Below are 1,121,916 nucleotides of genomic sequence, written 5' to 3'. Positions count from 1 at the left end.
CATGTAAAGTGTTTTAAAAATGTAAATAATAATAATAATAGTTATTATTATTATTATTATTATTATTATTATTATTATTATTATTATTATTATTGTTGGTATCATCACGTATCTTGTGGACTCTGATAATTATGAATGAGCATTAAGAGCTACATTTGCATGCGTATTCTACATACGAGACCCATTTATCAAAGCTGATTTAGGCTTTTACTGCTGAAAGACATTTACTGCAAAGGGATTCTTTCCTGTCGCACTCTTAATACAGTAATGTGTCACTCTCTCCTGTACCCTGAAACTCTGTGCCTTCAGCCTCTCAGCATTTTCCTGCAGGATCTCTTGACAGATGAATTGGAAGTTTGTGGTCTGAGCCTTCTGTTTCCGTAAAGTCTGCAGCAAGTAGTTTTCTTTCAAATTACTGTCTATTAGTTTTCTTGTTGATCTCTGTCCTATCTCTCTTTTTATCCACTAGAAACCAGATGTACTTTCCCAGTGTGCTCTCCCTCCCAATGTTTGGCAGTGATTGAACGATCAACGGTCTCCACTGAAATGTTGATCGCTCAACACATTGCTAAGTGAGTGTGACTGATAACGCAAATTTTGGCTATTTGTGGATAAAAGACAGCCAAAAACAAAACAAATTGAGCAGTATTGTAGATACTGCAAGCAACATTAGTACTTTTTTTTTTTTTTTTTTGGGCTGTGGGGGGGGGTGGGGGGGGGGGGGGGGGTTCCCTGACACAACAGAAGAATTTAATTGAATTGCATATTGAAATCCCTATTGGGTAGATATGCAATCTCTACTCAGATAAATATCAAATAAAGAGAAAAAACAGAAGGCTTTTAAGCAACAATCACTTTCGTTCAAATCTGTTTAGTTTTATTTACAGTTAAAATGTACACATTTTTAACACCATATGAATGATTGCAGTTACAAAAAGGTTTGTCATTTTATTGTTTCTAATATCACCACAGCTAATTGGTATTTTATTGTCTTGCTTTTCCATTCCATTGGCCATGTGTACATTGAGCTACTCTTTCCACTTTAAAAGTGAATTTATTCTTAAATCGAAATCTTCTCTTTGAGCTCTCAGTACCTTTTTTTTTCGATAGAAATCAAAGATGTCACTGTTGATAAAATCCATCCAGACCAGGCCCGCGGTGTAATGTAACCACGTCTGTGGGTAGTACGTGACTCCGTGGCGACAGTGTTCAAAAGCTTCTTGAGTGCTATTTGATTTCCACACTTCACTTATATACATATTGCTGGCTGCTTCTGGATCACAGTTAAGATAAACTTTAATGGTCTTTTGAGGGAGAGTAATGCGTCTTTTTCTGGATTTTCCACCGTAAGCAATTTCAGGTCCAGTTTCAGTTGAGTTTCCTTGTTTGACTGCATTTTCTTTAATTTCCTCATGCCCTCCGGTGTTTACAGCCTTTTCATCAAGATTGGGGGTGTTGGTGATACGTACAAGATGATTTTTTACATGTTCGAGAATGAGTTGCACAACTGCCACATTGACTCCTGTGACATCTTCAGAGTTATGTGTCTTGAAAGCTTCTTTCTTCTCTTTGTCATTCTTGATCAGCTTGAAGTACCTGAGGAAGATTAAATGACATACTAAAGAAAAAGGCATAGACCAATGTATAACTGACAATAATACACTCATGAGTAATTTTCACCCACTTCAAGAGAGTCTAAGTCTGTATGAATTTAATTTGAGTTTTGCATTCAAGGTAGCGTTTGCGATGATGTGCACATATTTATAAGTGCAGAGTTAGAGTATAAAGTGTTCATGTCATTCCTTTACATTGTATTTTTTACAATAAATTCTCTGCATTTTATCAAATGTAGGACACAAGAGGCTTTTAACAATTTTTGATGGGAAATCTGCAACAGAACACCTCTAAGATTTTTAAAGTAGAATTCATGGAGTCAGCACCTACCTCTCTGTCTCTGCTCTCATTCTTTCAGGGTTATTAGCAATGTAGGGCACCAGCCTCAGGTAGTTACTGGCTGTGAAGACATTCGGTGGGTAGTACCCTCCCGGGTTTTTGAGAAACAAATTCGGAATAGGTCCCGACTCTGGCACAAATTCTCCCTTGACCTGTTTAGCGAGAGTATCAAGCAGAATAGCCAGCGACAGGGCCACGACCCCGACACCACCAAGAGTGACCCTGCCCTCCCTGCCGAAGGTGGTTCTCAGGCTCTGACTGAATTCCTCCAGCTGCTTCGGTGTCAAGGAGCTCTGCACTGCTGCGTAGTGGTTCCTCAGGTGATGTGACGAGTTGATGGACAGCATGTTGATGAAATGAGGGCTGGGGTTGTAGTTTGGAAACGGACAGATGTCTCGAGCAACAGAAGCCAGAAGCGCTGCGTCCTCAGCTGGACATTGCATATTTCCCATTCTGATCTGTTAGAGGAGATCTCTCAATGAAAGGCTGGAAATTCAAATCCACTGATTTTTTTCTGTTTCTGACAGGATATCCGTAGACTTTGCAGATGAACTTATTTACTGGAACTGTGATCAAAAATTTCAGTCTGGTTACTTATTCACCAGTCGTTTGGAAAGGGGTCATCGTCTCAGCAACCATGGTCAGAGGTTTGTTCTATCAACAGGATATTAAAATGTGCACTTTTCATTTTTTTTTTTTTTTTTTTTTACAAAAATGTTTGATTTGGCCTCTTAAATGTGTACCTGTGTCGTTATGTTGTGTTCATGTTTGACATCTTCATCTTGCCCATTTCTATTGACATAGCACACTGAGGGACTGAGTGAAAGCTCTATGAGCTAGAATGTTGCTTGGATGCAGCTGTTTTCTTTTCCTTTCTCCTGGATATACCACCACACATTGGACCCGTGTCCTGAACACCATCAGTCACCAACACTGACCTTAATTGTTCTTTCTGCAAAAAAGTATTTTTTCTTCAGAATTTTATCATCTCATGTGCACAATTCTTTATTTTATTGCCACTGATTTTCTTTTATTGCTGCATTATATTTTTCTCCACTTTTGTTGACATTTATCATCAGTCTTTGTTCTCAGTCTGTTGCATGGTCGTATTTCTGTTTGGAACTGTCTAATATTGTTTTAAACTTTCTCTTAGTGACAAAATCCAAATAGAACATAAACTTCTCATTTAACTTTCATGTTCACTTTTCAAAATCAGATACTCCATCAGCATTGTGGGCATGCTACCAACACAGAAAACTATGGACTGTAAATATCTTCATCTATGAGTGAAACCCTGGAATCCCATTTAATACACTTTACAAGCTGCAGTTTGTTCCCTGAGGATGTTTAGTGGTGAACTGGACTATTTGTGTGTGTGATCATGAGATTTCTTTAATCATCATTTTTAACTCACCTATTTTGTTGACTCCAGTTGGTATCATTTTTATTGATTCCATCATTTTACAATCAGGTTTTCCTCCTTGAGCTGATTGCGGAATAACCTCACTGTCAATACATGAACAGGTTCAGTATTTTGGCAGGGCCTTAATCATTGACAATCTCCACTGAAATGCTGAGCTTTCAATACATTGCCAGCTGACTGTGATCGATAACACAAACCTTGGACCATGGCACCTTGGCTATTTGTTTGGAAAGAAAGAGAGACAAAAGTGTACCAAACTGAGCGGTACACATTGCAGATGATATTATTAACTTGGTTTGATTTTTGTTTTGTTATTTTGTTCCCTGACACAGCTGAGGAATTTGGTTGAATTGCATATTGACTAGCATTTTAAAATTGCTTTTGGGTGCAATCTCTAAGAGTCAGCAATGAAAAAGCAAAACAAAAAACCTCACGAACAAGCAGTTTCAGTCAAATCTGTTAAGTTTTTATTTATAGTCAAAATTACAATACATATTGGAAATGTGTTTACTTTGAAAACATGAATGATCACAGCAACAACAAGGTTGTCTTTTTTATTGTTTCTAACACCACCACAGCTAATTACTGTTGTTATTTTTTATTTTCTTTCTTTTTTTATTTCATTAGCCGTGTGTACAATGAGCTACTCTCTCCACTTTACAAGTGAAATGGCCCTCAGGTGGAAGTCTTCTCTTTGAGCTCTCAGTGCGTCTTCCTCTCGTTTAAAATCAAAGGCTTCACTGTTGATAAAATCCATCCAGACCAGACCTGCAGTGTCATGTAACCACGACCGTGAGTACGAAGATCGACTCCGATATTTTTCATAAGCTTCTTGAGTCTCATTTGACTTCAACACTTCAGTCAAAGATGTTTTGCTGGCTGCTTCTGGATCACAGTTCAGAGTGAAAGTGGTATGTCTATCACGGGGAGGAATACGTCTTTTTCTGGATTTAGAACCATGAGCAGTTTCAGTTGAGTTTCCTTGCTCTCCAGTATTTACAGCCATTTCATCAAGGTAGGTGGAGTTGCTGATACGTACAAGATGATTTTTCACATGTTCTAGTATGAGATGCCCAACTGCCACATTGACTCCTGTGACGTCTTCAGAGTTATGTGTCTTCAGTGCCTCCTTATTCTCTCTGTCATTCTTGATCAGCTTAAAGTACCTGAGGAAGATTAAAAGACAGTTAAAAAAAAAACGTGAAGACAATTGACAATTTTAATCTTTTCTGGAACCGCCCAGCTTTTTATCACCAGGACGGACTTCACCTGAGCATGCTGGGCAGCTCCATTTTAGCAGGTAACATTCAGCACGCAGTAAACAAATCCCCCAATGACTGACTACCTGGAAGCCCCCCCATCCACCACACGCCGCACACACCCCTCACACACCTTCACTGCCCCCGGACACACCACACACTATCCACAGCATCCCTGTCATCACCTCCTCCAGACATCACATCCCTCAGACTGTTTTTAAACAAAAGACTCTTTTATCAGTGAAACTTCACAGAGAGAGCACATTCAGTCGCCCACCACCATCAATATGGCGCTGCTGAATGTGAGCTCTCTCTTAAACAAATCTTTCATTATTAATGATTTTATTTTAGACAGTAACTTAGACAGTCTGCTTTTAACTGAGACATGGCTTGGCACTGATGCACCTGTTATCCTCACTGAGGCTTCCCCACCCAGTTTTAACTTTTTATTTTCAACTAGACAGGGTAAGAGGGGTGGAGGGACACCTTCCATTTTAAAAAACTCAATGAATGCGTGTGCAGTAGCTTTTAATACTTTTACCTCCTTTGAACACCACGCCTTTGTTTTCAGCAGTCCCCCGATCCTCTGTTTAACAGTGTACAGACCCCCTCATTACTCTAGTCTTTTTATTAGTGAATTTTCAGAACTTTTAACAATAATTCATTCTAAATATAGTAGAATTTTACTAACTGGTGATTTTAACTTACATGTTGATGACATCTTGGACTCTATGTCCAGAGACTTTTTAAACCTTTTCAACTGTTTAGCGTGTCACACAGCCAACTCACAACAGAGGACACAACCTGGACCTGGTTATAACCCACGGTCCTTCCATCAGTGTGTCCTCTGTTGTTGACCTGGCTGTGTCTGACCACTACTGTGTGTTTTTTAACATCACCAGTTTCAACCAGCTGGAAGCCCCGGTGAGAACAGTGAGGAGACGCCACCTTACTCCTGAAGTGGCTGCAAATTTTAAAGAGATTTTACAGAGCACTCCTGCTGTGATTTTACCTGCACCCTGTGATTTTGTTGTTGATGATTTTAATAGGGGGCTGGGGTTAGTCGGTGAGTGGCAGGGGCCTGATCGGGGCCTGATCTGGACCAGGAAGTAACTGGTTCCTGAAAAGCCCCGACTTTAGGGAGCCGGGGCCGGGGCCACGGTTGGTGCAAACAGAAGAACCGGTTCAATATTGGGTGCCGGCCCCGATTTGGCCCGGGAACCGGTTTGATGGAAAAGAGGCCAAACAGGCCCTCAATACAAATTTGGAACTAAATCCCCTGACCGCTCTTTTTGGCGTCCCTATGCCAAAAAATCTTCCAGTCCCCACACAGTGCGTTGTGACTTTATCTTGTGTTGATATTGGACATCTTCTTCTTGCCAGTTTTTTTTTTTATTGACATAACAAACTGAGGCACTGTGTGAAAGCTCAATGAACTATGGAGTCTTCATACAGCTATTTCCTGTCCCTTTCTCCTGGCTGCACCACCACACACGAATTAATGGGCCACATGTCCTTCACACCACTGAGATTTCTTATATCTAATGCGGGGTATATACACATCAGGTTTTTTTTTTTCAATCTCTTACAGACCTTGCGTATTGTGTGTGGTATGCTCTGATAATCTCAATGCAACACACCACACCCATAACAATTTTGTCACTGTCGACCGAGAATCTTGTCCTCGTCTTTTTTTTATTATTCAAGTTTTTTTATTTCATTTTTACAACTTTTAACACAAACAGGCAACCATATATACATTACACTATAAGGCCTATATGGCACATGCCTATTTATGCAGTTTGAGAAACAAAAACACGTACATTTCTTTAATTTAACATACACATGAGTGATTAACGTGTGTAACAATCTGTGTGTAACATGTGTGTAACAATCTGCCTCCAGGAGTCATAAAAATGATCCATGTCATTATCTATTCTGACCAGTAACTTTTCATATGTTACAATTCTCAACATATTTTCTTTCCACCTATTAAACTCTGGAGGAGAAGGGTTCTTCCACATGTTCAGAATTACCCATGCAGTTGTTTTAATTACCCCTATATTTGCATTTTTTTATTCCTGGCATTACTGTCTTATCCCCCAGGAGTCGTAACTTGGGTAACTTTGGTACCCAGATAGCAAAATTCTTATGGCCCATATCTGGCCCATACCTGACATGTTCATATGGCCCACATACCGCGTGGAATGATGGCACTTGGGAGGTCCGCTCCTGTTTGCCAAAAGTGGGCCACAACCAAGCCTTCACAATGCCAGATGTCAACCATAAACAGGCCAAATCTACCAGAACTCAACCGAATGTGGGCCACTAGCAAAAAAATTTTGTGCACAGTGGCCTAAATTTGGGTGAGTGCTGATTTATTTGGTCTCCTCTTGGCTGACACTTGGCACTGTGCTGGTTTGGTTGTGGCCCACTTTTGGCAAACAACTGTGGACCACCTTTGTGCCATCATTCCATATCGTATATGGGCCAGAATAAAAGCATACAGTGGCCCACATTCGGTTGAGTGCAAGTTTATTTGGCCTGTTTTTGGTTGACATCTGGCATTGTGAAGGCTTGGTTGTGGCCCACTTTTGGCACAAGGGGAACGGACCTCCCAAGTGCCATCAGTCCATGCAGTATGTGGGCCGTATGAACATGTCAGGTATGGGCCAGATATGGGCCAAAAGAATTTTGCTAGTGGCCCAAATTTGGGTGAGTGCTGGTTTATTTGGCCGGTTTATGGTTGACATCTGGCAGTGTGAAGACTTGATTGTGGCCCACTTTTGGCAAACAGGAGCGGACCTCCCAAGTGCCATCCTTCCATGTGGTACGTGGGCCGTATGAACATGTCAGGTATGGGCCAGATATAGGCTGAAAAATTTTTGCTATCTGGGCAGATCTTGTCGAGCCTACACCATGACAAAGTTCTAGGTCAAACATGAACACATCATATAAATGAAGCAGAACTGGTGTCGTGTGAATTTGTGGCTACATATTATTTTGGTGCCTCCAGATATTGTGTTAAATGGTGGCATGCAGTGGTCCAGTCTTGGGACTCATCAGGGTCAAAGATGAAGATACCTTCTGAAGAAATGAAGAAATAACCAGACACGAGAAACAACTTGTGAAAAGTAGAGAATTAATGATCCTTTATTTTTTTAACCTGTGCCCCAAAATAGGCAAAACAAAATAAAAAAAAAAAAACAAAATTCTGACTCAGTAGAACACTTGTTGACCTCCAACGCTCACTGCAAAACAATCATGGCCCCAGCATCATCTCATCTTCATCTGGCCCTTTAAGAAATGCACAAAAGAACATATTTTGTTGACTCAGTAAAGCAGCTCTGTGGTTACTGGACATGGTTGCAGTGAAGTGCTAACTACAAAAACCTTATCATGAAACCAAACAAAAAAAAGGTTTTTTAAATAAAATGAATCTGAAGGCATCTGATCACTGACCCAATATCTGCTCGCTCAGACAACAATGAAAGATGGCACTGATACATACCAAGTGAACTTGAGTAAAGCAGTTTGATCAAACACTCTGACAAACTTCACATTTAACCTGAAGTTACAGTAATAAAACATAGAGTTCAATTCATTCAGAATTGGGGAGATTTGTTCTGTACTTCACCCTCTTTTTCTTTTTTTTACATATGGTGACAGCTTCATCTTGATTTCTGCTGTAGAACAGCATCACACGTATACTGCAAAATAGGTATTGTAGCTAACTTACATGTGAGCTGTGTGGCACGCCTTTTCAGCACTGGTCACTTTATCCTTACAGAAAAGTGAATGTTAACTACCTAACATTTTTGCAGCACTGGCAACCTGACAAAACAATGTAAAATTCCAACAATAAGAGCTAAATGTTTCCAACAGACAGATTAATTAATTCTTTTATTTTTTGTTCAGGGACTTACCTCACCATGACTTCTCTTCTGTTCTGGATAGAATTCACAGCTGCAGGTTTGCAGCAATTGCTTCCTTGCGCCCATTCGTCAATTCAAATATGATGCATTTAAAGGACTCGGTAATTTGGAAAACTCCGACTTGAAGCAGGAAAAACCATAACGGAAAGTAGAGTTTGAATAAAGATATGATCCTTCACGGCATACAGACTTAGTAGTTGACTTCATTAACAAAAAAACAAACAAATAAAACAAAACAAAAAAAAACCTCTCACTGTGGGTGACATGTTCAGGTACATCATGGAACATTCCACTGAAAAAGGAATATAAAGTCATCTTATCTTATCTTATCTTATCTTATCTTATCTTATGTTTATAGTTTAGTTAATAACGGATGATGTGGACAAAAGAAAAGCAGTAGCAGTTTGCATAGCTATGCATGGTGGCGTAGTAGTTAATGGTCTCGTCTCACAGTAAGAGGGTCCTGGGTTCAAGTACTGGCCAGGGCTTGGGGCTTTTCTGTGTGGAGTTTGCATGGGGTACCTATTCTGGCTTCCTCCCACAGTCCAAAAACATGCATGTTAGATTAATTGGTCATCCTAAATTGTCCCTAGTTTTAAATGTGAGTGTAATGGTTGTATGTTATATCTGTTGTACGTTGCTTTGGACAAAAGTGTCTGCTAATTGAAATTGTAGATACAACTAGGAGCAAGTAATAGTGGACAGCTGTTCAATGAGAGAAGCAAACGAACATAGCTTTTCTTGTCTTTTCTTGCCCTGCAACATTTGTACTTCACAAAGGACCCCACCATGTTACATGCGGGCCACTTTAGGCTCACATCCAGATTAGTCGATGCTGACTGCCGTCTTTCGGCCAAAACTGGCCCAAATGAGTTTCAGCAAAGGTGGGCCACGTGTGTCGAACCATATGTGGCCCAGCCTTGGTTCACCTACAGAATAATTATTCCCTACTCTGCCACGTATTTGCCAAACATGGGCCATATTTGTTTTATGAGGTATGGGCCAAATGTAGTATTTACCACATGGGCCAGTTTAGGCTTACATCTGTTTTTTGCGGCCCAGAAGAATGCCTACAGTGCCAGATTGTTGCCTGAAGTGGCCCACATCCGTATGCTATCTGGGTGCATTGTGAGGCCGGGTGTGTGACGTCAGCTCTATATCTTTGAATGATCTCATCAAAGGACATAAACACCACATCCTAAAGAGTTCACTTGTTTTACGTATTTCTTTATCAATTTGTTCCTTCTAAAAAAAAATGCTCTTTTGCCAGTCCGCACTGCTGTGTTATGCCACAACGAAGTATTTCTCAAATGTGATGTTCCAAACCATTTATGCAATTCTGTCCATTCATGTTTTGAGCAGTGAAGAAGAGGGTCGTCCTGGAGAACCGGTTTGTTTGTATTTGACTCCTGGAATAAAAAGTTCAACGCTTACATGTAGAGCTGCAGGTCACCCTGGAAAACTTTCTGTTCGGCTGATTGGGGTTTAAAGGAATACTCCGAAGATTTTGGACCCACGCCCTATCCCGATCATTTACAAAGTGAGATCAGTTCAAAAATACCTTTCTTGTGTCTCTGCTTCCAGTGGCTGGATCCCAGCTGTTAGCATCATTAGTACTCTTTTAAACTGCAAGGAGACCTTTACTGACCTTAGCATCCCTCTTGTCTCACTCTTAATACAGCCATTTATCACTCTCTTCTGTAATCTGTGGTCTCTCTTCTTTCTCTCACTGTTTTTCTGCAGGATCTTTTGACAGTCCAACTGGAAGTTTGTGGTCTGAGCCTTCAGTTTCCATGATGCCTGCAGCAAGTAGTTTGCTTTCTAATGATGTTTTGTTTTCTTGTTGATCTCTCTCCAATCCTGTTCTCTCTGTTTTATCCACTGGAAGCCAGATGTGCTTTTCCTGTGTTCTCCTTCTCAGTGATATTTGGCAGTGACTTAATCTTTCACAATCTCCACTGAAATGCTGAGCTTTCAACATCTTGCCGACTGACTGTGATCGATAACACAAACCTTGGACCATGGCACCTTGGCTATTTGTTTGCAATGAAAGGAAGACAAATACAAACCAAATTGAACAGTGTGGGTTTCTTCTATCACCACAAGACATGTTTAACTTTTGCAGTCAAGAAAAAGTTGGTTGCTGCCACCTTCCTTTCTGTCTTGGATTATGGTGATCTTCTTCATATGTATGCTCCTGCAATATATCTGCAATCACTGGACTCTGTGTATCATGGAGCTCTGAGATTTGTAACAACCTCTGAATTGATCCTTGTAACCACTCCTTCTGTACCCGCTGCCTGGAGTTTGCTACAGAAAACTTTGAACTTGGAGAAATTCTCTCTTGAAACATTCAAAAATGTTATTGGGAACCTGGAATCTCAATCATATTTTTGTTGCTCCTACTTTACATGATAGCTCCATTATTTAGCTTTATTACTCTGATTGGTATTTGTGTTTATCTCGTCTGATTGCATTTTATGTGACCTCTGCACTGTCTGTTCTAATACTCCAAACTATGTTTTAAGCTGCTGTCTTGACCAGACTTTCCTTAAAAAAGAGATCATTGTGTCTCAGTGGGACTGACCTGGTGAAATAAAGGCGAAAAAAATAAAATATTTAAAGAATTGTGCAATTTCCATTACTCAGTGTTAAAAAAAGAAAAACAGAAGACCTCATAAACGAACACTTTCTTTCAAATCTGTTTAGTTTTATTCACAATCAAAATTACAATCCAAATTGGAAATGTGTTTACTTTCAAACCATATGAATGATCACAGTAACATAAAGGTTGTCTTTTTTATTGTTTCCAACACCACCACTAATGGATGATTATGTATTTCTTTGTCTTTCTTTTTTTTTTTTTCATTAGCCATGTGTCGAGTGAGCTACTCTTTCCACTTTAAAAGTGAATTGGCCCTCAGGTCGAAGTCTTCTCTCTGAGCTCTCAGTGCATCTTCTCCTCGTGTCAAAGCAAAGACTTCACCAAAGATCAAATCCGTAAAGACCAGTCCTGCAATGTAATGTAACCACGTCTGTGAGGACCCGAAGTCACGCTCACATTTTTCATAAGCTTCTTGAGTGTCATTTGACTTCAACACTTCAGTCAAAAATATTTTGCTGGCTGCTTCTGGATCACAGTTCAGATTAAAAGTAGTATCACTAACAATGCGTCTTTTTCTGGATTTAGCACCATGAGCAGTTTCAGTTGAGTTTCCTTGAGTGACTGCGTTAGGTTTAATTTCCTTATGCGCTCCAGTCTCCTCAGCCATTTTATCAAGATCCCAGTCGGTCAAGTTGGTGATACGTACAAGATGATGTTTCACGTGTTGGAAAATGACGCGCTCAACTGCCACATTGACTCCTGTGATGTCTTCAGTCTTCATTACCTCCTCACTCTCTCTGTCATTCTTGAACAGCTTGAAGTACCTGAGGAAGATGAAAAGAAAATTAAAGAAAATGTGAGGACATAAATGTAGAACAACGTATAAACTGTCAAAATAGCAATATTTTGATGATGTGATATCAGCTCATTTTCAGACAAAAAAGTCTGTATGAATTTCGAGTTTAGCATTCAAGCTAGCATTTGGGATGACAGAAACAGATTTATAAATGCAGACTTGGAATTTAAAGTGTTTATGTCATTATTTTACATTGTAATTTTTCACACTAAATTCTCTGAATTTTCTTCAAATGTAGGACACTAGAGGCTCCTCTTTAACAATTTTTGATGGGAAACCTGCAACAGAACACTTCCAAGATTTTTAAAGTAGAATTCATGGAGTCAGCACCTACCTCTCTGTCTCTGCTCTCATTCTTTCAGGGTTATTAGCAATGTAGGGCACCAGCCTCAGGTAGTTACTGACTGTGAAGACATTCGGTGGGTAGTACCCTCCCGGGTTTTTGAGAAACAAATTGGGAATAGGTCCCGAATCTGGCACAAATTCTCCCTTCACCTGTTTAGCGAGAGTATCAAGCAGAATAGCCAGCGACAGGGCCACGACCCCGACACCACCAAGAGTGACCCTGCCCTCCCTGCCGAAGGTGGTTCTCAGGCTCTGACTGAATTCCTCCAGCTGCTTCGGTGTCAAGGAGCTCTGCACTGCTGCGTAGTGGTTCCTCAGGTGATGTGACGAGTTGATGGACAGCATGTTGATGAAATGAGGGCTGGGGTTGTAGTTTTGAAACGTACAGATGTCTCGAGCAACAGAAGCCAGAAGCGCTATGTCCTCAGTTGGACATATCATGTTTCCCATCCTGATGTCTGTCTGTTAGAGGAGATCTGTCGATGAAAGGCTGAAACACTGCTTCCTTTGCCCGTTTCTGGTAGGCAATGCCTAGGCTTTGCGGATGAAGTGATTTATAGGACATGTGATCAAAAAGTGCCGCCTGGTTACTTATTAACTTGTTTTGAAAGAGGTCATCGTCTCAGCGACCACGGTCAGGAGTTTATCTCCTCAGCAGGACATCAAAATGTGGAACTCTTTGTTTTTTCCTGACAAGAATATTGAATTGTTTTGATTGATTGATTAATTTTATTTGTTTCATTCTTTTTTAAAGAAAGAAATGAAAAGGAACAGAAAGAAGTGAGACTTATGATGTCTGCCCCTATCAACATAAAATAAATGACAATTTGTCAAGATTTGTTAAAATATCACAAAAAAAAAATGCAAAATTCAATACAACCATTTCACTAAATCAAAATACAAATACGACCATTTCACAAATAATTACAGTTCAAATACAACCATTTCCCAAAATGTAAATACAAAAAAAAAAAACCTGAATGAAATATTTTCAAAAGAAACAATCAATTCTAAGTTTGACCATTCTTTAAAACAGAGTCGTACCCTCCCAATAACTGTGCTTTTAAACATTTCTTGAAGATGTGAATGGACTGAGACTTCTTAATTTCACTGTCAAGTTTATTCCATAAATTGATTCCTTTTGTTGTGATGCATCTTTCTTTCAATTTGGTTCTTGATTCCGGTCGTTTGAAAACTTCAATGCCTCTTAATCTATATTGACTGTCTCACTTTGCAAATCTATTCTGTAAATTAAATGGTAATTTTTTCCGGTGAGCTTTATACATTGTTTTAAGAAGGTTGAGTTCTACCAATTCTTTAATTTTTAAGGATTTCAATTTTATAAATATTGGGTTAGTGTGGTCTCTGTAACCACTTCCATTCACCACACAAATCGCTCGTTTCTGTAAAAGGAAGAGTGGTTCAATGTCGGTCTTACAAGCATTTCCCCAGACTTCAACGCAGTAGGTCAGATATGGTATAATCAATGAATTGTACAACAGAAACAAAGAATTATTGTGAAGTGACTCTTTCAATTTGTACAGAACAGCAATGGTTTGAGAAATCTTAGTTTTAACGTACTCTATATGGGATTTCCATGTAAGTTGCTCATCCAGCAGTACACCTAAGAACTTAATTTCATTTGTTCTTTCGATCTCTATACCTTCCACTGTCAGTGTTGTGTCAACGTCTTTCCTTCTGTAACTGAAAATCATATATTTGGTCTTACTGATGTTCAAAGATAGTTTGTTAGCGTTGAACCATTTTATAACATTCTGAAGCTCTTTTTCTACAATTTCTAATACTTCATTTATATTGTCTCCAGCATAATCCAAAGTAGTATCATCTGCAAACAAGATGCATTTCAATAAGCTGGAAGCAGTGTCAATGTCATTGATATAAAGAAGAAAGAGTACTGGTACTGGTCTAATTGTTTCATCGACTGTGTGGAAATTCTTTTAATGCAAACAAAAAATTCATGTAATTACAGATTTGATTTGATTGTCTTTGTCTTTCTCTAATGTGTAGCTGTGACTTTATCTTGTGTTAGTATTTGACATCATCATCTTGCCAGTTTTTTTTTTTTTTTTTTTTTTTTTTGTAATTTACACAAAACACTTGGGCACTGTGTGAAAGCTCAGCGAACTAGAAGAAGCCTTCATAAAGCTACTTTCTTTCCCTTTATCCTGGCTGCACCACCACAGCACACAGATTATTGGGCCACATGTCCAGAACACCTCGGATTTCTCATATTTTACACCTGTTCTGTTTTCTGTTTTTAAAAAATGTTCCTGTGCGTGTTTAATGTATTGTTTGGCAAAGTGCAGTATCTTGTCTAAATGATGTGGAGGAGTTTAAGTATCTTGGGGTCTTATTCACGAGTGGGGGACGGATGGAGCGTGAGATTGACAGGCGGATCGGTGCAGCGGCTGCAGTGATGCAGTCGTATCGGTCCGTCGTGGTGAAGAAGGAGTTGAGCTGAAAGGCGAAGCTCTCGATTTACCGGTCAATCTACGTTCCCACCCTCACCTATGGTCATGAGCTTTGGGTCATGACCGAAAGGACAAGATCCCGGATACAAGCGGCCGAAATGAGTTTCCTTCGTAGGGTGGCTGGGCGCTCCCTTAGAGATAGGGTGAGGAGCTCAGTCACCAGGGAGGAGCTCGGAGTAGAGCCGCTACTCCTCCACATCGAGAGTAACCAGCTGAGGTGGCTCGGATATCTGTTAAGGATGCCTCCTGGACGCCTTCCTGGGGAGGTGTTCTGGGCATGTCCCACTGGGAGGAGACCCCGGGGAAGACCCAGGACACGCTGGAGAGACTATGTCTCTCGGCTGGCCTGGGAACGCCTTGGGATCCTCCCAGAGGAGCTGGAGGAAGTGTCTGGGGACAGGGAAGTCTGGGCATCCCTGCTGAGACTGCTGCCCCCGCGACCCGGCCCCGGATAAGCGGTAGAAAATGGATGGATAGATGGATGGATGGATGGATCTTGTCTAAATAGCAAGAAATCAGCAGCTTTTTCACTTCATTTAATCCTATTAATTCTGTCAGACAAAGATTAATCATAGACACTTTAACCATCGTCAAAGGTTTCAAAATTATGAAACGATGAGGAATGTTGCTGGAAGCATAGATTTATATGGAACACTGGATGCCTTGTCACCGCTGCTGTCCAATGAAGTCGGACGTCCGCAGAGGTTGGCCATCTTACTACGGGAATCTCGCTCGCTCATAACATTGTGTTGATGAGACATGAACTGTTTAACAAGCTTCAACTTGCTCAAATTTCAACAGATTTTCAAATGGTTTGGTTTGTAATAATCATGAAATCTCTGTTAATGACATGACACATGTTTGAATGAGCATCGACTTTTGGCCGTCAGATGTGCTAAAGGTAAGCCTCATGCATATCTGTGAAAACTCTGAGATCCCAGAGTGACACTGACGTCTGTCATGCACTGTTTATAGTAACAGAGTGCCGCCCCCCTCTGCGATTTTTCCGAAATGGCGACATTGACTGGAAAGCTAGAGCAGCGCGCAAACATGAAATTTTGCTTTTTGCTTGGAAAAAGACTGCTACAGTCACTGTGGTGGTGAGCGACAGAATAGTCAGCTGTCTGGGGTTGTCCTTTTAATTGGAGGTGAACAAAGTCCCTCGTAGCACTGTGTGCTTTTGAATTTAACAGGAATTCTCCTAAAAAAGACATGTATGTTTTGAGGCTTTTATTTCCTAATCCTCTGATTCATACTTTTATCTCATTTTTAATTTAATTTGTCATCATCATATGTCTCCTCATATGTAGCTTCATGAGACTTTTCTAACATGTAAAGTGTTTTACAAATGTAAATAATAATAATGAACTGCCACCTTAACGTGGTGGGGGAGTTTGAGAGCCCGCATGATCCCAGGAGCTATGTTGCCGGGGGGCTTTATGCCCCCTAGTAGGGTCTCCCATGGCAAACAGGTCCTGGGTGACGGGCCAGACTGAGAGCAGTTCAAAACCCCCTATGAGAAGAAAAAGAACAAAGGTCGTTACGTCGCCCGGTATGGCGCAGCCGGGGCCCCACCCTGGAGCCAGGCCTGGGGTTGGGGCTCGTAAGCGAGCGCCTGGTGGCCGGGTCTTTGCCCACGGGGCCCGGCCGGGCTCAGCCCGAAAGGACGACGTGGGCCTGACCTCCGGTGGGCTCACCACCCACCGAGGGAACCGTAGGGGCCGGGTGCAGTGTGGATTGGGTGGCAGCCGACGGCAGGGTGCCCGGCGACCCGATCCCCGGACACAGAGACTGGCTCTAGGGACATGGAATGTCACCTCGTTGGCGGGGAAGGAGCCCGAGCTTGTGAGGGAGGTTGAGAGGTACCGGCTAGATATAGTCGGGCTCACCTCCACACATAGCCTGGGCTCTGGAACCCAACCTCTCGAGAAGGGCTGGACTCTCCACTTCTCTGGCGTTGCCCGCAGTGAGAGGCGGCGGGCTGGTGTGGGTTTGCTTGTAGCCCCACAGCTCAGCCGCCATGTGTTGGAGTTCACCCCAGTGAACGAGAGGGTTGCATCCCTGCGCCTTCGGGTCGGGGATAGGTGCCTCACTGTTGTCTCGGCTTACGGGCCGAACAGCAGTGCAGAGTACCCGGCCTTCTTGGAGTCCCTGGGAGGGGTGCTGGACAGTGCTCCGACTGGGGACTCCATTGTTCTACTGGGGGACTTCAACGCCCACGTGGGCAGCGACAGTGAGACCTGGAAGGGGGTGATTGGATCGCACGGCCTCCCCGATCTGAACCCGAGTGGTGTTCTGTTATTGGACTTCTGTGCTAGTCACAGTTTGTCCATAACGAACACCATGTTCGAGCACAGGGGTGTCCATAAGTGCACTTGGCACCAGGCCACCCTAGGTCGGAGGTCGATGATCGACTTTGTTGTCGTGTCATCTGACCTCCGGCCGCGTGTTTTGGACACTCGGGTGAAGAGAGGGGCAGAGCTGTCGACCGATCACCACCTGGTGGTGAGTTGGATTCGCTGGCGGAGGAGGAAACCGGACAGACTTGGCAGACCCAAACGTGTTGTGAGGGTCTGCTGGGAACGTCTGGCGGAACCCTCTGTCAGCATGGCTTTCAACTCCCACCTCCGGGAGAGCTTCTCTCATGTCCCGAGGGAGGCTGGGGACATTGAGTCCGAGTGGACCATGTTCTCCACCTCCATTGTCGAAGCAGCTGCTCGGAGCTGTGGTCGTAAGGTCTCCGGTGCCTGTCGTGGCGGCAACCCCCGAACCCGGTGGTGGACACCGGAAGTAAGGGCTGCCGTCAAGCTGAAGAAGGAGTCCTATCGAGCCTTGCTGGCTCATGGGACTCCCGAAGCAGCTGACGGGTACCGGCAGGCCAAGCGAACTGCAGCCCGAGCAGTTGTGGAGGCAAAAACTCGGGTCTGGGAGGAGTTCGGGGAGGCCATGGAGGAGGACTATCGGTCGGCCTCGAAGAAATTCTGGCAAACCGTCCGGCGCCTCAGGAGGGGAAAGCAGGTCTCCGCCAACACTGTTTACAGTGGAGGTGGGGAGCTGCTGACCTCAACTGGGGATATTGTTGGACGGTGGAAGGAATACTTCGAGGACCTCCTCAATCCCGTCGCCACGTCTTCCGTGGAGGAAGCAGAGGCTGAGGTCTCAGAGGTGGACTCGTCCATCACCCAAGCTGAAGTCACTGAGGTGGTTGGCAAGCTCCTCGGTGGCAAGGCACCGGGGGTGGACGAGATTCGGCCTGAGTACCTTAAGTCTCTGGATGTGCAGGGACTGTCTTGGTTGACACGTCTCTGCAACATCGCGTGGCTGTCGGGGACGGTGCCTCTGGATTGGCAGACCGGGGTGGTGGTCCCCCTGTTTAAAAAGGGGGACCGGAGGGTGTGCTCCAACTATAGGGGGATTACACTCCTCAGCCTCCCCGGGAAAGTCTATTCCAGGGTACTGGAGAGGAGGATCCGACCGATAGTCGAACCTCGGATCCAGGAGGAACAATGCGGTTTTCGTCCTGGCCGTGGAACAGTGGACCAGCTCTATACCCTCCATAGGGTGCTCGAGGGTTCGTGGGAGTTTGCCCAACCAGTCCACATGTGTTTTGTGGATTTGGAGAAGGCATTCGACCGTGTCCCTCGTGGTGTCTTGTGGGGGGTGCTCCGGGAATACGGAGTCCGGGGCCCCTTGTTAAGGGCCGTCCGGTCTTTGTATGACCGGAGTAGGAGTCTGGTCCGCATTGCCGGCAGTAAGTCGGACCTGTTCCCGGTGCATGTTGGACTCCGGCAGGGCTGCCCTTTGTCACCGGTTCTGTTCATAATCTTCATGGACAGAATTTCTAGGTGCAGCCAGGGGCCGGAGGGGTTCCGGTTCGGGAACCACAGGATTTCATCTCTGCTTTTTGCAGATGATGTTGTCCTGTTGGCTTCATCGAACCCGGACCTACAGCATGCACTGGGGCGGTTCGCAGCCGAGTGTGAAGCGGCAGGGATGAGGATTAGCACCTCCAAATCCGAGGCCATGGTCCTCGACCGGAGGAAGGTGGCTTGCCCCCTCCAGGTTGGTGGAGAGACCCTAGCCCAAGTGGAGGAGTTCAAGTATCTTGGGGTCTTGTTCACGAGTGGGGGACGGATGGAGCGTGAGATTGACAGGCGGATCGGTGCAGCGGCTGCAGTGATGCGGTCGTTGTATCGGTCCGTCGTGGTGAAGAAGGAGCTGAGCCGAAAGGCGAAGCTCTCGATTTACCGGTCAATCTACGTTCCCACCCTCACCTATGGTCATGAGCTTTGGGTCATGACCGAAAGGACAAGATCCCGGATACAAGCGGCCGAAATGAGCTTCCTCCGTAGGGTGGCTGGGCGCTCCCTTAGAGATAGGGTGAGGAGCTCAGTCACCAGGGAGGAGCTCGGAGTAGAGCCGCTACTCCTCCACATCGAGAGGAACCAGCTGAGGTGGCTCGGACATCTGTTTAGGATGCCTCCTGGACGCCTCCCTAGGGAGGTGTTCCGGGCATGTCCCACTGGGAGGAGACCCCGGGGAAGACCCAGGACACGCTGGAGAGACTATGTCTCTCGGCTGGCCTGGGAACGCCTCGGGATCCTCCCAGAGGAGCTGGGGGAAGTGTCTGGGGACGGGGAAGTCTGGGCATCCCTGCTGAGACTGCTGCCCCCGCGACCCGGCCCCGGATAAGCGGTAGAAAATGGATGGATGGATGGATGGAATAATAATAATAATAATTATTATTATTATTATTATTATTATTATTATTATTAGGGACCGAGCCCGGAGCCCGGAGGGCAAGGTCTCTATTGTTCTTCGTTCGTTTGTCGTTGTCGTTGTCGTTCTCGTTCTTCTATATTATTATATTATATATTATATTATACTTTTGCCCAAATAAACGTGAATTTGACCCCCTAAACATGCACGAAAACTCACCAAATTTGGCACGCACATCGTGACCGGCAAAAAATTTTATAAAATACAAAAATGAAAACCATCAGCTCTCTAGCGCCACCTATATCCCAAAAAAAGTCTAATTATTATTATTATTATTATTATTATTATTATTATTATTATTATGATTGGTGGTGGTATTGTTGGTACATCTTCTTTACACTGATATGAATGGGCATCAAGAGCTACATTTACATGCGTATTCTACATACGAGACCCATTTATCAAAGCTGATTTAGGCTTTTACTGCTGAAAGACATTTACTGCAAAGGGACTCTTTCCTGTCTCACTCTTAATACAGTAATGTGTCACTCTCTCCTGTACCCTGAAACTCTGTGCCTTCAGCCTCTCAGCATTTTCCTGCAGGATCTCTTGACAGGTGAATTGGAAGTTTGTGGTCTGAGCCTTCTGTTTCCACAAAGCCTGTGGGAGCTCGAAAGTTATGTTGAAGACAGTGCAAGTCCACCTACATTACCAAGGACGGATGTTGGACACCTATGCTGTTTTGGATGATGGTTCGGAGAAAACCCTGCTCCTCCATTCCGCAGCTCTTCAGTTGGGTGTCCGGGGACCAAGAGAAGTGCTAACCATCCGCACGATTCGTCGAGACGTCAAAGAGATCAGCGGTGAGCAGGTCGCCCTCACCATCTCACCAGCTGGTCAACCAGACAGACAGTACACCATCAGTAACGTATTCACCAGTCAGCAGATTGCACTCTCTCAGTATGACTACTCCATCTCACAGCTCAAAGAGAAGCACCAGCACCTTCGCAACCTGCCCATACCACCGATCAGTGGAGCAACACCAACGATCCTGATTGGCTCAGACCACATCGACCTCATCACCCCAGTAGACACCGTCTACCTGGGACCCAGAGGATGTCCTGCCGCCATCAAAACCAGACTGGGATGGACCCTACAAGGTCCATTTCACATCTCCAACCAGAGACCTGCCCCGACCCAGTGCCTCTACAGTAAAGCAACTTCAGCAGACGCAGCCCTCCTCAGTCACGTGGAACGGCTCTGGCAGTTAGACATCCTGCCATTCAAGAACGAGAAGGAGATGGTGCGATCGAAGGAGGATAAGTACACTGTGGCTCTCCTTGAGAAGAAGACTGCCAGAGTAAACATCGAGGGAGTGCAGAGGTACGCCACCCCACTCCTGAGAAGAGAGGACATGCCCACCTTGCACGTCCCAAAGGAGGTGGTCAATAACTACCTCAAGAGCACAGAGAGAAGGCTGGCCAGAGATCCTCACCAAGCTGAGATCTACAGAGAGGAGATGAACAAGTTGGTGGTTGCTGGTTATGTCAAGAAACTCGACAGCAGGGCTGAAATCACAAAGGAGGCCTGGTACCTGCCGCACCACAAAGTTAGCCAGCCGGTTGTGACGGAGGTGCAAGATGAACCAGAGTTGAAGCAAACCCCTTTCTGTGGGCTAAGTCAGGCCCCGGTCTCTGAGGGTCCCGACTTGGAGGACTGCCCCTCATTGGAGGACCTGGAGAGGAAGACATTTTTCTGGCATCATAAAGACCTCCCCAACACTACAAATCTCAGTGCTGCTGACTATGCCGAAGCAGAGCTGCTCGTGTTGCAGAGAGCGCAGTTGGACTCTTTCCCCGAGGATCTTGAGTGTCTGCAGAAAGGGAAGCCTGTCCCGTCCGACAGCAGACTTCTGACGCTCGCTCCAGAACTTGATTCTCAGGGCCTGATTAGAGTGGGGGGTAGATTGCGTCGTGCAACTGATCTGCCTGATGATGTGAAGCACCCCATCATCCTAGGAGCCAAACACAGAGTCACTGAGCTGATAATCCAGAAGTACGACAGAGCAGTGTTCCATGCAGGATCAGAGAGGGTTTTCGCAGAGATACGGCGAAGATATTGGATTCTTCAGGGAAGAGAGGCGGTCCGTCGATTTCAGAGAACCTGCGCTGACTGCCAGAAATGGAGAGCCCAACCTACGATACCGCAGATGGCAGATCTACCACCCTGTCGCCTCAAAGTAGGAGAGAGGGCATTTCACTCCACAGGAGTAGACTGCTTCGGGCCATTCTCGGTCAAGAGAGGAAGAGGCACCGAGAAAAGATGGGGAATAGTCTACAAATGTATGACAACCAGGGCGGTGCACCTTGAGGTGTTGCACAGCATGACCACCGACTCATTTCTGATGTCGTTTCGGCGTTTCCAGTCAAGAAGAGGGACGCCACACACCCTCCTGTCAGACCAAGGGACGAATTTTCGGGGAGGAGAGGCAGAGCTGAGAGAGAGTTTCAGAGCCATGGCAGAAGAACTGAAGCGCCAACTGGCCTCCAGTCAAGTCCACTTTCAGTTTACCCGCCAAACGCCCCACACTTCGGAGGGACATGGGAGAGGGAAGTGAGGTCCGTCAAGACGGCGCTGTACACCATCCTGGGTGCACAGACTGTAAGCGACGAGGTCTTCGCCACAGTACTTACCGAGGTCGAGGGAGTACTCAACTCAAAGCCCCTGGGCTATGTGTCCACTGATGTCGCCGACGTTGACCCTGTGACGCCAAATTACCTCCTCATGGGGCGGCTTGACCCCACCCTCCCTCAGACTGTCTACCACCCTTCAGAGGTTCAGGGCCGGAGGATGTGGAGATACAGCCAGGTGTTGGCAGATCAATTCTGGTCCCACTTCCTACTATACTACTTGCCCTCCTTGCAGGCAAGACAGAAGTGGACTAAGGACAGAGAAGGCCTAGTCACAGGAACAGTGGTGATGATAGTCGACCAGTCACTGCCAAGAGCAATGTGGCCCATGGGCCGTGTGGAAAAGACCATCCCAGGAGCAGACGGAAGAGTGAGGGCAGCTGAGGTCTCCGTCAGGGGGAAAACCTACACCAGGCCAGTGGCTAGGCTGATTGAGCTGCCAGCCTTTCCTGACTCACCTCCAGACGAATAAGACTCCTGACTCGATCCCTGATGAACACATTCGCCTTCATTTAGTTTGCTAATTCCCACAGAGAATTAGGGGGCGGCTGTAGTGAAGGCTCATGTTAGTGATGATGTTTGAAATAATTTTAGTTAATAGTTTCTATGTGAGTCTTCTCTGCCCTTCATGGTGAAATGGTATCACGTGTTTCTGTTTATTTGTTATTGTTAACTTATGTTCCTTGAATGTGAAATACCTGAAAGTTCATATGTCCTACTTTTTTGTATTGTAATTGAATGCTTCCCGTGTATCTTTTTTATGTGCGTTCCGAGGCATTGTGGGGAAGTTTCTCGTCCTACATGTGCGGATGTAACTCAGAGCACGGGAGCGGGTACTACTTTTTTCGTTTTGTTGGCTGTTGGTGTGGACTTTAATGAAGCTGGAGCTGTAACTGTATTGTGTGGACTTTCCAAGGAGAGATCTCGTGGCAGCGTCAGCGCGCTTGGTGTGCGTATATGAGGAGGGATGCTACCGGCTAATTAGCTTTAGCTCACATCGTCGGCTGATCATCCATAAATACCAAGGTGGCGAGTATCAATCGGAGTTCGTTTGGACCTTGTCACTGCCAGTGGATTATTATCGTTCGGGACATCAGCACTTCGCCCCTCTGCTTCGTTTCGGCCCGCTGACGGGCTGTCTGCAGTGCTGCAACTATCGTCATCGTCATCATCGTCAGCTTCCAGGACCTTCATCCAAGTAACGAGCTCCACCCGGCCGCAACGGTATCATTTAATTAGAAAGAGAATTTGATTTGTTTAGTTAGTTAGGAATAAGACATTGTATTGCATTGTGTGTTTGATTCTGATCATTTTTATATAAATATGTAACCAGGTTAACCCATGGTTAAAAGTGTCTAAAGTTTTTTTCTTTTTTAAAAAGGAGCTCATTACTGGAAAATGTTTGAAAAATTAAAAAGAAGAAAAGAGAATGTAGTTCATGTCTTGTGAATATGAGAATTTCATTATTTGATTTGATTGTTTAAAGTGTTCTAAGTATTATGAGTGCCTTATTGCCATTTAAAACTGTTTTTGAATGTGTATTTTATTTTGAAGGGTCACTGGGTGAATCGGAAGTACTGTGTGTGTTTGAGACAAATGGGGAAAGCTGATTGGTTGTTGAGGGGCGGAGGAACGAGTTGGGCTAAGGAGCAGCAATGAACAGGGATGGAAAAAACGGGTGGAAAGAAAACGGACGAAATAGATGCATGTGTGGGATTATCTGTGGATTTTCTACTCGAAAGTCGGCTGAAGAGATTCCGAATACATGTACTTTTGGGTGTAAACGGACTGAGGACTTCCAGCACGGAGTTTTTGTATCGTTTATCCTGCCGTGGACTCAGAGGCGCCGTGTTTTCACTGGAGAAGTGGATCAATTAAGGCCGCCACTGACACGCGGTGTTTGCTGCTGACCAAGGAGCGGACTTTCAGCCAAGTTAGTTACTGGAACAGTGAGCACTGCCTTTTTTTCTCCTGATTGAGGGTGCCCAACATGGACAACAGCGTCCTGTTAAATCGTTCTGGCTGGGGATCACCCTGTGGATGGTAAGGCGTCGTACGAGATTTTCGTATCCCGAGTAGGTTGAGCATCTCTTTTATCAGTTTTGATTCAAAATCTCGGCCTTGATCCGAGTGAATCCGGGTGGGCAAACCATAATGGACAAAATATTTTTCCACTAAGACTTTAGCTACAGTGAGGGCCTTCTGGTTCTTAGTAGGAAAAGCCTGCGCATATCTGGTGAAATGGTCAGTGACAACCAAAACATTACTGACACCTTTGGAGTCGGGCTCCATCGAAAGAAAATCAATACACACAAGATCCATCGGCCCTGTGCTTTGAATCTGGTGCAATGGAGCAGCTTTTTGAGATGGGTGTTTTCTCAGTACACACTCACCACAGTTCTGAACATATTGCTCAATGTCAGTAGCCATTTTGGGCCAGAAAAATCTGCTCCTGATCATGTCAGTTGTTCTTTCAATTCCCAAATGGCCAAGGTCATCATGCATGGACTTAAATACCATCGCCCTGAACTCAGCAGGCAGTACGAGCTGGTAAACTTTCTCTCCAGTGTTGTTTGTACTCACTCTGTGGAGTAAACCATTTTTAATGAGTAATTTTCCTTTCTCTCTTTTCATAGCAAGCATGCACGGATCAGACTTCACATCATCGGGCCATTTGCCTGTCTTCACAGCCTGGACTGTGGGTCCTATTAAAGAATCCTGTGCCTGAGCAGCCAGCAATTCCTCTCTCGACATTTGCCCGAGTGAATTGAGTTGCATTCTCGTAGGGAAAGCATACACATCAGGAATGCTATCAGGAGGAGCACCAAGTTGTTCCACATACCTCGGGGAGTCGGCAGAGGATCCTAAGACTCCAACCCGCTGGCATATAGATTTCACACCTGACTGAGAAATGCCCTGCCATTTCGATGCTTCTTCTCCCTCCTCCAATCTCGATAACAGATCAGCATCAATGTTGTTTCTGCCTGGTCTGTAAATAATGTCAAAATCATAGACCGAAAGATCTGACAACCAACGATGTCCTGTGGCATTAAGTTTCGCTGTCGTAAGGACATATGTTAGGGGATTATTGTCCGTACGTACGGTGAAACGAACCCCATACAGGTAATCGTGGAACTTTTCCACCACAGCCCACTTCAGGGACAGAAACTCCAGCTGGTGAATGGGATAGTTTCTTTCCGAGGGACTTAACTTTCGACTTGCAAAAGCTACTGGACGCAGCCCCTCTGGATGTTCTTGGTACAGCACGGCACCAAGTCCAGCCAGACTCGCATCCACATGCAGGACATAGGGTTTACCAGGGTCTGCGAAGGCAAGTACCGGAGCATGTGTCAGACAATGCTTGATCTCCTCAAAAGCTTTTGTGCATGAATCATCCCACCTACTCCCGAAAGGTTCTCTTTCATCGAAATACACAGTACTTTGTGCTTTCTGGGGTTTCCTCCCTTTCTGAGTAGGAGCATATCCCCTTGTAAGATCAGTCAATGGGCGAACAATGGCAGAGTAGTTTTGGATAAACCGCCGGTAGTATCCACAAAATCCGAGAAAAGATCTCAAAGTCTTTAGATTATTGGGCTTGGGCCAGATGGCAACAGCTTCGATCTTTGCAGGATCGGCAGCCACTCCCTCAGCTGAGACAATATGACCGACATATTTTACCCTGGGCTGGCAAAATTGGCACTTATCAAGGGAGATCTTGAGCCCCACCTCTCTGAGTCTGTCTAGAACTTTGAGGAGTCTCTCCTCATGTTGTTCCAAGGTCCCTCCAAAAACAATCAAATCATCAAGATAGACAAGCACCTGAAGCAGGTTCATGTCACCAACTGCTTTTTCCATCAGTCGTTGAAAAGTCGCAGGTGCACCAGTAATGCCCTGTGGCATTCTCTCAAACTGGTAGAATCCCAGTGGACAAATGAATGCTGTCTTTTCTTTGTCTTCATCACTCATGGCTATTTGATAGTAGCCGCTTCTTAAATCGATGACAGAAAACCACTTACTCCCCGAGAGGCAGTCCAAAGCCTCATCAATGCGTGGGGTGGTGTACTGATCAGGAATAGTACGACTGTTCAGCGTCCTATAATCAATACACATCCTTACATCACCATTCTTCTTCCGAACAATGACTATCGGGGAAGCGTAAGGGCTTCGAGACTCTTTGATGATGCCTGCAGCTAACAGCTTCTGAATGTGGCGACGCACGTCATCAATGTCAGCTGGAGCAATACGCCTGGAACGTTCTCGAAATGGTCTGTGATCTGCCAAACGAATGGTGTGCTCAACTCCTTGGGCTAAGCCAACATCCAGTTCTTCAAATGAGAAAACATCTACTCTCTCCGACAACTTCTCCTTAAGCCTCTGCTTCCACTCTTCTGAAACTGGTGAATCCCCAAAATCAATCAAATTGGGATCAAACTTCTTCTGCACTGACTCCCGTGTTGATGTTGTGGTTACAACATCAGCAACACAAAGGTGGCCAAGGAAAGTGTCGACCTCTATATTAACATCCTTGAGTGACTCATTCTGGAGTACTACTGTGAAGCAGTTGGTATCCACAGCATTGCTTGTAATGACCACAGGCTGCAGTAGCACACCTGTTGGTAGGGGTCTTAGGGCAGAGGCTTCAACCATCAGTATCTCTTTGGGCAGTGGCTGCTCCACTACAACTTTGCTATCAACCTTACGACTGCCACCCGCAGGTAACACCAAGGAACCGGGGCCCTCCCACTTCACCCATCCCACCACATCATCAACATCATCTCTTTTTTCCAAGCCGGATGGGTTTACCCCTAAGGTTTGGGCTGTGACCGCTTCTGTTTTTGGTTGGCATAACTGAGCTAGTCGCTGATGCAAGCTAGCTTTGGCGTTAGTACCGACAATCACCGGTGTCTGATCTGGGCCTGGTGGGTCAGGACAAACCAGAGCGAGGACTGACATGGCAGTCGGGGCTCCAGCGACTTTTTTAGGAAACTCCATATCTACAACCACGTAGCCTAAGTAGGGGTAACTGGAGTCACTTAAACCCCAAATGTCAAGCCTACTCACAGAATGGATTGGAGTACCTGCCAAGTATTTCCGGTACCAAGACTCAAAGATTATGCTCACTCTTGAACCGCTGTCCAGAAGCGCATCACACAGGTGTCCATTCACTTTAAGTGGCTCTAATGATGGTGGGCCTATTAAACCCTCTGGCAGCCCAAAAGGATCCAATGTGTGAACTTCACTTTTACGCACAGTGCAGGACGGCTCAGTCGGTGTTGCATCAGTGCTTGGCTGCTGTTTAGTAACTTTGGATTTCTTCAGAGCTTGGATAAGCCTCTGAATGACTTTGCTTTGGTTCTCTGGGTTTCTGCAATTACCAGCAACATGTCCATTTTCCCCACAGCGATAGCAAAAGTAGGGTTCTGGATTTGTAGGCGGACTGTTCAGTGTGTTAACAGCATTAACAGTCGCCATGACTTCTGTTTGTTTGGGTGATTTTGAGTTCACCTGTTGCTGTAATTTTCGCACTTGTTTTTTCAAAGCCACCACTTCAGAATCAAAGCCTGTTTCTGGGGCTGACTTCACATTAACAGGTGGGCTTGCACATTTGCCCTCTGTGTTTTTAGGTGGATGGGTGGTAAGCACTGCAAACATTGATCTCAGTTCTTTAATTTCCTCTCTCAGTTTTTGAATCTCCGATTGCTTCTCCTCACTTTCAGGTTTAGCATGCACTGTGCGCACCGACTGAGTGAGTCTTGCCCGTGAAGCTTCATATTCCTCCTCTCTACGAATCTCACAGAGCAGTTCAAGGAAGCTTGGGGGTGTATCCCTCCTTTCTCTTAAGCGCAGTTGAAGTAACATGAGATCAGCGCCTACAGCACCTTTCAGCAACTGATCGACTCTGGCTCGGTTCATACTGCTAGCTGGGAGACCACCCCTTTGCACAACTTTTGCTAAGCAACGCTCCAGCCTTCTCAAAAACTCTGAAAGTTTCTCTCCGCGGTTTTGCTGCATCAGTCTGAACGCAAAAAACAAATCCTCTCCAGATTCAGCTAGTCCAAATGCACTGTCAATAGCCTCCAGGCATTTTTCAGGGCTGACATCAGGATCAGACAGACGCACTGCTTTTATGATTTCTAGTGCGGGTCCCTTCAAGCTCTCTATGATCCTTCTCCTTTTTTCTTTCAGAGAACAATCACTCTCTTCGACCATTAGGTGAGCCTGCTCTAACCAGTGGTCAACTTGTTCCTCTCCAGCCGGAGTGGGAACAACACCTGAGAAAGTTCTAAGACGGCGGTAACCTCCCCCTTCAGATGGCTTGGTTGTTTTTTCTAACAGGTTACCAACCACACGAAGAAGAGATTCAGTTTCAGAAGTAGCTGGCTGCGGTTCAGCGAACAGAGCTTGCACATCATCCAGGTAACACCAAGGAACCGGGGCCCTCCCACTTCACCCATCCCACCACATCATCAACATCATCTCTTTTTTCCAAGCCGGATGGGTTTACCCCTAAGGTTTGGGCTGTGACCGCTTCTGTTTTTGGTTGGCATAACTGAGCTAGTCGCTGATGCAAGCTAGCTTTGGCGTTAGTACCGACAATCACCGGTGTCTGATCTGGGCCTGGTGGGTCAGGACAAACCAGAGCGAGGACTGACATGGCAGTCGGGGCTCCAGCGACTTTTTTAGGAAACTCCATATCTACAACCACGTAGCCTAAGTAGGGGTAACTGGAGTCACTTAAACCCCAAATGTCAAGCCTACTCACAGAATGGATTGGAGTACCTGCCAAGTATTTCCGGTACCAAGACTCAAAGATTATGCTCACTCTTGAACCGCTGTCCAGAAGCGCATCACACAGGTGTCCATTCACTTTAAGTGGCTCTAATGATGGTGGGCCTATTAAACCCTCTGGCAGCCCAAAAGGATCCAATGTGTGAACTTCACTTTTACGCACAGTGCAGGACGGCTCAGTCGGTGTTGCATCAGTGCTTGGCTGCTGTTTAGTAACTTTGGATTTCTTCAGAGCTTGGATAAGCCTCTGAATGACTTTGCTTTGGTTCTCTGGGTTTCTGCAATTACCAGCAACATGTCCATTTTCCCCACAGCGATAGCAAAAGTAGGGTTCTGGATTTGTAGGCGGACTGTTCAGTGTGTTAACAGCATTAACAGTCGCCATGACTTCTGTTTGTTTGGGTGATTTTGAGTTCACCTGTTGCTGTAATTTTCGCACTTGTTTTTTCAAAGCCACCACTTCAGAATCAAAGCCTGTTTCTGGGGCTGACTTCACATTAACAGGTGGGCTTGCACATTTGCCCTCTGTGTTTTTAGGTGGATGGGTGGTAAGCACTGCAAACATTGATCTCAGTTCTTTAATTTCCTCTCTCAGTTTTTGAATCTCCGATTGCTTCTCCTCACTTTCAGGTTTAGCATGCACTGTGCGCACCGACTGAGTGAGTCTTGCCCGTGAAGCTTCATATTCCTCCTCTCTACGAATCTCACAGAGCAGTTCAAGGAAGCTTGGGGGTGTATCCCTCCTTTCTCTTAAGCGCAGTTGAAGTAACATGAGATCAGCGCCTACAGCACCTTTCAGCAACTGATCGACTCTGGCTCGGTTCATACTGCTAGCTGGGAGACCACCCCTTTGCACAACTTTTGCTAAGCAACGCTCCAGCCTTCTCAAAAACTCTGAAAGTTTCTCTCCGCGGTTTTGCTGCATCAGTCTGAACGCAAAAAACAAATCCTCTCCAGATTCAGCTAGTCCAAATGCACTGTCAATAGCCTCCAGGCATTTTTCAGGGCTGACATCAGGATCAGACAGACGCACTGCTTTTATGATTTCTAGTGCGGGTCCCTTCAAGCTCTCTATGATCCTTCTCCTTTTTTCTTTCAGAGAACAATCACTCTCTTCGACCATTAGGTGAGCCTGCTCTAACCAGTGGTCAACTTGTTCCTCTCCAGCCGGAGTGGGAACAACACCTGAGAAAGTTCTAAGACGGCGGTAACCTCCCCCTTCAGATGGCTTGGTTGTTTTTTCTAACAGGTTACCAACCACACGAAGAAGAGATTCAGTTTCAGAAGTAGCTGGCTGCGGTTCAGCGAACAGAGCTTGCACATCATCCAGAGACTTTCCCTCAGCATGTAACAGGGCATTGAGCTTACTGGAAAAGTCATCCTCAGCATCAACACTTTCACCCACAGTAAAGATTGGCCAGGCCGACAATCCTTCAGGGGCTAGTACTTCAAGAGGAACATTCGCACCAGTCACAACTTCTCTACATTCACACAGTACGAGAAGATCAGTAGCTGTCTCATTCAACATCCTGCCTCTGACACGCACGCGACCAAGGCACTTTATGTTCTGCAAAGTGTTCTCTATTTTATCAATCTCTGTGTTTGCTGGAACAATGGTAAGTAAGGCATGAGTCTCATCCAATGTCTCTCCTTGACACCAGTTCTTCAGCTTGCTTACAAACACACTGCGTGTCTCCATTTTACTTTTGCACTGCAGTAACTTTAATGTGACGGTTATGCTGGTCAAAATTTTTCCAAATTGTGAATTTTAACAACTCAAGACACCACAAAAAGATCCCAGCGGTGCCTCCATTTATGTAGCCCCTCTATTCCGCATATACTTATGGGGAGGGCCCTGAGTTCTTTTATACTAATTTATTTTGTTTTAAAAGTGCTTGAGTTGTAATTTTTTTTTTACTGAGCTGAAACAAATAGAAAGACCAATGAAATTTAATGACCAGCCGTCACTCTCTCAAGTTTCAAACCACCAAACTGTATTAAACCTTTTGCCACAAATAACAATGCACAATAAACAATGAATAGAATCTCCCCTCTCCCACAGTCAACCAATCAATTAAGTCCATCAAATGCAAATGAAAACAAAAAAAACTCAGTGGGCCCACTCTCACACTGCACACACACACAGACCTCAAATTAAAAGTTCCGTTGCAGGCCTGAAGCGAGGCTCGTGTGCGGTGTGGCCTAAAACTGAATGGCCGCTTCACTCTGAAGAGCACTGAAAAGAAAAGTTGGTACCGTTTGGGCAGAGAACTCCCTGATGAACACCAGTCCTTGGTCCCGAGTGCAGGATGCAGGTCTTAGCCGGATGCAGGCCTCTGCAGACTGCAGGCCTCAGCACGTGCGCAGGCCCAGGCTCCCTCACCTCCCAGTCACCAGCCAGCAGCAGCAGCCCAGCGACGGTCAGGAGCAGCCATGGAAACTCCTCCACCTCCTCGGGAAAAACTCCACTCTGCAGCCCAGGGTACTCACTGTTCCAGTAACTAACTTGGCTGAAAGTCCGCTCCTTGGTCAGCAGCAAACACCGCGTGTCAGTGGCGGCCTTAATTGATCCACTTCTCCAGTGAAAACACGGCGCCTCTGAGTCCACGGCAGGATAAACGATACAAAAACTCCGTGCTGGAAGTCCTCAGTCCGTTTACACCCAAAAGTACATGTATTCGGAATCTCTTCAGCCGACTTTCGAGTAGAAAATCCACAGATAATCCCACACATGCATCTATTTCGTCCGTATTCTTTCCACCCGTTTTTTCCATCCCTGTTCATTGCTGCTCCTTAGCCCAACTCGTTCCTCCGCCCCTCAACAACCAATCAGCTTTCCCCATTTGTCTCAAACACACACAGTACTTCCGATTCACCCAGTGACCCTTCAAAATAAAATACACATTCAAAAACAGTTTTAAATGGCAATAAGGCACTCATAATACTTAGAACACTTTAAACAATCAAATCAAATAATGAAATTCTCATATTCACAAGACATGAACTACATTCTCTTTTCTTCTTTTTAATTTTTCAAACATTTTCCAGTAATGAGCTCCTTTTTAAAAAAGAAAAAAACTTTAGACACTTTTAACCATGGGTTAACCTGGTTACAAATATCTGTCTTCATAATTTTCATCCTGTCTCCCTCCCCAAGTTATTTAGTGGAGTGTCCTCTTTAAATTTCAAGTACATAGCGGTACGCCGGTGGCTGTACACAGCGCCATATTTTGGGTTTAGTTAAAATAGAGTCCTTGATTTGATTTTAATAACCACCAGTACAATATTGAATTGTTTCATCGACTGTGTGGAAATTCTTTTAATGCAAACAAAAAAATTCATGTAACTACAGATTTGATTTGATTTTCTTTGTCTTTCTCTAATGTGTAGCTGTGACTTTATCTTGTGTTAGTATTTGACATCTTCATCTTGTCTTGCCAGTTTTTTTTTTTTTTTTTTAAATTTACACAACACACTTGGGCACTGTGTGAAAGCTCAACGAACTAGAAGAAGCCTTCATAAAGCTACTTTCTTTCCCTTTATCCTGGCTGCACCACCACGGCACACTGATTATTGGGCCACATGTCCAGAACACCTCGGATTTCTTATATCTTACACCTGTTCTGTTTTCTGTTTTTAAAAAATGTTCCTGTGCGTGTTTAATGTATTGTTTGGCAAAGTGCAGTATCTTGTCTAAATGGCAAGAAATCAGCAGCTTTTTCACTTCATTTAATCCTATTAATTCTGTCAGACAAAGATTAATCATAGACATTTTACCCATCGTCAAAGGTTTCAAAATTTTAAAATATGAGGAATGTTGCTGGAAGCATAGATTTATATAGAACACTCGATGCCTCGTCACCGCTGCTGGCCAATGAAGTCGGACGTCCGCAGAGGTCGGCCATCTTACTACGGGAATCTCGCTCGCTCATAACATTGTGTTGATGAGACATGAACTGTTTAACAAGCTACAACTTGCTCAAATTTCAACAGATTTTCAAATGGTTTGGTTTGTAATAATCATCAAATCTCTGTTAATGACATGACACATGTTTGAATGAGCATGACATGTGCTAAATACGAGGGTGGACCCAAATGAAACCGGAATTTGGTCATAAAATACTAATCATAATGAGTTTCGACTTTTGGCTGTCAGATGTGCTAAAGGTAAGCCTCATGCATATCTGTGAAAACTCTGAGATCCCAGAGTGACACTGACCTCTGTCATGCACTGTTTATAGTAACAGAGTGCCGCCCCCCTCTGCGATTTTTCCGAAATGGCGACATTGACTGGAAAGCTAGAGCAGTGCGCGGACATGAAATTTTGCTTTTTGCTTGGAAAAAGACTGCTACAGTCACTGTGGTGGTGAGTGACAGAAGAGTCAGCTGTGTGGTGTTGTCCTTTTAATTGGAGGTGAACAAAGTCCCTTGTGGCACTGTGTGCTTTTGAATTTAACAGGAATTCTCCTCAAAAAGACACACGTATGTTTTGAGGTTTTTATTTCCTAATCCTCACAAAATACTCTGATTCGTACTTTTATCTAATTTTTAATTTAATTTGTCATCATCATATGTCTCCTCATATGTAGCTTTATGAGACTTTTCCAACATGTAAAGTGTTTTACAATAATTATTATTATTATTATTATTATTATTCATTCATTCATTTTCTGCCGCTGGTCCCTTTCGGGGTCGCTGGTGGCTGGAGCCGATCCCAGCTGCTATGGGCAAAGGCGGGGTATGCCCTGGACAGGTCGCCAGTCTGTCGCAGGGCTGACATATAAATACATACAACCATTCACTCACACATTCATACCTAGGGGCAATTTTTAGAGTGACCAGTTAACCTGACGTGCATGTTTTTGGACCGCGGGAGGAAGCCGGAGTACCCGGAGGGAACCCACGCACACACGGAGAGAACATGCAAACTCCACACAGAAAGGCCCTGAGCCCCGGCCGGTATTTGAACCCCGGACCTACTTGATGTGAGGCACAAGCGCTAACCACTGCACCACCATGTGGCCCATAAATTATTATTATTATTATTATTATTATTATTATTATTATTATTATTATCGTTGTTGTTGTTGTTGTTGTTGTTGGTGGTGGTGGTGGTGGTGGTGGTGGTGTTATAACACATCTTGTTTACACTGATATGAATGGGCATTAAAGGAATACTCCGAAGATTTTGGACCCATGCCCTATCCCGATCATTTACAAAGTGAGATAAGCTCATAAATACCTTTATTGTGTCCGTTTGTTCAACCGCGGGCTCCCAGCTGTTAGCATCGTAGTTAGCTTTGCTCAACTGCGGGAGGTGAAGAGGAAACAGAGCCGGACTGACGAAGGTGGACAAAATACTCCTTCCAGTGGTCCAGGGGACAGCGTATTAGCACATGAAGCAAATCCGAATGGTTATAAAATATTTTAAAAGACAGTTTTTCCTTTTCAATCTGTTAAAATAACGTTTTGATACACACAGACCTGCGCATGCGCAGTGCTCCGCGGAAGGATATACCGGAGCACTATCCTTCCGTGGAACACTATGCTTTTAAACTGCAAGGAGACCTTTACTGACCGTAGCATCTCTCTTGTCTCACTCTTAATACAGCCATTTATCACTCTCTTCTGTAATCTGTGCTCTCTCTTCTTTCTCTCACTGTTTTCCTGCAGGATCTTTTGACAGTCTAACTGGAAGTTTGTGGTCTGAGCCTTCAGTTTCCATGATACCTGCAGCAAGTAGTTTGCTTTCTAATGGTGTTTTGTTTTCTTGTTGATCTCTGTCCGATCCTGTTCTCTCTGTTTTATCTACTGGAAGCCAGATGTGCTTTCCCTGTGTCCTCCTTCTCAGTGATATTTGGCGGTGAATTAGTCTTTCACAATCTCCACTGAAATGCTGAGCTTTCAACATCTTGCCTACTGATTGTGATCGATAACACAAACCTTGGACCATGGTACCTTGGCTATTTGTTTGCAATGAAAGGAAGACAAATACAAACCAAATTGAACAGTGTGGGTTTCTTTTATCACCACAGGACATGTTTAACTTTTGCAGTCAAGAAAAAGTTGGTTGCTGCCACCTTCCTTTCTGTCTTGGATTATGGTGATCTTCTTCATATGTATGCTCCTGCAAAATATCTGCAATCACTGGACTCTGTGTATTATGGAGATCTGAGATTTGGAACAACCTCTGCATTGATCCTTATAACCACTTCTTCTGTACCCGCTGCCTGGAGTTTGCTACAGAAAACTTTAAACTTGAAGAAATTCTCTGTTAAACATTCAAAAATGTTATTGGGAAACTGGAATCTCAATCATATTGTTGTTGCTCCTGCTTTACATGATAGCCTCATTATTTAGCTTTATTACTCTGATTGGTATTTGTGTTTATCTCGTCTGATTGCATTTTATGTGACCTCTGCACTGTCTCCAAACTACGTTTTAAGCTGCTGTCTTGACCAGACTTTCCTTAAAAAAGAGATCATTGTGTCTCAGTGGGACTGACCCGGTGAAATAAAAGCTAAAAAAAAAAAAAAAAAAAAATCAAAATGAATGAATTGTGCAATTTCTATTACTCAGCATGAAAAAAAATACAGGAGACCTCACCAACACTTTCATTCAGATCTGTTTAATTGTATTTACAGTCAAAAGTACAGTACAAATTGGAAATTTGTTTACTTTAAGACCGTATGAATGATCACAGTATTGTCAAGGTTGTCTTTTTTTTGTTTCCAACACCACCACTAACTGATGGTTATTTTGGTGTCTTTTTTTTTTGTTTTTTGTTTTTTTGTTTTTTTTTTGTAAATTTCATTAGCCATGTGTAGAGTGAGCTACTCTTTCCACTTTAAAAGTGAATTGGCCCTCAGGTCGAAGTCTTCTCTCTGAGCTCTCAGTGCATCTGCTTTTCGTCCAAAACCAGAGGCTTCCCTTAAGAAAAAATCCGTCAAGAGCTCTCCTGCAATGTAATGTAACCACGTCCGTGAGGTTCCCAAGCGATCCTGACAGTTTTCATAAGCTTCTTGAGTGTCATTTGACTTCAACACTTCAGTCAAAAATATTTTGCTGGCTGCTTCTGGATCACAGTTCAGAGTAAAGGTAGGATCATCAGGAGAAGCAATGCGTCTTTTTCTGGATTTACCACCATGAGCAGTTTCAGTTGAGTTTCCCTGAGTGGCTGCATTTTCTTTCATTTCCTTATGCCCTCCACTCTCCATTTCATCAAGCTGTTTGGACTTGATGATACGTAGAAGATGATTTTTCACATGTTCGAAAATGAGATACCCAACTACCTCATTGACTTTTGTGATGTCTTTATGTGTCTCGAATCCCTCCTCACTCTCTCTGTCATCATCGATTGGCTCGAAGTACCTGAGGAAGATGAAAAGAAAATTAAAGAAAATGTGAGGACATAAATGTAGAACAACATATAAACTGTCAAAATAGCAATATTTTGATGATGTGATATCAGCTCATTTTCAGATGAAAACGTCTATGAATTTAGAGTTTAGCATTCAAGCGAGCATTTGGGATGACAGACACAGATTTATAAGTGCAGAGTTGGAATTTAAGGTGTTTATGTCATTATTTTACATTTTAATTTTTCACACTAAATTCTCTGAATTTTCTTCAAATGTAGGACACTCGAGGCTCCTCTTTAACAATTTTTGAAGGGAAACCTGCAACAGAACACTTCCAAGATTTTTAAAGTAGAATTCATGGAGTCAGCACCTACCTCTCTGTCTCTGCTCTCATTCTTTCAGGGTTATTGGCAATGTAGGGCACCAGCCTCAGGTAGTTACTGGCTCTGAAGACATTCGGTGGGTAGTACCCTCCCGGGTTTTTGAGAAACAAATTGGGAATAGGTCCCGAATCTGGCACAAATTCTCCCTTGACCTGTTTAGCGAGAGTATCAAACAGAATAGCCAGCGACAGGGCCACGACCCCGACACCACCAAGAGTGACCCTGCCCTCCCTGCCGAAGGTGGTTCTCAGGCTCTGACTGAATTCCTCCAGCTGCGTCGGTGTCAAGGAGCTCTGCACTGCTGCGTAGTGGTTCCTCAGGTGATGTGACGAGTTGATGGACAGCATGTTGATGAAATGAGGGCTGGGGTTGTAGTTTGGAAACGGACAGATGTCTCGAGCAACAGAAGCCATAAGTGCTACGTCCTCAGCTGTACATACCGTGTTTCCCATCCTGATGTCTGTTCGAGGAGATCTCTCAATGAAAGGCTGGAATTTCAGAAACACAGATTTCTTTGGCTGTTTCTGACAGGCAATGCCTGGGCTTTGCAGATGAAGTTATTTATGGGAAATGTGATGAAAAAGTGCAGCCTGGTTACTTATTAACTTGTTTGGAAAGAGGTCACCGTCTCATCGATCATGGTCAGAGGTTTGTTCCATCAACAGGAGATCAAAATGTGGAACTCTTCATTTGTTTCTGACAAGAATGTTTGATTTGACTTGTTCAATGTGTGCTGTGACTTTATCTTGTGTTGATATTGGACATCTTCTTGCCAGTGTTTATTTTTTATTGACATAACAAACTGAGACACTGTGTGAAAGCTCAATGAACCATGGAGTGTTGATGCAGCTATTTTCTGGTATCAGGTTTATTTTTTTCAATCTCTTGCGGACCTTACATATTGTGTGTGGTATGCTCTGATAATCTCAATAAAACACACCACACACAAAAATTCAGTGTCACTGATTATCCAAAATCTTTTCCTCCTCCTTTTTTTTTTAATTATTCAGTAGCTGCCTTATGTGCTCCATGTGGCAATTCACACAAGTCCACTCTTAAGTGTCTGTCCTGTATGATGCAGTCCATAAATTGCAAATTCCTTCCTTCCTTTCCACGCTATATCTTTGAATTATCTCATCAAAGGACATAAATGTTACACAGTTGGAAATAAGGGGCCAACTTATCCTCCGTCAAACATATTTATTTTGCAAACAGCCTGCAAAACAGGAAAAGATTCATCAGGAGTGTACTCGGTTCTTGATCTCATGGACTGCAGCATCAGACTGACTTTTTCTACTCAAGCAAAAAAAAAAAAAAAAAAAAAAAAAAAAATCAGAATGCAGTATGTACCGTCAAACAACAGATAACAGTAATCATGAAAACATTTATCCTGATCAATAACATTCTAATCACATTTTACCACATATATCACACTCTTGAACTGTCAAAATCACAATATACATTTCCATCAATAACAAAACTCTTAATCAACTCAAATTACAGTTCTACAGTGCTTTTAACCCTTATTCCTATTTAACATTTTATTCTCTTACCTCTATCATTTCTATGAACTCTGTTTCTGTTCTAAATCTATTTCAGATCAATTTTCCTAACTAACCCTGTTTTTACTGTAGATGAAATAAACACAGATCATGTTAAAACTCTCTTATCACTCATGAAATACAGGTACTTCTTCAGTTCACATATATATGTGAGAATTCAGAGCTTTCATCACAGTTTAAACATTGAATCACAGAGATACTTTCAACAGTTTTCCCACTGCAAAAACTCATTCTACATAATCTTCACATGAAATGGCACACTTATTCCACCCTGCACCAGTTCTGATCATAAAATCATGCCCAAACCACAGTTATGTGCATCTTTCATAAACTAATCTTTTTCAAACGACCTTGAAACATACATTAACAGTTCTATGGCTCATTACAACACTTTGCAAGGACTACACGCCCGCCTTCTTTAAGAAAAAAACGTGGTGAGTTGCCTTTGCCAACTAAAATGTGTTAAATCCAGCTTCCAACTCAACATCTACAACATTCCAGGGCACCTAAGTGCACTGGGCTTTTGATCTCACGGGCTGTGTTCGAAACCGTATACTTACCTACTACTCATACTAACTTATTGAGTATGCAGTGCGTTTACACTGGCAGTATGCGATTTTGAGTATGCGAGAAGTTCCCGGATGCATACTGCATTCTCCAGAAATGTTGAGTATACATCGTGCGTTCACTACTCATACTGAAATTACTTAAGATGCAACGCGATGGACAGCGGTTGTGCCAGACAGAGCTTGCGCCGCCTGGCGGCCGGCGGGTGTGGTGGGGGGAGCAGCTAGGGTAGGGGGGCGGGCCTTGGCCCTGCGATCTGGGTCCGAGTCGCCGACAGTGGAGCAAGCGAGCGATGCCGAGTGAAGCCGAGCAGTGCGCTTGCCACACGGGCCGTCACAGCGGCGCACTGTGGGCTGCACGCCGTGGGCAGCACGCCGTGGGCTGCGTGCCGCAGGTGCCCCCTATGGCTCGGCGCCCTGGGCAAGTGCCCTGGATGCCCAGCCTAATCGCTGGCCCTGCCTGGACCACTTTCTGTTCGGCTGATTGGGATTTACGGTGCAAGGAGACCTTTACTGACCTTAGCATCTCTCTTGTCTCACTCTTATCACAGTCATTTATCACTGTCTTCTGTAATCTTTGCCCACTCTTCTTTCTCTCACTGTTTTCCTGCAGGATCTTTTGACAGTGGAACTGGAAGTTTGTGGTCTGAGCCTTCGGTTTCCATGATACCTGCAGCAAGTAGCTTGCTTTCTAATGGCGTTTTGTTTTCTTGTTGATCTCTGTCCGATCCTGTTCTCCAAGTTTATCCACCGGAAGCCAGATGTGCTTTCCCTGTGTTCTCCTTCTCAGTGAAATTTGGTGGTGAATTAATCTTTCACAATCTCCACTGAAATGTTGAACTGTCAACATCTTGCCGACTGACTGTGATTGATAACACAAACCTTGGACCATGGCACCGTGGCTATTTCTGTGCAATGAAAGGGAGACAAATACAAACCAGTGGTTGCTGCCACCTTCCTTTCTGTCTTGGATTCTGGTGATCTTTTTCATATGTATGCCCCTGCAAAATATCTGCAATCACTGGACTCTGTGTACCATGGAGATCTGAGATTTGGAACATCCTCTGCATTGATCCTTATAACCACTTCTTCTGTACCCGCTGCCTGGAGTTTGCTACAGAAAACTTTGAACTTGAAGAAATTGTCTCTTGAACATTCAAAAACGTTATTGGAAAACTGGAATCTCAATCATAATTTTGTTGCTCCTGCTTTACATGATAGCCTCATTATTTCGCTTTATTACTCTGATTGGTATTTGTGTTTATCTCGTCTGATTGCATTTTATGTGACCTCTGCACTGTCTGTTCTAATACACCAAACTATGTTTAAAGCTGCCGTCTTGACCAGAGTTCCCTTAAAAAAGAGATCATTGTGTCTCAGTGGGACTGACCTGGTGAAATAAAGGCTAATAAAAAAAGAAAAAAAAAATTAATTGTGCAATTTCTATTACTCAGCATGAAAAAAAATACAGGAGACCTCACAAACACTTTCATTCAGATCTGTTTAATTGTATTTATAGTCAAAAGTACAGTACAAATTGGAAATTTGTTTACTTTAAGACCGTATGAATGATCACAGTACTGTCAAGGTTGTCTTTATTTTGTTTCCAACACCAGCACTAATTGATGGTTATTTTGTTGTCTTTCCTTTTTTTTTTTATTTAATTTCATTAGCCATGTGTCGAGTGAGCTACTCTTTCCACTTTAAAAAAGTGAATTGGCCCTCAGGTCGAAGTCTTCTCTCTGAGCTCTCAGTGCATCTTCTTCTCGTGTAAAATCAAATACTACACTGATTAAAAAATCCGTCAAGACCAGTTCTGCAGCGTAATGTAACCACGTCCGTGAGGACCCAAAGCGACCCCGACATTTTTCATAAGCTTCTTGAGTGTCATTTGACTTCAACACTTCAGTCAAAAATATTTCGCTGGCTGCTTCTGGATCACAGTTCAGAGTAAAGGTAGTAGTGCATCTGCTTTTCGTCCAAAACCAGAGGCTTCCCTGAACAAAAAATCCATCAAGAGCTCTCACACACACACACACAGACAGGGAGAGAGGGCGACAGACAGAGGCACACACACACACCCCCCCCCCCCCCCCCCCCCCCCCCCCCCCACCCATCACAATGTTGTGTGTTTATGTATGGTGTTCTTATGGTTGTTGGTGACTGATTTGAGCTGTGGCGGAGGTCTGCGCTCTCTGAGTGCCAAATTCTAGTTCACACTAAATTCTCTGAATTTTTTTCAAATGTAGGACACTCGAGGCTCCTCTTTAACAATTTTTGAAGGGAAACCTGCAACAGAACATCTCCAAGATTTTTCAAGTGGAATTCATCAATCAAAAACAATCAGTCACACAAACACACACAAACACACCCACAAACACACACACACACCACTCTGTCACATTCATTTTCATATTAGTTCATTATTTATCTTAAATTGTTACTCACCAATGCTCACCAATGGAACACACACACACACACACTTTATCACAGGTTTTAGCATTTGTGTGCAATTGCTAAAACCTGTGATAAAGCGGTCAATACGGTGTTTCAAATGAACTGGTTTCCTTGTTAACTGGTGACTGACTTCCTTTAGCACTTCCGGCTGCTGCTGCTAGTAGCAGCAGATGTTGAAATCAGACTCATTAAAGGTCGGACACGGCTTTTTGTCTGGTTTTTAACATCTATCAGCAACAAGGAACGTGAAAGAAACCCAGTCGCCAGTTAATAGGGAAACCAGTTCTTCCAAAACACCGGCTCCTCTCCGGTTTCTGGACACTTCTTCTCCGCTAGTTAGTTGCTGTGTTGCAGGTGACTGGAGCGAGCTGCGGAAAACTGAAGCTCATTCATTCATATGAAGGCAGCGGTGACAGCTGGACTCATCAGGCACTCAGGAGACACGTGAAGGAAACGAGGACAATTTGCACCAAGGAACGGCTCTCAGACAGCTGTGAACCGGCTCTCATCATCAGAGTTGGGTATGTAACGACAAGTAACGAACGTTACAAGTAGTGAAATTACTTTTGATGGGAACGAGTAGTGTAACGGCACTACTCCTTCTAGATTGGTAGTTAAACTAGCATTACAAATGAAATGCTACGATCGTTACTTTTACAATGACTGCAAATAGAGCAACCAAAATATTATTTAAGCGGAGTTCTTTTTATTACCACCAGTAGATGGAACGGTGACCATACGAGCAACTACTCGCTATCTCTTCCGGGTCAGGGCTGATGGAACCGTGAAAGTAAAATTGGTTGCCTTATATAAATTTGTGCCCCACTGACAACACTGCACTCCCTCCTACTGTAAATGCCGCTTTTAAAGGAACACTCTGAAGATTAGGGACCCACGCCCTTTCCCTAACCCATTGACAAAGTTAGACAAGCTCATACCTTGTGTCTCTGGTCCGGCTGGTTCCCAGCTGTTAGCATCGTAGTTAGCTTAGCTCGAAGCTTAGCTGGAAGTCAATCAGAGCCAGACTACGAAAGTGGACAAAATACTCCTTACAGTGGTCCAGGGGGTTGGCGTATTAGCACGTGAAGTAAATTCGAATGGCTATAAAACATTTTAAAAGACGTGTTTTCTTTTCAATAAGTAAAATAACGTTTTGATACACACAGACCTGCGCATGCGCAGTGCTCCGCGAAAGGATATACCGGAGCACAGCTCCGTGGAGCACTATGCAGTAACGAGTAGTGTAACTTCTTTACTATTTCCATGGAGTAATTAAGTGGTGTAAGGCACTACTTTTTTCAAAAGTAACGAGTAACGGTAACTCTTTACTTTTTTAAGTAGCGGACCCCAACTCTGCTCATCATTCACTTAAAAGAAACATTCAAACGAACGACTCGTTCATTGAATGTCACAGCGCTTCAAGCGAGACCATTTCTCTTTTTTTCGCAGTAAATGTGAGATTATTGCGGGAATTATGCACCCTTTTGGAAAATATTTGGCCCCTGCATAATCAGCGGCAAAAGGGTGATTTATGCGTGAATTCATGCGATCGCATAATCGCGTTTTTCTGGAGGGTCTGATTTAATCATTTTTAACTCACCTTATTTTGTCGACTGGAGTTGGTATAATTTTATTGATTCCTGTATTCTACAATCAGAAGGTTTTCCTCCTTGAGCTCATCACAGGATAATTTCACTGTCAATACATTAACAGGTTTAATATTTTGTCAGGGCCTTAATCACTGACAATCTCCACTGAAATGCTGAGCTTTCAACACATTGCCAACTGACTGTGATCGATAACACAAACCTTGGACCATGGCACCTTGGCTATCTGTGTGGAATTAAAGAGAGACAAAAGTGAACCAAACTGAGCAGTATGGTACACATTGCAGATTATATTATTAAATTGTTTTGTTATTTTGTTCCCTGACACAACTGAGGAATTTTGTTGAATTGCAAATTGACTAACATATTGAAATTCCTATTGGTGTACACATGCAATCTCTAAGAGTCAGCAATAAAAAAGTAAAACAAAAAAAACCTCACGAACAAGCAATTTAATTCAAATCTGTTTAGTTTTATTTATAGTCAAAATTACAATACATATGGGAAATGTGTTTACTATGAAAACATTTGAAATATCACAGCAACATCAAGGTTGTCTTTTTTATTGTCTCTGACACCACCACAGATAATTGATGTTTTTTTTTTAAATTTCTTTCATTTTTATTTCATTAGCCATGTGTACAATGAGCTACTCTTTCCACTTTAAAAGTGAATTGGCCCTCAGGTCGAAGTCTTCTCTTTGAGCTCTCAGTGCGCCTTCCTCTCGTTTAAAATCAAAGGCTTCACTGTTGACAAAATCCATCCAGACCAGACTTGCAATGTAATGTAACCACGTCCGTGAGGACCTGGAGCTATGCCGACATTTTTCATAAGCTTCTTGAGTGTCATTTGACTTCAACACTTCAGTCAAAAATATTTTGCTGGCTGCTTCTGGATCACAGTTCAGAGTAAAAGCAATATGTCTATCCGGGGGAGGAATACGTCTTTTTCTGGATTTTCCACCATGAGCAGTTTCAGTTGAGTTTCCTTGAGTGACTGTGTTTTCTTTAATTTCCTCATGCCCTCCAGTCTCCATTTCATCAAGGTAAGTGGAGTTGGTGATACGTACAAGATGATTTTTCACATGTTGTAGTATGAGATGCCCAACTGCCACATTGACTCCTGTGACGTCTTCAGAGTTATGTGTCTTCAATGCCTCCTTATTCTCTCTGTCATTCTTGATCAGTTTGAAGTACCTGAGGACGATAAAAAGAAAATTAAAGAAATTGTGAGGACATAAACATAAACCAATGTATAAACTGTTAGAACAGCAACATTTTAATGAAGTGATATTTACCCATTTTCAGATAAAAAAAAAAAGTGTGTATGAATTTAGAGTTCAGCATTCAAGCTAGCATTTGGGATGAGAGACAGATTTATAAGGTCAGAGTTGGAATATAAAGTGTTAACATCATTCTTTTACAGTGTATTTTTTTACAGTAAATTCTCTGAATTTTCTTCAAATGTAGGACACTAGAGGCTAGTCTTGAACAATTTTTGATTGGAAACCTGCAACAGAAAACTTCCAGAATTTAAAGTAGAATTCATGGAGTCAGCACCTACCTCTCTGTCTCTGCTTTCATTCTTTCAGGGTTATTAGCAATGTAGGGCACCAGCCTCAGGTAGTTACTGGCTCTGAAGACATTCGATGGGTAGTACCCTCCTGGGTTTTTGAGAAACAAATTGGGAATAGGTCCCGAATCTGGCACAAATTCTCCCTTCACCTGTTTAGCGAGAGTATCAAACAGAATAGCCAGCGACAGGGCCACGACCCCGACACCACCAAGAGTGACCCTGCCCTCCCTGCCGAAGGTGGTTCTCAGGCTCTGGCTGAATTCCTCCAGCTGCTTCGGTGTCAAGGAGCTCTGCACTGCTGCGTAGTGGTTCCTCAGGTGATGTGACGAGTTGATGGACAGCATGTTGATGAAATGAGGGCTGGGGTTGTAGTTTGGAAACGGACAGATGTCTCGAGCAACAGAAGCCAGAAGCGCTGCGTCCTCAGCTGGACATACCATGTTTCCCATCCTGATGTCTGTCTGTTAGAGGAGATCTGTCGATGAACGGCTGAAACAATACTTCCTTTGCCCGTTTCTGACAGGCAATGCCTAGGCTTTGCAGATGAAGTGATTTATAGGAAATGTGATCAAAAAGTGCCGCCTGGCTACTTATTAACTTGTTTGGAAAGAGGTCATCGTCTCATCGATCGTGGTCAGAGGTTTGTTCCATCAACAGGAGATCAAAATGTACCACTTTTCACTTGTTATGACAAAAATGTGTGATTTGACTTGATAAATGTGTAGCTGTGACTTTATCTTGTGTTAATATTTGACATCTTCATCTTGCCAGTGTTTTTCTTTTTTTTTTTTTTATTGACATAACTGAGGCACTGTGTGAAAGCTCAATGAACTATGGAGTCTTGATATAGCTATTTCCTGTCCCTTTCTCCTGGCTGCACCATCACACACTAATTAATGGGCCACATGTCCTTCACACCACTGAGATTTCTTATATTTAAAGCGGGGTATATAGGCTTTACATCAAGATTTATTTCTAAAATATTGTGGCAATCACGACAGGCGGCGGAGACAGCGAAGGAGACTGAGGCTGCTCTTTAATTTCACAAGCACGAGATTTATTGTTACAACAACTGAACCCAAGTGCACACCAGCACCCTCCCAACACCGCGCGCAGGCAGGTCCCTCCCCCACAGGTCCCCCTGAGCCACGGTGCTCAAACAAATGAACATAAAACAACACAAACAGGTGGCAAACAGCACTCAACAATAAACCAAAACACACCCATAATAAATGAACACAAATAAACACATAAAACACACATAACTCGGCCCGAAATGGCCCAAATAGTCCCATTACCCATAAGGCCTAGCGGCCCAGCACACAGTCAGCAAGAAGGCAGCGGCTCCCGGGGCCCCTTGTTAAGGGCCGTCCGGCCTCTGTATGACCGAAGCAGGAGCCGAGTCCACATTGCTGGCAGTAAGTCGGATCTGTTCCTGGTGCATGTTGGACTCCGGCAGGGCTGCCCTTTGTCACCGGTTCTGTTCATCATTTTTATGGACAGAATTTCTAGGTGCAGCCAAGGGCCAGAGGGGCTCCGGTTCAGGAACCACAGGATTTCATCTCTGTTTTTTGCAGATGATGTTGTCCTGTTGGCTTCATCAAACCCGGACCTACAGCATGCACTGGGGCGGTTCGCAGCCGAGTGTGAAGCGACAGTGATGAGGATCAGCACCTCCAAATCCCAGGCCATGGTCCTCGACCAGAGGAAGGTGGCTTGCCTTCTCCAGGTCGATGGAGAGACTCTGGCTCAAGTGGAGGAGTTTAAGTATCTTGGGGTCTTGTTCACGAGTGAGGGACGGATGGAGCGTGAGATTGACAGGTGGATCGGTGCAGCGGCTGCAGTAATGCGGTCGTTGTATCGGTCTGTTGTGGTGAAGAAGGAGCTGAGCCAAAAGGCGAAGCTCTCCATTTACTGGTCAGTCTACGTTCCCACCCTCATCTATGGTCATGAGCTTTGGGTCATGACCGAAAGGACAAGATCCGGGATACAAGCGGCTGAAATGAGTTTCCTTCATAGGGTGGCTGGGCGCTCCCTTAGAGATATGGTGAGGAGCTCAAGTCACCAGGGAGGAGCTCGGAGTAGAGCCACTTCTCCTCTGCATTGAGAGGAGCCAGCTGAGGTGGCTCGGGCACCTCTTCAGGATGCCTCCTGGACGCCTCCCTAGGGAGGTGTTCCGGGCATGTCCCACTGGGAGGAGACCCTGGGGAAGACCCAGGACACGCTGGAGAGACTATGTCTCGCGGCTGGCCTGGGAATGCCTTGGGATCCTCCCAGAGGAGCTGGAGGAAGTGTCTGGACACAGGGAAGTCTGGGCATCCCTGCTGAGATTGCTGCCCCCGCGACCCGGTCCCGGATAAGCGGTAGAAAATGGATGGATGAATGGATGGATGGATGGATAAAAAGTTCAACGCTTGCTGCAGGTCACCATGGAAAACTTTTTGTTTGGCTGATTGGAGTTTATGCTGCAAGGACACCTTTACTGGCCTTAGCATCTCTCTTGTCTCACTCTTAACACAGTCATTTATCACTCTCTCCTGTAATCTGTGCTCTCTCTTCTTTCTCTCACTGTTTTGCGGCAGGATCTTTTGACAGTCGAACTGGAAGTTTGTGGTCTGAGCCTTCAGTTTCCATGATACCTGCAGCAAGTAGTTTGCTTTCCAATGGCGTTTTGTTTCCTTGTTGATCTCTGTCCGATCCTGTTCTCTCTGTTTTATCCACTGGAAGCCAGATGTGCTTTCCCTGTGTTCTCCTTCTCAGTGATATCTGGCGGTGACTTAATCTTTCACAATCTCCACTGAAATGCTGAGCTTTCAACACCTTGCCTACTGACTGTGATCGATAACACAAACCTTGGACCATGGCACCTTGGCTATTTGTGTGCAATGAAAGGAAGACAAATACAAACCGAATTGAACAGTGTGGGTTTCTTTTATCGCCACAGGACATGTTTAACTTTTGCAGTCAAGAAAAAGGTGGTTGCTGCCACCTTCCTTTCTGTCTTGGATTATGGTGATCTTCTCCATATGAATGCCCCTGCAAAATATCTGCAATCTCTGGACTCTGTGTATCATGGAGATCTGAGATTTGTAACAACATCTGCATTGATCCTTATATAGCACAGCTGGGTGCCCTTTACTGATTGCACGTTGTCTTTCACAGTGGCACACTTTTATATCCAAAGCCATCTTAGGCCTGCTTCCCCAATCTTTATGCAACTATATTACAAGAATGGCGAGCACTTACTCCTCTCTAACAACCAACCAACAACCCTGAAGTTTTCATTGAATTCGGCAACCACTCCTTTATGTAATCTGTGCCCACTGCCTGGAATTCACTACAGAAAACTTTGAACCTGAAGGAATTACGGTGTGTTTCCACCGGACGCGACGCAAATTTTTCTTGCGATGAGATTACATACAAAGTCAATGTAATGACGCGATTGTCTCTCAATCTTGAGCGGCAGGCGGCGGACGGCGAGCGATGACGTGGCTGGCGGCCGGCGGCGAGCGTTTCCAGCGAAAAATCCGTGCGCCCTTCGACTTGCACTGCCAGTCGGCCCCGCCCACCGCTCGCCGCTCACCGCCCGAAGCCCGCCGCTTCATCACTCAGACAGCCGGATGCACACAGGACTGTGGAACAAACAGAAGAATCCTGCTCACTGCTGCTGTGCAGGAGACAGTGATGAGGAGGGCTGTGATGTTTCTGCAGGATGTTTTGTGTTGCATATCTGTACCAGCGTGATGCATCGCGCGAATGAATTCACACACCCCCGATAAAACTCAAGCGTCTAGCGTGACACGGTGTCATTCGTCGCGCGAATATAGTCGCGTTAAACGCGTCCGGTGGAAACACACTGTAAGTCTCTCTTGAACATTCAAAAATGTTCTTGGGTAAACTGGAATCTCAATCATATTGTATTGACCGTGGGGGCCGCTAGAGGTCGCTGCTAGAGGCAGCCTGTTCCAGGGAGCCGCGGGGCATGCTGGGAGCTCCCCTGTTCAGGACTTTTGGGATTGTTTTGAGGAGTTATTGTGTGCCCTCGGAGTTTCTTTTATTTATGGTTATGTTTGCATTTGTGTTCCTGTGTACTGTTGCCACTTTTGTGCTGTTCTATGTTCATTTCCTGTCGCACCGTGGCTCAGGGGGTTTGCTTGGGGAGTGACTCGGCCTGTGCACCAACAGCGGATGAGTATCTGTCTGTTAGGGTGTGAAGTTCCTGGTGCTTAGTTGTAGAAACAACAAAACCCAGTTGAGTAATAGAGCAGCAAATGCCTTGTCACTGCTCACTGTGATAATATTGTTGTTGCTCCTGCTTTACATGATAGCCCCATTATTTTTGCTTTATTACTCTTACTGGTATTTGTGTTTATTTCATCTGATTGCATTTTATGTGACCTCTGCAATGTCTCCAAACTATGTTATCAGCTGCCGTCTTGACCAGACTTCCCATAAAAAAGAGATCATTGTGTCTCAGTGGGACTGACCTGGTGAAATAAAGACTAACAAAAAAAAAAAAAAATTAAATGAATTGTGCAATTTCTATTACTCAGCATTAAAAAAAATACAGGAGACCTCACAAACACTTTCATTCAGATCTGTTTAATTGTATTTACAGTCAGAAGTACAGTACAAATTGGAAATTTGTTTACTTTAAGACCGTATGAATAGTCACAGTAATGTCAAGGTTTTCTTTATTTTTAGTTTCCAACACCACCACTAATTGATGGTTATTTCATTTTCTTTGTTGTTTTGTTTTGGTTTTTTTTTTTCATTAGCCATGTGTAGAGTGAGCTACTCTTTCCACTTCAAAAGTGAATTGGCCCTCAGGTCGAAGTCTTCTCTCTGAGCTCTCAGTGCATCTTCTTCTCGTGTAAAATCAAATATTACACTGATTAAAAAATCCGTCAAGACCAGTTCTGCAGTGTAATGTAACCACGTCCGTGAGGACCCAAAGCGACCCCGACATTTTTCATAAGCTTCTTGAGTGTCATTTGACTTCAACACTTCAGTCAAAAATATTTCGCTGGCTGCTTCTGGATCACAGTTCAGAGTAAAGGTAGTACGAGAAACATTGCGTCTTTTTCTGGATTTACCAGCATGAGCAGTTTCAGTTGAGTTTCCCTGAGTGACTGCATTTTCTTTCATTTCCTTATGCCCTCCAGTCTCCATTTCATCGAGGTAGGTGGAGTTGGTGATACGTGCAAGATGATTTTTCACATGTTCGAAAATGAGATACCCAACTGCCACATTGACTCCTGTGAAGTCTTCATAGTTCTGTGTCTTCATTGCCTCCTCACTCTCTCTGTCATTCTTGAACAGCTTGAAGTACCTGAGGAAGATGAAAAGAAAATTAAAGAAAACGTGAGGACATAAATGTAGAACAACGTATAAACTGTCAAAATAGCAATATTTTGATGATGTGATATCAGCTCATTTTCAGACAAAAAAGTCTGTATGACTTTCGAGTTTAGCATTCAAGCTAGCATTTGGGATGACAGAAACAGATTTATAAATGCAGAGTTGGAATTTAAAGTGTTTATGTCATTCTTTTACATTGTAATTTTTCACACTAAATTCTCTGAATTTTCTTCAAATGTAGGACACTAGAGGCTCCTCTTTAACAATTTTTGATGGGAAACCTGCAACAGAACACTTCCAAGATTTTTAAAGCAGAACTCATGGAGTCAGCACCTACCTCTCTGTCTCTGCTCTCATTCTTTCAGGGTTATTAGCAATGTAGGGCAGCAGCCTCAGGTAGTTACTGGCTCTGAAGACATTCGGTGGGTAGTACCCTCCCGGGTTTTTGAGAAACAAATTGGGAATAGGTCCCGAATCTGGCACAAATTCTCCCTTGACCTGTTTAGCGAGAGAATCAAACAGAATAGCCAGCGACAGGGCCACGACCCCGACACCACCAAGAGTGACCCTGCCCTCCCTGCCGAAGGTGGTTCTCAGGCTCTGGCTGAATTCCTCCAGCTGCTTCGGTGTCAAGGAGCTCTGCACTGCTGCGTAGTGGTTCCTCAGGTGATGTGACGAGTTGATGGACAGCATGTTGTTTAAATGAGGGCTGGGGTTGTAGTTTGGAAACGGACAGATGTCTCGAGCAACAGAAGCCAGAAGTGCTACGTCCTCAGCTGGACATATTATATTTCCCATCCTGATGTCTGTCTGTTAGAGGAGATCTGTCGATGAAAGGCTGAAACACTGCTTCCTTTGCCCGTTTCTGGTAGGCAATGCCGAGGCTTTGCGGATGAAGTGATTTATAGGAAATGTGATCAACAAGTGCCGCCTGGTTACTTATTAACTTGTTTTGAAAGAGGTCATCGTCTCAGCGACCACGGTCAGGAGTTTATCTCCTCAGCTCGACATCAAAATGTGGAACTCTTCATTTGTTTCTGACAAGAATATTTAATTGTTCCATCGACTGTGTGGAAATTATTTCAATGTGAACGCTGAATTCATAAAATAAATTCATGTAATTACAGATTTGATTTGATTTTCTTTGTCTTTCTAAAATGTGTGGCTGTGACTTTATCTTGTGTTAATATTTTACATCTTCATCTTGCCAGTTTTTTTTTTTTAATTTATATAACACACTGAGGGACTGTGTTCAACGAACAAATTTAAGCCTTTATTAAGCTACTTTCTTTCCCTTTGTCCTGGCTGCACCACCACAGCACACTGATTATTGGGCCACATGTCCAGAGCACCTCAAATTTCTTATATCTTACACATATTTTCTGTTTTCCTGAACAATAATTAAAAAAAAAAATCTTTCTGTATGTGTTTAATGTATTGTTTGGCAAAAGTGCATCATGTTGTCTATTAAATAGCAAGAAGTCAGCAGGTTTGTCACTTATTTAAACACATCTCTTATTAATTCTGTCAGACTAAAATTAATCATGGACTCTTCAACCATCGTCAAAGGTTTCAAAATTATGAAACGAGGAGGAATGTTGCTGGAAGTCTCTGTAGTCGCCATGAGAGGGCAGCAGATACAAGTTTTAAACGCAACGTACCATCAACGCTGATGATGAAAATGCATTTCCCAAATTACACAATATTTTAAAGCCATGGGAAATGGCCTTAATATAAAGCTGCCTTCCTTATCATTGAGTCGCTGACAAGAGTACAGTAGATGTTGCACTGAAGGCCATTCGAGACATGGTGATGGTGTCAAACCAAGTCACCAATTCACAAACACAATTCAATGCTCAGTGTGAATTTCGGAATGTTGGGATCCTAAAGTAATATTTCGAGGAGCTTCCAGCTGTATGAAGAATGCGAAGAGCATCAATGTCACCATCTTTACCTCAGTCTACTGAATCTAGCAGAATTACTGAATTGATCATCAGCAGCCTGCGATTTATCTAATTTTCGCAAGCAATATGGGGTACTTACACAGAACATTCAGGAGAATGAAAGAGAACCCCAATTATTTAAACAGAAAAAGTAAAGCCGAACTGTTTATTTCGGCTGTGGATGTATGTTTGCATGTTTACTATTTTTGTTTGTAATGCCAAGAAAGACAGTAAAGCCGAGAAGTTCTTCATCTTGTCCTGATGTGCAGACAGAACGGAGCATGTCCGAGCAGAGGACTCAAAGCCAGAGAGCATAAATACACATATCCATGCAGACAGACCGCAAACTCCCACAAATGTCCGTGTGTGTGTGTGTGTGTGTTGCAGGAGATGAATCAGTGCTTTGTGGTTGTGTCACAGGAAGACTCCGGGCCACCCTGCTGGCTGTTGCAACTCCTGCTGCCATTCTCCGAATCTGCAAGGCAAAAATAAAACCTGATGCAAGGCCCAGAGTGAAGGAAATAAAAAGAATTGGTGAACAATACTGAAGAAAAAAAAGCTGGAAACAGCAGAGTGGGCTGCTCTCATAACATCGGTTTGTCTTCATGTCACTGCCAGGGAGATCAGGTGGGCTCTGCCGTGTGTGTGTGCGTCAAGCTGCAGCACGCAGGGGCCGTGCGTGCGTGCGTGCGTGCATGGTAAGAACCTGAGAGTGGGTTGTAGGGGGGCGTGGTCCGTTTCGGTTGTACGTTGCTAAGCGCAAACTTGGCATATAAGCGCAAAATGAGGCGCAGTCCCGCGCTGCCTGCAGCGGGCTGAGGAATTCAGCAGGTACCTATATATTCATCAGTGCGCGCGCTGCGCTCAGTGGATGTGGAGCCTGGCGGAGGTCCTGCGCGCTTTCCGTGTGATGGATGGATGGATGTAAAGCCTCCCTGGTTCGGATTCTGCAGTAACTCGCTTTATCATCGGGACGATCACACCTGAGAGGAACTTTGGAGGTAACCTCGAGTCTGTCGTTCTCACAGTATCGTTTAATCTATTTTTCCTGTAGTGTCTTAAGATATTCTCAATGCCGTTTTTCAAATTTGGCTTCAAAAACTATTAAGTTAAAATATTCCATCACTTTTGCGGTGCGTTCTCTTCTTTTCTTACCTGATAAATTGCAGGAGTAGGAGGAGAGCATGTGGGTTTAAGCCGTGCAGGAACTCGGGCATGCGCACTGAATCCTCTGCTCTCGAACATAAAGTGTGAAAAGTCAGTTTACACTGGTCCCACTGTGTGTGTGGATGCAGTGACCCGCAGATGCACTCAGACCGCCGAATGCTGCATTAGATTTACTGTTTGATGTGAAGAGTCCCTATAATTAAAGCATTATTAGACTAAGACAGAGGGGGGATTCAGCCTACCTGTGGGCTCCTCTTTTTTTTTATAAATTCTCCAGTGTATGCATGAAGGGGGCAGAGTTCAACTGACACATTGATTTAAATGTTAACATTTAATCTGCATTTGCAGATTTGTTTTATAGTAGAGTGGAAATCTTTGCATGCGAGCCTTGTCCTCACATGTAGGCTGAGGAAGGCTTATAACCCACCCAAGAATTCATTCACCTTTCTGCCTCTGTGTTGTGCTCTGTAGGTTGAACGGAGAAAGACTCGTCCTCACTGCATCATTAGTCTTTCATCACCATGAAGAGCCTTCTGTCCTTTTCCTGCTGGATTAGAGCTGCAAGCTTGATCTTGTGCTTTACTCACACCGTGTTGGCCATGGTGCTCACCAACTCCACACGCCTGGAGTCCATCCTGGACAAGTACCGGAACAAGGATGAGGAGTGGTGGAGGGGGAGGTCAAGGGGCAAGCGAGCCATCAGCGAAGGAGACATGCACCTGATTCTGGATCTGCATAATAAGCTGCGTGGTCAGGTTCATCCTCCCGCTTCAAATATGGAGTACATGGTGAGTGCTGAGGACAACGCTGTGGTATTTCAGGTCAAATCATCAGATTTCACTTGTTTGCCTCCAACTAACATTGTTCAAATATACTGTGCTTCAGGCAATGTCAGTGTTGAGAACTGTAAATGTAGAAAATGTTTGATGGGTAAAGACCATCAGAAAAATACATCCACCAAGGGTAGGTTTTCATTTATAATTCACAAAATACGTTAGAATAACCTAGGCCCACCTTTTGGTTTGTGAGAGTAGCAGACATTGGAGCTAGCTCTCTTATTACTAGAATTTGCAAGAATTGGAATAAAGTTTTCAATCTCAGATTTGAAATTTTAAAGTTTTTGCAGAATAAATTCCAATTTTGCAACAGGCGCTCATGAAAAGTATTTGTAATTACTCATTTGGGCATTTCCAGGCTTCTTCAAAAACTGTGTAAATAATTTTGACTTCTTTGGACCTAAAAAAAGAGGCAACACTTGAGGCTGTGGTTATTTAAACATTAATATAGTGTCATTTTACTGGTCGAGCCTATACGTGAGAAAATATTGGGAGGTGTGAGGCCACTGAACTAAAGTGAGTGTGACAACCCTTGATCCAAAGAATATACACATTCCTCAGAGTATTGTCATTACATAAGTAAATTAGCCAAATGAATATATGTATTTTGTACAATGTAAATGATCAGGATGTGAATTGCTACTGGGAATCTATCCCCTCTTTGTTCAAGACAATCTTCTGCTGAATCGTTTCTATTGGAAGCATCATTTTGCTCTCCTCATAATTTTTTCCTCATTACATGTCACATTTGAATAGCTTTTAGTTTTGAAAAGTACATGTGAGTGCTAATTCCCTATTACAAGGTTTTAGATGGTGCAGTGTTATTTATTTATTTATTTATTTATTTATTTATTTATTTATTTACAAATTGCACCATTAACTAGCAGCATCTCCTCAGGCTCCTATATTAATGTTGGTCCCCAATATGATTGAACAGTTGTATTTCAAGTAAAATCGTAAGTGATACTTGAATAGAGTTGATGCCAGCAGGCCTCATTATAGCTGGAAAATTCAATACTCACAGGCCAAAATCAGAAGTCCATTCATTGTACTACCATGCACATCAGTCACATCTATTGAAAGCTGGATTTGCATAAATAGTAATGTAATGTTCATGCGTGAACCTCTTGTTTCAATGACACCATATGTAATAATATTGGTGAGTGAGTGTGTGCGTTGATGTCCATGTAGGACACTTCATAGAGGGTCACCTGCTCCTCATGCAGAATCGCAATGGGTGGATTGACCTGAAAGGCTCTGTCAGGTGAAGATGCTTTTTTGTTCCTGCCTTTCAGCTCTGTCAGCTAAAGTCATCAGATTAGAGGGCAAAAAAAAAAAGGGAGAGAGAAAAGTACATCTGTAAGCCAAAGCCACTGCTGGCAACCTCCAGCCACGAACTCCTGCTCGCCCGCCCTCGCTGACCCTGGCTCAGATCCAGCTTTCACCCCCGCAGTGTTGTCCTGCCCTCTGCCTCAACCGTCCTGCCCCTCCTTCCTCTCGTCCGTGCTCTGCCTTCCCCTCCTCTATCGCTCCATTCTCTCTTCTCTTTTTCTTGTTGCCTCACTCATTTGTTCACTTGATCTTCAGTCTTTGCAGTAGGGTTTTTTTTTTGTTCACTCTCTACTTTGCCTCCTCTCTCCATCCATCTCACCTCATTCAAACCTCAGCCGAGGCCAATGTTATCTTTTATTTGATCCTCCACGCGTCTCATTTTGGGTGCCACAGCAGCAAATCTATTTCAAACATCTCGGCCTCGCCGTTTGAAGTGCGGGTCACGGTTGTGCGAATGTATGTTATGTACACTAATCCAGTGTTTCTTTAGCAAGGGATACTATTACTGATGATAATGATGTGGCCAAGTATTTGGTTTTCAGATTGCAGGATTTGGAGGCCGAAAAAGCTGCACCTCCATCGCAGCTTTGACTCTCTAATTTCATCCCAAAACTATTCAGCAAATGCTTTAAAACTCTGCTTGTGTCTGTTAATCAAAAGCATGTCGCTTCTTGCTCAGCATATCTTAAGAAATACAGACACCTATAAAGAATCCCATAATCATCACCACTTTCCACACTGAGGCCGAATTGCAAGCGTTGACGTCCACGGTTTTTGCTCGCTTTGAAAACTGAGAACCTGGGGACGGCGTCTTGTTTTCTCCTACAGTCGTTTTCATTACAGCGCTGTGCTCCCTGTGCTCATTCTGAATCTGCTGCTGTAAGGAATGCAGAACTTGCACTTAACTCCGTAGCCGAGGTGGTCTTGGCAGATGGGTGGAAGACGGGTCTGTATTTTGGAAACTTAATGCTCCCTGGAATGCAAAAAGGAGATTGGTAGTTGTTACAGTGACCTCTCTCCAAAGGCGGGCGGGCAGGCAGTCCATCTTCCCGTCTGCTGGATAATTCAAGGGGAAGAATAACAAGAACATAGAGAGAATAATAAGCTGGAGGAGACCATTAGATTCTTCTGTAGATTGTTTGTAGTAAAAGCTTCGTGCTGAACTCAAATTTCATTATACATAAAGATATAGTGACACATGGGTGTGTGGGTTGGATGTGAGGCTCTGTGAGCTATAGATGAACGAGGATTTGTGAGGCGTTGTCCGTGCACTTTTAAAGACAAAAGTGTTTAAATTATTCTGAAGGCAAATATTTTCTTTTAACACACTGTTACAAGCAGCGTGTAGAGATGTAGTAATCATTTTGAGAAGGAAATTAGTTTGTAAGACCTTCTCTTGGTTGTTTTTTAAATTAAAAGTTGTGAAAAGTGACTTTTAAACTGTGACGGCTTTCAAGATCTAAAAACAAGTCTGAGTCAGATTGCCACAATATCCAGAACATTATATTCCTCATTTTACAGGTTTTGCTGTAAAACTTAAACTCATTAATCCCTTTGTCAGATGTCATCACACTTAGTAATGATTCCTAAACACTCAGCAGAACTTCCCTTTACCCTCATGTGATGTAAGTTCACCCCAGCTGAACCCTTCAAGGAACTGACAGCTGATGAGCTCTTGTTTTTTTTCTCCTGGTGACTGATACATTTCCTGCATTCTTCACTTAAATTTGAAGAAAAATTCAATAAAAATGCAATGCATGCTGAGAATTCTGTTCCAACATCGGCGACCCAGTGTAACGGCCGTGGAAAAATACAGTATCACATAGCAAACATGAAGGAGTTCTCTGCTTTGGTATCTTGACCACAGTTGAATTGTGGCCAATGGACTAAGAAGTGAAAATATCACCATTCCAATCAGCCCTGAACAGTAAGCAGCACCACTGTGAATGGGCAACAGTGTGCACACTGTGCTTGACTGACGCTGGGCATATGGAACGCATTATGGTGGTCAAGCAGAGCAGTTACAACCCTACACTTAAGCATTATCCTATTAGTTTTTGGCGTGATAGCTGTAATGCAACTAAACATTATGACAACAGCGCAGCACAGTGCATCTATTCATTCTTCCTCTCCAACAAAGTCAACAGTAAGTTAGCTGTACTGCAACATTTGAGTTACCGGGCCCCGTACACACCGCACGATTTCCTGCGAAGAGGTGGGTGAATAGTTTTCAGGTATTTTGACATCAGTTTTGCTGATTTTAAAGTAAAGATGGCATCAAACCCTAAAACAGAGACTTTCTTTGTTGCTTTCTCTTCTTTTTAAAATGATTATTTCAATTCCCTTTTGTTTGCTTTTCTAACCTCAGGTTGCTTTATTACACCAGAACTTACTGGAAACAAGATATGAAACAACATTATGGAATAGTAGCAGAAAGCTGCAAGTTGATGTGGCTAGCTCTCATGTATGTGACTGTGTGTAAGCGAGTGCAAGTGTGTGTTTAATATGAGAGGCCTAGTTTTGACTATACTGTGTAAAATTTGCGAGTGCCGTGCGTAGAACCGCAGCACTTTCAAGTCCAGAGCAGGTTCATCCTGCTGGTTTGTCCTTATGGTTACTTTCAGGTTGATTGTCATGGACTTTATGGTACTTTGATTGAAGTGAAGAAAATCTGGTAACTGCACAAGAGGTAATGGGATGCAGCTAAAGCCACAGCTATGGTAAGTGGGCACTTAGCATGCTTAAATCAGGAGGGTTATCCAGAGTGGGGTTTCAGGTTTGTAAGCATCTGATCTGGACTCAGAATGTCCCGGATTAACCCACTGCCCAAGCAAAAAACCAGGTACAACAATCAAACATCACCTGTTTATCTTTGAAAGGAACGCTCACCGAACACACACGATCAAAGACAAACAGCTTCTCACACGGCAGCGTCGCCCGGTTGTGTGTTCGTGTGAATGTTCACGCGTATGTACGCTCTCAGGTGTGGGACTATGAGCTGGAGCGGAGCGCCGAGCACTGGGCACACACCTGCCGGTGGGAGCACGGACCGAGCCACATGTTGACGCAGATTGGTCAAAACCTGGGAGCACACTGGGGAAGGTGGGTATGGCTCACATTTTCTTGCACTTGTGCACATTTCTTTCTTCTGTTCTTTCAGTTGGGGTCACCACAGTGGATCACTTGAGCTGCATGTTTGATTTGGCACGGACATGCCAGGCTTTATTATTTAAAACATCTTTAGCAGAAGGAGTTTGATGTTACTCTCTTGAAGATTTAATATAGAGAAATGTGATTAATTTCCTTTTGCAGCTTCATGAAAAGGGTATGATTTGTCTTTGTTTTTCTCTTAAGGGACCGGCCTCCAACGTACCATGTCCAGGCTTGGTATGATGAAGTGAGGTACTACTCCTATCCCTACTCCCAAGAATGTAACCCACACTGTCCATTCAGATGTTCAGGACCTGTGTGCACTCATTACACTCAGGTAACAGCTTTGATTCCCTTTTGTTTGCGAGTAGATATTGAAATTTTCCAAAATGGGTGTAGATGTGTTCAATCACTTTTTTCTTAGTTCAAATAATTCCAGTAAAGTCTCAGTATATTACAGATGTCTTGCAATTGAGATATTTCTCAAGATGTCATCATTTTATTTTATTTTATTATTATTATTTTTTGTGTTGCTCTGTTTAGTTGGTGTGGGCGACCAGTAATCGTATTGGCTGTGCCATCAATGTGTGTTACAACATGAACGTGTGGGGAATGATCTGGGCCAAAGCTGTCTATCTGGTCTGCAACTACTCTCCACCGTAAGTTTTATTCAGTAACAACAAATGTTTAACTCGAGCTGTAATTTTGAAAAGCAAGGATTTCTTTTTGGGTGATACTTGAGGTCTGTCAACATAAGAGTTCATTCAGGAGGAATAGAATTGTCCAGTTGTTTCATTGAGGACTTGTGGTTTCATGATGCTGTATACTCCGATCTGTAGTACATTCAAATGCTAAAATCAAAGAAATAGGAAAGACAATTGAAAACTGCCGCCATCATTTTTAATTGTGATAAAATTATTGCTGGTGTGTGTTTTGTGGTTTTAGGGGTAACTGGTGGGGTCATGCTCCTTATAAATATGGGAGCCCCTGCTCTGCCTGTCCTGCGAGCTATGCGGGAGGCTGCAGGGACAACCTTTGCTATAAAGGTGAGTTTAAGATAAAGTTAAGATTTCCTGGATGATACTGAATTTTACTAGCACATTGTGCGTGCTGCTGCTATTTTCTCAATTAGCAAATTAGTGAAAGGCATCATCTCCTGTGTTTGCAGAGGGAGGTGTTGAGAGGCGTCCAGCTCCCGAGACCGAGGAGAGCAACTACATCGAACCTGAACCTGAGCCGGTGAGGGACCGAGAGCCCGAACCGAGGGCCCAGTCGCCAAACCCCGCACCCAGGGACAATGCTGACAGAAACCAGGTTGTCAGCACAGAGCAGATGTGTAAGGATGCTCCCTCAAAATCACTCACTTACCTATCTGAATTACATTCTTGACATTATAATGAGCTTGTGTTCGTTGTCATTGAAGCCCAACAGGTTGAATGTGACACGAAGTTAAGGGATCAGTGCAAAGGAACAACCTGCAACAGGTAGATCCTGACTGAACTCATAACCAGGCTTTCAAATCAAGTCAAATCGTATGCAGTCGTTGCACTGCTGTCTCTCATTGCAGTGCTTGTGTGTTTTTCCACTGTTCTTTGTTTAAATCCACAGATACGAGTGTCCACCTGGTTGCCTTGATAGGCCTGGAAAAGTAGTTGGCACTGCATATTATGACATGGTAAATGGCTACAAAAGGCAGTCACCAGTTCTGGAGAACTTAATGCATGTTTCATGTAATAAAATAATTTTTTTCTACTGATATTTCAGCAATCTAGTGTGTGTGGAGCTGCGCTACACTCTGGTGTTATTGACAGTGATGGAGGATGGCTGGATGTGACCAGACTGGGCAGAAAACAGCATTTCACAAAGTCATACAAGAATGGTATTCAATCCATTGGGTAGGAATCTGTCTTTGTATGTAATATGGTAATCAAATGGTAATTCTCAGATATTAATCTTGCGATGCATTAATCTTTACCCAGAGAAGATAACTCATTACAGCTTTGTTTCACCTCACAGAAAAAACAGGAGTGCAAATTCCTTTAAAGTAGAGTCAGTTCCAGGTAATAAATACATTTCAACAACCACATTTGGCCATCTACGTGCAGAATCACTGTATGGTTATTTTTTACGCTAATATTTTCTCTGCGTTTGCTCCCAGTCAAGGCAGTGAGATGTGACACCACAGTGGCGCTTTTCTGCCCTTTCAAGAAACCCGTGCGACACTGTCCAAGGTAACGAGGCAGCTTTTCTCTGGTCGGTTCAACTATAAGAGATTCAATGTTTAAACCATGCTGCAGCAGCTACACCATATAGCCACAGAATAATAAAATACATCCATCCAACTCTTACACACACCTTATTCAACTTTTCCTCGTGAGGAACTGGAGCAGATCCCAGATGATAAAATTCAAAAGACACACAAGGAACACGTATTGTTTATTTATCACCAGTTCATGACAGAGTTAATAGAGATTTAGAGAATCATGCTTGCATATGGACGTTCTGTTGGAAATTTAGGGTCACCAATTCACCAAACATAACTGTCTGTGCACTGTGGCAGAAAGCTGGAGCATGCACACATGGAGAACAGGTGAACTTCACAAAAAATGCTCACAAATGGAATTCAGCTGGGGCCTTCTTTCTCTGAGGCTCAATGGCCATGTCTGTTTTTCCCAATATTCTCATAAAAAATAGCAATTACCCTCCTACTTAGCTCTGGTTTTCTTTCTTTCTCCTCTAGGTTATATTGCCCCAGGAACTGTTTGCATGACAGTCAATTCCGAGTCATCGGGACAAAATACTACTCAGATGTAAGTACTTGTATCATTGTTCTTATTTATCCTTCATTTCAGGATTTTACACCGATGCCCTTTCAGATTGTCCAGACATTTGAAAACACTCTGACTGATGGATCTTGTCTTCTCCAGAAATCCAGTATCTGCAGAGCGGCCATCCACGCTGGAGTGATCCAGAATGAGTCCGGAGGTTATCTGGACGTGATGCCAGTGGACAGAAGGAGGCAGTACAGTGGCAGCTATCAGAACGGCATCACATCAGAGAGGTATCGCTGCATGCATTCAAGAAGGAAACGATTCAGTTTGAAATATTCAGTTGATATGCGCAGAACTACACAAATACAGAATTTGAATGTGTATGTTTGATGATCAAAAAAAGCACCTCATGTCAGCAGTCCATTCGTTGCATACAAGACATTTTTACTGACAAACTTGTCATTGCCCCTCTCCCCTACCTTCTTGTTTCAGCCTAATGAACCCCACAGGAGGAAAAGCCTTCAGAGTGTTTGCAGTCATCTGAGAAAAAAAAAAAAAAAGCTCTCAAAGGACAAAGTACCATCCGATGTTCCCACCTCATAAACTCACAAACCCACCCATTATGAACTTCCAGCCTATAATTCACTAAATCAGCGTTGCTGCACTTGGTGCTAAAAGTGGAGCATACCTTGACTCAAGGCTTAGCTTCTATCTTTGGTCTCGGCTGAATCACTGCTTACAAATAGGTCCCCGGCTTTATTTCTCTGCTTAAATCTCTGGAGCTGACCTCAACAAAATGCCGCCGTGTCACCCTTCAGCGGGCATGATGTCCTATCATCATGGTTTCAAAACCACCAGATCTTTCATCATTCCAGTGAAATTGTGTAAAAACCTGGTTTTAGTCATTCAGGGTGTGCTGTATGTTAAGGTTCTGAGACAAACAGTGTGTGTGCAAACTGTCTGTTTTCTGGCTGTTATGGATCAAAAGTCTCCCATCAATCTCCCAAAGCTCAATGATGCATAGTTGAAGGACGAGGCTTGTTTTATTTCCTAAAGAGAAGAATAAGTGATCAGTGATGAATGAAACTTGAAATAAGTATGAATCTTAAACTGTTTTGCGTACCGGTAGGGTCGTCATAATCAGAAAACACTTCATTTTTTTATATCACCGGGTTTTACTACCATGAAGTTATTACAACCTATGAAAATTATTAAGGGACTTCAGCTGTTTTGGTGGAACTCAACATGGCAAATAGCATTTTCACTGCTTCAATTTGTCCTATACTGAATCTGGTTTGGGCCTCTCTATGTTGTATATTTGATCATGATGGTAATATTTAGTACAGTTTAGCAACAGTGCAGGCAGTTAAGATACACTTGTATATTTTTGTATATATTATATTTTGTACATAGTTATTGAAGTGCTTGCTAAATGTTGATTTACACTTTATCCAGCCCGACACATCAGACAAATAAAATATGGCCAAACAGTCTCTGCATGCAACGCGTGTTTCTCACACAGGCTTTCATTTGATTTAAAGGCTAATTTCACCGTGACGTTAGAGTGTTCATGTTTTGTACATATTGTGCGTGTAATATATATTTTTTAACTTTATGCTGCATTTTCCAGCTTTACTTTATACATTTACTGTATGTAACGGAACCCTGGCTGGCCAGGTATGTGCATGGCAGAATTATGATTAAAATACTTATGACTTTTCACAGAGGGGTTTTTTTTTTCTGTGTCATTTGTTCCCACCTTAGATTTTTAGCCTGTTCTTTTAGCTCAGGATAAAAGTCTGGGAAAATATGTAAGTATAGTGATTTAGCAAAGACTGTCAGCGGTTAAATCCCACTAACCTCAAGTTAAAGGCTTGAATCTGCTCTTTAGTTTACATTGTATTACATTACACTTGTTTTTCAAGTTTTTGTGGACATATGGTGGTAGGCATATGGTTGAGTGGCCACACTATTTTAATATCAGTCCCTGCAGCTTCCAGATAGCCTCGGGATCCTGGGCATTAACATTTCATCACAGTGTCAAATTCAGCTGCGGATCAAACCTTCAAGAGAAATGTCTTTCTAGAAATCCACGGGTGTTTCCAGGAACCGAGGGAGCGCAGAGGAAGAGAAAGTTGCTTGTTTCAGGTCTATGGAGGAGGAGATGTTATCTACTTGTGTGCTTTGCATGTTTCATGCAGGGAGAAAGAAAATCACACCTTTATGGTTCACTGGCTAAAGCATACATCGTCCTCTTTCAGCATTTTCCCATCAGGGATTGCCACAGCTCATATATGCATAATGTAGAAAACAGGATCTAAAAGTGCTTAGCTCTTTCCTCTTGGTTTCAGGATTGAAGTCTTTGCATTAAAAAATTGCATTTTAGTAACAGAAATGCAACCCGCACTCGTAAAATGTTTTATCTTCCACTTAGGTCCTGCACTGTTTATCAGGAGTGGGTTTTTTTTATTTCAGCTTTTCAACTAGTGTCAAAGAATTCTAGCCTTCAGGCTGTGCCAGCATCCACACAAAGCCTGGCTTTGTGTTTTGCCGATCTCAATCAGTCAACTTCCCAGGATGCATTTCCTCTTCTTCCTGTGGACTGGCACAGATGTGCTTTGGCTCCGGTTGCTGTTCGTCACCTTTTTAACACACACCAATACTCACACGCATGGGGTTAACACATGCATGCACATGAAACTGCACATTCAAAAAAGAAAATATAAAAGCACGGCCACGTAAACTCACTGGTTGCTGCTCTCAGCTCTGAAGGTATGCAGCCGAATAGTGTTTCTGATCATCATAAAAAAAAAAAGCAAATGCTCATGATAACAATCACATCAGCCTGCTAAAGATGGACCTGAACTCTGGCTGGGTGTATATCACACAAAGAAAGCATGAACCAATATTTTAATATGCTTACTGGGTTTGGTCCAGGTTTCCTGGAAGAAGAAGGCAAGCCTCGGAGCACTGTTAAAATTCACGTTACCTTGTTGCAGAGGCGGCCATTGGCACAGGACCCCTGTGAGCTGCTTTTGTTAGTTACCAAACCTGCCAGTCAAAAAAAAAAAAAAAAAAAAACAGCCATCCAGTAAGGAGTCAAATAAAGCCTTATATAAGCTTTAAGGTTCGTCATTCATTACTCCATCAGTCAAGCAGGCAGCAAGTCTGGTCAGACAAATAACCACCCACTTAGCCAAGTCGTCCATTACAGCAGAGAGGCAGTGTTTTCAGTCCATCTGCCAGGCTGTCACTCAGGGTGTACAACTCTTGGATTCTGGTTCCTCAAATAAAGAAATTTCTTCACTCTTGGGAAAAAAAAGAAGTGTTAACTGTAGTTACTTGCTTGACATGCAACAAATGAACCTGGAGTATAGTATTCTGTAGCAGTCTGCCTCATCTGTGGCAAACGCAGAAAGAAGCAACAGCTCAATGTACCTAAAAGTGACACAGACCATGTGTTTTTGTGAAGTGCTTGTTCTCATTTTAACTTTCATTGGCTAGATTGATGCGTTTTGAACTTTCACTCCACCATTTACCAAAGCAAACATAACTGTGTGCGATCATAAGAATTTTCCCCACTGTTTAGTAACAATTGTTGCACCAATGTTCAGCCGTCTGTAATCTACCGTATGTCCTTATACTTTGTGAAACACAGCGGAGGATCCTGTCTTTGAAGAGACTCTCAGACCGTTGATCTTGCTGACCTTGGCACAGTGCAATCTTGACCCTGTGAGAGGGGTGTTTTCCCCACTTCATGTGCCACATTTTTTAACAATCCCCTGCATACACTGAACGCTGCAGTAAATCTTCATCGGAGCCAATAATGTTCAGTCTCGAGCCAAATTTAACGGAGTCCCCCTACTTTGCTTCTAAACTTCGCTCTTGTGCTCATTCCTGTCATCTCACAAGTCTTTAAATAATGCTAGTTACAGGCCTGGGACACTTAATCCTGAACTGTGAGGGGAAATGTAAGTCTTTTCATAGTGAATGAATAAATAGTCCTGGCTGGTATTTGTGTAAGTCTAACATACCCTCGTGTTGCCAGTTTTAGCGATAAAACCTTTTTGATTGTGTGTGTTGGTCAGTAAAATACAGAAATGTCAAGTGGACGTAGTAATTATGAGGGTTTCCGAGATGTGTTTGAAATTTGGATACAGCTGGTCATGCCTGAAACACACCGGTGTGCCCGTGTAAATTGTGTGTGTGTATTTATGTATGCATACAACTCTGTGGACAGATGTGTAGCTGTGCATGTGCAGAAGTGAGGTACTTTCTAAATATGACTTGTACAATCATTCTCATGCTTAAGGGCTGTCTTCTTCGGTGGTTAACTCCTGGGTGGACACACACCATGCATGTGGGCTAACAATCACTGCGGGACAGGGTAAGAAGCATAGTGTGTGTGTGTGTTGGTGTGTAAGCGTGTGGTTGGACTTCCTCCTCTCAGTCTTCCACCACTCATAGATATAGACGTTGTTATTATTTTAACATAGTTAGCAGCTGTGTTTTGGTGCTGAAACATGGTAATCATCTCCCTGCTGTGGGATTTTCTGTCGGTCGGGGCGTATTTATAACTGTGGACTTTTTCACTGTACTTTCTCATGACACAACGCAGACCTCGGAGATTCTTCTTTCTGGTTAATTGTAGTATTTGTTCATTTACAGTAACGGAATCATTCTCATGTGACGAAGCTGCTAAATGGTGAGGCGTTTTGGAGGGGAAAGGCTGACATGTGTCGATGACAGAGTGAGCATCACATACTGAATATAAAATATGACCATCATGTTTGAGCACTTTGGCATTACATGGGATAGTCACACTTTTTACTCCAACCAGCTTTAATGTACTGTACATGTTGTCGTTCTTTGTACCTTATCTCAGTGTTAATCATTCACAGTTATGTCTGATTTTCCCATTTCAGTTAAGTTTGTTATGTTAGTTTTGTCTTTTTCATCCACTCCCATACTATACTGCCAATGTCATATACTCACTTCCAACACAGTTAGGTTATACTCACCTATATATCAGTGGAATTAAAAAGAAAAGGCAATTAATTCATCTGATAGCAATCAGACTCAATTACAAATTGAGTTTTTATCCTGCATAGCATTTATGGGCAAAAAGTCTCGCCCCATAATAACAATACGAATGGTTTGAATTCGGCCTACAGGAAGCTTTCTGTGTGAAATTTGAATAGTTTTTCTGTTTGTGTGTATGGATTCCTCAGGTTGTTATCACAGTTTACGAAAATGTGACAGAGGTTAAGAAGCCACTCTGAGTTGTTATCGGAAATGTGTGGATGGGCTTTGTATGTTTTCCGTTAGATTTTAGTTGCTGCTTGTTGCAAAAGAAGTCTTGAAACTATGTTTTTCTTTTTTTTCTTTTTGGTATATTATGGAATCTAAATTGACAACGAGTGTGAATATATACCGATGCATCCAAAAAAAATTGGAAGAGTTATTTCTGTTTTTATGAGATGAACTCTGCTTCAGTACTGTGTGGGGTGGAAACCTTTCCTGATTAGGTTGTCTCCAGCTGCCTGCAGCTCGATTTGGGACAAAACGCAGGATTGATGGACGTTTGGGTGGTCAGGATGGGACTGTTGGGTCATCGGGTTCAAATGTTTCTGTGGTCTTGAGATTCCTTGGGTTGCGTTCATGAGAAAGTCCCTCAACCACACTGGCTCACTGGGAGGCAAGTGGTGTTGTGCTGGATGTTGTCTCAGACGTGCATCTCTTGGGAGAAAAGGGTCTCATAAAAGCAGCAGTAAACCCAATCCAGGCATCATTAATGTCTGTTTAGGAATCAGAACGAGACATAGACAAACAGAAAAACCTTAATGCCTTACTAAAACAGTAACACAGGAATATACATGCGAACACACTCACTGACATGGAGAGTTACATTAAGGCAGAGTGATTAACCTTTGACTAGGAGCTAGTAGCAAACTTTAACATCAATATTACCGCAAATGCTAAACATTGTCAATTGATGAAGCATCACTGCATCAGTACATGCCTCCATCTATCCATCTACCCAAAACAGTATCAAGCTTTGCATTAATACGGCATTTATTTTACAGGTTATCGATTAATTCTCCTAGTCAAAACTGAATAATCCCCAACAATCCATCAAGTTTTTCTCAAAGGATTTTGAATGTTCTTATAAAATCTCTCTCAATTCCATGCAGTGGCAAAGCATTATTAGACATCACACATTTAATAAATATACATTTTTGGACACCTATTTACTCTAGCTAAATCAGTAGATGAGTGTTTTCAAGTTACATTTACAGAGAAAAAGGAGTCCCTGCCAAAGCTCTGCCCACTCTGCCAGAAAGTGAGTGGGTGACGACAGGTGACAGAAATACAGATGAGGATTACACATCATTCATTCAGCCCGTTCTAGTCTTCCTCTAAAAACGCGTACACTGGGCTGCTTCAGGTAACAGTTCTGACTTCAAAGCAGATCATTGGTCTAAAATCTTGCCTCATGTCTGGCACCATCTCCCGTTTTGTTTGTGTTACTTTAAATACAGCATGGTTGAAGCCTGGAAACTTCCCACCGGACAAAAGTCTCTTCAATCATTCGTACTAGAAACCATACTTACAGTGTCATATTTAAAACCCAAACATATTTGTACTTCATTTCATTTCATTTGTACGGTCCGGCACATTTCTTGCATGCTGAGGATGAGAAACTCCGATTTGGCTGGAGCTCCTCACCTCCTGCCCACCAAACACACTCACACAGACGTACTGATCCCAAACTCAAACCATGTTTCCTCCTGCCTGTGTTTTGCTGGTAACCCTCATGCAGACCTGCAGTGCCAGCTGAGTGTGGCGGAGGGTCACTGTTGCCACAGTCCCACAAGCGTCACAGACTCTTTCTTCTTACCCTCCGGATTCTTTACTGTTGATTTCTCCTCTTCCAAAGCAAAATTTTCCATTTGCAACCAAAAATAGTTGTCTTGACTGCTGGCCATGCTTGTCTGGTGCCCTTCTGTCGCTCATGGTGGGCTAAACACACACGTGGAGCCCCATTAGTCGTGAAATTCAGTAATTTGTTGTTGTTTCATTCTCTGTGACTACAGACCATTCAGTTTCAAAATGAAAGCCCTGTGAGAGAGTAGAAAAGGTAAAAAGATTAAAATAATACTGATGGTATAGTCAATGCAGCATATAGGCTACAATGAGTGGGCTAAAAAAAAAATTCTTAACAAAAAAGGTTTCTACGTTTATTTTCAAGTTGTTTTGTTTTTGAAGTAAATCGCTCAGCTGAATTGCAGTTGAAGTCTTTTCACACGGACAGACATGAATATCCGGTGAGGAAAATGTGAGGACTGGCTGCAATTTTTCTACAATAAGCCAGCAGATTTTACCAATTGGACCTTCAAAGTATTCCTTTTGTGAACATTTCAATTTCTAAACAGTAACAAAATGCAGCAGCATCAAAAACAAACTAAAAACAAATCTGCCGAGCAACACAAAATCAGCAGTTTGAAAAAAATATTCAAAACTAACAGCCGTCTTTCTTATATAAGATCATTCCTGACTTGTCCATTTCATCCTGAGCACTTTGTGTATGATATTGTGGTCTGACCGCGCAGCGTAGGCAGTTGAAATTTGTCTTCCATGTGATGACACAAGAATTCGTCCAAACCCTCCAGTATGTTTGTGCAGGTATACCTGGTTTTGGATTTGGGACGTCAGTAAACAGGTATAAACGCTACAAATAGAATCTATAGCCACTTAAGAATATAGTCTTGGAGGAGGGCGGCCTGTTCCCCAGCCTGCGTCAGCACTGACCTTTTTACTGTTTGCTGAAGGGATTTAATTTCACCTCTACCTCTCTGGCTTTTACTCTTTTTTTCAACATTCACACTTAAGCCATCTGAGGAGGATAAAATGGCAGTTTTGTCCAGGAAGGCGACGCTTTGGTAGTTCAGTCATGGGCCAAGTGATATCTCAGGTAGAAGGAAATGTCTGCTGTCTGTTTGGTTACAGGAAAAGCTGGCATACATTAAAATCTCATGCATGCATTTCAACATTTCATCTGGGACTTTGGAGGTCAGGGACGGCACAAACTGTGAACCCACTGAAACAAAGTGTCACAGTTGAATTCCTTGTTGCAGTGAGGCTTTACTCTGCCGTCTGCCTTCTCCTGACGTGAACCATTGCTAAAACATATTTGCACTCATGCTCCCCCCCTGGTTGTTGACAAACTATAAATAACATTTGCTGAGGTTGGACATTACATCTTCTCAAGTTCTACTATTCATTGTCAGTGAAATATTTGAACCCAGGTGAGGCAACACTGCCCTCTGCTGGTGAGACGGACCAGATGAAACTCTCACTTTCAGGGTTATAATGTGATCCATTCATGCACAATGTGGAGTGTTGAAGCGGAGATCAGGAGGTCAACATGTGTGAAACTCTCAGCGCTGTATTGTTTGAGCAGTTGGGAGACAGCGAAGAGGAAATGTGCTGATTGAGCGTGACGCTGCTTTTACAGCAAAGCTAAACAAACAGCAGCTTTCTTTTGTAACCAGGCGAACTATCTGAGACCATTCAAGCTATGAAACACCAGGTTCATGTTTCTCTTTAGTTTTGTTCAATCAAATCTCCATTTTATGGCACACTGAAGGAAAATATACTCTGGAAAGAAAATCTGATTCACTCAATGACGGAATATGTTGCTGATTAAAAGTCTCTCAACAATATTCAAAAGCAGCAATAAAAACAAAACTAGTCCCCGTTAAAAGTTGAGGTGAAGAGGGGAGAAGTCCAGACCTAACACAGAGGCTAAAAGTCATTCCTGCGAGAGGCGATCATCAATCACAGAAGGTATGCAGGAATGTGACGTGGCGACGCGAGGCCAAAGCTCTACGACTCCGACCCCTTGGTGGAATTGTGTATGAAAATGCTTATTTTGCTATAGTTATCCTGCTTCCATATGGTAACTTGTGATCCTGTTTGCTCCTTTTTAAAAAGTTTCTGTTCCACAGAATTACAATGTTTAATTTCTCTTTAAAATTAGCAACAGACCTAATGTCACATAGGAGTGTTATTTTGAAAATTTGCCATTAAAGTAAGTTGAAACAACACAGAAAGGGTTTGCAACACTATTGAATTTAAAAATGAAATTAGTTTTAAAAAATAGTCTTTCATTATATATGCACACTTTAACTTTATAATATTTGTTTCCAACTTGATTACTGACGGTACAAATTAAGAGAAACAGGTTCCACATAAAATGGGGATAAAGCAAGTTGTGAAAGTTCCAGAGAAGTGGTCGTTCCCACTGACTGGAAACATGTTTACTTCTGTCCATTGTTATTCGGAGCTCGGTGCATTTTCCTCTTCAATTCCCCGTCGTCATCTCCGCTGGCACTCAGCACGCAGCTTCAAGGTTTCACAACAGGTTTCCTCTGCTGCCACAATGAGCACGTGCACGACGGCTTGACTGAACATCAGCCCCTCAGCATTACCCACAATGCACTGTGGGAAAGGTAACACCCTCTTTTCTTCACCTGGGAGAAACCAGGAAGACGGTGGCAGAGGAAGGAGGAAGCAAAGCTGGAGCCCAGAGATCAGAGCAGGACTGACTTTTTTTAAACTCTGACCCAGTGTTTCTTGTCTGTGGACTCTTATGGACAACTTCAGGACTTTTTGTGGATACTTTGTTTCCCTCCACCTTTTAGGAGTGAGAAGGTCTGAGGAGTGAGGCTGTCAGAGGAAAGGGAGGAGCGACAGGATCCTCCATGTAAGGACTGCAGCTCCCTTCATATGGTAAATACAGGGTCACATGGGACAATAGTCTGGAAGCAGAGGAGGGGGGAGGAAAGGGAGGGAAAGGAACAAGGAGAGACACTGGAAGACTTTGGCCTGCCCCATGTGCAGGAGGCGGCACTTTTATAGCCTGAGCTTAGAGGAGAAGTGGATCCAAATCCATGTTGTGGTCAAACCAGAGTTTTTCAATTACTTCAGCAGAACCTTGAAAGGAATCTAACCCTCCTGACTTTCTTTCTTGTGGGGGTGAAAGTCCAGAAACAAGTGCAATCTTTATGAGCAGATTCCTCTTCTTTCAGTTTTGTTTTTCAGCTGATTGGAAAAACAAACAAACAAAAGGAAGATGCCCACCAACTTCACTGTGGTGCCAGTGGAGGATGTAGGCGACGAAGAAGCTGAGGCTGAAGGAAGCAAACCTGTGAGTCTTGAAAAGATCTTCAGGGAGGAAAATGATGCAGACACTTCTCAAGGACCTGACTCAGGTAACTGCAGACTCAGATACACATAATCTGATCTGACTTGCACACGTCCACAATGGTTTCTGGGTGAAGCATAGGTGTGCATCGTCGTCCGACTGAGCGTGCACAAACAGAAGCCTGCTGCCACAAACACTCATGTTAAGGCAAGTGTGTGCTTCACATACACAAATGCAAAATGGCAGTTTTCAAGGGTTCAACCAGCTGGAACTTGCCAGGAGGATGAGTGCAGCACAAGGCAGAGCCCTCAGCTGTTTTTGCTATGATTGTTGGTTGGGTCTCTCTGCTTCATCCTGACATGCGGGACGATAGAACAGCAAAGCAGAGCTCAGGGAAGAAAGAAGCAGAAGCTGTAAAGAGTGGGTTAAAATGTTCAAATGTTAAAGGCCCCATGTTTTACCTTTACCTTCATGGAAAGAAGAAGAAAATTTAGCTTTAACCAACAAAACTTCCTTACTATACACTACATTTTCAATTCCATCTTGTTTTCATGACAGATTACTAACATTTCTGTTACCCAGAGTCGTCATGATCATGTTTGTAATCCAAGAAATTGATTTAAAATTAATTGTATCAAGAATATTAGTTTGATATGTAGGACAGTTGGCTGACAGGTTGGTAGATCTGGTTCAGATCTGGACCAGTGCTAATCTGTGTGGAGTTTGCACCTTCTGGGTTTTTTACAGTTATGCTGTCTTCCTCCCACAATCCAAAGAGTTGTTTGTCGTGTAGTGACTTTGAATAATCTGTTGATATGAATGAGTGAGTCTGTGCACGCCTTTCTGTCTGAGCCACTTCAGAGATCAGCTGTGTTTGATTAAAGATGGTCAAGAGGATGAATCATGAAAGACATACTTCTGAAGCTGTTGAGGTTTTTTTTAAGAGATTCTAGACACAGAAAACACCAGAGTGATTGTTAAATATTTTAAAGTAACACATTGAAATTTGGCTGGCTCACTGCTGCGACAACCTCATTTTCAGTCAGTGGTGGAAAATCAACCTAGAAAATGACACATCCTTTACAGAACATTCATTTAAGTAAAGTAATTTCCAAACACATGCTTAATCCGAGGGGAAATAATTATCTTTTTGGGAGTGTGAGTTCGTAGTAGCATCACACATAACCCTTTAATATGTCAGTTGTGCTAAAAAAAAAAAAATACTGTACAGTAATAAAGTTTTACTAATTCCAGAACTGGACCCTGTGGCACAAGAAGCTTAAATCAAGGTTTTGTATTAACCAGCAGGTAATGAGTCTGCTGTGTGTTCATGCGTTTTCAGTGTAAGTTATTAACCTCAGTGGCTGCTGAAGCTTTTTGCATGCATAGTCACATATGGGTTCATTCAGTGGGTCAAAACTTCCTTGATTTTGCACATTCTGTGTAGAATTGTATAATTCAGGATGATGTTTCATCAGCCATGTGCACTACAGAGTCTAAAACGCGTATTTAGCAACCATGCCATCTTTGTTGTTGTTTTATCCTCGATGATAAATGTAAAGGGTAGGAAAGAGTTTGTTAAAATACTGTGTGACTGGTCTGGTAGATGTACTCACAAAGTGAATACCAGTGTTGACTCTGATGGAACGTAATGTTTGATACTGTTCCAGACTTTATCATCTTATTAATGTGTTGATGACTGTTTGACTTTTTGTAACAGAATTGTAATTTAATGTGCACATTCTTGAAAACAAAGATAATGAGTCCAGTGTTCCTACAACAAATAGTACACTGTTTTGAAAGAAAAGCACCAGAGCAAAACAAACACTGGACAATAAAGAAAGTGTTAGAAAAGACAGTTTTCGTAGTACTGGACTCGACTGCCTGATTTTGTAAAATTGGATTCAAATTGAAGGATTAAAATGTGTGTTATAGTTCTTATCCAGTTTTTTTTTATAAACATAATCATGGTTAGATATAAAGTACTGTAGACAATATTTACCATCATGCAATTGCAATTATAACTCAATAAACCCTTGATTTGAACCATTTCCAAAGACAACTGGAGTAGTGAGTACTTTTACTGCATGTTCTTTGTAATCCAGGCAGAACTCAGGTGGACGCACATCGTCTGTACAAAGTGCTGATTCGACGAGATACAATCTGCAGAAATGATGTTTTTTCCGACACCGTATCCTGTGACCAACTTTCTGCATGTAATACAGTTCAAAATAGACAGCAGCACATAACGTATACAACACTGTTTCCAAAGCGATTCCCAGAATCCCCATTATCCAAACTTAAACATAATACAGTATATAAAATACTTTGAGAAACGTAAATTTCACGATTGGCAGAAATACTGGTTCAGATAAAAAGAGACGATACACATTGCTCACGTGTTATCTTGTCATTTTGCAGATGTTGACAGTAACTATCAGTGATGATCATTAAAACTAGATGCCACTTTATGGATGTGTTTTAGCTAACGTATAAAAACAGAAAGGGTTTGGCGTCTTCTCAGCTGGATGAGTCATGTTACGATAACATGCTGTGTATATATTCTTTTCAATTATTCACGTGATCTTCCCTTAACAAACACACGCACACACTCACCTGCAATACACTATACCTTTGACATGGCACTCACTCCTCTCATTTTCTGAGTTACAAATGTATCAGTGTAGCCAAAAATGAAATCTGACTGGGTATGGATATTTAGATCGATCCACTCTTGAAATCCAGCACTGAGAAGATGTTTAATCGCCCAGTGCAGCACTGTTTTTGTTGTGTTGGTCTTGTGTGGTTGGCTTGCTGCCAAGACAAGTTAAGTTGCCTTCCTGTCCCTGTGCAGTGATTGTGAGGAAAATGTATTTTTAGTTTCGGCCCCTGTGACTTTTTTCCTCGTTTAACTGTCACACGCTGAATTGTTTGCCGGTTTAAAGGAGTTGGCTTTGAGTTTTATTTACTCCAACCAAACCCACCCAGTGCCTCGATCATGTTTGCTCAAATATTCATCCAACTGCACTAGAAATCATTTGAATGACCTCAGTAGGTCGACCATTTTCACAGTGGTTTTATTTGGAGATGACTTTTTTTTTTTTTTTGGTTAGGGAGGATTTACAGGAACCACTGAAGACAATAACAGCAAATAAATTCAATGATTAGCAATGGCTTTAAATCAATGAAGGGAGACAATTTCTGGACCACAGTTCACTGTCTATGAAGGAAGTGTTACTGTTGTAAACATAGAAACGTAGACATCTGCTGGGTAACTTCGGTACTACATAAAAGATTGTTGCCAGATTAAAATGAATCTGGGGGTGTTTACCGGTTAAGCTCAGCTGTAGGGAGTAAGTGATCAATAGGTCCAGATCATGTACAGTCCAGTCCCACAGCAAAAAACTCCTGAGCTGTGCATGCACCTTTTTTCTGCACGCAGTTTTCCAATAACACAAAGTTTGCACGGAAAACACAATTTTAATAGAAAAGGAATGTCAGAACGTCCTGGACGTGGTATTCAACCCTTTACTAAATTCAAAATATCAGTCTGTTGGCCCTTTTTAGAACCGCTAACCTTTCGTGTTCTGTTATAAAAGGGCTGCGTCTCATTTATACTCTGATCTGAAGTATCTGCTGTCAACCCTTCATGCAGTACTCAGCTTGTTCACGTGTGCATGTGCTTCATCTGCCATAAAGTGTGTGTGTGTGTGTGTGACCTTCAGTCAATGAGTGCGAGGCTCAGCAGTGCTTAACCATCAATTAAAGGAACGTTTGCATGTAATTACTATGTTATTATTGTTTTCATCACACGTCTTTCATACCGGTGGTTTTAGTATCACTGAGGTGAACATCAGAAAGTTTTCCATTCTGTAAATGCACAAGTGACAAGAATATATTCACTCACTCAAGATGATCTGTTATATTCCCATCAAACAATTGACCAGGGATGTCATTTCACTTTTTTAACAGCAGCCTTGTCTGCAATAATATCTCCACCCCTGCAATTTTTTTAATTTCAGTTAATTATAAAGCTCCAGGATATCTCTCATACTTTCCAACATAGTTTTACCAGGTGTGTTCATTAACTACGTGATTTTAACACACTTATTCTTACAGGCTCCACTTTTTTCAATGTTTCCACTATCATGTGTTTTTCAACCGATTTTCAACCAATCTTTCGTTCTTGAGAGAAGAACCAACAAGAGTGTTCCCCTGTGAGACAATACACCACATCTAATGCGCTGAGACCACTGAATAGCAACCAGGGGCAAAACCAGCCGAAATGAAAGGCGGTGTGTCAGAGGCGAGTTCCTGTTCGTCTGTGCTGCTTCTTTGTCTTTAACAGAAGCAGATTTTAGCTCAAAGCTCAACTGTGGCCAGTTTGTCTTGTCGTAAGTGGAAACCACTGACCTCCTTTGCTCTTGAAAGTTGCTAAAACATAGATCTAAAAATAAACTTTGAAAAGTATAAGTAACTTGCTATGCATGATGGGAAATGCAGATATTTAAATAAAATGTTATTATTGTATTTTATGCTCATCCGGTGGTCTTAAGTGCAGCCTTTAAAACAAATTATATAAGCAACATGTTTGTTAGAAAGGTTTGTTTATGGTAAAACCAGACTTTAATTGCTTTAATTCCTCAGTCATCACTGAGAAGAACCAGAGGCACGCCGCAGGTTCCTCGGTCTAATACCTCTTTTGCAGCGTACATGTCTGCAGCAATACATTCCTTTTTAATGTCACTCATCATTATGCTGTCAACACCTGGGCATTTTTTTACAGTTGAAAAATATTTATATATTATTATATATATTTTATAACATCTGATCATTTTTTTCTATATTCCTATATTTTTCCTACATTCAAGAATTCATCATATTTTGAAACACTGAAGATTTTTATTGAAACTTTTTCGTTTATATAAGTGTCGAAATACCTGAAAACTGTGTCTATGACGTTCTGATTATTTACACAATTTAAGTGTGACAGTTACATTTAGCCTTTTATGAATAAATTCTCGTGGGGACAAAATATGGCCCACCGTGGTTTGTTGGCAGTGATTTGCATGTGTATTGCAAAAAGAGCATTTTGATGACAATTAGTCAGAATGTTGTTGGTGTTTTGACAAGAAAAAAACATCTGAACAATCAAACCTCTGTTCATTTATTCATTTCATGCACAAGAGATGCATTTTAGGCCTTGGAAAAAAAAGTTTCAGGCCAGGCAAAATGGACACCCAAATAAATGTGCATGTCTTAAACATCTTGTCCCGCCTGTGGTACAGTTCTTCTCTCACAGTAATGCTAGAGTTACTGGAGCTGTCAGCAATAAACACAATCACTCGGGATTCTTCTGCACCGTGTTTCAGAAGCTGCTGTGTCACTGTGTTGTAACAATTTCATTTTGTATCCCAACAGGAGATGAAACTCACAGGGAGTCGAGTCCATTCATCATCTCAGACGGAAACACAGAGACCTATTATGATGGGAAAAACATGGCTCTGTTCGAGGTAAGGCCAAAAAAAAAAGCAATTCGTCAGTGTTTTAGGAACCTTCCAAGCTCACAATTAGTATCGCAAAATAATTCAGTTTTCTGCAGTAAAAGTTAATGCCAATTCTTGCAGGCTGTGAATCGATTCCATAGAGATGAAAAAGAAGGGCGTCACATGTATTTTGCCGTTTAATAAGAACTAAAACCAAATGTGCTCAATTCATCCTACTTTGTATGAGATGTAAAACAAAACAAAAAAACGTCACTTTATGATTTTCCATTTGGAGCAAATAATTACACTAAACATTTTTACACCGAGATTTTTTTTCTCACAAAATATCCTTTCTTCCCTGTATGTGTTTTCACATAGAGCCATGAATCACTTTGTTCAGTTAGAAAGTTAACCGCCTCTTTCATAACAGTGAAACTTCTCCACTTTTTTGACAGCTGTGTGACAATTTCTTAAATCCTTTCCTGTAGATTTTGTTGATAATATTAACGGTGGATGCAACAGTGAGTGTTAAAGTGTGATTGTTCAAGAGCTGCTGCCTTTCATAACATATCAGGTGAGACTAAAACATTGTAGAATAAAACCAAACATCAGGCTAATTTACATAGAAGCTCAGTCTAAAATCTGAAGACTATGCAGCAGTTCCATAAATAATAAATTCACAATTAAGGAGACTACTGTGGCGGTAATGTGGTCACATTTCTTAAATCTACCGCAATCTTTAAATCTTGGTTTGGTTTTTCTATCGTTTCCCTGCAGGAGGAAATGGACAGCACCCCCATGGTGTCATCGTTCCTCAACAAGCTGTCAAACTACACCAACCTGTTCCCGGGGGCGTGTGAGCACGAAGAGGGAGAGGATGACTACAGGAGGTTCACATCCACGGTACCAGCCGTCTCTTTTTTTTTTTTTTTATCTCTGCATTTGCAACGACACGCTGCAGCAGCGCACTTTCCCCGAAAATCAACTAAAAATGTTTGCAAAATGCATCAAGATTCTATTTTCAAAAATGTCTGAATAAGGAATAATCTTACTCCTCTGATTTTGGGTGAAAAAACGCTGCAATACAGCAAAATAAATGGGTCTTTTCAGTCCGCCGAACTTTAATACACACTGAAATAATGCAGACTTTGATCTCTGGACTGTCACGAGGCAATAAAGAAAGGACTGCGGTGGAAAAAATGAGATGTACTGTTACTTAAGGTCTTTCATCTTAAGACTTTTTGAATGAACCGATTTCAGAGTTTACCAAAAGCACAAAAGTCATGTTGTATATTTCAGCCTATTGCAAAGGATCAGAAGACTTGAGAGTAGCTCATATCTTTGGTTCAGGTTTGAGGATTCGAGTGTTGCAGAGTCCACATTGAAATGAGAGCTGCCACAGTTCACTGAAAGCAACAATAAAAGCACTATTTTCCATGTAGGATAGTCAACTTTATGAAACATTCATGCATATTTATGAATAACACTAACATCAGGATAATTTTAATTTTGTGACAATTAGTTTTGTTCCGAGCAATGAAGTTTTTCAAGATTCGATAGATAACATATTATTGTCAGCTGCCACAGAATCATGCAAGAAGAAATGTACATTTATACATATTGATTACAACAGAGACAACAGCCTTAATATATGCTGCATTAGTGTATTGGTATACAGCTGCACCAATTATTACACAACAGTTCTGAGTTCTTATGAAATGATGAGGCTGAGTTTTTACATAAATCCCCATTTGAGGATCCCGCTGTCGACGTTCACCCCGCTTAGTGACGATGAATCAAAGCCGTATGTGGGTAAATACAAGATGGATAGAAATTAAAGTAAAGCAGAGTGAAAGTGTCCCAGATGATGAGCTACAAAGTAAGGATAAAAGTGTTTTGAGAGAGAATTTTCAATGTTTGTTTCACTTGATCATCGTAGTTGTTGTTTTAACCTTTTGTCTGCATTTCATTATGCATTGTAAATACTTTGCCTATTGTGGGAAAAATTCTGCTTTTCCACAGCTGGTCTGAAAAAAAAAAAAGGTCTTTTAATCTGGAGAGGAGATCCACGTCTCCAACAATGTAGGAGGCTGTGACTGAGTGCCAGCCAGAGGCACGGAGTGTCGGTGGCTCTCTGGCTCTCTGACCTTTAGTCAAGCTGACTGGATCAGATCATGTTCGAGACAGACACAAGGAAGAACTCATATACACACCGGAGGGTTATAAAATAACTCGGCTGTCCTTCATCCACCCGGCAAAAGGCAGGACACACCCAGGACAGGCCGTCGGTTCATCCAGGGCTCGCGTCACACGATCAGCCTCACACTCATTCACACTTAAAATCAAGTTACAGTCACTAAAAAAGTGAATTTTCTTATGTGAAATCTTTAACTGTTTTTTTTCAAGACCCCTGTGTCTTCTCGCAGCAAAAAGCACGATCTGCAGTGATGATACCGTGTCGTAGGCGCTACAAACAGCTGCATTCAACATTAATAAAACAGACGAAACCCAAAAGAAAGTCTATAGTCTATAAACGCTCTGGAATCAGCATGGAAAATCAACAAAACCTCATTGGTTTATAGTTGTCCACATCCCTCGTGGCAAAATTTATACTTGCTGCAGTCAGCAGCCATTTAAATAGGTCAATAAAGTCATTGAGAATTTGCTCCAATAACAGCGGTGCTCGCTTCTTGAGCGGTGCTGCTGACACGAACCATCGGGAGCCTTTGGGTGAAAGACGGTGGGACCTTGGACTGTAGCTCTTTGTCGAAGCATTGATGATGTTTTCCCCCTAAACCCGCCCACTTAATGATAGCTCATAGTCATGATCATCTGAAGCTGGAGTCTAAAATGAAAAGGACAGACGATGCAGAGACAGTGAGCGGGAGAACATGGAGACGGTGAAGAGAGATAAAGTAACAGAGGAGACAAGATGTGGGAGATGTGGAAATCCGCAGCAGGCCCTCTGCAGCATTTAGACAGACAGCTGAGTGCAATGGAGAAGGCACAGGACAAGGTGCTTATAGGTCGGAAAATGGTATGTACTCTTTTGTTTTTGCGAAGAAGTAGGAGATATACATTATGCACATGTAAAGTGTTGTAGATTCTGCAAAGATACACTTCTTTAACCGTGCTGAGTAGTTTTCTAGCCCGAGGACAATTACTAAGCCTGCATTATGTGAATTCAGTGACACTTTTGATTGACTCCAAATACCGGTCTAAATATAAGAACAAGAAATCAGTTTGAAAGAGAAATATTAGCTGATAATCGGGGTCTAAGAAAAGATATATCTACTTTTCTTAATTCTTTCTTTTAAATCTCAGTAAACATAATCTGATACAGTTTGTATTCCATGAAGAAGTCACAGGTATCTCTGATGTCCTAAAATTAATCAAATAGTTACTGGAGTGTGCATGTCTTCTTCTCTGTGCAGACAAACCTTTTCACTGCTCCTTTCACATCCGTGTTGTATTGTTACTCTGGTCAGTTCATCCTTGTTATTTCTATATTAGCTGTTATTGCTGTCAACTTTAAGTGTGTTCCCCGCCACTATAAATTGAAAATTCCCGTTCACGGCTATGCAGCGGCTCAAAGCGAGCAGCCGCTGTAACGGCAATTCTCATGAATTGTCGTGTGTGTACCTAAAAGGGAGCAGACCGTGTTCCGCGCTGTCAGCGCAGAGTGGACAGTTCTGCCCTGGAGGAAACTGGTTGCACAAGTTAAAAAACAAATAAAGCACTTTAAAGTGTGCCATTATGAAGTCACTGTGTCAAGCATCGGAGCTAATATTTATAGGTGGATGTGGGTGAGTGAACTGTCACCGTATCGTGTTGGGGGAGTCTGGGGGACCACTTGATCTGTCATTGTCTGGGACTCTTTGGCCCTGGTAGGGTCTCCCATGATAATCAGGTCCACAAGGGCGCTTTCACAGCAGCCCTGTTTGACCTGGACCCGAGGTCACTTCAGGGACTTTCTGAGAAAGTCTGTTTCATTTGTGCATGTGTCAAAACTCCCCTGAACTCAAATCCAGAACTAACTGTCTTAACACTGGTCCCCTTGAAACCACAAGTTTCGGCACTCTCTTCAAAGCGGACCTTCCAGCGGCTGTAGCGAGAGGCCGTGATTTGAGTAGCAAAACCAACGAAGCCACCAACACGAGTCAGAAAAAAACAGAAAGAGAGGCACAAAGAAAGAGTTGGAAAATGTCTCCTTGGCAGACGTGAAGGGGTGAGAGAGCGCAGGTGTTCATTGATAGGCAGTCAGTCTATATATCGTGGTTGGTTGTGCCTCAGGTGAAGAGAGGAGCAGAGCTGTCGACCTCAAGTGTTGATATCATCAGGCGGTGGAAAGAATATTGCAGGGATCACCTTAGGATCCTCTCAGAAGAGATGGAGAAAGTGTCTCTAGACTGGGAAGTTTGGGCATTAATTCTTAAACTGTTGTCCCTTCAACATGGCTCTGGATAAGCGGTGGATGATGGATGGATGTGGGCGACCGTGTGGAACTAGTCTGATTTCATTGTTGAATTTCATGGATGTTGGTTGCAGGGCGATGATCCTCGAAGTAGTTTACAGACAGAAGAGGAGAATGAATGACTTCTGACTGACAAAGTTAAAGACAGAATGAAAGTCTCCAAGGAGCTAAAGCCAGTCTGGTCTCACTTAGAAGATTTGGGGGGTGTAAGATCTCAGCCATATACTCTATTTTACAAGAATAAAATGTCTTTTCTTTCTTTGCTTTTCTTTTTTTCCAAATGCCTTGTAAATTGGGTAAATTGGGGACTCTTGTGTTTGGACTATGTTAATACAAAAATATTAATTATTCTGCACAAAAAATCTGAACTGTCCCATGGATACAAAAGTGGAAAAATGAAAAGGTGAGCCCAGTAAATCCCACAAATTTCCAATAGTTTGTCTGGTGTTTGTGAATTTTCAGCTATTTATCCATCACTTACATTTCTGTATTATAGAAATGTTTTTAGATTAATTGCAAAGAAAAAGAAAAAAATACGACAGCAAGCAAAACTCTGCAAACAAGAAAACAAGACAAGGGAGGCATTATGAAGCCATACTAATGAAGAGTGCAATATAAATAATTTATTATGCTAACTGGGGAAAATAAATGAATGAATTCAGGCATAACCAGTCACAAGTAGTGGGTTCGTGGTAGCATGGAAAAATTGCTGTCAGATGTTAACTTTCATAGGCATATACAATACAGGGAAAACTCTTTCTCGTTTTATTTTTAAAAGACGAAGTACTCTACTGCCAGTCACCATTTTCCTCGCTGTTATAACTCAGCCAAAACATTGTCCTTCTTTCCATGCGTCTCACCTTTCTGCATGTGTTCATTCCTTTTCAGGTACCTCAGATGGGCACATTCATCGGGGTTTACCTGCCCTGCATGCAGAATATTCTGGGCGTGATTCTCTTTCTGCGTCTCACCTGGATCGTTGGTACAGCCGGGATCTTAGGATCTTTCGCCATCGTCTTCATGTGCTGCATCTGTGTGAGTAGCCGACAGCCTCAACTGCAAAACATCTGATGCCAAAAAAAATATGACTAATCGTCCAATTCGATCTCAAAATGTGGCTATTAATGCTACTGTGTGTGATGAAAAGAAAGCTAGAGAAAGCCCCTCCTCGCCATCATTTTAAATTAAGCGAATGATAATGTATCTGCAGCTGGCTGTGAAGTTTACAATGTGGTAAATAAACTGGAGTTCCATCGATATGCTCTCCTTTTTAGATTTATGGCGGCTTGGGTGTTAATCTTTGTACCCTTGTTCCAAGGAGCAAGTCCCCAAAATAAGCAGAAAATTTGAGTCTCATTCACGACCACAGTTCATACGTCAGTAGATCCAGATGGCGAGACAGAGAGCCGACTGTTTGAGGAGCATGAACTTAAATGCTCAGCGCTCATGTGACACGAAGAGAAGAGACCGCTCACAACACAATGTATAACCGCCCTGCCTTCACACCAGCGACATAAAGAAACATGAGTGCGTGATATGCTCACTGGTGCTCTTCGGCTGCGTCCTCTGAGTTAGTATTTTGGAGTTCAAGTAGTAGATTTCATTGGCACCAATTGATGATCAAAAATAATTAAGAAAATTAAAGTAAAACTGAATTAAAGGCTGTAACATGTAAGGCATTTCACATGTCAAATATCAGCATATTGAACATACTTCTTACAGTTTTAGGGGAGAAGGGGATGTTTTCTCGTACAAAAATAAACAAATGAGCATCTTGCTTGTTTTTCTTATGCAGACTTTGCTCACAGCCATTTCGATGAGTGCGATCGCAACCAACGGCGTTGTCCCAGGTATGCTTTAATTACTGTCTTTAATACTGGTTTTTTCCTCTGCAGTAGACACACCAGAGGAATTTCAACCACTTCCTAAATTTTATTAATGTGTTTCACCACATTGTTGACAGTTTTTGACCTGGATTTTTCTCTCTCCGCACAGCCGGAGGCTCGTACTACATGATCTCCAGATCTTTGGGTCCAGAGTTCGGAGGAGCGGTGGGTCTCTGTTTCTACCTGGGAACCACCTTCGCCGGGTCGCTGTACATCCTGGGAACCATAGAGATCCTGCTGGTATGTCACACTGTGCCTCAGACACATCAGGGGTTGCCTGCGGTGTGTGTTAACGTCTCGTTTCACTTTGGGTTTGGCCGTCCGCCTGCCTCCAGATCTACATCGTCCCGACAGCCACGGTGTTTAAGGGCAGCGACGGGGACGCATGGTCCAACAACATGCGCGTGTATGGGACGTGCTGCCTCCTCCTGATGGCCCTGGTTGTGTTTGTAGGGGTTAAGTGAGTGTTCACGGACTCACGCACTCCCTCACTTCCACTCATATAAACACACACGCACAGTGCCAGCATGGAGGCTGAAAGTTGTTCCTTTTCTTTTCTGCAGGTATGTGAACAAGCTGGCTCTTGTGTTTTTGTCTTGCGTGATTCTTTCCATCATGGCCACTTATGCAGGAGTCATCAAGACCCTCATTGAGCCGCCAGAGTTTAGGTGAGTGGCGTCTATTTATTGTGCTAATCAGCTGTCTCTCCAGACAGATACTGTCTGTAGGCTTTTGTTTCCTGGTGGATGCATAATTGCTTAAAATGTACTACGTTTATCAATAAGAAGATATTAGCTTTTTATGAACTGGACCACTTATTTGTCTACACGGAAATAACGAGCAGCATGTGCATTCAGTGCATGAAAATGTCCTGATCCAATAACCTTTATGATGATTTATTAGACACTCCCTTCAAAGCAGCAGACGCCCCTCTCCCTCTGCCCTGTCTCGTCCGCAGCGTTTGCCTGTTGGGGAATCGCTCCCTGAAGAATGAGAACTTTGAAATATGCGCAAAAACGGAGGACGTCCAAAACGTGACAGTCACCACTCAGCTCTGGAGCCACTTCTGCGACAGCCAGTATCCCAACGCAACATGTGACGAGTACTTCAACTTGAACAACTTAACGGAAATACGAGCCATACCTGGACTCCTCAGTGGCGTTATCAAAGGTGAGAACGGCTAACGTCCAGTGAAATTCCTCTCTTGAACTCCAAACATGCCAACAGTGTTACATTCTTTTCTGAAGAGACGATGCTGATGTTGTTTTCCTCTTTTTCCTTCAGACAACTTGTGGGGTGATTACGGTCCAGCAGGCATGGTGATAGAGAAGAAGAGCCAGCCTTCAGTCTCACCCGAGGAGCCGGCTCAAGAAACCGATGACATTTATGTCCTCAATGACATTGCCACCTACTTTACGCTGCTGGTGGGGATCTACTTCCCCTCTGTCACAGGTAGATTATTCAGTGAGACAGGAGCATTTTTATTTTCAAAGGTTTCTTTTTAAAAATGACTCTTCAACACAAAAGCACGATCAAAGTAAATAAAACCATACAAAGACTGATAGATATGTATTTGATTCTAGATATTGATGTTGGATGTTTCCGTCTTTGAAAACGACTGAAACATACATTTATTACATCGTGAGTAAAATGTATATCTGTGTGTGTTTCCTATCAGGAATAATGGCTGGATCCAACAGATCTGGGGATCTCAGGGACGCACAGAGGTCCATCCCAGTCGGAACCATCCTGGCAATCCTCACCACCTCTTTCATCTGTATCCTCCAGCACAAACATCACAAGTCGTTAAAACACCTTTTGACAACACTGATCGCTTTTCTCAATTCATTTTTTTTTTTTAATTTTGCATTTTACATTGTTGATATTTTCTACCTAAGCCTGACGGTCAGACATCTCCTGTGTCGTCTTGTTTGGAGCCTGTATTGAAGGAGTGGTGCTGAGAGACAAGTAGGAGAAAATACTGTCCCTTCAGCGTAACTTAAAGACAAACAAGTGTCTATTTTACTGAATTCTCCCAGGAGTTTTTCTGACGAAATGTGTTTGTGAAAGTATAGAGCTCAAACTATTACTTGGTTTTCTTAATTTCTGTGTACGTTTGGGAATATTTCAGATTTGGCTTCTCGGTAAAGAAGAATCCAGTCCTCGGTATTCTGGCCTGGCCGTCTCCGTGGGTGATCGTGATCGGCTCGTTTTTCTCCTGCTGTGGGGCCGGACTCCAGAGCCTCACCGGCGCCCCCCGGCTGCTGCAGGCCATCGCTCGGGACGGCATCGTCCCCTTCTTACAGGTTAGCCTTTCATCTTTATCTTTGAGTTTCATTCACTTTTGTATTCACGCATCATGAGAGACAAGTAATGACCAGAGTGCAATAAAATACAAGAAAAGAGTAAAGAAAGGAAAATACATTAATTATTCCAGAGTGGCTGGATAAATCTCAATTTCATGGTTGGTGGAATATTGTCTGTAAAAATACTGGAAAGTCCCAGAGCCGCTTTAATGCCTGACTGACGGTGTCAGTGGTTCACTACGCTGCTTTCTAGCAGGTTTTTTTTTTTTTTTTTTTTCAATTTACCAGATATTAAAATGGTCTTCGAGTCATGAAGGTGAGAAGGAAGCAAGCTAAATTCTGTCAGTGGCAAGATGGAAGCTTTAAAAAAAAAACTATACTAACAATGTTTATTGAATTCAGTGTAATGAAGCTTAAAATATATTTAACAATATAAATACGACATAAATGAATAAAATGCTGAAAACCCTCATTTTAATCAAGAATAAAAAATACAAATATAAAATAAGCACATAAATAATTTGCCAAATTATAAGAATATTAATATTAACAATACCAATTATTCATTAATGGCTAATAATGTCATACTGCCATGTCTAGCTGCAACACTTTTGATTGATTTCTTTATTTTTTACTTTATATTACAACAGAATAAAAGCCAGGATGCAACATATTGATCCTTTTGTTTGCATCAATCCAGCCTTGTTGTTGTTATTGGAATATGACAATTTTTTTGTCCTTTCCGGTTGCGTCTCTCAGGTCTTTGGTCACGGGAAGGCGAACGGTGAACCCACCTGGGCTCTTCTGCTGACAGTGGGGATCTGCGAGATCGGAATCCTGATTGCGTCTCTGGACGATGTGGCCCCCATCCTCTCCATGTGTGTGCTCTGTTGCAGGATTCATGAATTATCTCTCGGCATGCCGTTTCTCGTACTGAATTCGTTCTTCTTCACTGGATTGCTTGTCCGCTCAGGTTTTTCCTCATGTGCTACCTGTTCGTCAACCTGGCCTGTGCTGTCCAGACTCTGCTGCGCGCTCCAAACTGGAGGCCTCGCTTCAAGTTTTATCACTGGTGAGAATGTGCTTTCTAAAAAAATAAAATAAAATAAGTTCTCCATCTCATATTAACTGTGGTTGGTACATCAGTCAGTGTTTTGTGCTTTAGGACGCTGTCCTTCTTGGGGATGAGTCTGTGTCTCTCCCTCATGTTCATCTGCTCCTGGTACTACGCCCTGGTCGCCATTGTGATTGCTGGTTGTATCTATAAGTACATTGAATATAGAGGGTGAGTCTTGCAGTTTACTGCTGAAGCAGTCCATTGGTAATGCTGTCTGAGCTTTAAAGAATTAATATTACGTGGATATAAGGTGAGCGGTTCCTACCTTTCATTTCAGGGCAGTGAAGGAATGGGGAGATGGGATCAGAGGTCTGTCCCTGAATGCAGCGCGTTATGCTCTCATCCATCTGGAGGAAACTCCGCTGCACACCAAAAACTGGAGGTCAGTACAGCGGCGACCGCATGACCTCAGAACCGATTGTTTATTTACATAAATGTTCGTGAAGTTGTGGGTTTGCGCTAATCATGCACCTTGAAAACAAAGTAAAAGTGAATGTTTCTGTTGATTATTTCAAACTATTCAAACGTCTACAGGATGATTATTCATAAACACACCATGTTTATACTGGAAATTAAACATTATCTGCAGCCTTTTTGAAAGCACCAGTCACTAGTTCCAACTTTTCATTTGGTCCAACAAAAAACAGAACAAAAAAAAATTGGTTTGCTGTATAAATGAATAAATCAGAATATATGTAATCACAATAAATAATATGCATTTTTCTTTGGCGTTAACATTTTAGTCTGCTGTGTCTCTGGATCCTCAGGCCTCAGCTGTTGGTGTTGTGTAAACTGGACCCGGAGCTCAACGTGAAACACCCCCGTCTCTTGTCCTTCACCTCGCAGCTCAAAGCGGGGAAGGGGCTGACCATCGTCTGCTCGGTCCTGGAAGGGACCTTCATGACCCGCGAGGAGGACGCCAAAACCGCAGAGCAGGTTTGTCAGTCCCCTCTGTTGCTCCCTCTCCGTGCTCGTTCACCAGAGAAAAAGATCACTGATCTTCTAAACTTGCACTGTGATTTTATCTTGGTGTCTTGTGCTTCCATTCAAATGAACAAGAAAAAAGCTATTTTGCTCTGTTCTTTCTGCACAAATTTTCTGTGCAGTTCATGTTTTTTTTTTTTTCTTCCCTTCTTCTTTTCAATTTGCCTATTCACTGTTTTCTGCCTGCAGAATCTGAAAGCCGCCATGGTAGCAGAGCGGACCAAAGGTTTTTCCCACGTTGTGGTGTCGTCTAATTTACGAGACGGCTTCTCCATATTAATCCAGTCAGCGGGACTGGGAGGAATGAAACACAACACTGTCCTGATGGCTTGGCCAGCCGGCTGGAAACAGGCCCGGGACTCCACCGCGAGGAGGAACTTTATAGGTAAAGTACACCAGCGAGAAGAGGGTGGCGAGATGAAGTCAAGCCAGTAAAAAAAAACATTTTCACTTTGAGGGATGCAACTATTCAGCGTAGATATTTTATCGGTATGCAATTCTGACGTGTGCTGAACAAGAAGCTCTCTGAAGCTCATTTCATGGAGAACACATGTTCCTGTTTAGTGCTGCTGGCAGTGTTTCCCCCCACGATTATTATTATGTTTAATGGAATGCCTCAAATGTGCTTGATGTTCGTTCCAGTTCTTATAACTTTTTATAACCAAGACTGTTTTTATCAGTTGAAAAATTTATTGGCTATTACTTCTTGAAATTTTAGTCAAATTGTTGCTGTTGGACCAGCTTGTTTATATTCCCCATGTTAAATCATCTCAAGCATTTTTACTGATATGATCTGATATTTTCAGAAACGCTGATGGCTTTAAACAGCTTGTTGTGTCGTTTGCAGCTGTGCAACAGCCCACATCTTTGTGGATGAAGAAGTGAAAAAAAGTGAAGAATAACTACGCCGACTGCGCTCCGTCGCGCTGCGTTTGTTGTGTGTCTCTCCAGAGACGGTGAGAGAGACGACGGCTGCTCATCAGGCTCTTCTGGTCGCCAAGAACATCGATCATTTCCCCGGTAACCAGGAGCGGCTGAAGGACGGGACTATTGACGTGTGGTGGATCGTGCACGACGGCGGCCTCCTCATGTTGTTGCCTTTTTTAATCAGCCTGCACAAGGTGTGTTTGTGTGTGTAGAGTTTTGTTTTTGTTTTTTACAAAAGTATATGTTGTTGAAAATCTGAATGAACTGATTCTGATTTTCCTGCATGAAAGAAATGTCTCTGTTACACAGTTGGACTCAGTTCATCCCTGAATTTTGAAACTCGGTCAACATGAACTAGATAGTTTTTCCACAGTAGCAGCCTCAGCTTGTGTGTTTGTCCTCTTCTCCTCGTGAATGAACTCACATCTTTGTTTCAGTTTTCTTAATTTACTGCCTCTTCAAGCCAGTGTAATAGTTGAGTCTGTTTTTTTTTTTTTAACACGTGATTATCAAACTGTTCATATCTTTAAAGTTTTGGACTACTTTCACACAAAGAACTGTTCTCTTGCAATTTTCCTGTAAAACAAGAAATTTCAGCCATAAAATGAAAAGTCAGGGGATATTCAGCTTGCAGTATCTAATTCATTTGGGTGCAGATCTTTACTTCCTTATCAATGATATTTACTGATCATCATGTTCATTGACACAAACTGGGAGTTTTACATTGACAGCTGACACTGATGGGAGTTTTCCTCCAGGTGTGGAAGAAGTGCACGATGCGAATCTTCACAGTGGCCCAGATGGACGACAACTCCATCCAGATGAAGAAAGACTTGCAGATGTTTATCTACAATCTGCGACTGGATGCAGTGGTGGAGGTGGTGGAGATGGTGAGTCACTGGTTTTGAGACTGTCTGGTTCGTAGTTTGCTGTGTGTGTGTGTGTGTCTTCTTAGTGTGAAACTGTTGTCGCTTTTGTAGCACGACAGCGACATCTCAGCCTTCACCTATGAGAAAACTCTGATGATGGAGCAGAGAACGGAAATGCTGAAGCAGATGCAGCTGTCACGCACTGAGAGGGAGAGAGAGGTATGATCACACGCCTCGCTTGTCATGTCTGGTTTTGTCTCTTTGCAGTGCTCTATGGAGTATTAGGTGTGCGGTGCTGTGTGTATATATTTTGTGCAATCGAATTCAGTGATGCATTAATCACTAATGTCCAAACAAACATCCCAACAGTTTTTTTTTACCTTTGCTTTGTTATCAGTATTAAATATGATAAACCGCAGACATCTCTTTCAGACCGTTAAGGTCCAGCAACTCAACAAAAAATTGGCAATAAATAATCTAAAGTCGGGGCGCTTGTAGAAAGGATTTCTATGAAACCTCAAAAAAAGAGATTTAAAATATTTGCCAAGTAAATAAAGGATAAAAATAACAATAATAATCATAAAAGCCAAGACTTCACAGATTGTAAGAATCATTACAGCCCAAAGACTTCAGTGTCTGTTCTGCTCTTGCTGACCTTTGAACTTTTCCCCCGGTCTCTGTGCTGCGATCGGCGCCGCTCAGATTCAGAGCATCACAGATGTGTCACGTGGCTCCATTAAGAGGAAGAAGTGTTCAGGCGTCGACGCCCCGCCCCTCAACACTCAGTCCATTCCCGAGGACGAGGTAGTCGCCGGTCGGCCGTGGCGCCGTGACGCCGCCTGTTCATCGTATCATCCGTCCGCCCACCCCGCCCGCAGCGCTTCACTGGGCTCTGTCAGCAGAAGCTGGGCGGACTCGTCCGGTCCGGTCAGCTCCTGCTGACAGTGTCCTCCCCGTTCCATTTTAACTCCACTTGCTCGGTTTGCTGTCCTCCCTTCATACCATCTCCCGGCCATGTCCTCCAGAAAGTCTCAGAGACCGGCGGCCGCCACAAGGGGGAAACAAACGCTCTCAGCGAGTGGCTTTGAAATGTGACCCGGTGGTGCAGCAGAGGTCTGCCTGAGACTCAGCGTGGTTTCTCTTCTCATTCATTTCAAATCCAGTACTAACCATGTGTTCCTAAACTCACCACCATGGCGTCTTTCACGCGTTCAGTTTTGACATTAAGTTGTCACACGACGTCTCAGCTTAATGTCATGAACTCATTCAAGACTGAGCAGGGTCTTTTTTCAACAAAGTGGAAGGTTTTTGCTCCTAACACTCTTTTTTTTTTTTCCACAAAGTGAGGAATTATTGTTTTAAACCTGCTTCCCTCACTTCACTGTTCCTGTGATGTTTGTTGCCTTTTACTTTAATTTTTGCTGTGATCTAGTCATGCACAGCATCCAAACCGTGCATTTTAATGATAAAACTGTGAAACTGATGTCAATGCTTGCTTCAGGCCCAGCTGATCCACGACCGGAACACGGCGTCTCACGCTTTGGTGAGCGACAAAGCGACTGGAGCGCCACCAGACCGGGTCCACATGACCTGGACCAAAGAAAAACTGTTCCAGGAGAAGAACAAACAGAGAGAAAGCATCGGAAACGTCAAGGACATGTTTAATATGAAACCGTGAGTACATACAGCTTTGCTTTGAATTTAAAAAGGCTGTTTATTAATGCAGGAAGAGGGGATGTTACACAATGTGAAACATGCTGTTTATTTAAATCTCTCCAGTGAAATGCGCAACTAAAGCTCCAATTTTGAATATTTATCTTTATCTCTCTCTTTTTTTTTCTCCCCTCTCCAGAGAATATGAAACCCTGTGAGTTATTTGTCTTTCATTACTTGTTTGCATGAACTCTTCAAGCATGTGAAATGTACCTCTGATGGTTTGTCGGTATGAAACTAACCCTAATTTGCACAACTTAACTCTTTACAGTTCATTTCCTCAAATCGAATACTAACCATAAAATGCTGCTTAAGAATCCAGCTACCCAATAAAACCTCTTATAAAGTGGAGTGAAATCGACAAATCACAAATGTTTTACAATTTCTAGTTGGAAAAAAAATCTCAAAATAGGCTTGACACCCCTGTTAGGTGTACATTGTCCTACAAGACTGTGTGTTATTAACGACTAATAGCCTGCATGCAAATCAATTTTCACTCTTTCTTTCATTGCTGGAAGTGTCTGCTTTGTGGTGTCGTAGTTTCATTGAGAGTGTTGGTTGTTAATGCAGCAACCAGTCCAACGTACGGCGGATGCACACAGCAGTGAAGCTGAACGAGGTGCTGGTCAAGAAGTCCCACAATGCACAGCTGGTTTTGCTCAACATGCCAGGCCCACCAAAGAACAAGAAAGGCGATGAGAACTGTATCCTTCTCAAGCGCAATGCGAAGTTTCAACTAATCCCATCATGCATCTTGTGCCAAACACTATTTCCAGTAGTAACCTTGACTCGGTGCTTTCTCTCAGATATGGAGTTCCTGGAGGTTTTAATGGAAGGTCTTGACCGTGTCCTGTTGGTTCGTGGCGGAGGTCGGGAGGTCATCACTATCTACTCCTAACACCAACAGGGTTCAGGTTATTTGGTAGGGGCGCCCGGTGGATGTACGGTTCGACCGCGGGAACCAGGAGGGCGAGGCTGGGGGGAAGTCTTCGTCTGGTGCGAGAGCCTTGTTCCACAATGTGGCGAGGAAAGACACTGGAGCGCCACTTGACGTTTTGGACAACCGCGGTTTCTATGAAGAAGAGAGGCTTGTTCCTACGGGGTGGCCGGAGCACAATGCACTGCGTGGCGAGTGCAGAGCGCTCACACCCCGCCCCGCTGCGGTTCCTCCGCTCTGCCGCATGTCGACATGGCCGCGCTGCAGAAATGCTTCTTCGTCACTGTTTTTGGACACCTGCTGGAGGAGAGTCCTCACTAATGGCTCGTTTCTGCCGAGATGATCACCAGTTTCACTGGAAAATGAAAATCTATTTTTTATGCCAGTGTTGGTAATGTAAATTTCATCAAAACTGATCAAAATTCTGACTTTAAAATGAGTGTGGAAGATGTATGTGCTTTTAAATTTAGACATTTTTCTGAGTAACAGTGAGTTAAAACTAACGTATTGATTACTATCAACCAATTCCCTATAATCAGTAGCTTAGCTGCTTGTCTAATTTGCGTATAACTGAAAATATTGAAGTGCCAAATGTGATCTGGACAGGATAGAGTGAAAATGCACCAAATTATCGGTGACTGTTGTAGTTTTTCAGTGTCGTTTTGAATTATAACTGTGTTTGACTGAGTCGTTGTCCGGAGTTCAGATCATTCCTCCATGTAGCGTTTGTTTTAGTATATCAGGGTGAAGTATATTTCCAGAAGTCATTGTTGTAGATTGTGCAGCACCTGTAGATTTATCTATAATATGTACTGTTTTATTTTCTGTAAGAAGATTGCAAATTAAAATGTTTCGTACTTTGTTTAACTTGGAAACTTTCATTTGTTGTTGTGTGAAGAAAGTTGATACATATGAATGACTGCAGACCTTGGTTTATAAAGTGTCCAAATCAAATCTTTACTAATATTGACTTATTAGGGTTTTCTTACCGACGAGCTGTTTAAGTGCCCTTGAAAGAGTGTAAACTGTTTCAGCACCCCTGAATCTGCTCAGTGTGGGATCATCCAGCTCTGCAGAAAGCCACTCGGCAACATCTGCACTACGCAGGACAGTGACCCTCCTGTAAGCAGAATTTAACACCATTATTTTAAACTGAGCTTTAATTTAAGGGGATTAAATCACTGATATTAAAAACAAAGTATTTTACAGCCCATTTCATCTTTAGAGATGTGGATGTTGTTTCTAAAGAGGACGGCCTGCGTAATGAGCTCATCCACAGTGACGAATGTTTGCGCGGACTTTGAAGAAACCTCCCATAACGTGACACGAAACGTGGATCTACAGACACGCACATACAAAAGCCAGGAAATGTCAACGCGGGGAGTTGGTATGCAGAGGAAATGAAGCTGAATGGGTGGTTGTGATCTCTCTGATTAATTTCTACTTGTCATCGTTTGTTTTTTCCACTGCTGGCCTATTTTGACAGTGGAGCCGAGGTGACGCCTACAGATTTATTTATTGTTTTATTTTTATCCACTGAATCTGGATTTCAACCTATTTTATTGTCTGACCTAGATGAGTGTCTAACTGGTTTGCTGTCATCTCTTGCATAACAGCCTGAGCTCAGTGTCCAAAAATCAATTTAATCCTAAAATCAGCATTGTCTCTCCACTCACAAAGGAACAAAGGCCAATCTTGGAGCAGCGGTAAGAAAGCTGCATGAAAACTTGGCCCTGGATAAATGGCTTCCTGTTTGTCCGAGAGAGTGGTTAGCTGGGTCAGCATGCACGAAACAACAACAACCTACCCAGTCCGGTGCTCCGATCGCCTCTTGTTTTCAACTTCTGCTCTTTGCTGGGGTTTAAAGTGCAGTCGGTGCTTCAGATGCAGGGGATTGTGTGAAATGTGACTCTTTATTGTTTGCCCAGTGAGAGTCTTGTCTGCTGGTCAGGATCCACATAAAAATAAACGACGACCGCAAGTGTCGCTGCGCATAAAACAGAGGGGAGAAATTGGTGGGTGCACAGACGCTTCAGTCTTTCAAATGTGGGATGTTTTATCATCCAGAAGCCTTTCACTTGTTGCTCTTGTTTTTGTATTTTTTTTAGGGTGCAAATGAGAGGAGTCTGTAGTGATCCTGCACGAGGAACAAATGTAAAGAAATCATGTATCCTGGTTCAAAAACATTGCAAATGGTTAAAATACTCGTATGCAGCTCAACTGTGACACCTACAATGGTTTGTCATCAGGTAGTCTGTCTGGAAATTGTATCTTTAAATGCAATGAGTCTGTGGAGGCTGTGTTACTTTTAATTGTCTCTCCCACGTAGGATATATCGGTAATTGCTGTGTTCTCAAGTTACAAGTAGAAATAGTCCCACTTTTACTGGGAAGCGGGGAAAGTCCCAATAATGTAGTTCTTGAACTCTGCTAAGCTACCAGCATGTTCCCACAGCTTCTCCTGACCTTCCAGCATGAACCAAACGCTCTGGGTGAACTCGTTTTTAACCAATATTGGCCAACTGAGAGCTAAATCCAGCAGAGGAGCTAAAGACGAGTGTAGTGAGGAGGCTGCAGTTTGGAAAGGAGAGTAGGTGGGGGAGACTTTCTTTCTTTCTTTCTCCCAGGGCCATTAGCATTCCAGCATCTACTAATAGATGGGTGTTAACATCACAAGATGGATTATTTTCACAATGCACTCTGGAAGTTTTGTTTATGTTCAGCTTGAGATATTTATCGAAATGCTGTTTGTTTCTTTAAACTTCTACACGCATTTATGATCATCTATGCAGTGTTTTATAATCGCGTCTCTTCTGTTCTCGGAGGGATAAACTCTCAGAGAATCTTTCTGACATGATGCTGAGCCTGAGGCATATGTCCACTAATCTGATGACTGGTAGTTTCCCGCAATCACCTCAACATCGGCTCATGCTTGAGCTTCCAAACGCCCTGCAGCTCTCCCTATAAGAACAACTACAAAAATACTGGCAAACAGCAGATACCCACTTAAACTCGCTAAATCAGTTTTTACTAGCAGAGGGGTTTATTAAAAATAAGAGCTGTTTGGTTAAAAAAAAAAAAAAGTCAGACAACTTGGCAATTGAGGCAAGTTCTCTGATCTTCACTTAGAGGGACGTAAAGACGGAGAACATGGAGGTGGCTGGTGTAACATTAAAGGAGGCAGGATTGGACTGAGATGGTGAGAAATGATCCTGTGTTGCAACAACTGAAGGAAACAGTCAAAAGATGAAAAAGAGAATAAACTATAATGATTTAAAAATACTTTTTTATTTACATTTCCATTCTCTAAAAGGAGTATAGGATATCCTTTTTTTTAAATTTAAAAATGCATTCATGTCACCTCACGTCTAGAATATATCTTGCAGCATGTGGTTCAAAACTGATACTGGAAAGTGTTGTGTGCTGGGTGCTTGAAGAAATATCTTCACAATGGTCAACGCCAAAGAAGCTGACAAGAAGGTAAGTTATGCTAAAGATGCTGTATATGTAGAGGAAAAACATTTTTCAGAGCGACTGCAGAAAAACGGTCAGCTGTGGAGGAGTGAGCCTTAAACTGACTTCAGTTCTGCTTATAATAGATAGAGTTTGTCAGTTAATACACTGCGTTTAGTTTTATGGTTATTATAAGAGTTCCTGTGCTGCATCCAAACTTAATTTGTCAGTGTGTTTGGAACACACAAGGCTTGACTTTTGACCTCATTCAGAAGTCCACATTTCTTTTAAGAACTCTTCATTTTGCTGTGAAACAGCAAAACTGCTCCTGAATGTTTTCACTACCAAAAAAAAAAAAGAAAAAAAAGCTATTATGCTTGATTTGATTATTTCTCATTGACCTCCTGCAGACCCGTCTGGGACAACCAAAGGTCCACATGTGGCCCTCCGGCCACACAATGCTCAGATCTGCTCTAATTTTATTGCAACAGACAGCTGAACACATTTAGTTATGCTGTCAGAGGGACTGAGTTTATTCACAAATAATTGGGACAAGATTCCTCCAGAAAAAAAATATAAAAGGGAATTATAGTTGGCTCATAAAGCAGATATTCTCACATTTATCAAATAATAAATCAAACTGAACTGATATGCAAATCAGCAGAGATGCAATCATTTTATCTCACTGGTGGATCTTGTGGATAAAATGCCATGAAGTTGCCTTCTGTTGTTGACACTGTGGGTTAATGAGGCTTTCAGTGATTACAGGGTGGGAGCGTCATATGCAAACTGAGAGGGATACGGGATGGTCAGCAAATCTTTGCCTGGGGGGGCGCCTGACAAATCAGTCCAACGGTTGAATTTGCATCTGTTATTATTTCATTCAGTGGAAGCTTTTTTAGAATTCTCTCCAAACTTAAAATGTATTTAACATTTCATATCAAATATTGGTAGAACAATATCAAACTAAATCAGTAAGGCATCGTGATATAGAAGATACAGCCACAGATTACTGCAACTTTAATGAAAATCTTCAATAAACTGTGGATGATAAAAAGTAAATATAGGAAATGGTCTGAAGAAGCAGGTTAGAGGAGATGGTCTGCTGAGTGAGGGTTTTTTTCTTCTTCATGGAGTCAAATTTCCGAACTGTGTGGGTCCTGAGAGTCACTGAGCTCCAGACTGAGAGAGTCTTTGTGCAGAGAGAGAGGGAGAGAGAGAGAGAGAGAGAGAGAGAGAGAGAGAGAGGGAGAGAGGGAGAGAGAGAGAGGCAGTTGGTTGCTGCAGTCAGGCAGAGGGACCTGAGAGTTTGCTGGAGTTTCATCTCACACATTTACTTGCAGTTCACTTCCAAAGCTGGATTTTTATTCACTTTCTCGGAGAAAAAAAATGTCTGAAGGGTAAGAAACATCAGCATTTCCTGCATACGCAGACTTTTTTTTTTTTTTTTTTTTTTTTTTTTACCGATCAATTCATTTATTCATAGGCACTGGAGCAACTCCTCAGAGCAAACTTTAATTTCATTCTGTAATTTATTGTTGCAAAAAATATTTTAATATCCCCCATCTGCAATTTAGCCCATGATGATGTATCTTAAGATTCCTGTGGTATTGTTTTGTATTTTCATGGCTATCTAGAGCCTTGACAACTTTCAATGTGTCCTGATGTGTCTCCTCAGGTGGTCTCTCGCCCTGCATCTCTGCTGGTTTTGCTGGATGGCTTCTGCCCTGCAGGTTATAGAAGGTAAGATTCATGCTGCTGCTGCTGCTGCTGCTGCACTGTGTCAACATTGTTTCTGCAAACAAACATCCTGCTGATCAATCTTTGAGTGGAGATTTGTAGGGCAAAGCAATTTGCTCCAAGTGTGAATTTTACATTAACTATTGTGGACAAAGCTACCTTTTGTCACGCTGCCCCTACATCTAACAAGAATATCTCTTAACTTCCACATCCATGTGATGTAGCCAACCGATTGCTTGTGCAAAAAACAAACCGGGACAATCAAATTCATTGTAGATGCTGTTAATTCAATGATCTACAGTGCTTGTTTGTTTTACAGATGAAGTCATGATTACCAACATGTTTCACTGTAGGTGCTACTAAGAGGGAAAATATATTTTTTGAAAGAAAATGTGTTTGAAACTACTCAATCAACAAGAGAAAGTTGTTATTAATGTTGTTTGTATGTAGAGGTATTGACAAATGTAAAGCTAAACAGTATGGTAAATGTATATTAGAATCTACTGCTGCTCTGACATCATGCTGCAAGGTAAATCCACAAATTGTTAAAACAGAAAGCGGCTCACAGAAGTCATGTCTTTCTTTTCATTTCTGACATCTCATTTTGTAATAAATGCAACTTTTTACAAGAGTCGCATGTTTGGACACATGAGCTGACTAAAATGCACCTGTTTTGTCAGGCGTGACGGATGGAGAGATGATGGTCGTTTAATTATGTCGCATTGAAGTTTTTATTGTCTTTCACAGTGATCAAAAATCTCAACTTTTAAACAAAATCCTCTCTCTTGTTGCTGTTTTTGTCTCTCAGGAGCAGTTATCAGTTGATGCTCTTTATTCTGGGGTGATGACAAGCAAAAGTTTTGACTTGAGAGCTTTTCTCACACTCTTCCCATTCACATCCTCACACCTCTGCTGTTGAGGTGGTGAGGGTCTTCTTATCCAGCTCTGCTGGAGGGCGATTGTTTGTTTGCCGACAGGCTCGGCTTCCTCTGCCCTCTTTATACTGTGTGTGTTTGTTGACGACAACTCAAACGCTGCCCCAGGGTGAGAGGTGAGCGGTGTGTGTGTGTGTGTGTGTGTGTGTGTGTGTGTGTGTGTGTGGTGATGGTGCGAGGGCTTTCCTGTGCCCTGCGATGGCTGTTCGAGTGACTGACATGTTTGGGTGGAAGGGGGGGGGGTTTCGCTGAACTTTGAAGTGAGATGTCGAGCATGTGTAGAAGATTTTTTTGGTAATTGTCAACAAAGGTCTTGTTCCATGTTGAGCAATCACAAAAAGTCTGAACCAGGAATCAAGTCCATTTTATATTTTCCTCACATTACACACAGTAATTGTTGGTATAATGAACTGCCGAAGGCTCGGCGGTTTGAAAAACAATCTTGTGACTAAATCATATGTTAAACCCAGTGAAAGAGCTACATAGTGGAGACGTTATTGCCAGGGCGCCACTGAGCAAATCATTTCAGGAACAAACCATTAAGGCTCTAACATCTGGCATCGAATAAATTAAAATGTTGTGTTAGGCAACTTTCCTGTGGAAAACAGATTTTCCAGAAAATGAGGATTTGGTTCAAATGCAAATATGTAGAACCTGGGCGTTATGCAATGCATTGACATTGCATAATTATTCATATTAGCTCTAAAAAAATAAAAAGTAAATGACAAATAGAGTACACCTCTGTTGAACTCTGTTGACTTATTGGCAAAACCCTGTTACCAGATCCATACAGACATTAACTTTGTAGTGTTGGTGCAAACATTATGAAGCACATGAACATCTGAGCATTCTAAAAAGTGCCTTTGAGCAAATTTCAACTCATCTACCCTTCATGTTTGTCAATATTTTATACTGATTTATAAGACTTCTCTCCATAATTGAATCAAAAACGGATGCACACTCCACATGTTACTTTCTTTACACATGCTGTAAGCTCACAACAGAATTTGGTGTTTGTGTGTTCCGGGTTTCCAACTTCATCATGCCAGCCAGCTTAAAAAAAAAAAAAAGAAGGAAAAAAGGGAAAACACTCATTTCTGGCTCAAGGAACCTTCACTTTCCATTTAGCGTTGGTTGAATTGCTCTGAAAGGATTCCATGTTTAGCCAATATAAATGATTGCGAGGTGAGCCCAGTGGGAGACTGTTTCTGACGAGTTTCCTCTGTACTGTAAAACCCAGGGACATTATTTCACTCACGACAGTTTCAGCCTTGTTAGCGCTGACGTCCTCAGTTGTGACCATGTGTCATCTGTAATTTTTTCTGATGTCAAAAAAACATAGTTGTTCACATTCATTTGACCCCCTCCCACCATGAACTATGACCCGCTTCCACTCCTGACCTTATTTGATTTCCGGTGTTTCTGCACTGAGAACTTCCTTCGGAGTCTGAAACCTGACGATGAGCCGTATTAAAGCTCCTCTACCTAAATGTCTTGGGTGTATTAAGAGGATCGAGCGCCGTCTGGAATGCGCTCACTCACACAGAGTGAGTTTGATTTGAACACAGTTAGCCACAATGGAGCAACTGTACAAGGTGTCACTGCTGTTTGTGTGTAACCGTCAGTTCTGTGAAGGAACTTAACCGGAAAAATGAAAACCTCCCACTGGAAACTTGAAAAGAAGAATGAGCATTTCTTCTTGGGTCTTTGGACTTTCCGTTGAGAATGGTCCCTCTTACATATTTTCCATGATGCGATGCTTGCAGAGATGATGTATTCCTTATACTTCGGTTCTCATGGCATTTAGAGGAAATCTCTGTGAGCTGTGGTTGAAAATGAGGGAAGGAAAGAAAAAGTTGCATGGTTGCAGAGGAAATGAACCAAACGTTGTTTTCTGACGGACCTCGTCGTTGTAAGGAAAAAAAAACTGATTTACAGTCTTCACTGGTTGTGACGTATAGACATTAAAATATGTCTTGTCTCATGTTGTTGTTTGATCGCTCGGTTTCCATGGGATCGGTTTGAAAAGCTGAACATGACTCACTGTCATTGTGTGTTTGCTGGAAGTTGTCTGAGCTTTGAGGCATGAATTGTACAAAGAAAGTCTTTTACCTACTGAGGAAACGAGAAGACGGCCTAAATGTTGTGTTTATTTTCACGGGGCATTGGGTCTTTTTCAGATATTAATATGCACCGTCATTGCCAGATTGCTGCATTTAGGCCAAAGTGCAGAATCAGAACTGAATCATCCACATCAACACTGGCACCACAGTACCACCGCATCTCCTTTGAATTCTTAATTTGATTTCAGTCTCCATATATTTTCCTTATGATTTACAGAAAAAGAGCATGCTCTAATCTGTTAGAGTGCAATAAGATTTTTGACTGATGTATGAGTTTATATCGCCTTCACTATATTTTAAAATGCTGTTGGAGCACGATGGCAGCAGGGCTTGCTCATTCATTAGCATTATAGCCAAATCCTAATTGCGCATTGGCCTCCAGGGGGCAACAAAAGTTATATTAAAGCTGGATATTACTAATGCAGAAAAAAAAATAGAAACAGGCTCATGTATTCAAATAGATAATGGCTTGCTTGCTCTGCTTCTGCTGCCCAATGTTTTCAAAATGAGATTACAGATTGAATAGGGATTGGAAAAATGCAAACCATGTTTTTTTTATTTTGTTATTGCAGTTATATTATTGTAAATGTAGCTTATGTATAGTTATTCTTTTGTAAGCATTTATAAATAATCGATGGAGGGTGGGTGCCATATCGAATCTTGCTTAGGATGTCCCCTTGGGTAGGACTGACTCTGGACGACAGGCACATGTGGTCTGACTGTACTTGCTCGTGATTAAAAGATACGTAGTTGTTAAAATCAGGCACATAAAAGGAGTAAGGAAAAAAAATGGCATTTCCATTTCCGGAAAAACTGCTTTCTGAAGTTCAAAGTAGACTCCATAGACAACAGTATGTTGTGTGTGTTTCAATGCTGCATTTCTTCCTGCATGCTGTGGTACATTATGCTCTAATTTTTAAGTTTGATCACCGTCTGGCCCATTTTCACTTAACATGAACTTCCATCATTCTACCAGTGTGAGCTGGTGGAAATGGATAACAGTGAGTTGGACAATCACTTACATTTACAGGTTATTGTTAACATACGAAAGCTGCTTCCTTTATGAGTGGAAATTGGTACGTGCATTTCAAATGTTGTCATGCACCACTGCCTTCATAGTCCTCTGAAATGCATGTCGACTCGGTTATAAACCAACACATCCAGTAGAGAGCGGTGCGTGTCAGTGGTTTCATGTGGGACATTTCGAATCCAAACATTGATGAAGCAACTGTGAAAAGGAAGTGGCCGTGTCCCAAGTAGCATTTAAAATATGATCTGGAGTAATAATTGTTTTTCTTATATTTTTCACTTTTCTAGTGAAAATGTTTATAAATTGATCACACAATTCATCTGAAGCTTCTTTGTGTTGGTGTCATTCGAGGGAATGTAGATTTTCGAGTATCTACACACACTTATAAATTTACCAAATTCCATACCTAATGAACACAGAAGACGGACAAAATTCTCTGCTCATATTTATCCGCATATTCAACATTGAGCACATTTGGCCTTAAAGACATATTCGAGGATTCTCCGCCTATTTCGTGCAACAGGGCCGATTTGCCATTTTTTGGAGCACTGCGCATGCGCGGCTCCCTCCGCATGAGGACTGTGGGGAGCGCGCACGTCAGCCGCATGTCAGTTTGTTTACATCTTCGCGCAGCTGGAGCATCGTCTTTCCGCATAGAATTAAAACACATTTGTAATCATGTCGCTTCTGAATGATGTGCTTTGGTCGCTCCCGCTGCATGTCACTTCCTAAACAATGCTCTGCGCATCCGCAGCTCGAAACCAGAGCGCGCACAGAGGCAGCAACTCGATATGTCTCATCACGCAAACACGTTCCCACATTGATTGTCATTATGACTGCCCAATCACGATTCGGAACCAAACAACGCTGATTGGTTCTAAGGATCCTCCAGTATGTCTTTAACTCCCAGGCCTGTAAGTAAACCATTTTTTTTTCTTACTGCACAAAAAGATGCCACACAGCAGTACTGCTTTATCGTGTACCTTAAAACATGAAGAGTTTCGTCATGTTTCAGCTCATGTAAGACTCTACTCCATTCACTGTGATGGAAACACTCACATCGGTGTGCAAAGCCCATCTTCCTATCCCAGACCTGCTCAGCGCTCAATCTGAAACAATGTCTAGACTCGGCCCACTGTATTTAAATGCCTGCTGAAAGCCGGTGTGGAAAGATGAAAGTGAGTTTGGAGAGCCACTGAGATGGCATCAGTCAGTAATGACTTGGCAGAGGGACAGTAATTACCTGACCTGTGTGAGGAACACACAGGAATGCATACAGAGCTGCTTTCAGAGCCTTTTCTTTTCTTTTCTTTTCTTTTTTCCTTTTCACTGTCTGTTGTTCTTGTTTTGTTTGATGATCAATACATTTAATTCATTAATTCAAGGGTCTTATACTTTAAGCAAACCAGTTCAATATGACAGATAGTAACAAATGAACTTTAAAGCCAGAAAATGACATAAATAAAATCTGAAAGTTCCCTAAAACTTTAAAGAAGACACTGTAAGATCACGGGAATAGCATATATAGTTTAAATATATTTAGGTGTGTTTTCATTATTATGACTGTATACAAGGTGGATACATTTAGTCTGTGATGATGTTGTGATTTCAAATGTTAGATCAATTTTAATTTTTAGTGAAAGTGATTTTTAAAACAGCTGGATTTCAATGATTCGCCTTGTCCATTAAACTTCTCACTCCAGACAGTAAACAATGAATTTCATGGATCTGCATTTCTAAGTATGTCTCCAATGCCTTCATTTTCTTTTATTTGTCACCGTGTTAGGGATAAACGTTATGGATGAACAGCATCACATTCACCAGTTTGTTTGTGAGCTGGTTTGCACTGCAAATGCATGTGCTGAGACGAACTGTGACGTTTTTATTTTTTAAATAAAGAACATTTTATGCCAAACAAAGCAAACCTGAACTTCAAGAGACTGTAACATGCATTTGTCATCTACATTTAGATCACACGTGACAGATCAGATCCCGTCCTTCACCCAGCCTCCCTGGTTGTGTTGCAGTGCAGCTCGGTGCCGCCAAGTTGGTCTCTGTTGTGATTTTCGTTCTTGTGGTTGTGGTTCCTTCCTTGTGATGAGTAAGTGAGTGAGCCATAAAATGTGGACGCGAAGAAAAGACAGAAAAAAAAATCCATGTGAACTCTTTGTGAGTTTTTTTTACACACACCATCATTTTTTTTTTCACTTCTGGAAGTCGCAGGGGTGTACAGTTCAACAGCTTGATCAAAAGACCTGCTGTAAAATTATTAATTTATCATTAAAAATAAACTTCTTAAGACTTTTTTTTTTTTTTTTTTGGAGAGAGATCAGCTAAGCAGCACACTGTCCAACATTCGGCATCTGCTCTTCTGAACAATGAGCATTTCTGTGGCGGATTCTCAGTGGGTGGATGTCAATAGATGGTACTCTGCCAGAGGAAAAATGGAGCAAATATGAGATAATATTTTCCTGTCACATTTTCTTTCTGAAGGTTGTCTGTCCTTTCCAGAAGTTCACATGAAGGATGTGTCACATTGCAACAAAAAAATGCAAGCAAGAACAGCAGAACGACCATTAAGGAACACGTGGATATACCAGTGTATCTCAGAAGCTGAAATATTTAAAGACATTTCTGTCATATTCTCAATAAGTTTAGCTTATAATATACATTATTACAAATATGTGTCTGTTTTAGGAGAAGAAATGAAATGTTTCCTTTAATTTTAAAATTTAAATCAAAATCACAATTAAATGTGTGAGAAAAAATGTTTATAGTCCAGTTAAGATGTAAGATTAAGAGTCCACAAAAACACAAGCAAAACAACTTCTAAATTATACTGAATTCATTTATTTAGAACAACCTTTGCATGAACATTCTCCCATCAGCTGCTTTAAGTCACATTTATCCAGCAAAACAGCCAAACCTTTAAGATTCAGCTTGTTTGTTTGTTAGAGAAGCTTAGACTTCTCCAAAGTTTTCATTTCTTTGGACACTGAGTTGAAACTGCAAGACGGTAAAATGAAGGGTGATGTGATGTTTGCGTGGTGGGGGGTGGGGGGAAGGGGGTATTTGAGACACGTCTCAATGAAGGGATCGACCTCCTACATCACAACTGCAATAATCCCGTGTTTTCCTCAATTTGCACATTTACTGTGCCTCCTTTGTGTTTCATTAACACTCGAATTGGACCAGAGGAGCCAATTCAAGAAGCTCTGCGAGCAACAGATGCAGCTGAGCAAACATCCCAATACACACACACACACACACACACACACACACACACACACACACACACACACACACACACACACACACACACAATGCAGATGTGAGTAGATCAGACATAATTCGATCAAAGTATCAGATCAGGTTTGCAGTGTCATTTATTTGTTTAAGTGCAAAATGTTTTTGTGTGTTTTATCATAGGTGTGTGTGCTCATGTCCACTGTTTGTCTCCACATGACTGTGGTATGTCTGAGGTGAAGTCAGTGTTGGTGAAGATGGAAGAGGGGGTGCGGGGCCGGGGGGGGGGGGGGGGGGGGGGGGGGGGGGGGGGGGGGTAATGGTCATGGATGCTTGCTGTAATGGAAACTGTCCCCCTGCAGATGTCCACATCTGACCCCCTCACACTCCCAACAATGCGCGCTTTGAATGGAAATGTGCTGCGGGCCTTTCAGTGTGTCACTGAGCAGTCGTGTGTGTGTGTGTGTGTGTGTGTGTTTGAAGTCAAAAGTTCATCTGTAGCATTGGTGGGGTTCAAACCCGTTTGCTTCGTTCATACAGTCGCATGGATAATGTAATGTCAGAGCGCTGGATTTTTTTGAAAGGATAGATAGATCGCGGAAGAGCATGGAAGACCAAAAATAGATGTAAAATAAAAATAAAAGTAAAAAATAGAAAGATATAAGGTATATTTAATGTATTTTTATTCACATTTCACACAACATTAAAAACCCTCCTGGGAAAGCGGTATTCTATGACTGAGTGGTATTAAAACATGTTGGAAATAGAATAAAATTGTTTTCAGTAGAATTTGTTATTGTATTTGTTTAAGTAACAAGACAGTGTTGTGCAAAAATATGCAAAAAAATATGTATAATAAAGAATTTCCCTCTTGGATTAATGACCTTTTTCTATTCTATACAGTATATAAACAAATAGGTAAACTGAGAGGTAAGGGATTTGGGGATAGCGGCACCATCAGTCTGTATCTCCTTCAGTACAAATACTCTGTGTATTTTGCAGGTGCATGTGTTTGCAACATGCACGCATGCTAGACTTAAAACTACCCTCACTCAGAGGTCAAATGTCACATAGGATTACATCTGTAGCTTCCAGGGATGTTTTTCTGAAAGCATCAACACATGTTTAGTTTCCAGCCCTTGAGATGTCTGATTGAAGCACACAGTGACCTTCTGTGAGATTTAGATCACCGAAACATGGGGGGAAAAACCTTTTAAGAAAATGATGGTTAAATAAACTCCACCGCATTCCTGATGTGTCTGATCAGCTGCATCTCAGACTGGGGCTGTGTTATGTTGGCCCCATGACTCCTGAAGTGTAACTGGCTGGAAGCCTGTCCTGTTAGCTCGTGTTGCAGGTTTTTAATCACACGCAGGATTAAAAGTCTGTGAAAAGATGAAACATACTGGGGAGTGTCAGTGCCACCTTATTCTCACATAGACTCCTGTTATGCTTTGAAATGAAGAGCTGAGGTAAAATAAAATGCTTTATTTCATTGTCAGACAACACAGAGTTTGGTTTTCTGTCCAGGTTTTGATGCGTCTTGTTCATAGTATCAAGGCAGCACTTAGTATTTGTTGCTCGTCACTCGCAGCTCTGGACTTGGGCTTCAGATGCAAGACCGTCTGTCATGTTTGCCTCGTCAGCAGCGAGAAAACATGTGAGCAGGCAAAATCAAACCTTTATTCTATGTTTTCCATGCCTTCACTGACTCTCTGGTATGTGTCTGAGTGGGCAGGTCAAGTGTTTGGGCTAATCCTGCCCAAAGGTCAAACTCTCCATCTGATAAGGCTTCTGCCTCCCAATATTCTCCTCTTTGTGTGTCATTCTCTTTCCATTGTTACACACTCTTTTCCATGCCTAAAATACACTTCAGATATTCATAGTCAATAATTAAATCGTTTTACCAACATATTCACTGCAGTTCAACTGAATTTATCAGCAGAATTGGTTCAATGTTTCAAAAGTTTCATGTGGAATTTTAAATTTTTTTTTTTTAAATTAAAATCCAGTTTTGGACCAGTCTATTTACATAAATCCATCTTTCAAGCCAAATTTTTGGGGAAAAGCTGCCTTGCAAGTTTATATACTGGTAAATGTCACACAGCCACCAAATCCAGTCATTTGTTAGCATTTCTTTTCTACGCTGAGAAATCCTGCTTCATCGCTGCAGCGACTCTAGTTTACTGTGGAGTGCCTCAAGGCTCAGTCCCGGTCACTATTCTCTTCCAGATTCAATATCTCAGTTTCTAATTGACTACAGATGTCAGCTAAAACCAGCTATCCAAACATTAATGAATTATTCATCACTAAATTGATCAATTTTGATTTATTTTGTGCTGTTTTTTGCTATTTCTTTTTTTTTTTTTTTTTTTCGAACTGACTGTTCTCAGCCTGAATCTAAGTTATAGATCTTTTGCTGTCAGTCTTTTTTATTTTTCAAATGTTGAGTAATTAAGAAGATGAATGCTGGTCCTGCTGGTGTTTTGGCCGCCGCCGCCCTTGTCCGCTCTGTTGTGGCTGGAGCCACTGTGTCGTCTGAACTTATTTTGGAAGACAGCTAATAGAGACTGATGGATTTAACCCATTCCCAGGCCACACTGGCCCTTTAGCCTGCAGGTAGTCTCCCTTTGTCTTGTCTGAGGTGGGGGCTGAAGCCTGAAGAGGTTCAAAGAGTTTCAGCATGTATGTGTGTGCATGTGTGTGTCCGTGCACGTCCATCATCTTCCCTGGCATTCCTGACATTCCTGGTCTCCCACCTGCCGACCGGGACACAAAGGAGACCCGATGAGACACACTGCAGGCTCAGGCTGTCCCGCTCTCAGACAGCCACCAGTGAGCCTGCAGTGTGTGAGTGTGTGAGTGTGAGTGTGTGTTGCGAAGTGTTGCTGCCCCTTAGTGATGCAGCTGCAAATTACAGGCAAGTCAAGCCTCCATAATGCAGTTCCTGCTACTCTGACACCAAATACGCCTATAGGTTTAAATGCTTGAATATTTTACATTCAATACTTTTTTTTTAACCATGCATTCATTTTTTCCCTGTCACATCTACGTTTGCACGACTGTCTTTAAACAGCATGTTGACTCACCGACTTTCGTGATTATAATCAATAATCTAGTGAGTCAAAACTCAATAGCTACTGTTGGTTTTGAGACCTTTTTGCAACCTTTCTTGTCCACTTTACCCAATAAGAGATTTATAAAAGTGTCCTGATGTTTCCAGACTGATGTTCCAGAAATATGAAATGAAAACACATTGTAGGAGGAGCGGAAGAGGGAGGAGGTAGGAAAGGGAGGTGCATGAGAGAGAGGAGAGGGAGAAAAAAAAACTGCAACACAGGTTTCATTGACTGCCGGAGCGTCTGAAAACGTGTATGTGTGGTAGATCATTACTGACGAACAGACGCTCTCTGTTGACCTCTGCTGCTCGCCCACTCAGGTGTTTACTGTAGAGCCGGTTAAGAGGACGCTTCAGGAACTACCTTCTGCACAAAGAAATTTAACACACAGTAACGAATAAAGAAGTGTTTTAACAAGACAGTGAATGCCTCAAAGTGGCTTTAGTGAGTTTTCTTCCAAACAAAAAGCAGGTCTCAGAGAAAATAGAAAAGAGTCTGTGTTTTACAGAAGAAAACAACTTGATCTCTGTTAAAAGCATTTCCACTTGAATCAGTCGTCTGTATTGTCTGTACAAGCACATGGGACACAAACGGGACATGAAATGTGAAACTCTGTGTGTGGCCCTGGTTTAACCCCTTTGCAGGTTACTCAAAAAAAAATTACATCTTTTCAAAGCTTAAAAATCTGGAGGTGAGTTCCAGATGTTCCAGCTGTGAACCAGAGTGATTTTCTAACATGTTTTCATGAAAGTGTATTTACTTGTAATCCATTATATGAAGCTGTAGTTTCACTAATCTATATATTTTCAGTAAATTTGCCTGTTGTGCATTTTGCTGCATTTTCACAAATATGCACCTTTAAAAACATTACAATATTGTAACAGTATTTATTTGTCATCATGCTGTACCTGTTTGGACCACTTGACATCTGTGATTTAGAGATTAGAAAACCATTTGACCAGCAGGTGGTAGCAGAGTTTTTTAATTTAACTAGGATGCATTTTGAGTTTTAATATCTCTCTCTATTCTTTTATTGTCCTTTTACAATATATTTGTGGTGTATGACACAGATTTGAGATGACTTGATTAAATATGACCATGTTTATAATCTTAAATGATACTTTTAGAACAAAAAAAAACACCTTTACAATAATTTCACAGTTTATTGTTTTTTGTTTTTTTTGTCATCCTACAGGCCTCTTAAGTACGTGACACATGGGTTTCCTTTGAGAAATGTATCACATCCCTGTGTGATCGGCAGTGACAGTAAACCAATTAGGATTAATTGTTCGGGTTGCTAGGTAGGGCAGGAAGTGAGACAGAGGTGAAGGGTGATGGGGTTACCCTTCCCTGGAATCCAGGGGCCCTGAATAGGAGTCAGCATGCAGACTGTAGGAATAAAAAATAAGATCTGGAAATGTTAAACGTTAAAGTCCATAAAGGTTGCTCTTTTCTTTCTGCTACTAATTGGCACCATCAACCTTAATTGAAATTACGTCACCAGATTGAATTATTGTGTTGCCACTTTGTGTGGACGTCATTTTTTTTTAATGAATAACAAACAAAACTCAAGCTAAAACAAGAACTGCTCAGTTTGTCAGGCTGAAAGAGCTATTGTTTTTAAACTTAGAAAGTATATTACCATATTTACAAAAGGACTTGTGTGATAAGGTTAATTTTAATCCCAATTTTCAGCATTTTTAAACATATTTTTTCTAGAGAAATCTTTTCTGTTGCCTGAATGTGTAACACCAAATGAAAATCTTAAACACAGTAAAGCAGTCATTTGTAAAATGTCATATACTGAGTCAAATCTAAATGAAAACGCGAGTGAACCTTACTTGTAGCTCATATTCTCAGAGTAATAATGTCTGACTGATGTGAGAACATGAGACGTTAAAACAACACGTTCACAACAGCTTTAATGACTGAATGTTGAGACAAATTATTGTCATAAATGACCTGTTGAGCTGCAGACCAGCGGTCAGCAAACCTCAGCTTAATGAGGCTGCAGAGGGATGAGCGGTTTGCTGGGGGGCTAACAGGTTGTAATTATGCAGTACATACCAGTGACGCTGCGTATGTCTGCCTCTGTGTTGGTCGTACATTGCAGGTGTCACAGCGATGAAGCGTCAGCGTGGCCCCTGTGACTCCCTGCTCGAATCCCTCCCAGCCGCGCTCTTCCCATCCCACGCTTTATCCCCTCATCCCTGACTAATCGGAGGGGTTACCTCCTTCACCCCTTCTTTGAGTCTTAAACCCATCATCTGCTCCAATAGATACTGCCCTGTGACTTTTCTCCCACAACAATTAAGGCATCACCGTGTTCCGAGTCGCAGGGTTCTCAGGGTTTGATCGTAACCGAGAGTCATCAGGAACGTAAAGCGTTAGACGTGCAGTGTGAATTACAGAGTTTTCTTTCCAAAGTTGATTTGCGATATTCACACTCCGAACAGCACAGCCGACAAATCCTAATAATCCTCCGTGGAGCTGAAAAACCAGCACAACAAAGACAATGTGGCTTTTATGTGAGAAATGTGGGCCATGCCTGAACTTTCTTTGCTGCCAGCGGCCAATCAGATTTGACCCACTCACTTCCACTCTGAACGGCTTCCACTGTGTCAGATTTAGTTTAACTGTTGAAATGATATTTTTGTATGCAGTTTTTGTTCAGTTTGATCCTTTTTTTAACCCTTAATCGATGAGTGGAGCCCCCGACTTCTCATGCCAGCAAGACCTTTGTAAAATAAGCCAGCTGCAGATGAACGAAGTCAAGCGCCTGACTTCACTTTTCATTTTGCATTATTTTGATCTGACTGTCTGAAAGTTTCTCTCATCAGACTGTAGTGAGTAATTTTGTTCGACAGAAACAGAATGGATTTCATCTTTCACAGTCTTTCATCAGTTTATCAGGTCATTTATGTTTTAGTACATTTACACAGTCTGTTTTGAAAAAAAAAATCTGATTTCCCTAACATCTCATTAAAAAAACATCTGGCCTTTATTTTTTTTGAAAAATTTGATTTTTCTGTCCACCTTCTCATCAGATTAGTTACGGAAGATGAAACCTTGAATCGCGTTCAAACGATCCAATGATCAATGACTCAAGCCTTCATCTGCTTCTAGCTCCAGGTGTTGTGTTACTGTATGAAATATCAAATGTTTAGTTTATCAGCCTAAACACACGCCTTCCCCGGTGCCCCATCTTCAGTGGCAGTCCGGCCCTCGTCCTGCACCTCACCAAACATTTATAGACGCACAGTAGAACAGAACAGGCATCCCTTTGTGATCAGCAACATGGGGCCCCAGTTCTGGATCCATGATCAGCGAGCTGCAGCGAGGAGAGAGTGTGCACTTCATAAATGCCTCCATTCAACTTTTCTCAATCGAAACATTCTTGATTGTAATCAGGTGGTTAACAAATGTCGTCTGTTACACATCAGCATCATCTTTTATGTATTTACTGTATCTGCCTTCAAATGTTAATTCTAGTATTTGTAAGATTGGGGAAATGTCGTTTTGAAGAGATGTTTATTTACTGATATGAAAGTTAGAAAACTTCACAAAACAAGGCCTGATACTGCATATTTATGTAATTTAACCTTTCCTTCCTCATGCAAGAACCAAATATTTCAAAAGAGTATATTATATAGTGTGTTATAATAATTCAATTTCACTTGCATGGGCTATTAATAGTTTTAATTACTGACTGCAAAAACATTACGCAGCAGCCAATGAGAAAAATATCTTCAAAAGTGAAGACTGTTTCAGTAGGACTGTATCACCTTGCTTTATTTTTTTGCCGTTTGTTAAAATTAAAATATAGCATATTGCCATAAGAGGTGGAGAAGGAACGCTTTGCCTCTATGCCCTTAAAAAGAGACAGTCCTCCCAGTACCATGGGTCAATAGTGTTGCCTGAGCTCATTCATTCTAGTTATATGTCTTGAAAACTCAAGCAGGTCTTCGCAGTGAGGGGATCCTCCCCAACTGCGGCATAGGGACGGTTCTCATGAGCTTCTCTGTGTGATTTAGAAAAAAATAAAATAAAAAGTTAGCATTACGAAATAACATTATTTTTTAGCCAAATAAATATTTTAAGAGCATTTTGCTCTTTAACAATAACTTAGCCTCCCCTTCAGAAAGCTGCTGGTGGTTCAGTCCGCCTCTTAACCTCCGACCGGGCAAAAATAGCTCTGAAGTGGAGACTGATGGTGAAGACACAAGATAAACCTCTCTGTTATTCTAATGAGAACAACATCAGTTATTCCAAAGGGACAGGCTAAGAAGAAGTAAAAAGCACACAAAAGTTCTCAGAAGGATTGGCTATATTACGAAAATAAATAAAATAGATGGATGAAGCAGTGTTGCTTTCGTATCTGCTGCTTCAGCCAATCTTCTGATGTTACTCTTCATTTTGAGGAATCAGCAGTCTCAGCAGTATTAAACAGGCCGGCATTTAGTTATAGATATTCATATTTATGTACATAAATTGTGTTTGGGATACTTATAACTTGTGTTTTATTGAGTGTGTCTTCTATCTCATACCATACTGACCCACAATTAACAAAACTCGATCGGCATTACTTCTTTCATCATAATTTGCAAATGAGTATGCCTACAATTTAAATTGATATTGAAATATGTTGCTTTCTAATTGATAAGTTTATCTTTTCTTCATATGCATTGAACACTGAGGATATCCATAGTTTCAGTTCTAGAGGGTCTTTGCTTGTGGGGTTTGCATGTTCTTCCTGTTTATGTTTGTGTTCTATGGTTTTCTTCCATAGTCCAAAAAAAAAAAAAAAAGCATCAGTTTTATGTGTCTGTCTCTCTTTGCGAATCTGTCTTTAACATTAATCATCTGGAATCAGCTCCAGTGGCTCTAAAGTGGATAAAGAGGTGTGGAGATTATTAACAGCTGAGTGTTTATGGTCTAATGTAGACAGGGGTGGTCGTCTCAGACAGAGATACACTGCAGGATAAAGTTTCAAATAAGTGTTCTTGTGCAAATCTCACTCATGCCAGTGTCAGTCAAGAACTTCACTAAGCTCAGATCCAAATATTGGTGCAAGGCTAAACCCATCTGAATAGATGCAAAGATGAGATCCGAAGAATAAACACAGAGAGAAATAGGAGGAGAGACTGGGGAAAGATGGGGAAGGAGGAGGAAGAAGCAGCAGCAGTATAACTCGCTCTTTAATCTTCCTGTCTGAGGGAAAAGGGGGAAAGAAAATGAAGTCAGCTGCATTGTGGAGGGCTCCCTCCAGAGGAGGGGGAGTCAATAATTGCTCTGCGAGAGAGGAGGGTGGAAACGTCAGGGAGCAACAAACAGAGCAAGAGGCAGAGATTGCTGTTGAAAACGAGGCCATAGCGAAGTGGGAAGAAGGGAAGAAGGGAGAGGGATGCAGTGAGAGGTCAACAGGTTCCTCCCGCACAACGTCTGCTTCCTCCAGACCTCCTGGACTATTTTTACACCTTTATGGACTCTACATGTGCCAGTAGCTTCTCATAGGTGGAAACCGAGCACCTGTCTTGTACTTTGGAGCTGCAGAACAGAGGATGGGCGCCATCGGCCTCTCTCTCACACTCTTACTCCTCTCCTCCGCTCCTGTGCGAGCCCAGTGGTGGAGCTTTATCTGGGCAAACCCCAAGCCCAGCACCACCACCTCTCCTCCGTCCGTTCCTGCTGTTACCTCTCCATCCATCACCTCCCCGGGCCCTTCTGGCACAGCGGAGTGGGTGGGCAGAGGCGACACGGTGAGGGCCGAGGACGCTCAGGCGTTGGAGCCGGTCTCTGTGCCAGCCAGCGCGGGGGGGCCGGTCTCTGTGTTCCCTGCTGAGCGGAGTGCAGCTGGAAACAGCAAAGCCAGATCGCAGTACAAACCTCTGAGACACTGGAAAGGTGGTGAGTGTTAGTGCTTTTCTGCGTGAAGTTTGCATGTTCTATCCATGCATAGTTTTGATTTTTTTTTTTTTAAATTTATCTATTTCTGGGTGTTTCAGCTTACTCCTACAGTCTAAAAACGTGCATGCAAGGCGCGTCAGTGTGATGGTGTTCAGACTGGCGTCCTGTCCAGGGTGTACCCTGCCTTAGCTGAGTTAGCTGTGATCGCCTCCAGGGATCGGAGATGGATAAATGTAAAATAAAATTTTTTTGCATTTCATTGACTGGAGAAAAGCAATGTTTCATGTGAAGGAATTTGTCTTGTCACATAAAAAAAAAAAAAAAAATCTTGTTTTAGTTTAATATATGTGCATTCAACATTTAGAGTCCTCCTCATGTTGATATTTGGTGCTTCTGTGATCTACACTGCCTTCATGTGGCATCCTGTCTTCAGATCTGTGTGTTGGTTTTCTGCTGATTTTGGAGAAGGCTGGAGAGAGGAGACCGCAGCAGTGGAGAGCTTTTGTCTGGCATGCAAGTGCTGAGGTTTCAGGATTGTACGTGGCAACACTGAGGGAGCTGTTAATATTGGTTTTATAAGTCACAAGCTGATCCAGCGTTCGTGTGGCCAACATGGTGAGGATTACATTCAGGAGCGGATGACGAAGGGAAAATGGGATGCAGTTGACTGCAGACTCCCTGAGTTAAAAAAGATAACACAGAATGACACCAAGAACCCGTGCAGTTAATGAATTAATGGATTCATTCTGATTGACGTGAAGTGTAACTCCGGCTGCAGAGAGACTCGTCAATCACACTGGTTAATGGTTTTGGGAATTATTAAATGACAAATGAAAAAAAAAACGTTGCTGATTAATGTTTTGGATCTGTTATTTTAGAAATCCCATGTGGTGTCAGTATGAATATAGTGCTGAATGTGTTATTTAATCCCTGTCACATGACGCCATCAGAATAGGATTTCTCCCCGGGCCCTTTGAAGGTGTTGTTCCACATTTCTGTGCTCGTGTTTCCAAGTGATGGTGAACAATGACTGCGCCCATCTACAAAAACTTCAAATGATTTTGCAGATTCAGACACATAAAACATTTTTAAGTTTTATCCAGAACATTTAACACTCCCTGGGAACTTCTCACAGCAGTAAATCCATTAAAAAGGTCGCACTACATGTTGAAATGGCTGCAATCCAAGTTATGACTGGTAATCACCACCGAGTGTGTGTGTGTGCTGCCAAGTCGGTCTCGGACCAGATTCCAGCAGCACGGACCGGCCATTAGGTTCAAATGTGTCTCACGGGGGGAGGAGTGAAGGTTAACCTCTGAAGTGGCCACTGGTCAGCATGCTGGTTGTAAATTTAGTAATTTAGTCCTCTTTGAGCCGAGTTACTCTGTTACTTTCAGTCATTACAGAGAAGTAATGAGTGCACATCTGGACTGGAGGTGTGTGTGTATGTGTGTGTGTGCGTGTGTGTGTGTGCTGCCCCACCTTCCCACCTGCATTTGTGACAATAAACGTGTAAAATGTCCAGACGTCCATTTTGCACATAAACATAAACACACACGCACGCACACACACACACACATACAGACACAAACGCGCACACACACAGAAAGCCTCTAATCAGGTATGTTTCCAGTTGGTTGAGTTGACGGATTAGAGACCCCGACATGCTGGCCTGTCTGGTCTGGTTTGAGGGTTTGTGTGTGTGTGTGTGTGTGTATGTGTATGTGTGTGTGTGTGTTCACGTGGGTGAGACGTCCACCCGACGCGCGTTTAAGTCGTATGCAAATGTGTGTGTGCAAGCATGCATCAGAGATGTAGGTAGCAGGGGTGAGAGTCGCTACAGGAGACGGGCTCCACAGCCGGGGGGGATCAAGGGAATGTGAAGCCATCTCTTCACAGACACACTAAATACTCTAATTGCCACTGCGAGCGCGTTTTCTGTTTGGGGGGATTATGTCCATATGAGGCAGAGCAGTGAGGCGTGGGCAGCGTCAGGATCAAATCAAGTCAAATTAAAGCCGTGTCAGAATGATTTGAGTGGCTTACCTCCTCAGACTAAAGCGGTGAATGACAGAGCAGCTCACAGGCAGGCAGCCGGCAGACAAACGCGATGTTTACAGCACATCGAATGATGACGTGTTTGTAAAGTGAACCTAATTTAACTGCACATACTTCGAGATATTTTAAGTTCTTCTACATCAGAAATGAGCTTGCTCATTTTTTGTGACTTGTTGTCTTTTTCACAGTTGATGAGAGGATCTGGCTGAAATTTCTAAACACGTATATTGTTGTATTTAGTGGAGTCCCTGCCTTTATTTACTGCAGATTTAAGTAGTTGATAATTCATTTTTTGAATGTCAGAGTTGTTTTGGGAGCATGTCAAATGTGTGATTTTAATCTTGTAGCTGATGTGTAGCATCTCTCCGTCTTCACAGGATTAGTTTTAGACTTGTGTGTGACACAGATGAATCTGAATTTAAAGGTTTAATGAACATGATTTAAAGACATATAGTTCTTTATGTTAAATTAGTCATCAGAGTACATGTACATCCAGATTGGAGATGTATCCGGTCACAGTTTGACCTCTGAAAGTTTTTGAGGTTCCCCATCCCTTACCTGGATCGGCTAAAAATGTCACTAACCCTCATAATCAGTGTCACTGTTCCTGCCGTGATAAACAGATCCCCTCTCTGCCTCTCTCCGTTCTCTGTTTCAATCAGAGCGCGGCTCAGGGAGACATCTGGACCTGACGGAGTTAATCGGCGTCCCCCTCCCCCCCGCGGTGTCCTTCACTCCTGGCTATGAGGGCTTTCCAGCCTACAACTTTGGGCCTGAAGCCAACATCGGCCGGCACACCAAAACATTCGTGCCTGGATCTTTCTACCGGGACTTTGCCATCATCGTCACGGTAAAACTGAAGAGCTGAACCCTGTGCCGTTTAACACTTCTACTACTACATTCTTCTACTGAAGTGATGAGTGATGAGTGCAGTACGTAAGATTGTACGACTACACTTCCCAACTTACGTATTGTTCCATTGCTCCAGGTGCGTCCCACCAGTCAGAGGGGGGGCACGCTCTTCGCCATCGCAGACGCCCATCAGAAGGTGGTGGAGCTGGGCTTGGTCCTCACGCCGGTCCGAGGCGGCCTCCAGAGCATCTTGCTGTATTACACCGACAGAGAACAGGCTTCCCACAGCCACAAAGCCGCCGCCTTCACTGTCCCAGACATGACCGACCAATGGACGCGGTTCACAGTGAGCGCCACTCATTTTCCGTTGATCATTCTGTAGAGTTGAAAAAAAAAAACAAAAACCTCTCAATCATCTAATTTTTTTCCACGGGTGTTTTCCTGCTGCCTGTCAGGTGGTGGTGGAGCACGACGAGGTGCGTCTCTACATGGACTGTGGAGAGGCAGAGAGGGTGACCTTCCATCGGAGGCCAGAGAAACTCACCTTCTCACTCAACTCGGGCATCTTCGTGGCCAATGCAGGAAGCACGGGGCTTGATAATTTTGTGGTGAGTAAATTCATGAGGATGAATAAATAATCTGTGTAATCTGTGGAATAAATCCAATCCAACACTGTGTTGTGTTCAGGTGAAAAGCAGCATTCAAGACACTAACATCTCTCACCCTGAACTTCATTAAAATAATAAAGCCAAAAAAAAAAAAAAAACAGGAGGCAAGAGGAAATGTTTAAACATCCGACAGCTGGTCATGACAATGACGGTGACATTAAGTCAACATCAAAGCAGGATTTTGTTGGAAAGATCAGAGAGAGAGAGAGGGGGGGGGGGGAAGGGTGAGGGAGGTTGTGAGGCTGATGAGATGCGGATGGGAGGAAAGGATGAGGGAGTAAATCAGTAGCAGATGAGGAAGTCGGAGATGTCAACATGACTCAGTTGTGGTCAGATCAAGGGCGAAGCGCAGACTCAGGAATGTGCTGCCATGTCAAGTGCGATGGTGCAGTTTGCTAAAAATTGATGCTGTCGCCAAACAAATGTACATCCACATGATGGCGTTTGCTCAACGTGAATGGAGGCTGGTGTACAGCTACTAACAACTGTCCTGTTTTCACACTGCTCTGCTCCGTTTTTCAGCTCCGAAAGCAGGAGTTGGTCAGTTACTGTTGCCATGGAGACACAACGTGGTCTTCCTCATTTGATTTTTGCTTTGTTCGGTGTGTCTCTGAACGGGTTTTCTGAAGCATGACCATAGAATACTTGCATGCTCGGCACCAGTCATGTTCGCTGTATCTGGGTCAGCATGGGTGCGCTCGCATGCAGGCATGTTGTTAGTTGGAGGTTCTGAGCAGCCATGGCATGAAGAAAAAAAACGTTTGTGTCAACAGTCAGTAGGTTAATTAGTTTTGATTATCATCTAAAAGAATGGAAAGAACTTTTTCCCATTTTTCAATCAAAATAAACATAATTAAGCAAGTATGTGTTCAATCTTATATTTTCAGAAGTCTGATTTTTTTTTATTAGATTTACTTCATCATGGATGCGATGAAGAAAGTGAAAGGAAGTGAGATTTAGGAACTTAGAAATTCCTAATGAAATCTTTCGATACTGTAGGAAGTCTGTACTCTTGAAAATATGTTGGGGTAGAATACAGTTTCAAATCACCTGAGTGTTATTTATGAGGCATCAAAGATGCGACATTTCAGGGCAAGAAAAGACTAAATGAGTTAATAACTCTCCGCATGATGTCCTTCTAATTTTACTTGCAACACTAATATTGAAATATTTGCACTTCTTTCTTCTTACATGATTAAAACTGTTAGTTTCGTCCTCTGTCAGGAGGGTTCAGTCAAAGTATTTGGCAGGAACAATTCTGAAGCTGCAGAAGTTCGCAAAGTAAACAGTGATGATGTTACATTAATGTGCCAAGACTTCCTGTGTTTGAAAAAAAAAAAGTTTTGAATGTGTTTCACAGTATTGTATCTATGTCGGTCATCTTCTTACCTATTTTTGTATTTTATTTATGTTATTATTAAATCTATAATACAAGCTCTATACGTCATTGCCGGCGATTAAGCCAATGTGTTCACACTGAAAAGCACTGTAACAGTAATTATGAATATGTGCATGTACATCTACATGCATATGATCCCAACGCTGCCAGAATAAACAAAGGCGCTGCATATCTTTAAAGTCATCTTTTTCACACAAGGATCTGTACTTTCAGGAGTGATTTATTAGCGTCTGAGAGAAGTAGAGAAAAAAATGATGAGCAGCAAGCTCGGCTGAGGGAAAGTGAGAAATAATCATTTTTTTGGGATTTTATGATTGTAGTGAAGTAAGTGAGCAGGGCTGTGCCTCTGTCGGTTATCTAACCCAGTACAAGGCTTCTTTTTCCATATTTTGAATTCACGCAATTCCTTTGCTGCCTTTTGCACCATTCCATCAGTAATGTGAACTTACTAATGACTGTGCAGAGTACAGGAAGTCTTCGATGACGTTACATCTTGTCTTCCTTCCTTCCTCCAGGGCTCCATTCAGCAGCTCGTCATCAGAGACGATCCCAGAGCAGCCAAGGAGCAGTGTGAAGACGACGATCCTTATGTGTGTATACTTACACAACGTGTAGTTTCCAAGCAGAATTTGGGCACACAGGGTCAAAGAGATGACTTGATGCAAACTTTGAGCAAAGAACATGGATCAACAGCTTCCTCTTGTGGTGAAATCACCTCATTGAACAAATGTACAGAGTTCCATTTAATTTATGCTCTACTGAGGGGTGAAAGTATGAAATTAACAAATGTGATATTCAAAGTGATATTTTAGGGTATGTTTACTTTCGTGAGTATTACTCGTAGATAAGTTGTGTTTACACTTTGTGATCTCCTTTGCTTCCTTTAAAATAATAAGTCACTAATGAATGTTCTCAAAATTGGGAATACTTTAAATCTTCACCACCCTGTTATCTATAAAAACATTGTAAATGTGCTTTGAATGTAGATATTATACACGCACATTAAATCGAATGCCTGATGATACCATCTGCACTGACAGCATAATTTAAATTTGGAAAGTTTTCTAGAAAAGCACTTTATTGGAGGAGTTGTTCAGCACTTTTTCCATCCTTGGTAATAATCTAAGAAGTGCACACTATTTAATAAGGTATGCAATATGTCATGATATTAGATTTTAGAAAGCTCATTTTATGAGATTTTCTACTGATTCAATAAGTAATATTTGTGACAATGCATTATAAATTGATTTAATTTCTCAACAGTACATATTTTTATGTTTTGTTTTCCAGGCCTCTGGTTTTGCCAGTGGAGATGATGCTCTAGACGACAGAGAGACAGAGGATGACACTATGAAGCACACCCATGGCACAGCACTGGTGGGCTGAATGAAGTTCTCTCTGTAGACGTAAAGACCGTTCAGTCAGTTTAAGCTATAGATCTCAGGCTGACTTTCAGGAAATGATGAACGGCTGCCATCTGAGTGTCTCCTTTGAGGTTTCTGTGTTTCCACTTGTTGTGTTTGTTGCACACTGACCTTCTAGAAGCAGCGTTCCTTGTGTGGATGTATGTCTGCCTTTCTTTTCCCTTTTCATCCTTGTGTTTTGAACTCCCACAACCTGGAAGTCAGTCTGACTCCAAACATCCCAGGAATCAACCCAGACTCTTCAAAGGAAGCTGTCGACCAGAAGTTAAACAAAAACCATGGAGCAAAATTCAACAGAATGTTAATTTCACATTTTATATTTCTTTCAGGGGGAGGACAGCGTTCCTGTTAGAGCTCCACCCACTGAGGCTCCAGAGGTGGAGTTCGATGAATATTCTGGTCACATGACTCCAACAGTGGCCAATGAAGAACTGCTCAGAGGTCCGGACACATACTGCTATGACTACATTTCACAATATACCTACTTCCTGTCTTCTTTTTGTGGTGCGTGGTCACTTTAGTCAATGTAGCGTTGTGTATTTGGTTGTGTATTTTGTACAGGGCCACAGAGGACAGAGGAGCCTGGAGAGCGAGCTGGAGATGTGAGTTCAAACATGGACTGTCAAATCATGATTTTTGATATTTTTGGTTTAAAACATAAATTACAAAAACATTCTCAAGCAGACAAATGTGATTTTCCAGGGTCACATGAGGCCTGGGTTTAAAGGAGAGCGTGGTGATCCTGGACCACCCGGCCCTCCAGGTCCCCCGGGCCGCCCCACAGTACAAGGGAAAACTAAACCAGGATCATTTGGGCCGCAAGGACCACCAGGGACCCCTGGATCCCCTGGGATCCCAGGGAGAGATGGACAGAAGGTAAGTCATTAGTGAAAGAATGAAACAAGACTTTCCTAAATCCTTATGTAGTCTTCTTGAGCCTCTCTTATGCATCCTGCGTCTGTTTAACTTTGCAGGGACGTAAAGGTGACAAAGGAGATCCAGTAAGTTCAGTCAGCAGCGTCTCGGTTTCTGGTAGCTCTCATGTGAAAGTCTAGACGGAAACCCACACGTGACAGGGAAAACATGCAAACTGCACAGTAAGGGAGACTGAGGTCGGTGCGCGTTAACGTATTTGCGTTTATTTGCTCTCAGGGTCAGAGGGGAACTCAAGGACTTCCAGGTTTGACGGGAGAAGCTGGAGCTAAAGGAGAAAAGGTACAACTGAAGCAGCCCTGCTGATATCGGTCACTGAGCTGCGCGATTCTTTATTCAGCTTGAATGTTTCTATCGTTGTATCAAGTCTGCGGCCCTCTTTAAGTTTTTTTCCTTCACAGGGAGACCAAGGGGTTGGTTTACCAGGCCCTCCTGGCCTCCCTGGACCTCCTGGACCCCCCAGATCACGCAGCGTACCTGTAAGTCATATAATTCCTTTCTTTTTTTTGTTTTTTTTGTTGCACTTTGATTCTGTGATGAAAGCAGAATGAAACGGCTGTGATAACGCTGGAATACATGCATTCCAGTATGGACCAGATGCTCTTGGTTCTGGGTTTGAAGACCTCGACAGCGACACTGAACTCATCAGGGTGAGAGAAAGACCCGGGCGGATTCTATCACAGCTCAGTTTATTGAACAGACACACAAACCATCTGCTCTGATCAGGGTCCCCCCGGCCCACCCGGCCCTCCGGGGCCTCCCGGTCCCTCTGGAACTCATCTGCCGTCAGCCGCCTCAGAGGGACTGTCCTCGGCTCAGGGACCGCCCGGTGTCCCCGGCAGAGACGGACTCCCAGGAAAACCCGGAATACCAGTGAGTTCACTCGAAATAAATCAGATTTCACAAATGATCTGCAGATTCATGAATTTACTGTAGCTCTGTTGGCATGTTGTGTAAATACTGAGCATCTTGAAACAACAGCAATGTATAATCACAAAAGAAAGATTTAGTGTGTGTAAAATGCTTTCATGATTTTTTTTAGCTCAAATATTTTGTTTTTCTTCTTAAGATTTATTCTCAATATTCTTCTAGATTATTTGCTCTGCTTTTCCATTTTCCTATAAATTATCGTCTATTTGTTAGACTGTAGTTCAAATGTAACTCTAGTTTTCCCTCCTCAATGTGATTGTAGTGATTTTTATTTGTTTTTAATAAATAACCTTTATGTTTTCTTTCCTGTCTGTTTTTCCTCACTCTTTCTTTCTCTGTCATCTTCAATTTTCTCCTCTCTTTTTTCTTCTTCTACAATATTTATTTGGTCTCACTCCTGTGTTGTTTTGTTTTGTTTTGTTTTTTTGTTTTGTTTTTTCATTTCTGCCCTTTGCTGATTTCCTTCCATCTGCTCTGTTTCAGATGTTTGAGGATTGGTTTAGTGGTTCTGGGCCTGACGGTTCAGGCCTGAGCTCAGAGATGGCCTCCGTCCTGGGCTCAGACCTCGGCTCTGGTTTCAGTTCTGGTTTCACCCTTGACTCCAGTTTTGGTTCTGGTTCTGGTTCTGGCCTTGACTTTGAGTCTGGCTGGGGTTCAGGCGAGGTACACTTCCTGGATTTCCCTTTGAAAACCAGCAAGCCATCCAAAAGAGATTTGCAGTCAGAAACCAGCTTATTGGGGGAGTGTCACTCGCCTGTTACTGTAAATTTAACCTTAAACAATGACATCAGTCTGGCCAACCTTCCCCGATACTCTGGATTTACTGACTGCAGATAATCTCCAGCTGTGCTGTTTTAACTACTACCTGAAAGCTGCTTAAAATGACAGTTTCTACTGAGCCATCTGAAGAGCTCCGGCGCTGTGTGTCCATGCATGCGTGTGTGTATTATTGCATTTTGCATTGTAATAATCACTGTGGCATCAGTAGGTGTTTTGCTTGAAACTTTGACAGTTCCTGTCACTTTACTTTCAATTCAAAAACGTTCACCACTCAAAGTCCCATTCACATGACGGCAAGTGGCTGAATTGAAAGTAATTGAACATTAACTTGCAATTTCAGCTCATATTCATCTTTCACCAAACACATGAAAAATAACTCTGCTATTTGCATTTATCCATTTGAATTTTACTTTTTATTCTTTAAGTCAATGCACCAAGAGATGCTACTTTGCTTAGATATCGTGCAAAAAGTCTCATGAGTGATACATTAGCGGTGAGTATTTGAGGGTGCATTGGAATAAAGCCTCATGCTGTCATTCAGAGCCAAATGAATGGTACGGAAGCAACTGCTTTGTTCAAGGAATACATTGAATTTTACCACTTCAGCTTTCATGTTAAGTGACGATAGAAATTATTCTACTAAATATCAAAAACAGACTGTATAATTGGCATATAATCATATAGAAATGGTAATAATTGACTTTGTGGCTTATGGCACCTCTGATGACAGTAATCTGTTAAAGCTGGTGTCTGGAGTTTCCGTTCGTTTCCAATGTATGTATAATTTTTTAACAGAGCTTAAATGTGTCAATCTGGTTCGATACTATAATATAATATTAGCATAAAGCAATATAAAAATGTATTTATGAGCTCCGCCTTCGTCTCATAGACCCCCATGTTATCCGAAAAAGCGCCGGTCAGCGTCAGTCAATAGAGTTCGAGCTTCCGCCTTGTCGTGCCGTCAATCAAAGTGTGCACGCAGCCAGAGAGCACGCGCACTCGCCAGGCAGAGGTGAGTTAGCTACGCAGCAGCCGCCACGCTTACCTCGGATATATCCATTGTCTGCTGAACATCCACCGTAAACGGCGAAACAGGTTGGATGCTTGCGGCATCCAACCTGCACTCATTTTCAGCCCACGGGTAATGAGCGTGCACAATTAAAGGGGCGTGGCTTGGTCGCTCGCGAAAGCAGAGGGAGGGCGGAACCTCGAGATGTCGGATTAAAAAAACCTCTCATTCTTTCAAAACTCCGGACACGAGCTTTAATAGGTCAGTGACCCACAAAAAATATTTATTTACTGCAGTAATATCAGTGTTACTTGGTATAATCAGGTTACAGTGATGCTGCCAGTGATGATATTATCACTTAATGAAGCTGATGGATGAGAGACTTTCTCAAAAATTCAATTACTCCTTTGAGATGACCGACTCACACCTTCGCAGCTTCCTTTGATCCCTGCTGGATGGCTAAAGGGTCAACAGAGAGCTGAATTTCTACACTATGATACGTCTTGAGACTCACCACGGCTCCCCCCCCCCATGCTCTACTTGTGTTTGTCCGCATTTGTCTCCCCAGGGTCCAGCGGGGAAAGATGGGTCTCCGGGTCGACCTGGAGCAGCTGGAGAGAAGGTACGATCGTCACATACTGTAGATGATCGTCAGTAAAGAGAAGAAGTTTGGAATTTGAAAGTGGTTTCTAGAAACGCACCACTTTACTGTCCAGATGGTCAGATGGTTTTCCTCATTTCTGTTTGCTCTGATCCCATCCTCAGGGTGACCACGGGCTCCCCGGATCACCTGGACCTAAGGTAATGCAGCAGGACGTCCTGATCAATGACCAGTCATGGACAAATAATCAATGAGATCCAGACATTTTTGCTAATAGGACTCATGGGTTTGCCTCTTCAGGGTGAATGTGGGACTGTGGGCACAGCAGGAGCTCCAGGACCCCAAGGGGCCGCTGGTCCACCAGGACGGAGAGGCCCAGCTGGTCCCCCTGGGCCGCCGGGCCCACCTGGACCATTAGGAAACAAAGTCTTTGTGGAGGTAATCAAAAAAAATATCCCAAAAAAATTGTCAAATCTTCTCCTCCTCTTGTGTCTACTTTGGTTCACTACACCATCAAACTGCACTTGTTAATTTTCAGGACATGGAAGGATCTGGAAAGAGTGACATGCTCATCGGTGCTGGGGTCAGAGGTCCACAGGTTCGTTTAACAGCGAGCATGAATGAGTGTTCACTGCATGCATTGCTTTATGTTTTGTTTTTTGTCCTTTCCAGGGTCCACCTGGTCAACAAGGACCAAAGGTAATCTACCTCTGTCTTGGTGAAAGTCTGTGTCGTGGTAGTTCAATGGCTGCCCTAAAAGAGGGTAACTCTATGTAATGGTGGTTTCTTTTGACTCTTGTATCTATGCTTAATACTTCTTCTCTGTTTTGGTGATTGACGTTGTTCTGTCTTGTCTCTCTCAGGGTGAGGATGGAGCCCCCGGAGCTCCGGGCCTTTCCATCAAAGTAAGACAGATTTGAAGCATCTCTGTTAAGTTTAAAGTGTCATACAGTAAAAGTTCTAATCTATTGCAACTACTGTGTTTTTGACTCCTAACAAATGGCACACCGAGAGACAATAAAATGACACATCTTACTCCAGTTTGTGAAACCTCTGTGAATTCTCACAGGGTGAACCAGGAGACCCGGGATCACCGGGGCTTCAGGGTCCTGCGGGACTTCCGGGTGTGAGGGTGAGAGCAACATGTTGAAGATGTGGAAATGTCTTAAACTGATTATTTATTTAGCACTTTACAGCCTGTATCAAACACATAGAGACTAGGTTCCTGCATTTCATGCTGGATCAGGATTATGCTTCAATAACAGATTCCCAGATCCTCTTTGTCTTTGATATATGAAAATCTAATTTTGAAAACCTCCGAGCAGTCAGTGTGACCTTTGGTACTCCATTGAGCCTACAGATGAGTACTTACTGCGCTAAAAGTAAAGTTTACAGCAACTCCTGGAAGCTATTTTCTGTCAAGCTTCACTCCATTAGCCTCCAGATGTAGTATGAACCAAAAGAAAGAATGTAAAACCGCTTTATATTTTTTTGAGTTGCCTTTAAATGATAGCTCCTGATTTTCTGAGACATCTGAAGGTACTGAAAGTTAATTGTTTTCTAGCAAGTCAACACTAAGAACACTAAGAACCAAAGTAGCCTGTGATATATAAAAATGTAAAACTATGAATGTTGCTCACATCTGAGTCGCATTCACTGAACTGCGTTCATGTCACTGTTACTGTGCTCATCTGAGTACCAACACATTCATATAAATCTGCACATAACCGGGGTTTTTGATATTGTTTCTGTTTCTCGTCAGGGGGCCAAAGGAGACAAGGGAAGCCAAGGACTCAAGGTATGATTTTCAGATAAAATATTTTCTTGGTATTGATTAGCGTCTGTGTCCAGGGATCGGGTCGCTGGGAACCCTGCCGTCTGCTGCGACCCAATCCACACTGCACCCGGACCCTCGTTGGGTGGTGAGCCCACCGAAGGTCAGGCCCATGTTGCCCCTTCGGGTTGAGCCCGGCCGGGCCCCGTGGGCAAAGGCCCGGCCACCAGGCGCTCACACATGAGCACCAACCCCAGGTCTGGCTCCAGGGTGGGGCCCTGGCTGCACCATACCGGGCGAATTATCGACCTTAGCTCTATACCCTCCATAGGGTGCTCGAGGGCTCGTGGCAGTTTGTCCAACCAGTCCACATGTGTTTTGTGCATTTGGAGAAGGCGTTAGACTTCGTCCCTCGGGGTGCCTTGTGGGCTGTGCTTTGGGAGTACGGAATCTGGGGCCCCTCTTTTAAGGGCCGTCTGGTCTCAGTATGACCAAAGCAGGAGCCTGGTCCGCATTGCCGGCGTTAAATCGGACCTGTTCCAGGTGCATGTTGGACACCGGCAGGACTGCCCTTTGTCCCTGGTTCTGTTCATAATTTTTATGGAGAGAATTTCTAGGCGTAGCCAGGGGCCAGTCAATCTACGTCCCCACCCTCACCTACAGTCAAGAGCTTTGGATCATGACCGAAAGGACAAGATCCCGGATACAAGCGGCTGAAATGAGCTTCCTCCGTAGGGTGGCTGGGCGCTCCCTTAGAGATAGGGTGAGGAGCTCAGTCACCAGGGAGGAATTCAGAGTAGAGCCGCTACTCCTCCACACTGAGAGGAGCCAGCTGAGGTGGCTCGGGCTTCTGTTTGGGATGGTTCCAGGACGCCTCCCTGAGGAGGTGTTCTGGGCATGTCCCACTGGGAGGAGGCCCCGGGGAAGACCCAGGACACACTGGGGAGACTGTGTCTCTCGACTGGCCTTTGAATGCGTCGGGATCCTCCAGGAAGAGCTGGAGGATGTCTCTGGGGACAGGGAAGTCTGAGCATCACTACTTCGACTGCTCCCCCCGCGACCCGGTCTTGGATGGATGGATGGATGAATAGCGAAGATCAGTGTACATGGTTTAAATCCCATGTGATGCAAGATGATGAACCCTTGGTGTTAACACACATTTCATATGCCGGCATGCTGCTGTGTTCTTTAACGTCCTAAATAAAATGTCATTTTTGACATGAGAGTCATTATTGTGTTTTTCAGGGTGACCAAGGCTCTGACGGACTCAGCATCCCTGGACCACCTGGACCTCCTGGTCCTCCTGGACCTCCAGTCAATCTGCATGAGGTACATATTTACACAAATGATGCACAATTACATTTATAGGATTGTATTTTAAACCTCTTACTTCATCCTGTTTCGAACCGAGTTGGTTCATAATCATCACAAACCTCTGAAACTTCTGATTATGGATTTAACCTTTATTGATGATAGACAACTAAATGATAATCTGTATTAAATTACTGTGTAATTAATTGTGAATGTGTCTGGTTGGTTTGTATTGGATTAATTTATGGTTTTCCAGTCTCATTATTTCAATCTTGCTTGTTAGATTTTATTAATGATACATTTACAGAGTATGGAGCTCCTGCTTATTTCTTGTGTTTTCTTCCCACAGCTGCTCCTCAACGTGACAGATGGTATATTAAACTTCACAGAGATCAGAGGACCACCAGGTCCAGCGGTGCGTAACGTTCAGATAATAACACTCATTTGATTTTCACCACCCCTTTATTTATTTTATATAGAAATACAACACTTGCTGCACATGTTATTAAAGAAGGTAATGAATTGACTGGAGTGGCCTAAACACACACACACACACACACACACACACACACACACACACACACACACACACACACACAAACACACACTAAACAAAATGTACATTATTTCATCACATTATCTTTTCATGTTTTCTTTTTTTTTTTAAAGCCGTGCTTGCTGCTGTGTGTGTTTATGTCTCCGCATCTCATTCATAGACAGAGAATATCTTGATATCTTAACCCTGATGCTTGTGCTTTGATATGCGCCGATGTCTCTGGATGCATGTACGCGTATATGAATTTATATGTATGCATGTGTGCGTGCATGTTGCAGGGCCCTGAAGGCTTGCCTGGCAGAGCTGGATTTCCCGTAAGACCATTTTGCAATATATATCCCCTGATACTAACATTTTTCTGAATCCTGATATACAGGCGTAAATATGGTTATACTTGAAATAGATAATTATCTAACTGGTTTGTTTGGGAACAACATTTTTTTTATGTCTTTGCTTGTGTGTTTTTTGCTTCTTTGGACTAAACAGGGTAGGTATCTGAAGCGTTTCCGGACGGCGATGCTTCCTTTTAGTTTCCAGGTTGTTTCATGTTCAGCTTTTCTAAATCTGCCACTGTGAATTGACTGTGGGCTTGTCTGCAGGGCCCCAGGGGGCCAAAGGGAGACATAGGACCTCCAGGTGTTCAGGGAACTGCAGGGTTAAAGGTGAGCAAGCTGAATAATTAACATTTATTGGAAATTACGTTTGTTTTCGTCAGTTTGTTAAATCTCCATTCTGGTTGCTCTTTCAGGGGGAAAAGGGAGAACCGGGAGTGACTATTGCTGCTGATGGATCTCTCCTGTCTGCTCCAAGAGGCCCTATGGGGTCCAAAGGCATGAAGGTAAAGGACAAGTTCAGTTTTCTTTGACTCTCCCTACAGACTAATGATGCTTCTGACCATCTAAATATACTTTTGTCCTTTTATTGTGTCACATATTACATGTTTGTGAAGCAGAAGTCTGCTTACATTCTTCTGACTCCTCTTTCCTGTTGATGAGATTAACTCTAAATGGAAAATAACTCCTCTTTATATGAATATGTTCGTTCCGGCTTATTGTAGAACTGTAACTTCACTGAATGTTCACAGGGTGACCGTGGTTTACCAGGACCTTCTGGACTCACAGTGAGTCACCGTCACTGCAGTGCTGCACAACACGATCGCCATCTCTTTATATGAACTATACATTCATTTGACGGTGTGTTGTCAGGATGTGAATATGTGTGATTTTAATTTTAGGGCCCAATCGGACCAACAGGACAGAAAGGAGAATATGGCTTCCCTGGACGCCCGGTGCGTATTTGATCTTTGTTCTGCATGTAGTGTCAATGATTACACACATTATGTCTTTCAAATATTCAGTACACAAGAGTAAATAGGAAAATGCACATATATATTCAGTCTGGATGTTTGTCTATGATAACAAAAAAGAGCTGTATTTTCTAATTTAACAATGATCTCATTCAAAAGAATCTTTAAACCTATAATCCTGCATTATAAAGATTTTACTGTCTAACTATGAATTTCCTCCTTTTTTTGCAGGGACGACCTGGGATGCCTGGAAGAAAAGGCGACAAAGGAGATTCGACTGGCCTTTCGGTAAGAGAAAATAAGCAATGAGAATATTCAGAGAAGAAATATGATTACATTGAAATCAATTCTTAGCTGTATTGTCACGATAGGCTAATATCCTGTAACTGTTTTATCGTAATAAAACACATCGTTAAAACAGACACTCAGGTTTACTGTTGTCCATGGAGTCATGGTGTATTGTACTGAGAGAGGAATGCCACAGCGGAGGTTTTCCCTTTCTCTGGTTTGAGGAAAGAAATGTTTTCTCTCTAGAATAAACTGTTTGTCTGTTGCTTTTTGGTTACTGCCTTTTTATGGATTATTCAAGGAGAACATGTCTGCGAAAATATCATGTTACACTACACACAGATTCAACATTTTACCTGGATAATGGCTCCTCTCCTCTCTATTTCCCGCTGTCTCAGGGACCTCCAGGCCCTCCTGGACCTCCTGGACCTCCTGGAAGAGTTTTGGGACTAAATGGAGTAAGTTTGAATCTGGGATGTAGCATTTCTCAATGGCTTGTGTTTTGTTGTTAAAGTAAAAAAAAAAAAAAAAAAAATCCTAGGTCTGCGAGCGTGTGTGTGTGTGGAGCCACATCACATAAAACTTGAGATTTATTAAATATATATTAAAGAAATATGTTCTATAATGTTAAAAAGAGGTCAGTAATAATTGATGAATCAAGCTGAGAAATGTCTCCCGTTAAAATAAAGCACTTAATCTCTTACTTAATTCGACAGTTAAGGTACTGTAGGGGTGGTCTCAGTGTATTTTACTAGATTATTATCATTTTATGACTTCAAGGCAGCATATTTTCGAACATTTTTCATGATTGTCACTCAGAAACAACATCGAAATGTCCTCATCTGCAAATCTCTTCCATAACGAGTGATTATTCAGTCTGATCTCGCTGCTCTCCTCTGAATCTTAAAGACCGTGTTTCCGGTGCGCCCCAGACCGCACTGCAAAAGGGGACCAGTAAGTCTGAGCCGGACCATCCGATTGGTCCGTTTCAGCTGAAAATCGGACCATCCGATGGTTTTTGTTGGTGTGTGGGTTTTCCCAGCATGGCAGCTGTCTGGTGTGGGCTACAAACAATAACCCGAACCCTCCCCTGGTTCCTTCCCCTCATTTCTTCCCTCTTTGCTCTCCTCATGATTGTTTTAAAAAGCTAAGCGTCTGTGGATCCTCATTTCATATGAAACAAAAAGAGCGTTCAGATTATCAGTTTCTTTGTTTTCAAGTCAGTTTCATTAGTCGAAGCTCTGATCTTTGTGGTGCTGGGTGTTTGGGTGCTGCTGTTCAACGTTTCTCCCGTGGTGACATGGTGTTGTGTGGAATGGATTTAGTGTAATGCTACGAGGGGGTACCCAAAAAAAACCGGAATTTGGTCAGAAAACAATAATAATAATGAGTTCCGACTTCTGGCCATCAGATGTGCTGCAGGTAAGCCTCATGCACATCTGTGAGAAATTTGAGCTCCGAGAGTTACACTGACGCCTGTCAGGAGCTATTTATAGCAACAGAGTGCAGAGGCGGTCTGCGATTTTTTCCAAAATGGCGACATTGCCTGGGAAGCCAGAGCAGCGCGTAAACATTAAATTCTGCTTTTTGCTGGGAAAAAACAGCAGCAGAAACACTCACCTTGTTGCAGCAAGCCTACAAGGATGATGCTCTGGCGAAGATTCAGGTCCATGAGTGGTTCGGGTGGTTTAAAAAGGGCCAGATGTCCGCGAGTCGGGTGCGCTCAGCCGTGAAAACAATGCTGAGCTGCTTTTCCACTGTCCAGGGTATCGTCCACAGCAAGTTTGTCCCTCCAGGTCAGACTGTAAACCAGGACTACTACATGGAAGTCCTCAGACGGCTCCGTGAGGATGTGAGGAGGAAGCGGCCCGCGGAGTGGCGGAGTGGAGCCCGGTTGATCCACCACGACAGTGCGCCAGCGGGCACGGCGCTGCGCGTCACGCAGTTTCTGGTGAAGAATAAGAAGAATCTCCTCTCCCATCCGCCTTATTCGCCAGATGTAGCCTCGAGTGACTTTTTCTTGTTCCCCAAGTTGAAGAAAGAGCTGAAGGGACAGCGGTTTGCAGATGTGGAGGAGGTGACAGAAAAATCGCAGCCGGCAAAAAATGGCACTTTTACGCGCGGGTCTGACGACGCATTGGTGAAGTGGGAGACACGGCTGGAGCGCTGCATGAATGCAGATGGGGATTATTTTGAAGGCGACGGTGGTGTTTTATTTTGAAATGTCAGAAATAAAAAGTTATAATCAAATTCCGGTTTTTTTTGGGTACACCCTCGTATACCTCTCAAACTGAGAGGTGTCAGGACAGAGGATCTGACTGGAACTTTCCATTCACTGCGTCCAAATAACAACAAACCTTCTTTCATCGATCTCATATATTGTGACATATTCCTGCCTTAACCTTGTCCTCTGTGTTTCAACCATAATAATGAAAGCTGTATGTCCGGGTGTGACGCATGCAGTTTATGCTTTTAACATTTAAAAAAAAAAAAAAAATCTTGACCAAAAATGCCTCTAACTTTTTATTGTTCTCCAATTTTGCCATTTTAACACAGTTTTAAATGTGACTTTCCAAAATCGTTAATGTGTGTAGGAGGCATTTACCAGGGGAGATTCATTTGGAGCAAAAGGAGAAAAAGGCGATGAGGGATTACCTGGAGAACCAGGGACGTCTGGTAAGACCTACTGAAGTGTTTCATGCACTGCTAGATAGATATTTTATTTATTGCAAATAATCTCAGTCTTTAACTCACATTATGTCATTTCTTATCTCAGCCCCCAGATTTGCAGATGGATTGGTGGTAAGTGATCTGTTATTACTCAGTACTTATTCACTCACCGTTATAAACATCCAGGATGAAAAACGACTTGAAAAGCAAAATATTGACTCCAGCCTTTGAATCTCTATGTTTTTAAAATCTTTTAAACTTATCTATCTCAGTTAAAGAGAAACTATTTGACCACCCAGTCTCGTTGACATGCTTCAACACAGTGAAGACAAAACCTTTGAAATAGTCAGAGTGATTGATGATCGATCGTCTCACATCTTTTCCTAAATCGTTCAGGGTGCAAGAGGCGATCAGGGATATCAGGGTCTGAAGGGAGAAAAGGGTGAGCCGGGGGTGACAGGTCCTCAGGGACAGCCTGGGAGGTCCGGACTGGTGGTGAGTGGCGTGACCCCGTCCTGGTGCGGAAGCATCTCTTTCCTGTGGAATAACAACAGATTTTATGTTTCATACATCTAGGGTCCAAAAGGAGACTCCGTCATCGGTCCCCCGGGTCCTGTGGGCTCTCCAGGTCAGCCCGGTGCGCCTGGATTTGGTCGCCCTGGACCCAGAGGTCCCCCTGGTCCTGCTGGGCCCCCAGGACCTCCTCCTCCATTCGGATCAAGTATGTTTACAGAATAAAAACCACTATAATCTTCACAGTTCGCGCTGATTCTGTATGTGTGTGTTATCATCAGCTGTCAGTATCCCCGGCCCCCCTGGTCCTCCCGGACCACCAGGGTCTCAAGGATACGCCAGCCCGGTAAGAAGAAGCAATCTTAACAAACGATGAACGAATGGACTCGTCCGTCTCAGAGCTGATGCTGCGATGGCGTGTGTCCAGGTCATCACCTATAAGACGATCAACGCTCTCACCAGAGAGTCTCAGCGCGTCGCCGAGGGGAGTTTGGCGTTCGTGTCTGAGCGGGGAGGCGAGCTGTACGTCAGAACGCGCAACGGCTGGCGAAAGATCCAGGTGGGAGACCGTCGAGGCGCGTGTGTTTGATGTAGACTGGAGAAACATGGGCAGAAACTGTTCAACTGAAACCAAAACAGTGAAAACTGTCAGTTCCCCATCAGTCTTTGGTGGTGTTGTATAATTTTCTGTGCGTCTTTCAGCTTGGAGAGTTGATTCCGTCTGGGCCGTCCTCATCAGAAGCCTCCCAGGCCCTCAGCAGACCTGGAGACTGGAGTCGCCCACACAGGAGCCACAGCCAGGTCAGCCTGAGCCCAGCGGCTGGGCAGATCCTCTGCATTTAATCAAAACATGAACAGCTGAACACGCTGAACTTCTGAGCTGTTTTTGTCGATCAGGAGCTGCAGGAGGGGATCCGGGGATATCAGCCCAGCTACAGCCTCTTACCACAGAACTTCAACCCCGTTCCGGGAGTGAGTCCGGCTCTGCGCTCAGGTACGAACTAACCCAGGCCATTCTGTAGTCTCACCGTTCATCTCTCCCTTTCAGCTCCACCTGGTGGCGCTGAATGCCCCCCTGAAGGGGGACATGCGAGGCATCCGGGGAGCAGACTTCCAGTGCTACCAGCAGGCGCGCTCCATGGGGCTGACGGCCACCTTCAGGGCCTTCCTGTCCTCGCACCTCCAGGATCTGGCGACCATCGTGAGGAAGGCGGACCGCAACGACATGCCGGTGGTTAATCTGAGGGTGAGGGCGCATTTACAAATCATTCAAACCAGATTCAGATGGTTTCTCATGTCATTTTCAATATTCCTGTTTTTTTTTTCTCTTTATTTTGCAATATGTAAAGTCTCTAGATCACTCTTGACGGGTGTTAAATTCACTGCTGTCCTCTCAGGGGGAGGTGCTGTTCAGTAGCTGGATGTCCATCTTCTCTGGGAACGGAGGCACGTTTGACCCGTCCACGCCCATCTACTCCTTCGATGGGCGCAACGTGATGACCGACTCGGCGTGGTGAGTGAGAGAAGACGTGCCGAACAAAAACTCTTTGCTGCTTTTCATTAAATCAAACCCCCCCCCCCCACACACACAGGCCCGAGAAGCTGGTGTGGCACGGCTCCAGCACCGTGGGCATCCGGCTGACCACCAACTACTGCGAGGCGTGGCGGACGGCCGACATGGCGGTGACGGGGCAGGCCGCCCTGCTGCAGACGGGCCGCCTGCTGGGGCAGCACGCCCGCTCCTGCTCCAGCCACTACATCGTGTTGTGCATAGAGAACACGTACGTGGGGAGCCAGCGGAGGAACTGAGGGGACGGCGCCGGGGCGCGAGACGGGCACATATGCACTGAGGGGGGGAGGCGGGGGGGAGGAGGGGGGGGGGGCACTTCTGTTCACACACACAAAAAGAAAATTCTCATCCGGTGCAAACATCCGTCCGTGTCGAGATGTCAGTTATTTTTTTGGAGTCACTGTAAACAATGTAAAAGCGCAGCGTGCCGTCCAGACGTCTGCGGCCTTTGTTGAACCGTAGTAGTGTTTTTGCACCGTGCGCTTTATGCTTTGGTCACAGTTGTAGGTTTTGTAGTGTTTTTTGTCGTTTCACACAGGTGGTTGTACAAAAAAAAAATTTGAAATTAAAATACCAGCCGACTCTCCAGAAAAGTTTTGGAATATTTTGGAATATGTTCATAGACTTCTGGATGTTTTAATTTGTGCTTTTGATTTTTCAATGCTTCACTCCTCCACATGAGGAAGTGCTGCTGTGTTTATACAGACTGAACTGAAGAAGACCAGCTTTTCTCATATTATCTGCAATTAGTTTGATTACAGTACAGTAAATTAAAAAAAAAAAAAAAGAAAACCCATTTTTTCTCATGTTAATGTACAAAAATGATGTCAGACTTGCTTTTGAAATTCCCAGAATGTAGTTTTGCTTTTGACAGTATTCTGATATGATTGTTCTTATTCTGAAGTTCGGAAATGACCAGTTACCATGTTGAGTTAACTTTCCAGAATCCCCGTCGAGGTTCATGAAGGGTTATTATTTGTCTTTCTTCTAACAGTATTTTTCTTTTTCTTTTAGTGAAATCGTGTCATTTTTTTTTTTAAACCATTGATCAAAAAGGATAAACTGCTAACTTATGTTATTGAGGACGATGAGCTGATAAAACCCTGTTTTGTTTTTGTTTTTTAAGATTGAAGTGGTCATTTAAAGAAAACACTTCTTCGGTGCTTACTTTACTGATTTTTTAAATTTTTTTTTACACAGAGCTTGTTGACATATATGAAAATGGAGAAGATTTAGTGAGTGCCGTGTGTATCATGGACTAATCTCACATCTCACATGTCATTTTGTCCCATGTAAATACACTGTATGTAAATGACTTGCAGTCATCACAGTATTTCTATTCTCTTGATCACTGAAGAAAAGAAAACATGTTAAAGTTAATATTTTTTAACTAATTGCATATAAAACCAACATCTGAAAGAATCAATTCCTGCCGTTTACCATGATGTTCAGACTATAAATAGACATTAACTCCATTTTCTTATCACACTGTATTAAAAAAAAAAGACAAACAACAATGTCCGATCCAAGGATTTTTCAGGAAATTATGTCAAATTTATCCTGTTTTCTGCTGATCTTTATACTAATCAGACCGATTTCCGTGATTAACACGTCTGTCTTTTAATGCTCTAGTGTTAGAGTCGAAATCAACTTGTGATTTTCATTAATTTATACAGTAGGAAGAATAGAATGAAAGCATAACAGGTTCACATGAAGTCAGAACATGCACCGTATATTTGTATAAGCATGATTGAGAGTGTGTGTGTGTGTGTGTGTGTGTTTGTGTGTGAGTGAATGTTTGTATTGTTATTGCTTTTTTTTTTTTTTACCTTGTAGATGTAGGTTTTGTATGATTCACATTAAAATCACGCTTTGATTGACAATTAGCTCACGTGCTTTGCCCGTAAAGATAATCGTTAGTGTTTCCAGGATGTCTCTTTATGTTTCTCTCTAAAAACAAAACTTGAGCTTATGAGGAAAAAAAGTTTGTACTGTGTGACAAAATAAAATGTCTCATTTTGTGTGTTTTTTTAAAAAATTATCTGTCTCTTATTGTCTCACACTTTATGCTGAAAGCAAACGGATAGCAGGAAAAGGAGCAGCAGTGGCATAACAAAAGATTTCTTTTATTAAATGGATATGTACAGCACATTCCTGAATCAAAAAGGTCATTAACATTCTCTCATACTGAGAGTGTTCTGCTTAGTTTCAGTCTTCAAAAAAAAAAAAAAACAACAACTAACAAATACAACAGGTGTGCTTCAATATCCAAAATTTTAAAACCTCTCCCTTTTATTGCACCAGAGCCTGTCGGGCTTCGGTCCCAGGGTGTCCAACCTTAAAATAAAAAAAAAAACTAATAATGCAGGCCTGACTCGCTCATTGCTTTCATCATGATCATTGTGATTTCCACACAGTGTATCCATAAAAACAATGTCCTCCATAAAATCCATCATTAGAAAAATAATAAAGAAAAACAGGAATTTCGGTTTGAGAAATGGAAATTGAGTGAGTGAAATGATCCTAAAAGCTTCTTCAGAAGATCACGAATTGCATTGTAGCACAGACGTCATGAACATTACACTGCTGTGTTCGTTCACGTAAACAAAACACAGTTACAGAGCCTCGACTTTCATACTGAAACACGTGCATCAGCGACCTCGGGGTCACACCGGCGACTTCTCATATTTATATCGTCACAAATCCTGCCCCAAAAATTCATAAAACATCTGAAAGAAGCTGCATCTGTCCTGTTTTAAAAATAATAAAATGCACCCTTGTTTTAGGTATTTTACAAAAAAAAAAAGCTTTTCACAACATCTCAATGGAACTTTTAATCTGTGACTCGCTTTGAAAGTCGAACCAAAACTTCACTTCACTTCACTTCGACTCCGGTTCGCATTCATTTCTTCAACCATTAAAACATTTTCAATCGAAACCAAAAGGAAAAGTGTCAGACCAAGTAAGTAATTTAGACAAAATTGTACTGATTAATAAAATCATTATTGGTGGCACTAACATGGAAATCTATTTTTTCATATGTTGTCCACATAATGTTAATTTAAAGCCTTCCCACAAAAATCTGCACACTGGTCGTATCTTTTCAAAGAGACGTAAGGCAGCAATAAGCATTCCAGATGCTAATTTACTGGTGAGCTACTCCTGCTTCGAATCAGGTTCGAGATGATGTAAAGTACGACACACAATCCGATAACTCTCTGTGAAAAATGTCACAATGGAATTCAGAAACCAAGTTTTCACGAAATCGAAATGACAGTGCAATAAAATTCTCACGAGCTTTAGCTGGCAAAAAGAAAAAAAAAACTGAAGTTTGAAATCAAAATGTTGCATCCAAAAAGAGAAAAGACGTCAGTTTCTTGGTTGGTTTTGTTCTTCAGGCGACTGGATCACCGCCGAGACGATGATCAGGCAGTGGATTTGTTCATTTAGGTTCAGCCGGAGAGAATCAGACAAAAGTAAAAGGTTCATTTGCTGCAGGTTGGGTCTGCCTCAGGCTGTTTGCTGGTGTTTGACAGCTCTGCAGTGGCAACATCTGTGTGTGTGTGTGTGTGTGTGCGTGTGTGTAACAAGATGGTTGTATCCCAATAACACATCAATTGAAAAATAATTCTGTGTGCAGGCAGTGCATAAAAAGCTTTGGACGACTAATATCAAAACCAAAGGGGAACAAATAACACGGCTCTTTAAAACCACACCTGGCAGAACAAGGAAATGTCGTTTTCCAGCATAATAATAATTATTATGCTATTATGTTACTGTAGTGCAAATCTGAGGCCAGTGTGTTAAGGGGGGGGGGGGGGGGGGGGGGTTTGAAGCTAAGACTGAAGATAAGTCTGATCTGTTCAGGCTTTAATGCTGCAAAACTTCAAGAATCAGAAAATAACTTTATGTGGCATCAATGAAGCTTCTGCCAATAATGAATTATGTAAAAAAAAAAAAAAAAAAATGCATTGTTGGCTTAAATATAGTCGCTTCTGTTTAAGTTGCAGTTGCAATGCATTGATGGGGGGGGGGGAATTTTTTTTTTTTATCAGTATTAACCAGGAGGAGAATATTTTTCCAAATCTGCTAATCGTCTGTTTATTTCCATGTGAGCGATATTCTTAGATTTTGTCAGAGAAACGAAAACGACGCACAACACAGTCGAGGCTGAGATCTTCGAGGGAATCAAACCTCTAAAAAAAAAGCAGCGGCAGCTTCAAGCGGCAGAAACTCTTGACTGCAATAAAAACACTCAAACGACCAGTTGGATGGAAGCCGAGCTGAACTTAAACTGTTCCGTCAATGTTTAAAATAATATGGCAGCAATTTCTTTTTTCCTTTAATTTTCATCTTTTTGTTCAAAATACACAGAGTCTCTTTGGGTTCTCATTAATACAAACCCCGCAAAACATGTGGGCTCTAAAAATTCTAATACATTTTTGTCAATTTGAGACGTACACGTTAATGAGTAAACACATCCTCTTAAATATGTCTGAGTAACTCTTGACAACTACCGTGATCTGTTTTCTGTGATCTCAGCAATGACTCAGAGTGCAAAGTGGATGGAAACCGACGGCGTGAAAAGGCAGGATTACAAAGATAAAACGCTTGTTAATGTGAATCTGAGGTATCCTCATAGTTGAGCTGAAGAGTACAAATTATCTTAATTCAAGCTAAAAAACACCGATTCCAAAAAAAATAAGATATGCTCCCACAATGCACTTGGTTCCGTCAGCGACATAGAGATGTCTGAGAAAGGCCTCTCAGGGGGATCAGGTTCGGTGGATGTTTGAGTAAAAATGGGACTTAAAAACTTTTAGTTTGCAAACTAAACCTGCTCTCCGCTCGGAAATGTAGAATGAACGAAAGGCGTCACATTAACAAAGGTGGACTTTTTTTTTTTGCCAGACGACGACACACACACACACACAAATCCCTCCTCTCACACCGCACACACACCACCAGCTCGTCACTCTGACACTTTGGCGGCGCCAAAGTTGACAGCTAACTTCCTGTGCTTCCTCTTGGAGGCGGAGCCGGGGGTGTGGCCTGCTGCCGCTGGCGGGTTTTGTTGCCGCGGCGGCGTGTGCGGCGCCGCCGTCGCCGTGGAGTCCGAAGACGGCTCGCTGTTGGCGGCGTGGTGGCGCGGCTGGTCGGCTCTCCGAGAGTCAGTGTGAGCTGGGGGTTGGGCGGCGGCGGCGGCGGCGGCGGCGGGCTGCTGGGCTCTCTGGGCTTGGTTTTTGGAGACGGCCTGGGCGGCGCTGTAAAACTCGCGCGTTTCCTGGTTCTTTTTGTTGGCCGACACTCGCTTCTTCGTCACCTGTCAAAGAACAACAGCAATGAAACCCGCGGACTGACAGAACCTGTGATGGTTGGAGTTGAATGGTTTCCGAGCGCGCTCACCTGCAGCGGGATGAACTGGTTGTGTGAGCCGATGGGCAGCGCTGCGGCCGGCTGTGGCCGGGCGCCGGCGCCGGGGAACGTCCCCGCCGCTCCGAAGAAAGGCTGGCTGGGGTGGTGGTGAGGAGGCAGCGTCATGCCCCACAGAGGGCCGGGGGGGTAACCCTGAGGGGGCAACAGCAGGCCACCTGGCCAGCGGCAGACCATCCGTTAGATTAAAGACTTCGAAAGACTCCAAGTCATTTACCGAAGTTTGTTCTTCATCTGATACGGATCAGAAACACGTGACACACCCGTCAGCAGGACAGACTGACCTTGTTGGCTGAAGACCGGGGTCATGGGTCCGATGGCTGAAGGCCGTATCTGACCCATTCCTTGGTACAGAGGAGGTGGGAGGGGGAAACCCGACCCCACTGAGTTCTGTGGTGCAGAGACAGCAGGGAAATTCTTTACAACACTTTCAGATCAGGATGATACAAAGCGTCAGAATCAATCAGAATCCATGCCTGCCTACCAGTCTCTGGAGAGCAAAGAAGGCAGCCTTCTCCTTGGCGTCGTTCTCTGATTGGCTCTGAGGGCCGTGAACCATCAGCCCATTGGAGAGCTTCACCTGGCAGACGACCAGACCCTGAAGGGACGGAGCGCAGGAGAGTGAAGGAGGAGCGACGGGAAGTCGTGCGGATGTTTGTTTCTACGGTTGTACCTGTCTGTTGCCGATGTAGCTGAACTCGGGCGGCGCCATGCCTAACCGGGCGCAGACACAGGCCAGCTCCGACACCTTACTGTTCATCACGGCGTTGGGGGAAGCAGCTGCGGCCGGCGACGGCGAGACCGCTGCGTCGCTGAGGGGGGCGCTCATATTCGCAGCTGCAGGGAGAAAAGTAATCGGTGAAAAGAAGAGAAGGAGCGGCATCCTGGTTTGCTGCTGGTTGAATTTGGTGGAGGAAACGGCTCGGTACCAAGTTTCTTGGAGGATCGTCTCCGGTTCTGCTGCTGGCCAGCCGGGTAGCCGCCGTTCGCCGACTCTTGCGTCGGTGGAGCTCCCGTTCCGGCGCCGTCGATCTTCAGCATCTCCTTCAGGACCAGGGTTCCCTTCTAGACAACACACACAAAACACCTGAAGCGGCGGCACCAGGCCGCTCCGGGGACGGACTCGAGTGTCACCCATGCTCACCATGGCGAACGACTGGGGCGACAGCGGGCCCTCCGCCGGGTTCACGGGTGGCTGCGGAGCAGCGGGAGTGGGCGGGGCTTGCTGGCTGCTGATCTTCAGACTGGCAATGAGGTCCTCAAATTCAGTAGAAGCCTGCGAGAGTTTCAGTGACGTAACGTTATCGACTCTTCAACTCATGATTGTCAGCCGGCGGGAAAAGCTGTGAGAATGGGAGGGAGTGTGTGTGTGTATGTGTGTGTGTGTGTGTGTGTGTGTGTGTGTGCGTGTGTGTTCCTGCACCTTCTTCGCAGTGTTCTGCATGGGGAAAAGGGAGCTGACGTCTTCATTTTTCTTCAGCAGTCTGATGGCTCCGGCCGGAGTCTGAAAAGTGTCAAAACACACATGAACACACACACACACACACACACACACACACTGAGGAAGCAATACACACCAATCAGCCGTAACAATGTGACTGACTGGTGAGGTAAATCACCGCAGCTCTCTTTAGAGATATGGACAAATGGACTTAAAGGCAATTTAATTCACAAGAGTTTAGTTGTGGTTTTACAGAGTAAACTCTGAGAGCATGTGGTGTGTGTGTGTGTGTGCGTGTGGTGTGTAAGTGAACTCACAGCTTTGTTGGCAGGTTGGGTTTTGTCCTGCTGGTAATGTCCTTCCTAAAACAACAAACGCATTAACACAATTACACTTAGACAGCAAATCCACACACAAACACAAAAGGAAGCAGCGATGTGATGTTCGCTCCGACGATGAGAACGTTCTGAGTTCAGCATTCTGTGCAGATGAATCGAGGGAAAACAGGAACTGAACTGAATTTACTGAATTAGATCTTCATTCATTTCAAGCGAGTGTTGGATGCTATAAATTCCAAACACTCTGGCTGTTTGGTGTTTCCGTTGTGTTGTGAAGCTGTTTGGTCACAGCTTCCATGAAAAGGCAGAGGGAGACTTACATTATTGTGCCAGTGAGCGGGAGGATTGTTGGGAGGGCCGGCGTTCAGCAGACACTGCCAAACGTTATTGTACTCTTCTTTACTCTGAAAAGCGAAGCAAACAAAAGAAGTTGTTAGGCTTCATTTGCTCTCACTAGTCTCACTTTTGATTCTACACGTCCGCAAAGCGTTTATTCTGTGAGCCGATCAACGATTCGATGAAGTACCTTGGCCTGCTGTCTCTGGATGGGACCTTTAGAGGGCGAGTTTCTGTTTCCCTGCGACGACGCCTTCACCGCGCCGCCTTTGCTGTTATGCTTGGGGCAGAGAGTGCGGCACGGGGACTGAGCGACGAATTTAAAACACTGACGATACTGAACTTTTCGTCTCATCTCTCCTCTTACCTGTGTGGGCACGAAGGGCGAGCGCGGGGAGTGGTTGAGGCCCGCCAGATGGCGCTGGGAGTTGAAGTTGGCGCCGGTGGCGGGCTGAGGCTTGACGATGGCGGTGAGTTTGTGATTCACTCGACCTCCGTGGGAAATGTTGATCAGAGCACAAGGAGGGAGGCGATACCCTCGAGAAGAAGAACACCTGAGAGAAGAGAGCGAAAAAAAACAGAGACTAAGGAACAACGTTGACTTAAGACACACACACGACAGAATTTAATTTTATTTCATTTATTCTAAGAGAGCTGGAAAAAACAAACAAAAAAAAAAAGCACATCTGCAACTAAATCTGTAAAAGAAAAAGAGAAAAATCTCTGGTTTGTCTGACTGGCTCCAGAGTTACATAGAAAATAAAGTCAGAGTTTACCAACAACCGTCAGTGTAAAGAATACAAACGGTCCTGGAAGTGACTGCATGGTCTCCACAGAGGACCGGTCTGATAAAATATAATATAATAAAAGATCTGCGATCCTCCAAGATGTTTGAAGGAAAAAAAAATAAACAAGATCCTTCAAAAATGGAGTGTGCTGAGACGAACTGATGCTGCTTTGAATGTTTTAATGATGCAAAAATGAACTATTTTCACATTCTGTATTTTCTAACAGCCTAAAACCTTTCCAAAGTATTGTATGTTTATCATATTTGAGAAAGACACACTGACAACATCATGTACAACGACTGTGTTCCATTAAAGATCAAACTGTGTTTTTGAATACCATTAAAAAACGTTCTCTTATTTTAAGGATGTTTAATATATTTCATTTATCAAAGAATATATTTAAGAAAAAACAGTCATCATCTGAAAAAAGTGATCCACAACTTTATCCATTTGCTGATTCCTCCAAATAGGAATTCTAACCTGTGTAGTAATTATAAGAGAGAAGCTGCAGTTTGGAGAAACAGACTGATTCCCACCACTAATGACGCAGGGAGACGTGATGTGGAGCAGATTACCTGATGTTCAGGCCTCCAGCAAACTCTTCATCAAACAGAACTTCATAGAGAACCTCCGCCTCACGGTCCGCTGGAGAAACACATGCAAAGGTCATGGTATGCTCACAATGAAAAATAAAACCTTTTTGGTACAGGAGGTTTTTTTTTTTTTTTTTTTTTTTGGTTAATTCAGCAGATATATCTTTACCTCCTTTAATGCCGATGACAGTCCCTCGAAGTCCCAGCGGGACGGTGAAACTCTCCCGGATGTTGACAACTCTGTCGAACAGGCGATAGTCTGCCTCCGGGTCTGGAACCACTCCCTGCTGCTGCTCCAAGGGCTGGAGGCAAGACAGTCACATTCAACACATTACACCCATAGACTGTTATCGTTACTAATTAACCTGTAATGTTTCTTCTTGATTGACCATTTACCTGATTTATGGCACTAAAAGCAGGGCGATAGGTAATCTGCATTCTTTCTCATATAATCTGGCACCATTCCACAGTTTCTTAGAACCACAGCACTAAATCACTGGGTGGTAACGTGATACACTAATTCACTGACACAAATGAAGAACTGAAAAGTGTCATAAAAACGACTTACTCTGAACAGGAGATGAGGCTTGACCGTCACACGCACTTTTTTGCTGCTCTTCTTCACCTGAGTGAAAGATGGAGCGGTAAAAAAAAAAAAAAATGGGAAAAGGGAAAATTGGAACGTGAGTGCACTGAATTTTGAAACTAAGTCGGTGTTTTTACGTGTGTGTCAGTCACCTTGGCCTTCTCCACCAACTCCTCAATCCTTTCCACGATGACGGCGTCCAGCACCTGGAGGTCACATGACGTTCTGCTAATGGAGCTGACCGGGTGGCCTTTCAACCACGAGGTGATCTCAGCCACTTTCTCTGCCCTGTGAAGTTTACAACAATATAAAAGCCTCATTTACTATTCAAGCATAGGTTATTTGCACCTCAAAATCTTAAAAAAGTTGAAACAACAAAAATCAAGCAGTATTAATGCCTCTCTGGACTCATTTTCAGCATAACGTCAACTGAAATCAACATCATCTATGTGTGTGTAAAAGAGTGTGTCCGTGTAAATTACCCGTTCTGGTCCTCTCCAGGCCAGATGTCATCTTCATAGAAAACATCGTCATGGCTGTTTCTGGATACGGTGTCAAACACCTCCGAGAATCTACGACAGCAATTTGACATGTTAAGACTTCAGTTTTATGCATTTTGAAAGAAAAGAAAAAAAAAAAGAGAGGTTGATGACAAGTTTGAAGAAAAGAGGGGCTTAATTTTTGGGGTTTTACCTGTCCAGGTATTCGGCCAGCAGCTCCTCCACGGCCGCCGAGTAGAGCCACTCTTTCTCGGTTCTCTTTGTGTATCCAGGAACTTCCTCGTTTTTCTTGTTGAACTTCAGGTTGAGGCCAACATTGGCCTTCTGCTCGCCGCAGGGGCTGGACGCAGTGAGGAGGAGGAAAAGGAAAAACGTCAGAAAACCTCAGTGCTATGCAGTAAATTTCTTCATGGGAGTCCAAACGTGAGGCTCACTTCTTCTTAGATCCTCGGCCAATGAAGATGCTTCCTGAGAAGCGGGAGACCAGATAGCTGGTGATGCCCAACCGGGAAGCCAGGATGTAGCCGGGGTTGTATTTCACACAGTATTTCTACACAAAACACAAAGCAAACACGTTGGAATTGAAGCGACGTCCCAACAGATTAGCTTCACAATCGTGCGTCTTACATGTTGATTCTGGATTAAGGACTCCAGCTGGGGCTCGTGTGGCACGTTGAAGACCACCCTGACTCTGCCGTCTTTCAGGACATCCTGGGAGTCTTGCACCTGTGAAGAAAATGCCCAAATCAGGATGGCATTGTAATCAGAAAACGCAAATTTTCAGTTCAATTCTCTGCCACACTATAAATTCTTTTCAACGTTTACCTCTCCCATGGCACCGTAGTACGGGTTTCCCACCATGAAGACGGAGGTGGTTGGAGGAAAGAGCTCGTCTAAGCTCTTAAAGCAGGTCAGAGATGAGTAAAAGGCCTTGATGTCCTGGGAAGATGAGGAGAAAGATGCAGAATTTAACCCACTGCGTACTTCTAAAACATGAGCTCTGTGATCCTGCTGGAGGCCGACACAGCTTAGCATAGCAGCGACATTCTCTCTCTGCCTTTTCCTCGACATCCTGAACTACAGCGAGCTGTGTTTTTGTCTGTGTGCCAGTACCTTGACCACGGTCTGGTAGGCGAAAGGCAGGACCTGTTTGGCCCACTGTTTCTCCAGCTCCACTACTCCGTTGGCTTTGGGGACATATTTCCTTCCCGTCAGCAGCTGGCCGTACAAAACCACCGCAGTCTCGTTGATCACGATGCCTTTCCTCTTCAGGTAGCTGAAAGGAAGAAAAAAAAAAAATAAACATGACAGTGAAAATGTAAAAGGCAACTGTGATTTCTCTCTTAAGACTTTTTTTTGTGTGCAGCTTACTGTTCAGTTATCCCCTGGACATCTTTCACCCATTCTTTCTCCTCCTTGTCAGACAGACAGGTGATCTTGGTGGGGGGAGGAGAGGACGGCCTGTTGTACAGTTGCTGGACACCTGGGGGTTCCTCCAGAGAAAACCTGGAAAATACAGCAAAATTTAGACACAAAGACAATTTTTGCGTAAAAATATTATTAAAGAAAACACTGGTGGAAGAGATGGAGGTTTTACATGTAGCAGACATATTAAACACAACTAAATACGACGGTGCTGAAGGCCCAGGGGAAATGACTTACTTGGTGTCTCCATCCGACACGGCAACAATGCGAGCTTCCTCTAGATGGGGCCAATTCACAAAAACAGACTTGCCCAGTACATCTGCAGCAACATTGTCACACAGCTGCAAGAGAAAAACAACACAAGCAGAGAAAAAGAATAAAAGCGCTAACAGAGGACAAGATCAGTGTCAAACCAAAGTGCTCACAGTTCAAGTCACCGATTTCAATGTGTTAAATTTTAATTAGACAACATGTACAATTCTCCAATAGAATTAACCCAGTATCACTCAAAAGTAGCAAAAAAAAAAAAAAAAAAAAAAAAAACATTCATCAATCTTGAGGATGTAATTTGAAAAGGAATTCTACAAACAACCTGTACACTTAAAAATCATTTGACTTCATGAAACCAGGTTGATAAACAAACGCACCTTTTCCCCGTCCTGGTCGGAAAGAATATCCAGCATCATGTTCTCGCCTCTGCTGCTCTGCTGGAACACGACTACCCCACTCTTCTTCTTATAAAACTAAAGGAGTGAAATGTAGTGAAAGAAGAAAAGAGAAGCACAAAAAACTAAATTACAAACACGATAAAGAGTTTGCTGTTCATCATAAATGTGGGTGAAATTTCATACCTATGAGAATAATAACCATTAGAACATCTAATGTTCTAATGTCCCCACAGTTCTCACAGTCCAAAAACATGCATGTTTTTGGACTGTGGGAGTCAAGACCTTCTTCTTTTTGTTTGTAGGATAATTCATGGTGAATCAAGAGAATTTGTCCCGGGATTTATTATCTCATCTGGCACCCAACACAAATATGTCCTGTACCTTATGCTTGATGTGATGCAGGGTTGGGAATCCACAGAAATACAGAACGGAGCGGTCAACACGTTTGCTCTTGTGGTCCAAAGCCACTTTCCAGGCATCAATGGGAATGTATGCTTTCCTGCAGCCATCAAACACGACACAAGACTGTTATCATGAAGCTTAAACCATCGTTTATCGTTTATCAGACCTGAAAGTGACCGATCCTGCATGTACGTGTGCAGCTACCTGACGTGGCAGTGCACGATGTCCGGGAACAGCTTCGGCAGGGCGGAGCTGTACGTGAAGTCCGTTTCGGGGTCGTAGGAGTAGACGGCACACTCGGTGTGACGATTCCGGGACTTCTCTTCTTTTGTCAGCTTGTTATTGCAGGGTTCCATGGCGGCGAGCAAGCATCTCTGCCCAGGGAATACACAAAGCAAGAGCATGAGTTTAATTCAAAAGAAAAAAGAAAAAAAAAAGAAGATGTGATTACTTTTCACCAGTGGAATGTCTGTGTACCTCGTCTATAAACGGAATTAGCACAACAGCTTCCCATTCCTGCTGCTTGCCATTGAGGTCAGTTTTGAAGTCAAGGGGGTAGTACTCAATGATGGGCGACCTTTCACTCGTCATCAAGTGCTGAAACATCAAAACAACACAAGAGCTTATAAAATGTACAAACTCATTTCTTCTGCCTTCCAGGCCAACTTGTGGTGAACGCCGCCACTCTATCGCCTTAATTTACATATTGATAATAAAAAGAGACATTAAAATGCTGCAATAGACTTGATATTATAACGGAGCGGAATGCGTTACCCGGTAGCATTCGGGCAGCAGCGCCATGCTGGCAGCCGGCAGGACGGCCAACAGCTGCTGGAAAGGCATGAAGGGCTTCCCAAGGTCAAAGGTCAACGTCAGCCCCGATATATTCCTGATGTCAGACAAGAAGGGGGCGTAGTGGTGGGGGTAGTACCTGCAAGGATAAATTAACAACATTTAAATACATGGGACCCAAAGGGGGAAAAAAAGCTTTAATGTTCAAAAGAATAACTTTCATAACTAAAAGTTGGAAAACCTTCTATCTGGAGGTGCGCTGTAAAAAACAAGCGACCGGTGAATTATTTACACCTGACAGACAAGTATGCACTTGGAGGAGGATGTGCTCACCAGCTCCAGGACTGAACTCCGTGGTAATAGTAATGCAGGATCCACTGGATTCCCTCCACGTAACACTTTGCTTGACTTGCGAGAAATTCGCTGCGAACATAAAATAAATCCCAATTAAAGTCACTTTCAAAGTGCGGCATTTTAAAACTCCCTACAGTTATGGAGATAAACCAGTCCTTCAACATTCACCACATATTGTCTTATAACAACCACATGAATGTGCTAATGTTTTTCTAGCAAAGCGAAAAACACTGAGACACATCTTTAACAAACAGTGCCTCATTTTGTAATTATTATCGTCTTAATGCACCACATTCATGACTCATTCTCTTCTCATTGGAGTTAAAATAAACAAAAGTAAGCTTTCTCATTGCAACGGGCATTACTTGGCCACGGAGCAGAAATGGAAGCATGGCTTTTGGAACTTGAAATCTCCTTTGCCCTTCAGGGTGTGTGCAGCATTATATTACCAGGCAGCAGAACAAACACGACATCATAAAAATGGTGCATTTAAACAAGGCAGCGCAAACCAAGTGGTTACGACTACTTCTCACATTAAACGCAGTCTCCATACCAACTATTTCAGAGAAATTCCTAATTTGTTGCCAACGACATGATTGCATGATTATATCCAGACCAGACGGTTGTTGCAAAATGTTTTCGTGAGTTTCACAGTCGACACCGGCTCCAGCTGTGTATCTGCGGTCAGGTGTGCTCCTGTTTGGACACTTACTCAGACACCACATCCACACCCATCTTGGTCATATAGTACGTGCGCTTGTACTGTCTGAACTCCGTCTCAAAGATGTCGTCCTCCTCTTCCTCGTCGTCGGCCACGGCTGGTTTTCCTTCTCCAGTCGTCTTTTCTGCGGCGGTCGGGGCCGCGAGGCAGAGGGCGGGATCCTACACAAATAATGCGAGGGATTAGCGTCATAGAGAGCCACACCGGTAACGGTCAAAGAAAGGTTGTTTTCATTGAGTCGCTTCTTCGCTACCTCATCGTTGCTGCTGTCTGCAGCAGCGGCAGCGGCGGCGGCGGCTTCTTTCTCGGCGGCCAGCCCTGCCGCCTCGTTGAGATATTTGTTACCAACTTTACTCTCGAACCACTTCAAGTCCACAAACACCTCGCTGAAATGTTCCCGGTCAAACTGAAGGAATGCGGGGAAAGGAGAAGGACAAGGAACGTGATATTTCATCATGGAATTTGTTGTAGAAAGCGGTCATTTTAAAACATGTTCCAAAATACGTTAATAAACACAAATTTACATACTATTTGTGGTGAGAATGCTCAAATGATTTTCAAAGCCACTGGTGATCAGCAATTAATAATTAAACACTTAATATGATTTTGGAAAACAGCTACAGTTGATACACAAAAAAAAAATGTAAAAGTAATTGGAAAAAAAAGCTGATCGTAAAATATACATTTGATAACAACGGCAGTATTTATGCTACATTTCTCAAAACTCTGAAACTAAATATGACTCAAAAAACTTGTCTCACCTCAGAAAGCTTCTCCAAGTACTTTTCAAAGTTTCTAAGGTTCAGGTGACCATTTTCATTCAGATAACCTAGAACATAAAAATGAATTTATTTCTCTTTCTTGAATCTACAAACTTATCTCACATCTAATTTTGTGTGTGTGTGTGTTTCTCACCTCCCAGGCTGGGCAGTACACTGATATAGGTCTTGTACAACAACGGTAAGGCATCGTGATTGATGTGAAGGTGAGGGAGGTGAGGGATGAAGTCGTTTCCTACCAGGAAGCCCATCAGAATCCAGTCGTCTATTATTCGCTCCAGGTCATAATCAGAACCAATCTGATTCTGAGAACCAAGCAGAAATGTATTCAAACCGGTTGCGTATCGAATATTTCTGTCAAACATATTTAAAAACAATATCTATTACGAAGACCTCCCATGACATCTGTGTGTGTCCTACCTTGAGCTCAGCGAACTCATAGTCGATGTATTCTCTCATCAGAGACAAGTGGAGCAAATGAAAAGTAGTTTCCTCTGGAGCCGTTATCCTGAGGGAGAAGAAAAGGTCAAGGTTCACAAAAGAAAATCATCACGATTTAACTGAATGTGACAGAACAGACTGGATTGTTGATTTTTTTTTTTCTCCTTCCAATCAGACAAAATCAAAAGCGAGGGAACCTTTTCTGGGATTTCTTTCCCCCGAAGCGAACTTCCTCCCTGAGCAGAGAGAAATTTGGCTCGTGGCTTGTCAGACCCAACATAACCTACAACATAAAGAAAAAAAAAAAAAAAAACCCAGGGTGAATCTCAGAGGAGACTGAGTTGATGTGCACCACTATCTGGATATAAGTCGTACCAGGTCAGCGTCCAGGCCGTACAGGCAGTGTCGAGTGTTCGGATCGTGATCTGGCTTCGCATTCTCAGACCGAATGAACTCCATGATCTTATGCTCTCCTTCCCCGGGTGTCTATGTGCACAAGAAACAAGTAAATCAGCCAATCCAGGCAACGGATAAACCGTTGTAATCACACACGGACACAGACCTCGTGGCCAGACAGGTAGATTCGGACATTCTGCCACAGCTTGTCAGTGGAGAGCTTGTTGTGGACAAAGTATTTGAGCTGTTCTTGGAGTCTCGCCATGAAATCTGTACCTGTAAGCAGAATACGATATGATAAATGGCGCTGCAAAATAATTAGAAATATATAAGTTATGTCACCAATTACTATAACACTGAAACGCACAATGTAACTTTGCAGACAATTAAAATTAGAATAGTTACAAAAACTCAGCTCCAAAAATGACTGAAAAACACACTGAAATCTAACTACAGTGTGCTTGCATGGTTTGTTCAGTATTAAATAATTGAAGCAATTTAGATGTGTGAATGATGTTCAACAGTGAATTTCACAGTTTACCAACATTAATGTGTTATGTGTAAAAACATTGGATCGTTCCTACCAGGAGTGATACAGTTGGAGTCGAAACGAGCTTCCGTGGGAAGCACCTCTCCTTTATCCAGAGCTTTTTTGATCTTATCCTCTGCTTCTTTGGCAGACCTGGACACGCAGATATCAAAGAAGGCATAATAAATCTATCACCTCAAAGCTTTTCTTCTTTTGACAAGTTCTCAAATCCACCTTAATTAACAACTGATGGTAAGGGGTTACCACTTTAACCTTACAAATATCATAAATGTCCTGTGCTTCGAGTAATTCTGTTTGCAAACTGCAGCTTACATGTTCATCAGAAAAACTCTAGGAAAATGTTCCAGCATGAAATGACAGTATGGTCTATAAAGACATGTTTTATTTTGGCTTTTTCAAGAACAAATAAAATCAACATGTTTAATTTTAAAATTATGCACTGTCCATGAAGTAGCTTTTAGGAATGATGTGGTTATGGATGTAATACTACAAGTACTGCAACTACTAATAATGACAATAATGTTGATCTCTACCTGAATCTCCTGCCTCTTTGCTGGTTCATCTTTGCTCTTGGTGCCACACCATCCACAGCCATGAAAAAGACCTTACGTGGCTTGATGATCCTGAAGAGAACCTCCAGGTAATGAAAGATGTCAGCAAAAATCTTTTCTTCTGAGATTCGAAAGTGGACATCTTCGTCATTTGGGTGAGAACACTGGTGGATGATGCCATTCATGTCCAGATACAAGTTGTCAAACTCTGGAATCTGAGGTGAAAATGTAAAAACAGCATAAAAAAAACAGTTGAATAACAGTGTAATGTGCTGAAAAAAAAACAGCCTGTGGTATTACCTGTAAAGTGAACAACTATTAAAAAACTGCTTTATTGTGTTTTCTCTGTAAAATTGCCAGTTATGTATTGTTAAGGTTTTGACAAAAGCCTTCTAGTGACCTCCTCCAGGCCTTTGACACAAAGACACTAAAATCTCATAAAAAGATTTTTGACTAGCGACCGTCGAATCTGGCTCTTGTTTCAATCTGTTTGTTGTACAATACGGACGTTTTGGCACGGAACCTTTTTTGTGGCTTCGGCAGAAGTGTCTTATGCAATGAGAGTGACACTGAGCAACCTTCAGCTGATGAAACTACTGCTCATACGCTGAAATACTACACGGGGAAAGTTTAATATTTAAAACGAAGCTAGAATCTCGAAGTGTAATTAATATTTTCAATATCTACAACAGACTGACCACAAAGATAAAAAAAAAAAATCAAATAATTCCGAAAACATTTAAGTGCTATCAGTACAACAGCTGGCAACAGTAACTTAATCACACTTTCTCATTGGCGTAGGCTTGGTTAGCTAACCAGTTATGTAAGATTAAAGGTAGTACATAATCTTCTTGTTATAAAGCAAAACTACACTGTAATAACGCAATACTTTTAAATATTTTGACCTGTTTCTCCTAAACCGGTGTTCTCTTTGAAAACACTAGCAAGCCAGTCACTGTAGGAATTTCTTCAATTAAGGTTAACGTTCTCATTGAAATTAGTAAAAAAAAAAGAGGGGGTAAAATGCGTATATAAATTTGACAATAGCAAAAACATGGGGAATATCCCAGAAAGACTTCCTGAAATAAAAGTTTGAGGGCTTTGCTATATTTAGCCCGTTGATAGCAGACAGCTAGCTCTGCTAGCACCGCGGCTATCGCCTGCAGTCATCACGGGTTTCTAACCTGGTGTTCCTTCACAACTTCGCTGAGACAAGGGTAGCGCTCCGAGATCCATCGGTAAAATTTTGGAACTCCCATTTTCACGGCAAAGGTTAAAACAAAAACACTGAACAGTTCCCAACAGCGGAATACCAGCTAGTTGTCCCCAGTCCGTTTCCCAAAACACTCCGCCGGTCCCTGTACGGGAAACAATAGTTCCGGTGTTGTTGTTCCCGCCAGAAAAAAAGAAAAAAAAGAACAAACAGAAAATGTGAAAGTGTATTAATGCACATGTATGTACAATAATAAACCGGACTTAAACAATGTGTCAGTGAATCTTCATCTGAGCCTATAATTTCACTAATTTATTACATTTCTAATTCATGTTGCATTCATGAAAAAACCCAATTGGCAGTATTTTTTTAGTAGTTAATGGGAACAAAGGAAAACGGAGAACCATGGATGCTGAATGAAGTGCTTGATCATGGATGACGTATAATCATCAAAAGAACAGTGGATCATTTCAGGAAACATTTTAACATATTATGCTCAAAAAGGAACAGATAGAAGTCAATATGTGTATGTCCTTCGTTTGTGGTCTTTTTTTAAATAAACACAAAGCCTACTCCTAAACTTTCACGAGCTTCATAAATGACAAAACAAAGCAAAGGAAGCAACCAGCAAGTAAAAAATCAGGCAAATATTTCAAATTTTGAAACAATACAAAAAAATCAAGTGCAGCCCTGTTTCAATTTGATTTAAAACGCATGCAGCCTTAATATTTGAAGAAAAACACAAAATGTTTTTGTGGTTTGAATGTTTTGAATTAAACGTCAAAGGCCTTTCAACCACACTTTAAAAAAAAATTGTAATTTTTATTTAGTAAATATATTAACAAAAATGGTAATAGATCTCACACCATGAGAAAACCTAAAATTTTTAATTGATTTGCATTTGTTAAATGAGCAGTGCAGCTGAGTTATATGGGATGTACTCATGAAAATTCAGCAAACTGCTGACTCTTGCTTGGTGGATTGGATACATTCAACAAATTAAGACGGATTTACAATTTAACAATTCATGTAACAAACAGGAGCATGTGGAAAAGCACAACAAGCAAAACTAGCACCTCGTCTTCTTGCCGGTCACCAGCATGCTCGCACACACCGTTGTGGGATGTCATCCAGTTTTAATCCAGCATTTGTCACAAGTCGTTGAGTGGGTTGCCGTGGAATGAATGACACAACCAAGCCAATCCCATTATGAGGTTTGGGTCAGGACTGATGGCAAGATGTTTCATTGTCTCCTTTCTCAAGTGTCTGGAGTCTCGTCATCTTGAAGGATAGATTTTGGTGTAAGACTTTGGCTATGAGATCACCACTGGCAGCAGACTCCCAGCTTAACATCTCCCTGATATCTGACTGTCAACACATTGGACTGCTGAACCTGGAAAGAAAAATCAAATGGAATAGTGCAGAGAAGATCTGGCAATGGGTAACACTTGCAGGGGACTCCATTGGGAACAGCTCAAAGACGTATTGACAGGGAATCAAACCTGCCACATTCCAATTGAGGGAGGACCCACTCTACCCAACGTACCAGAGTCACACTCACCCAGCATCTAATCAACAGCATAACTACACTCATTTATGTAATCTTATGAAAAGAAAGATCACACGATCAGAACATTATCTTTAGTCCTTGCTATGAGGTACCGCAGCAAAAAAAAACAAAAAACAATGAAACACTACAGAATAGTTTCGAAATAATTTATTCAGTTATACAAATACAAAACCTCTCTCTCACTCAGTTATCATAAAATAGGCAGGTCTTGGCGACATTTCCCAAATTCACTCATGGGTCAGCATGTTTAACCACAGAAACTGACAGCAGTTCGCCCCAAGTTACAATGTAGCTCAGTACAGATGATACGTTTCAAACCTAAAGCATGTGAGGAGTGATTCCATTGCTACTTTAATAGAACTAAAGCTGATTCTGTGAGGTTGTAATTTTTCAACAAGTAACAAATAACTCACATACATAAAAGTCCAGTTCCAGGAGGCACCGCAGCTCAACACCTCAAGTTAAATGAGTTGTTGCGATAACTGATACGCCGTCTAATTTTGTTCTGATAGTAACAAATACCAGCACAAATAAAAGCATTCTTGAAATGTCCTTAATTCATTGGTCTTCCTTGACTTGTAAAAGTTACCCTGCATTTTGCACTCTGAAGCCAGACGAGGAACCGACAATGCATATGAAAGAATGAGATTCAAGTCAGACCTATTAAAACGGGTTCTCCCAATCAGAAACAAACACAGCTACACATAAGAGGTGAAAACGAGAGGCAGACGGTCAAAGAAAGGAAATTAAAAGCTCAATCAGATGACACTCCTCTAGAGTGTGATCTGCCTTGTGTCGTTTCGTCTTGTGCTTTGGCCTTTAAGAGAGAATGCATCCTGCAGATAGCATTTGGCTGAATGTACCTTTGAGAGTGGCAGATGAATTAAAAAAAAGAAAAAGGTACAAGTTTTGATTTGACTTAAAAGGCTAAAAAAAAACCCAAAACAAAACAAAAAAACTATTCCATCAGCTGAACATTACTGAAAAGAAATAAAGTCTCTTGTTCCGTTTCATGCATCAGCTGGAGGATTATCTAATGCTGTAACACAGCAGCACATGCTCTCCTGCCATGCTGATGGACTGGTCCACAGTCTCTGCTGCTGTTCCAAAGCTGGTAGCTCATTTAAAAAAAGAGAGGTGATATTTCCTTCAGCTGTCTTGCTGCTCATTGGGCAGACTGGAATCTCCCTGCGTGAATTACTCCTCTCGCCAAAAAAAAGAAAAGGCTGATGGCAGCTTCAAACACCACTGCATACAACAAGGTTCTTCAGACGAGCTCAAGCACCTGTGTGGGCAGAGAAGACACACCCAGGAGGTTAGAAACTCACTTCCTGCCTGGAGGAAACTTTCACAAAACTCTGACTGGGGTTAACTTATTGACTATATGAACACGTATTCACAAATTAAAAAAAAAACACACCTTGATTGTTCCTTGACTGTTGGCAGCAATCAGTACATTAGACTCCTGGAAAAGAAAATGTCACTATTGAAAACACAAATTACTGCATGGATGCGTGTTCACTAGTTAAACAATATGACGATTTAGTGTGATGGGCAAACAAATATCCCTCGTCTTGAACTGGGTGTCTCTTCACTTTCTGTAGCTTACATTGCTTTTAAGAAATATGAAGATATTGAAAAATGACTAGTAGGAGTAGGCTTAGAGTATTGGTGAAGTCAGACTCACTCCATCAGGCAAGGCCCTCCAGCAGACGGCACTAACAAACTCATTGGTGTCGTCTTCCTTCTTGTCCTTGTCTAGAACGCTCTTCACTGTGTCAAACTTAAACGTTAACAGCGTCTTGGAAAGTCCTTTGTAGTATAGATACAGGGAGTTGTTCTCACTGCCTGTAGACACACACACACAAAGATGTGGCAATCATCGCTCATCCTGTTATTTCTTCACGTGTGAGAAATGTTTACAACATTCTGTGATTCTTACCACAGGCCACGTAGTCTCCATTGGATGCCAGGCCGACGAAGTTCTTCTCGTTGATGTGACCCTTGAAGGAGCGCAGGCAGTGAGGCTTGTTGACATTCCACAGCTTCAGCTGACTGTCCGTTGACCTGCAAGAGAGAAAATGTGCTTGAATACATGTGAGTCAATAACTGCTTCTCTTTTCTGTTAATGAGTCATCTCCACTTCTGGAGGTCTTATTTCTAGGTTCCATTTTAACAGAAATGTCACAGTCCCTTTTTCTCGTCATTCTCAACAACATGTTAATGTAAGGGGGATTTCATACATGCATATAGAACCTCTAAGTTCCAAAAACATTAGAAACTTTTTCGACTATTGTATGAGAGAGAAATGTCGATGTGCTACCGCTGAAAACAAAACAAGACACACTTACGCAGAGACAATCTCCTCTCCATTGACAAACTTGGCGTAAGACACGGCTTTCCTGTGGCCTTTAAACACCATGATTGGCTGCTTAGTGTTGCGTAGATCGTAGTAGTGGACACAGTGGTCTGGAACATGACATAAAAATGTAAAAAAGTAAATAAAACATGCCCAGGAACAGTAAGGAACACTCAATAAAAAGGGACTGAAAACAACTTGGGGTGTCAGTTTGGTCCAGTAACCACAAGTAACACAGTCCTGTTAGGAAAATGGTGCAATGTTGGCATATGCTCAATAGGATTTTTAAACAGGAAACGTCTCCACCATCCTTGGTGTTTTGTAATATATGGTGCAACATGCCTGCTTGTTTCTGGTTCACTATTGTACCTGTGCCCCAGCAAATCAGCAACTCAAAGACTCAGCGCAGGTTTGCTTTTCCCCGGCTTAGTGGACTTGAAGCTCAGAGACGCAGGGGAACGGGGTGAATAATCCAGAGCGATTTACCACCACATAACAAAGTTTCTCTTATTATCCAGCTTTAGTTACATGACTGTGTCAGTGGACAACAAAGAATTTCTAATAATTCCTATTTCTCCTTGGGGAAATAATAAAGGAGGTTTTCGTAAGTGTGTCTGGAAGAGAGACCACCAGGGTCTGTTTGACCGCAGGAGGAAATGAGTGGTCTACAAGGAGAAGCTACAGTGGTGTGAAATGAGCAATAATTCATCACAACAGGCTAAAAAAGAAAATAAAGAAAAAAAGCATGTTTGTCTTTGTTATGTGATTCAGTACGGACATCTGAAAATAACTGAACTCACTACAAACAAAATCTAGATCTTATTTCAGTAAAATCTGCTAAAACACAAGGCTGTTAGGGGGTTTGATTAGATCAGTTAGACAACGAAGACAAACTGAAAAACATCTATCAGGCAAAACATAAAAGCAACTGAAGCCTTACCTGCACAACCAAAAGCCAGATGATATCTGGAAGTTGGGCTGAACTTAACGCAGCAAACGTTGGCCTTTGCCTCGATGCTGGCCACCGAGTTGTCAAGGTTGGTTGACCACAACTTAACTGAAGAGGAAGGGAAAAACACACACACGCACGCACACACACACACACAACGGCAAAAGAGACCGTTTAAACTCAGGGTGGAGAAGAGGTTTCAAAGATGAACGGTATGTCTGCAATGCTACAGTTACCTTTAGCGTCATCGGAGCCAGAGGCTAACAGTTTGGGGTCCATCAGATTGAAGTCAACACTCCAACACCTTTTTTCATGTTCCTGGAAAGACGACACAGACAATTAAAAACCCATCATGCAAATAAATGTGTCCCAGCAACTGAGCTCAGTCAGGAAAGGCTTGCACACCTGGTAGACTTTGGACCTCTGGCCAGTGAAACCATCCCACAGAATAACGGTTCCCTCATAGTCACTGCTGGCCAGAAGGTTCTTGTGATAACTGCTCCAGCTGATACAGCTACAAAAAGAGAGAACGTTTTCACAATGAGACTCAAGCCCAAAACCGTAGTTAGTTTCTTTTGGCTCTGCTTTTTCAATAAGAATTTCTTAGACGTTGTAAGAGAATTTGGTGATCTGAGTTCCCTGTCTTTCCCCTATGAGTTCAAGGAGTTGAGCGCTTCGGTGATGAATGATCAACGTTGCTTCCTCACCTGATTTTGGAATTGCAGGTCATTTCATTGACGGGGTAGTGGATGTCCACTGCATCCTGGATGACAGTGCCATATTCAAACACCTTGATCTTCTTGGTCACGCCAGCGATGGCAAAGTAATCACAGTCACGGTCAAACTCAATACTGAAACACAAGTGTGAAGGTAGTCAGTGGCCTGATTACAGCTGCTTCTATAGAGGATATATGTAAGTATCTTAAAACCACATAATGATACACTTCACTCAATTTACAAAGAAATGTTTGCTCAAGTGAATCATGTGACACAACTGTACGAAAAAAATACACATTGTCTTTGTCTTATAAATAAACATCTCAAAAACATGCTATCTAACCATAAATCTAATTTACAAAATTATTGCAAATGATTTTTTTTCTTACCTAGAGACAATACTGGAGCCGTTATAAAGGTCACTGGCATAAGAGAGGGTGGCCAGCGGCCGCACAGAGTTGTAGCGAGTGAACTTGGACAAACACTCCATGAAATCATCCAGCTGGTTCAGGTTCCTGCCCTCATCTGCAAGCAACGTACACACAGTGTCAGTACAAACACAACTGCGAATGAGATATATAAAAAAAACAAAAAAAGAAAAAGAAAAACAACATTTAGAAAAATTTATGTAAATGTTGAAAAAAGTTAGAATAACTTATAGAGTATACGCTTGGACCAGCATAACAGTATCTTGTCACTTGTGTTCTTCCTCTATGAAAATGTGCTTCACATTATCCAGAAAGCAACATAAAGTCAGTGTATTTACTGAGCTCGGGTGTTTGTGCTGCCAACAATAGCGATCCGTGAGGAGTACCTGTGATGCGAGACATTTTGTTGGAGAAATAGCACTGCTCCAAATCCTCAAAATGAGCCGTAAGCCTCTTTCTTCTTGATGCCAGCGTGCTGTTGTACCAAGTCTGTCTTTTACCCTGGAAAAGCAATCCGGAGTATTCAGTTAAGTGCGAGCTAAACTTGTACTGACAAGTGTCCTCTTTCAAAATGTACCCAATTACATTTGTACTAATGATGTAACGTGGGGGCTAAAGAACATATTATTGCAATGCATCTGACAAGAATAAGAAATTTTGAAAAACACTGATGTGAAGAACAACAATGCCATCCTCAGTGTGCATGTGTCAGGTCTCTTCCTAACATACCTGGGTTGTTCCGCCAAACCCAGGAGGCTGGTTGTAGTCAGGAGGTTCAATAATACTACTGCAGCTACAAAAAAAACAAAAAACAAAAACAGAAACAAATTTTGTCAAAAACACGACACAGTTAGAAAACGCACATATAATTTGCTAAAGTTTAGCAGTACCTTGGTGCAGGAGATGGAGCCTCGACATTAGGAACCGTACACTCTGCCTCCATCATTGGGGAGTATAGCCCGCTCATCTCCTGAAAACACAATCACTTGTTTTAACCTGTTAAAGACACCAGTTCTTCATAATATACTGCCTCCTGATGGCAGGCATTGCTGCACTGTGACTGTACATGGGGAGAAAATGGGAGCTATTGATTATTTCAGGTTTTAAAGGGCGCAGTTTAATTACCTCAACACGTTTTATGTCGTCTTCGAGAAAGTTGAGCTCTTTCTGTAGTTGCTCGAGTTGCTGTTGACAAATAAAGGGATAAAATATGACTCTATGTCTTATATGTAACTTTTCCTGACACAGCGAGTAGCTACGTTCGATTTTTATTCTCATCAAATAGCTACAAAAGCAGGAGCACCTCTCTCTTGTTTCTTCTGGCTTCTTTAAGGAACTCCATGAGGATCTGTCTCTGAGCTGCTTGGGATTCCTATTGGAGAAACAGACACCAAACATGATTAAATAAAAACACAACTGAAGCCAAACCTGCGCTGGTATGATGAAAATATGTTCGGATCAAATTTTCTCTTTATTAGTTTGTTGTCTCTTAGAAAAGTGAAATTCTGAAACCATATCTGGGGACCACAGTGGTTACTTGAATTGAAAACTCATGGTGACACTACCACACATCATCTTCTTCAGAAAGTAAAAACAAAGAACTGGACAGTAAGCACATTTCTCAAAACAAGTCATTGCATTGAATGATTTTTCGTTTTGGAGAAAAACACACCCACCATGACACCTGATAAAGACACCAGAACAGAACAGCCTCAGAGTGCTCGACAACAACTGACTGACGACTGCGGCCAGTAGTGTCTCATGCTTTGCATGCCTGTCGCAACAAAATAAACCAGGGGCAGAAAGTCACTGAAGCTCACACTTGACAAGATCTGCGAGGCCGGGAAAGATTTGCTTAATACCACAACGTCTGATGGGCGACCAAAGCCTGATCCCCACGGTGAAAATGTTTGCACTAGCACAAATATTTTCACCAAGCATTGTTTAAGGGTTACTTGTCCATGTTTTGGTTGACATTAAAGCATTGATTGGATCAGTTGTAAATACAATACATGACAGGAAAAACAATTGCTACATTTGATTATAGCTGTAGTAGCAGGAAATTCAACATTCGGAAAAGTCTTTACATTCATCGATTCAGAAATTCACAGCTGATTAAGCAAAATGAATTACTGACTAAACAAATTCAAGTCCAATCAGGTAACACTGAAATTAAACATGTCCAGAGGCAAATCTTCAGAGAAAAGTAAGAACACACACTAGTAACGAATCAGAAATGTGTCCTATATGTGGATTACAGGCAGCTGTTCAGCCAAAACAGAGGATGAAACCAGGAGAGGAAACTAATATCCGCAAGATGAGGTACTAGCAATTTAGTAGGCAGTATTGTTTATTTGAAATGTGACGTGTTTTTATGATTTTTTTTTTTTTGTGGCAATAATACAAAAATGACAAGCGTACAAGATAGAAAACTAATTTACTACTGGAAGGAGCTAGGAGAAGGCAGATCAAGAATCTACTGGCACTTTAAAATAGAAGAAAAGTGATCTCTCTCTACTCAAAGGCTGTTTGACAGCACTATATTTCAAGTTCTAATGGCAGAAAAATAACTTTCTGATCCAAATGAGTTCCCAAGTACCTTAATTCACCTTTGACAGAATCAGACACAATCTGCAGACATCCAAAATACCACACAAAAGCATAGATGTTTATCTAACTTTACACTGAAAACTTAAAACCTCAACAAACACGAAGAGAATTTAAGCTACTGCGGATTCACCAGACATTAAGCAACAGTCCTTAAGCAGTGTCTTATTTTAGATGCTTCTCATTCAATAGCACAGGTGTGAGTGCCGATCCTACATAGCACAGCAAATCCAAGCAGAAGACATTTATAGGTTTCCCTTTGATGCACGATGTCGTTGCAAACAGCTAGAAAGTAGCCTAAACACATGTAATTATCACTGTGTCACATGATGCATCTGGCATGGGAGAATAATACGACAATGGCAGCATAAATGTGGCAAAGTCACTTAAATTTGTACAGGACTGACGAAGAAAAAAAAAACATATTGGATTTACTTGAAACAAGTGGATTATCACAGATGGCATATGTATGTTGTTTGGAATTCCCTCACCACCACAGGCCTGCTGAGGCCGACAATAACGGTGTTGTACGTAGGCAAAAATGCTGTGACTCACCGAAGTTGCAATGAGTAACCCAGCAGCATGAAGATGCATGTGATGCAACTTATTTCAAAAACTGATGAACAATAACAACTGTGTTCACTATCTCTGTGAGAGTGGTGATGTGGCACAACACAGATGAGCAGTATAAATTGTAGCCCTCACTTCTCTATTAATGTCACACAGACTGACCAAAACAGGATGTGTCAGATTCTTCAGAGAATGTACTGTTTTGTACACTGTATAGTACTGTGTAGCGCCTTCACTGAGTGTCAGTCGAACCATTTGTCCAAAGCAGTTTCAAAAGTGATTATTAGCTTTAATATTACTCAACTCTCTAATCCTGACTCCACAACCTAAAGTTGGAACACACACCCTACCAAGTGCTACTCTACAAGATAAAGCTTGACTGCCTAAATGTAGAGTCTTATTTCTGGTCCTGGGGCTGCCACTGAGCAATGTGATTTAAAGTGATACTTTGCCATCTTACTGTTTATGTGATAAAAAAATGTTTATCCTGAAACAAGTTCGAACAGGTTGTGTCATCTGTGTCTCATATTACCGTTGTTTGAGTTTAACAAGCTAAAAAACCAAAAAACAGACACAAAGAAAAGGAATGCTCTTGAAAAGAGGAAAGTATAATCAGAACTTCTGTAAGATGTTTGCTTACCGCCTCCAGCTGTTTCTTCTTCTGAACCAGAAGCTCCAGCATGAGGTTGACATTTGCAAGGTCCAAGTTTTCCTGATCAGGACTCAAAACATCCTGAAAGACCTGCCACCTAGACCCATTCTGAGAGACGGAGACAATGATCAATGAACAGATTTTCCTGTCAATTTCAGTGTAAGCACCGTGCGTAGAATGTAAGAAAAATAAATGCTTGAGTTTGTATGTGTTGGACTTACAGGATGATCTAATTTTAGTCTCTTTTCCTCTGACCGTTGTTTCTGTTTGAGGATCAGTTCATTAACTGGAAAACAGATCGAGCAGGACAAAGATATTTAGGAATCTGACAGAAAAAGAAGCAAAGTGACATATACAGAAAAGCAATGTTGCACGAGTAGACGGTGAGTCTTTGTGAATGGCTGAAATATGACTAAATTAATTTTTTTTCCCAGATTCAAGAACAACAAAACACTGGAATGTGCTGATTACGTTTCTGTTTATCCAATCAAAGTCAAGAGTAGAAAAACTTACTAACCCTGTTACAAGTAAAATTCAAACATTTGTATTATATAAGAGAAAAAACTATTTGAAGAAATTTCAAGGTTGTTTCTCCTGTTACAGAAAACCACAAAGAGCAAACTTCAAGATTCTCACCAACAATACTTACCAAGAAAGTTTGGGTAAAGCTGATCCACATTATCAACAGTATAATTACATTTAGGACATCTGTTACTATCCTCCAAGCTCTGGCGAATGCACTTGAAACTGCAAGAAATGTTCAGATGATATCACTCACACAACATAGACGCACAGCTGACAGGCTGACTGGATTATATGGAAAGATAGACTTAAATTATGTGCACACAATGTAACATATCCAAATTATACAGTAACTTGCAAGGATATCAGAAATAGTCAATAATGCCAATGTCATTACTTTGAACAGATGCTGAATTTGTATGGATTCGTAGTGAATCATAGTTTGTGTCTGTAGGTTGCGCAGCTGTTTACTGATCAGGTATGCTATTTAAACATTTCAACAAGTAACAAAACCAACCAAGTAAATCGACTACTCACCAAAAACTGTGTCCACACTTCGTCATGTGTGCCTCCTCTATCATTTCAAAGCAAATGGGACTGAAAAAGAGAGAGTAGTGTCAAGCATGGTTTGTTGAACTTTTACAATAAATTTCTGGCTGAAATACAAGGCGGCGATTCACTGTCTCCGTCCTCAGAAAACTAACCAAACAAAGTCGTTGCTTTTATCCTCATATGAATTCAAGAGGCCGTTGTATAGGGGAGCTTGATGGAGGGATTTCTTTCTGCTGCCGGATGAGCCAGAGGGTCTGCTCAGGGAGGCAAAGCCGCCCCGGGACAGCGGCACGGCGGCCAGAGCTGGCACCGACGAGCTGCCCTCGCCGGCGGTTGTCACGGACCGGGAGGGCACAACATTTCCAGAATTGTTGCCATTGCTTGTGACGGCGTTGCCCCCGCCGCCACCGTTAGAGTTCCCGGTGCCCGCGGAGCTGCCGCCGCTGCTGCTGCTACTCGTGCTCGGTACTGAACTCGCCCCACCGGCGCTTTGCTGAGGCCGGTTGCTTGACATGATGCAAGGCCGACGAGAAACTCCCCGAAATCCGCCGCCGCGTCGCGGATCAAAGCATCCGGACAGCGCCGCTGCTCGGCTCCGTTAGCGGGTTGTTGCTCGCTAGCCGTGCCGCCGCAGCGTTAGCATCATTGGTGAAAGTGACACGGGCTAAACGTCCAGCGCGTACAAACTTGTCCTCTGGCGTCCGCCTCGAGTTGGTTGCTGGCGGCGTATCACAAAACAATGAGGGGTATGGCGCAAAACACAAACTCTGAGACGGCCGACTAAATAATCTGCGTTGTCTTGGAGATTAGCCGGCTAGCTTCTGTTGGCTACAGACAGAAATCTCTTGAGTTTCCTCAATTACTCCGGTAGACATTGCCCTTCAGAAGTGGAGCTATCGCCCCCTAGTGGCGGGGAGGTGGAAAAACCATTATTTATATTTTGGTGTTTTTTTTCCTGTTTTTTTTTTCCTCAGCAAGTTTTATTGACACGTTTCAATAATACAATAAGCAATTTTGACATATATACATAAAATAACGCGTTTTCTTAAGAAGAAAACACTTTGATAAATAAATGAAATAACAAAAATAAATAAGGAAGAAAGAAAAATAAATAAATAATGAATAAACAACACACAGATGTCTGATATACATTAACGGTTAACTAATTTGATTGTTTTGTTGATTAATCATTCTTCTTTTTCAAATTTTCAATGCTGTTCCAACATGTTCTGTAATTTTGAAGTTGTAAAAGAAGGGTTGTTTGGTGTCTTCAGGAATAGAATAGAAAAGAAAAAAAAAAACTTTATTTGATGACCCCGAGAGAAACCTTTGAACCAATGGACATGGCTGCTACATGTAAAGTGCTCTATCTGAACACTGGGATCAGTGTTTTGCTCAACAACACGTCACCAGAGACAGAGGAGATTGGGAATATGACCTTCTGATCAAATGAACTACTGTACCAACCAAACCACAGTTGCCCCCAAAATTAATATTCTCCTTTTATTTTAATAAAACATTGAAATTACTTGTAATTACATTGATATTAAGACTGCTCCTTTATATTATGGAAAATAACTGTCTTTATAGACATGTAATATGATTTTATAACGTTACATGAACTATTCCTGAATCAGATTTTACACTAGATTTCACAAAACACTGCTTTTATCCTGCAAAACAGAAAAAGACACTAAAATAACTTGTTTCCTAAACCTCTTTCTAAAGTTGTTAAAAGAACTTAGAAAGGTTTTCAAAATAGTCCTGCCACAAAAAATATACTGTTATACAAACATCAAAATTTGTAGTGAAACTCATCGTTATGTTCAGAAAATGACATTGCCCATTTAAAAGAACAAAGCCAGGCCCACTAACAGTTATAAGATATTTTATGCAGGATTTCCCTTAATTCCCTGATTCCAAATACCTTTTTGAGGTTTCATTATATAATTACTTGTGAATGTGAACAAAAGAAAAAAGAAAAATGCTTTACTGAGTGGGTAACAGTGACACATTTGTATTAATGAAAGAAGTGCTTGCTGTTGTTGCACTGTGATTACAGCCTTGTCACACATGCCTGTGGTGGTAGAGAGCTATTTTCTCAGCCCTCTCTTTGTCTTATGCTACAAATCACCTTTGATAGTTTCGTCTCCCAGCTGAAAAGATATCGAAGGCACTCCTTTCAAATGCTGCTTGCACGCTCGTCAAACACTTGTTCTGGGTTTATCGTTCTTTTCATCAAATAAACAGACAACAAGGGTAAAGTCTGTCCCTCGTTGGAATGTCTGTGAGTTTTCAGTGTACCATGCATAGCAGCTGAATGCCAACAGCAGCAGCTGACCAGTTGACAGGTCTGTCTTTGAGCCACCAAATCTCAGCAGTGACTATATTCAACCCTGGCCCTTGCCTCAAGCAGGGCATCATCACCATCTTCATCATGGAAGGTCCCAATACACGTGTCCTTCTGATCGAGCGTGTTCTCCTGTGAGATTCTGACTGCCTTAATCAAGATTTTTGGACCTATTTGGTGTCATTGAAAACAGGGAGCACATCCCTTTTCTGCTTGTGAACAGTTCTTCGCTTTGCCTGATGGAGTTTACACCAGGAGCTTCTGTGTCAAACTGTTTGTGTTGGTCACTGGTCATTCACAGTTTTCCATATGAGTTCTCTTTCTTGGAGAATTTCCTCTGATGAAGTGTGTGAGAGCAGTGTGATTATCAGAGTCACATGTAAAACATGACTATTAGTCTTTTTCTTCCTCACCTGCTCCAGTTTGTTGTTCATAAAAAGTACACAACAGCCCTGGTGGTTGTTTTCCATGTTCCTCCTCATCATCCTCATTTATTCTATCGAGATCAAGCTCAATCTGAAACTAAAAGATGAGTTGAAAGAGCTGATTTATTTTTTCAAAATCACTGGAAAGACACCATTTGGTCCATCCATGACAAGCTCCTACGATAAAACCCATTTCTGTGGACAGAATAGTGATCTCTCTCACTGTAGCCCTATTTTGGATAAGGTGGGTGAAGAAGATGCTCAGATGATCTTATTTGGTTTTAATGAGTCTATTCAGCAGCCACCTCGATTTGCAAGTGACCAATGCACTTTTTCAAACAGGAGCATGGATGAATATTTAGGCAAATTTTGAATGTGTTGTATTTCAATTTGAGAGACTAATGTGAACTTAAGGAATTGTTTGCTACAGCAATATGAAATAGTCAGATCACTTGGAAAAGCAATGAGTTTAGTAACAAACACAGTGAAAAAACAAACTTGATATCAATATATTAATTAAAAAAAATACACTTCAGGGTAATTTTTTGAAGCATTTAGAGGCCAATCATATTGGCAGGTTACCATTTAGAAAATGTATTTCCTGCTACTTTGGCAATTTTGTTTGTCATAAGTCTGCAAGCGACAGATACAGGAAACAATTTAGAAATTTTTGATACCACATAAAAAAAAACCCAACATGTAACATAAAGTTCACTTACTAAACTAAAATGAACAGAAATCATGGGATACATGCAAGCTGTCATTGCTCTGTGCAAGCCACCTTGTGGCCAAACAAGAATTTAATGTGACAGCACAACACACAATCACAATTTATGACTAGATATTGCCTGCTGTCACACCAGCAGCACCTTTAAAGAAAGTTGAACACACAAACACATTCTTCTTGTTACCTCGGTGCATCAGGGATGACACAAAAGCTTTGCTCTCTGTATGTTTCTGTTATATTAGTTTGGTGTACAGAGGTACTTATTCAGATTTTTTTTTTTAAAAATTACCAATCATTGTCAAGTTTTTGAACTATGGGAGGAATTTAGAAAATGTAGAAAAAGCAGGACAGGGAAAACATGCAAACCCCACCCAGAAACATCTACTGTTCCAACATGAGCTCCCAACATTGTCACTTGAATGCAATGTTTTGATGCTGAATTGATATTCCTTCAGAAAATAATCATTTGCATGACAAAATAGGCTTGAGTGGAATTTAATCAAATCACATGCAAATGTAATCTTTAGTTTTAGGTCATCGTTCAATCTGTTGTAGGAATATCGACGTATGTGAAGTGTCAGACGTGCCTCACTGCACTGCAAGAACACTGGTTCCTTCTTTTTGGCGATGAAAAAAAAATCTATATCCAAAGGATTTTAGTCCACCATAGAAATAGAGTGTCTCCACATGTATGTCATTTTTTCCAGATGATATTGCCTTTACATCAATAACAAGCAGGCAGGTCACATTCGCAAAGGGCAGCCAACGGCTAATCCAAGAAAAACAGTGTCATGTAATTCAGGCATCCACCTGCAGCTTTGCAAATAAAACCTAAGGAGTGCTAATGTATTCACGCTCACAGTTTATCCAGTTTGCTACTTGCTTTTCCATTTTTACCTCCACATGGGCAAATAAGGGGTCCTCCACGTCGGCACGCACAACATGGATTTTCCCATGTTTTTGTTTGCGGAAGAAGTTTATATGTATCATTATGGAGCTCGGTTCAGATTTGAAATGGGGTTTTCACTGAGAGGAAAGTTACTGAAAACACTGAAGAGTAAAATAATTTCACCGAAATGGACCACCGTGTAAAATGTCTTCCCCTGTTTGGCCTAGGTTATCATGCTTGGCTCAAAAAAATGGTAAAAAAACTGTCTGAATAATAAAGAAACACCTAAATTACATCATGAATTTCACTTGGGAGGCATATTTTAACATGTTGACGCTGCTTTTCAAATCTTCCATCGTGATAAGTTTCTCAGTGCAGAACAAAACACCTGCAGTACTGTATATACATTGTGTTGTATTTGTCCCCCGAGCGACCCCCCCCCCCCTCCTCTATTTTATACCAATGGTACTGAAAAGCTTGCCTTTTTTTCCCCTTATTCTCCTTTTCTTCTTTCTTTCCCCTGCTCATTTGTCCTGCACATCAGCCTGGATTTGCTCCCATTGGGTCCCCCTCTTTTGCATGAAGATCCAGGTTCTGTGTGTGTGTGTGAGTGAGTGTGTGTGTGTGTGTGTGTGTGTGTGTGTGTGTGTGTGTGTGGTGACGGGGTGGAGCTCGGGGGGTCAGCGGTGTTGCCGCGTTAGATGTTTAGTGAGCAGCAGAGAGGTAACAGAGAAAGAGTGAGTGACAGAGAGGAAATAATGAGGGTGTGTGGAGAAACTAATGAGTGGCCGAGTGAGTGAGGAAAAGCATGTGTGTGTGTGTGTGTGTGTGTGTGTGTGTGTGTGTGTGCGTGTGTGTGTATGTGTGTGTGTGTATGTGTGTGTGTGTGTGAGGCGAACGAGAGAGAAGAAGGGAAGGCAGAGAGTGGGCCTCAGGGTCAGTGGGGTCAAGACGGACAAACTCGGATGAAGGATAATCTGTGGAGGTCCCTTGCAGTGGGGGGTGAGGCCCCGGTGGAGCACGCCCATTCAGACGCTCTCTCTCATACACACTCTACCAGACACAACCTTCTTTCACTCTCTTCCTCTCTGTCTCTTCTCCTTCATCCTCCCTTTCACGTCCCTCCTTTTTTGTTGCGTTTTCTAAACTCCCCCCTCCTATTTCTCTTGTGCCCCCCCCCCCCCCCCCCCCCCAAACACAGTTGCAGCTGGATTTCAAAGGGCACTTGGCCAGCAGAAAAAGCTGAATGTTTAGCAGGCAGATCCCTCAGTCAGGCAGGCTGGGATTGTGGAATTCCTGCCTCCCACTCTTTAGGAACCGTTTTTTGCCCCTTCGGGGGCCCCTGCCATAACTGCCAGTGGCCTCCTCCTCCATCTCCATCTCCAGGCTCTGGCCAGGGCCCTGTTTGCAAATTGAGCCTGACAAAAAACAGTAGGGTCTGTGGGGGGGGGGGGGGGGGGGGGGGGGGGGGAATAAGAGGTGTGGAAAAACAGTGGTCTTTAGCGGTTTGTTTTGTGTTTTATAATTACTACGTGGAAGATGAAGTTTGAGGAAACACTGGAACATGTCTGCGTCACACACCCAACAAAAACAACTGTGAAAAACGGCACCGAAAGCATCAGCGCTGTGAAATCATCCAGTGGTGAAGCACGCATGTATGAAGATATATGGTAGTAATAAAATTTCATGTAATTTCCATTGTCATCATAGATTTGCTTCACAGTGTCTGGAAACAGCAGTACACCTGTCTTTTGAGTTAGAGAGACTACAAACATAGCCAAAAGCTATTTTCCCCTTTGCAAGGTATTTTTCACAAGTTAAAATATTCATCCATGGACGATAACCTGCAAAAACACAGACATGTCTGAAAGAGGTGAAAGATTCGGATATGAAGAGCTTCTGTAGAACACATGAATTTCACCACATCAAATTCAAAACTGTTGAAAATTCAGTGTGAGATATTCACAGTAGACTCACTACTGAGGTGAGTTGTCAAGCTGCCTCTTCTAGTCCTTCAACATGTAATGAATAAAAATGATGATGACTTTTCATTTTTTGAGAGTCTGACATTAACTTACCATTATCAACATTTGATGTCAGTCACAATAACTACTTTTCTCATATGACAGAGTTTGTGATTGAGCAAATTCCACAATGAGTTTCAACATTAGCTACACTCTAATAAACTCAAACTTAACAATACAACTTGAAATAAAAACAATTCTACAAATTTAGAAAACAGTATCAGTCGTATTTGATAGTTTGTGTCTGTGTGTACATTTTTGTGTATATACAGAAGATAAAACCTTTACTCTCTCATGCCTCAGGCAACTGCTATTTACCTCAATTATTAACCAAGAACTACAAATGCAAGTGATGAATTTGCATTTTCATTTATGAGATCGCAACACAGTAATGACTCACATCTTTTTTCTCTCAATCGTACCCCTCCCCACTTTCGCCCCATCGCTTCCTCTCCCCTGTTCAGCCCTTTTTCAGCAGTGTCTTGGCTCACACCAACACAGGGATTCGGAACAAAGCAGGTAGCATATTTGGATGATAAAACACTTGGAGAAACCCTTTTCATGTGTAAGACAGATGTTGTGCCTGTCTGTGTTATACCATCACCGAGAGCCAGAGCGTGAGCAAGTGAGTTAGATAGATCAAGAGAACGGGGAAGGAGAGAAGGAGGGAGGCAGAGCACAGAGAAAAAAGACCAAGTGAAAAGAGAAGGGTTATTCAGATCTCACCTTTTTCCTTAGATGGCAGAGAGAGAGAGCGAGAGAGAGAGAGAGAGAGAGAGAGAGAGAGAGGCAGAGATCAAACACTTATGTCACTGTTGCAGAAGAAAACACCCCTCCACCTCAAACCCAGCAACCTCCGCCATCATTCATCCTTTGCCAGGTTGACAGTAGAACCTCCCATTTAAAACACATTGAAGATGATGAAAGAAAAGTCTGTATACTTACAGAAGTTTATTTCGAACTACGGTACTCTTTGTATGTAAATATTGTCCTTTTCTTAAATGTCATCAAGGAATGGATAAATTGCCCCCCCCTTTTTTTTAAAAAAAAGAATTGATAAATTGATGATGTAATAAGGATACCACATTCCCAGGCCTCAACATTAACACCTTCCAACAATCTAAAAAACAGGATGGAAAGCAGACTTAACATGTAACTCATTCGATCTCAACAGTCACTACGGCAGATGGAAAAAAATTCCTTCAATCTGCTCTCTTTTTACAGTCTTTTACATGTTCAGCACCCTGCATAACTTTATCACAATGCAACAGAGAGGATCTCTGAATCCAGTGAACACTTCCTGCATATGTGATTGCTTATTCATTTTTTCACTGGTTAATTTTGAGCCCACTTACTGACAGCTGCAGCAGTGTGGACAGATGGGAATTTTGGATTTGCATTTTATCAAGTAAAACTCAAACTAGTATCACTGCCATTGATACTCTGAGCAAAGGGTTGCATGTATTTAAAGTCCGTGGACATACTAGCCCTTCAAAACACATGATCTATGTACTTTTAGACCTTGCCATGTTATGTTGGACAGGACGTGTTTTGAAGTTGCAGGATTATAAAATGCCAGATGCTCTGTAAATAGTTTAAAATTATATAAAACTGTGTGAGACATGACCTGTATTTTCAAAGAAATTAAGAATAAATAGCGGTAACACTTTCTGATTGCTAACTTCTCATAATAATCTATAAGCATGATCAATTAACTCAAGCTCAAGGGTCAGTGGTCTATGCTGTGGCAAAAGTACAGTGACGACACTAAGGTTAAACTAGCAAACAATTAATAATTCTTTCAACCGAGGGAATAAATAGAATATTTAGTTCTGGTAATATAAACTGCCCTCATTAACATTTCAGATTAATCTTTCAGAATCCCCCCCCCCCCAGAAAAAAAAAATCTTGCAGTGAGTGAAAATGTTTGATGGCCAATTTGGGATTCTATTGTCACAGTGGCTATAGAGCAGTGTTGAGTCAGGACGTATTTATCAAACAGGCCCTTCAAACTAATCAAACACGAGTACAAAACTCGATATGCGTGTATAATCATCCAAATTTTGCAGATGAACTTGTTCTGATCTGGTAAGTGACACAGCACTATAAATGTGCATTGCTAATTGCTAAAATATAAATCCTTCTGAACTGCTGCAGCTGGAGAATGTTGTGTGGATCATATTGTCTACCTGTATGTTTAATCAGATAATATTATGTAGAGAAGGTATCAACCAACGAATACATCGCTGCAAAATATTTTCCCTATGTTGCTCTTTAAAACACTGTAGAGTAAAAGCAAAAGCCTTCTCTCACACCAAAGAATGGGCACCTTTAATTCAATTGTGAATGATTGTAATACTTCTTCCACCCCTGGAGATTGAGGTATGAATGCATAAAGTCGGAAAAAAAGAAGAATAAACACATAAATAAATTTTACAGCCTCTTTCCTGTGGGCCTTGGGGATGCACAGCACGGGAGTGGACAGGGAAAGTGGAGAGAAGAGGATTTCCCTTGTAAAACTTGAGTGTGTGAGGCAAGGTGGGACGCCTCCCCCTCTTCCCTCCACCTCTCCCTCCTCCACCACCGCTTCCCCTGCCGGTGATGCGGGCAGGGGCTCCCAGATAAAAACCTTTGGACTCCGAAGAATGAGAGAGAGAGAGAGAGAGAGAGAGAGAGAGAGAGAGAGAGAGAGAGAGAGAGAGAGAGAGAGAGAGAGAGAGAGAGAGAGAGAGAGAAGAGAGAGAGAGAGAGAGAGAGAGAGAGAGGAGTGAATGAAGGAGGATAGTACTACTACTGCATGGGCCGGTGCAGAAGAGCAGCAGCAAGTCGCTCTCTGAAGCGCACAGAGACGCACAACAATACCCAAAAGAGGAGCTGACGCACAGTTGCCGAACTGTGATTTATTGGACTATTTTTTTTTTGTTTTGTTTTGTCCTCTCAGAAATTACAGGACAGCTTCTGCACGCACTTTGCACTGCGCTTTATTTTGCTTTTGGAGTTGACTTTGTTACACTGATTCACCTTGCAGTCATATTTTGGAGCAGGACGCACTAAATGATGTCGCAATGTTCAGGTAAAGAGGAATAGAGGGTCTCGTGTAAAGCCAGCGTGGAATTAAAATTGGCTTTTAAAAATAACATTTTTAAAAAAAAAATACAACCTGCAAACACAACAAAATCTCAGAAATAGAATACTTATTACTGTGATGCAAATATAAATCAACCTGGTGTCGCATAAAAAGTGTATCGTTACCTCGTGTGCACACTTAGGTGTTTTTGTTTGCAGCGTCAAAGGTCCTGGATGCTTTGCAGAGGGTAAACATGAATGGGAAGGAGGCAAAGTGAAGCCTCTATTAATATCCGCGCATATGCAGTGTAGACATCCAATGCATGGATTTCGGATAACTTTGGTGATGATCTGATTGTTTACTATAACTCTCCGTACATGTGTGTGTTCATTAGAAAAAAAATCGCCTGCCTAAAACCCTCAATATTCAATGAGTCCATGTGCGAAACGAATGTAATATCGTTGTTAATAATTTGACCTCTTCGGAATGCACTGATAGCTTGTATTTGATTACTCTCATAATAAGCGCAGTAAAACAGGTTGATTTTAGACTCGTGCAAGGCAAACCAAACAGCAGTGTCTTTATCTGAGGGACTGTGCGCAAATAAACCTAATAATCATCGAACCACAATCTGTTGTGAGACCTTTTGCTGCTGACCCGAGAAAAAGGACTGAACATAAACTCTTCTTTGAAGTCATTTTATTATCTCCAAACCTTCAAGATATCTCCTTTGCCCTGAGAAAATGTTGTTTATCAGACTACTGGCTATCTTCCTCGTCTTCATCACTAACACGTGGCTGCTCAGCCCGGTTCGCTCTGACGCGCTCAGCCGGTACAAACGCGCCTTGGCTCGGCGGGCAGACCGCGAGCTCTCCAGGCTGGCAGGTGAACCGTGCACCGTCCCAGGCGTCTGGAGGTCCCGCCGACAGCCCCGCTCCCTCTCCCTGTCACAACACCGCCCTCCAGCGGCCCGTCCGAGGACGCACACGAGCCGGAGAGAGCCGTACTCAGTCGGGAGCGCTCCTGCGGTTTGCGCAGGAGGCTGCAGGTTTGACACCGGGGCGCAGCGGGTCGCTCCCGCGGGGGAGGAGAGGGGAGGCTGGGGTGACCCGGAGGACGTGGCCGTGGGAGCGAGGGATGGAGGTGACACGGCTACCAGATCCTTAATTGAGGGAGACTCTAGAAATGACAAGAGAGACGCCGCTCCGCAGCCCGGGAAGCCTCTCGTTGGAGACGCCGGGCGGAGCGCCCCTTCCTCCGGACGCACGTTGTCCCCACACGACCCCCGCTCCAGGTCTGTCCGCAGCCTCCACGCATCGTTCCGTTACGAAGAAGAAGGCAACTCCAGCTGGGAGAAAGTTTCCGCCGACAACTTGACAGACCACCAGGGCGTCCGGGTCCTGCACAGCCTGCAGCAGGGAGACGGAGACCACCGGCCCTCCGCGAAGACCCCGGAGGTGGGGACGGACGACTACTCCGGGGAGGTGGACGATGCCGATCTGCCTGCCAGTTTGCCCATGGGCGGCTGGGGCGGCCCCGTGCCGAGGGTGCCCCCCTCCTGGATGAGCGCCCTGTACTTCAGCGGGCGCCGGGAGCAGCTGAAGGTGAAGCTGTCTGCGGGGCTGGAGCTGCCGAGGGCCGCGTTCAGCCTGGAGCTGTGGGTGAAGCCAGAGGGCGGTCAGAGCAATCCTGCGGTCATAGCAGGTGGGTGTAAACTGCTCATTACTGCATCATAAACACTCATAGGTTATAAAATATACATTTTTGGCTGTTTCCTACAGAAAGCTCTAACCACAGTCTCCTGGCCACAAGTTGGACAGGTCTCTTGCGTTTGACAACATAATTATTTTCTGCTTTAACCACACTGGCTTGGTCTTGATGTGAAATGTTACTTTTGCTCTTAACTCTCTGTTTGAGTATTCATACTCTGTTACAAGATTAGAGCTGCAAAGTTGATTAGAGTTTAGAACTCTCACCTCAGTCAGGATGTCTAAGTTCAAGTCTGTTTTGGGTTTGGGGTCTTTTCTGTGTTGGGGTTGCATGTTCTTTGTGTGCACCAGAGCACTCCGGTTTCCTGCCACATACCAAAAGTATGCATTTGAGGCTATTTAGTGACTCTAAATTGTCAGTGGGTGTGAATGTGAGAGTATCTGTCTGTCTGTCTGTCTCTTGGTGTGTGCCCTGCGGTCAGCTCTGGCCCCCGAGTTGGACGGAGCAGTGCAGAAGATGGATGAATGAATGTTAGAAGATATCTCTGTTAACATATCAGTCTGATCCATCAATCCGCAAGTGCATGCACATTCACAACCATGGGCAAGTCAAATTGACCAATGACCTCAAAAGCATGTTTTTAATCCTGTTGCAGAAAACTTGATTACTCAGAGAAAACTTTGGCACTCAAAGGGAAAACATGCAGCACAGAAAGGCCTGGCCCAGGCTTGAACTCACATAGTTCTTGCTATAGAGCGAGTGTACTAATAATTGAACTACCACCACCCTGTCAGTGTTGCCTGCATCTTTTTCTATTTTTTCTGAATTGATCTTCAATTGGTCCAGTCCAGCTGCAGCAGTAATAACTATTTACTTGTTTTCCCTCTGTGCTTGTTCCTGATATACACAAACAGAGAACAGACTCTGCTGCCAGAAGGGCATGTTGATGAAATTATGACCACTCTAATGCTAATAGCAGTAATATTCACTGAGTGGACTGAATTACCAATATATTGGATAATCAGTTAATCATGTGATTGAATGAAAAAGCAATACTGCGTAATATTCTGTATTCATCTATTATAAATATGAGGTTGACCAGAAAACTGTCACTGTTGGCAAGTTGGTACATGTCATTCTAGTCAGCACAGATGAATGAATGAATGAATGAATGATTTGATAAACACCAACGCCAATAAAGTACTCTCTCATTCTCTCCCAAGGCTCACATCTAGGTTTGACAGCAAGAGCAACAACAAGAGAGTTGTTTGGTGGAGAAAATATGTTAAATTTTTCACGAGAGAAAACTCGTATACTCAACTCTGCTGCCGCCCATCCAACAAAGACATGTTCCTTATATATATTGACCATTTCATGTGGAACTTATTGTGCAATATTATAAATAATATCTATTACCCCGAACACAAAATTCCTTACATTTCATGGCTAATTTAGTTGTAAATGATAACTAATGACAAGATAATGGTTAATCATTGTTGTCAAAATAGTGATACTAGCAGGTTAGATGAAGACGTTTACTTGTAATGATGATGGTGCTGTTCTTTACACAACAAAGGACAGCTAAATCTTGAGGTAGGGCTTATCTTAATGTTGAGGAAAAAGCACCATCTGCTGATCATAACAGTTTTTTGTTTTATTTTTTTAGTCACAGTAAAAGGAAATATATTTTCATCAAAGAAAGGGAATCTACATCTACAAGTATGTGGTCAAAAACCAAAAAATTCCCAGGGTGTGTTTCATTCAGCCTCACTCGCCTGTGGGTTTCCATTGATTCTGAGCAGTGGCTCCAGACACATTGATCCAATGAAACCTTCATTTCTGCAGGCTCTTCACATAAAGATGAACATTCCTGTTTCTCCAACTTCAACAATGTTGCATTCTGAAAAGCTGCACACTTGACAGAACAACACATACATCAAACAAATTGAAGAGGATAAAAGCACTACGGTGCAGCGCTACAGCTGTCCAGATATTGAGGGAGACCACAAACTGTTACGTCCACTCACATTTACCCTGATCAAAGATCCAACTCCATTACTCAACTTTTTCCTCTCATTGTTTCCTTATGTGATCGCGGCATTTTGTGGCATGGAATTTTCACTTTGTAGTGTCCTGAAGGAATTTGACAAATAGCGTACCGTCTATTGTTTCTGTTAGACATAAACTGACATCAGTGTGACTTCAAACCTTTGGCTGTTATCTTCCCAACAGCAGCTCCTGTCTTGTCTGATGACAGGTGTTATTACATGCCCAAACAATTTTGACCAGTTTCTTCATCAGTGTGTTCAAGTTGAAAATCAGTATTTGCAGCTGTCAAACCAAACTAGAAGATTTCAGTATTTTTAGAGCTGCACTCATCAATGTTCTCACCAGTAATTAACAACCAACACTGTCAGTTTTAAAGAACATTTATCAAGTTTTATCTAATTGTTTGCCAATCATTTAGTATAAGAAAAAAATAGGATTTCCCTTTAAAGAAACACATTGGTATGTCAGTGCTACTGCTGCCAAGTGTTTACAAAATGTGCAAGTCCACAATCATTCAAATGTTAGCATACAGTAGTTATCTCAGACGAAACACTACATTATCCCTGAACATCATTGCCATCGTTGTTGCAATTAAAATGCCTTCATTGTTGATTGCATGGGTAACTAAAAACTACTTTGATCATCAATCCATCTGATTTTGTTTACACATAATGCAGCTGATTTTCATGTAGCACCTTTAGGATTTAGTTCATCACACAGACATAGGCTGTTGTGGATACTGTTGTTTTCTTACTGGACATTTTGTCCAACAGTAGCCTGCATGCAGTGTAACCTAACTCTTGGCCAAAATAAACTCTAGCACCCACTGTTACTTTCATGGACAAAATGCTAAACCATAAAAATAGCTCATTTGTATCGATGGGAATACTTTGTTGCAGTTGCCCACTTCACACACAAGCACTCATGCATGTACACACACACACACACACACACACACATAAGCTTATAAACATGCATGCTTACTTACAGCACTGAGGAGGGTGAAGGGGTTCCCTGACCCTTTCCTGTCCCAGTGTTTGACATCTGGGGAGCAGATGTGGGTCTGAGTGTGTGTGTCTGTTGCAACAGCAGATGGAAACATCAGGTCCTTGTCTTGGCTTAGTGAAATACCTCCATCCTCCTTCCTCTCTGTTCTCTCCTGCCGTCTCTGGCTCTGCGCCGTCTCTCAGCCTTACTCGATCTGTGCATCAGCCTCTGTACACTGCACTCACTGCTGCAGTTACAGGAGGATAGTTTACATGTTTTGGTGGTTATCAATTCATTTCTTTTTTGATAGCAGTCAAGCTTTGTAGGCCTACTTTTCTACAATCCTGCCATTCTATGATGAATTACAGCAGTGTTCTTTCTTTGTACGATAGGTGTGTTTGACAACTGCTCCCACTCATTGAGTGAGAAGGGCTGGTCAGTAGGAATTCGCACCGTGGATCCTGCAGGCACCAAAGATGCACGGTTCTACTTCATGCTCCGAACAGACCGGGCTCCAAAGTCCACCACTGTGTATAGCCACCAGAGGTACCAAGCCAACGTCTGGACTCACCTGATGGCTGCTTACAATGGCCACAACATGACCCTATATGTTGATGGAGCCAAGGTGTGTGTGGCTTTGGTGCAAGCTTGAACTTCATCGAGTCAATATTCTATTGTAACCCAATATTTCACTAGTGACGATTACTTATAAGATAATGCTGAATTCTCTTTGTTTTTTTCACAGGTAGGGGAAAGTAGTCTCCAGTCTGGGAATCTCTACAGCCCCTTCATGAAGACCTGCAGGACGCTCTTTCTTGGCAGCAACCAATCTGATCATGAACACAACTTCAGGGGTCTCGTAGGCGGTGTGGTTTTGTGGTCTTATGCCCGCTCCCATGAGGACCTGCTGAAACGGCCTCTTCAGATTGACAAGAGCGTTCCCATTGTGGCTATGTGGGCTGATTTCACAGATGTAACTGACAGTAATTGATGTCATAATCTTTATATATCATAATTTCCTGCTGTGTATCAGAATTTGAACATAATATTTCTTGTTTTTACTTGCTTTGATCTTTAGGTAGAGCAGCTCTGGACTCCATACAAAGCAGGCCTTCATCCTACTATTATCACAGCTCCCATCCCTGAACAGGAGCATGTCTCTCCTTTCCTGCCACCCCCATGCGGTCTGACACCTTGCGACAATACAGACATCATCTTAGGCTACAACAACAACTGGCAGCTTCGTTCCCCCAAGCGAGTTCGCTACCGTATTGTCAACCTCGCCAATGATGACGGTGGAAATCCAACAGTGACTCAGGCTCAGATCCACCTTCAGGACCTGGCTCTGACTGAAGCCTTCCGGCCGTATAACATCACCTTGGATCTCAGTGTCCACACTGTCAAGAACTCCAGCCTCCGGGAGAGGTTTATTCTCAGCAACTGTCGAATCGGCAAAATTGGGAACCGCCAATGTGACCCCGAGTGCGACCACCCACGGACGGGCCACGATGGAGGGGACTGCCTCAGGCTGGGCCCCTGCTACAACTGGAAGAGACAGGATGGGGTTTGTAATATGGAGTGTAACAGTATCCACTATGACTACGATGATGGAGACTGCTGTGACCCAGAAATCACCGACGTGCTCAAGACCTGCTTTGATCCTGAATCTCCTGACAGGTGAGGCTACGGGTGAAGTGTGTGTCATTTCAGTGCTCTTAGTTTCGTTTCTTTTTTAGCAGAAATATTATTCTTGCCATGGCCTCTTGCTTTCCAGCAGTTATTTTGGGATTGCTGAAGGGTGCTGTGCTGTTTTAACCACTGGAAAATTGTTTCTGCAAACAACATTTACAAGACGTCTTGAGTTCATTGCGTTCACTTGAGACCCATGATAAGGCAGTTCAAGTCATAGTGGAGTCTTTCAGAAGCAGAATAAATCTGAATGTAAAACTTTATTGATTGAGTTTTAATTTTTTTCTTGAAGCAAATGCAGATTTGTAGCAAGCCAGATTTAAGGAGTGGCACTGTTGTGCGTCTGTAAATTCGCTATTAAGGGAACAAAGGAAGAAGAATCTGGGGTATTTGCTTTGAGCGTTTCGTAAATATTTTTTTTTCCAGATACATTCATTTTCTGGACGTCAACAGTCTTTTCCCAGCAATACATTGCCAAGACTTGTACAATGAACAGCTCAACACGCTACATGTACAAATTGGTACCCTTACTTTCCCCGGTGATTTTGTATGGAGCTCTGTGAAGTGGAGATGGCCGGTGAAGAGGCCAAAGTACACACTTATTTTTCCCAAACAACTCCAGCGGCAGCCCCGCTGCCTTCCATTTGGCCTGACAGACGGGCTCATGCAGAGTTCCAAATAGCTGGCATGAAGTCTCGCCATGAGGTCGCCGGTCCGTGTTCTTAAAGACCCAATGCTTAATCCAAATTGTAACCATAAGCTTCACGCTGTGCCACTGGGTGACAGAAGACGGGAGCTGAAGCAGCTTTTTAAAATGATAGATTTAGCACTTGGTTTGTGGAGTTGACAGAGTGTGACAGCTCAACACAAGAATGAATTATGCTTCTTAATACTGTGAAATAACCATCTTTTCCATTTGCGCTTCGGTCAGTGGACCTATTCTGTGCTATATATAAAGTTTTTGTATCTAAAGTACAGATGCACTTTAAAAATCAATATCTTAGAATAAAACATATGCTCTGGACCTCAATAACATTATGTGGAATATCACTGAGATACATTAATGGACTAAACACATATTGGGCGCAGGTCACGGTAGGTACCTTTCGAATTGCTGAGAGGTTTTCTGAGGAGTTGCTTCGAAATCATTTACACAAAAAAAAATACTATTGTTCCCTAACTACACGAGTTGAATGTTATGATTCTTCATTCATGTTCATTCAGAACTGTCGGGACATCACATTTACTTTTCGGTCCTCACCCCTTGAGCCACACTGTGCGCTATTCTACTGGTCAGCAGGCTGACCTCACATTGAGAACTGGCCCCTGGTTCTCTGTGGAATTCACATTTTCTCCCTGTGCGCTTGGGCTTTCTCCAGGTACTCCGCTGTAGTCCAAAACTATGTGTTTGAGTTAAAGTGATGACTCTTAAAATTGCCTGTAGGTGTAAATGCGTCTGGTTATGAGTCTCTCTGTGTTTGCACTGTGATGGACTGGAAACCTGTCCAGAAGGTACACTGCCTTCTCCCAGAGTCAACTGGAATTGATTTTAGCGTCACGTGCCAATTTTTTTTTCCATTTTACTCTAAGTTTTGTTTTTTTGTTCCTGCTGGTGACATTGTGGGCAACAACAGTGATAGATTTAACTTCATATTTTATCAGCATTCCTTCTCAAACTGATGTAACTTTGTTTAAGTCAGGTTTTTTTTTTTCTCCCCACTATGTGGTGCAACGTGCAACAACATTGCAATTTGTAAGTGCAAAAGGCACTGCAGTCATCTGTATTTTACTCCTGGGGATAAAGACTGTGGCTGGCATTCTTTATTTGGTGTTGACTTTCCTGACCTGAAACACAGTGCGCTCTTGAGCAAGGTATCTACGTTTTCAGTAGCTAACAGAAACCCACTTTAAATGGACAGCTCCCAATGGCCAACAGATGGAGACTTTGGCTGTACTGTGCTGCGCCAAGGTGTGAATTTGTGCAGCTGTATGAATGTGAAACAGTCTCCTGCACGGAAAAAAAAAAAAAAAAAAAAAAAATCCCCCAAAACAAGCATAGTACTGAGTTTGCCCCTCTTGGAAGTTACAGGTAAAAATGAGATAGAATTGAAAAAAAGAAACTGAAGGAAAAAAAAAAATCCTTGGCCGGCGTGTGTGTGGTCTCATTGCTTGACCGTATGTAGGAAGTCTTTCAGGTGCGTCATAAGTGGATGTTAATTTATGTTTCCTTGTCATGAACTTGGTGAAATAGATACTGGCAGACAGGCAGGAAAAATGTGGTTGGTCGTTGTTGTGGTCAGAGGTTCTCTGTCTCAGCCTGAGCTCCGCGCCCTGCAGAGACGAGATGAGCACTAATGAAAAAAGCTGGACAGCAGTCAGCTTTCTGCTCTGTTGTTTTTCTCAAGAACAGTGTTATTCAGGGGTCTGGTGGTCAGTGGCCTCAGTCATAAAAATCACTCTTTAATTTGCTGTTTATTGTCATGTTGAGGGTATTATAAGGAGTTTTACAAAGAAAAGGATGAAATCATCGTGCTTAGATAAGGGCGGTGATTGGAAGCTGCTTTACTGCTTTTTGTTTTTGCATGAGAGGCATTCATAAATATGTTTTCTATACGTTACAGTATGTGTGCACTTGAGTGTATTCAGTGAATCTTGCCACAGTTCCTGTCTATAAGCTCCCAGCCCTCCACTGAATACTACATGAAAAGCTCACACCCAGGAGACCAGAGTGTCGTAAAAACTGGGCCCAGCAGACTAACAGTAGCGTAGGTCTTCTGGAAAGGTTCTGACCCCAGTTTGTTGCAAACGTTTTCTGTCCGTGAGTGTTTCAACATGCCGGCATGCATATCTGTGTACCTGGATCTCAACTCAAACTTTTTCAGGTGGAGAGAGAATTAATGTGAGGATGACATTTCACTGGCATTTGTGGAGCACTGGAGCATTTTTATGTTTGGGATCTGGGTTTTTGATATTTCCCCCCCCCCTCCCCTCCTTGCTTCTCTCTGAGCTCTTGGCCAGGTATTCAGACTGCGTGACCCTATATGTGTGCAGCTGCTGTGGGCCAATGCAGCGCCAGAGGTTTTTGAAGCCAGCTGCTGTCACAACACAAATTTGTTGTCGAAAGCCAGTTGCGGTGCGATGGCTAGGTACGCTGCAGATCCTGGCATCACATGAAAGAAAAGAAATCGGGAAGTGGAAAGATGGAGAGGCAAAGAAAAAGGCAAGGGTGGAGATGGAGTAATGGGGTGGTACGGGACATCATGTCCATTTAAGCTCAGACACATGTCCAGGATTTACGAACATTTTTTGGTTGGTTAATCCTTGACAGTGCACTTGAGCGCAGAAAGCTTCAGGAAATCCCAGTGAAAGAAGTCCGTTCCAGCCTTCGCTTGATGCTTAAAGCACACACAAATCTCATCTGTCATGTTATTAATTTAACTCCAATTTTATCCAGGTCAAGTTTTATTGTGCTCATGTTGAACTAACTGATACAAGCATGGCTCGATTTTTTTTCTCCCACACAACAATGAATGCACCTTTACATCTGAAGGAGAATTAATTGTTTCTGCCGGTTTATCCCATGATGTAATCGTCCTTCGGTTGCATTAATGCCAACTCATGCAAGGCAGCGCATTACGGCAGGATTATGTGAAATTCTTGGGTGTGTCACAACAAATGCTAATGGCATGGAAACATTTCTCGACGCTCGATTCTAAAAAAGCATCACCCATTTGTGGCACTCAATTTGGCAGCCATTGATTTTTCAGCTCCATTAACAACAAAATGTCACAATGATATAGTCAACTGGGGACTGTATCTGTCAGTTTGCGAGTCAGACAGTTCTTCAGCTTTTAGCCGAAGTTCATTCTCTTATTGGCGTCTACAATTTCACATAGTAACCATGCAAGAGCTGACTGTTGATCCACACAGCGTTTGATTTATCCACAAATTTAGATAACTCATAACCAATCTTTCATTTCAATCATGCTGAACTATTTATTTTTTGTCAGGTTGGCTGTAATCTTCCATTGAGGCATCCTCTGAGTCTCAGAAGTTGAAGAGTCAACTCTTTAGTGGTCAACTTTCTGTCACTTATAATTGCTCAGCCTGGGGTGATGGATACTGCGCGCAGCCTCGACTGAACTCGGCTTCAGTCATGTAAGGAGTGCAGGGTTTTCCTGAAGCATCTTAAATCTTAAACCTTATTTAGTCAGGCAAAGTGCCCAAGAAAACACGTCCTTATTTACTGTACAAGTCATGCGCTGATGGACGGACTGCATTAGGGGGAGGATTACCCACATGCAGGACTCTTGGCTGCCGAGCAACACCTTTGGACCAATTTAGATGTGAAGTGCCTCACTTAACGCTCCTTCGATGGTGGTGTACTGGTGCATGGTGACCATTGCTTTCTCGTTCACTGAGTTAGATTTTAAAGCTGACGTCTTACAGTGAGAAGCTCTCCTGTCTAAACTGTGCACTGTTGGAACAAATAAAACCATGTTGAGGCTTTTCATACATCAGTAACGCTTCAAAAAGTGCACAATAAAACAATTTATTCATTCTTTAATAATAAAGAAACACCTAAATTGACAAGTCTGCACAAATAAAACCTTTTTGCAGGATCCATGCATTTACTTGAATTAATTTTTTTAATACAAAGTCATTTTACCAAATGCTGTGCTGACACACTACTAGAAGAATCCAGGTACACAGAGATTCACACAATCCACTGCAGACATATTTTTTTTCATCAAGCAGTTAAGATGCTCCAGAAAACCATAGGAGACTTGGCCAAGAGCTTAAAGCGTCTGGCACGCAGGGGTTGGGCAGCGAGCGAGACCGTGCCCCATGGCTCTCAGACCCAGTCGGGTCTAATGATGAGAGGTGCAAAAGCTTTCCAGCTATGAAAGCAAAGGAGAAAAATGACATGTGACATCACCGCAGCCGCGGAAAAACAAACTTGGCTTCACACATCAAAGGGTAATTTATCACAGACAGAGAGAAAGATGTGGGAGCGGTGTGCTGCTTGGGGGGAGTGGCTCTTCGCGGTCGGACCAATTTAAATAGTTAGGATTTGAGTTGGATGGTGAAGGATTGGCACAAATTGTTGTCCGTGACAGAGGTGCTCTACTCTGCACTTCTCTCATCAGATTCATTTATATCTCTAAAAGCACATGTTTCAAGGGATTTGAAAACAATTTGAGAAACAACAACAACAACAACAACAACAACAATATTGTCTTCATAAAACCTGCTGACATTGAAGTGAACACTATTCAGAGAGCTCGTGTTTGTCGTTGGGACAATTAGATCAGCTTTTTCCCAAAATGACCGATATTCTGGAGGGTTAACGATTACCAAAAACGTTCTAATAAAAAAGAGAACGTACGAGCTGACGATGGGGTGGTCCAAGTTTTATTAGCTTGATTTACAAAGATTTAACAATACATTTAACTAATTAGCATGTGTGTTCCCACTGTGTTGACACAAGTTTTTTACATGATACACTTGTTTTTTTTTTGCACCGGGAGAGGAGCAGTTCTCCAATTCCGTTGTACGCTGTTTAATGATGATAAAGGATACTCTATTCTGAAACCAATTATTTTTATACAATTTATATAAAGAATTATTTTTTTTTGTATTACATACAAGCCTAGCATGTAAATGTTGCAAAGCAGCAACAAACCAGTCTCATTATTCAGTACTATAGTTTGATGAAATTCCAGCAGAAATGTTCTAATATGTATCATCATGAGGACATTTCGAAACAAACGCTTTGAATACACTTCCAACAAAACCCTTTTCAAACAACTGTGTGCAGGTGAATCATATTTGGCAAGTAACCAAGTCTGCTATGTAGAATGTGCACCAATTAAGCATTATAAATGGAAATATCAGTGTGATGGTTTTAAATTGACACTTGTTTACACAACTTGTAATGAGAAAATTAGACATTACGTTTAATTTAAATGTTCAAACAAGTGCTAAATTTGTAAATACATGCAGGGCCGTGCTGTGATAGTGACAGATCAGAGATAAACATCGTTTTATATTCCTTTAATGTTTATTTTGGTTGATCATTTGCACCATGCGGTCAGATTCAGTGTTGTATTCAGTCTTGATTGGTGTTTATATACTACACAAAACAAATTGTGATCCACTATTTCCATTTATGTTTAATTTTTTTCTCTTCTACAGGGCATATATGAGTGTGAAAGAGCTAAAGGAGGTACTGCAGCTGAGTGGCACAGACACACTCAATGTTTTCTTTGCCAGCAACTCTGTGCGTGAAGAGCTGGCGGGAGCTGCAACCTGGCCGTGGGCAAAGGAGGCTCTTACTCACCAAGGTATCTGATTGCTTTCATGCTAGACTATAACTATAGCAGTTATTTTCCCTTCTTTTTTTTGTTTGTTTCCCAGTTCAGCTTATTCAGTTTTCTCCCTCATTTGCGCTTTCTCATCTTCCATTTCTTGCAAAGTTGCTGTTATTTTCCCCCCTCTGGCTCTTCTCACGCTTGCTCTTTATTGAGCCATCGTTTCATCTTTTGCCTCAACTCTCCATCATTTGTCGTCTGCTTTGGCCAAGTTAGATGAGGAGGGCGTTTTGAGGCTGGCAAATATTTTCCTCTTCTAATCATTAGACCCGTATTCACTGGAAAAGGCTAATCAACCCAACAACAACCAAACAAGCAGCAGTGTTTGCTTTGTACCACTGTGGCCACCCATGTACACATACCAGTTGTTTCTTTCATCCCTTTATGTTTTCATGTAGAACTGTAGTAGGTTTCTCACCCTGGCTGGAGTACTATTTGGCCACTGGGACCTTTCACAAGTACTTTTGGTTGTTTACTGAATTCACAAGTTGAACACTATTGTCATTCATTCCTGGTTACACAGAACTGTGCAGCTGCTGGCAGCAACCCCCTGCTCGAGTCACGGTTAGAAAGTCTCACATCACTGTAAAAATCCCCCCAGTTCAAGTCTGGGCTCGGGGGCCTTTCCTGGCTGTGTTTGGGGCTAAATTTGAAACTCCCCAAAACAACTCGGCATTTTACATTTCCCTGTGACGAACCAAGTGTGTTTGCAATTTTGATGAGAATGCAATGCTGATTAATAGAAAACTAAATATATAGTCATATCTTAAATCAAATAGTCTTATTTTCAATAAACAACACTTCATACTGACGTGACACAAAGATTTGAGTTTTTGCATATGGATAGCATAAAATGCATAATTTTATCACTTGTCTAAACATATGCTTTAAAAAGTCACATGTCAACAACAGAAAGCCCCCCAAAATACCACCATGCTGTAATGTATTGTAGAAAACCTGAATTTCAAACAGTGCCTCTTGTCCTCAGGTGGGATGGTCTTGAACCCCATGTACTTCGGCACCTCGGGCCACCATAACACAATGATCCATGAGATGGGGCACATATTTGGGCTGTACCATGTGTTCAAGGGGGTGAGCGAGCGGGACTCCTGTGATGACCCGTGTCAGGTACAGCTATTTTTGGATAGAATATTTCCCATGGAGCAGAAGGCACTGTTGAATGTGGACTTAAATATAATACATCCTCCGAAATAATACCTAATACCTAAAGGATCTGTGTATAATGGAATGGGTTAGTTTAGATATTTATCTCTGACACACTTTCGCAGGAGACCACCCCATCCATGGAGACTGGAGATTTGTGTGCCGACACTGCTCCGACGCCCAAATCCAAAGCCTGCCAAGATCCCGGAGCTGTGAAAGACAGCTGTGGAGTCACAACCTACCAGGACACGCCTTACAGTAACTACATGAGTTACACAGGTACAGTTGTTATATTATCTTTCCTCTCTCTTTTTTTATATTGCTCACAAAAAATCTATTTGTAGTTGGTATACTGTAATAAATATTCACATATCAGCAGAGTAATGAGGGAAAAAAAATACTCAGTAATCAGCTGCTATAAAAGAAAATCAAATAGGTACTATTGACAGATTTCAATTTAATGTTTTTTTTTAAAGGTAAATGTGTGTTTAACTCAATTCAACCAAATATTAACCTGGATATTGCTCAATAAACTTATTACTCTTATCTTTGCATATGTCTTCACAGCACCAATCTGGAATTCTTGTTAATAAATATTAATTAGTAAATAACTATTTCCTATAGCTAACTAATCTTTGAGATTAATTAGACTTTCACTGTTTTGCTTCGCACCAGATGACAATTGTACCGATCATTTCACTCCGAACCAAGTGGCTCGCATGCACTGTTATCTGGACTTGGTGTACCAGAAGTGGCTGACGGAACAGAAACCGGTCCCCGTCCCTCTGGCTCCTATTGTGACGGACCAGAGTCCAGATTCTGTCACCATCTATTGGCTCCCACCTTTAAGAGGACCCCTTTATCAAAGGTACGACTGCATAACAGTAATAAAATTGGTCACATTTAGTCTTGTCTGTAATCTTCATCTAGCTTCTAACAGAATATTCATCCATGCAGTTGTAACTTACCGGAAATTTGAGCTGAAAATATGTAACTATTTATTAGTATGAGCATTTTAGCTTGTTCCATGGAAGCCTTTGTGAATTTATACAATCATGAATAATGTCTTGCAGCTTTAACTGATTAAAAACTGTACAGTTGGGCCAATTAGGCTAGCTTCTGCATGACAGCTTTACCAGTTCCTCAAAGGAAACATTTCACCAGGACTACAGTATATCAGACAGAAACCTTCTTTTTTTATCATCCACATGATTTTTAGTGGATAGTTTGAACACATTATTGATGATTGGTATTTATAATGATTGATTATGCTGCCTAATGAATAAAACATCTCTAGCTTTTAGTACAGCTGATTGTTGGTTTTATGCAGCAGTGGTTGTTAAACTGACTGCATTATTTATATTTCCCAGTGCGTTGCCTGAATATAAAAACTGGGTAAACTGAGTGACGGGATTATGATCAAACAAAGGCTCCCCGTGGAAGTATGTTGCACAAACAGCTGGCCATTGTGCAGTGGATTATGGAATTCTCAACATATAAAACTCGTTGCACCTCCAAATTTGGACAAAACCAGCCCGAGTTTGGCCATCAGCTGAAACTCATCCCTTTCTACTGCCCACCTTCTCCTTCAGGATTTTGTCCATATCTAGTAAAAATACTTTCAGCTCTGTGCCGCAATAAATACTGTATATTTTTATTTTTGAAGTAATTAGCCGCTCTGCATCCTCTCGCCCCAGCTCTTCGTTCCACGTGTCTGGTGTCGACTGCGGAGACTGTGAGAGAGACGGCGTCTTCCATCAGTATGCCCATGAGGCCGCCTCACCTCGCATATGCGACACCTCAGGCTACTGGTCACCCGAAGAGGCAATCGGTTGGTTACAAGTCTGTGTGACTGTCAAGTATTTACTACTTTTTGAGGGAAATTAAAACGTGAACCCACTGATTTAATGTTGACATAGAATTCTGGTGGGAAAATGAACTAATGTTATTATAGCTATAGTTGCAACACAGTAAGTGTAAGAGAGTGTGTGTGTGTGTGTGTTTGTGCACTTGACAAAACATTTGTGAACTTCATGAAACTTTCACAAAACCTTCAAACTCACTTTTAGTTGTCCCATACATAATGTTTTTTCTCCACTTAGAGCTACAGTTAAAATGGCTGCTCAATAACAAAAACTTTGCTTTTTTTTCTCTCTCCAGTCGTTTCAAAATCAATAGATCATTGAGCTTATTGACTGACGTGAATATGGTTGTCGGAAAGACAGATGATATTGTTTTTGGTCATATTAGCTCCACAAATCTCCAGTACTTAATTGAGCACTTTTTCTAATACTTTCTCTCTCAGTGTGGCATTGACATGGTGGACTCTCGTATTTTAAGGATTTAGATTTATGTCTGTGTCTTGTTTCAACAGGAGCAAAAAATACCCCCCCCCCCCCCCCCCCCCACACACACACACACACACACACACACACACACACACACACACACCTACACACACACACACACACACACACAAACGCACGTCTCTCTCTTGTAAAATTCAGGTGCGTGCAAGGCTAATAGCTCCTGGAAGAGGAAAAAGCAGAAAATCATTAAATGATAATTGCCCTCCGCTACAGACCGCTCTCTGTGTCTGTCTTGTTTTAGGCAAAGCGAGAAGGATTATTAGGGCATGCGTCTACTCTGGGTAATGTTTGGGTGCTGTTCAAACATTGAACCTCAGTCATAAACTAAGAAGTGTATCCTGTGGCACTGTACGTGAAACGTTACACTTCATGTAAGCACATGGTCCTTGTTATTCCAATCACAATTTCTGGAGACGCACGGTTTCCTTTGACATGACATATAGGGTGAGGGGAAAGAAATTGAAAAAAAAAAAAAGGAACACAGGAAAGCAAACAAAAAAGCAAAGGAACAGAAAGAGAAAAAAAAAAGAAACATGGGGGCGATATAGAGGAAAAAAAAATGAACGCACCCAACACAGCAACACTTTCCTCTCTGGAAACTCTACCCAAATATGTGGAAATCCTCTGCTGGTATTTATGCTTTGAAAACAAGCTGCAAAGAGGAACAGGGGGGGATTATGGGTCCCTCTTTTGCTGCGGGATCATAACGATGATAAAGAGTCAATTACAGAGTTACTCTAAACAGTGGTATGCACATAGCTGAGGAGACAGCCTGTCTGCTGGCTGCCAGGCTCGCTTTTCACTTTTTCCCCACTTCTGAGGACGGAGATGCGTTGGTCACTTCGTCAGCCGGCGGAGATGGGCGGCCGTCCTCCGTAGGCTTAAAACGGACAGGAAATCGAATTCATTCAATGTGGATATCATAGCTGGAGACCCAGTATAGGATTTAATTGAAAAACATTGCCAGCGAGAAAAAATTGGCCAAATTTACATCTCAAAATGTTGACTCTGCCGATGTCGACTGGCTTTTTTCACTCGCAAGGGAAAAAGCTGTTCCGAATAGTTTCGAATACTGCCCCCCTGTTGCGAAGCATTAAATTGGTTTATGTGCTGCATAAAAGTTTAAAAAGGATAACTATTTCAAAATGAACAGGTTTAAAGCGAGCGCTTAAACGTGGCCCATGCAGTTAAAATTGGATCAAAGGCTCAACAGACCGTGCAGGTCTGTAAAATGTAATATATTATATGCTTATTAGATGAAGATAGATGTATGACATGAGTTTAAAAGAATATGTATAATTTATATAATCAGACACTTTAATTTTTTATTTTTTATTATTATTATTTGTAATGCAAGCACTTAGAGAAGATAAAACTTAAACTCAAGCGGTTCTAAACAGGGAAAACTCCCTCTATGAGGCAGCGACACTAACCACTTCACCACAGTTTCACTAACACGTGTTAAACAATACATGACATATATTTGATCTGAAATTGAATATGAATAAAAAAAAGAAGAATGGACGCATTCAAAATCCAGGACAAATAAAATAAACGAAAGTGCAAGAAAATCAACGACAGTCATCAGTCATAAAATTATGTGGTTTTCCAAAGGTTGACGGTACACTAACTCTCATGGAAATTATTCATGTTTTCAGTTAATTTATACTGCTTGGTGCATTGGGATAGCAGGGCCATCCATCATCTCCTTTATACAGGTCATGGCAAATGTCCTCTTCCAGTATTAAAGGCATTTAGATCGTTTACAGTGAATTATTACTATATTAATAGTGAAACTGAGGTTTGGCTTTTAAAAAACATTAAATGTTTCAATAGTACTAATATATCCAGAGTCTTCAGTAGCCCCGAAAATGTGGCAAGTCAAAAAAAAAAAAAAAGAAAGAATTTACAGTTCACAGTTCTTCTTCACTTACACGCCTACTTAAAGTGCAATCTTAACGTCTCTTACCTGGCGTCCTTTGTCTTTTTGACAGTTTGACGGTCAATTATGCTTCCACACATGGCTGATCGAAGTGGGTGTGAAATATGTAACACCTCATTACGGCTTTATTTGGCTTTCACCCGGGACACGGCTGTCAATAACTACACTGCAATGCAATTCCACAGTGGTAATCACTACCGCTGCAACAATTAACAACTAATTTAGCCTGGTGTAATGATGTTACTACTGGGTTTTTGAATGAGGGCCACATTTAGGTAAGGGAGGAATGACTCGTAACTTTCACAACCGGAAAGTTCAGCTCTTTTCGTACTGATATGACTGAGTTTCCTGGTAGTTGTTAAAAGTAATACTGGGAAATGTATTTTCAGTCACTATAAAATAAGGGCAGAAACTATGTCTGAATGCTATCATGGCAGTGGCATTTCCCCGCTGACGGATTCACGCTCGTCATCTTATTCAAGTAATACTAGATGGTGTCAGTGGTTTGTTTTTCCTGCTTCAAACTAAAAATAAATGCATGTAAAAAAAAAACAAAAACTACTTTACCAGTTAAACTGACTAATTAGATATCTTAAAACAACTTTGATAGTCATTATACCTGATGCACAGTTAAACAGTTTTTGTTAATTTTAGCTGCCATGTTTGGTTTACCCTCCTGAGATTCACACATTCTGGGAAAACATGCACACAAAAGTACAAATCAGTTTTTCAGACTGGGTCAGAAAGCTCCCTCTGTCTTGTCTGGGTCAGTCTGAAGACCGCTTCACCTGTTAGGTTCAGCTGAAGTCACATCAGTGAATTAGAGGAAGATGCTCTGTAAGCCTGGCTGTCATTGCTTCTGGAAATTTCCAACACCACATCTGAGGAATACTATTAATATGCAGACAGAGCAGCAGAAGGGAAGCAAACTTTTATACTTTTAGCAAAAGTACTTTTACTGACCTCAGGGCCGCCGGACGTGGAGCAGCACTGTGATCCGAGTCTCCAGGCGTGGAGTCCTGAGCTCAGCCTTTACGACACCAACGTGACGTCTCCCTGCCCCGACACCGAGGGCTGCACTCTCACGCTGAAGTTCCTCTACCCGGTCGTTCCACACGCGCTGACTCTCTGGGTCACGTACATCTCCTCAAGTGAGCAAATTGTGTCCATGAACGTCTTCGTTATCACTGTTGAGCACAGACTTCTTGATGAGCGTCCATTCTTCTTTGTCCTCTTTCAGATAACCCAGCCATAGCCAACATTGAGCTGATCACAGATGCAGGAAAAAGCATCGACCTCGGTCCGCAGCACGTTTTCTGTGACATGCCCCTCACCGTGCGCCTCGACACCCACAACGCTGCCATCGCCGCCATTAAGCTCTGCACCTTTGATGAGAAAATGGAGATTGATGCAGCCATGCTGTCTTCAGGCCCCGGCAGTCCGCTCTGCTCCGGCTGTCAGCCTCTGCTCTACCGCATCCAGCGGCGGCCGCCTTTCGCCAGCAACCCGCATCCACCTCAGACCAAGCAGACCTTCACAGACAGGTAAAGGTTTCATTCACTTCACTTCATCCTTCAATAAAGGGGCTGTAAGAAAAAGTATTTATCACGTATGCAGTCACCACAGTGCCAAATGGGATTTCGCAGGTGTGTTGCATTTTTCAGCCTGAACCTCCCAAAAACAAAATCCTCTCTGGACCTTTGTTGACTTTTGAGGTCGCCCCACACACAGCATCTCCAGAGATCAGAAATAAAAGTAAGATGGGGGAAAAAAAAAAAAAAAAAAAAGTTATTTAAGGCCAGTACGGAGAACATTCCTCAGCATACCTCTGTGTCCATGCATGTGTGTGTGTGTGTGTGTGTGTCCTCAGATCTGCTAATCCAAAGATATCCGTCTCTTAAAACTGTCTGGATCTGGTAGTGTTTGAAAAGCTCCAAACACAAATGTTTCCAGCATGGGGATGTCGAGTGTGTCCACTGATCCAAATCTGTTTCAACAACCATATACTTAATCAAAGGCTTGCTGAACTTTGGGGTTTAGGTTGAATCGCTCTGTATCCCCGTCTCGTACTGTGGGGTGTCCAAACGATTACTGGAATCCAAATGTAAAGCCACACGCCAGTTCTCTTCTATCCACGCAACGAGCAGTCCTTCATAAAATCCTCTCAGTGTCTCAGTGTGTACACAGACATCCGATAAGCACCTGCCAGAATATGACATCCGTGTCACATGATTCCAGATCATTTGAAATTTAGTGGCTCCTCTGTTTTCCTGAGAGGTTGTTGCTGTTTTACAGAGCAGGGCGGATGTTAGGTGGACACAGCTTCAAAAACAGTTTATTTTTCAGGGAACACGTCTCCTATGTTACACAAGCTGTGTCTAAGTGCAAAAAGATGTAAGAACCGATGGGAATTGAGTTATGTGGGACTGAGGAGGGCAGCGAGGGGTTGATGTGAGGAGAGGGGAGTGTGTTTGAGAGCAATGAGTTTGGAAAAGAAAAGGAGAAGGGGAGCAGAGGAGGGTGGGATAGAAGAGATGAAAAAGAAGAGAGAAAAGGGAGGAAAGGCAACAGTTCCTGACAGAGATGCAGAAAGACCCACACAGAGGTGTTGACAGAAGAGCGTTTTGAGAAAGACGAAAAGCTGGGGGGGGGGGGAAGCTGCTGTTGCTGAAGGAATAAGAAAATGCAAGGAGTAGCAAGAAGACATGACCGAAGGCGACAACAGCATAGCCGAGGCGAGGAAAAGTAAGAGAAGGCAGAGGGTTTTTTTTATTTTTTTGGACGTGAAGCAAATGTGAGCAACAGAGGCCATAAACACCAGTGGCTGCTTGGATCATGTCTTCAGTCGTTTCCTCCAGTGTAAGTTCACTGAAAACAATGCAGACAAAAAGGGAGAAAAAGGACTCTTCTGTCAGTCACACACATTAAAAATCTCAGTATTCAATGTGATGCTAAAAACGTCAAGAAAGCGCTGTTCCTTTAGAATTTGTTAGTCAATCAAATCTACAACATAAGGTTTGTACAACCATTTTTCTTGACTACAACTGGACTAAATAGATTTCTTTTTTGGAACTCTTCTACCTATACAGCACATTTTTGATGCGTCAGAGGTCTCAAAGCACTTTGCATATTAGTTTGTCAGATTTCTCCATTCATGCACAAGTTCACACACCGACAGCGACCGCTGCCATGCAAAATGCTCTCTGCAGCTGAAAATAGACGAGAAGAGAGGGACTCCATCTCATATTCTTCTGATTCATAATTAATAAGGGAAATTTATGAAGTATTGGGAAATTGGACACAGCACAGATACTGTCTTTGTGTGCTTCTCCTGGTTAACTCGCATACCAGGTGGAGGGAAAACAGGGAGACAGCTTCTTTTTATAGACGCACCAAAACAGATCAATAGTCCTGACACTGGAGCCACGGTAATGTTACACACACTTCCTCCTGTGGGGGCTTTAAGGTCACTGGATACAGCAAGGTTATGGTTAGACACCACTGAATAAGTTCCACTTTGCTTTGTGTTTTTATTACAGCAATCCCAAACCCTCGGTTTGCAGAATCAATCAGGGTTAATGGAGAATTCATGTGTTGGTGGGGGGCAGTGAATTTACCAATAAGCATTCACAAAGATCTCTTTTTTTTTTTTTTTCCTAAGCTCTGTCATACAGGGAGTCAAGTATGAATATTCGGTCCAGGTGGAATCGGATGGTCTCCTCAGCGATCACTCTCCGTCTTTACTCTACACACACGGGCAGCCGTACTGTGGGGATGGTCGCATTGACAGGTACAGACAAGTTTAGCTTAAAAATGTGTTTGTCTTCTGTCCCAGCCTTTGGTTATTTGAAAATAACATTCACAATAACACGGACAAGTATTATTGCATTGTTTTAGTTAACTGTTTTGGACATCTCCTATTTCTTTTATTATTCTTTATGAATGTGTTTAGATATACAGTAAATGTGCGTCTGTGCATGTGTGTTTTTATGAAGAGGAGCACACATACATACTGTATATACATGTGTCTTTTTGTGCATCACTTGTAAAGCTGCTCCATTTTACTTCCTGTAAGGTGCTTTGAATAAAACGGTTGATTTACAGATTTAATTGAAAACGGTGGTAGATTGCACAGTGGTGTAGTGGTTCGTACGCTGGCCTCACAGTGATGGAACCACTTCCATTCTGCAACAAGTGCTTTCTTTCTGAGAACTTTGCATGTTCTTCCTGTGCTGTTGTGGTTTTCTCTCCTCTCGGTTGTGTGAGTGCATGTGGGTGATTGTCCAACACTGGGTGCATTAACTTGTGATTTGTCCAAGATTTATCGAGTTTGGCTTCAGCTGTCCACAGCACTGAGAAAAAAAGTAGAAATTGAATGGATGCATAACAATAGAAGTTATATACAAGTTATAAGAAGTTATATAATACTGCTATTGACCAATGTAAAGGAAATGAAGCTGATGTTGGTTTTCTCTCTGTAGGTCCGAACAGTGTGATGATAGTAATCTGCTTGACGGTGACGGCTGTTCTAAGAAATGTCTTAAAGAAATGGGCTTCAAATGTAATGGTAAGTCTCATTCACTGTGGTCTACATGCAGTTTAAATCTTAGTTCCTATCAAACTGTGGTTCCGCTTCAAAAACAAACGCAACAGTTTTATTATCATACATCAAAACTGCCAAGTCTGCCCTTTGTCTTACATGTGAAACATGCTTACCAACTTTCAACCAACTTTCAGTCACTGAATAGACAGAAACCTTTCATTTGAGCACGCAGCAGCATTAAGAAAAACAATCAAGCCGATCAAATTTAATTTAGAAGTCGCAAAAGCTTCTGGCTTGAATGGATTCCACAAACCATTAATGTAACTCAGAGCATAACATAAGAGCAAACAGATGAAATGAAGGGCAGAAAAAAAAAGTATGTTTTTGGTTTGCTGAATCACAAATGTTTTTTTTAGAAAAGCACTTTGACATTAGGCTGGCAAACAAAAAAAAAATCAAAACAAAACAAAAAACACATGATTCAATCTCAAAACATATGCCAAGTTGTTTTCATTTTTTTTTTCTATTTTTATTAAGGTTTACCGATGTGATATCAGCTAAGAAATATTGATTATTTATATTGATGTTGACATTTATTTGATGTTACTTATGTATTTTCTACTGATCATGTTTTGGTTTTGGACATTGGTGCCATTTTATTTGTAATAGAATTTATAAAATCAGAAATAAATTTTCTCTTTCCGCTATCATCAGCTCACATCTGGATCTCAAAGTTGGACAGCTCTCCTCAGTCCAAGATCCCAAAGCTTCTGATATTTCTCATACAGTGACCTCCATCGTTGAGTCACTGAAGGCCATCTCATAGTTGAGAGTCAAAACATACAAAGTAGTTTCGTCATTTCTTGTTCTTTATTGACACTGTTTTCCTTCTGTATCCAGCAAGGAAATGGAAATAGCAAAGAGCAACTGTGATCAGGGTTTGATGTAAGTTAAACTTTGGTGTGGATTACACAAGTTTGCACAATTTGTTCTTTGAATAAACAACCGGAGATTTAGAGTAACATGAGAAGCATGAAGAAACAGTTAATTTGTGGCTCAGTGAGTCATATGGCTGCCAGAAACTCAAATAATGTGTGTTGAAGATGGAGTTAATAAAGATGATTCACCTGTTTAGGCTCATTTGTTTATAATTTTGGCTCTATGACTCTCACTCTTGAAATGAGGCAGAAATGTTGCTCAGTTGACCCTGGGACTGGTGGTAAGAAAGCCGTAAAAAAAACCCCACCAAAAACATGCAGCATAACATGAAAAAAGACAAACAGAGAAGCCACAGACGGTGCCCCCGTAGTTTGTGATTCCACCACAGGACAACAATACTTTGTCTCTGCACCCTCGCCCAGTCTGAAGCATGCAGACAAGCCACAACAGAAGCCGCACGGCACATCGGGGAAGGGAGTTCACCCAAACCACTTCATTGTAAGCAGAAGGCCTTTTGTCAACATGTGTTTCTTGACCTTGATAGTAGGTAAACACACTGAAAAAAATTCAACATGAATAAGCAAAGCTGGTCACGGGACAAAGAGAACATGAAGCTCGCGCGTGATTTCATTATATTTTGTAGTTGAAATGCACTCACTGACACACAACACTCACATTTTGGTTGCTGTTCGAATACACGCATGAACACTGCAGGCTTATCGAGCCTCAACCATCCCCATGTCTTCATGTCTCCATGTCTTCTACTTGATCCAGATAAGAGCAGAACTTAGCCTCAATAACAGAAGCAATCAGTCTCTGTCTCGGTTTCTATTTGAAGTACTGGAAATTAGCGTGATTGATAAAATAAATCAGTTGTGATTCTTAACTTGACTTCAAACTACCTCTCACCCCCAACTCGAGAGAAAAACTCAAAGCTTTGTGGTTTATGAATGTTCCATAACATTAATAAAAACGTGTCACTGATCACTTGAGATGAGGTAATGATAATAGCAATTTATTCGACCAATGCAGTGTTTTGTTGTCGCAAGTCTAAAATAACTGTGTCTCTGTTTCACCGTCAGGAAATTGAGCCACATAACAGCAGAAATTACTCTCAGTGAGTTTGAAATAAATGCGTCTATTACATGGTGTTCCTATTTAAATGTATCCCACATTTTCTGTAGTACCAAACTTGTCAGTGGTTTCACACATTTTCATAACATCAGTAAAGTGTGAATCTTCTCTTGAAATAACGCAGAGGTTGATCTTCCTCATCGAAAGACTTGAGCCAGATAAAAGCCAAAGTTTGCCTTTATGTCAAGAAAAATCATTTCAGCTATTACATGATGTTCCCCAACATTCTTAAAATTGAGGCACCCTATTAGAGGATTTTTAACCAAATATTTGTTGGTCACCCAAAACAGTAAGCTGTTATAATTTTTCCTGTGCAACAGAAGTATCCCACACTGCGAAGAAGGCGTGACTGTTCCCCAGAGATCAGACAGAATTATCCATGCATCTTACTCTATATAAGCCTAACATTCATGAAAATTAGTGAGATGAGACATCTTTCTAAATTACCCTTGAACCTCCAAGTGTTTCTCATTGAAAGACTTGGAGGCAGACAAGTGTAGACATCAGCTCTATTGTGGTTTTCGGTGTTGCTTTTTAAAGACCTGAAACACAGCCGTTGCAAAACACAAAGATCTCCAAATACTGGAGCTGCTAAGTTGAATCAGTTAAATAATGTTATCCTTTGTGGTTGCTCATAAATATTTCTTAATATCACTGAAAAGGTGCGAATGGTCAATTGAGACGAGACAGCTTGATAGGCTGATTTTTTTTTTTTTTTTTCTTCTTTCTCATGCCGTGGACTGTTTCCACTGGCAGCCGTATGGTCGTTATTCATGTGTGGTGTAAGGGTTTGTGTTATGAGAGCTTGTTACAGGCTAAAATTTCCATCATCCAGTCAATTTATTTGTCAGACAGACCAGTCCTCCCCTTGTCTCCCACAACGGCCTGCCATGCCGTGACTGACGCTATTACATCTCTTATTTTACAATAAGAGACATCATGACTAGGAAGGAAAACAATTTGGCAAAAACAAGATTTTTTTTTTTTTTTTTTTTTTACAAATTGCAACACTTTAAACCCATTATTCAGTTGTACTTCTTAGTCATAGATGGAATATTTGTTTGGGTTTTCCTTCTACATTTACTCGACCCAAATAACTCCGAGCGTGCCAGCTCTCCTCGCCTTTCCAGCCCTGCAGTTTTACCACACCAACTGCTTTTATGGCCTTCTCACACAAACGGCAGACAAGACATTTGTGATCATTACGGTGCTGCTCGGGTCAGTTTTTAATAATAAATCCTGCTGATTTATAACTTTAATCAAGGTATAAATTAGACGATGTGCATGCCTCGAATAAAAAAACAGACGGTCTTAATAGTTTAAAGGAGGTGATAAATTAGTTGTTTTGTTGTAAATGCAAGCTTTGGAATTAAAATGATTGAATCATTTTCACAGGTGCTGTCAAAGCAGAGGCGGAGTGTTTGCTGAGTTAACTTAGTGCCAAATGAACTCAAAAAGAAAATATGGCGTTGAATTGTTTTGGTCTTATTTGCTTTTGTTTTTTTGTTTTTTTTATCAGAAACATGTTTCCGTTGACTAATCGAAGCCAGTTGTGCGGCGCAGGTTGTCTGTCTAACTTCTGCAGCTGTCCAGATGTTAACGAGGCCAAACGTCTGAAGTGTCTGATGTTTGCCGCCTTTTCACAAATAACTGCCGCATTAGAAACTGTTGTCCGGCTCATGGTTCCCACTCTTTTTTATGATACACCGCCGAAGCGCATTACATCAACACCCTTCCTCTATTGCACATGTGTTTATTTTGTCATCGTCAGCTATGCTACAGGAAGCATAATAGCCTACATTCAATTAAATATGTAGTAACGTCTGAAACCCAAGCACACTTTTTCTCCAAAATACTTCAGTATCGCTGGCCAAGGGGCAATTTCCTTCTGCTTTTAGGCAAATGCAGCATGATCACAGTCACATTTCAGTGTAGTTTTGTTTTTTAACAAAATCCACTTTACAGTCTAACCTGATCGCACTACTGCAGAATTCTGGTGTAAGAAAAGTAAAGTTGAGGAGTGGCGTTTATGTGATAGTGTTTGTTTTTTTTTAGATTATAGCTTCTTGAGTGTTTCCCATGCGCTGCCCCTCATGTACAGTCTGTGAGGAGAGACCAAAAACAGTAGAAACTGATTCTGATACGAAGCAGTCCTGCTGAATATGACAAGTATAAGTAACTAAAACATGTAAAATAACCAGATAGTCATATTACAAACTCTGATTAATTCCATCAAAACTGAAGATCATGGCAGAATTCATAGCAAAGCCGTCAGAATGATATTTTATTGTGCTGGTATCATCAGTGATGAAGGCAAGAAAACAATCTGCTTTCAGTGAACTTAAAGACACCTTATGAATGTTGGAAAAAAGTTTTGGCATGGCGTTTTATACTTAATATATTATTTCTTAACTCTTTGAGTTCATAAAAAAAGGCCATGGGATATATTTGTTCATTGTTCAAGAGTAAAAGATTAAAGTATGTGTAAAGCCGAAATTAATATCGGTTTTGACTTTTTCACACCACAGATTTATGTTTAAGTAACCACACTGTCAAGTTTGAATGATTAGAAAAAAAAGGCGAGATGTGCTTTAAACTGATGAGAATGTGAGCCACCCCCTCAGCTCTCACACTGTGGGGGCGTGTCTGAGCTAAAACTCTGCAGAGTAAACTTTACAGAAGACCAGAATTTTCTTCACCGGGACTTTAACTGCCTGCTCGAGATTCTGCTTCCTTGAACCTCCATGAGGAGTTTATTTTGCTGGTGGTTATTAATTTAGAGTTGATAAAAATTAATTTAAAATGTATGAAATGTCAATAATGAATAAGGAGCTGTTTTCTACTGGACTTTAAACAAGTTATCCTCACTGGTTTTCACAACCCTTTGTAGCACATGACATTACTGCTGTGATTTGGTGATACAAAGATAAACAAAGACCACCTTTTTACCACAGGGATCAAACTCACTGGCCAGTTCACATATTTATTATTGATATCACATTATTATTATTAAAATCCAGTAATCAAAGTTAAAGTTCCTCTTTCTTTGCATAGCTCAGAGTCAGTTGATAGCACAAGGGGTCAGATATAGTCGAGCTGACGTGGCTGACATTAAAAGTGGCCAATGAAAATACAGAATGGATTTGCTCTGAATTGGTTCACTGACAAACAGATTTGGATGAGAGTCTAACAGTGGGGGATGAGCGTTTGCCCTGCCAGATTAAGAAACCAGGCTTTATATTCTTTCATAAATCCTCCTCTCTCATTCTTTTCCCTCCATCTCCCAAGGCGAACCCAGTCAGTGTTATGTTTTTGACGGAGACGGCGTGTGTGAGGAGTTCGAGCGAGGCTCCAGCGTTCAGGACTGCGGTTACTTCACACCTCTGGGCTACACAGACCAGTGGGCATCCGCCGCCACGGCTTCCCACCAGGACCCCAACCGCTGCCCCGCCCGCGCCGTCACCGGGGAGCCTTCGCTCACCAAGGTATGACGCGTGAACCACGGGGCACATAAAGGGCTTCCAGATGACAATAAACGCGCCGAGGAGGCCACAGTGTAAATCCTCCGCTCAGCTGGCTGCCTTTCTAAACACATTTCATCACCGCGCTATTTTCGTCAACATAAATTCTCTGTATAAATACTCAATAAAAACAATATCCAGAACCTGACAGGAGGCCCATAAAAGTGTCTGCACTTTTAATTTTTCAACCATCGCGAATGTTGACAACCGGAGACATCAGACATCAACCGGCCTTCTGGCCATCAGTTTCTGGAAACTTTGGACTATTTTGGACAAATTATCAAAAACTATGGTAGAACTGCTGCAGCAAATTTGCTTAAAAGTGAATACGACACGTGTCATATTAAATGAAGCAAAAAGATCCTTGACTGCAGAGATGCCAGACAGTTTGGTTTCAGCGCTGCAGGAAGAACAATCGTAACATTTGTGGAATGAGCTTTCTGTGCGGCGTTTGCATGTTCTCACTCCAGCTGCCTCCCACAAGCCAGAGATAGACTTGTTTGCATAACAGCCCTGAGTTGTGATTGGCTGTCTTCTTGTGTTAGGTCTGTGATGAACTGGCGTGAATGAAAGTTTCCAGTAAATTGTTTTCTTATCGTCGAAGTATGACAATATTTTTGAAGCCTGAGTAACCCCAGACAGAGCAGAAATGCTAATTAGTAGTGAGTCATTTTGTGTTTGGTTGAGTTGAATAACCAAAAGAAGAGCTATAGCAACTAGGGGAATAAAAAAATAAGAGAAGGAGCCTTTCTGCATGTCTGTGCTGGATATTTTGGCAGAACTTTCTATGACCGAACTGCATCTTTGAACACACCTCTGCTCCTTCTCTTCAATCACTTTCCAACTCTGACACCTTTCATTCCAGGCCCATCATTACCGAAAAGCCAAATTATGTCTCCAGTTTATGAGCGCGCACACATCGATACAGCTTCTCAGATGCTTTACTTTGTCATTTTCAGCTCCTCCCAATTGAACAAGAAGTACAAATAAAATTTTCATTCAATAAAAAGCTTAGAACAGAGAGCTAAACACGCATTGTCCTTAAATACTTTAAACTTTAAAACAGAGGAAATAGTAACTGACAGATTAAGGTATAACTTACATACAAAGTTATAATTACTGACATTTCTGCGAGCCCGCCACTTTTTACTTACGCTGTACATTAAAACATTTGAATAGCTATGTTTTTTCACTGTCATCACTTCATAAGTAACTCACTGACCGTGTGGAGAAGAGTCGCGAGTCCTTTTAAGGTGATAAGAAAACTCAGAATTACTTAATATATTATCAGTTCTAGGCATATATTTAAAGAGCTCTAAAGGGGACACACCTGTCCCGTGTGTTCCTACTTTAATAAAAATAAAATATATGTAAAACAACAAAAAACATTCACCTTCACATCATGGTTTCAACCTTTATACTAAGCCAGCAGAATGAAATTGTTTAACTTAAATTACTTGGCTGCAGGCCTGTTCACTTCAGGATAGTAAAAGAAACAAACAAAAAAACTTCACTTGATCTCCAAGGAGTTGCAGTAGTCTAGGCAGTTTGTTTTAAAGGGTGTGGTGCAGTGGAGTACTCATCCAAGCTGATGGGTGGAGAGGAGGATGCAGGTGGAGGCTGAAGTCCTACAGGTGGATCCAGTTATCCAGCATCGTCAGAGGACCTCTGAGCTTCCTGGGAGGCCTGTTCTCCCCTCACACACACACATCACACACCACACACAGACACACGCACACACACACACCCCAGTCAGGTGCAAAAATCAGAGCTCCAGTCACACCTGCAGCAATCAGCCTGGAGCTGCACACACAACTCTGCAGGAAAAAAATTAAAAAATAACATTCCTTTGACAAAATAAATACATTTAAACAGTAACCATTCTCTTGTATGTTCAAACACATTGTAAATAAACTGAAAATACACAGTGACATCATTGTTTTAATCTTGTCTTTCTCCTATTTATTTATTTATATTATATTATATTATATTATATTATATTATATTATATTATATTATATTATATTATATTTGGATATTTATTAATATTTTACACTGGGCTACGCATAAATTGTGTTGTATTTAAGAATCAATAACATTCAAATAATAATAATAAGACTGGCCATCACAGTGCTGATAGCCCACTTTAAAAAATGATAATTATAATCAACAGCAATTCATAAATTTAAAAAAAAAAAGTCTTGAGTGTATTTTTGGGTAATGCAACAAATGAAAGTCACTTTTCCAAATAACTGGTTACAGTTTAATTCCAGTGACTCATTAAATTGACGAGTAACTGTTTGAAAATGCTAATTATATTTCAGTACTGGAAAAAAAATTCAAAGCAAAACTTGATTATTCTATCTATATTAATGGCACCAAAGGAAATGTATCTGTGCTTTATATCTGAACCATTCCTACCATGCAGGGATATGTAATAACTTTCTATCATCAGTTACACTTGCCTTCTCCTGTGTGAAGCTCTGCAGCTATCAGCACCTGGAGGCGAGCGAGACGTTGCCCACTGACGCCTGGTTTCCGTGCACGGCCCAACCTGACGCAAACAATGACCTGGAACATTCATTTTGGCTCAAGGTATGTGTGCATGTGTTTGTGTGTAAGCACACCCCCCCCCTTTCTTTTTCCTTTGCTGAATGACTGTGGGTGGCTACTCGGTCTTTAACAGCTTCCAGCTCTCTCCAATACTTCTTTAAATGGAGCTGAAGGGTCTCTCAAACAGACGGCTGGCTCAAAACTCCACACGCACACATTCCTGACTTTCTAGCAAATGCATGATTCACACAATGCATTGGTATCTATAATTACTTATTTTCCAGGTCACTTCTGAACTTGGACTTCTAATGATCTGTGGATGATTACAAAATGATGTCTGCTCCCCTCCCTTCTCACTCTTTATTTACATTTTATTCTTTCAACGTAAGGGATACTAATCAATGAACTCACTCAATAATGACCTTTGCCAGGGTATTTATAGCAGAGGATCAAGTGTTAAATAATTACCCCTCATTTGCATACTTAAGGGTTCACAAGTTGTGAAAACACTGACATCTGAAGGGATATTTGTTTCTCAAACCAAAATAGAAATTGTTATGCAGAGCAACAATTAGTGTTCCTGATTTTTCAAAGATGACTCACAAAGATTACATATCATTGAAAAGACCCATTTGAAAGTGATATTTGCTCATTAATGCACGAATAATATCGAGAGAGCTCCTGATACATCTTAAGTTTAAAATGGTTCATTTCCGCTGTTTATCTTCACCGCTCCAGTGTTCTCTTACCAACAGTGCTTCACATAAATAACCTCATTTGTGCAGAGAACTGTATTTGGACCTGGTTTTCTCCTTCAGACCTGTGTCTGCTTCTCATATTTTGTATTTTTTTTGATTGTTTAATCTTTCCACAGCATGGCTCCCACAATCAACTCCAGACTGAGCGTAGGCTAGCTGTTGATTTGACTGATAGCTTCATAGCCTTGTCTGTCACTCGTTGGATTATACAGTCCTTTGCATTCATGAGTTTGCCTCTTTCCTGTCTTACACGTGCTCTTTTTTTTCTTTTTCTTTCGGTCTCATCATTTCCACTTGGTTTTTGAATGACTCATCTTTCCATCCCCTGCTTCTTTAATGGACAGTCTCTTTATCAGACGCATCTCTGCAACCTCTCTGGAAGGCCGCTTCCTCTCTAAAGAGTCTTTCAGTGTCTTAAAAGCCTTCATTATGACGCCTATATCTTCTAGCTTCTCTATGTGACCTGCCTTTTTCCTTGAAGTGTTCTTTCTGCTGCTGAAAGGCCTCTCTCTTCTTAAATATGCAGTCTGGGTCTTTCTGAAAAGCATTCCTCAGCCATCCTATCATATCCATCTCTACCAGTGTCTTCATTTTTAAGCTTTTCTCATGTCTACAAGGCTTTCAGCATTTCTTTAAAGTGATACTCTGAAAGTTTGTCCTTTGAGGACGACATACCCGCAGTCTGCTGTGAAACTACACAATAAACTGACTGAAAGTGGAGACCCAAATGAGCCAGCATGAAACAGGAACAAGAAATCTGCAACTAAATTCCATTTTCAGGCAGAAAGGAGCTCATTGCTGGTGCAGGATTGGTGCCAGGACTAGTTCTTCTTTGGTTCAACAGAAGTGGTGGTTTTCTATAATTTTGAAAGACACAAAGCCATGTCAATCGGTCACTTTTCATCTCAAAGTATTCTTCACAAGGAGCTGTGATGTCTTTTCACCAGTGAAGGACGGAGTAAACAAGTAATGAGGTGGAAGGGAAACGATACATTGCTTTCAATTTATTTATTTTTTTACAAAAAAAAAAAAAAAAAACCCAAAAAATTATAGCATGCAAAAGTATTCATACTCCTCAAAACCTTGTGGAGCCACCTTTAGCTGGAATCACAGGGTCTGTCTCTACCAGCTTTGCACATCTAAAGGCAGTGATTGCAGCTTGTGGCAAACTGCAAACAGAATTGGCTTTCATGATCTCCTTGCCCGGCAGTTTAGTTGGACTTCCAGACTTTCTCCCAGACCTGTCCGGTGTGTTCCTCAGGCTTCTTGAGCCTGCTTGTTCACAGATGTGATGAACGTCTGAGGCCTGCACAGAACAGCTGGATTCAGACTGAGATTAGACTGCAAGTCAACTCTATTGCTAATTATTAGATGATTGTTTTAGGGCACTTGGTCACGCTGGACTTTATTTAGAGACAGCAAAACAAAGGAGAATGAAAAGTTTTGCATGCCATACTTTTGTTTCCTTTATTTGTTGAAAATCTTGAAATCCATGTGTCATTTTCATTTGTGGCTGGAATGTGACAAAATGTGAAGCAGATCAAGGAGCATGAAGCCACGGTATCTGTGGCTGACTCTGCACAGCTGACAGTAAATGCTGTATGTTTCAATAACTAGTGTCATTACCTGCAACACATCTTCTATGTCTTTTTTAAACCGTTACCTTTGAAACAGTTGGGATTTGTTCATTCTGGAGTTGCCGCCTCTGTGATGGTGTATTTGGCCTCAGATGGATCGTACTCTGCGGAGCAGTGTCGAAGGACCGTCACCATCTTCCTCTCTGACACTGCTGGCAAGAACCACTCTCTAGGTGCTGATCAATATCTCACTCAGTCCAACGAAAGCATAAAAGAAAAGAAAAAAAAAAACTTGAGTACGTATATCTGAAAACCCTACTTCCCCAGGCACACATGACCTCTCATGCCATCGAAACCCACTGGTGGTGAATGTGACCCATGACCTCTCTCAGCCCTTCTTCCTGACGTCCTCGGTCATCCTCCTCTTCTCGTCGCCCTCCGTGGCAGTGAGCGGGGTGGCCCTGAGGACCTCCTGCCACTTCAGCACCTTCGCCCTGACTGGGTGCGCATCAGAGGGTGGGCTCTCCCACAACTACCTACCTAACACACACACACACACACACACACACACACCAAAAAAACATTGCTTTTTATATCTTCTCCTGAAAGTGTTTTAATGCTTTTTTCCTCTTTCAATGATTTAGCGTTTCACATAACCTTCTTAGATCAACACAGACAGTTTAATGACTCAAATCAAAGCTGCCAAACCATCTTCTGTCTCTTTTGTAAAAATATTGCATCCATATTACCCACAATAACAACAACGAGCCAAAAGAGTAGGGAGCCTACAATCAGGGAGTCCAAAAAAAAAAGGTCCAGCATTACTTATTCTGTCTCGAAAGTAAATGCAGAAGTCAAAAACCGGGTCATGATTCATCGAGTTTATCGAATTCAAAGTCATCAAGCCATGAAGAATCGAGTCTCACTCTGTCTCTCATCCCTGCTCTTCTCCGTCTTTCCTCCCCTCCGCTGCGGCTGTAGCTGTTTACGGCAGCCGTGCCAGATGGACGGCTGCAGCCCTCCTCAGTTAGAGCACGCCTCCGTCAGGTAGGACCTTCCAGCTCAACTCCTGAACAATGGATGAGGTGACACGACGTGTAGAAGGAGCATGGGTATATCAGCGTGTCTCTGTAGGTGCACGGGAGGAGGGGAGGCGTCTCGCTGCTCCGTCCACTGCCACCGCGGTTTTAGTGTCTCTGTCCTCAACGGCAGGCCGACTCAACCTCACCAGGTGAATCAGATCTTATTCCTTCAGTTCTTAATTTCTCTTTGACAAGTGAAAATAACTGATTATTTTTATTGCTCCTGTCCTTTTTCCCCCTCAATCTTTTGTCATGATAGAGAAAGGCAGAGTTGGAGTGTTTCCACGGTTCGTGGGATCGAGCAGTCAGCTGTCAGCCAGTAGACTGCGGCCCTCCTGACCAGTCGCACGTCTTCCATGCTATATTCAGCTGCCCTTGGGGAACCACCTTTGGCAAACAGTGTTCCTTCACCTGTGGATCACCGGCAATATTGCAAGGTATTTTGTCTTATTTGTTTCCTCAAAAGTAAGAAAAGAAAAAAGAAACCAACTTGAAGTTCTTTTGATCGTTCATGTTACTGACAGGCAGACGTCACGAGTCAGAACAAATTAGATCCTTTAAGTCATTAGAAACTTTAGATTGAATTTGGCACCTTTTCTGGGCTTGATCACTTTTTTCATAATTCCAAATGGAATAATATTTTTTTTTTCTTCATAAGTTGTTTGTAAAGTTAATTCCCTTCAGATTCTTCTCTAGAACAAGTTGTACAACCAGCATCAGTCTGCCTTTCAACAGGCTCAATAGACTGAGACTGCGCTTTCCCCAGGATCTGGCTTCATCTTCTGAACAGTCCTCCGCTCTGCTGATTCTCAATACGTTTGCCGAGTTTCTAACACGTAACCAATGAATACTTTTAAATTTTAGATTCCCATAGAGCTTGCTCTCTCAGGATCAGCCCACCGGCTCTATCTTTTAGAATCTATTTGAAGAAGCATCAAAGTAATTAAATGGGTTCAATTTTTGATTCCAGAGTTGATCTTCTTCCTGCTGTTCTGACGATGTCCATTTGCTTGTGCCAGACCCAACAAAGCCTCGACACAGCTCAATCAAGCCTGAATGACAGTCCTGCCTGGATTAATGAAAAGCTTTCAGTTTCCCGAGGAATAAACTCAAAGCAGACTTGTAGAGTCGGCACGAAATTTGAGGGCAGGAGGATAAACTCAAGAGTTCTTGTGGGTTCATGTGACCGCTTGTGCCGATTGAGAATAAAGCCCACCGGTTCAAGCACGCACAGCTTCTGCTGTCTTTTCCGAGACAGCAGTACTGAATACCGAGCCTTATAGCGCACGTTTGATAATTCCCTCTTAATCTTTACAATGACACAAAACATCTAACTTTTAGCAGTTGATTTACATGCAGAATAGAAAAATAAAATAAAACAAACAAAAACCCAGTATTATTTATATTACATCCCCCATTGTCTGTTGAAACCACCACTGTTGGCGAGAGGTGTGTCTCCATGTCCCTTTGACAGGAAACATCTGACTAAATAAAGGCATTTTTTGGCAGCATTTAACTGTATTTTTTAAAATGTTAAAATAAGACTGTCACATCTCCTGCTCCAATTCTGTAATATCAGTAAAAAAAATAAAATAAAGCATTGTAAATGCTATTTAATATCTATTGCAGCATGGTGTTTACACCAAATAAATGACAAGTATATTCACATAATCATATTTTTGCTTTTTGCCATTAACGGTGTTTATTAAAAGCAAAGTAGTCTGAAAAAAAGAGAAAAGACAGTGACAACTAATTTTCTTATTTTGATTTGATCCAGATTGAAAAAAAAAATCCAAAATATTAATTCTTGACCTTTGAACCCCATTACAAACATGTATATCTTGTAGTTTTGTCAATTTAATATTCATACAAATGCAGAGAGTTCAATTATATAGTTTTTTTTTGAAGAGATTATTTACCTTATATACATTTAGAAGCAATAGTGCCTTTTGCAGGCACAATCACTCACATTAAAAATAAGCTGCACCATGGGATCTAAGCTCCTTGAAGTGATTAAAGGGAATGATTTTGATGCCCACACGTTTGTGTTTTTTCCTCTGAGAGCCTCATTCAGATGTTGTGATCCAGCGAGTTGACCCATGTCTTCCAGATCTAAGTACAGATAATTCCATAACAATTCTTTTTGTGGTTTTTGTTTCTGTGAAATATTGTTTGAAAGCCACCAGCAATGAAAACACACACTCTTGTAGTTCACTGGGATATGTTTAGGGCACACCAGTGCAGCTGCAATAGATTTCGATAATCACAGCACCAGCACAATGTTTAAATACCTTATAAAAATGTGATGCTATGTTAAAGATTCATTACATTTTATAGAGCCAATAAAATTGTGAAAGGTTGGGGGTGTTATAGTGGTGCACACTAAACAACACTCATGGTGCATGTGAGGCCATATAGACATAAAAAAATATTGGCTTTGGGCAATTTTAATGCCTGATTCACCTCGTAAGTGTACCAGAACGTGTCATGAAATAAACCAGGATGTTTGGTGGGACACAAATACACCCAGAACTAATCGTTCGTGTTTAAGTGTGCGATTTAGAATAGGTACTTACAGAGTGTGCTTCCTGCATTTGCCAGCCAATCTGAGAGGGAGAGCGTGTATTTCAGCTGTTTCTTTCCAGGATTTCCCCTGCAGATCTTGTTCGATCCAAACCTTTTTTTTTTTTTTTCCTGCTTATTGACTTGAACACATTTAGATGAATATCATAGGTGCATTCTTTCTCTTTCTCTCTCTCTCTCTCAGGTGACAGTGACAGGCTGGTTTGTCTGGAGGACGGACTGTGGTCTTTCCCGGAGGCCTACTGCAAGATCGAGTGTCCAGAGGTTCCGAGCATATGCAACGCCAAGCTGCTCACGGCAGATTGTCTGGCTTCCGGGCACGATGTCGGCTCTGTCTGCCGTTACAAATGCAACCCGGGCTTCTATGTGTTAGGAAGCCTCAAGAAGAAAACACCCAGGTACGTGTTGTGGGACCACTTTCAGATTAATGGGACATTCACTAATAGTGTGTTATTAGTATACATATTATATTGTGAGTAAATATATATTATTTTAAGTCAATTTCTTTTTATGCACACAAGAGTTGTGCAATGTCTTTGAATCCTGGCCTGCATTGAGTAATTGCCCTGTTTAATTACGCATACCTCCGTGCGTAATGGAGGAAATTCCTTCTTTTCCTTTATTTTACAAGGGTCCCATTACGCACTGCTCAATAGCATTAGGATCTTTGATTTAAGATATTTTCATGCTGCTGTATAACAATGCGTCACATCAATGCCCAAACCCCAGAAGGCACAGGATGATATAAAAAGCTGATACAGTTTCTGGAGGCATTTTTCTGCCCATCATCAACATCACAGTTTTCGGGCTTTATAACGGAATCGCATGAGGGTCTAATAAAATATGTACTGCTGCTAATTGGGTCTTGCTCTTAGTTTGCCAGTTGTACTGACTGCGTAGCTGCTCATTACTGCAAACAGTTCCCATGTTTGTAATGAGGAGAGGGTCTCCTTAAAGGAGAGACGGACTGAGTTTATATTTTCCTTCTTTAGGCGGTCTCAGATGTGTTGCTTCATATTTCAGTTGCAGTTAAGCTTTTCAGGTTTCTTCACTTTACTGTCTGGTGCTAGCGAATCGCAAACTTCATGTAACAGGCAGACATTTTTCATCACATGGGCAGTTAAAGCAAATATATACATTTGATAGATTTGCCTTACATTAAATTTCTATCCAATCAGGTGAAAAAGTATTCATTTAATGATTGATTTACAGCTGGATGTCTTTATGAGTTACACTTTCTCAAACATTTGTGTAAACAATTTAATAACCCCCAATTCTTTATTAGTCCAACATGTGAAAGTAAACAGCAGCAGCAGCTATTAAAGAGCTTTAAACACGCTTTTTATTCTTACCTTTGACACATGTACCCACATAAATATATATTGTAACACATACTGTTGCATTTACACACTACATGCCCCACACAGGAGATCTTTTTTACTGAAGAATGGGCATTCCTCTGTGCCCCGTATGCCTCCTGTTACTGAAACCGTAAAAATAAAACAAGGTTAACAATCGAGAAGGTGAGCAAGGGTATGGATTTGTCTTAAGTTTTGTAATTTTCATTAAAAAATTCTGAAGATTAATCTTAGATTTTTTGATGAATGAATGAATGTCAATTCAGCCATCTTGCTGTTTTTAAATCAACACACAAACAGGTTTTGATGCACAAAAAAATGTGACCTGAACATTGGAAAATCTCAGGTGGATTCAAAACACCTAGACATGCACGTATTTCCCTTTTTCTCATTAGGAAGTACTTCAAGTTGGAGTGCCTGGAGGAAGGCCAGTGGGAGGAAAGTGGATGTGAGCCGATATCCTGTCCAGCCCTCCCTGATGTATTTCAGGGCATGTACACCTGCACCAACGGCCTGTATTATGACACCCTGTGCACCCTGCAGTGCCCAGACCCTGCAGAAAATGTAAGATCTAAACATCTGCAAAAAGCAGTGAAAACCGATCTTTAACCTCTTCAGTTAAGGGGAAACATGCAGCCGCTTGTGAACTCGGTTGTGTCACATCAGAAAAATGACAAGACAAAAACCTTTTACTAAAAAAAGTTGATATTTAATGGACTTTTTGTGGCTGCTCCATATATTTGACACTCCGGCAACACCAAACATTATGCGAGATGCTGCTAATAAAATCAGTTAAAACATGTTGCTCCAGTCATGCATCAATACTCCAGACTTTAAGACCACTTTTTTTTTTTTTTTTTTTTTTTTTTTTTTAATGAAACCCCAGTACCCCTCCTGCAGGGTAGACGAAGCATGACAGGACTTAACAATGGCCATCATTGTCCATGTATAAGAAAGCCGACTTCCAGATTCCACAGTGTGGATAAGATCCTGGTCAAAAACTGCTCAACAATATAGAATTATTTACAAAAATCCCTTGACAGTAATGCTTCAAATTCTTTTGTGTCTTTTTTTTTTTTTAATTGGGGCCATATTTCACATGCATGCTAAAAACGAGACGACACAACATTTTTAGGCAGAAAGATAACATTTAAATCATCAAACTAGCTAAATAATGCACTGCACGATCGACTCAGGTGGGATCAAGGGGGCTTAAATTCATTATTGTGTTACAGCTCAAGCATATAAACAAGATGTTTATGTGATTCTTTCTAGAAGCAAATTCGCTGCACTAAAGACGGTGCATGGACAGCAGATTTCACCATGTGCTCCAGCCTGCAGGGCTCCTGCTCGACTCCTCCAAATCTCAACTCGGTGGAGTACAGCTGTGACCAAGGCGTCGACGTTGGTGAGTGTTAAGCTCCCGCCAGGCATGGAGTCTTGATACATCATAGAAACGGTCTTATGTTTTTGCACATTTTGTCCATTTTCTACTGGTAATCCCTGTCGCTGTATAAAGTGTTTTTCCCTCCCAATGAAATTTGACAGTCAATATTACCGATTCATTATAAATGATTAGTTATTTGATTACATTTTACAAATTTACATAGGCTTAATTTTCAAGGAAAGATGAATTATAAAAACTGTTTTGTTTGACATAAACAAGCTAAAACTGTCAAACTGTGACTCAAGAGTCTGCAGGTTTGTGTGTAAACACCCTGTGCATGATGGGGGGCCTTGTTTTGAAAGATACAACCTCATAATTTGACGGTGAAAACATCTGTAACACTCCGTCCTCACAGACAGTAGAACGCTATCACACACTGGTGGTTGTGGAGTGTTGGAACCAGACCACAGCTGACGCTAATGTGGTCTGTTTTCTTCCCACCGTGTTCACATGAATAAATTCAACAGATGCTAATTAGCTTTGGAGGTAAGCACATTGATTTAATTTGTGTTTGCCCCCCCCTCTCTCCCCTCCGTTCTCCTGCAGGTGCTGTGTGCTTCCCAGCCTGCATTGTGGCCCTGGACATGGATCTCCACGACCCGGTGGTTCTGCCCAATGGCACCACAGCCGACTCTTTGAAGCACTGGATGCTGCCCACCAAAGTCCAGGTGAGTCGCCTCAGGAGACGAGTCATATTTCAGAAGTTTGAATTTTCTCCAATGTTTCTATTAGAGTTCATTTAAGGTCACATCTGTTTATTTCCCAAATAAGTCAAAAAACACCATGTTTTTCTTTTTTTTTTTCCGCCCCCGAATGATACACATGATTGAGATACTCATGTTTTACGTACGCGTGTTGAAACTTACCCGAAATGTATTTAGCGAACCCTTCAGTTGACTTTGATACATAAACAGAACTCAGCAGTAAGAACACATTTCAACTCCACAAATTGAAAAGTCAAACAGAAGCCAACCAAGTTTCTGTTTTCTATTACAAGTTACACAAGTTGTCTTGCCACACATACACAAACATGGGAAGGAGAAAATCCTGAGCGGCTCCTTTTCTCTTCTACAAAGGGAAAACTTCTGCTGACCAAGACGGTTTGGTTTGCTTACAAGCTGCTTGTGTTAAAAGTTAAATCAAAACAGTTTTATGTACTTTTTGCGTTGTGTTTCACCATTTTCAGAGCCGTGACGTATTTTCCAACTCCATTTCTTTGACTTTTTACTGATGGGTATCTGTATCTGCGTAAACCACTGCGCACGTCAAGACGCGTGCTTCTTGTTGTGTTTGCTGCTGTTTCATTTGCTGTTTTTGTTTTCTTTAAACTTCCAACTTTAAATGATTTTCTGACTTTCGTTTTATTCCTTGCCGGTGCGTTTGTGGGTTACTATCTGCTCTATTCATCCAACATGCTGTTTTTATTGGGCTTCAATAACTTGGAACACTTTTTTTTTTGTAGAGTAATGCTGTTAGGAATTTCCCCCCTGGGATTAATAAAGTCTGTTCTATTCTATTCTATTCTATTCTATTCTATTCTATTCTATTCTATTCTATTCTATGTGATCACTTTACTGTCAATCTGATTAACGTTTTTGTGATCGAGAGATGGCTGGGTGCCATTCACCTGGAAGATTTTAGTTATGCCTGAAGAAGTTATGCAGAGTAGGAACACCAAAATGAAATAAATGAATAATCTGAATTCTTCACTTTTAAAATTGACCATTATTTTACTTCTGTGCACATACATTTTGAACTTTAGTTTAGCAAAACTCTCTTTAGATGTTGAATAACTATATCAGCTTTAGTGCATAAACAATGTGATTCATGACTTTGATTTCCAGTTTGAGAGCATTAGAGTGAATTCATTTTTTGTCATGAGTTTGGCATTTTGCTTTTTGCATTTTGACTTACTGGAAGTGATACATTACAGCTTCCTTTAGAGATCACTTCAAATTACAAGTATGACCTAATGGATGCAGTTTGGGAAATAGTATGAAACAAGGCCAAAAGAAATACACATGCTGTCTGACTGCATAGTAACTGCAGAAGTTCACAGACATTGGGTTGTGCTACGTTTTTTTTTTTTTTCTACACTGTAAATCTGTAAGTGTCCGCTTTAATGCCGTCGTGCGTTTAAATGTTAAGAGGCTGTTCCCATTTGTGGTTGTCTTAAAAAGTTACTGTCGAAAGTTCAGTTGTGGTCTTAAAACACTGAGTTTCTCTGTATAAAGAATGAAATATTTCCATGTGTGTTTGATCCCAAGTGTTTTTGAATTCAGACTTTGTTGCAGGGGAAACATTATTAGATTTTAAAACAAGTTTTAACTGTCTAATATCCATTACATGTGAACGAGTGAGGTGTAGAAGTAGATAAAGCGACTGGCATTTAGGATTGTTCAAGGGATTTGTGGTTTTACTGTAATTTGTGTTATGAAACAGTTGTTTTTCTCACTTGCTGCCGTGCGACATTAGAACATGCTATGAAAGCTGATCCTTTGACAAACAGGGCTCTTGACTTTTTTCTTTTTCTTTTTTTTTTTTCTCACAAAAACAACCACCAGGATAAATAATGCATTCAAGCATCTGGTGTTCTGAAAAGTCGTCTACAGAGCCCCAGACTGACCCATCAGCCAGCAAAAAGCTAGGTGGGCTCAGTTTACTGCCGGGAAAATTAATATTTTGGAATAATGGATGTGCTAATTTATCTCGGTTTTTCCTGCCATGAATATTTGCAAATGTCAGCAAAAATGTCACTGTGTTCGCTACTTTGTCTACTGCAGGATTTATCATCAACTCTTTCACCTGGGATATGTTCTTCATCATCGTCATCTATCTTTTGTGATTTGATTGCCATTTCACGCTAAGTTGTTTCATGGACAAATGATGCACCATTGGAACTGACCATAAAAAGACGCTTTTGTTCAACTGCCTTGTTTAATGTTAAAGCATTTTTTTTGTACTGCATGATCTCTGTCTGCCGGGAGGCATACACAGGAGTGCAAAAAATAGAATATTGATCATGATAGTAAAGTAATTTGTATTCTCTGCTACTATTATTCTAATACTTGTCCCGTTTACAAGACATATCTAATGTTTGGAATTTCACATTTAGAGCTACAGTGAGGATTTTTAAAGATATTAATATGATTTGCCTGCTTATTTAAGTATCTACAACACAAAGCATTGATTTTGTAATGTTTCAGACATGTTTGCAAAAAAAAAAAAAAAGGCATTAAATATCAAAACAGGGATCAACATAATTTCAAGTCAAATGTGTAATGTCTTCAGAGAGTGAATTGTACAAATAGCAGATAGAGAGGAGTTTTCCTTGATGAGGGTTCATTGAGAGTTTACAGAAGAGATCTGTTCTTCCGTCTTGATCGTTCACAGATCCACGGTGAGTGTTTAAGAAAAACACCTTTCAAGCTATAATTCTACAACTCAAGACCAACACACCGTCAGGAATTGTAAAATAACAGATTGTTTGAATTCAAACTATAATCCTGCGGGAGAAGCGATTCAAGGTGGCCACGCTCTCTGCGTAACTGAGAATACCCATGAACAAATCCTCAGGCAAACTCCAGCGCTTTTTTTTTTCTTCCTTTTGCATTCGTCATCCTACGTCCAAATGTGTTTCTTATCAGGTCTGACTGTGTCATTGGCACAAAAGATATCTTTCAACATTTTTTATTCTCAGCATAATCACACAACAAAATTCACTTCATGTGTATATCAGCGCCTGTTTGTTATCTTTAAAGTGTTTCTAGCGTTACTGGAACTCATAGGTAGATAGCGAGGAGAGAGCTCTCAGTTGACGTCAAGCCTTTCAGGAATTACACACATCTCTCACACACGCAGTGTATACATGTCACGATGAAAAAAACCTGTTGGACGCTCAGATCTGAGTTACAGCGCTGTTGTTTTGCTTCAAAGGTGGGTCATGTTACCCAATATCATATCTGAGGAATCGCTTCTACGTTAATGCTGTTGCAAGTGCGGCTCCAGTTTCGTCTTACTTTTTGGGTGGTCAGTCAGCCAGCCAGGCAGTTAATCCGCCCTTGCCAAGGTCGAATAGTTGGACGGAGGTCTGGTTACTTGCGCCATATCTCTGACACTGCCTTGTGATTTTGAGGCATTGTGTTATCTCAAATACTTCAGAATCAGGTCTCCGTTGCCTGGTCAGGCTGCACGGGAACTCACAGGGGGAGCTCCACTTTCTGTGTCAATATTTGTTAGTCAATCAGCTGTCTACTAGCCTCCTTTGTAAATTCCTGGGGTCAAATAAATGACAGAAGACCACCACGGCCTCGCCCAGATCTCAGCATAAAATTTAGACTTTTGTGGCTAGTTAAGTTTGTAAAAGTTCTTTTTTAATAGGACACATGCATCAAAAAACAGAATGTAGCAGTGAAGACAAAAGAATATCTTTAGATATCACTGAGAATCAATACAACACGTAATTTTACTCATTTCTGTGAGAACTGAATAATGCATCACAGTAATTTGTTTTACAGTATTGAGCTCCTGTGGCTGATAAACAAAAAGTGCATGTGGAATCATAAGCCACCAGCTGCACAGCACACCAGTAATAGTACCAAGAACACAACAACAACAACACAAAAACATCATGGTTTCATGTGACAAAGACCACTTTAAATACTTGAGGAGTTGTAATTATACAGACCTGATCTCATTTTAATAACACAGAAGCACGTTTGCTAATAAAGAGGGAGGGATGTCGAGTGGGTCGTACCGAACGTTCAGCTCGGGAGTCGATGAATCAGTTGAGGGTGGGTGGGCTGGGCGACATGCTGCCCTGGCTCGGTGGCAGCTCAGCTCGGCACATACCAGACTTTGCTCGAGTCTTCTGTGTTTGAAAAGGACTCTATTGGAGTGAAGAAGAGCAGCGATGAAGACCTGGATAAGAGTCTGAGGGGAGGATGGCCTCGGAGTCGCAGCTGTTTTGAGATAATTATCTCAGTTCCATAGTTTATTATTGGATCCTCACAGGATCAAGGATGATACCCAGTTTGCTAAAGAGTCAGTTCTGCAAAGGTCTTGCCATGATTCCTCACTGCTAGTTATACTGATCAGCCAAAACAAAATGACCACTGACAGCTGATTCGAATTACACCCATTATCCTCTTCATCATAGTGGGTGAGACAAATTAGGCAGCAAGTTTTTTCTTCCTTGCAGTTTCAGGGTTAGAAGTAGAAAAAAATGGGCAAGCGCAATGAGAACCACAGAAAGTGGTAAACCAGCTAATTTATGCACGTTGTCTCGAAAAAAAAAAAAAAAAAAGCCTACAGAATCAGCAGCCATCAGACATTTTGCTGCCAGAAGCCACAGTACATGTAGAAGGTGGTAAAATTTAAATCTTCCAAACTAATATATTTACCACATCACCATCAGGCCCTAAATCAGGACCAGGATCATGCATTTCAGGAGACTCTTAGCTCCTGCCATAGTTTTTACAACTTAACTTCAGAGTATTTCTTCAGCCTTGTCTATCTGAAATCGCTGACTTCACTCACTGCATTTCTAAAGCCCGCTGACACTTATTCATTTCAGCATTGCAGACTCCAAAATCCCAAAAAAAACTACACTGAAAAGGTTTTTGTGACTGACTATTATGTTGTTTTCTATGGCAAACGCAGAGGTTATCCATTTCCTGCGCCTTCTTTGCTTAACCAGAGTCCTCCTGTGCTTTTGTTTTTCAGAGCATCGTCTGCTCCGGGATGATGAAGTGGTACCCTGACCCTCAGCACATCCACTGCATCCCGTCATGTGAGGTAAGACTGAAAACAGCCAAGTAGCCCTGCATCAAACACACACGTTTGGAGTTTTTTTTTTTTTTTTTTCCTATCCTCCAGTGTGTTGATCTGCTCAAGACGGCCAACACAGGAGGGAAATACAGTTTTTCCCAGATATCGGTCTCACCCAGGCCTTTTAAAACTGTGAATTGAGTGATTTATTTTAGTCAGAACTGATACTGTATTTGGCCAAAGATTTTTCACAGCAGGGGAGGGGGCCAGATTTTTGTTACATTTTATGGTTTTAGTGCAATGTGAACTGAAAAAAAACATAAATTCTAAGAAGTGCATGCCTTTGGTCAACATAACTGAATTTGCCCTTCATGAAGGGGCTTCCGTAGAGTCTGCAAGCACACTTTGATGTGGGTATTTGTGCAAATCTGTTCTTGCATAACAGGTCTGATAAGGGCTTGTTCGTGCTATGAAAGTGTCAAAGTGTGAGAGATCATAGTTCTGCTTTCATGTTTTATTAACACTGAGGCAGGAAATACTTAACCCCTAAAACAATTACAGCATTTCTGGGCATAACCACATTAAATCTACTCTCAGCCGGACTTCTGCAGGAACACAAAGCATGAACCAAAGCGTGCTGGATCCCCGTTGTCATCACTACCCGAGATACCAGAGCATGTGTGCAATGTGCTTCAGATTTCAGGCTGACAAATCACAGGCAGAAACTGATATTCTCACACTTGACAAGAATCCTTTTCAAATCTTTCCAAATACTTTTTTTTTTTTTTCCCCCCAGACGTCCTGGCATCGCCAATTGATGTTTTGTTTTCAAAGCCAAATGGATTATCTGATAAAAGAGAATAAATTAATCACTGGTTTATGTTAGATTAAGATTAATTGTTGAGGTGGACACGAGGGTCATAAATCTTTCTGCTCGATTTGAAAGCAGCCTACCTTCTCGTGGCTGGGAGCGCTCTCCGGTTCACGGAGGGAGTGGGATAGCTCCGTGTTAAGTGACAAGTCAGCGGAGTCAATTTTCAGGTGAATTTATATATATTCGCAAAGAAATAAATTCCGCTTTCACAGGCAAAAAAAAAACAAAACAGCTGGACATGTTTAATAACTGACAGTACATTTTGTACTGAGACAGGTCGTACAGAATTTAATACCATACAAAAATACAGATGCGGCTAATAAACGACCATTTCCGCATGAGGCTTTTGTTCAAGGTACAGTACAAAGAAACGGAACAAGGACAGAATATAAATCGACCTACCTACCTGAAGGACTCTCCTTGGTCCAAAATCTTCGCTACAACTTTGTTTTACGACTGTATTTTGAAGGCCAAATCCAGATATGTACCTCATGCTGCGTGACCAATGTGCAGTATGGAGCAACACGAGGGATCGTCTGCACAGGAACTGGGTTTTCATGTAAACTCTGCTCACATTCGTGCTTCGGGCAACTTTATTTTTCAGGTTTCTTCACTTTCCGTTTTGACTGTGAGAGCTACTGTGCAAACTCTTGAAGTGCTTTTACTCTCCGTTGTTGACCTACAGACAGATTTTCTCCCCCCAGTGGGTTTCATGTTGTCTTTAGTCACTAACTATTCATCAGTCTATCCATCTTCTGCTCCTTCCAGGTGAACTCTAAGGACAGACAGTGACATTCACTTACAGGCAATTTGGCATTGTTAGTGAGACTGATAAGAGGAAAATGGAGCTGAATCGGGGTTTTCTTGCTGGGCGGTACAAGTGCAAACAACTTCCTAAAGAAACTGCTTCACAATATAAAGGTTTTGTGGACCTTAAAAGTGTTTGGAAGAGTAAAGCCGCTCAAATGTTTATGAGGTTCATTACAAAAACAGTATCTGGTGTTATGAATGTAATGTGCTGAATGTTTGTCGTTTCAACAGAGAACCAACTTCCATATTCTACCTTTGTGTGTTTTGGTTCTCTGGTTGGTCATTTTTTTTTTTTTTTTTTACACAATACAGAACTTATACTTAAGCTACCGGTATCAAAAGACATTGCGCCGACACGCCCAACAGTGCCTCAAGTGGCCACTGTAAGCGCAACAGTTGTGTGCGTCAATATGTCATGCGTCCTGTCGTTTGCATCTTATGAAGAAATTTAGTTTAATTTGCAAATTAGTATCCACTCCAGCTCAGTAATATTTTAGCAGTGACAGTAAATCATCCAAAATTATAAACCCAGATAGTTTTTATTTGGCTTCATCCGCAGGGTTCAGAAAAGGCTGGAACTACCGATGGAACACATAAACTGTTGATGTCTCACGGTATTAAAATATTCCCCCCACCTGCCAGGGCTACATTTTCCCTTTCCACCTTCCCGTGAATGTTGCTAGGCAAAACAGTTGCTTATAACCCACTCCTCCATGACAACACTGTAAATTATAGCGGACCACATGTGCTGCATACGCTTTATGCCAGATCTCATCCAGATGCCAATTCTCTCTCTCACTCTCTCTTTCCCAAGGTGTGCCTTCGTTTCTATTCTTTCTTAAAACCTTCTCAGGCTTCTCCATCTCCTCAGCCAACGTCCAGCTGCCACACCGGGACCGTGTAAAATCTCTCGCCTGAGAAAAGGGTTGCATCATTGACAAAGTGCCTGCTGTCTTTATAGGCGTGCGTTCATTGCCTGGTTAAATTGTTTGCTGCGGCAGTAAGAACAAAGAATGCAATAAGGAAGTACAACAGCAAGCCATTAAATGCACTGACTTATGCATCACTTCATATGAGACATTTAGGCAGCGGAGGATATTGAAACCATTTGTCCGATGCAAAATCTCCGTCATCACGTCGCAAAACGCTGCATTTCGTCTTCCCGATCTGAAACGAATCACAATTAAAGTATTAAAATAATACGCAGTAAAGCTTGAGGTTAGGGATAGTTGTGTTTATACGACGGTAGCTCTGCGTGAAGCTGGATGTAAACAAACAGAACACCTGCTGTGAAATGAGTTGCAAAAACCTCAAGTTTGCAGCTACACGTTTTCCCTTGTTAGATAAACAGTTCAGTCTAATTTATTCTGAAACACGTTCGCCAATTGATTATTCAAAGACAAACACAAGGAATACAAAAGGTTGTTAGTTCAGAAAACAGTGTGACAAGAGTATACATGTCGTCTGTTTAAACTTTTCTTAAGATTAAGGTTTGTCCGTGCAATATCTACAATGGTTCAATACGTAAAAGTATACAAAAGTACATAAAAAGAGCAATGTACCGTTCATTCGCATGTATTTGCTTCCTGTTTGTAATAAATCGTCCATTTTTTCACATTCCTACACAAACCGAAGAAAGTTCCTTTTAGTATTACCTTACCAATGCAGCAGATTGTATAGTATATAATTTTTTTCCTGTGTAAATCCTGTATTTATTTATTTATTTATTTTTCCTGAGGCTGCTGTAACAACAGAATTTCCCAGTTTGGGATCAATAAAGTAATGCTCTATGCTCTACTCTATTCAGATCCATCAGACAGCAACCCCCCAGCTTGGCTAAGAACAGGAGCGGACTAATGGATGTGATGCATGAATCGGGGCGGGATGAAAACTTTTAATTTAATGACAAAAGCTTGGCTATGTGCCAAATATGTAACAAAGAATTTACATTTCACTTGAGCAATTCAGTTTTTTGATATCACTTCATTTCAGTCATGTATGTCTTTCATTTTGAGATTGTTGCGCACCATTTCTAATTTTACTTCACGGATCAAAGCGGATGTGCATGTTTGCGTCACTTATCACACATTACTGTCCAGATATGATGTAACATCTTTGTTTCGTTTGGCTCAGAGGAGAACTCGTGAAGCCAGGCACCGCTGTACGTAGGTGGAACGGGAGCTCATTTTTATTCCAACACAAAAACTCAAAAATCCAACTGATCAAAAATAACAAAAGGCCTCAAAATCACAGCAGATAACAAAGAGACGCTTTAAAGTCCAAACACACAGAGCGCAGACTGAGACGCTGGAGAGGTGGAAACACAGAACAACCAGAACGCACACAAGACGAATGACATATACACCCAGAACAGCAGGTGAAGACAATCACACACTCAGGCACAGGTGAAAGACATCAGGGTGGGGAACAACAATCAGACACGAGGAGGGGAAATCAAGGAGCCTGAAACCAGAGAGGGAGTCAGAACCTCCAAATAACACAAACGCAAAAGAAGAAAAAAATATATCATGACAATTTTAAGAGGAAAAAAAAAAAAGCATGGATTTGCCTATATTGAATCTCTTGGTCCTGGAGCTTCACAGTTGCTAAAAAATGTTCCCTGCATCTCCGTAATGTGAATCTCCTCGTCCACTGCATCCCACAGGTGCTCATTTTGACTGAAATCTGGTGACTACGTGGGTTGTTTTGAGTTTGGTGAACTCGTTGACATTTTGAAAAAAAAAAAAAGATGTTTGAGTTTGGTGACATGTTTTGTTATCCTGCCGCAAGAATCCATCAGAAGTAAAAATAGTCCGTAATATTGCTAAATCACTACATGGACATACTTTCCTTCAAGTTGCCTGAACGGTTCATCACATTTCTCAGAGGGCGAAAAAAAAGAAGAAGTCATTTTGAAGTGAAAAAAGTCCAAAACTCTATCTTCACACTGAGATGTTGGACCCAGGGGTTAAGTTAATAACATGTCTAATATCGCAAGAATGATGCAGATGTGTGGTAGTAAGTAAAATAAATATATTGCTTCTTGACAGAAGAGTTTTCTCTAAAATTCATATCTGTATTGTTTATTGTTCTGGCAGGTGCTGATGACAGTGCATGTTCCTCCTGAAATACCCAAACGCTAAGAGATGGAATATTTTTGTAAGCGAGGCCTGCAGTTGGCTGCCGCTTCCGTGCGCGTTTCATATGAAGGGAGTTGCTGTGTGAAGATAATACACAAACCAGCTGACCTTTTAATTACCCATGAGGGACGAGGGCGTTCAGCCAACTCTTGCTGCTTTAATACTCTTCATGGATGTGTGCGTTTCTTTAAAGAGTAAGGTGCATGCTGCCTGGAGGGGAAGGTTAAACCTAATTAACCTCAACATGAGTTCTGGCCTCAGAGCTAACTTCATATGGGCAGGATTTTCGGTAAAGGTAAGTTATCATAATGCAGATTGAAGCTCGAATAAAGGTCAGATTTGAGAGACTTCAAGCTAAACAAGCCCGTATTCTGCCCGACTACCTTGGGAGATTAAGACAAATCAAAGATTTACATACAAGCAGTGATATGAATGAAGCATCTGGTGCAATTGCTGGTAAAGTATTTACTCAGAAACAGAACGATTAAATAGATTTATTTATGCCATGGCCATTTAGTTGGGAAAAGCAAGGGGATTCGTCAAGAAGGGAGTTTCTTTGAAGTGAAGAGAAAACTGCAGAAATCTCCTCAGCAGCTGCTCTCTCCCCCTGTGCCGCTTAGGTAAAAATCTCAGTCTTTGAAAAGTCTCCATCAGCTCGCCGGAGAAAGCCAAAAGTATCTTTGGCACTCAGCACTTATTTTCATATTGCTGGCATTTCGGGGAAGCCCTCAAGGTTTAGTGGAAAGATTAAAAAGGCTTTCATCATGACGCCTTTCAGTTTCTGTGTAACTTAAATTCCACAAATTTGCGTGCCACTCCAGAGTTTCTCCGGGAGGACTCCCACGCTGGCCAAGGCATTACAAAAACAGTTTGAGGAATTGTCATAAACAAGTCTCCTAAGTAAAGTGGAGCACACAAAAAAAGTCATCAATTGACATTTGCCTGTCTATTCACCCTTTTTTTTTTTTTTTTTTTTAACAAAAGGTTCGACTCAAGTACCAAAAGCAGAAATTAGACAGATCTCAGATCAGTGAGATGTAATTTTGTTGAATTACATCCACATGTAATTTGGTTGTTCTAAAAGACGAGAGAGGCATATTTGCCACTATTAAGAGTTTGTTCTAGTGTATTGATTGAGTGCAGTGAACGCATACCGTACATGAGATATGAATTTTATCATATCTAGGTCAGTGGAGCACCGTGTGTTTTGTGCAACCGTGTTGTGAGAAAGATGAAACCATTAAAAACAGCGGTGCCCTCAAATTTTCAATGAAAGGACATGATGCCTTCATGCTAATTAACCAATCCAGCTTTGGTGAAAGTTTTTCCTGAGAAAACCATGAAAAAACTCCAAAGTTCTGGCCATCTGGTGGACATGCACAGGTCAGGTCGTGGATACATTACAGACGCAGGAATCTTTTATTCATTAATCATGTGAAGAAAGAAAACGTAACCCTGGCAGTATATGAGAAGTGCTGTAATAACAATGTTTACAGACGTAAAAGTCTCCGCTGTTTGCTGTGCTAGTCTCCTTGGAAATCTGCGTAAAGAGATCAGAGCTTGATCTTTGCGTCACTGATAAGATTAGATAACTGACAAGAAGTCAAGTGTCCTCCTTGCTAATGCCATAAAAAAAAAAAATAAAAAAAGAAGAAGTAACTACATGAAAGTTTGCAACACAGATTGTGCTTTGTGAACATTTTTGTGCATCTGTTTTAAAGTCCCTGGTCCACATTTCTGAACTAAATAAAACCCTTTAACATTTTGGCATCGGTCTCTGCTTGTTTTATGAAGGTTGCCACAAGTAAATGGATATATACCGTACATTTGTCTGAACTAAACTGAACGGAGCACATAAACATGCAAACTCTTTAACTGCCGTCCAACAAGTCGAGGGAGCAGCTGAAAGACGAGCGAGGCTGAGCTAATGACGTCTCATGTATCACGTAATTCACAGGAAGCAGCAAGACGCTCGCCATGTTGAAACATATGTCAGAGGGTTTTACATCAGCAGCGGTGTTGAACTACAGACCGGCTCGTTCGGCGGCCAGAAGCCGTCTTCGCCCCCCCCACCCCCCCGTTTCTGTAAACTGTGTCAGCCTTGCCACACAAAAGCTTCATTGGTATTACCGAACATAGGAGTTGGCCTGGACGTGGTTTATTTTGCATGAATATTTATTTTGATTTGTTTCATGGACATTTCGTCCAAACAACCTAATCGTGTGACAACGTGCGCCACTTACTGAAAATCTCTCTTCTGGGAAGACGTTGAGTCATTTTATTTCCCGACCTTTCAAGCTGCGTGAGGTAAAGTCATCATCTGGGGGGGGAAAAGGATTATTTCTTTACCAATAACACTGTTTGTTGTTTGTGACCCGTGTTTAGCCTTTTGGAGGGGACGGCTGGTGTGACACCATCAATAACCGAGCCTACTGCCAGTATGACGGAGGAGACTGCTGCCCGTCCACGCTCTCCACCAGAAAGGTACACACACTCTTAACGACGTGTGCACATAACAAAGACCTGTTTTATACAACCTCGTTTGTTTTCTTCATGCTTCCTTAATAAATATAAGTTACACATCTTAGGGAGTGTTGTTATGCTCGGACTCGGTTCTTTGTTTACCGCAGTAGTTCTCTGTCTGCTTTGGCACGCTGCAGACTTCTATTAAGCAAACAAACACAGATCCCCGCTCGTCTCCCCCTCTCTCCTGTCAACGGCTGCACCTATTTAGTCGCCCTCAAACGCACTTAAAACAACAGCGGAGACTCTGGCCTTCTAACCTTTTCCACTCCAATTGTAAATAAGCAGATTTTCATCACCCTGCGTGGTTACTTCCTCACGGACTTTGCGGCACAGCAGACGATTCAGGATTCAAGACAACGGAAACGGCTCCGATACCCGACAGCTGATGTGAATTTTGTTGGTGTTCCTAGATACACTTATGAGTCATATTTGTGTTGTCCTGGCCTTCATTTTACATAGATTTAAAAAACTAAACGCCGCCTAAGCAGTCAAGAGGAATAAGTTGGATTTCTTCGTGTTTATCCATCCCGACATACTTTCCCTGGCGACAGCTTGTTCGTGCTTGCTACAAGATGCAAATGTATCACATTACGCTAATTGCGCTAAATGATTGCTGTATATATTGGGTGGCTAAGAGGAATGGTATGAATAATAATGAGTAAATCCCAGATCAGCCAGTAGTGGAAACCAGGCCACTGATTCCCTCAACTGCTTCTATATAAACACGTCTTTTTTATTTCCCCCTTGTTTTTCTACGCTTTCATGAGAACCTCTCTTCCATGTGGGCGTTCGGGGGGTTGCACACCCCGGTCTCACAGTATACCCTTTTTGGCTACTGTACAGCCACATATTCATGACACTCATTCAGGGGGCCCTGCCTATTAATTCCTATGGCCTGGAGCTGGCGGAGGCCGCGCTGTCTCCTCCGTGTCCGCGGCACGCCATGACTCACTGGCAGCTCCTTCCCAAAACGGCGAAGGAGTTCAGCGAGTGTGTAGCTGCCGTCATAATAAATGAGCTGCCAGACTGCCACTAACTGCTCTTTTACGGGGGGTGGCGGTGGTGGGGGGGGGGCGCGGTATAAGTGAGGTGTCTGACGGTCTGCGGTCTGCTCGGCCACTGTAAAACGGCAGCCCGGCGAGCGGAGGTCGTTTGGTGGAAGTGAACTAAACCGCCGTGAGAGTCGGCATCCTGACGACTGCCGCGGCTCCAGCGGGGCGGGGGCGGGGGGAAGGGGGGGGGGGGGAGGGGTTAACGGATGATTAGTGGGGCTGCTTACGGAACCCTTGGTCTCTTTACGTGCCTCGGCTTATGCAGGTGTAGGAAATTGCAGCTTTTTAACACAGCGTGACCAACATCACATAGTTTCCTTGCTGCCATGCGAGGAAAAGAAACTGGGATATTTCATGCCAATTTGCCACCGTTTTAGTGCCTATAAATCATAAAAATAGAACACGATGAGGAGTGCTGAATGTTTTGTTGTCATATTTATTAAAATTTTTCTTACCTTATTTTGCAAACTACACAGACAAAACTAGTGCCTTCTACAAGAGAAGTCACCTGAGTCTGAACTACATCAGATATTGGAATCAATATTCGAATCTATCACTGTCTGAATCAGTCAAACGGGACCAGATGTCTCTTTTTTATGGAGTTCAGGCAGTATATTGGCTTTATTTACAGGGGTAGCTGCTGCGATGACAAGGGAGGAGGGTTACATGAGGAATGATTCAGGTGGGATTTAGTCACTGGCCAACGGAGAGAAGCTTCAGAAGAAGAGAACTCAGCTGCCACTCCATCTATGGAAACACACAATATTCTTTGATTTGTTAACTCTGTGTTTCAGGCTGACAAAGAGCCAAAAGTAGTAAAAGTGGAACAAAAAAAAAAAAAAAAATCCCCCAAAAACAGTACAGATGGAGAACAAGAAGTAATGATTTTTGATCGCATGCAATGTTGAATTTATCGCTTTGAGAATTTTTGTCACATGAATTTGATCCATGTTGCAGCGAGCAGTGGGATGTTCAAAAGTGTAAGAACGGCCAAACGTTTTTAGCTTTTGCTTCTGTTAAAGAAGTAAAAACAAGTCGTTTCAGTTCTTCCAAAGTCTGTTCAAAGGCATCAAAAATGGAGTATTGGTTGGCTTCCTCAGAGGCTCCATCAATGAATCAAGATAAAACTGTTAAGGAAACATTTAATGGACGCGCCAGTTCCTTAAATGGGCCCGCTGGCGTTTTTCAGCAGAGCTGGGCCTTCTGCAGCTTGTAGAGTTCCCTCAGTGAAAACTCGCCTCCTGCCTCCAGCTCCCAGGGGGGGATTATCTTGCTGCCTGATGTCAACCTCAATGCTTGTTTTTTTTTTTTTTTTTTTTGCTCTCTTGATAATAATTTTGAGGGATAGCTACCTCTAAAATCACAGCCGTGGAGACAGTCGGGATCAATCCCGCCTTCATCCCAGGTGTTTTAATGTGACTAACAATGCAAAGTGCTCTGTAAGTTAACTCTCCCGCCAGACGCAGTGAAGGCCGCCGAGCCGCTGCCTCCCTCCCTCCCCTCCCTCCCTCCCACAAAATAAAATAAGACACTGAGCATTACATATTCATTTTCATCAGCTGCTGTTTCTTTTAACACCTCTTTAGATGTTTACCTGTGAGCTTGCGTCTTAGTGCGTTTTTGTAATTTATATTTTTATTGTTGGAGCCTGTCAAAGAAGAATTTCTGTCACCACTTGGGACAGACAATAAAGTCTATCTATCTATCTATCTATCTATCTCTCTCTGTCTATCTCTGTCCCGCTCGCCGTCGTACCTGTTTTCTTTCCCTGCCTCTCCATTCTCCCTCTCGCTTTCTTTCTTTCTCTCCGATCTCCCCCTCGCTCCTTCTCTCCAGGAGCGAATGTTTACATTTCTTGCAACAGACTTCTTCACGGGGCACCAGAGTTTATTTTGCAACCTGTGGTGATGGCTCGCTTCCTAGACAAGAGCTGGCAGCCTCTTGTTGTTGATTCTTAACATGTGTTCATCCGTTCACCTCCACGGCGGTGCGGCCTTACAGCTCCCCCCCCCCCGGCTCAAAACGCTACCCCCAACCCTCAAAGCCCTCATGGTTTTCTCGGCCACGTTGAACTAGTTGACATGCGCTTTATGGGCCTCCGGGGGGCCGTTACAGGGCGCTCGCCCTTCAGCACAAATACAATGCTGCTGGGTCAGTTCAACCAAATTTGGTTTTTTATTGTCTGTTTTTGCCATTCAAAATTGCACCGTTCGCTACAGCTGAAACATAACAGCCCCTCTGGGAAGCGTTCTCAGCGACTCTGCCTCTTCTGAAAGTACTGATGTAATATTTCCTTTTTACTCACCGATTTCCATGCTTATTTTCTCTGCTTTTATTTCATTAATGCTGGAAAAAAAAAGAAAAAAAAAAGAAAAAAGGAAGAGCCAATGAGAGAATCACATTTCACCAACAATCAGCCTTAAACAAGAAACGTAAACTAATGCTCTAGATATGTTTCGACTGGCGCCACAGACTGAAACGCTGATTAGCAGGGGGAGCTGAAAGTGTGTGTTGTGTGTATTCACCGACAGGTCATTCAGTTTGGGGCGGACTGCGATCAGGACGAATGCACTTGCCGTGATCCGGATGCTGAGGAGAACAAGAGCAAAGCCAAGGGAAACGGAGGAGGAGGAGGAGGAGGAGGAGGAATGCAATAAGATGGAAGGATGAAAGAAGTTGAACTTGTATCAAACAGAGTCAAACCACAGATTATACACCACCACAAACAAGAAGTATCCATCTGATTTTTAACCTTTTTTTTAAATGCAAAGAATGCGATTGAAGTCAGACTTCATGCAAGAAATGATCCTTTTTATTTAATCACAAGTCATTTTGCTGTTAAATATGAGTCATGTTGGTTTATAACTTTAATTCCTGTGTTTAATGCAGTCAAATAACATCCGCACATGGATATAATGTGTTTTTTTTCCTCTTCTCTCAGACTTACAGGTTATCTTTACTGTTGGGTTTTGTGTAATAAGAGGAACGTAAAAAACAACTTGTGTTTAAACTGGGTTAAACAGTTTATCCTTGCCTCTAAAAATCAAATGATCAGAATTGGAATGAATTAGTATTGTAACTGGACTCAAGTACTTTTCTGGACTTGATTAGCGTCGGGATAAAGCAACCAAAAGAACTGGCTGTGCCGGAGAGCTGTCCAGTGCATACGCTGAGGGAAAATATCAGCCTCGCCGCGTCCATATCTGAACGCGCCGAGGCCAAAACCGCTTCTGGTTGAGGTCTGCCTCTCTCACAGCGAATCTCAAATCGCTCGATAAGGTAGAGGTGAAGATGAGTCTTAACTGGATCTTCTTTAGTCTTCACAGCAGACCGAACGAAGCCCTCAACAGTTGCTGAACTCCTCTGGAGCACGTGGCTCATGCTGCTACGAGTCGCTGTAGGGAACGCAAGAGGATACATATCTGTAAAGACTAACATGTATAGATAATATATTTGGATAATCTAACATATCTACTAGATCACATACTAGTCACACCGGGCAGTATTTATATTCCAAACTGAGTAGTACAAACATGTATCTGTACTATACATCACCTGCAGCGGGTTTCCTCAAAGAGCTTCACATGCCGAGTCCTATTTAAATGAAAGCATTTAACAGAGATTCAGCCAAATAATATGAATTTAAATCTGAACTGAATGTTAGAAACACCAAATATTGAACTCAAGCTGCGCTCTGACTGCTGCAGTGAAACAGATCTTCACATTTACGTCTGTGCGAAGCAGATTCGGAACTTTTTGTTTCTGAATACATTATTTGTGTTTGAAAATCCAGCCAGCCCAGAGTGTACTCTGCGACCATCCAACATTAGCTGGGATGAGCTCCAGCTGCAGTCGGGATGGAGATGATTCGGAAGATCGATGGATTTGATCTGGGGCCGGGCAACGAGCAAAAAGCTTGAGACACTTGGAGATGGACTGATTGAAATCTCGCTCTTGGTGGATTTCTAGCCAACACCATCCACTCCCGCTATATTTCTGCCCATTCACATCTGTATCATCTGCGCTATAGCCATTAAGGAAACACTGACTCAAAGTAAGTTTAAGTTATTTCTTTTCCATGATGTGCAGAAACGCTTTCTCCCTGAAACATGTTTACTTTGATTATTGTGGCTTTAAATGGGACAGACCTCATTTCTTAGATTATATCATATTTATCATGACAACCAAACATCCTGCACTGTGAATTTTTATCACTAAAGAGATTCTTTCCATATGTTGTATTTCTCTTTGAGTTGGTTAAAATAAAGTGTAGCTCCAGCCTTTTTTTTTTTCTTGAACCCAGGGCTTGTTTTCTGGTCCCCCACACCGATTTGGTTGGAGGCAGTGAAGAGACTCATCGAGGCCTCTGCAGTGATCACTTTACTCTTCTGACACAGTGGATAAGGATCCATGAATGATGTGTTTAGAAGCACCTATCTGACATTAAGATGACGAGCCCTGCTTACAGAGCTTTAACTCCGGCTCTCATAATCATTTTGTCTCAAACCAAATAGCAAATTTTGTTTGGATGCTGGACTTCCTAAAGCCTTTCATGTACTTAGATTTATATTTGTTAAGAAGTAATGAGATCCAAAGGCAAACAAAACTCTTCTCATGGTGTGTATTACACTTTAACGATAAACCCTATTTTCTCACTTCTCACACTTTTAACAGGAGTTTAAACCCTCACTTCGGATTTCTTCTGTGAGATTAACAAGCTCTCTGGGGGCCTCGCCCCACACTTTGACAACCACTGCATTAAAGCAACATCTGGCACAACTGTCCACAGTCCATTACCACAAACAACACAACTCTGCGTGCATATCAAGCAATTCTAGGTTTGTTTTTTTATCTGATATTTGAGCCACCGATTGTTTACTTTCGATTTTGATTTTAGCGTCTTTAGCAGACTTTAGCAGACGCAAACAAAGGGTTTTTATTTCATACACTATTTGTTAAGTCAATCAAACGAGACAGAATTGGATAATACAATTCTGTTTGGTGTGAAATTGACAAAACACTAACGTTCTCCAGCTTTACACAGACTTTAAATGAAATGTTTCGGTAAATAAACCCTGGAACAAGAAAATTAAAGAGTATGCTTTTAGGAAACCCAGCATCTGCTTCACTCCACATGGACCTCTGCTTGCTTGCATGTGTCTATGTGAGAAAGTTCCTGGAGTCCATCAACCAGAAATGTTGAAATACTCCATGAAAATATTGTATCTATTAAAGTGTAATCATGTTCTTTGTGATATTTTACAGTACTTTATACTCTATGAAATAAAATAGCAAACTTTATATCGACCTCAGTCTTGTATTCATTGCTTTGAATGATGTTCATTTGCAGATGACATGTCTTCTGTGGGATTCTGTGCATGAAGAGATAAAACGTGAAATAAATCAGCTGGTTGGACAAGACACGCATCACTTCAAAAGAAACACGACATTAACTCATAGCAGCTTCCCCGAGATTTATTCTGATATAAGAACACCAATTACTTGCCCATATGGAAAAGATAATGTATATTTTTCATTTGAAACTAGCGAGAAACACTAAATAATTCAAACTAAACTCAAGGTCCTCATGAAAGTTGTACGTTGAAGTTTGTATTAATATGAAAATTTTTGTAAAAAGATAATCGCATTAGAAAAATGGTTTTTCTCGACAGTTAAAAAAAGGAAAAAAATAACAATTAGTTTCCACATTATCCAAAGAAGAAGAGAACCGACACTTCTAAAGCTTTTTGACCTCTGACTTCACCCAGGACTCTAGGAAAACTAACAACGGGAATAATTTCCCTGTTATATAAATTGTCTTAAAAATGGCAGAAATTTAAACATTCAAGAAAATAAAAAGAAATGACCGAATAATTCACAATTAGAGAAAAAATGTGATTGATTAAAACATTTGTCATCTATTGTCTAATACTGTCACTATCAACCGCTTTCATTCCACTCACATCACATCTGATCAGTCTGTATATGGGAGCTATTTACTGGTGTCAGTCTGGGTTCAACCAGTGCCACAAAAACCACTTCAGTCGGCAAAAAAAGTCAGCGCAGCCACGTCTCATAATATATTCTTTATTATTCTTGGAAGTAGCAAAGATCGAAGTGAAAAAGTCGAGTTTATGATGCCACATATAGACGACACGTCATGCAGATACTGTAGTGGGCCGTTGGTTCACATATTTCTCAAAGATCAAATGCTTCTCAAACTTGTTTTAATTTCACTCTAAATTTCACTTCCCTTAGCAGCTAACAGTGTGTTGCATCTTTAGCTCAAGATCAGATCAACGAAAGTCAAACCGTCTGTTCTTTACGTCAAAACTGGATTTAGCCGGAAAAAAAAAAAAAAAAAAAATAAAAACTACGCTACACATCAGGTATTACAGTACGATACTGTAACTACTAAAGCACATGTAAATGTTTTAAAATATCACATGTTGTACATTTATTTACAGAGTTTAAACACTGTACTGTGCTATAACGTGAGGCATGTATGAAATACTCTGCTGCCTATACAAAAAAATCTACAAGCATTCCTCCTAGTATTCACACAGATGAGAGTTGTTAAAAATGAAAAGATAATATACATTTCTTTGACATCAATCTCCGACATGGCCACTGCACATAAACAGGATAACACAACTAATAAAGAAAAACAGGGCATATAAACAATGAATCGATGGACATCTAAAAACCATGTTACAGGAAGTAAAAAAAAAAAAAAAAAAATTGACAAATTGCAGTTTCAATATAAAACTACAATTAAAAGCATTCATAGGTTAGACTTTTACTTTTACTTTTCTTTAAAGATGAAGGAATTAAAAAATACTGTCAGATACTTTTGGCAGTTTTTGACTGAACGTGTCGCGATGGAACCGGAGTCTCTGTGATGCCCGTTATCGAGTACAGCTCGCTCACGACAGCTTGAGTTTCTAAACGCACACTACATTCAGCAGCTTGTAGCACTAAAACCGGATGATAATGCTATGTACATGGTTTCTTTTAAATGTCTATTCTGCTAAAAATATTTCAAATCGGAGCATTATCACTTCTACACCGCGTCTCCCTTTAATCTCATGCTAACTCACCTTTTCAACAGAGAGACACACTACTTCCTTCATATTGCGTTATCAGCCAGGTCTGAACAACAACGGGTCAAACTTCTCCTCTGTAATTACCATACTCACTCATGAGGCTGATTTGATATGAATTCTGGAAAAATAAGAGATGCCTGGTGTATATTGTTAGAAAAAAAGAGAATTAAAGCAGCCAGGATCAGAGCTGTCACTATGAGGAGATGGTAGACGATGCTGGAATGTTCGCGTGCAGAAATCCATTCTCAATATAAACTTTACAAGAAAGATACTTTAAAATGGAAATCTGATTTCAGAATCCAGCTTGGTTCATTAGATTTGTGATTTTTCTGCAGACTTTGAAGACGATATGATGCAGCATGAACTGAAACAGGCACAAAGGAGCGGATGTGGGACGTTTCCCCCGAATCTGTTTAATATCTGACTGAAAATGTGAAAACTAAATAAAGCTCAAGAAGAGCTTCAGATCACATTTATGTGACAGAATCTGAGAAAAAAAGTGCTTTCTTTTCTGTATCAAAGGGTTTAAAATGTAAATGATCAAATCCAACAAAAAAAAAAACAAAAACAAAAGGGGAATAAAATGCAAGTTCTCACAGTTGCGTCAAACTTCGGTCACGACCGGAGAGATTAGATAAATATAATTTGCTCTGCAATTTTATGCATTCATCAGTATCATTACATGCAATTCTGCTGCTACTTTACATTTGTAATTATAAAGTCAGGGTAGAATTGAGAAGACCTTGGTCTTCACGAAACAACAATCCTGATTTTTTTTAACCAGTTTGGATTTCTATACTGATTCCATAGGCCGTCCTTTCTCGCCAAAGAAAATTTAGTACTTTACGCTCCACAAATATATTTAAATTTAGATACATTCTTGTTGAAAATCGCGGAGATCAGCCATGTGGCTGCAAAAAGTCAAATTATTTTTAAATCTGCTTAAGTTAATAAAATGTTAGTGAATTAAAGAAAACTTTTACCGTCATTGTGCAGAGTTATGCACCGTTTGTTAGATTCTGACTGAAAAAGTAGTTGAAACATCTGGTGAATGTAATAACTGCTTAGCAGAGCAATCGTCTCTCAAAATAAAGAGAAATATGGACTGAAGAAGTATTCCTCACAGCAATACTTATGGAACCTGCATTTTATTTGTCTTTTGTTGGTTTTAACTAATCTGTGTTCACGTCTGAACTGAACGCTCCGCCCTTAGAGCTCCTTGGGCTCGCCGTAGTCGTTGTACATGACGGTGAGCGTCTGCTCGTCGCACGCCTTGTGCACATCCTGGCCCATGTCGGACCAGTTCAGGCCGAAGGCCTTGGTGTCGGTGTACCGGCAGGACAGGAACTTGAGGGACATCCTGCGGAGGCCGATCTTGGGCTCCTGAAGGAGACCTTTGCACCACGGGGAGAGCTCGTCTAACTGGGAGAGGATCAGGCCGGCTTTCCTGCGGGAACAAACGACACGGGAAAACGTGACGATGCAGATAAACCTGCTGGGGAGACCAGAACCCAACACACGGCAGGCCGTCCTCCGCTGGTCGTCTTCTTCATAGGAGAGGAAATACTTGAAGAGGAGGACTAGACTGTGGAGCGTGTTTTGTTACAAGATGTAACAAAGATCTGAGCGGCCTCATAACAATCTGCTGCAGATCAGCACATACTAAAACAGCAGCAAACTTGACAAAACGTGCACAGAGACAGACTCGGAAACTCATCTATTAACGGGAAGCGCGTCTAATTTGACAGATGTCGAATTAACAGACAATTTTCATTTTAATCTGTTTGCTTTCGTGATTATGAAAAATCAGACATGCAGATGACAGAAAATTAAAAAAAAAATGTTAAAAAAAATCCAAGTGCAACACAAAATAAAATGTGTGAAAATTATTGTGTGGTTTATGACGCATCTTTTTTTAATGCATTTAAATGTAGCTCAGCTTTAAGCAGATTTCCCACTGTTACTGTGGTGGCAGGCGTTTCCCCGAGCAGCTCCCAGAGATGTCAATTTGTGGTTCAACTTTTAAGATATTTCCTGTTGTTCCTCTCATTGGGTCTTGCCTTCTGTTTCAATGTTGCTCTGCTTCTTCCCACAGCTCTGACCCTGTGATAGATCATCTCCCAGAGTCTGTTTCTTTCTCTTCAATTCAAATTCACGTTTATCTGTTGTAACATTGTGGTGACATGTCCAACTCCATACCGTCACCCACCATCCAGTCACTCCAGCTAGCAATTTGGTTTTGAACTCAAAGTTGAACGTTAAAACCATAACAATGGATGCACTAAATGAACCATGGGAAACACAGCTGCAGGAATACAGTATTGTCAGAGGTAAGGATGGGATTCAGTCACCTGTCTGCAGCCCATGAATCACACCACGGCTCTGTTGTTTCTGAGTGACAGCACAATATGACAGAAACTAAAACCTAACTTCCTGTCCGACGCGGCCTGAGAGGCAAGGTGCTGTGTTACTGACACATTCCAGCGCCGGACCAAAGCACACAGCCTCTGCTGAAACTGTGGGCAGGAACGATGACAGTGAAGCAGGAGAAAACCGAATGAATGAATGAAGAAATGAATGGCTGTGGCAGGTGAGGAGGTAGTCCAGGGGAGGAATCGCAGAATAATAGACAGCTCTGATACTGCAGAGAGACAGAAAAGGAGACTATGAAATGCGTGAAGCTGCCGCTGGGCCAAACCAGACCAGCTGAAAAATCATCTCCACCGGTAACATGATGCACAGAGTTCACATAAATACATCTCATAGGGACACCGAGTGCAATAAATAATCATTAAGCCTGATGTAGCCGGCTTGGCCTTTTCACTGAGACCTTGTTAAATGTTTATCTAAAGTCAGAAAATGGCAGGACGGGAAGATTTCATTCATTCCACACACAGCTTGTCCCCTTGCTGAAGCCAAACCAGCACTTCTGCTGCACAGCGTTGCCCATTCCGCCAAACCACGAGTCTGCTGGATGCAGCCGCCACCGGAGCCACGCCACACCGTGACGCATGTGAGCATCCAGAGAACTCTGTCAACACGCGTTAGTCAGGCGGTAAATAATCCACACATTGATGGAGCTGTTCACTGCTCACAGTTCAAACTGTTCAGACGGCACAGTGGGAGTTTAATTTCAGTGAGATGTGTTCATCATTGTTCTGCAATCAACGGGTTAATGATCAATCAAGTCTGCTGAAATTACAGTAAAGAGGTAATACAGATGAAATGGCTCAAAGCAAAATGAAAACCAGTCACAATGAGTCACAAAAAGCAAGAATGAGCCAAAAGGAAAGTCTGAGAAATAGTTTGAAAGACCCACAACATGATATGTGCAATGACAAATAAATAAACAGGATATGTTTGCTTCAGACTAAACTCAGAAACATAAAACTGACTTTTACCTTCTGTAGATTCTGGCTCTGGAAAGAGTTCAGGCTTTAGTTCTCGAAGTTTTTGTGATTTCTGAGCTGGCTGATTCTCGAATTGACAAAACAGTTAAGTCTAGAGTTCACTGAGGAAAAACTATATTCTGCGTCCAATAGAAATGCGTGTGCAGCTCTCCGCTGCACCGTCTTCGATAATGTCTTGAACACAGATGCAATGACTATGACAGCGTGTTTGGTTACAGAACAGAGAATCTCCAACTTTGACCATTTTCCCACAACAGCACTCAGTGACACTCAGCAGCAAATCCAACAGCACAACGAAATTAAAGAAAGTCACATAGTTGGTAGAAAGAGAATGAAGATATCACCTCTCCTGAGTGCATTAAAACCTCACTTCTTTCCTCTATTTGTGAAAAATGTTGTGCTAAAAAATGAGTGACAACATGTGAATGTCGCTGTGGGTGAAACGGGATGAACACAGAGCCTGATGAAAGGCGGCTGGGATGAGCTGGATTGATTTACTTCTTTAAAGAAAATACCTTTTTTTTTCTTTTGGTAATTCAAAATATGAAGCCTCCTCCAGTGTTGGTAAAGCAACGCCGGTCTGAGATAAAACAGATCATTAGAAAGTCTGCGGAGGCTTTTATTTGTAACTTGTGTGTTCCCGTCTCTGCGGCAAACTAATATCCGCTTGTCAAACGATAACCCACAAGCCTGTTTTTCACTTTTTGATTTTTGCTGATAAATTGCAATTCTTTGCAGTTTTGAACCGACGAACAGACTGTAATAACACCGACGCTGCGGCCTGTGGACTGTGCTGCATTTCATCTCCTGTCCCACACCGACACCGCATTCGCTGCGGCTCTGTAAACATATAGCACATCACCATATTCCCGAGTATGCGTCGGTGTTATTTCTGGAAAACGAGCGCACTCTTTAGGCCACGCTTCCCTTCAAATGGGCAAAACACCTTCAGTCAAACACATTTCGGCGTTATTGTTGGCATTCCTGCCTAATTTGCAAATCATTTCACATGTAGGAATACGCGGGAAGCAACTTCCTCCTTGCATTACCTCGGATAATAGACATGATATTGAATTGTTGTTGGAATCCAACTGCACTTTTAATGTTACTCCACCATATGGACACTCAGCGGGGCGACATCCTTTTCGCAAATGCATATCAACAGAGTCATAACAACAAGCCGGCGGTGTTTTCTGCCCTGGAAACTGCAGAGAAAAACAGTCGCTTTAATGATGTCAGTTGTGTGGGGCAGACCAAGGTTCATATTCTGCTGCCATTCTGTCATTCATATCATTTTTCTGAAACCTTTTTTATGTTCCCAATATTTTTGCCACAGGCTTCAGTGGTCTGAGGAAATCGGGATATTTATTTGCCTAAAATAGAGAAAAAAAAAAACCTGTGGTTTGTTATGCTTTCATTTTTCAGGAAAGCCGAGGAACGTTCTGCAGGTTCCAAATAGCAACGGTTGTCACCATAAATCCTCGTGCATGTATAGGAGTGGAAAAAAAAAAAAAAAAAAAGGTCTCCGAGATACAACGTGAGCACCCTGAAAATGGGACACAAACCTCAAATGTTAGTGCAGTCTCAGCTCTGCACATGCAAACCGACATGCAGACATACGTGCAAAGTCCTAAAGTAATCATCTCTACGTCTTTGATCACTGCTTGTTCACATAACACAGACAAACACGGTTACACCATAAAACGTACATTTAACAATTTTTTATTTGATTTAACAGCCTGAAAGAAGCATTCAAGTGTGAGTATTTAAGTTGTTAGACTAGGAGACAGATGTAAAAGTGATGAGGTGTAAAAGGTCGAGGAGTTGAAGTGCCTGGGGTCAAAGAGAGCAATGGATGTTGGACAGACGAGAAGACGAGAACAGGAAGGATGGAGTGGGTGGAGACGAGTGTCAGGGCTGATGTGTGACAGAAGGACGGAGAACTAGACGACAAACTGCTGTGAAGTCTGGTTTGAAGTCTAAAAGACGGGAGGCTGAGGAAGGTGGTCGAGACGGAGATACTGTGATTTTTATTGGGAGTGATCTGCATGGACAATATTAAAAAAAAAAAACAACAACAACACACAGCTTTTAAATGTGGAACAACTTTTTGGCTTTTCTTTTAATAAATCATTTGAAATGAGGAAATCACTGTTTCGTACTCCTACTTTAATTCTCTACTTCATGATATATCACCGCATCAGGAATTTCTTACGTTTTCCAGAAATTTCACTGGAAAGCAAAACATCCCAATTTTTTTGTGAGACGTCCGTCTGCGTGTGCGAGATGGACGAAGAGGCTAGAAGGCACCTCTGCTGAAACTGTGTGTATTTTTGTCGCTCTCTCAGCTATAAAAAGTCCGAGAGCAAAGTAAACAGTCTGCTGTGATTGTGATGATGATTCTCCATGAGAAATTCCAACCATAACAACACTTATTATCACAAGCAGTCCTCTGATTAGAGAGACTGTCAAGCAATAACAGAAAGAAAAAAAATATATATATTTAAAAAAAGTGGGAGAATGAAACAGTTCATCAAAGGGCATGGAGTCCAACCAAGGACACGGTCAGGACTAAAGCAGCCAGGATGGAGGGTTTTCTTTCTGCCGAGCCAAAACATCTTGTGTTTCTAAGTCAACAGCCAAGCGGCGTGCCTTAAATGATGGGTACTCCCCAGGCGATGACAAGGCCTGGCCCTCAGGGAGGAGAAGTGTCAGCTCTTTTAGAGTCGGCGTTTCGGTGAGTTCATGGTTCGACTCGAAACGTCACGCGATGTTGTATAAAGAGAGGAAATAAAAACGTAGACGGCAGATCAGAATATCCGGTCCGGTGCCACAAGAATGAGAAAGCCACATGAGCTCATTCATATTTTCCAGATATTGCTTGTACGGCTGATGAGTTTAAATCGAGTCAGTGTTCTCGCTCTCCATGTTTGGATAAACTCATTAAAATTCCCAGTCGGTCCTGATTGTTTGTGGCGGGGATACTGGGGAATTCAATCACAATAGCTGAGCAGCGGATAAAGGAGGATGAAACTGCTCGTATTGGTTTGTAGATCGCAACAGATCTGATGTATTTCAGCATAAACAAGTCAGTCACAACATCAGCTTATTATCGCTTTAGCATTTAACGTGTTAGAGGGAGGGACTCATACCAAAGAAACTGGAGATTTAGTCCTTAAAGTTAATGCTTTAGAAGCAGAAAATGTAGTAAACAGAATTGCAGCTCTTGTGAGGCGTATTAACTGACGTGATCCATGGAGACCCCCACTTTGCTCCCTTTTAGGACCCGCTTCCTACAGCCAGGTGTCAGATAGAGCCCAGGCTTCTGCCAATGTCGGCTTTTTCAGAAGCAAAAAGGAAAAGACTTGAACAATATAAGGCAGGCTGTCGCAGCCCTCTGGCTGATCAGAGCAGATAACACCAGAGGAAAAATGTGTGTGACTGCTGGAATCAGTGTTATTCTCCTTCTGGGTATTTTTGACTGAGCTGGACTTAAAAAAGAAAAAAGAAAAAAGAAACAGGAAAGAAAAAAAACAAAATGCTACTGAAAAGGTAAATATCTATTGCTGGTTATTTTTCAAAAGTAGGAATTGTGTAAATTATTATCATATTATATCTAATCTGGACGTTTTCCCTATGGCACAGTTTAGATGTTAAATGTATAAATCAGTTTTCAGTTTATGAAAATATATTTTTCTCCTGATGGCTGACATGACAAATAAAAAACAGTCTCCTTGTAAATCCGTGTTTACTGTCTCGACTGTTGCAGGAAAACAATTCTGACTCACCTTCAACAGAAATGCAATATTTATTATTCTTTGGGGTCTTTAACCCCTCTGCTTGCTTTAAAACGCCAAACTGGATGCATATCAATAGCTGATGTTCACTGAACAACAGATACTTCCTTCCTCTTCTGCCAGGTCTCACCTCGAATGCACTTTGCCGCTGCTTTTCCAGCTCCGAGCTGCTTTTATGAACATTAATCACGCCTCCCTTTGACTAAATTGTGGGACTGTTAATCTAAGTGTATTTTAATGGAACACTTCAGAAGCAACTCCCTCAATTACATCAACTCTTTCCAGCATGGTCCCTATTAAAAACAACCTTTCATTTCGGGTGGGGGCTCCCACAGACACGGGGAGAAAGGCAGAGAATTAAGGGAGCCTTGGCTAATCAGTTTCACCTGCCAAAGTGAAAGCATGCGCCACAGACTGCCGTTTATAAGCATATTTTATATCCCACACATGGCTCTGTTTATGAAACATTAGGCTACAGTTTCACATTGCGGGCGCTTATCCGTAGTTTGGGGGGAAATTCGGGGCCCTCCCTGGTTGTGAGTTTCTCGAACAGGCGAGGCGATATCGCGGAGGTTAAACTCGCTCGGCTTTCCAGTCGGATTGAACGAGTTTCTCCTGTAAGTCACACACACAGCCACCTACAATCGACAACAGCTTCGAGGGGAACATCTGCTCACCTGTGAGTGTGAAGGAAATGCTTCAGATCGACAGGATTGCCTCAGTTTGGGTAACATTTATTGATTACTGCCGGTGAGCCGACGTGCGCCGTTTTATGTACAGGGCTGGTGTTTCACGCCGCTGGCTGCAGCGCATTCAAAGCAGTAGTAGAGAGAATAAACAGGGCCTGACTCGGCTTTGCAACGTGCCGCTTTCAGCGGGTCTCCGCCGTCGCTGAGCCAAACAAAGGGTTAGTGAAGTTAGCGCTGTCTGGACACCATAACGTCATTGTAGTTCAGTCCCAGTAAACAACAACATCCAGGCATGAACACACCGGCAGACCACGGCGCAGATGTTTTTGTGATTCGCTCGGGGGGACGTGGTGGAAAACTATAGCCAGACTCCGCTTCTCTGGCCAGATGATCCGGTGCTTTTTTTTTTTTCCCCCCGCAGAAGCTCACGGCGGCGGATGATGCCGCTGTATCATTACAAGCGGTTCTAAAAGATGAGGCGGCCACGGCTGTATATTTTTGTTGTGTGGCATTCAGAAAAGATTTAGAAATTCCCAGAAAAGATTTGACTTGACGAAAACTGAGTAGTGATGAACTCTGGCTCCCACAATGACTCTATCCCTGGTTTGATTCTAGGATTGGAGTTTGCATGTTCTCCCTGTGCATGCTTTTAACCCTAGCTTCCTAACCCTGTCTCTCCATGTGTATTGTGTTCAATAAAGCAGTATAAATATTACACAGCAGCTATATGGAAGAGAGAAACTACCAAGTTGAGGAGCTCGTTGTTTTCCAGATTAGAGATGAGCAAATCAATAATCGAGCGTTGCAGAGTTAGAGCAGCTCACAAACGACTGTCGTCACAGCGTTTAAAAACAAAGTTAGCAGGAGATAATCCACCCGCGGCGTCTCTAAAGACCGCAGTCCGACTACATCCCCCGGTATGACTGCTGCCGCACCATATGGTCACCTACCAACTAATAAAAAAGTAGCAGAAAATGACGCGATGGAGGGGAAAAGCAAACACGGCTTGTTGGGTTAGCAAATATTGAGGAGGTCTGACTGGACCGCACCAGTGGCAGCTATGGATGATGTTTTTCTTGCTAACTGGCAAACGCTTCAGCAGCCATCAGTTGCACTTTCATTAATGTTGAACAGTGAAACTTGTCAAGACTCAGGATTATGCGATCCATGTTGCAATTCGCAGATATTAGTGTAAAAGAGAGTAAAGCAAAGCCTTTAGCAGGCATACAGTATGACTAATCTGCTCTTTATTCATGGGATTTGTTGACAGTGAGAGAAATACAAAGTGCTGTAATAATAAAAATGTGATTAAATCAACAATAAATAACAGTTGGGAAAGTCGCTGAGCTGTGGGGAATATCGGCGCGGTTTTTTTCAGTCCGAAAGACTTTCACATGAACAGTTGGGGGGTAAAGTAATAACTAATGAAGCAAATCTGTAATTATAACCCACACCGAATCTTCCATCTGCTTAATGTGTGATGAGCAGCAAAACGCCGAACTCGGCGCTTGGGTTTCACAGCAGTTGCAGAATTTGTGGGGAACTGTTTCACTTCTGACAGGATTATTTGCTAAAAACTGCACTTTAAAGTGGTGTTCACACCAAAGTGATCCAAGCCAGACTCTTGTGGAGTTGCCACTTTTCGTGAGTCCCGCAGCCAGGCTGCGCTGTTATTGTTTGAAGATGTCAGCGTCAATTGCACAAGTTCAGTATGACAGATTGCACTTTGTTGGTGGGAGGGCAACTCATAAATGGAGCACGCACACCCACACACACACACACACACACACACACACACACACACACACACACACACACACACACACACACACACACACACACACACACACACACACACACACACACACACACACACACACACACACACACACACACACACACACACACACACACACACATATCTGCAGTTTGAGAGACTGATTGCTGTGAACACAGTCTACATTATTGAAAGCTCTCGGTATTCTGGTAAAGTCTGACTCAGGACAGACCCACAGGGCTTTGTATACTCTTGGGTTCTCCTGATAAATTGGTGATCGAGCGAAAGTTGATGATCAATTTGCTGGAAGGAATGCATATTTCTGAGATATGGGCATTTCTAGAAAACAAAAACCCATTAGTAGTTCTTATAATTCTTCGGATTTCGTTCATTTTCCTTTCTTATCTACATCTATATCAAAACAAGTTCTGCCTCCCAGAAGACCATTAATATTAAAACTTATCTTCAGTTGTTTGTTATTAATTGCTTGTTATTAAAGCTTTATTTAAAGCACTAACCTGATCTGATAAAAGGAGGTAAATGATGACTTTACCTGGGCCCCAGTTCATCTTCACATCTCCAGGTGAACTCTCCGAAGCTCTCGTAGCGCTGGTTGTAGTGGTAAAGGACGCGGTGCAGCGTGGGAGCGCCCAGGTCCATCAGGGTGTTGTAGGCCGTCTGCTGCTCCTTCCCGCTGGTGTAGCCGTTGAACAGATTGTAGATCTTGTCGGCGATTTCTGATGGACACAAACAATCGGAGGTGAGAACAACAAAAAAAAAAGGTCTGACAGGCTTCGTGGCAACGGCGCACGAGAAACTCAAGCTCACCACTCATCAGATGCTGGTGATGGCTGCTACCTACAGTCCAATAACTCTCCCAGTTAACTTTGTGAGTCAGGTTTCTTTGAACTGAGTGCAACCTGCTGTTTTTCATATATTGTTTGATACCCAGATTTGGGAGGAGAGCTTTCCGCCCAGTGCACACCAAAAATGTTCTTTTCTGAAGATGAACAGAGCAAGTATGAGAGAAAAAATACCTCCTTTTGAAATTTTGGGACTAGTCATTTCACTTCTTCATTTTTCTTTTTAGAAATATTAAGAAAACCACTGGTGAGATTCAGTTAAAACGATTAATTAATTTGGAGCTATGCAATTAACTCCATCCTAGTACTTGTTAAGAGAAGTAACCATTTTTAATTCAAACTGATTTTGGTAAATAAATGATTTGATTGCGGAATCATACATAATTCCACCTGGAGGAGGAGGAGTCCTTAAAGCTGAATTTTTCTATTCTCCAGATCATGAAACGTCTCATTTCTTTGCATCACATCTGTGACGTGTCACATGTGTTTGTTACTGGATAAAACCACTTGCCATGCGGGGGATTAGATGGACGGCAAAGTTGAAAACATAAGGCAACAAATGATCTCCAGAGATTAAATGTGACCATGTCTAGCATGCCTGCTAACCAATACACCTCTGTGAAGCTCCTTCCAGTCCTCCAGTTTGCCAAACTGCAACAAAGGTGGAGCGTTGGATGGATCTGAACAGGTCTACACCATATGCTGCTGGGGTTGCAGGAGTTTTAGCACCTCTGCTCCTCAGAAGAGTCGGAGGTGTTGTGCTGGACTATAAAATCCCCCCAAGACTGCAAACACCGTAAGTGCCCGATGCATCAATCAGCAGTGACTCTCTAATACTCACAGCTTGTCACATTTCGCAGTCTGCGTTCTTTTTTTCCCCAGAGGCATCAGACCAGGAAAAAAAAAAAAAAAAAGACTGTGGAGCTTTTCATTAGCTGAGACGAGAAGCCGTTTCCTTTTTTTTTTTTTTAACCACAGTTGCAGTTTAAAATTAATAGGACAGATGTCATTTTACAAGCATATCTTGGTGTCAACATTTCTTTCAAATTAATAAATCATCAACAAGGTGGTTGGATACTTTAGTTTCAGCTGGAAAATATGAAGTAACTTTAAAGGGTTGTCACACTGGGAACTTATCCTCCCTTCCTTTGAATGACAACGTCAACAAAGTCTTCTCAGAAGAGCGCCAGTACATTGGAAGTATTGCATTTCACACCGTTCGTGTGCTTCCAGGCATTAAAATTAACGATATAAGCCCAGCAGCGGCAGCGTCACACCTCACCAGAGCAGCTGGGTTCACGAAAACATCGCCGCCATGAAGCTTCCATATGTGACAAAAGGCCTCGGCGTGAAATAACACATTTTCACTGTCAGTGTCCTCACAGGGTCGTCGTATGCAGCGTTCATAAACAGTCCCACTCCACAGAGGAAAAATATCTCCCTGTGACTTCATGACTCGCTCTCTGAGCCCCTCTAACATCTGTTTTGTGACGTCTCGAAAGATAATTGTTAGCAGGCGACGTCAACGTCTGTCCTGTAAATTAGCTCCACTGACAACATAAGAGAAATCAAACCCGCAAAATTTCATCTTTCCCGTTCCAAAAGAGCTCTGACTGATGATGTACAGCGCAGGTTCAGATGTAATTAAATGCGGCCCACTCTGGAGGGTCATCTCAGGTGTGCACACACACACACACACACACTTGAAAAAGCAGCTTGGTTCTGTGAGCCACCTGTGATCTGACCTGACTTCACACTCATTTCATTGGAGATGCCACATATTCCCCTGTTTGATCTGGAGTTGGCAGGGCGAGTGAAAAGGTAGCCAAACAATTCAAAAATAAATAAATGAATAAATAAAAGAACAAATGTGATGGAAGATGTTTCATGCTTACGCCGATGCTGTTGCATCACTGTTCTCGCCGTGGTTTTCAGCGTTGCATTATGTCTACTACTGTTAGTAAAGCAGTGTGATCATCACTGAATGAATTAGGAATAACAGCTAGTCATACTGAAATAATAATATCAATCCTGCTTCTGTAGTTTCACTATTTGCAAGGTTATCCGGCGGGCCGACCTGGACCCTGGAGCGGGCCGGTTCTGTTTGACGCTCCTGCTCTCAGACTGCGACTGTCTCCTTCCTCACCTTGTGCTTTGACGTCATCCACAGTTGGACACGGCGTTTTGATGGTGACCTCACTTGGAGAGGATCGGCGTCCCGTGTTGTCTACCGCCCACAGCCGGAACCTGCACGCACGCACGGACACATAAAGACAAAGTCACACAGAAATGTGCAAACAAATTTGCTCCTTCATTCAGTGAAAATGTTAACGGCCCACGCCTGGACACACATGGATCACACGAGAGACTGTCTGAGAGCTGACGCATCTGCTCTGATTCAATCAGATTCTCTGCATACTTTAATCATCTATTATAAAACTTTCTCTGGTGTTAATGCAACAATTTGCACTTTGCTGTAGACATAGTAACTGTGATTTCACTGAATGAATATCTCCACCTAGTGGTCAAAGACTAACTTGCAAACACCTGCAGTCTGTCAATAGTGATAAAAGTATGATTAGATAAGTAAAAACAAATGTATATAAGTATCAGCATGCATCTATACATAAATATTTTATTCTGACCAAAGGAAAAAAAAAAGAATAGTTAATGCCAAGTATACCTGGATCAGTTGGAATTTTTTTTCTTTTAACCGTCACAAACACTGAACTTTGCATTTCCAATACAGCTGCAGCCGTTTCCGTAGCAGCACGGACATACCTCCCCCATCACAATATATTTTCCTCCTTACAAGGCGCCAAACTCAATCTTCATATGGGCTCAGTCTGTATAGAAAATATAATGCAGTGAGCAGCGTCCTGGAGGGAGCGAGCAGGCCTCAGCTCGGAGAGATGAATGAGCTGTCAGACAGGATGCAGAGAGCAGGAGTCTTGCTGATGCGGGGATTAAAAGGGCATGTGCAGCTGCTCGCTCAGACCGTGCACGTCAGGACTGTTTGAAGGGCCTCCGTCAGACGGCCCCGCGCCCTTCACTTCTTCTTGTTTTGTGGTTAGTCCCCTTTTTCACTTGCACATAACATTTCTTCTTTTTTTACCTCAAAACCTAAATCCTGATGTCACTTTGCTGGCTGTCTTTTCTCTCCTAATTCTCCGTTTTTCCCATCTCCACCTTGCTTCTCTTCTCCTGGAAGAGCGTCAGCATGTGTGCGAATGCACATGAGAGCTGTGAATCTGTGTGTGTGTTTGAAGAAACAACCACAACTTAATAACGGCATGTCACAGTCAAACTGCAGGCACGCACAATGTGTAATTCTTTTTAACTGAAGCATTCAGCAAATTTAGAGAAAAATTTCCTGTGACCTGAAAAATTACTTCACTTTCAGTTTGATCTGTGTGTATAAAACGGCTGCGAATGTCACAGGAAATAGCATTGTGTACCGTTTGTTTTCAACATAGCCACAGCACTGTTATCAAGTTCCACAAAATAATGTATTCTGGACTTTATTTACATGAGTGAGATGGAGGACATGACCAGAAAGATCGGAAGACGACCTGGTGTAACTGAGCCATGATTCAGTGTTTAAAGTCTGAATGTGAACATGTCAAACCCAGTCAGTCCCACACGAGAGTCTCGTGCATACAAAGACTACAATACTAATCTTAGGTGCAGCTATAACACATGAAATCCACTTGCTGTTTTTTAAAACCTCCGGGAAACGGTGGGATTTGTGGAACGGAAGACATCAATCACACCGTGAAATGACACCACTCCGTAAACTTCACAAGCAGAAAACTAAATGCTTTTCCTAAGATGATTCTTTGTTTGTTTTCTATGAGCTCTCTGCAGCCGTCTCGCCACATTTACAATTACTATAATCTGTTCCAGCTGTGAGGAGCTCCTCTGTGTCCTTTTTTGCAATGCATTGTGGGACGATGATGTCCATCAATTGCACAATTATCCCGCTGAAATTTCTCAGTATGCAAACGTTCTACATCTTAATTTTCAAACTATTCCACAGTCAATACATTAGACATTCCTGTTTAGAATCAGCATCAGACACACACTGATTCATTGAACGGTCCATCGATGTATAGTAATTTGCAAAAAGTTCATTTCCTTAACATTTTCAAGGAGAGAGCTCACTTACATGTACGTGGTGTCGGGCTCCAGGCAGCGAATGATCATGCTGATGGAGGAGGACAGAAGGTCGGGGATGTCCCCTAACATCACACACGGAGATCTGGCCCCAGATAAGATGTCATCAACGAAGCTCAAAAGAGTTTCTGCAGCAGAGAGGAAGACAGCAAGACATTCCTCTGAGTTACGTTGGATATTTTGAGATAATCCTACTTAAAATGTGTTGAAAAAAACAATAACTTGACATTGTAAATACATCCACTTGCAGCCTCACACACACATAAAGGCTTATATAGCTGCTGCACAGACTCATATGTCAGCTCAGGTCTGAGTATTAGGTCCCACTTAAATGCTGCAATTCAAAGAAAATAAAATAGAAAATAGTTTTGTACTTCATAATCACATCATAAGCACATTTTTTTCCCAATGGGTCATGTATTTGAAACCCACGGTCTACAGTTTAGACAGAAAAACTGTGGTTGATATATTAGACTATTTTTATGACATATCACATTTTGTGAAACCAGTTCACTAAATACAACCAATATCAGAATGTCCTTATTCTGTATTGAATATAAACCGAGGGAAAGGTTTGGACTTGTCATTACCGTCATTACGTGTTATATTATTACCTGACTGGTTCAGCCTACTTGCGATCCAACTGGTCTGCCTAAACTACAGGCATCTGACATGTTTCTTCATTTAAACGATACAACGAAATATATATGATTCAGTGAATTCAAATGGGAGAGTTCAAGGTAAGATAAGGACACGATTCACTTTGCCAGGGTTGAATTAAACATACGCCGCACGGGAATCCGCCTGTTATGTCTGTTTTTATAGGGCAGATAATACAACCTGACACCAGCTCAGTGCCGCATGGTAAACACACATCTTCACCAAACATAAAACAGATGAGCGTCGCTTTATTGTACCGCAACGCATACTTAAAGTACATTATGTACCTGTAGGGCTTGTTCATGTGAGATCGGGTGCTGTTTTACAGCGTTGCGGTGCGGAGGAGGAAAATTGAACCGACTTTTATGCCTTTTTGAAGGGCAGAATGTTACAGAGGGGAGCATTAGAAGTCATAACAAAAAAAAAAAAAGAAAGAAAAAAAAAATCCCCGAAAAATAGCAAACATGTGTGACAATGAGATTTTACTGACTGCATGATGAGATGCAGACATGGTCGAATACATCTGAGAGCGGCAATCAGAATTTGGATCACACCTGCTTCGAAAAAAGGCAGAAAGAACACGACGTTCTGTATCAAATTCATACAGCGCTACGCATGCAGTTCACTCACAGCGCTCAACCTCACTCCTACAGACCGATGTCCAAGGGCACCTTGACAGTGGATGGATGCTGAGGAAGAGAGTGTTATTCATTCACTGTCCACCCACTTTCCCCTGCAGGCTGAGCGCACAGGCTTTTCCAACAGTTTCCTCTGACCTCTAGGTCTACCTCCCCCAATTTTTGTAAATCCTCATCCAACCTGTCTTAAAGCTTTAAAAATGTCTCCATCTCCTTGACAAGATTAGAAATGTAACGCACACGATCGTGCACATCCGCCAAGTGTCTGAACAGTTTTTCAGGCACCGACCAGACAAGTGATGATAAGCAAAAGCAAAATATTGACCCTTCAAACAGACAAGGACAAAAGCTACAGTATTTTTTTTTTCTTCGTATATTAGTGGTGAATTTATGTGAAGTAGTAAAGTTTACATTTGGGATTATGGTTGAAAAACGACTAGGGCATCAGGGAAAAGAAAACAAAAACCTTCATGAGTGTGTTAAGCTACTTAAATGAAGCTCATAAAAGTTTGAAAAGCTTAAGTTTGGTTTATTATGGTGAGCATAAGTAAGAAATACGGTTTCTTGTTAAATACACAAATGCTGTGACGTCGGATTGGTTTCTCACTTCTCTCAGACTTTCTCAATGGGAACTTGAAGCAAGCAGGTGTATTCCCCCCCCCCCATCTCTGGGCAGTGGTGGTGTACTACTTAGAAAACAGAACTTGTGGTTTAAATCTGTCGACTGACAAGAAATTTAAGAAGGGGGAATAAAAGCTGCTGATCCTGCTGCGCCGCCACTGTGGTCCCTGAACTGCAGACTGCTCCCTGGGTGCTGCTCTGTGGCAGGTCCCAGTATGTCAAGTCAAAGTTTATTGAAGAGGAACATTTAGAAACAACTCTTGTACAGTGCAGGCTCTTCGCAATGCAATACAATAGAAATGAATACGAAAATTCATATTTTAAATTTCATACTTAAAAATGTACAATGCAATGATGATAAAACTGATAAAAACAGGACCATATTTTTCCATATTCCAAGAGATATTTTACAGCATTCTCTTGAGCTGCTCTTTGGTTTGGTCCGCTTGTTCTTGGGAGGGGGAGAATACTCCACAGTTCAAGGGCAGCAGCTGAAAACGCTTGATCCCCACATGTTTTCTTTAACGTGGATCATGGGATGCGTAAAAAACTTTGTCGGCTGACCTAAGTACTCGGGATGGCGAGAAAACTGCTCAGATAAGCAGAATGGATATCTTGAACTGTGTCATAAATCTTAACTGGCTATAAGACGGGTCAATTGCAGAGGAATAGTTTTCCTAAGACAATCAATAGAACAGGTAAATTCACAGTGTATCTGTGGGAAAATATGGCCGACAGCCATGACAGTCAAGAGCGGAGGGACAGCGGAGGAGAGATGGCTCAGATGTGAACAATATATGAATAAACTGAGGGCGACCGGAGAGGTATGACTTGAATGAGTGCAGGGGTGTGTTGAACACTCCCCTGGATGCCAATACGTCGAGGAGGATGGAGTGGGAGACGGTGTCAAAACATGCACTCGGATCGAGGAGGAGCAGGAGGAGGATGGATAAACGACCAGAGATGGCTGCAATCAGAAGGCCGCTGGTGACTCTGACGGCGGCTATTTCTGTGCTGCGATGAAGACGAAAACCAGACTCCGACCGTTCAGGGGTTGTTGTTGTTGTTGGAGAAGTTGGAACTTCAGATACTACAGTTATTTTTTTTCAAGAATCTTCGACAGAAATGGAAGAATCTAAAAGGTTACCGAAGTTGTTGGGGTCAGAGTCGGGTCTGTAAACAGTGTAGAGCAGCAGATCTGAGAGATGATGGAACAAATTCAAGAAAGGAGACGCACAATTTGACGAAAACTGTATTATAATATGGGGTGGTATTGCAGTTCCAATATTTACTGATTATTACATTTCTGACAGTTAGGCGATTTCAATCGAAAACCACACGCAGAATGCAAAACATGAGCACAGGTTAAGTTCACTCGTGTCTTATTTACTGTGGAAAATGGTGTTCACTGCAGAGAGCACGCCACACACAGAGTGTGGGGATCCGGTCGAACGCCACAGCTCTGAGGAACTTGTCATTCAGCTGGAGTTGTTTACCCTCAGCATTCTTAAACTATGATTGGTAGGAAAAATCAAGGATTGCCAGGAGACTGATGTGAGTTATGGGATGTCTCACCTTTTGAAGTCCTGCCTGCTGTCATCAGTTCAGTTGTGCAGGCCTGGACACTTTAGTGTGTGTGTGTGTGTGTGTGTGTGTGTGTGTGTGTGTGTGTGTGTACGCTTCCAGCTAATCCACTGCTGTTTTTCTCTGCTTCTTAATGGAAAGGACAGGTGTTTCAAAGACGATAATGTTTTTACTGCCGAATCTCAGCGTCCATTAGACATCAGATACTTCCACGTGAAAACAGGTCACAAATAGCTATGACTTTTCATATATTATTTGATCCGTGACTGTGCTATTGTAGCGTTGGGCATCTTTCAAAGCCGGCATGGAGGCAGTATTCGTGCCAAAATAAATACCCTCCCAATGATTTTGACCTGCAAGCGACTGCTAATTCAAAAGACACATGCGGGCGAACAACATTGAGTTCCTGTGATACATTATGATGACTTTTTGAAAAAGTTCAAGAAAATTAAAAGAAAAATCTCTGACTTCTTGCGATTTTCTCTTTTTCTGAGAACATGAGGAAAACAGCAAGGCTAATCTATTCAGAAGAATTGGAAGTATTTAAGGGAAGTCAGTGTTAAGGGATTTTTTTTTTCTCAGTTTTTCCACACTAACTAGCTTGGGATAGCATGTTTACCTGTACAATGAGTCAGTGCACAGTCTGTGTACACACAGTTTCACTTGGACATGGCACAATAGTATCAAACCACCCAAATGTACTGTAATAACAAGATTAGACTTCTGATTTTTTTCAGTGGGCTGACTGCAGATATTGGGATACAGTCTGTTTTTATTTTACTTGTATATTTGCCGTATTGCTTGTTCTTTATGAAACTAATATTTGCTTGAACAAAGTGCATAGTTTCCTTGTATCTGAGGCAGGAAGTTTCATTCACATGTCAAAACAGGCTGTGTAATTTTAAACGGCATGTGAGTTTAGAGGCACGGAAGCAATTTTCATCACCCCAAACTACATTCAAAACACTGCAGAGAAAAAAAAAATACACACGTGGGGCTAACAATTTGTTGATACACCAAGCTAATAAGGAAATACAGTCCTGACAACTGAGTTGTATACATCACCCAGGAATGAATGCAAAATACAGCTTCAGGTTTGATGGTTTAACTTGTTCCCAGGCAGCGACGGCACCGTGTTTTACAGTGGGAGCAGCCGTGCACTAAAACAGAAGTGAAGCTGAGAGAGTCTCATATCCTGAACCTGATGAACTGTGAGAGGGGCGGGAGGGAAACTGGAGGAAGGCAGCGAAGGGGGAGCGCACCAATGTACACACAGACACACACACACGCATGCATGCACGCACACACACACACACACAGATTCAGCCTATAAAGGTAAACACTTGAGCTTAAATGGTCTCTTTTCTCTGGGTTTCACTACGGGCTGCCTGGGAATTCATCCACTTCTGTTCAAGCAGACGGCTTCCTTGTAACTAGCTGTAATTGGCAGTTACACACGCACACGCAAGTGCACACACAAACACATGCACGCACGCACGCACAAAACTGGCAGCGAACGGCTTAACAAATAACATCTGGAGTTGTTCGTCTACCTTTCCGCCGGATAAAAGGAAAAGAGACCAGAAACACAACAACATCAGATCCCTGACAAACCCTTCAAGTGCTGCTCGATCGCAATGATTGGCCACTCGCTCATCGCTTCTGCAGAGCAACAACCCACCTAAGACGAAGACGGGACTGTTGAACTGAGGGCACAGAAGGAGTTAGAGGGCAAAGGTGTCATTTCACAGCAGCAGTTTCCCTCGGCTTGTTTGCCGCACAGCTGCATTTGCATCAAAGCGCTGCAATTTGCGTCTTCAAGGGAGCGATAAATTGTTCCGTAATTTGATAGAAGCGTGTCTGACCAATTTGATAGCGGTTACCGCGGGAGAGCTCGCACGTCAAGCGTGAAATTTGCCAAATACGTCATCGACAAAAAAAAACCATGAAACACCTTGGTAAATAAAGGTGGACGTAACAAGCAATAACACAGTTTTTGAGCGAGGACTGCGTGCCTATCAAGCCTTGTAAAGAACAACACTGTTACAAAACACGAATGTTACAATATCAATATTTATATGTGGTTTATATGGAGATTTCTGGCTTGTTCAAACTCTCCTACTCTCTTTCATCTCTCACCACCAAATATTCCCTTCCCAATTTGTGTCAAATAAACTCCCCCCCTCCTGACAGCCTTTCTAAGTGCTTCTGGAGCGATTAGGCTGTCAGTCAGGTGTTTGTCTCACGCTACAGAAATGCTTATATGTCTGGAAGTGCGTCCGATCGCACCGACCTGCTCCAAGAGTTTTACTTCCTCGCGTGCTAAGTGAAGCTCAGTCCTGATAGCATGTCTTTCAAATCACGCACGTTTCGCACTTTCTTTGAACCTGTGAACTGCAAGTGCGTGAAGATCCACCGAGCTCAAAAAGGCCTCTTTTCTGTTGGTGGAAAAAGGAGTTCGGCTTCTTTTCCTATGATGTTGTTTTAAAAAAAATAATAATAAAGCACGCTCAAAGCTTGTTTGATGAGTATCTTTTCAACACCAAGGAGCCGGGTGCATAAACAGTTTTGATTTTATTTTGTGACTAAAAACTTTCCGTCTGTGAAGTCTAGTAAGGAAATGAGAAAAAGAACATATATGACGCACATTCGTTTTTTCATTTTGCAAAAGAACACAGTCCAATGTTTTCTTTTTTCAACTAAATGCTTAAGATTCATCACATATCATTAACGCACACCAGGCATGGGAATTCCCACTGACATGCATTTGATACGATCAATGCTACTGAACAGATTTAGCTTTATTTGCATGGAGACAGATAATGAGGATGAAAGCCTGATCAGGATGAAGATTGTAAACACAGTTTACGTAGATCTTTATTCCAGAGTTGTTGGGGTGAAATTCTCCAAACTGTGCACGTCTGTTACATGTGTTGTTTCACGTACACTGACTGTAGCAAAGCACGACGGATCGATTCATAACATAACACTATTAAGCATATAATCACATCATCTTGACATCTTGATCAGACTTTGTTCAAGGAAAAGTTCTCAATGAGAAACACAAAAAGATCCATTAAGTGCTTCTCGTCACAAACAGTTAATATCTCTTGGCAGAGCATTATGGAATTTAACAGTAAGTCATTCCACAACAAAAGATAAGTCAGTGTTGACAGTTTCAGTCATTTAGATGAGAGAGGATTGGGATTCATTGACTATCTGCTGTTACTGCTGAATGGTACAATGGTGACTAACTGAGAATGCAGATTCATGTTTTTATTATGAAGACTGAATTAAGTCAAGGGTTACTGGAATAGCTTCCATTTAAACTCCCTCAGTTTTGACACTCAAACAGCTTCAGTCGGGATTAGAGCGGACTGCTGAAGTCAACCTGTCTGTGTGGCCATGAGGAGACTAAGGGAGGCGCTGAAAAGTCAGGGATCAACACAGATACATCCAGAGGAAGGCATCAGTTCCGAGAGCGCACGAACACAGCGCACCCTGCTGTTCATTCACACGAACTGTAGCAGGCGTGTGGACCAAACAGCTGAGAGGGCTGTCTGGGATATTTACAAGGAGAAAAACAAATGCATATGGAGAATGATATGAGCACAACTGGAGGTCGACCAGACGATACTTGGACACTCTTGACAAACAGCTTTTCATCAGTTCTATGACCGCATGCCAGATTGGCTGATTTACCAGGGGAGGTCAACCCCTGACATAGGAAATCATCTTTTTTATAAACGTGTCCAAAGAGGCTCATCAACTTCTGAGTCTTAGGAAAGGTAGTGTTTTGTAAGAAGTGAATCTAATCTAACGTATCCCAGCAGATTGCTGTAATATGTAATGGAAATGTGTACATGCACTTTGTTGTTCCTCTTAGCAATTTGGTATATATGGTGATGTATACCGCCACGAGAATACTGCAATTTTAAATTACAAGAGGAAAAAAAAAACATAATTGATTATCAACTCTATTAGTATATGAACAGTAAAAAAAAAAAAAAAAGTTCTGTTGACTGATTCCAAACTATGCATGAAGTCAAAACGCTCTATTTTTGACAGAACATATAGATATAAATGAGCACCAGTAACATTAAGTATTGCTTATTTTAAAACGCACTATGGGGTGATCTCCGGCTATGCCTGCGTCAGAATTAAATACTTTGACATCCATCTGTTTATGTTTTGCAAATGAGTTCAGAAAAGCTTCTTTGGAGTCCTCGGGTGGGATTCAAGTTGGAGCACACCCATCAAACCCTGGGTGGGTTCCTTATGAGAGGTCATTGATGCTGGTAAAGATGAAAAACCTACAAGGCAATCCAAAAATCATGGGATGTTTCGCAAACCATGAATACAAAGTGCATGGGACTGATGAGGAACATTTTAGGTAATATCGACCATGAAGTTTTGATCTTGCATCGTGAACGCAGACGGAAGAACGCAAAGTTGTTAACTGATGTCTGTCTGTGTCAACAGATTGGAAGGAACGGTTTGACCTAATGAGTGCAGTGGGGGCAGGACGGGCCTCTTCTCTGGTGATTTTTAAGTCTTACATCTGCTGAAAGGTCTCTGAGGCAGCTTGGCTGGGTGGAGTCAGTATCTGAGGCCAAGATGCTTTGAAATGGGGAAACAGCACCTTTAGTTTGACCTGCTGACCTACTGAGAATGGTGTAATATGTAGAGTCCTGCAGATGCTTGCTCAAGTTGTTCTCGAAAGAACTTTTACTTTCTTTATAACAGCAACAACTGAGTCGTGGCTGCTTAAACAGCAATGCAAAAAGAAAAAAAAAAAATATATATCTTGATGATGAAGTCACAGTAATTTCCAGCAACACAAGCTTTTCTCTAATTGGTTTAGATAAAAAGACTTCTGATTAGAACACCTCCATGAGTGTTCAGAGTATTCCCAACAAAATAGCAAATACTTCTAAAGGTTAAAAGTTAAATTAATATGTGCCTGGGAAATAGGTGCTGCTGCTTCCTACACAACCTTGACCTGTAAACCAAGACTGACCGGTGTGGAAACTACTCTCAACATGTTCACTCGATGTGCAAGCACTTTAGAAAGCCAAAGCTTCTTATGCAGTCCCTGGGTGGGGTTCAAACTGGAACCCTCCCCTCAACCTCCTGAGAGGATTCACTATCTTGATGTTCAAAAAAGATGCAAAAAAAAAATGCTACTTTGAGCCACAGTGTGCGCTCCACTGGTGCGCCTCCTTTCTGCGGAGAACTGCTGGGTGTGGAGGAAATCTCCTTGGGCATGTTACTTCTTGAGTCGGCCGTTACGTTCAGGTTACGTAGAAAGGAAATCGCTTTAGATCGCTGCAAGTGACAGAGCTGCACACAGTTCAGGCAGAAAGCAAAAAAAAAAAAAAAAAGGGAAAGCAGTCTGAGTAAGGCACACATGTTCCACTTACGCCACTTGTCTGTGTGCATGGGTGTGATGCAAATAAGTGAGTAATGTGCTTATTGATTGGATTCAGAGTTTCACTGACCCTCGAGCAGACCTTGCCCTCACTGGTTGATCAAAGCCGTTAAATCACGGGATTGCTCACAGCTTAGAGGATGTTTGTTTTCACAGTGAGACTGGTCCGGCCCGAGCGGTGCCCTGACTTAAAGCAGACTTCCTATTCTGGAAGCGTGCACACATCTGCCGGGGACCGTGCATATGTGTATGTGCGCTCCTACACGATGATCTCACCTTGTGTGCCTGAAGCTTGTTAAGGGGGAGATTACTGCACAAACAAGCTGTTGTCAGATCCAGATTTCACAGAGTCCTTGGAGGCTGTAATCCTCAGCTGTACAGTATGTATATAAATTTCTCAAACATTACATAACAAGAAATAAGAAATAAAAAAAACAAATGCAACCGTTTCTCTGTAATAATCACACAACTTCATGAATACTTTGGAGCAAACATCTGCTTCTTATGAAGCTTGAGAAAAAGCAAAGGCAAGATATGTTTTTTTTTTTTTTTTTTGGATTATTTCATTTTTTTTTTTGTTTTGTTTCAGATGATCAGTAGTGTCTGCTCAGATCTTTTCCCGTAAATGGATGCTCTGTTTTCACCGTCCTTCTGGAATGTATCATGCAAACCGCTTGGGAATTAACTTCAGGGAAGAAATTATGTTTTAGATACTGAAGTAGCATGAGAGTAGAGACATCAAGCGGAAAATGAGTGATGCTCAAGGATTGATGCATCCTGCTCGGTCACTGTTCCCTTCACACTGAACAGTTAATCCATTACAGGTAACAATATTGCCACAAGCTTCCCATCCTTCACATTTTTTTGCAATTGCACATTTGCCGTTGATTTTTTTTTTGACATCGTGCTCTTTCGACAGTCTGGGGTTCACAGGAAAAAATAGATAATGAAGCTTAAAAACAGGGGAGTGAGAAAAGTAAAATACTGAAGACAGTTAAATTAAACCATTGAAACACGGCCGATTCATTTGTCTTAGCAATGTTAATCGTGTGAGAAAAACTTGAACAGTAAGGGGATCATGAGCCTCATTATATTCACTACAATCATGACTTGGCAAATACTTATCAAAATATCCTAAACTGATATATGTTTGCAGTGCAATAACATGTTTATTTTATTAGCTGATTGATTTCTCTTGTCACTAATCCAGACTGGGGATTCTGCTTGATCTATATTATCACACAGTGTAGTTACATCAACGCCTGGTAATGGGTCATTAAATGTGGTGCAAAAATACAGCAATTCATCCATCATAACTCCCACTTCATGGTGTCGTAAAACTTAATGTCATAAATATTGCCACCCAGTAGAGCTGCGGGTCTCGCCATAGTTGTGCTGGAAATCAATATTATTGGCCTTAGAGATCCAACCAGGCACAATATATAGTGTTGTTCTAAGTAGATAAGGTGGCATAAAAACATTTTGATGGCAGTCTGGTCGTATATTTTGTATATCTCTTTAAGCCAACAAGTGCTGCTTGACCTGTGTTTTACCTTGTCTTGGTGTCTTTTGAAGGAAAAAAAGAAAAATAAGGAGACAGCGATGATAAAAAGAAAATGAAAACAAGAAAAATGAAGGGAAGGAAAATACATGTGGTACAAAAACGAAAAAGAGAAGAGGCCAGAGAAGGGGGGGAACTAGAAGAAAAGAGTAAAGGGGAAAGAGTCATGGGTAAGACGAAAAGAGGTGGTGGAAAAAGAAGATTAAAAGACAAGAGACAAGAATTTTAAGGGGGGAAAGCAAAGAAAGGAGTAATGGGAGATGAGAGGAAAGATGAGAGAGTGATGCAGAAAAAGCAAAGAGCGGAGCTGAGAGGCAGCCATGGGAAGATCAGTGGAGAACCGAACATCAGCTCATGTGAGACCGGTTCCCTGGGATGACAGAAGAATGACAGCTGAAATGGAAACCACACCGCACGCTCCGCTTTCCAGATCTCTCCATCTCTGTCGACTCCGCTCCTGTCTCTCAGTTTCCTCCTCTTCCCCCCCTCTCCTTCCCTCTCCTTGGTGGTCTCCCCTCTCGTGAGTCCACACGGCATCTGTACCCAGCAGCTTTCGCCGGTCGGTGTGTTCACGACGTCAGTGCACTCTCTCCCGAGCCATCAATTATCCACTGAAGATCAATTGCAAAACGCTTTTTTTTTAAAATGTATATTTTCCTAACGCAATTTAACTACACTAACCATAGCTGGATAGCTTTCAGTCAGTGTAATTAGAGCTGCGCTGGGCAATTTCACACATCGGAAGGTTTGAATGGGAGTTAGAGGGAGCTGTTAAAAGTTTTGACTATTTAAACACCCAGAAGTTGTGGAATACTGTCCGAGTGAACTGCGTAAAGCAGAGACCCGTGGAGTTTCTTCCTCGTTTTTAGTCAGTTTAATGTGTCTAACATTATGTGGTGGACCACTCAGTTGTTTTTGCTGTGTTTATTTCTTTAGGTCGTTCTGCCCAAATGAGCTGTTCGGATGCAATCACTGATGTGCAAATTCCTAAAAGGAAGATAACTGATTGTCAGCAGAACCAAGAATATAGCAGCTCGCTAAGAAATTAACTCCTGAATTATTCTAAAGCGGTACTTTCAATTAAGCCTGTTTTTCTTTTTTTTTGTTTAACATAGCTGTAATATTACCATAGAGTTGCTTTGACACATTAACTCAACTGTCTGTACTGTTGAGGAAGCTCTGAAAAATGTTTCGCTCAAATTCAATTGGCGTTCCAATCATTTAGCTTGTGAAGCCGTAATCTGAATATTATGAATTAATTACCAACATGCAGCAGCCAGCTGAAGCCAGGAAGACTGTGTAATTGTTACTGTGCTACTAATCTCATTAGTTTCTTGCCAGTTGGAAGATGACACTTTGCAGTGTGTCATTCTCAACCGCACGATGTTTATGAAGCGTACGTGAACGCTCGCAAATTAAAGAGGAAATAACTGACAAACAGCAGCAAAATACTGTATTTATCAAATCAGTCATGAAATGCTCGCCTGTGCAGAGTGTCTTGTTGTGTGCTGCACAGCTTTCACTGCCGCAGCCTCTGAGCATGTGCACTGAATTGATCTGTTCTCTATAAATCACGAAACCTGAAACTGCGTAAACATAACGGCATCTCAAGAATATCTGGCAAAGTACTCAGCATTTATTGTCGATAAATAGCGATTTGATTTCTGCTGTGAACAAAAACACCCGCGTAAAAATCCCCTGGATGTACTTCGTTGGGCGGATTCTTCAAAGTGGACACCTTTAGTATTGATCAAAGCTTCTCTTGGCACGCTTTCAAAAACTTTATGAGGTCGTTACCTGGAGCTTTTCCAACGGTCTTGAAGGAGTTCCCACATATGTCGAGCACTTGTTGGCTACATTTACTTCACTCTGTGGTCCAGCTCGTCCCAAACCACGCCGGCTGGGTTGAGGCTGGGTGACTGACTGATGCTGCACTCATTGCCATTTACAGAACCAGATAAAAATAAAAAGGCCAGCAGTGCCACCAGCTAATCTACATCCTCTACAAACACCACGGCCCTGTTACACACCCACATCCAGAATTTTCATGATCTGATGATGGGATGTTGGCGTTCAGGCATTTGGCTTGTCCTCGGTGATCTCCCTCCATCATGATTTCTGTGCAGTTGTCCCACTGTCAAAAGCCTGATTTTTACTGAGATATGTCTGACTTGAATTCTGGGATATGTAAATATTGGGAAGACTCTCAATCATCCCGGCTGTGGTATTTCGCGATGCATCATGATTCAAACAAAAAAACTCCAGAAGAAGGACGCACAGGAGGGTAGAACCCTTCGAGACGGACTACCGTAAGCTCTAATTCCAGTGTTGAATTATTTTTTGCAGGACATACCGTACAGAAGTGATTGTCTGGACTCTTAGGACTGCATATTTCTTTTGTACTTGGATAAAATGGAAAACATATTTTTAGCCACTGCTACAGCCAAGCAGCTGTGTACTTCAAAAAATTAAAGAAAAAAAGATTAAAATCATTGTTTAAAATTTTTTAAATCACTCTTATATTATTAAGATATGAAGCTACCCTTTCAAATATAAGTAGCATTAATAATTCGGACTTTATCATCTTTTAGGATCTTGGTGAAAGAAAATATGCAATGCAAAGCAACAAATGTCTCTGTACAAAGTTAAAACAACAATCCTGAACTTCAAACAATTCATAACTACTGTCAGGGCCCCATTTGCTGTTCAGTCTGCATTGCCTGTGTTCATTTGCTTGTGATGCTAATCTGTCACGTAAAACAGATCCAATTGTATTCCAGCGGTCACCACAAAAAAACTATATCCAACAAAGTTTGAGAAGAAACAAACAAGTCTGAATGAGGTTTGTTCTGATGGTTTTTGGAACAATACTTAGTGTGACTCCACATACAAAACAAGAAGTTAAAGACTGTGTGCCCATTTTGAACTATATTCAACTATATGCTTGAACTTTTGAGGCCATGGAAAGAAAATACTGTGGTTATTATTGCATACCTGAAAGTAAGACGCTTTCCCATAACTGCTGACCAAAAAAATAAGTTATACAGGATGAAAATTAGGAAAAAAACATCCTAGGGCAGATATTAAAGTGCATAGTACATATAAAAGGTACTCGAAAAGACTGCAAAGTAGCATAACTACAGCAGCTGTGAACTCAGCAATTTCAAGTGTGCAGCGTCATGAATTTCTCGAGGCAGAAACTGAACAAAATTGGGCTTTAGGCAACAAATAAAGTCTGATAGATTTGTTTCCTGCTTCAATATTGCAGTGATGGATTATTGCTCCTGGGCAAATGGTGTGCTTGTGAGTTTGTTTTAAAGCACTTAACGGAGAGATGGGAGTCTGTTATTCCAATGAGGACAACGCGCCGCATCTATGGCATCCTTTAAGGGTCGGGGAAGGAGCTCGTGATTAGCTGTGTGGAGCTCAACAGATAGCAGAGACTCCTTGAGTGAGTAAGTTATCTCTGTCAGCTTCATGACGATGGCTGACGGAAACATGTACTGTCCTGTTAAGACGTGGCCGAAACAGTAATTTGGAAAAGCTTCGTTTGATTGTAACCGTTCAGGCATCAGTGGAATATCCCTTTGCCACGGGAAAACATTACCATAGGTTCAATGTTAGCTGCAGCGCCTTGGTAAGTACAAGACCATTTGGCTGCTGAACTACTCATCTGATTGGAATATCGATATTTCCTCTGCTGTATATCTCTGTATCTGCCACACATTAGCACGTTATCTCAGCAGCAGTGACTTCATCTCCACTTGAAACTGAAATCGTAGCTGTTGCGTCACAAAAAAAAACGATGTCCTCAGATTGGTCTGATCAAGATTAACTCTTTCCAGCAGCTTCAAACTTTGATGTTGTCATGAAGTGCTCTTCTCGTGCCCAACAGAATGACTTTGCTGCCCAAGTAGAAAGCTCGTTTGAACTTCAGGTAGAAGTAAACAATACGTCAAGGCACTGCGGAATGTTCTTTTCACCACAGAAAAGCCACACGGGATTCTCCAGCGTCCTCCGCTTTCATCTTCTGTGTTTACGGTGCTGACAGCACAGATTATGGAAATGGACAAACATTTGTTTTTGTACAGAACACAGTGGTAATGGCGGGCTGACACGGGCAACGTGCTCGGAGGGTGCAGAGAGAAATTATGTTCCAAATTTCAAAAACTGAACTGAAAGGTTGTGTTTACCATGAAAGGGAACATATCCGCTAGTCGAGACGCTCCCGTGCATTCGAGTTTCAGAGGCGCTCATGTTGCTATATAAAATCTGTAAAGATATTCTTTGAAATATGATGCTGTGTATTATTAAATCACCACAAAAGTGACATTTAATGTGGACTAGCAACTGAAAAACAACTTTTGTTAACCAGGCTGTAAACTTTCTTTAATTACCTTTCATGAAAAATGTAGTATATCTCAATCAAATTAGAGGCCAAGAGGCACATCGGTACAATTTATACGAATAGAAAGAAGCAAAAACTGAAATACAATGAAAAACACCACACAACCATTCACATCCTGTTCAAGAGTAGCAATTATAGTCTTCTATTAAAGAGCTTTGAGATCGCTTCCGGAGACAAAAATGTTGAAAGCTGCAGTTGATTTTTGCAGATTGTTACAGCGCAGGAAAAAAAGCTCTCCGACCAAGTTGTGAGAAGATTCCTGGGAATCTGAGGAGGATCAGTTATGATGAGAGACAGCTGGAAACATGAGGTGGCACAGATACGGGGGTGGTTTATTCAATATATCCTTTCAAAATAAAGTCGACTGTAACGTAAGTCTGAAGTGAGTCTGCTGTGGTTGCAACGCGCATGCGGTGCTTCCAGTAAAGCAGCATGAGGCGCTCCTGCAGACACTCTGCTTGGCACGGGGAAACACACACTCCGGTGCCACACGTCAAACTGCACACTGCACAGCTGGAATAAGATACTTTGCCTCATTGCAAAGGTTTGTCGTAAATTTTTGTGAATGCGAACGTTCGCGCCCAAAGGTCAGGTAGTGAAGAAAAACACCAAATGGAAGGGAAGATATTTTCAGACACAAAGACACATGCAGGGAAAGTGAATTCCCCGTGGCCATAAAATCGACCAACAGCCATTACTTCAACACTACGCAGGTTTCAGTCATGGCACTCTGTAATTATCCTCATTAATATCGGCGTTATTTTCCAAGCAATGGACACTTTTTTTCATCTCAGTCCAGAAGTGTTTTCTGTACATTTGGTTTGTGCATTTGGCACAGAAAACCACTGTGGCATTTTCACTTCACTGACTTCAAGCTCATGCACGTCAGAGGGTTAAAAGCAGACGTATACGGCCAGCTCAGACTCAGGCTCTGTTTCCAAACGGCATTAAAACACGATTCGGGTGATCCAAGCACATGTGGCGAGGCACTGCATGCCGTGCTAGCCGTTTCACTACGCTCACCGCTCTGCTGTACGCCAGACTGATGACGCCTGGTGCTGCCCCCCCGCGACTCAAACAGGAAAAAATAATTAATAAACTCTAGTATTAATGTGTTCATATGGTGATCACTTGAAATTGGGATTTATCCATTTTGGTTTTGATGGTCAAACAACGGAGTAGTATTTGTTTAGCTTTTGAAAAAAAGTGCTCTTTTGACAGAGGGAACTCAATGAGCTCTGATCAAGACCAAACTAAACCAGACATCATATTTTGTTGCAGCTAATGCTGCAACACGTCGCAAACATCCAAGATATCACCTCAAAGTTTTTGCTCACTAGAGCAACTTTTGTTGACCTGTATCATAGAACAGACCAGGGGTCAATGGGACTTTGCTGACACGGCAATGTAAAGCCAGGTCGGTCAAACACTGTGTCGAAAAATTACAATTACCAGAACTAAATTTTAGTAAAACACTGCTAATTTATTGAGAAATACAGTGGTGTGAAAAAGTGTTTGTGTTGAGTTGTGTTGTTTTTGTCTTGTATTTAACTTTGTTTGATGATCTGGAACAATTAGGTGTGACAAAAGTACAAAAAAAATAAAAATAAATAAATATAAAAAAATCAGAAAGCGAGCAAACAGAGTTCAACCTATTGCTTTTCCAAACACAACAGACCAAATTTTTCATGTGCTCCCAACAACTGAGGCATTAATGACAGAATCTTAACTCAAAGATTTTTTTAAAGCCACAGCCTGGCTCCATGTCACAACACTATAGAAAACACTGAACATTCTCTAACTTCAACAGAAAACGTGCTAAAAAATGAAAGAGAGAAAGGAGTCAGACTTGCAAATTCTTTTGTTTGTCTTCTGCATAGAGCTAAAAAGTTCCCCATGAATAAATGCAGACTCACACCGTAACTTTTTTTTTCTAAAGTAAATGCAATCACTTACACCTAGGAAGGGCCATTAAGTGCTGATTGTAGAGCTTGCATTTACCATAATACCGCTAATAAAGAAAATGCTTCCCTGCTTTGGTCTCCCTTCTGAACCTACTGTATTGATTAATGATCCTCACTGCTCTGACAAATACAGTTTATTCTCTCATTAAGCTGCAACAAACTTTGGTGCTCACAGGGAGCTGCAGCACTCTCCATTATAGATCGGGTCATTACTGCTAAAATAAACGGCCCCTGTTTTGCCAGTTCGTATGGAGGAAGCAAAATAAGCTGTGCTCTCTATTATGGGTGACAGATCTACACGCACTCCCACTGCTCCTTTGGCTGCTTATGATTTCCTCGGAGCCAAAACATGAGGGACAACATACATAACAGCTCAAACACTGACTGTATGGAACAAACACAGCCAAAAACACTTTAAAGATATGGGCTTGGTCACAAAGTAAACATCTTATTTTATTAAACTACAACATATTTATTTACAACTTGAAAATCACGTATTTTAACAGATTTAGCACAATATTTACTTGTTAATGCATTATGGTTAACTCATTTTGCAACTAAATGAAAGCAAACACACATGTAAAATACTAACAAAAGCTTTTTTCTAAAAAGTGTTTATAGCAGACTCCTGGTGACCAAATTACACCGAGTTCACTGTTATTTTTTATTATTATTACTGATGTATGCCATCTTGTGGTGGCCTGAAAGATTGCAGCTGCAAGTGGACAACAGGAGGCTAAAACTGGAAAAAGCATGAGAAACTGTATCTGACTTTTGGAGATTTTTTTCCCTCACATAATATTAAATATTCAAACAGTTCTCCTTGAAAATTCATAGTCTTAAGTTTTAAATGTTCTTTTCATTTTTTTCTGGTTTAAAAGCATTGTTGCCTTTCACTGTAAACTGCTCACCTGTAATTTATGCAGATCCAAAATTTTGTTCCTGGAGTTGAACTACTTCAAGCAAAATAAGCTTACATGATGTATTGGCAGGTTTTTGGTTTGAACATGCAACAGTATGAAATATTGGTTTTAATTTTGGCCAACAGCTGCATAAAAAAGGCATATCCAGCTCATTACCTATCTCACATTGGCCCAGATCCATTAGAAAAACTGAAAGTAAACTAAATAAACAAGGTGAATAACTCAAATCTGACTGCAAAGGGTCAGCAGGTAGATGGTAAAAGGGTTTATCTGAACGATATGATTATATTACGTGATTTTCTTGGTAAAATTATCCTCTTCAGTCAGTGAAAACTCTTTGTTTGGACTTGGATGTGAAACAACGAGTGCTGCATTTAATTAAGCCCAGAAGCGGCAGGTGCAGAACACACTTCACCACACGTTATACCACGTATAATTGTGTTTGTGACTAATAACGGTCTTGACTGCTTTGATACACCCGGCTCACAGTGTGACGACGCGGTTCTCAAACAGTGCTGACCTGAAGCTGGCGCCAGGCTGGAGACATTAGTACAGTTCCATCAAATCTCCATCTAATTAAGGATTGCTTGTAATTAAAAGAAAAACTCGGCAGGAAAAACTTCGGGACTAACATACCTGTTTCCACTTTGGAGTGGTCGGTCCTCTCCGTCACCTTCTCCTGGCTGATTAGGTAATCAACGATCCGCACGCCGATTGGGGGCTCGGTGTGGTTCCACTCCATGATGACCAATGAGCTGCTGGGCTCGTAGGTGAAAGACAACTTCAGCCTGGCAACAGACGGTCAGAGATGTAAAACAGCCTGATGGAGAGATGTTGTCAGCAAACCGGCCTTGTCACTGTAATTGGCAGCGGCTATTATTATATCTGTGTTTTGCAGAATTGAAATCCAATGAAAACATGTTGTGCAAGGTCGGACACACTATCGTTAACAAAAAGAAAAGCTATCTCCTGAGGTGAGTACGACTGTGGCATGATCATCTGCTGCAGAGCTGTAGAATGGTTTTCAAAGGTTTTCGTGTCAACTCATCGATATACAGCCGCTCACTTAATTGATCAGCACACCCATGCTGGACAGGAGAAAATAAACTCTGGACTGCCGTAATGTGGGAATAAAATACATGGAGCAGGAGAGCACTGCAGCAAGAGAAGGATTTGTGCCAGTGGAGTGATGGATGGTATTTACCCCAGCCCATCTGAGAGGCCGGACTGAGAGGAGCTAATGTTATTCTACTAACATCGGTTGAGGAAGTGGGGCACAGGTGGGCAGTCCGTCTGTGCCAAACGCGCTGGAATCACACCGACACCAGTCATCGATTACATCGCCTTTGCCCGAACACCACAGCATGCTCATCATGGCCTCCTGAAGGGCCTGGAGGAAAAAAACAGGGAGACGGATAGTCAAAGATTTTTTTAGTTTAAAACAGCTAGAACAAAACAAAACAAAAAAATACTACTGAATAACATAAGTGGTAAAAATGTCAACCAATAAACTTCAGTTTCTGTTTATAACCTAAAGCAAAGTTCTGATACAACAAGACGTGGCTACACACACTTTGGATCTCAGCAATCAGTAGGAATTGAAGGTATTTACCCAGCTACTGCTTCCTGAGAGCCACATCTGTGATAATAAACCATCTTCTCAGTTTTGTTAGAGGAACTTTGACTAGCATTATATTGAGGGACTTCAGCGTCAATGTGTCCTTTAACTGGCTTTCTTTTGGTTGAGAATTGCACCTCAGATAAAGCTGAATTATTGCGAGTAATTTGATGCTCATGAAGCATTTCCTACATAACAGGAAAAATTACAAAATCTGAAGCTGCAGTTATCTGGATTCTGCATGGATTCAAATGGATTTAATTTACAATTTAGTGACCTGCTGAAGTTTTACAGCTCCACAGTCTGGAAATAGCCACAGCATTGTTGGTGGTGCTGGCGATTGCAAACAAAATGTCTAGTGCAACTGCTGAACATTATATCTACATAAGTAAACTGCGCAGTCAAACTCTGGCAACCTCCAAAAATCTCCCGTCAATGAGAGCAGCTGTATCTGTCTGACTAAGCTCCACGATGAAAGGCCGACACCACAGGAGGGTGGACAGCCCCGTATTGACCCCTTCTTCCTGCCGGAGGAAGAGAAGCAGTATCGACGTACAATATTGATGGAGTCAAATAAGTCACAGCGCAGTACGGCAGTTTATGGCGCAGCATGCCTCCAGCAGAGGGAGGCGTGATCCGCCGAGGGGAAAAGACTTTCCTGTGAAGCTCTCTCTGTTCCTGCAAACCTGCTTCCTAATGAGGCTACGAGGTTTTCAGGTCTGATGGATCGTCCACACAACACACCGTGGGCTCCGTGGCAGGAAACCGGCTAATAGACAGACTGTGGTTTAATGATCACACGCCCATGCTCGGAGCCTGTTTGCATTATTATCTGCTGCGCTCACAGATTAGTTTAACTTATATGGATAGAATGGCTGAAAAGTCTCTTTTCCTGAGTAAACTTTTGTGTTAACTGAGGAACATTCGGTAATAATCACAAAAATTAAAGAACGAATAACTACAAAAAAAGGTATAAATGCATGTATAAAACATTTAATAAAGTTGAAAAGCAGCCGTGCGCACCTGGTAGGTCTCGTTGTTGGACACCAGCTCATAGATGGGCGACGCTTTAGTGATCTGCAGCAGGACGGGCTCGGACTGCTGGCGTCCCTGCGCCGCCCGGGGACTCATGTGGCAGAGGTGGCAGGAGCGAGGGCACTGACCCTGGCTGGTGCAGTCCATCCGCACGCCAGCCGCCATGCGCTTCGCGCCTGTGTCCAGCAGGCTGGCGATGTACGCGGGGTAGGTGAGCGTCCTTGGCTCCTTGTCGCGCTCCTCCGACTCTTCTGAGGGCGAATTACCTGAATAGAAACAAGGAATTGGATGATTTATTAGCTTAAATCCACAACATTAACACATAAAAACCTGGATAGATGGAAAGGCTGTGTGTTTTTATGACGAGATCCAAGTAGTAATGGAAAAAAGCTGAATATTGACTTTTTTTCTTATTTTCAACAGCATGGAAAAACCACCAAGTGTAATCGCGTTACCAAGTTCCCACCCTCCCTTCTGCAGTTTTTAGCTTTTTAGTATCTCACAGAGAATACATGAGCAGAAGTGCAAATATTTGAACCAGAACTATCAGAGCTCTGTGTTCCGTCTTCCAAAGAATACCAACAGTCAGGCCAAGTAAATCTGTATCTGTACTGGAGAATCAATAAAACAGTGAAGTCATATTAATATGGTTCTTGCCGTTCTTAGCTGCGCAATAAAATGTTTCCTTCGCTCAGGTTATAAAGTTTGAAGCAACCCTGAAAAACTGCAGTATCAGAGGAGAGAATCAGTAGAAACCAGGTAGATGAGCAATTCATGCCGCTTTTCTTACAATACCCGAAGGTGCAAAACTAATTTTGTTTGAACTGTATTAGATTTAGATTGGAAAAATTGGACTCAACAACAACAAATGTGTTGAGTTAAAATACAATCATGGAAAATTCTGCACATTATCAGCAGAGAAAACATTCTGTTTGAGAGATCAGTTCACACTCAGTCAAGCAGAGCTCCTGCTTTAAAAGAATACTGCCAATTTTAAACAAATTACAAGAAAAATACCTCAGTGAAATAAAGAAATGATTGCCGATATGAATTCTATACTTTACACAGTCAATGGATGCGAGACCATCAAACTGGAAAAAATTATTTAACTGACTTTACTGTTACTGATTTTTAACTCAATAGTAAAATACATAGAAACCCAATGAGTTAGCAATGCTGAATCAATTGTTTTAGCAATGCGTGTTTGGTTTTAAATGATAAAAAAAAAACAAAAAAACAAATGGTATCAACATGATGATGTCTCAACGTTGTCTTTACTGCTGCTGCCCATTACATTATTTTGATGAATCTATAAACTTTTATTTTTTTACATAGGAATCCAAAATCAAAAACCATAACAATCAGATTTTTAAAAATTACCACAATAGCACCTTTTCAACAGTTTCACAGTATACAAACCAATACAGATCCATCCTTTTATAAACTCAATATAAGATACAAGTATATTGCTGTGCTTCCAATATAATTGGTGTGGTGGGACAAATAACTTAAAAAATGTATTGTTTAAATAGTTGAAACTACTGCGATGTCATCTCGGAACGGTCTGACTTCTACTTGATAAAGAACCAATGAAGCAGAACACAAGGGAACTACACTTGATATAAAACTTTACCGCTATTTCATTTTTTTTTTTAATATTTTACACATTCAGAACTTGGTAGAACAGCTTTTAATATGAGCAAACGCAGGTAATTTAAAAGCTCAAGCACCAATTAGGGAATAGGCTTGTTGAAGGAGCCACCTTTGATGAAATACAGCTCATTTTATGAGCCATGCGATGACGGAACGAGAGCGCAGACGCTCCGTTACGGAAGAAAGCAGGTGAAGAAAGGAGCATCTTCTGAGTGTAAATCATTCATGAATTCTTATGCATCCCTGTTTACGTTTTCCCAGAAGCCTTCTAAAGGAGCTTTTGCACAGATAATAGGCCTCTCTGTGACCTAATTGAAGACATATTAGCATTTACATGCAAAAGCCATGTATAAACAGCCTCCATGTATGTGTAATTTGTGCATACGGAGTGTACGAGATTTGTCATTAGAAAAAGACTTGAGCCATAAGTACCACAATGATTACGTATTCAGTGTTTGCTTTTGCGTGAGTGTGTTGACAATTATCCCTTTGTGGATTGTGCCTTATCTATCACACATCTCTGGAATATATACACTCTTCAATTTGTCTGAAGCCATTTCAGTCATTAAGTTTCACAGGTTTAACTGACAGGTTACCAATATTTTATTTTAGCTGAATAAAATAAAACAGACTTCAGCAACCAAAACTAAATGGCCATAAACACGATGCTTCATAAATGTGCTGAGAAGAATAGAAAAGAAAAAGAAATAGTCTATGAATCCCAGAAGGAAATAATTGAAATACACCTTCACATAAGGTGACAATCACACAGGGCCAGATAACGGTGACGACAAAGCACGACAAAATATCTACAATGTCACAAAGCAGCAGAGTAAGCAGCAGCACAGTAACTGAATAACAACCCACAAATATCTGCCAACGCCAGACGAATGACATCCAACTTGGGGGATTTAACAATGATGTGCACTGAATAAGACTCCTTTGATTTTTATCACTGCCTCCAGATCACAGCACTGTATGTTGAATAATACAGCTATTTGTGATTCTCTCACAAGTGCAAATCTGTGTGTATCAGTGTCCTTAACAATGCTAGTGTGCGGTTCAGCCTGGGCCACTGATTCCAGATCAGCAGATAAGCCCTCACTGGCCGGAGAAATGTCAAGGTAAATGAGGTCTGAGTGAGGAACAGCTCCCATCGGTAGAAAAATCAAACTTTGCTCACATATTTTGACCTCTGCTCATCTTCAAGCCAAGAGTTGAGCTGGCCAGTCACATCCGGGAGAATTGTAGCTGACTGTGTGTGGAAGTGGGTGGATGGCAGCAAACCGATGTGAAATAGAGAGATAAAGAAAAAGGATTCCGCTCCGGGAGCGTGTTGACTAAACATCTGCATTCACAGTCCAGTGTATCTGAATGTTGCCAAGGATGTCAATGTCCTTGCACTCCCAATCAGGCAAAGTTCAATCCGTTTCCTGTCGAACTGGCCCACTTCCCGCTAATCAGCTTGCATCATTCTATCCTCACTTGCCACCTCCCGGCAGATGGAAATTAAACGTGGCAGTTATATTAGGAGAGGAGGGCACCTTTTAGGGCAGAAGAGATTGGCAATGATTAGTTTGGTTTAGTTTTGGTTGAGTTCAGCAGCGTTCACTGTCAGCTGAGACCGCAGGGTGTGTGTGTGTGTGTGTGTGTGTGTGTGTGTGTGTGTGTGTGTGTGTGTGTGTGTGTGTGTGTGTGTGTGGGGGGGGGGGGTATTAAAATGGATGAGCTGCCTCGCCTGAAGACACCTGATGGCCAAACATACACAGTACCGTATCACACCAAATCCTATCTGCTGCATTCAAAATGGAGGTAGTACAGTAACATACATACAGAAATGGGCTAACTCAACATTACACACCATAGGGCATTTTTTTCTTTTCTTCAATTTAAACCGTGCCACCTAAATGCACATTTGAGTAATGATGCTGCACACAGAAACTCCTGCTCTAAATTATAAAAAAAAAACAAAAAACTTCCACACCACAAACAATACAATGTTATTGCACCATTTTTCATCAGTGAAGCTCCTCCTTAAGTTTCTATTTTTAACCGTTGTTGTGTTGCACATAAAAAGCTGTTGTCCTCTTCTTCACAGGAACAAAATGACACTCCAGAGCAGTTTGTGAAAAGCCTCTACTTTGCGAGCCATCACATCACACATCAAGGGTCACTTTAGACTCACCCGAGCAGCTCCGCTGCGGGAGGACTGCCGCAAACAACTTCAGGAGGTAAATGCATAATGAGTACTTATTTTGCTGGCAGGTTGCTTTGAAGTTCCTTGTTTTTTTCCGATCGAGGCGATAAACCGGCCTTCTGTCAGCCGTCGTATAGCTGCGTTATCGGGTGAAAAGGTTGTCATGTGTTAAATTCACTCGCGCTGCTGCATGTGAAGCTAATTAATAGGAGAAAATAAAGAACGCGTGACTTCTGTGCGCATGTTTAGTGGCGACATCTGCATGAATCTTCTTGTACGCGCTCGTCTGCCACAGGTGTTTCGGTGTCTCATCCCAAGGTGAGCCACTGGTTGTAGCTGTGAGGAATAAATCTGATATTCATGCTGTGTTTTTTTGTCACACAAGAAGAAAAACAAGGCAGCATAGCGATTCTGTTTGAACTTTGCTAAATGTCTTTTTCTTTTTGTTGTTCTCAACCTTGTTTTGTCTCTAAGAAAATAAAAAAATGCTGTTTCGTGATTCTCTTTTCCTTTATGTGACAAAATGCAACACAAACAATTTCCTAATGCTGCAACACAAAAACATGTGTGGCGAGTGTGAGGACAGAACTGTAAGTATTGTTTCCCTTCTCTCACACTTTCTAGCATGTTCTCCTTCTTTACAGCCACACCACTCGTTTACAGTTTTTTTTTTCTTCATTCTGTCAATCCCTCTGATGGCATTTAGCTTCCTTGAAGACTAAAAAACTGTTTTCACACACTTATCCGAGCATCTAAACTGCTGTCAGCTTCAGCCCACGCACGTGAACGTGCACATGTCTGAAGGTTCTGAAGGTTCTGACAGGCAATACGCACACTTCCACACATACAGACACAAACAGTTCATTACAATAAGTAATGGCGGTGTGACTGAGTCTGATGCAAGTATGAAATACAGATTAAAAAGTCAAATTAAACCCAGTCTGTCTCCTTCGTCCTCCAAAATGAAATTTTTAACCAGGCTTTATAGGAGACTACCAAATTCAGTCAATCAAGATAATCTATGTGAACCTGTGAGTTACTTTTATGCTCGTGTAAGCATATTTCATCTGGAGAACTGCTGAAGCCATTCAGGGCATTTTCTGCTCCTTCAAAGGGTTTCACTCGCGGTGAGGCGTCTAGTTTCGCATCGTAGCTAGGACTGAGAGCTCACACGCCATCCATCAATATGTTTATTGAAAGGATGACATGTACAATCCGTAGAGCAACAACAGTTTAAAATATTTGTCCCCGAATAACATGAAACCGCGTCGTCGACACAAACAGATTTTGAGACCTTCACTAAACTGTCGACACGGGGCAAATGCGCGACGGCAAACTGGAAGCACAAGCCGGTATGACTATTTGCTTCTCCGCGGCTTTGAATGTTTGTGTTGTGAGTGTGTGGGTATGAAGCCGGGGATTTGGGGCTGCTTTGACCCGTGCTGTACCAGGCGGAGTGACTCATCTTCTCTATAGTACACAACAGATGGAGCTCAGAGCTATTCAGATTCATATAATACCTTTCCATCCAGCCCTTCCTCCCACACTATCCGGTAAAGATATAACTGCTGTTCATCTTTTCAAGTCACTTCCTCTGTTTACAAAAATATACTTTCAATCTGTCCATGCAAGTTTGTGACTATCAGGGAAAGAGAAGAAGACAAAAAAAAAAAAAAAAAAAAAACCAGATAAAAATGATATTTAAGCATGTAATCTTTATATGTTGTTTGTGCCGAAATTAAAAAAATTTTGAAGTGAAAGCCTTGATTCCCGGTCTTTTGAGACCCCTTCAAAAATTTCCATTACACTTACTTTCATCTCATCTCTTTGTGCAATAATGACTCATTAAATCAGCATCCGTCTCCGTGATCAAAGAGCTGTGATTTTAGCCCCTGACAGTATCTGTCTCATTTTAAACAGTGGCTTTTAAACTAAACGCGTGACTTGTCACCTCCGTGGCTCCCAGCAGCCTGAGCTCATCTCGTCTCTCCACGCTGCTGTGGAAAAACACCCTTTACCCCGTCTGCAGCACTTACTGCTTCGGCCACTAGATGACGCTAGTGGATCGTTCACACGGCAAACTGGGGAAACAGGAGATGCCAAAGAACATGCTCTATTGTTCAGCAGACAAAAAGAGGGCAAATCATATCTAACCTTTGAAATGTGCTTGGCCGAGATGAACATTACATGGTTATGGAACGTAATCATGAGCTCTCGCTGATCTGAGAATGTCTGAAATTAAAGCAGGCAGTAGCTTAGTAAATGGGAAAGCAGTGAGATGGAAAGCTGCATTAAAAAGGGCGAGTTTTGCAGGGATCACAGCTATTGTACGTGCGGAAGAGAAATGATAAACAGAATTAGAGGCTGCAAAAAGGAAACCGAAAGAGACACAGATAAACAATACAGTGGGTATGCTGTGTGTCAGTCTGTGTGATGCACTGAAACTCTAAACCTGCGAAATGGAGAAATGGAATACATCAGAGCGCTTAAACAAATCTGTGTGACAGGCAAATCTTCTCAGATGTGCACTGCTTGTGTTTGTTTCTCTATGTGCATGCACATACAGGTCCATCCCTGGCTTCCAGGTGCGCCGTGTACCTGATAAATTCATGGCAGCGGTGCGACGCTCCAGCTAAAGTCAATTCTAAATGAAAAGCATGAGACTTTTCCACAGCTACAGGGTCATGCTGAGATCCTACGTGATTATTACCGAGGAGAGGGAAAAAAAAGGGAAGGTGAAGGGAAGGCGTTTGTTTGCAAATCTGTTTGCATAAAGGGACGGGAGAGGTGTGAGCGGCGTGATTTAGGAATGTGACAGGTTGAAATGACTGACAGAGAGGGTTGTGCTAGAGTGTGATGTGGGTGGATATGCATTATCATGTGTGTGCAACTGCAACTGAACACCTTCTGCAGATGCATGGCAGCCATATAATCAAGCACTTCAACACCACAGTCAGCCATATGTGCTTTCCATCGAAACTTCAGTCCTGCATATTAATTTATTGAAGCAATGCAATCTGATATGACCAAGCTCTGTCAAAACTAACTGCAGGATTTGGAAATTAGACAAATCATCATTAACCACGGGGTCTACATCTGAACTATGTGACCACAACTGCTGAACTATCTCACAGCAAGGCACCAAACTCCTGCTGCTTACTGGCTGACCTGCACCTCAGCCAGAGGGCAAAACACATTTCCTTGTCGTATCAATTTACAAATCGCTAATTTACTGTGGTAACAGCTCATTAACCTGGGATTTATCAGTAACCTCACATTAGGGCTCAGTAATGGGGAAAGAATGAAGCTGAGAAAACAGATTATAGTAATTTGCTTGATCATTTACTGGTAATTACAAATCTGTTTACTGGTGAAGAATGGATGCTGTGCATCAAAGAGCCGTCATAATAATTCGGCAGTCTGTGCATCTTAACTTGTTTATTATTCTTAAATAATGCATTCAGCGTGCATGCAAGGCAGATTTTTTTTTTTAAATCATTTACAGTTTGCGGTGTTAAAATCAACAACATCTATCAGAGGAGAATAAAACAGACGTTCGTCTCAAAATTCACAGCATTCACCCCGAAATCAAAGAGTCCATGTTGTCCCACAGAGGCTTTGCTGCCGTTTCCTTTTTCATGAGTTGTTTAAAAAGGATACAGAGGAATGTTTTATGTGTGAGTGGTGTCTATTGAAGCGTTGTGCGCCATAAGGAGGTGCAGCATGTTAGCTGCAGGCCAGGTATTCCGAGTGATCTTCTGAGCTTAGCGCTGCGTCTCCTCTTCATGTGGCGTAACATTGAAAGCGACAAACGATGCCGTTCGGTATTTCGGATTTGTACTGCACACATGAACAAATAATACCAACCATTAAAAATGTGACTGAGATATTTAACAGATCCAGAATGCATAAATGTTTTATCATCTTCAGATGGTTCCACTTAGAAATGTATTGCAAACATCTGATTTTGTTTCTTGTCAATCAAACATTTAAATATGAGGGGTCTGTCACCTCAATATATCAGCCTTCTGGTTAATTTGGACGAATTCTGCCGCTGCATGTATTCAGGAAACCATGAGGAGACCAGATGATTCAGGAAAGATCAGACTGCAGCAGCAGGCCCTCGGTTCACCTCCACATTGCACCTCTCAGCCTCGCAAATGGATACATTTACATTTTCTTATCGAGAGCGAGTCGGAGGAGGTATTTGTGAAGTTGTTTTTGTTTTTTTTCCCCCCACACAGGCATATATTCAAAATCCCCCACACATCTTAGTCATTTAAGGTAAGCAAAACGCCAAGTGATTACTGAATTCAGTTTGAGGTAATGCTGATTTTTGGTTGAATAAGAATAAATTAGTCTGTAAAATGTACTGCCTGCCCACCTTGATGAATTTTAATCACTTGACAGCAAAACACATGATCAGAAATGTAGAAATGGTCACAAAATCAGGGAAGTTTTGAGACCTCTGACCTTTTGAAAAGATGAAATCTTCAAAGGTGAGAAAACAAAATAAAGTGGAGATCTTCTAAAGGTAATTATATTTTTAATGTTCCAGCTCATCTGTAACACTACGTAGCCTCTGCAGCCTTCTTTCCCGTTGCAGGGCTTTCATTGAGAAGCCTAGCGGGGGCAATCCCTCCACTCCGCCACTTCTTGCTCATTCAGGCTGCGCACATAACGAGGCACGCAAACACACTGCTGAAGCTATCCACGGCGGTATCTGACGAGGCTCGCCCGGCCCTGATGGACGCTTTATGTTAAAAGCGGTCCGCGGCACACGGAGTGTTAGCAGGCGCTGTTTGTCTAAGAGCTGATTAGGGCTGATGACCGCGGCCTGACAGGCCCATTAGTGCCATCGCCTTCATAGATGCTGAAGGGCCCCGTAATGTTGTCAGTGTGTTTTCCTGCATGTTCTCTGTACGTGTTCATCGGCTTCACTTTCATGGCCTCTCACTTATGCTCGCCACTCCTTCACACATTAATGTCACGAGGGATTTTTTCTTTTTTCTTTTCTCCTGGCGTGGACTGCTGTGCATGAATGTACTCTTCAGCAGTTCAGTCCCGTGCACTTTGATTATGCAGGGAAAGTATTCTTTAATTGATTAATCAGGCTTCATCAGGAGATGAGGCAAATGATAAGGGAGGCTTCAATATTCATCAAATATGTTAATGTAGGTATTTGCTGCCTGTGCAAGCTAAATTTTAAATAACAGAAAATTAAGCTGATTGAGATATTTCTTCTGATATTGTCATTAGTATTCCAGATAGCACTGCAGTGATTCAATTTTTTTGGGCAAATGTTCAAGAAACTTGTGAGAGTTTTAAAGAGCAGCAGCTGGACTAATTAAGTCAACTTCGTGAGAAAATATGCTCACTCCAAATTAAAGTGAGCAGGTATGTTTTCAATAAGGCTAGGATGAGATTCAGTGTCTTCCAGGGCTGAAATGGAAAGTTGAACCACCAACATTTTGACTGGAAGCCAATCTGCTCCCTGAACTGCTCCCACAGCTATTCTAACAAATACCACATTTTGATGTGTAGGAAAGAAAGAGTAAAAACACAACACACCTGGGCGCTACCCGAAACTCCCACTGCCTCACAAACCTCACAAGAAAAACCACAAACCTTTGATTCTCAACAAACTCCAGGGAAAGTTGTGCTGCGACGTAATTTGCAGTTATAAACGTGTCTGAATGCGGCGCGCAGCAAGTCTCCACCACACTGTTTCTAACACTCCTTCCGAACCCACACACCTCATTGTCATGTAAAGTGTATTTTTCATTTTTATCTCTTTCGCCACTCTTCAACCACTCCATTTGCTTTTCAGCCCACAGCATCGCGGTTATGTTGAGAAATGTCGAGAGCCACGAGCGATTAATACTTCTACCTCCTGCACGCTTCGGCGTCAAACATCCCACCACTGGCTCTTTCTTCTTATAGTTCTGTGAATTGTTGGGGGACATGATGTGCTTCTGAGCAGTGTGAGCTCTCCTGCTACTGAAGAACAGAGTAATGTAGTGTAGCGAAATGTTCCACAGCTGATGGTGGTCTCACGGCTGCTTCTGTTGCATCTTTATCCGAATAAAACCCCGAGGAGTCCTTAATGAACCCAAGATGGAGAGGAATAAAAATGGAATAACATGTAATGATAGGAAAGGAAAAAAAAAAAAAAAAGCTGCTAGTGGTTGAGAAATAGCATGAAGCGGGAACAGAAAAGGCCAGTTTTGCATGAGAGGCAGTGCAGCATGAAACCTGCTATTTCTGAATATCCGTCACTGGCTACAGGAGAACTCCTCTTTGACTGATGACCTTTTCTGTGCACTCACATTTACACAAAGGATGAGTCTTCCCTTTAAGTTTCATTCAAAAGATTTGAATTTCAAATTCCCTTTTATTGTCTTTCAATAAAATTCATATGTACACCCACATGGCGTGGCTTCATATCTCAGCATGGGTTGAAAAATAAAGGCTAAAAGAAAAAAAAAAAAAAATGGGTTCGTGACTCTATTAGCATTCGCTACCAAACAAGCATTTGATAAATCAGAATAAGACTCATCCACCATGTGCTCGTGGAACACATGCTTTTATAAACTCGGATCACACAGTTTTTAATTTGATTAAATTTTTCATGTTATTGTGCAGATTTTAAATGAATACTAATGAAGAAAGTAAAGGATCTCTTTTCTTCTTCTTCTTCTGCCACTTTCTTAAATAAATAATGCATAACATTCCTGGAAACACGTTTTAACCACGAGTCAAAATGAACTGCATATGAAAATGCATTACATATAATGTCCAGCATATGTGCATGAAAATAGAAATGGATGTAAAGTGTACTTGCATGAAAACACATGACAGCGAGAAAAGAACTATAGGTAATAAAAGCAGTAGATGGAATTAAAGAGAGAAAAAAACAGTCCACCAACTTAGTGTTACTTAAAACAATTTAGTATGCAAACAATTATAGCCATTAGGTTTGACACATCTGTGCCACAAGAGAGAAAAGATATAATTGAAAGCCCTTCTGAGAGCACCTAATGAGCGTAATAGGCATTACTTTAGTAGCTATCTTTAATTAGAAGAAAGGTCATATATCTGTTGTGAAAGTATCTGTTGAGCTGTCTTTGAGGCAGGATGCAAAAATAAATATACATATGAGGGTGTTTTTACAGCATTGAGAGAGGGTAATGCAAGTCTCCCTAGGAACGCCGTAGTTAGCTGTGACGTGATCTATTCGAATATTTTCTCGAAAGTTTGGATATCAGAATCCATTTCCAGTGCACTTTATCATGTTCGACAAGAAAACATGTTGAAAAGAAAAAAAAGAAAGAAAGAAAATACAAGTCATCTGCATTGGGATGCCAGCTTCAAGCCCTGTTGTCAGCAGGCCTGCATTTCCATTTAAATTACCCCGGGAAGTCTCCAGTCTACCTTCGTTAGTACCGTGGCCACTTTCCTATCAAACAACCAAAATGCTGCATTCTCACTTTATGCGAACGCACTGATCTAACGCAGCAGAGTTTTTCCAGAGTGATATATGGTGCCTTCTGCGAGAAGATTTTGCAGAAAAACAGAACAAACGGGAGAAGGCACATTCGGCTGGTCCTCGGTCTAATGAAGCGGAGAACCCTCCAAAAGAACAGGACTTAAAAACCACAATTACCAAAAACAACTTTATATTGGTCGTTTAAGACAGGTGACCTGAGAAGACGATAAAAAACGAGCAGTAGCAGCTCCTCTGAAAACCAGCGATGATTAGCAGGTATTAAAATCCAACATCGAGTATGAATAAACCATAAATATACACACAGGGCAGCTTGTAACCATACAAAATAGAATTTTATAGCATATTCAGAGGAGGACAGGCCAGTCTGAGTCATTCACGGCTGAATGATTTCCAGGTTTCAAAAAGCTTCAAGGTAACATGTTTTAACTTTGATTTGAAGCTCCACTCTTCAGTATCTCCTGTATTTACAAATAATTCCGCACACATACAGACTGGCAAATATTACACCGAGATATTTAAGATTTACTTGAATGGGTCTTTTGAATTTCACCTTGTGGAAAAAAAAAAAAAAAAAGAAAAAAAAAAACATTTCTGTGAAATGAAATCAGAAGAAGCAACAGTATGAATGCTCGGTTGTTTTTCCCCGACACTGCTCTGCTTTTAATGGAAACTGCAGATGACGTTCACGGCGCTTGTTCAGGTGATCTGTCAACCCGAAAAAAAAAAGAAAAAAGTGAAAGAAACGTCTCATTCACTCATCACAAATCCACGGGAATAATGCGACTGTCAACAGAGGTGCTGTTCTCTTTCTCTAAGTGACAAAAAGCCCGAGGCAGTGACAACTTATTTATGCTAATGAATGTTTTTTAAGAGGCAGATTAGCCTGATGCTGCAGCGGGTGATGCTGCGTGCTCGATGTTGGGGAAAGGAAGAGAGAGAGAGAGAGAGAATGAGAGAAAAAAAAAAAAAAATCTCATTCCCTCATGGCTTGCGAGCCATCATCTTGGACATGTCGGCTCCAGTGACCGCTCCGAATCATTCCTCTCTGTAAGGCCTGTTGGTGTGTCTGAGAGTTTCCACTTGCGCGGGACTCGCAAACACACCCATACAAAACACTCACAGGTGGAAAAAAAAATCCGCCAATGAAAGGTGAGGACCATAAAGGTCGACGGTGCCGTGGGGGATTTCTTTTTTTCACGACGATAAAGATCAATTTGACCGTCTGAGACTGTTGGTAATAAGATATAAGATGGTTGTGGGGGGACTTGTCTGCCAGAAATCTATAGCAGAGGCCATCCATTTTACCCTGCCAACTGGGAGTTGTAGTGAAGACTCGACAGCACACGCGTGCGCACACACACACACACACACACACACACACACACACACACACACACGCGCGCGCGCGCGCGCATCAACGATATAAAAAACGGTTTACACCTGTTTCTGCTTTCCCTGGGATCTGCCAGTGTGGAGCTATGGGCTGAAATACATTTATTTTAACCCCCCTCCCCGCCTTCTTCTTCTATTTTTTTTTTATTTCTATCGTCTACATATTTATTCTCCCACTGTTATTCTGCTGTGGGTGGCCAGGCAGGTGCATTCGGGGCTCGGCCCTTATCTCTCCAAATGAGACTGGCAGCTGGCATTTTCCTTCACACAGAGATTACGGAGGGGTGCGAGGGAGGAAAGTTTGCTTCGCACTACTTTTATCGCTGACCTTCACGTCAGGGTCTCACACCGCTCCAACAACTAAACTCTCGGCTCATCCAAACGAGTTAAGAGAGGAATTGATAAATGTGAATAAAAGTCAGGGGAAAGACATCTAAAACTTCTGCTGCACCTCGGTGCCATCATGGACATCGGCCGGTGCTATTCTGAAACAGACTCTCAAAAGAAACAAAGCACTGGATTTCTAAAGAGAATCTTAATCTTTTTTTTTTTTTTTCATATTAAAAATAATCCAGTTTGACTTGCTCTGTGGATCTGATAGAAGCTGCTGCACCAGTCAGGGTTCAACATACCAGAGGTAAAGGTCACCTGCTTTGTCTTTATTAGAAACTTCATCTTATCTGGGCGTCTGTTTGGCTGAAGATACACGGGTCAGGAGGATTTAACGCCTCTTTCAAGCTGCGGCGTTTCAAGGCTAATCCATTTCATTTCAAGCTTTAGTGTAAGTGTCCCTTCTCCATTTGTTATTTGGATCTCGTTTCATCCTGAGGCTCATGAGTTCATCCTTTCAACACTGATATCTAGAACGCTTCAAATGATTTACATCTGTCTCCGAGGTATAACAGAGATATGAGCTGATGAAAGGACAAAATGATGAGAACGACTCATGCAAAATAATAAGTGTTTCGATACCGACTGAGAGCTGGTACTGATCCACCACGGTGCTTTAAACAGGATGAAGTTACATGGTCCTCATTGAAGTGAACATTAGAGCTGTGGAGATTCCTCCTCTGGGAACCAACAAGGTCCAAACTACATGTAGATCTTGTTAATAGACAAGGATTAAAAGTCTTCAATTTAACAAAGAGAGAGCCTATTGATAGATAGAGGAAGCGTGTCAGTATAACGACGCCACAATTAAAACGGCATTTTACAAAAACAAATAAGCCTGTGAGGTACTGAGGTCAGACACAACTGGATTCATCAGTTCATCCTATCATGAAACACAGGAAATAAAGGTGCTGTCTGAACTTCAGGAAGTAATGGAGCTGTGCATATAGCCCATTGGGTTTTCTTTCCTGTGAATCAAATCTCAGGTAGAACATGCAAACCTAAAACACACAGAGGCCAAAGTCCAGACTCAAAAGTGTAAATTCCTACTATCAGTGATAACATTGCACTTCCACGCTGTTGATCTGAAATGTTTTCATTCAACTCTGATCGGTCGACTTCGCAGAGTAGGCGGCATTAGCCGAGTGCGAAAAGACAAAACAGAGGGAAAGGTTGAAGGGAATCGGACGGTCGAGCGAGTCATCTGCTGGCTTACATACGGGCGGGAAAAACTTGTGCAAAGCTCACAGCAGTGAGTGAGCAGAGTGGCTTTTATCTGGGGCGTGTTTCAATCACTTCTCATTACAGAGGCTCAGAAGCAGAGGCTCGCTGAAGGCTGTTGACAAGCTATAGGGTTTAACATAAAATCTCTCGCTGTGTAGGCAAAATCAAAGCTGTGAGAAAACGCGGCTCCCCGGGGAGCCCACTTCTCCGGCAATTATCCTCCAGGAGCTCTTGCCACCTCGCATATCGGAGAAATGGAAAACAATGGATTCATTGTCCGTCACTATTAATTTGCGCGATTCCAGGGTGGAGGGGATCTGATCAATTACGGAAGTTTAATGTCGGGTGAAATTTACAGGTTTGAGTGTATGCACCAGGACTGGGTTTCTGTTTGAGCAGTTTTAGTCTGTGTGGTGACATTTATGTGAAAATCTCTATTCGGACCTTCCTCGCTCGTCATAATCATTGCTTTCAGCTTATCCGTACAGCGTGCGAATCAATATGAAGAAGCCGTGGTCAAGTGTGCGATTATGCTTGGAAAAGCAATTGATCGCACAGCTTTAACTGTTAATGCAACACATTAAAAGTAGAACAGTGTGATTTTTCTGCCTCTCGGGTGGAAAAGACTTCAATATGAAGTTTAATAGATGTTGTAGTATGATGGTGAACTGCTTCCTAAAATCCTTTGGCTTTGTGATTACGACTTTAATAAAAATTGTGCTAAGTCTTTGTTCAGCATCAATATATCTCTGTTGTGAGATTTCTCAAAAATACAAAAAAAAAAAAGTGATTTCAGTCATGTAAAACTAAAGGAAAAGATTATAACGCAGCACACAAAATACCCAAAACTAAATTATGGTAATTTGTTAGAATAAAGGGAAATAAATTGCTGCAAAAATTAGCAATTGGTGTAATGGTTTAGTTTGGAAGGATTCAGCAGCTATCTGTAAACCTCTGTCTTGGATTATGGCTGCCAGGCTATCACTTTCTTCAGTTTTTTTAAAAAAAGGTTTGGCATTATGTTCACCCATGGTTCTTGCATGGGTTGGAAATTGTGGGAGACACAGATTAAACCTGATTTTCCACGGCGACTGAAAATGATGGCAGCGGGGCAAAAATGTCCTTCACGATGCACTGTAAAAAAAAAAAAAAAAAAAAAAAAAAAAAATCCCTCTACAAATGAAAACATAGCTGGAACACACTGTTAGGACAAACACTGCCACTGATTATGGATCAGATAGCGGGAGCAGCAAAAGAAAAGGAGAATACGGTAAACAGGTATTGATCAGCTTGTGACAAAACATCCATTTCTCTCTTTCAATCACACGCGAGCCCTGACCTCTCCTCTGACACTGTGCCGTGCAATCATTCTCTCCTCTCTGCTTCTTTTTTTTTCTGGCTCCCCTTTCAACTAATTCCCTTCCTCTCCCACTCTACCTAAAAGTCTCCCGACCGCTTCCCTGTGCTTATAAATAACCCGCGGAAGACATTTCACAGAGTGCAGCCTTGCTGCAGGAGCTGTCCCAGCAAATGGAATATAATAACCCCCCCGTCCCCCCCTCCCCTCCCCTCCGCTCCGCTCCGCTCCCCCGCCTCTCCACCTTCCCGGTGTGCTGCAGGTCCGATCGGTGCGGCAGGAAATATCAGTAATTAGACGGAGAGCACAGTCTCCCTGCAATTACTGCCTCCTATCTGAGACATTCGTTAAGCTTGTTAGCGGGGACTGGTAGCTTCATTAGCAGAGCAGCGAGTGGCAGCGGCGGCAATAAACCTGATTTATATCCATATTGCTGGTGACCTTTGTCGCACATCATCCCCCCTTCCTTTTGTTCCCTTACATGCAGTTTTCAGTCATCAGATGGGATTAGAATATAGTATACTCCTACAAAAACAGTCCCCAGAGCTGTTCTCTCAGTGATGATTGATAGAGAATACCAAGGTGTGGAAGGTGGCCACTGTGTAGTCCGTCACGTCTGTGGGCTTCAAATATCTCCGTTTTTATGTATTTAAAGGGTTGTTTAGGTTTTGTGGGAAATATTTTATGTAAACCATAAACCAGATGCCAGTTAGAGGATTTTATGGTGGAGTAAGTACAACAAGAGCTTGTTTTGGAAATTTGGATAAAAACAAACCCACAATTATTACTCCGAGTAGAAAGGACTGGCAAAGAGCAAACAGACACCGTGAATATCCTCGAATGACATTTTAACTGATTTTAACTGAACTGTGGCAGCTGGTTGCAGAAACAGTAATGAAGAACCAGGCTGAAGCCACTGATGGGAACAATTTTATGTCTTTACGGTGAGTTGTCAAAGGTGAGCCACCACTCTCTGAGATTTTGCAATTACACAAACTGGAACTTTAACCGTTGGTCATCCTTGAGTTTATGTGATCTCGGACCGGCTCTGCGATGGCGAGGGAGTTGTAACAATTTTGATGTAAGTTCTGGAAAGACTTTGATTAAAAAAAAAGTATCTGGTTGAGATTGAGCTGTGGGATGTTTTCATAGTCTGGTCTTCCTGCTGGGAGGCAGACAGTCCGTACTTCCCGCCCAAATGGGCTAAAACACACACTTTTGACTTTACACACAACACACAGCAAATGCGACAGTCATCAGATGCTTTCTGGTTATCAGGATATAATGTTATTTATTTAACACATGCGAAAACTGCAAAACACCTCAGTTAGAACTGTGGATACTGAACCAAATAATAAACTTATAATTGTGGGAGAAGAAAAAAAAAAACAGACCAAATTTCAGGGTGTCTACAAAAGTTCTTGAGAAGTTTTGGTTAGAGGAAATTTGCCTTTGTTCCAAACTTTCTACAGCCATCAAACTGAAAACTATATTTACTCCAGTGTTGACAAACCATCAGAGTGCCTCCTAATGGGCTGAGGAACTTAACTGTGGCTGCCATATAATGACAACTACAGTCAATTCTGCTGTGGAGTTCAGAAAATCAATTGGTGAGCCGAGGACAATGTGCATTCCAGGAAAGGAATGTCATTATTCATAGCGAACTGGCAGTAAATGTTCAAAATAAAGAGCTTTTTCAGTGCCCACTATTTAGAGGCATTGGATATGGCTTTTAAAGCACTTCGAAACAAATGCAGGCTACATGAATGATAAGTAGTTTAGGCGCATTGAAAAGAAAATCCAACAAAAGTTTTCAGAAACTGAGTTGGTGACTTTTTTTTTTTTTTTTAAGCAGCTCAAACCTTCAATATATGCACAGCCTTGATTTTGCTCCTTTTGTTTATTATCAGTATTATTTGTTTAAAAAAAAAGTCCTTGTGTAAAAAATAACCCTATTGGATCAAAGACGGCTCGGAAATCAATAGTGTGAAAAGCAAGAAACTGCAATTATTTTTTCTTCTATTGAGCTAATTATCTGCACACTAAGCCTGCAGTGGGGATGACAACCTGGAAAATTTAAAAAAAAAAAACGAGAACTCATACGACTCTCTCCAAAATCAAGAAGAAAATCATTTTCTCCATTTTTCACTGACGGCTTCAGGTTCATTTTTCTTCTCTTGGTTTAAAGGAAATCATAAGAACTTAAGATTAATCGCAGTAGCTTTTTGTTGTGGAGTGAAACAGCCTGTGCGTATTAACAGCTCTCAGCAGGACTGCTGGCTTCTCCTTTGTAAACAGCAATGTAGTAGTCAAGATCCAGACGTCTAAAAATATAAAATGCATTTGATCTCACAAGAAACTGAATCAGTTCCAAAACTTCACACAAACACACCTTTTTTTTTCCTTCTTATTTTTGCTAATTATGACAAACTCTCGGCATGTTCATGTGCGCATGGAGTTCCTGTTTGTGTAAAATCCTGTTGAATCCCTGTTTATGTGTAACTGGTGTCTGTGCAAGGATTCAAACGGATCTGTTTATTTCTCATATGGAGTCGCAAGAACAGACGTGAATTCATGGTGTTTGTTTCTTGCTCTCGCGGCTCTCGCGGTGGTTTTTAACTCTTGGTCACCATGAACAGTCTGCCGATTCCTCCGTGTTCCTTCATTTTGTCTAACAGTACGTACAGTGTTTGCAACAACAAGCAAACACAGTTTCCAAACATCGGATGACACCTCTCAAATGTTTTGCGAGTAAACATTGCCGCAGCGCTCCGCATATCAACGTGCAAACGAAATACACGCATGCACAACCCGCACAAATTTCTGCTCATTCGATGTTCATTCTCCTGCGATAATGTACAGAATAATGACGTGCTCGGGCTGTCGACCGCGCGTCCAGCTACACGCATCCAGAGAAAGCTATTTGCAAACACAAGTGCACCTGGCTGAAATGCGCTCGGTGTCACAGAGTGACTCTCAGTGGAAATCTGGATGCATAGTTGTAGAGTAAGTGTCTCAGACAGTGAGCGCGGCGCCTAAGCATATTTTTGAAATGCACAATAAGGAAATCTCATGTCTTCCTGGCTTCATTACTTATGTGCTCTTCAGTATCTGTGCCCAGTGAACCCGTCTTTCACCCTGAGTTGGCTGTGATGGGTTTTTCTTTTAAGTTCTGGCAAGATATCAACATCCTCGCTCCAGTAATTTGGATATGTCCTCGGTATTACTCTTAAATTATGTTTGTTTCACTGGTTGTCAGCTGCTCTTGCAATACGCAGGAGATGATGACATTTTGATTCTTTTTTTTATTTTTGTTAAGGGGGGGGGGGTTGAAGGTTATGGGGTTATGCAAACAGGACAACGCTGAGATTAAGTTGTAGAAAGAAGCGTGACAGTGAGATCGACTCAACCGTCAACAGAAATGTGCGACAGCGGCACTTTATTTTCCTTTGGAATAATAAGTTTCCTCATTAATTTAATTCATCTACAAGTTCATACCATTGTAAGTCTAGTCTGCAAAAAGTTTTAATGGCTGAAGTTGACTTTTTACAAAAGCTAAAAGAGCTTTCTCGTCACACAGAAGAGGATTTGCCACAAATTCAGAAAAAATAAAACCAATAAATATGAACTTGTGAGAGTGAGGAAGGGAATTATGTGGGAGAAATATTTTTGTCACAGATCGTGAGGTCTGAGATCAAAATTAAAAATAAAACTCCCAGCCTGGAAAATAATGGAAATTGAAATGTGTGTGTGTGTGTGTGTGTGTGTGTGTGTGTGTGTGTGTGTGTGTGTGTGTGTGTGTGTGTGTGTGTGTGCACGCGCGCGGTGTGTCTATCTTAAGTAATGTTCCTGCCTGAAAAGTAAAAGTTGGAAGGCTGTGATGCAAACATTCAGAGAGAAGGTGGAAAGTGTAAAAAAACAAACAAAAAAACAACAACAACAACAAAAATCACACTTTGGTCCAACCAGGGATTTTTTTTTCTCTTTGTTCTCCTAATTTAACATTCTCCATTCTTCTATATCCAGCCTTTTTTTTTTTTTTTTTTGTCATTAGCAGCTTTCTTGCTGAGGAGGTGTGTTATATATAAACATGTGCAGTCGGTGCTGTTAAATAATTACATAAAAAGATCTTTAATCACACCTTTGTTCAGATTCGTGTGCTTTAAGTCTGCCAGAAAAAAAAAAAAAAACCCTTCATCTTGCAGATTGAAAGAAAACCAAAAAACTTCCCCCAAAACAACCTCTTCTTGCCAACCGTATAATTACATGCAAATATCAAAATGTGTTTTTTTAGGAATGCTTATCCCAAGATTGCTTCATTTGACAAGACTTCTCACAGATGAACTATGTATTTCATTGGTTAAGATTTAATAGCAGGATTCTTCCAATGCATCTACTACACATCACATTTTACCCCCATGCCATGAAGCAAAACTTATTTGTTCCTTTTAAATCAGTGGCATATTGACTTGATTTTGGGAAATACAATTTAAGCCTAAGGTTCACAGAAACATGATTTCATAAATGGACTCCTAACACATATTTTTCATTTGTGTGGCTCGGACACATTTCATTACTGTGGTAGAAACTCAGGGAGTGAAATTTCTTTTAATACCAACATGTATTTGAGAAAAGCCACAGTGAGGATGCAAGTTTCCATGTTCTCCACGTGAATGCATTGGTCCTCCCAAAGTCCTAAAGCACGCATTTGAGGTCAACTGTTGACTAAAACACTGGTAATGTGAGTGTGTGTGACAGTGTGTGTGATTCTGTGGAGGATCCGCTCCTCCAGCACCCTGACATGGATAAACCAGCACAGCAGATGGGTGAATGGATCCGGGTCTTTACAGCATTTTAACACAGTTATACGATTGTGCCGCCGCTCATTCATGTAAAAAAGACATAACTGAGTCATAATATCTACAATATTTCTTAATTCCATGTTAAGCTCTTACTTCTATCCTATTACATGCTCTGTTTGACATGCTTAATGATATTTCACTGAGAGCAGAGGACTCGGCGATAATAAGCCTGATTCTGGTCAACAGCTCCATTCCAGTGCTTCTCACATTACCAGTACGTCGCTGCAGTGTGTGCAACCGGCAGTAATAAGCTCAGTGGCTCGGTTATCATTCCACAATCTCCCGCTCCAAGCCACAAAACTGACTCAATACTGTCAAGTAATCTGAATTATGCATGGCACAACATTCAGCAATTGTTTTTCAGTTTGTACTTTTCAAAATAATTTTTCAACCTTAAGACACAAGCAGCAAAAAGGGGCAGAAAGTCTGACAGAGACCGAAAGGAACTGGATGGCTCGGTCGCAGTTTTAAAAACACATCCACGTAGGTGACACAACCCGAAGCAGAAACCGAAAAAAAATGATGAAAAAAAAAAAGAAGTCCGGACAATACACTGAATGTGCTTTTGTTCAAGAACATACACATGGACAGTAAAGGTGGCCATTGATAACAGCAAAGTGACTGCACTTACAGATATTACCAGAAAATTAACATTTAAATCACTTGCCAACCTCTCCTATGTAATATCAATTTAAATGGCTTTCAGTGAATCATGTTGGTTGTCACCAGAACTGAAACAAGAAAGATGGCTTCATCTGTGTGAGATAATTAGGAGGGCAGCGTCATACAGGCTGCTGGTGTATGATTTTGCGCATAACTCAAATATAAATTGTACACACAGGAAATGACAGGCCCCTGTGGGTCTGCTCTGGCCCGATGAAAGACGTTCAAATTAATAAAATGAATTACGCCAATATTATGCCCAGCAGAGTGGACACAGTTGTTCAAGCTCATAGAAGAAAATCAATGAAGGTTATAAACTTTTGCTAAGAAAAGCTGCTCCTGTTCCCATGCATCAGTGGCAATGCAGATAACAGGATGAATTCTTTTTTTCCACTGTGAGATGTAAAGCCACAGACAATTCTTTATATCTTGGGCCTCTTCCAGTTTTATTTAAAGTTTCAGTTGTACTTGCATAAATGAAAAACCTAACTTATTCCGAATAGGTGAGTCTTCAGATTTTGACTTTTGAATATTTTCTTTATTTTGATTAAACTTATATAGTATAAGCTTTAAAATTAGTTTTTCCATTATACCATGACTAAAAGGATGTGCAACACAAGGTCACGCTTGTATACCGTCCTTGACTATATGCTTGAGTAAAGGTATTTGCAATCTCCACATCTATCACATTTTTCCTTTGCGTTTGAACCTCGAAGAAATCCCATAATGTAAAACATTTGGTACACAATTATGTTTTAAAAACCAAGAACCAAGAATATTAACCCAATATATAAAAAAACCCAAAACCAGGTTAACATATTCAGAGCTCTGTCATGCAGAGTTTTGATATGAGTCAGGAGTCACAGCGGCAAAAAAAAAAAAAAAAAAGTGGAGCAAAGAACTATGACGTGCACTCACTAATCAATCTCAAACAAACGCCAGTTCCTTAGGATTAGAGACAACTCGATAGTTCCAAGTCAGCTAACTGCTCTACTCTGTTAGTAATCCAGATCAGAACCCAGGAGAAAACCTGTGGGAAAGACCAGTACAGTCTGCAGAGCACAAACCACATGTCAATACCAAGAAGGTATGCCAGCCTTTGTTCTTATAAAACGTTCACTGGGAATATTTTGGTGGGAATAAAACAAAACAAAACAAAACAAAACAAAAAAAAGTCTTTTCTGCCCTTCGCTATAGTTGTTAGCTATCAAAATCAGCCAGTAGAGCAGCTCGGAGGCCATCAGTGGAATAGCAGGGTAGTAATTTGCAGCTGCCGAGCACGCCTTGGGATCTGGCAGGGGTTTACTGAGCATGCATGCTCTGCAACGCCTGATTTGATAATCACCCGTGTACTCCAGAAGTACCTGCATCCATCATGCCACTTGTAAACACAGCTGGACAGCTGGGTATTCATGGCATAAATTAGGGCCTCCTGAGAAAATCAGAGGAAACATCGGTTCGGTTGGCTCCTGAAACTTGTTTGGACCACTTTCCATATGACTGGGGTTTCCCATGACTGGTTTCATGATCATTTCACTCAAAGCAGCTTTTTATCTGTGGGGGTCTGCACTCGCCTGACGCAAATCCAGCTAACCATCAGTGAGATGAGATGGAAAAGAGAGGCACCGGGAAGAAAAAAAAAAACGGAGTAAAAAACACGCTTGCTTGAAAAGATAACACCTTAATAGACATTCCTAAAGGAAGTCCATACTCTGAGTCACTCGGCTGCTCTGCCACCGAAAGGGTGAATCCTAGCATTGAGCAGGTTGTCTGGAGAATACATACCATCATATTTCATCACACACTGTAATCTGGATTTATTTTTGACTGGGCCTTTTGCTCGATGTCAAACTTTTATCAAATTCCATATGTTTTCCTCTCTGCAGTATATCTATTTTTCAAGGTGTCCACTTTTTGTGATGCGTGAAATTTCCTAGCTGTCACTATCAGCTGGAAACCACAGTCGGTTGGGACAGGAGCAAGAGCCTCTGGGGTTATCTGGAGCACACACGCGCACGTTTACACACACATGGTTGGCAGCCAAACCGGGAGTGAGTGACTATAGCTGTTATCTCAGACATATCTCCAGACAGCGGTTATCCAAATCTGTGCACTCGGCTTGGCACAGCACACCACCGCGAGCCTTTTAGACACACTAGTCTGGACAGATGGATGGCGGGGAGGGAGGCCGGCAGAGGGAGAGTCAGTTTCGATGCATTACCGAAGAGAGATGGATGGAAAGGAGGCGGAGGACGAGGAATTGTAAAGGAGAGGGGGTGAGAGGCAGCGTGAGAGTGAGACTCAAACCATTCAGATGTGGCATGATGGAGAGAAAGAGAGAGCCAGGACAAATGAAAGGAAATAGAGTGATGTGGGTGATAGAGGAGCAGATAGAGAGCATGAGGAGAGGACTAGAGAGATGATGACCTGTCTGTATTAAGCTGCTCCATGACAGGAAATTGGCCACTGACCTGATGCTCGCTGACAAGCCATGAAACTGCCTGTCACAACAAGCACCTAACAAGTCATTTAGTCCCCTGCCAAGTTTTCAACTGCACGTTTAAGTAAGAAAAGCAAAAGAGAACGCCATTCGAATTAAACTGGCTCACCGAATTTTAGAAATTTGGAAAACTATATTAAGGTACAGCGGATTTTTCACATCAAACAGCAGGTTCACAGATCAAAGATCATTTTAAACACATTTTCGGATCACGTATATTAAAAGTCAGCGTAGATGTTCATATCAGACTAGTTAGTACTAGTTGAGGTTTATTGTTCTTTGCACATATACATACATGGCTTCATTACATAAACAACAGCGGCCACTAGTGGCCTGGCATGTCATCGTCTCTTGCTGTTTCTGTGCAAATGGACATCCTTTTCAAAACGTTACAGTGTAAACACTAAACTTTTCCGAAACTAAATGCAACAATGACACATTTGCTCTTGAAGTGTTATTGTGTAAATGAGGTCATCTTAAATCTTTTTCTTATTTTTTGGGATAAATCACATCTCAAACTAGGAAATAGCAAAGAATACTAGAATCAAAGAAAGCGATGGAAGAATAACAGAAATATTTTCATAGTTTTAGCAGATTATTCGAAAGTCAAACTTCAGAAATGTTTTTCAAAAAATGCATTTCAGCCAGTGCCACATTTAACATTATAAGACAACCCAATCGTAAAAAAAAATAACTACAAAATATTATTATTCACGAGTTTAAAAGGCTGCATTTTACTGATGCCAAGCAAATATTCATTGTTTCGGATCAACAAAGGTGAAACCAACATTACAAATGAAAATGAGAGGAAGGCTTGTAGCAATTATGACAGACGATACGTATGGAGGATGTAAAAAACATGAGGCGGCAGCTGTGAAATGCTGTAGCGATGAAACGGCTTCCTGCAAGCAGCTGTCAAATTTAACATGTTCCATGACACTTCACAGTTAATAGTAGCTCACAAGTTAGCAGAGACAATGCAGGTGACATAGAACAAGGAATACATCTAAAAGCCTACACAAAAATGTGCAATGCCGTTCAGAGACACATCGACAGAGGTGTGTGCACGGAATGTGCTGAACGGAGCGTGTAAATTTAAGACTCGCTTTCTGAGTGCAGAATTCATGTGAGTCGTCATAAATCAATTAGCTTCCAGCTTAAGCTCAGGAAAACATCTGCTGTGGGGAAAAGAGACAGGAGAACATGGCCGAGATGCAGTTCTGCTGCCGATCAGGACATCTTCAGTGTGTATTTTATGGGTTATTAGTAAAACCTCTTAGCACTTATTTGATGAACACATTAACATATGATCATTACGTCAAAGAAAAAAGAAGGAATTTGTTTGCGGAGTGATATTGATTTGCGTGTCTCAAAGAGTACGTAAACTCTGTAATTAACTACAAATTGCTTTCTAACACCACTATAATTTCGGATGACAAGCATGCACACTCTGAACTATTAATTAAATAGTTACTACTCAGTGTTTTGTTGCCAAGTACCATATTGCGTTCATATCGGATTAGCTTTGTGGAAAATGTGCCTCCCCTTTCTTTTTTTTCCTTAGGTGAACAGAATTGATTTGATTTCTTGCCAATAAGCTTAAGAAAAAGTAATAAATTATGCAACACAACTGCTCAGCAGTCCTCAGACTAAATGTCATCTTCCCTGCCGGGTGTTGAAGTGAGGTTGCTCATCTGGTGTCAGTGAACCAGTGAATCCCACTACTCCTGTCCAAAGCCAGTGGTCTGATGTGTCAGGTGTTGATGGAGCCATCTGACCATTTCTGCGATTTTCTAAGAAGCCAAAAACCCTTACTGTCCTTTCAATAGTCTATCGAGTGAGGTATCGGTCCGGCCTCTCAGAAATACTGTTCTCTTTGTCTGAATGCTTTCTATCCATTCACAAGTGTACTCCAGCCACCCTGCTCTTTTTCTCACATTTTACCAAACCACAGTCTCTTTGGTCCCTGCTATCATTTGACTTTCATTCTGACTCTCTTCTTCACTTTACTCCTATACCAGTCCATTTTTCCTGCTGCTTTATAATCTCTCTTTTCCATCTCACGTTCACTACGCGGCTTCTCGGCCTTCCTTCTCTCACACTTCTTTTCCTCCCCAATCAACAAGCAATTGTCGCTCTGTCTCTTACACACTCACGCACACACACACACACCTATGCAATCACGGTGGATTTAAAGACAGATCTATAACATATCTGAAGAAGTTGGTCAGAAACTTTCCACTTTGTCAAGGCTGAGGCAGATGGACACTGCCTGGCATGATAATGGCTGTACATGTGTGCATCTGGCCACATGTACACATGTGAGTAAATGCCATGCGTGCGCACGCACGCACGCACGCACGCACGCAAGCACGCACGCACGCAGACCCCTCCTATAGTGGTAATGATGCAGCTGCCACTGCAGTTCACTGTGAAAGAAGACGAGCGATGCTGGCTGACAGGCACTCTTCACTCTGCTGGAAATGGCTGGCCTCTTTGTCATCTGCAGGAACGGTGTGTGTGTGTGTGTGTGTGTGTGTGTGTGTGTGTGTGTGTGTGTGTGTGTGTGTGTGTGTGTGCGTGTGCGTGTGTGTGTGTGCGTGTGTGAGAAAGTAAAGTGTTTGGCAAGGCGCAAGGAACGGGAACAGTGAAAATGCGTGGAAGAAAACATCTGCGTTCCTGAGCGAACTGTATGCACAACTGTGAGTTCAGAATATGTGTGTGTGTTGCGCTACACACACACACACACACACCACAGTGTATGCATGCGTTGATGCTGACTGACACGCTATACAAGGCTTTGTTACACTCTAGTGTCTTATCTTGCCAGCAGTTCTACCGCAATTGTCAAAGAATTCAGACAATGCAGATGTGATCTGCATGAGCGTGTGTGTGCGCACACGCACACGCACACGCGCACCAGAATAAAAGACGGTGGTGTACATTCCTGGACTTCTGAAATCCATTTTCAGTTCTCATCGTCTTCTCCTTCCCATCATCTATCTATCCTGTCTATCCTGTCACCATCATTCACTGAAAATCCACTCACTGATTTACTCCACAGTCCCAGGGGAGCCGAGCATATGTGTGTGCTTATGTGCATCTGAAGATAAGAAATGGATTTCTGTGCATGTGTGGAGGTGAATGTGTATGAGAAAAAAAAAAGAAAAAAGAAAAAACAACAACAACAACAAAAGTATTTTTTTTTAAGTGCAAATAAGTTTGCATGGTATCAGTCTGCATGTTTTCACTGAGCGATGATTAATATGATTACATTTCTTTGCATCAGGATGCGTTTGTCTCTTCGGGATGTCAGATGAAAGGTGAATATCAGCAACTAGAGATGCATGTGACAAGGTGCTGACATGCCGTGATTTCTCTGGCTGTCAGACACGTTGGGTGTGAAGTGATGAAATGAATTCTGGGCTGTTTATCGGATGCTCTCCTCCTTTTCACGCAGCCAAGCAAGAGATGGCTCGAAAGGGGCCGAGCAAACACACCACACACAAAAATGTAAAGAAAGAGAACTTTCAACTGGATGCACAAAGCCTCGAACATAAAGGCTACTTCTGACCCCAAGTCCGAACAACAAGAGCCTCATCAGGAAAGGGAGTTCAATTCCTTTTCTTTTTTGTTTCATTTCAAAAAATGCCTTGGTTTGAGCAACATAGAAGGTTAAGTGCATCTCGAAAAAACAGCATCCAATCATAGATGAACGTACAGACAGCAGCTCTTTATGCTTTTATATAAATCAGTGAGGAATAAATCTCCAGCTGACGTGAAACACAAAGTATTACAACTTCCATTTGCCTCCATCTCTGCATCCTGTGCACTTTGTTTTTCTCTGCAGTGTGTGCTTAGGTAAATTAAGGACAATCCTGGGGGCTTTCTTGTCAACAATCATGTTTACAGTTGTTACTTCAAAATGCATTAACCTCGAGACGTGTGGAGGACATTCCCCACCCCAACAAATATCTGCAGATATTTGTTGCTCAAAGAATTCATTTGCTTTGCACTGTTTTCAAAAACCAATGAAAAATGGAGGAAAAAAAAAACCACTCATTGTATTCAATGGTGAGGGCCATCTATAATTAACAACAGGCAAACATATTAAAAAAAGTGATTTCATGTTTTCTTTTTCTCTTTTGTGAATAATGAAAGCATATCAAAATAGGAGCATCTCAATTTGAGCTTATTTCAGTTGATCTGCTGACTGTTTTTTTTTTTGTGCCTGTTTGAGAAATCCAGTGCCTTTTAACTCGACTTGGGACAGTAAACCCACATTTTGACCGGCTTTGGCTTGCTCTTAGTTTCAGCTTTGGTTCCTGTGCCACAGTTGCTGCTCACAAAAGTGTCTGCCTCCAAAACATTTCACTCAGCTCAGCCAAATCAGGGTCAAATATGCAGAGGAGAAAAACACAAGCGGCACGACAGCCACTAAACTGGCACTGATGTATTGGGAATTAGATTAATTTGTCCAGCTTGTAGCCTGAAAGCTGCCTGACTTAAAGTTGTTGAGGCTTTTTAAGAAAGAGAGAGAGAGAGAGAGAGAAAACAGCCTCTATAAGGAAAATCAAGGATCATCCGTTCCTTACTTCTCGTTTAAACCAGTTAAAATGTGGAATAAGCAAAAAAAAAACTTCATTAAGAAGAAACACATTGCATATGCACTTACTCAATATGTGCCCAACTATCATATTTTAAAACGGGAATGGTAATAAATAAACCTGCGGCGAGGTGTCGATATATGTCTACTTCAAACTTTAGCCTTTGTGTGATTAGGCTATGTATATGTGGTGTAGTCTGTGCCCACAGTGACGGCATCTCAGCGGCAGTCGGCAAAGACTGCACCTCTGGGACTTAGAGATAAGCTCCGGGTGTTCGAGAGATCATCAGCCTCAAAGGTTAACCGGGGGGGCGGTAAAAGCTTTGTTATTTGGGTCATGCGGAGAGGATACTGCACACCACGGCGCAGTCAGCCAGAGAGCTGCAGCAGGTTCGAGGACGACAACGACTTTTATGGGATTGCTGTTGACAGGGAGGAACGATGGATGGATAACCGCTCTCAAAATCCTCAACATGAAAAATTGGATTTTATTGTTTTATGAAGTCTTTAGAATAACTGTCAATCGAATTGCATATTTCAAAGAAGCAGGACTTGATCAGGACTCAGAGCCGTATGGGTCTGTAAGGTTGCACTAATTTAAACTTGGAGAATCTGTCCATATTTTCTTGTGAGGTTGATCACAACAAGCTAAATGAGGAAATAATTACTTGTCATTGAACATGCTGGCCTGGGACTTTGAGTAGCTTGACACGCCCTATTTATTGGTTAGAATTAAGTTCAATTAGCAAAGTGATTAAACTGTCGAGATCTGGAGGGGCATTTGCATTCTCGCGGAGACAAACTGAAACAAGGAACATGACTGCAGATGTTCATACTGGTGCCGGGCAACGATTAAATTTCTTAATTGCGATTAATTGCATAATTTTTCTGCGATTAATTGCGATTAATCACATTATGTGCAACATACAATAATGAATTCAAAAGTACTCTGTAATGATCATCCTGCCCCCAACCGGGTACAGGGAATTTTTTTTCGCAAGAATTTTGCAAGAAGCATAATTTTACATTAATAATTTTACAATTCATCAAATATGACTTATAATAACTTAAAATACCAAGTCTTTACCAAGATTGCCACCCCCGACCCACCGACCCCCCTCCCAACACACACACACACACACACACACACACACACACACACACACACACACACACACACACACACACACACACACACACACACACACACACCACCACCACCACCACCACCACCACCACCACCACCACCACCACCACCACCAAGAGCAGAGCAGATGAAAAACAACGTTTGCTCTGAGCGCACACTTCCTCAAACTTCATTCTCTCTCTGACTCTCAGACAGAGAAGACAGGATAAATTCAGTCACGCCGAATTGTGAATCATTATTTTGTTTTCACCGCCTGAAGACTGCCCAGCGGGTCAAAACGTTGCGCCGGCAAAAGACGCGATGTAAGTTTCACTTTCATTTTTGTCATATTTGCGCTCCTTATTTCAGTTTGTGCCTTATACCAGCCTTTTCCACGTGATTTTTCTGATAATTCGGCCGAGTTCAATATGGCAAATAATGAGGAATGGACCGTGTTTTACCGCAGAAAGCGCCGCTGCTGTGTGCTTTTTTGAGCTCAGCTGGAGAGACAATCAGCTGGGGGGGGGGGGTGTTAACGCCTGATGAAAATATTTGTCAGCGTTAAGAAAGCAATGCGTTAAAGCGATAAAGCGATAACGCGTTAATGTGCCCAGCCCTAGTTCATACCATCACATCCAGGCGAAACCAAAAACTTTGGTTACATTGCCCATTCAGAAGTGTTCCAGTGCAGTTATGATGGAAACACTTTTCATAAAGTAGGTATAACTATTTATTTAGATATTTAGATCTGCTATGGAGAAAGAATCAGTGTAATATTTTACTTTACAATGTTTGCATTTGTTACTTTTTCCTCTTTGAATTTAATGTGTCATAACCTTTCTTAAAAGTATACTCATCAGGTGCCAGCCTTCCAAAGCTTTTCATTTCTTAGTGACGCATAAGCGATTTTAAATTATTTAAATTATTTAATTATTTTAATTTCTTAATTATTCAATTCGGCTTTACTTCTAAAGTACTTTCAGATTACTACAGAGGCCGAAGCACTGTCAATCTAAAGAAGATAAAAACATCAAGTAAATATAAAATCAAAAAACATAGCTCACAAATAAAATCCGGATGCAGGACTCACTGCAAAGGTTTTGAAAAAAAAAAAAAAAAAGAACAAAAACAAGTGACTATTGAAGTGTGCGTGAACGCTTCCCGATCCACAGTAGTTGTACATACAAACATTCTCCCTCTGTAACCAGTAAAGGTCAGTGTCATCTAACTAAACAACACTTACGCTCACTCAAAGGTCAGATAGTTGCTATGTACATAACTGCATAATTAAAACGCACCTGATTTGAGCACATTAGAATTTGCTTTGGGATAGAGGAGCACGTTGAAGGTTATCACCACGACAACCCTGTCATTTAGCATATATGCCCGCTTTTTAAATGCCAGAACTCAAAGTTCTGACAACTTATTCTGGGACATCGTCGGTAACCAATCGTTCTTCTGCCTCACAGCAGATTTTTATTTTTTTTTTAAAGTGTGAAAACTGACAGACACCTAACGGTGTCAAAAAGCATCCCCGCTCGGCCCACTCACAGTTCAACTGCTTTCTAGAGAACATGATATTCTTCTGATTCAGTCTTTCAGCTACCCGGGGAAGTTTGCCTGAGCTCCCTTTGCGTTTTTTGAGCAGCGCCTCTGTTCACACTCATTCACAGGTGGGAACTTAAAATTATAGGCACCCATTTTTCCACCACTGGACAGAGCCATTGTGGGGTAATTGCCTGGGAGTCAAAGGTGCAGCGGCTGTATTTCTAAGGAGAAGGTCGGTTTAGCGGGGTCGACAATTTTCAATTCACGCCCCCAGTCTCAAACCTCCAGGAAGATTAGTGGATTTAAAAGATTCCATGTCAAAACCTCAAGGAAACCCTTTGAGAGGGCTTCTCCCCACGCCAACACTCGAAATGATGTTGAATTTATATTGTATGTGAACAATAACTGAATAATGGAACTGAAGGTTGAAAGTGATTCTTTTGTTTTCTAATTGATTCTCTTCCTCGATAACGGAGAAGAACCGGTTCCTGTTTCTCCAGCTATCTTTTACAGAGTGCTTCTGAATTGCCGTGTCTTTTCTCTCCGCCTATTATGCGCCTCCCATCTGCACGACTGTCTTTCCCTGCCTGATTACTTTCACCTGCTCCTCCTCGTCTCTGCAGCCCGACAGCGATCATTCTTGTGCGTTCCGTTCAGAAATTCTCAACTTGTAGCTGCGATTTTCCGGCGCTCGTTCACATGTAAATGTCTTTGTTTCATCTCCGTGCCAACTCGATCCAGCCGGTGTTGGGACATTTTGGATTTGGGCCTTTTTGGCTCACTTTCTATCTCTCTCATAAATGAACTTCAACAATAAGTTTTAGAATAAGATTTGAAAGGAAATCCAGAAACTCTGCTCTCGCACAGCGATCTTACATTGTGAGGTAGTTTTGGCAGCCACTTGGTGAATCATGCCAGATTGGCGTTTTTCTACGAGGCAATTCAAGTCACTTGAAATATAGTGCACTTCCATTCAGAAAATGTAGACTTTAAAAGGTGAGAGCACCTATCTTTCCTCTATTCACCAGCAATTAGCTTGCTCACTCCTTTCACTTCACTGAGCTCCTGTTTCTTTCTCCCCTTTACCCCTAAGTGCCATTTTGTTCGGCTTTTTTCTTTAAAAATACATTTCAGAATACCTGTCAAGCTACTGAGTGCAGAGCAGATAGTCGTCTTCTGCTCAACATCACTGAGCAGCAAAATATAGAATTAGCAGAGAACAATTAACTGATAAGTAAACCCCATGTACACTGTTCCTTGTACTTTGACCATGCATGGTTGATATGTTCATATATTGGTCTCAGGCCACCAGCCACAGACAGCTGCAGCTGCTACCATCCCTCCAAAATGAGGACAAAATCAATGCCCTGGATTATTTATCTTTTCTTCCTGTCTTGGGTATTAATTAATCTCAAATTTACTTCAGCCCCTAACTCAGCCCATTCAAGTCCAATAATCCAATATGAAGTATGATCAGGTCTTCACCCAGATGTGTGATTACACCGGACCCAATCAGTCCTCTCATTCCCAAATAATGAAGACGGAGGGTCATTTCAGGAGATGCGGTATGAGAATGATCTGTGGTTGGACTGTTCGTATCAGTCACAGTGAGCCCTTTCATAGGCTTTACATCTCACTATGGGCCCGTACAAGAGTGAGGCGATATCTCCTCCATGCTGCTTGAAATTTCTGCAGTTCCTTGTTATAAGTTGATGCTGCAGTGTTATTCTGGGCAGATCATTCACCTCCACAGCACACGCTACAAGTGTAACAAACTCAATCTAGCCCAACATGAACATCTCCATTTTTTTTCTATGTTGCACTGAGATTGTGACTTCCCTGTTGGAGGAAGATGTATCCTGTATATTTGCATTTCTTTATGTGCAGCTGCGATCGCTTGTGGAGTCATCTTCCTCAAACTTGTCACACTCAATGAGCCACTTCTTCACAGCAAAAAACACTGAATCAGAAAATAGATAAATAAATAGGTATATAGTTAAATAGGTAATACCTCACCATATGTGTATTAAATATGCCAGTTTTTCAAAATTTTAATAAAAATATTCCATAGTAATTCCATCCTGTATGGATCACAACATGAAATTGTACGTTGAACTACTGGAGCTGTTTGAATCGCAGATTCTTTCCAATAAACTGCCTAAATTCCAAAGCATTCTAACATCAGGGCTGAGATTCCCACTTTGAACACACACGAACCATTTTACAGGTCTCTGCATGGCCCTGCTGCATGGTATATGTCATTTATTTCCATTAATTCAATTTAATTTCATCTGCTCTGTTGACTAAGCAGTAATAATCATTTGCAGGGTGGATGGATTTTATCCCCTTGCCGATGGAAATAATTTGCCAGATGGGGAGATACTAAAACAAAAGTGGGTGAAGTCCACTTTTTGGCAAATGATAGCATGTCAATGATTCACAAATCAGGAGTTTTCAAGACTGTAACAGCAGGTAAAAGGCAAGAAAACTGAGCCTCCACCTTTTTATGTTATCTTATATGTCATTGGCTTGAATCACAAATCAAGAAATATCAAATTCTCGAAATCACACATGCTGGACTGCAGAGGTCTGGTCCAAAGACACGTGTGCAGCTTGAAACTAATTACTGCTTCACATGTCCGCGTTCCACACCATCAAAAGAGCTGCAAAGTGTTTTAGTAGAAACATCAAAGCGAGATCAGAAAACTGCTCTTCATGTTTCAGACTTCCATTTTTTTCTCCGTCTGGGCAACAAGGTGCATAATTCACCGCAGGGCAGGAAAAGAAATGAAGCCTGCCATCCCGCGGCATTTCATTCCCTTCCTGATGGCTGCCTTGCGTGCCTAAAGATACGTTATCTATCAAGTGGTATAAATCAGAGATGTGAGGATACGGCTGCGCTTTAATGTACACTTTGCTGTCAAGGTGGGATGAGAACTATGATAGAGAAGACGGCTGGAATAACAAAGTAGGGAAGAAAGTGGAAGACGACGCCAAGAGAGAGTGGGACAAAGTAGGAGGTGAAAAAAAATATCACAGCATAAACGAGAAAAGGGAGTCTTTGAAAGAAAGGAAGGTTAAAAGGAAAAGTGTGAAACAGACATGAGAAACACGTGAGGATAGGTGAAAATAGAAAACGGGTGTGAAGGTTAAAATGGGAATCACAGCCAGGTTTCCAAAGTGGGATAAAAAAAAAAAAAAAAAAAAAAAAATGAGGAAGCCTAAAGTTAATAGGAAGAGGAAGGAGAAGGGAGAAGAAAAGGAAGAAGAAAAACAAAACAGGGAGGGCTTGTGAGTGTCTCCCAAAAGCAGGCCAGTGTGTAAGTGTGGCAGACTTAGTTATCCCCGGGCTTCCTTTACTCTCATGCCTCCCCAGAGAAGCAATTAACAAAGAAATTATGGCAGAACAATTCACCCAAAGGCTCTGGGTGTCTCTCATGCCGTTTAAGTGCGCTAATCACTTTTTCCATTACAGTAGAGAGAGAGAGAGAGAGAGAGAGCGAAAGAAATAAAGGCAGAAAGAAAGAGAACGCGAGAGACGCGAGGAGGGAAAAATGGGAGGAGTGTGTGACAGAGGCGAACAAAACTAAAGATAAAGATCACAATGGAGCAAGATGGATAACGTGTGCAGATTGTGTCGAGCCCCGCGGCGCACGGAGCATGATGACATACAAAGCTAATGCATTAGCACTTCATTTAATATGATTTCCGCTATCAGGCTAAATAGATGAGCAGATACTCCTCTTCTACAAGATAATGGAGAGCTCCTCTAGCCAGCCCCAGCCTTCATCAACCGACTGGGATCTTCTGTAGCACTCTCCAGGTCTAGAGTAGGGATGTTCCTGATGACTCATTTCTACGAAACAAAAATTGTAAGGATGAGTCGACTAGCCTAGAAAACTGGGAAACATCCCTTCCTGAAAAAACAAAGTACTTGCAATTACGTTGTATTCAGAGCCATATGAAGCCTTGTATCCCATCAACCATAATAGATTTTAAAATGCTGTAACTCGGCACTCGACACAATGCATAAACTGAAACCTTTTCTGAATAGTGCTGTTTTCGCTGTCAAACCCTCCCCTGAAGTTTCAAGAGCCAATCCGATGCTCATATATTTTGCTGCGAAAAGCGTCGCTCGCCATCAGTTACCTGCGGCTCGATGGAACGTACAACTGAATCCGATACACTGACCCGATCAGCGGCGGCCTGATTGATGGATTACAGGATACTCACACTTATCTTAGACAGCCACCACTTTCTTCTCAATTGTGCTTATCTTTGACTTCCAGCATTGTCTGCTGCCAGGGTGGATTTTTAGTTTTTTTTAATGGAATCTTTAAACGAATTTCTTTCATACCTTGGAAATGTCCGACACCGACCGATAAAAGACCCACTTTTTGTGACTAAAATGGAATCTGCCTCACAACAACAGTTTTGTGGGAAGGAATTACAGCGGCACACAGCATAGCAGCATCAATACTTCCCAGCTCCTGGCCCAGATTACATCTTGACTTTACAACCCGGCGACGCAGCACTCGTCCCTCCAACCCCTTTATCCGTCCTCCTCCACAGCAACCGGCTGCATTCTAATTAAACCCCGTCAAACCAGGCACATCCCACATTTACACTAAATAGAGCTCTATAAATAAAATTGATCTCTTCTAATTTAGTCGCTCAGCCATAAAAGGCTTTGCGGCAGCTCCTGAACTCTTTTCCACCCTGCTGAAGGAAACAAACAAATTAGCCAACTTATATTAAAGCACGCCTGCTGTGCACGACAGGTAGCTATTTTCAGGTTGGATTTTTATCTAAGATCTGAAGGCAGGGATGGCATCCATCAGAAGGAACGTGCAGGTTTATCTGGCTGTTTTCGCTCACATAACACTTTCTAGAAGCAAATTTTCAGTCAAAATACAAGACGAGTTTGTCACAATGTGCATTATTGTACATAGCATGCTTTTCTTTTCTGTGCTTCGGATTGGCAATAGTTTTTTTTTTTTCTTTTTTTTAGTTTACCAACACAAAAGAACAACATGACAATTACCTTACGGTGGCGTTGTGTTTGCACAACAGAATCACATGTTGTCACAGCATTTATGATCAAATCTCAGGTGTGTGTGTGTGTGTGTGGCTTCTTCCCGCCCTGAGGGACTTGTGGAGTGTGAAATGGCTGAACGCAGCTTGGCAGCCACAACTCCTGAGACGCATATGAACATGAAGACACAACGAAGTCTTCACGTGCAGCCGCAAAAACACAATCAGGGGTTTGTTGAAGAGTTACAGAGAAGAAGAAAAACTCGCTTAGCGACCTCATGCATTCAATTAAGTTCACTTAAGTCGCTACTTATTTTGTGCTATTTGTCATAATGCAGCCCAATAGAGTAACTTCTGCTAGTAAAATGTGTTATATTTTTGTGTATCCTTTTCATGCTTATCATAATAGACAAATATTATAAACCCATCTAAACACGAGAATAACAAGCAATTTCAGCCACACTAGAACTGAAAAACACCTCTCTAAAAGCACAAAACTGAAGGTGATTATCCTAATGAAGGTCTGTAGTGTTACTGGTGTGACTCTCACTGTAAGTTTGTGGGCTTTTATTCAAAGGTACATTCATTCTTTGTCCGAAGTTGCTTCATTGTAATTAAGGATACAATTCAGCCCACAGTACTTTCTATAATGTGTTTTCACCCTATTTCATGCACATTCACAAATTGAGTCACAATGAACTCACAATCCAAGTTTGGAGACGCGTGAATCTTCACCACTGAGTCCTGACCCGAACCTGAACCTCTCGCGCTTCTGGTATGAGATAAAACAAGGCCTGTGATCCAGGTCCAATGGCTTAGAGTTATCGTTGACCTCAGGGCTGCTTCAGCATCAACACTGAATGAAATTCACCAACACCAGACACGAAACTGATGCTGCATAACTAACTGCAAGTAAGTGCACATGTGTAAATAATCAAACACATGCACCCCTCCCTCTCTGAGTCTACATCAGTGCCAAAAAGCCAGACATGCTCGCATTGCTGCACCTACCTACCTTTCGTCAAATAAGCTGCTGATTGTGTTGCATAATGAATATCAAAACATGTATTTGTGTAAAGTTTATACATAATGCAGCTGTATGAGTGCTTTAATGCTGAATGGAGTTTAGCAGTCAACAATTTCAGCTAATTGAACTGACAATGACAAACTACGCATGTAGAATGAACAAAGTGTAACTACCTCCAATCATATTATTTTCAATTTAAATGAATGCAAGGTTGCTTCTTTGTGACGTTTGTGTTATCAGTCTGTTTTCTTCTTAATGGACATTTAGGAATAAAGCTCTCTAAGAGACCTGACACTTTATCTTACTTTGTCTCTAAAACAAGGCATTGCATTTGATTCATTTTGTATTTTACAACCCCAGAATTGGAAAACCACTTGACTCCCTCAAGGGCACGGCACCCGGGAAACCTTTGAACGCAGCTCCGTTGTAAATGTACAACACTTTTCAAGCCCTAATTCTCACCGCGGCGAGGGACCGAACAGTTAAATCACAGGTCTCTAAAACACGCCGTCTCCTTATTGAAGCGGGTGGTTTCCAAATGAGAGTGGAGACCAGTTTTCCCTCCATCCATCTTGTCCATCCATCCTTGTTATAAAAATCCTCCTCGCCTCGGCGGCGTCCCACGCCTCGAGATTACTCCACTCTTGAAACCGGCTGGTATTAAGACTGACTCTTCAATCCCGGACGATCGATGCCGTCACTTACCGGCCGAGTCACACCGCTGATTACAGTGTCCCTCAATTTACAGTGCTGTTGGTGGAGGCGGAGGTGGAGGTGGAGGGGACGAGTGAACTGCCAGATGAGGTGGACTCCCTGCTGGTGCTGGTGTGGCCATAATAAAACCCCGGGGCCTCCAGGTGTCCATTTTGCAGGGAAATAACTTTGTTGCTTACAGTAGATGTTAGAATTTTTTCTTTCATTTTTTTTCGAAATCATTTTATCCTTAGATGACTTGGAAAAGAAGAGCGCCAGGAGGGCCTTTTATAGTCCGTTTCTTGTGAAACCCTCTGACACTGTGTGGGTGTGTGTTTTAATGTCACAAAGTGTGTTGGTCAATGTCCTGCTGGCTGGTAATTACAAACACGCATGTGAATCCATGCTTGTGCACTCATAAATCCATCCCGGCTAAAAAAAAAAAAAAAATCGCACTCTGTGTGACTTTTTCGTGCGCACGTGCACATCACAGGAGAGCAAAATCAGCCGGCTCTCTTGAGACACAGTTTCTTCTGATTGCACATTAAAAAGGAGAAAGCGGGAAGTTTAGAGACAAAAGGCAGTCATTTCCTGACAGTTCTCATGTTGGATTACAGAGCAAGCGCCGCAACTTCCACTGCGCTGCAAACAATGCGTCTCATTCTGTGCACTGTCTGACACGACTCTGGGAAAAACATGAAAAACACGAGCGTGAAGCGAAGACACAAAAATAAGCATTTTTATTCCTCTCACATCTCAGTCGTACACATCGCAGGGTGATGTTGGATATGGGTAAAACACAGTAGGATGAGTTCAATCAAAAAAAAAAAAGACTAATGAAATTATTCCTAATATGATTCTGTCAGCCTGCCTGTGTTAAGATCCTTCCATCCTCAATCTCTTATTGTGTTGGCCCATCTTCATCAGCCCCCCTAATGAGTTCCGTTGGAGCTCATTTGAGGCTGTGATTAGATTCCTGCTAATAAATTATGTGTGTTCTCAGCGGGTTGCGATCCCGGTGTCCGCCGCCGCTCAGAGTGTGTCTTTTGTGTGCTAATATCCGTGTCTAAAACGCCTCGAAGAAAGCAGAGTTAAAGTTTGCGTAAATGTAATTTTTACAACAAATACTGTTTCATGTATGTGATGTCAATATGGCGCCAGATGACAGACACATCTGGTATCTTCTTGACGTAGAAACAGATGATTATCGTTAATGATTAAAAGTCAGAATCTAAAGTCTAAAATGCAGAGAACCGATTGGTTTCTCTTCAAAAACTGCAAACAACTTTTATTGCGTCCCAAAAATAACCAAAACTGTTACGGCCAGATTATTTCTTCTTTTTAAACCACAGTCACAACTTCCATTTCAACCATATTCTTGCTTACAGTTCCAAATACTGCAGAGAAGATTGTTATGAAGTGGTAAAAAAACCCCCCCAAAAAAACAGTCAAACTATTCTGGGACTACGTATCTTGCTTGTTTGGTGATGGGGTCAGCATTATTCTATTATTTGGAATGCTTCTGCATTCCAAATGGAGCAACCAGTAGTTCTTTGTTCGAGTTTTACACACTGGCATGCAATCTGCAGAGCCAAGATCCTCACAAGCAAATGTATTATCAGCAGCTATATTTTTTATTCTTGCGAGGACATGTTTCCAGTTCAATAGGATTTTTTTATCAGAGTGGCCGCACCTTCAACACTGACTCACCAATGGTACATACTGTGCCTCCTATAATTCAATCATATATAAGATAGTGGAAGTGCATGAACGGAAGGAAGAATGAACCGCCGGACATCAAATGCGGTAATACAAGCAATGTTATGCATAAGTAGTGTGACAGCTTCAGATTATTGACTGAGCGTATGGATATAAATAAAACCCAGTGATTTTAGCCGTGGGAGAATCTAAATCACCTGAAACCATAGAAACTAGTCATTTGCCTTTCAGCTTTGCATAAAAGCATAAAAAAAATATTAAGTTCTTCGGAAAGAAAAGTTGGAGACGGCATATAGAGAAGACAGTAGGGTGCCAAAAATGAATCAATTAAGGTGTATTAGGTCCTAATTTTTCCCTCACTTACCTGCACTGGACATAAGGAGAGGAAATACTGTCGATGAACAAGATGTTGGAGCAGTAATAAAGAAAGAAGCTGAAGGAAATAGGCTATTCAAAGACAAAAAAACAATAACATGGATTGCAATTAAACAACAGGTATCTGCCAAATGGTCCATATGCTGCTGATTGTCTTGCCATCAAACAACCATGAAAGCATTTACAAACAAGCAAACCTTCTTTTTTCAAACTGGTTCTAAGACGGTATTTGTCTTCACAGCCTGGAAAAGCAGCTCTGGGACCTGCAGGCTCAAGACTGGGACCCGTTTTTATTCAAACATCAATGAAACATTAAAGAAAGAGAACACAACCAACGCACACGCGCGCGCGCGCACACACGCATCTTACGGCGTTGCTGAATTCTATCATACCTGAGTCAACTTGAGAACAGCTCCTTAGCATACAGTAGCCTAAAAATCAAAGACGTGACAGTCCTGCGTGGTCTGCACTTCTGCCCGTTTGAAGTACTTACAAAGGAGAGATTTAAAATGTCCACTACATAATGGTCACCGATCAAAGAAAGTGAAAGGACAGGTACGGACGGACTACACAGCGTCTGCATAACCCCGGATGCCACTGGGAAAAAAAAGGTGTCGTATCGCAGGGATGCCGTTTCTCGCTGTATAAAGGCTTTATTATACAAGCTATTTCTCGGTAGTCTGCACTCTTGAGTCGAGGTCCAGCTAGCGCAGTGCTGCAACGTATCCAGTCTGCCACTGATGCTTGCACATACAGGATTTGAATGATGCTGCGCTGCAGTAATGATAAGGGGGCTGTTCAGCTCGACAGTTTGATAGTTTTTAAACTTACAGCATATTGACTGAATCAGAAACTTCCACTGAGCTGACTGTGTACTGCAGGTGACTGTTATATCGATCGGAGTGAACGCAGGGTTTAATGACCTCTGATTTGGTCAGTTTTTTTATGGTTTCATGGTTTGAGTTTCTGGTTCTTGCGTGTTTCAGAACTTCCACGTTTCCTGTAGCTAAAGGCTGTGTTGCGGTGCGCCTGCACTGCCGAGGGAGAGCGCCACGGATCTGGAAACTTCAAGTAACCAACACAATTAGCTTTAAATGGTTTTTAAAGTTTTCATTAAATACATGACGCACAACTGCATGAACTTTTCTGCCTGACACTGATAACACATTTTAACTTAATAAGTCTTTAAATTGAGGTTTAGCACACTGGCAGGTATATGACACTGGTAGTAGTGAAAAAGCACTGTGCAGTGTCCATTATTGAAAAAAACAATATTGGACTGTAACCGCTGGGTTATTGCTGTGTAGCGGGGTTATTTTGAAAGAAAATGAATTAATAATCAAGACGAACTCACACTGTTTTTTCACCCAGATTCATATCTCCCGCTTCCAAAAATCTTCAAGCATCCCTGGTGGTGATAAGCATACTGTATTCATGTGCACATCACCATTATCAATATTTAATACCTAAGGAGACCGCCGCACAGCTGGTGAGGAAGGCTGTAATATGGCTCTGCAGGGTTCGAGACAGCATGGGTGTATGTTCGGCGGAGTTTTACATTTATTTATTTCAATAAGGCCAGAATTTTTATTTTGTTTGGATCAGTTCGCATTACTTTGTTCCGAGCAAGTGACACAACAAATGAAAGATAGTGCTGCATGCAATATGAATCGGGAGCCATGTTCCTATCAGCGGTGTCAGACTGCACAATGAGCTGTATTCTCTGGAGTCGCCCAGAAGCTCCACATAGAATTTCCCCTCAACAATAGCAATCCTGACAGGGGCCACAGTACACGGTAGACAGTGCATCAATAAAACATTTTCTGCTTTATAATTATATATTCTTCACCGTGCCTGTATTGTAATAAATACATGCTTTTGTGTGTGTGTTTTTTACCCCTTAGCTTATTTTACCACAATAGTGACACATCACATTGAAAGCCTGCTATGAAGTGATTTTGCATTTAAATGATTTTTTTGCCGTTTTGTTTTGGCGAACACAAATGAAAATGGGATCTTAACAAGCCCACCTTGGAGTAATTCTGGTGTGAAGGGCCTCTTTGCAAACACACTGGTTTAAGTAGGAGCGCTCTAGTCAAGTGTTTTGTTCGGAAGCAGCGGCATATCAGAGCATTTTTATCATCAGCAAAGTTGAAACGTTAAATCTGATAAAAACAGAAACCGCTGATACACTCGTGACTGTCAGGGAAGTGGAAAAGCTTCATCTGAAGATATTACAACATCAGATATAGTGAGATTTTATTCTGAATACAAATTTGATATCATCCATAATAATGGAATTTCAGCATCTACATTATAAATATTTGTTAGAGACATATTTTTTGCAAACGCCTGGGCTTATCACTAAATAACACAGATTTATTGTCTTCAGTATGGTGCAAGCTATCAAAAACAGTATTCCATTATGTGTGGAAGTGAAATTCAAAGATAGTATTGACTTTCCGAACAACATTTTATCCATCTTCTAGCTTATGTCAGTAATAACAACATGACTTGGTTTATTATTTGAACGCGTTCAACTCAAAAGTGAGAATTTCCCAACTTGTAACTTGACAAATCTCCTAAAGCTTGATGACTGCACTGTAATTACCTATTAAATATGAAACTCAAGTGAAATGAAAGTAATACAGCTACCTCACTTCGATCATGCAGCTTCACCCATCTGCTGCAGGAGCTTTCCAAACAACGACGCGTCTAAACTTTTGAAGGTGATGGGATGTGATTTGCCAAAGCGAAGAGGTGTCAGTCCATTGCAGATGCACAGGCCATTCTTTTGTAGAGTGCTGTTTCAGAGCAGAAGCACTTTCGGCACAGAATAGCTTCGGCTGAGTCCTCACAGAGGTTTTGAAGAGATCACACAAAACTGACAATAGAAAGGTTTAATTTTGTCCCGTCATCAAGTCTTAGGAGGTATTGCCATTAAATAGTGACAGCACTTCAGCTACTTTGTCAGTTTAATGCTGCTTTTTGCTGATCGGAACGAGCTTGCTTTCCTGCTGTCACACTGATGATTGTTAACATTTACAAACTGTCTCGGACACTGAAATTTATCAGCATATGTTCAGAAACACGCCAGAAGAACTCATGAAAATCCAAAGATTTCTTTGATAACTTTTAAAATAAAGTCCCACTGCCTGACTCAGATGTAAAAACCCTTGTCCTTGAAGGAGAGCCATTCTTTTAAAAGCTGTCTGGCTGCAGTTCAAGTGTGCAACACCAGCATGGTGTTTGATTGAAGCCTAACCCAGTACTTGAAATGTTGCGTTGAAGAAACTTCACTATGCCGCATAAACCACTGCACAGTTCATGATGAGATTTCTTGCTGGGAGATACAGTGTTTGCCTCCTTTCACAGCTTGGGCTGTTCCCATAACCAACGACACCTGTTACTGTTAATTGTTAAAACATGTTTTCCACTGTCAGAAGGCTGCATGCTCTGGTTCACCACACAGCTGGACTCTTGTCTTAATATCGGGGATAAGCAAATATTGTCGTTACTGTTGCTTCATACCTAAAGGCACACAGCAAAGCTTTCGAGAGTCACACAGAGATGCAACAGCAAGTATTTTACAAACTCAGAAGATTTTAATTCCATAGACACAACGGAAACTCTTGTTGATGGTGAAGCTGAAGCCTTATTGCTTCACATGTAGCATCTGTTCACCTCAAAAATTCGGGCCATCCATTAATGAGGTCCTCAGGCTTTGCTTACATGTTACCCCTGTATTTATTTCACATTCATTCTTTTTCTTTTCTTTTCAGAAGAACATGAATCCAGTTATCCTGATTTGACACGTTACAATAAAGAAAGTTGGCCATGTCATTCTGAACTTCTCTGAGAATTGAAACCATTTTCTAAACTTTAGAAAGTGCCAAAAAAACCCGCAACATGCAGCTCTTGTTGAAAGCTATCACCTTTTGTGCACCTCGTGGCAGCTCTCCATTTATTTTAAGGTAAGAAAACTGCAATTTGCTCAAAAGAAAGAAGCTGTGAAACAAGGTAAAAAGTTCTGCTGTGAGCTGTTTGCCGGTGGTGCTGTGACTCCCAGTTTGCAAGTCTTCATCTTATTTGTGTTTCATTGCAGATTATGTCAGTTATGAAAGTAGATGTTTGACATTTATCAATACACGTAACTATCAGTATTATGTGGATGTATATTAAATGCATCAGCACCAGGATCATTCTTATATCAGAAGTTTTGTTCACCCACCTCTTTTGGTGAAAGACTTGATTGAGTTGAGTTGATCAGTCACAAAAATGTAAACCTGAGTCTTGTCTCACAGATGTGAGCAGCAGCAAACAACCAATCAATGTATGTATGAGCTCTGCACATCAGCACAGGCAGAGTGACAGCTTCGACATGACTTTCAAAATTAGCTGTCAAAATCATTAATCACGATGTGCTAATCAGGTCTGTTTGTGTTTGTTTGAGTCTCCCTCTGAGAATCATGCTGTTTCTAACAAATTAATCCTCCCAACGGGAAGCTCGCGTGTCAAAATAAACCAAATAGCCTGTGTTTCGCAAGGTGTTCCTCTGCATGCTTTCTCCAGTCTCTTTTGAAATGTGAAAATACGCCAGTATTTTGTTAATGACTATTAATAGAGAGACAAACAAACAAAGCTCTTTCCATTGCTGCCTATTATTTGTTTAAAAATGTCATCTTACACATTGTTCTCTGTGGTAGTGATTAAGAAGAGGAGAGATATTGATGCTCATTCAAATTTCCTTCTTTGGTGAGAAGCATCTGTTGTCCCTTCAGCGTTCCAACAAACACTAATCCTGGATCACTGGAGTACATTTCGTTTGATTGAAAATCACCACTTTTATGTAAACCATTAGAAATGTATGATAATTGGGGAAAAGAAAGACGATATTTTATCAGACAAGCAACATGACGTGAAGCTGAAAGCACTTTGAAGTCTAATAGCAAAGAAGACCACAAGGTGATGGCTTCCAAAAAGCCAAATTTGTGATTTTTCAATTAACGAGTAAGTCCATATGGCATCAATCGTGACGAATGAGATTCTTTATTATCCTGCTGGTGGTCGTTTGGAAACGACGGCATCACTAATAAACCAGGTTTTGCAGTGTTGGTGTTGATAGACTTATAGAAATGACAGTTCGCTGCTCTCGCAAACTCTTGAATTTACACGGTTTTGGACTTTCTAGAGCTCCTGATGGAAGTATGAAGTTTGTTTTTTTCTCCTTCCTTTTCCCCTAATACAGCCTGAAAACATACCAATACTTCTCTGCTATTCACAGCTTGCAGTCAGCAATGGTGCATGCTGGTATTTGCATCTACATCAACAGCAGATTTGACCAACACAGCGAGAACAGGAGTTGCCGCTTACTGAACAGGTTGCAAAATGCCACGGCGAAAAGCAATAACAGTAACCTCTGTTTACAATCACCGATAGCATCAGGAGGCAAGGCTAAAAAGGTTCCAGTTTATGAGTAAAATCACAATTTAACAAGGCAATGGGTTGAACTTGGTGAAAGAGCAGATGGCACAAATTGCAAACAGCTTGAGTCAACATTTGTATGTTCCATACAGTGTAATCTGAAGCACATAGATGAAGTTGATCGGGAGTCTTCCAGCAACGCCTGCTGTCAGGAGTCAGCTCACGCGCAAAAACATTGAAGGAGAAAATGTGGACTTTGTACACTTCAGACCACACGTTCACATCAAACACAGATATACACACACACACACACACACACACTTGTTCCACGCAAAAACATAGCAGAGCTGGTCTCTGATTCACTGATTTTCAAGCTGAAGCTCAAGTGAGCAAAGGGTGACAAAAGGCCTTGGTGCCCATGAAAGGAACGTCCTCCTCTCACTGAGTTCATCTCTCCGAGGTGAAAATCTCATTCAGACGTGGTTTTTTTAATGAAGAATGTCTCTGAGGTTAAAGCTATACCATGTTAGCAGTAATGATGCTCGGCGGAACTTAATCAAGGAAAAAAATGAACAAGAAACTTTTCTGTGAATCAGAAGAACATCTATTCTGTCGCATGTGAGACAAACTGTTATTTCAGTATCGGTAATAAAATTAACTTTTTTGTGTTGCTGAAACTCATACGCCCACTTATACTATTGAGACATTTCTGTGCAAGCTGTATAGAAACTACAAACTGTCACATAACGCCAGTCTCAGGGTTCACAGAATGCATATAATCAAGCTCTATTACCTACTATCGTATTACTTATCAGTAGAATCGTCTTGTTGCTCGTCTACAATATGTATCTTAAATGGCACAAAAATTGATCTATTATATTTTCCGAAGGACACCAAGAAAACAGAGCCGCCATGTGCTTCTTTCCTCTGGGTTTCATTGCTCTATCTGATAGAGGCATATTAATAATTTTTGTTTTTATCCTGTGCAAACATCGAAAACAATGTCATGAAGAGGTCCCAGTGAGTGTCTAACAACGGTTAATATAAAAGACCTTTCTCTTGTTCTTTTGACTGAGGACATGACAGCAATAAATGACCAATGGACAGCACTGAGCTTCTTCTCAGCTGCACTCATCATGTGTCATCCATTCCTTCATTACACCCACAGGCCGGCGTCAGGAGCCACCCGGGACTCTGTGTCTGGCCAAAGACCTCTTCCAATTCTGTGAATACCAAACAACTTGATATAAAACCAAAGCCACGGCGAAAAGAAATAAAAGGACAAGACCTCTGAAAGAACAACGGAGTTGAATGCTGATTCGGACGGTGGCAATAAATGAATATAACTGTCAACCCTCCTCGGTAGAGCACAGGTTTATGTGAGGAATATCGTGTCGTTATTTGGAGTATATTTGAAAACAAAGTTGTAGAACAAGTTATGAACACAACTGTCATCATAACCATGTGGTTGACACGGCGGCGCGTTTCAGTTTCTCCATTCTGGGGTCGCCACAGCTGCATACTCAGATGGCACAAGTTGGCATGGTAAATATTACAAATGTCAAACTGACACTGACTTCGTGGAGTGTAAATCAGTTATGCTGGACAGGGATTTAGCTTTAAGCTTCACTTGTTTATCCATGTTATTGGATAGCAAATGAAGCATTCAGGGTCAGGAGAAAAAAAAAAAAAGAAGAAAAGAAACAAAAGCATCTGTTCTTATATGTGGGGAGTTTCAGAGGTTATGGAGCAAACCCGGATTTTAACAGTTCAATTGGGAGCCTGCCCTTATGAGACACAATGTTGAGAACTGAGCTATAATTAGGGAAGATTGACAGTGTCTTTAAGGTAATTAAGCAGAAAAGGCTGATGAAAATCCCTCAGGTAGGCAGAGAGGAGGAAGTGGCAGGAAGGAAGTGCTTTCCAGCCTGGAATTAAAAATGATTATTGGGGCCTGATGTGTGAGAGCAGGGTGAGCGCGAGGTGACGCAGACAGGCAGAGACAGAGCGTGACACGAGGCCTGTAGGTGCCTCGCTGTCTTATTTGTCATGCCTATTTGCTCCCATGTTAGTGCTGCTTATGCAACCTCGGAGCTGCGCCACCCTCCTCAGCTCAGATACTTTATGATGCTATAACAGTTAGCCATGACAATATGCATCCAATTAACGGGCTTTATGCGATTAGTCAACCTATCCATTCATCTAATGTGATTCGCATCATTACCGGATGACTTCATAAGGGAGATGATCTGACTGCAGACACACACGCCGACGGAGACAAGAGGGAGGGGCGTGTGAAGGAGAAGATGAAAGCTCATTTAATCAGAGAGCCAATTCCATATGATGGGAGCACCAGTATTTCCTCCTCTCAATGATAATGATTAGAAAGGACAAAATCATCGAGACTGATGATACCGGGTGTAAAAAGCCTACTTTATTGTATAAAATATATGGTATTGTCAGTCTGTGTCAGGATGAGCTGTAAAGCCTGACACTGAGGAGAGTCCCCAAGCTGTAAAAGCCTGGATGCGATGGTTTACTTCAGCTTTTGAGTAGCTTTTAGGAAGTAAGCCAGCAGCAGCCTAAGGATTAGAGAATTGGGATTTTGATTGGAAGAATGAACTCTGAAACCCATGGGTGAAAAAAGTGTCACAAGGTCTGTGATATCCTGTCTACAGTTTCAGTGAGATGACTGTGAACAGCACATGATGTAGAAAAGAGTGTGTGTGTGTGATCTGTCAGTGCTCCCTGGGTGGAAGAGAAAAATAGCGATTCCTTCACACTTAACAGCATCTGCATGATACGCACGCTTATCTGAAACGTCAGAGTTACCAAAATTCCCAAGTTTTTTTTCTATATTTCAAGAATTTTCCAAAAGAAACTAAATGGTTGATTAAAGTCCTCCACTGCTTTGAAAAACAGTTTGTTTTTTTTGCGTTTTTTTTTCCAGGTGTACTGTGTCGATGGAAATCCTTCAAGACCCGATTTTCTTCTCTTTTAAACAAATCTACAAATGAAAACGTCAGTGAACTATCAGCTGCATGATTGCTTCATCCATCATTCCATCATTAAAGGCATCGAAGGGAATGTTTTGTACAGACATGCAATTTCAGGTTCGCACAAGACGTGACCTTTTGACTTCACTGACCCCCTGACCTTCATATAATAGAGCCATCAGCAAGGTGGTGGACTTGGATCACAGTGAACTTTTCCTTCAACAATGAATTTTAATGTGATTCTATGGTGTTTCAACTTTTCATATTCCACCACAATGACCTTAAAATGACAAATTTGAGTTCAACAAATTTCCACAGTAGTTGTAAAATCTTTCTGCTGAGTTAATGGGAAATATATCCACTGTGTGTCTGTACCTAGCAGCTCATAACGGAGTTTTGAAGGAATACATAATACAAGACGGTGAAAGAGAGAGACATTGGACTTTGGCACGAACGATCATCCTCATGGACTCACACATATCCACTGCCAAGGAGAGGCACAATGTGCTGAAAGGAGCGACCAGCAGATGGTAACCTTGGCGTCTTAAAGCTCAGCATCACACCGGACAAAACAATAAAGCTGAGTCAGTGGGGTTAGGAAAAGGTTAAAGTAAGGCACGGAGGATTTTAAAATTTAACTCCAACACACAAAACACTTGACGCTTTTACAAGCAGAGCACATAATGTTAAAGAAAAAGCCCAGCAGGCTCCTGCTTTGTGTCGGTTTTAGCCAAGACGAAACCTTTAACAACTACTGAACCTATTCTTTAACCTTTGACAACAATTGTTGCAATAACACACCAGAAATAAGATTTGCTTTTTGAGATGTCTGAGTTCACGTTACTTCAGCTCTGAACAAAGGAAAAACTCTGTACTAGCAAAACATTAGTGAAGGGGAGCTTTATATAGTTCCATATCTTGTGCAAAAAGAACAAAAGTATCATTTATTTTTTATGAATACGGTTTTGAGAAAGAAAAAAAAAAGAAAAAAAGGAAAAACATAATTGGAAACTTGTACAAAGTTTTGTTGTTGGCAGGTACTTTGAGCTCAGACGCTTTTGGGGTTTCCAGAACTGTAGGACACCTTGGGCTTGTTGACATCGACTTTGGCTGGAAGCACCATGAAGGATGAATGTGGGGCCAGTCAGACACCGCCCTGACGGCACTGCATAATGGATAAGACTCGGAAGATCTAAAGCCCTTAAAACTTTTATCAAGCGTTTGTATTGAATGAACTACGATTATGTAGTAGTGTCCCAGCGTTGCCCCTGGTCAGTTTCTAATGCCTCCTACTTCGTCACTAATGTAAGACAACTAATGGTTGCATTTTAGTATTTGCTGGAACAAATGCATTTAAAATAATGTACTGCTCTGACAGCTTAGGTTGTTTTAGGTTTAAGGGAATTATGTTCTGTATGTGCATTATGTTCTGCTTTGATGTGAATATTATTCTTCTTTTTAGCCCTTTTAAAGTAGCACTTTATGTGCAGCTTTGACACAGCACAGAGTAGCATACAGTATATACCACATTCATAATATAAAAAAGCTCCTATACTTGTTCAGTATCTCAGTGAATCAACATTTTTTTATTGTTTAGTAATTAAAAATGTCTTGTGGGTTGTTAAAATTCAATACATTCTGCCAAGGCAAACTGATTTCTTAGTCACTGTTTAATGTAACTTATTCAAATATTTAATAAACATATTTATTCAATCAGATGTGTGGGGTGATTGTTGTGAAATATAATACAAGTTCAAAAGTGAGCTATAACCGTTTGGCAAAAGATGTTGAGGTGCTGGTTACTGGGAAATCCAGGGACATTGGGGAAGAGGGTTGCACGTCACTGTAAAGAATCAAGAGATAAACTAACGTTATTGCAATACAATAAAGAATAGCTGAGGAAACAAGACGAACACCACTTCATGTCACTTTCACCAGTTATCTGCCTCTGGTAAGATAAATAGCTCACGTTGAACATAAATGTTTATCTGAAAAAATAGAAAAAATATATATATGTAAAGTTATTATTTCAAATACACAACACATAAGAGAATACATGACACCGAGAATCTGGCGGCTGGAGACGGAGGAGTGGTTTGCGTGCCGTGGTTGCTGCCATCCAGGCATGAGCAGCTGAAGTCTGTTAATTAATGCAAGGACACACCCCAGGGATACCGCTGAGGAAAAAGATACAACAAAACATCCATCGGCAAGGTGAAAGTAATAAACACGCGCACATGCGTGCGCACGCACACACACACACCAGCAGTGCTATGGGATGTTTTGCTAGTTCCCGCCTGTATCTGTTCGCCCAGTGGTGTGAGAGCGGCAGCCTGTAGATGTGTGAACGAAGCTCAGCCCTTCACTCTGTGTCAGTCACCCTCTCCCCGGCTGTCTCCAACACTCGTCTCTTCCGTGCGACATCTCCGGACCGTTTATGCTTCCGGAACTCCGTCCCATTGTTTTTTTGTCTCCGCAGCTTTCCATCTGTACGTCTCCGTCTCGCTCTTTGTCTCTCGCTCCGTCTCTCTCACTCTCTCTCTCTCTCATTGGAAGACGTTTTCTGATAAATATTCATTCACCCTCCACATCCACACACACCAACCACCACAGCCACCCCCACCCCCACCCCCTGCAGCCCACTGTGTCAGTTTGAATGCTAATCAATTTCTCTGAAATTTCCACTGGCCTACTTATGGTTTCAGAGCCGCTGCTCCCTCCTCTAAACTCCTCCACTGGCCCTTTCCCTGTCTCCTCTTCCCTTTCTGTCCCCTGAATTCCTTTTCCGGACCACGTTTCTTATTTTTCTTTCCTATTCTCCCATTTCTTATCTTTCCTCATCCATCAAACTGTTTTCCTTTCCTCACTTTATCATCTTTCATTTCTTTATCTGCTCTCTGCGTAACCTCCCCTTTCCTCCTTGCTATGTTTTTTTTTGCATTCTCTTCTTTGTTTATATTTTCTGCTTTCTCTGTGCTACAGACACTATCTTCATCCCATTTAAAACTTGTCTCTTTATTTCTTGTTTAGCACATCATGTACATCTCTCTTCTCTACGCTAAAAAATATTGTGAAAGCTTCCTCTTTTTTTTTTTGTCCCATCTGTTTTGCGTGTACATACGTGTGATGGATGACGTGATCTTCTGCCTCGCTCGCGCCTGTGGCATATAGATGTAAACACTCAGTGGACAATAGCAAGTGGGAGTACGGCGAGTGTGTGGAGGCTGGCGCAACACTGAACGCTTCAGTGGGAGTTTGGGTGAAAGGATGAACGCCAGGGAGAGGAGAGGACATGGGAGCGATGTGGCGGTCGTGTCTTGTTCTTCCCAGTGTGAGCAAGAGCTGATAGGAGGCTGCCGTCACTGCTTCCAGCAACTGAAAGCTTCAAGATATATTAATTGGGGGAAACGCAGCGAAAGACTGATTTGAGACCAAGGAGGCAACACAGACAGCATGGTAAAATAAAAGTTAAAAACTCCAGGGAGAAGAGGGGAGGGAAACCGAATCAGTTACAGCATTAAAGACCCCATTGAAGCATAGTGAGGGGGGAAAAAAAATAACAGTGGACACACAGTTTCAGGGAAACACAGTGATCAAATGAACCAACACACCTGGGATATGCAAATATGGGCACAGGAGGAAGAGAGGTGGGAAGGGAATGAATGAAAGGAGGAAGGATGCACATTGGAGGAAAGAGGGGAATGAGAGATTAAAGCCTTGGAGGAAATCAACCGAGCCGAGTTGTGTGTTGAAAGAAAAGAGCTGTGTGGGGGGCTCCAGAGTCGAAACAGATTTTTATGGCTTTATATAGGGTCAATATGAGGAGGATATGCAAATGGAAGCGGGTAAAAAGGTTGGAGGGAAGGATTGATGGGTTGCAGGGGGGAAAAAAAAAAAATAGCAAGGGAAGGAGTTTGAGGAAGCGAGCAGCATGGGATTAATGAGGGACTTTAATGGTGTAACCTGTGGGAACATTCTAATAAGCTCGCAGAGAGGCTGTGCCAACTGGTTTCTGAATGTGACACCAATGAAGGCAACCAGCCTCCTGACAGTGGAGAAGAACTTCAGCTCAAAAAATGTGATAAGAAAGGAAAAGTTACAAAGTTAAAAAAAAAAAAAAAAAGGAAAAAAAACTTCGGCATGTCAATTCCTTTTCCTTGAGGTCTCGGGGTGTTCTCAGATGGCATCTGTTTGCCAGGGTGAGCCCAAGAGCGAGACATAAATCCTGACTTGTTCACTTGTGACAAAAAGTGCTGTGAAAAGCTGCGTAATAAATGGCTTCAGACTACGACACGATGGGAGTCACATGTATAATAAGTCCCGTATTAGCACAGAAAAATAGAACAAAGCAAGAGAATATGACACACAAATTGAGCAACTTTGTAAAATGTCAAGTTTTTAGAGTGGTAATTGAGATAGCATGGCTTATAAAGCTATTTTATCTCAATTACCACTCTAAAAACTTCCCATGATACAGTTGCTCACTATCCAGTATTAGAATATTAGCATCAGTATTAAACAGTCTTACCAATTTCAAACCTAATGTGAAAAAGAATGTAAAAGATATGAGAAAAAAATACTGAATTTCATAAATTAGGACAAAGATCTGAAGGATGATGGTCTGAAATGGGATCCATGATGATGTCCTCATTAGGGAATAGCTGACAGACGCTGCACAGTTATTTAATGGTGAGAATTTTCCACTCACAATGACAATATTTCGGGTTCAGTCCTGGCTTAGAAGCCTGGAAAGATAAATCCTCCCAAGCATTCTGTCACACAGGAAACCTTCAAATATTAGCAATGAGCACCTGTATTGTTGGCATACTGTACACTCGGCAGATGTTGATTCCTTCTTGATAAGTGAGCTCATGCATGCAGGAGATGTGGCTTGTTTGCTGTAGACACTGGGAGGCGTTAGTGGGTTTTCTTTTGCATGGACAACTTCAATTCTGGCCGTCTGCCGTCTTCAGAAGAGGCAACGCCTCGCAAACCACCTGTGATCTTTGCTCCAGAGGTTAGGAACCACTGTGGCAAGGCATCACAAATAAAGGACTCAGACTGACAAAGAACGCACTATCAAAAACAGACTGTCCCTTTATGATCCAACAGTCTTTATCATTGTGAGGAAAAAGCTCAAGAAGTGCAACGCAATCCATGCATCGATGACAATCAGCTTACCAGTGTATACAGTGATCGACATTTCTGTTTTCCAGTTTTGATTTGAAACATCATTGCAGCTTCCAAACATGCATGGTAGCATGAAAGTCCTTCAGCCATTCAGAACGGGCATACTGGATACAACCCGTGTTAACCAGGACCATGACATGATCAGCTGTGGTGACCAGGGAAGCAAGGAAAATGCACACACGCACACACACATACACAAAAGCAAACAGAAACCAAGCTCCACCATCGCTCCCAAATGGGAAACAAATTGCAAAAGAACTTGTAAACTTCATTTTCTGGAAACGCAGCACAAGTGGATGAAGACAAGAATGTATTACCTCTAAACACAGCGTAATGACTTACAGTCAGTGGGGGAATGAAAACATTATGGGAAATAGCTAAAATTGAAAAGAATTGCAGCCAGCTATAGCTGTTATCACGCGCTCATCACATCTGACTGGATGGTACGGGTAATAGAAGATTGTTTATGGAGATTTGGAGTATAATATAGACAGATTGTCAATATATCATCTTAACAAGCACAGATAGTCAGTTTCCGAAAAGGAAACACAAACTAAACTAGGCTACAATGAAACTTTTTTTAACTTATATTTTTTTTAGTTTGTATACACACAGGTAAATAAAAAGTAAATACACTTATTTTCATCAAGGCAGAGGAGGATTGTAATAATGTATAACGTACCAAGTGTTGCATTTATCAGATTGTTAAACACTGTATTCACACTTATTTTTTTCTATCATGTATCTAAAAACAGACATTTCTACGCGTGGCTGTACCATAAAGGAAATGGTAAAGTAGCACAATAGGACCAAATGATCAGTGAATTAACAGCATGATGGTGCACCGATTGCCAATTTAAAGGATAGCATGTCTCTAAAATCAAGTTTGTGCATCTGTTTTGTTAACATAATAGAAGGACATTAGTTGCCAAAACATTTTTAATCAATTCGTCAAAGCCCTGATGAAGCAAATACTGTCCAATGAAAATCATGGACTTTTATCCTATATTTACTGAGCATGATTCTTAATCAGCAACATGAAATGCCAGAGAGAAACACATTATATTTGATGTTTTAGGTGGACTCACTAAACAACTCAGAGAAACAATATTTCAATAAACAGTGAAAACACAGAAACATTAGAAGAAATTCTAAAGGAAACTTCCTCTGGAGGCTTTCTTACCTGGCTAAACGTAGTACATTTTTTTATACACTAAAAAAGGATAAAATACACCTTTGTATTCAAATATTCAGAGACAAAATGGATAAAAAGACTATTTGTATCTACTGACCTTGTGAAGATCTATGACTTAACTTGATGCATCATAAGATGATATATTAAACATTAATCTCCGCCTATTTACATACCTGATAATCTATCTCAATTATTCAACATCCAGTGCCCTCTGACTTCCTCTCACTACAAAGTATGTTGCCGACAGCTTTTTCACAGGCCATCAAACACGAGCCCTTCCTCTGTTTATTCATGCAAATCATATCTAGATTCACACAGTTTAATATCACACTGTGCAGGGTGAGAACAAAGGCAGGAATGAAGGTTAATATCGGAGCTCCTGCTCGAAACTAAACATAGAAATCCGGTCCTGTGGGTTTTAATAAAATGAAACCGGGGGGAAAAAAAAGTTACCGTGGAACTCAAGAGGCTACCGAGATAATATTCAGAAGGAGCACAAGAGATTGTCATGAATTAAATTGTGTGTATAGGAAAAGTGGGAACAAAGCAGGACGATTCTCACGAATTTCGGAAGAAAAGCAATGCAGCTCAGGCACTGAATTAAACAAGGTCTCTCTGCACAGAACAATATCCATTCACACACGCGTCGGCGAAACCATAGCTGACTGTTGCTCAGGTGATGCTGTCTTTATTTCTACAATTCCTCATCTCATTTCCCCTCGCCCTCATCAGTAGGTAGGCAGCGTGGCCGGCTGCCGCTCCGCTCATTAACATTCCCGGCAACGCTCTTTCCAGCGTTGGTCCAATCTGTGGCCCTGTAGCTGTGATCTGATTCAGAAGCTGGCACATTAGTGTGAGAAGGCAATTAATCACACCACTTAACAGGCACGATGTGGTAGATGAGCACAAGGTGTAGGTCTCCATGTTACAGCGATGGACGGAGAGATAATTCACAAGTTTGACGTCCTGCCGCTTGTTGGGGTTGAGACTGTTCGAGGCGGAGGCCGTGTCACGCGTTGCTCTAACAACGGCGATCGGTCTACAGGGCAGGCGGGTTTCATGAAGCTCCACCGACAATTTTTTGTGTCGCATAATTTCGCGGACTTGTTTTAATGATGGGGAGGCAGCTTCATCAGCTCAGCTGTGTTTCGCCTCGAAGCAGGTGTTTCTCTGGAAAGTTTACTTTGGGAGTAATAAACAGTGACAACGTGTAGCCTTAGCAATGTGCGCGCCGCTGAGTTCTTTGGACAGTTTCTTTCGCTAAAAAAAAAAAAAAAAGGGAACGCGGTGCCTCTCGGAGACCAATTCTGGGTAAAGGAGTTGACAGCAACCACAGCTTCAAAGTGTAATGTACGCCTACTCAAGATTCATGAGGGTTTTGTCGAACACACGTCGCCCTCTATGCTATTGGAAACGAGATCTCTGAATGCTGCCCAGTTCTATGTGAAAGATGTTTCTTTTTCTTTTTCTTTTTTTTTTTTTAAAAACACATAAATAAAGAACCTTTCACTCTTTGTGGTGGAGATGGTTTTGACCTCTGCCCTGTGTATTGTCAAAAATCACACACAATCACGGTCGAACGGCGTAACCTTTCACCTCCAGTTTCACGGAAGCATACAGTACAGCACATAAGATGACCCATGACTTCAAAGTCTTTCTGAATCCTCGGTAGAGTTCAAAAAGACAGAGGTGATGTACATTAGCTTGGTTTCAGTATAACATAAAACAACTTCTCATATAAATCTACAGCAGGTGGTGAAAAGCCCACAGACCACAACATACAGTGTTGGCCTCACCTATTTCTCAGCTTTCACTGTGAAATGTTAGTGAAAGTGCAGAGGGCACGGAGCCAGACACACTATGAAACTTGACAGTGATAATAAATAAATAACATCATGAATAAAAAATAAAGGGGAAGGGAATATCTAACCTCCCGACACGGTACAGCATACACAGTGTTCAACTCATCAGGGCCTCCTGCCGAGCTGTCACCGTCCACGGACGGAAGGAGGAGGCAGGAGGGCAGAGGTCACCGCAAACTACACGGCTGGATTAAAAGAGTGTGGAAAGACTTCAGATCATTCATGCACCGTCATGAGGAGGAAGCCAAGACAGAGGATGTTTGGGAGGTATTATACCTCTTTGAGCAATTCTACAGCACAAACTGTCATTGAGAGACGCACATATATCAAACAAGAACACCAGATCGAGATAAACAATCCCACAGAAAACCGGTCTGAATTGACAGCTAAAGCTCTGATGATCAGGCAACAACTACCAGTCCATCCACTGATCATCTTTTCTCATTGACAAGGAAATGTATATTGTACTTCCTTGTGTGTAGAACCTGACACACGCTAACTCAATCATTATGCACAAATCTGGATCCAGACCAAGTCCGCTTGCTGTTGTATGACCAACGGGTGGAAAAAACAAAGTTATTACTGGACTAATTAGACTGTTTTGCTGACTAGCATCTCCGGCTATGCAAGACTGGGGCTGAGGCAATTCTCCTCCTCCTGCTGTTTCTGGGGATCTGTGCTTGTTCACCATCTGGAAGCAATTCTGTGAAACTACTTCATTTCTGACAAACCATTCGGAAAATATATACCGAACAGATGAAAAACACAATTATTGTGGAAATCACATATTCCCACAAGTTTTAGTTTTTTTTTTTAATTCAGTATATGTGTAGTATTATTCACCTATAGCACCAAGAGACAGTGATACACAATAAAATAAGACCAGGTAGATAGGTGTATACACAGAGCATAAAACCAATCTAAGAAACATATTCTCTTCAACTTAAACAACTAAATCTTACTTAAACCAATAAATCCAAACAAGCAAGTTCACTTTGTAACTGTGATTTTATGCTGTGTGTGCATCTCCAACCAGACTTCGAAGACTGCAGATGCAGCAACACAAAATGCAAACGCTGACTGACATTTAATAAAAATCAAAGGTGAGGTGATTGAAGTAGCAACTCTGAGGAAGTTATCTAGCTTCTCTCAGGGCTATGAAATGGTTAACCGCTGGTCTGCATTATGACAACAGCTCAACAACTTTATTTCTTTTTTCCTTCTTGAAACATTTATCCTTGTTTTCTTGTTATTTTTCTATATTCTTTATTATTTGGCATTTGTTTGCTTATGTAAAGCATTTTCAGTGGCCTTGTTTGCAGAAATGTGGTTTAGAAATAAGTTTACCTTGCCATAAGTAGCAAGATGCTTTTTTGAAAACGAAATTTATCAAACACTTCCCGTAACAACAATGAAGCTGGAAACATAAATGGAGTCCGGTGTCTGTAGTGTTAGGCAGGATCTTTGACGCCAGTTTACTGTTGTTCACAGAAGCTCTCAACATTGCTAATCACTGATAGAAGTGTAAATCCATGCAAAAAAAAATGTGGCATACTCACTTGAGGTGAATCTAATTAGTGTACAACACTTATATGAAGAAGTTTAGAAGTTTTTTCACATGATAGATGTCTACAGTTTGGATCCAACTAAATGGTTTATTGGATGAAAATTAATGCACAATTACACACAGTAACATCAATCATGAGAACAAAGTCATTATTTTTTCATGGACATAACAAATGAATAAAATAAACTTTGTGTGCAGTCTGTACTAATTCTAAACTATGGAACAGATGCAAAAACGGAAAAAAAAGAAGTTCAAAGTCTTTGATGGATTTCTCCTCCACAATAAATCTTTAATTGTGAGATGCGCAACTTAAACACGTACAGTAAAACCAAAGCTAGCAATTATAATAACGCAGTGATCGCTACAGACCGAGGTTTAGTTGGTAATCTAAATAATGAATCCACTGCTTCCTTATTTCCAAAACGCTAAAAAGACTTAACACTATGATTTTGTCTCTCTGACTTTGAACTCACTTTCCATTAGTCAGTATAGACACAAAGTTCCTTCAGTGCAATCACTTCCCATTCTTTCACTGTTAATGAATAAAGGCTGGGAAATGATTACTCCACAGCATCACTCCCCGACTCCGCCGCAGCAGTTTGCTGGCGGTTTTTGAGTAAGCAGAAGGATCTGGTGAGGGCAGGTCATGTTGCTTTGCATGAACCCTTTATTCAAGCGAGGCCTGCGTGTCCGCGAGTGCACAGACACGGAGAGGTTTGATCTTTAAAGTGTAAATGAACCCGGTGGACCTCCAGAGCTCATCGCAATTCTGATGGTGTGAAGGAAACACATGAAATATGGATGCCTCACTTGTTGATGTTGCACAGAAACCCTCTGAAATATCAACCCATCAGGGCCTTACTGTCAAACAAATCAGAGCGAATGCACCTACCTATCTGGAGGCAAGGACATGCTGCTATTGTGTACTGCGACAAACAAGTAATTTCACCTGGATCTATACACGTGTACAGCCTCCACTTAAACATTATTTTCTATGTCTTGCATTTGTTCTGCTTGCGAGCCTGAATTATTTCATTGACACTGAACACACTTCTATATTGATCAGTTCAGCATTTCGTAGAATCAAATTGTGCTCTGATCACTTTTATGTTGTAAATATACCTCACGTTTTTCATTCACAGTGTGGCTACTAACTAAAATGTATGTGTGGGATATGGATATATTCTATACACAACAGGCCAGAAGGGAAAAAAAATTCCCCAAAAATTACCAAATATATGAAGAATTTAAAACAGAAATTAAGTTTTAAAATTCACAGCCAACGGAATGCAGCCATGCATGACACTTACATTACAACATATTACAAAAATTCTACCTTATTTCACATAAAATTACAAGAGTCTTAAGCAAAGTTTTGAAATTCTTGATCTACTCCTGAGGCAACTGCTTTGCACCAAAATCGGAACGCTGATTTTTACAAGTAAAAAAAAAAAGTCAAGACGTGATTGGATAAAACAGAAATGTTGGAACAGACAAGAAGCTTGGGAGAAAAAAGAAACCAAACGTAACATTGGTTGAACAATGTGTCTTTGTTGACCAGAAGATTTTATATTTATCTGATTTTACTGAAGACGACTGACTTCCTTAGCAACAAATGGTACATAAATAACAAAAGATGATGATTCACTACAACTAGTCAGAATGAAATATCCTTCCATACTTTTTGTCTGGTTGCATTAAATTGTACTCGTTTCAGAGTTGAGAAATTATTTTGTTGGAGTGTGGCCCTCATCTGAAATTCCAAATTCAATTTCTCTCTTGGCCAGCTGAGAGCCGAGACGTCTCGCCTTTCTTTTGTTTATGCCGATCGACGCCACAGAATCGAGGTGGATGTTCCAAACCCATAAGTCTGAGCTGATGACAAACTAACTTCAACCTAATCGAAGCACAACGCGCGCGCACACACACAACTGCTCCGCGCACGCACAAACACAAACACAAAGATACATCTCTCAGCTGCCATGTCTGCACTTGTAGTTTGAGTATTCTGTTCAAGGCCAGGCAGCTTGTTGGAATTCAGGAGGGAAACTCTTATCGAGAAGAGATTGAAAAGCATGCTGATAGACACCTCGGACGGGTAGAAAAACATTTTAGATTGTCATAAGCCATGCGGCCAGACATACACATTGTGCCATATAAACTGCTTTTTTTTTTTTTTTTTTCATAGCCGCAACCATAAACAAACAAATGTTTTTATCTTTGGAAAGACTTGAGAAAATTATATTTTCATCCCTTTTTTTTTCTAGACATACCGCCTGAGCATTTTCAAGGCTGTGTAAATTATGGTTCCCTGGATTATGTAGCCCAAACAGCCTCAAGATGTTGCTGCACCTCTGTGAAATTACGTATCTCTATCCTATATATAGCAATAATTACCATTACCAATAGCTTCTCATTCTTCAGTTTTATTTACATTAGGCATGCATTAATGAATGGAAATGAGAAACTCCAGGATATAAAAAGGCCTTCAGACATTGTGGAGTATATATTCTCTGTTTCAAACCACATTGCGAAAAGAAATAACAGTGTTTGTCATGGGCTCGCTATGACACAAACATTCCTTTTCTGTCATGTTCAAAGTGGATTCCAGTGGAAAAAAAAACAAAAAACAACTATATTTGAGAGTGTGTTTCATACCTATCTATTTGTATTTCGCTGTGAGGAAACAATTGCATCAGATTCTGTTTTGGAGCGGCTGCTTTTTGTGGCACAGCATGTGGCGGAGAAGCATTTCCCGTCCGTCAGCTGCAGCTTCATGAAGTGGTGAATCGCAACGATATCCTCAGATTGCTTTGCCTCCTCGTTACCACGCTGTGTTCAGAATAACGGGGAGGTTACTTAGTTTAGATGGACACCCGGAACACCAGAGAGGGCAGTGTGCAGTGTCAGCGATCGCATGCTTTCCATTTCAAACAGCGTTCTACTGTTAAGGTGATATAAATATCTCCTCCTGTCAGAGGGGATACTCATTAAAAAGTGAGGGTATCATGAACTATACAGCACTTCTCATGTAGCCTACATCGTATGATGCCTGTAAACATATTTGAAGGCACATAAATAACTTGGAACATGAAGAAGGAAAGGAAGTTCCTTCATGTCTGGATCTACCGCAAGTTAATTACGGTTATTTAATCTCAACGAAAAGTTCTGTAAAGAAAAAAGAAATGTGCCAGCACCAGGTCAGGGCAAAGGTAGAGAACAACCAGGGAGAACAAATAGTACCGGCCGACTGAATCGAAGCCTTGCTGGGACCATTTTGTTCCTTCTAGAAAAGCATGTCATTCTGGCTGTTTAAGATATGATTTCATTCATCCCGTGTGAGGAGAGTCAGTCATTACAGCTCCACATTGCACAAGGAAAAGATAACAAGAATATTTAAAAAATAATAAATATGAAAATATTATGAATGTTTAAAAATAAATCTACTCTTAGAATTTGCAATAAGACTCACACCAGTATTAACATAATAAAAAACAAAAACATATCACTTGTGATGTTTACTATATTACCCTTGGTGCCTCTTTTAGAAAAGATGACTGAGAAATGGCTCACAAATATAGAGCCACCCTAATAATTAACTAACTTTCTATGGACAAATAATTCATAATCGGTTTCTTTTTAATGAGTGCAATATGATTTTTAGTCATTGTTTTAACCTCATGGCTGTATTCCACTGTCTTGATGTTTTTCTGTATGAGTGAGTTACTGGCGATCCGGTTTCACACCGACATTGCAGCCAAGGCTGAAGTCTGCCGGAATCACTGCTGCAGGTCACGCCTGCTGCGGAGGATGCCGCTTTAAAATAGAACAAGAAGAGGCAGTTTTATCAGTCGCATTAGTGTACTAGTCTCTAACTCCCAATGATAATGTATGATAATGGATTCCAACTAATTCCACTGGGGTGCACTACCTCCAGCCAGGAAATACCTGAGTAATACAAGCGTTCCCTCTGCACACTACACACCACTGTACTTTACACCCCGCTCTGTGGTTAGCAACCTGCGGTGTATACAGCGGAGGTTCCGCTGCGTAAGTCAGGGGAAAGCCGGAATATAATGAAACACATAATATAGACTCCCATCCTTAATTAAATAATGTATAATTAGAGCAGTGAAAGCACTAAAATAAAGACTTAAACTGATTCATTAGAACACTGACTCAGACTAATTTTGATTTATTGCACAATTTATGATGTTTTTATTAACATTTGCCTACCAAACAGTGGCCTGCAAAAGTATTTAGATTGCTTGAACTTCTCCACATTTTGTCAGATTACAACCGTAAGTAGATTTTAATGGGATTTCAGGTGATATGCCAACAAAACATGTAGCATAATTGTGAAATGGTATTCAAATCATATATGACTATTTTCTTTTCTTTTAAATATAAAGAAAAATGGAAAATATAGCATAAAGGAGCATTCCTACTCCCTGAGTGAATACTTTATGGAGCCACCTTTAGCTCCAGTCACAGCAGCAGGTCTTCTGGGGTGTTTCTAGCAGCTTTGCACATCCACAGACTCAAGTTTTTTTTTCCCCCTGTTCTTTGTAAAATAGCTCAAGCTCAGTCAGACTGAATGGAGCGCGTCTCTGAATAACAATTTTCAAGCTATGCCAAGTATTTTGAGCATGATTAGGGTCTGACCTTTGACCTGTACATTCTAACACAATAATGTCTTGTGATCTAAACCGTTTCATTGCAGCTCCGGCTGTATGATTTCTGCCCCAGTGTCATGTCTTCTGCAGACTCAGACCAGTTTTCCTTCAAGACTGCATGAATGATGGCTGTCCTGCAGACAGATTGTCCCCCCTGAGCTCTGGTTCTCCGCTGCTCCTCCAGAGTTACCATGAGCCTCCAGGCTTCTTCTCTGATCATTTATCTCTGTGCCCAGCTTGTCAGTTCAGGACGGCCATGTCTGAGTAGGTTTGCAGTTGAGCCATACTCTTTCCATTTTGGTAAGATGGATTGTATGACGCTGGTGAGATGTTCTTTTTTCTTTTGTAACTTAAAATTGCTTTAAACATCTCCGCAACTTCATGTTGGTCTGGTGTTTTCCTCGGTCTTCATGATGCTGCTTGCTAACAAAATGTTCTGAAAAGAACATCTGATGCCTTCAAAGAGCAGCTGGATTTATACTAAGATTAAAATATCAGAATACACACCAGTCGACTCTATTTACTGTTATCAGAGAGAAGTGGAACGAAGACTCATTTTTGTTGCACGTCACAACATAAAATCCCAATAAAACACATTTACATTTGTGGTTTTTGTGTGACACAATGTAGAAAACTCCAAGTGGTGTGAATACTTTTCTTACTAACAAGCCATTGTAAATGCACACAAACAGAAAAAGAAGAAAAAAAAAAAAGTAGAGCTATTTAATTTTGAAATTCCACATCCTTGAAATCCACCTGCATCATTTTGGACATTTGAGGTTAGCGCAGGTCACTGACGATATTCAAAGATATTCATTTCAGAAAAAAATTGATCATTCACAAAACAAACACAAAAATAAAAACAAGCAGTCTGCACTTAGTTCATACCGAGAACGTGTGGTGCATGGAAAACTAAAGAGCCCTGCAAAGTCAAAAGCCCTATTCTTTAGATGAGTGCCTCCAAATACCTCCTTCCTCATCTTCAGACGTCATTAAACAAAAGAACAGAATGGAGAGTCTTCCATTATTGCATTCTGCAGGGATAATTAGACATGAGAATAAACTAGGAGGAAAGACACAGCTCAGTTAGCAAATAAAAGGAGGGAGGGAGGATTCGGTTGGGTCTCGGGCTGCTTTAGTATTTAATATTCATAATTCCATTGAAACGGTTTTGGCTGCACCCCACCCTCCGAACCCCCGGGCTGTGTTACAATGCACTCCCTCCAACTGCAGTGACTTCACCCTCTTTTACAGAAGATGCTGTGGTTGTTGTGGCCTGTAGGGGGCAATTTAGTAGCATGACACCACTTGTACTGAAGCGATATTGTGTGTGTGTGTGTGTGTGTGTGTGTGTGTGTGTGTGTGTGTGTGTGTGTGTGTGTGTTTGTGTGTGTGTTTGGCACGGTGCTGTGGGTGTGTGAGTTTCTGGGAGCTTTAGTGTTCAATTCAAAATCAATTCAGTTTAACTTGATTTCCTGTAAAATCCAGATGCTGAACGATGTTTGGAGAGAGGAGACTGATACAGGCAAGCGAAAAAGAAAGAAAAAAAATGAAAGGTTTTTCATCAACAAATTAATTGCTACCTCCATTTATGTTTGGGAAAAAAAAAAAGAACATTAATTGAGTACTGTGTGGCTGCATGCATGTCTTTTTCTTCTCTTCAATGCCGCCACATGATGAGATTTACTCATGACGGTTTTATTTAGTATTTAAATTGAAAAGGCCCGTGAAAACCTAAGATGCTCTGTATCCTAATCACACGTACTTAACCCCATGAAATGGAATCCGAGGCTCAGTTAGGGATGAGTTTTGCTTTGATGAAAAAGAAATAAGGGTGGGAGTTACAGTAAGGGAGTTCAGGATCTCAATGGCGGCGCTGGCGCAGCTGCAGAAACAAAGAGGCAATGAGGAAATGCAACTAGTCAAACAGATTTTATCATCATTCCCGCTGTATCGTGCTGGGAAAGCTTGGGGGATTTTTTTTTTTTTCTTCTTCTCCCCCTCGCATGTCGATGGGTGGCAGAGACGAACTAACAGAATTATGTATACACTTTATGGAGAAAACAAATCCTCAGCACAGGACTTTGACTTTGCTGCGATATGATAATCAAGATGCTTTGCTTCCACGTACCGGTTGATTTAGCCTCCCTCCACACTGTGATAAGTGAAAGTGGAGAGAAATGATTTTGTGCCGGTTTGAGCAGTTATCTCCTCCTCCATCGTTATCTTTTGCCTGCATCAGATTTTTTTTTTCTTTCTTCACAATTATTTAAAGCACTCAGGTAATTTCTCACCATGGTTCTGCTGCGATTTCCATCTTCTTACAAGTTGTTAGGAGTGGCACACTGTGCTGCTTCTACAGAGATAAATTATTTGTCACGACTTAACAAAAGCAACAATGAAATGCAGACGCAAGACAACACACAACAAGGGAGTCATGGATCTGTAGTTCAATGAAAAGCATTCAGCAAACCTTTGATAGTTGAGCTTTGGTCTCGACGGAGAGATGCACAACCAACACCTGCACATTTCTTATCACTTATCAAAAGCACAAAACAAAGTCAATTCGCACAGAGCACTGATATGGTTTCTGTAGAGCCGGACTGATGACTTCTGTGTTTCACTTCTTGGCATGTCAAGGTGAACGATAGCTCCACTTCACGGTGGACTGTCATCAATTGAAAAGGTAGCAGCTGATGTTTCGAAATATGAAGCCCATCGATCTTATGGACTCTGCACACCGCCCAGGAACCCAAATGAATAAATACTCAATCAACAATTAAGATGAGATCATGTTTCAGCCTTTCTGTGTCGTGCATGCATGTTCTTCCTGTTTGGGTGGGTTTTCAGCAAAACCCCCTTTTTTTTTTTTGCACAGTCTAAAAGTACGTATTTTGGCACTTAAGTGTGGCTTGATATCTTCCTGCATTTGTGAAGCAGCAATGTCAACAGTTAACCAAAATCTTCTGAGTCTACATAGTGGCACTCAGTCGATGATTATAATGGAAAATGTTTCAAAACGAACCAGTGTTTTGAGTCTCATTCAGTCATGACAGAAGTTAATCGAGCAACTCCCACCGATATCCAATTTAAGGGACATTCATATTCTTGTTCAAAGAGAGAAGCTGAACACTGCATTCAATCAAAAACTAAAAATGCTAATCCGGCCAATATGTTGACTCTTCAAAGTGGTACACAACAAGGCGGGGCCGTCCTCGGACAGGCAGCCCTCATTAAGGACAGAAAATGTTCACAGCTCTGTCAGGAACTGGACAACTTCCTGAAATAACTCCAGACTTCCCAAGGAACAAATAATTTGACTGTCACAGAGGAGAACGAAACGAGAATCCACCCACATGTCAACAACTGACTTCTGGGACTGTTTTCTTCAAAACAATCATAAAAATGTAATCAGCTCTTCATAACTTACTTTCTCGAGCTTAACTTGCGAGTGAGTGGCAGCTGGAGCTGCACCTGGAATGGGACAGCTCGCGCTGAAAACCTCACTTTGTTATTCAAGCAGCTCAGTGGAAAAGGCTCCTATTATTTTCAGAGTGTTGTTGCATTACTAGTCAGTCTACAACACATAACCAGCTTTGGATTTAGACGTCACAGGAGCACAGCTATGAGTAAGATATGAGTCATCTGAGGTGGGTTTTCACTTTTTTTTTGGTGGCTCCAATATTTTATTTTACCTTTTTTTTTTGATTCCTCTAAAGGTACGATGATGAAAATACCAAAACAGATTCCCTGTTGATTATACACAGCAGGCTCATGTAGGCAGGTTTACATTTTGCATATATTTGAATATATTGCCTGAATGTGTGAGTAAAACATGAAAGGTAACCTTCTCCGCTCCATCTGGAGCATAAGCACACACCTGACGCTCTCATCCTAAGCTTATCTAACGGCGCAGCATGGGACGGGATCTACTGTGTGTGTGTGTGTGTGTGAGTGTGCACATGTGCGCGCTGCTGGGAAACATGTAAAATCTTCCAGTTGTCATAGCCGTGCAACCACATGTGCAGACGTGCACACTTCCAGGCGCAATCCTAACGCGGCGAGCTTGTCGGTTCGGAGCCGGGAGATTTTCTTCCTGTGACACGCACATAAACACAATCGCACAATCCCCGGGGCAGAGAGCTAATTCTTCCACTTTATTTAATAATGCAAGAGGAGGAGAGAGATTTTGTCCCAATTTTGTGGAAGCAGGAAAGTATCAACTTGCTGCAGCGGCAGAAAGGAACAAACCAATTTTACTCAGGGCACGTTGGCAAGTATTTTTTTTTCCTTTTTTTTTTTTTTAAATGCAATAAGGAATAACAATATCTCTCCTCAAGCTTGAACAAAGAAAGACCTATATGAGACGAGCAACGCTCATAAATGATAAAGTGCATGAATGAGAGAGGTGGGAAGGGCTTGAAACAGACACACACACACACACACACACACACACACACACACACACACGAAACCTCCCGAGCGGTTCTGTCATCGCTCTTCATTTCCTCTGCTGGGCCACCAGAACCAGCCTGGTGCTCCACCACATGTAGACACACAGAAAAACCAACAAGGGTGCAAACACACACACACACACACACACACACACATCATCATAATCTACTATCTCATCATATTAGCATGTGACTCATCCTTTATACTGCTTTCCATAAGTTCAGGAATTGTTCATCTGAGACCGTCTCAATCTTCTGCGACAAAAACACTGCTGGAGCGTGAAGCAGTAATTAAAACACTTAGAAAGGCCACGAAGTTAGTTCAAAAGTAGGCAAAAAAAAAAGGGAAACTAACCCTGAGCTAAATGAGAAACCCTTCTCAAAAAAGGCTGAGATGTTCAAATACGTTTTGAAATAGTCAAGAGTCTGAAAATGCCAAAAGAAAACAACTTTTGATTGAACTACGAAAAGATGAGAAGTTACAAAGATTTCTAATTAGGCATTCAGCAAACATCAAGCTCAGGTTTGAGCAAAACTGCAGATCTGCTTTTCGTTCTGAACCTGCAGCGACTCACGGAACGTACAGCACACCACCAACGCATAAGTTATGTTTCTAAAGAAAACCATCTCATCAGATTTCCCCCCCCCCTTGATTCCAGCCTCACTTTTCGATTTATACACGTACTGTACGTGCGCTTGGTTCTGAAGCCGACTGACCCTCAGAAATCTCATCAACCTCGCAATTAACCTCTCTCTTTACATGGCTGTCTTGTTATGCACACGGTTTGTGGAGCGTTCCGATATGGAAGATGCACGCATCGGTGTGAAAAAACGTTAGCACAGCCGGCGACCTCGTCTGAAATACAAAGCTGTGCTTCAAAAATGTTATCAGTCATTCTCACGTACAGCGAGGCTGGTAAATACGAATGTTCTCAGCTTCCATAGCGGCCTCGCATTTCATTCGGAATTTAAAAAAGCATCCGAAATGATTGACTGTGAGGTATGAGTCACACACTTTTAGGGTGCCACTGGCTGACACTATTTTTTGACGGCGTTCAAATAAGACGACAGATTGGAGTTTAAGCACATTGCCAGACTTAGCTGTGCTTGGGTGGCAAGAATGCGTTTACAGAGCCCTGACTTGGCAATATCTTTGACTGGGAAACACACCGAGAGTGTGCTGCTTTTGAAAGGGGCTGCAAAAAAAAAAAAAAAATCTAATTATATTATGCAAAATAGACCGAAAATGGCTGTAAAATGATGTAATACATTTTAAAGTGTGACGGTAGATGAATGAGTCAAAAGAATGTACATTTACACAATTAAGAGAGAAATGTTTGTCCAGTTCCCTTATATATTTGGTGATTTTTCCACTAAGCAGTTTCCCAGAGCTACTCTTTCACCAACACTTACACATGGTATCTCACCTACACACACACACACACACACACACACCTGTGTTAAACCAGAGGACTGCTGCGGATCTAACTGCGGCGAAGCAACACCTCCTGTCCAGCCTCGCAATCCAGTTAATCCCACTTGCCAATTTGTCTGCATTTCAGCACACATGTGTTGCGTTTCTGTCTAATCGCTGCCTGATTTAAAGCAAAGCGTCGAACGGCGGGTCAAGTTCCTCACACGCGCCGCGTGCCGAGAGAACAAAGAACGCCGCGCGCTCGATCTGGAACACGGATCCGTGCAAGTTTGCTGGGGTTTCTCAAATAAGCTCCTTCAGCGGTTTAGCAGAAATGTTTATTCAACAGTCACCAGGAGCTGTCAACAACACCGACTGAAAATCAGTATCTTTATTATTAGGTGTTCTAAAAGGAATGACTCAAACTGTGCAGCTTGTTGCTGTTAAGATATTTAAACCTTTATAGTGTAAATACTTGAAAAGTTATTCGCTGAATCCTATTGAATAATAAATAAGGTGTTTTTTTTCATCTCAACTCATATGTTTCTAAATTCAGCGAAATGTTAAATTCAAAGAATGCGGAACAGCATTAATTTGCTAAGTTTGTTGCAGGTAACATCTTATTTTCTAAATCTTAAAGTGAAAACATCGCTTGACAGGTGACCTTGGAGGATTCAAACTTTTGAAACCATGTTTTCCCCAAGTTTTTTTCCCCCTTCTTTTTGGTTGGTAATACAATCATGAAAATTTTATAGCATTTCAGACAGGTGAGAAAATAAATGTTTGGAGTTTTTTTTAAAAAAAAAAGCACTGCACAAGCAAACATCACTGCTTCATCACTGTTTGACACAGCCGGTCTGCTGGCTTTTGAATTGCTTAGAATGCACTTTCTCTCTTGCTCGAAGTCAAAACGAAACTGAACTTCTGTGAGTCCTCACTGGTGATCTGTTTACTTACTTCGTGCACCTCGTTTTTCGAGACCTGATCAACTGGTGCACTGTGTATACTCTGAACTTCTCAAATCAGTTCCTCACGTATAAATAAGAAATGGAAATTTTTTTGCTGAAAGGGGCAAAGTGACAATTAAGTGACAGCTGCAAAAGCTAAAACAAGGTTTAGCTGCAGCAATTAGTGGAAAAGTCATTAAGTCAGCAAACAATTACACAGAAAACCCTGAGTCTGCCGGCATCAGCCACCATGAGCCCAGAAGACCACATTAACTAAAAGTGACCTTTCCATGCAAACCACAAAACTTTATATACATATATATATATATATATATATATATATATATATATATATATATATATATATATATATATATATATATATATATATATATATATATATACATACATGTATCATGATTCGCTGCGCGCAGCAGCAGCCTTCTAGAGCATTTGGTATTTGTCGACTTTTAATGTGGGATTGTCAAAACAATGTCAACTTAAAGAAACAACATCACTTTGTAGGTGCACACTCGTCCATAAATCCCAAGCAGAAAGATGGATTTAGCAGCATCCAAACACACACTGCTCAGTAACGTGTCTTGATTGAAGAAATAAAATGGATTCCAGTCAGGCGGCAGATTACAACACTGGCGAAAGCTGCTGCTTTTAGACATTTGCAAAGACACTTGGGGATGGTCATGGATTTACCACTAAGACATCCCAGCTGACTTAACAGATATTTCCCCAACTGTCCCTGCTACCTTTCTCGCTTCCTACCTCACTCATTTCTTCTGGTGCTCCGTCTCTCCACGGAAAAGATATTTCTGTCGCACGTCCTCATTAAATCATAAATGAGCTAGACTTTGTAAGCAGGGAAAATGCCTTCAAAGCTTACATTCACACACGCTATTGTACATATACGAGAACGCTGCCCAGCACAGTACACAGTCAGGGTTTTGTTTAAGCCCCAGTTAATGAAAAGAAAAGGACTGGGTCTAACAAACTCTTGCAGTTTTCCAGTACTTTGATGTTTTTTAACGTTTCGATATCCTGAGAGCACATACACATTTTTACATAAAGAGAAATTAAAAATGAAAGTGAACTGAAGAGAGTTTTAGTTTCTGCAAATGTGAAGTATGCTCAATGTAAACGACTGGGATACAAACTGTTTTTAATCGTTAAAAAGTTAAGCTAAAAAAAGTAAACAAAACAAAACAAACTTGTTTTTCTCTGCTCATTACAAAAAACTGGGTTTAACACTGTAAATATATACTGGGGAACAAAAAGATGGGAGATTCATAAATGCAAGGGGTAAAAAAAAAATAATCCATAAATACTGTAGTTTAAGCTCAGTGAAGCAGAGGGATTGTGTTATCCAGGAAAAAAGCTCCGTGTGCTCATCAGTATCGACCAATTTAGACGTTTTTAGAATGGGTGCGGCACTGCAGACAACAGAGGAAAAAAGTTAACTTCACATTCAAAATCCATACAATTGTCAAGCATTGAAACACTAATATTAATCTTGTGTGTAATTGTGCCACGATGCGAGTACTGTTGTTCTTCAGTTACTTCATGTCAGCCCAGAACTAAAAAAAAAAAAAAAAAAGCATCAACTGTGCAATTAAGCCTCACTTCCATGATGAACCCGTCACAAAGCTCCTCTGTGAATTAATGCAATCTAATCATGTTTATCTACCATCAGTTCAGCGGCCTCATATTTCAAACCAGCTCTTATAAACTGAAGCAACTGAAAATAATCGATGTAAAGGACTTTAGTTTGCAAAGCTGCATGTTTTTCTGTTTCTTCCCCCATGGCCTCAGTGTCATTTATGCAACCGTTCTTGTGGGCAGCCCTGAATACCACGTTTGTCAATATATTCAATGCCTACACGGTACACACTGTTGCAGACCGATCTAAAACACTAAACCTTGTCTGTCATCACATCTTTGGTTGGTCCAGCCAGATTTACACATTCACCAAAAAATCATTTTCCAAACAATTTGATAAATGACAGATGAGTCACAGGAAGCTCGGTGCGCCAAGCCGAAAAAAAAAAAAAACCCACGTAGCAACACGCCTCAGGTCTGCCAAACGCATTTGGAGTGTATCTTCTGTCTAATGTGTCACAGGCAATGAAAAGAGAAAAAAAAAGCAGGTACAGGCACAAAAAGATGATCGAAAAATGCAGGAGTGTGAAGAATACATGGAGAACATTAGCAGAGAATTCCCTGCAGGCACAGGCATAAAAAGATGAGGAACTAATATATATATATATATATAACAAAAAAAAAAAAAAAAAAAAATCAACAAAGGCTTTGCTTTTTGGAAAAGAAAAGCAAAGTAAACAGGTCATTTCTTTTTTTCTGGCAAGAGTGAAAGTAGGAATAATGAGGGAGTGAGAGTGTGCGAGGGAGATGACTGTGCTGGGCTCACCCATCTCCTCCTCCACGTGTTCCCAACAACAAGAAGAAAATGTTTAAATTTCATCTTTGGGACGACCTTGACTGGCTGAGAGTGGAATTAAATTTGTGTGGGGAAGGGTGGATGTTCGAGGGGCAAGGCTGAAACAGATCATGTACGACATGATTAGAAAATACTGAATAACAGCGTGGCGGCCACAATGCAGAATGAATCAGAGCCGGCGAGCTGCATGTTCTTCAGAGGATGAAGGTGAAGTAAACTCAGGCCGTTTCTCAATGGATAACTTGCTGAAATCAAAACTGACAAAAGAAATAGAATATCTACTATTTAAAAATAATATTTTTGTGATTTAGGCAATTTAAAAAAAAAGCACATGGAGTGAACTAACATAATGTAATAACTATGTTTTCCAGACAATAACTCACTGTCTTTATTTCAGTTGTTTGGCTCTATTAAGATGCAATCTTTAAAAAAAAAAAAAAAAAAAAAACACACACACAAACACACACACACACACATATATATATATATATATATATATATATATATATATATATATATATATATAATATATATATATATATATATATATATATATATATATATGTGTGTGTGTGTGTGTGTATATATATATATATATATGTATATATATTATATGTATGTATGAAGTGAAAACTTTGAATTCTATATAGCAGAAAGTAGGAACAGAATTCATTCTTCTTTCAATTTGCATGTTACAGAAAACCTAATAAGACATTTTTTGATCATCAAGTGCAGACAAAGGAATTTTCCAGTGCTTTCATTTGGAAGGTTCTCCCTTTTGTATGTTTGTAATATTAGGCCTGTCTTTCAGTGATTTAATCGCAATGTTTCCGCTCATCAGGAGATGGAAATTGGATCCACAGCAGGCGTGTTCCACGATGGCCCACGATGTTTGGTATTTTCATCCTGCCAAACAAAAAAAATACGGCTTTTCCTCCAGGTAGGTTGATTTTATAAATTTTGCACACTTTTAATTCCCTGTGTGGAATGAGCGGTAGAACACAGGGCCTCAACCAGACCATGTACTTTTTTTTTCCGTTCCTCTTTTGGCCTTTTCAGCACAAATGTCAGTGCATTTAAACAGAGCAAACTGATGGCTTCCATCCATGTTTGTTCTGCCACAAGGACACGCAAGGCTTTGCATCCCACCGGATTTGCTGGGGTTGTCTTCCACCAGAACTGCAGCCATTACTGACCACTTGTTCTGTAAGCTGCTCAGTGTGTGTGTGCGTGTGTGTGTGTGCATGCTCATGAGGGTCATGCTGCTGCCTGACTTTCAAGGACTCAAGATATTCTGTGCTGCACTAGAAACTGCACTTTATTGTACAAATACACAAATGCACTAAGGCAAATATTTTCCAATACTATTTGCGTCAAAGTCCTGGTACAATATGCTGAATATTCTATAGAATACAGAATAATAAGACATGGAATCATGAAATTTTGAAGTTAATGTTTCAAGATTTTGTATCCATTGCTGAGCTGCTCATAATCTTGAGATTTTGATCCGACACCACTGTACTGTACTGTGCCAGCAAGAAACCTTTCAACCATTCTGTTCTTTCTCTGGAAACTTAGAGCACCCCAAGTCATCAAACACAAAGCTGACTCAGACAGACTATTCATTCCCTGTGATATCTCTCAGCCTCACACTTCTGATGAAGCAAACCTGTCTAAAACTCTAAAACGGCTGTTTTGCTGAACAAGGGAAACGACTTACAGCTGTCTCAGACGGCAGAGTCAGTCCTGCCTGCTCTTTTTCGCTGTGTGCGAGTGTGTGTCATCCAAGTCTATCAGCGAGCACATGGATGCTTTTGCTTGTGAACACACCGATTTCACAACCTCAATGAAACACTTGATTTGAATCTGAAGAGAAAAGATTGCCTTTGAGGCTGACTCAAGATATTAATTTGATGGTTGGTTTACTCTTCAAATAATAATGCACAGCCTTCAGGCTATGCTGAAATAGTGAGAGATAAAAAAAACAGAATTGTATGTGGCTTTTTTATCTAAACCAATAGAAATTCAGACAAAGGGTTGCTGTGAGGATTTTGTCAATAGTTCTCATTATTCATTACAGCAACTCATTACTGGAATCGACATGTGTCTTAATAACAACTTTTCTCTGCCAGAAAGCATCTTTAAGTTGTTCACACTGGAGGTGTTAGACTTAATCACAGAGGATTTATTTCTTTCCTTCTTGTTGCTTGTTTTGCACCTCGTGTGCCCGTCAGTGATGTTATCAATTTTAATGTTCCTCCGATCGAGAAAGCTTTTGCATTTCAGACATATTTTTGGATATTACATTAAATGAATGACTGCTTTCATTTAATGATTGCCAGGTTAGTATTGGGGAGGATTTGTCCAATTGCAAACAAATATGACAAATAGAAAGCCTGGTACTAACACAATTAAAATGGAAATGCAACTGAGTTGTAAATTCTGAACATACTGACCTACAAACAATGCATATGTCAAAACATCTATACTGATCAATCACTTCTAAGAGACACCCAGCTCCTAAAAATCCCTTTTTGCTGACGACACACCATCAGCCAGCACAGCGCAGAATAGCACACAGATCGTTGAGTTTCAACCCACAATGCATCAGGGTTTGCATTGAGTGGCTTACATACGTGTATATTAGTGCTCAATCTATATTTACACAGCAAAATAAACATGCAGACAGTTTAGACAGAACCATATGTGGGATTTGATGAATCACGTCAAACAAGGCAATTTTTATCTCACCTGTGGCTCATCACTGACAAATTCTAAATGACAACAAATTGTTGGGTTAGTTAATGATCGACACTAACAACCACACAAACAGTTGAGTGCAAACAGGGATTTTCTTGTATTACCCTCCTTTCTTTGGAAATAAACAGCTTCGCCAAATAACAAAAAGATAAAATTGACAATATATTCTGTGGAAGTAACTGCAATCTGATTAGTGACCTCTCTGCAGACAGAAGCATATTTCTGTCCGTGTCTTAATGTCCTGATAATCCTGTCGTAATGCAATTTGAATGATCCCGTTGCACGTAAGCCGATACGCCCCTGGTGCTGCCTTCTCCGGTGAGGGGAGTCATCTACAAATCTGCTGACCAAGCTCAACATCAACTAGTTTTGTGGCAGAGCAGTCGGACAATCTGTTTCTCATCTTCCACCGTTGGACTGGTTCCAACTGACAACTTAGATGAGATTTTGTTCTAAGCTTTGGCTACAAAGTTTGTTTTTTTTTTTTTTTTTTGCCCCGATCTACTATACATATAAGACCACACACACACGCAATCGTGAGTTACATCAATATAAGTTGAAGTAGAAAAATTTTAAGTCTTGCAAAAAGTTGCACTAAAACTTTTACTTGCGTGAAAGCGTTTCCGTTCGCAGACATCTGTTCCACATCTGTCTGTAATAGTTTGGTGAGCGAGCAAGCGGGAAACATTTATCACCCCGCCTCATCCTCAGAGAGGAAGATGACATCTCCTTCAACACCTCCACCCACACCTCCTTGGATCTTCTCCGACTGCCTCCGTATCACAGCTGCCGCAGCGTTCACCTCCTCTCCGCAGCGTCTCCTCTGTCTGTCCTCCTTCTTGTCATTCCTCGTCTGGAGCTCTTTGTAATCTGTTCATTCACCTCTTTCTTCACCCATCTTTTCTTTATTTCTATGTCTTCTTATGGGTTTCGCCAACCTCCTACCTTTTTTGTCTGGGAAACCAGATTAGCTTCATCTGTCTCTGCTGTCCGTTTTACATTCAGACCAACATTTCAACCTTTTCTTCTTCATTTACTTATTTTTTTTTTTTTTTTGGTGATGTTGGCACTCACTGAAATTTCTTCCAATTTTACTGCGATCTGGTTTTGCGGTCAAGGATGGATTTTGCTTCTAAAAACATTACATTTTGCAAAACTAATAAGAAAGTAAAAGTAACACTATTGGTTATGTTAAGATTTGGGTCCAGACTTTTTGCCACCTCAACCCTAGAATTTTTCTGTCTGCACACGAGGTGAAGCGGGTACTCATCCAAGATGGAAGCGGCGCTGAATGCAGCTCATTCATCAATGAGAAGTTCACCTATTAACTTTAATGTTTGTTTGTGTGATATGTTAAGATTCATTTTTTGTGGACATAAAGTCGAGTATCCTCACTAAATCATTCTTTATCTTCTATAAGTTATTTCTAACTTTAGCCAGGATTTCTCCCTAGTGAAATTCACCAGGTCTGTAGAAAATTAAAACTCAGGTGTGTGTGTGTGTGTGTGTGTGTGTGTGGTGTGTGTGTGTGTGTGTGGTGTGTGTGTGTGTGTGTGTGTGCCTCACTCCTCTGCCTGCCATTTCTAAAAAATCCATTTATCCCAACTATTTGTGGGGACCTCTGTGCAGCTGCCAGCAAGAACACATTATTTCCCCTACCCAGTTATCTAAAATAACATGCATTAATTGTTTTACCACCATCAAATTTGATCTTGTTTTTCATTCGGTATTTGCCAAACCTAATAATCTCCAGGTCCGATCGAGACTGTCCGTTATTAAACAATTCATGAGCCAATCAGTATAGCCTGCCTGTCGAGTTCAGGAGGAAAAATATGTACTGTGGTGACAGTGATGTAATGTCATAGCGTTACTAAAGTGGGTGTAGCTCCAGCATGGTTCAACAAGATCCCGCAAAGTGCAGTGAGAAAACTTCACAGTGTCACATTGTGGGACGTTGTGGAGACCGCCACATCCAGTCACTTTCCGTGTGTGACCATGCACCGCAGTGAATGTGGTGGCCATGTGGCATTACAAACACTCTAAAATAAACTATCCAATTAGGGCAATACAAGCCGACACTCGAACCTGTCACCGTTCCTTCAGGTTCTCTGTGAACCATGCAGCAGCACGCATAAGGTCACAGAGAACGCGCTAATGCGTTGACTTTATGTCATTTTCCATTTTAACAAGTTATTAAAAAGGGTACCCTTCCTTCGCTAATGTTTGAAAGGCTTCAGGGTGCCATGCGGAGGAAAATATCGGTATGAGTAGTCAATGTTCTTTTTTAAAAAAATAATTTTTCTCTGGTTCTTGAGTAAACAGCAGAACCTTATAGCCTCGGTAGGAAAGCAGAAGACTCTAAGCAACTATTGGAGACCTAAACCGAGAGCTAAATGTGTAGAATATTTATGCTACAGCTTACAGCCCACGGCTAGAGACTCGCAAGATGACATTTCTTGAAATAAAATTCCAAATTTGTTCAGTGTTTCTTTTCTGTCTCGCGTGGGACGAGTACCTAAAGAGCAGTGAGCCACAGAGCCTGCTGATAATGCATCAGGTTACTGTAACCGTCTGAAAACCCAGCAAAGCCATCGTCCACACAACTGGGCATCACTGCATTCACAGCAGGAGGTCACAGACACCTGGTTAGACGGTGTCCTTTTTTAAAATTTGATCCAGAACTTAACGTTGCTGCATTGATAACATGCTGTCTGGCCGCGGCGGCTGGGCTGAAGCCACAGCAGCCTCGCATCATTCTTTAATCCCGTGGGTGGCAGTTTGATCCCCATCTCTGCCTGTCAATGTGCCAAAGTGTCCTTGGACAGGACTCTGAAGCCCCTACTCACTCCCAGCAGGGGGGAAAAAAGTGGTGGCACAGCATCTGCTGGTACGTGAGTGAGTGTGTGTGAATAGGTGAATGTGACTGTGCTTTAAGAAACGAAAGCTGTGAAAACCATCCTGTTTATCTGAATTTGATATTAATGTCCAAGTTTCCTTCATCTCTTTTTTAAAAATCCTCTTAACTTTCAGATTTTTTTTGTGTCACTATTACACATTTGTAAATTTTTGCCCACACTAATTTATTAACTCAATAATTGCTTCACACAAATTGGAAAACCAGTTCAAACCAAAGCTTTGTGAGTTGAGGATGAATAAAGACGTCAAAGCCAAAAAAATATTAAAAGAATAAACAGGATAGAGGCAAAAAGAAGGAAACTGCTGGGTTAAAAAAAAAAAAAAAAATCTAATTATTGAGTCAATGGTTTATTATTGTTGCTGTTTGTAGAAAACACCAATTACACAAATATTGCCGACTGGTTATGGACAAATACATTTAGTTGTGAGGCCCAGGAATCATGTGACCGAGTGCACTGATGCCAGGCATCTCTCCCCTTCCCTATCGCCTGCAAAAAGGCCATTCTAAATTATATATTGTGACCTCGCACCCCACATATGTGACACTTCCACCATATTTGTAAAGTTACAGTACATTCAACTTTGGTTTGAAGGGAATTTCTTTTTATTCAGGTTTCAGAGTGACTCATCACAGTTTTTCTTTGAAAACTTTGTCCATGCACGACGTGCTCTAAAAACGAGAAAGAGAAAAAAAAAAATAATCTGCCAACACTCAAATAACAATATGCTAATCCGATGTGACAAAGAGAGAAACAGCCAAGTATATATATAGTAAAGGTTTTTGTCAGGAATCAGCAGTGAGTGTTGCATAATTCCCAGCTGGTAAGCAGGCGGGTCAGGTGGCGCTGAGGTGTGTGCGTGTGGCGTGCTGGTGTAGACGGGGTCACACAGGTCAGGGCCACTCCTGAATAATTTCTCCCGTGTCTTTCCAGCTCTTCCTCAGCAACTCCCCCCCCCCCCCCTCCCCCTCCCCCCGCTCTCATCTCTCGCCCCCGGAGCCAGACTTTCTCGGCTGCTGCTTTGTTAAAACGACAGGCCCTAATAGAATAAATAAGGCATCTATTTTTACCTGGCTCCTGGCAGGATGATCATAGTAACATGCATTCCGACACGCAAAGCTGCTGCAGTGCAGGCTGGGTGAAAAAGCTTCCGCCCGGCTCTGTGGGGGACGGCGCTGAGGTTGAAGAAGGAGGTCATGGTGATTTAATTGAGAGAGAAAGTAAAGAGAAGAGATGGAGAACAAGAGTCGGAGAGGGGGGGGGGGAAGTAGATAATAAGCCAGGGGAAGAGATTTCTTAGTAAAAACAATGTGAAGGGCTTTAATTCTCAGTGGCACTGTTTACTGCAGACACACCTTGGCTTAAATCTGGAATTTCCATCAGGATTTGGTATTTTCAGTTTGATCTGACATTTAACAATTCGCCAAGCTCTATAATGTCACCTTTAGGCGTTTCTGAAGTACATTCAATTTTTAATTGCTGCTAGAGTGTACTTTTGACAGAACTCCAAAGCGTCTAATTATTTTGAAGTTGTTTTCAAGCGAACCGCTCCTCACAAAAGTTCCCTGGGACAGGTCACTCGGCAAATGACGGACGAGGCAAACTAAATAAGGCTAATCATATTCATATCCACTCCGCATTTAGATTTCTGTGTACTGTCCTCATTTTGGCAGTGTATTTACTAAAGCTGTTTGGATGTATCTTAAAAAGCCCCACACGATATGTGAGAAGAAATCTGAAAGTGGTCGAGACAGCTTCATTACCAGCAAGGTGAGGATGCTAAGATCAAAAGACCATCTTTGGGATGCATTATGCCAAATAACTAAAAATATCATGTTGCCTTTTCAGAACTACAAACAAGAATTTGAGCACTTCTCGAATATTTACCCTTAGTCGTCTTAATACGTACGTATACCATGCAGTTAAATATACTCCCAACTTTAAATACTTGTCTGAAACATGGAGCTGGATTTCCATGAGGAGAATTTCTTCATTACTCTCCCCTTAAAAAAAAAAGGTGCAGCTACACTAAATCAATTGAGTTTTCACCGAGGAACTGTTTTTAATGGTCCTTTTAGGTCCTCAGCGATCCAATCAAATGCATCTTTTCGTTGTAACAAATGTTTGCAACATGAGCAGAGCAGAGGTGGTTTTCATGCCGTTCATGTCTGATCTCCGGCTTGGTAATTGAGGTCATGCGTCTGACAATAGGAAACTCGCACCGCAACCGAGAGCGGGGAGGAAAGTTCTATTAATCAGTGTGTCGCGGCGTCACGGCCAAACCCCACACCCTGACTGACCGCGGTTAATGAGCGATGGCGGCGGCTCCAGAAACATGACTGATACAGCCAAGATATTCCTGCTATGTGTATCTGCACATATATATGTCTCCGTGCTCTGTGTGTGTGTGTGTGTGTGTGTGTGTGTGTGTGTGTGTGTGTGTGTGTGTGTGTGAGTGTGTGTTGTTTTCAGGTTCCCGGGTCATTAGGAAACAACTGTTGTAAGTCTTCAATTAACTTTAGAGATCGTGGTGCGCTGTGTGGCTCTTTCCCCCGCTGGGCTTCGGTCTGTTGAGTTTTAATCCACAGTTGATGCACAATATCACAGTTCTGGGGATTTTTATTTATTTATGTTTTATTGAATTTGATTAAAGTAGCAGATGGGCTGTTTTGTGAAACACTGTTTTTGTATTTATGAGATTTACCCCCCCCCAAAAATGTTTCCCTTTGTTCTTGCAAACCATCGCCACAGTGTCTGATTGTGTGAGACAAATGAGATTTCCTATAAATACAAAACCATATAAGACACACATCTGCAGCTTGTGCACATTAAGAGCTCAGAGCTGATACAAGATGAGAGGAGAGCACAACATGGCGTTTTCTGGAACAGGTACGATTAAGTGGTGCAATGCAAATGGTGTGCTAAAACATCTGAAGCGCTGACAAAAATATTGATTTCATCTTCAATGTGTATTTGATGTAATTACTAAGCGCGGTGTTTATTACAGCTGCGAGCAGCTGTGACCCCGGGAGCTAAGATGCAGAAAACGATCAGCCTGGCTCCTCGCTGAATACGGAGGGCGGCTGCGGTCGGGCACAGCTTGTATTTGGAGCAAAGGGTGAGGACATGGATCATCAAATTCTCCTGTGAGCTCATTACTCCCTCCAAAAGGCCAGCGTGTTTCCAAGAAGCCCGGAAGAGATTAAGAACGATGGCTCTGATTTCAAGTTTTTGCCAATGGAATCAATTTCTTTTCCTAGAAAACGGATGGTCCGTGCCCCGCTGAAACAGTTACCACTTAGATTGAATCATTTCAAGTCTTCAAAGCGCGATGTAATCACTCCGCTCCCACCTGACAGGAAAAGTAGATTCTGGATTGATTTTGCACAAGTTCAGACGATTACATTTTCACTCCCACGAGACCGGCGTCTTTTCATAGCTGTTTTCACATGTGGACTGATCACTACAGGAACCATTCTGGTTTTAGCTTCAACTCAAATGAATTATGAAGACACGGTGTTCATCTCTAGACAGTCAGGAATGAGTAGAAGCAACACGCAGAGGAATTATTAGAGTATGAAAGGTTGTGTTATTATTTATATGAACATATTCAAGAAAATGCAGCACAGAATATGAGTCTGTGCCGGTATTTTTCATTCAAAAGTTTTATGAACTTTTTACTTAAATATTCACCTGAGCATGCATGGACTAACAATTCTGAAGAGATTTCACGGTTAAATAATGCATTCGAAGAAATAAAACCATTAGTTTCCTTTACAAAACCATAAATAAGTCCAAATTGGAAGGTATTCTGCATAGCTATTAATGAAATCTGCATATGGAGTCGATGTGAATATGATTTAAATATATACTGCAACAGATGTTGAGAAGACTAACGTGTGTTCAAAAGTTGAGTATCGCTGACATCAAGCCAAGGAAAGTTGCCTCGATCTGGCATAAATTTGGGGAAACAAATCTGAGGCAGGTTTTGAAGAGAAAGCAGTATAGGATTTTTTGATTGTGTTGAATCATTTAGCAGCGTCTGCAACCTGTGTGTCAGTGGCGATTGAAAATGAAGAGTAATGCACTTTTCACCGGGGTGTGTGGGGGGGGAAAACTCAGCGATCTGAAGCCATCTATCGGTGCAGAGGTAACCCGGAGTGAAGGGTGAGGTGCAGCAGGGGTGTCCTTGGACAAAGTAAGGGATGAGAAGACAAGTGGCCAGGGCAAACAAAGGAAACGACAGCGGACAGTTCGAAGCCACTGAGGTGAAACGGCAGGGGGGAGACGGGCTATTATTTATCACCGCTGTGACTCACTGAGAAAACAAGTGCAGGTAACAAAGAGATGGATCGGTGACAAAGTACGCTGGCTTCAGAGCAATAAAACAAAAGGCAAAGAGATTGCTTCTTTGATTGTTTTTGCTGAGAAGTAGCAGTGCTTCAAGCGCCGAGCGGTTTAACATAACTGCTCGAGATAGAACAGCGCTGATTATCAAGCGAAGACGCACTGATCTACAGCGCAGGATCCATCAACGTGGGGACTCAAAACAGATGGTGAACGCGCCGTGACTTTACAGAGTGCATGTAGTGTAGGGAAATAAAGGAAACGACTGCAGGAAGCTTGCAGCTGTCAACTGCTCGAATGAATGGCATTGAGACGGTCCGAAGACCCCAACTCGGGAAAAGCAGCTCGAACAGTTTCAGAAGTAAACTCAGCAGGTCAACTTCAAGGTGTGAACGGTATAAGAGACACTTCCTGCAAAAACGAGTTGAATATCATTTCTGAAATTAAGCGGCACAAACTCATAACACAGTAAAACTCAGGCCGTTTCAAACAGCCATATAATATAAATGTAGTTGTTTAGAAAGCCAAGTTGTGTATTTTCAGCCTTGTATATTCTGTTTACTGCAACACATTTGCTTGACTGTTTTTGCAGCCTTGAACAAACTTTTCTCATGCCCTGCTAGAGTTTTATTTTCCCTCTTTGGAAACTTGAGTAATGCTTTCACGTCTATTTTTTGTTTTTTGACCCTGATAGAAATCTGATTGAGGAAAAAGACGATACAAAGCCAGAAAATAGTGATGTTCGACACTAACCTCGAAAGGTATTAAGTTTGTGATACTTGTTTGGTTTATAGCTCCAGCAAAACAACTGAGTGCCTATCAAGGCTGCGGAAAAGCCATCAACAACAGGCGTCACCATCGAAGGCTGCATGGACTTAAAAAAAAAAAAAACAAAACAAAAAAAAGCTACCCGATCGGATCCAACTAAAAAGGAGGGCAGGGTTTTGTTCATAGAGGTCCCCGGTGAGGTTGAATTGTTTCTCTTGGCAAACACTTCATGTGCAGCCGAGGTGTGTTCAAGAGTCCTGCCAGCTCTAATTTTGTAACATCATAATTCAGACACCCCAAAAGCCCAGCATGAAAACTAAAAAAAATGTGCATAAATGACAAAACAGCGTAACATCAACACATCTTCACCTCACCTCGGGTCATTAGCATGCATTCTGCAATTCCAAACTACTTTTGCTGGGTAATAAATAATGCTCACAGTGTGTAATGATAGGTCTCCTACCTTTGCTGATGTCCTGGTACTCCAGCCACAGCTGTCTCTGGACCTGTTTGTTGGGGTACCAGATGGTGCAGGACTCCTGAAAGCCGTACATCGCCTCCTGCACATAGTGGTTCCCGAACTCCCGGAGGATGGAGACGAAGTCGCTCCGCTGAGTCGCTCCGTCCAGGGAATGGATGGCTGAGCTGAAAGCTGAAAAGGTAAAGGAAACAAACAGGAAACACATGGATGAATGCTTCCCGTTGAAACTAAACTGAGAGGGATTTTGAGGTTTTAGTTAAAATGTACCAGATACTAAGGCTGCACAATATTAACATGTTGGCATTGTTGCGTACTGCAATAACTGTATGATTTGTCATCAAATCACTTGAGCAGATGTTAATGTCTTAAAAACAATGTCAGCCCCTTCTTCATTCCTCGCTAAACTTATGAAGTTACCTGAGAATTCAAGAGGGCTTCACATGATTTACATTTTGTAAAAACCCTGAACAAATATATTGGAAAGTAATGTTATCAAAAAAATGAAATGAATGCCTGAGACTTGTGCCATATGAATCCCGTCAGGATTAATAAAGTATTTCTATTCTATTATACTCTATTCTATCTTTCAAAAGCAATAAATGTCACTTGTTGATGGGTGAAAGTTGGTCTGGTATCTTACTGAATCTTTAATATATTTTTTCCACAAAAACTCAAAGTCTGCAAGCTTTTTCTTTTAATAAAATGTATTATATTAGCTTCATGCTACTTAGAGCTGGTTTATTGGTTGTTCTTTCCTTTCATGACACCCATCATCCTCAAAATGATCCTCAGCTCTGGCTTTCATCACAAAACACACCCTGCTCATCTCCCAGTAGATACCAGGGCATCCTTTGCCATCTTCAGTGAGTAAGTGACCTGAGAAAAACCTGACGATATTAAAGGTTTTCTCCATTTCTGAAACACGGAATCTGGCCGTATGGCAGTACGCGAGGAAGCGCATGAACCGACATGATAGATTTTCAATCACTATGATTAATTGTGACATGAAGACGTCTTCAAGAAAGAAAACAGTTTATTTTCTGTAAGCGAGCTCCTGATGTTATTTTAATATAAGTGAATTGAGAGTGCGTGGAGACGACGGTAATAAATGCAGGAGGAGGCAGTGTTGATGTGATACATTGACTACTCTCGAACAAAATGACCATGCGCTCACTGGGATTCTCTCTCAGCTAATATTGGAAAGCAAAACTGCAATAGCAGTTTGTCATTATGATTTCCAGGAGAAGCAGTATTAATATCTCAGCACTCACGCTCCGCTCGCTCTTACTTTCTCCTCTAAAATTAAATTAGGAGGTCGCTGAAGTGAGAGACAGAGAGCGCAGTGAGTGTGAGCGATGGGGGCTTTGCTATCAGATGTAAAAATCAGTAGCCCTCGCCCCTCCGGTGGCTGTTGAAATATGATGAGCTAAAGTGGGAAATGGGAGTAAAAAAAAAAGAAGACAAAAAAAGACGGCGGCTTGTTGAGTCGCTTTCTGAGTGAGGAGAAAATAGAAAGTGTATCCTCAGCAGAAGTGGCAGCCACTTTCAAACCACAGCAGCGCCATTGGAAATGCATTAGAGGTGTCATGGCCGTATTTACAGTGGGGTGGCTGCACTTATCAGAATGGAAACTATTTATGAAGGATTTATGAATAATGCATGCACTTAAAACATCGCAAAATCGGAAATTATTAAATGAGGCTGCTTCGGGACAGGAAGAATGATTGATGCAATGTTTCAACAGATTTTATTTAACCCCTTAACACCGCCAACACACCGTCTCCAGTGATGCAGTGAGGTGCATGAAAAGGTGAAATGTTAGTTTTTTTCCTTCCCCTCATTGAATTACACATTTAGTAGTGAGAGACCTGTCAGGAAATATTCAGTCGAATCCTTTATGTGTGAGATCGTATGAGCAGCCTTCAGAGGAAGTATTGCTGGGCTAAATATCCATCCACAGTTATCTTATTCTGTGAAGTTTCCGTGGCAGGTGGCTGCCAGCTTGCTTTGGTCTTACTATAGATGCGGGGCTTTGTGATGTATGACAGGCGATCACACAGCCAGAAGAAGGACCAAGGCGGGAACATGAATTACATGCTGATGCCTGTTGACCTCATTCCTCGCCGTCTCTCTTCCAGCATGATCAGAACTTCACGCAACATCCACTTCTGACGCCGTCTAATAATATTCAACCGAAATTAATCTCTGCGTTCAGGAGAGCTTTGATATTACAGACAGTTGTGATCGTTAGTGAGAAAATGACACAAACGGAAACGAAGACTTCATCCATCAAAGCTGTTCCTGGAATGCACACCGCACATCTGTTTACAATAGTATCAGTGGCACGGACGTCCAAAGCCATCATCTATAATAAATGAACTACTGCAACTGGCTCTGCTCAGGGACAAGCAAAAAAAAAAGAAGGTTGCAAATACACATGTACACACCACGTCTTGTGCACGGTCATGAACTAAATGAGGAGTGTGTCCTTAAAACTGTGGTCTTGAATATATAAAAGAAAAAAAAAACATCACTTTGGGTTCAATGAGGAATGAATGCAAATAAATGTGCAAATAAAAATGTGAAAGTCCTTTAATCTGCGTTTTTTTATGCTTTCTCATTGCTTTTGAAGGCACAATCAAGACACAAGCACGTGGGAAACTCCATAATAAAGCCAAGGAAACAGAAGAATATCATTATATGGGGAGATAAGATGCAATGCTGGAGGCATGAGTTTACCCCTGAGAGTAAATAGTGAAATTAGGCTCGGAAACAGCCGAAGTCAAGAATCATACATTTATTTGTGCATTAAAATCTAAAATTTAGTTTGAAAGCTTGTTCACACAGAGAATGCATTTGGTTTGAGTCCGCACCCATTGTGTGGAGTTTGCATGTTATTCTAGTCTGCATGTGGGTTTACTGAGAACTCTGGTTTGAATATGAATAGACGTGAATGTGAATGATTCTACCTGTTTGTTAACTCTTTATTAACCTCCAGCAGTTGTTTAACATGCCAAAAAGACGACTTATTTTATTTGGGTTTCCAGGCGGATTACACATCATAAAGTAGATTTTATTTCCTCAACAGGGTCGGTGGATCAGTCTCCATCTCAGGGCTGTGACACTGAACCCCGGCCTGCTCTGTACGGAATGGTTTAACAGTAAACTCTGGTGTTAAATGTCTGTGTTAATGGGTGAACGTGGCACATTGTACACACTGTAAAAGCAGGGCTAGGTCAATAATACCCACTTAGCAGCAAACACATGGCACAGTGCTGGGGGAAGAAAAAAAAAAAAAACTAATGCAATGACAAATGTACACTAAAACAAATCTACACTAAAACATATCACGGGTGACATGAATCACCTCACATCTTGCTCATTCCCACATTCTCTCCGATTACAACCACGTATAAAACGCTTTAAAGCCTCTGCCTCTTCAGGCCCTCCCTGTGATGCGTTTCCCTCCGCTCTGGCGGCGAGGCAATAACCTGAGTTTAAACTTAGCACCCATTAAGCCTCAGGTTTGCCCTGTGGAAAGGCCACCTTTTCATGAAAACCGTTGCTATTCAGAGCATCTTTCCTCTTGCTTCAGAGAGAAAAAACCTGTTTATGCAGTTATATGTTTATTTTGTTTGGCTACAGCTGTCTCCGGAATGTAGATACCAGCCGATATTAAACTTGCCATGCTTTATTCAACAGCTAACCCAACAGCTGACACTGTCATCACACTCAGTGTTGCATCTCACATCTTCATGTCCTTCTGGCTTTTAGCTTTTCCTTAAAGACCCTGCAGTTGAGCAGAACCAGCACATTCAGTCTGTACGTACTCATTTCGACAAACATTTAATGCCACGCGAACGGCGCAACGTGCAACTTTTGCAGAGTGGAGAGTGAAAACAAAAACACCGCCACGCAGGTCGTGCAACCCACAAAACACAAACAAAATGCGCTACCTTCAGTGTTATACATCAAGGTGTTCGTAGGTCATTATATGAGTTTATTTAGTATAAAACTTTTTTATGAACGTGCTCCCGTCAAACAAGGTCAACCTGAACAAGCTAATAACTACATATCAACTACTCGGTTCCTGAAGTGCCTCAGTGAGTAGAAATATTCAAAACACAATTGAAAAGATGGCAGTCTAATCACATAGTGGATCAAAAAACAAAAAAAGGAATAATACCAATAGTGCAATGATGAGCCGCTAACCTTGATGTGTCACGCTAATTACTATGTGATGAATAATTGATAGCTCAAGGTGCTGTTTCTCTAAGCAAAGAGGACTGGAGCAAGGTTTTCTCCAGCATGAATAAACAATCAGTAATACCACATTATGCATAGATAATTAATAAGCACAACGTCATTTACCCTGAGAAAGAACCCCTGATTGAGTTTGACGTGGTAGAGCACAGAGCGGAGACTCCAGTGCTGACGAGAGGGTATCCGGACACCTCACTGTAGTTCACCATACCTGCAAAGACACAAATGCACACATATTAATACGGGATACATTTGCTGAAGTTTATGATTATGTGGTTAAGGGTGAGGTAGCCATCACACCTGTGCAATTCTTATAGGAGGACTAAATTATTAATGTATCATTTACTCCTCCATCATGGAGGAGATTGCAGTCTTGAGTGCCAGATCCAAAGGCGGCCTTATATTTCATTCTTGTTTGCATTATACCTCAGGAATCAGGAAGTAAATTTAATAAATATTAATACTACATTAGATGACAGGTGAGGGAGAGATGCAAGGAAAATGACTGGTACAATCAAAGAGGAGGGAGACGTGCAGCTCGCCCTTCACCGATCAGAAGGAAGCGCCAATGCAAGAAATACTGACAGAGTACCAGACAGAAACTGCAAAACAATATTTACTTGAGTATGCAGCACATCTATGTTAACCACAGGCATTTTCTCTACCTGTCACACACTAGAAACATCATTTTCCTCTTAAAGTCTGAAATTTGAACATCTTTTTTTCAGTTCTTGCAATATGTAAATTCTCTAAGTTTTGCAACAAGCTTGACTAAATTGTTGGGATGCACTGACGATGCTATTGAGCCCGGTATTGTATGTAGTCAGGAAAAGGTCCCCATTCTCTAAAATAACGAGGCTGACAGAAGTAAGGCAGACTGTTTAATGTGTTCTGCCGAAATACCAAAAATAAGGGCAAAAAGCTGGTTTACCCAACATCAGCAACTTAATCACCAGCGACAGTCGGACCAGTAAATTCAGCCCGACGCGGCTCATTAGTTTAACTGCTTAGTGAATCCAGTTGCGCCGAGCCGTGCTACATGCTAAAGAGTTTCGAGGCTCACACGCCAGCAATGCTGCGTGCTAAACATGATGAAAGTATAACTGATTTGCAGCGAGCTGTAGCATATGGCAGCACACAGGAAACTCGGTCCTGGATCTCAAGGCTACTGCTGCATCTACATAGCACACAGTGTATAGATCGACGCTGTGCTCTGCGCTTTGCATCCTGTAGACTGCAAGAGCGTTGAAGGTGCACATCGCGTCAACACGAAATGTGTGTGGAAGTGGTTCAAGGCAACGCACAGCCTTGCTTTGTTTGCACATGGAATATAAATTAAACTTGATGTTATTTCATGAGTACTTGTACTGATACTTAGCATCGCAAGTAGCTAAAGGTTAGTATTCGTACATCCACTCGTTTCAGTAAAAAGTAAAAAAAAAAACAAAAAAACAAAAACAACAACATTGCAATTGTTTTCATGAAAAGTCACTATTCTGAGCGTTGAATGAACTAAAATGGCATGACCACATATTAAAAAACAATTTTCATTAATATAACATTTGTCTTTCATGACTGTAAAATAATTTCGACTGAGCAGGTTGTGATCACTTTTTTGCATTTAATTAGAATTTCTGTTTGGTCAATTGATCAAGCGCCAACAACAAACACTCTAAGCCCCATGCAGTAATTAGCAATTTATTTCTCTTTCTGCCAGATTATTCACACTTATTGAAATTTGTTTTTAACTGTATTAATTTGCAGATTAATCGTCTGCAGCAGAAACGTGTGGAAGACCATCACGCCGTCAAATTCCTCAGTCTTTTTCATGATAGCAACATAAAGGTGAAGACCGGCAGCACAGATTGATAATGACATGCAGGTAGCTGTGGCAAAAAAATAACTTTAATATTGCCGCCAATGCTCTACCTTAACTGTGCAAGTATGTGCATCTCTACCCACTAAATTGTGATTATATATTTGAGCTGATATTTAAACTTGCATCTACAAATTCACGGATCTCACGTACTTATTATGAGAGTCAGCATCAATTTCCCTGCTTTCCTTTTATATCACAACAGACATGCTGTTTATGAACTGCTGTGGATTCAGCAACTAAAAGAAGAGGCGGTTCTCTCAGCGGGAGCAGGGCAGGAGATGGTGGAAAACAGGATCGAGATAGGACATTCACCAGAAGACAAACAAACAAATCAACTGGTTATGTCTCTGCCTCCCTGGTTACTGCACCCTTTAACAGATAAAATACTTTTAATAGTGAATACTTCTACCTTGTTTGCTTTATTTCAACTGTTACTACAATATTTTTAATCTCAATTTTCAACACTGAAAATTCCACAAAAAATACCAAAACATTTGAAGCCCCATAAATGAATATTTCTATGAGGGAGATCCTAAATCACTGCGGATCTACTGCGTACATATCAATCACTTAGGTTCTTCTGTGCAGCAGCATTACAAACGTGTCTCCATATTTTGATCTTGCTTGAACACAGTGTTCCTTTACTGCCTAGTATATTATCCTTATTGATTTTATCTCATTTAGCAATGCTTCCCTTGCTGGAATCAATAATGCCCATCTCAGCCTCACCAAGTCGCCCGTGTGTGAATGTTTTTCATTTTGATGCACCGCGCGGGCCTTCAAACGTTGCGCGCGCCTCGTACTTCCCTGACCGACGGCCTGCCCCCTTATCTCCTGCGGCAAATAGGCAGATAAAGCTCAACATATAGACATGTAAATAAGCCTGGAATGGTACACGGGAGAAAGGGGAAACATTCATCACTCACCTCGCTGCTGTTAGACAACTAACTGTTAAAGGACCAATCAGTCTCTTTTTTAAGCGATCAATTATAGATAAAGCGTGAAGTGACGGCACACAGATTCTTAGCTGCGAAGACGTGACGTGAATAAGTAATCTCGGCATATTCTCCTTCGAGGACTGAAGTAAATAAGAAAAGGATTATTTTTGAAGGCGCTGTATGATTTATTCAATAGTAACAGAGGCGACTGGCAGGAAATGAGGGGGAAAATGCTGGGGAATGACGTGCAGTCAGGGTTGCTAGGTATCAAACCAAGGACTTGCTGAACAGACTTCCCGGGTCTGTCTGATAAGCGCCATGACCACTTGCTGTAGGCTTGTCCTATTTATTTAATGATCCAATTACTGCTAAAATACTTTTTAACCCCTGTAAGTAGCGTGCCCATCCAAGCAGTGACGTGACCCTGTTATTTCTGCATAAAGTGCAGGATCGGGCCTTTAGGCATCACTTATATGAGACCATAAACAGGAGACGGAGAGTATAAATCATGTGGTCTCCCATGGCAACTGACAGCCGTGTCAGGCTGCAGCGGTGGGATTACAACCATACATCACTATCACTGCCCCGTCCGTGTTCACAAGCACATCCACGAGGAATCAGGATAGTGTTGGGGACGGAAACCGTATTCTGGAACCTGTGTGTGTGTGTGTGTGTGTGTGTGTGTGTGTGTGTGTGTGTGTGTGTGTGCGTGCGCACACTCATAGGAGAGATTGGGTGCATAAGGCAGAGATGAATGAAGATGGTGGAAACAAAAGGCGAGAGCTGCAAAGGTGCATCCTCAGTGTGAAAAGGTGAGAGGCGAATGACAGACGGAGAATGAAGTAAAAAATATGTCCGTCATCTCCGCTGAAGGCTGGCGCAGCAGAAATGAAGATGTATCGGTAACCACCGTGAAGAATTTGCGATGCAGAGTTTTTGAATGGAGATTGGTCGTAACACTGTCACAGTCTGCCGCCTTTCTGACGAGGAACTTCATTTCCTTTCAAGGGAGACTACACAGGGACGGTATTTCACATCACCATTCCAACGGAACTGCAACGAGAACGATATTTAGGAATTAGTCTGTAAACCGTAACACTCCTCTTATTAACTGACAAAAAGTTTGATAATGGAAATAGCTCCTGAGTTATAGAAATAAAAAATACCTAAGCAGTACACAAGACTATAAACAGGGGCTTCAGTAAGTGGCTTTAATATGGGGTGATTCAAAACTATTAAGTGTACTTGAATTGGGCTGATTCACACAGTTGAACTGAACTGTCGAGCCCATTTCCAGTCCCAGTGCTGGGCTTTGTTTTCTGTTGTTGGAGTCATACAATTTAGTCTCAACACATTCTGAATGACCTTTGTTTTCATGGGCGTGCACTGACTTCAATTTGTGGGAAGGAGGGTAGTAATTAGACGAGGGACGCCACAGCGAGCAACCGGGACGCAGAAGTGAATTTCTCAGATATTGAAAATATTATCTCCATCATCAAAAGTAAGAAACAAGCATGGGAAAAAAAAAAAAAAAAAAAGTCTGAAGAGTCTAAAAAGTTTGCTTTTCTTGAGAGACAGAAAAGAGCCGTATTCGACAGATTGAGACTGAAGTCGTTCTCAGTCCAGGGGTAGCTCGTCACTTTCTAGAGAGAGAATCAATGTGGAATCCAGTGCTCACATCACATGGCAGGAACTCAATGCATTTAGTCATATAGACATGGTCAAGATGACCTTGAACGCAGCATGGTTGTTGATTCCAGACATGCTGGTTTGAATATTTCAACAGCTGTTAATCTGCTGAGACGCTCAACCGTCTTCTGTGTTTCCACAGAATGGTCTGAAAAAAAAAAAAAAAAGAGAAAACATCCGGCTAGTTCTCTGGGCCTTAATGCCTTGTTGATGGATAATGTCAGGCAAATAAGTCAAGACAGCAACTAAAACAAGCCCCTCATTACATCCGGGGTTTGCTGAGGAGCATCTCTGACTCCCAAACATGTGGGTCCTTGAAGTGCCACTCCTGTCAAAACAGGAAACTGAAGCTTCAGTTGATGCAGGCTGATCAGAATTAGACAAAAGAGGGATGGAAAAAAAGGTTGCATGGTCTGATGAGTCCTGTTTTACGCTGCTACATTCCAATAGTAGGGCAACACTTAGAGTAAACAACAAAGTGTGGATCTGTCCCAATTTATAAATGCTTTATTTTACTGCTTTGTGGTGCAACAACATTTTTCCAGTTTAAAAAGAGGCAAACAGTAAAATGCTAATAAATATTCATCATTATTATCATTAGTATTCAAAAACCTTCAAGCTGTTTAAAATAGCTGCTTTTTTTCAATAATTTTGGACTATTTTCCAACATTTTCTCAGCACATTGTGCATAACCCGTGTATTTAGGATAATCTTTGCATTTTAAGGTTAACATATGCAACGTCAAATTACCATTTAAGTAAACAAAATTCAATTAAAAGTGAAATAATTAATGACACATGCACACATGTATTTAGCAACAATATGCAGGGCTGTTTCTGTTCTTTCTTATCTGATTGTGTGCTTGAAAAAAGCAAAACTCAATCAATATACCCATTGTTCAACATATTTTCTGACCATGGGATAATTAAAAACACAATATCAGGATCCATTGGTCTTAACTCCTACCTGGAGGGGGAGTTTTCTTGAGCGCAATATCAAGCAGAAGGACTCATCTGTCAGTCAGCAAGGCTTTTGTTCTATTTTTGGTTTGCACTTTATCTCAGTTCTGCACTGATAGTGTTTGCAATTATACTACTCAGATCCACAATTATGTTTAGAAGGTATGTTTTGTCACAGTTCTCTCTTAAACGGAAGTCAGATCAGACTTCTTGGATCAAAAAAAAAAATAATCAAAGTTGGATAAAATTAAGAACGCAGGTCTCAACTAAAACTGGTTAACATTAATTACGATGCATACAAACAATTAAAAAAAGAAAAAAAGATCTCCACAGACTGAGGAAGAAATAAGAGATCTTTTGCTTTGGTCCCCTCCCTCCCCATGGGTGCTCTTTCTTGTTATGGCTTTGTGGCATTTAAACGTAGATGCCCCTTACATAAATGCTTCTCACTGGAGTTGTTTGGAAGTGACTGGATCATTATGTACAACCCTTCAATGCAGCCGGGGACCAATTTCACCCAGGCAATTTACAAAGACTACTTGAACGCACATCACATATGGGGCTGACATCCTGTTTCACAAATGGCTGCACTCCTTCGTACGTTGCTGATGTATTTGTGAGCCTTACAGACCTGTCTCCAGCGTATGGCCACGTCACAAATATCCATCAAAAAAAGTGGAGCCAAGATCAAAGCAAGAGAAGATCGTCTTCTAAAGATACAAGCTTTTATGTTTGAGATTCAAGAACAGCAAACCTGATTATTCGACTAGCGCTTTTCACTGAAGTCAGTTAAGTTAATATGTGAACATCAAAACAAGTAAAATAAAAGACAGATTGATTGGATGTTAAAGATGACATTGAGATACCCCTGATAGTGTTAATAAAAACCATCTGAGTCACAGTATCAAAGCAGAGGAGCTGGTGCAACCATGATTGTGTGTTTGAAGCGTTAACAGGACACAAATTAGATATGAAGTATGATCAGTGTTGGGGATGCGTGCAAGGCCACTAACGCTTCCCTTACAAGGCTGCTGTGAAAATGCTACATTTGGCAGCGCCGTGACACCACCTATGAACTTGATGAATAAGCCTCTAAATGTGATGTTCCTGCATTGTCCTCACCTTCAGCTACATCCATTTATCCCCTCTTATGGGAAATGGCTCCCCGGAACGATAGATATATTCCCCGGCAACGGGAGAGCGTGAGCACACAGCTACATAACCTCCCCTTCCCCAATCCCCCCGCCTCCTTTAGTGAAAATGAATAACAAGCCCAAAACATATAGAGTAGCGCAGCGTATTCTTCTTCTCGCTGAAAGGCCTTGTCTCCCTTTTAGCCCTGGGGTGCTCTGCTCTCATTGTCTGACAGAATGATTAATTTGACTGAACTTCACTTTGCAAACATCCCAAGTTCACAGTCCCTGTACATGCAGCCCGTGCCAGAGCGCCTTCAGAGAAGCAGCGCCGTACAGCAAGGATGATTCCCTTTGTGAAAATGCAATGTGTAGAAATGTCACCACAAACAAAAAAAAAAAAAAAAGGGGCAAATAAATAAACATTACTTGTAAAGCAGCTGAGCGGATGGCGGGGAGAATGTGTCTGTCAGAGAATTGTCTGTGTTGCTGTGCGGCTGTGGTCAAAGTGCCTCAGCCGAAGATGCAGTGGGATCAAACGAGGAAGCTAAAATCTGTCTCTCTGGAACTGAAATGTTTTCTATTATGGAAACCATGTTACATTTTTGTGCCACCAGCGGTGTGAAGTCAACAGACGATGCATCTTCTACATCTACAGGAAGACGGACAGCAAGAAGAATAAACTGAAGACGCAAACAAGACGTTTTTTTCCTAATGTTGCAGCTCTTTCTTTACACATTATCTAGGCAAAACTTAATTTGTATGTGTGGTATCCAACAACTTTAAAGTGAATGTGCCACCTATATATATATATATTTTTTTTTTCTTTAATTGTTTGAATATTTTATGTGGCTAGTATTGTATCGGCTCTCTAGTCTTGTGGAGTGTGTGTCCATCTCCACGTTCTCAGGCTTTTATAACACTGACACTTTTTTTTTTTTTTTTTTTTGAAAAAGGAAATGTAGGAGAACTAAATTATGGAATGTGAAATAATAAAAATGTAGAAAAATGTCTGTGATTTAGTGGCGCTGAAAGAAACAATTGAATCAACAGCAAAAAATAAAATTCTGTTTCAATTCTGTCAACCATACAGGTGCAGCTCGAGGAGAAAAGATAAATCATATGGCACATGTAGATAATTGACCCCTTTTGACTGCTGACGTTGAGTACAGTGAGAGCCAGGCGCAGGACAGACATCAACACCACATTAATTTCCCGGAACGGTAACTAAAATGAGTTTCCTTTTTGTGAAACGGTGCATTTAATTTGTTTACATAATGTTCAATAAATGCACAACGGAGTCAAAGGGGAAAATTAAACATGACACTGGATCGATATATCGCCTGCTCCACTGATTGTGTGCAAACCACTCTCACTAATTTGAATGCAGTAAGATTTGATCACATGCGCGGAATCACATGCAGTTAAGAAATTAAATTCTGTTTACGTAAAAGAATGATCGTAGCATAGTAGCCTGACTAATTCATGCACCTGCAAACACTACTGGTTTCCTGTCGTAACACTGATCACAAATGCAGATTTGGTCCTTGTGCAGACCTTCTGTGCAAATGGAAAAGGGAGCTGTCAATTTCTGAGTGCAAAAGTATCAAGTTTAATGGATTCTGTGTTTTGATTGCTGGTGCTAGTCCAAATTTTTAATTAGAGCCTTAATGTGCATTATACCTATAACCCTTATAAAACACATCATTTCTAAAGCTGAACACATTTTAGTGAAACTTTGAGTTTATTAAGGTCTCTTTGCTATTTTGTTACTTTTCTATCAATTTCCGAACTATTATTTTCATCACATCAAGTTTTTCAGTTGTATCTTTTTTGTTCCTCGTCAAGTTTTTGTCAACATGTGACATTTTAACCTCCGCAGTCTTTTCAGTGAAGCATTATCACCACTTTACACGGCATGCGCTGTTCAACCGCTTTTACCAGCTGAGAGGAAAATGGCCAAACTTGTCTACGTGCATGTGCAGATATATTGTTGTTTTAAATAACTTTGCTTCTTGGCTTTAAGACTTGAAAACTAAGGAGCAACACTGGTACTAATGCGATGAAAGGCACAGTGGTGAAGCTAGTGGGGGGCGTCATTATGGCTAACTGTGACTAATGGCAATCTTAAACTTAAATGTCATGAAGGACACAGAGCGGCATCTAAAACATAAGGAGGGGGGAAATTATTCTAATCATATATATATATATATATATATATATATATATATATATATATATATATATATATATATATATATATATATATATTATATTAGGGTGTAACGGTACACAAAAGCCACGGTACGGTACGTACCTCGGTGTAGGGTCACGGTTCGGTACGTTTTTCGGTACAGTGGGGAAAAAGTAAAAAAAGCTCACAAATGTACCAGAACATTTTTCCCAAGCTTTCCCATGCTACACATTATTGGCCCAGTTTACATGGTGTTTTTTTCAATCCGATTGTAAACAATAGTATTAAACGCGAGTGTATTCATGTACAGCATACAAAGCATCCACGTTTACAAGGACCCTGTGACATGCGCACAAAGTCTCACGAGGAACTTGCAGGTCTTCCTCTCTGCAGCAGCAGTCCTCAGCGCCAAGCAGAGAGTTTTATCTGCTGATATCTGCTCAAATAATGTCCCAAAATCTCCATGATATGCTGCTGAAGGAGCGGCTGCTCCCCTGATCGCAGCACCGCCGTGCGGAGCAGCACGTCTCGGTGTGAGCTCTGCGCCGCATGCCGATGTTTCGAATTAACTGGTGCCCGTGTTAACTTGTGACCAATAATGACTGAAACATCAAGTCGTTCTGGCGAACGTCGGTTATCGACAGTTACAGTGAGTGTATACGTTTAAAGTCTTTTGTGAGTCTTACTTTAACAACTGCTGTAATCAGCATGTGTTTACACAGACCTCCGCTGTCATTCGTTAACACGGGAACCAGTTAATCCATAACACCAGCCGGCGATCGCTCGTATTCTGCTATGGGGATGGCTAGTAGCTACGTCATCGGAGCTGAATACGTCACTTCCGTGTCCAAAGCGTATGGTGCAGTGCTGTGTCCCGTGTTGTAACAACAGAAACGATGTCAACAAAACCATTTCCTACTACTGCTTTCCTCCGATATTACATCATTATATTATTTTTACTGATATTACAAATAATGAGGCGAACTCACGTTATATAGATCAGATTTTTATTGTTTCATTTAATTATGTCACAGAGCCAGACAGCAGCGGCACCGTAGCCAGGTCTCCTCCCCACAGCGGGGACGGTCCCACCGAGACACACACACCCAGCACCGGACCCGGTCCTGAGCAGGACCCCGGACCGAGCAGGACCCGGGACTCAGTCCACCAGGGCGGCGCGTGCCCCCCCCCCCCACCCCCCACCCCGCCCGTGTCTGCTGAAATTAAAGACAATTTATAGAAGTCTAAATAAAATGTTTGGCTAAACGTCCTCTGTCTGTATTTAATCTCCCTTTAGCTAATATTATTTTCTAGGCTGCTGGCATCACATCACTGATTAAATAAATCATTTGCTAAACTTTAGAGTTTATTTACGTGTCAGTCGCGGTTCTTCAGGTCCTGCTGGTTCCCACATCAGCTCCTCTCGTGGCGCCGGCGCATCAAAAGTAACTCTATCGGCCAGTACAATATGGTGTAAAACAGCACAGGACAAAATAAAGTCCCACATCTTTTCAGGGCTGAACAGCAGCGTTTCCCCCGCTGGATCTGAAGCTGCTCTGCAGCAGCTGTGCGTCTTTGCACACTGCTAAAACTGCCTCCTCTCTGTGGCAGGACGGACCAGCGGAGTTATCCAAAGTTAATAATCCTTTATTAATAACACAAGGCGGGATATTATTAGATGCTCTGTAAGGGCTTTATTATTATTATTATTATTATTTATTTATTTTTTTTTTTTTACTTTTTAACCTGTACTGAATGTGTGCTGCTTCTGCTTTATGGCGTGTTTGAGGTTTGGTTTAAAATTATTTCCCTGGATGACACTTAATAAACTGTAAGTTGTCCACAAACCGCAGACAGACAGTACCCGATTCTAACAAAGCTAATTAATTAATAGTTAAGTTTCACAGCTTGATGCGACGACTGACACCCTCGTGTTAATGCTAGCTAGCTACTTAATCACTCACCTCAACCTCGTAAATGTTTCATTGAAGCCTGTACTTTCCATTTCAGACTTCCACCTGTCACCACAGAAACAATTACAACTCGGTTTGAGTTGTAAGGGTTTAAACCCCTCTTCACTGACTTTGGAAAGTCAGCAAAATTCACTGTTACCGTGAAAAAAGTGACCTGTTCTTTGGCAACAGCCATTGTGTTTACATTGCGCGCTGGAAGCCTTGGACCCGGAAGTGACTTGTGACGTCACACTAGCCATTCCCATAGAGCTCTTTATACAACTCGCTGTTGCGCGATTTGGTTCCATCTCGCCTCTCCAATGTTTTTTATGTCGGGGTTTTGTATTAAAAAAATGTTTTTCCACCACCGTGGCGTTCTCTGCTGGTTTTTTTGACTGCGCTGCTTCCCGTTTGCTGGCACGTCACACGTCACTCCGTATGAGGGAACGCACGCGGAACAAATACTCTCCCGTTTAATCCGCTCCGCCACACGCTGCAGCTCTCATTCCGCTTGTACTTTCTTCTTTGTTTGTTCATGTTTGGACCTGCTTGTTCTACTTCTTCTTCTTCTGTGATAATGGTGGTTGCCGGCAGCTTTTAGGCTCATTACCGCCATCTAAGGTTGGAATTTTTTTTTTTTTTTACTCACTGGTGTATTCGTCGTGTGATTGTGTGTGCCGAACCGTGACCCCCGTACCGTGATGGTACGGGACGAATACAAATACCGTTACACTCCTAATATATATATATATATATATATATATATCTATATATATATATATATATATATATATATATATATATATATATATATATATGTATATTCTTTTTTGTTTTGTTTATTTTTGTTTGTTTCTGGTGTATTGACTCATGGATGGAGCAGTCACACAAAAAAGAAAAACACCATAAAGTCATAGAGTCAAAGGGTGGAATCTACTTATAGAAGCCATTTATCACACGATCAACTACCAATCAGTGAAATCAGGCATTGTACCAGTCGAGGTGACTTATTGTGCAAATTATAGTTACACAAGAACAATAAAAAAAAAACCCAACACCTTTCTCTGTTAGCAGACACCTCGCACAAAAAAAAAAAAAAAAAAAAAAATCAATAGATATTACTTTCCTTAGAGATTTATCAGTTGATAAAATTAAGTTATTACTACAGGCTTTAAGGGAGGTTTGATAAAGCAAAATGATTGTACCTACAAATTTTACCTCTAAACTCATCTAAGTGGGGCAGCGTTGGCCTCTGAGTGTATAGCAGTTACATAAATCAAGATAAAATCGATCAGTATTCCAGCTCTGGGAGAGGCTGTGTATAGCAGTCCAGCGGGAACCGAACCCCACAACCGAGGCCAGAGTTCAATTCCCAACTATTGGAGTTTTTTTGCCCTGTGATCCATCTTTCTTTGCCTGTCAGGCATTTTTTTTTTTAAATATTATCTTTAGAAAAAGACAGAGATGAAACATCTGAGATGAAGACAATCTGTAAAATCTAGAGCAGACCTGGGAAACTGCCTATTGTGCTTATTTGGAGGGGGTTCTGCAGCCTTTATTGGAGCCAACGCAAGCAGGCTCCAAGTGAAAAAGGGTTATAAATCACGGCTTGAAATGAGTTTATCAAAAGGTGGGGGCAAGGCGTGTCATTTATACCTCCAATTTTTTTTTTCCTCTGTGCTTTGTTTCCCCTTCAGATTTCATAAGTGACATAATTCAGAGAATTTGCTTCATTTGCAAAACTTATTTCAAATTTGTTTAAAATGGCTGTTAGGTCTGTGGGCAATGAAAGGACTGGGATTAATGTTCCATATAGAAAACACTAAAGCTACAAACAAACAAACAAACAAAACATCTATTTTCCTTTCCAATGACCATTTGCCATTCTAAACACTCACTTAAATCCAATTCAATCAACACGTAAGTGGTGCAGCAGCTTACAATGCTGAACCAGAATGATACGGACCTCATATGGAGTGTAAAAACCAGCACCACCTTCAAACGTTTGTGTTGTGTAATTGTGATACAGCACTGAAATAGCAGACTTTCATCCACGCCTCATTAGACAAATCACAGAAGCAGTCCCAGGAAATGAGAGTTACAAAGGCCAAACACAACGAACAGTTTGAACAGCAAAGGTGCTGGCTGTTAACCCACTGGGAGAGAAATATGTCAGCAAAAAAAGTCAATATCACTTCTGATTTCCACTGAGAAGAAAGAAAGAGCTGGAAGAGGGGGAAAAAATAAGGTCTTACATCTTTTCTTTCCGGGTCCAATTAAGCATCTTGAGGAATGTAAATTGACTTCTCTTGTTAACATTTGTGACTCTGACCCATCGGGAAGCAGGACAAAGAATATCAGACGAGCGCGACCTGCTGATGCTTGACACTGCGAGACTGGGAACTGATGGAAACCACAGCCTACCGACTAAACAGCCCCTCGGTAACTTTGGCTTACGGTGGCAAGAGGTTTGTTATTTTAGTCGCTTCTCTAAGGAAGATTCATAGGAATGAGCTCAGGTAGGAAAGTAATCTTATGGCTCATAGAACCCCATTAACTAGGCTGGCCTGTGCTCTATTTCACTCTCGGATAAGTCAGGGAATGAATGATTTAGTCAGGAAGAGGAGGGGGACTTGGAAAAAAAAACTGGGGGACAAACAGCAGGATTTATCCAGCAGATCCATTCTGTAATCTAATACGAAACGTAATGTAGTACACCACAGCCTTGATTCGTCTTTCTCTTGACCATACAGGTCCAAAAAATAAAAACAAAACGCCGTCCATTGGGACCAAGAGGGGACACTGCTGGAGGTGTGAGGTTAGATCCTGGGCCAGAAGTTTTCCACACTTCATTTGGGAAAGAAAAAAAATCTATATCAGTACCTCTATCTATATGTATATCGCAATGAAAGGAATTATGACAATACCTTGTCCTCATGTTCCTTGTCTTTCAGGTAGGTAGTCTCTACAAAATGCTGAGAACTAACCTCAACACTACTGTTCGTATGGACGGGGCTCAAGCAGAAAAAATGTCTTTAGCGGCCTCTGAAGTAACACTGAGACCAAGTCCAAAACTCTGATTACTCACAAAAGACGGAAATCCTGCACTGATTTTGCGAACACAGTACTAGAGCATTTAGATTTATTTACACCACACATCTGTAGGCTACAGTTCATGTCAGTGATCTAGCTAAACAAGGGGAAAGTCTTTAGCTCCGAATCCAAAGTCAATTGAAGATTTAGTAGCACGCCATTTTTCTGACAAATGCACCTAACCTCTAACAAAGCACGCTGCCAAACAAATTATCAATAAGCCCCTAAAATGTGGTAATTAGGCTGGCAGATGCGGCTTGTGACATCTCAAGGTGACACGCGTTTCATTTCCGCTGCTCTGAAGGAAGGCTGAGGGGACTCGCCGTTGCCAGCGATTCAAAATAAGATGGCAGAAAAGTTCAGCAGATACCTCTGTGCTCGCGTGGTCACAAGGCCATATGCTTCGACTTTAATTATGAGGGACTTGGGGAAAGAGGGACTCTGGGTTGAACTATGAATCACTGCCACTCTGCCCGCCTCAGAAGCGCGGCCCTCTTAGGTCTCCCCTTTTCTATAAATAAACCCCATGTGTTAAAAAGACAGCTGACAACACAGTTTGTTTTAATCTGAAACTCCTTTCTTAGCCGAATTAAAATCTCAATATATGGACTGGTTTGACGTTATGAGTAAATAAAACTGTTCTGAATGTTAAACGTTCACACATAAAACTGCATCGAACAAAACTGACTCCATCAGACCGTGTGAGACAATAAATGAGTCCAGTCATTAGAAAGCACACTCCCTCCTTGCCATGAGGGGGGGGAAAAAAAAAAAGTCACGATAAGTGAACTTGCTTTTTTTTTTTTTTTTTTTTTTTAATTTCAGTAAATGCGCATATTTCTTCAGGTTTACTTGAAGAAATAACACTTGCTTTGGACATGCGCCTGATTCTGTCCAACAGAGGATTGTCTCCTGAAGGGATAAATTATTATTAATATGTGCAACCAATGAAATATCTCATGCATATAATCCAAAAGAATCTGAATCTGGTGTCTAAGAATATGTTCTGAGAACATAACGGAGCAGAAAACATGCGCGCACGCACACGCACACACACACTGTTTTACATACTGACATGAAAGAAAAAAAATAAAAAAAACAGCACAGTGAGACCTGGACTCACGATCCTCCAAAGGGAATTAAAGAAAAAGAATAAAATGCATACGATGCATGACCCACGGGACTTTTGCCTCTCTCGGTCAGCTTCAGACCGAAGACCAAGGCGTTAGTTATCTGTGCGTGCAGACACTGGTGGAGGCCGGCATGGTGGAGAATAAAGGCCAAACCAGAATAAGCGATGGGTTCTCGATGCCCTTCACCTACCTCTAAAATAAACAAGTCAGACTCCGAAGACTTTGACAGAGAAGCATGCTCCACTGCAAATCAGACGGGTCATTATTTATCCACCCAACGTTCCTCTCTTGTAGCACACGAGTGGTCACTGCAGTCTACTTTTTTCGCAACGCTAAAAAACGAAGCCTGAAGACGGACATTTGGTGTCACACCTCAAAGTCTCATTAGGTCTTTAGTGCACGCGTCTTCTGTTCTCACCGACTGCAGGTGGCTACGAGGCATTCTGGTCGGTGTCGCACCCCGCCGAGCTCCCCCCACTCCTGCCGTAACGCGCTGTGACCCCCAGCTGTATTAATTATCCCATCCAATGCTGTCGGCTAATTAACTGGCGTTTAACACAGGAAGTGGCTGAAGCATTTTGCATTCAATTAATCAGTGTTGTGGAATAAATTAAGACCTTTTTAAAACGTGATTACCATTGAGAGTCTGCATCCAAAATTGAGTTCAACTTGAGTTTCCAATGTTTCGAAGTGACTTATGGCTGAAAACAGAGGTGGCAAACGAGAACGGCTCATGTATTTACAATGCAAGTCATTTCTATTCGAATTCTTGCAAATGAAAAGGCCTCCTGGCCAGAAGATAAGAGACTAAATTTGGAGCAGCTGTAGTAACCAATAAAAAAATGCAATTAAGTTATAAAGGGCAAATACTGAGAAGGGCATCATGTGCATGTACAAAGAACACGCACCACAGAAATGGTGAAGTAAACATTTAGTATTAAGAACTGTTGAAGGATTAATAGAACAATAAATCCAACTGGAATTAAAAGGCAACAAACCTAATTAATACTTAATGGATTATGTGTGCTTTAGGTCGGAGGACAGTAACAGCTCATGTACGAACATCTGGTGAAAAAAAAAAAAGATTCTCAGTTCCAGCAAACAGAAAAAATCCTGGTTTTCAGATTGAGGGCCCTTGATAAAAAAAAATAAATAAAAAAATACCACTTTATGTTGGACTAACCAACTGTTGCAACTTCAACAGATTTCTGATCTCTGAATTTACTCATCACTTTCATTCAACTATTAGAGAAGATTTCCTAATTTTCACTTTTCATAAAATGCAGAGGGAAGATAAGGTTTATTAGAATATTAACAACACTGTCACTTATAGCTACACCTACACCCAACAGTACTAAAGAGCTGCATTCATTACATTTTGGGAGCATGCTGTGGGCTCCCATCCACCTAAGTGTTCGCTGTGTGTTAAGGATTTGACCACAGGTTGCCGTGACCATGCCAGAATGCCACTGGCTGAAGGAGGAAGCCTTGGTGGAGACCAAAAAATGTGTTTCTTGTTAGGCATTCACAGCTCAAACAACGGTTTTATAGCAATTTTCCTAAGATCAGACTATTAAAGAGAACTAAATATCTAAATATCAATAATTCTGAAGAGGTGTCGATAATTTATAATTTAAAAAAAAAGTAATTTTGGTGTGACAATGCCAAAGTCAACACAACTTCTTTAATGTATTTGTGTGATTAAACGTTCTTAAGCCACATGCATCTGTGAAGCTAAAAGCATCATGATGAACTTTGCATCAGTGATAAAGTCAGACTTTATCAGGGCTGACAGAGAGAAACAGAGGACAGAGCAGCACTTAGGCAAAGAGACCCATGGAGATTGACAAAGCAGAAAAGTAGCGCAGTGCAGGGAGTGAAGTGACAGGAAGTGCTGCACGGTTGCAACCCCCTCAGCGGGCAAAGTGCGGCTGGAGTGCAGCAGCATCACCGGGTCAAAGCGCACGCTGTCAAGGTGGGGCTCGCCTGAGCTCGTCGTGAATTTCCATCAGCGCTTGTGTGTGAAATGTAAATAAAGTATGAACTTGTGTTTGCACAACACTGCGTGACCGATTGCGCTCGCCGAAGTCGAGGGAAAAGTCATCGAAGCCACCGTGTCAGCATTAACTGTTTATATTTTCTCCTCAGCTGAGGGAGGGAGAGAGGGGGGGGCGATGACAGAGCTGGTGAAATGATGGGCTGTGAATGCCCTTCACCAACCTCTGAAGATGAACAGCTCACACCAGTAGCTGCTGATAAAGAGACTCACTCTGCACTGGATGGTAGCAGTCTTTCATCATTTTTTTTCTTTTGCCTCTGCTCGCCCTAAATTAGGTGTACTTGTGTCACTGAAACGCCGTGGTCAGCCGCATCAACTTTCAACATAAACTTAAATGTACTGGCACAGCTGTATATGCGGCAAGCAATAAAACACTGAGTGCATTACATGAGCAGACATGTCAGTGAATCATCCTGGGAGTTATTCCACGAGTACAGATTCAAATACCGATTTAAACTTTCTTGTACTCTGCAGAGTATTTCAAAAACCAGCAATATTTATGTGCGTCTGACAGCTTGACTTACTTGGGAGATTTAAAATGTAAACACAAAATGTAGTCAATATTTTATGGAACATGATTATAAAATCAAGCTACCCAGCGAAAAAAAGGTTGATTAAGTCAACTCTCATGTAGCTTCAACATGCATAAGTTATTTAGAGAGTGATATATTTATATTGGAATTAATAATATTAATATCCCCACCTTATTTTGTGTGTGTGTGTAAGTATGTGTGCAAGCATGTGAACGCAAGAAATAAAAATGTAATACAAAAAGTTAAAAAAAGACACCATTTTAATCAAAAAGCTAAATATGTTGGTCTTGCAATGAGAGAAAAGATTTGACAGTTTTTTCTTGGGGAAAACCACCATACAGAGCTTTATCTATCTTAAGTATCTTAAGTAGCACCTTTTAAAAAGATAATTAACTGCCATGAAATATTTCAACAAAGGTTGCGAAGACAGAAAATCCATATACTGCACATATTTCCTGATACTGATCATTTTACAGACTCAAAAAATTCTGAAGTATCATTAACATATTGTTTCTGCCCATGTACATGTGTATAAGAAAATACTATACATAGATGTGGACATAAATCAAATATCATCTTGTTTTTAATTGATTGTATATAACATTTTATTTAACTATGAAATAGTATTTCAGATGGGAGGATAACTTTCTGCATTCCCCTAACCACAAGCAAACAAATTTATCCCCAAAATCTGATTCATTTAAAAGTGCACAAGGATAATAACAATACCAATTTTTTATTTATTATTATTATTTTTTTTTACATTATGTTAATTAAAAAAAAACCTTTACATTAAACGGAACAATATATTGAGAAAAAACATGTCTCCATAATCAACACCATTATATTTCTTGAATTGTTTCACTTTTTGACTTCATATGAAGTTACGAAAAAAAGTTACTTTTCGTTGATCTTTCATTTTTCTTGCATTTTTATTCCAATGCACACTTACTGCATTAGTGATTGTGAAGAAGAAGCTCCCCAAACAGAGAAAATGCTGCTTTTTGCTTGTGGTTTGGCTGCAGGACGGCGATGCTGAGTGACTGACGGCAGCTCGCGGGGCTCAGCTCATGGAGAACAAGAGGCGAAGTAAACAAACTTGCTGTAGCCTACTTGTCATGAGCCGACGGTGCTTAGAGCCTGTGTACCGACGACTGAGGACCACACAGCACTCAACACGACCCAGGGGAGTTTTCCAGGTAGGTTTCCGTGCTGCACAATGTGCTACAGCTGAGCTGCTAATTAATGGTTGTTAATTAATAATCTAACCCGCAAACTAATGCAGTGAGAGTGGCGCTGCTTCCCGGGTGAATGTTTGCTCGGTGCCTCGCTACAGACGATGAAAATCTAAATAGAGCCGAGCCTGTTTAGCGCAGGCATCCAGATACTCCGCCACCATCTGATTAAACTGTGTCAGTCATCGAAGATTGTTTCATAGATTGTATCAGCGCGAGACTTTCATTACATATAATTCTCGGTATTGTATTGTTTGACGACGTCTTTGTGCTTGCTCCCTCAGCTGTTACCCAGCTGGGATATATATTAAAAAAAAGAAAGATAACTGAAGCTGAAACTTTGTTGGAAGAGTCATTGTCAGTGTGCATTTCATCTTGTCCTTTTCACATCGCAATGGTAAAATTGAGCGATCAGGATGAGTCATTGTTCCAACTTAATGTTCATATAAATGAGCATATAAATGACTCATTGATTGCGCAATCCTTCTCATAAAGTTAGAACAAAAAAAAACAAAAAAAAAAATTAAAATCAGTTGATTGAAATTTGATATTACAATAAAGACAATAAGAAACAGTTTCCACTCAGTAACTTGCCTGTAGTAAGCTAAAACGATTAATTCCTCTCTGTGTAGGATGTTGCAATCTTGCAATCCCCTTTAGGCTACCCTACTATTGTATCTTAAGATCCATGTCAATAAATCTCATTAAAGCCGCTTTGAAACCAAGGATGGTAGGAGACAGATGTTAAAGCTGTGGTTTCCAATTCAACGAGAAAGAAGCCGATGAATGAAGCGGGTGAGAAAGCTGAATTGCAGCAATGAGCAGATCTTGTATATGTCATCCAAAAAGTCAGACGGAACAGATGTAGCTCCGCCGCTTAGCAATTACGACTTGGGAGCTCAATTAGTAAACTAACATTCACGAGAGAAGCGTCTTCATTTGAATTCCTCCTATGTTTGAAAAGGACATAAAAAAAAAAACCTACTACTTTTAAGAACTTTCACTTCATAAACTGAAAGTACAGCAGATATTTTTATGTCTGACACCAACTATCAGTCCTGTGAGCCATGACTGCGTTTCTCGCCTAGGAGTTTGCTCCAAAGTGTGCCTCTCTGCTGAATAAATTATATCCCACGCATGTTTTTCAAAGTAAATAAAAGCTGAATAATTGCTGTGCTCCATCACTTTCTGCATCTTGACGGTATTCCCCGGTCTGCCTGCCTCGCCGTGTCCGATCCGCGGTCTTGACTAGAGGGGGCAGTTGTTTGCAGGAGAGACGAGGTCCCCTGAAGGCATGACCTTCCCTCGCTGCCACCAATTATATCAAGGCCTTATAAAATATAGATTATGTGCCATCTCTGTGCTGACATATCTAAAGGCTGGTAGCGCGGGGAGAGGCCGTGGGCAGAACCCGAGGGGAGCCTGGGTTTAACATGACAAGATGAGGGGAATACTGCAGCACAAAGAATGACCTTGATGAACAAAACTCTGCCTGCCCGGGCTACGGAAAACAAAAATAAGGAAATACAGAGGGCGACTTCCAGAGGATTATGTAATCAATCCCAATCTCATCAAGGTTCTAAATATTAAAATACGCTGATTGCAATGATATTCATTAGCCTAAACTGCAACCCGGACCAATAACCATGTATTATTAATGGATTGGAGCCGAGTTTGGAACAATTGGCATTTAACTTTGTGTCTTAACCTTTCAGTATAAATGTCAAGTGAAATTCTAATAGAAAAGAAGTTTGAAGTTCACCCAACAGTGATTTCATACATTTCAGCTTAAGTGTCTTCTTGAGCACATATGCATCCGATCGCTCACATTCATCCATCTTCAATATCCACCGTTTCCAAGTTATCGTCGTGGGGAGTGGGAGCTGGTCCCAGCAGACAAAAAGAGAAAGAGACAAGTCGCCAGTTCTTCAAATGCTGAGAGACGAGCAATGACAGACACATGCACACACTCACATTCATGGGAAATCAAGAGATGCAGATGTACAGGAACCCCCACCTCCGTGCTCGGAATTCATAAAAATCCTAATGAGCAAAAAGTGTGAAATTCCTAAAAAAAAAAATGAGTGTCATAAAATGAGATCAAGTTCTGATAAAGCTTGAATGAGTCACTTTTCTTTTCAATTTCTCCCCTAAAAACATACCAGGTGTTGTAAATTTAAAGCGAGGAGACTTAACAGCATTGCAGTGATGTGTATTTGTGAAGCGCACTCCCATAAGTTCAGAACGGCACGGTGCCCAGAAAACAGGGTCAATGTTCTGACAATCGCCACGCAGGCCACATTCAGGCCATCCTGAATGTCACGCAGTTCAAAAAGCAATAACAATAGATGAGATTCATCAACCACAGCGGTAATCACTGAGGTCACATTTCATAGCAATACAGACATAAAGGCAGTGTACGTCTTCAAGTCCTGTCTTTATTCCCCTCACTTTTACATACACAGGTTCATATAAAGTACCGTGAATCACAAAAATGTGGAATGCACATAGAGGTATTGTATCGCATTCAGCAGGATTGAAAAGTGTTCCCAATAAATACAGCTTTATATGAAGGAAGTGGTGCTTGACTTGCAAATTTAATCAAATGCAAGGTTGTCAAAAAAAACAATCCTCAATAAAATTCTCGGTTGAATGGGCTTGGTTGGAGTGCGAGTGTTTTTCTTTGGCATATGACATTTTACCTTCATCAACAAAACTAAACTGAACACCGTTAAAGTTGTGAGGCTTTTAAAAATAAGATGGTGTTAAAGAGAGTGTAAAAATCACACTTAATTACTGAGAAGTTTATGACTGCAGACAGGTGCCCTAATAATCCAGCTCAATCTGTTCTTTCACTACAATCCTGAAATGTGACTGTTATACATTTTCTTTTCTTTGACGTCAATGGATGCAAGATATCCAAAAGATGATCTGGTCTCATTTTCACTGTGTCATAATTTTTACTCTATGGCCTGTTACATAAAAATGCCCTCCAGAAAAGTTCTTAAAAATATATATTTATTTATACATGTAACCTCAGTGACACCCCCAATCCTCTCTCTTTCTTAGAACCTCTCCTTCTGAGCACCTAAAGTCTCGTGTCAGCCATTTCTCCAGACCTATCAGCATAAATCCCCAGCTTTGATGCCAAACGACAGGGGGATCGGCTGCAAAGCTGCGTCGACTGGCACAGGCGACAACTTCACCTTTGGCGTTCTCTGCTGCCTTACATCTTTCTTGGTGTGCACGTCGACGCAAACACACCATTCAAAGAAACAGATGGAGAGTCTGAGCTGTGGACAGACCAGATAGAGTCATTATATATGGCTGTTGGAGGATGAGTTCTGGTCAGGTCGCCTCTGCTGCCCTTTTGACCTCCACCAATGTGCTCTTTTGTTATTGGTCTGTGACCGCAGAGACAAATGTGTCATTCAGGCACTTGTTGGGTCCTGCTTCAGGTCTTTGTCCTGTGCTTTCTTTTCCTTCAAAATCTCCACATCCTTCCCTTCTATCTTTCTCTCTATTATCTCTTTCCCCCCTCAATTTTCTCTCTCTGTCGTCTGTCTCTTCTGCTCCGTTATCTCTCAAGCTCCATCTTGGGGGAAATCTGCTTAGCAGCCTTGAGCATACTTGCTTTCCAATTAAATCAAGATGTATTTGCCTTTCAAAAGCCTCTCTTTCCTCACTCTTTCTCCCATCGGAATAATTGATGGAGGTCTCTGGCCTCGTGATGAATGGTTTCCAAGCGCGGAGATGAATAGGAAGATGAATGATTTCACCCCTGTGAGGGCTGGAACAAGGAGTGCTGACATTGTGACAAATACACTGACCATAGCAACCAAAACCTGGCCGAATCAGCAAGGGATGGAGGGGTGGTGCGCGCTCGTCGCGGCTCAACAGACGTTCCTCTTGCCGACGCCACCCCTGCACGTCTGTCTACCCCATGGACAATTACCTAAGCTTTGCAATTAACTGCAGGCGCAGTGATCATGCCGACGGTCTGCCAGGAGACGAGCGGCAGTGGCGGCGAGCCAGCGGGCTCGGGCTGTGGAGCACTGTGCTGGACGCTTGTGTTTGTGCACAAGCTGGAAACGCGCGGGCCAAGAGAACAGGTGCAGTAAGGTGAGAAGATGCCCCAAGTGACTTCCTGTGGCTGGTGCCACCGCTTTCCCAGCCAACATTTCTAAGCTGAAACAAGTTTTTCCCCTCTGCCTTTCACACAACTTGCTGCCGCACGGCCGAAAAGCGGCAAATGTTCGAGAAAAAAAAAAAAAAAATTCGATGAGCGTATGACGGGCCATCTGTTTAAGGGCCAGTAAGTAAAATTGTTACTGCCCCGTAGAACATAATAACCATAATAGATCCACACAGGGAGTGATGAGACTGTTGATCAGTACCATTGACTCGATGATTATGTTGGCAGCAGATCAGTTGTTGGCTTCAAAAAAATTTTCTGCTCAGAACAGTTTTTGGATGAAAATGTGCTTCATCCAGCATCCGATGCCAATTCTAATATTGCAATCCTCTGCAGGAGCGGGGGCATACCTGCGGAAACTTGGACACCGGTATATCATGCATGTGCTTTTTTTAATCAGTTCAGACACCTGAAAATTTGTTGTGCCACATAGAATGAGTTTCCAAAAAATCATGATAGTGTTTTTTTTACTGTTCTGGATGGCATTTATTTAATCTTGTCTATCTGAAAGAATTGGCGGTTTCTAGCTGTTTGATACACAAGGCCAAAAAGAATAACTATGAGAATCTACAGATTTACATTTAAAGTACATTTTACCTGTTCTACTCCAATTCAATCAAAAATAAGCATTGTTGACCGGGTTAGTCCACTTGATCTGACTTATAATCCTGCAAGCAAAACAACATTTGAATTTGGTGTCCATACGCCATGGGGTATGCCACCCACCTCACAACACATGACTGAACCAACTGTTATGTCTGGTGAAACCGTGTCCAAATAACAGCAGTTACTGCAAATGTGCTGCTGCTGACAGTATCTTTCGTCGACTGCGATTATCGGGGGTGATGTCGAATCTTGATGCACGGGTTCGGTTTCTCTCTACTTCAACACACCTGATTGCAATGAGTGTTTCAGGTTTTCACACAAAAATATGAGATAACAGTGTGCTTAAGCTGGAAAGTATACGTGGGATGCAGACTAGTGGTCTTTTGTCATCGAGATCTGACAGCACTGATCTGTAATATTGATAACTGGTATTACAATTTAAATGTACAAGGGTGTGCAAGTAAGAAAATAATAGTGGTATTATGAAGCGAAATTTAAATTCATAGCAAGGAGAAGCGGCAGAGGCATGACTCTGGTTAAAAATCATTTAAAAAATATTCTTTTGAAATAAACAAAGACTCAAAACATAGTGAAATGTAAATTATTAACCTCAGTCACAGAATATCAATATTTATCGAAATTGACCTTCTCAGGTCGATTTGTGCCACTTGTGCATGAAAAATGGCTCCATACAGGACTATTCTATTAGGCAGGAGCAGATATGAGTGTCTCACCCATGCTGGCTGCTCAGACCCGCTAACGCTGGCACCAGAATGAAAAGCAATCGGTTTCACACATGCTGCTCAGTTAGGCGAGAGGCCCCATTTGAAATAGGACATGTGCGGAGAGATACAGTCAATAAGCATGCCGCCAGTGTTTCTCTTGTGTCTTTTTGGATCAAACTGATGGTTTATAGGGAAACTGTGAGCACTGCATGTTTTACTTCACACACTGTGTGACATGGATATCACAAATTTGGGTGTGATCTTTGCACAATGTCAACCTCCACTGAATTCGGAGGTCACATCCATTGACATGTTGGTGTCATGCTTTGATTAGAAGGACGATGGCATTGCATTGTCAGACTTCTGTGGATCTGATAGAAGCTCTAACTCCACACGACTGCCCTCTTTTGTAATGTCACACACTTTTCCATGTTGTGTTCGATCCCAATAAAACCTGTCACTGCACTGATGACTGGATTATATTACTTTATTTTTGATTGATTGGTGAATAGATATAGAAGGTAGGTGGTGGTGGTGAGTGGCTGAGTGAGAAGTGAGTACTCCATCGTGGAATTTCTGACACTGTTAGACAACTAATGCAGGCTGTCTGTATTGATGGTCGCACCACACTGGCGATCCACAAACCTCTTTCACTGTACTGCACACATTTTAAGCCTCAGTGACAGATATCGTCACGATCGCCCATCCACCGTCTGAGCTGAGTGAAACTGCAGAGTGGATAGCCTCCATCACACTCGCAACTTCGCAGCAAACAGTTTCTTATGCAATATTGATATCCATGAAATATGCAGGCTCCAACGTGCTCAACAACTCATATTCCACAATGACATACAACGGCCCTCTCTTAAAGTCAGATCAGTAATTTAACAAAAAAATATAAACACATCTGAAGTCAAAAGCACTAATTACACACACTTATGACAACAAGGGAGTATGACCTTACATATGCATAATCCCTTGTTATAGTCTTGATGAAGCCCTTAAATATTGAGGAAAAAAAGTAATCAAACAACAAACACTGAAAACATGAATGCATTACCAAAAAACTTGAACCCTGCATGTCTAATTTATCAAGACAGGCAATCACATCACAGCAAAACAATAATTCCAGCCTTGGTAATGTCAATTCAGAAATGACAATAGTACGATGAACATAATTAACAAGGCATAATCCAATATATGGAAGTGTTAAACAAGTAAAGCATATATAATTAATAAAAACAGCCAAAAATAGTCAGATATTGTAGCTCTTCACCTTGAGAGAGAGAGCAAAAAAATAATTTTTCAATCTGCCACAAGGAGGTTGGTTCCACTCCAAACATGATGGTTATTAAATACTTTGAGGAGAAAGCTTGAAAAACCTTCTTGTGAAAACTGTAATTCAGTGGCTTTAAGAGAACACAAGAAAACAGAAAAGTCACACCGGGCTGACAACAAATCATCAGGTATAAAGGAATCTCTGATGAATATAATTAAATACACAAGGCAGAGTAAGAGAAGGATGGGGTCGATCTGAATGAGTAACTGGCAAATGGAGAAAAATGTATCCAACAAAAATCTTGGCAAACACCCAGACAATGTAGTCACCACAAAATTATTTACCATGACTCAAAAATGACTGGAGCCCACACACAAACACCAAACGCACAGCAATGCGTATTCCAGGGCTCTGAACTGCACATTATTACAGAGTGTTTCCCTTAATTTGTTTACTCTTTGTGTAGAACTAAGTATACGGCCCAAATGTGAACTCTTCTATGTAACACATTGGTTCTGCCTGAAGCACCGCACGGTGCATTTTTAGACTGAGTGATTGCTTGTCAGCTTTCGTGAGGCATTTATATGATACTTGCATCATTTCTGACAGGGCAATGGAACAGTGTGTCAGTTTATTGAGAAACATCTTAAATATGAAAGAGCTCCAGGGTGGTGCCTTCTTTCCTCATGCCGTCCAACGCAGCCGACGCAGAGCAGTGTTGTGAAGCGGCTGTCAGACACTGAGCTCTTCACCTACTGACTAAAGCTGTGAGACACTCTGCATTCATTCATTACCCACTTGCGATGCTGGAGAGGGTGTAAACGCTGAATTGTTTGTGAAAATAACATTTATTTACAGCGCTGTGCACATTGTGAAACTTATATTTTCTAACAAATTATTTTAAAATGTTTGTAAAGCTGGGTACTTGTAGGAATCTAGCTGGATATATGTCAGTACAGGTTTTTTTGTAATTTTATATATATATATATATATATATATTTTTTTTTTTTTTTTATCCAGCTTAACTTTATTTAGATTAGAAAAACACTATCAATGGCCTTCTCTCAATTCAACATCTCCAACATGTCGAAGTGTCCTTAAGCATAACACTGAAACTCAAACTGCTCCAAACAGAAGTATAGAGCGCCTTGCATGGCAGTCGCCTCCATTCATATGCGAGTGTGTGTGACTGGGTGAATGTGATTAGCATTGTAAAGCACATTGGTTCTGCTCAAGCAGTGGGGAAGACATTTCTTTACCATCCCTTTTTTGGCAACTATGTCCTATGTATTTATATATGTTATTACTTTTAAAGGGATACTTCAACATTTTGGCAAATTGCCCCATTTAGCGCAGTCTTTTCGAACAGCATACTCACTTTTTTTGTGAGGGCGAGCTATTGTTTATTCAGAGGTGAGTCGGGGAAGGTTTTCGGGACGGACACAATGGAAGTGGATGGTATTTTTGGTTCCCCTCGTCAAACTCATCAAATACACAATCCAACAACCCCAAAACACTTTGGTCGACACGTTATAATCCGCACATTCACTACGCTGTGAAACACCAACAAATAATAGTGTAGCGTTACGACACTGAAGCAAATACCGGGAACTACTTTTTCTTTTGAAATCACTACGCCCAGACGCCATATTTAGTAAGTAGTTCCGTCTTAGCAATATTCACATAAACAACTCAATCTGGTAATTTTGCATTAATATTTCACAGCGTAGTGAATGTGCGGATTATAACGTGTCCACCAAAGTGTTTTGGGGTTGTTGGATTTTGTATTTGATTAGTTTGACGAGGGGAACCAAAAATACCATTCACTTCCATTGTGTCCATCCCGAAAACCTTCCCTGACTCCCCTCTGGATAAACAATAGCTCGCCATCACAAAAAAAGTAAGTATGCTGTTCGAAATGACTAATTAATTGAGCTAAATGGGCCAATTTGCCAAAATGTTGAAGTATCGCTTTAATACTGCAGTTTAATCATGCTTTAGAATGTTCCCCTTCCACTGAAATGTGAAATACACAGGAAGATGATCGGCCATGACGTCAGGGCCTAAGCTCTCTGGATGAGGGATTCAGACTCCCCTACATCCTTTCCTTTGGACCACCATGTTGTACTTTCCACAGTCCCTCTAGCATCAGGCATCAGTTCCCTTCTCTAATCTGTGGGGAAAAAGAGTGGAAAGCACTGTGCTCCGGAATACACTGTGAGCTTCTATGGCACCCTGCTGAATCCTTTGAAATGATATCTCCATTCATGATATTACTCTTCAATAAAGCCCGTGGCTGCCAGGACCCGACGCCGAGGCACCAGAGGAAAAATGCGGCTGTGGTGGGCTCGGCTCTGGACCGAGTGCACTGTGAACCCCGGGGCGATGCAGGGATAAAAAGATTTGAGCTGTGCGGGCAGGAGTACAGAGAGAGGATCGTAAGCAGGGGTGGGGAGGGGCCAGGGGGCTCGGGGACATGACAGAAGAAGATCCATTTAGATTAGACGGTTTTAATATCCTCTGAAGTTTCACATAAATGACACTTGGAATCACTGTTGCATTTGATTGTCGATCACCTCGCACGTAACCCCGGACGCCGCCGTTTTGATTTGGCGCCCCGACTGGCCTTGTATCTCTGCTGTTATATCAACAACGAGTGATAAACCCACCCTGCAATCTGCCGCCTGCGACACTGCGAGGCTATTTAAAGGAAGTTACAGAGGTGCCAGGGGTGAGCTTAGCTAGCAGGCTGCCTGAGAGAAGCATTCCTATGAAATATGCTGAAACGTCATTAATTTCACACCCCCTTTTGGAGTAAAACACGAGAAAAAGGGTTATTACCTATGCAGGCAGGGGATGATATCCCTACATTTCAAATAATGGCTCTTCAAAAAGTTCCATCATGTTCTGCAAGTTGAATTCCAGCACTTATAAAATATAAAGTGTATTTTTTGTGCTTCTGTCAGAATGGAGTGATTCTTTAAAGACAAACTTTCCTGTCTTCCATTGCAAATTAAACACTTGTGTCTATGATTGCTGTGCATGATTTCAAACATTTAGAGCTTTAAAATGTCACACAAAATAAAAAAAAAAAGAGAAGAGGTCGAACTTTGCGGATAATGAGGTGTCCAGATGGACGGTACACATTTTCGGCCTTCTGAAATTACTGGATATACAACGAGTTTTTTTTTTTTTTTTTTTTTTTTTCTTTTCTTCTTTCTCTGAGTTAACGGCAGCTGTCTCACACTGGCCGGTTGTGTGCTGTTCAAACACCGCTGCCATGTGCCGCGCTGGTAATGAAGAGAACAGGGAGATGGCTTCTCATACCACGGACTAATGAGTACCGACAGCAGCAGCACAACCCAGCTGCCCCCGTTCCCTCACTCACTTCCCACATGAAAAATCATTTCGCTAATGTCCTTCCTATTTTCCCTTCACGTTCATTACTGAGCTGGATTGAGAGCTGACGATTCTGTGTGGCTTGTGAGGAAAGCTTTGGAGAATGACAATGTACACTGGTGATATAATTGTCTGGATTTTGCGTGTTCGCTGTCATTTTCCACTGTGGCAGAAAGCCATCATTGTTTATCGGAGGGAATACATATGCAATACTTGTAAATGATTCTGGAGGAGCTGTTCAATAAGGAGCTTAAAGCTCAACAAGCTGACTTGATTTTTTTTTTTTCAAAGTATTCCCTATAGCCAATGCTAAATACCATGCTAACAAAACACAATGAAACACAGTCCAGCATGTTCTGCCTCAGTAAATCTGCAGGGTGGGTCAATATCCCAAAGCACCATGTTAAAGATCTGAATTCACTCCAAATCAGGAGCATGAAAATGTTCACCTCAAATATCACAGTCGATAACAAAGGACTGAAAATAACAAAACAAGCAAAGCTCATGTGAGTTTCTACTAATCAGAAAACCCTCACACAACCTGACATTAAAAAAGGACCTTTGTATGAAAGAACCCGCTGAAGTCAACAAAACATGAGTCAACAACTGAGCCAAATTAGATATTTGTCAAAGATGATTTTAAAATGAAGTCCCTTCAGACTAGATATGTAAAAGAAGCTTTGTGCCACTGTGTTGATTGGAGTGTCAGACAGGATCTCAATACACTTCTTTTGTGTTTGTTTAGAGACACCTGAGTATTAAAAACTTCATAGAATAAATGTCATACCTAAAGGAACAGAACCTTAGGTTACTTTTATCTTAAACTTTTACTGGAATAACATCGCCAATGATCTGTGATGCAGTAAAGCATGGCCTATGGAATATATATAAAATTAAGACGTGAAAAATGAACTGAATGAAATGTAACAGCAAGCAGCTGGATGCCACAAAAATCCAGACTATCAAGATGAGGAAAAAGAAAGAAAAAAAAAAAAAATATATATATATATATATATATACATACATACATACAGATACACCAGTGATAAAATGCCGCATGAAACGAACACAGTGATTTATGAAAATTGGTTTCATACCCGTGAGGTATTCCGGGTCAGGCACGGGGTCGGACAGCTCCTCGTGGCACTGCACCTCGGTTGGCACCGATGCCACCACCATGCCATCTGGGAGCTGCTGCTCGATGCCGCGGGCAAAGTTCTTCTGCCTGGTGTGAAGAGAGAAATGACAGAAAGGGGCAGTTTGTTTGGATATGCGAGCATTTGGTCGGGTAACAGAGAGGAGGAAGACCTGAGAAAGGGAGCGATAAACTCAGGAGAGATTCAAGGAAATAAAATCATCTGGAATGATGATGTAATGGGATAAAGATATACTGCTCGAGGTAGGGCTGCACGATTATGGCCAAAATGATAATCACGATTATTTTTGTCAATATTGTAATCACGATAATTCATCACGATTATTCATTATGTTATGTAAAACATACCTTTTTATTGCACTTTTTTTTTAAACAAACAAGTGTCAAATTGAAGATGTGCGTCTTCAGCACTTCAGCGAAGTCTGGTGTGCATGCGCACATAATTGAAGATGTTTTAATTAGAATCCAAACAACTATTTAGAACCATGCCAATGTTGTGAACGATCGCTTTCCCTTAGAAACGAACATATAGACGCGCCGACTTTGAGTTTTTACAAACGTTTGACCAGACCTCTGTTCTGAAAAGAGCCGGATTATGACTTTGGAACCTGAACGCCTCACAGCTGAGCGACCGTCACTTGCTGCATTCTAACCCCTGAGAGCAACACGATGATCACTGAACAACAAGATGAAGATAAAACAGCAAGAGAACAGTAAACAGCCACGCTAAACCCAGAAATGAAACCTACCAAAACAATGATTCCCTCTTTCTCTCCAAGCCGCTGCTACGCCGCTCACATCCTGAACTGTCCGTCAATAACAGCTTTTCCCGTTCTGTCCGAGACGCTCAGCGTTTACATCTTCTTTCCACCGGTACAGAAGTTGAGATGCGTTCCATCGACTGATGTTTGAGCATGAAGGAATCGTTCAAAGCCAGCTAGTTCATCGGTGGCTAACAGCTAAGCTAACAGCTGACTGAGACACTGCAGTGGCGTCCATCAGCAGCTACTTTTACAGAGTGTCCCTGAAGGCAGCAGGAGCTACACGGCTCAGGTCGCCCCCTGGTGGTTGGCTGATTGTTGGATTAAAAAAGTGCTTGATTTGACACGCAACAGAGCCCGTTTTTTCAATTTAAAAATCGCGACGATCATCTAAATTTAATCGCAGCAGCCAAAATCGTGATCATGATCAAAATTCGATTAATTGTGCAGCCCTAGCTCGAGGACACAAAGGCTAAAACTTGCCACACATGGACCATTTCTCTTAGTATTGCTTTTTTTATGATAATTTATTATAATAAAGCAGCAAATGAACCAATGGAAGACAATGTGACTGTGACCTCAGATATTTAGCTCAGGTTTATGCTTTATTAACAATGTGTGGAACAAAACGTCTTTCTGTATAAGGACGTGCACAGTACTTATACTTCAAAACCTTAACCTGCTACATAATAAAGACAAATCTATTACTTAAAATGTAAATGTCATTTCTGTGTTCCAACCTGAGGCCAGATTAAAAAAAAAACAACAAATAAAAAACCATACATTTGGAGTAGATATATGCAGTGGCAATGGGATTGCCTCAGCCATACTTCAAAAGCAAGTTGACAGACAAAATCTAAATAATGAAATATTTGTTCAGGTCATCAGTCATTTTTCACCGCCTGTTTATGCTGACTGTGAGCATGGGATACGATGTTTTGAAGTTTTTACAGTAATTTATAAGAAGTCAGTCAAAGGCGCGGCAGACAATGAATTTCAATCACTTTAATGTGCTCGGTGTTGATCTTGCATCAACTTGGAGGTGCGGTTCTGTTTCATCGTGCTCGTGTTTCCGTGCTCACAATCACCATTTTCCCAGCTCGCCGTTGAAACGGCGGCTGCTAAGATTTTATCCTTACATTGTTAATTATCCGTCTGAAGTTTGATGATGATGATGATGAAGGTATCATTGCCGGAGGGTTTTGCAGTTGCGTGTGATGAATAATTGACACTAGAGATGCCATAAATAGCCACGTTGTGCCACGGCTGCGAGTGTGAAGAGGACCGCTGTGGTCGTGCAGAACAACCTCTGTGATGACTAATGATATTTATTGTCTTCTTTTTGATAGAATTGACAGAAATGGTGATAAAGGCTGGTGCATTAACGTGCACACAGCTGATGAGTGTCTTGACGACCAAATATGTTGGATTAGAAAACATACTTGAAAAATAAACTGTGCTCTTCAAATATGAAGTAAATGTTGCAAAAAGTCATAATTGTGCATCGAGCTCAAAACATCCTCAGTTCACCGTAACAAGCACATCCAACAAGCAACAAGCTCCACATCCTGCTTTTCTTTAAAACACATCCAACTTTGTTTTGCCAGTAAAACATGAAGCGAAGTTTAAAAGCAAGAAGATGCTGAAGCAAAGACGTTCCAATGCTGGAAAGACAGACTGTAGACAGATAAATAAAAAAAGCAGACTGTAACACGTGCAATAACTCCAAACAAATCATTCAGGGCAAATCGATACATACAAACAATTATGCAGGAATGTGCTCCGTACTGAGAAGACAAAGTGTCACATTAAGCACGTCATTTTTCATTATGTTGATTGTTCTGCCGCAAAGTGACTCATATTCACTCTGAGAGCTGCTGTTCTCATTTGTCTGATGCTGCGAGTGACTCTTGCTTGAACTCGCTCATTTGGTCCACTCCATCATCACTTGTCTCCATGCCAGCGAGGTTCGAAACAAGCCTCCACAACAGAATGGCTTCAATAAATCAGCGGAAGTCATTCAGAAGTCTCAGGAGCAAAGCAGATGAAAATATATCTTTATTTTACTCTTATAAGAATCCATAGTCCTTATTATGTCGACGCCAGACTCATAATTTATAAACGAACAAGGATACCGTGTACATTGACGGATGTATTTGGCAGCAAGAGGCAATTAATATATCAAATATAGTCACTTAAAGCTGTATTAATTAGCTTTTTGCTTTTGGCTACTTTTATGTAGCCGAAAGTATTGATATATCATCTGAGAAGACATCTGAGATAGGACTTTCAGAAATTCCAGTGACTACAAAGTTAGAAGCATCAAGATAAAAAAAAAAACAAAAAAACAAAAAAAAAAAAAACTAAAGTTCTTTAGTTCATAGTTCTTTACCTTAATGAAAGGCGCATGCTGCTCTGGTTTAAAGATTATAACTGACAAATTGCATGTGGTCAGATCTACATAGGTCATAACTATCATTTATTTTGACTCTAAAAAAAAAAAAAAATCTGAATTTTGGGAGCGACCTTTAAATAATACCTGATAACAGGTGTTTTTTTTGTTTTTTTTGTTTTTTTTAAATAAAACACTTGATTGGATCCATGATATAAGATGAACAAATACACATTTCTTAATGAAATATGTGATTCACTGACATACTTGGAAACAAAACCATTTGGATCGGCCAACAAGGGTTCGTGGTTCTTTACATGCTTAATCAAAGACAAAGATCAATTCGGTCATTCCCAGTTTAGAAGAGCTTACGAGTTTGGACGAGCTTTAAAAGAGGGTATTGAGACAGAAAACAGAGTGGTAATGCTGAAATGAACAGCAACAGAATCATGTGTGTCGTATGCCATAAACAGAAAGATGGCGGATCATGAGCATTATCATGTTCCTGCCACTAAAAGGGTCTCGGACCCCAGACTGGGTTTGGTAAATCTAAATGTAGATTTACTGCAGATGTACTGTATAACACAAAGACCAGCTACCCAAGAGTCTGGCCTGATGGAAAAAAGAAAATCCCTAAGGACCAGAGCATCCATCTATTTACTCCGGGAGCCTAAACACGCCTGACTGAGTATCTAATTTCAAATTACCACTTCCTGTACTCAGAGTATTTCCCGCTAGTAACTGGCAATAGTTATTGAATGGATCCTGGGAGTATCGCAATCGGATTAAATTGATGCTCTTCTCGTTTGCAGCCTCTTTCACGACGAGGGTTTATTCATTTAAAACAAGTGATAATAGCCGAGTGTGTTTAACATATGTAAGGCAAGCGACCATTAAAAACACATGAAAGGTCCTAATGGTTCACACTTCAGTCATCAGTTTCCCTGCTAATATGCACCATGCATAATGCACCATCTGATCCATGCAGTGTTCTGAGGCTGAGCTGTGGACATAAAAAAAAACGAATACACAAATATTTACAGATCGCAAACCGGCGCCTTTGGGAAAGACACAGCTTGAGAACAACAGAAGCCAGTGGCATGACGCGTGTTGAGTGATCAGCCATCAAATGATATTTTATGTCAGTGGTCATAGTATGGCCATGGGCGCCGTGGCAATTAGCAGCAAATCAGGCTCATAAATGCATTGTAAAGTGGTGAAGCACAAGAGTGGGCGAGCACAGATCAAGCCTGTTGAGTAGATTAACGGTGTAGAGTTATGCAAGGAAACTGTCACTACCCTGGAACGGCAGAGTGACGGGCTTCCATGACTTTCCCCTGCGCAGACTTAAGCAAATGACGAAATATTGTGATGTCAACCAGTCAACAGATGGGTTGGTAGGTCACACACAGAAAACATAATCTTTGAATTTGACTATTTTTGCTAATAAACAGCTTCATTATTACCTTGCTGCATTTGTAAACTTTGTCTTAGAATTTCAAAAAAAGTAATTCTGCTTAAAGTAACTTCACTTAAGCTGTGCAGAAACTTAAAAAAACAACACTGAATCAACCCCCCCCCCCCCCCCCCCCCCCCCAGAAGATGTGTTATTAACTGTTATTTTTCTTCTCTCTCTGCATACTAAGCAGATTATGTGTGTCCTATCACTGCATTGATGTCTGACAATTTTCGCAGTTAATTTTGTTTGGAGGATGACATGTAACATTTAACAGCCATCTGGCAGTGTAAGGATGTCATGATTCATTTTCTCCCTTAAAGTTTGTTCAACTGACAAAACTTGCTGAAGACTGGTTTTTTTTTTCTTCTTCTTTTTTATGGAGTAGGAGCAGCAGTGAAGTAGCCACCTGTTTGATGAATTATTGAAATGTGAAATGTAACCAAACACCAGGGTGCTTTTGATTTACGACAACAATCCTTTCACTGTTTTTTTTCCTCACTATGTGCTTCAATAAGCATCAATAACACATCCGGGGGCTTAAAAGCGCCCCATTCCCAGCCCACCGTCTCCATTAGTCTACAACAAACACTGTTCATATTTTAATTAACTGAGTCAATGAAAGCATTCCTCCTGAGGGCATCATGCTAAAGGTGTGGTACGGAAAGATGATAGTTGAAAAGTAAAAGATTAAAAAAAAAAAAGCACATAGTTGGTGGGGTTGTTAGGAGGGAGCATGGTCTTAATCATTGATCCCGAGCAGCCAGCTGAATGAGAACAAAGGGCACTAAAATATTCATTAAAACCTGCTCTGAGCTTGTCGTGTGTGAGAGGAATGGAGGGGAGGGGGGGAGAGGAGAGGGAGGACAGTGTTGGGAGTAATGAGAGGAGGTTAGCTTTTTAACATCTCATTACTGGAGTCCACCGGCTCCCACAGAGGCAGGAAGATAGAGACCCTGTCACCGAGCGCCGTAATTTGAACCCAGATCATATCGTGCTCCGGTGCTCCCGAGACGTCGCTGTGATCGGACCTCCTTCCTGGGCGGGGGCCCATTTCTCGCGCTGCTTCGTCACTGGAATCATCCTGCGGCTCGGCGGCCCGCTGCCAGCGACGGTGAATCAGCCAGAATTTTGAAGAAAAACAAAAAACAAAAAACCTTGTGTCTTTTTGAAATTATAATAACAACCTGCATGAGGAGGGTGAGGGAGTGTGGGGTATTTCCCTTTTCAAAAAAAAAAAAAAAAACATGAAAAGACTTTCAGGGATGGTGAGCTTCAAAAACAGACCACAAGGGAGCCACACTGGGCAGACTGAATCAAACCAGCTCTGTGAGTCTGTGTGTGTCTGAGTGTGTTGATGCTCTTGTGGGACAGAGCTGAAAGGACTTATGGCGAGGTGTGTATGGGTGAGTGTGAGAGCGGACATTCATACCTGAGCACCCAGGACAATTTTGTGTGCCACTGAGTGTGTGTGTGTGTGTGTGTGTGTGTTATGTTGGTGGCCACCTGCTAAAACCACTTGCTGCTTTGCTTTTATTCCCTCTCTGTCTACTGCAGCTCGAAAACAGTCAAGGGAAGAAGAAGGAAAAAAAAAAAACTTGCATGAGTCATAGAGAAACATTTTCACAGGGGCCTTTTTCTCCAAATAAATAAAACATTAAGTGCTAAAACACTGAGTTGGGTGATTCTGTATACATCTCTTCCCAACTTTCTGCGGATGAGAGAGGAAGTTTTTGTGAGGTTGTTGTCAGAAGAATAAAAGAAAGGGTAAGGAAGTTTACCCTTGGCTGGGGGGAAGAAAGACGGGAGGATATATGTTCAATTCAACAGCAGATGGACGAAACAAAAGGCAAGGATGGCGGTATGTTTGAAGTCAGGAATAAAGCAGAAATAATAAACTTCCTTTGATGGTTAAACAATATTAAATTTTGAATTCTTCTTTTGACTGAACGGTGGTGACAGATGCTTTGTGTCACCCTCGAGCAGTGGGGTAGGGCTTTTTGAAGACGTGCCAGTGAACATCACATAAAGGCTTGCTTGCTCTCCCTCCCTCTGTCCCTGCATCTCCCTGCTTGTTTTCTTTTTTTTCCCCTCTCTCTCTCTCTTTTTTTTTTTCTCAAGGGCAACAGTACGTCTAAAAAGGATATGCGAGGATACGGGTCACTGCGTCGTTTATTTAGCAATGACTAAGTCAATGACTCTTGAAGGCTGTACATTGCAACTTTGCACTTTTGTATCTCTAATTGGCTGTTAGGAGGAAGTAAATCTTCCAGTCTGAACAGTTTCTTTGCATCTGGTTGTGCCGCACACTTTGATCCTGACTGCCTCTGTCTGGCTAGCATGGAGGCTGAGGTTGATAAAGAGATTCAGCTCGAGTGAAGAGCTGTTTACAGAATCAGAGAGAGAGAGCGAGAAAAAAAAAAAAAAACATGGAATTACAGCAAGAGGCAAGAAATCTGCAGCGGTACAGGTCAGGGTTTGCCAGAGAAATGACACTCTTCCTCAGTGCTGTACCAATTTAAAGTAACCCCACAATTAATACTGTGGTTCTTGCATATGTGAAATCCTTTTTAACAAGTCAGTCTGGTAGAAAAAAAGCTAAATTTAAAAATATATTATATTACCATGATTAATGTTGAGACATGACACTAACCTTATCTATACATACTCTACACCCTTTTTACTTTCATTTCAGTAACTGTCTTATCAATCTGTTTTAATGAAGCATAATGTAAAAAGCACTGACATGTGCCTGAATTAAAATCACACTCCGATAATCAGCATGTCATTTTTAAATTAGTACTATTGATCAATTAATCTAATTCCTGCAAGTCAGTATCTGTCAGAGATGTTTAAAAAGCAACACACATTGATTAACCCTGAAGGTGACTTCAGGTTTGTAGTCACACAAGACAAAAATTCCAGTGTACAGATCTGAAGGCTCTCAGCATACACAAGCGTCACATTACTTTGCTTCCCAGTAAACTAAAAGATAACCACAAGCTGTGCAACATTTGAGAGCAGATGTGAAAAGGTGATAGGTACCCGTCATGTTATATCGACGGTGAGGCGTCTGACTGGCTACAAATTTGCTCTAGAGCTGAAAAAAAGATTGAAAAAAAAAAAAAACCCAACACTTAGCACTCAGCCAACGTTATTACCAACCATTCTGTGTAAAGAGGAAGCAGTTCAGGAAGTGGTGGTATTACCCACAGGGCCGAGATATCATGGAGCCCGTTTGAGATTACACGAAGAGACAGAAGGATTGAAGCAAACATGCATCCTCATGAGATGGTCTCAACTCCTGCTGTTTTCCTTCAAAACATGTGAGCAAGTGCACTGAGAGGAGGTGGTGCTGTTCGGAAGGTGAGGGAGAATCACACTGAATACTGATTCATCCTCTCTTCAATCACTTTCCATTTTGAAACTCTGTGTATTTGATTCATATTATTGCTGTTCAAGTTTGTTTCTGCAAACCATTCAGTCACTTTCAAATAATACAGCGAGCATCTTCATCTTTTATTTATCTTATTCCCAATCCAAGTCTATTATACAGTGCTAGAAATCAAATCAACTATCTCAAAAGATCTTAATGTGAAATCTTGCAAGAACTTATGTCAGACCAACAGTCCACTTTATTTACACGGAGAGAACTAATTTCATATGCTATGAAACTGCAGTCAGAGAGGAAAACATGAAAAACAGCATGCTGAAAGATCCTGACGGCCAGCATTGTTGCACCAGGTACATTTTTGCAGTGACAGTAGTAACTAACCACATTTAAGATACAACACCGATCAAAGCGTAAACTAAGTGATGGACAGTTGAGAATGAAAGAACTGCACAAATCAATGTGCTTCATACAAGAGTAAATCGACTTCTGGCCGTCTCCACATGTTAAATCTCTGTCTGTGGGCCCTGGAGCCCCAACTTCATAAAACAGTCATGTTTACTTAGTCGACTTATTTGAGCTTACTCATATCTCCCACGGCACTGCTGCACTTTTAATGACGTTGACTAAGTTAACACAGCCTGAGCAGAGCGCTAGACTGATAAATTGTCAATTACAAACAGTGGACTAGCCCGTTAACTCAGTTATGTTCAAAACACACCTTGTTTTGTGAGTTATTTATTTATTCTCCATTGGTCTTTATAAAGTAGAGGCTATTCTTCCTGGGGTCCATAATCAAAATAACAGTACATTCATGCCTATCATTCAGATTCAAGCCCACTGTTGTAAGACTCAGTGATAGAGTTGAGGTGTAAGGTTTGGAGGAGAATCACACAACATGTACAACATAACAGATTAGGTAAATTAATGTTGTATTTCTATTCATTTAGTATATTTTCATTATTGATTACTGCATTCTGCAGTGACAGACATTTATTAAACGTTTTAAATGCATGCATTTTAGAACATCCGTTGAGCATTCACCGTATTTGTCAAGCTGTTGCATGAGCACTGCAATGATTAAAAAAAAAAAAAAAAAAAAAAAACATCAGGCATCCTTGTATCCCAACATTAAGCTTGACATTTAGTTTCTTTGGGGATAGACTTACCAGCTTGCACCAGGCGTGCACCGCCAGCGGCTAACATTCACACATAACAAGCATTTTCTCTATTTTCACTTGTGTTACTGGATTTGAAGTAGCTCCTGGTTTAGACTGAGTTCACCTCTAAATTCCAACACCAAACTCCTCCTTGGTGTAGAATCACACTGCTCTCTTCCATCAACTTTTGTTCAGTTTACGTTCAAACATTCACTCTCTAATATAAGCACGCGGGCTCCTGGTCAGCTTTAATTCAGTTTATAAGTCTGTTATAATTAGACCTCGCATTAGCCATGGCTCCCAACAGAGACTTCCTTCTTCTTTCAGTACCTCATCTGCACAGGAAGCATTCGGTGTTCTTCAAAGCAAGCTCTCCACTCACGAGCACGCTCAAATGAGATCAGAGCATTTGAGATTTAGATTCTTGATGATATTAACTTTCCTGCCTCACTCATCTCTTCCTCTCCACGACTCCAGCGGCAGATCCCTAAGTGACTGAGTTGCCTCCGGGCAGAAGATTCCTTGCACGGCCCAAATTTAATTCCTGTGCTCCAGATGAGTCAGCTGACCTCCTGGCTTCCGGAGGTCAGGGGAAATCATTTCAGGATGCAGACAATGATAATTAAACACCTTCCATGTACTCTGCTATTCACATCAAACTATGTGCAACTCATGAAAGACAGGCAGTGGTGTCGCTTTGTACCTGTTATATAATCCTTCAAAAACAGACGATTGTTTTTCTTTCAGTTATTTTCCCCTGAGCATTTGTCTGATATTTCGAAAAAAAAAAGTACTGTGTGCTTTATGATAATCCCTGAAGTACTGACATTAACCAAACACAAACATTTACAGTTCAGTGTTTACTATCTAATGATATACAGTATGAGTGACTTCTGTTTCCCCTCCAGACACAGATGTACTGCAGGTGGTTTGAAAATCACATTGCACAAATACAACTTTCAGTGAAAATGAACATAGTGGAAAACAGTAAGACAGATTTTCCTTTGGAGGATAGACTAAATACCTCATTGCTTGGGATTTAAATTATATTCAGCACCTTATGTCTTCCTATTTGCGGTCATTAGGTCTCATATCAAATAGGAGAATATGTCAACAAGTTTCACTGACAGACACTGATGATTGCTCATATATACGAACCTGAAGAACAATGACGTTATTGAAATCCTCTCTGCAAAGTAATACACAATTTAAGAATTCTGAATCTTATACCAGGTTGTTCAACTGTTTTCCCATCCATGTTGTTTGTTACTACATTAATAATAACCATATACTAACATTTCTGCATCAAAGTTAAAAAAGAATTTAGGAAAAAAAAATCTGATGCAGAACCATCATGGTTTGTGTGTATCTGTGTGCACGTTTGCACTGCGTTTTCATTAACAGACACAAACACAGCAGGTCATGCTAGCGTTGCTGTGTGAATATACTGTTCAACTGACTGCATAACGGACATACATTAAGCCTGTGTTTGTACTTGTCATACTGAAAAGCGTTTCTAAAAATGTAGAAACAAGGCAGCGATACGTTGGACAACAAGCTGGTGAAGCAAGTTTTTAAGCATATTGAACCATTTTTGTCAATCAACTACTGGGTGCAAAGTTTTGGTAAATTAAACGTAATGTGTCTCACAGGTATGAAATAAAGACGCAATCTCTTTGACGTAAACAAATCAAAGGACAGGAAATAGAGTTTTGTGCTCATCGTCAAGTTGCTCCACAAACCTCATTTGTATGAACTCTGAATCACAGACAAAAGTAACTCGTATGTTCATATTTGCAACAACAGCCTCTGATTACAGCATCAAACTCCTCGATTTTCAAGGTTTAAGCTGTCCTAAAACAAGGTGCAGAATCACTGTGCATTGTTTAACAATTCTATAGTCGTATATTGAGATTGAAGGAGTAGTAAAAAGGTTAACTGCAAAATAATATTTATGTTAATCAACTAGTTAACAGTGCAAGTATGTAAATCTGATGCTACAGTTTTGGCAGAAAGACTTCCATCAAGCTGAGAGATGCTCGTTTTGCTTGTATCGACGGACCGTTTGTCCTTGGAGCCCTACACCAATATTTTACATTTCACTTGTGTGGAGCACAGCAAACATCTGCCTCTTCAGGCTGCTTCCTCCACAACCCTTCGAAATGCTGACTGAAACAGTTTTCTCTTGGACGGCATCAGCACCGTGGGAGCCAGCCGGCCCGAAGCCCCCCCTTCTCCTTTTTCCCTGCTGACATACAAATGGCAGAAAAACGTCCCACATGCTCCACTTCACCGGCGGCCCGGGTGTTTACCTGAACGTGGCCTTGAGGATCTGTCCGGAGGTGCTCTCTTTAGTGTGGTTGTTGTAGCCGTAGAAAAGGTCTCCAAACACAGTCTGGTTGGCGGGGATGTCGGCCGCCTCGCCGCAGTCTATCCCCTCGGTGCAGGCCTCAGACAGCGGCAGGCACGACCTGCCATCTGGACCACGCTTGTAGTCCTCGATGCACCTGGAGTGAGAGGGGATTATTGTCGTTTCACCGAGTCAGGGATTTGAGACTTCTCGCCTACGATTCTACCTTCATGTAGAACTGAAACAAAAAGCCCCAGATTTGTCACCCAAATGTTTTATTTTTATTTGATTTTTGTTTTGCTATATCAATCCATCAATCAATTCCAGATCAGACATTACTGACATCAAAATAAAAATTATGGAAGGACCAAATTAAAAGCAAATTAAAGTGCTGCTTTCTTTGCTGTTTAATCAGCATTTAAATAGTGAACCACATGATGGGATGTTTCTCTCTCTTTGGGAGTTTTAAATGATTATGGAGGATCACACAGCAGATCAAAGGATCACTGAGATGGCTTTTCTGATCTGCATGTCCAATTGCTGTTTTATCTATTTTCCATTTCACCAACAATGTTCAGACCCTGAGATGGGTTTTGGCCTGTTGAGCTCCAACACTGATTTGGAAGAAATAAAATTGATAATTGTTACATCTGTATATCATGTCATGCTATGGCAGTCCTCTTTCTCAAGAAATTAAAAAAAAAAACACACACAATGAATTAAACTGCTGTTTTTAGCATGTTTTTGGAACAGAAGTTATACAAATAGAGCAAACAGGCGCAACTTTGCAAACTTCTCCAATGTGTCATTGCTGGATACAGTTAGATCATGTCAAACAGGCACCGGCAGATCCTTCCGGAGCTCATCACCCTCGCTGCCATGCAGCATTTTGCATCCTTTGAATAACTTGTTGACGGCAACAAACCAACACACGAGGCCAGTTTGTCAGTCTGACATTAGACTGCTCAATCATGTGTCCAGGGATGTTTCCTCTTTTGTCTGAGGCCCTCATGCTGTTGATATGCAGAACTCTGTGCAACACAGCGAGCTGTAGTTTAAAAACCAAGCATTAGACAACCCCACTTTTTGTGATCCATTTCCGTGAAAAACAGCCCATCTTAAATTCAGACCAACATGGCAAATGACTTAACAGTTATCAGCAAATGCATCTTTGCTAGGTTCCAAATATTCCGACCTTGCAGCTCACAATAAGACCAGCTGAATCAATTCCACTTAACTGACATAAAATCCCCCATTTCAGAGAAAAACAGAGTCAGAATCCGAACAGTGAGACTCCTCTCAAGGTTCTTTCATATTGATGATGTTTTGACATCTCAGCGTATAATATACTCTGGGAAAGGAATCAAAGGTAGACAAAGTGAAGGGAGAGGAACGGGGGATGTCATGTGGGGGTGAAGAGCGAAAGATAATCTGTCAGGGATTTACACGAGGAGAAGCTCTCTCCTGGATGCCAAATGTCGCAAAGCTAATGCCAGTCTCTGATGGGAACGGCGGCGGATTAGCCACATCTGCACTATGGAAAGGGACAACAAAAGGCTGTTGTTGAGAATTAAATGAAGCAGCAGTTTTTATCAGCCGCTTATGTAAATCGGACATGAAATACTTCGCCTGCAACATCATGTTCAATGTTGAGATGACAACAGCTTGTTGTGTTCAATTAGAAAACTGATGTTTGTGGACAATTATGATGTTTCACACGGGTGATGATCAAGAAGCTTTTTTTTTTTTCTTTTTAGCAAGACTTCTTATGACACATCGCACTAAAGTTGACCATAGTATCTTAACAGGAGAAGCAAGAGTGCAATTTTCCAGAGAGGTGTAGTTATATCCTGCCCTCCTTGACCTCTTATCTGAATTATTCTAATCACAGGAGAGGCCAAAATCCATCTCCTCCTCATCATGTTCAAAATAATTTCGCCAACAGACTGGACACGCCACATTTGAAATGGATGTATGAAATCTGAGGAAAGATGTTCTGCCAATTTCATATCTACAAAGAAACAACACCCTGTCCTAGAACTCAACCTGAAACGAAATATGAATTAACAGGTCCAAAACTCAATAACTTTCGCTCACTGGCAGCCTCGATGGGTCGATGTTTAATAAGTAATCTCACTCCGACAGCGTCCTCCATCAGTATCTCTTTCGCCTCCGCATCCTGTTAATCTGAAGGAGGAGTTCCACTTTGTTGCCTCCGCGGCAGAAAGACTGATTCACTGACAGTTCCCAAGCATGAAGGAATCGACGGACACAAAGACGTACAGCCAGCGTTCAGCAGCTCCAACTTTCGTCCAACATGTCGTACCTGTCAGCTAAACCACCAATGAAATTCTCTCTGTAAACTGTCCGGGAAGTTTTGGGTGGAAAAATAAGTTTGGCTCGTGAAGGCCAACATGATGCAGACTCAAACTGGACAAGTCTATTTGATTTGAATCTGTCTTTACTGGACTGAGAGTGAGTTCATTGCAAGCAGCATGGGGTTTTCATGTCTTTCTTTATTTATGAGGAGAATATCCACAATAATCTGAAATAATAATCTACATCAGTAACAAATATTTCTCAAAGAAAATGTCACCAATAAACAAAAAAACTCGACATTTCCGTAACATTGTATTAATGATCGTATTCCTGACAAAAGCAGCTATATTCCTGAATGTGAGCTGAAGATGTTAAACAGCATTGTGCAGCATTACACAGGAGTCCTCATCATAGCAGTGATTCAAGACAAGCAAACACGTTCGAAAAATAGCAGACTGTTTCTCCACAGGAGATAGGATTCAATCAGCTACTGAGGAGGAGAGACTAGAGAGAGCAGTTCATCTCCATTTTCTATCAGGAGAACAGATCTAAATTGCCTTATTAATCTTAAAGACTTACTCTTACCTAACACCCACGGCAAAATGAGAGGCCTGCAATGACCAAAAATCACAGCATTTGACTGTGATGAGTATTCCTATTAGGGCGCACCTGTGAATGTCTCCCAAGTAATAGAATCTGTGTGAATTTAAAAAAGAATGAATCTGCAATGTGACTGAATGACAGTGTTTCTGCAAAAACAAACAAGAAAAAGAAGATGTGTGGATGAATCATGATTAAAATGTTGGAAACAGGTAGAAATGACTCAAGTGTGGTGTTGTGAAGTGTAAAAGACACTCATAAAATCGTACAAAAAGCATTGCAACACTATTTCACTCTTGGCACCTATGGTAATATAACGTGTGTACTGTGCAAGGCAACATACATGCACATAGCTACACACAAACATATGGGCAAAAAGAAACTATGTGAAGTGTGAGATGAATCAAAAAAAAACATTTAAATAAATTGGCACACAGGGCAAAGACTGTCAAACGATCAAACAAGTCAAATAATAAATGGCAGTGCAACAAGGTGCACTGTTTACATAAATGAAAGAAAAATATAGTGGATGTGAAAAATGTGAAAATAAACTAGATCACAATAACTGATGAAAAAAATATGCAAGAATAATTTAGATCAACTGTGCTGACAAAGACTGAAGATGCTCCAAAAATGATGATATTGAGCCATATTTATTTTACTGAATGCTATGGTTGAGGCCCTTACAACTGTTTTTTTTTTGTAGAGGAAATGCACAATATATTATTTTTTGTCTTTTAGAATTTATCCTCCATCAAGTATAACAAATCCAACTGAAATTAACGATAGTTGTTATTTTCACTTACAATTCACTTTCACAGTAATAGTTGTAGTTATGGGAATATTTAACTGTGACTTCAAAACACATTACCTTAATGTCTTGCTTAACTGTTTTTCAGTCACTTAATAGTAAAGAATCAGTGGTTTGTCCCTCAACACAGGTGAAACGATGCGTTCTGTAATGACAGCTGTTATGGCATCTTGTGTGACTGCACGCCACACAAGCAGTGAAAACTCCAAAAGTGAGATTCGCAGGAAAACAAAATGACAAAATGTGTCCGCTCTCACCCGCAGAACATCTGGATGTTGTAAAGTGTCGGGTCGTCCTCCAGAGGGGCCAGCTGCTGGAGACACAGCTGCTCACATCCTCCGTTGAAGCCGTCGGAGCAGTCGATGCCGATGTGGTGGTCGTAGCACCCGGTCCCATCCTTCATCGGACTCAGCCCTGGAGGGCACTGTGGGAGGGGGCCAGAAGCTTTAAATGACTGATGTTAGCAATTACATTTTTTTTTTTTTTCCCTTTTTAACTCCATTTAGGGGCACTTTCTTGGAGCTGCATAAACTGCGAGAAGCTGCCACATTAGCGCAGATCCCAGATGGGACAGGTAAACAGACCCCATAACATCTGTGCCACAGAATGCAAACAGTCAAATTTCTGCTCCCATTAGTGCAGCCTGTGTGAGCACTGGACCCAGTGTGTAAAGCAGCGCAAGGCAAGATTTCTCACCAGGAAATGATCCCTTTATCAGGCTACAGAATGAGGCAGAAATAGCAGTCAGAGTACTGGTAAGAGTGAAGCAAAACAAAATCTCCAAAAGGGAAAAGGTCATTTCTAATTTGTTGAACATGAACCAGAAATACAGAAAAAACTTAGAATAAACTATCACTTTACACATACTTGTATGTGATTTACCACAGCCTTTTAATTAATCCAGTCTAATTGAGTACAAGGATGGTGAGATTATGTAGATCATGCATTTTCTAAAGATAATTTCCTCAATTTATTGTTAGACACTGATATCATTTGAAATTAAATTAAAGCAACAATAACATGCCTTTAATTAATGAAAAACTGTCTACTATTGTGCAGTCGAACGAAAAATAGCTGGAAAATCTAACAAGAAACAGTATGCACAGCATGATCCTTATAAAAGGACAAACATAGAAACAGTTTAAATCAAAGTATGAGACTCGACTGTATCAGCCACTGATGAAGTGAGTTGAAGTAATTAAGCACAACAGGTATGAAAAAGCAACCTCAATAGTTTCAGGGAATGCCACTCTGGCTACATGCATTAGAGATTCTTGGGTAACTCTACAATGGTTGTAGTTATGAATTTAAAGGTGCTGTAGGCAGGATTCGGCGTCTCCGCCATCTTGCTTAGGGTTACCTAAGCAAGATGGCGATTTGACCTATCTAAGATGGTGATTTGAAACCCAGCACAGCTAATCCTGTCCTGTTTTCTCTGACATCACACCCTTACGCAAGTTAAGCCCCTCCCACAAGAACGTGGGACGAACGCCCCTCGACCAATCACGGTTAGAGCCTCAGGGGCTCTTCTGATTGGTCAAACACACCTGGAGCTGTCGAGATTCCTTTTCAGCTCAGAACAGAGACAGATGGAAACGCTGCACCCTCGCGGTGGTGCAATTATGCTACACTCCTAAAGGATTAACAATGGATACTCTAACATTTAATCCAAAGAAAACACAGAAAAATTAGCATTGACTAGCAAAATCCTGCCTACAGCACCTTTAAATGTCTCTTTGTTTGGACTGTGACGGAACAGCGATTTGTTCAGATGTAAGCAGCCTTCACACACATTCTACTGGAATTAGATCTAGAGCCCAGTGACCCACCAATAAACATTTAATTCCTAAACTGTCAACTCAAACATTTATTTTTGTTTATCCACCGTTAACTCAAAAATGTATTTTCCTTCATGTCCAGATGGTTGCTTTACATTACACTTTTCTGACATATACTTGATGTGTTGCAGCTCACATATCTTTTTTTTCCTCTCTCTTTCTTCCACATCAAGGCAACAAGCGACTTGCAAAGTTTGCTACCGTCCTCACTGCAGCACTGCTTTGAAATAGATATGGACTTGTTTATAATCACAGTGCATAAATACTTGCTGACAGATACAATGGCAGATAGCATTCTGATTCAAATATTCTACATTCTCCGGATAAGAATAAAAGAAAAAAAAATGGTTCCGTTTGTGATTGCAACCGAGTTTGTATGTTGATTCAATTATATTACATAATACATCTCAGCAGAAGAAATGACTGGCGTGTGGGATGATAGTGTGAAACATGGATTCACATCTTTCAGCTGTTGAATCAACTGAAAACTGATGAGGTTAAGTGTCAACAGGTCAGTGATGTGACTGAGCACAAAAAGAGCCTCCCAAAGAGGCTGTTCCTCTCAGAAGTAAAGAAAAAAAAACTGTAACTTGCAGTGGTTGTTGAAGATCATACTTTTTATAATCCATCCATCACCTATAGCATTTTATCCAGCTGAGGGGGGCTGAAGCTAATCCAAGCCCACCGAATGGGAGAAGACAGTAAACCAGCAAGACTAGTTCCAGAGGAACCGATCCCATACAGGCAAAACAAACAAACAAAAAAAAAGTTTAGCTGAAACCGAGTTGAAATGCATTTAAGAAAGGCTCTGTTTTTAAGGACTTCTCAACATGTGATTGTGAAAGGAAAAAAAAAAACAACTGAAGTGCTATTTCCCCTCCGAAGGGGAGAAACTCCAGAGTCAAAGAGGCTTGAGGGTTTTCCTTGGTCGACCATTCAGTTGTTTTACTTGCTGATTAAGCTAAACAAACTAAAACTTGTGAAACTATAAAAGCCTAAAAGTATAAAAACCAGTGTAGCTACACATAAAAAAAAAAAGACACAATATATTCATCAGTTTTACTCATTGGATAGACTGAGGTTAGATGGTCTGAAGACTCGAAATGACTTCACTGTGGAAATCCAGGATGTTTTGTCCGTCTTAGCTTAAGAGGAGCGCGGCCATCTGTTTGTTATCACTGCTCATTATAAAAGCCAGTGAACGTATGATTGTGCATTCCTGACATAAGAAAACACACTGTGCATGTATTGAAATTACAGAACTCACCAGGATAAGTGGAGAGGGTGCACAGTTAGTTGGATTTGAACTTTTTTTTTTTTTTTTACCACAGGTTTTTTCCTACCACAGTTTAACAAACATGTATTTGTGAGAAAGTGGTGAGTCCAAAATATCCCCTGGGTCTGAAAGTCGTGCCCTGGTCCGCGTCCTTCTTCCTGCTCCCTCTGCAGGTTGCACACCTGAGTGCAATTAGTGCTCAGGTCGAGAGGTGGGGGAGGTTTTAGGAAGGCATTCAGGAGAGTGACAGAACACACATGAACCCTGTCAAATCGCATGTGCTTGTTTCACTGCTCTTTATTAAGCAGAGATTTTTTTACTACAGGGATTATTCTAATGAGAACTTTATTATTAGAGCCTGGGATGTAGGTAGTAAAACTAACTTTTAGACTTTGAGCACTGAAGAACTACAGTTTTTTTTCAGGAAGGAATGGTGGATGGGTCTTCGTCAGAAATCCTCAGCCATTCTGATGAGCATTTACAACGGGAGTATTAAAGTTTTAGATTGTATATATTACCAAAACGGCCTGCGCAGAGTTTTCTCACTATATTATTCACTGTGGCATTGAGAATAACAAGAGCAGTGATGAAATTTCAGACAAGCGGCTTCATTTGTAATGAAATTCTTGTTAGAATGATTTGTGTTCGTGTGAGGCAATAGTCCAAGTTTAAATTCCAATTCCTTTACAGTCAAGACAGGGCTGTCTGCATATTTGGATTGTGTAATGAAATCTCTCAGTTTAATAGATGAAGTACAAGAAATGGATTTAAAAAATAAATAACAGCCCAAAATATGAAGCTTTAATAGACACACAGACAACTTCTTAATGCTCTCTGCACTGGAGCGAATTCACAAAAGAACTCAGACCTCATTTTACCCCAGTTTCCTCCATCTACAGCCTCATTCACATTTTCCCATGCATCTTTTTTTTTTTTCCTCCACAGACCTGTCAAGTTGAATTCACATTATGTTTTCTGCCAGCTATTACTTCAAAGCAAACTTTGATGGAGAACATTTTAACAAGGCACCCCGGCCCTCACAACAGTGACGAGGCAGTTGGTTTCCTCGGAGCACAGAAAGATCAGCAGCAGCTTATTTCATAATGTAGGCCTGCTGTACTCGGCGCAGAGCGCAGGTGGCTCATTTGGCTAATGAAGCTCTTATGTCTGCTGTGGACCCCTGCCTGCTTTATCTTTTTGTAAAGGTATGCTTTTTGTTTTGTTTTATATTTTAACATGGAGTGCACATGTAGTGGATGCACATTTTGACATCTCCTGCCAGGAGGATTATTGTGATTCACAGGCAATGAAAAACTGAGCTACTTTCAAAACACTGAGCTCAATCTGCACCCCAAATGACTGTGTAAATAAATGTGTGGCTCAGTTGGTTGAGCAGGTTGTTCTTCAACCACAAGGTTGTGGGTTTCAACCCCCCCCCCCCCCCCCCCCGGCTCCCCATGTTGTCCTTCAGCATGACGATAAACTCCAAATTGCTCCCAATGGATGGACTGAGCATCTTGCATGGATGCCGTCACCACTAGTGTGTGTCTTTGAGAGCTACTGAAGCGGTGGAATCCATTTCACATGTACAAATCTAAAAAAAATGGTAAATGGACTTATATATACTTATATAGCACTTTGACAGAGCCCAAAACGCTTTACACTGCATTATCACATTCACCCATTCACAGACACATTCACACACCAGTGGAGGCGGCTGCCATGCAAGGCGCTCAATCCATCCACTGGGGGCAATTTGGGGTTCAGTGTCTTGCGCAAGGACACTTCGGCATGCAGAGACAGGAATCGAACTAACAACCACCCGATTAGCAAGACGACTGCTCTCCCCACTGAACCACAGCCGCCCCCAATGCATAGTACGTATTTTGAGGAGATTTCTGAGACTTACTGCTTAAAAGAATCGTCTTCTGCTTTGTGGTCTGTGTCTGCATGTGCAATCTGAGACAATTAATGACATTTTAATAATAAAAGAACTATAAATAATTGCCCAGATTAATCAATTAGTGCATTGAGGCAATAACAACTTACTACTTTATTGACCATGTCTGTGGTGCTGGGAATTTTTAAGAAATGACATGAAAAGTCATTCATTATGTAGTTGAGCTACATTGTGACTTTATTTTTTTATATCTATATTAAAGTGTTTTTTTCTTTTCTTTTAATTTGTTCTTTAATAACTTGTAGCACACAATAGATTCTTCGCCATTTGCTGGATGAGTAGCTGTTGGGATCAGAAGTCCATCTCTTGACATCCACAGTGGTGTGTTTACGGTTCCTTTTAAAGCGAATGAAAGTTTTTGAACACAAAAATAAAATAGTTTCTCAGAGTGACCCAACTATGACTCATCTGAGAAGTTGCCAAACAGGAAAAACAAACTTTAATGCTTAAAGTCTGTGTGTGTTCGGAAGCTTCAATAAATATGAAGAAATTGAGGAAGTGGTGGGTTTCTCTCAGGTGAATGGAAAAGGGGGAGGGGAGGGGAGGGGAGGGGAGGGGAGGGGAGGGGGGGGTGGCATCTATGTGACAGAGAAAATGGGGATTTAAAAGAGATGAGATGAGGCAGGTGCCATCAAGGCGTTGTTATCTGATAACAGGATCGCAGCTTGAACAAAACCTTTTCTATGATACGGCTAATAAGGTTGTATCATTATGGGTAGTCTGAAGGAATGGGAATACAAAACAACCCATCGATTGAAAGCTTTGGCAGCTTCCAGCTTACTTGACTGTGACAAACTGTATGCACACGGTGGCAAATTGCTCCTTTGGAGAGGGAGCAGTAAGGCTTTTCATGCTAATAAACGCCAGCTCAGTGGGTTGTGAATTCTCATTTTGTTGCAGTTAGTAGAACGACTCAAACCAATTTATTCAAGTATTTCCTCATTACAAGGAAAAAAAAAATGCAGAACCCGAACGCCCGGGCTCCGTTTCTCAGCCCCAAACGATTTGAACTTACTAAATTATTTCACCCATGTTCACATTTTCGGTCTGACAGGTGACAGACGTATTTATTGTCGTGGCACTTGTACAGAATGAGGCCGCATGCTGAACGAGTGATCCCCGGTCTTGGTCCCTGAATAAACCAATATTGATTTTGTCACCCTGCAAGGGGCCGTTCTGACACATGATTTATTACTCGCGATGCAAAGAGCACACGAGACATTGGATCTCTGCGCACATCTGTGCGGCAGAGTCTTTAAATCACTGGCAGCCACTGCAGTCGATGGATGTGTGACTGAGGGGAATCGGTATCGATGGGTCACTGCACCGGCGCTCGCCGGCCACAGATAGCTCTGGTTATCGACTGCCATAATGGGCTTCCGACACTCTGGAATAGTGATAACTCCAGATTATTGTCCAGATATCTGTAGGATAATATAATCATTAAGAATATACACCCATCAGATATTTCCTCTTTGGGTTCTTATCACTTGAGTAATTGATAATCCTCTGGAATTAAAAGAATATCTCCAAATGATAACAGTCACTTAAGCATTTCAAATTCTGCTCAGAATGCTTCTGCTTTTGGCCTCAGATGTAATTTATTTACCCCCCTTAAAAATGTGTTTACGCTGCAATTTTGTCCTGCAGCTCCCGTCTAAAACGATATGACATTTATGAGTAAGGGATAATTAGGCCTCACATGGAATTTGTCCTCCAACAACATTTTACGACATTTAAAAAGGTTGAAGAACCGTCCCGCAGACCTCGCTATGATTAAGTCCCTCGAGGTTAATAAAAGGGATGAACTTGTAATTCTGGCTTCCAATTCACATGATCCAACATTATTTTGAGTTTCCAGAGCTCAGCGATCTTAAAAAAAAAGAAATTGATGTAATTTAAAATGGTGCATTATAACCAGAGTTGCGCAAAGTGTCTGCCAGTGAGGGTTCAATGGCGGGACCCACCGGGGTCTCGTCAAACAGGAGAGATTCTGTATTCTTGCTCGCAGCAGATCAAGTGTTAAGAACCATGTTTCGAAAGGCTTTCAAGGATTTTCTGCAGAAGAAGTGCTTTCACAGCGCAGCAGTCTTGAACATTAGCGAGGGCTTTGAGAGGGCTCGGCTGTAGAATTTCAACCTCAACATCTGAGGTCAGACATTCGTGTCGTCAGCCTCTGAACAACTGGCATTAATTTCACATGTCACAGGGAAAATGTGCAGCTTCTCACTAGGTGAATCAAATATATCTATATTTGAATGTGTTTAAGCTCTTTCGGGGGACAAGAAGTTGAAACATCAATAAAGTTTAGAGGGCTAAGAAAGTTATCACCGGGAAGACGCAAATAAATCCACCAAGTAAAGAGAACGAGCATGTACCACTTAGCCTTTCTGAAATATGCATATGAAAGAATCGCTACTAAAACGGCGTCAGCTATTGCGCGTGGCATTTACAGTATGCATCTCCTCTGAGCTGGAAAGGGCACATATCTTCAGCAAATGATGTCCAGGTCACCAGTTAATGACCGTCCACTGACACTAACAAAAGAGTCTTTGAAGGCAAAGTAATCACCATTTATCTCAGATCATTTAATAACCAGACAGTGAGTGAGTGCGCTGTCTGCTCCAGTGTAGAAGAAGCGAGCAGCACAAAGCCTCCTCTGGAAAACCCCTTGAACCACCATGCCTTTTAATCCTGTTTCTTAATGGAGATAAATTCCTGCAGTGCTTTTCGGGGCTTAAGGGAATCAGCACTGTGCTACTGCCAAACACCAACAAATCCCTGCAAGAGGAGTTGGACAAACTTTTTGTCTGATGGATGAAATTGGTGAAGTAGAATGCTGGAGGACTGAAACAGTGAGATATGACATTCACCGATTAGTTTTTGAGGATGACCTTCCCCACGTACAACGTCGGTGGATTAGAGCTGTCGCACCGCAAAAGGGAAAAAATCCAGATTTACCAATGAAAGAGATCGAAAAATTCAGTGTTATCTGGTTTCAAAGTGTCTCACAAATCACTATCAAAAGAAAAATAAAAGCTTTTTTTTATTTATGAAACACTATCATGATGTATGGCTGACATATGTGAATCTTACATTCCACGACTGCATGTCATCATTCATTCAGTTGTAATTTGTGTTCTAGTTAACCTTTTAAGAAGAAATATATTGCATTACAAATCTTCGTTGTGGATCTGCAGTGCAATCATTTTCTGCTACCTCAAGAATCTGAACATGCATACATGATTGAATACATAGCATTGCTTAGTTTTACCATTTAACGTCACTCATCATTCCTCCAGTGACCATATGTTGTCATATTTGTGAACCAAATATATTTTGTTGGATATATAAAATATACAAGCGATGAAAAGGTCATATGAAAAGTAGCCTTAGGAGTTTTAACTGTAGCAGTAGCAGTGGTGCTATGTTCCCAAGTCTGAGCCTGCAAGGCTTTAGTTGTTTGCGCTGCTGCTTTATTTAATTTTAAGACTGAAAAAAAGAAAATAAAAAAAAAAGACAGAATAGGTTGTTTGTTTGAATGCCTAGAGCGACTTGTGTTGGCGCTGACCTGACAAAGACCTCTTGCAGATGTGTGAATAATGACTGTTGTCTATCACGAGCGAAGCAGGAGCGGCGCAGCGGTGCTCAGCTTATATTTGCCTCAAATGATCTCAGTTTGAGCTCATCATCTGACAACATCTAAAGGCAGAAAATATGCATACTGAATGACCACACATGAAGCAGTTTGAAAACACTGCCAGCTCTCCGTGTCCCCGTTGCTTCTCTAATCTACATCCAACAATTCTGCACACTCCATGTGTTTTAGTAGTTTGAACATGCTGGACTGAATCAAAGCTAAAAAACCAGTGTGCGTTTTCTCTTAGGCTGTTGTTTGTCGGCATCCATGGGGCCTGAAAAAGTAATATTTTAAAAGCTCGCTGAGGCCTTTGAACTGTCATCAAGCCTCTTTGGTGAAGAGGTTGACCAAAAAACGCTTTCATGTATTGTCAGAAAAAGAAAGAAATTGGTGTTTCTGAAGAGACACTCTTGAGGAGTCAGGTGATGCTCGAGAAGTAAACACATACATACAGTTAAAGCATAGAACCTTCTGGGCTGGGAGATTAACTCTTAACTTGTCTGACAACTGGCTTCGTGAAATCGCATGAAATGTCGTATGTGTTCTATTACTTCAATATTTCAATCCAGGGTGAGCTCTAACACACTCATCAAATGCCATTTGTTATTCATGGATGCCAACAGTCAACAAAATTAGATATTTTTGTCAAAAATTAAAAAAGAGAAAAAATAATTTGGCCAAAAGGCACTATGAAGCTTTAAGATTGTGACTAATGAGATGACTGTTGACAGCTGGTAACTCCGTATAACGCAGACTTGTAAAGTAAAAATTCCAGCAGAAGGGTGGAATACACACACCAGAGGGGGAGGAGGGGCACTCATCAATTGCGCAGCTGTCAACTGTTTCATCAACACTGAAACGAAACTGTTTCTCATACAGAAGACCGAGACTTTCAGCTTAATAGTCCCAAAACAAAAACAAAACTTCTGAACTAGAAGGCTTTGGTCGAGCTTTTTTTGTTTGTTACTTTCTTTTCACATTTGTCATAATAAAAATATGAGTGATATGTTTTCCCCCCATGTTTCTCCCGAGACAGACTTGTATAACCATGTGTATTGATGCCATGCAGAACTTTAATGGCCTAATAAAACAGCCTTGTTATAAATCTGCGTATTAGAATTAAAAATCGAGTGAAGCATCAAGTAGAGAATTGGGATAATCCGCTTGCCAAAAACTCACAAGGTTCCTTCAGCGTTGCGAAAAAAAAAGAAAAAAAAACCTCACAGGAGGGTTCACCGAAACTACAAGGCAGAAAGAAATCACATTCTGCAGCCGAAAACATTATTCAAATACTTTAACTTTCCTTTCATGTTTCTTATTAGAGAAAGTTGCCTGGAGAGAGTTTCTCATCGTGTGTGATAAGATAAGCAGCTTGTGTCAAAGGTCAGCTTATCCCAGGGCTCCTGGATCCTCACTCGAGTCTCCCGTGGATGTTACGGCGAGCATGTTTAGAGCGGAGCAGTTCGGACATTTACTAACCCCGCTCACCTCCTCCACAGCGATGTGCGTACAGAAATATACGGAGGGGCGGGTCTGGGTCAAATGAGCACGCTGCGTCTGAGAACCTTTAGGGATAAAGCTCATGCTGTCTGACCCCAAGTGTTTTCATTTACAGGAGTGCAAGCGCTCCGTTCATCTGAAATATCAACGATTAAACAGTCACTGTTGAGCGGCTGCTGGTGATGCGTGCGAGCTGTTTACAAAACTCTATGCACTTAGGAGATGCGGCATTTCCCGTTCAATTAAAAGAGCTCTCAGACATGGTAAATTAGTGGAACAAACTTACTTTTGCCGGCTTTAAAAGGACCTTGTTACTGTGAGCGGGATTTTCTGACAAAAGGAAGCAACACGCATTACTTTCCACACGGCATAAATAATGCTTGTCTATTTAAAAGTGCCTGCTGAAGTCTGACTTTAAGTTGAAGTTTCTTGAACTAATGAGGTGGTGTTGCTTCTCTCTGCAGTTTTCAGACTCCGGTTCTACCAGGAGCCAGACTTTCCGACAGGATTATATGAGGTTATGAAGTCAAAGTCAGACACGGGTCACGGACGGCTGCGTTGGACACTTTAGCAGAGCCGGCTCGCTCTCGAAATCAAGCAGAGAAATTCCAACAGCTGCGAACTGCATAAACATGACAATTTTTTGATAATTTTAATGATTTATTTGCGCTACTCTTGTGCGCCCTGTCAGTTCTACAATTTTACAGTTGGGTAAATGATTGATCAAAGAGCAGAATCAATCCAATTCAGAAGGGGAAGCTTCAACCTTGTTAAATTTCACATTAAGGACAGCATGTTTAATTGAACAGACTGGATCCACTGCTGAATTATGCCCACTCTTTGTCATTCTTCCTCCTTGAAAAATGTGGAAATTCCACTTTCACACACTGTGGGGAGTATTGTCCACGAAGGCACAAAAGCATGGGTGCAACGGCCGTGTGAATCTCCCTATTCTAAAGCACCTCTCCAAAGAAGTTAACAAAAAAATCTTTCACTTTTAAAAAAAATGTTTCTGGAAAGTGAGAGGAATACGCTTCCCGAAACCAGGTGAAAAGCTATGTTTTTCACAGTGTTTAGGCAGCTATGTGCAACAACAAAATATTCTGTAATTAGCTCTGCTTTTCTCCTGCCAAATAAACATTTATGCCACAACTTTCACACTTCAGTTGGCATAAACTCATTTCCTGCATTTCTATGAAATCTGGGCTGTGCCCTTTTTTTATTTTCATTTTTTACCTTTTGAACTATTTTTTTTCTAGCTAATCAGTCTGCACACGCTCACAAGATTTTTGTACACAGATGACACGTCAAGTAGTGCTGGAAAGCGTCTGCACTACACAAACACTTAATTATAGTAGTTTCAAAATGAAAAATCCTCCATTATCAATTAGCACCTTGGAATATTTTTTTTTTCACACAACGATGATCAGAATATACAAGATAAAAAATAATTTCTACGCACGATTGTCTTTAGATGCACAACTCCTCCTTTAAAATGTACATTTTTTTTAACTACTTCTTATTTGTTCCTATCAAGATTTATTTTTCGGTTTATCTGTTTGAGTCTATGTCGCTAACAACTGTATAATACGTTTGACAAAGGTTCTTACAGAGCACTAGCAGGTTTGTGCTGATTGTAGGAGAAGTGTGCAAAAAGAAATAAGAAATAGAAAATTACTACACGCAACAAAAACTGCAATAACAAATGCTATTCAGGTGAAAGTTTTTGCAGATCCTTTCATAAAGTAGCAGTGTCTAAACGTGTGTGTATGCACATACACATACACACACTCACACACACACAGCCAATGACCTGAGGAGAGAAAACATCAGTAGTGACAATCTAATGTGCTCCTATTCTTCTTTAGGGCTGAGGTCTAGCTATATCTCTGCCAGGTATTGACTCCACTCAACACTGCTTAGTGTCCCAAACTGCGATCCCAGTCGAGATTGGCTTTTGCTGCCTAAGGGGAACTGCGCCAATACAAAGTGGAGAGAAGAAGGAGCGTTTTAGCCAGCAGCACACAGCATGGTGCCGTTCAGCACTGTTATTAAAAAGCACCTGGTCAGAGAGGCATTAGGTGTAACTACACACAGTGTATTTATTGTGCTGCAATGACGCAGTGTTGTGCGGACGCATGTACTTAGGAAACTCAAATTGTTTGATTTTGCTGTCCAATATTTCTGGGTTGATGTCTGAATGGATGATGATTTTCATTAAAATCATTTTGAAGCTGAGAAAAAAATAAAATCCTGAACTGAACCACAGCCAAAACATCAGGAAAAGTTAAATTAGCATCTTGGAGAGTGCATGAAAATCTCAGGTTGGGAGAAAATCCAAAAGAATAAATGACAGTAGACTTTGCAACAACTCTCAGTGGTCCGTAGTGAGGGTATCTATCCTTCATTCAACAGAGATTTCAGCAGCAGAAGTACAGGATTTATAAAAAGTGGCCACCACTTGCAGCAGGACGAGGGGAAACTTGAATAAAAGCATAGAGAAGAGTCGTGGCGATGGAACAGATGTGCTAATGACTCAAAACTTTGTGGAGGCTGTGGCGAGTCGTGGGCTGGAGCAGGTGCTTCAGCAGGATCTGTGACGTCTACTGCTGATGCAAACTGTTGTTCGTGGTTTCTCTGCCAAGAAGCGGCGCATGACCATGTAGAAAGACAAGCGTTGAAAATGAAAATGTCTGGGAGTGGGCCCGGCCTTCGGCAACCCAGCACAGCAGCTTTTCACATTATGAGGGGCAAACTGTGAGGAGCCCACTGAAAAACATCTGACAATGAATGATTCCCAAGAATCCTGAACAAGAATGACAAAAGAAGAATCCAACAATCTGGGGAGTGGAAGACTTGGTACAAGAAAGAGACATGCAACCACATAACGAATGTTAATGTGTCACTTCGTTTGATTTTTAAGTCTATATTGCATTTCCATATATTTCCCTAGGTTTTGTGTAGTAAGTGACAGAACTAAAAATATCTATAATGGTCTCATTTTCATTGTTCGATGTGATACTTTCACATCAAACTCATGTGGAGCTGACACAATTCATGATTGTATACTGCGGGTTGTAATTTATGGAATATATAACTGCACAGTTAGTCGCACAGGCAGGTTTTTCTGAAAGACATTAACTGAGACATGCTCAGCTGGACATAAAAATCACATGTCTTTGTCGTATTGCAGTACCTCATGTGGATTTATGACTGTAGCACTAAGGTAAGAACATTATCTGTGGTAAAGGCTCAAGAAAAAAAAAAATAAATTACAGGTGTCTGTGAAAGTTTTTAGAGTGAGAAAGGAAATCATGTTCTCACAGTGAACAAACAAAACTAAAAGTAACCAAATAGGTAAAGTACTCTTATTTTTTTTACAATTTCTTTTATTTTGTACTGTTTATAACCTACTATATAGACTAAATGCCAGCTTATTAAAGTCATTTCAAGATAATATTTATTTCAACATTACCTCTGCGCAGTTCACATTCATCTAACGTGTTATAAATGCATTCTTTGTGGAGTCAACATGTTCTGATTCTATCTGCATGGTTTTATGTTCATTATTCTGAATTAGCTTTGAAATCTACATGATCTGTGTTTTTTGTACAACGATCTATATATATTATCCTTTAAAGTTCAAAAAGCTTAAATGTCTCAATCCTTTGGAAACATGTTTCACTCAGTATTCATAATGATGAGCTTCTTTTATTGTGATTTCAAGGTTTTTTGTATTCTTTATCGCCTTTGTGTTTAATTTTCCTGACATTTCATAAACCTTCAGTTATCCGTTGTTATATATACAGTATATATGTTAAATTGTTTAACTCATATTGCTAACGAACTCTTCTCCAGTCACTCTGTGCAACATTATTCCCCCACTTGTCTATATCTTGCATGTCAGTGTGCCTTTCTCCGGGAGCCGCCTGGCCGTGTCCCAGCTATTCTCGTCATTCCATCTTGGCGGCAATCTGTTCTGTCAACAACATCCTTGTTTTCTACAATTTTGCAAAGGAGACAAGTGACAAGACGAAGCTAATTAATCTCACGATCATCGTGTGATTATTACGCTCTCCGCTTCCAGTGGCGTCGCCCGCTGCCTCCCCCCCCCCCCAGGACGGCAATACATCAGCCAAGATTGAGCGGGTCGGTCAGTGTGAACCGCCGGCATCAGCCGACTCTCACACAAGGAGAGATATTAAACGCAGACAGGACAGCTACTGGCAGCGCGGACTCAGACAAGGTGTTAATTGATTAGGGTAGAATCGGAGCGCTGGGGCCCAGCCAGCTTACCTCCCTGATTAGACGGATGAGGGGCTCATTTATAAGCCCGACAGTCACAAGATAATTACTAAAACACACAGTAATATAAGCAACGGCGGCCGAGAGCTCTGCTGCGCTGACGGACAGGAGAGAGACGTCTTTGTGTGGGGGAAGATCAGTGGCTTCACTCGCTCGCGATGATGTTAATCGGCGCACGTTACAATGGGGTTTTAACGACGTCTCGTTTGAAAACAATATTGGTCAATTTGAGAACTGCCATAAGTGCAAGGGATTTAAACCAGCACTCTCTCAACAAATTAGGACTTTTTTCCTAAAGATTACGCTTGAAATGTAATTTATAAAGTCTTTTCCTCACTCACCTGCATCCTCTTATCTCCTTCATGATTGATAATTGTGTACGTTCTGGGCCAGATTTACATAAATAAAAGAGCAGGGCAAATTTTCGCTGCCTCTTTCATTCAATTTGCACTCACAAGCTGTGTGTAATTAGCATCTGATTTAGTGAGACAGTCGCTGCAGTGCATGAGACAGACTTCCACGCATATTCAAGCACCTAAGATATGGGATGAGATCACAGAGGGAAGAAATAGACTGAAGCGCATGTAACATGGAAACACTCAGAAAGCGATACATTACCGAGGCCACAGTTCAGCTCCGAGTGCCGAAGCACTATTTCCTGCAGATTACATTCCAATAAAAATGTTGTACTCATTTAATTTTAATGGAGTAAGTGTCAATAACGGCACAAGGAAATAAAAAAAGTAAATATATTTCATGGAGATAAAGAGCTGCAAGGTGGAGCAGGTAAAACGGCTTTATTCATAGCTTATAAATTCAGTCTAATAAAGATGCATTTAGTCTCGCTGAAAGGAAAATTTGCAGAAACAAAACCTCTTCTTTCTCCAAAAAAATCTGCAAGATGATCTCTGACACAATGATCTCATCGTGCACTCTAACCTCTGTTTGGTTAATGTAGGAAGATGATAAAAGCTATACTGCAAAGCTATTTGCCATAATGAAAGGGATTCACTTGATGCGGTTCCCATTGCAGTCTATTCTTTCTTTTTCGTTTGTCCCCAAAGAACCATTAACCAGAAGTTTTGCAACCCGCGGCTTCGCAGCTGCATGTGGGACTTCGTTCTATTTTTCGCAGCCATTCAAAACTGTTCTGCTGTTGCTGCATAGGAATGTCAAGTTTCTGAGGCAACAAAGGAAACTGTCAAAAATAGAAAAGAATCATTTTTAGTCTATAGATGGCTATCTCCAGTTATCCATGTTTCACTGCAAGTAAATGATCTTTGGTGGGAATTTCAAATAACTCATTTCTCCCTCCTTCGTCCATTGTGTTCAGTTTTCAATAATGTGCTCATATTTTAATGTGAATTTTTTCTCCTGCATGTTCTCAATTTCATTTTTAATGTAAATCTTTGAATTTCTTTTTTTTTTTTTTTTCAAAATTACAAATGAAAAATGCTCGCCTTGCCTTTCTGGTTGTAAAGGTTTCAGCCTGAAGTTCACAACAAATAAATACTGCAGTCAAAATGAGCAGATATTAAAACGCAGTCTCTGACATTTAATTGAAGCAAATTCAGTGCGGCGTCTGAATATTTTAATGTCTCTATAAACATTATTGGGACCTGCCAAATGCATCAATTATCAAGTTTTTGCTTTTTTGTGCCGGCGGAATTAAAAAAAAAACCAGGTGGCATTACCTCTCCAAGTGCACTTCACATAATAGAAACCTGGCAGACTGGTGTGAATGTACTGTAATTAAAACGTACAAATCCAAATAGAGGACATGTCACAAACAGGGTGTAAATTGCATATTTAAATAGCCTGTAGGGTTGTCACTTTTTTATGGGATAGATGACATTTGGAAAAAAAAAAAAAGAAAAAGGCGAGAGAGAGAAATTGCTACCTAGTTTCAGTCGTGATGTTCCACTTGTTAGTGATGCATTTGCTGCCTCGCAGTCTCTCAAAGCATTTGCATACTTCTGTTATGGCAACAGGGGCACATACAGATCAGAAGAACAGCGCAATTTACAAGCAACCGCTACGTGAGTACAAAGCTCTGTCTGCCGCGCATATTCACAATGTAGGAGATCCAAATCAAACAGATTGTTAGAGACACTGCGTTTCCCTTTAATTTGAGAGTGATTCAGATTCAAGTTGAGCTAACTTGGACAGGAGATGAAACACTCTGTTGATTAAGTTTCGTGTTTGAAAGTAATGAATTTGAGAGGGGAAAAAAAATGCCCATCTTGTAAACAGCTTCTTGTTCCAAAGAAAGCATCAGAGCTACCCTGCTATGGTTTTAATCCACAGTTACTTTTAAAATCACCATTTTTTCCCCCCCCCGTCTCATCTCAAATACTGTCCAAACTCCTCTCTGCGGGGCTCAACAGCCCATTCCTGGGATGAATTTATGTTGTATTTGTGGTTGAAATACACTAATTACACACTGCGAGGCAAAAGAAACCTCCAGGAAAACTACAGAAACTGTTTCTCATATGCTCTGAAAAAGTGCTCCAGTACGGTATACTCACAGGGAGGAAAATAAAACAGGACTGTAAATAATTAATAGAATACAAAAGGAGCATCACGCGACACCTTGAAGCGTTGGACAGAAGTCGTTTTTCACAGTTTCTCTGTGGAGCAACGGAAGACTGATTTCAGGGAGGATTTACAGCAGACAGCATCAAATGGAAAAAAAACAAAAAACAAAAAAACACCCGTTCTAAGTGCTGACAGAATGTAAGTTGTTGTTTAAAATCATACCGTGAATACGTACAAATAAAGAGTGTGACAAGAGCATATCTGGACTGACCCTGTTCGTTTCCACATGGGTGCAGAGAAGGAAGAAAAGGACCGCTTTAACTGGGTAAAACATCATCAAATACCCCTGAGATTTCCAAAGCCCAGGCTAAAGCTATCGCTCTGTCATCCCTTGGTATACGGGATGGAAATTGGATGAATATTTCACTCTTGACTTTTCAGTGAAATGTTGTTTCAACCTGCAAGGTTCCTTACACGGAACAGATTTAAAAAGCATATGTTACAAAGCGGAGCCCGGGTCCTGCTGGCTAATTTCCACTGAAAAGCTATGTATGACAAATTCTCATAAATGAATGGCTCAGGCCTGAATGTGAAGGGAACACACAGTATCGGGGCAGCACTGAGACGTTCAGGGGGGAATTTAATTGCTCTGCCAGAAGATTTACTCTGCCTGCGCAGACAGTTTGTGACATTTACAAGCACACAAATAGTAAACAAGGTGATTTCCAGAGCATTTGTTTTTTGCAGGAACAGCATATGTAAGTGTTAAAGGGGCTCAGAGGCTTTATTGCATTAGCGGGGCATTGCGGGATGATATGAGAGATGCTCCATTTCTTCGTACCACAGCTGTTGAAGTTGCACTGGATGGCAAAAAGCCAAAAGGGTCTTGGAATTTATAAGAAGAGACACTCTGGTGGAAGCTGAAAATCACAGTTAGGGACCATGTAACACTGTGAAATAGATGCCCAAGGTGTGGAAAGGCAGAGCTGATTGGACTGTCTGTTGCCACTGCATGAAATACAGTAAAATGTGAAACTACTAAAACATGACATTGCCGTGAAGTGCGATGTGGCTTTATTATGACCAGAGGGATGGCGGTCCCATCGCATCCAGCTGTGTCCTGTGTTTACTGCTTATTAGAAAATGCTAGCAAAACATAATGTTAGAGTGGTTTTCCCGCTCTATTTTGTTCATATTTGTTATTTTCTATCGGTTTAAAAATGAATGAAGGGACACATGGATGGATTCTTGGCAATGCTGAATATGAAAACCAGTTGACTGATCAAGTGAATGAAGAAGCCATCCTAAAATAGGCTATAGATTCCAGTCAACATGACTTTAAGAAGAAGAACTCCCCCCCCCCCCCCCCTGTTGCACTGCTTCAGGGGCTTAAAATTCTTCCATCACAACGGGGGGTGGGCTTTATAATACAATGTGCATAATAAGTAACAGCAATGACCTGTCAGTCACCAAACCTACACTGATTAACAGATCAAAACAAGAGATATGTGGTTGATGAGTTCAGAATAAAAACATTTCAGTAAATGTATAAATGTAGAATTGTATCTAAGCAGCATGCGCACACACACACACACACACACACACACACACACACACACACACACACACACACACACACACACACACACACACACACACACACACACACACACACACACACACACACACACACACACACACACACACACACGCAGTTTATTTGTCCATATTTCTGTTTTACTTCATTTTGCACAGATAGCCTTGAGCTACTAAACATTTTCTTGTTTCAGAAACATCAATATTAGATTGTATCCAATGTTATATGACCATCATACTCAATAAAAAGAATTACTGCCTTTGCTTTTATGACCTCTGACTCTTGAGTGCAGGATGCTAATGCTGCACTGAATGTAAGGAATCGATGCTCGAGTAAAATCGTTGGACACAGTTTGTGTGAGGTGGCTTCCTGAGCTGTTGACATCTAATCATCAATGATCGGGTGAAGGTGTGAGGACTTCTTTATAAAGAGAAAAAAAATGTGGTCAGTGGGGACGTGCCCATAACTATAGCCTGGCAAATCAATGCAGAGGGTGATGATGGTCATGTTGAATGGTTCTCAGGGCTTCACTCTTATTGATTTTTACCCAGACGAGTGTCATACACTAACCACTGAAACCACGTACGATACGAGTAGGATGCCGAAAGGTCATAAGTGAGTAGAAAGCACATAAAGACATTTGGTTAGATTCCCGTTCACTTCATGCTGTTTCCCCTTCTAAATCCAAAATACATTTTTTTTTCAGAGTTAGTGAAAAGGGAAATATCAATAGGAAGGAGTGTCCTGAATTCATATTTTGTCGAAAAAGAATCAACACATAAACCACATCAGCCTCAACTGATGGATTTCATTCACAGCTGAATATGCCGATGAAGCAAGAAGGATGCAGTCAGTAAATATTTTCTACGGTGCTCCTTTTTGTGAATATGTTTACCATACCACCAACATATACTGTATAATTGAGTGGAATTGCATGCATGCACCCTCATTTAAGAATCAAAGTGATTTTTTTTTTTTTCCATTAAAAGCATCTCACAAAACTGTTCCTCTCTTCTTGAGATGCACAGGCGATAAGCACACTGGATTGCATAAATAGCATCTTCTGAGCCCACCTGAAAGGCTTTACTGAAGTGCATCAAAGTACTTGAAAAGAAATTAAATTGTTGGGGGTGATGGTGCCTGACAGCTTATCGATAGAGGGTGGTGGGATTTAGAAGAAGCAAAACACTAGCAGACGGCTCTAAGAATCTGCAAACAACAAGCGCGGTAATGCTGGAGTCTCCAACAGATGGAGAAGAAAACAAACCTGGCTGCTACATTTCCTGGTTGCTAAGCACCACCTGGAGGTAATGAATGTGTTGTTGGCTTAGGCTGCACACAATACAAGAGGCAAAGTCGAACTGTGGACTCCGAAACAACAGAGATTGTGGGTGTTTATGCAGTGCAGATTGGCTTATGCATATTAATAGAGGGGGACGGGCTTAAATACTGATGACCGCAACTGGATAGTCTGAAAACACAAAACCAATAATAGAATAAGAATATGTATGTGGGGGGGGAAAAAAAGACCAGAAGGAGCGGTCCCATGCTGTATGAATCATAAGCGGTGTATGAACACTGTACGGAGAACAGAGTCTATATCTGGTAGATAAATGTCAGCTTCCAGGTGGGAGCTTTAAGAAACCAAAATGACTCACCACACATCCGGTAGAGTCGAGCTTCCGATCAGAGATGCAGCGGAAGTTGCGGCTGCAGCCCCCGTTGTCTTTGGTGCAGTCTCTGACCGGTCCGAAGGAGTCCAGCAGAACCTCCAGAGAGTCGAAGGACGAGCTGATCATCAGCTCCTCTCTGCAGAAAGACGGCAGTGAGTGACAGCGGAGAGCATTTTGTGTTGAGTCTTGTGCATCTGTGTTTGTGTGATGTGACGTGCTGAGGCCTAATTTGAGTTTGGTGCATACAGCACAGCATTTACTTAGGCTTGCTGAGTAAATGAGGGACTGCCTGCTGCGCATAGCTTCAAACCTGCCGGGTGGAAATTTTACTTCTAGCTTCCAGTCAGAGCAGGTGTTTATGTCATTAGCCTCACTGTTGCTAAACAAGACGCCATGATTGAGGCTGTGAAAAGGCAAATTGTTTTGCACGTCACAAACCTGAAACAAACAGTGTAAAAAGATGCTGGAGTCAGTTCAGAATGTTTCTCTGGTACAGAGGTTCTCAAAGTGGATGATTTTGTTTTTATTTTCTTCTCAAACACTGAAAGGAAGAAACACTCTTCTGATCCGCAGATCCCTCCCGCCGTTTCCTGAACCATACTTTGAGAACCGCTGCGCTAACAGACCCATAACTACACTTACAAATTGATATTTTTTAGTGGCATCAGTCTATTTTGGAGACTGAAATTCAATGGAAATAATTTTCAGTTCCACACTCAACCTATTCAAGCCCCTTTATGAATTCAACTGAATATATAAGACATAATACATAAAACATTTAAGAAAAACATGATGCAAGATATATGTAAGATATGCAGAATATATACAGGAAACAAACAAAATGACATAGACATGCAATTTTTGCCCCTTAAGTGATATACTCAATCTAATTTCAAATGTTAACCAAGCAATCTGGGTTGATAACAGACCAAAAACAGCAACTTCTCTAAAATTAAAGATATAGCAGATGGTTTTAAGTAAATGTCCTTTATGCCACTCAGTCAATCTGTGTGCAGTTTTGAAAGCTTTCCATTTTAAATGAAGACTTTCCGCTAATATCAGTAAACATCAATACGGTTTTGAAGACAGATTCAAGAAATGTATCACTTTGCAAGCCATCTAATGATTCCAAATCAAATCCACCGTTCAATTAGCAATGCCTTGCTGTCAGCAATCTGCACTTTAGTGTCATTAAAATTGATTGGGACATTACAAATCTTCAGATCATGTTTCAATGTCTCTGGAGGTAAAAAGAAAATGTGCTGCAAAAATTCACTATTGCAAGACAGTCCAAGATGCCCCGATCTCTGCTCAAGTTAATGAAGAGACAGCTATTTTCATGAATTACAAATACCTGCATGTTTAATGCATCGACCGCAGTCACACTGAGAAAAGCTATAAGTTTGAACAGCACAATTGCTATGCAAAGAGGTGGAATCTATGAGATAAAGCGCACATTGAATGCATTGGTCTAACCTTGCTCTGAGCAGTCGCTTTGAGTTACTGTGATTTCCCTGTTCCCCGTAAACCTTTTGCAAGGTCAATAAGCAGATCACCCAACAGAACAGGATAAGTGCCTGAGATTGGTGGCGATGAAGAACGGAGTGGAGTGGACCTCGGTGTTTCCTCGCAGATTCTAAATCACGCAGCTATTTCTGCAAGGGAACAGTGCGGCTGATGATGAACAGGAGCTGGGGTAATAATACTGCCATGAACCTTTGCCTGGGTAAAGAAAATGATGACCTCCATGGCACTAAAACAACAACATTTTGTTACCAAGTCCCCATGCGGCCCCTCTACTTTCCCTGAGAGAAAAGTCAGTAAGCTTCCTTCCCTTTCACACTCAACCTGATGTTATCTTACAAACCAATTTTTCTATTATAATTGCCCAATGCTTTGTTGTCATTTATTCACGGGGGACCTATTGAACAGAGACTGAGTCGATGATGAAACTCCGAGCAACTCTGAATGCTAAATTATTTTGCAACTAATTACAGTCTGGACACATCCGCACGCTGTGTGCCACACAATTTATTTGTTAAACATTCCTTCACCTTTGATGAAAACAAGATTGTTCTACTTCGTTCGGGACTCTGTGGGGCCACTGGAACATTTATTACATCTCAAGATATCAAAAGTGCGCCAAAGGCTGATCGTCGCAGTGGTCACTTTGCAGTTCTTAGAGCTTCACAGCATTATTTTACATTTTCCCTAGGATGGCGCTGAAGAAAACACCATGGGGGACGAGGGGAAAATTGAAATGCCTTTGTTCCCCTGGGGAGCCAAAGTGTGCCAGGGATATAACATGGCAGTCTTCCAAACCTGTGTACTAAACTGACATTTGTGCTGACGGCAGCACATGAGAAAAAAGTGCAAGCTCCTAAAAAATGAAAGGGTCGTCCGTCCCGATAACAGCTAATTATTGTGCGAAATTGCAAACGCTGTCCTCATTTATTGGTTAATTAAGGTATATAGGGGACACTAGCTAGCTCTTGAGAAAGATCTTCATATTGTTTTTATGTTCTGCATTTAGATCAGCTGGTGTCAAACCTCATGGATTATACGTTTGATATTTGATTGCACTTGTATTTGGAACGACACACTGAAAACAGGTAGGAAGAAAGGACCACTTTTTCAGCAGTGGAACTGGAATCCGTGCTATAGGAGGGGAATTGTTTTCCTGGATTTGCTAGAAAGACTGGGTGGGAGTCGATGAGGAAGCCTTCCAGCTTGAGGGAAAGATTCTGTCATGGGAATGAAGCCAGACTGTAAAAAGAAAAATCTGCATTTACCCTGGCTGGAACCGAGACAAGCAAGGCAGGCAGGCCAGCTCCAGATGTGATGTGGCCAATCAGACGGCACTCAGTTTGAAACATTCCCGAAGTACAAAAGAAATTAGTTTCATTTTAAACCTAAATTGTGTCTTTGAGTAACTAAAAAAAAAAAAAAAAAAAAAAAAACTGTTTTGCGACTGTAGAAATAGGCAGCAACTCATATAATTTATGATGAATACACAATGTTCTCAGTTCTATTTCTTTACCGACACCTACTTCTACTCTGTCTCAAAACTCTGCACAAAAAAATGCCTCAAAACTCAGTTTCAAACCAGAGAATTCACCAGAAGTGAGAATATGCACATACACTCCCATTCAAATCCCTGCATTCTTGAGCTTCATAGATTTACCTCCGACTACGTCTGAAACCCCCCCCCCCCCCCCCCGGGTTTTAGCTTTTCAGATGCTTTATGATAAGCATTTATAAGAGTTTGACATTGGAATAGTTAATCGCATGATGGAAGAATAGAAGAATTTGCTCATGGGTGATCAACATCAAGCACAGTACAGTCTGCAGAACTCTCAGTGGGACAAAGTGTAATGTTCCACGTTTGTCTTTTGTTTGCATTTGATTGTATTTACCTTCTCTGTCTCTCTCATTTCAGATCCTGACTTCATTCCTTTGTGTGAATTTCACTGTTCTCCACTCACTCATGTATAAATAGTCCTTGTCTCCGTTTGTATTGGTGCCAGTTTGTCTGATTCTATCCAAGACTGAACTAACTGAGCTATTGAAAGACTTTTAGTCAAACATTACAGGTTGATGAGTTGTGCGTTTGAGTCAACCGGTTCTGTGTCTGAGTTGTTAAAATCCCAACCTGTCCCATGCAATTGATTTGCATTTGAATGTTTTTCAGATCAAATGTCATCAAAAATAAAATCAATAAAGTGAATATAATTTCGGGCATTTCTGAAAACAAATAATTGGCGTGTTGCAGCTACATGAGTTTCTTTTCCTTTGAAACACAATCACATTGAATAATATCAAGACAAAAATAACTCAAGTTTACATTAAATGTTTTCAGAACACCTCAAAATATGTTCACGGTATGTCTAATAAGAAAGGAAAACTAAGAAAATGCCTGATCAGATAATTAATGAATTCATTCATTTGCCATAAAGCCAGTTAATCTCCAAAAGAAGATCAGGACTCGCCACTATTTATCAGTCTGCCAAGGAGCAGGACGGAGTGACAAACGATTATCAAACATCGGGCAACGCTGCTTAAAAATCCAGGGACGTCAGTCGCTTCAAGAAGGTGTTAACAGTGTTTCCTTGTGGCCCCTGGGAAAAGCCGAGGAGAGCACTCATCAGATCATAGATCAGAGGGAAATGAGTTATTTACACAACATCTTGAGGAGAGCTGCCAAATGAAAATTAAATTTTGAAAAAAGGAGAGGGAATTGAAGTGTGTAAACAGTGTATGTGTGTGTTCTCTCCTGATGGCAAAATGAATGCCTATGGGATTCAAAAGGACCTGCTCTTGTCCTCTATGTTTCCCTTTTTAAAGACATTGATTTAGCGTATATGTGGCAATCCTGAATGAAAACACAGCCAAGATGAAGCATGCGACGATGCTTTCAATCCTCCTCTTGATATATTAGCAGAACATGATTTCCAGTCCGTCTTAGTTTCTTTATGTTCGTACTAAATAATGTCCAAACCGTGAAAATCGCTCGTGCTCTCCTGCATATGAGTGACTCGGTGGGTTATAATGGGGATCTGTAACGACTACAAGTATCGCACCTGATACCTGAGTACCGGTTCATCCCGAGCCAACACTGTCTGTGACCATAAATGTAGTTAAATGGGACTCCTTGAAAAAAACCACAAAAGTCATAAATGGATGTTGATGTCTATGTCTATTGATAAATGAGTACTAAACGGTTTAAAATGTTATTGCTCTACCTAAATGTGTCACTGCCTGGGAACTTAATGAAATGCTAAATGATTGACTTTATCCTGACAGCCCTCTCACATAACATTCATTGGCAGGCCCATTTTCACAGCCAATTTTGTCATTTAACCGCCTTAAGTACTACAAAGCTGCTGGTACCTTAAACTCTCCAAATGTTCATTTTTGGGGAGGGAATTTAAAAAAGAGACAAAAAAATTAAAGGTGCAATAAGTAATATTACGTCACATAACGCACTACCCCCCCCCCCCCCTTCTTATGTGGCATTTATGTTCTACTTTTAACCTTCCAATCAAAAGTGCTTCATTGCAAACCACCACAGGGTATTTCTGATTGACATACAGGTGACTGTTGAATGCAGCTCAGTGGTGGAATATAAATTGCAATCGCCTGAAAGTCATTCTGACCTCTAAATCTGTAATTTCCTCCTAACTACATAAAGAGTCGACTGATTTCAGCATAGGATTGACACTTTGCACCTGGAAAAAAAAAAACCCTGTAAAGTGCAAAATGAGTCCAATATGAACTCCATTGTTCAAGTTAGTATACGCGGTATAAAGTACAGTTCTGCTTCTATTCACTGTGACATTCATGAAACGTCCTTACTTTAACGAGCAGTCATTGAAATACCGCGGAGACGTTTTATCTCAGCATGTTACCTTTGCCTTCTGTCCTTCACGGGCTAATAGCATTAATTCCATCCTCTTCCTTCCATTCTCAAAGCTAAAGAGGTGGTGGAGTTTCCTAATGGCCAAGGGGGAAGGCAGGTACAACCCGATCCCTTATATACTTTAAAGCAAACCGTGAAAAAAGCAATATGTGGAATGAATTTAAAATTTTCGGATGGAACAATGACATTTATACACCTGAAAAATATAGATCATTAATGTGTCTTGGACAGGTGATGGGGATTGACAGTGTTTGTTGGATAACCGCAATGAGTCTCTCAGACTCTCTCCAAGACCCACTCCAGCATAATGAGACGGAGTCAAAAGGCTCTAACGCTATTTAAAAAGAAATCATTGTGTCTGAAAATTAATCAACCTCACCGAGTGCCAAATTAATCACAAGAATTTATGCCCTTTCCCTTGAGGTATTCAAACTATTCAGCTACAGTCTCATTTCGTGATCCAGCCCAGCGTCGGTTCGCAGTTTTCCACTTTTATTTTCTGATCGGTCTTTTACTTCCACTTGACAACCCAGAGAACACACTCGCACAAATAGAAGCAAAACATATCAGTCAACTGTGTGAGTATTCACGGTGTCAATCGAGGAAGGTTCAGACCTTGATCTCGAGCCATCCAATTCAATAAAACATTGCGCTTCGAGACCTACAGTCTGAGTGTAGGAAGGAATCTCACGGGCGGTGCAACATTTACACAAATCTACATATTGCTCTTCACTCAGAGCAACGACTCCCATGTGAGCATCAAAATGAAAAGAAAAAAAAAAAAAATCTAACAATCAGCAAACAAATGTTAGAAAAGTAGAAGTAATCACTCAAAAGTCGTAATACTTTGAAGTGCAGCTATTTGTGTTCCGTAGCCAAACAAATGCCAGAAAATACTCATAAAAAGTGCCAAATAACTGTATTTAAGGACACAGAGGCTTAATGAACACGCAAAGGTTGAAAAACACTTAACAGTTCTTCCACAAAAGGCAAGGAAAGAAAAAGGCTTTTATAATCAAACACTTTTCTCAAATGAAAACCCAGTTATTTTCCCAACGGACACACAGAGTGAGACGTGTATTATAATTCAATGTCCCACTGGCTGGAAAAGCAAAAATCTACATCTGAACTCCTCTTAAACACAGTGAGTGTAGATCTTTTGGTATTATCCGCCTTTCCTCCCCCAACAACCCCGGTGAGGAATAGTGGCAACAAAGCTTTAAATGATACTTAACACATCTAATTCCAAAGGTCAGTACATTATGGTGAGGGGAATGACAAAGGAGATGCAATTTCTTCAAAGGGCACCACAAACTAAACCAGAGGTAAGCAAGAGGAAGGGTGTAAATTCATTCTTAAAAGGAAAGAAATACATTCTTCAGAAAACATGTTTCATAATCCATGGTAACGGGATTCATTATTTTCCTGTTTTCTGTTTCCTGCTTCACACGCATTCAAACACACAGCAAACTGACAAGCTCATAAACTGACAAATTGCATAGTAATTTATATCTATTAGAATTCACAGCTTTATAAATAATTATAACTACAGTAATGGTGTCAGTTCCTGCCTGTCTAACTGTCAGTCAAGGTTGAGCACCGCAGAGAGGAGACTCTCTCGGTCAACTGACGTCCACAGACTGATTCTTCTGGTGACACTGAAAGATTGGCTTCTTTTAAAACATGTTTAATGTCTGTCCAACTAATAGTGGCGGCAGATGCTGCACATAGTCTCGGGTCAGCAGGTGCACAACCGCTGTCATGGATGTTTCATTAATTTAAGCCAATTATTGCAGACAACTCCATCACCAGAGGGGTAACCCATAATTCATGTGGTCCCAGGTGCATCTCATACACATTCATTTTACTTTTATTTATAGGCCGGAACACTCTTTTTTTTTTTCTTCTTCTTCTTTTTTTGAATCCAACCCACTTTATGTAGACATGAGACCTGCCACATAGGTGGTTCTTATTCAGAATTAGCAGCAGTAAATTTCATATAGTTTGTTAAATTTTAATGCAACAAAATGGAATTCCACAAGGTCATGTTTGGGTACAACCACACTTTTTTTTAATGGTATTTCTTGCACTGGTTATTTACTCACCATAACATTTCTGTGATGGCCTGGGAACATTCTGATGTAAAACTTAGAGGCTTGACAGCAAACCATCTAGGATTTGCCTCACACGGGCATGCTTTAGGCAAGATGAGTCAGAAAGGTTGGAGGGAAACTTTGACGCTGGCTTTCGAAGAACTGCAAACTCATGAGGGAACAGGAGCTGGGATGAGACCAGTGTCAAATATCAGTTTGACTCAAATTATGTGTTTGAAATAGTTTAGTGCTGTCAGTTAACCAATTAAAATCCATAGTTTGTTGGGTATTTTTTAAGGAACTATCAGAAAATCAAAGTTTGATTAAATAAATTTCAGATCTGTGTGGGGGCATAAGTCTGTTTGCATGATTTAACGTAACTAAATGAATATAAATTACAAAACCAATACCATTAAGAACCATGCCATTCAGATTAAATAAATTCATGATTCACCAAAACATGTAATTTTTGTCCTTAACTCCTAAAATAGAACTGATATTTGTTGTCAACAGAAAACAATAAATAAGTAATAGTCCCTGAATCAGGAAATAAACAAATAAATAAATAAATAATATTCTGCTACATTTGTTATGATGAACCCTTGCAATATATAGTCTCAACTTTAGAGGAGGCGTTGTTTGAGGAATCAGTTTATCTTCGCATTATGTAAAAATCATGTGTTTCTCACCAGAAAGTCTAAAAATACCACAAGTAGAGGAAAAAAAAAAAAAAAAGAACCTTCTTGACTTCTTCATCTTAATGAGAAGAAATGAGGAGGGTTCGTTTGAGCAGGACTAATTTCACCTGACATAATTTTCACAAGGCAAATAACCACTGGCAAATGAGGACAGGATCTGACACGGCCGCGCACGCTAACTTGTTGACGGGGCACGTTCCAGCATACACTGAAAGACCACCCCTGCTTCTAATTACATGGCCGTATCTCTTCTTTGCAAACTAATCCTGCTCACACAGGCTTTATAATGCTGTCAAAACAAGTGAAGTCACGTTACTCTCCCGGTGATTCATAATGCTGACGACTAATGAGCAGAGCCGGTTATGCAAATGAACCAGCGGAAGCCGTCTGTCCTTCAAATGATAGGAGGCCAGAGGTTTACTGACATGACAGCTGCACCGAAAAGACGATATGCAAACGGGTTTGGAGTTTGATGATTACAGTAGGGACTGACTAAATAGTCAAAAAAAGGTTTCACGTAAATATACCAATATAGACTCTGACTTCGCAGGAATCTGTCAAATTGTTTATAGTTTATCGTGTGAAAATACCTATGAGTCACAGTAGTGACAGCTATTCTTCCTGGGTGTGAAAAAATTGTGATTGTGCCCAAAGCAGTGGCCGTCATGTTCGTATTAATGAGATATAAAGGAGACGAATAAAAAACAAGCGTGGTAGTTTTGTCAGTATATTCACAAGCATGAACCTTGTTTTTTTTTTTTTTTTTCTGTCCAATAATTTATTACAAAATCAGCTTCACCCCTGAGCCTTTTAAAAATATACATTATCATCAAACAGTCATGTCAGTATTTGTGTTTAAAGTTTAATGAGAAACTAGTTTTTCATGGGAGCTGATGAGGCTGTAAAAATAGCATAAATAAAGTAAAGTTTTGGGTCTCTGCTGTCAGCTGGGTCCAGTTTAAATCAGCAGCATTGTATTGGCTCTGTGACGGCTCTCTCTGCAGCCCAAACACGAACTCTGTCATCTCACACACACAGCCAATAGTGTCTGAACTTATGAACCATTTAACATTCCCAAAAACTCCTGATCTGAATCAGGCAATCTCAGTAAGTCTTCTTTTTAATTCTTTTTGCTTGCTTTTTTTTTTTTTTTTACCCCGGCTCTGGATTGATTTTGTGCTGGAGCTTGGAATTTTACTATCTTCTGAATCATAATGACTGAGACCTCTGCATCAATCTCCCGAGGCTCATTAAAACTCACTGCAACAATAGTAAATAAAGTGCTGATTAAGTGAGAATTCAAAGCAGTGGGAGTGTGTCAGCATCAGCAGTAACAATCTGGAGGAAGATGGTTGATGATTATGACAAATCTTCTTTAAAAAAGCATCAATCTGAGTTTTTTTTTAATCCTTTTTTTTTTTTTTTTTTAAAAGCGTGCAGTGAAAAGCACTTCAAAGCTGCTGTGAAAAAGTTCCTCAGATACTGTTCCTGGCGGTGCAGCGGTCAGCCACATCCAACTTTTCTTTGCTGCCTTGTAAAATGTTTCACTTCTTCAGCTGGAGTTTTTCCATTGTCACATCAATGGAAAAGGAGGACAAAAAGGTTCCGGTAAAAGTCTCTCACCTCACATCCACAGCGTCCTCCATGACGGTCATGTCTGTCTTGCATTTGGCTGAAGGGTTGATAGCGAGCTCGGCGGGTGGGATGACAAAGCTTTTACTCAGCGGCAGCCACATTCCCTCGCCTAAAGTGTATGTGAACCTGCAGGAGGACACAAAAGGTCACATGACACCAGTAAGGCAGATATTTTAGGCTTTTCAACTCGACATGAACAGCGGAAAGAAAGATGAATGCGGGTGGAAATGACAGGCAGCCAAGTTTATTGATGTAGCTCCGCTCGGCCACGAGGAAATCCAAGGTGCTTTACAAGAACTTAACAAAATAAAATCACACCAGTGGACATTTCAATTTATTTGGGGATTATTAAAAACAAATAAATGGTGAAAAAAAAAACCGTCAAAAAACCAGAAAAAGTCAATACAATAAAACAATTATATAAGGACATTTTATAGAGGGGAAAAAATAATCCTTTTGAAATATATAATGCCAACTCAATTTGCACTTATTTGTTGGCTTAAAATTCCATTTTTATAAGTTTAGCTTAATTGGTTGTGCTTCTTGAGTTTAGCATGTGTGTATTTCAAGTGTGTAGAGCAGCTTTTTCTGAATTTTCTCTTCATGTGTAACAGTGAAACCGCTGTGAAGTGCTGAGAAATTGCGTTCAGCTAAATTCACATTTCTCTATCAGGATAGACAGAAACGTAATGGCAAAGTCAAATCACGAGCGCATTTTTTTGTTCTTCTGAATGGTTCCGTAAGTGATTGTCTTCAGTGTTTTTAGTATGATGTTTGGATATTCTTGTTTTTACTACATATCAGTTTCGAGTTGTACGAAACACCTTTTGTTTGTTGTCTTAAATTAAAAGATAGTTTAACGTGAAACATGAAAGTTTTGCAAAGCCAAGGCCAAAGTCAAAAGGGTGAAAGAAATTATTGTGAATTATTGGGATGTCAATTACAGGGGGAACAGATTTTTTTCCCCCTTTTAAACCATTACAACCAATGATTTAAGTGTGACTATAATTCCAAATCACCCCAAGATGACACAATTTTGACACAAACCACAACTTTTAAAAACAACGTTTCATTTTTTTTCTCTTTAGATATGCAAACAAGCCTTAAGTGAGCAATTTCAAATGAAACTACGAGCCACTGATTCCTAAAAAGATTTAAACTTGGATTTGTATCTCCATTTCATCACTATATTCCTCTAAATGCATGTATTTGTATTTGCACGATTCCTTGTTAAAGCCATTGGGGCTTCTTTAGTCGGGCTTATGGTTTTTACAATAAACCGATAAAGTTGGTGACTTTAATTTTGTCTTTTTCTTCTCAGGCGAAAGTTGCAGCTTTATCCAATAGATTTTAAAAAGAAAATTTCCTCAATTGCATGACTTCTGAAAAGACTGAGGTTAAATGGATGCCAATAGAGTTCATTTGAATATTAATGAATTACAGTCAACTGAGGGACTTGCACAGACAAATTTTCAAATTTGAATTAAGACATACAAAGGTCGCTTAGCTTAAAGTTAATCTGTGAAACATAATGGCTTTTAAATCTTGTATCCAAAGTTCCCATCATGTAATATGAAAGCATCTTTCATTGGACCATCCTAACGATAGAGCCTTCTAACTGCCCCGAACCAAGTTTATAAAGGATTCTTTCTTGCAGTTTGAATTCCCCAAGTAAAACAACAAGATCCTTTATAACATCATCAAGGCTGTTTTCTCAAATTATAAAACGGCTGCCAGTGACTGAGCTTCCTTCAGTCCAAAAAGCAACCACCACGTTGCATTGAAATGGCTACTTTTCGAAGATGAATGTTTTCCCCGCATCGCCGATTCTGAATAATGGCATCAAATTGGTTCGAGGTTAGTCGTTTTACCTTTCAGCAAAGATATCCTTTTTTGCATTTACTCTTTCTTGAGCAGAAGGACACACAGTTATAATGAATGCAATGCATACTGAATGAGGAACCCTGGCAAAAAGAAAAAAAAGGGGGGGCCAATAAGAGTTTCCCCTGAGATAAACCACGGCTATAAATCTGTAAACAACAGATGTCTGGGACGAGGGCTTTAAAGCAATCCTTTATTTGTGAGTCAATGAATATCATCAATCTTTAAACACTCTGCAGATGAAATGTAATACTTCTAACTTTAAGTTAAACAGTGCACGCTGATTAACATCACATGCATTATTAGTGCCGATGAATAATGCATGCGCACTTGTAATACAAAAGAAAAGGACCTGTTGATTAAATAGTTAACAACCTTTTTTTTATGCATACTAAACATATTTCCTCCTTCACAATTGTTCAATTTGCATTTAATAAAATGCTAACTTAGCATAAGGAAAGGGCAGTGAACTGTGAGCGTGCATGCATTACCCGTCACTTTGAGAGCGGAATGATTAAAACACCGGAGATATTGAACACTTAATTATATCCACCCGGTTATTCCCTGTGTTTCCGAGTCAAACATTCGAATGTCTCAAAGTGCCGCTGTCCTCCGTTTACGCTAAAATACTGAGCAATAGGAAGTTGGTGGGAGCTCATTAAAATGGTAATCTAGTTCCCAGGAAGCCGTTGCCACCTCCCGCTTCCCCGGCTCTTGTGGGACTGCGTGCATCGGGCACGCTGAAGCTCCCTGTGATGCCGCGTGACGTATGTGGGTGACCGCAGGACAAATTAGCGGCCGCTTAACGAGCTCTGCTTCGTAATGGACAACTGGGGAGTTGTGTGCTGCTATATGACTTATATGGTTCGCCCTAAGAGAAACTGGAGGTGGAAAACACTAAGAGCCCCCAGGAGGGAAGAGTTGCGGAGAAGAAAACATGTTTGTGGTCCTTGGAGGAGCCGCTGGTGTTTAGCGTTGTACGAATGGCCGACATTTCATTTCACTGTTGACTCTCGGTCTTCATCTGCTTCGACAAAGGTGAACTTCCTCCGCCTTATTGAGCCTGCAGTTTCCTTTAATTCTCTATAACGCAGCAGTTTTAATAGCCTCGTTTACTCACATGTTTGTCTGCCTAAACAAACAAGATGACGGCCACAGAGCTCTCTAAGTGCACACTGAATTTCAACATCTTTTTTTTTTTTTTTTTTTCCCTACTGTCTGGAGTGAAGTTAAAACTAAAACTAAAAACAGAGAGGGATGGACGGTCGAGTGGGGAACTGTGCAGGAGGAAAGGGGTTTACCACAGAAGACACGCTAGCAGGGAAGGCCGCGTATCAAAGCGGTTCCTGGAGAAATTAGTATGACGCAAGCCTTCTCGGTCTGCTTCCAACACACGGCCACAAGAGGATACGAGCTTTATAGGTTTTCTCTGTGTTGGAAGCAGAAACACAGGCGAGGTTTTGTTGTTTTTGCCATTATACTGTCATGGAAGGAGTCAGAGACTTGAAATGAAGACAGAGGGGGCAGAGACTCTGCGAGCTTTTCACTTTCCAAGTTTGGGAAACTTGAAGAAGTGTTTTGAACATTGCTGGAAGGCAAGTGTGTCTGTATATGAAAGCAAACACAGACATGTGCTGCTTAACGCAAACTTTCAAGGAGATGGGATATATTTTCAATGAAAAAATGTCACACTAATTGTTCCTGAGCACAATGAATAATTAAAATAAATATTAAAAATGCATGAATAGATAAACTTGAGCCCTTAAGCAGTTTGTGAAGAACTTTTTTTTTTTTCATTCTGTTAGTTGTTAACTTGATACTCTGAGTCTCAAATGAACTGTAAAATGGTTTATATTTACTTTTAAATATTTGATTATGCAAAAGATGGAATATACTGTTCTAAGTGAAACTTCTGCTGATGCGTTTTGGCTGCAGGTTTTGGTTTAAGGCCTGAGAAACAGGCAGAATAATCCATTCTCCCTGCCATCAACCTACCTTCCAGCACCAAATTAGGCCTTTTACTCTGAGATTGACTGGATTTTATTTTTATGTCCACAGAATTGTCAAAAATCTGCAATGAGTCAGTGTCTTCAGACTCTTATTTTAGAATTTCAACTTCCAAAATCCAGCAGTTCTTCAATAATACTGTATTTTTTTGACAGTACTGAGAAGCTGATGATACAATGTGACAGTTTGGTGAATTTCATCAGTTCCTGGACATTCGTACTGAGGAACACTGTAGCGACTGGCTTATGGACCCAAAGTTTCTCAACTTTCTAGATTTCATAAATAGAGTTTGAGAATTACCCTGTAAAAATGGTTCTCAATAGCTTTGAAATTTCCCAAAACACATTGGTCAAAGGCTGACGATGAACCACAGTTTGACCAATAAGTAGGAAATGGAAAGTGCAAAGTTGCTTTTTGTTTTTTTTGGTTTTTTTCTAAGAAAAAAATATGGTTTTGTTTGTTGTTAGAGTCGTACAAAAACATGTCTCTGATGTTGGATTGAATCTGAAACAAAAACATATTTTAATGGTTCGATTGTTACAACATATGGAGGCTGTAGTGTATTTACATCGTTTGCATGAGTTTCTTAAATAAAATCAAGAGTAGATATTACTGCTAACACACTAAGTGATTCTGACAGTGGCTCTAATAAGGAATAATAAATCTGTCCTCTAATTCTGTCACCACAAGGTATTAAGCAGTTAATCCAACTTTGTGTTCAAACGTAAAATACACTCCAACTGCCAAATATCATCGGTTACAGAACAAATATGATTAATCTTATAACCACTTTTCTCCCTGTCAATTGTTCGACATTCACTTTTTCCCTTTGTTTATGGTGTGTAAAAATATCCACTATTATGTCAATATCAGTTACCAGTGCTCAAATGTTTTATGACATAAATTATATTGAATTGATTAGGATGGTGAAGTTGGTATTAAAGATTTTGATCGTCATGTGACGAGACTGTGGATAAAATTGTAAAAAAAAAAAAAAAAAATGATAATAATAATTAATGTTGAAAAAGTAGTTCAGTTTTTCCAAGATGAAGATGTACCTTCTGACTATTTTGTATTCGACAATCAAATCTCACAATCCGCCAATAATCTTGAGGGAGAGAGACAATCAAAGCGATTGTACCCGAATCTGAACACAGTATTTGACTGCAGCGCCATGAAAAACGTTGGGGGATGAAACAAAGTTTTGCAAAGTTCTCCTCACCTGAAAATGCGATCAGAGGGTTGTTCTCCCATCACAAGATCAAACCCGCGCTGGAAGATGGTGTAAGGCCAGGGACTGCCATGAAAAAAGAACAGATCAGAGAAACAGACACACACACACACACACACACACACAAAAAAAGAGGGGAGAGAGAATAACACTGTTAAAATCAAAGTCGGAGATGTGTTAAATTTTTCAGTGTTCCCGTCCTCCTAATTTAAACCTCCGAAAAATCAGGAGTCCTGTTTTGGTGTCTAACATGCAGCCACCCCCGCCTTCCAGAACACCCCAAAAAAAAAAATCACAAGCGGCATTACAATGTGTCCTGTGTGCAAACACACTCATTGAAAAATGTGTTGGGAGGCAGGCTGACACGTAATGTGACTTTGGCTCATATCTATTTACCATGAGAGGGGATAAGAGAGGATGACAGGATAAGACCGAGCTGCAGAAAGAGACGCAGAGTGGGAGGGAGGGAGACCCACACGATGATGGAGGGAAGACAGAGAGGGAAAGAGAGAGGGAGGCACACTGAGCGGACAAGACTGATGCCAAGAGGCAGAAGTGAGAGTGGGGGGGAATGATGGAGATTAATGGGGAGTGGCAGCTCAGGGACTAAACAGTCGGCGAAGTGAGAGCGTATGGAGGGGAAGTGACAGCGGCCCGATGTCATTCTGAGCAAACTCCTACATGACTGTAAGCAAAAAGAACATTGAGGAAGAGGCCGTGGTCATTAAACATTTAATTCACTCCGGGGTGCCCACTCCGCTACGCAGCGACAGGAAACGGGGGAGAGCGTCGGGAAGATGAGACTCGGAGGTGCAGGGCTGGGCGGCTGAGCAGAAAACTTTATGTGTGGCTTAAACTGTGTTCTAAAAATGGAGAAAACGCCCACATTTCAGACGAGCACGGGTGAAGAATTAATCTGTTCCCTTTTAGTTGTTCTTCCTTTTATCACGTTCACCCTCACTTTGTGGATAAAAGATTATATATAGCAGCAGATCTCTGTGCCAGTCCACAACGCATAAAAAACTCGGAGTGGAGTGAGAGGGAGGGTTTATTTCATCTGAAATTCCTTAAAAAGCTGCACCGTGGAGTTTTCAGCCACAAATAATGTCATGAAGTGATGTTTTTTTTAAGTGTGGCCCCTCTTTGTAGCACTTCACACATCCCCAAGGTCTTTGAAGGTTTTTTAGAAGAAAGGAAATGCACTGAACAGTTTTGCCAAACCTCATGGACATAGGCGAGATGCTTTGGAAGAAAAACACACACACACACACACACAACCACACTCAACCTTAAGTTGTTTGTTTACTAAGAAAAACTCCACAGGGCACCATCATCCAAGTATGAGTCCAGTAAGCTGTTTGCTGAAAGTACAAAGTATTATCAAGTGATATCGGGGTGGTTAGAAAGACCTCATTCATTGATGTACCCTCTTTAGACTAGATTGACCAGGGTTAATGTGATTTGATGGTAGAATTGCAAGGACTGAGTGAGTGTGCCCCCTTTTCACTGCACTTTTTTCTCACAAAATAAGTTCAACTTTTCATATCTGACAGAAGCTCGTGTTACAAAAGTTTGCATGGAGAAAAATGATTGGTGCTGCATGTGTGAGCAAAGGTTAAGTGTGTTTTATGAGGGGGCGAAAGGGACATTATTCAGGATAGCCATTCACACACATATGAAAATTAAACACTATTAAAAAAACGAATAATGCTGTATAGAACAATTATTATGAAATGATATAAATGAAGCTAGTAAATAGTCTTTTAACTTCAAATGATAGTGTAATTATCCAGCTCTTAAACCTTTCCAGGGCAACAGTTGTCTTTTTCTGTCAATCATAAGGCGTTTGCTTATTTCTTGAATAACAGTTGTTACACGGGAAATATGAAAGTTGTTTGATCACGTAGCTGTAGAGTCAAGATGACTCAGGTCAATCAAAGCCTGTAAAAGTCTCATTATTCTTGTGGCGCTCTGCAAGCTGCCTGTAATTAAGGTGTTGAAAAAAAGGGGGGGAAAAAAGCTTAATGAGCTGCAAAGTATCAGACAACCAGAAGACAAGTGGAATCATTGTTTCTAAATAAATATTCAGATGTAAGTGTACAAGTGGACAAGTTAATGAACAATAAACTACTGCATCAACATGAAAAGTGTACACAAGAATACAATCTTGGACTTTGAAAAGCAATTTGGTTTCATGATGAAGCATACATGTGAACGGTTATCAATTAGTGACCATCTTGCCATTTCCTTCATTACTGCAGTGTTTCTTCCCACCTTCTTGTATACTTTTTTCCCTTTTTATGTAATCTGCTTGTGACGGAGTCACTCTGACGGTGGCCGCGGCGCAGCGCTGGAGCTCATTAAAACACACATTACACTCACCTGTGTCTTTTCTCCGTTTGTCGGCTCCGTTCCCCGCATAGTTGGACATTGTTATTCACCGCAGTAGTCGTGGGTGCACACTCGACCGCTGCCAAATCATCCTCCTGCCATAATCTATCACCCTGCAAACTTTTTCACCAGTATTCATGTCCCATTCACGTCCTCCCACAGCCAAACCGAGCGCCGAGTTCACTTCCTGTTTATAGCCGTCAGATGGGGAAACCCGGAAGTGACGTCATGATGACGTCACTGAAAGGTGCAAAGTTCGGCATGAAAATAATTTATTTTTGTTTCGGACCTATTTTGAGATGCAGTGGTTCGACTGTTTGTTTCTGTATATTTCTGAACAAATTACCATGAATTTATTATGGAGATTTATTATGTTTTGTGGAAGAAAACTGTGATTCCCTTGTTAATTACCTGAGGGGAGGGGCCTGTGGTGTTAAAAGGAGGCCCACCTCCACCTGTGAAGAGAGTGAGAGTCAGACTTCCCTCTGACTGAGAGAGAGTGGGAGCCTGCCAGTGTTGGTTTTGCGTTGTTACAGTGGAGGTGACAGAAAGCCAGTGAACTTTGTAAGAATTTTCTTTTTCCTTCCTATTCTTTTCTGTAAATAGTTTTTGGAGCTCCTTGTTTTTTCTGCACTTTGGGATTACGTTTGGTGAAATAAATCAACTCAACATCATCATCACCTTTGGCTGTGCCATCATTTCAACAACAGACAAGGATCCGCATCACATATGGTGGCAGTGGTGGGATGGCAAGCCGAAAGAAACGTCGATCCCAACAGAGGAAACATGAGGAGGAAGAGATGGCTGTCTGCGATGACAGTGAGAAGCCTGGAGCTGCTGCAGGAGCACAGGAACCAATGGGGGAGCTCCTTGGCCTAATGAGAACTTTCCTGACAGAGCAGCAGAGGAGAGAGGAGGGTCTCCAGGAGGAGATTCGCAACCTCCGCATCTCGCTCCAGCCAGGCAGTCCTGTTGGCAGCGATGCACTCGGGGAGGAGCTCTTTGATTCAGCCAGCCCGCGAATGACGCTGCCCATGAAGCAACCTGCAGGAGAGACCGCCACTGTGGACCAGCTGCAGCATGGTGGAGACTCGAGTGTACTTCAGTTGCAGCCACCTCCGGATCAAAGACTATACACCATGGAGCCGAAGATCCCACCGTATCAGATGGGGGAGGACATTGAAAATTATCTGCTGCGCTTCGAACGCATCGCCAGGACATGGAGATGGCCGGAGACTGAGTGGGCATGCCGCCTTGTGCCACTGCTGTCTGGGAAGGCACTCGAAGCATATGCAGCGATGGACGAGGATGAGGCGCACTGCTACTGGGAGCTAAAAGCAGCTCTGTTGGCCAAATTTGACATTTCCCCGGAAACGTACCGGCAGCGGTTCCGGTCCACCATCGTACCATCGGGAGAGACGCCCACAGAGACGTACCACCGGCTGAGAGGACTGTACAGACGATGGATCCGACCAGACCAGCTCACCAAGGAGCAAATCGGGGAGCTCGTTATCTTGGAGCAGCTTCTCCGGGTCCTGCCTGCTGATGTCCGCACCTGGGTCCGGGAGCATGAACCTGAGGATGGCCTGACTGCAGCAAAGCTGGCGCTTCAGTACCAGAATGCTCGTCGAGCAGCACCGCCGCGCTACACCAGTTCGGCGCCGCGACCTCCTCAACATTCTGCACCAGCTCGGCACAGCAGAGAGACTGGCCCTGATGCACGAGGTAACCTCAGCTCACCTACGAACCAGCCAGCATTAGGTAAGCCTCTTGTTTGCTATTATTGCCAGCAACCGGGACATAAAGCCTCTGTGTGTCCAGTACGGAGGGGCAAGCTCACTGGTGCCTGCTATGCACCTCGTTCGGAGAGTGAACTCTGCTCTAACAACGGTCTGAAGGAGCAGACACTGCGAACTGTGACTCTGAATGGCCAGCAGGTGACAGCACTGCTGGACAGTGGTAGCTTTGCCTCACTGGTGAGGAGGAGTTTGGTTCCTGTGAACTGTGTGGATTATCATCTGAAAACTGACATTGTCTGTGTCCATGGTGATACACACGCGTACCCGACAGCTGAAGTTACTCTGATAATTGATGAACAATCTTATCTGCTGACTGTTGCTGTGGTGGAGAACTTGCCTGTTGACCTTGTGCTTGGTACCGACTTCCCTGTACTTCTGAATCTTTTAAAGAAAACAGAATGTGATATGGGTGAGGTGAATGTGATTGATGTGGCTGATAAGGTTACATGCCCTGTGGTTACTCGGTCACAAGCTAAGATGGGTCTTGAACCCCTGCCAGACTTGGACGACAGTGTGTTTGAAGGGGGCACCAAAGGTTTTCGAAAATCAAGGCGTCAAAGGCAATTTGAGAAACAACTGGGGTTGAGCAAACAGGATGCCGAGAGTCTAAATGTGGGTGACTTGTGGAAGGTACCTGAAAATATTGCAGAGTTACAGAGGCAGGATGTAACTTTAAAACCCTGTTTTCAAAAGATCGGTACTAAAGAAAATGCAAATGCCAATGTCACGGGTAAAGAGCAGTTCCTTATGGTGGGTGACGTGTTGCATGTCTGTACCAATGATCAGAAACGAATGGTTGTCCCTGCATCTTGCCGACAGTTGGTCATGCACCTCGCACACACACTCCCATGGGCGGGGCATTTTGGGCGCCATAAGACTTATTTGCGTGTGAGTTCTCGTTTTTACTGGCCCGGCATGTATAACGACATTCACACATACTGCGCTACATGCCCTACATGTCAAAAGACTGCACCAACACGCAAATCGGACAGGGCTTTCCTTCATCCACTCCCAGTCATTACCACTCCATTCCGCAGGATAGCAATGGACATTGTTGGGCCGTTGGTCAAGAGCGGGCGAGGCCATCAGTACATCCTCGTAGTCTGTGACTACGCCACTCGGTACCCTGAGGCCTTCCCATTGCACACCATCACTGCTCCTGCTGTTCTCCGTGCCTTGGTTCAGTTCTTCTCCAGAGTCGGGATCCCAGACGAAATCCTCACGGATCAGGGAACTAATTTCACTTCTCGGCTGTTGCAGATGTTCCACAAGCAGCTGGGGATCACGGCCTTGCGAACGACACCGTATCATCCACAAACTGATGGTCTGGTAGAACGGTTCAACCAGACACTGAAAAGGATGCTGCAGAAGTTCGTGAGTGACACTGGAAGAGACTGGGACAGATGGCTGCCCTTTCTCCTCTTCGCGTATCGAGAAGTGCCACAGGCTTCGACTGGATTTTCACCCTTCGAGCTCCTGTACGGTTGGGATGTGCAAGGACCATTGGACTTGTTGAACAAAGCATGGACTGCAGAAGAACTGAGGTCCAGCGAGCGGGGGATTGTCCAGTACGTGCTGCAGATGAGGGACCGCTTGTCCAGATACCGAGATGAAGCCAAGGAGAACCTGAAGGAAGCCCAGAAAAAGCAGAAGACCTGGTATGATCAGCAGGCTAGACAGAGAGAGTTCCAACCTGGTCAGAAAGTTCTGCTGCTCCTTCCGTCCTCCAGCAGCAAGTTGTTGGCCAAGTGGCAGGGCCCGTACACCATCACCAGACGGATGGGGCCGGTTACTTATGAGGTGCAACAACCGGACAAGAAAAAGTCTAAGCAGATTTACCATGTGAACCTCTTGAAGGAGTGGAAGGAGGTTCCACGGGATACGCTGGATGCGGCATTGCTGGTGAGGAAGGTGGAAGAGGAAGAGGAGGACCCCGGTGTTCCTGTAGTGACCGAAGCCTCAGAACCTCTTGTGACCCATCTTCCAGCCGACCAGACTGCTGACCTTTTGAAGGTGTTCCAGGAGATGCCTGCACTCTTCAAAACAGAACCTGGCAGAACCACCCTCACCGAGCATGTGATCAGGCTGAAGGACCGCACTCCCATTCGCCAATGTCCGTACCGTGTCCCTCAACAGCTTGTGGCGCAGCTCAGGAAGGAGGTGGAATCGATGCTGGCACTTGGAGTCATTGAGCCATCAACTTCAGAGTGGTGTAGCCCAGTGGTCATCGTCTACAAGAAGGATGGGTCCCTGCGCATCTGTATTGACTTCCGCAAGCTCAATGCCATCTCGGAGTTTGATGCATACCCAATGCCCAGGGTGGATGACCTCCTGGACCGGATTGGCTCAGCTTCATTCATCACCACTCTGGATCTGTGCAAAGGTTATTGGCAGGTACCACTGGAGGCTTCCAGTCGGCCCTACACAGCCTTTCGCACACCTGCAGGACTGTTCCAGTTTACGGTGATGCCATTTGGACTGCATGGAGCTCCAGCAACCTTCCAGCGCCTGATGGACAAAGTGCTTCAGGGCTGCGAAGCTTTCAGTGCAGCTTACATCGACGATGTGGTGATTTTCAGTGGCACATGGGAGGAGCACATTCAACACCTAAGACATGTCCTGAAGAAGATACAAGCGGCTGGGCTGACCCTGAATGTGGCCAAATGTGCGTGGGCCCGCCATGAGACTCGGTACCTTGGCTATCAGCTGGGAAAAGGAGAGGTACGACCTCAAGTGGATAAGGTGGAAGCTATCCAGAAGTGTCCTCGTCCTCGAACCAAGAAGGAGGTGCGATCCTTCCTGGGCCTGGCTGGATGGTATCGACGGTTTGTCCCACAATTCGCCACAATTGCAGCACCGCTCACTGCACTCACCACGAAGGATCAGAAGAATCCTGTGACCTGGACCGAGGAGTGTGAAATGGCTTTCAGCACTCTGAAAACGCTCCTCTGTTCCTCTCCAGTGTTGCGCAGCCCAGACTTCAACCGCCGGTTCCTGGTGCAAGTGGATGCCTCGGAAGTGGGCCTTGGGGCTGTCCTTGCCCAGGGGGAGCAAGGAGCTGAGCAGCCTGTCCTGTACCTGAGCCGCAAGTTACTTCCCCGAGAGTCCAGATACTCGGTTGTGGAGAAGGAAGGACTTGCAATAAAGTGGGCCCTGGAGAGCCTGAGGTACTACCTACTTGGCAGGGAGTTTGATCTGGAGACGGATCACCGGGCCCTCACCTGGATCAACTCGATGAAGGACCACAATAGTCGACTGACACGTTGGTACCTTTCACTGCAGCCATTCAAGTTTGTGATACGGCACCGATCGGGAAGGAGTAACCTGGTCGCAGATTATCTGTCCAGGTTGCCAAAACTTTGTCAACCTCCGGGAGGAAGGGGATGATGTGACGGAGTCACTCTGACGGTGGCCGCGGCGCAGCGCTGGAGCTCATTAAAACACACATTACACTCACCTGTGTCTTTTCTCCGTTTGTCGGCTCCGTTCCCCGCATAGTTGGACATTGTTATTCACCGCAGTAGTCGTGGGTGCACACTCGACCGCTGCCAAATCATCCTCCTGCCATAATCTATCACCCTGCAAACTTTTTCACCAGTATTCATGTCCCATTCACGTCCTCCCACAGCCAAACCGAGCGCCGAGTTCACTTCCTGTTTATAGCCGTCAGATGGGGAAACCCGGAAGTGACGTCATGATGACGTCACTGAAAGGTGCAAAGTTCGGCATGAAAATAATTTATTTTTGTTTCGGACCTATTTTGAGATGCAGTGGTTCGACTGTTTGTTTCTGTATATTTCTGAACAAATTACCATGAATTTATTATGGAGATTTATTATGTTTTGTGGAAGAAAACTGTGATTCCCTTGTTAATTACCTGAGGGGAGGGGCCTGTGGTGTTAAAAGGAGGCCCACCTCCACCTGTGAAGAGAGTGAGAGTCAGACTTCCCTCTGACTGAGAGAGAGTGGGAGCCTGCCAGTGTTGGTTTTGCGTTGTTACAGTGGAGGTGACAGAAAGCCAGTGAACTTTGTAAGAATTTTCTTTTTCCTTCCTATTCTTTTCTGTAAATAGTTTTTGGAGCTCCTTGTTTTTTCTGCACTTTGGGATTACGTTTGGTGAAATAAATCAACTCAACATCATCATCACCTTTGGCTGTGCCATCATTTCAACAACAGACAAGGATCCGCATCACACTGCTATATACAAAAATTAATTGCAGATTAAAAAAACAATGCTGCTTGTCATTTTAAGACGATACGACTGAAGTTGGATATATCAGTTTGAGCTACCTGCGTTATGGTGGTCATTTAATCCCTCAAGGTAAAGTTAATGTAAAAAACGACAGTAGAAACTGCAAAGCCAGCTGGGATCAACTACCGTATTTTTCAGATTTTAAGTTGTACTTCAAAGAAAACATACTGTGAAATACACATAACTTGCCCCAGTGTACAGGACTCATTCATTTCTTTAATGCAAAGCCAAAACGGCACCGTTCATAAACCGCGACCAAAAGCTGCTGTTGAGGGACCCATCTGGGAATTCGCTGAACCATCTTGCTGCTGCTCGGTTTTCATTTCCCGTGGTTTCCATGTTTAAAATGTTTGTGTAAAGACTGCCTTTTCTGTTTGGCAACAGTTTGCTTGCGCTTTCAGTCAAACACAGCAGTGAAGGAGATTGTTCGGTGATATTGTAGCAACACGTGTTGTCTCACACTCCCCGATGGGTTTGGTTTATAAGTCGCAAAACCCCGAGCAACCCCCCACCGAAATATGGTAATTTGTATTAAATGGCATAATGGATGAACGGATGGATCTTTCTCTGTCTGTGTCATAAACTGAGGACCTGCCGGTCATGCACCCTTTCGCCGTGTGTCAGCTGGATTCTGCTCCAGCTCCCTGCGACCCCAATTTGGATAAAGCTGTTATGAAAGACGGATGGATGGCAACAAAATACTCTGACAGAATTTTTTCGACCCCACCTGTCAAAGTGATGGACAACAAACAAAGTTGAGCTCACGCCCCGCTGCGGGGTCAGAGAGGGGCCTGTCCAGCGGGTCAACACCTTTCTCCCTGGCCTGACTCGTGTTTTCAGCGAGAATGGCATCTCCACATTACGTTCTGAACGGTCACACAGCGGCTGGCGCTGTGGCAGCGGCGTTAGCCAAATGTCAAGGTCCTTTAAAACAAGCAGATGTGAACCCAATTAAGCATTTATACGTCTTCCTGGGAAGGGATCTGAAACAGCAATTCTAAAGCCAAAAGATATCAAATCATGACTCGGAATCATGACTGGAACAAGTGACCTTGTGTCCAAAGAGATGAGTGGATGAAAACGGCACGGTGACGCCCTCATACATTTATTAATTCATTAAAAAGTGATTTATTGACAGTGCAGAAAGTCTGTCTTTGTCGCTGCAGAGTGGTTTTCGGGAGAGCCACTGACTTGACACAAAGGTCAAACTATTATAGACGGGTTGTATTAATAACACAGACTGTGCATCTGCTGAATATTTTCCTCGTGTACAAGCCGAACCCCACCAAACATCTTTGAACTGTGAGAGAATGTTAGATGTCTCAAAAAGAACACGCGAGCATGGAATACCATTAACATGGTCGATGCACACACAAAAATCCCACTACACCACCATGCAGCCCCAAATGCACGGAGGATTGGCGATTTATAGATCTCCATCGATCCGGTAATGCCGTCTCTAACTGTGCTTGTGTAGGAGTGCGTGTCATTGTTTCTCTCTGCTGCTGTGTGCCTTATTTACTTGTGCAGGAGCTGAAATTGTGCCGCCCAGTTCTGCAGATGGAAGCTGCTGGAAAGAGACCTGACGGATGCTTTCCTGAGCATGTAGGCGATTGTCGAAACCAGACAGGAAGCGCTGCGCTACCTGTAATAGAAATGTTGGATTTTTCTCCCCGAACACTGGAAGGTTCTGATTTGGCTCTACACCACTACATTCAAGGGAATTGAATCAACTTCAACCTGGGGAGAAAAAAAAAAAAAAAAAAAAAAAAAAACCTGAACAATCTTCATTCAGGCTTCACGGCGTGCCAAAATCTGCCGAGGATCAGAAGACTGGAGGAACTGAATTATACCGGGCACATGATGTAAATGACGAGAAATAAAAAAAAAATAACCCAAATAAACAAACTCAGCTCCCCTTCATGCTGATATCTGAAGAACTGTGGATATGTTCTGCATAAATATGTTGACATGTGAATGTGTGCGCCTATCGATGTATTTGTATTCATCGCTGTGCGAGTACACATCCTAGTCGCTTACTGAGGGGTTTGTCTAGATGTGCAAACAAAAGGATTCCTGTGTACTCAGCGTATGAAGGACAATGTAAATGACTGGTATTTTTAAATGTATACATGCTGACAATTATTCTGAACAGCACGGTTTAATGAGATTGGACAGTCTGATTTATGTAATAGATTCTTTTAATGATGCTTCAGACAAAAAAATGTAACTTTTACAGGCTTTGTTGCTATCTCAAACCACCTGAAGAACACTGAATTTGTGTGTAGGAAGCGTCTTTTGTCGCGCCACTGTTTCATCTCCAGCATGGTAATGAGCAGTCAAACCATCAGGAGGTGCTTATCATAACTTACCCCTGATTGGGCCCCCACTCGCTGCGGATGCAGAGGTGCTTGTGGACCGGGTCCCTCATGTAGCCGTCGAGGCAAAGGCACTCTCCTGTAAACACAAAGGCTGAGATTCAATCATGTGTTCATTAAGCTCAAGCCCCCTGTTTTTTTTTTTTTTTTTATTCACTAGAAAATTCCCTCTGCTCCCGTCCGGTTTTTGGTCTGTGAGAGCGGTGATGATGAGAGCAGTGGTCCTCTTGAGGCAGTTAGAGCACTCTTAATCATCTCTTATTTTTAATGATGTAGTCACACTTAAAAAAAAGAAGCAATTTGAGGCCTGCTTTTGCTCAAATTTCAGCGAAAAACCTCACAATTTTTCCATCAGGAGCATATTTAATCTGTCCTCTCAGTAAAATGTGGCCGCTCTGAAATTGGCCAATAATAGACAATGGAGACCGACTACGGAGCTGGCACTCCCTGCTGCGCTCGCACAAGTGGATGGCTTTTGACACGCTGGTAATGACTGCGACACTGCCACAGTGACACACACTGGGTTATTGTTTCAATTAAAAAAAAAAAAAAAAAAAAAGGGACAGTCCTGATTTTCTATTATGTTTTCATAATACAATATGAGCCTCAAACAAGCTATTTGCTCATGGATGGTTGGAAATTTAAACCTATACACGTCATCTCAAGTCTCGTAACACAGCGAGATCACAGTTCCTCTCAATCTACACGACAGGCTTCACGAGCTAATTGGTAGGTTGGTTAGCCTGATGATTGTTGGAAGTGAGCATTTCTGACAGCTCACTTAGTAAAAGAACTAACGGAGAAGCTATTTATCAGCAAATCTGCCAAGTTGGTCAACTGTAGGGATTCAACAGCACATGTTTGGAAAACCACGGTCATGGCAGCATTCTTAAATGTTTCAAAATTGGGAAAAATGTAAAGAAAAATCACTAAAAAAATATAAAAAACTTCATTAAGTTAGTGCCATTAGTGCCAATTCTGCAGTTTTAGGTTTATTTTATGACAAACACTTTTGGTCTTATATACAAAAAGACAAAAGTACAATTACTTTTGTTTACATACAAGTAACCTTTCTCAAGAACATTTTCTGGTTCAAAACAACTTTGACAAGCAAACTAAGTGTGAAGAAAAAAGCTATTGTGCTGCTAACCATCTGTGGTCGACATTGTGGGAATGAGCCAAACATTTCAGTTCTCCAATACTGTGAAAATGTTTAGAAGACTGAAGAAAAAAAGCTACATTGTCTGTTGTCACATATAAAAATCATGATTTTGAAAGTTGCTTACATGCTTTGGGGAAAGAAAAGGGATTTTTAGTTAATAAGCAAGCTCTGATGTCTCATTTTGTAACAACTTCCAATAAAAAAAAAGCTAACTTTTGATGCCAGTAGCTTAGTTCTATAATGAGCTTGTAAGTTTCAGGGGTTTGCAAGTTAAAACTGAACAATAATATTAAAACAAGAAGGAATCAAGAAAACTAAAAAGAGGAAGACCAACATTTTGAAGATTAGAAAAAGATACATTAAGGTATCTGTAAAATGTAGCATTATTACTTCACAAGTCACTGCAAAACACGAACAAGGAAACTAACTTGAGTATTCCTTTTTTTTTTTCCTCTCAATGATTAGGAAGGTGTTTGGAATTTGCACAGTCATGACGTGACGCTAATGGGGGTTAAATGCTGTATAAACTAGACAGTTCTCGAAATACACAGATTTTAAGGCCAGCAACAAAAGATGCAGCAGAAGCAGCAGAGAGCTTTGGAACAGGTGAACTGAGATTTATCTCAGATCACATCACCATGGTTACATCATTTTCAACTTCTTGAACTGCACAGTTTTGTGTAATCTGGTGGAGTAAAAATAAGAAGGAACACAAATTCTGTGTTTTTAATTTACTCTGTCCGTACTTCTCTCAAATAATTAGTATTTTCTCGTTTGCAGGTCCTTTCCTCCCAGTGGAAAAGACTGCCAGACACCCCAGAGGTAAATACTGAAGTTAACTTTGATCCATTACTCCACATGTCAGGACTTAATAGACTCAGTTTATATTAGTGTTTTTCACACTTATCTGCCTTGTCCCAGAGCCTGAATAACATTCCCTGCCTAAATGAGAAGTGATTAGATCAGTGATTAGTCTAATGAATAGACACTTGGCACTGCCATTATTTACTAAAGCAAAGCTTGTCTGAGGTCGTGATTTCCTGAAATCCACTCAGGCCTCAGGCTGTGTTTCAAGGCAACCGTTTATAGGATCACATGCAGTACGCTGCTCATTTTTGCTGCCTTGCCGTCGAAACACTGATCATCTGAAAGCGCTTCTCAACCGGGGGTTTGAGACCCCATGTGGAACTGAGTGTTATGCAGACAAGGTCACTCAATAATTCTACAGACGACTGATGTTTTCTCCCCCCAAAAAAATAAATCCTAATATAAGGAGAAAGACAGTGTTGCATGTGCAATATCTCAGCGGGATGAGAGTAATGTGCATCCTCTGTGCTGGCGCTGCTCTGATAAGTGAAGCCTGTTAACGAAGAACAGCGAAGCATCAGCTTTTTTGTTCTGCCGTCAGCTCCTGGGAGAAATGCCGGCCTTGACTTGGCCGTCTGTGATTGATGGGGGCCTCACCTCTGCTTTAGAGGGTTACTCAGGGGTAACATGTACAACATGCCCTCCTCGTGCTCAATAGGAGGCATGTGAAGAGCACAGGCCCTGGGCTTTTATACACCACTGTTAATGGAAAAGGTCAACTGTCAGTACCTGCCAGGCTAAAGGAAATCATATTCACTCAATTTTCTTGCTCACGGTAGTTGAATAGAAAGGAAATGACTCAGCCAGTTGGTGTGCTTTGGTTTGTCGGTATTTAATAGCATACTCTGCTGAAGCCAGCCTTAATGTATTCCTCAATCAAGCCTATTCAAAGATCAGGTCCAGCAGTACGAGGATCCAACAGTTTTTCTGAGCCAGGCGCTACATAAAAATAGATTTTTTTTTCTTTCTTAGGACAAATACAAGACGGCAAAATAATTTCAGCGTTCTTCAGAAGAAAACTTCTTCCTAAGATCTACACTTACGAAGGCTGTGTAAACATAAAGGCCATACGTGACAGCGTGGTACCGTCTACAGATCAGAAGCACATCATTCTGTGATTTAACATCAGGTTCTCAAACTTCATCCGTGATGGGAGGGACAACCATCATAAATTTTCAAATCAAACATTTTTTTTTCTTTTTTTTAAATAAAAACTAACGACCATAATGCAAATTTGTGAGACTCGTCAGGTCAGTGTCACTGATCACCTGATCCCTTACATAAAATCAGTGTTTTGTTTGTTTTTTTCATATAGGATTTTTTTCTCTCTCTGGATCGCGACTTGTCAAGCCGCCCCCTCTCCGGAGGGCCTTTGCACCGCCCAGTGGGACTCCCCTGCACACTGCGGCCATGATGAACCTAACTCCCACACATACTCCCTTCTACTGCAGCAGCACAAGAAAATGCTGCCTTAAAGGTCACACATTATGTAAAGTTTATATTCAAATGTTTTCCACCAGTGAAATGTGTCCCCATAAGCTGTGTTTGAGGCCCCACAGGGGCACAGAGACTCAAACACAAGGGATTCAAACCTGTTCGAGTGAGCAGTGAGTTCAATTTTCCTCCACGTTTTAGCTTTTGTCCAATCAACCTCTCTCACTCAGGCCTGCATATCATTAATCACTCTTGTGTAGAGTTTTGATTTAAGGTGTTCAATCATGTAAATGTGTGGGTTTTTTTTTTTTTTTAAATCTTCTTTATAAGTAAATGTTTCAAAATGCAAAAAGCTGGCTTCTTTAGTGTTGTGTTTTTTTTTTTCTTTTTTAACAGTTTGTTTTTTTTAAATGTCTTAATAGGTTTAATGGATTTTTTTAGTCGTTAAAAACACCCATTATGTCACATGGTGGCTTTGCCACAGTGTTTAAGTGGGTGAGCTGCTCTTACATTTCATAATCACTCATGTAACATGTTTTTTTTTCCCCCTCTGAGAAAACACCTGAATGCTAAAAGCCTTTTCAAGCCCACTATTACACGGCTGATACATTGTTACACTAACAAAGCTCCCAACATGTAGATGCTGCAGCTTTGAACCTCCTGCTTTGTTCAAACATACATTGAAAAAGCGCAGAGCAGATTGACACAGGAGGGTTATTTGGAATGGACTGGAAGTTCATGGTATGCTCAAATATAACTGCAAAAATAATGAAGCGGGAGACGGAAAAAAAAAAGAATCCTGTGTAGCTGCAAAACAATGCTAAATGGCTCATCTTGCTTTAATTGCTGTTTCATCGCACTTTCAGGTCATGTTCTTCGACTCGAACTTGTTTTCCACTTGCGAGGTGTTACATTCCCAAACTGCTCAATACACAGGCACCGAGCCAGGCTCTCGGTATCACATTTTTATTTTTGCTGCTTTTCACCCACTTATGTTGTCACCTTTTAAAAGCCTGGCCATAAAATCTTACTGTATTTAGGTTGGCCGGCCTGAATGGAATGTACAAATCAGCCTCAAATAGCCCAGAGCTCTCCATGTGTCATGCGGGCAGCAGCGACTGCGCTGAAAGTCTGGCTTTGTTCGCGCAGTGTCATGTCTCTTCTGCTCAGGTTATGCATCTCGTCAGGCAGATATCCACACATTGATCTATTATGCAGTCACATTAATCAAGCCGGTATGTTATGAAGTGGGAACATGGGTCTCCAGAGGCGCTGCGTGTCCCTTTGCATTTTATAAATGTCCCACACATGCAGCCTGTAAAGCAGAAAAAAAGAAGGTGGTGGAAAAACACCCTGCAAACATCGGCAGGCCAGACACCCAGGTTGGGAGCTCTGCGGGAAGAGGGAAGCCCCGCATGAAGGATCCACTGCCTGCACATCTCACAGGAGCAGCACACATATTGTCACAGCCCATCTCAGTTTTCATCAGTATCTCTTTCAGTGGAAAAGAGGATTGGATTTAAGCTATCTATAGCACCTCTGCAATCTGCAGCCTTGCAGCCCACACACACTTTCACTCACTCCAGTGTACGCTGTCCCAGTGACAAACCCACACATAATCACACGTATGCACAATGGCTCAATTGCAAATGAATCACAAGAAAAAAATATAATGCAATCGCTGAAGCTGGTCCACGGATCATTTTAGGGAGTGGGCAGAGCGGAGGTTCCAGTGTGGGGGTGAGGCTCGAAAATTATTCCGAGAGGAGCAGGCATGAGATGCACAAGCCCAGCTTTTTGATTCATTTAGAAGGTCTCAGAACTTACTCTGTGTTGCCCAGGGGAGAATCAGGCTGCTGAATAATGGATGCAAAACAAGGGAGACACTTCTCCCGCTTCAAATGTGAGAGTTCCTCCTGCACTCATAATCAATCATGACACTCTGGCAAACGACTTTCCTAGAAAACAGGTAAAATTAAAAAAAATGTTTCATTCCGCCTGTTTTCTTCCTCATCCCCAAAAGGGGCATAAACAAAGACAAATACATTTTTTAGATATGAACAGATGCACGCCGAACAAACACCATCTGAATGTCTGTGGTAATGTTGTCCCTTTCCACATGTCACCACTTCCCAGAGCCAAAACTCCAGTCAGACGCACTGACATGAAGCACATTCACCGAAACCACACACGAAGGCAGCACCTTCAATCCACATCAGGGTTTAGCATCGGCAAAATCTTTGAAGTCACAGGATGAGGACTAAAGTTATTTTCAAACCGTGATCAGCTTTTCTTTCTGAAGTGTCAAATATTCCAGCTGACATTGATTCTGCAATCCTGAACTTCTAAAGTCAATGTCAACAGAATTGAATCAAAAATGAAGTCCTTTTTTTTTGGTGAAACATTCACATTTGGAGCGAGTTTCATTTGGTTGAAATTTTCTTAGATTTACACTAATTTGACTTCTGCTCAAATTAACTCATGATCTAATATCACCAAACTTGACAGGAAGCAAATCAAAATTCAAGTAATTTTCACTGTTTGGAGTAACATTTAAAAACAAAAAAAAATTATATATATATATATATATATATATATATATATATATATATATATATATATATATATATATATATATTTTTTTTTTTTTAGCACAGATGTTCAAATTAATTAGGCTTATATATATTTTTTAATTGTTCAAGTACAATATTCTATAAATTCTTCAGCAGTTTAACATGTGCAAAAATGGATGGAGGTATACAAATATTAAAGAAGACTATGCAATAGAAATGAAACGTCTGATTTATTATTTCTAATTTAATTTTTTTTTTTTGTGTGTGTTCCAAGCGTTCCGTCACGCTGAGTCTTCATTTCCTCAGACAACAACCAACATAAAGAAACATTTATGCACGGTGCATAAAAACAAGTTTAGAAAGAGCTTCAAAACGTAATTGTGTGTGCTCGCTAAAGGCTTATTTGAAAAGTTGAAACATTTCTCCTGAAGAAACGCACTGAGGGCTGTTTCTTTTGTTATGCCGTGCATGGTTGTAATTCCCGACTCCGAGAGGGGACTATTTATGTATGTGATAATGACGTTTTTTTGTTGCCAAGGCAGAAGCCTGTCATCAACACCTCTGCGGGTAACAGCTTGTCGAATTTAGTGCCTTCGTTTGAAAATGCTTTGCTGATCAAAGCAGTAAAGAGAGAACTGCTAAAAGACTCACGCATGGCATCAAGAAGTTGACTTAACTCCAACGCAATAATGAAAAACACTACTGAGAACAATGGCGCCATCGTGGCTCCTTTCAATAATGTATGCTTACAAGTATTTCAGGGCATCTCTGGAGTCAGATTTACTTGAAGAACCAGGGAGGTTTTCTTTTCTTTTCTTTTTCCCAAGCTAAATTGTTTCTAACTTGTTAAAATAACAAAATGTATTTCATTATTCTGCTTTAGAGGCTCCTACTTTCTTCAGAGTGAATTTGGAGGCTGGAAAGATCAAAATGCATTCACATGCGAGCAAAGTGATAAAGAGCTTGTTAAACAACAAAATGTTCTCCTATTCTGTTTTATCAGCACAATGTTCTCATCATTTGGAATGTGAATGTGGTCTATGGCTTGAATAAAACATTACGTACAGTGGCTGCACACAGCCCTCATTTCGAGTGTGACAAAGGGAAACTGCGGATGATAGCTCCCCTTGAACTCCACTGCATCAAGAGCTAAATTGCAAATGGTTTTTCGAGATACTCAATGTTTTGATTGAAATTAAGTTGTGTGTTTTGCTTCAGTTTGTTATGAACGATTAAAATCAGGTACATTAGTGCAAAGTCGGTCTTGAGTTCTTACAATTCACTTCCATTTAATTTATTTTTTTTTTCCCCCAGTGTCTCATTGATTTTTACTTATTGACATACAGTTTGTGCTCTCAGTGACTGAAATAATAATAACACTGTATCTCCAACATCAGGTCTACGTTTATCAGTTCAGCCGATAATATAGATGTATCATCAGAGTGTCAGATAATTGCATCAATCAATGAAACGTCTTTTCTTTGACATAAATTCAACATCCCGATGAGACATCCATGACTACGTTTACATGCAGCTAAAATTCGGGTTCAGCTCAATATCTGGGTTTCTGAAACAATTAGGAAAACCCCGTTTACATGCTTTACAGACAGAGAGTTACCCCGTTTACAAGTCAGCGCATTTAATAGGGATATCCCTTTCCAAACCACGGCGCACGTCATGCTGTTCTCAAAACAAAACAGCTCTGACCGGAGCGGCTTTGTGTTGCCAGATTGGGTGGGGTTTCCGCCAAAGCAAGCTTCTTTTTTGAACACGTTGGATGGGTTGATTAAATGATTATGTGTTTATGACGTGTTTTTTTTATCATACAAATACGATTTTAACGTGCATTTTCAACCGAGATGGAGGTTTGGGCTGCTTTCTACGAGTTTCAGATTTTTTTTACGAGTTCGATAGACAGATCTGGCAACCTCCTCCACTGGTCTGCAGAGGCAGACGCTGCTGCGGTGTCTCCGTTCTGTGGACGGAACGCAGACAGAACGGTTGTTCTGTTGTACATGATTTTTCTGCAGGCCATACAAATCGCCGACTTTCAGAAGGAAGCATGTGCGACGTGCGCGCTAAGAATAACAGTTCGTATCGTGCGTTACGGGAGCCTCACACGGACAAAAGTGTGGTGAGTTTCGCGCCTACTCGTTGCTGGACTCAAAAGACCATGATTCATTGCGGATGGGAGCATGCGCAGAACCAAAAACAATGTCCCTTAACTCGATATCTGTTTACACGGCGGCACTTTCGAGTTTGAAAAGGAGTAACCCAGCGGTCTTTATCGGGTTTTACAAATCTCGAAAATTAGCTTTTCTGGGTTTTGGCGGGTGTTTACATTGCCAAACGCTATTGGGTTATTGCCACCATTCGAGTTTGAAAAGGGTTTGAAAAGGGTTATTGGCTGCATGTAAACGTACTGTCTATCTCCAAAAAAGACGTATAAAAAAAACCTTTCATTTTGGCTCCCCTGAGGACGTCTTCTGGATGTGCAACGAAAACACCATTTAGACGTGTTCTGGACCACTTTTTGCTCAGCAGGTAGTGCCTTGTTTTCAGAATAAAATCAAATAGCTGAAGAAATGCAGTATAAATGTATGACGCATTTTAATTTGCATTACAAATCTTGCCAGATAACCTATCATAAAAATGAAAAATTAGTGTAAGATATCAAAGGAACAGATAAAGGATCTTGGATGTTTTTAGTCGATAAATAATCCACAAGCGCAGAAATTTTTAATTTAAAGTTACCTTTTTTATATAATGATCTTTAATTCTGCTTTTTCTGTTCATTTGGGTCTCTTAATCAGGCAGTATCATTATTATCATCGGTATTCGAGAGCTCAATGCTTCTCTACTCACAACACAAACTTCTCCCTAGCATCCAAAGTAGATTTACATCAAATCCCATTCAGCACCCTGGTGTCACTATTAATTAATTAGACTAAAAAGCAGCAAGAAGTGGCTCAAGCGGATTTAACGTCGCATTCATCATGTCGAGTAGGCCGTCCTCTGACCAAAACGTGCTTTCTCAGCTGATTAGGAGCTCGAACAAGAGGGGCTGTGTCGGATGTGCGAAAGATTAAGACTGTGGAGAATATACTTGAGGGATGAGAGCGCTGGCTTTTCAAGGCTGACATATTGTATACCTAAAAGCAGCACCGAGGAATGAAAACTGAATATTAATGCTTCTTTTGTTGATATACTTAAGTGAGGGGAGGAAAAAAAAAAAGAAAGTACATCAGAATAACAAGAGGTTGACATGATGTACTATCATGCTGATGACTTGGATGTTGACAAGCCTTACCTGTGGTTATTGTGTTGCACAGCAGCGTATAACATAACTCGCAACTCCCATAAAGATTTTGCAGCCAGCAAGTCAATTTTCAAAAAGTTTTAAATTACTGGTTTCACAGGAATTGATCATTTTATCAACATTTAAAGGGAGCAAATTTATTGGGAGCAACAAACTGCAGAGTAAGATTTCACAACAGATATGTTTTATTTAAGTCAAATTTTAATTACATTTTCTATTTATGAAAAAGCTGCTGGAACCTCCGTTTATATTTTATCGTGTATAATCTTTTTTATTTAGTTTTGTCCATGACTTTGACCACACAGTTTTTCCAGAGACTGTTGTGGATTCAAGAACTTGATGCCTTGGTTTTGAATCTATATTTATTCAAACAAGACAATTACAGCAGGTGACAACATGATGGAGCTCTGACAAGCAACTTCACATTTCAGCAAATTGCTCCTCGACAAATCTTCAAGCTAGATTTATTTTTATCCTTCAGTTGTTTGAAACAAATACACTGCGTATACTGTTCTTCATTTCCTTTATCTTCTGTTACTTATTTAAATATTTTTGTTTGTTTGTTTTTTTTTGTTTTTTTTTTAAAGTTTCACTCATAAATCCAGTCCACTCCAGGTGTTACATAACAGTATGTCCAGACGCATTTTCTATTAGCAGAGCACAAATGAGTCTGACAGTGGAGTCATGCAAACCAATTGATCAGCACCCCCATGGAGGAAATCAGGTCAGGCACTCCGGGTAGTCTATTTACTATTTTTGGTCCCTTCAGCGTCATGGAGCGTAGTCATGGTCACACCTGCAAACAGTTCAAAGGCTGCTGGTGAGAGATGCTGGCTGTGGGTCATTTAAACACAAATCAGTGGAGCCCTGAGGGAGTTGATAAATGCTGAAAGTTCTGGAGGCACGTTGCATGCTCAAAGCCCCAAATTGGCTCATGCTGCACCCGGAGTGACCTTTATTCTTGTGCAGCCTCGGAATGTTATCATAAAGTCAGTCTCCAAAGTCAAAAAAAGGCTGGCTCCAGTGGTTAAAATGTGTTGTAATAAAGCTGAATGCGTTGAAATTTGTGGTCTGCCCTTCGTCCATAATTAGCCGAAAGTGGCTAAAGCATTCTGAAGACAGCTGTTAAGAAGATGGATGAACGTATAAATATCTGGCGTATGTATACAGTGAATAGTGGACTGTGTATGCATGATCAGAGCTGGATCTTGGCCACGGCGAAAAACTTCTGTGATACACAAATTCATTTGAGAGGAATGAGATGTGATCCTTCATATTTTGATATGAAATGCTCTTATTCTTAATCCATATTCCACCAATAAAATGTGTTTTCAAAGCCATTATAGTGAGAATGTTTGCCTTTAGTAGGTCATATCTCAGGCCATTTTGATGGCAGTTTGGTATTTTTAGAAAAATGACACAATCCTGGGACAATTTAGTGCGGACCAGGTGTTGACTGAAGCACATTCGTCTCACTTTCTCCAACTTAGGTTTGGAGAAAAAGCAGGACGGCGCCTTTCTGTCTACCTCAGGCACTTCATAATGCTTAACACACACCTAAAGCCATACTTTGTGTGCACCTGGTGCAAGGTCATATTTGGACACTTGATATGGTGGATCGATCCATCCCAATCCTCCGTGCCGCTCGATCGGGGTTATTGTCGTTAAGAGTTGGTCCCAGCTGACAGAGGGTGGAGGCAGGGCGCAGCACAGAGAGGTTGCAAATGAATCACAGGACAAACACAAACAATCACACACACTTGCAACATCTCTACACTCTGGAGGGAAGTGCACAAGGAGACCATGCAAACTCTCCAAAGAAAGGGAATCTAGCTTGGTGAGGGTATTAACCATTACTTCACTGTGCGTCGCAATTAGCTAAACCGGATCAACAATCAAATGCATTTGCACTGATCTGTGAAATTTCATCATTTCAACTTCTGCAACCATTATTTGCCGCCTGTGAACATGCTACTTTGAGTGTAGACATTACAATTATTGTTCCAAGCTCAGTTTGATCATCTGTTTAAATCTGTAACTGACATTTGCATTTTAACTCATTTCCAATGTCAGTCTTTAGGTGACGCACGCCAACAGTGTGAGAACAAAGAAGTAAGTATTAAATGCTACTGAATTAAGCTCTATTGTTAAATGCGGGTTGATTTGTTTCAAACATTCAAACTTAGTTGGGCAGAGATGTAACAATTCAGACGACAGATTTGTTCCATAAACCTAATAAATGACTCAGTCATTAAACTCACCCACACATTGACGAAAGCTCATAAAATCTGTCACAGCCACCCTCGAAATAATATCACTCTGTTTTGAAACGAAGGATTTTCTAAAAGTAATGGATTTATTTATTTCAAAATAACCAGATACTTTTTCATTACTGTAACTCATGAAATAACAAAAAGCCGAATACTATGCACAACCTTACTTTCAGCAATGATGTCTGAGTTGTGGTTGGGCTTGTAGAGAGTTCTATGTGGACTATGCATACTATTTAATTAATTCCTACAAACACAGGCTCCACAACATATGCTCGTACTCTCTCTCTCTCTCTCTCTCTCTCTCTCTCTCTCTCTCTCTCTCTCTGAATGTGACATTAGTAATGAGTTCAAGACTTAAAGCTGAGAGTCATTTTTTTAAAATACATTTATGAACATATTTCCAATGAATTGTGAATGAAGGTCATGTGAACAGAAGCAAGGACCTTGATCATTTTATAACTAACAAGGTTTCTATGGCAACACTCTCTGTAATGTAACATCCTTACGGCCTAACGGCACTCGTCATGTGTCCTCCAGGGTTTGGACATGGAGACAGTGAGTGGACTCTTAATCTTTTCTCCCCATTTGAACTATTTGTGTAAAACAGAGCTGCTGTGATGGTCGGATTTCCCCACGTGGGATAAATAAGGTCTGTTTTTATCTTACCTGTCTCAGGGTCACACTGGTGTTCGCATGGATCCAGGAGGCGTCGTCCACACAGCTCGCTGACCCAGGGCCCGCTGGCGTTCTGCTGGTAGTACAACAAGATCTGAGCCGGGTTGAGCCAGTCTGAGGCGTCCAGCTGGCTCCCCTGCAGCAAAATGAACCTTGATCCTGAGGAGTAGGAGGCAGGGAGGGGGGAACACACGAGGTGAGGGAGAATGGACGAGATGGACACAAGATGGAAAAGAAAGACGGAGAAGGTTGAAGAGCTTGATTAGGTATCAGTAAAACGGTAAGACAAATGATTGCGGCATACAGATTTTTCCCACCGGCGATTTTAACATTTCAAAATATTTAGCAGTCATTCAAAGAAGAAAAATACAAGGACGCTGCACATCAACTAAAACACCTTCAAGCCTACATCCTGACACCATACATCGAAGTGAATCAGCTCAAGGCTTAATAGATAGCAATGCAAATTGATGAAAAGAAAGAAAACTTTAGGAAACCTTCAGACTGAAATACTGCACTAACAACACACAAAAAGTGAATTTAATTAAAAAAAATGCCAGCACCAGCTTGACCCTTGAAAGATATAAATCTTTTTGCAGCTTCATTTAGGATCATTGACGTCCTAGCTGGAGTCCTGCCAAGGTGACAAACTTCACCGGCTGCAAAACTAAAAAGAAAACAAGTGTAAACTCCTAACATTTAAATGAAGTGATGTTCATAATAACAGGACAAGCATTTATGAGGTTTATTATTATCGGTAACCACAGGCATTCAGCTGAGGCAGCCGCTCTGCCCTGCAGCCAAACAGATGTACCAGGAGTGGAGGAAACAGACGCTCCAATTTTCAACACATTTTCCACGGTGAGCGGATAAATAAGAGTTGAGGGTTAAAAGAATGAAAAGTCAGGCATGCTGTTTGTTTACATTATATTTTAATGTAGTTTGGGCTGATGGATTTGTATTGACGCAGGTCTGCGTTGTCAGTCAAATCAGTGCGGAAAGAAATTGTAGTTTCATGCATTTCTTGCTCGGCTAATGCAGACAGCATTTTAATTCAATCGGCATTAGAAAGATGCAGCACACACCGCCTGGAAGCAGATAGCAACTTCGAAAATGTAATATTCCCACTCAGGCTGTTTACGTTGCAATAACACTGTCAGAATAATTCAGTGCCTTTATTATTAAATGTTGTTTCAGTAGTTTAAAATAAGCATTTCTTACGTCGATCTATGTTCTCCCCGAACCTGACACACAAACAGCTTCGCGCAACCTTGAGCCCTTTGTACCATACTATCAACATTTGTGACATAAATTAAGCAGCGTGATTAATTTCTACATCAAATCAACACTTTGTCAGTGCTAATGAATGTTGGGGAACTTCGCAGCAGGCACTAACAGCCGACACGTGTTTCAGAAGAGAGGTAAACAACTGTAAATGATGTTGACAATTAAAATGCACCACCACAGTGTTGTTTGTTTTCATGTAATTTCAAAGTTTGGGAATCTGATCAGAGGAGGAAAACTGCTGAGCATCAGAGTAGCATTTTGTAGCTGTAATGGAGGATAATGAGGCAGGGACTGCACGAGTTAGTGTTTTGGTTTAATTTCAAACCCATCTACTTATGCTTTAATTGCCTTGTTGTTGAAAGGTGTAGCGGAGAACTTTTCTTTAAAAAGGGGTAATCAATTTCCTACGTGGAATAGGTTTAAAGACGGAGGTCTCTCAGGGTTAGGAGCTCAAATGTGGGTAAACAAAGAAAATCTGTCAAAATGAGGTGTATTTGTGAAACGCTTCCTACTCGGATTGCAGCTGCCTGGAGTAATTAAAGAAAGATTCAAGTATGCATATATTGATAGCTCTAAGTCCTCCAGTACTTGGACACCTGACACAGCAGGTGTCACTATAGCACTTGATAGAGACAACAATCTGCTGTATGATCTCTAAATCATCCAGAAATACTGTTTGACCAACATCTTGTCCATTTTTGGGAAGAAAAAAAAAAAAAGTGGGATGCAGTGGGCATTAGCTAACCCGAGCATATTTAATGGCTTCCTGGCAGGCTCCGGGTGTCCTAGTTAGTCCCATTCCCTTTGATGATTCCTTTAAAACTGGAGCACACACCGAAGCCGACTGGACACATCTTGTTGGCTTTAATTGTGAAAATTCGAGAAATTGCACGGGAAAACTTCCACACTGAGTATACCAGCAGAGCTTCACTTTTTGACATACTGTAGACGTTGCAGTTGACGTGTCTCGCAACCAGAGCAATGCAATATTTATGTTTCTGCATCACCAAATGGATTCAAATATTAAATATAATGTTTTATACATAGTTCGGTAAAAAACAAGTAACACACTCAGTTCAGACTAGAAAATATGTTTTGAGAGAGGAAACAGAGGTCAATTCAAGTCACATATTCATCATCATCACGTCGAGTGTGACTCTTAACAGGGGGTCATGTACGCTTGAATGGACTTTCAGAGCAGGATCAGAAGAGTGAGCACCAGGTTTGAAGCAACACAGTGCAGCACTTGTATGGAGGTCTAAACAGGGAGGTTCGGCTGCAATCGAGCAACAACACATTAGAGCCGTTTCCTAAGTTAACTATGGGATGTAAAGAAAGAAAGAAAAAACAGTCTGAAGTACTCAAGCAACTGTTGAATTGATGCATCTCAAAAAGTGGAATATTACTGACATATTTCTTTGTTGATCCATTATTTGAACACTATTATCATACAAGATGAAACATTTAAGCATCCTTTCAAATTAAAATATGTCAGTCACAATATTCCTCCAGGCAATGAATCATCTAATCTCATAAAATATTAAAATGTAATATGATGGATTTTTTTTTTTAATGAAATATTGTTTTTCCCTTTTGGAAGCACCTACACTTATTGTTTTTGTGTTGTGTTGCTTTCACACACACACACACACACACACACACACACACACACACACACACACACACACACATATATATATATATATATATATATATATATATATATATATATAGTATATATATATAGTATATATATATATATATATATATATATATATATATATATATATGTATATATATGTATATATATATATATATATATATATATATATATATATATATACACTATATACTAATTTGTGACATTGCAAGGAGCAAAATGTTAAAACTGCAGACAATGCTTCATTTTTCATTTTATATGGTTAAAAAGACCTTTTTTTTTTTTATTTTGACACAATTGGTAAAATCTGGTAATAATCAAGACAAAGGTATTTCAATATTGCACTAGTTATCAATGCTCATCACAATGTTTCACCATTGTTTTCAGCTGATTAACAACATTATGGTCCAGTGTCTCACTATCTGTTTATACAGTGACTAATACATTTGGCTATAACAAATATTTTGCATGCCTTAAATTTTCAGAGTAAATTCTAATTCCCTCTGTGACAAAAAAAAAAAAAAAAAAAAAAAAAAAACCCGGAAAAAGAAAATGCAACAAAGAAGTGGCATATCGCCTAAATATTCAAAAAGACATTTTTTTGACTGCATTTTCATAAGGATGCATTCTGGACAACTCAAAACTCAAAAACACTCTGCAGTCGTCTTCATGACTTTTTTAGACTGACAGACTATTGGTCGATAAGTCTAAAGTATCATGCAATAATATAATTTGCACAGACAACGGCAGAGTCACGCTATAGAAAGTCTCCTGAACATTTGCTTTGTGCTGAGCTCAAATTTACAAGCGCCAACAGGCGAGAATAGGATGATAAACCCAGTGAACCAGTACATATTGTACACTGCAGGGCCACAGTGACACTGTCAGAGGTAGTTTGAGATGTAATTTGAACACGTCTCTGACAAGACACAATAGAAAAGAAAACCTATTAAACCAAGGTACAATCTGAGTTGATAAACCTCAGACGCGCTGCTGCTTCAGCCCGCAAGTTAGTCATGAAGAAAAGTTTATCCCATCCTTTGTTATGAATGCGCAATAACACTGGATACTGTGAGCACACAAACATCTCCGGATGATTACTTTTCCCGACGTGAAAGGCGAGAAGAAAGGTGTGACTACGATTCTGTGCTTTTCTACACGGGGTTTGAAGGTGGACACATGCACAGCTGCTGGCATTAATAGCTTCTTTCCCCCCAGTGGTCGAGTCCAGATTTTCATCTGATTCACCATGACATCAAATCAAGTCTGATGAGATTGTGGAGACATTTATGGAAACATTCTAAATCGATCCCGGTTTTGTAATTCAACAGGCGAATTCACCATCTTTCATCTCTCCTTTCAAAGTTCCCTCCCTGGACGCCTCCCTGGAATTTTAATATCTCCCTGGCAGGCCGGCGTATAACACCGGAAAGCAGCGGCGCTCCGAATCAAATCAGACCACCAGATGATAGATGAGTGAGCCTAGTCACAGTCTATAATATATCTGGACTGCCAGCTCAGTCCTGTGACAGCTGAGAAATGCCAATGAGCCAGTAGGAGCCAATGTTTGGCCCCTCCGGTGTTTCTTTCTTTCTTTTTTTTTTTTTTATAAAGGTGCTACATTGAAATTCATTAGCGAGGTGGTTCAACACAGTACAAGGGGAAGAGTGATGTATGGCTTGCTACGGGTGGTCAGTGTGACCTCTCCTCAGTGTGTTGTGATGCTTTGAGGGCACATCTGTGGTGTGTTATGACATGGTGAACCCACGGAGGGGGTGGGCGACCTGGCATTTACCTTTGTCTTTTAGAGAGCAAAGCAAATCAGCAGCTCGCCCGCAAAGCGCCGGCGACTCGCTTTGAGAGATATAGCGGGCTCAACTCCCCGAAGAGAGGCGGAAAAATGCCAGCTCAGCCCCCCCGAGGCTTTCCGTGTCCACAGGAGTGCGCTGGGAAAAGCTGCATCTATAATCGCGGGGCCGGTGTAATGCCTTACCGTCAGCGATGAGGTGCTCCGGCACATGGAGGATTACCCGCACGGAGAGGCTGCAGGAGAGGTGAGAGGAGTAAACCAGGCCGATCACGCAGCTGATGACACTGATCAGAGTCAGGGTGGTCTTATTGATGGGGCTCCGCGGGGAACCTGCTGCTGGGGACAAATGCACGGGGGAGGGGGGCGGGGGAGGGAAGCAACAAACAGCAGAGATATGTGAAACAGTGGCAAAGCTTCAGTCCCCCCTCCACCCCCCCACACACACACATCCCTTCAACAGCATACACCTACATGCACACACACACACACACACATACACGCGCTGCGTACATGGGGAGTCATTTTACAAACAGGCCAAAAAACAGGCTTAGCGCCCATGAAAAGGACCTTTGGATCAAAAAAACTCGAGCCTTTGGGAGGTTTAGACTCGGCATGGCTCGGTGGCACAGGACTAAGGTTTACCTTGGAAGGGTATTAAAGTCACCCTGGATGTGTGTTGATGTTGGGGTGGGAGGTGGGAAGGGGGGCACAGGGCCTAAATAACAACAGTTCAGAGGTTGTTTCAAAATCTTCCCTTTTTTTCCTCCACTCCCCTCCGCCAGAGAGCGAGACGGAGCACCGGCCTTATCTGTTACACTCCAGAGTGCAACACAAAGTGTTAAACATAAGCTCATACCCACAGGTGCACACACACGCACACACACACACAAGAACACCACATTCTGACCTTGACCACAGCCACTCGCGCTTCGTTTAAAGTGGCCTTTTTCTTTTTCTTTTTTCCACTGGCAGAATAACTCTAGATTACATTGTCACTTTTAAATTACTCTGGCAGAACTTTCTCATTCAAAAAGCTGCCCAAGGCAACACTTTAAACAAAAGCCAGAGTAGAAAACCTGACCTATCGTATTATGTATAAACCTAGTTTATTCAATCTAGTAAGCTACCCAGAGAATGGATGTGGGCAAAAATTTCACCTTTCTGACTCCATTTTCAAAGTGCGGATTTTGAAATTTGTCACAATGTTGCCAAAGTGGACTTGGACAGAAGTGTCACAAGAAAAAGTTGAACATTTTGATGATTTCAATCTCCACGACAGGATGTTTTTGTCGTGCTTCATAATGCATGCTCTCCTCTGGAGGTGAACAGCATCGTTGGAGCCGCGTCGCAATCACTTTATTCTATTCTTACACCTCACTCTAATTAAAGGTGTTGGCTCCACTTCTGGGGGCTTCGCCATGTTTCTGACACCTGTGCACATGAAGGGGGAATAATTGGCTTGGAGGCATCTTAAAGGCTTGTAACGCCTTCTGACAGCAGCTATTATTTTGAGGGCATTGTCTTTTTATTTTTTTCATTCATCCCCCCCCCATCTCTCCTCCACATCCCATTACTGTACATCAAAACCGCAAGGACATGGCATGCTGACAGAAAAAAGCGTGCTGCACCACTTCACTTTGACAGCATTTGCACAAGATCCTCCTCAGAAATAATATTTCGGCGTGATATTATTTCCCCCCCCAAAAAAAACAAAAAAAAAAAACAATATCCTTGTGCGTTGCGAAGATGCAATTGACATCAAATTATCCTGCAGTGGAAACCTCTGATCTCATCATCTTGTTTGATTTCAATCAACAAGATGGCACGCCGTCGCACAGAGATCACTGTCGCATGCGTTACAACCACTCTGCACAGACCTATGGATATTCACAACATGTGCATACGTGTGTTTGGGAGGAGTCACATCCATGAGCATCCACGACACTGGGGAGTACGTATCTGCTATATGCACTGCTGAGGTTGCTTGTCATGCGTTGTGGCGATGGCAGTACCATCAGACGGCGGGATCAACTGTCTGTAGGTGTGCGAGTCCTCCTTACCCCCTGAGCCCCACGCGCTGTTGGCGTTACCATTTCTCATACCTCGACTCCGGCGGCGACTGCGGTTAGGGTCGGTGTAAAACGCCAGCTGAGGCTCGCTGTCTGCCTCCGTCCCAGAGTCCCCGTCTGGGTTCAAGAATGTTGAACCCGCTGTTGGATTCACACAAAAATACACCTCTAATGAAAAAAAAAAAAAAAAAGCCTCTTTCTGAGTCATTTGGTGGGGAATTTCTCCTCAAATTATCCTCAAAGTAATGGCGGGCAAAAGGCAGCAAGGAACTGGAGATGACCTCAGTGATGGATTCATTTTGGAAACATATCAGAACATCAAAGTTGTCTTCATTTATTAATCATCATGTGGGCTCGCGGGGAGTTTCAGCATAAGCGTTGCATATTCAGCATAATACAATTTCAAGCACAAATGTATTTTTCTTTAACGTGATGCAAATCGACACGTACGGATTTCGCTTGATTATAATTAATCTGAACATTAAAAAGTTGGCTTTCTAATAAGAAAAGCACCAAAAGGCCACCCACTGTCAAATATCTGTGACAAAGTGTATAAAAAAGACTTTCAGTTCTGCTTTCCAGCTACATTGTCTTTTTATGAAGTCCTCATGGGAGCACAGGATCACAGAGTCGTACCCAACCTTGAGCTGTTTTCGAAATCTCACCAGGTTTGCTTTGTAGAGAAAAGAAAATCTCCACTGTGAATATTCTAAATACACATTAACATTTTTATGTTTTCTCAGCAGGAAAGGCAAAAAAAATCAAAGAGGTTCAGTTTAGGTGATGGTTTCCCACAGAAACTTTTCTTATGTTACCCGTCTTTAGTATTAACATTTTTCTGATATGAGTCACAATTATTTTGTGCATTAGAAATTATATATGTTTACTAATTTGGCTATTTTTGAAAAGTGTAAAAATATATATTCAATTTTTATCTGATGCTAACGACAATGTATTATCATGCTAAAATTACTTTCATTACTTTCAGGCTTCGCATTGAATGCTGGGTACTGAGAGTTATTCTCCTTGAGAAATCTTTCATTTTCCATTTCTGGTGCTGCTATATAGAAGTTGGCTGGATTTAATTTATTATTGCTACTTTCTTGTCTTTTCTTATCATTGGCTTTATTAAAAATAAACAGCACCCCCAACTTATATTCTACAATACATAAAGTAAGCAGTGAATGTTGGACAGTCTTCCCATGTTATTGATTCTTCATTTTTTATTGAAAAAATATTTCAACAGTTGTAGAATATCTTAATAAATGTGAGGAAATTTATATTGGCTGCAGGGAAGAAAGCCCAATGCCTTTATTGAAGCTGCATTTTCTTCCGATGAATTGTTTTTCAAAATTAATAAATGTTTATTATCAATTTCAAAAGCAAAGATTTCAGAGCCTAATCACAAATACTTAAAGTAAATATATGTTTCTAATTTACATCTGGATTCCCACTTGTGCTTTGTTTGTGTTGTTTACTAAACAGTTTCAGCTTTGCATGGATATTTTCAGATATCCTGTTTCTGAAATATTGTATTTTTTTAAATGAATGACTCTTATGAAGAGGAAAAACCTGAGCAGTCATTACTTTTTTTTTTATTTTAAGTAAATTGTGTGATCACTGCCGATGGGCTATAATGGTGGAGCAATCATTTTAATCTTTGCTTTTATCTTTTAAGCTTGTTAAATAAATGTTGATTTACGTTTTATAATCATCTAAGTTTACACACTGTATGTTTTAATGATGCCTTTTGATCATGACAAGATATTCAAAATTATCTGTGGAAAAAAAAAAAAAAACAAAGAAAAACAACCTTCCCATGAGGACTGCAGGAGTGTTGTTGAATCTGTTTCTGCTTTATGTCAGATTCATCCTTATTTTGTTTGAAATGGCCAACATCTCTGATGTATGATTCCTCATTCAGACCATAAAACCTCCGAGAGGCTGAGATGAGGAATACAAATTGCTTATTTTATCTCAAAACAGTAAAACCGATAAATATCACATTTGTGATATAAAAAAAGAAAGACTCTGAAAGCCCTCAACTTTGAAAGGTTTGAACCACATAACATTTGGTGCTTTTATGATGGATGACAATGCGATTTTCGCAGAAAAAAAAAAAAAAAAAATCACACCCTCACAAAATTTCTGGACAGAAATTTGCTTTATCGATCATGGAAGGCTTGTCGCAGGTTCATTTGGAAGCAGGACACAGGCAACAGACACCCTGTCTGATTTTGCTGTTTGGTGATATCAGGATGTAAATGAGGTGGTGAGTGAGACAGTGAGATGGAAAAACATGAAAACTGATTGAACAAATATCCACAAAAAAAACACAATGTGATCGCTGGCACGGTGACAAACACGACTCCTGTTTTTTTTTTTCTTCTGAGCTACACCCTAGAAAAGGAAGGTATTGGACCAAATACTGAAGAAAAAGAAAGAAAAAAAGGGTTGCTGCACATTTTTAGGGTGGTGGAATAATGTCATTCATTGCCTTAAGGTAATAAAAATCAGCCACCAGTGAAGTCTTAATGCAGCATCATTTAAAACTACTTCCTCATCTCATGGATCACTGATGTACAGTTGGTGAAAACAACAGCATTATGAGTATATTATATACTAAGAACAGCTTGTTTTACTTTTTTTTTCCAGCATGTTTTAAATAAGTCATTAGCTATATTTAGAGGGCACGAATTGAAGCTTGTCTTACAAGTGAGAGCGGATTGCGAATTACAAAGTGAGGGGTAGGAAATCCATCAAAGCAGCTCAGATTTGCCGCCTCAGCGGGATGTATGTGAATCGAAATAAAATTTGTGCTAACGCTGCTCTGTGACGAGAGCTTTAAAAATCCCCAATCAAGAAGGCAGTGTTTGATTAAACTGAAGACGATCCCTCGGAAACAATGGAGGAATGAAAACACCGTTGGCAGCGGTGTCGTTGTGGCAAACTCAGAAGGACTTTCTCATGACGGCAGCTTCGTCAGCCTTTCCTATTGTTTCCTTTAGAACAATATGCACCGCAGATATGGATGCACAGCGTAAATATTTTTGGCAGCCATGACTATCTGACGGCACAGATGTTGGCACTGCTGTACTTCACAAGTGGGAAACCTTTCTTTCCCTCCTCTTTTTTTTTTTGGCGGCACCATTGTTTCCGCAGTATCTCACACGACTGATTTAATAATAAGCCAATATTCAACGCACACTTCTCCCCTCAGATATGTTTGCTGGCAGGGAACTAAGTCATCTGAACATTATTCAGTGCTATTAAAGCTCTGTGGGGAAGACAAATAAAATCTGCATGAACTGAAGTTCAGAGGAAGAAGTACTGTAGAAGCCTGTAGAAAAAGCTAGAAATCCGACATTAAGTCACTTTCAATATACATGAGGGCAGAAATGAATGTTTCACAATCGCAAACTTACAGATTAAAATCAACAAAGCAAAAGTAGATCCAGTTAAAAGGCTTTAAATTCATTTTGCATTGTTTATTTTATGGTTATGTGCAACACAAGCCTCTCAGACCTGTAGATCTTCATAAAACTCTTCTACCAACACTAATAGCAATAATGTTTGCTATAAAGCCGAATGGGGTTGAAATGAACAAGACAAGAAGCTAAAAAGAAGAATAAAATTGAAAACACTACAATTATATTGACCGTTATAGTTTTATTGTTGAGTATTTAAACAGTATATAAAATTGTCATAGCAGAAGCACTCAGGGTTCCTCACAGGCCTAATCAAACAACTTAGGCTGGATCTGATGAACCTATTGGTCTTTTGAGAACATTTCTGGCAGTGGCAGTTTCAGACGGATTAAATACTGTAACATTTCAAACTTTAACAAGTTTCGTTAACATGGCTCATATGAGGATATTCTACCACTGGTGTGCAAAAACCTGAACACATAAAAGTGCCTTATTTCAAGGCAACGTCTATTTCCAAGAGTCACAGAAAAGCAGCAGTCTTCCACAGGCTAAAAAGGTTTTGAGCGCTTTGTGGTGAGACATCACAACAACTGTATTGGTCAGTAATACCCTAAAACTTTTTATCTTTTAGATAACAGTTCACATCAGCACGCCGGAGAGAATCCCTGTTTAAGAGCAGCGCGACCATGAGCGTGAAAGACGTTGCCATTTAAATAGGATGATGATTATTGGAAAATTGCTCCGAAAGTGCACAGTTTCCCGTTTCCCTGCTTTTGGGCACCGCTTTGTGCCAGGCGCGACGCAGGGCCGATGCCTAATGTGTGATTTCTTTGTTGGATATTCAGACGAGACATCTACTTATTAAGGGACCAATTACAGACTGAAAACATGAGTTCTGACTTATTCGAGTTCACCGTGCAAGGAAGATTATTATTCATTACAAATCACCTACTTCATGAAGATGATCATGGCAAAATCTGCTGATAATTAAAGTCATTAAAGATAGCACTCTAGTCGCCTAATTTTTTTTTTTTTTTTCTAAAATTGGTGAAATAACTTTGATGACTGTACTAATGGATAAACAAGTTCTTGATCTCAGTTGTGCAATTAACCTGACAATAAAAACAAAATGCAGATATTCTTCCGTTGGCAGTTACTAATGCTAAATTGCTATTTAGATAAACCACCCAAATTTGGAAATAAACTAAATATTCACATTGCTGCATGAGATGTGATGCTATAGTGACGGCAGTGCAAACTCAGAGGGAAAAACCTTCTAAATAAAGCATATATTATGATGACTTTCTTTTTTTATAACAACTCAAGTGCCAATCCACTAGAAGAACTGACAAAGCGTGTGCAGGTGAAGACATGTCATCCTCCGCTTTTTAAAGCCATCTTTCTGATTGTGACTGCTTTTCGATGGGAGCTAAGACTTCTCAAAAATGAGCTGCACTTGAAGAACTGAATGCACGACTTTGTTCAAGTGTGGTGAGCTTGTTAGTCTTTTTGAGTCGGAATGAAAACATTTACAAAGCCTTGTAATTGTTGCTTTGACATATGAAAACACTACAATATATTTGTTATATGCAAGAGCCATCTCACTTCAAAGAAACCCAACAACCTATAAAAGGATGCAGCCAAGGACAAACAGTTTGTTATGCTGCTGCAAGAGACACTTCACTATTAAAATGAAAGAATAAGAATGCTGGGTCCTCATCAGCTGGAAATTGGGAAAGGTTTCAAGTTCAACACTTTAAATTTAACCCAAAAAAAAAAAAAAAGAGCAACTGAATAGGTATGACAATATGTTCCAACAAAAACAAAGCCAGATTTAATCTTTTTCAAATTCTATTGGGGAAAAAAGGGTGCTTATTGGGCAACGTGTTGCAATTTCCAGAAAGACTTCATCTTCTTCAGACAACCTTCGGGTGATATTTTCGCACAGGCGAGGCAGATCGACTATGCTAAAGTCTCGGAAGGCTGTGGACCCTTCTTAAGTCTAGTTTGCCAAAACATACCCAATGTGGCAAGAGCCTTTAAAATGAAATCAGCGTGCAGATTCTGATCTCTGTTTCAGATTTTACATCACGATTGGGCACTTCTGTTCCTGTAAGGCCAGAGTCCTGCATGACCTCGCTTTCATGAACCTAAATCCAATAATTGTGTCATCATGAAGCCCTGCAACAACCTAATGTCCAGTGACTGGTGAGAATCAACAGTTAAAGAAGTCATTTCAGAAACAAGCAGGACTGTGGCCCTCACAGACCGTGCAGAGCCCCTTTTTATGGCGTACAAATCTAATTCTGAGAACCACTTTCAGCCCTCAGTCCCCGTTTGCTCAGCAAGTAGCTTCTGGACCTGAAATGGGAACCACTGCCTTCAACAGGTTGGTCTCAGTGAGAGTGAAGACAAATCGCCGAGCACAAGGATTCAACCAATTCGAGAAAAGCTCGGGCAAAAATGTCAGGGCAACAAACGCGGATATTAAAAATCACCTGGTATTGAGAAACTGTCACATCCAGGCAGAATCAATGGCAGGAGGTGAGAAATGTCATTTGTTTTGTGAGAGTATTTATATTGTCCTTTCATCCGTAAAGTTGGTTAAAAAAAAAAAAAAAGAAAGAAACCTGAGCGGCATAGCAGTCCGTCAGATCTGGAATCACGTTTTTCAGGACATGTATGCCGAAACCGGTGGATATCAAAAATGCAATGTTAATGACTGAATGAATTCAGTATGTTTTCCATTGCTAATTGATAAAATTGTTTAATTACAAAAACATCAAAAGACGGAAAATTTAGTCCTCAACTTTAGATAGCTCATTTTGCACAAACAATAATTAAAATTGAAAAGGTATTCAACCTGTAAATGAAGAGAAAGAAGATAAGAACAGGACACTGGAGTGAGCAAATAGCTATTTGCTTAACAATGCCTGTTGAGTCACTGCAAGGAGGAAAGTCTGGAAGTTTAACTCATTATTTCATACAGAAACCATTTGAAGTTCATCACTACATTTTTCCCGTCGAGTCTTGATCCTGATGGAAGTTGTTCATTTTGAGCAATAATGTTCTGTGTTCCAAATTAATCAAAGTTCATGGAACCAACAATAGCGACTTGTAATTAAGTCCGCAGAAGGTAAAACATGTCTGTAGACAGCATGTTAGCTGTCCGCTACCAGAAAATTAAAAAAAAAAAAAAAAAAAAAAGGATCTGAGAAAATGAGCGTTCATGGTCAGTTCACCTCAGGACTCACAACAGACTGCCTCATTCTGACTCATGCATTCTCATTTTGTGCTGCATCTATTTGCAATTTTTCATTCACTTGGTATACAGACTTGTCAAAAAAAAAAAAAAAGGCAGCTTTCGAGGAAATAAATGAGTTATTGAAAGAAGGCTACCGTTAATATATTTTCTCTCTTCTTTACAACCAAGGAATGACAACCTAAATAGAGTTAAGAATCGCAGTTCTCACTCTCGTGTCTTTTTTTTTTTCCCATCTTCTGCAAAATGAGCATGTTATTTTCACCTTAATCATTTCAGGGTTGATATTCAAAAAAATGATTACCTTTTTGTTTGTGCTTTTCGCAGTGAGCTGAACATAAACCTCAATCTTAAACATGTATTTTTCCTGATGAGATCACCTCAAACGCATCACCAGCACTTCAAAGATTTTCTAAGCAAAGTTTCAGGTTCACAGCCTGATGAAATGAAGCCCCTGAGTGACTCTCCAAATATAATGCAAAAGCATTTTTTTATTATTATGTGAGTTTTTCATCACTGTGCAAAGCTATATCAAAAAAAAAATAAAAAATCCTTGTGTGTCAATACACAGAGAAAATTAAAAGAATCGTGATCTCTGAGTGAAGCGGAGCTGTCAAGGACGGCTTTTAGTTGCAAAGCGAAGCGAACATAAAAGAAGTGTTGGTTACAATGTAATACATCCACACTAGAATTACTTAGAGCGGTTCAAAGGGCAACAGCATGATTCACTGTGATGTATCAGAGGAATATTCGTGTCTTTAGAGGCAGTTAAGGTGAAACAGCTTTTAGCAGTAATGTATGATCACCTATCATTGGTATGAGGCTGATATTCACTGAAATAACACCCACAGCACATGATCAAAGTCAAAACTCGATTTGAAAAATTATTATATATCAGGATTGAAGGCTTCACAAAGCCAAGCAAATTTGCCGATTAGTCTTCTTTCAAATGCAACCGAGGGATCGAGGGTCCAAATACCTCATGTCACAGGTTCTCCCATGACTGCAGAGTCGCTTCGCACACGGAAAGGATAAAAAAGTGTCTCCAGAGAAATTCAGTCTTTGCTGAAAGGAACCGAAAGTGCTACAGTAAACACTGATCAGGCTACTCCAAATGTGCACATCCAACCCAGCATGCACTATCTCTTCATGAAACGAAGGAACGCGGTTATGTCGAGTGCTCTGTAAATATGGAGGGGGGCTGGAGATGATGGCAACAGCACCACAACGACAAGCTACCACGGCAGAAGAAGTGGACACACAAACAAGTCAAGAAGGTAGGAATGTCACAGCAACAGAAACGACAAGAGCACTGAACCTGAGCACAGCTGCTACGGAAACAACATTTCATGAAAGAAAAGCCCAGATAATGGTTTTGTCAATGTTAATGATCGCTGAATAAAACATCAACCGATCAGTATTCCAACGCAACTTGAGTGAAAGAACATTCAAATGCCATTTTATACACCTTTCTTTGAAACAGAAAATGAAACTTACATTTTACTGATTGCTACGGAAATTGTAAGGTTTCACATTGTTGCAATAAAAACAAATGAAGGCGTGTTGTCAGCAAAGGAAACTGCAGAAAAATTGTGAATTAGATGAACGAATAAAGACTAAAGAGCAATATGGATTTCACAGTACAATACGTTGGGTGTTGTTTGAAAATGGTTCTACATTAGTCTAGAATAGGACAACATCCTGCCGTTGTCTACACAACTTGATCCAACTCAGGATTACCAGGTGTTGGAGTGGAACTCATCTGATTATGTATGAAGGTATACTCAGCTTTGAGCCACACATTTGCCACAAAATCAAGTGGGAGAAAACGCGAGAAAACCTGAGAAATCCCACACACACACACACACACACACACACACAGAGAACATGCAAACTCCACGCAGAAAGGAATCCCAAACCCAGCCGGGACTCAGTTCAGTGAAAGGGCAATCGTAAAGAAATCTGACTGATGTTAAGACGGTGTGCTTCCTTTTTCCTGATTAATGAAAGAAACATGAGTTTATCACAACTTGGTTTTTGTTACAAAGTAATTAACTGCTATTTCTATCATAGGATCATGATCTTATTTAAATGTTGATTCCAACATTTTTGAGATTTCAGTTGCAATATGTAAAACTCATAAATGGATGAGAAAAGTAAAAATGTGCATCACGAATTATGCACAGTGAAAGAAATATATGGAATATGTTTCTGAATAACGCATAAATATGTTAATCCTGCATTTCTACTAGGCCAAAAACAAATTACTGAACTATTTTGAGTGAGTTATTTAAACTTTTAGCAGATGTCAATGAAAACAACACGGTTTGACAGGTAGGCATGCATAATTCATTGTACACCCATGTGTTTCTGTTCAAGATAAAAAAAAAACCACACTGCATGAAATCCAAGAGACTACATTTAGTTTTGATGAAGCAGTGTTCAATGCCCAGTAGCATTGTGACTGAAGAGGAGAAAAAAAAATCTTTATCACGAGGGGGACAAATGCACTAGATCTGAAAACATGTGATATTAATATGAAGGAATGAATTCAGTATTTGAGGGCTCTGCAGTACCAAGAGACAGTTGCTAGCCTGCAGCTAACACTTTTTTGTTGTGGCAACTTGCAGCTTATAAGTTTTGGCTGTGCAGTAACTTGAAATTAAAAGAAAAAGTGCACAATAAGCAAAAAAAAAAAAGGAACAAATGTGTTTATAATAGATTTAGAACCAAACACTCAGGGTAGATGATTCCATCTAACAGTACAAACTACTCCATAAAATGAAGTTGTGTTTGTATTGTGAAGGTACTGCTCCACCTGTGTATTAATAACCTGCCTGCAGTCCACTGTGCAAACATGCAAGGCGTTAAAGAAAGCAGCATCAATATTGTTCAGCAAAACTCAATCATCCAAAGTCCTTATAAGCAGATATTAAGTCAGTGATTGTCTTTTTGTCTCATCAGAGGGACTAATGTGTTTATGGTGAGGCTACCGCCTTGTTAGATTTTAAAATCGTATGTTTTCACTGTGAAGACACCGTTTGAACATTCAGGCAGTGAGTGCCAAAAACCCAACCCTCTCAAAACCCTCCTCATCAGATTCTGAGTCTGTGAAGAGCTTAGAATAATAATCTGGCAGCGTCTTCCGCTCTTTATTTTAATTAAATTCTGGGGACTGGAGAAGACTCTGTAGAACAAGAAGTGACAAGCCACGTTTTATACCTGGGGACCAAAGTGCTACGCAGAGGGGAGATCCAGGCAAAGACAACTTTTAAATCACTGACATTAGGATGCTGCTTACGGTTCTATTTCCAGAATTTTCATTCACACCTATGAAGTGCAATCATCCAAATACGGCAAATGCATGATAAACTATTCCTAACAAGGAGCTTCAATGGCAAAAAAATTCACGACAGGTGTTTGATCCATGAATACAAGTCGTCCTTGTTTGATTAGAATTGTTATTAAGTACATTCAGGTTCAAGTTGAGGGCCTGAGTGGAAGTTTACAATGTTGACTCATTCTAGGTCCCAATTTTCTTCTGCAGTTCAAAGATATCAAGATACTTAAGATATTTATTAGTGACCGAACATCAAGCTTGTATCTGCTCCATTTTCCTGCGACCTTCGTATAATTAATATGGGTCCAGGAAAAGTTGATGCAAAAACATTGAGTTGGGATAAAAACACTGACTCAGAGTTTAAATCCTGGTCAGGATGTTCACTTTTTCTGCCTTTGTAGCTTTTAGGTTCAAAGACATGCTAAAGCAAAATGCCCCTACTCTTTGACTCTTAACTGGCTGAAAGTATAAGTGTGTCCACCGGCGATTATGAGAGCCTGTACTCTGTCTTTTGTTCAATGTCAAGTGGAATGGCCTCCACAACTCTAAAATGGACAGAGAAAATAACAGAATATGGATGGATACTGCTATCACTGCATCTTAGCTGGGTTTACAAACAAAATATCTGCTGTTGTGTCTGCTTCTACGAACATCAACTGGATTAGTGGATCATGTGAAAGACGTCAGGTGTGCTACCGACACCAGACTGGAACAGTTCTTAATATTAGTCCCACCTGCATTCACCGCTAAGTCCGAAATGGCCTGTATAGAGTGAGCCAATTTATTTTCAACCTATTACAGGAAAATGTGGAGACACACCAGCGCTCCCGCCACGTTATTGCACATAACACTTGTTAAAGTATGCAGAAGTTTAATCACTCTAATGCAGCATTAACCTTATCCACCAATTCAGACAACATTGACTTAATTATATTATAGGTCCCACAACCAATCAGGAAATAAATTATGCACCCACTCAGCAATAACAACCATGAAATACTGATGGGATCCCGCAGGTTCGGGCCCACTCCTTTCACTCATTCTGACACCGCTTTCTCCCATTTGGCAACTTAGGTACTTCTACTTGCTTTAGAAGTCACTCTGGAGTCCATTAAATGCGCTGACATATGGAGAGAGGCATCTTCAGCGCAAAAAGGAAGGAGTCATTACCTTACCTGCTTCTGCCTCACACATGCACATGGAAGTTGTCTACTGAGGACAACAAAAGCTCTGTCTGTGCATATTTTATGACAAAGATGAAAATAGTTGACTGGAATCACCAACAACAGTGACTCCAAACTGCATGAAGCAGATCTAATTGCCTGCTTAGACAGCCTCATTTCTATGCAGCTGGCTTCAGAGAATACTAATCTGTACCTGGAAGCACAGAAATTTTAAGAGGCGTGTGTGTGTGTGTGTGTGTGTGTGTGTGCGCGCTAGGAACCAAATGTCTTCTTTTATACACCAAGCTGATGCTCGTGACAGAACAGTTGTAATGAATGCACAAATAATTTTTCTTTCGATGCTGCCCACGTGTGTATTCCTGAAGTCTAAGTAAATAAATTGCCAGCAAAATAATTAGGAGGAGGCTGTTCCTCTCTTGGTCTGAGCGTGGAGCCGCGGTGTCAGGAGACCGACCGGCACAAAGTGAGAACGCAGCAGAACGGGGGCTTGTCCGAGCTCACAGCTGCTGTCATAAAAAGGAAGAAACAAAGACACAGAGACCAGAGTGGAGAGACTACTTGAGGACAATAAGCACTCAAGGCCTCCAGACTACTCTGCAAACAAAGATATGCTTTTCAAAGTGGTAGCTTGACTACAAGGGACTCTGCCTTCGCCAACAAATATCACCAGGATATGAGACAGAAATTTCTAACATATTTTTCTTCCAAAAAAAAAAAATACTTGTACCAGTTGGGCATGCAATGTACTCCACTCTAAACATTGAGGCCTTACATTTGGGTAATTTCTGATACTGACATGAGTACTCAGTAATGCAATTACAGCACAATTAGGATTAAATTAATTTTGTTTAATTTTTTGGCTGCTGTTTGTTTCCTGACCTATATGGATACGTACAGATTAGAGATTAACTATGGTCCACTGCGCAGCTCCTCACCACCATTAGCCAGTCCAGTTTCAATAATGAATCAGTAAGAAACAAGGCTGAGCAGCTGCCAAGGCTGCACGACACATTTCATAATGCAACAGGATTTTGAAAGTAAAACACAAAACAGATCCTCAAATATTCCCTCTGAACTTTGAAAAAAAAAAAAATGGATTTCATTTTGGAGCTTGAACTTATCACTATTTTCTTGTCTGCTGAAAGGATGAGACAAAATTTTTCAGTCTCTCCCCAAGCAGATGTAAAGGCTTCATCACTCCTGCCAGGAACACCGAGTGCTGGTACATATTTGCCCATCATAATCTCCATCTTCTCCTCATTCGTGTCCTCTCCAAAGTTCTTGATGTGAACATAATTAACTTTAATATATCTCATTTTGTTTTAACATACAGGATTTACTGGAAACTTAATTGAAGACGGCTGATTCCTTTTTAAAATGTGAATTTATCCATCCATCCACCCATCTCATCCAACCAACCCTGCTTCCAACCATCCTTATTCCTGCTTTGTCCATATGAAGACATGGTGGCATTACAGAGACATCTGTTCCCCTCAACTTTCTCAAGCTCTTCTTCAGGGACGCCAAGTCACTCCAAAATCACAGTAGAGCTTTAATCTCTCGGGCAAGTCCTGGGCTGACCTCGGGGCCTCCAACCAGTTAAACGTGCCTTGTGAACCTCTAAGGGAGGCGACCAGAGGGAAACCTCAGTTTTCACGGCCCATCTTCCCATCACTCATGAATAAGACCCGAGGTGCTTCAACTCCTCCACCTGGGGAAGGTGTCCCGCCCCCCCTAACAGGACAAAGCATACCATCCTCTTTTTATGAGAAATAAGCTGAATACTGGAGGCCCTCACGCTACGCTGCCAAGAGGACAACACCTGCAAAGAGCAGAGATGAGACCCTACAGGCCCTCAAATGATGCATCCCTGGTCGTGGTTGCACCTCGACACCCTGTCCATGAAAATCACCTACAGAAGTGGTGACAAGGTGCAACCGTGTCAGAGTTTAGCACCTGCCTTGAACAAGTCCGACCTAATGCACAGACAGCTCTCACACTGAAGGAACAAAGATTGGAGTGTGTGCCAATTGTCAGTGTGTCACACTTATCTGCCTCCCTCAGAAATTCTATACAAGGGTCAGGAAGACTTCATCCGATAGACCTTTTCGCTCTTTAATCACTGTAGTAAAAAGCTTGACAGAAAGCTCAGAAAGTAAGCATCTCTCTGCAGTTTGTAGTTCTGGGCAGTGGTGTTTATATATTCCAGCAGTAGCGACTGGAGCTGCTGGTGGGGCCCACAGCCACCTCCTGTGTTAGATGCATTGCAGCATTCGCTCTCTGTTCTCGCCCTCCACTATTGATAAGGGGATTTCTTGAATATTGTTTTCCGGGACTTTGCAGAAAAGCTACAAGCTATGGTATTAAAAAAAAAAAAAAAAGCAGGCAGAAAGAAACAAATGTGCTTCTTTAGAGACAAGGCACCGAAAATTCCCAAGAGCCATGTTGGGTTTCCAATAATCATGAATGAAATATAATTAAAATGATCGTCTGGCAGAACGGATGCAGATGTGGTGCAGCTTTATGATCACAATCCGTCCAGATTGTCTGGCAAAGTCTATGAGAAATGACGTCCTATTTTTTCTTTCTTGTACCGGAAAATTCATTGGTTGCAGAGTTTCTCTGCAGCGAGTTGCACCACCAAAATGTTTTTAACTGGGCTGAGAATAAAGCATCCATGCAGCCAACTGTGGAGGAAAGTGAATTATGGTCTGAGGTCAACTGAAAATTTCCAAAATGACATTTTGAAAATGTCGCAGCCTGCTTTTTTGCTTGTTTATCATAATGTGATAATGTCTCTCTATTTCATCAACTGCAACCTCTCTCCCTCTCTTCATTTCCTGTGTTTCTCACTCTCTCGTCACAGAGTGCGGCTCCATCAATATCAAAGCTAGAGCAAGGCAGAGGTGAACATGGGAAGATACGGGAGATTGTGATGATGATAACATTTAGGTGGAGATGAATCAAGCATCAAAGGCATGTCTAGATTGATATCAGTGAGAATGTGGAGGACAACACTGCAACATTTGTGTTCGTGAAACGACAACAGCGATGAAAGAAAAAATGGGTTTGAGGCTTCACTTTCACACCACATTCACGCCCCGGACTGTTTCTTATTTATTGCTCAAAGAGCGCCCATCTCTGAGGATAATGAGAATATATATCACCTTGTTTATCTTCGCTGTCCTGCAAAGGCTTCACGTATCCTGATCTAACTTTTATAACTTTGTATTGTATCCAATCCTGTATTATTGATAACTTTTGTCCAACAACTTGAAAATGTCTCAGGGTCCTTGGGAGTTTTCCAAAGGGCATTCATGATGTTGTCAATGATTAAATCCGCGGTGGCATTCACTGACTCACCGCGACTTCGTGTTGGCAACAGAACAGTGGGAGATGAACAGCCAGAGATAAAAGATCTGCGTGGCCGTGCATTGATCACAATCCAGCAGCCGGCTAAACAACATAATACCTTCACTTCGGGCCTCGTTTTTATTGAAAAATATCATTTTCACTCCATCAACAATTCATGTGTCAGCGGGCTATGACCTTTTTGTAAACTCCGCACAGATCTGTACAAAGTTTGAGATCAATCTTATACTTCGCGTATTTCTGTGGTCACAACAACAAGCGACTGAAAGCCAAACTGAAATTGAAATTCATGTTTTCCAGTGAAACTATTTTCCAACCTTTCATTTTTGATCTTAACCACAAATGAAACACTCCAACTAAAAACGGAATTAAAATTTGAAGGACTTGGCAAGTTAAGCTGTCATTTTAAATGAATTGGAGATCAAATGTTAAATGAGGCTTTGCCTTTTCTGTGATTCTCTCCTCAGATTACTGAACATCATCATCACGGCTCATTCAACACAAGTGACACAGCTATTTGAGTTTTAAAATCTGACCTTTACGGAGGATTCCAAACATCTTTTTGAGGGACGATAGATGGATAGATAGATAAACTAACAACATCTGATAAGTAAGAATGCTGTAATGGAAAAGATGTGTGCAGAAGATTTGTAGACTCGACTCAGCTGAGGAACAGAGCTGGGATGTGTGCCAATTTAGAGAATGTGCAAACAGAAAATACAGAGGTAAAAGATCACTAGGTAGACAGATAATCTTTCATAATTGGGCGGTTTGTGAGGGGTAAAGTTATCCAATGTGGCTGATAAGATAAGAAAATGCGTGCCACGTCTAGGAAAAACACATAGTTGCATTGCATTTTATCTGATTTACTTCCACATATTTTGTAATGCTTTTTTTAAAGTCTTCTGATTATTTCATTGACATGAAACATGTCAACAATTCGGCACCAGAGGAGGAAAGATTGCAACTGAATAGTGGATGAAACTAAACACTGACACACACACTTCCTGTACGGAGACTGCTACTATGGCAACAGAAAACATCTTTGTCAAATTTGAGGTAATTTCTTTCAATTTTCTTCACTTTATCATTCGATCATAATCTTGCAGAATGCGCACAACCTCAGACATCAAATCTTTTGTATACAAACTGGGAAGATAAATTAATCTAGAGCATATCTTACTCATCCAATCAATTAAAAAAAAAAAAAAAAGCATCAATCCCATACCTCACCTTTCACACTTGAGCACCAGAAATACACAGTGTGCAGTGTGACAGCCCCTCACTGAGTGCTGTAATAGCTTCTGTCTCCTAGGTTACAAAGAGAGGTTATCTGCGAGACGAGGAGCACCTGGGCTCAAAGCTCTGCAGGACATGTAAGGATCTGCTCCAGTTCTCTCTCTCTCTCTCGCTCTCCCTCTCTCACACTACATCAGCATCCACCTTTGACATAACTGATCCCTCAAGCGGAAACGCGGCTTTTATTTGAATATATGGCTGATGGAGTTACAATAAAGACAGTGTTTAATTAGCAACTAGTGTCGTTTCCATTTCTGTAAAAACAATACGCTCCAACTTCAAACTTGGAAATTACTTCTTTTTTTTCATTTGAACACAGCATTTTTAAATATGAACTGTCTGCTAAAGAAATAGCTTGTTATGTTTTTGAAAAGACTTCGCTAATTTACCAGCAATTTAACAGTTGCTCAAACATGAAGACACAGTGTTCACATTTCAGCTGACCAAGAACCAAAAAAGATCTAATCACAAGTTTGAAGTCAATGTAGACAGAACTGTGGTATGAAAGAAAAAGACACCAGAGGTGAATTACAGATGTTATTGATGATAACAAAATGCGTTTGTTTGTTCCTTCCTTTTTTAAGATAGAAAAAAAAATACACTATGCATCATTACTTTACACAAAACATGAGAAAAAAATTTAACTTCAGTTTAACTTTAACTTTGAAGAGTTTAATGTCAATCAAGTCACATTGAGGAAAGGAGTGAAAATTCAAGAATGCATCTACAAAAAAAGAGAAAAGACTGTTGCTGCCGGCAATGTGAAGGTCTTGTGGAATTGTGTTAAATGAAATCTACCTTGTCACATCTCCGGGCGTGACTCACCACGGGTGTTGCTGGAGAGGCGCTTGCGTTGGCTGGTGGAGGTGTTGTGTGGAAGCAGGGTGTTCTGCTGGTGGTTGCTGTCGATGGGACTCGTGGCGATGATGTTGTCCTTGTACTTGTTCATTAGCGCCAACTTGGTGTTGTCGCTCACTGCAAACGCGGAAGCCAAAATTACAAACGCGGGCAAGCGGGAGGTCGGAGACACAAAAACAGGAAGTTTTCTCTTAGAAATGAGAACGCACCCACTTGGAAAAAAAAAAAACAAAAAAAAAAAAACATGTTGGTTCTGGCTGGATGAGAGGGGGCTTTAAAACCACAATGTAGAAAACATAAAATACAGTAATGCCGAAGACTTATCCGACGTGCTGTTTACACACAGCCAAAATTATGAGTCAGTAAAGCTGGCATGAAATTAAAACTCATTAAGGGAATAGAGAGAACACATTTGAGTCCCAGAGGATGAAATTACCTATTTCTGTAAATACCGGGAGATGAAGATACAAGAAAACACTCCAATATATATTAAGTTTACAGCGTTGTTTCAGTAATGGCTTCTCAAAGGACTAATTCAGCCTTGTGAGCATGATGGCCGGGCCACTGTGCAGCACATTTCACCAGTTGGGTCTAGACACAAAAATATGTAGCATCTTCTAAATTGATCAGTTGGGCTTTATCACGGCCTTTCTTTGTTTTGGTTTTGCTTTTTTCTTTTCCCAAAACTATGAGCATTAGGCGACACCTGGTGATAAAGATTACTATCATATTATTCAAACATTAAAGAAAAGAAGAAACACTAAAAGGTATATTATTTTGGGACAAATTAAAATACTGTCATCTTAGTGACCTCTCCAGTATTTCCCCTGCTCAATATTTCAAGCGCGGCCCGAGAAATTCATCTTCTTCTCGTCTCTTCGTCCGTCATTTTTCCCAGTTTCAGTTTGTAATGAGTGGGATTGCTCTGCTTCCTCCTGCTTGTGGGTGGGGCTGTTCTTCAGGAATACTGTGAGAATGTGCAGTCAGCTCATCTCTCCATGAATCTGGGCTGTGAATTTGCTGCTAATTGAAATTGAGAACGTATACCTGAATCAAAACGACTCCATTTCAAACGCTAATCCTCATGGGAGCGGAGCTCAGCAGCATCCACTGATTAGTAAAAACGAATCCTCAAGTTCTTGGCTGTTGTAGGACTTTATCTTTTTCAAGAGCGAGGAGCAGAAAGTATCTGTACGAATATGTGTAGTTTTATTTTCAGTCGATGTGTCACTTACATCCGTCGTTCAAGCAGGACCGTTTGTGTTTTCTGTCCTATATTAAACACCAGCACGCCATTTCTGTCCTCCATGTTGGCAAAGTTCTCCTTTTTGTCCAATTCTTATTCATTCATTTTCAAACATACAACACTGGTCAAGTTAAACTTGATTTAATTATAGAAATCAAATTAGTTTTATTCAGTTTCACAAAGCAATTATTGCATCTGTCTCATTATAATTACATTGTCTGAAGCAATCAGTGAACATGTTAAATTACTTTCCTTTAAAAAAAAAAAAAGTATGGGTGGTTAAGGTGGGCGGTTTGTATCATCAACGTGAAGAGTGAAACAGTCAGTCATATAATTTGGCTATCGTAGGCAATCACACCCAGGATTCATCAGCACAGGAAACATTTCAGACATTCCCACACACAAGCTGGCAAAAATACAAAACATGAAACAGTTTGGAAGATAAACGATATATTAATGATCATTAATCATTTAATTGCGACATCGTGAACAGTAAATATTGTCTGTACCTCGATGCGAAAAGAGCAAAAAGCATAAAGAAAAGTTACACAGCTTTGGAAAACTGTTCAAATCCTTTTATCATGACGATAAGTGAGCCCTCTCCTATTAGAACTTGACTCTTTGATTTATTTGTTTAAAGCATTAAAGCGGATTTAGGGCCTTATTTTCTTCCTACATGTTCATTTCCCGCCCTGCCGTTTCTGGCCTGGCTGGTCGCACATCAGTCAACTTACCAGGTGTGAGGTCCATATTATTCTTGTCATTACAGCCCTGGAGGGAGTCCAGGGTACGGGTGACTTGGCTGGCAAATTCCTCGCCGCCATTCATGCACTCCCGCTGCAGATGGTGACGCAGGTCGGTAATGTCATACTCATACCTGGGGATGGGGTTGAAATCAATTAGCGTCGCTTTTATCTTGACTTATCTAAATTAAAATAAGTGTCGGAGGCAGATAATGTGCTTGATGGAGCACTTAAGATTTCAGAGTGTGACAGAAAGTACTGATAAGATGGGGTGTTTCAGAGGCTTAACGCTCAAAACTTAGCACGGACCGACGCAAGAAAGCTACGCGTGTTGGAGGGAAGACGGTATTTGAGAAAACTTTAACCAACAAAACACAGGACAGCTATCAACAATACACACTATGGACATGCCAATAACAGCTAGTGGCCACTTGATTTGATAACATCCACTCATCATTCCCCTTTCATTCAGCTAAACCCTACTTGTACCCATCCAAAATCGGCGTCTCCCGGATGCTGAGGGTGCCACTGGAGTTCGGCCCCTGACCCCGAGAGTTCCTTAAGCTCTCCCGGGCTTGACCTCCCATCAGCACTGACGGGATGTAGTGGATCTCATTAGCCGCCTCGGCGCTGGCGCTCTTCTGGGGCTGGGGGATGCGGCGGCGTTTACACCAGCGCCTGCGAGTGTAGAGGATCAGGACCAGGCAGAGGATGGACAGCAGAAGGGCGATCATCCCACCCTGAGGGGAGGAGAGTGGCATTTGGAGCGCAGGCAGATGAAAAGAGAAAGAGAGGAGACACAGACAGGGAGAAAGAGTCAAAGGCGGGAACAGAGTCGGAAAATCTTGCCAGGCAGAATAAGGATCAAAGTCAAAGTCGCGATGCCGACAGCACAATTGGAGAGAGGACACAGCTATAATTTTCCTGAATGATGCCCACAGTGTTTTTAAATACAGTCCAAATACAGGAATGTTAAAGACATAGCTTGGCTAGTACAAAATCATGTGATTTTTGTTGACAATAGCATCCCAAATGTATAAAACACAGTGACGGCTACCTGATTTTTTGTTTTTAGTGAAACAACATAAAAAAAAATAATGTACTCAGTTTGCTGCAGACAGATCACATGATCAACATATCAACATGTGTTTCAATGTCGAAAATGTCAGGAGCCAGTTTACTCCACTTGACTGATTTAGTGGAAATCTCAAGAAATAATAAAAAAAAACGTTCCATCTTATTTGTTGCCATGGTTGAAACATTATGAGGTGTGGGAATGAGGCTTTATTTTTGCTTTTGTTTGTTTGAGAAAATATTTCCTGGCAGTAAGTTCTTCAGTAATATAAGACGACTGACAAGAATACTGCCACATTGGTGGGCTTGTGGTGTGTCCGCCTTATTGCGACATTTCCACATCATGTCCAGAACATCTAAACATGAAAACAATGATTTAATCTGCATAGACATTAAAGATCCTTCATTATTGACAGCATCAGTTGGCTTAGTGTTGTTTAAATGTAGTTTTAATTTGCCAACTCACTTTCAAATTCACAAATGCAAAAGAAAAGGTACACTCACTGAATTAAAATGTATATCTATAATGAGTAAAGGTTAATATTATAAAGATAAAGTCATGCAGAGCCACGACAACATCCAAATTGTCAAAAGCAATGTGATGCTAATTGCAATATGAGGTATAAATTCAAAATTGATGAGCAGTTTGGTAATGTTGCATCGTGCATTATTATTTTCCCTTCTGTGAAAGGTGAGGATTAATAAGATTCTGGATTTCTAATGTTGCCATGGATACCGCCAGTTTCAATGTGAGCTCTTTTTATTTGGCTGATTAACATACATGGGGTGAACTGAGGGCAAAGTGACTCCAATGAGAGTCAATTAAATGCATATGTCCTCTGATACCTCCTGTTTTTATCTCTCCAGTCCCACACACACACACTCTGATCTAGATCAACCTTTTTTTTTTCTTCCCACTGTTGTTTAGAGAAAAGCATTGGTCAGTTTGGCAGGACACTAAAGGATTCAGCCGAGCCCATCAGGTGGCATTGTGGATTGCATAACGCATTATTTTGCAAAAACTCGAGGTCAACTTGTTCCTTTTCTATGCTTTCTTCACCATACCAGAGAGGGTTACATTTGAGGGTCTAATTTAGCAATTTTTGTGGTTACATTTTCGCTGTTTTTATTGTGTTTTCTTTTTAAGTTTTGTTCAAGCAAAAAGGAACAGCACAATCACTGACACATAAATTCAGAGCCCTCGACACCCTTAATGCACAAACTAAAATTAGAAGTTATTTAGATGTTGGAAGGATGTTGGCATAGAAATAACATGCAAACTCCATGTAGAAAGCCCTTTAAGTCCAGCATCAACCAGGGTCTTCCCAATGTGAGGCAGACGGGCTGACCACAATTTATTACAAATGCCAATAATTTTTGTGCATCCAAGCATCAGTCGCCACAGAAAATGAAGCTGCAGTCAAGTCTGCCGTCAACATGGGTCCATTTTGTATTCCGAAAACCAGACAAAAGTCTGCTGACAGCCCAGAGGTCCAATGTGACTTTGACGATCAACTCATGCATGTTTCACAGGAAGGGCTGATACCAGACGACTGGGTCAGGTCACATGACCACTTTCATTTCTGTTTTTTTTTTTTTTCTTTCCCCTCTGATTTTAATGACTCTTGAGACAGTGAATAGGGTGAAGGCATCTACACCCACAGAGCTCTGATAGAAGGTGCACGATAGACAGATGAAGGGCGATGAGCTTGCCCGGAGGACAGGTTAGCAGGGTAGACAGAGACAGAATCAGACAGAAAGAGGAGAGGAAGAGAGCCAGCGAGAGGGAGAGTGTCAAAGGGGGAGAGAAGAGGCGAGAGGAGAGTCAAAGAATCCTGCCAAGAAGCAGCATATGGATCAAAGTCAATGCAAGTCAAAAGCACACAGCCTGCGGAAACACAGGAGAATGGTAGCCAGTTTGAATATAAACCCATATCTTCTCTGAATAAAAGCTATTGAAGTTTTGATGGAGTTCCATTGTATAGATTCTTTATCTGAAGCCAGGTTTTTACATCTTATAGGATTTGAGATTTTTTTTCTGGGAAAGAATGACAAGTTAGATAAAACATACTTTCAGGACTGTCATTTGGGATTGAATTCACAACATCATATGTACAATATGTTACCACTATCTCCCGCCTAATCAGATGCGAGCCAAGCAACTGAATCAAATGAATCAGAATCAGATACACTGTGCAATTTGGAAAATGTCAAAAAGAGTTATGAAAATGTCAAGGTGACAGCAGAGAGAGGCAGGAGCAATTTACAAATGGAAATAGATTCTTTTTCCAACTTTTTTCACTTTTACAAACAAAAGACTGAATCTTTTGCCGTCTCACATGTTTAAAATTAGAAAAAAAACTAATTGCATAGACATTTACTCTCATTCTGTGTGCTAAACAGCATGAAGTCATATGCACCGCAGTTCTCTTGACGTTGATGAAAAATCTCTGCTTTCACATGAGGATGTGAATTGTGTTGAATAGATAAGGGCAAATGTTAAACTTAACATGTGAAGAAAACATGGAAGGAAAAAAAAAAGTGTGTCAACTCAGTGAAACAATTATGGGTAGATACGCAAAAATGTCAAAAAAAAAAAATGTTTTTAATCAGCAATTTACATAAAACATCTCTTTTCAACCATATTACAGCTTCTAAGGCTGCTCCAGTGGCTCAAATTAATTTAAAATGGCAAAAGTATTTGCATAAGTTGTTTGCTTAATCTGCATGGTCAAGGACATCAACAAATGACACCATGATATGAGGCTCTTATACGCACTAAATCTGCATGTACAGTGGGCAAAAAGAAGACCGGAGTCATTTGGTTTGCAGTGATTAAATTTTCAGCACTCTGAAAGTCATTGATGAAACTCTCTATTTACATTCATGCCTTACAATGGCTGTAGTTTAAAATTCAATGCATCCTCACCAATTAAAAGACACACAAGCAGTATTTTTTTTTTTTTTTTTTTTTTTATGCACAAGGGTAAAGTCAAGATATTTTGTTATTTACGGAGGAAGTACACTCAAGACTCTAATCGTCAAGACTGTTTAATGTACACAGTGCATTTTAAATGGGTCATTCAAACAGACGGGCCCAGAGAAAAGCAGCTCCATCTGTTTATGACTTATTTTTGGACATCTGAGTTCATTGGATTGAAGGTGTGTTGAACAAAGCTTTGACTCAGAATTGTTCCTCTCAACATGTTTCAAATAAATTACCTCTTTGTTGGAGGACAAGAGCAAAAAAAAAAAAGGAGGAATGACTGAATACTGGAGTCAAGCGTTAAATGATCTATGGTTTCTAACTCGTCTTATCGAAACCAAGGTGGCAGGAAGCTGGAGCCTATTCCAGCTAACGCTGGGTGAACAGTAGGTACGTGTCAGATAGGTCGTCTGTCCATCGCACAGCGACACATAATAGTGCTGTCATTCATTCACAACCACAGTCAATTTAGAGCTGCCAATTAACGTAGTAAGAGTGGCCTGTGTGAAGGAGTTCAAGCTCCCAAAGAAGACGCAGGGACAGACCAATGCACCACTTTTCCACAGCTAACATGTTGAGACAAGTCTTTGTAATTTGTTACTTTTTTACTAACATCCTCATTTTACTCACTTTAGTGTCTTAAGCATCTACATAGTAATATCTGACATAGCTAAAAAATATGCCTTCCATGCTTAGACTCTTAAAATGGTACCTGGCCGGTCATTTTACATGTTTCTGACATCCTTCAAAATGATGAAAATCCAGGTACGGCACTGACAGGTCTTCATCCCTAACTAATGGTTTCATGGGTATGCAAATCTCATTCTGACTCAATCCAACTGAGATTGAAAACCGAAAAGTATTAAATGTCTGTAATGATTTCAAAGGAGAAGTAAAAATGTGTCTGAATAGCATCCATGATAAACAGTTGGGGGAAGATGGCCACATGGTCGAGGCAATGAGGCTGTGAGAAGAGTGCCTGTGTTTCGTGTAGTGCAAGTTTAATTTCTTTTTTCAATATATATAGAAACATTCATTGTATAAAATGAGGTATAATTTCCAAGCAAAGCCAGTAAGATTTTGATTATTCAATCACTTAGCATATGAATATCTACATTAAAGTGCAAAATTAATGTTAAGTATAGTCATTGTTTTATTCGTTTCACAGAAAATGAGAACAAGATGTGAAATGTCAAGAACTCCAAATGGCTCTCAATCAAATCCACCTCAATGACAAATGTAATTGAAACCTATCAACTTGCATTAGTGCTCCTGCATGGACGAGGCTCGCAAAAGCAATATAGGAGGAAAAAACTATTCAATGTGAGGCATTACTTAGAATCAAAGCGAGGACTAAGTGGACTGTGTTCTCTTATAGAGCCAATAAAACCAAACCACACATCAAAGCATGCCAGCGCTCCAGCCCCATAATCCACTTACTAACGGATGCGGATGATGTTATAATGGCACCAGTGCTCCTTATGACTTACACTCCTGTCATGTAAGTCCTGAATGGAGGGGAGAAGACATGGCCTTTCTCAGGCTGACAGAGCAGGCATGGTATTAGAGCTGAGCTATCAATCTGTCACTTAGTCTCTGGATGCGAGGCATTAAGGATCAGGATGGCGGAAAGATCTGGACTATCTGACAGCTACAAGATAGCAAGAGGAAGTTTCTTGCCTGAAATATAATAAACTTTATGTTAGCCAACGGGCCACAGATTGAATCAGATACCAATTTACAACATGGATGGTGGAAAGTGACAGTTTTCAAGCACTAAATCCTTCCATGCAACGGTTATTACGCCAACTTGTAAAGCCGAGGTTATTATTGTCAAAGTATAATGCTGAACACCTACAGCGAAATGAACAGTGAGGATTCTAAGCATGAGGCTTGATGATCCAGTACTGATTTTGACATTGAATAAATGTGAAAGTCACAAGCCCATTTCACACATATCACACATGGGTTCTTACCACTGGAAATGAGTATTAATGACACTACTGGTTTGTGTCATTTGATTCAATTTGGTATATTTCATAAAAGCTAATAAACCATGAAGCCATGATAGTTTGACTCTGCGTGTTGATGGGGTATTAATGTGTATTCTATTATGGTTGCAAATGTAGCTGTAATTGTAAAAGTTGTAAAAGGCTGACAAAGTTTCTGAGAATAAAAGCTATGTTGTACTGACTAAATGATATTTCAAAAAAATCATTTGCAGTGCTGTTTGTAGAGAAAAACTTTCCTATAAAAAATGAGATAATCTACCTGTTCTTACTAACCTGCACTGTTCATCTCTGAAATTAAAAGTTGTTGAAACCATTAATGCATTTCCCCAAAATATAGACATTTGTAAATCTCCATCAGCATTTGTTGTCCTTTCCTAGAAAAAATAAATTCCATTTTATGCCCTGAGAGTTTTACAGGTATTTGTTATGTGGTGTCTGGCTTCTTCTGAAGGCAGGAGGAGGCTCCACATTGACAGCATTTACAGGCACACAGTGACCGATCTATTGGCCATGCTGCCATCAAGGTCTTATTGGGGTTAAACTCCTGACATGCCCCTCTGACACCAGGAGACTGAGGATCCTGGCTGGAATAGATACACGGTTCCAGAATATCCCCTAAACTTGCAATAGTGTCCGCAGACAGAGCTGCCAGGAGGCACTGAAAAGGTTTGTCTCTGAGGCTTTTTTTTTTTTTTTACTTGCAGTTGAAATTAAAGGTAAGTCTAAATGCAATACTAAATACAATCATCTTTTCTGACATTCCAGTTTCTAAGGTTGTTTACATTGATTGCCTGTTCACTCAACTGTTAACCAGCAGTTGATGATTTTAATATTTATTTTGCATCCTTTTCATAGTAGTCTCAGTTTTTAGTAATTATCTGTGCTTACACAACGTCGTTGTGGTAAACTGTTAGTGGTCCCCCCAGTTCAAGTCTGGGTTTACAAGTTCCTCCATGTAGATTTTTCCCTGGTTGTTCTAGTTGCCCTCCCAAGTCCAAAACCTGCATTTGAGGTTTGTGGCTGACTGTAACATTGGTGGTAGTTGTGAATGCGAGTGTGTCTGATTGCCTCTCTCTGATTGCCCTGTGATGTTCCGACAAATTGTCCAGGTTGTAACCTGATTTCATCAATAGTCAGCTGGGAACAGCGCTGGCCAAACGCAGCCCTGTACAGAATAGGACAGTGTTTCCCAATCTTTTTTCCTGAGAGACCCAATTTTTTAACTTCGTAATTCTCAGCGATTCCTGCTCCAAGCACTCTCATGGTGTTTGTTGAACTGGTGCCATTTCAGTTTGCACAGTTTCACCGCAAAAGAATCACCGAAGAAGGATGTTCAAGAAATTTTGTCAGCAGGAAACCGTTTGTTTTCACCTATAGTTTTTATTGTGGCGGTGTCTCTGTATTGGTGTTCTACATCTCTCTTGGCAGAAACATTTAACTGCTTCAAATGATTCTCATTCCCAAAGTTTCATCGACACAAATCCACAAGTCATTTTTGCACTTGTTCAAGTGTGACTAATTCATTTGGGAGCAGTGAATGAGAGGTAACATTTCACTGTTTCGACAAATACTGCCACAAAATTAGAAGTGTACGGTTGAGCGTAAGGAAAATAATAGCCTAGGTGATCTGCATACAACCTGAGAAAATTCAAACCCTATTTAATGAGGGAAATGACCTGATAGCGATGTGACCTAATATGGGGAACAGAATGTTTTGGAAATGCAACCAATAATTCAAGTGTAAATGTATTTCCAGTTAAGTGAAAGCACAGTTTTTTTTGTTTTTTTTTTTAAGTTGAGGAATTTATATCCAGTTTCTTGCCCTCCCCCATATCTATCTACAGATCTTTTCCCAAAAAAATTGAATATCATGGAAAAATGTATTTATTTCCATAATTCCCTTAAAAAAAAGGTATACTTTGATAGATTATAGAGCCCATGCCTTAAACAGTTTTAGGTGTTTGTTTATTTTCACATAATTTGGGCTTCCAGCTTGTAAAACCCACAAAAACTGGGATTCAAAACATTTGAATGCTGTGGAGAAATCATTTCACGGAGTGCTGTGTCCAAGCGAATCAATGGAAAGTCTAGTGGAAGGGCAAAATGTGGCAGGAGAGGATGCACCAGCACAAGAGATGACCGCTGGCTTCAGAATCTGGCAGGGATCCAGAAAGAGTGGATTGAGGCGGGAGTCACAGCTTCAAAAACCACTACATTCAGACGCATCTGGGAGATGGGCTACAACTGTCAGATTCCTCGGGTCAAGCCACTCACTTCTGAGCCTGAGCCAACGTAGGAAGCGTCTCAACTGGGCCAAGGAGAGAGCGGACTGGACTGTTGGCCCGTGGTCCAAGCTCCTCTTTTCTGATGAAAGTAAAATGTGCCTTTCATTCAGGAATCAAGGTCTGAGGTCCAGAGTGAAATATCCACAGTCAGTCATGATTTGGGGTGCAAGGTCCAGCGCAGGTGTTGGTAAACTCTGCTTCCCTAAATCCAAGGTCACCGCAACAGTCTACCAGAACGCTTTAGAAGACCTCATGGTTCCTTCTGCTGATGATCTAGACGGAGAGGCAGATTTTCATCTTCCAGCAGGATCTGGCCCCTCCCCATACCGCCACAACCACAAAAACCTGCTTGGATGCCCATGCCATCACACGTGGGAAACAAGGGCACCAGATCCAAAAACAAAGAGCTGAAAGCAAGCATCAAGGTGATCTGGGCTTCCATAACTCCCAGGCAATGCCACCACGCATCAAGGCAGTGATAAAGGCAAAGGGATTCCCAACCAAGTACTGAAGATTGACATCTCGCTTTGATTTGATGTGATTTTAAATTCTGTTTTTCTTTCTGCGAAAACTGAAGAAAATCGTGACTTCTCCACATCATTCTAGTGAATTCTTGATTTCGTGGGTTTCATGAGCTGGAAGCCCCAATTATGTAAAAATAACAGTTTGAATTGTTGCTCCTGAATCTATAATCTATGAAAGTTTAACTTTTTTGAAAGAAATTACGGAAATAAATAAAATGTGTCATGATATTTTAAAGTTTGGAAAGGGTCTGCAATAGTCTGAATGTTCTTTGATTAAAAAAAAATACAAACATACAATGATGAGCCCTTTGTTTCCCACTGATGTGAAGAGGCATGAAGGACAATATTACGAGTACAGTACAGAAGGCTCTTGAAAGTAGAAAAAAAAAAACAAATGAAAGTCATCATTTGTAGTCATACAGCTACTACCTTTGGGTGTTTCTTTTTCTTTTTTTTTTTTTTTTGTCCTTTTAGTCAGGCTGGTTTGTATCAAACATTAAATTGAGGCTAAAGGTTCATGGTTCATTTTCTTTCAGCATGAAACCAGCATGATGTCCTCCACGTTGGCAAGGGGACAATAAACCAGCCAAGCAGCATGTAACGTTTCAGCCCCTATGCAAGTCTGATTTATTAAAAGCATGCTGTCTGCTTTATAAGAGACTGGCTCTGGCTGAAATCCCAACAGACAGCGGAAATTATTTGATGCCGACTCCATATCAGGTCCGACGGACTTCGCCTGCGTGCTCAATGAGACACGGCTTCCAGACGCAGGAGTGGAAAAAGAAACTCCCATTAGGAAAATGATAATGCGCATCACAGACGTCATGGCTTGTGGTGTGGTCTAATTCTGGCTCTATTGATATAAACAGTATGGGAATTAAAACTTAAAGTGCTGCAAGTACAGAGAGATTCTAAACCTGATTCATGAAAATAGAAAGACACCTGGTTTCAAAATGCTCACATTCACAGTTTACTTTAAAAGCTCAAAGTTGCAATAATTAGTCACTTGGGGTTTTACACTGCTTTGTTAAAGTAAGCATGTTCGCAGCAAGGTCATTTACATTAAAAAATAGTAGGAAATGAGCAACATCAACCTGCATTTTCTCTGTATTTGTGTAACTGACAATAATTATCCACTCTGATTGTAGATCCACCCACTCCAATGACAATAATTTCATTAGAGGTTAAATGCTGCACAAATTGTTCAGATACCTCTGTCTTTCTTTTCGCTGTGGGATTAGAATACTGTTTGTTCTTTTCTTGATGGATGCAGCTTATTGTTCAACTGTGAAAGTAAAAATTGATAACCGCCAAACTAGAATACAAAATGGAACACCAAAAAGATACATTATATCTTAAACCCGTGAATGAAAAGAAATAGATGTATAAAAGAAATACATATAAAAAAAATAAACAGCTAATTAAAGTCCAATCAAATTTAATTAACTGATGACAAATTCTGTTCTGATAAACAATCATCTGATCCAGTAAAAATACATCAACAAATGCAGCTTTAAAGAGAAAAAGTCTGTCACTTTTTAATCAAACACTGATTTTCCCTTTTTCCTTTTGGCTGTTTGGTTTTGTTTGAAAGCCGACCCGTGGCGCTCCGTTGTCTGCATCACAGATTTAGCTGTGCTACAGAGATGCCAGGCATTTGGGCTGCGTGCCTCCCTCTCAGCCCACAGGGAAGCTATGGATTGGTTCGTTTCGCTCGGCAGGATTTTCAAAAACACACCATGCTGTGATGCTCAGAAAGCGGCTTTGGGGGCTGGGATTCAGCCGAGGCTCCCCGCTTTACAAGTGGTCAGGGCCGCATTGATTTAAGGTTTATGCGATCAATGTTATCAACACAGGTTTTAGGAGGGTCGCCACATGAATGTCAATATCCCACGATCTGAGCAGGGTCAAAATGACCATCCCGTTCCGTAAAACTGTAGGGAGAGAGCAGTGCATGCAAGTCACACTCCCTGAATTCTCCTATAATGTCAGCCATTAAAAGTGTGTTTTTATGACACCAGGCAAACTGGGAGAGTGTGAAGTAAATAGCGGGACAACATAAAGCGCTATCATACTGATTGTGTTGTTCTGATGAGACAAACGAAATAATTTCCTCTCTGATTGAAGCAGTGTTTATCATTTTGCAATAACTTCATCGTTTTTCTAGCTAAACTGCCACTCTTTGCAGTGCAGTAATATTAAATGAAGGGAAAAGATCTTTTTTTTTTTTTTTTATTGTAACGCTGATATGTCAAGACATCCTGATAAAATTATGGGAGACTCACTTTAATCTACTATTACACAAAAAAAAAGCCATTTGTACGTTCTGTGAAGTTGGTGCTAAAACTTTTAAACTCTGTATAATCGGATGTGGTCGTTTCTCACGGTGGAAAAAGAAAGATGAAACATCAGTAAAAGGAAATTTTACCATTACGGAGAGATTTTCTTCTCACCACTGCAATAATTTTCCTCTGACAGAGAAAGCTTGAAATTTAAGAGAAAGAAATTTCACAGACTCTGTAAGTGGTTAAATGACAAAAGGAAAGAACAAACACTGCCGATGAAACTTGAAGGAATACTTTGGTTGTTCTGTGTTTTGTCAAGGGTTTACACCTTGGACACACTTCACCTCAGAGTAGCCTCTGATGTTGACACCTTTTCACACTCACGCTCACAATACGAGTAAAATGGTATTTTATATCATACCGTTTCGATGTGAAAGCACCATCGAAAAGCACACAAGGTCATAGAATTTATATCCATATACGAATCCCGGAGGCAACATTTCTCACCACAATCAATAATGTATTTGTTTTTCAAATTCACTCATTTTCCCAGATTTACAAGGCCCGGAGGAATCATGTCACAACGCAAACGCTGTTAGTTTCTGTCATGTTCAAGGTTTTCTTTCCCTTCCCTCTTCCCCCTATAGCATACTGGATCTGAATCTCATTGCTTTCTCTATCTGCCATGACAATTTCAGCTGGATTTGTTTTGGATAATCAGCATGCTCACAGGCAAACGTGAGGATTTTTTTTTTTTTTTTTTTTAATGAAATCAATCTCCTGTATTCCCTCAATGAAACATTAACATAGTGTGTGTAACATAAGCCGTTAATCTTCCTAAGCAGGGTTTCGTTCTGGAAGGACAAAAAAACCTCAAATAGAAAAAAAGAAAAACTGAGGAGATGACCGGGACATCTTCAAGTGTTTAAAAATGGCTTACTGTAGTGGAGTGTGTGCTAAAACACATTTTCTCATACTTAGAGATAAATGGTGAAGCAAAAGGGCAAAACACTATGATGTTGATGCTGATATGAGATACACCACAAATAAATGTGTTACCTCAAAAGATTAGCACAACTGTTTAGCCTCATACTTCCCACAATATTGTTGGTTCAGAGAGAGGAAAAAAAAAAAAAAAAACCCAGATGTAGTAGATGAAGAGTTCACGCTGGTGTTAATGCATGCACTTTTAAACTGTTGAGGATTCTCAAATCACAAATGAGATTAAAACAAAGGAGGTGCCTGGTGGCAGCGGCTGCCGTTAACATCAGACACCATACGGCTCTGAAAGACTCCGCTGCTCATCACCTTTATGGGTGAGTGAGCACAGTGAGGATGGAGGGCTTTTTTTTTTTTTTGTGTCATGCTACTGATCCATAGCAAACTTGTACCTTGAGGGCTTCAGCACAGCTGAGGTAAACTGAATCAGGCCATACTGCTCAAAGTGTTCGCCTTCCAGCAAAACAAACAACACTGGTGCCGATGTGGGCATGAACTACAAATTTATTGCAGAGCTATCTTTTAAGAAATTATCTTTTTTTTTTTTTTTTTTAACTTCTAATTCGATTTTACTTTTGTGTTTTGGGTTTCACGATATAACTTGCACAAATTAAAGCATTGTTTTATGGCCTCCGAGGAGACATAACGCTACAGGAAATTCACGGGGGGAAACACATCAACTCCAATCCCTCAGCTTGAAAATATTAGCCTTTCATATAAAGTAATTGACTTGGTTTGGTTTGGACGCCTCTGTACCGTATGTGATGATTGTATTGATCCATTGAGGGCCCGTGGCAAAACAGCAGATGATTAAAATTGGGAAATTAAAATGGGGAGAAATGTTTATAGCAATAGCACACTGGAGCTTAAGAGCCTAAACAGATAAACCAATCATGCGGCATTGAAAATCTGATGGCGTTTCGAATGTATGGTGTTTTTTTTATTTGTTTTCATTCAGCCAGAGTGTTGAAATGTACTTTTTAGCTGTCTGTGCCTGCAGGGCTGGAGCTGGAGCTGAGGACATGTGTTTGAACTGCCAGTGTCTCACCTGGTGTTGGTACAGACATACACAAGGTTAGTCATCTATTATGGATGACCAGGCATGGCCAGCGGAGGACACCGTGGTCACCTTGATGGATGTGAATGCAGGAGGAGAAGCTTTGAAAGCAGCATGAGGAAGCCGATAAATTTAAAGTGCTATGCTTCAATAATACACCGCTGAGAATTTGACTTTCTGAAAAAAATATCTCATCTGTTTGATTTTTCTATATTTTTAATAATGAAATTTGTCATGAGCAATTACAGCCTGAGTGGAGAAACTGACAGAACCTGCTTTTTTTTTTTTTTCCCTAGCCTCAGATCCAAAGTCTGGTGCAGTCCATTGAAGCTGACTGCTCTTTAGGATCAGGCCCATAATGAGTCTGGCTGGTCTTCAAGCCTAAAAACGGTGGAATCCCAACCCATCCATATAAACAGTGTTGTGGTGGACACTGTGGCCAGGCAATGAACTGTGACAGATCCCACACTCCTGGCTGAGAGGACCTGGCCAGGTTGTGTGGACATGTGACGAGTTCAAGCCCAAAATTATTTGCTTGATTAAAAAAAACCATGGCTACAGTCCTGTAAATGACAGTTCTTCAGCTGAATGGAGAGAAATAATTATTTTTTAAATAAGCGTTTGGATTTTTGTGGAAAGTAGAACATAAAGACATATCCAGAGCTGAAAAAAATTCAAAAGTTTGACTAATTTAGATGTGAACTTTCAGTACTGTCAAAAGTGGTTTCTTTCAGCTTGTATATCCAATATGGTTTGTTTGATCATTGGAAGCTGAATATAGTTGGATTTCATTCAAAAGCCAGTTTGGTTGACTTATGCAAGCTGAACATCTTTATTAATTCAATAATTCTGAATATGAAACCTTGAGATTGGACTTGCTTTGATTCAGTTAACTGCTGATAACTAGCAGGTAGAGTTCTGCAAACCAGTTTCAATGCAAAAGGTCAAGCCTGTTTAATAAAGCTCTGATCACCACAAGTTTTCAGTTTACTAGGTGTTGCAAGAAGTTCTGCCAAAAGTTGCTAAAAGTCAAATCAGCAGCTCAATCCAAGTGAATTTGGAGTGCAACACGCTGAACAGGTCACCAGTTTAAATACCCAACAATCAATCCTGGATGGTTTTGGAAAGATTTGAAGATTTTGAATGTTCCACTTATTATACTACTTATTCTACTTATCTTCTTATCCAACAGGCCTTAGATTAAGTACAACTGCAAGTATCAAAACTAAGTGCGCTCTGCATGGACAACACCGCCTGATAAAGTGGCTCTGGTCTAACATAGATTTCTTTATTTACATCATTGAGCGATTAATCATTGTCCATTAATCGCACAATCTGACATGCAAGCACTTGGCATTGTGCAGTGTGTGTGACCATGACTTCATTAGACCAATAACACAAAGCAAGGCATGCAATAACAAACATTTTGTGAATAAAATGTCAAAACTACTGAAACTCTTACATGTGATGGACAAGCCTGATTTTTAATTTCACATTTCCAATTTCAGTGCTATGCATTTGCACATTAAAATAGCATTTTTTTTCCCCCTCCCCATCTCTGACTTCAACCTCTGTGCTGACAGACACGATCCCTTAAGCCCTTGAAATATACAGAAGAAAGAAGTCCGGTTACAGGTGTGTGTTTGAGCTAAAAAGCCCATAAAGCAGTCTTCACAGGACCTTTTCAGTATCCACATGGAGCTGAACAAATGACAGGGCTTTGGATTTATAGGTCGGGCCCTCCAGCCGGGTGGCAAGCTGCAGCGGGGCCTGGGCCGCACAGTGGCAACACTGCTTCCATCTGTTGTCACGGTCTGCTTGTATCTGCATGCTAATCCTTCTCTACCCACACCTTCATGAAAACGCCCCGGTGGCGGCGCAGCCGCCGCAGCGCTTTCAGGATGAGGAATTAGTAGAGCGGGGAGCACAAAGACACGGACCTGAGGTTGATGGGATGTGAAATGCAGATAGAGCAGGGAGTAAAAATGTGAGATTAGTGGAAAATCAAAGAGGTAAGAAGCATAACCTGCACACTGGCGATCTAATTTCCACACAAAAATGCTGTCACCACTCAGGCCTCGGCACAAAAGACACTGACTTGATGTTCACTAATACATGCAAAACATGTAGAGGATAGTCAAGGTCAGCTATTCGTCATTATTTCAAGGTCTAGAGGTCACTGACATTCGGTGAGTGTTGAAGCGTGGCTTCCCTGCCTCCATTCAGGAAATGTAGCTGAATGCAAAAGTTCTCTCAAGCTGACTAATCACTTGTGTATGCAGCTATAATATGCCTTCAATGTCTGAAAATACATATCATCCATCAAAGCATGATTGTAATGTCTTTGGGCTGGAAAGGGGCACTGGGAGTAGGTGTGGCATATCTAAGATCTAATAAATATACATTTCCTCGGGCAAAAAGAAGAAGCTTTGAGATCTAAGGATTCATTTCCGACTTTGCCGACATAGCAGATAAGGTTTGATACAGTGCAGGCATGCAAAAATCTACATGCGGCAAATGTAAACTTCATAAACGGATGTTCTGCTCCCGCAGACTGCACGATGCCTCCTGATACAAAAACATTCAAAGTGTACATTTACTCATGTATGTGGAAAAACTAGAAAGAAAAAAAAAAAACCACAGCGTGACTGCAGGCATCCGCTGTGACTCCCTCCATGTCTTTACAGATGTAAAACAACCATAACTCTGCGTCAAACACGCTCCGTGGCAGCTAGCCCAACAGACGAGACCATATGCCACAGGCTCAGTATGTATTCAGCATAAGTAAATCCTGCAGCAAACCGGGAGAGGTGCTTTAAAAGTTCAGACTGGGATATCATGTACATCAGGACAAAGAAAAACACTCAACAGAAGATGTGGCCATGTTTTCTAAATGAAACTCTTTTTTTTTTTTTTTTTCCCTATAGGAACAGCCACTGTACCGTGACGGACTTCTGCGGGATTCATTTGCTCACTAAAAACTATTATCCTGGAAAGAAAAATCTGCGCGGTCAGTTTTGTTGTTAGGAATACACAGGGACAGCAAAAAAGCAGTACAACCATGTAATCTTATCTCAAAGATGACAGCACTGAAGAGCTGGTAGCTGCCACGAAAATAAACCAACCCCATGTTCTTAAATTTGCCCATCTAAACTAATTCTACCCAATGACAATAATTCTCTGTATAGCTGTACCAAATGAAGTATTTCACTTTTTTCATTGGAACAAAAATTTGGTATTCTCTATCATACATTGTTGAAACTGGCTCATTATTAGTTTTGATGGTGATGAAGATAATTCGGATTTACATTGAGATGAATCGAGTATCCATTGTGAAAAATTATACAAAACAATGTAGCTATATCAATAACAATTGAATGAACTATAGGATTTAATAATATACAAGTTCGAAATCCAAGCCATAGCGTTTAACATCAGTCAGAACTCAGTGATTTCAACAATCAGCCTCACCATCACAGAGATGTGCAGGATGCGGAGTTCTTCCTTCGTGGAGTCGTTGGCCGGGTCCTCAGTCGGCTCTGGGATGCTCAGGCCTCCGTCTTGGTGATGGATGTGAAAGAGCAAAGTGCCATTCTCCAACCACTGCTGTCGCCAGCGCACCAGAGGGATGTCCTCCGAGTTCCCAGAAATCTCTGACAAACACAAGAAGACACTAAATGAGAAGCTGTGTCACCAAACAATCTTGGATTCATTGAAATCTACCAATTTACCAGAAAATAATGTACTTAAATGTTTGATAGCTTTCTTATGTGGACCTAAACATGCCTTGTTATGCCAGGCTCAATATAAACAGTTACATTAATAATTAAATGTTCTTCATCTTTTTTTAGACAACTGATGAAAATTGAATTGATTCTTGTCAAATACTGATCTAATTGCTTTTTTTTATTTTCCACATTAAAACACATTCTAAATATATCTGCACCAGAAACTCAAAACTCTGAGGTTTGTGTGGCTCTAAAATGAAGCTCACAAAAGTGACATTAACCTAAGTGTTTACGATATGGACAAAAGGCAGAACAAAAAAAACTCTTGCACATGGATCAAGGCAGAAACAACACAGTTGTTTAAAGATGCCACCAATCAGTAAAGCCATTGTTCATATTAATGTCTGCTGGCTCATGTCATTTCAAGCTGGGAACCAATCAATCTCAGACACAATAGGCAAATCAAAAAAAAAAAAAGAAATTACACAATAAAAGAATACATTTCTCACTTTTCTGTGCTCGTTTAGTATACTCATGACTCCTGACTTCACCCACAGCCACTCCTCCAGCTGGTATTATTTATATGCATGACAGACAGAAATAAAATTCCCCCCCCCAAAATGATTAAAGCTAAAACAGATAAAGATGAGTAAACAGTGATTTTGTGGGAGCAGCAGAGCATGAGAAACATCGTGCTTCGTGTCATACCTCAGTTCTCCAGACAATCCATTCTACTCCTGGCTGTTTGAAGTATTAGCAACGCACACCAAAACACACATAGTGGAGAAATGGGAAATATTATAAATGCATGACGGGGCTTTATGGGTGATTTTTCCTGTATTGTGAGTGTTAGGAGACGCACAGATGCATAAGGCTCGTAAGTCATGAGCGGCGCTGGAAGGCATAAATCGAAACCGAGATCACTGAAAGTGATTACAGGAACTGAATCCCACCTCAAAGTGTACTCATTCAACAGCGCAACATTCTGACAAGTTCGCTGCTTAGCGGTGCTTTGATTTTGTATGTTCTGACTTAGAGAAATATCATGAATGATCATGATTTACTTAACAATAAAAGAAAAAAAAAACCTGCCAAATTTAGTGAATAAAATGGAAGGAAAAAAATGTGAAAGGCAAGGCCTATTCCATGTTGTGAAATCTAACACAAGCATACAAATCTGTATTAACATTATTAGAATATGTATTCATTCAGGTATGCACAAATAATTCCAGACTCATGATTATTATTAGTCACACACAAATGTCAATACATATCCAGTCAAAATCATTTTCTGACATTTGACTTTTATATAATATCCTCACAAGGTGTGATATGTATGTGGGGGTTTTTTTCCTGCAAATTACCAAATGACTCCAGCAGTATTTATGCAATCAATTTCCTTCCTCTGGATTTGTAGTATCAATTTTCATAGCATGCATTTCCTTTCAGCGTTTTCCCATTGGATATTGCATCACCTTCTTCCAACTCCCCCATCTCCTCAGTTATCCCCCCGATCGCCTTCATCTGCTCCCTCACTGCATCTGTGGACACCCACACTGGCCTTCCTCTTGTCCTCATGCCTGGCAGCTCCATCCTTAGCCTCTTATTTCCTCCACACTTTCTCCTTTCATACGTGACAAAACCATCTTAGCCTCGTATCTCTCACTTTCGCCAAACTGTCTGAGCCGTTCCTCTTATGTAGTCATTTGTAACCCTGTCCATTCTGTCCGGTGAAAACCTCACCATCCTCAGTTCTGCCACCTCCAGTCCAACCGCCTGTCTTTTGTTCAGAGCCACTGTCTCCAGACCTTTTCCATCAACCGAGAAGGGATGACTTCGCTATTCCCCTAAATCATCATCATGTTTAGTTGTTGTACCCGTCCTAAGAATATTCTATATTCCATAGACTGGCCCTGGTATCTGAACACTGAAATATGTGCCTGTGTTTTTTTCCCTTTATCACAAAAACACACTGCATCACAAAGAGCTGCCTTTATCAGAATAATTATTCCTTCCTTGTACACAACTGGGAGCGGACAGCTTTGCATTCCTCACTTGATTTAATGCACCAAAATTTGTGAGAGTAGGCTACCGGTCCACGCTCGTTTTGAAGCATCACACTCAAAGAGACAGACAGTCGGATATGAGCAGGAAATCCGAGGTCATATTTTCTTTTAATCATCTTAAAAAAATAACACACCAAATGCTACTTCACAAATCTACCAGATTGGCCACATCAAAGGTAAGAAATATCCAACAAAGGCAAGATATTAATGCGTGCACGAATTAATATTTAAGAAGCCATTGGATTATCCCGAGAAAATGTTTTCACCGTACATCAATGTCACATTAAAAATAAAGTGCTAATTTGTTGATGTTATTTTTTCCAGCACCTTTTTACTTTGTGAACGCTGATTTATGGATTTTATTATCGCTGGCTGGGCCAGAGATTCCTGTTTAAATCTCTGGTTCGAAATTAGCACATTGAGTCGTATTTAATGCCACCATTTAAAGTATGGTACACAGCGCACATCCTTATATAGCTTATGGATTAGCTTGGAAACTGCCGCCACTGAAATAGACTATTACACTAATTGCTGGCCTACCCGAGTGCCGCACACAAATATATTACCCAGATATATGATACTGCAATACAAACAATCGAATGATTTAAAGCTAATTTTACACACAAATGCCACAAAGAACTTAACAGAGCAGGAAGGCTGAGCACAATGCAGAGCTGAGAGGAGTGGAGGGGGTGCGCTGAAGGGACACAGACCATTAGAGAATGGTCCATAATTGATCAAAGTCCGTACTGTGTGCTGGTTTATCCGTGCGGCAGAGCAGCGGCGGTTGCAGGGAGATATCGCAGTCTGTAAATAATAATGAGGATTAGGCCTGATCAAAAGAAAAAGCCCAGAACTGAATGACTAAAGTAGTAATTTAAGGCACTGGCATTAGCTTGGGAGACGAGAAATAGGACAGGAACAATGTCTGTGAAGCCGGGGGGGGGGGGGGGGGGGGGGGGGGGCTACAGAGAAGTGCTGAGGTAGAGCGGGAAAACACCCCACGCACCCGGTGCAGCAAACCCAACGCATCACTGTGCAAAAATCAGTAAACACAGACGAAGCCCATGACACACCAGACCATTACACTGATTACTGCTGATGGTGTGGCTGCAAGCAGAATTTATCTGCTGATCACAGGCTTTTACATGTTGTGCAAAACTTGAGAGTTACACAACCTTTGCACCTGCGCTGGGTTATAAATTCTCATCTTTGTTGGATTTCTCTGCACATGTGCTCAGTGTTTCCATCATAATGGCAGAAATCATTCCAGATCGAAGGCCACATCCTTGTGCGCCCGGGTGCCTACTTAGTTACAGCGGAAAGATCAATGTTGCACATTAAGGTTACCTAACTAGTCAGTGGAAGCGTCGGCAGTGGCTAAGAAAAACTGCCTCTGTGATCTCAGGTGGACCCTTCTAGGATACCATTAATTCATTTTAAGTGAACAAACCCAGGGCACTTTAAGAGAACAGGACAGATGTTTATCTGGCAGTAAAGGTCCTATTGTGAAAAAAGTGTAAGATCAGTCTGTGAACATCAATATGACTAACACTTCCTTAAACGTCTTTGAGGGAGATTTACAGGCTTGCTCACAATCAGAAGACCCTGGTAAAAAAAAAAAAAAAAAATATATATATATATTGTCTATTTCTCTTTTTTTATTCCTTTTCATTAATCCATTAATTTGACAGCAGTTGTGCTTTAAATAAAATAAAATAAAATAAAATAAAATAGGCCTAAAACCAGCTAGTCTTTAGAAGCTTTCAGATGTTACTGGTCAATTCTGTAATTTCACAAATTTCACAAAGAAATCTGAGTTAAAATGAAACTGATAAACAAACTGAGAAAATGTAAATTGACTGAAAAGCCAGAAACATTAAAATACACTCAATAATTCAAAATAAAGGTTCTTATGTATGGGGTTTGTGTGTTTTCTCAAAATACTGTGGATCCCTCCTGCAACTGCATGCATGTCAGTTAATTTGTGAAATTAAATTACCTATTGGCGTGACTGCCTGGGATTGGCTCCAGATCTCTACAACTCCAACTTTTGATGAAGTGGGTGTGAAAGAAGGGCATATCAGGCACGTATCTGAAATCAACTGACCTTTGAACTCTTTCCTGGGTTGGTAGGAGGGAGAATTAGTCAAAGACTTTTAACAAACTTTGTGAGAGACATCTGTTTCCATAGAAATCAACACAATCCTTAAATTTTCTTCTACATTTTCAAATGGAATTTTGAGAGAAGTGTCTGTACAAGTGTGTGAAAGGATCCTTGAGAACTTCAAAGGAAGTGGGTTTAAATGAGAACTGCTTTGACTAGTGTTAGATTAATTAATAGCCCATTTGATTCATTGATTCTTGTTCATGTTTGTAGTTTCTCGACTTTGGATCTAAGGTCAATAGTGACACAAAGGTGCCCATACTTTGGTTTTCAAGAACATCTGAAGGAATGGTGACATGCCAAACACCCAGCAGATACTACTGTTGTCATAATCCCTCTTTCTTTGTTGTTTGTTTTTGTATTTACTTCTTTTTTTTTTCTTTTTTTTTCAAACTACCAAACTAACTGAATTACATCATATATAAATGGCAGACTCATTTTCTATGTGCCACCTATGTAACTACTTTCCTGGCTTTAACTATTCATGTTAAAAGCAGACACCATTAATATTTCGTGCACATGCTGTACATGCAAATTATTACAATAGAGCACTTCACCTCATGCTGTGCGAGTTGCACACCTTCTTTGTCAGACAGGCCATTACACTGATTACTGGAGAAGGAAGCACTCGCGTTCTGGATAATAGCCATATCCCTTATATAGATTATAACCTGTTTACAAACCAAAACACTTAATGCTTTCACTGTGACAAAGCAGTGCTTGTGTGTGCATGTGTGTGTGTGTGTGTCTGTAATTGTGAGAGAATAACAAGGTTTGGCTTGACAATAACTGATGCCCTCATGCCGCAGAGGAGCGGGGGTTTCCTCTGCCCATAAATAAAATTTAAGAGTCCCGACTGGTTTTAGCCTAAATGCAAATCATGTGCCAGCGTGTGACAGGGCACTTTTTAAAAAGTGTGCGCCCTCTCCCTGGGGACTAGTTTGCCATGAGAGCTGGATTAATGAGGCTGCCGCTGTACCTGCACGGGACCATACAGTGCCACCCAGCAGAGACGCAAGAGAACAAAAGAATAATAAAAAAAATAGAAGTGCATAAAGAGCAATTGCAAAAAAAAAAAAAAAGGGACAGAGAGAAAAAACGGGTATGAGATGAAGAGAGCAGCCTCCGACCAACATTAAAATAAATCAAAGTAATCTGATTACATCGTATTATTAGTTTACCTCCTCTGAATGCAGATTCACCGAACCATTTAGTTTGAAGGAGCTTCAGTGGATTTAGAATTCAATTGAGCAGCATGCAGCTCTCTCAACTCAAACCTTTAATCCAGGCATAAACGAATGGAGAGGACCACCGCAGAAGACCACCGCACGCTGCATTTTAACATATCCCAAGTTATAGATGGACCACCAGAATGTGATTACATAGAGCGCTAGTCACTCGTGCACATTATACTATGTGTGCATTGTTAGCAGGTAGATTGAATTGCATTCAATTAGGTAAAATCCCGTTCTCTTTCTTCCAAGTCACGAGTCTCACACACCACTGCTTACTCAACCACAACTGATATAATTAGAAATTTCTCATGGGGAATTTGGGAATTAAAAATGAATTTTACACTTACTGTGGTGAGATTAATGCAACGTGATGGCGGCAAGCAAGCTACAGAGAAGCAGTCTGTCTGGTGCAGTTTAGGGGACGTGCAAGCGGGGGTGAAATTCTTTTTGGGGCAGAATACAGCAATATAACGCTGTCAGTTTTTAGCACCCAGCAGGGAGGTTTTGTTCTGTTTCAGGCAATAACATCAGAGTGAAGTGTCAGTGGTGGAATAAAATCATTCATCTTGGTGGAGACTGCTTGTGGATAAGATAGGGGACTGAGTGGTAAACCAGAGTAACAACAGATTCCTACAGGCCCTCTGGGATCTTTCAGACTAGAACTGCTACTAACAATATTACCAGGCTGTCTCTGGGACTTCTGTTACGAGAGTTGACTGCGTATCAATATCATAATAACACTTTACACAATTTACTTTTAGTTGCAATGATGTACAAAAATATACTTGGATTTTATGTTTGTACTTGAAATGGCACTGTACACAGCCATGATGGAGCAATTCAGTGTTATATATAGTACACCAAATAATCATTACGATCAACATAAAACCATGTGCATGCACACACAGACAAATCCTTAATTCCAAGCCAAAATGACAATGATGATAAAGTTTCTTAATATATGCATTTCTGCAAGAACAAAGATGAGCCATAACATTAAGACCAATAACTGAAGGAATAAAAAAAACCCTGGCTATCTCTTTAACATAAAACCTGTTTTTCTTTGTTTCCTGGTGTTCTGTGATCCTAAATAACCATTGCATCTCTTGTGGGGTGTACCCGATCTGCAGGGGTCACTATCTACCAAGTGTAATTGGAGAGAAATGGAAAACCTGTGCAGAGTCACTGGAAGCTAAGACTCATTGATGCACATAGGCAGTGGGATTTGATCGAAGCGACGTTTGCATTGTCTGTCAGCTCACTGCAGAAGGTGAAGCTTGTAAAGCGGACTGCAGGAATATGTTCTGCACCAACGCCACATTGGATGAAGGCCTGCTTCTCCTCCAGTGAATTCACTTCTACTGTGAAAGGAGATCTTTACAAGCTTAAACTGGTCATGAAGTGTTCAACACGTTTTCAGAATGTTCAAAAACAAAACATGTTGTCTAGCAATGAGGTGGAGAAAAGAGCTGACTTGTGGCCTAAATAGCAGACACATCCAGTGCCGTTACAATTTTATTACAATATTTTAGCAATGAAATGCTTTTTAATGCGCAAAAATAACAGAACCCATAGTATCAAGAAAATACAAAATGAACAATTAGAATCGCAACACAAACAAGAATATGCTATCAGTAGAGGCATAAATAGAAGCCACACCCACAGTGTTATCTGAAAAAGAGCAAATCACAAATCTTGTGTCTGCAATGACTCTCCCAAAGGTTTAGATGCCATAACTGTATTCTCTCTCTAAAGTGTGTTCCACAGCGGCTGCGATAACAATCGCCACACAGCGCGGTCACCCGAGGGCAAAGTGATAAGCAGAAATTACTTGTGAGCTGTTGATTCTGAATTCCCCAAACTTTGCAGGAATAAACGACTATTAAAGGAATGCTGTATTCTCGAGCTGACAGCCCCGAGGCAGAGACAGAAAGAGAATGGGGGAGGGGGGCGCTCGTTGCTAATTTCCAGATCATTATTCCAACGTGACCACATGGAAGTCGTCCTTCAAGCTTGTCCTTCAACAACACCAAAGTAGAGCTGATTTTTGAGGGGGCTGTGAAGTGCCCACTTTACCCTGTAAACAGGACATTTTAGTCACAAAAAAGGGCAGGAGACCATTTTGACATATAAAACCGTTCAGTCTTCTATCTTTTGGCGCTATATTGTTGTCTGGAATATATGTTGTGACCTTTAGACAATGTGATTGTCTGTTACATCAAATGAAAGTCATATTTGAATTAATCAAACAAAACGAAAGCCACACTGTGAGCAGACTGTAATATCTGCACGCCTCTGCTTTTATATTTGAAATTCTTCAGAGCAGGATATGAGATCATCCAGAGTCCAATAAAGCTAGAAAATAGAGACTATTTTAATAAATATCAAAGGGAGCCGTTTAGCTGGAAAGCCTAAGCAGTGTCCCTTTTGTAAATACAGATATAAATACAGATATAAAGTATATGGACAACTAGTGCATATTAAAACTATAATCTGAGAGACCAACACAATTCCAATTACGAGGCTTCTACTGTTTTGGTTAGACTTACAGGTGTACGATACATTACAAGGTGTTTTTTTTTTCTTTGAAATCATGATATCAACATCTTAACTGTGCAATATACATATTGCTCTCCTCTCACTACTGCCCTGGTTTAAAGGTGCTGTAGGCAGGATTCCGCATCTCTGCCATCTTGCTTAGGATTACCTAAGCAAGATGGCGATTTGACCCATCTAAGATGGCGATTTGAAACCCAGCACAGCCAATCCTGTCCTGTTTTCTCTGACATCACGCCCTCAAACAAGTTAAACCCCACCCACAAGAACGTGCGACGAACGCCCCTCAACCAATCACGGTTAGAGCCTCATGGGCTCTTCTGATTGGTCAAAGATACCTGGAGCTGTCGAGATTCCTTTTCAGCTCAGAACAGAGACAGACGGAAACGCTGCGCCCTCGCGGTAGTGCAATTATGCTACACTTGTAAAGGACTATCAACGGATACTCTAACATTTAATCCAAAGAAAACACAGAAAAATTAGCATTGCCTAGCAAAATCCTGCCTACAGCACCTTTAAGTGGTTAAATGTTCACAGAAATGCAGGCGGCCATCAACACCAGGAATTCCCCGATATTTTGGTGCAGACGCAAAGAAAACATATAGCATGGAGAATATGATATCGGCATGATGGCAGAGCACAAGTCAATGATTGGTCAGGCTAGCTCAGAATTAGAAGCAAGGAAGAATAAACAGTGCGATCAACACCTTCATTAACAAACCAATGTGGCATGTTTTGGGTTCGTGTTTGTCCATCCGATACTGACATACTGTATGTGAAGCCGGACTGATATGAAGTCTGACAAATGAGGTCATTGTACATGGATACCAACAAAAAGCTAAATCATGAATCTTTACATAAAATTTGAACTCTTCCAAAATAATGGCAATCAGTGTAGCATGAATACTGCAGTACTTGCAGTGCGTTGTGCAATAGAAAAGAACCCCATGATATGGAGACGCACCTGGTTGAAGTGACATCTCAGACATTTCTTTATTTCTGAATATTTGTCAGATGTGATTTATGTTGCAATATGCATCCTGGCAAATGAACTCAAAACTGACAAATGTGTACTTTGGCTCTCTCATCAGTATCAACACGATCCTCCCAATAGCGGTCACATTGATTTGGCTGCAGAGTAGTTCAAGCTCTGAGACTTTGGCCTCGCCTACTTCCACAGCCATTGTGTGAAACTGCCAAAAACCTTTGTGCAAGAGACTCAAAAGCTAAACGTTGGCCCTTACAGCCTAATCAGTCATTGTAAAAGTGTCTTCTGAATAACAAAGTGGATTATTTGGCACAAAGAAGAACTACTCAGCATGTCATTTGGATGTGTAGTGTTTATGTACCTTGAGCTCCCTCCAGATCCTGGCCCTTATAAGGAAACATTAATGTTTTCAGTATTCAGCCAGCTTTATTTTAAGATTAAACAGTGGCATGGAGGTGGGAAGGATATATTGTTTTGATTCTGATATCAATCAAAGCATCCCTTTTTTTCCCAGCTTTTAGGCTCCAGAACTTACTTTTCAACAGTTTCATCATACCTTGCAATATATTTCAGCATGTGTTGGTTCTCAGCTAACAACAGAGGGCAGATGCATGCAGTGATTTATATCGCTCAAGGTGGTTTATCTTTATGCTGAGTCATTACTCAACCCAGCACACGAAAAACAGTTTTCCCCCCGCCTGACAACATGCTGGTCGGGGCCATAATGCCCTGTGCTGTGAATTTTAATTTGGCTCCATCTGTAATCAGCTTGCAGTCTGCTCCACTGCTTTTAGAAAGATAAACACAAATACAACTGGAAAAAAAAAAAAAAAGTTTTTCAAGCTTTTAAAGAAAAAACATGTTGACAAACTACTGAGACCATCATATTGATTTCACAGCTTGAAGATCCACAAGACAGAACCAACATAGTAATGAACTTTTGAACAGTTGGGAAGAGAGTGAAAACCAAAAATATCTTGAAATCATAAGTCACGTAACATATTGATATCTGTTGGTCTGATACTTTGATATATTGCTTCGTGTTGGGAAAAAAGGACAAAGTAACACCTTGAGCAGAGATTTAAATGTTAGTTCATCCCAGCAGCTGATGGGGCTCAGTGACATGATATTGACAAGAATTCAGAACTAATGAGACAAGAGAAAGGATCTGTTTAAGGGAGATGTGGAGTTAAACAACGGTCTGGGTGGAATGCTGCTTTCAGGAGCCTGTTTACCCAGTGGGAGATGGAAGAAGTGGGGAGGAGACCATATGGCGGTGGAGTTGTGTGCTTGTACTGGGATTTAACAACACCAGAGTGAGGGGTGTGTGTGTGTGTGTGTGTGTGTGTGTGTGTGTGTGTGTGTGTGTGTAAGACATGGCGATGGCTGAAGCTATTCTGCTCACATCCTCATGCGGTGTCAGGAGGAAGCTGCCCTCTCTTACCTCTCCTCTCACAGTCATAGCAACTGGAGAAGGGGAAGATATCAGAAAAGGGTTGGGGGAGCATTATAATCGAAAAGAGTGTAATGGGAAGAGTAGAGCGAGAGCTTTAGTGTACAGGTTGGATCGTATGAAGAGGCAGGCAAGAGAGAAAAACATGGAAAAGATAAAGAGTTTGTTTTTTTTTTTCTTTTTTGATAGGAGGGCTAATCTAAATTCAAACTTCTGGGTACGAACGGCTCCAGCTCCTCCAAACGCACAAGTTTCAAAAACTGAACAACACGGGCATGTATAAGCAGAAATCCAATAGCGTCTTGGATCATTATCAAAGACCTCTCTCTCACCAACAACCACACTAGAAAAGTCACAACATGGGAAGAAAAACCCAGGCAGCTTGAATTCAAATGCTTTGGAGCATGTAGGGGGGAAAATTATCTGTGGCAGTCTCATCTGCATGATGACTCCAGTAAGTAAACAGCATGATTACAAAGAAACCTTGATGTTGGTAGCAAAATGATCCAGAGATTCATAAATAAAACACATTTGGTGGGTGAGAAAAAAAAAAAGCCTGAAGAAAGCTTTTAGCTTTTCTTCTTGTTTGTCTTGTACCAACATGACTGGATCATTCATCTCCTGACTTCTTACAACCAACAGCCCAAAGTGAAAGATCAAAACAAAAGAAAATAAAGAGAACAAAAGCCAATGACAGAGACAAACTCTCCCATATCCCCTGGGAACACTTTTGGCCTCATTTTAAGGTGTTCCTCGTTCAGTCGTACCAATTTTCTACATGAATGAGAACAGGAAACGGAGCAATCAATCAAAGTCAGTCGGTTTCCTAACGAGGTTCCCAACATGGGACTCTACATATTAACCAAGACAGCCAGCAAATGGTAATTTAAGATAGCTTGAGAAGTTCTTCTTTTAAAATTTCATGTTAGATGATTATGTATGGGACACGGAGCGTGGAGGACGGAGGGAATTGTCCACGTCAAGGTGAGCTGAGATCACAGGAGGCTCCGCCGGCAGCTGCTGTAAAACACAAGGAGCGCTCGGTTTGATGAAATTCAACAAGACTGACCCCACTTGGTTGTGATTAGAAATTCCACTTGAGGAAAGTCACGCACCCTGCAGAGTTCTTTTGTGAATGTGATCACACAGATGAATCCCATTAAAAGCGAGGCAGACCAGATGGATGGCATTGTTGCCAAGTCTGGAAGCTTCAAAAACTGTTTAGACAGGTTGCTAAGCTGTTTAAATGAAAACCGCCGATGCATCACTCTACATGGAAGCAAACTAAATACAGCCGGGGCCGCTAACTCTGCAGCTATAGCTTTCTTTGGCTCTTTCTGTCTGATCGCACAGAGCGCAGCGAGTATCTCCACAGCAAACATCCAGATGATTTGTTGTCTTCTTTCACACTTCTCCAACCAACCATGCGTTTGCTTTCTTTCAACATAGGAGTTCTGTATTCATCACAATCGTTACCAATATAAAATAGGCTCACCCTAACCTGAACATTTGGCTTTAGGCAGAAGAAAGTGAGATCAAAATGCGTGATGTTGTGCTTATACACCAACTTTACCAAAGTAAGATTATGTAACACAACTTGACACAAGCTAACCAACATAAATGAACTAAAACACACATATTAATCATTAGTTTTGGAAAAAAAACTCTACAAATCTAAAAATCTACAAAGACAGTCTGTTCACAAAGCTGTGTGCAGCACACTCACAACATGAGAGGAAAAAGAAAAGAAAAAGTAAAAAAAAAACCTCAGAATGTCCATGATTGCCTTGTGAGCCCCTTTCAGTAAGTCAACACACTCTTCTATTTCTTCATCCCACCCCATCCTTACAGCCTTTGTATCTGGCTTCTCTTCACCCACCGTGTTGTTTACACTCCGGTCGCCAATGCCGGCAAGTTTCCAATGGCTGCTGTCCCGTCTGGACCAGCATCCAGCAGATAAATCAAATCACAAACCAAGGTTTAATTGTCTGAATTCAAAGAGCCACCATTTTTATAGTGTAATTGACTGAGAAATGAATGATTCATTAGTGGCACACCTAAAGCCGCAACTTTTTCATCCACATCTCTGCTAAACTAGGTTTAAGTCAAAGATTGATTTTTGTTCCATTTTCTTCTTGGCGGTATACACAAAACAACTTTTTTCAGTAAAGTTTGGCCTTAAGCCACACTTTGATCGCCATCTGATTACAGCCCAGTACTGATATTGTCCATTGTGTGCTTTCATGCAGACATGTTCGACATTATCAAACGACAAAGATGCCTTCATATTGACCGGGCTTGCTTTGATACAACTTTGGAAACTTTTTTTAACAAAGCACAAGCAAAAGAAAAACTTCAAGAACGTTGCTTCCAAAACACATCAGTGGAGCCATTTACACTCCTGTGAACGGCACACAACATTTCAGTTTGGCTGCATTTTACATGTTTGGAGGTACAAAATGTCTGACACATAAGAAAATGGGTGAACAAATACCTTAAGTCACCGTGACACAATGAAAACACACTCTCAGCAGCAGATTCCGCCACATTATGAACCAAAAATAGAGGCTCTCCATGCCATGAATGGATGATATGTACTCTTTTTCCACAAACAAAGAAGCCCTCTGTCAACTTATAGCACAAATTCAATCGTTACCTCCATGTAGAATGAGATTAACGAAGCAGCCATTCACACAGGGCTGCTGCTCTCCTGTAATGCAGCAGTCTCATCTCGGTGTTGACTTAATTCAACATGCACATCAGCCTTCGTGAAGAAAGCACGCGCTGTGCAATGAACCAAACAAACACCAAAGCCATTTGCCATCCTGAGACGAATAGCAATTACGATTTCTGTTATGTCTCATTGGTTAACCCATTTGTTCTTCTGCAGAGCCACAAGTATGGAAAACAGCTTAATCTCCGCGTGTGAGTGATGAAGAAATATATGTTGAAGGTGGAAAAGATTCTAATTCCCATTTCCCTCACATCCTGCTACAATTAGCTACAGGAGGAAGTTCACACTTCATGCATTGTACTTCTATTTTTGTAGCATTTATGAACCACTGTTTTGCCATGCTTACAGACATGTTTTTATTTTTTTATTCCATATTTTGCTCTATGAAATGATCACTATTTTTTCAAAAAATGTTCTCTACCCATTTGCTTGTCTGGTCTTCATCAGGTCAAACAACCTCTGCCGAAATTCCACTTGAGGAAAAAAAAAAAAAAAAGAAGCAAAAATGCAATAGCTGAGAGAAAACAGTTAAAATGACCCCGTAACTCAAGTCACCTTGAATACTTAAACAAGGTGTTCCGTAGGGATTGCAGGCCGCTCCCAAAAGGCAATTTAATATGCTTGCTGAGTAGCACCAGTACTCCAGCATTGCCTGAGTAAGTAGTTGCTCTGCCTCTTCATGCTGAAAAGTACACAGCTGAAAAACTTGTGATTTCAGTGGCAGAACAAGCTGTGTGTCATACAAGCAGAACAAACAGCTTTTCATTACCAAAAGTATTTGTTCACTGAGAATGTTTCACCTACTCACCGGCCAATTTATGGAAAGCAAAATCATGTTCTCTTAAAACAATCAATGGTGGTTAAATGTTCTCAGTGTGGACCAAAGAGCAACTCTGGAGTAGAGGAATGGCTAGTCTGACTTGGATTATTTCGGATTTGCTTAAAACTGGCAGCATGATGGTGAACTATCCTGGTCAGAAAATAAGTGGTGGAGATGTGGGTGCTGAGCTGGAGGCAGGCTGCTGCTTAAGATGCCCGTTAAACAAGAATTGACTGCAAATGGAGAGCTGTAAACAGCTGTTTGGAGTATTCACAAAAAAAGAATCTTCCATATTGGTAAAGTTTTTATAACCACAAAAATGAAACCTTTTGTCACAGTTGTGCTGATGCAATCTGCAGAAACAAGGAGAGACCGAGTAACCTGCCAGGAATATGACCTTGAGGTTATTTGATTAGCCAACACAGCAAGTTGAACCAGGATCACCTCTTATGTATGGAGCACAAGCATGGGGCTCGTCCGATGAGCAGGAACATGAATGTGTGAGTAAGTTGGTTGATATTTCAGTGGTAAGGTTACAAGTTTTTTTTTTTTTTTTTTTTTTTTTTGTTAAACCTGTTCTGGTTTCTCAAACAAACCCAGCACTGTAAATTGTCTGCACTGGAACCTCAGCTATATCAACAAACAGGAAGCAGTCCCATTAAATGTCTGAGTTATTTCACGCAGCATTCAAATCACTCCAAATAGTTTAAAATGGCCCAAATAGCAGGAATCTAATCTGCACTGTCTATAATGTCCCAAAGTATGAGTCTCTTGACGATACACAAAGAGGGAGAGAATAAAGAGATAAACGAATAACAAGCTGAATGGGATTCTTCTCATTTTTACATGCTATTTTCTGGAAACCCAGACAAGACTTTGCTAAATTAATGTAATAGAAAAGCTGTTTATATAACTCACGTCTGGTTTTCAAAGCATACAGTGACACGAGATAAACTCAGCCGCTGAAGTTCAAACTGAAGCCGTTCCCTGAATTCTCACCATACTCATTTGTGCGCCAAAATTGATTATTTCAGTGGGTAAACAAAGTAACGGTTGATCGCTCAAGCACAGCAGAAGCAGTATGTGGCTGATACAGAGTAACCCTGAGAAACACATGTTGACTGCAGAGAGCGTATATGTATAAAATAAATGACTCTTCGACTCCGTTTTTATCTCTTGCACAATGCTTTGAGAAACAATTCTCCTGGAAAAGAAAACAGCGAACTCTTTGAGTGGTCTGTCGACGGCTTTAGATGAAAGCTGTTCAGAGAAAACATGGAGCAGAAGAATAATAAAGATATTAAATTGAAAGTAAGTGGGGGGTTAGTTATTTCCAGCCTGAGCGTTGATCCCCTGCTACTACTGGCTTTGGTGGGTAGGTGGTTATTAAAGGTGATTGCAAATCTCACAGAGTGAGAGAGGATTATTTCTTTGGGGTTTCCTCAAAATAATCTGCAATAATTTCTTTCATTAGGCCCACTATGCATAAGAGATAAAATTACCTCTGCGTTGGTGTTTTACCGTTGCATGTATTTGGATCGCTTTTCCTGACGAATTAAAAAACAAAGGAAAAAACACTGCACATCATTATTATACCACAACTATAGGGATATATACCAAACATAGCATGAACCTTGGTTTCCTATGATTTGCCTGATATATCCACCCAGCATTTCATGAGGTTGACTCCCTCAGTCAAATACGGCGGCACAACATCTGTTCTACGCCATGCATGCTAACAGCATGCACAAAGCAACACTTCTCAATCCAACTGCAAATCAAAGGTCCATATTTTTAACATTTGAAAGCAAAACCTTCAGGAAAAAAAAAATATAATGGCTGATGTGATGTTTAATAATTCAATTGTACAGGTTTACCTATTAAATGGCCAGTGAGTCTGTCTCTGTAAGATTTCACAACACGCACAATAAAACCAGCGAATAGATCCTGTTGTGGCTATAAACTATAATTGAACATCTACATTAGACAGACATACATGGGCAACCGTGAAATCGCAGCAATTTAAAGTTAATTGCATCGTTGTCGTTTGGAGCAATCAAGAAAACATTCCTGTTAGTCTGACCTCTACCGAGAGCGAGAGGCGAGTGGCGACTGCTCCTCCACCGAAAATTAGAAGATGCACCACAACTATAAATAGTTCGCAAAACCGCTACGGAACCGGCCAAATGACCACATCTGACCAGAGTGATCTGGTTTCAGGAACAAAATTGACCATTACAGTTTTAAATGGTACTAAACACCTTGTTGAACTTTTTTTCTCCTCACCAGTGGAAAAGACATACGATGTTAAACGGGTTGTGCAGTACAGGCCTGTTTATGTTCGGTGAGAGATAAATATCAAACCCCAAAGAAATAAAAGCACTGTGCTTTAACCATGGAAAAAAAAAAACAAAAAAAAAACTGTCTTTTATCCCTTGTACCATTGCATTGTTCTGTCCATTGAGCTACAATCTACGATCTGTTTCATCCCACTTCAGTAAAAAGCACAGCTAAAGGAAAAGCATTGCAATTTGTATAATCCATGACTCTGGAGTCAGCTGAGCCCCCTCACGCCATGGCCATCCACTGGAAGGCTGGCTTTAGACAAAACATCAATGCAGTATGGATCGAATAACAATGTAAGCTGCTGAGTGTAGCAGGCTCCACACTAAAAAGTAAAGGCCCAACACTTCTAATACCAATAAAAAAGAAATGCAGGCTTTGACACGCATTGATTTGATTACATAAAGGAAGGTGCGGTATATTAAATTTACAGTCCAGGCCTAGCCTTATTTTACAGAAGCTGCAAACCTATTCTTTCCTCAGTTATTCAATTTACAGTAGACTTTGCAATGTGATCCTCTCAGGTGATAAGCTGTTCCACATAAAATGAATATCCTCAATGAAAAAAAAAAAAGAAGGCGAGAATGGGCTGATAGTGCATCTGCATAAATCTGAGATGTATCTAAAATGAATAGTAAGAACTCAGTCTTGCAATTTCCTTCATACACGTCTAAAGTGTAATTGTATTTTTAAAAGGTGTTAAACAATGATCGGAAATCAAACTTGCCTTCACGATATTAACTGCTTCATCTGACACCCAAAATGAAAACCATTTTAATGATTCAACCATTATTTTATCCAAACAATCTTCAATATTGCTTTAGCTTCATAAATGGAAAGATAGAGTGCATGTGTGTCTTGCCAGTGAAATATATTTGCGAAAAATAAACATTCACAATCACAAGTGAACAATCTGAAGTCATATGATGGAAGATAAGACCACAACAACTTATGATTGCAAATAACTATTCAATAATTGATAAACCAACTAGGTTAATTATTTATAAAACCCAGTTTAGCGCAGCATTCCCATTGCACCATGGTTCAATTACTGGTCAACATTTCAAAATAAATTTTCAAAATAAAATAAAAGGCTTTCTAAAAAAAAAAACAGTCATCCTATTTGATCTTGTTTCCTACATATAATTGTCTGCGGGATTTACCTTTCAACATAAAGTCACAAATTAAATCATCTTCAAAATTACAAGAATTGCCCACAGTCACTAGAGACACAGCAGCAGCAGCTTGAGCCCAAGTAACACTAACCATGACAAGTACAATCGGTGGAGTTCCTCTTTAAGTGCCCCGCTAAGAAGAGGGTAGGATTTGTCTCTCCTGCACTGATTTTTCCCTCCACTCCAGCAATCCAAGAGCCAGTTTTCTGGTTGTTCAGAGTTTGTTTTTTTTTCTTTATGGAGTGTAAAATCAAGTTGTGTGACTCCTATAATGGTGTATAAATACAACATGCTCCAGGCGTATTTTGAGAATCCCAGCAGCGTGTGTTGAATGCGGTAAACTTGTTTGCCTGTGTAATCAGGCTGCTAAATTAGCACTAAGCACCCTGAGAGGTGGGAGTGACAATCTGTCAGAATGCTGCGGCCTGACCAGCCGTAACTGGCTTACGCCGGGGCCGCCGCCGCCGCAGCAGCCACAACAGCGGCGGCGAACTCCCGACGCGCTCGGGCTTATCTGGGGCACGCAGGAGGCACAACAATGAACTTATCACCATCCAGCCACTTGGCGGGATGTAGCTGCAACCCCGCCGTGCAGCCCTGACCGCGAGCCGGCTCCGGTTCACTGATCATACACACCAGCAGAACCTAATCTGGGGACAGTGAGCCTTTCAAACCACAGGCTGTGATGCTGGATGGAGAAAGGGTGGAGAAGAAAAAAGAAAAAAAGAAAAAAAAAGAAGAAGTTTTGCCAGGTAATATAAAAAGCTGCTGGTGGGGGGAAAAAAAAAAAACCTAGAGAAAGAAGTTCAATAACTTTGCAGGGACCTCCACACCCTGCATGTCAACTAGCTTCCAGGATTTTGATTGAAGCTCTGCTCAGGCCCGCAGCAGGGCTTTTCTATTCCTTCTTTTTTTCTTTGTTACGGAATCAGTTACAGTGTCACAAGAATACATAAAAGTTTCAGTAGGAGGGCTCCACTGAGGATCTGGGTGGGGGTGGGTTGGGGGTAGAGAAGTCTTTTTGGGACAAAACTCTTATACAAACAAAGATGATTCTCAGTCTATTTGTTGGCTGTGAAGCTTGAAAGCAGCAACAAAGATGAGGTGTCAGAGTGAAAATGAAGAAGCACCGTCCCATACAGCCAATTTCTAAAGCATGCAATGTGATTTCACGTGCAGAATAACAAAACCAGAGAGTTACCTTAATACCCAGACAAACGCATTACTCTCTGACACAGTTACTGTCACCGATATTAGATATTTCACAGCCGCTGCAGACAATACAAAGAAATCTTTCAGGCTTATATATGAGAAACATCACAGCCTTTAAGCCACATGTTATCAGAGTTTTGGGCACAATATTGCCTTCAGTCTCTCTACTCATGTTTTTGCAATCAATTAAACTCACAGAAGCGAATCAAGGTTTGATGAATGGTGTGTGTGCTCACTTACATACATCCCCACTCATGTTCTATTTGAAAAGACAGCACTATTACTTAAGGCTTCTGTACTTTCTGGCGGGCTGATTGTTATTCCATCACGACTGACTCACTCCGTCCTGTCTAGAAGAAAGATTGGAGTGATCGTCACATCAAACGGAACGCTGCGACTCGGCCCTCGCAATCTCGATATGTGGCGCAAATTGAAGGTGATTTTCAATAACGCCAAGCAATGGGTGGATCAGAGTTTTCCTCCTCACCTGACAGGCTGTAATAAAAGAGACCATCTGATGTTCTTTGTGTTTCAAGTGTATCATAGCTTGATTTAAGCCGCCTGCTTGAAGTGCGTTTTTGCCAGCGAGGGCATGATGGATGTAGCAGTGCACATGTGAAATGTTTTTTGATAAGACTCTTAAGATTCTCCACTTTGCTTTTCAATTGCGGATTCAGTAGGAATCTTGTTAAATCCCAGAGTCAAGATAAAGAGGGACTTTCACACTCAAGCTTCTTGACAGCCATCATACTGATATTGACTCTTGATGAGGACTTGATTATCACAAAAAAACATTCACACTTTAAATTTAGATTCTGGGGCCATGAGGTGGTGCAGTATTTTGCAGTCTTGTCACATGGAAGGAAGACTTCAGTTGATTTCCTGTGTGTGTGTGTGTGTGTGTGTGTGTGCGTGCGTGCGTGCGCGCTCTCCAGGTTGTCAAGATCCCTCCTTCCGCTATTCAAAATCTTGTTTGACTTCTACTTTCAGTCTGATCAGCTTTCGCCAATTAGCTTTACACAAAGTATGATTAAGTTTTGCAATTGGAAATGCTATTGTATTCTTTTCATTGAAGAGTGCTCAAAGTAAAATGGCATTGATTAAAAAATGAAGCGCCTTTAATAAATATACATATGAGTAACAGACTGAAGTGAAACTAACAACTAGAGAAGCACAGGAAGAGTGAGCAACAAGCAAAAATATGACTTATTTTAGCCTGTAACAGAAATCTGTCATTGCTTTTGAAAAATTTAAACACCATAGGCTAATGAACACAAGTGAATACAATGCCGTCTCAGGCAGCAAGAACTAAAGCAATTTTAATGTAAGTGTCTAGTCGGTGCCACGCCGTGACACACACTCGACGGCACCTTCTTCAAGAACCCTCAGCTCAGGAACACAACTCCTGCCACAATGCATGTTCCAACTTCAAACTGGACAACAGCCAGATGGAGTTGAAACAATAGAAATGGTGTCATTGTGTCAAACAATCCAATAAAAATCGGTAAAACTAACGACTCTTGTCTGTATTTCAATACTCTAATTGGCCTCCTTTCATCCCAAATCAATCCCGGCACTATAGATTTCAGCAAATGTCACTCAGTCATAAAAAGAAGAAAAAAAAAAAAGAGAGAACTTTTTATGTCTGTAGACTAAGATTCAAAAAATTTCAGTTCAGGGGCCGCACACAGCCCAATTTCATCCCGAGTTGGCCGGACCAGTAAAATAGGGCCATTATAACTTTAAAATTTAAACTTTTTAAAATGTTTCTTCTTTATGACACAGAGTATATATGATGGAAATGTCAATATTTTTACAAAAATCAAACAATTACTATAAAAAAATTACTACAATCTCAACATGAGGTTTGAACTTTTTTTTTTTCTTAATTTAATTGTACAAAATACAGCAAAATGCACCCCCCTCAAAAAAAATCTAATTAATTTAAACAGAACTTATGTTTGGCAGCCCTGCTCTCGTGGGTCGAGAGTGATACAGGAAGTCGAGCTAAATGACTGTGTGGTTGTTTAAAGTGACATGTCACCCAGTGAAAGAAAGGGTGTGGCTCACAGGTGTATTTCCAATAGTTTTAAGGCAACAAGATTTTGCAATAGGGCCTGAATTCTTTTGAGTTCTCCTATATGCAGTGTGGAATTTAACACGCAGTGTCACAAACCTGTTATATTGGGCGATAATGGATTTGATGAAGCCCTCTCAGCTACGCTGAGCATACTATTCCCTGTCCCCCTCTGAAGATGTCATGTTTTCTAGTGAGGTAAAAAAAAAAAAATACAAAAAAATACAAAAAAAGAGAAATAATCGCATGAGCCGACATGGTGAATGATGCCTTTGGGAAACTCAGAACTGTATTTTTCTCTGGAAAATAGTGTTTCACGTTCCCCTGCAGACCGACTCACAAGGAGAAAACTGCTTTGTGACAAGCAGTGTGGAGAAGTACCCATAAATCTCCCAAAATGACACAAGGACTCAACAATCTTGGCTCCAACTACATTGGCTTGCTCAAAAATTGTGGGTGGGGGAACATTCTGGCTCCAACATCACCACCATTGTTGTGTGAATCCTCAAGTAGGTGTTCTGCTCCCTCTAAAACCATCCCGGTGTCTAATCTAAACATACGACCGATTCACTGAAACGTGATCATCGGGCTTGTAATATTCTCCACCATGACTCCCATTCACGATGGACCCACCGTGTCTAAACACGTTAAGCAAACAGCTAAATCACATGCAAAGCTCCATCCCACGACGAATTGCCAACAAGCTTGTTTTGGGTGTTTGCCGTCTGTTTTGTTCAAATAATGCAGGCCAGAAACACGGCTACAACATCAGCTTCATGTTGGCATGCCAAGGAGTAATGTCTTACGCACACACATTACCTAGTGTGTGAAAGTCACAGGCACGGCAGTTTAATCATTAGAATGCAAAGAATCAGCATGGTATTTTCTCATACATGACGTTTGTTTCATTTTTCTTTGTAATGTTCACGTTTCAAATAGTTGACTTGAAGAAGCGCATCTTACAAACTGCTGAAACTATAAAGGATCTGCACAGCTGACATAAGTCGTCCAAATCCTTTCTAAAATTAATTTGGTTAAAGTAAGCTCTGATAGTTGGAATATATCATGTCAGGCTTTGAGAATTGGAGGTATTGATTTTGAAATATGTGAGAAATTAATAGGCAGAGATGACAAACTGAAAGATGCAATTTAGAGTCTGAGTAATTGGAGAGAGAGTGCTTTGAAGCAAAAGAGAAAAATAATAGTTGAGTGAGATCATTTGTAGACTTTTCCTGATGCCAGAATCTTGAGCTCACTGTGCTTTCACAATGACCCATCAGTAGTGTGAAGTAATGGATTCATTCTCTGAATAACGCTACAAAAAAAAAACTACACTTTTAATTGCCTTTTCTGTTGTGTTAGCAGTGGCATCGATTGTCTGAGATTTAAGAATATCGAATATTGCAAGATGTGAGACCCAATTTCAGTTGGCTGCCAGTTTTTTGGCAGGAGGGGTACTAACGTTCTGCTACAATGGTAGAACTTTCAATCAGACTAATAACTGTCTCACAACTGAACTTACCCATTGGACAACAATATTTAAGTAGAAGTATGTTAACTTATTTATACATTATACACACACACACACACACACACACACACACACACACACACACACACACACACACACACACACACACACACATAAAGACAGTGTACCTGCTAAATTGCAGAAGTAGTTGTTTAGTCCCCCACTATGAATTATTGGAATACTGCATGCAAATGAGCACTTTTTGCGTGGGGGGAAGAAAAAAAAAAAAAAGAAGAAAAAAAGCATGGTCCCAGGAATTGGCAAAAAGGTTGGACATGAGTTTGAAAAAGTTATTTTCCTTATGCTAATGTTCTTTTTTTGCTGTGAACAGGTAGACAGATTTACATGTAACCAATGATTACCTTAATCCACCCACAAAACAAGCTGCTGATGAATTATGCAAATACTACATCTGTTTCCACACCAGCTGAATCTCTGAGTCAAATCATGCAAGTCATGGCCGATGAAATCCACCCTCAGATGGTCAGTGTCTGTTGTTTTTTCTTTTTTTTTTAAATGAGAAAAACTGGTGGATTAAATGGGCCAAGATAGGGGAAAATCAACCTGAACTTGTAATATACTAAGATATCAACGGTATGCCAACCACTTGGCACTGTTTGGAAAAATTATTGGGAGCAACAGCCGCATGTTTTTCTCCAAAACTGCAGCAAACAGTTGATGCACAAGACACAATTCTCACTTTTTTCAGTTTAAAGTACAAACTTTCTCCAACCTAATCTTTATTCTGCCAAGGAGCTTTTTTTCCCCCCACTATACTTTAGTCACACTGCGCCCCAGGCTGGCTGTGTTGAAGTGGCTGTTGAGTGCACACCATCCACCTTGGCCACCTCCCTTGTATGTAGTATGAAAAGCTTTGTATACATATAATCTCTTTTCATAAACTCTTTGTGAGGCCCGGTTTGAAGTTCTGGAGGACATGACCTTGCTGTTAGCAACTGCCTCTTTTGTTCAAACTTCTCTCAGGAATTGGGTTCCGTCTGTTTACGAAAACCTTGGTGCAATATCCTGCTCAGATTTGGGCAAAGGATGGACGGGTGATATGTTCAGGACTCATCATGAATTTTGTACCCGACAGAGCTGCAGCCCCCAGCAACATAATCTAAAAACAAAAGATGCACGTATGGATGTTCGACAACAAACTTACTCAACGTTATTATTATGCAAATACATTCTAAAGTGGACCTGGCAAAATTATGTTGCCCTCTATTAAAAATCTGCATGATTATGCCAAAAAAAAAAAAAAGCAAACAAAAAAAAAGAAAAAGAAAAAAACAGCCATCTGTGATCCTTTGGGATGATCTAATTAGTCACCTTTTCATCCTCAGTCATATTTCCAGTCTGCTACATGCATGCTGACACCTATTTGCTGGACGGCCACGGTGCTTTATCCATACCGACATTAATATTCCTTTGAACTAAATGTCAGGTTCATCTGTGCAGGGCCCCGACTCTCGCCGAGGGGCCAAGGTGAATGTTAATTATTATGGGAGCAAATTGACTTTCAAGTTCAGAGGTTGTATTAATTAAGGAAAAGCAGGTTGACGTTGCATAAGCATAAATTTCTGGCAGAGTTTCCTCGTGGCACTTTCTCACACTTGAGAGCATGACCTTTGATTGTGACGTTGCACGGCTGATAAGTGAGCTCAGACGGAAATTAAAGTAATATCCACAGCACTATTTTTTTTTTTTTTTTTAATCTCAGGGAAAAGTATGACTCAAGCAGGGATCAAACGTTAAGACCTTTGAGATATTAAATAACTGCTCGGGTCAGTTTCTGTACTTAGATCATTAATCACAAAAGCCCTTCAAAATTCAGTCCATTTTTCATCATGATAGCAGCATGGCTGTGGCGATTGCCAGAGTCTGCCAGTCAGTTGGCACATTCCACGTTTTAAATACAGGGTTCACAATCTCATATTGGACAAACGCTGGATCTTATTTCAGTGCCAGAGCAAAGGACTTCAATCTGACATTTTCATTTTTTTTTTTTTTTGCATAACCAATTCTAATAACGATTATCTTTATTCAGAAGAATACGCTCAGACTTTTGGGAAGTTATTACCTGTCTTGCTGCAAGTTAAATAAGAGAAGATGAGCTAGTGAGCCGACCTCACACAGCCAGTGGAAACAAACGAAATTGACGACACTGATCATTTCAATCGATCAAGTGTTGAAATTTTCTTATTTTTTTAGCAAAAAGTAAGAAAAAAAATTTTGAGGAGAGAAACACAAGGATTCAAGGATTTATTTAAATCTATTTGCTTTTTCACATTTAAGATATTATTTTGTAAATATTGAAAAAATTGCTTGTGTTTCACGCTTCTTCACAGTAAAAACACACAAAACAAAACACCTTTAGCTTCTCCTGAAATATACTTCTCAACAACTGTTTTTTTTTTTTTTTTACCCATCTGCAAATCTAAAATAAGTAGCAGAAGAAGAAGAAAGAATATCCCTGCTCCTGGATATTTTCTGACTCTCTGCACCCAGCTTGAGATGCTGATGGTTTGAAGACGCTACAGGGGAATGGATGCGTGCAATCTGCATCATGACAGTAAACCCTCTCAGCTCCTAAATATGTTCCCAGGAAGGAAGCCGACACTCACTCTGCTGTAAGAGAGGACTGAGTATTAAAAGTGAAACACTGAAGCACCTTGTTACAAAAGCACTGCTGTACTTAGAGGCTGACTTCTCACACGGGGGCCACCCAGACTGCAATGTATTCACTCTGAACACGGCACCAAGTCTTGACACACACACACACAGGGTAAAAACTCTTCACTGAGAAATATTTCAATGAACTGCTTAAAAATGGTTAAACTACAGTGTCAGTGAAGATTAAAAAAAAAAAAAAAAAAAAAAAGACCTACTTCCTGTTAAATAGGACTTTCATGTGTCATTCAGTCCAAACTAAACATGCGTCAGGCACAAAGTGTTTAAAGCCGAAGGTATGTTCAAGGTAATTCCTTGCCTACACACACTCAATCGTGATACATCTGCAAACACCAATTGCAGATTGGTTAGCTGTGCTAATCAGCAGTAATTATAATAAACAAACAAAAGATAAGAATTAGGCGGTTCTCTGGTGAAGGGAAAATCAGGTTTATCAAACCAGAAAAAGAAAAAAAAAAAAACTTTCAGCTGTACTTCACCTTACAACAACACCACTTTTAAATGATTCAGCTTTTCTCTCCCTAAATTGTTTAGCACAGGTACATAATTCAGTTTTTTGAACGGAGGTGCCGCGCTGGAGGCCAGGTCATCAAAGTGCTGAATGCTGATGTTCCACCTTGAATCGGATTCTGCAGATCTGAGTCATTACTACTGCAAGGTGAAGAGGGTTGATGATGAGCTATCTGAAGCAGGCTGTGGGTGTTTTCTTTGATGAATGAGGCGTTTCTACCTTCCCAAAAGCAATAGCAGTTTCATAACAGTCCCTGCTAAAACTGCATTACTATATAACAATATCTTTGACAAAGTTCACATCCTTTTCGGACATTAATTTCAAAATAGACAATTGTATGCAGTTTCTCATCAGGTTGCTGGATATATTTACTGAGTAAAGACGCCCAGAGTACTTGTCTATTTTTAGACTGTTTTTCATTTAAGAGGCGTCGAGAGTAAAATACATCCAGTGGAAGAAAAAAAAAAGTTGTAGAGGGAAATCACACATTTTTTTCTCTACTTTTTTCAGCACCTACCTGCAACGTTTTGACCCACAAAACTGGAAACCATCGACCTTATGAATGATGTTAACTGTGACTGGATGGGCCGGGGTTTACTTTCCTTTTTCTAAACCTTTGTTTAACATCCCTGATCTGAATGAAACACTGTGACTCTGAACACACACTTCCAGGAGGCTGGACGCCATCTGTCTAAAGGAGAAGTCACATTGCTGTGGTTCATTTCTGCAGTTTATTAAAAGGCTGTTTCCTGTGTGATGGAAGTGTCAAGGTTGTTTACTTTTTGTCAACAGCACTATGTAGTTGTTCATGGCTTTTCTTTGGAAGGTTTATTTTTATGTGGTATTCTTAAAGATAGCTTTGAGCTTGAACAAATTGCAGTTTTGTTCCTCTGCAATCAATGATTAATTTTAAAGGATGTCCTGCAGTGGAACAACCTCATGATGGACTGCAGATATGAAACTGATCCGACGCTGGGCATACGAAATGAAACCACCCAAAGTCTTACTTACACAGAGGAGATTCTTTATTCATATTTGTCATGGTGATTGTAAAGCATATTTGGCTCCAGAAACCGGCAAATAGTGCAAGAGCATTTCTTATTTCAAAAACCAATTTAGCCATGTCCATGGAAGATAATTTGAAAGTGGTTTAGTATATGAGTCAAAATGATTGTTTTTATTCTCTTTCATAAGCATGTGTTTTGTCTGCTGCATATTAATATATGAGACAAGGGTTTTGTTTTTTTGTTTTGTTTTATAAATGAAGCTGAGCAGATAAGAGCAGCAATTTGTCATTCAGTAGTGAAAGAGACAGGGAGAGTCTAGAGAGAGGACAAAAGACAACTGTTGCTGAAACTGCTTTCTGTGTGACTCCTGTCTGAAAGAAAGTCCAAATAACTGTTTGTGCTCCGGATGCATCTTGCTCCAATATTGACAATGAGCAGTTATATAAATCCACAGTCACCTGATGCACGCCCTTTCAGACCCTTGTTTCTAATAAGCACAGTGGATTTAAATTGATTTTATTTACGTTGCCATGTAAATGTGAAACCCGTCTGAAACTCAAATCCAAAAATGACATGTTTTCATTTGACCCTTTGTGTAAACAGGATTTAAAGCCGGAGCGCGTAGAAGAGGGCAAAAAACATAGATGTGGAAACCTTTTGGCATCATGTAAATTCACAACTCACCACCAAGATAATAAGACACTGTACAAGTGATATATTATGAATTTGGGGGGGGAAAAAAAGGCTTCAGATTGAGGTAAAAGCATCATTCCAACATTAGCTTGTAAACAATCATGAGTATAGAAAACCAAAGGACCATTGAAGATGATAGTTGTTCAATGATGCTAAAGTGTTTTTAGTGATGAACACATGCTGATTTGGGCAGTGAATGAGGACGCAGGGAATAAAAAAGCAAGGCTCCCTAATAGCTCAAAGTTACAAGCTTAAAGATAGCGTCCTTCTTACATGACTGAAAAAAAAAAAAAAATGAAAGCCAGCTGGGACTTGAATCATCTTGACATGGACGACCACGTGACACAGGAGACAACTTAGGCAGTTATTCAAGATCAGAGTGAGTTTCCTCATCAAGAAGCTGTGTGAAGCTCGTCACTGTAGAACAGCCACACATGAACATGAGTGATTCCCGAGATGTCAAAGCCCAGAACCCTAATTTACTTTTCTGTTTTCTACAGCGTGAGGGGAACAAAAATAATAACCCTCTGGGTGATGAAATGTCAAGACCAATTATGTTAACAACAAAGGAAGTATGAGTCATCTAATTTAATAAAATTAACCACTTTTTTTTATTACTTCAAGCAAGATACAAGAACACATCTTTAATCTCCATGTTTATTCTTAATACTTCACTGACAGAACATAAATGTCTCATATCTATTAAGTCAGGATATTTAGAATAATTAATGTCTTTAAAGAATGACGATATGTCGTAATTACTTATTCAACTTACGTTGTTAGAAAGAAAAGAAAGAAAGTACTTTCGCCAAGAGATGGGGATATGGTGCTTCATGAGCAATTATGAAGTAGATATAATGCCTATGCGCCTGTTCCTGACCCACTTGACAGACATTTTGCATACAGGGTATTGAATGACAAGTTCCAGTGGGTTACAGAAATAATGAGAAAAACTTGATGTGTTGAAGAAACTAGAAAGGTGTTAATAGGGGAATTAAACGCCTGCAAAAAAAAATAAATAAATAAATCAAAAAAGACATCTTGTTATTCTTTTCTCTGTCTCTGAACTCCCAGGAAATCTGCTTGTTCAGTTCTCTTCATTGCCGTAAATCTGCTCTACGGTCTATAAACAGATCTCAGCCGTCATCTGAGCTACTTTTGTTAAATAAAAAAAAAATCCCAATCAATATCAATACAGGGAAGGTTTTTCTGAATGCAAAGGAGATGAAATACCAACAATGTAACAATCTACCAACAGACTACCAAATATTTCAAGATCATTTTGGGATTTTTCTTTCTTTTTGCTGCGTCTAAATGTATCAAAGCCTCTGTGTAGACGACTGTGCCAAACCAGAGAACAACAAAAAAATAAAGACCCAAATAGGCTTGAGAATAAGGATGCACTTGGAGCCTTCGGTTCATGCGATGTGTTCATTTCATATGCAATTTGGTGCTCTTTCAGGGAGCTTACAGATGTGTAGCAAACAGTAATACCACTGACGGCCTGGAGGGGCAATGAAGAGCAATTTAGCTCATATGTGACCAGTGCAAAGAACAAAGAAGATAATGTCACTTTAAGGACAAAAAAAATTTCAATCCTTTAGTGGAAAGATTGGGAAAGACGTGAGCATAACCAATGTTTGGATTAGAAACACTGCCCCATGTGAAAATCAAGACTGAATGTTTGAAACTCATGGAGATATTTATGTGCATCAAGGAACCATATTTCGCCAGACTTGATTTATTCATAATGGCTGGAAAACTGGAAAAACAAAGATTAACGCATCCCAATAATGTATTTGGTTTTATTTTTGGGACTTTAACTCTTTGGGTTTTCACGCCGTCTGAGTGTCCCCTGTATTTCCCTTTTTGACCCATTCATCTCTCTCTTTAGCCAAACGCTCCAACATTCTTCTTAACTTTAGCCCGGACCAAACCGTGGAGCCAAAACAGAAGTGGTTTCAAGACCTATTCCACACTGCGTCCTCAACCGAGTCACATTTCCCTTAACGTTCATTTCTGAAAAGCACCTCGGGGTTTCACGCCTCTCTTCATTCACTAACAATTAGCTCCCCATTAGGTGTGATGGTTGTGTGCAACGTTGTATTATGGGATGTCATATATAATGAAGTCATTACTAAAGAGCACTGAGAGCTTCATTTGAGAGCAGCGGGTCCACATTGTGTGTCCTTGAGTTTTCAATTCCCCCCCCCCACAAGTTGCCTCTTCGCTTTACATCTTCTCTACTCTGCTGAGTGACAGGAAACGTAAAAACAGCATTCCTCTCAGCAACATCGACCAGACTTCCCTCGTCTTGTTGAATTAAAAGAGAGCTAATTTTAATTGATGTTAATGGAAGCCAATGACAATCATGAGGAACAAGTGCTAATGTGATTCAGCAATTAACCTAATATTTACTGGCTGTGACTCTCAGGAGGTGTTATCTTGTGTCTGTCTGCTCGCTTCCTCATCTATGTTGACAGAGCAGGGACAATAAATAAATATATAAATAAACAGAACCACTCTTAATACTTACCATCAGTTAACATAAAAATTAATTTTAAAGTTGATTTGCAAACAAAATTCAAAAATAGGTATGAAATGTTTAAAATGTGCATGGAAAACTGAGACAAACTCAAATCATTCATATTACGGATTACTGTCAATAGCATGTCAATAAGTTGTTTCTCTGAGATATTTCTGTACGAGAAGTAGACCAAAATCTCATATTTTTTTTAAGATTCTGCTTGAAGGGAAAAGACTTGCTTCACATCATTTCGGCTGTCAGCTGAACATTCATGCAGCCAATCTCCCATTTTACCACATCCCAGAGGTCTTCTGCTGATTCAGAGTTGAAGGGGGGACACCAGGAAGGTCATGAAGTCCACTTCTTAACTTTGCCATGGTGGGTTACAGCATTGTCGTACTTCGAGTGTCCATTAGCCGATAGCAAACTGAGGTCATGGCGGTTTGTTTGTGGAGTAGCGAGGTCTCAGACTGAGTCATTTCAGAAATAATTTAAATATATCAAAGGAAGCAGGGTGGACAAAAATCCTTTCCCAGAACAGGTTAGGTTTGAGGATTCAGACTCCTGATGCCATAGTCTGAGTCGATCGACTGCAGCCTTAGCAGTGCTGGAAATAAATCAGAACAGACTACTTTCCTCGTCTACAGCTGCTCAGTTTTGGCGAGTCCATGCCCACTGTGGCCTCAGTTTTCTCTTCTTGGCTGACACGACTGAAACCCAACATGACTCATATGCTGTTGCAGCCCATCTGCTTCAAGGTTGGACGAGCTGTGCTCTCCGAGACGCTTTCCTGCTCAGCAGTTATTAAGAGTAGTTGTCTGAAATATTGGAGCATGTCTGTCTCTCCAACCATTCACCTCTGACCTCAGAAAAGCCTTCTTTCCCCACCGAGCTGCCTTTCAACACACGCTTTTAGTATTTTCCTCCGAGTAAAGTCTGTTGAGATTGTTGTGGTGAAATTTCTAGCTTTAAAAACATGAGAAAGATAGCACATCTACCATTATTAGCAAAGTTGCATTCACCGAGATCATATTTTTCCTCAATCTGGCATTCATTGTAGACATTATCTAAAGCTGCAACCCTGTTTCTATAGTTTAGATATGCTTTGGTCGATTAGAAAACACCATGAAAATAGTTGCAGGGTGTTCACTGGAAAGAGGCTGAGTCGATATCGAAGGGAAGTATGAGGAGATGCAAAGAACTGACATTGCAATGTAGCACATTACTGTCACGATATGCCCAAAATCTTCACGCCTCTGCATGATTGGAATGGTAATTGCATTTTCCAATCTATGTGAACACGATGATCCGCATCTCATTTATATGGCAGAAATGCAGGCAACCTTGGGTTTACGTCTGACAACACAACCCGCCTGCCGACGCCGACTCAACAATAGTGAGAAACCAATGGCTGATGTAAAGTACATAGTCAATATGAGCAGCTTTGTTTAAAAAAATAACATGAGTTTGAAAGCAACAGCAGGAAAAAGTCCCAGGTCTTCCAGTCAGATATGAACATCTGTGATAAGAACTCAAAACTCAAAACTCACACCAGACTAATAAAATATTTAAAATATACAATTAAAAAAAACCCAACAACAATAAGAAGCATAAAAACTCAGATGAAAACACTGAGAACGAAGTCAGACAAAGAGAAGCGAGAGAGAAAGCTACTAGAAAGTGCATTTCAAATCCATTTTCCCCCTTTCACACACAACTTAGGGCTCAAATTATGTAAAATATGACTTAATTACAATGTACTACTTGTCTTTGAATACAGAGCTATTTCAATTAAACAGCACAGGAGCAGTGATTTAAAAATTCCCCTCTGAAGAGGATCCCCTCTTGCAATGAAGTCATATGTAGAGATTCAACTGACAGAATCTGTCAGTATTGCAACAGGAGATCTCACATCGCGCACCCCGCTGTGCCGAGGGACTTCTCCACGCAGCAGGAAGCAAGAAGGCTTTAATTGAGGCATGCCACCATTAGAGATGAGCTTTGATTCATTAACTGCCTGTTTTTACAAACTATGTTAGTCCATTTTAGTAACATATCTCCTTTATTTCCCCCTGGCCCCACTTAAATTCTGTCCATTGCCACGAACATCAAAAAGACGCTTCATCCATGTTTTTGCTCTTTTCTCGATGATCACAAAGAAACGCATTTCCACCAGATGATTCATCAGAAAATGAGCCACGTCATCTTGGAACAGGCTGTACTTCCACTACGCTGTTTTTTCCTTTTTTTTTTTTTTGATCAGTGTGTCGCTCTCAATCTAATTCAAAGAACAGATAAAGACTTCAGAGGATTTGAAACCTACAGTGAGGCTTTAACTTTCAAGTTGTCTAAATTAGATTAGCACAGAAAAGAAATGCTGAGTAAGACATTTTCTACAATCTACAGCAAAGGTAGGGAAATAATAAATGTCTATACTTAAAGGTTTTTGCTGATTGATGAACGTGGGAGTGAGCATCAGGATTTAGCTGTAGTGCTGTGTTTTGACAAATCAGATCATGAAGACAGTTTAAAGTTTTGAGGTTTACTTGGAGGTTACAAGTAAGAACGGTTGGGGATAATGGCTCAAAGGGTGTGTTAAATTTCGAGTTGATATGGTTTTAGTATTTAAGAAAAAAAGTGCAGATATTTGATATTGTGTTTACCTGACTGAGACTGAAATTAGGGAAAGAAGGATATCAACAAGTTGGATCAAACTGATGGTGAAAAGCTTGTGTTCCTGTCAAACCTTAATAAATTTAACATTTGCCATCTCAGTGTGCTCTTCAAGAGCAGGATTTCCTCAATGAAATAATTTATTTGCCATAAAACATCAGACAGCATTCATTTGGGCCAACATCTGTTTGAAAATTGAAAATATCCCCCATGACACACAAGCTAAACTATGTTAATATTTATATTATTTGTAAAACTACTGATATTGTGCTCAAACGGCGCCTGTCCCGATGTCTCACGTAAAGCCTTCAAAGCTGTTTTCGAGAAGGCTTTAAATTGCTCTCCGCTGTGTTTTTGACCACTGTTACGCCTTCTTCAACAAAGTCGGAAGCAGCTGCGTTTAATTAGCAAACCCTGACATGAAAGCGAGACCTGAATGCATTTCACACATCTTTAGAAAAACTTCAGGAAATGTTTTTTTGCTGTCACTTCAGTAAACATGCCTCCTGTGAATATATGACAAAGTCTCTCCTGGGAGAACGTTTCCACTGTAGGTAGCAAGACTGAATCCAAACAGCAGTAATCCTTCGGTTGGACAATACCTGTCAAGTGTAGCTCACTGCATGCTTAAATAAACACTGTAGCTTCAAATAATCACTGAAGTTGCTTGGGATATAAAGAAAAAGATTTTTTTTTTTCCTTAATAAATGTAACCATACCTGCTGAAGAAAAGAAAAACATGAAGTTCTGCAGGTTACCTTGATTTTCGTTCACAATGATGAGACACACACTCCACTTTCTATTCAACTTCGCCACTGAACAGTAAGATTAGAATTCAAGCCCATGACCACACAACCAAGTTTTTCTTCTCCTCATCAAGCTTCTGGCTTCAGCAGGGAGACTTGTACCATGTTTATCCCGAACACACAAACAACTCGGGTAAACACTGCACTTTTGTGTATCGCGCTCATCAAATGCTCATTTGTAAGACTTTTTCTTGTGTGGAGCTTTGGCCCTGGCTTTAGGAAACTTGCATTCCCCTGCTCAGGGCTTTATTTTTGAGGCTACACTACGACTATTTACAGCATCAGCAACTCTGAGCTCCTTAGCATCAGTCTAATGTGATCTGTGCATTTAAAAAGATTTCAATCTGCCTAATTAGTATACACACTAATGACTTGAGCTAATTTACACGCAGCGTCGTGGACCTCCCAATTCAATTTGATTCAGGGCCTTTTGTTTGATATTTAAATTGAATATCATCGTTAGCTATTTAATAATTCAAAAAGAAGAAATTGTGCAAACAGCAGCGTGACTTATCTGACAATAATATGCATTGTTCAAAGGTTATTTAAATTTTAAATATCCCCCCCTCTTGGAGAAGCATACAACAATGACCCTGACAAAGCACACCTAAAACAACAGTAACTTTTTGGAGCAAACTGCCAGCATAAAGATCACTGCAGTTCACCTAACCACGAATCAATGGTATTTTTATGTTCTACTCCATCTAGAGTTTAAACACTAAGAATATGCTTGGCAACCCATATCTCTATAATCTAAACATAAATGTCAATTAATACTGATTAAACAAAGATGGGGAAAGTCTGGGGTGTCAAAAGAATAGTATGTGTTCCAGTTAGATAACACAGAAACTCCCCAGTTTCAGATATTTTTCAAGGGAAGTGGTCTGTGAAATGTTACATAAGGATTCTTTAATATAAGGAACAAATTATAATCAAGGCCCCTAAAAAGAAATGATATAAAAAAAAAAAAAAATTCTAAATGTGATAAAGGAGCAGTATAGACCAGGGGTACTCAGCCCTGGTCCTCGTGGGCCGCAGTCCTGCATGTTTGTTGCGGCACACCTGACTGCAATGAGAGCTAATTACTGGACTTTATTACGAGCATGATGAAGACATCAACATCGGACTGAGGTGTGCTGGAAGCAGGAAGAGAGCTGAAACAATGCAGGACTGCAGTCCTCGAGGACCACGGCCGAGTAGCCCTGGTTTAGAAAATAGGGCTGTCAAATGATTAAAATTTTAATTAGATTAATCACAGCTTACAAATTAATAAATCATGATTAATCGCAAATAATCGCAATTTCCGACTATGTCTGAAATGTACCCTTTTTTTCCTGTATTGCATTAACAAAAAAAACGACAGGACATGATTATATATATTTAACACGTGATGTGTTTCTTATTTAAGGCTCCAAATAAAATAAATATTTAAAAAAACTAAAACATGCACCCCATAACATAATGTCTGTGTGTGTAGTGTATTTGTACGTGCTCTGCGTGTCACCATGCTGCACGCCGCGCCACACGCCGCGACCCTCTGTGCGTCACCACGCCGCGCTGCACGCCGCGCGTCACCGCACCACTTTGCGCGCTGTAGGCCGCGCCGCTTGTCACGATGTGCATGCGTTAAACTGCGTTAAAAATTTTAATGAGATTGATTGCATAAATTAATTAATGCCATTAACGCGTTATTTTTGACAGCCCTATTAGAAAATGAAATAAACTCATTGTTGTAACATAAAACCAACTTTACTCCATAACACTGGGCAGAATGAATTAACATCTATAGTACAATAATCAGTACATAAGTAGTTGCAACTGCGGCTAACAGCTCGGCTAACCTTTATAGCTAGTAACACTAGTCACACTAGGAGGTCTACCGAACTTAGGTTAAGAAGCATTTTCACTGCATGGGGGAGTAAAAATAGAAATACAGCAAACTTACTTAACCATGCTCTGAAGGTATGGATGCTGGAACGATGCGGCACCATTTGTAGAGCAAAACAACTGTAGAAACCAGTTGGTAAAACGTATTCTGTTATGGCAGGAAAAAAAGTCACGTCTGCACAGATTTGCTTGGTAGGAATAATTCACCTCTGTAATCACACCCTTTGAGAACCTCTTCGTGAAATTAGTATTTTAACTTTTTAATAAACACTTCATTTGCTTTTTTACGACTATTTATTTTAACTTTTTTTTTTTTTTTTTTTTACATTTTAGCAAGATATCGTAAAACCTCTTGAAACCCTTTAGAAGAGAGTAAGAAAATCATTTTTTATATTGGCTGAGCTCTGACTCACACTGTGGTTGCATTTCTTTCTCCCTGGATAATTGCCTGTCACTCTTACAGGTACTGTATGCACTTGGATTGATTTCCGCTCAAACTTTGTCTCCATGTTCACCCGGCAGAGCTTAATATTTCACTAACCGCATCAAGTAAGCTCTGGTAGCCACTGCGAGGTTTTCATAATATTATTTCAGGCAATTACGGTTATTGTGAACAAAATCAGTAAGACTAATAGTTTGGTAAATAATCAGATCTCAGACACAATGGGAGTATTGGTATTATGAAGCTAAGACAGTAATTGTTTTATTTTAAAGGTTGACAATGACTTCTGACAGTCATTTCTCTTTTATTTTTATTTATCAGCAATGAAAACTGTAGATACAATTATGACAAATGTTATAATTGAACAGTTGCAACAGCAAATCTCAGTCTTTTAAATACAATTGTCTCCGCATATATATATGACTCATGCTCTTACATTTCTTGTAAAGTGTAGCGTGTGAATAATCTTCTTGATTAAACATACAGAAAACACAAATATCAAACTATTTGGAGTCTCCTGCAGAAATGGGCAAGGTTTGGAAGGGTTCTTCCACTCTGGCTCTTACAGGATTTCTTGGCAAGCGGTTAGCCTGGCAAGCTAGATGGTGACATGGTAGCATTAGCCAGCCAAGATGGCCACCTGCCAGTTACGGAGCTGAATAGTTTAGTAATTGGATATAAAACAGACAGCTTCTCCAAGGAATTTAATGACACCGAATCTTGTTCCATTGTCACCCGTTTTTATTTAGGAAGAAAATTTGAATACATTGACTTGAACACACTACATGAAATAGGAAATATATGAAAGCTTTTCTGGGTGTACTGAATTTGCAATTGCAAGTTTTTCTGCATAATTGCCATTTTAAACGCTGATCAAACGGGACCTTCACAGGTCCACTTTAGACGCCTCCCACAGCTTTGTCAGTTGGTGCTTCACTTGTCGCAGCTGAGCAGCGCCAAAGTCAAAATAACCAGTTTGGGGCGACATGTCAAATCTACATCACAAAATTTCCAAATGCAATCATCCAAAAGAAATACAAGTAGTAAAGTGTTCTGATTCACACGATTGCAATGTTTAGAGCACAAGTTTAAGAGCAATGTCTGCATGATTTGTTGTCAATATGTACCTTTTCCATTTTATGGGTGAATGCAGAAAACAAGGTGAAGCACTTAAGTGATATCCATCTACAATCCTATGGTACATGTCCTTTTTAAATCAGTTTTCACTTCTCTTTGATAATTACTGTTGGTAAAAATTTCATTGACTCAACTGAAACAGTCCAAATAGATTTGAGGCTTTCTAATGTGTAGAAGAAATAACATTTTCTAATTTAACCTGATTTTGGCAGATGATAGCCTCGGTAAACAGATGTGCCCAAAAAAAAACCCCAACCCACTGTGAGATTTAATACTGAAGAGCTGAATTTGTTCAGTAATCTGCACACATCCATGTTTTCATCCGCACTCCGGTTTGATTGGATCTGACAGATATTAAACTTTCTGTCCGTCTCATCTGTTTCCTGTACCACAGTCATTACGGTGCTGCCGTGCTGAGTGGCCAGCCACATGGTGCTTTGCGATCTGACGACGTCATGTAACGGGAACGCATCTGGTGCATCTGTATGATCAATATACCAAATGCAGAAAAATGTTTCTCAGGTCCACTGAGGACAATTAAGTAGAATTAAATGCTTTTTTCCTTTCTTTATGTTTGTTTTTCCTGTGATTAATAATGACTAATACAGTGCTTCTCAAACTGTGGGGCAATGCGGGGGGGCCTGTGACCGTGGGGAACATGCTTTTTTTTCCGCCTTACTAAAATAAAGTGTAATTGCACATCCACTCCAGTAGTGGCGCTCTCGTTGTCAGAGTGTGCGCAGCTCTACTGTGTAGGTTTTTTTTTTTTTTTTTTTTTGCAACGAGCTGGCAATGTGAAGCGCAGTAAACAAACCCTGAGACAACATGAAGACATTTTTAACAGGGATGAAAAGAAAGGCGGAGAGAGACGAAGATAGTGAGTCAAAAGAGAACTCTGGCTGAGTGTAGAGAGGCAATATCCACTCGTAGGGCAGAGGTCTGTGGGCATTAAGCTTCCTTTTGCAACATCTTGCCTTTGTGAGTCTGGCTTCTCTGCTGTTGCTGCACTGAAGACCAAGTACAGGTCCCAGCTAAGCACTGAGCAGGAGCTGAGCGTTGCAGTATCATGCTTCAAACCTCGCTTTGAGAAGCTGTGCACTGCAAAACGTGCTCATTGTAGCCATTAATCCTGGGGGGGGGTTGCTGCTAACGCTGCTAACGCTGCTAACGCTGCCGGTGTTCGACTGTCGGAGAGTTTTTTTTTTTCTTTCTCCTCTCCGTTGTCCGGGCGCTGCATAATTTAGCGCGGGCGGGGCCCGGACTGAAAAGGTCTGACGGAAACTCTGAAGTAGCATCTCGCTTCCTCGGTCTGCCTGAGCTCCTGCCTGTTGTCCTCCGTGCGTCCTCCCCCTCCCTTCTTGTTGTGACGCAAAATGCGTAATTTCCTGCGCGCCAGCGTGGGAATGTCGCCGGTCGACAAGCAAAGCAAGAATTATATATATTGAAAAATCCCGCGAGATGTTAGAGGAGCCGATCGGCTTAATCTGCATTTCGTCATCTCCACTAGTAGTGGCTTGGCTAAAACGGACATTCATAGACATTTTAAAGTTACGCACTATAGCTTTAATCATTTGGGAATCTGTACAGATTGTCTCCATGAACATTTTTATTGATCATTTTTAACGTATCTTGCAGTGTTATTGAAAATATATTTGATATCACAATAATCAAAAAAAAGTAAACAAATCCAAAGCCAGGACTGAAAGGAGAAATTAACTAGAATTTGGCACTCAGAGAGCGCAGACTTCCGCCACAGGTCAAATCAGTCACCAAGCCGCGCAGCATGCTGCACGCATCCTGTCAACGGGCCTGCCCAACTATGTGAAAGACTGCCCTATCTCTCAATGATAAAGAATCCTTTAAAAAAAATTCCTGGATTCAGACAGTGATCCGGATCATCACCAAAATTTAATGGATTCCAAGTTAGCCCAAGAACCACCTTTCCACAAATTTCCATTGCAATCCGTCCATTACTTTTTCCGTAAGTTTACCTCCTGGCGGAGGTAAAACCTGTTCGAAGTAGAGGAAAAGGCAGCTCTTGCTATGAAATGATTCAACTTTTTTGAAAAAAGTTATGATAAAAACTACATGAAAGGGATCCATGGTAAACACACGTTTGTAGTTGAGGTCTTTAATAGAGATATTTATTCCCGACATCTGTAGAAAATGCAACAATTCATCCTAACTTACTTTGTTGGCGCAACAATGACTAAGCCTCAGCAGTCTCATGTAATGAGTCACAGAGTGTTTTTGGCAGAGCTGCGAGACAACAGTGGCACGGTGCCTTTAGCAATCGGCCTCATTTTCATTTCTGACAAGCTCCACACACGGCTGCTATAGACTGCATACCAGCAAATATGTGCCAGGGCATTTTTCCATTTTTGTTTCGCATGGTGGTGTGAATTGTTAAGATTGCCCTCGTAGTGCAGCCTGTGCAGAAATGCTGTTTTGAGGGGCCAAGCCTCAGGTCGCTTCCAAAAAGATGATTACTGGGAGACACGTGTGCTTTTCTCCTGTGTGAGAAACGCTCATTTCGCGGCGACAGTCCAAGCTAAACTCACAGCGCATCCATCTTAATTATGTCTGCTGGTCGTCATATTGCACATATAAATTCTCATTTGTCCAAGTCCTGGCCGGTGCTCGGTCCTAATAGCCACATAGCAGCAGAACCAGCGGCGGTGTCACACTCATTTTTAACAAGCCGCATAATACGAATCAGAGCAGATCATGTTTTGCTCTTCTGTCTCGATGTTCTACATTTTCAGGGGAGCAAAACAAACAAAAAGAAAAAAAGAAATTGTCAAATTGATGAGTAATACTTTAATTGCAGTCATATTTTTTCACTTTATAAGAGAAAATGAGGCTAAAGATATAGCTGTTAGATCTGAAACACGTAGCTACATTTATATTTATGCATTTGATGTTTTTCTTGAAAAATCAGCCTAATTGATGTTATAAAGAGCAACTTTTTCTGTCTGCTCGACGCATCCTGGCGAGCTTTAATCAAATGTCAATTTCAGAGCGCTTGGCCTTGTTGTTCCCTCACTTTTTGTTTCACAGCTGAGTTCTAATTTTACTCCAGTCCTGCAGGATTACCTTCATCTACTTAATGGCTTCCTGATTGCGTGTCGAGTTCTTCTGTTAGCTTTATTAAAATTTCATTTCTGTAGTAATTAAGCAAAGCGGCACTTCTTTTTCTAGAGGGGTGCTTGGGCTGTTGAATTGTAGGCACATTAATTAAACGTGATGGTCTTGTAAATAAAGCAAGCTGTGGTTTAATTGCAGTGCTGGCATAGTGTCCGGAAAGAATGCTGGGAGATTGTGGCATATTAATGCAGCTCCGTGGGGACTTACAGAAGTGCTTTCTTATGTTTGTTGATAATTTGATCCATAAAAATAAGTCTGTCATAGCTTGCCTGGAGCAATATTCGAGTTGACAATGTGTGGCAAGTTTTCTGTGTACTTGAGAAATGAAGGCGTATCTCTTCAGTAAAGACCTTCAGCCAACAGTCAGCCTGCCTCGAAAAAAACTTGAAATCGTTCCTTCCTCTCTAAAAACAAGCCTCTTGACAGTGAAGCAGAGTAAGCCATTGTTACGGTGTCGGCAGCTGGAGAGAAGACTGTGGCGCGGAATGTAAATGCGTAAGCTGCTCCACAACCAAAACAGCGAAAAGGGGAAAATAAATAAATAAACGCGAAAAAAAAATGATTTCTCAGCTTCAGTTGTGTCGACAGGTCGTCTGTCTTCCTCCTCTGGGCCACGACGATAACATCTGTTAGCACATATGGCACATCAGAAAGGAGAAGGTTTGTAAATCTAACGGAAACAATGACAACAAGGATGCCGAATGCGCGACAAAAATCATATGCTGATGAGAAGCGGGTCCATACGTCTTGTGTACCGTCACCATCCATGAATGGATGACTGTGGATGCACCACTGCGAAGGCAGTCACATCTACCCGACTGCTGCCAAGCCTTCTGAACACGTGAACGAGGCCGCATCAGACAAGTCTCACTGAATTACAGATACCGTTTGATGACATGCTCATGTGAGGAATTAATTCAGGTGAATCTCAAAGTTAAAGTGAGATCAGAATCAGAATGGCAGTAATTAGAGAACTGAATATAAATAGTAATGACCTGTCTGATTCAAAGTTGATTCATACAGATCATCGAAAGCTTTTTTTCTTCTTCTTCTTCAATATATTCTATGGACAGGATATGTTAGGACCAGTTAAATAAACAGTCATGAACTTCCCCTACCACTTTGTAATGGCATCCATGCCGCCTAATGGCCATATGTTAGGAGACCAGCAGATGCTCACTTAACCTTCTCCAGATTCACAGAGAAGTCCATCACAGCAGAAGGCCTCATGTTCAGGGACATACCCTAAAACCCACCAGTGTTTAGACATTTCATGGAAAAAAAAAAAAAAAGAGCTGAAATAGTTAGCAAATTTATTCAAGCTCCATTAAGTTATTTCTGCCAAAGCAAAAGCCCTATCATCTGATCGACGGCCAACAAATAACCGGACTTCAATTACGGCGGCCATTTTCATTGCTTTCAGCAGGCTGAGGCTATTTACACATATTTACATTCACTCATTTCCACGCCAATGGTGAAAGACCTGCCATGCATCCAGAACAACTTGAGGTTTGTGTTCTTGAACAAGGACAGCGGAGCACATGGACAGACAAGGATTTAATCATCAACCTTGGTAAGCCCCGAGCATTAAAATAAAATCAAAACAGCGCTTGAATTTAGAAGCAGACTGGCTAAGAATGAAGTAAGGATCTAAACACGATTGACTTTCGGTTCTTGATCAATTTTGTGCTTCAGTTTGTCTGAAATATATCTTTTTACAAAAAGATACCCTACACTATTAAGGGATTAATGTTGCTTAAATTAACAGCATATAAAATAAAAATATGACATAGTGATAACAAATCTCATTACATCCCCAAAGTTTACATGATATGGCATCCCACAGAACTTCAACTGAGGATCTTAGTCATGCAAGGAAGGTATTGTGTAAAAAGTCAGTTTTTTAAAGTCTTGAGGAAGTACAACCTCTTTGGAAAATGAGTCATTGTCAGGTACAGCTGTCATTTTTAGAATTAATATCATATCCTTTATTTACCAGATTGAAAGCCTCACTGATGTAAAATCTCTTTCCAAATAGGGACCTGGCATGGCGGCAGACTGGCAGTTACAACAACTGGTACTTTCATACAGTGACACATTATGAAAACCAAGTAGCTCTGGACTATTTTATGTCACTAGATGCTATAAATCGCCATTGTGTCGTGCAAACAAAGACAATCTCATGACTCTGTATCACCATTATCAACATAACTCCAGCCATGCTTCATCTGAGAGGCTCATGCAGCTAAATTAATGCCCACTTCCCTGGACATGATGTATATTCAGATATTGTGCATTGACATCGCCCTCTCCACTTATACATCGTACATAATATTATAGTTTAAAAACAAAAAAAACACAAAAAAAAAACACCTGCTCATATTGTACATGTTCACATGTGCAGGTTTTCTGGACGATTAGCTTCATATTACATCAAAAAGCAATCAACCAGATGTAAATTGAGATTATGTGAAGTTTTTAAACACCTCTGTCACTTCATATTTGTAGGTGTTCTGTGCATCCTCAAGCCCGCTTATGGTTTTATTAATTTATGTTTGACATAACCACATTATAAAGGTCAATTAAAAAGGTGATTTACATGCCATTGCTACCTTCGACTACACTTAGCTAATTAACGCAAGCAGTGAAATATAACGGAAGCAATCCAGCAGTTCAGACAGTCAGAGTCTAATTGTGGTAAATACTGTTAATGATGAGTTTCATCTTCCATGAAGAGTAATACTGCAATAAGAGGGAGAAAACAACAGCAGCAATGTTGCCCTTTGGAATACAGGGAGTTAAACTTGGTTTAACCCCAATTTAGGGCAACAACTGATGGTCCAGGTAGATTCAGAATGGATGTAAACTAGCTTAAACTAAGTTGCAGCTCCAACAGGGAGAAAAGGATGCACTTTTTACAGAACTTTTATTACAGTTAATGCAGATAATTGTTCAAGCATGATGCAAGAGAGACAAATATCTTATATCTCACCAGGACTCAAATCACTTCAAGTTCCTGGAAAAAGCTGGCAGATTTTGATTGATGCAAGGGATTTAAATGTCCACTAACACACTCTAGGGTTTCTGCAGGCTGGCTGGCCAGCTGAATATTCAAATGAATCAAACCAGGAAAACATTTAAACAATCACATGACCCGTTAAGTACAATTTATTTTTTCAATGGCTGTTTATTGTGCAACTAAGTTTTATCAACCACATTGCTTTTAAAAGAATGACAAAAAAAAGCTTAATTTGCTTTTACACATCCATGAAGATGTCTTTTGAGCAAACAAAATAAACTCTTACATCTTCTTGAAATTGAAAAGAAACAGTGACTAATGCATTCATATTTTACAAGCTGTTAAAGTGCACACTTCTAACAGACTCCAAAAAAAATCTTGTTTCCTCTAAATTGCTCTTTAAGTTTATCTAAGGTCAACAACCTCATCTCATTCCACTCTGCTTGAATATATAATGGTTCAGTTCTTTAGTGGCGCTTTACCAACACTCAGTGTATTTTCACATCATTCTAAAAGTGCTGGAAACCCATCCAGACCTATATAGTGGTTTAATTTGCAGAGAAAAGGACAATTGGTCTTGGCGGATGTCGGCACTCCCCAAGTGCCCTTCTGGCTCGAGATGTCTTGCGTACCTTTTTATACATATATCCTAAAAAATAAAAGTGGCTTATTCTGTATATTTAGCAATGGCGAGAACTCTGATGGAATTTAAAATGCATTTCTGTGAAAGCAAAGCACAGATTTGTATGCAAAAGGGCTTGGCGCTTCATTATATAAAAGTGCGTAAAGGACCTTTGGAGAAAAAAAAATGATTTGCAACCTAATGTTTCAAAAAAATAAATAAAAAAGAATAAATTCAGATAGTTTCCATGGTCCATCAACAAAATGCTGCCCACTCAAATGTAGGTCCATGATAATAAATATTCTATCTGGCTCATTTGATGAATGTGAATTAATGGTTTTAATAGTACACTTTACTTTGCGTGCGCAAATATATGCAAAGTGAAAACAGTTTATCATTGCACAGTGAAATACTGCACAGTCGGCTCATTTGGACAGGATATTCTTACATTTCTCATGGTGGAGCTGCAGCTGAAGCAAGCACATTATAGAGATCAGTTTCGAGGCAAGTGTGTGAAGGTGACATGCACACTGCATTAGGTCTGCTGCAGGAAGTTAAAAACTGCTTCAAATTAGATGCTGAAAATAAATTAAAAAATGAAAAAAAATAAACACATCAGAACCCAGAAATTCATGATTTGTATTCCATTAAAAGATTACTTTGCCTGAAAGCGGAATTAGTTCAGTTGCTCTCGACACACAGCAAACACAAATTTGTGCAATCCCATGCTCTGGAACATTTAACATTGAGTTTGAACGTTCTCCTTGTGGTTGTGCAGAAGTTTTGTGGCTACCCCAGCTTTCTCAGGTTTCTAAAGAGATGCTGACTCTAAACTACCAGGAGAGTTCAAATTGCGTGTTATAAGCCTTCGTCTCCCAGGACTGTAACAAATACAAAAACAGGATTCCTAATGGAGTTTCTAAAATAGTTTACAATATCCTGACATCAAGCACAGCAAATCACAAGGATATCATTTGAATTTCAATTATGCTGCTTTGCAGCTGCATCACTGCAGGAGGCGAACGGTGTTCAAATGTTGAGCAAGTGTCTTTCAACTTCACTAGGATCTCCAAGTCAATTTTAAGCAAAATTTCTTCAGATGTATGAGCAGTATGTATAGTTGCAACCTTAATGCTATATGCACACAATACAAGCTTGGCATGATCCCAAATGAAAATGGGCTTTTTCGAATTTTTGAGTCTCTAAATAGTCACAGGTTATTTGAACCCAGCAAGATAAGGGTCTTAACCTGTGATGGACTGGAGATCTGTCCCAGGAGAAGCCCTTCATTCCTTGTCAGCTGTGATTGACTCCACCTACCTGAAAACCTAAAGTTTGAGGAAGCAGCTTTAGAAGACAGACAAGTTTTTTTTTTTTTTTTTCCTCCCCGTAAAGCTTTCTTTTCTATCTGCAGAGCCATACATTTTTATAACATCACCAGGGAGATGAACAGTAATTTGCTGTTCTTGGGAAAAAAATGAACAACTCCCACCACTGCACATGTACCGAAGCACTTGCTTGTCGCAAATTTCTCATCCCAAAGGGGAATATGTGCACCCCTGGTCAGGAAGACAACGTCCAGCCAGAATAAATCAAAAGACAAAGAAGCTCAAAAGGAGTGCAGACGCCACGAGAGGTGGAGGCTGCTTCACTGAAGAAATAGGAATGCATCCGGGTCTGCCTCAAAGCTCTGAAGTCTTCCCGTGCTCTGACAGCTCGAGAAATACATCACGCCGCTGACTTTTTACAAAACCAAGTTGAGAATACGCGCCGCGAATAACTTTCCTGGCTTTCCAACCTGTGTACAAGGCAGCCCTTTCTAACACAGCAAGATTAAATGTGGTGCTTCTATTGTGTACTTTCAGGATGCTGTAATTCACTTTTTCTATTGAAGGTCAGCAAATCTTGTGGTTCAAAACAGTGTGTGCGATGCAATATAGCAGCTTTAGTGTTGGTGGAACGCTTCAGTCAAATGCACCATTATAAAGTGGCGGAGTGCACAGTCCTCCGTGTACACATTTCACCATGAGACAGCTACTTGCAGCTTTGGTTTGTTTTCCGATGCGTGGACACACGGCAGTAAATAAGACACCTTTCAACATTTGCAGATCGAGAATGACTGCATCGTACGGCTAATTGCATTACCACAGCTTCATCAGCTCCACCATCTCTGGGCCTGGACTCATTGACAATTACAGTCACTTATCTATTAGATCAGCGGGCTCGTCTCTGACTCTGTTTGTCTTTCCGTCTCCTCCCAATGCAAATCTTCCTTGCTTCCCTAAGTTCAACCCGTACTTATGCCTCCTTCTCCTTCAGTCTTCTGCTTGCCCTCTGTCTCCCGGGTGCCTTTTTCCTTCCCCTCACGTCAGCTGTCTGTCACCGCCTCACTGCGGTGTCTCCCGCTCCCCTCACCTGTCACCCTCCAGGGGTTTAATCATCAGCTTAATGTCACACCCTATTTAGGGAATGCCTGAAAACACACATGCAGCCACATTCCTTCTCCTCTGGTTAGTGATCTTACATTTTCCAGCCGGCACCCCCTTTTTTTTTTCCGAGCAGTAAGCAACTTGAAAGGCACGCTCACTGATATGGAGCTCTTCCACACGCAGACTGCTGAGCTCTGTTTGCATATGTTAGATTGCAACGGTAATGTGCTTGATATCACATGCGATAAATTTATCTGAGAACACTTGAGCTGCCAGGATTGCTTGCGTGTGGATGAGTGGCAGACAAGTGTGGAGCTGATGCTGAACAAACTTAAAACAGCAGAGGAAGCAGGCAGCAAAGGTAATGGATGCCAAAGCGACAAGCAGACAGAGGAAGGGTGATAAGACTGCAGTTAAGAAGACGATATGGGTAAAAGGTGCAAGCACATAATTTCTTCATGGCAAAAAAAAAAAAAAAAAAAAAAAGGAGATAAAACTGAAATGAAGGAACCAATGAAGCACATATTGCAAGGACGTCACATCATATTCAAATGGTGTGTGTCAAAATCCATAAAGCATCAACAGATATCTGTAGTCAAAACTGTTGTAACAGCAGCTTAACCGAGAAAAACATGTCACTTCACAGTTCCAGAAAAAAAAACACGGTGCAGCCATCTCCTTCAGCTGCTGCCTTGGCAGACAACAAAACAAAGCTGTTATCTTGTGAAGTTAGCTGGTGGAGCACAAAGGTGGAGCAGCTAAGCAGAGCCATTGCTGTACACATATTTGGGATGGAACCTTTCAAAGAGACTTTTGGGTTATGTTGCGCGTTGAAGTTGCCGGAATACATCGTCAGAGCGAGCTGGGGCGTGATCGGCTATGAGGGGGGCGAGGGGCAGGGCGAGGATATCAAGGAGTTACGGTTGTGTGCGAACCTCGCTGATTAATGCCCGTTATACTATTGTTTTCTTCTGTAGCGTTGGTGTGGTTACAGTCCACAGTAATCTCAGGTCTAGAAGTGAACAAAACAGCATGAAGACAACTAACTCGTCCTCCTTTTAAACAGCCAGCTGGATGTGACAGTACATTTCTGTTGAAAACTAAACACTGCAACCACACATTTTTATATGCCATAGTGTTAAATAAAGATAGTCAGATTTCTTGTTGTCAGTAATTTTGAAGGAACGCTGTAAAACACTGTTAAAATGATTGGTACCTGCCTGAGTAGTTTACAGAAAGCATACTACCATGACAACCAAAAGCTCACAAAAACTGAAATGCCAAAAGAAATTTTCCCTAAATGTGATCAGAATGATGTGTACCGGTAGTTTAATTTGTATTCTCTTTGATCAGAGACAGAACATTTGAATAATGTCACCATGTATGTTTGCGAACCACATTTTATGGGTGCAGACAAGTCACATTACAGAAACAACTTGCAGGCTTTTCACAGCCACGTCCGGAGAGCGTTCATTGAATCGTTGTGTCCATCATAGAGAAAGTATTTGGATAAAACAAACCGCATATTTAATATAGAGCTCCTTCTTACAAGGTAAGTTAACCGAGCAGAAACATGTGTCCATGAGTGGTGCAAACTTGTTAAAAGCAATGATCCTGAGTTAATGGAAAAGACATTCACACCTAATGCTTTCACGATGGTACTGATAACCTCAATCACTTTTTTGGGAGTAGCGAGGATGCACACTATTCTGATGATTGACTTGTGCTCGTGGAACAAGCACATAAGGTCATCAAGAAGACCGAAAAACAAGCAAGAGGAAAAAAAATGACAGTAAACAATTAAAACAATCAAAATACACTACGTATCAATGAAACTCCAAGAGGTAATTTCAAATACACATTATATCTGTGAAAGAATAAATAGTTTTTAATGGTGGATAAGATACAGCATCAGTTATTTGCATCAGTATCAATAAAATCAATGTTTTCCTCAGCAGGGTCTAAACATGTTGTATTGCTTTACAAAGGATAGGTCCTGTTGCAAAAGTCATCATTCAAACGTGTCGACATTTTTGGTTTATTATTCAAAGAACGTGACTCATTTGACGCACGTGCCATATTTCACAGAAAAAGTAGTTAAATATTTAGTCCTCAGGCATGAATATCCTCCTTTTCAATAAGCTCTGATTAAACACTTGGCTCTTTTTATCCCCGGCCCCCCTGTCATTGTCCATTTTCTATTAAATTGACTACTTTTTACCACTTGTGTGGTTTACAGGTGATAAGCTCCCCAAGGGAGTGATCCCTGACAAATTGAAAATTTATGACCATGTAAATATTTCACCAACTTAGCACAGGTGGCATGCATGCCACTTTCACAGGCACCTGACAGGCCTAATAACAGCCTCTGGCCAGACTTGACATTGTGTTATAAAAAGAAGCATACATAAAATTTCATATTAATCCACTTAGTTTTTAAACCCCCAGATGCTGTATCTGTCGTTGACACAGTCGGCCAGGTGACTTTATGAGGTCGGCTCGTCGGAAAAGTAACACTGCCGGGCTCAGTGAAATGAAAACCAGAAGAAAAAAAAAGTTCAGAAAGAAATATGAGACATCCTCCAACGGCACGATTCTTTTGTTTACTCCTTGCTGCAGCTTAAGTGGATAGAAACGGGTAGAAAGAGGCTTCCTGCAAAAAGTAATACAGCACTGTCTGTCTGATATCTAGTGCAGTATCAGAGTGGCAGGAAGGATGGGAGCAGAAATGGAGTAGCTGCTTTGATTTTTCCTCCCTCGTATTACGCCTGAGCCCTGCAAGAACATTTCAGAACTTTTTTTTTTTTTTCCCCAGCTGTTGCCAACTTTTCCATCAAATTTTACAAAGCAATGCATTTACCGTTCGACGTGAGGGGTTTAATTAGGAGAACCGTTTCTTAACGGAAAGCATGACGTCACCGCAGCAATCCATCTCTTCCCAATATGTTTTTATTAACAACTTGTCAGGAAGTTGAACATATATCACAAGTCAGCCAATCAACTGTGGATGTTTATCGGCAACAAGTTGCTAATCTAGTTATCTGGATGCGAGGGGCAGATGGCTCTTTATCAAAACATTTTTCACACGTGGCAACGAACCTGGTCATTTATAAACACTGAATGTATGCGGTAATGTCACGCCTGCCATAATCGATGTCATTTAGTTGTCAATTAGGCTGCAGGCCAATCAATGCGGGATAATGGGGACGATGATGCCTCGCACATCACTCTGCGGAATGAGCCGTCCGCAGTAATGAAGGCAGAGACACGTCCTCACGAAACTGCATCAGAAAAACGACAAAAGAATCTGAAAATCTGTCAATATGTTGGTTCACAAGTTCTTAAATTTAAAATTGGCTGGAATTTCAATTAAATGGACTCATTTCAACTATGAACATGTTTGTTCCCATAAATTAATCACAGGTTGTCGAGGGAAAAAAAAAAAAATATGCAGATGACTTTGAGCATTGACCTGGCCCCCAATAAACTTTTTTTTTCTTCTTCTTTGTATTTAATGTGTTCAAACCAAACCTGAGAAAGTTTGTGTCCTATTTTGGGTTCTGGCTGATTGATCTTAGGCAACCACATTTCCCTGGGTTTTGACTGAGAGACTGACATAACAAGGTCAGGAAATGCCAAAGGGAGATCGAGATGTGCCAGTAGGCAGCTACAAATATCAAACAGGCAAACTAAACATAAAAGACTAACTCTAAAATGTCAGACTTCTTGCTGAGCCTGTAATAAACCGAGCAAACACCTTTTTACATAATAGCATTATATACGAGGGAAATGTAAGCTTGTGTGACGTGTTCCTCAATGCTAAAAACAGTAAACGCCATGCTTTAAAAGTTAAATGCGACACATTCTTTGATTTATGTTAAGTTTTCATATACATTGTGCTCAGTGTACTGACTCTATTGTTTTTATCCATTATGTTCACAATAGAACTAAACAAAAACATTTAAAAATAACCAACAGTATGTGAAGTTTTGCCAAGTCCACACAATATCCTAATATCTATTTATCGTGACTTCTGTTTTCAGTCCAACAAAAAGATGAGAAACAGCAGGTGTCCACACGAGTAGACAGAACTAACATAACTGCTCGAGCTCTTGGCAAATACTGATCGAGAAGAAAAAAAAAAAAAAACGGCCAAAACGGAGCTTGGCAAGCGGTCAGACTGGACATTGTATTCATTCACCACTAGCAAAACGTGGCATCGCCAGCATTGTGTTCCTTTCCTTTGGCTGAGCGATTCAGTATAGAATATTTTCAGGTAGAAAGATAATTAATGGGTGTTTTATGACCTTTGTATGCATGGAAATAGATCCGTGCTCTTCAGACTGTATAAAGGTCACTGCTTTTATAGTTACATACATTCAATATTTACCTGTTAGTTGCTCTTCCTGCATTGTTTGGTGGATATTCAAGTTTATGAGCATGTCATTGGTTAAAATAAAAAAAAACACACGATGCAAACAGATGGACTAGAAAGGGGTAGGATTTATTATGCTTATGCTTCTTCCACCTCCTTCTTGAGCATGTTTTAATGCTTAGTTTGTTTTTATGTATTATGATTGACAAAAACTACAACAAGTAATGAACAAATTAAGGATCACAATCTGAGGCAACATTGCAGGCAGCAGTGGTCTGTGAAGCCACGAAACACCTTCAAGTGTCACACAGCCACTCTTCAGTTTTGCAAAATCAATCTTTCAACATGCAGGCTTGCTAAAGGGCACAATTATATACAGTCGATTACAAATGTAATCCATTTTAATGAATTAAATGTTGTGTGTATTTGTTTACAGAGACTCATTGATTAAGTTGATATTGTTGAAAAAATGTTTCATTGATATGACAAAGGTCATCTAAAAAAATAGGGATATATGTAAAACAGCAAAGCTTGATTTGGCCGAGAATTGTCAAATTGTTTCACCAAAAACACCTCAACATGTCGGGGGGAATCCAGCGTGGCTCTGCGGTGGTCAATCAAACCTAAAACTCACCATCTCTTGGAAAAAAAGGCTTCCAGGATGTCGTATTGCCTTTGAACCGGTGTCCTTCCAGAGCGTAACACCTCTCCCCGAGGTTGAGAAACTGACAGATCGAGGCCAGTGTGTGATGACAGTGGCAAATTAAGATGTATTGCTTTTACTGGGGTGATGAAATCAGGACATCAGAGGGAGAAACCAAGAAACTGCTCTGCTGCTCTCAACGCGAGAACATCTCCATGTTTCCTTTAAGCGGAAACCAATCTCAGGAAAAACCTCAGAAAACCTCTCAGGAGAGCTTTTTTTTTTTTTCATATATTCCTCACTTCACTAGATTCATTCATGCATGTATGCATATGAATACAAGATTTCTCAATCTTGCCATTATTTGCTTTACAAGCGCTAGGAGGGCAGCATGTTCATGGGGTGCCATAAATTACAACCTAATTTTAAAAACCAGGCTAAAAGATATTTGTAGACAGCGTCTGACTGTTTGTCCAGTTCATAACCCCTTTCCCACTGGCCTCTGTGAGCCTGCATACAGATTACTGTTCCTTTCTTCCTTGATATCTCCTGGTCTGAAGGCCGAATGAACACATGTGGGCAGCAGCACCATTTTTTGAAAACCGTATCACAGGAAGCGGGAGGGGAAAAAAGCTGCAAGTTTGAGTATTTCATTTGGCTGCTGCTGTTTCTTGATTTATTTGTTTACCTTACCTTTCCTTCTCCCCAAAAAAATTGAGTTTCTTGGGAATTTTTCCTTTTTCATCAGCACAGTAGTCCTTGGGGAGTTTCAGGTATCTCCTTCCACCAGCACACCTGATTCCAGAGAATACAGCATTCAGCTTCACAGGAAACTGATAAGTGAAGGAAGGAAACATTCGAAACATGCAGAGTGTTGAAAGCGCTTACACAGAATATAAATAAAAGAATAGGTGGACCACCAGGGCTGATTTTTAAACATCGATACTTGGAAAACACTGAATGAAAAATGCAGTTGTACAGCGACTCCGGTTCAAATCTGGATCGAGCTCAGGCGTCTTCTGTGGCGTTTGTATGTGCATAAAACTCAAGACCACAGCATCACACTGTTTTAGAGCAAAATATCCAACTATTATTGAAATTTATTTAAAAAGCAAGTGAAAATTCAAATATCCGCGTTGTCACTACACAAAAACTTAACACTTATCACGCCGGTACAGCTGAATTTACAGCTTTCTGGCATTGGAACGTATCAGTTCAGCTTCCTCATCATAGTTTACCTGAAAAAAAAAAAAAAAACTAGTTACAAAACAGTTAAAAACACTACTCTTAATAAAAATATTAATTTCAATAAGAAAACAAACAGTTATTGTACAAGATAGTAAATCATAAAGATACGAGAGATCCTTTAGTAATCTGCTGATATTCATTTCAGAAAAATATTGTTTAAAAAAATTGATACAATATTTTTCCAGCTTTTTCCTCTTAATATTTTATATGTTTCACTTCTATAAGTCATCAGTTGCTGTTTTGCATGCTTCAGTAATGTTCCGGTTTATAAATATAAAGACAATCAAACATACAATGTTGCTGAAAATGTTTCACTGATCAGCATCAATATAAGAAAATATGACTTTTTTTTTTTGAGCATTTCCTTTTAATTGGTTAGATTTTTGAAAGCGCTGTTTAGTTTGAGTTTATTGAGGAGCTGGGTGTTGATTGCCTGTTTTATTTGGGAGCAGGCAGACAGATTCATTAAGCTCGACTGCTAACAAAAGCCACATCAACACTTTTATCACCCTTTGCTCTTTTACGAATAGGAAACAGAGGTGGAAAAGTTTTGGCATTTTTATAGTTCTAAAAATTACTCCTACTGGTGATAAAACAACAGCTCCTACTGGGGTTAAATCCATAGCAGTCAAAGCAGACTTTGTCAGTGTATTCTGGTTAGCCGATTATTTATAATGTCTGTAGTGAAGAAAATGTGACAGAGTGATGGTTTTAATTTAACCGAGTCTGCTAATCTCAACGCTGAGCGTATTTTCTGTAAATGAACTGCACTGATAACAACTGGAGCAGATGCTTTTACTGGGGCAAAGTTGGACATTTTCCAAAACACTGAGTGGTGAGTAATGACCCCAAATATTTGTTAGTTGTTTTTTTAAATGGACCATTGTCTTTGAAAGAATAACTAGATACACTTGATGAAGCCACATAGATCAAGCAACTGTATCATGTTACTGATCTACATTTAACATGCTGATTACGCAGCAGGTTGGAGGTGAAAAACCTTTGAATATCAAACAACATGATGTACTGGCATTATCAATGCAAGAGGCAAACATAACTGATTTGTTTTCCGAAAAAAAAAACACCACAGAACGGCTTTAATCAAAACTTAATATTTCACACTGTTTACCTAATTTCCAGGTTGTAACTACATGCTGCGTTTCCGTTTCAGCTGCTGCAAGCTGACAAATGATTAATGAGTTTCCGTTATTTACAACTTAGGGTACCTGCAAGCATTAAAAGTGAAACTTAATTTGATAAAGGATTTAAAGGGGTTTATAATTTATGTGCAAATGTACAACCAGGCTTGCATCTGATATGTTTCTCAAGTACTAGATTGCCCTTGTTCCTACAATGAGTTTCTTTTGATATGCCAACAATCATTAACAATACCAATATCCTGAGCCTTATGTTTTGAATCAATACAGGTAATAAGCAGTAATCCAGAGAATTTATAGTGAATATTTATTGCTCAATAGTGCTCAGTGACACAGGTTGAATTAAGCGAGTCACTGCATGATGAACTACCATGTTAATACGGCTGCAGCACATTTGGTGATAGGATTCAAGTAACTGATTCCAATGAATCACAATAAAATGCAGAGTGCAGTGACTTACTCATTACTGTTGTCCTATGAGGAAAAAAAATGTAAATTTCAGGAGCTGCAATATCTTGCTTCAATATTAGCCAAACCGGCTTAAAATTTGCCATTTCAATCAACTCTTGTTTGTTAAGGAGTTGTTTGCAACAACACATCATCAGTAGGGTAAAACTAAACTGTCTCACAACGGTCTCAACCCAGCTCACGTTCCCTATTACTGGGTGAACAATCCAGTGCTTGGTGAATTCTGCTTCTCAATGACACGAAGAGTCAACAAAGAAGGATCAGAACGTGATGTCGCTGTGAACGCTTGGCCGCCACAAGCCAGTTGTCCCTGTGGGAACATTTCTGACTCTTCCTGTTTAAGAAACAAAAAGTCACAAGGATCGTGAGGTGCTACTTTCATAATTTGCATTTATAGTAAAAATCACAATCAAATCATCACTTTTCACAGAAGCAGTCATTAACTGTTACACAACAATAAAAGAGAAGTTTTGATGATTTTTTTTTTGAATTTTTACTGTTTTTGAATCAAAATTTCTAATTGTTACACGTTTAAAAAGCTGCACAAACCCCAACCAAAGCATTTCGCCAGTGATTCTCAGCTGCACCAAAAAACAGGACAAAGAAGAAAAAGAAGAAAAGCTTAAAGCCGATTCAGATTAGCTCTTTCTTTTCTCCACTGCCTTCTCTCTTCCTCACTTCTGAGGCACAGACGACTTGATTCTTGTATTACGCAGAGGAACTACAGAATGGGGGGGAAAAAAGGTGAAAGTAGTAACTGGGAGTAAGTCGTCCCCGAGCTGAACAGGGTTTGATGATGTGATGTTTGATTCCTTAATGTTCTTTCATGACCGTCAGTGTTCAGATGGTGAAAGTGCCGTGGAGCTCAAACGTCTCTCTTCCCTTCCGTCCTGTCCTCTCCTGCTATGGAAATAACAACTACCTTTCTTTTGTGCTCCCGTCAAAGCGAGGCGATGGTGTTGCCATGGCAACCACTCACTAGCTGCTATATGCCTCACAATCTCTCCTGATTTTTGCCCCCCCTTTTTTCTCTCTCTCTCTCCTTTAGTGTATTTATCTTGTTTTCCTCCAATTTAATTCCTCATCTTGCGCTGCCCTCCGAAATCCTCAGTCGTTCCTTTACACAAGCACCAAAACAATCTTTGATCTCCGCTTGGTGTTAATCGCAGATTTATCCTCAACAGAGGCACCACACGGCCAGAAAAGCAAGTATTCTGCAGTGGTGATTCATGGGACATATGTAAATTTGCCACAACCACACTGAACATGGCCGGCAGACTCCAGATCAGCCACAAAGGGGACATGGATATGCAGTTTTTTAAAAAAAAAAGAATATTTGGCTTATTTTAACTGGAGCCAAACTAGGACATCTACTCATCCAGTCATAAATGAAGTTGTGAATTTACTGTGTTTTTATGCACAATTGTCAGTCGCACATCTGTGTTGCCAGTCTGATGCTCCGCCTCATCCCAGAGGTCCTGGAACTGGGCCGAGATCCGATATCTGTGGAGGTCATGTGAGGACACTAAAACCATGCTGAGGAGACTGTTTGAGGTGATTCACGCTTTGTGGTTAAATTATCTCGCTGGAAGTATACTCACTGGAGGATGGCACGCTGCAGTCGTAAAGGGACGGACATGGTCACTAGAACAACAGTAGTCAGCTAGGCTGTGGCATTTACACAGCGCTCATTTGGCACAAAGGGTACCAAAAGTGTGCCAAGAGAATATTCCAAACAACTTTATACCAGCGGCAGCAGTCTGAATCGTTGAGATAAAGCAAGATGGATCTAAGCTTTCACGGTGTGTTTGCCAATTCTGGCCTGTCCGCAGCCAAAATTCAGTCATCTGAAAATTTTTGAGTATTATCTAGTGGCAAATTGTGAGTCCCTTAACATTTTATCGTTAGCATGATGTTCTTTTGACAGTAGTGGCTTCGAGGTCACTGTTAAACATGGTTATGGTAAACAGTCCATGAACCTTTCTTATTCCAGCTCTTGGTTTCTACCGCAGTAGGTCTTCCAGGAGATGTACCTAAATACAGTACTTTTTGTTGTGGATACACGACTCAGTGCTCAGATTCTAGCATTGTAAACTGTGTACACATGCAATATTTTATCTTAGTTTCGTGATTTTCAAATTCTATATGGATGTTCTCCTTATGCCTCTTCTGACTTCTAATGCATAAAAGTTCAAAAGAACAAAACTGTTTCATTAAGGATAAAAAGTGTCATGATGACAAAGTAGAAAAAAAAAACACTGCACTTTGTGCTAGAATTCATCTTCCTGAAGCATTACCAAAAATGGGTAAAATGTACCTGATGGAAATCCAGTCAAGCTTTTTTTAGTACACTATGTACAATTCATCCCATTATAATTCAGATTTACCTGATTACATACAGCTGAGCCCACTAAATATATTTGCACATCGGAGATAAAAATCCAAGCCTATAAATAATATGATTTCTATCAAATTAGGCTTATATGTGGCAGACTTCAAATAGTGAGTCTCCTCAGAGCCCCAAAGCCTCATTTAACAAGTTTCAACTTGTGGTATAACAGTTTGATTAAAGTTGTTTGAGTCAAAATTCTCTGCAAACTTTGCAGGATTATTCTGAGAAAGATTCAGACCATTCGCAATCTCACTGGCATTTCTCGATGTGAATACAGAGTGGGAATTGGGAATGTGCAGTCTTCGGGGATTTGAGGAGCTGTAAGAGACACTGAACGTTGTGTGGCTGTTGCACAGAGTTGTGCATCTATCTCCCCTCACCAGTATATACCCAGGAAGCTATCATCTATAGTATTATGTGCACATTGCTTAGTGCACAAACCTGTACAAGTGTGAAATATTGTACTGCATTTTAACCAAGAGTCTTGGTTACCTACTTATTTTTCCAAGTGCACACTCTTCTGCAACTCTACACAACTTCCCTCCAATGAGAACAAGGAAAATATAAATAATCCATTTATATTCACTGCAGGTGATGAATGCTGCTGTCCTTTAAAGCAGCAGCCAAAACATTTGGAAGAGCTCAAAGTTTAAGATTAAACGTTTGATAGTTTTTTTTGGGGGGGTAATGTTGGAAAAATAAGTAATTAAAAAGCAATGAGTGCCCTCAAAATGAGTTTTTGTTAGTATTTCACGCTGGCATGTTGAGGCATAGCATTTGGCAATGTACACTGGTCACAATGTAAGCCAAAACTCACACCATTGACTTTTTACAAATGAAGCCCATAATTGTGCTTTACTTCTGAGATTTATTCCATCCTGACAAAGGTGAGAAAAAAAACACACAGAGGTTTTGGATATTTTTTGCAACTGCTCCCATCTATCAACAAACTTAGTCCCAAACATCCAGCAGAGTGGCGACACCACAGCGGCTGAAGTCTGGCGTCACAGGAGCTTTTTAAATCCTCTGTTAAACCCAGCTTCAAACACTGATTAAACCAGGTAAAAGCAGCTTGAAACAAAGAGAGGTTGTGTACCCTGGTGCCATCACAGTGTGGGATAAGAGACTGGAAACACCTGAAGCAGCAGTTCATTCTTGAACCAGGTAATTAGTTCTTTTAATGACCGGGCTAAAAGGCTCTGTCTTTGTTAAAGTGCTCAATGCGCACTCCTTAATGGCAGCACATAAAAGCGCATGCAGTACTGTAACTGTAAATGACATGCGTGTAATCACCTTTCTTCTTCTGCTGTCACATTAGAGGCAGAAAAGCTCCACAAAAGATAAATTAACAAACAAGCTTGGGCATTGCAATACGAGGCAGGCTTTTGCAATAATTGAGAAAAGTGAAAACGTTTTGAAAGCATTGCTAAAAGCAACTTAAAGCCGCTGACTTAATCCTCTGTGTTCCTCCATTTTGTGAATGCAGACTTAAAGAGTCAGTCAGCAGAATAATAACAGGGAGAAATGTTAAGTTTTTCTTGCTATTGTGCAGGAAGACGAAGCAGAAAAGAGTGTACTCCATCCTCATACTGAAACTTCAGCTATTTTTAGTTCTGATGATAATAGTATTCTTCTCCCATCTTAGAAACTCAATCATCTTCAACACTGGCTGGATTCAACTTATGGTACCATAGAGGGCTGGAACTTATTCCAATGGATTTTTATCGATTTTACATGATCAGAGACATCATGCACACAATCATACACCAAAAGTACAAGCGAGGACTATCAGTCTTCCTCTATGTTCTTATTCAAAATTTCTTCTTGTTCTTGATACTCAACTGTTTTACTTTTTGATAAAATATTTTATTAGGACTTTACCTGCAATTGATATGAAACGTTTTTTTTTTATTTTTTATTTCCAAATGTCAAAATCAAGCAGGTTGTGTATATTTAGGCCACTAGAGGGCCTACAAAAAAATATTTTTTTTAATTACAAACGGGAGACAGGGCTTCATGCCAGACGAAAAATAACGAAAAATAAGGAAACTATCAAATGTCCACGATTTTTTTTTTTTTTTTTTTTTTTTTACGGCTAACCGTGAGTTTGTCCTGCTGGCTTCTTACAGTGAAGTGGAAAGATTCAAGAACGGCACAATCACTCCAGACCCCAGTGAGATTTTCTCATCACAACATGATGGTGAGAAGGGAGGAAAAAAAACAGAATCCCAGGCTCGTCAGGGAGTAGTGTGTTCTCTTGATATTTGTTGGACAATCATATTTCATTTGAACTTGCATATTTCTGTTTGCTTATGGAAAGCTAAAATCCCCCCATCGTTCTGAATGGGTTCAGGCACAGTGACCTCTTTGGAAGATTTACTCTGGCGGTGATTTGCACCAGAAAGCTGCATTACTGGATGTGCTAAAAGTCATGTAACAATAGCATTCACATGTGGATAGGCCAACCTAAAGGGAAAGCTGAAGACATTTATTTATTTTTTTAAATTGGAATAGTAATTGTTGCATTCAAAAAGTTCTTTAACAGCCCTCATAAGAGCTGCCATGCAGGGTCCTCGCACGGCATTAAGAGTTTTTCAGGGTTCAGCGTTTCTCCCAAGGACATTTTGACACATCGATCAAACCAGACTACTGAATCAGGTGTGATTATCCACGGGTAAACAGCAAAAACATCTGTGAAACAGGTAGAAAATATAAATGCATGTGGGTGGGCAGGAGATGAAAGCAGAAGTATATTTCCATGTAGGCACATCATTTTCTCTTCTTTTTTCTTGGGGTATACAACTGATTCAAAATGTCTTTGTTGAAAATCGTTATATTAAGTGACAAATAGTTTTGGTTATGTAAGGTGGGTCATGATTGTTTGAGCCACCTACACTTCCAAAAAAACAACCCTTAAAGTGCTGTCTCAGCGTGAATATTCAATTAATAAATGAGCCGAGTGCTCACTAAGCTCATCTTACAAGTGTCTTTGACAGCCTGCACGTACGGTAATTAGATGTCTGTATAACATATTCATTATGACAGGACTATATGAAGGCAAATTTTAATTTCTCTGGGGGAATGCAGCAGGAGCTCATTGTTTCCAACCAGGGTTCAATGCAATGCAGAATTTTATCTTGGATAATGGAAACAGCGGTTGTCGTGCAGAGTGGTTCAGCTCCTTTCACCAGTTATTAAACATCATTTGCAACCAGTTCCTCGAGTATTGACTTTGTAGCAACAAGCTTAATGCATGCAACAATACAGTGTCAAAATATATACATAGAGTAACCCTTCTGAGGCTCAGTGCTTCTGTCTATCATTACAGAGCAAGTCATTACCAATTTTTCAATGGGTGCAGGATGTGGCACATTTCATGAAGACTGCCTGGTAATCCCATGATTAACATCGACTGCATTGTGCTAATTTATGTTGCAATACATTTGATTTAGAGTCTAATTACAACTGTGTGGAATCGGGTAAATCTCACTGTTTACTGAATCATTATTCACCCTGAAACTTCATTAGGCTGAACTGGGAAAAAAAAAGTTTACTTTAGGTGGAGTTTCTTTAATCTTCCTCCGGCTTGGTTATCTCACTACTGTCACTTATTCACAGGGCCTGAGGTTATTTATTGTTGACTTACAGTTAAGGAGCAGCTGCTGCTTGAACTTACGGATGTTTTCTGAGGTGGAAATTTCATAAAAGGGCCAAGAATCAAGGAGTTGAGCCGAGTGTCACAAATAAGCCTGCAGTGGATTAGAGGGACTCAACTACTGTTAGACTGTATGTGACGTACAGTATATAAAAAAGCTGGAATTTACTTGTTTGGTAGTTCCTCAAGGTGATTCACACAGCTGGATAAAGATTAAAAGACGCTCATAACAGGGGGTCTGGACAGTTTTTGCAAGCTTCTCTTTGATGGCTTTCACTGTACCCAGAGAACGGACTGCTATTTCAGGAATAGACAGGTCTTACTTGATTACTGTTGATCAGCCCAAGGCTCAATTTCAACCCCTTGGTAAAAGTCTTTCAATGACGAACCTTCTCTGTTGATTGCTAAATTTCCATTGGGATTCAAACCTCGACCTTCCAGGATCCCTGGACCAGCACTGCCTCTTTTGTAGTTGTACTTATAGTTGAGCCATACTTTGCATTAATGTAACAAAATGTGAAGGGTTCAGGCCTTAATGTTTGGTCAGCTTTGTTATCTAAAAATATGAGACATGCATGAGTTTACAGAACAACCACACTCATGACCTGACATAAACAAGCAACAGTGAGATCCAATAGAAATTTCAGCGGTAGCATTATAAGCTTCCTCCGGTGCGGCTCTGAATGGAACCAACCAAATTATTGTTCCAGGAAGCTGATTTGAATGGTCGGCAGTTACAGAGGGATACTTCTCTCCAGGCCTTCTGGCCTGAATGCGCAAATCACCGCCAGAGCAAATACAGCTCGAGTGTCTCCCAGAGGGCAACTTTATTACCTCACCTCCCGCACAATTTATGACACAACACCAAAAGGGTAAATTTCTAATAACGTATCCAGGCTCCTCTGACACTAACGAGTGGCTGCAGTCCTACAGCTAGAATTTACTGTCACTCACAGAATCCCCCCCTCTCTCTTTTCAAATTGCTTCTTAGATGCTTCACAGAGAAGCAATTTGGCAAGAAAAATGTGAGTCAAAAGAAAAATGTGGGGGGGAAAGAAGCTGAATTTAAATTGGTCCCACCACGACATGCACACAGGCATGCATTTAAAACTCGATAAACTTTTAAAGTAATCTTACTTCAAAAGAGGCTGATAGGCTAATGAAAATAACAAGGGCTCAGCATGCATCATAACATCTTTCTTCGTGAAATCGGGCAGACGGCAGCAAAGTTTCACCTTTAAATAGAACACAGAGTCCATCCCTGAAAGATGTTCTGATCTCGGTGCCTCTGCGGTCTTCAAAAACTCTCGTAATTACCAAGGATTAGCTGAGTGTAAGGTGTCCTAATGAGACACAGAGGAGAGAGGGGTGATGGGAGTTGCTGGGAAGACTCGGTACTGCTGCAGAGAGAGTCTGCATGATAAAGCTCCACAACTGTCCAAATGTAAGGTACAAGTCAAAACCTACGAGTGTGTGGCATTTAAAGAGACGCTCTGTCTTTTCACTGTCAAACACGGCACTTGAAAGGCGGTCGAGTTCATGTCTGTGACAGAGCAATCTCGTGCCGCAATCTCTAAAAATACTCTTAAAGCATAATTGCCACTTTCCATACACACTGAACGCTTCGATTTCATTTAACCCCTACTACAATCTGGCTGAATGTCTTACTATAGAGGCAGTATTTTGGGGAAAAAAATTATACGCGCAGATGCATTACATCTAGTATCTTTATTTCAACGTAAGCAGCACACTATAAAACGGTTGAGTTTTGTAATTATTACATTAAATCCATGACTGCTGGCCAGAACAGTTTTAATTTCAACAATGTTTTCTGACTCAGCAATATGAGGCGCCAACAAAAGCTGATAAAATCAATAAAATATCATTAACAAAGGCGTTGGCAAAGAATTTCATTATCGATTTGTTGTGTTGCACAATTGACATATCCTAACTGTTTATCAGCCGGGCAGAGCATTGTTGACTGAAACGTCTAATCTTAAATCAGGCACTGCAGAGCGAGTTGAATTGAGGGAAGCTGAGGCAGAACAGACAGTATTCTCGCCCATTGATAGACAAAGACATCATTGATTGCTGCTGCCTATAGGAGCAGACAGAGCAGCATGGCTGACATCTTGGATGAGGGCCTGCTTTGCATCGCGTCTTCACTTCTACTGAAGCCCTTTTTTCATATTTAAGGCAAATCTGAACCCGATTCATTTTAAACCAATTTGTGGTTTTATTTTGTACAAATGGCAGACATATACAAATCATCCAAGATTCTTTTGTACATTAAAATGATGCCTTTCAGACCTCCTGCACGGGAGGTGAAGCAGTAACCCATTAAAGATGGCAACCGCGCTGCGACGTCAGCACCAACCAGCAGGTTATCCATCTCTCCTGCAGCTTGGCTAATGCTTCTTAGCTGGTTAATGACAGTAACAAAGTGTTTCTTTCAGGTCAATTAGCATTAGCAGCATTTAAATATACTTTATAAATAAACTTCACTGAAACTCACTGCAGATAAAAACCGCATGACCAAGTGTTAATCTTGTTAATCTTTGGCATAAAAGAAAGACTAAAATATTTTGTGTTTTATTCCTTTTGCTGCAATGGCTGGCAGATTGAAGGATCATAATAATAGCTGCCAACAAATTTACCAGCAGTTCACAAACTTATTTAAAAAATAACCTACCAGCAATTTACAATTGAAAAAAAAGCATCTAACAGGGACTTAAAAAATATTGTTAACCTTTCAATTTGAGTTAATTGTAGTTACCATTTAACACTTGTCTATAATCTGTGAGCATTTCACATTTTAGTTTAATTAATGTTGGTTAAAACAAAGAACCGTTCAACTGCAATAGACATTAATAAAATCTCTCTTATATTAATAAAAAAAAAAGTGACTGTGATTGATCAGTGACAACATAATATTAATGGTGTGTTGTAAACCGTTCTGGATGACTGCATGGCTGCACCTGAGTTAAACATGCTGAATATTTGATGCGATAAAATTTGGGCAGAGAATTAGTGCAGGTCAACATTACTTTATTTGGAAACAACAAACTCACTAGGCCACAGCAATATCAAAACACTGAATGCATCAAAGGAGCTGATGATAAAATAATGTTTTTTTTAATCAATTTATATGTATCTTGTAATTATCATTGGTGATGTTAGCCAACAGTACATGTTCAACCACAGAAGCGCCGATTATGGTAGTTATAGTCGAGTCAACAATGAGGGTTAGTGTTGGGCAACAACTGGGTCACAGAATGCAGACAGAAATATTCTAAATTAAATCTCTGCTCTTTATGAATGCAGTCACACAAACAGATTAGTTTCCTGGGAAAACACTTTTTCAACACGTGTAAGTGGTTGTTTGTAATTCAAAGCAAAGACCTATTTTATCACAAAAGAGGTTTTTGAAATCAAGTATCAAACACATAAGGGAAATAAAATAAAATAAAAAAGGCCACAACTGCTCCACTGTTTGTATTTGGATAGCAGGGATGCTACACGAACCACAAATGCAGAAATATGCCGGGCTCCCTGGAGTGAATTTTCATTAAAAGTTTTCTATCTCGAAGCAAAAGGCTACATAATAAAATGTCAGAGACAAATTCAAAGTCGTTAATATGCACCACCCCTCCTGAGAGATCTGCTGTACATTTGTCTTGCCTTATTTCCCTCCACTCCATAATGAATTAACTGTTGTCTAAATTAGGTCTATAAATTAACCATTCAAAAGAGCCATCATGGTCTCATGGAGTAAACACACATAGTAATCCAAAACATCACTGGGATCTGCACAGGACTAATCCCTGTACCCGCAAGTCTGTTAATTAAAACAGATAATATGATATTGTGCATACAACAGAGCTTATGTCAAGGATATTCATGGAGACAGTGGCTTTCCAAAGCACTTCAGCTGATCCATACATCAATCTCTCATGACCACTTCATCCAAGTTTGGGCTGTAAGAAGCTGGAATAACAAATAACCTATCTCTGCTGCCCTCTGATTGCAGGAGGACATGCATCCTCCACAAAAAGCTTAAGATGTTCTTCCTGTAAGGCAAGCAGAGCTAACCACTACACCACCAGAACACCAACTACAGTATTTCAGCTGAGTAAACACTGATGCTGCTCAGCTTAAAACCTTATCAAATATATGTCCGAACAGCTTCTGCATTTCTCTTTCACAAAGAAAAACTTGGTTCACAATCAATTAGTTATATTTCTTTCAGTAGCCATGGTTAGGGTTAGTGACGGACAGTATCTAAACTGGCAGGATGGATTTGTCTCCTGAAAAAATTATTTTTCAAATCATTGCTAGATGGAGTTCTGGCCCTCATAATGCATTTGAGAACCTCAGATGTAGATGAGATTATATGCACAGGTAGTGTTGATATGCACCAAACAGTCCAATTAAGCTCTGCTGTAAGTCACTGTAGGTCAAGAACCACTCTGTTAATTAAAAAGAAATCACAGTTCATAATCACTTTACGACACGAAGGACTGAAAATATCAAGATGTTTGAAGGCTTCCTTGAGTTCAGTGGTGGAAATAAATCAAATTCTCTCATGAAGCCGGCTCTCAGGAGAACTGGGAGAACTGACAGCAGTGCTTCCTCAAGTTCAAGTAGCTGCTGCAACATTAACCTTGAGGAAGAGATTTCATACATTTGTTTATGGAAACCATACTTCAGTGAAACCAATCCACTGAGAGAACATGCAAACCCCAAAGAGTAACCTCAACGTAAATTCAAACCATCAAGCCGTGAGGAAAAAATGATAACCACCACTAAGAAACTATTATTGACAATAAATAAGAAATTATCAGCTTGAAAAAAAAAGTGCTGGTGGCAACATGTTTACCATCCATCCAAAAATATGGGCGAAAAAACATCTGGTTTGAGATGAGTGGGCCATTAAGTTTTAAACACAGCAATCAAAGTGGCAAATTTCACTACTGGATTCAAGAAACAGGGGCTGTAAGAATTCAGTCAAATTGTGTGAATTGAATAATTTGCACTAAATAAAATCAACATATGTGAGATGCTAGAGAACATGTTCTTTGAATAATTTCCCTTCCCAACTCATGCCAAGTAAAACAACAGAGAAGAGGCTGCAGAGAAACTAGAAAGGAGCAGCAGAAACCAACCACCACTAATTGCTCGGATCCCTTTTATTAACCTCACCTCAGTTGTTCAAAGCTACGAAAGAAAAGTAAAGCTAATTACTTTGTGAGGACATCACTGCCATTAAGAGCAAAATCAGTATCATATAATTCCATGAAACAAACTACTTATGCCCTGCAAACTCCCTCATTTTCTGATTTAAAAGATCAGCCAATGAAATACACCTTTTTTGTACAACTCTTTCAGCTGGAACAACCACAAAAAGTCAAGAACAATCTAAGTTGAGAATGACTGGTGGTAACTTCACGATGCAATCTTAAAGTTGTGCAAATGGAGACACGGAAAAACATTGTGAGTTGACTATCCATCCAACTTTTATCTTTTATCTAATTTAGAGTTGCAGGGGTGCTGGAGCCATTCCCAAACTGATTGTGGACTTTTCCAGGGTAAACTCAGTCTATCACAGTGCGAACTGTGAGTGTAAGGCAATCACACATGCTCACATTCAAACCTGCAGTCAATTTTGAGCTGCTGATTAACCTGAAATGATGTTTTTGGACTGTGCAAGAAAAACAGAATGCACCAGCCTAAACCAATCTGGGTTGTTCAACTATTTTTTTTTCCTTTTTTTTTTCTTTGCAACAAACATTTCAAGCCTAACTCTCTGTCTTGTTGTACAATTTACAAATTAATACATATGAAACTATTTGATTAAGCTGATTATTTAGACATAAATAATGACAATTTACTAACACATTGCAAATGTATAAAATACTTTTGGGAGTGGTACAGTTTGTACATGTAATAAGTTGAAATTCAGACAGGAAACTTTTTAAATGCAGTTCAACACTTTTTTTTTTTTTTTTTAATAATCACTCCCTGGTAATGCTGTGTGCTATCGAGCAATCTTTCTTAAAAATAGCCTGACTTTTTTTTTCACAAATGGGATAAAGTCATGAATAATTCTTACATCGAAACGTTTATATGTATAAAGTATATTCTGTAAATAACCTTAAAATGGTCAAATTTAGCTTGAATGTGCGATATCACATATATTTGACTATTTTAAAATTTTGAAACTGGTGAGGAAACTCAACAACTTAAACAATAATGCAAGCCCAATTTTCTCTTCCACTCGAATTCACATACCTATAAAATGTGACAGCATAACACCGAAGTACTCAACAATACTATAAGCTAGAGGTATATGAAATCCGTTTTATTTTTTCCCCAATTCCGTTTTATTTTTTCCCAAATTCCGTTTTTTCCGTTTTAATATTTCTGAATTTGGTATTTTGTTTTTTATGCTCATTTTTACCATAAAAAAAGGTGTCTGGTAAGTGGAAATGAATAAATGTCCACAATTTAATAGGATATAACAGTCGATTTAATGTTTAAAGTCCTGCAACAAAGAAATAATTTTCAATTAGTCGCATGCGTCCTTGCGAGTCCAGTCCACAGTATGTTGACAGCATTTACGAAAAAAGCTTTTCCCCTGAGGCATAAAAGTCCGTGTACTGTTCTGCTCTGTATTTAGCGCTTAGCGTGGAGTTTCATAACTTTCTTGAATGTGTGAGAGGGGAGGGAGCAGCTCGCTTGGACATCGTGTTGTTGCGTCGCGTCTCGTCGTGGCTGGAACGCGCGTTCACATTTGTTTTCAATTGTATTTTGACGCAAAATTGCGGAAAGCATTTGGCGTTGTGAACGCAGCTTTAGCATGTTAGCAGCGCTGTGGAAGTGACGTACACGTTGCAGCAGCTCGGGCGGTCCCCCCGGCATGTTTGCTTTGCACTATAAGGTTCCATTTTCTCCCGAAAACTGAATTTCAGACCAGATTAGGACGAATTCCGCAATATTCCGCGTTTTATTCCAATTCCGTTTTTATTGGCCATTTCCGCGATTCCGTCCGCAATTCCGTTAACACGGATTTCATATGGCTCTATATAAGCATACTGTATTTCACACAGGCACCCACTTCAAAAAGGGACAATAAACAGATAAATCAACTCTGTAGATCTAACATCCAAACCCATATACAAATAGATATGAATTTGGACAAAACAAACTGCTGCATGTGTATAACAAAAACAAAAAAAAGAAAAAAACAGTTTGGTTGTTGGTGGTACAGTTCGCTCATTTCACAAGTTAAATATCAGACAGGAACTTTTTACTTTTTAAAGGAATTTCAACCCTTTTCTTTCTGCAAGGAAAATTCCCTCTTTTATACAATGTGTTATGTGGACCCCCCTCCCCTCCAAAAAACAAAACAAAAACAACAACAACAACAACAACAACAAACATACAAATGTATTTATAGATAGCTGTGACTTTCCCTTTGTTTCTGATTGGACATCAATCCACCAGCCACAGGAGTAACTCCACAGATTGCTACAACATCTAAAATAAGTAGAAAAACTACATATATATAATTAATAGACGTGAGCTTCCAGATCACAAAGGTCTTCTGATTAAATCTGGATCCCCAGAGAATGAGAAGGGCTTCCAGACTAACTAGGAGTAGAAGCAGATTCAACACCATGAGCAACAGCTGGAAACTAAAACTTTAAGACAGAACTTGATTCAGCACCATGGACAGTGGAAGAAACTACAGACTAACATAGGAATAGATTCAACACCATGGACAGTGGCAGGATCTACAACTTTAACGCAGAACTGGATTCAGCACCATGGACAGTTGCAAGAGCTACAACGTTAACATAGAGGCAGATTCAACACTATGAATGTCAGCTGGAAACCACAGCTTTAACATTGAATTGATTTCAACGCAATGGACAGTGGCCGAAAACTACAACTTTAACATAGATCTAAATTTAGGACCATGGACACCAACTGGAAACTACAACTTAGAGTTAGATTCAGCACCATGGGCAGCGGATGGAACCATCAACTTTAACATAGATGTGGATTTAGGATTATGGACAGCAGCTGGAAACTACAACTTCCACAAATAACTGATAAAACACCACAGACAGTGGCTGGAAACTTCGACTTCAACATAGAAGCACATCCGGGAACATGGATAAGTGGCAGAACTACAACTTTAACATAGGAGCAGATTCAACATTCGCCAACAGTGGCCGGAAACTACAACTTTAATGGAGAATTGGAATTAGCACCATGGACAGTGGTCGGAAACTACAACTTCAACAGAGAAGCAGATTCAGCCTGATGGACAGTGGCAGGAACTGCAACTTTAGCCTAGAATTGAATTCAGCACCATGGAGAGTGGCCAGAAACTACAACTTTAACACGGAAGCAAATTCAGCACCATGGGCAGTAGCTGGAAACTACAACTTGAACACAGAAATTGATTTAGGATCATGGACAATGGCATAAACTCAAGCTTTAATGCAGAATTTGATTCAGGACCATGGACAGCAACCACAGCCTACAACTTTAATGTAGAAGTGGATTCAGCACCATAGGCAGTGGCCAGGTGTTAATAACAGGTGTGCTGAGTTCTGTATGCATGCCAAGGTCTGCATGCAGGTTGCAGGAGCCAATAGAAATTCTATGAGACAATACTTTTGTCGAGTTTTGGTAGCTACAAAACACCTAAAGGACACAGCAAAAGGTTGAATTTTTTTGTAGTACAATTTGCATTTTATTGACACTTCATCTGAAACAGGTGTTGACCATCACCATGTGATTACCCAGGCTACCATTGGAAACAGCTGAAGAACTGTGTATCATTTTATTCTGTAAAAACATATGTTGAAGAATGTGATTGGGGCATATCCAAAAATCAAGATATAAGCAGGTTAGAAATTCACATTGTAATTCCAAAATGCTGAAAAATATGCCCTAAGCTCATTCATTTATAGTAAAGAAGTGCATGAATTATTTAGGAGCTGCAAAATGCATGCATGCAAAACTCTTCACAACACATGAAACTACAATTTCAACATAGAAGTGGAATCCACAAGTGCTAACTTTAAAGCTCGAAAGTCACTGTCAAACAACAATGTAACTTAATGCATGCTTGATTTGGTCTAAAGTTGTGGAAAAACTCTAAGCTCCACTCCTGAGTAAAGTCTGACTGAACTGACAGTATCCTGACTGCGTCGGTCTCGAACAGCATGTAGTCTGCAAGTTACTCATGGAGCTATAGCTGGACCACGTGTGTAAGCCCGGGAGGGAAATAATAACTCATGAATGAACATTCAGAGCATGAAAGTGAAGCTCCTCTTCCAAATGGATGCGATGCACTGTTCGCTAAAAACGAGTGGGGAAACATTTGTTTTTAGCATGTGGATGCTACGAGGCCTGTCATGACAACCTTAAGACATGCTAAGCAAGGGCTAGCAACACCAGGTGAAGCCAATTAGCAATCACGGACTGAATAATTAAGAAAAATAAACACATGTGTACGTTACAGACGGGTGTCGCGGCTGTATTATTCTTCGTCTGTCATTTGAGCTGAAGTAAAAACACCGCATACAGCCAGGCCTAAGCTAGTAAACAGATGCTCCGGTGTAGTGAGAAAGAAGTGAGAGCTTTAATCCGCCTGAAGAGCGGCGAAGGAGCCGCTCGCACCGCCGCGTTTCCAAACACTCACCCAGGACGAAGAACGGCAGCTCGGTGTTTTCCAGGTCGTCCACGACCACGACGTCTCCGGGAAAATCGTTCCTCACGGAGAACAGCAGCTTGGGCTCGGAGGCCGACGGACTGTGCATGATGCTCAGGTCGTTCTCCCTCAGAAACGGCAGCGCGGACACGGTGACGCTCTTCATCTTGCACTCGGTGTCCTGGCTCTGGTCCTCGTCCCCGTTAAGACACCGGACATCGGCGGTGTGGAAGGCCAGCAGGAGCCAGACGAGCCCCGGTAGCAGCGGCAGCAGCAGCCCCATGTTGATGCTCGCCATCTCCGTCTCTCCGCTCAGCTCTCTGCCTTCCTTCAGTCGCTCAGCCCGGCGGATGAGAGCGCGAGTGAGGAGGGGGGCGAGCACTCCGCCGGCGGGCTCTCGCAGTGTGGGAAACAAACGCTTCTTGTTTCTCTTCCTATGATCAATCGCTGGATTTCAACACTGAGCATGTGAGCGCGTGTTGTAATGCCGATGAACCCCTTTACTGCAATTGATCGACAAACTCTCCAAATGACTCTCTAATGGCTGAACATAGATTGCCAACAGGATATGCACCCTCAGCGCCCTGAGGTTGTCCTCTTTCAAAAGTAATTCGATTTTGTTTGCTCTTTTATTTTTTTACAGAATTGCATATCATTTGTTTGTGATCCAATTGAGCGTCTTTATCAGCTTCACTTAGCACCTGCATGGACATCCGAAGTTTAGATAAAATATTGTTTAACTCCTAAGAAAAGGGGATTTAAAAAAAAAAAAATGCCCCGTTTCAAGCTGATTCCAATGAATGGCTTATTATCCGGCCTCTGCAGAGCTTCATGATGGCTCATTTGTTTGAGTCAGGGCAGTGATGCTGTGGCGTTTATGCAACCTTGTAGGATTTATGTACAAAACTCACTGTGAAAACTTGCTTGACAGCATCTGTCATACAGAACCATGTTAATTTACAAAATTACTTTGATTGAAAAGCAAGGCTACAGCAATCTGTTAACGGAGACGTTAACAATGGCATCTGAATAAGTGCTCACATTCACACACAGATCAGTGATGACAGCTGCTGTGTAAAGTGCTCAACCTTCATTCAGAGAAATTTGAGGAAGTTTTGACACGCTGACAAGCAAAGCTGGAACAGCTGATGATCGAATGCCGGACAACCTATCGTGGAAGCCAAAATCTCCTTCATTGATTTAAATAAAATAATAATAATGCAAAGACATTGATACAACAGGCTTTGTTGGATTTTTACATGTTGGCAAGTACAACATGTCTGAAAGTTGTATTGTGGGGTGGCTGTAGTTCAGTGGGGAGAGCGGTCGTCCCACTATCGGGAGCTTGTGAGTTTGATTCCTGTCTCCCCCTGTCTGCATGTCGAAGTGTCCTTGGGTTCTGAAAATTCCAGCAGAGAGAGGAGAAAAAGCACCTTCGTGAGGGAAGGCTTTTTCTGTGTATATATAAAACACTATTGACTATTCCAAGTACTGTATTTCAGAGGGCTGGATAAATATTCCAAGTACATTTTGTCATAAACATCCTCAAACTGGAAAGGGAAAGTGAACATTTCACGAACTTTGTGTGATTCAACTTTAGATGCAAACAAAACAAGCTTGCAGCATGTAGCCTACACCTGTGTTTCACTGTGAAATACCAAAATGTCTTGAGCAAGGCAGTGAACCCCACCCTGCTCCCAGTGGTTGGACAGAGCGCCGTAGAATGGCAGCCACCTCCATTGGTTTGTAAATTTCTCCGTGGTGAGATAAATAAAATCTAGTCGATCTCAAGCAAAATTGAACATATTGACCTTTGTTCAGGGAGAATTTATAGCAGTTGTGGTTTTCACATAATCAAGTGGCCGCTGTCTGACTCAACAGACTTCAAAATTGTCTTCTCTTTCTTCTCCCTTTATTTTTAATGTTGCTACAGCAGAAAATATTGACATTACCAATGTTTTCCCCCCTCCTCTGTTCTTTTCCCCCTTTTTCCTGACGGTTTCATCCTCAGTAACCTTTTGGCTAGATATAAATCACTAAGGTATAACTGAACGAGAAAGCAAGCCTTTTTCCTATTTTCACAACTTTTTCCCCAGTTAGTCACTCACTGGAAAAAAAAAAACTCATTTCAGTTGGACAAACTTTATTGAACAGAAATAGAACAAGACAGCAAGCGTAGGAAATGTCAATTCAGTGTGTATGCACATAAACTGATGAAGAAAAGAAGAACGATCTTTCATCATATCACTTGAGTGGGTTTGCATGCTGAAGATTCTTGAAGCACTTTTGAGTGAGAATAGTCAGAACACACGTAGACTATTACAACAATCTTTTTATTTCATCATTAAACAGATCAGCTTTGGATCGCATTCAGGCTGTCCAAAATGCTGCTGCAAGACTTTTAACAAATAGGTTACTCTTCATTGGTTGCCAGTAAATTTTAGAATACATTTTAAAATGTTACTTGTCAATTTGAGAACACAACAAAGTCAGGCCCCTCAATATATCACCAACCTGCTGAAACCTCACTCTTCCCACAAGTTTAGGTCAATAGGTCAGAAGCTCTTCTTAGCCACACACACACACTCGATTTGAAACTCATGGGGAGAAGGCTTTCTGGGCAGTGGCACCAAACTCTGGAATTCCTTCCACTGACTCTACACAGCACAGACTCTGTTGACTCTTTTGAAAACCAGCTGAAGACTTTCTTACACAGGATGGCTTTTAACCTTTAACTGTCAACTAACTTGTTACATTTCATCATCGTATGTACCATTAAGTACTTCGTGTTTTTTTTTCCTGTGAAAGGTGCCATATAAATTAAATTTACTTACTTACTTGTAATAGCTTTTTTAATTATGTCTAATTTTCAGAATAAAGTGACAAAGATGAATAAATGAAGACAGGTCATGGTAATGAACTGTAAATTATACTGCGTGGGTGTACTACCAAGCATGCGTTTTATTTTTCCCTTTATTACTGTAATTTGTGCCATGACCATTGACCATAAACCATAGATATTTAAAGTGAAGATGAATATGCCCTGACCTATGCTATACTGTTGATATGGTCCTTTCATTTAGCTGCGTCTAAAGTGGAACCTTGTTTACTGGCTATTTCTATTGTAACGAAACACACTGCGATTGCTTTGAGCTTTGCAACGCCTGGCAGCAACACTGCAGAAATCACACATTGATTTTATACACAGAGAAATAGCAACTTATCGCTTCCAACAAATACTGTCAGATTTCAGTCTGTAAACTCTAATAATACACTCGAAGTACTGTTTTACAAAACAGTGTTTCAGATGTAACCTCAGGAAAATAGTCTCCAAATCGTTGCATGTGACAGTCAATCAAAGGCTCAAAAGTGAGAGGCCTTTTGCTGTCATGAAGAGGCTGAAATTAATTCAGCTAAGCACTTGAAGTCTTTAAACTTGTTAAACTCAACTACCAGCTTGATCTAGAGGATGTATTCTTTTATCCATCCATCCATTTTCAAAGCTGCTTTAGCCAACTTAGAGCTGCGGGGTGCTGGAGCTGATCTCAGCTGACTACGTGTGAAGGCAGGAGAGTTGCCAGTCCATCACGGGGCAAATGCAGGGAAATGGAACATCAGAAACACTTCATATTTACGAGCAATTTAGTGTCACCAATTCGACTGACATGCATGTTTTTGCATCCCCATATGCATGACACAAAAAAGTACCTGATTCAGTCCCAAGAAGATCCTGGTGCGAGTTTAGCGTGTTGACTATTAAACTGTGCAGCCCAAAATTATTTACATTTATGCTTTGAATATCAGAAGAGGAAGAAAACTGGACTTTGAATGTGGTATATGATTAAATGTTTATTTTGAATAGGCATGAGATTTTTTCAAACCTCATTCCAAAGCCTGCTTGGACAGCAGCCATGACAAAGACTTCTTTTTCAAGAGGATAATTTTTTAGTTTATATTTGCTGTTTGTCGTGTCAGCTGCATCAGATCCATTCAAGGTCTGGGAAAGCGTTCGCCAGTGAAAGCCAGTGAAGGACCAGAAAATCCAAGCAAGCAGTTCCAAACCACTAAAATGCTCTGGGGGAAAATAGATAACCACAACCTCAAGTGTCCATTTCTTGCGAAGGACCGTGCATTATACATAATCATCTTGTCCTCTTTTACATGAAATCATTGATTAGTGCAGCTTGAGCTTTCCAAATAATACATTCCAGAGAGCATTGACATTATGCATGCACATTGACTTGAGTCTTTTACAGCATGTTCTCATACAAAAAAGAGTGTCACTACAATAAAACTGACAAACAATTACAGAGACAAACTCAACTGAAATTGCACTGAGAGTGATATTTGCACAGGGCTTTCAGAGTCTAAATCCCTGGGCTGTTTTGTTGACCACACAATTGCCATTTGGATTGGGATGCAAAGCCGTAAGAAAAGAAGATTGTGTTTTCTGTGTCACTGCTGTCCATTTAATATTTAAGCAGCTCTGTGGTCTCATGTTAACCGCCATTTTTCTCTCTCCTTTTGTCCACATCAGAAAGAAAATGTCTGCAATAGGGCAGCGTTTTAAGATTGAACCTAGCAATTAAATAATATATACAGAGGTGGATTTGAAATGGCAGCCCACAGTGAGAAAAAAAAAACAGGGTAGCAGCCAAAGAATAGGTAGAGTGCACAAAATCTAATCTGAATTATTTATTGTTCCTCAAGACACTGTTCAAAGTCGTTTTTCGAATACATCAAATGATTTTGGAAATGCCTCTCTCCACAATATCTTTGCTGTTTTGTAGTTTTTGGTCTTTTTTACAGTTCATTTCATAGAAGTTCATTTGAAAGGCTTAAAAAAGTTGCTCAGACACAGTGGCGGCATCAAATCAACTGTATTTTGTTTTTGTTTCTGTCTATAGAGGTCAGGCACCCACCTCAATTTTTCTCTACATCGCCAAATTCCATAAAAAACGGCTCTTTGAAAAATCCCAAATGTGCCAACGGTACATCAGCACATCTTACTCTCTAACAATATTCGAAAACCATGAGCACGCAGTGTTCACGAGTGAGCTTTCACACGTTCTGATGACTGCATTATCACAGTGAAAATATTCATCTAGAAACCTCCTTTAACTTTGATAAACCCATTTGTTGAATGCCGTAGTTGTAATGTGAGTCTTTTGTGAGCACTTTTCTAAACTTTATTTCCAACCTCGGTTACTTTCATTGATACATGACATGTGCTTTGCAGACATATTCTTTAGAGACACTGAAAAGAAGATTGAGAAGTCAGTCAAATTTGTACAATACAAAAATAGAAAATAAGGGTTTTAAGCCTCTCAATGCTCTAAAATGTATCCTTTTTTCTATTTTCTGGCAAAGATCATAATTGTTGTTGTTTTTTCCTTTAGTGGCGCAATTATTTACAAAGGCTATCTTTGATTTCCACTTTTAATGAATCAGGTTGTGTCTAAATTTACTCGATGTCTATTTTTCAAAAAGCAGAGTGCTGTTCATTTTGGCCTGTAGTACCAGAGCTGTTGACTTTTGGGTTATTATCATAGAAGAAAAAAAAAACATTTAAAAATCCAGGGTTGAGGGTTTCAACCTGTGAAAGTGTTTCTGCTATCCTGACTTCTGAAAATGTGCTCAGCTCAGTCTACAGGATAATGGCCCAGCCGTCATCCTGGAGGTAGAGGAGCGGAGGCGGCTCACGCTGGAGCATATGGTTTGATCATGACTTGGAGGTGGTACCCTGTTGGCCAGCGAGCAGAGAGCTGTGGGAAACTCGGAGGAGGCTGATCAGCAGGTCGACAGCAGCAGCAGTTAATGGCAGACCCAGGGGCTCTGGTGAAGAACAGATACAGCAGTGAAACCCGGAGATGATAAGCTTCTCAATAGGCATGCAGAAAGTATCTCTGGCAGCCCGCTACGTGTTTATATACTGAATGTTTATCTGATTATGCAGCCTGCTTGACACAAGAAAAGTGTGACATTTATATAGGTATGTAGGTCGGTAGGCAGGGGTCCAAGCTACCATGTAACAGCAAGCATGTAACCTGTCCGATTCGTAAGCAAGCAAGTCACACCTGGTTTCACAAACAAATAAAGGTCAAATTAATGCTGAGGTTTGAAGCAGATGTTTAATCACATGACATGGTGATGCAGAGATTTTCATTCCTTTGTAACACCAAGATGATCCACATGTGATTGTGGACAGGGGAGGCTTCTCTGAAACTTTCTTTATTTGACATGAAAGAAGAAATGGAAGTTTTTTTTTTGTTTGTTTGTTTTTTTTTTCAGAAAAGTATGTTTCTACATCAGTGCCCATGTCCAAAGGAAAGAGTGATTTGAGTGAATTCTGGATTATGCATATTTCCAGTGTGTGTGATCACAGTGCAGAAGGAAATAATAGCAGAATAGGTTTCCGTGTGTGTGTTTGTGTTAAACTGTGTGCAAATAAACACTGAAGTGTATGTAAAGGGACTGTGCGAGTGTGCACATATGTGAAAGCGATTGTACGCGAGGCAGAGATGAAATTCCGATAGATTTGCTCGCATGAGTTCTGGGTCGCTGTCGATAATCAAAAGCAGTGAAAAAGGGTGGAAGGGTGTGTGGGAGAGGGGGAGGGGAGGCGGCAGAAGAAAGACAGTCAGTGAAAGTTGAGAGGCAAAAAAAGAAAGAGAGAGAAAAAAGAGGGAAGGGAAGAAGAGAACACATATATCAGGAGGCTGTGACTAGCAGGTGCAGGGCTGGCGGGGAGGGCAGACCAAGGGCCTGATCAAGAGAAAGATCTCTCTGTTTAATCTTGAGACTGTTCCCGTTGCCAAACTAGTAAGGCTCTGGCCCGCTGTATGGGTTGTTCTGTGATCAGGAGCAAGCAGATTCATCTTTTCACTTCGTTCTCCCCTCAGCCTCTGCATGGGCTGCAGAGTTGATTACAGCTTAGAAAACGCCTTTGTCATCACACTCTAGAAGCCCAAACAACTGGCTCAAATCACACTGCAGCAGTTACAGTTGCAGCCGCTCTAAGTGCTCCACATGTGATATAAACGTGCCACTTCAGACACACTGGGCTGGATTACACAGAGCCTTTCAACCCACCACTGGTGGATCGCAAAGGCCTGAAATTGGTTGGTGTATGTGAATACCCGTGTGTTCGTGATGGCAAAACTCGCAATTGCCTGCACCTCCAATCTGGAGCAGAGGATCAGAGTTGTTTTTATCATCTAAAACACAAAAAAAAAAAAAAAAAAAAGATAATGACACAGGCAAATGCAATGCGCCTGCTGTTTTGTTAACAAACTCTTGTTTGTTCATGTACATCAGCTACTCTGAAATAGTTGGGATGGAATACAAAATGTCACACAACACAACTAGTGATAGGTTCATCTTTTAATTGAAAACTCCTTTTTTGAATGTGCTTGCAGTATTTTTGAACATGAATGTCTTGTTCAGCAATGTAAGAAAAAAATATTGCAGTGTGTGAAACATTTTAATAATTCCAGATACAGTTTTTTTTTATCATTGTGAATTTCAATAGTGTTAAGATCAACAAAATCACAAATTATCATCAAGTCAAGAACAATTTTGGTCCTCAAAGCTGCAGTGTCGCTCTTCATCAACAGACGCGTCTGCACTCTGAACCACTGCATGCGCCGATGGACACTTCCTTAAAAATGTCCATGAAGAATTGTCAGTGCAACCCACAAACAAGTTAGAGCTGTAACAAGAAATAAAGAGGTCATATGTGCACACTTCAAAAACCCTGCCTCTTTTCTGAACTGGTGCTCATTTAAAATGGATTTTTTTTCCAGAAGCTGTGGATGCTATGTATTGCCGCTGGAGATCGTCCTATCTGCGGTTTAAAAGGCTGCATCTTTCATGATATGGAGTTGTATTACTCTGCACCTTTTTAGAACTCCATAAACTGTGGCTGTAAGTATCCCAATGTACCAAAGTATCACAACCAAAAAAAAAAAGACAGATGGATGGAGTTTTGCCAGTCGCAGTTATTTACGGTGATGAGAGGTTCACAAATATAAAATGTAAAACTGTGAAGATTAGAACGACTAGCAATACATGGATTGTGGATTGTAATTTATTTGGCACAATATATACATTTATTGGCTTCGTATGCATGTGTAAATAGGTTATGTTTCACTTGTGACATTGATGTTAGCTGTGGTTATTCAAATGAGTCAAGTTAAATGTTGTTTTAACATAGAGTGGTCTTGGTAAGATACTTGATGGAAAGGAGCCAGTTACTGATTGGCTGATTTATTTATGGATAGAAAGAAAAAACTGACCTGGTAAAACAAGAAGCAGACTTGATAAACAAAGAAAAAAAAAAGTTACCATCAGGAAAAATATTATTTTCTGCTTCATGACTGTATGACTTCCCCCACTGCACATGAAGAAAATGAGACCAAATAAAAACCAGGGGCGTTGCAATCAGGCTTTGCTCAGCAGAATATTTCCCAGTTTAGGGTTAAACGTAACTCTTCAGATGAGTAAGTTATTGCTGCACTCTGCAGTTTTGCAGTCTTTCCATTTATTTATTTATCTTAAGCCACTGAATCAGTGAAGCTCACAACTTACAGTCCTGAGTCAACCACAGAAAAACACAGTTTTGGGTCACTGCATGGGCATCCGAAATGAAATATGAACTTTCTCGAGAATCCATTCGTACAATATTTAGCCGTGTGTCAAAATGTGACAGCGCAGAAATGAAACGGGAAAATATTTGTTGAATAAAGGACAGAATCGCAGTTTGAAAGTCAGAAAGTCTCATCATTACATGATCTTCTTTCACTGTTGACTGAGCACACAATGGCTGTAAGTCATCCACAGATGATCACTCTTAACTCAACTTCTCCAACCAGCCAACTGACTGCAGTGTGAGCGATTTCCATGGCAACAGGGGCTGGTTGGCGAGAGGAATTATCATAAGAAAAAGATACTGCATAAACCCCTGGCTAGGGAAATATTACGAGAGCTTTTCTTCTCAATGAGTGATCTTGAGTATTCCGAGTGGGAAAAAAAACACAGAAAAACATTTGCAACCTCTGCAACGACGCTGCAGTCAATCCGGCCCTGCTGTCACTTTATAGCCTCTCCAAGAAAGATTTCTTTATTATGCCAGTGATACTGAATTCACGAAGTGAAAAAAAAGGTTGAGAAGTGAATGAGACAGTGCACAACTTCTGTGTTATAGGATTAACCAGATTACAAGAAAGTCATCACTCACTCACTCCCTGACATTCTGTATGACTCCATCTGTGGAATGCAGTCATTAATCTTTCTATATGAAGCACTTTGAGAACGCATGTTATTGCTTTTTCAGACTTCACAGTACAGCAAGGTTCCTGATAATATTTTTTTCATCCTTTGCCCAGCCATGCACTGATAAGAAACATGTACATCCAATCAAACGGGATTGTGTGGATGTCAGACCAACCCCTAACTGTGAAAGTATTGATTTATGTGTGAAGCATTGGTCAAAAACACAGCATAGTGCAGTGCGCATGGTTATATTGTTTGACATTGAAGAAATGACGGCTGCAAGTGTTTTATTTGCAGAACATTGCTGAGCATTGCGTTTTTCAAGGCTAAACATCTGATGTTCTACAATACATACAGTACCTGTTGTTTGTGTTTGCCATCCACTGTGAGGTTGTTATGAATGGTTTGTGATTAACGATATCAGATATTTTTTCTTTTTTTTTTAACTTGACTCATTTCTATATATTAAAAAAAACAATAAAGCTAACATTTTGATGCACATATGCATATTCAAACCATTTAAAAGTATAACTATAATGTTTCCTTACTGGTAAATGAAGAAAATCCAAGAGAGACGGAGATATACTGATCAGCTTACATACTGCCATTTCATTTCCCCTTAATGTCAATAAATAAATAAATAAATAATTAAATACCGGTCACTTAATTTAACCCTTGGTTTAAAGGATTTTTTGGTGAAGAGTGTCGTATGGAGTTATGAAGCCTCCAAAATGAAGCTGTGATTTTCACTTGACAAAGGCCACTGTCTGTACCGTCAGTCAGTGGATATCAATATGATCACCAGATGTCAACATGGCAGTGTTGCTGCCACAGTTCACTATCACTTCCAACGATCCAACTCACAAAAGAGAAAGAAAAATGAGTCCACCGGGGCTCTGAGAGAACCAAATGCCATTTGTTCTTTGCAGAAAACATCTGGCTGAGACAAGAAAAGGTCACTTGGTAAAAAGTTAATTCCACACTTGAAAGGAAGATGCCTTACATGCAGAGATTTTATCACTAAAGTGACACAGCTGTGAGAAATGCCCCAAAGCATGTCAAATAAAGCTGCTCAAAGGATTATTGGAGATGACATGAGCTCAAGACCATAATGGAAGAAGACTCAGATCACGGTGGAAGCTAAGAAGAGGGACTAGGTTAGTCTGAGTCTGAGTCTTCACAGCACACTGAAGAACAAAACAGTCATTTCATGTTGTTCCTCAAACTCAGGATCCAGAAGCAAGGAAACAGTACGCGGGACAGGAAGGCTACAAACCATCCAAGGCATCTGCCAGGGCTGGTAAACTTGCTGTCAAGTGTTCAGGTTTCCTTTCATAGCTAAAATTAGACACTTGGTTCCTCTGTCAAGCAGCGTGGATCACCTCCAGAGGCCTGCTGTCAGACTAACTTATGCATCCATGTTGGGGGCAGCTTGACTGACGCTACCAGCTTCCGTGGCTTGTGTTTACCCCGGTGGAACCAAACTCTTTTAAAGACATGAACAGGAGGGAGGAGGTTAGTATCTGCTAAAAAAAAAAATATATATATATATATATATATATATATGTTTTTACTTTTTTCTATATGTTTTCATACCTGTTATGATTAATATTCCTTCCTATATAAAATGCTGTATATATTTAATCAATGCATGATATTTTTATCACTATTTACTTGGATCACTGGAGGAAATATTGCTCATTTTGTCATAGTGATACTGATTTTGACATAAATTTAAAGGGTTCCTGAGAACGGATTTTCTGTGACCAGTATTGTGCATCCAGTTTTGCTTTAGGCATCTGACCAGGATGCCCTTCAGACACTTCCCCTGTGGAGGCATCCTGACTACATCCATTTGGGAAAAAGCCCTTGGGTCAAGCCTGAAACCCACCAAGGCTAATGAGGAAACACCCGGGGATCCTTCAGCAGAATCCAGAGGAAGCGTCTGGGGAGCCAGATATTTTACGTATTTTTTTCTTATCTTGTTTCCACTCTGATTCACAGCCATTGTGAGTCACTAAAACAAATGAATAGACGCTTTGTGCTGATATCATTAGAGGCATTGTCAAGCTCAACAGGAGTGTTGCCTTGCATGATTAATGAAAAGTGTTTAATGACTCAAACTTTGCTGAATTATAAAAGATGAAATCAATACAGTCTCTGGGTTTCAAAACTGTTTTCGTCCATGGTTCTCTTCAGTTTGAGTCGACATAATTAAATTGTATTCTATTTAGACAATTTTTTTGACTTTGTGAATGTTTCTCCTTTATTTGCTTTACATTTGATTGGAAAATCTCATCTGACATTTATAACCACGGCTGGAAGAAACCGTGCCCCTCTCACAAAACCACAACAAGAAGCGCACTTTCAGAAAAACTGAGCCATATTATTTCTGCTTTTTCACCACTTGCCAAGGCACATTTTTGCTATAATGATTCACTTACTGCACAGTATCTGAAGTGTACTCCCTGAACTCATCTCAAATACATCTGTTCTTGTCTGCTGCCTTTTCATTAAGTCCCCATGACTCTCACTGTAAAACCAACAAGGCCTCAATTTTCCAAGGCTTTATATTTTTTTTTTACAAGATGTATGACTCCGACTGCCCCACTTATTAAAGAGGATTTAGATATTACAACAGAAAGACTTTCATCGGGATAAATGAAACACATGAAAAGGAGCTCTTGTTGGTCTTGGGCGCAGCATGCTCTCTATGCAGCATTAATTTCATTCAACCCGAAAAACCACTGACTGTTGTGAAAGCGCACAGCTGTTAATCGGGTAAGTAGCGTTTGTTGGAAGGCTTTGATCTGACGGGCCAATTAAATGTGCTTTGTTTTCTTTACAGATGTCCACAATGCACACAGTAGGTGCAGCATCTCCCTCCGTCGGTTCCACATCAACAAGTGCGCCGTCGCAAAGAATCACTTATTGGAATCAGAGCTCTGTGGCCCAGGCGGGCGGCGTAATGAGCAGATTTGATCTACGATATTGTGTAATGTGGTCGTCGATAAATATTTTAACAAATTCTGGTGATGGATAATTTGTTAAGGGCATTAATTATTTATCGACATGTGCATAATGAGCCCTTCTCTTTCGGAATAATATTATATCACAATGGCCTGTGAGGATTTCGTGTGAGGGGGGTAGGGGAAGCGTGTTGTGAACACCTGAGGGATGAATAGGTGTGGAAAGGCTCCTGTGTTTCAGCTTTACACACCATCATCCTCAGCAATGACTCATAAGCAATAACATTTGGTTCTTTCCTAAGTCTTTCATCATATTGTCAAACAAAACACAAGAATTGGAAACAAGGTAACTGGAGACCAGGAGATGGATGGGGATTGTTGATGAAATTTGTCTGCATTTATGCTCTTGACATATTTCTGATATCAAATAAAATAGAATACAAAAGATTAGTGTGCATGGTGGCAGTTCAAATTATTCTAATTTGATTTATCTGATTATGCAAATATTTGCTTTGTTTATGAGAAGCTAACAAAGACTGATCACTGGCTACATTTTATGCATTGTAACTTAAAACCTCTTAAAAAAAATAAGTTGCAAATAGCTTTTAATAGACACTGCATCTCCAGGTTAATGTGGATATAATTAGCACATCTTAATCTTGGCTGCCTTCACATTAGAGATAGGACGATGCTTAGCAGAAACAAGCAAGTCGTAGATGGAGGTTCACGTGGAGATTCTTTCTTCTTTCTGACTGACTCAGCATCCTCTAAACCATCTAAAAAACAGTCACATCAGGAGCCATTCTGATACAGTTACACAGGAAGAACAGTGTCATTTTAACCATAATTAAAATAGTTGTCTGGTTTACTTTAATATTAACTGCTATTAACTTTGAATTACGAATATCACTTACAAGCATGTGGATTGAGTAAACCCAACTCACAGACTTATCTTATTCATAAACTGATCCATCCATCCATGTTCTACAAAATAACATCAATTCAAGAAATAAGGAGCCATAATTGTCATGAACTGGTGGGACAGAAGCCAGAATCTTAATACATTTTTTTGTTCCTTTGTACACACATCTATTCCTCACACATGGTGAACACAAACTAGGACACCACCCTGCTATCAGTGGTTGATTTACAATCTTTGGTGAGATCGGCATGACACACTCTTCATTTGCCCATCCATCCATCCATCCATCATTGGGTGAAATACAGGTTACAGCTTGGACAGCAGGCTAGTAATCTCTCACTGTGTCTTTCTCTCTCTCTCCCTTTTCACTTCTTGTACTCCTCGAGTAGAAACACGCACAGAGCCACACCCAAAATCTGCAGTTATACTGGATGTGTGAAGCCATAAAATCACGATTCACTGTGTTTTATGAAACCAAGAACAGTAACTTCGATTGAGCATTTTTAGCATTTTCTTGGTGCAGTGTGTTTCTAACTATTTATTGATTTGGTCGATCATTCAGTGCTTCCTTCTGAAAGTAAAACTGTAACTGTTGCAATAGAAAGACTGTTGCCAGGGTAATAGAGTCCAGCAGGGGAGACAGCTGAGTTCCTTACTTTTTCCACTCCTCTTCTATACAGAACAATAATCTATTCTTCTCTGACCATAGGCCACATCTCTGAAACTGAAAATACTCTAAATGCAAATTATCTAAATGTATATCAGAAAAGCATTTACATATGTCACTGCTTCAACATTTCTAGAACTTTCATACAGCTAGGAAGGCTGTGCATTCCATTTTTTTGCATTTCAAAAGACAATATTAAAAAGGGTCAAGCAACAATTTAATACTGATCATACTGATCATAAAAGAGCTGCAAGAAATATGCTCGTAAAAATACATGCATACCACAATTTAACACTGCACTGATTACAGTCAGCTCATGCAGACATCCTGAACTCGCTTCCATAAGCCTGACACTTCCCCAACATTATCCGACCCTGACCTCCAGCTGACCTTAATACTGATCTTTTATACTGAACAGTGTCAGAGAACAAACTCTCCCAAAATTTATGTTTTTAAGATTGATTATATACATTTTCGGTCAGATCTCTCTAACATGTACCCACTGTGGTCTCAACAAACTATCAAATGAAATTGAACACACACCTACACCACTCTAGAAAGATCACTGTAAGTGGAATTGGTACTGCTCTTAAAATGTAGGTTTCACACATAAAGCAAGGCAGATACATTCACTAAGTCTGATACAAAATGTCCGAAGAACATTTTTAACAAAAATACATTAAAACAGCCAGACGATATTGACACAATACATTAAATTAAGACTCTTTGGGATAGACAAAGAAACTGCACTCAACAGCAATTAGTCTCTCCAGTATCAGTCTGGTGTGAAATATGAGGTATGTTACACTTTAACACTACTGTTCGCTGAATTATCATTTTTGAGCTCACTGACATATTGTGCAGGCTCATTTTACTTCATTAAGCGAGTCTGCCAAGTTTCACAAACCTTTCTACTTCCTTCCCACGTTCGTCCTTTGCAAAAAAAAAAAAAAAAAACTTGCTTACTCCCCAAAGAAACATTTTCTCATCTAATAGAGGTAGAAAGAACAAATAGCTGGGTTGAACTAATTACTGTAGGAAACTAGCCAAAACATCTCGCTCTCTGTCTGTACTCTTACTCTCTCTCTCTCTCCTTGCTCTTTGTATATGTGCGCACGCACACGCACACGCGCGCGCACACACACACACACACACACACACACACACACACACACACACACACACACACACACACACACACACACTGACTCCCACAAAAAAAAAACAAAAAAAAAAACACACTCCTCTACTTGAGTTGACTTTCTCTCTGGAGATGTGACTGCAGGGAGTGTTTCTATATGTCAGCTTTGCAAGACGGATGGTCGACATCTGCCACCCGGCCTCTCTGGACATATTACCTGAGACACCAAACAATAACCTCCACACACACACACACACACACAAAACACACCGAGGCAGAGGCCTTGCCTGGCCTCAAACGGGCCTGCCAAGACCTGACCTTCTAGTTACGACCATGATCACCCCCATGGGCCCGGGTGGCATCTGGCAAGGTAATGTGCCTCTGTGGTTGTGTGTGTGTGTGTGTGTGTGTGTGTGTGTGTGTGTGTGTGTGTGTGTGTGAGCGTTCTCGTATTTCTATCCTTGTTGGGGCCAAATGTCCCCACAAGGATAGCAAAACGTGGAACGACGTGCCTTGTGGGGACCTTTTTCCGGTCCTAAGTAGGAGAAACAGTATTTTCTTGACCATGTTGTTGTTACTGAAAAAAGTAAAAGTGCAAAAACATTTCTTTAGGGTTAGGCTTTGTTGTGGTGTGGGTTAGGGTTAGGGTAAGGGTCAGGGTTAGGGGCTAGACATGAATGGGAGTCAATGGACGGTCCCCACAAGGATAGAAATACAAGACTGTGCGTGTCTGTGTGTGTGTGTGTGTGTGCGTGCGTGAGCACAGTGTGTGTCCTGGATCATGCATGCTTGTATGCCTGCTTCCCTGCATGCTAGCATTGGCTACTCTGTTTGCATGTGTTCCCTGCGTCCTCTTGCTTGTGTTTGTGGGTGTGTGTGTGTGTGTGTGTGTGTGTACGCGTGTGTCTATGTGTGTATTGTTGGCATGAAGAGCAATGCCACAAGGAGCCCAGGCAGCATCAGAAGGGCCAGTGTGCCCCCAGAGTTTGACCATCTGTGCGTTATTGGTTGTCATTAAGGTTTCTAATTCGGAGGTGTCTTGGGGATTAGCCAAACGAGGGCAGAAAATGTCATTACGCTGTTCTTCCTGCGGAGCTACCGTGGCCATATTTACATATTTATACACCTTAATTGTCTTTGCCTTGCTGCCGTGACATTGAGGCAGCCTGAGTATAGCGCTAGAGGTAGAAAAAAAAAAAAAGTAGGGAACAGAGAGAGAAAGAGAGAAAAAAAATCATTTTTCGTTGATCAGTGAACATATTAGAGAATAATTTTAATGAATTTCAGAAATCCTTATTGGAATATGCAAACAAGTAACGACTAAGAAAAAAGGGGGATTTTTTTTTTTTTTTTTTTTTTTTTTTTTTAATGTTCCAAAGTGTACAATGATTTTGCTCTGGTTCAAGAGACTTTCCATGTGAACGGAGCATGTTTTCCCTGTGAGTGTGTGTTCTCCACAGATTACCCGGCCAGCTCCCTATTGTCATCTGACATGCGTTTAAAGTTAATAGGTAAATGAGCGTGTGATTGCCTGTCTGTCTCCATTGTCCCTGTGATTGCCTGGTTATGTGTCCACGGCGGGACAATCTCCCGCCCACAGCCACCAGAAGTCAGATAAAACGAATGAACGGGAAGGTTTGTTCATATTTTGTGACATGTTTTATGAGGGCTTCAGTTATTTATTTGCAACCCTTTCATTTTATAGCTTTAGCTATGGTACACATTGTGTTTACAGTGTTTCTGAAGCTACAACCGTTCTTATAAATGACAGCCACTGTTTTCTCTCTCTCTCTCTCTCTCTCTCTCTCTCTCTCTCTCTCTCTCTCTCTCTCTCTCTCTCTCTCTCTCTCTCTCTCTCTTCTTGCTTACTGCAGCACCAACACTGATAACTGCTCCTTCCAGCACCACAGTCAGTCAGCCCAAAGAGAAGCTGCAAAGGTAAAGACCTTTTCTCATGGCCTGCGCCTTACAAAAAATGTACACAATTTAGAAATTTTGAACGTTTTTCTTTTTTCGAGATGTTCTCATTGCGGTTTGGTGAGGAACACGTCTGCAAACAGCCAGATGGAGTCATGGTGGCACCATGTGATGGTCACGAATGTAAACATCTTGATTGTGTAAGACATGAAACACTAATTTACATAGATAGAAAATGTACATTATTTCAAACGATGCTGCCCTCTGTTTCTACACAGGCTGCTTTGTTCACAATGAAAGAGAGAGAGAAGAGAGAGAGGAAAAAAAACAGGTGTGCCTGCTTGTTCTGTTTTTAATGTAATTAGAGAAGAAGTAGGCTTCAATGCTTTTACAGGGTATCCACCATGGTAGAATCACACTTGTAATGTGTCGACGCTCGGAAAGCAGCCCACAGAGGTGGCAGTGAGAACGAGGCATTACAGCCGCTCTGCAGTTTAACACACTCATTATACCACGCAGATGATTATGTGTAAACCCCTGTTTCAGGAGGTGGAGGCATCTTCTCTCCCACAACAATAGCTAATTTTTTTGATAATAAGTGAAAGTGCAAAAGGAGAAAAAAACAACCTCTGCAGATCCAAAAGTCAGCATAGAATGTCTGCAGCTCATTTTTTTTTTTTTTTGTTGTTGTTGTTTTTTGTTTTTTTCTGGTTAACTTGTGCAGTTTTAGTGAGCGCTGCCAGTTTAGATTAGTGGAAGGCGAGATCTGACTATCCGTCAGAATACATAAAGTCTTACTCCGTAGACAGGCCGTATAATGACAGGAAAAAGAGTGTGAAACTTAGGACAGTTCACTACAAGAAGACTGAAGGAGAAAATCGTCTTGTGTTGACATCCTCAGTCAGGGACACAGAGCTGGATGTTTCGAATGTCTGTTGGAATTTGGATATTGACTGGCGTATTCACATTACGCCATCAAATAGACTGGCTGTCAACTGTCAGTCTACGATAAACCTACACTTGTTTCACAAATATGAACTGAAACATACAGTTTAAAGGTAGCTAAGACTATTCATATAGTTTTCAGTGAGATCTTACGTAATGTGTTGAGAAATCTTAAGGTAAGGGCGACATCTATTACCGCCATGTTTTATTTTTTCTCTTTTTAAATTACGAGAAAAAGACCTGATAAAAGACATCACTGCAGGGTAAACGTATGGGTTTTTTTCATTAATCCCACAATTTTATGACTGATGTATGCTTTAGATGCACTGGAATTTAATTTGAATAACAGAATATGCTCCAAAACCCAGCAGTGTAATCACAGTAACACACCATTTCCAAAAATGTATCTGATATTTCAAGCCCAGCATGAGCAAAACTGTGCATTTTAATGACTCTTGATTTCAGAAGGCTTTACCATCTTTTAAATGTAGCAAAGACTCCAAAATCTGGCATTCGACATCCCAACTTCTACTTGGCATGGAAGGTAAACCTGGATTGTTTTTACCTCTGGTTCCAGTTCAGTCTTGGAACTTGTTGTGTGGCGTTCCCATGTTCTCCCTGCACATGTGTGGGTTTTTCTCTCAGTGACACAGCTTCCTCCCACAGTTCAGAAACATGTGCAAGGATCACTGCTGACTCTAAAGTTGTCCGAGGTGAATATAAGTGCGAGAGATGATCTGCCTTTGTGCGTTCGTCCTTCAATGTCGAGAGTGTAGCCTGTATTTGCGAAAGGCCAGCTGAGGTGAAGAGAGCAGTGCAGAAGGTGAACGGATTGACGGACGCTTTGTAAAGGTTGATGTGTCCGAGAAAGCTTCAACAGTGAATATGTGGGACTCATTGTTAACATTAAAGAAGCTCTGTATCCATACATGTGATCAAGAGTAACCTTGTTCTTTGAATTCAACCCAGCCAACACACACGTATGGTCACAAAGTGAACAGAACACACACCGAGGTTTACTCATTCGGTACACATATGCTGTGAACATTCCTGGTGGAGAGACTGTTTTCTTGAAAGAGAAAAACTATTCTTCACACCAGCGGCAAACTTATTCAGGTAGAAGCACGAGCAGAACAAGATTGCAAGTTTGGCTCAGTAAATAAAACTGCTTTTTGTGTATGAGGTGTATATTATTCTGTGTCTGTTTGACTGCCTCTGTGTTTCCACATTTGAGGTGGAGGAAAAATACTTAACAACCAACAGGCCCAGACTGCAAAGGTGACTTCACAGGTCTTTGCAATCAGAGCCTTGGGGGAAACTATGATTTGCCTGAGGCTTGAAGATTCACAAGACTCACTGAATTGTTTAAATTTCTGCCGAGCGCAGGTTCCGACTGTGAGTGAATACTATTATCTGATTTTTCTGTCACGACACTTGAGCTAATTTCTCTTGATGTCTGTGCTTTGTTGTGTGACAAATATTTACACCAGATTAAAACTAAACAACATCCCAAACTTTTTGGGGCTGAAACTTATCTTCAGTGTGGCAGATTTCATGTACTTTCCTTGTAGAAACTGAATTTTTTATTTCTTTAATTTCCGAAAATAGGAAGTAGGGTTTTCTTCTTAAGGACCAAAAAAAAACAAACAAAAAAACCCCCCACAAACCTGCTCAAATTGGATGAATGAATAACAATTCAATTGTTATTTAGTTGTTCTGCATCTATTTTAAACAATTGGAAGCGGAATTCTTGCTGAAACACTTACCTGCATGAATGACGAAAAACAGAAAAACATGTACTCTTCAGGTGCGATCATTATATATAGCATGAAAAATGTTCCTGTTGTCCACTGTCTGACACTGAAGGGCACAATGGTAAATAAAAGAAGGGCGATAAAGCAGAGCTACCGAGTGGGTGTTGTACTTTCTAAGCCCTTAGACAAAAGAAATACATATCCTGTGGATTTCAGTGAGCTGCTGTCACCGTCGTCTTGCTCCTCTCCCATCATGGGCTTCTCTTTCCGAGCGACTCTGTTTTAATCCCTCATTTGTTCTGAGCAGAGGGAGGAAGGAAGGAAGGTATGACAAGAACAGGAATGAATGATCCCACACCAAAAAAATCCTGATGAGGAGACATGAAAAAAAGCTCACTTGGCTTTCACTCTGAGGGAAAAATGCAATGCTCTTTTGGTAACAATGCTCCCTCAGCCAATAAAATGTTCCAGTACCACTGTCATACATGCAGAGCATTTGAGGTGAGAGGTACGTTATAAAAACATCTCTTGTTACTCGATTATATCTAATATTACCACATTTGCAATTTATTATCTCATTCAGTGCCACAAATATAGTTGGTAATAATCGTTCCAACTCTGCAAGTGCTGCTTGGAGCGCCGTCAGGTCTTTGAAGTAGAAGTTTGGAAGTTTTTATATTTCCAGTGAGTAAATGAAGAGACGGCAATTGAAGAGACGGAAAGGAGCGAGAGAGAAACTCCCCATGCCACAGTGGAGACAGAAACATGGAGGCAGACTAAAAAAAGAAGAAGTCAAAATTAAAAGAATAAGCAGGCCAACGGATTCAGAGAGATGATAAAGAGAAGTGTGGCAGGGAAATCTAGAAAAAGCAAGAAAAAACTGTAATGGTTTAACGTTTTAAAAAATGTATGGTAATCAGAATCCAAACCACATCAAAAACAAAATGAGGAAAAAAAGCAAAGTACCAAATAGTGTTTTAATTTGTTGAAGATTTGTAGCTAAGGGACACATTGACAGTTTTGTTAATTGGCCAATCTGCTCCTCTTTTTTTTCCAGCATGAACACAAGACCATTTTTCTATTTCAGCATTACAAATCTAAGTCAGTTTAGGCAGGAAACGGTGGTGGGAGATCGTGTGTGTGTATGTGTGTGTGTGTGTGTGTGTGTGTGTGGGGGGGGGGGGGGGGGTTAATTTGGTTCAGAGCAATGACTTTTCCTCATCTAATTTCTTTCCCTCCAAAGAAAATCAAAAAACATGAAACAACACAGTCCTACAGTTGAATTCCCTTCAAGTGCAGTGGAGACAAATTAAAGGTTTGAAATCAGAGATATAGTTAAAGCACAAGTGTAACAGATGGCAGCTGTACATAATAAATCTATGCTCAGACACTTTTAATTGTCCGTATATCTCAACAGCCATGAACAACAATCTCTTTTTGTTCAGATTTCCCACATTTTATTGATCATCTTGAATAAACTATTTCGTCTACATTTAACCCATCCTTCTTCATCGTTAACCTTAACTCCACGTACCAGGAGCAGCGGCACTGCTGCAGCGCTCACAAGCCTGCTTTCCTCACCGCCCTCTCACCGCTGCCTCTGAACATGAAGGTTTGGCATTCAACCAAAAAGTAATACATGGCATGAGGCCTGGCTCCCGCACACGTCCAAGACTCTCGGTGTACACAACGCGCACATGAGATTCTTGATGAGTGACTTCCAAGCTGCTGCCGCCGTTGACGCTTTGATTTGAGGAAGTCTTGCAGATTTGCTGATGTGATTCTTAAAATAGCAGCAAATAGGTAGTCTCTACTCCTGTGAGCATGTTCCCCGGGTGCCTTTCTAAATAAAATGCCGCCTGAGCTCGCGGAGAGCATCTCACTCCGGTATGGCAGCCAGTGATGAATGCTTCATGTGGCTCCAAGTTAACCAAGTTCATACTGAAACAGTCCCCGGAGCGTTGCCATCAATCAAAGCCTCTCTCAGGAGCTGTCAAGCGATTTTGTCGACTTTTTTTTTTTTTTTTTCCCCTGCTGCCATGTGCGGTTGCGCCACAACAATATCCGGCCCACCTCATTTGCTCCCATTACAGAGGCAGCTCTGGCTTTTACTTATTCCCCTCCTGACGCCCCTGGGCAGCATATTCCACGTACACTTCACTCTCCAGCCTCCCTTCAACCGCTCACTTATTCATCACAGACTCGCCAAGCAGGCTGCTTAGCTGACAGCCACCAAATTTCATAAAAAGGAGATGAGCAGACGCACGGACACGAGTGCTGAGCGACGGGAGACACGGTCAGCATGAACCCAAGTTTGCTGGAAGTCAAAGCAGATTTTTAGCAGACAAATTTGGCCCAAGCACTGGGAGTGAATTAGAGGAGGGGTGAAAAAAAAAGAAAAGAAAAGGAGGGATGCATTTTTACATTGTCTGTCCCTTTGGGCTCAAACAGTGCACAGTGCATGAACTCCCCTCACACACGCACACACACACACACACCCTACTTCCCCTTTTTACACTTCTTTTCTCATCTTCTTCTCCCCTCTCTCTCATTTAGATTTATCTCCTGTTCACTCTCTCTCCTCCATGCTTCATCCCAGGCTCTCCTCTCTTTTCCTACATTCCCCTTTTCAGCCAATCACTGCAGAGAGAGGTGTGGTTTTAACAACTGTGGGATGGACAGAGCTATGGAGAGAGAGAGAGAGAGCGAGAGAGAGAGAGAGAGAGAGAGAGAGAGAGAGAGAGAGAGAGAGAGAGAGCGGCGCTGAAAAGAGACGCTTTCCTGCGCGTCTTGGAGAAGCAACGCCAGTCCTGACACTGAGTGATGACCGTGGCGCAGAGAGAGTCGGCGGACCGGGAATAAAATCGCGGAATAAAACACACACATACACACTCTGACACGCACACGCGGGAGGGCGCTCGGCTCGTGTATACCTGCGCGTCTTCTCTCCGGCCGCAGGTGCGCTACAGCGCCTCTAATTGGAGTTGTTTTTTTGTTTTTTTTTTCTGGGTGAGAGAAGTGAGTGACAAAGATATCTTTCTGGGATTATTTCTTCTATTGCACTGCGTCGTTTGTTATTTTTTTTAATTTTTTTCCTTTCTTCTCTGATACTCTGAAACCAAACTTTGCCTGCGCCTGCAGTCACATTTCAACTCCAGGTTTGAAGGAAGATCTGAATTTGGAGGGTTCTCCCCCCATCCCGCCTTTATAATCTTAATTCGCTCATTCAGACTGATTTTTTTTTTTGAACACGGATTACACCGGACAGCTTCTCCAGCCGAAAGGAGAATTCCTGTAAACTTCAGTGTTGTGCCGAGAGACGGAGACTCTCTCTATCCCACCGCCGATTAAAGGCGTTAAAGAAGAGGACAATGCCTGGATTATTACAGCCGCCGTTCAGCCTGCCCCGGGGAAGAGGGGCAGAGTGAGAGAAGGAGGTGAAGAAGGGAAGTCGGTGGCGCTTGGCCGCCGTCCACTAGTTCGTTAGCGCCTTTGCTGGTCGGGCTCTCCAATCTCTTTTTTTTTTTTCCCCCGGATACGACACAGAAACATCGAGACACGCACGGGGAGGACCTGCGTTCACACCCTGGGTAAGTTTGAGTGTTGCCTCTCAGGCGAGGGAATGAAACGCGGGAGTCCGGGGAAGTGCAGCTTCGCCGCCGTGCGTTTTTACGCGCAGCGCACTCCGATACGCGCAAGACACGATGCGGGATCAGGACGGCCAGTGACGCACGATCGATTAGAGAGAACGAGAAGTGGGGACGGGCACGAATTTGGCATCAGACGTGACAGATGGGGAGTCTCATTTTCACGTTTCGGCATCATCGGGGAGCTGCGCCTGTAAAATGTGACGCGTGGTGTCAACAATCAGGAGGAAAATGTTACGCGAAGAGATCGCACGTGTCAGTAAATATTTGACATGACATGTGGGTCTGATGGAAACGACCCCTTCATGTCACAAAGTGCTGTGTGCATATATGATGTGAGCGCGATCAAATGTGCAATTTTGAGTTGTGCATCCGCCTCATCCCGATCGTGCTCTGGAAACGTGCGTGTTGCCTCTCCGAGGTTGCTATAATGCAGTGCAATCTGCACATACATTTCTGACTGTGTGTGTGTGTGTGTGTGCGTGCACGCGCGTCCGCCTGTCGACCCAGCGCAGTTTATTAATGCCAGATCATTTCATTCATGAACTGAAGTCGAACCTGACTTGTCCTTCAACCTCTGCTCTGCTTCAGCTCACCAACGTGCGTTGCTGCTCTCTCCCCTAACCTGTGTGTGTGCGTGCGTGCTTGCGTGCGTGTGTGTGATATTATTGCTCCATCACTCACCCTGAATGCCTGCTATGCACCATGCAATTTCTCACAAAGTCTCTGAACCATGTAAGCACAACATTTACCTGTCAGCTACTTTGTACTGTATGTGGCCACAGGAAATCCAAGAAGAGGAACTCCTGTTTCAGATTTACACCGAATATCCACTCCCACTCCACCTTGCTCCAGCCAAAAGAAGTCCTGTCAAACAGTCATGGAGAAGGAAAAAGTAGTAGAACAGAGGACTCAATTCAACAGCCAGAAACGACGGCATAAAGAAAAACAACCTTTTCATTTGCAAATGTTGTTCAAATGAAATCAGTATGCAATGCAATTTCAAATTCATCTTGAGAAGATTGTGAGATGTGCTGACACTATGGACATTTCAGTGATATACTGCAGCAGTGAGAGCATGTAAATGAAGGGCTGAGTGCATGACACACTGAGCTCTAATGCCACGTTGTTTAATGGCAGTGTAAGTGTGCGTCCATACTGACATCAGGACTCAATCGAAGGCAAAAAGGTGCACTGAAAGCTCCAGCCAGTAATGAGCGCATAAGGAATGTCCATTAGAGAACGCACTCGGGTGGGGGTGGGGGAGTTTCAAATAGCTAACTTTATAACTTTTTGTAAACTAGTATTTAACTTTTTTCCACTAAACAAGGGCTTTGGGCAGGTTTCCATGTTAAATACCTACGGAACTGTGCTTGACCTGAATGAAACTGAACCGCCTGGCTGCTGTAACTGATACTATATTACTGACTATTGTAAAATGGAAAGTGTTACATGAGATGATAAATATTGAAATCAACACATCTTCCTAGTACAGTTTCCCATGAACCACCAAATGGTCTCGTTTGACTTTGCCATCCTGGTTCATGCCCATGTCTTCCAAACTTGAACCACCCATTTCAAGCAGTTTGTTTAAAATATGATCAAGACATCCAAGTGTCCTTCCTTGATTAATTTCTCGAATGCCATATGCACAGGAAATGACCCTTTTAATATAAATATTTCAGTGTATCTCTTTCTGAGTGCGACTCTACAAAGACGCCACGTCTTCTGTCAAGTGTGAATAAAATTCAGTGTAACTGTGATTATAAGTGAATGCAATACTTACAACTCAGTTTGTTTCAATGTAAATTTACTGTAAAGCTGTCACATTACTTGTGACGCGTTTAATTAAATCTCATCATACAAGAAAAAACTTGTACTCAGTCTGAAACACTGAAATGATCTTAATCCAAAAAGTCCAAGAGCTGAAATGAAAACGTCTCCCTGTCTGAGAAGGAACATACCTATTTGATCCTGTTTTTAAAAGAGAGCTGCTTATTGCCAAATGAATGGCACATTGTGCTGAAACTGAAACATAATCACAGACGCATTAGCACTTTGTTGGGTTTGATTCTTAATGAAACAGGAAACCAAATAACAGGTTTTCAAAGCTTGGTGGAATTTTAAAATGTCCTTCAGACTGAAAGATAATCGTCAAAGAGAGTAATACCCCACAGGAATGGAAGAAAGATCAGTATCGCAGTACAAGCAAGCATTTAATCCACCATACATGTTCACATTACCTGGTAAACAAGGGGCTCAATAAGGTACATAAAACGTGGGATTATGATCTTTCAAAAAAATTATCTGAGGCAATTTGAAAAAAGTTATGAGGGAAGGGCCTCAAGAAGTTTTACGGTGAAAAATCAGTAAATGTTCGTTTGGGTGGCCTGATGCTTTGTCAACACAAGTTCCATTGTTGCATGCACATTATACAAGGCCTGCTTATCGAATCAGTGCCTGGAGCCCAGCATTAGACCACACATTAACTTCAGCTTAGCCTGCATTGCAAATGTGCAAAATGGAAACTCAGTGGTTTGTTCAGTTGTTTTGCAGTGCTGCTTTGCTGCTGGTATGTCTGTTTGAGAAATAATAATTAAAAAAATTACAGCTGAAATGAAAACTTTGATTTGCCAGTTACCTTGATGCATTCTCTCATCCTAGCAACGTTTCTCTACAAAATCAAATAAGCACAAAATTAAACCACTTCTTATTTTGCTCAGGACCCTGTGGAATCCTTTTAAAAGCCCCTCACAATCCTCCAGTTGGTGCTTTTAAAACTGAAGCTGAAGTGCAAAAATGATGTTCCTCTGCAAAGAAATTACTTTGCATTCTTGTAATGATGCATCCCTGAACTAGACGGTCCTCTGAAGACACATTTCACAGCTAACAACTCCTGATAAGTTGTCTTCAAGGTGCCAGTTTAATATCTCATAATTCTGTGGATATTTCCTCCCATCGATTTACCGAAAGCACAAGCAGCGGCAGAAGAAGAAGAAGAAGAAGAAGAAAAAAAAAAGACAACACCTTGTGCTGGATTTGATGCTCAGTTCTTCTCGTACTTGTTTTTTATGGTTTCATCCAAGGTGGTATAATTGAAAGAAAACTCATTTCTGGGCCAACAACTGGAGCGGGATCAAAAGAGCATCATCGAAATGCATATAATCTGTATAGAAATGTAAATGTTTGTACTTCACAGATTGACTCATGCATATGATGCATCTGTGCCCTTCTAATGGCAAGGACAGGGGGAGATATTGAAAACCCAGGTTTTTTTCAACGATTGATATTTAATAGCCCACCTTCATATTTCCCACCAGCATCATTTCTTAGCATCATCATTTGCCCTTTTCAACACGAATGAAACACAAGTTTAATCTGTAAACGAAGCCAGGCATGACTATGGAAAGGTTGCTTTTTCTCGATGAGCTGTGTTTATGCCTATAGCATGACAGATTTTAATCAGGCTGCGTAGACTGACTGAAAAATACTTGTCAATGTTCATCTAGCTGAAACAATCACGGAGAAGTGTAAGCATATTATCACATTGATATAACACATTAGATCTGTGTGACCACAAAATGAACAATGACAGAAATAAACAATAAACCGGGATTATATGAACCTGAAATGGCATGAAAAATAAACTGATCAATGAGAGAAAAACGAGAAAGGCATCGCGAGGTATCGTGGCATTAATTGTGTTTGCAACCTGGAGCGCTGAGATTGAGATGATGTAATGCTTTGGAAAAGAGAACCAGCAGATTTTGTGGGAGGTGTTAGGTTTTTGCTATTTAATTCTGATAAAGTGGTGTTAGATGGACTTTCTTCCAGAGGAAGCACATTTTCCATCATGTAAGAAAAAAAAAAAGTCCTTTAATGTTACCATTCGCTTCCTGTAACCTTTAAAGCAGCTGTGGGTGGGAAAGTGTTAAAGCTTTGAGAGACTTACAGCTATCTCTGCTAAAATTACACTTGCAGATCCTTGATCTTTCACTGTAGGAGACAAAGAAAATTTGCAGGAAAGTGGAGATGAAATGAGGTTAACCATGTAATTTTGGGAAATGGATAATCTTCGTGGACGTCACATGAGGCTCTGCTCTGCGATTCAACTTGTTGCATCTTACGACGGCCACCGAGTGGACTCACTGTCATCTCGTTCAAGCTGAGGCTTTCAATTACGGCCACAATATAAAGAGAAATTAGTAGCTCTATAAAATAATGAATCTTCTTCCTATGAAGGGAAGACAGGTCAGCCATTAAAAAGTTGTCACATTAGTTTGATTAGTTACATATGAGGCCTCACAGAAAGCCAAGCCTGGTGCCATAATATCGGTACTTTAAAGTAGCATTGTTATGCTTCTGCAGCTAATTACATTTCCTTTTCACAATTAATTGAATTTTTAATTAGACATAGGATATGCTTAGCGGTAAATCATCTATTTATCCATCTGCCCAGCCTTCCGTACACAGTATATTGTGTCTCACCTAGTCTACATTAGTCTGGAGAGCTAAGAAGCCCAGAAATCCATGCTCCCTGAAACTTTCTCCAGCTCTGTGAGTTCCTCACAGGTTGACAGAGATGTAATCTCTCTGTCCACTTCTGGGTCGACCCCAGAGGCTTGACCCAGTTGGCTTCACCTGGTCCCCACTGAGACGCATCCTAATCAGAGGCCCGGCCCACCTGAAATGGCTCCGTCTCAATGCGGAGGAGTCGCGGTTGTAGTTTGAATTCCAGCTCGGTGGCGCTTAAGGTCCAACACCCTGCCAGGAAAACTCATTTCTACCGCTTGTATCCGTGATCCCATTCTTGCGGTCGTGACCCGGGTTCATTACTTACTATAGGTCAGGTGAGAGATGTTGACAGACTGGTGAAGAGAAACTTTGCCTCACGGCTCCCTCTTCATCGCCACACTCTGCTGCGACTTGCACCAGTCCATGGCTGATCTCATAGTTGCTCCACTTAGCATAAATAACACAAAAATATATTTTCTGGGCATTTTGATATCAAGTATCTTTTTGTTAGTTTGCAGTTTAATATATATTTTTTTTCCTCCTTCCTCTCGATTAATTTTGTCCAACCTTTTTAGATTGTGCAATATACTATTTCTCAGCACGGAAATCAAGAGTAATGAAAACTCTATAAATGCTAATGTCTCACTGACTCTGTGAATTATGTGAAACAGCTTGAAGTACATTGTTGGGTGGCCCAATTTAGTTGTTTCCTTTCGCTGTCCCAAATTAAAAGCCCGTATTTCAAAGTTAATGCTCACTGACATGTCGTCAATACTTCAGGTGCTTATATGGTTTTGAGCCAATTTTATTCTGAACAGTGAAAAAAAAAAAAAAAAACAACAACAAAAAAACACTCCAGACCTGCCTGTGTCAACTGCTTCAGAAAGAAATTCAAATACCTTTTGAAAAGCTTAAATGGGCTCACATATAAATCTGCAAAAAAAAAAAAACTAAAAACCTCCAAATATTTGACTATCTATGTCATCCACTTTCAAACAAACGTCATCCATTCACAAAGTAAGTATAAAATCTTTTGTTTTTAGTGACCTGTTAATTTAAGCAGCCCGCAGCCAGAATAGTGAGCTTCATGAACTTTTTATTCAAGGCTGAGATTTTGCTTTATCCTCTCTGTTTTTGTGGCCGTCATTAAAAAACAGCACCTCTAGGGAACTCGCAACAAAAAAAAAAGAAAAAAAAAAAGAAAGATGAAACAATAGCCCTCAACATCAGCGCCACCGCCGCCGCTTCAGTCTGCGGCTCTGACACGCCTCTCGTGGCAAACATCGGATGTGTGCCTGGCTTCAGTTGCTCGTTCAAGGCAAAAACAGGGGAGCACTGGAGTGCAGGGAGGGAGGAACATGAAAGGCAGTTAAACTCTCTTTCTCTCTCTCCTCTTGGCCCTTTCTCCTCCTCTCTTTGTACATCAAAGTGCTTGTCTCTTTGTAAGGAAAAGCCACATGCATCCCACTACAGCTGTAGTAGGAGGGGATGTGGAGAATTGGCCTGAGTGAGCAGCGTGAACGCTCCATTGTTTCCCATATGTACATTAATCCTGATCCAATGTTAACTGCAGCAGTCCAAAGCCTCGCTGACATTTCAATCTGCACAGGGGGTGGATGGCAGTCAGAGGGCATTTGTGTTAGTGTTGTGCATGTGGGTGTGGTGTTTTTAATACCCTTTTCTTACCACTGCTCAAAAAAAGAGAAAAACTCTGCTTTCTTTTTTTATTTAATCCACTGAGGATTTTTTTTTAATATATAAGCTGCTTCCAAGTATTCTCATGGACTAAGCTATTGAGTTGTCTGGAAAAATGTCTGTCACATTAATGAGTTTTTCTTTGGAAAACCGGTTGAGGGATTGATCCGTGGTTCGCGTCGGGAGCCAGCTGGGGAATTGCTTTTTAGACTTGTGTTTCAGCAAGGTTAAGTAGAAAATGTGCATAAAATGACTACTTTTCCTATCTTAGTTTTGACACTAAGCTAAAATGAGTGAAATTTGAGAAGCTATAAAGAAAGTGGAAGTCCCCAGCAGACACTTAGTTTTGTTGATCATGTTGAAATCTACTCACCAACATCCAATCAATGTTTTCAAACTTTGAAACATTGCACAAATTTTTTCTCATCTCGAGTTGCTTTTGGTATAAACTCAAGTTTGGTTTAACACAATTGCAGATGCACTTCACTGCGGTTTGGGAGATACGCTGATTAATTTAATATGGGAGAAGTCCGTCAGCTGGAAGAGATTTAACAAGACATTTGGAGTAGTCCTCTAATCTGTAGGCAGGACTAATGTATGGCCATCCTGGATTTACTTGATCTTTTGCATCACTGTGACTTTAAAGCTCTCATCCAGGCTCTGGAATTTATCTCAGCCCAGAGACCACAAACAGCGCAGACGTCTCAACCAGGCCGGACCAGTAAAATGACATAATAACTTAATAATACAAGTAACCTGTTAATTGTTTTTATTTATTTAAAATTTTCAATAATATATACAGCGGTTACATTGTCAACAATGAATAAAAAAATTCTCTAAAAATGGACACACATTTGCATAAAATGCAGCACATTGTTGCTTTAACTTCATGTATTAATGATGCGGACCGTAAAACCTGTCACCCAGGCCTCTGTCGGACGAGGGAAGAAGGAACGTTAAGGAACACCAAACCCTCTGCGCCAAAGCGGTACATTATTTATAAGTTATATTCCACTACAATGTCTGATGAGAGTCTCTTTCTCTCACCTTCTGCTCACCAGGCTTTCCCTTTAACCCGTGTCCGTTTGCTGTCAATGATCAGAAAAGACTGCGTGGTGAGAAATACACTGATTATAAGTTACGGCATTGATCTGCGTATTGAGCTATATCATGCAGATTAATTGGCTCTGACATTGAAAGTCTCCATTGATTTTTAATTTTTCTTTTCACTGTTGCTGTTAAATGTGATTCGCACGCGCACACACACACGCGCACTCACACACATACAAACTGCTGTAAGCCAAGCAGGTTATACAGATGAAATGTACCAGTTGTACTTCCTTGACCCACTTTATCAGCATTCATGTGCTCAGTCCTTGTGCAGGCATTTACTCGTGCCTCTTTGGTGCAAGACAGAGGCAAGATGGAGTTCTGATAGTATGAAGAATACCAAAGAGAGAGCCCAAGGAAGTCAGAGAGTACGAGTCAGTTATGCATAACTCTATATTCATGTTGTTTTATGTCATGCATGGAGGGCAGCAGTGAATTTGCCGACTGTGCAGAAGAAGGAAGAAAAAAAACCAGCCAAACAGCTTGTCTTTCACATCAGTAAGATACTCCTTGGCCCCAGAATACATTTTACATCCAAACATCGTCCTTATTCCCTTCAGATTGAGCGGGTTGCTTCAAAGCAGGATGAAGTTGAATGCTCGGGTGCGCTTATTAAAAACCAATCACGCAGCCGCATCGGCCTAGCAGACACCGGCGAGAACATCTGGGAAGACGTGATAATAGCCTTCCTGCCCGTTTAGACATGCCCCCACAGCCCCCACTGGAAGCATGTGTCACCATGATTACGTCCGTGTGAAGGTGGGGAGCAGAAATGTGGAACCTGTTGCAAAATGAATATCGAAGGAACAGAGGAAAGCTCAGGAAAAGTGATCCGATTCTGTCTGCAGCTGCAGATTAAAAACAAGACAGGTTCCAACAATAGACAATAATAGAAATCGGAATTAAGATCAATCTGAACTAAAGTATTCACGTGTGTTCAATGCTATACTCTTTAATGTGGATTAATATTCAAATATGATTGTTCATGTCAGAAAAAAGATAAATATAGCTTTGAAAAAGACAATTAACCTTTTATTTCTATTTTGTTACATACATTTAATACATTTATGGTGCTTGCATTGACATATAAGCAAATGTTTGTCAGCCTTTGCACACAGGAGGATTGCTACTCTCTGTAATCATCATACCAACATTTCTAAATCCTACATCTTGGTTTAAGTGTTCAGTGAACAGCTAAATTGTAAATCTGGTGAAAAATTAAGGAATGGCATGTCATGCAATTACATCCGAGTGCATTCTCACATGTTAAGCTTTGTAAAATGTAAATTTCCGTGCACAGATTTTAATTTGGTGTGAAATGAAACTAATTGGCTTTGGGTAGCCATCAATTTCCAGATACAGCCAGCCTGGTCATTTGTGTGCAAGATGAGTTTTTGCACCACACAACGCGGGTTTTCTATTCATTATAATCTCTTTGGAAAATTGAATATCAGCAATAGTCTGTCAGCCTTTCCTCTGTTGTCATAGCAAAATGTGATACTTAACTAGCTGAAATTCTTCCAAGTGCGGTGAAGGAAATGAGTTCCAAATAACTGTGTCTCTAATAATGCAAATTTATTCGTTGAAGAGGCATTTTTCCTTTTTTATTGGCTTGGTTTCAGAGAAGTTAAATCTCTAGATTTGTTTGGCTCCGTTTGCATGCCTGATTACATATTTAATTCATGAGAAGACTTTTCAAAATGTCGGCTAATAAACCTAACTCCCCTCAGCCGCGCCTTCAGGTTCCATGTTTTGGCTGAGTAACCCAGTGTGCAAGCTTCAAACTTAATCATGCGCAGGGCTTTAAGGAGCCATTCACAAGAGTCTGACTTAGCATCCGAAGACCCCAAAATGACGGATTTCTTTTCCTCTCTGGGAAGTATTTTATGGAACGGAATGCTTGAAAGGTGTGTGCATGTTTCACTTACTCCCTTTTGAAGGATGAAATAAGTGAGAGCTCTTTTGATCTCAATCAATAGCCATAAATAATAAAGGAGATAAGGGTGGAAATATATAGGCTGATACTTGAGAAAAGCAGCTCTGAGGAGCTTCCGAACAACAGAACCGAGTGTAAGTGAGGATGGGGTGCACATTTAGGAAGCATGCCTCGAATCCCAAATGCAACTCACATCACGCAGTGTGCATATTGCATTGATTGTCAGTTTACATTAGATTCTTGTATTTTTCTTAAAAAGTTATCGTGCGACAGTTTTGACTTGCAAATGGATAGACCTTTTAAATGTACTCTTTCCACTGACTGTGCTGCTGCCAAAACCCAGATGACAGGAAACAACAGCGGGTCCCACAGCGCAGAGCTGTCGGACGTATTTTGCCATGGCTCTCGTCTCTCAGGCCGCATGGTGGCTGGAGCTCGTTGTGGTTGTAAAATATCTCCACTCATGGCTGTGATCTCTGCTTTTAATATTTCAGGATGGTTCTCCTAAAAGCCTATCGATTTCTGCACAGACCGTTTTTGAAAAGCAGGAAGCTTAATGAGCGGCAGCGAGCGGTTCGGTTCGAGGAGCACCTGTGAACACGTCTTAAGACAGAGATGAGCTGCGCAGGTTGGGTATAAATGGAGTGTCAGATGACACAATAGCAATGGAATATTAATTTGGCATGTGTCTAACACATTGTTTTATTGTTGCAGAGGGGATAAATAAAATTACCTTCCCTAGAAATGAAACCATAATCTGAATTTTTGGCTTAATGAAATAGAATTACCACATTTTGCCTTTTTCATTGATCGAATTTCAAACTATCAGATAAAAATTTTCCGATGAAGATTTTAACAAAATCAGTGCAAAAAATAATGTCATTGATTGTATTTTCTCCTGGGGAAAATTCTGCCCACTTGGAGAATTGGCAAAACCTCTTAAAAGACATATGGCCGAGTGCAGTTTAATTGATTTAACTCTGTGAGATTCTTTATAGATCCTTAAAGTGTTGTGCATGGGGGTGGGGCTACATGGTGTTATAGTCACGAGCAGCCTTATACAATGGGAAGATGTTGGTTCAACTCCAGACTCTTCATGCTTCTGTTTAAAGTTTTCATGTTCTCCCTGTGCCCTGGTTATCTTCAGGTTCTGACTCCCAGAACCCAATGTGCCTGTTAGGCCATGACTCCAAATTGGTTGTAGATATAAGTACTTTTCTGATGTTGGAAATCGTTCCAAGATATCATTCCCATCACCCCTTTAGTCTTGGTACAGTCGTGGACAGCAAAATTGAGTGATACGTGGATTTGCACAATGTTTTGCCAAATGATGCAAAAGCAGTACTTCACGTTCCGAAGCTGTCCAAGACTGTGCGGTGGACTGTGGTGGACTGGCTGATATACGTGGCCAGTCTAAGATCAATTTATATCCAGCAACAAGAGGAAATGTGCAAGATCAATGCGGAGTCATACTGAAATCATACGAGATGGTGCTCAGTCGTAGTGAAATAAATCACGACAAATCGGATAATCGTGGAAGATTGCATAGTGTTAGGTGTGACAATTCACCTGGACTTTCGAAAAAATATTTTTTATGAGCTCAATCCGTCCACGGTCTGCGACGGTGCTAGATGTAAATCACACTGAATTTTAGGAGAGCACAACGCCGTCTCCATGCATGACATCTGTCCGCCAACTCTGTGCAAATGTACATCGATCCGTGGTTTTATTTGATGTGCCATCAGTGCACTTTTTGTTCTTCGTTTCTCCTACAACTTGGTACCATCGTGTCCTGCAGACCTCAACGTTGTGAACGTGTGAAAGCTCAGTGAGTTTGGTAGATGTGGGTGATGGATAGCTCGTGCATTTGAAGAAAGTTATTTTGTAGAATTCAAAATCTTGAGTTTAATTTTTGCGCCAACAGGGTCAAAACTACCTTTCGAAAAAATGCAGGCGAATGATGTTTTATTATGTATGCTACTAGACACAATGATAGACACGCCGCACTGGAAAATCTTTGTTCTCTGACTTTTCTTCCTGTCGGTATCAGAAGTGGTTCCAAGTTTCAAGCATCACTTTGAACTTGGCGTCTGGGCTGATCCTGCAGTCAGCCGTGATGTGCCAGCTCCTCTGAATAGCTTTAACAGGATTGGACCTTCGCCTCAACAGTGACGCACTAAGCCAGTCAAGGTCACTAACAGCATCACATAAAAGAAGACATCAGTTCTTAATGAAGTCATACATCACATTTAGCATATGGCTCAATTAGAGGCTTCATAGAGATTATTGAGATTATATTATCCCAGTGCATTCATTAGCTAAGCTCCAATAGTCCCCCATCTGATTATAAGCTGTGAGGGGATTTGCTGCTATTGACTGGGAGCAGTTCAAGCATGGCGAAAGATGGAGTCACTGGTAATGTAGGGGATGTAGCTTATATGTTTGGGTGGGTGTGTGCTTAATTGTGTCAGTGTGTGGGTTTCCATGTAAAAATGCTTGTGGGCAAACACGTGTTTATGCCTGTGAGCAGCAGCAGATTTAGCTCATAATTGCTTGAGTGTGATCGGACGTGCAGTGAAGACAAAATATGACCATAAAAGTGTTTGCATGGACGGCGTCTAGCGTGTGCGCCTGTATGTGTATGAATGTGGGTGAGCACGTGTGTGTGAGGAAGTCACGACTCACCGTTATATGAAGTGATGAAAGTTGTGTTGTATTTAGTGATGTCGCGAGTTCACTGTAACCTGATGTGAGCACGGATTGTAGCTTTTTTTTTTTTTTTTTCCAGAGGAACACAATGTACCTTTCTCTTTGAGATTCTTTATAAAAGCAGGTCTTTTTCACAATAGTACTAAAGTTGTTTTTTTTCCCTCCCTCTTCTAATGTGATATGATTTTGTGTTTTTCTAGTAGACTTTTTCTTTCTTTTTTTTTTTTTAGGATGGAACGCAGGTAGGGGCTTTCTCTGGATGTTATTTTGAAAAGACAGACTAGTGGTATTGTCTTAAATCAGGACTACAGATTCTTTTTTATTCTTTTTTTATGGCTCGGCCTCAGTTGTGTGAATTTACTCTGCATGCTCAGACGTCCTCCGGCAGTCTGAACACGTGCGCGTTGGGTTAACTGGTGACTCTAACTGGCCTGTGGGTGTGAATGTGCAAGTGTGTTATCCACTAATAGACTGGTGACCTGTCCATGGTGCTGTACTTGTTAGCTTTCGAAGATGCAGGGTCATTTTGGAAAAAAAAAACAATTTGTGTTACAACATACAGTACATATATATATATATATATCCATATATATATATATATATATATATATATATATATATATATATATATTTCTCATGACATTGTGTCATTAAAATCGCTGGCCCTTCTCGCTGGTTAATGATTAATGGAAGATAGTTGTTTTCAACATTAGTTGAATGCACCAGAGAAAATGTGCTGAAAAATTATGTTTCAAAAAATACTCGGGGTCTTGAAGCCGGAGATACGTTGAAAAAATGTAGAATAATACACCTTCTACTTTTTATTTGTGAGATTCATCGGCAATAATGTGTGATAAAACAACAGCATTTGCTGTTGCACACGTGTGAAAGCAAGTGACCCGCGGTAAAGGTCGGCAAGAGGCCGATCCAATCTGGAGAGGTCATGTGAAAGTCGTAGACAATTATCGTTACTGAAGTAATTGTAATTAGTGCTGAGGAGAACCTGATGAGCTGAACATAAAAACACGATGCTGGCGATGTGATGTATTTTCCAAAGACGTTTGAAGTGATATGACAAACATGTGAGGACCTCGAGTGACTCAATCTTTTTCCCATCTTATCAGGGAATTGGCCATATTTAGTAACTGTCATTTCTTAAAGACACTGATCATGGAAATCACAGAAGACATGAAAAACTAGTTGTCACAATCACATATAAGTTTTTCATGTAGTTTAGAGAATGTGCACATAGTGTGACATGCTTTATATTTAATGTATTTACATATACACTGATGTGTTTTGCCCTTTTGCCTTGGAGAGGCACTTCTGACTCTCTGTGAGGACATCTGATTGTTTTTCTGATGAAATATGAGAATCATTGGTACACTGTGTGTAAAAACAAATCACAATAGGCACATTGTGAGCAAGCTTAACACTTGTTGCAAATAGCGCTTTATAGTTCAGGATAGTTTTATTGAATGAAATCCAGTAAGAAGCAAATCCCATTTAGACCAAATGTTAAGCTTCAAATCAAAAATGATATGCAGATTTGGTCTTTTTACACCATTCCCCAAGGATTTTATTCTGAACAAAAGACTAATCTTTTTTTTTTTCACTTCTGTCATTTAAAAAATAGCTCCTTGACACAACCTTCAAAAACTCCCCGGGTAGTGATTTTTCATTTTCGTGTATTTTAGTGAGTAACCTGCAAATGGTTAAGTGTTCTTGGATTTAGAGTGGCATCCCTGGCATTTAGTCAATTTCTCTGTCCCTTGTGCCTAAATTGTTTCTTGATTAACATCAATTCAACATAAACTATGAGCCTTAAACTGTTTCACTGTAGTTGCATATAAGCATGATTTCTACTTCAAAGGATTTGGTTGTTTTCTTACTGAAAAGCACAACCAAGAATCACATAGAAGGAATACCAACAGTAATACAATGATACAATCCATAAAAAGTCCCTTGCTCGTGGCGACCAACAAATAATCCCTACTTAAAAACTGTCCTCTGAGCTGATCCCATCCGCTTACTCATCCGTGAGAGAGAAAGTTCTGTTCTGTTCCAAGGGATGAATTGTGAAATGGCACCTTGAACTCTGAGAGGTTACATCATGTTACCGGGCAAAATGAGTGCCTTTACTGTTGGGATTTAGTTCCTTCGATTTCTTTTTTTTTTTTTTTTTCCATTAGTCATCCCTCATTCACAGCTGGGACAACAGATCAATGCCGGAGCAGAATGTGGTCCATGTTAGATGTTGCAAATACGGGAATGCAGCAGAGAGTGTCACCTGAAATAGAAGCCTTTACTAATACAGAGAAATGACTGTAGCTTTTTGGATAACAGGTGTCTGATGAAGCAAATTCACAAAAAGCCAAAAAAATCGATATAAAAAAAAATCTGATGTCTATCAGATGTTCTGCAACTTGGTTGTAAGTCCTCTTTACATTTTCTGATCTGGATGATTCACAGACAGAATGTTTGATCATGGTTCTGATGGTTTTTGCAATTTATAATTTTGCAACACATAGTTATGTGATACCTATGTCATGTTCAATAGATTATAACATCTTAAAACACTTTCCACTGACTTTTTAAAATCATTTGCATGTCCCATGAAACACGCTGTCTAAGGTTGTTGCGCTTTACATCTGGAGATTCAAAGTGAACCTCCTCTGCTCAGCCTGGATTCAATAGCTTGATCGCATTAGGTATTTATTAAGGTATTTCTTTTTGAAGAGTTCCAAATGTACTATTTTTTTAAATTTTCTTCCTTAATTAACATATTCATTACATTTTCTTTGACAGGTTTTTGACTAATTGATTAATAAATTAGTAATAGTTCATAAATCACTAAATTACTAATAACTTTATTTAACAAAATGTGGAAGCTTAGATCCCTCATTGCATGTCTCATTTCAGTGTATTGAGCTTTAGCTTGCCTTTTCATTACAATTCAAGTTGCAGGAAAGTTTTTTTTTTTATGCTTTAAATAAGAAAATGGAGCAGTGTTGTCTCATCTTGCTCTTCCTCACCCTTCTCAAAAGGAGGTGAAAAGGCTGGAGCCCCGGGGAGGAGCTGACAGAAGACGGCTCTTCCTGGGCCAGCTGCTCCCTCTTTTGGCTCTGCAGACACTCGACTTCACAGGGCCCTAAACGTGGCATCGCTTGAACATCAGAACTGGAGGAAAAACAAACGCAGACGTCTTTTTAAAGGGTAAAGAATGACAGCTAATCACATGGACGCAGGTGGCCCCGGATGTGTAAGTCTGTTTTGCTCTGTGATGGCGCCATGCTGCGAGCCCCTCTCTCTCTTGCGTGTGCGCACGCACACAATAAATCACATGCGACTCTGCTCGCCGAGCGGCCCCGTCTATCCTGGGGTCATCGCAAAATCGCCATTTAATGTTGAACAGCGAGGCTGGCTTTGATATCAGCGGCAGATAAAGTGGAATTCCTTGATTGCCTTGGTCAAAGAGGCGCTGCTCGCTGAGAAAATGATTTATTGGACACGGGGAAGTCGGTGGAGATCAAAGGAGGCCGACGAGGCTGTGACTCACACCGCGGGGCCGGGAGCAGGCTGGGGCTCATCCAATCACTCGCACCAGCGGGGCCCCTGTCACCGCTGTCGCTGCTTTTTAATTGGCCGCCGAGTGAGAGAGTGGCGAGAGCGAGGTGTGAGGAGGCGGACGCTGAAGGGAGGGCGAAGGGGCCCACAGGTCAGCGGAGAGCTCCAGCTGAAGCCCATTACTCAGGGAGGAGATAGGAGGGGTCAGGTGGAGTGGAGGGTCAGAGGAGCACTGATTGCACTGTTCAGAGAGAGTTTCCTCCGGAGTGCATGGAGATTACTCCACTGCAGTGTCTTCTGGGTCAGGGAGAAGGCGACAGGACGCAGCAACGGCGCGGCGGCCGACAAGACGGCGAGCGAATTAAACGCGTGACAAAGGGTAGTATTGATTTTTAACGAGGGAGAAGATTTGCTCCCAAGATTGAAAGCAATATCATATTAAACCCTGTTGTTGGCCAAGAATGAGAAAATAAGGCCTGTGACTCACACCCGCCCCTCCTGTATGTTTTTAATAACTTCCAGTCTGAACTGCAGCACCGAAGAATTACAGCTTGTGAGATAATTGGAAAAAAACATCAGAATGCGAATGCTCGGTTAGCGGAGGAATAAACATTATTCATAAGGTGTTGTCCAGGTGTTATTGCAAAGACGAATGAGGCTGTAAAGATAAAAGCTGACCTCTGAGTAAATGGTCGTCATAACGTATAATGCAAAATCAATAAAGGTTTGATACACATTTATCCCAGAGAACCTTAAGGAATTTCACAAATGCATTACGACTTTAAAATGAATTTAAGGCATAAATATTTTTTCGCTGGCCAGAGGATCGGCGATCGGCACGTAGGCTTTGGAAAACAAACATTGAACAAGATCATTAAGAACATTACGTTTGCAGGTGAGGCTATGAGCTGGGATTCAATTTTTCTGTCTCGATGCTGCTGATAAACTGTTTAAGGGTAGCATAGTCATCAATTGTTGAGACATTTACTCAAGTTAATAAGAATCGTGCTGTAATTAACGTATTAGTTTCCCTTGGAGATTCTTCCAGAGGTTGTTTCAAATGCACAGCTGACTCCACATTTTAAACACTAATTTCATGGTAATTCAGCAAATATTTGCTGAAATGTTCAAATAATTATTTCAATAACACTCCACACCTCCACTCTTGAACCCTCTAAAGTGACTTTTAAGTCAATAATATCTTAAACAGTTCAGGAATTAGCCGATCATCTGTACCTAGTTTTATAGACAAATCCATTCAAGTTTTGTAGGTATCGTCAGAGCTGTGAAAGTTATTGTCGTGATGGTAAAAGAGAATGAGAAGTCATAGAAAAGTGGGCAGAAATAAGCTTCTGAGGAACATGAATGACTGTACAAAATCCACACTGTAATCCATCTAATGAGGTATTTGGCACAGAGCGATATCACCACTCCAGGAAAATCCCAAACCCTTTATTTAACAAAAGCTGGAGATGTAAAATATACTGAATTAATGAAATGTTATCAGTTACTTAATTGAATGAGTCTTGAATAAGTCGACAGCGATAGTTAATCCATAGTTTAGCCTTTTTATGTTTTGGTATTGATTTCTTATTAGCTTTAGATTGGTTGTTTTTTTGTGTGGCGATGTTGGATTTGAGTTCCCACTGCTGTTTCTGGAGATATATTCTGAACACTTTATCCTGCGTAGGCTGCCCATTGATATCTATAGTTGACTAAAGCCATTTTATGGTGAGACGATAATGATGACGGTAGTGTTAGTGAGAGACACTTCTTTGGTTGAGCAGCCTTGTATCTTCTTTAATTTGTCCAATAGGTAGCAAATACCAGATTATTTTTTTGCTTAATGAGATATTTATAATTATAGTATTTATCTGTTGTTTAATAAATAAACTTAAATACCTGCATTTTGTACATTTTTCAGAGCAGTTCCTTTAATATTTTCCCATCTATCAGTATCACGACCAGAGGATGGACCCAAACACAGACGGACACAGAGGTGGAGCGCTGAAGAGTAGCAGTAAATCACTTTTGTGCAGCATTTTACTGTCTAAAAAGTGGGACGAAGATTGATTGACAGACAACCTGTGGGTGCACGTGCATGCGCATGCACGTGATCTCAAAAATACATTCTGTATCAGTAAAGCTCCTAGATAAGTTTCACTTGTGTAATACTGAACATTTCACTTTGTTACACAAGTAGCAATTCTTCTGCTGGAGTTTGCTGATGTGTGCTCGAGATATGAAAGATTATCTATTTTCAACCATATTTTCGGCTCAGAAAGATGCAGAAGATTTACCGCAGTCAGGCCACACTGCTCATAGTATTAGCACTGCATCACGTGCACAGAAACTAATGCAGTGAAAGATTTTGTTTGCATATTCTCTGCGTGCTGGGTTTTATGCAGAGCTCCGACTGAGCCCGCGGAGTGTAAAAAGGGACAGCGCGGAGATGGGGAAAAAATGGAGATTTATAGCTTAAGCTTAATTAAAATCTCCAGAAACTAATGGTGGGAAAATTGAAATGTTCCTTATAGATTAAATTCCTCACGACTGCCTGGTGTCATAGAACAGGGAAGCAGACTGTGACCATCTCGTGATCTCCTCCATGTATAATAGAGTTTCCGACATGTAATTGGAAAGTGGGAGCCGTCTGCGTGAGTTGACAGCTCTCCTTGATACCAAGAGACTGAGCCTCCCAGGTCTGATGCCGTGCTATATTTGACACTTTCAGAAAATAAATTGGAGGCAGCTCGAGAGTTAGAACTGACAACATTAGTCTGTTATACTACTTACCTGTTTAACACCGTTTCAGTAATTGCACATTCCCAACCTAAAACTCTGCAGCCAGTTTAAAGCGAGAGCCCTGGCGAAAAATCCATGAGAGATCAGAAAAGCCATTTGCAGGTGTGATTAATGTTAGATTTTTTTTTGTCTTCAAATTTAATCTAGATTGAAAGGAAAATTCAATTAAGGAGCCCTTTGGAGGTCTAATTTTCAAATTTTCTCACCCTTTAAAAATCCAATTATGAATACCTATATTAGAAGCACAACACTGTCAAAAGTCTATCTGAAATTCATTGGAAAAACAGGACTGCAGTGGTTGCTTTATTAATCCTAATGACCAATAGCTGCAGTTGAAATATGCAGTATTAGTATGGCAATTGTGAGGTAAATTAATCTGTGAAACAGCTTTTATGTGCTACATGGTATAAGCTAATGATATTAATACACTTTGACTTTATTGATTATGAGTCAGTGTAAATCCTGGCTGTAAGGCCTGTAAACCAAATTAGATTGGTTTACATTTATTCATTTGGCAGACTGTCAAATTAAATGATGCATTTAAAATTCCAAGTGGTCAAAAGTCAACAGAGTAAAGGTTTTACATTTGGGGTTACATGTCAAATTTTAAAGCACAGAAATGATATGTCACTAATAGACAAACGACATCAGTAATTAGCCGGATCCGTGAAACGTGTTAGGTCAGCAAAACTCCAAAAAGTTCCCCGCAGATTACTGGAAAAGACACTAATTGAATAGTTTGAAAAATAGTGTGTTTTTCTTTTTCCACTTAATGTTTTGTTCAAAACAAAATGTAGATGCATGTGCTCAATGATGCCATTCAGTTATTTTTATTTTCTGGATACACCTGCACACACCCAAAGAAATAATTTCATTAAGTTGTGTTTTTACTTGTGGCATTATAATAAACTTAATCAGTGCCCTGATTAAAGGAAATAATGTTGATAAAATGTAAATGTCTGCCACACCTTCCTACAATGATTATTTAAAATTACCTTACCGTACCGGAGCCATCAAGGCCGATATCGTTCTTGTCAAAGGGAAGGTGGTCAGTGGTCCTGCAGCTGAGAAACAGATGACAGCTAAATTTCGGTTTTATCGCTTGACTTCACTTGTGTTATCTTGCTTTGACTCAGAAAATTATTTGGGAGTTGTTGTGTTAAGTTGGATCAATAGGAGCCCAATGCTTTTGTGATCAAAACTGTGAAGTTGAGATCATACAATTCTGATCTTTTTGATAATTTTACATTTTAATTCTCACCAACTTGAAAGTGATGGGTAAAAAAAAAAAAAAATGTATTGTTGTACAACTCACAACTGGAGGAGGGCCTTCATTTCGGACCTATCATGGGTCCTGAAATTTGAAACCAAACATCAATGGAACCCTTAAAAAGGAATCAGCAATAGCAAATATATAGTAATTACTTGCTTTTATAAAATGATGAGTGTGGTTTCATGATAACTGACATAGATTCGTAAAAAAATAAATTGAGATTGTTGTCTTTGATGCAAACGAAGTTCAACATACCTGAACAAATTTTTTCACCTAAAATCTTTCAGGGGGGAAAGAAAAAGAAAAAAAAAGCACCAGCACTCGCAGCAGCATGATGGGGCATGCACTTCACGGTTCACACTCTCCTGCTCACCACAACAAACACACTTTTCTGCAGCGATAGTTACGGCACTCCGTGTTGAGAGCTGAAAGCGATTATTGACATGCACAACTAGATCCGTCTACAGTAGAATGAGAGCAGACCCTGAAAAAACTGACTATATTTCACCACTGGGTCGCACTGTCCTGTCTTGGGTCGCAGGTTAGATGATAACGATGAAGTATTTTCTTGCAAATGTAGAAGGTGGAGGGATTATCAGCTGGAATTCATTTTGCAATAACTTGCTTGTGAAATATTACGACTCAGAGACAGAAGCTGCCATTCACCTCAACTGTGATTCACAAATTTTTCATTCGGTTTTCCTGGTAATGACAGCGAGCTACTATTACAATCCATCTGACAATGATGTACAGGTCCATTAAAGCACAACACAATGACGCCATTACACTTGCAGTGCCACACTGAGGAATTCTAGGAAAGCTTGTGTGCAGGGAGAAAATAGCCTGAAACCCGAGCACAGCTGTTCGAGCTGTTCGACGACGTTTCCAACAAAGAATTGAAGCTGCGGCGTACAGCACGCCCTGCATCACAACATATCATTGACCCTGCCGGTTTCGAGTTCCCTCGTTTGCCCTCTACACTTCAAGATGGATGTTTGTCATTATCTGTGTCTGGCCGGGGCCCGATGACCTTTTCCGGGTCCACCGCCGTCAGGGATTACTTATTGATCAAACATTTCAGGGTAAGGAGCTTGCTTTGACTGGATGTGAGCATACAGTAAACACATAGGTCCCACTGACGGGAGCGCCACTGCAGGCAAAGTGAGGGAGAGTGAACCAGCGGTGAAGGTGTGCGCATCTCCTTGACCAAATTAATGGGCATATCGCGCACGGACGTGTGCGTGCGTCTCCTTGAGCACGTTGATGGGTGTATCAACTCACAGAAGGCATTAAAGTTGATGAGGTGGTTTGAAGTGAGCAGTATGACCAATGGGCTGAAGAACGGGCCCCCGGGGACACAAAAACACACACACCCACACACTCTCCGTGTTTCACACTCCCAAACAGGCTGGTTTTTTTTAATGAGGACACTGAACTTTGATTGATGGTAAACGTATGTCCCATCTCTGATTCATGCACTGCATCAAGCTGTTACTCTTTTCTTTGTATCGAGCTGTAATTTTATCCTTCTGGGGTCAATCTGGGGTTGCTCGCCAGCAGGGGAACTCAATATGCTGAATGATGAGTAATGAGCTCACTATGCTGTTTGTCAGGGAGTTAAGCAGCAGTGCTGAAAGTGCAAAGGAGAAGGGGCTTCTGCAATTGCCCCCATCGATGCACAAATCTTCACTCCACAACCCTTTTAATGAAATATGGACACATATATATTTGCCATAGCGATTCACAATGTGGCGTCATCAGTGTCGTGTCGAGATCCTGTTTGGCTCGGTGTGTGTGCAGCTGTTGAGGCGGTGGTTGGCAGCACTGTTCTCCACCTGAGTGTCTCTCTATTGCTTATTGATGGAACACAATAGTGATTCAACCTCCAGCACGCAAAAGGTTTTAAACACTCTGTTGCACAGGAGGCGATGCATTTAATGTCTGAGGCCGCGGGCTCAGCAGAGTGTTTGGAATAAACAGATTGGCTGCACAGAGAGGAGAAAGCCGTTAAGAGACAGTCGAGTTTCATTAACAGAAAATCCTGAGCTAAAGGAATTGCATTGGATTTAAAGATTTGTTTGACAAGTGATCTGTGAGAAGACGGAGCGTGAAAGAGCCAACGCAGTCTCCACTGTGCATGGCATGCGAAACAAGCCCCAGTGAGAAAAATGACAACAAAAAAAAAATAGCACACACTGTACTGTCTATTCATATGTTTAGGCTGGATTCACTTTGTCAAAACAAATACCACTTTCATGATTCTTTCTGTTTGTAAGCTTTTCAGGACTTTAATCAGTTGTTTGTTTAGCATTAGATAACACCATCTCAACATTAGCCACATGCATTATTTATCTGCAGCTGTCAAATTTCCATTGTTTTAAATATTGTTCTGTTAATATGCAGCAGATTAGCAGCGCTGAAGGTTTTGCCGGATGTGTATTGCAGCCGACTGAGCTCGATCTGACCAGTGTGTCCTCCCTCCGGTGCGGTCCGTTCACAGCCTGCTACATTACCCCCTGAAGTACCGCTACTAGTGAGTTTAACGTGAGGGTTTTCGCACTATTAAGTGTGTTTAATCAACTTCTGTGGTGGGATTTTACATGGAGCTCGACTATTCTGGTGACTGTGACCCATGAAAATGTGCAGCAAAACCTCAACCACACGGGCCAAATGAGTTTGTTTTGTTGTATTTTTATTTCTTTTTCAAACACTAAATGTAATTTATATCAAAACTCAAAGTAAAACTAGATTAACTTCAATATGAAGAACACTATACCCATTGGGACTGTACAGTGGTTTTTCAGTCACAAAGTCTGGAGTATTCCTAAGAAATAGTTTACTGTACTTTAGAAGAAGTTTGGAAATGAGGAGGAGCTGAAAACTGTACAGAAGGAGCTGATGAGGATCTCTGAAATTGAAGAACAGCTACATGAAGAGTTTGAAGGACCAGCTGCAGCAGAACATGAACAGAGTCTGGAGAGGGCTGAAAAACATCCCTAAGCAGAAAAACCTGGTTTGTGGGGCTGAAGAGGACAAGAAGTGGGTGAATGATCTGAGTCTGTTTTTCAACAGTTCTGAGAAGTCTGCAGCTTTCCACCTCAACACATCCAGCATCCTGCACTTCCTCCACCTCGAAATCCAACCACCACACAATACCCCGGCTGCTTTACCTCTGTTTATCTTGACACACCAAGCTCCACCTCCCCACTGACCAGGTGAGAAAAGAGCTCAAGAAGATCAAGGCAAGAAAAACGGGGTCCAGAGGACTTCAGCTCCAGAGTGTTGAAGTTCTGCATGAAGCAGCTGTGTATTATTGTGACCTTCGACCTGAAGCCGTCCATGTATCAACTGTAGTTTGGGGCTGGATGAATCCGTCGCCATTATTTCTCTAACTGGCTCTGAAGACAGCTTCCAGTGTGCAAATCAAGTGTCCTGCATGATATTGGAGCCCTTCTCCTTCAAGTCCAAAAAGCAAGTTTGTGAAGCGTTTCTACATTTTGTACCTCTGAAATATGCGTCGCCACATTACAAGGGTCACGCGTCTTGTTCCAGGACCCACAGTGGTGACACATCAGCTGTGGAATTTGAACCAGCAAAGTCTCAATCCCAAGCATAACACTGTCCTTATTTACAATTTAATAGGCTTTCACGTTTCTTTGATCCGGAAGTAGATGAGGCCAATTTCATACATGCTTCTGTTGTTCCTGCCGAAGGTTTGACCCAGTGTACTGACATGAAAAATGATCACTTTACGAGCTCAATTTGTTAGAAAATGGATATTGTAAGCTCCTTATGGAGACTCTGCATGGGGGGGTGAAATGAAGACTTTCTCACTCTCCACAGAAAGTTGGATTGACTTGCATAAATGGAGCTCAAAGCCATGAAATCTCCCGCTTGCATTTCTCATCTCTGTACCGAATCTGTGTTATTTTTTTGGCTTTTCTCTGCAGGGAAAAAAAGAAAAAGAAAGCTTTCTGAAGCATTGATTTATTAGTACTTTTTTGACAACCTGTGTGTCTTTGTCAGGTCTGTGGGGTCCGTCCAGTGTTTGTCACTCTAGACAACAATGAGCTGTCGCTGCTGGCTTCAAAGAGTAACAGCTTTAGTCATGTGAACTCTTCTCCCTTGTGAAAGCTTTGATCTGATGGATAAATGAAAAGTACAAAAATTACTGTTATCTTGCTTGCTTTTAGCAACTGACTCTGTGCCAGCCTTTAGCTTCCCCAGTGCAACAAAATTATTCAAAACACCCAGTTCTGTCCTTGAAAAAATAATGATACTTTGTATTTGTAAAAGACCTTAGAATTAAAATAAAAACATGTAAAAAAAAATAAAAAATAAATAAAAATAAAGACATTTTAACTAATCCCAAAATTCATATAAGAGTCAGTATGGTGATTTTAATATCTGTCAAGTTAATTAAATGATTCAGATTTTGAGTAACTCATCAAAGATTCCTCTCTTTTCATGTTGTTATGACAGAAAACAACAACAACAAAAAGGCTTTAAATATCGAGGTTGGATTGTAACATGTCTTATTCCCTGAGGCAGAATGAAATGCTGCATACTGCTGAATGAATTCCTGAAACACCTGCTGCATGATGGAAGCATTGCATTAGGATCCGTTGCAACGGCACCATTCAGGTAAAAAATGATATGACGCAGCCACATGGCGCCATCAACATCCTTTCCGAACGCCCCTTTTTGGATAAATGCACCGCAAGCCTGTCAAGCATAAGATATGGAGAGTATTGTTGTTGAGCAAACACTGCATATGTTTTATTAGGCAAATGTGTCATCGCAAGATGAAAATTACATTACAGGTTCCTCAGCATGATGTCGGTATGATGAATAGCCCACCGACTGCGTCCTCCAGTGTAAAGGCCTTGACATGTGGATGAGATTTATGTTACTGCTACAACTGATAAATATTCATCAACTAAATAAGCTACAAACATGACTCTGCTGGGCTGATGAAGAGAGGAAATGTGATACCATGGCCTCCTTGCATAGGATACAGGGTCTGTATGAATATAACCTGCAGGTCTCGGCTCTACCTTAATCAGTAATCAAAATTCAAACTGTAACTTTTCATCACTGTAAAATTAGAAGGCTAAATTTAATGAAGGAACCACTTGGTCTTTATATAAATAATTCAACAGTCCATTTCTATTCAATCAAGTATGGTGAATTCGACCATCCACACTGATCAAAAGACATATTTTTGTGCCAGAACTTTTTGTGTGGACTGCACAGTTGGTGTATAGTGCTTATATACCCTAATAATGCCCTCACGTGGATTTACGCTATTAGAGTTTGCACGTTTTCGCTGTGCATGGCCAATTTTTTTTCTCCTATTGAACAATCTAAAGCCTGGCTTATCGAGTGAACTGGAGACCCTAATTGCCATTTATGATTGTGTTGCTCACTGTAAGCCCTGAGATAGACTGTCTGTTCATGGTGTGCAGACTGTCCCTCATCCATTGTCCCCCGGGGCTGGCAGCAGCTCATGGTGACCCTTGATGACCCTGAACTGCTGAAGAGGAGGGATTTTTTTTTTTTTATATACCCTCTGACCCTTCCTTTGTTCTGTCTAATCAAAAGACTGACCTGTTGAGCAGATGCATTTCAGCTGAAAACCACATGCTGTTGATGGTGTTCAATCATGTTCAGTCCACAGGACACGGAATGTTACACAACGATATAAAATCATTTTCCAAATCACAAGAGAAAAATCATTATTAATTATAAATTAATAACTAGAAAAAATGGTGTTGGGGGTGTTCTACTGTTCATTCTGGATTATACTTAGTTCTGAGCAAAACAAATTGATACTGGGAAGTAGTCGGCCATCGGGCTCAAAGTATGGTGAACGTGTCACTTTCTGAATGACTGTTTGAAAAGTTCAGCATGTTATTTCTGGACTTGGTTCATTTGAGATCTTTTTGTCATTTATGGGACAATTTGTCTGGTGAAAAATAATTTCCAAGCAAAGCTGCAAGAATCTGAACAAGCAGCAATTTCGCCACATCAGCCTGCGTAACTGGTGCATCTCACAGAAGACGTCTTCAGTGTGTAGTAGGCAGAACATCTATCTTCGGAGGAAATGCGATCCCATTGCTTCTTTATTTACCCAACTTAATGTATGTTGATGTTGGAAAATAGGATATATTGATTGTAATGAGTTTATCCATCTGTAGTTATCTTGAGTGTAGGTGAGAGTTTTGGTAATAATATGGTGGCAGTCAGTTAATACTGACTCACAATACCACGGAATCTGATGAAGTTCAATACCAGGAAAAATAACTAAATGTCAGTTAAGCTCGAATGCTCCATTTTCATAAGGACATTGAAAAGGAAATTAAAAAAAAATCTAGCCAGATTAATCAGCTTGCATTAGTATTAATAAGCATAGGAGGTTACAGACAATAATGTTTTGTGTCATGTGACAAAATATGGTCAGTAAATTGAGGTGCAATTTGTTCCATTTTGGTTGATCTTAAATGTTGCAATTATAGTTGTGGTAATTAACAAGTGGAGACAGAGGAAAAACAAATCACTCCTTGGAAGTAACTTTAGAAATGCTGCAAAGTGTCATAATAGGATGATTTTTACAAACTATTTGCATTAATAATTCTCACTTTTGAACATATCACACACTTTGAAGTTCAGTGGAATGAAACTCAGCTTATTGCCGACTAATTGTGTTGGGTTGTCAGTCATGTAGTTATTTTGCAGTTTTGATAATTAACGCACTTCCTTTCCTCACCAGAATGAAAATGTCTCAAAACAAATCACAAAATCACAAGTACATATTAACATGAAATTTTACTTTTTTCAAACTGATTTACAATTTTTACACAATACAAAACTTAAACTCTACATTGATACAAAAACACCATTTCCATTTGTCTTCAATTTAAAGCTTGGTGCAATTGACAGGTTATTTTTTTGAATAAACAATAATTTGAAAAAAAGATAATCAAGCAGGCATCCAAAACATCAGAAAACCACAATGTCAATACAAATGTTAATGCATTTATTTCCATACATTTATTGAGTATTGAGCAGAAACAGCAACAAAATAGCATGATTGCTTAAAAAAACAGATCTTCACATTTTCTCTATTCTTTGAAGAAAAGTAGTGATGAGTATAAACGAAAAAGTTCACACTGAACGAAATGGAAATGAAAAAGCGCATCATGAAATCCTCTCTATTACAGAGGTCGTTCCTCTCAATAATTCTTGGAAAAACTTAAACACCATTTCTTTATCCTCTGCCATCTTTCTCAACGAGCGCCCGTGTTACGTCCGATTCCACGATTCCTCCCCGTGTCAGTGTCTCTTTCTCCATCTGTGGCAGTCACACCTCCCCCAGCCCTCGCACCTCTTTCCCCTTCCAGTGTTGTCTGTCTCGTCATGGGATGCGCCTCACAGTCGGAGGGGGTCTGTTGTGACGGCTGTGCATTCCGCTAGCGGGATGTCAACTTTGGCGTTTCCCTCCGTCCATCACTGCCTGCTGCTGCATGTTTGCATTAAATATCACGCTTTGTGTAAGAGAAGAGGGGCGGGATACGTTCGCTTGGCATGTCTGAAGGGAATCTTTCAGCGTCTGATGATTAAGCTCAGTTCTCAGTCTATGTAAGCCGGAACAGTTGGTGGAGCAGGGCGAAGCGGCTATGGAGAAGCTTTTAATATCTCCCTGATGTAAAAGCACCACGGGAGCGTTTGAATATTGTATTAAGGCATACTGACTCAGCGCACACACACACACACACACACACACACACACACACACACACACACACACACACACACACACACACGCACACAGTTATGGATGCAGGCATCCCTCTGTATTTGCATGCAAGCAGAACTACGCTCTCAGACTCGTGAACGCGCGCAAACTGGAACACAGATTCACCCAAACACACCCACACTCGCATACACCCACAAGGTAATGAGATTAGCATTCTGATGTTCTTGGAAAAAATGTGGAGATTTTAGAGGGTAGGGGAAAACTCAGTGAAAAAGGAAATCAAGACTCCCCTTAGACTAGAGTTGATGCAGCAGTGATGACCCAGTTTTCAGACACATATTCCAACACAAACTTCTCAAATAAAAAAAGAAGTGATAAGGTGGGGCTTCATTTTCTTGAAACATAGCCTCTTATGCACTCCCGGAGCTTATATGATGCTCGCAGAGAGTCGGCGAGAAGTCAGCTTGGCTTGGTAATTGAGCCATCGAAGGGTGCTTTGATGTTTGTGCATATGAGCTGACGCAACAGGCTGATGACAGCTCTACAAATCTTCTTCTCTGTTGTGCTTTGCCCCATAAATATTGTGTGGATTTCCCACCGGTCGTTGGGATCTCCCCAAAAGTCAGCCATTTACAAGAAAATCCGCTTGTTTCTGACAGTTTTATAATACATATTTAGTACTCTGGCTTGTTTCCAGGGTCATAAAATAATACCTGGGGGACAAAGTCAACTTCCAAGTTGGCATTGGAATGATTTTATAAGGCAGGAGCGTCATGGCAGCTGTCGAGAAATCACACATTTGCATAACATGAACAGGTGTCTTTTTTTACTCACGACAGATGCCGCAACCGCACTGGTCCCACTTTTACTGTTCCAGTTAAAAACCGACCGACTGCCATGACTTTAAAAATAATGTTTAGATACATTTTGATAGGACTTATCCGTGAGTTGATAAGTAGAGGTTTGCAGAGACGGGAGTGAAAGAAGAAGCAGCAGCAAATCTCAGCTGGATGGATGCTGAATCGATGGTCGACAGGTGACAGCTTCATGGCTGCCACCGCATTAATATTGTCAACCGGAGCCGTTCTCTGTCCTGGTGACAACAAAAGGCATCCAATCGTAATTTAAAACGTGACTTTTGATATATGTGGATGCCTCACATCAATAAAGAGTCATAAATAAATTGTGAATATTGATTGATTTGTTAGTGACACTGCAGGAAGTACGACAAGATATGCTTACTGTGTGTGTGTGTGTGTGTGTGTGTGTGTGTGTGTGTGTGTGTGTGTGTGTGTGTGTGTGGTCAAATACTCAAAAATCTGTTTTGCTAAACCTTGATAGTTTCTCTCCATTTTGGGTAATTACTGTTGCATTAGTGATCTAATGGGGGCATTCTAAGCAAAAATCTAAATGATTTTTCTTTTATTGGGCACATTTACAGCCCACTAAAGTCTTTTTAGGATATTGTAAGACAGTTCTCTAACAATGACATTTAACGAGAGTAGCAAGTGATTCATGGAATGTTTAAAGCGTCGTCTACACATTCCAGTCATATCAGTGGAAGTGTCACAAAAGCAAAATAAAGCAGTGAATCCTCCTCATCGTTCTTTGATGCCCAGATTGTCTCTTTCATTGGACCCTGTGGCCTTACTCTAACAGTCAGAGGATAAAACGTTCTCCAAGTTGCATTTGTTTCATGATCACTGTGCATTTTGTATTCTTTCAGAAGTTATTCATCGTCACATTTCACAGAACAGTAAATGTAAGTCCAGTCATCAGAAGTGACATTCTCACTATTTATATTTTTTTATTCTTCCACGACTTTAAATGTTTCAGACGTCGGCTTCTGACATCTTTGTGTCTTCCTTTCCTTTCATGTTGGGGGAAAAGCAGTGTCCCTGTATTTCTGTTATTCGATTATACAACAAGTAGACTCTCCTCAAGCAGAGGATTCATTTTTGTAAAAAAGAGCAAATGTGAACCAACTATTCAAAAACATCAATAATTGCAACTCCATTAGATGCATTCTGTAATTTCGCATAATTAAAGTTTTATTTTTTTGTCCTTTTAATGAATAGCAGTGACTCGATCCAAAGAAGAATCTGAATGGCTCATTTAAGCATTGTTTACTGCTTGGGTGTCTGGTGAAACAATGAAGCTGAAATGTATCACAGATCAACGGGGACCCTTTTTAAGAAATCTCGCCTCAGTGCAGCTTATTCTGTCCTTGTCATTTGCATGGTAAGTCTGTTTTCTTTCTGAACAGTCTTCAAAAATGAAACTCTGCCATAATGAGGCTCCATCTACAAGAGCCCGACATTCAGTTCGACTGACGGTAGGTCAGTGTGACGCTGACGGTAAAATGAAAGGTAAAACTGGATCTACATGTTCACTTTTTCTGTCGGACTGAATTGTTTCTAAATGAGGGGAATCAGATTGTCCCATTTGAATGAAGACTGAATAAACCTTGCTTTTTAAAGCGACTACAGCTGTTTTTGACGTGATCATATAATCTACCTAAAAGCAGAACAGCACCAAATAGCAATTTTTTGCAAGAGTAATCAAGGTTGATGTGCTACATGTTTTCCCAATTACTTTCAAGTTGCAATACCAAAGAAACAGTTTCATTGTTCAGAATCTGATCAGGAGAGACAAGAATGGGGCATTTGTTTGTTTGATGTTACAAGGTCATCTCCTGCATTGTGCTCTGCTGCTGCTCGTTTTTTCTTTCTCGTGTGATGAAGGAAAAACTGTAACAGGCGCTTAATGCCCGTGAAGGCCCAACAGTGGAAAGCATGTGGATTGGATCACAAGCATGGTTACTCCACCGGCCCCGTCTGATTGTAATTTCAACTGGATAGGGCAAATCTAATCAGATTGAAGTGTTTATTTGTCATGATTTTAATCAGATTTGTACGTGTTCAATAACTACCACTGATGTATAGCGCACCAAAGACTTGCGAAGGCAACAAATGGGCGGCTCTGGTACCATTTTCATCGCAGCAAATCTGTCCACGGAGAACAGATTATTCTTCCTCTGAGCGATCTGAAGAGATAGAACAGAGGGAAAACTGTTATCTTGCAGCAGACGTGGAGGTGAATGAGTGGCAGCTTGTTTGTGTAAAATAACACTCGTGGTGGATTGCACAATGAGAACTCGGATTGAGCGTATCGATTTCTTTCCGAGTCCCTTTGGAAAAGATTCACTGTGGTGTCGCAGGCAGTCCATCTTCAGCTGTGACTTTGTCGGTAGAGCTAGTAAACTTCCAGCTCTAAGGTTGGTGGTTCAACCTCCTAGCTCGTCATGTCAGTACAGATAGTGGTAAGAAGTCTATACGCTGTGGAATATAGAAACAGTTAATTCTGAAATTTCTCAGTTTTACAAAACTTTGACTTGGACCTTGATATTGAATTTCTCATAGTTAATTTATCCAGTTACTCCTGAATCTGGGTATTTCTACGCTGCCTCACATTCACAGCAGCACAGATCATTAGAAAAGAGGAAATTCAGCTTGATTTCTATTAACTTTCTTCCAGTGCGTCGTGTTCACTTTAAGGACAGTATGGAAAAAAAAAGACGAAGAGCATGTCTGGCAGTTCAAGGACTTCAAATGTTTGGCACTTTAGTCAAACGTTTTCTTCAGGTTTGTCACAGCGATGTTGCTCTGAAGAGATTTGTCATATCTTGTCCTTGTCAGACGCAGGCTGTGACTGGGGCTGCGCTCACAATCCGCAGGCTGGGAAACAATGATGTACAGTTGCATAAATGGAGCCGGCCTACTGAGTTGTTTTCTCTATCATTTAGCAACTCGCCTTTAGAAAACAATCTCATTATAATTGTTGGTTATCTGTGATGTTCTTGTAATTGGAAACTAAAATGTTTTTCACCTTGTATGAAATTGTATTAGCGCCTAATGGATTTTATCATCATGACATGCTTGGCAGTGATATTAAAACGTAATAGAAAAATCAGCTTACTGCTATGGTTTTGTTTTAAGCAATTAATGTAACATTGCTTTCCTCTCAATGTTTGTACATTCCCATCTCAAACGAGAGATATCTTCGGCGTCATAAATTGCATGGTGCGGATTCGGCTTCTTTGTTGCTTTGTTGTGAAAATTGATCACTTTTCCAAAAGTCGATGAGATGTATTGAAATGAAACTGCATGTGAAATAGACTTTGAGCAGTCTAAGCCTTTGTTGTGTACAAACAATGCAACTGGATAAAATGGCTAAGTGGTTCAACAAGCCATGACATCCAATAACACGTTTTTGTTTTTTTTTTTAATTCTCATCTTCACACAAATGGCTTTTTTTTTTTTTTGTAATTGATCTGGACTGATATGACTCGGCTGAATGTGAGCCACACATTTGAAGGGTATACAAATGAGAAGGCATCAGATCATTGAGAAATACAGTAATATTAATCAAAACACAAAACACAATGCTTTATAGCTTATGAGCTTATAGCTCATATTTAAAATAATAATAACAATTATGATAATAATTAATTTGATAAGTAATATTAGTTGTAGAAACTTACCACCAATCAAAAAACATCATTTATTGCTTCAAGATATCTTGAATTTAACCCAACTTGGAGGTTGGTGTGGGTAAAATGCCGTGCAGTGGGAGTCCGAGGTTAAAACTGAGTTAATCTCAATGACTGACTGAGGGAGAACAGCTTCACTACATTACTTGAAGTATGTTATCTACTGATAGCTTGAATCACAATACACATGAGATAAATTAATCAAAGGGGTTTACTCAGAGCAGTGGAAGATATATATCCTCCAAATACTCAATTTTTTTTTCTTATTGTTAGATCCCACACATATGTTACCTTATTTAATGTGTGTCACAGCTATTATTTTCTTTGTGCATTTCAATTGTCATTTACCCATGATTGTTTGGCAGAAATAAGGAAACCACTAAAAGATTAAAGTGTTACAATGGCAGTGTGAGGATCTTTTCAAAGTTTCCCACCCTCTCCTCATCCATCACCCTCCTTCTCTTACTTCCTGCCTCTTCTCCTCCTCTTTCTGCACATATGCCTTTTTACTCACTGTTATCCTCCTCTCCCCTCCCCGTCAGCCTGGCTTTGCCGTGGCCCTCAGGCCCTTCATTACCTTGTCGTAGTGCAGTAGCCACTCCTTTTGACTTGCCGCCACTGTGGGATTAACGTTATCTCCATCTCTGTCACTTGCTTATCTATTTTCTAGACTCTTGAAATAAAGCTTGGCCAGACGTGTGATGTACTTCAGATTACCGGAGGCGGGAGGCAGGTATGGAAATCCTCCACCGATTAGATGCCCTTCCGCAGTCTGAGGGAGATGTGCACAGACTGCTGGCAAAACATCTTAAAGATAGACTGATACACTCTAAATCTAAGTCCAAGAAAGGTGAGGAGAAGTTTGCCTTTTTGCCTGTTACTTTACTGCTGTTCCTGTGGAGGAAAACAGCTCTTTCGCTAAGTATCTTTGAAGGAATACTTCTTTTGTAGTGACAGTAAATTAGATTGAATCAGTACCTGATTGCAAGGACACTAAATGGTGAGAACTGCATAAATGGACCACAATAAAGGCCTAAAAATATAAAACTTACTGATGGCAATAAAGTAAGATCACTAAACAAGATTGAATCCAACGCCATGCAAGTCTACCTTCGAGGAGGTGGCAGCTGGTTTATGTTGGAGCTGCTTAACCCCTCCCATATTTAAATACTACAATATATGGTTCAGATTTAGAAGTAAAAATGGCTTTTGTTGTTGAGTTCTTATTGTTTTTTTTTTTTTTTTTTTGTATCAGTAATAATAAAGCAATAATAATAAGAAGATAAAATCCATACATTTATACATACATAGCAACATACATACCCTCTTATGTTCAACACTGTGGGGCACTGGAACACATCCCAGTAATCTATTGGCAAAGATCGGGAACACCCTGAACAGATTATCAGTCCAACAAACACACGGCCAATTTTAAGTTGCCAAAGACCCTCATATGCTTGTTTTTGGACTGCTAGAGGAAACTGGAGTAAACCCGCATATCCACTGGGGAAACATACAAACTTGGCACAGAAAGGCCAGCTTAGACTCGAACCGGGGATATTCTCATGCTGAGGTGTGCGGAAACAAATTTCAAAACACATCAATTCCTGCTTTTTGCCTGGTAAGCCCATGGACACTGATTACGAAGAGTCTGCTGTTGGTTAATCTGATCAGTTTGTTTACTCTGCAGATATTTGGTTGGAGGATATAACACGAACATGACTGTTCAGTTTTATTTCTGCACGGTCTCTTGAATTATATGAAATTCAGATGTATCTGTACAAAGTCATCGGTTATTGGGAAAAAAAAAAAAACAGTTGATGAAAGAGCAGTTGCTTGAGGACTTCTACATGTTGCCGCTTGAGTTTTCTTCTTGTTCCTCACACTGACTAAAGACATGCAGGTAGGCTGATTGGGGATGTCTGGGTTTGTGTCGGGAGGATCGTCCGTCTCTCTGTGTTAGCCCGGTGATGGACTGCTGGTGTGTTCACAGCGTGCCCTGCCCTTCGCCTGGTGTCAGCCGGGATCAGCTCCGGCTTCAGGCTGCGATCCGAGGCTTGTGACGCTTCAGAAGACAAGAGTGTCGGTCAGCAGCCTTTAAGTATCAGGGAGGATTTGGACTGTTGGAAAATCATCACGTAGTTTTTTATTACTGATTTAATCTTTCTGACCTTATTTATATTTATTGAATATTGCTCTCTGGAAGGAGTATCAATATGAAATATTTTAAAGATTTTTTTGTGTCTAAATTTGCTTTTGAAGGTGAAAACACCTGGCTGTCGAAAAATAATCGTGATCAAATTAAGCACAAACATCAAAACAGTCTGAAGTGGATGGGAAAAATCTGGATTGAGATGCTACAAAAATATATTTTTCTCTTTGATTCTCTGTTTCCATTCCTCTCAGAAAAGACCGCACATTTGTTTTCACTCTTGTGTTAAGAGTAGCAGGTCAAACAGTTTTCTACATTATAAATTCATCACACTGTTACATAAATGCTCCCAACGAATAAATTGGAGCAGTGTTTTTCATCCAAATGAACGACCTTGAAAGAATTGTTTCAAAAGTTTTCTTTTAACCACAAAGAGTGTTTCCCACATTAAACTAGAATTAAAAAAAAAAAAAAAAAAAAAGCCGCACAGAACTTTTTTTTTTTACAAATTTGGATAAAAATCACAACACTATAATTTGCATCATTAATATAACAGTCATTTTTGGCCAGCATATGAATAAGCTAATCTCAAAGTGACATTTTGAGCCACCGGAACCGTTGTGAATATTCACTGATCATGCGGCACAGGCCTGCAGAGTTCAGCCAAATTAGTCTGCTGACAGTCACTGATTTACATCAGCACTTCGCTTTGCAGCTTATTGCTGAATTTTACCCTTGTAGATTGTGCTGACACACACCACACACACACACGACATGCCAAACTCGCTCTGTTTTTGACCTGTTGTTCTGTCGTTTCTGTTGATGTCTAAGCACAACAAACTGACTGTTGCCACAGCGTGCTTTCATTGTGCCTTGCAATGATGTGAAGTATCATACTGAATGAAGATTATCGTTATGAGGAACTGTACCCAGAATAATGACTGTGTGTTGTTTTCATGTGCTTCACTCGGTCGTGTATCATCGTTCACCATGTTGGATCATAAATCCACGCTTGAAACATTCTGAGAGGAGCTTGCATTGTGTCATAAATAACTTTTTGGCGGCCACACTATTAGTTAAACTTTTCCTGACCTACAGGGTGGAGGAGGATCATGCTCATTTATCAGCGAGCAAAGTAGGAATGCACCAACAGACCACAAAACTAACCGATCGGAAAATGAAAGCTAAGTTAAAAAAAGAAATGTGGTTAACATATGGAGGTTTTTTTTCAGTCTCTGTTTATCTATGAGGGAAACGTTACAGCAAATCTGTTTACTGTAGTCTGATGTCAGGGATGATCACGTTAAAGAAAAGAGCCTTTAAAAGTTTTCTCTTGATTGGATTTTCTTTCATTTGCTACGGTACTTTTCAGCTGAACCTCAATGTTAGGCCTGACCAATTATTGTATTCAATGAACATGCTTTTCAGAAGTCTTTTTTTTTCCCAGTAGTTTGAATTGAGATGTTCTCAAAAAGAATTTGCGAGTAGTGTTTAACTGAATAAATGACTGAATGTACAAGTGGATGGGTGAACCAGAGTAGGCATACTTTGAGCTGCATGAAGAACAAAATCTACTCTTTGTTAGTATTCATTCCATATAAGACAGTCTGGGAATTCAACTTATGAATTATTATCCAACTTAAACAGTTGATTATATTGAGAGGCAAGATTCTTTTAATGATCTTAGTCCAACATGGAAAGTCTTGAGTTATTTATTTTTCTGTAAAATAAATCTGAAAAAAAAATTAAAATTTCACAGTTTGAGCCAAATTGCAGTGACATCAGTATAAATAATCCATATAAATTCTCAATTATTCTTTTATAGATGTACTAATATTTATGGCAAATCTTCCAGTGAGCAAGCTGATAAATGTTTTCCACAGAAGTCTCTGAAATGAAGACGGCAGCTGCTCTTTGCTCGCTGCGCTCATCAGCGTGCTCTCGCGTCCTCGCGGGTTTCCTATCGCGTGTGAGTGATTTCCTCGGAGCCGAGTTAGGACTGATGGTTATGCAACGCCGCCATTATTCAGGGACAATGGCAGCGGAGAATATGCATGAGTAGACGTTTCACCCCTGCAGTCTGTGAGACAGGGTGTAATTTAATGCAACATAAGTGTTTCTGTACGGTGTTCGGCAAAATAAGTAGTGTGTGAGTGAGGGTGGGGTGTAGATATACAGCAGAGAAAGAGGGAGCACAACAAAGTCATAAAACCGGCGACCGGCTGTGGTTGTTTCCTGTCTGTAGTACTTCATGATGTTAAATGCGTGTCAGGGAAATATATCCACAGGTGTCTGGCCTCTGAGCACTCTGAACCCTCGGTGTAGATCATGCAAATTTATGGTTGCATGTTGTTGCTGCCTCTCCCCACAGTCCTCAGCGCGATTTATGCGCCCAATTTCATGTTGCCGATGATAACAACTGAAAGCAGGAAAGTCAAATAAGCCTGTAGAGGAAAAAAGAAAAAAAAAACACAATGAGGAGAAGATATACTGAGAGAATGGCGAAGGAGTAGTGACAGAAGGCTGCAGTGTATAATTTTAGAGGACATCATTTCCGGCGTTGACTCACGCAAACAAGTCTGCACACAGATTTCACAGAGACAACTGACAGAAAGAGAAAACGATTTGCTTGGACTGACTTCCTCTTGTCACCTGAGCTACAGTTTTTCCGCTTTGAGAGGAGGAAACGGGACTCGGCGTTGTTTTTCCTGCTTTATTTCTCTAGTTTTTGTCTCTTCTGGTTGGGCCTCGCCGTCTCCCTGTCCTGCTTCACCTACAGGCACACATCTGCCAAGGCAGGATTAAGCAGAACGGAACCGCGATTAAAAGGCTTTGGCAACTGTCTTCCCATACATCTTAATAGAATTCAAAAGTCTCTTCTCCTTTTCTGTTTGGGGCAAAATCTGGCTCCGGTCTTGGATGTTGTTGTTATTTTTTCCCCCTCTCTCGCTCTTTCTTGTGTTCATTTATCTGAAGTGAGGGTGCCTCTTTGAGTCGACAACTGGCTTACTGCACTCACGGGCAGGGCAGAGCAGATTAGTCAATTAAATGAAGACATGGAGGAAAAAGGGCTCAGTTTATGCTCATCCTTAAGCCCTTATTCTCTTTCTCTATATAAGCCGCTGAGGGACATCAAATGACCAGATTGTGGGGAAAAGTGAAGAAGACAAATGCGGTACACAGACATGCTTGAACAAACTCTCTGTAATGCCACAAATTGGAAGGAACTATCTTTTTCTAATTTGACCAACAATGGTTCAAAAGACCAGAAAGAAAGAAGTGCGGCCTTAGAAAAAGAAATTGTGCAAAATGCAAAATTCACAAATGGAAGGTTCAAATGGAAGATATAATGAAGGCGGTGTTAGGGTCGCTGGTAAAAAGTGTAACTAACGTCATAATTTGTTGTTTTTGTTTTGTGTTTTTCCCACTTCAAGCTATAACAAAAATAACAATAGTCAGTAGAATCATATTTACTGTACGTTTATGATAATATACCTTCCATCTCAGTTTCCTAATCTTTCATCAATCTCAATTTCTGTTTGTTGTCAAAGGTAAATGGTTGAGGAAGATATTTAGCAAAATGCAGTTAATTCATCAGCCAAGTATTCAACAGAGATTATTTACAGATGGGTATGAATTATGAATCACAATGACTGGAAAATGAATGACAACAACGTTCCACAGGCGGAATACAGGAACAAAAAATGAATAAAACTTCAGGTGCCTCAGTAATAATAGAGGAGATAATTACAGCCCTCTTTGTCGTCGCCGGCGGGATAAAGCAGCATTGTTGCGGCAAAGATCTTTAACTAGCCGCATGTCTGCGCCAGACTTGCTTAAAGGTCAGGCCATTGTGTGAAATTAGCAAAGACAGAAAGGTCATTGAGATTGTTCCTGGCTAATAGATAAGACTCGGGGCCTTAATGGGTTCATGTTTCCCTTTTTTACCACGGGAGGATAATGCACAGGAGCCAGGCCTTTTGTTTCCTACTGACACACACACACACACACACACACACACACACACACACACACACACACATAAAAACTGTCACAAATAAAGTGTGTAAAATGTGAGTGATGAGGCTCTCAGTCTGAGTGGGTGTAAGTTAATGAATAAGAAATGAAATGTAAATTATTACACCATGGTTTGTGCCGCAATCCTCTGGAAAGCGGTTGTGTCGGTAAGTTTGCATCTATGATTGCAATTTCAGGGTTTTTAATAAAGGAGGTGTGTTCTGGAACTTGAGCTGAAGCTGTACCGCAGCCAAAATGCATGTTGGACTAATAAATCATAACTTTTGTTACCGTACAAGGAAGAAAAATGTGTCAAGTATGAGGAGATTAATTTAGAAACCAAGACTGCAAATGAAAAAGGACTGGCAGCATTTCTTAGGACTGTATGGGCTTTTCATCGACCTGCAAAAGACAACAATCTCAGATTATGAAAGATGGCTTTGTCAAGCTGTCTTTTCTTTTGGTATTTGCTGCAATTGTGCTAAAAGAGTACAGAAGTCGTTCAGTATTCTGCACACAGTTTCTTTGGGACATTCTGTTCTCTCGGCGGCTACGCCTGTGGTTATTTTATCTGTTGAATAAAAACTCTTTAGAAGACTGATAGAAAAATTAGAAGAAAGGGGATTACTTTTGTGATAAGAATTCTGTTTTTCCTCACGCCCAGCAGTGGCTCAAAGAAATAGTGCTCTTTTCTACTTTTTAAATTGAGTTATTAATCAGTGACATTTAAGCTACTGAGCGCAAAGGAGAGAAATTAAAACAAAAAAAGTACGAAGAGAGAAACTACAAGTAAAAGGCCATCAAACTCTCTGTGATATGCATTCTGTGCAAGACTGAACTTTATTTGAAGGACAAGGATATATAAATTCTCATTCATCAAAGTACCTATATAAATAGGCATCATGGACTTCTTAACAGAAATATTGAGAGTTGAAGCATTTTTTTTAATTTCTGAAACAACAGTGGGGCCCCTCTGAAATGGACATATTTAGTTCATTCCTGCAAGCTTCTTTGAAAATGCAGTAATTTCATCTAATGCAGCACAATGCCTACAGTGATACACTCTTGTGAGGTATAATCCGAATCCGTAGCAGTGCCAGAGCGAACCCTCCCCCAGGTTTTACTGATTCACGGAGAAAGGCCTCGCAGTGTTTGACTTTCAGGAGCCAATGGCTGACAAGCAACGCTCGTTACCGTCTACGGCCGCTGCGCCGGCGTACCCGTTGTCGCGGATGCCATCTCGCCTCTCCGTGACGGGAGTCGAGACGTCGCGGAGGCAGAATGTTTGGTCCCGTCTTCTGTTTCTGTGTCGTCACACAAACGGCGGGACGCAATTGGCACGCAGCTCGCCCGGAGCGTATACCTTCTGTGTGAAAGGAGCTGTGTGAAATACGGGTGACTCAGCCGCCCCTCACTCAAGATGTATTCACGGCTCTTTAAGACCTATTTATACGTACATTTTCCTGTTTGTGTTTTTTTTTATTTATCACTTGATGTGTGGCAATGTAACCAGCATGGAGTCAGTATGTGGCCAAACCAGAGCTGATATGTAATCAGTACGTCTTCACTGACAGGTTAGAGTTACTTCTTAAACCATCACCACTTGGTGCAACATTTCACTTCCATCGTTGACATTTCAGAAGGAAAACTCGTACTTTCTACTTCACTACGTCTGTTTGACAGCTTCATATTTACTCCTCAGATCAAGATTTGACACCAAGGATAACATAACAAGCTTTTAAATCTCAACTGCTCAAGATGAAACCAGAAGTTCCCCACTTTGTTGCTTCCTGACATCTCACAAAAAGCAGCACGCAGCCGGATTTCGTTTCACATGCCTTTGTTTTTAGCAGCTCCTCTGTAAAGTGGTTTACCCTCTAAACCTATCACATCACTTCAGTGAATGTCTCAAACTTTCATTATATCTGCAAAAAATTCAAGATCAGAGAAGTATGAAAGTTCGACATTAATTTGGAAATCAAAATCAAAACTTTGTTTCTTCTTCTTCTTCAATCTAGTGCTTGTCTTACAACTGAAGCAGCTACAGTGTAACAAAAAATATCTGCTTTTCCATCTAGCTTTCACTTATTTATTTATTTATTGCCTTTCATCTGCTCCCTTCTGGTGTCAGCACAACTAATCATGTGATCTCCATGTTTGATTTGGCACAAGTTTCTCCAACAGTTGCCTTTATTGATACAACCTGAAAGGTTGGTGGTTAAACTCCTCACTTATTCTTCTAGAACACAACTGCTCATTCATCACAAAGATCTAGAACACTGAGACAACCAAGCTTTGAAAGACGTTCCTGAACAAATACGGTTTGTTCCGTTGTTCATTTCATCCCGATTTCCTGTTCGCTCTTGGCTAAGCTTGTAATAGGAAGTGAAATCTACAATGTCACAATATAAGTTGAAAAGTTTTAAATAAACATTTTTGTAATGCAAAATATATTATTACCATCCACGAAACAAATTTCCAGTTTAAAAAAACAAACAAACAAAAAAACAATTAAACTAAGCTCTACTTTTAATGATGAGTTTGTCGGTAGATAAAAAAAAAAAAAAAAAGTGAAGCACCTTCATCTCATGTGCAATTTAAGATTTTACACCAGTTGCTGTTTAATTCGCTCAATCAGAGAAGCGGCGTGCACTGATGATGTCTGGCAGAAACAAATCCGGGGGCTGCTCCCCTGACAGTAAATACAACTCCAACTCCTGGGAGACAGTGACAGCAGCCAGGGTAATTTCACTGGGATATGGAATAATTTCTGAATCACAGCTGGAAGCCGTTTCAGATACAACTCATTTGCATACACCACCTCAAAGACAAATGTGTTTATTTGTCGCACTGCCTTAGCATGTGGGTAAGACTTACTGGGGTTTTACTCTGATCATACTTATGTGAAGTATGCTAAAAAATAAAGTAGGATCAGTCATAAAACTGGATATGGGTCTGAAGTCATGGCCACCGGTGTTTTAGCTTCACGGCCTTTGACAGGAAGCAGTTAGCAGCTGAGCATCATCCTTGGGGTGCCTTCGCCCTCTTCTTCACAGAAGACTCACAGCAGGATGGCTTCAGAAGCTGCTCACGAAATAAAGGCAAAGTAGTTGGTCCATAGGGAATTATGTAATTGTGAGGATTGAAGTAACACATACACGCACAATTTACCTTGAATTACACTCACTTTCACAGAAGTGAATGGAATCTGAATTCCAGCTGACAAATGGAAGCACAAATATTTATGCCTGTTTCATAAGTTTGTCATTATCAAACGTGCTGTTTTTTTGTTTTTTTTTTTTTTTTTTTTTTTGTGAGTCACATCATGAATTTATCCCACTAGATCTACATCTAGATTAACTTCTCAAAGCTCCATAAGCACATTTTTGAACAGCAGGGGGTGGAATAATGGCCAAGGAATCAGATGCCGTGAGCTTATCCAGTGAAATTCATGCTCATGGCCATTTAACAATTACTGTGTTCACATGAATCTGCATCTCCCATCAGCCTTGCAAAGCTTTTTAATGAGTCTCAGCTCATTAGTCAGCCACGCTCTCCTTAAATTTTCTGTTCAGGATGAGATTCTTTCCTCTCCAAGCCTCATACCATGAAACAGTACCTTTGCACTGCCTGTACTGATAAGTCCACATGCTTCCTTTATTGAGGGGTAAATAATAAACTGACTGCAAACACGGTTGCACATATGCGCCTTTTGATTTTGCGCCCAGCAAGACTCGGCAGAGAAACGAGCTGATCCAGAAGTGTGGGAATCAGAGGTGACCAAGGTGTGCTGTGAAAAAAGGAAGCTGCTCAGTATAGACTTTTTGAATAAATAATGGTAAACATATGTAAACACACACCTATCTACCCTTCATCAGGCACCACCACCCTGCACTTTCTGCATACACATCACTGCACCAGAAACTGCTCCTCAGCTCTTTTAGCTTCCTTAATTAAACCGGCCATCACTCCTCCACTTTCGCCCCATTAAGGGGCTGTAAATCAGGCAAGCAGCACCAACTAACAACAATTTACCCACACAATGATGCAACCGGCTTATATTGGCTTCGCAACCTAATCAGGCCCCATGAATAAATTACACGGTGAGGGGGAAGTAGGTGAGGCGTTTGTGATGTGTAAGCATGGATACGGCCGAGCATGTTGGGATGTGTGCGTCTTTTATTTATGGTTTGTCTCCAGGGTTAACGTGCAATCGAGAAACCATGGAGTGTGCTTGTGGAGTCAAGTCAGGCTGAACAGATGGAGAGCCAGGAAGTGTGAACACAAAGTGTCAGACATGCAAGAACTTATTGTTTTGCTGGTGGATTTCCTGCAGCAGTTTTGTGTTTAGTATCTGCCAGTTTTGGCCAGGAGGAAACTCTGCCATGTGTATTTCAGAAGATGGCCTGTTTACAGAAGACAGGCTTGAATAAAACCTTTTTTTTTTTCAGGAACTGAGATATGCACACATGAGTGAACTTTCTGTTTTTAAGATGAACTATGCTAATTTCCAAACTTTCTCAACTAAAGTACTCAGTTCAGTTTCACTCACAGTCTCTTAAACCAATAAATACCCAATATCTCTCGCAGTATCTTCAAAATATAATTGCAAAAATAATTGCAAACACCTTTTAAGCACTTGACAGGTACGTTGAACCAATAATTTGTGAGAGCTTGTCACTGTTTTCATATGGATTTTAACTGGTGTGATAATGTCAGTCTTTCCATGCAGGCCCAGACTGACTCCAATAAAGGTCTGATGCTCTCTCTGGGTCACCGAAGATGCTTCTTTATGACTCTGGTTGTATATCTAGGGTCACTGACTCATGGGGCAGAACGAACGTGAGGCCAGAACGGAGGACTCCCTGACATGATTGCTCGAGGCACTAGCGTGTGTGTAATCTGTAACATCTGTACACATTAGGCTGTGTGTTGCATCACATAAACGCCTAAATGTAGACTGATTATCGAATTGGTTGTATTAAAATCATCATGAGGTCAACCACTGATTTAAGGACATAGAAGATTGCATACACCCATAGATGATGACAGATATATTTATTTGTATCACAATGCAATAGTGCTAACTTTAATATAACTTTTCTTAGATGCAATTAGTCTTGGTGATATATTGTTGTTTTGCTGCACTTTTTCAGCACGAAACGTTGCTCATGTCATGAGCACTGAGCACTGTGTGCCTGGATGAAATGCTCCAGGAAATTAGACATGATAACAGAAGGTGATGCAGAAGCATTTCTAACAATGTTACCTTGTGATCTCTCGATGTTTGTTCCCTCTATTATGTGATATTATGAGAATGTAAACTGGTTTTCGTTATTGTGAGAAAGGTTAGTTTTATCCGCCTTTGACCTGTTGTCATGTGTGAAATTTGACAATATTCATCATTAAAATCACAGCGTTAGACGAGCTGAAGTAATTACCTTTTGCATTTAGGTTTTGAAATGAGAATGGTGTTTAATTTACCTTATGGAAATCCTTTCAGATTAAGCTGCACAAACACCCAGCAGCTTTACTTTTAACTCTGTATTTGTATACAAATGTGCGTCGTGATGCAGTGAAAAAGGAGAGGTGCTTGATATGACTTTGCAAAGGATGACAAATACAGGGTGTCAGTGACAAATGATTTTCGCTCCCCTCTTGAAAAGTTGCTTTTTTCCAGCGAACAAAACACAGACAATAACAATAACAAAATGGGAACACATTTTCTTCGCTGTCAGCTGAAGTGGTAAGAGAACACAAGGTGGTGTTTTGTAAACTTGCCTCATATCACTTCTTGTTATACACAGCACATCGTCAATGTAAGTTTTTTTTTTTTTCTTTTCTTTCTTTTTTTTTTGCTGTGGAACGCTGCGACTGTAGAGGCTCATCAAGCCTTATAAAGTAAAATCATTCATCACAGAGATTTTTTTTGTGCTGTTCTCGAGCAAAAACCAGAGAGGCGTGGCCGGCGTCATTGCTAGTCATCTATCACACTTCCCATCATGCATTGTGACTAGTGCCATCTATCATATTTCCCGCGATGCATTCTGAGAGTCCAAATATTCAGAGGTGTTGTGGTTTATGTATAACCCGTCTGTCGAATCCAAAATGTGTTTGTGTGTGCTTTTTTTTCCAAGTTGAGACGTACTCGCCATGATGCGACTATTTGCAGGAATGAATCGGTGCGCACATTTGCCTTTCAGATGAGACGGAGAGATGTAAGATAACACCTGGAGGCTAAATGTAAAAAGCACCTTTCAGAAGTGCATTTAAGATAAGGAAAAGGATGAGACAGCTTTATATTGCACCTACACACTCCCACTCTTCTTTAAGTCTGCTGCTCTGTGTATTCTGCATAACGACATTATTTGTGGTGAAGAAACACTGCCTGAAACCTTGTGAGCCAAGATGACAGTGGAGATAGTTTGATATCTTCCACAAACGATTTTACTCCTGCCTGGTGGTGCAGTAAAGCCCAACACACTCCTTCTATATCTTCCCTATATTATTCAATACTGAAGTGGTTTTATCTGAAGATATTTTATTGCTTCTGGCAAAAGGAAGTACAGAAAAATACTAGTTAAGCAGTGCGGAGGACAAACAATATAAGTGCCTGCTATGATTGATTAGGGTGTACTCATCACTTCAAGCAATATATAATAATAATAATAAAAAAAACCCTAAACAAATGATAAACCTTTTTTCAAAGTCAGAAAATATCAGGTTTACTTAATGTCATAACATTTTCTCTCTTTCCTCCTCAAATACTTGCAACATACAGTCATACATCTTGAAAAATGTTTGTTGTTACTTACCTCACGTCTGAGCCTTTCATCCATCACTGTTGATAAACAATGTTGATGATAAATACAATTTCATGATTATATTTCATTGTTGTCTCGGACAAGAGAACGACAAAGCACACAAAAAAAAAAGAAAAAAAAATATATATAAAAAAAAGTTTGAGTAGATGTACTGCCATCAGGGACACTATGGCTCTTTTTAATTCTAATCTATATGTCTCCGGTTACAGAGGCATTCTTAATGCCTCCCCTGTACTATCCAGGGGAATTGTATATACGATGCATGGTTTTTTGAAATGGCACAAAGCAAATCAATACATTAATTCTGCATCACCAGAATGAGTGTCTTGATGTATGTATTGCTTGTCTTTTGCACTGTGCTTTCCCTGTTTGGGTGTATTTTTATCGAGAGGTTTCTTGTCTGCCGGTAAAGAAACAGAAGAGGCCACTTTATGTATTTTTCACATGTGTATGGAAAGGCTCTTAAATGTCCCTAAATGGTGATGCTCCAGCTCTGTCACATCTGTGTTGGAACAGGGCCGTTTAGTTTGCGTATTTTTGCAAATTGATGTTATTTTATTGAAGAAGCATCCTGTGTTGTTTGCAAGCACCAATCCCAGAGGGAAAAGAAAGACCCTTTTGCAATAAAGTTGTCCAGCCTGACACGTTGTAACTCCAAACAAGTGAGCTCAGTGTCAGAATCATGTTGCCTGAAGCAAAAGAAATCCAGAGAGCTGAGAGTTCGCTGTCGCAGAGGACGTTTGGAAGGGATAGGCTACAGTGGCAGCTGCTGCTGTGAAGTAGAAAGAATGGATAACAGGGGACCTATCTACCCCCACAGTTTTGCACACAACACTGAGTACATGTGACTGCTTGGACAAACACTTTCTGGAACTCTTTCATGTGTTTATTTCACCCTGACACCCAGCTCCTCTGCACAATGCAGAAGGGTCGTGTGGAGGAAAGACTGCAGCTGCTATGAGAAATATAAAAATCTGTCTTTGTTGATTAACACTATCTCCGCACCAGCTCTGAGCAAAGCCAACTAAGCGCAGCATCCATATCAAAAGCATGAAAAATGTTTGCATAAATACCTTAATGCTGTCAAGGACAGTTCAAATCAGAATTCCCTGCTCAGATTAGAGCTAATACATAACCAACCGAAGATTCTACCTCCTATCATGTAGTACTATAGCAAAATATTAACAAGAAATGACAGCGGTGACATGCTTGGCTGAACACGAAGCACCATGACAAATCATCCAAAGTCCCTGTACAAACTGTTGCAGCAAATTAAATGCAGCACTGTGAGCTGAGACAGTGTTGACATGAACTGCACAGCTTTAAAACGTCGATTTGTCCTGGCCTCAGTCTGTCACGTTCATCGCTACGCATGTTTTCCCTGCTTATTGAAAGACCATCAAAGTAATTCAGCCCAATCAGGACAAGCAGACTTGGAAAAGGTGCCACTGTTCAGTTCGCCACATCTTCCTTCTTCTCCATGACTGTGTTGCCAAATGATCAATTCCAACAGCATGATCTGTGTCTTCTGCCTTGTTTATTTGCATGCAGGCCAATCTTGCAAGGACTCGGAGGAGAGGAGTCACAACTTTCACAAGTTAGCTTGAGAAAAATGTTCTTACAGTCCAACAACAAATAGCTGAGATAAATATAAGTGCACAGTTGACACTAAAGCATTTGGCGGTTAGTGCTGCTTGATGCAGAGGTGTATATGCTGACCTGAGAGGTTGGATTTCTCCAGATTTGAGCATAGTGAAGTAAAACTAACTTTTTCCATGAAGAACCTTCATGGAAAACCATACCTTTGAAGTCCACAGTGTCAGCTGATTTGAGAATGGGAGGCTGAAGGTTAGCATAAAGTGTATTTCTCATCCAGTGTCCCATCATGCTGCACGGATCCATATCTCTCTGAAATCGGAAGCACAGTCACATTGTGTTATTCCAAAATGATCTCCGCTCTCGTTTGGTCTAAATTGCAAGTCATGAGCTATTTCTGGCGCAGGCTTTGTCAGCAGTCCTGCGCTCAGAACGCTCCCTGATGAGCCAGGTTAGACTGCTGATGCCCATCTCCACTGGAAATGACTATCCAATTTAATAATTTCCCTGCCTTGCTGAGGCCCACCTGAAATATTCAACATCCTTTTTTGGAAGCACAATTTCCCATCAGCTTAAGTAGCATAGAAATATAATGGGATTGTATGAGCGTATACAGACGCAGCGTGCTGGAATGGATAGGTAGTTCGTGACCGGGCTTGGACATGGCTGTTATAGGAGTTGAACACTGTTACCAAGATGGCGGATATGCAGAGGAAAAAAAAAAAAAAATCTTGTTTACGCATTGGAGTATTTCAGGAGCATAGACAGATGATGAGCTATATGCACAGCTCCATTACTTCCTGAAATACAGACAGCACATGTATTTCCTGTCTTCCATGATAGGATGAACTGATTAATCCAGGTGTGTGTGGCCATTTACTGAGGTCAGACACACCTGGATGAATCAGTTCATCCTACCATGGAAGACAGGAAATACAGGTGCTGTCTGAACTTCAGGAAGTAATGGAGCTGTGCATATAGCTCATTCGCTGCACCTGAATTAAGCAAAAAACACATTCAAGATGGTTCGGCCATAGTGGACCAAAATGTTTCTGAAAATAATGAATTACAGGCATTTTATGAATTCAAAAACGTCTTACATGCTGCAAGTGACACACTAAGTTTTTGCCAAAACCGTTTCTGCGTGAGAAGTTATTGTGCGTTTAGATGTGTGACAAGTGAAATGCCACTTTCCTCTTATCTGTGGCCACGATGACAGGATAGTTCAGGATCTGACAGCAGATGATATTCTGCCCTTTTCAGGCAGGTGAGGCGTCGCAGTTACACAGCAGAGATACGTGACAAACTCGAAGTACTGACATTTTTAGTTGGAATGAAAAACATGACTCCAATTGGTTTATGTCTAATTAAAATGTTTATAAAATTCCTATAAGTGTCATTTATTTGAACTACATCCAAGACAAACCATAACATTGAACCTTGAACTTCATTATCCTTCAAAATATTCTGAGGACGAGTCCACTGAGTTGCAGCAGTGAGCCAGAAATCAGGTGGTCCCCCTTCCCTCCTGCTGCTCCATCATCTGCTTTGTTTGTGAGGACACCTGTTTAAAAGAGGAGCAAACTCATACAAGGACTGTAAATGGCTTTTCTTGGTTTTATTTTCCCTCTAGAGTTAGTCCATCAAAGATGCACACCTGCAGCCAGATGGCCCAAATTTACTGCTTGTTGTCTGTTTTTTTTTCCTCTCTCTACAACTTCTAATGCATATATTATTGATGAGAACCACTCTGCCAGCGGACTAGCAAATAGATGCTGCTAACTTAGAGCAAGGAGAGATATTAAAAGCAATCAGTCCATCAAATCATGCTTGTTTTCTGTCATATTTTTTACAAAATATTTTTTTTGTTTTTTCTTTGTTATTCTTTCTAATTTGTCCCATTTTTTCAGTCATTTATTTATTTATTACTGAGGAAATTAGTCCAGTATTTTGTTCCCTCTAGTTAGAGTGATGAAAATGAAGGCGCATCAGAAATCAGATGGTAGACTTATTTACCTATCAGTCGATGGTTGTTATTACTGGCACAATAGCAGTAATGATTGGATTCGGAGCTGGTGTAGATGTCTGTGGAGAATGGTGAGTGGCACCCAGTCACAATGGAGCTCTCTGAGCCAGAGAAGCAGGGCGGAAATTAAAAATAAATATTTGGTTATGGACTTGTTCTCTACTGCTACACTGGCCCAGTTTTTCCTTTTAGTTAAAATTTCATTCTTGTTCCTACTTCAACTCACTGAACTGTATACATTTTTTCCACTTTGCAATCAGTAAGACAGAGTAAGTAATGTGAGCATAGCTTTGCAGTATTTCATATTAGTGTTCCAAGCTACGTTCTTCATTCTAGATTATTTTGAAAACATCCTCATTAAATACTACCAGAAAATGTAGAATCAAATGTACTTGAGTCCAACCAGCAGCGACCCAAGTCGCTGCTGGTTGGACTCAAGTACATTTGTTTCCCGCATTCTGCTGAAAAAAAGTGCACCAGTAACCTTCATGCGCGTTCTCATCTCCCACTACTACACTGTTGTGCACTCAAAGCTTGTGCAGTCTGTCAAACAGCATCACTGTCAGATCCTGATGATAGATGAGCCGGTCTTAAAATGCAAACACCATACGGATAAACAAGCCTTTTAACCCCTCACAGATTCACGCAGAGCCTCCAGGCTTTACTTTTACATATTACACCCAAAATCCAACTCAAACCGATGATTTAACTGCACACATATTCCCTTCTGAGAGGTGGGAAAGTTAAGAGCAATTTTTAGAGAGCTAGTCATTACATTAAGCTCCATAAAGTCTCAAACTACACACTCATGTTCAGCCAATTTAAACATGTAGGCGGCATATTAAAAGTCCTGTGCAAAGCTATTCCTTTATCCCCTTACAACTTTTTTTCACTGGCGATATAGAGGCAGGAAGATGAATGCGGGAGGCTGAATAGGAGCCGAAAAATGATGTTGCCCCTCTGCTGCCATGAAGCTGAAAGAAAATTCTGAAAATGCCCATGGATATAGATACACAGCGTAAGAGGGAAGGGAGTTATGTGCGATAGAAGGCATGAAGCAGATAGGCCGAGTCAGGCAGAACAGAGAGATGAAGAGGGAAAAAAAAAAAAAAAAAAAACGGAATACAGGGAAAAGAAGCGGGAACGAAGCAGCTGACAGATACAACAGAGACGGGACGGAGCTGCTGCCTCCATTATCATCCGATGCATTTTTTATAAACGTGGAATTTAGAAAATTAATTTGAAATTTCTACCCCATGGAGCCACACTGAACTGACTTTAGTCACAGAAGGAGAAATGAGGCTATTCCTCTTCCCTAACATGCATGTCTAACTTTAGAGGAAAGCAATCACAGTCTCTGGACTGTGGGGCAAAGCTGCAGAGCAACCACTTTCATTAAAGGACGGTTCAATAAAAAGCCTGGCCATTAATGCTCAGTTAGCTAACCTTTTCATTTGTCAAGTAAAATGTTCCAGCTGCTTGTCAATCTGTGAAACAGTTTTTATGAGACGAAAGTAGGAACATGACGGTTTTGAAAACATGTTAAATTCTTTTCATGGATTTTACTCATTATATCAATTAAAAAAAAGGAAGTTCTGTACTTGTTGCTTTAATTGTTCAGCATTGTGTGGTTTTACTGTCATTTTGTTGCCCTGTTTCTCTCTTTTTTTTTTTAAAGACATTTTTAAAAGCTTTTGAACACTAGAATGACAAGCACAAAAAAGAAACGTAATAAAAGTATTTGATCTTGTTTGTGGTTGGAACTGTTGATCATAATCTTGAGGTTGTGTTGAAATGATTTATTTAGCTTTTGGACTGCCGTCCACTCAGATCACCAGCACATCAAGCTGTGGCATATTTTAATCTGTGTTGTTATTCAAGGCGCCGACTAGTTTTCTGACTTTCTGTCCTGATCTAATTAAGCCTGTGAACAAATCAGGACAGGTCCTGACAATATTTCACTCGTCTGCCTCCTCCTGTTTTATTTTTCAACAGAGTCAGCGAACACCATAAATTTCAGATTGTGTGACCTGCATATCTTCTTCTAGTTTGCTTTTATTACACTAATAGACATTTCTGAATCCTGAAATGTGCAGAAAATACCTAAACCAGAGGATATGATAGTTGCTTAAAGGAGAGAATGTTATTATATAATTCTTTTGATCCTGAAACTCCAAGTAAGCATTTTCCTTGCTCAGAGTCTGATCAGGAAACATTTTTGCATTATGTCTCCTGCACTGCAAAAGCCACATGACAGACATGATCGCAAGGCTAAATATTACATTAAGGCTTACATTTTATAGAACAGAACCAATCTGAAATGATTGAAGTGTTTTTAGGATGCTATTTTAATCACACTTGCATTAAGTCTGATTAAGTCTCATCGTCCATGAAACCACAGCCAGTGTGTGAAAGCAGCTGGATGGTGAAGCACAAAACAACGACGAGAGCCGAATCTGAAGCCTAGAATAGCAAGGAAGGACTTAAAGGATGAAACCAGTGTCTATAAAGCTTAAGAGAACTGAGCTGTGATCCTTTGTCGGATTGTCACTATAAGCTAAACACATTTGTATCACAGATTATTTACACTTGTAATTCCCACTAGAATACTATATTATCTCAGGGTTTATTCTTCTGAAAACATTTCCTAATTTCTAACTTCAAACAAACTTCCCTCACTGCCCATTTAATGAGGCTCTTTACAGTGCATTCCACACAAAAGCTCCCTTCACGTGCTGCACACATACACCTGTTCATGTGAAAACAAAGTACGATGCAGCGTTGCTGTGTGCCCTACTGTCTGTGAGAGACAGTGGCAAAGCAAATTAAGCTCCCATTTCTATTTGCTTTCACGTTATCCACCTGCCTTTATCCCAGCCATCTCTCTTCCTCTCTCTCTCTGTGACCCTCGCTCTCTCCCTGGGCATCTCTTATTGAGCATCAAGAACAGAGAGGTGTTTGTTTCTAGTTAGCTGTTGGCTGCATCCTCCTTGGGGACTCGGCTGTTTGGTAGCGATGCAGGACACATGATTGGAGTTGGCATGGCAGCGCTGCCAGGGGCACTGTGCCTCCAGCATCACAGCCCTGCTCCGACGCTCAGAGAAGTGACGATGGCCAAAAAAAGAAAGAAAGAAAAAAAAAAAAGGGCACTGTTTTCACCTAAAAGTCCCTCGAGGAGTCATTTAAATAATCACATCGTCTCACGTCGGACATGCTATTTTTGCTCTTTATATTTTGTGTAAACACCTTTCAAGGCATGTTGGTTCATAAAGGTGACTCAATATTTTAAAGTGACTGACCTTTCCTCGGAGCCCGAGTCCACTCTTTATTGCTTTCTCTCTCCTTTCCTACCCTCAGGGTCAGGCGCAGGCATGACAGTGCTGCTCTGCAGCCTCCGTGCTCCACGGCTCCGGAGCCAGCCCACCTGCTCATAATTATTTAACACCACAGTTTGACAAGGCTGGAAATGGTGCATGCCGAAGTCTCAGAGTCTTAGTAACATCTGAAATGCATTTGTGCTTGTACAAATTCAAAATAAGTCATAAATGTAACATGCTTCATGTAACATTGATAAACAGTGGGGATTTCTCCTGCTTTTTTTTTTGGTCTTTCCTTCAACCTGCCAGGTAAAAGTCTGGAAAGCAGTTTTGAAACACAGTGCAGCACAATGCAAATACACTGAAGCTTATTGAGTACGAATGCAATAAAGCTAATAAAAACACAATGTTAATTTATATATTGGGCATGCATCCTTTAAAATTAACTGCGAGGGAACAGTGTCTTCTTTTGTTGGGGGGAAACATTTAAATAACTATAACAGTAAAGCAATATCAGAAACTTTTTGTGCAACACTTTTGACAAAGTTGTGTCATGCAAATTAGAGAATCCTTTGTTCGTGTTTTACAAAAGCTGATTTGTGGATTCAGATGGATGGGGATGCATTTTAGAAGAGATCGCCATCTGCATATTGTTTTAGTCTTTAAAACAGGAACCATACATGAATGTATAAGGTAAAATGTGAAATGCGAAGGGTTATATAAAATCAAGAAATGTAAATAAATTGATGACAGGACTTGATGTATGTCCCCTTGACATTATGGTTCATTCACAGGTGGTCAATATTCTAGAAATTAATATGTTATACATTACACTGACTTCCATGTTGCTTGAGTTATAAATGCTGCCAAGTCACGTCATGTTTATTTTCTGACATTTATTATCATCTTAAAGACACTCATGGAGATATGGTTGCAGTCGATGACGCTATATGTGCATCACTTTTATTGATTTCCAGTAGTTGTTGGCAAAGGCAGTGAGATCATCAAAATTGTGATGATCATTTTCCAGTCATTTTAGATGCATTTTAAAATCCTGCACAGCTAGTACAGGTAGTGTTTGGTCAATATACTGTATGTTCACTGAATACATGCTGGAATGTACCAAAATAACATTAGAGAGCAATAATGGGTGTAATTAAGAAAACAGCCTAGAAACTTCATGGGTTCACACAATAATATTATTTCAGAATAATAATGCATACAAAACTAATTAATACATATTTATCATATCTGTTAAAGGTTAAATACTTCTGGTCTGAAAAAAGCTTTCACTTTGTATTTGTATATAGAGAAAACAAAAGTCAGAATTGGTCCACACAATTGATTCTCACAGCATTTCAACCCATTTGTGTTACATTTTCTAATTGCCTTTAAGTCCTTGGTGCATTGGAATTATTGAATTACCTTGCAGGGAGACATGATTGGCTCAGAAGTGTAAGGATGCCATGAAGTAATGCTTTTCAGGTTTCCTTTCCTTCTGGTTTTCACCTTAAAACACTTGTTTTTGATATATATATATTTTTTTTAAATCTCATTAGAGGTCAAACGGAACGAGATTCACTTCCCGAGAGCCAATGATGAAACCAATCTAAAACCAAACTTCAAAGATGTATGTTAGTGAAGTTCAAAAACAATGCTTCTGTGTATTTGACGAATTCAGAGGCAGCTTTTCCAATTCCTTTCTTTCCCCTCCAAAACATCCAAACCACTCAGATATTTATTACATACCTGCACTCATATCTTTTTCTTTCTCTCTCGCTGACTTTCTTGGTCTCTCTCTCTCTCTCTCTCATTTTTTCCTTTCATGCCACCAAAGCTCTTCCTCGTGATCGATCCGGATACCTTAACATTTTTTTAAAGGTCTTTCTAACCTCGTCTCTGTAAGTTTGAACTGAAGTGAAATAAAAGGGTAAAGGGGTGCACACTTCAGTAAATTATATAGCTTAAATTACCTTCTTACAATTAACTCCAAAATGCAACAAAAATAATTCTATATGAGAGTTATTCAGTAATTCACTCTTGATAAAGACATTATAGTTTTTATTAGTGGTATGTGACCAGTAAATAAAATTCTGAAAAGAACAAGTTCTGACAGGATAAGGAGTCTTATAGTCCAATAAAAATGGAAGAATCACTGCGGTATTCTTTCTTCCTCACTTTGTGGAGGCTGTTTGCTAAGGGAATTGAAGAATAGTAACTGTAGTTTGTTTTTTTTACCAGCGCTATCATGGGAGAAACTTCCCCGCTCACAAGAACAAGAGATAAAACGGAGTGTTGTTTTTAGGCAATCTTCACTTTACTTTAAGGGAGACTGTTACATGCAGGAAACACTCCTGCAAACAGGAGTGCAAATATTTACCTATTTAATAGAACTATATTTTTGAAACTTTTTAACATTCAATTGTGGTTTTGCTTTCAGGATAAGTTTAGATTCTCTGAAGCCCTGTTTTCAATAGCCCATATGCTGGTTTATTTATTTATTCTTTTTAATATTAAAGCATCACAATGTAATTTCACTCATTTCATACGATGATCCTTCAGTGGCAGCAGTAGAAATATTTAGAACTTTCACAAAGAACCAAACGGACCATCAAGTATGAAGAAAGGGAAGACAGCCACCTGCCTGATATTAGGTAGATTCACTTTGAATGCTTTAACAGTTTTGACCATTTGAGACATGGACTCCACTGGACCTCAGCGCTGTGCGCCGCACTGCACCAGCACGTTAGCAGCAGATCTATTGAGTCCCCGATGCTCCAGACAAAAGCTTGCATGGGTCACCTCTGAGCCGTGGTCACTCTTGACCTTGTTGATGTTGTTGTTCACCAATTTTGATTGGAAGTGATCACAGCAGACTGGGAACAACCCCACAAGAATCACAATGTTGGAGCTGCCCTGACCCTGTTGTCTCCTTATCGGATTTTATTGTTTGTGAAACTTGCTTTCCTAATTCTCCCACACTGAGCACAGACAGTTTGAGAACAACGTGTTCTCTGCCACTAACAGATGCCATGACGTGATAGTCAGTGTTTTGTACTCCAAATGCTATAAATGATCATTGTACATGACATACTGGCCAATGACAGAAGGAATAGCATAAAACCTCTAAAAAGTCCTAAAATTTGTTAGCAGTTGCCTGACTTTGAGACAGTTTTGCAAAAATGGGGCAGACCATGTGGACTATGTGCACAGACCTCTCATATACGGACCTGCCTACTCAAGCATCACATTTAGGTTCACTGGTTTGACCTCTCTCATTTGAACAAAGCTCCAAACAGATTTGCTACAGCATGGTCTCATTTGGTTTTACAAAGACTTAAATGGATGACATGAAGAAATTAAAACCTTGGACATTTTGTTTGTTTGTTTGTTCATTAAAAGTTTGTCTGACCACGATTTTCGATACTGCATCTATTTTATCTGTGAGGACATCGCCAACTCAGAGCGTCCCAATCTATTTTCCCGTCTTGTCTCTGCTCCGTTCAGCTCACCTTGGGGTTATTACAGTGGAATGAAAGCCCGTGCACACAGCCGCTATGCAACGATATCACTTGGAGAAAATGATTCGTTGAATGGCTTTTGCAATTCTACAAGGCCCAGGGAAAAGTTCTAATGTTGGCATAGTGGGAAATAAGTAGTTATAATATTACCCTCCCTCTCCACCTGCTCTCTTCTGAATGCTGGTTCAACTTGAAAAATAGTTCAGGTGATCAATTTCCCCATCTTCTTGTCTGGCTTGCAGAAGAAAAACAGCTACTCAATGATTTCAGATAGGGCCCCGTGAGCAGTCACGCAATAAGTTTTTCCTGCACAGCTTTGCTGATAAAAGAAGGTATTTTTCTAAACTTTTTGCTGCACCAGGAGAGCAGAGAGCAAGCAGTGTATGCTCTCCAAACACTGCAGAGGCTCCAGGAATTCTGACAAGCAGAATTGAGCAAGTTTTACTGACCGCACAAATACATGACTTCCCTAAAGGAACATTTCCAGCCTCTAATCTCTACTGTAGCAATCAGGTGGTGAATCATGCAGTCCATGTGTAATTAATTCAGTGTGCCATGCAGAGCCATTGCTGCATCGACCCACAAAGTGCAACCCTGGTAGAAACGCCGATACATGTATTATCGATCCAAAAATAGCGACGGGACTTTGTTCGGCTGTTCCCTGCTGCGATAGAAGGCAAGTGAAGTGGAAAACTACTCAGTTAGTCACTCGCCACTTTCCCTAATGCCACTGAGTGCTGCTAATTTTAGCTGCGTCACAGAACAATTGTAGTTTATCCAAAAACATTTACTGGGCCTCTCGTGTGTGTGTGTGTGTGTGTGTGTGAAGTCGTGGCAGTGATGGCATTTGAGAGTAGTTTAATCACAGCCAATCCATGCTCGACCCTTTCTAAGTTAATGCTTTAAAGAAAAATGTGGATGCTATTTATATTCCACTGATTAATTGGATTTAATTCACTATGACAAAGCAATCACTTCTCTTCACAATGTTTTTTTTTTTTTTTAATCCCTTTCTCTTCAGTACAACAGATGTCTCAGTGTGTAATTCCTCTTTATCTCCTGATGATCTTTATTAAAATGCTTATCATGTGTTGGAAATCATCCCAGACACAGTCACTGGCAAGGTGAGGCTAAGAGAAAATTAACATAACCTTAACTGAATCTTACTCAACTTAATAAGACCTTGGGCGAAGTCAGCTGATTCTAAAATAGATGAGCTGAAATTATTTACAGTCTATCCAACATGCACATCTTGATGCAGATGTTGTGTAGATCACCAGAAAACCGATGAACAAGTTAGCATAATAACAACAAGCATTGGTACCAACAGCCAGTGTGCTTTGTCACAGCGACATATTAATGTTTCCCTGAAGCATTCGATTTTTAAAACAAACTCAATCTGGAAGCCAAAATTTCTCCTTCTTCTTTGACACTGGCAAACATTTTATGCATGGCTCCAGGGATGGCAGTGTTGGCTGTTCCTTCACTTGGTTCACTACATGGGTCTAAAGTAAACTATAAATGCCAATATTATGACTGTGATGGAGAAAAAAGAAACCAGCGTGACTTCGTGACACTCCTGTGCATCGCATCAATCAGCAAACCACAGCACATATATTATATCTTCAACATTAAAAATGAATGACACCAATCTAATTTTGCACATATGCCAGGATGCAATAATGGATTTATTGCCACTTTTAATATAAAATCCTATAACTTTAACTTCTAACCACTGAGAAACTCTTTGATCTTCCTCTGAAATATGAATGCAACAAAATTAAATTGGAATTATTTACATCTATTTTCAGCCATGAAGAATTTTTCTTAGATTTCCTTTTTTTCCTCCTCATCCCACCTCGAATACAATCGATCAACTAACAGTAATGTGAGAAATGACTTTCATTTTTGACAAGAACTTCACCTTAAAAATTATTTTGAATTTAAAATATGTTGTAGTAAAGAAATGACAATCGTAATCATAGCAAAAAACAACAACAACAACAACAACAACCTCAGACAAAAAGCTAATTGTCATTTTTGAAAGTGAAATCACGATTGTAGGGAAGAGAGCAGAACACATACTTGAACATAATGAAACTGAAAATCAACCCTGACAATATGTGGGTCACAATAAAACATCACGATCCAGCTGTGATATTCTAGATATATGAAGCTTAAAGCATATATATCTTTCATATAATTTTTTGCTAAGCTTTCAATTGAGATAACTGATCCCTTTACCATTCAATAATCACTGTTACTGAGCAAACTGCATGTGAATGTGCTTTTGTTTTTATCTTTTTCATTTCACCAAACTTAGAAGGCAAATTCAGATTTCAGCAGTGTAGTCCACTTGCCTTTTCCAAGGTCACTAGCTAGAGGCTTTTTGCTTTCGATTTAGTATCCAGCAATTGTTGTCTTAACCTTTTTTCATTGATTTCAGACATCATATTGAACGCTTCTGGAAGAGAAAACTCAGCCTCAACAGTGAAGATTAAACCCATCTTATTAAGAGGAGTGAATAAAGATTTCAAATTATTTACTTCTACTGTGGGATTCATCATTCTCCTATATATTTTTACATACAAGCAGTTGCAAAATGCAATGCAAACGCCAGGTTGCTCATATGAAATGCGCACACTATATGCCTCCAGACAGAAAGGGTGAATAGGCAGAGGGAGAGAGCAAGCGCGACTGATGGTTATAACTGCAGCCAAGCAGATGATGGCTTGGTCCTAACATTTCTGAGACATTTACAGTCCAGATTCAATCTTAACCACAACAATCAATTGAGGAACGGCCCTGAGAATATCAAACATGTTTGATATTTGCAGCCATCCACGAGGTCCTGAACTGCTGTGGGGGTTTGTGAAGCATTACAGCGGCTACGGATAGATCCTGTGTTTTTTAGAGAAAAGAGAGGCTGGCTCACATCCATTGTCATTACATATCACAGAAGGCCCAACAAGATTAGTAGCCCTGATGTCAGCAGCTTGTACCAAATCAATTTGTGGTGTTGGAGCAGTAACGAAATCAAGCAATGAGCAATCAAATTCAGGTTGTTGGCCTCACTTTTCAGCTTGTGTGGTGTTCTGAACACCAAGTCGTGTCAGACCTTCTGCCAGCCTCTCTCTTCATGCTGCCATACTGCACTATACTGTTTACAACTTATATAATATTCAACTGTACTGATTCTGAGAAAGGCCAACTTTCAGTGGGAAGAGCACTCTTACTTTGCAGTGAGAGTTTCCCAGGTTTGATTACAGGCTTATGGACTTTTCTGGCAAACGTTGCATCTTTTCCTTGTTCCTTTGCTTTCTCTGGGTACTCGGTTTTCCTTTCACAATCAAAAGACCTGCCTGTTAGATGAGTTGGCTTCTCCAAAATGTGTGTGTGTGCGTGTTTGTATGTGTGTGTATCCACGTTTATGCCTTGTGATGGACTGGTGACCTGTCCAGGATGTACAAGTTTTCAACCAATACCAGCTGAGATTCAGTTCAGGTTCAGTACTGTGTGAACCTAAGTTGGATACGGCTTCACAGAAGATGGATGAATTGATGCTCAAGGTGCGTTTTGTTGGTCAATACCTGTGCAAGCCAGTGGAACTAAAGTACCTGCACTATATCAATGCACTTTTTTTTTAAAACATTGCAAATCACATGAGCTTAAAAATAGCTGCGATTGTCCTTGCAATCTGAGAAAAAGCCTTCAGAAATGAGAGCAACGTTTTCCCAGGCTTCAGAAAGGCAGATAAATGGATTGGGCTTTGTGGAGTTGCAAAAATTCTAAAAATATTGAAGTCTTTAGGTGTTTTATGCTGAGCATTTTGAAAATCTGTTTAGTTTTCCATCTTTGAACTTGCTTTGTTTACAACTTGAACTGCCCCAGAGTTAGGCACATGGAGAGAGAGAGAGAAAGGGGGGAGATGTGAAAAGAACAGACCTCGGAAGCAGCAGCAGCAGCAGCAGGGTTGAGTGGATGCACATTGTAACCTGAGGGCCGAGAGACCATAACAAAAGCCTGTACACACACCTCATCTGAACCTGCTCTTAAGACGTGCACGGGTAAAAAAATTGAGCATAAAGGAGAACTTGCTTGCATGTCAGATTCCAAAGTGCTTGTAGGTATGCAAGAGCAAATTTGAGTGGCAGGATTAAAGGGAATGTAAATTTATATATTTATATACATGTGTGTATTTTTACCTTCCTTGCTTTTTAGCATCAACTTTGAGATTATGGAGAAAACAGTGAACTTCCAAACTCGGCCTGTGTTGCCGGAGAGACGCGGCATGAATACCGAGGTGCTGACTGGCAGCGAGCTTTCATTTCCACTGTCAGTGGTAAAAAGGTTAGATAAAGTGCTTTTTTGCAGATGTCGTGTGTTGACAGTATCTTCGACTGCTTTGGGCTAATCTTTCTGAGTTTAGAAAGTGCTGAACATTCAGGAGGAAAGAAAAAAAAAAGCATGCTCACTGTTAAATCCAAAGTTCTTTGATGTTTCAGACCAGCTTTGGTTGCAATTAAACCAGAAAAAGGGGCCTGTATCACTATCGTAGACAAACACGCTTCATTAAACGCAATAGAAAAAAAATGACTTTGTGAGTGAAATTTGAAAGTTTTTTTTTTTCCTTTTTGAAGATTTAGTTCATTCAGCAAATGATCCCTTTATCGAGCTGTTTATCACACAGTGTATATTAGGTCAAAACTCAGTTTCTCAATCACTTCCATAAGTTCAGACATGAGCATGTTCCTTCGGAGAGTCTTGTTTGGCTTTGGCTCATTAACTTATTCTCCCAAACGTCCCAAACTCCAGGAATAACACTGCCTCTGATAGTGGATTTTGCTTAACCAGAGTGCACTTTGTGTGTACTGTGCAGTCTAAAGTGTGTGCCAGAGTTTTCATGGACATGAGAGCTGCTGCACTGACACTTTATGTCTGTGGGATGTCGATGTATTGACTTTACCAACCCAGATATTGGAGCAATGCTCCATTAAACTAATTGTTTGAGAAGTGGCGGGGAGCTCTCAGAGGACACGCTGCACCAATTAAACATGCACACACACACATCCATACACACTCACCTACATACAAGTAGAAAGTCAATGAGCACTGGCCTTTGACTGTGTTGTGAGTGATTTTTAAAATAGTGGTTGGGACGGGTTGGAGATATGTCAGCAGATGCAATGTTATTGATCCCTTCTGTTAACCTTTACTGCCTGTGCACCCATCCCACCTCACTCCATCGAAATATCATACGCGAGGGTTGCTGCAAGAGGCCTGCTGAGGGCACTCACACATTTTTGGCCGTATGCATGAGTGAACATTAGTACCAACCATGTGAAGTTGCTGAGTGTCACTGCATAAAAATGATTGAGCTCATGACACAGCTTGCATGGCTGCGGCCACATTTTGTTCTCTTTTAAAGCACGTTATACCTATCCATGCCTGAGTTGGGAAAAAAAAAAGTTATGCTTTTTTTTTTGTATGTGGTTGTGCAATTTGATTCAGTTTTTCAGTTTTCTTCTGCCGAACCTTGTCATTATCGTACCTGCTATTGGGGTGGTGTTGCAGGGGAAAAAGCCGTATCATTGCGCTGTGGGTGCCATTATATTAAAAAGTTCAAGAGACGATCCGAGCAATGGCTGTGCGACACACATGAATGATGAAATTATAGGGAAGAAATCACACAGACACACAAGGCTGTTTAGAGATATCTGATGGGGAATATATGATTTAACCTTCATGCTGCACTTGGTTTAAGACTGGCTGGATTTTATGCTTGCATGAGTATTATGCACATGGTCCAGTGACTCCTAATGTGTCACAAGTGAAGGACACAAAATAAATCACTTAACTGGAAATCGTATTTATAACCAACTTTTATAGTTTCCAGATATTAGAGTGATTTCACAGCTAACCTATTTGGCTTGCTCCATTTAGCTTGGGGTGGAAAATGTCAACTGAATTGTGCCGTGCAATTAAACAGACCAAAGAGGATAAGCCTGGGCTGTTTGTATACTTAGCGTGGATGCTGCACATGTTTATCCCTTTATGATTTTATCTAGAAAGCCCCTTGTCATGATTTTTTTTCCCCATATCATTCATGACTAGCGACATCCAGTGCCTATATATTTTATGCTTGTGAATTTGTTCTGCATTGTAAATCTGCGGCGGCACATCTTCCTGCAAGAAAGAATAAAACTATTAGAGCTTAATGGACAAGATTAACAATTGGCACTCCAGCTTCCTCCATGGCTAGTGAGCAATCTAGCAACACTTATGAAAAATGTTTGCAAGCGAAATCGCAAGAACATGAACCTTAACTGAGGCCACACACCAGTATGACTGAATGGTTTTCAAAATAATGTCACATGTCAATATAAAAAGGGCCCATTTTTAATAACTAATTGTGAGTTATTGCATTGCATAGATTTGATTTTAATTTGGTTTAATTTGGTTTGTGTGAGTTGTTTATATAAAATTGATTCGAATGTATAATCACCTAGCCACGATTATTCTGTTTAACTTTATGAGTTCACTATATTTTTGCATGACTAGTCCACTGTTTCACGCTTTATCATCTGTCCTCCAGCTAGATGGACGATTATTTTTGAAGGGTTAACTCCTCCATCAACATCAAAGGAGTCACTTAGCCCTATCTCTCAACTTTTAGACTTCTTTCTGTAATTATTATAAAATATTTTGCTATATTAAATTAACTAATGCACATAGCACATTGTAATATGCCAGAAGACGGCCATGCGACATCAAGTAGTCTGGATTGAACCATCTGAGAAATGCTCCAAAAAGCTTATAGCACTCTAAGAAAGTCACAACTTTGCTTGATGATATCCTGAGAGAAAGCAAAGAGCTGTTTGTATGTTACTCTGACATACATTCAGTCTTTCACAGCAGACATTTCACTTAGCAGCCCACGTATTCATATGGAGCCATTGTATGAATGCCATTATACCCTGAAGGATCTTCTGTGCCCGTCATTATGAGTACTTTGGTGCACTTATACAGCTCATCACAGTAAACAGCAAATAACAGTCTAGCCTCCTGGGTATTACTCCTTTAGTAATACACATAATGCTAAAAAAAAAAAAAAAAAAAAAAAAGAAAAGGAGAGAGAGAGGGAGAGAGGAAATGTGCAAAGAACCTCATTAGAAATTCCAAGAAGATTCATATATCTTGTAGCACATCAATATGCATGATTATTTCATGAGATAAGAACAGCGGGTAGATGTTTAAAATATATGCCGAACTTTATGAGTCAGAGTTTGAAGGCTCGGGAGACTTTGTGCACCTTGAGAATGACATTCATTTGCTTACCCCCAAATAGGATTATTTATATTTACAAATGACAGAGAACATATTTACATATATCAACTGCAATGTTTTATCAAACTATAACTGCACCGCAAATCATGGTTGGAAAGGCTAGAATCTAACGGATAATCATTACCCGACATACTTGTCATCTGCAATGATCATCACTAATGCATTTGGACACTATATCAAGGATTGATTGATTTATTAATGTGATGACTGAGAAAAAATAATTCATAGCTTTTTGGGTTGTTGATACACTGACTCTCCTTGAGGCTTAGCGCCAATTCAGCAACAAACGCTTAAAAAATGCCAATGAGAATCTTAGAACATTGCTGCTAAAAGGTTTACTGGAGTTTTTTTTTTTTTTTTTTTTTTTTCTGTAAGGTGAATATCATGCAGAGATAATGCTTCATCTCCTCAAGGGCCAAGTCAAATGATTGTTTGACATGTGTGATTATTAACCGTGGGCACCGTGTACAAATCTGAAGAATTACATCGAGCTAAGGAATTATATACGTCTAATAATAATGCTGGATTTAATGACCTAACACCCCCAGCTATCACGACTGCTGTATCTGTCAATGACTTGAATGACAACTCTTCATTTCAGTTGACCCCATTAGATTTACGAGATTCATGACCAGGAAGGTTAAAGTGACCGCAGCGGCGCCATTGGAGGTTAAATACAGCACTGATCCACGTTGAGCAGTATTTATGCTGCTGCTACTGCTGCTGCAGTTTCCCCTTAGCAAAATCAGGCGTTAACTCTGCAGCCTGGTGAAGCAATTACAAAACCTCTTCAGGCTTTATTGAGGAACGGCACTGCTAACTAAATGGTTTTCTATAGGAATCCCAGAGGAAAAGATCATTAAGACATGGCGCTCAATCTATCTGTAATGTAGTGGGAAATGCACTCCACCAAGTGTGTGTGTATGTGTGTGTGTTGGGGGTATACATACTAGGACCCAGGAGATTGTACTACATCTGTTACAGTTAAAAGGACTTCTTAAACACATTTCAATGAACTGATATAGGCTGCTAATATGCTGCTGTAATGGAGGCAGGTTGCGGCTGATGATGGTGGAAACGGAAATAAGCCTTCAATCATGGCTGTCCTTTAACTGTGGGCCAGCAATGCCTCTGTCTTTTACAGAACTACGATGAAAGAGGAAGGGAGCTAGAAATGTCCCAGAGGGCAGTTCTGATGAATCCCGGAGATTAATCCTCCCTATAGAAGACACTTCTTTTATTGATATACCAAAATGAAAATCTTAAAAATTCAATTTCAGATGCTTGTCGCTGACTAGTCGCAATTTGTATTTATAATACATTCAAATAAAAGCGTATGCTCCACTGAGAAATCCCTGCAAAGCTATCATGTGTTTTTTTATTGCAATATTTTTATTTGATATCGGCCCTCTGTTTTAAATCGTGCTGCTGCTCAACATGGAAACGCAATCTAATTGCATCGTAGTTAAGATGCTTGAAATAAAGAGCAATTGACTCATGTGCTGACATGTTCTGCCTGCTGCACAAATGAGACGATTGCCTTGATTAGACGCCCTCACCAGGAGCAATACTGTTTTAATGAGGAGCATATTTTTGCGATGACAGGGTCACGGCGTCTCTGGTCCTTTGTCCTCATCCGCCATGGTAATATAGCCAGAGCAGGATGTTTGGTAATGGTGACTGGCAATGGCCACACAGAATTAAAATAAACAGAATGCACTGCCCACACATACACCAAACTGTTTTTTATTCTTCTTTAAACTATGTGCCGGGACTCATACTAGTTCCTACTTCCTTTGCTGGGGTTCCTTCATGGCAGTCGTGGCAATGAATAATGAGGCTGCATGGGACCCAGGGGGATGGGGTTACATTTTTCATTCTAGTCCATAAGAGGAAAAAAAAAAAAAAAAAAAAGTTTTAGGACCTTTGAATTATGCAGCAGATGTTGCACTGTTTATCAAAAGCCCTCAGATATAGAGGTGATTCGAGAGGATGGAGTGTTAAGAACAAAGAGATGTATCAAGATTCCACATCAAACCTTTTTACCTAATGATAAAAGAAGTGGTAGGAGGAAAGTGAACACGACCTGGCCCGCAGAAGCATGATGAAAAGAGTGGCTATTTGTCTGGACACATGAAACTAGAGCAAAGCAAATGAGAAATTTCTTCACAAACTACCACTGTAATGAAAACAGAATGCTGTGTTTACCAGTGGTGACTGGCCTGGCCCCACAAGCTTAGTAAGAGTACATCATGCACAGTTTGGGCCCGAAAACTATTTGATATAGAAAAACTGATTAAAGCAAAAGCTCAGATTCATCCCCGTGTTGTGACTTGAAGCCAAGGATGGATACACTTGGCAAGCAATAAAAAAATCTGTGGTTTCATTCAGTCGTGCCAAAGATATAAGTGATGAAATGTGAATTCGCCAGAACAATTGAGCCTTTGGCAAAATCAGCCATTAAACAGGGATTGTCAACTTCGAACTGAGCAGTCGTTACTTGACACAGGATCCTGCCGTGCCTTTTCATTTTGTATTTCCTGTATAGTCACCTGCTCATGCTGTGCCTGAAAGCAGACTATGCCAACAATGTGATCATTGAAAAGTATTTCAGTTTCAGTGACATACATCTTTTGCACACCTTTTACTGCTCAAGAGAGTGTGTGAAATTGTCATATAAATGCTGCTTCACCTCTTCAAATTAAGCCAAAATACAAAGGGGAAATAAAAAAGATGTTGCGGCACAGCTCCTCTGGATTGGAGAAATTAAAGCCTCTCGGGGTAAGGCAGTTACTGTAGGTTACAATAAATGTAGGAAATGTAATTTTTGCTCGGATTTGGGGAAAATTCACTCACAGCTCTGAACACAAACTTAGTTTGGGTAATATCATATGATATGCAACATTCTCACACGAAGCCAGGGTTCTTTGATTCTTCCCTAAAGTGCTTGGACAGATTCACTTTCCACCGCAGCTTGATAAACCCTTTAAACTCAACCTTTAGGCATTAACATGCAGCTGCTGAGGTTCATCGCAGCAATTCCAATGGCTGAGAGGCACACAGATTAACTTCGGCTTCCCTTTACTTTGATGCTACTGTCAGCTGTGGGACACATCTTTTTGTTTATTCAGACTATAATCCACTTGTATTTTTGCACTCTATAGACAATCCTAACCAGCATTTAATGAGGTGTGCATTGTTCCTGCAGCGTTATCAGCTTGCAAGCAGTCTGATACCATCAATATTGACGTTGGAACTTCGATGTGTTTTCTGAACAGAACCGCTATCCATTTTGTCTATTTATACCTTGTTTTTTCTTCTTTTTTTTTCTGCAGGTTAGCTTTCTGTTACCAAATCTTTTGTAAAACTCTGGAGGTATTTCTCATGTTTCTGCAGCCTTGGAAAGTGTAAGATGAGAAAAATCAATATCAGTTGTCCATGCTCTCAACCTAGTAAATACAAGAACATTTCTTTAAAAGAAATGCAGACACTGCAGACAAGATGGGTGAGATATTTCCGATAAATCTGAGCATCCTATGCACTTCTTATAGATAGCTGGGGATGCTTATTGCACTTGTTGTTTACTGTTGCTTGGTCGAGTGTACAGTGAATTCATCTTCTAGATTTCTATAGTCATTCCTCCCGATGTTTCCATATCATTGCATTTTAACTATTATCACATCAGTCTTACATGTCAAAAATCTTCATTAAAGACCAGCCTTCTCTAAAAAGAAATATGTTTTTTTAATCAAGAAGTTCTTAAAGACCAGCTGGACTTGGTTGTCCATTCATACACATATTTTAACTTGGCCACTGTCTTCCAGTCTTGCACCGTCTTGATCTTTAGGGAAAATGTCTGAAGTTCACACTTCAGCGAGACTATCTCATGAAAGCGGGGCCTTTAAGTAGAGGCATACACTATATTTACTCATCTCAAATATTTTATTGAAACAAGAAATAAGTAACCTGTGAGTGTACCACACACAAAAAAGTCAACATTTCAATGACTAGTTATTGATACCTCTAAGTTCTGCTTAAAATCATCAGGACCACAACCATCATCTTCAATCTTATTACTGCAAACTCTGTGGCAACCATATTTTGTAATAATAATAATAATAATAATAAAAACTTTCTCAGAAAATGTACAAAAAAGTGGTTGCTTAAACAGACACCGGGCTTTTGTGGAAGAGATGCTGATGCAACAAGGCTGTAAAGAAACTCACTCATTAGCTTTATTTAGACAAAGTGCTTACTCACTGCTGTTAATGAGATACTTTAAATTTCCAACATCCTCTCCTGCCAGTGGTCGCGAGCACTAAAATTTAATTTGGGCAGTCAGAGTAAATCTGTTCTTCCAAAGCGCCTCTCTTCTTCACTGTCATGTTGTTTCTTTGGCTGAAATTGACACGTTGTGTCGCTATTGTGGACTGAGACGCACCATCAATGGACTGAATAAAGATATGTGTTTTTAATTACTTGTTAAGTATATGTGATTAAAGTTGTGATCGGATTCACCTGCTTGCTCCTGTGCCGCTCTTTGCCATAACTGAAAGCTTATGTGATTTAATGAAAGTGTAGCTTAATGTTGTTATTATATGTGATTAACCTTCTCCTGATTGGGAGTCGTTTCATAGGTCAGGCAAAGAAACTTCAATATGATTAAACTCCGGCTCAGCAGCTGTGTGGGAGAGCGCTGAATGAGCATAAACATGACAGTTTTAGAACGAACGCTCTCGCCTCTATGGCAGCCAGACGGCCCGTGGTTCTCCACCTGCCTGCTCGCCACTTATTGAAGATGAACGAGCTCCGTGCAGCCATTATTTACCTTGTGAAATGGGCTTAAAAGGGATTGCATCGCCCCTGTCAGTGTAAATGTGACCAAACACCATAAAGCCAGGCTAATTTAAAAACAACATCCACTATATGTACAAAAATGCGAACCAATTATGCGCCTGTGGTCCAGCAGTAAATCAGAAAGTTAATACATATCTTTAAAAATGCCACTGGATTATCAAACTTCACATTTAAAATTCAATACACACCTGATCTTTTTTTTTTCATGAAATCACAGAGAACTTACTTTCTATTTATTATTGTTATGAGAAAAGATTAATATACGGGAGTGAGATAGTCTCCTTTTAGAGGTTTCAGTAAAAATCTGTTTTTGCAATTTGCAGAGTAATCTTGACTAATTTTTATGCTGGAGGTTTTTTCTGATGCAATCAGGATGTGAACCGGGGAACCTGATGCAACCAGCGTATCGGAAGTGACAGCTCTGGAGCTGGATGCAGCTCTTTAGCCAAAATACCTCAAACATCTAAAGCACCTAAAACGACGGAGGCTGTCATATTAAGATGCTATGTAAAGGGTGATATTGTATATTTGAATTGGCAATAATACAGATACTTCAAAATTAGATCACTTTATTTGATTCAATCTTGAGGTTAAGGGCAGTTTGCAAAACATTTAGATTCAAGTTTTTTTATTCAGCATTAGCTTTTTAAAAAAGGACAAATGTTGAATCTGGATGTGTGAATTATTCAACAAATGTAACTGCTGCCTAAATGTCTAAAACAATCTAATGTCTAAATGTACATCTGAGTTTTTTTACTTTTTATCCATCTGTGAAATCTTTGAACATTGAGGGAAAGCCACATCTACGGGAACTATGCAGATCTCCTGCCTCGTAATTCTCATTTTATTCAAATCATGTGTTTCGTGCATCTGTCCAGCATTTGGTCACAGCAGCCTTAACTGTCCGATTCCCATAAAAATTTTAGCTCCGGTTATGGAGCAGTGAAACAGTACGAGAGTGGAATTATAAGTCGTCCACATGTGCTTCCAGGTTAGTGTTTGTCCGTGTGGATCAGAGCAATTTGGCAGCGTGGGAGTCGAACACCATGCTTTGCCTATTAGCTCACATATGGCCCTGCTGGCACGGCTCTGATAAGTGCTGAAGCCAGCCCAATTAACAGCCAAATGTTTTCTTCAGAGCGTTCGTTTGACATGAAGATATCTGATTTTTAGTACTAACTGTTCTAATATGCACATCAGTCGTGGCTTTCACGCCGACTGTGCTAATGGCTTAATGAAACTGACCATGAACTGTGTTTGGAGAGGCTTTTGTTGTGGCAGGCCTGACAAATTTTACTGAAAAAAATTCAGTGATTTCAGAAACGTATCATTATTTATTGAGTAAATGACTGCTGGAGAAGTTCTCATATTTATTCATTTATTTTTTTATTTTTTTTATGGATTGAAAAGAGTGTGTAACAGTGCATGAGATTTGGATTTGTTCAAGAGACCAGCTCGGTCTCGTGGCTTTGTGTCCTCCTTTGTGTCTGTCAGATTATCAGCAAGCCTGTAAGTGACCTATCCAGCGGTAAATGACCAGCTGTTTGTTTAGCTATGGATTTCCTTTTAACTGTGATGGGCCCACGGCTATGGCTAATTCTACTCATTATAGGCTGTTATTGTCAACTTAGCACTATTGGCAGACTGCTGAACTGACTACACAGATGATTAATCAGCTCTGCAGAACCAAATGCCGCTCGTCACAGCAACTCTGGCAGTTCAAATATTGTTTGAGTGACACTATCGCTGAAAATTTCAAGCAATGCAAGAGTATCTGTGTTAATGCCATTTTCTAAGCACCTCTAAAATCAATCGATCTCTGATTAACCTTCAGACAGACATGAAATATGTTGTTATCTCAGAGCAGTGGAATAACAAAGACAAATAATGTCATAAAAATCAATCGGTAAATGCATCTGCTCACCTCTTGATTTGTTTGAATCTTAATTCTAGCTGCTGCGGCTCTCCTGGATGTTTATGTATGCCCAGATATGATTTGTTTATTCTTTCACTCAAACAGCTGTGCCTCCACAGAAGCCTCAAAAAGCTCATTAATGAATGTGTCTGGTTGACAGTGTGGCTTCTCATCTTACCGTCATTCTGAGTATCTTCAGAATCAGCTTGCCTTGCATCATTTGTGTCTATTATCACAGTGACATTATGACCGGTCAGTGTTTTCGGTCAGAGCCCCTTTTGTCGATGCAATAACGGGAATAATCATTACAGCCAGACGAGATTCAGACCACTGCTAATTGCACGGCCGACCTATTAGCCTACATGGCCAGGCTGGTAAGCATCTGACGGCCCACGAGGGGCCTGATGCTCAGTCAGTTATCCGCCAACTGTTTGTATATGTAAAAATTTTACTCAGCTGTGGACGATTCAGCTAAGAGCTTGTTAACATTGTTTGTCAGCTTTCTGTCTCAGGCAGATTATATTTAGCATCAGCTTAGGGTGTTTCAGTAATTAGCAGCTAAGTCAGTCTGACATTTGAATTGTGTCGTTGTTTTTTTTTTCTGTGAGAACTCATAAGTTCATCCAGGAAGCATTTTCAGGGCAGCTTGTTTAACCGTGCTGGTTAACTACCCAATACATGACACCATTTTGGTCACAAATTGTCAAGCGGTACAAATACTGTATGTCCTCGTAATATTGTAGCGGGATGAAACGTGAACCAAGTGATGGGAAGGAGAAGGAGGTGTGGCACCTTGCACTGCAGCAGTATTTAAAGTGGACAGTGGTTGCAAATGAAGCAGCAGATGGCAGCAGTCATTTTTTATTCTAATTTGACATAAACATGATGTCAATGCTGATGGTTTAAAGTAAGATTCAGGTCACGACATGCCTTTGTTTGTTCTTTATTTGCTCTTGACCAACACTGCTGGCCAAACACCAACTTGCTGCTTCAGAGAGGAAGGCGCAGCTGTCTGCTATAATCTCAGTGTTACTTTGAGCCTCAACCGAGTCAGCAGGTGCAACAAACTCGCAAGAAAAGTCTGAAAAATGTGTTTTTCATGAACATTATTTGCAGATTTATCACTGTAAACTGAAGATCCAACTTAACTAAACAACTGTTTGGTTCGTTCTCCTTTTCACATTTACATTTGAATCTGGTTTTTCCATATTTTTTCTTTCCTTTTCTTTTTTTTTTTTACTGTGGATAATTTCATTCAGAAATTTGCCCTAACAGGTCCCTGAGATGTGACACCAGTGACCACTCTCTGCATCATTACCATGACTCGAGGAAAGCAGATTACTCATGCACGGGGATACACTGACATAAGTGACTTTCATGTATATTTCAAACACAACCTCAGATACGCTTTTACCCCTGTACGATGCGGTGCAATTTGACTTCCCCATCCCCCACGGTCCTTTCAATTACCAGAATTTGCTTTCTGCCGTCGCTGGCAGAATATCAACCGAAGCCCAGCTGACTCTGTGTGGACCTATTTGGAAAGGATTAAACTAGCTCGCAACTAATAAAAGAGATGTTGCAGAATGCATATAGGGACTTTATGGAGCAGCTTGACTCAGGAGTGAGCAGCTTGTGTAATTATCAGACCCATAGATGGAGAGAAATGAAGATGGGTGGGCGAGAGTAGTTTGTCGAAGGGGAAAAAAAAAAAAAAAAAAGCGGAGCTAATGAGGGAGGGAGAGAAGTGCTGTGGTATAAGGAGGAGGAAAGGATGGGTCAGAGATGGAGAGACATAGGAATGGGGCTGTCTAATATAGGCTTCATGGGGGATAATTATGCAGCTGACAGTGTGGATTCTTTTTAAAAATCGGTGATTCCCTAAATTTATAGATGCCGAACATTTAAGACCTCACAGAGCTTCAATTATCCGGTTCTAATCAAAGCACATTGGCAGCATTGCAGTCATCGACATCTGTAGCTGCCATCTGCAGACACGCTATAGGAAGGAAATCCTTGCAGCACAAACGTGATATTCTAATACGCAATGAAACCAATGAGGTTTCTCACTCACGCTCTGTGAAATGGCTCCGTTTATGCATGCAGAAATAGATATTCCAGAAAAAAATAATTTAGTGTCACCCTGAAGTGATACCTTATTAGATAAAAGTGATAATTACTACCTAACCAGTGCATTGTGTATTGCAATTTCAAATGGAGTACACATAAAATTGTATTCTCTACGTTACTGCTTGATTATCTTTTATACGGTATAAATATCTCCAACCAGCGTCTCCTGCCACGGTAATGGAATAACATAAAACAAAACTATATTCAGAATATAGAAAAATGTTGGAGTATTGCAATCATGATATGCAATAAAGACAAACACTGACGTATATACAGTAATGTTTATGTCTTTGTGTTTTGAAATTAGTTCTTCCAAATAAGTGGTACTTTTTTTTTCTCTTGTTGTCACCAATTTTAACCAGATGCACATTGTTCATGTTTGTTTTTCGCCACGTGAGCGTCTGCAGTTGTGTCCATCAGCGGTTTCAGTTGTTGTTGACTTTGTTTTCAGTCATTTCTCATTGATTGCGTTGTTCACTTCTCTATACTGTTTTTTTTTTAAATCAGTGAATCCCACATTTGTTGCATTGATTTGACTTATTTTGTATTTCATAATCCTTCATTTGACTGAATGAGAAATGCATGGAAACAAGTTATTGCTGTTCAGTTTTAGTCAATCTTTTGTGATTATGAATGTGATTATCTTTTGTGAATATTACGCATATAACGTCACAACAGCCCTATGGCATTGTACAAGCTCGCTGAAGCACTCCTTTAATAAGAAAAACAATAAGCAGTCGTTTTGCTGTTTTTTTTTCTTTTCTTTACAGATTATTACTTCTTGATAAGATCAGAGAGAATTATGAGGCTGCAAGCAGTTGTGGAGTTAAAAACATGTACAGTAAATTTCAGTCCTTTCTGGAAGTTACGGAAAGGACATCAAAACAAGCAATTTGAGCAAGGTGTTGCAGAGGCCAGCTCGTCTCACCCCGAGTGAGTGGGTGGGCGGGGTGAGTGAGGCGAAGTAAAGTGACTTTCAGCTGAGCGTGTTGCTGACAGGATGTAGTTTTCTTAATCATCAGCTGGTAAAGATGTTAACAGCGGTATTGATGGCCCGTAATTGACCATATGGCTGTTTGTTTGTCTCGCTGGAAGTTGTCCAACAAATGCACTGATAAGACATTCATACACAGACACACACACACACACACACACACACACACACACAGATGTGAGCAGCCAGGCTGATCCACATGAGTGGAATATGCACTGCACCAAAACAGGAACACAAGCGCACACAGGAAGCCGACACAGCACATAATTTGTAAGGGTTCCAGTTTCCAACCACAAGCTTTCAGAGTGTCTCCCGACATTATCGGTATAACGCTGTGCTCTGACATTATTGCTGGCTCTGCTGCTTTGTAATCCAGTTGTGTGTGTGAGTGTGTGCCGGGGTTCTGACTACCTGCTTGTACAAAACCAGATGTAGCCTGTAGGCTTGTGTGTTTGAGGAAAAAAAAAAACAATTACTTCTTGCCCTGTTTTCTCCTTCTAATCAGATGCCCTTTAATCCCTCCTTTTATTGTTCTCATTTTTTGTTTTTTTTTTAATTCAGTCACACGTTTCACTGCAGGTCACATTTGTTCTCTCACCTAAATGACTCCTGTTTACAGGTTTTTGTTCCGGAGTGAGGGAGCTGGTTGGGTGGAGTCAGAGCTTCCTAATCATCTCTGCTGGTTTTTGCGAAGGCCTCATAAATTATTGACAGCCGCATGTCGGAGTTAGCTTGGGCAAGACGATCAACCTTTTCCTGCTTTAATCATGAGGCTGTTCCCTTTTTCTTCCAGTTTGTCAACAAGCTGCTGTGAACGTTCTGCAGAGCTTCAGAAATAAAGCATGCTGGAATTAAAGACGGAGATCAATTGGAGTGGCTTAATTTGTTGCTGACAGATTGCAGAGGTCTGTAGAATAAATGCGGAGCACACTTCGAGAGATGGGAGTCTCTGTCTGCCTTTGAGTGGGAAAGCTTGGATGGATTTTATGTTTCATGCAAACTTTCCAGGCAGAATATTTCTAGTAAAGTTATTTTGTGAAACTGACACGCTGTGATTCTGGCTTCAACATTTTGGCCTTGTACTTCTGCATAATGACTTTTCTTAGTCATATTAGCTTTTGGTTTGTTAAAATGCTGTGTTAAAGCTTCCGTAAAAAATATCTGTGTCTGCAAAAGCAAAAAGCGATTACACGGTGAGATCTGCCTCACTGAGGCCTCTTTATTTAGTGAGTTTGCTTTTGGTGTAATATATATATATGTGTGTATATATATATATGTATATATATATATATATATATATATATATATATATATATATATATATATATATATATATATATATATATATACACACATATATATATATATATATATATATATATATATATATATATATATATATATATATATATATATATATATATATATATATATTAGGTTTTTGCAGCATAGTGTATGACACTTCCCAGATATTTTAAACTATTGCCTTTTGCCTTCGGATCTTACTGATAATATAATGTGATGCAGATTAAGTAATCTGGCAATCTACCTGAACTTTTATGACAGATTTTATGAATGACTGTACTGTAATATATACTATTATGTCCCTGATAATTTCCTCAGTAGGTTTTTTTCACATTCTGATGAAACTGATTTTATAAGACTTACGTTTTCAGATCCTGTTTGAATGAAAAAGTTATTTTAGGTAAAGCAAGACAAAATATATATATGTATGTATTTTAATTCAGTTGATTCAGGCTCACAACTCCACACAGTTTCGGTAAAAATTCAATAATTTGAAGAGTTTTTAGACTAAAGACCCGTCAAACTGCAGGTTTATTTCAAGTCTAAATCCCATGTGAAGAAATATAATGTCATGAAATTCAAAGATTTCACAAACTTTTTCTCATTAATATTTACCTTCAGGTCAGGATTACCTTTAAACACATTCATAGGATCTCAGAGGATTTCCTTTTCCACATTAAATATCTGTATAGGTTCTGGAATATCATGTATAATTAATGTTAAATGTATGGATGAAGATCATGGAATTGTTTTCCCCAATAAGAAGTTTTATTTTGCAGAATGATCAAATGATTTTTAGTATATCTGGAAAATATCTTAAAAAAACATTCTAGATAACATTATCTGGTGGAGTTTTACTGACAACGCATCAATAAAGGCCATTTGAATCGTCTGAGACAGACGTCCTATGGAAATACTCTTTTTTTATAATGATAGACAGCATGGTGGAAGTCCAAGCAGAGAAATCTGGCATTCGCTTTGTTCCTCCCAGCCAACCCTTTACTATTCACACCCAAACTGAGCCTACATCAAAATGTAGATCTAATCTCCTTTCTGTCTCTGCCACTCTCCCCCTCTTTTTTGTCTCTCTATCTCTCTGCATTCATCTGTCTCTCCTTCTGCCGCTCTCTCTTAACTTCCGTGTTTGTCTCTGTCTGACTGTCATCCTGTTTCATCAGCATCAATCGTCCTCCGCTGGCTTTCCGTCCGGCTCCGTCACCCTCGCAGTCTCCGCTCCCGCCTCCACCCGCCTCACGGCGATTCTAAATTACAGGGAGGGGGCGTTGAGAGCAGGTGTGCAGCTGGTCGGCTATTGCTGCTGACTCGCACAAACGCTGAGAGGTGAGTAGTGAGCTTCTGGGATGAGGAATACAGCTGGCCTCTCACGCTGATGGACCTCCACCTGCTCCGGCGTTTGCCAGGGGCCAAGCCAGGTGCGTGGCGGCATATGCACACGCGCTGAAACGGACTCGTACACACATATACAGCGACCGACACAACAGAAAACACATTTGTGTGTCGGGGCCAATAAGGCGTCCCAGCTGCGGTGATTGCAGCACACAGTTAGCGCCTTGATGAATTCTGCTGCAGGTTCAAGTTCTGTGCTGCGGAGAAAAATGAAGGTTGTAATTTTGCCTGACTCAGGGAGAAGTAAAAAGAAAAAAAAAACCTCGTACATGGCATCCCCATATAATTCCCTGCCCTTCCAACTGGAGCACAAATTACTTAAAGGAGTCTGGGAGGTCAAACGGCTTTCACCTCAGCCTTTGGCTCGGTCATAAAGAAGCTGGGTGGGAACTTTAAAAAAAAAAAAAAAAAAAGGAAAGTTGAGCCTTTTTCTCTTAAAGAACCCATGTTTCCAGTTAAAGCTCATCTGTCAATCTGTCGAACCTTGTTTTCCCTCTCGTTCCCTTTCCCAGCCTCCCCTATGTTTTTCATTTTCCTCTTTTTCATTCTTGCTTACTACTGTTTTGTGCAAACGCTTTACAACGACTCACTCTCCGCCTGCTAAGCTCGGTGAGGGCAATGGAAGAAAAAAAAAAAGAAATCCAATAAACATAAGCCCCGGCTCCCGCTTGACTCAGCTGTCGTCTGTGAGATGTTATTTAAGTGCGACACGTGGTCGATTTCTCCATTCCACCTGGATGCCCTCAGACCCCTGCCGTGTTCACTCCCTCCTTTCCAATATGGATTCTGGATGTTCACACTCTTACCTGACCAGCCGCTCGCCCAAGTCGGGTCGCAAAAAAGGGTAAATACTCAAAGGGTGTGTGAATAATGCAAGCATTCGAACATTAAATGTCAGGGCTAAAAATTCACAATCTCCTTCTATTGTCTCGCTGCCATTCGCCGCATGTTTTATGCATTTTATAATTAGCGGGGGTGTCTTGGAGGAGAAGGAAGCCTGGCAGTTATGGCAAACGCTTATTTCTGCGAGAGATGGCGTTTTGAGGAGTTACAGAACTCCATTTGAAAGGCAAATCTCAGTCCTTGGAGAAACAAAAACGTCTTTTTTTTCCCTCTCTGAATCACCATAAGGTCCAACATATATAGTATGTATGGGCTATTTTGCAAGTGAACACATGTACTGTACATATTTATCAATTCATATCATCACACCAGCTGACACTCGACAAATCAAACAAACAGTGTCCACTGAAAGATCAATGGGTTTTATATAAATGCAGCAATTTTTTGAGATTTCTAATATCAGGCCATCTGTTTCCTGCTATTGTTAGATCTGCACGTGTCTTTATAGTAGCTGAAGGAATCCCAATCGCTGCGATAACTATTGCAGCATCACATTATCAGCAAGGTAAAACTAACAGCCCACGTTCCCTGTTAGTGGGTGAACCATCAGCGCCTGGCGAATTCTGCTTCACAATGATAGGAAGAGCCGACGTCGAAGGATCAAAAGGTGACGTCGCTTTGAACCCCCGGCCGCCACAAGCCAGTTATCCCTTTGGGAAATTTTCTGATACCTCCTGCTTAAAACCCCAAAAAGTCAGAGGATCGTGAGGCCCCGCTTTCGCGGTCTGTATTCGTACTGAAAATCAACATCGAGTGAGCTTTTGCCCCGCTGCAGCACCACATGACCCGGAGTCGAATGAAACCGGATTGAAGATGGATGGATGGAGAATAGCACTATGGGATCTCATATGTGATTAGCAGCTTTCTGAGCCTCTCCCCACTAAACAACACCAGCTAGAGGCATCATGTTATTTGGTTGTCTTGTAATTACTTTGTATGTAATTTCCGCCCACCAGCATTCATTATGTTCTTCTCTTCATCTTCTTCTTCTTAGCTTTCAGTTAACGTTTGGTAAACACTGTGGTATAAATCAACTGTTGTAAGATACTTTGTGTCCTTGTCGACCTTCTGTTGTCTGGATTTAACTCACCCTATTTTTTGGTGTCAGTGTCTTATATACAAGACACACTGCTTATAACAGCTCCGTGGTGTGTTTTTTTTTAAAATAGGGAGCAGTTTAAAAAAGTGTCAATCTTCAATTTTCCAGCAAAACAATTTGAAAAGTAATTGATAATAATAAATTGAAATCTATTACAATCTTTAAAAATCCCACAAAACGAAGGATTTTGACAACTCTATTACATAATAATGGAGAGAGTGTAATCAGTACACGAAAGGGCAATGCTTTTTGATCATAGGAGTAAACCTACGCAGAGATCAGGCAAACTCCACACAGAAAGACCCAGCGAGTATTTGAACCCTGACGTTCTCACTGTGAGGCAAAAACACAGTGAGATGGAATTGATAGCATTCTTTTTTTTTTTTTTTTTTTTTTTTGTAACTTACCAAAAAATGAGAAAACTAACATCCAGAGATAAATGAGACTGGTCAGGCCAATGAAGAAACCTTCCCTATCCACAGTAAAAGAGGCACCTCGGTCTTGGACGTGGAGCTGACTTCTCCTGCAGCATATGGACTCAGGCCCTCTGAGGACACAACAAAATGAGAAATTAGATATCCGAAGGTTGGCAGATTTTTAATTTACTCTATCTGTACCTCTGGGTCAAACGGTGTATGAGCCAGCATCAGCACGCTATCCTATTCATCAAATTTTCATCCTGCCTTTAGATGCATAAATACATTCGTTTGACAGATGACTTTGCTAATTGCCTTTTCAAACCACAGTAATCTCTCGGTGCGGTGGGCGAAAATTAAAAATGCAGCACCCAGAGTATTGTTTCGTCATGTCTGAGCCCGCATTTATCCACCTGAAATTAATTCTCTAATTTGTTTGTAAGATAAACAGGGAATACTCGGGATCCCAATCCACTTAAAGCATCATCTCCACGACTTTACATATCCGTTCTGAAATGCTGATTTGTCTCTGAAGGCTCCACCCAGGATCCCAGCTAGTCATCGCCGGTGAAATGAAGAGCGAGCCTTGACTTTTCTGAAGGGCACTCTAAAGTCGTTTCACAGTGTCACCCCGGAAAATAGTGTTAATGCCGTGTCAGTTTGTCCGGGCGGAGTAAATGACAGGTGCGTCTGAAGGGGGGAGTTTGCTGTTAGATACGGAGCGTTCACACTCGATCTGTTGTGCAGCTTGTGCTGCGAACACCTCCTGATCTGTTTGGAGGCAGGTGACGGCACGCTTGTCCAAACACACGCGTCATCAAGAAAGCGAAGGCAGTCGAGCCTGTCACGGTGCTGCCACTTGGTGTATTCTCAGCTCAGCGTGTCTCAACTTTTTTTTTTTTCTGTGAGTGACTGTCAGTCCTCCAAAAAACTTTTTCTAAAGTCATCCTATGTTTGACCTGTGCAACTTTTTTAAAGGCTGTTATCATATACATGGCGACGGCTAATCCCTTTGCAATATTTTCCTCCAACCTGACGATACAGCTCGCCTGCTGCTGGTGCTCGTCTGAATTCAATCCACTTATTTCTGAAAATCTGTAATGCTACAATGACACCACTGAAACCTTTCCATTGGATTTTTGAGCATGCTAAAAACTGTGTTTCGGCTCATAATGAATACCCCCTCGGAGTGTGATAAAAAGAGAAGGTTATCTAGAATCACATTAGCACAATTACAAATGCAGCCATTGCAGAGGACTTTGCTCTCTTGGGCCAAGCTGATTATCTCCGTTCTGTGTCATTCATCCTCCATCCGCAGCAGTCCATCCCTCAGAAAGTCAAAGGACATTTGCCTTCAGCGCAGACCAACATTTTGTGTTTAGTAGTATCAAATCATTATTATGTGTTAAGATGGTCCATCAATGACAAATTCCAGCATGAGGTCCACTTACTGCTACTCACAAACATATTTAAATCACACACTCCAGTCTACTTTAAAGTAATGAGATTTCTTTTAAAGAGTTGAAGACTTTAAAGATGGGGTAAATGTATATTTTTGGTGACCTGAAAAGTTAATGTGTTAAATCTAACGCAAAAAAGACAAATTCAGTCTATTTGTCAGGTTTATTGGACAATTACGAAAAGTATCTCATAACTTCAGTATAATTTCTGTGTATTGCATCAATTTTAGTGGAGGTTTACAGCACTTCAATCCAATTTGTCTGAGTTACCTAACCAGACCAAGGGATTTCAATACAGGCTGTCTCCACAAAACTATACATCAGCTTTCTGTGACAGTGTTGAACATATGATCAATACGTGTCTCATCTGCCAGCTTTTCTCCTCACACTATATTTATGGGCAAACAAATTCTGCTAAAATATCTGAAAGGACATTTCACCCTTGAGTATACCACGCAGACTTCTTCGGAATTATCACATGTTCTTCAGCACTGCAGTTCTTCAGTTTTAAGTCAATATGTGACCTTTTCTGTGATAAAACGCTAATCTATTTCTCAATAAATATAGAACGTTTGATCATGAAGAATCTGTGTATGCATAAAACAATGCTTTGTAATAATGTCCCAATTATTCCTAATTGTATCAATATTCATGACATATGCACACAAAAGTAATGCATTTCTGCACAGTCTCATTTGATTTATCATCATTGCAATATCTCATAAACCGTCTTTATAAATTAACCTAAATCAAACTGTTTGAACCTTATTACTGACAGAAGTGGAAAAAGTCAGCTGACCTTTATTTGCATTTCAAAATTTTTTTTCACGAACCTTAATTTGCATGCAGGCACATGTTTGGACCACCGCTGACAGTCCACCTGCAAGATATTAATGCATTTGACCGCAGTTGACAACAGACAGACAGCTCGTGGCAGCAGCCTGTAGCGACAAGAAAACAATAATTCATGACTTTTAATTTAATATTTTAGGTGTTACTGAAAGTGGGAAATTGAACAGCGGGCCGCCTCAACAGCTGTCATGTGCTACAGTCATAGCTGAGTAGATGCTCACTGTCTGACTGTGTAAAGGTGCTGAAGGAGAAAGTACAGCGCTGAAAACCAATGAATCTGACAGTTTGATTACAACATAGAATCGAGCAGCTGATATTCTGTCGGAAAAAAAAAAAACTGAAGAATGGGCAGCTGGTAACACTGCGAATTTTGTGCGGCATGTTTCCGACAGAAATTAAAAACTATTAGAAACAGTTCCTAGTTGCTCTGTCAGAAGGGTTTGACTTGAGGGTTATGTCAGACTGCACTGACTTTGTATTATTCAATTAACTTTGGTCATTAGCTCAAACATGTCGGGCATGCGGTGGCCTGCTTTGCATTTCAGTCGATACAGCAAAGATTTAAAACTGAATTAACATTTGTGGGCTGACTATAAATTCAGAATGCACCCGTTCAAATATACGAGTTGAATTAATGATACAAATAAATAAATAACTTAAGGTGTTACGCATATATTACGGATGTACTGACGTCTGATAAACTATAATTATGGGAGCTGAATAAGTGATCTGTTCTCCTGCCAGATAAGCACTACTGTTTGTGACCTGTAGAAGTATCTGCTGAGCTGACCCTGAAATTATGCCTTTTTTCTGCCTGTCGCTTCGGCTCCGACAGGCTGTCAGCATGTATAACCGCGTGGAAGCATATCATGCATGTCTGACCTCTGATTTGTGCAACTGCTGTAAAATTGGCGCATGATGAGAGACCTCTGATGTGTGAGACTGAAGAGGCAAGAGCAACATGGAAACCGTTGTTGCTCGGTAAAATGAATGAATGAATGCCAGTCAGTCATCACACGTGGGAAACAACAAAATACTGGCAATCATGTGTCATGCAATGAATTATTTACATTATTTGGAACTCACAAGAATAGATTTACAAAACAACAATTGAAAAAACAAAAATGAGTTGCAGTGTATGAAATGCTTCTCTTTTTAACACCTTTGTTAGATTTTGGCATAACAGACTTGAAAACACCTCACAGGTCATTCTGGCTCTCTCTTATCAAAAACAACTACACCACACTGCTTTGTTTCAGTCACTATAGCTATAGCTATTTCACACCTATAGCTGTGTCCAAACGGGACATTTTGGCGGTTTGGTTTATATAAGAGCAAGATAATTGAAATCTCAATGTCACCCATGAAAGCACAACACTTTCAAAAGACCCTGTGAAATACAATATCTAAGCGATATGTCATTTCTGTAATTTTATACTACAAAGTACATGTGATTATTCCAGATTTGATTGACATTTTTATACTGAAAAGTGCATCGAATGTGCATTTCACTCTACTGGCAGTTCGAGTCAAAGCTATTGTGGGTGCAGTCACACCATATATTGCAAATGCATTTATTTGGCATGCAGAATTATTATATGCCCTCAAGTGCATGATGAGTCAGAAAAAAATAGGAAAATTAATGTGATGCAGGAGGATGATCAGGTTTGTTTTGTTTTTTTTTTTGTTCGTTTGCACAAATCAGATATTTAAATAACACAATGATCATAGATATTTTATTGAAACCAGACAATGTGATTTTGAATTTATTGGGGTCTGTTTAATTAATTTTTTTTTTTACACAGATCGATGCTGTCTTTGTGGGTTAGGCCTGAACTAAAACATTAATCTTCTCATTTCTCCACTTAGCTATTGTTCATGTTGTGACAGTAACGATGACCATATAAATCTCAGACATGCTGAAAATACCTCTTTCACCGAGACGCAATTCCACGGCTGTGATTGACACTGACTTGGTAAATAGTACTTTGAAGGATGTGACGCTGCCTTTATTATCTCAATATGTGGACAGCGATGTCTGGCAGTGATAGAGAGCTGGGTATTACAAGGAAATCTTTTGTGCGCTAAATATATGCTTTACCATTCTATTAAGAAACTAAATTGTTTTTTTTTTGTTTTTTTTTTTGTGCGTGTTTCTGTCATCCAGGCCTGCGGGAGGTGACTGTCAGAAGAAATGCCGGTCCCAGGTGCCCTAGTACATCACCATCGGGACCATGGCGACTCCTTGGCCAATGAGAAAAGAGAGGTGCTCCCATGGGTCTGCCTGCCTTGCTAGATGGTCGGCGTCCTCCTTGATGCTCCTATGGTTGCCCTGGATGTTACTGTGGCTGCCGTGGCCCGCCCGAGCTGAGCAGGTGGGCAGCGGGGGACATGGAGGAAAAGTGCTTCACGGTTCTCTGTCATCCCCCTCGTCGTCCTCCGCCTCCTCCTCTTCCTCGTCCCCTTCGAGCTCCTCGGCGTTGGGTTTCAACACGAGGCAGAGCGGAGGTCAGCTGGACTGGCTGCTGTCAGAGAAGGGACCTTTCCACAGATGTCCGGAGTACACAGAGTTCAGAGAGAGGTTCCAGCAGGGATTTTCTACCAGATACAAGATATACAGGTGAGGAGGCACGGAATCCGTGTGTGTGAGTGTGTGTCTTTGTGTTGAAAGGAGTCTGCACATATGGTGTACAAGATCGGCCACTAGAGGGAAGAAATGGTGCCGTACTCTACACTGCTGGGGGCAGTAGGTTGTATAACTATTTTTCCATTTTTTTTTCTCAACATTCCTTTTCATCTTCATCAAGTTTCTTATTTATGAAAAATGTAAAATGTGATTTTGGAAAAAAACGTGAACTATTGAAGGCAGATATTCATTTTTTTAATTTTGAATAAGATGACCATGGTTTTTAGATGACTGCCCCCTCATACAATTTTCTAATTATTTAGAAGCAATTACAACATAGCTGCTTATAACACTTTTACAGAGGAACAGATAATCTAACTATGCCTCACGAGCAAGTGTGGAAACAAAGAAATTCTTTTTTTTTTTTTTTAACAAGAAGAAACCTATGTATGACTAGACTTTGGAACGTGAGTATTTTCAAAATAAAAGATATCTATCGCACGGAATTAAACTATTGCTAACATTTTTAAATACTGGTAATGGGACGAGGTCTTAGCTGAACAGTCTCCTGTGCCCTCAGCTCATTCCTCACACAGATGTGCCGCCGTGCCGCTTTTGCTCCAGATATTGTTGCCTCCATGCTCCGGTGATGCTGCTCTTCCCATAGCTTGTCAGCCTCGCTGCCAAACAAAGCATTTGAGATGCAGGATTTTTAAAAGCTTTGGAATGGCTTGTTAACAGCGGCGTGCGGCACTTGTAACTCGCTTTTCATCCTCCTCGTGTGATCACCGCGTCACCGTTCATTGTGCACATCTGACACTTGGCCGACTCAGTCTGACGCCCCCATGCATGCTGTTAACGCCGCGTAATGCTGGGAGCCGAAAACTCCGAGCCGAACGTAAAACTACGCCACTTTCTCACAACAAAAACCCAAACAAACAGAAACAAATAAGACTTGTGTTATATTCAGACCAATATGGTGTAAGTCTTTTAGGGAAGTTACAAGCTGCAATTTGTGTGTTTGTAATATGACATGTGGTGGAAAACATAAAAGTACCAATTACCCTAAATCTCAAGCAGCCATTGAGTCGTTATAAACTGCTTTTTTAAAGAAATGCAATTCACAACTGACAAAATATTGAATCTCAAGGGTGGATCAAGGCCAACTCCTCTAAGAGCTTAAATATCTTGGAAATTTAACAACAAAAATACAACTCTGAAGGTTTCTCTTACAAAAACCCTTCTTCTCACTGCTGTTCTGCAAAAGGAAATTATCAGGAGGTTCAGACAGATCTCTGAGCAAAGTCCAGCCGAGATATGGAGACAAAGGCCGTCATACACGTATCGTGAAAGGTTTAAAAAGCGTTCTTGCAGTGACAGACCATCCAGGAAGCCTCAACAAACCGACCAATCATGGTGTAGCAACTGCTTAGTTCATTTGACTTCACCTGCATTAAAAACAAAAAAACAAAAACAAAAACAAACTACTCAGACAGAAGAAACAGATAAAATTAACACAGGGCTGCTAATTTTTCTCCAGCAGCATACATGATTCATTTCTCCTCCTTGTTTGTTCCAAGAGGCAGATAATTTAAACGCCTGCTTCAGTGTGATACAGTTTGTTTTTTTTTCAGTTGAGTTTTGTTTGTATGTGAACAAACTGCCGATGCTGGCGCCCACACACCACGGGTTAATTATACTCCATTCCTACAGGTGTACACATTTATTTACAGCCACACTTGTTTGTTCATTTTTTTTTTTAAATAGTTGGCAAAGTTAATCCTGAGCATATTTAAACGGGTGAGCAGCCAAAAACAGACTGAAATGTTAAAGGATGCGTCAGCCACGAAAATATATCAGAAATTCCACAGTTCTGCATGGAAATCTTGTTTTTCGTTTTTTAAGTAAATGATCTAAAAATGCTGCACTTCGAGAAAAAAAAAAAATCACGAAGTAAAAACACGCACTGCTCGAGATAAGCTTCAGTTTTTTTTGTTTTTTTTTGTTTTGTTTTTTTTAACTGGTGGGGCAAAATGATGGACTTTGTTTGCTTCGGGAGATAAATGAGGAAATGACAGCTCAAATGTTTCTCAGGATATTGTTAATTAAAGCCGGTGGTGCTGCCATCTAGTTTTGGGGTTTAATTATGTGATTAATTTTAAATGAGCTGTTTATGCAACAACTCGTGCCCTCAGTTTGGGGGTAAAATGATTCTAAAGTAAGTTTCTGCTGTGATTCATGCAGTCTTTGCTAATTTAACAAAATAAATTGGGCACTTCAAAGAGTGACTGAACATGGATCTGTGGGAATGGTAAATTTATTTTGTCTGGCAGATTAAAGGCACGCTTTAAATACCCTCAATGTAATGTGTGAATAGATAAAAGAGAAGCTGCTCATTTTGAGGGCCTGCACCAAAATGGAGTTTAGCAGCTCATGTAGGCTGTGCTCCTGTCGTGTTTTACTCAATTCTTTGGACTTTTTGCTCTTCTATCTGTTCAGATCCGTTCTTACTCGTCTTTGCCAACGTTCTTTTGGGTGTTTCTGTCTGTTTGAAGCAACTCATCACAGTGCGTCAACATATGGTAACAAATAAGATGTTTTTTTTTTTTTTTTTTTATGAGCAGCAGCATAAAAAAAGGATAAAGTAGACATTTATGATGGTCCTAGAGGCATATACGTTCTACGTTCAACAGGTAACTTAATGAAAATAGACTATTAGATGATGTCTGTCCTGGCGCATTTTATCTCTGAATGAAAATATCACTTTCAAGTTTCACTCAGAAAGAAGATTAAAAAAAAAAAAAGCTCCACTTCTAAACCAAAAAAAAAAAAAAAAAAAAAACACAGTTCAATCCAGTGGAGACCACAGGAGAGGCTTTAATTTCCCCATGTAAAGTTTCTGCCGTTCGTTAAGCTCAACTGCTTTTCCACTTGAAACACACCACTTCCCTCCCTTACCCATGACGCTATCTTGCTTTACTGTCTCTGTGTTGATGCTCTACAGCAGGGGTGTCAAACATAAGGCACATGGGCCAAAACTGGCTCACAAGAGGCTCCAATTTGGCCCACCCAACCACCAAGCAAATTGTAAGAATATCAGAGAAAACAGGAAATTGGATAAGAGAAATCTGAAGGTAGCTGCCATAACTTTTCACTGTATATTGTACCAGTAGGTAACGTTAATATCGACTTGTGTTGTGCACAAGTTTCCACTTTCCTCAGTCTCAGGTGTGTGTTTCACGTTCACATGATCCTATGGGACTTCACACATTTTCCTGCACCACTTTTTTGTACCAGACTTTACAGCTAGTGGTTCCACAAAGCTTTCCCTGCGGCTGCCAGGCCACTGGCATGGGAATCATTCCCACAGGCGTGGCTCCAGCTTTATACAGTGTGCTTGCTTCCAAGGGCACAGCAGGACGACATGCTTACATGTTAATTTTTCACTGGTGACACTGCCACGAAAAAACAGAAAACAAGCAACTAGAACTGTATAATCTGTTAGATTATTTTTGATTAAATAATTGCATCCTGTGGCGTGCCTGTGTGCAGAAATGATGCAGTGCAGTTCTGCACCAGGTCTAAAGTTCATGTCAGCCCTGTCACAATTATCATTACTGCAAATTTAACGCCATGTGTGATAGATACGCACCGTATCCGCTAAGGCAGCAATTTGATTTTCTATTTCCTCGACTTGAGTTACGTACGTATTTATACTCCTTTTAAACTCCGGGACCTCATTTCCTGTCTCTCGTTTCATGTTCGTTAAAAATAGATTCTGTCATGACCATTTGTTCCATCGCAAAAGTAAATTTGGCTTTAAGTGATATCAACCAATCATCTGTTCCTTCGGTTATTATCAGAGCTCACTGCGACTGTGACTCACAGTCCCAGTTTCTGCTGCTTTGGACAACAGGTGGTGTTTAGAAAAGTCTAATTCAAACACTTTTCCTCCACTTTTAGTTGACCGGTTTCTTCTATGCGGAGTCTCACTTAAACACGAAGCATTTCCCTTTGACAAAACCACAAAATGACAGTTTTTCTGCCTCCATCTATCCGCCTCTCTCGCTTCCCCACTGTCTTTCCTTCCTTTCCATCTCCCTCTGCCTCAACTTGAATGAAATGGAAATGACAGCATCACTTACAGATGAAGGGGGAAGTGTAGTGTGAAATGACAGGTGAAAGTTTTGTGACATAAGTGGGACAGATTGTCGCATGACTCCGCTTTTTAGCTGCAGGACACTCTGAGTGATTCTTCATTGCAACTTTTCCAGACTTTTGGAGTTTTTAAATGCTTTAAAAAAAAAATACAGAAAAAAAAAAACTCTTAGCTGAGACAGAAGAAAAACAAGTGAGCATTAACATGTAGCATTTGCATCTGTCGCTGAGCACCGTAAAGCTTTCTCTCAGCCGAGGCAACTTGAGATTCATGAGCTCCAGAATGTCGCCTCATGCGACCTTACATGGCCTTTCTTTGATTTTGTGTTCACAGGTTATATACTTCTTCAGATTCTCACTTAATGCATGCAAATGATTAAGAACCAGCAGTTCATTCCCAAACAAAACAGCCCCTTCATTCTGATTTGCACTATATATGTATCATTGCTATTTCCAATAATTTAATAACAATTAAAACTGCTAAACCTTTAATCTAAGAATAATATTCTATTCTATTCTATTCAAACTACATACTGCAGGATTGCCAAACAGTGGAAAAATGCTGAAAACAAAGTTTTTCATGATCGTGTAAAACATATGGAAAAGAGATGTATTCACACTAAAAACATCAGTTATGCCTGTTTAATTTATGGAGAAAACTCCACACAATAAACAGTATTCATGAATAATGCAAAATGTTTTATTTATATTTTCTTTATGCGGGATGACAATTCCAGTAAGTGTTTCCAACTGTGAAGGACAAAAAAGTTAATGTTGAGCGATATATAGCTCGCATAAAGCAGAAGGGAGCTCTCTTTAATTCAAAGCTTTTATGTATTGGATACTGTATGGAAATTACAGCACTAAGTGAAGTTTATTTCAGTTTAAAGTAGATAAATGAAAAAATAATAAAAAAAAAAAACAAAACAACAACAGTTGGTGAAATTTTATTTTGACCCTCTCCTTGACTTTGAGGGAAAAAAATGGAGAAAAGCACCGCTGTGTTGCTATAATCTTAAAATAGTATCCCTGAAACAATTACACGGTTTTCCAACATCCCACCGACTCGCTGTTAATGGCTCTGTCACTGAAAGAAAGTTCCTGAGCTGTTTGCATCCATCATTCCATCTTTAATACCACTTTGTCCAGCTTGAGGTCGCGCGGCTGGAGCCAGGCCTGGTTGATGATGGATCACGGCAAGTGAACGAGTCAACAGTCCGTCACTGAGCGACTGACAGTCAGACACATCCGTATTGACCTGGCATGAGCAGATTAACATGAAAAATAAATCGTGTTTTTAGACTATCTGAGGAAAATGCATGTTATATAATAAAATACATGAAAATATATGCAAAAAGCCAACAATTGCTAAAATGTTTTTTTTTTCTTTAAACATTTTTAGCATAAATGCAACAATAGTAGCTGCTGTGAAACTCAGCTGTATGATTACTGTCACACTTTTAATTCAAGCCAAAGCTTGACTGCTTATTTTATGTGTAGAAACGGTTTTCAGAGACCATATTTTCTGTGTTGGTGCATGAGGGTCACTTCAAGGAAGCCTTAGACTATTCCTGCAGTATTACTGTATTACTTACATGAAGTGCCCATATTTTTTTTAAATGAGTATATTTATTTTTTGTTTGTTGTAGTGATTAAAAAGAAGAAGAATCTTGATCACAAACACGATCCTGCCATGCAGTCACATCTTCCAGTTTTCTGTTTTCGCTCGGGACGCCTGCCTCCTTTCATTTCTCCTCCTTCACATTCAGAGAGCCACTGCCACCCACTTTGTGTGTGTGTGTGTGTGTGTGTGTGTGTGTGTGTGTGTGTGTGTGTGTGTGTACTTTGGAAATGCATTTGTAAATATCTGGGATTGTTTTTTTGCTTTTTGGTATGATTGCTGCATCCCTCGCTACCCACAAAAACAAAACACTCATACATTTCAGCCAATGCGTGCTAGTCAAAGTACCCTTCAAGACTGCTGGCACACTTCCTCCCAATTTGTGTGAAAACAATGACAGTGGCAGTGAAACAAGGCCGGCGGGGGCCTAACGACATTACAGCTTCAGACAGTGCCAGGCGAAATTAAATGACTTACTAAAAGCTTTCTGTTATTAGGTTTTGAATACAGATGCTCATATAGTTCGTTTTAATGTTTCAGCTCAGATCTCTTAGCTTATTTTTTTTTTTTTTTCTGTTCTTTCTTAATTGTCAAACTTTACAAATCACCCTTCACTGTGACTTGGTTTGAAATGTGACATTTTTACTGCTGTACTTATGAGAATTCTAATTTGTGCAATGCTGGGTGAAACGAGGAACTTCATTTTGTTTCTGTAAGATCTGATTGAAGATCACACAGATAATTTTAAGAATAGAACGAGAACCAAATGAATGGAGACCGACAGTCCAGATCAAACACACGATGGTGTGACTGGAATGTGAGTGTTTGAAATGTGCCAATTAGTTTTGATGTCACTGATGAAGAAAGCTTGTGTTAAAATGACAAACGCTGTGACTCCATGGCATGAACAATGCACTTCTCTCTAGTCTCTAATTGTACTCCAGTGACCCTACTAATGCTAATATCTGATTATCATTAAGGAAAATAAGTGCCAGCAGGCTTTTCCCTGCATTAACTTTCTACAGAGCAGGAATAAAATTGGCTGCTCTCATTAGCTTTTAATCAGGGGTAATGGAGATGGGAATACATGTTAGCCACATTTTCCTGGGCTAACCCTAATCCGTTAAATCCTTTAATCTCATCATCGCCTAAGTTACATCAGCTGCCATGGCCTTAAACAAGCTGCAAAACTATCAGCGGCTGTGCTTGGGACGTCTGTGCTTTCCTGTGAGTTTGCTGCCTTCACTCATGTGGCCGAAACCTGTGGAGGAATAATCCAGCTCTGGTTATCTGGAGGCTCTCCATTGGTGGTTTTGGCATGAAAGTCAAGTAAGTGTATCCCTAATGATGGCCCTTCGAAAAATCAAATAATGCTGATGAACAAGTACAGCCGGCACATTTCAATAAAAAGTCTTGCAACTGCTGGGAGTAAAGTTAAATAGTTGAAGGCCCACGTCTTTCAGCTGTAACATAAAGAGGACGGGATCTATTTGGGAGTTCACTAAATATTTCAGAATATTTGCTGTGGTTCAGGATTCTCTTGTGCCGGTCACAGGGCCGTTTGATTTTTAAAGATGTTGTAAAATTCAGTTTAAGTTTATAAGAATGAGCTAGAGCTGAGGCCTCACGCTCTCAAACTCTGGCGCTTCTTTTATAGACCGATTGTTGGAATCAATGGAGACCCTGTTTCGGTGATGTCAAGAATTATTGATTTTTTTTTCTCCCTCGGAATAATAGCGTATTTTCTATTTCTATTCTATTCCATCCGGACTGTTCAGTGTGGCTCTGTTATTTCATCTGGGGAAGATCATGCACATCTCTAGATAGTATTGCTTTGGGTGAATTGCAGACTCTAAGTTAATTTTGACATAAATTTGGTTATGTATTGAATTTAATTCATCATTCTTGCCATAACAGTGGTTCAAAATGTGTATTTTGTCATATTTTAGCGGCTCCAACTTGTTGTATGTTGCCACAGACCAGCAGGATCCAGGTTGTAGGACCATAGGATTAGTTCACAGGTCAATGGCTGTGCAACGCTCAGTCACTATCACTGTCAGTGGATACCACTAGTGACTATGTGACAAGATGTTTGCTTCAACAGCCTTTATGTTGCAGATTAAAAGATTAATCCGCCATCACATCTCGGCATCAGATACCACAGCAGTCAGACGTTTTATAGATGCCACATCACAGCAGGTTGCAGTATTTCAAGCAACAGCCAGCAGGACGTCGTCAAATGTACTGGTGGTTGGATGTGTACAATCTTTCCAGCTCATCACTGTCCTTCCAGCAGCCACTGAGCAGCCACTGATTGCTGATATAATTAGCAGATGGCCATGTTGGCACACATGCATAAAGTTACAGCAGCAAAGCTTTTGCGGTGCACCTGAAAACTGGGATTATTTGGGGTTTTTTATGGCTAAACTGCAGGTTAAACCTTTACCATATTAGATTTTCATGGACACAGAGTAGTAAACAAAATGCCAGAAATATTAGTCAAAAAAACAAAGAGATCCTGAAGTACAGTTGAGTTTAACACATTTCCACTTTCCAGGTTGGTTGAGACATAATTGAGATAACTTTACGAGACTGTCGATTGAGCTTCCAGCATCTCCGAGGTTCGCTTCAGCAAGTCACTGCGAAATGCACAATGGACACCAGAGGGCACGGCACACCGAGACAACTCATGACATGAAACTGAATAAAAGTAACCATAAGTTTACTCGACATTTTACTTATTTGACTTCAGTCTTTTCGCCTCAATACTTCATTTCAATGAATCGCGTGCAGCGGGAACACATCTGTAATGACAGCCCTAACACTTATTTCCATAAGGAAATTCAGGTCAGACACAGTTTCAATTACTCTTTAGTATTTGAAGTTGGCTGTCAAAATATAGGTGTTTAGTTAAGGTTTCGGGTCTGAAAATTCTCAGTGAAAAACAACTTAAAGAAAAATGACACTGAAAACACAAGAGTTGAAGCCTGTCGGTGAAAATTGTCGACTGGTGCTGAGAAAACCAGCTCAGTGGTTTCTAAAGTGGATTCATACAGCGATGAGGGCGCTCTGTGATGGGCCTCCAGGGCTGTTATAGAGGGTTCTTTCTCTTGTTTCCAAGTTGAAAGGATGGGACCAACCGCTAGAATAATATTTGGTTTTAGTGTTTGCTCTAACTATGATGAATCACTAAGCTAATTGGAGAAAGCCATTTGTCATGCAAACTTGTTCACACTGCAAATTTCACTGTATTGCATGGAATGACTTAATGCAATTTATTTTGCTGTTTTTCACATTGTGTTCAATTTTATTTATCTAAAAAAGGACGCTATAAACATCTTCTTAAGGTCTGATGACCTCTGATGTATATTAGCCTTATGAATTGCATTGCATAGATAAAATAATGACATGAATATGAAAAAAGCACAGCAGCTATATTTGTAATCCATCTGTGGCTCATTTTTTTTCTTTTTTATTTGTCCTTTTTGTTTTTAAGTTATTATACAATTAAAGACCCTTAAAAGAACCTGCTTGTTTTTTCAAAAAGAAAAAGTCTAATAGTAATTCCATTCAATTCAAAACACCTCATTTGTCTCTGAAGGACAATTCATGAACTCGGCAGAATAAACACTACAGTTATTTGTTTTCTAAATAGCTGATGAAATAATTGAAACTATGAACCACATGTAACATGAATTAACTGTTATTGACAGAACATGATGACAAGAAATTCATCCATTTTATTCACACATATTTAGTTTAAACTACCTTGAGAAGCAATTTCATCATGACAAACAACAGAAAAAAAAATCACTGTCTTCATGGTTAGATTGTTATTTAGCCAATAAAACCTTACGTCACATCAAACTGCAGCTAAGAGCAGTGAAACCGTCATTGGGCTGACTGTGGCTGTGGGAGAGAGATGCACTGTGGGAAATAATCAAACCCTTTTCAATTTTCATCTGTCCCAAATGACAAAGGGATCAGTCATGCAGTTCCTGCAGTGACAGACAGGGGTCTGCCTAATTTTACCCCTGCTTGGGAACAACGGACTGCTGATGAGCCCCAGGCTGGGGGCGTGTGAGCATGTGGAGTAGGCAGGTAGTTGCGACGTCGCGGGGCTTAGATTGTGAGCTCCTTCCGTGGCTCCGAACACAAAGCTTACTGTGAAAGGAGGGGGAAGAAAAAAAAAAACAAAAAAAACAAAACAGCAGGGTAGAAACAGGCCTGTGGTTCTGTGATGGAAACAGTCAGGAGGCAACAGCCTGCACCGCGGGGAACAATTGCCTCTCGGGCAATTGTGCGTACATGTGTATGAGTGTGTGTTGCGGGCTGACCAACACAACTCCCACAAATCAAATCAACATAACAAAAATGTGAGACACACACACACACACACACACACACACACACACACACACACACTGGACTGAGAGCCTTTGCAGGTCTCTTTGATGTGTTAACCTCTCTGTTTCATAAAAAAGGATGAAACAAAAGAAGCACCACCTGCTGCGCCCATTACCAATGGTCTCTAACACCAACTGGGTTCAGAAACTCACGGAGAAATACAGCAGGGGGAGAAGGGAGGTTTGAGGGGAGTGCCAAGAATAACACAAACACAGTGTGGAGAGAGAGAAACACACAGTGTAGTATGTAATGACAGTGAAACGTCATTTGAAGAATAATTTTACATGGCACAGTGATAGCTCCCTGCATATTTGTTACTTCTTCCAGATATACGATGATCCGCATGTGTGTGTGCAGTGTTCCCCATTATCCATGTTCCTCATATAATGCAAATGTTCCGCACCCCTACATTAATCGCCACTACTTCATCAGATACATATCGTCAGTGTGGGAATACCAGAGATGTGGGTGTTCAGCTCCTCTCGCATTTCTCAAAGAAAGGATGACGGAAAATCTTTGAGCTTGTATGAAACACACTTAAATTGTTTGCCAGATTTGGATGCATATCGTGCGCCACATTTCAGTACTTTCCTCCTGCGCTGCTCGGTCTGCTGCTTCCTTGTAGATGGCAAAATGCCAAAGTAGCTGTATTATTTCGCAGTTCACAGTTCCCTTTGCCTCAGTGGTTTCACTGCAGCGATCACTGCTCCTGTGCTCCTCCCATACCAGAGCATCCTTACTGCCAGACAAAGTCATTTATATGCAGCATTTTAAAGCTATGGAACAGTATTTCAACACAATATTATGCATCTCATCGTTAACCCCTTTATGATCATCAAATTCATTGCTCCCTACCACATCCAGTGTGTTCTTCGTTTTGAAAAAGTATCTCATATTCAAACCAATCTGGTATATATATATTTTTTTTATTCTCACAGATAAAGACACCTCAGACTTGATGAAAAGTTGAGCGAGTGTTGATTGAAGGCTGCTTTCAAAAAATGAGTTAAATACTCAAAGTTGTCCTGAGATGTCCTGACAATCTGTGTCAAGCTGTGTCTGTCTACGACTCTGCCTCGCCGGATTTATCACAACACTCCAAGACACTCCGTCGAGCATTATAGATTAGAAAGAGAAGATGAATAAGCCCACCGTGCTTTACCACTGCTGCTTGTGAGAGTGAAATTATGTTACTTTAAAAACTCCCAGCAGCTTTTGAAAGTGGTTTTGTGATGGCGTTAATTCTAATTTTACAAACCGAAGAATTGCCATTATACCTCTTTGCATTGCTCTGCTCGCAGAACCGACCTCTTTGTGCATAATGAAAATTGCAAACTTTCATTCATACATGGTATTGGTGGAAAAGCAAACCTTTAAATCAATATGCAGCTTTAAAAATCAAGGTAAAGCATTAATTAATCTTTTTCGTGTTCTGTTTAGGCCTTTGTAATATAATTAAAGAACACTGAATTAAACGTGTCTCGAGTGCATCGCTGTGATTTATTGCAGCGGAATATGACAAAAAAAAACATCACCAGCTAATGTACCTGATCATCAGCGGGAGGAGCAGTTCGCCTCAGTTCAGTTCTGTCAGCTTAATGTACTGCAGAACAGAGCCAAAAAAAAATTGAGGCTACATTAGGGACTAGTTTAATGAATTTTGCTTTTGCACTCAGGGGAAAGTCATAATTACTCATGCATTGCTTCTCTGTATAAAACCAAAAGGCACTTGCAAAGCAGCAGGTAAATCGGAGAGAGAATTTGGCCTTACATACTGAACGAATACAAATATATGTAATGCCCTGTGTGAATTCAATTTCACTTAGTCTTCCAGCTCATGTGTTTGGTTTGAAAATTTCCAAGTGTTACAGAAAACTAAACCTTCCTAAACTTTTTTTTTCTTCAAAATACAGAGTGTTTGAAAAAAAAGTATGAGTGTGGGTGTGTTGATGTGTGAATTTTCCTTTGCGTTTGGGTTTTATCTAGTTTCAAATCATGAAGGTTTCTGGCAGAAAAGAAGGATTCTCCTAAAAAAACAGGAGTTCTTTAACTCCTACAGTTCACATCAAACTGCAGGATTTAAAGGTGCATGCCACTTTAAATATCTTGAATATGGAAATCTCACCCTGTGAGCTTAAAACGCAGCTTTGGAAAGTTTGCAGCTTCTTTATTCTTTGTGGAGGTCAGGCTTTGAACTCAGACACATGCATGGAGAGAAAGGGGAATCTAGTCAGATAAGTTGCATTGAAGCTATTCATAGTCTGCTTCTTTGTCACTGACTCACTCCGCCAGTCTGTTATAAACAAATACTTGACAGAATGGCAAATCCGTTTCAAAAAAAGGTTGGGACAATGAGCAAATCTAAATATGAGCGGGATGGAATGCTATTCGCAAGTAAACCACATTCCATTCACAAGATTCATAACTTTTGGGTGTTGATAGTAAAACATTTTTATCAGTTTATGATAGAAACACGAGTGCTACCAAGAAAGTAGTTGAGTTGAGTGTTCATTTTGAAATACAGTTAAGTTTGATTGCAAAACATTAAGAACATGATTGGGAATGTAAAAAGCCTTTTAGATGGTCAGAGTTTCCCGAATATTTTATCTTTAATCTTTATGGACATGTTAAAGAACAATGATGTATGATTTCATGGCAACGTGTCAAAGGTGCAATGTAATGAGATATAATAATATCCCTCTGTTGTATTGTGCTACCAGGCAACAGAATTGGTTAAACTGGATGTTAGAAGTGTGAGCTTGTGAAGTACTTTTTGGGACATTGAACAACTTGCTGCGCCGTGTACCTCCTATATAATATAAATGCTTTTCATACCACCCTCGATGCAGTAATTATAACGATAAAGGTGTGAATTTTTTTATTTTCCCCAACAAACACAATAAATCTGTTCAACATGCCCACACAGCTCCAACAAAACATTAATCAGCCATGCCAATCAAATACTCCGGGGTGGGTTTACCACATACAGGCTGTCTTTTTTAATAAGCCTTATTTGAAAGCTTTTCTGTGGATCTGATAATAGCCAACATGACATTTCAGAATCTTAAAAACAGATGGAAATGTACATCCAGTTATTGTTCAATAACAACTTTTTTTGCATTCCGTTTTTGTGAGTGGTCATGCACTGCATGATGCTTCCGCCACCATGCTCCTCTGTGATGTTCTCAAACTGTATGTCCGGTTTTGAGGTTGATTTCAAATTGGGGCGGTGTGTGGGATCTTAATACTAAAACAAATAAGTTACAAATGCCATGAAGCTCTTTAAAGACAGCCAGAGGATTCAAAAAGTGTTGTTCTTTACTCCTGGTAATCCTTTTATTGACTGCACAATAAAAGTTTGATTGAAGGACTGCTGGTGAAAGTTGCCTCTCCAATATCTGAAACAATACGTATAACTGATGAATCCAGTTGGATGGTATATTTGAGATGTCTTTAATAAGCAAATCAAGTCCTGTCCCCTTTTTAAAACCACAAAACAAATGTCTTCCTGGATGTTTCACTTCTTAATTTGGTCTGACCAACAATTTCCATAAAGCGAAAAATCAGCTGTTTTACAATGTAAAATTATTTCAATATTTTATGTTTTTCAGCATGAATAAAACAAATATGAAAATAATTTAAAGTGTGTGAATGAAGACAGAGAGAGTTGTTGAAACTGCATCTCCAACATGTACAGATTCCCAGTTGGTTCCAGTACGAAATATGCTCCACACAGTCCCTTTGACAATGATCAGACACTCCGGCTCAAATACAAACTTAGCAGCCGACATATGCATGTGGGTGCATGTGTGTATGTATGTCTGCGTGTGTGTGTGCCAGGCATAGTTATGTAGGAGGAAATGCAGCTACAAAAAAAATAATAAAACATCAAAAAGAGCTCTCCGTCAAAGAAGATTATGTGAGATACAACACCGGTGGGATAGTAAACCGGGCAATATTTCCCTCTTTTTTCATCATCAAAAGATTAGGTTTTCTGAATAAAACACTCCCCCTCCCCCTCCACTCCCCTCTTAAACAGACGTATTCCGATAACCACAGCAGCACACGCTACACTTCTCTCCCAGTGGCCCTCCTTGCTCACTCTTTTCTCCTCTCTCTCTCTTTCTCTTCGCATCTTCTTTAACAAACATGCAGAACAGGGGAGATGATGAATCCAAAGAAGCGGCTGATGTGATTTGAGTTCACATCAGTTAGTAAAAGACTTTTATTAATGTGATCCGATTTAATGACTTATGAAGACGTCTCAACTTTAGTTTATTTTGCATTCCCAGTCTTTATAGAAATTAACCACAAGTAGGCTGAATGTATGAGGATAACAGACTGCTTATACTATGTTTTACTTTGTATTTTTAGCAGGCTTACACAGAATTGCTTGTTATTCGCCATCCGGTTGAGCTGCAAACTAAGAGCTCATACCTAAACTATCGAATGCAAAATTGATCATCTCGCTGATATTAGAAAAACTTTAAAAAAAAAATAATATGAATGAGCTCATCTCTTATTGGTGCCTGGTTTGTGAGTTCCTGCTTCATGCCTGCAACGAAGAGCTGGAAACAACGGTCAACAACTATGAGTTATCCAAAAATAAGTTATTATATTAAATAATGCAAATGAGTAATTGTTAGGTGTAGGTCAGTTAAAGTCAGTTCTTGTTTAGCTGGCTTTATTTATTTCTTTACTTTTAAGTAAATCAGCAGAACTTAGAACAATAGTTCTCTGTTTAATTGTGGGAGGGAGAAACAACAGATGTGTATCAGCAAAAAAGTGAAATTGGCATCAGCAACTTTTGAAAAATAATTCCTAATAAAGGACACAGAGCAAGTGGCAATTTATTCAAATTCCGATTCAATATGACTGTGTTTGACATCATAGAGATATCAGGACGAACCAATAGGCTCGCTCACACCTGGCATAAATACGCATTTGGGGCGATCAAAACACATGTGGTGAATCCTGAAGCAGGCTGTTTACTGCTTGACATTCAGATACCCGGCAAAGATTGAAGCTACCGATGAACATAAATAGTAAAACCTCTCAGTTTCAGGAATATTAATTTATACATGGAGAAAACTGTTGGAATTTGAACGTTTTTGTTAATGATTTGGCACCACTGAAGAGATGAGTCAAGTAAAAAAAAAACAGGAAAACACTTTTTTTCAATTATCTTCTGTAAACCAGAAATTATGTCCTTGATGTACTCCAAGTTTGAAAAAAAACTTAAAAAGTATGCAGTGGTGAAATGCTGGCAGCAGTGAAGCAGCGGGCAGCACAGTGGAGCTGCAGCTAACTGGGTTAATAAAGAGGCTGCTGATGAGTGGTTGGAACCATGCGGTGGAGTGGTTTGAACCGGAGAGGAGTTCCCTTTTGAATTGAAACTGGGGGAAGTTTGAAAATATAGCGATGGACAGAAGCCAAAGGGCAAAGCTTCAGTGGAGTAATGATTCTTCCTCCATTTATCGGATCCATAAATTTCAAACGCTTGCCAGTAGACATTAAAGATTTTTGAGTACGACAGGAAAGCTATATATTGTGTTTGTGATTCATGCAATGAATACAATGAGTATCTCAGATATTAAACTTATGTTAACACAGACAAGCATCACACAAACATGGGTCTACATATGAAATCAAGTAATTGTGCGGTAACGTTTGCTGGAATTGTGCAGGCAACAGCAAAATAGTTAAGTTTAGAACTGAACTCACAGAAAACCACGTATAAAATGCTGGCTGGATCATCTGGTATTTGGGAGAAGTCTTATCTAACACGTTTTCTGACTTTCCAGAAAGAGCCTCTGACATTTACACCCACATGAAAACACATAAATCTCTTGGCGAGAGACCAAGGAGGCAGCGTGATGCAGCCTGGTGGGAAGGCTTTGATTGCAAACCTTTCACTATCCAGCTTGGTCATTCCCGACATGGATTAACACTTTGATGGCTGCATGATGTTCAGGTACCACTAATACAATAGGTAGAATTACTGTATTGGTCAGAAGTGCAATGTGTGCATTCTGCTGATGTGAATGCAGAATCTCAACCTGCGCTTTTACATATGTGGAGGTGGAAACGTCATTATTTTTACTTATTCCGACCTGAATACAAGATTGTTCGGGATCTGCCAGCAGGTGATCCTGCTCCTCTTCATTTCGGGTGAGCTGTGACACAGAAACAGTTTGCCTGCTGGGCAGCAGCTGTCATCCATCTTTAACTGTTTATTTCACTGCTCGCAATGTGTTTAGATGTGATGAATATTTGATAATTCATCTGAAATGTGCCAGTGACAGAAAATAAGCACAGCAGCGTCAATGGTAACGCAATGTTTTGCCATTGAGTTTTGCTACAGTCAGATAAAATTAGGATAGCCCTTACTCAAGTCCATGCTGTGTTCACTATGACTCTGCAAACAGATATGAAACCCAGAAAAGCACAACTCAAGTTGATCTTGAATCAAGATTTGTTATGATCAGATAAAATGCTGCCCCACTTCTAACACAAAGTAAAATCTCCATGATTCTTGTTCTGTTTCCGTTCTGTACAGCCTGATTTGTTTGTAAATGACAATCAAAGCTTCTCACCACTTTACCCAAACACACACACAGTAAGTGTTTTAATGGCAGACTGATAAGTATGTTTCCATCACAAAGCTGACACCTCTTCCGTGTCTTTAATAGTAGGAATACTCATTAAGTTTCAGTGACATTCAGGAAAAAAGAGTGTTCACTTTGCTGTTTGCAGGTGGATTATCAGTACATGCCAAGTCAGAAGTGCCATCTTTTCAAACTGTGCGTCGCCAGGTTTGTCCTCTTCAGTTGAGTAACAGTATTGTGCATCGCGTTACCAATGGCAACTGACTCCAGACAAACCCCTGTTGGGTCTTTCACATTCATGTTCATTGGCATCTGATGTTTTTTTAGCACTGTTATACAAGCAGGTTGACAGCTTTGTGCTCCATGCTGTGTCTTATAACTGAATGAGTCACGGTTTGGCAAACAACAAAATATGTGAGGAACAAGATTTCGTTGACATCGGTTTTTGCAACCCGTCTTAAATTCTGTTGCAAGGATTTGCTACTTTGCCAAAGAGAACAAATATTGAAAAACAACCAACTACATTTTGTCAAAACATTCTGTGAGACTATACAGTAATGACATTTTTCCTTGAATCACCCAAGAAACAACTAAATGACTTGGACTGTCTATTCAGAAAAAAAAAATACTTTTATCTTTTTTCTGTCATTTATGGCCTAAAGTTATAGATAAAATCATGATTTTATAGTATTATGGTTGCTTAGTTCTGACTTATCCTACCTTTCCATGATCACCAGAAAAATCTCTTGGTGGAATAAACTCGGCGGTAGTTTACTGTTATAGCAGCAAACTGTCTGTGGAACAGCAGACAGAAGAGGTGCTAGAAAGGGAATAGCAAGGCAACCGGAGAACTCAGTCTTTGTCCAAATGTTAGCAGGTCAAAAACAGATAAATGGGGAAAGGAAAGAAAGAAAGAAAGAGATGCAAGGTAAAGAGGGACAAGGAAGGAAGCCATTCAGAGGGGAAAAAAGCAGCCCAAAAAAACCTGACAATAAGAATTAAGAGGGACTGGGTAAAGAGGGGAGAAGGGAGGCAGTGCTTTTTCTGGAAATGAAGTAGGGGAGAGTGTGTGTGTGTGTTTGCACGCACTCTCGTTTGTTTTCACTTCAGTGTGGGGGCGGAAGACAAATTGACCATATGGATAAGAGCAGACGGTGGCCAGGTTGTGCTAAGAACCGGTTAGCTCGACCACATTGTGTTGTTTGGCAGTACGCCTAATGTTTAGCACTCTGGGAACTGGCAAAGTAATGGAAACACGCAAACTGCCGCGGCGCTCACTTTTTGAGGCTTCTAGGACACTGCAAGGTGCATTTCCTGGTGCTGTGTGCCCTAATCCAACAGCGAAACAACGGGTGCTGCAAGTGAACAGTGATCACGTATCTACATGAAAATGTCAAGGTGAGACGCCACAGCAGTGACGAATGTTTTTAATAGAGACCGGAAAAAAATTACCCTCAAAGAACATTGTATGCGTAAGTATGTATATGCTTATTTGAATTTATTCAAATGATATTAGAATCACCGGGTTCACGCACATCTAAAGAAGGATTTTGGTCCAATGCTATTGTCACAGTCCTTCAGTTCTTCAGGCTGACAGTTGCCTTCAGCTTCCACTGCAGATTTTCTATGAGATTACAGCCTGGAGACTGGCTAGGCTACTCCGTTATCTGATGTGTGTTCTGTCGAGCCACTCCTTTGTCACCTTGTTCACATGTTTTGAGTGACTGTCAAGCTGGGAAACCAACCCATGAGCAATGTTCTTGCCGAGGGAAGGAGACTGTCATCCCACATTTAAGGATGTTGCCTTGTTCATCCGGAACTTCAATGTGTTGAAATATTCTTGTACCCTTAGCAGAGGAACAGCCCCAAAACATGATGCTGGAAGTGTCTTTTTAGATTTTTCCTCACAGCAACACAGGAATCCCAGTTTTCCAAGTCCCAAGATGCTGGAGGCTGTACAGGAGTCCGGACGCTAACTATTGCCACATATTCTGGGACTTATTAGTCAGAAATACTTCAAATACTGGAAGTAAGTTTGACAATACCATGCAACTTCCAAATTTTAGAATGAGGGAAATAGGAATGTCATAATGGACATCACAGTGAATATTATTTGTGTTGCGGTATCTTCTGTAAAGAAAGCCAATACAAGGCACTGGAGGGATCCTGCATCCTCCGCAACACAAGACTGAAAAGATATTGTCATTATTGGAAAGATACACAATGGAATAAATAACTTTCTCACGTCGCCTACAAATAGATTCACTAGCTTTTGGCGCAGATAGATTTATTGGATACAAAACCTATGATTAGCAACAGGAGCTACAACAGCTCCACATTGTGAAGCTGCCTCTTCACTCGGTATTCATTCTCTCCTCTTTCAACTCTCCCAGATATTTTAAAGCAGCTCTGTTCACCTACAGAGTACAATAGACAGCACTGTAATTCCTGAACTCTTTCTGCTGCCACATGCTCATGCAGAACAAAATATGTTTAAAAAAATGTCTCATTGAATGACAACAACCTTTCAGCATTAGAAACATATTATTAAGTTGTAAAAGAACCTGGATTGTGTTTTCATTTAACCATCCATCCACATTTGAGACCTGTCCGCATGCAGTATTTAATGGGGTGGCAAAATGGACACACACCAGGATATCATCCAACTGTGATAATAAGGGCCGTCATATCTTTGTATTAACGTGCTGATTCAATTATCACATCCCAGCAGGATTATTAAAAAAAAAAAAAAAAAAATAGAAAAGAAAAGCCACCAGCAAGCAAGCTCTTTGGTTCGCTCTTGATTTTTCCGGCCTGACAGTAAGAAGACAGTAAAAAAGCAGAATAAGTTGCATTTGTATGCCCGCCACTCGCACGCTCTCACTTTCAATTTACCAAGAGTCAATTTGAATTATAATTCCAAGGTTCGTTCTCAATTCACTAAGTGCTGGGTGGGAGTTGGTGGTGGAGGTCGGTATTGGGGGGAAAGATCCACCCATGCCTCTAACAGTGCCTGATCTAATTTGGCTGAAATTGTCTCTATTACGGAATAAGAAAAAGTGACATTTCTCTGCTTTGCTTTTGTCTGCAGGCTGAATTAGTGCATTCTCTGAGAAAGCAATTTTGTTCTTTCTGACATGTTATGTTTAACTGGCAGAAGAGGGACAAAGAAACAAAGTACAGCAATTGGGATATCAGTAAAATCAGTTTGAAACTGATTAACAGAGATATACAATGATCTATAAATAGATGCAATTACACAGTCACAGTATTCATCATTGTTGGTACTTCACTCAAATAATATTCAAATTGTTGTGTAGTAATTAATAATAATAATTAAAAAAAAGTTCAACATCATTTTATTTTTTTTACTTCCAAGAGAGTTTGTAGACCCCTTTGTTGATTCAGCAGACTGAACAGCAATGCATCACACACTGCCAAAAGTTCAGTTGTTCAATTATTTCTGAAAGAAAATATATCTTTCACTCACTTCTTTCCATGTCTTATTAAAAAATAATAATTTTACAAAGCAGTAGTACTTTTTTTTCAGTTGTACTTCTACTGGGGAGGAAAGAATGTGTAATATGTATCATAATGCAGGTTTTAAAACTAAATCTTATCAGACACAGTTTTCATATTTTCATTTGAGTTATTTTTAACCCTGTTAACCCTCATTATTTGCAATTATTTTTAGCTAATTATCATATTTCAGTACATGTATCTGCAATTCAAGTGAGCATATCAATCCAGTCTACCCAAAACCCCTTCAGAAACTTTTTTTTGTTACTGGGTGATTCAGGGATACCTATACACATCGATAAGTCATCTCTCCCATGCAGTAAAAGTTATGAATTATGCAAGTGCCCATATAGCCCTTCCTTCTCTGAAATGCATTACTGGAAAGTGGCAGGAGTAACACATCGAGACAGGCAGAGCATATCTCGACAAATTAACAGTGGCAGTGCACTTTTTTATGTCACAGACACCTGAGATATTTAATCTCAGGGTCTTTCAGAGCAATTATTCAGCCTGAGAAACAATCAAATTGAAGCTTTCTCATTTAGAATGAATTCATTTTAGTGCAGAAAGGGTTATCTCACGCTGAAGTAATAGACCTCGTCTCTCTTTTGGGAGCGAGATGCGTGGATGCAAATATTAATAAACCTAAAACCTAGTTTTTCTCGTTTTGAAGGGAAATAGGACACATCAGCCTCCTGTTTTACACACATACACACACACACAGGCACATGCACTTGCACACTCAAAATAGCTAAGAGAAATTTAACAGGGAGAGCGAGGCGTTCAGCTCCTTGATTTCTCCGGCATGATACTAATACAAGCAGGCAGATAAATCTGCGATCGGATTCACAGCACGATCACAAGTTCTCAGGGTTAACTTTTTTTTCCTTTTTTCATTCCTTAAGCCAGCCTGTGCAAAATGTGTTTCCTGATATAAACTTGACACCTCTGAATCAACACCACATCTAGACTATATTATTTATTTATTCATTTATTATTTAATAAAGTCCTCATTATTTCAGTATCACCCTTACCAATTAGGTAAACAGATTTGAATGCTTTGTGTCTGTCATGCTTTCTTTTTTTATTATGCTTTTTGCACAGTTATTGGAAAACTAGAGCTTGAGAATATGACTTGAGTGTTACCGCCTATTCGCATTTTTCCACAGACATGGAAAAGGAATGTACATATCCACAGCACTTGGTTATCATTTCAACATAAATCTATTCTTAAAAAGGTGTATGCTGTACGAGGCTTTTAGAAGATGACCTGCACCCAGGATGCCAAACTTTTTTTTTCTTTTTCTTTCAAATACATCTTTATTTAATTGGAGTTCGAATATTTTCAGTGAAATCAATTTCTGAGCATTCTGTTGTTCTTTTTTTCACTTTTACAAAGTTTTGAGGGCCATTAAGGCAAACATAAAATTTCTCGAGGCAGTGTGAAGAAAAAAACAAAGATGCACACCAAACAACTATGAAATGTGGGCAACTTCAATTAATAACAGTCACAGTGTTTCCTCCAGGATTTTTTTTTTTTTTTTTCCGCGGCGAGGGCACGCTCTCCGGCTGGTTGTCACAGCACAAACTAATGACGCTTAACGGCAGATTCTATTTCCTCAACCTATTTGTTTAATGGCCAGTTGAAAATGACTTTTTAAAGACTGTATGTAAGAAATAAAAATAAAACAGAATTAAATAAAACTTAGAAACAATAAATAATAATTCCTTAATGGAGCTGTAGAATCAGCACTCAGGCTCAAAACAATTATTTTTTTCTGGGTTTTTCATAGAAGAGCTCTAAGGCTCTGTGGTACAGACATTCTTAATATTTTTATTGGCAGACTGTTCATTTTTTTTCTGCACTATTCTTTGTTGTGTATAAATGTAATTTTGATGACCACAAAGTGGAAAAACCTCTGACCTCCACTGTGATCTCTGTTGCCCCTCTCGGGGGTCCCACACCTCAGCTTGGAACCACAGTTTGAGCTGCATGCTGCAGTTCCACCCGGCTGGAGTGTGATTACTTAAAATGTGGACTAACTGTGATGACAACAGGAAGCACCTCGTGAAACTTGAACCACGGTGTTTCTATGCACGAGGGACGCAAAGCTCCGATTTGATAAAAGAGAACAGGACTGAAAAAGAATCTACCTAAAGGATTTAGGTAGATTCTTTTTATATAGAGATTTATTTGAAGTGAAAAATTTGGTGAATTTTATTTCAAATATTTTGCCTTGAGTCATTTCAAGCAGCTGTATGTAAAATACATTACACTATCACTTAAAACAAGCTCCTCCGATGTGCCGTGATTACTTCAGATCTCTGCAGTGCCATTGACAAATATTGTATATGTTTCAGTATCTCAAGCCAACAACACTGAGCTGTAGCATGACAAATTTCAAAAATAGCTGACAGAGACACTCAACCCAGATACGCCAGCTTCGTAAGTAGGCAGGTGATGCCTTTCGCAGATTTAGGACACTCCGTGCAAATTTAACATCACCACACATTAAATTGGTTTGACTTTCCCTCCACAGTGTAAACTCACAAATCCGGGCCACTACTTTTTTCAAACTTTTCCCCCCCAAAAAAAACTTTTCAGTGTTCACCTCAAAGTGATGTCAAATCTGCCATGGATGTGTTAAAATGAAGTAAAGCCTTGGCCACAAATCGTCTTTATCCGTCCCCTTCCACATCACAGCTGCCATTAGCTGTCATTATGGGATTGCCGTTTGGGGTCTTCTGCAGTGAACTTCCCAGTTTAATTCCTTTCAGGAGATGTATAACGACTCTGATGGGAACAACTCAGGCATCATTAAAAAATCATGCTCTGGCTTCCACCCTCCAACATGGGTGCTGGGTCTATTTCTAGTGGTTTCCCAAAAGACAGGAGGGTGTTTTAATGAACCGAGATCCCAGAAGAAGAAGATAGACTTGGTGACTCAGCCTTCTGGTGGAAAAAATAAAACTGAAACTGAGCAGTATAGCTTCATTCATTCAAACCATTTGGGATTAATAACCTTTAGTCGGCTGTTTGACATGACATGCTGTGTGGCAGCTTACAGGAGCCACATGACCGGGTTAGCTTCCAGCTGAGAGATGTATGAGGAAATAATGAGAATGTCAGTCATTATTCTAACCATCCAAACTTTTCTCTTTTAAAGCAATTCAAGTCGTTTCACATTAGCTCTAAAATCAGTTCCTCATCGCCACAGACAGCTATGCATGATAAAACTGGCGAGATAATCTACTGCCATAATGAAATTGAACACAATTTTATTCTAATATTGCTGTATGAAGGACGAAAACCTTTCCACAAAAAAAAAAAAAACGAGATCATATTGGTTTTCAGTTGTTGTCATCACTTCCAAAAAGTGTCCTTGTCACTTTCTGCTCAGTGTATTTTTCAGATCCTCATCTCAGTCGTAACCAAGGCTCCCTGAATACGATAAACACTCAGCGAGATGGGTTAAAAAAAAGAGAGAAAAAAAATCACACTTGATCTTCTCAAAGATCAAGGCTCATTTCCATGGGGGACTGGGTGAGAGCAGCAGGGGACAATTTTCATGGAGACACTTGAAGGATGTGCACTTCAGCAAGCACATATTCCAGAAATAACAGGAAGTCATATGTGGGTCGCTTCTTATTAATAGGTGAGACTGTTCCTTATTCAGGTGAAACTGCTCATTATAGGTTTTGGGCTCTGTTCATTTACCACGCCACAAACTTCTCATTACAGGTCAAAGCTTGGAACAAATAGGCTTGTGGCTCTCTGCCTTTGTCTGCCTCTCCCACAACATCTGTTACCTGTTAGTATTAAGCGCTGCAGATTTATCTTCCACACTGGTGAGAACAAAAATGTGTAGGCGGCATATACAATAAGTGTTGTTCTGACTGATTGATTGCTCGGAAGTGGGTCTGCTTTAGGCTGCATGCAGCAGTCTGAAAGTCCCAGTGATGATTGCAGCGCGCTTTAAACCTCCTATGCATCTCAAGCCTCCATGTCCACCCAAATTTCACACGACATATTTGTAATTATTACATATTAAATTACATAATTTAGACAGTCAGTAATGAGGTCAGTTGCTTTTTGTGTCTCTTCTAGCAGTCTTTTCCATAACTAGATATGCTTTTTGGTAAATATCACTGACATATTTGGCAGCTTTTTCATGTAGATAATATTATGAAACATCAAGTCATTGCTGAACACCAAAGAAAAAGAAAAAACAATCAGTTGGCCTGTTTTCTGTCATCACATCTGCTGTCAAAATGTTAAAAATAACCGATGAACATTTATTCTGTAGCAGTGTTTTGAATACAATTTTTTTTTTCTTTTTAGATGCAGTAAATAATAAACAAACAAAATAAACTCTCAGGCTGTTTGATTTTTCTTACACTACTGCTCTATTAAAATATAATAGCACAGGTCAAACGAACACAGGTATTCTCAAAAATGGCCCAAAACTCACTATGTCTGTGTTTATTGTCAGGTTCAAGTTATTGGACCGCATACTTGCTTAGAAACATGTAAAACACTGGCTAACTATTAATATTAAATAAATATCAAAGTTAGTTTATGTATTAGAAAGTTGGACATAGAAAAATAATCACAGCTTCAGATGTTCTGCACCCACTACAAGTATAACGTGACTTAAGAAAATAATATATAAAGTGAAAGAAAAAGATTATATAAGAAACTTTCTACTGCTTTCAATTGAAGTGACATCTGTGACCCTTGAAGTTGAACATATTAACAACCTTTTATTGTCAGTGAATGTACTGCTCTTCTGTATGACATGTTTTTCCATCTGAATATAAAAAAACCCCACAAAATTAATGTTTGACATTTCAGCCCCTGCTCAAGACTACATCCATATATCTAAATGTTTAATAAGTCAGATCTGGTATAATTCAAGATTTAAATACTTAAATATGTATCTTCAGAGGCACATCTGTGGTTGGCTTTCACAGGACTCAGTCACAGCTGCACTCATGCAAAGCATCTGTCAGATGCAGGGTGTGTATTCACCCCGAGAGCCATCCAGTGCTCGCTCTCCATCTGAAAGCTAATAACATCCAGGTGTGACTTTCCAACGTGCTGCAAGGAGGAACACTTAAGAGAAACGTATGCATATCCAGAGACCTCGTTCCCTTTCATTTGTTAAAACAACAACAAAAAGAAATGCCCTCTGCTTCGGCGAAACTGAGCGCCGGAGCTGCAGGTGCAATCAGCGCTGTGCTAAAACCTTTTAATTAACACCATCTATCATCATTAGGCAAACGGTCAGCCAGCAGTCTCACCATTAACTCTTAGAGAGCGGAGCGAGGAGAAAAGTAAATGATGCACTGTGCTTCTTTGCTTTCCGGCCCTGTCGCCGGCAGCTCCCCTCCGCCGTGCTCAGTCACTGTAGAGCGGCTCAGAAAACACATCAGTCTATATCAGGCCCAGTTAATCAGTGTGCAACTACTGGCTGCCATCCTGCGACTCTCTGTACTAAATGCTGAGCTAAAACTAATGCCTGCTGATGCATGTGATAGCTGCAGACTAATTGTAATAGTTTGCTGCATTCAAATGAGACTGACCTTTGGTTTGGGATATTTGTCATGTAACCGCTGCTGGGATTGGAATGGCTATATTTGTTACTGGACTGACTTTGACCGTTCCGTTTCGCTTGAAGTTTGGAAAGCTTTAGAAGTGCGTGCACTTCAGCATTCAGACAGTGTCACCCTCCCGCAGTCATCTGGTTTTAGTTTGTTGTTGAATTCATGAGGAAGAGTTTTTCACAGCTTGAAACCAGGACGATATGATAAAGTTAAAAAATAACACATGAAGTGGACTGAACGGAGCTGAGATTTCCTCATGACATGAGAATACACATCAGTTAAATCAGGCATTAATTTTAAGCAGAATGTGTGTTGACACATTGTTGAGTTTCATAGGTAGCCACAGATAATTAAGTGACCTCTGTTGTCATACATTAAGGTTTTTTTCTACACTATAAAACCACACAACACCAAAAAAATTAAAAAAATTAAAAAAAATACGAAAATAAACTCAATTGTACACTTGGAATTGTTGTATTTTCACTTGCATTTTTTTCCATTAATGAAACATTTGCACTGATGCAAAGTAACTCCCACATGTGCTGTCCAGTTGGACATTCCTCAGCAATCCGATCAAACTCAGCCCCAACTGGTTCAGGTCAAGTGACTGCGCAGGGCAGCCCATCAGATGCAGGTCACTCATCACTCTGCTTCTGGGTCACGCTGCCCGGAGTGAGCCCGGAGGTGTGTTTCTACTCATTGTGCTGATGGATTTTTGAACCAGAAATGAAACACACAAAATCCTCAACTATTATTGTTATTTCTCTCTCTCTCTCTCTCTCTTTCTCTCTCTCTGTCCCAAAACTACATGGCAGCTGGAATCAAACATTCTAAATCTGGGTTCATTTCAATCAAGCGCAGCTTCCAGCTGGTGTGATGTCCATTCCTCTGGTCTCCTCTTTCGATTGGTGTCTTATTCCACCGTGAAAGGTTTCTTTCGCGGAGCTTCTGCCGTGTTTAGATGTGTCTGCTGTTTGAAGCATTGATGTGGGCTCTAATCTGAGGTGCTCTTAATTGGTGATTTCTAAGGATGGAAACTTGAATGAACCCGTCCTCAGGAGCAGAGGGAAGTTTTGGGTTCCTCTTTCTGGGGCGGTCCTCATGAGAGACAGTTTAATCACACCTTTGATGGGGGTTTTTTTTGCAGCTGCACTTAAAGAAACTTCCCAAGTTCTTGAGTTTTTTGGAATGACTGACCTTCATGTCTTAAAGTATTGATGGGCTCTCATGTTTTCTTCATCTCTTTCATGAGTTAGACTACCTCTGCTCCTTCAATAAATCTCCTTTTCTCTTTTGTTTACCAGTCATATCTCTTTGTATTATGAAATACAAACCTGCAGCATTAACTTTAACCACATAAGCCAGATGCTGTTTTCTGACATTTCCACCTGAATCAACATTATCAAACTTATTCTGCAGCAAATCTAAAGTGTTTTGGGTAGATAAACAACCTTGGGCATATTGAATTAAATACACCTGAAGAAATGTTCCAATACAAAGAGTCTTTTTGTCTCGATCAGGTCAGACTGAGATCACAAAAACACTCCAGCACATACTGGCATTTAAAGCCAGTCTTTTCCAAAACTGTATATAAGAGAGCGATTAAGACCGACAGAGATGACGTTGTTCTAAAAACTGCATTTTATAGAATGGGGGAAAAAACTTTGAAGCTGATTCTTAACAACAATCCTAAGTGGGATCTTCCTTCAAAGTGCCACTGGGTAACCTTGTGAAAACGCTGACGGACCTTGTAATATTACCGGATACAGAGAGGAGCAGACAAACTTCCACAGTTGAAGGGGTTTATTTATACCTGTCTAGTGGAGGGGATCTGTTTACTATAATTTGCTTTAAATCCAAAACAGCGCAACAAATCACAGTCCCAAAGAACACCTTTTTTTTACTGGATTGTACCAGACCAAAATATATAGTAGCAATTTTCCTGCTGTTATTGTCCTACCAGTGTATTACAAATGAGGGGCAGTTTGAAAAAATAAGATGTTGTGTGGTTGCAGCAATCATCACAGACGGATCAGTGAGAAGGATGAGGCAGATATTGTTTTTACAGAGAACAAAGGGCAAAGCTGTACTGCTATCATGTAGCCGAGCAATATCAGCCTGGATCAAGTGAGATGTCTGCGACTCCAAGGAGAGAATATTGTGGAAAAAGCAGGTAGAAGAATGAAAAGTCTTGATAGTGTAAGTATCACTGAAGAAAAAAAATATCCGTGTAATGTTTCATTTGGCAGAAGTTGGTGCTGATGTTTCAAGCTGTGAGAAGCCAGTCAGCAAGAATGAGTCAAGGAATCACAAAACTTAAAGGGGATAAAAAAACAAAACAAAAACAGACGCAAAGCTGTAGCATCAGCGTTGCAATTGGAAATACAGTTTGCGCGTATAAATGACTGCTGAGAGAATAAGTGTTAATTTTATGAATGTTTTCACAAATTCTACTTTATATGCAGTGAGGACAAATAAAACTCATGTGTGGATATTGAAGACAAAAAAATATTCTCTTCACAGATTCGACATAGACGGTTCAGTACAATGTTTACTGTTTGACTTGAATTGCTTTCTTTTTCCAAGTTAATTCAGGATTCAGCGAGAAATAAATATGTTAAGAGCTTTACAGTATTTTAAGAGATTGCATTTCATTGCTGCAAAATCAGCCACTTTGCTGAGAACATATCATGAAAACGATTCAGGTGGTAATGGGAAATGGAGAAGTGTTTCTCATTTTTGAATGTGAAATGAACAATTGAATCGCTTAAGCTGGAATACGGTTTTCTGAATATTTATTTATTTATTTTTTGTTGCTGATCCTATTTTTCATGCAGTGGGCAGCCACATGACGGTGCTCCAGGGAGCTGATAGTGGGGTCAAAGGTCTTGTTCAGGGAACCTCAGTGGTGACCTGTCCAGTGTAGGATTCAAACTCAAAAAACCTCTGATCCCAAGTCCACTTCTTGCCTCTTTTTTTTTTCTCGTTATTTTGTTTTCAAAGGTTTAATTTGAACTGCTGCGCTCTGATGAATGAGGGATGTGCACTGCAGTATTTACTACTGTAGGGCAGCAGAACAAAGCGGCTCTAATGAGTGGGCGGGGACGTTTCACAACGCTAAAGATCCCCCAGATCCCCTCGCATCATAGACAGCCTGGCTAGATGAAAGAGATTGACCAAGGATCGTTTCGGCTTTCCTTGTTTGGTTAGAAAGGTTTCTGAGACGCAGTCTGATGTTTCAGGTGTATTTCGTACATTTCTGGTGTGTCTGTTCAAACCTTTCTCCCACATTTATGAACAAGTAGTCTGAAGCCATTGTTTGTCCTCTTTTTGGCAGGGTATCGGCTCTTAGTCATTACTTTTATAGCTCTTGGTGAATAAAGCCCGACATATTGATCTCTGGCGTGGTCAAACCTGATGTTATGTGGAAATAACTGATCCACTTTCAGAGGATTCCCAGTGCTCTCAAAGAAACTTTCAGTCTCGGCATCATCCGATGCTCAGAGGTCCCTCGGAGTATTTCCCTCTCCGTGTTAGAGGGAAAAATAGGGTTTTGACACATTTTATTCAGTTCTGCTGTCTCGTTCTTCTACTTTCACAATGATACTTAGTCAGCAATGTTCTGCGGGAAACTTTAGGTACAGCGATATTTGCAACAGCCCAACAGTGACAGCGAGTTGGTTTACTTGTGCAAGCCTCACCCTTTGTCATGATTTCCAGTTCAGAAAATAGAACACATGTTTACAGACTTTACACCGGTGAGGCATTTAGGGTTTTTCTCTTGGTTCAGATATAGCGCAAAATTAATCTATTCATTTTTATGAATAAAACAAGCAATAAAACAAATAAAATAAATAACATTTCACAGCTACCTCTATTTTAACCTACTCTTTGTTTATAGCTTCAGCTTTTTTTGTGACCTGCACAGTTATATGTTTTTATCTGAGTAAATTAATGTTTTTAGGACTCAATGAATATGAAATACTTCAACCACAAGTACAACTACTTCCATCCATACAATGCAATGGATGGATATTTTCTGTATGTGGAGTGAATTTCCACTAACGACCACACACTGCAGAGAGCCAAGCAGACCGAGGGAAAAATCAAAAGTTTCCCTGCTGCCTTTCTCTCTCTTTTTTTTTTTTCCCAAACATTTCTCTTGCAGCTCCAAACAGTGCCCTTGGACTCAGCTTCCCTGAATTGCCTTGCTTTCATGACTGAACAATGGGGCCTCAGATAATGATAGCTTGTACAAATTGCACCATGTCTGTGGCCAGGCTACAAACATTAATTGGTGCATTTTGTGCGAATGAACCTCCTAATGAAAGAATAGTTTGACCGTGTGCTCCCTAGGCCATTCAAGAAAAGCTTTGTCATGCTTCCTGTTAAATTGTTACAAATTCCAGCTCTTCTTTGAAGACTAATGTGCAACGTGGCACCTGAAAATAATTGCAGGCCGATCGTCGGCTGTACTGTTGTGCTTGTGAACGACCTTATGCATATTTACAGTATATTAGGGTGGGAATTGGTGCACTGTATGTATTCTACTGCAGCCACTGAGCTGTCACCAGTCAAATTATAGCACTGCGTTGTAGGTAATAGTAAACTTTTGACCGCAAAAGCCATTGCAGGGTCAGCCCCAGGGAATCTGAGACAATAATGCTGTATATGCACCTCCCTCTGTGCATGTTCCAGTCTTGAGTGTGAGCACAAGCGAGAGTACACTCATGGGAAAACAGAGTGTCACCGCTGGTATTTTGCTCATAGCAAATTTGAACACAGTGCACTAATATACAACATTGTTTTCCAGCAAATGTATGCAGATGAGGTGGATCTGTATTTCCCTGCTCATATTTGCATATCCTAACATACCTCAGGGTTCCACTGTGGCAGGAAAAAAAGTGATAAAATTATTATCAGCCACTTGAAATGGATGAATTTTCCAGACTCATCGCTCCGCCTGCCACTGTGACTTGTTGGCCATTTGTTAGGTAATTGCAGTTTCCTGGCATTTGTCTAGACAGCTAAAGAACTGGATTCACTTAAGGTCTACTATTTAAATGTCACTCAGTCTCACGTATAGAGTGCAATTTATGTCATCAGTAGACTTCAAATGAACTAAGCGTTGCCTCCGGTGTAACAGATCACGGTGGTGTATTTTCCTTTTTCTACTTGTTTTTTATGTTGAATAGTCAAGTATTATTGCATTGGCTATATTAAAAGGCGACAGTTATCTATACTTTTAGCCATTCGGTGGCAACTGTCATGGTAAATACAATCTAACAATCCTCTTGACTCTCAACAATTTTTTATCAAGATAAAAATGAATGAAAGGTGCAAGAACCTTTAAACACCATCACAAGTCACTGAAAGTCACCTAAATGCATTTTTCATTATATTCTTTCATTTCCTAAATATTTCCCCTAAGTTATTCCTTCTAGACTGTTTAAAGAAGTGTGTGTTTCATGAAGCCCAGAGGTCAATTACTAATTTCCTTGAATAAGGCCATGACCCACATATACAATTTAATATAACTTTATGTGAGAGATTAATCTTGACATTCATTGTAGGTGAAAAGTGAACAAATGAAACCAAAGTTTTCTCAGTTTGTAAATAACCTCATGCTTCATAAACTGTCACGACGACAGTCTCGGGTCAATTTTAAAATGTAAGTTCTGACTTTCCGAGCATTGCGTGGTGAGGCCCCCCCAGTGCGTTACAGACTTGTTGTGCCCCGACTCCTCACAGAGAAGCCTTCGGTCCTCAGGCTAGATTTAAGACGTGGGAGACCGATCCTTTCAGGCTGTGGCCTTCAGACTCTGGAGCCACTTGGCCCTGTCGCTCCGATTGGTGGAGTCTGTGGACTCCCTCAAAAAGAACTTGAAGACTCTTTAATTTAGAGACGCTTTTAGTTAAATATTGCATCATTATATGTAAAAAATAGCCTTTTCCTTGTTCTGTACAGCACTTTGATTTTATCGGTGAAAAGTGCTTTATAGGTAAACTACTTACTTTGACTTTGTGTTTCTTTTTGTCAGATTTTTTTTTTTTTTTTTTTTTGTCAAATAATATTTTGACTGAGCCTTGAGCTCACTGTGATTTATGTATTATATTGTCGATATTTTAAGTAATATCTTAAGAAAGGTGAAATTTTGACATGACAAGAGTGGATTTTCTGGGAACTATTTTAAGAGAAATGTGAAATATTATTTTGCTTTTTTTTTTTTTTTCTCATGGAAAAAACTCAGTTTTTAAAAGGTATAAAAGGTAAAATCAAACATTTTTAGCCTCAGCTGTCACACTTTAACCAGTACATAGAGCACACAGAAACAACTTTTCATGATTGATTTTTTTTTCTTCTTCCAAACGTTTTCTTTGAAACAGAAACTGAAAGATGGATTTATGGACTAGAAAATCAAACTGGACAATGGAACAAAGTCTGACCTATTGCTATTTTAACTCTGATCCCAACAGCACCAGATAGTATTTGTCTTATTCTCTGTGCATAAGAAGCCTTCTACTCCAGCACTGGTTCATAGACAGGCAATGACAGACTTTATAGTTTTTCATGATGTATTATTCATTGTTTTGATGCAAAAGTAGGAAGTTAGCCTAAATGTCAGCTTAAAATCTGTTGTGGATAATACCAAATAAGACTAAGTAATACCAAATTAGACTAATCTGTTACTTTGAGCTATGCTGACAACATACAAGATATTCCAAGTCAAGACATAAGCTAAAAGTTGGCACAAGCTTTACTATTAATGATTCTGCAGCTGGTTGGAAGGCACTGTGCAACTTTTAACCTCCGTTTTCTTCTGCCTTCGTTTTACAATCTACATAATGAAATGCATATTCATCTATTTCTGTTTATCTGTCATTGCAGGGAGTTCAGCCATTGGAAGGTGAACAGCCTGGCTACAGAGAAGAGAGGTTTCCTCAAAGCTCCAGTGCCCTTAGCTCCAGAGTTCCTACGAAACCTGCGGTTACTGGGTCGACGGCCAACCCTGCAGCAAATCAACGAAAACCTCATCAAGAAATATGGGACCCACTTCCTAGTTTCTGCTACCCTGGGAGGTAAGAAGGGGCCGGGGTGTCATACTCGCCTTTGTTCCTGGGTTAGGAAAAGTCGGAACACACCGAATATAGAACAGCTCCTAATTTTAACTCTCAGACTTGTCGCTGTGGAGCCACAGTTGTTTTGTCCGCACAATTTCTGAGGGGAAATATCACGCGAAGAACAATCCGAACAACGCCCACACCTCGCACCTGCTACTTTCAGCGAGGGTTATTTCTCGCAGCGCTAATTTCCCACTCAGCCTTCCTTTCCACAAACATTACGTGCACCTGCCGAAGCCTTACAAAGCAGAAGAGGGATTAAACTGACCTGCTACTACGTGCGGGTCTCTCTCTATTGGATTTCTTTTTAGCCTCCATCCTGGAAGAGAGCAGAAACTCACCAAACAGAAATCGCCACAAGTATTGATTGTGTGCGCCTCACAAAAACAAGTCCAAGGCCACGTGTAACATTCAGGGCAACAACCTAGTGATATCGATACACTGCTGATCCTTGTCATTGCACGGCACAGCACTGATAAATAGGTGCATTTTTACAGTCGGCTGTGTTTACAGGACAATTTGAAGTAAATGTTATGAAGATCCATGTCAATAAAAAAATACATTATTCATGCAGAAGAGACATAGCAATCATAACAAAACAAAACAAAAAAAAAATATCATACAGCTCTACCTGTGTGTTGTCAGAGGCTTGCTATGATCTCTCTGAATCTACGCACTTCACATAGCGGACAAATCGTATGCAGAGTCCTCTGAAGAGCCACTCTGATATTTGCATCCACAGACGGCGAACACTGCTGACACTTATCGCAGGATGTATGCACTGGAGCAGGAGCGTGGGAGACGGAACAGAGATGAATGCGGTGTCGGAGACTGATAGTTAGACTCTGTATGTAATTAACAGCCTAAACTAAATGGGCAGAACCAGTCTGCACAATAATTACACTGCAGCAGAGAGAAAGCGCGCAGCCCCGATATCTAATTCCTGCTGTTTTCCACTACTGTGTTCATTACAGTCTGGCCCGCTTTTTCAGTCTGTCTCATCTGCTATGGTTGTATTGATCTGTGAGGTTTATTTTGCTAAATAGTTAAACTGAATAAATTTACTTAATGGCTGTTAGAAATAGGCTGCAAAGTCTGAAAATATTCAATTAAGCTCATTTATTGTGTTGCATCACTTTCAAAATCTTCATGCATAAATTTGTAGAATACAAAAAATTTGAAAGAAACTAAAGGAATAATAATAAAAAAACAAACAAACAGAAAAAAACAGCACTGAATAGAACATGGTAAATTGGGGTGGCTTTAGAAACACCCCGAGTGTCACAGTTTTGTCAATACCCATAATTTGTAAAACCTGTGTTTGTCTCTTTGTGGTTCTCTTAGTGGCTCTAAAAGCTCTTTGGCTCTCACTGTGATTAATGCCCATTAATAACAGAGTGCTTTGTCGAAGGCTAGGATATCGTGCTTTTGGTCAGACTCAAGCTGAACAGATGCTCGGCTCTGAATTTTTTAAAATATGACATCTGGTTTATCTTATTCCCAAGTAGCCAAACAGCAAAAATTGTTTTCAAAAATCCAAATATCTTCAAAATGTATCACTTTGTAATAATAGTTTTTACATAACAAAATCAGTTTTATACTGTTCATGTCCAAATATTATTAATGATATACTCCCATGCTTTAATTAAAGAACTCAAATGCATAAAGAGATTATGGGTTTGCTAAGGTTTTTTTTTTTTTTTAAATGGTTTTGGCTCTAATTATACCTGGAGAAAAATTTTTCACATCGTTATTAACTCACCAAATTACCTGCCAGTGTAGGACTGTACTTTTTTCTTCTTCTTTTTTTTTTTTCATTACAATTACTACATCTTCTTTAGCCTTTTACAGGAATTTTGTTCGTCTCAGAGGCTAAAACTCTGTCCTCAAAAGCAATCGAGCTTATTCATAACGACCCTCTGTCTGAGCACAAACATGCTAATAAATTCCAGAAGAGAATACAACAAAGTACAATCTTGTTTTCTCGCTTTCGTGATGATGGTTGTAAAACTGACTTCATGAACGGGAGTGAAGCCAAAGTGAATGATACCTCATTTACATTATAGCGGACAAACCACAAAACTACGACGAGAAACTGAAGGTCTGCCAACGAAATATCAAGTACAAAACCAGGATGTCACTTTACGTCTTTCACTGTCAGTCTAACGCACGCTAAAGTGAAGTTTCATGGACTCATTTGTTCATAAACAGTAGATTTATCGATTGATTCTCGATCCACAGGAGAAGAGTCTTTAACAATTTTCCTGGACAAGCAGAAGCTGAACAAGAAGTCGGAAGGCAACAGCAACAGTTCGGTAGTGTCTCTGGAGCTGCTTCATCAGCTGGCAGCTTCCTACTTCACAGACCGGGAGAGCACCTTGAGGCGACTCCACCACCTTCAGATCGCCACCTCGGCTATTAAGGTACGCTGATTTATATTCTTATTAATGTATCTCCATTTACAATATGATCAAGCACTGATCTACAAAGACATGCATACTGTACATAAACACTCTGAAATGTCTTCGAAAATCAAGATTTTTTTTTTTTTTTTTTTTTTTTTGCAAACTCACTTTTCAGAGATAGAGGGCAAAAGACAATGAGCAAGAACACTGCATTCTGAAAATGCCATGCTTCATTAAAAGCTCAGTGTATGCATTGTAACCCAATGCCAAGCTTCCCAAAAATAGAACAGAATAGAATAGAAATGGTTTCTTAATCCCAGAGGGAAACTCTTGTAACATTAGTTCCACACAGAAAAGTACAAGAAAAAAAAATCAGTTCGGCAGAGTAAAGTTAAATGAATGTTATTACTGTATATCTGGGGCTAAGTTAAGCTGTGACTGGTGTAAGCATAAAGAATGAAATTGTTAAAAGGATGAGAGAGTCTTATTGCCACATGAATGCAGGCTCTCCTTGAGCTCTTTACATTGGTGGTCCGAGTCTGCTGCTGTTGACCAGAGTGCTGATGGACCTCAGCTTGGACCAGGTCCTCATCTCTGAGACCATCTGCACAGAGTCCATCTCCAACACGTCACTGGAGTGTCTGATGAGTTCGTTAAGTCGTGTTCTCAACCCAGTCCAGTTTATTAGGACCCCCAAATATTAACAGTCCTCCACATTTTCCACACTGCCCAGCAGGCACCCTGCTCCTCCTCAGGTTCACCACCAGCCTTCTGACCTTTGTCACACTGAGCTGCAGATGGCTCTGCTCACACCAGGCGACAGTTATCCGCCCTCCTCCGATACTTGTTCGACCCCCAACTGACACAGCCAGCCACTGCAGTATTCAGAGGACTTCTGGAAATGACAGGTCTCAGTGTGTAGAAGGAGAAAAGAAAGGGAGAGAGGACGGCCCCCCCCGAGGGGCCCCGGTGCTGCTGACCACTCTTCCTGCAGGTGCACGTACCGCGGCCTGCCAGTCAGGTAGCCGACAAATGAGAACACGAGGGGGGCGTCCTCCTGCTCTGACGTCAGCAGAGTCTAGAACATGACTCTCTGTTGGCCCGTATATCCAAAAGTCCAAATGTCTATTTTTTCTAAGTTATTTGGACTGGGTTACTGGTTTGTGTCTATTGTTTTTTGTGTATTCATGTGCTTGTGTAACACATCAATATTGTTGAAAGGTACTCCAACTCTTGATTTGAAGTGTTTTTTTTTTTGTTTTTTTTTTTTTTTTTTGAATTCTTTCACAAAGCACATGAAACACTTGTTTGGTTAATTAAGTTTATTCAGAGAGACACTCGACAATCCACTCACCTCGATGCTGTGGTTCATCATTGAGCCAAAACTTACAGGTGTTTGATTATTCTTGTCATGAGTAATTGCAAAAAGGCACCCAAACAGCACACAAAACTAAATCCTGTTATCGCCACTGTTTTTATACCTGGTTGGAATACATTTTTTTTTTTTTTTTTTTTTTTTTTTTGCGTTCCCTCTCATTCGAAGCAAAGCATTGCCAAGTAATGCATTATTCTCCTCAGAACAGATCTGTGCGCTGTGTGTGATGGCAGCAGGTGTGTAGGTGGGCAGAGAGCGCTTCCACGCTTCAACTTAAAGAGCAAATCCGATTGAAGTAATTGCATAATGCTAACTTTGCCTGCACCTTGAATCTGGTGGCTCATTTTGCAAGTGCAGTTGCTGCATACAAAGGTGAGATGCACACACAGACAAGTCACTTTCAGACAGACCACAAGGCATCTGATAACTTTAGCACAAGGGTTTTGACTGAGTGCACATGGGAAACACTGAACACAAAGGCTTCCTAAACTCAGAGCAGACACAGCATTATCTTCTTCGGATTAATTATAGACTCAAACCTTATTCACTTTTTTATATTGTGTTTGCAGGGAGAGAAAGAATGATGATTAACTGCTGTGCTCAAACAATATGTGTTCTTTTGTCAAGAAAATTCAACAATGGAGATAAATATGCGAGTGGTGACTATTAAGATCTTCTTACAAAATCAGTTAGCCTGCTTTCCATCCATGCAGTGATATTGTGAGAAATCTGTTCGAGCAATTTGCAGCACAATTCAGCGATAAGCCATTAGTCATAATTTGCTTAGGAAGAATATGATAGTTTGTCAGATTGAGCTGGACTGAGAGTAATACAGTGTTGAAAAGAATATCCGTGTGTTTTTTTATTTCTGTATTTATTGTTTTAATTATCAGCATATTCAGAATGCAATCTTGAAGATGAGGGAGGAAATTAAGAACAATGCCATTTTTTTCAGGTGAAGAGGGCGATTTTGACGATGTCCCAATAAGATGAGGTTTGGTTATCAGCCTCGATTATAAAGAAGCGCTGCACTCCTTTTTGGCGTGGGCTCAAGACAAGAGCTTCTTTGCAAGTTAACTAATATTGAATAATGGGGTATATCGCGAGCTTTCACCACACTAACCCATCTCCAACTTGCAATTACATGAACAATTCATATACTAAATAGCATTTGACAAAGGTGCTATAAAGTATAATTCAATGGGCCACTTTTTTTTGTGTGCCCCCATCAGGCTATTGAGAAAATACATGGAGGGAATCTCGTATTTCAATAAAACGCATGAGTAACACTTAAGTGTCAGTAGCAAGGACATACCAATGACTCTCAAACTCCTTTAAAGAATAAAAAGTTCTTCCATCAGCTCAGACTTAGATTTTTCAGCAGTTTTGTGACAGGGAAAGCAGAGATCCAGTGTTGGTCTTGTTGTATCGTGTGGCAGCGATGAAAGAAATCGTGCCCGCGGGATTTAGACTGAAAAGAACGAAGCATCAAAATTACCGTGTAAATGACAGCTGATGTCAGGAGGGAATTTTGATATATTCAAGGAAAGGCACAAATAAGGCATAGCTTTAAGTTAATATGGTAAGGTCACCTGTAGCTTTATTGCTGTTTTGAGTTATTTGCTTTCTTGAATGCAAAAATGTTGTTGAAATTTGGACGTTTCAGATTCTGGATTGCGGGAAGAGCACAGAAACCACAAAACTGAGGTAACTAATCTTTCAGTTTGAGTGGTGCCGAAAGCAACAACTGCTTTGTCAGCATTAGAGCAAATTATCCAAGATCAAGATGTGTAAACACACAACCTCAAGAGCTCACCTAAACACAGGCATTACGTAAAATACAAAGGGACACAAGTTTATGTCAATGACAAGTGTCAGAAAAATGCAATTCCGCCTTCGAGAGGTGCATCTCACGCACACTGAAAAAGTGAACAGTTATATAGTTGTTTGATGCTTTCTCTCCTTCAGCCGACAAGTGACTCGCAGAACAATAACCACCACCCACACTGATACTCTGCACAAGGCCACGGGCGAGTCGCAGTGTGATACAGGGGGAGCGGTGCTGAGCTTCACTTTTTGCTCAGACGACTTTGTGTTGCATGCGGACGTGTTACCTCCAGCAAATGAAATGACAGACAGCTTACAAAAGACGTCTTGGATGTTTTTAAAAGAAGTATCATGTCATCTGTCAATTGCCATCTTTATTTCTATTCAAACACGTCGGCTGAAGTGTGGATAATCAGTCCCTGCTGTGTTGCTCAGTCAATCTGTTTTAACTGCATGTCAGCACCGAAACAGTATTTTGCACTTTTTCTGAAATGAGAGGGATGACTCAGGATGATGACAGCTGTGGACTTCAAATACTTTAATAGCAAAGCCAAAAGAAAAAGAAATGTGCTTGACAGAAAGTGTCAAGGACAGAAACTTACCCTAAACTACATTGACATATTGTTTTTAACATAAGCTTGTATCAGGTATCCAAATAAATTATTTTTCAAACAAGGTCAAACCAGGGTCCACGGGAAGGGAGCATAATAATAGTAATTGTAATGATAATAATATAATGGCTAATAAAAGTGTGCATATGGAATAGTTAGCTTGAGTACTTTATTCTTTAAATATGAACACCCTCTCACAGATTTGCATGGCGAGTTCGCAAAGAGAGCAGCTTCACTGAGCGAAGAGCGTGTACCTGCTAAATGAGGATCCCTGTATGCAGGCCACCTGCCGTGCCGTGTTCTGTTCCATCGTCTTATCATCCAGGAGGAAGCCACACTGAGTGGGATGCACTTGACCTGTGTCCATGTATGCCTCTGGGCTCCCCGCAGCCCAGAGTGGGAGGTGGGAGCAAAATGCATTATCTTAATCTCCAGCAATAAACTGAAGGGAGCTCAATCACACATTCCAGTGCAGACTACATTTCTGCCAGACAGAAAAAAAAAAAAAAAAAAAAGACCATCTGGAACTGGAATGTGTGTAATTTGCTCTCTGGGAGTGGAAGAGAAGGTAAGATATGTTCAAAACAATGCAGTTGTCAAGAGCTAAAAACAGCTGAGAATCTACACAGAGGCACTTCACTCATCTATGAAGCTTCATCATGTGTGATAAAAACTCCTTGTACAAATAGATTTTATTGACCAGTATACTATAAACAGTCACCAGTTTTAGTACTAAATCTCTACACCTTTACAATAATTTATAACTTTAAAGATGTTTTATGTTGTCAAAATTAGGTTTGACTTTGCCTCCTTGATCATGAATTCAGCAGTTTTTATGCCCATATGAAGGCTGATTCATATACGATGGAAGAAAGTCAAGCGCCGCATATGACTAATCACATTTCCCAGACTAAGGCATTATTCTATATTATCCTATATCCTATATTATAATCTCATATAATCCCATGGTTATACCCAGTGTAATCTCATTACTGAACCACTCTCCTACCCTGTCTAGCGAACAAAAGTCCATGTGAAAAAGGGCTTTAAAATGTGTAGCGGAAGGGAAGTCATACTTGTGAACAATTCTGTTCAACAACAACCATTAAAGCTCATTAAATAATATAAAATTATACATGTTCAGTTCATTTTCCCAGCAGCTGAATGGTGAATGTAATCCTGAGTGCAAACGAGCAACTGTCTTAAATATATTGCAAAAGACCTGTATTCAATTATATATGGTCAATTACTTGGAACGCCGCTGTCCTCTACAAATGTACTAGTTATTAATATGTTTATTGTTTTTTTTTTTTTTTTTCTTAAATTCTGTCGTTCACTTTGTGGAAACATTATCATGTCTATGTAATGTAACATGTACCAAAGAAAAAACTGAATTAACAAATGTGCCATCACATAATAAATATTGTTTATATTACTCTTATTGGGTACAAACACACTACCTTATTTATTAATACACTCAGGTTCAAATACGAATATATGAAAAAAAAAACAGCATAAAAATGTTGAACACATGCCATTATCTTTGGATAAGTATAATGTGTTTGTTTAATGCATTTTGTAAAATGTAAAAAAAAAAAAAAAAAAAAAAAAAAGAAAAAACAACAAAATGGTCCAGGTTGAGCGCTCCGCTCATTGAAAGGCTCTTGGGAGTTTTAAACAAAGGCAGAGGCGTGGGTGGCAGCTCTCAGGTGGTTTGTTATTCAAGTTCTTCACAGAAGTTCCAAAAAGGCCCGGTGTGTATTCAGTGTGGTGCAGTTGAAAGTTCTGATGCATTTATGGTTACAAGAGACTAAGTGAAATATGTGTAGGCCTTGGGATATGAAACAAACAAACAAAAAAAATTCAAACAGGATTTGCAAACTTGAGAAACATACAGCGACATGATGCATTAAAGCCAGTGTTTGGTGTGTCCTTTGTGGATAAAAACTGCCACTGACGAGGGGTTTGAAAGTAGCTAGATCAAATTAGTATTCTAATCAACTTGGGTCTGCATTAATTGCAGGTTTTAAAAATGTGTAACAAAGCCCCTGAACTACTCCTGTTTTGTAAGATCCAGTGAGATGCTTGGTTGCGCTTTTATTGTACTCATTTACTTAGAAAACAAAGACTGAGGATCTGGAACCCCCATTTCTAATTTTAAAGAACAGATACTCTTGGTGTTTCCCAGTTGCATCATGTGGATCAGAAATCGCTCGCATCCTACTGAATACCGACACCTCCTAAATATCTTAACTGACAGTAAACTTATTACCTCTGCCAAGGAGGTTATGTAATCATGTTGGTTTGTTGGTTTGTTAGCAACATTACGGAAAAAGTTATGGACGGATTGCAATGAAACTTTGTGGAAAGGGGGGTCTTGGGCTAACTTAGAATCCATTAAATTTTGGTGATGATCCGGATCACTGTCTGGATCCAGGAATTTTTTTTTAAAGGATTCTTTATCATTGAGAGATAGGGCAGTCTTTCACATAGTTGGGCATAACTCAACAATAAATGACAAGGGGGCTTAGCAAAAAAATGACAGTGTAAGTTCTTCAATGACTCTAACAGATATCAGCTGCTGATCCAGATCACGGAAGTATTCCGGATACCAGGATCCAGAACAGACAAAAATAGAGGGATTCCGGAGTGTCAGTCAATGTGAGGCAACACGTTGAGATATGAACATGGAACAAACAGCTTTCTCCCATACATTGTTTGTGTTGGGGAGAAGTAAAATGGTTTTTTTTATTATATATGGCGTTCTTATTGTTGTTGGTGACTGATTTGAGCTGTGGTGGAGGTCTGCGCTCTCTGAGTGCCAAATTCTAGTTTCATGTTATTATGTTTGCAAGCACAGCTTAGTTGTAGTTGGACTAAACAATTTATTTGCACTATTGTCTGCACTATGCACAGAAGTTTAATTGATTTCTAATTGAAATTGTGCTCCATTATCAGACTGTTGAGCCGCTCCCCTCTGGTATCAGGCTGCAGTCTGAGGCCACCAGTGTTTTGCTGTGTGCAGTAGACCTCATCAATGAGTCCCAGTCACCCGACTGCCTCAACACTCCCTCCCTACACTCAAAAATCATCACGACTAGTCAGCCAAATGTGCATTTATAATGTATTGTAATATCTGTATATAAATGGGTCACTTCTAAATATGGGGCAAAAATATGCAAAATGTAATGTTAATATAAGTAATTGTTTTTAATTTATGTTTCCCCCCCAAAAAAATCACGAAAGCAAATTCCTCATATTCCGAGCATGCCATTAAATTAAAATACAATAAATTCATGTTGTCTCCATGATGATAGCCACCAATATGTCTTTCCGATTGTTAGAATAAGGCCACCTCCAAATGATCTACGATGCCACAGGTCACAAATAGTCAATAGTGAGACTGTAGGAAGTGTGTCTCTATACGTCCAGAATGAACTCCACCAGTTTCCACGGTGTTTACAGTCCGTCGGCTTCTTGTGTTTGAGCTCCTGTTTTCACATGCTGTTTGACCTCTCAGTCAGGATTTGGTACGGCGCTGTACTGCATTGATTTCAGTTGAGCTAATGCGTTTATTTATAAGTCCAGCGATAGTCATTAGCTTTTTCAGGTTTAATGTAAACCTAGCGGAATTGTCTTTAGGGTGTGCATGTCATATCTATTGTGGAACATTTAAAACGCTTGAAACCTAAATCCATACATTAGCACTGTGCAACACCATACTCCTGCAACATACAGTATGTTACCTATATATGTACCAAAGAATCTGCATTTTTTCTGGAAGACAAAGAAAAACTGTACAAATCAACTATTGGTTTGTGTGCTCTTTTTTTTTTTGTCAATAGCTCTTGTTGGCAAAATCTGAATTCCAGTTGATCTGCAGTCTAAACATCCTCTAAAAAAACACAAATGGGAGGAAACAATTCAGCTTTTACAGCTTTAAAAACAAATATCTGCCACTATATCATCATCTTAAACAACTACCACCCAAAATATCATTTTACTCATTTAGTAATCGTCCTTCACTTAACATTTTTATCTCCTGTTACTCTGTTACTTCCACTCATAATAGTAATTCTTATTCTTCCCTGTTATTTCCTGTGCAATGTCAGTGTGAAGATATGAAGACCAGGGCTTGTTTAAGGAGAGCAAGCTTGAAAATGTTGCATCATTTGCCAAATAGCTTGAATTAGCTGGAGAGTGGCTTTGCCAGAGGCTCTATCCATCTTCTTATTCTGTTATATGCTGAACATTCGCTCAGGAAATTAACTATTTGTCAAAGGCCTCCTCATTTTTTTTTCCTGGATGCTCTCTTGTGTCTTTATTACTCTTGCTTCTCATTTCATTTGCTTATTCTTTCCTTATTTCATGATGTGCTTGCCTTGTCTTTCTTTTACATTTTGTTAATTCTGCCAGCTATTTTTGTAGGCACGACCATCACATTTACTGGTTTTTAGATATCTTAATCTTGGATATCTGATCTACCTGCAAGTCTGCCCTTTTTACAGACATCGAACATAACATAAAGAATTATTATTTTTTTCCCTCCTGTTGCCCGTTCATGATGCTTCTTCAAAGTGTGAAACCTTCTTCACAAACACTTGCACCTGCTCGCTTTCTCACTTTTTTCCTCTCTCTCTCTCGCTCCCTTGCTCTTGTTCTCTGCGAGACAGCCCACACACTGCAGCCAGCTGTGGCTGCAGGTGTGGGAGTGAATCAAAAGATGGGGATAGTTTTCTCTGCTGTCAGAGGGCTTTGCCACATCCAGTCCTCTGCCTGCCTTCACGCGCTCCACCTGCTACATGCTGTGTACCAGTCTGCCAGGAACAAGAACAAACATCTGCCTCATTCACAGCTAATGTGGCATTACGAGATGCATACCTACGTGCAAGTAAACAGCTCTGTCCTCCCTCTGTTTCCTAGGTAACTGAAACAAGGACCGGCCCTCTCGGCTGCAGTAACTACGACAGCTTGGATTCAGTTAGCTCTGTGTTGGTGCACAGCCCGGAAAATAAGATCCACCTAAAGGGTAAGGCTGGACAGCACACACACACACGCTCACACTCACACTTATATTCATTGTAAATTCATGCACACAGCCTTGGCCCTGGAAGAGACCCACTGACAGAATAGGATTTTCTATACACACACACACACAGTTAAGCACACATACTGACGCCACCTCTATCTGCCACCCTGCCAAGTCTCTCACCTCCTGTGTGCAGTAGTTGGCTGGAATGACCCTTTACTTTACGCTGCGGTAGTTTATATGTCTGTTTCTGTTCGACTGGCTTTCAGTCTCAAGGGGAATCTGTTATCTTACCAGGCTGCAGATGGATCGTATGTGGTCACGCTGACCTCGGTCTAACCTGCACACTCGCACCTGCTGCGCTCGAGCCTGAGAGAGGCTGAAGTGGCAACACATGGGCTGGCCTCCTTGCTTGATTATCCTCATGACCAAATGATCACCAGTGACTTTGGGTGGGAAACCTGAGTGGGATTAAAGCCTCTTTTTGTACAATCAGGCTGAAAGGAAAAACAAAAAACAAAAAAACAAGTGCTTTGCTTTCATCCGGAAGGTGGTGGGCTCCCTGGTTTATATCTCTCACATAGTCACGCCTCCTATATCCAGCATTTGCAGTACGGACTCAAACTGGCTCGAACGTACATTTTTCTCTCTCTGGCAGCCAACTCGGGGTGGATAAACAGAGCCAGAAGCTCACAGTGACAGAGAGCTCAGATTACAAGTGATGGATGTGAACACCTTTCTCAAGTCACTACATGTGGGTACAACACTGTCACCAAGCTGACAGACAGCGGCAGGCCTGTGTGTCTTCCCCTTGTGTCACTAATATACAATAAATGACTGGAAAATACTAAAATACAACAGCTTGTTCTGTTTTCTGATGTATTCAATATTTTCTGGTCAACATACTTGTGACAGATTTCACAATGAGTTAGATGCAAGAATATATTTACTGTTTTCCTTGGATAATTATGTGCAGGTGAACTATTGTTACTCCAAACTGAAATAAGCCAATGAAAACAGATATTTGATAATTTTAAGTTAATATTAAGTTTTCGTTTTTTTTGTTTTATCTTCTTGCGTGAACTGTTAATTATTTTATTTTCATACCTCAGGAAGGAAACTGGAAACGATTCCATGTATTTAAAGTCAACTGCTAGGATTTACCTTTTATATCCATCCAATACCTTTCTGATGATGAGGGGTTAATAATGTCAAACCCATTTAATCTCCCAGGGATAACCAGATCAATATCCCATTTCATCAGGAAAAAGGACACCTGTTTACTCAGAGACAGAAGGTTACACGGAAAATCAGACTGGCTGACCAGCATCAAAAGTGTCCTGCTCATTCTACGTGTTTTTACATGAGAATCAGCATCTCTTTGATAAGAACCTGAGCTTATCTTTGCAGTCCAGCTATTTTGAACGTATCTCCACAAAGCAATCATAAATGCAGGTATATTTATCAAACTTAAAAAAAGACAACTTCATCTAATCCAGGTCATAGTCAGACAAAAAATTTAGATGTAGGCGCTGATTATTTTCTCTTCTTTACTAATCATTTGCATATTTATTTTCATTACTGTCTGAGAGTTTTTATTGATGTGTGATGAGCAACAGTGAACAAAATCTATGTGTCTCCTTAATGTCAGTATTCATCCTGACGGCATCTGCAAGGTCGGTCATTCTCCTGTGACACAACATTCATTACGTCCGCACTCAGGTTTAGTTAAAGCAATCAAACGCACCTTGTGTAGAATACATTTTCAGACTGACCTCAGTGTTTAATCCATGCTGTTTGCCCAGATAAGCATATACAAGCTGGAGGACACACAACAGTACGGAAAAATAGAATTTTGTCCACCAGCACTGATAAACTGAACTCATAATGGCAACACACTTTAGTGAAATACACTCACAGTGACACTGAGTAGCTTTTTGTTGTTGTGATAAATGTGAGCCAAATATGTATGGGTGGGCACAGGACATGTAATTCCATTCTTCAAGCTACTTTCTTTATTTCTTTAATTATCTTTTTATTGCACAATATGCATTTATTCTCATTATGCAGTATTTTGGTGTTGAGATAACATGTCCAGGAATACAAATATACTCGTGCATATTATATAGCTCAATACAAAGCCATAGTCTGTGCTCCTCACAGATCTACCTGAAATGTAAAGCTCGAAAAAGAAAAAACGAAAGCTTGTCACACAGGTTTACTAGCTTGGAAATGCTGAATTGATCACAGTGGCTTGTTTGATGATGATGTTTTCCAGCAGCATGATTCATTTCTTCTGCAGTCCTGTTTAATAATATAGCAGATTCCCTGCTGCGTTCATGAGAGGGGATGATAATAATCAAGGAAAAAGTGCCTGTTTAGGCTAATTGGTGTTTTGCATGCGCATGAAAATGAAATTGCTTGAATCAGCCACCTCCGGAGCATAAATCTAACAGGGAAGAAGACACATTTCCTGAGATAAGACAGGTTTGTCATCAGATGATCTTGGGTAAATACAATATGATGTGTTTGCTTTGAAGTGAAGTTATGTTGAGCTTCAGTGAGGTTCCTGATATCACGATCTGACATATTACCGTGCCTGTACGGCTTATTTTCCCGCCCTTTTCAATCATAGAGTTACATATCGTGCATATCAGCATATTTCTGCCCTATATTAACATCATTTCTCATCTCTCTCTTTGTGTTTTGACTTTGTGTATTTCAAATGTTAGTAATTTTGAGGGTTTTTTTTTTGTTAGATTTATACATTCTATTTTTCATTTTCCTTAATTTGTTTGCTTCTGAGGTAATGTTCTGTAATTAGTAAATCGGTAGCTGATTCTACTTCTTTTATCACTACTGCACCAAAAAATGATGATCACAGCTTTGTTTGTGAATTTGTAGCTGAAGTCTGCTGGAGTGTGTCAAATGCTGCCGGATGGAAATTATAGGTTTGATGCACTGCAGTACCACCTCCTGTTTATAATTTATATACTCTTCAGTCATGGCCTCAATTCCCAAGCATGCATCTATCAGTAAAGCAACATTTTTTTTTTCAACCATTGCTAAATCTGGTATGATTTTCTATATTTGAAACTCACAGCCTTATAACCCCACTGATTACGTTTTTGGAGATGTTATTGAGACCACTGCCAGGCAGGACTCTGGCTAATTGAAGTCTTCTGTTTCTTGCATTGCTAAATTTCCATTAGATGTTCCTCTTTTGGTTTGCCTTGCTGTGCTTTTGTTACAAATGATTCAGTTCAAGCCCAAAGTGCAGTGTCCTATTTTAAAATACGTTTTTCCTTTTTTTATTTCGATTTACATTTGAATGCTGATATTTTTCACTGGGTTCTGCTGTCATGATCTCCTTGATACCACTTAATGAGCAATATTCTGCTGGAAACTTGAGGGACGGACATGTTCACGTCAGGGCAACAATGTTTTAAAGTTGAATTAGTTGAGTAGGCCTCTCATTAGCTACTCAAATCCTTCTCAGCATCATCTTAACCTTCAGTAGAAATAAATTAAATTGGCTATTGGCTCTGACTGTATGAACTACTGACTGACAAATAGTCGAGTGCCTGAGGTACTTCTTGCTTAATTTGCATATCATCCACAGACAGTGAAGGTTTTGTCATTGTCAAACTTTTTTATTTCCCTGGTTCCATGAAAATCTGAGAGGTTTTCAATGTGATCTCAGGGTTTTGAATCTCACTGCGTATTATATTTGATTAGATTCACCAGAGTTCTTCTAGTTCAAGTTTCATTTTATATTATGTTCATTATTAAAGTTGTAGTTTGTTATTTCACACATAATATCCTGCTCATCATGAACATTATAGTACTAGAAATATATTCAGCAATCTTCCCTATAGACTGCTGCGCTGTTCAGTGTCACTGCAGTATGTAACCCTGCAGTATGTAACCCCACTGTTAGAAACATATGTTGGGATATATAATAGACAGTTTATGGCAGATACAGTAATATTAATTGGAAGTGGTTCTGTGTGAATATGAGTATGTGTGAATGTCAGTCTCCTTGTGTTTGCCCTGTGATGGAGAGTTGTACCCCATTTCTATGGATAAGCAGCTCGGATTGACTGTGTTTCTCTGCCACCTTGAGTTAAAGAAAAAAGCTGTATAGAAGAGAGGATTGTACAAATGCATCTAATGAGGTGTCCGGTGAATGAATAGGCATATTGTGCAACAGATCAGGAGTGTAAATAGAATGCAAAATGAATACAGTATCCTAAGAAAAGAATTGTATATCAAAATACCATTATCCGGAGCCACCCGGCCCTGTCCCCTTCTTTAAGACTTATCATATAAGGAGTAATCACAACAGTTGATCTGTAGCCTCTCGCAGGAAGGAGACAAACACAGGCCAAACTTTCCAGTCATTTAAATTTGTCCTTGAGATTATATTGAATCCCAAGTGTAACATATCACACATTTCATTGAGGCAGTACTTTATATTGGGTACTTAAGTTTTCTTCATAACTGATGTATAGGTCACTTTCCTGTTGCGACGCCAAAGGCAATTGTGTGGTTTAAATGCGGCCAGTTTACATTGTGCTTCTGGAATGATGGATATTATCAGCATGGGATCTGGTAACAGTGAGGCGTTTAACGACACAAAGAGTAATAATGAAAATCATAATAGCTTTGCATCACGCCTGCAATTAACACTTCATATTAAATCAGGAATTATGGCTCACTTGTGTAGCACCATCGAAGCAGTTTATGTGATTGTATATGTGGTATATACTGATTTTATTGTGGGCACTGGAGGCCCAGGCGTGCAGGAAGCAAGCTCATAACTGGAAGATTGCTGTGGGAAATTAGTGCAAATTCAAACTTTTGAATCGTATGATCCATTATGAGACCCCTAGATGAAATATTTGTGCTCAAATACTTAGAGCGTACCTGCTTTTTATTAGAAATTTCAAGCACTTTTAAAAATTGACAAAAAAAACAAAAAAAAAAAACAACTGATGATACAGTTTATGAAAACAATGTTTAGAGACAATGTTATAGGTTTGCTTTGCTTTAATCTTAAGATCTCATCTGCTATCTGAGAAAACAGATTCATTTAAAGGTCTAAAAGCATATTTGCAGTCTTAAAAAAAGTCCCTAAGTTGATGAATGAGCTTCATATGAGAGTTTGATGAAATCATAATGAAGCTCCTTCTACAAAACCTTTTTTTGGGGGAGTTCTTGTACTATTTCTGATGATAGAAAGTCATGGAAGTGCAAAAGGGCATACATTTGAAACAAAGCAGTATTGGGAAAATGGGGCAGAATTACACACTAGCACTAATGTTTAACATTTAACATTTAACATCTTTTATATATATATATATATATATATATATATATATATATATATATACTTTACATTAGCTGAGTTCAGTCCAATATGGGAGTTTTATTGATAAATTTACTTAGACATTGCTTTTAGGTTAACTGTGTCCCGGCTATTAAATTTCTTCTTTTCCATAAATTTTCATTTGAGATTGTGAGTCATGTGTAAATTTGCATTCAATTTACTAATAGTATTTTGTGTAATGTGTTTGTTTTATAATAATTTTATAATGGAAGTGTCCAGGGAATAAACCTGCTACTCTGGTCAGGGCAATTAGCTTGATATTTTCTATTTTTGTCTTTTGCTATTTTGTTTTTAGAACTCGCTCAGGAGCCCAGTGGCCAAAAATACGTCAAACAAATTCTACCGGCATGTGTAATCACAAGTGAAGCCAATATTTACTGTGGGTACATTTCTAAAGGCCAATTTATAGGAAAAACACCAACATTTTTTGTCTGTAAAGTCATATATTTTTAATGAGACCTTGAAAAGACTTACAGGTCACCCTTAAGTATTTGCCTTCAGATTAAGTTGAGCTCTTCCCAGTATACTGTATTACTTTTAGATATTCTATCATGACTATTTAAGCTATTCTAGTGGCAAATGGCCTGATTTACAAAGATCTTGTGAAGCAAGCTAAATATTATGCCAACAAATACATTGTGCCTTCAGTTTGCATTAATTTTGTAGGTGATGAACAAAGAAGAAATGCAGTGAGTGAAATCATGCAAAACAGGGATTATTCAAATTATTCAATTATTCAAAATTAAACTGGAAGATGATCAGCCACAAAGTGTGAAAGCAATAGTTTGAAAAGAAGTGCAAGAAATTCAGAAGAGTCTGCAGACCGAAGATGGGGTAGAACAGTAAAATGTGAATGTCATAAATCGCACTTTCCAGTAATCATTTAGCATCGAAGAAGATCAGGTCTTTGGACTCTTTCTGCTTCTCAGTAGAAGTATCAGTATCAGTGTCACAGGACCAAAACGTCTAGGACTGCATGTTGCTGTGAGAGTGCAGGACTGTAAAGCTTACTACGAAAAAAAAGCTACTGCGATTTCTCCAGGGAAGCAGTAAAGCTTTCTCTCTATTATCTATTTCCTGAACGCTCCAGTGTTTCACTGTTCTCACTGTCTCTGATCTCTGACTGTGTGTGTGTGTGCCTGCATGCATGCTCACGCGCATCTTATAAGTTTTAGTGAAAGGAAGAAATTAAACCCTCTTATTTATCAGTTGTGTGAACGTGTTTTCGTTAACGTTTGAGTATAAAAGTTGTGTGTATTGCAGTATTAATACTTTGTGAGGCTCAAAAATGATTGCAGAAGACAGTTTAAGCAACCTTCACTTTACATAATCACCACTGAAACCCAACCCGCTTTCTACACAATAGCCCATGTGAGCAGATACAAGTTATAAAAAAAAAAGTCTTTAGAGCTGAGGCTCTACCTTCAGGCAAGTGTAGGTCTGATGTGCGTCGAAACGCCGACTGGGAGAGTCCACGCCATACATTGGATCGATCCCTCAGGCAGATGTGGAGCTGGGCAACTCTTGAGAGAAGGTTCATAAGGCCCTCCAGTGCTGGAGTGAAAATAATCATCGGCCCAAGTTCCTTGGATCTTTCTTCAACCGTCTTCAGTTGCCCCCAGTTTGAGATTTCTGTTTATTCAACAGCTGATTGTTATCAGGATGATGTCATGATTTCAATACATTTTGCTTAAAAAAAAAAAAAAAGTCTACCTCGGAGCTGCTTCTGCTCAAAACCACTGTTGCACAGACACACCCATCCAATGCCACTATCTATTTGTTTAACTTGAAAAACAGCCTTTTTCATTTGTATGGTTTTCATGTTGACCGTTGGGCTGCCTCAGTAAACTATGCAAGAGCAATGCAACGTGGAGAGCATAATGACCAGCCTCTCTGCCCAGAGCAAACCCTTCATTGTCACAGTCACATAACAAATGCTGCACTGTTTTTCCCGCTATCACCACAACACACTACTTGACATTCCCATATGGTTGGATCAGTCAGTGCTTCAGCATGTTTGTCCCAGTGATGTTGTGAATAAGCTGCTCAGCGGCCTTATTTTCAGTGGCATGTTTCTGCACTTTCTGCCAGCCTTTCTCTCAATTACCAGTGCAAGCTATTGGCTGACTTTCACCGAAGCCATACAGAAAGTTTCTCCTTCGATCGCCCACTCTCATCTCCTTATTCAAAATGATTAGAAGCTACGAACATCATATTTGCCAATGACTCATTTCATCAACCCTGTCATACCTTCTGAACTTTACAATACATTTTTTAAATTTCACAAAAACCACCAGGAAACTCCAGGGAATGAGAGAATTTGGAGGATGTCCATTTGTTTTATATTCATTCCTCTGTACCCTTTGAGACAAACTGTCAAACTGGGAGCGGCAGAAGCACGACCAAAGGCAGCGTAGGTTTGATGGACCTCAGGACCTGTGGGCAGGAAGGCAGCAGTGCTAACCGCTGAGCTAACTGTGCCACCTACTAAAATACCTCTGAAAGCTTGACCGCTGTCTGCTTTAAGCTTTTCTGTGCTTCCGCTGGATCGGAGGACCGAACAAAAAAAAAAAAAGAGGAAGCCTTTATTTGTCAAGGTGAAAACACCTTCAAATATCTGGGCATTTTACCAAAGCTCGTGAAAACACCTTCCTGTTTTGTAGCAGTCATTGCAAAGCTCGCTATCATTCATGAAAAGAAACCTGATCTCAAGTCTTCACTAAGCAATCACTTTAATAACGATAAATAACAGGGTTTATTATCAAATATATATTTTAAGAACATTTGCACAGAATAAAAATACTTGATTATCATGGCACTAGCATCATAGATTTCTTTCTTTTTTTTTTTTTTTTTTTGCACTTTTATGGCTCTCACTTGATTTAATTTGGTGCTAAAAAAACCCCCAAATGATTAGGTCCTGGTGTTACACTGAGGGTTTACAGTACTTGTAATTATATATTAAAATTATTCATATAATTAGGAGTAGCAAAACTCTATGCCAGGTGTTAAAACAACCCTGCAGAGGGATTGCAAATGGAAACTATTTTAATGGAAAAAAAGAAGAATTCTATTCACCCGTCAGATTTGTTAACTAGACTATCAAAAATTCTACCTTGTTCTCCAAATTACCTCAAATGATACATATTTGTGTTTGATGGCAGTAACTGTGACTGCAGTAGATGTAAATCAGTCAGCTTAGAAATGTTCTTCCTGGGAAAACTGGACTGATTACCCAGGAAGCCACAGACATCAAGCTCAACAACAGGCTTTGCTACACTTTAGGGCCAAAATAACAAAGCCCACTTTGCATGGCCACTAGATCTTGGCCTCTTCTGCACTGGCAGGTACACAACTGCCACTTCAGCGTCCTGTGAAACGTCATGCAGATCTGTAGACTGAAACACATAGGAGTGATGCCAGAGAGTGAGGGTCGTCCGTTTATTTGCAGCCTTTAAGGATTTTTGCAAAAAAGCTTCCCTGTAACATTGCTCCACATTCCCTGCTTATTCTCTTACCACTTTCTCTTCTCTTTATAATCCTACAGCGACATAAAAACAAAGCCTTGAATCTGTCCACAGCCTCAGAAGCCCTCTTGCATTTCATTTCTAACCGGGAGGCCACTTTCATGAGGACAAGCTCAAGGCTTCACATTGTCCTTGTGCTTCATTAGAACATATTACAGTCATAATAATAATCTCCTCAGTACAGGTTAACTTTGATAACAACACACTCTGCTAGAATACAAAAGGTATCTCAGTGCCAAGAAAAGACTCCAGAGAGGAAAACGTTCACCCAGATCCCTTTGTGAGACATAATTCAGAGCAGTCTTGACTATACACATGAAACCACTGGACTAAACTCAGCCTAATCTGACAGTTTAAAGCAGTAATGACAAGTGATGAGAATAATGGCATTAAAATAAATTTTGTTACTAACGGAGTGATTTTTTATTGGAATGGGTAATCAAACAAATTATTTTATCCAGCATTACTATAGTTTGGCACGCTTTTAGCTTGGTTTTTTTCTCCTCCAGCTGTTATAACAAAGGGGCGGAGCATCAAGTTTGTGTGCAGAGAGCAGGAACCATATTGGTGCAAAGCGCATCAGGTGACGATCGTACCACAAAATTTCATTACGCTCAGAGTGTAATAGTGCTGATTTCACCTCTACAACTTTTTGGCTCTGAGGTGACCGAAAACAGATCTTTTTTTTATGAGCTAAAGATGGCATGGTCCCCCAAGGTCGAGCAAGATGAAACGGTAATGGCGGTCACCGTACGGCCTATGAAGCTGTCTTCCTCTGACCGGGAGCTTAGAGAATGAAACAGTGGCATGAGTGCTGCTGATTGGCTGAGGAAGACAAATATTGTCATAGTTAACCAACCAGAGGCAGACCTGGGCAGATGTTCACACACAAACACCTCACTGAGCGCACACACACAACAGGGTAGTGCAGAGCAGACAGAGACACAGCCATGGAGAGCCCTGATCATTCAAAGGCAGCTTTCAAATTGAAGTATAGACGTCTATTGACATAGTTCTGTTTAGTTTTTTGTTTTTTTTTTTACAAATGTAGAATTACTATCTACACTTACAAATTAAATTTGACTGGTCTGGACTGACTGCAATACTTGAACATTTTGATTAATGTAGTTTCCTGTTTGTAATTTATTCTGTCCAGTGTCCATTTATTTCATTAATCCTATGTTCTGTTTGATAGTGAATATTTGAACATATGTTCAAATTCTTTGACGTATCTATACATGTTCTTTTTTTCTTTCCGTAACACAAGTTACTTTGCTCTGTATTTTTTTATTTTTAAAATAGTCTAACTCACTTGCTTTTTTGAAGAAGTAACTACTAACTATAATTACTTTTTTAAAAGTAACTTGCAAAAAAAATGACGGACACATTCAATTTCAACTAAAAAGCCTTTTCCTATTATGTTGCATTCTGTCAGAATCGTAAAGAATCACTGGTCCTCAGTAGATCTCCTTGGAATACAACATAAAAAAACAAGTCTATACTTTACATGATATTTTCAACATGAAGCCTCCGGCCAGTGGTTTGACTTCCACATGACGCAAGCACAAACACTATTCTCCAAATTCATTTGATCATTAAGAAATTATACTACTTCCTACTGACTGGGTGGCCTTCTCGGAAGAACTTGAGAAACGTTCCGAGGGATCTTCTCCACCAGCACCTCATTCAGACCTTTCTCTGATCGCTGTGTGAATTTCATCAATAGCAGGAGCAGGGCCTTGGGGACAGATGCTGTACAACACTTGCGAGTTCCTGCAGGGTAAGAGGTCTGTCAAATGCCTCTCTCTGCTCAGGCCTAGCTCTGGGCAGTCACTGAAACAAATTCTCAGTACACCAGCTGTCACCATATAACGCAGCATATAAATCTTTTGCCAAATTTTTTCAGCAGAGCCTGCTTTGACACCACAGCTCTAAATGCCGGTCTCAGATGTAAAGGGTGTTTAAAGATAATGAGACACATCACTGAGAAGGAGTGTGGGGGGCGGTGGGTGGAGGGTGAAAGACCTACTTGATCTAGCTGACTCCAAACTAAGCAGGTCTTATCTATTCCCAGCCTTCCCGCCCCGCATTTTCAATAAATCCACAATGAAACTCAACCCTTCTGAAAGAGAACTAAAGTGTGTTGGGAGAGACGTAACAGCTCCGGACAGCAGCTGTGGAAAATGCGTCTTTCGGTTTTTGCAGCAAGTCTGCAGAAAAATTTCAGTGACAGTCATGTGGAAACGTCAAAAGTAAGAAAGAAAAGGGCAGCGGTGTGTGTTTGCGTGTCCGTGCATGTGTGTGTGTGTGTGTGTGTGTGTGTGTGTGTGTGTGTGTGTGTGTGTGTGTGTGTGTGTGTGCGCACATACTATATTTTGAAGTTGGGTCTATGCCAAACCCCAAGGCCATGGGAGTAGGAATATAGTCCAAGGGTACCAAGACCATCTCCTTTACAGCTGAAAGTGCATTCCTGTGTAGTGGACCAAACACTCACCAAGGCAAAGGTTGAGAAATTACACAACTACACACACAGAGACACACACACATGCACTGATAACAGAGGGGATGGTGATCATGGGGGAGGCTTAAGAGCTTCAAATTGCCCAAAATGGAAAGTGTGTTCTCTGCAGGAGATTGAGAGATAGAGAGCAAGGAAACCATGGGTATGCTATTTCTGGTCCACTGGGGTGATCTAAATCTGAGTGTGGATGGAAGCAAAGCCTCATGGGTAATGACCCTAAAAGCCGCCATCAAAAGGAGACACCCACTGTTTTTTTCTGAAATTATTGGTGGGGGCCAGAGACAGGTGCGACAAAGAGATAAGACTGGAAATAAAACATGAATGCCGAGGTCCTTTTTAAAAAAAAAAAAAAACAAAACACTGATTACAGACACACACACACGCACACACACACTTTATAAGGTCATACAAGCCAAGAAAGACTTTTAAATCCATAATCTTATTATCAGAAAGCAAAATGTGCTTCGTTAGTCCAAAGTCTGACACTTGGCTCACTATCAGTATGTAATTAAACTTTGTAACACTCACAGTATGGATGATTGATGACTGTTTGATTCATTAAGTGATTAAATGATTGTCTTAATGCTCCCTCCACAGAGCAGCATGTAATTAATAAAATGACACCGATGTTAGATTAATTAGAATTCAACTTAAAATAGGTTATAAATCAACCAGGAATAACAAGAAAGGTAGCAACCTCAAGGTGTGGTAATGAGACACTATTTTATGTGTGCTTCCTCCAACGGTCTTTATCCTAAATTCTCACTGTTGGTGTTTTGACTTTCCTGATTACTGTGATATAAACGTCATATTATATTTATAAAGCTACACTCTGTTCCAGTAGTACATTGGGGAAAATAGGTTTTTGTAACAGTATTAGACATTAATGCATCATATTGATCAGTGTGTCTTCTTCATTTCATCTTCCCCTTTTCCTTTTCCATTGCTACAATCTTCCCGCGATACCACCTCCAGCTGTCAATCAATGAACGCTGTGATCCAAGAATTGGGCATCGATGTGGAAAGAGTCGAGTCGCATCTTGGTTCCCCTTTGTTCTACTAGTTTCTGCAACTTGAGTTCCGAGTTGACATTTTTTCATTGATTTTTTCCGAAAACATGAAGTGTACTCCTGAGGTTTGTCAAAACTGACAACCGCTTCAGCCCTTACGATTAGAAACTGCCCCTCCAAAGATGTGTCAAAAGTCCCAACAACATTTTGTGGCCTCAAAAAAAAACTAAAGCTGCCACAGAGGATTTTTTTTTTATCCTAATTGAACATAACCACCATGGGGGAAATGTAACTTGAGTATTTTTGTGCATTTTTCCTCATGTCTGTGGTTTAATCCCCCAAACCGCTCTGTTCATGTCACTGAACCCTAAAGTGTTTCTACTGAAGGTGAAACACCTTGCATAGCAGCTTTCATGTGAATGTGAGGTGCTTTGAGACCACTAAAGTGGTGGAAATGAGTTAAATAAGTGAACTTCTTTCAATAATCATACATACATAAAATATAACGCTAGGATTGAACTAAATGAACTAACTTTAGACTTGCTGACTGATTCCTCTTTTGATCTTATTACATCAAACCACTCAGGTTCTTTCACCGCATGATACAGATATAATCATAATAATAAAAATGAATAGTTGTACTCATTGCTTTTGCTACATTATCCTCCTTCAGCCAGTGTGCCCCAGGCTTCACGTCAACGTTTCTCTAAAACAGAATGAGTCTGCTTCTTTTCAAACCATGAAAATATATTAATATGGACAGAAAATAACCAAGATACTCAAAGAATATGTGATCAGAATAGCAGTAAGCATGTCAACGCACCCAGCTGGAATTTGAATGAGGCTCCTTGACTTTGGAAGAAAAAATAGAAATGTTTCATGTTTCATTTCATCCTACCAGTAAGCAAGCCGAATACACCACAGAGAGTCTGATATATCTGCTGATAGAACGCTGATCAGAGGCTTATACTTCCAAAAAAGTTTCCAGAGTTTCATCAGCCACGCACATGCTCTGGTACAGGTCCTGGAATATGGTGCCACAGTGACGAATTACAGAAATGTAAAACATGGATGAAACAAGGCTGCAACAAAGACGCAGAGTGCTCAGTTCATCATCTAAGTTCCGTCTGCATTCGACAATTCACAGCATGACACACAACACGTATCTCTCAGAGCCACAGCCAACTTTTTCTATTTGTTCCATCCATCCATCTATGTTCTGTTTCCGTTTCACGAGGACCAGGGTTGTGGGGGAATCATATTTATATGCTAAAAAACAATTAGTGCAAAAGTACATCAGGTAGAAAGTCTTATATCCTCATCATGATGTCAAACTTAAATCTAAAAAATATATGAAGCAGTACCCACTTAATCAAAGCTGTTCATTAGAGAGTCTGTAACCAGGCTTTAAATCTTTATACACTGATGTTATGAAACCTATCGTAAAAAAGTCCTTGAAGTCCTTAATCATCCTCCTCAATCAGTCCAAGAAAAGTAAATAATGCAGTGGTGCATCCATTCATTCCTGCTAAGATTAGGTAGATTTTATGTAGAAGTGCTTTGCTAAGAGGCTAATTTTTGTCGAAAGTGGAAAGCCATGACAGTGAAGACTAACACCATGTGCCATTTATTCATCCATCATAAAATATATAGGAAAAGTGTCAAACTCTCCATAATTTCATGCATCTCATGATTTATAAGTGAGAATAGGCCGTCTTTCTCTCTTTATTTCAGCAATTATGTAATAAAGTCTTACCATTTAGTTTCAGTTTAAAACGTATCAAGCATTGTCATTACTTGCACCGAATATACAAATTTAGCAATTGTTTTATGTTGCACCTCCATTTCTTTTCATTACATCTATGATTGATATAAAGTCATCATTAGCAATTTTTATTTAACACGAATGAAAGAGGAAATTAAAAAAAAACATGGACACTTTCCCAATAAAGCTTCAGCATCAATTGGTAAAGACAAGCTGACACAGTTTAACTTACCTTCTGCAGAAACTATGATTAAAATATAGTTGCTGCTCATTAAAATTGTGAGGTTCTTGAAAAAGTTGCAGAAGACAGTGATGTGCTAACTTGACTGACTCTGCTGAAACGTTCTCCTATTGAGATGGTGGGAAATGTGACTTCTTTTACTTTAATTCTCCGTTCCAGGCTTATGTGTATTGAACAATTGAAAAAGAGTCACGATGAAGGCTCCTTTTAACCTCCATCCATCTGCTGTGTCATTCCCACCTCGCTGACATTCATCCAGGCCTAATTGCATCTTTGGTGCCTTCGTGTCTTTCGAGAATTTAGAAAATACCAGCCAGAGGCAAAGATTCACCCGAGACACATTCTGCAGCACATTCAAGTGTGTGTTTCTATTCATTTTTGATCAGCAGGTGTGAGCTGCGTGTTGATAAAGGCAAGCATTTACAGTGTGGGGCTGCAGCAAAAAAATGCGCGTTTCAAATGTGGGAATAGCAGCAAGGTGAGAGGAGGTGGAATCCCTGACAAATGTCTGCCTGAACACCGCGCTCAATAAAAAGTTGTAATTCCCACTCCCCATTTCTGTTTTCATAGAAACATTTGTCTTTCATCAACTTGTATTGAATATAGAGAACACGTCACCGTGCAAGCTGCAGGCACTGGGATAATGAAAAAAGAAAAATCTCAATCATTTAAAAACAATAAGGTGCAGCCCTACTTGTTTGTTAAATTCACAGATTTACAATACATAATGAAATAAATATTTTTCAAGCTGCAAATTTTTCTCCCATTCTCTCTATTTTTGTTCTTATTTATGTTTTTCCCCCCTTCATTTAAAATCAAATACATACCAGACTTCCCATATGTACAGAATAGACCGAACAGAACAGACTTTACTTCTAATGGTCGATATGTATCCACGATTGTGAGAGTTTTTCTGGAGACTTTTCTCAGCCCTGAGGGTACCAGAGGTTACAACCTCCAAAGATAAGCTGAGGGAAATGTCTCTATGAGTTTTCAGAATCAGAAAAAAAAAACTTTATTACCAGGTGGCTTAAAAAAAAAAAAAAGAGGATTGGAAATATGTTTGGGGAGGAGAATGGAGCAAAGTGTCTATGAAGGAAGAACAGTGAGCAAAGGATGGAGCTTTTTTTCTTGTGAAATGAGTGAATGAGTGAAAAGGGTCTATGTTACAGTGAAAACTTGAAAATTGACCCACAAATATTTCACTGCCTTGAGAACAGTAACCAACTGGACTGAACTGCTGATGGTGCTGGCAAAAAAATAAAAAAATAAAAAATAAATCACTCTTGGGAGGAGTGTAAGCAGAGTGAGGTTTGAGTCTAACCCCTGGATCCCACAGCACGCGTTTTTGGAGCGCTCGGCTGCGTCGCGCTGGACGCACCCGCTGTTCGGATAGCTCCAAACAGGAAAGAGAACTGAAACAACTTCTGTGTTTTCAAAATTAAAGAATTTGAAACGTTTACATTTTGGTCACTGTCAGAGATGTTCACTGAAGTATCTTTGTATAATCTTTAGTACTTATATTGTGCCAGGTTACAAGATATGGTTAGTCATATAGTTATACATCTATTTGTAACAATATTGTTTTATATATGCATTTTGTCATAAATAAAGCTCATTAAAAATATCCAAAAAACTGAAAATGTGCATATTTCGACATTTGAATACATTTTTGGAGTCAACAAAATAAGCATATGGTTTGTTTTCCATTTAGTGGGAATGTTTGTCCTCTTAATACACTACGTTTGTGCGCTCATTTTATTGTGAAAGGGTAATGGAGTTAACGCGAGATCTTGAACGTCTCACACATGCGCTTCACAATGTTTTTGGAGCTCTGTGACGGAGCAGAGCGCAGGAGAACGCATGCAGTGGGCGTTGACGCGCGCGCACACAAATGGACGTGAACGCGCAGCGGCGTACCGCAGGTAGACGTGTGCTGTGGGATCAGGGGGTAAGAAGTGGCGTTGTTGAGGGAAGTGCTGCTGTCAGCGAAGCAGCAACAGACTGCCGGTGAACTGAGAAGTCTAAAAAAAAAAAAAAAACAACTTCAGCAGGTCGTCAAAGTGAACGACAGCATGGATGGTGAGTGACTGAACTGTCACTCTGAAGTTGAGTGATCAGATCACTGTCCAGATAAGCCCAAGAATGACAGTCACAGCAAGGGGAAGGTGAGAATTATCTCAGACTGGAGGGTGTGAACTTTCTGAAGTAAGGGTCATCATCAGAGCGGCTGCTTCATCCAGTTCATGGTGCGGCTGCAGCTGGAGCTGACCCCTATTAACATCGGCAAAGGCAGGATGCATCATTGAGCAACTGCAAGGAAACACGCAAACACAAACACTCACATTCACGCCCTCCGGCTAGTTAGAGGCATCAATTAACCTCATATGCATGATATTAAGATTTTGATTCAAATTTGTTGTCATTACACATGCGTGTATATACATTAATGGAGAGTTAGGTTTGGACTGTGGGATCAAAAAAAAAAAAAAAAAAACTACCCAAAGGAACCAGCACACATACATTTAGAACAAACAAATGCCACACAGAAGGTCCCAGCCAAGTATTCGAACTAATGAGATTTTTGCTGTGATGTGAGAGTGCTAACCGCTACACACCTGTGCAGCCCCAGACTGCAATATAGACATTGCAAAGCTTGAGAACAGCATCGCTCGTCTCTCCATCAGGAGTCGATTGATGCAGTGATTATTAATTCTCAAACAAAATCCTCCAGTGGTCCAAGAATCCACCCAAGAGGTTCCACTTCAAAAGATTGAATCTTTTCAGAAAGGAACACTCAACCGGCTAAAGATTTGAGCAAAGCACAGAAACTCATGTGATTGAAAGTGAACATTTCACAAAGGTGTCTTTGCAGTTCCAGCAGGGTTTGGCAATGATCAGAGCCCCAAAAGAAAACTTAAAGCAGTAACAGCAAAAAGGAACAGTGTACAGAAGTGAGGATAGAGACGTGCAGAAAGTATCGGCCGTGAAAAAGAGAAGACTGGAAAGAAAGACGAGCATTTACACAACTATAGTTCAAAAGAAAAGGCATCATGCTTTCTTTTTCTGTTTCCACCTCAAAAGCCATTGTCAAAAAGTAGCGTCTCCAGTGGCTCCATGCACCGTTGTCGTGTAAACAGAAACCAACAACGCAGTGGAAGTTTTCCATTTTCACTTGAAAACATTGCATAAACCTGGCCTTAAACACACTCAAAGAGAGTGAAATGGATGGAGAGAAAGACAGAGAGAGGGGGGTTTTACAATGGAACAGTCACCACAACAATGACGGGAAATTGACTTTCTGTTATAGCTCTTAAATCTCATGAACTAACATGAAAAAATGTTATCGGCTATAAGCAGCTGCCGAGTTCATGCAGGCTAAAAACGTCTGCAGTAACAGCAATATATCAAGATTTCAATATGACCCGGAGAACCGAAGCTGTCAGTCTGATCCGCACTTTGTTGGAGTTCAGGAGTCTGCTGAAGGGACTGATGTAATTGGTTTCATGTCCCGGCTGATTCCGTAGCTTTTCAGACAGAATAATTTTCTCACTCCGCCAATCATTGAGCAGGCCAATAGCTCTCTGACAGACTGACAAAGCGATACAGCTCGTCTCCGGCCTGTTATGATCAAGCTCCTCAGCCATGATATTTCATGATAAAGGTAAAATCCTTCAACTTAAAATAGGGGAAAAGAAACTGGATTACAATGGGTCTTGAGTCTTTATCCTTTCATGCTTCTGCAGTAAATTGACCAAAAGATGAAAGACGTTCAGTGCTGTTCAGTGCAGTCTAAGTGTTTTAGATTCATTACACAACAAATGAAATATGAAATACTCTGATAATTAATGGCAGGTCATCAAAGTCAAATGTCCAGTGTCTTAAAATGTCAGATTAAATTATGAACTCGCTCAGAAACAAAAGCATGTTGGAGAGAAGTCAAACCTCTGAATTGCAGGTGATGATTAAATTTATCAGTTACTTGTGAGCATCGTGTTACTGATGCTTTTGCTGCTTTGACAGCAGGTTCCAGCCCCATTGTAGAGTGGCTCTGAGGACTTTTTTCCCTCCACTTAAGAAGAAATCATAAGTTCTTGACAGGTTTCAGCTCTGACTAATCGAACACAGACGGCTGTGGCTCAGTTGGTAGATCTGGATCTGGATCCGGTTCGACCCTCCATCAAGGTCTCTCCTCGTGTTGAAACAATACTGTTCAAACCACTGGACTTTAAGCGTGCTTCCTATAGCTGTTGTTGCCAATCGTGTTAGTACATGAATGACTGTGGAAAATCTTATCTTAAGGGCTTTTGACCAAACCACAGTATCTTTTACTCATTACTATTAGTCAATAAGACACGCCTGTCGTCTCTGGTTTAGCAATGGCTGAAAACTTGAATGTATATCAGTGTCTCCACCGCATTGAATCAACAGCTTGTCAAAGTGTTCAATGTTTTGTATTGAAACACAGTTTTCTATTTTCTTTGCTATCAAAAGACTTGTTAAAGAAAGGCTGACTAAAACATTGCAGGTTTTCATTTTTTTGTATGTGCCACATAATATTGATTTGTTTTTTTATGTGACTCCAAGCACAAAGACATAAGAAAATACTTCTACTCCTAGTGGTACTACTACTTTACCAGTTTGACAGTGTGAATACAACTGATGGAACAAAAGACAGAAAACAAGGCTCCACACTGAAGGAAAACATCAACAAACAACGAGGTGGAAGAGAGGGAGCGCTCCGACTGAGGGGAAGAGTGTTATCTTGCTGTCTCCCAAACTGAAGACACCCCTGCCAGATTGGGAGCTAGCAAACACACACACACACACACACACGCACGCACACGCAAAAACCTCAAAGCACCTGCCAAAGCATGGAAGAGGAAAAATGTGACTAATTACATCTTTTTCCAAACCATTGAAAGAGTAAATACCAAAGAAGAGACATGCATATTCATTGCGGGGCACAGCGGGATTGACTTGGCTGTTGAAAATCATCCAGAATGAGATTGTGAAGCAGAGAGAGAGAAAAAGCTTTTGACGCAACAAATTGATGATTAGTCGACGGACCGAATAGGAAGACAGACATGGACCAACAGACAGGTTCTGAGAAGCAGCGTGAACACCACACAGCAAGACTTATGAAAGCCGCCTGCTGCTTTCTCAGAGATGATGGGGCACTTTAAAGATCACACATCCACTTTAATAAGCTGTGCAGTCACGAAACTTTAGCAGTAATAATTAACATGTCACTGTGGTTTTATTAAAATGGAAAAGGACCGCGGTGTCGGAACGTGACGTCATCTGCTATTTAAAGACATGAAGTCGGAACGTGTTTCCACTGATCCAGACTTTTTTTTCGTGACTCTGTGGGTTGACTGTTCAATTAGTACATCACGAATGAGTTCTTCAATGAGACTTTGGAAACTCTGCAAAAACTGGCAACATTGTTTTAGAAACTTCTCTTTTTATCCATTTGTGCATTAGTGCTATAGCTGCATTCATTTCTATCAGTGCAATGGAGACATGTGTTGTCTCACGGTCACACTTTATTGATTAATAAAAAAATATTACAAGACTAATCACCTTATCTCTGACTAATGATCACATCTTTGCATCGTCATCTGCAGTGACATGCCAATAAGTTCACTGACTGTAAAATATAGCAGACATACCCTGGGTGCTAATTATCATATTCTAAACTTTGTACAAATGTATTAATGTCATATATTCAATGGCAAGGAAGAAGTGTTTATGGCTTAGCCACGTTCTTTCTCATTTTAACATCAATGTAAAATTCATGTGCCGGAGGAATTAAACAGATTCATGTGAGAATTAATCAGAGTTATCAACTCAAGCCATGGCTGTTGTTGTTTTTTTTTTTTTTTTTTGCATTTATGCATGATCAAATTAGGATCTATATCCATTCATTCATTCACTCAGCTGTCTCTCTATGAATGGCAGTTTACTGTGTTCAGGTATTTAGGGTCACCTGATGCATATCTTATATACGTATATGTTTATGAGTTTTGCCTCACAGCATCCTCAATCATCCAGGTTATGATTATTATCGTTCTGCCTTCAAGGCTTCAAATACCTTCAAAACATATTCGTGGCCATAATAGGGTCTTTTTCCTGTGTTAAATGTTCATGTGGAACTTTTGCACCTGCTTACCTGCAACATCTGTCTAGCTTGGAACTACAATATGGTCTGTGAGTATATCAAACAATAAAATGTAGCATATAAGTGACCAAGTGTCTTGTTCATTTACACAATTAATGGAGATTGTACAGTAAATGTATGCCCAACAATGTTAATAATCGTACTGTGTTACCTTTGGAACAGACATGTTCAAACAATATTTACTTAATACACTTACATTAGGAATACTTCAGTGTTTGCTCTTTAAAGCACTGGCAAATTACTTCATATCTGCAAGCATTATCTGCTCGCATCACATTTTTTGCAATCAAAAAACATTTTTTTTCTTGCATATGATGCAATCTAAACTAAGAAAAAATGCTGTGATCACGAAAATAGACTTCAAAATGATTTCCTCAATAATAGTTTCGTTAGATGTTCATCTAACTGAAAATCTACCACCGTCTTTTGAAAAAAAATATGTAAATAACGGGATGCATTCATGCTCTGATGATAATTTGTGGATCTTCATTACACAGCAGGGAGACGAAATAATGAAAGCTGCTGAAAGGAAACAACCTGTGCATGACAGGCTAAAACAGCAGGTTGTTTATGGTGACTGCTCCCAGCACTGGTGAAATATACCCCTGGGTGAGCTTCTCAACTTGTGAAACTCATAGATGCATCGAAATACGCCCTCCGACAACTGCCACGGAAAAAATGAAACCAGATAGAAAGTCATCTGAACTGTGGACCGATCCTTTGAGGCACGAAGCAGACATCGAGACAGACACACACATGCACGCACACTCATGCATAGATTCAGCCAGTTATTATCTGTTGTCTTTGCACATGTCGCTTCTATTAGCCTGTGTCACGATAAGACATGCTATTAGTGTCAGTTTCCCCATGAAGTACGCAGTGATGGTACACAGGCTGTGGAGCAGATGAGCATTTTAATAGATAATGCTCTTATGTACATATTGAAGCTTCAATTAGAGCTGTCACCCTGGTGTCATGGAGTGTTGATACAGGGTATGTTTGAAAATCGTATTACATGTTTAAAAATGTGTCTGCTGAACACCCATTTGCAGTGGAATCTTGTCATTTGAACAACACTTCTATCCAGGAACAATAATTTAAGCTTACAGTTTCTATGACTGTGTATTTATATACAATTTGAGTGTGCAACATGCAATTTTCAATACCCTCCTCTGTGGAAAATCCTGTGTCATGTAAGAATGAAATCATTTGCACACATTACACTCAGTGTTCTCAATCCCAACTGATTTCACGTATTAAGGCAATGAATTTGCAACAGTGCATTCTTCACATTTCCTGATTTATTTTGTACAAAAATAGCATATAAATCCGGAATGTAAAGGAACAAAAAAAATAAAGGTTTTTTTGTGAAAAATGAAGATATATAAGTTTCAACGTATTTTCCCATCTCGTTTTCACTTTCAAAGGTCTGCAAGATGTCCTGCCCGAGTTCCTGCGTGGGCGTTTTGTGGAAGCAGCCCTCAGCTATGTGGCATGCAACTCAGAGGGTGAGCTGCTCTGCAGGAACAATGACTGCTGGTGCCGGTGCGCTCCCCGCTTCCCAGAATGCAACTGTCCCTTTGCTGACATCAAGGTCATGGAGGAGAACCTGGACAAGAGCAAAGAAGCTTGGAACAGCTTCAACCAAGAGTTCATGGAGTCAGGTATGCGCTGCAGTGGTTTTTGGGCTTTTCCTGGCATTGAGCTTGAAAAAAACTGTTCAGGGTCTGACAAGAGTGCATGTGGTCGGCTTGGTAATCATTTCTTCTTCATAATATTGATGACAGTCTGATTAAGGTCCTAAAGGCAACTTTTTGAAAACAATTCCTGAGGTGGAACTTTCTGAAAATACTCTTTTCTGGTACACCACTGCTGGCAATGTGTGCCATCGAGAGTCACCAATATCACCAACGAAACCCCGTCACCCGTCACCCTGATGTTGTGGACTTCCAATTGTAAATGTTTATAGCGTATTATTCTCTGCACACGTGTGTGTGTGTGTGCTTTCATCACAAAAATAACCAACAGTGCCATCTCCTAGCCTGACCGACTAACCACATTGTTTTAAGCGTTTCTGCTGTTTCCTTGTAAAGGGACGTCGTTTTTGAAACATATTTTATATATGCTAAATGTACTGAAACGAGAATGCAAAAACAAAACTGCATAAAACATGTTTAGGGGTGAAAAAAATGTATTGAACCACCATTCAATACATATATACTTTTTCTTTAGATTTTTACAAGGAAAAATGACAAACATCTGTTTCTGCAAATCACAAACTGAAAATGTTCCCCAAAAAAGTTTACTGGTTTTATTAACAACAGGTGTTCCTCACTGGAAAAATCCCATTGCTTTTAATTTTGCTTTTAATCAGTGAAGGAATAAGTTTGCTTTATAAGGTTGATTTAAAAAACAAAAAAAAAACCTCCTGCTGGCTCAGTGCTAAAGCTGCCTGTGGATGCTCTGACTGTGTTACAGTGAAATAAGAGAGATGGGCTTTGGACAGCTGCACACGGACTCTGTTGCATAAGTTTGTGCGGTTCCAGATGTAGCAGGTGGGATGGTGATGATTTATTGCTCCAAGCTGGACCCAGTTTATTCTCAATAACACTCTGTTTATACAGCATGTACCTGTGAAGTGTTTTTGTGACTATGTTCATAATAATTTGTGAAATGCGCTGACGGAGAGAAGTGATCATCTACCTGCGTTAAAACTGCTACAGCTTGATATGTGCACTTCAAACAACTTCAGCATGTTGTCTTTTTGACATTTGGTGTTGTAACAAACTTTATTTGTAGGTATTGTGAGTCTCCACAGGCTAAAACAATAATTGCTTTTACTTTAGGACCTTTATTCAATGTGTTTGACTTGCTTTAAAACACAAAATAGCTTAAATGTTTCTATTTTAACAGTTATTGTCTGATGTGTAGTGATTATGGAAACATTTACTTTAATTACTTTCACAGTAATTTAAGGCCCATGTGAGATCCTAAGATAATCTTTTCTAATCTTATATACCTCAAAACAATAAAACTTACGTCTCTCTAGCTGATCCGTACTGGGAAAAGTTAGTATCGGCTGTGTGTCAGCTACTGCGTGGGATTGCATTAAAATGGAGTGTCCAAAATGGAAAATATTGGTAATACATGTCACACTGGAAGAGGGCCATGAGTAGAGTTGCCAACCCTTCCTTGAAAAACGGAATCGTTCCGTATTTGGATGTAAAAGTGTGCGTTCCGTATTGAGCTGAAAAGGAACGCACTTTGTTCCGTATTTTTGTGAGAGTCAAAACGTGAGAAATGGAACTTGCGCTTTTTTTGAAAACTTACGGTAAATTGTTCACCGGCTCTCTGACGTTCTGTGACCAATGAGCTGACAGAGATGGCTCGACAACACAGAATCACTCTGATCTCATTGGTCAAAAAAAGACCGTTCCTCGTAGGCTACGGCAGTTCATTGGCCAGTAGTCAGTTTGGTCACAGAGCGCATGGGAAGAAGGAAATCAAAACATTACAGCAGCGCAGCAGGGCTTCCAGAGACATGTAAGTTTGTGCCGTTTACATATCGGATATATCATGTTTAGTTCATTGATTTGTGTCTGCTGCTGCAGACTGTGGAGTGTTTTCAGTTTAGAAACGGAACCTTGTTGGTTTTTTTGTTCAGAAGTTTTTTCAGTTTTGATTTTGCACTTTTTTAGTTGAAAATAAAAAAAAGAACATGTTAAAATCCAGAAGAGACAGCAGCTGTTTGATGTTATTTTGCACATTTAACAATAAAAATAGAATAGAATAGAATAGAATAGAATAGAATAGAATAGAAGACTTTATCAATCTCACAGTGGAGAAATTTACAGGTGTATAGGCTCATAGAACCCACAGCAGGATGCAAAACTAATGAATGGTGCAATAATTAACAAATGATAGTGCAAATCATACTAGGATTGATAATAGAAGCAAAAGACAATAAAGATTTAACTGTATGTACAACCTGAATCTTAAAAATATAACAGGATATATATATTATATACAATATATACAATACAATATGCAATATATGATGCAATATATAATTATACAGTATGATATATAATATGTACAATATGTTTTAGCGGAGTGAATGGATACAGCAGAGTGAATGGATGATAAAGTGTCGCTGAATTTCTTAAGGGGGGGGGTGCAGAATATTATAATGTCCAGGATTATTGCTCATATTCTACACAGTAGAACTGTACAGTCTGACAGCGGTGGGGATGAGAGACCTGTGGTAGCTCCTTCCTGCTCTGAGGGTCTCAGTCTCCTCTGAAGGAGCTGCTGAGCTGCTCTACCGTCCGGTGCAGTGGCTGAGAGCTGCTGTCCATGATGATGATGATGATACTTGAATGATAACTGTCTCACTGTAGGCCTCAAATACAAACAGATCAAGCTGATCATGAGTTATTGTAATCTTGCTACTGTAGGTGTAATGCAGTCGCCTAATGTGTTTTTATAGTCTGTAGTAGGTATAACTGTGGCAAAATGCTGTTATATATGTGTTTTTCACCCCCCAAAAACCCAGTTTTTTTCAGCTGCCCGCGAGAGGCGTTCCTTATTTCAATCTCTGGGAGTTGGCAACCCTAGCCATGAGGGAAGTACAAATACGACAATTGCTGATACTGGGTTATATGAGAATACGACTTTTGGGTCTATTAACAAAAGTGAAAGCTTTTCTGCCCTTTTATGAAACGCAAAAGATACTCTCCAGCTGTGTGACTCATTCCTGTTGAACTAAGCTGCCTTTAATAGTGGATCATTTCTAAAAGAAGATAAATAAGAATTCAATATTTCTTAACTCATTCACACTCTAAACCCACAAGACTTAGAATATTACTGAGCTGATTCAGACCAATTTTTTTTTTTTTCCGCTCACTCATCGAAACTGCAACCGAATTAGAAATAATGCAGCGTGTCTGTGAAGAGTCTTAGATCATCCCCATCATCTGATGAGGAAATGTATCATGAAGGCCTCACCAGTTCTTGCATCAGATGTGATGAAGCCTTACGGATAAGTGCTCAGACCATTTTCAGACTTCAAACAAGGTCAGCTGTGTTTGCGGTACATACAGTTGGAGAAATAATCTCGAATTCTGTTCGGTGAAATCCAGTCTCTGCGTTAACATCCGAATTGCCATACACCGAACAACCGATTCTCAGGAAGCCGCGTTTCTTTATCCAAACTATTCATCACAGAGAGCGAGACACAGGTGTGTGATGTGATGGCGCCAATGATGCAGAACCAGTCAGGCTTCACTTCCTAAATTGGCTTGGTTTTTTTTTTTTTTTTTTTTTTGGGGAGAGGGGGGTCTTTTCCTTTGCTACAGCACAACATATCACAAGCCCCTTTTTTTAATGACTTTGGAAGATGTAGGAAGGATTTAATTGGAGCCAGGTTTCTGGCAGCTTTTCATAAAGTTTGTGTGTGTGTGTGTTGTGTGTGTCTGCAGTGTTCAGGTGATTGTAAGCGAGCTGCCACTTATGTGTAAATTGCTTGGTGAGTGACATGAGGGAAGTAAACAGCATTTTCCTGCATTCTCTTGGCTTCATTTTGACAGCACCTGACTTTGCAAAGCTGCCGCGTATTAAATCCTTGTAAAGATGCACAGTGTTAAAGCAGAGGGAGGCATGTAATTGCGAGGCTTTTCTTGTTCGCTGACGTTATAGTTTTTGTCAGGAGCTTAACTTTGAGCTGTTTGTCATAAAAAAAATGAGGCCTTTAGTACTTTTAGAGGCTCGTGTGTTTGAGCAATGGGCTAAAAATATCAGCAGTGCCTCCTCAGTTGGCAGCACACACACACACACACACACACACACACACACACACACACACACACACACACACACACGCGCGCACACACGCACACACACACACACACACACACACACATGGATAGACAACAGACATGCATTTACTGTACAGCCACAGGCATGCCTCTATTCACTGGATCATCAAAGTTTTATCTAATTTTAGGGAACACACACTCTACTCACACATTCGCGCTGCTGCCTCACATGGGGCAAGAAGGGATGAAAAATGAATGCAGAAGATGAGAGGAGGGTAATCTACATAGCAAATATTGTTTGACTTTCAGAGCGCTGTGTTAGTATTCATTGTCTCTCCTTCCCTCTCGCTCGCTCTCTTCTTTCCATCTCTGCTCTCCTACTGAATCTTCCCTTCACACACATGCACATACACACACACACACACACACACACACACACTGTGGTTTGTAGCTTCTGGGGGTGCCTAGGAAGTTGGGCTGAATCGTGTCTGCTGGGATCGGCTGATAAATTTATTGTGGCGAGAGGAAAACAACTGGGAGGATGGTGTGTGTGATAGATTGTTCATGTGTGTGCCAGAGAGACAGAAGGAGGACAAGGGAGAGACTGAATCATTGTGTGTGTGAGAGGAGGAAAAAAAAAAAAAGGAGAATTATCCCCTCAAACCTTAGCCACTCACCATTTCAAAACCAAAGACTCAAAGCTAGCTTGATAGCACTCGAATACAAATCAGAGGAAGCCTCTGCTCGAAGGTTCTCCCTTCTCCTTTTTTACATAGATCTCAGCTTTCGTTTTTTGGAAGGCATAATGTCCTGGGAAGGTGTGAATAAGTTGCGTCAGGAACATCACACCTTTGGTTTTGTGAAATTGGAAAACACAGCCAGCTTCAAAGCTCACCACCAGATTCCCTAATACCTGGCTCTCCGCACTGTGTTTTCAAATTGCAGTGCCAAATTCACAATGCAGCGCTGCAATTTGCTTCTCCCCAGTCTCACGCTTTGACGTCCTCCAGGAGTCTCTTGGCTAAAATGAACACTGCTTAGTTCTGCTTTCCTACCATTTGTTGATGTGCAGTCTAAATTGATTGGAGACAATTTACATAGGAAAAAGTACAGTAATGTTCCACAAAGTAAGTCACCAGCTTGTTCTCCAAAAAATTTAATTAATTCCTGTTCAGGTAATGATTTTTTTTTTCTTTCCCAAAACAATCTGAATACTGACGATTGCGGAGATAGTTTCAAATGAATAAATGAAATGCTTCTTTCACGGGACAAAATGCTGCATTTACTGGATTGTGGATTAGAATAGATTTGGTTCCCTGCTGAGCATTTCTGGAAGCAAAGCAACATTTTTTTTTTGGCCGTCTCCAAATACATTCCAATTTGTGTGTTTACTTACAAAACAGCCAAGACTACAAGGTACTACATTCTACTATGGATTGGGCAGTCGCATTCAGTTAAAATGAAAATGACTCCTGTTAGCCTGCGCGTAGATTATTTTTGCGGGTTTGCACGGCTCGTTGGTGTAAGTAGTCCATAGTCTTCCAGTAACCTATGCTGGGTCTTCATCTTTGAGTCTGGAACACTGACTTTAGAAGATAATTAACTAAACCGAGCCAACACAGGTGACACAACACTACCCTGACACACAGGTAGAAGTGCCAACTTCAAGAGCCAATCTTATAATGGAAATTCTGCTCGGGGTGAGAATTAGCATATCAATTGCATGTTCCACCCAACAAGCAAGCCATTAAGCCGGATCTGTAGGATATTACCTCAGCCGGTGAGAGGAATGTGACTTCCCGACCGCCATACATGTTGCAGAGAGTGAGGAAAAGGGTATAACTAACAAATGAGGTCACTCATACATGAAACATAAGACGGAGCTTCTCAGTAATTAAGATTCAATTCCCTGCTCCGAGGGTGGGAAGGAGGCAGTGTTAACTCCCTACTGAGAGGAAGACAGCTGGAGGAAAAAGGAAAAATCCCACAGCAAAAGCGAGTCTTTCATATCCTGCTGTATTCCCCTCGTGTTGGAGAGAGCAGTGACTTACAGATTAGTTGTGAAGCATTATCAATCTTCAGGTGCTTCACGTAAAGAATTGAAAGAATCAGCTCGCGGTCATGTTCAGCATTTTAGTGGTGGAACTATGTAAGTGAGCCTCTTTGGGATTAATTGTGACCATTCTGAGAGTTTGTGCATCAGAATATGCTATTTCAGACACTAAGAAAAAGAAACTCCATACTTTACCCTTCTTTCTTTTACTCATTCTTATCAACTGCTCACATATTCTCTTTTCTTTGCGTGATATCTGTGGTTTTTAGCTGCTCTGCCAAACAAAAACAAAAGAACCTGCATGGATATTAGTGCATGCTTGTCTACAGGCTGTCTGTATCTCTTGGAACATGATGAAGGCAAATCACAGATGATGGCAGCTATTATTATGCATATCATCCACTTTCATAACTATTTACCATGTTTACATTCATGTCCTCCAAACAGTCGAACGAACAAACTTTCTGGCTACATTATAATTTCCTCTGTAACAAGAAGCTCGGCTTCAGATGCCGTGAAGTTGCTGGAGGTCTTGCCCTGTCTTTGTTTACAAGAACAAGCAGTGCTTTTGACTACCTGCAGGTTGCATAGTCCTGCTCATTAGTGCAGTATGCACTAACAATAAAACACTTTGTGTCAACAATGACCCGACGAAATCAGGCAACCATTTTAACAATGTCGCCGATGTGAGGAGCTGCTATATCTCATGCATCACTGCATCAAGTAAATTAAAGACACTGAGCAAGCAGAGCTCCCTTGAAATGGAAGAAGGTGATAATGCGACCAACAGCAGTCAGATCTAAAGGCAAAGTAAAACATTTTGATAACTGAACAGAAAGCACAGACTTGTACAGGCCCTTTCTGTATTATTATAGATGAGAAGTGAAAAGGTTGTTCACAATGGACACCTTCAGCTTCTTTAACAGCACGGCACAACAGCATCTGTAGGGAATCATATTTAAAAGACGACCGCACATCGATATACATAGTTTAATAAGCATAAAGCTCTTGTATAAGGACCGATGCAGGCCTTTGTGCTACATTTGAGTCTTCATGGCTCAATGTATGCCTTTGAGCCTGACACTTAAAGGAACCCTGCTTTTTAGACATGCTTTTCCATGCAGAAGGATCACTCTTTTGTACTGAAAATTACAAAGACAATTGTGTTTTATTTAAAAAAAAAAAAAAAGTTTTTAAATGTATTGGACAATTCAGAAGCATGAAGCTGTTTCAGTCTGTGTCCAATTATGCAGACTTTTTTTTTTTTCCAAATTTATTTGCTAGTTTCTGCCCTCAAAGAAGCCCCTAATAAATTTATGGGCACAACGTTTTGACAAAAAGAAAAAAAAAATTAAAGCAATCCATGACCAACTTTATTAAAAGTTACAGCCTCATTAAAATCTCATCCACAGGCAATGTATTTGAAAAACTGACATCTTGAGTGTCTGTGAGGACAAATTGAGGACTTTTAATGCGTTACTTTAAAATTTAACTGGAAACAACAATGAAAGATAACTTCTCTCATCATTGCAACATTCATCCATAAGTAAGGCGTAAAAAAAGAATTCAATTTTGTTTACATATGTGCTAAGTGGTTAAATTCAAATCATGAATATCACAGATGAAAGATCCTCGTTTTGATAGAGTGGATCGAAAGAAATAGTTAAAACCATAAACTCTCAGTCTGAATGTTTAAATATCATTTTTACAATTGATATCTTGTAATGCTATCTGGATCGTTTCCTACTGTCATTTTGTTGAGCAATATAAATCCTCTGTTTGTCTCTCTTCCTCGATTATGTTAATGAAAAAGCGCCCCTGTAAGCGAACAGGAATCTGTTTGATACTTGGTACCACCTACAAATAGTCCTGGCATGACTTCCACTCAGTGTTATCAGGACCCCACTGCTTTGAATCTCTGCCCATTTCCGCCTTTATTGCTGTCATAAAGCATTCTGTCTCTGGGTGTAGATGTACCACATGCACTTCCTGGATTTGTCAAAACAAGGAAGGATTTTTCTCTGTTAGTCGCAGAGATGAATTTCAGCTTGGCTGAAGATTTGGCAAGATTTCCCTGAACTTCTCTTTTCATTCCCCTCATTTATTTCACAGGAAGGATACATTTGGCACAAGCGGATTTTTTTCCCCCTTTGTTTTTCTTCCCTCTCTCACTGAGAATCTTTTTTTTCCCCTCTGTGTTTCTCTGCAGGAATCCTGAGCCAAATCTGTCTTCTAGCATTCTTTTGTTGTAGCTGTTGTTAGCGTTGCATATTGTAGTCAGTTTTTAGAATACACTCTGGAGTGAGGGTTTATTAGAGGGTAGTGTATTCATTTTACCACACTGTAGCACAAGAGCATTGTTGATGTTGAATTATACATGCTTTGATAAGTTCAGAATTATCACTTCAACGTGTATAAATAATTCAGATCATCTTGTAGTATCACTCACATGCCCTGTTCTTAAAAAAATATGCATGTAAGTTTATTTCTGTTTGGAATAGATAATACATTTTACCATGAATTATTTATCTATAGTTATTAATTTAAATCGCTAAAAATCAGACAATATAAAGAAACCACTTGGGAAACATCTTCTCAATTAAGACAGAATTATTGTCCCCCCAAGCAATGCCAAACATGTACTGTACAAAAAGTGCACTGTAAGCTACATATATAAACAGTACTGTGCAAAAGTATATGCCTGCAATAAAAGCAAATCCATCCTGTAATGCCAACAAAGAAAACATCTGGTCGGATCCAGACTTCCTCAACAGCAAAATACAATTTATACCTTAAAGTTGATCTCATTGAGTCTGATTTTCAGGCATGAAGTTGAAATCAGAGTCATACAAATGAAGATAAGGCCCTGAAAGAATCCTGATCCGAACATCATGGAGTCTGTTTGGAATTAATTAAGACAGAAGAATTTGAATTTATCCAACTTTCCTGCAGGACTCCTTCAAAGGCTGTTTGCAAGTTGTTTTATGTGCAAAGCATGGTCATGATATCAACCAAAATAATTATCACCACCTCGGGCTGGGAGATAAAATGATGATATTTATTGCGAAATGAAGTTTGTTCGATTGACATATGAAACATGGTTTCGTTTCAATAGATTGCATCCATCCATGCTCTGTCAGACAATACCAATAGTCAATGATAATGAGACAGTGAATCGGTCCTGTGGCTGGGCTCATCATCTTGTTATCATTGGCCATTCTCACCAATCACCTTCTTACAGACCATACGAATAGTCAATGATAATGATAGTTTTAGAATGTGTAAGAGTTTTCGAATGGGGCTGGGTGATATATTGAAATGTGCAAAATTTTGGCATTTCCCTAAAATTCTATTTTGGAAAAATTTAACATTATGTATTTCTGATTTTAGAATCTATGCTGATAATCAGTTAACCATGGATCCAACAAAAAGAAACTTCCCTGTTGCTCACAGTCCAGATGGAGCAGTACACAAAAAGCTACTGATTTTGGTGAAAGCTTGAGTCTCGGTTCAGATTAAAAAAAAGAATGGGCTTGACCTGGATCTAAGCTGACCCTTGCTGCAGAACCTTATTGACCTACAGGAATTAAGATCCACTCTCGATAACCGGGTTGGCACAGACTTATGATAAATAAGAGCTTAAAATGCAGCATCTTTGAATGGCCGGAGAAATTTTGTTGACAGGTGTCGCACCACTGTTGTGCTTATTTGTTTGCAGGGAAACCACTCGCGTCAATTGTAATAAAATACTTATTGAAAGAAAAAGAAAAAAACATATGCATTATCATACACACTGCATAATTACAGTAGACAGAGGCAAGAGAAAACGATCCACGCTGTCCCTGTACTTTGAAATATTGATGTCTTTGTCCCTTGGGATCTCAGGTTTAGTATCAGCTGTGAAAGGCTGAAAAGAGAATGGACACCTGGGGTTGGCTGCAGGCACATAATTGCTATTTTCAGGAAAAGTCCCTCTGCAATCTTCCTCAAACAAATGGCTGGTGGCAGGAAAAAATGTCTATTGAAAGCTGATGAGATATTCTGACCGAAGGCTGAGCAGCTATCACATTTAATCCACGGAGGTAGAGAAGTTACGGCTTTATTTTTATTGGAATTGACTGTCTTCCAGAATTTTTGCCACACTTGACAGGAAACTTGTATCTGCAAGTAGTATTCAGGTTGGGATGTCTACATGGGAAATATGGGGTCAATCCTTGTGTGTTTTGTCCTTTTATCTCAGTTTCAAAGATATGACAACGCACATTACTGTCAGCGCTCTGCTCGTCTCTGTCAGCATAGTTCAGTTCAGGACTCAGAGGACTTGTCCTTGCAGTATATTGTTGGGACTTACAACCATGACCAGTGGACTTTCTAGACAATTTATAGAAACAAACTACTAATGGTTTAAATCTAACTTCATCTCTAGAATTCCAGTTTTGATCCTCACAGTGACTTAAATCGTGATGAATCAGTGTTTAACCACAGTGCTGTATAACTGTAAGAGCATACACACGTCTTATCTTTATCTTTCCATGATTTTTGGGGACCAAGCATTAAAATCATACAATCATTTCTTGCAAATTTATTCTTACCTCAGCTGTAACTACCACTTGCGTCACCTTAACCATCACCCCAACCAGTCATAAAGCTCAGGCTCAGCTTGAAATATGTCCTCATTGAAAGTATTGATTTTTCCTATGGAAAGTTCCAGTGATGTGTGTGAAGAGATCGAGGGCTCCACTATATCATATGAAATAAGTATTTATCCACATATGAACACACAGAGAAATGCAGCTCCAATGGATGTCACGAAGGCCTTGCTGAATTGGTGGTTGTATCTCGCGTGGCCATCGTGATGTTATTCAGCATCCAAGTGGTAAAAGATTAGGTGTCCTCGCTTGCTAAGCTTGAACGACATGGCAGCCGTCAGAGATCACAAAGGAGCTCCAGCAATAACTCACAGAAAATGCAGATGAGTTGAAAGTTTTTTTAATATATAGGTTAGACGTTGGTGAATATTGGAATAATGCATTGCTTTTTTTTTTTTTTTTTTGGATTATGAAAGGTGCTATTATCAAAATGTGTTCATTCATGTTGCTTTGGAAAAATGGAACAGATTATCAAACTGAGTTTTTATACATATAACGAGTCACTATTTTGAGTCGCCTCTTTGGTAGATGTTTTTGTTGTGTCCTTCTGTCCCTATAATCAGCTGTTATCAGTCATCGTCAACTGGAAAACTGTGTTTTGGTCAAATGGCTTGACTTCACTAGTTTATGCAACATCTGCAGCCTTAAACACAGCGATGTTTGCTCTGCTCAATTAGTTGCAAATGTCTGTTACATGCAAGGAATCAGCGGTTTTCCCCCACAGATAATGCAAACATGCATGTTTATTCTAAAACAATGAGCATGAAAAATGTGGTCATACTGAAGTGGTGCATTTATTCAGTGTCACATACCGGGGAGGACTTAATGCTGACCCTTACTTTGACCTTCCCTGTTCTCTGAACCGCTGCTGTGGCTCACAGCCTACACACTGCCAGAGCAATAACACAAAATCTCAAGTTTTTCAGGGTGACTGTAAAAGCTGTAAAAATTATTATTCTGCCCACTAAATTTACAGAATTGCGAGTTAGTTTGAGGCTATTAAATGTGTGTGTCCTCCTTGTTGATGCTGGCGTTTTTTGTTTCATGCCAGAGCAGGATTGTGTGTGTGGATCAGCTTCACCTCACGTTGGCTCTACATATCTGGACTCCCAAGAAAAGAGTCTATTGAGAATTTCAGAGTAGCCAAATAAGATTTTTGCAGTCAGTGAGCAATCTGCTTGTAGGCAGCTGACAACACATCAATAGCTGTTTCCCCAGGCCTTTGGAGAGAATAGATACCTCATAGCTCTTAGCTGGTTCCGCATAATGTATTCACAACGAGTTCAGAAGGAACTGTTCATTGAGTTATTGGACTGACTTGGAATCTTGAAGATGTTTCACCCATTGCCCAAAGGCCCATCAATTCTGACTAGTCTGGGAGTTCAGAGTTTCTACCATGAATTCATTAGTCCTTCAGATAAATGACCTTTCTCCAGCAGTTTTCAAACCTTGGCCAGACTGATGGTTTGAGAGACAAGTGAAACAAGAAATCCAAGTCAAAATGGAAGAACCATCAGTGGACAGAGGAGCGGTCTGGAGACATTATTTGTCCCTGATTTACAATAGTCATTTGTTCCATTCCGAGATGACTGAACTGTTATTCAGAGAAACCAAATGTTTTTCTACTGGCTGGAGGAATCAAAACATATAACGACAAACTAATTAATCTAAAACAGATGTGAAACGTCTTCACAGCCTCAAGAAAACTTGTTGTCCTTCAACATAAGAATTGGATGCAGGATGACGCGGATGAAAACCTTACCAGGCCTAATAGCAAAACCCCTTAAAACTGGAGTGGCATCATTTTAAAGGACTGAGATCTCCTACAAAGAAAAACAGGTAAAAATAGTCAACACAGAGTGTATATGTACACTTTTATGGTACTTGCTGCAGATCTTCAATCACAAGTGGCCTGTTAATGCTTTCAGTTTTCTCTTGACCTTTCTTTGAGCACCTCCACTATCCGGCATTTATTGTTTGGCTACAATAGATACCACAATCTGCAGATCATTGAGAGTTACCTTGACATTTTATACATACACTTGTATTCTCCCTGCAGAATGAACCCACTGCCTTGTCTTTTCTTTTATTTGATGACAGCTATGCAGTCTCCATGATGATACACCGTCTCTTGTGTCTTTCATATGTCTGGAAACTTGATGTCTATTCTTGTTCCTCGATAATTGGCAAAGCACATTATAAAGAAGCAACACAATTAACTATAAAACAAAAAATAATCATGTGACATACCAGGTTATCTGAAAGAAAACTAAACTTAATGTTGAATTTTACTAAAAAAAAACCAACGTATGTTAAGGGAACCACTGATAACTAGAAGTCGATGGACAACTTCAAGGGTTTGCATGGAAGCAGTATATCAGACTAAACATATTCCTTAGTGGAGAACATAATTAGCGCCTGCATAAACCCAGAGTTTTTAACTTGACTAATAAATTGAGGCACCTGCTGCCTCATTTTGCCTCATAAATTGCAATCCATACTGTACAAAAAATTGCCTCTTTCTCTTTAATAAAACGTGTGTAGACTTTGCAGCACATATTTGTGCTGCAGTAACGTGGGACTGCAGGGTTTTCCGTGCACAGTGGACTGCCTGAACAGCTCACCGGCATCTCAGTATTACTGATTTATTAAACAGTTATACTCTGTGCACTTTGCACGTACGCTGTCCACACACACACACACACACACACACACACACACACACACACACACACACACACACACACACACACACACACACACACACACACACACAAATATATTATGACCATTATGCTAATACAGCATTTCATGAAATGGAAACAGAACCATGGAGTCACAATATCTTTTTTACTTTCTGATAGAAGTGGTGGTTTGGTTAGCACATATGATTATATAAGTCCCCAGTCTATGTATACTGATTAGAATCCGTTCCACAAGTTTGTTTTTTTTTTTTTTGGCCGTTGTTTTTTTAAGGGGTGCTCAGATTTTATCCCCACAGCCCAAAAAATGTTTTTCAAGGTTAACGGGTAACTCCTGGCAACACCTACTGTACGTGTGAATTTGAGTGTGTGTGTAAATGTCTTTTTGGACTGGCTCTTGATATATCCTGCCTTTGCCTTAAAGTGCGCTGAAACTGACTCAAATGCCTCGCTATCCTGAGTTGGATGGATTACCTTTATGTTTGGTGCTGAAAAATATGTCCAGTTACTTTGTTTTCAATGTTTTTCCAATTATGTTTAATCTGTTTCTAACCTCGTTGCATGGGATTGCAACTATTTTTGTAATATCATTTAGTACTGTTGTGTAGTGGTTACTCTATCAGTTCAAGGTCATTGGTTCAGATCTTTTCTGAGTGGGGTTTGGAATGCTCACCCTGTGTGTGTGTGTGTTTCTTCCCAGTCTAAGATCCTGTTTTCTTGGTAACTCTAATTTACCTGGTAGAATGAGTGTGAAAATATGCATTCTTTATGGAAGTTTGAAGCTTTTCCTTCATCTTGTGTTCTGTTTGGTGTTTCATGCACAGAATTTACTCATATTTGTTCCATTTAGTAGTTTGATTAACATTGTTGTGCTTTTTTTTATGTGGTAAAATGTAACTAAAAGAGCAGGAACATTCAGAAAAGTTTGCCTGAACTGAACATAGTGGTCTCCTTTTGATCCACTTTGCAGAAAATCGTTAGTATTCAGATCTGCACTCTGGTTAAAAACAAACAAAAATATCAAAATCCAGAGACGAGATCAGAATGTTTTTACTAAAAAAAAAAAAAAGGAGTATGTGTGGATGTGAGTGTGAATTCTTCATACTTTCATATAGCAAACACTTTCAGTCACTTTTTCTGTGGCCTTTTTCAAATCTCTTGCGATTCTTTATTATTAATACTTCTATTCTGTCTGCATAGGTCAGTAGTTGAGCCACTTCCTTAACTCTTATCCCACAAAAACTCCTCTATGTGCCACAAATGCAGGCATAGATGGGAAAAGGTTGAGGAGGAAAGAGGAGGAGGACAGAGCGTGTGGGCAGTCGCTTTCTTCGTCTGCGTGTCGTGATGGAAAAGAATTATCTCCCAAAAGACTTGACCGCTGGCATCGGCAAGCCAGCACAGATGTCTGTGGAGGAGGTTTTGGCGGTAGGGGAGAGTGAGGGTGGCGGATTGGAGGATTATGCTGAAAGACAGAGGCGGAGAGATGCTCTGGAGCGACAAGTCGACAGACATAGATAGGTGCAGTTTGATTTTTGACAGAAACAAAAGAGCTAGAGGCAGAGGAGACAAATACCAGAGGAAGAAGATCCCCAAAGGGAAAGAAAAGCTCATCAGGGTTGCTCAATATGCTCTCTTCCTTCCTTACTTATGCCACTCTTGAGCCTATAAATAGCCCAAGGCCATGAGCCCCAAGCTGACAAATAGGCAAGCAACAGCAGTTCATCTCAGGACGCCGCTCCGGGTGGGATGAGGTGACGCTGGGGCTCGGAGAGGCATGACCTGGTAGCTATTAATCCTTCAACATGTGTGGAGAATAAAAATGAAGAGATGGAAAAGAGGGGAGGAGTAAATGAAGAAAGAGAGGGAGATGAAAAGGGAGGACATGAAAGCGGTGTGAACGAGGGATTAGAGGGAAGGAGGGGAGGACAGGACACGGAATGAAGGAGAGAGGTGGAGAGAAGTAATAAACAGACTGAAGAAGATTGCTGCTTAAAAAAAAAAAGAAAGAAGTATAAATCACCTAAAGGAGAAATATGAAAAATGAGGGGAGGAGCAATGGAAAAGTGAGAGACATGATAAAAGAGTCAAACAAAAAGTGAATAGAAGAGTCAGTCCCTGGCATCTTGGATTTCTTTTGTTTAAGGTTTGTGACGGTGCCACACTTGCAGATTTGTTTTAAATCACACAGCCTGGAGAGTGTTTCACAGCAGGTGATCAGAGGAGACTGCGCTGCAGGAAACACACTCACCCACACACACATGGATGCACACACACACACACACACACACACGCACACACACCATTTTACTCCTGATTCCCAATCTCTACTCCTCCCCAAGTCTTGGGTAAAAGCTCTCCCCTTTTCCTGGAGATAGAGATAGGAAAAGGGAAAGAGGAGGTGCCATCTTTCTGTCCGGGGGGTAATAGAGGAGAGAGCGGTGTAATGAACACCCTCTTATCACTTCTGCTGCCTCACTTCCTGGAGACAACCTCCGTGAAGCGTAACTAAGACGGCGGCATAGAGGTGCAATGGGGATGCATCATTTACCAGGTAACCGCTACAGCTGGGACCTTAAGATGATGAGAGTTTGTGGAAATCTCTCACAACCGCACGGAAGCGCGAGTCGCCCCACCAGGCAGTTAGACCGGGATATAAACCTGAGGAGAGTTTTATCTTTGGGATGTTAATTGGTAAACATGCACTTTGAACTTGATAAGGGAGTGTGTTTCGTGTTGCCCCGGAACAGTGGGACAGTTAATTGAGGAATTAGAAGTAAGTGTTAACAAGAGAATGGGGACAAAAAGCAAACACGTACAACGCAAGCTGTTCTCGATTCCGTTGTCGATAATAGCACATGAATGCAAAAATTACTGAACACTGGCTTCAAGGCATTTAATCAGCTTGTTTTTTGACCTTCAGTGGGGGCAAAAATGATAAGATTTGCCAATGTTTTGCAGGTGGAAAAATGTAGATTTATCACTGTCAAAAATAAATACAACTTGTCATCATTTGTCATCTTATAAAGAAAATCCTATGAAAGAAATTATAGCAGCAAGATATTCAAAACCAGATACAACACCGATTTTATGCCCGGACTGGTTCTATTTAGGTGTGATCAAGCTGGACGGATCAAATTAACCTGGGAATTCTTTTCAAACGCTCTCGTTTTGTAAAGGCTGTGATTGAACTCTTTGTTGCTGTTGTGTGTTTCCCAGCTGCTGCCCTGACCGGCTGAACGGAGACCCTCCTGAAGCCAAGAACAAATGTGACTCTCCAGAGACTCAATTAGAAACAGCCTATCAAATGTCATCGCAGCATGTGGGAGTGTGTGTATCCGTGTGTGTGTGCGTTGTTGTGCACTTGTGTATGTCAGTGTGAGTCACAGCTGCACAGAGCCACACACAAGGCCTTCCAGTTAATGAGATGCTCATTAACGACCCTCAACAGCCAATAACAGATTTTTTTATGATTATTTTTTATTTTATTTTCAGGGCCTTATAAAGTTCATGTTCTCTGAAAGGAACTTTTACAAGGTGAACAGCTTGAGAGTCAGATGGGAGGACGCACACCGATAGTTATGTTTGAAAGAAATATTATTTATTCAGAGACATGGGTTAAAATGGATTGTGCTTAAATCACAGCAGAAGCCCTGCAGCCTGAACTTTAATGACTTAAAAAAAAAAAAGAAAAAAAAAAGAATGAATTTCACTCAGGAATTGCATTCCTTTAAAGGTAGACTTTCAAAAATATAGCAGCAGTTTTACTGGGAATATGCATATTTCAGTGAGTGTCTGCTTGTGATCACTCATAATGCTCAATTAAATAAAGAAACAGACATCTTATTTTAAATTGAGAGATCAGATTGTTCCATTTACATGAGCTCTGAATAAAGTGATCGGTTTGTTTTTACTTTAATCTTGAATTGTCATTTTCATGATAAATATGACAGCAGAGTTTCATTCAGAGCATTCATACACTGCATGATGTAATAACATGCAAAAAAAAAGGTGCACGATCCTTCTCCACCCTTTTCCTGGTTTGTATGCAGCAAGATATATTTCCATTCAGTCAAAGAATTAGTCCCATAACACTTTGTACAGTGATACTGGCCGTTTGTGACATGTTCACATAATCCCAGGTCCAGTTTGACCCAAAAACCTGCCTGTGTTGTTTTGTCAACGAGACGAATACAGATGGTCGTGCTTCTGAAAAAAAAATAAGAAACATCAGAGAAACTCTGCTCGTTCGGAGTAAGGAAGTCAGGAAGAGGTGAGCACACAGTGGTCCATTTTTCAAAACACCACGCGTCAAGCATCGTCTGATGATTTTCTGAATACACAGGTCTCCATTTCTGAGAGTGGGAAGCAAAGTATTGGTTTTTACAGACTCTGATCAGATTATAAACAGGGCTACTTCGACTACTAGAATCAGATGGACTGAATCTCATCAGGTAGTAGGGTTTATGTGATGCGATTTTAAATTGAAGGGTCGTCATTTAATAATCTGCTCTTTTACGATCCACAGCAAATGACTCATTCCTAAAATGTCATTTTCATGGTAATTCAATTTTGTCATTTGACAAAACTATTACATACTGTGTGTATATATATATATATATATATATATATATATATATATATATATATATATATATATATATATATGTTCTAAGTTGAAGGTTAGTCGATTCAGGCTCCGACCAGATTTGCAATCAACTCAATCATGAACTGAAGCCATTATGGGTACAGCTTCATCAGTCTCAGTCACTCTGTAATCCTATTATATTAATGATGCAGCTAATTCATTAAATAGTTTTTTTTTCTTTTTTTTATCTATTTACATCAGTCTGTAACTGAGTTTAGTCAGTCAGGAGACACAAGTCATTACAATGGCATGATCACCTTTCATTTCACCCCAAATGACATGGGATATTTATAGCCCCTCATTACTCACCTCAGCAGTGACATCCTATTGGTAGGAGATAATTGGGACCAAATTCTCTGTTCATAAATTCACAATGGGCTCTTCATTTGGATTTTTAATTATTTCACACCCATACAAAAGGTTAAATGTGGAGGAGGAAGGAAAAAAAAAAAATCTGTTCCACTTCTTCTGCACAAACTGACCAGTGCTAACACTCTCCAAATCCCTTACAGCGATCTCTATCTTCCTCCTTCTCTCAGCCAATCTCTTTTAATCTGTCTCTCCTCTTCCCGACCTTACAGCCCCTGTGGGGAACAAAGTAATTCCCATTGCTCTGGTACAGAGAGCTCAGAGTGCAGTCTAAGCCTCCTGCAAACAGCTCCTACCTTTACTTTGCCCAGGGCCCCTAACATCTCCAACATCTCACAGGAGAAGGTGAAACACTCCTTTACTCCATCGCACTGGGAGAACAAAGACGTACGGCTCACTACGAGCGCTTCATTGCAGAGAGACATTCTCACCTGTAATTGCTGACATGCTCACCGTAGGACACCATCTGTGAGGCAGCCTGAGGACTGGGCACTGCAAGAAGTACTATGATCAATAAAATAGAGACTACATTTGGCATCTTAGCTGAGCATGATCCGAGCTGTTTGAGCACACTGAAGCCATCGACATTGCAAGGGGTTTCCGTAACGCTTGTGCACACTCAAATGTTGCATGAGTACTTCAAGAAATCTGTTACAAAGGCCAACTTTGTGTCTTTGTATCTACTACATCCAAGTACAGAGGGTTTGGGGTTCCTGTGCTTTACAGGTGCGTTTTGTAAAAGCCTCATTATCAAAGCACACATGGAGGTTAAAAAAGAAGAAGAAGAAAAAAACTCAAAAGCTGCAAAGTTTGAGTAAGAAAAAGATTTCACCTCTTGTGTTCAAAGGAAGAATAATTTAAAAGCAGCCTGTAAGGATCAAAAGGTGAATGCTCACAAGGATTGAAGACAAAATGGCTTTCTTTTAGGCGGAATGAAAAGAAAATTGTGTTCTTCAGGCCAAAATTATCAGTAAGTTCTCTAGAAACACAAATTTGAGAAGCTAAGCTATCTAAGTTTATATCAAATGTCTCTGTGTCACCGAGATTACATCAATACATGGAACTATTACAACAGCGGAATCCAAATGTTCTGTGTTTAGCAGTGATTCCCAGATATTAAATACGGAATGAGGACTTAGGAGGTAAAATGACACGATTCTAACTCAAATCTGTAAATATAGAGAACTTAGTATGTTTAGAGCTACCTCCAAATTAGTAAAAAAAATAAAGAAAATAACAATAATAATCAGGTGAATAGATACAGTATTGCAATCCTAAAAAAAAAAACAGCTACAGTGTGGAATTATCTAAAATTGCTCGCCTCTTATACATTTGGCTTCATAACCTTCACAAACAAAGAAACCCCGTGATAACGCTTGAAGGTGTTAAAGCATAAACACAGCTCTGCCATAACTTGGGATCATTTGCAGCTTGAGCGGGTGCACCGTTAAAACCCATCTGTCTATAGACAAATGCAGCGTTGGCCCATCTGGGTTCCTATTGCTATCTGAGACCTTGGGAGTATTCAAGGTTAATGCCCCCTTATTTGGCACAGCCATCACGGCCCACGATGGCTTCCCTTTAATGTATGAGGTCTGCATGTTAAGGAATGCCTAGCACTGGTTAAGTAGGGGTTTGCCACCATGCATCTGTCCTCCATTTATCCTGTATTAATGAGGAAGCAGCTGCAGGCTTTCCCCATGTGCTGATAGGTGGAACCAAATGTGCTTATGCTAAAATGGTTCATTTAAAAAGAAAGAAACGTTTCAAACATAAGTAAACAGAATTCCTTGGATTCCTTCCAGAGCACAACGCAATTGCAAATCACTGATGCACACTGTATTCTGTAAAACATGTTAATTTATTAATTGTGGCCATATGCCTCACTGATTACCCAAAAAGAATAAGATGGTGAAGACATTTAAAGTGACTAATACCTTCCAGAAGCACAGAATTGAAGTCAGTTTTGACTGGATCAAAAATTAGTTCCTCCTTCAAGTGAAAGCTGGCCAATCGTGACGTGAAAAAAAACGAAAAAAAAAAAAAGTCAGATTGACAGTTGCAGAAATTGTGAAACCTGAGTCACTGAGGACTATATTTCCAAAGCTTTGCTGGGTGTTAATGATCTGTTGATATTCATAAACTGTAGGGTACATGCTACTTAGACCACATATCCTCACTGTCTTTGAAAACTCTGAATTTAAAGTGTGACTTTGGATGTGGCTTTGACAGACTGGACTGAAAGACGCCATCTCTTTTAAACAAGTACAAAAGTACCTATACTCTTTCTGAATGGTCATATTATCTGAAAGATGGAACTCTATCGCCAAACTCGTTGCTCACTCACTGTTTCTGACATTTAGGATGAAGATTTTATTCTTAATTCTAAATTAACAGCACCATACAAAATATCCTGACACTTAAAATAATAATAGATAAAAGCTTCGCAAATAATAGATAAATGCCAGTTTGGTAACAAATGTGAGTCCTAATTATGTCTAAACTCTGAGAACTCTTGAGTCATTCATTTGTAGAGCAGTCTGAGAGCATGCCGGGGGAAAAAAAATGTCTGGATCTTCGGCTGTAAAGCAGAGAGCGGCGGGTTTTTGGGACCGCTGTGTGAAGGTGATCACCTGCTGTTGACGGGGGGTTAAGGTGGCAACACTGTGTGTCACTCAAGGAAACAAAGGTTCTGCATTTCCTTTTCACAAGCTGTCCCTAAACAGTTCTGGCGGAAGCTCCAGTGAGCAAAGCTCACCTGTTGTCCATTTTGTTTTGAGAGAATGAGTAAGAGACGCCAACTGTCATGATGGTGCATGTAAAATTAAAACACCGACTGTACCTGTGAAAACTGTTGACAAGCTTTAAAGTGTGTGGAGCAAAGGGACCGGGTGTTTTGATAAAATTCGCAATATTTTTTGTGAAATTGGTTCCTCTGGATGTCTTGTCTGATAATATATTGAATTTTTTATAAGTTATTTGTCAGTTTTGTTGTATTCTGTATTCTCCTTCAACTTCTGAAAAAGCTGAGGATGAATTGGACAAAAAAAAAAGTTTTGTTGGCAGTTTCAACTTCAAACTTTACTCAATATTTTATAGTTTATTGAAAATAGCAGTACAATGTAAATCACTGTTTTTTTTTTCTTTGGAAAGATTGACAGTGTGTTGTGGTACTTACAAAGTCTGCATTATAAGCACTGTGCTTTTATAAAAGACGTCTCTTTTACAAATGCCACAGGGTGTTCTGCAGCACGGTAGTGACATTTAAGAAGATGAATAGATAAATGGAAATACATATGGAAGACAATCTTTCTTCGGCTCTTTTCTCACATCCACTATAACACACACACACACACACACACACACACACACACACACACACACACACACACACACACACACACACACACACACACACACACACACACACAGTCTTGTATTTCTATCCTTGTGGGGACCGTCCATTGACTCCCATTCATGTCTAGCCCCTAACCCTGACCCTTACCCTAACCCTAACCCACACCACAACAAAGCCTAACCCTAAAGAAATGTTTTTGCACTTTTACTTTTTTCAGTAACAACAACATGGTCAAGAAAACACTGTTTCTCCTACTTAGGACCGGAAAAAGGTCCCCACAAGGCACGTCGTTTCACGTTTTGCTATCCTTGTGGGGACATTTGGCCCCAACAAGGATAGAAATACGAGAACACACACACACACACACACACACACACACACACACACACACACACACACACACACACACACACAGTTTGTGACTTGCCTTTCTATCTTTGTTGGGCCTTGTCTTTGCAACAGTGCATTCTCTTTCTTTAATAGTGATCATCACAGCTAATTCACTGATTCCTAAAGTTCCTTCACAGTGAAAAAACAAGACCAACAGAAGATCTTTAAAAAGACAGCTCAATCAAAGAAAAGGAACAAAAAATGGAAAATACTTTCAGTACAATGACAGCAACCATCTTCACAAAGCAGTGAGTTGATTTGCCACATTTTTTCTTCAGATGTGCTAAAAACACAAACAATCAAGATAATTAAAAATGATGCAAATATTGGTGTAATACACACACCACAACAACTCACTCAGCATATACTCCTCCCTAATGAGTTAATGTTACACATCTATTAGATGTAAGTCTTACTAGTAGATCACTTCCCTCGTGTGTTTGCATGTGGGATCACGTTTGGACGCATCGCAAATCCTCACTAAATCACTGACCTTAACTTTTTATTTTTCTTCTTCTTCAATGGAATCACACTTGAAAAACGTACCTGGGCCCCAATTTTTCTTTTGTGATTCCAGTTTTTTGGCCTCCCACACAGAGAGGTGTTTGAGGCCACATACAGTCAAGCATGCACACAAACAGTGATTTCCCCACACCCTTCATCCAAATGCCCTTCAATTTATACCCCACAGTCTATAGGAAATAATATCTTGAAATGTCAATTTTCACACGATATCTTCATCATGGTGGATAGGGGAGAAGGTGTCTCATGCTTTAATGGGTGCTGTTCAAACGCCCTTGAGCAAACTGTAACTGCTCCACTTGAGCAGCTCAGCAGACCACGGTAGGACGCCTCCGTGTTACTGGGCAGCTCCCATCAGCCATCCGTGCAACGCCGCGGTTTCTCTGACACCTCCCCAATGTGCGGAACCATTTAAGTGTGAAGGAGAACTTAGCTGAAAAGAACATATGTGTTCCGTCAAACATCCATAGATAAAAAAAAGAGACGGAAAAAAAAAGACAGAGGTTTTCCCTGCGTGGACAGTTTGAAAAAAAAAAAGGCTTACTTGTTTGATTATATCCATTATCCCTTTCTGATCTTGCAGCAGAAGTCTGGGTTGTAATTCGTCTTCAAACAGTTATGCTAAAGGCACAGCAGCCTCCTGACGCGTTCGCTTCAGCCAGGGGCAGCTGCATTTGACCCCAAGGATCACACACTGGCGGTGCAGTGATTTGACTCATCTGCACTATAAAGGCTACAGGAATCTGAAGGCTTGACGCCTTGACGCGCCAAGATTAAAAAATGTCTCCATTTATTGTTTATTAATATCTAGGGAATTGACATAAATCCATGCAAATGTGTCATGCAGTCCAAATAAAACTGAACATGACATACTAATTTGAATCGTTGACAGAGGCAAGCAGAGTTGACCTTTGAGGTGGACAGAGTCGAAGCATGATGAAGACATTTCAGCTTATTATTAACAACCAGTTCTGTCAACTCTTTGGTGACCTTTAGCAATTGTAATACTGCATTCATCTTTGGAGCAATACGTTCTTTATGCTATGTAAAAGCTGAACTTGATGATGTAGTAGTTAATTTAAACTTGCAAATCAATTTACCAAAGTTTGGATTCAACGGCGGGGTAGCTGTGTAGAGGTGACACAGCATGGAGCGGAAGTAGAGATTAACAGTAATATGTGTTGGTTGTTATAATACCAGCAATGTCAGGATGGAAGATGAAGTATAAACACACATTAAACCAAAATAAAAAGGGAAGGTCATGTGGGAAACCAGCTAAGAGCAGTACTTTCACTCAGAGAGCAAGTGTGGAAGTAGATTTTGCTTTCAAGTCATCTCAGTAAAGAGATATCTGAATGATTTAGCTATTATAGCTGAAAGAGTGTCATTTTAACGCCTTGGAAACTAAGCATAAAAGGCAAAGGACAGGCATTTGGAATAGTATAAAAAGAAACTTTAAGTATTTGGCTTTATTCAACAATGAGAATAAAGCCTTCTATATCATCTCTCAGTGATTACATCAATCTGTATTTTGTTATTTCAAAACGTATAGTGACTGATGTAGAGATGCGTATTTTAAAGGTTTACTCCAGTGGACTGATTATGAATGTAGCAGATGATTAAGTCATAAAAACTGAACTCAAAAGATACATCATGAGACTAAAGTACACGCATCCCTTTTTTTATTATTATGTCAACGATCATAAATTCATTGTTAAATCAGTTACTTAAAATTGCATTATTAATGTTTTTTTGTGAACAGATACATCTTTCATTCAATATCAGATAATATGGAGTTATTTAATGTAATTTAAATTTGGAGAGTTTGTATCATCAACTCCTTCTCTTCACGCTATTATCATATTAGCTTCTGTGTCTCATAGGTCAAGACACAGAGGAAATATGGGCTTTTATGTTACCTCACCAACAACCGACCAACCTCACCAACCTTGAACAAGAGAGGAAATGGTGCTTCTAGTTGAGATTGATCTTCTTTATGACTTGGTGGAGGCTAAAGGTTCGACACAGAAGCCTTTTTTCATGCTACGATCACCCACTGGAGTCCAATAAGCGCACACCGACGGTATTACTTCCCCGACGTGTTGTGCCTGTGCACATATTGGTTTCCAAACAGAAACGATTGCCATTCCTCACTCAGACAAGGGGTTTGTAAGAGAAACACCAGGTGACGCTTTTGAATTGTAAAGCGCAAGTCTGCCACATATGTTTGAATTTGCGCGTCTCCACTGGGACACGTTTCAGGTCCGTTCAGCTGATGTCGTGCCAGTGCAGCGACTGGTTGTCTTCGGCGACTTTTTGTGACTCCACGTTACAATTCCTCAAGCGAAAAAGGCAGACTTCCCCTGCAGCAAGGCCTGCCATGGAGGGAATTGGTCTGTCATTTGGTCCATTTGTATTCCGCAGAACGCCGGAGCTTAGTGATTCGAGTGAAGAATTTGAATGAGAGCTGTTAGTACATGGTGTCCTGTCCTCACAGGGGGGCTGGTGAAGCTGTGGAGCTGCTAGCTATGGCCTTGTATTTTAGCAATGTAGTAAATATGTGCTGTGTTTCCGGTTTAATGAGTTTTGAGAGTATTCTCTGTGAAAATATGCTTTCAGAGTAAATTTCATGGTATTGTTGTGGCATTCCGGCGTGTGGCTATTTTAAACCAAAACTGAAGCGCTTTCATGTTCCCTGTTACAGATATTGATATTTTGCTTTAGTGGAGACACTGAAGAATAAATCATTGATATTAAATTTATGCAATCAGCATGAACTATCAGGCCTTTATTTGAATGCATCTTAAAAAAAAAAAAAGAAAAACAGATTGATGTTTTTTGTAATCATATACAAACCTATTTAATAATTCACTTACATCTGTCCATCTTTTGTACCATTTTATGTGATTCCTACACTTAGAACCAACATTGAAGAACCACTTAGTCTAGTCCAGTTATGCATGAGTACCCAGAAAACCCAAGCATGCACGGGGTGTACATGCAAACACCACATAGGCTTGTGAGGGGAGACATGAAATACAAAAGCAGCGATGAAGTGGCAAACTACTTTTCATCGACCAAACTTTGAGACAAATCAAAACCACAACTGATCAATCGAGCAAGCCGTGTATGTATCTTACCGGATACTGTGGGAAAACATGAACTTTCTCTCCTGCTGCTTTCCACTAAAGGCTCCATCTCTATGTTAATATGCCGGCCATATTTTCCATTTGGAGCATCGTGTTCTAAAAATATGATACTGAAATTCAGGTCACCGCTTGATCTATGGCTGAAAAAAAAAGGTTAGGTCAGTTTCTGAGGCAATACTGATGGCGAGGCTTCAAAGTTCTCACACTGCTGGGATTTTTGAAATGTAATCTAAGTGCAAGCAGAAAAGACATGGATGTGTTCATCAAACAATTAGACAAGGACGTAGGAGTTAGAAAACAGCTTCGAGGAGAGGTCACTGTCTGTTTTATTTGAGATAATGAGAGTTTTCCATTTGAGAAATGTTCTGTCAAATCACTTCTCTGTAACGGCATGACTCACACAGACAAAAAGCATGTGTTCCGTTTGTAATGCACATGTTAAAACACTGGTCAACCAAATCCAGCAACACATCCAAAGACTTTCATCTTGAGAGATAAATGCAACTTTAATTACACTGTTAATAATAGATGATTCACTATACAGTTGCTTATGCATTTATGAGTACAGCTTAAATAAAGCACAGAGAGCTCTCTGGTCTTCTTGAAGACTTTTAGAGTATTTATGGAGGATGTGTCTGGAAAAATAGCACGTCTTTAAGGGATTATAGGCTAATCTATAAAACAAAAAGAGGCTTATTTTATTACGAAGCAGCTATTATTAAAGTGTAACACAATGAATCAGTTGCTAGGACAAATTTGCCAGTGTGTCTTTCTAGCTGATGGTTTTTGACAGATACAGATGTGATGATGTAGGTTCAAGAAGCACATTAATGTTGTTTAGGAATTAGTAAGATCATGAGAAGGGAAACACATACCATGCCAGATTGATAGGTTCACCATCACTACAATGAAAACAACATCTCCTCTTCATATTTCTCTGTAATGATTTCTCAAACATTCCCAAAAGCATTTTAGTTTCTCATTACCGAGTATATAAACAGAGTTTTCACATTTACTTCAAAGATTCATGCGCTTAGCAAGTCAAGTGTTTTTGAAAGCACCGCAAGGATATTCTAAGAGATCAGTCAGTCCACTGAGCAGTGACCAAACTTGCATTAAAAACTATTTGAAGTCCGTTTTTTTTTTTCAATTCAGGCAAACTATAGAGACCGCCAAACATGAAACCCTCCTTCCTAACTATAGTGTGAGCAACAATGTCAGTGATGTATGATGGATGCCACCTTTAATGTGTTACACACACTTTGAAGTGATGGAGATGGCAGCTTTCTCGACAGCTTTGGACCCTCTGTTTTCCGCCCCATCTCTCCCAGACGGCATCACGGCAGAGAAAAACACAGAGAAACTGTGAACGAGGGAAAGACGGAGACAGAGAGCGAGAGCTGCCACATTTGCCTGAAGACATCCCAACTCCAACCTTATTGTCTGTCATGTTTGCATTTGAATTATAAGCACAGAGGAAGAAAGATGATTATTGAAGTTGTTGTTGCGAGAAATCATGTGGGATTTAATGAGAGACTCCTCACAAAGATGTGACTGACAGATGGGGGCACTGTGCAGGGGGGGTAAAAAAAAAAAGGCATGTTAAGAGAAACGAGATGTTCCAGACACCAGTGTTCACTGCTACATATGACAGGCAGTTGTAAAGCCATCATTTCTAATTCCAGCTCTGACAGAGACACTGTGACAGTGAGGATATGCAAGCTGATTTATGTACATATTTTGACAGAGTATCTTAATTGCACGGAGCGTCACAGGATTCCAATATGAAACTGAAGCGAAATGTGGAAGTGATATCAACACATGCTCGAGACAAGTGACAGAAGTAATCAAGTCCGCAATCTCGTCCAGATTGTTATGAATGATCAGTGTATTTAATGTGGCTCTTCCAGGGTCGTCGCAGCAGATCATATCATCCACAACTTTGACTTAGTGCAAGATAACTAAATGTTCAAGATTGAAAACAGTCCCTGTGTTTACATTTTGTTTTCAAGGCGACAGCGCCAACATTATTTTTTTGAGGCATCAACCAACGTGCCAATAAATGACCAGATTCTGTAAGTTCATTTTCACGGCACAAGGAATTGAAAGAAAGTGGATGTATTTATGACTACATTAACAGCATGGATTTCTCCTCTTCAGACTCTTTTCACAGTTTAGGAGCAAGATTCCCATCAAAAGGATGAGAATGTTTCAAATAACCGGCACCAGTTGTAAGCTATTGGAAACTACTTTTCTCACAATATTCATTCAAATCAAGTCAAATTCGTCTGACTTCAAGCGGCACCTCTCGTTTGGCTGGAACTCTGTGTTTGACCAACATCTCTCTACACGCTGTTGTGCTGTATTTGGCAGTCTGGGCTCTTGGAATCCTCGCTCCGACTTCTCAATATCTCACGTCCTTGTCGGGTGTTAGATGAACAGGCCTCAGCCAGCCAGTCACTTAGCTGTCGTCTCTGCTCCATGATGACATGAATCACCAACTCGGCTCAGAGATTGAGATTTCGGGGGCGCACGGTCACCCATTATGGAAAATAACCCCCTTGGCCTCTTTATCTCATAGATTTTGAGTGAGCCAAATTGTCCATAAATTTAAGACATGGAGTCATAAATGTCAGGGAAAGGGAGGAAAACAGACAGACAAATTCCTCCAGCATGATGGCAGTGCTAATGATTACTACTCAAGAGTGTGTGAAGAGAGTGAGGGAGAGGGAGGCTCGGGCAGGAAAATACTCAGGGAGTGCAGGCATTACACCGAGAGTGAGTCTGGAGTATTTGAATAAAAAAAATGCATATAATGATGAATAAATAGCGGGGAGGTGGTTGTATGTGCAAATGATTGACGGAAACAAGAGCAGCAGAGGTGCAACTTGAATGCAGCATGGGGGTAATTGGGAAATGTATGTGTGCAGACATACAGTATGGATTTTTCCAACATACCTTCCTGATAGAAACAGAGAGAAAAAAAAAAAGCAAATTGAGGCAGATTTGTGCATGGGATATTCTAATAGGCTTACTTCAGGAATTGAAGAAGCTCGTGAGGCCATCTGGATCGCCGTTTTTGTCTCTGTCGGACAACAGTAGCTGTGGTGAACAGATTGAATTTCAGTATTTACACAGATGAACAATAATGGTCACATTCTGTGTTGTTTTGTGACTGAGAACTGATCAGCTTGTTAGTCATCAGTTGTGTTTTCTAGCCTTTAAAAAAAAAAAAAAAAGATGCAGACACTATCCATCAGACTTATGCTGTGCAGTCACTGTTTAGCTGCAAAAAAAAAAAAAAAAGTGAATCCCAATTGAGGTCCCTGGAGATTTCTTGATTATACGTTTTTCCTCTTGGTAGATTTTATGAGCATCAAAGCAAAAAGCCTCAGTTTTCTTGGATGTGTCAATACCTCAAATCCAGTGAAGTAACTTTCTTCACAACAATTTTAAGATACTTTCAGGCATGCTAATCCTCCTCCATGCATCTCATAGGACTGGAAAATTAATCAAATTGCAAATAATGTTATAATTTAATGTTCTTTTTAGAGTTAATGAAGGGCTGGTTGCAATACCTAAATCTTTTTCAGGAAATTCAATCTTTGCATCATGATGAAGCACACTTCAGTAGCTGATAAATATTGGATGTTTCAACAGGTGGGACACACATGCCACTCCCTTATCCATCCCCATTGATTACACATAATCTAAAACCTCTAATTCAAATTTGAGGAAATCAATGTAAATGACAGAGTCACATTGGTTAATTAATATTTTCCAAGGGTCAGAAAATGCAGTAGACTCATTTTGTGTACAGCAGCAATAAAATAGTTTGGATTTGAAAGTTTCACTTGCAAAAGCGTTTGTGTCCTGTGTGCTCAACATAATAAATTCAATGTAGTTTTCTTTTAATGCATGATGAAGATCAGTGAAGCTGAAATTCAACAAGCCCTAAAAACAGACTTGTTGAGTGATGCAGCCAGGCAGTTGAGTATTAACTAAGCTAATGCTGGTGTACTAACTGGATCTCATGTCAGTATTGAGTGGAAGAACAGCTATATGTGGAAACACACAAGCAGAAACGAGAGAGGAAAGATTGAAAAGTCAAGGAAAAGCATAAGACAACCTTGACTTGCTTGTCCAGAAAAGAAAGATCACAGAGAGGAAAAGAGGCAGACGCACACACAGGGAAGGATGGGGAAAAACAGAGCATTGTGTCATCTGGGATCACTGAGCACTGTAATAGGCTTGAGTCTCGTCAGGTTGGGCTCAGCTCAGGTCGGCTTGGCTGCAGATTTCTACGCTGTCTCTCTGCCAACAACAGCACATGGGAATATGATTCTCCAGCAAACCCTGAACAATCCTAGAAGGTCTCACTTAGCTGGCTTTGGGAGGAAAGGAAATAATAGGTTTCAAGTTTCCCAGAGGCTTCTTGCTGGCATAATGTTTGCCCACTGATTCATAATGGAAGTAAAATGATCTTAACACTGGAATGCTCCCGGCTAACCCAGCACGGGGTTCAAATTGTGTCGCCTGTGCCAGTGCTATTCTGACTGTAATTTATACCGACTGTGTTCAATTCTTTTAATGTTGGAGATTCCAGACAGACGCATTCTGTATACACAAACGCACTAAATTTCTCACCGCATTTTGTTTGTGGCAGAACCCGCAAAGCAACTGCAGTTAGTGAGACACTAGTCTATATTTACTGTTTTATTCCAAATTATATCAGTAAGCTAAGGAGAGGCTTGTAAGTAAGCTGAAAAGTATATTCCATTTTTTTAAAGTGTTAGTATGGCAATTCACTGTCAATGGAAATGTCTTCGAAAATAGTAAAACCAGTGATCAGCACCGTTAGGAGCAGCTGAATCCACTGCAATGATGCCAATTGTCTGATGAACTTCTCAGAAGATCAGTGTGAACCACTCACACTTTTAATTCACAGTGCAACCTTGCTGAGGTTTGCAGACTTGTCCTGATTATGTTTCTGTTTAACATCAACAGTTTTAAGTACAGATTCCAGTCCACACCCAGTTCCTGCCACATGGTTTTGCTCCAGCTCGCGTTGCATTCTGGTCCTGCCTGCTCCTGCTATACTGCACCTTAATTGCTGTCATCCAAAGCATTGCAGAGGCATCGCAAAGCCCTTGAACTACTTATCGAAACAACGTCCATTGCCAGTTGGTGGTGATGTTGGACTCACATCAACACCACATTTCAGACTTATTTGCAGAGGGGCGGGGGCGGGGGTGGGGGGGTGGGGGGGGATCTATAATCTTCAGGCCAATGTCGTAAATAAAAGCTTGTGAATTTTCCACACACCTGCTACAACAGATTGAAGAACCTCCTGCAAACTACTTCCTCACCTGTTTTTTGGTCTGTTGCATTTTAAAACAACGCTGCACAATGATGGATAAACAGCCCTTCCCTGTTTCCCCCTCATGCTTTTTATTGGTCCATTCACTCATGATTAAAGATGCTCTTTTATTTTGTTTGGGCTTCAGCAGAAAGAGTTACGACGTAAATGACAATAGCCGTCTGCGTGCAACGCCATACGGTCAACCGTCTCCTAAGTTGGGATTTTTAATGACAATGGTGCCAATGATGCAACGCCGAGTGTGATGGGTTTCTAATGGCGAGATGAATGAGTATAACTGCATATTGAGGCACAGGTGTTTACTCTGTAATGGCAATTCATTAGAACCTAACAGCGTTTTTGTATTCTAATGACACATGAAAACCCCCTCCAGCTCTTCAGTCATTATCATTGCGTGCCACCAAGGATAAAACAAAAAGTGGTGAATTAGTTTGGATGACTCAAAACTGGTATTGTGGTAAATTACATGCTGAAAGGCTCCAATTTTGTGCTATTCTTTGGTTAACTTCCCTTTTCCTTTGTCTTTTTCAAACCCTCTGTAGATGAATTCAAGGCCTTCCTGAAGCGCTTGCCCACTGACCGGTTCTTGAATGTATCCTCCATCGCCAAGTTCTGGTCCGCTGACCTGTCCCTCCAGAAGCGCTACGCCCAGCTGGAGTCCAGCACTGCCCTGGTCCTGGGAAAAACTCAGAAGATTGTCAGGAAACTGTTCACGCTGAGCAAACGCTGCCCTAAACAACCGCGCATCAGTCTGCCCCGAGAAAGGTAACACACTGGCAGACACTGACAGAACACAAGCTAAATAAAGAGGGTATGATTTGTGTCTTACTGAAAGTTAAGGCGGCCGCTTTGTGCTGATTCATTACAGCTGTAGGTTTTGTAACAGCCGGCTCAAGTGGGGCTCACAGGGAAAAGCCTCAGATATCTTTCTGGAAAGAGCTCAGAGTTGAATTGAAAACTCTCAAAACCCTCAAAAGCTATACACACAGGAATGAGAGAAACATAACTATGGGGTATACACTTGGTCCGTTTAAGCGGATTGTCATCCAAAACATTTGGTGACTGCTGGCATTCTGATTACATGAGTATCAGCTGTGGGCCATCCCTGACTACACGAAGTACATGCAGCATGTCCTGCTGTGTAAGATTGAGTGATTTATAACATACAACCAACTTCCGCATGCAGAAATGATTATGGTTAATAAATCATACAAGCAAACTCTGCAATGACTCATGACTCAGAGAATCAACAGAAGCAGTCACTGTATTTATGCATCTGAAGGGAACATTGGATTAAGTTACGTTATCAGGACAGGCATCAAACATTCTCTGAAAAAAGACAGATTCTCCTCCACTGTAGTTATGCGGGGTAGCTTGCCAACAATCTACGACTGAAGCCTCATGAATGTCAGTTAAAACACAATTGATCCTTTGCAGTTGTCCAAATTGTATTGGAAAAAAATGTTCCGTCTTGTATGAATCCAGATATAGAGCAAATGTTAAGACATGTTCAGTGGTTTGTAAAATAAAGTTCCGTTTTAACGATTATGTTCTTCTCACACTACCAAAAATAAATACATAAACTACAGGCTGTAAAAAAAAAAAAACCCTGCTGGTCAATTAACTGGCCATATTTTTTACTGAGCTTTTAAGTTGAATGTATGTATTTTGTAATCCAGCACATGCCAACAGTGACTGAAGTGAAGAATGCACACTGAGACAGTTTTCCAGAGCCTGAATGTAACCATTTATCTTTGACCACTCAACAATGTGACTGCGGCTGTTAATATTATTAAAACATTTCGCCCCCAGAGAACAATAGCAAAAACGAATTGATGTGACCTCCCGAGATAAAGTGACACTCGAATAAACAAGAGGATGACAAATGGGTAGACAAAGAATTTAAAGATTGTTTTTCTGAAGTGATGCGAGATAAAATCCATGGGCAAGGTGCATACCGATCTCAAAGCACCACTCCTTACTTTTTGAGAGACACGACGGGCTCCATAAAAGCAGACCCAGGAGTCCTTAACTGTTCCAAGACAAACAAACAAAGGTTTGGATTGAATTCTCTGTAAAGCTACAGTGCTTCTGGGAGAGTGTCCTTTGGGCTGATGAAACAAAACTGAAGCTCGTAGGCGCATCATAAGGTCTCTGCTGTCAGAGATTTACGGGGGAAAAACTGTGCCATCTGCGGGAAGAGGTATGTGAAGGAGGTGTGATTATGTTTTTGGGTGGCCTTATCTTGCAGCTGTTCAAGAGATAACAAAATCTCAAAGCCATTCTGAAGACCAAAGGGCCAGTGCCCAAAATCTACCGTTAAAAGTGTATAAATACGACTGAGAACAAAATACTGACTGGTTGTTCAGTTAAAGATGCCAGTAGCCATTACCTTGAAGTTGAGCCATAAACAATCTTTTTTTGCAACACATTTTGCCACATCTAAGTTCAAAGAGTGTATAGTTTGTACGATAAAACACGGAGTCATACTCTTGAAAGATCAGCAACCAAAGTTTCATTGGTGTACAAGCAACACAATATATGAGTGTGTGGCTGTCTGTCTCTCTGCGTTTGTCCCGAGAATGACTGGTGATCTCTCCAGGGTGTATCCTGCCCTCGCCCATAGTTAACTACAGATCAGATCTAGTGTCTTGTTATACTTGACACGTGACTTCAACAGCCCTGGTTCGAGTCCATGCTTGGAGATTTTTATTTTGTAAAGTTTACATTTTGTTCATGAGTGTTTGTAGGTGATCTTCAGCAATATTCCTTTTAAGAGAGAGTGGCATTGTGCGTGATATCTGTCTTTCTTTGATTGACTAATGACCAACCCTGAGTTGGATAAGGCAAATGGATGGCCAGATAGAATAGCACATAAAAATACAACCAGCATTGTTGTTTAATGTTGGTATTGGACATGAATCCAGTGCGCTGGAGAATCAACTGAAATCGATGCTATTGAGTGACGAGGGTGATTGAGATGTGTTTTTGAAGTGTAAAATTGTTGGCAGCTGAAAACAAACCTGCTGTTGAGCAGTCAGTCCTACTGGAAAACAAGAAAAGAGCAACACTGCTGTTCAAGCTACCCTTTTCCCAATCATTTGACAGTATAATTTGCTACCCTTGCTTGGGTAAATTTTACACCTGTGGGTGTTTTTTGAGCCAGAGACTCGTTAAAGTTTCAGTCAGCTGTCATTGCATGGCTCTTTTCTTCCATCGTACCAATGAGAGAAATAGAGACGTGTCTGTGAAACAGAAGACAAGGCAGGAAACTGAATAAGAAAGGGGGGAAAAAAGGTACTTTTTAAGACATGCAAATGAAAAAAAGAGAAACGAGGAGAAAATTCAATACTAGAATGTATGTGGGAGTTGGAACAGAGAGGTGATGATGGGATAAAGACTAAAGGGGAATGAGAGGGGTGAAGAGATGAATGGCCTTGTTACGGTTCTAAGGGGTTTTTTTGTTGGTGGTGAAGGGGGGGATGTGGTGTGGCGGCACGCTGTAATCAAGTCCTCTCCTGGACTGACAGTTTGGCACTTGTTTACAGAAGACTTTAATTTGCCTGACAGTCCTTTCCCTCCACCGATCACTCCATCTCTCCTCACACTCCGTCTTGATCCATGTCTTTATTTCTCCCCCTCCACCACCTTTGTGTCGCCTCTCTCCCCATGTGTCACCTTTGTCACTCACAGGCTTAACCCAGTTTGTACCAGCGACTGCTGCCCGAGCTGAAAGGGTTCCCAGTTTTATTCTTCAAAAATCCATTTGTTTTATCATCGTTCTTTGCCTATTTACACAGGCCTCAGGGGATGGAATTGCCTGAGAATTTGGGCAATGTTGTGTGTGATTTCCTGAACTTAGCCTGGGGACAGAATCTCTGCAGAGCCAATTTTCAATCTGAACTTGTTGCTGCTGTTACTGTTCCAGGCCAGACATACATTTTTGTCTGCACTTCTGCCTCAATTGTGGCCTAAATACGGTTATATAAAGGTGTCAATGATGCTTTTCATGAATAAAAAATGCCAAACAAAATGGAAAAAAGAACCACTGTAACCTGGCACCCTCCTTATTTATATTTAGAATTAGAGTTTTATTTGTTATATTTTATTTGTTTCTTTGGATAACCCAATAGAAGTAATGCATGAATTTGAAATTTTTGATTTTTTTTTTTTTTCTTTCTGAATTGGTGAAATATACAGTCAGGAGCTGCTTGATTATGGGTTGTGAATATTCAAAAGTGCCATTGGCAAATCCATTTCAATTAGGGACACACCAGTTTCACTCAGAAACGAAAACATAAGACTACGATAGCTGCAGGTCAAGGTCGTCGCGTTTTTCTATGTTGTGTCCTTTTATGAATGCAGTCTTTCAGGAATGATCAATTCATGGCTGAATGAACTGCCCATCTCCAAGAAGTATTTGTAACAAATATCAAATGTCATTCAAATAGCCATTAAATTCTCATTCAAAAATTTTAAGAACCTGAGGAATGGGTTATGAACGGGATAAAATGAGAGGTAAATTTTACAGGGACTGACACTCCGTAACATGCTTTCACTTTAGTCTAAGCAGCCTCAAACTACCTAACATTACACCTTGAATGCTGATGGAGCTACAATGCACAGTGCGTTCCACTGCACTGTCTTTCCCAGAGATACTTGGCCAGCACACAGGGAAAGCTGGAGATTGAACTGCTAACTGTATAATTACAGAATGACCCATATTACCAGCTAAACCCAAACACCCCCACCATTATATGGGCACTTGTGTGTGATTTGATGTCGCTGCAGCCGGAACGTCTCAGAGGATGTGTTGTGATTAGCGGGGTTGGACAGTCCTGTGGTCCCTTTGTTCTGCTGCCAGCAAGCTTTAATATGGCGGGTTCCTCTGAATTGTCTTCAGACATGTGCTTTCTTCTTCTTTTAGACTTCAATAAAATTCATGCTCCATGTTTGTGCAGCTGAAACTTTTTAATGGCTGCAACCAGTTTATCATTTGCCCTTTTTAGTTATGAATAGTTCACCTGTTTTATTTTGGATCACATTCATAAAACCACATTATCAAATAAAGATGTTTACTCTCTGACCATACAGTGGAACTCAGGAATGTCATTTGGCTTCTATACTTTACATGGATGGTTTTCTCTGTCTTCTTAGTTATTTTTTGTCTTGAAGCCTTTTGTGTAACATCACATTACATTTCCACCCTTGCGATTCCCTCCTATGTTGTGGGCCTTAATTTTTTTTTTTTTTTTTTTTTGTGCTGGAGTTACTCAAAGTAGTCAACTTTTTTAACATTGATCAAATACGTACTGAAAATCAAAGGAATGGTTCTACATCATGGGAAATCTGCTTTCTTTCGAAGACTGAGACGAGGAGATCGAAGCCACTTTCATGTGTGTGTGTGTGTGTGTGTGTGTGTGTGTGTGTGTGTGTGTGTGTGTGTGTGTGTGTGTGTGTGTGTGTCTGAAGATGGAGCCGGCACACAATTAGTTCAGCTTAGTGCAAAGACTGAATGTAGGTGGAAACGGTTAGTCTGGTTCTTTATAGCGTGATGGAAAACAACACTTGTGAGAGTTCAGATGAGACCACATGCATCCATCTTTAGGCTAAGAAGTCTCTCTTAATTGCCTCTGCTTGAATATAAAGCCATGTGATATTTAAACCATTATTTTCACTTAAAAACAGCAAAACTCAAATGCACAAAATATTTTGAAATGTTTCTCATGAATGCAGCAGACTTGTTGTAGGACACCAGTTTTCACAAAGTCACTTAGCTGTCCACAGAGCTGCTGAAAGAAGTATGCAAAACTCGGGGCATGCCAAAGGATATCTCAACTTGGAGTGTGTATGTATCGTCCAAACAAGCAATAAGAACAGAGATCTCCCTTTGGCTCAAATATCTAAAACTACCTCCTAAACACACTTATTCTCTCTAAAGACATAAACAGCTGTGTGGGAGACATATGCAGTTGTGAAAACTAAAAGGTTTTCGCATATTATATCTATAATACTGTTCATCTTTCTATTCAGCTTGTCTCATCTTGGAAACAAAAGCCAAGTTAATGTATCACAGCATAACCGTTTTCAGTGATTAAGGAGGTGATTGTTAAGTATCATCCATTTGAGCAGGGAGGTGAGTTGCTGTTGCCAATGTTTCTCTTTACATATAATATATGTTTTGTTTTTTGTTTTTCTTTTCATGACTGGGCTTTATATTGATCAACCATAACATTACCACTATCTGTGTATGTCCCCTTTATGCAGCGTCATATGTAGTACAAGAAATAGGGAGCCATGTGAATGTGAACAATTGTTGATTTTTTTTTTCCTTTTTTAAATGACATTGTGTGGAACAAGACAAAACTGATAAATCCATTTAAAATGTTGTCACAGTTTTATAAACACAAATTCTGACATGCTTTAAGATAAGTGTCAGTATTTCATAGTAACACTAGAAAGACAAGTTTGTTTGTTTTTTGTTTTTTTTACAATTTGAATTAATAAAGTTCAAAGTATAAGTCTATCACAAATAAAAGGTAATCAGCTACATAATGTTTTTGTTTTTGTTTATCATGTTCAAGTATGAGATAATATGACTGTCTGGATTGGTAAAATGCAACAGGAAAAGTTGGGATTTCGGGGGAAAAATGTAGTCCATCCCGACACAGCTTTAAAATGGGGCCTTCTATTATTACTACTACCTACTACTATTTTTTTGAGTATTTGCTTTGCATGCAACCTCACCAGTGTGCTTTCTCTCCTTCCTTTGCAGGCCGGTGGGATTTTGGCTGAGCAGAGCTCAGTCCCTGCTCTACTGTAATGAACATGGTGCGTTGGGCTCCTTCACTGAGGAGGTGAGGAGCTGCAGTTGTCCTGTGGAGCAGCCCGCCTGCCAGGGAGTCATCCCATGCGTGATCGGCACCTCCTCCACCTCTTGCTCCCTGTGTGCCACTGACAACGCCACCCGCTGTGGAGCCTGTCATCACGGCAACCTCCTCCATCTTGGTTCCTGCCGGCCGAGCATCGCTGCATCCTTGGATCATTACCTGAACTTTGACTTGGATATGCCAGATGCTGAGGTTGTCAAAGCTCAATATATTTACTACAAGCATATAAAACCTTTGGTTCTCAAACCTCTATGGAATGCGTAATACCTCTGATTGTGTCTAAAAACATGACTAACATTGAAAGTATAACTTTACGCTACTTAAATCAAGTCAAAATCAATGGAAGTCGACGAGTGGCAGTCGGAAACGCTGCACAAGTCAATCCCAGCAGTGCCCCGAACAAAGGCAGACAGTTTGGTATATAGAGCTTGCTCGAAATCGATTTTACTGCGTGCAGTGTGAGAGAAGTGGCATGTACAAACGAAACAAAAACTGAGGAAAAAAATGCTGAACGTATGTCTTTCTAAACATTTCTAAAATATTCCCATATCTTGCGATGTTACTCAACCTCTGAATTAAAGTTTAATGTCTCCCGAGGGGCTTCCTGATATTAAAGATATCCGAGGGACTAACACGTTATTACAGAAATCTTTGAGAACCATTGGATCACTGATAAGCCTGTTATGATTAGAGCCAACCTGAAGAACTGAATGCATTCTCACAGTCTCGTAATCCCTCTTTAGGTGAAGTACCTGCTTCAGCGACTCGATAGCCGGATAGAGGTCCACGCCATCTACATCAGCAACGACGTCCGTCTGGGAAGTTGGTTCAATCCTGCCTGGAGGAAGAGGATGCTGCTGACACTTAAGAGTAACAAAAATAAGTCCAACCTCATTCATATGCTGATGGGCATTTCTTTCCAGATATGCTTGACTAAGAATTCAACTTTGGAACCTGTGCCTGCGATTTATGTGAATCCTTTCGGGGGAAGTCATTCGGAGAGCTGGTTCATGCCGGTGAACCAGCCTGACTTCTCCGACTGGCAGAGAACTCGACTGGAAGCCGTCACCACAGCACAGTGCTACAACTGGACTCTGTCGCTGGGCAACAAGTGGAAGTCGTTCTTTGAAACGGTGCATATCTACCTGCGAAGTCGCATCATCACGGACGATCCAACAGTGAATGAAACTCTGTTCTATGAACCCTTGGACCTGGATGATCAGACCTCCAATATGGGCTACATGAAGATCAACACACTGAAAGTCTTTGGATACAGCATGCACTTTGACCCTGAAGGCATCAAGGACCTGATTCTGCAGCTGGACTATCCCTACACGCAGGGCACGCAGGATGCAGCCTTTCTCATGCTGCTGGAGATGAGAGACCGGATTAATCGGCTGTCTCCGCCCGCACCGCAGCCACTGGACCTGTTTTCTTGTCTGCTCCGCCACCGCCTCAAGCTCTCAGCTGGAGAGGTGGCACGCATTAAGGACTCTCTGCAGCTCTTCAACTCCAAACTTCCCAATGCTTCTCCTGAACCCGAGCTGGCTCAGCTGTGCAGCTAGCAAGTTTAGCTCAGTCGCCAGGTTAAGGAATGATGCCACACTTAGAAAGTGGAATTGCTGCTTCAGGGACAACTGTACTGAGTTGGCTTCTTGGATTTAAATGATCTGGATTAACAGAACATCTGAACTCTGAAGGCAAAATGTTTGGACTCTCCTGTAGACATATTTTTATCTTTGACAAACAGCATCACGTCCTGGACTTAAGAGAACTGTTGCTCCTCGGACTGTCTCCCCAGAGGCTGTGCTGTACTAGCCCAGAGGCTTTCTTTTGCTATTACTGCCCAGCTTTTGGCAAACCGTGTGACCTGGAAGTGGCTAGGAGACTCTCTTTTAAGAGACAGATTTATGTATGTTGGAACTTCAGAGAAGATGCCATTAAGCAAACATAGGACCTCTGCCTAACAAAGATAAAGGTGATTTTGATATGTAAAGAAGAACTCTTAGGGGGTCTTTTAAAATGAGAAATGGAAGAGGATTCCCCTTTTCTAACCCTATTTTGTTTGGCTACAGAACTATCTTGGGAAGGGATAACGGGATAATATTATATATGTGGTGAATGAGTTGTTATGTTATGCTTAACAGTTTAAAATTTGATAATCCTGAACCCTGTTACTGTCTTTGAATATTTCTTTTTAATCCCTACCTTCCATTTTATCTGGCATTTGAAAACTTGTAAGTATCTATGCTTAACATCCGAGTGAGAAGCCTGTTAGTGATGTTCTGTCCTTGGTGGCGTGTCTATACCAAAAGAAGGTGAACACATTGGCAAACTGAATGGCAAAATGTCGTAAATGTTGAGTTTTATTTTCTTCCTTCTTTTGAGCTGAAAATTCTAGAGAAATCTCCTGACGTGGTAACAAAAAGGTTTGCGGATATAGCGCTGTAAATAACGCTCCATCTAACCCCGGGTTGTGGACAAGTGCACATTGCTTTTTAGATAACCGAGTGCAAAGACCAAAAAAAAATGTTTATAACAGAACAAACTCATGCCTTATATGGAGAGTCAATGTTAAGATAAGAAGCACATTTAGTTTCTGTGTTTGGTTTCCCAGCAAAGGTTGTATTGCTTTTATATTTCAATATTTCTACCAAGACAGAACAACAGACATATTCTCCAGACTACATGGTAATGTGGCTTATTCATGTAAATGCCAGTCACACTTTCTGCAGCTCCTTGTTTTGATTTGGTGTTGTGAAACTTTTGAGCCACTATTCACGGTGCACACCAGTACTTGCATACTGTAATTGTTCTGCAGAATCCTCCAATTAGACAAACTTTCTGTAAAAAAAAAAAGGACTTTGTTTCTCCATGTAATTATGCTTTTTTTTTTTTTTTTTTTTTTTTTTTTTTTTTTTTTTTACTGTTTTTAATGGTTTGGTTTAGTCTCAGGTTAATGAATTTGTATTAGTTTCTTGTTTTGCATTTTACATACAGGCCAAATGTCAGCTGCAGTTACCACAATGACTGGGGTTGTTATCTGTCTGCAGGGCAGTGACGGTTTTCTCAAGAGCTGCAATTTTACCAGGATGATACTTGATATTATTTTACATTCGCTTCACTAATTTCTCACTGAAAGTCAGTAAAACCTTGTATGTCATTTTCAGCCGTTCTTCTGTGCTCAGCTTGCTTAAGTAAAAACAAAGTGGTTTATCTATTTGAGAGCCTTTTTCCTTGTTTCCCTAAAATTGCATGCAGCCCCCAGTGGTATAATCTCATATATCAAAATACTTGTGTTTTTTGTACAGATTTAAAGCCATGAAACTCATAAAGAAAGTGGAGATGTGCAAACAATCACAGATAGATGAAGATGCCGACACGATTCACAAGAACATGAGAGCGAAGCAGCCAAATTCTCAGTTTTCATTTTTAATCGAGAGTAGAGTTTAAAAACTCCCCGTTTACTCAGTCTTCCGATTTAATTTCATATTCATAATTGCAAGGGTTTGACTTCGTATTCCTTTATTCCTCCTTCGTCCTTTTTTTTAATTATTTCTGTTTCCTGCTTCGACAGTCAGAGTCAGTCAACCTTATTAATGCGGCAACGCTTCAAAGTTTTCTCACTCTTTCAAAACTTTGATTTTACTTTGTATCAATCAAACATTTCATGATAAAATATGCATGGAAAATTAGAATGAATTGCTGCATACACTCAACTTTTCCAAATCAAAACACTTCTAATTTAATGGCATTGAATATGTCTGATGTTTATTAAAAACATTTCATTTTAGAGACTAGAATTAAATTACTTTTATGATGTGCATCATCACAGCCTGAAGGAACATGTCTCTATGCCTTGTCGCTGGAGCAGAAACATTTTGAGCATTTTGAGCATTTTAAAGTTGCTCCTGGAGTTCGAAAGGTGGAGTTTTTTTTTTAGCAGGTGAACTGCATGAAAAAAATGGATACACAAACATTCCAATATGATCACAGATGTGTCTGCATTCTGCATTGTTTTCTTTAGCTGTTTGACCAAACGTGGTTGATGGAAGTTTAGACCATAAAAACCCTCTCTGTCACCACACTGCTCTCCAGCAGATTGTCTGCATTGCATTTGCTTACGTTGCTCTGCAACAGAGAAAGATGTCCACATTGCACCTAAATTGCTGAAGTGGCGTTCAAAATGGGTATTTTCAACATCCTACAGAAGTACTCATGTTGCAAAAAGTCTCATGTTTTGATATAACGGATGTCCAAACTTCCAATTACCCCTCAGTCCCTCATAATAAGATGAATGTCCTCTAATATAGGGACTGCAGTGTTTTTTTGTAAGATGAAAAGCCAATTTCCTGGGTTGTCAGGGCGCAAACAAGAACCAAACGCACACTGTCACATTACATCAGGCTGCTGGTTTATCTGGTGGAGAGAGCAGGAGAGGAGCGGAGAGAAAGACAGGTAGAGTGACAGAGACACAGGGGAGAGTGCGCTACACCGGCCAGCTTGAGCGGCGATTTTTTTTTCCTCTCTCTCTCTCTCTCTCTCTCTCTCCAGCCCATAATGAGGTGGGGAAGGAGTCACTCTGCATCGGGTTAATAAACAGTTATTCATCTTCAGCATGGCACCCGGGAAACAGGAGTGGGTTTGCCCTTGGGCTAATCTTCAGGCCTGTGGAAGACAGCCAATCCATCAGAGAACTATTTAGACTGAATAATGCAAACTTTCTGGACCTCCCAAAGAAACGAAGGGAAGAGGGAGAAAATGAGAGAGTGATGGAAGAGAGAGTGTGACTTGAAGGGAGGATAAGGTTGAAAGAAGTAGAAAAGAAGAAAAAGGTGAGAAGGGTTGGCCTGCAAGTCCTGCGGTGATTTATGATGTTTGGAAAATCAGACTGTTTGAATTAATGAGGTAGAATTGGTGAAATCGACTGGCGCGTGTGTCCGTGTGTGCGCGCATGAGTGTTTTCGTGGTCATGTACCTGGAGGTCATTTGACACAGTCATCAATAACAAGTGTAGATTTGAGCGTCTGAAATTACCTTTAAATTACGTTTTTACAAATGTGTCCGCAGAAATTACTCATGTTTGGAGACGGCGCAAGACAGACGTTTTAATACAAAGCGGGAAACATTCTGACCTTGACTGGTCGAGGCAGAGGTGAACCAATTTACTCTTAAGGTGGTTGACTGCAACTGCATCCACAACAGCACCACAGCTGACAGATCTAAGATTCAGGTCTCATCCAGCTCATCAGTTTCACATGACAGCTCGCAAACATCCAAAAAATAATTGATTCCCCCACATTGCTTCCCAAGACTCACTTGGCAAACACATTCATTACCTCTGACCGAGAGTAGACAAGGTCATATTCAAAATTCACCAGTGTAGCAGAGAGCTTTTTTCCCACATCAGCATTTTGAAGACAAATTATGATTAAAAACTGCTTGATAGCTTTGATAAAATTATACCTGTTAACAGCAAATCTTCCGATTCTTCTTGAAGCTTATTAAAAAACTCTTTCCACCAAACATTTAGGATTAAGAAATAAAAAAGCAATTGCCTTATTTCCAACTCTGATATAGGGGTTTTTTGTTAGTGTGTTTTAATTTTCTCTGGGCCCTCCGGTTTCCTGCCACACACCCAAAAACAAGAATTTGAGGCTTATTCATGCTGCTGTTCGGTGACCTGGTCGACTGCTTTACATTATTGTGGTAATTCAAAGATTCCATTTTTAGCTGCTACTGACAAAAATAACTTGGAAAAAAAGGCCAAACTATGTCCAAGACATGACTTCTGTAGGCTATTTAATTCAGATTTTTAGAAGGAAACTCAAAGACTGAAATTTGGTCAGTGTGTCAAAATTACATTGGCATCACTTAAAACAGAACTGTAAGTCGATGTTTTGAGGAATCTACACTCTTCCTTACAGTGCATGCTTTGCTGCCTCTATAAATAACAAATATATTAACATAAAGAAAAAACATGATGAATGATGAAGATAATAGTCTCTCCAGAAGATCTAAAGTCAATTCCAAAATCCGAAAATACTCTCCTCAGCTCCCAGCATCATTTCATCAAGGTGCCCAGTACAGCTCACCAGCTTCAAACCATCCATCCATCTTCTTAACCACTTTTTCCAACTTACGGGTCACAGGGGGCCAAAACCAATCCATCACAGGGCAAACGGAGAGAGATAGACAGTGACACACACTCACATCCACACCGATGGACGACTGACAGGCATCATTTAACCTCACATCCATGTCCTGAGACTGGCGGGGCTAAAACAAGATTCCAGACAAAACCAACACACACATGAAGAACATACCAGGCCCCAAACCCAGAGTCAAACCAGGGTTACTCCCAGTGTGAGAGCTGCCCATTACCCCACTGTGCAGCCCCAGATTCAGTCCAATACAGGTTTACTCATCTGGCACAGACACTCAGGAAGGAATTCTGTGTTTTCACCTAAAACATGGTTGTAATGTCATATCTGGACACATTTTTAAGAGGCTAAAGCATATTCACTTTGGTATTACTTGTAGAGATGAACTGGTAGTTTTCTCTTTTGCATCTTTTTTTATCAGTAAACAAGTATCTTGTCATTCAGGATCTTGAGACTTTTGAGACTTGAGAAAAAGGTAAGTGTTAGCTTTAGCTTGCTTCTTTTTTTTAAATACGTAGCTCTTTTTTTGCAAAATTGCACTGATAAATTCAAAGGACACAGGAACTCTTGTTGCCTATGAGGTCTGTTTCAAAAATGTTTTTCATCCGTTTTCCTCTGTACTATTATCATAATTGCCTGTCAAGCTTTTTACCACATGACATGTTTTTTTCTTCATTTTGTTTGATGATTACTTGGACAGCAAGAGGACTCTAATGGCACATCAGAGGGAATCTGCATCGCTATTTTAAACTCTCCTAGTTGGGTAACATTCTTTATTTGCATGTTTTTGAATCTGAATCGGAGTATAGGTCTCACATAAATTAAAACCCCAATTGAATAAAGCGCCATGATAAAACAGATATCCTGCTACTTAATATGTGTTACTATAAGAACATAATTTGTATCTTGTTTCATCAGTACAGATTTTACCAATGATGGCCAGAAACGATAAACTAATATGTTTAATAGAATAATGTCCAAGGATTTGAGATTTGCACGTCGCACCCCTGTTCAAATCAACTTATCGCCTCATCTTGATGCAAGACTGAAAAGTGCAGTGTTGTGCAGTGAAGCCTATTACAACCATTCAAACAGACTGATAAATACAGTGACCTGCAAGTATTCGTACCCCTTGAACTGTTCCACATTTTGTCACGTTACAAAAACAAATCGCCGACATAATGTGTTACATGATTGTGAAGTGGAAGGAGGATAAGACATGGTTTACTTTTTTCTTCTTACAAATAAAAAACTGAAAATGCTGGAATTCCATTGTAGCTTTGGCTCCATGTTTAGCGTCGTCGTCCTGATGAAGCTGCCACCACCACATTTCTCAGTGGGGATGGCGTATTCAGAGTGATCTGCTATGCCAGTTTTCCTCCACACATAGTATTGTGCATTTAATCCAAAAAGTAAAATGTTGCTCCCATCTGACTTGAGCACCTTCTTCAGAGCGCGAAGCAAGTAAAACAGAGAAAAAGATTGAGAATTGCATCAATCACAGTACAGGGACATGCTGAGACTGTAAACACAGGTCACACACACAGTGCTGATGATGCTTTGGTCACACTGTGACGTTCATCTCTGTCTCCTGGTCTATGCAAGCAAAGATAAATCTGGAGTTTTTCTAAATCTCCACTTAGGCCAAATGTTTCAGAAATAATAGTGTTTGGTGATTTGTACCTCTGTTTACATGTAAACAAACGGCCCAGACACATGAAACTGTCACCGTTTTTGCTGTGTGTGTGTGTGATGTGTGGCTGTAATGTGTCGTAATATGGAAAAGTGGGAGGTATGATCACTTTTTGCAAGCCACTGTATGTTCATGCTTGCCTCGTAAACCAGCCCCGCCCACTCCACATCCACATTTGGACTTTGGAGCTGAGGTGGGTCTGGGGACAAGGCGATAGAAAGAGAATGTGACGGAGCACTGAAACGGCCGAGCCAATCAGCGTTCCGCTTTTTATTTTTACATTTTTTTTGGTGAATTCCGGTGGCAAAACCAGAAGTGACGCCATCACTGCGCATATCGGAGATATGCTTTAACCATCCTCTGAAAGCTGCAATAAGTAAAGTTATAACCAAAATACCAAGTATTACAACAATCAAGCAAGAGCAAGAGTCTGCGCCTGGTGAGTTTCTAACAGGAAAGGACGTTTTCGCGTGTCTTTGCGTGTAGAGAAGCTAAAGCATTTTGATGACGTATTTGTTTTGAAGCGCTGATTGGCTGAAGTGCGCTGTCAGTCAAAGGAGTAACCGACACCCCCTGCACGAAGTTTGTATTGGCTTGTCCCCAGACCCACTCCAGCTCCAAAATCCAAATGTGGATGTAGAGCGGGCAGGGCTGGTTTACGAAGCTATGTTCATGCTTTATGGACAGTTAATTGTAATACTGAGTGTAGCAGAAGAAAACAGCACACAGCTTCACTGTCATGAATGACCGAGTGCATCATTTTCATTCAATCAATATTCAAGGGCCATTATTTTCTGTGAAATCATAGTTTGTGCTAGATGCTTTGGGAGATTGCCACATTGAAAATAAAAGCCCCTCTCACTTTTTTTTTTTTTTTTTTTGTCATTCATTGCAAGTAGCATCTCAGCTATTGATCTATTTATGTTGTTTTGTTGTGGTCTACTATTTAAAGTTATTTAACAAACAGACGACAATATATAAAGGGTTTTTTTTTTTCATTTACATCACAGTGAAACAAGAAATAGTACAGTTTAAAATCTGTGTAAGTGGAGCATAAACAGTGCTTTCAACAACCACAGACCAGCGGTCCTGAGGGAACGTGTGCACAGGGACCAGTGCTGCTAATGACCCTCAGCTATAGTAAACTTTAGACTTTTTTCCCTTCATGCTCTGTAGTTTCAGAACTCTTTACTTAAATTCCCTTTTGTCCTTTACAGTTTCCTTCCGTCCTTTTCTGCATGCAGGATGCAGCACTACTAATGTGGACTGCGTTGCGAGTTTTCAGAGGGGAACTGTGTGGAGTTTGACGAGCAGCTGCAAGTCGTCACAGGAGTCGGCATCAGTTGGAGCGGAGAGGAAGCAGTGAGCTTACCAGACATTCTACTAAAAGCTATAAGTCAGTAAGCTTTATAACCCTCCACAAGCTTAACACACCTGACTTTGTGATTGAACTGTTGGTCTTCTGAGTAATGAAACTGTCAGAAACAGAACCCAGGAGACAAAGAAAATGATGCCGCTGGTTCTGGTTTTTCACCTCTGACCTTCAGAACATTGCTCCCTTTAGTTGTTTCTGCCAATAGTTTTTTTTTTTTTTTTTTTTTTTTACAGGTGTGTGATTCACTTTATTGTTTAGGTATGGAAATGGTTAAAATCAGTGATACGAGACAAAAAAGCAGCACCAGTTTTTACATGAAGCTTAAAGTGTTAGCTCTAAAAGGAAGATTTGAATCTTGACCAGCCAGTCGTTAAAAGGTGAGGCTGCTATTCCCCAAAGTCACACTTTCAAAAGTGCCTGACAGGCAACTTTGTCATCATTACTCCCCACCCAATGACATTTCTGTATGTGTTTCCACTGAATCACCCACTGCTCCATGTCCTTTACAATCCAGTGTTGCTTTTATTCCACCCTCTATAACCCCTGATATTCTTCCCACCTTCTCCCAGGCACGACTTCGAGAAAGGTTGGTTAATCCTTGTAGCAGATACCTACTGCTCTACTCCACCACCAACAGCTTCCAGACTCCAGGGATCCCGCTTTCTTCACCATTCAGCTGGGTGATCATTAAAAAAAATCTGCCTTCATCTCATCTCAGTGTGAAACACTTGATCTTTCTTTCTTGAATTCTTCGCCACTTAGCATTATGACCTCCTTCTGTTAAAAAAAAAAAGCACAACTAGATCCCTTTCATTTTAGAAGAGATTCAAAAGATAATGAGATTTCCATAATGAATGAGAAAAGCTGAAACATGATTTTCCTTTGAGAGCAGAATTCAAACTGAACGTGCTTTCGATTATTTTATTTATGTATTAATTTTCTAAATATGCACATTGGGATGATGATGGAGATTTTCTGCAAATAAAAACCATGTCTCCTGAAAGCTGGATGTTTCCAGTACACTCACCATCTCATATGGATTTATTGCAGATGCACTTCAATTAAATTGATCCGCCGAAGGTTTGGATCTCAAAATGCAAGGAAGCAGGACCATGTGAGGACAGCAAATTAAAGGATCATTACACCAACTTCAGCGCGTCCTGCTCGTTTAAAAGACTTCGCTTTTAGAAATGGTACATGTTATCGAGCAGTGAGATAAAAGTATTCTTGTCCTTTAAGTATCAAACTGTACCACGGTTTAAATTTTTGTGACAAAAAACTGTGATTTAGTTTTCTCTTTGCACTAAATGGGAGTGAGGAAAAGAAGGGCTTCTCCTTCCTCTTTAACTAATGGTGGGAAAAACTCCAGCATGGATATCTTGCCAGCACTAAACCTTTCAGCCATCACTAGAATCAAAGACGCCGTTCAGACCCAGAACCAAGAGATTAGGAACACTGAATGCTGTTGTGTGTCAAGATATGGCTGCTTCTGGTGCCCTAAAAGCAGGTGTTAGTCAGTGTTCGAGAGTAAAAAGATCATAGCGTGACTTTAAAAGATATGAATTCATGTCTTTTTTTTTTCCTCGTGGAACTCACACTAGATGTCGGTATCACACACCCGGTTTGGAAAATAAACCGCATGATCTTGTTTGACTTTCGTCACTACTGTTGGGATGTTTTGGAAATAAATCGCGCTGCTGAAGACCAGGCTCAGCTGGTCTCTGAGCAGCTGGTTTACAGGAGGTCACCACAGCCATTCAGCTGCTTGCTTCAGGCCAGGCCTCCGGCACGATCAGACTGACCTTTCTAAACACTGCTGCTGGGGACGGGAGGGTGATGTCTCTGCATAACGGCCTGAACACATGTGGCTCTTTCCCATTCGATCAGTTCCGTGGCCCTGAGGAAAACATGTCCATTTGTGAAATGTGTTGGAGTTGCTTTTTGTGGCTCCAAAGGATCACAGTCAAAACTGAAATATCTGGAAAATTCCTGAATGGGAAGAACAATCACGTAACCAAACAGTTATGAATGTCATGGTACGAGCTGGAGGATTAAATTCACAGAAAACGTTTCTGCAGCTACAGTCTCTTTTAGGAAAACTACACATCTTTTGTCTGCATTTCACCTCTACAGCATTTGTCAAGATGTTCGGTTACTGTGCTGAGACAGAATTGATCGTCGTTCCTTTCTGTTGGTGAGTAGGTGGTAGCTGTGCAGTGTTTCTGACACTGTCAGACAGTATTGCAGGCTGTCTGCAATCACACCACTGTGATATCAGCAGTCCATGAATCCGTCTCACTGTACTAAACAATATAAAATCGACAACAGGCAGGCTTATCTTTAGTCTGAGACAGGCAAAATATATCCTTTTGTGAAGTGAACACTGGCGTTAGGCAATTTAATTTTTCAAAGTAATTAGTTATAGTTACTTCCTCCAAAAAGTAACAGAGTTAGTAACTGAGTGACAATATTTTGGAAGTAACTAATTACTAGGCAAAGTAACAACTGCATTACTTAAAAAAAAAAAAAATTGAATATGTCTAAGAATTTGGATCCCCTCTTAATGGAACTTCAAGATGTATGCTCAATTATCTATTAAAACACCGAATATACAATTAATGAAATAAATGGACACTTGACAAAATAAATTTAAAACAAGAAACAACAATTTACTTGTTCACATGAACTTAAAAAGCTCAAGAAATCTGCAATAACCTGCATCTTATGCCTGATATGAACTCGGACTAGTTTTTTTGAGTGAAAAGTCAAGTCCTGAACAGCACAAAAATTCAACGGACTTGACAGTGTGAGTTAAGTTAGTTTTTTTTTTTTTTTTTCCTCATAAACTGCAGCTGCTTGTATCAGTAATGAAGAGACAAAAACATCACTGCAGATTTTAATCATGAAACAGTCATGTTACTCACAAAAGCTAAAGTGGTTTTACTGAAACAGAACATTCTCACTTCAGCTGTTGTTTACCCTCCACCAGTTGCGTTGGAGTCAGTCACACTGAAGTGGAAACAAAGCTGTCATCGAGGTGTTTGACGGTCATCACAAGCGACTTAGGGATCAAAGGACCAACGGCTCGACCACCTGAGCCCCGGCCCCTCTAATGTAACTCACATGTTACCAGTAATGTGTCATGGATAAGAGGTATCCTTGTGCTATGCTGAGACTATTAACTGCAAAAATGCTTTTAACAGCATGGATTTGGAGTGCTTTTGAGGGTTGAAGTCGACTTTTACTCTTATCACCAGATCTTTAAAGCAATGTCTTTCTTATTTTTTCATTTAAGTTATCGTGTGAAGGGTCGTCTCTCAACGTCACTAAGTGGTGACTGAAGTCTGACCACCGCTGCTGCATTCTGAGATGAAGTGGAAACACTGATCTCTGCTATGACCCTGCAGGGGGGAGGAAAGAAGAAGAAGAAGAAAAAAAAAAAAAACAATTTTCAACGCAGACAACGGAACAAAAATTTTAAAAAAAATAAAGAATAACTTTGTCTACAGAACATATTCTGTCCCTGCACTCGTTGCTGCCAACAGCAGCGTGACGCCAGGTTTAGTCTTGACAACTGGGCAGACGATGTGATGTTTAACAAGGTGTGCAATGTCTCAACTCATAATCTGCTGTTGTGCATGTTTTGCATAGATATAAAATGTGAAGTCCAAAGTCAAGCTGGTAAACTTCACCGCAACTATAAAGCTTGTTCAGAGCTGTAAATGCGGCTTTACGTTGCATCGCTTTGAAGCTGAAATTACGCCGCTGGCTTTAATGGTCCATTTGAGTTAATTATGAATAAATTGCACCCATCCCAATAAGCCATTTAATATTTGATTTATTTCATACTTGAGCATATATAGCACATAGTCTTATTTTACTGACAGTTTGCAGCATTTGAGTGCCCTAACTGAAAGATTTTACTGGTGCTTGAGTTTTAATTTAGTGGCATTTAGGGTCTCTGAATCATGCATGCTTCTTAAACCAGCACAGAACAAACATACTAATGATGATAAACGGCCTGAGAGCAACACCAGCTCGTTCAGTCTAGACCAATAAACAAGAATATACTTTTACAAAATTTGCTTTATTTTCTATTAAGCTACAGAGTTTGGAGAGCAGCCGCTTAATTCTTTGTTTTTTTCAGATAACAGTTTTTAGCTTGAGATATCGATGTCGTTATTGCTACAGAAAGGATGAGAGGTTAGAAGGACTAATATACACTGTGAGAGGAAATATGAAGTTTCCCTCTCGCTGTGGTTTTTGCAGCTTGTCCTCAGTGTGTCATCCTCCATGCAGTGAAGGAATGACTGACAGAAGGAGTGTGCTGGGTGGAACAAAAGAAGGGGACAAGAAAACAAGAAGCCAACACAATGGAAGGATGACAAATTGAGACAGAGGAAGAGGCAGACAGGCTGGCTGACATGCAAATATTCCCCAGTGGAAGTAGCTGTCCCCTGTGATAGTGAGTCTGTCATTTGAATGAGAGTTTGAACAGAAGAAGATGGCTTACAACAGAACAGGACACTTTATCCTGTTGGGCAGAGCGAAGGGACCGCTGCCACCATTTAGAGACACACAGAGCCAGACATGAGGGTGGAGAACTGTCATTAACACGCGTTAGCTGCAATCCCACATTCACTGTGCCTTCACACCATTCGGGAAAATACAGAGAAAATATGATTCAGGCCGAATGATTTATCGATAAGTTGATAGAAAATATAAATGAAGTGAATCTGTCCAGTGTTACACAACTAATATGTGCTGATCCCGGCTTCTCATGGGCAAATATCCAGTTTGTTCGCTATCTAAACAGAATGCCAAGTGTTTGTTTTTCACAATCTGTGTTGATATAAAGATGGACCAATAAAGAATTCCAATTAGTTTCTTCATCTTTTATTGATTCCCTCAGTGCTCAGGAACACTCTCGATTATATGGAGAGTCTGTTACATGCTGTAGATGGGTCAGCATGTTCTCCGTTTCTGAAAGAATCCAGCATTAGGGACATGATGTACTGCTGTGATTATATTTAACCACTTCAGATCAACCTACAAAACCTTTTTGATTGTGATCTATAATGTTTTTTTTTTTTTTTTTTTTTTTGCTGTGCATGCTTGTTAATGATTAGATTACTAATACTTGTTTAGTTTGTGTCCCTTCTGCCTTTCTGAAAGTCCTCTCATCTCCGTCTCCAGCCTTGGATTAACAGTGACTCAGCAATTCTGCCTCCTCAAACATCGACAGCTTTATCCAATCAGCCATGTGGAGCCTCTGTGTGTCCCTGGATCTGAAAGGTGTTTTATTGGAGACACGGTGATTCATGGGACCCGATCAACACAGCTGTTATTAAAAGTATTTTGAGGAGGCAAACATATAAAATGTTAATTCTGCTCGTAGTGGTAAAGTGCTTTGTTTACGTGCCACTACGTTTACCTGCTACTCCAATCTCATGGCTACTCCTTTAAAATCACAGAAATAAAAGACCGTCATTTACTGATCCAAAAGAAAAAAACAAGATACATTCCAAAAGAAGCTCCTGAGCATTTAATGTGTTGAATCTCACAAAAAAAAAGAGCAGGGTTTTTAAGCAGAAGGTATGAATATAGTATCCCATAGTTAATGAGGAATTGGAATGAATATGCTACCAATTATAAACAAACTGAGCTGAGTGACGAATGTTTCGCGGTAACACAATGGCCTGAGTCTTCCAAAAGAGCAATGATTGATAACCGCTTTAACATAATGAGATGTCCTTCCCTACGTCGAGGTTCAAGGGCTGGAATAGTATCAAGCGTCCACTTCCATCACATTAAATGTGCTCCCGTCGCTGTTTTAATGCATGCTTTCAATTTGCCCCCACAACTTAGAAACAAAACAAGGCCTATCACTTGATTTAGGAGAAAAATGATCAGATAAAATTCTGACATCAGCCTTCTATTTAGGAGACTGTAACCTTTATGTAATGAAAATATCAAGGAAACACAAATGTCGTATTTCTGTCATGGCTGACTTTTCATCATTTGAGGCTGACTGATGCTCTTTTTATAATGTCATGGTGCCCTCGATTTCCTCTTTGGAAGGCTTCTTTTTTTTGTGAAAATAGCTCCTCTCAGTTGGGGTTCTGGAAGCAGGCACCCTCTCCCCCAAAAATTTTACTTTTAGGATAAAAAAACCCCCCCAAAACTTTTAGTTACTCCGAATGACATAGCTGTAATGACTCGGAGCTCCCACAGCACCATGAAACCTCTTCATAGCTCTTTTATTTCATCTTTATGCGACACATATCTATATCAGGCTTTTCTCTTTTCCTTTCAGTCTGTACAATCCTTAAGATATCTTAGGCTCCACAGAGGAAAGTCTCTGATCTGCAGTTACTGAACCGATCAATCTGCATGCTGTTCATTGTCTCTTATGCTGTTCTTTTATTCATCCTCTCTTGTTCTTCCCCAATTTCTTGTGGCAGATGGTCACCCACCTCAGCCATGCTGGAGGTTTCTTCCTCCTGAAAAGAAGTTGTTCCTCCTCAGAGACACAAGAGGTTTGACAACGAGGCAATAACACTGACAACTTGTGTCTCTATCTTCAGGAATTATGAAGCTTTAAGGAAAAAAAAAAGAAAAGAGGAAATGGTTTAATTTATTTCTACTAATATTCCTGTCTTTATTACAGGAGCTATAATAATCTACATTAATCAAACGGCGAACCCAGCGGAAAAGACAGTGTTTGATCAGGGGAGGAATGATATACCACAATATATCAATGCTAAAATTAGACTTCGGTTCCATCGAATGTGATTTTTCTCCTGTTCTTTATTCACATTGATAACACAAAGGGCACAAAAGAATTGGTCAGCAGCTGCAGAGAGGTGCCATTCCTCTTAAAAGTGCTCCTATAAAACACTAAAGCTGCGGAATACAGTAAAAAAATGGGTGCGTTTTATCTTCCGCAGCAGATATGATTATGCTTCAACCAATGATTGATGCAAACAATTAGCAGTCTCCAGGACTTGATGTCACCTATCCAAAAGAATGAAGCTGCACTAGAAGCTGTTTTTTTTTTTAAAAAAAATCTTCAAACAATATTTAAACTAAGGGAATTGAGCTTTTTTTTTTTAAAAAAAGAAATTTTCTCTGAAAATTATTCCTTCCAACAATGGTCACCGTTGGCTGCGACTAAGCCAAAATAACATTCTTAACTATCACCTGCGTCCTGCTCTCTCTCTCCGACCATCCACCTTCCCAGCATTCCTTCCTTCATAGCCCCTCCCCTGAGGCACGTTCTAGTCCCATCACCATGACGACAAACAAAATTAAAAGCAATCAACATGCAAATCATTTGTAAAGGCATGTGAATTTCATTGTAAAAGTTATATGCTTGTGGAAAAAGGTCAAACAGCAAGCCCAGCCTACAAACATCTGGAATGCGATTCCTCTTTTAAAAGTCAAAGGCACTTCAGATCTTCTTAGATTCCCATTTAATTGGACCATAAGCAGCTTGAGGAGTCACATTAAGGGCAGGATAAACTCTAAAATATTTAATAGCCAATGACCTGCAAAGTGCAAGGGAGGAGGAGGAACTGACAAATGTTTGACTCTGATGGATTGAACCGAGAGGCGAATCTGAAGACTGGTGATAACAATGTAAACAAACTGAAACATGAAATCACTACACAAAGTTTCATTTTTGCTCTCCCTCTTGCTTTAGTATAGAAACAATCCAAACTATTTTAAATTATTTTCCCCCCATTGCTTGAAATGTGTCACGAATTTCCTTGAGTCATGCAACTGTCCTTGAGTTCGAAGGCTATCGTCTCCCAACTGAATGCTGCTGGTCTTCATACATAAAGAAAATTCAGATCAGGGTTTATTTTCTTGAGTGCTTTGGGTCGTTATACTGTTGGGAAACTGATGACCTGTGACTTGAGGCATGACTTACTGTCACAGGGCAGTCCGTCTCACGCCACAATGCTCCGATGGTCCTGAGAGTTTGTTGTGTCTGCCACAGAGTTACGTCACCACCGGCCAGAGGCCATGCGGCATGTTTACCATTGGCATTGTTCTCCAGCAAAGCTTCAAAAGTTAGTATGAAATTGAAACAATTTGCCATAAGCGCCAGTTTTCTCCTCATCTGGCCAAAAGCTTTAATAAAAAAGAAAACTATTGTTGGAAGAGTGACGAATGATGCAGGCATACACAAATTCACCTTGCCCTTTCAGTTCAAGTTTGATCTTTTTTTCACTGCTTGTTTGTTTTTCTGTTCAGTTTCTGGTTCATTTTCTTCTTGTGGCCATGTGCAGGGAGGTTGGCTGCAATCCCATGAAGCTTGAATTCCTTAATTATATCTTCCACTGCAGTCTGAAGAATGTCAAGCTGCTTGGAGAGGATCTTAAGTGATGTTCGTTCCACATGCTTCTCTATAATTACTTTACTGATGTCCTTAGAAACCTTCCTGCCTTACTTTCTGCATATTTAGTGTTCAGAGGGAAGGGGGTATTGTTTCAACGAGTTGTCCACAAACAAGAGCACTGTTGTCCAGTGTCTCGTTAGTCCCTGCACCATGTTTCAACATGTTTCAAGTCATGAATGCTGAGCACTGGATGACCTCTGCCTTCATATTTCAATTTTTGCATGCTGAAAACAAATATTATAGATTATCTCTGACTGAATATGTATGTTTGAATATGTCAACCATTCAAAGTATTGTATAACACAATTGCAACAAAACTACAGCTTCAGTTTCTAATTGCATCATGTCAGAGAGGTCAGAGGAGTTTAAACAGACTGTTGATAATTTATATGATGATTTTATATGATGAATATAAGGTCTATAAAGTCAAAGGCAGGAAAAGAACAAAGACATGGAGCGATCTCATATTAAAACTGTAAACTACTGTGACCTCTTTGTGCCTTCAGCTGTCATAGACTTCATATTCCCACCTCAGTAATTGTCATATGAAATATTCAATTTATTGTATGAATCAGGGGTTTTCAAAGTGTGGAATAGCGAGCCTCCCCAAAGAGAAGTCAAAAGCATGGTGGCCCCCCTTTACCCGCCTACTTCTATCGTCTCAGCGGCGGGGGGGGGGGGGGGGGGGGGGGGGGGGGGGGGGGGGGGGGCAATATTGTTAAGAATTTAGCGATCCTAATTCCATTATCAGTACTGCTTATTGGTACGATTCCTTATCAATTCTCTTATCAATGGATTCTCAACGAGTGAGAAATGAAACAATACAAATGGGGTGTTTGCATTAACTCTTTAATATCATCATCCTGAACAGAAGAAAAAAATATCCATGTCATGAAAACTTTGCAAGGTGCAAGTAGCCCCAGTTTCATCTTTTGGTGTGACATACAGCCACACTCTGGAGCTTCTTCCTGACGCCAGGTTGGAAAGTTCAAAACCAAATTACACCGGCCTCACACTGGATGCCCTTGCATGTCTGTTCCAGCTCTGCAGCACTGTCACTCACAAGGTCTTTTTGTGTCTGCTGTCAGCTGATGTTGGTTGCCAGATCTGCCCCAAATATATTGTTAAAACCATCCAACAATAGAAAGCAATCCAAACCTCCATCTCTGTAGAAAATGCATGTTAAAACCGTAAAAACCTGATTTGCATTCAAAAAACACATCACAACATGTAGCCATTTCATCAACCCACCTCGGGTTCAAAACAAGCTTGATTGTGCAGAAACCCGCCCAATCTGGCAACACAGCCGCTCCGGTGGAGCAGCGCATGGAGCTTTGTTTTGTGCAATTTTGGTGTCTTTGACTTTCCTACAATGAGTAAGTACAACATCGTTCATTTTTCTAATCCATATAATGATTAGATCGCGTTATTTGTCAAATATTCTACCAGAAGAATCACAAAAAACAATGAGAAGGCAAAAACACGACAAAGATTTTAATTTGAAATCACTGATTTAGAAACACGTATCTACTTTCCATCTGGCACCCGACTTGTTTCTGTTCAGACTGAAGCAGCGGGCTCCGGACTGAGGAAAAATATGATCCTTGCTGAAAGTTTCCGGTGCGCGGCTCTGAAGCGGCGCCAGAGCGGACTGCAGCGGCCCGGGGCTGCTGTGAGCGCATGCGCGGAGCGCATGGTACGTCGTCACGCACACAGTGGAACCGATAAGCGGAGTCGTTTAGGAGACAGACAAACAACTCCTTGGAATTGAGACACGAGGAGCCGGTTCTACAAAAGAACCGGTTGTAGATTCCCATCCCTGGCGTGAGAAATCTCACAGGACACACTGCTTCAGAAGTCCACACGTTTTTTTTTTTTCTCTGTCGCGCCGCGCCTCCCCTGAAACCCTCTGGCGCCCCCCAGGGGAGGCGCGCCTCACACTTTGAAAACCGCTGGTATAAATAATTTATAAAACATTACACTTGACATATCAGTGTGGAATCAACTTTCTCTCATACCAGATCTTTTTTTGTGTGCGTGAAGACAACTCAACAAGATTGTTTAAAAAAAATAAAGAACTCAATGTTGCTTTTAAACCAACTTTTGAATAAATTTAAAGTTGCAGAGGAACCTCAGATTTAAAGTACATGTGTTGAACCAAAATAACGCAAATTACATAAAGGTGCATTAAGGAGTTTGCACGTTTTATGCGAAACAGCGGCCCCTGCAGGCCTTGGACGTAAACTGCAGCTTAGTGAAAAACTCGTGCCTGTGGCTTGCGCCCATGTACGTGCACGGAAGAGGGGAACTCCTTCCTCGCTCTTTAAGTAGCGCTCAAGTAAAATTTAAGTTTCTTTTGCCTGTTGGGGTCTGTGCTGGAGCTGTGGCAGTGCCAGAAGACGGTCTTTTCTTACTTTCTGGAAGATCCATCCTCAATACTGCTCAGTTAAGCATCTGGCGGAGTAATGGCAGCGAAAAAACGAAACCTAAGGAAATCAGGCCAGCGGCAGCGCGCATTACGTCACATCATCTCAAATTCTCCCCACAAAAATTCTGGAGCCGGACCGGCGCTGCAACTTTCAAGTGACAATTTAGTGCTGTTAGCTGTACTTGCAACTAATATGTCAGGGCACATTGTGCACGTCATTGAATATCTGTAACATATTTATGGTGGAAAATAAGTATTTTTAAAGTTGAAAAACTCCTTAATGCACCTTTAAATCTTATATTCGCCTCAGAAGATACAAAACAAGGATCTCAGTTCAGTGATAATCATATGCAAAATGGCCTTTCAGTCTTAATATCGGGCCTTTTGCCACAGGAAGATCACTTCTGAGTATCTGCAGTCGTGCACTCCCCCGTTTCGCCAGTCTCGCTAAACACCGCTGGCACAACACTTTTTACCTCACTCTAAAAGAGCAATATTTCTTGTCACAGTGAAATAAAGTTTAGAATGAATTATTTACCTTCCTGCCAAAACCACTTAAAGCTAAACAAGTCAGAGAGAGAATGGACTGGGGAAAAGCAGAACGTGAGGGAAAAATGTGGAAAAACAGAGAGAAATTGGCATGCAAGCATTTGTCCATGGTCGGACAAAGAATCAGTGAATCGATAGGCTGATGGAGGGCTGACAGAATGACAGCTCCATGCTGATCACTGAAGGACATCTAGGGGAGGCAAGAGAGACGGTAAAGCAGAGACAGTGAGCGAGAGAGAGAGAGAGAGAGAGAGAGAGAGAGAGACCAACAGTGGACAGTAGTGAATGATAAATGTTAATCATGTCACATGCAGAATATGAAAGCCAGCATTAATCCCAGTTACCTTTTCAGTGCTCTTCAGATCACAGCTTCACTGGTCACATGCAGGTTATTTGAGCCCAAACTCTAAAGTCACCTGTAACTGCTGGACTCATCCAAACTGTATCCTGTCCAGAGCTGCACTGAAAGATGTGCTCACGTAAAATGTTTGAGGACTGGCTTCATCCCTGCAAGGACGACAAGTCTCCATATCGTGACTGTGTAAACGGATTATAGTCCCCACAACATTATCTTTCACACACATGCAGGCACGCACATACACTCTGTCTGCCTTCTTGTGTATTTGCAGTGCTGTAAATGCACAGATAGTGGCATCTGAGATAAACAGGCTAAGAACATAAAAAACAGAGGAAAATGTCTAAAATCGCCTGTATCATTAAATATATTCTGGAAGACCCACACAGTGCACTTGCTCATTGAGACTCAGGGATCTATGAGTATTGCAATATGTGGAGGGACTGTTGTTACTGTAGAAAAGATTTAGATCATTGCAGTTGAGGTTGTGAACTTACTATCTGTTAAATGTGATCATTTTCAACTCCATTTACTAGACCCACTTTGGTGAGTGTTTTTTTTTTTTATTTTCCCTGTTAGATTAAAATATTCTATCATCACTTCATGTTATTTGAGTGTCTGTTAATGTGCTCCAATGCTTTTAAGTGAGAGGAAACAACAAAGACAGTGACGATCCATTCAAACAATCAAAACCTAAAACAGCCAAATAAACACTTACTGCCTCTGCATTTCAGAGGGTTCTTTACAAATACCATTAATACCTTGCCATGGCTGGGGACCTGCGTGAATTTAAGTGAGAAAAAAACAGCTAAAAATGCCAACGCAGCACGAGATTAGAGCTCGGCATCAAGTGAAGGCACTATTTAATTTATATACTTCGATTGAAGCATTTCACAACAAAAGCAGATGAAAAGGTGCAAAAACAAAACAACAGCAAGCCCTCTTAATATTTAGGCAATGCAAAAAAAAAAAAAGAAAGAAGCTATGTTCAATGAAAACCAGTGCTTTTTTTTAAATTTTATTATTCTTTTTTTTGTCTTATGCATTTTCAACAACACATTTTGAGTCAACCTCTAAATATTACAGGGATTTTTACATTGACCAACAAAATGTTTCAGATATATAAGCCAGTCTGACGGAAATAGACCTGGCATGCAACCACAGCAGAGTGGGGACAGGATCCAGAGTCCCAGGTGGCTGAGAAACCTGTTGGACCCATTGCGCACTCTCAACCTGCTTGAATGGCAGTGAATGGCTTCCGGCAGTGGCAAAAACCCAGAACACGGCACAGGGCGCCACTGACATCAGTTCACAGCGCACAACTTGGTGAGCAGGTATCCTGTGCAGACAGAACACACAAACAAGGTGAAAAAAAAAGAGTGTTTTAACACAGCAGACACAGAGAAGTATTTGCAAGCCTTGATGTGATGGAGCTGTGTCTGAGAAGATTTTGTCATCTTCAAGCCCCATAAGTGCAATATCTGAGACCTCAGACCTTAAAGGGTCAAATATTAGGCTGGGCTGCTTGTGTTAATTAATAATGATCGTTAGATTCAAAGCCCGAGGCTGCTTTGAGTAATTTGAATCTGAAAATAATCCTCCTGAATTCATTCAGAAAAAGTTCTTGTAAAGCATCCAGGAACATCCCTGGTCTGGACAGATAAGATACACACTGGGAAATATTATTATGATGAAGAATAAACTCATCTCCAGGACTGAATGAGATTCAATAAAATTCATGTGAAAACAGCTTCCAACAAGAATAATAAGAATGTCTATCCGAACCACTTCCACAGATTCTGAACTACAACTCCATCAAATTTTCTACCACATGAAAATCAAAACATTACTGTATCAATTTTTGTCAAAGCAGTACTGGGTCACCGGTTTCTTTAAAATGCTAAATTCAGCAACTTCTGGAGATCATTCCCAAAGTTAATTGTATTACTAGTTACATATACCCCTGAATAAATAAATTAATTAAAAAAAAAAGACAATTTCTCTATTGAAACTCATAAATTCCAAGACAGTTGGTCTCACTCTGACTGCATCATATCACTAGTTGTGATATAAGTTGGTAAAGTTCGACTTGGTGTTGTGCAGAGTACAGTACACGCCAGCAGCATGGCTCTGTGTTGCAATGTCTGACATCACATGGACCGCCATGGAGTGTGCAGGCATTTGTGGTCCCGAGCGGATACATCTGACTTGCATCATCTCTACACCCCCATCCAGTTTCCCGTGCAAGCAAAACTAATGACTTGCCAACATTTTCAAATAATCTACTGGAAAAAGAGAGAGCCCAAGATATGTTTTAGCTAATAAATTAAACTCTGGTGTTTGTGATAGTGGAGTGCAGGTGGGGATGAAAAACTGCCTGAAGGATAGCAACATAAAGGAGGGAGGATATATAAAAAGAGATAGGGAGGTATAAAAGTTATAGCAATGAGACTATTTGCTGTAAAGGTAAAAAGAACAAAAAAAAAAAAAAAAAAGCCCAAAAGAAAACAATATAACTGCAAGGAAAGGGGGATTTCAAAAGTGAGAGAAAGAACTCAAATCAAACTGGGAGATTGGTTATGCCAGGCCTGAAAAACAGCGACACTGAAATCTACTACAGCGAAAAACAAAGGAGCAAAGCAGCAAATGCCAGCAAGTGTGAAAAGAAATGATTCAGTGCCTCAAATCCTGAGGAGAGGAAGTGGTGGGGAGGATCGCTCGGCAGCTCCAAAAACAATGCAATGAAAGGAGAACAGTGCAGCCTCAACAATGAGCTGCAGGCTACTGCATGTGGCTGTGCAATACGTTGCGAGGAACGGCATGCGGCCATGCTCGTGTTGATGGGTTTGTCTTATTCTGAAGCGGGGAAGAATACACCTGGGGAGCTACTGAATTGTCTCTGAGGATTTTAAGGGATGTAGAAGATAGAAAAGTCTGTAACCACACAGAATATACACTTTATAAAGTCAGAAGACTTTCCTGTTTGAAGGCTTCATAAAAGAGATTTACACTGAAGACCTTAAAAAAAGACATCCCGATGAACAGCTCATCGGCTGCGAGCTGAAGGTCGTCAGCAGGGAATTGGCTGGCATATGGTTGGTGGGTTCACCTCAAATGCAACTTGTCAGCAATCAGCAGAGTGGCCAAGGTCCTGTTAGTGATAGAAAACACTCCTGCCTACACAGCAAGTTCAAATGGGTTCATGATTGTGATCCTTCATTGCATTTAGTTTCTTGTGAGGCGATGTGTCAATGGTACTCAGAACATTTCGATGCATTTTAGGAGAAATAAAGGAAGCCACCGAAAGATTAAAAGTTTTTTTTTCCCCGTATTTGTAAAGGTTGAATGTATTTTTCATCAGGTTGTATCAATTCAATTCAATTTTACTTCAATAGCATCAAATACAACAGTCTCCTCTATGAAGAAAAACCCAACAATTGCACTTGAGCGAGCATAAGTCATAGTGGAAAGGAAAAACTGCCTTTTAAAAGACAGAAACCTTTGCAGAACCAAGATTAGGGGTGGCGGCTTGTAATTATTTTATCTTCAATTGTACAACCCTTATCATCCTACTTTAAATGCTTAAAACCATTAAAGCCATTTAATCCTAAATCTATTTAAAAAAAATCTTGCAACATCAGATAAAAAACTGGTTCATTTCTCAATACCACCACTGTCATGAAATGCAGTCTTCCTGAGGATATCGAGTACATCCTGTGGAGGGTTTTATATCAGCGTTGAAGACTCGTGCTTTTAGTTTCATTTGCTTCTTAATCACTTTGTGCAATGTTCTTGTGCAACTTCGTTTTTGTTTCTTCAAATATAACCATCTGTGATCTGATTGGCTGGCTCCCTAATAAAGACTCACCAGTGCAACCAAATTGATTTCAAGTGAGTCAAGTTGTTTTATGTTCGTGCTAAAATTCAGCAGTCAAATGGACTTCAAATTAATGTTCCTGACCAAAATGGAGCAAACAATAATTGAAATCGTACAGTCTCAGCCAAAGCCAAACTCAAGTGATGACATTAGTTGGCTTTTAAAAAAGTACTTTTTAAGAACAGGTTTATAACTGGTTCTGAGACAACTTGGATTTGGTGGAGACTTGCTTTTTATTTCCAATCCAGGCGTTCTTTCTTCAGAATCAATCTATGTTTCGAGCAGTCAACAGATACACCGCCAGAAAGATTGGTGAAAGGCGTGTGGAGAGCGAGCGACCGAGGCAGAGGCGGGAAAAGCATCAGAAAGAAGTGTGACAGAGCTTAGACTGGAGAAAAATCGGTGATGTGTGAAAGCATATTCCTCAATCAGGGCTGCGCTTTGTGATTCAAAGAGTGAGGAGGCAGGAGAGGCGAGAAGAAAAGAGCAGGGTGTGCGAGTGATTTTCTGAAAGCAAGAAACCATCTGAGAGTTGCTCCAAGGTCACACGTGTAACCTCCAAGCTGGTGTGGAAGTCAGGAAATCATATTTCATAGGACTCTTTGTTCTGGACATGGATTCTCACCAGCACACATCGTGCGTTTATGTATGAATTGGCACCAAAGTACAAAACACACAAGGGACAAGAGACAGCCTTTAAAGCACATGTGCTTTAAATCCTCACAAGATGCACAGATATAAAAGCAGGTTTAGTGGATAACACTGAATACAAAAATACTGTATAAATAAAGTAATTGAGGAAAGGGTCACAGAACATGTCAATGAGTTATTTTTCCTCTGTGCCAGGAGAAGTGAGGAGGCTTGTTTGTGCTGATCAGTCGTACTGTAGCTTTTCCAGAAAAAGGATCCACATTCACACAACCATCAACGACTAAATGGGCTTCATAGTTACTTAACCAACATTCATATTCATTATGAATTTACAGAATCAAACACAATTTGATCAGGACACAATGAACTTGGCACACACTGATCTGTATCAATCGCTCTCAGCCAGCCAGGAGCAGTGGAGTGTGTCGTGATTGACAGCAGCCCACAGGCCTGAATGCGGTGAGGTCGCCCGGCACCGCCAACACCTTCTACTGTCGGCTGCGTGTGGGCAGCCGGATCGCTCGGTTAATTCAGATACCAGCTTCTGGGAAATGTTGGTTATTTCATAGAGGTAGTAAAAAGACTCGTTCAATTCCACAAAAAGATTCAACTTCCAATATGAAGGTATTTCCGATAAGGAGATTTACTTATTTGCATTATATATTACTGCGTTAGAGTGTACTGAACTTTTATCATATTTACTCTGTTTAATCTGCATCACAGTGGGCTTTTTCATCAGTCCACACTGGATTAATGGACCACTGTCTTCTTTAATCAGTGCCACAAAATAAAATATCCATAATAAATTCTGGGCCTGCATTGATTAAATGTTGTAGCAATAAAAATGACTAGCTCCAACTGCTCACGATTAGGGATTATTCACAGAAATTGTTGGAATGTGACCTGCATTTATTTTCTATTATGGAATGTGTTTGTATTAATTCAGCATGGCAGTAAAATTTAACTCTGACTGAGGTTTCTACAGAGACCCACACAATCACCATTTAAACAATGAAAAAAATTCCGATACACGTTTAATATTTCAAAACGAAGTTTTCTTTGACGGTTGTTCAGTATTTACAGACTTATTGTAGCACTGAGTACAAAGACAGTTACATAGGGTCCTAAGTTTGTACATATCTTTTTGAATAAATATATTAAAATCTTTAAAGGGGACGTTGATCAGTGGACCTCTTTTTTAAACCTGTCAACACTATTAAATAGTCTGATACCAATGTGAAACGACACCAAAGTGTTGAGTAATGCGGTTCATGTCTTTGCCCGCAAGCCCTGAAAACAGTTCTGCCTGGCTGTGAACGCTCTGTTTCACTGAGTTTTTTTCAAGCCGGGACCGTTGTGACGTATTTGTGATCCGGGCTTCCATATATGGTCATGCTCAGACTCGGCCCTTACTTCTCTGTGCCTGGTGTGAGTGTGTTGGTGTTAGATACAGAGAACATGGCTCCCAGAAAATGTTTATTTGGATATCCTGGAAAGGCAGTTTTATTTGGCTTTCCTGAAGACGAAATCTTCCAGGCAGCAGTGGAAATTATTTCTTTTTCCGGGTCAGAAGAAGACAAATACTCCAGTCTTTGTCTGCCAACGGCATTTTGCACGGCACTGTTTTGCAAGCAGTAAGTTAGAACTTTTCAGTGTCCTGTGTTTATTTTGTGTTAGCTATAAACGTTATTTTAGATGGTAAGGTTGGGTGCTTGAAGAAATCATCAGCTGATAGGGGAATTGCGCAAAAAAGTTACAATTACCACCAACGTCCGAAATTAACAGCCTCAAACGGCAGATGAATTTTCTGTTTGGCGAGTAAATAGCAGGGTTATCTGCCTCACGGGGCAAGCGGGTGAATGTTTTCTACCATAATAATAATAATAGTAAGCGTTTTGGGACGCAAAGTGTGGGATCACTACAAGTTGAAACGAAAACATAGCGCAGCATGTCTGTGGTGCATCGGAGTTATCCTAGCATAATAGTACATCGTGTGCTACACCAAGACGTAGCATGTTTATTATCAGAGCAGCGTCGCTGCAGCAGGTTAGTGAAAATACAATCGTCCCATAAGGGTTTCTGCCACACCTTTTCAGTCCGGGCGCCCCACTCGCGCTAAATTCTGCAGCACCCGGACAACTGACAGGAAAAAAATAAATAAAAATATAGCGCCGCTTCTGCGGCTAATTAGCAGTTGCGCACCGCGGAGCAGCAGCGGCGGCCGCTTGGACACTCCGTGTGAGCAGCGCGCTGCTCGGCATCGCTCCCCCCCGCTCGGCAACGCATGTTCCCCCCTGGCTAAACTTTTATCCAACACTGTAGGCGCAAATAAATATGTTTACAATCAGCTGTTTACACGTCTGAGTCACAGAGGAGAGCCAGCAGTCGTCACCAACTGTCTTTGAATGCGCCACACCGCCGAGGAGGTCCTTGAAAGCAACGCAAAATTAAATGGAAGTGATGACACAAAAGAGGCACAATATGTTCAAAAGTTAAGGCTGGATTTCTGAAGAATGTGCCATTTCACAAACAGCTGATATGGCAACGCTTGTCAGTTATCTCGACTTCCATACCGGCAAAGTGGGTGTGACCAATCACAGCGAGTGGGATGTGCACATGGATGAGACTGGGATGGAGTCAACTGAACAGAGCGTTTTCGGAGGAGGGAGGAAAAGCAAGGAAGCGGCGCAGTAAAAGACACAGATCTAAGAAGCTTTCAGTGCCGTTTATCCTGTATAGGTCTTCTAGGGGGGGCTAGAAATTAAATACGAATGAGCAAAACCAGCCGATCAACGTCCCCTTTAACAGGATGGGTTTCTGAAGAGCATCTTTCATATTTCATCTAAAACCATTTATCTTTGAAATGCTGATAAACGCCACCTAAGTGATCAAAAAGTACAGTTTCGAATCCCAGAAACTGGTTTGGCATGCTTCCCCTCTTGTTTGAATAAGAAATTCTATTCTCGAGAGCAAAAAGTTCAAGAGACCAAAAGAAGAGTGAAAGCAAAATTTGACCTAATATTTGACACGTTGACAATTCTGACGTGAAAAGAAGGAAAAAGATCCTGGGTGTGACCCTTCTGTGACTCCTTCACCCTCTGACCCCCCTTGGTGTGCTTGACACAGTTCAATGCTTTTCACAGACTTCAAGGTCCCCCATTATACCGCTTCTTGTCACACTGCCGCTTGTCAAAACCCTCAGTGAGATGTTCGCCCTCCCACTACCTGACCCCTTCTAACACTGGATTCTGATATTCCACTTTCCTCGTGAGCTTCAGCTTTTTAGAATTATTTAGCAAATTTAACTTGATTGAGGTCTTTTTGGGTCTCCTGCAGGATGTCTTCCACACGCACGTTTTCAGAGGAATACAAATGGCTTGTTTAAAATTCATGCTAAATCAGACAGCCTAAACTGAGGATCACAGAAGAAGGCACAGGTCCTTGTCTGACTGCAGTTACAGCTCCAAGCCTGTCACAACGAGGCAAAATATCACAAATTAGCCCACTGGCACACTCAATGATAACAGCTTATCTGTGTAAAAATGCTTACAGCTGGGGCATGTGTCCAGCAGGGAATCACTTATGAGCAGAGAAACATCAACAAAAGGCAGAAAATATAGCAATAGTAGACATGATTTACCCTCATTGTCCATGCTCAAAACAAAGTAACAGTGTGACCGTGGTTCCTCTTCTGACATGAATTAAACTCAGACATCAAAAAGTCAGTGTGACTGCACTGCAGTAATCCCAAGATTCTGCATTACAAGTTTATCAAGGCATTTTGGAACAATCTGAAACGACTAAATAACACAACCAGTGTGTAGTGAAAAATCAATGTACTGGGTGAATAAAACATTAACATTAAGTGAACGTTAAGTGATAGGAATAGCAATTAGAAGTAATTTTTAAGATGAAGGCTGGATTTTTCACTTTTTAATCACCGAAATGTAATGGCTTTTGTGACAAACTGATACAGTTGAGCTTTTTCATTACACCATGAGTGTCCATTCACTTTGTAATATTCACATCTGAAAGAAGTTCTAATAACAACTGAATGAAACTGCTGAGGTGAAGAAGGACCAAAGCCATCAAGTGAATATCTCCATGTACCTCTCTGAGTCACGAGGTTTGAGACATAGCCAAAAGAACTGGATCACAAACAGAGGGAAGTCAACCTCGTTGTGTTTGGAGTGCGAAAGGCCTCAGTGACATGGTGAGGAGGGATTCAAAGTGGAGACACTTCGCCGTATTTGAATATGATGCCTTCATTACCAACATTTTGGTCCTGGAATTGATGAGGAGGCTAAATCTCCTGGTTGGCATAAGGATGTCTGAGCTCCCCTGTCTGTTATATTACCATCTAGACCTTACATAACATTAGAGAGTAAAATACAGGATGAGAATAGATTTTAGGTACTTTATAGTGACTGGATAATACATATTTTGATTACTGTTGCAACTGTGAAAAGCAAATTCCAGGAGAGCAATTAAATGAGCCATTTCTTATTTTTGCTAGTGTGTATGGAAATAAGCAAAAATGGCTTTTAAGTATTTCTGACACAGTTTAGTTGTCTGCAAATGTATTCTGACGGTGAAAACGAATGCTGGCAGAAACTGTTGTTGGTATTCTGAAAAAAACAACACAGGCAAAGAGAATCTTAAGATACTTAAAAAAACAGGGAGAGAAAGAATTTTAGTCACAAATTGACAGCTGTCTTATAAAAAAAAAAAAAAAAAAAAAGAAAGAAACAATCCCAGACTTCCCCCTTTGAAGTCTGATTCCAAATTCACTGCCTTTGACTCTCTGGAATGATGTGATTAATAAAACAGTTCTAACTCTTGGTATGAGCAGAAGATTTTCCTCTGTCAGTCTTTTTACACAGTGTGCATCACTATTTACAATTTCTTCAATTATTTTGGAAATTAACCTCAAGAAAAGCTGCATTTCCATTCAAAGCCTTTTGTGTGATGTGTCATTCAAGTTGGCACTGAAGTTACTGAGTCTGAATATCTTTTTTTTTTTTTTTATGAAGAATGGGATCCAACACATGCACTGGGTGCCAGAGTAACATCTAATCAAGTTGCTAATTTAGTCTTGGACTACTTGATATAAATGAAAAACAGGCATTTAAAAACTCAGCTTTGAAGTGTTTTTCTTCACAGTGAAAATTCTTTTTTTTTTTTTTTTTTTTGCAATTAGCAGAAAGGCAGTGTGGATAAAACAGCCCAACAGAAACTCATGCTGCACATCTGAAATGTCATTCTTACTGTGTATCAGTCTATTTGAGAAACGGATATTGTGCTTACTGGACCCAACAGGGCCAATTTATTCGGCTCTTTCATTACTGACGCAAATATGACAAGAATAATGCAAGGGCATTGATGAAATACAGTGACAGAGGGAATAAAACCTGCTCGTTCGTCCAGGAGAACACAGAATGAATTTAAAGTTTTCTGATTTTCATATTTTCTTTCAAGTTTAAAAGCAGAGTGAACAATTTTTAATTTGAATTCCCAAACATAATTGGTGAGGTATCTCTCAAAGGAAGAGACCATCAGAAAACCCTTTGGGATTTTGCAAAATTCACAAATTATTTTCAAAGAAATGTTTTTTTTTTTTTTTTGTCAGATTCACCAGTTTTGGCCAAATTTGTCCTTTCCTTATTAATACAGTACAGTTTGTTCTCTGAAGTATCTATCTAGCACAATTCCATGTACTGCTGATGACGACTTTTCAATCGTTCATCATTGTGGGAAAGTTTATTAAAAACATGTGAAAGGCCTGGACGACAAATCAGATCATCTATTAAAAGCCAACATTTTCAGTTTCCAACAAAACAGAACGTAGGGAATTAATTTGCTGGAAATTTTGTATAGTTTTATAAAAACTTTAAACTATGCAGTTTTTTCTAAACTGTTTGCAAACATTTCATAAAAAAATGATCCTTTGAATTCAGTTCTCCTAAAGTAAATGCATTCTTCAGAGTTGATAAGTTCCATTAGAATTATTGAATCATTGCATTATTAATATTTCACATATATGTATGTACTTGGAGCCTATTTTAAAAAAAGTGCTCAACACGCCATAAAAGCAAGGCAAGAAGCAAAAGCAGCTGAAAAGAGCTTTAAAAACAGACAACATGACAGGAACTCACCACACAAAGACTTCACACACTTCATGAAAGAACAAGATGAGCTGGTGTCACTCTCAGAGAAGTGGGAAATAATTCTCAGGTGGAAAGTGGGGGGGGGGAAATGACACAGGTGGAAGCAATCAGGACGACGTGAGGGGGAAGCTTAAGAACACCTGAACTGAGATGAAAAGGACGGTAAAAGAAAGCAAAATGCACATTGAAGAAAATCTAAGCATCAAAAAAAAAAAAAAAAAAGAACATGAGATGCAGGCAAAGTCATGGCAAACAATGCTAATGGAGAACAATTCGGTTGAGTCATGGAGCACCTCACCACTCCATCTATTTTTCCCTTTTGTCAATGAATTTTGTCAATGTCACATTGACATTTTGCATCCTACGAGCCATGTTTTCTCTCAAGCACATTTGCATCACATCTGCATAAAGCTGCATCTGGTCCTCACTTCTAAAATCCATTTTGATTAACTCAAGAAACAATTAAACACACCTGCAAGTTTGCTTATTGTCGATAATGTCCTGAGGAAATTCAAATGTATTAAGCTAATTTATTAAATGTCAAGAATTGTGAAGAATAACATTGATGTAAAAACATAAATATATTGATATTCAATTGAAAACACTGCTACCACTACATAATCTGAAAAGTAGATTCGGTTTGTCAGTGTTTTGTTTTTATTTCTCAGTGAAATGATGGAGGCTGTTTCTTTCAGACTGTCACTTTGGAAGTGTGAATACTACATCTTCAGTGACAAAACACTCTGCTAAACCTGACTTTGTCACCTCTTCCGTCTTCAAATTGCTGAAGAAAACTTCATTTTACATAAAATGTTTTGGCGGTGTCACCAAAACAAACTCCTGAAAATAATAAGACCAAAAAAATATGACGAGGCAAAACAACAAGGAGGTCACAGATCCCAGAAATGAAGAATGAGCCAGTGGGAGTGAAGTAGGGAGCAACCGAAACATAGAAATAGACAGCTCGGGAAAAGAAAGATTTCTTACTAACTGAACTTTCATATAATATCACTTTGCGTATTTCCATTGAGCCATGAGGTGAAGGGAAAATTAATCTTTGTGGGGCACCATGCTGAGGGGAATCCCTCACAGAGTATCTTCTGACAGGAAAACATGTTTTTTTCAACATACTAGTGATAGCAGGCATAAATTCCAGAACTGTAACACTACAAAGCATGAACCCATGCTGCTAAACGGGCATGTACTTAACGAGGCTGTAACTGAAAGCAAACAGGCTAGAAATCAAGAGTGTCACTTAGTATGGCAGGAAAACACATCGAAAAAGGCTCAAAACTCTCAAAGGGATAATTCAGGAAACATGTTACTGTCCAGTCCACAAGCAGACAGAGGAATTTCACACAACACGAAAAGAAGGCAAACATATATTATACAGATAGTAAAGAAGTAAGTTATTATTGTCTCAGTGAATATTTAAACTTTTTTTATCTTTATAGACAAAGTCAGCATCACTATTTTGATTGATACTGCAGTCAAATATGGTTTCCTATGTGGGATTTGAGATGTCTTACTATCCTCGGAATGTTGACTGTCCCGGTTCTCGGGTACACATGAGCTAAACATGTCAGTTGCATGACAATGAACATATAGCTCAGGGTGTATGAGAGCATAAAAGGCTCATGTGTTCTCTTGGATCATTCATTACTGGCCTGAAGGCAGAAGAGAAACACTTCAGAAACTGTTCTTACTGCAATAAAACTGCTAATGCCCAGTTTTTTTTTTAAAGGAACGGACAGTAAAATCCTAACTTAGACTCTTATGAATTGCTTCAGTTTAATATTCAGAACATTTTCAGTGTTTTTTTTTTTTCTCTCTGCTCATTTTCAAGGCGATAGCTCAGCGTGATATAAAGGTCTTTTCATTTCAAATAAATCAGCTGTGAAACAACAAAAACAACATGAAATTGCTGCATGATCAGAAATGATTCCTCTTGCTGTAACTTAATGCAAATGTTCAGTTCAAACGTGAACGTTATCTGCTCACATCTCGGACACAGCTGTAAAACTGTAGCCTGCGCAGAAAACATGTTGCATTTCACTGTGCATGCAGCATAATCACTTCTGTTTGATCTTCACAGTTTGATCAATTTTGGTGCATGTGTACAATGTTCTCACAGAGATTAGAAGGGAAAAAAACCCAGAGCTTTATTTCATCCACAGAAGTCTGTCCCCCATTAATTGCCAGGGAAGCTGCTTCAGGGTTTGTTTACTGGTGCTGTTACTGAGAGATTTTTGGCTCTCTAATTTCTGACTTTGGGAAAGACTTGTTTGTGCTCACTGATATTGATTAAACTGTCTAAGATCAGGAGGACCATATGGATCCACTGCTTGGAAAGAAAATTTAGAATTTATAACTCCTCACATCTGAGTCAGGTGAGAATGGAGGAAGATGAATTAAAATCAGAAAGGCTGTTTCTGTGTTTTGCGGCTACACAACACAAGTACACCAGCGAGGGAACAAGCTTGGCTCATTTTACGGGTTTATCATGGTACAATTTGTTAGGAAGTTCACAGATAAAGTTTTGAAGTATATTTGCTTCGATTACAACATAGTCATCTCAGGTCATTTCAATTTCAAACAGTATAAACTAAAGAATGTCCCCGCATGAGCCATCACTGGCAGCCTTGCAGAGGAAAACTTTAGGAGGAAGGTGATCCCACCGGAACCAAACTGTGGCCATCTGTCCCAAACAGTTGGAGTCGGGCAAGAAAGAGAATAACAGCAAACAAATCATAACATGAGTGACCTTGACCAGGCCCGAATTATGATCTGATCTGGATGAGTGGTTATTTAAAGACTTCACGGATACTTTTAAGTGGTGCTGCAAGCATGAAGTTTTTAATTCATTTTAAATACTGGGAAATACCAGGATAACTTGAAACCACAGCGGGCAAACTCACACCATTCAGCTGAAAGGACCTGCACCTTACTTTCCCACAACATACTGCGATCCATTTAAAACTTAGTTCCAACATGTAGTGCATTATCAGAGCGTATGGGTGCTTTTAAAGCCATGCTTTGCTGATTTGCAACAGCAGGAATGTGGTTGTCTCTTTTCTTTTTAGTTTGTTTTTAATCACTTTCAAAGTTCCCACTTCCAGTTAATCAGATATTTCATCAAATTAAGCCAGAAAACTGAGATTCTGTAACAGGCACAAATAACTGTGATGGAACTGTGCCAGCTGGTCTCAGGGTACGGCATCCTTTGGGTGGAGAGCTGTCAGCTGAAGCAAGTTACCCTTAGTAAGATTTTGTGATGTGATGATCCGTCTTTTCAAAGTATTAGTGCCACTGCCCGCCGACTGCATATTGCTTCAGGGAACACTTGGAGCCGAGTAAAATTCATTTCCAAGCCCATGTTGTTGCAGCTCCCGGGCAACACTGGTAGCAAATTGTAAGACAAAATGATGTTGACTACTGGCTGCATGGTAATGGAATGCAATAAGTTTACGTCCTGCTGCCAGGGCCCACCGGCATGCATCGGCCCTGCTGCAAAAAGTGTTCAAAGTGAAGGTTTTCTCAAACAAAATAAGTGATAGGATGGCATAATAAATCAGGGATGAAATGGGAAGAATGTTTTCATGCATGGATTTCCTCAAAATAAATGGTATGTTTGGTGGACTATGGGAAACTGAACTTAGGTTTATGTGTGTATGTTTATGGCAATAAAACGTGAAGATATTCTACCTGAAGTTTCATGTATGGTACTTTCAATTTTGCTGTATCGCTAGAAGAGGCCAAACTATCTGACCCCTCTTCCAAGCGCTGACAATACAAGTAAAGGCCAAACATATTCTATCACATTAACCAAGACTAGCCCATTTAAGAGCCGTTTACATAAACACTAAGATGAAAATAGAAAACCGTGTTTTGCTGTCTGTTTACATGGCAACGATGGCAGCTATATTGTCCCACGTCAACACTTAAAAGGTACACTGCATGCGATAAGCATTAAACTTTATTCATGCGTCACAAAGTCTTTAGTTTGCATTGTAAAATGTAATTTTTTATCCGTCTTTGGTGCTTAATATGACAATATACCTGATCATAATATTGTTTTGTACATACTGATGTTGCAATTGAGTAACAGGAAAAATAACTTTTTTTTCCAGAATTGATGCAAACGTATTCAGAAATCTTCACACTTTGGTTGAACTCCAGCCAAATGTTTACTAAACCACTGTCATATAGTTCAAGCACTATTCATCATCTTTTGCTGTGCTTCATATTCTATATTTATATTGTAAGCACATTCTGCATTGCATGAGAACGTAGTGTTCAACCACCTTTATGTTCATTCAGTGAAGCAATTATTAGAAAATGACCAATGAAACCACTGAAACCATCCCACTCAAAGACAGCTGTGTCACATGTCCAGACTGAGCAGAAGAAAGCCATTTTAAAGAAAGGCTTTCTTTAAAATCACTGAGATGAAACATATGGAATGGTCATTGATGTCCACATAAAGAAGCCAATGCACCAAAAACACTGAAGGAAGACATATATTATTCATTACCTAAGGGAAAAGACTGACTCTTTCATCTTTAATGATTGCCACTCGACTGTGGTAGCAATTGTGTTCCTTATTTAAAAAAAAACAAAACAAAACAAAACACATTAATTCAGATTATTTGAGTAACTAAGGGTTTTGTCACCTATCAATCTATACTGAAAAGCACAGAATGTGCAAATCCATCATACCAACCAATACTGGCTATTTTCTCTAGTGTATTAGCTAGATATTGGAGATATGTTGCCATTTCAAGAAACCAATTGCTGTTGCATACAATTATTGTAATGTTATAGACTGGAAAATTACTTTAATTTTAAATTTCTCTTTGAGACAAAAAAAAAAACCAAATAAAAAAAACCAGAAAGATGGAAAATGGCTGTTAGGAAGTCCGATGGAAATGATTCACCATGTGACACTGTTCTTTTTAACAGGATTATCTTAAAAATGTCATCGGAACTGATGAAGGAAGATGGTGTAAAGACGCAAATGTTAAAATTCAAAATACTCCACAAAGTTTACACTGAGAGCTACATATAATACCCACTCAAACTAGATTTACTGTATAAAAGATGAAGGCTTAGCAGATTGCAATGACCATTTCCATCTTCAACATTTCCAGCCTTGTATGTTGTATAGACGGTAGATGATTGCGCACTTATGGATGGATGAGCATTCATATCCCCGCTCATCATTTTGAAAATGTTACAGAATAAATAAATAAAAAAAAATAAAAAAAATCCCAGTCTGTTTTTCCACAGATCACACACACTGCTTGAGGAAGGCTTATTTGAGGATTGTTCCGTTAGTTCTACTGTGAAACAGCGGTGTCGTTCTCATTTACTCCAAGGGTTTTTTTTATGACATAATAACTTCAGCACATATGCAACTGAATGAACCTCACTTGACACTTCACATGGTATCTTTTGGCTTTCCAAATGCGTAACCTCCATTTGGTCATACTAGGGGTTCAGGGTCTTGCCCAAAGACACTTTGACATATGGAACTGGATGACAATCCCTGCCATCAATCCATCTCATCTAGAAGTGTGTGACTTTTGGGCCACCATTTAAGAAGCTCAAACTTGGACATCACCCAACACCTCACAACATCATACGATAACAAGCTTTATCGTGCAATATCATGCTTATTTGCACTAATATGTTGTCAGAAATTTATTTTCACATGGCTGGGTCTGTTTAGATTGGAATTCTTCAACTAGAACAATCGAGGTGCAAAAGGCTGTAAGAAAACAACAATAAATAATAATGTATATGCTGCTGTTTCATCCACTGTAAATGTCAAGCTTGAATGCTCTGCAACAAAGGTGGATGAGAAAAAAAAAAAAAAAAGAATGTGTTCCATGTTTTGACTCCTGTGCTTGACATTTTCACAGGTCGTCAGCACAGGACAAACCTATAATGACAAGCATGCAATACTTCCACACGTGTTTACTATCGACTTTGCCATCAGCAGCTGGATATGGAACTCATATTTGTCAATTCCTATTTCTTCTAACCAGCTCACATATGATGAAAAAAAATAACACCCTATGTGACAGGGTTTTTCATATTCTTCTCAATATTTATGTTGAGGAAACCATCAGACTGGATCCTTCTGTGCTTGTCCGTTGCATGGCTGGATAGATTCGATAAAGTCTCATACATTCTGGATACAGTCCTATTAATGTAAATACAAAGCAGGCCGTGCTGCAGAATAATGCCTTGGATCAGCTGCAGCACTCATATACATCAAGGTAATCCGCCAGATTTCCAACAAACTTATAAATCAGCACTTCTTCGGGGTATGGATTATTGGGTGATAACCATTTCTGTCATTTTAATCTTTTCTGTACTCCTTCTGAAAGTCATTATCTCGATAACAACTTAAGAGGATTTTTTCTCATCAAAATGCATTGCTGAGAAAAAAAAAACAAGATTCAACTGAATAATATTGGTTTGCTTAAAGCAAAAATGGTTTTGCTGAAATGGGAACAGATTACATGGAAAGGAACAGACCACAGTGCTGTAATTGAAGGTCTCATAAAAACCCATTTATGCAGAGGTACAAAAACAAAAAAATCTCTGCAACACCAGAGAACTCACAAGAGTTTATCTCTGCGATACCATTATTTACCAATTTGATGATCTATGTGTTTTCTCTTCTTTCGAAATAGGCATTATTTAACATAACGGTGCGATTGATTTTTTCTTTTTTTTATATTTTATTGAGTCAAAGTGAAAATGTAGAGTATCTCCACTTATTGATAACGAGGCTTTCTTTTTCTGTCAATTCTGGATGAAATCCCTTATTGAAGATGAATTGGATGGGTTAACCACGGCACAATGTCGAGACAGAGTTCACAGACACCCACCTCTTAAAAAACAGATCTGTACGAAGGACCTGCTATTTGGAATATTAGATTGAGAGGCTGCTTTTTTTTCACATTTACTGGAGAAATTTATTGATGGAACACTTCAGTTCAGACAGAAGTTCAGAAGTTCAGACAGGGACAATAACAGATTGTAAAATGGAGCGGAATCGTCGACCTCAGAAACTGAATACAGAAAAACCATTTCAGAGAGCTTACCAGAAGAGGAGAATTGCAGAGGTTTGGCTCGGAAAAACTTTGAAGCTGCCAGACAAACCTGAGAAATGTATTCACTAATGTAAATCTGCAAGACTTTGAAGAACGTACTATCAGAAAGTACTTCAAACAAATCTGAAAATGAGAACAATTTTTTCCGTGCAAAAGGGGCACGGCCAAAGGTCAATATTGATTTCTAATCTTTGGGTCCTAAGGAAACGGTACATGAGAGTAGACAGGATTCTGAACTGCCTGTGCAGGCCAGACTTTTTCTAAAACAAACCAAAACTCCAGCAAAGAAGATCCAGCAATGAATTTGAAGTAGTTCACTCAACTGGAGGTGGGACATTTGTCTTTGCAGCAACCGGTCTCCATAAATCACAATGTTTCTGCGGATGCCACACAACAGGAGATTTAGCTCTGAGACAACTTTTTCAAATGGCGATACTATCCTCGCAATTAAAAAGAACAAAATGATTCTATGTAATGGTAGTGTCTTACTTTCACTGAAAATAACATATTGTCCATGGTCCTAAAATATGAAATGTCTTTAATTAAATTGTATCCACTCTCCCGGGTAGTTTTGGGAGTCTTGTTTTTTGTAGCTTTTAGGTGGTAAAGGTGTGTCTGAAAATATCTTGCTCCCGAAATCATTTTACCACGATGGATAATAGTGAAGAGCGGCCTGCAGACCATTTAAAAAAAAAAAAAAAAAAAAAAACCACATTTTTTCCACTTAAAGGACTTGAAACACAGCTTTAATTTCTATTAAAAATGACAAACAGAAAGGTTTTGGTTGTGGCAAATGTTTGATAACATAAAATGGAAGGACCTGCAGTATAGAAGAAAGAAAACCGTGAAGAAAAAAGATGTTTCTTTACTCTTTAGTGTCAGACCTTCACAGCTAATCTATTTAGCCGACCTTGAAGGTGTGTGTGTGTGTGTGTGTGTGTGTGTGTGTGTGTGTGTGTGTGTGTGTGTGTGTGTGTGTTCTTGTATTTCTATCCTTGTCGGGGCCAAATGTCCCCACAAGGATAGCAAAACGTGGAACGACGTGCCTTGTGGGGACCTTTTTCCGGTCCTAAGTAGGAGAAACAGTGTTTTCTTGACCATGTTGTTGTTACTGAAAAAAGTAAAAGTGCAAAAACATTTCTTTAGGGTTAGGCTTTGTTGTGGTGTGGGTTAGGGTTAGGGTAAGGGTCAGGGTTAGGGGCTAGACATGAAAAAAACCCACCAACTGCCATAAATGGTAAAAATAGAACCGTGACTGCAAAGAAAATGTATTTGGATCATAAACACAGCAAATGCATGAGTACAAGTATCTTTTTTTTTTTTTTTTTGCATTCATGCAGTTATCTTAGTACCAGATGAAAGCATCTGCCTTCTCTGTAGTCGCTTGCAATTTCCCTGCTGTCTCAGGCATCGCTTCTTGCTATTTTCAATGCACAGAAAGGCACGTATGAAAGCCATACTTGACAGATAACCTCCACCCACGTTGTTCTCACAATGCAAACACTGTGCTGAAGCGGTGACTGTGTGAAGTGGAAGTGAGAAAGTCCGGTGCAGCTGTAACCCAGTTGTGGACTTGCATAATGGTGATAACTTGATCTTTGCTTGTGGCTCTCTGTCCCATCTTTTTCTCTCTTTGTGGGCTCGAAAACCAACCTGAACAGCAGGAAGGTACCACCTCTGAGCCTGCTTGTGATGTTTCCTTCTGTACCATGCAAGTTATTCTTTTCATCAGTTGCCTGTTTTGGCTCATGTGGGAAAATCAGTTTTTCCTCTTTTCCACATCTTTTTTTCCCCGTTTAACTTTATGAGAACACAACACATGCACTCATACAAGAATGTTCACAACAAAACACATGGAGTGATCTAAAATAGATTCTACTTTAAGTGTATCTGGACATAACTCAATCATAAATGTATAATAGTTCAGTTCAGTTCAATTCCTCTTATCGTCAGCATTTTCTTCACAACAGTTCATACAGGAGGAGCTGCCACTACGTATAGTTTTAGCCTTGTGATAAAGGATATTTTTTAAGCTACTCATCGTCAGATTCATAACATGTCTCATTTGTGGCCCTGTGTTCAGCATTGCATGTAATAAACTGCACTGTTTATAGCGATGCAGTAAAAAAGCTAAATGAAAGAATCGTCTGCTGGATTACTGCTGGCCCAGAACAGAAAACAGATATTGTTCCAGGCGCGCTCACTCTCAGAACATGATATTGTCATTTTTATGACTTCTCTCTGTGTCTCAATACAATAAACAAAGAAATATGAACTTCATTTCCAGAGAATCTGAGCTCAATTTCCCCAAAAGAAATTGTAGTTTGAAGGAAGGAGTGCATGAATATTTCCTGCTGGAGTGGCTTGTTAAACTGACTGTGAAATGGGTTTCTGAAAAAGGCAGTGGATTCTATGTGAGAAGAGGGAGAGGGCAACATGTCTAAACTCTACCAACGATCTCAACACCAACCCTGGAGTCAAAGGTCCTCAGCTCGGCCGCGATCGAGCTGTCAATCCCACACTGGCACGCGTTGTGTGCCAACCCACTCGTGTTTGTCCTCTTCGCTTCCCTCTCTCGTTTAAGTGCTTTGATGCCCTTTTACATCTAAACAAATGTGCCACCTCATCATCTAAACCTTTCCTGCATTTCTACCGACACTGAATCATCCTCTTTTGCAGAGATACTTGAGCTCCACTTTATGAAAGCAGAAATCTGTATCAGACTGTGCACAACAGCGTCGTATCGACCACTGGGGCAGGAGAAGGATTACCCACGGGGGCCTTGCTTTGCACTGCATGTGGTAATGTGAACCCAATGCTTGGAAACACCAAAGGAAAGCAGCGAGGAAATTACTGCCAGGCGTGAAAAGGTTGAGAAATGAGACTAAGAGAGAGATAGGAAGAAAAGGAGGGAAGGAGGATCAATAATGTAATCTTTAGTCATAGGTAGAGCTCAGGCCCGATGCTCAGGATTACTCAGTATGGGGCCATTACATGGAGAGGCCAGCAAAGCAATTATGAGTCTTGGAAAGAATTGACAACGGGAACCCCCATGGGGTGGAATGATATTGGCTAAAAAGATGGAAAAAGGAGACAGTGTGTGCTCGTGTGTGAGCAGGATGGAGAGAACCAGTGAATATCAAATAATCATTACATTACCTTCTCATCCCTTGACCCGATGCCACAGCCACCCCCCACCTCTTCATTCACGCTGTGTCCTCACATGGTAGCAGGTGAAAACCACATAGAAAGCTTTCCACCTAGTGTTCATGCGGAGAACAGAAACCCTACATCTAAAACAGAGTTTTTCTACAAAGAGAAAAACCTTCAAAATACTTGAAAAAGAAAAAGTATCCTGACTAATATAAAATGTTAAAAAAGCAGAAACACATTGAAGCACAGAATCAGTACAGAAACATTTTTTGAAAATTTTATAAAATGCCATTCTCATGCATGTATCTGACATACACATGCTTGCTGAGTAACTTTTAAAATCCATCAAAAAACATTTAATTTCAGCAATTCCAGAATGGTTGTCCATCTGTGTGTCTATTTTAAACGGAAGTTTGAACAGAATACAATAGATTTTCTGTCAGAGTTGAAATATTTCCAGAGTTTGGCTCCTTCAGCTCTTCAGTAGTGTTTTGTGTGACACTCCTGTTTTCACTGGTGAGTTGTTGACTTTTTGCAATAACTGCTGTTTTCTGTCAAAACACTGAAGCCGTGCATCTGATGGTGCACTGCCAAATACCGGTTCAGTAGTCAACATCGCACATGGAGACCATGTTTGAGGTGATTTTTGTCATGCAGACCTAAGGCAATCACAGCACAAATGGGCTTCACATTATAGCCCTGAATGCAGACTCAACACACAAATGGCAGACTGCTCATGTTCTAATCATGCCACACAAAGTTCTGGAGGTTTATGACACAAAGAGACATTTTCAAATTTCCAAGAACCAGTCAAGTTAATTGATGACCTTCTCTGTCAATTTACCCTTTTCCCCCTTCATTTTAATTACACATTGATTTGCAGCAAAAGTATCTGGTTTATTGACAGTCCCAATCCATACTGGTCACTCAATTGTTCATTCTCCTTTGCGGCTTTCTTGGGTCTTCAGCCACATTACAGCACAGAGCTTTCTCCTCTTCTTCACCGGTGGCCCAAGTTAATCTTTATCTTGATACTTGCCTCCATGACAGGAGCAGCAGCAGCCTCTTTTCTGACCTTTAAATCAGCAACTGTTGCTCAGCATGGTGCATGTGGACTATGGACACCTTAAACCAGTTCGTTATGGAAATCACAACAGGAAAAGAGAACAAACACATAAATGAACGGGTACAAGACTAATACAGGTGTAGTTGTTGTCTACCTAAAATTCCATTGAACCCTTGTGTATTCAAACAGTGTCAAGTCAAATTTATTTATATAGCACATTTACAAACGGCATAGCCGTGCCAAAGTGCTTCACACAAGTGCAGACAATAAAAGCAATCATAAAAGGTGAAAAGACAAAAATTAATACACAATCATTAAAACACATCTCAAACTCGAACACAAGATAAGACCTAGCTGAAGGCCAAAGCAAAGAGGTGGGTCTTCAGCAGCGATTTAAAAATTCTCACAGCTGCTCGGATGTGGGGGGGAAGGGAGTTCCACAGCCTAGGGGCAGCCACAGAAAAGGCTCTGTACCCCCTGGTTTTTAACCTGGTCCTGGGAACGGTGAGAAGGCGTTGGTCAGCTGACTGTAACGCTCTGGAAGAGTTGAGGGGGTGGAGAAGATCGGCCAGGTAAGGTGGGGCAAGATGGTGAAGTGATTTAAAAACTGTTAAAAGGATTTTGAAATCAATGCGGTAGCGGATGGGGAGCCAGTGAAGGGAAGCGAGAACCGGGGTGATATGAGCATGTTTTTTTGGTGGAGGTGAGGAGTCAAGCGGCAGAGTTCTGGACGAGCTGCAGTCGGTGAAGCTGGGTTTTATCAATACCGGTGTAAAGACTATTGCAATAATCCAAGTGAGAGGTGACAAAGGTGTGCATGGCCTGCTCTAACCCTGCCTGGGGAAGGTCAGTTTTAATTTTGGCCAAGGTCCTCAGGTTGAAAAAACTTCTTTTGACGACTGCGCTGATCTGCTGCTCGAACTTGAAGGAACTGTCAAAGATCACACCCAGATTCCTGACAGCTGGCTTGAACTTTATGGCAAGAGGACCTAGGGCATTGGAGTAAAGTGCTGGGGCGGTTTTGCCAAATACAAAAACCTCTGTCTTATCCTTGTTGAGGTTGAGGAAGTTGGCTGTCATCCATGCCTTGATGTCTGACATGCAGTCAAGCAGAGGCTGGAGAGCAGCAGGGTCGTCGGCCTTGAAGGGGAGGAACAGCTGGACGTCGTCCGCATAGCAGTAGAAGGAGATATTATATTTATTTATAATATCTCCTAAGGGCAGTATGTACAAGATAAATAAAATGGGGCCTAAGATGGAGCCTTGAGGCACACCACAGGAGAGGGGGGCGGCAGAAGAGGTGAAGTCTCCCAGCTGAACAGAAGAGCTCCTGTCAGTCAGGTAGGAATGGAAAAACTCCAGAACTGTACCTTTGATGCCTAGGTGTTCAAGGCGAGACAGTAGGACCCTGTAGTCCACTGTATCGAAGGCGGAAGTGAGATCTAGGAGCACCGGGACCACAGGGCTACCTGAGTCCACAGCTCGGAGCAGGTCATTAAGGACTCTCTCAGGAGGGCAGTCTCTGTGCTGTGGCCAGATCTGAATCCGGACTGGAATTTTTCAAAGACGTTATCTGTTAGAAATGGTTGCAGCTGGGAGTATACTTCACGCTCGAGAACTTTGGAGAGGAAGGGCAGTTTGGAGATGGGCCTGAAGTTTGCAATGGAGGAGGGGTTGAGGTTGGGCCTTTTTAATAGAGGGTGCACCACAGCGTGCTTTAACGCTGGCGGGACACAACCAGTGGACAAAATGCAGTTGACTAATGAGAGGAGGAAGGGGGCAACTGAATCAAGGACTGTTGGATCTTTGAGTAGGCACGAGGGTAGGCAGTTGGAAGGCTGCAGGTACCTGACTACGGCAGAGAGAGAAGCTACCGAAGCGGGCTCAAACTGTAAGAATGTTGCTGACAGAGGGAGGGGGGAGGGGGGGAGGGATGGGGGGTGAGAAGGGGGCAGTAGGGGGCCTGAGTGCAGCGATCTTGCTGATGAAGAATTGTTGGAAGCTATCACTGAAGTAATAATAATAATAATAATAATAATAGATTTTATTTTTAACGCACTTTACATTTAAAATCAAATCTCAAAGTGCTACAAAAGGCACAGGGTTAAAAACAAGCACAGGGTCACTGTATCTAATGGAACTATTGTATTATTATTTTTTTGTTGTTGTTGTTTTATGTGTAAACACTCAACTTAAGGTTTGCTTCATCCTGTTAAGCTATGAACAGCATATATATCCAATATTTACCGTTTGGATTTGTTGGAGTACATTTACCAGTAATATTGACATTTTCTGGGTTTTCTTGTTAATTAAAATGTAATAAAAGGAGAGAGCAATCATTCATGATGAAGATGTGACTACAAAAAAAAGATGCAAACAAACTCATGGAATTAAACTGATGTTGTGTTTCTCAAAACTTCCTTTTGTTGCGGCTTGCATCAACCTACAAAAACGGTTTCTCTGGATTTCAATGTGCAATATAATATCACCAGAGTCTATCATAGAGTCCTCCTCCTGCTGCTGCTGACAGTATGTTCTCTGTACAGTGTGCTCAACGGATCAAATATGAGCCATATAGATTTATTTTTCCTTATCATTCCCACCATAGCCAGCTTCCAGTTTATGAACTCCTATCTGAGCTTGTAAAAAGTACAAAAAAATTGTAGCATGAGCAGTCATGTTTACTGATTTGTGTGCAGGACGACTCTTATCTCAGGGGCTCCTCAATCCTGTGAAGACGTGAACTTTCCAAGCATATGTTGGAGTTTCATCACAAAAATTCCAAATTTCCATCGCACATCTTGGAGTTCTGTATGGTGTATGCGGCCTAAAGGCGCAGTGCAAATGACATCTGCTGTTTATCAATGGTCCAGGGTTGTTTACTGTTGTGAAAATGTTGTCCTTCTCTCAAAATAATCATCAGTGCATTAAAACAGAGAATTCGGAACGTAACTGACCAAGAATAGTAACAATATAACCAATTAAAACATACCAAAGTTATCTGCCGCATGTAAACATGGTCAGAGTCACTAATGTGTCTCCTTGGTGAAAAATGTCTGATCAGCAGAGGCTGTTCAGTCTCAAACACTATTTTATGATATTTTTTTTAATCGAAGCACTTCACTTCTGATAGGAGTCATGTTTCCATTAGCAATTGCTTCAGCGCAAAGTCCGACTTGATCAAGTAAAGTCAATAAATCAAATGCATGAATGAGATTATAGCATTTTACAATGAAATAGAGCAAGAAAAGGGACAAAAAAAAACTATTGACAGGAATCATCCATACTGCTTTTAGACTCGTGATGATCTTCCAAGGAAATGAAATCACTCTAAATTACAAATTTCAGCTTTGAGTCACCTGAGAGGCAGCCTCAGATCACCAGTCCTTTAATCCGTAAAGCTTTTTGGCCAACTGGAATGCATGGAAACCATGCTAACATCTATTTGAATTACCTATTTTAAACTGCATGGACTTTAGAGACTTTCAGTGCACTAAGCCACATTCAGTATGTTTCCCCACCTGAGTGTCCTTTCCCTCTTCTTCTTCTTAGACAGCTGCTCTAACCTTTCTTTCTCTTATCGACAGTTTGCTCTTTTGGTTTTGTGTTTCTTCCATTATGTCTCATTCTGGTTGATAAAATAGTGCTCTTCTTCCTTCTGCTTTCATATCTTGCTATCCTGTTCATGCTATCAATCACACTGACTGTATAACTTTGTTCATCAACCACTTTATTCCAATACATCATATTTTGACATCACATCATCTCCTTTTAAATTTTTTGGGGATATTTTCCTTCTCTTTCAACAACACACACTTTTTCCTCAAACTAGTATTTTTCACAGGAATGCAATTGCATTTCCTTTTTTAATATTCTTTTTGTCCCCCATCTTTCCATTGTCACTCTTGCTGTTCTCTTCTTCCCGCTCTCCCCTCATGACAATACACGGCCTCCATTGTTTGATTTCTCTTGTGTGAAATGCTGTGTATTGTGAAAAATGTGAATTTGACTGAATAAATGTGTCAGGCTGTGTCTGGCTGACCATCAACAATAAGTGCAGATTTACATTAGTGGCCCCTGAAGGAAATGATCCTTTCATGCTATCAATAAATGGGGACCTTAGTTTAATGCGGATTCACTGATCTTCTTCGGCAATGTTCCCTTCTCAACAGTCTACGCGTTTCAAAGGAAGGAAGATCATAAAAACAAGTATTTTTCTTTTGTTGCATATTGAATTGAAGAATAAATATTGATGGACTAGTGCTGTTGTTTCTCAACTAAACACAAAAGTAATGAATCTTCTCTGCTGTTCTCACATGCCTTGCTCTTTTTTTCCTTATGTAGGTAGATCCACAATTTACAGTTGATGTTTGAGGAACCAAATGAATCTCCTTTGATGAAAGACTATAATCTCAGCACATTTCTCATTCGCTCCCCAGAGGGCCCGATGACTCCAAAGGTTTTACAGGTTACTCCTCGTAAAATAAGAAAATTCTTAAAGGACATCTGCGTACAGAGTGCCCAGTGCAGCTAAAAAAGCCGAGCAAAGTATTGAAGAGCAAAATTGGAAATGTTTTAAAATAAAGGGTTTTATATTGGATCTGACCTCCTGAAAAAAGTGAAGAGTGACACTGATTATAATAGTCACAAAGCAGCGTTTAGTTTAGTAGAAACCTTGTGGAAAAACCGAGTCGTGAGTGATGCTGTTTGACATTGCTGGTTGAAAGAAATACTTTTATGAACTATGTTCATTTTCAAATTGAAATAGTTACAAAATAATTTGCTGAAATAAAGCAGAAAAATCTTTTGGAGTTAAAGGGGTGAGTACTGATAACACTAATAGAATAATGAAACACTTAGACTTCTGGTACTGAAAACTAACTTACCAGGCTTTTGTAGTTCACCTGTCATCTGTAACTTGCTTATAAAGTCCACCTGATTGGGACTTCCCGAGGAAGAAGTGCAGTAAACTGTGAGCTTGGCTTTAAGCAGAGTCTTGCACTCTCACAGGGCTGTTACACCTTCAAGTTCATGTGCGCCGTGTCTATCCACAGCAGTGATGAGACCCGGCACGATTCAACACATTACATGTCATTTGTAGGCTGTAGTAAGAAGTCACAATGGGAGTTGGATCAATGGAACACCAATTACAAACCCAAAAGCATATTCATACATACAAATGTAAGACTTGAAATGTGTTGAGCGGTCAAACTACAATGGAATAACAACAGTGTACCAGCATCTCTCCGGAGACCCCCAAGGTGCATGTAGCTCACACACAAGGGTGGAATGTGTTCTGCTGCAGTTAGTTGCCACGAGGGTGAAAAGCATATCTCTGAAGTTGGCACTAAAATGTTGCATTAAGAATGTGTGAAGTGAATTCTGATGTAAAATGAACATATACGTGATGTCATCCAAGCCTCATGCTTTTTCCCTATGTTACTATGGAATAGGGCCACAGGTGAGAACATTGTGTTTCTCAGCATCGGTATTTGAAGTTTTCATGTTCTCTCTGTGCAACCTGGATTTTCTCTGGGTACTGGTTTCCTTCCGCAGCTCAGAGAACATGCACTTGAGGTGAATTGGTGACATTAAAATGCCTGTAGCTGTGAATGTGAGTGTCTGACTGTGTTTGCTTGTTGATGACTTAGTGACCCGTTCAAGGTGCATCAGGCACTGATACATTCTAAAAGCAGTGACACATGGCTGCACGCATGATGTGAAACAACTTAAAATGTGAATAAATGAGCAAGCATTTGCTTTCTACTAAATCCGATAGATCTTCATTTAGACCATCCCTGAGTTGCATATTTTGACGAGGGGATTTATTTCAAATGAAACAATTTGTAATACCTCAATTACAGCGACATCCATCCCCCGGTGGGCAGACACAGTGCCTGAGCAGCACACAAATACTGTAATTACCCACTCAGCTTGACTTAGTAGGGGGTGCATGGGTCACAACTGAGCTCCAGGCACACTATTATGCATGTGTGCTACTGTTTTTCAAAGAACAGGGCAAGACCCCAAGGGGGGGGGGGGGGGGGGGGGGGGGCACAGGAAGATTAAAGCTAGGCATCAAATTACTCTAAAGATATTGGTATCAGGAGCTACTGGCTATATTAAGAGGATGAAGTCAGTCCCTAGTCCCTGTATTAAGAGGAAAGATAAATCTGGGCAACAGACCAGTTAAATCCTCAATACCGAATGAATGATGAATAAATACATGAGAGGCACTTGATGCGTTTCATGTCTCTAAAGCAGTCTACTTTTCAGGCTGATTGAGCATGAGTTAGGTTGGAAAAAGTTTCACTGGTAAAGATATTTCGCTCCTTTAGGAAATGCTTTTTTTCAGTCAGATGTCTACAAGACCGAGCGAGCGGCAGCTCGCTAGTTGTATGTGGTTAATATCTCATGCATGTCTGACCTAAGTATTCATAGTGTCAAGCAGTGTTTCATGCTATGATGGTGGGGAATGTTTCTGAATGCCGAGGCTAATGCTACTCACCGCAGTCTCAGGCTAGCATTATTTATTTCCAACTGAGCAAAAGAGTGTGTTTGGAAGGTATAAGGCTGGGATAGTTCCTGAAATTAAAGGGCTACTTTTCTGACACATTGCTTAGTGGCCTGCAGTTGGTAAAATGACTGGTTTATCGATAGTCAGTCAGTCTTTTTTTTTTTATGGATTTGCAGCGGCAGTATGGAAAGCGAAGAGGTCCAGCCATCTCTGACCCTTCAGGTTCTGCCAACTCATCTGAGGGGATCCCAAGATGTTCAACGAGTGATTTAATGTCTCCGGCCAGCCAACCTCTTCTTCTCGTTGGATATGCTTGGGGGGCACAAACCACCTCATTCACTAATTAAATTCATATTATACCCAAACAGCTCCTATGACTGTTGGCAAAGTCAGACATATTTTATGTTGTTATCAGAGGGATTAAATACAATCTGGAACAGAGTGTCCATTAAAAATGTGATAAAAGTGGAAACACTTTGGTGAGCTGAGAATCTTTACATTATGGTCTTGCAGCAGGCCTGTGGATGTGACAGTTCAATATAAACTTTAAACCTCCTTCAACCTGACCTTACCTATGGCATGTTTTTACTATATGAAAAGAGAACATTTCCAGTAAACAACTTAGTGCTTGAATGAATTCTGTTAAGTGCTTTAGAAACTGTTGGAACAGTGTGAAGGTTTGTGACTTTTTCTCATCTATTACAAAGTTTAGATTTGATGTAATTTATTAAACTTTTCTTTGAAGTATTCCACCATGCTGACACAATTGCAACACAGTCGGGCAGCTGCGCACTCGCGCTGCCAATTTCCTGCTGTATCACATCCCTGAAGCCATGTCGACGATTCAGATCTGAAGAGATCAGGAAAAGTCAAGAGAAACCATTGTGATGTCCAGGGCGAAAAGTTTGAGAGGACTTTCGCCTTGCTCGGAGAGTCATTAGAAGCAGGTACACTGGGATCATTAGTCCACGCGCACGGTCAGCAGTAACATGCAGAATGAAGGGGGGATTCAAACTGATTAAAAACAGTCCCCGTACCATGCCGCCACCATCGCCAGCTGCCAAGTCAGGTTGGGTTCATGAATCCATTCTGCCAAACTGTAGCTCTGTCATCTGCATCCTAAACAGAAGAGAACCTTAATCTGATCATTTTTTTGCTGGTCCAGTCTTCACTGTCCAGTTTTGGTGAGCTTTTGCATGCTGCATCCTCAGATTTTTTTTATCTTGGCTGACAGGAGAGCGACCTAATGTGGTCTTCTGCTGTTGTAGCCAATATGCCTCAAGGCTGGGCGCTTTTACACTGTAGTTATAAAGAGTGGTTATCTGAGTTACTTTAGACTTTCTGTCAGCTCCAACTAGGATGGCCTTTCTCCTGTGACCTCGCTTCTCAACTGCGACTGCTGCACACTGGATGTTTTTTGCATTTATTTCCATGCATTGTTCAAGCTAAACTATAGAAACTGCTGAGGTAAATTCAATATTTTATTTTCTTAAAGGTGCATTAAGGAGTTTGCATGTTTTATGCGAAACAGCACCCCCTGCAGGCCTTGGGCATAATGCAGCTTAGTGAAACACGTGCCTGTGGCTCGCGTGCACGGAAGAGAGGAACTCCTTCCTCGCTCTTTTAGCAGCGCTCGAGTAAAATGTAAGTTTCTTTTACCTGGTGGGGTCTGTGCTGCAGTTGTGGCAGTGCAAGAAGCCGGTCTTTTCTTACTTTCTGGAAGATCCTGCTCAGCTGTTGCTCACTAAGCATCTGGTGGAGTAATGGCAGACAAAACGAAACTTAACTCAATCAGGCCAGCCGGAGCGTGCATTACGTCACTTCTTTCAAATTCTCCCCCAAAAAATTCTGGTGCCGGACTGGCACTGCAACTTTTTGTTTTTCGAGTGGTTCCGACAGTTGTTGAGTGGGGGGGGGGACTGAAGAGCGATGCCGAACGATACCGATGAGTGCCGAGGAGCGCGGTGCAGAGCGGGGCGGCGCAGACCAGGGCAAACGGAATACGGAGCATCGGGGCGCCCCTTGTACCCCCCCCAGGACGTGGCGCCCTAGGCAGCCGTCTAGTTCGCCTATGCCTAGAGCCGGCCCTGGCTGTGGCACCCCAATAACGGAGCAGCTGAAGTGAAACCGAGACACTATTGTCATTCATCTAGTGAAAAGAAAGCTTTTTTAAGACCTATTTCAATTATGCTAACATCATGCGTTAGGTGCCGGGAGAGGTGGACTCGGAAGACCAGACAAACGTGTTATGTATGAAGAAAACTCTTTATATTGTCAAAAAAATAAAAGAAGGTCCGATTAAAAGTCTTGAAAGTCCAACGCCACGCAGACGCACAGAAACACAGACGGAATGGCAAACAGAGCCCATAAGAGAAAACTATGACCATATACCAAAACCACAAGCTGATGACAGTCATAAAGTCAGGCGCAGGTGAAAGACAGCAGGGGCGGGAACATAAATCAGACATGAGGAGGGGAATCCAAGGAGTCTGAAACGAGAGACAAGGGACATAACATAAACCCTGACATCATGTAATTATTACAGCATATTGAAGAGCTGAAAATATCTTCTCAATGGAACCTGCTGCTGTATATTTCAGTGTAATGCAGTGAGGTGATGTGATTAATTCACTGGACAACTATTTTATTAAGGTGGTTTGCGCCACAATACTCCATTTCTGTGGATATGTTCTGAGCCACTCAAATAAAGCTTGTTTAAATTAAAATATATATATAAGTTGCATTCACCAGTTAAAACTGTGACTGAATATTCTGAGTGAATCCAAGTTTGTAGAGTCTCTTTTTTCTCATTAAACTTTCATTTCCGCTCGGTGTTATTCAAGCCCAAAAACTGAAGAGATTTGATTTGGGCGGAAATCGAGTGTGGAAATTGTTGCATTTACCTTCAGTGTGTCAGACACACTCAATCAATGCGAGGCAATTTCATTTTTCTAACTCGATTCATTACAGGAAAAAGTCAGCATACTTTCCAGTTTAGTGCACTTTGCATCAAGAGTTACACAGGATATAGCTCAATTCCAAACAATACAGTCTGAAGCTTCTTTTATGTAGTAAACCTTCACCTGACATCCTGAGAGCTCAGACAGAAATATACTTCAGATACAATCAATTCAATCTGTAAAGCCTATAAGAGAAATTTTAAAGTTGCGATGTGAGTAACTGAATGAGTTTCCACTTTTCCACTGACTGCTTCTGCTCGTTTTTTTCAGTTTCGCGAGAACTCATGGAGGAACAGAGTGTTAAATTACTCTGTCCTGGTTGACAAGAATTCCTGAACCAGTTTCTCAAAGTCAGCTGAGATGGGAATTCCCAAACTTTACTCACTTTCTTCTGGTGATAAAACGTGTTTAAGATCAAAACCTAAAACATTCTACTCTCCGGGGTCTCGGAGGGAATTCTCAGTTCAGATATTCAGCTACCCTGCTTATCTTTACCCATCCTCTTGTAATAAATGTATTTTTGCTCGGTAAACTGTTCATCTTTAGTGGAAACATTCATCCTGTGATTTAATAACTTATTTTACTTCTGGAATGTAAGCGGAACAGCTGTAGGGAATGACAAGTGATCCTGACAGAGCACTTCATCACACTGCTTGGTCCGGCAGCTTTTTGAGAGCCTTAAGGATGTTTTGGCTCGTTGTCTTATTTGTTGTTGTTGATTTTCATGAGAATGCTGTGTTTGTCATGTTGGACATTTTTAAAAGAGTTTGTTTCACACTAGGGGTGTTTAAAAAAATCGATTCGGTGATATATCGCGATATGACGTCACGGGATTCTCGCATCGATTCAAAATACGTCCATATCGATTTTTAATTATGTATTTACCCGGCAAATATCCATTGCGGCGTCTTTTTGTGTGCTGCACTTTTACTCCTGGCCACTAGTTGGCAGCACACCACACCAAGAGCTTTGCAGAGCCACCAGTCCGCCAGAGGAAGAACAGCATCTCGCGAGAGCTCTCCCGGGTGGTTTCTTTACACTACCATCTCGCGGTAGTTGGATCACACAACAGTCTCCCGTGGTGGAGGAAGTGGGAGACGCTCCGAGGAATATTTATAAAGCCGGAATCTGGACGCACTTTGGCTTTTACAACAAGGACGGAGGGACAGATAAGAGCCACGCCATTTGTAAAATGTGCTTTGCAAAAGTCAAATACCGCGGAAACACCACAAACCCACATGCATTTGAGCAGGATGTCCCCATGCAGGACACCCTGAAGGCCCTGGGCAGTGTGAGGGACAGGCTGCGTCCCCCCAGGTGTGAGAAGGAGCGTTGCCTCCTCAGCAGGTCCTTCCTCCCTGCTGCTATCAGATTCTACAGCCAGCACTGCTCCAACTCGTCCAAACACACACCACACAGTTCTAAATGACACTCCTGTGTATTTGTCTTTTCATCTCTCTCACATTTTTCTATAATATTGTGCATGTGTCTGTCCTATATGTATATTTAAATAATATGTAACTCATATCTGTTATTAATATTATAGTTTACATATGTGTTCTGTCTTAAATGTATATTTAATTTATATTTGATTTATATCTGTTAGTGTATATCTGTTATTTCTTTATATCTGTCTGAAACGTATATTTAAACTATATTTAAATTATGTCATTTAGTTTGTATCTGTTATTTAATTATATTTATCTTAAATTTATAGTTAATTTTTCTATGTATGGTTGGACCTTGTAAATTCTCATATTTTGCATTTCTTTTTTTTTTTCCTCATTGCAATTTCCCCCTGTGAGACAAATAAAGGAATTTCAAATCAATTCAGTTCAAGGTTTTAAAATGATTGCACTTTATTTTCTCAAAACATGTTACATTATTGAAGGTATATGTAGCCTTTATTTTTATTTACTGTTTAAATGAAAAAGTAGCCTGCAACTTGTTTGCTGTTAAATATAGTTGCTTGAGTGCTTCTGTTGCATTTGGGATGAATAAAATGTGTTTCATACAAGTTTTCTCATGAAGTACTACTAGTTTGCAAATTTATTGTTCCTAAAGTATCGCAATAATCGTCATGAACATTGGTATCGGGATATATCGGGATATATCGAATCGTGACCCATGAATCGTGATACGAATCGTATCGCCAGATACTAGGCGATACACACCACTATTTCACACAGTCGCCTTATGAATTTAGATTCTGTTTATGTGGGCCTTCTTCTGAGATACTGTTATAGTTTCTGATTTCAGTGCCTGGTAACTTTCTTTTGCTACCTACTCTTGAGAAATATGTATACTTAACAAGCTGTTTGTGTTTTATAAAATATTATCTGTGGCATGGTGTAACACTGGCCAATGGGGAGCTATCCCCTGTAGGGAGGTGCTGAATGATAAATAAATGCAAAAACTTCCCCATTAGAGATGAATCAGTGAATTCACAAAATAACTTCATCAATCACTCGAACAGCTGTCAATTGATCAACATTTGCAGTGAGTTAATTATCAGTAGAGAGTCACGTTGTATTACTGGTTCTGTGAGTAATCTCTAATTTCAGGTATGATATTTGCAAGAAAACTGAAATATAAATTAGATGGAGGCCTTGTATTAACTGTTATCTAATACTTTGAGTGACTAAATTGCAGAATGATTACTGTTGTTGTATCATCCTTCTCCAACTGTGTTTTCAAGACTGGTTTATGACAGAAAGCAAGGAAGACAAGAGGAATGCATAACCCCTGCTGTTCTGCCTTCCTGGGATCTGTCTTTGTCACTCTCTGCCTTTTGTCTCTCTTGGAGACCGTTTTAAATCCACCCCTTACAGTCTGGTACTCCGCCGTTTGCATTACAGTTTCATACCCTGCATCAAATTGTATGCAACAAAAAATAAGTTTGCACTGAAGGAAGAAAAACACAAAAACAAACAAAGGAAGCACAAGCAAGGCTGCAGAGAACAGAGGGAACTTCCCGGCGTTCTGCACTGCACACAGCAGGTTTTGCAACATATGTACACGAAGAAGAAAGTGCAGGCTGACAAAAGTCATGTCACAGGAGAACAGTCGTCTGATGCACTGGCACACTCTGGAAACTACTCCCTTTTAAATTTGTTTCTTGGGGTGGGAAATCTTTACTAGTGCGCTGACAGAGGGGAAGACCTCTGCAGTCTATAAAAGGAGGATCTCCTGTGTGAAATCCAGAGTCGTAACAGCTTTCTGCTCTAATGAACACAATATTCATCCCAGACAGAGTCTTCTGATAGTCGGTTTAACGGTTTTCTGGTGATTGGACATCTTGGAAGATAAAATCGAGGTAAAACAGGTCAAAGAAAACACCAGCCTCTTCAACCATGTTTGGGCAATGTTCATCTTAATGGTGCAATATGTGGAGTGTAAATTGTTAATTATGATTTAGTACCACATTAATACCGAGGCATTAGAGTAATTACCATAAACAAATTAGACCATGGGCAAAAACATTGGCAGCCTTCGCTGGCCTTGGCAACGCAGGTTGGCTTCATGCGTGTGGCACCAGGTCAAATTCAAATGCAAATCCTCAGAACTGTTTACAGCAGAAACACGAGGGGTCTTCTTCTACTCACTGAGAAAAAAATGTCTATCCGATCCTGGAACATCTTTATTGCGTGTTTAAATATAATGATGACAACAAATCTCCTATTTAACATTGATTACACTTCCACATATCAACCAGCGGGACAAAACAGGCGGGAAAACAAAGATTATTGCTTGTTAGCTAATGGTAACACAAATTACATCTTAAAATGTCTTCATTTCTCTCATCTTAAATGGACTGTGGTGTCTGTATACTTACAGGTAGCCTTTATTAAGACAGATAATTCACCTTCTAAAACACAACAGGGGCTCCAGAGGCTGACACTTTTATGTCATGGTTCACTCTCAAAAAAGAAAAACCTTTTCCCACTGCTACAGTAAATCACTCTCCCTCAGTCCTTAAAGGATTAAGCATTATAAGTTTCAGTCGGAAAGACGTGGAGCCTGAATTCTGGAAGCCTTATCCAGGGAGCCAAAGAGACACCAGGGAGGATATTTTTGTGCAACAGGATGTATAGTTTACCACATACTCCTCAATCTTTTCATGCTTTCTATTTTGGGATCTCTCCGCTCCATGCAAAGTGGAGGAAGGAGGTGCTGTACTCCTTCCTGTACTGTACATACACTCCTTCGAGAGTTCCCCACTTACACCTCAGTTTCGAGGACAAATCTCAGGAGAAATTAACATGTTTTGACACCAATAATCAAATACGTTCAGTGGGTCAAACTCAGACCACTGTCTGTTAACTCGTGGTAGACGGAGATCTTCAAGGCAAGAATCTCCATTCTTTCACAATGAGCATTTAAGCTCAAGATTACAGGGAAACGAGACGCTGTTTGATAAATTGTGGGCACCTTCTCTAAATCACCTTCAACAGGAAAGCAGGCCGAGTATGAAAGGGGTGGAATGATGTGAAGCGGCATCTGTGTTCTTCTGCAGGGTCTTGAAAGGCTTATAAGTTCTATTGTGTTTCCTTGTCTGTAATAAAAGTTCATCAATGAAAATATGATGGAAAAAAAGGCAGAAATCATGGTTGGACAGCTGTCACACATGTGGTTGACTTCAAAATATTACCTCTTACTTATAGTATTTTTCATCTTGGGTGGAAATGGGACCAACTGAAGGAATACATGGGTTGTTTCTGTTTTTTGTTGTTGTTGTTTTTTTTTTTGTTTTTTTTTAGGGGGGGTTTAAATACTGTTGAAAAATAAACTTAAGGCATAAGAAAAAAAATAAGTAAGAAATCAAACCTGTACAATAGAAAAAAAACCTTTTTTTTTTAATTATCTATTTAAAGAGGAGATTTTCCATGTTTCTTCTCTGTGCTGCATGTAAATAAGTTCAGGTCAAGCTGACAAGAAAGACCCTAAACCAATCATAAAGTGTTATGAGTAAAGTAAGAGTTAGAAACAGTGAGTAAATAAAGCATATCCCATTATAGTCCTGAGGTAAGATCAGTCGGGATATTGTCATTTTCATAGTGGGGCTAAGAAAAAAGGCTTCTTCTGATTAACGTTTCGCTTCATGAAGAGCTAAAGCTTTTATTAACAATTTTGTGTTGCAGAGTCAAATGCTCAAATGGAATCTGACTGAATGGAAAAAAAATCTGAAAATGCAAATGGATGGAGCGCTATGATGCCATTATTCACTTTAAAGTGGAGAAGCCACACAGTAGACGACACAATTTGCATGAAAATTTTGCTTTTTACACCGACTTGGCCACACTCCCACTCTCTATCTCTGAGAGGTCAGAGTTCATGCTTAACGCTTCATACCTCGTCTGCAGACAATTCATCACACAACAATACCTGCTGCAAACTATGGTAAGCAAGCACATCTTAATGTATGTGGACCATCGAGCCAGATATAGACATTTTTCTCATAATTCCTCTCGCCTATCCTCAACAATTCTCTCTTAATCTCTTAATCTTGCCTTGGACTACAGAAATTGCATATGATGAAATTAATATCAAATAAATATGGCTAATCGGATTTCCTCTGGGTTTTTTGTTGTTAATATTTTGTCAGTTGCAAATGATCATTTGCATTTGGACCACTGTGTGACATGAACTAACACCACGTGCATCACGCATCTTTAATCGCCCGAGAAAATACGTAATGCACATTTATGTCAAACAGGATTATATCAGGGATCCAAGTAAAATATACACATATCAAAGTATTAAATTTGAAAAAAAAAACCAATTTTTTTGATTAATTGGAGTCTCTGATGAGATAAATAAGCCCCGCACAAGAACTCCGACCAGGGTTTATCACATTCATTTCAATCAAACATTTTCCAATGTTTGATTGAGAATAGTTGTCTTGGAAGTATGGAGCTGGTCTGTTTGGCAGTGCCAGGGAGCTTTAGGCCCTCTGGCTTCTTGTATTTTTGCTTGGATAGAGAGGGACTTGTGGAATTTTGTCATATCACTGAAATTCACCAACAAAATGATGCAACGCTGGCATTAAGTGGAAGAGTAAAACTACAGGAGTATAAAGCACACGCTATAAGAAAATACATTTAACTGTAGGGTCAAGCAAAAGGAAAAACGATTGTATGTCTTACATACGAAGTCAAACAAGCAGTCTCAGGCAGCAGCTCTCATAAGAACATGTTGGAGACAAACCTTCAGTTCAGGTAATCTTCTGGTAAATCCCACCTGCTGCTCAGGTTCAAACACTGATCATGTACCACCCGTGGATCCACACTCAGTCTTTTTCCAGCGCTGATCACCACATCTGCTCTCAAATGAAAACTTATTGAAGAGAAATCATGTTTGCACTTTAAACCCACAAGGGTTTTCATTAACTTGTGCAAAAACGTTAGCCCTGTAGCAGTTAGCATCAATATTTGAACCTACATTTACATTAGGTTACATGAACTTAAATCGATAGGTATTGTTCCTTTTTGGTGTTTTCAGAAACAACTGAGATTCGAGGTGTTGAACAAATTAACTCTGAGTAGAAACTGCTCCATTATTGAAAATAGACAAACACATTGTGTTTATATTTGGAGATCGATTCCACCTTTAGCCCATTGATGCAAAGACTTCATATACGGATGGTCTGTGCCAAAAATCGCGTAACACAAAAAACACACAAAATCACCTTCAAAAAATATTGTTTTTCCTCTGGTTCTGAAAAGACTGTTGTATTTCTAAACGTAAATGTTTCTGCTCCTTTGGAAGACACATGGTGTTGATTGCGGAAATAGAGAACACTTTCCTAAGTTGTAATGTAATGCTGCAGTCTGATTCCTTTGAGTTCAGCTGATTACACCGTGTTTGAGTATGTGTCTCTTCTCATACGTCTCTGGAGAAAGGAGGAAGTTTTGTTCAGCTATAATTTGTGTAGATGAATGGATAAATGAGTAGAGAGAAAAAAAGGTTTTCATATTCATTTACATGCCCATAAAATCCTGCCTCTTTAGTGATGGTCGAGAGAAAATTTGCCAAACAGCCTCTATGAAGAGCAACTGTTTCTGTCCATCCTTTATCGTCTTGTTTCTTTCCTACTTTTAACTTCCCTTAATTTTTTTCTTTTCTGGTTCTCTGCTGCCCTCCTTTCAGTCTTTCCAGTTCGTTTCTTCACTCGTGCACCGTAACTCCACTCGATAGGTGGATAGAAAGAGACCATAGTGCTCCGCTCTATTGAGTGCCAAATACTGATTGATTGAAGAGCGAAGCGCTGGCGGCAGGTGTGCAGCTGACAAATGCACGGGGCCTCGCAGAAGGGAGTTAAACCTGGTGCTAACAGATAGCCAGATAGCATGGCTGGCTGGACCAAAATGCTTCCAATGCACTCGCCTAAATGGCAATCTCGAGATTCGCAGGTAAATCCATTTCTTTTCGTGAACAAGGCCAAAATAGAAAAAAAAGAAGAAAAAAAAAAAACGTTTCCACTGTTTCTGTCCCTATTCACAGTCACCCGAACAGTGTAGAAACAGCTTGTTTCTACTCCAATACTCTCCATGCGTTATTATTACCTTAAAATGTCTGCGACTTCTGAAAAGACTCATGCATTCTTCATTTAATTCAGTAATGTAAATAGTGCGGTGGCTTCCAATATCTGTTAAAAGCACACAAGTGTTTGTGGTCATGATCTGCTGTGAGCTTCTTATTGTATTGCCTGTTGGCCTTGAGGTTTAGGGAGCGAGCAGCCGAACCTCAGCAGCTCCGCGGGGACGCCACCGCACTGCTCCTCGTGTGTGTAGTAAAGGTTAACTATGAAGAGGAAGTGTGAAATGCAGAAAAATTATTTCCCAATGGGGATCATTAAAATGCATTAAAATGATTTACATGAAACTAATAGAAATGCCACAGCAGAAACTATTTCAGCATAAAAGAGTTGATACAGTAACATCATGAATATTATGTTGATACTACCATAATTAGGCTAATGAAATCCTACCGGGGTGTAAACTATTCATATTCAGTTATGTTTGAGTTTAATGTAAAGAAAAAGGAAAAAGGCTGAAGTCAGTGGATATTTTAACATTTCGAGGGCAATTTCATTATGTGAAACACTTTGTAAAGGAAGTTGCTATAGATCGATAATTAGTAAGTAAATAAATAGCTAAATGTGAAAAGAAAATCACCTTATTCCTTGGAGCCCACAGAGGCTCTATATCTACACAGTAACTAAGTATTTTACAAAGACACAGGTAGAAGTAGCCAAATCTATTCCAAAATGATTCTTGTCAGGGATAAACAACCATATTATCATTTGGAATAATTTAATGCTTTCATGACTGGGCTGCCTGAATTTATTTCAATTTAAAGACCTGAAAATTATCAATATAGCAAGATTATGCACCCGTTTTAGCCAAGACAACTTCAAATTTAAATATATCTGGCAAGCATTCAAGATATTGAGAAGATAATATTTTTAGTGATTTAACAGCATGTTGCATATTTGCATGAAATCATTCATGACGATTTGAAACATTTCTATTTCAGTTTTCATCAACATCAATGTTATCTGTACACAATCTGTTATGTTTTTTTTCGTCATTGTTGTAGCAGAAATAATTGCTGTTGACATTACTGTCTTTGCAGCTATGCAGCAACTGTGTATCATATTTTTAATGTCAGTTAACCAGCTAATCAGAAAAACATCAGCTTGGTGGGTTTTTTTTTTTTGTCTTGTTTGTTTTTTTTTTTTCCCTGCTGCCTATAAAGAGGAATGGAAAGAAAGTGAAAAACAATCCATATTCAATGTGAATACTACATGCTTGCTGTCATGATGCAGCGGGGACCGTGAGGAGAAGAGCTTCAATGCAGCTTTGAGATGTTGCAACCAACAGTCGGTTTTGCAAAAATATCTACAGCAATAAGAAATGTCTGAGGGGAATTGTCAATATTATGTTTTCTACATGCCGCTACCAATGTGAGGTCCAGGTCCCTCTGGTTACCAAAATAGATTCAAATTAAAAAAAAAAAAGAATAATAAGAAACAGACCTGGGAAACTTTGCTTTATTGGCTTGGAAACAAATGAGAGCAACATAAAAACTTTTAAAACCATGGTGGCGAAACTCTTAAAAGCTTGATTTAATTGTTGGTGCATGTTTAGTGTTTGTTTTATGTTTTAATTGTATTAATGCCTTGTTTCATTCAAATTTAATTGTGCATATATATTCCATTCACTTTTTATTCCCTTGTACTCTACTGATTAATGGCTTTATGTGTTGCTTCTTATGATTGTTTTATTCTGTGTCTTCTGTTCACTATCTTTGTATTTTATTCTTGTGTACTATCAAATTTTATGATTGTTTAAGTAGTTATGGACCCCAGGAAGACTAGTTGTCACCCTCGTGGCAACTAATGAGGATCCAATCTCTAATAAATCAATAAATAGACAAGTGAATCTAGATCAGGTCCTTGATCTTGAATATTTTTCATTCTTTACTATCTTTGCTGAAGCATTGACCGGACCTCGAGTACGCAATTTCATGCCATTATATGCACCGTGTACTCGTATGATAATCAGGGGTGGAAGTAACGAAATACAAATACTCACATTTTCTGAGTATTTTTTTCAGTGTAATTTCAATCATGCCTGAGTATAATTTACCACTGGTAATCAACTCTGATACTTTTAAAATCAAAAGTTGCGACTGATGATGCCCACAATTTCTATTTCTGTCCATATCTTTCCATCTGCATCTTTGCCACCGATAAAGCCGCCATCTGAACGTGACCGTGTTAATTAACCTATGATATAAGGAAAGGACAGCTCCACTGCAGCAGAGCAGCAAACATGTTTCTGGAGATAACATACCTACAGTGGAGTAAAGAAACTAATTCATGGACTAAAGATTAGTCCATGAATTGGAAGAAAAAAGCCAAAATGGAGACAGACGACAACACTTTCAACAGTGAAAATGAAGCAGAAAAGACAAAGAACAAGTGTCTGTGTGTCTGTGGTGGAACCTGGAGGAACTTCCCAAGAGGAGAAAAGGAGACAGTATCCAGATGCAGTGCAAATGTTTTTCACATCTCTAAAATATGCAAGAGTACTTTGTACTTTTTTTGTCCTTTTTTTTTTTCCTTCCTCTTTTAGCACCAGTACCCCAAAGGAGTCCACAGACTCTCACTGACGGACACGGGGCTTTACTGCCACAATTATAATAATAAACTGTTACAAAGTAACAGCTTGAATTGTCTGAATGCAAAGAAGAGAGATGTGGCATATTCAAACTCAGTACATCACAGAAACAACATCATGGAGGCCTGTGAAGTTGGTGCAGCACAGGTGGAGCTGCACAAGCTCATCCTGCAGATCGATCTGCAATTGGTTTTCGATATTGAGTGTGTAGGATGAACATCTTGCAGCGGGAAGCATGTCAGATAGCTACATCACTCCAGAGAGAGGGCAGGCAGATCCACTCACTGTCTCAGGGACACTCACAATAATGTGCACATGCATCTCCAGGCGTGCAATGCATTGCAGATGCAACCACTCAAACACTGCCTCACTGCTTAAATACGCTCCATGAACAAGGTAATCAAATATCTCCGCAATTCTTAAGATCTGCCATTCATGATGATTAAGAGTGAAGCGGATCCACTCTGGTGTTTATATGACACATTTACAATCCGCTTCACCTTTCAATCCGATTATACGGAGGATTTTTGGGTTCATGCAAACGTGGCCAATGGAAATTGTTGTCAAAGCATTGTCATGTAGACATGCAAGTTTTTCTGAAGCTAAAACACAAAACTAGGGTGTTTTCCTTGAAGCGCTGTCATGTAAACCGTCTCAAAGAGACAGAATGGAACATATAACACTGCAGAAAGCCACAAGACTTGCAGAAAAATATGAATCGCACAAACAATAGTTTGAAAATGGAATGACAGTTTCAGTTTCATCAGTTTTTATTCTCTTGATGTCAGAATGCTGAAGCACAGCAGTTCATGCTTGTATATATGTGTGTGTGTGTGTGTGTGTGTGTGTGTGTGTGTGTGTGTGTGTGTGTGTGTGTGTGTGTTTGATAATTCACAGTAAAAAGTCTCTGCCTGCTGCATTAATCTTGTTTGTCTCTATGAGCTGACATTTTGCAGAGCAATTTGTCAAAACCAGAGTGAAGCAAAAAATCTGATGAGCACACAGACAGCACTAACGTTAAAGCATGAGCCTTCCCAAAGAGTTTTTAGCAGTAAAAAAGTAGAAACTAGAAAAACAGCCACCACACACACACACACACACATATATATATATATATATATATATATGTGTGTGTGTGTGTGTGTGTGTGTGTGTACTTGCAGAAACTTCAGTAACATTTCATGAAATATGTTTAAGTTGCAAATGACTTTTTTCTAATTTACCTTTAAAAACAATCACTGAGCAAAATATTTCAAGATCTTTTGTTGGCTATTATCCACCTACAATTCAGTTATTGCTGACATTCTGATGAATGCCTGCAACAACGTATATCAGGTTTGATCATTTGGAATTCACAGCTGAGCGAGCGTCATGAAAGACTAAGAGACTGAATACAGAAATGTAACAAAACAAACTAATACCTAATATACAAGCTGTAAACATGCACTGAAAATTATTCTTAATGACAAATTTAGAGGAGTAGGGAGCATTACACTTGGCACCAAGACCCCATAATATACAACAAAAAGTGGCTATAGGTACAACAACATTAAAAAGCTCCATATCGAAAAACACAGGAGAAAACACGTTAGTCGGAATGCAGGAATGTTGGTTCACACTTTTGCTCAACCAGTGAAAAATAAAATATGAATGGATGACATTTTGGCTGCTTTCAGTTCAGTTTGCTCGAATGGGGTCAGAGAGGGAAGTATGTTGAGACTGTGACTTGGAATTAAAATGATGGATAAATAATGCAAACTGTAATCCACACCTATGCTGAAATGCAGCGTTAACAAGGTCACTCCAAGCGATTCCAACTTGGTACTATTTTTTTTTTTTTCTTTTAGTAAGTCAAAACTTGCAGCATGAAATTATTATTCAATGAAAACAATCCAACTTTTACTCACATACTCATAACTTTGTATAAAACAATTTGAAAGCTTGGATGTTGTTTTATTTATTTATTTATCGTCATTTCAGTCAATTCACCTTGATATCTACAAGTGTTTGAAGACAGCAGTGCTTCCTGCAGTCATGCCGGAAGATAAAGGATTTCATCGCGGGAGGAGAAGGGAAGGAACATGTCAAGAAAAGAGCCTGAATTTGGCTCAGATCCCTTTTCAGTATCACCTCAGCATACCAACATAAACACCCCTGCAGAGCCGTCTGGTATTCATCATCCAAGTCCGAAGGTGTATTTTAGTCATATTTGTCTTTCATGTGAAAATATTTTAATCCTGACAAAGAGTGAGAAAAGAAGTAGCGTCTGTATCAACACGATAATGAGACGATGGAACGAGTTCAGTGCCTAATACGGAGTCGAAATTAATCTTCATGTAGACTGAGGGAGAGAGCGTAAAGGAGAGCAGTTTTTCTTCTTCTCCTGCAGTAAATCTCTCCACATGGTGCACTCTTCTATCATCCATGAAGGGATCAGTACGTCTCTTAACGTTTTGGTGTTCATCCAGTCCCTCTGCTTTTAAGTCTGTCTCCAACGCATGAAATGTTGGGCTATAAAGGTATGCGGAAGGTTATCCTTTCAGGCGTCCTCATTTATCCAGATGATCAGAAAACATGAACCTCTCAGGTAAAAACATCCACAGGCTTTCAGGGAGGTAAGAACCTTCCTCCATGTCAAATCTTGAAAGTTTTTTTTTTTCTTATTTATTTATTTTTTTTTTACTAGACCTCAATAAATTATAATTGCACAGTTCAAGGACACAATTTCAAATGACTAACATATAATCATAATTAATCAAATCTAACTTCAAGCTGGATAATAGAAATTTACTTAAGTATAAAATATTAAAGAACACGTGAGTTTCAGTGAGCTAAACGATTTGTATTTCACTTATTTTCTGTCAATGTTAGCATTGGTTAAATAGTACAAAGCAAATCATAATAAGGGCTGATATAAATGTCATTACATTTTTAATCCATGGATCAAATCAAATGACAATTTGTATTTTCCATTTAATGCTTGATCAAAAGGTTTAAAGTATACTGCTGGGGTCAATATGACTTTCTGATTTGTTTTTGTGGTTATTCACGGCACTCAGACAAATTATTACAAGATAGAGGCTGAAAAGTTTGGAAAGAGTCTGGATAGGGGTCTTTCTGCATTGAGTTTGCGCTGATGCCGAATGGGAATGGTTTTGATTCATCATTTAACAGTTTACTGTGACAAATTACAATTTCAAACTGTTGTACCTTCTTTTCTTTTTACTTCTTAATAACCTCCTTTAAGCCTCACATCAAAAGCTCCTCATAGCCATCCATCATCATCAGAGTCCACCTTGTATTAAAGCTAGGGTTGGCGATTTGAATGAGATACATTTTTTTTAATAGTGGTTAAAATGATCTTTATGACCCGATGGGAAGCAATTCATGGCGTATTCTTAAAGTAGTTTGGAAAATATCCGCTATCTACAGCAGGAGTAAAACGGGAAAAACAACAACCAATCGTCTTGACGGGACACCTTTTTTTAAACCAATCAAATCCCTTCGCCGTTCGACCTGCCCCCCTGCGCGTACATGTCAATGGCGTGCACTGGCGCTGGTTCAGTGCGCGTACAAGGACGGAGCGTCGTTGCAGAATGGCGGAGAAGAATGTTTGGGGCTTTACTTACCGGTGAGTGCGCTGTAACTTGGCGTAGTGCAAATAAGGAAAAACGAAAAAACGAAGCGCTGAGGACAGGTTACGCCAGGAACGCACTGGACGCGGAAGCGCGTCTCCGCTCCCAACGGGAGCTCCTCCAATGGGGTGGGAGCTGGGCGGAGCCTTGGGGAGATGCTACATTCGTGCTACATTCTAGTTTTCCAAGATCGCCAACCCTAGCTTTAAAGGTGGTGCATGTGAGAAGAAATGTGTCTCTACCAATCCATGACTGTGTAATTAGTTAACAATGCTCTAATACACGCAAAACAATGTGTCGCACTGACATGCTGGAATCCTCCAGAATTATTGTCTATTTGCATGTGTGCATAAAGTCTATTTACTGCAACCCGAGTGTGCATGTGCTGTATTTTCTATTTTCAGAAAAGTTGTCTTTTTCCTGCTTACAGAGACATGGGTTCATTTCAAAAACGCTGCACTCTGGAAGCTGTTTTGATGAAGTGCTATTTTCAGACTCTCGACACTGCTGTCATGTAAACAAGTGCAGCATTGAGTCACCAAAGCTGTCACACCAGAAAGTGCGGACAAAAGTGTACGTTTGGGGTGGAGCAGCTTGTTTTCTTGACGACTGGTTGTGATGCCACACGGAAGGCTGATGGACAGGTTGATACTGACCTTTTATTTTCTTTGATATGATGCAACATTGTTATACAGAGCACCTGAAGCATTTGCTTCCAGGATGCACCAGAGTTCAACAGCAGCCACTCTGAGACCACATTTTCAGGCTTCTCTCTGTGCAGCAGCGTTATTGAAGCCCAGAGTTTAGTTTTGTTTTCACACGGCACAGCCACACTACACTCAAACCAAAGCTTTATCTAAATACAACCAGCTGGAAAACTCTAATTTGTCATTGTAATTTGCCTCTATTTGACCATCTGTCACACATTCCTAATATCCATCCATCCATCCATTTTCTACTGCTTATCTGGAGCCGGGTCGCGGGAGAAGCAGTCTCAGCAGGGATGCCCAGACTTCCCTGTCCCTAGACACTTCCTCCAGCTCTTCTGGGAGGATCCCAAGGCGTTCCCAGGCCAGCCGCGAGACATAGTCTCTCCAGCATGTCCTAGGTCTTCCCCGGGGTCTCCTCCCAGTGGGACATGCCCGGAACACATCCCTAGGGAGGCGTCCAGGAGGCATCCTAAACAGATGCCTGAGCCACCTCAGCTGGCTCCTCTCGATGCGGAGGAGTAGCGGCTCTACTCCAAGCTCCTCCCTGGTGACTGAGCTCCTCACCCTATCACTAAGGGAGCGCCTAGCCACGCTACGAAGGAAACTCATTTCGGCCGCTTGTATCTTGTCCTTTCGGTAATGACCCAAAGTTCATGACCATAGATGAGGGTGGGAACGTAGACTGACCAGTAAATGGAGAGCTCCGCCTTTCGGCTCAGCTCCTTCTTCACCACAACGGACTAATACAACGACCACATTACTGCGGCTGCTGCACCGATCCGTCTGTCAATCTCACGCTCCAACCGTCTCCACTTGTGAACTAGACCCCAAGATACTTAAACTCCTGCACTTGGGCCAGAGTCTCTCCACCGACCTGGAGAGGAGCAAGCCACCTTCTTCCGGTCGAGGACCATGGCCTTGCATTTGGAGGTGCTGATCCTCATCCCTGTCACTTCACACTCGGCTGCGAACCACCCCAGTGCATGCTGTAGGTCCGGGTTCCATGAAGCCAACAGGACAACATCATCTGCAAAAAGCAGAGATGAAATACTGTGGTTCCCGAACCGGACCCCCTCCGGCCCCTGGTCCCTGAACCGGACCCCCTCCGGCCCCTGGCTGCGCCTAGAAATTCTGTCCATAAAGATTATGAACAGAACCGGTGACAAAGGGCAGCCCTGCCGGAGTCCAACATGCACCAGGGAATGCGGACCAGACTCCTACTCCGGTCATACAGAGACCGGACGGCCCTTAACAAGGGGCCCCGGACTCCGTATTCCTGGAGCACCCCCGACAAGACACCACAAGGGACCCGGTTGAATGCCTTCTCCAAATCCACAAAACACACGTGGAGTGGTTGGGCAAACTCCCACGAGCCCTCGAGCACCCTATAGAGGGTATAGAGCTGGTTCAGAGTTCCACGACCAGGACAAAAACCGCACTGTTCCTCCTGAATTCGAGGTTCGACTATCGGTCGGATCCTCCTCTCCAGTACCCTGGCATAGACTTTCCCGGGAAGGCCGAGGAGTGTGATCCCCCTATAGTTGGAGCACACCCTTCGGTCCCCCTTTTTATACAAGGGGACCACCACCCCGGTCTGCCAATCCAGAGGCACTGTCCCCGACCGCCAAGCGATGTTGCAGAGACATGTTAGTCAAGACAGTCCCTGCACATCCAGAGACCTAGATCCTCTAGAACTGCTACCTTAACGTGGTGGGGGAGTTTGAGAGCCCGCATGATCCCAGGAGCTATGTTGACGGTGGGCTTTATGCCCCCTAGTAGGGTCTCCCACGGCAAACAGGTCCTGGGTGACGGGTCAGACCGAGAGCAGTTCAACAGCCCCTATGTGTAGAAAAAGAACAAAGGTAGTTACGTCACATTCCCAATGTGACAAAAGCAAACTATTGTTGAAAGCAGGTACATTTTAGACAAACCAAACACAGTAAGACAGACAACCATATACACTCAGATCCACAGACTAATCAGGCATACTAATTAGACTCATGTTTTTGATTGTGGGAGGAAATAAGAGAAGAACATCACAGAAAGGCCCAGCCAGGATTGGACTCACATTTCAGCTCTGATCAAGAATGCAGCCAATCTTTGTAAATATGACATCTCGAATTTTGAATTCATAGAGAAAGTCATCATCTGTACGTCCATCAATCATCTGGCTTTCTAAATTGTCACCAGCTTTCACCTTTCCTTTTCATTTATCTTATTTCTTTGCCCTCTCTCATTGTTTCTTTTTCTCGGGTCTGTACTTTCCGCTTTCTTCAGCTCCAGTGAGATTCAAAATAAAATCTTGTGGTGCTCACTGGAAATTCTGCGATGTGTTCCCTCCTTGTAACTGCCCAATAGTCGAAAAGAAAAACCTTTATTATGCCCAGGGCTTTCTTCTAACCCGTTCTACAGTTTCATTCTTCTGTAGACACAGCTTTTCAATTTTATCTCATCCCATCTTCAGTACAGTTGAGCCGATGAGATTGAGGTCCCTCATATTGATCTTTAAATGGATGATGAAAACTGCTGCTGCCTGTTGGTCAATTGGCCAGCCTTTGCTCTATTGGCAGTGTCGACTCTGATTACAGTCCAGGTCTGGATATTTAATTCACTTTTGGGGCCACTTGTCAGCAGGGAAGGGAAAGGTTGGAATTTATCTTGAATTTCAGTCGTCTTTAAAACACCTACGTACATCTAGTGTTACACCCGAGTGTGTGCACACACGACTTCACCCGAACATGCATTTAATTGTTTTACAAGTTAACATATTTTGTAGGGTTATCTATAAATAGAACAGTTCTTTCCCTCTGAATTTAGCTAAATACCAGATTCAAATAAGTTGGTGGTTTATTAAAGAAGCTCAATATATCAAATAATACAGTAGAGCTTAAATTATTTTGATATGGGCAAGGCTTTCACTTACATATGTTGAGATCGTCACTGCTTTGAAGTACAATATATACTCAAGTTTTATTTCTGCTGACTTTACTGTGTCTCAGGAAACTCACTGTCAAAGTTTAAAAGTACAAAAGATATCTGCCACTTCTCACAGTGGTCAAATATTCAGAGGATTTGCACTTAAATCATCGAGGACTACCTGGTGAAGTAATGGTTGGTGTTCATTATGACGTACATTAAAATCGCTTGTCCAAACATCTAAATCAATCCATCCATGTATTTTACAATAGAGGCTGATCAAAATGCATGTGCCTGAGATTTAATAAGCCACAACTGTCAATTTAATGTCAGTGGTAAAATCACAAACAGTGCTACTGGAACACTGCAACTAGATAAACACTGTTACATTGGGAAAAATGTTTTTCTCATTTCAAACATTTTATAAGGAAAGTCCCATTTAAATAGAGGGCGCTTTTGCAGGTGAGGAGTGGCAGGAAGTCAAGCATGCCAGAGCAACAAGAATTATCACTTGAATCTGCTCTTCTCCGAGGCTTTGGCTTATTTTATTTTTTAAGCGATTTACTCTCACTGTTATTGTCATTTTTATTTCTGGGTGAACTGTTGAGCTCTAAAAACTGTCAGTGCACAGTAACAAACAGCAGATAAATATGGTGACCGTGTGGATTAAAGATTCCCCTCATTCGTTTGGAGGAACGTAACTCTGAGCAAGAAACCAGACCGATGAAACAGATTCATGTCTGATCAAACAATATTTCACCACAACTAGAAAAAATGTATGTGCAGCAGTTTTGACAATACTCAGCACAAAATTAAAAAAGACGAAAAAAAAGAAAAAAAGCTTATTTCCAGCTGTGCAGGTGATGACTGATATTTTCTTCTCACAGCTCAGTTGCTGTAGGTATAAGTGTCAGTCTTTGAGACTGATCAACACCATGCTCTTGTGCCTGATGCTGATACCAGCTCTCATATACACTCGCTAGAAACAGCACTTCTTCATACATGCTCAGCTGCTGCCAGTTTGCTAAAGAGAGCACTCGGGAGGATCGGAGCTTGCCAGATTTGTTCATGTATAAGAGTAAAACAGCTCACTTGGTGTTCATTATCCTGTGGACTGACAGGTTGTAGAGTCTGGCATCGGGTTCCTGCAGAATACAACTGAAAATCAGTGCGTTCAAAGAAGAACCGTGCATATTTGACCAATATATCCTATTGTTTCCAAATCGACATCATGACGTGCTACTGCATTCATTCTCAAAAATAAAAAAAAAAAATGTTGGGCAGATATTTTTTCTGAGTACGTGGCCCAGCAAAGTGCAGAGTGCTTTACGGTAGATTACTCTGGAGAAGACAAATGATTTTGTTGCAAAGCTCAGTAATTGCACTGACGGGACAAAAGGTTCAGAGTGTGATCAGTAAAATCCCTGAAGTTGATTTTGTCCATGTGGTAGTTCGCAATTACAGTAAGAAGGCTCACGCCCAAACACAATCCCCTTCTCCCTGCTGGAGACATTATTTAGCATGTCAGCTTGAGCGCAATGAAACAGTTGACTGGATCTGGATCCTCCAGTCTTCCCACTGGCTTCAGCTCAGCTCACACCAGAGCTTCTCACAGTCAGGTCTCCTCTGCTTGTTTTCACAAGTTACTTTCTACGGTGAAAACCACTGAAACACAATAGAAATTATGTTTATGTAACATACACTTTACCTAACACTATGTACATATTTTAGCATCGCAGACCAAGTCCAAAGCTTTCAGCTAAAAGAATGAACAAGAGAGTTGTCAAGACTTCATGCTGCTCACTCATCTGAAGCATTCAAGAAAAATATGATGTGTGTTGCTGAAGGTTTACTGTTTGATTATGATAAATATGCTGCCATTTAAAACTAACTGCATGTCAGCCAATAAACACATGTACAATTCAAATGAATGATGGGGAAATTCTACATGCCATATGCTTTCACATGCAACTCTTTAGTTTGCTATACAGCAGGGGTCGGCAATTAGATTTGGACGTATTTAACGCGACTGCATTTGCGCAACAAATGACACGCTGTGTTTCCACCAGAAGCGGAGAACAAGTGAGATCGCGCACACCGCTCGCCTTGGCATCATGCCAACTGTTCTGCGTGGCCGGAGCCCTGCTGCCCTACGTCAGCACGTCTGTGAAGAGCTCCACGCTGATAGGCTGTCCTGGCGCCAATTCGCTTGAAAGGTTCAATTATTTCAACTCGAGCGACAAGCAATGGAGCGGCGGGCGGCAGCGAGTGGCAATGCAAGTCGACGGGCGCGCGGATTTTTCCCTTGAAACGCTCGCCGCTGGCCGCTCACCGCGTCATCGCTCACCGTCCGCCGCTCAAGGTTGAGCGACAATCGCGTCATTACATTGACTTTGTGAAACACACACTCAAACTTACTGGAGAATAAACACACAGTGAGCTCGGTGCAGCGCACTCACTTGCGCTCTCTGTTCACCAGAGGAGGTGCCACTCCTCTTTATTTTTCAGTGACAAACCGCCAACCACAACAAAACAACACATCCCTCGAAGATTGTCTATTGCAACACAATGACAGATATCGCACTCTCACAGGGGTGCGTGCGTCCGCTCGAGGGCCCGGGGTAATGAGTGCGTTAATGCGTTTGTGCGCGCGTGTTGGGATCCTCTCGCAGGCCAGATTGGACGGTTCGGCGGGCCGCTAATTGCCGACCCCTGCTATACAGTGTGGTCAAAGTCAAAGTAACAACGGATCAGCGTGACTTATTTTCCCTCTACGTTTCCTACACATGATGCTTTAGCATTTTTTGTTTAGTGGAGTCCAAAAATTAATTTCTGGCATTTGGTCTCGAGCCAGGTTTGCAGTATTACTCACTTCTTTCTTATGCTCAACACACAATAGAGTTCATTGCAACTCCATCACACATTTTCTATCTTTAAGCTCTCAAGTACATTGAACAGGAAAAGAAAAAAAAAAAAAAAAAAAAAAAAAAAAAAAATATATATATATATATATATATATATATATATATATATATATATATATATATATATTGTGTTCAAAGTAGTTTTGTGGGAACTTGTCTTGACGGGACTTTTTCACAGATGAACATGTGGCAAATGTAGGATGTGTTCCAGCTGTGTTGAATCACAGGGAGGGAGACGAGCCACTGGGATTGCACATATGATTGAAAACTAACACCTGGTCATCCTGTGACTTACAGGGCACTGCTGTCAGGTCTGTGGCAGGTGAGAACGTTCCTTCTTCCCGGCAGAGCCGCTTACCACTTCACCAGGTACAGAGCAGAGGTCGATGACCAGCTTGGCCTAACCGAAGGAGCACTGAATTCACTGAACCAGACTGAGCGGTGCTTTATCTGATGATAAGAAGAGTCTGTATTTTCTGATACTGCCAGTCCTGTTTCTCTCATGTATAACAGACCCTGAACAATGAATTGAAATTGATACTAAAATCCTTTGTGATCACATTCAGATACCAATGGGATGATCATTTCAAACCAAATGATGCCTCACGGCATGGATGGGTAGGGTCACTTGTTAGATTTACAAGCCTGTACCTCCTTATGTTTTTGTCTTGCTGGATCTTGAACACTAAGATCCATTAATGTGAGATTAAGATTCTAGCAAGTGCACATGCATCAGGTGGGGTGGTCAGCCGGTCTGACACTGTATGGCAATGTGAGCTCAGCAAAAGTATTATCTCAGCATGCCCTCTGAACAGAAAGAAACTGTTTAAATCATGAATAAATGGTCATCAGATATTTATTTTAAGTATATTTTTAGTGTCTTGTTAAAATGTAATCATGAAATTGAGCGTTGTAATGACAGAAGTCGAACCATTCATGAATCATCAATTGTTAGTTTTGTTGATTTGTTTGAAAGAACTAAAATGGACATCGAGAGACTGGACAAGCTGAATGCTTGCTGCGAGCTGCAATCTTGAAATATTGCCTCATCGTGGGGGAACGAGCAAGCACAGAAAGACAGAAATAAAATAAAGGTGGAATAGAAGGTTTACAAGTCGAATTTCCATATAATTCCATTTTAGAATGAGAATAAACCTGCATCTTTCATTTAATCCGGAAATGGTCATTTTAAAGTGAAATTAACTTTTGTTTGGAATGAAAGAGGAATTAAAAGTCCCTTGTAAACCCACCCAGTATGTTGGCCACTCAGAATCTCAGCATCAAAGGTGTTGAGTATTTCTCAACTCTTTTTTTCAAAATCTCACAGACAACTTTTAACAGTTGCAACATGCAGCAAGGTTTTCTTTCTTTCTTCTCTCTCCCGCTTTCTTTTTTTTTTTTTTTTTTTTTTTTAAATCTTTAAGCCCCGAGGTCCCAACAAGCTGTCAACTTTGAACTGGCTGTATGTGATCAAGTCCATTCACAAAAAGAGAGAGATGTGTTTTCGTCTGTCTGTCTTTTGATCCTGTTGTCACGTCCAGGGAGCATCAGCTGTATGCTCCTTTACCACACTGACTTCTCACCGACGCACAAACACACTCTCCTGCAGCGACATCAAAAGCCTTTCTACCAGTTGATCAACACTCTGTATCAAAGCACAGTGTGGTTATTTTGCCCTCGGGTATTTGCTGCCAGACGCATCTCTCGAGGTGGTGTCACAGCCTGTCACTCTTCTCTTCAAACATGTATATTTTCTGGGTTGCTACACCTTAGGTTTTGTGTTTTTGTTCCACTATGATAAACCCAAATGAGAAGTTGTTCTTTAAGACTCTAAAAATAAATACTTTTTTTTTTCTTTTAACATGCAATTGTGATTAATCTGGGAACTAACTTTCTTTTTTGTGAGCAATGAACCATTAGCACAGCTGAAACTGTCTGGTAGTATGACATGTCATTGTTTTGAGATCAGACCCTTCAAAATATAGCATTAAGGTTGCATGAATTGGTTACAGCTATTGGATTTTTATATCTACTGCCTCCAATGTGATTAGGACAGTAAATAACTTATTATGGGATATATCCCAGGCATCGGTTGTTATCAAACACTCAACAACATAAGAATTTTTGACATAACTTGATATTATCTGGTTCTAGAATGGAACAAACCCAGGTCATCATGAGTGAAATCTTTGTCTCTCTTCTTTTTTTTCTGAAATGACTAACGGTAAACTAAACACTCACTTGTATAAAATATGTTTGCATGAGGAAAATTTGTTAGGTCTGTTCTGAAATATTAAATTGAGTTGCACATTTTATAGTTGAGCGCACACACGGCTGTGTACAACAAAGCATTGAGAAAGGTGTTACGCGGCAAGTGACACACATATCCAAATTCTTACTATTTAGGTACGATGCACATTTTTGAGGTGCAGTGCAAACTCATCGCCTTGTAAACCAGACCTGCCCACTCCTCATCCAGATTTGGATTTTAGAGTTGGGCTTAGTCTGGTTAGGAGCCCACAGAAACTTCTTGCAGGGGGTGTCAGTTACTCCTTGACTGACACTTCAGCCAATCAGCGCTTCAAAACAAATACGCCATCAAAATGCATTAGCTTCTCTAAGGGCTGGCATTAGCACTTTATCTCTAGCCTCTCTACACGCAAAGACACACAAAAACGTCTTTTCTTATTAGAAACTCACCAAGCGCAGACCCTTCTAATATAATCCTGTTCTAATTCTTGGTATTTGGGCTATAACTTTACTTATCGCAGCTTTCAGACGATGGTTAAAGCACGGCGATAGCATCACTTCCGGTTTAGCCATCGGAATTCGCCAAAAAAATTTGAAAACGAAAAGTGGCAACGCTGATTGGCTCGGTCGTTTCACAATAGAGCCGAATCCCCTTCTATGGGCTCCTACCCAGACTGAGCCCAACTCCAAAATCCAAACGTGGATGAAGAGTGGGCGGGGCTGGTTTAGGAGGCAAGCCAACTCATGGCTCAGTCCTCAATGCAGTTCTAGTTTTCCAAGTTGCTCCAAGGGAAAATCTGCCCAAACTAACTCGATATTGAGGCTTATGTAGGATACTAGAAAAAAAATAAAATAAAAAAGAAGCCAATAGCAGTTTAAACTTGGTAAGTCTGATACTAGTAGCCCATGTACTTCACATGAACATAGGAGAGGGAAGTTTGAGTCAATGATAAATAATGTATAAACCACTCCAAAAAAAAAAAAAAAAAACACTCGTATTTCAAGTCCAAAACCCAAATGGATTTCACAAAATGCAAAAATATGGCCTCGCGAGAAAAATCCCACAGCCATGTCCAGTGGAGCACAAATCCCAGCTGGAGAAACAGACAGACAGGAGCAGAGTGTGAAATCTGACAGGTTGAGCCTGTTTGGGTGGACTTTACAAACATCATACATGTTGACCTACTGTTCCACTCATGAGAGGACTCTGGGCAATTTACGCATTCGTCTATTCCATTCTATATGACCAACATATCCTGGAAATACCCTATAGTATTGCAGAGTTGTATTTTGTATATATGACAGGATGTTTCCGTACTCTGGTGTGTGGTGATGTATGATCTTGACATGCCCTCAGCACTGCACATCCCCTGAATAGTTTGACTTCACTTGAATATTATTAAGTGTGTCGACAGGGACCCAAATACATTTCCCTTTTGTACACACATACATGCTCACTCATGCATTGCCATCTCTGAAGTGTTGCTTGAGTGTTCCAGACTCCTCCCTGAGGATAAACATCAATGGGACATACTGTGGTCTCTCAAAACACACAGTGTGTTCTTCAGCTTTTTGTCAAAGCATCCTGCTTACTTTCTGGGTTGGCATTTTTGACCCTGACTTTTTTGTTGTTTCTCCCAGCAGAAGAATTTAGAAATTTTGAAATTGCAAACATTATATACATGGTAACTATTTGGAGAACAGTGGACACTGGAAAACTTACAGAAGAGAAAAAAACCAAGTTAATCACAACAGAGCTTAATACATTTCTTGAAATTAATCATATTTAATAATGTGATTTTATGAAAGACAAGACACCTGCCAACAAAAATAAATCCAACAATCATTGCAAATCATTTTTTGTGATTTTCTGAAGTCTACATGTATTCCACCTGCTCCTGGTGGCTCAATGCTCCACCAGGGACCAACTTTGTTTACTTTCAATGTGTTTATTTTACTTTCAGTCTGAATATTTTACATTTCGTAAAATAAAGCCCACAATTTCTAAGCAACCTTTCTGGTTTAATGACCCCACTAGAGTCTTTAAAAGACTAATAAAGCAATGCTGAAAGAAAGGTGGAAAATATGTGCAACAAATTCCCTTGAAGTTGTCAGACCTGAATTGCTTCCTATCAAAGTGCAGCACAGAATAATAGCAGGATACCATTCCGCTTTCAGTAAAGCTCAAGGTCCTATTTCTGATTCAGGAACAGGTGTCTCAGTTATGCAACAGCTTTATTTATCATGGTTTGACAAAACCATTATAGAAAGATCCAACACAAAGCAGCACTGGTGTCTCCAGAGAACAGCACTGAGGTAATAGCATTAAAGGAAAAAGTCTGTGTCCTGCTCCGTCACAAACTGCATTACTGATCATTTTAAAGTCTGACTCATCATTAAATGTAAAAAAGATTACCACTGAGACACTCTCATTGAATGGTCTCATCAGTTTCATTGTTTAAGGTTGTTGAAAATTCTGCCTTCCATTTCAGAAAGCGTAAGTGGAGCATCCTTCATGAAATCCATTTTTTTTTTTTTTTTTTTTGTTGAGCTTACTGCAGCTGTTTACTGTTTTTTGACATTTTCCAAGAGTAGAATAAGAAAGCTCGCTAACCATTTTAAAGAAAATTGCATGGCTTATTCAATTGAATCAGTTTTTTTTTTTTTTTTTTTTTGTGCATATGTAGCTGACGGTGATGTGGTTTCCAAAATCTTCGATATGAAAGGCCGTCTGGATACTGGTCTCTAGCTGTTGGGCAAAGAGGGATCCAAACGGGGTTTCTTCAATAGCAGTTCAACAGCACCTTTTTCAAAGAAGCTGGGAACTGAGCTAGTGTGAAGAGAGACATTAAACACTTCCACAATGCAGGGCCTAAGACACTAATGAAGAGGTTAGGGAGGACGTCGGGAAGACTTGGAGTTGGTTTCATTCGACCAAGCAGAAAAGTGATGTTCAGAAATGGAGACATTGCAGCCATGTTGAAGACTTAAAGGGGAAATAGCTGAATGACGGTAGCAACTGCATTACAAAAAAAGAGCAAAAATTCAGTGGACTTAGAGTTTGTGCACAATGGCGCATAGGGAAAATCAGGGGAGACGATCTTCCTGATTGTGTTGAACAGGACTTTGGGATTCTGCTTTTTTGTAGGTATAACTTTAGCTAAGTACTTTTTTTTTTCTGGCGTCCTTTAGCATGTCAATAAGGGAAGATATTGATTCTTTAAGGTGGAGCCTTGGGACCACAAGGTTGGAGGCTTTTCATGGGCATTCCAAATTCAGATAACACCTCTTGAAATGGCAGATGCATTAATTTACCCAGTGAAGTTAAGTTGAGCGATAGGTTGAGTTTTGTTTCAGAGGTGCTACAATGTTTAAAAAAAAATCCAACAAAAATCACTATAAGATCATTATAAGCTTTCCTAGCATCAAATAAATCTGAGAACTTTTTAGAAGCACCCTGGTTTATAAACGCCCTCTGAATCAGTGGTTTGGTAGGCAGAGGATTCAGATAGAATGAAAGTTTAAAATATATACAGCTGTGATCACTCACACAAACATCCTAAACACATAATTGCATCAACCCCAGGGAGAAAACAGGGTCCAGTGTATGCTTCTTTCTGTGCATGGGGCTGGAGATACGTTGCTTAAAGTTAAGACTGTAATGAACATAAATTATGCAGCCATGTTGTACGGCATGTTGTCGCTATGAACACTGAAGTCTTCATAGGGTTGTCCAATTTGATAATAGATGGTTTAAAAAAAATCATTAAAATCTATTAATTACAAAACAGCTGCACCAGGAGGTCAATAAATAAAAATAACAAAGACTTTGGGTGGCCAACCTTTATCATCTGTAGTTCAAATGGAGAAAAAGACTCTGCGTTCATCAGGCTGCATATGAATCTGTCCTGAAACACAGCAGCCAGTCATCCACCATGTTCTGATAGACGTGGAGCCCCGATTACAGAGCAGCTAGGTAGGCAAATTCCCTTCAAGTGAATAAACTCCATACCTTGCTGTGAGTCTCACCGCAGTCACAAAGCCAGACTCCAGTGCCACCTCAGTGTCACACAGACACTGGCCCTGGTCCCTCATCTACGATTCTTTTACTTGGGAGTTCCGTAGAATATCATGTACTCAGGTGAGGTGCACACAAATGGTGGGGACAAGTCCTTCTGGAGCCAGGAAGTCATACAAATAATAAAAATGACAAAGCCTACACAGCTGGACGGTGCAACAGCACAGCCACACAAGTGTGCCATCTTTCTCCCAGCAATGAATGTGTCTCGTTGTGTGTGATTTTCTGACACCTGAGACTCGAACTTGCTCACTTATCAGTTGATTCTCAAAGTTAGCACCTTGGTTGCTATGCATCATTTTCAAAAATCTAAAGACAGAGAAACATCAGTCCCAGAGAACTCTTGCAACCTGCTCGACTGTCTGGTGTTTCGTGGAAAGGCTTGAGCCATTCTTGTAAAATGATCAGTGACTACCAAAGCATCAACAGACTTGTTTCTGTAGTACCAGCTCTAATCAACTGTTTATAGTCTCCGAGGGAGCCCTTCCATCAGACTCGATGATCTTACTGATGGTGCAACATTGCCTAATATTCTCTCTTCACATCCCTGTCGAGGTTCAGCCAGAAGAATATCTGTCTTGTCCAGTTGAGACTCCTGAACTGAGTTTGATGTCCATGTCCATCATGTACACCATGTAGAGTGAGTCAGGGAAAACACATTGGAAGTGCTTCACCTTGGTTTTCTGGTCTCTGGAAGTCCTGTACAGCAACACCATTGCACATAGTTAGCCTATCCGATTGGTTCAAAGACTTTGTTACAGAGACAGACTCCTTAATTTTTTTTATCTCCTAGAGAGCCTACAACGTCTCATAACATAGTACAAGACATGAGGCAGAGTCCCGTCCTCTAACTGATTGTCACAGGTCTTTTTCAGTGTAAGCAGGTAAAGTGTCCGATCCAGGTGGAATGAACTGAGGCAGACTCCAACAGCATCCCACTAAACATGTGACTGTAATACTAAGTGAGCAACCTGTGGCCTCTTTGACAAACGAGCATGGCTCAGAGCATCAGTCAAAATGTTTTGCTGACAAGGAAGATACTTGATATCAAAATCATAACTCGCTAACTTGGCTACTCAGCATTGCTCACAACAGTCTAGCTTTGATTTTGTCATATGAGTCAACGGATTGTTGTCAATCCAGACTGTAAATTTGTGGTCTTTCACCCAGTGACTGAACTTGTCACAAACAGGCAATTTCAAGGTCAGAAACGGTGCGCTGAGTAATTCTGTTGGGCTCAAGACTTGTTGGTTAAAGCATTGGATCTGGCGACCAACCACAACCATCGGGTGTGAAATTTAAATATCCTACTGTCCCGCTGTGAGTAATATTCTTAAATCAAACACACTTAACTTTAGATAACGTAGGACTATAAAACCCCTCAATGGCTATTTTACCAACTGGTGTTAACCATTATGTGTACTTGCATTGTGTATTGTCGTCACAAAATATAAAAACATGTATGAAGAGTGCCCTAAACCACAGTCTCTCATAAACCTGACCACACGAGGAGCTCAAAACACAGACCTGGAAGGCAGCCACAGCGATGAGCATGAAGCTCAAGATCCAAAGGGTCATGGCACCAGAGTAACGGCTGGTTGTGGTCATGTGGTTAGGGTGTCAGGAAGACAACTCGACTGAATGTTCTCCAGTATCCATTTTCCTCTGCAAAAGAGATTAAAAAAAAACAACCTTAATTGCCTTTCTCCATGCACTGTCCTCCCTCAGCAATGCGGATCAATACAAGGAGTATACAGAAGAAGCCATAGAAGCCCGGAAGGAGCTACAGGAGTCCGGAAGGTACAAACAAGGCAGAGTGTAGAAAGACAATTCCCACAAGTAAAATCAATAGAATGGTAAATATAAATGACCCACTGAGATAGAATTCACAAATACTCAACATCACAATACATAGAAATTTAAATAACGGTTATTAAAGTACATTTTTAACTCTGTTACACTGATGAGGAAAGTATTGAGAGATACATTTGTGTAAGCAAAGCAAATTGTGGGGTAGGCCTCAGACAAAAAGGGGAATGCCTTTTCCCAGCATGATTTCCTTTGCTTCTTCTAATGTTTCAGGAAAAGTGTATAATTGAATGAAATAGCAGAAAAGTTAAACCTAATAAACACATTTTTTTGTCCATGAATTTGTTGTAAAGGTAATGGAAACATGTAAGAACTAAATTTTAGCAAAGGAAGAAGAGTTTTGTTTCTTACTGGCTGTACTTCGCAGTTCCCATCACAGTTGACACTTGGAATTAAAGTGCATTGTACACCATGGACAGCTTTCCAGTATTGCACAATGCAAACACAGAGACGGATAATCACCCATGCATACGTGGATTATGGGAGGATGCTGGAGTATGTATAGAGTACCAATGCACAGACAGCACACAGGCCCAGGCGTCAACTTGGGTCTTCTTGTTGCAGTCAGTAATCCTGACCACTTGTCCATTGTCCAACCCCTTAAGCTATAGGTGTGCCTGTGAGCCAAAATCAGCAAACCAGAGGCTGCAATCTGGACCACGGACCCAACAAGCATTGGATTTTCAACACAGCTTTCTTCATAGTCAAGGACACAAAGCAAAACTGAGACTGAAGCTAAGATATCTGTGCTGCTGCCATGAATGCTACCAAACTAGCAGTAACTTTAAAGCAAGACTGTTAGGCTGAATTTGCGAAAGCAAGAAAGAAAGAAAGAAAGAAATTTAATATGCAACAATTGAAGACATTTTCTGAACATTCACTGTATTATTTATCAATAAAATTGGCTTTGTGTAGACTGTAGTAAATGTTGGCAGTAATTGTTTGGATTTGGAAAAATATAAACTGTCTAAGTGTTTAGTCTGTGCCACAGTAAAGAAAATATTTAGAGTGTACATTTATAGACTCACTACTTCTCTCGTCCGACCCTCTCAAGATGAGATTGGGCTGTATGTTGATCCTGGAATGAGTTCCACACCCTTGCCCTCAGATATCCAACTTTTACATCTACTTGATGTTCATATGGAAAAGGTTGAATGCAAACAATTATGAAAGGAAAGAGCATTTTGAATAAAAAAATGAATGAAATGATTACTGCAGTAGTTTGGAGCTGTAGTGGTTTGTTTTTAATCATTTGATAAGCCTTGTGACACAGAAAGCAACGACAAACCGGATATTTGTGATGAAGCACTTTGATATACAAATGTCAGTGTCCCATTATCCAAGTGAATGATTTCAGTTTTTTACAGGAAGTAGAGATTGTTTGTCTTTTTTACTTTATGTTATACCCAACAGAATAAAATAGAAACGCTTTATTAATCCCAGAGAGAAATTATTTAGCACCATCAGGGTGGTTCAGTCTTGTCAATACAGATTTCATGAAAGCAGAGCTCAATATATGTCTGTGTAAAGATTTAAGGACTGACAAACCAAACATGAAGGGCACCAAGATTATAGTGGAGATGTAAGGATTTAAAACCAGATTGAAAAAAAATATATATCATTATTGTATGAAACCACAAAAAAGGTTCAACAGCAGCAGCTGGCAGTGCAACATGAATAAAATATAAATATATGAATAATATCACAGTGCAAATCAGAACAAAAGATTGGGGTTTTATCACACCTGAAGGTATGAAGGTTTGTTTACAGGGTCCACACGTGCATGCTTTGTTGTTGGCTATGGCAGATGTCTCTGAAGAAACTAGGTGCTTTGTATATTATGTGCTCTAAAACCCGGCTGCAAGTCCTTTGTTATTTACTAATCAGAAAAGCACATGAATATTGTATTCTTAGTGGCGAGACAAATGTTGAAACCTTGATCAGGATAAACAATGTTTGTTTTGTTGATTAGAGCTGTAAAGGACTAAGAGTAGATACTTGCGGGATGTTATTACTGATACGGTCTTTTGACTTAGTTCCAAGAAAAGTAATTTTCTTCCTGTTGAACGACAGCTTACAGGCCAGATTTCAGTTGAGTTCATTTTGCTCATTGGTTAATCCTAATCGTCTATTTTTCTCCAAAGTTTTGCAGTCGCTCTTACAAAGTCATATGACTTTGAAATTAAGATTCTGTCCATTTCTGAAGCGCACATTCTGGCATTTTTTCCTTTTTTTTAACCCCCACCCCCAAGATGGACAGTTCGAAAGGTCACTGCAACATAACCAGTGACAAACATTCCCAAGTAAGAAAGACAATAAAAAAAATTAATCTGTTGAAAGTTGAAAGGAATTTTAGTGCAGAGCCTCTGTATTATTGGTGTGTACTGTGCTCCTCAGCGAGGCCTGACCTGAAAGACTGAGTGAAAAACAACTTTACACAAGATCACACCTTTCCGAAGAGGAGGCTGTATAAATAGATATAAATTGCCTCCTTCTATCAGGTGATGACAGTGCATTGGATTGAAAAATTGCAGCACTTTCTCTTCATAATGAGGAAAAAGACAATAATAGGACCGAGGATGAGTCAATCATGAGCCAGAAGCAGTGGGAATGAGTCACTTCCACACATTGGTTATGTACTTTGCCAACTATTGCTACATTTAATATTGTTTGGAGGCAATTAGATAGCTCCTAAAAGAGAGATTTTTTTTTTTTTTTTTGTAATCTCTTTTCTTATTGTTATAGTTTCAGCCAGTAATTTTCGCCATAACTCTGTTATGCTTCTGTGCTTGAACTCTTAAAAAGAACACAGCCAATTATTCTGGTGCAAATATCCTCTGAGACATGTGCAGAATGGAGAGAGTAAATTTATAGTTGCTGACAAATCGTATTTTCTCATTTCCCGAGTCTTTGAATGAGCTACATGGGCAGAGACAGGCTGAGGTCAGGTGGGAGTAGAATAAGATGGGATGTTGGGGTGCTACAGGTTAACTAGCTCCCCACCAAAGGGCTGCAGCCTCCTCCATATATATGACAAGCCCCGGTATCCAAACTGAACTCATCAAGAAGAGCAAATACCCAAAGCAATCTAGGATCTCGCAGAGCAAAAGTAAATAGTGACAATGTGACAGATGCTTCTTAGACGGAACAGTGTGTGATTAGAAACGGAAACAAAACATGAGGTGGCTGTAGAAGGACACATACGGCAACATGGAAAAAATGCTGTAAAGTAACTGCTGCCAATTTTGGCAAAAATAAAAAAAACACTACAACTATAAAAGCTTTTTCTTTTTTGTTTTTTTAATTTTTTAATTCTTTTTTTTTTCCTTTTTCTTTTAATTTCTTTTGAAGAATTACAAGCAAGAACATACACTGTGGCAATGCAATCCCTCAATAAGCATTCCTCCCGTGCACACCCAGGCCACACCCTGATCTCATCCACGACATTTAAAATACATTTATGCAAAAGAATGGACTTATTTGTCATTCACCCACATTTCATTAATAATGAAATCGCAAGTCTGGATTACAAGATAGTGCAATGCATGCTTCATCATGTAATAAACCTTATGCAGTGCGGTACTGAGAGCTGAGTGGAAGGCACGGAGGGAAAAAAATACAAGAGATTCTCCTTTAAAACACTTTACTGGCCTCAGGTGGTGAACACTGTTGTGGGTGAAGGCTAATGGCGAGCTGAGAAAAGCCGAACAAAATGAGCACTGAAATCTCATTGGACATATCAAGGTCACTCTCAGCTGTACAGTATGTACAAGGGGTGGGCGGACTGCTGGTGGATTAGAGAAAGAAGCGTAGACGTGAAAGCTTTCAATTGTGAGAGAGAAAGACCACCACAGAAAATGGAAAGTAAATTGAGTCTTGTTTAGACACAAAAGTCAAGAACAGTTTGACTTGAGGTTGGTTTGCAACTATGCACATGTACAGGTAACCTTCAGTAAATCGACAATCTAAAGCAGCGTCCGTCATTCTCCGTCACATCTTACTCACGGCTCCTAACCTCTCCTTTTAATTGCACTTGCCTTTTCTTTTAATGTTGCATTTTCTGGGTGGCTTGAAAAAAAGGGTTTGATTATCAAAGAAAGCCTGTAACTAGTACCATACAAGAGTCTCCGATGAAGCTACAAAACCACAGACAGCCTTTGATTTCTTAAAAAAAATGTTTCCTTTTTCTTTTTTACTTGAAGACGTATTGTGTTCAGCACCATTATGTAGGCAATGTGAATGCAACAGGTGCTACGGTTAAGGTCCCTTTTGAATCTTTTCAGTTACAGAGCTTGACGCAGTTCTTTTCAGTCAATTATAGTGATAATGTCAACAAAGATTACCATTGGTAGCAAGTTAGGGCTCAGTGTCTTGTCTAGAAATGCTTTCATGTATGGATAAGACCAAATTCAGGATCAGACGTCAACCTTACGACTTGAAGATGGCCCAATCTTTGAACTGAGCCACAGTCTGTTTGCCAAGCTGTTGAATAATCAATATATGTCAAACATTCATGACATCTTAACAAGCGTTTCATTAATTTGAGCATTTTGCATTTATGTCAGATACTATGGTGCCTCGACAAGGACTCAGCTGATAGCCTTTATCCTGCACCATGTTTTTTTTTTAAAGGAACTGCATAGCATTTATGTGAAGAAGGGGGAGTAATGGGTGGACAAGCAACCTGGTGGAAGCTCCCTGCTGAGCATCACTTCTCTTTGACTTGCTCAACCCCCTACAGTGTGTGCACACGCACACACGCACACAAGGAACGGGGCATCAGTGCGATGTGCAAAATACCAGAAATGAAAGTTAAAAGCCAAGGAAATATTTTATTGCTCATAACGAATCCAAATTAGACACACACTTAACTCCCCCTGCTTCATGCCAGCTTAAGCATGAACCAATAACAGTCAGGCTCACCATCGATTGTCGACATTTTTACCCATTCTGGATTCTCGGCACACTATTGCCTTGTTATTTACTAAGTTATCACTTTTTCAAGTGTTGGTGCATTTTTTTCTGTGTAAACCATAAAAAAAAAAAAAAAGACATTTCAGAAAGCAAGCAGCACCTCACTTGTAGGCTAGCTGCTTATAAAGCATGTCTGCTGTTGAGTGAGAAGAGGTTCACTGTGTTTGGCAGAGTGGAACAACAGAGGGCTCAGTAGATGAAACTGCTGTAATTCATTTGGTAATGATTTATCATTCGTTCTTCCTAACTGGCAACCACCACCGGCTAAAAATAGGATTGAACTTCCACAGCCGAATGAAATGAGAAGAAGCGATGCCTTATCCTCAGCCGCGTCTGTTTAATTCTCTGCCGACACCAGGAATTACAGTATGGCAGGTACGTGGCGGCGTGCCAGCTGCCTCCTTAAAATTTCCCAAAAGACACTTCTCAAGCTGGATCAAGCTGCGTGTGTGCCGGCTTATCGATTCTTCCCAGGCTTTCAGGAAGACAGAGAAAAGGAAAGGGAGTGGAGGACTCAAGCTGTGCTGCTACAACAGCAAGACCAGCCGCTGTGAAAGAGAGAGGAGCTCCAAAAGTGGAGGACTGAGGAAGAAAAAAAGAGAAGACAAAACACACAATCGTTGACTGGTCGACCATTAGGCCATTAAAATTTGATCGTAAGTTGTATGTTTCGCCAAGAGCTCTAGTTAAACTTTTGCGAGAGTGGTCTGTGTGATCACTGAGAGCTAATTTCACTTCTGCACAAAGCCTTGGAAACATCTTGGAATAACTATATGAAAGACGATCCGAAAATTTTAAATTATCTGCACTGTTCTTGCTGCCTGAGACAGTGAGTATGTAATGAGGTTCAAAACATAAGAGAAACAGCAGGACCTACAAGCATAGATATATGGCCATAGAAATGCATAGACCTTCAAGCATTAGCCTCCACTGCAATAAACAGCTTTATCCACAATTGCAACAGAGTCGCAAGTGATCTGACAGCGAGTCTATTTCCTCCACATACGGCAGTCAACACGCAAGGAATTGGACAAAAGATGACGGACTCGTCATGCCACGGACGCACCAGAATGCCGATCCTCCAAAATCACAATTCCCCTTGTACTCTGCAATGCATATGCATCTGTTTGGGATGGCAAATCTCCGCCACGGTGCTCCAGATCCAGTGGAAATACAACCGTAATGGGGACTAATGTTTGTAGCCATCTATCGATGCTTGTGGCTTCTGCTGTGTGACATAATGGTTCCGTTCCGGATCGTTCCACATCCAGCATGAAATGTGCTTTAGGAGCAACACAATAGTTTGTTCACTGATGCAATTTTCTTTACATTTTTGACAAGAAATCATGACTAAAACATGCAGAGCATGGTGTCAAACATCAGGCCCGTGGGCTAAAACCAGTCCAAGCAGCTCCAATCCAGCCCGCTAAAACATCAAGCAATTTTCTTATGAGCACTGGACACAAACACTGAGATCTGAACCGAGATATCGGGATGCCGTCATGAACGCTGGCGCTGGAAATCTAGTATTAAAAAAATGTGCTGTGAGGGTGGGTTTGTTAAAACATGCATAATGAAACAACTAAGGAATGTTTTTGGACAATTCACCGCATTTTGCACCATGAAACCTTATACTGAGATTGGAGTAATTTTCTGTAGAAAATGTTGGTCGAGGTAAAAATGTCAACAATTTCATCCTGTGTATCTGTGCCACATGAAAGAAACACCTTAAAGTTTAAATTTAGAGGTTATTGTGCCACAATTTTTCTGGTACGGCCCACTCAAAATGAAATGAGACTGTATGTGTCCCTGAACTAAAGTGTGTTGAATACACCACTGTACATAGGAAAACCACAGCATTATTGATCAAATGTCAATTTTTAAAACCAACTTCATTGTGAATGTAATTGAGCAGAATTACAAAATAAATATTATATCCTACATCAATACCTGCACTTTGTGATGTCTTTAAATCATTGTTTCATTCCATCTGGAACTTTGGCTTTTAAGACCTACTTAAATGAAATGACCGGTACAATTCATGGTCAAAAAAATGTTGAACAAATATGAATGACTATCTCACTTCCTGAACTGGAAAATGTGTTCAACCTTAAACAGGCATGTTTCTACCAAACATACATTCTTCATGAGGAAATGCTTTTGCTGACCTCTTTTCGTTGCAAAAACTATTTCCATATAAAAGTATTTTATAGATGACATATTCTGAGCTTGAGCATGTGCTACTGTCACCACTACTATGATCAGTGTATGTATAGGGCTTTGCTCAAAGTAATGTTTCTGTAACATGTAAATCCTACTAAACAGCTCCCTGAAGGATCAAGGAGGAAATTTAAATAGCTGGGAATTGATCTGAAGTGGAAAGCATACCTCCCTCCATATCATCTGCTGTGATATGCAAGTATTCTTTTAAGTTGCATCTGCTCCTGAACACCAAACACTGATGAGGGCTGATTAGTTTCTTCAAGCTCATGCTGAGAAAGAAACATCTGGATCCTCCTGAACAAACACGATCAGAGGCAAGTCGCGGGAGCGGTAACAGATGGTTAAATAGAGACCAAATAGATGTCAAACAAGGACACACAACACAACATAAAATGTCCATCCTTGTGAGGCCACATTCAACTAAAAACTATTTTATATGCTGTTTTTTTTTTTCCTGTTCTCCACACATAAGTTTCCTGACTTTGATCTCTCGATATTCAATTTTACATAAAGGACAATACACTCTTTATCGGCGGTTGCAATGTGTCAAAGTGTATGCTGTTCCCCTGACATAAGTGTCATTTCAGCATCTGGGAAAAGAGGAATTGCGGTTACCACCACTGTCACAGAGATCTGAGTTCAAAGGAGCAGCTGGTGACACCATATGCCCATGAAGGTAGCACATATGTCTGTCTACACGCTCCTCAAGCCAAAAATAACAGTTTGCAGTAATAAGGTGCACAGTGAATCACATTGGCTGCTGCTAAATGGCTTAAAAAGAGACAATAAAAGACCTCATGACTTCTGAATGGGTCTCTGTTCAGTTTGAAATTATGATGGGTTTCTTTTTTTATGTTTTGCAGAATTTAATACCCGCTGGACCCATATGCTGTCAGTAAAATTTGGACTGTTGCACACTGACGGTAATGTGGATATCAACAGAAAACATTTTACTTAAATCCACATTGCAGGAGGACCAGCAAATTCATCAGGATTAATACGATGACCAAGAGTTTTGAGCACAGTAGATGCTGAAAACTTATTTCCATGGAAGATGTTCCTGTGCTGCAGTTAGGGTTACATGAAAAGTTAAGAAAGACAGCCAAGTTAGTCTTCAGGGTCCAAAAAAGTAAATTTGAAATATGAATGCTGATGTCGTGGAAATGTATTCAGTAGTTTTTGAGAATCCTACTCCTGACAAAAGCTACAGGCTGATTCTTGCTTTGCTATAAAGTCGCACTAGTTTTCCATTGTACGGCAATTATTATTTCACTGTATTTTCACTGATATTGGGGAAAAACATCACCGAGTTCTACAGTGCAGGATGTTCATGCTCTCCCCCAAGGTCAGAGACTTTTATTCAAATTAACTTTGGCATTCGTCAATCTAATTAACTTTCTAATGAAGGACATTGATGGAGAGCCTTAATATGACTTTTCTGTTCAGTTCCAGAGACTTCAGTCGTATACTGGGACACTGGATGAAATATCCCGCCATTGTAATGTGCAGAGTTTTCTGACGATAATATTGAAGCAGTTTGTCACTCACAATTGTTATTCATTTCCTCAGATCAGTGTCAGGAAGCTGCAGTTGGAAAATATGACTTTGGTGGCCTGAAGGATCTGTAGAAATACTATTCAAGCTCATTAAAAGGTAAAAACAGTTTTTGTAGCACTTGTTGCTCTGTACTTTATTGGTATTGAAGCACATCTTTTGTAAATGGAAACATTGCCTACTTGTTGAGGGAAAATCACCTAGCACGATCATCAGCAAGATTTTTTTTTTTTTTTTGCTCTTTTTCCTGACGATACCTTCAACCTCTTTTGTCCTGTATGTTCACCACTATCATGTCCGACTGATGAGCCAGTTGTTAGGCGTTATTTGGAGCACCCAAGGTAACTTGGCTCACGCAGTCTCAACCAGACCAGGACCTTCAGCCCACACCAGGCATGATGTACACCACTGCTGTTTTGTGTCATACTGTCTCTCTCTGGGGCATTTTTGCACAGAATGCACCTGAGCTCCGGACCGTTATTGTAGATTATCGATCTTGGGCTCAGAGCCCGTTCCTGTGAAGCCATGATTAGTGCCTCTGTTCTGCCTTTGAAGTCCACACCTTTTCAGACCAGGTTTGTTTTCCGATATCTTTCACTTCTTCTATGTGCCGATGTTTGTCTTGAGATGGTGGCGGCTTCTCCAACCGGAGTAACGCACCAATCTCCTCCTCACTTTTTGAAATCTTCATGAAGTAATTGTGCTATAGTGGCTCTTTTGCTCACAAGACATAGGCTAAGCGCTATAATTTTAGGGCCGTACTAAGTTCTTCCAAGCTTTCAAGACATGTCTTCATCTTGATGCCACTGGCCTCAATCCCTTTGTTTTTAAATAAGCTGTTTGATAGTTGAGTATCAGACTGCCACAAATGATTATTTTGATAATCAACTAGTCACCAGTTATTTTTTACGATTAGTCAACTATTCGGATCTAACGGTTGTTTATTGCACCAGAAATAAAGACAATTAAGATGATAGTTAACTCAACTTTTGATGAACTTTGCAGCTTGTAGCAGCATTTATTACATTTTTAATGTAGTCGTGCAAAAATAAAACATTCCCAGTGATATCACAGCTGACCCTGCTAGCCCTCTATTGTGCATGTGCGTCAGGACAGACAGGCAGATAAGACAGCGGAAGGTGCAGCGGCAGTTTTGAGAGAAAAACAAACAGCCGAGTTGAGTATCTATACCGAGTGTCTTTCCACCGGACACGACTTTTTCGGGCGATGAGATTACATACAAAGTCTATATAATGACGCGATTGTCGCTCAATCCCGAGCGGCTGCCGGCGGACGGCGAGCGATGACGCAGCGGCCGGTTGGTAGCGAGCGTTTCCAGCGAAAAATCCGCGCGCCCGTCGACTTGCACTGCCACTCGCTGCCCGAAGCCCGTCGCTTCGTCGCTCCACGCTTGTCGCTCGAGTTGAAATAATTTAACTTTTCAAGCAAAGTTGCACCAGGACAGCCTATCAGCGTGGAGGTCTTCACGGACGTGCTGATGCAGGGCATGCAGGGCTCCGACCACGCAGAAAAGTTGGTGTGATGCCAAGGCGAGCGGCGTGCGCAATTTCATTTGTTCACCGCTTCTGGTGGAAACGGGCGTGAGCCTGAAGTAGTGCTGGAACCGGCCGTCCAGGCGCAGCTCCTGCAGAAGACGGTGGAACTCACCGAGCTCAGGCCGCCTCCGGAGGGCAGCATGCAGCCAGAAGCCTCGGCCGCAGCCGGAGCTGACTCCCCCATGCCAGATACAGAGCAGCGACGGTGGCAGTCGGAGCCATCTCAATCTCAATCTTCATTTGTAAAAGCACTTCTCATATTCATAAAAACAAAGTGCTGAACAGTAAAAACAGTCATAAAAACAAAAACCGCACGAACGATCAGTATGCGCGCGCACACACACACACACACACACACACACAGACAGACACACAGACAGTCGGGTGCACACAGGACTGTGGGATGAACAGAAGAATCCTGCCCACTGCTGCTGTGCAGGAGACGGTGATGAGGAGGGCTGTGATGTTTCTGCAGGATGTTTTGCGTTGGATTTGTGGCAGCGTGACGCGTCGCGCCAATGAATTCACACACCAGCGATAAAACTCGTGCGTCTAGCGCGGCACAGCGCGGTGTCATTTGTCGCGCGAATGCAGTCGCGTTAAACACGTCTGGTGGAAACACACCGTAATAGGTGGCAATGTGAAAGTTTTCATGATACTTCCCACTCATCTCACTTTTGAGCACTTGTTTTTGAATAAGCACAAATCATGATAATATTCTTTGCGGAGAATGAAAACATGTCACGCATCTTCAAAAAGACAGTGATCAGTGATAATTTGGGCAGGCAAATATCAGAAGCTTAACTAAAATTTCTGAAAATGAAATTGATATTATTTTTGGTATATCGATTTTACTATAAAGCTCGTTGGCTTCACTCACTTTTTTTTTTTTTTGAAGAGATTTAAATCACATTTAACCACAGCTTGCTGAGTGCAAATGGATCATGCATGAATCGATTTCCCTGCTCTCAACTGCCAATAGAAGAGAGGAAGTGGTGCCAATAGATCATTCACAGACAGAAGGGAGATATTGAGGTTGCACTCTGTATCCAGGTTTTGTAAAGTGTGCAGCTGTTAAACACATAAAACTTAAGGTGTATCAGCTAGAACAGGGTACGATTAATAACTGGGTTAGACCACTGTGCCCATTTTAATGGAGCTTAAGCATCCAGAGTCACAGTACTCAAAACTGCGACATGAATAAAATGAAATGCTGTTGGGGATAGCTGCAATACTGGAGAGCAACAGAAGAACAATTGTATCATAAAAACAGCTTTAAAAGACTCATTAGCATTGTTTAAAAAGGAAATGACAAGAAACTTCAGAATCATGAAAGTGCTGTCTTCTGGCATTTTTCATGAATTAAAGTGACCACCTTAATGACATCCAAGTGCATATCATGACATTTAACGTTCGTAGGCTGTTTACTCGATGGTGCCAAAGGGTTTTATTTAATGGCCATACTATAGCTGGTCATGATGGATGGCGCAGTGAGGGCCGGGAAGCAGCAGCTCCCCTGTCTTTCATTTGGACTTCACAAAAGAAGTCCAGATAAAAGTTTGCAGCAGTTATTTGTCCCTGTCGTCACAGCTGGTCTCATCGCTCCCTCCAGTCATAGACAGAGTTAACTGAAGCACCAAGTCGCTGCTGAAATGTCTGATTTAGATGTCGAGGCAGAGCTGAGGATGTGGAAAAGAGAGACAAATAGATGAAAATGGACCAAAGAGTGATGCTTAGAGAGTTTTACTCTGCCCTCTAACTGGTATGAAAAAGATAATGCAAAAAAAAAAAAAAAAAAAAAGAAGAAGAAAAGTAGCCTGCTGTATGATGATAGAAGCTTAAAACTGGTTTGTGGCCTATCTGCTCTGCACTGACAGCACTGTTTCTGCATTGCTTGTGAAATTAGGGTGGGGTACTTTATAATCTGGCTATTCAACACCTTCGTGTTTTAATAAGCTTAGAGTTGCCTTTATCCTCCTCTTTCCTAAACCTTTTTACTGACAGCTCAACACTCCCATCCTACGTGGGGAGAGAAGGAAAACATTTTCCTCCCTTTCCGTTTTTTTCCCCCCTTTCTTGCGTTCATTTGTCAGTCTGTTGGAACAAGCATCCCTGCATGCTTCTGGCAAAGTTATTTATTTAAATTGTATTTTCCTGCAATTTTCTGCTCTGATTGGTGCAACGTGGAGAGGGTTTATTAGCAAGCTATGCGTTTACACTTGGCTTTTTTGACTTTGGATAGCTACCAGAGGGTTGGATTATGGGCATTTGAGCATTTTTTACGGTACTAACAATCAAAATAAGAGTGTCAGTGGGAGAGACAATTTCATCTGTGTGGTTATACAGCTATTTATACAGAACAGTGCAATAAATGGTCACCAAACACAAACTGAGTTTTCTTTAACAGTTTAATTGTTATATTGTGACACATGAGGGCATTTTTTGCTGAAAATATGCAAAGAGATGTGTTTTCTGGTTCAGTAGTGTGTAATCTTTGACCTTAAAATACATTATGCAAGCTACCACTTCAGAAATATAAACACCATTAATACATATTCAGAGTTTTCCGTCCAGGAAATACAGGCAATGTTGAAAACAATTATTGTGGATTAAATTTCCAGTCACTCAGGAAATACATTCAGAGTTTTCCAATCTTCAACTAAAGAATAAGCACTCTGAGGCCCTGTTTACGAAATGCACCATTTGTGCCAGTGATACCAATGCTACTGTCCATCTACTCCTGAATGTGCAGAAATTACTATGACCGTGGTTCACAGGCACAGTAGCAGCGTTTGGGTAAAAATTGCATTTCCTGACGGAGACAGAGCATTAAAATTCAGTTTTTTGTGCCTTTGAGCACCATCGACATGTGATCAGACACCCAAAACAAAACTAAAGTTTTCCATTTTCACTTGAAAAGTTGTGCACACAGGGCATCATATTGTCTTTAGTTTACCAAAACTAACTTAGAGCAGAGATTTTTAATTCTGTCAGTTTTAGAAATGTGACATTCTGCAATTTAATCAAGCCCAAAGTCAATAATACTGATTATGGAAATAAAGTAGAAGTTGCTTTTGTAGTGACCATCCCAAGTGATCCTACCACAGGACAAAGCTCCTCACTAACATCTCTGTATGATAATGGACAACTCAGTTCAGTTCCTGACACAGGGTGCATGTTTGCATCGGACTGAAGCGTAAAGATGAGTATATTGTCAGCATACATTTGATCTCACGAAGAATAGTCCTTTGAATAAAGTATGTTTGATTTAACTGGTGGACTGCTAACTCCATAGCATTGATATCAATATGTTTGTTTTGGACTTGAATTTATCAGCCCAATGACCAACAAGCTGCAGAATGTAAAGAGCATCAAAGGCACATTAAATAAGTGCTAAAATATGACATAAGTCGGAGTGGGAAACTAAAATTGAAGAGCTTTTTGGAAGTGAATCTTTCATATGAAGGCTACAGTACGTTTCTCTGTGCAGATGAGGTATATAAAGGCTCCAGGCAGCCTTTAGGAATTTTTATCACTTGATAAAGGGTTACTCTGTTTTCTTTATTCCTGATTGGTTCGTATTGACACTTGAAGATTGGTCATACTGCACAGTAAAATAAATCCCCCAGGTTATATGAACGAAAAAGATGGCATGGAAAGCCTTTTAATTTTGTTGGAGTGAAAAGCTCATGCATGGTGCTGAGCTGATAGCTGGTTAGACAGTGAGAAAATTAACTTTTTCACACTCCAGTCATTTCTGGGGTATGGATACCCTTTGGGCATTAAAATAGCCTTTGAAAGTGATGGGTATTTAAATCCCCCCAAAAGTCAAGCTCTTGTATTTTTTTCAACAAATGTTGTGAGATGTTTTTCATGTCCTCATCTGAATGATGCATTTTGAAAAGAAATTTATTTCTGCTACCTTTACTTTCTACTGCTGTGTTATATTTTCACAAGGCTAAATGATTAATTAATGCCAAACCTTTAATGAATATGCTGTGTATTCTGTGCAGTGCGTCTTTTAGCTGATAACTGAAAGATGATTTCACAATAATCCCCCCTATTTAAATTTTGCAATTTATCGGCTAACAGTGAATGTTTGTTTTTTGAGTTTCTGCAGGGTAACAACTCTGAATAAATCCTCCAAATAATATACTGAAGTAAATATTACAAGGACAGTGGGATTATCGCCGTTGCCCACAACTTTTATTTATGTTTCAGTATGGGGATGCTGCCTTGAATAACAACAATGTAGTGCTGCAGTGAGAAACACTAAATAATGTATATGTGAGAAAGCAGTTAGTTGGCATTAAAGATAATAGAATAAAATGGATAACATAGGCAAACCTTTTACAAAGGCACAGAACAGAGAATGCTAGAAGTTCTCTGAAGTGCTGGAAAAGCTGCTAAATGCTGCTGTACATTGTTTTAGGCCAGTATTACCAAGTTTAATCCTCCAAGCTAATGATTCTGGTGAGTACATGCTTCTTGTTCTGCTGGACCCACCTGTTGCATTTGACACCGTGGATTATAACATCTTGGTATCCTGGTTGCAGCATGTGTTGGGAATCTGCGGTCATGGACTTGGATGGTTTAGGTCCTATCTGGAAGACAGAGCACTCTGTGCAAGCCTTGTCGGCTCTGAATCCTCCTGTTCTTTTATCTCACAGAGCTCAATATCAGGGCTTCAGACTGGTTTCCATTCTCAGAACGAACAACATCTTGTTCCATTGCTACGGGGATGATCGCCAGATATATCTGTCCCACTGAAAAAGAAAGATGCCTTCTCACTGACACCTTTGTTGAGTGTTTTGATGTTACGGCATTGAACTTCTTAAGAACAAAACCGAAGCGATGGTTGATTCCACCGGCGTTACATCGCCCAGCGGTATTACAGCTCGGCTCGGCTACTGAAATGCACTTCATGTAGGAGTCAGCCAGTGTTCCTCTGCACGTCTCCAGCTGGTTGAGAACGCTGCTGCTCGACTACTAACTGGAACATGGTGGAGGGAACACATAACTCCACTTCTGGCTTCCTTCCACTGGCTGCCCAAGCGTTTTAGAATTCATCATAAGATTATTTTATTTGCTTTAAATATTTGAATGATTTCACCCGGGTTTACCTCGTCCAGCTGCATCAGGTCAGCTGATCAGCTGCTCCTGGAGGTATTGAGGTCTTAACGGAAGCTCAGAGGGGCCAGAACTTTTTCTGTTTCTGCTTCAAAGTTTTGACACGATCTGCCATTAGCCTCTTCACTGTCCATTTTAAAAAGTTATATTTTCATTGTCTGCACTTTATATTTTTAGTGTATTTTTTATTGTTTGCACTTTATATTTGTATGTTTTATGTCTTTTCAGGCATATGTAGGCACACATGTATTTGTTTGGGCAGTGGCTGATTTTAAAGTGCTTTATAAATAAAGCTGAGCTGAGTTAGGTTTATGTCATTTTACACTGCAGGTGTTCAAGGAATTTCAAAAAATAAGCTAAAGTGTAAAATGTCTTAATTTCAAAGCTGCTAAATATTAATAGCTCTGCATGTTCAGTAACGTTATCTGGAAGAGTTAGACTGGAATGGTTAATGGATATAAACCAAAATCAATATTTGGTGTAACAAAAGCTTTGGATACACAGTGAACTTTGGCTTTACTGAGCTGAAGAGTTGATTTGAAAATCCAGAAGTCAGTATCCTTGTTTTTTCTGTAGTGTGTACTTACGAAGGAACACATAGCTGATCAATACATCAGTGCATGTACCATGATTTCAGCGTGAAAAAGTCAATCATCTCAAACAGCACACACCATGCAGTCAAGCTGCTGAGGAGCCAACAGTATGAACATTTCAGGGAACACTGTGATCATTAAATGATTTTTTTTTGTTTTGTTTAATTTCCTGTGTAAATTCAATCTGATCCACCTGAACGATCTGCCAGTGAAAACTTTCAGGAAACTCAGAGTCCAATGTTTGAATGTCTGAATCAAAACAGCACTTTTATCTTTCCTGTTAATGTAAAACGTCTGCTTACAAGTTGTGTTTTAAAGCCAGTGAGTCATGCCAAATGTTGAATATTGACTTATCTTTACTGATATATGGGAGGAGGTACAGTTATCCCGCCGTTTCCACTGCTGCTTAAATGAATGGCAAGTTACTATGGTAACAGACTCTTTTCCTCTTTGGTGGTACCCCTGACCTTGCGCTCATGTATAAATCGTAAAAAAAAAACAAAAAAAAAAAAAAACATGCCTTTGGATTAACAAAAAGCATATTTCATTTGAGCATTGTCATAACCATCCATGCGTGATGCACTCTCACAAAGCTTCATTTGACTTGGGGTTGCAAGGGGCTTGAGCCATTCCCAAACAATGGTCAGTAACACACTCACACGCACAGTTTGTCTTCACGATTGCAACATTATATAGCATGTGCAACTAGTAAATACAGAAATAAAACACACTGAAAAGATAACTGCAACAAAATATAAGAAAATGTGACTGAATGGGATTTCTGGCATTCAAACACTGGTGACATTAAAAAGGCACTGCGGACGTTATTCCAATTTTTCCAGGATGTAGCTGGTGCACACTAAGGACATCAAGTCACAAAAACGTCCTGCTGGGATTCACCTCTGGTGAACCGAGAGCGCGACTCATTGACTTTTGCCGAGGCGGTTTCTCCACTGAGAGCACCTCTGACATCCCCTGTGCTGTGAAGTCGAGCTCCTGCTCTTCACTCATTTGTCAAACTCTGAAGTGAGAGCTTTTATGTTTAAACAAAGCTCTTCTCATCTTAGTTTTTTTTTTTTTTTCTTTTTTCCTGTACTTCCATCTGGCTCTCCTGAGCTGGCAGCTGGGAGCATTTCTGCATACAGAGGAAAGAGAAGAGCAGTGCACAATGACTTCATTCAACAGTGTTCATATCAAGCTTGGATTATCCACAGGTAGAAATGTTTTGGGGTTTTATGGCTGCAGGTACAAAGAATAGCTTTACCCCCCCCCCCCCCCCCCCCCAAAAAAAAAAAAAAAAAAAAAATCTCTGCTAATTTTATCCTCAGTCTTTATTTTTCTGTTTTTCTTCTTTACTCTTAGGTAAGCCTAAATAAGGAGCAACAGTCACATAAAAGTTTGAAAAACAAAAACTGATATCTACAAAGAGACAGAATGCCTCATTGTATCAAACCAAAAGTTTCAAAGACTTTTCACCTCTTACTCAAAAACTTTTTTGATTTCAGAACAATCGGATATAACTTGGCACGGATGACCACAAGCCTGTACAGACATTACAAATCGGCGCAGTCTGAAGTGGTTGGAGGAACTACACTTGCAATAGACAACACAAATCAATCATTTTGAACACGTCATTATAACTGTTCAATATCAAAGTTTCCTGTAGTTGAGGAAAGTGTTTTGAGGTGTTCTGTTCTCTCCTCTGTCAGTCCGCTCGTGTCTCTAACTCAATCAGATTTGCTTTGGCTGTCAGCAGCATTTGAATCATCCAAGGTAATAATAATGATGAAGTGCTTTGGAAGGGGCTGATCTTTTTTAAATGGACCATAAATCTACATTCAGATAACATCAGCACAAATCCAATTCATTTCCTCCTTTTTTCTTTTTTTCTCTTCATAGGCAGAGCTCTGCCTCTTGCTCATCTTTATGAATCTATTGAAGAAATGGACATTAATTTAATTGAGCTGCAGGTGCGAATATGCATGTAATATTGATAGACACAGATACTCCTCTTCACAAATTAACAGCACGTTTTCCGGAGTTTCTTTGCACCGAACTGAAGCACTCGGCCTAATTTACCAGAACTCTCAGAAAAGCCCAGTGCAGCTGTTAAGATGCCACTTAGTTTGTCTTTAGATTGATATCAATTTATCAAGAAGTGAGAGATTTTTAACTCAATTTTCCAAGGCGCAGAGCGGCTGGGGAAACTACTTTTTTTTTTTTTTTTCTAATTGGATGAAAAAATAAAAACCAGAGGAAGATAGAATATTTTATCTCTGAATACATGAATTTAATTGCAGTGCTAAGACAAGAAAAATGGCTTGATCAAGACTCAAAAATGTTTTAAAATACAGCGCAATCTCTTAAGGCAGACTCATTAGATTGCAAAGTTTTTCTTGATCTGACGAAATTAACTTTTGCATCGCATTACTCATCTGCATTTTTTTTTTTCCTCAGTATCAAATCTTACTCATATAACTAAGGACACATATTGATAAGTCCAATATTTGTCCTGGATTTCATCTGCAAGAGATAATGAAATGCATACAGTTACTTTAAGGGTGTGCTATCAGAGAAAGTGTTTCCTGACGGTTTTCACACGAGGATTCCATGTGAGGAGTTGCATCTGCAACTGAAGAGTCTGTCTTCTCTGCTTTGACTCAGTGTCTGAAGCTCCTTGGCATACTTTATAACTGCAGCCAGGCAGCAAACCCCCCCCGCCCCCCCAGGATGCAATGCTCACATGTTCTCCTCTGATATGTGAAACACATTTTTTTGAGAAGTCAATGAACAGTTTTAATATTTTGATATGCAGTCATATTATGAGAGCACTGCCTTTGTGAACCTCAGGCTTAGTTGTCAACTTCTGGTTATTTTAAGGCAAATGAAGTTATTTACTCGAGTGGGGTTAGGCTGCTTTTCGTTTTCTGAGAAAATACACCGCTGATACTTTCTATCAATACCCCTGCTAATCAGAGAGCAGAAATATTAGTTTAATAAAAGCAGGCAGCTATTGATTTCCATCATCGAAAAGGCCACCAGCGCTGTCAATATCAGGACATTTGAGATGATAAATTTCATATTTTGCTCACATCTGTCTGCATTCGTTTCGCTCACATCTGTTTTATTCTGAACTCAGTACAACATTTTCCTGATTTTTAAGGACCATTGTCTTAGCAATATGTGCCAAATTTCAAATATTTGACATCATTTCTTCAACTTGCTCTGCCTCCTCTAGACCTGTTTTCATCAAATTAGCATCACAGGGGCCGGAGCCCATGAAACATAAAACACTGAACAGGGAACCTGTCTTGCACTCACTCTTGAAAACAAATTAACTCAGCAGTTAAACTGAAAAGAAAAAGCCAACAACAATGCTTTGGATCGTTAAACTAGGCTAATTGTACAAGAACGGGCACAAACAGAACCACCCACTTCACACAGAAAGGCTTCATTTAAGATCGAAACTCAGGCTATGCTTTGATGAGGTGACAGCGCCAACTGCTGCACGCTGTGCTGCGATGATAACCGGCCATACATTTACAATGCATCTATCAATATGCAAACATAAACGTCAAATTAATGCTTTGCAATCCATAGCATAACTAAGCCTTGACTTGAGTGGAATGCCATACAGCATTTTTCTTGCCCACGCGTCTTTGTCTTGTGTCAAATATTAAAAGTGATGCACTTGCAAGTCGTATTGTTTGGAGATTATGTTATCTCACAGTTTAACAGAACTGCAGAAGTGTGCCAGTGTGGTTCATTTTTGCAGCGAGATAACAGTGAAGCAACTTGCTTACAGGTTTAGTGTGGAGAAGCTTCTTTTTTCATTTGTGACAGCAGAGGTGTGAATAACAATCGATCAACTAATGAGGACAAAGAGCAGATTGATCAAAAGCAGAACTGGAATTGTTCAGAGGACAGCAGACAAAATGTGTCCAATTAGTGCTCACACAGACAAATCCACACTGAGTCTTGTGCTATTTCCTCAAATCTCTCAATCCTGCTGTTAGAAATGTAACTTAGAAACCACCAGATATTCCAAATGTGAATTGTCCGGCAACACTTGGCCTTCAGCTTCCCATTTAAGTTATTCATAAGTACATTGTGTGAAAACTTTTATTCATAAGAGGTTATTTGTTTCGCTGAAGGAGAAAGAATTTTGAAGACGGTTTTTAAAATTCTGTTTTTGTTAAGAAAATCCTTGGAGAATGGTGAGAAACCACACTCATGTCACAACAGTGAAAGCACGCTCATGTAGTTACCTTAAACCCCCCCCAGTTACAAATGAGCGTTTCATTTTGCAGACACAGCCTGGCACAGTTAAAATGAGGGCGATAAAAATGAGTAATGGGAGTAAGTATGCAGCGGTTAGAGCACGGAGCCAAAGCGATGATTGAGTTGTGATCGGTGAATGGGTGGGGGAGTCTTCATTTAGCTCTGTAACCCTGCTCCCTTCTCTCATTAGTGGATCAACAATGAATCCACGCTCCGAAATCATCCTCCCAGGTGACCGGGAGCCACCCGTCGCTCGCCCTCCTCCAGTCCGTATTTACCGACAACTGTACCTCAGCCCGGCAAGCGGTTATTTCACACTACATCAAACTGGCATGTTGGGGCACAAAACCTCATCCCAGCATCGCAGAGTGAAGAGAGACGGAGGTGAAATCGAGAGGCGGCGAGCGGGTGGAAACGACGGTAAAGGAGGGGAGAGGTGGAAGGTGAGCCGGGAGGGTCTGAATATTGAATGCTTAATGTAATTTTGGTCATCTGTGCATACGCGTCTCCATTGTGAAGAGGTTATCAGTGGTAAAACATGATTCATGGGATTACTATGAACCTGCCCCACTCTACCTCAGCTTGGCCCCTCGACCTGCTTCTCTTTCCAAATGAGCTGATGTATTCAGTGGCTTAAATTATTACCGATGATGTGAACGCACATTCCCAACGATTCTCTTCTTTTCAAAATTGAAATTGCATTACAGGCACAGACAGTTTGGCAGGCTACTATGAATTGAAGTCCTCCTGTACAAAAACCTATTTTTACATCAGTAATTATGCATTACAATTAGCAAAGGGAAGATTAGTGGCATAAGCAGCAGTGGTTCACAATTCCATTATGAGCTATTTTGAGTGAACCATTTCTTCAATAAACTAACCTAAATATGTGCTGCATTGCAATTTATTCTCCTTGCAACAGATTCTTTAACTGCCAAATTATTAGAATTAGCTTTGTTGATTACATCTCAGAGAAATACTAATTTAACTCAGCAAAAAAATTTACCCATTTACTTTTTTTCTTTTTTATGTTGTCCCAAACTGATTGTGAGAAAGGCAGGAAACACTCCGAAGTTACAGGAAGAGGAATAAATTGGGACATTTAGCTTCAGTGTCAGGTCTGTTTGTGTGGCGAGCGACCTCCAGGCACACCTGTCGTCTGCTGAAATGCTCAATCGAGAGTAAAGTCAGTCATTTCAAAAATGACTCACATTCAACCTTAGCTGTGAACAAACCACAGACCTATGTCTTCGACTAAACCTTTCCCTGTGCCAGACACAAATCAATGCTAATCAGAAAGGATGTGTCTGTACCGAAGCTAAAGTTAACAGCAGAGTACTGAGAAGATGCATCAAATTTTTCACAGCAAAAACTTCTCTTCACATAACACATCCCTTTAAAACAGAACAAGCCCGAACACGGGGTCAAATCTGACTCAATCTCCTGGAGTCATACCACTGTTTAGCAATCATATTTTATTTGAGTTGTTTAAATTGTGGGAGAATTTGATGAGATGCAGTAATGCAGCAAACAAACAGGTGGAGATACTCTGAACTGTATTATTTTTCATCAAGTCATATTGACATCTTCTAGAGAAGTCCCCAGAGATGCCTTTTGTGAAGAAATGCTCTCAGATGTATTTTTGATCTTGGGGATATATTAAAAAAACAAAAACAAAAAAAACCTCTCAGACGTGTGTTCACACACACACACACACACACACACACACTTGGTGCCTTAGATGTTACAGACCACAGGGTTTGTGTATTTCTGGACTGAAAGGTGATAATTACAATTTACACTCAGCAGGCGGTTGCAAAGATGCAAAGAGCAGTAGGAGGCGTGATCACAGAAAACCACTGCAGAGAAGACTGTGGAGATTCGAGAGAGACAGAGAGAGGGAGGGAGAGAGAAATATAAGAAGCATCAATCATTCCAGACCTAGAATTGGACAAAAACCTAAAAAACACCCATGTTTAAAATAAGATTTGTTTTGTGAAAACATTCAAAAGCTGTTCTTGGTGTTTCACATTGTCAGGTTATGAAAAGCAAATCTGCAGGATTAGTAGAAATCTACAAACGCCTGGTTATTACACCACCACCATTGAAAGTCACTAAGTATTTGTTGAGATATCATAGAATGAAGAACTTAATTATTGCAAGAATATCATGTTTATTGATGACTGTCAACACATGCACAGTTTGGAGGTCAGCAATGTATTGAAGCTTAGCCTTGTAGAAATAAAGGAATGCTTTAGCCACTGCACTCGAACTGATGCATGCGTTTCTGCTGCATTTCAGCCTTGAATGGTTTGATTCCGTTATTATTTGACATGAGGCAGGTGTCATTCACCAGCCGCCACCATGTTCTGTCATGTATAATTGTGTTTTTGTCAGAGGCTGTTGGCTTTTAAAACATTTTAGAGTAGGGGTGTTTAAAAAAATCGATTCGGTGATATATCGCGATATGACGTCACGGGATTCTCGCATCGATTCAAAATACGTCCATATCGATTTTTAATTATGTATTTACACGGCAAATATCCATTGCGGCGTCTTTTTGTGTGCTGCACTTTTACTCCTGGCCACTAGTTGGCAGCACACCACACCAAGAGCTTTGCAGAGCCTCCAGTCCGCCAGAGGAAGAACAGCATCTCGCGAGAGCTCTCCCGGGTGGTTTCTTTACACTACCGTCTCGCGGTAATTGGATCACACGACAGTCTCCCGTGGCGGAGGAAGTGGGAGACGCTCCGAGGAATATTTATAAAGCCGGAATCTGGACGCACTTTGGCTTTTACAAGGACGGAGGGACAGATAAGAGCCACGCCATTTGTAAAATGTGCTTTGCAAAAGTCAAATACCGCGGAAACACCACCAACCCACATGCATTTGAGCAGGATGTCCCCATGTAGGACACCCTCAGGGCTCTGGACAGCGGTGAGGGACAGGCTGCGTCCCCCCAGGTGTGAGAAGGAGCGTTGCCTCCTCAGCAGGTCCTTCCTCCCTGCTGCTATCAGATTCTACAGCCAGCACTGCTCGAACCAGTCCAAACACCACACACTGTTCTAAATGACACTCCTGTGTATTTGTCTTCTCATGTCTCTCACATTTTTCTATAATATTGTACATATGCCTGTCCTATATGTATATTTAAATAATATGTAACTCATATCTGTTATTAATATTATAGTTTACATATGTGTTCTGTCTGAAATGTATATTTAATTTATATTTGATTTATATCTGTTAGTGTATACCTGTTATTTCTTTATATCTGTCTGAAACTTACATTTAAACTATATTTAAATTATGTCATTTAGTTTGTATCTGTTATTTAATTATATTTATCTTAAATTTATAGTTAATTTTTCTATGTATGGTTGGACCTTGTAAATTCTCATATTTTGCATTTCTTTTCTTTCTTTCTTTTCTCTGTGCTGCTTAACATTGCAATTTCCCCCTGTGAGACAAATAAAGGAATTTCAATTCAATTCAATGTTTTACAATGATTGCACTTTATTTTCTCAAAACATGTTACATTATTGAAGGTATATGTAGCCTTTATTTTTATTTACTGTTTAAATGAAAAAGTAGCCTGCAACTTGTTTGCTGTTAAATATAGTTGCTTGAGTGCTTCTGTTGCATTTGGGATGAATAAAATGTGTTTCATACAAGTTTTATCATGAAGTACTACTAGTTTACAAATTTGTTGTTCCTAAAGTATCGTAATAATCGTCATGAACATTGGTATCGGGATATATCGGGATATATCGAATCGTGACCCATGAATCGTGATACGAATCGTATCGCCAGATACTAGGCGATACACACCACTATTTTAGAGAAAGGTCACTGTTTTGATATCCCATCAGACTTGATATATTATAAACCACTGGAAAAGCTTTTTAAACAATCTGTACCGCTCCTTTAGATGCAAAATTGTGAGATGTGAGTACAGCATGTTATTGGTCAAATTAAATTTCATTAGAATATATGGCTGTGGATCTTGCTCATTCAACAAATACTTGCATAGTTTTTTTTTCAACATATATAGTATATATCAACACCAAAATAGTTTCTCTTGGCTCTGAATATATTCATAAATCATCTCACAAGGGATCTTTATTTCTACAAGCACAACCACGGTACAGTGGTAAAATCTAGTAATGTGTTGATGCAGCTCTTGATTGGCCACAACTAACAGACTGAGCCAACACACAGAAACCATTTTTTGGGATATTTGAATTGCTTTGGGAACCATCTCCCCTTCAGTAATTCTGCAAACCAAACTTCACACAGTGATTGGCAGCCATCCTGCCAATTGCTTATTATTCTTTAAACAGAGGCTCCAAAAGTGTGAGACAGAGGAAATTCATAGGCTCGGTGCCACCTGTCAATCACAGCTGTCAATCAATGACCATATGACTGGCATCACAGCCTTCTGTAAGCCTTTAAATTGTATTAATGTAGAATTTATTCCAAAATGTACCACCAACACACTTATTGGAAACCTGAGTTTATTGTATTTATGGAAGAAGCTGACAGTTTTTGTACGCGGCCAAGCTGAAGTGAGTATCCAATCTCATAATCCAGCAACTACTGACTTTTAGTGACATTTAGACTTTAAGTTCTTGGTTTAGTGCACGCTGGTGGTAGTATCAGGATGATACATATCTTAAGGGTTTATTTGTCCAAACAATTATCAAAGCCACTGACGCTGCTTTGCAGAGATCATCTACGGGACTGATTTGTATTCTGGCAACACTGCTCAGCACATCTGATACACCAGGGCTTCTCAGTCCTGGTCTACGAACAGATGATGCTAGTGACAACGATACTTTCTGTACTGAAAGACCAAGAAAGAAAAAATATCAAGCAAAGAAGACTCAAACTGGTAGAACTTTCGGAGACAAACTTTGATTTCCCTCATCTCTCACCCTTCCATACTTCCAATCTCACACACTATAAGATTTATGTTAGGCCAGATAAACTTCCACTTTTTCCACTGGTCTGCTTCACTTGGATCATTTATAGTAAATCTACTAAATCTATGAAGGAAAATGGCATCACAGTGAGAAAGCTAACAGGTTAACTTTGTTTACAGAACATCTCAACAAATATCTATCCAACAAAGAAAACCATCACAGGTCATGACTCCCACTCAAAAGAGGACTGGATGAACAAAGTTGACAACATTTACATGACGGAAAAGATTACTTTCTCACTTTGTAAATGGACACATTTAAAAAAGCATGGTCAAATTGGGTCTGAACAACACAACCATAACTCTCACATGCTGTGGAAGGCCTCACTGGTCCCTAAACCAAAGTCATTTGTACTTGTCACTAGATGAGACAGATTAGACTGATTTAATAGACAGATATGCCTATGAAGTAAATATGTGTTTTATTGGCTGTGTCATAATGTGCACGACTGTCTCTTCATGTTTGCCCCATTATCTGACAATTGTCTCTAATAATGATTAAGAAAAAAAAATCACAGTAGGGCTGGGCAATACAGCCCAAAATTCATTTTTCAATATTCTTGTTTTGTCAAATTGGTAATATGACAGAAACCGACCCCAAATTTTATCACAAATACAATTCTGTAACAAAGTGACAAACAAACTGCACTCAGATCACTAGCATATTGTACCACTGTATGCACAAACAGTGAAACACTGAAACACTGAAAAGCAACAGCAGAAAAACACCTGCACCTCAAGGCTGGGTGCATGAACACAAACACGAGAAGAATTAAGTCACAAAATACTGCCTTTGGTGGCCACAGAGCAGCTCTTAGTTACTTTCTTTTTGATCCAACGCTACGCAGATAACCCAATGTGTGCATGCTTGTGCATGAAATGAAATGCACAATGTATGCACAAACAATAATCATATAGTGCAATTATGCATATAGTGTAAATTGATATATTGTTATACTGTAGTTATATTATAATTATTTTATTATATGGTATATATTTATGGGGATAACTGTATGGTATCTGTGGGTATATATTATGTATTTATGTGGATATCTGCATGGTGTATGCATTATATATATATATATATATATATATATATATATATATATATATATATATATATATATATATATATATATATATATATATATATATATATAAGATTATGTCATATTATAGTACATGATGTCCTGTGATGTATGATTTTAAAACTTGGTAATAGTTAAAAAGGGGTAGGAATCTTTACAAAAGTCTTTACTTCTTCCTACTCCTTTTTCGAACTATGCTGTGTTATGTTGTTTTTTGTTTTTTCTTTTTTCGTTGACTTGCATTAACTTTCTTTTTTATCATTTTTTTTCTTCTATATGTACAAATTAGTTACATACATTTATACATGTTTGAAAATAAATTCATTCATTCATTCATTCAATAATAGGCGAACATGGTATTGTACCGCAGCAGAAAGAAATACCTGCACCTCAAGGCTGGGTGTATTAACACAACCAAGCATAACAAGAATAAAGCAGCAAAGTCTTACCTTATGTAATCATACAGCAGCTCTGGATGACTTTTGTGCTGGTCCAACACCACACAGATAACCCAATGTGATTACAATCACATACAAAATCACTTGCATATTGTACTGTATGCACAAACACCTGCACATCAAGGCTGGGTGCATTAATAGAACCAAGCATGAGAACAATAAAAGAACAATGTCCTACTTTTGTCGTCTCAATGCTGCTCTGAATTATGTCCTTGCTGGTCCTTTATTGCACCGGGTTGTCCAAAAAGTCCTCCGGGTTCATGTTTCCAGAATATCTTCTGATGTTTCATCCATTTCTCCTCTTAACTCCAAAGCTGGAGAACTCTGATACAGTCAGCCCTTAAACACACCAGCAGAGGCAAATTAATCCTTCAAAACTGCATCAAAATCGGGAAAATGTAATGTACAAACAATGATGCTTTTAGTAGAACATTTGGAACAGTAACACAAAGGTTTGTCATTTGGTGACATTTTCTGTCTCTTTCTTCTCTGATCTTTATTTGATCAGCTTACCTGGGAGTTTAGGAAACTCTTCTTTCAGACGCCACCTCCCCTTTAGTTTTAAATTGTTTTCAGCTTTTCACTTTTTCATTGCAATGGCATTTCTTGGTGTTACTAGAGTCATGTGTGGATTGATCCAAAGAAGCTAGTGTCCAACAGTTCGGAAATCTTATGTTATGGGATTGATTCTTGTGATTAAATTAAGTTTTACAGGCAAATTAATTATATTTGAAGAGGCATACTGCTTTTTTTTATCCTAGAAGAGAAATGCCACATAATTTACCAGACAGCTGGTTGACGGAACTGCTGCTACTCCTGCCTGGAGCTGCGAATGCTACTCAGGCTGATTAACTACAGGTGTGCCCAATTGACATCCATGGTGCATTCAGTGGAAACTGCGAAAAGGGAAAACTCTAAATATGTCAAGTTTGAAGAAAAACATCTCTGAACAAAATATTTTGCTAAAATTTGTAAGATAATACTCTTAACTCTTATACTTTAAAGGTGCAGGAGTTTTTGCAGGAGTGCAAGGAGTTTTCAACTTTAAAAATACTTATTTTCCACCATAAATATGTTACAAATATTCAATTATGTGTACAATGTGCCCTGACATATTCATTGCAAGTACCTCTAACAACGCTAAATTGTCACTTGAAAGTTGCAGTGCCGGTCCGGCAGCAGAATTTTTTGGGGAGAATTTGAGATAATGTGACTTAATGCGCGCTCCCACTGACCTGATTTCCTTAAGTTTCGTTATGTCCGCCATTACTCCGCCAGATGCTTAGCAAGCAGCAACTGAGCAGTATGAGGATGGATCTTCCAGAAAGTAAGAAAAGACCGGCTTCTTGCACTGCCACAACTCCAGCACAGACCCCACCAGGCAAAAGAAACTTAAATTTTACTCAAGCACTACGAAAAGAACAAGGAAGGAGTTCCCCTCTTCCAGCCACAGGCACGAGTGTTTCACTAAGCTGCAGTTACATCCAAGGCCTGCAGGGGCCGTTGTTTCTCATGAAACGTGCAAACTCCTTAATGCAGCTTTAAGACTGAAACATACTGTATGTAACCCAAACCAGTGTGAGCATTATGGTATGTATATTGTATAATGAATATGGTATGCAAATATGGGTTAAAATTCATGTTCCTTTGTTTAAAAATGCATACCATCTGCTAGAGATAATGAATGACGAACAATGTATAAGATGGGTTTTTGATGTATTTTATTTTTGTTTTATTGTGAAGGGTGACCGACAGGAAGTTTTACGGCTATGTTCAATTACTGGCAGCCATAGCAGGTATTATCTTGAGTCGAGTGAACCCGGAAGTTGGTGTGACCTATGCATATGCCTGATTGCTGAAGCCACAGAGCGGGAGATGCTGCCGTCATGCTAATTAAATGTTCTCTTTCAACATTCGTTTCGGAGGACATGACATCGCCTCTCCAAGGGAGGGACTTCTCCCTGCTATAAGAGTCCAACGTTGACGTCATCTCCTCAGTCTTTCACCTCTTCTCACTCCTCGGTTCTGATGGGGATGAAGAGGATGCTGGGCCGTTTAACCCCCATCTGGCTGCATGCACGCGCAGCGGGTCACCAAACCCAGCTGCCTGCATGGATCTGCCGTTGTCTGCCGCAGAGCAGCTGCAGAGCTCGGCATCGCGTGGCCTGAAGCCACCGCTGAGACCACCATGCATGGCTACAAGGGAAAAAGGCTTTCAAAAGTTTCTGTGGAAGAAATGTGTGGCCACCAGCTGGACAACGCCTCACACTTTTACCAGATTCTATAACCTGGATGTTCCTGAGCCATCACTGTCTCATGCGGAGTTGGGCGTGGGTTCAGTGCCTACTAAGTTTGCCTGAGCTGCAGGACATATGTGTCTGCGCCCAAACGTCGAAGTAAGCTTGTCTTGCAATACGGGAGTCTCTATACCCCATAGCGAGATACCGAAATGAATGTTGAAAGAGAACTTTAGGTTCAGAAGTTAACCCTGGTTCTCTGAAACATGAGTGAGGTATCTCACCAGAACACCCTCCTTGCCCGGAGCGAGGAAGAGGTGTGCTTAGAGATGACGTCGACGTCAGGCTCTTAAAGCAGTTGAAAGTTCCTCCCCTGGAGAGCTGACTTCACGTCCGTCTGGCAGTCTGGACTGGCGTAGCGTAATATTGCTTCTGGGGAACAGCGCAGGGGGCGTCTCCCTTAGTGAGATACCTCAGTGTGTGGTAGACTTTAAAAACTTCTAGAATGGATGGGATTCAGTTGCTTCATTGTTTCAGTAAATTATAATTTTCCATTTACCTTCTGGTTTGGTGCTTTTGTTTCTTATAACAGTGTGTGTTTCGGCTGACTTGACTCCGGAGAACAGTGAGTAAGCGAAGTGGTTGGATCCCATTACTCGATATTGATAATTGTAAGGATCTAGGAGGCCCTTACCTGGAACAGTGGGTAAAGGTTACATTAAATGGAGACACTGCAATGGAGCTGAGTGGACTTTTTATCTTAATCATCACCACATTTAGTCGTGTCAGGGCACAAGGTCTTCCACTGGTTTGCTATTTATGTGAACTAAAAAGGCCTCTTCATACTCCAAAATACAAACACATTTTACTTCCTGATGGCAGCCAGCAGCAGAAAAAAATTTGTTTCAGTCTGGACATTTCAAACAGAGAACAAGCTGTTCGAACTTGAAGGCCACGCCCCCTCAGCTCAGGCACACGTCTCTCGATGTTGCCATGAAACAGCGAGAGGAAGAGACAGTGAATGAGTTGATGAAGGAAGAGCAGGAGGTGGAAAAACAGATGTTTGAAACTGAGTAGGAGAAAGATTTCGTGGTGAGAGGAAGAAAAGGCGACAGAGGTGGCATCCACTTTTGTCTGTGTGAGCCGGCGGAATGTGACTAATTAACCAATACTCTGCGAACCACACAGCACAAGAAAGTTCACCCCGGACGAGGGTGCCAGGTGAGCAAGGTTTCTTCTGACAGACGGAGCTGTGGGAACAGAATGGCATCATTTGCTTGTGCACAGCACCAAGTGGCTTCACCTGGAGTACGAATAGTCAATAGTTATATCACTATAGCACTAAATTTGTTTGTAACATTTTCTTCGTTTTTACTGTGACAGGAGCAGTTCTCCAATGTCAAACATTGTATAATGTTAATAAAGACTTTTTAATCTATTATATTCCATTTCTCTACAGTGTTTTCTTTTCAAACTATCAATGCAATACCTGGAAAATAGTGCTTTTCATCTTGTTTTTCACATTTTTTTTTTTTTTTTTTAATTTGAATTGGCTTTTGTAATTAGATACCAATGGCATATTATTGGATATTGTCAATACTGGCAAAAAAATGTGACTTAAATGTGAAAACAGCCAACATTCAATTCACTTCACTCATGTAAAGTATATTATATTTCAATGCACATTTCTCAGAATATGTAAACATTACACAATGGCAACCTGTTTTTCAATCTTATGTAGACATAATGGAATATGTTGCTTTTTCTTTAGTTGACTATAAACATACAGATTTGAAAGTAGCAAAGATGTTCAAAGGAATGAGTAAATATGTAACACTTATAAAAAAAATACTACTTCATGAAAATGATGCGATTATTTGTAGTGTGGTATTTCCACCCCTTGCACTGTGGTTTGGCATGTGTTATTATATATATAAATGTGTGTGAGTAAAGATAATGTCAACTTTCCAAACACTGTTGCTCATCGCTGAGTGGTAGCTATAACAAAGCTATTTGACACTGTTTTTCCACAGTCCTATTTTTTGTTGCTGTAAGATGAATACAGCCATCACAGAAATGGAAATTTCCCAACTGGTAGCTTAGTTTCTCCGTGAACGATGAACAGACCGTGAGAAGTCGATCGTAGCAAAAACTGTCAAAATGGATTATTAACTGCCCTGGATAGAGTGTGTTGAAATTTGTTGTGTTAGGGCCCGTTTACAGGAAAAAAAAATTCTCGGTGAACACCAAAAACTTCCACCATGTTTTGTTTTCATTTGAAACACTGTCATGTCAGCTGAGTCTGAGTGGTCAGGTAGAAATCATAGTAGAAATAGTGATTTGTGCTTAGTTTTCATTTCTAAACATAAAAAATGTGGGGCAAATTCTCTGTATCAGCTCACTGATAGTTTTGGTTTGGTATTGTCTAAATCAAGTCAGTCGTGCCTAACATCTATTCTAATTTGGGATTTTAGGATAGTTTATGTAAATGGGAACACATGAATGTACCAGTTTTGAGCTGGTGTTAAAAAATGCCTCCAAATCTGCAGAAACACAGCAAGTAAAATCATTGTCAACAGTAAAAGGCAACACAGTAATTAAATGATCGTTTTGAGGTCGGTTAATTATTTCCTTGGGAATATACAGATGCCAAACAAAGCACCCGGATACAAGGTATTCATCCCAGAATTTTTAGAAGTTGTCTGTTATTCATGACAGTTTTAAAGTAATTTGGAATCCTAAGAGTTATGATGAAGCTGGATAGGAAACAGATGCACATCAGACTTTAAACAGTCAACAGTTCTCAAAACAGGACTGAAAGAAAAGCACCGAGGATTAAAAAAGAAAAATAAAAGTATTTCATCCACATCTGAAATAACACTGTTCCTGCCAAATGGCTTTAGAAAAATGTCCCTTCAAACAACAAAAGTGCTACAATTCTCTTACAATTCACTATTTCAGCTGTGTTTACAGAGGGAATAAAGCAGAAAGAAAACACCATGTGGATATTCTGTTTGATTTCAACAAATGGCGATTAATCACTCAGCCAGCCCAATAATAATACACAAGATGACTTAAAGACCAACGGATTTATAGATCACAGTGGGAAGTAGATGTGTTAGAGGTGCTGCACTGCCCCCTGGTGGTGCTGCAGTATCCAAGAATTTATTTACTTAAAACAATTTTATGAAGTGGGGGAAAAAAAAAAAGAAAATTCACAAAAATTCACTGGAAACACACATAACTAAAATCTGTTGCTGTCATCAATTATACAATTTGTACAATGCCAATCACATGAAGACACACGAGGTTAATCGTCACATATTGTCACTATCATGTAGCCTAGCTAACTGATCACAGATCGAAATGGCGTATTTTAGAGGTTTTTGGGGAGCCTCAACTACACCAACCCTGAGAGGAAGGCCATATTTGGAGTTGTGTGATGCAGGCGGTCAGACAGTTTTCTTTATTTAATGCTGCAGCCAAACAGCATGCTTCTCTCTGTTATATGTATGGTGTTCAGCACCATGGACAGTTACACAGACACATGAGCTACTATGTGTTGTGTTCTTTTCCATCGGAGGTAATAATGCTGGCACCATGGTTGATTCCATTTATCGAAGTTAGTCAGACTAAGCTAAAGCTCAGATTCTGATTCCATTGTACATATTTAACTAGCAAAACATTACCTGAAGCATACCCTTACGTAACAAAGCATAACAGGATAGACCTACAGGATATTGGTGAATCAGAAATGCCCTTTGGGTTTTGTCCTCAGTCATTTTTAAGAACTGATCTAATCTCTCATTGTGTTTAAGTGTCGTTTCATGATTTCCTTTCGATCTCTAATAATGAGATTCATATCAATTCTTAGAACTAAATGTAAATATACTTGTGTCATCGTGTATCCTCTGGGTGGCTCCGTGAGTAAATACCACAGCTGAACTATGTGACATTGCGCTCAGCTTCTTTTCCTCCACACGCTCTGTTGAGAATATGTTCTGCGGCTATGGATTCATACTGCAAAAACACAGAACTTGCTTAATCAACTGGTTCATCATTGAAGAGAGGACTGCTGCTAATAATGGAGTACAGAGGCAAGATCTGACTTCTTGCCCTTTTCAACAACTTGTGTATCTGTCAGTACATCTACTCTGTTCATGTGCACTTTCCCTCCTTATTACTCTGACCTGGAAGCAGCAGGTAATTACTTGCATCCTCTTGAACTACCGATCATAAGAGGATATATGAACTTTTATTCAAACTGAAGCTCTTGATTTTTTTTTATCTAATTGATATCCTCACTGTGATTGTTTCTTCTTTTTCTTTTTTTTCCCCAAAAAAGAAATGTATAAAATCACACATGCCAATTTATGAGAAAACTGTGTTCTCAAGTGATGCTGCCCTCAGGCAAACTTTAAATATTTTCATATCTACTTATGACCTTGCTGCTTCTTCAGCACAAGGAAGTACATCAAGTGCCTGTGATTGTGCTCTGCTTGAAAGTTTGAGTGTCAAAGGAACAAGACCATATCAGTGTGAGTCTCAACTTTCCTTGTCTTTTTATCCAAAGGTCTTCTGAACAAACGGGTTCAAATATAAGAGGCACAATCCAAGTTCACAAATGCTCTGAAAGATTTTTAAGATTAAAGGCAGACAGGAAGCTGACCTGTTAAATGTGAAGACTGTCTAATTTTTCTACATTTTTGAGAATCAGGATATGTGCTGTTTGTTTGTCCAAATCACTGCAGAAATATTATCTTCCTGATAAAGTGAGCTCAGTAGATTTCGGTCAATGACATTTGAGGGTGGTGTGAAAGGAGTGCTCCTCTAATTTAGTAAATGACAGAGTGAGTCATGACTGGCATTGAGTTTTATGAAGCAGAACTGAAGATTGTGGGTCTTACACTTGGCACAAAGGTCTACAAAGTATCTTGGCTCGTACAGCTGTCATTTCCAGATCCAACACCCATGCAGCTTAAAAATGTTATGAGTATGCATACATTTGTGTGCCATATCGCGAAGTTTGGTCAGGCACATTGCTGTATCTAGAAAAATCTAAGTACCGTATTGGCCCGAATATAAGACGACTCTGATTGTAAGACGACCCCTATTTTTCAAATATCATTTTGTGAAAATAAAAATATGTTGAAGACAATAAGGTTACTCATAAGAGAACTTTTTATTGTACAATTATTTAAACTCAAAAAATCACAACAGAGATAACATTTAACGTGATTTCAGATTAAAAAAAAATATTACTGCAGTATTAAATAAAACTTTATAACCATCAAATTCAAGTCCTATTCAACTTCATGAACATCAACAATTCAGCCCTCCGTGAATGTTGGATTCAGTTTGGCATGGAGAGAACAGTTCTTCAGAAAGAAAGCATGAGATTTCAGCTGGTCTGAGCTTATTACTTTCTCCTGAAGGCACTGTAAAACTGAAACAAACCAGATACACATATAAGTGAAGATATACACAAGATGAATCACAACATATGTCACTGTCTAATAAAACAAGTCAGTATTTAAAATCAAAGCCGCTAGCTCAATGGTAACTATTAATCAAAATGCAATGAACATGCTAACAGAATTAGCATCCGCGTTGAAACTTCTAAACAAACGGCCAAACTTACAAGTATAAACTTCACCTCTATCCTGAATATCAACTAAGTATATTCAAGTACTTACAGGCAGATATTTTCAATGTGCTGTTTGAAATGAACCTTTGAAAAACAAACACCAGCCACACTGCTCAGTCTTCTTCTCACACTGCTGTAGGCTTACACTCTGTCCGACTCACTACCTCCCCCTAACGCGGCGGCTGAACCACTGCATGCAAGCACAGGCAGTACAGCTCACCGGTACTTTGTCTCCATCTAGTCCTCGATTATAGCAAGACCCCATTTTTGAGAATACCATTTCTGGAAAAAAATATTGTCTTATATTCGGGCCAATACGGTAATTAACAGAAAGTTATTCTGTTGTCCTTGCTGGGGTGTTTGGGTTGCTCGCTTAAGAAGTGTTGAGCACACTGCTTTTATAAACCAGTTCCTCATGGCTTAAACATGCTGAGTTTTCCCATTGTTTGGTGCTGCAATTACAATTGTAGCTTTTTATGTGGGTATTTGCCTCATAGGTCTCAGGGGTTTTCATAGATAAATGGCAATGACAGAAATAGAACAACTCAGACAAGACCATGAATAAACATTCAGAAACGAAAGAAACACAAGAAATGTGCATGTGGTAAAAGCACATTGCCAAACAAGAGAGGAGCAGACCTTTTAAGAAATAATATTCTACTACAAAAACACAGATCTAGTGATATTAAAACCTCATTGACAACCTCAAGCTATTTACAAACTTTTAAAACTATAGGCACACATGAGACACACACACGCCATACTTTTGCTCAAGATATGAAGTACACAGAATTTTTCAGACCTGTCCAGGGATATTTATTCAGAGTCAAGTCTGGACTCTGGCTGGGAAACTCAGAGTTGTCCTGAAGCCATTGCTTTCATATCCTGACTGTGCACTTTGAGTCGTTGTCCTGTTGAAAGATGAACCATCACCTTAGTTTGAGGTCAAGAGATGCTCTGGAGGTTTTCATCCAAGATGCGTTGCTGCATTCATCTTTCCCTCCATCCTGACTCCATCGCCAAGTGTCCTGCTGAAAAATATCCCCACATCATGATGCTGCCACCACGATGCTTCCCCATAGTATTGGGTCCGTTTCACCAAGCAGGTTGAAAAAACTCCGAGTGAAATCCTGAACTCTGTGTTGATCTACTCGGAAATGGAAAACGCTGGGTTTTCAGTTTCACAACAGCTGATTTGAGTTGGATTACTCAACTCGAAGCAGTTTCACCTGGAGTTAAGCACGTGCACGACAATGATTAAAAGCCAGCATCAATGGAGCGCCGATTCGATGAGTCACCATGGCAACAGAGAAGCGGAGAGCGACATATGGCGAGCTGGAAGACATTTTTAGAAAAAAATGCAACACCGCTACAGCAGCGAAGGAGAGGGAGATGCCGTGGCAGAAAATTGCTGCCTGTGTCAATGAGTAAGTTTAAATGTAGTCCTTTATATCAGAATATTATTGAATATTAAATATTATTACAGGGAAACTGTTTGAATGGTCACCAATTAGGTATTCCATTTAGTTGTAATCCCGCAGGGAAGAAGCGCAGCAGCTAAAGATGAAATATAAAAACATTGTTCAAACAGGTAAGACCTTGGCATAATCTCATTGAGGGACATAATTTTGAGCATGTTTAACATTGTAAATTAACATAAATATTAAGTGGCTGATGGACTGTACAGTTGTTTTATGTCACACATCTATATCATGTTATGTTAAATAATTAATCCTATTTAATCTAATATTATTATCTATTACTTGAGTATAATATTATATTAAAAAAGTTATTGATACAAATATTTATTTTGTCTTTCAAGTCCTTTTCTTCTTTTGGCCCAGATTGTGAAGGTTCTATCCGCCTGCTGGAGCCCCTTCATGCTACAACCAACCTGAAACTGTCAGTAGGAAATACTCAAAATATTTTTGCCAAATGTTAGTTTGGAAAAATATACACAAATTCTGAATACTCCTGTGGAACATAGAGCTTGCCATTTAGCCGACACTGAAATATTCAACATTGTCATCATTTTTAACAGATCATGGCTGGTCAGCAGCAGGATGGTCAGAGCAAACTCACATTCATGAAAAACTTCTCGTCACCAATTCAAGTGACATGCTGATAATCAAACTGTTTGGGAATCCCAAAAAGAAAATGCACAAAAAAAGCTGTGGCTGGATTTTTAGGGCAGGTGAAACAGGGTTGATTCCCAATCTTTCGACATGTCAAAGTGTCCTTGAGCAAGACACCGAACCCCAAACTGCCTCTAAAATTCCCAAATTGATTTTGTTAACTCGTCGTTTCAATTTTTCTTCTATCAAAAAAAAAAAAAAAGAAAAAAGGGAAAAATTAAAAGCTGCTAAATGCCTGGTGTCACAGGTGTTTGCCGATGATTGGCATTCACAACTTCATAGTTCCCAAATCATTCTTTTTAACATTTCACACATTCAGGGATTCCCGCTTGAATTGTGTCATTTCCTCACATAACACTGCATTTGGTATATTAAAAAAGAATGTGCTCCACATCTGGATGAATACTTCTGGTGACATCAAATTAACAGACTACAATAAAAAAAAAAAAAAAAGACCCAATGGAATAATTACATATTTAAACAAAAAAAAAAACTTGAACCGTGCTAAAAGTAAAGTCATTCTTCTGTGACACAAAGATCCACTGTTGTCTGAAAATTCTGTGAGATACTATTGTAAAAGCTAAAATTACACTGATCACATTATCAGTTTACTTCTGCTGATGGAAGTACTCCACAAACTTTTTCTTTTGTTTGGAAGACTGTGATGAAAAACTATTTCATAGAGGCATGAAGATTCTCAATGATTTTTTGATGTGATTGACTATGCATAATAGACTTAACAGACAGACACAAGCATGCTGTAAATCACCAGGCTTTTAAAAACGTGTTGTTGATCAAAAGATTAAACATGGAAAGAGCTGGCAAAAACACAGAAGTGTGCGAAATAAGACTGGTCACAGATAGTTTTTACAGTATTACAATGGATTCTATGCACAACTCAACCACTTCCTGAACTTCAGGAAGCTCCTTGTTTCCTGTCTTTCATGATAGGAAGAGCTGATTAATGCAGGTGTGTCTGACCATTACTGTTGTGGTTACAGAGGTCAGGGACACCTGGATTAATCAGCTCGTCCTATCATGAAAGACAGGAAACAGGGAGCCTCCTGAAGTTCAGGAAGTGGTGAAGTTGTGCATAGAGTCCATTGCAAATGTCAACAACAACACCACACAGTCAGGCAAAAGGCTAGTTATAGAAAACTAAAATACAAAAGAAAAAAGTCAAGTTAAAAGATTCGGTCTATATAAACAGAAACTATATATATTTTTGTACCTTTATTACTGTAATCAACAGTGGTGGGCGCAGTCTGCTAATAAGCTAACCGCTAATCACCGAAGCTAACATTTTCATTAGCGGATTAGATGTTCAGCTAACTTTGAAAAACATTAGCGGATTAATTAGCTTCCGCTAAATGTACACATTAGCGTAGTGGTAGCTCTGGGAGCCAATGCAGGCTAACTCCAGTTTCCAAGGATATTTGAACGCCTCTCGTACGTGCTTCCGTTACTGTGCAAAGTAATGAAAAGTCTCTTCTCTGCGGTTAAAAAAACGCCAAAAATTGTTTCGAAAAAACATAGATTTTGTAATGCATATATCTCCCGATCCGTTTGTCCGATTGAAACGATTCAAAAACTGTTAGAAAGCCCCGGAACTCACGATTCCACCGTTTTCTCCTCCTGTCCTCTTTTTCTCTGCACACGTGAATCTCTGTCGCTGTGTGTGTGTGTGTGTGTGTGTGTGTGTGTGTGTGTTTGGGTGCATACGTGCGTATGTCTGTTTGTGTGTGTGTCCATCTCTCTTGTGATTAGACCCAAGTGACAAATTATAGACGGACGAGCAACACCGTCCGTAACTAATCGTCATTTAACTTATTTTATTTTGAAAATTGACCGGATTCTCTTGCCTTTTCTGTTTCCGACTTCCTGTCTGGTCCGATCTGCTTGATCCAGCTTGACAAATGGCGCTCTCTGCGTGAAAAATAAAACGGAGCGGAGCGGGTGCGCTGCAGAGCGTTGTGTGCGGGCATTCAGATAGGTAAACATGGGAGGCAATCAGAAACTCTGTGCGCGGTGCTTCCACGTCTAGTGCGTCCCCCCTGTTAGGCCTGTTGCAGAGCCTGCAGCGGCTGTGGGTGAGGCAGTTAGCGGTTAGCGGTTATTGTTAGCTTCAGCTAAATCTTTTAGCAGTTTACCGGTTTAGCGTTATCGAAGCTAACTTTTCAGTTAGCGGAAGAACGGTTATCGAAGCTAACTTTTTGGTTAGCTGTGCCCACCACTGGTAATCAAACACTTGGGGTTAAATTCAAAGGCTTATTTTCTGTATAATATTGGAATATTGAGTGAGCACAACGCTCCCTGAAAATTCCAGAAAAAAAGCAGCATGTAGGTTGAAGTAATTGTCATGCATAACCTTCGATAATCCTTAAATGACTGATGAAATTAAAAAGAACGTCGTGCACATTTTGAAATTTTAACATAATAAAGAGAGACTGCAGAAGAAATTGACAATCATTATTAGAACTTTATCATATCTCAAAGTGTCTGGATTAATGTGCTCACAGGAAAGTAAAGGACACATGCGGCAGAAGGTACAGTAACATGCTCATGATTGGCACTGCTTTAAGTGTTTTCTCTCAGATTCCAGTCAATCAAAAGCCAGGTTTTATCCGGCGTTTCCCATTCAAGGATGAGTGTTACGGTTAAAACCTTCACTCCCACAAACATTTTGAAATCCCATTCATAAAGGATTAGTGGGGTACTCAATGTAAATCCCAGTTATCTCCAACAATGTCACATGCCAAGCACGTACTGTATATGGAGGTATGGCTTAAGCTGCTGCGCTGTACAACAGCTTCCAATGCTGCAGTGTCTGCAAACAGCTCTGCAACAGAAGAAACTGCAAAGAAAAGCTCAGTGGGAAACACAGTCAAGTGATCATTAGCGTTATTAACGATGGCTCCCCCCTGGGGAGCAAGCATGTACAACATCAATGCCCCAGCAGAACAAAGAACGGATGAAGGAATGTTCAAATGTATCGAAATAACTGGCATGGCAGCATCCTTGGAACATATTTTGGAAAGTCCTGTAATACTCTGAAAATAATAGTCAAAGTTTTGTGTAAAAACAACAAAATATTCTGCCAATTCATTTTGGATAGCAAAATATAGGGCACTTATACCTAATGTAACAATCCTCTTCAGCTTAAAGGTCACATCCTTCACATGGTGTGTAGGCTCCATAGGTTACACAGTTACACAAGTCAAATAAAATAAGTCTATTTAGTCTGAAGAGGACATCTACACTTACAGCTGTATCATTAAAACAGAGCTGCTGTTGCCTAGAAACCATGCCAGCTGCAACTGAACACAATGTGGAATATGTTTATTTCCATAGAATATTATTTCAAACTTTTATACCGTTATAGATTCGATAACACTGAAGCCAATTCTTAAACGTTTCAGTTAATGTGAAAAATAGGAGTTTTGCTGTTCTCCATTCACAGGTTTTGATGACTGTCATGCATGAATTACGGAGCAAATTCCTTCCATTGTTGTAAGCGAGGATAAAATCAAGAATAATGCAGGAAAGTAAGATTCATTAAGAGATGAAAGTCCAAGAATTACACACTTGCACATCTCATCTGAGCCACAGCAACTCTGCAATAAATACTGTCTTCACAAAGGTAGCAATGTTTAAAGTACCTGAAAGGTTTTACAAAGATTACAACTCGTGAATAATTTTCGGTGGGAGGATGTCCAATTAGAGTCAAGTTGTGGGTGTGTGGGGATGATGTAGGTAGATAGTGAATGTGAGAAAATACACTAAAGCTCTACATCTGACAGAGAGACAAATGATTACACATTTATTGCATATAGGACACATAAAGCACAATTTAGATTTTTGGGTACTAAAGATTGATTTTTTTTTTTTTTTTTTTTACGTCAGAATTAACTTTTTTTTCATGTCAGAATTCACACATGTTGGTGGTCCAACAAAAACCAAATGGGCCACGAGACCTTACGGCCTTAAATCAAGCGCTAGTGTATCAAGGAAGGTGTGGCAACACGATCCCAACAAACAAAAAGGATAAACAAAGAGGTAGGAGAGGAACAGACAGCTAAGCATAGCAATGTATGACGCTTCAAAGAAAACCGGAAAATTGACAAAGCTGGCCAACCTGGGTCCTGGTTGAATTACGACCCGACAAACCATGAGCTGCAGAATACAGGATGACGCAGCAGTCACCTTTAAATGAAATATAACCTAATAAAATAGCAGTAAACTCATTTTATCTGCACATAACTGCATTCTTTAAGAGGCACTTAAGTTTGATTTAAGTAAGATTTAATTAAGAAAACAAACTATGGTGAGTAACGTGTGCAACAAGAGGAATGAGGGGAAAAAAGTGTTGTGGTGATGTGGGTGTCGGTGAGCTGAGAGTGTTGAATTTGCTGCCAGGTACTGTGAACATTTAAAGTTCATAAAGTCAAAGAGCAAATTAAGGTTGACAAGGCCTGAAAAAAATCTACTGAAAAAACAAACGCGCACCAATACTGAATTAATGTTGAATGAATTCCGAGGGTGTTAAATGTTTTATGGCCTACCAAAATAAGCTATTAATTTTACAGCAGTCAGTACTGAACTTCGTCTCACCAAAGATGAACCATATTGGAAGTCATATTGCGTTTTGTGCCTGTTTGTCCGAACCACTGGCAGCAATACTGGGGAGATAATAGAGGTGATGCTGTAGCACGTCCAGTGTTCTACACAGAACTCCAAACATCTCTGAAGCATTTTCTGCAAAAGAAAACTAATCAGTCCATGACACATCTCTGTTCTTCCCTTGTTGTTTTATTTTAACTGGTAAACATCACAATTTGGAACATAGCTTTAAATATAGACCTGCTCCAAAGAAAAAAATAAAGATAAGTTCCCATTTGAACATAATGTTATAGACAAACTTTGTTTCTATCCATCTGTCAGTATTGGTATCATTATCTCCTTACCGTGGGTGAGACATATGGTTTGCAAAATTGACAAATGCCTTTACCAATAAAGCAGTCTGGAATTTCTCCAAGTATTGGATAGCAGCAGACTGTTCAATACCCAAAATGGAGGCCACATCTACTCGGGGATTGATTTCTTTATAAAACAAACATCTGAGCAATGTGATGTGATTTTTAATGTACTTTGTTGACTTTACTCTCTGATATATCTCGCTTCTAAAACTGTTTGAGGCGCACGGTAAAAGAAAGGTCTGCCTCTCCCAGTTCGATCATATTGTTAGACCACGCTTGTTAAATCCTTATCAGAAAATTACCCACTGAGCCCGTTTCAGGGAAGCAAAATTGTCCAACCATAAAAACAAGGCTTTCAAAGCCCAGTTGTTAAGGAAAAGATCAATACATCTTCTGCAGTGTTGCTAACGGTAATTGTTGATCACAAACTTGCACTTTGGTATAAGTAGCATTGGTCAAACAAATGCATTTTTTTTTGGTTGGAATCAGTTGATTCATAACTTCCTCTCAGATGTGTGATCTGAAGACAGTGTAGTTAGACAGTGTTATTTTTGTGAAGAGTCTGCTAATAGTCTTATTCTTAATTACTCTGGACTGGTTTCTTTAAAAAAAAAAAAAAAAAAGAAAGAAAAAGAAAGGAAAACAAAGTGGTGGTGCTTCCTCCCTGCTGGATGGCATCGAGTGGTCTACTCGCAGCTCGGAGGAGACAGAAAGCGTCTGAAGACTTTTTGGAGTGACTGGGGTGTGTTTGTGTATGGGCACTAACAGATAAGCAACAACATAGCTGCACTCCCTCAGAGGCCTGTATAATTCAATCTGCTGAACCTTCAGAGTGAGTGTGAGTCTGGAACAGTGTCTGCAGCTGAAATCAGAGAGGGGTAATTGCCTATTGTCAGTGTTTGAACTCGCAAACACTGGAGACAAGGCGTTGCTCTTGTTGCTACAGTCTGCGTTTGAACTCGGACACCGGAGACAAGGCATTCTTCTTGTTTCTGTTTACAACACTGAAGGCCCATTTCCAGGCTTTCGCCTTAACGAAGGGGCTCGCTCAAGTCGTTAGCACTCAGATGTTTGAACGTCTCAAAGGTGCTTCTATCAAACAGCGTGCATCCTTCTTGGAAAGTTCAACATTCACCCCTATAAGACCTGTTTGATAGTTGTTTTTTAAGTGTCTCTAAGAATTCTAAAAATCTAAAACAATCAGGATTGAAACTGAAACAAAGCACTACAAACTGTTAAAAATTAATGTAAAGCTGCTAGAAATTAATTGGTCCAAGTATTAATGGGCAAGAATAAAAACAATGGTTTTGTACAGTTTTTTTTTTTTTTTTTTTTTATCATCATTCTTTCTTTGACTACATTTCTTGGCTCTTTTTTTGGCATATACAGCTCCAATCAGATATGAAATCACACCTGACCCACATCGACAGACAGAGACAAGCCGCTTCTGACAAACCTCAACTGCATTTTCAGCTCGTTTTATGTTTACAACTTGTACTGGTAGACTGCTTGCTCTCTGTGTGCTACAAACAGCTGATGTGTCAGCTGAACAGAAAGTTATTGTAGCAGCGTGTTGCAGGAGCAGGAACACAGTCAGGATTTTTATTTTACAGTAAACAGTGAGATATATCTTTGTTGCGGTGTCCTATTGTTGCAGAAGAAGCTAAAAACATCTTTAGTCCTGCATAGGTTGACAAAATAATCATAACTTTCTGTAGAAGTTCTGCTTTCACATTTTTATACACTTTGGAAATGTGGTGACAGAGTAACCAACTTTAAAGCGAGTTTAGCCCACCCACATCAAATGAACCGAACAATAACCTAAAAGAATATATCTAACCTTTCATGCAAAGTCCATTGGAAGTCTCTTAATTCATTGCAAACCAATGTCCTTGTCCATTCCACACACTTGAATGCACCCTGGGTTTCTGACTATGCACTTTGGATGAAGTCCAGTGTGTTGTAAAGTACTTCATGTCTGTCTTTCACTTTGACCTTAAAGTCTAATATCTCAAGAAGCATGAGAATATAAAAGCAAACAGAATTTTATATAATTCCATTAGTTCCTTTAATAAATAACCCCAACTAGGCGACAAGCTGAGGAGGTAGTTGAAGCTTTGCTGAATGTTGTGCAGTTTGATTAGAAATCTGCAAAAACAACAAAACCCAAAAGGCCTCCTCTGTTCCCTCAACCATAAAAGTCACTTTTAACTTCCGTCTGTTTATCACTTTGACTTGATCTCCCACACAACAAGCAGTAAAAAGAGACAATGTCCACAGCAGTGGGCGGATAAAGACAAGCAGAGAGCGAAAGCAGTTAGCCCATTGTGTGCCACTTTATCACCGTCAGACACGTTGACTAATTCACCCAAACAACCTCTTTCCCTCACTCCATCCGTTGCTTTTTTATTTTCAAATTTAACATGAACAGTTGCTCACCTTTCCCACTATTGGATGCCATTTAAAGCACCGTGGGACATCTAGCAGCTTTGATGGATAGCTGCCTCTCATGTTGATGTAAAAACAACAATGCAAAGCGCTTGAGAGTTATCCAGAGCAAACGTCCATGTGTGTTTCCCAGATGAAGTGTGTTTACAGAGCCCTGTCCATCTGTATGTGAGTACACATCAGTGTGAAGTAAAGATAAAATAGAAAACTTTGAATTTCTACAATAGAGTAAACCCGAACGCCGGCTTTTCACGTACTCTCTGTCCCATCTGGCTTTTCTGATCCAGTATTTCAAGTGGACCCTCCCCTTCCATCCACTTTACATTAAATGACAGACTGAGGGGGCAGAGGGGGGCTGCAAGCAAGAAAAAGGGAATAGAAGTCTGCTGAGCACAAGCTGCACACATGATTATTTATTCACGTTCTCCTGGGAAAAGTTTTGAGCATGCTTACTGACAGAGACACAGCAGTGATACGGTAATGTTTATACGTGACCAAAATCTGAGCAAAAATGCACTGCAAGTATAATGTGTTAGATATAATTCAACATGGTTTTTAGAATGAACTAATGGATGGATGGATATGATTGCTAATAACTGATCAAATCTGAATAACAGTGATGTCAGCTGCATTGAAAGGAAATGCGGCGTTCATGACCAGTTCAACAACTGCAGAGAAATCCCCACGATTTTGCAGGCCAGAAACAAAAATATATTACAAGGACACCCATCAGAACTTTTGTTTGTGTTGTTTTGAAAATGTTCGGTCCATTGGGCGGGCCCAGTGGGGAGAGCGGTTGTCTTGCAATCGGGAGGTTGTTAGTTCGACTCCTGTCTCCCCCTGTCTGCATGTCGAAGTGTCCTTGGGCAAGACACTGAACCCTAAATTGCCCCCAGTGGATGGACTGAGCGCCTTGCATGGCGGCCGCCTCCACTGGTGTGTGAATGGGTGAATGAGATAACACAGTGTAAAGTGCTTTGGGGTCTGTTAACGCAGAGGAGAAGCGCTATATAAATGTAATCCATTTACCGTTTACCATCCTACATTCACATCAGGGTGTGTTTGGATGTAGACACCCCTCAAACACCCCTCAAACTGTTTCCCTGCCTAATTCTGTGAGTAGCAAGGTTGAAGCACTCATGAATGAACACCACCAACAGAGCGATTGCTCAAGATTTCCCCTAATTGAACTGAACCTGCCAAGTGTGAATCCCTCTTTAATCTTGTGTGTTTTCTTGTACCATATTTAGTTCAAGCATGTGTCTTTTTTTTTTTTACCTTAGGTTTTTGGACACAGCCCAGCAGTCTAGCTTTGCTGTCTTGATGCCTCCCTGTGTATCAGTATTCCTGTGGTTGTTAAAGGAAAGCCTTGTTATTTATTTATTTTTATATTTTCGAGGATCATCCACCCCAGCTGTCATGTATTTGGATCCTCTCCCTTGAGCAACTGTGACACTACCAGTGTATCCTCTTTTATTATTCCAAGTTCATTGGCAGGAAACATATTATTTTGCACCCTGTGACCTTGCTCTCGCACAAGACAACTCAATAGCCTAACTTATGAAGCATAACTTTGGCAAATAAATCTCAGCTGGGTGGATTTGTTACTTTAGTTTGACTAAATAAACCTTCATCCAAGCAACAGCTCTTGGAAAATGCTATGACCCTGAGAGACATTCTCACACAGTGCATGAGCAAACGGACACAGTCAGAGAGAGTAATGACTGTGTACTCATGCAACGTGGCTTTGATACAGTCCAATACTGACACTAAGCTGTGTTCCGTTGTATCTGGAGATCTGAAGGTAACCAAAATAACGGAAATTTTGCACAGAGAACCGTTCTCCGATAAACTGGTTTTTAAAATTGAAATATTTGGAAAAACGCTGAATATTTTTGAGAGACCCTTCAAAAAACACGCTTTTATTAGCATGATACCAAAACACGTCTTCAACACCAATATTTTTTCCGCATATTTTTTTTAAAGTAATTTGTGGTCCGTCACTTTTGAGAAGTGTCACTGCCATCAGGTTCACGATGAGCATTTTCATGCAATTACATTGATGATCCATGATCTCTTGAGAATCTATTAAGGGCACTGCAGATCCTGGATCGTGTTTTCATTTGCATTTACTGCATCATCTTAATTCTGTTTTCTGCTCTTCACAGTACATATATTCAGCATTGATTTACAGTGTATTGAAGGACTTTTTAACACTGCCTCTTTTATTAAGCAACCTCATCCTGTTTTTATGGCTTTGATACCGGGGGTTTTATATATCATCATTCTGCCTGTAGGCTTCCTGGGTTTTATTGTCTGTGTGGCAACAGACTGGGCCAGCGCTTATTGGACTTATTCAACTTAATTACGTGAATAAAATCAAATCCCAGTGAGCTATTCTTTCTTTTATTGCAAAATATTGTTCCTCTCTCTTAAAGTAACATGGCGTCATGTTCTTGGTAAGATTAAGATCTCAAAACAGAGATGATGTTCTGTATTATTGCTGAACCACATCGAAGCCTCTACCTCAGTATGTAGAAGGAAGATGAAATACTGGGAGATTTTAGTCTGAGCTGAGGGATTTTAAGAGGAACGGGAGATTGTACTTTGTGCGCATCATAAAATATATGTTTTGGAAAAATGAAATACATGATTTTGCTTGAGATTCGTCAAGCAGAGAACGGTAGAAGCATCTGTGGTACCATCATTGTAAGAATATTTTCACACATTTTAGTCTTTGAATGCATGCCTTCCTGTCTGATCAGGTCCTGTTAACAACTGGCAGTGATCAGACTAATGTTTCCCCACAGGAGACCTTTGATTAGCATGACAAAGGGCTGAAGGAAATGAGAGGTTTAAAGATTCTCAGCTGAGAACCTCGAACAGCTTACAGCGTCTGCATGTATTTTAAGTCCGTCAGTCAGCAGGGTCCGACTCCTACATATTGTAGCAGCTTAAGGCCAAGGTTATCTCAGTTAGCTGTCTGTTTTCTCAACTTCGTGGAGTGTTGCCGCAGCCGCACTGATCATCGTGATGCCCTGTGGTTGTGTCTGTAACTCATTACAAGTGGGCTGAACATTAATTCATTTGGCAAGATATCCACTGAAAGAAAAAATTGTCTGTCCCTCTTGTGTCTTTGGTTGCTTAAAGCGGAATTAATTGACATATTATTATATTTGTAATCACTCTCACAGGCCTTGAGAGTTTGCCATACTGCAGATTAAAAGATGATAAGGTCTGGAAATACCAAGAACTTGCAGAACTGCAGACACTACATACGTTTCATATTTAAAATTAGGAAGCAGTCTTGACTTAGTAACAGCATTTATATTTGTGGCATGTTCAACTGTACTCTCAAAAATACATTTTGATCAACCCACACAAAGTATTACATCCAGTTCAATGAATCATTGTGATGGACACCAACAGAAATCCATCGATGTTCTCTTTCCATTATGTCTAATGTCGGGGTGGAGGGATGGAGCTGACATAACCTGTGTGTTACTGACCTCCTGCCCTATCCATCACAGGCCCAACATATGAAAAAAGGAGAACACCGATTACATATTCATAGCAACATCTGATTCAAACCCATCAATGAATCCAGCTTGCAAATCTTAGAATTGTGAGAGAAAGCCAGAGAATACACAACATGACAAGTACACAGAGCAACAACAATAATATCTATATGCAGTACATCAGTAAAAAATGCACACAACTATTCCAAATATGTGGTTCATTTCATAAGGAAAACACCATGCCAAGGATAGTTTTAAAGTGTAGGTGACCTTGTGACCCATCACCAGCATGAATATAACCAGAAATCCTCTGACAGGTCATTCTTAAGCCTAGTAAAGAATAAAAGCTCGGAGTAATAGGACCTCTTACATCTGACCCTGCAGCTGGGGAACGGCCTCCCAGGGATGCAAAGTCTACCTGTTAAATCCATCCATCTTCGATATAGGCTTGATCCAACTCCGGTCACTGGGGTGGGGGTGGCGGTCCCTGCCGACAGCGGCAGAAAGTAGGATACAACCTGAACAGTTCGTCAGTCCATCGCAGAGCGATCGCAGAAAGACAATCACTCGCGACACTAAATGCTGGCTGCTTGAAAACTAATGGAACGAGCACTATTCATGGCAGGCCTTCAGCGTGAGTAGTGCCTCTCACATGCAAAGGACCTGTACAGTCATTTTCCCCTGTTCACACAGAGGTGGAGTTAGAACGTTGGCAAAAAGTTCCACTTTGGGATCCATTTTTTTAAAAGCTGCAATTTCAGCAGCTCCAAGAACCATTGTCAACAAAACACACTGTGCAACCTGACTAGATGTTTGGGTACAAGGAGTAGAACCATCTATCAAATGCTGTGGACCATGTAAAACTTCTAAAATTTGGCAACAAAGTTCAGAGAGAAAAAAAAAAAATCAGAGTTAACCTGTTTCTTTTTTTTTTTTTAATCCAATCAAAAATAATTAACCCAAGAGACAGTCCTTTATTTGCAACAACAAGAAAAAAATAATTTGTTGTGAAAAAGGGGAAAACATTAATTTGTTCATTTGTTATTCATGCACCTGTAAAAGCTCACAAATCTTACTTTGCTTAATGACATTAGTGTGTTTGGAGCATTCGGCAGGCAGCCTCAGTTCACAGAAGCAGCAAATTACAGGTGTGTGATGATTGTAAATACCTTTTTTTTTTTTTCCACTCGACAAGATATTAAATAAATTGCAACTCTGCATCAGATAAATGATGCATGAAAAAAAAAATAGGCTTGGAACAGCAAAGAGTGTAGAAATATCACTGCTGTGAAAGCTCACAGCTTTCACTAATTTTCATTAAAAACAGTTTTACTTGAATAGAACTTACCCAAGCCCTAAAAGGAAAATCAGTTCAGTCGATGCACGTATGTGTCAGTTTGTGGATATTGAAGTAAGAGTGTGAAGAGCGTTTAGAAAATGAATAAGGAAACAGTTATCCAGTACAATGTTTCGCCTGGGGACGGGGGCAAGCATGTTTTTGTGATGCTATTTTCTCAAAGAATTAATGCAAGTAGGGTAAAAACGCATGTTGTGTTTCTAACTTCACTGTATTTTTCATAAGCAATGTTTGCACATCACAGTTTTTAATAGGATTTTTTTGCCTCATCAGTGGAAAACCCCTTATCAGTAGCGGTTTAGTATTCTCAAAGGGGCGTAAGAAAACGAGCAGACTAAACAACGACTAAGTCTATTTACGATGAAATAAAGGAGGTCACTTTTGTAGGGCGTTGACTGGGAACAGGTTCACAGTGAAATGACAGTGTGAATACCAACGCACAGGAACAACCGGCTTTGAATATGTTTAAAAGTTCCCTGTTTCATCCTAATTTCAAAATATCAAAGTCATTTTCATCTGTTTTTAACACTGATTCATCAATCAATAAGGGTGGCTACAACTGCACTTTGCCTCAGTCAAGTCTGATATCATGGTTTGTATAATTCACATCTGTTGCAACAAGAGCCCGCAACAATTAGTGGAAGAGAAGAAAAAAAAATCACATGCAATTGTAGACACACCAAATGACTGGCTGATTCACTGCAGGTCCCTGTTGGGTTCCTGTACTGCACAAGGCTTTTGATTGACGTAGTAAATGCTGCTTGACACTGTTACAGCCCCGAGCAGCATGTCTGGAAGCCAGGTGCAATGCTTTATCTATAACACGAGGAGCTGTGATGAATTTTATTTGAAAATGCCGCAGAGCATTCAATTTTCCACACTTGCCGGACACTTTCAATGACCTACTTCAACTCTAACCAGCAGTCTGTATAAAATATTGTGGTTTTTGTTTGATGCAATGATTCTAGGAAATACTGAATGCTGCTCGGGGTGATATTTCGGTCGTGGTTGGTATTAGGGGCTGAACTGAGTCTTGAGTGTTCTCATTCTGATGCTGTCTCACAGCGAACAGGCAGCATGTAGATGCCTTTGAGTTTTATTAAGTAACCGCATCGTGCAGCAGCAGAATTAATGTGCAAAGCACCTTCCCTCTGTTTCACTCATCATGCATTATTAAGCCACTGTTGCTGGTCAATAACTTAGTATTTTCTCTCCCCTGACGGTTGTGTTTTTCGCTTCTCTGTTCGATTCTCGACAGACCCGCAAGTATGTGATCTGTGTTTACCGAGTCCACCAACCTGCCAAGTTTTTATTGTTTGTCATTTCTTTATAGGGTTCTTATCTTTCCACTTTGTTCTCACCCCAACCGGTCGAGGCAGATGGTCGCCCACCTCTGAGCCGGGCTCAATCAAAGGTTTCCCTCTTTTTAAAGTGTGGTTTTCTCTCCTCTGTTACTCATGAGGGAATTTGTTGAATGGCTCAGTCTCTCTCTTCTTGTATTGTGAGATAAAATGCCCTGAAATGACTCACATTGTGATGTGGGGCTACACAAATAGAACTCAATCAAAACGTCTCAACTGTGGTTAACTGTATTTTGTGCGCATTTATAAAGTGATTCTGAGCAATAAAAAGTGTTGCATGTTGCCATAATGGATTTACGTGTACATTCAGATGGCAGGTATAGCCATACACATGGCACACATTTTCTCACAGCAGAATTATTTTTTTTTCTTTTTTTGCTTTTTCTAACATGATCACAAACTTACGTACATATCACTTCAGTATAAAGCTCTAGAAGTTATATAATTATTCATAAGTGAAATCAAAACTCTCAGATATGTCCTTCCAATGAATTTTCATTTTTGACATGCAGCCACATTTATTCCTGCAGAAAATGCTTCAGCAACATCTTCCACTCTTAATCCTTTTAAGCCTTTCTTGGAGCTTAGATCTCATGTACATCGATGTTTGAGCTTCAGGGTGGACTCATAATCTACTGTGGTAATATTACATGCAGATTTACATTAGATTAGAAAGAAAAACATCTAGAGCACTTTTTTTTTTTTTTTTTTTTTTTTTTTAACTCCCGCACCTACACGTCCTTTTGTGAGTGTCAGGGAATATTAACTTTATTCTGCTCACTTCCTGTAGGAAAAAGATCTTCTGAGTTCTTGGCTAAGTTTCTCTAATGGTCAAAGTGTGAGATCATTTTTGGTCCATTAACTCACCATGAAACTAAATGACCTGAAATTACTCTCCGTGGCATTCAAAGACGGAAGGACTGCAAAATGAGTTATACATCAATACATCATAAGTAACACCCATCGCCAAATCGATCCGCCGCTGAGGTTCTTGCATAATGGAACCAAGCACTAATGTTTTCATCGCTAATAAAGGACATTGATATCAAATTCTGGCTGTCCTCAGCAATCGGTCATGTTACAATAAAATACTTAAATTACAAGGAGGTGTACTTATGATAATTGACCATAAGAAAACTATTCACAAGGTTGCTTTTAAGAGTGTGAGTGAGTGACAATGTGTTGCGCAGGTTTACAGAGTCTCCTTGCTGAAAGAACGTTTCTGATTCAGGCTTCAATTATCAAAACAGAAAGCAATCATATTTTGTTCATTAAAAAAAGCTGAGATCAAACAAGCATAATCTATGTCTCAATTTGATGAAATTCAGCTTTAGCTTTATCCACTGCCATCTAATGCGGAGTTTGCATGTTCTCCATGTGTCCACTGTTATTTTGTCCAGCACCTTTCTTTCACAGTCCAATGGCATGCATTTGAGGCTAACTGAGTCAAAAAATTATCTGTAGATGTGAGCTCTGTCGTGGAATTCCACATCAAGCTTGAGCGTGAGTGTCTCGCTATATTTGGCCCTGTGATGGACTGCGGCTGTGGTGACCTGCAGCCCATCTTGGTTGACAGTCGGCTGTGATGGCTCCAGCGTCTCACAATATTCTGTTGGCTAAAGCTGGTGAGGACATTTTTGTGCACACGTCTGATTTCTAAGAAAATATAGGCACATAAGTACCCACGATGGGGGTGTCACCAGGCTCACATTTATTCTCTTTTTAATAAGCCTGCATTATAAGGTGTGGGTGTTCATCTGTAAAAGGAGGCTGACTGCTTTGCATAATGGGAAAGGTATACAGATTTCATTTGGCAATATGGGCATAATAAGACCTAACTACACATTTTCTTTAACCAACAGGGTTGGGAGGGTTACTTTTAAAATGTAATCTGGTACAATTACAAGTTACTTGTCAAAAAATGTAATCAGTAACTTACTCTAATTACTTCAATTAAAAAGTAATGTACCAGATTACTTTTAGTTACTTTTAGATTACTTCACCAGCAAACATAAAAAATAAAGACAAATACAATGTGTCATCCTCACTGTGTATTGACAACTCTACACAGGAAACACTAAATGCTCTGAGGGTTCTGAACTCTGCTGAACTTTGTGTGTTCAGCCCACTTAATACTGAGACAGCCCCCCTGCTGTTGGTCTGTGGTAGCTCATGAGTGGGAGGAGCCGAGTGTGTCCTGGGGCTGCACCACTTCCGGCCGCCCCTGTTAAAAGCCGGGCTTCCGCCTTCCTCTGGGGCTCGCTTCTGGGGCTTGCTTCTTGGCTCGCTCCCTGCTGCGGCTCGCTGGTGCCGCTCTCTGCCTCGCTCTCTCTCCGGGCTGCCAACCTCCAAATTATTGACTAAATAAACTATTTAAACTTCCGCCGTTGTCCTGTCCCCTCCTTGTTTTGTTGCGGTCTTGAGCCGGGCCGTAACAATACCAACAACATGACCTTTAACCTCTAAACCTACTGAGAATCTGACTTTCTTTCTTTCTGACTCAGGATCAGCTTCATCAGTTCAGACTGTGTTCCTCCAGTAGTTCTACAGTCCAGCAGCAGCACCAGGAGCTGTACTGACAGTGTTAACACACATTTATATTATATACTCAATCTGCTGTGTAGCTGTACTGCTGTGGGGAGCAGTGTTTTGTGTTCAGGGAGGCCATGCAAAGTATTTTTTCAAGAGTTCCGGACTTGATTCATCCCTCAGTGACAGAAGGAAACATGCATCTCCAATAAATCCTCCATACAGGCTTAAGTTATTATTGCCTCCATCAGATTTTTCTGAGTCCAGCCTGGTGAGGCTGTGGTTCTCAGCAGCAGGTTACTGACAGGTTAGCAGGCTAATAACACTTCAGCTTCACTGTGAGTTCAGGTGTGTTTCATACCTGTAGATGTGTCTTCAGGTTTGATGAGTCCCTGGATGTTGAGACCGTTTTCACAGTTGGGAGGCAGAGTTTACCATGTACAGAGAAGTTCTGGGCCTCATTTCACTTAAATACAAAATATTTACGTTTCCAGCCAAAGAATGAGTTTCTCTCTCTGGAGCAGCCATGACTCCAGCAGCAGGTGGTAAAATTCGTGGAAACGCGAGTTGTTTCATTCACAGTTGAACATATCAGTTGAGCGGGAGGCTGCTCCAAGACAGCGGTGGATGCGGCGTCTATCATTTATATATCTATGGCGTCTATTGTTTATAGATCTATGATGTGGCGGTTTGTGCCGTAAAGTGCTGTAAAGTGTCACAATGTCTGTATACGGCGCGGATGTCTGTTTATATTTCGTGTGATTTTCAAAAGTAATCCTGCTCAGTAATCCGTGTTTTTATCAGAAGTACCTGTAATGAGATTACATATTTTTTGCGTGTACTGTAACAGATTACAGTTACAAGTTTTTTGTATCCTGATTGCGTAATGCGTGTAATCCGTTACTCCCCGACCCTGTTAACCAATATTTGAAGCTGCACATACCCTTTATTCGGCTACGCAGCTGAGATTGTGCATGAGTTGCATTTCTATACCCAAATGAATGAATGAAGATGCATTTTCCCTTTATTTGTTTCTCTACTCATTAGAAACGTACAAGATTATGGTGTAATTTCTAAAAGTTATCCACCAACATCAACTATTAGACACAGTTACTTAACCACATGTTCCTAAAACACCATTAGCGGTCTTAATCTTAATTAATGGAAATACTTAAATTTCCTGTAGAAAAAAAAAAAAAAAAAAAAAATATATATATATATATATATATATATATATATATATATATATATATACAGAGAGAGAGAGAGAGTTAAATTAATCGCAAAAAAAATCTGTGTTGATGAAAAATAACTGAAACTTTAAAGGTACCCTGCAGAGTTTAGAAGGTACTCCAGTTTCTTTTGGGATTGTAAATTTCCAGAATACTTCTGATGGCAGAAGGCTGTGTCAGATGGAGATCACACACCAGACTAACAAGTTCCTTTCGCCTGAAATCTTCTCTGTGTACTCCAAGTGTATTCATCTGTGATTCTCTAATTACCCAACAGCAAAAACTGATTTTTCATCCAGATCCCAACAGGTCAAATCTTGCTGAAAAACTCCCATTTAAACTTGTCAAACACTGACTAGAATAATAAATGCACCCCAGCTGCTCTTTGAAATAACTTCTCATATAGAAAAATCTGCTTTTAAATTTAAAACACATGAAACAAACGCCAAAGATGTAAAACATGTTTATAGCTGCATAAAATGTTATGTATAACCAGGTTGTGACTGTAGGCCTGATCGATACAAACAAGTTGATCTTTGCAAATTTGCAAGCAAGCTTTAATGCCTTTGCAGCAACGGATATCCATTTTATCTAACCTTTTCTTGAGATCATGCTTTTTTTGTACCACCTGATGTGCTTCGGGTGTCATTCAAAAGCTCCCTCCTTTTTTATGGGATTCGGAGTTTTTCAGCCCATTTCTTCCGTCTTTGCCCTTCTAACTACACCTTATCAATGAAGAGCGCTTTCATTTCAACTGTCAGCCACTGCAGAGATCTCACACATTTTCATGTTATTTCAAGACAGGGGTGCACAAAATATGCAAGCGGCATGCTTACCTGCATGCCGCATCCAATATCACTAATGACAACATTATTCTATTGTTGTAGGAAATTTGCACACTGCAAGGCAGAAACTGTGACTTTTTTCATAGGCTTGTGTTTCTGATTGAGTAAGCTATTATCAATACTGACATGTCTAGGAAACAACAGAAATTAAGCAGCTACTCTTGCATTTTTCCCTCTCCAAAGAATCAACAGACGAAAGAGCTTTTACTAAAAAGTGGCTCCGAGATGTAGTGTGGCTTAAAATCAATGGAGAGAACATTACAAAGGGGCTACTGAAGCTTTTTGTGGACACAGGTTTGGATAGTTTAAAAAAAAAAAAGAACTTGGCTGCTGCAGGCACAGAGGAGACCACTGTTAATGTCACAACTTAGCATATTATACCAAAACTACAGTAATTAATTGCAGCGAGAGACTCTCTTTCACATGTCCTCCGCAATACAGACTGTAAAACTGCACAAAATCAGCTGATCGCAAGTTGCGAGGCCTTCATTCGCGCTGTGGTCTTGCTGCTGCAGTTTTATCTGCATAAAGATGCAGTGCTGAAGACGATGTGTGAAGACAACGAAACGTCCGAGAGAATACTTAATAGGTTTCATCTGATGATCTACACAGAGGCACATTTTTAAAATATTACATCTGCTGTCGGCCATTAAAATTCATCTGGCGGCAAGTGATGATAGTGACCTGCAGGGCGTGTGCACAAAACATTTTCAGTGTTTTCCAGACAGCATGCTTGATAATGGAAACACTTTCAAGGCAACTTCTAGTACACTTAGGAGGGAAAGTAGGCTACTGGTGAATGAAAGCATTCTGCGTGATGCTGAAGGTCATCATAGAAAACACATACACACACACACACACACACACACACACACACACACACTTAGAGGATAATTGAAGAGTTTGAAATCAGATATGATTCCCTCCAGTCGTGTGATCCTTTCTTAGTGTTTGATCCTTCAAATTGGTCTCAGTAATTACAAGACCTCCACCATTTTGGAAACACTACACTCTGCACCATTCTCAAGAAATATGAGCCTATTTTAAAAAAATCGATGCTACTCAGAGAACGGATCCTCTTACAGCAAACAGGAAAACACTCAGCAGTCTCTTCAGTTCACTTGGTCCAGATACCGAACAAAACATCATCAGAATGGTTTAATTGTCACTTACTCTTCTTTTGAGATTTAGAGGTCAAACAGGAATTATTACTTCTGAATACAAATCGAAAAAAAAAAAAAAAAAGTAAAGTCTGGTGTGAAAATGCTCATCTAGGAGTCTTGATGCACATTTACCTAAAGACAACCACAGGGACTTGAGACCCAAAGGCAGCAGTTAAAATGTGGATAGACTCAATGAAAGAGTCTCAGCTGAGGACAGTGTATGTACATTTTGAAACATCTTTATGATTTACCATGCAGGAAACTTAAGTAAGCATTATTGTGTCAAAAATACAAGTATTAGACAACAAGATAGTAGAACATTATGGAAATATATATAATAATGTATCTCCATAGTATTGGAACTAAACACATTCTTGTAGTGATGCAACACTAAACTTGTGCAAAACTCTATTAAACATAATTCTGGTGGCATGGATGCCAGACAGTAAATACATTCTATTATGGTTATTGTTCCCTCTATGTTCTCATATCGAAATATAAGGTCTACTATTTCCACAAACTGCCTGTCTGTGCAGGTCTGTTGAAAAAAATATGAGTCAAGTTCAAAGTCCTCAGGTCACCCCCTGAAACACGACCACACTCATCATGCAGACATGATATTCCACAAAGTCCCAGCCACTGATATGAGCAGCTGGAGTATTAATAATTTAAAATGGTGAAATTATTACGTGACTTGGTGGCAATACTCCAACAGATACTCTTTGCAGTGAGGCTAAATCCCCACTTGAGTTATTTATTATTGGGAGGGAAACAACACCTAAATCACAGCTTGAAGTCAAATATCGTACTTCACTTCACATTAACAATCTGCTCACATTTCAAAAAAATGTTATATCATCATGCTGCACTGAACTCTGTAAAGGCCTCTCTGGTTCAGTGGATAAACCACTCATGATGCATGAGCCTGAGTGTGCGTGCTTCTCTATCGGTGCACATTGACTGACAAGCTTGCGATTCAAAAAAAAAAAAAAGAAAGAAAAAAAAAAGAAAAACAACCTTACAGCAGATAAATATTTCAGGAGAGTGTTGACTCTATCTCGCCTGATCATTTCAAAGTATGAAAGTATCCTCAGAGGATCCTGTGATAGTTTCCACCGCCATATCAATTCCCACAACCACACATACACAGCCAGTAGAATGAGCAGAAAGAAAAGGTTATGAGATGGCAGGGATTGCTGCAGGTTCAAATCGCAGTATTCGGGATGAAGAAATTGTTGTTTGAGCAGTCTTCGCACACAACAAACTCTGTGGAATTCCGCTTTCTCCATTCTTGTGACCTCCAGGGCTAAAGCAGCCGAAGCTTGAATTATTCAGGAGAGATGACTCGGCAGCATCGCCCCATAAATCTTCGTGTTCTCGACATACAAAATGACTATCTCACATGTTTCACCAGTGATCTTGAGACTATTTCTAACACTGAGCAGAACACGGTTCAGATGTGCAGGACTGTATCAGCCAGTGTACATCAGTTCAGCGGCCATGTGTGAGCATCGTTGCCAGTGTTTGAACCATTTCAACCAGGTCCATGTGCTGCATAAAATGTTGACACACTGTGTACCCAAGAAACTGTTGGTCTTACAATCGGGACAACAGGGGAGAGCTGACTGCACTACTGACCAACTCAAGCCAGAGCGACTCCAAATCACATGTTATGTAAGGATCTTTGTGTGCTGTTAGGAATCAGAAAAGGGCTCATCATGCATGAGGCAGAAATAATGTTACACAGAAGCAGCATTGTCAGGTGGGAGCTGCAGGATTCCCGTACCAGAGACCAAAAATGGTTGTACTTTGTGGGAAATTATTGAGCAGCAATAATGGCCAGCCTCCTGTTGCAGTACAATCTAATGTCGTCACTCTCTGCATCCTGCAGCCACTCCTAGCTTAGCGGTGTCTGTATGTCACAGGTTCACGGTGCCGCATTAGCCGCCCAAACTCAGGAAAGGTTAACACGACAATGCTTCAAGAGAAAACAGACACATGAGCCGATCTGCTGACTGTGTGTGACAAGACGTCGGGCAGACGACGGGCTGGAAGAAGTCCGGCGTTTTGTGCTGCGTAGGTAAGCTGAGGAGGCTCTCCAAGTGTTTTTTGTTCAAAATCATTAAGGAATTTGCTGTAGATGTACCAGTGATGGAAATGATGCATTATATAAAAACTTTTAGTTTTAATCAGACATTCAACTACTTTATTCTTAAGGTGTCTTCCACTTAATTTCTTCAGCCATTCATGCTTGTGGGTCTGAGACAAAAGTCACTCTTATTTCACACTCAGTTAAGCAAGCCTGGCTGGAAGTGGGCTGGCTGTGGGTTAGTTGGTAATGTGGCTTGTCTTCCAATTGGAATGTTGCGGGTTCAATCTCCCATCACCCCGTCCATATGTCCAAGTGTCCATGAGCCAGTCCATGAGCCAAATTGCTCCCAGTGGATGGACAGACAGTCATTTGCATGGCAGCTGTCTCTACTGGTGTGACAGTATGACTGTGACTAACAATATAAAGCATTTTGAGGGCTGCTAAAGCAATGGAAATTAATTTGACCATTTAATCATGTCAACTTTGAACAGATGCATTCAAATTTCAATTAAAAAAAGACAACAAAAAAAACTGTTCGCCATGTTAATCACAACCAAACATTCTATGAAATATTCAAATTATTATAAATTGTCATTTTGGGGATTATTTACCAGGAATACTAAATAATAATACTAATCATCACACAAACACAGAGCGGCTTTCCTTTTGACCTGATCACAAGCAGGAATTGGCCAAACAAGACTCTTCTACTTTTTACATTCTGTATACTGTATACTAAAAAAAAAAAAAAGAACTCTTGACAGAGACTTCATACCTGATGCCTGTACGTTCTATGAGGCGGTAATATTTTCTTTTAGGGAAAACAAAATCTGTAGTGTGTCTGTATTGGCATTACTGTGGATAGCCAATTACTGAGAGTTCCTTGAACCGAGAGTAGTTGGACAGATGGACTGCAGAGAGCTGAGTTTTCCGACACCAGACGCACAAATCCAGGAAAGACAAAAATCTTGGATCTATGTTATGCACACATGTTGTTTTGCTTTTTGGTGCTTCCCTTGAGCTTGTAGCTCACCAGTGGATTACTGAACAGGCTGAGTCAACTCCCAAGATCCAAAAGAGTCGGGGGACCTTCGGTCAGAACCTGGGTGTGAGGGGGACGGGTGGAATGTCTTGATTGGAAATAAAAAAAAACAATTAACAAAACAGAATTACACCAGGAAAATGTAACGATATTCACAAACCAAAAAGAGCCACAAAATACCGCCGAACAACTAGCATCAGGCATAAAAAGACCATTAGCAGATCGAAACCACAGAAAAGAGAAGCCAAATGAACGAAATTGCCAAGACAAGACAGCAAACATAGAAAATGAACACGAAGCGATGCAAGCTGACCACAGAGAACTAACAAGACAGGAATCAAGATGAGCACAAATACAGCTCAAACGCAAATAAAACCACTGCAAAACACCCAAGGACAGCTAAAAGAGTTAAAGGAAAAAAGATCACAAGATGGAAAAAGTCCAAAAGATCCACAAAGTGACTAAACACTCAGAGATACAAAAACATTACATAAAAGAATCACAATGACTGATGTACACATTGAAGTGATTCCAAGTGACTACCAAACTGAAAGTGAGCAGATACAAAACAAGCACAGATACCTGGCAAACCGAAACATAAAATAAAACTATGATAAATAAATCCTGAGTGTCCCGTGCTGCAGGTAACCTGCATCCCTGTGTCATAAATTGTCCAAGTTGAAGAGAAAAGAAAAAAAATTAAAAAACAGCTCAAAAAAAAAAAAAAAAGGACTGACCTCCTCAATTTTGGACTTGGATAAAACTCGAGATAAAACTGAACTTTAGAGTTGTTGTGGAAGTGAGACTCCTGGAGTGATAAGTGCTTCTCAACTCTGGAAACAAAAAGTAGCAGAGTGAGTAACTTTTTTACGGGGAAATGTCACATTGCACGGCTCTAAGTGTAAGCTGAGAATGAGGAGTGGAACTTTCATGCTGAAGATAATTGCTCAAATTGAAATTTGTGACATTATCCTTTGGCACAATGTAAACCTGGAGACAGATTTACTTGAAATGATGCAGTGTAAGAAACAAACCAATAGCGACCCCGTAAACCTCCAATTCAGCACAATATCAACTGAAATGTGAAAAATAAAGATCAATGATCGAAATGAAATGTTTGTATATGTAAACAATTATGGTGATGATGCAGATTAGACAAAAAATAGAAAAAAATCAAACCGATTGTGAGGCAGTGTCAAGTGTCGTGTGCTAAATTACATTATTTTCTCTTCCTTTTATCATCATGAAATATGATGAATTATAAAATGGAAAATATTTTGCCTTATTTTTCTTTGTATTTGGAAAAATATAAATGAGATAAATTACTTAATGTTAGTGATGATGACTGTCTCAGTAATGAGAAGTCAAATCAGTAAAAAAAAAAAAAAAAAAACATTTTTTGGGAGAGTCCTCCAATCAATCACTGTGACATCTGTGAGACACCAGAATCTTTCTTCTTACAACTTCACTGGTCTCTAACTGTTGACTTTTAATTCAAACATTATGAATAAAACTATCTTTTTTATATAAGTGCTCTCAGCTTATATATTTATATAATTTGGTAATACATAGTTTTCTCAAATTCTAAACAAAATACTTTCAAAGACGCCTATGATTTTTACATACACTTGGAATAAAAGATTTCACACTGAGGATGGGAGGTACATTCCTGAAGGTGAAAATTTGACTTCTACCACGTGGACACAGATACTGCATGACTAAGTGTGACTTTACGTCTGTGAAGTGAGAAAGTCTTTGGCAGCAGATTCTGCTCAATAATTGAGAGATAGTGAAGGTCTGTTTCTGCCGGTTTGTGTTGATGTTTTCACTTTCCCCCCTGAGTAGCTAAAAATTGATTAATGCAGTTTTAACTGGAGTTCAGGATTTCCACAAGCTGCAATCTGTAAACAGAATCCTTTCTGGCACCACTTCCAGGGGATGTAAGAGACGCTGAACACAAATTGGAATGTCCTGGGGATGAGCTTCCACGAGCCTCAGACCAAGAATCCACCGCTTATCACAGCCATCAAAACAGCAGGCTACATTACTGACAAACGGCAACTGCAACTCAGGCTAAATTATTCATTGGTTTGTTCATTACTTTATAACAACATCAGCACCAATTTTCACCTGTATCTCCAAAAGATATCAACCCAACTGTTTCTGGATTAAAGTGAAAGTGTGCCGCTTAACACCAGCGTGGTGTGATTACCGGCCAGGGCCTTTTCAATCATGACAGAGGTACTGCACACTTCAGGCACAGAAATGTGAGTTATCAATGGAGTCTGACTTTAATATGAACGATTTAAGGTTTAGCCTTGAGCGGCTTGATCAAACAAATGTGTGTAATACTGAAGTCAGGGAGTGTTGTTAATGCAGTAAAGGTGTAAAATTGTCGCTTGCGGAAAAAAAGAAAGATGAAAACGATGGATGTTTATCACAGGTAATGATAAAATAGTGTTATGCTTCCATTGATAAATGCAGTTAGAACACATTTACATACACACACATGCAGAGAGCAATACGCCATAAACACTAACAGTGGGACGACACGGACGACAGGTGATGGAGCTGGAACTTCTGCTTAGTGTCGCTTAAATACCGCACATTTTTCCCTCCATTGGATAAAGTGGGTGGAGAAGACGGATCGCTGGTTGGCTACCTAAATTATTCCAATCTCCATCAGTAAGAGAAAATAGCACACACTTTATTCAAGACGTTCAGCGTAAGGGAATCTGTTTCTCTTTACACCCGGAGGCAGACATGCTTCATTCATTTACAGTCTCTGTAAAATCTGAAAGAAGGAATTAAAACATTGTGCAGCAGCATAATGCTGAAATAACCACACAATCATCTGCTCCAGGTTCTTTCAACTCTATCAAGCAACTTCCAAGCTTGTTGTTCCCCTTTTATATTCCACAACTTAGCTTTCGCTTCAACCTTGTTTGATAATGGAGGGAAGCATTTAGCCTTTGATGACAAAGGAGACGCTCGCTGCAATGAATGACAAAGTGACCCGGTGCCTGGCGGATGTGTGAATAGGCAAATGATTACAAAGTTAATGGAGTCGTCAGACTGCAACGTTGTGCGTACGTGATTTTCTTCAGAAGTAGAGAACTTGAAGAAAATACCGATATGGTAAAAAAAAAAAAAAAAAAAAAAAAAAAACTTTTTAATCTTCAAATAAATTTGTGAATCAAAACCATTAATAAAAATAGTCCAAAAAGGTTCATTGGTCTTCCAAATTATAATTTGGATTATAATTTGGATCATTTATAAAAATGCTTCAGAAAAAAATTGTTTTGAATAGTTACATTTGCATTTTCTGAATTAACCAAATTCTAGTATAAAAGTGTGTAAAACAGCAAACTGTGACCAAAGCGAATTTTCCTTTTTCACTAAATGAGATGGGATCTGAAATGAAAAACCGAAAAGTGAAGCTTTTTGCATACAAACATCTAATAAAACAACATAAGAAATGTGTAAATACACAGTAGCTAGTGAGTATGTTAATGCTGACTGAATGTAATGGAGATGAGAGGATAAAAGCTGGCGAGCTTGATTTGACTTCATTCAGCAGAAAATCAGTCCATCACCTTTTTCAGTACTTCAACCACTAAAGCTTTGTGCATATGGACGCTTCTCAAAGAACTGCAGTATAATTAAAAGGTTGATTTATTTCAGTAACTCAGTTTCTAGAGCTGCGGTGTCCACTTCCGGTCCTCGAGGGCCGCCTCGCTGCGTGTTTCAGGATTCTCCCCACTGCAGCAAACCTCTGTCTAATGTTGATATCATCCTCACTCGTCCTTCATTGTGATCAGGTGTGCTGCAGCTGAGAGAAACTTATGAAGTGCGGGACGTCGGTCCTTGAGGACCCAGGTTGGACACCCCTGTTCTAGACAGTTTGTCTTCAAAGTACAAGAAACTTGCTGGCTCAGTGCATTCCTGTACGAGATGATGTGATGTGGCACATTTGGACAGTGATTGAAGAATTTGCAATTTGATTAAAGTAATATATAATTATCTAGTGGAGTGAACTAATCACAGACCTTTCTGTCTGCATCGTATTGACGGGAAGCTTGATTTTGGGAGGCGCATGTTGGGCGATGCAGAGGGTCGGCGGGGGCGGTTCAAGGCGACACGGAGGTTTTGTGTTGTAAAAGCCTCGATTACCATAAATTGGCCTTAAGTGCTTCTGGAAAATGAGATCAGAATCTCCATAAAGCTTATCAGCAGATAGAAACAAGAAGCGGACTAACATTTCCTGGCATTGGCGTTGTACTTCATCAAACAAAGTGGATCAACACCAGCAGACGACGCAGCTCTCCAAAACATCACCGAAGGAAACTTTAAATCTCAACCTTGACAAATGAGAGGATTTCAGTGTATGCTATATTTGGAGAGCCCATAGAGAAACAGGCTGTTTTTCACCCTGAGATCAAATTTCACTGCTGTGACATTATTGTGTCATAAAGCCAGGTGGCGTGCTTTACGAGAGTAAACGAGAGACACACTCGCAGAACTCCTTTCTGTGACATGTGGCCTGTTGTTAGTGGGCGGGTGCTACTTCTGAGGTGGTTGCTTTATTCTATTCACACTCCCGTCCTCCCTCTTCCTGTTCTATCACAGGTTTTTCCGCCTGCAGGCAGTCGGAGGCGTGGAGACCAGGAGGAGGCTTCACTCTCTCAGACTGGTGCTCTCTTCCTGCGGAATGACCTTGGCAGCAGCATTTTTTTTTTTGCTCCTCTAAAGTTTCTTTAGCTTGGGTTAGAGGTGTCTGTTAGTGCTGTTTTGCAGGCTTTGGTTTTCCTGGCTGGCCTTCATTCTTCTACTGTTTTTTATTTTGGGGGTTCATCAGGCTGAAAGTTGGAAATGTTGGAGAATCAGAACCAACTGCATCCCTCCTTCCAATGTCGTTCTCCAGCCTTTGACCTTTAGTCACGCTGACATGTTAACACATGATGTTGCAAATCATTTTCCATCAAGATCAAAAGACTTTTAAAACAAACATTGGATCACCCAACTACAATGGCAAACAGAACGTCTCATCACAGAAACTGTGGCCTGACAGTCAAATGAAGTCAAATCAACAGGAGCAGTGTGGCATGACTAATTTTCAGGAAAGTGCTTTCTGATAGGCAGAGCTGAGCAATGAAACTACCTTCAGACTACTGCTGTGAGTCATCAATCTTGTTTCTTTTTACACTGAAAATCCTCAAATTTTGGTAGAGAAATTAAATTCTCTCCATCTGTGGAGGATCAGGTTTGACCCTGTTGAGGGTGGCAACTATGAAAAGGGAATTTATGCAACTGTCTGAATGTGCCTTGAGAGTGTAAAATAAGGTTGTCAGACAGCATTGGGGAAGTGGATCATCCTGTAGGGAGTGTCAGTTTACAAATTTTCATGCAGACTCTATGCAAAGCACCATCAGTGTATCCACCTGCCTCAGAAAATTCTTCACATAGATCGATCTCTGATGTCTCTAGAAGGGTAATCAATCTCTGTATGTCCAACCTGGCAAGTTCAATTCATTTCAGAACTGCTTCTTTATTTTTCCATTTGATTGAGGTATGTGACAGGTGTCCTCTGAGCTACCAGGAACAACAATGGGTGGATCAACAGTGAACTGGTTCTGCATGACAAGTCAGTGCTTGTGTTGCCAAAACATACAGGAAGGAACGAGCTCACCCATGACAACCTTTTTTTTTTTATCTACATAATTTATTGAACCAGCTTCAGTTCTTCAGGATGTGAAAAGGGAATGCTGGGTTCCTTTTTTTGGGCACCTGACTGCATCCATATAGAAGGGAATATTTCCTTCATCATCTGACCAAATGGAAAGGACAAAAGAAGGATACTGCAGTGTCTTCAGAGTGGATTGCTTTGGACTGCTTAAAATTCAAGACTTGGAAAACACTGGCTGAGGTGTCACTGATAAGAAGATACAAATTTACTGGAGTTTTTGTTTTCATACCACTTTTAATGTTGGATCTTTCAGATTTTGCTCTGGTGATCAAAACAGGATGGCTTGTTGGTTGCTACAGATGGGGTCATTTCAGTCCAGTCATTTCAGAGTAATCCATTAAAAAGGACTAAGAAAATGGAGGTCTTTACCTTGAACCCTCTGACAGGCATAAATAACTTTTTTTTTTTAAATATATTTCTGTGTCAAAACAAAATGGGCAATTTTTGTTTACTGGAACCTGACTTTCCAACAATGTGGGAACAAAAGAGGATGAAATACCGAGGGTAAGATTAACATCCAAATTCTTTACTTTTTTTTTTTTTTCTTGTGTAGACAACACCCTGAAACTCAGTGGGAACAGACATGCTGTTTCACAAACCTTTAAGAAGCACACACTGTTATGTTGGAGAAACCAATTTCCCACCAAACAAAACGGCACAGACACAAAGATATTGACTTGACTGCATAACCGAAAGGAAACCGGTGAGGCGGAAAGAAATGGCACGGAGATCAGAACCGGAAAACATGTAACACTAATGTGACAAATTAGTTCAATCAGTGGTTAAGTCAAAATATTTCATTATTTTATATTAGAATACATTTATTTTAATAATGGAAATAAAACTGTATGTATTGTTTTTTTTAATATTCAAATCAAGAATTCGTCATAATCACGTGACGTATCTGCCAAATGAAAACCCCTCTTAGGCCTCAAACACGCACCCACTTCGGAGCAACTGGTCTGTGGTCGTCAAACACATCGTAACCCAGAAATAGCCAAAGAAATGGTGAGATGATGAACTTTATATTGTGTTTTCAAATGCAAATGTTTGCCAATACCTGTGGTTTACTGGGAGGATTAAAGTGATTTGGTGCACTGTTTCTTCCGACAATAGGAATGCTAACGCGTTAGCATCTCAGTATTTTTTTTAATCTGGTTTGTTCATGACAACCTGTCCACAGAGGGTTGGTTTTCCCTCACATGTGAGAACAGGCTCTTATTTTAATATAGCTTGATAGTTTGATGAACTAGATATTACGGGCTCTGCTTGTGTTTAAAAGAAAAAAAAAAAAGGCCACGGACACAACAGATGCTCACAACATGCAGAGCTCCGAATAGATGACTGGAAAACTAAAACAATGAGTTCTTATTTTCTTGTGGTGCGAGAAACAATGCTTGAATTTGTCTAAAACTACATATAAACAGACAACATAATAAGGTGTACATTTGTTGGGAAATCAGTGTATTTACAGACGGTGATGGTAAAGCTGGTTTCTATAGAAGCACACAGGCCAAACTGTAATAAACTGTTATAAACAGTCAACGCTACAGAAGACAACTGTCCGATTTTTCCAACTGAAACTTCGGAGCATAAGCAAAAAACACAACTACATATGAGCATAACAAACTTTTGCCGTAACAAAACACAAAAAAGGATATATCATAAAAAAACTATCATGCTAATCCAATCCTTGCTTTTCCTTCTCAGGTGCAAACGACCGACGTGGATCCTATTCCTCCTCCAGTGAGTGCTGCTCTCTTCATGTCGTGTGACGTCCATTTCAAATGTATCTCCTTACATGCCGGACACTTAACGTGCTATTTTGTTACTTTTCTGATGGAAAACATACCTTGGCAGAACAGAATAGAATGACTTCCCAGAGAGGAATTCTTGAAGAATAATATATTTCATATTGTTGCTCCTTATTGTGTTATTGTATAGATTATGCTAATTTTAAATAATTGAATCTATTTTTCAATTTCTGGTATTCCATCTTATCTATTTCATTCATGTATTTTGACAGTTAATTTTATCTATCCTAGTTTAGGCCTTTTATCCAATCTTTCACTTTCAAGGTTTCATTTTCAACCCCACTGTTTCCTTGAGGGGGGGCCGGGTGGGCGGTTCTCCTGTCTGATGGGCGACTCCTCCTAGGGTGGAATTTTCGGTGATCCTCAGTGTCATGCCATGTCTCGCTTGTGTAATTTGTGTGTGACTGTACTGTATATGGAGGGTGGGAGGGTTAGGTTCCCTGTTGTGTTTTCTTTTCATCCCTGTAATGCTTTTCACCTGTGTTCAGCATTTTGTGCTGCTTTAAGCATGAAAAGTGGTTTACAGATAAAGTTAGATTGATTTACTGATTGATTGGAAACAATTCCTTTTCACTGTTCAGTGTGATGTACCACAAATTTAAAAATTTGTAAATGCAAATGTAAGTTTAAAATAATATCCTGTGTTTCCCACTTAGGAGCAAACACCTGATTTGGATGAGCTGCCTTATCCGGTATATGTTTTTTTTTTTTTTGCTTTTGCTGCTCATTTTGCTCCCCGATTTCTTTTACTACTTTTGGATTTAGTTTGTATATTTTATTTGTGCTTATTTTTGATAAAAATACTTTTTCCCCCACATCCTTTAGGTACAGTGTGAGTCTGATCCAGCTGGCTTGGATGGAGTTGTAGTAGATGAATACAGAACTTGGCCAAACAATTCTGTACGTATAAATTAAAGCGCATTGACTCTACTGTCTCAAATGCAAGAAAGTCTTACTTGTCACTGTTTTAAGACTTATGATCATTAGGACTGGTGTCAATAATGAAATCTGAATATGTTCTCTTTTTTTGTTTTTTTTTGTTTTCTTTCAATAATTAACTCGATCCACCTCTTCCAGCTTGTTTCCCTCCGTGATGATTCGGATGTCCAGCCTTTGAACACAAATCAAGCAGTGGAGTTCAGGTAATTGTAAACAATTCGCCTACAGAAACTCATACCAGAATTTATAAGAATTTATAATGCGCTACACTTTAATTTACTAAAATCGGGTCTGAAAGTCTTCAAGCAAAATCAACGGTAGGATGTCACTGCGGGATTCATACATTGTTTGGACAAACCTAAGAGCGCTCAATGTATGGAGTACGATTCTTATAACAGATACTTTCAGTAAAATCAGTGGCCAATCTGTAAATGTTGCACCCTTCTTGAATGCAAGCAAGAAAAACAGTTTTGCTTTTGTTTGATTGTTGTTGTTTCACAAAGAGAAATCTGACCAGAGCCAAACTGTACGAGTTGCCACAGTGTAAATGAGAATATTGTAGCTCACTTTATCACAGTCTGTGCTCATCTGACCTCTCCATTAGTCTGTAATGTGTGCTACATGACTGTCAGGCAGGCAGATAATTAAGTGGGCCGAGAGATAAAAAGAATTTAATACTGATTAACTTTCACCTGCTGCTAAGCCCATTTAATCATTCACATCCTGAATATATGCTGCACTATTTTTGGATGGTGCTTTCTTTTTTTTCTTTTTTTCCCTGTCTGTACATTTGCATTGATCAATATTAATAAAACATCAATATTTTGGGTTTGTTAAGGTGGCAGACACCCAATGATCATCCAAACGAAAATACAAGAAGATACAAATGAAGATACTCCCCGGTAACAGTTGTCATCATCTTCAATCTCATTATATTTCCTGTCTGTATCGTTTAACAAGACAGGTTGGGTGAAACAGCAGCGAGTACAAACTAGACAAATTTATGACTTACTCAAGTTCATGATCCCAGAATCATTCTGAATGAAGAGGCCTACAGTAATGAACACACTTATAAACTAATCACTCGAAATAGTCACTTATGAAATGCTTCCGTAAAGCCGTTCGTTTAATGTGTTTGTTGTAATGAATCGTGATGGAACGAGCTGCTGTGTGGAACTTCCTGTTCAGTAATAACTTCAACTAATAAGTCAGTCTTTAATTACAGCTGTTTGCAAAAAAATTACAAGCGTTATTTCACAATCAAAGTGTACAATAATTGATTTGAATTTAATTAGAACTGTTTTTCTACTGATGCATTCTTCTAATCAATGTTAAGAGTCGATAATGAAGAAATTTAATACAGTTGTTCCTACACTAAGATACCAGAACTACTTTTTCCCTATAATTTAATTATTTAGTAAACAGTCCAGGAGAAAAGTATCTGTTTATTTACTCCGTCTTATTACTTTTTCTTTCTTGAATGTAAGGTTGGCATCCACATAAATATGTGTGTATATATATATATATATATATATATACAGCAATTTCTCTTAGAATCAGTCTAGTGAAGAACGCAAGTTTTGACAGTTTGATTTATTATCAGAAAAATCCATGTACCAGCACCAGAGATATATACAATGATATAATATACAATAGTTAACAATGTATGTCTTATTCCTTTGTGTAAAGTCTTAAAGTGATATCCAAAATATTAAAAAATATCATTCTGTACATTTCCTGAGAAATATGAAGCATTTTGACAAAATTCAGCTCAGTGTTTTGGCTTCATGCAAAAGAATTAGGTCTTACTTCACTGCACCGACATGTAAAATCAAAACATTAATGGAAAATAACTCATCAAAACTTTAAATGGTCAGATTTTGGTTTGATTTCACAGCACTCTGACTCATGATGCGAGTCAAAAAGCAATCCCAGCCTGAATGAAGTTAAATGTATTGCTCCTCAGATACTGGAGGTGATCACAGGAATTAAGATCTGCAGAAATGCTGCTCACAGTGACATTTTCTGCTACTTGACTCAGACTATTTGTATCATGTGTGCTATATTTTGTCATTACTTACAGGTTCAGGCCGAGACCATGGATTACTCTGACTGGAGAGGTCGTCCCACTGCTGGCTCATTTATATGTTTTAATTTATTTTTTTACCTGGCTCATTCATTTTAAACTATCTTTTTTAAATCTGTAATAAATTGTCAGAATTCATACAATCCGAGTGCACTGACTCATGTTTACTGTTACTTCAAATTTGAGATATTTTTGAAGAATTGATGGATTAAACTAAATCAGCGAGCTTACATCCGGCTGGCAGAGCCGATTCCAAAATCAACAGGTAGCTTAAACGGTGTTTCATGCAGGATAAAATCATCAGTGACTCTTTGTTCTGGACAACATACCGTCGTGGGAGTCCCAGGGTAACAATTACAAATCATTAGAGCCTGCCTGATGAGACTGATTCTGTTCAAAGAGGACAGGATTAATGTCATAGGTGTGAATGCTGGCAGGTGGACAGAGCACAGAGCTGTCACATGAAAAAACTCCCTGAAGGTATATGATCCCTCGCACCGGGCAGTATCTGCTGTACTGTTTACTCTGGACAACAAAGATGATCGAGCGAGATGCATTTTGGGGATGCTGGTGCAAAATTATTTAAAAACTGTCTCCAGAGTATACAGGAATGTAGCCAGCCGAGCAGTGTTTGCAGGGCATTCATTGAAATGTACTTGTTTTAAAAAAGGGTTCTGCCTTATAGATACAGGAGGCAGTTTTGCTGTCCATGACCAATGGTCATAATGACACCACCACCATGTTTGAGAAATGTCAAACCATGTAACTTTGGTGCACACACTACTTTACTACTACGATGGTTTCTTCAACTTATCATCATTGTATAGTATATTTTGTACTTGTTTGTGATCCTCACGTGATGCACACAACCTAAACTCCACACATTGTCACAGTGGATTAAAAATATCTGAGGATTTCTGTGTCGAGTTTGAATGGTAGCCATGTGTATGGGGCCTCTTCAGATTTATCCACTATCCTCCTGCAGTTAAAACAGAATGATCCCCATCTGTGCCTCTTCAGCCTGACCTATCCCCAAGGATGCGGTTACGTGGCACACCAGGGCCTCTCCTCATCTGGCAGAATGTCACCATCTGGACAGGGCTGACCCTGCTGAAGCTACAGAGGAAGGATCTAGCTGCACCAAGATGCGTCGCTCCACACCGCCCTCCAAACCAAGACTCCAGTACTGGTGGCACTTCCTTTTCCAACTGCTGCTTACCCAGGCAGTGAATGCAGTACACATCATGTGGCATCAGCCTACGTCGGGATTTCAACCCTGTACCTGATATTTTAAGGCTGCTCTACACGATGCCCCGGCATCAAAGTGTTCACGTACATGTGTACTTTAATAACCTGAGCTTCGTTCTATAAATTCCTCCAAGGCTCTCCTGGCAGTGTAGGAGAAGATTCTTTTTCATTTTGTGGGTGGTAAAGGTACAGGCCAGCAAGATCATCTTTTATCCTCCCCACAAGGTACAAGTGCTTCACTTCGCCGAGGTCATTTTCGTGAATGTCTTTGGGAGCGATGTCGAAGAAGTAAACAGTGGTTGATGATCTAAAGGTTTCATCCCACTGTTGTGCAGTCCACTTTCATCTATGGTCTGCTGAATTTTTTTTCTCTCTGAAAGTAAAAGTATATCTTCATGGAGTACTTGCATTGACAACAGAAAATGTGTACATGCTTCCAGAGTTTTTGTTCTGTGTTGATCCATTTTCCCGGAGACATGAGTGGGCGTCCAATGAATACCATCAATTATATGTACCAAAGCCTTATTGATGCTTTCAATTAAAGCTTGCTTTTCAAAAGGGGGCTGTGCTGAATGTGTGATCAGGACATTCCTGCACTAATTCATTAAAGGTATTCATCACCAGGAATGCAGGTATGAATAAAACAGTACCAGGTGTCGGATCAGACCACAATAGATGCAACAACTGCAAGTTGAAATGTTTATACAAGCCTGAAAGAAAGCAGCCTTACCTTGAGGTACATACAGTAAATATTTACCATTTCATGCTCAGTGTTTTACATTCCATGCCTGAGTGTCTCCATTCAGTAATTCATGAGCATTGCAGCAAAGCAAAGGCCAACTGTGCCTTGACATTTTCCTCCGACTTCCACAGCAAATAAGATGTAACGCACTGACTTACAACGGCAAATTATGAAAACTCTGTGATAGATCAATCCTCAAACTACCAGTGCAGTAGCTGGAAAAGAAAGAAGAAAGAAAGAAAATCACAAAATTGGACACATAATGCAACCAACTAGAAAAGAAGAAGTAGATAATTGGCTTCGAGTGCAAATGTGCTTGTAGGGGGAAAATTAAAAAAAAAAAAAAAAAAAAAAAACTACTGCCCAAGCCAAGATGCTCAATACATACTCTAAGACATTTATATATTTACAAATAAAGAGTAGGCTGCAACATGGAATCGTGGACTGTTGCTTCAAAGGTCTAAGGTTTTCTTATCTGACCTTGCTGGATATCTCTCTCCTGAGTTCTCCCTATGCCTGAGTAGACTTTCTCCATCTACTCTAAGTTGTGGATGAAAGCTAAAAACACGTTTAACAGCTAATTTGCTACAGGTACAAGTGTGCTTTGAATGATTTTCTGTGTCCAACCCCAACCCGCTCACAACTTTATGATTAAAAAAATAAAGATGGATGTATGGTGTTTACAAATTCATGAATATATAAATATACATGAGGAGCATTCACACATTTTGGGAAACAATTTTCTGGGTATCAAGGTAATTCTCCATAAAAACGTCGAGATTTCATGGAGATGCAAGTCTGCATGAACAAACAAAAGTGGGATCAGGTGGTAATCCAGTGTCTGTTTCATTTTAAACATTTCCAAATTTATGACTCTGTCGGTAAAGTTACACCATGTTTTCAGATTTAAACTCCTTTACAAAATAAGACATGATAGGTAAACAAAAGGCAAATTGGTTTTGATTGCAGCACGAGCCATATGCCTGAGCACGACATTTACACACTAAAATCAACGACAGCAGGTAAATTAGAGGTGATTTTGTTATGTGGGCTGTGGTTCTCTAACCTTGCACCACAAAACAGCTACAAATGAGAAATTGAAAGGTTGTAATTCTCTCAATTAATCATCAACTTCAAGGACCATCTGGTAAGCATGTTTGCTGACCCACATTGAAGAAACTGCTGTGAAACCAACAGGTGCGTGCTCGTCTAACAAGCGAACCAGATACATTTAATGAAGTGAGCGACTCCCTTCGAGAGTCGTGCGTCATTTTGGCTTTTGTGACTGCCAGATGGAAAACTCCGAGGGTGGTGAGAGAGGAAGAGAGAGGCATGGTGAATGGACTGATTACGGTTCACTTTAAAAAATGATTGACCGGAGAGAGGAACCTTAATGGGCTGACGGAGGAGGACACTGTGCTGCACAATGAATGTCCTTCAGAAAAGTGAGTACAACAATAAATCACTGATGAATGTACAAGGAAGCCATCAACAACTGCAGAGTCCCCTGGCCACAGAAAGGCGCGTGCGTGCGTGCGTGCGTGCGTGCGTGCGTGCGTGCGTGCGTGCGTGCGTGCGCGCACGTGTGTGTGTTTCACGTAGCACTCTGCTCCGCCTTTTGGTTCACTCCTTTGGTTTTGTGTTTGCTGTAAGCTGCTTAACTTCCTCACTGTAATTGGCTTGTTTTGCTTCTTTTTGCAGCAGATTTTTGTTAGATTTGTTCAGAAGAGAAGAAAATAAATAACTTTGTCGATGAAATTTCCATCATCTTGTCCTCTTTTTCCACTTGGAGCAAGAGCAGTAACCAAAACCATTATCGAAAAAAAACCAGAGTGAATTGTTGTATATTAAACCAACAGAAACACTTCACAGTTCTATAAACCACGATCAACATTTAAATTCAAACTAAAGCAAAATCAACCGTTTTAAGAATTAATTCATTCCAACTTCCATCAAACTCCTAAACAATGCTGCTTGAGGCAGAAGACTGTGCAATACTTTTAATAGTGCTTTTACTTTTTTTTTTATTATGTGGTGTATGTGTGTTATGTGCAGCGTGTTGGGATATGTGCAATACTGTGATGTATTTGTTGTGGGGGTGTCTTCACTGTCATTGTGGTTGTCAAGGCAATTATGGTGCAGTTGCTGAGTATAAGACAACTTTCCTGAAGAGGAACAATAAAGTATGTTGAATTGAATTGAAAGTCAAATTCAACATTTAAAAATAGAACATTGTAACCCTGATAAGCATTATTTAACAAAACTGTCATTTCAAGGCTTTAAATTTGTATTCCCTATTATGGTCACCACCACATATGAAAAGAATATCCAGAAATTTAACTTCAGTAAAAGTACTGTTACTTTAGAATAATATCACTCAAGTAAAAATAGACTAGACATAAAAAAAGAAAAAAAACAACGAGTGAGAGTAGCCTGATTAAGTACTTGGATTGAAACTCGCTCAAGCAGTGACGTGCAGTTATTAGAGGGAGGTGAGACAGAGTCTCAGGCCCTGTCCATACGGAGCCAAAATGGTCATATTTTGCAAAACGAATTGCGCAAAGATGGAGTCAGCAAAAAAAAAAAAAAAAGTGTCCACATTGGTGACCTGAAGACACATGTAAACGCTGTAATACATATGCCAAGCCCACTGGCGGCGCTGCAGTGCAATAATAGTGCGCATGCGTATAAAAGCGCGTTGTATTCACGCTGCATTGTAAACAAACGCATAAGATGGCGACCTCCGGAGCAAAGGTTAAGGAAAGTTTGGTGTGGACGGACGAGAAGTGAGCGTCTGAAGCACGTACATGATACTGTAGAGCGCCATTGTTGTTGTGGTTCTGTCGGACTTCTACGCATGCGTCCTGTTGTAGAGGCGGGGCGATGACGCAATCCTCTCAATAAATATATTCGGCAAAGGCGTAACAGCGGAGACGTCTCAGGCGCATCTTCAGATTTTTTCCACTATGGGACCCGGCTTCAAACTTTGTCGTTTTCAGAGCCCTGTGAGGTGGCTCCGTGTGGACGATGGGTGACTTAGTACAAACATTTGTGCGGATTTGTCTGAGCTTGGCTCCGTGTGGACAGGGCCTCACTCGGCATCATGGAACAATCAGGTATAATTGACCAGTTCTTTGAACCATAATTCATTTTCCATTTAACTTAAACAATGATAAATGCTTTTTAAATGATAAATCGCAGCTGTGTTGCATTGTTTCAGGTATCGGTAAATTTGAAGTTGGATGCAGTTGTAAAATTGAGTGTTGCTTTCCCACTGTAGAGTCAGGTAACTAAAAAACTATTTTTGGGGAGTTCATAAAAGTGACTTTCCCTCACGCACTGCACTGTTCTCTGTCTCCATACAAACAGGGAAGATGCAAAATTTCTGAAACATGGAGTGATGCACATGAACTCTGCACTCAGATTCCATAGTTCCTCTCAACATATGGAAACACTAACAGAAATAAAAAACGGCAGGTCCCAGACAACTGCTTGTGCATCTCACTCTGCTGAATAAACAAAGTGTATATTTGCTAATATTTGTCACACAATCATCTGTATATGTAGAGACACACTTCCTGCATACAGATACCGAGCAAACCTTTATGACAAAGAAATAAGTGCAACTGTTCAACTATTTTCTTCAGCCATGCTTTGGTGGGTGGATTATAAAAGCATCACCAAATTGTGGCAAAACACGCAAACTACAGTGTTTCTGATAAAAACAGAAATGTCTTTTCCATTCAATTATTCTCGTGTAATAACAAATAATACAGAAACATCAAGCCTTGATGTAAACAGTTACTGAAGAAGGTGCAAAAATGCTTCTGGATGAAATTACCTGAATATTCAATGCCATGCGCATGCTGCTGAAACATGACCTCTTTCTAGTAGACTTCAGTTTCAGTACAGTTCCTACTTTTAAAGTAGAAGCACGGCTGCTTGTGTAAGAAATGGTAAAAAAAAAAAAAAACAATAATAATAATTCCACATCTTAAATGAAGATGAAACGGACTTGAAAATTCTCCTGTTAAGATATAAGGCCATTCACCCCCAACCATATCTCGCCAGCTTGCTCCATGTTTCCTCTATTCACCACTGTCTCTGGGACTCATTGCCGCCCCTCCCACTGAGAAACATTAGTTCATTCCTATATTTCGTGAGACAAACTAGTTTTACCCTACTCGTGATGTGTTGTTGCAATAGTAATCCTGCTCGACAGACAAAAGAAAATCTGGAGGGCCCAACCAAAGGGTAACATCATGCAAGATGGCATCTTGGAAGAGTGTAAACAATCATGGCATCTGCCTCGGTCACAGCCAGTGAGCGGCAAGGGGTGATTTAGACATTTTTTTTAAAAATTGGGATGAAAGATTAAAACCCTCTAGGGTCGACGGAGTCGCCGACGACACCAGAGACAAAGTCTTATTTAACTAACTGTAGTTTTCGAACCGTAGAAGATAGAAACGTACTTTTTTCCCCTTAAAACCGGGACATTTCAAGCTTTCAGAGCGTAGTTCCGCCATCTTGCTACGCTGTTCAGATCATTTACAGTACCGCCTCAAAGTAGGTGGACCAATCAGAGCCTTTGTCTTTGGCACATGACCCGCGGTTGTCCAATCAGAGCCGCTAATACTCCAGGAAAGCCTTCCAAAGAGTGTCAGTAGCAGCAAGATAATTCTATCCCGCGTTTGCAAGGTTGCAAGAAAGTTCTACAAGCAATAAATCATGAAAACACCAGCTTTTATGCACGTGTACCATGAGTAATCAGTCAAACAAACATTATTTTTATTCAAGAAGTTTATTTCAACACAAACAATACGCCAGTGAAGTGGAAATGAAGTCACAGGCAAAGGAGATGCACTGGATACCGACACTTCTCTTGAGGCGCAGTTTTGCATTGACAGAGACGCACAGAGAGCGCACCATGAGCTCTAGTTACAAGAGTTGTTACCACTTAGCCCCAGGCAACGTGTGAGCATTTTGCTTTCAAAAACTGGACTCAGACTCGGCCACAAAGGCCTAAAGACTCATTTTCAAGAGCTATTTTTCTTATTCTGATTCATTGAGTGTGGTTTTCTTGAATAAAATGTAAGATTCAAATTTTCGCCTAATTTTTTGCATTGTATTTCTGGTTATAATGCTCTCAGTGCATGCATATGAACCTTATTCACATAGCAGTTTATGATAGTTCAACTCAAGACAAAAAAAACAAGGTCTAAATTATTATGGGGTATTGAAAGGTGGTCTATTAGCAGCACTTAAGACAAAAAAAAGTCAGGCGAGGATATTTTCTCCAAAATGGCCATGGGCCCCAGAGGGTTTTAAGATACACTCACTCTAAAACTGCAAGTTTGGCCTAATGGTGGCAATGCAGAAAAGGTCATGTCATCATCCAAACCAATAGGGTTCATGCTCCTGTGGTCACTTATGGTGTCAGTAAATCTGAGAAGATTTGGACTGAAAATTTTCAAGGCATTTATAATTTAAACGTTTGACCTGATTTTCCTAGGTTTCATTATCAAGGGGTTATCTGTGTGTCAACAAATAAAGTGCCTGACTAAAAACTTGGTCAACAATTTTAATTAAATCATTTTTTGTGGCCAAACACACTTGGGATCAAATTCACCCCAATGGTAAAAGATGTGAGTAAAAATGCGTCCCGGGTTACCTGAGCCTAAGGAGCCATATGATATTCTGCCTTCCTCGACTGCTGGCTTTGTTTTCTTGTTGCAGGTGGCTGTGGGTGGAGCTTATATGACATTGCCAGTGATGCTGCACACCTGAGCAGGCCGGACCCTGGACTGAACAGCTGAACTGCAGTCTCACTTTCGCTTCACTTTGTTAGTATATTTGGCGACATGATTCATTGCTTACACACACACACACACACACAAACTTGACACTGCACACACACTGACTCTTCCATATACTGATTCTAACTCCATAGTAACTTATTTACTTCATTAAAGTTTGTTGAACCATTGCTGTGTGTGGCGTCACTCTTCTGTCACATACCTTTTGAGCCAGGTTGTAAAACTTGGCAGCAGCATTTTTCGTTCCTGTAAAGTGCATGTGTCTAACTGCAGTGCTTGAGGGCCGTTCATCCTGCAAGTTTTAGGTCTTTCCCAGTTGTAACATGGCTGATTGCAATGAGGAGTTCCTGATTGGGCTTTTGTTTAAGCTTTGAGATGACATCAACATGAAATTCAGGTGTGCCGAAGAAGAGAAACATCTAACACGCAGGATGCCGGCCCCTAGGAGAATCGGTTTGACCACCCTGCACCAAAGTTTCTTTTGGGTTTGGAGGTCTCCGGTAGTCCAGTTTTCCTGGAAGGCCCCAGTTCTTTTATCTTTTTTTTTTTTTTTTGAAGTTTACCTGTTAAAAGACTGAGTCAATCACATCTTTCACTCCAAAACTATTGCCCAGCTTTCAACTAATTGTCCTGTTAACATGCTAATATGATATTGCAAATTTTCCATTGTGGTCCAAAGACTATTAAACACATATTGAACCATGCAACTGCATTGGAAAACAAAGCCCACCATCTGAGAAAATGACTCATTCTCAGGATAGTTCTTTCTGATAGGCCACCATCACCAATGAAACTACAGTCAGTCTACTGTTGTGAGTCACCAATTTGGCCTCTTTTAACACTCGAAAACCAAGAAGAATTTGTGGAGGAATTAAATTCTCACCATCTGTAGTGGATTAATTTTGACCCTTTTGAGGGTAAAAACTGCAAAAAGGGAATTTATGCATCTTACTGAGGAGTGTAAAACAAGGTTGTCAGACAGCATTGGAGAAGTGGATCATCCTGTTGGGAGTGTCAGTTTACAAATGCAGCCATTTCCATGCAGGTTCTATGCGAAGCACCATCAGTGTGTCTGCCAACCTCAGAAAATTCATCATGGATAGATCTCTGGTGTCTAAAAGGTAATGAATCTCTGTGTGTTCAACCTGACAAGTTGAATTCATTTCAGAACTGCTTCTTTATTTTTCTATTTGATTGAGGTATGTGACAGGTGTGGTTCCGGCATGACAAGTCAGTGTTTGTGTTGCTAAACAAATACAGGAAGAAACACACCCATGACAACCTGTTTTTTATTTACATATAATTTATTGAACCAGCTTCAGTTCTTCAGGATGTGAAAAGGGACTGCCGGGTTTTTTTTTTTTGGGCACCTGATTGCATCCGTATAGAAATTAACATTTCCTTCATCATCTGACCAAATGGAAAGGACAAAAGAAGGATACTGCAGTGTATTTCAGAGTGGACTGCTATGGACTGTTTAAAATTGAAGACTTGGAAAACACTGGCTGAGGAGTCACTTACAAGGAGATACAAAATTTACTGGAGTTACTTTTCATACGACTTTTAAAGACGGATCTTTCAGATTTGGCTTTGGTGACCAAAAAAGGAGAAAACTGACAATCACCACAGGCATCAAGACGGACTATAGTGAACATGATCTCAGCTCAGGAGATAAGCACAATAGTTTCCCAAAAGAAAAATTCTGATCAGAATACCGTTGTTACAGATGTTGTTTCAGTCCAGTCATTTCAGAATAATCCATTAAAAGACTTAGAATATGGAGGTCTTTACATTGAGCCCTCTGACATGTATGAATCACGGTTTTTTGCTTTTTTGTTTTTTTTTTTTTTATTTGTGTCAAAACAAAATGGACAATTTTTGTTTACTGGAACCTGACTTTCCACCAATGCGGGAACAGCAAAGGAGGATGAAATACACAAAACAGTCCCCTCAGCACCAAGGGAAGGGTAAGATTAAACATCCAAATTCTCTTTGCATTGAGGATTACTGTCATTTTTATCTGGGAAATTCCTTGTTTGTTTTTTTTTGGTTTTTTTTTTTGTTTGTTTTCCGTGGGTAGACGACACCCTACACCTTAGTGGGAACAGACTTTTCTGTCTCACAAACCCTTAAGAAGAACAGAGTGTTATGTTGCGGAAATAAATTTCTCACTAAAGGAAATGGCACAGACACAAAGATATTGACTTGACTGACTGCATAACCGAAGGGAAACTGGTGAGGTGTAAAGAATTGGCACGGAGATCAGAACCGGATTACATGTAAAGCTACGTTCACACCGCCAAGTGCTGTCTGCGATTTTGCGTCAAAGACAAGTGAAAACAAATGGGAACGCGCGTTCCAGCTGCGATGAGACGCAACGCGTCGGACGCGGCGCGTTGTCACGACGCGTCGTGCGGCGCGTTGGCGCTACGCGTCGCGATTTTGCGTCCGACGCTGAAGTTGGGAAATCTGAACTTTGGCGCATCGCGATTTTGCGGCAAACCAATCATAGAGCGTGTCCATGGTGACGTCGGCCAGGGAGCGGGAACCGGTCCGAAGAGAAGCACTACGACCATGGAGGAGCGTGTTAAGGCTCGTCCATGCTTCACATGTACGCGTTTCCGCGTCCGCTTTGGAAGGTCCGCGCACCACCGATGCGGACGCGCTTTGTCCCATGCTACATTTTGAGCTCAGCTGTGTGCGTCTCATACAGGCGCGGTGATCCACGCAGCCTCGAGAAGCTTTTCCGGCTCTACAGACTGTTTATCTGCTCCTTTATTACGGTTTATTTAGAGAAAATTAAGCACATACATTGTCAGTCCATTATCTTTAAGTATTAAAGTTTATTTAGCCTTTTTTTTCTGTTTCTGAATCGCGAGACAGCGCCGGAGCGATTAGTTACTTTTTCACTTCTGTCTGCAGACCTTCTCCTCCTTCGAGACAGTCTCTCTCTCTTTCCACGAGTTTTTCACTCTTTCGGTGTCTTTAAGTGGAGCCATCAGGCTGGAGCTCCGTCTACTTTCACTTTTACCGTCATGTTTTGTTTGCTATGGCGCTCTGGCGCAGGCGCACACTTCCGCGACCTGCGCGCAACGCGGTCTCAATTTCTGGCTGCTGCGCGGACGTCGCGGATCGGTCCGCGCGGACAGGAATTCATGACGATTTTTACGTCACGCGGACCAACGCGCACCCACGCGGACATGTGAAGCATGGACGGGCCTTTATAATGGCCGTTTACGCTTGCCCAGAGCTCTGGGACAAAACTTCTTCATTTTAAAAGGGGCCAAAAGCCGCCTCCCCACCAGACACGACGCGTCGCGTCTGGTGGGGAGGCGGCTTTTGGCCCCGCGTTGTTCAGCGTCGGACCTCAGAATTGACACGCTTTCAGCTTCTCGCGTTGACGCGCTTTTTGACGCAAAATCGCGTTCGGTGTGAACGTAGCTTAACACTAAAGTGACAAATTTAATTCAGTGGTTAAGTCAAAACATTTCATTATTTTATATTAAAATACATTTATTTTAATAATGTTAATAAAACGTTATGTATTTTTTTTTTTACTATGCAAATCAAGAATTCGTCATAATCACGTAACGTATTCCTAGCTCGTTGCATAATGAAAGACGCCTAAAACCCGCAACTACTTAGGAGCAACTGATCTGTGGTCGTCAAACACATCGTAACCCCGAAATAACCAAAGAAATGGTGAGATAGTGAACTTTATATTGCGTTTTCAAATGCAAATGTTTGCCAATACCTGTGGTTTACTGGGAGGATTAAAGTGATTTGGTGCACTGTTTCTTCCGTCAACAGGAATGCTAACGCGTTAGCATGTCTTTATTTTCTTAATCGGATTTATTCATGACAACTTGTCCACAAAGGGTCGGTTTTTCCTCACATGTGAGAATAGGCTCTTATTTTGATGTAGCACGACAGTTTTGATGCACCTGATATTGCAGGCTCTGCTTGTGTTTAAAAGAAAAAAAAAGGCCATGGACCCAAGAGATGCTAACACCATCCTGAGCTCGAATACTTAACAGCTGAAATGATTTTCATTTATCTATGGTGGTTGAAACATTATGTGAATTGACCTAAAACTATACAAACAGACAACAAAATGAGGTGCAGCCATGTTAAGAAATCAATGCATGTGCAGATGATGATGGTAAAGCTGGTTTCTATTGAAGCACACAGGCAAAACTGTTATGAAAAATTATTTGAAAATATTTTATAACAGTCAAATCTACAGGACAGGATAGAAAAGGAAAAAAAACTTGTGTTCTGTTCTGAAGAATTGACTGTTTTATACAGTCAATAGATATACATTTTCCTCCTCAAATTTAGCAGAAAGCAAAAAAGAAATGATAAATGAGTACATAAAACTTGTGCCTTATCAAAATATTTGATAAAATAAAAGAAAATGTCACAACAGACTTGTCATGTCAATAAAAAAATTACATGTCCTTTCTCGGGTGCAAACACCCAACGTGGATGATATGCCTCCTCTCGTGAGTGTTGCTGTCTTCATGTCATGCAGTGCTTGTTTTAAATGTATCTGCCTACATGCAGGACACTAAACATCATGCCATTACCTTTTGGTTTATTATTCTGATGGAAAACATACGCTTCTTGGTTTTCAATGTGTTATAATTAATCCTTCCTGCAGTATACTACCTTAATCATAACTGACTCATGCGGACAACATTTCTAAATCTCTAAGTACATAATGGTTTATAGAAATTAAGAGAATATAATGACTTTATTAATCCCAGAGGCAAATTTTTGAAAATACATTCGAAATAAGTTTGGGCACAAATCTTCATTTGACTTAAACAAAATAATTTCGTTTTGAGTATGATACAGGAATTTACAAAATGTAAATGCAAATGTCAGTATAAAATAACATCCTGTGTTTCCTGTGTTTAGGAGCAACCACCCGATTTAGATGAGCTACCTTACCCAGTAAGTTTTTTCTTTTTTTTCCACTTTTGCTCCTCGTGTTGCTCTCCTCTTTGTTTTTGTAGTTTCGGTTTTGGTTTGTATTTATTTTGTTTATTTTGACAAAATACTTTCCTTTTCCTCCACATCTTTTAGGTGCAGTGTGAGTCTGACCCAGCTGGCTTGGATGGAGTTGTAGTATATGATGACAAAACTTGGCCAAACAATTCTGTAAGTATAAATACAAATGTATTGACTCTACTGTTACACTGAAAATACAATAATTCACTTGTTGTCACTGTTTTTTGACTTTTTCCCATTAAGGACCTGTAAATGTTCTTCTTTTTTGGTTTTCTTCTTTCAATTATTACCTCACGATCCACCTCTTCCAGCTTGTTTTCTCCAGTCATGATTGGGACAGCCAGCCTTCGATCTTTGTCCCTCACAAAACCTGTCAGGGGGCCCCTGGGAACATTCTGTCCTCAGAAAACACTTTCTACAAAGTGGAGAGTGTCCTGATGCAGGGAACCTTTGGACAGGTGGTCAAATGCTCCAAGATTAGCAACTCCGAGCCTGTGATGATCAAAATGTTCAAGAAAGATCCCCAATACATTCTGGCTGCTCAAACAGAGGTAAGTTCCACAACACTTTTATTTCCTCCAATTATCAGTTTGCAAAAAAAGAGCTAAAGTTAATGAGAGTCAATCATAAATCTACAGGTCAACATCCTGAACAAACTGAAGAGGCAGGACTCAGAAAAAAGCCACATGGTGAAGTGGTACCAGGCCTTTGAGGACAGGGCCTTCACCTGTTTGCTTTTCGAGCACATGGAAAGCAGCCTGTTGGACCGAATGAAGGAAAGACACCCCGATGGTCTGGATTTGAAGACCATCAGATTCATCATTAAACAGGTGTGTTGAGTTTGGCTCTGCCCTACAGTGACACATTGAGTCTGGTCAGTGTCCACATGATCCACTCTGAAAACACTTCTTTCAGGTGGCCTTGGCTTTATACTACGGAAAATATAAGAACATCATCCACGGAGACCTGAAGTTAGAGAATGTGCTGCTGGTGAACCACACAGCACAGCCTTGGACAGTCAAATTGTTTGGCTTCAGCCAGGCTCATGAGGTCTCAGAAGCCCACCCAGGCCGGAGCATTCAGCGGTGTCTGCCTTATCGGTGAGTAATTCTGACAATTCAACCCAAAGCTTCTCAGCAGTTCTTCAGGTCAGACTGATTCCCATGCTGAGCAAATCTGTACCGTCTGGAAAGCGTCACAAAAGTGGGGACAGTAATTGATCCACTTTTGTTTGTTTGTTTGACTTCGTTCAGGTCTCCAGAGATAACTCTTGGTCTGCCTTATGATGGCGCTGTGGATGTCTGGTCCTTGGGGTGCATCACTGCAGCTTTGTACGTTGGTGAACACCTCTATCCTGGAAAGAGTCCATATGAAATGGTAACAAAGAAAAAATCGAATCGCATTCGAATCGGGATTCTTATTTGTTAAAGGTGGTATGGACGATTTTCCTAGAATTTAGAGGCCGGCGACTTTTTGAATGATACACATGCGCCAAACCATCCTTCTGCTCCTCTCGAGAAAACGCCAATCAAATGCCGGGTGCAAGCGTGCGTGATTTCATACTGCTTATGTGTGCATGCATGTCGCTGTTCACAGCTCTCAGCATTTCTCAATATTTCCGTCGCAGACTTGGTTAAGATGATCCACCTGGAAAGCCACAGAAAGAAAAATCATCCATCCCACCTTCAAGATACTGAATAGATTCCAAATTAAGTATCAATATTTAAGCCACGCCTACTCTCACCACTAAGTGCGAGATGATTTATGATCATTTTCTGATCATCCTGATCACTCTCTGCCACTCTCTCTGTAGGGCGCTCCTACAGCCTCAGTCTTATTTGGGCACTGAGCCACTGAGTGTTTAATATGAACTTAGGAGATGTACTCATGAGATGTTTATTATTTGTATCTTACACTTGTTTAATATGATTTTCTTTTCATTTCCACAATTATGCCTTCTATGAATGTACTATTTTGTTTGCAACGTCCAGTAGGAGGGGCTTAGGGAGTATGAAGCAGCCATTTTAGCTGCAGAAAGAGAGTTCAAACAGAGCTTGGCAGAGCTCAACAGGTTTCGCAGTGTTTGAGTGAGCTGAAGTACAAATGCAGGTACTTGGGGAGAGCAAACTGACTGCAAATATTGTGTTTACTGACCGTGATCGAGCAATGAAAGAGCTCATAAAAGACTAAAATCATCTGTAAATATTGTAAATACTTTATTTTTGCACATTTACTAAAAAAATATCCAAGTATTTTTTGGTCACTCAAGTTTAAACAGTCATTTTTGACGATGCCATATTTGTTAAGACGTTTTGTGGAAAGAATCCCATCACAATTGGCTAATGTTTGATCCAAAGAGTTTATAATGAAATCTACATTTTCAGTTCATCACTACACTAATTTCTCTGTTGGAAAAGTTCCCCCATTGTCAAAAAATGACTGCCTCTTTGTGTTTACCATTTTAGAATAGCTTGATTAACATCATCAACCTGCATTTTACAGTTTTTGTTTTTTTTTCCAAGTCATATAACCAATCTTCAGATCTCTTTCTAGCTTTTAGAGGAATACAGTTAATCCTAGAAATGGTGCCTTTGTCACTATAAGAGCAATAAACAGCTTGAATTGAGAATCGATTCTGAATGGAATTGCCATTCCCAAAAATCGGAATTGAATTGAATTGTGAGTTGTAAGTGTTACACACCTACTTTCCACTGTAAATACTGGAATCAAATGGCAGTATTTCCACCAGTGATCAGATGTGATATTTGCTGTATTTTCAGCTGAAGTACATGACGCAGACCCAGGGACAACTTCCAGACACCATGCTCAACGAAGGACTCGACACCAACCGTTTTTTCTTGAGAGATGATTCCACAGGCTCCTGGAAGCTCAAGGTACTGTCCATTCAGTCTCTCTCAGGTTTTCTCCACATATTTCTGACACAGAGTGAAACACTTTGTTCTTCCAGCTCGCTGATCCCAGCCATCATGAGGACTTCCAGGAGACAGACCTTCCGCTGAAAGACAACGGGACCAAGGTCTTGTCTTCCCTCCAAGACTTTCTGAAGGTAAGTGCACTTAGTGACTGAATTCTTGTGTGAATCCTGTGCAGTGAAGAAAACACCTGACCACCGCTGTTTCTGCTTCCAGCTCAAACCTCTGGACTCGCAGAGCAGAGTGGATGAAGAAGATGAAATTGGCGATAGGCGTATGTTTGTAGGCCTGCTGGAAAGCATGCTCCAGCTGGATGCTGCAAAGCGACTGACTCCCCATAAGGTGGTGCAACATGAGTTCCTTCGCATGTAGCACTTCCGTTCTCTGGATTTTCCCAGTGCCTCGTAAGTAAATATGCTCACTTTCCAGGTCTTTCTCCATGATTGAAGATCAGCATAGAGTCATGTAACATATGAACATGGCATGTCAACATATGGTGTTGACTTGTTTATATCGTTTATGTAATTGGATGATCTGTCTTTTATATTTTCTTTCACTTTTTTCTTTTTGTTTTTTTTTTTTTGGACATGTTTAGGCCTAAATTTGAGGTTGACACCAGCAAGCAGAGCTAAAAGAAAAAGATGAGCCAAGAACCAGAGGCAGACCCCGACAACACCAGGATCCGTCTCAGCAAACACTGCAGCAGCTGCCTCTGGAGCACCGGGATGTTCTACTCTTTGAATACTGCTTGCAAACACTTTTAATAAAGTTTTGTCAACTTTTATTACTTGACTCCTTCATTCACACACCTTCTTCATTATTGCAGCTGATCAACTTTAGAGACGTGTGCGTACATGCATGCATGCATATGTGTTTTACGTTTTCATAGTATATGTACACAATAGTCTGTTACCCACCACAGTTGATTTTCATTTATTATCCAAATATTTTTCTCTTCTCTGAAAAAAATGAGTTATGCTATTAAGCTGTATGGTATGTAAATTTTATGTGCCGCAATTCCGACACACTCTCAGGTGGATATACAGTATATTATTACAAATTACAGGGTAAAGTTAGAAAGTCCAGCATTTCATTGTGATCATCTTTGTGAAATATGGCGACACACTTGAGGGAAATTTGCACAAAACAAATTCTATTTTTGCTTGAAAACAGGTTCCCTGCACTCCTTCATGCAAACACTTTAAATACTTGTAAACACTGAGGGCATTATTAGAGCTTTAGCTGTTCTGCTACTGTCACTAAGCCTTGGGTGTTGTCTTGCAGCCATGTATTTCTGCAGCCACATAACAAAACAAGAAAGATTTGTGTATTTGTTTGCAGGCAATTTGCTTGAATCTCATGGAAATGTTGAAAGCCACCCGCCAAGCTGTTATTCTCTGTGAAAGAGGGTCTGATCTCACATAGGGGTGCTTCAGTCTTTGATGACTGCTTTGGTACTGAAAGCAGCAACACATACATCAGCTGTATTTTGCAATGCATAAACACGGGCTTTGTACATTAAAAAGGCCACCACACTTGAATATTTGCCTACAATAGACAGGCAACATAAAATAAAGCCTCAAGGAAGATTTATGTTTGAGTTATTTTTGCCCTGTTGGCTTGAAATAGTGATGCAGACTGTACTGTAAACCTATCATCACCACTGATCACCTGCTGTCCACGGTCAGACAAATCGGCAGCCAACAACAGCGTCTTGGTGAAAGCAGTGTGATTTGACCTGTTATTTTAACAGCAGCAGCTATGCTTTCAAGACAACAAACTTCAGTGGATTAAAGCAAGATGCCCGAGATGAAGAACCTCTGACCGGATGTCAACAGGAGCAGAAATGAAGTAAAATATTAACAAATTCGTTCTTGAGCAGGTTCAAGCATACGGTCAGTGATACCAGACAACCTCCAGACACAACAACGTCGTCTTCTGGTGGCTGCTGCAGCAGATGGTGTGGCCTCTGAAGAGCCCTGAAGGCTACCATGGACTCATTCTGAATGACAAAAACAGAGTCAAGATGCTAAGATAGCCAACAGAAAAATGCATACTCTGGAAAAGAAAATTGGTGCTGACGAAGGAAAATGATTTTTTTATAATCTTGGCTGAAGTAGGGCTGTCAAACACATTTCAGTTCAGGGGCCACATACAGGTTATTTTATATTGAGTGGGCCACACTAGTTAAAAAGGAAAAAGATTTTAAAAAAAAAAAGTCTCAATAATCTTGGCTGGACTGAACCCTGTTGCGGACCGGTTCAAGTCCACAGGCCTGATGATTGACACCACAGCTAGAATAATGTGACATTTACAGTTAGTTATGTCATATGAGATGCTTTGTATTTTTTTTTTTTTTTTTTTAATAAGGGAGGAAAACAAAATACTAAGAGACTACCAAGCCTGGTCTAAAACCCAGGGACCTTCTTGGTTCTTGGTATGAGAGCAGAGTGATCACCACTACACCACAGTGCAGTCAGGTATTTATAAATCATATAGTCTTCAATAGAAACAGTGTACATGGTGTTTCACAGCTGTTATCTACTGTGAAAAGTATTAAAAAACACAGATTAAAAGCGATGAAGCATAGAAGATAGACTCCTTTTACTTGGAGCTGCCTCTAACTTGCAGCGTGCGGCAAGCTGCAACTACAAGACAATAACTTCTTGAAAAGAGGGCGACCTTTATCATCTCAAATCACAAATCATTAGCACAACTGTGTTCAGTTAATTACAGAAAACAGCAATACAATTTACTCACATTGTGCCGTGAAAAAGCCGCTGTTCTAATTATCCTAATTAAAGTTGAACCCAGCTGGAGTTCACCATTCTCTGTAAAGTAATTTATAAGCCGAGTTGTGACTTCAGTAATATGCAGTTGACCAAAAAGGGCATTTTTGCCCAATAGAAATTAATTTACACCTGTCATAGTGCATCTTCACTGTTATCAGAAAAACCTGCAGTTCTTCAGTACACCGCGGTGAGACGCACAGAACTATTCAAGTCACTGCCACTGTTCATGTTTATGAGGTTTATAGTGTGCTGTTCGCACAAAACAACCAACTGCGCCAACTGGTGGCCTGGCATGCTGAGTACATCTTTTTCAGCCTTTCTTTCATTTCCATGCATTTTTCAATGTGAAAATGAAGCCTTTCTGAAAAAAAAATGCCAAAAAATTATTTGCTTTCACTTAAAAGCTTAACGTGCAAGCAGGGCCTGAGTCTAGGCTTGGCCTCTCTGTGTGGAGTTTGCATGTTTTTCTCGTGCAGGCATAGGTCTCTTGAGTTAATGAGTGTTCTCTCACAATCAATCAACATGCTAGTGAGGCCTTTATCCAGCCTTTTATTCACTGTTAGTAAACAGTTATAGTTAAGGGCCTCATTGAGAAACCCACAGTCAGACATTTCTAGTCACAAGCTTGCTTCTCTATACATCTGAATGATACTGCCACAATGGTGTCTTAAAACTTTCCATACTTCACAAAAGTAAGAAAGTTAGAAACCTTCCAGTTCGTCATCAACACAATAAGGCTGACATTTTGATTCCAAGCATTTCAATGAGAGCCCCATAAATCATTAAACAGAAGAAAAATCTACAATTGCACCTCACAACCCTGACTTGTATTCAGTAATGTCAGTTTTGCAGCATTGTTGCAGACTTTAAAGAACGATAGCAAACTGTGAATCCAACTAAAATATTGTGCAATTGCGATGCAATTCTAAACTTGAAGGCCTTTAGCGTTGTGAAACAAAGACACCTGTGCTGAAAAAGAAAAAAAAAAAACATGAAAATTTAAAATGGCAGTAATGTGAAATTCAAAACTGCTCTCTCCAAGCTTTGGGAATTAGCTAGAAACCAGTTTTTTTTTTTTTTGACAGTGATGGGGAGTGATGAAAGTCCAGCTACTCTTCAGTAAGATGTAGAAATGCTGATGGCCAGTACTAAAAATATAAACTATCTACACAAAGTTCCTTTTTTCCATAGTTTTCACAGATCTGTCCAGTCTTGAGGAAAAATTGACTAAATAACAAGAAAGTTGCATTTGAACACTGAGAATACAAGTGCAACATTCAGCAAGCACCTTGGCTTTAATGGGCCAGTCCACCTTTTTCCTGAGTCTCGCAGCGTCACAGGCGGATGAATCATCACACTTCATAGGTCCTCGGCATCGCAGTAGTTCTTCCACCAAATTATTTTCTCTACTCGCTCCCACAGTACGCATTTACTGTGACAAAAATGGCCATCACAACACTCTGCACTTGCTGTAATTGGTTGTTGAACCCGCTCCTTCCTGTGCTCAAGGAGTCAGAATAGTCTAATGAGGCGTAGTTAAGCATCGCAGCGAAGATCGCTCAGAGAGGGAGCAGACGCATTCAGGAGTCGTTTTATGTCAGCAGGGACGAACGGAGGTTGCAAAAGCCTCGTGATCCACGCATTGCATCAGACTGCGGGGTCTAATAAAGGTTAAAAAAAAAAAAAAAAAAAGCAGTGGACAGAAGTGTTTGAGTCATAACAACCGCAGTGAACTGCATCTTGACAAACTCTACTTCACACCGGAGGTGCAATGGGATATTGCTGTTGAAATATACTGAATTCGTCATACAAAACAGTCATTATCATGTTTGTTTCAAAAGTTATCCTGAAGCCCAGTGTGCATTTTGTGTTTGTGTTGCAGAAAGTTTTCATTTTAATCAATTTCGACAATGTACTGTTCCATAAAAGCTGCTTTTATGGCACAGAAACATAAAAAAAAACCAAAAAACAATAGGATTGTCATTTTTAGATTGTATTGTGACTCTTGATTATTAAACCTTTTCAGATGGTTCCGTTTATTTGCCGGCTTTACAGATGAAATTGGTTTGAATTGAGCCAGGCGTACATCACTTGAGATTCAGGCAGTAGATCATTTCTTATCAGCTGATTATTGAATGGCAGAGTGATGTGTTTTTCTTATCATTTCCGTTACTTTATCCTATGATTAGCCTCAGAAAAATACATCTCAATAAAGCTTCGCTGCTGGTGTGTCTGTGTCAAAAGGCCAGACGGAAACACTTCAGCACTATTGTATGTTGTTGAAGAGTGACATCAATGCCCAAATGTTTTTCATCTCTCAGTGTCGATAAGTATTTTAGTATATTTAGATGGAGGCTTCGCTTCTGCACTCAACATTTTGACAATAGCACTATGTCAAAGACAAAGACATGGAGTGTTTAAAAGGACTGAAATGAACTAGATCAAATATAACCATTGGCTGAGTGTTTTAAAGTGGCTTGATACTCAGGCTGTGCTCATAATTTTCAGTCGTTCAAAATGTAATGTATGTAGCTTCAGTTTCTCTTTTTCTGTGTGTAGCGAGCTGTATCAACTGGAGGCAGAATCAAAACAATAAAGTAAAATCTACTGTTTGCAGAGGTGCGAAGCATTTTCACTTTATTTCTGTACTTACGAGGGGGGACCCAAAAGTTTCCGGACTGGTTCTATTAATAAAAAAATACAATGAATTTCCGACTTCGGCTGCTAGATGTCGCTATAGGATAGCCTCATGCATAACTGTGCCAGGTTTGGTCTTCCCCCGTGATGCGGTCAGCTGACAGTCACTGTTTGTGTTGACAGAGTGACACCCCGCTCTTCGATTTTTCAAGATGGCGGATATCCACGGATATGCGCTCTGTCAAAACATTTTGTTTTTTATTGGGAAAAACAGCAGCAGAAACAATCACCATGTTGCAGACATTCTTTAAGAAAGATTCTCAGGGTGTCTGAGTGGTTTGGGCCCTTTAAGAGCGATCGGATTACATCACGAAGACCAGGCACGCAGAGGACAACAATCCACTTCCAGAACGGAGGAAAACGTCACAAAAACTGAAGAAGACATCCTGGTAGATCCACGCAGGACTTTTGATGACATTGCAGAACTGATGGGAGTATTGTAGAGATCCAGACAGATGATCCTCAGGCGGTTATTAGAAGCAGTGAGACGAAGGCACCTGGAAATGGCCGCATCATAACAGACAGCAGACCACAGGACGCCCCGTTACGCACAGAAACAGCACCAAATGTTGTGCGTAAAGCATATTTTTGGACTAAAACCGCGACCAGCCAGCCTCCCCACCGCCATATTCACCTGATCTGGCCCCAGGCGACGGCTTTTTGTTGTCAAAGATGAAACTGGAGCGGCAGCAGAAAGGTAAGACAGGCATACAGGCGGGGGAGGGAAAATCGAAGTTCTATCTTACCGGCACAGTTACGCGCGGTCATGGCGACTCTTCTGAACAGTGAAAATCTCCGGTGCAGCGTTGTATTCAAGCCAAAGGAGAGTATTTTGAAGGTGACAGTTTCAAATAATTGCGAAGATTAAAAATAAAAAGTTATAACCACAGTCCGGGAACTTTTGGGTCCACCCTCGTACATAGACTTCACTACTTCACTGAGTATTTATTTCACTGATGTTTTTTTTTTCTTTTGACTTGGTTGAATACAAACATGCAGCCTTTTTTCACATTACATTCATGAAACTGGCCGTTTCTTGTTTTTACCTTCATGAGGATGATTCAGAGTTGCAGTTTGAGGATCAAACGGTGACGGTAAGAGTGGTTAAATTTGAAGTGATGGAAATCATTGTGTAGTTTTTAACCATAATACTTGTTTTTTTCCACATCAAACATTTTATAGAATTTGAACCTGGATGTGTGTCATTTTTAATGACTGAAGACTGAGAGACAAGCATAAGTATGACAACAGCAACTAGCTCCAAAATTTACGTGTACACGCCTGAGTATATTTACATAAATATGCATGTGATACTCTCACCCTCAAACACCACCAAAAAAATAGTTTCAAGACCCCTTAAAGTGATATTTTGCATCAAAAATATGAATTAAAAAAATCATTACTTTGATCATTTGAGTCCTTATGACAACCAGAAAGTCTCTTTTATTAAGTTAGATATCCATTCTCCTATTTTGGTAAGACTACTTTTTCATTAGTGCATAGCATACTGTGCATGTGACTGCACAGCTATGACACTAGCAAAATAGAAAACTAACTGATGTGTTAGACAGCTAGAAAAACAGACTTCTCATTCCAAAACATTTGTCTTTGCCATTTTCAGCAACAAACTGAACAACATTGTTATTATTCTACCCATGCCACTTTAAGTACAACTAGCCCTCTGCAGAAGCAGAGTCTGAGGTGGCAGCTTTCTGCTTGCACCTGCTGGGATTAGGGGATAATATGAGAAAAGGACAGGACAGAGAAAGCGTGCAATAGACAAGTTAACGTCAGCCAGCACACTCTGCATAAATCACGGTGGCATCGTTCAGGATATTAGCTTAACTTTTTTATCAGGAGGGAGAAACGTCTCAGTTTCCAAGCTTTTGTCACGCTGGTAGCCAAGAGTTCACACTGGAGCTGTATCACTGCTGAGTCCCATTAACACGACACCTTTAGCGACAACCAAAGTGGCAGTTTAAACACTACACATGTATCTGAACTGTTATCCAAGTGAGAATGAAGAAGCATGAACAGATCGAGAGGATGAAAAAAAACCAATAGTCGTGAGGTGTAAACTAACGACATGCATGAACACCTCATCAGGGACACATCTGAACCACTACTTCTAAAGGTGGAAGGACTTTTACTACTGTCATAGTTTTGCTGAACAGCGGTTTAAAAGTGGCGAGTGTTGTCCACACTGTCAACTGATGTAATGTACACCTCACAATAAATCTAGAATAGAATTTAAAATCCTTCTTTTAACCTATAAAGCTCTTAAAAACCAGGCCCCGTCAAATCTTAAAGAGCTGTTAGTTCCATATTGCCCCAGGAGAAGGAGGCAGAGCTTTCAGCTATCAGGCTCCTGTCATGTGGAAACAGCTTACAGTTTCAGTGAGGGAGGCCGACAGTCTCTACTTTCAAGGTTCGACTTAAGACCATTTCATTTAGTAAAGTTACAGTTAAGGCCAGTTCAGGCTATGATAGGTTAGCACTGCTGGAGGACCTACACTTTTTTTCTTTTTTATTTTTAAGTGCTCTCCATCAGTAGTGGAAGCACAAATAGGCTAAAGGCACTCAACTAAATAGACACACAAAAAATCGTTAAATACAAGGAAAAACAAATAAAATTGCTGTCGCAGATTAACTTTGTCTCACTGATCCTCATTCAGAAATACTGTATTATAACTAAGACAAACAAATCAAATAGCACATGGAGACTATGTTATTTAAATTCAGGGCTGAAAATGTCATTATTCTCTGCATTCATGATTTGAATTCATTGCTTCTTTTAATCATTCTTATTTCCGAAAATTGTAAACACACTTTTATTAGCCTCATTTTATATTCCTATTTATTCACCAACCTTTTATCTGAAAATGTAGTTTCTTTCCTTAGTCTCTTACTGCATTTGTTGATGTATGTATTTCAATGTAAAGTTTATTTCAAAGCGTCACTTTGCCTTTGTGAAGCACTTCGCCCTGAGTATGAACGGTGCTACACAAATTCACTACACAAAGTATTTACACATCCTTCCACTTTCCCTTTACATCATTTTACTTTCAAATTGATTATAAAATACTATGGCAGAGAGTGTTCTGGAAGTACAAACTTTAAAGCTATTTTTTTCTTCAAATTATTGATTTTGAGTTTAAACAAAAATACGAGATGAATTTAAATGTGACTATTTACTGTTTTCAACCCTTTACCTTCAACCAGCACATTTTTTTCAGGGCTCACATGAAGCTCAATCTGATCTCAATTTATTGAGACTACTTAAATTCAGCATAATAAAACAAGAGTAACAATATCTTGATATCCATTGGGGTTTTTTGAGGAAATACAGGAATATTATTGATCGATCCATCAATCCATCACAGAGCAATGGGCCAATTTCAGTTCACAATGGGCAACAGCAGGATACACCCCGGACAGAGTTTCAGTCCATCAAAAGGTAAACACACAGAGAGACAATTACACACACTCACCATCACACCTAGCTGGGAGGAAGTCTACACACACTCACCATCACACCTCGCTGGGAGGAAGTCTACACACACACTCACACACACACACACACACACACACACACACACACACACACACACACACACACACACACACACACACACACACACACACACACACACACACACACACACACACACACGGAAAATATACAAATGCCACACAGGAAGGCCCCAGCTGGTAGTTCAACCCTGACCTTAAAAGACTATGCGACCATGAGGAACAGAATGTTGTACATAACTTAAATATATAGTTTACACAGATATCAATTAATGAATTAAATTATTCATTGAGAAATGTAATTACAAAAGTAAGTAATTTCTGATGATTTGTGTTTAGAAAATACACTTGAATGATCAAAAACAATGTCCTCAGAAGATTTTATTTTTCTCTTTGGATTTTGCTGCATCTTTAATTAAGACAAATGACTTTGAGGTTTATTTGGCAAATCTGCTGGAAATCGTGAGCGTACTGTTTTTCTCAGAACAATATTCTGACAAACTTCCCAATTTGTTTGATACTACTGCAAATTCAAATCAAGAAGTAAATCTGAGGAAATAAACATGGAAAAGGTGCATCGCGCTCTTTGAGAGGCATAAAATTGTCTTTGATTCTCTCCAAATCTTTTTAAGTTTAATAAGCACAAGGGCATGTGCTTATTAAGCTTTTTCAGTTATCCTGTGATCAGCTGTCAAGAACTACAACTGTCTTCAAGTTGCTAAAGTACATTATGAAACGCCATCAACCTGATGTAAAAGTTAGATATGGTGATCACGGTGAGCTTTGTGCTTCAGCTACCAAAATCTAACCAGTCTGACACACAAGACAGATTTGTGCCGAATCATCTAAGGTTTTAATTGAACAGATAAAGATGACAAAACCTGAACGATGGCTGTCGTCAGTGAAATGGTGTTAAGTATTTATATATGAGTATAAATAACTTGAATATTAAAAGGAACTTAAATGGAAAAGCTCACTTTTTCTGTCATGACCTAGGTAAGAGGGACAATTCATGCATTGACTGCGTAAGTAGACTACTCAAGGAAAGTTTTCAATGTCTGGAAATTTTCCGACAGGCTGGTTACAGGATGCTCCTTCACACTGGGCAGAGAGCGAGAGAAACCAATCTGCTGAAAATGAATAAAAGGAAATCAATGCTTTAGCCTATTAAGTTAGTCATGAGAGGGAAGTGGGCACTCATAAAAACTGAGATTAAAAGTTTAGAAGGTACTGTGTAGTCTGCGCCATCATTCTGCCAGTAAAAAGAAACTGACTGCAGTGCTGACAGGGCAAACAGTGAAATTACAATGTTCATTAAAGCTGCCTGTAAATCCTCACTCAGCTGGGAGCAACATCTGACACACTGCTTAATGCTGCTGCACATCTCACACATACACACACGTACGTGCACACACAGTGTGGGATGTCAATGCGGTCATGTTATGAGAAATTACAAATAAGCACTTTATCTATCTTGCTTTCATTAAATCTTAGGTCAAAACTCAAGAAGCACATGGCTGCTTTGAGGCGGCAGGGCAAGGACACCGTTCTAAAACTTGCAAAGTGAAATCAGAATGGCTGGTATTTCTACGAAGCTGCGCTCCGGCAATTTCAGCCAAAATGCTAATGTCAGCAGTAATCCCCTCATAGGAACAACACCAGCATGTAAGCGTTTAACAGGCATAATGTTTACCCCGTTCACTTGTTTAGTCTGTGAGCATGCCTGCTTATGCTAATCAGCGTTAAAGAGCTGATGACACCAAAAACAGACCTCGGGTGATATTTTCCAGGTAATTAAATACAATAGTATTTTCCGAATAATTCTGCACCTTTTGAGAGACAACCTATCAAAATAGCGATTTTTGTGGAAAATGGTCCTGTTGTCAGTGGACCATAGGATGTGACGTCAGAGCCAGAGCCAGTTTGCGCGGACATCTCGCTTGTTTTCTTTCACTCTTGTTATGAACTAAAGTTACAATGGCTTTTTCCCCTAAGTGCTGCATGACGAGTGTCTGCATTTTGCTGTAACACACTCAGGGATGGGGTTGGTTTGTTCAGGTTCCAGAAAAACCTGGACATTTGAGACAGGTGGGTGAACAACCAGCTGTGCAGCCATTGAGCAGGGAGCCCATCGGCAAAATGCTAAACCACTTCAACAGAGAAGGCGGATACTTATTGATAAAGCTTTATACCAAACTGAGCCTTGCAGTGTCACCAGCAGGAGAAAAGAGAAGGCTGCAGGTTTTTTTGTGATGCTGCAGTGACTATAAGGGACATTAACTCGAGACTGATGTTTCGGGATTTGGTGTTTCAGGGATATTTGCCTTAAAAAATGACCTCAACGTCCAGAGAAAAAAAAATAATCTGTTAATTTTTCTGTCTCTGCTATGTTTTCTCAGTCAATCAGACCTTTTTGGAAATTTGGAAAAAACAATCGGATGAATATCATTCAGAAAATTAATAGAAAATGTTCCCTTCCTGTATCATGTTCTGAGCAATTTCAACAAACAAACGCCGAAAGCATGTTTCACTTCGACTAAAGGCAATCTTGTTTTTGTCTACAGTGAAACTTTCAGATGATCAAAATCAAGATACGTTTTCTCTTTTTCTAAACTACACTTCTTATATGGAATTCACAGTTTTGTAAAGTCTAGGCCAACTTATGAACTGAAAAAACATCAACTTTTCAGCTGATACAACACCGGAGAGTTTTGCTTATAAGGAGCTCTTCATTAGAGCCTCCCTGCTGGTGCAGCTGTGCCAGATGTGTCACGGTAGCTAAGTGGAGCACAGCTGGTGCTCACTTCTGCATGTTTTCTCTCAACTGCTTCACCTGCCAGTCAGTAACTCACCTGTCATTCCACATCCTGTCATATCAGCAGATTCTATCAGTGTGCTCCCACCAGTTCCAGTCACCTGATTTCCACACCCATCATTGGACCTGCTCCTCCCCCCTCTGTTGACTCCCTGTAGTCACAAATGTTTCAGCTTGCCTCGCATCATTTCTTGACATCTGCTTGCATTTTTACACTGCCTTGCCCTCTTTTTATTCACCCGTCTGCCTAAATTGCCTGATTTTCCCGCTTACCCATGACTGACCTTTGCCAGGCCCACAATTTCAGGAAACCCATTCCATCTGCTGCGTCTGTGAGCTACACTTTTAGGGCCAAATCTTGTCTCACTGAGTTTTTGCAATCACGCATCAATGCCCAAAACTTCTTGTGGATACAACTGAAAACCTGTTTCATGATTTACCGGTCTACATGCAATCCCCCCCCCCCTGGTTTCTTTCTCGTCTCCTGACACATTCTGGAAACACAAACAGTAAGTAAACTAATTTGTTATGGCAAAAGGGTGGTAAATAATTTGAAACAGTTAAGATTGTGTCAGTGACAGTATTTCCTGACCGTTAATAACATGCCTGCAGCAGTTTTTGGACTTCTGATCAATTTAATTCTCTGCAACAAAGAAAAAAAAAAAAGATGATTATACCTTTGCATAGACTGCAGCATTAATTTCATTATCAGTCAGAGCTGGTTCTAGACAGGCAGATATGAGGGGGCAGACAGAAATGAGAAGGGGGCACATGATGGTGACAGAGGTGCTGGGGGGTGGCTCTTAGGGTCACCAAGGCACGCCCCATGTCCAAAATTATTCATAACCTTCTCGAACAGAAAAGCCTTTATTTGGCTCTTACAGCAGTCAAACGCTCCCTGTAATTGCTGAGCAGCGTTCTGAATGTCTCCTCTGGTATATATTCATGTTCAGCAGTGAGCTCCGACTCTTTCAGGTTGGAGGATCTTTCCATCATGCTGATCTTTGGCTCCTCCACAGTTTGAAGTCAAGGACTCTGGCTGGGCTGCTGCAAAAGCTTCATGGTTTGGCCCGCCAACCGTTTCTTCACGACATACTCAGAGTTCTCGGTCGTTGTCGTGTTGAAACGTCCACTGGTGCTCATTAGGGCTGCACGATTAACCGACACCTCATCGAAATTGAGGTTTTAACTACTGCGGTAACCGAACCGCACAGGGCTGAGGTTTTTCGAGGCATCTGAGTGACAGACCTATCCGCCAATCAAAACGTTCGAGTCTCGCGTTCCGGGCCACCGGCCAATCAGAAATGACAACAGGAAGCAAGTATGTATGCACTGCACTGCTGCAGCTAACTAGCGTCCGGTTGCTAACAACAAACCCTGCGTGTGTGCTTTGCGGTGTCGTGAGGAGCAAAAAGTTTTCAGTGTGACTCATTCACGGTGTGAAAATGGCTGAGATGACAACAGATGAGGATGCGGAGCAGCTGGTATCAAAAAAGAATCGCAGTTCAGTTGTTTGGACTTACTTTGAAAAAAACGACGTGGAGCCAAATGTAGATAGTGTCGCCGTGCAGCAGCCAGATCCAGAGGAAACACGTCTAGTTTGTACCAACACCTGAAGACTCACCGCTACACATTACAGAAACGTCGACAAGTTGTAGGTTATTCTCTCTCATCCGATCCCCCGACAGCCCCCCAGCCTTCATCCAGCATGTGGATGTGATCATCTCTCTCATGAAAACATGGAGCGCAGCCCAAGAATGTGAGGGAAGATGACCCAGAGTAGGATTACTAAACTGATTGTGATCTAAGAATATTACAGCAATAAGGATTAATTTTTTTACCCTTTATCTTTAGAGGCTGGCGAGTTCTTTTTTCTTTTTTCTTTTTTTTTTTGCGAGTTGAAGTTGGTTTCACAGTGGTGCCTATTTGCGGTTCTGGTTTTTAATTTCCATTTATTTCACGTTGAAAACTGTTGTCTAAGTAATTTTCTGTGAACCATGCAAGCAAGACCAGTATTGAATTACAATTTCGACAGCATTGGGTTTTGATTATTTCATTTCATTAAAACAAAGCACGCACTCTTTTTTTTCAAACGTGATGCAGACAGGCATGGTGGTGTCTCAGCTGCCGCTGCCTGAAGCTTTGTCAACTTAGTTTACATGAGGTTATTTTATGTGTCAACTTGAGCAAGACCATGTAAAAGTAACAAGATTTTTTTTCGACCATAATTTTAGCTGTTTTCTGCATTTGAAAGAATAAAATGTGAAAATTGCAAATCGAATCGCAATCGCATTATTGGTCAGAAAAATCGCAATTAAGTTTTTTTGTCAAAATTGTGCAGCCCTAGTGTTCATGGCCAAGTTTCTCTGCACACTAACCCTAACCCTATTTCTAGTCATAGAAAACCTCCCAGTTCAGAGTTGTGGGGGGAGTGTGTGAGTGTGGAAACACACACATACACACACACGCAAACACATGAACTTTGACAGCACACACGCATAACTGTGAAAAGATCAAATGTTTTTTTAATAAATACATGATTATTTTTCTACTAAAATCCCTTCTTCAGTGTTGTTTTTCTTGTGTAATAGAAGGAAACCACAGTTCACATGTTGTAGCGGCCCTAAAGCAAAAAATATTCCCATCAGGGTCACTGTTGTACTTGAAGTGTGTTTTTCAGGAAAACCTCATTTTCTCCATGTTTTGGACAGAGTGATGTGTTTTTGTTGAAACCACCCTATATCAAATACTAAAGAACAGTAAAACGCAGAGATTTTTTTTCTTATGTAAGAAGAGGTGCACTCTTTAATTTGGTAGTTCTGGTGTTTACATAGTCCTAGAACTCAACATTCTCTGGGTAATTTCACCAAATCTTGAACAATAAGACCAAAAAAAAAAATTGAATAAAACAAAACATCAGTCCAAATCTTGACATCCAACAACATATAATTGATGTTAGACTTGACGGCCTAATTGTCAAATAAGTCAGCAATATAAAGTAAGTAATAAAGTAAGACCCTCAATATAACCAATATTTATAATACTAAAAAGAGATAGTCAATTTAAAAAAAAAAAAAAAAAAACCATCATGTCTTTTATTATTTCATCTTATTTATTTGGTTGTATTTTTTCTCTGCTGAGACACCGGACCATTAGCAAGCTGACGGTGACTGGCTGTTCAGCTGGAGGAGGGGGAGGAGGGATGCTGAGTGTTGTGTGAGCATGCGCTGCACTTTAATCCATTTGAGTAGGGCTCATTGGTCTGTCTACAAATAGAACACTGTCCTTTTGATCCACAACAATGTCCAGTTTTCACTAATTTTAAACTGTTCTTAATAAGAGTACCAGAATTTGCATACTGCTCATGAATGCGAAAATCCTTGAGGGTCTCGGCCCACTCAGGCCTCATTTTTTTGGCAGACAACAGGAAACAGTGACTCACTGCAGCATTATTAAATACAGGAATATTAAGAGCGTATTTGTCATGCATCACCTTTAGAAGCATGTAGCGACATGCTCTCAGTAGACAGTGCCAACAACAAACCACATCACTGGCAGAAGAGTAAGTTAACATGGAAGATAAATGGCTAATGGCCGAGTTAATTATGGCTCTGGTTCAAAATGTAAACACTCACTTTCCTTTCTAAGATCAGTGAACAAGCCCCAGCAGCAGACATCTGATTATCACATATAAAGATGCTCTGATCTTATAGTCCAGGAAGCAGGGTGGCATTATTTGCTTTCTTCCAAAGCTCCTACAAAGGCCCTTTGAAAAATATGAGACTATTTGATTTGACAGCAAAGCAAAGTTCAGTCATTTAAGAAATTGATATCAGGGGCGTTGCATGATTTAAGTTGTTGCTAAAAGATTAAGCACCATTAATCATGCCAGATAGAAAAACAACACTTCCTATAATGCAGAGTGTGGGGTGTCCAGTGAAGCACGTTTCAGACAGATAGCTTGGAATATGCCTCTACCGATATATGCGATGAAATGGAATTCTGTCCCTTCTGTGAACTAAGTAAATCACGGACATAAATAAACATTTCTAAAACCTCTTATCAGCTTATGTTTATGAAGAAACAAACACAGAGCCGAGCAAATAGGCAACAAAGCTGTCGCTTTCTGAGAAACATCCTCACATTGTAAATCCCCTCAAAAGCTGACAGTACTCGACTTCAATGTCCGCCTTCGTCTCCAGCCTGCAATGAGGAACTGACAAGTTGGTGAGGTTTTAAAGAGTCTTCTGCGCCAGAAGCAATAATTTTATTGTTGTAGCCCAAGAGTGTTGTTTTCATTTTGACCAAACACCCAGCAGGGGGGAAACTGAGCCAGACCCAAGCAGACTCTTTGTGTCCACACAGCGTCCTGCTGGAGCTCAGTTCTTGGCTGTGGAAACCAGTGAACCTCCGTGGAGAAATCAGCAACGGAGAGGAAAAAATACAAAGTATTTCTGAATTAATGCCGGTATCTAGCTCCTGGCTTGTTCCACAATAACACATTTACAAAAAAAAATAAATAAAAATTAAAAAGGGGTCAAATACTCACTAAAATGTGTGATTAGAGTAACTTTAATTGCTGTTCTCATAATTACTTGGAAATTAGACAAAGTTGTAATTACAGGAATAAATTCATGTATGGCACCAATATGAGATTTAATTTATTTCAGTTCTGACATGTACAGATTAAATTGTTGAGATCTAAAATTAAAATTAAAGTTAGTTATGTTATATTATATTAGTTATATTGCTGGAAGCTCAAACAAAAAATTCCAAATCTTCACAAATGAATGGCCAGATTGGCAACAATTGTCTAGTCAGAATTAATGCTGGCCATGCCTTAAGTATGTTTGACTAAGAAAAAGAGCTGTTATCTGCAACGCTCCGTCTTGCAGCAAATGTTAAAAGCGTTTCATATCAAGTGGTTACTCTGCAAAAACAGCTGCAGCATCCAGTCTCGTGCTTGAGGGCTGATGTTGCCAGAAAATCAAACATTTGGTATGAAAAATAGCCTGTTACAGGGGAAAAAGGGATTCCTACATTTTGATGACAAGTGAAAATTAAGTTTAAAAAGGTGAATAATTAGAATTTATTCAGCGATAAGATGAAATTGAGGCATGTGACCCAGCAGTGAGCAAAGCAAAACACTCAACCCGACACCCACTCCACTTGTTGCAGTTCCTGATCTACTGAGGATTAAAAAAAAAAAAAAAATGGGCGCAAAGGTAGTGTTGCCCTCACAACAATCAACAAACATGACACATTGAGTTTTGTGTCAGATTAATAAATACACTGATATAACGTGTTTTCTTTCATTTTTGGGAGGGACGTAATGAGGCACACCTGTATCTCATCAGGGTGTGATTGCCTCCCTTCCGTCTCCCGGGGTAGAGTGAGCGATAAAAGGGAGCAGTCGGAGAGCACAGGGGGAAAACAGACCAACACAGACACACTTGGTCAAAAGCGGCAGCAGGAGTGCACACTGCTGAGAGCCAATGAAGCTGGTGGCTTAAAAAACGGCAACTGCAGAAGGCAGGTGTCCATCTGCAGTCAGAAAGAACCCTGGAGGGCAAGGTGGCCCCAATGAGGGACACAGAAATGCAAAGCAGCAACCCATAGAGCCCCTTTTTTAGGTGTAACACTTAAATCCAACACATCCAGATCCGCGATATCATTTAATTTTTCAGTGCTCATCACTCCTTCCAATCAACCCAATGGTCAAGTCAAACAGTGAAGAGATACTATTTCAGCAGATTTCTCGCATATAAATGGAGTCTCATGCATACAAAATCATGTTGCATGCAGGGAGGTGACATGCATGAAAGCTGAATGGCAGTATGAGTAAGAAGAAGGTAATAAATATAAAGAAAGGAGGTAAAGAGTAAACACAATGTTAGTCAGATGAGCTGGCAACTCATCAGCTGGTGTGAGAGTGTGTGTTTCAATCATGCTGAGAGATGCTCTCACATCTGACATTTTGTTTTTTCTGGGAAACATGATCCATCATTTAAATTATCCTAATAAAGAATAACAGCGAAGGGGTGAAGAGTTGTGGGGTGGTGTGTTAAAAACTTTGCACATTTCAATTCTTTTGTCAGAGAAAAAAAGAATGTCGAGCAGACACACTTCTCACTTATGTTGATTTATTTTTACTTATGAAGATTATTGTCACAGTTCGAAGTGCGAAGGCTTGGCTGTATCCAGATCTTAATGGCATGTTTTGTTTTGGGTTTCTTTTTTTTCCCCACAAAATCAATGAATTAGACTCCACTATAAATTAGTCCACAGTTTATTATGTATAAGTCATTTAAATCTCCGACTGTATCAAGGATGTCTTGAGAAACACTTGATTCAGGGTTTCGAGACGATTCATTGATTTGTACACATATGTATGTAATACCAAAACATTTAGTATTCTTGGGCTCATTATGCATGCACAGCTGCGGATGAACATCTGGCAGCTTCCGGAACAAAAATACATTAAAAAGCTTAAGTAATTTGTGATTTTAATATTTCATATTTTAGATTTTCAATAAAATCTGTGAATTAGAAGTACACTGAGAGAATTAAAACATCCAGATTAAGGATTTTTGATATTTCACAGTGAAGAAAATCAGACATGCATCATTTGGAATGTTATGATAGATTATTGTGCACAAAACTCACTGGTGAGTCATTTTTCACTTAACTGTTTTTGGTGTATTTTCTGACTTTTTACCAGCATTAAACTGCCACATTGCCATTAAACAATATTGTTTTTTTCCAACAGCTTCAGATCTGTTCAAATGATTTGGAGCGCCACTGTATTTTCACTTTTCTCAAAGATTCAAAAATGCTGAAATTTTACTTTTCAAATTGTTGTAAATTTTTATTTTCATCTTATTAAAATGTGGAAAAAAATCCAAAGAGTAGTACATGCACTACTAAAATGGCACTGCTGCAAACAGCGATGAGCTGAAGCGTGGACGATCAGTCATGTATCTAACAAAGAGCTAAGACAAGCAACTTTTTATCAAGCGTTCGAGTTTTCCAACCTCTGCAGTTTAATGGATTCTGATCTTTTCGGGGTGCTGTCAACAGCCGAAATGAACACGGGTGTCAACACGAGACACTCACACTGGGAGATGGAGAGAGTGGTTGGCAGAGAGGGAGAGCGGACCAGCGTGAGTTTTCTCAATTAGCCGCTGATTGACTAAAAGACAATTCGCCAGTCAGGAATGTAGGATGAGGTTCGAACAAGAAAGTCTCTTCAGAAACAAGGGTTATCAGGTGGGTCCAGAAATATTCTTGTGGGAGAAAAGACAAGGAAGGTGTACACCTTATCTCTGACAGAGGTCAACTCTCAGGCAGGAAAATATGCAGCAGGGACAAGACAGAGAGGGATTAGCTCCAGTCCTAATTATGGGACGCCTGCAAATGATGTCCCAGCCAATCAATGTGGGAGGTCACAGTAATTCCCGTTTGTGTCACGGCGGGACATAAAATGGAAATTGGTGGCACAGATACTCGGGAGGCGACCTCCTGCACACAGCGGCAATCTGCAGACAGGAAGAGCATGTTTTAATCATCTGCTTTGGAGAGACTGTAATGTAATTCAAAGGACTGAGTACGCTCGCTGAATTAATTCACATACAGTACGTCTGTGGGCCGAAGCTGTCATAATGCAGTGCAGAGCAGCACAGAAACACAGAGCCAAAGAAAAAATACTTTTTTTTTTTTTTTTTTTGAACGTTGATACGATGGTATGGTATTTTTGAAAAGGGCAGCAGATAGAAACCATTAGCCTCTCGCCAACATCTGAAGAAGTGAGATGCATTCTTCTTGATTCTGTTTTCTATTTTTTTGAAATGACCAGATGTGAATGTTTTTACAAATATGAAATCAAATTGAGGATGAAAACACTTGGCATCCTTACAATTTCTGCCAAAGCTTTTTTTTTTTTTTTTAATCATTCCAAGATCTCCTTTGCAAGACTGTTATCACCTAACTTTTTACTGTGTCTTTATAGAGAAGGTTTTTTAATTACAACTAATGCTCGTCTCACGGCATGTGAGGAAGCCGAGCTGGAACTGGACCGGCTGAAAATATTACGAGATACACACAAATGACCCGCTGATCACCAGAAGTTACAGCAGGCAGGAGAGCCACACACACCATCCCCGAGTGTTCCTTAATATTATTAATGGTGTTGGTATTGCTCTTCAGAATGAGTTTAATCTAAAAAGTGATTGAATTTCAAGTAAGTAATTAAAGCAAGTAATTTGAGGAAGTAATTGAACCTTATACTGAGGCCAATTATTTGCGGTGTGCAGAAAATTGTTAATTGAGGTGTGAAGAAGGCTGGATCCATTATCACACTGAATAGTCCCTTTAATAGGAAAGCCAGCACCGAGTAACCATGGAAGCACCAACCTCGCTGAGGGAGAAGTGACCAGCTCATGAATTCATATTGGTTTCTGCCAGACCATTAAAACTGTTGCATCTTATTTTTCCTCAACACACTTCATCCAAACGCAGAAGGCGCTAAATGAAAACTAATATGCTTATTATCTTAATTTAATTATCTGATATGAATGACAGAAAGCAACGCAGCTTTTTTAATTTGATGTTTAGCTGGAGAGAAGAGGGCTCACGTTTCCCGAACGCAGCGAGTGGCAGAAACTGCTAGTTCACTTCTGGCTGAACCGAAGCACAGCAGTAAAAACGTCCCCCTAACGAATGATCGTCCGCTGAGTGCTGATGTTAATTTGCAAATAGCACTTTACCAAAACATCAGCCTCATTTCATTTTGACTTGCTCCCAATAAACTTTGCAACATCTTATGACTTTGTCCGAATGTCCTCCTCAGGACAATGATTTAAAAATACTTCCTAAACTAAGTGGTGCTCGTATCAGACATGGCGACAAAATCATCGACAAACTCTTCTTTTTCAGTTGTTTTGCACAATCCTGCACAGAATCTCAACTTCATGAAGTGCTGTTATTAATAAGAGTATAATGGAACAATCAGATTTTGGTTGCATGTATTTTAGCTGATAATGAATTAAACCAGGATGTCAAACATAAGGCCCGAGGGTCAAAACCAGTCCTGAAGAAGCTCCAATCCGGCCAGCCAAACTATGAAATTGCAAAAATTCAGACACAAAACAACAGAGAGACCCTCCCTTAAATATTACGAAAACGTCATGTTGTAGTTCGGTTGTAAATCAGCTTTAAATCACTTTTGTCTGATGTTCTTTCATCTTTAAACACAATCATCTTCCATCAAAAACATCCCACCTTCTTTCATCACAAGTCATACTCCGTTTACTCCAGGTGAGATGATATGCCCAACAGCTTTAGATACCTAACATATCATAAAATTGGTCAAGTGTTACGTACAGAATAACCTGCACAGTTCAACAATATTAATAAACATGATTCAAGACCATCAATGTGAACGACAGCGAAACACCGCATCCTTATTTCTCTCGTGCAAATTAAAAAAAAAGAGAGAAAATTAAAGAACTGTCTGATTTTGTCATACAGACACATTACTTTGTTGTGAGAAGTTATGAGACCAATCAACCACATTGCTAGATAGTAATCATAAAAACACATACGATTGTACAATGTCGATAACATTTTTCAGAAATGACTTAACAGTTTTTTTTTTGTAAGATGTAACTGCAGCTGCTTGGCTTATAGTTTGGTTCAAGATTTTTTTTTTTATAATCTCAACAGTCTTTATTTATTCTGTCATGGATACAATACATCATCACCTTTGACTTAAACATCACATCAACGTGTAATTTCAATACTTCCTGAAGTCTGGAAAACATAGATGTGTTTTCCAGTCTGAAGTTTGCAAGCGTCACCGAACCCTGTGTCAAGATTTTGTACAAAGCAAGTAGCGTTCAGGGTTCAAACTCTTGGTGTTATTTCTGCTCTTCCATAAAGCTGAAGAAATTACAGAAAATGTTCTTCTTGTCTGGTTCTCTTTACCCTCACCAGTGTTCAATACCACACCGAGAGATGTAAACAACACACACACTCGACAGCTGCTGTTACATAACTCTGACAAGCAGCTTCCCGAACAATGCTGTGTGCCAAACGCCGTGTAACTGTAGATCAATGGCGTGTTACAGCTGAGAACTCGCCAACAAAGGAACAAACACACGAAGATGGAGAGTAGTTGTGCGAGAGCCCAGCATGGGGGGACGGCAATCATGTCACCAAGAATGTTCGCTGTGATTGAAGTTGTCGAGAAATCTACAGAAATATTCACAAGTGACTGACCTTAATGCCCTAAAGTTACAGGAGACCTACCATCCTTGAGCGGTTCTCGCCATTATATGGATCACTACTGCAGATGAATAGGCCCGTTTGCTGAAGACACTTCAGCTAATAGCTTTGTGAAGCTGGGATTTCAAGGGTGCCTGAAGGGTGAAACATACTGTGTCTTACCAGTGCGTGATTAGTATTTCTTTTTTTTTTGTCATTGTTTGAAAAACAATATGAAAGAATCAATGTTTTCAAACTTTTGTGCTTCATTTCAGATGTATTGTATGTTATATCTATCATTGCCAAAGAGATTTTTTTTTTTTTTTTTCAAAAAGTCTTATAAGGCATGAAAAACACAGGGTAAATTTCAGGTACGCTATAAAAGGTTTTCTGCAAAATGTGCAGTTGTTTTTCATGGCATGTCAAACACGGAGTTGCATCATCTCAAGTCAGCGAGAAACTAGAATGCGTTGTCTGTCATGTTAATTGGAATCACCATAACTTCAAAAACGCAATTCATCTGATTAAACGCACATTACTGCTTGGCTTTCCAACGAAATATGATGAAACTTTTTACTTCCTTCCTGTCAGAACTCACCTCTCTGCCTGATGAACCAAATTGTTCTCCCAGTGGTTGCTTGTTTTGAATGCTGAGGAGATATTACCTGAAATGACTTGGCATAGTAATGAGAATTTTCATTTGTGGTTTAACTGCAAGACGATCAGAGTGAGATCAGGTTAAGAAAAAACAAACAAAAAACAAAACAAAACAAAACTTAAGTGCTTGAGGATTTGCTTTGTTTTGTGAATTAAAGTTTCTCCAGGATGTGTCATGACGAGTAAAAAACATTAAGCTGAATGGTAATACCTGAAAAGACTGTTTTAGCATTACCCAGAAAGGCAGTCTGGCCAGGATTCAGTCACAGAATCAAACTTCTTTGCACAAACTCCAGTATCAGAATCGCAACCGCACAATGATTGTCAGCAACTGTTGTCATTCATTTTTGCCAGATCAATCAGAGCCGTGGTGAGCTGCCACTGCTAAGGTGTCCGTCTGTTTGCAGTGACGGAGAGGCAGGCCATTTGGAAAACAAGTGTGTGAGGCCAGCCAAGCTCACTCCTCCAGTGTGAAGTGCAGGAGCTGCGTGTATGTCAACCTGCCAGCCCCCCAAGTCACACTCAGCCTTTCAAGGCTAACAAACAGACCACATCCAGAGCTCCGCTGCACTCCATCACTCTGAGGGAAAAAATAATTCAAGGAAAATAAAACACACAGGGACAGATCCGCTGTTAAAACAACATACAAAAGTTGAGTAACGTCAGTCTTAAACTCGGCATGAACATGATCAGATGTGGAAATTATTCTGAGCTACTTTGCGAACACTGAGGCAGCAGTATGTGTGGTAACTGCTTGAGTAACTAAAACTATTTAATCTGGATGCATTTTTGGGGGGGGTTCGATCACTCCTGGCATATAGCAAAATGAAGAAATATTTTCATTTGATGTTTGACTTAAGTATTACCAAAAATGACACAGGTAGGCGGTGTTTTCCCGGGAATAGAACAGTCTTATTTGCTGAATCCAGCATTAGGTAAACCTTCAAAAATGAAATGCTACTGCAACTGTGGCTTACTTGACAGGGTCCCTGTTATAAAGAAGGAAAACAGAACATATATGTGCTATAGAGACTGAGGTCACAAACTGATCTGTTCATTCAAGTCCTTTTTTTCTTCTGTCATCCACACACAAACATGCACATAACTGCTCCTCCACTGTCTGTGTGCAAAAGAGCAAGAATCACCTGATCCATTATTTTGACATCGCAACTTTGATCGAGTTCTTTTTCTACCTGCAATTTTCTAGAGGATTTCTATTTCAGTTTTCTTACATGACATTGTCATGAATCTATTTTGCCTTTGAGATTTTCTGATATGCAACTGACCCCAAAGAATCTCTGCAACCATTCAGTCTACCACCAATGTGTTTTGACTGTCTAAGGGACTGCATTACACTGTTGCTCCCCATCACTAATTACCTGAAGGTGAGTATTTATTTTGCATCATTTCAATAAACATAACCTCACAAAAATAATTCAAAGCAAGTAAAACTTATAAAAAGCACTTCACTCAGCTGCTCTCACTGTGAAATGGCCCTTTGGACAACAGCTCAGTGTTTACCCTCAGAACAGCTCACCATCTCATCTTTAATATAAAACAACGCAACCTGATGACACAGCTGAGGAGACAAGAGGGACTGCAGTGTATGCTGGTACCTTAAATACCCCCAAAGATCATCCAAAGTACAAGACTGTAAATAATACACAATTTATATGAACATCAAGCAGACGGAAGATTACTCTTCAGCCTCCTTGACACACTTGGTACTCATGCCAGCTTCTTCCCACAGTGAATAAATCAAATTGTGATTTATATTCAATATACAGTGCCACTGCAGAATATAAAGGTTCAAAGGTCGAGGTAGTGAGTGTGCAAAGTTTGGGTATTGAATTGCTTTCTCTGCTGGACTTCTATAAGGTCCATTACTTTGCAAATGCAGACGAGCACGCTTTAACCCTGGATGAAAACATGCTGTGAGGACATTGTGCTTCGGCAGTGTTCTGACTTCACTGCTGACTGGTGTAATGGATTAAAAAAAAAAGGCAGAGAAGAGGTTTTTCTATTTGTTAAAAAATGCTTGACAGCCATGTATCATTTTCCTACCTTTTAATAACTATGTGCCACATTGTGTTGGTTTATCACAAAAAAATCCCAATAAAATACATTTTACCTTTGTGGCTGCAAAAGGGCAAAATGTGAAAAAGTTTAAGAAGCATGAATACTTTTTGTAAGCCACTGTAGGCGAGGAAATGATGGATGGTCTTTTGTAAGACAAGAGTCCTCAACATTTGTCAAAAGCTTTCAGTATGTTTAAAATAGAAGACTAGAAAAGTGTATCACTTTGAAATCCGCATTTCAATATACTTTTTTTTAAAAAAATCCATTCAAAAATTGAAATCTGAACATCAATACAGTACATGATGTCATCTTTTGGTTTTCACCTTCCTATAATTTGCACTCCTGCTGAAACTACAAGACTCATTTCATTCCTGATACCCATGAGATTTTGCTTGTTATCCCAAGAATTAATCATGACTCGGCTCAGACTCTCCATCATGAATCACAATTAGCATATGGTTAATTAAAGCAGTTGACAAACAAAACAGACAACAAAAAAGGCCAACAGCTTACATCCCATATTCCAGCACACTCAATTACCGCAGGTGTTCATCTTTTCTTTTCTTGTTTTGTATTATTCTCTGCTCTACAAGACTCTACTTTGTCTTTTCAGGAGTGATCATCACACGAGAATGAAGCAATCAAGCCATGAAAAATTGGAATATTGGTGTGATAAGTAAATTTTCTTCATTATGCCATCAACGTCCTTCCTATGAATCGAACACAACCCAGAGCATTCATCATAGGAAGTACTACCTCTTGAATACTCTACACCTTTAGCTCTGCCTTTTTGCCAGAGAGAAATAAAAGTCAATGTGACGATCTGCACATTTTTCATATGATTTAATGCAGCCAATCAAACCCCTGATGTGAAGGTAAAAGGTGAGCCAATCTTAAAATATCATTTCCTCTCTAGGTTGACCATCTGCTGAACTACATCTCTCCAACTGACAGACAATTGTGAAGAACAATTATGTGCTTCTATGGAAATGTATAATAGAAGGTGACCAAAGGTTATAAATGGCCTCTGAAAGCGTCAGTGAACTCAGGGCTGCCCACAGCCAGCTGTATTGGAGCATGAAAATGTTTCCTCCCGATGGTCTGTTGTTCGTGGCGCTTCCATGTTCATCCAGAAAGATGTGAAAGGCGCAGGAGGTTCATGAAGCTCTGCCGCACGAGGCTGCTGATCCTGTTGGTCGCCATCGAGCTGCATCCATTAAATGTATCTACTCCGTTAAAGGCAGGAGATTCTTTGGATTCTTCTTCTAAATAAACCCACAGCCCTTAATCCTTCATTCAAGTCAAAGGAGAATAACACTTGTGATGGATTCCTTGGACTTTCACATGACATGACTCATAAATATCTGTCTGTCAATCAATCCATTCACCCTGACTTTCAAAGTGACTTCGAGTGAGTAATATGAGAAAAGGGAATGGAACTGCACTGTGCCGTACACAGAGTGCTAGAAAAGAACCTTTCGGTGACCTTCAAAGCCGATGATGCCTGCTTGGATTTTAAAATGCACTTCACCCTGTATATGGTCCACATAGTGAAATCAATGATACCGCTTTCAGTGCGTGTTTTTATTCACAACCTGCCTGCAGCGACAGTGACTGATTGAATTGGAAGGAGCCTTTGAGAATGAAGTAATCCACAGGTAGCAAAGCAGTACAACGCTGGAAGTCTGCCCGACTGTGGGTTTGAGAACAGGATCTTCACATAGCACGCTTGTGTGATCATAGATGGTGTGTGTCTATGTTCATTGATGTGTGTGTACTGCTTTTGTGCTCACTTATGTCTTCATGCAATGAATTGATCCTTTTCCCTCGGAAAGACTTTTACCAAGCATGTTTTTTTTATTATTATTTTAATCAACAAGAAGGAAACTTAAGTTAAACCTGTTATTTTAATAAACCACACAAATAATTTAAACTGAAACATTCAATCAGTTTAACTTTTATCATCTATGAATCATGACAGCCATCAACCATGATATCTCATGAAGCGAGACAGATCCGGCAGTTAACCAGAAGTTAGTACTTGGCATGAAACAAAGCATGCGTGAGAGTCAAGAGGCCGCAATCCAGTTCCATCTCTGTGTCAGAGTGGAGTCACCTGGTTGCCAGCAGACTCAACCATTTTCTTTCAATCATGATGTTGATCCCTGACAGCTTCAAGCATTTATCCTGATGCCACTACGACCGCTCAGTAAAGATGGGGACGGAAAGAAAGAAAAGAAAAGGAGAAAAAAAAGCTTTGTTCACAGATCTTTCTAATGAGATTTAAATCTCTGCTGTTTTGTTATCAAACAGAGAAGTCTATAATGAGCTCAGAAGTTGATTTGTACAATCCATAACTTTAGATCTATGTACAGACACGGCGTGGAAAGCCATGCAATTACCTGAGATTAGATGGGAGTTTAAATGGATCACTGATAAAGCAAATTATTAAGTTTTTGTTTGTCTTTTTAAAATGAAACAGATACATTTCAGTTGACATTTAAACAGCATTTAAATTAACATGATTAAACCATCGAGTACAAAAAAAAGTTTGGCATTAAGTTAAAAAACTTGCACTTGTTTTTCCCATTTTTCTAGAAGAAAACAAAGAGAGAGTTCACTCAAGTGACCCGAGAGTCATCTCTCATGATTTGATCAGCAGCCAGCATTCACAGCAAGGTGTTAATTCCCTTCCACAGATTCTCGTGCACTGGCTCCAGTTTGGCTTTGTGAAGCACAATTGGCAGTTTACATGGGTGGCGAGCCAGTTAGAGACCAGCTTCACGTTTCGGAGCTGACTGACTCACACTCGCTGGTCTCCACTACCTCCTGCTGCCGAGGGCTGTCCAAAACAATCTTAAACCCATCTTGACATGTTTGATAAAGTTTACGGCGTGGGTTTCGAGTTGGCATCACGCTCCGAGCACTTTCAAATGATCTAGTTAATGATGAGCGTCCAATTTAGCAGCGTTTCACCATGTGGGCACACAGGCTTACGTAAACAAGATGCACAACTTAAAGTTAAACAAGCGGTGGTTGTCGCGCAGCTAGAAAACTGTAGGAATGTTGGTAAAATGTAGGGTTCAAAAAACACCCACACAGCTTTACATTCCTACATCGCTTCACAGCAGTTATTTAAAGAGAACTTTGAGAGCTTCAAGAGGAATCCTTATGTTTGCTTTCTGATAATATGTGACTTTACTTTGATATTTAGAGTATAGTTCCTTCCATGTTTCCTCGTGTGGGATTTTAAACACTAAAAACAGCCCGTCACGCTACACAGTCAAAAGTTAGTTTTCTTTCTTCAACTCACTCAACCAACAGTGCGAGTTATGTTTTATCAGGCTTATCTTTCCAGAGGTATATTTTAGTTTTAGCACACAGGGGGCATGAAGGATGATGGTAGCGTTCGTAAAATGCACGCCAGGTTAACTTCCCCCTCCTGGAAGTAACTGCTGAGCACAAGAATTTCCTGTCAGCTACAGGGGGTCCATGCCGAGCTGTTGGGGTGCCGTAATCGGTGTTTCCGGGATAAAACGCTATAGGTACCACTGGAATGGGTTCCTGGAAAGTGGTGTAAACGCAGTGTGGAGTACAAGCTTAAAAGTTCAATCACTGAGCTCCCCGGTGAAACGTCTGTCCCTGAAAAACGATCAAGGGCAAGTATTGTGTTGATCCACATCCAATATGTCTCCTCATCTTCTGGCTGTTGTTAAATTAAGGGAGGTGTTGTTGTTAGTGAAGGTCAAGATTTTATCACTTAGGACATGGCTTTATGCTTTTTAGAAATAGATGTGGTGTTTTTTCAACCATTTAATGCATCATTTAAGACATCAAAAACAAGGACATGAAAATCTATTCCAGCAGCTAGTTGATACATGCCGAACACTTGTCTGTCATCAAGAGCAAAACACTTATTGTCATCGTTCCCAAACTGTTTGTGTGAAGGGTTCAGGTCACAAATCTATTACAGGAAGAACATGCACCAACGACAGCTTCAGAGTCACCAGTCCACCTCAAATTCCACAGAGATTAACTAGTCATAATCACACAATTTATCATTCCATCTTTTAAAAATTATGTAGTTGTGATACATATCATATGATGTTATTTGCATAAAAGTATGATACATTGGTACAACACTCTTAGTATCAAAGTCCCAATATGAAGGTACATCTACATTTTTAACAAATTTCTCACAAAAATACAAAAACAACACTACTCACTATAACACAAATATGTCACCCAATATCCTGTGATTGACATAAATACTCGGTTAGTCTGAAAAATATGGAGAGAGGTAGAATGTGTTCAACTTCAGTAATGTCACAGTGAACAATAATGATGGGCTTCAGGTTCTGTAGGTGAATAGGTCAGCTTCATCTGGTATTTCTGTGCACTAGAATGTACAATAATTATTATTATTACTGATGCATTCAGCAGCTCAGCTTGTACTTTCATTTTCCCTGAATGGATTCATTTTGCATCTCTTTGGAAATCATCACAGTATTCCAATTTCCCCAAGCGCTTCTCAAACAAGACGTCAGACCTTTTTCTTTTAAAGAAAAACTACATTTACCCAAAGTCTGCTGTTTCAACCCAAAGAGCACAGCTCCTGGCTGCAGAATTATGTATATGTGTTCCTCCCCAAGTGAGATGCCATGACAGATTCACATTTATATCAAGAAACCTCCCGTGACAGTTGGATGTATAGTCTATGCGTCGAGGGGGAATTTTTCACTTCACAGTCCTCTGAATTTTGCTCAATTTCTTTACCTTAACTGCAAACTCATGAAATGAGCCATGCAATTTACCCCATAGCAGTTTCGTTTTTTTTTCACTTCAGACTGACTTTTTCTTATTTCTTGGCATTTTTGTGTTATATATTCATGAAAAACGTCAACATGAGAATTTCCTTTTCAATGTTTGACACCTCCCCACAGTTTGATTTTAGAAAAGTAAACATTAAAAATATCAAATATAAAAAAAATATATATATCAACATTAAAGTAAAAAAAAAAAAGTTGTATGTAGATTTGTTCAACTTCAGTAAACTTTCTACAAGTTTCCATTTGTCTGGGGAATACTTGAACTCAGCTCCCATCCACAGGTTGACCGACTCGGCTGGAACGTTTCATCTCACCAGTTTTCCTTCCAAACAAAATCACACCCAAACAAATTAAAAATACACTGTTCACAGAACGACACTTGAAGGCTAATGCTTTTCTAATTCAAAATGAAGTTTGTTATTAAGACGAAAACGAGTGCACCACCAGTCCAAATGACAGTTTTGCTATATCATGTCATCTTCCACCAATCTTCTCGAAAAGTTCAATTGACTCAGGACAGAGAGAGAGAAACTCACCTGCACACACACATCATCACCTCTGGCAGACTGAAAGCCAACTTACCTTCACACACAAGGAGACTATGGAATCGCTGAGAGGCAGAGCGCTAATCACTACACCACAAACCTTCCATTATCACAACTCATACAAGCAGGGATAAGATTAGGGACCGAGGAGGTTTGAATCTAATTAGTTTAGTGATGGTTGTAAAGATAAAATCACAAAATTCTAAATGCATGTCAATTAAATGTTTTATCCTTTCAGAAATAAAATAAAAAACAAAATATGCTGAATGGATTCAATTTGATTTTATGGCTGTATATTTATCAAAAATGTGAAAAGAATAAATGCTTCTTAACATATTTCCAGGCACTCCTTCAATGTTTTTTTCTGTTTTTGAAGGAAGTGAGAAGCAGAGCAAATCTCTTTCCGTCCATTCCCTGGTAAATTTTGACTTTTTGCACATCATAGTCTAAACAGGTTAAAACAGTGTTTCCTGGTTTCACATTCTTTTCTTTGGTGTGTGTGTGTGTGTGAATCTGAGTGTTGTCTAAAAAGCCACATGTGTAGCAGATATGAAATTCTTACTCGAGCTTCATTTTTGGGAAAGCAATCTGAGAGTGAACAGCTTTTGAAAAACAGCAGTTATGAGTTCTGTGCAGCATCTTGGACTCAGTCCAGCAGCTTCTTTAATAACACCGACTCAGACACTAATAAGAAGAGTGCTTAACTGAGCACAGGTGCTCCTATTTCACTAGATCTGAATGTGTCCTCTTCAGCGAAGTCCTGTTTCTAAAAAAAATGATAATACTAACAACTACTACTATAACCAGCACTAAGACTGCTATTAAGAATAATATCAGCAACGTGTTTAATTGCAGTTCTGCACTGACACGTTAAAAAAAAAACTCAGGCATAACATTTTTTGCAGTCTCGAAAATGCATGACTTGTACCCCGAAAACCCCAAAATTAAACTCTGCTGAAAAACTCATGCATCCATCCCTCCAGTTTTCCTTTCATCTACAACCCCAACAGAAAGGAGACACCTCTGGAGAGGTCACCAGTAGATTTCTTCTAATTGCCTTGAAAAAAAAAAAAGTACACTCAGTACAGAATCTGAGAAACTTCAAGGACTCGCAGACTACCTACAATCCCATGGGCTGATACAAGGTCATACTTTTAATAAAACATAGTCATCCCTTGATGACACACCATTTGATTGACTCTGGTGTGCTGCAGCATGAAAAGCAGAACCACTCCACTCACCAGATTTAGCCTTCCAGCGCACAACAGGGACCGATGCAGAAAAACTGTTGTCAAAACATCAGAACATAAGAAGGCAATGCATTACGATAAAGACCACATCATGCTGTGATCTTTTTAATTTTAGTTTAAAGCCTCAAAATTACAAACTGTATTAATTAGATGCAGTTTAGGTATTTCAAGCAAAGTGCAGATTTGTGACAAAAACTTTAATGAACCATATTCAACAGGTTAGTTAGTTAGTTAGTTAGTTAGTTAAATGGATGAAGCAAAATGAAAAAGCTGAAAGTGATAAGCCTTCCAAATGTCCACACGTCTCAGAAGAAGGATCAAACGTTATACACCAGACGACGTTCCCTTGAGCTCCATGCACACTGCAATTTTTTGCAAGCGCACCAAAATCGACATGGTAGCATGGTCAGTGTTGCTCACGCCGACATCAGTATTCCTCCCGAAGCACCACAGTGCCTGAAGCCCCGGTGTGGCTGTGGACGCTTGTTTCATCGGCCCGCACGTGCTGAGACTGCAGAACAGCGAAGACACTTCCTTCAATAAAGTTCACTGATGAGCAAATTCCGTGCAATCACTGCATTTACTTATTGATCTCTTTTATTAGATCAATTATCTCAAAGAAAACACCAATTAACTGAAAAAAAACCACCCAACTTCTGCTGGATTTGTGCACCGTCACCTGCGTGCAAGCGATTCGAGTGTGCAGTATCTTTTATGCATTTGATGGCGATGTAAAACGCGGATGTCAGTTGAGAGCCCGGAGCAGGAAAGTGATATTCAGCAAAGATCAGTTGCAGGCCCTCCAGCTGAGATGCGATCTCAGTAACCACTTCACCGTCTGCCATCCATCATTTCATAAACATGCCTTAGTTTCTGCGCGCCGCCTCGGCTCATCACTGTCTGCCATTATCCTGAGCTGAAATGCTTTAAACCTGCAGCTTTGCGATGTTGAGGCATTTGAAAAAAGAAAAAAAAAAAAAAAGAGAGAGATGAGCAATGAGTTTTGCGCATTAATGGTCCAGAACATTATAGCAGTTGACACTGAGAACAGGCTGATGGTAAATGTAGTGACGTTTATTTCTTCACCAATCATCGCAAATGGACAGCCATTGAAGGAGAGCAGCCATAAGCCCGGAATGCATACCTCTTTAACTTTTGGAGAATGGACATTAAAGAGATAAGGGATGTAAAGAACAGTACCCTGACGCCGATTAAATATTAACAACAGTATCAATCACTGTGCCAGAGTAGCAATTGGTATTGATCAAGGTTTCCACGGAGCTGCATCAATGTAATAGTTACAAAGGCAACAATTAACATTAATCCACAAGTGAACGAGAATATTTCTCCCCATTATCCAATAAAAATAGTATTGTTCTGTAAATTTATACTCTGGGAGTGTACGCTTGAAGATTAATACTATCTACATAAGCAGAAACAAACCGTCTCATTAAAGCCGCACTAATCAATCATTTAGATCAATTACGGAGCAACTCTGCAGAGAGATCTGGCATCTCATTGCGCATTTTAATATTATGGCTCACAACTTTACTGTTATGGTTTACTCCCACCGCTCAACTTTCCTCATCGGCCACAGCGGAAACTTATTGAATGCCAGATGACTAAATAGGGAATTGTTTGAAAACATATTAGCCTCATCAACACGAGAACTGCAAGAAGGTTTTAAGACGAGCTCCTGCCCAATCCGCTTTGAAGAACACTTGCAGTACTGGTACTGGTAGAGGATTGAAATGTGAAAGTGAAAATGACAAAAAAAACAGAAGAAGCTAAAATTATAAAATGAAATAAGCAACCAAAACATCAGAGAGTGAGTCTATAAAAGTGTGTTTATCAGACACTGTTCCACACTTTGAGTGAAAAAAGGCCATTTGTTGACTAATTTATCTAACTACACTTTTGTGGGATGCTGCAGTCGCGATGCAGACAATAAGGTTCTGAACAAAAACCTCTGGCTCATTTGATAGTCTGGTTTTTGGATAGTCGTCTTTAACTTTGAATTTCCAGGGGACTTTTGATGAAAACACAGCCACAGCTTAGCTTGAGATTTTGTCACAGTGTGAAGGTAGCGTTCCCCGTTTAAAACACACAGAGTATAAGCCCTGAATTGGCCTCAGGGTGAGAGAATACCACTGAGCTCTTGTTAATCCGAAATTAATTGCCATCTGAAATATGCAACCAAGGTTGCTCACTGAAGTGATGAACAGTGGTTACATGATCGCATAGCTAAGTGGGGTTTATTTTATGAAAAAATAAAGAATAAAAGATAGCACAGAGGCTTTTTTGAGACACGTTTTCAGTTCGAAGACAAGTATTTAATGTTCCCGAAGACTAATTTCAGTGGCCGTTTTCACACAAACATGATCAACATGAAAAGGTCAGTTGATGTTACAGCATCACTTATTCCTTTTTCATGATATTATTAGTGCTGTCAATTTTAATCGCGATTAATCCATTGAGGTCTGCCAATTGGGTCAAAGAAAAGAACAAGAGGATAATAGTGTTTTTTCTTGACATTGGGACTGATTTATGAGGATTAGATTCTTCATTGCAATTAATCTCAACTTTAAAAAAGTTAATTGTTGACAGTTCTCCATGAATTAATCACGATTAATTGCGATCAATGCGATTAAATTGCGATCAATGCGATTAAAACTGACAGCACTAGACATTATCTATCATTTTTCATTAATCCCATGTTAACCGGTTGATGCAAGGTACAATAATGTAGCACTTGTTAAGACATGCTGACATATACGTACATACTTTACATAAGAAAGGAGTGACCAACATTTTATTCTCACAACAAACACCAAATCTGATCTCAAATTCAACCATAAATCACATAACCGAGTGCAAATCATGTAGCTAATATGCAACAAAAGCATTAATTAGTCATTGCTGTGAAGACTGAGTGTTGTGTGGGAGTGTGTTACACAGTATATGTGGAATTATTTTCAGCCTTGGCTGGCATTTCGAAGGCTGACATTGTTACACTGAGGTAAAACAGTCATCGGCACCTTGGCTGAATCATATGACAACCGTGGGATACAACGTGGGATATAGCAGGATGAAGAACAATGAGAGGTAGATCTGCTGTAGTTCAATACTCAGAAAATATTGAAATGCACACATTTTCTGCCTTCGCCAGACAGGAGAAGAGTAACTGGAGCTACAGCTTGCTGTGGTTTCAAACAGTGCGCTGAAATACCTGCTTTATTTACAACAATTTAAGCAACAGCTGCAAAGAGCAGCTGCACAACGGAAAGTTTCACTTGACCTGACTTGACACTTGCCGGTTTTAAACTTCCCGGCTTATTAAATGGCCCATTGGTGGGATTAGCTGTCAGTCTCCTTGTGTCAGCCGTGTGATTGATAGCTGACCTGTCCAGAATGCATCTGGCCTCTCACCCAATGTCAGCGAGGATTATCCCTCGCGGCCCTCTAAAGGGATAAGCGGCCATAGCTAATGGATGAATGAATGAAAGTTCTGACTTGCCATGGCAGGAGAAGCAGGGGTGTTACAAACAGTATTATCACCCAGTGTCCCAGATATCCATGACGGTGTGACAGTGAGCCAAAATGCACTGTAGCAGGAGCAGGTAACACAGCTGGCAATACCGGCTTTGTTTTGTTTTTTTAAACATCTGTTTACTCTTCAAAATGAATTTGAAATTTATGAAAATCATTAAAAAAAACTGCATGCTGTAGTGACATATCATGAAAGTAGGTCATTTTCAATCACAATAATGTGTATTTATGTCTTGTGTAGTCTTATACACAACACATACTGGACAGAATACAATAAATACTCATTTATTGATCAATCCCACTAAAATAATTACCACAGCTATGTACAACTAGGGTGCTTAATCTGCAGTAATGTGCCATCTATTCAGCTGGCCCTCACCACCATAGCTTAAATAAAACATGTTTTCACAGAACACAATGTGCCCTATCGTTACCACAATCAAACGAGCTGAACATTGATTTCCCTGAGCCGATGCTTGTGCTACACCTCAGATAGCTCTCTGAACTTTGTGGAGGTACTCTTACTTGGAAAGGTGTGTTTATCATTTGAAAGGTACACAATGCTTTAATACTTTAACAACAATTGCATATAATATACCAGAGATTTTATCACTGAAATCCTGGAGTTTTATCTGAAGAATAATGTAGTGACACAAACAGTGTGCCATAACATGTTACCAAAAAAAAAAAAAAGTGCTTTATTGTGTGGTTTGCGTTCATGCTTAGTGGACTTGGAAGCTTTTATAGTTTACTTATGACTCAAACTACTTATGACATGCATCATGTTTGCAAAGGAAACACTTCATTTAGAGCAAAGAAAACTGTCTAAGTGAGTCCCGTGAGATGTCTGTGAGTGCATAAATTTAAGTGTAATGTGTCACAATGATGAATTTAATTTAATGTCAATTAATGTTACAACTGGGCTTTTTTTTTTTTTTTTCAAAACAGGCCTGAAAGTTAATTTATGTTTTACCTTCAAATGAATAGAAAATGTCAAGTACAGTATGAAAGAGGAGTAAGGAAGGCTTAGACATCTCCAAGGTGTGATTCTGTGCTTTATTTGTCTCACAGTGCTAATGTCTTCACACGTTAACAAGGTTGCAGGATTTGCTTGCAACCTGTGCGTTGCTCCCGCAGCCGCTCTCTGGTGTGACAGCTTTGGGACTCAGAGGTTGAAAAGTCACAAAGTTCAAGAGGCATTAGCATGGAGTGAGTGTGGGACAACACGATTTCAAGATGAAGCTAGTCCTCAAGCAAAACCTCTGCTCTGTAGTTCAGACACATTATTACATTCAGTAAATAAAGAATGAAAACTATCACGTGACAACAGCAAAATAAATGAGAATGTTTAATCTTACAAGCTTGATTTAAAAAAAAAAACACTAAACAGAATAGGAGTAAAAAGCTGATTCAGGTTGAGTCTTTGTTACACTGATGCAGAAGTTTAAAGAAAAAAGATTTGTTTATATCCCATCCTGCGAATCAATAAAATATTAGTCTTATACATTTTTATCAGGTTGCTGTATTAAAGAAAGCTGAATATGTGGTTTCCTTGGATAGCACCAACACATTTCTTGACAGTATGTTTTAGACTTGTACCCTTATACAAACCACAAGCAAGCAGGCCGCGGGTGAACAGTACTATTCAGCAAAAAAAAAAAAGAAAGAAAAGAAGAATCACTGGAACCATTAATATTCATGTACGCTCGACCTTGTAAGCACATTAACTCACAAAGGAGACAAGTGTACTTTGAATTTGTGAAAAGATATTTCCAGCTCAACCCTATTTTGAAAGTATTTGATTGGAAATAATTATGTAGCCAGAAAATTGGTTTGTTGGTTGGGTACAGCCATAGAAGTTCATGGTCTAGATCCATCCTGCTGGCTTATATGTGTAGGTCATATTTGTACCATCACCAGTTATGTTACTACTGTACTGTGCAGTGAATTAACAGAATATAGTCTGAGCATCTTTCAGCATTTCTGTTTTGCCAAAATGAAACTAATTCCTCGTATTAAAATGTGCACTAATGAGGTGTTCATCGCATGATAATGCCTGCATCCAAACTTTCTCTTGTTTCTCTCAGGTTGTTAACTCACTGTAGCGTTCAGTTGTGCGGAGGAGGCAGCCACATCACCAACTCCCAAATGGCTTTATAGGTTGTTAATAGCCACATATATGGTTGGAGTTGGACAATATTGGCAATGGGGCTCAGTTGTGCTTACTTATTCATCTCATACTAACAATGTTTAGCAAGAACAGATCATTATGCAGTTTGGTGCCGGTACAAGAAATACTTGATGGAGATTAGAAAAAAACACTTTTTTTCCAATACTACTTTGTTAATTTGAAAAATAAGGACTATTCTGAAAATACACTACTTTACTTTTTGGAAAATTAGGCCTCATTTACATGACAACGCTTCAACGCTCAAGTGAAAACAGAAAACCTGTGTTTGGTCTGTTCAGATGTCAATCGAGTTGGATCATACTCTAACGTAGCTGCAGCAGCAACAGCATTAGTTGTTAACAGCTGTCTGTGCTGTTTTTATTTCAGACATGCAAAGGTATTTGGCTGTGCTGTTGGTTTGCTGAACTTTTGTTTTCCTGCTGGATGTCTTTTTTTGCTCTGTCTTCACTACCTGGCATGTCAGAGCTAGCGAGCTTTGGAGCATAGACCCATCTGATTGTTTCTGCATTTTCAGCACCAAGGACAGCGCTTAAAATGAAGAAGACTTAATGCTGTTACAGTGGTTTTGTTGTGGTGAATTATTGTCGGCATCCTAATGGAGAAAAAAAGCAATACAATTTGAATTTGAACTTCTTACTGTTTTATTTGTGTGTGTAATCTGCAAATGTGTGAGCAATTAGAAAAAAAATGGGGGCCTCAAGAGTGTCATGACTCCCACTCCGTATTCTCCAGGGACTTAGTTGTTTTATAGAGTCAGTGTAAGACCAATTCAGCTTTGTCGTCTGTCCATACAAATGTCAATGTACCCACAATTGTGAGTGCTTATGACGTATTGTTCTCTGTGTGCAATTTAATTACAAAAGCCATGAGCACCCACTACTGACCTGGCACAATAACTACATGGTTTTCAGCGTTTCTACCATTTCCATGTAAACAGATATTGAATTCAAAATGCTGCGGTGTAAATGCAAAAAACACAACAACAATGAATTTTCATTTGAAATGTCATTAAGTGGACTTTCCGTCACATCTCCCACATTAAACAGTAACCTGAAGCACGTTTATCGTCTCTATGCATTGTTTCTTATGTAATAAGAGTGTCCAGCTGAGGGCAGTATACACCATTTGTAATCCATAGAGAGCAAAGGATGTTACAATTCAGGACAATCTTCAAAGGACAGATAAAAACTGAACAAAAAATCTGAGATCAGCCGAGTTTTGACACGGAGAGAAAGGTAATTTAGTAAAGTAATCACAGCCCCACACCAAAGATTTGGTCAAACAACATGTGGTCAAACAACATGACTTGAAAAGTCTACTGAAACAAAATTTGTCAGTGTGAACTTTACTGATCATGCTCCATAAGAAAACTGTCTGATGTCGGTCTTATATGTGAAACTGTCATTATGACACTCATATTTTGGGTAATTTTTAGCAGTGTGCACTTGTTATTGTTTCATTTTGTGTTTAATTTATTTAGTGTAGTGCTACGTTTATATTTATAGAATAATATTTTGAAGCAGAACTTAATGTTAAACTGACATTTCTGAAAAGATGTTTATTTCTAAACTTAATTGTTGATGTCGCAATGTAATATTCTTATTTATTATTTCCATTAAATAGTTCCTGCATCCTTTGTTTCATGGGAGACCGTCAGTCGGAGTATGTGAGGGAGTGTCTTTAGCTGAAAAAAAGGAGAAGTTGCTATATGCCAAAGTTGCAGCTTGTCTTATTGATTTTCCATGTTGGTAATAACCAGGCTACAAGGTTATTTTTCAGTTTTCATTTGTACCAACAGTCAAGAAGAACGGTTTACAGATCTGCGATCCACTCTCCTCAAACTGCTGAAAAAAACTGAATTCAGCTTGCACATCCCATGATTAATGCAATAAAGACATAAACAAGAGTAATAAAACCATTTTATCAGTTTCAACAACACAGGCTTGTTTTTTATGTTGGCATAAGTCAATAAAGTGACGATAATGAATGGCATGTTCATTTTCATTTATCAGAAAAGACAGAGTACATTACTCTGTGGGTATTTTTAGTAATGGAGGTTGAGTGTGTGTGTGTGTGTGTGTGTGTGTGTGTGTGTGTGTGTGTGTGTGTGTGTGTCATGATGCCAGCGCAGGACTGGCTTCATGTACATGTTGTTGCGCAGGCTGATAAAAGTGTGACACGCCAGACAGAAAACAAATCATGTCAACCCAGAAACTCGATGACAGACACGCAGCTGTCACACTCTAATGACGCTTAAAAAAATAGATGCCGAAAATTGTTTGTCTGCCTTTTAAATTTATGAGACTCCATGCGGCAATTTCCTTTCAAAAGTTTATTCATCTATTTTTCTCCAAAGAGCTGCGGGAAGAAGGAAACCTGACAACACAAATGATGACGACTTTGATAACAAAAACTTCCACAGCAGAGGAGATGGATTAATAACTTAAGCATCGAGTTTGTCTGATTTCCTTCTTTATTATTCTGGTGCAATGTTATTGGTTTATACACACTTTTTTTTCTGAATTCCATACTCCTGAAGCCATCATAGTGTCAGTTTTCAAACAGATGAACAAAGAGGAAGAGTTAAATCATGATTACGAGGCTGAATCTAAAGCAATTAAATTGTACTGTACATGGGTCAACAGACTCAAACTGTACACTACTTTATCACCAATGTTACAAAAGTAATAGAAGCATGGTGGCAATTTTAGGCCAATTTAAACCGGGAATCATGTAAATTTGCTTTAAAAATTCAATGTTAAAAAAAAAATGTGTTAAAGAAAAATAATTGGCTCATTTTATTAAATTAGCAACCAATTTTCACAAACCCTTGTGGGAGCGATGAAATATCACAATTCGGTCCTCAGGTTGAGAGGATTTAATATTTACAGCCCTAAATTAAATGGTAAAAATGAAGACCTTTGTGCGACACCTCATCACTTCAGCAGTCTTGTTTTACAATTTTGGATCCCCCTCCCCTGTCCCTCCCACTACAATTCATAAAATACAATGATCGAGTGTGTGATGAATATGCAGATAATGTTAATGTCGCTGTGCTTCGAGATTTGTTCTTTCACCACACCAGCACTTTTCAGAGACTTTGTCTTTCTTCTTTTATTAATGTGCTGTGTTCTTCCAGCTTCAGCACTGTGGCCACCGCATGTGAAATAATCAAAGAAATTGTGCACATTTCACATGCGATTTTCTGCGTGTCTGTGTGTGTGTGTGTGTGTGTGTGTGTGTGTGTGTGTGTGTGTGTGTGTGTGTGTGTGTGTGGGGGGGGGGGGGGCTTGGTTTGTGTACCCTCTCAGAAGACAATGTATTTGTAGAGGCATTACAAGCCCAACACAAACAGAATCTGTAGATGGAACAGCAGTCAACAAACAAGCAGCATCTCCTCAGCTGTGACCTTGTTCTCTGCACGTCTTCCTCGACACCAATTCAGCGGCGGGAAACACTGACGTTGTTAATGTGTGCCTGAGTCCATGAGCTGATTTTTCAGTGCATAAAAGATATTGTCCGGTCATCGTCTTTACCGCTTAGTCCAAGTGGGGTCACTCTGTATGAGTTGGCTTTAGCACAAAAGAATCACTATGTGAATAAATATGCCCGCCGAAGCCAATATATTCCATGTTTACATTACATACAGCTATTAGTGATTCACACTGCTGCTCGAACAAGTAAATGACCTTTAGATTCAATAAGGGGTCGAACAGCACAACCTCAACTAAGTGATTTTGAGAGGCGCTGATCAGAAGTGATCAACCTTCGGGAGAAAATGGACTATTCTCACAGAAATGATTCAGCTCTGCTTTATTTTTTTGGGATCTCGGCTGCAAGCAGGTCATTTTGAGGTCACTCCATCCTGCCTGTATTAGGTCGAGGTCTGTGCTCTGACTGGACTACTCAAAAATATGGATTTTTTTTTTTCTTTTCCTCTTTTGAAAATATTCTGTAGAAGATTTACTTCCATGTTTAGCATTATTGCTTCAGCATCACCGAATTGTACTGAGCATCAGCGAGCAGACTGACATCCTCACATCAACCCAAAGGACACTTAGGAATAACTTCTCCTTGAAGGGAAGCAGACGAGGCACAGCAGTTATAAATCATGCCGATGCCTCCACAGTAACAACCTGCTGTGTCTGCATGGTAAAATTCTCCTGTTGGTGTCGTTTTGACCTTTTTAAGCCATGTTAATGTTGTGTATTTATCTCCACAAGGCGAACTCTTGGTGTGAGTTGATCTGGTTTTACTTTTGTGGAAAAAGTTCCCAGTGTCGTATCAGACCACAAACACCACAGCACTTCAAAAATTAAATGAACTTCAAGTATAAGCCACTTCTGGAGTCTCTTAGCCAGAAGTTCTGTTGTATATTAGGGTCCCAGTTTGGAAGAAAATTGAAGAAACGGAACCCAAACCACGTTGAGTCCAGCATAAAGTCAATGAGGATATGGAGTACCATATTGGTGGCAGTTCACCGTCATCAAGTCCAAATTCAAAGCAGGTGACCCGATGTGCCTGTCCATAATGTCAAAACTACTCATAACTACATTTCTGACCAAGTTTTTTTTTTTTTTTTTTTTCTGGCCATCCAACTCACCTGACTGACCTGAACCCGCAAAGAGAGTTCAAGGGCTATTGTTAAGAGGAAGATGAGAGAGTCTGGACCTCTACATATAGAAAAGTTGAAGGACACTATCAAAGCAAGTTGAACTTTCATTAAATCTCAGCAGGTCCATGACGGACTGCCTTCATGCCGTGCTTTAATGCACACATGCACACTAATGCAGTAATCCATCTTAAATAAGTGGTTTGACTTTTCAGGATAAACTATCATGTGAGTAATTGTTATAACAAGTTCTACAAGTTTTGTTTTTCTTAATAAGTCATGTTTTCCAATCTTACATCACAGAAAGTATTAAATATTTCAGAATTTCTACACAAAAGCCACTCTATAAATCATCTTTGTTGACAGACAGGTAAACAACCAAGAAAACCAAACAAGTTCGTAAACACATTATTAAAACAAGCTAATGTCATTGTGTCTCTTGATTCAACACAAAACAACTACACAAAAGGTGCATCCTCTCTCTGATGTTTCACAAAGAAAGTATTCTCTGTTTTCGTACGTGTCTGAATACCTACGACGACATGGGTCTTGAAAGCATTGTATCCTCACCACCCATCAATGACAACTTCCTTTTCAGACCACAAATCATCCAAACTCTCAGGGTCTCGACTCCGGCTGAAACTTGTCTCCACCGTAGCGTTTGTCACCTTTTCATGTTTGCAGTGCAATTTCCTGTAGACAGATTAATTTCCTTGGCAACAAATGCAAGGGACTCTGCCTTTTGCATAATACCCAGCGACCCTGAGACAAGAGCGGGGGTAGGGGGTAGCACTTGAAATGTGTAAATGAAAAAAAAAAAAGAATGCCTGCAGCCAGCAAGCAAGAGTCAGATTTCTATTGCACACATACATGCAGAAGATACGAGTACACAGAGAGAAACACACACACATACTACCACCTCCTCTTCATCAGAGCAGAGACAGAACAGGCAGAGCGTGGCCTTATTTTCTATCACGCTTCACCACCGGTTTGTGTGGGCTGCCTCTCTTTCTAGCCTTCTTTTCACTTATTCTGTCTCTGGCTGCCTTTTCTCTAATTTCTCTCACTCCCTCCCTCCCTCTCGCTCGCTCTTTCTCTCTCTGCAGTTCTTTATTTTAATCCATTGTCTTTGAATCTATCACGATTTAATCCCTTCTATGCCTTCTTTTTAATTTTCTTTATCTATTCATCTTTTTAACATAACCGTGGCAGTGTGTTTGACAGAGCAATAGAGGTGTGAAAAAGTTTTTCTACTTAAAAAAAGAATTGGAGCTGGACTTGGTATGACTTTGGAGGACCACTTCTCTTGTTTTTCAAACAGGTGAACCATATCTGAACTTTTTCTTCTCTTAAAAATAAATAAATAAATAAAAATCCTCTGCCCCTAGTTGGTTCGGTTTTGTTTTCTAGAAGAAAATGCCTGTGGCCCGAAGGTGTGTTCAGACTGAAGGCAAAGTGAATTCAAGATGCAACTCTGCAAGTTGAAGATATCTCAGTGCAAGTAAAACATTATTTCCATTTAGGTTGACAGAGACATATATGTCTATGTGTTTTAGGCAGATTTTTAGTCATACTGGTGGATTCAGAGAAGACCTTTGTCACATCCCTGTTTGCATCAATTTGTAAACCTACAACAAAGTATAAGTAAATATAAGAAAATCGATATATGCAATGGAATCAGAGTGAGGGCATCATAAACACTATACTGGAAATCAAAGACAAGAAACAGTGATTTTATTTATTTATTTTTTTTAGCTCTGGAGATTTGAGCCCATTTTCACACTGTTTAACATTTCCTATGATTATATAGGAACTGGAGTGGGCAACTTGGTTGCTTAGCGATGCAAGTTTTTTTTGGCACTGTTACGATAAAGCATCAACTCAGTTTGGATCATGGTTTGTCACTTATTCTGCTTCATCATTATCCGTTATGAACAACATAAAATAAGACACCATCAGTCCTTACCCCGTGCTGAAATGCACAGTGACAAAAATAGCTTTGGGTTCAATCCATCTGCCATGGCTGCACAGTAATAATACCTAAATGGTTTCCAAATTATAAGTGTTATCTGTCCCTGTCAATTGGGGTCATGAATCTGTGAAACCACCTCATAAGTGCAACACATTTTTCTCTTTAAGTGGCACCTTGTGTCACGTCGCTTCAGAATTTCCTAATATGCAATCCAAATGTTTGGCGGAGTGAAGTAGTGAGTAATGACTGACGGGATGTAATATTGGGCCACTGTGATAAATTGTTGCACCCACCATGTCAGATTGAAGGGAACATCACTAAATATAGGTTACAACAGATATCGCTGTCACTGTTTTCCTTAGCCTCCCCCCGTTATATCAATCTAAAAGTTCAGACGCAAGATTCAAATTGCTCAGGGTAAGGTGAGGCAAGAGCATATATCTCACCTCACCAATTGACACCCACAGTTTAAAGCAGACGAAAGGTTGTCTGCTGCTGCTGCTGCTGCCGTCAGGCTCCCTTTTTCTGTTCCTTAATGAGAGCATCCGAGGGAAAGGCGGACAAAGAGGCAGCGAGCATCAATTCATGCTCGTAGGCCCAACAGCTGGGATCACAAAGTATGGCTGCTCAGTTAGCTCGGCAGCCTTCGATGCTGCCTCAGTAACAAGCTGAGAATAATGAGCAAGTTAAGCCAAAGACCCTATTGTCTGGAAAAAGGTGAAAGTTAGCACTCCTGACCTTGCAACCCGGGAAAATATAAAAGTCCCACTGCAGTCATCTTTAATTAATTCTCACTAAAGTCAGAGTGTATATGTTATTTATATGTTTTCCTTGACTCTGGGCATGTTCACAGGTTTATCCGCATGGATAGTCAAACATGTTCCATCGGCTGCTGTGTTCAAACAAGAAATATTCAGCAGATGAGACAGAGGGGGGAAAAAGTCCACTCATTTACCTGCTATACACTCTTTATTCTGCAGACAGATCAGCTGTTTGGTTGCAAAACATATTCGAAAATCAATTTAAAGCTCAATGCGACGCAACGTTAGAACTACATTTTCTGTTCATTTTCAATAAACTGAAAACCCTTTAATAGTCTGAAGAAAATATTCTAGTTTTGAACACAGGAAAACCACAAGCCGTGATCCTATTCTTTCACTGAAGATCTGTAAACTGTGATATCCTGAGCACTTAGTTTCTGTTTACTAAGCCGAGATGGTTTTGTTACACTGTATTGAACATGATTGCTGAGGTAGTTGTGCAACAGAGAGACTCCATTGAGAAACACTCGCGCGCTGATTATAAGCCTTGAGCAGTAACTCTTTCTTATGCTAAACAAAACAACAACAACAAAGAAAGACCTCATTCTATATTCGTCACTTGCAAAATAATTCCCCATGATTTTGAGGTGGGTGATTAGCACAGTCCTAAAACTGAATTGCAGCAATCCAGCCATTATAGTGCTGTAAAATGGCGATCTGTGCACTGCAGGTTGCAGTTTCCTGTATGAGGATTTTCACCGTATGGTGGGGGAAACGTGTGGAGCACCCTTGAGAAAAGTATTTAACCTTTAACTGCTTCCCTTAATGTCACTCTGTCCCATATAAGGGCCACAGCAGAGCAGAGAGAACAGGGAGTAAGACTGTGGAGCAATAATGCCCCCAACTGCTGGTGTTGAGAAAAGCAGGGACTGAAAACACGCATCTGATTGTTCTGGAATACATGCTTTGCAAAATTAGGCGGAAAAAAAAAGGAGCAGCTTAACTGTAAATCTGAGTTAGAAAAAAATAAAAACAAAAAGGCAAAAACAAAGGAAGCCTCTAAAAGAAATAAGCAGTTTCAAAGGAATCAATAATTGATGAGTTACTGCAGCAGATCCACTCGGTGGGAAAGAGGACTGAAAAATGACTGAATTGAAAGGATCAGAAATTTTTGAACACTAAAAAATGTAGAGAAGCTTTATCTTGAAAAAAGTGATAAATGTTCCATTTATAAAAAAAAATTTCTTCCAAGATACTAAAAACTCTGAACGTGATCTAATCGTAGAAAGCTCTAGATTTTAACGAAACATTTGTTTCGCATGCAAAATCCTTTGTCAAGAAACTGAGTAGACACGTCTCAAACGGGGACCTACTTCTGCTGGTGAAGCAAAGTAAAAATATCTTAGAGAAAATGGTAAATAATCAGATGAAACACTAAGTTTATAGCTAAAATCCAGTTACGTGAAATCAAGAAAACACTACTTGCTAATCACTTCTTAAATGAGTCCCGATGCTTCACTGAGTGACCTTTAGTGAAATATTTATAATTTGAGTCTGGGAATGAGAAATTAAATGATCGGGGCCTCAAGAAAAAAATGCTTTACTTTTTTTTTTCTTTTCTTTTTTTGCTTGACAACAATGGTAACTCTGGTACAGGCAATGACTGAAACGCTTCTTCACTGGTGCACTTCTCAAACTAAAGCTGCCATAAAATCATGATTCTTCATTGTCACAAATACACAAAAGCTAAATTTTTCTTAAAACTGCTGTGGCTTAAAGCTGTTTTTTTTTTTTTAATTGATGGACAATTAGTCACATTTTGGGTACAGTTGGTGTTTTTTACTGAATCAACAAAGCGGTTATCCATCAACATGTGGAGGTTCTTTTCTTAAAGTTAAGCCTGATATTAGCTTGACTCTTCTTTCCAGAACTTCATTTGATGAATTATCCAGAAATACTTTTGTGTATTTGTCCAAGCCACTCTGTTTTTTTTAATATATATTCAAGGAAATGAGGACTTGCTCGCAGTTGATCACAAAATGTGCTTCAAATGGTGCTCAGACTGATAAAATAGCACGCAAAAGCCACACTGCATAAAACAGAGCGCAGCGTTTCATCATAATTGACACTGCCTTTGGAGAGGATTAGAAACTATAGCGGCAGAAAGAAAGTGCAGAACATACTCGACTCATATACACGCTGAACCTGTTAGCATACTTTACATTATTTTTGTTTGTATAAATAAACAGTTTTCACGTGACAGAGTGTGTTTGATATAAGCACATGACAGCAAAGAGCTCTTGGTAAAATGCAAGCGCTAATGGTAGTCAGAGATAACTAGTGTGAACACAGAGTTTCTCACATCAAGCTTTTTATAGGCTGTATGCATACATTGGCATTTAGTCACTAGATGGTGAGATTTCCCACATTCTGACACTTATTTCACACCGAGGTTGACGCTCCGCGTGCAGAAACACTTTCATGGAACTGATGTGATTTACAGCGGCGGTGTGGGCAGAGTTTCGCTGCTCCACACAGAAAGTGGCACCGTGTGGATTTGAGCCTGTGTGCAGGATGATCTTTAGAGCGCCAGACACACAGCAGGACGACGCCTCCAACAAAAACTAAGAGAAACTTTATTACTATATCTAGACACTGCTTTTCTGACAAATTGGTTTCATTTCTCAGACTTTTGTTCAATTAAAGTCACCTCACTGAAAGCACCAGAGCTATTCTGAACTACAAAGCACAAATGGATTCCTCTCTTTGCTCCGTCCTTAGTAAAGACATTTTTGCAGCTTCCTTGCAGGGGTCGTAAGTTTTATTAGGCAGAAATCAGTTCTATACTGGCGTTAGTGTTGCAAAGTGGTTTTCAGCAACCAATTCTCAGTCACGTTACAAAGGATTTGTGAGGATGTTGGAGTGAAAATGTTAAACCCACTCGATTCTTAACCTCCATTTAGACAAGATAATGTTTCAGTCCTCCCAAACTGAATCAATTTCATTGCATTTCCATTCACTTATTTCCCTTCCTATTTTCTCTGGATCATTTGGCCAAAAGTTTGGAAATTCAACTTCCACCTGACATCTCAGACATTTCACGTCGACTGCACACAGTTCTTATCATCGGGCTTTGTTGCCTCTGAATTATTTACTGTCCTGACTTGGTTTGGTAAATGCTGGAGGACGTACATGCCGATGGCACCGCTCACACAGAAAGACAGAGCATACAAATACGCACAAACTAAAATATGTATGCGAGTCCATTTTAAAACTACACCCTGACGCACATCACAAATCCACAAATGTCTGCATGATATTTTGTTCTCTATTTATTTTGCCGCACAAAAACGGACTGTTTTTGACAGGATCAAGAAACCTTTCTTCTCTGGATAGCTAAGGAGGCAGCTCACTTGCATCTTGTAATAATAACCAGCATCCACTTTTAACAGCATTTAACCTCATTAAAAAAGCTCAGTGTTCGTTTCATGAGGGTTGATGTGCAAAGGTTTTAGCAAGAACAAGGTAATTTTTTGACACAGTTTCTCATCATTATTCCTTGAACCATGACCACAAATCTTAAAGTGCAAGTTTGTGCTTGTGGTGCGGTGCAAGGTTACTGTTTTATTTTCACACTTCATCAGATCAGATGCTCCCGAGCATCCTTGGTGAGCGCACAACTCTGCAGATGTAATCTCTTGTGGTGGGACTGAACTATTCATCACCGAGGCCATTTTCGATGAGAAGATGCAAGAAATTTCACAGAATCAGTCAAAAAACTTTCTCGTTCTCTCCAAGTGAATTAAACACATCTGACAACACAAATGAGGCAGCAATCCACCTACCGTTGCTTTTAACCAGCTGAGAGAATTAAAACAGGCTTGTTGAATATGAGAGACAAGCGAGTCAACTGTGACATGAAATCAAAGGAATTGATGAAAAAAAAATACTCATGAAACGGTTTTGCTTGCTCGGCTGACAGCATTTCTGTAATCTTGAGTAAACAGAAGGAGGAGCAGCTGATTTAGTGCGGCTGTAAATGTCATGTAATCCCGAAAATACCTTCAAATAGTCTGAAGGCCTTCCACCGTGGGGGACTAAGCCTGCCCTTTACTGTATTATCAATACCCTATGTTTAATTCCACTGTCTCCACTGAAAAACAAACATGTTGACAGCACATTTTTTTCAGCTTACCTTGCTTTCTTCATCCCGTCTTGAATCGAAAGGGATCAGCCACTTCCTCTCCTTGGAATGAAGTTGAAATTCTAGCCAAGAATGGCCAGCTCGTCCATCACAGCTGTCTCAGTCATTCAGGTGATTTGTTTTCTTTACCTAGGGGTCGAAAAATAGCCAAAGTTAAGAAACTAATTCAGGGGACACTCTCCAGAATGGTTTGCTGATCTCACGCTACTCTCAGCAAAACACTTCTAACAGTATGGATGAAGTGTTGGTGCAAGAGGTGGGTGATCGCAATTTGAAGAAGTGAAAAAGTAAGTGCGAAACCAAGAAAATTCAATCATTGTCATATTAATTGTGAAACAGGTCCACCTGTGTAAAAGTGCTATTCTTTCTTGAGCATTTGTCTATATCGGTTGACTTTCGCTCGTGCACCACAGAGGGTTTTACGTCCATTGATGTCCTCAATCATGAGAAAATATAGTGAAATTATGACAATGAACTGAAGAGCTTTGTCCAGTATATTAATCACTCTACAAGCTTCACAAATAAGATCAACCAAATCAATGACCAAATGCCAAAATCTGCTTCACATCATTTCATCAGTCTAATTGTCCCATGTTGGACACTACCACTATTTTTGTTGCCATACAGACCACAACACTCCAGAGATACATCGTTTTTATTTTTAATTAGTAATTTAAAAGTTGTGCAACAATGTTTTCAGCCTTTAGTTTAGGCTCCTGCTCAAAAAATACAAACATCTGGTGGTTTATCAAGACAGCAGGATTCAAGGTTTTCCTTCGATCCTCCTTTCAGCCATGCTGATGACACAGCTCTTTCAATCATTGACCTGGTATTAATATTGAGGGAGTGCAAGAGTCACACCTTCAACTTAACCCTAATAAACTGAGCTTCGGTCTGTTTCTTAAAGATCCTTCAATGCAAAATGCACCCCTGATGAGCCTGTGAGGACGCTGGCTTTGACAATTCAGGAGGAGATCTGTCCTTCAGGCTTTGTACCTCTTCAGGATGGAGTTTTCTATCTTTTTTGAGTAGACCTAGTGGTTTAAAGAATGAATTCGAAGCCTATTTTTATACTGGAACCCCCTTACCTGCAGTTTATTGTGACGGGGAAAATTACATTTTTTTTTTCTACTAATCGATATAAGAAAAAAAAAAAAAACATGAGAAAACACATGCCAGGTCCAAAACAAACTTCACAGCTGCATAAATCAAACATTAGATTGAGTCTCATTCTCACATTAATAATGTCAAGCCTCTCAGCAGTGTGTAAAAGTTTTATTCATTTACTCATCAAAGTCGTCAGCAAACGAGCATCTCCTCCTGAATACACCTCTAGTGTTCTCTGTCATCTGTGTGATGTTTCACTGACCATTTGAATTGATGCATATAATTTGGCAAAACTTGACTTTGTAAGGGTGGCATTACTGCAAATGTGTTGCATAAATTGCCATTGCTTTTATTATAGGAATCCTTGGAAAGCCCGAGCTTTTTAAATTGGCAGGTGATGAGGCGGTAAGTGTAGCGCTGAGCTCCATGGCTCCCCCGCAGTAATGTAAAGGTTAACACAGGTACAGAAACACATTATGTGATTACTGCAGTTGCAGAAGCCAAGCTGCTCTTCTCTTTGTGCCAGCTTTTTGCTGTTACCTAAACATGTATATGTTTCGCATGGAGTCAGGGATGTATTGCTGTCAATGTGAGAGGGAGGTCAGAAACAGATTACACAGTGAGGCAACGCTCCTCCCTCCTCTCCCCAGTTTGTTCACCAAGAGAATTGTGGGAGGTCTGCTCATGCTCAAAGTAACGGATGCAGTCTGTATTGGATTTTCCATGCAAAACCTTTGAACACCCACAAATGCAATCAACTCTGAGAAGGCACTGCAGCACCAAGAGGAGGAGAAAACCAGAATTGCATTTGACAATGATCAACACAGGCTCACACAAACCTAAAAATAAAGTAGTTACCCCTCAATTAAGATTGAACTAAAAAAAAACGGAGGCCGACTTACGGAAGCAAACACTATGTTTAGACATACTAATATGTAAAATATTTGGTTTTTCTTTCCATTTCTTGGTACACATCCACACTTTCTGAAGAGATTTGAGAAAAATATATAGATTTCCAGCTTAAGGTTCAAAGTCTATGAGAGAGGTTTGACTGTAACTATGGAAACTAGATGAGGACCACATCCAAGAGTCACGTCTTATAGCTGAGGTGGCATCCTCAACTTTCCACGACATGACAGTAAAGAACCAAATGCATGCAGACAGTGGGTGCTTTTTCAAAACCCAAACACACCAAAACACAAAAACTACGTCAAAGTCCAGACTTAAGCACAATGATGAGAACAGATGATTGCGGACAAGGAAGTAGGGCCAACATTCACAGTATGTTCAACAGCTGAGGAAACTGGACAGATGACTGCCAGCATAGTCTGGAGATCAGCATGGGGAGCTGGCTATACGCAGACATGCACACAGCAGGGGAGGGGAAGTGAGACTCAGTTGGAACAATCACTGAGTGAGGCTAATCAGCAGGGCACAGGGGAGGAGCAGAGGACCGCACACAGACACAGGAGAGGAGGGTAGAAAAGCACAGGGACAAAGGGTAGTCAAGTTCACAGAAGGGAATTAACAAGATAAAATACCATAAAGACAATGAATACTGGTAAAAATCATCATTAGGAAAACACAACTCAAAACCAGGGTTGCGATAGCAGTTGTGTTAAATAGTCCATCATTTATTGCTATTATTATTTTCATACTGTGCATTTTAATGTTGGATTAGAATTTTTCATCCCGGCCTTCCAGGATCTCTGAGGCTTTACAAAGCACATTGCTGGAGGCCTGCTGAAAGGCACAAGATTAAAGGTCTCCAAAATAATTGCAGTGCCAGCATGTGTGTGTTTGTACGAGTGTATGTGTGCGTCTCGCTGATTGAGGATCCTTATCATCTGTTTACCAGGGACAGCATCTATGATTGCAGTACTAATAGTGAATGTGTTCCCACATCCTCAGCCATAATGGAAAGTAAGTGGTAGTGAAGGCAGAGTCAATTCTTTTGAGAAAGACCTGATTAAACTTTGTTCTAGGAATCAGAGAGTATTGAGATGCCTCAGTATTCACGGCACAGGTAAAACATTCTCCGAAGGATTACACTCAGAGTGGACCTGAAACCGCAGCACATTTTGTTTACTTTGCACTAGTTTTTTTTCCTATGGCAGAGCTCCAAAGGAAGCCGTCTCAGAACTTGGAATCCACACATTTATTAGAGAGGTTAAAACTTGATTCACACGACGCTGTGTCAGAAATGTCATCTACTATTCACAGAAGTGTTCTCGCTTAGAAAATTTAATCAAAAGTTTTCAGCCTTGAATCAAGGGAAAGGTACGGTGCGAGCAAAGTCAGAGGAAAGCAATCAAAAAGGCATCCTGATGTGATGACTGTCTCGGGCAGAAATGATCAGTGTGTGGTGCCATTAGGGAACAAGTTCGTGGTTCGTCACACGTTGATGAGAAAGACCAGATTATGATCTCTGTGAACTAGCTTTTAACAGAGATGTCCTTCAACCATACTGTATACCAAAATCATTCACAACTGATCAAAATAGACACCTGAAAGTCAGAGCGAAAACAGTTCATCACTGAGGAACTTTTTGTTGGAATAACGTGTGGTTAGTTACTTCATGTAGTATTTACTGCAAATAAAGTAACAATATGAGTTGGAGTCAGACATATTTATCCTTTTCATTTAGGCACATGTTCTCTATATTATTACAGTCATCTGTTGAGCTGTCATCAATTAGTGGGTCGGACTGACGACTTGATTCATTCATTAACTTCAGTTAACATTGCATCATTCAGTTGGATGAAGACGTTCTATATTCTGGATGTCAGCAATTGTTGACAAATTAGCAGATTTATACAGCAATAAGTACCCCCCCCCCCCCAAAAAAAAAAGGATAAACTTCCAATGATCTAAATAAACATCAAGTCATCTGAGGGAAATTCTATGTATATTGACAACTGCTTATACATCAGAAGTACTGTAGATGCAGGCTAATATTACAGTCAGTCATCTCTGAGTGCTTTCAGAATCAATAAGGAGTCCCGACTCCACAATCCAGAAGTTTAGAGAAAATAACTTCAGTTAATAGTCTGCTCCTTGAGTCAGAGTAGGAGAGAAACAGCAGCTCTGCAGCTTCACAAATGTTTCTTCAAGTGCCATAAGCAGCATCCAACAATTCCAGTGGCGCCTTCGGAAATTCAATAGCAAATCTGACAATTCTAATAAGTCACCGATGCATTACTGCCAAAAGCAGAAGAGCAACAGTGAATCTAATCCGGATCAAATACGTGAGACATGGGCATTGCCAAAACTGGGCAATGGAACAAAGTCGTTAATTTTTGATAAACCCATTGAAATATTCAGTAGGTAATGGGCTCCAAATATAGATTCTTTTAGAGCCATGTTTGTTTCAATTAATGAATAAAAGTCCTGTTTCTTCTGGAGAAAAAAGTACACTTTTTAGTTAGTTCACCCGCTTTGACTTCTACCTGATGAAGGAGTTTTGTTAAAGATTTCATGAGTTGGATAAAGGGGTCCTGAAGGGGAACGCAACATGTATTTCTTCACATCAGATCTCACTTTAATTTAATGATTTATTTTACCCTTCTTCATTCTGATTTTCACCTTGTGATTGTGTATTTTTGTTTTTTTAAAAAGCTCTTGCACAATCAACGTTGGAGCAGCCAGGTACTCTTAACGCTCTTGCCAATCAAAGCACATTTTATCCATTCAAGCTACAGCGATCGCTCTGTAAGCTACGATCGCCCTCCTGTGTCTCCTGCCGTTTCTGGATGCCACCATACATTGCAGAAATCTAACATAATGAGAGGCAAAATGAGTTGATGTTGGTGTGAAAAGTTGTCATTTGTGCTCAATTTTCTGCAGGTTTACCTGGGAGGAGACATCACAGAGAGGCTCATCAAGGTGAGAAGAACCAGCGAGTCTGGAGGTGAAGTGTTGCATATTGTTGCTTTCAGCTCTAAACTTAAAAAAAAAAAAATGAATTAACGTCTCAAGTGATGAGCCACTTTTTTTCATTTGGAGGATAAACTACAAAGAAAAACTAATATTACCATCTGATTTCCATAAATCCATTGAATAAATCAACCTGTTTTGGGTTTCCAGTTGTGTTCACATTTCTTCGACTCATTTAAATGAGCAGCTTAAAACATAAAACAGCTAGAAGGCCGGTAAGCCTTATTAACCATGTCTATTGCTTTTATATTTTTAGAATTTTTTTCAGTTTACAATTGGACACCTCGGGGTGGGTGAGTTCCTGACCTAGACCAATTTACAGCAGACTTGCTCCAAACCCTGAGGAGAGCCTACTTCGTAATCAGTGTTGCATGATAATCAACACTTGTCCCTCTGTGACCTTCATGTTTTTGAGGCGGTGAAGTGCAGAGCAGAATCACAAGACCCCATCGGAATCAAGCTGGCACCAGATAAAGACTAAAAGAGCAAAGGGATCTGACCTGAGATGACTTTTGGTAAGTTTTCCCTCAATGAAGTGTTACTTTAAGAAATTACAACCCAAACTGGATGTTGAAGCGTTCAGAGTTCCTTTGGATCAGGTGGATGGGGGACATCAGTGGGACAAATGTGGCTCAGAATACAGAACAACAGGACAAATACAAATACACAGTTCAGGTTACTGCAGGGCTGCGATCCCGCACGTCTACAATGACACTCACACATTCGACTCCGCTTTCACGCTCTCGTGCCACATGCTCGTGTTTAGTTATAGTTTTTAGCTCAATGTATCTTGAAAAAATTATCCCTAAGCAAAGCAGTCGATGATTAATTCAGCACAATATGGAAGGTTTTAATTTAGAACTAAATGTCGCACTCACACGAAAAGCTATAGCTGTATTTCATTTACCTAAATCAGCAACGTGTTGTTAGAAATATATAGAAGTTTTACTTTGCATTTAAGATTTAGTGACTTAATACATGTTGAAAAATCCATTTCTCTTTTTGAGAAATTCTTTTTGAAAACTTTTGAATTCTTCAGGCATTTTGCATTCTTTCTCGATGAATTCAAATCAAAACCTTGGAATCCTTCCATTTGTGTTAAACTAAGCTCAAGTTCACATCATACTTTAAATCAAAATGTTTGAGTTTTCATTTGAACAGCAGCGCTTTGAAAATGAACAGAACAGATGTTTAAACCGAGGCAGTTTTCAAGTCCAGCCACTCGTGGGTGCTGTTTGTTTTGGCAAAGTAGCCACACACACATTCGTGCAAATGTACGGTATTAGCATTAACAACAGAGAGTACAAGGAACTTCGTGTGGAGACGACGACATTGGATTGCCATTATGGAAAAGTCAATTAAAAAAACCACAAATTCACAAAAGAATAGGGACTAGGAGTCATGCTACCCTGAAAGACGATAATATTATTGTATACGTAGTCATGCATGTGTGGAAGAGCTACTTATTACCGCATGTGCAGTAGCAGTACTTCAGAAAAATTATGTTTTCAGTGGCTCTGAGCATTGTTGATGTTTAAATGTGACCTAAGCAAAAAAAATAAATAAATAAGGTCTTGACAATCATGTTCAAGTCATTGACTCTTAATTTCTGTGTTTCAGTTATTTATTTTGTTTGGCTCTATTCTGCCTCCTGCCATCTTTGTCTCTATGGTTCAGCAATGGTCATGTGAAAAAAAAAAGGTAAATTACAGGTGGGTGAAGAACTCTGTGCTCAATTCAGAATTTAGCATGAGGTTTCCTGATATTAAAAGGTTCAACTTCTTGACAGGTGACAGGAAGCAGCTGCTACACACTTTTAAAGTAGCCTCTAATGTCATGATATTTCACCGTTTGACCATAGTCATATTTCCCGCAGCTGAGTCGTTTAAAAGGGCTTGAGACATTTTAAAGTGCTCACTCTATCCTTTATATGGTCAGAACAAAGACTGAAGAGGACCAAGGTCAAGTCGAAAAGAGTGAGAGGTCTGGGCTTTTTATGTTTTTACAGCTTGGTGCTGTAAAATGGTCGTGACTCATCTTTGACAAATCTTCAAGACAAGAAGTGCAGAAAAAAAATGTAATTTTAATCACTAATAAACCAGTCAGAGCAGTACATTTCATAGTTACATTAAATTTGTTTCTATTTGTTTGGAGAGCTGGTTGCTCATTTCCAATGAAACTCAAAAATTCTGAAACCTTATTTCTGCAATTGAGAGACGAGCAAATAAAGTTTACGTAATGTCAATATTTAAATTAGCTTTTTCTATTCTTTGTTTTGACTAACATCTTAACAATATGTATTTTTTTGCTGTTTTTCTGAGTTCCATTCATAATTCTCATTTTAGTTTTTGTGACATAATGTGCAGTTCAGGCTAAAAAGAGAAGTGCAGTTATTTGGAGAAAGTCAGCATCAATTGGTTGAACGTCCTGTGATCACCAGCAGGTGGACAAGTGAGAAGAAATAAAACAACTCTGGAATAAGTGATTCGTAAAAACCATCCATGGGTCCATTGTTCAGAATAAATCTGTACTTTCTGGACACAGTTTGAGACGTTTTCAGTGAAATTACTGGCGAGTGCTCCAGCCAAGCTGCCTGTACAGACTTCAATAAATAGATCCGTAAATCCCAAGACACAGTAATCACTGGACTTTGATTTATCGTTTTCATCACACATGTTCGGAACAGCCAGCCATTGCACTTCAGTGTCTGTTCAATTAAGTGAGAATCTGAAATATTAGACACATTCACACAAAAGTCATACAGAAAAATCTAAGTATAGTGACCATTTTTCATCGTCTTCCGTGAACCTGTCAGAAAACAGTTGGTTTTCTGACGAGAGAGATTGAAATTAATGTTAATTTCTTATTTATATAAAGCAGTGACGCACACCAGTCAGGGGCAGATGATCAGAACAATGCAACATTAAAGGGATGAAACAATGAAAAATTGAAGAACATAATAAGACAGCTCACATATTATTGTAAAATAGTTCATTTCTAGTATTTTCACTCACCATTAAGTAGACAGCAGTCTTACCTCCTTGAATCTATTGAGTTGATTTGAAATTAGTGAGATTTTACATTTAGTCAAGAAGGGCGACCAGGAACATGAACCGTATTTATTTCTGCCTTCCTTCAAATCAAAACCATTTTAATGTCCAGAAGCTAATTTAAAACCCCCAAATAAATTATGGAAAATTGCATCTGTAATGACAGTCTGTAGGTTCAGGCGGTTCAGTCAGTGTGGCTTGTGACATTCATTATACAAGCTGCATTTAATATAAATCAGAGATGAGACACAGCTGTGAGTTCTTACAGCCCTGCACGGAGGAGCAGGTCAGTACCGAGGCGCACTGGGCAGCACTCAACTGTATGCTGTAAAAAAAAAAAAACTCCCTAAGCAAACGTACTGTATACTGTACATACGCAGTGTACACAATGGAGCAGAAGCCAGTTTCAACTGAGCAACAAAGTACAATATAAGTGCAGCTCAGACGTTTGGAGTCCCGCCCAGAGCAAAGTTTTTATGGTTCAGTGTATATTTTCAGAGTAAGGGCGTGTCTTCTGGGACAGATGCAGCGAGCAGGAGATTGTTCAGTGAAGAAGCGCCGGCGGCTCCTGGCACAATGTACATTTATGAGACAGTAAAAGCAGAATGAGATAGCAGAGAGAGAGAGAAAGACGGAGCCAGAGGGCACCGGTGTGCGTACAGTAAGCTTCTCTTACGTCTTGATGAGCGTGTGCTTAGAGGTGTGTCGAGCATCTGCCCACCTTTACGTGCCTTGAGGGAACCGCAGAGACATATAGAGGCCCTGATGCCATTTTACTGTTCGCTGCGCACACTGCAAGCAGGCACACTCACCCACCGTGCAGCACAATGCAAAAGTCTGACACAAAGGAGTCGTCTTTTAAGCGTCTATTACAAAGAAATTGCAGCGATGCAGGAAATAATTTCAACGATCTCATGAGTGTCTTCTGTACGGGAAACTTTTGAAAATACACAAGATGTTGAGGTAAAAACTCTGGTAGTTTCATCTTAGTACAAGAACTAAGGACTTTTTTGTTGCTCATTACAACAAAATGTAAATAAAATACCTGTTTCTGAGCAGAAAGTTATGCTAATGTATAAATTGTGCCACATTTGTCAGGATTTCTTCCTGTACCATTAAAAAGGAAAATGAACAGGTTTGTCATAAAGCATAAAATATTCTACAAAACAACTTTTCTCTCACCTCTTACAATCATGTTTCAATTTCCTGCGTCATCCTTCATCCAACTTGAGAAATTGCAAAAAAACCTGCAAACAAAAAAAATGCATACAATGAATTACTGTAGAGGAATGAGACTAGATAATGAAACAGTGGATAAGTAAAAAAAATATGGACCACCTTCCCTCTTATATCATTCGAAGAAATTACAATTCAGAGCTATGAAGCACTGAAAACTGTTGAGTATCAATAAAAAAGTGCACTTGTAACATTAGAATGATTATAACATCCCCCCAAATTTCCCTGAAAGGTCTGCGAAGATAACTGGGCTTCAGTGAGTGGAATATTTTACTGTCAAACCAAAACATATTGTGCTTTTTTTTCTAGCTTTAAGATCATTTTCCTTTCAACTCAGATCCAATCAAACCTTAGCGGTTAAGGATTAAACTGATATCTGAGGGCTGGAACACAACGCACAGTGTGAACTCAGAGCTCAGGCTTCCATTAGTCTTAACGGCTTAAGATTGTGATTATTATAAACTGATTAAATGTGTTTCATCTATTTCCTTGTAAAGCACTATCAATTGTCTTAAGTCTAAATGTTGCTATGCACCGTGGATACAAAGGTTGCAAACCTTGCTAATATCATCTAAGTTGACTTTTTTCCTCATTAATGTCCACACAGCACCCTTCATGAGACCATGAGGAAAAAAAAAGATTCTCTGGTTTGATGAGACCAAGGTTGAACTTTCTGGAATTAATTGTAAGCAGAATGTGTGTAAAAACCAGCCACTGCTGGTGGCGGCAGCATCATGCTGGAGGGGGAGGGTCAGCTGCAGGGAATGTGGCCAAAGTATAGACATATCCTGGATGAAAACCTTTCCCAGAGTGCTCAGGACCTCAGACTGGGCCCAATGTTCACCTTCTAACTAAGGGTGCTTCTACTCAATGCTGAGCAAACAGCCTGGAGACATGAGACTATGTGATATTTCTGTTTTTGTTCTGCTATAAACCCACCACAATGTCTAAAATTATATCATTTTTTTGTCAATATGAGATGCTGTGTGTACATTAATAAGGGAAAAACTGAATACCCGCTGTAAATAAATTTTCTTTGCATCACCTTTACTGTCAGGCTCAACGTCCTCATCAGGCCAGCACAACTTTGCAGTATCTGAACTCTGTGTTGAAAATTCCCTCTTGAAGTCCTCAGACGTACATACATCTTAAATGAAAATTAAGAAAAAAAAAACAGAAAAATCTCAAAGGTCACCAAACCAGACACTGCCTGCAGTTTCTGTGTCTATAAAGACCTTAAGAAGAATCGATGACAGGGTACTAAAATGTCAACTCCAGCACCCACCGAGGACGTGCTTGACTTCCTGCAGAGGAACAAAACACACTCAGAAGAAACCACGCCAACAGCATCCAAGACTGGTGCAAACATGTAGGAATCATCAATATCTTATCATTTCCATTTCACATCAACTGACTTCATATTTCACCCAACGCCGTTTGACCTCAAAGAACACACACGCTGCTTCACAGCCATGAATTAACTTCACTGTGATTGGGAAGAGCAAAGACATTCATCCAAAAGGCCAGCAGTAATCTTTCAGTTCGGTGTGTCCAGATGGCTTCAGAAATAAATGGGTACTTTAATTCCCCTGAAGCTTTTCTAAACTAAATAATATTGCTGCAGATGTATGGCTTTCATTCGGATGCATCTGGATGCATTTCTTTTGGGAGATATTTTTCATGCATATCTATTTTACATTCAGCCAAACTAAAAAAAAAAAAAAGAAAAAGTTTCATTACTTGTTGGAGGAGAGCAGGAATGAAATAATGTGCAGGCTTTGGAACATTTTGTTACCGTGTGTAAAATTGAAGTGAAAACTCACCAAAAGGGGATATAATTTAAGGGAAATCAGTTTTGCTCTACATATTTCTTTTGCACCTTCAGTCGGACACAAAATGGCCCTCCCTGAAGATGACGATCATGATTTTCGCTTGATTATAGAGGTTTGTGAGCATCTGTGAAGAGTCATAAAGTGGCTTCTGATTGTTAGTGCTGGGAAAGGTTCTCATTTTGTTTTATATCTGCCGCTGATTGGAATCTCTTAAAAGTCAAAGCATGAAAATGCAAACAATTTAACAATGTGACAAGTTGGCGGGTTTGCAAACAACACAAACTGATTGCTATTGTTCAAAAATTAAGGTTGAATTGAGCATTACAAATCAGAATAGTTCGGAGTCATAAATTCCACAACACTTGTGCGAGGACATTGTTTATAATACTGATGAGAAAGTCAGAAGAACCTAAAGGAACACAGCTAAGTAGAAGAAAGAGGTTAATATCAGGGTGATACTAACAAACAAACAGGGCTGCTACTGGCCAAATGGAGGCAGAAGAAACACTATTAAAGTGGAGCTTTTTCTCATCTCCTTAGCTGAACTGTCAACACTGTGTGAGTCCAATAACAGATTCATTCGTTAATCTTTCATCTAGAAAACAACAAAATCTGGTAACTTTCTCATTTCTCACAAACTAAACGCTGAGTTCTAACTTTGGAGAAGGTTTGTGTAAATACTGATTAAACGTGACATTTCTGCTTTGAACCTTTCATATATTGATATCATCAATAATGTTTCACCCCTTTGCCTTGGAAAATCACTGTCACAAAACAAAGTGAGACACTATTCAGTGGTATTCCACCCTGGTCCTGGACCCGCTGTCCAGTGTGTTTCAGCTCAAACTGCTTCAACACACCAGAATCTACAGTCAAAAGCCCAGCAATGAGTTGGGAATAGCAGGCAGGTGTGAAACAGCAGGAAAGACCTGAAAGAAGCTGGATGGAGGTTCTCTAGGACCAGGATACAAAACCAGTGCTAGATCTATTCAAAGGAACAAAACACATTTTCAAGCTAAATATAATGAAATATGTGCACTTTTACTGCTAAACAATATATATGGCACTTAGTGATAGTTACTTCTGAGAATTTAAAGATTTGACATATCTTTCCAAAAGTAATTATTCTAAAAAGGTTTGGCTTAATTTAGCCAGCAGAAAGTCAAATCTTTGTGAATAACACACCCCTCATAGAAAGTCAAAGGCACTATATCCCTTACAGGTGAACTTATTGTGACTTTCTCTAAACTTCGGAATGTTTTTGAGACCTTGACGCCTTTCACTGTGTGATACCAGTGATGCCTCCACTGGTTTAATTGTCATGTCATGATAAATCACTGTAGCATTAACTTTTTTTTTCTTTTTTCAGATTTCACGAAACTTTTTGGGAGCATTTAATTCTGTTGGAGTTAATCAGACGCCGTTAATGCTCCAGTGAGGTTAGTGTGATAACGTTTTAAAAAATCTTGAATAAATTTCTTGACATTTAATTCACGGTACTCACCTTTTGGAAGCTCGAGATTTCGTCTTTTGCTCTACTGTTTGCGTTTGCTCCCACGTCCTCCTCACGTGCCAGGACGTCGCTCTGGCCGCTGATTGGTCAGGTGGACGATCAATCACTGACACGTGTGCGTCTGAGACCAAACCCATGAAATGGTTGCTCATGAGAGAAAATTGTATTTTAGCAAATATTTAGTTGTTTTTGTTTGATTAAACATGAAATACGTCGCTTTCTACTTGTTCCAAGCTGAAATATACAAATGGAGGTGTTACAATACTCAAAATTGCTTTGCAAAGGCACTCATGGAAAACCCAGTTTTCAACAAATCATCAACAATCAGCAAAAGATGAGGCAAAGTTAAAAAAAAAAAAAAAAAAAGTTCTATTTTATGACTGCACACTTTATTTTCAGTCATTCAGGAAGAACATTTTCATTTTCTGTATTTATTAATAGAAAAACTCCATAAGCATAGCTGCAATTGTTTGGATTGTTGTTTAGACGCCATTGTAGTATTAAAACACTGGGAGTGTTTTTATGGCTGCAATGACTCATTGTAAGTGAGAGTTCTGCCTGAAACATGTTACACAGAACTCAACTCGTTTATGACTGAGAGACACAAAATGCTTGGTGAGCCAAAAAATGACAGAAGGCAGAAGGAAAATGTTTTCTGGTTGACATCAAATTAAACTGGCTCGCCCACAGTGCTGTGCAGGAAACCCAACAACTTGCGGGAGTCCATGCAAAGTTTAAACAGTAAACTTTCAAAATTTGCATTTTGGTGTGGGGCAATTTATATTACTGTAATTAATTTAATTCTGTTGTGTTCCTTAATTAGTTTGCACCCCTCAATTCCCCATACATGTGGCATGATGTATGACAACAATGACATTTTTACAAAGGTTAAACTGACGCCACAATTATAAGAGTACAACAAAGCAACTGAGACAATATTTTCTTCTTCAGTTATGAAAAAATAGACTTAGAACGTGAAATATCATCATAAGCACATCTATAGCCAACAACAGATGAAAAAGAAGAAGAAAACAAAGTTCTCTTTCCTGTTGTGCTCTGTTATCAGGATCACAGACAGAAATAAACTCCAGTGACCCTCACAAGAGAGAGAGAAAAAAAACAGGTACACTACAGTTAAAAGATGAAAACTTCACACCCATGTTTCCACCTGCTGCGGTGCTGCAGAGGAGCTTTTATTTCCCCCTCCTTGTTGTGTTAGTCGACTGCAACTGAACAACCGTCTCTTTTCTTCTGGCACCGATACAAAAACTCCTCACAGCAGTTCATATACAGACAAAAGGCAGAGCTGCTGATCTGTATCCAAATCAAAGTCCTCGACTGTCGCGCTATTTTCAACAAAACAGAGAATCAATTATGTGTGCTGGGATCCACAGTAAATAGAAACTTTAATGAAGACTCGGCGCTACAGTGTAGAACCGTGTGTAGACGTCAGTCAGACGGGGCGCAGATATAATTAAAAGAAGCACATTTCCAAGCTGGATTCAGACAGGATGCTTCCTGTTACTTGCTGGTCTTAATAAAATAAAGAAAATACAGAAACCCAACATGTGACATTATCACGCACATCGTCACAAGAATCCACTGACACATTTGGTTTTTCAGAGTAAAAGTTTAATCCTCGTCATCGTGAACATGGGTCCAGAGCAGCTGCAGCGACCACAGCTGAGAGATGGCTCTTTGATACATGAACACAAAGAACTGCGATCACCACCACATTCCTGTGATTTAAATATCGGCTACTGACTGAAGACTGGCTGACGATCACAACGCATCATTAGTAGCTAAGAAAAGGAAAGGAAAACTCCTCCGTTTGGGAACCAAATGGCAGGCAATTCGCTCTGGTCTAGGACAGCTCGGCCTTCGTTCACCGTCATGAATAATAACTGCTCCATCACTGGTTGACCAACATGCACGGGTTCTTGCACTGAGAGAGGTTTTCCCTGTACTCGTGTGGCAGTGAAACGCAGAGTTTTCAAGATGCAGGCCAACAATCTTTCTCTCTGCAGCAGGAAACTGGGTGTATGCGATATCCAGCGTGGATGTACAACGTGCTGCAGAGGTGTCCTTCAATGTCAACATTTTAAATAAAACAAACAAAAAAAAAAAGCACTAAAATAAAATGCATGAAATGGTCAAATTCAACAGTTTAGGTGAGCATCTCAAGAGTAAACATTCATTTTTTTGTGAACATCTGCATCTAGGAACCACACTGTTGAAGTCCCTTGAGTTAGCATGGATAACTTAACCCAACCCAGAACAAGATCAAATGAATAAAAACAAAAAAAAGAGAGTGAATCATAACGGCAACATTCACATTGGGGAAAACGGGGTAAAAAAAAAAATGTAAATGCATAACACCTGCCTTGATGTAATTTCAGCAGTGCTTTTGTTGCAATGTTATTTTTAAAGTGCCGAGCTGAAAATTGACTTCTTTCTTTCTAGAAAATAAACCTATTCTGTGAGGCCCAAGATGTCTCATTTCCGAACTGACCTATAACGACTTCCCCCATATATCTGATAATAACCCCATAAAACAGAATTAAGAAACGCAATGAAAATAATCTAAATACACATTTCCAATCACAGTGCAACAACATCTGAGAACATTCAACCAAACCAAATGTTTTCACCCTCTGTGCTGAGATCAGTCCTGCACTGTGCCTGTCCTCCAGCAGGTGGTGCTGTTGCACTACAAAACGGAACCGGAACAAGCGAGTGAAACTCACGGCTGTGTGAAAAACATCACATCACTGACTACAGCACAAGTAGTTGTTACCTTGTTAACACACATACACTTTAGAACTGTGATCAATAAGTTTTCTCACCGTTTAATGATTTAGCTTGAGGATACTGACTCGTTTCTCTCTGAAGCGTTCAAAGCAGGCCAGCGTTAGTGGAACAGAAATCCAATTCAGTTTGGTTACCACAGACAGTACAGGGTTAAACTGTTGGACATTATCGGATGTGTTCATGAATGACGATCAGTTCATCTGGCATTGCATTTACCAGACGGTAGTGTTACTAAAGAGAACCTATTTATTGCATCGAGAGAGAAGAAAACAAACCTCAACCAGATTTCTTTCTTCCACTTTTATCTTAATGAGATCAAGTCGTGTCCACACATCAGGACCTTTCAGACCTGGACTTGAAAAGCACAATACCATACTAGTTTTCAAACAGATGGTCGATTGTTGCCATTAACTGATTGTAATCAGCTTTACTGTGGTCTAAAAAAACCACAGCCGGAGCTCAAACAAACTAGATTGAAGTAATTTAGTTATTGTTTTTAAATGACCGATTTTGGTTCTTTAGATGGATTTTTACTGAAAGCAATGCGCACTGGTGCTTCAATAAATCAATCAATCATGAAGGCTGGCTTCGGTCTGATTCAGACGCACCGCAGTTGGATTTTTCTGACATGTTCTAAATCAATCATCAGAATCCAGCCGTTTGTAAGATGGAGAGAATCTGAAACATATCCAGGTGCAAAGGAAACTTTCTTCACAGCACTTCAAAAAAATTTTTTTTTTTTTTCAAAAACCACTTTGAAAAGTTGTCGGTGTGCTGTTAAACTTGTGTAGTGGCAAAGTCACAGCCAGACCTTTGAGGGAAATAAACACTTAGTCATCAATAAGCTGTTCTGAATGATGTTTCTACTTGAAGGTTAAAAAACAAAGAAAAAGAAAAAGAAAAAAAACTGGTGAATTTCTCAAGTTACACTGTCAGAAACGAAAATTAACAACAACCCGGGGAACAAACAGCCACAGTCCCATCCAGTATAAAACCAACAAATGTTTTCCCTCCTAACTATGGTCGTCAGTGGCCGTTTTTGGTAAAAAAAAGCATGGAGTTTTGTTCCATTTCAGTTCCAGATTCCTTCATAAGCCTGACAGTACTTCACCGTTTAATGCTACACTTGAACCCAAAAAGACATAACGACCACAAATGCATGACCAGAAATCTACAAGCAACACTAAATTGAGGATGGCGTTACCTCTGATAGACTCCAGGAGATCAATCTCACAGTCAAAAAATAGTCTGTGGCTGGTTTTTTGTTTTTTTTTGTTTTTTTGTTTTCTAACGATGGAGCTCAGTAGTTACAATTTGGGGGGAGTACCATTTAAAGCCGAGGAGCGGTAACCAGGACTCCCACAGCCCTCCTTCAGATACATAAAGCTTCCAAACATCTTCACTGCTCTCGATTTCCGTCAGTAAATAATCTCAGTTTGGGTCAAAAGCGAGGATGGAGGATGAAAACACGGGACAGGTCACAGGAAACGGGGCCGTCCTCTCCAAACTGGAAGCTTCATAGTACTTGGTAGATTTCGGCTCTCAGTGCACTTCATGGTGATTGTGGTCAGTCAGCAAAGACAACCAGAATGTTCCAAAGTCTTGTCGGTGGAGGGCGGAGGGGGGGTCGGAGATGAATTACAGTTCAAAAGTCTCTCCCACTTTTCCCTTCCCACTTTTCACCTTCCTCCCCCCCAAAAGTCCTCCCAACCTCCGGTGAATGACGGCGTATGTTCTGGAGGCACGAGATTCGGTGAGAAGAAGCATCCGTTGCAACGTGATGAGAAGTGATGGTGTGTGTGAGCAGAGGGGGGGGGCGAGGGCGGCGTTACCATATGTGGGATTCACAGTGAGTCATTTTAATGACGCCCACCCCTCCACCTAGCCGGCGGTAGTTCATTCCTCCGTACAGCCTGAAGAGAGGAGACAAGGAAACCGTGAGGCGCCAAAAGACACTTGAACGTAAAAGATCGATCAACAGTGTGTGTGTGTGTGTGTGTACATGATGAGAAAATACAACAAAGGCATCAATAAGTGTGAAAAATAATTATCAATCCTTCCAAAAAAATGCCAAGTATATAAAACAGCAGTGTGCCAACTGTACTACAATTCATCTAAGAAGTATTATTCACAGATTTATGAGCTGTAAGTAAAAATTCAGCCCAAAAAGGGGGAAAAAAATGTGTAATCTCATCACTGTTGCAGTTATTTTTTGTGGTAAGGTTACTTGATTCGGGAAATATTGAGCCAAGTTATGTAACATGATACACACTGAGGCATGAAGCCTGTGAGATTATAAGACTTTATATCCACCACCTACAATTCTTCATGAACCTTGTTATGTGCCATTGTGCATATTTATGACATGGCTTTTTGAAAGGCTTCTAACTTCATTTTAATGAAGTATGAATGCGCTCCTGATGCATTATACAACAGGCCGCCATCGAAAGAGATTTATTTCAGTACGGAACACAACCACGGATCATCTTTGGGTGAATTTGTTATGACTAGTGAGCTGATTCATCCTTTGAGTTCTGGAAGGAAACGCCTGATACTCCTAACTTTAACAGGAGCATCTCTCATTTTAAACTGATCACAGAAAAAACGGTTTTTCATTTTTCCGACAAAGTAGGCAAAAAAAAAAACATAAAAACCAGAATACTAAATGTTGTGTGCAAGTGACCTGTTGTCCAAACAGACCATAACAGCAGAAGTGTTTACCTCCATGTGTTGGCGTCAGGGTCGTATACTTCTATAGTTTTGAGATACGTTGTCCCATCAAAGCCTCCTACTGCCATCAGCTGACCATTCACCACCGCCAAGCCCACCTGCAGACACACAAATTTATTTTAATACATCTCAATGCAACCATCTTTAGCCACACTGGCACAAATGGCAACAGGTTGAAGCGTAGACACTTACCCCACTCCGTCGAGACGTCATGGCCACTACAGGAGACCACTGGTTTGTTCTGGGGTTGTATCTCTCGGCGCTGCTCAGCTCTGTGGTGTCGTCTCTGCCCCCCACGGAGTAAATCATGTCCTGGTAGACCGCACAGCCCAGGTGTTTTCTCCTGGTGCCCATGGGAGAAACGGTGTGCCAGCGGTTTTCTTGAGGGTTGTAGCGTTCCACTGAAGAGCGAAGAGGGATCACAGCGATAAGGAACACAAATACATGAAAAGTAAACTACAGTTTCACCCAGTCATGCTGCTTTCAGTGTGAACAGCTCTAGAAATTCAGACTTCTGCAGTTTAAGAGAAACACATTTGCATTTATTTAGCATTACGCATGCACACGACTGCACAGCAGACCTGTATTTAAAGGTGACGTCCCGTCAGACCCTCCTACGGCATAAAGGAATCCCCCCAGCACAGCCACAGCAACACCCAGTCGCCTGGTGCTCATGGAGGCCACCCGAGTCCATTTGTTCTCCTTAGGATCATATCTGGAAAAGGCAATGTTTGGACTGTGTTATTCACAGAGCACACCATAAATTCTAATACTTCCAAACACTAATAAAATAAAAAGTTGACAATTTATCACAAGAATTAGGAGCAATACCTTTCAACGATATTCAGACAGGATACTCCATCCTGCCCTCCCACTGCATACAAATATCCACCGAGCACAGCCACGCCCACACTCGTACGACACGTGCTGGTCGGGGCCACGTCGCTGCTCCACTGATTGGTCTTTGGGTCATATCTGAAGACATTTGCATGAATTTTCAGCTTTAGAGATGTGACTGTGATTCATTCTGTCTGAGAAATGTTGAGCAATCGCAGCAGACCTTTCCACGGAGTTCAGATACGAAGAGCCGTCATGGCCCCCAACCGCGTACAGCAGGTCATCCAGGACGCTGACGCCGACCCCGCATCGCCGTTTACTCATCGACGCTACCATCCGCCACTCGTTGGTCTGCGGATCGTAACGCTCCACGCTGGAAATGGCATCACCGCTGCACCAGCCACCAACTTTGGGACGAGCAGACACCAAAGAAGCACATCATAAAACAAGGAAGTATTGCAGAAAGAGACATGTTTTATGATCTGAGACGATTAAGGGTATTTATGTAGCACTAATGATCAGTCAATGCTAAAGAAAACGCTGAACGTCAGTGACCTGCAAACAGGACCTCTCCACATCGGATGGGTTTCCTCGGCCGGGTCCTTGGGCCCTGCATTAGTGGCCTTTCTTGAGGCAGCAGCAAGTAATTCTTGGCCTCATCCACAAGGTCTCTGAAACCAAAGACAGAAGCAGCAAATCAATAACAAGAACTAAAAACATTGCATCAAGCAAAACAGAAACTCCTTGATTTGGATATAAGCAATCAGTATTTCCTCTCAGCAAAAACAGGCTGACACCCTCTTTAAAAAAAAAAAAAAAAAAAAATCATTGTTTACCTGCACTCCTCATCACTCTTGATGAGGGGATCTGAACCTACAGTTCCCACCAGGAACTTGGGACTGAGGAGCGGCAGGCGAACATGCTGCAAGACCTGCAAAACGCATAATGATAATGTATTTGCAGTGCAATAGCTTGTGAGAGTCGTAATCTTAACAATGATATCAAAGACAATAAGACTGAGTACAACTGGAATCGTGCCGGCTGCCATAACGAACCTGAGGCAGCTGAGGTCTGCGCTCCTGGATGCTGTATTTCACCCAGGCCATCACGGCATTGAAAACCTGCTCCTCACTCCGCACATTCAGCTCATCACTGGAGATTATGTCGATCAGCTGGTTGGCAGGGAGCAGCATGAACTCCTCACTCTCCATTACCTGCAACAACAGAGCCAGAGGAGAGCACACTCACTGTCTCCGTCAATAAGGCCAGCTAATCCATTTCCACAACCGTCAAATAGGCTTTATTCCCTTTTCTTGAGACAATTCAAGTTCATGGCAAAGCAAGACACTTGTCAATGTCACAATATGGAGCGTCCAGTTTTCACTTATCACCAACAAGCAAGCAAACAAGGCAGCTTGTGTCAGTCAACGTGCAACTCAAAAACTAAACATACAGGAGCTGCTTTAACATTTTCAATTCACAGGCAGAAAATTAGTTTTTATTGTGGATAAAAGAAATCCTTGAATGAAAGAATCTGAGTTGAGGTTGGTATTATTGCTGAATTCAACCAGATTCATTGTGCAGAAGAAACTCCTGGAAAGGCCAATGGAAAAACCTTGAGATGTGATGTGGTGAAACCGCTGGGGTCTGCCAAACCAAGCTGACAGTCATCGGTTAAATACTTTCTCTTGTAGAAATTTGCTGTTTTAGGATGAAATCAGTACATCGTTGCCCACCGTTTCATTTGGCAAAACAGCGTGCAAAAAGCCAGAAGATCACAGTGAACTTATGAACACGTCAGAAACATTTAGCTGAATACAAGTATCTGCTTTTCCAGCTAAAACACAATGTTGAATGACTTGAACCGGGATCAAGAACTAGAGTATTGACAGATACAGTCCTATATAAACTACACCACTAAATAATAGGACCACTGTTTGATCATGCGCAATATTTTGAGAAGTTATAACACCAAAGACGAAATCACACACACGCAGCTGCATTATTCAGTTTGCACACATCCTGGAGCTTGGAAAATGAGTGAACAAACAAGAGTGTCCTGGTGAACTGGGTGTGTTTCCCACGTTTCAGCTGATAACATGGCACTCCAAACAGAAACCTGTTCAATTTCACGTTTCCATGCGCAGAATGTGTGACACGTGACAGACTCATGACAGAGCAAAGCACACGGTCTAAGAGCAGCACGCAAACATCCAATACCTCGCTGCGGCGCTGCACACTCATAGTGAAGAGTACAATTATGCAAAGTCAAGGCATGCCATCTATAGCAATTTCAGCATGTGTGATCTTACCTCCTGGAAATTGTGCTGCGTGAACTTGTCGGCGATGCGAAGCAGCTCGCGGCATGAGTGAGTGTCGGCGAAGGCCCTGATGCCCAGGCAGTTGGATGGATCCAGCTGCCTCTTGAGGAACTCGCAGCAGGCCTCCTGAATCTCAGCCAGCTGCAGAAGGCAGGCTGCGGGGAGCAGAGTCTGGACGTTCCCCTCCTCTACAGTCACCTGGGAGGACAGAGCTCACTGAATCAGAGGGCTCGGATTTCTTTTGGAGCCTCATCAAATGATCTTTTTCTCACCTGTGAGGTGTAAGCAAAGTCAATCAGCAGCTCCATCGCTCTCTCATCAATGTCGCGGATAACCACTTCAGTCTGCCTGCTCTCTGCCAGCTCTCCTGTGAACATCGCCCTGAGGACACCGTAGAAATGCAAGTGCACTTTTGTTATGCAGAAACTCTCACCTGATTCAGAAAGGAAGCATCCAAAGAGCTTTTCTCCATACCTGAAGTAGGGACTGCAGGCAGACAGGATCACACGATGCGCATAAATCTTCTTGGCGCCCACCACCAGCACCACGTCGCAGAGCTCCCGGTGTTTTCTCAGCAGGTTGATCACCTCCAGGGTCTGTCGTGGGTGTTTGTCTGAGACGTAGGGCATGCGAGCGGGCTGGGGGACCCCTTCAGGGAGCTTGTTGGGGTCCCCCAGAGTGCAGCGGCTGGTAATGTCCATTCCAGTGGCGTCTTGACGTGCGCTGGTGGCCCTGGACATTAACAAGGAGCCGATTTCATGAGTTTTCAACTAGAAGACGTAATATCAAGGAAGTTTTGACAGGCAGATGTTAACGGCCTTTTCTCTCTTTGAGTTACTGCTGTGATCAGGACTCTTGCTGCCAGTTTCTTCAGTCAAGAGTATTTTCCAAAACAAATGCACTGAATAAAAAAAGAGCTGAAATGTATGACATGTAGAAGATTTTAAGTTCCTTCTGCCTGCAGTTATATATTGCAGCAATAAATGATCAGTCGACACAGACACACCCTTCAGAACAAAACTCAAAACGTGGAACAGCTAAAACCTATAGATGGAGAGTTTTGCAAACATACTTTATGAAAACATTGCATTCTCCTTTTGTCCACAATGCAGAATGGAAAGGGAGGAGACTGGTTTGTTTGTTATTTGAGCATAGGCACACCTGAATCATAATCTCAGATGGATATAATGGCATAGTCTGGTGACTGGGCTGTCGACACAGTCAGCATGAACTTATCCACAAGTGGCCTGCAATATCTTTTAAGCTGTGGGTCAGATTCTTTCAATTCACTTCAGATCATTTCTCAGTACCATTCAAAAGTCCCTGACATTTAAACTGTACAGTACATTACTTATAAATGTGAGTAATGCCAAGGATGACATGCCGTCTCAGAGGTAAATGTCGTCATAAAACTTTACTTCCACAATTCACACATGACTTTTAGGTGGTGGCGTGTTTACATTTTGATAACACACACCAAAGAAAAAAAGATCTGCTGCAGAGGCAGAGAGAACGGTTTGAATAGCAATATCTTCACTTCCACAAATAAAGATAGCTTTAATCATAAAATATTTTCTTGAAAATGCTTTAATTATGAAGAATATGCAAACAATGTAACGTCTTTTGACTGACCCAAGTGTTGTACATGAATAGATGCAAAATCTAAACAGTAAAAGACAAAATACAATTTAGAAAAATGAGGAAAACAATGAAGATTAAACAGATTCAGAGTGGAGGATTTTTCAAAACATGGACATTCACCGTCTGCCATGTAAGTGGGGTTATCAATCAACAAACAATGAGGAGTGAGGCAGAAAATAAAACCCACATTTCCTTATATTATAGAAAAAAAAAGGCACACATTCTGTAATTATTTTTTTTTGACTAACCTGCGCATTGGTTTTGCGTCCATGCACTGAAGAATAAGCTCTGGTCCCACACCTTCAGGTTAACCTGTGAAACCAATAAAAGAATCAGACTCTGTCACACCTATCATCTTGTATCAGCTCTCATAATTCCGCCTGCTGAACTCAACAGCAATGCAACTGTCTTCTGAGAGGAGATTGATCACCACTTGATTCACTGTAGCTTGTGCAACACCACTGCCTCACTTCTATGTACTAAATCTCACCTGTAGCCAATTAGCCAACAATCCTGAGATCAGGTTGAACAATAATGAACAATAATGCAACAAAACTCAGTTCTCTAAAGTTCATGGTGTAAGCCTTTAGTTAGTACAGTCAGAATTGCAGTGATCCCTACTTTATAGTTACCGAGTTTAGAGCATCATGTCTTTTTTCTCAAAATAGTAATTAATCTGTTCTCAAAGCTGTTTTAATTTCACTTGATTGGTTCAATATTTAGAACTTGAATGGAACACACACATAAATTTCACTGGTTCTCTGTTTTGTAATAATAATGATGATCTGCATCACCAAACTCCAGCGCAGCATGATTTATCAGTATTTACTTTGGTCGATACAAGAAAGCATTTGCATAATCAAATAATACATTTAATAGACAAGACATATGTTAGTATTAGTGACAAAACAATCTTTAGATCGTATACAGTATTTTATTTCCAGTTGTTAATGCACTTGCATCACAGTAAAGAAGGTCATTAGTTCAAAAACCAGTCGTGACTTTCTGTGTAAAGTTTGCACACTCCCCCTATGTGGGTCTCCTCTAGGCACTCCAGTTTTATCCTGCAGTCTAAAAACATGCACATGAGGTTAATTAATGACCCTAAATTGCAAAGAGGGCAATTTGATGTTTGCTTTCTTATGGACTGGTGACCTGCTCAGAGTGCACCCTGTCTTCTCCCATAGTGCCACGCTGAATAGGACAACACAACACAGAAAATAGATCGATGCTATTTTCTTGAATGTAAGCACAACAATTACAAAACCATAGACTGTGTCATATGAGCATCTTTAACAATTGTTTATTGGACATTAGAAACGAGCAACTGCAGCTATGGCCAACAATGGCTTCAAGGTTGTGGCTTTAACTTCCATAGGGGACGATGGCGACTCTGCTCAGGAGAGAAGTGGATGCACAATTACAGGCCTTTCACTCTGCCTACAAGCAGGGTCATGACACTGAAGATCAGCATTACACATCTGGTTAGCAAACACCTCGATAACCCTAGAGCTTATGTACATGTGCTATTCGCTGACCTTACTTCAGCTTTCAACACCATGTAGTCGCACCTGCTTGTGGAAACAATAAGGGGGATGAATGTAAATCCTTACATAGCGAGATGGTATCACTCCTTGCCACAGCAAGTCAAGGTCAATCGTGCCCCCTTGGAGCCCAGACTAATAAGTACAGGCTCCTTCAATGTTGTTTAAAAATGATTGTGCAACAACAGCACACATCTTTATAAAGTTCTGTGAAGACACAGCGATTTTTAGCTTGCTGCATGATGATGAAAGCTCACTGGATTATTTCACAGAAATTGAGGAATTCGTCCAAAATCACCTTGCGCAGAATATGAGGAAGACAGGGAAGATGGCATTCAATCCAAAGACATCACTTAGGTATCTGCAGGTCCACAGTGACAACACACTCAGCTGCAAGGTACATGTTGGAAGTCTCTGTTCCAAACGAACATCGTTATTTTCTGTGCAGACTGAGGTTTCTTGGAGTGAAGTAGAGGATCGTGTTGCTCTGCACTGGAGAGTATCATCGGATACGGCACTGCAGCCTGATACAGCAAGCTGACTGTGCAGTCGAGGTCGCAGACTGCCATTAGGATTATGGGAGGAATGAACCATCCTTCCCTCCAGATGCTTAATGGGCAGTCCATCACCAAACAGGCACAGAACAATTGTGCCTGATCAGATTCACATCTTACACCATAAGTTCCAGCTCCTCCCTTCCAGCAGGAGATTAAGGGTCTCCATAACCACACTGAGAGCTATAAAAACTCATTCCTGTCAACATCCAAGAAATTGCTAAACAGCCGACAACGACTGTCAGTGCCATAATTCCAAATCTATGCAATAAAATCCATGCATTACTGACAAATTGTATAGCATGCAAAAACTTTCATTATGAAGTATGTGGCTGGCAAACTTTCTTGTTTGGTTATGTTTTCTTATTCTGTTTTTATGCCCTTGTAAAGTTTAGCTCCACGAAATTCAGAAATATTCCCTACATCGACAAAAAAAGGCATATCTTATCTAAACCAGCTACTGCATTAGTGATTTTGTCTGTAGTATAGTATAATGTAGTACAGTATAGTGTAGCTAACTACACTACACAACATTAGTTTACAGTGAGGTCGGCTAATTTGTTGTAAACTCTGCTGAAAGGTTTTGGGTGTGAAAAGCAGTTTGTTTAGATAGTACACTATTATCTTAATTGGTGAGGAAACAGGAAGACAGAACTACCTGATATTAAACAGAACAGGTTCAATGACTTCATGTAAACATCACGTTTATGTAGATACATTCAATCAGATCATACGAATAACGCTGACGTTCTCAAGGTATTCCCTCTGTAGATCGGTGGCTGTGACAGGCTAAAGGATTGTTGTACGGGCATCCAACCAACTAGCCGACTAGCTAGCTCAATGAAGTGATTAGACTCGGATTCCTGGGAGGTTTGTCAACAGCTACATTAGAAACGATTAACTAAAATGATTTCTGACGTGGAGAAAAGTGTCAATTCATTTACCGGGTAGTCAGACGATGAGTAACTTCACCACAGTCGCCAAGTACGTTCGTAAACATATGCAGAGAAGCTAAATGCTAAAGTTAGCACTCTGGTAGGGAATTTACCAGCAATTGAGTTAACATCACGCGACCTCTTTTGACTCGGTTTACAATGACAGACCAACGGCAAGGAAGCAGAGACGCCGAATGAGATTTTTACCTTATATTTCCATCCCACCGACACGGAGAAGAGGCTCCAGGTTCTGATGTTTACAGTTTGAAGCTGTTGGTCTGAAGAAGCCTGCTGCTTCTCCTCCGTCTCAACGCGCATGCGCAATTTACCACGCAACTTCCGAACATTACGTCATAGTTCAGGGCCACAGCAGCGACTGGGGCAACCATAAACTAAATAAAATTTACATGTTTTAGGGTTTCGTTTGCATCCTAAAGTGTATCATAAAATCATGTATGTACCATAAAGTAATTCATAAAAGTGTTCACAATTTCAATGGACACAACAAATTTCAAACACACAACAAAAGTGAAATGCTGAAGCTTTGACGAGTGTAAATAGAACTTAACCATATCAGTATTTGATGTAAAAAGTATTTATGAAAGGATGATTATAAATTTTTGTGAACATCATCCTCACTGTCCCATGAGTTAGTGTTAATCAATTGTAGTTGAAATTCACATGTTTTACAGCTTCCCAATGATACAAATAATTTCAAGCGATGCCATTTCCAAATACTCTTAAAATTATGATTGAAAAAGGGTAGCTTTTTCTGGCAATGCTGGCCCATTTGCTTCCAGTTGCCGATATCTGCTATAGACAATGCTGGAGCTTTTCATCCAACATCTCATTGGTCCCATTGCTATTGTGAAATGTGTAGTCTAGATTTACATTTGTTTGGTTATCTAAATGCAAATAACTGAACCACACCCAGTGAACAGCAAGAACAAAAACTGTGGTGCATGAACTTTAATCAGAGAATATTGATTTATTGGGGGAAAAAACATTTATTCCCAGTGTGCAATTCAGTTCATACAGGAAGGAATTCAATATTTACAACCATTTCAGAACTCAGAACATTTAATACTTTATCCATGCCAGTACAAACTTCACCATATCTAAAGAAAAATTCATTCAACTTCACCAGGTGAATGTGTCAAACTCTGTGGCACTGCATGTGGAGTAGTGCTTATGTGTGCATAAATGTAACATATATAATAAGTGGATATTAACACTAAAGGAAACTGGAGACTTGCTCCCTTAATGTACCATCTCTCATGGATTTAATTTTTTGCATAACCCAACCAATGAATTCTTCAGTAGTCTTGAAAAAAACCTTAAAACTTCACAACAAAGCTCAAAAAATTATATACAAATGGGTTGCATATACATATAAACAAAAGTTTCATGTTACAGTTCTCAATATTTTCAAGTCATTTTGATCTTCTCATTCATAAATGTTAGACTTAAATTAATGTTCTAACTTAAATTGTACTTTTAAATGTCATCAACACATGTGGCAGCAGTAAAAATTTAGCTAAATATAGTTTGATGTATCCTCAGAGGATCTTCCAATAAATAATAAAGATTTGCACATCGTCCTCAATCAGCTTCAGTTGTGAACATCAGGCATGGCTGACCGGCAACGCTGTCATTGAATGGGAAAGCAGAGGCTGAAGCATAACCGTTTCTGGAGACTGGACTGCAACAGAAAAGCATCATTAAAAATAATGACAAAAATCTTTGAAATCGCAAAGGCGGTTTCTGAAATAATCTAGAATGGCTTTCACCATAAATCAATTTAACAACTCATTAAGTTTAAATACTGGAGAGTTGTTCATAAATGTTACAAGAAACAACAATGAAGTTGACAGTTTGGGAGATAAAATAAGCTTTAATTACTTACCAAAATGTTCAAATTTGATATAATTCAACCTGTTGTTCAACATTTCATTTATCCTGTTTCCACAATATTTCTCCTTTGTTAATCTAACATAGATGTGCCCCTCATCTTCCCTTTTCTCTAAATTTATACAAACATACAGTGGGGGAAAAAGTATTTAGGCAGCCACCGATTGTGCAGGTTCTCCAACTTATAATGATGAGAGAGGTCTGTAATTTTCATCATTACTTCAACTGTGAGAGACAGAATGTAAAAAAACAAAAAAAACAAAAAAATCCAGGAAATCACATTGTAGGATTGTAACAAGCAAGATCTCTGGCTCTCACAGACCTGTGACTTCCTCATGAAGCATTTTGTCCTACACTCGTTATCTGTATTAATGACACCTGTTTGAATTGGTTATCTGTATAAAAGACACCTGTCCACAGTCTTCAAACTCCACCATGGCCACGACCAAAGAGCCGTCAAAGGACACCAGAAACAAAACTTTAGACCTGCACGAGGCTGGGACGAAAGACTCTACAATAGGCAAGCAGTTTGGTGTCATTAAATCAAATGTCGGAGAAATAATGTAAAAACGGAAGACATGCAGGACAATTAATCGTCTCCCTCCATCTGGCACTCCATGCAAGATCTCATCCCATAGGGTCATAATGACCATGAGAACAGTGAGCAAAAATCCCAGAACTACAAGGGGGTACCTGGTGAATGACCTGCAGAGAGCTGGGACTAAAGTAGCAAAGGTTACCATCAGTAATACACTTCGCCGACAGGGAATCAAATCCTGCAGTGCAAGACCTGTCTCCCCGCTGAAGCCAGTATATGGATGATCCAGAAAAGGATTGAGTGAATGTCCGGTGGTCAGATAATACCAAAATAAGCCTTTTTGGTACAAACTCGACTCGTCGTGTTTGGAGGAGGAGGAGGAGGAATCCTGAGTTGCATCCCAAGAACTCCAAACCCGCCATGAAGTAAGGGAGTGGAAACATCATGCCTTGCTGTTAAACCTGGTGAAGACCTGCAGGAAACTTTTGACCTCTGTCATTGCCAACAAAGGTTATATTAGTAACGAGTTGAACGTTTGTTGTTGACTAAATACTTATTTTCCATGATGATTAACAAATGAATTTGTTAGAAATCCTACAATGTGATTTCCTGGATTTTTTTCCTCCACATTGTCCCTCACAGGTAAAGTGTATTTATACTGAAAATTGCAGACCTCATGATTTCAAGTGCCCCACTGCATTTTACCGTTCATGTTTTCTTCATTCAAACCATATTCTCAGGCAACATCTGTGTCACAGCTAAAAAAATAAACCAATTGCAAAGAATCATAAAACAAATTTAAGCCAGTTTGTAAAAATGGTTCAGTCTGACTTCTTCTTGTGCCAAAACTGACACAGTGTCTGATCAGTGGTTGTGGGTCTCACCTTCCATGAAAGTCAACGCAGTGAGCAGCGGTGCATCTGAAGACATAAAGGTTGTGTACTGCAGATCATCCATGCACGGTGCTGCCATGGAACCAGGATTAAACGAAGACATCATGACTGAAGATGCGGGACTTGGGTTGACGTGTTTCTTTTGACGAGCGCGACAGTTTTGAAACCAAACCTGAATGGAGAGAGGCTGAATTTAGAATCTCCTTGTCATCTCATCTAAGAAACTGGCAGTTTGGAAGAAAAAAAAAAAAAACACAGAAACATACATATCTTTTTGTTAACAAATGGAGCTCAACTACAGACTTTAGCTGCAGCCAGACAAAGCTACACTTCATCCAATTGCTTGAGACGGTTTCATTTTATTGCAACAACACATTACTATTCCAACAACACATCATCAGTGGGGTCAAACTAACCCGTCTCATTTTCTACATTTTATTCCTCCCCAGCATGTTTTGGAAAAACTGCTTTACCTGAATAACCCTACGACTGAGTCCAGTCCTGTCTGCCAGTTTCTGCAGAGTCTGGGCATCTGGGTTGTTATCTTCAGCAAACTGGGTCTGCATCACCTTCACACATGGGGATAATGGAAATGGAAAGGTTTTACTGAAACGTGAACCCAGCTAACAGTGTGTGCGGCTTACTATGTGACTGTACAATGCATTAACTAACACTAGAGGCCACCAAAGCACTAGAATTCCTTACCAGACCTCACCGATTCACTTGATGTATTCACTCTACTATAAATATTTTTCTTGATCCGCTGAATGAATTGAAAGGTAAAATTGTTCCACTCACCAAAACTTACTGAATAATTAGACTGTATGTAGAACTTGGGAAAAAAAACCACACACACACATATGCCCTTTCGGTCATAATATAATGCAACAACTAGTAGAAAAACAATGTAGTAAGTGAAAATCAGAAGTGATAGTACCAATAACAAAATGCACAAATACACGCACTCATGCAGGCGGCTGTGCCAAGCCTAACAAATCAAGTTCAAATTGACGTTAGTACAAGAAAAACCAAAAGGTCCAATCAGCAGAGCAGCAGTGAAGGTACCTGAAGCTGTTCAACTGTGAAGCTGGTCCTGGCTCTCTTAGCGGGCCTGGACTTTGTGCTGGAATCATCTTTATCCCCCTCGTTGTCCACTTTTAATTGTTGAAGAAAAGAAAAAGGGGAGGGGGGGCGGGGCTTGTTGTTAGGAATATTAGGGTGTTTAAAATGTAGGTCTTATTTAGAGTTATATCAAACAGCAGAAAAATCATTTAATTTAGATTACGCAAAACATATGAGCAGATAAGGATCCGTTTCATTTATGCTGTATTGTGTTTTTATTTACACTCATCAGCATCATTCAGTTAACTCACTACTATTCCACTTAAACCATCTGTTGATACTAATTCTATAAAATCCACATGCTGAAGGTTCTGGGAACGATACCTCATTCTAAGCAATAGGTGCGGTATGTAATATAAGTTGTATCTGAGGTTTACCATCTCGTACGTCGATTCCTCATTCCTGAAACTTACTGTTTTCTTTGGCTCGTTTGAGATTCTCCAACATAATTTCGTAGTGTGGCATGCAGAAGACTCTCTTATCCAGCAGGCCACACTCCTCCCCAGTGGACAGCTGGCGCTTGCAGGAGCTGCAGGAGAAACATGCCATGTGGTAGGTGCTGCCTTTTGCGCGACGTACCCAGTCATTTGAATGGATGTTACGACCACATCGAGCACAACGTGTCCCATACGTCCTGTGGTGAAACCAATAGTTAGATTTGATCAGTGTGGTGAGATTGTCTGAGAAGTTTTTCTCTGAGATACTATTTATGAAACAATAGTCCAAGAGTGGCCTTTGCTAATGCATAACATTAAAAAAAACCTGATCCATTTGCATTTTAAATATCTATAGTCAATTTAGTTTCATTAACCTGAAATGACAATATGTCAGATAGCTGAACGTGTATTTGCATAAAAACAGAAATTTGAAGAAGTAGTTCGAAGTTCAATGTAATAATCAAGCTGTGGCATAAATATTGTCTCCACAGATGAAAACACCACAGAAATGTTATTTATCGAGATGTTTGGAGAGTGAATCACCAGCCTTACTACAGAAATCCTTAACTATAACAATAAGATTTAAAAAAATGATTGTTTACAAAGTGGAAGCTGCGATTGATGAAATGTTCACAGCTTTGTGGTGAACAGTTTGTACTTTCTATACCTTAAATTAATTAATAAGAAGATGGGAGTTTCGAGTTAAAAATAGATCAGAATGACTGATATTAAGAGTAACATTTTATACGCCTCAGATTTTTAGGTTATTAGTAAAAGATTTAAGAGACTGTACTCAAGTCTATTTGTAGAATATGAGGCTGCAATGTTTTCCATCTATACCGTATTCCAAAATGTTTAGTCAATAATTCTGCATAAAAGACAAAAACAACTTAAACTGGAACAGTATCATCAAGCATCAATTTTATCCACTTCCATGATTCAAATACTTATGTTGTTAAATCAATGTTCAAAGGAAAACAGTTTCTATGTGGCATACCTGAAGTAGTCGAGTTTGCAGAAAACTTGTTTGTCTTTGATATAACAGCTTACATGTCGCCCCAGCGATGTCCCACAAACACTGCACACGAGACAACGCACATGCCAGCACATGTTGTTTACCTAGAAGTGAAAATATTTTCACAGTTTCACCCAAAGCCAAATAATTTCAGAAATGAACACGGTTTTGAAAGTTTTAAACAGAAGCAAAACATTTTGCAGTCATAGGAAGTGAATGGGGGACTGCATGGTGACACAATTATTGCTTCACAGTTCTCTATATAAATAAATAAATACCAGATAGTTCTTTTTGTGTGGAGTCTGCAAGATATCCTCCATGTGTTTCTGGGTACTTCAGTTTCCCCTCACAGTTCAAAAATCATAGTGAGGTTAATCGGTGATCCTAAAATGCGCTTAGGATTGAATATTACTGAGTATGGATGTCTGTCTCTGTGATAGCCCTGTGATGGACTGGCCAGCTGTCAAGGTGTACCTTGCTTTCAGGACACTACCCTGACAGAAGAAGTCATTTTTTTTATTTGCAAAACAACAAAAAAAAAAATGATCTATATCACTTGAAAGCTGACTTTTTTCTCTAAGCATTTGTGTGATTTGCAGAACTAAAGCAGATTTCATTAAACAAACTGTAACTTAAAAGGATTTTATTTATTCAGTTGTAAAAAAAAAAAAGGGGGGGGGGGGGCACTGTAAACACATTCTACTTCATGCATATTTTTAAATAAGCAAACGTCCTCCATCTAAGCTGGAAATATTGGTGACATCTCAGGGGTTTGTTTGTGAAATAATAAGGCCCCTGATTGAAAAGAGAGCCAGGTGAGAGCAGCTGATGTGCATTACCTTGAGCAGGTATCTGTCCACTATATCCAGACCACAGGCGGTGCAGAGGCTTTTCCCCTGCAGGGCCTCCACGGTGGGGACAGATGAGGAGGAGAGGGAGGACAGAGAGGACGGAGAATAGGAGTCATCTTCGAAAAGGTCATCAGGCCCAGAAGATCCCTGTCAGGACAGAGATTAAAATAAAATTAACAGAGAGAAACAGCACAGACATGACACCTCGGGATTATTTAGTCTGCGTGTTCATTTTCTCCAGCGTGGTCACTCTCTGCCTCGGACTACTTGAATTTTAAGAAAGTCGTCATTGTGAGACCGAAAACACCTACTAGGTCCATCAGCATGTGTCCGTGGAGCGTAGTGAAAGTGGCCTCCGACATGGTTCCTGCCCCACCGGGTCCGAAGAGACGCTCAAACCGGCCCGAGTCCTCCTCAACTTTCTACAGCAACCACACGGACCTAACCCCCGCGCTAAAGGCGACTCGACGCATTGTTTTGCTATTTGTTCGTTTTAAAGAAGTTAACGCATTTTTGTAAGTTTGAAAAATACATATAATATACAGCGTTTGATTAGCAGCTTTCTTCTGCGTGCGCGCGCAGGTGAATCTCATTGGGATTTAAATTGCACACGTGCAGGTGATCACGAGCTGATGCACTTACCTGTACAGAACAGCCGGTGTGTTCACGTGTCTGCTCGACGACAGATATCGATTTGTTTTTTTTAGTGAATTTATAATATTAGAATTAAAACTGCGCTCCTATCGAGAGCGAAAACAACAACAAAAAATAATAATAAAGCGTTATGTTGATTAAAAAAACGACGGCAAGATTTTTTTTTAACCTGCAGACTATGATTATATGCCTTAAAAATATGTATTTTTAGGATGAGCGCTCATTAACAGAGACTGAATATTAAGTAATAGCACATTCTCGCCTAAGATCCTCACCTAATATGTGCAACCTTTCATGAATAATAAATTTCTAGTTTTTGTTTTATGTTCGAAATTGTAGCATATGTTTAAAGGTTCATTAACTGTTATAATTAGTAGCATAATCTGTGTGATACCTGTTCAGATTATCGCTATGCACATGTGTGCAAACACATAATGATGTCCAAAAAGAATGCACAAATAAAAGTTTAAGTTTTCGTTTGCATTTCTACATTATGTGAGATGAGAAAATAAAAAAAGTTTAAAAGCAGAGCAACTTTATACTTTAAAACAGGGTGTGAGTTTATACTCACCACACTGTTGGAGAGGCAGTTGAACATTTCCATCATCTCTTAGCCAGATGTTCCACAGCAGCAGCTGATGGGGAATGTCTACCAGTTCTTAATCCACAGCAAGCTGTTCCAGAATTGTTTCTTTGCCCTGTGACTTCCAGACTTTGTCAAGTCACCACTTGGTCTAAGAGTCAAGCTTGTTTTTCTTACCAGTTTATAAAGGCCAGTGTGCACCTCCCATCTAGGCCCGCCCTGAGGCATCAACTTCATTTGTACACAGTAAAGACCTCTCAATACTCTGCAGCATGGAAGGGGGGCAAAGCAAATTATTTAAAGCAGTTTGATTGGATTACAAGCTCAATGAACTGCACAATAAGCACATGTATAGGGGCCAGTTGGATCCAACATTTTTCTAAAAGCATAAACTTAAATTCCTTACATTACACATGAAACAGTAGTGTTACTTCAGAATTACATTATATTAGTTTTATGTAATTTCTGAGTTCTGAAACTAGTGTACACTCACATGCACAGTGCTAAATAAGGGTCCATCCTGACCATATTTGGTTTTCACGTTATTCCGTATTTCATCCTCGGTCCAGAGAGTCTGCAGTGTTTGAAAATTCAACTTCCTCAATCTCCACCAACTTCTTCCTTTGAGACACTTTGAGGCTCGGTTACAGCAGTTTGACTTTATCGGTTATATTCATCTCTTCTTTTCATGCCATTAGGGGCTTTATACAAACATAGCCGCCTTTAGCTTGGAGACCAAAATATATTTGTTTTTTCTGACCAGCAGCAGAAGTTGTTAATATAAAGTCAAACTTACTCAGCATACATGAGAGCAACAGTCCAATGAATACAGAGACAGACTTAATGTGACTTAACAACTTTACTGTTTTGCTTGAGTTTGGAGTTTGAAGTTTTATTATGTTTAATTCATCAAATAAATTCACTCCTCATTCCTCCGGACTGATTCAAATTGTAAGAGATGAGTGAATGGTGTCACTATGAGTGGCACCATTCACTCCTATTTTTAAAAGGAGCAGATATTGACTAATTCATCAACTCTCTCTGATCGTTTCATCTTTCCTCACTTTTCCTCACATTTCCTGTTCTTGTTCATTGGTTGTTTCCCTCACTGATCAGCACAACATCATAGTTCCATCTCGGGTTATCGTCTGCCTCCTTCAGTGTTTGCAAACCATCTCCATGTCCTCCTTCATTACATCAATGAGTCTTCTCCGAGGTCTTCCTTTTCTCCTCTTCTCCTGCATCATGGCAGCTATATCTCCAACATCTTTTCTCTAATACAAACAACAACCCAACAATAAGTGATACTCAGCATTGTATTTTTTTTTATTGTAACTTTATCAGAGCTGTTTAGAAAAAAAACACACAAGAGCCGTTTATGAAGGCTTTTTTTAGTTATATTTAGAGACATTTATAAAGATGTCAGAAATGAAATTCAATTGATTTATCAGTTACAAACTGTATTCATTTTTTTGTATTTTTTTCCTGACTTTGAAAAACTTGAGTAAAAAAAACAAGAAAAAGAAAAAAATTCTTGGAATGTTTGAAATGGTTTGAAATAACATGATTTTCTGAATTTCCTAATATCCCATAAAGGTCAACAAAAAGGGTTAAATACCAAATCTAGACATGCATTGTGTATCTCTGAAAAGAGCACTTCATCTGCCTGCTTCTTGTCACAGTAGTTGTTTTATTTTATTTGTGTAAGAATTTTTTAAAAATCACAGCTTATACCACAAAATGTGATAATAAAACAGGTGAAAGAAAGCCAAATACAAACCTTTTCACCTGTGGCAGACTCCTCCACCCCACTGCTCCCTAATCCCAACCAACAGGCACTCGACACAACGAGCATCTGCAGACTCATTCACAGAGAAAAGAGGGTTTGCTTTTTGGGTTGTCGGCAACAGGCATTTTAATCCTCTCATGTTTTAATATTGGATTAAAAGTAAGAGAGATTTGATTTTAGAAAAAAATCTGTTAAAGTGCTCCAAGAAACTACAGCCTGGTGACAGCTCAGGAATAATCATCAGAGCTAAAAGTAGAAATTAGACTTGTATTATTATGATCTAAAGCTTGCGCACAGCCACACATGATTAAGTGTATTATACAGCTTTCTTAGCTCTTAGCTCTTTTTTCGTCAACAATGGCCATGAATTAAACAGGTCTGAGAGCTCTGGACACTCAACCTGCAAACACCTGCTATTTTGTTGGAGTGGCTGGATAATTTAACCGTCTTACAGGAAGGTTTTCTTTTACGAACAAGCCGAAAAAAAAAGGCATGTTATGATGAACAATGCAATTTGGTTGACCTTAAAGATAGCACAAATGGACCAGCAAAGATGCTTGGTGGTACGTGTACTTGTTCCTGCCTGTGTGTTGTATGCAGTGAGTTACACTGTGCAGTTGCGTCAGCAGCGTGCAAATTCACGTTTCATATTGATACTGTATAAAAACAAAAAGCTGCCCAGCCCCCAAACAGCGCCGTGATAATTTTATCTTCGTGACGCCAGGGTTCGTGAGCGGCGGCGATGTTTGTCCCTGGGCTTGGTTTCCCTCCCAGGCCGAAAACATCCCAGCATCCCACAAACACTGGGTTGTTTTTGGTTTAAAGTAGCGGTTGCTTTTGGTTTGGTCGTGACATGCTGAGCCTTATCTCGCTGCATGGAAGTGTCACCATGAGGGTGTGTCGCCATTCATTCATTTATCTGTGTGTTTTTAGTATGGTGTCTGTGAATACTGAGCTATACTGAAAGTGACCAACAACCTCAAACTACCAGGTTTCCATTAGTTAGAAGACATCTGACACAAAGGCTGTTGTTGTTTGCTTTTTCAAATGCATCCTAATGAATCTGGTAATATCAGGTGTGTGCATATTAAATTCCATGCATTAAGATCAATCAACCATTTTTTTAATACAGAGTTGTTTATTCCCCGCCTATGTTTTGAGAATTTTTCAGAGGGTTAGATATTTCCACGTCCAAATCAAAACCAAGCAAGCAAAAGTCACGATGTATGTTATGCAAATTCAGTTCAGACCCTCCCTCTACGATAATGACGAGTGACTGAGGAAAAAACGTATATTTTTGTGTCATTTGGAAATAGAATGTCAAACATATGTATGATTGGAGTGCAGATGATCATTGGGAATTGCTGATCACACACACTTGATCTGAAACGAGAGGTGTAACTGATCAATAACCAGCCAGGCAATAAGTGATGCAATCAATCTCTCCATGTGCACGTTTATGTGAGTTTCACTGTCTGCCTCTGCTCTCCTCATCATCTCCGCCTGCTCTTTCATCTCAGCTACAATAAACAGCAGGACTCTGGGTACTGTACTGCTGCGAGAACAAAGAAGCAGGCGGCCGCGGTGGAGCAGTGGATTACATGTGGGACTCATTAGCATCACCGGTCAGTGACAGATGACTTGTGCTCTGCCCGTTGACACAGCGTGAGGTGGACTCCGACGCAGAGGGAAATGATATCATGAGGGGAAACCGACGCTTCCTGGGCCTCAGAGAGTCAGTGTTGTACCTGGAAGCGTTTCAATTAGTTCAATTTAATTCAGGAGTGGAAATCTCCAAATGTGGTCCAAACCGAACTGAGTGTGTCTGTATGCTGTATGTGCTCATCTAGATTTCTAAAGGTTAACCCTGCAATGTTACTTCGGTGGAAGTGTGTGCGAGATTGCTTGTTCATAAAATAATAATAGTAATAATACATATAAAATCGTCCAAGATGTTAGAACATTCAGTTGTGTCTTTTCTCAACTGTCACCTATGTCAAAAATGAATGGATTTCGTTCAGCCAGAAAAGTTTTCAACGCTCTCCTCGCTGCTCCAAAGGAAACACTGTTTTCTCCACAGAGGCCTGTTGGCGTGCTGGAGCTCCTCTGAGATCCGTGTGGTCAGTCCTCACCTCTGGATTTCGGCGGTTTTATTACAGTGTAAATGGCCTTCGGAGTCTCTTTGATGTTGGCCCTCAAATTCACAAATGGGTCTTGCTGAATTCTGCCGTGCGGCGTCAGAAACGACTGAAGACTGATTGTTTTTGCAATCAAACTGAGAGGGTTCATGCTTTGAGCACTGATGCTTTGAGGGGAGTATATGTTTCACAGCAAAAATGTGTTACAGAGGCAAAATGGTGTTAAATTATCACCTGGAATAAAATTAAGAAGGCTTATTGTGCTTGTGCCTGTATTTTGGGTGTGTTTCTTCATCATGCAGTTTCAAACCTTGGTTATATTTCATTTTTATAGTTACAAGTTGTGAATTTAAAAACCAGGTAAAAACCTAATAAGAAGGTCTTTGTTGGAGAAAACACATCTGATTACAAACTTTGTGAACATTTTGAACACTCTGAATTTTAAATAATTGTGCTTCATGAAGACATGGAATCATCCAGTTTTTCATTGTCATATTAACGAGACTAAAGGTCAAAAAATGAAAGTAACTTCATGTGGCATGGCTTTCCCTTTTGTTTTTAATCATTTCTCACCTCCTGTGAGGGTCTGGTAACCAGCCTCAACTCCACTGTCAGTTTGGATGAGCTGCAGCACTCTGTGAGCATAAACTGGATAAACAGAAGATGGTTGGATGGATGGATGAATGAATGGATGGATGGATGGATGGAATTGCAGATAAAGCATTGTTCCTTTGAGAAGTCAACTGTGTCAGTATTTCCTCCATGTGCAGCAGGGCATCGCATTTTAGTGGAAAACAGTCTGTTTTCACACTTGGCATATATGAGCTCCTTGTGTTGACACGTCTCAGCCTCAGGGGTTCGTCTATCATTTGATACTTTCATTTATTTTTCCATGTTAATCATTGGCTCACACATCAGCAGAGATGATGATAATACGTGACAGAAAACTGAAAAATGGTGTCACGACAAAATGCTGTCATGTTTCAAGATGATATTTGGGAAGAGTGAACTCCATGTTTTCTCAAACATTTCTGAGGCGCTGAGAGGTGAAACTACATCTTCAAAGTCCTGTCTGTCAGCTGAGGGGCTAACAGAGCTTCCAAACATTAAATTCACTAAAAGAATGTTGTTTTTTTTACAGAGATTGTTTCTCCCATTCTTTATTTCTTTAGAAACGCCCACGCAGATGTGTTGCAATTTTTAGTCAAAAATTGTGTAATTTTTTGCCATTATGATAAATCTATGTGACATTCCTGTTGATTTATCAGGAGTTACTTCTGTTAATGATTTTTGCTTTGAAAGAAATGATTTAGCAAGAAATTGTTGGGAAATTAACAAACAGTTCTAAAAACAGTGATTTTTTTTTTAATGAAATTTTCTTGCATCTTACAAAAGTTATGTTTTCCAATACATTTTGAGACACATTCTCTTTTCACTGTATGCAAAAAAATGCCTTGTCATAATTTTACTGAATAGAAGTTGTATAAAGTCTTTAATATGTTTCACTTGTGTTAAAAAAAATACAATAAAATAAACTCCAGAGAGTGCTATGAGAGTTCCTTGTCATGGCAGCTCTCCAGCAAAGAATTATGATAGTTTACATCAGAGAGAATATCAAGAAGCAACAGTGTTACAGTGACCTGCTCGGTTGCTCAGTCAGAGTTTAATCAGAGGTGTTGGTTAAAAAAGTGTGTGTTTATAATGAGTTGCAAAGGATCAGTGCAGACTAAACTGAATTACGAGGAATTTGATCTTAGCTGCCGTCACTAGTAAAACGTTTCAGCATGTTTATTTACACAAAAATCAATTTGAAAGCATAAAGTTGTCCTAAAAACACACATTTCATCAGTTAGAGGGAAAAAAAATGCCATGATTTCTCACAGGATTGCCTACATGCATACATACACTACTGAATCCTACTTTATTCTTTGAAGTTCTTTTTGTTTTATACTTAGGTTAATGCTTCTTACATTTACATAGCTATTTTTTTCTCTTTGCACTGTCTTTTGAAGAGTTTGAGATGTGTTTTTAGCCATTGGTTTGAAGCAGACCTTGTAGTAAAATTGTATTCCTTCTGTTGTGAAATATCAAATGTAGGGTAACCATAAAAAGACAGTCACACGTTCAAATTTTCTTCCAACAAACAGTCAACAATTCACCCCAGGACCTCAGAGCTGTGAGACAGGAGCGCAAACCACCGCACCGCTTTGAGGCCTCGTTTGGCTAAATGACTCATAATTTTTTCTGTCAATAGTGACAATTTTAGGAGAAATATTGTTCCGTGAATTATATGTTTATTCACCTTTTGGTGATGTTTTTCTTCTTTTCTCCTTGGCCCGGCTCGCAGTAGTGGGGTACAGAGTTACAGATCAAAGCCGTGTCTGTCAGTCCGCTGACGAACTCTGCAAAAACCCAAAGCTTTGAGTAACTTCTGTTATTAAAACAGCTTTCATCGCTTCGTCTGCTGGGGCACGCACAGCCAACCACCACTGTTTAGTGAATCATATCATAATCACAACAAACCACTCTGCGTCTAAAAGCGGACATCAAAGCTTCAGCTGGAATATTTTTGGCTTTTTCTTTATTCATTCCTTCATTACACCATCTGTACTTTCTTCCTATGCTAATCTTTCCCGGTTCTTCCAGTTTCCTTCCTCTATGCTTTCATTCTGCCCCACGTTCCTCCTCTGGTTTCATTCATTTCTTTCACTTCACCACGTTCACCACTTCACTCCTCGGCCCCTGCACCTCTATCTGCCCCTCCATCTTTCCCTCCTGTTCTCTCGGACCTGTCCCTGTGTTTCCCGTCCTTTGTGAGGCCCTCCTCTCTGTCACATCTTGTTTTCCTCTCTCTATCCTGTTTTAGAGCAGTTCCCGCCCCCTTCGTACGGCGGAGTCACGCTATTGGAGGAAACGGGTGAATAGTGGCTGCTGAGTGACAGGTTATTCTGGGAAGACTGTGGAGGTAAACATGGGGAGGTAATGGAGGTAAACGTCCGGTCACTTGGCTGGGCGGCGCACAAACAATCAACCAGTAGGATCAGGATACACTCCGCACTGAGTGGTATCTGTACCACAATGTGTCTTTTAATACTGATATACCTTCCTGTCTGTGAAAGATTTTTTTTTGTGACCCCAGTGACAAAAATGTACCAAGAAAGGCACAGACTTGATACCTGGCTGCTGAGGTACAGATCGATATTCAGTTACTTGCTGTGATTTATTAGTTAACTTTAGCTGACATACATTCAGTAAACAGTGCATTTTACATGTTTGTCCATCTTTTCACTCCATTTCAATTAACAAACAGTTCTAAAAACTGTGATTTTTTTTTTTTGTAATGAAATTTTCTTGCACGTTAAAAAAGTGATGTTTTTCAACATGTTGGGACACATTCACTTTTCGCTGTGTTAAAAAAATGCCTTGTCATAATTTTGCTGAATAGAAATTGCATAAAGGCTTCAACATGTTTCACTTGTGATGGAGTATATTCTGTTAAAGAAAAAAAAAACTCCAGAGGGTGCCATGAGAGTTCCTTGTCATGGCAGCTCTCCAGCAAAGAATTATGATTGTTTATGTTAGAGAGAATATCAAGAAGCAACAGTGTTACAGTGACCTGCTCTATTGCTCAGTCAGAATTTAGTCAGAGGTGTTGGTTAAAAAACTGCGTGTTCATAGAGAGTTGCGAAGGATCAGTGCAGACCAAACTGAATTACGAGGAATGTGATTTTAGCTGCCGTCACTCGTAGGACTGTTTCATAAACTCAAGACGTGAAACAAGTCCTGTCTTTCACTTCAGCACTGATCCATGAAGTAAAATGAGCAAAGAAGTTACATGTTTATGGGTTTTTGTGTTTTGAGAATATCTTACACACACACACACACACACACACACACACACACACACACACACACACACTCAAAGCACTCAAAGGTATCAATCCATAACCCTGGAAAATGAAAGTGACATCAATATCCTGTCTCTGTCTGGAGGTGTTAGGCCAAGTGGGACCCACATTCATGCAACCACACACACGCACACACACAAACACACACACACACACACACACACACACACACACACACACAGAGGAAGTGTGAGAGGCCCTGTCTGTCTGGCAGAGTGGAAGATGATTCTCTGGTTGGAATGAGACCTCTCACTAATTTATTCACACTGCTGGCCAATACAAACCCTCTCCTAAAATTACAGTCTGAACTCAACATGCAACGTGTGTCTAAGCAGACACACACAGATACATACGTACATATAGGCTCATTTATTCTGATGCTGCTGCCCCAGATAATGGGAATCATAATACCGATTGTCTTTTAAGACTGGTTTATGGCTATGACACTTTTACTGTTAAAGGAAAAAAGTGGATTATTTCACACCCTAATCTGTTGATGCAAAATGTAGAATGACTGTAGACACACACACACACACACACACACACACACACACACACACACAAAATCAAAAATTCATGTCTACATACTTTCTCCTCCTGGCAGCATTTATTCTGTGTGTGGTAGAAAAATATCTCTTGTAAGAATAAAAAGTTAATGGAAATATGAGAGAATTTGCTGCAGGCCATGTTCTTCCAATTTCCACCCACAGGTACATTATTTCACTTTGCTGGTCCAATGTCTCTAACATATATTTGCATATATTTGTACATTCAATTCATTTTTCAATTCAGCCTTATTTATATAGCGCCAAATACAACACAGTCATTTCTGATACTAAGACTGAGAAAATCCGAAGAATTTAGCACCAGCAAGCAGAAGCGATGGTGGAATGGGAAAAAAACCCTCCTTTTTAACATTTTACAATTTATAATTTAATATTTACTCACCAACAAATGGAGACATTACTACTCTATGTTACTCCATTACTGAAATTGTTCCCATTTACACAACATTTTAGTTAATTTTCTTTTTCCATATTTTCAATACGTCGATCTATATTTTCACAAAATATACAAAACAATGAATGGCAAATATGCAGGTGATCATGATGAAAACTTTTTAGGAAAATGGCAATAACACGCATGAATAAAACCAATGTCTTTCAAAAATTGCAGGATACAATTTAATCTGCTTAATCCACCCATTCATCTTCTTTAAAGCTTTGTGCATTTCAGGCTGGGTGGGTGTGGAGTCAGTCTCAGATGTTGAGGGCTGAAGGCTTTGTAAGGGAGTTTGCCGGCTGGCAATCCATCACAGTGAAAACGGTCACAGAATAAAGTGACCAAACCCAAACATACACTGGAGGAACATGCAAACTCTGCACAGACGGACCAATAAATCGACTCCATGCAGTAATACAGCAAATCATAAAATGTAAAACACCCTTTTTAAAATGACTGATGGTGTCAGATGATGTCTGACTGCACTTTCTTTTTTTTTGTTTGTTTGTTTGGACCGACGTAAAAACACTTTTCTTGTTTGGTGAGCTTTGTTCCAGAAACACAAAATTATCGAAGTAACTGATGCATGTGAAAGTGTTGTTGTAGTTTCTTTCACAACTTAAAAAAAAACGTACAAATATACCTCAGTGAGGCCCCAGGTCAGGAGACTGAACAGAGGGAAGTCCGAGAGGGGCAGTAACGGGAGACTTCTGCACCTTCTTGGAGTGTTTATATAGTGATGGTAGGATATCCTGCTACACGATCAAATCAGCACTGACCCGTGGGTGTGTGTGTGTGTGTGTGTGTGTGTGTGTGTGTGTGTGTGTGTGTGTGTGTGTGTGTGTGTGTGTGTGTGTGGTGGGCTGGAATCATCAGCACTTTCATCAAGTTTCACTTAAATCCAAAAATAAGAGTCTTGAATAAAAATGGAATCTGTGGCATTTGATCAGCTCTGAATCCAGTTTCATCCCCACATTCTACTGCTGACGCATCGAGGATGTTGGTGTTTTTTTCTGGCCTGGAAAATGTCCACCTTCTCAGCACAGTTCTTTAATCTTCAATTAAAACATTGTTGTTATAATAAATAAATGTGTAAACAGTCTGATGTTAAAGAGAGGAAATAGCATGAGCAGTAGTAGATTTGACTCACAGAGTTGGCGGCCTGTTTTACGCAGGACAGATCACATGCCAGGCGGCAGCGTGCACCCACCTGTGTGCGTTAAGCACGTGCACGGTTATATCTGTCTGTATTAATGCATGTACGGTGTGTACTGTGGTCTTGTTATATGTCCAGATTTCTGTGTCTTTGTTCTTCAGGACATTCAGACTTATTATGAAAATTAATATACAGTAAATACAGTAATTTTTATTCATTTATTTATCGAAAAGGTCAAAAGTTAACGTTGGGAGTCAACAAGTGAATATCATTGGTTACACTGAAAAAAACATTCAGAAAAAGTTTATTATGCAGGAGTATGACTTTCAGTTTGTCTCTTCTTGCCTTTTTTAATTTTTCCTGTGTTTCCGATACATCTCCGTGTTTATTGTTCTATTTGGCAGTGTACTCGTGTCTTGTCTGGCACTCTGTAAATGAACTGGGTAGATGAATGGTTTTCCAGCTCACTTTTTGTGTGCATGAATATGCTTTTCTCCATATGTATAAACACACTTTATTTAAAAGCTCTGTATCAACCACCACATTTCCCAAAAAGCAAAAACAAAAAAACAAAACAAAGAGAGCACATTTCCTGTGCTCGTGTTTTCCTAAGTCGGTGGGAGGCTTTGAAGTTGTAATGTTCCCTTTCTGTCTGTCCCTAAAATGAATGTGAGGGTACAGTGCTGTTGTTCAGACAATGGCAGGCGCACTCATGCACACATTTCCTCGTCCCATTAAGAAGGAAATTTTACATTTGTCACTCTCCTGTTTGTGCCTTTTGTGCACTCAGAAGGTACCGTTTGGGCTCTCACTTCCATAATGTAATGCAAAGAGTGGAAATGTGCTGAAAAGCTGCAGCTTATTCAACAATGAACGCGCCGTTGCTCATACAAACACATACCGTAAGAGGAAACCAGAGTCAATGGCTTGATGAAAGAGAGTGAGAGGCTGTGAGGGGAGGAAAGAGGAAGAACTCACGGGAAACCAGACACGGGCACTTCACATTTAAACATATTTGGTTTGTCTATGATCGCAAATGTAACTGGTAAATGCCTTTAAGGTTCAAAATGCTCCTTTCAGACCTGTGAGAGAGTTGACCTGGGGACAAATTCTCTGTGTGGCATGCCGATTATTCATCTCTCATTTTTAATCCTCATTCCGAGAGCGCCAGTGTAAAACCTAAGAAAATACACTAATAGCATAAATCAAACTTTAAATGAGTTTAAAGTTGTGGAACATTTGTGTGGTAAGCTTCACTTTTAGCTTTACTAACCATCTGCAGGCCGTTTAATGTTTGCAATCAGGAAACAGACTTTTGCTTGTAGTTTTCACTTTGCCCACTGGATGGCGCAGTATGTCTGTGTCATAATCCGTGCATCCCTCTTTTACAGTCAACAGGGTCACTGGATGCCTGAGGGACAGACAGAAAACCTGGACAAATGACCTGTCAGCCACAGACAGCCCACAGAGAGAACATGCAAACTTCTTACAGAAAGCAGAGTACTTTCCATCCCATTTGTATTTGTATTTATTCGTTCATTTCAGGCAACTACTATACAATAATGCACAAAGTAAAGGAAACATATTCACAAAAGCAATAAACAATGTAACAAGTAACCAAATAACAGAGGATTCCATTCTGCCTGAAAGGGAGTGGGAAGAAGGAAACTTATTTAATCCCACCCCCAATTACCCTTCATATAATCAGAACAATTCTCACTTCCATAGTTGCATATACACACATAGAGATTAATAATTCATTGATTTGGATCTACATGACGAAAACTTTGAAACAAGGTGGCGTTACCATTGGTAACAGATAACATGTACATACTTGAATACAGTACACACTTATATATCAACAATGGTAATGAACAGTGTACCAAGAATGGTAAAGAAACAACATAAACACACTCAGTAATGTTGATGTGAATCAGGATCCACATACTGTGACCAAACTGTACGTTTATGTTGGAGTTTGAATCTATGAACATTTTGGCATTGCTTGTGTTGAATATCCAGGTTGTTCCACAACTTAACCCCACATACAGATACACAAAAATGTTTACGGGTAGATTTTTTTACTGGTATTTTGAAATTTCCATACCCTCTTAAATTACGAGCTGTCTCTTTTAATTTGAAGAATGTTGTATATTATTTGACTATGTTTTATTAAATGCTTTGTACAGAATAATTGATGTGGTTTTTTTTCACAAGATCATTGAATTTTAACAACTTAGACTGAATAAAAAGATTGTGAGTATGTTCTAGAAATCTAGCCTTGTGAATGATCCACACAGCTCGTTTCTGCGTTATGACTAGGGGATATATTGTGCACTGGTAAGTGTTCCCCCATACCTCTACACAATGCGTGAGGAATGGGAGTACCAGAGTACAATACAGAGTACGGAGGGCATTTGCAACAAGGCATTGTTTCACTTTGTTTATAATACAGAGGCTTTTGGATATTTTTGTTTTTATATGTTTGATATGAGCTTTCCAAGACAGTTTACGATACCTAAAAATGTATTCTCACAAACATTTTCATTTTCAGTACCTTCCATAACTATTTGCAGAAATGACTTTGTTGTAAAATTACCAAACATCATTGCTTTAGTTTCACTTATATGTAGAGATAGTTTATTTATATCCATCCAGTTTTTTATTTTATTGAGTTCCATGTTCACAGCTCGTACAAGCTCATTATAATGCATCTGTTCAGAGCTAAAGAGTTCGTGCTGTGGCCAAACAGGTATGACTTCTGTACAAATCATGATAACTCACCTCGTCTGAATAACCAAATGAACAAAATGTTTGTATTTGCAAAATGTTTCTGTGTTGCCTCCACCTTTATTCACCTCCCCCATGCTCTCTTTAATCCTCTCAGCTCCCTTTCTTTTCCGTCGGCCTTTCCCCTCTTTGCTTCTATGCTTTTACTGAGAAAGCACCTAAAACATTATTAAGCTGCAATAAATCTCATGTGAAATGCCACCGCTTTCTTTTTTTTTCCTTTATCTTTTTGCTGATCAGATAATCTTATTCAGACAGTTCACTCTGCTGTCCCCTATTTTATATTGAATATAGATAATCAGTAACATGGACTAAATGTGAGGATTATGTCCAAACTTTGGAGTGCTGATTGTGAGACTGCTGATAGAATTGCTGTAGGAAATCAAAAAAAAAAAAAAACAATGACGACAATGGGAAGCAAGTGTGTTCAGGTGTTTCTGAACATATTCACAAGGCTGCCACACAAATCGTTTTTCAGAGATAAAACCCAGAGCTCAAGGCTCTCACATGATTGGCTCTTATACACACACTCATGAATTTAGCAACAGGACATAAAACTATTTGCAATGACTACTGTCCTTTAAAGGTACTTGAAAGCAAAAAACTTAAATAAATCCCAACGTACAGGTGACTTTAGGGCTGTTCTATTTTGAATTGACTTGTTCTAGATTTCAATGGTTCTTTTTTGTAGCACTTTGACCTCACAGGGAGAATTTCTCTCGATTGAGTCTGGACCCTCCTGTGCGGAGAGTGCGTGTTATACCTGTAGTTGCATGGGTTTTCGCAGTGCAAAAATTGTCAACAATTGAAAATTGTGTGCTGCTTCCATGCCATAGAGTGGTGTAGGGGATTTCCCTCTCCGCAGAGAGAAATAAAATCCCCTTTATTCTGCCCTATGCTGGACTGGCGATGTGTCCGGGGTGTATCCTGCCTGTACGTCTGGAATTGTTCCCAGCCCCCCTATAAGTTGGATTAAGCATGCAGGAGATAAATGGTTTCCCACTTGCACCACTCATCACTGCCATGGCATCCTTCCTTCTGCCAGATTCGCCCTTCCTCACTCAACCTCTGCTGTCTTTACTTCCCCACCCCCACCCCCCTATCCCCCACCCCATCTAACCCAGACACCCCCTGTGCAGTGTCGCCCTAAATCCCCCTCCAGCCTTAAAACTCTTCTTTCCAAATCCCCCTCCGCCACATCTCCAACCTCTTCAATGCTGCCAATCAAAGAGGCGCTCAGCTCGCTCCTCTGCAAAACCAACCAGTTGACACTTTACCAGTAATGATGATGGGCAGCAGTAATATTTTCATGATTGCCTTTGTCATGGATGAGTTTAGAAAGAAAAAAAAAAAACGTCAGTATGCTTCTATACTGCCCCATATTTGTGTGTCAGCACTTCTGTGAAAGTGATTTGATGCGTGAGGCAGTGTAAACATGGTATATCCACTGTATTAGTGTGCCAATCCTTCAGCTAAGCCTCGGCACTGCAGGGGTTCACCACTTATTTAGGTCATCAGATGTTTAAAGAGTTAAACTCCTCTGGATTGGTGCAGACTGAAAAAAAAAAAAAAAAGGCTTCCTGCAACTGGTCTGTATGGCCTCAATTCTGCACAATAACCTGATGCGATGGCCCTTCAAAATCTTTGATGGCACATTAGATGTGATCTAGAGAAGAATCAGATCATCAGATATCAGGATCTTTTGCCTTTTTTTTTTGGCCTATCAAGTGTTGATATGCTGGAACTGATCACAGAAAACTGAGAGAACGCACACACTGAAAGGATTTTTATTTGATGAAGATCAAAAAGAAAAAAGATGAATCACGCACTATATCATAAAGACCCTCAATAAACTATGTTCACTTTAAATCTTACATTATATTAATACATTCTGCTACGTACAGTTTTGCAGTATGTAATTAAGGACTAAAACTCGGATGTGTACATATGTGTTTCAGATTTTCAAGTTAATATATTTGTCTCATTAGATTAGATTGCAACAAAACATGAAGTAATCTCACAATGCAGAAGCAAAGTTGTATTTCAGTCTATTTTTGTTTTTGGCCTAGTTTTCTATTTTAGTCTTGTTGAAGATATTTTGGAGAATCACAGCTGAAACTGTGTGTGAATTGATAAACTTGTGGAGGGAGGGCTGTGTCAATGACTGAATCACTCCAACATGATAAACTGTTTGCATAATACACACCACAGTATAGAGGCCAACATAAAACACCCCAGGGAAAAAAAGAAAAACTGAGTACAAGTGCATGAATATATCATCCATTACAGTGATTGTGAACATATCAAGTGATGCTGCATGAAGAATAGATTGATAAGAAAACACAGAGAGAGAGGAATGATACAGCAAAAACAGGGGATGAAAGAGGACCGAGGGCATGACAGATTGAGTTTCAGTGAGACAGGAAAAGAGATGCTGAGGATAGAAAAAGAGTGAGATGATGCACGCAGACAGACAGGAGCATTACATAACTGTGTTTGACGAGGAGAGAAGAAGGGAGGGAAGGAGGGAGGATAAACGAAGGGCTGGCTGTGACGCAGTCTATCAATGAAAAGTGGTCAGCCGGCCCGGACTCCTCCTCTTCACGAACCTGATGAACACGCAGCCACGCCTTCCACTTTCAATCAGCAGGACCAGCTGCGACAGAGGAAGATATGAGAAACAGCTGATTTCCCTAAGTTGGATGGACGAGAACGCCACATGAGAGATGAGATTTGTTATTGCACCTTCAAGGAGAAACCTGATAAAACTAATCAATATTTAATTCCAGGAAACCGCACCGCATCAGCCTCAAAGCTTGTTCTTAATATATTAATAATATTAACTCTGCAGTGATCAATATTTTATTCAACCTGTATTTGTGATTTTCATTTAAAAATAGATGAGATGAGAGTGTAAGAGACTTGTCTCTATTGAGTACTAAGGACATTCCAGCTCATTGTTCCAAGAGAAACACATTTCCCTCATCATTTGAAAGAAACAAATTTGGGTTTAAGTCATCAGATTATTTTTTTTAGTGTTTCCATATTGGTTGCATGTTGTTTTTCAGCTTTTTAGTTAATGTTGCTCGTCTGCATTTGTCTTTTCTTCTGGTATCTAAATTTACGAAGCCATTTTCAGGACAGACTGGAACAAGAGAGAAGGTCACAGGTCAGAGAGAAGTGAGTCCTGTCACATGAAGGATGATGAAAACATCCATGAAGTCCAAATCATCGACGGGTGCTGAAACAGGCTGACTGCTGCAAACTACTGCAGAAAAGAGGAATTCAGCTTCCGTGGATAAGGACCATCACTTTATTGATTTTAATGTGTTTTTGCTTTCTGACTGTGTTTTGAGCTTGCTTATAGTGCACAGTTTGTGATATTTTTTGGAGGGGAGAGATTACAAACAAACCCACAGAATCAAATGAGAGCTGTAATCCCAGATAATCCTATAGAAACCTCTGCCTCTCCAGAACGCAGTCAGCAAATCAGTCAGTCAATCAGCACCCAGCCAGGTCCTGCTTCATTTTCACTGGCTGCTTATAGAACCAAACTGACTACAAGATATTTGTTTCGTCAAACTTTACTCTCAGCTCTTTGATTTTATTTGAGTGCTGGGGAGCCATTCAGTGTGGAATTTGCTGTTTTTCTTCTGTTCACCCTGTTCCCTCCTACAGTTTAAAAACATGATTTGAGACATCTGTCGTTCTCTTTGTCTTGTGATGGACTGTACAGCTGTCTTCATGCAGAAACAGCTGGGATCTGTCCCAGCATCCCTCGGTAACCTGAGATGGATTAAATGTTGAGAAGGTGGATGGATATTGGTTGTTAACCTAAGCACAACTGATTTGTGTTTTACACCTGAGTGCTACAATACATTTAAGGCAATTCTAATCTAATATATTCATGCTTGCTTTATTCTCAACATTTCATGGGATATCTCAATATTTTGACTTTTTCAAAGTTTGCACAGGGACCTAAACTTGAACATGCCCACTTATTTTTTGCAGCGGTTGTGCAAAAAGAACGGAAAAATCACAACAAAACAGGGCCTAGCTAAAAAAGAAAAACAAAGTCCAAACTTCTAACCTGAAAAAATTAATAAACATGTTCAAATAAATACAAAGTGGGCACTGACCAATAATATAGTGCTTTTAAAAAATAAATACCAATGTGTATTAAAATATACTAGAGTACTGGATACTTCAGTGTCAGGATAAGGACCAATGTACAGAGGCTGAGCCTCAGCAAACAGAAGCCACCTGGGGGCTTCTACTGAGGTCATTTTTTTTGTAAACTGAGCCGCAGGATGACTGGCTCACTCTGCTCCACCAAGGCCTGTAATGTGGCCGCCTTGCGTCCCACAGGAGGACAGCGATCAGGCTGTTAACCTCACCATCAAGGGATGAGACAGACGCACATGTATACCTGGCCTGTAACAGCCGCTTTATCCCATTCATGGGTGGCTGGAGCTCATCCCAACCGACTGGCGAAGGCAGGGTACACTCTGGAGAGGGTGCCAATCCGTCACAGGGAAACAGAGAGAGAGACAGAGGGAGGTCGTCACACATATTGTATGCATGCACACGTACACGCACACAAGCTCAAATGTGAGCTCTTAGGCTGTGGGGAAAAAACAAACAAACATAACATCTGGACAAAAAAAAAAAAAAAAAAAACACACACACACACACACAAAAGAAGAACATCATAAGAACAGACACATTTCATAACGATAGGCCCCAAATGATCTCACGCCATTCTATTCTTGTTTAGGGGTTAGGGTGGGAATGAGACCACCATGCCTCCCTGACAAGAGGCCCTAAACTCCTGAATCTTGTGCAAATGTAGATCATTTTTATCATATCTGATAAAAAACAAACTGCTGTAAGTCCTGTATGCATGCTGAACTGAACATTCCATTCCTTGCCCTTAGCTGATGTTCTTTACCGAATAAACCCTGATGAACAGAAGCTGAAAGTGAAAGCGGCTGCAGCTCCTGCAGCTCCTGCAGACTCCAGAAGACTTCTTGTTCATGACTGCCGCGTCCTGATTGGTGCAGCCGGTCGGGGAAGGGGCGTGGCCTGCGCCTGAGTCCTGGCACCAGTCTGCACTGCGAGCGGCGAAAGGTGGAGAGATTTACCCCATCACACACTCCGACTGTCACACACACGCACAGACACACGCACACACACAGTCAGCGAGAGAAACGGGACTCATCCAAAACCGTGAGTAGAGCCGCTTATTGTTCAACCTTCCTCATATTTCGGAGGCTGTCACTGCGTGGCCGTCGTTGTTTTCTCACATCCTCGCGCTGCGCCGTCCCCTCGTGCCTTCATAAATAAGGGATGATATTGTGTCAAACCCACGAGCGTATTTTTGGTCTCTCGCTGCAGCGGCATAGATTTGCGGCCTATATTTAGGTTATTATATGGCGGCCGGTGTGTTTCCCATCACAATGACAGAGGACGGTGGGCGTGTGAGGAGGTGAAAAGGGAGGAGGAGGGGGAGTTCTGTGTCTCATGCAGAGGTCCGTGGATTCGTGTCTCTTTGTTATGGTGGTGCCGCAGTCGGGATGGTACACCCCTCCTGCTGAAAAACCACCAGACTATAGTACTCCAGAAATACAGTATTCCTCTGATAATCCTGCTTTGGCTCACAGTCCTCCTCACTAATCATGCATGAGCGTGGATGCTGTGGTCCAACCTATTGCATGCAACATTTCTACAGATACTGTACCTCTAATGTCATATAATTCAGTTGTGAAACTACAGTAAGCTATAGAGGATGGTCATGATGCTGCCTGCAGGTGTACATTAGCAGGTGCATGTATTGCTCAGTAAAGGCCTGGTTATGTAAAGGGCGTGTTTATACTACACCAGTTTTAGGAAGAGTCTCAAATGTTCTATAGGGACTAAGCTTCCCGTTATACAATAATACCCCCCTCCCCGCTCTACACACACACACGCACACACACACACAGCCACAGACACACACTGCATCCTCTGTCTGTGTGGATTAGGACACATTGTTCCACATTATGCTCAATTTTTTCCCTCTCTGGCTCTTTCTGTAGTCCATCTTCTCTCTGCTGTGCATGTGAAATCGAACCCTCGATCAATGATAATGCATCCATCAGTATAGCATCAATATATAGGTTACCATCACAACTCGCCCACTCTGCAGGGATACTATGGGACAATGGAAATCTTAATTTCTACTCTTAAAGTCAAAGTCGCTCTTAAGTTTGAGTAAACATTGTAGTATTTGTTCAGTATATGTGATCATTGCAGCAGCTTACAGCAGCTATATGATGCAACGCTGACCGAAAGCTTTGAAACCAAGACACGTGGCTGCACCATTATGTAAAGTGGACATATTCTGGTGTCCAGCATCTTTGCTTATGTGTGCTTATACTGTATACACGTGAATATGTGAGTATAGCTGCTTGCTGGATGTGGAAACTCCAGAGGCTATGTAGGTTTTTACAGACTGTGTCTGTTAATTGTCTCGTATGATGGACGGGAAACTCCTTATTTTAAAATGTGTTACTTGTTATTGTGGATTATTGTAAAGAAAACTAGGAAAATGTGAGGATTATCATATCTGTGTGTGTGTGTGTGTGTGTGTGTGTGTGTGTGTGTGTGTGTGTGTGTGTGTGTGTGTGTGTGTGTGATGGTCTAATTTAATGTGTAAATCTTTCAAGGGGAAGTTACATGAGTCACAGATATATGATTGTGGACCTTTGGCCCCTGTAACACCTACCTGTCAATGGTAGACATCTGGCTTTTTTTTGTTGTTTTTTTGCTCTTATTGCTGATATTTCAAGTATGTAATAAATTACTTAAATAGAAATGACTCCCCGGTTATGTCAGATAGTCTTAAGATTTCTTAGAATTTTAAGTGTTTGGTTGTGATTGATCTTCTTATACATAAATCCTTTTTTTTGATAAGTTGAAGATGTCCACCGTTGCATGTATCGTGTTACATTGACCATCCTGCATTTCAGAACAAAATCATAGCCATGAAGTCTGATATCTCAAGAAACGTCTCAAAGCAAGACCATGAATAGATTCCCAAAGTTTGTTTGCCCCAGAAGCACAAAGACTTAAAAGTGAAGTAAACTGAAACCATGAAGACTGTCAGAACCGTGGTCAGATGAATCAAATCTCAGTGACCTTTGACTCTTCAAAATTGCCTTCCCAGTAACATTCTATCAGGTCGATGAAGTTACGTTGTTCAACACTTCATCCAAAACACTGTGAATTCATCATCTAGACTTGTGTGTTCATGTTAAGCATGATTTGAACAGCATCAAGCTTTAGGAAGCCTCTGAGCATCAAAAACAGCCGTAGAGAGACGTAAAAGCGATGCTTTCCATCCAGCCTTGCATGGCGAAACTGTGATGTTTCCATGTCTCTGTCAGATATTTCTTTGAGAAGTAACAGTTTTCCTGTTGATCATCTTATATATTGAAATGACAAAAAGCCTTGATGATGGGTAAGTCTGCAAGCAGGAAGCTTGATGGATTACCAGAGATGCTCTAATGCAGGGCATTGTGATGATGATGATGATGATGATGATGATGATGATGCATTGACTTCTGAGCTAGGGATTGGTGGGATTACATTCAATCCCCCTTCAGATTACCATTCATGCAGGCAGGAAATCAGCGGCCACCCAACCAGGTATACGTTGTAAACGTTTGCAGCCCATTTGCCTGGCAGTCAGCCATTTAAACTCAACCAAGTTATGAAGCCAGTCAACCGAAGAAAGTGACAACACAGACACACAGCTCGCCAAGCATTCGTTATGTCCTTGAGACAGAATAGCAATGTCAGTGATCATCAGCTGTTCCTATAGGAGACGTGTAAACTCCCCAGTTCTCCACTAAGTCAACAGACCAGACAGGCAGAAGCAACAGAGATATGATCTAATGGGCCTCCGGCACTTTTAAAGCCTTCAGAGTTGCCCTGTGAGATTATGTAACACCTTTGGGTCAGAACATGGAGTTATCTGAAGGTAATTCTCCTTAATGCCAACCCGTATATGACTCCATAGGAAGAAATGTCCTGAAGTGATAAGCTGTGGACAACAATATCTGTTTTCAAGGTTTTCTTCTTCCTCTAGCCATCCACGTCAAGCTGGATGGCAGTAAAAGTGACATTTAGCCCACGTCCAGTAAAGTCTAAGAGTGTGATCCTATGACCCACACAGCTAGAAGTGAGGTAAGGAACAAAAGGTCACGCCTTAAAGCAATGCAGGTGAATGAAGCCTTGTGTTTCAACATTTCGGTTAACGTAATGCGTTCGGCCGCTCCGCTATGCTAAGTTTCACAGTTAGTGCATCCAAATTGTGTTTTGAGGGTGTTCAGTTGGTTTCTGTTTTCTGAATGAAAGGGAGTTAATCTACCTCCACATGAACCAAGACTTAAAGCTTGAGTCATCATACTTCACATTACCAGTGGAGTAACTTAGAATGTGTAACAGTAAATAACTTTACCATGCATCAATGGATAATGTATAATCCTTTTCATGCCCACGGTGAAGTTCTCAAACCTCTCATATACTTTGATTGAAGTTGTTGCTCATCATCAGATTCAAGGTAAAATTAGTAACTATCAGATGGCCTCAGTGATATTCATTAAACAGCTGAAGACATATTTATACATATAAATATTGTGCTGTCTGTATGATGGTTATTAATAAGCCGGTGCCTTGTTGTGTTCACATTTCTTTCGTTTAACATATGGACCTCGTGTGTTTCTATTCTAATCATTTTGAATCCTCCTGTAGGATAACTGGAACAGTTTTTATGCTTCCATTGTCGGTTTTAATAACTTAGTGTTGGAAACAGTCTTACTGGCAGTATGACAGCATCACTCTTACTCTGTAATGAAAACACATTTATCGTCTTCTCCCTTTGAGTAAGTGAAGACCTCCAAGCCAGCTTTACACTTTGCTGATATATGGAAGCAATGTATGGGAACCAGTCACTCGAGAGAATCCCTTCAGAGCATTTAATGAGCAATAAGAATTTTGATTCATGACCAACGACCTTGGAAATTAATGGAAAAAAAAACAAGTTATCAGTTAGAAAGCATCTTTATTGCTTCGAGTGGGGTTAAGAGCTTCAAAATTGTCAAAAAAAAAACACTGATGGAAAAAAAATTGCTTAATTGTGTCAAGGCTTCCTCATCATATTGTTCTGAAAATTACTTTAAGTGTGAAGCTGGGCCTGTCAGATTGGTTGAACCTCATCTTGCACTTTACCTGACGACTGTAAATGGTTGAAATTACACATTTGAAAAGCAAAAAGGACTGCTGAGCTGTTATGTCTTTCTGTTTTTGTATGTTTCTGGCTTTCGTGCAAAATTACAACCCCCATAAACCTTACCAAGCTAATATTCTACCAGATTCTGTCCTCCACTCATGCATTTAATCATGTTTCTTCAATCCCTGCTGCTCAGAACTGTTTAATTGTCTAGAGCGAGAATTCCCTGGACACTTTCTTTTGAGGACTACGCAAAATATGGATTATCTTTCTCAACCGACACACAGGAATGAGAAAAGAACAGAGGACAGTCTGCATTTTGTATTGATCTTTTTTCAGCTCCATTTGTTCAAGAAACAAATTCAACCATTAAAGTTCGAGCTCAGTGGATGTTACTCAAATAAGTATAGTGAGTGAGCCAAAACAATTTAGATTAACTTCAGTGTTTACAATGTTGACAGGTTTATGCATGGTTTTATTACTTAAATTCAATTTGATTAAAAAAAAAAGAAAAAACAGAAATTTACTTACCAGTTTACTTCCCGTCTTGGGGAGGTTGCAGTACCTCTAGCTGTTTCACGGTGGACTAACAGCCTGGAAGAAGATTATGGGACATCATCTCCTGCAGTGGTTAGTGCTCTTGCCTCACAGCAAGAAGGTCCTGGATTCAAATCCAGTATATTCTCCCTGTGTCTGTGTGTTGGTTCCCTTTGGGGGCTCCGACTTTCTCCGATGTGCATGTGAAGTTAATTGGTGGTTCTGCATGCTTCAATTTTAGAAGAAACAATTTATAAATATTAATCCACTTAAGGTAAAATGACAATTAGAATGAATGTAGATGAAATTATCTTAAAATGAAATAGTGAGTAGTTATAGTGTGGAGTCCTTTGACATAATAAAGCAAGTTCTCTTGAAAGGAATATTGGGTCCAATGAGATGTTTTAAGTCAAAGAATCCAGTTTAAAGAACAAATCATCATCAGCTGATCAACTTTTACAACTAAACTCTGAGTTGAAACCAAGCTTGTCTAAAAGTTGAGTTTACTCACAGTCCTCAGTAAGCTTTTTAACTTTAATTTCTAAGCTTAACTGACCTGAAGGTTATTACAGTGTACCTTCAAATGTATAAATGAATGAAATGAACATCATTATCTTTCTGATGCGAGATGGACTTTTGTCTGTATAGAATCTGAGATGGATGAATCCTTCTTATGAACAATCTTTCGTTCCAGTTACCAAAACAGACTGAATTTGCACTCAGAGGACTGATTATTTCTCTTGGTTTGGATATTCATTTGGATAAATCTACTTGCACAAATATTGAGATATTTAAAATGGAACAAGATGAGGTGAATCAACACAGGTGTTCATATTTTAAAAGTAGCCTCGTGTTTGACCTGTCTGTATGTCTGGGGTGCGATGAATGGATGAATTCGAGGCTTCAGAGGCAACAACAAAGGTCATTCTCCCCTGCAGAGGAAAGAGGCTGAGATTCAGATCAGAGCTGGCATCATGTGGTACAGCGGAGGCAGGAAGGACAGGAAACACTGTTTCCCTCTCATCTTCACGCTCCTCTTCCTGAGACCTTCCATCAGTGTAGGTTTGTGATTCTAAACAAGCAAAGGTCGTCGTTGTCATGAGATTCAGATCAGATCTGACGTTACGCTGTACTGTCAAGTGAAGGAAGTATGAGTACACAATGTCCCATCCACCCACTGCATTTAATACATTAAAAGCTCTGCCCTGTGCAGAGGATCACAGCGGCAGTTCATTTAAACTCAGAGCAGCATCCCTACTCATCTAGTTCTTCATCACATGAATCTTTAATTGAATGTAGTCTGGTTAAAAATTTTAATTATGTGTGCTTGTTTGTGTTATCACAACATAGAACTCTCCAGGATTCGACATTTGCTTTATGACTACTACGTTTTTATTGAGTGCTTAGGCTGAATCTCTGCTGATCAGTGTCTGTCTGATGAAAAAAAAAATTATTTTGAGCACCTTTTGGCTTGTGCTGTGGTCGTAGATGTAGATGTGGGTGAAGTCAATATCTTGCGCTGAAATTACACATTGTATACACAAGATATAAGTGTGTGAAGAAAATACAATGTCCACACAAAAGGCCACTGAGCTGTCCAAGACAAGTTGGTTATTCAGATTAGATTTCTCTTGTATTCATTCTGCCTGCATCTGAGGTGATGGCGGAGGTGATACTCTCTCTTTGAAAGCCTTCTTTATTGTGTAGTTACAAGCATACAAAACATAGCAGGATCTCAGACATCAGATTTTTGAAAAGGCTTGAAAGATACAGGACACGTGATGATCCATCCCAGTTTTTATTAAATCTCCACCATTTCACATGTTTCACCAATTTGTGTGACTTGTCTTCAACTCATCTCAGAGCAGTTCAGCAGAGACAGAGCCCGGTCCCAGCACAAAGCCTCATCTGACAGATCTGCACAGTTTGTAATCGGCCTGTGTGTGTGTGTGTGTGTGTGTGTGTGTGTGTGTGTGTGTGTCTAGGTTGACACAGTATGTTGTCAGCAGTAATCTAAACTGCTGCTCATCAGCGACACACTGTGTGTGTGTGTGTGTGTGTGTGTGTGTGTGTGTGTGTGTGTGTGTGTGTCTGAGCTTGTGCACGTCAAGAACGAGACAGCGAGGAGCTGCTGAGTCACCATGGCGACTGGCTGGGCAGCCATGATGAGATTTTGTTAACACGTTAGACACCATGAGTCTGAAAAAATGAAAAGTATTTCAAGTCACCGTGTGTTGCTTTTTGCTTTGCTTTTTTTTTTTTTAATCATTCAAAATGTGTCTTTTCTCATCTGTCGCACAAACAGGAACATTTCTATTTGGCTGGACGACGGTTTTATCAACAATATTAAAACAGGAGAAAAAGGAGAAAACAGACCCTCTGACATGACGTAACCCCGGACTGTCTCTTCTAAATCCGACATCTCTGGACTGGCTAATGGACTCTGAGACACATTTCAGCTGTCTAGATTGTTAGCCTCTAACTAAATTAGGATACTAATTTATTCTCAGAATGTGCCAGACGTGTCATCTTCGACGTTGAATAACACGTTGCAAGCAGCAGTCCGTCGTTATGGGAGGATTTCCTCTTTGTCAGCGAACCCCACAGATGAAAATAATGCCCATCGGCTGATCTCTGCAGACTCTCCTGGTGTTTCGTTGCACTTTTCTCTCGAAGCAGCACTCAGTACAATTTTCCAATTGGTATTGTGTGTAATATCATCTTTATATTTGAATTATCTGATGTGTCGCTTTTACAATATTTGATGCAAGTATTGCTATTCGCAGGATGAATTCTGTGGTAAAACCAATGCATCGCTGTCTGAAGTCAGACGCCACTGTCAGACATTACACAGGATATTATAACTGTAGCCTTTGACCTCGTCACACACAGAACTGTCTGTGTTTGCTCAGTGTGGATGAATGGTGCCCTCGCTCTCACTGCCTCTGCTTTACCTTCAGTTTGGAAGTGAAACTGTCTTCGCTGCAGTGGAGCCAAGGTCTGTATGACTGAATGTGAAGAGTGTCCAGTGCTTCACACTCGACTTTCAGACCATTTTAACTCCACTATCCGTACGCTCATAGTACACTGCATTTAAAAAAAAAACACTTTATACAACATGACTGTGCTTAAGCACTCAAGTTCAAGTGTGCCGTGGAGTAAACTGAGACATTGTTTGATCATTCTCAGCATTTTCATCCTGTAAGTGGCACTTCTCAAACAATATTCTAACTTTTTTAAAAATAGATTTTTTTTATGTGTTGGTCTATGATGCGGTATATAAAAGCAGGTATTTGGAAATGTTTCTTTAAATTCTGATTTGCACACTCTAGAGTGCAGCCACGCCTCACACTGATTGCGTTATTCTCGCCCACGTTTCCCTCTTGCTGTATCCCTCCTGCCTTTTGAACTGTGCGTGAACCCTGTGGTCGGCTGGACAACAAAACTGAAAGCTGCTGTGTTGTCGTCCCCCTTGCCATCTTGAATTGCCATCGCTGATTCTGAGTTGCGGAGAAGTCTCAAAGTGCTGCCACAGCAGAGCTGTGCGCCTCCATGACGGCACAGGCCCGGATAGACACTATTTAGACTCATTATACTTCAGCAAAAAATAAAAAAGGTCACAGCTGATTTGCAGGCTGACGTCCTTAGAAAATTTTGTAATGAATAAATAGTGAATCAATATCATGAATTGAAATACTGGAAATAAACATGGGTTGATAAAATAGTTACATGTGTTTTATATGATGTGTCATCATGTTTTCCCGACCAGCCACGACTGTATGAATGGACATGATTCTTATTGCATTTTCAGTTGCCAACAAGCACAATGCAGGAAGGAGAAGCTCCCGAGGGCCACTCACTCCTCCATTCATCGCCGTTACGTCACCGGGCCAGATTTTGATATTGTACTGTGAGTCATGCTGGAGCTGAACTCAGCTGCAGAGCTCACCCGTGTCCCACTGTGGAGCAGGAATCCGTTTTCGTTGTGTGTTATGATGATAATTCCACATCTGCTCGGCGTGGGCAATAATCCATCTGACATTCAGTCCCAGTAACTCCACATTTACAGCAATCGGTTGTATTGTTTTTGTCATACACCTTTTCCTCCTGCTTGTGCACGTGAACTTTTCTGCTTTTCAAATGTCAGCAATCACAGCAACTCATATTTTTCCTCTCCTGGTTGTCTCATGTGCTCTACAACACAATGTTGTGGACTCATGTTTTCAGCCATGTAGTTTCAGTGAGTGAGGCTGAAGATAGCATCACAAAAACCAAACTGAATAAATATAATCAAGAAACCGCATTGAATAAAATTGTGCTACTAGTCTTTGACTCTCATGTCAGTACTGAAATTGCATTTATTGCATTTAAAATAGTGCAAAAAACAGTTAGCTTTATGACCCCGTTACACTTCAGATCTTTCTTCATATATGCAGCAATTTATTTTGTTTCAAAGCCATGTGTAATTGTAATCTTTTCCTTATTACCAGCACCTGGGACACCTCCTCTGGACACCCCATTTTCATCTTCCTGCATAAATTGCTGTTGGCTTGTAGCTCTGCCTCGGCGCTCTTATTAGGATTTGTGGCAATGATGAGTTGTTTTTTTAGATGCTATTTTTTTACCTTCCATACTTGCCAATATTGTGTGTTCCGATTATGCTGCTTCATCTTGGGGAAACGGCACAGGTTCAATTTTTGTGAGAACGAGAGGAGCAACTCATTTCTCTCTTAGTGAGGAGCTCAGTTGAGTGGGTAACCACAGACTCACTATAAATGTACAGCAGCTGCAGAATAATGTGTCTGTAACGGGGGAAAATCTTCCTCAGGTAAGCAGGGGACAGATTTAGCTTAGTGTGAAACAACCCAAGACAAATATGGCAAAATCAATGAAGCTTATATCATAATGTTTTATATATTGCATCGTAATGTGGGTGAATTATTGATACTTTTGTGCCCTTTAGATATCACATTCTTGAAATTTTACTCAGTGTAAAGCAGGTATAGGAGATGGATATGTGAAGAGTCACATATTCCCAGAACAATGCTGTGTACTGTCATCAAATATACTGAATCTGTGGTGATCGTCAGTCATGTAACTACTGGGGAATTTAGTGTGAAGAGAAAATGGAAGATGGATGAATAGAAAACTGTGTTATCAGTCGAGAGATAAGGACATTAGTTAGTTTTTTTTTTATTTCTTAAAATACATTTTTAGAAAGTTATAACCTCTCTAATTTTTTTTGTTACAGTATTATTACCCTCTCAATATAAAACCAAAATCGCTTTTCTCCATCAATCCTTCTTCATTCAACGGAGGGTCACAAAGGCTGGAGCCAATCCCAGCCGACACTGGCTGAAAGGCAGGGTACATCCCTGACCTGCTGCCAGTCCGTCACAGGCCTCCTATTCTACTAATGAACATGTTTAAACCTCTTAATTATGTTGGGATTATCCCAAAATTAACCCTTTCAATGGAAAAAGAAAGCTATAAAGTTAGGTTTTACGTTTTCATGTGTATTTGTTTGCGTGATTATCAATCTTGTATGTTTTTATTCTGAGTAAAGAAATAGAAATCAGCAATAAATGTTTGATTCTGAGGAGGAAAAGCTTCTCTTTCTTTTTCCCCTTTTTTTTTTAGCTTAGTGGCAGACGGAACAGTTTTCTTTAATGTTCAAACGCTCGCGAAATGTGCTGCCAATTCAGCTACATTTGGCCAAAGTTATATAAAAAAAACTGTTTTGACACACACACACTCACGCACACACACACTGTTGTATCATGGTGGTACGGGTGAAGTGTTTGATTCCCTGCCAGTCGGTGGCCTTTGTGTGCGTGTGATTGCGTGAGAACTGTGAGTGTTTGGGAGGATGAGACGATTACGTAGCAGACGGTCGGGTCCAGCGAGAGAGAGAGAAAGAGAGAGAGAGAGAGAGAGAGAGAGAGAGAGAGAGGTGGCGGAAGCTGGAGCGGTGCATTGTGGGTACAGAGATGGTTTATAATCCCTCAGAATGCAACAGCTGGCTCGCCCAACAGCCCTTCATCATCAACATCATCATATCTGCCTTCCTTCCTCTTGTCTTTTTCACAAGCCTGTAGAGACAGAACAGTCTATATTACAGGAGAAATATGTTGTCCTCATATGTTACTGGAATGTTTTTACATTAGTTTGAATATCGGTTTCTAGCTTATTTAATTTCAGGTAATTCAGTTTGATCAATTATTTTTGTTTAAAATCAGAGGTCTGGACTCATACTACATGTGCAGAAATGGCTTATTTTCACTTTTTTTCACTCAAATTTTGAGGAGCTTCTGTTTATGGTAGTCACTGGTTGATTGCTGCGGTTCACTTAAGTAAGTTAGAAAAACATCACTAATTAAAGCAAAAGTTCACTGTGACTGAGTAATGAGAGAAGAAGGATTCAGGAAAAACAACAGACTCCTAAGTCCAGGTCACTGAATACTGTGGCTTATGAAACCTCTCCAATGAAGCGATAAACGCTACAGAATAATACACTAAGAGGGCGACGGAGGTTAGGAAGTCACTATTTAGGGCTCACTTATTATTAGATCGGATTGACAAAATCAAGTACATCCTGGGCAAGAGATTGAAAGCACGCTTGATTAAAAACCAAGTTATGTGATCATGCCGTTAATGATGACGCACTCGGGGAAAAACTGGAAAACACATCCAAAGACAGTAAACAGGCTGAGTGGGTGTTCGGAGTGAAAGAAGAAGAAGTTAGAGACGAGGCCAGAGGTAGAAACTCAAAGTGAGAGTGGATGTTGAGGTGTCCGCTGTGCTGCGTCCGTCCCCTCAAACAATGGCCCACAGTTTCACTGAAAGCCTGCTAACACTCTACTGTATGTCCTCATCCTGGCCCCTGGCCACTGTGTGTGTGTGTGTCTGTGTGTGCGTGCGTGTGTCTGTGTGTGTTACAGTTGCAGGACAATGACAGCTTGTTTGCCGCGAGTGTGGATGGAGGGATAAACAGAAACGGGGAGCAGAAAGAAAGACAAGTTTGTTCAGGGGTCATGCTGTCTAAGTGTTGCGCTGCTCTGCATGCTTCATGTTTACGGCTTTTAACGGGTTGTGAGAGTCACTGACCGACTCTAAATCCTTCCTTAATGTCAATAGGCTTGATGGGTCTTTTTCCTGACATTCCTCAAACCGCTGCAGCCACCAATCGATCCATTCTGCATCACTTTAGCTGTTAGTTGTTGTTTTGGTAATGTATCAAGTCCGTTTTCAAGGGTTTCAATCTAATTGTTATCCACCATTAAAACTGTTGAAATTTTTATATCTTCCTTCCTTGAATCTCACTTAAAGCTGGATATGCAGTACCTCCACTAAGCGGTGGGACTGTTTTTGATCCAGACCAAATCTGTAGAAAAGAAGAGACGTATGATTTAGTCAGATTGCACAGTTGTTCTTTTGACATGACTGACCTGACAGTTCTGTCTTCTGAATTAAATGCAACTCAATACACGTTAGATTTTTGTGTCGGTGATTTTACAGGCCGAGAACCCACCGACAGCTGAGTACTGAATGAAGTTAGAGGAATCCCTCCAATGTGCACATCGTGTGCAGGAATAAGCTGCTTTTGTAACCTGTCTTGTCCTCTGCTTGTTTTGTTTAAAGCTCTTTGGGCTTCGCTGCATCCAAACTTCAATCATTTGGTTTAAGTCTTTTTGAATGGATTTACTTCTCTTGTGTAGTTTGCAGTGCACCGGGGCTCATTTTGTTAGAAACACAACAAACAAGAATGAATTGCAACCTCCATTTCTCCCATTTATTGCTGCAGAACTGACGAACCCAATTGTAATGCATAACATGTATGCAGGCTGTTTATTTACTATAAGATTGGTATGACTGATATATTGCTGGGGTTATGACTTTCTGAACTAAAGTAAAGAGATCAGGGAAACATCGTTCAGCTCAGCTTTCCATACTGAACAGCATGAAGAGAAAGACTGTGAAGATTGTGGGGTAAAAAAAAAAAGAAAATACATCTGTGTCTTCATCTGTTCTTGTGATTACTATTTTTACAAACTGACTCTGAGAACGGTCTGAGCTGAGCAGATTTGTGTCAGCAGGCTTTAAATGAGTGAGAAGTGGTCAGTCAGATGCAAATATTACGCGTTTTAACACATAGGAAACAAGACTGGATAACAAAATTATCAATAAGTAAAGAATTATGAGTGATCTTGCCTTGTTTTTTCTGGTCAGTAACAGGACTATGGACCTGAGCCTGCGAGATGCCCTGGGCGGTGGTGGAGGCGGAGTGCAGGGCGGGGCTCCTGCCGAGTCCCTGCTGAAGAGAGACTTTATGGCCACGCTGGAAAAAGAAAGCTACGACGACAAGGTGGGCGAGACGGTCTCCAAGAGCGACTACCGGCCCTTAGTGGACGGGAAGGACACCAAGAGCGGTGAGTCGCCGGTGGTTTGGTGAAGATGTGCCACAGCAAGACGGCGACGAGCAAATGCTTTTGTCGATGTGATGTTGATCCCCGTAGCACCGTTCACTTCGTCTGATGGAGGTCAGACTCCACTCAGGAGAACCAGTGGCTTACATGTTTTTGCTTCAATGCTCATTCAGTTTAAGTCAGAGAAAAACTATTAGAAATGACCCACTGACATGCCGCGTTTCACTTCCTCATTCTGATGTTCAAAATATTGGATTCTTTGTTCAATAATATTACAAATTTATCAATTAAAATCCCCCCCCCCCAATTTGCATTGCATTTTAGCTCCATTTCACGTTTTAAACGGTATTTTTTCTAAGCTGTATGAAGGTTTTTCACCCTTTATTTTAATGAAACAACCATCACAACATAATGCAAGGAAACATTTCTGTTTTATAATTATTTTTGAAGACCACTGTTACCTAGTTGGTACTTCGCAAACACATTTTTAATTTGTGTCATTAGTAAATATTGTTTCTGCACATATGAAAATGTGCTATATCGGATTCCTTCTGGCCATGCCACTACCGATCGGAAGATATGATTTTGTACATTTTATGCCTTTTCTGATGCAACCTCAACAAACCTCCAGTTAAAACTTGCTTCTCTAAACACTTTTACACTCTGATTTTGGGGTTTTATTGCAATTTGCAATGTGAAGAAATATTATTTCTCATGCATTCAGTGACTTCCAGTCAAGATTAATAAAATTCATAAAAATATTCCATCACATATACGCTGTGCTCCCCTCTTTATACCTTGACAGATCTTCCAGGAGTTGTCTGATAAACTTCCATCATATCTTATCCTTTCATAAATGCACTGAACACTGGAAGTATTTAAGACAAGAAGAGTAAGTTAATGTAGATTAAAAACAGAAATTGAACTGCAGGGTTTTAGGAGGAGGAGGACAGTGAGAGATGGAAAATAAGGGACCCGTCCAGGCTGGAGAGTTAAATAGAGCAGACACAAAAGCCCTGTAGACACACAGAGGCATGGATTATTATAGCCTATAGAGGGGGGTTTGTTCAAACTTCAAGGGAGGGGGAGTCATTTGTGCTAACGAGAGACTGCAGTAGTATTCCTTCTCTGTTGAACCCACATGGAGTTTTTTTTTTTTGCGTTGTTTGTTTCCAAGTAAGCCTGTAACAAGCTCTTTTCATATTATTATGTTAATGATTATCGGCTTCCAGCTTGTAGCAGTGATATGAAAACTGAATGGGATTTATTCCTAGAGAAATTGCATCAAACACTTTGAGAAGTGGCTCCTCTGCAGCTAAATGTCATTGAGATGACACATGGTGATAAGTTTCATTTAACTATTGTCCTTTCTTGGTTTTTCTAGTAACCACTGAGCATCTCACGCCTGACCTTTGACTGTCACCAAACACTGTTTTGGTTTAGCAATACAATAAGATCAGATGACAAACCTGTCACAACACTTGATTTTATGTGTTTAAAATTTAATGTTTTCTCAATTTAAATCTGTGACGAGGACTTAATTCAGACACATTGTTTACAGGATGTAACTTCGATCACTTCTTTGACACGACCAGTACTTTTATCTGCTTTAATACATCCTCAGTTATTCTTTCTTTGCTTCTTGACTGCAAATCTGTATTAGGATTAATTCTTCCTCTCAGATCTATTTTAAACAGATTGCAGCTACAGTAACAGCTGTTTTTCTGCTTTTGTCTGTATGAAAAGTTTAGTGTCTGTATGTGTTTCCGTGTATTTCTTTGACGTCTGTGCCTTTGTATTTCTGCCTGCTGACCTGTTGCCACCATGTGTGATTTCATTAAGCCAATTACAATTTCTGAGGAAACTAGTAGGAGTTTATTCAGTCAGATTTTTGTGATATGTATATTTTTAATGTCAGTATCATGCCTGTGATTAGTTTGGGATGTATTGTGCAGCCCTACGAGATTAGCTTTGGCACTATTTGGGACAAAGACAAGACAAAAATGATCAATCCCTGCATAAATGAGGTGTGTGTGTGTGTTTATTGTAACTCTCATGCATTGCTTCTGTAATTAAATCTGTAATCAGCTGCTGTTGCTGGTTGTGGCAGAGACAGGTTGTTTTAATAATTAATGTTCTTTTCAGCGTCACAGACAGGATACAGATCCATGTTTGGGCCGTTGGCTGAATTCTAATGGGTGGAAATGAAGAGGTCGTGCGGTTTTGAGTCATCAGTCCATTAATTGTCCTCGACTTTTGTTTGCTGAAATAAGAATCAAGCTTCTCATATTATAATCTACACTAATAGAAACTTTTTCTAACCACTCTTTAGAGGCTTGTTTTCTAATTCTTCCTCCGCTTTTCTTGTCTTCCAGGCTCCGTCCTCATTTTCTTTGGCTCGGTTTTTCTTTTTGCTTTCGTTTTTCTCTTTAGTCTGTTTCTCCCCTCGGTCTCTTTTGTTTCCTGTCAGTGTGACACCGTGTCAGCCTGGAGAGACAGTGCTGCATTAGCATCATTACCATCACGCACACTCACTCACACACACACACACACACACACACACACACACACACACACACACACACACACACACACACAAAACAAACACACTCTTGCACACACACAATTAGCTTCCAGGCTGTGGCACATGCATGGTCTGCTGGGTCGAATTTCAACCTGTCTAGCTGTCAGAGTCTGACACGCAACAGTCAAGAAGTCAGAAATTGCCAAAAACGCTGCCACACTGGCAGATCGGCGTGAAGGAGAAACTTTCTGTTCAGATTTTAGAAAGTGAAATCATGACAGCAAATTTACCCAATCTGTAATTATCTGTTGCTGTGTTTGGAAAAACAGAGAATAAAAATATTGTGCTGTAAAATTGAAATCCAGTAGACTAACCGTAACGCTGCTTGAATTCTAAGTATTTACAAGTAAAACACACACAAGGAATTCGATAAAAGCGAGTCAGTGGTTAACAAATGCAGCGGGGAGCTGCATTAGTGGTGTCCTGGAGGTTAAAGGAAGTGCAGTTAACATCAGAGAATCCCACAGGTTACCAATGTGGCAGATTATGAACAGAAGGGGTTAAATGCAGACAAGGAATTTCCCCAACAGGATTAATCAAGTATGCTTTCTTTATTTCTTAAATCGATTACATAGTGTAAATTGTACTGAAGGATGAGTAAAATTACCCACTATAAGCAAAGTAAATTGAAAAAAAACCAAAACACAATGCTGTTTTCATATCTGATTTTGTATGCTAATACTTCACATGTCATCGGGTCATTTTGGTCAATATGTACATCAGATTTAACTGGAGAACCTGTGCTACAGCAGTATATATGTCATACTTTACATGCCTCACACACAACTCCAACATCAACCCAATGAACTGCCAAACATCAGCGTCGTGTATTTCATCCACCCACTTGTCACATTTATGGCGTTGGCTTTTTGCCACATTGTGCCACACACACAAATTATACAGCGCATAAATACAGACACTCATAAATTATTCAAAGGTTTATAATTTTCGAGCAGAAGCCTAAAAACTGTCTGGGTTTTCGATCTTCCTTATTTAGCTCTTGTGCTGTATGTTGTTAGCACTGTGCATTGGAGCTAACGGGAACGGACAGGGGGCGGCGATGGAGCACAGGCTGTATAGCGGCACACTGATGAGATCGTGTTGATCGGTGTGAGAGTTGTGAACCTAAACACAGATGGCACATGCGTGCGTGTTTCTTTTTCGAATCCTTTATGATAAACCATCAGCCTGTCGTATCGTGTCAGATAGTCACTGGCATATCATACGGGGCTGGTGTGATCAACCAGAACACATCCTTGGGCCGTGCGAGTGTCCTTGTATCCTTCATGTTTTTTTTTTTTTTTTTCCACAGCCATCATGTTCAGAGTCAACTTCCTTACGGGGACAAAAAGCAAGTTTGAGGTAGATAGTTCATGGTTAGGGTGACTTACAAGCCAATGTCCTTCATGACGATAGAAACAACACTGTGTGTGTGTGTGTGTGTGTGTGTGTGTGTGTGTGTGTGTGTGTGTGTAGGTGTGTGTGTATGAGGTCATTTCAAATGCTGGTGACTGTCTTTGGCCTTTAGGCTCCACGCGGCATGCGCCATATGGGTGTTCTTGTATGACACTCAACATCAGAACGTGTGTGACGGCAGATGTTTGACCACAGGGTTTCTCAAATATTTTCATATCAAAGATTCTTGACATGCAGACTCTACAAACTCACAAGTATGATGTGTTTGAAATGCATCTGGAGTCTACACAGATGAATAAAGTGGATCAAATAAGTCTGACTTCTTCATACATTTGTGTTTCTCAAATCAAATAGTTGTCTTTCAATTCAAAATATAATCAAATTTAGCTCAAATTTAATCCATATTAAGATGCTTTAGCTTGTAATAGAGTGCAAAAGTATAAGTTACACGAGCTTAACATGTCTGCAGGAGCATTATATGACAGGGAAGTATTTCTGACAGAAAGCCCTGACAGGTCTGCAGTGTGATGTTCAGAGCACATGTCAGAGTCAATACAGATCAATGAGACCCTGTACACTCAGACAGGGAAGTTATCTCCTCATGTCTTTATTTTTTTTTCCTGTTTTCTAACACTCTTCTATGTTTTCTAGTATTTTTTAGTAATGCAGTATTTTCATCACGTGAAAAATAGCAAACTCATTGACTAGCTGGTATTTTTCCTGTCCTGGAGACCATTGTATTGATTTCTTGTCATTCTTTTTGTTATTTATTCACAACTTTAAAAAAAAACTGGTGAGAGCATGAGCTGGCACAAAGAACTTTCTCCATTATAACAAATCTACATTTATCCATCTGTTGACAGGTTGAAGCAGCTGTTTTTACTGCTACCCACAGTTAAGAAGTGGGAAAATTATTCAGAGAAAAAAGAAAAACCATTGCCTAAGGTGTTAAAGTCATTCTGAATGAAAACAATTAGGTTTAGATTTTCCTCTGAACTAAAATTTCCTCTGTACTTCTACAGATATGTTGCAGATCAACACTCAATCATCGACACATCATGAGCACCTTATCTCAACTGGATATCGAGAAAAACAAATAAATTCCAAGATTTGTAAAATCCCTGTGTATGCACGGGTTTCTGTATTTACTGTGGTTTCCTTCCACTGTTTTCCTTCTGAAAACATACATTTTGGGTTAATGGATGTCTCTCAACTGGTGGGAGTGCTTGTGGTTCCCGTGATGGACTTGCATCCTGCAGAGTGGATTAAACTGCAGAGAATACGGATGGACAAATAATAATTTGCACAGTGTGTATATATCTTGGAAAATTAATGAATTTAAAATGTGTTAAACACAACAAACACAACTTTTTAGCTCTCTCACTATCTACTCGGGTTAACCGTGATATTGCCTGGGTGTACGGACGGAGTGCGACGGTGAAATTTAGCTCACTGTGGAGGCATGAAGCGGCGCAGGGAGGAGAAGTTACTGCAGTCTGCTTTTGTTTCTATCAAGCTGGGATGTAACTGCGTTTGCTGAGGCATGATAACACGTCCCTGCAGTGTGTGTGCTTTTACTATGTGTGACCAAGGTGTGTGGGGGTGGGGTGGGGGGGTGGATGGGGTGGAGTATGCCAGGGGTGGGGCGGCTCTTAGTGTCGACAAGAGTAGTGACTTTGACTCTGCATTATGTGTGTGTATTTCAGGCACTTTTGCATTCCCGAGTGTATGCATCCTTGTGTGTGTGTGTGTGTATGTGTGTGTGTAGTTGCACCGCGAGACACTGCAGTCACATGTGACTGCAGTACAGTGGAGCATCAGTGCCAGCAGCACTTCTGGTGAGGTCATCACACACACACCTTACCTGTCACTGTTAATAATTACGATGTGTGTGTATGTGTGTGTGTGATCTGTGTGTCGCGTGCTGACTTCAGCAAAAATGTTGAAGTGTATTTGACGTAAGCGAAGCTTTTCCAGCACTTCGGGAGCACGCAGACGACTGACACCCTGAACCACAGGCAGGCGGAGCGAAATCTTTCAGTTCATCAGAGCTGCTTTTTCCTGGAAGTGAGACTTGAAGCTTCACATTAGGACAAATGTATTCAGATTTGTTTTTACGAATTTGTGTTTATCATAGCTAGCGGTATGATTTGACCTCCCATACAAAAAAAAATAGTTGAGATGTGTATTTGGCAAAAGCTTGCATGAGAAATTTTTGGATTCATTTTAAAGCTTTTGCTCATATGCTGTTTACCAAATAGCTTTTTCTTTAGAGTAGTAAAAAAAATCACAGACTAGACTAAGATTTTTTTGCTAAGATAACAAATTATCCTTGAAAAAGGGACTGAAAAACTCACTCATTGCACATTTTCCACAATTTTACATGCTTAAAATGAAAAAAAGTCGAATCAATTTATCATAAGCGCAGTGAACCCCTTTGAATTGCTATATTTCCTGATTCATTTTTAAAGAGTAGAGTATACTGAATGTGACAATTTGAAATGTGGTTACAAGACAAAAAGTACCTGTTATGTCTGTTGCATGGATGTTTTGAATTATGGAAAAAAATATCAAATTGTGAACAAATTTGCCCGTTTGATACACAATGTTGATTCTGCCTTTAAAAATGAGTGACACTTTCTGGGCTGCACTCTAAATATGTGTCGTGAAATCAGCAGAAATCAGCATTTGGCATGAGATAAACGCTAAATGATCATTGCGTGTTGATATAAAGAGTTTTTGACGTTAATATGAGATCACTCAGTGCAAGCTCGACATGACACAGCATGGAACAAGACAAATATAACAGCCTCACACACAAACTTAGGCCATTTATAAGTCAGGCCTTTCTGCACCTGAGAAATACTTTACAACAGCAAATGGTTCTCACTATTTTTAGATGAAAACTTAAGATGATGTTGTAGAATAAAATCGTGGAATAAGCCTGTGCGTGATGGATTAGATGTGAAGTAGCCCTCTCATCTGTCAGTCACAGTAAAAGGATTTGCATGGTGCATTCAGTGGACATGGGATTGCACCATTATTCCAGAGCGCCCGTTAGCAGAGAGTCTGTTAACAGTTTCAAGGGAATCATCTTCACCCTGAGGGTGTCATCGCTTATCTAAATCTCTCTATTTCTCACTGCTTTGACTTATTTATTAATTCTATATCGAGTTTAACATGAAGGCTGTTTTACACGACTCCTTCGAGGTTTTTCCTGCCTGCAGTGGTGATAATCAGGTCGATGATGTAGCTGAAACTAACATTGAATCATTAAAAGCAGGACGAAAAGCAAATAAAACTACTTTGATTCGTCATTAGGGTTCATTGTTCACTCTGTGAGCAGCTTTCACCACTTCAATATTTTCAGCAGCTGTTTTCACTCATGCACTGTATTGGAAAATGTTTATTTGAAATAAACAAAATCTGCTCAAACTCTTTAAGATGCAGTATCTTAATTCACATTTACTAGCTCTGAAGCACAATTGATAACTCTTATCTACACTAACTTACTTATTTGCAGCATGAATGTGTAATAGGATGGCATTTCAGATATAATTGGTGATTTATTTGAAAGTTATTACTTCTTTATGACCGTTGATAGAGCACTTACTCCTTTACCGACCCACCTCCTTCTCATTTGTCCCTCTTCCCTTCCTTCTCACCTCTCTCTGACTCTCTCCTCCCATCCGCTTTAATTCCCTCAACCTTAAGTGCTGGGGTTTCTGCAGCGAGCACGACAGCTGCGACTGAGGGTGCGGGATGCAGCAGTTTGACGCTAACGTCCTTGGGACGAAAAGAGCACTCAGGTCATATGCATGCCGATATTGTCCGCAAAAATGCACTGGAAGGTAGCGGGAAAGGGTGAAGGGCAGTGTGATGGCAGCAGAACACTATGACAGAGAAATGTTCTTAAACTGGGCTGATCAAATCTATAACATCAGGAATTATTTATGCATAGAGAAACTTAGTTTTGACTTTATTTTATCAAAAGGTTTTTGGATACGTTGATTAGGAAATGAAGACTAAATAGAACTACATACTGACCTTGCTCCTGAACTATAACTAACCCATGAGATATTTATGGAAAAGCAGCATCAGCAGGTTTGCCTGCAGGCTGGCTCCCATCATGTGGAAGCTCTTGCTGTGAGGTGAGATGAGTGTGGGCTCGGTCTGGGTCGTCGGTGTTTCCTCAACCTCTTCATGGTACATCCGTCATTGGAAAAGTGCACTTATGAAAGCCCAAACCACCCCGGGGATGCTGCACTCTGACCTCTCAGAAGAAATGTTTGCATTGAAGGCGGCAGTATTGCAACTGCAATGAAAGGATGTGAAGGGTGTGCAATTGTGTGTGTTTGTGGGACTTGCTAAAAACCTCTTTGGAAGAAGTGACATGCCAAAACATCTGGACTTTGCAGGTCATGGTGTGGATCTCTTCTGATATCCTTTGATCTCATTCAAATAATTGGTGAAAGAAAAAGGCAGAACTAGTTTTCGTTACAAACTGCTTTTCATGTTCTAAATAATTGATTGTGTATTCGCCGTTTTGTTTTTTGTTTTTTTCGATTTTCAACTCAACAGCTATCCAGTTGGCGGAGACTGTAACTCGGCTCTCATAAAATCTGCTGTCAACAAACCCTATTAAAAGACAAAACCATCCATGTATTTTCCCAGCATTGCTGAGTTGACTCGGACTCTTGCCAGATATTTTTCTGTCCTGCTGATTCGGAGTGCAGGAAAACTCCCAGATACCCCTGGCAGCTCAGACAACTTTCTTTGTTCCATTTTAGAGATTATGAACTCAAAACCTTGAGCCTGAGTAGCATTTTAAAACTAAAGTATTCCTAACATATGAATGTGAACCATCATAATTTCATCAAAAATCTTTTAATCGAAGACTTAATCAGAAAACTTTATCAAGAAGTGATTCAAAACAACAATACGAAAGAAGTACATGTTCAAGTAATGTTTACTTCTGTTTGTGCATGTGTTTCACTTTATGAAACATAAGTCCAAACAATCATTCCTCGTCCTTTTATCTACATAATTCAAATAACACCATCCAAACTAAAGGTCAGCTTTGCATTTTAGCAAATAAATATGACGAACTGCTGAAAATGAAGTGAATGCACAACTAGTCTGTGCCCACCACAGTGGGAAGCCATCAAACTGTTTTGCTTCAAACTATGCAGTAAAGGCTATTTTTGTGTGCGGATCCCCGCTTGTAGACTTTTCTTGTTTCCTCTGGCGAAAAGTTCTGAAAGGCTGAAAGGGCTTCCAGTCCAGTGATGCAGAGAAGACATATTAATAGTATTTTTTTGGGGGGAAAGAAAAAAAAGGTGTTTGACATTGAGGCTTCTGTCCTCAGAGGACTGTCTGGGTTCTGGCTGTTACTGGGGGCACAGACTGTGTGTGTGTGCATGGGTGAGACAAAGCAAAAAGAGAGAGAACATGAACATTACAAAGTTTTTACAGTGTTCTTCATATCTTCATATAACAATGGAACCTTCTGTTTATAACGCATTAAGTATTTCTATAGGCTACTGCTGTAATTTTGAACTTCTGGTTTTGGAGCGCTGCCATATTGCCTCTGAGAAACACGCTGAAAAAAACTGAAAATAAGTGTTTATTGTTGATCGCCTCAGTACTACTGCATTAAAAGCACAACAATCAAACTCCTCCGATGCAGCTTTAAGAGAAAGTTGATACTGACTGCTTTATAAAAAAAGATACATACCTAAAATAAACAACACAGTCAGTTATATGTTTGATTCAGTTTTGTTTTTGAGAAATGGACTGACTTGCACATGAATTAAACAGTAGGACAGTGAGGAGGGAAAACCAACAGAAAACAAAAAAGATGCTGCAATCGATACAGAAAACCCAGACAGAGAAGGAAAAACAATCCTGTGATGTTTTTTTTTTCTAAAATGACACTGCAGTTAATGTGTCTGCCGCTTGTTTGTGTTTTTGTTCTAAAAATAGCCAAAAATGGACGACGACAGAGAAATGAATCTCACAAATGAACAAAATCCAGTCCTTCTCTAAGCCTTCTGTTATGAACTCTAAGTTATTCAAAATGTCTACAATTACACTCACAACAGGGGAATAACATTTTCATGATCTTTAAATATATTTTGATGAAAAGCAAAAGCATTTTATTAGGCTAAACCTGTGTATTTGTCATCAGGTAGACCAAAGTAGAGGTTTATGATATGTTAATGTTCTGGATGCTCTTTCAGCCATAGTTCAGTACCATGGACAGATACCAGACTGGCTGCTGTGGGGAAAGAAGCCACGGTTACTGAGTGCATATCCATTTTCTATGTGATTTTTATTTCTTGGAGTTTGTGGAATCACCATTTAATATTTTCATTTCCATCTTCATCATATGATGGCTTTATGTTCCAGTGCTTCACTTGCTTCCTCTACGTCTGATAGTTTAACTGAAGGTGTTATATTTAGTGTCCTCGGGAGTGTGTGTGAGATATGGGGTGTGCGTGCGCGTGTGTGTGGCACACATGCATCAATCCCATCAAACACCTTCGCCAGCAGCAAGAGTTGCCAAGGAAACCTGAGATGCTGTCATACCCCTCTGGTGTAACCATAGTGATAGCCCCCTCAGCAGTGTGTTGTGTCTGCTCGCCTCACTGTCAAAAGATGCCACACACACACACACACACACACACACACACACACACACACACACACACACACACACACACACACACACACACACACACACACACACACACACACACGGATTTTGGGATGTGGGACCTGCTTGACAGGCAGACAGCTGACAGAGCAGAGAGGCAGATGGATGCAGGTGCATTTTTTCACTTCATGGAAAGCTTTCGATTGCCTCCTGGTATATGTGTGCTTTACGCTACAGAGACCTTTGTGGGTCAGAAAGCAGAAACAGCCCATTGATCACTGGCTAAATGGAAAGCGATTATGTGGTGTTTGTCGAACGAGAGTGATGAAAATGACACTTTGAATTTCCTGCAGGTCCTGGGATGATGTCCTCCATGATGTCCTCCGGTGGACGCCAGGATCCACCCGGACAGTCCGCCTTCAGCTCCGACTACCTGTCTGGTGAGGAACCGCACAGCACAAAACACGGACTATGAATGCAGGAGTCAAGCAGAGAGGAAAATTTATGAACACATCAGACTTTTAGCTTCAACAGCTGGCTTCATCTAAGTTATTCACTGCACTATCCAGAGGTGACCATCTAACACAACCACTGCCTTGGGCTGCCTTGCAGCGCTTTACCTAAAATAGATGTAACATTTGGTGTACTGCAGTTCTGTTCCCGCCTTCTTCAGATGTGACATGATCCCTCTTATGATGTATATCCACCAGATGTGACAGATTATAAAATCCCAGCATAGAAATGCATTAAACATAAACCTGCATCAGCATAGAGGACAAAGGCAAAAAAAAACCAAAACAATATATACACTAATAAAGACAGATTTTTTTCCATTTGTGATATTATTTTAAAAGCCTTTTTATCAATGTGTAGCATAATGCAAGAAGACAGAAGCATTAGTGTTGATTTTGTGGCATGCAGGGGTTTTGTGACAGCATAAGCAAATAAATGTGACAAGCAAATGGTGGAGGTGGAAGGTTTGTCACTGAAGATCTCACTAACTCGCTTTGCAAAACGTGAGATCAGCTTTGTGTGTGTTTGTTTTTTTATGTTCAGTCTCACTGCTTCATTTCATTGTGCTTCTTATCTTTCACCTCTTTTTATCCGTTTCTCCCATTCGACCTCTCTCTCTCTCTCTCTCTCTCTCTCTCTCTCTCACTCTCGCTCTCTCTCTCTTCACCTCGCTCTCTCAGGTCCAATGATGGGTGGCATGACAGATCAGTGGAGCCTGAACAAGACAAAGGACAGCAGCATGCCTGACTCATTTCTAGGTCCACTTTACTTTATCACTTCCTGCGCCATATTGACCTTTTACGAGTAAACAGAACTTCGTACCTTCCATTGCTATCTTTTTGAATCTGAACCTACTCAACGCATATTGGAGTTTTTAAAGCTACATGAGCATGAAACACTTTGCAAGCTGCTGCTTTGTAATTGTTCAGCACTCTTGGATATTTACACTTAAGTAGTGTGTATTGTGACAGGCCCATAATACTGTCCGTATGTGGGTCACTGCATAATCTTCTTTGCCAGCTTTTATCCCAGAATTTCTGTGATACTCAACGCTTTTCTTTGCCATTGTAGTCCCTTTGTTGCCTCATTTAGATGCAAAGGTAAATTTTGTTTTTAACTGCATATGTATTTTTAATTTAAACATGCACACAAAATACGTATTATATCATTTGTGTTGGATATAAGAGCTGTAAGAATGTGTTATAAAACAAAGGTTTTGGTTTCCATAATAAACACTGTTACACAGTAGAGTCACACAACATATACATTTGTTGTAATTTCTGATATCAACATGTACACTGTATATATCGCCTAAGAGGTACCGAACTGTGGTTATTTGTGGTTTCGAGCACTTTGCATTCTTTCTCTGCAAATTCAGACTGACAGAAGGTTCAGTTTGAATCTATTCATGTTCTCCACCAAAAATGTGCAACAAGTTAACTTATTGCATCTTCACCTGTTCACATTCCTGTTGCAATAAATGTCTCAAGTCTTTCTGCAACATTTGAATGACTGAAAAAAGTAGAAAATATTTTTTTGCATTTGCAGTCAGATTCATGCATATTAATTTCATATTCAATTGATGATACTATGAGACTGTTGGGATAAACTTGGCCCATTTGTATTTATGGAGCTGCTTGCCTATTGATTATATATCTTTTTGTTTTTTTGTTTTTTGTTGTTGTTTTTTTCATGTCATCAGGCTTTTCTCAGTCTGGAATGGGGGGCACCATGGGGTCTGGTCTGCCACCGTTCCAGACGAGTATGACCCCCAGTCTTGGCCAGACTGGCATGACAGGGATGATGGGGATGACTGGGATGACTGGAAAGAGTCCAGCTACGGACACCCAAAAGAGCTCTGGCCTGTTCGGTGTGGAGAACAAGACCAGCACCAACACCAGCGGGAACAGTCCGTTTAAAAGCAGCGACCCGTTTTCTTCTGGTGGCCCCGGAGTCCAATCTACGGACCACTCTGCAGGTATCAGAAGGGGGTTTGGTTGCATGTTTTACTGAATGCTGGGGCAACATGGGAGGGTGGAGTCAGGAGGATGTGAATGCATTATGTTTACAAACCTTTCCAGACTGTCTGGGTTTGGTTGGATGTTCTGTCTAGAGGATAGTCAGGGTAAAAAATGTAAATCCATGGTGATATCTTACGGTTCATTTTGGCATCACAGCTGCGTAGGCCTGGGTTTCTGCAGCAGGGCGGGCATGCGGGCGGGTGGTGACAGAAGATGAGCAACAGCTTGATTACAGAGGACAAACTCTCAGCAGCAGAGGGCAGTCTTTTCTCGTGATCTCTCATAAAGTCCCAGCTCTGCTTTTATTGTCACTCGTGGCCTGATGGTTTCGCTCTCGCACTGGGTCAACTGGCAGATTTACCCTGCGAAGTGACCGTGAGCCACAATAAAACCCTGAGAACAGCCCAAAGCTAACATGAAAAGAGACAGCATGTCTGTTTTCTCACTATTGTAGATAGATAATCAATATCTGCTCGAAGTGAGTCACATCAGAAGCTAAATTTGTCGTTGCCAAGCAACAAAATTCCGCGTGTGCAGAGCGTCATGGTTTTTGAAACCTCCTGTGTAATCATATCTGAGGGCCACGCCACACGGCGTGGAGAAGAGACATACGTGCGATGCTGCAGACGCTAACTTTATCCTCTTACTTTTTTTGTCAAACCTGTTAAAATTGAAATTTCAATCACCCAAGCCTCATTTGTGCTGCACTTTTATATCAATTTCATTCAGCTCAAGGCATTGCACAGATGACTTTCTAATGTATAGTCAACTGCCCCAAGGTTATAAAAACACACTAAATAACAACTCAAATAAAATAGTTATTGGAAAAACTATTTTATTGCCTCTTTAATGGTCTGCTTCACTGCAGACCTACTGTGTGTTTATTTTAGCTTCTCATTAATGTGCCTTGCTAGCACTTATGTAACAGTTACTATTCTAGCCCACTTGCTCTTAGGATTGATCTGATGCATTAGTGACACAGATGAATATATACTACAGATAATTTTTACTTAAAAAAAAACAAAAAAACATCTGTTTGCCCTAATAAATTATTACTGCACAATAGTGGTGATTAGAGGCTGCTTCGCTGCACATATCACTCAATTTAGAATGAAAAACGCTGTTGTATCTCTGACCATCAGAATAGCCTCCTACGACCCATCAAATATTCAGGAGAGAACCTGCAGTGATATAACCTCGTGCTGCTATTTTCATATTTGGACGTGAGTTAACCGTGCCATCACAGAAAAATACCTGCAGACATTCTGTGAAATCCTGTCACGTCACATGAATGAAAACTGTTAGGAAAATTTAAAGCTTTTAGATCAGTCAGACTCGTCTTTGACATTAAAGATGCACACTTTTTGAAAGTTGTACAGCAATTCTGCTATAGGTGTGCAATAAGGTTTATAGGAATATGTTGTTGTTCTTCATGAACCACTAGTACGAAAGATAGACGGCGTAAAATGACAATTAATTTAAGAACACTCCCGGGTTAGCTTATTCTGTACAGTTTTCTTAGTTTTTGCTTCAGTCTTGAAACCGTTGAAATAATCAGTGAGATTTGAATGATCCAGAGTATAACAAAGTGGTTGTCCAATAAGTTTTCACACTCAGAACATGAAATACATGAGTAACTTCACTGATCATGCTTTTAAATCTCTAAAAAGCTGTTCCCAATAAAGTGAAGGTTAAAGACAACATTGTATCATCACCCAGGAGGCATAAACTCTCTTTTGTCTTTAAATTACTTTTGTCTTGATCTTTGTACTTTGCAAACCTTTCTAAATGCTATTCAAAAAGGCAATTATGATTTATAAGCTTAATTCAGCTGCAAATCCATGCAAGAGCAGAATAATTGACTCTCGTGATCATAACTTTACAACACATCCTGGAAGTTCATTTAAAAATATTCTGAACAAAAGCAATTCAAAAATCCCCCCCTTGTTGCTGAGTTTTTTTCAGGTATTGCTGCTTATAAGCAGCTCCTTCTCTCTGTTGGCAGGCAGAACATTGAAGGTTAAATTTGGAGTCTTGAGGAGCCGTGTCTCTCCACTTCTCCTCGTCTCACATCGCTGAGTATCTAATGAAGCAAGAAAGAGAAACCATACTTTGAGTCATATTTTCTCACAGAGGGAGTATGTCTCCCACTCACTGCAGGCAGCCAAATAATTTCGAGCACAATGTATTCCTGCTATTGAACAGAAGTGTGTCTGAAGGGAGTTGTTGTTGAAGTTAAACAGGTGCCATTAGTGAGCTGCATAATAAATCTAGGTCAGTATTAAAAACTCATAGTGCCTCAAATTATACCTTTTGAACTAATCTTTAAAACTGTAACACATTTGCAGTAAATTGGCAATGCATTTATCAACCTGGCTTCTGCTTTCTCTGCGTTTCTGTTCTTGAGCTTTCGGTCCTTTACACACTTCCTTTCTTTGTCTGTGCAGGTAACAAGGCATTTAGTGTCATTAATCTCTATAAAAGCTCACGACTTCAAATGACCCTTCGCTCTTTCTTCCTGCGTAGGTGATGTATGTGAAGTGGTTGTCGTCCCAACCCTAATATATTTCTTGGCAATTTGCCTGATTCCAGATTATGAAGTACTCCCATTAAATACCTGATCAGATTAAATATAGATGATAATACCCCGAGCTGTTTATAGCTGAAGAAGCATCAGGCCAAAGGGAGAAAATAGCAACCTCAATCAGTTTAAAAATGCAGGGAAGGATGCCAGATTTAAAGAGGAATGCACCTTTTTCCTGATTTTCATTAATACGTGATGGTGTAATACGGGCTGAAAAGCATGCTGGAAATGGAATGATGAAGACTGAGAGATGAGTATTTTAGATGGAGGGGGGGCCTTTGATCAGCAGCAGTCTGTTTTTTTTATCTGTCCGTTCATCTTTCTGTCTCATTCTGTCTGACTTGATGAAGCGCTTATCGTGAAGTAGTTGAGAAGAGTGGCTTCTCTGTGAGCCTACAAGCAGGAGAGCGTAAAGTGATACACAAAAATAGGGGATCATTTTAGCGCAAACTGAATTACCTGCATGTGCACATCCGTCAGTGCTTTCCGTGAATCCATTGCATTTCTTATTCTTTTGATGCAGTTTTATCTCATTCGTGTGTCTGCATGTGCAGTCATCCCAGTGATTCTTAGGACATGCATGCATTTGATATGAGTCATGCATGCCGGTCCCTGTCTGATATGCGCACGATTTGTTTCTCCTGTTAAGTTGCGTCCGAGCTCTGCTGCTGTCTGCGTGCTTGTTTTGCCCTGTTGTGTGTTCCTTCTCCCGACACATGTTGATTGCATATGCTGATGATGACAATGCTGATGTTGATAATGCTGTTTCAAAAGTAATCAAACACTCTCTTCTGAAAGACAATCACTGCATTTATTCATTGTTTGGAATAAAGTCTGTTCCAGAGTCCAAAGTTGATCCAATATGATATGACCGCTAGATTTTTCAACTTTTGTATGGTCTCATTTTCACTTTATTCACTTTGAAATGAACAGAAGAGGCAATCTTTCTTAAGCAGCCCAGTCCAAATATACTTCTTTGTATTCCATAGACTTCTAATCCCATTCTGCCTCAGTCCCTCCAAGTCCTCAGTTCAGTTTACCAAATTAAATACAAAATGCCTCCAAAAAGTCAACAATATAAATCAAATCGAAGAGAAGTCTGATAAGGCAGTGGGCATTGCTGAAAAACAGCACCTGTTTGGTAATGTGCTCTGATAATGCATGTGTCATTTAGTTCCTAATGAACCACAGAGAGAGAAAAAAGTGAAGGAACACAGGTGAGTAGAACAGATATTGGTTCAATCTATTTATAAAAGCAGGCACCATCACATACAGCATATTATTCAGTCTTTAGAGAGGTTTTCCAAACAGAGCTACAAAGCTCTCAGACTATGGTTACTATTATCCAGAAAAAAATTGGACTTTGATTATCAGTGTGGCAAAATGTTTGTTACAACATGTTGCACTATCATCTATGCAATATTATATTTTCAACTGTGCTTAATGCAGCAGCACTGTTATGAATTTATCATAGGTGTTTGAAAAGTTAACCTATTGCATATGAACCCTCATCCTAATTCCAGCCGACTGTCAACTGTGAATGAGACAAAACACTACGATTAGAAAAGGATGTCAAATTCCTCCTGGAGGATCTCTAAGCCCCGACTTCTGACTTTGCTTCATCGTTATGGATGAGTGAATATTTTCCCAGGTAAAACTCAATGTACCTCATTCGGATGGAGTTGCTTGTAATTGAGCACGGATCTTGTCCTTGTGTTATTGTACTCAGAGCAGACAGAAATTTTTAGATTTTGTTTATATGAGTGAATATCATGGTTAAAACTGAGTGGATCTTCATAAATTCTGAGTAATTCACCAATTCCGATCCCCTGTATCTTCCCAAATTGAACAGATTGTGGACAAGGCCACGAGTCACTCTCAGGTCTAAATCTGAAATATCAAGGTCACAGATAGTAACCACAATCTGATGGCTTTTCAGCAGGTGTTTTCTCTAAAATAGTATGTGATTGGTTCCTCCTCTTATAAAACCCTCCCCCCCTCGGCAGCTCCCGCCCTCTCTCCCAGCGGCTCAGTGGACGACAGCAGTCCCACATCCTCCAACTCCGAGCCCCTCAGCCCCGAGAGAGTGGGGCCAGGGGTCGAGGCTGGCAAGCAGCGGCGGCGGAAGAAGAAGAGGAAGGGCCGTGATGAGGTCTACGACTTCTTGGACAGCCAGGAGAATAACATTGCCGAGTCAGACAAGCATGGGATGCAGGATAATGATGAAAGGGAGGCGGAGGAGGACGAAGATGAGGAGGAGAACTGGGAGTGGGAGATCAGAGAGAGTGGAGGAGGGGGTCGGGTTAAAGGCAGGAAGACTAAAAGTCGGGCAAGACTTCCCGAGGAGTGGGGGGCGCCGCAGCAGCCCGTCTCACCTACACCGGCTTCAGTCGCTCCTAAGTGGGCGACAGCGGCTGACTCTGCTCCTAACTCTGGCCCCGGCCCTGCTTTGTCCTCTGCCTCTGAACAAATACCCACGAGTTTTGTCAACCCTAATGTTAGCCTTCCAACAGATTCGTCTCCACGGTCCTACGAGCCCATGTGTGTGGAGGATTTTCCTGTATCCACTAAAGATGGCCAAAAAGCTTTTGAAGAGAAAGTTTCAACCGGCAAACCCGAGCAAAACATTAAAGCCCCCGTTCCTCCCAGTAAGAGCGGTCCGGCTGGTGATGTTAGCGGAAGCCTAGCATTGATGACCGGAGACAATTTAAGCCCTGTCTCCCAGACCTTTTCTTTCCTTGATTCAGTCCTCCAGACCCCTCCAGGCTCCACTCCAGACTCACAGACCACTACCCCCATCACCAACACCCCATCCCTTGCCACTGCTTCTCTGACCAAATCCACCCCGGCAGAAAGCATCGTCCCTGCTTCGCAAGCCTCTTCTGTTTTCAGCCCCTCTAAAAGCATGCCCACCTCCACTCTGCCCACCAACCCGTCCCCCTTTGCTCCCGCAGAAACACAGCCTCCAACAACCGGGTCCACCCTGAATGTCGATGCCAAGCCTTTCGTCCCCTCCGCCACCCTGTTGTCCTCCTCCTCCTCCTCCTCCTCCTCCTCCTCCTCCTCCGCTGCCTCCTCGGGAGCAGCCCCCGTTAGCTCCTCGGCGGCTCCCTGTAAGAGTGAGGCCACCCCCGCATCCTCATCAGACACCCTCCAGAAAAGTGCAGCCATGTCTCTTAGCTCAGCCACACCCCCTCCCTCCATCACCCAAGCAGTCCCTCCCTCTCTCCCTGCACACTCAGAGAACCAGGAGTCCTCGTCGCCACAGCTCCCCCCACTGGAAGGTTGGTGAACTACAGGGAAGATTATCAATAAAGTGGAGCTAATTTACAGAAAAAAAGAAAAGTGATTGTAGGGTAGGATAGCAGGAAGTAGTACTGTTTGTCTTCCTGTATGCATGGCTATTTGCCTGTGGATTGAGCTCCAGGCTTGCTTGGAGCTCGACCCTTTCCTCTGTGAATCTGTTATAACCAGGGCCCGACAGATACACCAGAACGTCCTTCATCTCCATCACTTTTCAGCATTATGCTTTTGACAGATCTGGACATGAATCTGGTCTATGTTTCTGCTTTAAAGTGTTGAATCTGATAGTTAACACAGAAATTTACCAGTAGATAAAAATACTTGTGTTCAGATATGTCACCCTTTTTCTGTGCTGGCATGAGTATGGGACACAAATGTTCTGTGTCGGTCGGGCCCTATATTAACCAAACTGCAAGGGTAAAAACTGTTGAGCTGTCTGATTTGATTTCCCTTTGCTTGCCACTGTGTATCTGTTACCATGACCATATCACAACTGTATTAATGACCTGCTGCTTCTGATAGCTCTACTGTCCATGCCTGCCCCTCTGTCTAATGTTCCGTGTGCTGTCAGCTGCCTGTGTAATACCCCGCTGTGTCCTTTCCGTGCTTAGAAACATGTACATAACCACAGTCTTTGCATGGCAAAGCCAGTTTGCTGATGCATTTTAGCTTTTCAGATGAATGATTTTATAGTTTTTAGAAGACTCCGCAGAGAAAAAGGAAGTGGTAGAAGTTAATGTGGTCTTTCCATGACAAGGGGGATTTTTTTCTAATGTTTCAACCAGTTTTGGGGATGCCTCAACAGGATAATTTGTGCATACATCTAGTTTGTGAGTTTTGTTTATTTGAGCGCTTTGGGTCTTCTTGAAGGGAGGAATTCAAATTTTAACAGCAGATTAGCTCATAATTTTATATTTATTAAAATTTATTTTACAACAAACATAAAATTCAGAATTTAAACAGCATTCCTCACCATAGAATTGCATTGTAATAATTAAAGAGGTGCAAATAAACTTTTGAAGAATACTCAGGAGTAACTGAAGTAATCTGTTTGCATCAAAACTTTAACTTGTGTAACTTATCAATGGAGTCAAAATGATACCATTGTTCTAGTTACGCTTGTTGTTCAATAACCAAAAATCAGCTTCAGGTGTCAGGGTGTCAGGGTTTTCTTCAGTTTGAAAAAGATGAATGCTCTTATCCTCATCATAATGAGAAGTATTCACAAACAAACAGGATGATAATCTAGCCAGGTGTCGGACCTCTTGTTTCCTGGGGAAAACCGTGAAATCCTGTTCATAACACTGAAGTTTAATCTGAACTTTCTGTCTGTGACTGCATCTTATTTAAAATACACTTACTTTACTTATGTTAAGCCTTTTCTCACACCTAAAATCTCAGTAATACTTAATACTGTGAGCACGAGTTTAAAATACACACTTAATGCTCTCTGATATCGAAGAATTTGTCAATGAGTCAGGCACTCATATCTGTGTTGCCCTTGAGACTAATATTGACTATAATGATGTTATAATCACAACTTTCTAAAATGCTCTTAACTTTCCTTAAATCTTTCAATCCAAATACAATTACATAGCATAATTGCACTTCAAAAAATAAGTTTCAGAGCATTTCTAGAGTTGATTTTAAAGGACTGGACTTGTGTTTTACACAGTAAAGCTTATTGAAAGTGACTAAACATTGCATTTTCTCTCTTTCTCCCCTCTCATTTTCACTTTCATTCATCCACGATGTGACTTCTATCACAGGTAAGACAAGTTTCACGTTTTGAAATTTTGCATACTGTTTTGTCAAATGGAGGAATGTTCTACCATATACAATAAAAATGTGAAAATATAGTTATTATATATGTCATATTAGTATTGTTTGTTCGAGGCTGTCAGAGTTGGGTTTTCACATGCCAAAACAACACTTCTTAGAACTCAGTGCAGATCTGGAAAACAGTCATTTTGATGGTTGATGTATGTGGGTGTGCGTGCCAGTGTTGTAGATTTATAAAAAAGTGGGCTGCTTAAATCCATTTGAGCTGTTTTGAACATGAACCTCATAGTTCTGAGAAAGACATCAGATTTTGAATTTTATGATTTTTTTTTTTGTCATTTCGAGAATGTGTGAGGCAATAATTATGCAAATGAAGCTTCATGAGCAGGATTCCCTCTCATTTACCCAAATAGGCATGAATTGAATGTGGAGAAAAAAAAAACTCTGCAGCTCACGATGTGTGTGTTCGAGTTTGCTGGAAGGTTTCCTCTGCAGCAGAGGCCTGCCTGCTCTGCTTATTCAGTCTGCACTAAGTTGTCCCAGGGTGAATATGTTACTCTGCAGTTCATCCTCCCTCAGTACTTCGCTTGACTGATAACTAAGGCAACTGTAGGACAGTCAAAAAGGCATTGTTCCAGTGTTATTTTCACCATTTTTGTACTCCCCTATCAATACCTGATATTCCTTTGTGCATCCTTGCCTTGACTCTCTTTTAGATTAATGTGGTTTTGAGTCAGACTGTGTCAATTGTGAAAATATTGCAATAATCCAAACAAGTGTGACATGAAGCAGCTGGTAGAGGTGAGAAAAATACAGTCATAAAGCTGCAGGGTCTGGCAACCTTTCTGGGTGAAACCAGTGGCTTTTTTCAAGCCACCGTGTGTCTGTGACTCTTATTATTCTGTGTCTATTTCTCCCTCCTTTCTGCATCTCTCTTTCTCCTCTCTCACATACAATATTGATGGCTGTGACTCTTTCACCCTTACATAAGGCAGACACACCCCCTCTTCTTCCACATGGGGCTATAAAACGTAAAGGAGTGTGTGTTGATGTGATGAATTTGAAGGAATAAAGTAAGGAACTCAATTCCAGAAAGCAAAGCGGTAACCATGTTTTGCAGGATGCTGTGACCTGATTTTTGTCCTTGGGAATAAACCAGAGGTTGAATCACGGCAAATTCTATAAATTGAAGTAATCATCGGGGACCAACGGGTGGCGTGGTTGGCTGTCTAAGTGTGCAGACAGACAATCATGTTGCAGTGTGGAGCAGGTTGTTGTCTCGGTCTCCAACTTGCTCGATGGCTCCATCAGGTGTCCCCTGAAGCAACTGCAGCTCAGACGGTGCTTTGCAAATACACTGGAGACGTTAGCAATTCATGCATCATCCTTCCACATAGCTTTAATGCTAAAAGAAAATCAAAGCAAAACCTACACCATTTATTCTTACAAAAATCAGATTCAGTTTTGAAATTAAGGAACATTTTGAGTCTGAGAGCCATGGATCTACATTTGAATCCCATCCTGAACTTGTGTTTTCTCACACTGATTTGCAGTCATTATTAAATCTATAGATTCAACTTTTTGTTACCCAATGAAAGAAAGTTGTTTCTACCAAAACTAATCTAAAGGGAAGTTATGCTTTCGTGAGAAGTTATTAATCAGACAGTTGTGTTCAGTGGCTATCACTGTCTTATTTAGTGTTTGTTATTTGACATTTTGTTTAATTCGTTCAATTTCAGACATTTTGTCGCATAAAATGTTCACTTTAAAGATTAATATCAGTCAACCCTACACTCATTGACTGTTTTCCATATTTTTTTGCTCAAAATTACGAGGAGGAACGTGTTCGGTTTGGCAGTTTTTCCAATTTATTTCACTTTTCTTGCTTACTATAACCCTTTTCTTCATCTAACTCAACCACACGTCTTACATATCTTCCTCACTGCTGGATTTTATTTCCTCTGTGAGAAAACTTCTTCCAAAAGGATGTATTGATCTGGTCATAAAGTGTCACAAAATGCAGGTGGTTTCAGACTGTTGTCCAGAAACTGAGGCATATAATCAGCTGTGGAGCCCGCTCCAGATAACAGACTGTTTTATCGGTTGACGTAACAGCAGCAGTAAAGATATATATTGAAATCATAACGGACCAACTGTGATCGGCTAAATCACCAGCAACTAAAACGCTATTTGGATTCTTTAATCCTAAAGCAGTGACGCCAGTGTCGCATGTGTTGGTAGTCTACAGCCTCTCTGCTGAGTTTAGCTTAAAGCCTGGAAACAGCTGACTCTATCTAAAGGTGAGAAACCTGCCACCTCCAAAGCTTATTAATTAACTCTGCTGTGTTGTTATTATTAGCTCAGAAAAGAAGCACTCAGGTTGTTCCTGTTGATTTCCTACCATTCACAACTTAGAACTATTCGACTTGGATCCAATTAGTTCTGGTCAATAGGATTATTTCCTCACCTTTATCTGAGCTCAGTGATGGAAACCCAATCGTGCTGCATAGCTACACTATCCTCGGTCCAGCATCCCTTCACCCTGTTCTCTCCTTGTATATTAGACTGCTTCCTCATCAAGAGAGCTCCTTTAATTTCTCTGCGTGTGATGGATCTATTTGGTTGCGTTTCCCGGCATGACGCTGGTGCATGGTGTGGTAATGAAGTCCTATTTTGCAGTCTCTTTTAAGGCAGAATTTTCCTCTTGACTGAGCCCAACATGATCCCTGCATACTGCAGGATCTCATTAAGGGCACATTTTTGAAGGGCTGTTGCTGAAGTTCGGTGTTGTTTGTCGGTCTTCTTTGTCATCCTTTGCCTTTCAATTACATCTTGTGAGCCAGTTCTTTTTCTACTGTATATTTAAAATTGATTTTGGCCTTTGCTCCATCATCTGCTGTCTCAAATGTCCGAAAGTTCACAATCTTATGTTCCTATCAAGTGTGACTCACAGACGTGTAACACAAATTGCTAACATCGGTGCCAGAGAATTCGCTCATTTCGAGTATAGATCGAGTTGTTCCATCGGATGTTTTCTTGACTGCAGCACTATTTAAACAAAATTTCAAACCTTTAATGATTTTCGATGGAAGGATAGATGGAGAGTACACCTCTCATGTCATTCTTGGAAAGCTGAATCTTAAAGTCCATTTTGATCCATACACTTCTATAGCTTTAAAAATGCATCATTTTGTTTAAATAATTGATTCAGTGCTTTAAGTTTTTGCGATCGTATGTTTCTAAATATATAGTTTCCTCTGGTTATAGATCCAATCAGCTGGTTTTCCTGGGGGAGATTATTTATGGTCCCCATTCCCCATGCCTCCATCATCATATCACCTTTTCCCACGCTTGTTTTTATGACCTGCACCTTCAACCCTCTTTGCTATATACACTATTTTCACATCCTCTCTTTCTTTTTACTTTGGTTGCTTCTCCTGCAAGATCGTTTCTCTTCATCTGTTGCTTTCCACGTCTCTTTTCTTCATCTACTCAGATTCCCGTCTCTGTCCTTCCATCCATGTCATTCCCCCCGTCTATGCTCCATCCCTCCATCCCTCATTTTCCTCTCCCTCCATCGCTTTGCCCTTTCTCTCTCCTCCATCCTCGTCATGTCTTCCCCCTCTCCCGCTCCGACTCCCCGTGTCGCTGCGGCACCACAATAATCACTGCATCAACGATTTGGGTGTGGGTTGGGGTGGTGGGGGTGATAGCGGTGAGGGCGTTGTCAGGGAGACATGGGAGGCGGTTGCCGTGGAAACAAAGAGACTCTGCGAGTGAGGGATGGAGGGATAGCGAGGGGGTGGACTGGGTGTGACAGTCAGCGAGGTCGAAGAGTAAAAATAGAAACGCTCTGACAAGATCCTCTCTTTCTCCCCCTCCCCACACCTCCACCCTCCACCTCCGCCCCCCACCCTCCTCTCTCTCTCTTTCTTCCCAGTGCTGTGGGCAAACAGCTGTACCATCTTCACTCTGTTTTTGCCATTTGCAGCTGATGCTCAACAATGCATGACCTTCAAAAAGGAGGACTTAATGTAACCTCATTCTTGCTTGCATATAAATAGCACCGTCACACTAACAGGTTGTTTTTAGTCTCATATGCAGCTTTTTTCTTTCTTTCTTTTTCTCCAAATATGTGGCTTAAATATTTTACTCTCCTGTTTCAAATCTGTATTTGTATTAACAGGGTCTCTGTGCCCTGTTCTTACAATTCTCAGTTTTTAAGAAAGGGAGATTTTTATAAATATTCACTTGGGAAGCAGATTTTTACCAAGCTTAAATTTCTAATTATGAAACTTTCCAGACATGATTTCTCCCAAGACTTATCTAAAGTTACAGTCCTTTCATAGGCAAAATTCAGCCATGTACCATTAGCATACTAATGAAAGGAAAGATTGGAAGGGATCGAGAAAGGCTGAAGTAGAAAAAAAAAAAGAATCAAATAGATGAGCACATATTTCTGTGTGTGTATGAATCCAACATTGCAAATAGTTCCTCATCTGGAGTCTATTTGCATAAAACAGTTGTGGCCAATTCAACGATTTGAAATGCATACAGTGAAAAAAAACATTAGAGGGGGATAAAAAAAAAAAAATAGCTGTCAAACTCTGTTCAAGCAGCGTCTCTGACTGTTGAATAGAAGCTGCAGAAGACATGCTAATGAAGCCACAGTGCAGTGGAGAAAGTTGCATGTGTGTTAATGTGTGACTTAATCTCATCTCTAAGCTGCACCAGAAGCTCTTCGACGATACTTTAGGCACAGAAGTGTTGCTGTGAGCTGAATGTAATATTAGCATGCTAAGCCACAATCGCAGTGCTGAAAATAAAGTGGAGCCAAGAAAGATGATGCAGTCGGTACAAAAATATTTGTGTGAAAGCATCCGCAGAGGGTTGAGATGTCAAAGTGAAGAAATTCAAGTTATTTAATGATTTTGGAGGCAATAGGCTGAGTGACACTTTCGTCTTTACAGCCACGGCGTCAGTCATAAACACACTGGACACTGAGCATAAATTTGTGGAAATTATACCAACATTTTCAGCTGCATTTTATCTCATTTAGCATTATAATTAAATCCTACCACCATCGTCAAATCTGACATGAATGTGATTTTATGATGACTTACGAAATGTGTCGTGACCTGTTGAAATTACTAATTAAAAAGGGTGAAACGATGTTCCATTCATTTAGTTTTGAAGGAAGAAATACATTATCAACCATTATTAAATAAAATTATAAAATGACAGGGTGTCGTCTTAAAGATCAAATCATAGGAGACAATGATGAAAACTGGCTTGGAACAAACCAATCATAAACACAATTCTTATTTCAATGTAAATCAAGTGTAATGCGTGCAATACAAGTGGCGTTCGTTGCTGCGTGCATGCTTGTCAGTGGATTTTTACCAGTTCTCGTTGGTTTGAAAGTTGGTGTAGCCTTCAAAGTGATTGGAAACCTTTGATTGGTCTAGTTTGCATGAATACAAATCACCTTATACATGTCCCAAACATGACCTTCACATGTTTCGATGCACTTCCCCTTACGTTATCCTTAACATGATCAGCAACTGCAGTCATGGGTCCAATTTCAATATCAGATTTATCAAGGTAATTGAGGTAGACTACTTCTCAGCACTTAGAGCCCTGATTGCCATAATTTCTGTCAATTATATGGACACACGTGATATTTCTATACTCAGGATTACCTTCCTGGGTGAAATCCATGAATCCGTTCCACAAATATAGAATAGTGTGATCTCTGTCCAGGTCACAAGCACAAACACCCAAACACCGGTGAAAAATAAACAGCTGCATTCTTTCTCTGGTCAAAGCATAATCTCCAACAAGCCTTCTCAGGAGTGTCTGCATGCATATATGTAATCTTTACTAGTTCATTCATTCTTCTCCAGCACCATAGAGCCACTTTAAGGTGTTGTTTGTCCCAATATGGACTCCACATGCCATTTTTTGTGTCTGAGCTCAAACGTTGTGATGTTACCACTTTTAGTAAAGTCTGTAACTCTGAAGGTGATTCACTGCTCATCTGGAGTCTTCTTAGCTGTTGATCCGCTTTTAGTGAGCCACAACACCTCTGTTTGGACACTTTTTTTTTTTTTAAAAGAAGGTGGACTGATTAGTAGCTCACCTTTTTTAAAAACTTGAAGTTGACATTTCTATAAATTCTCTCTTTTTTTTGCATTTCAAATCAGCTGTCATCTGTACATGATTGGGATAAGCATCTACTTAATTTAATCAACCCATAAAGATAATATCTAAACTATCCATCCATCCATCCATTTTCCACCGCTTATCCGGGACCGGGTCGCGGGGGCAGCAGTCTAAGCAGGGATGCCCAGACTTCCCTGTCCCCAGACACTTCCTCCAGCTCTTCTGGGAGGATCCCAAGGCGTTCCCAGGCCAGCCGAGAGACATAGTCTCTCCAGCATGTCCTAGGTCTTCCCCGGGGTCTCCTCCTGGTGGGACATGCCCGGAACACCTCCCTAGGGAGGCGTCCAGGAGACATCCTGAAGAGGTGCCCGAGCCACCTCAGCTGGCTCCTTTTGATCCGGAAGAGTAGCGGCTCTACTCCGAGCTCCTCCCTGGTGACTGAACTCCTCACCCTATCACTAAGGGAGCACCTAGCCACCCTACGGAGGAAGCTCATTTCAGTCGCTTGTATTCAGGATCTTTTCCTTTCGGTCATGAACTTTGGGTCATAGATGAGGGTGGAAACATAGATTGACCGGTAAATCGAGAGCTTCGCCTTTCGGCTCAGCTCCTTCTTCACAACAACGGACCGATACAACGACTGCATCACTGCAGCCGCTGCACCGATCCGCCTGTCAATCTCATGCTCCATCCGTCCCCACTTGTGAACTAGACCCCAAGATACTTAAACTCCTCCACTTGAGCCAGAGTCTCTCCACCGACCTGGAGAGGGCAAGCCACCTTCCTCCGGTCGAGGACCATGGCCTCGGATTTGGAGGTGCTGATCCTCATCCCTGTCGCTTCACACTTGGCTGCGAACCGCCCCAGTGCATGCTGTAGGTCCGGGTTCGATGAAGCCAACAGGACAACATCATCTGCAAAAAGCAGAGATGAAATCCTGTGGTCCCCGAACCGGACCCCCTCCGGCCCCTGGATGCACCTAGAAATTCTGTCCATAAAGATTATGAACAGAACGGGTGACAAAGGGCAGCCCTGCCGGAGTCCAACATGCACCGGGAACAGGTCCGACTTACTGCCGGCAATGTGAACCAGACTCCTACTCTGGTCATACAGAGACCGGACGGCCCTTAACAAGGGGCCCCAGACTCCGTATTCCCGGAGCACCCCCCACAAGACACCACAAGGGACGCAGTCGAACGCCTTCTCCAAGTCCACATAACACATGTGAACTGGTTGGGCAAACTCCCACGCGCCCTCGAGCACCCTGTGGAGGGTATAGAGCTGGTCCACTGTTCCGCGACCAGGACAAAAACCGCACTCTTCCTCCTGGATCCGAGGTTCGACTATCAGTCAAATCCTCCTCTCCAGTACCCTGGAATAGACTTTCCCAGGGAGGCTGAGGAGTGTGATCCCCCTATAGTTGGAGCAGGTCCTCGAAGTATTCCTTCCACCGTCCAACAATATCCCCAGTTGAGGTCAGCAACTCCCCACCTCCACTATAAACAGTGTTAGTGGAGACCTGCTTTCCCCACCTGAGGCGCCGGACGGTTTGCCAGAATTTCTTCGAGGCTGACGGTAGTCCTCCTCCATGGCCTAATATCTAAACTAGTCATTTAATATTCAGTAACGTTTCTATGCTTTATTAAAAATGACTGTTTAGTTCATAATTGTATCTTAGATGGAGACAGCTCTAAAAAAAAAAAGCCACTATTTCTTAAAGTGCAGCTCACTTTTTGACCACTGTACCCAAAACAGAAGATCTTGTAATGCTTGATATGAACTGCATGATGAGTCAGAAAACAGGATTAAAACTCTTTGGATCACATGAATAAATAAAATCAACACTTCACTAATTTATAATATTACATAAGACAAAAAGTAAAACCTTCCATGAACATGTGCACAGCTACATGATTTGATGAGAAAAATAGGCAAAGGCAGGGAAAAGTAACTTCCACACATTTGTTATATGTTACAGCGAAACAAAGAGCTTATTATACATCACATATGAAAATGTTTGAAGGTTGAATAAGAAGGAGTCGGTACTATCTTTTCCCTGAGTTTGACTGTAGCTCCTGTCTTCCTTGACACATCTGAACCTCGGCTGTCTGGATTCCTCCCCTTTAACCCCGACTGCCCTTTGATTGTTTAGTCTGAGTCGGACCGAAACTTTCACAGAAGTCTTGCCTGGATTTCTTGCATAACATTCATCTGTTCCAAGTCTATTGAAACTAAACAATCGTCTAATGTCCTCTTCTCTCTTGTCTGTGGCTCGCCGCCGCTCGGCCGTTACAGTAGACAAATTGTTTATGGAGGATTATGTAATGCTATTTATTCCTTTTCAGACATGCTTGACAAGCTGCTGTTGTTATTTTGGCACAGTCCTCGAGTGTGTTGGGGGTGGTGAAGCTGTGATGGGGGGAGACACTCAGCTGTCATGCATGGTGCAAAACTTTAGAAATATGTCAGGTTTTTTTTTTTTTTTTGGTATTTGTTTAAAATGATGTTTCAGAGAGAGGGTCTTCATCCAAAGTTGGCTTGCTGACAGTTGATTCCCAGCAGCTCCCAAGTTACTCCAGAGAGATTAACCACTGTCTGCACATCCAGTAGCTGTCGGCTCTTTCCACCTCCAGCCTCAGTCTTCCGAGAGCGCTGAACACTTGCACTGTCACTTTTATATTAAGACAGTAATAAACCACAGTTGTTTCAACACAGGATGGCCCAGTGATGTAGTGGCTGCCACTTTTGCCACAATGTGACACCATCTTTGTGCACCTATGGGCCTTTCAGGGAGGAATTTGCATGTTCTTTCTATGCTTTGGTCAGTTTTCTGTGTACTATGGCTTTTTCCTATGATACATTACATTATCTGCTTCACCTAAAGTGACCATAGGAGAGGATGTGTGCTCGAGGGATTGTCTGTCTCTTTGCCTTGTCCACATGATGAACTGGCTGCATGTCCAGGATGTACCGTGTGATGGTTACACTCCCCGACCTGCTCAGAGATGCTGCAGTCGGTGTATCAGGATTCCTGTGGGAGAGCGTGGGTGACTGTCTGTCTCTGTGTGTGAACTCTGGGATGAACTTGTCTACCCTTCATTCAGTGTGAGCCACAATATGCCTCAGTCTTTACTTCCGTGAAGTTGTAACACAAAAATGGATGCTATCTCATGTTCTGTCTCAGAATCTGTGATCCAATTGCCGCATACTGTGATAACAACATCGTCTTTTTGAACATGACCTTGGTTCTTGGGAAAAGGCTGCTTCTTGCTTAAAGCAACTCGAGGAAACTCACATAGATTCTGTGTGGAGAGAACACTGAATTCCAGATGGCTGCACTCAGTGAAGTGAATTTATGCTCACTGCAGTGAGCATGGTGTTCATGGTACGGGAGCTGCACCAGAGCATCAGCCTGCTCTTGAAACAGCAAGCTGTTGGCTTCCTCTGTTTGCATGGCTTATGCTTACAGTTTTAGGTAGATCCTGTGCAATTCTATACACGCTCACTTTCCCAGTAAAGTCCGGGAAAGTACAGACTCGACAAAAGCGGAGGGATTGGAGTGGCAGGATGGAGGATGAAACCTATTTCCTGTCAGATGAGTTTTAATCCCCAGTTCAAAGCTGTATTATAAATCCCAAGCAGAGTGTGCTGGAATTTTTCACTCCACTTCCACTCTAAAGGAGTAAATAACTCCATTTCTTTAATGGTATGGAGGTGATAAAAATGTTTTGTCAGCTCAATTCACTGTCATTACATAGTAATATTGCATTCACTGAATGAAGCAGCTGTGGACAGCGTTGAATTCACATATTGATTTAAATTAGCTGCATGTTACAAGAGCATCATAATCACAGGGTGGCCATACGCGTTGACTCTTCTAGAGCCATATGGAGCTATAAAACCCAATGGATGTCTTAAAAAGACACCTAATACCATGACCAATCCCGTGTAGCTCTTTTACTGTAAAGAGTCCATCTAGCAGGCTTACACAGCGTCACTTCCAGCTTTGACGACAAATAGTTTAAAAATGATGTTTTTCACACAATGAGAGGTCTGTTTTCCTTACTAAGTGTAATGTTTCAGTTTTGACTGAAAAAAGCAATGCAATATATTTATGTAATTTAGGGTTTTACAAGGTGCTTTCTGACTTAAAACAGCTTTTTAACTCCATCCAGAATCTACTCTATTCAATAAAAACACAAAACATGGCACTCTCACCCTATGGCTATTCATTACCAAGCTTTTCACATCGTTTCCACACCACCAATGGTGATTTAGAGAATGATATATGTATATATGTGTACCACAATGCAAGCCTAGTTTATTTGATCAGATCATGACCTGAAAATTCGTTATATACATTATTTCAAATTGAAGAACACACAATTTAACAGAGATAGACACATGCACTGTACAGTGCATGCATTTACTTTCTATAGACACTTTTGTGTGTATTTTATGCCGCCAGATCATTTCAGCCTCAAAATAAATATGATGTATTGGCCTGCAGGCTGGAGACAAACTCTAATCAGAGTCTCATCAGTGTGATTGCAGTCTTCAGTTGCAGCTTGTGTGTCCCTGCTCAGACCTCCCATTTTGCATCAACATACGAACCACGGCTGTCATATGGCACCAACTGTGGCAAACAGTCTATCTGCTTTGTGTGCAGGCATGGACGTTTGCCACCGTGCATGTGTCTCCTGGTGTTGAGTGTTGATGCTCCTGCACATTTGTCGCTGGGGGCTCGCTGCTGAAATTTTGCTCCAGCGAATGAGAGAATATTCCAAGCTGTCACGTGACTGCGTGATGTCAGGGAGAGAGAGAGAGAGCGAGAGAAACAGAGCTAAAGAGAGAGGGAGAGAGAGCAAGGTGCAATTTAGCCCCACAGCTGATACGTGCAGTGCTCAGAGAGAAGCAGAGACGACCAGACGCACACACACGCATGCACGCATGCAGGCACGCACGCTCACCCGCACGCCTCTTCCTTTTGCTTTCGCCTGTAAACACACATTCACTTTATTCTCGCACATGTACTTCGCACACATTCATGTAGTTAGGCACATCTGCAAGCCAACATCACTTTAAAAACGAAAGACAATAGAGAGGATGCACGGCTTCCTCTACTTTTCAAGCTCATAACACTTCGCCGAGGATTTACATATGCCTTCTGGACAAGACTGAAAAAAAAGGAGGCAGGATACAAGAGAGAAAACACCGAGGGAAGAAACAAAACTTCAAAAAGGACAAGAGAAAAAAAGAGAGAAAAAAAAGAGGGACGACCAAGACTCTGACAAGTGCAGGAAAAGAGGACTGACAACCGTGTGGAAGAATGTCCTTCCTCTCTGGATCACCCTGGCAGCAGCCTGGCATTATTAGTGGCAGCAGCGGGTTCGGACAACCTTCCAGTGGGCATCAACAGCAGCAGCAGCAGCAGCAGCAGCAGCAGCAGCAGCAGCAGCAACACAAACCGCCGAGCACTCTCTCAACAGCCAGCGTCCCTGTGGTGCTGGCCTCCTCTCCGCTGCCGCCCTCCGGTCCCGCCTCTGCCTGGCACAGTGATTGGCACTGTCAAGGCCAGATGGCACCGGGGGGGCAGGTTTCGGCTGCCGGCCAGGCAGCGTCCAGAATAACTTTGACCGAAGACGAGGTGAAATCAGGGCGAGCCAGGACCGAAGGGACTTCCTGTGGTGTGATGGCCGAGGTGCAAGGAGTACAGAAACTGCCAGCTCTGAAGATAGAGGATGAGGGGTCCAAAGGGGGAAGGCCAGGAGAAGACGGACATAGGGTGGGAGGGGCAGGGGAGTCATTAGGGAGTGCAGGACAGAGCCCCAGCAGTCCCTTGTCATCCCATTCCTCCTATTCTTCTCCATCACCGTCGCCTTCGATTTCACCTGGGAGATCGTTTCTGAATTCTGCACTGCAACCTCCACTCAGCCCAAGCTTTGGACAAAGTAATCCTCTTGAAAAAAATACAGGCAGAAAAGGAGGTTTTCAGAACCAAGGATCTGAGGTGGCTTCCAAATCCCAGGGCTCACTTTCTCCTTCTGAACAAGCCCCAAGGCCGGCAGAGAGAAGCACTCTGAGCCCTTCCTTTTCTGGAAGTACCACTTCAAATCTGGGGAGGACAGAGTACGACAAGAAATCCGTGAGCTCCTCCACGTCGGGGGATCTCCTCAGAAATCAGAAAGACAATTCCACTGCAAGTGCGAATCAAACAGTCAAGCCATATTTTGAAAGTGTGGATATGCAAAAGAGCGCTCCTGCTCCTCCTGCTGACGACCGTACAGGGACTAAATCTGGTGGTGCTGCAGGGTCCACACCAGGGCGCCCTGCTGCTTTAGCTATGGAAGCCGCAACTGGTGGTGGAGTGGACGGTGCAGGGGAAACAGAAACCTTAAGCCATACAGAAGATGGAATGACGACACCATGCATCGAGAGCCGTGTCACAAGTCCGAACCTCCTTCAAGATTCCGGTCGTGTTGTGGAAGGCAGACAAGGGTCTTGTGCTACATTTACAAAAGAGACAAAAGCATCCTACAGCAGCGACCCGCCGCAGCGGGCTGCGGTGAGACGTGCGATGTCTGACTGTTCACATCTGTCCGTTCCCACCGTACTGGCCGGAACGTACCCAACTGGTATGGGAGGCTCGCCGGCGATGTCGCATAATGTCCCGAACTTTGCACTGATGGGAACAGCGGGTTCGCACAGGCCGCCGTACCCACACGTGGCCGTCAGACGCTCACTAACCGTCTCTGACGGGACAGAAGCCGCTGTTGCGATGGCGACGATGATCTCTTCTCCTTTAATGACTTCACCTGTGTTGCCATCGTCTCCGCCCCCAAGAAGGCATCATGGGAGCTGCGAGACCACCTTCTTACTTCCTGTTCCTCTTCCTGTAGGATCGTCCTCTAATAACACTCAAAATAGTCCCGCAAACGCAACGGGTAAGACTTTTTTGTGTATGTTTGTGTCTGGGAATGGATGAGACAGCTCATAGAAAGTAGTCAAGAACCAAGGGTTTGAAGTTGAGAGATGAATTTAGTTACCGTGCCATGTTGATATATTCAGTATAATTACATACAGGTGGACGATGCTTTGGCCTTGAGCTTCTTTGAGCATAAAATAGCTAGTTTTTACTCTGCTGATGAACTGCATACACTGTTGAATTCTAAATTTTTTGGAAACATGGAGAAAAGAAGACAAAGACACAGAGAAGCTGAAAAAAAAGCTCTTTTATGACCGATAACTGATCATTTCTGTCTGCAGTGTGTTTTGTTTCTTGCTCCCTAATTAGAATTTCGACGCCATTGAAACAAATACAACACATAAAGTCTCATGCGATCTTATAATTTTTTCACTTACCTGCCAAACAGTAACAAGCGCGGTTAAGTAGATTTCATTGGTTTTTAATCAGGGAGTTCAGTGGAGTTACTGCTAATGGCTGCTTCCATTGCATTTCAGTATGTGCGAGGTGGACACTGCGATATTTTAGGTGATATTTTATCACCGTTTTTGCACAATCAAGTCTATGTCACAAAGAGACTTACAACACTGTGATTTCTTTGTATCTGACTGCAGTACATAAAGTTTAGCCACTGAGGCCTTCTGCATGGACTCTGTTGCCTCTTCAGTGGATCCTGTTTTTTCAAATTAAATCAAGCCTTAAATTTAAGCTGTTTTCCATTAACATAATTGAATTATTGAAAAAAAATGTGCCTTCAATGCCCGGGACTCCTCCATACTGCTGTTCTTCGTTTCTGTAAGGGGTTGTGTGGCATGTGCATGAATATCACCGCTAGACAGCACAGCTTACGTGTGTCTCCAGTTCTTCCTTTGTCCTTCTTGCCGCTACACTTCACCTGAGCACATATCATTACAGCTCAATTGCGTTTGTCTAAATATAGGCTCTCGGTTGTGCAGTCTTGTACAACAGCAGCTATGCGTGAAAATAGGTGCGCTTCAGAGTAGGAGGCTGTGACATTTTATTCACAATGAAATACTGGTGGAATTTAGATTTAAGATGCTGTTTATTCAAGCTGATTCACTGAGTTTAAGAGGTGGACACACACTAATGAGGGGGATTGATGAGAACGCTGGTTTGGTTGCACATGTAGGTCACAGCAGATATATAAATCTGCTATAGGTTTTGTTTCGGTGGAAACAGGCCATGCTTGCTGGTTATAGGGTTTCTGGTGTTGGCTTCATGCATTCATCGAACTGTCTTCATGCTCCGTGCATGATCAAACAAAAAGCATTGTCATAATAACAGTGTGCTGTTATAGCAGATAGACAGCTGTTTTTTCTCTGGCGCACAGTCGCTAAACCTCTTGTGCCTCTGCAGTGTCACACATTCTGAACTGCATGTGGTCCAAGTCGCAGAAACATCAGCAGACGGCACAGGCACAGACAGAATTCATTTTCAAACGATGTTCCCAGGCTAATGTGATAAATAACAATAAGCCAAACAATGAAGGGCACACTAAACCTGCTTTGTAACCTGATTTTTTTTTTTTTTTTGCAAAGGTCCATTAAGATAAGTAAATCTTTCAGTTGGAGTATCCTAGACTTATAGTGACCTGCTTTGCTTGTCCTCAAAAAGTTTAAGGAAGAAAATGAAATCTTTATTACATAATTCAAAAGGTTAAATTTACTAAAGAGCTTTAATCTACAAGGAAAATGGCTTAATTTCATTTGTGTTTAAATTCATCTTTATTAATTCTGGGACAGTTGTTTTAAAATAATTCACTACAAGGTGTCAGTTGATTTAACAGAAAGAAAAAGAAAAGGGGCAAAATATTAAAAGTCAATAAAAGAAGTGCAATCAATACATAGTTTATGCTTTCCTCTTTGTATTTCGTATTCATACTGCGTGTTTCTGGCTGTGGAAACCGTCCACCTCGCAATGTGTTGTTTTTCAGCCTGCAGTCGACAGAAAAGCTGGGGCATTGATTAGACATTGACTCTGACTGTACTCATTCAAATATAGAGCAGCTATTCCTAGCATCTTGTGTGTGTATGCGTAGCTACGTGTGTGTAGGTGAAGAGCTCCCGCTGATGTAAATCTCGCCGATTTTAAAGGCGCGCTCCCACGCAGACGCACTCCCAGTAGACGGCATGTCTGCGTCTAAAGGTGCTCCTTCATTCAGAGGCTTCAGAACCACACAGCCGCCCCACAATGCACAAGAACGCACAGCAAGTACGAGGCTCAAATCTTGATCTGACAAGATCAAGCAGTGGTACGGCACATCCAGTCCATCAAACAGCCGAGCTAAGCTACCCACAGTTTGCATTTAATACACTCCTTATAGCTGGAGTCAGTGTTGTATCGATGTCCTGCCTCTGAATTTGAGAGGGCGGCAAATCCAGAGGGACAGATCAGCAAACACCGACAAGTCGAGGACTTCAAGTTTTTTCACCCGGTCCTCAGAGCTTGTTGGCAGTGGTGAATGTGATATTTCTGGAGAGGTGCAGCAGGTGTGGACAGAAAGGCGGTCAACACAGGTGTGAGAGGGCCTGTCAGTGTCACTAAAATGAGCAACGTCATGTCGACGTTTTACAATCTCTATGAAAATGCATTTTACGTAATGTAAAATGCTTGCTTGACTATCCAGTCAGCGATAAAATTTCAGAAGGTCCAAGACGTATCTGGACCAACATGAAAGACAAACCTTCAACTGCTCCTTAATAGTTTACCTTTTAAAACTGAAATTATGTCTAAGTTCTAAATTATTAAGTGATTGCTATTGGTTGAAGCAGTTTGCTCCACACTCCAGGCAAAATTCACAAAGCTGCTTGGAAATACAAGATGAGACGACAACCACTTTATGGTGCAGCCAGACAAACTCATCCAGCCGTTCAGAGGCAGAGTACAGCTGCCAGTTCAGCAAGAAAGAAAATCGCACTCATCCAAAATTACAGGATTACTTCGTGTTACTTTAATCTAATGTTTTTCATTGTGGGGGGGAAAAAACAACAACAAATAAACTAGAGTACCCACAGAAAACTCCAGGGAATATGTGTACAGCATTGCACATGTTTGCATGTTCTCCCTGTGTGCTTTCACGAGGTAATCTGGTTTATTCCCACAGTTCAAAGCCATGCATTTGAAGCTAAGTGATAACTGTGAAGTTTCCCAAGGGAGCAACTGATGTATCGGGTTGTAGTGTAGTCAAACAAACTCCTGCTATTTAACAGTAACACTGGATTATATGGATGAAAAGTTTCTGGAGTTTCCTTTTTGCATGTAAAGACATTATTTAACCTGCACACAAATGGCATTTTCTACCAGTAAAAAAAAATGAAAGTACTCTGCCAAAAATAAAAGCACCTCATGAAAAGTTCCATCTGAATCAAGCTTATAGTCATATTTGATTTTGCAACCTTACTAGGATTAAAAGTGGAGTAAATGTAAACTGAACAGACATAAAATAGATAAATAAATGAAAAAGTCCCTATGTCTGTACAAACTTGTGATTCATTACTGCGTTCATCGGTCAGTATTGATCGTCCTGTCTGTCAGTGTAGCAGCTTGATCACTGTCATACCAGCTTACAGAAGCCACATCGGTCAATAATATATGAAAAGTAGATTCACTCTCTAAAGCGGGTAAAAAAAGGAATCGTGTGTCACCATTTAAATAAGTTCCTGCAGAAAATGTTCTGTCTTCAGCTCGGTGCCTGTGTACGTTAGTCATACCCCGATTTACGTGGCGGTCGGCTCGTTCTCTCCATTTCTCTCCCCGCCGCAAACAGACGCACCAGCACACGCAGCTGGTCGCCTGCAGCTGTGTAGTGTAGCGTGCACTGGATGGATCCTCTGCGTTCTCGGCCAGCAGTTCCATGTGGAGTGAGTCATATTGCTGGTGTGGCGGGGTACAGGGATGCAACACTGAAATCACAATGCAGCATGTAGCATTGACACTGCTGCAAATATTTTTTAAAGCTTTTGTTTGTCATGGAATTTACGTCACAACTGTCTGAATGGCAGTGGATTGTGGTTTATTAAAGCTAATGGCCTGCACTTGAAAACTGCAGAAAAAAAACAGACATTCTTTAAGATTTGAGAGATTGATTTAATTGATTGATAGTGAAATAAAGAATGATTTGCTGGAATTGGCTTAATGATCACAATACAAGACAAAGATAAGTAATTTTTTTAAGGTAAATGTGAAATAGATAATGAAGTACAGTTTTAATTTGTTTCATAAATGTTTTGCTTGGTGCTCCATGCTGCTACTGGAATCTAATTAGTTTCATCTTTTAAACCTGTTTTTCTTTCTTGATGAATGGATAGAGTGTTTAATCTTGATGCATATTTTATTTGGCTGACATCAAACTCAAACAGTGCAAGGAATCTCAGAATTACGGATATTAAAATTCATGAAACAACTCGATGCCAATGAAAGAATTTGAGAAGCAGCTGCAACAAATTATAAGGGTGCAATAACGTGAGCCTATTGTTGCAGGGTTGGAACTGAATTAATCACAGCACAATGACCACAAAGAGAGCAACAACAAAAATGTTTTCAAAATGTCAAAATGAAATAGTCACTTTCGTCTAGTTACTGTTGTGTTTTTTCCAAATGCATGACTCAACAATGCTGACAATCAGTATCTGATTTGTTCTCCAGAACAAAGTTGTGCATCTCGAAGTGTGTTTTAAATGAAGGCAAGCAGAATCCCCCTGAATTCGTGCCGTCTTGATTGCTTGAGAAATCTGAACAACGGCAAACTGGCATTGGTTCAGAGCAAACAGAGCAGTTATCAAACAGCAATCCCTGGCCCACAGGGAAATGAAGGTGACATTAATGCACAGCAAAGAGCCCTGTCCAGTGTCACGCTCATGTAACGTCTGTCTCAGGGACAACAAAGAGCTCCTGTGTATCTCTGCCCCCTCTGTCTTCACCCTCATCAGCATCAGAAACCATGACACCACCTCCCTCTGCTGCCTGCTCACGGGTCCAGTGTCCCTCCTGTTCTCTCTCCTCATTCCATGTATCAATTATTAGCAACATCGGTGCTGCTACCCAGCATGGCCTTTACTTTTCCTCTGCAGAGGATGGAAGGTCCTGAGTTGGTGTTATAATAATAGTCTTACCACACAGAGATACTGAGATTCAAGGACATTAACCAACATATGTTCATTAACCAACATATGTGAACGTGTGGCTCAGTCTTCACTGTCTGCTGTTCTCGAAGTTTCACAGATTAAAACCATATTCTTCGTCTGTGTTGTCCCATCATACACAAAACAGACACCATTTGTGTGATTAATAGGTACCTCACTGATACTGCTTTTTAATTCATTTTTTGTATCTATGATTACAATTTAATTTTGTTTATTTTGACTCTTTATTTTACATGTTTGTGACCATGTGTAGAGATTGACTGAGAAAATAATAGATTTTATGAAAAGACTGTCAAAACAGCAATCACTTTTCATTTATTTAGTAGCAACAGCAATAACTTGAGTGAGTGTTGGCGTAGATTGAATATGGAGATACTTGTAAAAGTAATTAAATAGGATATGCAGACAAACAATATATGGAAAACAGATTGTTCATTTCATCTGTCGAGGCTGGATGTGACCCCGTTGACATAGATTGCAAAGATACAGCTGCACCCCTTGCGTAAGGCAGTGCAATAAAATAAATGGAGTTGGCCTGTTTACCCACCAGACCCAGAATCATCTGCTACCACGACCTACATAAAATCTTCCACATGGATGTTCAAATCTATAAATAACAAATGTGGAACTGCATCAAGCAAATTGTGGGATGTGATAGATTTTGTTTGAGAAAACAGTCCTAGATAATGGAACTGTGCTGACAGTCTCTCATGTATTTGATGCGTCATTGTACCGGTCAGGATAAGTCACTTTATACTGTATGCCTTTGGCTGCAGTGCTGAGTGGAGACTTTATCACTCTGTGCATCTGGTTTATCCGTGAACTCCTAAAGCTGTGCATTGAAAAGCATTGCCAGTACTATGCAAACATTGGTTCTAAGGTTCTAAGAATGAATATTTTTTTAGTCTTTACTTCTCCATTTATTTTCTCAACTTGATTTCACTTAAATACATTGATGCTGACTGCTGTTTTTCTTCTTTCTCACAGTTAAATCTGACAACAAGGACAAGCTGGAGAAGACAGACCTTCTGACTGGCAAAACAGAGAAGATTGACACCTCTGACAAGAAAGAAGAGCAGCAGAAGAAGGACAACGGTCCCGACAAGAACCAGAAGTCCGAGAATATCCTGAAAAACGAGGAAAAGAACGAGAAGATTAACACGGATAAGAACAACAAAGCCAACGAAAAGGCAGAGAAGGTAGACAAGCCGGAAAAGACCAACAAAGACGAGAAGAAGGAAGAGGAGAAAAAGCCGGCTGAGACGAAGGACGAGAAAGGAGGGAAGAGTACGGCTAAGTCTCCGACAGGCAGTGGCGGGAAGACCCTGCCGAGCCCTGACAGCAAGAGCAAGGTAAGCGGCACACGCGCACACACACACACACACACACACACACACACACACACACACACACACACAGAGTCACACTATCAAGTGTCTCCAGTGGTCACAGAATAAGTTTCATCACCTGAAGGTCACAGCTGGCGTCTCCAGCAGCCTGCTGAAGTGTCCTTGAGCAGGACACACAGACCGTTACCTGGTCACACACAATCTGGAGCTGGAGCTAATTGCGGAAATTACACAGACATTTTCCACTTCAGCCCCTGCACTCTTTCTGTTGCCTCGCCGGTCTCTTGTGTGTGTGTGTGCGTCTGTTGTGTGTCCAGGTAGCGTTTTCGTCGTAGCAGACATCATTTTTCCGAAAGATTAATTTCGGTAGCCCTCCACATGACTGAATATTGACTTCGGCCATTACCTGATTATGTGAATGGTTTCCGGATTTTGAAGATTTGTGATTAAAAGCAGGCTCGGTGTGATGACAGTAATGGAGACAGGATTGAGGGGGTTATCTGATTCGTCTCCAAGCTAATGGAAATTTTAATTTATCACTCTTCAGTTTACACTCTTCTGAAAGAAGCGGCTGCTAAACACATGCTGATATCCACAAAAGTGCTTGAATTGACAAAACATTATACAGAATGGCATTATAAAGCAGTCCAACACAGAGTATTTAAACTTTAACAAGTGTCTCTAAGTGTTTGTGTGTGTGTATGTGTGTGTATGAATGACTAAAATTGGAGACCTGCTGCTCATTTCATCCCATCTGAGCTTCATAATTTTATACCTTTAATCTCATGAGCTCTTCAAGGTGGTTATAAATTGCTAATTTAGTTATATAATTTATGACCTGTTTCATGATATTCACATACTTTCTGGCTAAGCAGTCATGCCACGCTGTCATTGCAATCCCTGACTTCATCTCTGCTTTTTCTTCTTCTACCTCTCTCTGCCCTGCTTCTCTCTTACACTCTCCTTCTTCTGCTGCCACTTTTGATACTTTACTTTGGCTTCTTTCAAACCCATTGCCACTAGCCTGATGTGGGTTCAACCAAACCAAACTCAGCCAAATCGCGCCCATCCACCCTCTCCACCAATGGCGAGGCCAACTCGGCCAAACGCCCCTCCCCCACCACAGCTTCAGCCAATAAAAAAAGCCCTGTTCCTAAGGCGACCACGCCCACCGCCGCCAAGCGGCCACCAACAGCAACCGGCTCCAACAAGGCTGCCAAGGTGAGTGGACGGGCAGAACCGTTTTCGGCTAAGAGGATGAATGATGTGTTCGTCAGGGAAGACAGGACTTGTGTTTATTTGTGGGAACCTTAATAATCATATTTCAGAGTCAAGACTCAACATTTTAAACAATTGCTTTTCAGGAGCTGAATTATTTATCCTGATAAACTGTGACTGTTGAGTTTTCCTCTGAATTCTCGATTAATTAAAAGTGTTGATTGTTTTCGGAGCTGTTACCGTCAGCTTGAGCAGTTGTTTTTTTTTTTTTTTTTTTTTGACTTTTTTTCATACATACCTTTACTGATTGAGACTTTGGATGACTGCCAAGCCTGCTGTGTTTTATCATGCTATTTGTCCTCAGACATCTGTCCCAAATGTCTATTTTTACTCCTCCACCTGGAAACAGGAAAGGGCCGGAGGCATCAGATCCGTCTTTACAGTGTACACTCAAAAATAGCTCCGACGGAATTCTTCGAATTTAAAGCAGCCATTTTCACTTAATTAATTGATTAGATTTTTATGACTGAAGGTCGAAGGCAAGGACGATGTGAGTTTATGTTTACCTCCAATTTATCTCTCAGTTCCCTCAATGACAATTCCAGCGGCATACTACCGTACAGGTCCTAATAAACATGAATTATGCTATTATTTTATTGCCACACACATTATTTTATTTCCACAAGATGTGTTTCCCTGCATGTTTTTTTTTAAATCTGTCTTGATAGTCTTTGGTTTCTTGTCTTTGACTGCCGTTTGGTCACAGTTGCATGATTGTCTTCTTCATAGCAGTCAGGAAACTATGCCACTCTGCCATTATTTTAGAAAACCAGTGCAAGGAAACACACTGAAATGGTCAAGGTCATATGTGAAAAAGCTGTTTTATTCTTTATCTTTATTTGAATTCCCAGACTCCGGAAAACGGTTCCGCTGAGAAACGCCCACCCGTGCCAAAGGCCACTCCTACCCCACGTCCGACTGCAAATAAGAACGGCTCCTCTGCGACCGCTGCGAGCAAAACCGCAGGTACTTCATCTCCATTGTGCCTGCCTGCCCCCCGCGGTTGATTGTGCGATATGAACAGTGGCGTCTCAGACTCCGGCTCATTGTGCTGCCAGCACAATACGACCTCTGCAACAGGACCCTGAATGCGCCACAGTAGCTGCAACTGTGACTCACGTTGCCGACTGGCACCACTCTCGGCAACAGGCTAACTGAATCGTTACCATATGCTGCACTTTATCAGACATCAAGAGTTGGCTTTTGGAGACACCAGGCTGGTATTTTTATCCGCACATCACAAACAGGATCTCACCTCTCTAAACGAACGGGCTGTGACTCAGTCTGAGATGTGTTATTCCAACAGGCTTTGTGCTTTTCATGCACTTTTGTGTGGCTGCCTCGCGGAATGTGATTCATTCATCCAGCTCGCAGTAATGGGTGTCGGTTGTTATGTACAACAAGGTTCATATTTCATTTTAGTTGCATGAGTGAACTCCATTACTTGACTGACTTTTGGCCCGACGCAGCAGTTCAGTTTGATTTCGTAATGCTTCTGCCACATAACGTTAGCGTTACGTATCGCGGCTTCATCAACACAGAGTCGATCTGCTGTCACAGGTGATTTGCGCAGACTTTTTAGAAAGATTTTAGAGCCATCAGATGTCCTTGAATATCAATAGTAATGTGGCACAATGTGAGCAGTCGACAGGTTTGATGAAGAGGAAACACCGGCCATTGCAAGGCTAGTAAATACCTTGTGTTTTCTTTTAGAGGTTTTTTTTTTTTTTTTTTTTTTTTTTTTGGGCAGCAAAAGTAAAATTCCATGAGCAGCTTATCCACAAAATTCAGTTTATTTATATAACATCATATACAACACAATCATATCCAGGCACTTAACTATAATGTATTCCTTATGTTGCATATACCCTTAACATGTTTGTTGCAGATATGCTGATCTCCTAAGGTTTTTTTCAATATTATGAGTCCTGAATTCAGTTTTATTTCCGTACAGCTCGGTAAGCCTTATCGTGCATCAAAGTGTCATTGAATTAACCCGCTACTTGTTGGACCATTAACAGCCTCGTTAGTAAGCTACAATGTTAAAAAAATTTTGTTGCTAGAAGCTCCCAGTGGCATTGATTTAATGCTGAGACCTAATGGTGTTTTTTTTCCTGTCTGTCTGCTCACAGCTAGCAAGAATGACAAGGCCGACAACAAGACAGGCGAGGCCAAAAAACCGAAGACGACAGGTCAAAAAGCTCAAATACTAACACAGACCTTCCACAGAGTGGCCCACAGTTTCTGATATGTATAATTCATCTGCAGCTCGCCCTCGTCCCGCCTCCACCGCCACCCCAGCTGCCCCGGCCAGCTCCACTAACGGCGACGGTACTCACCGCCGCCGGGTGATCACCAAACCCCCCGTGCCCAAGCAGACTCCGCTGGAGAAGAAGCCGGCGGTGCCCCGCGCTCCCCGAAACCCTCGACCCATCAACGCGCCGACACCCGACCTGAAGAACGTCCGCTCCAAGATCGGGTCCATTGACAACATCAAGTACCAGCCCGGCGGAGGAAAGGTATGACAGAGCAGACAGCCAGAGAGAGCGGCGCATGAATAACTCAGCGCAGCGCTGCTGCACCTGTCAGGACTCCCGAAATACTGCTGAGTCATTTTCTTGTGTCAGCAAACGATTTTTGCTGTAGGTGGTGTCAATTCAAATATCCACTCTGCACTGTACGTCATCCATGTTTTACTCGGAGGTTGTGAGAATATCACACAGCCAGTCAACCATAAAGAGGGGAACTTCATTTTAAATCTGAAATTGTCGGACAGAATGTTAACTAAGAAATATGCTGAAAAGATCAATTTTAGACAAATTTCAGGTAATTGCATAACGTTTTATCAGAGTTTCCTGAACTGCATGCCTTATCCTTGTAATAATATAATATTCTTCTAATATTGCACCAATATTTGCATCTGTGAGTGAAAGCTGGAAGCAACAGAAGACCCCTGCAGGTCGCAGAGTCTGCTCTGAATGCGGTGCTGTCAGGGTCTGAAACTCTTTTCTGTGGGATGTAAAGCAGCGCACCGCGGCGGAGGGGTTTCGAGGGAGTACACTGACAGGGACAGAAAGGGAAAAACTTCCCTGCTGACAGCCACATTAAAAGAAGCATCTGTAATGAGCTTGTGCTGTTTCACATTCAGAACTGTCTATGACTCACCTCACCTCTGCATCACCGGCACCGATAGTTCTGGAGGTCGTTGCGTGTTAATAGAAGAGGCTGTGTTGAATGTTTATGTTCATATCTCCCTGAGACTGTGTTTTGGAATACAGTCTCTCAAACATTAATTCTCTGGTAGTCTCCGTCTTCCTGTGTTAGCCTTTTCATTCTCTAATGCTACCTGGCAGATTTAGTATCTCACACGTTTGTCTCACACTGTCTTGGTGCCCCCTGTTCTGCCACACACAGACACACACTGACGCTTAGAAAACAGTGAAAATTGTTCCTGTGAATGCATGCTGTTGCCATTCCACTGTGATAAAGTTTCCCAGCATGCCGTGGATTTGCTGTAGCACTGGCGCCTGACTGCGTCGCCTCGTTCGGCGTTCATGACAGCCACAAACATCATCTGCTCTCGATCTCCCCCGCTGTGTGATATGATATCATGTGTTTGTCTTCTGTCCATCCCTGTCGCGTCATCTGTCACCAGTGTTGTGCAAGTTACGGAAACTTTGAAAATGATTAGAGTAACAAATTATTTACTAATTATCTAATCAAGAAAGGAAGGTAATTTGCTACTTACTGGGGAAAAAAAATCTCCTTTAATTGGGTTTATTTGTTGATGTGACACATTAGATGAAGTGTCAGCTCAACATTCATTTTGCACTGTATTTGCAAAAGAAACAGATTTATGAGCTCGAAGTACAAAAATGTACTCACATCTTGTAGCAGTAAGCTGTCAGTTATTTCACAGGTCGTGAAGCTGCAGCCCTCTGTGTGGCTGTCAGAAGGACTGGGGTAGTTCGGGGTTAATGAGGCTCAGCAGAGCTGCTCTTCAGAGGACATAACTAATGATAATGTTTGACTTTTTGAGCAGGACAGAGAGAGACAGCACCTCGTCTTGTAAAGGACAGGATAAAAGTGAAATACAGGATGAAATACAGTGGAAAATGTGCGTTTACACTGAAAGAAACATAGAAATGAATGTCTCCACAACTGCTAATCCAAAACACAATAATAACACATTTCTTTTCATTTTATGTAGGAATCAATCTTCATTAGTATCTATTGAGCAGATCTGGCTTTCAAGTGCACAGCTGCTATTGTCTGGTATTTTTGAGTGCGGTTTTGACGGTTTTGTGTGTCATGTGAATGACCGATGGTGTCAGTGATCGCTGTTCTAAAGCATTTAGTGCTTCGCTGTTGCTTCTCCATTGAAATATATCACATTATCAGAGCAGTAGCAGTTGATATTTTCAATTACTGAGGTTATACGCTGTAAACATAACGTAAACATAGGATGAATTTAACAACAATGCCTCTAAATGTGACACTCACAGCACTGGGTCAAGTTAAAGAACGTAAATACTCAATTTAATGAACAAAAATACCTCTTCTACATTTTTAGAGTTCCTAAACTCAGAAAACAAACATTGCAAACTAACAAGTTGCACTCAGCGAGGGTGTCAAGATGGTTCAGACGTGGAGGCTGTAGCTTCATCACTGATGTATACAACCCACCTCTGCCTCCGACCAAACAGACCAATCACGGAGCAATGGCAACGTTAATTTACGATAAGCATGAACGGTCTAATCTCTCACTGCTTTTTTATTGCTAAAGTAAACGTTTGCTCAAGCTGTAGATTTAAAAGATACTGTGTTCATGAAATAGGCGTCTGATGTAATGTATTTTAATATTTCTTTCGCATCCAACATTTCCGATTGACGTTTCTCTGTTCGGTTCGCCAGCAGAGCTGCAGGAACACATGAAAATATGTTTCGTAACAGGTACATATGTGCAGAAATATCATCCCCACTTATGGTTAAGCCGAGGAAATAGAACGCATGCATCTTTTTAGCAGCACCCTGTTTCATATTCATTGTGACTCCTCACTTTCTCAACCTGTGGCGTTTCGACACAGTCACACGGCCAATTAAAGACAGACCAGACGAAGGGCGGAGCTGCCGTTTTCTCTTTAAGTGGCTGTATGAAATTGGCCTATCGTGATATTTATCCCTGTCAAACGTGGAGTATCCGGTTGTGTGCTTCAAACTGTAATTATTGGACAGTGTTGGCTCTTTCAGGCAGCGGCTCAGCGGTCTACCGCTGCTCTTGTGTGTTCCTACGCTTTATAAAACACATTTGTCCGGCGGCGAAGCCACTTTACATAAACACCTCGCTGCCCGGCATCATAACAAACGGCACTGACTCATTCGCTCTTCCCGTGATATGAATATTGTATTGTCTGCCATGTATTTTAATATTTTCTGTTCAGCAGGACACCTCTCCATCCTTCAGTGTTCAGTAATAATTCTGATTCACTGTTTTTTGAAAGCTGCGTCCTGTAATGTGACATTTACACTGCTGTTTTCTGATTGTGTAGTTCATCTCACGCTATTATTGAGCTGATATTTGATTGGCTCCTGTTATTAACATGTGACAAATGTTAATCTGGGTGTACTAATCCACTGTAAGTCACTGGCGTGTTTGTGAAAGTTTTCCATCTGCTCCAGCTTCCTGCCATTTGAACGGTTGCTTCCATCCATCTGATGCAGTCTGATCCTCTGCTCGATGGGTACATGAGTAAATATCCCTTCTAATTGGATCCACTACTATCAGTTTTTCAAAATTATTCACACTCAAACATTAAAAAAATTTGATTTGTTTTAATTTGCCTCTTTGAATTTGTATTGAGTTGTTTTTTCCCCCTTTTAAATGCAAAATTACCTTTAGATTGGCTCTTATATCCAATTGATATGATTGGAGCAGCATTCCTCCTTTTTGGTCAGTCCCATGTCTCCAGCCCTCCTCCACCTCCTCCTCCTCCACCCCCGTTGTGCTGTGGCGTGTGGTTGGTTGGAGGTTCTATTGACCAGGGGACTAATTGTCTCCCCAGGTCTCCTCCACCCCGAACAACAAGACATCAGACCCCTCCAACCCTGCCGGAAAGGCCAGAGTGAGTCCCTGCCATCGACACCCTCGCACCTCGACACGACCCGAACGTCGCTGCAGACGCCACCTGATCTCCACCCAACACGTCACACCTTTCTCTTTACACTTCGCCATCAGTCACGTTTACACTTGCTTATTTTTTTCTGTTGTCATTGTTTTGCAGCTTCATCAAATGTTCGATTTATTTATAGGCACAGATTTGACTTGATTTATGATTAGCTCGCTCTAATCTGAAGATTCTCCCTCATGTAATGTTTATGTTTTTGGCAAAGGTTTCGAACAGGGGTGTCAAACACGTTTTAGTTCAGGGGCCCAACTTCATTTTGTGTAAGCTGGACCGGTAAAATAGTGCCATAACAACCTTTAAATTTAAACTAAAAAAAAATGTAATTTATTGTGGTATAGAGTATAGGTCATGAAATTGTTTGTATTTTCTCAAAAACCAAACAATTCCGACCAAAAATGAGTACAGTGTCAACATAAAGCCAATTTTAATGATTTTTTTTTTTTTTTTTGTGCAAAACTGTGAAATGTCAGAAAAACTGCTCCTGTTGCATTATGCAAGATTTTACAAACCCACCCTGACAGCATGCCTTTGAGGCTTTCACTAATTTGCACCCTTGCAGCAGGGTAGGTATATCTGCCATGGCAGCATCACCGACATCTCAGCTCAGGTCTCAACGCTATGCTGTGTCTGCTCCGCTTAAAATAATTCTAAACAAAAAAAGATCTCTGCTTTCTTTAATTTTTTTACAGTTTGCTTGATTACAGCCTTTGTGGGCCAGTTTTGGTCCATGGGCCTTATGTTTGACAACCCTGGTTTAGAAACTTGCCATGACGGATATGAAACAAACATACAGACTTTATTTTCACTTCTTTTAATTTCCTGAATATTTCAGATCACTTGCCTCTGTTTTAAACAGAATAATAAACGGAATCTAAAGATAAAATACTGTATTTTACTTTAAAAAACAAACCTGGAAGACAAAAAAAAATAGAATGATAATGTTATGTGGCTTCCTACTTCTTGATGATTTTATTGATATCAAGAATTTCAGTTTATGGTGCAATTCCCAGCGACTTCAGCAGCGTTAACAGCTTTCTGCATTATTCCATTTCAGTAACACTTCCATGATCACATGCCCCACATTTTATATAACCTTCAGCACATCCAACCAAACTAACCTCCTTTTTTTTTTTTTCTTTTTCTGTATATACCAGTGCCCCAATTCATGCCTTTATGTCCATACGCACTTTTCAAATGACTCCTCACTCTGTCCGGTGTTCCTCGTACTTCTTGAACAGCACTTTAAATGTAACCTTTCTTTTCCTGTGTTCTCCTGAGGTTGATTACAATTGCCATTGGTCTGAGTGCAGCCAGAGAGAAACGGCTCTCTGCGGGGCTTTGGCAGTAAGCTACGTGCTTCTGTGTCACAGCCGGCGTCTCGCATCTTGAAAGTCGAAACATTGCGCTTTTCCTCCGTAGCCTGTCAGTTGTTTTTGTTTTTTTTGTGTTTTCACTTGGATCATTTGTTTTTAACTCAAAGAGTCTGCTCACGCTGAAAACACAAACACTGAACATGCCACGTGCGCCGGTGTGCTTGTTGGGAATTTTATTTCTGCATCCAATGCAGGGCAATGTTAGACTGAGTGAGTAAGAGGGGGCACACACACACACACAGATGGAGTTATTCTCTTTCCTTGAAACTTTCAGTCTGTTTGTACTCTGTTGAAAAAAGAAAAAAAAAAAAGTTACCTGTTGCAGCTTTGTTTCACTTGCTTGTCTCTGTTTTTCTCCACTCGTAGCAACATGCTGACATCGCCTCAGCATCCTGCAGCGTCTCTTTAGCTCACTCCGGATATTAAGGGGACATGATGAAGCAGAAACATTGCGGCTACTAGTGTTGTGCTGCTCAAAATCAATTAGGGTGTTTACGATGTGCTTTCAGCGAAAACTCTTTTTACCTGCTCCGCTGCTCTTGTTGTGTCTGTGTGTATGTATGCGTACGTGTGTTTGTGTGTGCACGCTCACACATTAAGCGTGTGTGTGTGAGTGTGTGAGTGTGTGTGTGCTAACTGCTCAGTGAGTCATCCTTTGCTGGTGCCACCTGCGTCATCATGCCATTTTCATCCCGGAGAAAGAGGCTAAGACAGACACCGAGAGAATGGAGGAAGGCGTCTTACGTCTGCTGCAGGCTTTTTTTTTTTCCCCTCCTTTTTCCCTGATTGCAGCCGCAGAGGCAATGAAATTGATATCACACCAACACGAGGAGAGCTAACATCATCTAAAAGAGAGAAAGAGGTGCACCCAGTCATTAAGAGAGGACAGTGAAATCATCTTCATCCGTATTTCCAATGCTGTATGATAAATATCCCTCAGTTATTAATTCTCAGCCGCCCACCTGTGGCACTTTCTCCAAAGATGCACCATTTGTCATGAAATGAAACGACAAATAATATATTCCTCTGAATCTCCTCACTGTATTAATTCTTCTTCAACATATATACAATTGGGGTTTTATCTTCCCAGTTTTGACGCCTCTACACTCTTTGAAGTGTGTTTTACATTACCTGTCACTTGTATGCTGGCCAAAAATAGATTGTTTTACAATTTTGGCAGAGTTTAATGTCAAGCGGCATTAATTTTGAAGAGGCTGCGCACTGTGATTTTGGCTGTCTCTGACTGAAGATTAGCCATCGTACAGATATCTGCACACCGTGACTGCTGCTATGAGCTGCTAACAATAAAAGGGACGTGTCTATCAAAATGACACCAAAGCAATATTTCTGGATTGACAAATAGGGAAAATGTTGGGGCCATGTCAACATTCTCCATCTATTTCCATGCTAAGCTTTTTTCTCTCACATAAAGGCACCGCATACATATGGGGAACGTCGTTATTCTTGCATATTGAAGTTTGCTGTTTTGGTTTCATTTCCGATTTGCTGGAGATGAACAAATTTATTGTTTTACCAAGGTTTTGTGAAATCCGCATCGCAGTGTAGCAGCTAATGAGATGAAAAAGCAAGGTCATTTTTAGAAGAAACACTGCTCGCGTGGAAAGCTTTATGATGTGTCTCAGCACGATCTGAACATTTTGCAGTTTTAGTAGGAATTGCGTTTTGAAATTTGTTGCACTTTTAGGTATTGCTCTAAACAGATTCCAAAAAAAACCCTTGAATTTCTGAGTTTGACCTGCGTCTGTGTTCTCAGTCTCATGATCAGTTGAAAGGTTTACTTAATGACTCCTGTGGACACAGGCAAAGAAGACAAAGTGTTTTTTGATGTCCCCTCTGTGTCGAGGAACAGGAGTTGTTCAAACAAGTACAATACTTTTGGTGAACTTCATGTCATTTTGAATCTCATCTCATCTTTAGTGTGCTTAAGGTTTCCTCATTCATTTATATCCATCAACAGCTTGTTGGTATTATTCCTTCTCATAGTTATGTGACTGTTTTTGATCACATGGTGATTTGCAACATTTTAGAAAACTAAATTTTACAGGAAAAAAAAGTATAATCTATATACACTGAAAAAGTCAATGTCCTTTGTTTTATCTGCTTGGGTAATTGCAACCTTGACTCAAAAATTTTCTAAATATTTTTAACCTTTTGCTTTTTCCAACCTAACAAACATCAATAAATCGTAATCCTGTGAGGGATTAAACGTGGATAGATTGATGCCCCTAACAATGTAAGAAAAAAGTAGTGCTCTATCATTTCAAGTTAGTTTTCTTAGTTTGAGTCCTAACGAAATTTTATTTTGTTGAATGTTTGATCTGGATTTTTGACCTGTGGGTGAAATTAAATAAAGCAGTACTGATAGCAAAATAATGAGATTCCATAAATAGAATTATAAAAATTGGCAAGCTTACAATGTCCATTATGTCATGATAGATTGAAACATTACTAGTGTGTCATGTTATTACTGGGCAACTCAGTGTTGCAACGACAACAAAACACCACAATAAAGGAATTATAGGTGATTGTATGTACCCAAATCAAGATACAGTTGATTTGACTCTGCAATATGATGTTTTATGTTTTGCAGGTATCACATGTTAAAAATCATCCAAGTCTGAGTTACTTTGATGTGACTCTGTTAAATTCAGCAGCAACCAGGATTCAAACCTGGTCAGCTTTTTCACAAAAATCATCAAAACAATCAGACAAACATATAAAAGGGAAATAAAATAAAATAAAAACATTAAAATCTTTAATCGAAACTCACATCGAAACTAACAACATCCTCGATCTTCCATTCTCCTGAAGTGATTACTCGCAGTTGCTTCCCTGCTTAATGTTGACACAAAATCACTGACTGTCCTGTGGAATAGTCTGTTGCATGCCACCAGTGCCATCTTCTCGTCTTTGTGCTTGTTGTAGTTGAAGCTGCTGCTGTTTATGGAAGCACTCTGTTGTTATTCAGACAGTAGTCTCATCTCTCATTTTGGTAAGCCACCGTTAATTTATCTGCCAGAAAATTAGTCCCACTTTCATTTCGACCTGCAATTGTTTTGTCTTCAAAGCATTTTTGTGCGGTCTCGTGTGTTCACCATAACTTCAAAATGCAGACAAATCAATTGATTGGACTCGATAACAGATTCTCTTCCATACTTACAGTGCAAGGCTACTCTGTTTCATTTCAACTAAAGCTGCCTGCTGATCTGCTCCTTTTCTGCTGCTCTTGTCTGTCTGCTGCTTTTTCTTTCTTTCTCTTTCTCTCTTTCTTTATCTCCCTCTTTCCCCTCTCTGTCTCTCTGGCTCGTCTGTGTGTCTGCCTGATTGTCTTTAGGTTCAGATAGTGCACAAAAAGCTGGACTTCAGCCACATCACCTCTCGCTGTGGCTCCAAGGACAATATCAAACATGTCCCTGGAGGTGGCAATGTAAGTACTGCTGGAGCCGGGAGCAGAATCTGGGCAGAGTGGATGCATACCTCCATCTATTCAAATTCAATTGGACATCCTTTTATCCCATGTACAAGCCACAACAGAACCAGACTTGTTAAAAGAGATAAGAAAGGGAATTGTGGTTTAGGTGGCCATATGCTTCTGTCCAGACAAAAAATTCACATTGCATACTACCAGACTGAGATTAAATGGAGTTCAGGCTTTTCCTTAAACATTCAGATGAAAGCTGACCGTTTCCAAAGAAACCAGGAATTAATTGACTTTAATTAACACATCAGTGGGACAAACTGATTCACATGATATAAAGCGACCTGACCACAGGTCCACATGCCCACCCTTCCAGATGCTGCTCTTGGTTGCTCTAAACACCTGCTGCACTATCATGTTCCTTCTCCGAGCCGCTCGCACGACCACCACTTTGCAGTCCCAGCTCGATTAAGCACAATGCAAAAGGTGGACTGGGAAAAGCTCATTCACGAGTAAATGCTTGGATTCACGATATCAGCAACTGTCCGTTTTTAATCCTCAGGAGACCTACAACATTTAATACACAATCACAAAGCTTTACAACCTTCTGCTGACTTTCTAACTTTTAACACTCAAACTGAAACGACTGCATGTCTGCTAAAAAAAATAAATAAATAAAAATTTATGACATGGTTCGGTTCTCTAATGTACCTATAGTGTCTGCATATGAAACAGCACAACAGGACCAATACATAGTAATAATAAAAACTAATAATAATAAAAATTAAAACTTAAAAATGTGGAATAAAACTCAAACCACTTGTATTTTTTAGTGATACTCTGGACCCACATAAAACAAATTTCTCTGTAGAAGCACCAACAGTGAGGCAACTGCTGCGTTTCCACAGGATGAAATATCACAATGAATATTTCAACAGGGTGCTAATATTTGTGTTTTACTTTTCAAAACCAGGTTATTCATTATTTAACCTGTCAAGGTGCCTCTAATGAGGAAAAGCTCTGGGTCAATCAGAATTAATGAGACTTTGTGTCACTGATGAGAATTCAAACAGCAATGACGTTCACGGCCAGCTCGCTGTCGATTCCCTCGTCTTTCATCAAATATGCAAATCTGACTGATCGTAACACACGCAGTCAGGCAGGCCGCCAGCTTTTAAAACCCACCAGGGCCAGCTGCCAGCGCACGATTCGGGATCCGACAGTGGTCTAATAAGTTGCTTGCCCTCACCTTTCAAATATGGCTGGTCCTAATTCATCTGCATAAATGGTGTTTTGTTGATAAGCCTATCAAACAAGGGCACCTTGAACCACAATAAAAATGGTCAGAATATGGGATCCGGCACAGTTGTGAAAGAAACAGAGGATATGTGGTGTGTCTGATAATCAGTTGTGTAAAGTGTATTGATTGCTCTGCATGGGGTGTCTTTGTAGCTCAACAGGCAGCATCATGATCTTTGCCCTTCCACAGGTGCAGATCCTGAACAAGAAGGTTGACGTGAGCAAGGTGACGTCCAAATGTGGCTCCAAGGACAACATCAAACACAAACCAGGTCTAACTGTTAACCTGCTCTTTGTGTTCCCTTTAGACGTTTAGTCCGTGCTGGCTTGCTAATTTCCTTGTCCTCCCCAGGTGGCGGTGATGTGAAGATTGAGTCCCATAAACTAAGCATCAAGGCTAAATCTAAGATTGGTTCCCTGGACAACGTTGGGCAAGGCAACGGACAGACCAATGGTCACAAGGTCAGTCTACAAAACGGCACATGTAAGCAGTCATTGTGGTTTAGTTGCTACGTGCAGATAAAATCTGTTGAAATCTCTGTTGAAATGAAACTGATGTTGAATATTTTACAAAAAATCAGAAAGTTACACTTGATAGGAAAAAAAATAATGCAATAGTGCAAAATATAGTGAAAAGTCCAACAGCAACATGTTGTAGTTTTAGCAGTTTATACCTCCTGTGGAGGACCAGTTTCAGCTTGAAGGCCCTGGAGGTAAACACACTGCTGACTCACTGCGCTGTTTCTGACTAGCACCACTAGATGGCGGTATGGCATGAAAAGCTTTGTCCTTGTGTCTGTGTGTGCATCTCCTCTCTCTGTGTATATATTTGGATACAGGAGGAGAAAACAGAGGAGAAGACATCTTCACCCCCAAGTAGCGCTCCGACAACAGACCCCGCGGGGGTTGCCAAGGCAACGGCACCCGGAGGTGTTACCAAGGAGAACGGCGTGAAGGAACCCACAACCAATCCTTTTGGAGGAGATGGACTGAGGGAGCCGCTCAGCATAGACAAACGCATCACTGAGACAAGTGAGTGTAAACACAAACACACATGCACACGCGCACACACACACACACAGAGGAAGCCTTGCCAGGAAGCTGGAGGCATTTCATGTTAAAGGAGCATATTCCATAAAATGCACACAAAATAATGATATGTCAATGAATGAAAGAACCATTTCACTGTTTCTTTCAACTGTGCATGATGATTTCCTGCTTGTTTTTATTTCCACTACTTACCAAATTGCTGACCCATGATTACATCTGTACGAAATAAATGCTTGTGATCATTTTATCGAAATTTACATTTTTCTGACTTTAGAGCTTCATCTTTCTCTTATAAAAGCTGAAGTCCATAATGCTTTAAGATTTATGAGCATTTAGGACCATTTCCGAAAGCAGTAAGGAAAAAACATGGCAATATTATCTGTTGTACAGTGTATACTGATGATTTCAAGCCATATTAAGAGAGACTTGTGTTCTGTTCACTTAATACTTAACACCACTGTTAGTTTAGTTTATTTCATCCACAGTAAAAATAAATATAAATCAGTTAAAACAATACAGAGCAAAAATGTAGAATTGAAGGAATGAAAGGGAGCAAAAGAAGAATAAACTTATATGATCTGCCTCTTTGTCTCATACTATCATATTAATCAAAGATAAAGAAATAAATAACTAAAGTCTGAGTGGCCTGCTCAGCCACTCTTTATCAGTTTTATTTCCTATCGCAGTGACTCCTCTTCATTATTTCTTTGTATTATGTTAATAACCTGGATTTTATCACTTTTTTTAATCTACCATGTGAGTTTATTCTATTGATTCCTTGTACAGATTGTTCAATAACTGGACGTTGTGTTTTACTATCCACTTTTATGCTTCCCAACTTTTTTAACAAGTGGAAAAATCCATAAGTTGATAGATATGCAGCTACAGCGTGATCCCACTGGAGATTTGTGAAAGGTCTGTGCCCTTACCCGTGTGTCAGCGCACATTTCCTTGGTAAAAATAGCACAATTACGCTTCACAATGAAATTATGAGCTCCACGGAGTGAAGATCAACCATTCTTAGTGGATCGATTCATCTCTGGCACTGCAGCTGGGTTCAGAGGAACAACAGCCTTCTGCCAAGCTCGGCCTAATTTATGGATGGCTGCGGCGCTAACGCGATAAAAAAGAAAACAGGAATGCTTTCTAATGTGGCCCGTGATTCATGTGAACCTGCGCCAGAGAAGGTGTCTGGCTGGGAAAAGCGAAAATTGTCTTCAGATGTATTTCTTTCGTTTCTCCCTCCACAGACTGAGTCCCAGTGACTTGCAGATTTTGGCGGGACACGCATGGAGCTTGCTGACCCGCCAGCCAACTGACCAACCGACCAACCACGGCGCAGTCACTCCCCTCTGACCCCGCCCTCCATCTTGCCCACTGCAGCACCGAACTGACCGATTGCCTCTCAGTGTTTCTCTGGGGTCCGCCTGCCAGCTTCCTTGCAACCAACCCTGACCTTTTGACCAGTTGATGCCCACGGGTTGACCTTTGGCCCCTGCCTACCACAGAGTGGAGCACTTGCTGTTCTGTTTGTGTTTCTCTGTGTGGGTCTCCACCAGCGTCTCGACTGATAAATTTTACTCGTGAGCACCGATTTAGATGACCCCGAACCCCAAACCTAACAACCCGATGCAATAAACCCTCAGTCAGTGCTGTATCCTGAGTATACTGAGCAGAGCCTCTTTTCTTTTTCATAGATTCCTCGACCTGTGAGTCTAATTCCTGTTAAGCCACATGTCTGATATCACAGTTGTAAGGCTTTGCTCTGGCCCCTCCTGCAGGTCTTCACGTGTTAAAACTCTAATCTCCGAGCAGACCCGTGTTGACACGACCACATCTTATTCCCAGAGCACCAGCTGTCTGCATTTCAGCACGTTATCTCGATATTACAGCTCATCATACATTATTCCACTTCTCAGTATTAGTCAAGTTTTCTTTCAGTAATGTTGCCTATAATGTTGATATTATGATGATCATTGTTAGTACTGACGAGCACAGAGAACACACGCATAATGAAGAGCGGCCAAGAATGGAGACATCTGGATCTGCATATAAATTTTGAAGGCAGGGCAGAAACTCAGTGAAGGAATTGCTCTCATATCAGACAATTCCTCAGTGATGGATGGCAACTGAAGCTGTACAGGCTTTGAACAGGCTCTAGACACTTTCATAACATCGTTTAAGGATGTGATAAGTGCATGATAATCATCCAGGCTGGAGCAATAGGGATGGGAAAACCCTGTTGTTTGTCAGGATGGCCTTAGCTCAAAACACATTATCCCAGAGATAAGCATTTTATAAATCACTTTCTCTGCCCTTAAAGGAACAAATACAAATTCTGAGTGTTTAGCCCTAATACAATGAACTTAAATCTTAAATAGCTGCTACACCTTTTAGTCACATAAGATGAACGACCAATGCACAGTAAACTGTTTGTAGCACCTAAAGCAAACTGTCGATGAGAATGTCACAGGCTGCTCTGCAACATTCAGACACACCAGCATATTGAATGACAACATTTGGGGACAAATTCCATAGATATTGGTAGATGGGCATGTTTAATGCAATAGAAGGACATTTGACACTATGTGTACTCACCGAAAAAAGACCAATCTGGGATAAGCAGCGTAGAGACTAGACATAAAGACTGTAGAAGCTTGGAGAGCTGACT

The 1,121,916-nt window shown here is 40.6% G+C and overlaps 13 protein-coding genes across 25 annotated transcripts; 7 read left to right on the top strand and 6 right to left on the bottom strand.

Annotated features, from left to right (window-relative positions):
* Positions 1-35,870: 35,870 nt before the first annotated feature.
* On the bottom strand, positions 35,871-37,247 carry LOC115405926 (uncharacterized). Its single transcript, XM_030115699.1, has 2 exons — positions 36,802-37,247; positions 35,871-36,437 (listed from the first exon to the last, which is right to left on the bottom strand). Exons 1-2 carry the CDS (start codon positions 37,221-37,223, stop codon positions 35,900-35,902), a joined length of 960 nt encoding a protein of 319 aa, XP_029971559.1. The 5' UTR covers positions 37,224-37,247; the 3' UTR covers positions 35,871-35,899.
* Positions 37,248-52,676: 15,429 nt separating this feature from the next.
* crispld1b (cysteine-rich secretory protein LCCL domain containing 1b) lies at positions 52,677-61,697 on the top strand. The gene is made up of 15 exons (XM_030114891.1): positions 52,677-52,882; positions 53,520-53,836; positions 58,200-58,318; positions 58,571-58,703; positions 58,910-59,025; positions 59,312-59,412; positions 59,535-59,702; positions 59,790-59,850; positions 59,975-60,041; positions 60,131-60,261; positions 60,383-60,426; positions 60,525-60,597; positions 61,107-61,176; positions 61,294-61,427; positions 61,630-61,697. The coding sequence occupies exons 2-15, from the start codon at positions 53,570-53,572 to the stop codon at positions 61,679-61,681; spliced, it is 1,536 nt and encodes a 511-aa protein (XP_029970751.1). The 5' UTR covers positions 52,677-52,882; positions 53,520-53,569; the 3' UTR covers positions 61,682-61,697.
* An 8,971-nt stretch (positions 61,698-70,668) lies between these two features.
* Positions 70,669-92,908, top strand: LOC115405663 (solute carrier family 12 member 7-like). Of its 3 annotated transcripts, none has more exons than XM_030115300.1 (28): positions 70,669-70,906; positions 71,232-71,414; positions 76,769-76,860; positions 77,611-77,736; positions 82,196-82,342; positions 83,103-83,157; positions 83,303-83,433; positions 83,529-83,653; positions 83,757-83,861; positions 84,152-84,363; positions 84,478-84,645; positions 84,872-84,970; positions 85,104-85,161; positions 85,325-85,499; positions 86,259-86,377; positions 86,473-86,571; positions 86,665-86,784; positions 86,894-86,998; positions 87,384-87,552; positions 87,790-87,985; positions 88,552-88,721; positions 89,286-89,417; positions 89,508-89,615; positions 90,099-90,200; positions 90,898-91,070; positions 91,249-91,263; positions 91,680-91,813; positions 91,916-92,908. In XM_030115300.1, the coding sequence occupies exons 2-28, from the start codon at positions 71,276-71,278 to the stop codon at positions 92,005-92,007; spliced, it is 3,366 nt and encodes a 1,121-aa protein (XP_029971160.1). In that variant the 5' UTR covers positions 70,669-70,906; positions 71,232-71,275; the 3' UTR covers positions 92,008-92,908. The 3 variants fall into 3 exon arrangements, with proteins under 3 accessions (XP_029971160.1, XP_029971159.1, XP_029971161.1); XM_030115299.1 differs by having other exon boundaries at positions 70,669-70,932; XM_030115301.1 differs by lacking the exons at positions 70,669-70,906; positions 90,099-90,200 and having other exon boundaries at positions 71,276-71,414.
* A 3,860-nt stretch (positions 92,909-96,768) lies between these two features.
* col15a1b (collagen, type XV, alpha 1b) lies at positions 96,769-134,502 on the top strand. Of its 4 annotated transcripts, XM_030115653.1 has the most exons (45): positions 96,769-96,898; positions 97,177-97,241; positions 116,319-116,506; positions 116,645-116,854; positions 116,964-117,116; positions 119,091-119,165; positions 119,866-119,952; positions 120,329-120,440; positions 120,561-120,601; positions 120,702-120,875; positions 120,974-121,000; positions 121,152-121,214; positions 121,334-121,411; positions 121,520-121,582; positions 121,659-121,805; positions 122,346-122,525; positions 124,220-124,273; positions 124,417-124,452; positions 124,553-124,690; positions 124,791-124,850; positions 124,925-124,951; positions 125,116-125,157; positions 125,322-125,384; positions 126,015-126,050; positions 127,272-127,355; positions 127,687-127,752; positions 128,172-128,207; positions 128,493-128,555; positions 128,642-128,731; positions 128,978-129,013; positions 129,128-129,181; positions 129,431-129,487; positions 129,886-129,945; positions 130,397-130,441; positions 132,082-132,163; positions 132,264-132,289; positions 132,554-132,652; positions 132,734-132,878; positions 132,952-133,016; positions 133,098-133,229; positions 133,373-133,471; positions 133,568-133,642; positions 133,719-133,916; positions 134,068-134,183; positions 134,263-134,502. In XM_030115653.1, the coding sequence occupies exons 1-45, from the start codon at positions 96,888-96,890 to the stop codon at positions 134,477-134,479; spliced, it is 3,975 nt and encodes a 1,324-aa protein (XP_029971513.1). In that variant the 5' UTR covers positions 96,769-96,887; the 3' UTR covers positions 134,480-134,502. The 4 variants fall into 4 exon arrangements, with proteins under 4 accessions (XP_029971513.1, XP_029971517.1, XP_029971514.1 ...); XM_030115657.1 differs by lacking the exon at positions 122,346-122,525; XM_030115654.1 differs by lacking the exon at positions 128,172-128,207.
* A 3,688-nt stretch (positions 134,503-138,190) lies between these two features.
* Positions 138,191-152,593, bottom strand: xrn1 (5'-3' exoribonuclease 1). The gene is made up of 41 exons (XM_030114686.1): positions 152,519-152,593; positions 151,317-151,549; positions 150,818-150,915; positions 150,400-150,509; positions 150,213-150,323; positions 150,035-150,120; positions 149,817-149,904; positions 149,533-149,701; positions 149,379-149,446; positions 148,871-149,023; positions 148,609-148,778; positions 147,876-147,965; positions 147,525-147,681; positions 147,228-147,347; positions 146,955-147,124; positions 146,730-146,847; positions 146,328-146,423; positions 145,918-146,021; positions 145,627-145,761; positions 145,369-145,531; positions 145,081-145,194; positions 144,883-144,981; positions 144,690-144,805; positions 144,449-144,595; positions 144,238-144,327; positions 143,908-144,043; positions 143,738-143,794; positions 143,339-143,471; positions 143,152-143,221; positions 142,156-142,342; positions 141,979-142,068; positions 141,773-141,856; positions 141,432-141,476; positions 141,097-141,177; positions 140,818-140,949; positions 140,603-140,738; positions 140,347-140,510; positions 140,158-140,271; positions 139,958-140,063; positions 139,647-139,831; positions 138,191-139,563 (listed from the first exon to the last, which is right to left on the bottom strand). Exons 1-41 carry the CDS (start codon positions 152,591-152,593, stop codon positions 139,213-139,215), a joined length of 5,151 nt encoding a protein of 1,716 aa, XP_029970546.1. The 3' UTR covers positions 138,191-139,212.
* A 1,656-nt stretch (positions 152,594-154,249) lies between these two features.
* Positions 154,250-164,320, bottom strand: cop1 (COP1 E3 ubiquitin ligase). 2 transcript variants are annotated; one of them, XR_003933422.1, is made up of 21 exons: positions 163,626-163,987; positions 163,459-163,518; positions 163,049-163,146; positions 162,621-162,685; positions 162,388-162,507; positions 159,874-159,942; positions 159,696-159,755; positions 159,461-159,540; positions 159,300-159,363; positions 158,957-159,071; positions 158,532-158,667; positions 158,133-158,276; positions 157,831-157,939; positions 157,662-157,743; positions 157,417-157,533; positions 156,469-156,586; positions 156,060-156,184; positions 155,805-155,965; positions 155,538-155,582; positions 154,808-155,402; positions 154,250-154,777 (listed from the first exon to the last, which is right to left on the bottom strand). XR_003933422.1 is itself a non-coding variant. In XM_030114687.1 (20 exons), the coding sequence occupies exons 1-20, from the start codon at positions 163,985-163,987 to the stop codon at positions 155,385-155,387; spliced, it is 2,148 nt and encodes a 715-aa protein (XP_029970547.1). In that variant the 5' UTR covers positions 163,988-164,320; the 3' UTR covers positions 154,250-155,384. The 2 variants fall into 2 exon arrangements, 1 of the variants encoding a protein (XP_029970547.1); XM_030114687.1 differs by having other exon boundaries at positions 154,250-155,402; positions 163,626-164,320.
* A 9,362-nt stretch (positions 164,321-173,682) lies between these two features.
* Positions 173,683-231,179, top strand: pappa2 (pappalysin 2). Its single transcript, XM_030115665.1, has 27 exons — positions 173,683-174,659; positions 178,094-178,326; positions 178,447-178,674; positions 178,780-179,378; positions 185,589-185,737; positions 186,753-186,892; positions 187,054-187,207; positions 187,604-187,796; positions 188,626-188,759; positions 192,208-192,390; positions 192,480-192,783; positions 194,901-195,029; positions 195,721-195,806; positions 201,144-201,340; positions 203,858-203,971; positions 206,362-206,497; positions 206,592-206,766; positions 207,246-207,311; positions 207,399-207,495; positions 207,606-207,783; positions 210,114-210,327; positions 211,683-211,851; positions 212,563-212,695; positions 213,281-213,402; positions 218,459-218,530; positions 225,713-225,811; positions 229,437-231,179. The coding sequence occupies exons 1-27, from the start codon at positions 173,699-173,701 to the stop codon at positions 229,560-229,562; spliced, it is 5,391 nt and encodes a 1,796-aa protein (XP_029971525.1). The 5' UTR covers positions 173,683-173,698; the 3' UTR covers positions 229,563-231,179.
* A 4,000-nt stretch (positions 231,180-235,179) lies between these two features.
* On the bottom strand, positions 235,180-573,062 carry astn1 (astrotactin 1). Its single transcript, XM_030115287.1, is given in 26 exon segments — positions 235,180-235,458; positions 244,238-244,421; positions 246,694-246,794; positions 248,716-248,851; positions 267,150-267,301; positions 267,770-267,903; positions 269,155-269,432; positions 352,488-352,678; positions 356,879-356,895; positions 356,898-356,941; positions 356,944-356,979; positions 386,867-386,994; positions 398,398-398,592; positions 402,423-402,589; positions 422,478-422,628; positions 432,326-432,463; positions 437,448-437,522; positions 448,271-448,355; positions 460,571-460,738; positions 465,520-465,669; positions 467,439-467,546; positions 484,116-484,265; positions 486,129-486,271; positions 486,627-486,877; positions 502,831-503,012; positions 572,698-573,062. Coding segments are annotated over 26 exon segments (3,909 nt in total). The 5' UTR covers positions 573,005-573,062; the 3' UTR covers positions 235,180-235,220.
* Positions 573,063-595,597: 22,535 nt separating this feature from the next.
* brinp2 (bone morphogenetic protein/retinoic acid inducible neural-specific 2) lies at positions 595,598-785,069 on the top strand. 2 transcript variants are annotated; one of them, XM_030115651.1, is made up of 9 exons: positions 595,598-595,884; positions 678,168-678,620; positions 711,436-711,626; positions 713,910-714,091; positions 722,810-722,915; positions 744,983-745,219; positions 777,134-777,356; positions 783,367-783,673; positions 784,225-785,069. In XM_030115651.1, exons 2-9 carry the CDS (start codon positions 678,235-678,237, stop codon positions 785,044-785,046), a joined length of 2,454 nt encoding a protein of 817 aa, XP_029971511.1. In that variant the 5' UTR covers positions 595,598-595,884; positions 678,168-678,234; the 3' UTR covers positions 785,047-785,069. The 2 variants fall into 2 exon arrangements, with proteins under 2 accessions (XP_029971511.1, XP_029971512.1); XM_030115652.1 differs by lacking the exon at positions 595,598-595,884 and adding an exon at positions 628,410-628,595.
* A 159,206-nt stretch (positions 785,070-944,275) lies between these two features.
* LOC115405882 (homeodomain-interacting protein kinase 1-like) lies at positions 944,276-951,025 on the top strand. Its single transcript, XM_030115638.1, has 11 exons — positions 944,276-944,320; positions 947,277-947,312; positions 947,445-947,519; positions 947,681-947,920; positions 948,008-948,199; positions 948,285-948,469; positions 948,623-948,746; positions 950,150-950,263; positions 950,338-950,436; positions 950,519-950,706; positions 950,898-951,025. Exons 4-10 carry the CDS (start codon positions 947,807-947,809, stop codon positions 950,672-950,674), a joined length of 984 nt encoding a protein of 327 aa, XP_029971498.1. The 5' UTR covers positions 944,276-944,320; positions 947,277-947,312; positions 947,445-947,519; positions 947,681-947,806; the 3' UTR covers positions 950,675-950,706; positions 950,898-951,025.
* A 64,574-nt stretch (positions 951,026-1,015,599) lies between these two features.
* On the bottom strand, positions 1,015,600-1,025,408 carry klhl20 (kelch-like family member 20). Its single transcript, XM_030115393.1, has 14 exons — positions 1,025,304-1,025,408; positions 1,022,312-1,022,375; positions 1,020,897-1,021,154; positions 1,020,695-1,020,803; positions 1,020,414-1,020,620; positions 1,019,157-1,019,315; positions 1,018,938-1,019,032; positions 1,018,657-1,018,772; positions 1,018,325-1,018,508; positions 1,018,096-1,018,239; positions 1,017,846-1,017,979; positions 1,017,457-1,017,665; positions 1,017,256-1,017,362; positions 1,015,600-1,016,447 (listed from the first exon to the last, which is right to left on the bottom strand). The coding sequence occupies exons 2-14, from the start codon at positions 1,022,332-1,022,334 to the stop codon at positions 1,016,363-1,016,365; spliced, it is 1,830 nt and encodes a 609-aa protein (XP_029971253.1). The 5' UTR covers positions 1,022,335-1,022,375; positions 1,025,304-1,025,408; the 3' UTR covers positions 1,015,600-1,016,362.
* Positions 1,025,409-1,026,098: 690 nt separating this feature from the next.
* On the bottom strand, positions 1,026,099-1,033,230 carry LOC115405461 (LIM/homeobox protein Lhx8-like). 2 transcript variants are annotated; one of them, XM_030115046.1, is made up of 8 exons: positions 1,033,089-1,033,230; positions 1,031,852-1,032,010; positions 1,030,995-1,031,116; positions 1,029,974-1,030,194; positions 1,029,504-1,029,592; positions 1,028,912-1,029,007; positions 1,028,430-1,028,610; positions 1,026,099-1,026,798 (listed from the first exon to the last, which is right to left on the bottom strand). In XM_030115046.1, the coding sequence occupies exons 1-8, from the start codon at positions 1,033,122-1,033,124 to the stop codon at positions 1,026,722-1,026,724; spliced, it is 981 nt and encodes a 326-aa protein (XP_029970906.1). In that variant the 5' UTR covers positions 1,033,125-1,033,230; the 3' UTR covers positions 1,026,099-1,026,721. The 2 variants fall into 2 exon arrangements, with proteins under 2 accessions (XP_029970906.1, XP_029970907.1); XM_030115047.1 differs by having other exon boundaries at positions 1,029,974-1,030,089.
* Positions 1,033,231-1,050,962: 17,732 nt separating this feature from the next.
* Positions 1,050,963-1,121,223, top strand: map4l (microtubule associated protein 4 like). 5 transcript variants are annotated; one of them, XM_030115875.1, is made up of 17 exons: positions 1,050,963-1,051,112; positions 1,063,924-1,064,123; positions 1,075,132-1,075,218; positions 1,075,972-1,076,049; positions 1,076,994-1,077,269; positions 1,081,903-1,083,180; positions 1,104,260-1,104,624; positions 1,105,645-1,105,842; positions 1,106,751-1,106,865; positions 1,108,032-1,108,091; positions 1,108,168-1,108,418; positions 1,111,962-1,112,021; positions 1,116,813-1,116,905; positions 1,118,386-1,118,467; positions 1,118,548-1,118,657; positions 1,119,035-1,119,227; positions 1,120,496-1,121,223. In XM_030115875.1, exons 2-17 carry the CDS (start codon positions 1,063,934-1,063,936, stop codon positions 1,120,498-1,120,500), a joined length of 3,441 nt encoding a protein of 1,146 aa, XP_029971735.1. In that variant the 5' UTR covers positions 1,050,963-1,051,112; positions 1,063,924-1,063,933; the 3' UTR covers positions 1,120,501-1,121,223. The 5 variants fall into 5 exon arrangements, with proteins under 5 accessions (XP_029971735.1, XP_029971736.1, XP_029971737.1 ...); XM_030115876.1 differs by lacking the exon at positions 1,116,813-1,116,905; XM_030115879.1 differs by lacking the exon at positions 1,105,645-1,105,842 and having other exon boundaries at positions 1,050,964-1,051,112.
* The last annotated feature ends 693 nt before the right edge of the window (positions 1,121,224-1,121,916 follow it).

Source organism: Salarias fasciatus, chromosome 18 (assembly GCF_902148845.1).
Source record: "Salarias fasciatus chromosome 18, fSalaFa1.1, whole genome shotgun sequence".
NCBI classification, from domain to species: Eukaryota; Metazoa; Chordata; class Actinopteri; order Blenniiformes; family Blenniidae; genus Salarias; species Salarias fasciatus.
The sequence above is the reverse complement of the archived record's forward strand: the minus strand, read 5'-3'. Positions and strand labels throughout refer to the sequence as shown.

Bases quoted from the DNA above. Each gene is read 5' to 3' on its own strand.
- LOC115405926 (XM_030115699.1), bottom strand. From the start codon at position 37,223: ATGGCTTCTGTTGCTCGAGACATCTGTCCGTTTCCAAACTACAACCCC. The intron at 36,438-36,801 runs GTAGGTGCTGAC...CATCTTCCTCAG, and splicing joins ATGAGAGCAGAGACAGAGAG to GTACTTCGAGCCAATCGATG.
- LOC115405882 (XM_030115638.1), top strand. From the start codon at position 947,807: ATGCAGGGAACCTTTGGACAGGTGGTCAAATGCTCCAAGATTAGCAAC. The intron at 947,921-948,007 runs GTAAGTTCCACA...ATAAATCTACAG, and splicing joins TTCTGGCTGCTCAAACAGAG to GTCAACATCCTGAACAAACT. The intron at 950,264-950,337 runs GTACTGTCCATT...TTGTTCTTCCAG, and splicing joins CAGGCTCCTGGAAGCTCAAG to CTCGCTGATCCCAGCCATCA.
- cop1 (XM_030114687.1), bottom strand. From the start codon at position 163,987: ATGTCAAGCAACCGGCCTCAGCAAAGCGCCGGTGGGGCGAGTTCAGTA. The intron at 163,519-163,625 runs GTTAGTTTTCTG...TCTCTTTTTCAG, and splicing joins AAAAGCAACGACTTTGTTTG to TCCCATTTGCTTTGAAATGA. The intron at 162,508-162,620 runs GTAAGTCCAACA...TCCGTCTCTCAG, and splicing joins GACTAAAATTAGATCATCCT to AATGGGTCTAGGTGGCAGGT.
- xrn1 (XM_030114686.1), bottom strand. From the start codon at position 152,593: ATGGGAGTTCCAAAATTTTACCGATGGATCTCGGAGCGCTACCCTTGT. The intron at 149,702-149,816 runs GTAGGACACACA...CTTGGTTCTCAG, and splicing joins ATGAGTTCGCTGAGCTCAAG to AATCAGATTGGTTCTGATTA. The intron at 149,447-149,532 runs GTGAGAAACACA...TTTATGTTCTAG, and splicing joins TGTACTGCCCAGCCTGGGAG to GTTATCTGAATGAAAATGGT.
- col15a1b (XM_030115653.1), top strand. The intron at 124,952-125,115 runs GTAATCTACCTC...TGTCTCTCTCAG, and splicing joins CTGGTCAACAAGGACCAAAG to GGTGAGGATGGAGCCCCCGG. The intron at 129,014-129,127 runs GTGAGTCACCGT...TTTTAATTTTAG, and splicing joins CAGGACCTTCTGGACTCACA to GGCCCAATCGGACCAACAGG.
- map4l (XM_030115875.1), top strand. From the start codon at position 1,063,934: ATGGACCTGAGCCTGCGAGATGCCCTGGGCGGTGGTGGAGGCGGAGTG. The intron at 1,075,219-1,075,971 runs GTGAGGAACCGC...TCGCTCTCTCAG, and splicing joins CAGCTCCGACTACCTGTCTG to GTCCAATGATGGGTGGCATG. The intron at 1,077,270-1,081,902 runs GTATCAGAAGGG...CCCCCTCGGCAG, and splicing joins ATCTACGGACCACTCTGCAG to CTCCCGCCCTCTCTCCCAGC.
- klhl20 (XM_030115393.1), bottom strand. From the start codon at position 1,022,334: ATGGACGCAAAACCAATGCGCAG. The intron at 1,018,509-1,018,656 runs GTCACTGACGTT...CTCGTCCCAAAG, and splicing joins TGGAGAGGTCCTGTTTGCAG to TTGGTGGCTGGTGCAGCGGT. The intron at 1,017,666-1,017,845 runs GTCTGCTGTGCA...TTCGCTCTTCAG, and splicing joins GACGTCACCTTTAAATACAG to TGGAACGCTACAACCCTCAA.
- LOC115405461 (XM_030115046.1), bottom strand. From the start codon at position 1,033,124: ATGATGGAAATGTTCAACTGCCTCTCCAACAGTGTG. The intron at 1,029,008-1,029,503 runs GTACCTTCACTG...CCATGTGTGAAG, and splicing joins TCACAGTTGAACAGCTTCAG to GTGATGCAGACCCAGTTTGC. The intron at 1,028,611-1,028,911 runs GTAAAGCAGTTT...CTCTCCATTCAG, and splicing joins TCAGTCGTAGGGTTATTCAG to GTTTGGTTTCAAAACTGTCG.
- brinp2 (XM_030115651.1), top strand. From the start codon at position 678,235: ATGGCGACTCCTTGGCCAATGAGAAAAGAGAGGTGCTCCCATGGGTCT. The intron at 714,092-722,809 runs GTACGCTGATTT...TCTGTTTCCTAG, and splicing joins TCGCCACCTCGGCTATTAAG to GTAACTGAAACAAGGACCGG. The intron at 783,674-784,224 runs GTTGTCAAAGCT...ATCCCTCTTTAG, and splicing joins TGGATATGCCAGATGCTGAG to GTGAAGTACCTGCTTCAGCG.
- pappa2 (XM_030115665.1), top strand. From the start codon at position 173,699: ATGTTGTTTATCAGACTACTGGCTATCTTCCTCGTCTTCATCACTAAC. The intron at 178,675-178,779 runs GTAACTGACAGT...TTTGATCTTTAG, and splicing joins TGTGGGCTGATTTCACAGAT to GTAGAGCAGCTCTGGACTCC. The intron at 210,328-211,682 runs GTACGTGTTGTG...TTTTCTCATTAG, and splicing joins CTCAAGAAGAAAACACCCAG to GAAGTACTTCAAGTTGGAGT.
- LOC115405663 (XM_030115300.1), top strand. From the start codon at position 71,276: ATGCCCACCAACTTCACTGTGGTGCCAGTGGAGGATGTAGGCGACGAA. The intron at 76,861-77,610 runs GTAAGGCCAAAA...GTTTCCCTGCAG, and splicing joins AAAACATGGCTCTGTTCGAG to GAGGAAATGGACAGCACCCC. The intron at 88,722-89,285 runs GTGTGTTTGTGT...GTTTTCCTCCAG, and splicing joins TTTTAATCAGCCTGCACAAG to GTGTGGAAGAAGTGCACGAT.
- crispld1b (XM_030114891.1), top strand. From the start codon at position 53,570: ATGAAGAGCCTTCTGTCCTTTTCCTGCTGGATTAGAGCTGCAAGCTTG. The intron at 58,704-58,909 runs GTAACAGCTTTG...TGCTCTGTTTAG, and splicing joins TGTGCACTCATTACACTCAG to TTGGTGTGGGCGACCAGTAA. The intron at 60,042-60,130 runs GTAAATGGCTAC...CTGATATTTCAG, and splicing joins GCACTGCATATTATGACATG to CAATCTAGTGTGTGTGGAGC.